This window comes from Bufo bufo, chromosome 5 (assembly GCF_905171765.1).
Source record: "Bufo bufo chromosome 5, aBufBuf1.1, whole genome shotgun sequence".
Taxonomy (NCBI): domain Eukaryota; kingdom Metazoa; phylum Chordata; class Amphibia; order Anura; family Bufonidae; genus Bufo; species Bufo bufo.
The window spans coordinates 309,463,595-310,617,027 of NC_053393.1; the positions used below are offsets into that span (position 1 = coordinate 309,463,595).

General features: G+C 44.1%; 3 protein-coding genes across 4 annotated transcripts; all 3 read left to right on the forward strand.

Moving 5' to 3' along the window:
• Nucleotides 1-76,496: 76,496 nt before the first annotated feature.
• On the forward strand, nt 76,497-585,466 carry ADAMTS16 (ADAM metallopeptidase with thrombospondin type 1 motif 16). Its single transcript, XM_040433225.1, has 23 exons — nt 76,497-76,687; nt 76,786-76,870; nt 106,848-107,164; nt 186,175-186,475; nt 267,858-268,057; nt 273,023-273,106; nt 276,197-276,356; nt 276,660-276,765; nt 277,622-277,759; nt 358,935-359,088; nt 360,558-360,653; nt 436,580-436,728; nt 444,040-444,212; nt 445,378-445,508; nt 447,301-447,424; nt 458,065-458,309; nt 484,546-484,684; nt 535,084-535,210; nt 576,759-576,960; nt 578,275-578,466; nt 581,992-582,216; nt 583,872-584,016; nt 584,726-585,466. Exons 1-23 carry the CDS (start codon nt 76,634-76,636, stop codon nt 584,839-584,841), a joined length of 3,663 nt encoding a protein of 1,220 aa, XP_040289159.1. The 5' UTR covers nt 76,497-76,633; the 3' UTR covers nt 584,842-585,466.
• A 342,407-nt stretch (nt 585,467-927,873) lies between these two features.
• Nucleotides 927,874-1,119,666, forward strand: ICE1 (interactor of little elongation complex ELL subunit 1). The gene is made up of 20 exons (XM_040434319.1): nt 927,874-927,948; nt 945,819-945,955; nt 947,514-947,572; nt 949,287-949,321; nt 955,737-955,755; nt 963,561-963,672; nt 979,784-979,860; nt 992,096-992,133; nt 1,011,635-1,011,717; nt 1,011,806-1,011,845; nt 1,011,958-1,012,020; nt 1,015,416-1,015,499; nt 1,024,775-1,025,115; nt 1,026,518-1,030,369; nt 1,036,855-1,037,023; nt 1,060,147-1,060,307; nt 1,075,906-1,076,096; nt 1,101,512-1,101,618; nt 1,113,666-1,113,764; nt 1,118,648-1,119,666. The coding sequence occupies exons 2-20, from the start codon at nt 945,869-945,871 to the stop codon at nt 1,118,833-1,118,835; spliced, it is 5,805 nt and encodes a 1,934-aa protein (XP_040290253.1). The 5' UTR covers nt 927,874-927,948; nt 945,819-945,868; the 3' UTR covers nt 1,118,836-1,119,666.
• LOC121002781 (AP-2 complex subunit sigma-like) lies at nt 957,054-962,671 on the forward strand. Of its 2 annotated transcripts, XM_040434321.1 has the most exons (3): nt 957,054-957,191; nt 957,291-957,355; nt 962,383-962,671. In XM_040434321.1, exons 1-3 carry the CDS (start codon nt 957,054-957,056, stop codon nt 962,498-962,500), a joined length of 321 nt encoding a protein of 106 aa, XP_040290255.1. In that variant the 3' UTR covers nt 962,501-962,671. The 2 variants fall into 2 exon arrangements, with proteins under 2 accessions (XP_040290255.1, XP_040290254.1); XM_040434320.1 differs by having other exon boundaries at nt 957,054-957,355.
• Nucleotides 1,119,667-1,153,433: the final 33,767 nt, after the last annotated feature.

The following is a 1,153,433-nucleotide window of genomic DNA, read 5'->3' on the forward strand; positions in this document are numbered from 1 at the left end:
GCATAGCAGTATCTAATGCCTGTATCTCACAATGACAGATGCTGCAAGGGCTGTAAAATTTATTATTTTGCCCAAAAAGGTTGTTTTTTTTTATAACAGAATATGACAGCAGTATATAACGCTTGAATTTCACACTGACAGATGCAGCAAGGGCTGTAAAATGTAGTATTTTGCTCAAAAAGGGTGCTTTTTAAAACCCAGAAAATTTTTGCTGTATTTCTAGCTCAAATTGCACACTGACTAATGCGAAGAGGCCCAGAGATGGAGGGTATTGCAAAAAATTTGTATTTTTTAAAACCCAGAAAATTATTGAAGTATTTCAAGCTTGTTTTTAACAATCACAGATGCAGCAAAGGCTGCAATATTAACTTCTTTGCCCAAAATGGGTGTTTTTTTAATAACAGAATATGACAGCAGTATATAACGCTTTAATTTCACACTGACAGATGCAGACAAGGCCGCAAATTAAGTACTTTGCCCAAAAAGGGTGTTTTTTTTTAAACAGAATATGACAGCAGTATATAACGCTTGAATTTCACACTGACAGATGTAGACAAGGCCGCAAATTAAGTACTTTGCCCAAAAAGGGTGTTTTTTTATTAACAGAATATGAGAGCAGTATATAACGCTTGAATTTCACACCAACAGATGCAAACAAGGCCGCAAATTAAGTATTTTGCCCAAAATTGGTGTTTTTGTTAATAACAGAATAGCATAGCAGTATCTAATGCCTGTATCTCACAATGACAGATGCTGCAAGGGCTGTAAAATTTATTATTTTGCCCAAAAAGGTTGTTTTTTTTTATAACAGAATATGACAGCAGTATATAACGCTTGAATTTCACACTGACAGATGCAGCAAGGGCTGTAAAATGTAGTATTTTGCTCAAAAAGGGTGCTTTTTAAAACCCAGAAAATTTTTGCTGTATTTCTAGCTCAAATTGCACACTGACTAATGCGATAGAGCCCCAGAGATGGAGGGTATTGCAAAAAATTTGTATTTTTTAAAACCCAGAAAATTATTGAAGTATTTCAAGCTTGTTTTTAACAATCACAGATGCAGCAAAGGCTGCAATATTAACTTCTTTGCCCAAAATGGGTGTTTTTTTAATAACAGACTATGACAGCAGTATATAACGCTTGAATTTCACACTGACAGATGCAGACAAGCCCGCAAATTAAGTACTTTGCCCAAAAAGGGAGTTTTTTTAATAACAGAATAGCACAGCAGTATATAAGGCTTGAATAATTTCACACTGACAGATGCAGACAAGGCCGCAAATTAAGTATTTTACCGATAATGGGTGTTTTTTTAACAACAGAATTGCACAGCAGTATCTAAAGCGTGTATCTCACAATGACAGATGCTGCAAGGGCTGTAAAATGTATTATTTTGCCCAAAAAGGGTGTTTTTTTTAATAACAGAATATGATAGCAGTATTTAACGCTTGAATTTCACACTGACAGATGCAACAAGGGCTGTAAAATGGGTGTTTTTTAAAACCCAGAAAATTATTGAAGTATTTCAAGCTTGTTTTTAACAATCACAGACGCAGCAAAGGCTGCAATATTAAGTACTTTGCCCAAAATGGGTGTTATTTTTATAACATAATATGACAGCAGTATATAACGCTTGAATTTCACACTGACAGATGCAGCAAGGGCTGTAAAATGTAGTATTTTGCCCAAAAAGGGTGCTTTTTAAAACCCAGAAAATTTTTGCTGTATTTCTAGCTTAAATTGCACACTGACTAATGCGGCAGAGGCCCAGAGATGGAGGGTATTGCAAAAAATGGGTGTTTTTTAAAACCCAGAAAATTATTGAAGTATTTCAAGCTTGTTTTTAACAATCACAGATGCAGCAAAGGCTGCAATATTAACTACTTTGCCCAAAATGGGTGTTTTTTTAATAACAGACTATGACAGCAGTATATAACGCTTGAATTTCACACTGACAGATGCAGACAAGCCCGCAAATTAAGTACTTTGCCCAAAAAGGGAGTTTTTTTATAACAGAATATGACAGCAGTATATCACGCTTGAATTTCACACTGACAGATGCAGATAAGGACGCAAATTAAGTATTTTGCCCAAAATGGGTGTTTTTTTTTATAACAGAATAGCACAGCAGTATATAACGCTTGAATTTCACACTAACAGATGCAGACAAGGCCACAAATTAAGTATTTTGCCCATAATGGGTGTTTTTTTTAATAACAGAATAGCACAGCAGTATCTAAAGCGTGTATCTCACAATGATAGATGCTGCAAGGGCTGTAAAATTTATTATTTTGCCCAAAAAGGGTGTTTTTTTTAAATAACAGAATATGATAGCAGTATTTAACGCTTGAATTTCACACTGACAGATGCAACAAGGGCTGTAAAATGGGTGTAAAATGTTTTTTTTTTTAAAACCCAGAAAATTATTGAAGTATTTCAAGCTTGTTTTTAACAATCACAGATGCAGCAAAGGCTGCAATATTAAGTACTTTGCCCAAAATGGGTGTTCTTTTAATAACAGAATATGACAGCAGTATATAAAACGCTTGAATTTCACGCTGACAGATGCAGACAAGGCCGCAAATTTAGTATTTTGCCCAAAAAGGGTGTTTTTTAAAACCCAGAAAATTATTGCTATATTTCTAGCTTAAATTGCACACTGACTAATTCTGCAAAGTCCACAGATGTAGGGTCTTGCCAACAATTGGTGATTTTTTTAAAACCCAGAATATAATTGCAGTAGTTCAAGCTTCTATTTGACAAATGCACATATGCTGTGCTGTTGCACAGAACTTGCATAAAATGGCCGCAGCCGCCGCCCACCTAGCTAACAGATACAAGTTATTTTTCTGGGTCACTGTGCTCAAGGCAGGGTAAAAGATTGTGCACTGCACCCACAAAACAAAATCTAGGTAGATCGCTGAGTTAACAAGCACTTCTGATTACAGATTCTGTCCTATTCTCTCCCTCACAGCAGCAGTATCTTATCCCTACACTAATCAGAGCAGAGTGACGTGCAGCGCTATGTGACTCAAGCTTATATAGAGGCTGGGTCACATGCTGCACTGACCAATCACAGCCATGCCATTATAGGCTTCTAAGGGCACACAAGTTAAACTCTTGTTGATTGGCTGCTCTGAAGCCTTTCAAAAAGCACCATTAACTCGCCGAACACCGAACCCGAACTTTTACTGAAATGTTCGGGTTCGGGTCCGGGATGGGTCCAAAACTCCTAAAGTTACATACGAACCTAAAGTTTAGAGTTCGGGTTCGCTCAACCCTACTCATGGGTTACCAACAACCACTCCCCAACTTTGGAAGCATGCATCACCAGACAGTTCACAGTGCATGTGCAAGGTTCCGCTAATGGAACCAAGTCACATGCTGGCAGTCAGACTATAGTTGCCACTGTGGTAAGCCACTGTTTGAGGGCATGGATGCCATCTGTCTGGCCCTGATAACACAGGTGTCAGAGTGTGTAGGCATGTCCCAGGTGTTAGCTGTCCAAGCGTGCATGTGTTCCAGGTGTGAGCCATCCAATAGTGCATGTGTCACAGGTGTAAGCTGTCCAAGAGTACATGAGTCCCATGAGTCTTCTGCCTATCACACAGGTCTGAAGTTCCATTCGGAAAAGAGGCCACTAAGTTTATTACTTTATTAAAAGCATATGTGCTGGAAGAGGGCACTTCCCCCAATCTACACCACACACAGCTTTATTAAAAGGGTTCTCTGGGGAAAAAACAAGAAAAAACTTCTAAATGCCTTTAATTTTTTATAATTGAACTGTGCTCCATGAGGTGTTCAGAGCTTGGGATATTGTTTTTTATAACCAAACCCTGCTTTACACTTCACCACAACTATATCCCTGACCTGTCTGGTGTGTTCCTTGGTTTTCATGATGCTGTTTGATCACTAATGTTCTCTAAAAACCTCTGAGGCATTCACAGAACAGCTGTACTTATACTGAGAATAAATTAAATACAGGTGGAATCTATTTACTAATTAGGTGGCTTCTGAAGGCAATTAGTCAAATTGGATTTTATTTATGGGTATTAGAGTACAGGGGGCTCCGTACAAATGCACACCACTTATTTCAGATTTGTAGTTATGAAAAATTTTGAAAACCATGTATCATTTTATTTTCACTCCACACATACTTGATACTTTGTGTTGGTCTATCATATAAATTCCAATAAATTACATTTAAGTTTGTGGGTGTAAAAATGTGGAAAAGTTCAAGGGATATAAATAATTTTTTCAAGGCACTGCTAGCTTTATTGAAGTTTGTGTATGTCTTGCGAGTATTTGCTGCGACTTAGACCCCTCGGATTATTCAAAACTGATTTACAAATGTTGTTGGATTTAAAGGAAAATGGAGGTGAAATTTCAAACTTTCACTTTTTCATTTTAATACATTTTCCTGTAATGAAGAAAGAGTTAACAGCAAAACAAGCCTCAATATTTATTACCCTAATTCTGCATTTTACAGAAACACCCGATATACACTCACCTAAAGAATTATTAGGAACACCATACTAATACGGTGTTGGACCCCCTTTTGCCTTCAGAACTGCCTTAATTCTACGTGGCATTGATTCAACAAGGTGCTGATAGCATTCTTTAGAAATGTTGGCCTATATTGATAGGATAGCATCTTGCAGTTGATGGAGATTTGAGGGATGCACATCCAGGGCACGAAGCTCCCGTTCCACCACATCCCAAAGATGCTCTAATGGGTTGAGATCTGGTGACTGTGGGGGCCATTTTAGTACAGTGAACTCATTGTCATGTTCAAGAAACCAATTTGAAATGATTCGAGCTTTGTGACATGGTGCATTATCCTGCTGGAAGTAGCCATCAGAAGATGGATACATGTTCTCATTCTGTTTACGCCAAATTCGGACTCTACCATTTGAATGTCTCAACAGAAATCGAGACTCATCAGACCAGGCAACATTTTTTCAGTCTTCAACAGTCTAATTTTGGTGAGCTTGTGCAAATTGTAGCCTCTTTTTCCTATTTGTAGTGGAGATGAGTGGTACCCGGTGGGGTCTTCTGCTGTTGTAGCCGTTCCGCCTCAAGGTTGTGCGTGTTGTGGCTTCACAAATGCTTTGCTGCATACCTCGGTTGTAACGAGTGGTTATTTCAGTCAACGTTACTCTTCTATCAGCTTGAATCAGTCGGCCCATTCTCCTCTGACCTCTAGCATCCACAAGGCATTTTTGCCCACAGGACTGCCGCATACTGGATGTTTTCCCTTTTCACACCATTCTTTGTAAACCCTAGAAATAGTTGTGCGTGAAAATACCAGTAACTGAGCAGATTGTGAAATACTCAGACCGGCCCGTCTGGCACCAACAACCATGCCACGCTCAAAATTGTTTAAATCACCTTTCTTTCCCATTCTGACATTCAGTTTGGAGTTCAGGAGATTGTCTTGACCAGGACCACACCCCTAAATGCATTGAAGCAACTGCCATATGATTGGTTGACTAGATAATTGCATTAATGAGAAATAGAACAGGTGTTCCTAATTATTCTTTAGGTAATTGTATGGTCATAAACTTTTGTATGGGCATATGGCAAGGCTCAGAAGAGAAGATGCGCCATATGGTTTTGGAAGGGCAGATTTTGCTGGAATGGTTTTTGAGAGTGATCTTGTGTTTGAAGAGACACTGAGGTACCCCTACAGTTGAAACCCCCAAAATGTAACACCATTTTGGAAACTACTGCACTCATGTAATTTTTGAGGTGTATAATAAGTATTTGGATCCCAGAGGTGTTTCATAGAATTTAGAAACACTTAGCTGTGAAAATGAAAAATTTGATGAAAAATTTGATATTTTACAAGAAAATGTTGATTTAGGGCCGTATTTTTCATTTTTACAAGGGGTACCAGGAGAAAATGGCAACTTTTCCACGGATATTTCAGGCCCCAATATGCTGTGCCTACCGTGTGCCATCTGAGACACACCATGCCCAATAAATTGTTAGGTGGTTTCTACTGCATACTGAAATACCATAAATGTGGACGTACACCACTGTTTGGGTATACTGCATTGTTCAAAAGAGAAAGACCACCTTTTGGATCTTGCTGAGCTGATTTTGATTAATTAGTTTACCATGTTGCTAATGAACAGCCGCTGAAGCACCTGTACAGCTATTTTATACATTAATTTTTCTCTTGACGGATCTGTGTGAGTACTTTTTTTGCGGGATGAGTTGTCATCATCATTGGTTCTAATTTGAGGTACATACAACTTCACTTAATTTATTTTTTGAGAAGCAGGATAAAGAAATGGCAGCAACTCTGCTATTTTTTTTTGGGGGGGGGGGGGGGTTGTCATTGCAGCGTACACTGTGTGCGGAAAAATTACATGTTATCTTTATTCTACTGGTCATTACCATTACAGAGATACCAATTTTGCACAGTTTATTTATTTTTTTAACATTTTTCCACTTTTACACAAAGCATTTTTGAAAAAATAACCATTTTCTGAAAGCCATATTGCCATATTTTTGTTATTTTTCTAGCTATGGTCTTGTGCAGGGTCTCTTTTTTTGCGTGACGAGGTGACATTTTCAGCGGTACCATTTTGGGGTACACACAACTTTTTACACTTTACAACTTACGGTAATAGTACACTTTTTGTGGGCAGGATGACAAACATTTTATGACGTTTACCTGACAGGGTAGTTCATGTGATATTTTTATAGAGCCAGTCGTTACAGACACGGCAGCACCTAATATGTCTATTTTGTTATTTTTGTTCAGTTTTAGGCTACATGCACACGACCATATGTGTCCACAAAAAACGGATGACATCCGTATGCAATCCGTTTTTTTTTTTTGTGGATACATTGTAACAATGCCTAAAACGGACAAGAATAGGACATGTTCGATTTTTTTTGCGGGGCTATGGAACGGACATACTGATGTGGACATTTTTTGCTGACCCATTGAAATTAATGGGTCCGCATCCTATCCGCAAAAAAAAACAGAACGGACACGGAAACAAACAACGTTTGTGTGCATGTAGCCTAACACAATAAAAGATTTTTTTTTTGTGTACATACAACTTTTTGATCGCTTGGTATTTACACTTTCTGTTATGCAAATTTATTTATTTTTTTAAACTTTTTTTTTTTTTTACCTTATAACACACTTTTTTCTCTCTTTTTTACTTTTTATTTTTGTCCCACTATGGGACTTCAACTTTTGGGGGTCTAATCCCCTCTACAATGCATTACAATATACACTGCTCAAAAAAATAAAGGGAACACTTAAACAACACAATGTAACTCCAAGTCCATCACACTTCTGTGAAATCAAACTGTCCACTTAGGAAGCAACACTGAGTGACAATCAATTTCACATGCTGTTGTGCAAATGGGATAGACAACAGGTGGAAATTATAGGCAATTAGCAAGACACCCCCAATAAAGGAGTGGTTCTGCAGGTGGTTACCACAGACCACTTCTCAGTTCCTATGCTTCCTGGCTGATGTTTTGGTCACTTTTGAATGCTGGCGGTGCTATTACTCTAGTGGTAGCATGAGACGGAGTCTACAACCCACACAAGTGGCTCAGGTAGTGCAGTTTAATCAGGATGGCACATCAATGCGAGCTGTGGCAAGAAGGTTTGCTGTGTCTGTCAGTTTAGTGTCCAGAGCATGGAGGCGCTACCAGGAGACAGGCCAGTACATCAGGAGACGTGGAGGAGGCCGTAGGAGGGCAACAACCCAGCAGCAGGACCGCTACCTCCGCCTTTGTGCAAGGAGGAACAGGAGGAGCACTGCCAGAGCCCTGCAAAATGACCTCCAGCAGGCCACAAATGTGCATGTGTCTGCTCAAACGGTCAGAAACAGACTCCATGAGGGTGATATGAGGGCCCGACGTCCACAGGTGGGGGTTGTGCTTACAGCCCAACACCGTGCAGGACGTTTGGCATTTGCCAGAGAACACCAAGATTGGCAAATTCGCCACTGGCGCCCTGTGCTCTTCAAAGATGAAAGCAGGTTCACACTGAGCACATGTGACAGATGTGACAGAGTCTGGAGACGCCGTGGAGAACGTTCTGCTGCCTGCAACATCCTCCAGCATGACTGGTTTGGCATTGGGTCAGTAATGGTGTAGGGTGGCATTTCTTTGGAGGGCCGCACAGCCCTCCATGTGCTCGCCAGAGGTAGCCTGACTGCCATTAGGTACCTAGATGAGATCCTCAGACCCCTTGTGAGACAATATGCTGGTGCAGTTGGCCCTGGGTTCCTCCTAATGCAAGACAATGCTAGACCTCATGTGGCTGAAGTGTGTCAGCAGTTCCTGCAAGACGAAGGCATTGATGCTATGGACTGGCCCGCCCGTTCCCCAGACCTGAATCCAATTGAGCACATCTGGGACATCATGTCTCGCTCTATCCACCAACGTCACGTTGCACCACAGACTGTCCAGGAGTTGGCAGATGCTTTAGTCCAGGTCTGGGAGGAGATCCCTCAGGAGACCGTCCGCCACCCCATCAGGAGCATGCACAGGCGTTGTAGGGAGGTCATACAGGCACGTGGAGCCCACACACACTACTGAGCCTCATTTTGACTTGTTTTAAGGACATTACATCAAGTTGGATCAGCCTGTAGTGTGTTTTTCCACTTTAATTTTGAGTGTGACTCCAAATCCAGACCTCCATGGGTTGAAAAATGTGATTTCAATTTTTTTATTTTTGGGTGATTTTGTTGTCAGCACATTCAACTATGTAAAGAACAAAGTATTTCAGAAGAATATTTAATTAATTCAGATCTAGGATGTGTTATTTTTGTGTTCCCTTTATTTTTTTGAGCAGTGTATTATGCATTGTAATCAGTAATACACTTCCGTAAGGCATTGGGCTGCCTTAGCAGTCATAAGGCCCCTTTCACCACAGTGTGGGCAGCCAATGGGGTTGGAGAGGGAGTCTTTTCTTTCTGCAAACCCTGTACATGCCATGGTCAGCGTTGACCGTGGCATTTAGGGGTTAATACGCCAGCATGTGTTTTCATGGATGCTGGATGACACAGCAGGGGCTCGACATCAGTAATAGCCAAGCCCCTGCCGCTGACTGAGCGGGCGCAATGCCTGCACCCGCCTGGTCAGAGTGCCATACATTTACAGCACTGGTCCTTAAGTCTTCTTAAGTGCTTCTTACACCTATCACCTTTTTTTCAAGGATCCTCCCTTTACAGCTTTCTTACTTTTGACTGACTTTTGACTAACTTCTTTTTGAACAATGCTTAAATTTTAAACTCTTTTCTGAATTATTTTTCATACCATACTGCAATAATCTTTTTGTTTATTGGCATAGAAAACCAACAAATACACACAGGATCAGAGAATTTGCACAAAATGCATTTATTTGCCTGAGTGCAGTGCATACAGTATATGACCACACATTACAATTGTATATAAAGGCACTGTTAGGTCAGCTGTCTATGTCCACCACAGCCATGCTCTCCCCTGCGGGCAGGATATCCCCACTACTCCCTATTCAACTGCCTGTATGCTGCAAGTCTAGATCCCTGTACAGGAATTAAAGTGAGAATACTGGGGAAGTACCAGAATAACACCCTTTGGGCTCATGCACATGACCGTATGTATATTGCAGTCCGCAAAAAATGGATCTGCCAAAAATCCGAATGACGTCTGTGTGCATTCCGTATTTTGTGGAACGGAACAGCTGGCCCCTAATAGAACATCCGTAATGCGGACAATAATAGGACATGTACTATATTTTTTGGCGGAACAGACATAAGGAAACAGGTTGCACATTGAGTAACTTTTATTTTTTTTGCGGACCAACAAAATACTTATGCAACCACATTATTTTAGTTTTTTTGGTTTTCTTCCCTCCACTTAAAAGATTTCAGTTTGTTTTTCAATTGAGTTGTACAGTTTATAGGCCACATTAAAGGTGGAAAAAGTTCTGAAATGATTTATCTTTGTCTCATTTTTACACATCACAGAAGCCTGACATTTTAACAGGGGCGTGTAGACTTTTTATATCCACTGTAGATAGTTAATACGGTTGAAAAAGATATTATTCCAAGTTCAACCAAGGTATAGGTAGGGATGTAAATTTTCATAAGCATTCATTTCATTTAGGCCTCATGCACACGACCGTTGTGTGCATCCGTGTCCGTTGTTCCGTTTTCCGTGATTTTCTGCGGACCCATTGACTTTCAATGGGTCCGTTGAAAACTCGTAAAATGCACCGTTTATCATCCGTGACCGTGATCCGTGTTTGCTGTCCGTCAAAAAAATACGACCTGTCCTATTTTTTTGACGGACAACGGTTCACGGACCCATTCAAGTCAATGGGTCTGTGAAAAAACACGGAGGCACACAAGATTGCCATCCGTGTCCGTAGGCTACTTTCGCACAGACGGATCCGCAGATCCGTCTGCATAAAAGCTTTTTCAGATCTGAGTTTTCACATCGTGAAAACTCAGATCCGACAGTATATTCTAACACAGAGGCGTTCCCATAGTGATGGGGACGCTTCAAGTTAGAATATACTAAGAACTGTGGACATAACTGCTCCCTGCTGCCTGGCAGCACCCGATCTCCTACAGGGGGCTGTGATCCACACAATTAACGGCACCTGAGGGGTTAATTGTGTGTATCATAGCCCCCTGTAAGAGATCAGGTGCTTCCAGGCAGCAGGGGCCAGACCCCCCTCCCTCCCCAGTTTTAAATTCATTGGTGGCCAGTGCGGCCCCCCTCCCTCCCTCCCCAGTATTATATTCATTGGTGGCCAGTGCGGCCCCCTCCCTTCCTCCCTCCCTCCCCAGTATTATATTCATTGGTGGCCAGTGCGGCCTCCCCTCTCCCCCCACTAATTAAAAACACCCCTTCATCATTGGTGGCAGCAGAGAGTTCCGATCGGAGTCCCAGTTTAATCGCTGGGGCTCCGATCGGTTACCATGGCAGCCAAGACGCTACCGCAGTCCTGGCTGCCATGGTTACTTAGCAATTTTAGAAGCATTATACTTACCTGCGCTGTCTGTGTCCAGCCGGGGGATCCTCCTACTGGTAAGTGAAAGGTCTGTGCGGCGCATTGCTTATAACACAGACCTAAAATTGCTAAGTAACCATGGCAGCCAGGACTGCAGTAGCGTCTTGGCTGCCATGGTAACCGATCGGAGCCCCAGCGATTAAACTTGGACTCCGATCGGAACTCTCCGCTGCCACCAATGATAGGGGGGGGGTGTTTTTAATTAGGGGGGGGAGAGAGGGGAGGCCGCATTGGCCACCAATGAATATAATACTGGGGAGGGAGGGAGGGGGGCCGCACTGGCCACCAATGAATATAATACTGGGGAGGGAGGGGGGCTGCACTGGCCACCAATGAATATAATACTGGTGAGGGAGGGAGGGGGGCCGCATTGGCCACCAATGAATATAATACTGGGGAGGGAGGGGAGCCGCACTGGCCACCAATTAATATAATACTGGGGACGGAGGGAGGGGGGCCGCACTGGCCACCAATGAATATAATACTGGGGAGGGAGGGAGGGGGGCCGCACTGGCCACCAATGAATATAATACTGGGGAGGGAGGGGGGGCCGCACTGGCCACCAATGAATTTAAAACTGGGGAGGGAGGGGGGTCTGCCCCTGCTGCCTGGCAGCACCTGATCTCTTACAGGGCGCTATGATACGCACAATTAACCCCTCAGGTGCGGCACCTAAGGGGTTAATTGTGCATATCACAGCCCCCTGTAAGAGATCGGGTGCTGCCAGGCAGCAGGGGGCAGTTATGTCCACAGTTCTTAGTATATTCTAACTTGAAGCGTCCCCATCACTATGGGAACACCTCTGTGTTAGAATATACTGTCGGATCTGAGTTTCACGATCTAACTCAAATCCAATGGTATATTCTAACATAGAGGCGTTCCCATGGTGATGGGGACACTTCAAGTTAAAATATACCATCGGATTCAAGAAAACTCTGATCCGATGGTATATTAATAAGGACTCCTGACTTCACATTGAAAGTCAATGGGGGACGGATCCATTTGCAATTGCACCATATTGTGTCAACGTCAAACGGATCCGTCCCCATTGACTTGCAATGTAAGTCAGGACGGATCCGTTTGGCTCCGCACGGCCAGGCGGACACCAAAACGACTTTTTTTTTACTTTCCTTTTCCATGTCCGTGGATCCTCCAAAAATCAAAGAAGACCCACGGAAGAAAAAACGGACACGGATCACGGAACTACGGAACCCATTTGTGCGGACCGGAAAAAAAAAACGGTCGTGTGCATGAGGCCTTACTTTTAGGCCTCCTGCACACATTGCAGAATACGTGCTGTTTTGCAGCGCAGATTCCCATGCGGAAAAACTGCAGTGTATTATAGTACCAGAAAGTGTATGATATAACATTAATCTCATGTACACGTTGCGGATTATTTCAGCACTTAAATTGACCTGCAGTGCAGTTTTCAAATTTAATAGCATGTTAATAGCATGTTAAATTCCAGTGAGTTAGAATGTACCAGATTAAGGGTGGTAGTGGCAGACCATTCTATTGCTACAAGTCCAGGAGAGTTTCTCGCCATGTAAGAATTGCTGAAATGTGAGGACAGTCTCCAGGAGTTTGACAGCACCTTGCAGAAGCCAGTGTACTTTAAAAAAAAATATTGCTAGTTATTTCCCTAGATTAGGGGCGGCCATGATGTTGCGGCCATTGTCGCTGACCACCTTAGGCCTCATGCACACAACCGTTGTGTGCATCCGTGGCCGTTGTGCCGTTTTCCGTTTTTTTTTCGCGGACCCATTGACTTTCAATGGGTCCGTGGAAAAAACGGAAAATGCACCGTTTGGCAGCCGCATCCGTGAGCCGTGTTTCCTGGCCGTGAAAAAAATATGACCTGTCCTATTTTTTTCACGGTCAACGGTTCACGGACCCATTCAAGTCAATGGGTCCGTGAAAGAACACGGATGCACACAAGATTGGCATCCGTGTCCGTGATCCGTGGCCGTAGGTTAGTTTTTATACAGACGGATCCGAAGATCCGTCTGCATAAAAGCTTTTTCAAAGCTGAGTTTTCACTTCGTGAAAACTCAGAACCGACAGTATATTCTAACACAGAAGCGTTCCCATGGTGATGGGGACGCTTCTAGTTAGAATACACTACAAACTGTGTACAAGACTGCCCCCTGCTGCCTGGCAGCACCCGATCTCTTACAGGGGGCCGTGATCAGCACAATTAACCCCTTTAGGTGCGGCACCTGAAGGGGTTAATTGTGCTGATCACGGCCCCCTGTAAGAGATCAGGGCTGCCAGGCAGCAGGGGGCAGACCCTCCCCCCCCCCTCCCCAGTTTGAATATCATTGGTGGCCAGTGCGGCCCCCCCCTCCCTCTATTGTAATAATTCGTTGGTGGCACAGTGTGCGCCCCCCATCGGCCCCCCCTCCCTCTATAGCATTAACAACATTGGTGGCCAGTGTGCGGCCTCCCATCTCTCCCCCCCCCCCCCATCATTGGTGGCAGCGGAGTTCCGATCGGAGTCCCAGTGTAATCGCTGGGGCTCCGATCGGTAACCATGGCAACCGGGACGCTACTACAGCCTGGTTGCCATGGTTACTTAGCAATAGTACAATAGTAGAAGATTCATACTTACCTGCTCCAGGCTGCTGCTGCGATGTTAGTGTCTGGCCGGGAGCTCCACCTACTGGTAAGTGACAGGTCTGTGCGGCGCATTGCTAAATGAACTGTCACTTACTAGTAGGAGGAGCTCCCGGCCGGACACGAACCTCGCAGCTCCCAGGTAAGTATGAATCTTTACTATTGTACTATTGCTAGTAACCCGCTGCCACCAATAATCGGGGGGGGGGGGGGGGAAGATGGGAGGCCGCACACTGGCCACCAATGTTGTTAATGCTATAGAGGGAGGGGGGGCCAATGGGGGGCGCACACTGTGCCACCAACGATTTATTACAATAGAGGGAGGAAGGGGGGGGGGGGCACACTGTGCCACCAACGAATTATTACAATAGAGGGAGGAGGGGGGGGGGGGCCGCACTGGCCACCAATGATATTCAAACTGGGGAGGGGGGGGGTCTGCCCCCTGCTGCCTGGCAGCCCTGATCTCTTACAGGGGGATATGATAGTACAATTAACCCCTTCAGGTGCGGCACCTAAGGGGTTAATTGTGCTGATCACGGCCCCCTGTAAGAGATCGGATGCTGCTAGGCAGCAGGGGGCAGTCATGTACACAGTTTGTAGTATATTCTAACTAGAAGCGTCCCCATCACCATGGGAACGCCTCTGTGTTAGAATATACTGTCGGAAATGAGGTTTCACGATCTCACTCATATCCAACAGTATATTCTAACATAGAGGCGTTCCCATGGTGATGGGGACGCTTCAAGTTAAAATATACCATCGGATTGGAGAAAACTCCGATCTGATGGTATAAAAGGGACTCCAGACTTTACATTGAAAGTCAATGGGGACGGATCCGTTTGAAATGGCACCATATTGTGTCAACGTCAAACGGATCCGTCCCCATTGACTTGCATTGTAATTCAGGACGGATCTGTTTGGCTCCGCACGGCCAGGCGGACACCAAAACGACTTTTTTTTCATGTCCGTGGATCCTCCAAAAATCAAGGAAGACCCACGGACGAAAAAACGGTCACGGATCACGGAAAAACGGGACCCGTTTTTGCGGACCGCAAAAAAATACGTTCGTGTGCAGGAGGCCTTAGTTGAAGTCGGCAGGGTGACTGCCTGTTGGATTTTTGCAGCTTTATGTACTTTAGCAACTACCCACCTGTGTGGCTACTCTTGCTCAAGCTGATCAGCTCCATCAACGTATGGCAACACTTGACTTGACACATCATAGGAAAGAGGGGGAGGGGGAGCGACACTGAGCCCTGCTGCTGTTGGGGAGCATATCCAGGGAGGAGGAAGTGGAAGGGGTACATAAGAGTCTGGTGTGGGAGCCAGCCTGCTGCAATCATGGGGGGGGGGTCAAAAGGACTTTGCCTTGTTGCTGGGATGCTGCCTCACCGCTGCCACAAAAAAACATTGACCCAGTGGGCCGTGAAAGACATCTACTGTCCCTGCTTGTAACAGCTGCTCTAGGTGTCCACTGTAGCATGCCCCTTGCCACACAGCAAGAATCACAAGGAGCGGCCTAGATTCTCCGCCATGTGAGAGTACTAGGCACTTCTAAATGGTATGGCAGTGACGGCACTGCCAACAACTTGGCCAGGTGGGGGTTCAGCTTGTTGCTGGTCGAGAAAAGTTTTTTCATGGCCACACATTCTGTTATGGGTGTCTCATGGTGGAGCAAAGGACAATAAGGAGAAGTAGTCTTAGCAGGAGAAGAAGAAGCTGGTGATGATAACAAGGACACTGTATTGTTAGGGAATGGGGCTGGCTGCCATAAAGAGGGCCAGGAGAAAGAGGACAGACTTGTTCTGATTGGGAGTGCTGTATTTTCCCAAAGAATCCGGCGATGCTGCCTGATGTGCTGCAATTGAGCTCTTCTACCTATGTTTGTGTTGGAATGCCCACAGCTTATTTTAATCCTGCAGATCTGGCACATGGCTGTGGTTTTGTGTGTCGGCCTTTTGGAGAAAAAATGCCATAGCGGAATTCCTTGCATAGAGGTAGCGGAAGTCAAACACGTTGTTGGTCTGGCATGTGCCCACAGTATTAGCGGCATCACCAGTTCCAGAGCTGACCACAATATAAGCACATCTGTCTGTTCTTTAGAAGGCTTTGGCCCAACATTGCCTCCACCCTATATTACCACCGTGGCCACCATCCTTCTCCTTCTCCTCTTTGTCACCCTGATCCGGCTCCCAGCTCCAGTCTCCCTCCTTGTCACTTTTATCACACTTTAATATATTATGGTGGGTGCTTTTGCCCCCATCCCTATTCCCTGCTATGTATTTGCTTCAACTGCCACTGTCGCAGCCCCCACCCCCAATATCATGGCTACGGGTGCCACTATTACCACCACAAACAAAGCTATGCATAGGTTCTACAGCCTCCTTCTGAACCTCCTCCTCAGGGCAGTCCAAACAGTAACTGCTCTCACACAAATCATTAAACAGGGAAACTCTCTCTCATAAGGCATGGTGGAGTTTAGTTTTCTTAGGAAAAAAATAAAGCATTCCACTAGAAGGGGGCAGAGATGATGCAACCAAAATGCTTTTCTGGGGATGCAAGAGGAGGAGCAGGAGGAATGCTGTGACCCCTGGCTCCAAAGCAGGGTGTTAAACTCAGAAGTCACCTCCATGTCATCCTGCTGTGACTGAGAGGAGGAGTAAGCCATCTAATCCACAATCTCATCCTCTGTCTTCTCAATGATAATGTTGCACCTTAACAAAGCCAGGGAAAACTACAGCCTACAACTACTAATTTTCGTTGGATAGCTGGTGTTTCCACTACCCACATTCTGGCTCTGGGAGGACAAGGCCTGGCTCTTAGTCTCTAGTTTTGAATCCTTCCGTATTCCTGACATTTTTTTTGCCTAATGTACACAACAAAACAAAGTATGGAACAGTTTATAAGTCTGTTTTCTGGAACTTATTAAAGACAGAGAGGCGCAATAAAATGTTCTTCACTTTCCACAAACACAGTGACACTGCTACTGCCTTTTGACTTTGAAAATAATGCAGTATCAACGCCACTAACAGATATGACCCTAATGTCTTATTTGCATTCAAATATACAGATTCAGAAAAAAGCTTTCTCTAGTGTAAAACGCAAGTTGTCAACCTACTATTTTAACCCCCCTCACACACACACACACACACACACCAACACTTGCACTGTCTGGGAGAAGCCTGACACAGACTTTGGTCTAGTATATCACATGTTTTCACTTAGAAATTTCAAATACTACCATCTATATTGAAAAACACACATTGTACACTTGTATTGCTATTTTTCGCAAAAAAAGAAAAACTGGAGCTGTCTGGAGATGCCCTGAAACATGTGTTGTACAGTTGTATTGAGCTTATTCCTCCCACACGAACACTTGAGAAAAAAAGCTGTATTTCTGTTCAAATGGGGCAAAAAATCGTTAATTTCTAACGATAATTTGTTTTCCCTTAGTCCTAACAGTGGCACAAATGGGGTATTCTGCCCCTGTGGACTGGTTAGGACAGGTGGAATTTTAATGAAACAATCAAATAAAAAATACTGGCAGGCACACGCCCTCCCTGCCCCAAATAAAGAGGGGCGTGACTCTCCACCCCATGTGTAATTACAAGTAGACAACTACAATCTCAATTAATAAATATAGGGGGGGGAAATTGTGTGCCACTGTTAGGACTAAGGGAAAACAAATTATCGTTAGAAATTAACGATTCCCTTACGTCCTAACCAGTGGCACAAATGGGGATTTAGCAAGTAGAAACCCCCATGGGAGGGTCCTCATGCCTGGCGGACGATAACACTGTCCGGCCAAATGAGGAATAACTATGTATTCTGGTATCCACTCTATAGTGTGAGATAAAAGTGGAGTGAGAACTCCAAGAAGCTGACTTACAGATCACATCCAATGGGATCGAGCTTCTCTCTGCAAAAGAAGTGGCCACTGCTCGAGTAGAGTGGGCCCTTACAAATTCAGGGGGCTCCGAGCCCTGAGACATATAAGACTCCCGAATTGCCTCTTTAATCCAACGACTGATGGAGGGCTTAGAGGCTTTCCTCCCCTTATGGGTACCGGAAAAAAGGATAAGGAGGTTTTCATCCTTCCTAAAAACCTTGGAGCGTTCCAGGTAAATCCTAAGACATCTCGCAATATCGAGGGTATGGAGCCCTCTTTCCTCAGAGGAGGCGGGTGGAGCCAAAGTTGGTAGGGAGATCACCTGATTGATGTTGTCAAAGGAAGGAACCTTTGGAATGAAGGTAGGTAGAAATTTTAGAAGTACCCGATCCTGTAGGAACTTTGTATATGGCTCAAAGGCAGAAAAAGCCTGGAGTTCCCCAACTCTTTTTGCAGAGGTAACAGCTAACAAGAAGGTGATCTTCCAGGTCAGGAACCTGAATCCCGCCTCCTCTAGGGGCTCAAAGGGGGGAGATGATAACCCCCTGAGCACGACCGACAAATCCCAGGCCGGGATAGGTCTGATTACTGTAGGCTTTAATCTTGAGGCTCCCTTCAGGAATCTCTTGATAAGGGGGTCTTGAGAAATAGCTCTGTTTAGACAAGCAGAGATAGCTGAAATCTGCACTTTAAGGGTAGCTGGTGATAGCCCCCTGTCCAGACCGTCCTGAAGAAATTGGAGGATCATCGGGATGGAAGCTTCAGCGGATCTTTGCTGATGTCTTGTACACCAGGATGAAAAGATCTTCCAGATTCTGGAGTAGGCCTTATTGGTAGCTTCTGATCTGGAGTGCTCCAGGGTTCTCAAGACAGACCCCGATAGCCCTTCTATCCCTGGAAGGGACTGATCAACCTCCAGGCCGTCAGGTTGAACATTTGAAGATTTGAGGAGACCTGGGTGCCCCCCGACACCAGTACTCTCTCTGGGGGAAGCCTCAGAAATTGACCCCGACTCATCTGTAAGAGTTGGGTAAACCAAGCTCTTTTCGGCCAGTATGGGATAATGGCGATAACTGACGCTTGGTCCTGCCTGATCTTCATCAAGACCCTTGGTATCAAGGAAATTGGAGGGAAGATGTAGGCCAGCCTGAACCTCCATGGGATTGACAGTGCATCTATTGCCACCGGGTTGTCCTCCCTGTAAAGGGAGCATTACTTCTCCACCTTGGTGTTGAACCTCGTTGCCATGAGATCGATCTCTGGCATGCCCCACCTGAGCGTTATGTCCTTGAAGACCTCTGGATGGAGTGACCATTCTCCGGTTGGAAGACCTCGGCTCAGACGATCCGCAATCACATTGTGAACTCCGCGAATGTGAACGGCTGATAAGTGGGTGAGGTTCAGTTCTGCCCAATCCAAAATCACACCTATCTCTCTCAGGAGACTTTGTGACCTCGTGCCTCCCTGCTTGTTGATATACAGTACAGCGGTCATGCTGTCTGACTGTACCTTTACTGCCTTCCCTCGAATGATGGGAGCAAAATGAAGAAGAGCTAGTCTGATTGCTCTGATCTCCAGGAGATTTGATGACAATAACCTCTCCTGAGGTGTCCAAGTTCCCTGGACTGTCTTGTCCTGAAGATGCGCACCCCAGCCTACTAGGGATGCGTCTGAAGTAAGTATGATCCAAGAGGGTTGGATCAGGGACTTGCCGTCCATGAGGTGGGACCACCACCTCAGAGAGGATCGGACTTTGTAAGGCAGGGAGAGCACGGAATTGAGTCCCACCGGACTGTGATTCCACTTGGCTAATACTTCCGACTGGAGCGGACGTAAGTGCCATAATGCCCAAGGTACCGCCTCTGCGGTTGAAGACATTAGTCCCAACATCCTCATCCACGTTCGAATTGTTACCTGTTTTGGTACAGAGAGAGAACGGGCTGTTTGTTGCACGGATTGCCTTCTTTCGGGAGTGAGATGAATTGTCATCCTGATTGAATCCACCATGAACCCCAGGAACCTTACCGAGGTGGCTGGTTGGAGTTGGGATTTGTCCCAATTGATTATCCATCCTAACTGATGTAGGAATGTAACAGCCTGTTGGATGTGTTGGGACAGGATCGCTTGGGAAGGAGCTCTGAGGAGCCAGTCGTCCAGGTATGGAACTATGCTCAGGCCCTGAAGCCTTAGAGCGGCCACCACAGAGACCACTACTTTGGTGAAAGTGTGTGGGGCTGAAGAAATCCCAAATGGGAGGGCCACAAACTGAAAATGTTTTAGGACCCCCCCGATGTTTACCGCGATCCTTAAGAATCTTCTGGACCCAGGATGGATGGGAATATGGAGATAAGCATCCTTGAGGTCTAAGGTTGCCAAGAAATCTCCCGGCATAAGAAGATTGGTCACTGACTGGATAGTTTCCATACGGAACTTCTTTTGTTTTATGAAACGGTTGAAGAACCTCAGATCTATAATCATCCTCCAACCTCCGGTATTCTTGGGTACCAGGAAAACTGGGGAGTAGATACCTGTTCCCCTCTCTTGGAGAGGAACCTCTTCTAAGGCCCCCTTCTGGAAGTATTCTAGCACGTAGGTTTCTAGAATCTTCTGTTTGTTGCTGGGAAGAAGCCTTGTCTGAACAAACTTGTCCAGAGGCAAACTGCTCAAGTCTACAAGGTAGCCATGCGAAATTACACGCAGGACCCAACTGTCCTGGATATGATCCTGCCAACAAGGTAGAAAGTGATGTAGGCGGCCGCCTACGGGAATGTGGGGAGAAGGGAGCCCGAGATCTCCAGTCAGACCGGCTAAATACCAAGAGCCTCGAGGAGGCCCGCAATCAGAGCGCCGAGGACTTCTTGGGGGGTCTAGAACCCCGAGAGGATCTTCCTCCTCTACGGGAACCCCAATTCCTCTGGGGTCTGGGTTGCGGTTCCGCTCTGGAACTATACCCCCTGCCCCGACCACGAAAGGACTGCTGGGGAAGGGACTTGCCCTTCTTGTCCGACAGCCCCTCCATTATGTGGTCAAGCTCTGCACCAAACAGTTTGCCGGGTTCATATGCCATGGCACAGAGGTTATGTTTTGAGGCCGTATCGGCCTTCCAAGGTTTCAACCACAGCGGACGCCTGCCCGCGGTTGAAAGGGCCATGGTCTTGGATGCCAACTTCAGTTGTTGTGGAGCTGCGTCACACAAGAAGTCAATGGCTAGGCTGGCCGTCTTACATGAGGCCAGAATGTCGTCCCTAGAAACCCCTTGGTCCAGGTCAGACTGGATTTGCGAAAATCTAGATCTCAGAAAATTCGCCACTTCGGACGAGGAAATTGCGACTGAGGCGGAAGCGGAGGCCGAGGAGTAAGTGCGCCTAAGGGCGCAGTCCGCCTTCCGGTCCATCGGGTCCAGCAAACTTGACCCGTCGTCTGAAGGGATCAGGGTCCTTCTGGATAACTTTGCTATGGCCATGTCCACTTTAGGGACAGACCCCCAGGACGATACCTGATCCTCTTTAACCGGGAACACCGCCTTGAACCTTTTGGTCAACACTGGACCTTTCTCTGGCTTTCTCCACTCTGTTTTCATCAGAGATAGGAGAGAATCATCCGCTTTAAAGGCCCTAGGCCCCCTAGAGGCAGAGGATGAGGCTTCCCCCGGATCAACGTCCTGGTCCCCCGACCGGACGGATTTTAGTAGTCGCTGGGCCTTCTCCAGCGGGAAAAAATATGCAAAACCATCCTCCTCATCCGAGGAGGAAGAGGCTGAACCCTCTCTCGCCTCCTGAGCCCCCGAGACCTCCATAGCACGATGGGGGGAGGAGGGACGATGACGCTTGGAGACCAGGGCACTCTTCAATTCCTGAATGGAGGCGTTGACCTGGGTCATGTTGGACTCCATGTACCCCTTCACCCAATCGACCACGTCGTGGACAGATGGCTCCAGCGGGGGGAGGGTCTTGGCCCTGCAGGATGGGCACCGGGAGAAGTCGTAAGAGTCCTCCAGGACAATCTGACAGTCATGGCACTGCAGGTGGCGCCTCTTGCCCGCGGACTTCCTGCTGGGCTCTCGCTCACCGTCACCGGTAGACGACATGGCTGAAATTTAAAAAGAGACATGAACTTAGCAAAATTCAAGAAAACAGTGCTTAATCGCAAGCTTCAGGACCTTTACCCAGAAGATCCTAGCAAGCTCTATATAAATCAGCACACAAAGAAGTTTTTCAGCACAGAGGTAACAACACTCTAGCACCAAACCACACTCAAGGTTGACAGCAAGCTGCGCTCCAGGAGACTGAACCTGGAGCTTCATCCAGTTTAAATAGGGTTGGTTGGCGCCAAAAAAAGGAAGCCCCGCCCACAAAGGGGCGGGGTAAACCTCTGAGTTTATATCTTATCTAAAAGAAAAAACTAAAAGACAAAACTATATGTTTTAGGATCCAAGAGGGACCCTGAAGCATTTGAAAGGCCCCCCACGGCCTCATAACGTAAAAAATACACCTCCGGCCGAAGCTCAATCGGCCGGAGCGAAAACCCGGAAGTGACGTCACCCGACGTCACTTCCGCCGGAAGGCGGCGCCCAGCCGAACATGCGGGACGCCGCCACCGCCGCTCCAGCACCCAGCTAACCTGGAGCTTCATCCACAGAGAAGGTAGGAGAGAATGGCTAACAATAAGGGCGGCAAAGAGCGGCATAGAACGGCATAAACCGGAGGACATCCTCCGCCGCACCGGGGGAGCGGAGCCGCTCCCAAGGGAACAAAATAAGACCCCCGAGATGAAAAAAAGGGGGGAAAAAACAAAACACTCTCTCCACCGTAGGGATGGAGGAGTGCACCACCCGTCCCGTCCTGTCCGCAGGACAGAAAAAAACACATGGGGTGGAGAGTCACGCCCCTCTTTATTTGGGGCAGGGAGGGCGTGTGCCTGCCAGTATTTTTTATTTGATTGTTTCATTAAAATTCCACCTGTCCTAACCAGTCCACAGGGGCAGAATACCCCATTTGTGCCACTGGTTAGGACGTAAGGGAAAGAAATGTTCTTGCAGGTAACAGCTGGGGGTCTGCGTCAGCTGCAGCTGTGTTATTAGGCAGTAACTGCCGCTAGAAGGCACTGCCAGGCACACCCAGCCTCAGTTCCTCACTTCTCATTTCCTGGCTGAAAGCTTTCCCTGCCTTTCCCTTTTCCCTATTCTACACAATTATTCTTCTTTCTAGCCTTTCCATTCACTGTCCCTGACACTAGAATAGAAGTTTGAATGTGACTGTACACTGTTCCTAATACCGTTTTTTGTCAGACACTGCATACACCCAATTACCCTCACAGCCCAACAGACAATGAAATTCTGCTCGTTCTACAAGGGCAGCTCCCTGCATGCTGCACTGATTCGCTCATACAGGCTGTCTGTTGGCCTGTGAGCAAATCAGGGTGAGCCTGTGCACCATTTTAATGGATTCTTCCATAGCAAACCTGAAAAGTTTCGGGTTCGTCTGAAAAGCAGGGTCATACACAGATCTCATAGGGTCCCATAGAGAAACTTTGTATAGGCTCCCATGCCCTTCCAGTTTCCTATACACATGCAACGATCACTCGCAGGTAACACAAAGTCAAATTTACTTTTATTAGGTGGGAGAAATTTTAATTAAAAAAAATTGTAATTAAAAAGTCTCCCTGCATTTCATACACTTTATTCAACTTCTATTTCAGAAAAAGTGCAACAGGTACTTCATAAATATAGCGCTCATTTTGAACACCATATTTCTCAATGTATTCAAAAATACATCTCCTGCTTACCTTTTTTTTTTGTCTGCCTGCAAACATCACTAGGGGGAGCTCAGTGCACAATAATTAATACAGTTACTATTCACTGTAAGCTAAAATAATGTCTTTGCACTGAGCTCCCCCTACATGAAAATGCAGTGCTGTTACATCGTGAAGCGAAAGAGGAAGTTCAATCTGGTCCCCCACCACTAGGCCCTATAGCAGTTGTCTGCCTCTATTGGAGTTACACCAAATTCCATTGGAGTTACACCACTACAAATATCGGCTAGTGACTGGCTCATGCAGCTTTATATATAGTTTTGATTTTAATATGGTTGGATCATTGTACAAAATGAGTACCATATTTTTCGCCCCATAAGACGCATTCCCCCCCCCCAAAAGTGGGGGGGAAATGCCCCTGCGTTTTATGTGGTGAATACTAATGAGCCGCTTCCATTATGGAAGCGCTCATTAGTACCGGAGGACCAGGAAGCAGTGAAGGCTCTGTACTCACCGCTTCCTGGTCCTCGGCTGTTGGCTGTGAAGTCTGCTCACAGCGTGAGTGTGCTCTGTGATCTCACGTTGTGCGCAGCCTTCACAGGACAGCCGGCGGCAAGATGAAGAGGATCGCACTGTGGGTAAGGAGCGGCGGTGTCCAGGAGCAGGAGAGGTAAGTGTTTTTTTATTTTGTGATCTGAGGCTGATGGGGGCAGAAATATTACTGCTGGGGGCTGATAAATAATTGGGGCTGCTTATAAATGGCTGGAGGCTGCTTATAAATGGCTGGGGGCTGATTATTCATGGATGGGGGCTGCTTATAAATGGCTGGGGGCTGATTATATATGGCTGGGGGCTGCTTATAAATGGCTGGGGGCTGATTATACATAGCTGGGGGCTGATTATAAATAGCTGGGGGCTGATATGAGGCATGGGGGTCTCATCTGAGGTCTGATTGGGGGTCTTCTTTATATTGGGCTCTGATCTGAGGTCTGATCTGTGGTCCTATTAACATTGGGGATCTGATTGGGGCTGTCAGATGAGGTCTGATTAATATTGGGGGTCTGATTGCTGATCTGATCTGAGGTCTAATGAAAAATATTTTTTTCTTATTGTTCTCCTCTAAAACCTGCCTCTTATGGGCCGGTGCGTTTTATAGGGCAAAAAATACTGTACTTTTCACCTTTTTTGTCACTCCTATTACACCATACCTCGTAGATCATCAGCTCTTGCAAGCAGGGCTCTTACTTCTCTTCTTTTAACCCTTAAAGGACCCACGCTGTACATTTACGGCGTAGATGTCCGGGACTTAAGGACCAGCACTGTACAGGTGATCGGGCGGGTGCAGGAGATGCGCCCACCAGATCCGCGGCAGGAGTCCGGCAGTCACTCATAGCTGGACCCCTGCTACATGCACCGGCATCGGTGACGGCGCATTAACCCTTGATGTGTCGCGGTCAGCGCTGCGATGTCCGTGCAAGGAGGAAGCAGCCATCAGGTTCCCGCGCTGCTGTGATGGAGACCCGATGGCAGGGAAGGCAGGCCAAGGCCTTCCTTAGGCATCGTGGCTGCCTTCCGTGACAGCCTGTGAGATCCAGCCCCCAGATTCCAAATGCAAATAGCACACTTTAAATGAACTCTGGACCTTTTATCTACTTATTGTAATTGGGATAATGAGGGAATGACACACATCTGGCCATGGAACAGCTGAGAAGCCAATTGTCTCATTACTTTTGGTCCCTTAACAAGTAGGAGGCACAAATGCAAACTGTTGTAATTCATACACCGTTCACCTGAATTGGATGTAAATATCCTCAAATTAAAGCTGACAGTCTGCAGTTAAAGCACATCTTGTTCGTTTCATTTCAAATCCATTGTGGTGGTGTATAGAGCCAAAAATGTTATAATTGTGTCGATGTCCCAATATTTATGGACCTGACTGTATTAGGTATCGCCGCATTCGTAACAACCTGCTCTATAAAAATATGACCTAACCCCTCAGATGAACACCGTACAAAAAAAAAAATAATAAAACGGTGTCAAAAAAGCCAATTTTTGTCAACTTACATCACAAAAAGTGTAATACCAAGCGATCAAAAAGTCATATGCACCCTAAAATAGTACCAATCAAACCGTCATCTCATACCGAAAAAAATGAGCCCCTACATAAGACAAGAAAAAAAAACTTCGGCTTTCAGAATGTGGAGACACTAAAAAATCATATTGTCGCGTCCATAACAACCTGCTCTATAAAAATAGCACATGATCTAACCTGTCTGATGAATGTTGTAAATAACAAAAAATGTAATAAATAAAGCTACTTTTTGTTACCTTGCCTCACAATAAGTGTAATATAGAGCAACCAAAAATCAGATGTACCCTAAAATAGCACCAACAAAACTGCCACCTTATCCCGTAGTTTACAAAATGGGGTCATTTTTTGGAGTTTCTACTCTAGGGGTACATCAGGGGGGCTTCATATGGGACATGGTGTCAAAAAAACCAGTCCAGCAAAATCTGCCTTCCAAAAACCATATGGCGTTCCTTTCCTTCTGTGCCCTGCCGTGTGCCCGTACAGCAGTTTACTACCACATATGGGGTGTTTCTGTCAACAACAGAATCAGGGCAATAAATATTGAGTTTTGTTTGGCTGTTAACCCTTGCTTTGTTAGTGGAAAAAAATGGATTAAAATGGAAAATCTGCCCAAAAAGTGAAATTCTGAAATTTCATCTCCATTTTCCATTGATTCTTGTGGAACTCCTAAAGGGTTAACAAAGTTTGTAAAATCAGTTTTGAATACTTTAAGGGGTGTAGTTTCTAAAATGGGGTCACTTTTTTGGAGTTTCTACTCTAGGGCTGCATCAGGGGGGCTTCAAATGGGACATGGTGTAAAAAAAACAGTCCAGCAAAATCTGCCTTCCAAAAACCGTATGGCATTCCTTTCCTTCTGCGTCCTGCCGTGTGACCGTAAAGCAGTTTGCGACCACTTATGGGGTGTTTCTGTCAACAACAGAATCAGGGCAATAAATATTGAGTTTTGTTTGGCTGTTAACCCTTGCTTTGTTACTGTAAAAAATGGATTAAAATGGGAAATCTGCCAAAAAAGTTAAATTCAGAAATTTCATCTCCATTTTCCATTAATTCTTATTAACACCTAGAGGGTTAACAAAGATTGTAAAATCTGTTTTGAATACCTTGAGGGGTGTAGTTTTTAAAATGGGGTCATTTTTGTCTGGTTTCTGTAAAGGGGGAATATTAATCACCAATATTTATGCAAATATCAATAATTAATATTCATAAATGGGAGGAGCCATCTATTGATGTCTCCGCCCATTTATGCCTTTATATAACAACAATACTTTCGCTATGCTTTACACTGATCGCTACACTAGCTGCATGCGCCTTACTAACTAACTATCGCCAATAACTATACGTTACACAGATAGTTACAAATATAACGGTGTTTATTAACAATACACTACGCAATACACTAACAATACAGCACTAAATATACAGAACTCAACTACACTACACGTTCCCAAATTCCACCCACAAACTAACTATACAGTTCACACATACAAGTAATATTAACAATAACCCACCCATCTGGTCCTATACTATCCCTATAGGGTACGCAAGAGGGTTAATTACACAATATTGTTTGCAGAGCAGAGGCATGCTCTACAGAGATCCAGGGGTACAGCAGGGAGCAGGGAGGAACCAGCTCCATAGGGGTATGGCAGGGGTTAACCAGAGGGGGGACAGGGTATCAGGGGTGTTAAGGGTTACCAGGGGTGATAGGGGTAACCAAGCAAGGAACCAGGGGTAATAAGTGGTGTCAGGCAAGGGACCAGGGGTACCAAGGGGTGTAATGGGGTTGCAGGCAAGGGAATGGGGTTGCAGGCAAGGGAATGGGGTTACAGGCAAGGGGCCAGGGGTAATGGGGTTGCCAGGGGTAGGATATATGATAGGTGTACAGGGATAGGGGATGTGGATCGTTGGTGGGATAGGGGAATAGGGGGCGATACTTATGGTACTGCTCGTCCTCCTAGGGTGATCCTCGCCAGCCAGGGGGCCTCCTTCTGGGGGGTGGGGGTCCGGTCCTTCTCCCGGAGCGCAGGACGCGCTCTCTTTGGGGGCCCGGTCGGCCCTTGAGCCGGAGGGGGGGGGCCGAGTTGTCCTGAGCGCCGATGCGCTCTCCAGGTGGGGGCCCCGATCCTAACTGCGGAGTGCCGGGGCCGCCGGATATTTATTCCCCGGCGGCCCGCACTCCCGCGCCACGCGCCCACTAGGGGGCGCTCGCGCGCCCCCATCATCCACGTGGGCCGGCGCAGTGATATGACGTCACTGCGCCGGCCAGCACATCGGGGACCCGCTGCAGACAGGCGGGAGAAGCCTTTGATCTCCCGCCTGCTGCACCTAGCATTCCGGACAGTGCGATAGCAATCACACTGTCGGAATGCGCATAATAGAAGGAGGAGAGGCTTCTCCCCTTCTTCTATCATGTGTAATTATCTCCAGCAGCGCTGGTGATAATTACAATAAAGGGCTCAGATTCTGTTGAATCTGAGCTCTTTGTATCCATCAGGATGACCGGACATTCTGATGCAATTAGCCAGATTGCATCGGTGCGAATGCTTGGGGCACATTCACACCGATGCACCTGGTTTCAGTTATAAGAGGGGGGGGGGGGATATACTGTATATATATACAGGGAGTGCAGAATTATTAGGCAAGTTGTATTTTTGAGGATTAATTTTATTATTGAACAACAACCATGTTCTCAATGAACCCAAAAAACTCATTAATATCAAAGCTGAATATTTTTGGAAGTAGTTTTTAGTTTGTTTTTAGTTTTAGCTATTTTAGGGGGATATCTGTGTGTGCAGGTGACTATTACTGTGCATAATTATTAGGCAACTTAACAAAAAACAAATATATACCCATTTCAATTATTTATTTTTACCAGTGAAACCAATATAACATCTCAACATTCACAAATATACATTTCTGACATTCAAAAACAAAACATAAACAAATCAGTGACCAATATAGCCACCTTTCTTTGCAAGGACACTCAAAAGCCTGCCATCCATGGATTCTGTCAGTGTTTTGATCTGTTCACCATCAACATTGCGTGCAGCAGCAACCACAGCCTCCCAGACACTGTTCAGAGAGGTGTACTGTTTTCCCTCCTTGTAAATCTCACATTTGATGATGGACCACAGGTTCTCAATGGGGTTCAGATCAGGTGAACAAGGAGGCCATGTCATTAGATTTTCTTCTTTTATACCCTTTCTTGCCAGCCACGCTGTGGAGTACTTGGACGCGTGTGATGGAGCATTGTCCTGCATGAAAATCATGTTTTTCTTGAAGGATGCAGACTTCTTCCTGTACCACTGCTTAAAGAAGGTGTCTTCGAGAAATTGGCAGTAGGACTGGGAGTTGAGCTTGACTCCATCCTCAACCCGAAAAGGCCCCACAAGCTCATCTTTGATGATACCAGCCCAAACCACTACTCCACCTCCACCTTGCTGGCGTCTGAGTCGGACTGGAGCTCTCTACCCTTTACCAATCCAGCCACGGGCCCATCCATCTGGCCCATCAAGACTCACTCTCATTTCATCAGTCCATAAAACCTTAGAAAAATCAGTCTTGAGATATTTCTTGGCCCAGTCTTGACGTTTCAGCTTGTGTGTCTTGTTCAGTGGTGGTCGTCTTTCAGCCTTTCTTACCTTGGCCATGTCTCTGAGTATTGCACACCTTGTGCTTTTGGGCACTCCAGTGATGTTGCAGCTCTGAAATATGGCCAAACTGGTGGCAAGTGGCATCTTGGCAGCTGCACGCTTGACTTTTCTCAGTTCATGGGCAGTTATTTTGCTCCTTGGTTTTTCCACACGCTTCTTGCGACCCTGTTGACTATTTTGAATGAAACGCTTGATTGTTCGATGATCACGCTTCAGAAGCTTTGCAATTTTAAGAGTGCTGCATCCCTCTGCAAGATATCTCACTATTTTTGACTTTTCTGAGCCTGTCAAGTCCTTCTTTTGACCCATTTTGCCAAAGGAAAGGAAGTTGCCTAATAATTATGCACACCTAATATAGGGTGTTGATGTCATTAGACCACACCCCTTCTCATTACAGAGATGCACATCACCTAATATGCTTAATTGGTAGTAGGCTTTCGAGCCTATACAGCTTGGAGTAAGACAACATGCTTAAAGAGGATGATGTGGTCAAAATACTCATTTGCCTAATAATTCTGCACGCGGTGTATATATATAAAATATACATGTGTATTGATGCTTGGGGCACATCCATACACATGTATACATTAATCATACATTCTAAGGGGGATTATATAAGGGGCCACATTCATATATATATATAAGGGGGCACAAGCCCCTACATTATAAGGGGGCACAAGCCCCTACATATATTAAAAGGGATCACATATATCCCACAGGGGCCTACATGAGCCCCTGTGGGCCACTAAGGGCAGATGTGCGCAGATGCTGGGAACATCCGCGCACATCCTTCTATAACGTGATTAATGCATGCATATATATCATACATGCACGCACGTGTTTGCATGCATGTACAGTGGGGGAAATAATTATTTGACCCCTCACTGATTTTGTAAGTTTGTCCAATGACAAAGAAATGAAAAGTCTCAGAACAGTATCATTTCAATGGTAGGTTTATTGTAACAGTGGCAGATAGCACATCAAAAGGAAAATCGAAAAAATAACTTTAAATAAAAGATAGCAACTGATTTGCATTTCATTGAGTGAAATAAGTATTTGAACCCCTACCAACCATTAAGAGTTCTGGCTCCCACAGAGTGGTTAGACACTTCTCAATTAGTCACCCTCATTAAGGACACCTGTCTTAACTAGTCACCTGTATAAAAGACACCTGTCCACAGAATCAATCAATCAAGCAGACTCCAAACTCTCCAACATGGGAAAGACCAAAGAGCTGTCCAAGGATGTCAGAGACAAAATTGTAGACCTGCACAAGGCTGGAATAGGCTACAAAACCATTAGCAAGAAGCTGGGAGAGAAGGTGACAACTGTTGGTGCGATTGTTCGAAAATGGAAGGAGCACAAAATGAACATCAATCGACCTCGCTCTGGGGCTCCACGCAAGATCTCACCTCGTGGGGTGTCAATGGTTCTGAGAAAGGTGAAAAAGCATCCTAGAACTACACGGGAGGAGTTAGTTAATGACCTCAAATTAGCAGGGACCACAGTCACCAAGAAAACCATTGGAAACACATTACACCGCAATGGATTAAAATCCTGCAGGGCTCGCAAGGTCCCCCTGCTCAGGAAGGCACATGTGCAGGCCCGTCTGAAGTTTGCCAATGAACACCTGAATGATTCAGAGAGTGACTGGGAGAAGGTGCTGTGGTCTGATGAGACCAAAATAGAGCTCTTTGGCATTAACTCAACTCGCTGTGTTTGGAGGAAGAAAAATGCTGCCTATGACCCCCAAAACACCGTCCCCACCGTCAAGCATGGGGGTGGAAACATTTTGCTTTGGGGGTGTTTTTCTGCTAAGGGCACAGGACAACTTATTCGCATAAACGGGAAAATGGACGGAGCCATGTATCGTGAAATCCTGAGCGACAACCTCCTTCCCTCTGCCAGGAAACTGAAAATGGGTCGTGGATGGGTGTTCTAGCACGACAATGACCCAAAACATACAGCAAAGGCAACAAAGGAGTGGCTCAAGAAGAAGCACATTAAGGTCATGGAGTGGCCTAGTCAGTCTCCGGACCTTAATCCAATCGAAAACCTATGGAGGGAGCTCAAGCTCAGAGTTGCACAGAGACAGCCTCGAAACCTTAGGGATTTAGAGATGATCTGCAAAGAGGAGTGGACCAACATTCCTCCTAAAATGTGCGCAAACTTGGTCATCAATTACAAGAAACGTTTGACCTCTGTGCTTGCAAACAAGGGTTTTTCCACCAAGTATTAAGTCTTTTTTTGTTAGAGGGTTCAAATACTTATTTCACTCAACGAAATGCAAATCAGTTGCTATCTTTTATTTAAAGTTATTTTTTCGATTTTCCTTTTGATGTGCTATCTGCCACTGTTACAATAAACCTACCATTGAAATGATACTGTTCTGAGACTTTTCATTTCTTTGTCATTGGACAAACTTACAAAATCAGTGAGGGGTCAAATAATTATTTCCCCCACTTGTATGTATATATATATGCATGCGTCTCAACCCTTCCTCAACAATCCCCCTGTTGTCGGACTATATAATACGACAATATAATGGGGGAACGGGTTGAGATATATTTGCCCCCCTTCAACCCCATCTTTGGTGGAAGTTCAGGAAGAACTGTAGTGCACACTGACCTTTAGGTACTTAGACATCCCTAATCCAGCTTCCTCCGACCTGCCCTTCACCGTAACCTACTCCTCCGTCCACAGGATACACCGTCTTCTTCTTGACATCTTTAGGATACCACACACCCACAGTCTCTCGTTTATTCTGCCGATCTTAAAGTATCTTCGCCCCCCCCCCCCCCCCAATTCTGGAGTGGGTTCACCCTTACAGTCTTTAACTGGCCTTTCTTTAACAGTCTCTTGGTGTCGGCCACCCCCACTTTGGAGTGACCACATCCCCACAGTCTCTCGGTAGTTCTGCCGATCTTCAGGTATGGCCCGCCTCCAAGGCACCTGGAGCGGGTTCACCCTCACAACCTCAGTCCCAACTTTCTTCTATTCAACGTCTGTTTCCATCTTGATGGGTGCGGTTCTCCCGTGGACAGAGTAATAGGTCTTTACAAGGCAGGTCAAACTCTTAAGCGGTGATGTCATAGTACCTAACATCTACTGCGGAGAACACCTCCGCCACACTACACCTCCAGCCCCTCCCTTAAGAACCTCACCGTTCCAGGGTTCAAGGTGGCAAATGGCAAACAAAGGATGCCTGTCCCTATCGTGACCTAACCTTATCCCCATTCACACAAAATACATGTCACATCCCTCCCAACACCACCAAAATTATTATATGTATGTGTACCCATAGAGACTCATGCAACCTGGCAAATCTCTACACCTCCAAAGACACAGGTAGGTCGCAGACCCCTGTGTCAATGGGAAACAACTATAGGATGCAAATGTGTACAGCCAAATATAGGCTGTCACACATTTGTACCTAGAGTGTCTATGGGTACACAATTGACCGACAAACAAAATCAATAAATACAATGTGCTATGGGGTTTCGGGGTAGTACAAGTTATACGTCCCGAACCCTCATAGGAAACAAAGTGTGTCCATACAATATTTGGCTACAGGAACAATGTTTGAGTTATGTCCTGAGCCTCCTCCTCCGGATAGTTCTGTAAAGTTCTGTCTGGTTCTGGTGTATTTGGTCAATAAGTCCCTTGACCCTCCGCTAAATGACGATGACCAGAACCAGAAGAAGTTTCACTGGGTGAAACAAGTGATAGTAGCTCTTCCACCCGAACGTCTCCAAGTCTTCTTCCAGAGTCTGAGATAACGCTCCCGCTGGATTGTAGCACAGTCTTCCATCTCTAGAACACCTCTAGGCAGAGGTCGTTTAGTTGCCAAAATCCAGTGGGATCCTCTGGAGCCTCACAAGAGAGTCAGGGGGAATAGCTGGCCTCTTCTGTGGCATCTCCTGAGTTTTTCTTCCGCTCCATATAAAATCACACCTATGGCAGAAGAAAATACCAGGCGCTCCCAGGGGAATTTCTCCCCTAACAGTGCAATTAAATGTGAAAATTCCCAACACCAATACCTTTGACCCATGGGTAGAGAAAGGTATTGGGCTGCCCTTTATCTCACAGGACCCCTCGTTATCCCAATACTGGTGTCTGAACACCCTCTACACATCCCTCTGCACCAACAGATAAGGATGGCCACCCTACTAGGTTAGGATAACTGGAGTTCTGTGGACAAAGCACCATCTTGTTATTGATGGCACCGCATCCCTGTCCACCCATGTGTATCCAGGCTGACTTCCCCCTGTGATCCCGTCTTGTGGGGGCCCGCAGAACCAATGGCATAGGCATGCCCTGGCTCCCCAGGACCCCACAACACAAGAACACAGTCCACACTCTGCTGCCAAACACTCTGCGTCCAATCCCCATCAGAGCTGTGCTACCTGCTCGGACTAGAATCAAGTGCGCAGCACAACATTACTGTCACTACCAGAGCTTGGAGACGTTCTCACAGCTCTGTTTCTCCACCCCTGTGATGATGTCACTACTAGAGCTTGGAGGAGTTCTCACTGCTCTGTTTCTCCGCCCCTGTGATGAGGTCTTTACTTTCTGTTTCCTTCCTCCCAGCTGTTCCTCCTGCGTTTGATTTCCCTGCCTTTAAATCACCCCTCCTCCTTTGTAGGGTGTGGATTATATTTCTCATTTGAGTTGTAGCTCTTGCTTGAGTATCTTCACTTGTAAGCTATCATTTCACTGGACCTGTGTTCTGCTGCAGCAAGTACTCCGGATATTGCCAGCTGTCTTTGGATCCGTCTTCTCTGCTGCTGCAGCTCCTTCAGCTAAGTGTGCAGACATTGTAGTGTATCTGTTTATTTTCTGACTGGATCCGAGGCGACCACGGTTCCCTCCATATACTGAGCAGGGCACCAGTGGCCGTGCCCCTTCCACTATTGTAGGGGTTACAGTGGTCATCAGTCTTAGGTACGCGGGCATGCCTCGTTCCACCATTTGGATCCGGTCACTAGCTCTATTTACTGTGTATGCTCTTGTTGCTCACATACAGCCGTGACATTATAATTAACCGAAACCGTCCTTTTTGACATGGATCCGCTTTCTGGCCTGGTTGACCGCATGCAGGGTCTTTCTTTGGAGGTAGCGGATCTCCGTCAATCTATGACTCAGCTTCAAGCATTGGGCTCTGCTCCGGCCCATGGAGTCTGTTGCGAGCCAAAGGTCTCACTTCCGGAAACGTTCTCCGGGGGCAGTGAGAATTTTGTTCGCTTCAGAGAGGCATGCAAACTCCATTTTTGCTTGTGTCCCCACTCCTCTGGTAATGAGGAGCAGAGGGTGAGGATTGTCATCTCCCTGCTCAGGGGTAATGCTCAGACTTGGGCTTTTTCGCTGCCATCAGGGGATCCCTCCCTTCGATCCGTGGAAAGATTTTTTGTGGCCCTGGGGCAGATATATGATGACCCGGATCGTGTTGCTCTGGCCGAATCTAACTTACGTTTTTTATGCCAGAACAAACTGTCTGCGGAGCTTTATTGTTCTGAATTTCGGAGATGGGCAGCTGATTCAGGTTGGAATGATGCTGCACTCCGGAGTCAGTTCTGTCATGGTCTCTCAGAGAGATTGAAAGATGCGTTTGCTTTCCATGAGAGACCAACGTCCTTAGAGTCTGCCATGTCATTGGCGGTACGCCTTGACAGGCGTCTAAGAGAAAGAAACGAGACCTCTCTGTCCAGCCATTGTCAGTCTAGGGGCAGTGGTGCGGACTCATTCAGTGTGCAGGGGCCTCATCCTGTCTCGCTCCCCTCTGAGGAGGAGCCCATGCAGCTAGGTCGACTTGCCCCTGATAAAAGAGGATTTAGTCCTCAGAGTATGGTGTGTTTTTGTTGTGGGGGCATAGGTCATTTGGCAAATGTTTGTCCGTCTAGGAGATTCTTGAACTGTACTAAGAGCGATAATAAGAGAAAAACCTCAAAAGGTAAATCATCAAACTCTGCTTCATCTGCTATTTTGGGCAAAGTTGATGTAGGAATTGATGCTTTTCCTCTGACCTGCAGTTCCCGTTTTCTCCTGTCTGCCAGGGTGGCGCTAGAGAGCAAAGTCATTTCTTGTGAGATTTTTGCCGATTTTTGTCAATCTTATTGACACTCAATTTGAAGCCATGCATGGTTTTCAGGTTTGCACATTAGAAAAGGATATACCTGTTTTTGCTATTGACTCTGCTCCACTCTCACAGAGATCTCTGAAGGGCATTGTTCACAATATCCGGTTAGCTGTAGGTGACACTCATGTGGAGGATATATCTTGTTTTGTCCTTAACGGATTGCCTTCTCCTCTAGTTTTGGGGTTACCCTGGCTCACTAGACATAACCCCACTATTGATTGGCAAGGAAGGCAAATAAATGAGTGGAGTGACTTTTGTAGAGAGAATTGTCTCACAGCGACTTTTGCAGAGGTGTCTACTAAAACTGTGCCATCATTTCTCTCTGATTTCTCGGACGTGTTTTCCGAGAGCGGTGTTCAGGAGCTACCTCCTCACCGGGAGTTTGACTGTCCCATTAACCTCATTCCCGGCGCCAAGCTGCCAAAAGCACGCCTCTACAATCTCTCACAACCGGAAAGAATCGCAATGCGAACCTATATGTCCGAGAGTCTCGATAAGGGGCATATTCGTCCCTCAAAATCACCTGTTGCCGCAGGTTTTTTTTTTGTTAAAAAAAAAGATGGCTCTCTGAGACCTTGACTAGATTTTAGGGAGCTGAACCGTATCACGATTCGCGATCCCTATCCCCTTCCTCTGATCCCGGACCTCTTCAACCAAATTGTTGGGGCCAAGGTTTTTTCCAAATTGGATTTGAGAGGCGCGTACAACCTGGTCAGGGTCAGAGAGGGGGATGAATGGAAAACGGCCTTTAATACCCCTAACGGGCATTTCGAGAATCTCGTTATGCCTTTCGGCCTGATGAATGCTCCGGCCGTCTTTCAGCATTTTGTTAACAGTATTTTCTACCATTTAATGGGGAAATTTGTATTGGTGTATCCTGATGATATTTTGATTTTTTCCCCTGATGTTCGGACCCATCAGGATCATCTTTTTCAGGTTCTGCAGATTCTGCGGGAAAATAAATTGTACGCCAAGCTGGAGAAATGTCTTTTTATGGTATCGGAGATTCAATTTCTGGGTTTTCTCCTCTCTGCTTCTGGTTTTCGCATGGATCCGGAGAAGGTCCGTGCTGTACTTGAGTGGGAGCTTCCTGAGAATCAGAAGGCATTGATGCGCTTTCTGGGTTTTGCGAACTATTACAGAAAGTTCATTTTGAATTATTCCTCTGTTGTCAAACCCCTCACTGACATGACAAAAAAGGGGGCGGATTTTTCCTCTTGGGTCGGAGGAGGCGCTTGCAGCTTTTTCTAAGATTAAAGAGAGTTTTGCGTCTGCTCCCATCTTGGTGCATCCCGATGTTTCCTTACCTTTTATTGTTGAGGTGGATGCTTCCGAGGTGGGTGTGGGTGCGGTTTTGTCCCAGGGCCCTTCTCCTGCCAAATGGCGACCCTGTGCCTTTTTCTCTAAAAAACTCTCCCCGGCAGAGAAAAACTATGATGTGGGAGATAGGGAGTTGTTGGCCATCAAGTTGGCTTTCGAGGAATGGCGCCATTGGTTGGAGGGGGCCAGGCACCCTATCACCGTTTTTACCGACCATAAGAATCTGGCATACTTGGAGTCGGCCAGGCGTATGAATCCGAGACAGGCCAGATGGTCTCTGTTCTTCTCCAGATTCAATTTTGTCGTTACATTCCGCCCTGGGATCAAAAATGTGAAGGCTGATGCTCTCTCTCGCTGTTTTCCGGGAGGAGGAAACTCTGAGGACCCGGGTCCCATTTTGGCGGAGGGGGTAGTTGTTTCTGCTCTATATTCTGATTTGGAGGCCGAGGTCCAGGCTGCCCAGACTGAGGCACCTGCCCGTTGTCCTTCTGGGAAGTTGTTTGTGCCTCCCGAGCTACGTCACAAACTCTTCAAGGAGCATCATGATACTGTTCTTGCTGGTCACCCCGGGAGTAGAGCCACTGTAGATCTCATTGCTCGGAGATTTTGGTGGCCGGCTCTTCGTAAGTCGGTGGAGGGTTTTGTGGCTGCTTGTGAGACGTGCGCTCGCGCTAAGGTCCCTCGTTCACGGCCTTCAGGTTCCCTTCTCCCGTTACCCATACCTTCCCGTCCTTGGACACACCTGTCCATGGACTTTATCACGGATCTTCCTCGTTCCTCAGGGAAGTCGGTGATCCTGGTGGTGGTGGACCGTTTTAGCAAGATGGCTCATTTCGCACCTTTCCCTGGTTTACCCAATGCTAAAACGTTGGCGCAAGCTTTTGTCGACCATATTGTTAAATTGCATGGCATTCCCTCTGATATTGTTTCCGATAGAGGCACGCAGTTTGTGTCCAGATTCTGGAAGGCTTTCTGTTCTCGCCTGGGGGTTCGGCTGTCCTTCTCTTCTGCTTTTCACCCGCAGTCGAATGGTCAGACTGAGCGCCTTAATCAGAATCTGGAGACATATTTGCGCTGTTTTGTGGCAGAGAACCAGGAGGATTGGTGTTCATTTCTCCCTCTTGCTGAGTTTGCTCTGAACAACCGTCGTCAGGAATCTTCTGATAAGTCACCATTCTTTGGTGCATATGGGTTCCATCCGCAGTTTGGGACATTCTCGGGAGGGGCTCTTTCTGGTTTACCTGAGGAGGAGAAATTTTCCTCGTCTTTGTCTACCATTTGGCAAAAGATTCAGAGTAATCTTAGAAAGATGAGTGAGAAGTATAAGCGTGTGGCTGATAAGAGACGTGTGCCTGGTCAGGACCTGAATGTGGGTGATCTGGTGTGGTTGTCTACAAGAAATATTAAACTGAAGGTTCCCTCCTGGAAATTGGGTCCCAAGTTTATTGGGCCTTATAAAATCTTGTCAGTCATCAATCCTGTTGCCTTCCGTCTTGATCTTCCACGGGTTTGGAAGATACATAATGTATTTCACAGATCTCTCTTAAAACCATATGTCCAGCCCACGGTACCCTCCTCTTTGCCTCCTCCTCCGATTTTGGTTGATGGCAATCTGGAGTTTGAGGTTTCCAGAATTGTGGACTCTCGCATTGTCCGCGGTTCTCTTCAGTACCTCGTTCATTGGAAGGGTTATGGTCCTGAGGAGAGGATGTGGGTTCCGGTGTCGGACATTAAAGCTACTCGCCTCATCAGGGCATTTCATAGGGCTCATCCTGAGAAGGTGGGTCCTGGGTGTCCGGAGTCCACCCGTAGAGGGGGGGGGGGGGTACTGTCACTACCAGAGCTTTGAGACGTTCTCACAGCTCTGTTTCTCCACCCCTGTGATGATGTCACTACTAGAGCTTGGAGGAGTTCTCACTGCTCCGTTTCTCCGCCCCTGTGATGAGGTCTTTACTTTCTGTTTCCTTCCTCCCAGCTGTTCCTCCTGCGTTTGATTTCCCTGCCTTTAAATCACCCCTCCTCCTTTGTAGGGTGTGAATTATATTTCTCATTTGAGTTGTAGCTCTTGCTTGAGTATCTTCACTTGTAAGCTATCATTTCACTGGACCTGTGTTCTGCTGCAGCAAGTACTCCGGATATTGCCAGCTGTCTTTGGATCCGTCTTCTCTGCTGCTGCAGCTCCTTCAGCTAAGTGTGCAGACATTGTAGTGTATCTGTTTATTTTCTGACTGGATCCGAGGCGACCACGGTTCCCTCCATATACTGAGCAGGGCACCAGTGGCCGTGCCCCTTCCACTATTGTAGGGGTTACAGTGGTCATCAGTCTTAGGTACGCGGGCATGCCTCGTTCCACCATTTGGATCCGGTCACTAGCTCTATTTACTGTGTATGCTCTTGTTGCTCACATACAGCCGTGACAATTACACCAATGTTGTCTGTCCGCCCGAGTCCCCAGCGCAACACAGCCCTACCGAAAACCTTGAGCACAACAGCGTTATCCGTATCGATCTGAGACCCTGGTTGCCCAGAATAATATCACATAATCCTTTGTGTGCTGCATGGAGAAGGTCCTTATGCCTTCTCCCGACCAGCAGGATTTCCCGTGTGATATTATCTGCTTGCGAACCTATACGTTCTCGATAGTAGTTTGCTCTGCATGGCCCAGGTCCATCTACACTGCAGCCGTGCTCCCTTCTCCTGAATTGTTCCATCCTCAGGGACGCACTCTTCACAACAGTTCTTTTTCCCAAAGTCAGGGAAAAATCTCTGTTAGTCTGGACCGGCTTGACCTGATGATTAGACCGGTCACAGACTACTCTCCCCCCTTGTGGCCCTGCACAGGGCAACATTTTGGGAGATTCCGACCCTGGCTTTACGGAAAAATAAAGGGCCGGCACCAACTTGGTGATAACATGTTGCATGCCAGACATTAGCTGGGACCTTACAGCAACCTCAGCCTTCAATTTGGCTACCGTCACGTCAGTAGAGGCAGTCCGCTCCTTGAAGGCCTTGACTTCAGTATAAGACTGAGTCAACTTAGCCTCAATTTCCTCCTTCTGCCTCTGCAGCTCTACTAACTGTGACTCTATCCTAGCCACCTGCGCATCTCGGTCAACAGTAGACTGCACACTCTCTGCCAGCTGTGCCTGCAATGCCGAAACCTGGTCCAAATTACTGGTACAGCACTGGCAGTGAATGGCCGGAGGAATTGTCTCCGTTGACTGAGACACCAGCGCCACTTCCTTTGGCTTACAGATGCTAGCCTCAAACGTATGAACGAGTTTGGCTAGCATCCGAAGCCGTTTGGTGGCCTTGTTCAACACCGTCCGTTTGTTAACACAAAGCTTGTCATAAGTACAAGCCTGTGCTAACAAATCGGACCACAGCATTTCTGCTGACTTGTATGTAGTGGGGAGGATGGGGTTAAATGTGCTGTGTTTAGCTAAGTGTTGGAGTGTGGGGAAGTTCATACTCACATTTTTCTGAGCCTCCATCTTCTTGTTGGTGCTGTACTTTCCCGTCCCTTGCAGCTGCTTGAAAGAAGTCCTTTTCTTCCGGATCGCTTCTTCCCGACCAGCTGGACTTTTATGTACCTCCAACGAAGATGGATCTCTTTCCGTGCCTTCTTCTCTTACCCCAGCGACGGTGACCGTGTAAAGCAAATACAAAAATATTAATACACAGATAGATTACAGATTCTCTGCAAAAGATTTTGTTTTATTTCTGGTACTCTAAGGGAAGTATCGCTTCTCCTGTACGAATTATCGGGTCCTAGACGCTCAGACACTCCGCTGACCGCGTCTCTCCTGCCCGCTAATTCACAGTACTAGCGACCCTCAGCCTTAAGACCAAAAACAAACGCAAAATCCACGCAGTGGGCCTGGCTCGCCAATGTAAAGGGGGAATATTAATCACCAATATTTATGCAAATATCAATAATTAATATTCATAAATGGGAGGAGCCATCTATTGATGTCTCCGCCCATTTATGCCTTTATATAACAACAATACTTTCGTTATGCTTTACACTGATCGCTACACTAGCTGCATGCGCCTTACTAACTAACTATCGCCAATAACTACACGTTACACAGATAGTTACAAATAAAACAGTATTTATTAACAATACACTACGCAATACACTAACAATACAGCACTAAATATACAGAACTCAACTACACTACACGTTACCAAATTCCACCCACAAACTAACTATACAGTTCACACATACAAGTAATATTAACAATAACCCACCCATCTGGTCCTATACTATCCCTATGGGGTACGCAAGAGGGTTAATTACACAATATTGTTTGCAGAGCAGAGGCATGCTCTACAGAGATCCAGGGGTACAGCAGGGAGCAGGGAGGAACCAGCTCCATAGGGGTATGGCAGGGGTTAACCAGAGGGGGGACAGGGTATCAGGGGTATTAAGGGTTACCAGGGGTGATAGGGGTAACCAAGCAAGGAACCAGGGGTAATAAGTGGTGTCAGGCAAGGGACCAGGTGTACCAAGGGGTGTAATGGGGTTGCAGGCAAGGGAATGGGGTTGCAGGCAAGGAAATGGGGTTACAGGCAAGGGGCCAGGGGTAATGGGGTTGCCAGGGGTAGGATATACAGGTATGGGAGGTGTACAGGGATAGGGGATGTGGATCGTTGGTGGGATAGGGGAATAGGGGGCGATACTTATGGTACTGCTCGTCCTCCTAGGGTGATCCTCGCCAGCCAGGGGGCCTCCTTCTGGGGGGTGGGGGTCCGGTTCTTCTCCCGGAGCGCAGGACGCGCTCTCTTTGGGGGTCCGGTCGGCCCTTGAGCCGGAGGGGGGGGACCGAGTTGTCCTGAGCGCTGATGCGCTCTCCAGGTGGGGGCCCCGATCCTAACTGCGGAGTGCCGGGGCCGCCGGGGGCCGGGGGCCAGCGCAGTGATATGACGTCACTGCGCCGGCCAGACCATCGGGGACGCGCTGCAGACAGGCGGGAGAAGCCTTTGATCTCCCGCCTGCTGCACCTAGCATTCCGGACAGTGCGATGGCAATCGCACTGTCGGAATGCGCATAATAGAAGGAGGAGAGGCTTCTCCCCTTCTTCTATCATGTGTAATTATCTCCAGCAGCGCTGGGGATAATTACAACAAAGGGCTCAGATTCTGTTGAATCTGAGCTCTTTGTATCCATCAGGATGACCAGACCCTTGTCCGGTCATTCTGATGCAATTAGCCAGATTGCATCGATGCGAATGCTTGGGGCACATTCACACCGATGCACCTGGTTTCAGTTATAGGAGGGGGGGGGATATATATATATAAAATATACATGTGTATTGATGCTTGGGGCACATCCATACACATGTATACATTAATCATACATTCTAAGGGGGATTATATAAGGGGCCACATTCATATATATAAGGGGGCACAAGCCCCTACATATATTAAAAGGGATCACATATATCCCACAGGGGCCTACATGAGCCCCTGTGGGCCACTAAGGGCAGATGTGCGCAGATGCTGGGAACATCCGCGCACATCCTCCTATAACGTGATTAATGCATGCATATATATCATACATGCACGCACGTGTTTGCATGCATGTATGTATATATATATGCATGCGTCTCAACCCTTCCTCAACACAAAGCACCAACATATTTTGCATCATTTTACAATTAGAGAGTTCATATACAGAGTCATAAGTTACATAGCAACAAACAAGTCTATGATTAACCCCTTAAGAACCCTGCCTTAAGGACCAGGCCATTTTTTGCAAATCTGACATGTCACTTTATGTGGTGATAACTTTAAAACGCTTTTACTTATCCAGGCCATTCTGACATAGTTTTCTCGTCACATATTGTACTTCATGACAGTGCTAAAATTGAGTCAAAAACATCATTTTTATTTTTTAAAAAAATACCAAATTTACCCAAAAATTAGAAAAATTTTCAAATTTCTATTTCTCTACTTTTATAATAGATAGTAATACCTCCAAAAATAGTTATTACTTTACATCCCCATTAGTCTACTTCATGTTTGGATCATTTTGTGAATGCCATTCTATTTTTTGGGGATGTTAGAAGGCTTAGAAGTTTAGAAGCAAATCTTGAAATTTAAAAAAATAAAATCCAAAACCCACTTTTTAAGGACTAGTTCAAATCTGAAGTCGCTTTGTGAGGCTCACATAAAAGAAACTGTTGAGGAAGGGTTGAGACGCATGCATAAGTGATATTGCAAAAGGCCTCGATGGGAAGGTGTGTCTTTTTGCTGATGACACAAAGATATGTAACAGGGTTGATGTTCCTGGAGGGAAACGCCAAATGGAAAAGGATTTAGGAAAACTAGAAGAATGGTCAGAACTCTGGCAACTGAAATTTAATGTGGATAAGTGCAAGATAATGCACCTGGGGCGTAAAAACCCAAGGGCAGAATATAGAATATTTGACACAGCCCTGACCTCAGTATCTGAGTATCTAATTAGGAGTAATTATTTCAGAAGACTTAAAGGTGGGAAGACAATGTAATAGGGCAGCACGAAATGCCAGCAGAATGCTTGGATGTATAGGGAGAGGTATAAGCAGTAGAAAGAGTGAAGTGCTTATGCCGCTGTACAGAACACTGGTGAGACCTCACTTGGAGTATTGTGCGCAGTACTGGAGGCCATATCTCCAGAAGGATATAGATACTCTAGAGAGAGTTCAGAGAAGAGCTACTAAACTAGTACATGGATTGCAGGATAAAACTTACCAGGAAAGGTTAAAGGACCTTAACATGTATAGCTTGGAAGAAAGAAGAGACAGAGGGGATATGATAGAAACTTTTAAATACATAAAGGGAATCAACTCGGTAAAGGAGGAGAGCATATTTAAAAGAAGAAAAACTACCACAAGAGGACACAGTTTTAAATTAGAGGGGCAAAGGTTTAAAAGTAATATAAGGAAGTATTACTTTACTGAGAGAGTAGTGGATGCATGGAATAGCCTTCCTGCAGAAGTGGTAGCTGCAAATACAGTGAAGGGGTTTAAGCGTGCATGGGATAGGCATATGGCTATCCTTCATATAAGATAGGGCCAGGGGCTATCCATAGTATTCAGATATATTGGGCAGACTAGATGGGCCAAATGGTTCTTATCTGCCGACACATTCTATGTTTCTATGTTTCTATGCAAACACGTGCGTGCATGTATGATATATATGCATGCATTAATCACGTTATAGGAGGATGTGCGCGGATGTTCCCAGCATCTGCGCACATCTGCCCTTAGTGGCCCACAGGGGCTCATGTAAGCCCCTGTGGGATATATGTGATCCCTTTTAATATATGTAGGGGCTTGTGCCCCCTTATAATGTAGGGGCTTGTGCCCCCTTATATATATGAATGTGGCCCCTTATATAATCCCCCTTAGAATGTATGATTAATGTATACATGTGTATGGATGTGCCCCAAGCATCAATACACATGTATATTTTATATATATATATCCCCCCCCCTCCTATAACTGAAACCAGGTGCATCGGTGTGAATGTGCCCCAAGCATTCGCACCGATGCAATCTGGCTAATTGCATCAGAATGACCGGACAAGGGTCTGGTCATCCTGATGGATACAAAGAGCTCAGATTCAACAGAATCTGAGCCCTTTGTTGTAATTATCCCCAGCGCTGCTGGAGATAATTACACATGATAGAAGAAGGGGAGAAGCCTCTCCTCCTTCTATTATGCGCATTCTGACAGTGCGATTGCTATCGCACTGTCCGGAATGCTAGGTGCAGCAGGCGGGAGATCAAAGGCTTCTCCCGCCTGTCTGCAGCGTGTCCCCGATGTGCTGGCCGGCCCAGTGACGTCATATCACTGCGCCGGCCCACGTGGATGATGGGGGCGTGCGCGCGCCCCCTGGTGGGCGCGTGGCGCGGGAGTGCGGGCCGCCGGGGGATAAATATCCGGCGGCCCCGGCACTCCGCAGTTAGGATTGGGGCCCCCACCTGGAGAGCGCATCGGCGCTCAGGACAACTCGGCCCCCCCTCCGGCTCAAGGACCGACCGGACCCCCAAAGAGAGCGCGTCCTGCGCTCCGGGAGAAGGACCGGACCCCCACCCCCCAGAAGGAGGCCCCCTGGCTGGCGAGGATCACCCTAGGAGGACGAGCAGTACCATAAGTATCGCCCCCTATTCCCCTATCCCACCAACGATCCATATCCCCTATCCCTGTACACCTCCCATATATCCTACCCCTGGCAACCCCATTACCCCTGGCCCCTTGCCTGTAACCCCATTCCCTTGCCTGCAACCCCATTCCCTTGCCTGCAACCCCATTACACCCCTTGGTACCCCTGGTCCCTTGCCTGACACCCCTTATTACCCCTGGTTCCTTGCTTGGTTACCCCTATCACCCCTTGTAGCCCTTAACACCCCTGATACCCTGTCCTCCCTCTGGTTAACCCCTGCCATACCCCTATGGAGCTGGTTCCTCCCTGCTCCCTGCTGTACCCCTGGATCTCTGTAGAGCATGCCTCTGCTCTGCAAACAATATTGTGTAATTAACCCTATTGCGTACCCCATAGGGATAGTATAGGACCAGATGGGTGGGTTATTGTTAATATTACTTGTATGTGTGAACTGTATAGTTAGTTTGTGGGTGGAATTTGGGAACGTGTAGTGTAGTTGAGTTCTGTATATTTAGTGCTGTATTGTTAGTGTATTGCGTAGTGTATTGTTAATAAATACCGTTATATTTGTAACTATCTGTGTAACGTGTAGTTATTGGCGATAGTTAGTTAGTAAGGCGCATGCAGCTAGTGTAGCGATCAGTGTAAAGCATAGCGAAAGTATTGTTGTTATATAAAGGCATAAATGGGCGGAGACATCAATAGATGGCTCCTCCCATTTATGAATATTAATTATTGATATTTGCATAAATATTGGTGATTAATATTCCCCCTTTACACTTTGTAAATAAAGAATATTATTATATCAGCTTTCTTTCCTATATCAGTTGAGGGTACTGAAGTGATGGAGCAGGTCTGCTCCAGAGAGAACGCATGAAATAGGGCATTCTTGGAGTGAAGAGTTAATGCAAGAGTTAATGATTTAGCTGTTCCATGTAAAATCCCCTCAAAAGATAGTGGGGCACTGCCTCTGTCTGGAGAAGAAAAAATTTAGTTCCCAGAGGCGTCAAGACTGTAAAAACTGTAAGGGTCCATTCACACGTCCGCAAAATGGGTCCGCATCCGTTCCGCAATTTTGCGGAACGGGTGCAGGCCTATTCAGTTTCAATGGGGCCGGAATGTGCTGTACACTTCTGTAACATCCTGAAGTATGTTACTAAACTTCTGTGTCACAGTCGTTACCTTTGGCTGTGACCTTCTGTCTATGCTCTCGCTGCAGCTCCGTTCCTGTGTGTCATTTGTGGTTCTTTATGGATTAACTCCCCTGTGTGCCTATTTGGAGTTAATCCTCTGTCTGCTCCATGGGTGTGGCTTCTCTGCTGCACCCATGGAACCTGTATATAAGGCTGAGGTTTCCTCAGTTCTGGGTCAGCTCTCCTGGTGTGTGTTGTCTTGTCCTGCTCCTTGTTTGTACCCTCTCTCCCATGCTGCTGACCCATGGGATCTGTGTCTGTCTGTGCTCTGTGGGTTTCCCTACTTGTTCATTCCCGTCCTCTTTGATGTCCTCTTTCCTATGTTTCTGTTATCTGTTCTGCCAGTTATGTTTGTTATGTTATATGTCTCTGTTCAGCAAGCCCTTGCTGCACCTTTCTTTGCAGCAGAGTGCAATGCGCAAGGCCATGCAGTTTACTACTGGTGGAGCAAGTCCTTCTCTGCTCATTGTCACTCCTGTTTCCTTGCTATGTACTCCTGCTTGTGTTATTAGTTGCCCTGTTTGTATTTGCCTGTCTGTTATGTATGCCTATGTGCTGTCGGTACCTTCTGGTACCTGTTGTCCATTCGTTCCTGCTGTCACTGTCTAGTTCACGCTCCAGAGTGGACCCTGGCAACTTTCTGCTGCAAAGCCTAACCCTACCATCTGGGGCCCTAGTGAATACCAGGAGTTGCTTAGTCATGCCCCTCTGGAGTATTACTAGACAGTGGCGCAGTGGGGGTTTTCTCCCACTGTGCTGACGGTACATAGAGCTTATGTTTTGTCTGTGCTGCCTTCCCTGGTTTTTGTTTGTGCAATAAACTCTTGTGTGTCTGTACCTGATTTCCGTTTGTTTATTGCTTGACGACGTGGTGGTCTCTCCTGGGACCCCCAACTCGTGACATTCTGTCTCCCCGCTGCATCATGTCAGGTGCATATGTATTGTCATCTTGTGTAATATAAAACTGCATTGTTGTATGTATTTTCAGGCCTGTTTGATATACCATGCTGTAATTTCCATGTACACCAGCAGGTGGCAGCAATATGTTCAGCAGACCATTGCCAGTTTAGTATTGCTACATTGGAATAGTTCATTCCATCCTAGCTCCCCCTCTTTGAGGAGGAGTGGAATGTTCCCACATCCTACCTCATGGGGAGGAGAGGAAGTTCTAGTTAGTGTGTACCAGCCCCCCTCTTGGGGAAGGCTGTGTTGGTAGGAGCTCCCAGTTACAGGGATCCCAACCAAGGATCCAGCCTCGGCTGAGGCCCAGGATCACTCTTTCCAGCCTGAGTCATCTACCTCAGCTGGTGACAAAGCAAGCAACACCTCCAGAACTATAGATCTCCAGGACAACATCATATCCTGCGAGCAGTCCTGTCAGTACTAATACAGAGTCCAGGAGAAGCTAAATAGCTCCTCAGCTAGTCAGGCCCAAACCAAGCAGAACTCAGACAGAGCAGAAGATAGATACCTGCCAGATTCCTAGGCATATGACATGAAGCAGAATATACAGTATATATTAATCCCTGCCACATATTGCCAATACCTGCTGGGACCCAAGACTATTGCTGTAACTCGTATGGATTCAAGTTGCCATCTCTTCAAGTTGGATTATATTTCCTGTCTGGATCTCAATCATTCCTCAATTACTCCTACTGACCACACTCAAATTTATTGCAAGTGAGCCAGGGTCCAGGAGTCCAGCCGTACCAAGGTAGGAGACACCGTTGACACTATAATACCTACTACACAGAGACATTATCCCCCTCTGGCATTCCTCACCTGGTACGTGAGTTATAACATCTTAAAGGGCCCTGCTACAGTCCCTGCGCAAGCTGCAATTGGCGTCACAAACTACTACACATATATCCTGACCCACTGCATAGCTGACCCACTGTACCAGTGTCCTGCTCGTTGCACTTCCGCATTTGCGGATCCGCACTTCTGCATCCGTGCTTCCGTCTTCGCAAAAAAATAGAACATGTCCTATTCTTGTCCGCAATTGCGGACAAGATTAGGCATTTTCTATTATAGTGCCGGCGATGTGCGGTCTGCAAATTGCGGAATGCACATTGCCAGTGTCCGTTTTTTGCGGATCCGCAATTTGCGGATCCGCAGAACTCTTACAGACGTGTGAATGGACCCTAAATCTGAGGAATAGTCTACCTCAGGACGTGGTCACAGCAGGAACAGTGGACAGTTTTAAAAAATGCTTAGATGAATTTTTAAAATTAAATAATATTTATGCTTATGGAATTGTGCAGAAATCTGAGTCTCACTGCCCTTTTCTAAAGTGGACTTATTTCTTTTTTCCACCATATTAACTATGTAACTATAATAGAGAAGGTGTTAAAATAACACAGTCAGCCAACTGCCACTGTCCTTTAGTGAAAAAGAGCAGATCCAGTGATGAACATGAACATAAATCACTTCTGAGTGCCTGCTCTCGCATAACAGTATTATACAGTGATAACACTAGCAAATGAATGTGCTGTCACTTTACTTTTTCATTAAGCCTCTTAGGACTTACATTATTAAAAGTGTTTGTGCAGCATTTCAGTGTATTGTGTGAATTAATGTTTTCATTATATGCATTGCTCAAGGTTCTCCAGCATTCTCCCTGCTATTATCCACAGACTACTCATGGGGTGTGAGCTTATATACTGTATATGATGTAAGGCATTCACTACTGAACTAGTCTCTGTCTAAATATGCCAATGACAAGTGGCAAGATGTCATATGTGTCGGCCAGTCAGTTCATTTCAGTGGGTACATGACAGTGGCTCCTAATATTAACTGTTGATTCTGCACAAAGACATTTGTTTTACAAGCAACGGGGACTGGACATGAGGCCTACCTGGATAGTGTATCATCTGGGCTGCCACAGATGGAGGGCAACGTCTCTTCTGATGTGAGTAAAACCAGTTTATATTAGTAACATCAAGAGACTGAAAATCAAGGCAGACAAAATTTATGCAAGACAATAATCCAAGCAGAAAGTCAAATGCAAGCGACATTCTTAGGCCTCTTTCACACGGGCGTGTCCGGATTAGGTCCGGATGCGTCCCGGTGCATTGCGGCAAACCCGCGAGAGTAGGTACGCAATTGCAGTCAGTTTTGACTGCGATTGCGTTCCGATGTTCAGTTTTTATCGCGCGGGTGCAATGTGTTTTGCACGCGCGTGATAAAAAACCGACTGTGGTACCCAGACCCGAACTTCTTTACAGAAGTTCAGGTTTGGGTTAGGTGTAGTGTAGATTGTATTATTTCCCCTTATAACATGGTTATAAGGGAAAATAATGGCATTCTGAATACAGAATGCATAGTACAATAGGGCTGGAGGGGTTAAAAAAATAGAAAAAATAAAATGTAACTCACCTTAATCCACTTGTTCGCGCAGCCCGCATCTCTTCTGTCTTCATCTGTGAGCAATAGGACCTTTGATGACGTCACTGCGTTCATCACATGGTCCATCACATGATCCTTCACCATGGTGATGGATCATGTGATGAGCGTAGTGACGTCATCAAAGGTCCTATTGCTCACAGATAAAGACAGAAGAGATGCCGGCTGCGCGAACAAGTGGATTAAGGTGAGTTAAATTTTATTTTTATTTTTTTTAACCCCTCCAGCACTATTGTAGTATGCATTCTGTATTCAGAATGCTATTATTTTCCCTTATAACCATGTTATAAGGGGAAATAATAATGATCGTGTCCCCATCCTGATCGTCACCTAGCAACTGTGCGTGAAAATCGCACCGCATCCGCACTTGCTTGCGGATGCTTGTGATTTTCACGCAACCCTATTCATTTCTATGGGGCCTGCGTTACGTGAAAAACGCACAAAGAGGAGCATGCTGCGATTTTAACGCAACGCACAAGTGATGCGTGAAAATCATCGCTCGTGTGCACAGCCCCATAGAAAAGAATGGGTCAGGATTCAGTGCGGGTGCAATGCGTTCAACTCACGCATCGCATCCGCGTGGAATACTCGCCCGTGGGAAAGAGGCCTTAAATAGCCAAAGAATTCAGTACTGCAAAAGTTAGTGATTGTCTAGTTGCTAAATTAAGTGTGGTCAGATAACATAGTAGGGTCAGTGAGCACAGCTAGCAGAGCAGAATATGATGTATGACATCCTGTCAGCTACGTAGAACATAGTAAGTGGAAACAGTGACTGGCTATCCCTCTTGCTTCATGCTTGCCTGTTCACTAGCATTGTTGGAGCACTTGCTATGCAACTGCCTTGCATCTTAGTCTGGGATAGGTTATTGACTAGCTTGGCCTGGTTAATTTACAGTGGAGCTGTTGATTGCTTAGCATGTCTAGGCCTTTTGATTGGTTGTTGGGGATAATATATGCTGATGTATTTGTTTCCAGTTTGAGTATCTTATTCTTGTCTGTTGTGTTGCATCAGTATATTTTGGGACCTGTGGTCCTCCATTTTTGTCAGTATTGGAATTTGTCTATTTGCTGGGGTTTTTGTGGCTTGGCTGTCTTGCTGGATTGTATTTCAGAGCAGGGTCAGCTCAGTATACATTTATTTATTTTCACTCATTACATATCCAATCTATTCCATTGCTGGACTTATATCTCCTCCATATATCTCCTCCAACCACGGCTATCATCATTCAAGTTCTGTCATCTATCAGTGAGTTCATTTCATTACACTCTTTTCTTCCAGTGTTGATACATGCTTCATATACAGTTGCAAGAAAAAGTATGTGAACCCTTTGGAATGATATGGATTTCTGCACAAATTGGTCAAAAAATGTGATCTGATCTTAATCTAAGTCACAACAATAGACAATCACAGTCTGCTTAAACTAAAACACAAATAATTAAATGTTACCATGTTTTTATTGAACACACCATGTAAACATTCACAGTGCAGGTGGAAAAAAGTATGTGAACCCCTAATGACATCTCCAAGAGCTAATTGGAGTGAGGTGTCAGCCAACTGGAGTCCAATCAATGAGATGAGATTGGAGGTGTTGGTTACAGCTGCCCTGCCCTATAAAAAACACACACCAATTCTGGGTTTGCTTTTCACAAGAAGCATTGCCTGATGTGAATGATGCCTCACACAAAAGAGCTCTCAGAAGACCTATGATTAAGAATTGTTGACTTGCATAAAGATGGAAAGGGTTATAAAAGTATCTCCAAAAGCCTTGCTGTTCATCAGTCCAAGGTAAGACAAATTGTCTATAAATGGAGACAGTTCAGCACTGCTGCTACTCTCCCTAGGAGTGGCCGTCCTGTAAAGATGACTACAAGAGCACAGCGCAGACTGCTCAATGAGGTGAAGAAGAATCCTAGAGTGTCAGCTAAAGACTTACAAAAGTCTCTGGCATATGCTAACATCACTGTTAGCGAATCTACGATACGTAAAACACTAAACAAGAATGGATTTTATGGGAGGATACCACAGAGGAAGCCACTGCTGTCTAAAGAAACCAATGCTGAACGTTTAGAGTTTGCACAAGAGCACCTGGATGTTCCACAGCAGTACTGTCAAAATATTCTGTGGACAGATGAAACCAAAGTTGAGTTGTTTGGAAGAAACACACAACACTATGTGTGGAGAAAAAGAGGCACAGCACACCAACATCAAAACCTCATCCCAACTGTGAAGTATGGTGGTGGGGGCATCATGGTTTGGGGCTGCGCCAGGGCCTGGACGGATTGCTATCATCGAAGGAAAAATTAATTCCCAAGTTTATCAAGACATTTTGCTTAAGGCCATCTGTCCACCAGCTGAAGCTTAACAGAAGATGGGTGTTGCAACAGGACAACGACCCAAAGCATAGAAGTAAATCAACAACAGAATGGCTTAAATAGAAGAAAATATGCCTTCTGGAGTGGCCCAGTCAGAGTCCTGACCTCAACCCGATGCTGTGGCATGACTTCAAGAAAGCGATTCACACCAGACATCCCAAGAATATTGCTGAACTGAAACAGTTCTGTAAAGAGGAATGGTCAAGAATTACTCCTGACCGTTGTGCACGTCTGATCTGAAACTACAGGAAACGTTTGGTTGAAGTTATTGCTGCCAAAGGAGGTTCAACCAGTTATTAAATCCAAGGGTTCACATACTTTTTCCACTTGCACTGTAAATGTTTACATGGTGTGTTCAATAAAAACATGGTAACATTTAATTCTTTGTGTGTTATTAGTTTAAGCAGACTGTGATTGTCTATTGTTGTGACTTAGATGAAGATCAGATCACATTTTATGAACAATTTGTGCAGAAATCCATATCATTCCAAAGGGTTCACAAACTTTTTCTTGCAACTGTATATTTCTTGTGATCATCCAGTTGTTGCGTTTCTGCCTTACTATTAGTCCTGGGTTGGATCTGACTACCAAAATACACTTTTAGTACTTGGGAAAGGAGACAACTGACTTTGCTACTACATTGGCCCACATTTATTGTTTTTGTTGCGCCTTACTTCTGGGGTAATTTAGCACAATTTTGCATATATAATTTTAAACATAATTATAAAGCAAGTAAGCCAAAAAGAATAATCCTCAACCACCAAGGGGGTGTGGCATAGCAGAAAAGTGGCATGATATAGTGTTAAAGGGCAATGCTTAAGATGCACCATTATGCACTCAAATTCTATTAGAAAATAAGGTAACCAGCAGATGGTATAAAGTTAAATAAAAGCATCTCTATACTGCCTGTCTAAGTCTAATTAACACTGTCTACATTTTAGAAACGATTAGTAAAATCAGTCTAAATATATTTTGTTGTGGATTACATTGGTAATGTCTGCAACCACCAATTTAGTGTCTATGAAGGTTGCAAGACTCTCCTCCAATAGTTATTGTAAAGAAAGTAAATAGATCTGACAGGCTGAATCTCTCTTAGGACCCATTCACACGACCATATTTTTCTTTCCGCATCCGTTCTCAAATTTTGCTGGTTGCATGCGAACCTATTTATTTCAATAGGGCCGCAAAAGATGTGAACAGCACACCACATGCTGTCCACATCCGCTCTTCCGTTCCACGACCCCGCAAAAAAAAAAAAAAACTCTTTGAGGGTGGGCTGCTACGGAGGTCCCTGTTGAGGGGGGGCTGCTGTGGAGATCACTATTAAATGGGCGGAGCACTGTAAGGGTCACTGTTAAGGGGTTAGGCCGCTGTGGAGGTCACTGTTAAGGGGCAGGCCACTGTGGAGGTCAGTCTTAAGGGGGAGGGCCACTCTGGAGGTCACTCTTACGGGGGTAACCCATGCGAAGCCGGGTCATTCTACTACTATTTTATACATTTATTTATATGTGTAGATTTAGAATTGTAATTTGCACTTGTAATATAAATTGCATACTTTATTGATGATTGGGTAATTGGTTGTTTTGGGACCTCCAGTATTTGAACAATGATAACATGGTGGCGGGGAGAATGCCATGGAAAGCCATGCATGGTTTTAGACATCAAGTTGCTCATTCTTAAAATCCATGAAGGTCTCAGATACTGGGCCCAACCAATTGTCACAAACTATTTTACATGTAACCTGAAACTATGTAATGCTGTTGGCTGCACAGATCACTATGATTCATATCCAGTCCACATTAGTTTAGAACTGCATATATAATTTTCCAATTGATTTGTATCAATTATCAAGCAGTTTTTAACATAAAATCTGTTTTTACATGAGCTGTCCCTGACAATGTCAGCCAATGAGATGAATGCAGATACCCCTGCACCAACAATACTGTAGATGTTGCTGAAACATTGCTTTAACATACCGTAGAGTTATATTAATTATCTGTAAGGCCTCATGCACACGACCGTTGTAGTGTTCCGTGTCCGTTGTTCCATTTTCCGTGATTTTCTGCGGACCCATTGACTTTCAATGGGTCTGTTGAAAACTCGGATAATGCACCATTTGTCATCCGTGTCCGTGATCCGTGTTTCCAGTCCGTCAAAAAAATAGGACCTGTCCTATTTTTTTCACGGACAACGGTTCGCAGACCCATTCAAGTCAATGGGTCCGTGAAAAAACACGGAGGCACACAAGATTGTCATCCGCGTCCGTTTTTTTCCTATCATTTGCAAGGCAAACTTGACTTAGATTTTTTTTTCACTTTTCATGTCTGGTGATCCTCCAAAAATCAAGGAAGACACACGGAAACAAAAACGGAAACGGATCACGGAACAACGGAACCCCGTTTTGCGCACCGCAAAAAAATACTGTCGTGTGCATGAGGCCCATAGCATACAGACATGCAGTCACAGTTTACTGTACACAGGAAATCTCTCCTCCAGACATACAGTATCTGCATTTATAGCATGGTGTGTACAGTACATGTTCACCCATTAGCATTCCTTTTGAAGAAACAAAGAAACAATCACAGTTCAATTTTTGTAATGACGACAAGTGGGAAGAAATTGCCTTATTAAAGACATGAGATGAATGTATCATTGCCTTTGTGCCAAAAAGCTGGTGTGAAAAAGTTGCTAATTTTAGTGCACACCATTTTTTTTTTGTGATTTCTATGGCACTCTCGCTACTTTTGAAAACTAGGTTGGTGTGCTTATCTAGGAGAGTAGCTCTATGCCAGTCAGCAGCGGTGGAAAAAGAACTAGAGCAACAGTAACAGCATCTGTAGAGAAGTGTTATTTTTAAAAATGTGCAAATTTATCAACAACATTAATTAACAACATGTGATGTTTGATAAATTCTGCACAAATTACAGAAATGCAGATTGAATTCAAAATTCTTCTTCTGACAAATTTTCTCCCTTTACAACTACCTATGCAGAGATTGGGAGTTATCAATCAGGACTGGTTTTGACATCTCACTGGACCGTGGAAGATGCACTTTATTTATGATGAGGCGCATGCATCCTCCAGCAGTACGTGCGCCTACAATGAGTTCTACACCACCTGGTAGCTGGTGTAGATTTCAGTCATTATTTAGGCCTCTTTCTCACGAGGGTGACGGATTAGGTCTTGATGCATCCAGGATGCGTTCAGTGAAACTCGCACCATTTTGCAAGCAAGTTCAGTCAGTTTTTGATGCGTTTTTTCACACGTGATAAAAACTAAAAGTTTACAAACAACATCTCTTAGCAACCATTAGTGAAAAACGCATTGCCTCCGCACTTGCTTGCGGATGCAATGCATTTTTTACTGAAGTCCCATTCACTTCTATGGGACCAGGGCTGCGTGAAAAACGCAGAATATAGTGTTTTTCATGCAACGCAGAACTGATGAGATGTACACAGACCCATTGAAATGAATGGGTCAGAATTCAGTTCGGGTGCTATGCGTTCCCATCACGCATCACACCTGCTTGGAAAACTTGCTTGTGTGAAAAAGGCCTTACACCAGAAAACTTTTTGCATCGGTTTTCTGGATTTTCAGGCTTGATAAATGAACCTATTCTTGTTAGGCCTCATGTACACGACAGTATTTTTTTGCGGTCCGCAAAAAGCTGTTCCGTTTGCCTTGCAAATGATAGGAAAAAAACGGACGCGTGGACGCGGATGACAATCTTGTGTGCCTCCCTGTTTTTTCACGGACCCATTGACTTGAATGGGTCCGCGAACCGTTCTCCGTGAAAAAAATAGGACAGGTCATATTTTTTTGACGGACTGGAAACACGGATCATGGATGCGGATGACAAACGGTGCATTATCCGAGTTTTCAACGGACCCATTGAAAGTCAATGGGTCCGCAGAAAATCACGGAAAACGGAACAATGGACACGGAACACAACAACGGTCGTGTGCATGAGGCCTTATGAACATGAAGAGAGGTTCTGGAATATTTACAATCGTGGCTGATACAACTGAAGTGCCCTAAGGGCTCATGCACACGGCTGTTGCCGGACCGCGGCCGTATTGAGGCCCGCATACACCTATTCACTTAAATGGGTCCGCAATCCGAGAGATGCGGTGCGGAACGGAGACACGGATGGGAAGCCCATGGAAGCATTACGGAGTGCTTCCGTGGGTCTTCTGTCCGCACCGCAAATAAGTAGTGCATGCACTACTTTTTTGCAGTGCGGATCGTCGGATATGGATCGTGGACCCCATTCAAATGAATGGGTCCACGATCCGCATGCTGCGGCCCCACGGTTGCTGCCTGTGTATTGTGGACCGCAATTTGTGGTCCGCAGCACGGGCCCGGGCCAGCACACGGTCATGTGCATGAGCCTTTACTCTGTATTTTTCACATTGCCCCATATTTACTAAATTGAGTGCACCTAGAAGTTAGCGTAAATTTCCCCCTAAAAAGTGTTTAATATGGTAATATTTGGGGAATCTAGTTTTAGAAAAAGTTTTTGCGCCTTGTCTGCAAAGGAGCGTGAATTCATGTGGATTGTGGATTCATAGGACAGCCGTGTGGTGTGTAACAATTTTGGCATAAAATTCTGTCTCAAAGTAAGGCCTCTTGCACACAAACGTTGAATGGTTCCGTGATCTGTCCGCACCGCAAAAAATAGAACAAGTTTATTTTTTGCGGTGTGGAGGCACGGATAGAAACACCACGGAAGTGAATGGGTCCACATTCGTGATGCAGAGTGCACATGGGCCGGTGCAAATGTTCGTGTGCAAGAGGCCCAAGCCAATAAATTGCTATAGAGTTAGATAAAAATGTCTGTCCCTGCACCACATTTATCATCCAGCCTGAGCCACTGTGATAAATCTGGTGCAGGTTTAGGGGTAATGGGTGGCATTTATCAAAACTGGTGTACAGGAAAACTGGCTTAGTTGCCCATAGCAACCAATCAAATTCCATCTTTCATTTTCTAAGGGAGCTCAGAAAAATGAAAGGTGGAATCTGATTGGTTTCTACAGGCAGCTAAGGCTACTTTCACATCTGCGCTTTCCCTTTGCGCTATTGAGACCATCATAGGATCTCAATAGCGGGGTAAAATGTTTCAGTTTTGTCCCCATTTATTGTCAATGGGGACAAAACTGAACTGAAGGGAATGGAGTGCACCAGAATGTGTTCTGTACTGTTTCACTGCATTCCCATGACGCACATAAAAGCGCTGGAAGCAGTGTTTCTGAGTGCGTCCTGGGATGCAGAGCAAGACGGATCCATCATGACTTACAATGTATAGTTGTGTTAAAAATAATAGCAGTCAGACATCACTAACTTGATCAATCACTGTTTTTGGTAGAAATGTTTTTTCTACATGGCAAATAATTAGCTAGCAGGTGTAGTACGGTAATAGAAATCCAACAGACACAATAGTCATGACATGCATGCTGCTGATTCTCTGTAATTCAATCACTTATTGAAAGGGGCATGTTCAAAATAATAGCAGTGTGGAGTTCAAGTAATGGAGCGAACCATATTGTAAATTCAATGTGGGGAGCCATGATGTCTTGGCACCTAACATTGAATAATTAACGGTTTAATAAATATTTATTACTTACCTGCTTAGGAATGGTTTAATCCTGAAGCTGTGGGTGCTCGTGTGGTTTTGGGAAGTTTTGATTGGAGATCTCAGTAACTGAATCTTCTTGAACCTATAAAAGAGCAGAAAATAACGGTTTCAGCGCATTCACGTAAGTATACATCAAGATACATACCTGCAGTCTTCATCGCGATGGAGGATCTTCTAAAACAACTTATCTACAAAGCGGAGAGTCAAGGAGGGGAAGCCTGGCTGAAGAAATGCTTACAAATTGCTCCGGTACAGCAAGAAGATCTTCTTACATCCATAGATCCTGTCTGCTGCGTAGGACCTGGCGCGAGCTCCGATCACATCGATTCATCTTCTGTTACTGGCGCGCGCATGCGCAGTAACACAGCGTCTTTATCTCCGGCCAGAAAACGACAGAGGAAGGACAAGAGGGCATATTCTCCTTCACAATATGCGCCTCCTCCTAGAAACAAAAAGATTCACTCCTCAGCTAACCGAGTGGGCAGAAATTTCAAACGTCGTCATCTTCAATCAACTGTCGCACAAGAGCCATCTCCTGCCACAGCTCCAACTGCCGATCTTCCTCATGCAAGATCCGTTACTGGTGAGCTAAACTCATTAAAAAATTTAAGTGACTGCAATTTGCAGGGCACTATCATTCAGGATACCAATTCATTTAGCATCGATTCTTCCCATCCGAAGATTCGTTTGTTTAATGAATTTTTATTATATTTATCTAAACAGGAAGAATCTCCTTCTAACGTCTGGTCTGATGTGATTAATGTCAGCCAAGTTAATGCAATTAATAGTGTAACTGAAGCTATTTCAAACAGTCAACCTTCATCTAATATGTGTAAAGTATCTAATATTAATACGGATGTGTCAGTTGTTCCTGAGCTCGATTTTAGTTCAGGAATAAAAGAGACATCTGTGAAGGAAGCTCTCACTTGTCAAATTTCTCCTTTAGGATTTCATTTGCCTTTAAGTTTGAAAGAAAAAATATGGAGAAAAGAATATATAGACATATTTTCTTTACTTCCTTCTTCAAACGAAAACGTAAAAAATGAATCTACAAAAGACAAAAAATCTGATTCTGATGAAAAAAGAAAAACTTATCAAAAATCTTTTTTCAACTGGCTGCAGGCATTCGGTATATACGCAGCAGTTTTAGGTGAAAAACACCCTAACTTATGTACTGGTTTATTTTACCATGTCGACTCTATTTTAGAAGCTTATAAAAATTTTGGCGGTATGGGATGGTGTATATATGACGAATCTTTTCGCCAGAAGCTTGCTGTTTATCCAAATCTTACTTGGGGCAGCAAGGACGTTGGACTTTGGTTAAACCTCATGCTTCCTAACAAGAATCATACTTTTCGTCAATCCAATTTCCATACCGTCAAAAAAGGTATTTGTTTCGCATTCAACGAATCAACATGTAAATGGCAACATAATTGCAAATACCGACATGAATGTTCTTTCTGTTCCGGTGCTCACTCAGCCACCAAATGTTTTAAGAAACAGGGAATCCATTTCCCAAATTCCAGCAAAGAACTTCAATCATTTAAGCAAGGTGACGCCTCTGAATTTATCAAGACTAATTCAGTGGCTAGGTCATTATCCAAACAAATTGATGGCTAACCTATTATCTGACAGTTTTTCAAATGGTTTTTTCATACCTGAATTTGCTGGTCCAGGTTGTATTTTAGTTGACAATGCATTATCTGTAAAACAAAATATTGATATTGGTAAAGAAAAAATTTTATCTGAAATTTCAGCAGGTAGAATAGCCGGTCCCTTTAAATTTCCACCATTTGAAAATTTCCGTATTTCTCCTTTAGCATTAGTCCCCAAAAAAGAACCAAATTCTTTTCGTCTTATTCACAACTTATCTTACCCTAAATACAGTTCTTTAAACGATGAAATTGATAAAAATAAAGCTAGCGTGAAATATTCCTCTTTTGACCATGCTTTGTCATTTTTACATAAAGCGGGCCAAAATTCTCTTCTAGCTAAAGCTGACATCAAATCAGCTTTTAGGTTATTACCCTTAAAACCCATAGGTTATAATTCACTAGGTTTTTATTTTCTTGATAGATTCTTTTATGATATGGCCCTTCCCATGGGATTCACTCTATCATGCTTTTATTTTGAGGCATTTTCTACTTTTCTGCACTGGGTTGTAGATATTCATTCAGGTAGTGGATTCATGATACACTATTTGGATGACTTTTTATTTATTGGTCGTAAAGACTCTGATGATTGTTTGAATCTTTTGAATAGATTCATTGGTATCACTAATTATTTCAACATTCCATTAGCCTTAGATAAGACTGTTTATCCAACTACAAGTCTGAAATTTCTGGGCATAATTATAAACACTGTAACTATGGAATTTAGCATACCAATGGAAAAAATTCAACAAACAACTCATCAATTAAATTGCATACACAAAAAAGAAAAAATTACGCTAAAACAACTACAGTCACTTTTGGGTTCATTAAATTTTATCTCTTGGGTGATTCCAATGGGAAGGGTCTTTTCTAAAAGACTTTATGCTGCCACTTCAGGTAAGTCCACACCAAAATCTCATATTAGGATCACAAAACAATTAAAAGACGACATTTATGTTTGGTCACAATTTTTATGTGAATTTAATGGTCATACCATTTGGCAAAAAGAGTTTGTAGGTTCTGACACTTTATCTCTATATACTGACGCATCTGGTGCTATAGGTTATGGAGCTTATTTTAACAACTGTTGGTCTGCAGAACGTTGGCCAAAAAATTGGATCATTAATTCCAAATATTCAAAAAATTTAGTTTTCCTAGAATTATTCCCTGTTTTAGTTTCTTTAACAATTTGGTCCAAGAAATTCCAGAATAAGAGAATTCTTTTAAGATCTGATAACATGGGAGTAGTTTTTTCTATAAATTGTTTATCTTCTAAATCTCCACTGGTTTCATCTCTATTACGCAAGTTAGTTTTACTATGCCTACAAATGAATATTTGGATAAAAGCTAAATTTATTCTTGGAAAAGCTAATTATCTTGCTGATTATTTGTCCCGACAGCGCTTCAAGGAGTTCTTCTCAATGGCACCTCGAGCTTCCCGAATGGGAATTCCATGTCCTACTCAGCTTTGGGAGATAACAAACGATTAATTGATGAACTAATTTCTAGTTCATTAGCCAAGAATACATGGGCAGCTTATTCTGCCGCATGGCTTGAATGGAAGTTTTTCTGTTTATCTCAAAAATTTTCCTTTTTTGAATTCAATCCTGATAATTTCATCAAATTTATTCTCAATCTTTATAAAAATGGTTTACAGGCTGATTCTATTTCTAAAAAATTGTCAGGCATTTCTTTTTTCTTCAAACTAAATGGTCACAATTCTATTTTAAATAATTTCATGATTAAACAAGTTATTAAAGGAATTAAAAGAAATTCAGTTCCCAATGAAAAAACTAGACCTTTATCTATTGAATTACTACAAAAAGTTTTATGTAAGTTAGTGTCAGTTTGTTCTTCTGAATACGAAGTCTTTTTATTTTCAGCAGCTTTTTCATTAGCTTTTTTCGCTGCGTTAAGGATAAGCGAGATTGCTGCTGACAATAAAAATTCAAATCCTCCAATTTTGCAGACAGACATAAATTTAGAAAACAATATTTTGAAACTTCTTAGTAAAAAATCCAAAACTGATCAATTTAACAAGGGAATTTGTTTAATTTTAAAAAGTTATCCTATTAATTCAATTTGTCCGGTCAAAAATATTATAAAATGGCTTCAGGTAAGAAAACCTGATTCCAATGCTTTATTTAACCACATTGATGGCTCACATTTGTCTAAATTCCAATTTAATTTTATTTTTCATAAATGTCTCAAGGATTTAGGTTACAAAAATTTTAAATTTTCTGCACACTCATTTCGAATCGGTGCAGCTACATTTGCTGATCAATTAGGTTTAGATAGCTCTATTATTAAACGTATAGGTAGATGGAGGTCCAATTGTTATAAACATTATATTCGGCCTAACCTTGTTATTTATTAATTTTAGGATCTTCGAAAGTTATATGGATTTTTGGGGACGAATTGATTCAATTGGCTGAGAGAAGATCTTCTTTTAGACTTTCTACGGTTAATTTAGGTTTCCCCAAGGACTTTTCTATAATTTGGTTTTCTTTCCCAGGCATAAAGATTTATGAGAAAATCAACATGTATTCAAAAATGTCTAAACCTGATCTAATTATTTTACACATTGGTACTTCTGATTTGGGTAAAAGTAAAACTCACTTATTAATTTATGAATTAAAAGATTTGTTAGGTAATATTAGTCAGTTACTTAATGACACTGTCATTATATTTTCGGATATCATCCCCAAGTTTTCTTGGTCCAAAAAGGAATTATCTTTTAGAAAAAGAATTAATAAAAAAATGGAGATTTATTTGAAAGAATTAGGACATAGTTCCTACAGACATGTTGAACTCGAAGGTTTTATTAGAGGAATTTACCATGATAAATATGATCAATTATCTGATATTGGATGTGATATATTTATTTCGGATTTACAGAACATGATTGATTTTGGTATTAATTAAAGGCCTGCAATGTTTATTGGGCCACTTTGTGTTTGATGTGGCGATGTGGGGGTTAAGTCACTCTTGTGAGTGGACTTTGTTGATATGGAGACTGGTTTAAATATTTATGATTATAATTGATGATTAAAAGTTTTATTATTTAACCAGTAATTATTTAATTGGTAAAGTAATAAGCATTGCGGCCTTTAAATACCCAACTATTAAATAAAGATACTTGTTTAATTCTAAATTGTGTAAGGATTACTTTATTTATTGGTTATATTAATGGGGCATATGACATCATGGAGCGAACCATATTGTAAATTCAATGTGGGGAGCCATGATGTCATGGCACCTAACATTGAATAATTAACGGTTTAATAAATATTTATTACTTACCTGCTTAGGAATAGTTTAATCCTGAAGCTGTGGGTGCTCGTGTGGTTTTGGGAAGTTTTGATTGGAGATCTCAGTAACTGAATCTTCTTGAACCTATAAAAGAGAAGAAAATAACGGTTTCAGCGCATTCGCGTAAGTATACATCAAGATCCCTCCCCCCCTTCCCATTTTTTCTGTCGCTCTGCTTATTGACGAGGGGTTAAGTCACTCTTGTGAGTGGACTTTGTTGATATGAAGACTGGTTTAAATATTTATGATTATAATTGATGATTAAAAGTTTTATTATTTAACCAGTAATTATTTAATTGGTAAAGTAATAAGCATTGCGGCCTTTAAATACCCAACTATTAAATAAAGATACTTGTTTAATTCTAAATTGTGTAAGGATTACTTTATTTATTGGTTATATTAATAGGGCATATGACATCAATAAATTGTTCAGAGCACTGATGCAATTCAGGCTATGTAAACACTCCAAGGCGAGAGCAGACAATGGGCCCCTATAGCAGGAGGGGGGAGTATCGTTATTTAAAATGTAACTTTTAATGGGGTCAAAAATATCAGATTAATAAAACTCACTACATAAATAAGACATACATACACATAGGGACCATAGGAATGGTACCCGGTTGGTAAAGACAAAATACTGTTCCGTCCAGGGAGACGTGAACAGTCTTACCAGACCCTTTGTAGGTGGTGGGAGAGGTCCTCGGATACAGGAGACAGGAGACGTGATAACCAAGCCGTTCGGGAATGGGTGCTGTAACAATGGAACCATGCAGATGGAGCACTAGGAGGATTCCTAAACAAGCCCTGCCTAAGGTGAAGGGGGCTATTATACTGCTACCTATCTACACGGAGCACTAGCCTTGAAAAAGGCGACCCCGTCCGGTAGCCTGTCCCTAAGGTGGACCTTACCCTGCAAACTACAGAATGCCAGTGGATTGTTGATAAAGGTGCTTCCAAAGGTCTCCCGACGTGGCACGTTTCTGTCCGTGACTCTTCAGGGAAAGACTGCAGGAAGACAAGTAGGTAGCGAGCCACAGGTATCTGGCCTGGGGCTCAATAGCACACTGGAGAAAAAGAGACAAGCTGGGAAGCTTGTGTGCTGCTATCCTGGTGTGGGATGCAGTATTACACTGAAGGGGTAGTCCAGTGCTGGACGGTCCGGGAGACACAATAGTCCCTGGCAAATGAAACCCTTCTGGTTGGGGGTAGCAATGCAATGAACCAGCCGCAGTGATGTACCCTAGTAATGGGTTTTAAATAATCGCGCCCCAGGTCCTTCGCCCCTCCCTCTCACTTGCGTCATCGCAGTGCCACGCCTACCTGAAGCGCCGCTCCTACCCGGTAACGTGACCCCAGCGTCAGAGAGCCTGCGCCGAGGCAACATCAACAGGGCAAGAGGCAGACGCCGTCAGTGACGTCACACGTCGGCAACATCACGTGAGATGGGCGGGAGCGCGATAGGAGATGGGCGGAATCCGGGATCATACAGCCAATGGTCAAGTGGTCTGATGATCATGTGGGACGCACAGGGTATGCGTCACCATTGATGGTAAACAAAGTAGTAAAGCCTAAAAACGGCTGATGGCATTTGGTGCAGGAGTCACAAGCAGACAGGTGATCAATGCAGGGAATTGCTGCCGGGGGGGGGGGGGGAGGGGGGAACCCCCGGCAGAGTGACATGAGATCAAAGCTTATATGTGTCCCGATTACACGGATAACCCTGCAATCGGGAACAGTTGCTGGTATTAAAGAGGCGCTCTACAGATTAGGAGCGCGCATGGAGGAGGCAGGTGCAGTCAGGTTGTGCACCTGCTTTTGCCGCCACAGGATCCCCATGCTCGTAGCGATGTAGGCCAGCATGGATCCATGTGCAGCAAGGTGTATACCAGCCTAACTATATGCGCAGAAAAGTATAAAGGCAATGTGCATGAAGGGTACGCAGGCGCAGGCTAAGGCAAAAAGGCCCTAATTGCTGATTAACGTGCATGTTGCCCTTGATGTAACATCCGGGCGACAGCGGCAACAGCATGACAGAGAGTGGAGACAGCAGCTCATGAATAGATGAACAATTATACATATATACAGAGCCATAAATCATCAATCAAATGTCAAAAAGCGGCATTGTGGCGGAAATTGCCCCCCGCTTCCCTGCCACATGATTTTTCAGAGAAAGCAGGAGTAGTTCAATCTCTCATTCATGCCCAGGGGTGCCGCTGTTTTAAGATTGAAGATCCAACGCGCCTCACGTTGGAGGAGGCTCTTATCCCAGTCCCCCCCTCTTGGAGGGGGTTTCACGAGATCGATGCCCATGAATTTCAACCGGGCTTTACCATTATGGTCGGTGTGCACATGTTTGGACACCGGGGTGTCCCTCTTGTGTGTCACGTCCCCCATGTGCTCACCGATCCTCCTCCGAAATTCCCGTATGGTCTTGCCAACGTATTCCAGCCCGCATTCACAGAGGATACGGTACACCACTCCTCTGGATTTGCAATTGATAAAATGCGGGATGGAATACGTTTTGCCAGTGACCGTACTGGTAAAAGATTTGGTAGTCAAAATGTGTTTGCAGGCAACACACCTGCCACATCTATGGCTACCTACCAAATTGCACCGCAGCCATGATGAGTTTTTGCTAACAGATGAAAAATGACTGTGTACGAGTTTGTCACGCAAATTCGCACCGCGTCTGTATGTTATCTGCGGACTATCCCCCACTATATCCAGAAGGTCGGGGTCCATTTTCAGGATCCCCCAATGACGTCGTAGGATGTCCCTGACCTGGCTTGACCCTCTGTCAAAGGTAGTGATAATGCGGGACAGTTTGGTAGTGGGCGTGTCTGGCTGTTTCTTAATCAGTAGAGAAGGTCTCTGCCGTGCAAGGGCCACCTTGTAGGCTGCTCTTAGGATGTAGTCCGGGTACCCCCTTTCTGCAAATCTGACCCTCAGGTCAGCTGCTTGTGCTACAAAGTCCTTTTTGTCCGAACAATTTCTGCGCAGGCGAAGGTACTGCCCTCTAGGTATTCCCCTCCTGAGTGGGAGAGGGTGACTGCTCTCCCATCTCAGGAGAGAGTTTGTCGCGTTGGGCTTTCTGTGAATCGAGGTGTCAACTTCGCTCCTATCATTCCTGGAGATTTTGATATCCAGAAATGGTAGGCTGGTTGGGTGGGTCTCGTATGTAAACCTCATGCCGATCTCATTCTGGTTCAAACGGGATACAAACGACTCAAATTGGGAGGGGCTCCCGTTCCAGGTGATGAAGATATCATCTATATATCGCGCCCACAGTCCAATTCTAGATACATCGTCCGGACCCCCATCCCCAAATACCAGGGTCTCCTCCCACCAGCCCAGGAATAGATTAGCATACGACGGGGCACAAGGACTCCCCATCGCGGTACCCCTGAGCTGGTGGTAGATCTTGTTGTCAAAAGTGAAGAAGTTCCTGTTCAGGGTGAACTCGAGGATCCGGACGATGAACTGGCTGTGGGCGCGATATTGGCAGCCCCTGGATTTAAGAAAAAATTCAACTGCCGCCAAACCCAGCTGGTGAGGTATGGAGGAGTATAAAGCCTCTACGTCTATGCTTGACAGTAGGCATCCGTTCTCAAGGGTAAGACCCTCCAATTGTTTGAGGAGGTCCGTAGTATCCTTGAGATGGGATGAAAGTGTGGTCACAAAAGGAGCAAGAACACGGTCAATGTAGATCCCCAGATTCTGATTGAGGTTGTTCACCCCTGATACTATCGGCCTCCCTTTCAGTGGCGAGGTCCCCTTATAGACCTTAGGGAGACAATAGAATGTGGACCTACGGGGGAAAGGAGGTAGCAGAAATGAATACTCTTCCGAAGAGATGATATTGGAACCCTTGGCCTCGTCGAGTATAAATTTGAGTTCACGCCTATAGACGTCCGTGGGGTCTCTTTCAAGGATCTCATAGGTGGCCCTATCAGAGAGAAGACGCATACACATACCCTTGTACTGCACAGAGTCCATGACCACAATGTTGCCCCCTTTATCTGCAGGTTTGATAATGATCGTGGGGTCATTGCCAAGGGATGAAATGGCAGTGGCCATGGACTCTGCGCAGTTCGAGTGATGTGAAGAGATCCGCAAATCCTCCAGGTCCTTAGTAACCATATTGAGGAAGACGTCTATACATGAAATCTCACTAGAGCTGGGTGGCATCTTGTTGCTTTTGCATTTGAGATCTGTGAACGGCCCTAGACCTGATGTTGAGTCATCCATCACGGATAGTGAATTCAATAACTGAACATCCGCCAGCATTTCTGCCGGAATCCCAAGCTCGAGATATCGACGTCTGTCAATGAACTTAAAATGCTTGTGCCACCTAAGTTTGCGGATGAATAGATTCAGGTCTTTGACGGCCATGAATCTATCAAACTTACGGGTAGGCACAAAAGAAAGCCCAAGTTCCAAGGCCCCAGTCTCGTCCTGGGAAAGAGGGCGTGAGGACAGATTGATTACCTCTGGTCCTGCGGTTGAGTTGGCATTTGAGGTGTGCGACTGCGGAGTGGGTATCCCGGAGTCTGGTTCGGTTATCCTAAAAAACGGGTGTCTCTTCCACGGTATTGACCCTTGGATCGACCCCTTCTAGATGAACCCCTATTCGGATGTTTAGTTGTTTGGGGTCCTGTTTCTCTTTCTGAGTCAGAAAGATCCGTTTCATTCTCTCTGAATTGCTTGGTCTAGTGTCCATTTTTCCGATGTTAAGAGAGGAATAAATCCGATTCTCCTTAAAATCGGAAAGGTCACGTATAAATTGACGATGCTTCCTTTCCTTGAGGTGGTACTGGTACTTCTCAAGGGTCAGTTGTAGCTGTTTTTCCCTATTTGGGAATTCGGTCTCCTGTGAGAAGGCCCGTACCACCTCAATTTGTTCAGAAAGTTTCTGGTTATGAGTAGTTAGTGTGTTCTTCTCTTCATCTACCAGTAGCCTCATCAATCTAAGGGAACTAGCGGTTGCCTCTTGTTCCCACTTTGTCATAAAGCCCGGATTACGTGACCGAGCGGATGGAAGAAGGGAGATGTGGAGACCTCGGGGGACTATACCGTTTTTTATATAGTTATCCAGACTCTGGACTTCCCACCACGACTCTGGCATATGACATCATGAGGTCATTCATTCTTTGAAAAACAGGCGGCAATTATTGCCCTTATTTAAAGAAGGAAGGCAGCAAATGTTGTACATGCTGGTTACAGTGCATTTCTCTCTGAAATTCTGAGGAAAATGGGTCGCTCCAGACATTGTTCAGAAGAACAGCGTACCTTGATTAAAAAGTTGATTGGAGAGGGGAAAACATATAAAGAAGTGCAGAAAATGATAGGCTGCTCAGCTAAAATGGTCGCAAATGCTTTAAAATAGCAACCAAAACCTGAAAGACGTGGAAGAAAGCGAAAAACTACCATTCGAATGGATAGAAGAATAGTCAAAATGGCAAGGACTCAGCCAACAATCAGCTCCAGGAAGATCAAAGAAGGTCTAAAGTTACCTGCGAGTACTGTTAGGCCCCTTTCACACGAGCGAGTTTTCCGCGCGGATGCGTTGCGGGAGGTGAACGCATTGCATCCGCACGGAATCCTGACCCATTCATTTCTATGGGGCTGTTCACATGAGCGGTGATTTTCACGCATCACTTGTGCGTTGCGTGAAAATCGCAGCATGCTCCTCTTTGTGCGTTTTTCACGTAACGCAAGCCCCATAGAAATGAATGGGGTTGCGTGAAAATCGCAAGCATCCGCAAGCAAGTGCGGATGCGGTGCGATTTTCACGCATGGTTGCTAGGAGACGATCGGGATGGAGACCCGATCATTATTATTTTCCCTTATAACATGGTTATAAGGGAAAATAATAGCATTCTGAATACAGAATGCATAGTAAAACAGCGCTGGAGGGGTTAAAAAAAAATAAAAAATCATTTAACTCACCTTAGTCCACTTTTTCGCGATGCCAGCATCTCCTTCTGTCCCCTTTACTGAATAGGACCTGTGGTGAGCATTAATTATAGGTCAAGGACCTTTGATGACGTCACTCCGGTCATCACATGGTACATCACATGATCTTTTACCATGGTGAATCACCATGGTAAAAGATCATGTGACGTACCATGTGATGACCAGAATGATGTCACCACAGGTCCTGTTGCTGCACAGAGATCAGATGAAGCCAGAAGGAGATGCCGGGCCGCGAACAAGTGGACTTAGGTGAGTTCAATTTTTTTAAAAAAATTTTTTAACCCCTCCAGCGATGTTTTACTATGCATTCTGTATTCAGAATGCTATTATTTTCCCTTATAACCATGTTATAAGGGAAAATAATACTATTTACAGAACACCGATCCCAAGCCCAAACTTCTGTGAAGAAGTTCGGGTTTGGATACCAAACATGCGCGATTTTTCTCACGCGAGTGCAAAACGCATTACAATGTTTTGCACTCGCGCGGAAAAATCGCGGGTGTTCCCGCAACGTACCCGCACATTTTCCCGCAACGCCCGTGTGAAAGAGGCCTTACAATTAGAAGACGCCTATGTGAAGCCAAGCTATCTGCAAGAAGCCCCCGCAAATTCCCATTGTTGAAAAAAAGACGTGCTGAAGAGGTTACAATTTGCCAAAGAGCACATTGACTGGCCTAAAGAGACATTTTGTGGACTGAAGAAAGTAAGATTGTTCTTTTTGGGTCTAGTAACCGGAGACAGTTTGTCAGACGACCCCCAAACACTGAATTCAAGCCACAGTACACTGTGAAGACATTGAAGTATGGTTGCGCAAGCATCATGATATGGGGATGTTTCTCATACTACGGTGTTGGGCCTATTTATCGAATACCAGGGATCATAGATCAGTTTGAATACATCAGAATACTTGAAGAGGTCATGCTGCCTTATGCTGAAGAGGAAATGCCCTTGAAATGGGTGTTCCAACAAGACAACGACCCCACACACACCAGTAAACGTGCATCATTTTGGTTCCAGACCAACAAGATTGACGTTATGGAGTGGTCAGCCCAATCCCCGGATCTTAATCCTATAGAAAACTTGTGGGGTGACATCAAAAATGCAGTTTCTGAGGCAAAACCAAGAAATAGAGAAGAACTGTGGAATGTAGTCCAATCCTCCTGGGCTGGAATACCTGTTCACAGGTGCCAGAAATTGGTTGACTCCATGCAACTCAGATGTACAGCAGTTCTCAGAAACAGTGGTTAACCACCTCCGGACCGCCTAACGCAGGATCGCGTTCCGGAGGTGGCAGCGCTGCGCAGAGTCACGCATATACGCGTCATCTCGCGAGACGCGAGATTTCGCTCAAAGCCGGCCCGCGCATGCGCATCGCGGGCCGGCAAAATTAAAAGAAGTATTTCGTCACCAGCCTGCCAGCAACGATCATTGGCTGGCAGGCTGGCGATTTTCAAAAAATTCAATCCAAAGTCATATAACAGATCATATTAGTAAATATGATCTGTTATATGGCTTGTCTGCTCCTGTGCTGGTCCTTTTCGTCGGTTGGATCCAGCACAGGAGCAGACTGAACTGTGAGTACACCAAACACTACACCTTAGCCCCAGATCACCCACCTGCACCCCAATTAACCCTTTGATCACCCCTTTGATCGCCCCTGTCAATCACTAGTGAAAGGAAAAAAAGTGATCAGTGTAAACTGTCACTTTTTTTTTTCCACTGGTATTGGCTGTTAGGTTTTAGGGATAGTTTAGGCCCCTTGGTTAGGTAGTTAGCGTCAGTTAGCGCCCACCCCACCGCACCGCAGTCACTTTTATTCGCTGTTTAGCGTATCGCTAATCAGCATTTGTACTTTTATAGTATCTGAAAGTGATCAAAACTGATCACGGTCAGATCTATAATAGTATTAGTGTCACCTTAGCTCGCCCTCCACCCAAAACGCAGTGTTTGCCCGATCAGGCCTGATCGGTCGCCCACACGTGCGTTCAACCACGCCCGCCCCATCGCAGTGACAAAAAATATATATTTTTTGATCACTGCACATTCATTTTACACGCACTGCGGCGATAAAAAAATCAGTTTTGATATTTTTTATCAACCGCAGCAGCCTCCGGTACTTCGCTAGCCTCCCCTTTGTAAGACAGGTTTGCTTTTTTTCTTGGGTAGTCTCAGGGAATACCCCTAAATTTAGTAGTCCAAAATGTCAAACGGGGTATTCTTCTGAAGAGGCCTACAGGATTCTGACCCAGTCGGATGAGGAGTGGGAACCCTCATCTGACGAATCTAGCGGGTCAGAATATGAACCTGTGGAAAGCAGTGGCTCTCTGACCCAAAGTTCGGACGAGGAGGTGGAGGTCCCTGGCAGCACCAGGCGTACCCGGCCCCATGTCGCTAGACCACAGGTTACGCAGGATCCGCTTCAAGAGCAGCAGAGTGGGGCTGTCGCTGCCGGATCACGTGGTGAGGCATACACCAGCAGCGCAGCCCTTCCTGGACCTAGTACCAGCACTGCCGTACAACCTGGTGAAGTAGCGAGCACCAGAAGGGCAGTTGAAGCTGGTACGGTGGCACGTGCAATAGTTACCCCGTCGCAGCCACCGCACAGACAGGCCCGTAGAGCCCCTAGAGTCCCTGAGGTGCTGGCAAATCCTGATTGGCAGTCACCAACTTCAGCCGCACCAGTAGTTCCCCCTTTCACCGCCCAGTCTGGAGTTCGGGTTGAGACGGCTCAAATCGGTTCGGCCCTGGGATTTTTTGAGCTGTTCTTGACTGCGGAGCTCTTGGACTTAGTCGTGGCAGAGACCAACCAGTATGCCACACAATTTATAACCGCAAACCCGGGAAGCTATTATGCCCAGCCTTTCCGGTGGAAACCAGTCCAAGTTTCCGAACTTAAAATGTTTTTGGGCCTTCTCCTCAACATGGGCCTGACAAAAAAGCATGAATTGCGGTCATATTGGTCAACGCACCCAATTCATCACATGCCCATGTTCTCTGCTGCTATGTCCAGGACACGATTTGAGACCATCCTCCGTTTTCTGCATTTTAGCGACAACACCACCTCCCGTCCCAGAAGCCACCCTGCTTTTGACCGGCTCCACAAAATTCGGCCCCTCATAGACCATTTCAACCTGAAATTTGCAGATTTGTATACCCCTGAGCAAAACATCTGCGTAGACGAGTCCCTAATACATTTTACCGGGCGCCTTGGCTTCAAACAATACATCCCAAGCAAGCGTGCCCGGTATGGGGTCAAATTGTATAAGCTCTGTGAAAGGGCCACAGGCTATACCCACAAATTTCGGATCTATGAGGGAAAAGATCAGACCCTGGAGCCGGTCGGTTGCCCTGACTACCTGGGGAGCAGTGGGAAGACAGTCTGGGACTTGGTGTCACCCTTATTCGGCAAGGGGTACCATCTTTATGTGGACAATTTCTACACAAGTGTGGCCCTCTTTAGGCATTTGTTTCTAGAACGGATTTGCGCCTGTGGCACCGCGCGAACTAGTCGCATGGGCTTCCCCCAACGGCTTGTAACCACCCGTCTTGCAAGGGGGCAGAGGGCTGCCTTGTGTAACGAAGAACTGCTCGCGGTGAAATGGAGAGACAAGCGTGACGTTTACATGCTCTCCTCCATTCACGCAGACACGACAATCCAAATTGAGCGAGCAACCCGTGTCATTGAAAAGCCCCTCTGTGTCCACGACTATAATGCGCTCATGGGAGGGGTGGACTTCAATGACCAGATGTTGTCTCCGTATTTAGTTTCCCGCAGAACCAGACGCTGGTATAAGAAGGTGTCTGTATATTTGATTCAATTGGCGCTGTACAATAGTTTTGTTCTCTACAGTAAGGCTGGGAGAACAGGATCCTTCCTCAAATTCCAGGAAGAGATCATCGAGAACCTCCTTTACCCAGGAGGTTCCGTGGCCCCATCCACCAGTGTAGTTAGCCGTCTACACGAGCGACATTTCCCCAGTGTCGTTCCTGGTACCTCAACCCAACCGTCACCCCGAAAAAGATGTTGTGTCTGTAGCAGGAGTGGAATAAGGCGTGACACCCGCTATTTCTGTCCTGACTGTGCTGACCACCCTGCCCTATGCTATGGAGAGTGTTTCCGGAAGTACCACACACAGGTACACCTAGCATAGGGATCACATCTCACCAGGACAGGCACACAGGGCTATTAGGGCCCATTCACTCACAGCTGCTGCAAACCTCTCCTTTCACCTGGGATAAAGTGCATAACGTACTTCGCCACATCTTTGGGCGATTTGCGCTTTGCACATTGTCCCATGGGGAAGTAGAGGTTTGTTCTATAAAGGTAAAAAAAACTAAACAAAAAAAAAATACCGGTAAGTAAAAAAGTTAAACGTTCAGTTAAAAAAGTTTAAAAAAAGTTTCTATGTTCTGTTCAACAGTTAATAAATTTATTGCGTTGCGGCCTGGTTTTTTCTTTTTTGTTTTGTTTTTTTTACCTTTCAGGTGGACCAACCGATTGACTAGCTGCAGCACTGATGTGCATTCGGACAGAAGCATTGCGCTGCTGTCAGATTACACGCAAGTCGGTGTATGCGGCGCTGCAAGACGAGATTTCTCCTCTGCAGTAAAAGATACGTTTGCCGAGGCATATGAGCTGAGGAGGTGGCGGTGTTCATATACTTTGGCAAACACTTTGTATATATAAAAAAAATAAATCCCGGCAATGATTTATTCATCCACATCGATTGATGTGAATGGAGAAATCTGGTTTGCCAGGGCATACGAGCTAAGTGGGTATGGATGTTGGGCGGAGCTCCTATGTCCTGGCAGACGCCTTTCCCCTCCTTTTTCTTTTTTTGGCAGAGATTTTTTCATCCACATTGATCGATGCGAATGAAGAAATCTGTGCCGTTCATTTTTTTCTTTCAGCCCAGAGGCTGAACGGAAAAAAAAAATCTCATTACCTGTATGCTCAATATAAGGAGAATAGCAGAAACTCCTAATGCTGGGCATACATGTAATGATTGCGGAGACCCTCAAATGCCAGGGCAGTACAAACACCCCACAAATAACACCATTTTGGAAAGAAGACACCCCAATGTATTCGCTGAGGGGCATATTGAGTCCATGAAAGATTGAAATTTTTGTCCCAAGTTAGCGGAAAGGGAGACTTTGTGAGAAAAAAATTTAAAAAATCAATTTCCGCTAACTTGTGCCAAAATTTTTTTTTTCTATGAACTCGCCATGCCCCTCATTGAATACCTTGGGGTGTCTTCTTTCCAAAATGGGGTCACATGTGGGGTATTTATACTGCCCTGGCATTTTAGGGGCCCCAAAGCGTGAGAAGAAGTCTGGTATCCAAATGTCTAAAAATGCCCTCCTAAAAGGAATTTGGGCCCCTTTGCCCACCTAGGCTGCAAAAAAGTGTCACACATGTGGTATCTCCGTATTCAGTAGAAGTTGGTGAATGTGTTTTGGGGTGTCATTTTACATATACCCATGCTGGGTGAGATAAATATCTTGGTCAAATGCCAACTTTGTATAAAAAAATGGGAAAAGTTGTCTTTTGCCAAGATATTTCTCTCACCCAGCATGGGTATATGTAAAATGACACCACAAAACACATTCCCCAACTTCTCCCGAGTACGGCGATACCAGATGTGTGACACTTTTTTGCAGCCTAGGTGGGCAAAGGGGCCCACATTCCAAAGAGCACCTTTCGGATTTCACAGGTCATTTACCTACTTACCACACATTAGGGCCCCTGGAAAATGCCAGGGCAGTATAACTACCCCACAAGTGACCCTATTTTGGAAAGAAGACACCCCAAGGTATTCCGTGAGGGGCATGGCGAGTTCCTAGAATTTTTTATTTTTTGTCACAAGTTAGTGGAAAATTATGATTTTTTTTTTTTTTCATACAAAGTCTCATATTCCACTAACTTGTGACAAAAAATAAAAACTTCCAAGAACTCGCCATGCCCATCAGCGAATACCTTGGGGTCTCTTCTTTCCAAAATGGGGTCACTTGTGGGGTAGTTATACTGCCCTGGCATTCTAGGGGCCCAAATATGTGGTAAGGAGTTTGAAATCAAATTCTGTAAAAAATGACGAGTGAAATCCGAAAGGTGCTCTTTGGAATATGGGCCCCTTTGCCCACCTAGGCTGCAAAAAAGTGTCACACATCTGGTATCTCCGTATTCAGTAGAAGTTGGGGAATGTGTTTTGGGGTGTCATTTTACATATACCCATGCTGGGTGAGAGAGATATCTTGGCAAAAGACAACTTTTCCCATTTTTTTATACAAAGTTGGCATTTGACCAAGATATTTATCTCACCCAGCATGGGTATATGTAAAAAGACACCCCAAAACACATTCCTCAACTTCTCCTGAATACAGAGATACCAGATGTGTGACACTTTTTTGCAGCCTAGGTGGGCAAAGGGGCCCATATTCCAAAGAGCACCTTTCGGATTTCACAGGTCATTTACCTACTTACCACACATTTGGGCCCCTAGAATGCCAGGGCAGTATAACTACCCCACAAGTGACCCCATTTTGGAAAGAAGAGACCCCAAGGTATTCGCTGATGGGCATAGTGAGTTCATAGAACTTTTTATTTTTTGTCACTAGTGGAATATGAGACTTTGTAAGAAAAAAAAAAAATCATCATTTTCCGCTAACTTGTGACAAAAAATAAAAAGTTCTATGAACTCACTATGCCCATCAGCGAATACCTTAGGGTGTGTACTTTCCGAAATGGGGTCATTTGTGGGGTGTTTGTACTGTCTGGCCATTGTAGAACCTCAGGAAACATGACAGGTGCTCAGAAAGTCAGAGCTGCTTCAAAAAGCGGAAATTCACATTTTTGTACCATAGTTTGTAAACACTATAGCGTTTACCCAAACCATTTTTTTTTTACCCAAACATTTTTTTTTTTTCAAAGACATGTAGAACAATAAATTTAGAGCAAAATTTATATATGGATGTAGTTTTTTTTGCAAAATTTTACAACTGAAAGTGAAAAATGTCATTTTTTTGCAAAAAAATCGTTAAATTTCGATTAATAACAAAAAAAGTAAAAATGTCAGCAGCAATGAAATACCACCAAATGAAAGCTCTATTAGTGAGAAGAAAAGGAGGTAAAATTCATTTGGGTGGTAAGTTGCATGACCGAGCAATAAACGGTGAAAGTAGTGTAGGTCAGAAGTGTAAAAAGTGGCCTGGTCTTTCAGGGTGTTTAAGCACTGGGGGCTGACTGAGGTGGTTAAACAACTAAATATTAGATAAGTGATTCAAAGGAAAGCAAAATCTTCAAACATTTTTCAGTTTATATAGTAAATGTTTCAGTTTGTAAAGAAGAAAAGAAACACTGCTATTTTTTTTGAACAGTCTAATATTCCCTTTTCTTTATTTTTTTTTTAGAGGAACAACACAAATTTGATATATTTTTCTTCATGTTTTGATTTGGAATAGAATGTGTAGTGTTCCCCATGCATTTCTGTGTATGGAAATAAAAGCTATTAGAAGGATTTGGAGCTTTATTCACTTTTTTAAACACACTGCTATTATTTTGAACACAACTGTAAGTCAATGGTGACGGATCCGTTTTCTTTGGCACAAAAAAATATATAAAACTGATCCGTTCCCCATTGACTTACAATGGTTTTAGAGACGGATCCGTTATGGCAATTTTAGAGAAAATACAACCGGATCCGTTCAGAATAGATGCGGACGGCTGTATTATCGTGACGGAAGCGTTTTTGCCGATCAATGACTTTACACCAGTTTTGATAAATCTCCCTCAATGTTTTGTCAGTGGAGTAGTCTTTTGCAACAAATGTATTGTTTGCTGTATATTTCTTTCGTTTTTCAGTTTGCACCATGGTTAGCAGTTCGTATTCTCTAAGGGGAAGCCAGATGTTATATGGGCATATAACTAAAAATTTTGAGCGCAATTTATTATTGTGGCTTTTTTAAAAAACTGCAAAAAAAGTCAGCAGTGTACTCCAGTCTGCTGGTGGAGAATAAACTGAGGTACTTATCAAACAGTGTGCAGCAAAGTGCATCTATTAAACCATTCATGGGTGGACTGGATATATCAGCATTACAGAATGAATGATTTCTGACCTAGTGCATAGGTCTGCGCTGGGCTGTATCCGGTGTACTGTGTGGGAATCGTCTTCTGGGCAGAGCACAAGGGGTTAACAGTGGGGTCGGCCGGGATTGGTCGGGGGGCGCTGCCTGTCTGCCGGCCACTATTAGTAAAGGAAGAGCAGGGAAACACATGGGGATCTGAGAGCGTGAGAGGCAGGAATTCCCGGGCATGCTTCATACATTGCTGGAGCCCTCACACTGTGCCAGGAATACTGCCGGCTTCTATGGCTTCTGCTATTCAACCCTACCACTGCTACCTGTAATGCATTGATAAGAAGGCTGCTCCCTGAGGAGATATGGCTAGAAGAGGTCTCCTGTGTTCTCTGCTGCTTGCACTTGCTTCATGTCAGGTCAGTCTCATGTCTAGTTCTTCTTCTTATTCTATGTTCCTTTCTAACTGAATAATGCTGTCTTGTCTTTCACATGATGCTGCTGTGAAACCTGCCAGAAAGCACCTGTACATGGAGGGGGAAGCCCTCAGCCCTTACCCCTGGCTCTGCACACTGACATACTGGCTTTTACTGAACACACTGGTGAGTATTAGTCTACTTGTCCCTTCATTTATATACTGAACACGCTGCTGAGTATTAGTCTACTTGTCCCTTCATTTATATACTGAACACGCTGGTGAGTATTAGCCTACTTGTCCCTTCATTTATATACTGAACACACTGGTGAGTATTAGCCTAGTTGTCCTTTATTTATATACTGAACACACTGCTGAGTATTAGTCTACTTGTCCCTTCATTTATATACTGAACACGCTGGTGAGTATTAGCCTTCTTGTCCCTTCATTTATATACTGAACACGCTGCTGAGTATTAGTCTACTCGTCCCTTCATTTATATACTGAACACGCTGGTGAGTATTAGCCTAGTTGTCCTTTATTTATATACTGAACACACTGCTGAGTATTAGTCTACTTGTCCCTTCATTTATATACTGAACACACTGGTGAGTATTAGTCTACTTGTCCCTTCATTTATATACTGAACACACTGGTGAGTATTAGTCTACTTGTCCCTTCATTTATATACTGAACACACTGCTGAGTATTAGTCTACTTGTCCCTTCATTTATATACTGAACACACTGTTGAGTATTAGTCTACTTGTCCCTTCATTTATATACTGAACACACTGCTGAGTATTAGTCTACTTGTCCCTTCATTTATATACTGAACACGCTGGTGACTATTAGTCTACTTGTCCCTTCATTTATATACTGAACACGCTGGTGAGTATTAGCCTACTTGTCCCTTCATTTACATACTGAACACACTGGTGAGTATTAGCCTACTTGTCCCTTCATTTATATACTGAACACACTGCTGAGTATTAGTCTACTTGTCCCTTCATTTATATACTGAACACACTGGTGAGTATTAGTCTACTTGTCCCTTCATTTATATACTGAACACACTGCTGAGTATTAGTCTACTTGTCCCTTCATTTATATACTGAACACACTGCTGAGTATTAGCCTACTTGTCCCTTCATTTATATACTGAACACACTGATGAGTATTAGCCTAGTTGTCCCTTCATTTATATACTGAACACACTGGTGAGTATTAGCCTACTTGTCCCTTCATTTATATACTGAGCACACTGGTGAGTATTAGCCTACTTGTCCCTTCATTTATATACTGAACACACTACTGAGTATTAGTCTACTTGTCCCTTCATTTATATACTGAACACACTGCTGAGTATTAGTCTACTTGTCCCTTCATTTATATACTGAACACACTGCTGAGTATTAGCCTACTTGCCCCTTCATTTATATACTTCTTCAGTACTCTCCAACATACAGTATGGAACACCTGGCTGGGAGAAGTCTCATGGAAATGCCATGGTTGACCAGGATAACCTAAAACAATTCAGATTGAGCATCTACTTGAAAACTAACAAACCAGTAGAATTGCTGTGCTGTCATTAGATTGTCCTACTGTTGACCATGTAATAGGTACTATCTATAGGAAGAAGATGCAACAAATCTTCATTTTGAAGGAATGTTAAATTCATTGCATGGATTGTCCATTGTCCATAGCAGCCGCATTGTGTGGACACTTATGTCTATGACAAGTGTTTGCTATGTGGATACATTATGCATGGGTATCAGCTGGCCATGTTGCTTAGGACAGTTGTAATTCTAACACAGTAGGTGGCCAAGATGAAAGTAAGGGAATTCTTCTGAGGAAAGTCTTAGTGCTTCTCTAAATATGACTTGCCGGTTATTTGACAATAGCCCTGCTTTTGTGAGCACTTGATTGACTCCTGACAGTAGTTGCTGTAGTAACATTCTGGGAATTCTGCCAAGGCGACATTAATTTTTTGCTTAATGATTTATCTGTCTGTCATGTGAGTGCAGTTCAGTAGATGTCACAATTTGATAGGATTTCTCACTGACAATTATTTTGAAGTCTGCAGTTCTGTCTCCAATTCTACACACTTTTGGAGGCTTATGTGCCAATCCTGCTGAATTTCAGCCTGTAAATTTCCCTGCTGGTCTGTGCACTGTATTCCTCAAAAAAGGAAACCCATAATCAACTGTCAATCTGCTGTACCTGCTGCATGAATATTGTGTGTGTCCCACAGAAGGGAATACTGTATACATTAGACAACCTTTCTGAAGTGTCTGCCAATCTATGTAGCATTAAAATATATATGTGAACTCCGAATGACTAATGGGTTTATAAAAAGAGTGTGAGAATAGGCTAAATGTACTGTATCTAGCTACCGTATGTAATTTAGTCTAAAGTACCTTGATTAGTAACACTAGAGGGCGCTCACAGAACTAGCCTGAGCAGTGATGATTTGCATTAACGTGTTTCTTTTTGCTTGCTAAGGACGAATATAGTTGTCATACGCTGGGATGAGACATCACATTCATGACCAACTTTTCTCTCAGTCATAAAGTGAATAGAAGTATTGAGGAATTGTTCATTCTTTTTAGGTCACTTTCACACAACCAGTATTTTTCAGCAGTACTTGAAAGCTAAAACCAGGAGTGGGTCCAAAACACAAGAGACTCAAATCTCTCAATTATACCTTTTCTCTGTAGGTTCTACTTCGTTTTTGATTTGTCAAAAAAAATAAATCTTCTAATCAAATCTGAACTTTTGGTGATTCACTTCAGAGGAATTGCGTAAAATAGCCCCACCAATTTACTTTTAAAATTCAGTACATTAGCAAGGGAAACTGGGTAGGGAAGATGAAGATGGAGGATCACTTGACCATGGGTGATGCCTGGCTGGCAGGCTTATTCACAATGCTTTGCAGTCAGCCTGACAAGCGGGAAGATATTGGATGGTCCATCAGTCTCTATACTAGCATGGACCAGTGCACAAAGAGCATTGACTCTAAAACATAACTTTTCATTATTCTTATTGGAAAAAGGAGTCCCCAAAAATAAAGGGAAATAATGCAAACCAACTCATTAGAATATTCCAGATATACAAAATATGAAAATATTATAAATAGCAGTTATCATGAAACACAGGGAATGCCAATAGTGTCAGGAGTTGGGGAGGGAAATCTCCCTAGGATTAAGTCTGACTATACCTCAACACAGGGAAACAGCCTGATGGTGGATGCTCCCTGCACAGGAACCTATCCCTGTGTATTCCTAGTTAACCCTAAATATTTTGATGCGTTTTCAGAAAAACCATAAATGATAGAAACAATGCAGAGAATGGTGTACTGATAAGCCCATTAAAGTCCTGGGTCCAAACAATTATGTGTCAATTACCATCAATAATCAATAACATATAATAGTCGATACAGGAGCCGATGTACATAGCATATATTCTGATCCATTAGTATTGATACTAAACCAAGGGATCAATGATAATTATAAAAAAGCTTGGTCCAAATGGACCACTCACACAACCCATTGGTGGCAGGGCATAACAGTGATGTGACCACTAGTGTTGAGCACGAATATTCGAATAGTGAATATTATTCGCAAATATTGGCACTTTGAGAATTTGTGAATATTTAGAATATAGTGATATATATTCGTATTTTCGAATATTCTAGATTTTTTTTTTTTTGATCTGAACCCATGATCCCTCCCTGCTTCTTGCTTGTGGGCCAATGAGAAGGCTGCAGTGTCTTTGTCTGAGCTTAGCAACATCCCTAGCAACCAATAGGAAAGTTGCCTACCCCTTACTATATAAGAACCTCCCCAGCAGCCATTTTCTGTAGTTTTATGGCGTTCTGAGAGAGACAGCAGTGTCATTGCTGTGCTCTGTGCTTTCCTGTGTCATTACATTAGATAGTTAGTCGGGATCGACCGATTATCGGTTTTACCGATATTATCGGCCGATATTCAGGATTTTGACAGTTATCGGTATCGGCATCTATTTTGCCGATATTCCGATAACGTATGGGGAACACAGATCGCGCTGCTCTCGGCGCTCTCCGTGTTCCCTCAGCAGCACAGGGGAGAAGGAAGCAGTGTCTCCCTCCCCCCTGTGATGCTGCTGCCGCTGCCGCCAATGAAAAGACAGATGGGAAGAGGAGGGGCTGTGGCCACTGCGCCACCAATGATGTTAACTTAATCATTCATTCAAATTGAACAGGAGGCGGGAGCTGGCTGCAGAATCACATAGCCTGCTCCCGACCTCTATGAGCGGTAGCTGCGATCCGCGGTAGTTAACCCCCTCAGGTTCGCAGCTACCGCTCATAGAGGTCGGGAGCCGGCTATGTGATTCTGCAGCCAGCTCCTGCCTCCTGTATATGAATAAATGAGAGATTTATGTTCATTGGTGGCGCAGTGCGCCCCCCCCACCCGAGCCCCCCCAGTTTTAATCATTGGTGGCAGTGGCCACAGGGTCCCCTCTCCTCTCCTCCTCTGATCGGAGCCCCAGCAGTGTTAGCCTGGGGCTCCGATCAGTTACCATGGCAGCCAGAACGCTATTGAAGCCCTGGCTGGCTGCCTGCCATGGTAAGCTCCATGCTGCTGTGTGCACAAAGCACAGAGCAGCAGGGACAGTGTGAGATCCTATTCACCCTGACAGAGATCTATCAGGGTGAATAGGACAAGGGTCCTAAGGGTCCCTAAGGGGGCTAAAAGTTAGTCAAAAAAAAAACACCAAAATATTAAGTATAAATAAAAAAGAAAGATTTACCAAAAAAAATAAAATACACATTAACAATAAAAATATTCATTTTCAGCAAATTTGTGTAGGAATTTTTTATTTTTTTTCAAAAATGAAATTTCACAGAATATCGGTATAAATTATCGGCTATCGGCCTGAAAGTTCACAAATTATCGGTATCGGCCCTAAAAAATCAATATCGATCGATCCCTAATAGTTAGTTAGTTAGCTTATATATATGCTATTACAGATAGTTAGTGGGAGATAGTCAGTGTAGGTTAGATAGTGATATAGTGTAGCTGATAGGTTCTGCTGTCCATACATACATGCTACATACATAGTGCTGTGATGTCACAACAATACATAGTGCACCAATCAGTAATATCTACTCAGGCCTGCTAAAATGTGAAGTTTCACGTATTGCGCCAAAATATGCGCATCATTAATTGGCAATTAGCGCAATCGCGAATATATTTGAGCACTCTATCTGCATATAAAGCCATATTTAATGCTCTGCCGTGCCAACCATTTTCTCCAGTCTCAAACTTCTAGCAGCTTGGAAAATGTAGCAAAAGTGACCCACACCTGTATTGTACGCGCTTTACAGGAATATTACATTGCCGATTTTCTCAATCAAGAAAATAATAGCGAATTTGCAAATATCTGATGAATATTCTACAAAATATTTGAGAAATATCGCAAATTTGAATATTTCCCCTGCCGCTGACCACTGGCTGGAAAGCATTACAAGTATGTCTTCTCTGGTTAACCAGTCATAAGGCCATTTTCCCTCAACCTTTGGTGTGAAAAAAGTGTGTCTTATACAAGAGAAAACACAGTAGCTATTTAGTAGGACAAAATAAGCAGATGCTGTAGTCAACTACTGTAAAACAGTATAACTGAATCAATAACGATGATTAATTATACATTGGATCAGGCTGTTCAGCTAAATGGACTACTTATTTCATCTGGTTTCTTCTAACAGTCATTATATACCAAAATACAAATATACAGCTTTTGAATGTTAATTATATACTGTAGACTATTTGGTACACCTTTTGTAGGTTAATACTGGACTAAACTATTCATTACATCTTTTGTATGTCAATGATGTACTAGGTTATTTATTACATTTTTATCAGGTTTCATGACCTTCAATTCCTCATCACCTCTAGATGAAGGATCCTGCATGATTACTATTTAATTAGTAACTTTTACTTCACAGGGGTTGAACTTTGTTTATCTGGTCAATGATTTAGAAGTAGCTGTGGATCTGATAATTTTGTATGGTCTATGTTAGGCCTCAGGCCTCATGCACACGACCGTTGTGTGCATCCGTGTCCGTTGTTCCGTTTTCCGTGATGAAAACTCGGAAAATGCACCGTTTATCATCCGCGTCCGTGATCCGTGTTTGCTGTCCGTCAAAAAAATATGACCTGTCCTATTTTTTTGACGGACAACCGATCGCAGACCCATTCAAGTCAATGGGTCCGTGAAAAAACACGGAGGCACACAAGATCGTGATCCGCGTCTGTGATCCGTAGGCTACTTTCGCACAGACGGATCCGCATATCCGTCTGCATAAAAGCTTTTTCAGATCTGAGATTTCACATCATGAAAACTCAGATCCGACAGTATATTCTAACACAGAGGCGTTCCCATAGTGATAGGGACGCTTCAAGTTAGTATATTCTAAGAACTGTGAACATAACTGCCCCCTGCTTCCTGGCAGCACCCGATCTCTTACAGGGGGCTGTGATCCGCACAATTAACCCCTCAGGTGCCGCACTTGAGGGGTTAATTGTGCGTATCATAGCCCCCTGTAAGAGATCAGGTGCTGCCAGGCAGCAGGGGCCAGACCCCCCTCCCTCCCCAGTTTTAAATTCATTGGTGGCCAGTGCGGCCCCCCTCCCTCCCCAGTATTATATTTATTGGTGGCCCTCTCTCCCCCCCCCCCCCCCTAATTAAAAACACCCCCCCATCATTGGTGGCAGTGGAGAGTTCCGATTGGAGTCCCAGTTTAATCGCTGGGGCTCCGATCGGTTACCATGGCAGCCAAGACGCTACTGCAGTCCTGGCTGCCATGGTTACTTAGCAATTTTAGAAGCATTATACTTACCTGCGATGTCTGTGACCGGCCGGGCGCTCCTCTTACTGGTAAGTGACAGGTCTGTGCTATAAGCAATGCGCCGCACAGTCCTTTCACTTACCAGTAGGAGGAGCGCCAGGCCGGACACAGACAGCGCAGGTAAGTATAATGCTTCTAAAATTGCTAAGTAACCATGGCAGCCAGGACTGCAGTAGCGTCTTGGCTGCCATGGTATCCGATCTGAGCCCCAGCGATTAAACTGGGACTCCGATCAGAACTCTCCGCTGCCACCAATGATGGGGGGGGGGTGTTTTTAATTAGGGGGGGGGAGAGAGGGGAGGCCGCACTGGCCACCAATGAATATAATACTGGGGAGGGAGGGAGGGGGGGCGCACTGGCCACCAATGAATATAATACTGGGGAGGTCGGGAGGGGGGCCGCACTGGCCACCAATGAATATAATACTGGGGAGGGAGGGAGGGGGGCCGCACTGGCCACCAATGAATTTAAAACTGGGGAGGGAGGGGGGTCTGGCTCCTGCTGCCTGGCAGCACCTGATCTCTTACAGGGGGCTATGATACGCACAATTAACCCCTCAGGGGGCAGCACTATCAAATCGCCACTGCTGCATGATCGAATCAGGTGCATAGCCACTGCTTCCAGCGCCTGGACATCCTTTCTCCCTGAAGAGCCAAGTTCCTACCTGGCGAAACGCGTCGGAGGATGACACTGGACATCTATAATAGGGAGGTATAAGTGTCCTGTTCTCACAACATGTACCCCCGGGGTCTATATGCAGTTCAACAGGCAGATATCACCATTCTACTAGTTAATAAGATGAGACTTCTTTCTGTAAGGGGTGCGACCCAACTATTTGTTTCATCCTTACTGATTTCCTTTTGCATGGTTTCTAAAAACAATCTGTCTTCGTGGGACATTGCTACCTGATTGTCCTCCTTAGTCCTTTGGAACACTGAGCAACCTAAGTGGTCTTCGTCACTGTCACAAGCTATGCCGTGGTCTACAGAGTCTATGAAAGAACAAGGTAGTTGAGTACTATGTGGCAGTTCCTTTATGAGGAAGTTGTTTTTACATGGATGGAAAATAGAGGGACGTCCATTATCCAATGTGCTTGTGAGCATGCTATTAATGGAGTTTGGTTTGTGTATGCTTCCTAAGCAGACATCTCCTACTATGACCCATCCTAGGTCATGCCTTTGGGCATAAGGAGCATGATGTGGGCCATTAAGCTGTTCTCTAGTTTTATGAACTTGTAAGATATCTCTCCCTAGGAGTAGGATTATCTGAGCGTTAGGATCGAGTTTTGGTAAGAGATGGGCTATACGCTGTAAATGGGGGTGATGTATGGCTACCTCTGGTGTAGGGATCTCGTGTTTATTATCAGGAATTTGGTTACATTTAGTAATAGTTGGTAAGGAAAGACACGTTTTACCATCTATGGATTCAATTAGGTAGCCACTAGATCTCCTCCCCGCTGTTTCTACAGTACCCGCACAAGTCTTTAGAGAATAAGGAGTGTTAGGTCTTTGATGTTGAAAATGTCAAAGAAAGTAGATTTGGCTAGGGACGCATTACTTTGGTCATCTAGGTAGAGTTGTTGCGATACCAAATTTTTGATTCGGTTTCGATACCATGAAAAAGTATTGCGATACTCGATACCATTCGATACCACGCGAAAAAAATAAACAAAAAAAGCCACGTGCATTCCTCATTTTTAAAAATGGCGAATCGCGCATTTTTTTTTTTTTTTTTTCTGTTCCGGCATTCACCACCTAGATTTTTTTTTTATATTTTAATAGTTTGGACTTTTCTGACGTGGCGATGTAATATGTTTATTTATATATTTTATATGTGAAATTGGGAAAAGGGGGGTGATTTATACTTCATATTTTAGTGTTTTTTTTTTTTTCACTTTTTATTTAATAACTATTTCCCCCCTTAGGGGCTAGAACCTGGGATCTTTCATCCCTTTTCCTATTCACCCTGATAGATCTCTATCAGGGTGAATAGGACTCCACACTGTCCCTGCTGCTCTGTGCTTTGTGCACACAGCATCAGGGATGTTACCATGGCAACCAGGGCTTCTGTAGCGTCCTGGCTGCCATGGTAACCGATCGGAGCCCCAGGCTTACACAGCTGGGGCTCCGATCAGAAGCTGCCACTGCACCACCAATGAGGGGGAGTGGAGAGGTCCCTGTGGCCACTGCCACCAATGATTTTAATACTGGAGGGTTGAGAGGGGCCGGCGCACTGTGCCACCAATGATTTTAATGGGATGGGGGGATTGAGGGGGGGGAGGCACACTGCCCCACCAATGATTTTACCCCTTTATACAGGAGGCGGGTACTAGCAGATCAGCGGCAGTTAACTGCCGCTGATCGCAGCTCCCTGTCAGGGGCAGGGTGCCGGCAATGCGATTCTGCTGCCGGCACCCGCCTCCTGTATGTGTTAAAGACTGACTACTGTATATGAGTCCAGACTTTCACTATTAGGCCACACAGAGCGGCGCCCAGCGATGTCTCAGCACTCACCATTTAGTCCTGGGCGCCGCTCCGTTCGCCCGCAGTGCCCCATTACTGTCTCCTCTCCTGCTCCACATGCTGCTGATTACTATCGGAGCGATGGGAGGAGACATCAGCTTCACTAGTGGGCGTTCCTTCTCCCTGGCTGTAGCGCTGTCCAATCGCAGCGCAGGGAAAAGGAACGCCCACTAGTGAAGCTGATGTCTCCTCCCATCGCTCCGATAGTAATCCTATCATTGGTGGCGCAGTGCGCCCGCCCCTCCTCCGCCCCTCTCTTCTCATTGCCGCCCCTCCTCCACCCCCTCTCTTCTCATTGCCGCCCCTCCTCCGCCCCTCTCTTCTCATTGCCGCCCCTCCTCCGCCCCTCTCTTCTCATTGGTGGCAGCGGCAGCAGCACAGGGGGAGGGAGGACAGCTTCCTTCTCCCCGTGCTGCTGAGAGAGAACATGAGCGCGCCGATAGCAGCGCGCTCATGTTCAGAGATACTAGACTGCGCAGAAGCGCAGCCCAGTATCGAAAAAACGGAAATCCCGGTATCGTATCGATACCGGGACAAAAGTATCGATTGGGTATCGAAATTTCGATACCCGCAACAACCCTACATCTAGGATAGCATAAACATTGATGGCTTTGTCTCTGCAGCCCTTTGGGTATACTTTTGTTAGGCAGATTTTTGAGCAGGACCTGCCGCTTATGAGTCCTTTACAGACTTCAGTGCATTGTGAAGTAACTGCTGGTGGGTTAGCTTCAGAGTTACTTTCCTCCCCGCCATGCTCTCTGGCACTGTTACTCTGTGATGAGGTCCATGGCAAAGGCCCAGGATGTAGGGTCGTGTTGTGATCTGAGTTGTTGCATTCTGTGCATTTTACACTAACCTGACAGTCTTTGGCAATATGTGATGTTGATGAGCAGCACTTGTAGCAAATGCGGTTCTCCTTGAGGAAGGCTTTGCGATCTCCTATGGACATTTCTCTAAAGGCTCTGCACTTCAGAAGAGGGTGTGGCTTCTTATGTAGAGGGCACTGCTTACCAGGATCTTTGACTGTTTCGTGGCTGGCGGAGCTGTAATGCCTGTAAGAATCTGCAGGTGAAATGTTAGTTTTGTGCACTGCCACTGATCCTTTGTGTGGTCTGTGGTCATAGGGAGTGGCACAAGACTGTGATAGATCAAAGCTAGGGTCATTACGAATATTGGCCTCTAGCCTTACAAAGTCAACAAACACACTGAAGGGAGGGAATGGCACATTGTGGATATGTTTGTACCTTGACCCGTGGGAGACCCATTTCTCCTGCAGGTTGTGGGGAAGCTTTAATACAATCGGTATGACACCTCTGGCAGTGTCGAGGAAAGCAAGCCCCGGTAAATCCCCTTCAGCTTTGGCAACCTGTAATTCCATCAGTAGGTCACTTAAATCCCTAAGTTTCTGGAACCCTTTGCTAGATATTTTAGGGAATTTGTCAATTCTTTTAAACAACGCATCCTCTATGACCTCTGCAGAACCATAACATTCATCAAGTCTATCCCAGATCATTTTTAGGCCAATCTCTGGGTAGTTTATATTAATATCCCTGATTCTCTTGGCATGTTCTACAGAGTCTTTTCCAAGCCGATCTACAAGGAAGTCTATCTCCTCACTGTGTGACAGACCCAAGTCTTTTGTAATGTTATAAAAGGAGGCCCGCCATGCTCTATAGTTTTCAGGGCGATCACTGAACTTCGCCAGTCCCTTTGTAACTAGCTCACGTTTAGTAAAGAACCTGGCAAAGTCTATTGTGCTCTGGTTACTACTAAGGTTGGTTGGAGGTGGAAAGTCACAGTGAGAGTGTGGTGGGCGATCATACCTGTATGGAGTCTCTGACTTAGGCCAGCCCATATCATACCGTCTTGTGGGATAAGGTGGCTCTGCAGGCTGGACTGGAAGCTGGCTTCCTCGGTGTGCAGGGAAGTTAGCTGGAGTTTTGTCACGTGGCTCTGGGCTCTCTTGTTTGTAGGACTGGGTTCCGAGCGTGACTCTTTCTTTTGGACGGTATGATTCTTCTATGGCATAGGTGACGTCTTCGGTTCCTGGGAATGGATCAGCATTGCTGTTTGGTCTAGAGTGTTGACGGACGTACTCTGAAGTGCGTTGTACAGGATCTTGCTGGCCGAGTTCTTGGCTAAGCACACTGCGGTGACTTCCGGTTTTCTTGTATTCCATTGCTTCCAAGAACTCTGCTTCAGCTATGGCGGCTGCCGTTTCTTTCTCTACGGCGAGTTTCTCTAGCTTCGCATCTAAGAGGACCTGTTGCTTTGCTTTCTCTGCCCTTTCTTCTTTCATCTTCATTTCTTTTTCAGCAAAGGCTGCTTTGACCTTCGCGGCTTCTGCTTTTGCGCGGGCAATGGCAGCCGCATTGCTAACGGAAGACTACTAAGTGGAACCATCCTTCCTTGATCTTGTCTTGTAGCTTGATACTGTGCTACGCGACATGGTGTTGGTGAAGACACTTAACTGCGTGGAGACTACTGTGTTGTGGAATGTCGGTCGCTGTACTTAGAGAGCGGTCACAGTATGCAATCAAATGTGTCTACATTGCTTGAAGCTGCTATCCCCTTGCAGCACTGGACTGTATAGAAGTCGCTGTGGTGTCCGTTTGCAGATATTGCGTGGACCGTAACAGACTTCTGTGTAGTCAGGTGCGTCTCTCTCGCTAGAAGTCGTCGTTTACTGTCCTGTTCTCACAACATGTACCCCCGGGGTCTATATGCAGTTCAACAGGCAGATATCACCATTCTACTAGTTCATAAGATGAGACTTCTTTCTGTAATCTGTGGTTTTATTAACCGGCAGTAGATAAGGTAAACTATAAGAAAATGAACATACAAGAACTGAATATACAATACAGTGTACACAAAACTTACACAAAAACATTAATCCCTTACCGACGATGCTTTAGTAAGAGACACACAATGTGTAGCTGCTCCTTCCATGAGGTGAGGAGAAAAGGAAGCAGAAGCCTGTCTCTTTCCCAGAAAGCACTGTGAGCAGGAAGTCAGGTGACCTAATGAATATGCATAACTTAACAAGGCAAAAGATGCACTTACAGATAAAGGTCACTAGATGGTGCTGAAGGCACACAAATGAACAGACTATGCAATAGTGAAGACAGCACAAAGAGCATAGGGATCTACAGTACAGGCCCGAGGTTCCTGAGCTGGGGGTCGTCCTTTTAAAGACGAGTGCCCCCGACTACAGCCATTGAGGCATTCACACTGACTAGACTAGGTCAAGTAGGGCAAGCACGTAGGGAGAGTTAGCAGCCTGAGTAGGCTCCTCCCCTTTACATTTAATACGCCCCCTACACAGGAACTCCACCAGGCCCAGTTCTATCTACTTAGACCTTATCCTCCATCCCTAAAATAGCGCAGGAGTTCCCTTTACTCCATTGTCTCATTTTATTTTAAATGATAGAAATAAAAGTTAATTCTTAACCTAAATATGAACATAGATATGTTACATATTGTAGGGGAAGAACACTAGGTAATGCATTAATTAGAGACTAAAACAGAAATACAAGAAAAAAAGACTCCTGTATTCCACTAGGTTGCTTTTACGTGCTGTGCTAATTTATTAGGCGAGTATCCAGTAAAATGAAGTTATAACTGAACATTTTCAGCCCAAAGGCCATCTTCAGAGTACTGGATGAGCCGCACCGAGGGTAGACAGCTTGGTGTAGGGCATAAGAGCCCGTAGGTCAGGTATAGCGTAAATAGGGCAACAGCCCTGTGTGCTTGAGCAAGTATAGCGCAAGTTGATATAGGGTAGCAGCCCTCTGAAGCCCAGGGTGAGGGCTGGCCCTTCCACCTGGCTTCAGAAGAAGATCGCAAAGTCTAGAGGTAGGCAGCAATGAGCACAGGTCTTTGGGAGAGGGAGCACACTGCATGCACTCCTGTCCGCAGTCATTCAGCTAGAAATGTCCGGAGACTAAGTCCAGCATTTCCATGCTGATTTATGCAGGATTTCCCCACCAAAACCTGAAATGCCTAATTGCTGATTTTCATGCATTTTTGCCACAGATCTCACCTTTCCATTGAAAAGCATCAAATCCGCTGCTAACACTGCAAACGTAATTGACATGCTGTTTATTTTTGAATCTGCGTGGCAGCTCAATTTCCACGTGTAAAATATCTGCAAAGTGTACATGAGATAATAATAATGTAATATGCTGCAGTTTTTCCGTATGGAAATCTGCACTTAAAAACCACACGTATTCCGCAACGTGTGCAGGTGGCCTAGCAGTTCCCCGTGTGACCCCAGCCACTTTTGTAGTGAGAGAGGGAGAAGATAAAGGAGAATGTTAAAGCTACGGTATGAGTCAGCAAGGTGATCAGCGTCAACCATTACAAGCCTTGCTGCAGTGGAGGGAAAATAGGGTAAAGATACCTGCACTCTTCAGGTATGATTTTTGCCAGTCATATTAGAGAAATTGTGAATTGCGGACATTGTGATAAATTGCTTTTGTTAGCTGGATATCCCAGGGATATCCCAGAGTAACCTGAGGGCCATAACTTCCATCCACTCACTTGACTCATGCTTGGTGCACTGTAAAGAGAGACTTTGGTTAAGTTTAATCTGTCTTGGTTATTGACTCTCCTAACACCACACGCTGGCTACTGCCTCACCTGAGCGCACTGCCTTGCACTCACTTGGACATTAACATCAAGGACACCTCGAGCTACCATCAGACAAGGAGTCCACAACTACAAGGAGTGGCCGGAGGGAATCCAGGGAGACCCTCCTTGACTGCACTGACCCCAGGGAGCAACAACTTGAGGTAGAGCACTACAACATCACATCAGAGCCACTACCACTCTCATTGTCTACACTGGCTCCCATAGGGACTTGCTGCACATCCAAGACGAGGCTTCAAGATCCCATTAAATTGCTTTGCCACACGTGCCACCAAAAATTTCATTTATGGCATTAGGTGCCAGTGCAGTAAATGGTATATTGGACAAACAAACAAAAAAGTCAGGACTTGACTGAATGAACATTGATAATCTATTAACCCCTTAGTTACCAGCCTGTTTTGGGTCTTGCTGACCAAGCTTTTTTCTACCTTTTTTTCATCGTCGCCTTCCAAGAGCTATTTTTTATTTTTCGATCTATATAGTGTGGTGATGTGAACTCTAAAGTGAATAATGATCCCGGAAGAGGGGGTATATCTCACGCAGGGTCCTCAACTGGGTGAGATAAGTAAAGTTCCAGAGTGGTGCTGGCTTCAGAAAGGCATAGTTGCTGGAGCTATTTTGTTTAGTATTTAAGGGCTGGATTTTAATTGGTTTGGGAGCTAGGTTGGTAGAGGGAGCTGCCAATCCACCCCTCCCATTCCAGTGCAGGTTTTAGCTAACATGAGGGATCCCCAGGTGTAATCAACTGGGATCATTACTGGGGAGTACAAGCCCATCCCAGACTGTCAGTCGGGGGCGTGGTTGCAAACAGAATCCGGGCTAGGCTGAGAAACCACGAGGCTGGGACATAGCCTAGACTGACCGTGTTACAGCCTGGGGGGCTGGTATACGCTTGGCTGAGAAAGCCGGACATGTCGCTGTGTCTGAACAGCACTCTATAGGTGGGTCAGGGATTCCACCATATGTTTAGTTAGTGCCCAGCCGGGCAGGTGTTTGTTTTGTATTATCCTTGTTTTGCTGAGGTGCCAAATAAAAGCGATGTTTGGACCTTAAACTTGGTGTCTGGCAAAGATACTTGTGTGAATGACCCCCGGAGAAGAGCTAATCCCCCACAATAACTTGTTTTTTGCAGTACAAGGTATAGTTTTAATGGCGCAATTTTGGAGTACTCATCATTTTCTGACTAACTTTTATTAACTCTTTATGGGCGAAAGATGTAGAAAAACGGCAATACTGCCACTGAGTTCTTACGTTATAAATTTTACGGCGTTCATTTTTCGGTATAAATAACAATATCTTTTATTCTCTTGGTCAGTATGATTACAGCGATACCAAATACATAGTTTTTTTTTCTGTTTTACTACTTTTTGTTTTTAAAGGAAGAAAATCTTTTTGCATTGCCGCTTCCCAAGACCCATAGCTTTTATTTTTCTTTCCATGGAGTTTCCTGGCTTGATTTTTATTTTTTTTGCAGTACGACTTGTAGTTTTCTTTGGTATCATTTTGGAGTAAATAACGCTTTTTAATTGGTTGTTATTAAAGGGAACCTGTCACCTGGAAAATACAATTTACACTAATCACAGTACCTTAAAGTATCTCTCATAGTGTGCCCAAAGATGTATTCATATCTTCTTTCTGCGTTGTGCTGTCTCATAAAATCGACTTATAATACTGTGTTTGTCACCTTTTTGAAGTCGTGCTGAAGTCACGGGGGCAGCGGCCTCCTTGACTCAACCGTCGGATAAGCCCGCCCCTATGCTGCTCCTCCGCATATTGATGGACATTTTTCCCTGTAGCCGTGACCGCGCTCTTCTCGCGCATGCGTCGTGCGTGTCCTGCCACAGCATGATCCCGGCTACGGCTCCCTCCCTCCCTGGCATCTGCATGTTCACTGCGCCTGCGCTGCAGTGCAAGCAGACGGTGATCGCGCTCACGCCACAGGGGAGAAGCGATGGGCGCGAGCGCGCTGTATAGGAACGGTGCAGGCACAGTGAACAAGAAGATGCCAGGGAGGGAGAGAGCCGTAGCTGGGATCATGCTGTGGCAGGACACGCACGACGCATGTGCGAGAAGAGCGCGGTCACGGCTACAGGGAAAAATGTCCATCAATATGCAGAGGAGCGGCATAGGGGCTGGCTTATCCGACTGTTGAGTCAAGGAGGCCGCTGCCCCCGTGACTTCAGCACGACTTCAAAAAGGTGACAAACACAGTTTTATAAGTCGATTTTATGAGACAGCACAACGCAGAAAGAAGATATGAATACATCTATGGGCACACTGTGAGAGATACTTTAAGGTACTGTGATTAGTGTAAATTGTCTTTTCCAGGTGACAGGTTCCCTTTAAGTTGTTTCTGTGGCAACTAAGTATAAATTAGCAATTCTGTCATATTTAGTTATTACATTTTTTTTTTTAACATCGTTCACTGTAGGGGATCATTTACATGATATTTATGTAGTGCGGGTCTTTACGGATGCGGCGATACGAAACATATAGGAGATTTTATATATATTTTTTTTTTCATTGAAAAGCATAATTTTTATTGATTTTTAAAATACAATGCGCTATCCCTATAGTATATTGCAATTTAATGCTTTACTTACATTGACCAGCAGGCTGTGCCAGAGATGAACAGCCTGCTGGAAAATCAGACCCTAGCCAGCCTTTACACAAATCAGCACCCCATGATTGCATTTGCGGGGTGCTGTTGGGAGAGAGAGGGAGTCTGGGGGTCCGGGCTGTTAGAGCAGGAGAGTGGCTCTCATGTGAGAGCAGAGTCCCCGCTGCACGGAGGACCCCTTAGACTGGGCATATTTTTTTACGGCGGCCCAGTCTAAGGCCACTTAGTGACCGCCATAAAAAGGTCTATGAGTGGTCACTAAGGGGTTAAAAGATACTGTGAATTGCGAGCAAAGGGTATAGAACAGAAAAAAGGTGAGAGCAAGTATAATGAGGTGATGTTATAACAGTGTTTTGATACGAAACATCAATGGAATTAATAAAAATGGGTTGTTTTGGAATATAACCTTTCCTAGATTCACAGGAATGTAATAAAAGGAAACTGTTGCAACAAGATTACTAAAATGGACACGATGATTCCAAAGAGGTTAAATGAAATGTACAACTTTAGAGTATTTTTTATTATAGTCAGTCTTTTTGATACTAGGTTTTAAATTATATGAAGTATCATTTTTTTTTTTTATTGTAATCATGGTGAATTCTCTATATAAGCAATAAGGGCTCTTTCACACTTGCGTTGTCCGGATCCGTCGTGCACTCCATTTGCCGGAGGTGCCCGCCGGATCCGTAACAACGCAAGTGAACTGAAAGCATTTGAAGACGGATCTGTCTTCAAAATGCGTTCAGTGTTACTATGGCACCCAGGACGCTATTAAAGTCCTGGTTGCCATAGTAGTAGTGGGGAGCGGGGGAGCAGTATACTTACAGTCCGTGTGGCTCCCGGGGCGCTCCAGAATGACGTCAGAGCGCCCCATGCGCATGGATGACGTGATCCATGTGACACGTCATCCATGCCCGTGGGGCGCCCTGACGTCACTCTGAAGCGCCCCGGGAGCCGCACGGACGGTAAGTATACTGCTCCCCCGCTCCCCACTACACTTTACCATGGCAACCAGGACTTTAGCGTCCTGGAAGCCATGGTAACCATTCAGAAAAAGCTAAACGCCGGATCCGGTAATGCGCCGAAACGACGTTTAGCTTAAGGCCGGATCCGGATTAATGCCTTTCAATGGGCATTAATTCCGGATCCGGCCTTGCGGCAAGTGTTCAGGATTTTTGGCCGGAGCAAAAAGCGCAGCATGCTGCAGTATTTTCTCCGGCCAAAAAACATTCCGTTCCGGAACTGAAGGCATCCTGAACGGATTTCTCTCCATTCAGAATGCATTGGGATAATCCTGATCAGGATTCTTCCGGCATAGAGCCAAGACGACGGAACTCTATGCCGGAACCCAGCAACGCAAGTGTGAAAGAGCCCTAAGTGGATGACGTAAGAATGAGTGGTGTATTTAGCAACATAGGGTTCATTTACTAATCTGAAATATGTCTAAATTAGGGTTATTTCAGGCGCAGATGGCAGCACAGTGGTTAGTTGCGCCGCCATGTGCGACTTTTCCCCACTCACGCCAGTTCTAAAATTGTGAGAGGGGAAGGGACAGGCCGACAGGCCCATCTCATTCATCATTTTCTACGCCTGTTTTAGTCGTAGGAAATAGTCTAAATTTAAGATGGCAAGGAAGCAGTCTTACATTCAGACTGGTGCTGGATGTACCGAAGTTATGGAGAGGCCATCTATGGGCATTTGTTAAGACCTTAATAAATGTGCCCCATAGTTGCTTTCCATGATTACGGATGAGTAAAGGGGCGTGACCCCCAAAAAAACATTGCGCAGGATTGGATAGGAAAAGTTTAGCATGATTATTTTGATTATAGGCATGCAAGATGTTTTTGTATTTGAAGATTGCAATAAAAAGGAAGGAAAGCACTTTACATACTGGATGGACTGTGAGTATTTATTACACACTCACAATTATATTATCCATTGCACATGTACAGTCGTGGCCAAAAGTTTTGAGAATGAAACAAATATTAGTTTTCACAAAGTTTGCTGCTAATCTGCTTTTAGATCTTTGTTTCAGTTGTTTTTGTGATGTAGTGAAATATAATTACACGCATTTCATACGTTTCAAAGGCTTTTATCGACAATTACATGACATTTATGCAAAGAGTCAGTATTTGCAGTGTTGGCCCTTCTTTTTCAGGACCTCTGCAATTCGACTGGGCATGCTCTCAATCAACTTCTGGGCCGATTCCTGACTGATAGCAACCCATTCTTTCATAATCACTTCTTGGAGTTTGTCAGAATTAGTGGGTTTTTGTTTGTCCACCCGCCTCTTGAGGATTGACCACAAGTTCTCAATGGGATTAAGATCTGGGGAGTTTCCAGGCCATGGACCCAAAATGTCAACGTTTTGTTCCCCGAGCCACTTAGTTATCACTTTTGCCTTATGGCACAGTGCTCCATCGTGCTGGAAAATGCATTGTTCTTCACCAAACTGTTGTTGGATTGTTGGAAGAAGTTGCTGTTGGAGGGTGTTTTGGTAACATTCTTTATTCATGGCTGTGTTTTTGAGCAAAATTGTGAGTGAGCCCACTCCCTTGGATGAGAAGCAACCCCACACATGAATGGTCTCAGGATGCTTTACTGTTGGCATGACACAGGACTGATGGTAGCACTCACCTTTTCTTCTCCGGACAAGCCTTTTTCCAGATGCCCCAAACAATCGGAAAGAGGCTTCATCGGAGAATATGACTTTGCCCCAGTCCTCAGCAGTCCATTCACCATACTTTCTGCAGAAGATCAATCTGTCCCTGATGTTTTTTTTGGAGAGAAGTAGCTTTTTTGCTGCCCTTCTTGACACCAGGCCATCTTCCAAAAGTCTTTGTCTCACTGTACGTGCAGATGCGCTAACACCTGCCTGCTGCCATTCCTGAGCAAGCTCTGGACTGGTGGCACTCCGATCCCGCAGCTGAATCCTCTTTATGGTTCAATTTGTGTTTATTGAAAACCATGGTGAACAAAAGATATATCAAATCACAGGTTAATAGCGTTTTCAAATACAGTATGTCATGACATGAATCTTTAAATCATCAATCTAAAGATGGACGGTGGTAAGAGGGAAACAAGACAGGAGGACAGGAAGGAGGAAAGGGAAGGGAAAGGAGACGAAGGGAGTATACTAGTAATCCTTGTAAGATTTAAAAAAAATTAAAAATAAAAATAGAGCTAATATAATACATTAAGTCAATGTACCAGACATCAACCAACCCGAAAAACCAGCCGATGCCCGGAACTGGTACCAGGCTTCCCACTGTCTAGAGTGCGCAACACCAGTGCCCTGGTCTTCAGCACCCAACTCCTCCAGTCGTGCTAGACAATCTAGAACCTTCACCCATGTAATTCTAAGGGGGCTGTCCGTTGAGCGCCATGCCCGAGGTATGATTTGGCGCATTGCTATAATAAAGAATCTAAGAATGCATTTTTTAACCAATTTGATTCTACCTGGGTAAGCTGAAAGGAGAGCTAACTGGGGGGATGGAGAGATATGGGTCCTATAGAGATGATCATGGAGTGTGAATATATCTCGCCATAGGGGAGCAACTCCTGGACACTCCCACCAAATGTGTAGCATGGTGCCTCTAGATCTCAGGCACCTCCAACATGTGTCCGGTACGGAAGAGTAAAACTGGTGGAGCTTAACCGGGGTCCTATACCATCCAGACCAGATCTTATAATTGAGTTCCTGTATCTTACAGGATATTGAGGACTTATGAGTGAATAATAGAGATCTCCTCCACTGGTCAGGCGTGAGGGAACATCCCAAATCAGTCTCCCAGGATTGTATAATTTTCTTAACCGGAGCAGGGAACTCCTCTGTGTCATCCCCGATCTCTCCCGAATTCAGTATGGCATATATGAGAGATATAGGATGCCCAGGCGCAGAGGTAGCTAGACATATTTTCTCAAATTCAGATAGGGAGGATTGGAGTTGCGGACCGAGTGCCAGAGACCTAGTGAAATTGCGTAATTGGAGGTAGTGAAACCAACGTCCGGGTGAGTCGGGAATGAGGTGCCCTAAGTCTTTGAGATCCAATAACCCCCTGGTGGAATATATGTCCTGACCCTAACCTGGGGCATGGCTTGTGACCCGAAAGATTGTAGGGCCGAGAGTGTGGATGGTAGTGATGGATGTCCAGATAGGTTTGTGAGTGGGCCAGGAATCGTGGCTAGTTGAACTTTAGAAGTGAACCCAATCCAGATATCCACTTTGGTGGATAGAAAAGGTGATAGCTTTTGGATGGACAACTGGATCAAGGTGGTTTTCGGGAACCAGAAGACGCCTGAAATTAGGCCTGGGGCCAGGGCATGTTCTAATTTGACCCATAATTTCCTTTCAAGATTGTGTGTGAGGTCAATTATGCAATTAGCGACCGCCACTCTGTGATATGATAGGAAGTTGGGTAAACCCGTGCCTCCTTGGGTCTTTGATCTAATCATTAAGTTGTAGTTTAGTCTGGCCCTGGACCTACCCCATACAAAACGAGAAGCTAGTCTCCTGAGTCGAGTGAAATAAGAAAAGGGAACACGAGATGGGATCGTCTGAAAAAGATAAAGGAGCCTGGGCAGGATGTCCATTTTTGAAGGTATTTATTCTACCAAACCAGAAGACATTTAGGTTCGACCAGGATCGAAGGTTATTTTCAATGGTATGGAGTAAGGGCAGATAGTTGAGCTTGAACAAGTGGGAAGGATCTGGTGATGTATACGTTCCCGGGTGTTTAAGTGTATTTAGTGACCATCTAAACGAGAATGACTCCTTGAGGGTGGCGACATCTCTGGGGGGGGGGGAGGGTGATATTTAGAAGCTCAGATTTTTGAACGTTAACTTTAAAATTGGATAATGATCCAAAAATCTGAAATTCCTTCAGCACCGAAGGGAGTCCGATTCTAGGCGATGTTAGGTATAACAAGAGGTCGTCGGCAAATAATGAAAGTTTGTGTTCCACATCTCCCATATGGAGACCTTTAATCGAGTCGTTGGCTCGCAAAGCGTTAGCCAGGGATTCCATAACTAATATGTAGAGGAACGGGGAGAGGGGGCACCCCTGGCGTGTTCCATTTGAGATACGGAAAGGATCTGACAGAGTACTATTGACACGTACTCGGGCAGTGGGGCTGGTGTATAATGCCATGATTCTATGTATCATTTTGGAACCCAAGCCAATATGGGTTAATAAGGTACAATTTCTGTTCAGATATTTAACCCTCTAGCGCTGCAAAATCCTGGACACAAGTGAGCAAAAAGTCCACACAATAAAATAGAAAAAATTGATTGCGCTGCAGGAGAGTATGCTAAAATAATAAAGTCAAATGTATCTTTTTCTTTCTTGTGTAAATCTTCGGTCAAATGGGGTCATCCATAAATATCAAACATAACTGTGGTGTAGAAATCTGGAAAAATAGAAACCGCACAATGGTGTAGTACTTCTAGAAAGGAGTATCACCTGGCCGCAGGTTATACTTACAAAACTCAGATGGTAATAATCGTAGAAAACCGGCTCAGCACTTTCATCCACCCAGGAGCTGCACACCTCAGATGCCGTTCAGTAAGCCGCACAAACGAACAGGATCCGAACCGCTTGTGAGAAAACTTGCACAGGCACAAGCTGGATCTCAAATCAGCAAGATGTTACCAAATTTGCACTCTTCAGGGTCTCGGAAGAAGGATATCAACCAATGGTGAAGTACGTACAGCAAGGTTGGATAAAAAGGATTTATTATACTCACAAAGACAGCAGATTTGGGAGCAATTTAAAACAAGTACAAAGTGCCCAAGGGCTCCCAAATCTGCTGTCTTTGTGAGTATAATAAATCCTTTTTATCCAACCTTGCTGTACGTACTTCACCATTGGTTGATATCCTTCTTCCGAGACCCTGAAGAGTGCAAATTTGGTAACATCTTGCTGATTTGAGATCCAGCTTGTGCCTGTGCAAGTTTTCTCACAAGCGGTTCGGATCCTGTTCGTTTGTGCGGCTTACTGAACGGCATCTGAGGTGTGCAGCTCCTGGGTGGATGAAAGTGCTGAGCCGGTTTTCTACGCTTATTACCATCTGAGTTTTGTAAGTATAACCTGCGGCCAGGTGATACTCCTTTCTAGAAGTACTACACCATTGTGCGGTTTCTATTTTTCCAGATTTCTACACCACAGTTATGTTTGATGTTTATGGATGACCCCATTTGACCGAAGATTTACACAAGAAAGAAAAAGATACATTTGACTTTATTATTTTAGCACACTCTCCTGCAGCGCAATCCATTTTTTCTATTTCAATATGGGTTAAGGTTCTCTCTAGGAAGTGCCAACTGACCCTGTCGAAGGCCTTCTCTGCATCAACCGAAAGCAAGCACAGAGGGATCTTTAGTTGCTTAGTCTTAGAGATCAGGCTTATAGATTTAATGGTGTTGTCGCGGGCCTCTCGTCCTGGGACGAATCCTACCTGCTCTCTATGAATACAGTTCGGTATGTGGGGATGCAATCTTAAAGCTAATATTTTAGCAAATATTTTTAAGTCAATATTGAGGAGGGAGATGGGTCTATAATTTGAGCAAATGGAATGATCTTTGTCCGGTTTGGGGATAACTGTGATGTGAGCCTGAAGGGATTGAGATGGAAAAAGACATGTATCAGATATTGAGTTGAATGTTTCAAGTAGTAGGGGGGTCAGGTCATCTTTAAAGTATTTGTAAAAACGTGCGGTCAGCCCATCTGGACCGGGACTCTTCCCGTTTTTGAGGTCCTTAATGACTGACAGTAGTTCTGGGGAGGAGAAGTCATCCTCCATGCCAGAAGATGCATCATCTGGGAGACTTGAGGGGCCAAATTGAGATAGGTAATTTTGTGCGTCGGGAGACGATGGTCTAGGAGAAGGTGTGTGTGTGTGGTCTAAATTATACAAGTTGGAGTAGTATGTCTGAAATTCACGCGCGATTTCAAGGGGAGCATGAATCTGACCCTTCGAACCCACATTTAACAAGGGAATATGTGTGAGCGGGGCACGCGGGTGTAATGCTTTTGCCAGCCATTTACCACACTTATCCCCAAACTCATAGTAACCGCGTTTGACTTTGTCTCTGAGGCAAAGGGATTTTTGGTCAAGTATTTTTAATATCTGTTGTCGGATGGATGAGAGTTCGGCTTTAAAGGGTTTCTGTCACCCCACAAAACTCCTTTTTTTTTTTTTTTTGGATAGTTAGATTCCTTATAGCGCGATATAGGAGAATATAATAGTCTTACTTACTTTCATGCGGCCGATTCTTTAGAAAACGAAGTTTTATAATATGCAAATCAGGGCTCTACCAGCAAGTAGGGCGTCTACTTGCTGGTAGCCGCAGCAGAAAACCGCCCCCTCGCCGTGTTAATTGACAGGACCAGCCGTGATCTCCTCCTCCGGCCGGCCCTGTCAGTATTTCAAAAATCGCGCGCCTCTGGTCATTCGGCGCAGGCGCTCTGAGATGAGGAGGCTCGTCTCCTCAGCACTCCCTCAGTGCGCCTGCGCCGATGACGTCTTCTCTTTCGGTGATGTCATCGGCGCAGGCGCACTGAGGGAGTGCTGAGGAGACGAGCCTCCTCATCTCAGAGCGCCTGCGCCGAATGACCAGAGGCGCGCGATTTTTGAAATACTGACAGGGCCGGCCGGAGGAGGAGATCACGGCTGGCCCTGTCAATCAACACGGCGAGGGGGCGGATTTCTGCTGCAGCTACCAGCAAGTAGACGCCCTACTTGCTGGTAGAGCCCTGATTTACATATTATAAAACTTCGTTTTCTAAAGAATCGGCCGCATGAAAGTAAGTAAGACTATTATATTCTCCTATATCGCGCTATAAGGAATCTAACTATCCAAAAAAAAAATATATGAGTTTTGTGGGGTGACAGAAACCCTTTAAGGGAATCTGAAGAAGAAGCTTTGTTTATGGCCTCTTTAGCATCTAGTTTCGTAAGGAGTGCAGATAGCTTGTGAGCCCTTTCTTTCTTGAGCCATGTGACAAAAAGACACCCCTGACAACACATTTAAGTGCTTCCCATTTTAAAGGCGGAGCAGTGGTGTCTGACCTATGATCAGTGATGAAGTCTGTAATGGTTTTCTTCAAATCTGCAGCACAGACTGTGTCGTTTAAGAGATTGTCATTTAATCTCCAGGTGAACGTGCGAGGGGGTGTGTGAATTGGGGATAGTAGTTCAAATACTGGTGCATGATCTGACCATATCATGGAATCGATTGAGCATCGGAGATCGAGGTCCAGGAAGCTCTGTGATACAAAGAGATGGTCCAATCGGCTGTATGTGTTATGTGCAGAGGAATGAAAGCTATAGTCTCTGACACCCGGGTTCAAGACTTTCCATAGATCGACTAGTTTGAGAGATGTAAGAGCTGCTTTGAACCTGCGCAATGAAGAAGGAGAGATCGCAGACTTACCCACAGAGGAATCCAGCTCGGGGTTCATGATCATGTTGAAGTCACCGCCTAAGATGATACGGGAACCCTCGGCGAAGCCAGCCAGTCTTCTCAGGATTTTGGTCCCAAAGGATGCCTGACCCTGGTTTGGAAAGGGCACATTTGCTACCGTAAATATGGAGTCATTAAGTGTGAGCTTAAGAAAAATATATCGACCCTTAGGATCAACGTCTGAGGCTAAGACTTTAGGTCGGAAAGCTTTGTGAAAAGCTATAGAGACTCCACCTGCTTTTTGTATCTGGGTGGGGACTGTGGAACTAAGTAGGGTAGTACCTGTTTACACAGTTTGGTATGGATGAGAGCTTAAAGTGGGTCTCCTGAATCATCGCTATCATAATTCTTTTTTTATGAAATCGGTAAAGGACTTTACTGCGTTTCTCAGGTTTGTTAAGGCCTCTAGCATTGTAAGAGCTAAACGATAACAATCCTGTCATGGTGGGTGATAGAGACGAGAGGTACAATCATATGGTTGGATTACACATAAGGGAAGAAACAGGAGGAAGAGGGGAGACAAACATACGATACAGTATGTAAATACTGAGGAGTCAGTAGACATATATTGGGAATTTAGAGATCAGCAGGAACCTAACAATCGGTTGAACGGTCACTAAGTTAGGGCTCTTTCACACTTGCGTTGTCCGGATCCGTCGAGCAATCCATTTGCCGGAGGTGCCCGCCGGATCCGTAACAACGCAAGTGAACTGAAAGCATTTGAAGACGGATCCGTCTTCAAAATGTGTTCAGTGTTACTATGGCACCCAGGACGCTATTAAAGTCCTGGCTGCCATAGTAGTAGTGGGGAGCAGGGGAGCAGTATACTTACCGTCCGTGTGGCTCCCGGGGCGCTCCAGAATGACGAGCACGTCCCGGGGCGCTCCATGCGAGCACGTCATCCATGAGCATGCGGCGCCCTGACGTCACTCTGAAGCGCCCCGGGAGCCGCACGGACGGTAAGTATACTGCTCCCCCGCTCCCCACTACACTTTACCATGGCAAACAGGACTTTAGCGTCCTGGAAGCCATGGTAACCATTCAGAAAAAGCTAAACGTCGGATCCGGTAATGCGCCGAAACGACGTTTAGCTTAAGGCCGGATCCGGATTAATGCCTTTCAATGGGCATTAATTCCGGATCCGGCCTTGCGGCAAGTGTTCAGGATTTTTGGCCGGAGCAAAAAGCGCAGCATGCTGCAGTATTTTCTCCGGCCAAAAAACGTTCCGTTCCGGAACTGAAGGCATCCTGATGCATCCTGAACGGATTTCTCTCCATTCAGAATGCATGGGGATAATCCTGATCAGGATTCTTCCGGCATAGAGCCCCGACGACAGAACTCTATGCCGGAACCCAACAACCCAAGTGTGAAAGAGCCCTAATGACTAATCGTCATATACAACACTACAAGAGGTGTTGTGGTACCTAGTAAGGGAGAGAGAAGACAAGGGCAGTGCAGCTGCCTGACTTGTCTCCGGACAAGTAGTGAGGTAGGTAAATATAACAGGTTTCAAACAGCCTATCAAGTAAAACATTAAGTAGGATAGCAACAATGAACTGGTGGGCCTATGTGGTAAGGCCATAATAAGGAAGAAAACAATGGCAACTAGAAACTGAAGCCTATCAATAGTCGGACAGTTAGTCCTCGGAAGAACGTGAGCTTCTAGAGGACATCTGGTGTTTTGGGTGCGCCTTCTGCCAGGGGTCTCTGCGCGGCGCGGGGATCATTTCCCATTGTCTGGGCCAATCAGGAAGGCTAATTAATAGGTGGCAAGTTGAAAGTGTCCAGTATCTTCTGGAGGTCTGAGATGGTTTTAAAAGAGGCAGATTTCCCATCTTTTCTGGCAAAAAGCTAAAAGGGATAACCCCAGCGGTAGACAATATCATTGTCCTTAAGGAGGAGCAGTAGTGGCTTGAGGGCTTTTCGTAGCATAAGCTTGCGCCTAGCCAGGTATGGCAAGATGAGTATACCAGGGTAATCCGGGAGACTTGGCGACAGGTTCCTCGAAGCTTTAAGAATCGCCTCTTTTTCTTTAAAGAAGTGAATCCTGCACACAATGTTGCGTGAGCGAGATGGATCCATGGATTTCGGACCCAGTATTCTGTGTATTCTGTCAATCTCAACCGGTGGATCCGATGATTTGTTAAGTAATTTGTCAAAGAAACCTTGAGCCCAAAGTTCCAGGGCATGCGGAAGAACAGATTCTGGTACCCCTCTTATGCGGAGGTTGTTCCTCCTGTGTCTGTTCTCAATATCATCAAGATGGCTCAGTATGTCTTGGATCTGCTCTGTATGATCCTGCAGGGCCTGTTGATGAGACTCAAGTGACTGGAGAGTCTGTTCTTGTATGGATTCTATTTCCTCCACTATGTGACCCACTTGCTTGAGGTCTGAATGCAAAGCAGCTATATCCTGCTTATGAGAAGCTTCCAGCTTGGAAAAGAGAGCCTTCCGCTCCTGCTTAGTAGGTAAGGCCTTGAGGTGGACCTTCCAGTCCCAATCATCTTCCAGTGAGGACGGGGTCGCCTGAATGGCTGTGTTAGCCGGGAGCCCGGAGGAGCTATACGACTGGGGTGATGAACCAGGCGTGGAGCGTCTGCTGTCCGCCATTGCAGGAGAAGAGGGAGCTGCGGAAGACGGGCTATTAACAGCCCCAGCATATGATCGAGCCCCTTATACAGCTAGCGGTGAGTGGCCGGGGTTTGGGGATGCAGCTGCGGCGATGGGTGCCGCGGTCTCCTCACCAGCAGTTGCGGCCGCCATCTTGGGAAGCGTGGATGTCTTGGCGCTTCTCACCGGCTGAGAGCTGGAGGCCAGGAAACGCTCTATGGCTTCGAAATCTCTCTCCATCGGCGCCAGAGTGGACGAGGTTCTCTTCCTCCTGTTTTTCATGAGGGTATGTAGGCTGGTTGTGTCCTGAGTCCAAAATGAAAGCCGGAGACAGTCAGGAGCTCTGAGCGCACGCTGCTCACTCGGCCATTGGCAAGCTCCGCCCCCAGCTGAATCCTCTTTAGGAGACGATCCTGGCGCTTGCTGGACTTTCTTGAACGCCCTGAAGTCTTCTTAACAAGAATTGAACATCTTTCCTTGAAGTTCTAGATGATCCTATAAATTGTTGATTGAGGTGAAATCTTAGTAGCCACAATATCCTTGCCTGTGAAGCCATTTTTATGCAACGCAATGATGGCTGCACGCGTTTCTTTGCAGGTCACCATGGTTAACAATGGAAGAACAATGATTTCAAGCATCACCCTCCTTTTAACATGTCAAGTCTGCCATTTTAACCCAATCAGCCTGACATAATGATTTCCAGCCTTGCGCTCGTCAACATTCTCACCTGAGTTAACAAGACGATTACTGAAATGATCTCAGCAGGTCCTATAATGACAGCAATGAAATACAGTGGAAAGGTTTTTTGGGATTAAGTTAATTTTCATGGCAAAGAAGGACTATGCAATTCATCTGATCACTCTTCATAACATTTTAGAGTATATGCAAATTGCTATTATAAAAACTTAAGCAGCAACTTTTCCAATTTCCAATATTTATGTAATTCTCAAAACTTTTGGCCACGACTGTACATATACTCCGGTTTCTGCTGTGGAACTCTGCAGCTCCTCGAGGGTTACCTTAGGTCTCTGTCCTGCCTCTCTGTCCTTGCCCGGTCCATGAGTTTTGGTGGCGGGCGTCTCTTGGCAGGTGAAAATTAGACTTTTGTTAAAAGGTTCAATATTCTAGACTCAAAGTGGCACACTCTAGTCAGCTAATTAATCCATACCCCCTGAGCAAAGGGTACCTCAAAATGGTGACTTTGGGGTTTCATAAGCTGTAAGCCATAATCATCCAAATTATAACAAATAAAGGCTTGAAATATCTCGCTTTGCATGTAATGAGTCTTTCACATATGTTAGTTTCACCTTTTAAGTTGCATTACTGAAATAAATGAACTTTGCACAATATTCAAATTTTTTTGAGTTTCACCTGTATATCGCAGCCCTCAATCAGTATTTTGTGGAAGAAGGTATATCACTCCCCTGAATCAGTTTTTTGGGGGGTCAACAGGTATATCACACCTGTTGCAAATAGTTGTTCCAATAGCATTTGTCACTCTGTATAGCTGTAGTATCGCAGCAGAACCGCACACAACTGCTGCACAATACAAATGCACTATAATATACTTTCTGTGTTAGAAAGTTTATTATAAGTATATCACACCCCTCAGTATATCACACCTATCGATAGCACACCTATACCAGTCCTTAAAAGGACTTTTGTGGCCCTATTAGCTAGCGTTTGGTGTCGCTAACAGCCTGTCCCTGCTCCACAAAGCAACCTCTCCTTACACTGGCACAACACAGAATGTAAAATGGCTGCCAGATCGGGTTCTGTGATAGAAGGGGGGGGGGGTGTCCATATGCTGAAACATCCTGTCCCACCTGATAAATTTGTCATGGGTCAAATTTTGGCAAAATGCAAAGAATATGGCGCCGGCGGACATCGCCATATGTTTGCATGTTCGGCGAATCGCGTACGTGCAAAGTTTGCCGCGAAACAACCGCTGGGGGGAAATGCAAGGCCATCTCTAGTTATAACACATACATACAGTCACTGGTAAGATTACCTTCACTACAGTTTACATCATGCACATTTCTAACACTTCAAAGATTAAGAATTGTGATGGGTGTGCTTCTTTAAACAAAAAATAATAAAGTTTGTACTCTGCTGCATGTGTATGAGTAGTCTACCCTTATTTATTATTAAGATGTAAAATGAAGATTATAAAAAAAAATCTTAGCGGTATTTCCTGTAGGAAGCGAGAAGAATCCCAAAGGTTTAACTATGTATCATGGAGCAATATTAAATACAAACTGTAATAACTTTGTATTACGCTAAGAAGATGGATCTGTAAAATATATATATATTTTTACCAGTCATTGGTATTAAACATAAGGCATATTTAATTATTTCATTCATATGATGTTTGAGTTGTTTCTCATGTTGGACTTCTTTTTATTCACAGACTATGGTATTGTTGAGGTCTATGAAGTGGACAAAGATGGGAATTACATCAAAAATGACATTAGCCACAGTCATAGACGCAAGAGATCAGCAAATTCCAGTCCGGTTCATCTCAAGATTCATGGATTTGGAAATGATCTACATATGAGATTAAAATATGCAAATAATTTAATAGCTCCAGGATTTACAGTTCAAACATTTAGAGATGGAAGAACCAAGTCTACAGAAGTGTATTCATCCTATGACTTCTGTTTTTATCAAGGAACACTGCTGTCCCATAAGCATTCAACTGTAGCACTTTCTACATGCAGTGGCCTGGTAAGTGAGTCATTTACTGTGAGAGAGTTTTGCTGCTCAACGTTTAATTCTACTATACTTCTTTGATCCCTAAATTGCATTTTAACAAAATGATGGGTTATGTGAGCATTAGCAGTATTGATGTACCAATTCTTATCTGGACACTTGAGTTAATAGTTGCAAGAAACTTTTACTTAACATTTTCAATGGTTTTTGTCATGTCATATCAGTATACAGCAAGTTAACAGATTCAAGTTAAAACTGCTCCATCTGTAGCTCGGTGTTTTCTTGTGGTAAGTTATTTTTCGAGGACAAAACTACTGTAAGCTACTACAGATCATATCAGGGATCACATGACTATGACTTGAGTTTTCTGAACTTGTAAACAAATGGCTACACTGTGTGGGGGACCCTCAAGCAGTGTTATTTTTCCAGTGGACCACTGAGGAATGGGTGGAAGATGGGAATAGTAGTTGTGGTTCTGAGGGTGGTAGTAGTACTAACAGATCTCCACTCTTACGCTCCCTAGGGCCGTGCAGTGACAGGAGGGGACACCTTAACCACAGGCATGCAATAAGGTTCTTGTTAAGCCCTTCTGCATTTCCCAGACTAAGGGCTGCAGAACTGGGATACGGGTGGGCAATTCATCTCAAAGTGTGGTGGGATGCTTTAGCAATATTCCCTTCCTCAGCAGCAAAGCCTTTCTCCCATAAACAAGCACCTTGCTGTCTCAGTCCACTGCATGGCCTTATAAGTTCTAGACCTTCTCAGATGTCTGGTCTCTTTATCTCATGAGTACTTTAGTTGTGTGGCTGCTTTCTGGGCAGTTGTGGGGTCAGAGATACAATTTCTCAAAACTTGGGCCTAGTTGTGCAGGAGGTTGAACAGGCACATCTTCCCTCCAGGCTACTTTAGACTAGACTCCCTCAACACTAACTATTCAAGGGCAGACCTAGTGCAGCTCCTGACAACCTAACACAATTTAGGTGCATGTACACAGCAAATCACAACATTTCATTGCACTAAATCTGGCAATGTAATCAACCCTTTGCAGTATTCCTTCTGTATTAGTGCACTTTTATTTTTGGGAATACAATATATAGATTTTTATTGCTGTAGATTTATAATAATGAAACAAACAATATTAGTTTAGACAATAGAATGGGTAATCGTATAAGTTTATAATACCAAATAAATACTTGTCAATGACATATGTACTAAAGGTATACTGATGCATACACAGCCCACTAGAGGTACATTTAATAAATACTGATTTGCCTTTGGTGCTATATGAAAAATCAATTGATTTGTGCTCCATAATCCCATAATCTAGTCTATCATTTGATCAGTGGGGGCAAAGTGATGCATGTTGCACCTATTCAGTGCAATTAGCTGTTTGTGGGCTCTCCTTGATAGTCAGATTGGTGGGGAGGGCGAAAAAATACTGATGGGAAAGCTCTAACAGCTGGTGGGGGGCCTCTGCATTTGGGTCGCTTCCCATCAGGGGTGGATTGGCCATAGCCCCTTAAGGGAAATTTCCCGATGGGCTGCTGCCCCAGGGTGCCACTGAAGTTCTCCTCTCTGCCATTGACGGCATACATAATGAGCTCATGTACCCCACCAGCGACCACCTATGTCCTCCTGAATTCAACTGCTGTGGCCCGCACCTCACCTCCTAAGCCCCTGTGGGGACTCGATTTGGTAGTTAGGACAAGCGGATGCAGTATAGAGGAAAAGAACCGTTTATAACTCAAAACTTCAGTGTTTATTCACACTTGTTGCAAGTACACAGTACGACAGTTCATTTGCAGTATTGGTGTTAGTTCACACCCAGATGGCTCAAAAAAGCAAAACAGTCACCTTTTGTCCTGGGTGTTAATCCACACCCGACCGGCATAGTTCAGAACATAGCTGTCCTCCCAGATTCAGCCTCCAGCTTGGCACAAGGCTCAGATCCCGATTGCCAGAGCTCCAATGTCAGAGAGAGATAAATCTGACACTGTTGGCTGTTTTTTATGGGCCTGACATAACCCAGCCTGGAACGTGGGGAGTAGTCACCCACCCAGCACTTTGACTACTCCCAGTAAGAGCCGTCCCAGATCAGCTATTTACAGCCATACTAAATGGCAAAGCATCAAACAGCAACTGCTGCTGACACATGAAAACTGTCTCTTACTCCACCAAGGCCAGAAACTATGGTGACGCATACCAATCATCCACGATGATTCCTTGTACCTTCTTACACCCCCTGCTCCATAGACAACTGGAGGATGAGGACAGAATATGTTAGCTATTGATGACTACCACAGAAGGCCAACTTTTGGGGCAGTATATTGTGCTATATTGTGTATATGGTGCTACACTGTTATTTGGTTCTGCTGGGATGGTATTTTGCACTATGGTGTTGTTGACCCTGCCTACTTTTGTTACCCTGCCTTCTGTTAATTTGAACCTGCCTACAAATGGGGCCACTTCTCTTTATTTATTTTTCTAGAGCCACTTTAAGCTCCCAGTCCGCCCCTGCTTCTGATCAAAAGTTCTGATAATTTTCATAGCACTTAGCTATTTAGCTAATTAGTTTTGTTGCATTATATCAGAAGTGGTCTAAATGCTAGGGCCCCCGCCATTCACTAGGATGAGGGCCCATGTCCCCCAGCATAAATGGCGGGTAGGACATGCATGTGTGCTTTAGCTTCGTTAAAGTCTATGGCGCTGCTAGAGATACTATAGCCATGTACAAATACTCAGACCTCTGCCGTGCAGACACATTTTCTATCCACAGAATAGGGGATAAGTTGCTATAGACCTTTTAAGGGTAAGCAGCTTAGCACACTCATCTAAAAAGGTCATTTTAGATGTACATAAGAAAGCAGAATTCTCTTTATGTATTTTGCATTCTACTCACCTATAATACAGTAACTCAAAGTAATCTTATAATTGAACTTTCCCAGCTGAAAACCAACAAATATGGTTAAAAAACAAACAAACACCAAAAGTAGGGATTTACTTTGAAGTGGGAACACGGGGCACATAAATACACCTAAGCACACAAAATATTTACTACCCATACGGTTTACTTAGGGCAGGGATGCCCAACCTGCTGCCCTCCAGCTGTTGCAAATCTACAACTCTCAGCATGCCTGGACAGCCTACAGCGCATAGGGCATGCTGGAAGTTGTAGTTTTGCAACAGCTGGAGGCCCGCAGGTTGAGCATTGCTGATCTAGGATATCTCTTAACACCTTAAGGACCCAGGACGAGAATGCATTGATAGTCAATGCAGTACAATACAGATGTATTGCGCTGCATTAAAACAGGGATCAGACCCTGTAATATTGAAGTCCTATTGTGGGACAAAAATACAAAATAATAAAAGTGAAAAAAAACTGTTTTTTCCAATGAAAAAAAATAAAGTTTCAATAAAAAAGCCCCTTTCCCATAAAAAGAAGCATATAAAATAGTATTTTTCAATTTTTTTTACAGACATTAGGTATCACTGCGTGCGTAACAACCTGCTCTATAAAAACATCACATTATACACCCCATCGGGTCAACACCATAAAAAAAAAGAATAAAAACTGTGTTTAAAAAAGCAATTTTTTAGCACCTTACATCACAAAAAGTATAATACCAAGTAGGGCTGCACGATATGGGAATTTTGTGCGATTGCGATTAGGGCCCTAAAAATTGCGATAACGATGTGCGATGCGATATTTTAAGGGAATTGTGCTAGAGGTCTATTTGCTTGGATTTTCCCATATGAGCCGCTGACGTGGCTGGGTATGACATAGTTATGGGGGATCTGTGGATGACGCTGTGTTGTGGGGGATCTGTGGATGACGCTGTGTTGTGGGGGATCTGTGGATGACGCTGTTATGTGGGGGATCTGTGGAGGACGCTATTATGGGGGATCTGTGGAGGACAGTGTTATGGGGGATCTGTGGAGGACACTTATGGGGACCTGTGAAGGACACTTATGGGGACCTGTGGATGGCACTGTTATGGGGTGGATCTGTGAAGGACGCTGTTATAGGGGATGTGTGCTATGACACATAGGGCCATGAGGGGGGCAGCATAAGACATATAGCATCTTATGCTGGTCCCCCTCATGGCCCTATGTGTCCTAAACTGTGCACATAACTGGCTTTGTGTTAAGTATTTTACTAGTGTGTGAAACAATCTCTCTCCTATTGATAACAGGTCCAGCCTCTGTACTCACTGTCACTATGAATGCACTGCAGTGAGCGGCAGCGAGCTGGCCGGCCGGCGCGTGACTGACGTCACTTAGTAACGCTCCTCCCACTTCAGGCTGGACCTGTTATCAATAGGAGAGAGATTGTTTCACACACTAGTAAAATACTTTACACGCAAAGCCAGTTATGTGCGCGGGGCCCCTTCATATATAATCGCGGCATTTTCGGGTTGGCCAAATCGCCATATCGCATTTGCCGATTATCGCAATTCGATTATTTTTTCGATTTATCGTGCATCCCTAATACCAAGTGATCAAAAAGTCATACGCACCCCAAAATCATACCAATCAAACCATCATCTCATCCCGCAAAAAATGAGATCCTACCTAAGACAATTGCCCAAAAAATAAAAAAAAACTATAGCTCTCAAAATATGGAGACACTAAAACCTGATTTTGTTTTTTTAAATTTTTTTTGTTTAAAAAATGCTGTTATTGTGTAAAACTTAAATGAACAAAAAAAGTTGACATATTAGGTATCGAAGCGTCCGTAACAACCAGGTCTATAAAACTACCATATGCCCTAGCCCCACAGGTGAACACCGTAAAAAAATAAAAAATTAAAACGGTGTCAAAAAAGCAATTTTTTTTGTCACCTTACATCACAAAAATTTTAATACCAAGTGGTTTAAAATTCATATGCACCCTACATGCTGTTATTGTGTAAAACTTAAATAAACAAAAAAAGTTGACATATTAGGTATCGACGCGTCTGTAACAACTGGCTCTATAAAATTACCACATGACATAACTCCACAGGTGAACACTGTAAAAAAATATAAAAATAAAAAATGGTGTCAAAAAAACAATTTTTTTTTTTGTCACCTTACATCACAAAAAATGTAATACCAAGCGGTCAAAAATTCATATGCACCCTAAAATAGTACCAATCAAACCGTCATCTCACACCAAGATAAATGAGCCCCTACATAATACAGTCGCCCCAAAAATAAGAAAAAACTATGGCTTTCAGAATATTGAGACACTAAAAAAATTTTTTATTTTTTTTTAATTGCTATTGTCGCGTTCGTAACAACCTACTCTATAGAAATACCACATGATCTAAACTATCAGATGAACATTGTAAATAACAAAAAATAAAAATGGTGCCAAAACAACTATTTTTTTGTTACCTTGCTTCACAAAAAGTGTAATATAGAGCAACCAAAAATCATATCTACCCTAAAATAGTACCAACAAAACTGCCACCTTATCCCGTAGTTTCCAAAATAGGGTCTTTTTTTGGAGTTTCTACTCTAGGGGTGCATCAGGGGTCTTCAAATGTGACATTGCAACTTAAAATTATACCAGTGAAATCTGCCTTCCAAAAACCAAATGGCATTCCTTTCTTCCTGTGCCCTGCCATGTGCCCGTACAGCAGTTTACGACCACATATGGGGTGTTTCTGTAATCTACAGAATCATGGTAATAAATATTGAGTTTTGTTTGTCTGTTAACCCTTGCTTTGTTAGTGGAAATAAATGGATTCCTTTAATTCTTGTGGAACACCTAAAGGGTTAACAACATTTTTAAAATCAGTTTTGAATACCTTGAGGGGTGTAGTCTCTAAAATGGGGCCATTTATGGGTGGTTTAGATTATGTAAGCCCCACAAAGTGACTTCAGACTTGAACTGATCCTTAAAAAGTTGGTTTTGGAAATTTTCTGAAAAATTCCAGGATTTGCTTCTAAACTTCTAAGCTTTCTGACAGGCTAAAAAAAGAAGATGTAATTTACAAAATGATCCAAACATGAAGTAGACATATGGGAAATGTAAAGTAATAACTATTTTAGGAGGAATCCCTATCTGTTTTAAAAGCAGAGAAATTGAAATTTAGAAAAAAAATTATAAATAAAAATGAAATATTTTGATTTAAATTTACCACTGTGATGAAGTACAATATGTGACGAGAAAACCATCTGAGAATGGCTTGGATAAGTAAAAGCGGTTTAAAGTTATCACCACATAAAGTGACACATGTCAGATTTGCTAAAAATGGCTTGGTCCTTAAGGTGAAAATGGTAAGGTCCTTAAGGGGTTAAAAAGAAGTGTGACACAGTTTACATAAAGGCTACAAAATGTCTTAAAGGAGTTGTCTCACTTCAGTAAATGGCATTTATAATGTAGAGAAAGTTAATAGAAGGCCCTTAAAAAAAAAAATTAATCCAGCCAGCGATTCATTTTTCCCTCACATTATACACGGCTTGTTTCCATGGTTATGACTACTCTGCAATCCAGCAGCAATGGCTGTGCTTGCACACTATAGGAAAAAATGCCAGTCTCTATGGTGGCCAGGACTATGGGAGTTTGCATAGTACAACACTTTTTTCTATAATGTGCAAGCACGGCCACCGCTTTTTGATTGCAGGGTAGTCGTAACCATGGAAACAAGCGGTGTATAATACAATGGAAAAATGTATCTAGCCAGCAAAAGAAGTAATATGGACAATAACAATACATCAGTAATTGTCTTGTATTAACTTTGTCTACATGATAAATGCCATTTGCTCAAGTGAGACAACCCCTTTAAGGCACTGCCTGATGTTCGGACAGATTATCATTAACTAGCGTTTACCAACTATCCGAAAAAACAAGTGAAACAATCGTTCGTGCAGTTATCTAAATCATCATTTGTCAGCAGCAGAGTGCTGTTTAGACTATGTTTGTATACGGGGAGGAGCATTCACATCCAATCCTCCCTCCACTCACAGGAGAGCTGCTGTCTTCTCAAACAGCTGATCGGCAGGGGTCCCTAGTGTTGCACCCCCACCAATCAGATACTGATGATCTATCCTGAGGATAGGTCATCAGTATTAAAATAAACACAAAAAAGCTGTGGGCCCAAGTTATCAAAAATATATTCACTTTATTAAATTACATCAATTAAACAATGGTGAGAAAAAAGGCAAGATAGAAGAAAGATACATAGAGAAGCAACGGGCCAAACTTCCCTGGACAAACATGTCTCTCCACAAGATTGTAATAGCAATCTCTAGATAAAAGGTAACACACTGTGCCTCACATAACAGTGGTCAGAAAAGACAAAGATTTCTGAAAAAATAATAATAATATATGAATCACCAAATCATTTCCCAAGCCACCCTAGTAAGGGAATGTAGTGTATAGTAAATACTGCAAAAAAGGAAGAGACACAGACCACTGTTAAATATGAGGCATTTATAATGTAGAGAAAGTTAATACAAGGCACTTACTAATGTACTTTTTTAATACTGCCTAGTTTGCTGGCTTGGTTCAATTTTCCATCAGATTATACGCTCTTCATTTCCATGGTTACGACCGCCCTGTAATCCAGCAGCGGTGGCTGTGCTTGCACAATATAGAAAAAAGTGGTCTCTATGGTGGTTGGGACTGCAGGAGTGCCGATAGTCCAACACATTTTTCTGTAGTGTTGTACTATGCAAACTCCTATGGTCCTGGCCACCATAGAGGCTGGCACATTTTCCTATAGTGTGCAAGCACAGCCACTGCTGCTGGATTTTAGGGTGGTCGTAACCATGGAAACAAGCCGTGTATAATGTGATGGAAAAATTAATCCACCCAGCAAAGGAAACAATATGGATAATAACAATACATTGGTAAATGGCTTGTATTAACTTTCTCTACCTGATAAATGCTACTTGCTGAAGTGAGACAAACCCTTTAACTCTAAAGAACAGGCATGGACAGGATAGGAAAATATGTAAAATATAAATTGATATTTGAGGTGTATATGGCTCTGTGATAAGGATGCGGGTAAACATCTGGATTATGGCAGCCATGAACTGCTCAGAGGGACGATTAGATGAGTAAGAGCTAATCTACTCCTTTTCTGGAAATAAAAAGGACTCCATATGTGGGGTCATGTACCATTATGCAGGGAGAGGGGAGGGTCTGTGTTTCTTTCCTCGTCTTGCAGCCTGTCAGCACATTGGCTCTCTTCTAAAATCATATGCGTACAGGACAATAGCCCTGCGGGCAGCCCGACCTGCACAACATCATTGTAATCTATGATGCTCTGCGTGCCCATGCGCACGATCAATGCCGCTCCGGGACATATGGCCCGCTCACGGACAGTATGACTCGAAGGGCATACGGTTGTGTGCAAGGGCCCTAAAAGATAGATAGATATACATAGGGGAAGAAGATGGAACAGATGTGGTAAGGTAAACGTTCTGCTCTTTATGACAAGGTAGAGCTGTTCTCTGACTGCTGCTCTGTTCCTGATGATGATAATGATGGCCATTCATTTGAATGGCTAGCATGTAATACTATGGGAAAATATTTTATTGCCGTAACACCTGATTGTCAGAGGGTAGAGAAGTTGGATCAGCTTCTTTAATAGGTCAATGCCTAATCAAGGCTGTTCATACAGTATTAGAATATATTTTATAGTCTAGCTCAGTTCAGCAACAGGCTTTGGATTGCCTGTTATAATTACAATGATGTTTCCACTAAGCTCACAGAATAAAATATGAAAAATAATTTTAACCCATAGGATACCAGCACCGTACACGTATGGCGCTGGTATCAGGGTCACAAATCCCAGCGCCCTACAGCTCCTGCGCCCACCCGATCAGCTGCATGGGTCCAGCAGCCTGGCCCCTGCTGTATTCACCAGCTTCGGTAAAAACACAGATGCCGGAGCATTAAACCTTGCACTGCCACAGTCAGCAGTATGTTTCCGGGTGCGAGGTGGCCATCGGGTCCCCGTGCTTCTGTGACAGGGACCCGATGCAGGGAAGGCAGCCCAATGCCTTCCTTAGGGATCGTGGCTGCCTTCCGTGAGAGCCTGTGAGAAACAGCCCCCTGGATCTCACAGGCAGGAAGCTGTAAGTGTATTACGGGGAGTAATACACTTACAGCCAATGCATTACAATACAGAAGTATTGTAATGCATTGTACAGGGGATCAGAATCCCCAAAAGTTGAAGTCCCAGAGTGGGACAAAAAATAAAGTAAAAAAAGAAGTTAAAAGAATAAAGTTTTATACATTTTTTATTTTTTTTTAAGTTTCAAGTAAAAAAAAAAGCATCCTTTTCCAAAAATGAAGTAAAAAGAATTGTAAAAAAATAGGGATAAGAAAAAAAAGTTTACATATTAGGTATCACCGCTTCTGTATCGAAAGGCTCTATAAAAATCACATGAGCCACCCCACAGGTGAATGACGTAAAAATAAAAATAAAAACAGTTTCAAAAAAGCCATTTTCTGGTCACCTTGCCTCACAAAAAGTGTAATGCCAAGTGATCAAAAAGTCGTATGTACCCATAATGGTACGAATCAGTCATCTCATCCCGCAAAAAATGACCCCTACCTGAGACAATCGCCAAAAAAAAATAAAAAATACGGCTCTCAGAAAATGGAAACACAAAAACAAGATTTTATTCTGTTAAAAAATTATTTCACTGTGTAAAACTTAAAATGACATATCTGGTATCGCCGCGTCCGTAACAACCTGCTCTATAAAAATATCACATTATGTGCCCCCTCAGGTGAATGCTGTAAAAAAAAACAAAAAAAAAAAACAATGCCATTTTTGTCACCTTGCCTCAGAAAAAGTTTAATAACAAGCGATCAAAAATTCTTATGTACCACAAAATTGTAACAATAAAACTGTCACCTCATCCCGCAAAAAATGAGCCCCACATAAGACAATCATTTAAAAAATAAAAACCAATGGCACACATAAACCAATCCATCAAAATCTGCGCTGCAAAAGCCATATGTCGCTCCTTTCATTCTGAGTCCTGCTATTTGCCCCCACAGCAGTTTACCACCACATGTGGGGTTTTGCCGTTTTCAGGAGAAAATGCGTAACAAATTATGGGGTGCTTTTTCTCCTGTTACCCCTTGTGAAAATTAAAAATTTGGGGCTAAAGCAACATTTTATTGGAAGAAACAAAACTTTTCATTTTTACAGCCAAGTGTTTCCAAATTCCTTAAAGTGCTTAGTGGGTTAAAGTGCTCAGTACCCCCTTAATATATTCTTTAAGGGGTGTAGTTTCCAAAATGGGGTAACATTTTGAGGGTTTCCACTGTAGTGGTATGTCAGGGTTTCTTCAAATACAAAATGGTGCCTAAAAACCATTCTAAAGAAATCTGCCTCCAAAATCTATATGGCGCTCCTTTCCTTCTGACCACTGCCATGTGCCCATAGAGCAGTTTACCCCCCACATATGGGGTATTTCTGTAAACTGCAGAATCAGAGTAAGGCTGCGTTCACACGGGCGAGATTTCCGCGCGGGTGCAATGCGGTAGGTGAACGCATTGCACCCGCACTGAATCTGGACCCATTCATTTCAATGGGGCTGTTCAGATGAGCGATGATTTTCACGCATCACTTATGCGTTGCGTGAAAATCGCAGCATGCTCTATATTCTGCGTTTTTCACGCAACGCAGGCCCCATAGAAGTGAATGGGGTTGCGTGAAAATCGCAAGCATCCGCAAGCAAGTGCGGATGCGGTGCGATTTTCACGCACGGTTGCTAGGTGACTGTCTATACACTGTATTATTTTCCCTTATAACATGGTTATAAGGGAAAATAATAGCATTCTGAATACAGAATGCTTAGTAGAAGGTCAATTGAGGGTTAAAAAATAAAAAAAATTAACTCACCTTGTCCTCTTGTTCGCGTAGTTCTCCCGGTCTTTAGTTCTTTAAAAAGATGAACTATGGGCTAAAGGACCTTTGATGACGTAAGATCACATGCTCCAATCACATGGTCCATCACCGCGGTGATGGACCATGTGATTGGAGCATGTGATCTTACGTCATCAAAGGTCCTTTAGCCCATAGTTCATCTTTTGAGAAGTAAAGAAGAGACCGGGACTTACGCGAACAAACGGAGAAGGTGAGTTCATTTTTTTTATTTTTTTTAACCCTCAACTGATCACCTACTATGCATTCTGTTTTCAGAATACTATTATTTTCCCTTATAACCATGTTATAAGGGAAAATAATAACATCTACACAACACCGAACCCAAACCTGAACTTCTGTGAAGAAGTTCGGGTCTGGGTACCACAGTCGGTTTTTTATCACGCGCGTGCAAAACACATTGCACACGCACGATAAAAACTGAACAACGGAACGCAATCGCAGTCAAAACTGACTGCAATTGCATTCCTACTCGCGCGGGTTTGCCGCAACACACCGGGACGCATCCGGAACTAATCCGGACACGCTCGTGTGAACCCAGCCTAATATATATTGAGGTTTATTTTGCTGTTAACCTATGCTGTGTTGCAAGAAAAAATTGATTAACATAAAAGAATCTACCAAAAAAGTGACATTTTGAAATTTCACCTCCATTTTCCTTTAATTCTTGTGGAACACCTCAAGGGTTAACAAAGTTTGTATAATTTGAGGGGTGTAGTTTCTAAAATGGGGTCATTTTGTAAATTTTGTTGAAAATGATAAAAATAGATTCTAAACTTCTAAGCCTTCTAACGTCCTAAAAAAATAAAATTATATTTACAAAGTGATGCCAACATAAAGCAGAAATATGGGGAATGTTGATTGATAACCATTTTATGAGGTATTACCATCTGTCTTAAAAATAGAGAAATTTAAATTTAGATTTGTGAATTTTTCTAAAATTTTTGGTAAGTTTTTTTTGGATTATTTTATAAATAAAGGTGGAATATATTGACTCAAATTTACCACTGTCATGAAGTACAATGTATCAAGAGAAAACGGTATCAGAATGGCTTGGATAAGTAAAAGTGTTCCAAAGTTATTACCACATAAAGTGACACATGTCAGACTTGCAAAAATCGGCCTGGGATTAAGGTGTAAAGTGGCCCGGTGAAAGGGTTAATTTGGTATTTGTATTGCAGGTGTTTTGCAAGTATTGTTTTTTACTACACTAATAATTCTGTAACAAGATGTTGTACAACCTAAGATAATTAGTGCTGGCAATCAGTCTTGCTCTGTTGCCATAGATTTGCTAAGTTCTGTCCATATAACATTTCTGTTCACACTGTTCAAACAGTGTCTCTAACAATTCCATTTCCATAGAAACACCACAGGGATAGACCATCCTGTGAATTTGTCAAAGGAAGTCTCTCCAATTTTACTTACTTTTTTATTTATTTTTCCAACAATGAACTAACTCAAATGTTCTGTTGCCATTCCTTAGAGATGAAGATTAATCTTGGAGGTTGCCCAATGTTTCTTTCAGAGATTATATAATGCCCTCTAATAGCTTGTGTAAATAATGCCTGTTATATGGCTTTAGTACTAGAGGTATACATCGATGAGTGGTCATTTAGTTGTATTAGATAGTAGGCTATGCTTTTATCTTGCTATAAAATTAATTTTGACAATACAAGGTTTGTTTGGGGCACATTTTGTTTACCTCTGCATCCTGTTTTACAGTGAGCCACAAGCCTATATGTTAATCGTGGTCATCTTCTATGTGCAAAACTATGTTGGGTCAGTAGTATAGTAAATTTCTTACAGAAAGAGATTGAATATAAATCTACATGATCCATTGCCTAGTACTAAATTGCACTAGAGATGGTCAAGAGGTTTCTTATTTTTTTAACCTCTCAATAAACTGGAGGAAGTATAGCCTTCTCCAAATAGAACCAACCTTTGCAGATGTTAAGACTGCAATATCTATGGTTTAAAATGTGTTCGATTAAAATTATTATATATGTGACGAATACCGCACTACACTGCCCCCTGACGTCAAATAGGTAGAGCCAGCGAGATACGGTATGGTCACTGGTTGCCAAGGTGTGACATTACGCCCTCCTGGAGGAGCGGGTAAGGTCAGTCTTGGTACAGTTTACACAGCTGCCTCCTGTCCATGCGGGCCCAGAGAGGCAGAGGGTTGGAGACACTCGCTTACAACCCTGACAAGCTGATAGAGCCTTTTCACTTCAAGTCCCTTAAGCAGAGTGTTGACCATCCTCTGAAAGGTGGCAGGGGCATTCTTCATGCCGAACGGCATCACAGTGGACTCATACAATCTGAAGGGGGTGATAAAGGCAGAGCGTTCCCGCACCTTACAGGTAGTGATGAGCGGCAGGGGCAATATTCGAATTCGCGATATTTCGCGAATATTTGGGCGAATATTCGCCATATATTCGAGAATTCGCGAATTCATGATCTCCAGGGATTATTTTCTTGATTGCGAAAATTCGCATAAAATTCGCCTAAAATATTCGCATAAAAATTCGCATGAACTGGTATTTTAAAAAAAATTGAATATTCGCGATTACTAATATATTTTGCAATATTCTAAATATTCGCGAAATTTCGAAGTGCCAATATTCGCGATTAAAATTCGCAATTCGAATATTCGTGATCAACACTACTTACAGGTCAGGGGAATCTGCCAATACCCCCGGCTCAGATCCATGATGGTCAGGTACTGGGCCCCGGCCAACTGATCGAGCAGGTCATTGATGCGTGGCATTGGGTATGCATCGGTGACCGTGACAGCGTTTAGTCCCCTGTAGTCCACACAGAACCGGGTGGTCCGGTCTTTCTTTGGGACGAGGACCACAGGCGAGGCCCAAGCGCTGTTGGATGCCTGGATGACCCCCAGCTTCAGCATCTCATCGATCTCCTGGCGCATGTGCTGCTGCACCTCCAAGGAAACCCGATGTGCTGAACGCTGGATTGGGGGGTGATTCCCGGTGTCCACGTGATGGACAGCCAACTCTGTCCTTCCGGGCTTGTTGCTGAACAATTCCCGGAAGGGGTGAAGGGGCCATGAACTGTTGGCCCACCTCCACATCCTCGATACACCCACCCTCCTTAACCTGGGCGAGCATGTCCAGGAGGGTCTCCTCCTCCCCCTCTTCTGAAAAGTTGCATACAGGGAGTGCACATGCCTCCCTCTCATGATGTGCCTTCATCATGTTCACGTGGGATGCCTTACACCTTCCCAGGGTGACCAGGTACATTATGGTGTTGAGGCGCTGGTGCACCAGCTATGGGCCCTCCCAGGCCGCCTGAAGCTTGTCCTGAGGTTCTGGCCGTACCATTGCTTCTGGTTGGCCTGGGCTCGCTCCATATTTTCGTGCACCAACTGCGACAAGGCCTGCGTCTTGTCCCAGAAGCGCATGATATACTCGACGACCGACACTCCAGTGGTGGCTACATCTGCCTTCCAGGCCTCTTTTACCAGAGCCAGGGGCCCCTGCACACGCCGCCCGTACGGGAGTTCGAAGGGGAGAACCCCGTGGAGGCCTGTGGGACCTCCCGGTAGGCAAACAGCAGATGTGGGAGGTACCGCTTCCAGTCACTCCCGTGGCATTCGACCAACATCTTAAGCATCTGCTTTAAGCACATTAAACCGTTCACACAGGCCGTTGGTCTGTGGGTGGTACGGGCTGGTCACCAGATGTTGCACCTGTGTTTGCCTACAGAGGGACTCCATCAATTGCAACATGAACTGGATCCCCCCGTCTGTGAGCATTTTCTGGGGAAAGCCCACTCTGGAGAAAATCTCCAGCAAGGCAGTGGCAACCTTGTCGGCCCGAATGGAGGACAAGGCTACCGCTTCTGGGTACCGGGTGGCATAATCTACTACCGTCAATATGAAGTGTTTCCCAGAGCTGCAGGGAATGGACAGCGGTCCAATCAGATCCACAGCCACCCTCCAGAAAGGCTCTTCGATTATGGGCAGCGTTACCAGTGGGGCTTTGGGGCGCGGCCCCACCTTCCCCACCCGCTGGCAGGTGTCACATAAATAGCAGTAGGCAGCCACATCGGCCCCCATCTTTGGCCAGTAGAAATGCTGGGCTAATCTGGCCTTTGTCTTAGTGACCCCTAGGTGTCCAGCCATCGGAATCTCATGCGCATCCTGCAACAACTCCATCCTGAACGGATAGGGTGCCACTAGCTGTCGGTCCCTAGGCCACGCCTCCGGTGAGCCCTGCTAGACTGTGACCCGGTATAGCCATCCCTGGTCCCAGACCACCCGCTCGAGGTTTGAGTCCAAGGGAGGCTGTGCCGCCTGCTCCTTGAAAGCGTCCAGGCTGGCGTCAGCCACTAACGCCGCCTGAAATCCCTGAAATCCCCAGAATAGACGAGACTGCCACGTCCTCTGTCAGGTCCTGGGCACCTGTCTCCTGGCCTCCATCTGACTTGGCAGCCACTTGGTCAGAAGGGGGAAAGCCATCAGACCCCTGAGGGGCCCCTAGGGCCCCAGCACTCCCACTCCTGGTAGTGCCTGCTTCCCCTTGGTTCCGCTGGTAGTGCCTGCTTCCCCTCGGCTTCCAACCAAGTCGCCAGTCCAGATAGACTAACCTGGCCCACTGACGTTCCAGTTGTGGAGGAACCCTGCACTGAGGCTTTACCTGGGAGCCCTACTTCTCCTGGGACAGCCCTGACCTCATTTCCATCCTCCTCCTCCGCAGCTGTCTGCCCCCTGCTTGACCACACCTGAGGACAACAGGTTCCAGCATGCTTGCTGGCCACACCCTGGGGCCTCAGCACAGCTGGCGTGAATGACCCCCTTCCCACTGAGGGTAGAGGCACATATTACATTCCCCACCCCCACATTCCCATCAACAGGCATGTTAGGTACATTATTAGTGTTAATAGGGGTTGACATGGCATCACATTCTGGGGGATTGGACCTCAGGGTGTCAGCGGCCACGTACTTAGACACAAGCCGCCCCTGGTCCGTCCCCAGCAAAACACTGGCAGGAATATTTGAGGATACCCCCAACTACCTTACTCCTCGCCCGGCGCCCCAGTCCAAATAGACCTTGGCGACGGGCAGCGTCATTTCCACTCCTCCAATCCCGGAGACAGTAAGGGATCTCCCGGGCATAAAATCATGTGGTGCCACCAGTTCATGCCGTATCAGAGTCATCTTAGCGCCGGTGTCTCTAAATCCCATGGCCACGACCGGTTGAAAATTGTCAAGGGACCTCCCACCACCCCCACCCACACACAACACAGTGGACAGTTTCCGGGTCGATCACTGGGACAGGTCCCTCGGGCGCTTGGGACACATAGCCTTAAAGTGTCCTGGCTGCCACTTATGTAAGCAAAGTCGGGGTTTCGCCTCCGACGTGGAAAGTGAAGCAAGGGGCCGATGCCCACTTGGGTCTAGGGGTCTTACCCCCTCTCCAACCGACAGGTTTCCTGGCCTCTGACGTCCTGTTGTTAGTGTACTCGTTGGCCAGGGCTGCTGTTGCAGAGGCCCCCTTTGGCTTCCGGTCACGAAGGTACTGCTAGAGGTCCTCCGGGCAATTCCACAAAAACTGCTCTGTGGCAATGAACTCCTTCAGCTACTGGATGGTGGTGAGCTCCAATCCTGCGGTCCATTGGTTTACTGCTCTCAGCAGGGCCTGCATGTGATCGGCCCAGCTCTGGGTAGGACCCCGCTGCAATCTTCTGAGCTTAACCACCTCCGGACCGCCGTACACAGCGACGCGTCCTGGAGGTGGTTGATTGATTCCGCCTGGACGCGCCGGCGCGTCCTCTCGCGAGACGCGAGATTTCCTGTGAACGCGCGCACACAGGCGCGCGCGTTCACAGGATCGGAAGGTAAGCGAGTGGATCTCCAGCCTGCCAGCGGCGATTGTTCGCTGGTAGGCTGGAGATGTGATTTTTTTAACCCCTAACAGGTATATTAGACGCTGTTTTGATAACAGCGTCTAATATACCTGCTACCTGGTCCTCTGGTGGTCCCTTTTGTTTGGATCGACCACCAGAGGACACAGATAGCTCAGCAATATGTAGCACCACACTACACTACACCCCCCCTGTCACTTATTAACCCCTTATTAGCCCCTGATCACCCCATATAGACTCCCTGATCACCCCCCTGTCATTGATTACCCCCCTGTCATTGATCACCCCCCTGTAAAGCTCCATTCAGACGTCCGCATGATTTTTACGGATCCACTGATAGATGGATCGGATCCGCAAAACGCATACGGACGTCTGAATGGAGCCTTACAGGGGCGTGATCAATGACGGTGGTGATCACCCCATATAGACTCCCTGATCACCCCCCTGTCATTGATTATCCCCCTGTCATTGATCCCCCCCCTGTAAAGCTCCATTCAGACGTCCGCATGATTTTTACGGATCCACTGATAGATGGAATGGATCCACAAAACGCATACGGACGTCTGAATGGAGCCTTACAGGGGCGTGATCAATGACTGTGGTGATCACCCCATATAGACTCCCGATCACCCCCCTGTCATTGATTACCCCCCTGTCATTGGTCACCCCCCCTATAAAGCTCCATTCAGACGTCCGCATGATTTTTACGGATCCACTGATAGATGGATCGGATCCGCAAAATGCATACGGACGTCTGAATGGAGCCTTACAGGGGCGTGATCAATGACTGGTGATCACCCCATATAGACTCCCTGATCACCCCCCTGTCATTGATTACCCCCCTGTCATTGATCACCCCCCTGTAAAGCTCCATTCAGACGTCCGCATGATTTTTACGGATCCACGGATACATGGATCGGATCCGCAAAACGCATACGGACGTCTGAATGGAGCCTTACAGGGGCGTGATCAATGAATGTGGTGATCACCCCATATAGACTCCCTGATCACCCCCCTGTCATTGATTACCCCCCTGTCATTGATCACCCCCCTGTAAAGCTCCATTCAGACGTCTGCATGATTTTTACGGATCCACTGATAGATGGATCGGACCCGCAAAACACATACAGGCGTCTGAATGGAGCCTTACAGGGGGGGTGATCACCCCATATAGACTCCCTGATCACCCCCCTGTCATTGATCACCCCCCTGTAAGGCTCCATTCAGACATTTTTTTGGCCCAAGTTAGCGGAAATTATTATTTTTTTTTTTACAAAGTCTCATATTCCACTAACTTGTGTCAAAAAATAAAATCTCACATGAACTCCCCATGCCCCTCACGGAATCCAAATGCGTAAAAATTTTTAGACATTTATATTCCAGACTTCTTCTCACGCTTTAGGGCCCCTAGAATGCCAGGGCAGTATAAATACCCCACATGTGACCCCATTTCGGAAAGAAGACACCCCAAGGTATTCCATGAGGGGCATATTGAGTCCATGAAAGATTGAAATTTTTGTCCCAAGTTAGCGGAAAGGGAGACTTTGTGAGAAAAAAATAAATAAAATCAATTTCCGCTAACTTGTGCCAAAAAAAAAAAAATTCTATGAACTCGCCATGCCCCTCATTGAATACCTTGGGGTGTCTTCTTTCCAAAATGGGGTCACATGTGGGGTATTTATACTGCCCTGGCATTCTAGGGGCCCTAAAGCGTGAGAAGAAGTCTGGGATCCAAATGTCTAAAAATGCCCTCATAAAAGGAATGTGGGCCCCTTTGCGCATCTAGGCTGCAAAAAAGTGTCACACATGTGGTATCGCCGTACTCAGTAGAAGTTGGGCAATGTGTTTTGGGGTGTCATTTTACATATACCCATGCTGGATGAGATAAATATCTTGGTCAAATGCCAACTTTGTATAAAAAATGGGAAAAGTTGTCTTTTGCCGAGATATTTCTCTCACCCAGCATGAGTATATGTAAAAAGACACCCCAAAACACATTGCCCAACTTCTCCTGAATACGGCGATACCACATGTGTGACACTTTTTTGCAGCCTAGGTGGGCAAAGGGGCCCACATTCCAAAGAGCACCTTTAGGATTTCACAGGTCATTTACCTACTTACCACACATTAGGGCCCCTGGAAAATGCCAGGGCAGTATAAATACCCCACAAGTGACCCCATTTTGGAAAGAAGACACCCCAAGGTATTCCGTGAAAGGCATGGCGAGTTCCTAGAATTTTATATTTTTTGTCACAAGTTAGCGGAAAATGATGATTTTTTTTTTTTTCCTTACAAAGTCTCATATTCCACTAACTTGTGACAAAAAATAAAAACTTCCATGAACTCACTATGCCCATCACGAAATACCTTGGGGTGTCTTCTTTCCAAAATGGGGTCACTTGTGGGGTAGTTTTACTGCCCTGGCATTCTAGGGGCCCAAATGTGTGGTAAGAAGTTTGAAATCAAAATGTGTAAAAAATGACTGGTGAAATCCGAAAGGTGCTCTTTGGAATATGGGCCCCTTTGCCCACCTAGGCTGCAAAAAAGTGTCACACATGTGGTATCTCCGTACTCAGGAGAAGTTGGGGAATGTGTTTTGGGGTGTCATTTTACATATACCCATGCTGGGTGAGAGAAATATCTTGGCAAAAGACAACTTTTCCCATTTTTTTATACAAAGTTGGCATTTGACCAGGATATTTATCTCACCCAGCATGGGTATATGTAAAATGACACCCCAAAACACATTCCCCAACTTCTCCTGAGTACGGGGATACCACATGTGTGGCACTTTTTTGCAGCCTAGGTGGGCAAAGGGGCCCACATTCCAAAGAGCACCTTTCGGATTTCACCGGTCATTTTTTACACATTTTGATTTCAAACTACTTACCACACATTTGGGCCCCTAGAATGCCAGGGCAGTATAACTACCCCACAAGTGACCACATTTTGGAAAGAAGACACCCCAAGGTATTCGCTGATGGGCATAGTGAGTTCATAGAAGTTTTTATTTTTTGTCACAAGTTAGTGGAATATGAGACTTTGTAAGAAAAAAAAATTAAAAAAATCATAATTTTCCACTAACTTGTGACAAAAAATAAAAAGTTCTATGAACTCACTATGCCCATCAGCGAATACCTTAGGGTGTCTACTTCCCGAAATGGGGTCATTTGTGGGGTGTTTGTACTGTCTGGGCATTGTAGAACCTCAGGAAACATGACAGGTGCTCAGAAAGTCAGAGCTGCTTCAAAAAGCGGAAATTCACATTTTTGTACCATAGTTTGTAAACGCTATAACTTTTTCCCAAACCATTTTTTTTTTTACCCAAACATTTTTTTTTTATCAAGGACATGTAGAACAATAAATTTAGAGCAAAATTTTACAACTGAAAGTGAAAAATGTCATTTTTTTGCAAAAAAATCGTTAAATTTCGATTAATAACAAAAAAAGGAAAAATGTCAGCAGCAATGAAATACCACCAAATGAAAGCTCTATTAGTGAGAAGAAAAGGAGGTAAAATTCATTTGGGTGGTAAGTTGCATGACCGAGCAATAAACGGTGAAAGTAGGGTAGGTCAGAAGTGTAAAAAGTGGCCTGGTCTTTAAGGGTGTTTAAGCTATAGGGGCTGAGGTGGTTAATTTGTACTGCCGGACCAGAGCCTGCTTGATGCCCTCATAGCTTAGGATTGTCTCGCTGGGCAGGTACCCTAAGATTTCAAGGGCTTCTCCCCTGAGACGTGGCGTTAGGAATCAGACCCACTGGTCCTCCGGCAGCTGGTACTGATGGCAGGCCGTCTCAAAACGCCAACAAGAAAGTGTCCAAGTCCCGATCTTTGTCCAGCTGGGAGAAGTCCCCTGCCCGTAGCTTTGGAATCCGGATCTCTGGAGACTCACATCGGGCTGAGGAGGGCTGCTGTAGTTGGAGCTGGAGCACTCGCAGCTGATGCTCACGCTCGGCCTTCTCGCTACATTTTGCCGCCTCTGCATGTTTGCGACGCTCTGCTGCTTGTTCCCAGCGTTCTGCAGCTTCTGCTTGCTCGCAACGCTCTGCAGCTGCCATGAGGATCTAGTAGGAAGCCTGGTCTCCGGCCTGGATACGGTCTGGGGCAGCCTGTAGGAGAGCAGCCGAGCCTGCCTGGCTGTGGGGATGGGCAGGTGGAGTGCGCCCCACCGCAGCCCTCACCGCCATCAACAGGCTCCTTGGGGATATTTGGCTGTGCTCCCCCTCGCATTGAATAAAGTTGCCTTCCACCTCCCTTTGGCCCCCTATCTGGACTGCGTCCTCCCCGCCACCATTCATAGTATCGGCCATCTCCTTCGCTTTGCTTCTTGTGATACTGGCCATCATTGCCATGGATGATCATTGATACAGACTGCAACTTGAGGCACACACACACACCTTATTGTATTTGCACTCAGACTGTCTAGTGTTGAGCTGATCTTAAGACTCCAGTGGCAAAAAGCTACTGCTGGTAGTCTCTAGTGTCTGGGAGTATGGGTCCCACACTCACACAAACTAGTATCTCGATCCCATTTTGCTGCCACCAATATGTGACGAATACCACACCACACGGCCCCCTAACGTCATATACATAAAGCCAGCGAGATACGGTATGGTAACTGGTTACCAAGGCGTGACATTACTCCCTCCTGGAAGAGCGGGTAAGGTCAGTCTTGGTACAGTTTACAAAGCTGCCTCCTGTCCATGTGGGCCCAGAGAGGCATAGCGTTGGAGACACTCGCTCACAACCCTGACGAGCTGAGAGCCTTTTCACTGCCTCATTGAAACAGCGCGTTCTCAGCCCGGGTATACTGCCACTAGTTTCTTGTTTGATATAAGCCCGGTCCACTAACCGGATTATATAGGGTAAGAAACCAACCCGCGGTAGCGTATAACTATGCCAAAACACGGACGTGGGGATTAGTGATCGAGATACCAGAACAGCACAAGATTAAATTATATATTTAATTGCCTTAAGGGCTCACTAGACCACAATATACACAGAAAATATATACAGTGGTCTGAGTGGTAAATACAGATGGCATGGTACAAACAGGGTTAAGCGGAACAAAAGTCAGTTTACCAGGTATGAGTCCTTTGGGTTGTGATGAGTTCTTAGCTGTGGTCAAATGGAAGGCTAGTGGTGTCAGGTGGTTGCAGGTCCCTCTAAACACATGGCACGATGTGACCTCCCTTCAGAGAAAAGACCCGCCCACTTGCTGGCACAAGCCTTTTAACCTGTAGCCGGCCCCTCCCCTCCCGGCCTCTGGGAGGGGTCCACCCCCCCCCCCCTCTTCTAGGCTGGCAGCACATGAGCCACAAAACCGATTAGGGCTCATAGCTCCAGACCAGAATGTCTCAGGGAGGTGGTTCTGGGACCAATGGATCCGCCTGGGTTTAGGCTACCAGTAGAGTCCAAGCATGGTACCATTATTTGTTTTCTATGGGGAGATATGTATGTCTCCCTTTCCTGGCATCTCACCACCAAACTATGACCACAGGCCTGTTCATTGTGGCCACAGGCACGCAAATATGCATCTTGTTTATGTCTGTGATGGACGGGCGATTCATAATTCCTTATGATTCGCCGGTTCCATGATGTCTGATAATGTTCATTGAACTGGGGAATGGCCTAGACCCCCTGCAGAGAGGTTTTTCCTGTTCCATTAGCTGGGTTCCTGACTGGCTGGAGAAATTGTAAACAACGGTGGCCTGCTAGAGGTTCTCTGCCAGTTGGCTGGGCTTTGAAGCAGGCCCCCCCCTGTGGAGTTCACTACCTCTGCTATCTGAGAGCTGATGGCTGGTGTGGGAACATGGCTGACATGAAATAATAATCCATATTCTTCACAATATTTCATCAAATTATGTAGCAATTCACTAATGTGGCCAGATGAAGATTTTTAAGACCTTTATAGGACTTTAGAATATGTTTATACAGTGAGGTAGGCAACCTAGAATGAAACTATTGGGACTTTCTGTTCCCTTGAATAAGAGAGGGTCTCCATTTTGTAACCTTACCTTGTACTAAGATGCCTCCCAGCTTCGGCATTTTACTGCCTCAGAAAACATTGACTGTTTGAATGACATGTGGAATCTGGACATTTAGGTCAGAAAGAATATGGAAACATTTTTTTTTTTTTTTTTAAGGTTTGTGGAAACCTGAGTAGTGATGGCCAGTTCGCAGTGTTCGCCGACGAACACATGCGATCTGCCATCTTTATTCCCAAGTCCCGCGATGCAGCGGCAAGTCCTTACCTGTGCCTGCGCCGCGAGCCGCTCTGAAACACATGCGGTCACCGGGAGCAGGCAGTTCCGAGAACAGCCTGATGAAGGCTGTTCTTGGAACTGCCTGCTCCCGGTGACCGCATGTGTTTCAGAGCGGCTCGCGGCGCAGGTACAGGTAAGGACTTACCTCTGCATCGCCGGACTTGGGAATAAAGATGGCAGATCGCATGTGTTCGTCGGCGAACACTGCGAACTGGTCATCACTGAACCTGAGCATTTCATCTCTATGGAAGCACCATCCGACTAATAGAAAATCCAGATTGTTAATTTTTTGGGGAGAAATAAGGATTTTTATATGGCTTTCAGATGTTGCAATTGTCTATTCTTTTTTTTCTTTTTTTATTATTATTTTTTATGGAAATTATTTTTTCATTATATACATCAGTGATCTGAATTTATAATGCTTATAGAATATACGATGTGTTTGAAAATATGGAAAGAGGGTATGCAGGTTCAAACTTAAGAATCAGTTTGGATCTCCCACAGTGGTATTCTAGGATTCACTGGGTGTAAGATTTAAAGGGGTTGACTCATGTTAAATATTCTGTGTTTTTCAAACCAGCTCCTTTATCCAAATACTTCTGAGAAAGGGGCTATACATAGTTTTAGATCAGTGGCGGTTCAACTCTCAACTCCTCCTCACCAATCAGCTGTTTGTAAAGGCAGAGAGCACGTACAGTGGATCTAAAAAGTCTACACACCCTTGTTAAAATGTCAGGTTTCTGTGCTGTAAAAAAATGACAAAGATAAATCATTTCAGAACTTTTTCCACCCTTAATGTGACCTATAAACTGTACAACTCAATTGAAAAACAAACTGAAATCTTTTAGGTGGAGGGAAGAAAAAAAAAACACTAAAATAATGTGGTTGCATAAGTGTGCTTATAACTGGGGATGTAGCTGTGTTCAGAATTAAGCAATCACATTCAAAATCATGTTAAATAGGAGTCAGCATACACCTGCCATTATTTAAAGTGCCTCTGATTAACCCAAATAAAGTTCAGCTTCTCTAGTTGATCTTTCCTGAAATTTTCTTAGGCCTCATGCACACGACCGTTGTGTGCACCCGTGGCCGTTGTGCTGTTTTCTGTTTTTTTTCGCGGACCCATTGACTTTCAATGGGTCCGTGGAAAATCGGAAAATGCACCGTTTTGCAGCCGCATCCATGATCCGTGTTTCCTGGCCGTGAAAAAAATATGACCTGTCCTATTTTTTTCACGACCAACGGTTCACGGACCCATTCAAGTCAATGGGTCTGTGAAAGAACACGGATGCACACAAGATTGGCATCCGTGTCCGTGATCCGTGGCCGTAGGTTAGTTTTTATACAGACGGATCCGAAGATCCGTCTGCATAAAAGCTTTTTCATAGCAGAACCGACAGTATATTCTAACACAGAGGCGTTCTCATGGTGATGGGGACGCTTCAGGTTAGAATATACTAACAGAACTGTGTACATGACTGCCCCCTGCTGCCTGGAAGGTGCTGCCAGGCAGCAGGGGGCAGCCCCCCCCCTGTAGTTAACACATTGGTGGCCAGTGTGGCCGCCCCCCCCCCCTAACTCCCCTGTAGTTAACTCATTGGTGGCCAGTGGGGCCGGCCCCCCCCTCCCCTGTAGTTAACTCATTGGTGGCCAGTGGGCCCCCCCCTCCCCTGTAGTTAACTCATTGGTGGCCAGTGGGCCCCCCCCTCCCCTGTAGTTAACTCATTGGTGGCCAGTGCGGCCGGCCCCCCTCCCTCCCCTGTAGTTAACTCGTTGGTGGCCAGTGGGCCCCCCCCTCCCTCCCCTGTAGTTAACTCGTTGGTGGCCAGTGGGCCTTCTCCCCTCCCTCCCCCTCCTAATTAAAATCTCCCCCCTATCATTGGTGGCAGCGGAGTGTACCGATCGGAGTCCCAGTTTAATCGCTGGGGCTCCGATCGGTAACCATGGCAACCAGGACGCTACTGCAGTCCCGGTTGCCATGGTTACTTAGCAATTTGTAGAACCATTATACTTACCTGCGAGCTGCGATGGTCTGCGTCCGGTCGGGAGCTCCTCCTACTGGTAAGTGACAGGTCCGGCCGGGAGCTCCTCCTACTGGTAAGTGACAGGTCATGTCACTTACCAGTAGGAGGAGCTCCCGGCCGGACCTGTCACTTACCAGTAGGAGGAGCTCCCGACCGGACGCAGACCATCGCAGCTCGCAGGTAAGTATAATGGTTCTACAAATTGCTAAATAACCATGGCAACCGGGACTGCAGTAGCGTCCTGGTTGCCATGGTTACCGATCGGAGCCCCAGCGATTAAACTGGGACTCCGATCGGTACACTCCGCTGCCACCAATTATAGGGGTGAGATTTTAATTAGGAGGGGGAGGGAGGGGGGGCCCACTGGCCACCAACGAGTTAACTACAGGGGAGGGAGGGGGGCCGGCCACACTGGCCACCAATGAGTTAACTACAGGGGAGGGGGGGGCCCACTGGCCACCAATGAGTTAACTACAGGGGAGGGGGGGGGGCCGGCCGCACTGGCCACCAATGAGTTAACTACAGGGGAGGGAGGGGGGGGGCCGGCTACACTGGCCACCAATGTGTTAACTACAGGGGGGGGCTGCCCCCTGCTGCCTGGCAGCACCTGCCAGGCAGCAGGGGGCAGTCATGTACACAGTTCTTTTAGTATATTCTAACCTGAAGCGTCCCCATCACCATGGGAACGCCTCTGTGTTAGAATATACTGTCGGATTTGAGTTTCACGATGTTACTCAAATCCGACTGTATATTCTAACATAGAGGCGTTCCCATGGTGATGGGGACGCTTCAAGTTAAAATATACCATCAGATTGGAGAAAACTCAGATCCGATGGTATATTAACTCCTGACTTTACATTGAAAGTCAATGGGGGACGGATCCGTTTGAAATTGCACCATATTGTGTCAACGTCAAACGCATCCGTCCCCATTGACTTGCATTGTAATTCAGGACGGATCCGTTTGGCTCCGCTCGGCCAGGCGTACACCAAAACGACTTTTTTTTCATGTCCGTGGATCCTCCAAAAATCAAGGAAGACCCACGGACGAAAAAACGGTCACGGATCACGGAAAAACGGAACCCCGTTTTGCGGACCGCAAAAAAATACGGTCGTGTGCATGAGGCCTTAGTTGCATCCCACAGCAAAAGCCATGGTCCACAGAAAGCTTCCAAAGCATCAGAGGGATCTCATTGTTAAAAGGTATCAGTCAGGAGAAGGGTACAAAAGAATTTCCAAGGCATTAGATGTACCATGGAACACAGTGAAGACAGTCATCATCGAGTGGAGAAAATTTGGCACAACAGTGACATTACCAAGAACTGGACGTCCCTCCAAAATTGATGAAAAGACGAGAAGAAAAATGGTCTGGGAGGCTACCAAGAGGCCTACAGCAACATTAAAGGAGCTGCAGCAATATCTGGCAAGTACTGGCTGTGTGGTACATGTGACAACAATCTCCCATATGCTTCATGGGCTATGGGGTAGAGTGGCAAGACGAAAGCCTTTTCTTACGAAGAAAAACATCCAAGCCAGGCTACATTTTGCAAAAACACATCTGAAGTCTCCCAAAAGCATGTGGGGAAAGGTGTTATGGTCTGAAACCAAGGTTGAACTTTTTGGCCATAATTCCAAAAGATATTTTTGGTGCAAAAACAACACTGCACATCACCAAAAGAACACCATACCCACAGTGAAGCATGATGGTGGCAGCATCATGCTTTGGGGCTGTTTTTCTTCAGCTGAATCTGGGGCCTTAGTTAATCTAGAGGGAATAATAAAAGGTTCCAAATACCAGTCAGTATTGGCACAAAACCTTCAGGCTTCTTCTAGAAAGCTAAACATGAAGAGGAACTTTATCTTTCAGCATGACAACGACCTAAAGCATACATCCAAATCAACAAATGAATGGCTTCACCAGAAGACGATTAAAGTTTTGGAATGGCCCAGCCAGAGCCCAGACCTGAATCCGATTGAAAATCTATGGGGTGATCTGAAAAGGGCTGTGCACAGGAGATGCCCTCGCAATCTGACAGATTTAGAGTGTTTTTGCAAAGAAGAGTGGGCAAATCTTGCCAAGTCAAAATGTGCCATGCTGATAGACTCATACCCAAAAAGACTGAATGCTGTAATAAAATCAAAAGGTGCTTTAACAAAGTATTAGTGCAACCATATTTTATTTTTATATTTTTTTCTTCCCTCTACCTAAAAGATTTCAGTTTGTTTTTCAATTGAGTGGTACAGTTTAGAGGTCACATTAAAAGGTGGAAGAAGTTCTGAAATTATTTATCTTTGTAATTTTTTTACAGCACAGAAACCTGACATTTTAACAGGGGTGTGTAGACTTTTTATATCCACTGTATATACACGTGTAGGCAACGCTTTAATCCTAGCGCTGATGAGCGCTGGGATTAAAGCTTCTGCTCCTGCAATCTAGCAGGAGCAGGTCAGGTCCCGGGCTTACAGACACAGTGGGGACCCTGAGGGGAAGACAGGAGCGTTTTTATTACAGCTTCTGTCTTCTCCTGTTCTGGCATTAGAGAGGTACCTGAGCGCATGGTAAAGAGAGCAGGAAGCGCATGTCCCGACGGGGGTTCTGTGGCTGTGGCAGGAGCAGAGCTGCAAAAAAAAGTCAGTGTCCTTCAGGGGTCTTTTAATGACCTCCTGGGGGAAATATTATGTGCCAAAAATTAATTTAAATATAAGTAACAAAAAATAAAAAGCTAGTTTTTTTTATTTTATTATTTTTCCATTACACCTTATCTCTGAGTAGGCTTCACTGTGGGTTTTGCGTCACAATAAGTGAAGGAAATAACTGGTGTGAACTTAGCCTAACCCGTAATTTTATTACACTCCAGAAATACATGCAGGCCCCTCTTGAACTCTTTTTATTGAATTCACTATCACCACCTTCTCAGACAGAGCGTTCCATAGTCTCACTGCTCTTACCGTAAAGATTTCTCTTCTGTGTTGATGGAGAAACCTTCTTTCATCTAGACTTAGAGGATGTCCCCTCGTCACTGTCACACCCCTGTGTAGAAATAGATGAAATAGATCATAGGGGAGATCTCTGTACTGAGCCATAAAGGGGTTGTCTCACATCAGCAAATGGCATTTATCATGTAGATAAAGTTAATACAAGGCACTTACTAATGTATTGTGATTGTCCATATTGCCTACTTTGCTGGCTTGATTTTTCTATCAAATTATCCACTGCTCGATTACAGGGCTTACAGCCACTGCAGTGCATTCTTAAGGACGAGAGGTTATAGTCACATTTTAGGCCAATTTCAGTACAGTCTCTGGACAGTGTTTATATTAAACATGACTATAACTCCCCTCATCCTTAAGAATATACCTACGTGCTGCAGTGGCCATACATGGGTGGATTTCTATGGATGAGGGGTGTTGTAGTCATATTTAATGTCCAGGTCGGCCCCTAAGCTGCCCTGCATATCCTGTCTGTCACTCAGTCAGGAACTACAGTATATGGTGGAGACAGTTCAGGAGATAGCACTGAACACGGCATTTAGGTGTGACTGGAGGGCCAGTGACATATACAGTCGTGGCCAAAAGTTTTGAGAATGACACAAATATTAGTTTTCACAAAGTTTGCTGCTAAACTGCTTTTAGATCTTTGTTTCAGTTGTTTCTGTGATGTAGTGAAATATAATTACACGCACTTCATACGTTTCAAAGGCTTTTATCGACAATTACATGACATTTATGCAAAGAGTCAGTATTTGCAGTGTTGGCCCTTCTTTTTCAGGACCTCTGCAATTCGACTGGGCATGCTCTCAATCAACTTCTGGGCCAATTCCTGACTGATAGCAACCCATTCTTTAATAATCACTTTTTGGAGTTTGTCAGAATTAGTGGGTTTTTGTTTGTCCACCCGCCTCTTGAGGTTTGACCACAAGTTCTCAATGGGATTAAGATCTGGGGAGTTTCCAGGCCATGGACCCAAAATGTCAACGTTTTTTTCCCCGAGCCACTTAGTTATCACTTTTGCCTTATGGCACGGTGCTCCATCGTGCTGGAAAATGCATTGTTCTTCACCAAACTGTTGTTTGATTGTCGGAAGAAGTTGCTGTTGGAGGGTGTTTTGGTACCATTCTTTATTCATGGCTGTGTTTTTGGGCAAAATTGTGAGTGAGCCCACTCCCTTGGATGAGAAGCAACCCCACACATGAATGGTCTCAGGATGCTTTACTGTTGGCATGACACAGGACTGATGGTAGCGCTCACCTTTTCTTCTCCAGACAAGCCTTTTTCCAGATGCCCCAAACAATCGGAAAGAGGCTTCATCTGAGAATATGACTTTGCCCCAGTCCTCAGCAGTCCATTCACCCTACTTTCTGCAGAAGATCAATCTGTCCCTGATGTTTTTTTTGGAGAGAAGTGGTTTCTTTGCTGCCCTTCTTGACACCAGGCCATCTTCCAAAAGTCTTCGCCTCACTGTGCGTACCGATGCGCTCACACCTGCCTGCTGCCATTCCTGAGCAAGCTCTGCACTGGTGGCACTCCGATCCTGCAGCTGAATCCTCTTTAGGAGACGATCCTGGCACTTGCTGGACTTTCTTGGACGCCCTGAAGCCTTCTTAACAAGTATTGAACCCTTTCCTTGAAGTTCTTGATGATCCTATAAATTGTTGATTGAGGTGCAATCTTAGTAGCCACAATATCCTTGCCTGTGAAGCCATTTTTATGCAACACAATGATGGCTGCACGCGTTTCTTTGCAGGTCACCATGGTTAACAATGGAAGAACAATGATTTCAAGCATCACCCTCCTTTTAACATGTCAAGTCTGCCATTTTAACCCAATCAGCCTGACATAATGATCTCCAGCCTTGTGCTCGTCAACATTCTCACCTGAGTTAACAAGACGATTACTGAAATGATCTCAGCAGGTCCTTTAATGACAGCAATGAAATGCAGTGGAAAGGTTTTTTTGGGATTAAGTTAATTTTCATGGCAAAGAAGGACTATGCAATTCATCTGATCACTCTTCATAACATTCTGGAGTATATGCAAATTGCTATTATAAAAACTTAAGCAGCAACTTTTCCAATATCCAATATTTATGTAATTCTCAAAACTTTTGGCCACGACTGTACATCCTCCTTTCTTGTAGCAGGGGCTCTTGTGACCGGGCAGGAGTAAGCTGATTGGTGGAAGCAGTTCCCGCCTGTGCTCACTACCAATCAGTGCAACATGTAGGGCAGCAGAGAAGGAGAGAATGGCTCTCCTCCTCCTCTGCCTTGGAGCAGACCCTGTCTACGGAGCAACAACATGCTGGCTGGAAGCATTCAGCTTCACTGAATACTTCACTGGTGCCCACCCCACACTTCTTATGCTTCAAGGTTCAGGCTCACTTAAACAATGTGTAAACCACCATGATTTTTTGCAAAATTTGCCTTATAAGATGCATTGACACTTTCCCCCCATTTTGGGGTGAAAAAGTGTCTTGTACATAAAAAAAAATACTTTATACTGTATGTCTGTTCACAGTTTTGGCAAAATGAGCAAAAGTATTAATTTCACTTTTTCCCCTCTTTACTAGCTTTCTCTCTGTGCTTGAGGAGATGGAACGTTGGGGTGGTTGAAAGGGGTTGTGTAATTTCATCAAATAGCATTTATCATGTAGAGAAAGTTAATACAAGGCACTTACTAATGTATTGTGATTGTCCATATTGCCTCCTTTGTTGGCTGGATTCATCTTTCCAAAGCATTATACACTGCTCGTTTCCACGGTTACAACTGGGCAGAAACAAAATCCCAAGGCCAGTGCTTTCCACAATATTGAAGACAAAACTGTGCAATAAGTCCAATGATGCATTTCTGGGTAACAACATTATTATTATTATTATTATAATTGATTTATTTATTTTTAAAGCACCATTTATTCCATGGCGCTGTACATATATGTATTATATATATTAAACAATAAATCAGTTTTAAATACATTAAAATGTGTAATTTTTTTTGTGCCAGCCCCGCTCTCTAGGGGAATGTTGTAATAAAATAATGTAATGTATAGTGTAAATTCATATACGTTTCAAAAAAGCTGTTTGAAAACATTTATATTGTTTTAATGTTACAGACACTAAACTAAGTGGCAGAAAAAAATAGAAATAGAAGGAAGAGGGCCAGTTGTAATGACACCAGAGACACTGTCACTCGCACTCTGATATGAACTAAGAGGCAGCTGTAGGTTAGACTACACATGTCTAGAGCCTTGGGAGCCAACAATAGAGAGGGCAGGCAAAAAGTTGATAAGTGACTGCTAGTCGTGAAATGCTCCGATGCTCCACTTAGAGAGGCTGCCTGGGTGAAGAAGGGGATATGGCCAGATTTAGCTCTGAACCCCTTTAACTTTTCAGTATTTCAAGCATTTATTTCTTTTAATGTTGATTATGGCTAGAGTTAATGAAAATCTAAAAATCTGTATCTCAGAAAAATTTTATATTGTGAAAAAGTTAATTACTGGACCCTGATTTTATAATACCTTCACTCCAGAATTTCAGCATCAAAAAGTCGCAAAAATAGGGCTTTTGCGACTTTTTGCACATGCCTGCGCAAAATGTAAGCAATTGTGCAAAATTTTGAGACTTTTTGCATTTCTACACCACTCACTCCAGTTTTGTAATGTGGGTGTGGTTAGCAATGTTAATGAGTGGCATAAAGTACTCCAATGCAGACTAACTTTAAATTTTCCCCTCATAATAAATTCCCCCCATGGTTTCTTGTTCTAATCGGCTAAGCAATACAAAACAACTGCAAAGGTTTCCTAAGCCCTTAAATGGTCCCTCAGTCTGGTTTAGCAGCCAGGAAAGGTACAGTAATTTCTAAAGAAGCTGAATTTTCACGGAGTGCTGTATCCTAGCATATTAATGGAAAGTTGAGTATAAAGAAAAAGTTTGATAGAAAAAGTAGCACAAGTAACAAGGATAATGGCAGCCTTGAAAGGATTGTCAAGAAAAGGCCATTAAAGAATTTGGGAGACTCATAAGGAGTGGACCGTGACTGGAGTCAATGCTTCAAGAGCGACTCCACACAGACGTATCCAAGACATGGGCTACATCTGTCACATTCCTTGTTGCGCAGCTGTATACCAGGAAATTTTAGAGCACTTCATGCTTCCCTCTGCTGATTAGCTTTATGGAGATGCTGATTTCATTTTCCAGCAGGAATTGGCACCTGCCTGCATTACCAAAAGTAGTAATACTTGGCTTAATAAGCATGGCATCACTGGGCTTGATGGCCATCAAGCCTGTCTGACCTAAACCCCATAAAGAATTTATGGGGTATTGACAAGAGCAGGGCCGTCTTTAATATTGACTGGACCCTCGGCAAGAATTTACTTGGGCCCCCTAGCTCCTGCCTTCCCACACCCTAGCATGCAATCACACCCTCCACCACACACAAAAAGATCCACACACCTCGTAGAGTAGTAAACTTTAATAATGATGAGTGGCCACTAGAGGTGTTCCTTGGCAGTAATGTAAATACTGCCTTTATTTTCTGAAAAGGCAGTGCCTTAATAGAGAAAAAAAAGAATCAGCACAAAAGTATCAAATAAAATGGCTGTATCATTATTCTACAAATTAAAAAAGCACAACTTCTGACACAAATATATAGTATTTTGCAGATTACTTTTTTTTTTTTTACAATGTGCAGACAGTACTGTACTACTAACCCCTCCATCCACCCCTACCTACAGGGTAATACAGCGCCACATACCTCTTACATCCAGTGACGTCTCTTTGATGTAGATGTTCTCTTTCCTCATCTTCTCCTTTCAGACCTTCAGACCAGACCACCATTTTTCAGCCATTTCTTGTCTCTGCAGTTTGACAAACAAAATCTTAGTTTACTACTTCTCCATCATGCTCCCATCTTCTGGACAAATTATCCTACCACCCCCAATACTGTGCCGCTGTGCTCCCCAATACTATACTGCAGAAACAGATAACCCCCCTGATAATAGTAGTACCATGCAGATAGGGCCCTTCAATAATTATTGGCACACAGTGCCCTAAAATAACTTCGCCCAGCAAATAGTGCCCGTGACACTAATAGTGTAAACCTAACGTCCCCCAAAAATAATTGTGGTAAGCTGATACTGTGCCAAGGTGCCCCCACAGTATTAGTGCTTCCAAAAGTCCCACCAATAGGAATAATTATCTGCTAGAGCACACATGGTATTAATAGTGCTAGTGCTCCTACAGTGCCCCCAACATGTCTCCATTGTGCCCCAAAGTAATAATGCTTCCATAGTGCCCTTACTAGTAATCATGTTCTCCATAGACTTCCAGTAGTAATAAAGCCCATCATAATGCCCCCAGTGGTAATAATTATCCTTATAATGTGCTAGTGCAAAAAATGCCCCCATAGTGCTCCTCTCCCTCCTTCTTTCTAGTGCCCCCCTTAATGTACCAGTATAAAATGCCCCATATATAGTGCCCCAGTAGATGCCCTCAGTGTCCCCCATAATTTGCAAGTATAAAATACCACTTCTTAGTGCCTCCCATAGATGAGCCCATAGTACCCACCATAATGTGCCCCAGTATAAAATCCCCCTATACAGAGCCCCCATATAAAATACCCCTTTTTTGTGGCCTCAGTAGAAGCCCCCATTGTGTTCCTCTCCCCCTTCCCCCATATAAAATACCCCTTATTTGTGGCCTCAGTAGATGCCCCCAATAATGTGCCAGTAAGAAGTGCCCCATAGATACCCCCATACGGCCACCCAATAATGTGCCAGTAAGTGCCGCCATAGATGCCCCCATAGTGCCACCCAATAATGTGCCAGTAAGAAGTGCCCCCATAGATGCCCCCATAGATGTCCCCCAATCATGTGACCGTAACAAGTGCCCCCGTAGATGCCCCCCAATTATGTGCCAGTAACAGGTGCCCCCATAGATGCCCCCCCAATTATGTGCCAGTAGTAGTACCATATAAAAAAATAAACACTTATACTTACCTCCATCAGGCTGGCAGCCATGCGATGTAGGCCTCTTCCGGCCTCTGTCCCGCGCTGTACGGCTCAGGCATCATCGCGCCTCCTGTATCTGCCTCTGATAGGAACGGGGAAGTGAGACGCCTCTCCCTCCCCTGCCCCGCCGCAGCACTCCTGAGGACGGCGATACAGATGGCTATGGAGATGAGCGCTTCCACAATGGAAGTGCTCATCTCCCTGTGCCCTGCCACCGCCCGCCACTTGTCACCACTGGCCAGCGGGGCTCAAGAGGCAGCTGCCTTAGGCCCCCAGGAAATGGGCCCAGGGCTGCCCCGCTTTAAAGACGGCCCTGGACAAGAGGAAGATGATAAACAACAGATCCAACAATGCAGACAAGCTAAAAGCCAATATCAAAGCAACCTGGACTTCCATAACACCTGGACTGTTCGCCTCCATGGCATTCCACAATGATGCTTTATTTTATGCAAAAGGACCCCCATAATCAACAGTAAAAGAAATAAACGCTCAAAATAGATCACTGTGTGTAAGGAATCTATATAATGTATGAATTTCACTTTTTAGTTTTAATGACCCTATTTTTCGCCCTATAATTGGCACCTGGGTTTTAGAGAAGGAAAATAAGATTTTTTTTTTTTTATTAGACATCAGATCAGACCCCAATGTTAATTCAAACTCCGCTTAGAGCCGCAATCAAACCCCCAATATTAATCAGACCCCCAATCAGACCTCAGCTCAGACACCCAATGTTAAGACCTCAGAGCAGACAAAAAAAAAATTCATCCTGGTATTCCTGCCCCGCCATGCTGTGACCCAACGTGACACAGCGTGAGTTCACAGAGCGTGCTGACGTCCTCACGCTGTGCGCAAGTCACAGCATGCAGAGCCCTACAAGAGAAGACCAGTGCGTATAGAACCTGCACGGAGAGCGCTGAATTCTATAACGCTCATTAGTATTCGTGTTGGAAATTCTGCCCATCAAGGTATTAAAGGGTGGAGTGAGTATTTTGATGCCACGGGTATTTTGCTTAAATGAATACACAGCAGACCGGGCAAAGTAAAAGTTGCAATTTTACCACAGATACAGCATTTCAGTGTTCAATATGTTTTGCCCAGCTGTTGCCATCTGAAACTAACACCACACTGCTAGAATTGATAGGCGGGCTCTTCTGGGTGCAGAAATGCCATAAATGTGGGTGTAGGCTGCTGTATGGGCACATAGTAGAGCTCAGGAAGGAAGGGGCGCCATTTGGCTTTTAGAGCATAGATTTTGATAGAATCGTTTTCAGGTGCTACATCACATTTCCAGAGCCCCTGAGGTATTTGCATGGTGGAAACCTCCTCCTGTGACCCCATTTTGAAAACTACACTCCACTTTCATAATAATTTAAGATTAATAATGACAAGACCAGTTGCGTACATTGAGAAGTTAGGGTTCCATAGCAAGGATCAAACCAGGCCCCATGCACAAAACAGAAGTTTGCGACTAAACCCCTTTTCAATGACCCTTGGGCCATTTTTTCCACTGCCTCATTTGCTAAAAGTGGTTTCTTTAGAGGGTAGAGTCCTGGCCAAGTTTTCATCCCCCAATAGAAGAGGAGATGATCCTAACTGGGCCCCCACTTGCCCTGGGCCCCATAGCAGTCGCATGGTCTGCTGCTATGGTAGTTACACCCCTGGACAGGACTGCCCTTTATCACCCCTTTTTATTCTCACAATGGAAGTGTTTCCAGAAATGATTAGAGACAATTCGGAAATAGAAGGTTTAAGAGGAAGAAAATAAGAACATAAGATAGTGGCATAGGCTGATGACATGTTACTAATCATATCTAACCCTTATTCTTCAATCAAAGCGGTTCTTGATACCATTAAATTATTTGCAAGTGCGGTATATTCTTTCCCATGATCATCGTTTAGAGGGCCAGCATTATTAAATTTTTCTTTTAACATTTATGCATTAAAAAAAATTGGGGATTTATTTTAATGTGGTTAGCAATTTTCTTTTCTGTGACTAAGGCCTCATGCACACAACGTTTTTTTTAAGGTCCGCGAAAACGGGGTCCGTAGGCCCGTGATCGTTTTTTCGTCCGTGGGTCTTCCTTGATTTTTGGAGGATCCACGGACATGAAAAAAAAGTCGTTTTGGTGTCCGCCTGGCCGTGCGGAGCCAAACGGATCCGTCCTGAATTACAATGCAAGTCAATGGGGACGGATCCGTTTGACGTTGACACAATATGGTGCAATTGCAAACTGATCCGTCCCCCATTGACTTTCAATGTAAAGTCAGGAGTCCCTATTATACCATCGGATCGGAGTTTTCTCCAATCCGATGGTATATTTTACCTTGAAGCGTCCCCATCACCATGGGAACGCCTCTATCTTAGAATATACCATCGGGTTTGAATTAGATCATGAAAACTCATATCCGACAGTATATTCTAACACAGAGGCGTTCCCATAGTGATGGGGACGCTTCAAGTTAGAATATACTTTGAACTGTGTACATGACTGCCCTCTGCTGCCTGGCAGCACCCGATTTCTTACAGGGGGCTATGATATGCACAATTAACCCCTCAGGTCCTGAGGGGTTAATTGTGCGTATCATAGCCCCCTGTAAGAGATCGGGTGCTGCCAGGCAGGAGGGGCACACACCCCTCTCTCCCTAGTTTTAAATTCATTGGTGGCCAGTGGCCCCCCCTCCCTCCCCTGTATTACTGTAGATTCATTGGTGGCCAGTGGGCCCCCCTCCCTCCCCTGTATTACTGTAGATTCATTGGTGGCCAGTGGGCCCCCCTCCCTCCCCTGTATTACTGTAGATTCATTGGTGGCCAGTGGGCCCCCCTTCCTCCACTGTATTACTGTAGATTCATTGGTGGCCAGTGGGCCCCCCCTCCCTCCCCTGTAGTACTGTAGATTCATTGGTGACCAGTGGGCCCCCCCTCCCTCCCCCTCCTAATTAAAATCTCCCCCCTTCCCCCATCATTGGTGGCAGCGGAGAGTTCCGATCGGAGTCCCAGTTTAATCACTGGGGCTCCGATCGGTAACCATGGCAACCAGGATGCTACTGCAGTCCTGGTTGCCATGGTTACTTAGCAATTTTTAGAAGCATTATACTTACCTACGAGCTGCGATGTCTGTGACCGGCCGGGTGCTCCTCCTACTGGTAATTGAAAGGTCTGTGCGGCGCATTGCTTATAGCACAGACCTGTCACTTACCAGTAGGAGGAGCGCCCGGCTGGACACAAACATCGCAGCCTCGCAGGTAAGTATAATGCTTCTAAAAATTGCTAAGTAACCATGGCAACCAGGACTGCAGTAGCGTCCTGGTTGCCATGGTTACCGATCAGAGCCCCAGAGATTAAACTGGGACTCCGATCGGATCTCTCCGCTGCCACCAATGATAGGGGGGGAGATTTTAATTAGGAGGGGGAGGGAGGGGGGGCCCACTGGCCACCAATGAATCTACAGTACTACAGGGGAGGGAGGGGGGGCCGCACTGGCCACCAATGAATTTTTAAAACTGGGGAGGGAGGGGGGTGTGCCCCCTCCTGCCTGGCAGCACATAATCTCTTACAGGGGGCTATGATACGCACAATTAACCCCTCCGGTTGCAGCTCCTGAGGGGTTAATTGTGCGGATCACAGCCCCCTGTAAGATATCGGGTGCTGCCAGGCAGCAGGGGGCAGTTATGTACACAGTTCTTAGTATATTCTAACTAGAAGCGTCCCCATCACTATGGGAACGCCTCTATGTTAGAATATACTGTCGGATCTGAGTTTTCACGAAAAAGCTCTGAAAAAGCTTTTATGCAGACGGATCTGTGGATCCGTCTGTGTGAAAGTAGCCTACGGCCACGGACCACGGACGCGGATGCCAATCTTGTGTGCATCCGTGTTTTTTCACAGACCCATTGACTTGAATGGGTCTGTGAACCGTTGTCCGTAAAAAAAATAGGACAGGTCATATTTTTTTGACGGACAGGAAACACGGATAACGGATGCGGCTGCAAAATGGTGCATTTTCCTATTTTTCCACGGACCCATTGAAAGTCAATAGGTCCGCGAAAAAAAGCGGAAAATGGAACAACGGCCGCGGATGCACACAACGGTCGTGTGCATGAGGCCTAAGGTAACCACTTTTTTCATTTTACATTTCCTATTGGGTTCTTTGTAAGCCTAGAATGCTTTTTCTGAACCTCAATGTTTTAAATGCTCATTGTTTTTGTCTTTATTTTGTTCATTTTTTAGTTACATGGGTATAAACTTACTACAGGAGCCTTGTAATATCTCTTTGAAAACTCCCAATTTAGCTTCAGTATGTCTATTTACTTCCCTTAGTCGATTGAATTTAGCTTTTACCCAAGTGGTCCTGGACCTGCACATCCGATATTGTATGTGGGCTGTTTGACAAGACCAGATCCAGCAAAGTTTTTCTTCTGGTCATTTCTACGACCGGCTGCGAGATGTAATTGTCATGAATTTTGGATGAAAACAAAGGGGCGCATTTATTAAGACCGGTGCTCTAGACACTGGTCTTAATAATCCCCTGTGCTGGCAGCAGATCCGCCGGAGTTATGTAGAGGCGCCGACCTCTTCATAACTTTCGCAGATTCGCCGCCGCTTCTAAATATAAGACAGCTTCCTTGCTGTCTTACATTTAGATCATTTTCTATGGCTAAACAAGGCGTAGAAAATGATGGCTTAGATTGCCCCACTCCATGGATATTAACCCATAAGTTCTTCAAACTGTCAGAGCGTTCCCCAATATTGTCAGTTAACTTCCTGACAACATCCGCTGTACATATACAGCAGATGCCACCAGGTGCCTGCTGTTTCATAAAGTAGAAACATGGCTAATGTCTACGATAAAGACGATCGCAGACATTTAACTCCTCAAATACTATTGTCAAATATGACAGACTTTTCGACACACTAATGTATAAAATCACGTTAGAGTGTGGAAAAGGCAAGTTCATGTCCCCTACAAAAAGTTAAAAATAAATAAAAAAGTTGATCCACCCCCTTTCCCCAAAATAGGCATCACTGTATTCCAAAATGCCTGTACTAATAAAATGTTTTTCCCATACAGAGAACGCCATAATGGAAAAAGAAATGGCTGATTGTCCTTTTTCATCACTTTTTTTTTTTTTTTTTTTACCAAAAGTTTTATTTCAGTATTAAAACATAGACAAACTGCACAAATGTGATATCCTTGTAATCGTACTGTCCTAGAGAATGAAGGGTACAGGTCAGTTTTACTGCATAGGGCAGGAATGCTCAACCTGCAGCCCTCCAACTGTTGCAAAACTACAACGTCCAACATGCCCTAATAGCTGTAGTCTGTGCAGGCATGCTGGGAGTTGTAGTTTTGCAACAGCTGGAGGGCTGCAGGATAGGCATTCCTGGTATAGGGAATGCCGTAAAAACAAAACACATAAAACAGGCAAAATTGTGTCCTGGTACTGAAAATATATAGACTGAAGCTATACGATGGAATATCAACTGTACACTAAGAATTCTTTGCATTGATCTCTGTTAATTGTGGTTTTTCTGAAATTCGTGTAGGCAGAACATGAATGAACAATGAGCATTTCATTCTGAAGTCTGTGTGCAGGAATCAAAACTTAATTTCATATTTTTCAGTTGCTGACCAAGGCAGTGTGCTATCTTATCAAAAATATACAAAACCTTTTTCGAGTGAACCTATCTATTACATTATAAAAAGTTTACACTATTCTACCAATAGGCTGGCAAGTAATTAATAAAAGCTTCCAAAAATATACCCAAATTACATTTTCTACAAAGGGTTTCAAATCCAACCTCAAACCACTTAAGTGGATGAACATTCTTAGTGAACATTCTGAAGATAATTATGTTATGACCTTAATAAGTGAACCGCATTATACTAGCCATATTAACTTCAAAGAGTGTCTAATGTTGTTAGCACTATTATTATTCATGTTCTGGAAAATAGTATCTTTAAAAAAGCATATTCTATTTTTAAAAGTAATTAAATTAACACAATGAACCACCAGTGTATTCACACCACTAAAAATGTTACAGCTTTGCAGTTTTACCTACACCTAAAATGTAAAAGAAGTAGGACAAACGGAAATCTGCACTCTAGTCTAAGCTCCACCCACAAAATGCCTATAGCCAGATATACATAGCCATATAATCCTCTTAAATCTTTACCATGAACATATTCACTGGCATTCATTCAGCTAAATGTCCATCCAAATGCCTTGATCAAATTTCTAATTTTTTCTCCAACTTAATAAAAAATATAAAGTATCTGAAGGGGACATCTCCTGACATGTCTGTTTAGCTACTACAATGATTGGCCATATAATAACAATTGTGGAGCCTCTATTCTGATTCTCTGGTGTGCCATTCCATTATTATTCCTGCTAGATGTTATGAATGAATTGCTAGCAGCTTAGGCTATTCTCACACTTGCGGTAGTCTTTTCCGGCAGGCTATTCCGGCAGGGGAACAGCCTGCTAGATCCGTGCTACCGCAAATCCACCGTGCCACTGGAAGTCTGGCCGCACCATGGCAAACATGCTGAGAGGTGGCAGGAATAAAACTACAGCATGCTGCGGTTTTTGTGTGGCCGCCTCTTGGCATGTTTGCCATGCTGTGGCCAGATCTCCAGCCTACCCCCATTACAGTTAACTGGGCCGGTGGCACGGTGGACTTGTAGTAGAAGAGGAAATACTAGAATGAGTGCCACTACTGCTTCAAACAGCTGATTGGGGGGGGGGCAGGAGTCAGACCCTTGCTGATCTGGTACTGATGATCTAGCTCTAGAATAGATCATCAATATTGTGGCACTGCGCAACCACTTTAAAAGCAGGGTTCGGGCACCATAAGGGTCCATTCACACGTCCGCAAAATGGGTCCGCATCTGTTCCGCAATTTTGCGGAACGGGTGCAGACCCATTCCTTTTCAATGGGGCCGGAATGTGTTGTCCACATCCGCATTTGCGGATCCGCACTTCCGCATCTGTGCTTCCGTTTCCGCAAAGAAATAGATCATGTCCTATTCTTGTCCGCAATTGCGGACAAGATTAGGCATTTTCTATTATAGTGCTGGTGATGTGCGGTCCGCAAATTGTGGAATGCACATTGCCAGTGTCCGTGTTTTGCAGATCCGCAGAACACTTACGGACGTGTGAATGGACCCTAAATGTATATTGTGGTGCAAATGCATTAATGAGGTACTGACGTCACTATTAATAATGGGTGCACACTCTGATGGCACTAATAATGGGAGAAATGCTGCATGCATTTGTAGTTATGCCAAGGCCACTCTACTGTCTCTTTGGGGTAACTCTGATGCCAGAATTTATAAAAGCAGGTCTGCACTAATGATAAAATGTTTTGTCCCTTCACTTGCTGGCCATTCCACCTTGTATGCATAAATTCTTGCAGAGGAATACAGACACATAGTGACAGGCTATGAAAGGCCCTGTTGAGTGACCAGTGAGTGTTTTGCCTAAAACAGGGGAAATCACTCATTAATTAATTCAGGCTCCAGTTACACATACATACCATATCTTATCTTATAACTGTGTGTGATAGTGTTAAGCGAGCATGCTCGGCCGAATACCAGTTCAGCTCGAGCATCGCTATGCTCGGCATATGGCGGTACTCGGCTGAGTCCCGCATGTGCTCAAGCGCAATGCTCGAGTCTCCACCCCTTCACGTATCGCGGCTGCTAAGCCAATAAACGTGCAGGTAAGTACTGCCCTCATTGTAATGCCAGAAGCTATGTTGGCTACTGGCATTACAGTGATTGGCTGGCCGGAACAAGTCCTCGGGTGCTATATAGCACCTGATGACACGTGTTCGGCTCTTTCTAAGTCAGGAAGAGCTGAGCATAGGAAGGGACAAAGAGTGTAGGGAGTGTAATTGAATTAAATTTTTCTACAAAAACGTTTCATAGACCCAAAAGTCCTTGTAAGGACTATTGTGTGTGACAGCAGCAATATATGTTTGTAGCGCAACCTGCGCTAAATTGGTCAGTGTTAGGCCTCATGCAGTATTTGCGGCTTGGATGTGGACCCATTCACTTCAATGGGGCTGCAAAAGATGCGGACAGCACACAGAGTTTCTCCGTTCCGTGGGCCGCAAAAAAAATATAACCTGTCCTATTCTTGTCCGTTTGTTTGCCAGCAGCAATATATATTTTTAGCGCATCCTGCAAAAAATACAGTGTAATAGGACGCAGACAGTTAAATTATTTGCGCCACATCTCCTGTGTAAATTGTGTGCATCCCTAAAATATCTGTGACATCCAGTGCACTTTTTCCGTAGACACTGCAAACTGTGACATTGCCTGTGGTACCTGTTCTGTATAACGTTTCCTCATCACAAATACCTTTGTAAATTTTTTTGCACATACACTTCCAAATCCTACGCTAAAGTACTTGTGACATACTTTCAAGCATACATCACATTTAAAATGAAGAAGACGAGCAGTAAGGGACAGTGAAGTGGCCGTGATGCTGATGGTGCACCAAGAGGGCGTGGCCCTGGGCGCTGAGAAATAGGGCCTGCTGCCAGAGCACAAGAAAAACAATCATCCAAGATACCTAGCTTCATGTCCCAGTTTGCAGGGCGGCGCAGGACACCACTCTTGAAGTCAGACCAATGCGACCAGGTGGTCGGTTCTATTGCAGCAGATAATGCTTCCAGTCAGTTAAGCACCACTCTGTCTTCAACCAAGTCCAGTCTCAGTAGCCATGAGTCTGGTCAACACAATCCTCACCATGATCCTCCTTCCTCCCACCATTTACAGTCTGGCCAAACAAGTGATCCCTCATTTGGATATTCCGAGGGCCTCTTTTCATCGCCATTACTTGATTTGGCCCTCTTGCCAAGCACGCTTGAAGAGGAACATGAGATCTTGTGCCCTGATTCCCAACCTCTTGAACATCCACAGTCACAATAACAGCAATTAGTGTTTAATGAGGTGGATGATGATGAGACACAGTTACCAATGAGTCGACCGCAATTACTGTCTCAAGAGGTTGATGAAGAGGATGAGACACAGTTGTCAATCACTGAGGTTGTGGTTAGGTCAACAAATCAGGAGGATGATCAGAGTGAGGAAGTGGGAGAGGAGGTGGCGGACGATGAGGTCACTGACTCAACCTGGGAAGGTGGCAAGCCGAGCGAGGACAGCAGTACAGAGTTTGAGGGATCTGCAGCACCGCATCAGGCTGGAAGAGGCAGTGGGGTGGCAAAAGGGAGAAGGCGGGTCACACCACACAGGCCCTCAACAGTTTCACGGAGCAACCCCTTGCGGAAATCTCCCTTGTCAAGGGGTAGATGTTCTGCAGAATGGTGCTTTTTTTAAGAAAGTGCGGATGACAAAAGAATAGTAGTTTGCAACCTGTGCCATATGAAAATGAGCCAGGGCGTGAACACTAGCAACCTTACCACCACGAACATGATCCACCACATGGCATCCAAGCACCATAATAAGTGGTACGAATGACTGGGTCCACAATCTGTGTCTGCGGGTCACACAACTGCCTCCTCTTTCCCTGTGTTACGTTCTGGCCAATCCCCTGTTGAAGGCGCAGGCCCGGATGCATCCCGCCCTGCACCTGGACCTTCGCAAGCACCATCAGCGAGCACATCCACTTCCATGTCCCAGCGCAGCGTACAAATGTCCTTACCCCAGGCATTTGAACGCAAGTGCAAATACCCAGCCACCCACCCACAGGCCATAGCACTAAATGCGCAAAAAAAACTTTCCAAATTACTTGCCCTGGAAATGTTGCCATTTAGGCTTGTGGACACTGGGGCCTTCTGCCGCCTGATGTCGACTGCCTTCCCTCTTTACGCAATCCCCAGCCGCCACTATTTTTCATGGTGTGCCGTGCCCATCTTACACCAACATGTGTCCCGTAACATCACACGTGCCCTGACCAATGCAGTTACTGGGAAGGTTACAAGTGCATTCGGCCAGGGACACTACATTTCCTTGACGGGACACTGGCTGAATGTTCTGGAGGCCGGGAGCGAGTCATACCTGGAGATGGCACAGGTGCTACCGACACCCTACGTCGATCAGGGTTTCCGCCAGCACCTACGTTAGTGGCTCCAACCCCCACTTCTCTTCCGCGTCCTCCTCCACTTCCACCTCCGAATTATCCGCGTGCAGCACCAGTCAGTCATCAGTTGGTAGCTGGAAGCAGTGTAGCACTGCAGCGGGTAAGCAGCAACAGGCCTAGCTGAAGCTTATATGCTTAGGGGACAAACAGCACACCGCTGCAGAGTTGTGACAGGGGATAAGAGACCAGACTGAGCTGTGGCTCTCGCCACTAAACCTAGAACCAGGCATGGTTGTGTCTGATAATGGCCGTAAACTTGGTGGTGGCTTTGGAGCTCGGCAAGCTCAGACACCTCCTGTGTCTAGCCCACATGTTCAACCTTGTGGTTCAGCGATTTCTCAAAACCTACCCCAATTTGCCTGAGCTACTGGTGAAGGTGTGCCGCATGTGTGCACATTTCCGCAAGTCACCGACAGATTCAGCAGGTCTGTCAACGCTGTAGCAGCGCTTGAAATTGACAACTCGCCAGCTGTGCAACGTGAGCACGCGCTGGAACTCCTCGTTCCACATGTTGGCCAGGCTTTGTGAGCAGCAGAGGGCAGGAGTGGAATACCAGCTGCAACATGGTCGTTGCCTTTCCAGTCAGCTTCCACTCTTCACAAGTGAGGACTGGGCATGGATGTGCAGCCAGCCAGTAGCGCAGGGGCAACACGTGAGGTCCACGGTGGACCGATGAGGGGCCAAATTATAACACACAGTTCATCAGTTTACTCACGGTTAGCAGAAAGCCTCCGGGGCTTTGAGGTGGACAGCACGAAATCCTCCGGGGCACGCTCTGTGGTAGGGAAGCATCAGCCAAGATGGTGGTTGAGGTGCCCTTGATGTTAGGGGTGCTTAGGGTGCTTGTTGCGGCTGAGTCCCTTGATGTTTTTTGTCGTGACGCCAGTACCGTTAATGGTGGTACAACCATTAGTAGTAATAATGAGGTAGACAGTGGTAAGATGCAACTCACAACTTTTACTGTTGATGACTTTGGTTGCTGCAGTACAAAAATGCAGTCTCATGATGTTACAGAGTTGATTCTGCAAATCCACTGTTTCTAGGCTTTTCTGGTTTGATTTGGAGCTGTGGGTCAGGTGTACCTTGTTCCTATTGGTGTGCTCAGTCCTATTCCTTGTCTTTTCCCTACAAGCTGAACATTTGGACAGGAAAACTAAACTTTCTCTCAGAAGTATGGTGTGGCTGCCAGAAGCTATAAATCCTCCACCATGCAAAGGTGTCTGTGGCCCTCAATAATGGCTCTTATCGCCGATGATTCCTTAGGAAGCTTGTTTCTATTCCAGAGAGGCAAACTCTCTCATACTGGTCAGGGATGCAAGTCTATAGTCCGGCCACAGAAGGAAAATGCTCTTCTGCGCCTCACATCTTAGTATCACCTCATAGCGAAGTTGGCTCCACTCACTAATCTGTGTCATGGAGTCTTCACTCTACATTCTCTCCCACTAATCTAATCTGACCTCCTCAGATCTGCTCTAATCTGAACTAAACACACTCCCCACTCTGATCTGATCTCCTCAGAGAGACCTCTAACTAGGCCTGACCTAGGTATATATAGAACCTAAGTTATATCCCCCATCTAGTGGTGGGATGTATAAATTACACCTAATCTGCCTGGTAACAGGGATTTTGCAGATACATTAATACAAAGTACCACAATACAACATAATGCAGTTTTCAAGGTAAAAAGCGCTTTTAAGCAGTGCCCACACACACGTAGTGGGATGCTGCAGATGTCTGACCTCTGTGAGGTTTTAAGAAACTTTGAGGGATCCACACAGATGGTGAGCGGAGGTAACGCTATTATCAGCGTAACCATCCTACTTCTGTATCTACTCAGATGCTTGCTGCTCACAATTAAGGACGACGCTTCCATGTGGAATAGGTGGAAATGGGCGAAGACATTACACAGGGTGATAGCCAGACCACCCTCAGTTCATCTTCTCAGCGCGAATTAGACGATGAGGAGGAGGAGGAGCAGGAGATGGTTGCCTTCGCTACAGAGGGTAGTACCCATGGAAGTTTAATTCCATCTGGGTGGGCAGAAGAGGATGAGGAGATTGAGAGTGATCCTCCTGATGACGACAGCAAAGTCTTGCCTGTTGGTACTCTGGCACACATGGCTGACTTCATGTTAGGCTGCCTTTCCCGCAACCCGCGCGTTATATGCATTTTTGACAACACGGATTACTGGTTGTTTACGCTTCTCGACCCCCGCTACATAGAGGACTTCTCATCTCTCATTCCTCTGGTAAAGAGGACGAGCAAAACAGTGCAATACCAGAAGATCCTTGTTGAAAAATTGCTCCAAAAATTTCCATCTGACAATGCTGGCGGCAGAGTACGTTGTTCCTTGGCCAACCGAGGAGGGGAGACAAGGGGAACACACAGCAGTTCCAACAGAGGCAGGGCAACACTCTCCAAAGCCTGGTACAGTTTCATGACACGCCGCCAGCACCCTCACCCTGATGCGCGGCCTAGTGTCACAAGGAGGGAAAAATTTTGGAAGATGGTGAAGGAGTACATAGCAGACCGTGTCGGCGTCCTCAATGTTCCCTCAGTGCCTTACAACTACTGGGTGTCCAAGCTGGACACGTGGCACGAACTGGCGCTCTACACCTTGGAGGTGCTGGCCTCCCCTGCCGCCAGCGTTTTGTCTGAGCGGGTATTTAGTGCTGCTGGTGGCATTATAACAGATAAGCGTATCCACCTGTCAACTGAAAATGCTGACAGGTTGACTCTTATAAAAATGAACAAGGTCTAGATTGACCATTACTTCTCGACTCCACCAGAGGAAAGCTGCTGAACTAAAGGCACTTTAAATGTGTTGTTTATAATGTACTGAATACACTGTATTCCCATGTACCCCTTCCACCACAAACAAGGGTATATGGTTGAATCTTCCTTATCACATCCTCCTCCTCCTCTTCCATCATATAAACATGCTTATTTGTCACATATAATGCCTTCGCATGTATGCCCTTCGCATATAACGTTTTACAGGGTCAGCTCACATGCAGGCCCTCGCATATAAATTTTTAGAGGGTCAGCTCACCTGTAGGCCCTCGCATATAATATTTTAGAGGGTCAGCTCACCAGCAGGCCTTCACCTACAATCTTTTACTGGGTCAGCTCACCTGCAGGCCCGCACCTCAAATCATTTACAGGGGTAGCTCACCAGCAGGCCTGCACCTCAAATCTTTTACAAGGTCAGCTCACCTGAAGGCCCTTAATGTAAATTTTTTAGAGGTTCCGCTCACCTGCAGGCCCGCACATAAATTCTTTTACAGGTTCAGCTCACCAACAGGTCCGCACCACAAATATTTTACAGGGTCAGCTCACCTGAAGGCCCTCGCATATAATGTTTTAGAGGGTCAGCTCACCTGCAGGCCCGCACTTAAAATCCTTTACAGGGTCAGCTCACCAGCAGACCCTCGCATATAATTTTTTTAGACGGTCAGCTCACCAGCAGGCCTTCACCTACAATCTTTTACTGGGTCAGCTCACCAGCAGGCCTGCACCTCAAATCATTTACAGGGTCAGCTCACCAGCAGACCCTCGCATATAATCTTACCCTGCTCCTAGTCCAGGGCCACCCTGAGGGCTAGTAGGAATTACAGGTTCCGGTGTATGAGCCCTCCCACCATCAGGGTCGGCTCATACGGCTAGGAGACAGGGTCAGAATTAGGGATGTGATAGGAGGTGACCTGCTCTCTGATTCCTGTCCTGGCCTAACAGCTATATCTCAGAGAGACATCGCACGGCTGAGGGTTTCCCCCATCCACAGTCGTGACACCCACACCTAAAATCTTTTACAGGGTCAGCTCACCTGCAGACCCACACCTAAAATCTTTTACAGGGTCAGCTCACCTTCAAGCCCTTACCTAATAGATAATTTGCGTGCATGCTGCCCTGCTTGGATGTGGTAGCCGTAGTTGTTTCTCAGGCTCCCTCTCCAGAATCGAATCATGATTTCCCCGTTACCCATGATCTACATGGTTTGGGCTGAAAATAACATTGAAAGTTGATAGGGCAGACATCCGAATGGATCGTCGCTGTCACAGGGGTGTGCGATCGTCCCCAGGTTATCTAGAGTCACCAAAGTGGCAGCAGGCCCTCGCCCATAATGTTTTAGATGGTCAGATCAGCAGGCCCTTTTTCCAAATGTTTTTGAGGGTCACCAGCAGGCCATCAATCATAATTTTTCAAGGCTGTGTATAATGCCCTCTTTTATGTGTAAAAAAAGGGTGTATTGTAGTGCCGGTTCCTTGTCATTTTTGGCAGCCCTCTCACTTAGTGCATAGGCTTTATGAGTGTAGGAGTCCCACTACATGAACAATTGTACCACAATGTGAATGAGGCCCTCCTTTATGTGATATACAGGTTGTATCGGAGTGCCTCTTCCTTGTAATTTTTGGCAGCACTTTATATACAAGTAAATATACAGGAAAGAATGTTTCCTATCAATTTTTCCTCTAAAATCTAAATTTTCTTCGGTTTTGTGCGTATTATTGTCAGTCTGTAAAAGTGGTGTACTAATCGGACAACATCGTTCCCAGCAGCGACCTGCGAGTACAAGATGCATCCAGACATTCTCCCCATGCTGTACCTGAACCATTTCCGTGGTGTTTTCATCAATTTCTGACATTTCCTATGAACCAGGCACCCTCCCCCTTCAGAGCAGGGGGTACATGGTTTAATGCTCTGGTTCTCCCATTGACTTCCATTATACTCGGGTGCTCGGTCGAGCACCCGAACAGCCCAATGTGTTCGGCCCGAGCACTACGGTGCTCGATCAACAATAGTGTGTGAGGAACCTGTAGAGCCAGATTAAAGGGAGGGCACCCGTCTCTTGCACCCCTGGGCCTACACCACTACATAGGAAGTAGGGGCCTTTACCAGATCTGCAGGTTCAGAAGGAGCATTCATTCAAACCTGCAGATCTGGATGTCACGGCAGAGCCTGAACTAAGAATCAATTACCTACCTACAGTTCACTCACTCCTAAAGCTGTACAGGGGCCCTGAGTAAAAAAAAATATAACAGCGCAGCCTCAGAAAACAGTAATTATCTCTTATATTATAGAGATATAATTACTGTGGTCAGTATGTGGCAGCATGATACAGCAATGCTGCCTCCTACTGCCACTGAAGGGTCTAAGCCTTGCAGGCTGTCCTGCTAGCAAGAAAGAAGAGATGCAAGGAACAAGGTAAGTGTGCAGCATCCCTCCAGGCCTCCCTACAAAGAAGTGGCTTCATGAGCGCCTCCTACATCTTCTCATTTGAGGAGCGATAGTGGGAGGGAGGTCCGGGTTCCCTTGTAGCTGCTGCCAGCAAGTTATGGGCGGTTTCTATGTGCACCTCTACTCCCTTCAAGAGCCTCTGACATCCACTGTCTCCCCTTTTCCCCTTTACCCTCTAACCCCCAATGGTGTCTTCCCTTTGCCTCCTCCCACCACAGTGTCACTAGCAGTCTGTGTTTCCCAATATCACTTTCTGTTCTTTCTATCCCCTCTCCCAGAGACTGGACCCTTTTTGTCCCCCTACACCTCTCAAACAGCATAATGTCTCCCCCTCACCAACACAGACCTTGACAAATAAAGTCAGCCTCCTGCACTGCCACTGTTATATGTGTTACTTTCAGTTCCCCTGCCTGTACTCGCACCATGGTGCCCTCCCACCCAACAGAATCCTGACTGGCCGCAGCATTTCCACCAGACTATGGACTGACTGTAGCAATTACACCAGAATATGGACTGACTCCAGCGTTCACACTAGACTATGGAATTACTGACTGCAGTGTTCACACTAGACTATGGACTGACTGACCACAGAGTTTACACTATACTGTGGACTGATTGCAGCATTTACACTATGTTATGAACTAATTGACCGCAGCGTGTACATTAGACTATGGACTGACTGCAGCATTTACTCTAGACTAATGGACTGACTGACCGCAGTGTTTGCACTACACTGCGGACTGACTGCAGTATTTACACTACATTATGGACTGACTGGCCACAGAATTTACACTCAACTATGGGGGACAGGCATGCAGCTCAGAGACACGCTCACTCATCCAGCTACATTAAAAATTTCAACTATAGGGGGTCCCAGAGTGATTTTTTTTGTATTAACCAGATTCCGGAACTTACAAAGCATTACAGTTTGTCTGGGTGACTTGAGGCTGCTGTAGACAATGAGTGCTTTCTTCTATAGTTAGTGAAAGTACCCCAGGGTAATGAATTAACCTGTCACAAAGTTATATCCTAGGTTGACTTATATTCACCAGTGTACACTCAACACTCATTGCAGCCCTGCAGAGGCTAGTCCACGAGATCTGCATACAAAGACGCATCTGATTGCACAGGCAGGTGATGGCTATGCTTCTATCCAGCAGGAAGGGGACCACCATGTGACCACGGCATCTGAAGGGTTCATTGTGTGTGTTTGACGTTATCGTCGATCGCATACTTTAGCCCCGGGTGCCTGCTGTTTAAAGTGTGGTGTGCCATCTTTAAAGCCCTGCCCAATGCCATACATGTATGGTGCTGGGTGGGAAGGGGTTAAATCATTGTTTGCCAGCAGCAGATTTTGCTCTATAAATGGGATCTTCTGCAAGCAAAGTTTGATTCTCTATAGAGACAAGTGATGGCAGTAGTGATTGCACCCCCCATACAGGATGATGGTTGCTGCATTTAAATGCAGTTCTCCTCTCTACTTAACAGATGAAGTGTTCATTCACGATAAATGCATGCTCAGTCTGCCCATGTGAAAGGGCATTTAGCCTTTGTCCTTCCTATTGAGTGCAGTGAAATGGGGTTCCATAGGAATGTCAATAGTACTATACTCTGTAACACACTGGTAAGTTTACAGATACAAACATAGCACAATTCATCAATATCCATATGGACCCAATAAGAGTAGTGATTCTACATAGCAATATATCAAATGGTATGTAATTCTATGCATCCATCACAGCACTATACTGTATGATAATACATTCAGAGTCAGAGCAGATAATTATGCTGGTATGTAGAATACTTTTTTGCATTGCTGCAACGTGATGCAATATACAAAATTTAGCTCCTTTGTTACACCATCATGACAGCATTCAGTTTTTTTTCTATATGACTTATTCTCAGCTTTTAGTGTATTTCATAAAATACAGCTGTTGAAGCTATTGCCCAGCTACCTGCTGAGGAATTTAACATTTCTGTTCACTTGTTGCCAAATCCATTTTAATTTGAGAGTATGGAGGCTTTAGAAGCAATTGAAGTATTTCCTGTTTTCAGTTGCTATTATAGTACTACACATCGAAATAAGTGTAATAGGGAAAATTGAACCAAACCCAAAAGTTACTTGATGTCATTATTCCAGATTGAATATATATGACATGTAGTGAATTGTCTGTTCATTATCCTCAAATAACATCTTTACGCCTACTGGATAGATGTGCAGACGTATTTGGTTAAACACCTATATTGGCGCCTAAACAGAGAGCATTTGTCTGTCTCCCACGGCTAATCAAATAACAGTGCATTTGTATTGTCTGCACATTGTAGTGTTCATATCTACAGTGAACTCTTTAATGTTTAACTGTCAGTCTGCCAAGGTGTATGCAGTACTGTATCTGTCTTGCACTTCTAAAAACTATACCATTTTAGTATCCAATTAATACATTTTATCCACATTATTTAGAAAAAATGTGAAAAAATATGCCTATTTCTGAATAATGTTTGCTACTAAAAGAGAGCTGAGGTCTCTACAGGAGGACAATAAGAAAAAAATATTTTTTATTAGACCTCAGGTAAGACCACCAATCAGACCCTCAATCAGACCTCTGCTCAGACTCCAATGTGAATGACCCCCAATCAGACCTCAGATAAGGGCCCCATGCCTCTCGTCAGCCCCCATATGCCTCTCGTCAGCCCCCATATGCCTCTCGTCAGCCCCCATATGCCTCTAGTCAGCCCCCATAAGCCTCTCATGGGTCCCCATAAGCCTCTCTTCGGCCCCCATAAGCCTCTAATATCGCCTCTCACATGGGCCGCCATAAGTCTCTCATATGGGCCCCCATAAGTCTCTCATATGGGCCCCCATAAGCCTCTCATATCGGCCCCCATTGCCTCTCATATCACCCCCCACCATGCCACAGAGCATATAAAATAAAAAATCCACTTACCTCTGCTGCTCCGGATGCCACTGCTCCTCACCTCCAGTGTAATCTTCTTTATCCTACTGCAGGCTGTGCAGCGAACCGGTGCCCTCACGCTGTGCCAAGCAGCTGAATGGCGGGGATACGGGTTCTCTGACTCCCGCCAATCTGATATTGATGTCCTATCCTGAGGATAGGCCATCAATATCTAAGTACTGGAACACCTGTTTAATTTAATCAAAATGCTTAAATGTCCCTGCGTAACCACTGTGGGGGAAATGTTGTATTGCACAGCTCCAATTGAACTGTGTAATTCAGACATTCCAAGTCCTCCAGAGCTAGGGACCCTCTTTATTATCCACTCTCTGGTATATGAATGCAACACTCACTCTACTAGGTCAAGGTTCCCTTATAAAGAATTTTAAAATGGGGTTTCTTAACAAAACAACCTCTTTACTTAACAGTATCTTTAGCCAATAACTGTGGTGAGTCTTCATAAAGGGACTGGCTGTGATGAGACAACCTCTTTAAAGGGAACCTGTCATCAACTTTTTGCTGACCTCACTGAGGGCAGCATAAATTAGTGACAGAAATGCTGATTTCAGCGGTGTGTCACACATGAGCTAAAAGTAAGTGGTTACTGAGAACCAGCATCATAATCATTGCAGACTGGGCCTGGAAAAGAGTCAGATCTACCTGAGAAGAGTCATGGTTATACATAATCTCCTGCTCTCTCACCCATCTGCTGATGATTGGCAGTTCTCTCCTAGAGAGACAGGGAGAAAACTAGGTAGAAGACTGTCAATCATCAGCAGGTGGGCAGGGAGAGCAGGAAGTCATGAATAACTCTGACTCTTCTCAGGTGGCCGTGACTCTTTTCCAGGCCCAGTCTGCAATGATTGTGATGTTGGTTCTCGGCAACCACTTACTTTTAAATGACAGAGCGCTGAAATCAACTCACCCGTCTCTACTTCATGCTGCCGTTAGTATGGGCAATTGGGCAGCATAAAGTTGATGACAGGTTCCCTTTAAATGGTACAAAAAATGCTATTGTGAATTAGAAATGTCTTGTAATTGCAATAGCTCAGTCACCAGACATAGGACATACACAAAATAGCCTTAGGTACAACATTGCTAGTCTCCAAAGTGGCACTGGAAGCAAAATGAGGACATGAATAGTTAAAGGAGTTCTTCATCTCTGGGGTAGGACAATGCTTTTTGGTAAATAAGGCAAATGCATTATTATAAAACCACATGCTTTCTCCCTTCTGTTAGCCACAGTGCCCCTGTAACATATACAGCCATACCAGTGACAGTCATTGCAAATCATTATTATATTATTGATTTATATAGCAGTTACGTATTTCATAGCATTATACAAAGATTACCACTCACACCAGTCTCTGTGCCTATTGAGAATTTTTTCATGTGTCAGTGGAATTCAAAGCACCTGAAGGAAACCCGTGAAGCAGGGGTAGAACAGTATTCTTATATATGTTACCCTTGGTCGAATTTAGACTCTGAACCCCAATGCTGGAAGTCAACAATACTATCCACTCGTATATGCAATGTGAAAGACAATGCCTGATGTTCAAATTGTATCTGGGGGCATTTTATGCTTTGCTATTACAAGGCATTTTACAAGGGGGTTATCTGAACCAGACAACTTTATCCTTCTCTTATGCAACACTTGCTATGTGCTTCAGCAGTGTCTGAGTCTGTATCTCTGCTTGTTTCTCACTCTGAAGCTCAATCACCCCCCCATACACTTCTAGGGGGGGCTTGTAATCTTATACTCTAGTGATCTGACAGTCTGTCTAGGTGTCTCAAAACAAATGAATGCTAGTTAAGCAAAGGGAGAGAAAAAGATCTAAAGAACTGAAGAACAAGGTTTTTAAAATATATATATATATATATATATTAGAAAGCTTCTTATATTTTCTTGTACTATTGATTTATATATAGTTATGTGAAAGTACATGACCAAAACAATGGATTCAAAGCTAGACTAAACTTAAAACTAAAACAGATCCCAGCCTTAGACCCCTTGCACAAGGGCGAGAATTCCGCGCGGGTGCAATGCATGAGGTGAACGCATTGCACCCGCACTGAATTTGGACCCATTCACTTCAATAGGGCTTTGCAGATGAGTGCGGATGCGGTGCGATTTTTACGCATGGTTGCTAGGAGATGATAGGGATGAGCAACCCCGGACCCCATTAAAGTCTATTCACTGCATTATCTTCCCTTATAACATTGTTATAAGGGGAAATAATAGCATTCTTAATACCGAATGCTTACTAAAATGTGCCTTGAGGGGTTAAAAAATAAATAAAATAAACTCACCTCATCCACTTGATCGCGCAGCCGGCATAGTCTTCTTTCTTCTACTTTCAGTACCTGCAAAAGGACCTTTGATGACGTAATTGCGCTGACCACATGGTGAGTGCGGTGACATCAGCGCAGGTCCTTCTGAATAGTGAGCGTGATTACGTCATCAAAGGTCCTTTTGCAGGTCCTGAAAGAAGAAGAAGAAAGAAGGCGATGCTGACTGCGCGATCAAGTGGATGAGGTGAGTTATGTTTTTATTATTTTTTTACCCTCAATTGACAATATACTTAGCATTCTTTAAAACAGAATGCTGTTATTTTCCATTGTAACCATGTTATAATGGAAAATAATAAAATCTACAGAACGCCAAACCCAAACCCGAACTTCAGTGAAAAAACTGAACATTGGAATGCAATCGCAGAAAAACTGACTGTAATTGCGTGCCTACTCGTGCGGGTTTCCCGCAATACACATGCGACACATCCGGCCCTCACCCGCGACGCCCATGTGAAGGGGGCCTTACTGTCACAAATGTGATTCATTTAAAGTCAGTCATCTAAACTGTTATTTGGTACCAGGAAACCACATTTTTCTTCCATTAACTAAGCAAATTATTCCCAAAATAGTTTAGCCTTTTAGATCTAGTTTAACATTGGAACTATGTAATTTCTTGTGTTGTGGTAAGGAACAGTTTTCTGTTATTTTATAATGAAAACTGTCATAGCATGATTAGCTTCATTTAACACTTTTGCTAAGACAGCAAAAATGCTACATCTGCCCTGGAAAGGTTTTGTCAGTCAGCCCTTTATTGATTTATCTTTTTCATAATAATTCAGTGCATCTACTGGGTTTTATTGCATGTATATTACAATAATACTTCATTTGCCACATTCATTGCATAGTAATACTTTTCATGGCATAACCTCTTTACAGTCGTGTCAAAATTGGAAAAACCCTCCTGAAAATGACACTTTTTTTTACTGTACACTATGATAGGGAAATTTATAGCATGTACATAACTCCATGATACCATTCCCCTGGAGACATGTACAGGTAAATTCGATAGATAGTGGCTCACCCCATTCAACTAATGGACCTAGGTGCTCATGTACCAGGACTGACCAACAGTCCGTTCAAAGGGTGAATTTGGATATGTGTATAATGGGACAGGCACTCTATCTGGATATGTGAATTTGGGTTGATAGAGTGCCTGTCCCATTATACACATATCAAAATGTACAGGTAAATCAGGGAGAGATAATGTAAAAAAATAATTCCCTTTCAATTCGCACAAAACGTTGTTTAACCACCTCCGGACCGCCTAACGCAGGATCGCGTTCCGGAGGTGGCAGCGCTGCGCACAGTCACGCATATACGCGTCATCTCGCGAGACGCGAGATTTCCTGTGAACGCGCGCACACAGGCGCGCGCGCTCACAGGAACGGAAGGTAAGAGAGTTGATCTCCAGCCTGCCAGCGGCGATCGTTCGCTGGCAGGCTGGAGATGTGTTTTTTTTAACCCCTAACAGGTATATTAGACGCTGTTTTGATAACAGCGTCTAATATACCTGCTACCTGGTCCTCTGGTGGTCCCCTTTGTTTGGATCGACCACCAGAGGACACAGGTAGCTCAGTAAAGTAGCACCAAGCACCACTACACTACACTACACCCCCCCCCCATCACTTATTAACCCCTTATTAGCCCCTGATCACCCCTAATCACCCCTGATCACCCCATATAGACTCCCTGATCACCCCCCTGTCATTGATTACCCCCCTGTCATTGATCAACCCCCTGTAAAGCTCCATTCAGACGTCCGCATGATTTTTACGGATCCACTGATAGATGGATCGGATCCGCAAAACGCATCCGGACGTCTGAATGAAGCCTTACAGGGGCATGATCAATGACTGTGGTGATCACCCCATATAGACTCCCTGATCACCCCCCTGTCATTGATTACCCCCCTGTCATTGATTACCCCCCTGTAAAGCTCCATTCAGATGTCCGCATGATTTTTACGGATGCACTGATACATGGATCGGATCCGCAAAACGCATCCGGTCCGGGGCATGATCAATGACTGTGGTGATCACCCCCCTGTCATTGATTACCCCCCTGTAAAGCTCCATTCAGATGTCCGCATGATTTTTACGGATGCACTGATAGATGGATCAGATCCGCAAAACGCATCCGGACGTCTGAATGAAGCCTTACAGGGGCATGATCAATGACTGTGGTGATCACCCCATATAGACTCCCTGATCACCCCCCTGTCATTGATTACCCCCCTGTCATTGATTACCCCCCTGTAAAGCTCCATTCAGATGTCCGCATGATTTTTACGGATGCACTGATAGATGGATCGGATCCGCAAAACGCATCCGGACGTCTGAATGAAGCCTTACAGGGGCATGATCAATGACTGTGGTGATCACCCCATATAGACTCCCTGATCACCCCCCTGTAAAGCTCCATTCAGATGTCCGCATGATTTTTACGGATGCACTGATACATGGATCGGATCCGCAAAACGCATCCGGTCGTCTGAATGAAGCCTTACAGGGGCATGATCAATGACTGTGGTGATCACCCCATATAGACTCCCTGATCACCCCCCTGTAAAGCTCCATTCAGATGTCCGCATGATTTTTACGGATGCACTGATAGATGGATCGGATCCGCAAAACGCATCCGGACGTCTGAATGAAGCCTTACAGGGGCATGATCAATGACTGTGGTGATCACCCCATATAGACTCCCTGATCACCCCCCTGTCATTGATCACCCCCCTGTCATTGATTACCCCCCTGTAAAGCTCCATTCAGATGTCCGCATGATTTTTACGGATGCACTGATAGATGGATCGGATCCGCAAAACGCATCCGGACGTCTGAATGAAGCCTTACACGGGCGTGATCAATGACTGTGGTTATCACCCCATATAGACTCCCTGATCACCCCCCTGTCATTGATCACCCCCCTGTCATTGATCACCCCCCTGTCATTGATCACCCCCCTGTCATTGATCACCCCCCTGTCATTTATCACCCCTCTGTAAGGCTCCATTCAGATATTTTTTTGGCCCAAGTTAGCAGAATTTTTTTTTTTTTTTCTTACAAAGTCTCATATTCCACTAACTTGTGTCAAAAAATAAAATCTCACATGAACTCACCATACCCCTCACGGAATCCAAATGCGTAAAATTTTTTAGACATTTATATTCCAGACTTCTTCTCACGCTTTAGGGCCCCTAGAATGCCAGGGCAGTATAAATACCCCACATGTGACCCCATTTCGGAAAGAAGACACCCCCAGGTATTCCGTGAGGGGCATATTGAGTCCATGAAAGATTGAAATTTTTGTCCCAAGTTAGCGGAACGGGAGACTTTGTGAGAAAAAAATTAAAAATATCAATTTCCGCTAACTTGTGGCAAAAAAAAAAAATTTCTATGAACTCGCCATGCCCCTCATTGAATACCTTGGGGTGTCTTCTTTCCAAAATGGGGTCACATGTGGGCTATTTATACTGCCCTGGCATTCTAGGGGCCCCAAAGCGTGAGAAGACGTCTGGTATCCAAATGTCTAAAAATGCCCTCCTAAAAGGAATTTGGGCACCTTTGCGCATCTAGGCTGCAAAAAAGTGTCACACATCTGGTATCGCCGTACTCAGGAGAAGTTGGGGAATGTGTTTTGGGGTGTCATTTTACATATACCCATGCTGGGTGAGAGAAATATCTTGGTCAAATGCCAACTTTGTATAAAAAAATGGGAAAAGTTGTCTTTTGCCAAGATATTTCTCTCACCCAGCATGGGTATATGTAAAATGACACCCCAAAACACATTCCCCAACTTCTCCTGAATACGGCGATACCACATGTGTGACACTTTTTTGCAGCCTAGGTGGGCAAAGGGGCCCATATTCCAAAGAGCACCTTTAGGATTTCACAGGTCATTTACCTACTTACCACACATTAGGGCCCCTGGAAAATGCCAGGGCAGTATAACTACCCCACAAGTGACCCCATTTTGGAAAGAAGACACCCCAAGGTATTCCGTGAGGGGCATGGCGAGTTCCTAGAATTTTTTATTTTTTGTCACAAGTTAGTGGAAAATGCTTATTTTTTTTTTTTTTTTTTTTTTTCATACAAAGTCTCATATTCCACTAACTTGTGACAAAAAATAAAAACTTCCATGAACTCACTTTGCCCATCAGCGAATACCTTGGGGTCTCTTCTTTCCAAAATGGGGTCACTTGTGGGGTAGTTATACTGCCCTGGCATTCTAGGGGCCCAAATGTGTGGTAAGGAGTTTGAAATCAAATTCTGTAAAAAATGACCTGTGAAATCCGAAAGGTGCTCTTTTGAATATGGGCCCCTTTGCCCACCTCGGCTGCAAAAAAGTGTCACACATCTGGTATCTCCGTAATCGGGAGAAGTTGGGGAATGTGTTTTGGGGTGTCATTTTACATATACCCATGCTGGGTGAGAGAAATATCTTGGCAAAAGACAACTTTTCCCATTTTTTTATACAAAGTTGGCATTTGACCAAGATATTTATCTCACCCAGCATGGGTATATGTAAAAAGACACCCCAAAACACATTCCTCAACTTCTCCTGAATACAGAGATACCAGATGTGTGACACTTTTTTGCAGCCTAGGTGGGCAAAGGGGCCCACATTCCAAAGAGCACCTTTCGGATTTCACAGGTCATTTACCTACTTACCACACATTTGGGCCCCTAGAATGCCAGGGCAGTATAACTACCCCACAAGTGACCCCATTTTGGAAAGAAGAGACCCCAAGGTATTCGCTGATGGGCATAGTGAGTTCATGGAAGTTTTTATTTTTTGTCACAAGTTTGTGGAATATGAGACTTTGTATGAAAAAAAAAAAAAAAAAAAAAAAATCATCATTTTCCACTAACTTGTGACAAAAAATAAAAAATTCTAGGAACTCGCCATGCCCCTCACGGAATACCTTGGGGTGTCTTCTTTCCAAAATGGGGTCACTTGTGGGGTAGTTATACTGCCCTGGTATTCTAGGGGCCCAAATGTGTGGTAAGGAGTTTGAAATCAAATTCAGGAAAAAATGAGGAGTGAAATCCGAAAGGTGCTCTTTGGAATATGGGCCCCTTTGCCCACCTAGGCTGCAAAAAAGTGTCACACATCTGGTATCCCCGTACTCAGGAGAAGTTGAGGAATGTGTTTTGGGGTGTCTTTTTACATATACCCATGCTGGGTGAGATAAATATCTTGGTCAAATGACAACTTTGTATAAAAAAATGGGAAAAGTTGTCTTTTGCCAAGATATTTCTCTCACCCAGCATGGGTATATATAAAATGACACCCCAAAACACATTCCCCACCTTCTCCTGAGTACGGAGATACCAGATGTGTGACACTTTTTTGCAGCCTAGGTGGGCAAAGGGGCCCATATTCCAAAGAGCACCTTTCGGATTTCACAGGTCATTTTTTACAGAATTTGATTTCAAACTCCTTACCACACATTTGGGCCCCTAGAATGCCAGGGCAGTATAACTACCCCACAAGTGACCCCATTTTGGAAAGAAGAGACCCCAAGGTATTCGCTGATGGGCATAGTGAGTTCATAGAAGTTTTTATTTTTTGTCACAAGTTAGTGGAATATGAGACTTTGTAAGGAAAAAAAAATCAAAAAAAAAAATCATCATTTTCCGCTAACTTGTGACAAAAAATAAAAAGTTCTATGAACTCACTATGCCCATCAGCGAATACCTTAGGGTGTGTACTTTCAGAAATTGGGTCATTTGTGGGGTGTTTGTACTGTCTGGGCATTGTAGAACCTCAGGAAACATGACAGGTGCTCAGAAAGTCAGAGCTGCTTCAAAAAGCGGAAATTCACATTTTTGTACCATAGTTTGTAAACGCTATAACTTTTACCCAAACCATTTTTTTTTTACCCAAACATTTTTTTTTTATCAAAGACATGTAGAACTATAAATTTAGAGCAAAATTTCTATATGGATGTCGTTTTTTTTTGCAAAATTTTACAACTGAAAGTGAAAAATGTCATTTTTTTGCAAAAAAATCGTTAAATTTCGATTAATAACAAAAAAAGTAAAAATGTCAGCAGCAATGAAATACCACCAAATGAAAGCTCTATTAGTGAGAAGAAAAGGAGGTAAAATTCATTTGGGTGGTAAGTTGCATGACCGAGCAATAAACGGTGAAAGTAGTGTAGGTCAGAAGTGTAAAAAGTGGCCTGGTCTTTCAGGGTGTTTAAGCACTGGGGGCTGAGGTGGTTAAATGCTGTCAGAGACCCATCTCCTTACAGATTTATAACATAGTATGGGCTCCAGCGAGGTCAACAGAGTTATCACCTAAGTCTCGTGAGACTTTGGTGAATAACTTCAGCCATTGATTTTTAAACTTTAAAACCATTTTAAAACATGGATCCAAAGTCTGCTTTGGTGCCAGCTGGTACCTCGGTACCAAAGCTGACTTTGGGTCCCTGTTTTAAAATGGATTTAAAGTTGAAAAATCAAATCCCGAAGTTATTCACCAAAGTCCCACGAGAATTCGGTGATAATCAATTCATCTCACCGAAGCCCATGCATCTAATATATAAAGCTGAGTGTATGTGTGTGTATGTCCGCTAAAGGAATCCGCACCGTCGCATTTACAATCACAAAATTTGGCACACAGGTACATAAGGTGTCTGGGAAGTTTTTAGACCAGGTCTCAGCTCTCTAGGACGTACCGTTCCTGAGATATTCCCCAAAAAATGCATTTGCCAATAGAAGCTTGGTCACATGATCCTTATCAGCCAATAGAAGCTCGCAGGTCCTCTAGCCTCCACATACACAGTTTTACTCCAGGTTTCCATAACAACCCAGCCATTTTTCTTCACTGCAGTAGGTCAGCTTTAAAGGGGCAGGGCACTGTAGATGACACTGTTAAGGGAGCGGAGTGCTGTGGAGGTTACAGTTCAGGGGCAGGTAGGATGACGGACTAAAAAACCCCTCCCAGGTCCAGCAAAGCCACGCCCTTGGCCCGATTAGACTACGCCCCTTCCCACTTCGCAGCCGACGGTAAAATCAACTTCTGTCTGCTGTGGGTGACTTTCTCCCTGCAGTTCACACTCAGAAAGCACAGTGCTGATGTCTGAGAGTGAGCTGTTAAAAAGAACATCCTATGTCCGTCTAGGCCCTGCACTGGACGGAGGACAGGGAGACTGAAAGCCAGACTATCCGGCCTAAAATCGGACCTCTGGCTGCTGCTGTGGAGGTCACAGTTAAGGGGGCGGTTCACTATGGAGGTCAGGGTTAAGGGGCAGATTGCTGTAGAGGCCACTGTTAAGGGGACAGGGTGTTGTGGAGGTCACTAATAAAGGGGTGGCCGCTGTGGAGGTCACTGTTAAGGGGGTGGGATGCTGTGAAGGTCACTGTTAAAAGGAGCGGCTGCTGTGGAGGTTACTGTTAATGGGGCAGGCACTGTGGAGGTCTCTGTTAAGGGGGCAGGGAACAATGGAGGTCACAGTTAAGGGGAAAGTCCGCTATGGAGGTCACTGTTAAGGGGGCGGGGTGTTGTGGAGGTCTCATTTTAAGGGAATGGAGCTCTGTGGAGGTCACTGTTAAGTGGGCGGGTTATTGTGGAAATCACTGTTAACGAGACTGGGTACTGTGGAGGTCACTAATAAAGGGATGGCCGCTGTGGAGGTCACTGTTAAAGGGCAGGGCGCTGTGGATGTTACCGTTAAAGGGGCAGACCGCTGTGGAGGTCACTGTTAAAGGGGCAGGGTACTGTAGATGTCACTGTTATAGTGGATACTGTTGATAATTTTTAACGACACACACAAATATTAAATGAAATAGATTAATTATACTCGTGCAAAGCCGGGTCCTTCTGCTACTGCTCTATAAAGATGAATCTCTGTACAGCATTCAAACAAAGTTTTTAGCGTATCGACTTTGGATCTTGGATACAAAGCTTGATTCGCTCAACACTATTGACAATCTAAGCATTTGAACAAGACCAAGATCACAGAGCTAAGTGAGAGTGAAGCATCCAAAGCGGAATTTGGTCCAAAGTTTAGGAAAACTTAAATTCCAAACTAATCAGAATTTCATGGTGTTACAAATCCTAAAATAGTTTTCCTAAAATAGCGGCTGCATGTGTTAGAAAGTGAAAGTAAGTGTAGAGAAGATAAGCCCGGGAGCGTGAGATCACCTATAATGCTTGCAGCCGGCCAATCCGCAGGCAGCCATCCCCCATTTGATGTCACAGCCATTTTCCTTTAAGTTGAACATAAGAGCTCATGCACTAGGGACAGTGTTGTAGTGCTGCAAACTCTTAGCAGTGAGGACAATATTGGAGAGGGAGAGTGCAGGGAGAGCATAGGAGACTGCTGAACTACAGACTCTGCTATAGTTTATTGCCATGTACATATCTGTACAGTGCACAAAGCTTCATAGCTAAACCATTTTGTTAGCTGTAGTTACTGTGCCATCAGTATTACAGGCAGGTCTAATTTATCGCCGTGTATGTAAGAGTAAAGTGCACACATATTCATAGTTAATCCGTTCTGTTAGCTGTAGTTACTGTGCGTCAGAATTACAGGTCACTGAAACATTTAGGAGATTGGCCTGGTATTTATAGCGGTTTGTGATGAAGGAGTTCGTAATGAATCAAATTTCTTGTCAGACATCGGTGAAGCTGCCGAATCGAATTTTTTCAAAACTTCACTTATTTTTACTATGAACAGCGCAATACACCACCCATTTGTGCCAGTGACGTCACCAGGCTCCCTACTAGGCGGATGTCTCCACCTAGCATACTGATGTATGGTACGTCACTGGCTCACAACAAGCAGACTTTAGAGTTTGTCAGCTCCAAGGCTGGACAGTCCCCTTTAACCACTGATACAAGATGTCGTAAATATATCTAAGGTTTTGAAATGAGACCTTACCACTAGCAGTATGTTGATATGATAGATGAGGCATGTCTTTTCAGCCTTCCACTGTTCACCTTTGGTGAGACTGCTACAATTACTACTGTTCACTGAAGTCTTTTAAGATTTAGGATTATATACTTTCCCTGTGTTCTCTAATTAAAACTAAGAAAAAATTAAACGCCAACCTTCGCACAGGTGGAATTTAATAAGAATCACTTGACTACAATTACTTTGATTCAGTCAAATTTATGATTAGAGAAGTTATGTTGTAAATAGTCTTCTAATTAACCATTCTTAAAACCTATGAACCCAATTTCTGAATTTTATGTGGACATAAAATAATGTGCTATGAGTTAAAAATGTCCTTCCCATGACACACCTAATCAGTGTTCTTCATGATTAAATATTACTTTTAAAGGAACACGTCACCACAATATATTAGTGCATTTAGGGTGCCTGTACACAATGCTGTCTCGCAACAGTAACATAATGCAGATTACTACTACACAGTTGAGTCACATTATTATGAAGCTCATGAAGGAAGTCACATGTGAGCTGGCTTGGTGGGTATATAAGGTGTGTTATAGGCTGTCTGCACACATATCCCTCTTTCCTGCCATGGGCAAAAAGGGATGATTATTGGCTTTTCGGCCAAGGGTGGCAGTATTTCTGGTGTGCAAGGGTGGACTGACATGCTACAGTGGAGCAGCTTACTGCCTGAATGGACCAGGGGGCTACCAGACATGTCTAAAACAACAGTTCAGCAAATCCTAATGTGTATGGGGCTCTGAAACAAATGGATGGTTACTGCACATCTGCTAACAAAGTTGCATTGGTAGACAAGGCTTACATTTTTATCAGAATTGGACCTCTAATAGACAGATGGTTGACTTCTCCAATGAGTCACGTTTTCTGCTTCATTCAAAGGGTGGATGTTGGCATGCCATGGTGAGAAACATCAAAGAATAAACACCCTGCAACCATTGCTGGAAGAACAGAAGCTGGTGGTGGCAGCATTAAGGTCTGGGGAATGTTTTTGTTTGGCATTCTCTGGGCCCACTCATCCATGTGGAGGGCACTTTCAACCGATTTAGATAGAAATCTATCCTTGCAGATCACGTACAACTGTGCATTCTGATTGTTTCCCCTATGGCGGATGGGATCTTTCAGCAACACCATGTGAAATATCACATAGCTAAAAATATCTAACACTGGTTTAAAGAGCATGACCAAGACTTCCTGGCCCTATAATTCCACAGACTTGACTCTAATTGAGTATCTGTTGTGTTTGCTCCATGGATCCTTCCTCATGCACCCTCCAACAGCTGTAAGATGTATTGCTGTCGGCATGGCTCCAGATACCTGTGACAACCTACTAGGACTTGAGTTACTCCCAGCCATCTAGCTGTGGTACGTGCTACAGATGGCAGTTACTTTGGGTATTAGCTGGTGGACTTGACTATGTATTGTTGTTTTTTTATATACATTTCATTTTCCTCACTGGTAGTGCTCCCTTCCCAGACACCATCCATTCATCCTTACTTCTAAATATATTTCACTTTATACATGAAAAAGGGTAACAATGTATTGAACTTTTGAATTTCAGGCTCCATATCTCACCATCCACTTCAGCTTCGAATGTGAGACTACCATCATTTCATAGACTAGGCTATCTCATACATAAATTGAACTTGCAACTATTTAGCGTATGATTAGTTATGCAGATACTTGTCATGTGACTGTATTGTTACTGTTTTGCTCCTGGTGGTGGAACAATCTTTTTCTTCTTGTATTCTACAAATTAAAACCTGTTTTCACATTCCCTAATAGCTCAGTGTGTTATTCTCAAGCGAAAGGTCACTGGTTCAAATCCAGGAGCAGCCATGAAGAAGATTTTTTAAGAAATGAGAAATAGCATCCTCCAGCTCATCTATAGTGGTATTTCAGCCAAGAAAATTGCCAAACTGCATCATGTGAGTGCTATGATAGTTGGAAGAATATGAAATGAAGTCCGTCCATCCATTGCAAAGCCAAGAGGTGCACGTTCAGGCAAAATATCAGAGTCAACAAGTCAGCTCATCACAAGGTCTATCAATTTTGGCGTGACAAACAAGGGCAGTGGAGGTGGCTCGTATGCTTCATAATAGTGAAATTACAGACTTGCATGCAAGCACCGTGCAAAGCACATTACACAAATCTGGAATGGTGGCCTTAAAAAAGGTGAAGAAACCTCAAATTCAATATTATCATAAGAAGCGTCGGCTCAAGTTTGCAAAAAAGTACAAACATTGGACAGTAGAAAATTAAAAACCCAATAGACTGGGCTCTGATGAGTGCAAATGGGTCTGGAAGAAACAAGAGAAAAGGGGGCTAACAGATCGACAAATTGATGGAACTGTCAAGTTTGGTGGAGGAAGCTTGATGATATGGGGATGTTTCACAGCCAAAGGCATTGGATACTTGACCAGGATTGATGGTGGTCTCAATGCTGGGCTATATGTGAGTATCCTACAAGATGAGTTACTTCTTACACTTGAGTACTATTTGTATGAAAAGGATGACAGTGTTCCAGCAGGACAACGACCCAAAGCATATGTTAAGATTGACAAAGAAATAGTTCAGTGACACTGAAGTAGAGGTGCTGGGTTGGCCCACGCAGTCCACAGACCTCAACCCAATCAAACACTTGTGGGTAGAGTTAAAGAAAAAGCTGTATTCTTACCCAAGTCAACTAGCATGCACCAACATTGGGAACATGTAGAAGAGACGTGGGAACAGATCTTGGTCGAGACGTGCTTGAATCTGATTGAGAGCATGCCCAGAAGGATTCAGGCAGTGTTAAAAGCCAAAGGTCGATTACAAAATACTAACAAAGTAATAAAAAATTTGAATTTTAGGAGCAAAACAGTAACAATGCAGTTACATGACAAGAATCTGCATAACTAATCATATGCTAAATAGTTGCAAGTCCAATTTATGTATGAGATAGCCAAGATAGACATAAAATGATGGTGGTCTCGCGTTCGAAGCTGTAGTGGATGGTGAGATATGGAGCCTGAAAGTCAAAAGTTCGAAACATTGTTATTCTTTTGCTCATCAGTGTATATTTTTATTATCATATGTATTTAATCATTCCAATTTTCACCACAGAAAGTAGCTTGTTGAAAATAAAAAGAACAACTGAGAAGACTGTTCTGGGAAGCTCTAGTTGAGACAATTGTCCTTGATTTTGACCATGATGCAGAAGCAACATCTTTGCTTGGCAAGGCATTCTGTAAAGAAATACAGTATTAAACTTGTTATAACATATCGCATTATACATACATTTTATACAACAAAAGTGTTTTATGTTTTAGCACCTTAGGTGATATCTGTTGCCCATGTATTACATCACTGGTCTAGGAATAATCCATATGTTGGATGAATTACCTGCATTGTCTTATTATTGGGAGTCATCTTTAGGCATTAAAGTGCACAATATACATTCTGTCCCAATGCCAGCTTTTTAAGACTTTCAAACCACAGAATATAGAAATTTACAGAATCATTCCAGCAGCTTACCTCATTGATTCACTTCTTAATAGCAACATTTTATATTTCCAAAATATGTTGGACACACCTTTTTACCACCTAGTTATACAACATGGTTATATAATAAGTATGTTGAAGAGTGTCTGTCATTTAGTCCTCTATTATAACATGTTTACAAAAGAATTTGTCTAACTGGAAAATATCTTATTTTCTGTAAAATGTTAATCAGTAATAAACTTACATGGCATGAGAATGATGAAAGTAAGTCATAACCACCACAGTACTTTTACATGTAACACTTTTTTGTAAAATACTCCCATATAACCAACAGTCCATACATAGTGATACTTTGTTCACACATTGTCATACAGTATCCACATAAAACCAAAATGGTGTCTCCACTGCCAGAGGATTCTCCCAGCTGTCACAACCATTTGTGACTTGGGGGATAGAGAAGGGGACACAATCAGTAGCTTTATTTAGTTATATAATATTTTTTATTTTATTTGTTTTGATGATTAAAGAGGATGTCCAACCAAATTTACTATTAAAAAAAAGACTCAGGGCCGTGTACAATAATAAAATAAGCTATACTTACTGATCTCCAAAGAAAAGATCAGTTCACCATTGTTGCTTCGTCCAGACAGCTAGGTGCCTGGAAAATCCGGAGCCTTGCAGATGAACACGCTATCTAAAGCAATTCAGTACTCAAGTGTTTTTGTAAAATCCACAGGCTTTATTGAAGAGATAAAATTACACCATGTAGAACAACACTGTCCTGCCTATGCGTTTAGAACCCTGTGGTTCTTAATCATGGCCCACATTAGTGATGAGCGAGCTTGGTTCGGACTACTCTGTCAAATCACGGTTTGTTCCTAACATTTATTCATCCATAGCAGTTCCGTATGAGTATAAAATGTATGGCCTTCTATGAGGCTTTGTAGATATGGCTCCCAGTAAACTGAGACTTCCTTAGTCTTGGCACATGCATTTATGTTTCAAAATCCAAATCTGAACTCAAGTTCATTAATGATTGTGGCACATTTCACGAAACCCGAGTTCGGATTTGGTAATGGCGCAGCATATGGGAGATACACACACAATTTTTAGCTGTCCCATTCCCGCCACTCTTTTATGAGTGCTTTGTTTATGTGGCTGCAGTGACAGTGATGATGCCTGTGACGTGCTGCGCAGTGCTTGCTTCATGGTTTAGGTCAAATATTCTTATGGACAGTGTTTTGTTTTTTGTTTTTCTGCCAGACATTACCGACAGCTGAAGAAAAATTTACAGACGTTTGGCTACCCTGGTTTGCAAGTGGTACAATTATTGAAATATACCACATGGCTAGTATTGCAATTAATATACAGTTGCAAGAAAAAGTATGTGAACCCTTTGGAATTATATGGATTTCTGCACAAATTGGTCATAAAATGTGATCTGATCTTCATCTAAGTCACAACAATAGACAATCACAGTCTGCTTAAACTAATAACACACAAAGAATTAAATCTTACCATGTTTTTATTGAACAAACCATGTAAATATTCACAGTGCAGGTGGAAAAAGTATGTGAACCCCTAGACTAATGACATCTCCAAGAGCTAATTGGAGTGAGGTGCCAACTGGAGTCCAATCAATGAGATGAGATTGGAGGTGTTGGTTACAGCTGCCCTGCCCTATAAAAAACACACACCAGTTCTGGGTTTGCTTTTCACAAGAAGCATTGCCTGATGTGAATGATGCCTCGCACAAAAGAGCTCTCAGAAGACCTACGATTAAGAATTGTTGACTTGCATAAAGCTGGAAAGGGTTATAAAAGAATCTCCAAAAGCCTTGCTGTTCATCAGTCCACGGTAAGATAAATTGTCTATAAATGGAGAAAGTTCAGCACTGCTGCTACTCTCCCTAGGAGTGGCCGTCCTGTAAAGATGACTGCAAGAGCACAGCGCAGACTGCTCAATGAGGTGAAGAAGAATCCTATAGTGTCAGCTAAAGACTTACAAAAGTCTCTGGCATATGCTAACATCCCTGTTAGCGAATCTACGATACGTAAAACACTAAACAAGAATGGATATTATGGGAGGATACCACAGAGGAAGCTACTGCTGTCCAAAAAAACATTGCAGCACGTTTACAGTTTGCACAAGAGCACCTGGATGTTCCACAGCAGTACTGGCAAAATATTCTGTGGACAGACAAAACCAAAGTTGAGTTTGGAAGAAACACACAACACTATGTGTGGAGAAAAGGAGGCACAGCACACCAACATCAAAACCTGTGGCTGCTTTGCTGCGTCAGGGCCTGGACAATTGCTATCATCAAAGGAAAAATGAATTCCCAAGTTTATCAAGACATTTTGCAGGAGAACTTAAGGCCATCTGTCCACCAGCGGAAGCTCAACAGAAGATGGGTGTTGCAACAGGACAACGACCCAAAGCATAGAAGTAAATCAACAACAGAATAGCTTAAACAGAAGAAAATATGCCTTCTGGAGTGGCCCAGTCAGAGTCCTGACCTCAACCCGATTGAGATGCAGTGGCATGACCTCAAGAAAGCGATTCACACCAGACATCCAAGAATATTGCTGAACTGAAACAGTTCTGTAAAGAGGAATGGTAAAGAATTACTCCTGACTGTTGTGCACGTCTGATCTGCAACTACAGGAAACGTTTGGTTGAAGTTATTGCTGCCAAAGGAGGTTCAACCAGTTATTAAATCCAAGGGTTCACATACTTTTTCCACCTGCACTGTGAATGTTTACATGGTGTGTTCAATAAAAACATAGTAACATTTAATTCTTTGTGTGTTATTAGTTTAAGCAGACTGTGATTGTCTATTGTTGTGACTTAGATGAAGATCAGATCACATTTTATGACCAATTTGTGCAGAAATCCATATAATTCCAAAGGGTTCACATACTTTTTCTTGCAACTGTAACTCCTCATTTTATTACTTTTTTATCTGTGATTGACAGCTCTCTCTGTGTACACAGTCATAGAGGGAAGGCTGTCAATGACTAATAGGACCTCCTCCTTGACTTCAAAGCCCAGAATGAGCAGAAAATTTAATGAATGAAACAAGTTTTACTCAATCTGTTACGACAAAATTACATGTCAATGCACTCAGCTTCTCCTGCTCTATAACATGCTGCCTTCACCACAGACACCATGTTCAGTCTGACAGGTTCCCTTTAAGAAATAGGTTTCAAACGTGTAGGACAGACATGCACCTTACTGATCACCGAACATTCCCTGGCTACACTGGTGACCCACTTTAGCTGGTGACTGCCTGAGATGTCCTCTCCCATTTTTCAAAAGTATTCAGAAAGTACAAACTCTTGGGGAACCAGGAAGCAGAACAGGATCAACAGTGGACGTGGAAGGGGAGTATCAATTATTTTATTATTTTACAAAATGACCTATTTAAGGTACATTCACAAGGATCTGAATGGATCTACTGCATAAATTATGTATAGGTGAAGATTTAAAGTCTTCAGCATGTCAACTTATTTTGTGTATTTTTTAGCACAGATTTTGCAATGCAAAATCACCTTTGCAATGCATAATTGGTATATAACTCAAAATTGGTATATAACTCATGCATATTTTGTTGTAGGTTAAGCCACAGATCCATGACGAAATCCACGGTGGATTTTCAATTATATTTTCAATCCCATATGGGCGAACCTTTAGGGCTGTTTCAGATGAGAGTGTCCTGTGCAGTAATCAACTCTGTGTGTGAGTGTCATTCTCCGTTATGGACACTGTACTTTTAGCAGGAGCAATAATTTAAAGTGTGATGTGTCTCTGCATAACTTGCATCGACTGCATTATACTGACCGCATTATTTCAGTATAATTCTGTAGAAGTAAGGTCATGCAGAGACACACAGCATTATAAATCAGTATAATGCCATGCGCGCCTGTGAAAACAGCAGTGTCCATAATGGAGGATCACACTAACGCACAGTGTGATTCCTGCACTGGACATGCTTGTCTAAAACAGCCCTTAAAGTCCTTGCAAGTTCAGTACAGATATTTCAGCATAGTGCAGGCAACTGGGAGTTTTACAAAAGCTAGTGAAAAGAAAAAAAGTTAAGTATTAGCCCAAAAAAAACGTTAAAGAGCTTTTTCTTTCCAAAAAGCCTTTTAAAAATTAGAGCAAAAATCTAACTACTTATATAAGCAGAATGGCACTTTTCTTTTGCACTAGATTTTATACGTGTGTCCTATTGTATTGATATGAATGTCAATAAGTGGATATTCCTTTATTAATATCTAACAATATTGCAAAAGACATTGCAAAACTGTAGTCTTTGTGTGTCAGTTGCCCATACACCATCAGTAGCTGTCCTCCGACAGCTATCTCTCACAACTCCTACATACATGTTAAGTTTGGCTGAATGTGTTTTCAGTGAGGAGAGAGGAAAAACCTTTCACATCTTTCAGGAGAACGAAATACAAATTCAGTTCAACTTATCCTTCTCTCCACGAGGGGACAGATTTGGGAGCTACAGGGGTCTTTAGTTAGAGAAGATTCAGGGGTTGGCATGGCTACTAACAATTGTGCGTTTATACTCTATATAAGCCTATATTGCAATATTGAGTTGAGATTTCCAGTAATCATATGCTAAGTACCCTATGCTTTATTTTCAAGAATTCCAGCAAAGGTTACTCCCTTGCTTTTGGCTATAATTTGTTTTGTAACTATACATATACTGAAAATTTTCTAGCTAGAATGAGGGAGTTTGGGGAGTGTTTTCTTCAACTAGAGTGTGTCTGATCATTTTATAAACTCTTAACGATAATCACACAATTTCAGATCCAGACTACCAGGTATACATGACTTCTCAGTTTTCTTGGCACCAATTAGGTTACTCTGGAATGGTTTGGTTGTGTTCTATAAAAGTGAAGTTTTCCTTTAGAATATAATCTCTTTCATTATAGGAAAACAGCATATTGGGAAGGCAATACAAAGGGTAATGTGTAAATCACAACCACATTCATTTAACGTGTAAATGTATGAATGCTTAAGGAACAATGGGGATAACACAAGTCACCTTTCTAATTAAACATTGCCTTATGCTTATGTAAACCTTTGGGATAAAGTGTTAATATGGTTTACCATACAGCAAAAAGCTCTATGTACAGTCATAGAACAATAATTGTATATTAACCATGTGGAACACCTTGACAATTCTTTAAATGGATATAAAGGAGTAGGACGGGAGTTATTCATTGAAGCAACCGTGTATTCTATGTTCTTTGTACCCACTGAAATAGTTTGTGGGTATTATTTGTGTTCCATATGGTTCAATGAAATTCAAAGCCAAAGATGACCTCTTCCACTGTACATGCAATAAAGCTTGACATGCTGACAATGACATCATAATGTACCTGCCCGGAAAGCTACATTGCCTGTATCAGCTTGCAGACAATCTTTAATTTTTTGGGAAAGCTTTACAGGTCAGAATAAGGTCAGAACAGGTTGCTTAAAGAAGTGATCCCTACTCTGACTACCCACCAACTACAGTTGTCAATATTTTTACTGAAGATCAGTCTTTTCTTGCATTCCTGACTTCCAGTGAACTTCAGTAAGATATTCTCTCCAGCTGTTTCTTTTTGGCTTCTACCATTTCCCTCCCATTCTACTTCTAGAGCAGTTACAGCGAGTACACCTTTCACATTTTGTAAATATTTTATTATATCTTTCCATTGGACAACACTGAAGATATGACACTTTGATGCAATGTAAAGTAGTCAGTGTACAGCTTGTGCAATGAGCAGGACACTGGGTCATTGGGGCTGCTATGCAGTGGGTCAATATTTAGGTGTAACTAAGTTCGTGACGCCAGTTGCAGCTTGCGCAGGTACTGTAAAAGGGCCCTTTAAGATGTTATAGCTCATGTACTAGGTTAGGAATGCCAGAGGGGGATATTGTCTCTGTATTGTGTCAATGGTGTCTCCTACCTGTAGTACGGCTGGACTCCTGTATCCTGGCTCACATGCAACAAATTTGAGTCCTGTAAATAGGAGTAATGGAGGAATGATGGAATTCCACACAGAAAAGAGGGTCCAACTTGTCTTTACTTGATGTTATAAGGCAGCTTTAGATCCATACAATATTATAGCAATAGTCTTTAGGTCCCAGCAGGTATTGGCAATATGTGGCAGGAATTATATAGATATATTCTGCATCTAGTACATACGCCTTTAAGAGTCTGGCAGGTATCTGTCTTCTGCTCTGTCTATGTTCTGCTTGGTTTGGGCCTGACTAGCTATGGAGGTACTTATCTTCTCCTTGTATTTTGGAATCTGTTACTTACAGGACTGCTCTCAGGGAATGATGGTGGCGTCCTGGAGATCTGATAGTTCTGAAGTTGGCTGCTTTCTTGGTCGACCAGCTGAGGTAAGGGACTCAGGCTGGGAGAGTTGATCTTGGGCCTCAGCAGAGGCTTGGATCCCTGGTTGGGGTCCCTGTTTCTGGGAGCTCCTATTCACACAGCCTACCCCAACAGGGGGTGGCTGGTACACTGCCTAGAACTTTCTCTCCTCCCTCTGAAGTAGGATGTGGGAACACTCCACTCCTCCTCAGATAGGGGGAAGCTAGCCTGGAATGGTCTGTTCCAGTCTAGATCTATTAACTAGCTGTGTTCTGCCTACATATTGCTGCCACCTGCTGGTGTACATGAATATTACAGCATAAATACAATGCAACAGACCTGGAAAATGCACATTATGGGAAAAATGATGCAAAATTATACTAGATGACATTATGCATATACCTAACATTATGAAGCAGGGGAACAGAAGTTTAGTGACATACTTCAGGATGTTACACTTGTATAACAGTGTAAATTTGGTGTGCCCTCAAAATACCTCAACACACAGCCATTAATGTCTAAACCGCTGGCAACAAAAGTGAGTACACCTCTAAGTGAAAATGGCCAAAATGTGCCCAATTAGGCATTTTCCCTCCCTGGTGTCATGTGATTCCTTATTGTTACAGGGTCTCAGGTGTCAATGGTGAGCAGGTATATTAAAATTGGTGTTATCATGCTCACACTCTCTCATACTGGTCACTGGAAGTTCAACATAGCACCTCATGGCAAAGAACTCTCTGAGGATCTGAAAAAAAGAATTGTTGCTCCACATAAAGACTGCCTAGGCTATAAGAAGATTGCCAATACCCTAAAACTGAGCTGCAGCATGGTGGCCAAGACCATACAGCGGTTTAACAAGACAGGTTCCACTCAGAACAGGCCTCTCCATGGTCGACCAAAGAAGTTGAGTGCACATGCTCAGTGTCATATCCAAAGGTTGTCTGTTCAAAATAGACATTTGAGTGTTGCCAGAATTGCTGCAGAGGTTAAAGGAATTAGGGGTTAGCCTGTCAGTCCTCAGACCATACACCATACACTACGTCAAATTGGTATGCATGGCTGTCGGAAGCCTCTTCTAAAGATGATGCACAAGAAAACCTGCATACAGTTTGCTGAAGACAAGCAGACTAAAGACATGGACTGCTGGAACCATGTCCTGTGGTCTGATGAGACCAAGATAAACTTATTTGGTTCAGATGGTGTCAAGCGTGTGTGGTGCCAACCAGGTGAGGAGTACAAAGACAAGTGTGTCTTGCATACAGTCAAGCATGTTGGTGAGAATGTCATGGTTTGGGTTTGCATGACTACTTCCGGCTGTGGGGAGCTACAGCTCATTGAGGGAACCATGAATACCAACATGTACTGTGACATACTGAAGCAGAGCATAATCCTCTCCCTTCGGAAACTATGCCGCCGAGCAGTATTCCAACATGATAACGACCCCAAACATACCTCCAAGACAACCACTGCTTTGCTAAAGAAACTGAGGGTAAAGGTGTTGGAGTGGCCAAGCTTGTCTCCAGACATAAACCCTATTGAGCATCTATGGGCATCCTCAAACATTGCAAGGCATCCACCAGATCCATGATGTTGCAATGGAGGAATGGAAGAGGTTTCCAGTGGCAACCTGTGAAGCTCTAGTGAACTCCATGTCAAAGAGAGTTAAGGAAGTGCTGGAAAATAATGGTGGCCATACAAAATATTGACACTTTGGACACAATTTGGCCTTTTTCAGTTAGAGGTGCACTCACCTTTGTTGCCAGCTGTTTAGACATTAATGGCTGTGTGTTGAGTTATTTTGAGGGCACACCAAGGCTATACTGCTATACAAGCTGTACACTGACTACTTTACATGTATCAAAGTGTCATATCTTCAGTGTTGCCCCATGGAAAGATAGAATAAAATATTTTAAAAAGGTGAGGGGTGTACTCACTTTTGTGAGATACTGTATGGGTACTAGACTCTGCCCCATCAGTATCACTAAACATAGGGTATTTTGGGAAGGGCAGTTTCCTTCTGACATGCCTGAGCTTTAGTACACACTTGGAGCCCCATGACCACTTAGCAGGGCTGAGGAAAAGATGGTAGACACACATGGGAAAGCATATAATAAAAAAGACTAGGTTCAGGAAACATGAGTACAGGGTCATACCATGTTTTTGACATACAATAGAGGTATATGTTTTTACCGCTTACAAAATAACGTATACTAAAACAGGATTCAACTGGATAGCTGTACATCTGAATCCTGTTGTCTTTGACTTCTACACTGCGTGCAGAATTATTAGGCAAATGAGTATTTTGACCACATCATCCTCTTTATGCATGTTGTCTTACTCCAAGCTGTATAGGCTCGAAAGCCTACTACCAATTAAGCATATTAGGTGATGTGCATCTCTGTAATGAAAAGGGGTGTGGTCTAATGACCAACACCCTATATTAGGTGTGCATAATTATTAGGCAACTTCCTTTCCTTTGGCAAAATGGGTCAAAAGAAGGACTTGACAGGCTCAGAAAAGTCAAAAATAGTGAGATATCTTGCAGAGGGATGCAGCACTCTTAAAATTGCAAAGCTTCTGAAGCGTGATCATCGAACAATCAAGCGTTTCATTCAAAATAGTCAACAGGGTCGCAAGAAGCGTGTGGAAAAACCAAGGCGCAAAATAACTGCCCATGAACTGAGAAAAGTCAAGCGTGCAGCTGCCAAGATGCCACTTGCCACCAGTTTGGCCATATTTCAGAGCTGCAACATCACTGGAGTGCCCAAAAGCACAAGGTGTGCAATACTCAGAGACATGGCCAAGGTAAGAAAGGCTGAAAGACGACCACCACTGAACAAGACACACAAGCTGAAACGTCAAGACTGGGCCAAGAAATATCTCAAGACTGATTTTTCTAAGGTTTTATGGACTGATGAAATGAGAGTGAGTCTTGATGGGCCAGATGGATGGGCCCGTGGCTGGATTGGTAAAGGGCAGAGAGCTCCAGTCCGACTCAGACGCCAGCAAGGTGGAGGTGGAGTACTGGTTTGGGCTGGTATCATCAAAGATGAGCTTGTGGGGCCTTTTTGGGTTGAGGATGGAGTCAAGCTCAACTCCCAGTCCTACTGCCAGTTTCTGGAAGACACCTTCTTCAAGCAGTGGTACAGGAAGAAGACTGCATCCTTCAAGAAAAACATGATTTTCATGCAGGACAATGCTCCATCACACGCGTCCAAGTACTCCACAGCGTGGCTGGCTAGAAAGGGTATAAAAGAAGAAAATCTAATGACATGGCCTCCTTGTTCACCTGATCTGAACCCCATTGAGAACCTGTGGTCCATCATCAAATGTGAGATTTACAAGGAGGGAAAACAGTACACCTCTCTGAACAGTGTTTGGGAGGCTGTGGTTGCTGCTGCACGCAATGTTGATGGTGAACAGATCAAAACACTGACAGAATCCATGGATGGCAGGCTTTTGAGTGTCCTTGCAAAGAAAGGTGGCTATATTGGTCACTGATTTGTTTTTGTTTTGTTTTTGAATGTCAGAAATGTATATTTGTGAATGTTGAGATGTTATATTGGTTTCACTGGTAAAAATAAATAATTGAAATGGGTATATATTTGTTTTTTGTTAAGTTGCCTAATAATTATGCACAGTAATAGTCACCTGCACACACAGATATCCCCCTAAAATAGCTAAAACTAAAAACAAACTAAAAACTACTACCAAAAATATTCAGCTTTGATATTAATGAGTTTTTTGGGTTCATTGAGAACATAGTTGTTGTTCAATAATAAAATTAATCCTCAAAAATACAACTTGCCTAATAATTCTGCACTCCCTGTATTGAAAAAAAAAAATGTAAGTCTTGAAACTGTTTTTTTGCCAGGGCAGAAAAACATAACAGCATGTAATTTTCTGTCCATTCAAAAATGATTATACTAGATTATTAGTATAGATTATACTGTTTTTGTTTTGTTTTTCTTTTACAGTAGATGTCAAAGGCAACAGGATCCAACTGTATAGGCATTCAGTTGCATCCTGTTTTAGTATGCGTTTTTCTTGCAGTAAGCAGAACAAATTCCACCTCAACTATATGCAAAAAAATATGGTGTGAATCTAGTCTAAGTATTACATTTTAAAGGTGCATTCCAGCTTGTAATGCTATCCTCCAGATGGTCAGTATTAGATCTGTGGTGGTCTCACACCCGGTACCCCCATTGATCCTCTGTTTTCTGCAGCCGCTGGCACTGGAAACAATGGACAGAGAACCAGAAGTAAAAGGCTCCATACATTGTTTGGTGGCCCTGCCAACATGCTTTCAATCAGTCTCATTAAAGTAAATATGAGCTGAGCTGTAGTACGCCGCCATGGCCACTACAAAATGGATGGAGCCTTCTGGCTTCAGCTCTGTCCACTGTTTTGTTAATTTGTTGCTGTACCAGGAACTTATGGCAGAAGTTTAAAGAAGTAGCTACTTATTGGCCATATTAGGTGTCATAGTGTTATTATTTTTTTTAACCTTGTTGTCAAGAGAGTTCACATCTCTCCACTCTCATTTTTCTTTTCCGTCAGCAACTGAGACCTTTACCCATCCTATTACGTTCATTGTGCAAAGAAATCCTTGATTGAATATACACGCCTTTCATGTAAAACGTGGTATCACAGACCCATAGACTATAAAGTGCATGAGGGATCTGTAATCACAGACAAATAGGGCATGTTTCTATGGTGACACCAAAGACCCACGGTCCATGTAAAACCACTGATGGTGTGGATACACACATTTAAAGGGGTTATCCCATGAATAATGTAAAAAATGAAAATCGGACATGATATAGTACATGACATCCTCTTTCTAACAAAGCCAGAACTAACCCTGTACCTCACATAAATCCAGAGATCTCCACATTAATTTCTCTGCTAGATTTATATCAAGCTGAAAGCTCAGGAGGGGTGTCTTTTCTGCTGCAGCTCAGGGGGGCGTGTCCATGCTCTCCCTATCACAGATCAGGATGCAGTTGAAAGATTAAACTGAGCATGTGCGGCCATCTCAGTGAGCAGGTCAAAGAAATGAGAAAAAGAAAAAACAGCAAATGGCGCTGTACATATACATTGTATTGAATAACTCAGTGGCTATACAAAAATTTGTATTACATGCAATTACAAAAGTATTCAGATACAGGAGCTGGTTTGAAAACTAGAATATTTTTCATGGGACAACCCCTTTGTGTCAATGCATGTGTAAGCTGTCCATAGAGACCATGGACAGCACATGTCCGTAATTCACTGATTACTGGCCTTACACTGTAAGATCAGAGAGCTCCAACAGGTGAAAAGTCCCATTGGCATGATTTTGGAATGTCGAACTGATGCAAGTAGAATGGGGTTTATCTGAAAAATCTAGTTATTATATGTTTTGAAATGTTCTTATTTACTTTAGTCCACATTCGCTATTTCTAAATTTTGCTCATTACTTTAAATGTTTGTGATAAATATTTTTTTTCTGTTTCTAGTCAGGTTTAATAAGGACACAAGAGGCTGATTATTTCTTGAAACCACTGCCTGGACACATTACACTCAAGCACAATTACTCCACTTCAGATGGCCACCAGCCTCATGTCCTATATAAGAGATCAACTGACAAACGAATGTACAAGGAAAATATGGTGTCTCTAGTTGAAAGACAGCAAGAGCTGGAAAATCACAATGGGATTTACCATGTCCATGCAAAAACTTCTCATCTAGATCATCAGCGTAGAGACCAGAGGCATGGAAAAAGTAACAAACAGCACTACTGTGGAAGACGCAAGAAATGTATGTAAGGACATATTTTAATATTTTAAAAATAGTAAGGGTGTATTGTGAAAAGTAAATTAACACGAGTTACTTTAGAGGGGTTGTCAAACTTTATGTCTTTATTAAATAATCCTAACCCAGCAAGACATGTTAAGGGAAGCAAACTTGTTTGTTCCCAATTGCTTCTTTTTAAATCTGTGGGTCCACCTCTAACTGTTCCTGTTTGCGAACTTCTGGTATGGACACGATCACACGCAATAACTGACTGTAGTGGTAACGTCCCCCAAGTGGCAAGTGTCCACAGTGATGTGCCACTTGGGGACATGGCTCCTGTCCATTCTGGAAGTTTACATGCGGGGACTGAAGTGCAGCAAAGAAAGTGGTGAATCCAAGGAGCTGGAACCAAGCATTGAAGACAGCAGTGAACACAAGGAATGAGAGCCAAGTGTTGCAGAGCAGGTAAGTGTACTACTCCTGACAGGTATTTTTCATACCTTGGGAGAAGGACAACCTTTTAATAGATGGGTAATGTACTCTGAATACAGTTTTAGGTTTTTTTTGTGTTATAAAGACTGTTACTTTACAATTGATGAAGGGGCCGATGAAATACACACATATTCTGAGCTAAGCCGTTTACTAGATATAAGGTGCAACAGATGGTAAATAAAACTTTTATTGCATATAAAAATATTCAACTAACTTTATTTGTTTTTTGGCTCTTGTGCACCAACATTGCAGGTTAAAAATTTATATTTTAATAGTTTAGACATTTTACGGTGCAGCAATACCAGTTTTTTATTTGTATTCTTTATTTTTATGTGTAAAATTGGGAAAGGAGGTAATTAGAATTTTTACATTTTATGGGGATTTTATATATCTAAAAATATTTTTTACTTTACATAGAATCAATGGGTGTCAGCTGTATAACACATCCTGCACCCGCAAAATATGGAGCTGGCTCAGTTCCTGAGCCCGCTTTATAACCCCTTCTGCCATTAAATGTACACTATATCGACAAAAGTATTGGAACACCCCTCTTAGAAATTGAATTCAGTTGTCTCATTACCACAGGTGTATAAAATCAAGCACCTAGCCATGTAGTCTACTCTTACAAATATTTTTGAAAGAATAGGTCGTTTTTAAGAGCTCACTGAGTTCAAGTGGGCTACTCTAATAGGATGCCACGATTGTAGCAACTCAGTTTGTGAAAATTCTTCCTTCCACCATCAATTGTAAGTGGTATTTTTTCAAAGTGAAAGCTGTTAGGAACCAGAGCAAGTTAGAGAGGGGATAGTTGCCGAGCTGCCAGTTACTGCAAAGTTCCATACTACTCTGGCATCAGCACAAAAACTGTGTGCTGGAAACTTCATGGCTGTGCAGCTGCATGCAAGCCTTATATCAGCAAGCACAATGCCAACCATCGGGTAGTGTGGTGTAAACCATGTTGCCACTGGACTCTAGAGCAGTGGAAACTTGTTCTGTGGAGGGACAAATCACGCTTCTCTATCTGGTAGTCTGATGGATAAGTCTGGATATGGTGAATGCCAAGAGAATGTTTCCTGCCTGACTGCATTGTGAAAGTCACAAAGCCATAGCAGCATTCCTAAAACTAACTATACTTGATCTATATACAAGCCAATACCTCATCTAATATGCAACCAGAGGTTCTTAGCAGATATATTTTTGATCAAAAAGTATCTGGTCCCAACCACCAACAGCAAGGTGACCTCGATACAGATGGGTACCTAACTCTAAACCTATTTCTATGCCGTTCGTGGGCATCTACTTTCAAGGAGAGCTGAACCCATACAAACACTGACTGATACCATTATTACCACTGGGGAGTAAGCAAGCAATGCGTCACTCTATGCCAGCAAACCTTCCATGAGCAGGAGGCGCTTGGTCACCTATGCACGTCACCAAATTAAAAATAAAAGTGACTGCATTGTGCAAACTGTAAAGTTTGGTGGAGGAGAGATAATGCTATGGGGTTGTTTTTTAGGATCTGGTCTATACCCCTTAGTTCCAGTAGAGGAAAACCTAATGTTTCAAGATTCCAAGACATTTTGAACAATTGTATGCTTTCAAAACAATTTGGGGAAGAACTTTTTCTGTTCCAATATGACTGTGTCCTAGGCCACAATCTGAGGTCCATAAAATGGGTTGGGTGAGTTTGGAGTGGAGGAACTTGACTGTTCCGCTCACAGCCCCGACCACAGCCCCATCAAATACATTTGGGATGAACTAGAACAAAGATTGTGAGCCAGGTGCTCTCATCCAGCAAAATTGTTTGACCTCACAAAGGGTCTTATGTATGATTGGGGAAAAAATACTACACTCTAAAAACTTATAGAAAGAGTGGAAGCTGTTTTAGCTGGAAAGCAGGACCAACTTTATATTAATCCCCATGGATTTAGAATGGGATGTCTTAAAAACTCCTATATACAGTACAGACCAAAAGTTTGGACACACCTTCTCATTCAAAGAGTTTTCTTTATTTTCATGACTATGAAGGCATCAACACTATGAATTAACACATGTGGAATTATATACATAACAAACAAGTGTGAAACAACTGAAAATATGTCATATTCTAGGTTCTTCAAAGTAGCCACCTTTTGCTTTGATTACTGCTTCGCACACTCTTGGCATTTTCTTGATGAGCTTCAAGAGGTAGTCCCCTGAAATGGTCTTCCAACAGTCCTGAAGGAGTTCCCAGAGATGCTTAGCACTTGTTGGCCCTTTTGCCTTCACTCTGCAGTCCAGCTCACCCCAAACCATCTCTATTGGGTTCAGGTCCGGTGACTGTGGAGGCCAGGTCATCTGACGCAGCACCCCATCACTCTCCTTCATGGTCAAATAGCCCTTAGTTTCAAATTTTTCCCAATTTTTTGGCTGACTGACTGACCTTAATTTCTTAAAGTAATGATGGCCACTTTTCTTTACTTAGCTGCTTTTTTCTTGCCATAATACAAATTCTAACAGTCTATTCAGTAGGACTATCAGCTGTGTATTCACCTGACTTCTCCTCAACACAACTGATGGTCCCAACCCTATTTATAAGGCATGAAATCCCACTTATTAAACCTGACAGGGCACACCTGTGAAGTGAAAACCATTTCAGGGGACTACCTCTTGAAGCTCATCAAGAGAATGCCAAGAGTGTGCAAAGCAGTAATCAAAGCAAAAGGTGGCTACTTTGAAGAACCTAGAATATGACATATTTTCAGTTGTTTCACACTTGTTTGTTATGTATATAATTCCATATGTGTTAATTCATAGTTTTGATGCCTTCAGTGTGAATCTACAATTTTCATAGTCATGAAAATAAAGAAAACTCTTTGAATGAGAAGGTGTGTCCAAACCTTTGGTCTGTACTGTATGTAATGTGTAGGTGTTCCAATACTTTGTCCATATAGTGTGTGTCAAATTTTGGTAAGGAAAATTGAATTCATGCTCTGTAGTCAAAGTTTTAAAGTAAATAAAATATAAGCATCTTTAAAGTAGAACTGCTGATGAGTCCGTTTCATTGTAAAATCTACAATATAAAAGAACATTCTGAGTATTTCTGTCATGATTACTGAAAAGTTTCAAAAAAACTGATAAAGGAATCACTAATTGCCCTTCCAGAACTAATATTAGGTTAGTCAAGAAAAATAGCTCTCCGGCACAAGTAAAGGCACCCATCCAAATTGTAAGCCAACAGCATAATGTGCCAGGTGAGCGCTAGACTCTCCCCAAACCAATGATATTGGTGGAGAGAAGAATCTGAAACTGAATATTTTCACCTAATCCTTTTGTTCTCCCTGGAGATAAACCACTGCCAGATGTGTCTGGCAGCCACTTCTCTCTCCCCATTGACACCACAAATGCTAAGCTGAATCGAACCTGTATTTATATTGAGGAGTCGGGAGGGAGTCAGGAGATAAAGCTGTTGGTTGAACAATTATTTAACCAATAGCTATTGAATGTGTATGGCCAGCTAAAGAAAACTGTCCCTTTAGTGCCTCTTTCGTGTGAGTTAATGTGCAACCCATTAAAGAGGCTTAATTGATGACACAGGATGTCAGGTAAACCAGAGACACCATCAGTAGACAACGCTGTTTTGAATTGTTTGCTCCTCATTAGTAAAGATTAGCATTCTTAAAGGAAACCTATCACCTGGATTTTGTGAATAGAGCTGCGGACATGTGCTACTAGATCCCTGCTAGCACATCCGCAATATCCAGTCTCCATAGCTCTGTGTGCTTTTTTTGTCTCAAAAAAACTATTTGATACATATGCAAATTAACCTGAGATGAGTCCTGTCCCTGAGATGAGTCCAGCATGAAGGAGCCCAGCACCGCCCTGCATCCTTCGAATCTCCTCCTTGCTCCCCGACGTCACAAAGCTAGAGCGCCGTAATCTCGTGATACACGAGCTAGCGCATGCGCAGTTCATTGCCTGAGGCTGATACCAGCACAGGAAAGGAACACTATGCTGACACTGCGCATGTGCTAAATCGCACATCGCAAGATTACGGGGCTCTAGCTTTGTGACGTCGGGAGCAAGGAGGAGATTCGGAGGATGCAGGGCAGTGCTGGGCTCCTTTACGCAGGACTCATCTCAGGTAAATTTGCATATCTATCAAATCGTTTTTTTGAGACAATGCACATGTCCGCAGCTCTATTCACAAAATCCAGGTGACAGGTTCCCTTTAAGAAAATAAGTCATATTCACCTAACTGCTCCCATTCCAATTCTTCTGCATCCCCTGCTTGTCTCTACTTCCTGGTCCCTCTTGACATACAAATTACTGCTCAGCTAATCAGTGGCTTAGGTCATTCACCACTGCAGCCAGCAATTGACAGAATTGTCACTTCCTGTGGAAGCAATGGAACAGGAGTAGTGGGGCATGGTTAAGGTTAGTATAGTTGAAGAAAAGAGTGTCTACTAGAGTAAAATCTTCAAATTTTATTCAGTATACTATTAAAAATACATCTCCATAACTATCAGGCTGTTCACGCATTTCAATCACAAAACAGACCTTATTTACAGCACAAACATTGTATATAGTGTTGAGCGAATGGAAGTATCTGAAGTGGACTTCGATCCGAATATCAGGAAAAATTTGATTCGCCGCAAAGCCAAATCTCCTCGCGATTCGTGGTAATAAATCTATTTTTCCTGAAAATAAACTCACCATCCGTTTGCACACAATTGCAGAAACTGTGCAAAAACTCGCGCGGAGTGACGTGTGCCGTGATGTCATCAGTGATGACATCACCACACCGGCCAGCGTGATCATGTCATCATGTCACCACACGAGATTTCACATGGTGTCTTCAATCAAGATGGCCTCTACAGCCTCTTTGCGATCAAATGGATAAGATATGTTTTTGTGTTTTTAAACCAGATTAGCCCCTGAAAGGCCTTAATTTTAATCTCAGATGCTGCAATCAGCGATTTAATGCTGCATCTAAAGGGTACAATGATTAGGGCCAGTGCGATTTTTAATTGTCTACTTAACCACTTCCCTACCGCCCATTGACTATAAACGTCCTGGGCGTTTGGGTTTATCTCTGGACGTTTTGAAACGTCTTTTCAGAGATTGCTAATCGTGCAGCTGCTGTGCCAGGGGCCCGCTGTCAGTGACAGGAAACCCCAGAGAGAAGGCAGGGACAGGTCCTGAGTGTCCCTGCCTTCTGGATCGCTGTATACACAGCACTGAATGAGCACTGTGTATACAGCTGAGGAAGCAATGTGCTGCTTTCTGTCCCGGCCAGGAGAGTGCAGGAGCTGGTGGATCTTTCACAGACCTCAATAAGCCCTGCACTGAGGCTGTACAGCATAGTATTATGCTGTACATCCTCTCTGGGGGGTGTATTCCTACTATGTCAGACCCAGTTACAGGAGAAATCAATAGTGAAAAAATAAAAATGTGAAGTGTTCCCCGGAGGTCTTGTATGACCTTATGGGGGACATAAAGTGTAAAATATAAAATAAAATAGTGTTTTATATAAAAAAAAAGTTATATATGTAAAATAGAAATTGTCCCCCCAATTAAGTCCCCCCAATTAAGTATAGCAAAATAATTTATAAAATAGACATATTTGGTCTTGTCGTGTCTGTAACAACTGGCTCTACAAAAATGTCACATGATCTACCCCATCAAGTAAATGGCATAAAAAAAAAAATTAAAAATCACGCCAAAACATATTTTTTTAGTCACCTCACCTCCCAAAAAACATATTATCAAACAATCAATAAGTCGTATGTACCCCAAAATGGTAGCAATAAAAATGTCACCTCATCCCGCAAAAAACAAGCCCTAACACAAGACCAGAAAAATTAAAACAATATGGCTCTAAGAAAATAGCAACACAAAAACATGATTTTTCTTTTCAAAATAATTTCTTATTTTGTAAAACATAAAAATAAAAAAAGACATATTTGGTATCTTTGTGTCTAACGATCATATAGCAAAATATTTCCAGCTCACCTGCTCCACTCCATAGGTGTGCAAGGAACCCCAGATCAGGGAAACACTTTCTTGAAAAAATAGAAAAATCCAGCACATGCACTATGGATAAAATCAAATCTCTTTCTTATGATCCTTTAAAATTCCATGAGCTGATCAGAAAGCTTTATGGTCTACGTGTTTCGCCAATCTGCCTTATTCATACTGTGTAGCCAAATTTTCTGGTTTAAAAAACCCTTAACCCACCTCAGACACTCCTCCGTTACCATGTGTCAATAATCACTAAATTGGAATCGGGGGTGTGTCTGGTGACATCATAAAATACAAAACTACTTGCAAAAACAAGCCTCTACAAAAGGAAAAATGAATCAACAATCAAATACAGTAATAGAAATGGAGGGCACTCCGTATAAGGGAACAGGAGACGGTAGTGAAGGATTAGAATTTAATTAAAAATAACACACTACACATCAAATGGTCATACATAAAAACATCATATAATATCACAATAAAATCAATTAATGAGAGCAGGGCCCTAGAAATAACCAGATGGTAATAAAAATTCAAGGGTTCATGAGGCACTCCCCGCAATGAAAATCAGTCCCAGCAGGTCTAGATAGACCTAGATAAGGCTCCAAAAGCGCATGGCTCAAACGGAGGGTATGGATATCAAACACTGTCCAATCTTCAAACCTCCACGATAGGAGGATAGACAATTGTGTCAAGTCCTGAGAGATATATCTATTCGGATGTTGTAGCGAAATAGTAGCAAAACGTCTCTTACCCTGTGCCTTCACTAGGCTTACTGCGGTGAATCAAGGAAACAGCCGATCGCAGCTCAAACGCGGCGTCCCACGTGGTATAGAGTCTGAACGTGACGTCTCACGTGACTCATCGGCTGGAGCTGTGGTAACGTAATCAGTTGAACTTGAAAACACCACCTCAATGCGAGACTGACTGTGCAGATCACCCCGACCGACGTAATTTCTTCTCGGTCACTTGTAGTACTTGGGGGAAAAGGCTCACTGTCCCAACTTTATTTCTATAATACATAGTAATACCTCCAAAAATTGTTATTCTTTCACATTCCCCATATGTCTACTTCATGTTTGGATCATTTTGTGAATGCCATTTTATTTTTTGGGAATTTTAGAAGGCTTAGAAGTTTAGAAGCAAATCTTGAAATTATTCAGAAAATTTCTAAAACCCACTTTTTCAGGACCAGTTCAGGTCTGAAGTCACTTTGTGAGGCTTACATAGTAGAAACCACCCAAAAATGACCCCATTTTACAAACTACACCCCTCAAGGTATTCAAAACTGATTTACAAACTTTGTTATCCCTTTAGGTGTTCCACAATAATTAATGGAAAATAGAGATAAAATTTAAAAATTTCACTTTTTTTGGCAGATTTTCTATTTGAATCCATTTTTTCCAGTTACAAACCAAGGGTTAACAGCCAAACAAAACTCAATATTTACAAACCAAGGGTTACAGAAACACCCCATATGTGGTTGTAAACTGCTGTATGGCCACACGGCAAGGTGCAGAAGGAAAGGAATGCCATACGGTTTTTGGAAGGCAGATTTTGCTGGACTGGTTTTTTGACACCATGTCCCATTTGAAGCCCCCCTGATGCACCCCTATAGTAGAAACTCCAAAAAAGTGACCCCATTTTGGAAACTGCGGGATAGGGTGGCAGTTTTGTTTGTACTAGTTTAGGGTACATATGATTTTTTGTTGCTCTATATTACACTTTTTGTGAGGCAAGGTAACAAGAAATAGCTGTCTTGGCACCTTTTTTATTTTTTATTTACAACATTCATCTGACAGGTTAGATCATGTCATATTTTTATAGAGCAGGTTGTCATGGAATGCGACAATACCAAATATGACAACTTTTTTTGGTAGTTTGTTTCAGTTTTACATAACAAAGCATATTTTTTTTTAAAATGATTCTTTAGTGTCTCCACATTCTGAAAGCCATAGTTTTATTTATTTTTTGGGCGACTGTCTTGTGTAGGGGCTCATTTTCTTTCAGGATGACATGATGCTTTAATTGGCACTATTTTGTGGTGCGTATGACTTTTTGATCGCTTGCTATTACACTTTTTGTGATGGAAAGTTACAAAAAATTGCTTTTTTTTTTTTTTTTTTTACAGTATTCACCTGAAGGGTTAGGTCATGTGATATTTTTATAGAGCAGGTTATTATGGACGTGGCGATACTTAATATGTCTGCTTTTTTTAATTTAAGTTTTACACAATGATTTCATTTTTGAAACAAAAAAAATCATGTTTTAGTGTCTCCATAGTCTAAGAGCCATAGTTTTTTTCAGTTTTTGGGAGATTATCTTGGGTAGGGTATGATTTTTGAGGGATGAGATGACTGTTTTTGCGGGATGAGTGGTGCAGTTAAACAGCGTTGCTAGGTGTCCTCCATCTCCTATCTTCTATATACAGAAGACGGAGGACATAGTAGTGGGCAGTCCCGAACGCTGCGTGCGCGCTCCCATCAGACCTGGATAGTGCCGATATTCGCGATAAAAAATTTGCGATAAAAATTTGCGATCAACTACTCAGGAGGAAATGGGCGTGTTTAACCCCTTAAGGACTTAGGACGTACTGGTACGGCATGTTTGCCAAGTCCTTAAGGACCCATGACGTACCGGTACGTCATGAGTTTAAAATGAGATTGCGGCGCTGCTGGGGTTAATCCGCGCAGGATGCCGGCTGAAAGCCACTTAAAGTGACACTGGTCAGATTTGCAAAAAATGGCCAAGTCCTTAAGGTGAAATAGGCTGAGTCCTTAAGGGGTTAAGTCTGGAGAAAGCCGATTGGTTGGGGTGAAGCTGCGCGTTCCCGAAATGAATTCTGGGTAGTTAGGGAGGGAGGTCTTAGCCACAGGGTAAGGGCATTGGCGGCCATCTTGAGAAGAAAGAAGTCTTGTGAGGAGCGGTTGCTATGGTGATTATGATTTATCAACACAGCAGCAACATATATGAAAATAAAATTTTGAGTGAAAATATGACAGTTATCCTTTAATGAAGACGTAGCCACAAAAATGAGAGTAAAATTTAGATGAGATGTTAAAATGGTTAAACCAATATGAGCTTCCTTGGTATCTTAGAAATAACATAAAACAAATGTATTTTTGAAGATTATAAAGAGTGCACAACTGTAGAATTAGTACACTAAGCAAAGAAAACAGAATTGGCAGATTTGTTTTCAGAAATGAAAACTGTCATCCGTTTTTGGATCATTCAGAAAGTGTACATAGCAGAGTGCTCTTTGACCTGCACTTCCAGAATAACAGGAAATAAAAAACTTTACTTAACGATATATACTTGAGATGGGAAATGGTCTGTACTGCAGGAATCTCTTACATGCTAACTAACCAGTTGCTGTTTTAACCCTGACAAGATGAATCAATTATAATCTTAAGCATATCTGAAAGTTGGATTCAGGAAAGGGTTTGTAATAAAAAAAATAAAAAAAAATTGTGAATGTATGTAAATATATATTTTCCCCCTCCCTAAGCTGTTGAACACAATAACAGCGGTAGCTAATCGTGTCAGAGACACCAACATACATAGCTATGGGTAAACATATGTTTGATGGAGTTAACGAACAGTGTGTTTAAAAACACACCACGTGGTGCTTCCAAAAATTGTCCCTTATTGGCGGCTGATTGTGTTTAAACACAGTGTTATGGGGGGAATAACCTGTGGATTGTTGAGAGACCAAGCATCCAAAAAATGTATGCCTTTATTGGGTCAGAATGCCTGCCCATACACAAGTGCTACTTGTAAAAAGAGAGTTTGTTGGGACTAAACCTCCATAAAATTATGCTTTAACGTGGCTCGTTCTGAATGAGTCTAGAATAATTTTAGGCTACTTTCACACCTGCATTCGGTGCGGATCCGTCTTGTATCTGCACAGATACAAAAAAAGTCTAAGTCAAAACGGATCCGTCCTGACTTACATTGAAAGTCAATGAGGGACGGATCCGTTTTCAATTGCACCATATTGTGTCAGTGAAAACAGATCCGTCCCCATTGACTTACATTGTAAGTCAGGACGGATCCGTTTGGCTCCGCATCATCAGGCGGACACCAAAACGCTGCAAGCAGCATTTTGGTGCCTGCCTCAAAAGCGGAACGGAGACCAAACGCAGACAAACTGATGCATTCTGAACGGATCCTTATCCATTCAGAATGCATTGGGGCTGAACAGATCCGTTTTGGGCTGCTTGTGAGAGCCCTGAAACGGATCTCACAAGCGGACCCAGAAATGAAAGTAGCCTTAATTGGGAAAAGAAGCAGCCTTAATTGGGTTTGAAAAGCGTAGGGTAAAAGAGGCACGTGGCTGGTATAGTAGTGGCAGCACAAGCAGCATAGTGTATAACATACAAGGCATTATATCAGCTGTCTATGGTTAGTAGTGGTAGTAGTAGAAGTAGTGGCAGATGCATAGCATTAATAGTGGTGGCAGTAGGGGATTAGCCATGAGGAGTAGAAGTTGTGGCGGCAACAACAGCCATATGGTACATGTTAGCAGACAGCAGTAGTAGAATGGTGGCGGCAGTGGCAAGATGGCAGCAGCAACTGTTCAGAACATGATGGTGGCAGGAAGGCAAGCAGATCAGCAACAGTGGCAAGATGGGACATTGTCAGCAAGGTCAGATCTGTCCATCGGCTCAACCAAAGAATTGTGAAAATCTTCCCGAATCCAGGCTTGGTTCATTTTGACAAAAGTAATGTTTTGGACACTGGCAAAAGACAATTTGGTCCATTTGGGTGTCGCCATGCACCCTGCAGCACTGAAAACCCCCTCCAAGATGACACTGAAGGCTGGGCAAAAAAGAAGACAGAGAGCATATTGAACCAGTTCAGGCTACTATTCTAATCTGCCTGCCCAAAAGTCCATGGGGTCAGGGAACAGGGTATGCACCAGAGGCAGAACAGAGTTAGATAGGCCTGAACCTGGGCATTGAGGCAGGAGGTCTCCACTTGCTTATTTGCGTCAGCTTGGAGCAGCATGTGAAAAAATTGCTCCATCATGTTGAAGAGACTGAACTGGCTTATACTGCTTGTGACAGCAGGAGGTGGGTTACTCTGTGGGGGAAAGAGGGGCCTCCCTATCAAACACGGTGGCGGCAGGGGTCTGCTAGCCGAAAACTGTGGCATGCTGTGTACTTCCTGGTAATATTGTAATTTGGCCTCCTATTTGGAGGGAGGAAAACATTCCCCCATTTTGTTTTGATAGAGAGGGTCGCTGTTGGCGACTGGAGGGTGTCTATGGAGGAGGAGGTGGATAAGTGTCTGTTGTGGTAACAAGGCTGTCACAATCATGGGGGGTGGGGGGGGGGGCTGGTGTGAGTCAAAAGGACCTGGCCTTGTTGCAGGGGTGCTGCCTCGCCAATGCAACAAAAAACATTGACCCAGTTGGATGTAAAAAACCTACTGTCACTACCAGCAAGAGCTGCTTCAGGTGTCCATCGCGGCGTGTACCTTGCTGAACTGTGACAATCACAAGGAGTGGCCTACATGCTCTGCCAAATGAGAGTACAAGGCAGATATGGCTTTTAAGGAGAAATAATGCCAGCAGCGTATCCTCTAGTAAGGCTGAGCGCACTCCATCAGCTGCCTAAAGGCAACAGACTCTGCAAAATGGTGCGGTACGGCATCACCAGCAGCTTGGCTAGGTGGGAATTAAGCTTTCACACCAGCGGATTACTGAGAATGTAAAGTTGCTTCCTGGCCACACATTCTGTTATCATTGACTGTAGATGCAGCAGAGAAGGAGGAGTTTGAGTGAGAAAAGCAGAAAGTGATGACGATGATGTGAAAGACCTCATAATGGCTCCCGCAAGGGAGACATAAGAAGGCGGAAACTCTTGTTGTGGTAGCTGGCAGCCATCTTTATTTGCACATAGGATGGGGTGATGCCGCTTCTGGGAATGGTAATTAAACTCATCGGATACTGCGCTCATAGCTGCTCACCGCATCTGAGTTTAATATTCAGGCCTTTCAAGAGTTTATAATAAAAAAATAATTAAATTATACTTACATTATACATTTGAGCGCAAAGAGGCCACTTCAGCCATCTTACTTGAAGATCCTGCATGAAATCTCAAGTGGTGCGTGATGACATCATCACGCTGGCTGGCATGGCGACGTCATATGTCACCACGCACAAGATTTCCGCAGCAGCATCTTTGTATGATTTTATATTTTTTTTTTTTACTGCCATTGCAGGGAAAATTTATTAGTTACCACAAAGCATGAGGAAATTCGGCTTCGCCACAAATCAAATTTTCACTGAAATTCGTAACGAAGTCCACAGATACTTTGATTCGCTCAACAAAAATCACCACCACTAACACAGCTATGCATAGGTTTGTCCTCCTAAACCACCTAATCAGGGCAGTTCAGCAAGTCGTCAACAGGAAGACTCTCTTGACTATCTTCTGTAGGGTGTGGTGAGTTTCTGTTGCCTCTGCTTAGGAAAAAAGAAGGCACCCCACTAGGAAGGGCCAGTGAAGACAGAGAGGACAGCACTGAAAGGCTTCTCTGGGGCTGCAAGGAGGAGAAACAGGAAGAATACTGTGACTCCCTGACTTTAAGGCACCGTGTCAGACTCAGAAGTCACCTCCACATCATCCTGTTGTGACTGAGAGGAAAAGAGAGACATCCAATCCACAATCTCATCCTATTTCTCCTCAATGATAATGTTGCGCTTGTATTGTTTCCAAAGCCGTGAGAACTATGGCTTTAAACAATAATGTTGTGCTGGCATTGTTTCCCAAGCCAGGGAGAACTGTGGCCTACTACTATTGACAAAGCGGCTTTTAATTAAAGCCTTTAAGATACACTCTGGTGCTCTGAATCAAAGTACCCCCAGGGGTTAATATCCACGCGTGGCTGAGAGACTAGACGCTGACACATAGATGGTCAATGCAATCTCTACTTTATTACAGAAAGTAAGCGGTATATACATCTTCAGAAAAGGGCAGTACTTTCTGAGGCCCAGGCATTATTTCATTGGCTCAAAAGGAAGAAGAGATAAGAGAAGAAGAAATAACACTCTAGCATCAGCGCACTGATTTAATTCTCTCCCTAAACCTAAACATCTGTCCCAATGCTCTGCCTCCTCTTCACCAGCTTCCACGACAAGCCATTCCTAGTGAACAGCCTCCCATGACACTGGATTTGAGCACGGGGAAGTCAGATGATCTTTCCCTAATTTGCGTTGACATCATATGGGGGAGACTGGAGGTCATCATTGCTTCTGATTTGACTGGACCGAAGTTTTCATATAATTTTTCCATATTCTTTTGAGTCATGATCAACAGTCACACAAGGGAAAACCAGTCTCAACACTTCCTTGAAAGGAATCCAATTATGCTTTTCTTTGAGCTTCACTGTGCTTGTGGTCAACAACACTCGTAATGGACCATCAAACCAGGGTTTTAGGACTTTTCTAACGTGTCTTTTACTACCACCCAATCTTCAGACACAAGTGGGTGGGTTCCTGGTACTTTATCAAAACCTGGATGTGAAGCAAAAACTCGAAAATGTACTTTAGTCAAATGCTTGTACAAAACTGATCACATAATCTGTCAGACAACCATGTTGCATCTGGAGCTGCTGTGCGAAATAAAATCCTATCCTAGGGGCTGACCCAAAAAGGACCTTATAGGGACAAAGGCCTGTCTCACGGTTAGGCGTATACCTTACTAAAAGAGGGCTAGCAGCAGGCACTCTGTTAAGGCTTTTTGAATCTTTAACTTTAGTGTCCCGTTCAGTTCCTGTTTCCTACTCTACTACTGCTTTGTGGATGGTACGAAGCATGTAAGGCCTATCCTACACCCAAAACCTTTATCATCTCCTGCATCATTTCACCTGTGAAGTGAACACCTGTGTCACTTTCAATGATCTAAGGTACCCCATACCTGCACACAACTTCAACCATAATCTTCTTTACTTCTTTGGGTACGGTTTTGGCCATCCTGAAAACAAGTCATCACATATCAATACATACTCATACATGCCCACCTTGGGTAGTTGAAGGTAGTCTGCAAACGTTGAAACAGATACAAAAAGCAAGACGTGTTTCTTGGGTACCTTAACCACCTTGCCCACATTGTTCTGGGCACAAATCCTTTATCCTTGAGTATATCTGACTGTTACAGTGCTGAACCCTGGGACGTACCATATGCTACGTACTAAATCACACATAGCAGTTTTTGTCTGGTGCATCACTCCATGGGTTGCCTGTGCCATCGTGGAGTAGAGGGACCAGGGAAGGCAAAGTTTCCCTTGGAACTGTTTTAGGCCCTTCTTATTTGTAGTCCCCCCTTTTCCATCCACCAGTCCATTTCCTCCTTCTCCATCTGGTTCTGTAAGGTCTTAAGAACTTTCGGGAGACAGGAGGCGTTATTTCAGGGACCTGAACTGTGGCCACTTAAGACAGGGGTCTGCTTAGGTAATTTGGCAGCCATTTTTGCCGCCTGATCTGCCGTGGCTTTCCCCTTTGCCTCCTCATCTGTTTACAGTGGCCTTTCGTTGCTATCATCACCCCTCATCTTAGTGACAAGAGGGCTTCCATCAGAGACCTCACTGCTTCCCCATTTTCGATGGGTTTACCTGAAGCGATGAAGGAGTCTCTGGCTTTCCATATGGGTCCATAGTCATGGGCTATCCCAAAAGCACACCTGGAATCAGTGTAAATGTTGGCTGTTTTTCCATCTGCATATCTGCAAGCCATCTTCAGAGTCTTTTAGCTCCACTTCTTGAGCAGACATGTGTGGTAGTTCACGTATAATCCCCACTGCCCAACCTGTGTAGTATCTGCCATCCTGGCCATACCTCGATCCATCCACAAAGAGCACATGATCTAGATTACCTAATGGCTGATTTACCAAATCCCACTACCTCTTGTGACATCATCTGCAAACAGTCAGGAGCCTCTTCCTTTGCATCTGAAAGAAATCTGGAAGAAAAGTTTAAAGTGCGGTGCCCTAACTCTTCCCTCCCCCCTTGATCCAGAGGCAACAGGGTGGCTGGGTCCAAAGTATTACACCTTTGGAGAGCAACATTGTCAAGCAACAAAATGGAACACTGCATTCTCAAATAACGGGCAACAAAACAATCATTTGGATTGTACGTTCATGAGGATAGATGTAATATCACCATCACGTTGTGGTTCAGAACTATCTCAGAGCTTTCATCAAGCATAGCTAGTACAACTACTACAGCTCTGATGCAGAAAGGGGCACCTCTAGCCACGGGATCAAGTCTGGCTGAATAATATGCTACGGGGCATTATTGCTGGCCATGCAGTTGGGTGAGGACAGCTGAGTCGTGGCCACTCACTTCATAACAATACAATCTAAATGTAATAATCGGATAGGACCAGTGTGGGGGAACACAAAATTGCCAGCTCTAGGCATAAAAAGCATCTACCACCTCATCTGTGAGGCAGTAGGGACTAAAGGACAAATCAATCACAGTGGAGTGAGTAGAGGTAATGGGAACCTGAGCCAACAAGGTGTGTGTATTGGGCACAATGTGGATGTTAAAAACTGTGGCTTCATTAACGGCATGTAGGTCATGTACCATCCAATGGTGAGTGGGTTTGCTTTTCTCAGCTTCTTGGAGTACTGATACAAACATGGACCAGGGAATGTTATCACTAATGGCCAACAAACAAAGTTCCTGGTCATTGAGGGCACCTGTAAGCTTCACAGTGCCGTCCTCCTGATATGAGATACTAGCATGTACTTTTGCAAGCAAATCTGCACCCAGGAGGCAACAAGGGGCGTTACCACTGACCAGCAAACGGGCAAGCACATCTTGGTTAGGGGCAAATCTAATATGGATGGTTTCTGTTGAAAGGGGAGTGTACTACTTTCCCATCCACTTCTACCCAAAGACTGGTGTCCTTGGAGAGTAAATCAGGGGAGGCCATGTTTGCTGTGCACAACTGTCTTGGCTGCTCCAGTATCAATCAAAAACGGGACTACATCTTTATCACCCAGAGTGAGGGAAATTTAAAAGTAGAGCCGATGCTGCATTTCCTGTTTCCTAATCTTGATCTAACTCCCCTCCCCTCCCTGTCTTTGTGTTCTGCTTATGACAAAAAACATGGGTGTCTGTGGGGACGGACAGTGATCCAGACATGGTCAACATAGAATACAATCCTCTCATGTGGTGTGGACGAGGAGTACCACACACAGCACAACACTCTCTCTTCTGGGATCTGGGTCCCACAGACTCTGCAGGCCCATCTCCCAGGACCATTATAGGGTGGCAGACTTACTTTTTCCTCACTACAATGAGGCGTTTGACATCGGGGCTGAAGCAATGCCAAAGGAACACTACCTATGGTTGGCACCACTGAACCACCAATGCTGCTTGATGTTACTCTGCATTTTGGCTTACAGAAGTATCCACCTTTTCTTATCGTGGAATTAATAGACTGGAAAACAGGACTTCTCATCTTCCATGGGAGTGTCTTATAACTAGGGGATGGGCACAAGGGCTGTCGTTGTCTGTAACCTTCACCCCTATCCTCCTCCCTCTGCTCTGAGTCATCTAAGTCCACACCTTTCAGTTGGACGCTGTGGTCCTCCTTTTGTCCGTCAGTAGTGTCCCAGCTGTCCATGAGAACAGAGCTCTGATGTTTAGCACAACACTTAACATGTAACACGTAACTTCAAGCATTGAAACAAACAGATCTGACAATGCAGACATGAACACACAAAGGGCCCATAAGAAACTTTTCATTGACTTCAATTTAAAAAAAAATGTACCGCTCAATCAACACTGTTGGCACCAATAAAAACCAAAAATCTTCCAAGAAAAATAAAATAAAATTTTCATTGCGCATATTATTTAAAAACAAATATCGTACTCCATACACATTCACATTTTCATGTACTCACTTTCACAAACAGCTCATAACCACGCCCTTATACATAAAATATGAATTGCATACACAGCTCTGCTAAAAACATCCATCAGTCTTCACACATATTCGCCTCAACTACAACTTAAAGCCACAACCATTCACATTCCACTGAATCATTTGTCTTCCAACCCAGCCACATAGTTTTCTTTGTTTCATCCCAAAACTTGCAGCACAGAAAAACACAGCTTTCCTGAAAACAGATAGCCACACCACACCCAGAATTGCTGATGGTCTATGTCGCTGTTGTGCTGTGTTTTCCAATGTCTTCTGGTCTTCACTCTGTGATTAATCAAATCTTAGAACAAGACAATATACATGTTACAATCATTCAGTCATTTTGTTAAACCCAAATCATCTTATATGCCAGGTGGTCTTAGTTAGTGTTGCACATATATAATAATTTTTGTTAAAAGCTGGATTCCCACATTACACTGCTTGGGAAAGAAGAAAGAAAATTATTAAACAATTCTTCGTCTTGTATAATATTATTACACATATAACATCACTTATTCTGCATGATTCCCTCCCCCCTTTTTTTCTTTGCATGCTTCTCTTATCTTAGGAATGTTTCTCTGTTAAGGCAGGGAAAGTGAATCAGCCCATCACAGGACGTTCAACCGTCTTAAATATTCCTCAAACTTTTGCAGATACTGCACCAGACAATACTGTGTTTTCTACTTCAGAGATATCTTCCTAACACCTTCGTGTTCTGTGGCTCACACTAGGTACAATACTTATCCATTAACTGACCATATTTTACTGCTCTAATCTCTAATGCTAGGGCTATGGATCTTCCCTATTTAAACACACACATATCATTAGGGTAACAAAACTTAACCAGATCATTTCTGAACATTTAACACAAGAGCCTTTCTGATTGCAGACACTGGGGCACTTTCTTTCTTGCTAGTGCCATCAATTAACATCCTGACACTGCTCTGTTTTCTCACTCATTAGAACCCCCCTCAACATCACAGGAGTTCTGATGTCCACAGTCTGTAAGCTCTAACTTCACAGATTCTTACAGATTTTCATCCCTGTTGCCAGACGGGCGACCTGCTGTCCGGGGCCACACTTTCTCTGTAACATTCTTTTTCACATTTTAACTTTCAATTCACCCTTAATATCACATCCTATAATCTCCCTCTTCCCTCGCTACTAGCTAGGGGCTGTATTTTCTCCTTCTTCATAATACTGGGACTGGCCCATTTCAACAGCAGTATTTCAGACTGACGCACACAAAAAAGAGGAGTAAAGAGGCACCTTTAACCCTTTCCTCCACAGACAAAGGATTCACCCTCCCCTCTGGTTGGCTCAAATCTGACTATCACGTCTGACTAGTCAGCTGGGACTCCCCGCACGTCTTCCCTTCTCTGGGGGTCAGACGGCTCTGCACGCATCTTCCTGGGGTCAGGTCAGGTGGAGAATATCTCCGCAGTCTTCCCCCTTGGGGGTCAGGCGGCTCCACGCGTCTTCCTGAGGTCAGGTCAGGTGGAGAATATCTCTGCAGTCTTCCCCTTTGGGGGTCAGGCGGCTCCACGCGGCTACAGCGCCCCCTTCCAAACCAGGACGTTACTGTCCCCTCCCTTTGTCTGTGGTCTTACTGTCCATGCTCAATTCACTCCTTGGACCATAATGACACACATAAACACATATACACACCAGAGTGATCTATCAATTCAGAATATGGTTCTATGGACCCCAGGCTTTGAGCATAGTAGCCGACTACTATACTTACATGGGTACCACCTCACAGCAGACTAAGCCAACATGAAGTGATGAACTAAATGGCAGAAAGGCGGGTAAGAGTTTTCTTACCGTTCTATTAAATCTGGTCATCTCCTCTCTGCCGTTCGTCAAGTCCTGGGGCCTCTTGTGTGTCGGATGTTGATGCTTCCTTCGCCTTGGGGCCCCACGTTGGGTGCCAATTGACAAAGCGGCTTTTTTAATTAAAGCCTTTAAGATACACTCTGGTGCTCCGAATCAAAGTACCCCCCAGGGGTTAATATCCACGCGTGGCTGAGAGACTAGACGCTGACACATAGATGGTCAATGAAATCTCTACTTTATTACAAAAAGTAAGCGGTATATACATCTTCAGAAAAGGGCAGTACTTTGAGGCCCAGGCATTATTTCATTGGCTCAAAAGGAAGAAGAGATAAGAGAAGAAGAGATAACACTCTAGCATCTGCGCACTGTGCACTACTTTGGAATGTGAACTAATGTAAACATCTGGTTATCGTCGCCATGTTGTAATGGCGTCTATCCTAACAATAGTACTGCACACGTCATATATGACACTTCAAAGAGGCGTTCTTCTATAGGCAGTGAGTAATATGTATGTATCATATTCATCCAGCCAAGGGATTGGATTTAGCTTCCTTTCACACTGCCCACAGCACAGTTCTCTGCCCCCCCCCCCCTTCTTCTCCTCATAGCAATGCATAGACAGAGCTCGACTAACAGCAGAAAGGGGAGTGGGGAGGCTCCTGAGATACAAACTTCTTCTTAACAACTTAAGATTAACCAGTTACAGTCCTAGAGATACAAAAAATATAGAATAAAATTCACACATCTCTAACACTATTACTACTGGATAATCCTACTTCTAGGAGAACAAGGCTTGGCCCTGGGTATTTCATTTAGAACCCTTCCATATTCCAGACATTTGGCCTAATGTACATAGTTACACAAAGTATGCAACGGTTTGAAAGTCTGCTTTCTGGAACTTAAAGAAAGAGAGGTGAAATAAAATGTCCTTCCCTTTGTACAATCATAGACACTGCTACTGACAATTTACTTTGTAATTAATGCAGTATTGGTGTCACTACCAAATTTGGGCCTAATGTCTTTTATGTGCAGATTCTAAAAAAAAGTTCTCTAGTGTAAAACACAAGGTGTCAACCTACTATGAGATTATTTTGCCCCCTTCCCACCTTCCCCACTAACACTTCAAACGTCTGGAGATGCCTTAATATTTCGGGTGTTTTCACATGCTACTCTCTGGATTATAAAAACGAAAAACACACTTAGTACACTTGTATTAGCAAAAAAGAAATCCTTCACATATCTGGAGATTCCCTGTCCCAGATTTTGGACTATTATTTTAGATGTTTTCACTGAGATTTATAATGCTACCCTCTGGATTGTAAAACATGCGTTTTACACATAATGCAATTTTCACAAAACAAATACACACTTGAACTGTCTGGAGAACCCCTGTAAAATACTTTGACCTACTATTACTGATGTTTTCATTAAAAGATTTGCTAAAATGCTAATATACTCTGTGAGTGTGTATGTATATGTGTGTGTGTGTGTGTGTGTATACACTGCGTGCAGAATTATTAGGCAAATTAGTATTTTGACCACATCATCCTCTTTATGCATGTTGTCTTACTCCAAGCTGTATAGGCTCGAAAGCCTACTACCAATTAAGCATATTAGGTGATGTGCATCTCTGTAATGAGAAGGGGTGTGGTCTTACGACATCAACACCCTATATCAGGTGTGCATAATTATTAGGCACTTTCCTTTCCTTTGGCAAAATGGGTCAAAAGAAGGACTTGACAGGCTCAGAAAAGTCAAAAATAGTGAGATATCTTGCAGAGGGATGCAGCACTCTTAAAATTGCAAAGCTTCTGAACGTGATCATCGAACAATCAAGCGTTTCATTCAAAATAGTCAACAGGGTCGCAAGAAGCGTGTGGAAAAACCAAGGCGCAAAATAACTGCCCATGAACTGAGAAAAGTCAAGCGTGCAGCTGCCAAGATGCCACTTGCCACCAGTTTGGCCATATTTCAGAGCTGCAACATCACTGGAGTGCCCAAAAGCACAAGGTGTGCAATACTCAGAGACATGGCCAAGGTAAGAAAGGCTGAAAGACGACCACCACTGAACAAGACACACAAACTGAAACGTCAAGACTGGGCCAAGAAATATCTCAAGACTGATTTTTCTAAGGTTTTATGGACTGATGAAATGAGAGTGAGTCTTGATGGGCCAGATGGATGGGCCCGTGGCTGGATTGGTAAAGGGCAGAGAGCTCCAGTCCGACTCAGACGCCAGCAAGGTGGAGGTGGAGTACTGGTTTGGGCTGGTATAATCAAAGATGAGCTTGTGGGGCCTTTTCGGGTTGAGGATGGAGTCAAGCTCAACTCCCAGTCCTACTGCCAGTTTCTGGAAGACACCTTCTTCAAGCAGTGGTACAGGAAGAAGTCTGCATCCTTCAAGAAAAACATGATTTTCATGCAGGACAATGCTCCATCACACGCGTCCAAGTACTCCACAGCGTGGCTGGCAAGAAAGGGTATAAAAGAAGAAAATCTAATGACATGGCCTCCTTGTTCACCTGATCTGAACCCCATTGAGAACCTGTGGTCCATCATCAAATGTGAGATTTACAAGGAGGGAAAACAGTACACCTCTCTGAACAGTGTCTGGGAGGCTGTGGTTGCTGCTGCACGCAATGTTGATGGTGAACAGATCAAAACACTGACAGAATCCATGGATGGCAGGCTTTTGAGTGTCCTTGCAAAGAAAGGTGGCTATATTGGTCACTGATTTGTTTTTGTTTTGTTTTTGAATGTCAGAAATGTATATTTGTGAATGTTGAGATGTTATATTGGTTTCACTGGCAAAAATAAATAATTGAAATGGGTATATATTTGTTTTTTGTTAAGTTGCCTAATAATTATGCACAGTAATAGTCACCTGCACACACAGATATCCCCCTAAAATAGCTAAAACTAAAAACAAACTAAAAACTACTTCCAAAAATATTCAGCTTTGATATTAATGAGTTTTTTGGGTTCATTGAGAACATGGTTATTGTTCAATAATAAAATTAATCCTCAAAAATACAACTTGCCTAATAATTCTGCACTCCCTGTATATATATATATATATAAAAAGCAAAAGAAGACAGCACTCCAGTTGATGATGAAAAAAAGTGGACGGTTTATTCACTCATTCAGCAACGTCTCAGCTCTCTCTATGGAGCCTTTTTCCAGCTGAGTAACATGTGCAAAATTACATATATAAATAGTGCAAGTAATTGCCAAAATACAAATTGGTACATCATATAATAAAGTGCAAATGCATACAAATTACAATCATATTACAGATATAATTAGTGTAACGTCATGATTCAGTGTAGTAACAATGTAAATAAAATCATAAAAATTCATAATGTGATGAATCTGATGTACAATCACCGAAATACCATAATTGTCAATCAAAATGTGAAAGTGGACAAGGGTGTATGACATAATATAACAATCAAAAAAGTTTAAAAACCTTTGAATGAATCACTTGCGGCTGAATAGGCATGGTGGAATCTGTTGGCGTCCGGGTTTTGACGTCCCATGTGGTCTCACCAATGTATAGGAGACGACAGGGGCATACTAACAAATAGATAACATAAGAAGAATCGCATGTTAAATATTGTCTGATCTTAACCCTGTGTCCCAAAGTAGGGTGCACAAAAGAGTCCCCCTTCAACATTAGTTTACAGTTAATGCAATTGTAACAAGGATAACATCCTTTACGTGTAGAGCCAAAATAGCTCTCACACGTCTCCCTGGTGGAACCAATATCTGATTTCACTAATTTGTCACCCAGGTTGGGGCTACGTCGGTCTCCGATGAATGGATCAGCCTCTTCTGCTATATACTGCGACGCTCGGACACTGTATAAGTGTCTGTCAAATCTACATGGGCGTTAGTATTGGCATGCGCATGCGCCCTAAAGTAAAGTTCTAAAGCGGCCATCTTAGATGTGGTTGTTATACCACACACTATCTTTGTGATTCTCGCGATAGCGGGTGAAGCGGCGCATGCGCCGTTGTCTTTTCCGGACGCCAACAGATTCCACCATGCCTATTCAGCCGCAAGTGATTCATTCAAAGGTTTTTAAACTTTTTTGATTGTTATATTATGTCATACACCCTTGTCCACTTTCACATTTTGATTGACAATTATGGTATTTCGGTGAATGTACATCAGATTCATCACATTATGAATTTTTATGATTTTATTTACATTGTTACTACATTGAATCATGACGTTACACTAATTATATCTGTAATATGATTGTAATTTGTATGCATTTGCTCTTTATTATATGATGTACCAATTTGTATTTTGGCAATTACTTGCACTATTTATATATGTAATTTTGCACATGTTACTCAGCTGAAAAAAGGCTCCATAGAGAGAGCTGAAACGTTGCTGAATGAGTGAATAAACCGTCCGCTTTTTTTCATCATCAACTGGAGTGCTGCCTTCTTTTGCTTTTTATTTAACTTGGGATCTTGGTCGCAGGTCCCCAGGAGGACTCTTTTGCACCCGTTTATTTGTGTGCTGCTTCTTTCTTTTTCGTTTGTATATATATATATATATATATATATATATAAAAAATAAAGGAAAGACTGCAGCACTTCCAATCGGTGAAAAAAAATTGAGGTCCTTTATTCACCCATAAAGGACCTCACATTTTTTTTCATCGATTGGAAGTGCTGCAGTCTTTCCTTTATTGTATTTCAAGACGGTGGGTTGCGTCTTATTGCTGGCTCTCCTTACTTTGGTCACATTTTTGTGCTGCCTTGAACTTTCTTTATATATATATATATATATATATATATATACAGTACAGACCAAAAGTTTGGACACACCTTCTCATTCAAAGAGTTTTCTTTATTTTCAGGACTATGAAGGCATCAAAACTATGAATTAACACATGTGGAATTATATACTTAACAAACAAGTGTGAAACAACTAAAAATATGTAATATTCTAAGTTCTTCAAAGTAGCCGCCTTTTGCTTTGATTACTGCTTTGCACACTCTTGGCATTCTCTTGATGAGCTTCAAGAGGTAGTCCCCTGAAATGGTTTTCACTTCACAGGTGTGCCCTGTCAGGTTTAATAAGTGGGATTTCTTGCCTTATAAATGGGGTTGGGACCATCAGTTGCGTTGAGGAGAAGTCAGGTGGATACACAGCTGATAGTCCTACTGAATAGACTGTTAAAAATTTGTATTATGGCAAGAAAAAAGCAGCTAAGTAAAGAAAAACGGGTGACCATCATTACTTTAAGAAATGAAGGTCAGTCAGTCAGCCGAAAAATTGGGAAAACTTTGAAAGTAAGGGCTATTTGACCATGAAGGAGAGTGATGGGGTGCTGCGCCAGATGACCTGGCCTCCACAGTCACCGTACCTGAACCCAATCGAGATGGTTTGGGGTGAGCTGGACCGCAGAGTGAAGGCAAAAGGGCCAACAAGTGCTAAGCATCTCTGGGAACTCCTTCAAGACTGTTGGAAGACCATTTCAGGGGACTACCTCTTAAAGCTCATCAAGAGAATGCCAAGAGTGTGCAAAGCAGTAATCAAAGCAAAAGGTGGCTACTTTGAAGAACCTAGAATATTACATATTTTCAGTTGTTTCACACTTGTTTGTTATGTATATAATTCCACATGTGTTTATTCATAGTTTTGATGCCTTCAAGTCATGAAAATAAAGAAAACTCTTTGAATGAGAAGGTGTGTCCAAACTTTTGGTCTGTACTGTATGTATATATATATATATATATATATAATTTTTTTTTTTATGTGTGTATGTATGTTCCGCGATCACTCAAAAACGCAACCATCGATTTCAACGAAACTTGGTATACACATCCCTTTCTACCTGGAAAGAAATCTTGTGGGGGTCACAGTTATCTAGGACGTACCGTTCCTGAGATATTCCCAAAAGTGACCTGCATTAGCCAATACAAGCCTGCAAGTCTTTTTCTTCATATCCCAACTGCCATAGAAGCTTGCAGGCCCTTGGTCTCCACATACACACAGTTTTACTCCAGGTTTCCATAACAACCCACCCATTTTTCTTCACTGCTGTAAGTCAGCTTTAGGATAGATCTACCCGACGACATGTGTCGCGCGACAATAAGTCGCACGAGACATGGTGCACAACTACACTGCTACATGTTTCGCGCGACATTGATGTCGCACTACAATTTGTATGATGATAGTCTATGGTGTTGCTCTGCAACATGTGACATGCTGCGACTGTGAAGCAACAGTCGCCGAAAAATCCATCTTGAATGGATTTTTTTAAACTGTCGTGTCGCAGTCGCAGTTTGTCACATGTCGCAATGTGACACCATAGCGTATCATTATTCAAATTGTTGAGACAAAATGTAGCACGACACATGTCGTCGTGTAGCCCTAGCCTTAAAGGGGCAGGGCGCTGTGAGGTCACTGTTAAAGGGGCGGGCACTGTGGAGGTCACTGTTAATGGGGCAGGGGCCACTATTAAAGGGGCAACTGCTGTGGAGGTCACTGTTAAGGCAGCAGGGTTCTGTGAGGTCACTGTTAAGGCAGCGGGGTACTGTGGAGGTCACTAATAAGGGGGCGGGCCCCTGAGGAGGTCACTGTCATGGGAGTGGGGTGCTGTGAAACTCACTGTTAAAGGGGTGGGCTGCTGTAAGGTCAAAGTTAAGGGGATGGGCTGCTGTGGAGGTCCCATTTTAGGGCTCTTTCACATGAGCGTAATGGTTTGGCTCCGGATGCGTTTAGTGAAACTTGCACCATTTTGCAAGCAGGTTCAGTCAGTTTTGTCTGCGATTGCTTTCAGTTGTTCAGTTTTTTCCACGCAATGCGTTTTGATGCGTTTTTCACTTACGTGATAAAAAACTGAAGGTTTACAAACAACATCTCTTAGCAACCATCAATGAAAAACGGATTGCATCCACACTTGCTTGCGGATGCAATGCATTTTTCACTGAAGCCACATTCACTTCTATGGGGCCAGGGCTGCGTGAAAACACAGAATATAGAACATGCTGCGTTTTTCAAGCAACGCAGAACTGATGCGTGAAAAAAAATGCTCATGTACACAGACCCATTGAAATGAATAGGTCAGGATTCAATGCGGGTGCTATGCGTTCACATCCCGCATTGCAACCACGCGGAAAACTTGCTTGTGTGAAAGGGGCCTTAAAGTGGCAGGGTGGGGGACTGTGGAGTTCACTGTTAAAGGGGCGGGCTGCTGTGGATGTCCCATTTTAAAGTGGCACTGTGGGGGGGTCAGTGTTAAGGGGTGGGGAAATGTGGAGTTCACTGTTAAAGGGGTGGGGTGCTGTAGCAGTCTCTATTATTGTGGATAACGACACACACTATCTTTTAACGACACACAAAAACATTTAATTAAATAGATGAAATATAACCGTGCAAAGCCCGGTCCTTCTGCTAGTATGTATGCATTTATATATACAAACCGGATTCCAAAAAAGTTGGGACACTAAACAAATTGTGAATAAAAACTGAATGCAATGATGTGGAGATGGCAAATGTCAATATTTTATTTGTAATAGAACGTAGATGACAGATCAAACGTTTAATCCGAGTAAATGTATCATTTTAAAGGAAAAATACGTTGATTCAAAATTTCACGGTGTCAACAAATCCCAAAAAAGTTGGGACAAGTAGCAATCTCTTATTGCTGGAAAAAGTTAATTTGAGCAAAACGAAGAGCTGGAAGACCAATTAACACTAATTAGGTCAATTGGCAACATGATTGGGTATAAAAAGAGCTTCTCAGAGTGGCAGTGTCTCTCAGAAGCCAAGATGGGTAGAGGATCACCAATTCCCACAATGTTGCGCAGAAAGATAGTGGAGCAATATCAGAAAGGTGTTACCCAGCGAAAAATTGCAAAGACTTTGCATCTATCATCATCAACTGTGCATAACATCATCCGAAGATTCAGAGAATCTGGAACAATCTCTGTGCGTAAGGGTCAAGGCCGTAAAACCATACTGGATGCCCCTGATCTCCGGGCCCTTAAACGACACTGCACCACAAACAGGAATGCTACTGTAAAGGAAATCACAGAATGGGCTCAGGAATACTTCCAGAAACCATTGTCAGTGAACACAATCCACCGTGCCATCCGCCGTTGCCAGCTGAAACTCTACAGTGCAAAGAAGAAGCCATTTCTAAGCAAGATCCACAAACTCAGGCGTTTTCACTGGTCCAGGGATCATTTAAAATGGAGTGTGGTAAAATGGAAGACTGTTCTGTGGTCAGACGAGTCACGATTCGAAGTTCTTTTTGGAAATCTGGGACGCCATGTCATCCGGACCAAAGAGGACAAGGACAACCCAAGTTGTTATCAATGCCCAGTTCAGAAGCCTGCATCTCTGATGGTATGGGGTTGCATGAGTGCGTGTGGCATGGGAAGCTTGCATGTCTGGAAAGGCACCATCAATGCAGAAAAATATATTCAGGTTCTAGAACAACATATGCTCCCATCCAGACGTCATCTCTTTCAGGGAAGACCCTGCATTTTTCAACAAGATAATGCCAGACCACATTCTGCATCAATCACAACATCATGGCTGCGTAGGAGAAGGATCCGGGTACTGAAATGGCCAGTCTGCGGTCCAGATCTTTCACCTATAGAGAACATTTGGCGCATCATAAAGAGGAAGGTGCAACAAAGAAGGCCCAAGACGATTGAACAGTTAGAGGCCTGTATTAGACAAGAATGGGAGAGCATTCCTATTTCTAAACTTGAGAAACTGGTCTCCTCGGCCCCCAGACGTCTGTTGAGTGTTGTAAGAAGAAGGGGAGATGCCACACAGTGGTGAAAATGGCCTTGTCCCAACTTTTTGGGGATTTGTTGACACCATGAAATTCTGATTCAACATATTTTTCCCTTAAAATGGTACATTTTCTCAGTTTAAACTTTTGTTCTGTGATTTATGTTCTATTCTGAATAAAATATTAGAATGTACATAGTTACACAAAGTATGCAACGGTTTGAAAGTCTGCTTTCTGGAACTTAAAGAAAGAGAGGTGAAATAAAATGTCCTTCCCTTTGTACAATCATAGACACTGCTACTGACAATTTACTTTGTAATTAATGCAGTATTGGTGTCACTACCAAATTTGGGCCTAATGTCTTTTATGTGCAGATTCTAAAAAAAAGTTCTCTAGTGTAAAACACAAGGTGTCAACCTACTATGAGATTATTTTGCCCCCTTCCCACCTTCCCCACTAACACTTCAAACGTCTGGAGATGCCTTAATATTTCGGGTGTTTTCACATGCTACTCTCTGGATTATAAAAACGAAAAACACACTTAGTACACTTGTATTAGCAAAAAAGAAATCCTTCACATATCTGGAGATTCCCTGTCCCAGATTTTGGACTATTATTTTAGATGTTTTCACTGAGATTTATAATGCTACCCTCTGGATTGTAAAACATGCGTTTTACACATAATGCAATTTTCACAAAACAAATACACACTTGAACTGTCTGGAGAACCCCTGTAAAATACTTTGACCTACTATTACTGATGTTTTCATTAAAAGATTTGCTAAAATGCTAATATACTCTGTGAGTGTGTATGTATATGTGTGTGTGTGTGTGTGTGTGTGTGTGTGTGTATACACTGCGTGCAGAATTATTAGGCAAATTAGTATTTTGACCACATCATCCTCTTTATGCATGTTGTCTTACTCCAAGCTGTATAGGCTCGAAAGCCTACTACCAATTAAGCATATTAGGTGATGTGCATCTCTGTAATGAGAAGGGGTGTGGTCTTACGACATCAACACCCTATATCAGGTGTGCATAATTATTAGGCACTTTCCTTTCCTTTGGCAAAATGGGTCAAAAGAAGGACTTGACAGGCTCAGAAAAGTCAAAAATAGTGAGATATCTTGCAGAGGGATGCAGCACTCTTAAAATTGCAAAGCTTCTGAACGTGATCATCGAACAATCAAGCGTTTCATTCAAAATAGTCAACAGGGTCGCAAGAAGCGTGTGGAAAAACCAAGGCGCAAAATAACTGCCCATGAACTGAGAAAAGTCAAGCGTGCAGCTGCCAAGATGCCACTTGCCACCAGTTTGGCCATATTTCAGAGCTGCAACATCACTGGAGTGCCCAAAAGCACAAGGTGTGCAATACTCAGAGACATGGCCAAGGTAAGAAAGGCTGAAAGACGACCACCACTGAACAAGACACACAAACTGAAACGTCAAGACTGGGCCAAGAAATATCTCAAGACTGATTTTTCTAAGGTTTTATGGACTGATGAAATGAGAGTGAGTCTTGATGGGCCAGATGGATGGGCCCGTGGCTGGATTGGTAAAGGGCAGAGAGCTCCAGTCCGACTCAGACGCCAGCAAGGTGGAGGTGGAGTACTGGTTTGGGCTGGTATCATCAAAGATGAGCTTGTGGGGCCTTTTCGGGTTGAGGATGGAGTCAAGCTCAACTCCCAGTCCTACTGCCAGTTTCTGGAAGACACCTTCTTCAAGCAGTGGTACAGGAAGAAGTCTGCATCCTTCAAGAAAAACATGATTTTCATGCAGGACAATGCTCCATCACACGCGTCCAAGTACTCCACAGCGTGGCTGGCAAGAAAGGGTATAAAAGAAGAAAATCTAATGACATGGCCTCCTTGTTCACCTGATCTGAACCCCATTGAGAACCTGTGGTCCATCATCAAATGTGAGATTTACAAGGAGGGAAAACAGTACACCTCTCTGAACAGTGTCTGGGAGGCTGTGGTTGCTGCTGCACGCAATGTTGATGGTGAACAGATCAAAACACTGACAGAATCCATGGATGGCAGGCTTTTGAGTGTCCTTGCAAAGAAAGGTGGCTATATTGGTCACTGATTTGTTTTTGTTTTGTTTTTGAATGTCAGAAATGTATATTTGTGAATGTTGAGATGTTATATTGGTTTCACTGGCAAAAATAAATAATTGAAATGGGTATATATTTGTTTTTTGTTAAGTTGCCTAATAATTATGCACAGTAATAGTCACCTGCACACACAGATATCCCCCTAAAATAGCTAAAACTAAAAACAAACTAAAAACTACTTCCAAAAATATTCAGCTTTGATATTAATGAGTTTTTTGGGTTCATTGAGAACATGGTTATTGTTCAATAATAAAATTAATCCTCAAAAATACAACTTGCCTAATAATTCTGCACTCCCTGTATATATATATATATAAAAAGCAAAAGAAGACAGCACTCCAGTTGATGATGAAAAAAAGTGGACGGTTTATTCACTCATTCAGCAACGTCTCAGCTCTCTCTATGGAGCCTTTTTCCAGCTGAGTAACGTGCAAAATTACATATATAAATAGTGCAAGTAATTGCCAAAATACAAATTGGTACATCATATAATAAAGTGCAAATGCATACAAATTACAATCATATTACAGATATAATTAGTGTAACGTCATGATTCAGTGTAGTAACAATGTAAATAAAATCATAAAAATTCATAATGTGATGAATCTGATGTACAATCACCGAAATACCATAATTGTCAATCAAAATGTGAAAGTGGACAAGGGTGTATGACATAATATAACAATCAAAAAAGTTTAAAAACCTTTGAATGAATCACTTGCGGCTGAATAGGCATGGTGGAATCTGTTGGCGTCCGGGTTTTGACGTCCCATGTGGTCTCACCAATGTATAGGAGACGACAGGGGCATACTAACAAATAGATAACATAAGAAGAATCGCATGTTAAATATTGTCTGATCTTAACCCTGTGTCCCAAAGTAGGGTGCACAAAAGAGTCCCCCTTCAACATTAGTTTACAGTTAATGCAATTGTAACAAGGATAACATCCTTTACGTGTAGAGCCAAAATAGCTCTCACACGTCTCCCTGGTGGAACCAATATCTGATTTCACTAATTTGTCACCCAGGTTGGGGCTACGTCGGTCTCCGATGAATGGATCAGCCTCTTCTGCTATATACTGCGACGCTCGGACACTGTATAAGTGTCTGTCAAATCTACATGGGCGTTAGTATTGGCATGCGCATGCGCCCTAAAGTAAAGTTCTAAAGCGGCCATCTTAGATGTGGTTGTTATACCACACACTATCTTTGTGATTCTCGCGATAGCGGGTGAAGCGGCGCATGCGCCGTTGTCTTTTCCGGACGCCAACAGATTCCACCATGCCTATTCAGCCGCAAGTGATTCATTCAAAGGTTTTTAAACTTTTTTGATTGTTATATTATGTCATACACCCTTGTCCACTTTCACATTTTGATTGACAATTATGGTATTTCGGTGAATGTACATCAGATTCATCACATTATGAATTTTTATGATTTTATTTACATTGTTACTACATTGAATCATGACGTTACACTAATTATATCTGTAATATGATTGTAATTTGTATGCATTTGCTCTTTATTACATGATGTACCAATTTGTATTTTGGCAATTACTTGCACTATTTATATATGTAATTTTGCACATGTTACTCAGCTGAAAAAAGGCTCCATAGAGAGAGCTGAAACGTTGCTGAATGAGTGAATAAACCGTCCGCTTTTTTTCATCATCAACTGGAGTGCTGCCTTCTTTTGCTTTTTATTTAACTTGGGATCTTGGTCGCAGGTCCCCAGGAGGACTCTTTTGCACCCGTTTATTTGTGTGCTGCTTCTTTCTTTTTCGTTTGTATATATATATATATATATATATATATATATATATATAAAAAATAAAGGAAAGACTGCAGCACTTCCAATCGGTGAAAAAAAATTGAGGTCCTTTATTCACCCATAAAGGACCTCACATTTTTTTTCATCGATTGGAAGTGCTGCAGTCTTTCCTTTATTGTATTTCAAGACGGTGGGTTGCGTCTTATTGCTGGCTCTCCTTACTTTGGTCACATTTTTGTGCTGCCTTGAACTTTCTTTATATATATATATATATATATATATATATATATATATATATACAGTACAGACCAAAAGTTTGGACACACCTTCTCATTCAAAGAGTTTTCTTTATTTTCAGGACTATGAAGGCATCAAAACTATGAATTAACACATGTGGAATTATATACTTAACAAACAAGTGTGAAACAACTAAAAATATGTAATATTCTAAGTTCTTCAAAGTAGCCGCCTTTTGCTTTGATTACTGCTTTGCACACTCTTGGCATTCTCTTGATGAGCTTCAAGAGGTAGTCCCCTGAAATGGTTTTCACTTCACAGGTGTGCCCTGTCAGGTTTAATAAGTGGGATTTCTTGCCTTATAAATGGGGTTGGGACCATCAGTTGCGTTGAGGAGAAGTCAGGTGGATACACAGCTGATAGTCCTACTGAATAGACTGTTAAAAATTTGTATTATGGCAAGAAAAAAGCAGCTAAGTAAAGAAAAACGGGTGACCATCATTACTTTAAGAAATGAAGGTCAGTCAGTCAGCCGAAAAATTGGGAAAACTTTGAAAGTAAGGGCTATTTGACCATGAAGGAGAGTGATGGGGTGCTGCGCCAGATGACCTGGCCTCCACAGTCACCGTACCTGAACCCAATCGAGATGGTTTGGGGTGAGCTGGACCGCAGAGTGAAGGCAAAAGGGCCAACAAGTGCTAAGCATCTCTGGGAACTCCTTCAAGACTGTTGGAAGACCATTTCAGGGGACTACCTCTTAAAGCTCATCAAGAGAATGCCAAGAGTGTGCAAAGCAGTAATCAAAGCAAAAGGTGGCTACTTTGAAGAACCTAGAATATTACATATTTTCAGTTGTTTCACACTTGTTTGTTATGTATATAATTCCACATGTGTTTATTCATAGTTTTGATGCCTTCAAGTCATGAAAATAAAGAAAACTCTTTGAATGAGAAGGTGTGTCCAAACTTTTGGTCTGTACTGTATGTATATATATATATATATATAATTTTTTTTTTTATGTGTGTATGTATGTTCCGCGATCACTCAAAAACGCAACCATCGATTTCAACGAAACTTGGTATACACATCCCTTTCTACCTGGAAAGAAATCTTGTGGGGGTCACAGTTATCTAGGACGTACCGTTCCTGAGATATTCCCAAAAGTGACCTGCATTAGCCAATACAAGCCTGCAAGTCTTTTTCTTCATATCCCAACTGCCATAGAAGCTTGCAGGCCCTTGGTCTCCACATACACACAGTTTTACTCCAGGTTTCCATAACAACCCAGCCATTTTTCTTCACTGCTGTAAGTCAGCTTTAGGATAGATCTACCCGACGACATGTGTCGCGCGACAATAAGTCGCACGAGACATGGTGCACAACTACACTGCTACATGTTTCGCGCGACATTGATGTCGCACTACAATTTGTATGATGATAGTCTATGGTGTTGCTCTGCAACATGTGACATGCTGCGACTGTGAAGCAACAGTCGCCGAAAAATCCATCTTGAATGGATTTTTTTAAACTGTCGTGTCGCAGTCGCAGTTTGTCACATGTCGCAATGTGACACCATAGCGTATCATTATTCAAATTGTTGAGACAAAATGTAGCACGACACATGTCGTCGTGTAGCCCTAGCCTTAAAGGGGCAGGGCGCTGTGAGGTCACTGTTAAAGGGGCGGGCACTGTGGAGGTCACTGTTAATGGGGCAGGGGCCACTATTAAAGGGGCAACTGCTGTGGAGGTCACTGTTAAGGCAGCAGGGTTCTGTGAGGTCACTGTTAAGGCAGCGGGGTACTGTGGAGGTCACTAATAAGGGGGCGGGCCCCTGAGGAGGTCACTGTCATGGGAGTGGGGTGCTGTGAAACTCACTGTTAAAGGGGTGGGCTGCTGTAAGGTCAAAGTTAAGGGGATGGGCTGCTGTGGAGGTCCCATTTTAGGGCTCTTTCACATGAGCGTAATGGTTTGGCTCCGGATGCGTTTAGTGAAACTTGCACCATTTTGCAAGCAGGTTCAGTCAGTTTTGTCTGCGATTGCTTTCAGTTGTTCAGTTTTTTCCACGCAATGCGTTTTGATGCGTTTTTCACTTACGTGATAAAAAACTGAAGGTTTACAAACAACATCTCTTAGCAACCATCAATGAAAAACGGATTGCATCCACACTTGCTTGCGGATGCAATGCATTTTTCACTGAAGCCACATTCACTTCTATGGGGCCAGGGCTGCGTGAAAACACAGAATATAGAACATGCTGCGTTTTTCAAGCAACGCAGAACTGATGCGTGAAAAAAAATGCTCATGTACACAGACCCATTGAAATGAATAGGTCAGGATTCAATGCGGGTGCTATGCGTTCACATCCCGCATTGCAACCACGCGGAAAACTTGCTTGTGTGAAAGGGGCCTTAAAGTGGCAGGGTGGGGGACTGTGGAGTTCACTGTTAAAGGGGCGGGCTGCTGTGGATGTCCCATTTTAAAGTGGCACTGTGGGGGGGTCAGTGTTAAGGGGTGGGGAAATGTGGAGTTCACTGTTAAAGGGGTGGGGTGCTGTAGCAGTCTCTATTATTGTGGATAGTGTTACTATCTTTTAACGACACACAAAAACATTTAATTAAATAGATGAAATATAACCGTGCAAAGCCCGGTCCTTCTGCTAGTATGTATGCATTTATATATACAAACCGGATTCCAAAAAAGTTGGGACACTAAACAAATTGTGAATAAAAACTGAATGCAATGATGTGGAGATGGCAAATGTCAATATTTTATTTGTAATAGAACGTAGATGACAGATCAAACGTTTAATCCGAGTAAATGTATCATTTTAAAGGAAAAATACGTTGATTCAAAATTTCACGGTGTCAACAAATCCCAAAAAAGTTGGGACAAATAGCAATCTCTTATTGCTGGAAAAAGTTAATTTGAGCAAAACGAAGAGCTGGAAGACCAATTAACACTAATTAGGTCAATTGGCAACATGATTGGGTATAAAAAGAGCTTCTCAGAGTGGCAGTGTCTCTCAGAAGCCAAGATGGGTAGAGGATCACCAATTCCCACAATGTTGCGCAGAAAGATAGTGGAGCAATATCAGAAAGGTGTTACCCAGCGAAAAATTGCAAAGACTTTGCATCTATCATCATCAACTGTGCATAACATCATCCGAAGATTCAGAGAATCTGGAACAATCTCTGTGCGTAAGGGTCAAGGCCGTAAAACCATACTGGATGCCCCTGATCTCCGGGCCCTTAAACGACACTGCACCACAAACAGGAATGCTACTGTAAAGGAAATCACAGAATGGGCTCAGGAATACTTCCAGAAACCATTGTCAGTGAACACAATCCACCGTGCCATCCGCCGTTGCCAGCTGAAACTCTACAGTGCAAAGAAGAAGCCATTTCTAAGCAAGATCCACAAACTCAGGCGTTTTCACTGGTCCAGGGATCATTTAAAATGGAGTGTGGTAAAATGGAAGACTGTTCTGTGGTCAGACGAGTCACGATTCGAAGTTCTTTTTGGAAATCTGGGACGCCATGTCATCCGGACCAAAGAGGACAAGGACAACCCAAGTTGTTATCAATGCCCAGTTCAGAAGCCTGCATCTCTGATGGTATGGGGTTGCATGAGTGCGTGTGGCATGGGAAGCTTGCATGTCTGGAAAGGCACCATCAATGCAGAAAAATATATTCAGGTTCTAGAACAACATATGCTCCCATCCAGACGTCATCTCTTTCAGGGAAGACCCTGCATTTTTCAACAAGATAATGCCAGACCACATTCTGCATCAATCACAACATCATGGCTGCGTAGGAGAAGGATCCGGGTACTGAAATGGCCAGTCTGCGGTCCAGATCTTTCACCTATAGAGAACATTTGGCGCATCATAAAGAGGAAGGTGCAACAAAGAAGGCCCAAGACGATTGAACAGTTAGAGGCCTGTATTAGACAAGAATGGGAGAGCATTCCTATTTCTAAACTTGAGAAACTGGTCTCCTCGGCCCCCAGACGTCTGTTGAGTGTTGTAAGAAGAAGGGGAGATGCCACACAGTGGTGAAAATGGCCTTGTCCCAACTTTTTGGGGATTTGTTGACACCATGAAATTCTGATTCAACATATTTTTCCCTTAAAATGGTACATTTTCTCAGTTTAAACTTTTGTTCTGTGATTTATGTTCTATTCTGAATAAAATATTAGAAGTTGGCACCTCCACATCATTGCATTCAGTTTTTATTCACGATTTGTATAGTGTCCCAACTTTTTTGGAATCCGGTTTGTGTATATATATATATATATATATATATATATATATATATATATATATGATAGGAATCTCTGAGTCCCACTTGGTACCCCTGGCACCAAACTTCTAGTATCGGCTTGGTTTGAGTCCCTTTCTGACGTCAGGAGAGCGCTTCACTCAGTAGGTAACAAAAGACACAACAGTGATGTACTGAATGAACACTCTGAGGTTTATTTTTAATGCACACAGGTTATATAGAGGGGGCTTTACCCTCTTTATTAGCATATCATCGTATGTTATGTATTTAACCTATCATATTAACACGTTTCATTCTACGCTCAGAGAAATAGAAACAAAAACGGAACTTCCATATTAGGAATAATGTCCGGGAGTAGTGCCAAAGAGATAAGATTCAGGGTTACAGAGAATAGAAACCTTACAGTATATTAGTTTCACAGCAATCAGAGTTAGTACCTAACATAGAAACAAAACTTCAGCAAAAAGCAGAATTCATTTTGACATAATAAAGAACATGGATTCCTTTCAAATCCCCTCTTAAGAACCTTTAGTGGATCACACTACATGGTTCTTTCCTTTCTTGTCCTTTTTCTCTCTATATGATATTAGGTAATTCTTATACCCATCTGGGCTTCGATCCTCCTGGGGTACAGTAGTCTGATATAATGACATATTAGAGAGCCCTTTTTCTAGCATTCGTCTCACACAGGGAATAACACATAATGCTACTACACCTATTACTACAATTACTATTAGTATGACAATCCCTAGTTGCATGAGACCTTGTTTCCAACTTGTGAACCATCCAAAGTATTGATCCCATGGATCATTTATACCTGAGTTCTTTTTCAGTTCTACTGACAGATCTTCAAGCTTCTTTATAGCTATTGTGACCTTACCAGTGGGGCCAGTATTATTTGGTATGTATGTGCAGCAGGAGGTTGGATCAATCAATACTCGGCACACCCCGCCCTTCTCTGCAAGAATCATATCCAACACCATTCGATTCTGGAATGTCATGATTGAGTCTGCTTGTAGTTCTTCTGCTACCCCTAGAAATGCATCTCTGGTATAGTTTACAAACCTTTGCTGATTGTAGTATATGTAATTTATCCAATCAACATTTTTATTCACAGTAATAATGGGAAATATTGATTCAAATCCGGCGGCTACTTGATCTCTAGCTTTGAACTCATCTGGGACCCCTCTTGGAACACCTATTGCACCTATTGTATATACACATGGGGGTCAAAACTTGAAAGGGGGCTGCTTCTTTTGTTTATCTTTAGCACCCCTTTGTCTATAATATCTGATTCAGTAAAAATGTGCATGTTCATTATAGCTTTGGCAAGCGCACATTCACCTTTCCAGGCACCTTCCAATCTGGATCTTATCTTTCCATCTCCACAGATCCAGTACACATCTCCTATGGAGTACACTTGGTTCTGAGTGAGGGATATATTCAGATTGCTGTATTTGTGACAATAACCTTTGGTGAAATTCTGTACATTCCTCCCATGTGTACTCCCCTTGTAACATGTGTAGTTACCTGGATATACCTGGATACCTGCCCCATGGCGAGGATTTTTTAACAAAAGAGGGTATTTTGATTTCCATTCTGTACATGCACTGTGGTTATAAGACATATTAACAAAAAGAGTCAAAAAACATTCTTCAACACTTTCTGGTAACACTAGGGGTACGGTACCTAGGTGTGGCTTGGCAGCACCGCATATGTAACAGTTACTTTTATTCACAGAGGCTGCACTATATTTCATCCACTCCAGCCACAAATTAACATCAGAAAAACCCGTCCCCATGGCCAAAGTATCCTCATATGTGGGATTAGATATGGCCCTTAGGTTTTTTAGAGAAACTATATGCGGGGCTAGTGGGTTTTTGGGGACACCTGTGATGGGTTGGTATTCCTTAGACTTATACATATCTCTAAGTTTGAACATTTGTGTTACCTGAGAAGTCTCAGCTCCCCACATTTTATGGAAGTACCATCCCAATACATAATCTCCTTCATCATATTTACCAGGGTTGTCTATTGTCAATACAATTTTCATTTCCGCTGACCTTTTTTTGCAATAATTCAATGAGGAGGTGTCCTCATAACACGTCCCTCTCTCAAGGAGTGTCATTCTAGTCAAAAGGGACTTAGAATTTTTATCCCTCCTTTTGAGGGCACTTTCTGGTTTATATCCCCATTCTGTCCCTGTATTCCATCCCACTGATCCCCAGTATCCACAACCTTTTCCCCAGTATGAGTCTGTTACACATATATAGGCCTGTCCTTCTACATAGTCGTTGGAACAATAGTTATAATATGAACATGTTTTCAATATATCACAAAGGCAAAAGGTGTAGGTAGCTACGTGAGTGTTAGATGAATTATACCAAAAGATGATGACGCCACCCTTGCTAGTTGCGGCTACTTCTCCCTTACTACTAATTGGTAAAATCAACAAGATTATTGAAGCAATCTCAGTCAGTACATTCAACCATTTCCCAGAAAGGGGTGAGGAGCTCATCATGTTGGAGGTCAGGGCTGTCTGCCCCCGTTAGTACCTCTGGGCCTTGTTGGAGGTCAGGGCTGTCTGTCCCCGTTAGTACCTCTTGTCCTTCTTCAAGGCCAAGGCTGTCTGCCTCCGTTCCTGCCTCCTCTCTTGTTCTCACAAGCTTCACTCGGGTGGCGTGGATCCAAGTTGGAGACTGTTCAGTCAGCACGGCTGTTCTGGTTACTGCGACCACGGTAGTGGGTTGGCCATATGCGAAGTCACCTTGGGATTTTCCTTTCTTCAGTGTTTTGATCACTACCTCATCCCCCACCCTGTATGGGTGGGTGGGTTCCTGTGGAAGAGAGGGAGACTTACAAGCAACTTTTTCCTCAGTTTTATTAAGAACCTGTATCAATTTGGTGACATATTCTTCCCTTATTAAATCAAGATCACCTTCCTGCACTATCATTGGGCGTCTTGCCCAGGGGGTGGGGAAAGGCCTTCCCATGAGTATCTGTAAGGATTCTCAATACTGTTATATCCTACCCCCTCTTTGCAGACTAATCCTGTCTTAGGATTTTTCTGCAATACTGGATAACACCAGTCTTGCTGTTCCTGTTCAGTGGAATATCTTTGAAGATCAGTAAGCATTTGTGACATCTCAGGGGTTGGAGGTGCCAAACATGGCATCTCCCAATGGTTACATGGACCTGTGGGGTTGCATTTGGCCACTCGTTTCGCCACCTTATCTGCCAGCGCATTGCCCTGTGAGACATGATCCTTACCATCTGCTGCCGTGAATCCTCTCCTCTGTCAAATCATACCATGGTCCCACACTACCCCATGTGCGTACCTACTATCAGTATAAATGGTGACAGATCTATCAGTATGTAGAATACATGCTCTAGTGAGTGCAATGAGCTCAGCTGCCTGCTGTGTTGAGTGTGGATGTCATTGAGTAGGCCTATAACATCATGTGTAGTGTGCAAAAATGGTGTAACGTCACATTGTGAAAGGAGTTGCCAACTCTACCATCATAGCACAGGCTGCAAGAGAACACAGACATGCCGGCATCCCTTAAACAGGGGTGGGCATTACCTTTGAGAAAGATACACAAGGACGCAACTTGCCTCCGTGTTCTTGTGTCAGTACACCCGCCATGGTTTTACAATTTTGTCGTGCAAACATGTGGAAGTTTGTAGTCAGGGAGGCCTAATCCTGGACTTGACATTAATGAACATTTCAGATAATCAAATGCATTGTACATTTCTGAAGACCATCTTATTAAATCAGGTTTGTCCTGCAGTGTTGCCTGTCTCAAGATATTATCATAGTAGGAACAGTCTGGGATCCATTGTCTGCAGTAGTTTATCATTCCAAGGAAGGATAGCATTTCCTTCTTGGAGTGCGGGGTGACCAATCCCGCTACAGACTGAACTCTCCCTGGACTGATCCTCCTTTCCCCCTTTTTCAGGACAAACCCCAAGTATTCGACTTGCTGTTTACACCATTGCATTTTCCCTAATGACACTTTGTGTCCACATTCAAACAACCATTGTAACAGTGATATACCATCCTCAATGTTGGCCTCCACTGACATACTGCACAACAGTAAATCATCCACGTATTGCAACAACACGGAACCTTGGGGGGGGTGCCATGGTTTTAACGTGGCTTGGAGGACTATGCTGTACACTACACGTGAATCAGCACATCCCTAGGGCATTTCTGCCCCAGGTCAGTTGACATCTGTCAAAGGAAAAAGCAAAAATTAGTCTGGTCTTCTTGTCAACTGGGATAGAAAAGAATGCGATTTTCAGATCTATCACACTGAACCAAATAGCGTCTGCTGGAATGGCAGATAGTAATTGAGTGATGTCAGGTACAACAGGGGCTATAGGCACAATGATGTTGTTGATGGCCCTTAAATCCTGTACAAAGCGGGCAGTACCATCTGCCTTTGTCACTGGATTCACGGGCGTGCTGTAGGGTGAAATCACCTCTTCCAGGATTCCCTTTTGTAGGAATTCTTTTATCTTTGGCCTAAGTCCATCGCTTTTCTCTTTTGGCAGTAGGTATTGTTTCTGGAACACTGAAATGACACCTGGTTTTACAGTAGCTTTGTAAGGTGTGCAATCTATGAATCCTGTGTCATATTCATTTGAAGACCATAATGCAGGGTTAATGTTGTTAAGTTCTGGGTGGTTCTGTATGTTTGCAAGAATCAGTGGCACTGGTGTAGAGACTGGAATGAGATCTGAGTGTACTCTTATGCCCTGATTTTTGGCTGACACTTGTAAGTCAAGCTTAATGAACAAATCTTTTACTTAACACACTTGAGGTTGCACTGCTATCTACCATGAATCCTACTCTCAGTCATCTAAGTCCACCCCTTTTAGTCGGACGCTGTGGTCCACCTTCTGTCCGTGAGAACAGAGCTCTGATGTGAAGCACAACACTTAACATGTAACACATAACTTCAAACATTGAAACAAACAGATCTGACAATACAGACATAAACGCACAAAAGGCCCATAAAAACTTTTCATTGACTTCAATAATAAAAAAAAATTTACAGCTTGATCAATGCTGTTGGCACCAATAAAAACCAAAAACTTCCAATAAAAATAAAATAAAATTCTCAATGCGCATATTATATGAAAACAAATATCGTACTCCATACACATTCATATACATTTCATGTACTCATCTTCACAAAACAGCTCATAACCACGCCCTTACACATAAAAACTGAATTGCACACACAGCTCTCCTAAAGCATCCATTAGGGCTCTTTCACACTTTCAACTCCACTACAACTCAGAGCCACACCCATTCACATTCCACTGAATCATTTGTCTTCCAACCTAATCACACAATTGTCTTTGTTTCATCCCAAAACTTGCAGCACAGACAAACACAGCTTTCCACACCACACCCAGAATTGCTGATGGTCTGTCGCTGTAAGACAATATACATGTTATAATCATAAAGTCATTTTGTTAAACCCAAATCATTTTATATGTCAGGTGTTCTTAGTTAATGTTGTACATATATAATAATTCTTGTTAAAAACTGGATTCTCACATTACACTGCTGGGGAAAGAAAATTATTGAACAATTTTTGTCTTTTATAATAATATTACACATATAACATCACTTACTCTGCAGGATTCCCTACTCCTTTGTATCATGTAATCCATATCCTAGGACGGGTCATGGTCAAAATGTGGCCATGCTTCTTTGTCTCCCAGACAAAGACCCTTTATCATGTCCATGTGGTACGGGCTATTATCGCCGTCCCTGGGAAAAAGGGGCTAGCAGCTTGCATGAACTCAGTCCATCCAGCTAAGTTATCCACCCATGGGTTAAATAGGAAGTAATTTGTGGGACTACACCGTGCAACATAAACTTTGCATGTTTCTCCCGTCTCAGGTTTGGGATGATTTGTTTTAGACCCTTGTGACCCCATTCCGTCTGATATTTTAATGATGCTACTTTCCTAGGACTGGCTGCACTGAAGCGTTAAGGATTCGACAAATTAATGCTGTCAACTAGGCAAAGGACTCAGGTCTGATCAGAAAATATCAGAGTGTCTCATCAAACATATAATTTGTTGCTTTGGTCTGCCGCTTGTGTTCACCTATCTGCGGGTTAATGGATTGCTCCCAGCCAGGGGTGGGGCGTATTGCAGACCTCTGCAACAGAGTAAAACAACAATGCAATGTCCTTAAAACTCTATGCAAATAGTGAACTTCAGTCCGTACACTTACCACCCGGACATCAGTATCCTTATCTCAACTCTAATAATCTTATACTTTAAAACAACGTTAAAAGAGTCAAACCAAGCTCCATCCTTGTCTCCCTGAGACAATATTATGTAGTGCGCACTATATTTTCTCTGAGTGATCCTCACGGCGGACTCCCGGAGTCCCCGGGTCACTCCCCCAGACTACCGGAGTCTGTACCCTGTATCCCTGATACAGTAATTATACTAGAAGTTGTAGGTTCTACTTACTAGATCGAGACGTGGTCCTCGGATCGGCCAGAGGACAATAACAGATGCCTTCCTTACCGAACACGAGGAAAACCTTCTCGATCCCGGACGAGCCCCCAAACTGATAGGAATCTCTGAGTCCCACTTGGTACCCCTGGCACCAAACTTCTAGTATCGGCTTGGTTTGAGTCCCTTTCTGACGTCAGGAGAGCGCTTCACTCAGTAGGTAACAAAAGACACAACAGTGATGTACTGAATGAACACTCTGAGGTTTATTTTTAATGCACACAGGTTATATAGAGGGGGCTTTACCCTCTTTATTAGCATATCATCGTATGTTATGTATTTAACCTATCATTTTAACACGTTTCATTCTACGCTCAGAGAAATAGAAACAAAAACGGAACTTCCATATTAGGAATAATGTCCGGGAGTAGTGCCAAAGAGATAAGATTCAGGGTTACAGAGAATAGAAACCTTACAGTATATTAGTTTCACAGCAATCAGAGTTAGTACCTAACATAGAAACAAAACTTCAGCAAAAAGCAGAATTCATTTTGACATAATGAAGAACATGGATTCCTTTCAATATATATTACAGACCAAAAGTTTGGACACACCTTCTCATTCAAAGAGTTTTCTTTATTTTCATGACTATGAAAATTGTAGATTCACATTGAAGGCATCAAAACTATGAATTAACACATGTGGAATTATATACATAACAAACAAGTGTGAAACAACTGAAAATATGTCATATTCTAGGTTCTTCGAAGTAGCCACCTTTTGCTTTGATTACTGCTTTGCACATTCTTGGCATTCTCATGATGAGCTTTAAGAGGTAGTCCCCTGAAATGGTTTTCACTTCACAGGTGTGCCCTGTCAGGTTTAATAAGTGGGATTTCTTGCCTTATAAATGGGGTTGGGACCATCAGTGGCGTTGAGGAGAAGTCAGGTGGATACACAGCTGATAGTCCTACTGAATAGACTGTTAGAATTTGTATTATGGCAAGAAAAAAGCAGCTAAATAAAGAAAAACGAGTGGCCATCATTACTTTAAGAAATGAAGGTCAGTCAGTCAGCCGAAAAATTGGAAAAACTTTGAAAGTAAGGGCTATTTGACCATGAAGGAGAGTGATGGGGTGCTGCGCCAGATGACCTGGCCTCCACAGTCACCGGACCTGAACCCAATAGAGATGGTTTGGGGTGAGCTGGACCGCAGAGTGAAGGCAAAAGGGCCAACAAGTGCTAAGCATCTCTGGGAACTCCTTCAAGACTGTTAGAAGACCATTTCAGAGGACTACCTCTTGAAGCTCATCAAGAGAATGCCAAGAGTGTGCAAAGCAGTAATCAAAGCAAAAGGTGGCTACTTTGAAGAACCTAGAATATGACATATTTTCAGTTGTTTCACACTTGTTTGTTATGTATATAATTCCACGTGTTAATTCATAGTTTTGATGCCTTCATAGTCATGAAAATAAAGAAAACTCTTTGAATGAGAAGGTGTGTCCAAACTTTTGGTCTGTACTGTGTATATATATATATAAAGAAAAAAATGGCAGCACCAATTCACAAAAATATACAGCGGGTGCTATGTCCAAGGGTGGCAGCGTGAGGCTCTAATTTTAATTCAGCATTACGCTTCAGCCTACTACTATAGCGTCAAGAAACCACACAGTGATCACATATATACTGGCAGCGCGCAGCCAGTCAGGCACTAGTGTGTTACTATATAGTAGCAAACAACCCTGGTCAGGTGACATCCTGACAGGTTATCTCAAATTGACATTGAAAGGCCAGCGAATGCTGGAAGTTTTAATGATCTAGTTATTTAGTTAGTTACTTAAGTATTATTAGTATTATCAATAAAAGTCTTAGCTATTGGTAGGTGCAGGGTTAATAGGTGTAATCTAGTCCTAATGGGCATTAGTAGGAATGAATTGTTGCATAACACACCTTACCCTTGCACTTAAAGGGAAAGCACAGTAATCTATGTCCAAGGGTGTAACTCCTTATCCCAGAGTAATAGTAGATAAACGGACAGCACATCCAGTAGAAAATCATGGTTTAATAGCCCATATGGGACAGTGAAGCAATGTTTCAGCTCGGACACAGAGCCTTTCTCAAGCATAAAACAGAAGTGTAATACAGAGTATAAATAGCCAAAAATGATTAAGGGGTGGAGCATACAATATACATGGTAATTACAATAAAAACACAATATCATAATACAGATCATTATAAAGTGACATGGTGATAATCACAAGAAACATAATTATATGTGGAATTAATCAAATAGTGTTCCTATATTATATAAAATCAAGAAACCCCGTAAGTGATACCAATGATCATCATCAGCTGCTGTGTATAATCATATTCAAATTAAAATATCATCAGGTGGAGTAAAGGATAGGATCAAAACATGCCCATCAGATACATCATCGGTCCACATGCAATCGATTGCCAAACTTGGCGTGTAACAACTCACCATTTCGCCAGGTTGCATCCTGATTGCATTATCTCATGCCGTAGCCGGAGTAGGCGTATCTTGAGCCTCCTCCCTTTACAGACTCAACAAGACAGTTCGCTGAATCCAACCTTCCAACGCGCATGCCCACATGGTAACATGTCAGGAAGCGCAATATTGGATATTGGCAAACTGCCCCAAGTTGTATAACTATTGTAGTTTAAGCCGGTAAGAAGCAAAATTAAGAAAGGGGAACCCCTTGTCAAAAGGGAACACCATCCCAATAGTGGGCATGCAATGAAAGCCCGACAGGCACTGCCGTGCCGATCGCGCAATTATGCACCGCCCCATACACGCCTCCCACCATAGCCAACACCAGGGTTCTCCTGACAACTACTGGGATACAGTGAGGAAATTATATCAAGGCACAACCTGGACAATGGCACAGGGAACATAAAAACAGTTTTGTATAATGATGGCATGCGATCACGATGTTATTCAGTAGGGTATGTTCGTATCTTCTCCATATTACTGAACATCATTTAACCAAGATTCTATGAGAAAGGAAAAGAAAAAAAATCTTAAGTATATTTTTATATAATCACTTATGTTCAAAAATAAATCACCACTACAGGATAAAGAACAGAACATAAAAACAGGGACATTATAAGGGAAACCAATCCTTTAAATATATAACCCCGGATTATAATAAATGATTAGACCATTTGGTCTTAAAGTATTCAATGTACAGTACAGACCAAAAGTTTGGACACACCTTCTCATTCAAAGAGTTTTCTTTATTTTCATGACTATGAAAATTGTAGATTCACACTGAAGGCATCAAAACTATGAATTAACACATGTGGAATTATATACATAACAAACAAGTGTGAAACAACTGAAAATATGTCATAGTCTATATTCTTCAAAGTAGCCACCTTTTGCTTTGATTTCTGCTTTGCACACTTTTAAAATTCTCTTAATGAGCTTCAAGAGGTAGTCCCCTGAAATGGTTTTCACTTCACAGGTGTGCCCTGTCAGGTTTAATAAGTGGGATTTCTTGCCTTATAAATGGGGTTGGGACCATCAGTTGCGTTGAGGAGAAGTCAGGTGCATACACAGCTGATAGTCCTACTGAATAGACTGTTAGAATTTGTATTATGGCAAGAAAAAAGCAGCTAAGTAAAGAAAAACGAGTGGCCATCATTACTTTAAGAAATGAAGATCAGTCAGTCAGCTGAAAAATTGGGAAAACTTTGAAAGTAAGGGCTATTTGACCATGAAGGAGAGTGATGGGGTGCTGCGCCAGATGACCTGGCCTCCACAGTCACCGGACCTGAACCCAATGGAGATGGTTTGGGGTGAGCTGGACCGCAGAGTGAAGGCAAAAGGGCCAACAAGTGCTAATCATCTCTGGGAACTCCTTCAAGACTGTTGGAAGACCATTTCAGGGGACTACCTCTTGAAGCTCATCAAGAGAATACCAAGAGTGTGCAAAGCAGTAATCAAAGCAAAAGGTGGCTACTTTGAAGAACCTAGAATATGACATATTTTCAGTTGTTTCACACTTGTTTGTTATGTATATAATTCCACATGTGTTAATTCATAGTTTTGATGCCTTCATAGTCATGAAAATAAAGAAAACTCTTTGAATGAGATGGTGTGTCCAAACTTTTGGTCTGTACTGTATGTATCCAGAAAAACTCCTTCTTCTTTAATAGCAAATTTCTGTTACCCCCTCATCTAGGTAAATGAATGTAATCAATAATCCAACATTTTAGTACTTTCTCTGGATGATTCAACTCTACAAAATGTTTGGGAACGGGCAAATCCTGACGTTTTTTCCTAATGGTAGATCGATGGTTATTAAGGCGAGTTTTCAAATCAGTTGAGGTCTCTCCCACGTACAATAATTTACAAGGGCAGCTTAAGACATAAATCACGTAATTAGAATTACATCAGTGATTGGATGTATGAAATTTCTGCCCTTGCAAATGTATCTACAATTAACACAGCTGAAAAATGGGAAACAGTCCTGACTACGCTGGGTCAAGGTGCTCTGTGACAATTTAGGACCAGGACCACTGTCAGCTCTCACTAACTGGTCACGGAAATTTCTTGATCTTCGATAAGAAAACAAATGAGGGGACCTGAATTCTGGAATTTGAGGCAGACAACCTCCCAAAATACCCCAATGTTTCTTGATGACACGTTTGAAATCACTGCTGTGTTCAGTGTATCTAGAAATGAATGGAATCCTGGTTTGAGACCCCTTAACATCCTTCCTCCTCAATGTTTCACTTCTATCAATCGCATGTACCTTATCAATTTGTGAGGACAATAGCTTGGGGGGATAACCCCTACATATAAACTTATTGACCATGATATCAAGCGTGTCATCAAATGCATCAGGGTCAGAGACAATCCATTTAGCTCTCAAAAATTGAGTGAGAGAAAGAAAGGTGTATTACGTGGATGACTACTGTCAAAATGCAAGAGGGTATTCTTGTCTGTAGGTTTAGTAAATAAAGATGTATGTAGTTGTCCATGATATTTGACAGTAGTATCGAGAAATTGGATCTCAGTGTCTGAGTGTACCAGGTTAAATTGTAACTCCTTGTTAACACTGCTCAAATAACACTAAAAATCCAACAATTCGCAGCAATGTCCAGTCCAAATGAGGAAGATGTCGTTGATGTATCTCCACCACCGCAGTATATTGCTGTGGTGGTGGGACACATAGACGACATCCTCCTCAAAACATCTCATGAATATATTAGCATAAGTGGGTTCTAAGTTCGACCCCCTAGCCACACCCCTTATTATTTGTAGAATACATCCTGGAAAAGAAAATAGTTGTGCCTCAGAATAATATTAAGAAGATCTATAATAAACTCACATGCTGATGTGGTAAGAGATGACATGTCTAGCATACGTCTGATCGACATGATACCAAGATCATGGTCGATAGAGGTATATAAAGACATCACATCAAATGATGCCAAATGTAAGGAATGAACATCCATGAGATCAATATCATCCAATTTGCCCAAAAAATCTGTAGTGTCCTGAATGTATGACTGTGCCCTAATAGAAAAATTACGCAGGATTTTATCCAAAAAAATAGACATGTTACTAAAAATAGATTCTGTACCCGACACAATAGGGCGACCTGGAGGGTCTATCAAGGACTTATGTACTTTTGGAAGTACATAAATCACAGGTGTAACCGGATGGTCCACCGTGCAAAATTCCAAAACATCCTTGTCAATGATCCCACCCATAACTGTGTCAGTTAGACACTTTTTGATCAACCTGGCAATATCAAATTTTGGATCTGCTTGCAAGGCCAGATATACATCCGTATCATCCAATTGCCGTCTAATCTCCGTAATATACTTAGAGGTATCTAGGACGACCACTGCACCCCCTTATCTGCAGGTTTCACTACAAGGCCTCCACCTCCAACCGAGTCAAATTGGGATTTTTGAATCCACTTTTATTACAAAATGTTTTATAATGCGCTAGTTCAGACCTGACCGCAGTCATGTAGGCATCAATGGCAGGTTCATTAATCACTGGGGAAAAATGGCTCTTGAGAGATAGACTGAGACTGCCCAAGGAGAGTTCACTCACTTGGGCAGTCCCAGACCGTGTCCTATTATAGAACCAAGTCTTAAGTTTAATCCTGCGAAAAAAAGCTGACAAATCAACATCCAAGTCAAACCAATGAAGTGAGGCCGAGGAACAAAATGTCAGCCTCTTGTTCAAGACACTTACTTGAGCAGAAGTAAGTATATTGGATGACAAATTGATGACAGTCATTTCCTCTTGGGCATCTGAGATTTGCTGATCTGGGCACGGGTTTTGTTGTTTCGCAGTTTTATGGGTTCTTCGATATCTGCGGCCACCGCGTCTGGTGCGGCCTCGTCTTTGCGCTGGATGTTGGCTCTGCTCCCTGTGGATCACCACACGGGACGCGGCGGTTTGTCGATTGGATCCACCTGCAGACATCGGTTTTGTGAGTAAATAACATAACCATAGATGGAATAAGTATTTGCGACTAATATAATCGGCACATAGTCCTATCTCTTGACATTGCAACTTGGTCCTTATACAGACTAATCTATATACAAAAAATTCGGATAATCTACGATTATATGTAGATGTTGGGACATTGGATTGAATATCTTGAATATAATACCACTCTTTTCATATGATTATTTATACGAAATTTTGGACTTGTGTCTATTGATGCGAAATTTATGGACATCGGATTTAAGGATAACCATTGCGTTTTATTGGAGCTCTGTGGTTTTAATAATTGTTTTTATTGTGAAGGTACTATATAGTCTGGCCAGACCTATTTATTGTGTTTATTGATTGTAGTGTCATTATATTTTTATCAATATTATTGTTATTGCTAATTTTATCAGTATTATAGCATTTTATTTAATAAAGTACCACATACTCCATATATTGCGAATGCCCAGCCCTTCTTTTGAAATATTTATACTCTGTATTACACTTATGTTTTATGCTTGAGAAAGGCTCTGTGTCCGAGCCGAAACGTTGCTTCACTGTCCCACATGGGCTATTAAACCACGATTTTCTACTGGATGTGCTGTCCGTTTTTCTAATAAATATATATATATATATATATATATATATATATATTATGTGTTTTCTTTATAGGCTCTTACATGCCGTTGGATCTCAGCAAAGCTTGGTTACATACTCTTCAATGACAAGTCTATCCATCGGGGTTATGGAAGGTTCTAATAAAGTAATATATATTTGATGCAGTGTGCATTAAGATGTACACAGTTATAGTTATATTACTGTGTGTACATTATTATGTACACACAGTAATATAACTATAACTGCTGAGGCACTGCTTCTAACTGTGCCTCTCATCCCATAACAACCAATCACAGCACAGCTATTATTTTACTAAATTGCTTCATACAATGCTGAAGACCTATGTTTACCACCCTGTGGCTCTGAAGCTGTTCAAAAATTACAACTCTCATCAAACAGAGCCACAGTTTGGTAAACACAGTTCTACAGTATTGTAAGAATTGCTGTAGCAGACCTCCCAAAAGGCCAAAGGGGGACAATAATAGCGGCACCCCCATAATATCCCCACACAGTATCTATACCCCCAATGGTGCCCCTACACAGTAATCATGCCCCTATAGTGCCCCCACACAGTATTTATGCCCCTATAGTGCCCCCAAACTAAGCTCTCCTGCTTCATAGCCCAAAAGCCATTGTGTGTCACCACATAGCACCTGAGGCTGGGAGAGCACAGGCTGGGGAACGATGAAGCATTAACTATGGCAGTCAACTGTGTCTGCATTCTCAGAATGCAGAGACAATTGAACTTGGGATATACTTAAGCCAACCCGGTTTGCAGTAGTAGCATGAAAGCTGTGCTGTGATTGGTTGCTATGGCCAACAAACAGTTTGCAGGGAGGTGAGAGGCAGACTAAAATGCAGGGGAGATGTAAGATTCAACAGACTCTATGCAAATGCATAATTCCAAAACAGGTGAGAAGATGTTTTCTCCATGAATGGGAACCTGGGGCAGTAGCAAGTTTTGCAGAGTTTGCAGGCAAAATCAAAGTGCTGGGCTAGCCATACACATTTAATTACTGTTAGGCAAACAATCAGCTCTCACCCAACTATCTCCCAGATCCCCCATACACACGGATCAGTCAAATGTCTATGTGTATTTATTGATGGGGGGAAACACTTCCAGAGATTTCTGGCGGCAGCTTATCTCTCGTGGGAACAAAAGGATCAAGTGAAAATATTCATTTTGCCCTATTCTTCTCTCACCTGAAATCATATGACGGGGGAGAGTTGGGCGTTCCCCATACACATTAAACTGGTGGCCAAACTTGCGGAGCAGCAGGTTCAGACAACAATACACATATGGGGGCCTATAAAGAAAAAAACATAATTATTATTTTTTTAATATGGTGGATGTTTCCTTTAACTCTCTAAGGCCTCTTTCACACGGGCGTCATGCTTTTTGCCCGGATAAGATGCGGGTGCATTGCGGTAAAATGTACAATTTTTCCACGCGAGTGCAAAGCATTTTAATGCGTTTTGCACCCGCGTAAAAAAAATCAGCATGTTTGGTACCCAGACCCAAACCCGGACTTAATCACTGAAGTTCAGGTTTAGGTTAGGTGTTGTGTAGATTTTATTATTTTCCCTTATAACATGGTTATAAGGGAAGATAATAGCATTCTTAATACAGAATGCAAAGTAAATTAGGGATGGAGGTGTTAAAAAAAAAAAAAGAAAAGTTAACTTACCTGCTCCATAGCTGCCGGTCTCTGTTCTATCTTCAGGACCTGGCAAAAGACCTGTGGTGACGTCACTGTGCTTATCACATGGTCCAATCACATGGTTCATCACCATGGTGAGGGACCATGTGATTGGACCATGTGATGTGACGTCACCACAGGTCCTTAGCCGGCAGCTCAACATTACAGAAGGAGACAGAGATCCGCAACTACGCGATCAAGTGGACTCAGTAAGTTAATTATTTATTTTTTTTAACCCCTCCATCACTATTTTACTTTGCATTCTGTATTCAGAATGCTATTATTTTCCATTATAACCATGTTATAAGGGAAAATAATACAGATCGGGTCCCAGCCCGATCGTCACCTAGCAACCATGCGTGAAAATTTCACTGCATCTGCACTTGCTTGCGGATGCTTGCGATTTTCACGCGGCCCCATTCACTTCTATGGGGCCTGCGTTTCATGAAAAACTCAGAATATAGAGCATGCTGCGATTTTCACACAACGCACAAGTGATGCGTGAAAATCACAGCTCATGTGCACAACCCCATAGAAATGAATGGGTCAGGATTCAGTGCGGGTGCAATGCGTTCATATCACGCATTGCACCTGCGCGGAATACTCGCCCGTGTGAAAGGGGCCTAACTGGGACAAAGACAACAATGAATATTTCTAGTAAAAAATTGTTTTCGAAAATATTTATATTGACAGATGTACGCCCAGGCAACGTCGAGTTTATACACTATACTATATAATTGACATAAAAAACTATGACGGTAGCAAGCCTTAGCTACCAGGTCATTCGGAGTGGCTGATATGCCCTGTGTGACCATCCACCCCACAGGCTGGCCCTGTTATTAGACCATATACTTGTTTCTAGTCGTTTTTATCTTGATTTTTGTATTTATTATTGGTGTGGCAGTACTAGTCAATAGAGATGTCCCGAACTATTCGCCGGCAAACATCGCTTGTTCGCGTTCGCCGTGGCGGGCGAACATATGCAATGTTCGGTCCGCCCCCTATACATCATCATTGAGCAAACTTTGACTCTGTACCTCTCAGTCAGCAGACACTTTCCAGCCAATCAGCAGCATACACTCCCTCCCAGACGCTCCCACCTCCTAGCAAAAAGCAAGGACAGCATCCATCTTGGATTCATTCGGAAGCTGCCGTCTTATTGAGAGGAGGGACAGTGCAGCTGCTGCTGATTTAATAGGAAAATCGATAGCTAGGCCAGTGTATTCAGTCTCCACTCCAGTCCTGAAAGACTCATCTGATCTGCTGTAAGGACAGCGTCCTGACAGCACCCCAAAAACCCTTTTTAGGGCTAGTACATCAGTCTGCTTTTTTTTCCCCCCTCTGTAATCTAATTGCAGTTGCCTGCCAGCGTGTGTGTCAGGCCCACAGTGTATACTGTGCCCACTTGCCCTGTGCCACCACTCATATCTGGTGTCACAGTAGCTTGCATTTAAAAAAAAAAAAAACTGTTTTGACTGTAATATAATTGCAGTTAGTTGCCTGCAAGCGTGTGTGTCAGGCCTACAGCGTGTACTGTGCCAACTACTGCCAGTGCACAGTGCCACCACTCATATCTGGTGTCACAGTAGCTTGCATGCATAGTACAACTAATCGGAAAAAAAATGACAGGCAGAGGCAGGCCACCCTGCAGGGGCCGTCGTGGTCATGGTGCTGTGACTTCCTTTGGCCCTAGAATAATGCCCAGTGTTCAGAGGCCACGTACCCTGAACTCGAAAAGTTCTGAGGACATAGTTGACTGGCTAACACAGGACACCCAATCTTCTACAGCTTCCGCTCGGAACCTTGACGCACCATCCTCCTCCAGCTCAGCTTCGGGCACCTCTCAAGTTACCACTCGCCCGCCTGCCGCCACCACCAACATTAGCACCACAGCTGCTTCACTTGATCTGTCAGAGGAGTTATTTACACATCATTTGGAAGAAATGAGTGATGCGCAACCATTATTGCCAGAGGATGTAGATAACAGGGATATGTCTCAGTCAGGCAGCATTACACACATTGCCGTACGGTGTGATGATGATGATGTTGTACCAGCTGCTGCTTCCTTTGCTGAGTTGTCAGATACAAGTGAAGCGGTTGATGATGACGATGTGTCCGTGGATGTCACGTGGGTGCCCGCTTGAAGAGAAGAAGAACAGGGGGAAAGTTCAGATGGGGAGACAGAGAGGAGGAGGAGACGAGTTGGAAGCAGGGGGAGGTCGTCGCAAGGAGCTAGTGGCACAGTCAGACAGCATGTATCGGCACCCGGGGTCAGCCAGACAGCACGCCAATCAACGCATGCTGTTGCCACTACCAGAATGCCGTCATTGCAAAGCTCAGCAGTGTGGCATTTTTTTTGTGTGTCTGCCTCTGATAACAGCAATGCCATTTGCAACCTGTGCCAAAAGAAACTGAGTCGTGGGAAGTCCAACACCCACCTAGGTACAACTGCTTTGTGAAGGCACATGATCTCAAATCACAAACACCTATGGGATCAACACATGAGTACAAGCAGCACACCAACTCAAAGCCGCCATCCTCCTCCTGGTCCAGCATCTTCAGCCACGTCAACCACTGCTGTCCTCCTTGCCCCCTCTCAACCATCCGCCACTCCGCCTCTCACCTTCAGCAGTTCCTGCTCATCTGCCCACAGTCAGGTGTCTGTCAAGTAAATGTTTGAGCGTAAGAAGCCAATGTCACAGAGTCACCCCCTTGCCCGGCGTCTGACAGCTGGCTTGTCGGAACTCTTAGCCCGCCAGCTTTTACCATACAAGCTGGTGGAGTCTGAGGCCTTCAAAAAATTTGTAGCTATTGGGACACCGCAGTGGAAGTGCCTGGCCGAAATTTATTTTCACAAAAGGCAATCCCCAAGCTGTACTCTATTGTGGAAAAGGAAGTCATGGCATGTCTGGCACACAGTGTTGGGGCAAGGGTCCATCTGACCACTGATACCTGGTCTGCAAAGCACGGTCAGGGCAGGTATATCACGTACACTGAGCATTAGGTAAACCTGCTGACGGCTGCCAAGCATGGAATGCGTGGCTCTGCAGAGGATTTGGTGACACCGCCACGACTTGTAGGCAGGCCTGCTGCCACCTCCTTTACTCCCCCTACTCCACCCTCTTCGCTAACCTCCTCGGCTGAGTCCTCTTCTGCTGCTGCGTCTTGCTCCACATCAACTGCACCCCCCCAGCTCCCCAGGGGCTAGTCCACATCCCGGATACAACAGTGTCACGCCGTCTTGGGGTTGACTTGCCTGAAAGCAGAGAGTCACACCGGACTAGCACTCCTGTCGGCCCTGAACGCACAGGTGGATCAGTGGCTGACTCCGCACCAACTGGAGATTGGCAAAGTGGTGTGTGACAACGGAAGAAATTTGTTGGCGGCATTGAATTTGGGCAAGTTGACACATGTGCCGTGCATGGCACATGTGTGTAATCTGATCGTACAACGCTTTGTGCATAAGTACCCAGGCTTACAGGACGTCCTCAAGCCGGCCAAGAAGGTGTGTGGCCATTTCAGGCGTTCCTACACAGCCATGGCGCACTTTTCAGATATTCAGCGGCGAAACAACATGCCAGTGAGGCGCTTGATTTGCGACAGCCCGACACGTTGGAATTCAACACTCCTAATGTTCGACCGCCTGCTCCAACAAGAAAAAGCCATCAACAAGTATTTGTATGACCGGGGTGCTAGGACAGACTCTGCGGAGCTGGGTATTTTTTTGCCACGTTACTGCACACTCATGCGCAATGCCTGTAGGCTCATGCGTCCTTTTGAGGAGGTGACAAACCTAGTCAGTCGCACCGAAGGCACCATCAGTGACATCATCCCATTTGTTTTCTTCCTCGAGCGTGCCCTGTGAAGAGTGCTGGATCAGGCCGTAGATGAGCGTAAAGAGGAAGAGGAAGAGTTGTGGTCACCATCACCACCAGAAACAGCCTTATCAGCATCGCTTGCTGGACCTGGGGCAACGCTGGAAGAGGAGTCTGAGAAAGAGGAATCAGAGGAGGAATGTGGCTTTGAGGAGGAGGAAGACCAACCACAGCAGGCATCCCAGGGTGCTCATTGTCACCTATCTGGTACCCGTGGTGTTGTACGTGTCTGGGGGGAAGAGCAGACCTTCAGTGAGATCAGTGAGGACGAAGAACGGGACATGAGTAGCTCGGCATCCAACCTTGTGCAAATAGGGTCTTTCATGCTGTCGTGCCTGTTGAGGGACCCTCGTATAAAAAAGCTGAAAGAGAACGACCTGTGGCCACGCTACTAGACCCCCGGTATAATCAGAAACTGCCTGAAATGTTACCGAATTACCGGAAGTCGGAAAGGATGCAGCAGTTCCAAAACAAGTTAAAAAGTATGCTTTACACAGCGTATAAGGGTGATGTCACAGCACAACGGGAATCTAACAGAGGAAGAGGTGAAAGTAATCCTCCTCCTACCACGACCACGCCGGCAAGGACGGGACACTTTACAGACGTGTTGTTGATGGAGGACATGCGGAGCTTTTTAAGTCCTACGCATCGCCACAGCCCTTCGGGGTCCACCCTCAGAGAACGACTCGACCGACAGGTAGCAGACTACCTCACCTTAACTGCAGATATCGACACTCTGAGGAGCGATGAACCCCTTGACTACTGGGTGTGCAGGCTTGACCTGTGGCCTGAGCTATCCCAATTTGCAATAGAACTTCTGGCCTGCCCCGCTTCAAGTGTCCTGTCAGAAAGGACCTTCAGTGCAGCAGGAGGTATTGTCACTGAGAAGAGAAGTCGCCTAGGTCAAAAAGTCTAGATTACCTGACCTTTATTAAGATGAATGAGGCATGGATCCCGAAGGGACTGACAGTGGGCGTTACTTTTGACTAAAAAAGGCCTGATGAGATGAGCTGCCTTGGGCTAAAAATGGTCCACACGCTGCTGTATTTTATCTCTGCATGCCGGAAGACTTGCGTGACTTCTCCGCCACCAACTAGGGTTCAAGCCGCAATGTTTCAGTGCACTTTCTGCCTGGAAAACATCAATTTTTCCGGCTGCTGCTACAGCAGCGGCTGCAACAATACCAAATTTTTCAGGCATGTGTACATGCCTAATTTTTCTGTCCTCTGGTGCTGCAATGTGGCTGCAAAAACAAAACAAAAATAAAGGCACATACATGTGTCAATTCCCCTTCGTGATCGTTACCTTGTTGTGGTGAAGGGGCTTTCGTATCACAATGAAGCGATTACCTCTATGAATGTGTTGGCAATGGCAATGTTGGCACACCCCAGATGATAAGGTCGTTGCTTCATTGTGAACAGACCAAAAGCGATCGGCTGGATAATTTTGCATAGAAAAAACATACATTTTCTTTGGGAACATCTAAGGTGATCATTAAAGCCTACTAGGCCAACAATGGGCCCACACTGCAGAATCATTGTTTTCTGGGTCACTTAACTGTCACTGAACTACCTCAGCACGACCATAGGCTTTGAAAAACCGCCATCGCCTGCAATCTGCCAAACGTGCGCACGAGCACAGTCATCACTACACCAAGATTGACGCATAGAGGAATAAAATTTATGTCATGAGTGTGTCAACTATTGACAACTCTTTGCGGTTGTCTAAACTTTATTCCATACACGTCCCCTAATAGGGGACGTAACAGGGATTAAACTGATAGGAATAGTACTACTTAACATACCACTCATATTGGGTAGCACAGTACTTTGCACGCACAGTGCCCCAAATTGGAAGTAAGAGGACCAACCAAGCATCTTTTTCCATCTCCCGGTTCCAAAAATCTATTCCATACACGTCCCCTGATAGGGGACGTAACAGGGATTAAGTAGTACTATTCCTATCAGTTTAATCCCTGTTACGTCCCCTATAAGGGGACGTGTATGGAATAGATTTTAGGAACTGGGAAATGGAAAAAGATGCTTGGTTGGCCCTCTTACTTCCAACTTGGGGCACTGCGCGTGTGCCGTGCAATTTACTGTGCTACCAGATATGAGTGGTATGTTAAGTAGTACTATTCCTATCAGTTTAACATACCACTCATATCTGGTAGCACAGTAAATTGCACGACGCATGTGCCGTGCCCCAAATTGGAAGTAAGAGGACCGACCAAACATCTTTTTCCATCTCCCGGTTCCTAAAATCTATTCTTACACCGGCCCCTGATAGGGGACGTAACAGGGATTAAACTGATAGGAATAGTACTAATTAACATACCACTCATATCGGGTAGCACAGTATTTTGCACGCGCAGTGCCCCAAATTGGAAGTAAGAGGACCGACCAAGCATCTTTTTCCATCTCCCGGTTCCTAAAATCTATTCCATACACCACACCGGCCCCTGCTAGGGGACAAAACAAAGATTAAACTGGTAAGAACAGATTTTTTTAATAAAAAAAAAGAGGACAGCCTCTGCGGAGCTGGGTATTTTTGGCCGCGTTACAACATCGACCTCATTCCATATGCGTTTTTTCTGGAGCGTGCCCTGCGAAGAGTGCTGGATCAGGCCGTAGATGAGCATGAAGAGGAAGAGTTGTGGTCTCCATCACCACCAGAAGCAGCCTTGTCGTCGTCGATTGCTGGACCTACGGCAACGCAGAGAGAGGAGTCTGAAGAAGAGGAGTCAGCGGAGGAAGGTGGCTTTGAGGAGGTGGAAGACCAACCACAGCAGGCATCCCAGGGGGCTTGTTGTCACCTTTCGGGGACCCTTGGTGTTGTACGTGGCTGGGTGGAGGAAGAGACCTTCAATGACGTCAGTGAGGACAAGGAACGGGACATGGCTAGCTTGGTATCCAACCTTGTGCAAATGGGGAGTTTGCGGTTGTGCAAATGGACTGTTTGCGGTTGTTTGCGGTGCATTAAACGGGGAGTTTGGTCTGTCACTGTGAAGCAGGCGTAACCCTTACACTACCTGATCGATACAACATCATACCTGATGTTTTAAAGCACGTTATTCCAAACAATTTAGGAATGTTAGGTGATTTATGCCCTTTATGGATTAAAACCCGACTCTGCGTCAACTACGTAATTTTCCATGGGAGTTTTGCCATGGATCCCCCTCCGGCATGCCACACTCCAGGTGTTAGTCCCCTTAAAACAACTTTTCCATCACTATTGTGGCTAGAAAGAGTCCCTGTGGGTTTTAAAATTCGCCTGCCTATTGAAGTCTATGGCGGTTCGCCCGTTCGCAAACATTTGTGGAAATTTGCGTTCGCCTTTTGCGAACGGAAAATTTTATGTTCGCGACATCTCTAATAGTCAATAAGAAAAGATTTGTTTGACTCCTTAATAATGTATAAGGAAGATGAGTGAGACTTCTTTTTTTAGAAGAAGCCATGTACGGTATAATAATAACTTCCTTAGATTGCAATGTATTGTAGTTGAGCTGAATACATCATCTATTTGAAATGTTTTCTGTGCCATTATCGAAACAGATATGTTTTTGGTTATTCCTCCAGCAAGATAAAAGTACTTGTATATGGACGTTTCAAATAATATTCTTGTAGCATTTTATTGTTGCTTGGTTAAAGCATTTTAGAAAGTGTATTTACTCCTCACAAAGTATTGTTCATGTGTTACATATACTGTAGATTATAGTGTCATGGTATCAAAGTCAGCTTTCAGACAAATTCTAAAAGGTCAGTACTGACAGAAGAAAAGATACAGATTTGTGCCTTAGGCTCCATTCACTTTACATTGATGGGGCATTGTCAGCATGTATGGTTTACTGGGGAACCATCCCAATGTTCACACTGACCATGCCCAAGGGCTTTAATGGCCAAACATATATTTTGCCAATTTGTCATGGTAATGTAGCTCCAATTATGATTAAAAGCTTAGTCAACCTTTCATACAGCTGTATACAGGAATTTATATAACATGGTATACTTTTTTTTAGTGGAAGTCAGTATGTGTAAATGAAGTTGAAGGTCAATGATGGGCAACAAAACAGGCATCCTTAGGCATCGTGGCTGCCTTCCTTGAGAGCCTGTGAAATCCAGCCCCCTGGATCTCACAGGCAGGAAGCTGTAAGTGTATTACAGTGTGTAATACACTTACAGCCAATGCATTACAATACAGAAGTATTGTGATGCATTGTAAAGGGGATCAGACCGCCAAAAGTTGAAGTCACAGAGTGGGACAAAAAATAAAGTAAAAAAATAAGTAAAAAAATAAAGTTTTAGCAAAAATTTTGTTTCAAGTAAAAAATAAATAAAAAAAAAGCATCCTTTTCCAAAAATTATGTGAAAAAATGTGCAAAAAATAGGTCTACTTTTCTATTTTTCCCTATCAGGTATCGCTGTGTCAGTATCGACGGGCTCTATAAAAATATCACATGACCTTACCGATCAGGTGAACACTGTAAAAATAAACTGCAAAAAAAAAAGATCAAAAAGGAGTATGCCCCCCAAAATAGTGCCATTCTAACTGTCACCTCATCCTGCAAAATATGAGCCCCTACCTAAGACAATCACCCAAAATTTAAAAAAAACTATGGCTCTCAGACTGTGGAGACACTAAAACATAATTTTTTTTGTTTCAAAAATGCTTTTACTGTGTTAAATAAAAAATAAATTAAAAAGTAGACATATTATCATACATAGGTATCACCGCATCCATAACAACCTGCTCTATAAAAATACCACATGACCTAACCCCTCAGGTGAACACCGCAAAAAAAAAAAGTGTCAAAAAAGCTATTTTTTGTCACTTTACATCACAAAAAGTGTAATAGCAAGCGATCAAAAAGTCATATACACCCTAAAACCCTAAAATAATACCAATCAAACCATCATCTCATACAAAAAAAAAATTAGCATAAGACAGTCGCCCAAAGAATAAATAAAATTATGGCTTTCAGAATATGGAGACACTAAAAACTAATTTATTTTTTTCAAAAATGCTTTATTATGTAAAACTGAAACAAACAACCCAAAAAAGTAGTATATTTGGTATTGTCGCATCCGTAACATCCTGCTCTATAAAAATACCACTTGATATAACCTGTCAGATGAACATTGTAAATAACAAAAAGTGTAATATAGAGCAACCAAAAATCATATGTACCCTAAAATAGTTCCAACAAAACTGCCACCTTATCCCATAGTTTCCAAAATGGGGTCTTTTTTTGGAGTTTGTACTTTAGTGGTGCATCAGGGGTCTTCAAATGGGACATGGCAACTTAAAATTATGCCAGTGAAATCTGCCCTCCAAAAACCATATGGCGTTCCTTTCCTTCTGCGCCCTGCTGTGTGCCCGTACAGCAGTTTTCGACCACATATGGGGTGTTTCTCTAAACTAAAGAATCAGGATAATAAATATTGTTTTGTTTCTGTTAACCCTTGCTTTGTTACTGGACAAAATGGATTAAAATGGAAAATCTGCCAAAAAAGTGAAATTCTGAAATTTCATCTACATTTTCCTTTAATTCTTGTGGAACACCTAAAGGGTTACCAAAGTTTGTAAAATCAGTTTTGAATACCTTGAGGGGTGTATTTTCCAAAATAGGGTCACTTTTTTGGAGTTTCTACTCTAGAGGTGCATCAGGGGGTCTTCAAATGTGACATGGCAACTTAAAATTATCCCAGTGAAATCTGCCCTCCAAAAACCATATGGCATTCCTTTCCTTCTGCGCCCTGCCATGTGCCCGTACAGCAGTTTACGACCACATATGGGGTGTTTCTGTAAACTACAGAATCAGGGCAAAAAATATTGAGTTTTGTTTGGCAGTTAACCCTTGCTTTGTTACTGGGAAAAAAATTATTAAAAATGAAAATCTGCCAAAAAAGTGAAATTCAGAAATTTCATCTACATTTTGCTTTAATTCTTATTGAACACCTAAATGGTTAACAAAGTTTGTAAAATCAGTTTTGAATACCTTGAGGGGTGTATTATCGAAAATGTGGTCATTGTTGGGTGGTTTCTGTGGCGAAACCAACCTCGCCACTGGGTGCTGGAGAAGCCTCGGTGCCAGCCTCTTGCCCCAGCATTATGGGCCCTCTCATCAGCCCATGCTAAACTTAAACCCCATGGCGATTTGACTGTGTTTGTGGCATCTGAGCGCTGTTTGGATATATTGATCGCTCAGATCCAAGCCATCTGGGGATATGTTAAATGTCTATATTTACTGTAATGGTTGGGACATTGTATATTTGAATAGTGATGTCTGTCCTATTGTCCCCACGTGTGTATTGGGGATTTCCCTTTGTCCTGAGAGATAATTGAATTACTCCTCGGTTGTCTCCAGGACAGAAGACATTGTTTAAAAACTATGTATTCTCCTGCCTGTGATAATTACATCAACCCAGTGTAAGGTAATTGTATCACAGGCAGAGGGGAGGATTTTTGTATGGGAGTGTTTAAACTGTAAATCTGTAAAGGATTGGCTGCTAGGTCATGTCCTCAGTTCCCAACCAGGTCCACGGGGGTGGTAACCTTGTTGGAAAATGTGTATAAGTCAATGCTTGTGTGTTCAATAAAGAGTTCCTGTTTTACCTTCAACATAGAGCCTCGTCTCATGTGTATGGGGATTGCTATACGCTGTATACTCCCCTGGCTATAACTCCTAGCTCTTGTAAGAGCTGTTCCTGCTCTCTGGATTTAGGAGAGGTTCACCCACTGGAGCCTGGAGCCTTGTCGTAGGTCCAGGGTGGGTAGGAGACGGTGAGACCTCAACCAAGCTTCGGCGGTTCGTGGGGTCTGCAGCTCTTACGGTGTCAAGTGGAGTGCTTGGAGTCCTCGGGAAGCACTAGGAGCATCATTCGACGGAGGTACCCGGTCGGGGTGCTAGGAGATCCGTTACATGGTTTCTATTATGTAAGCCTCACAAAGTTACTTCAGATCTGAAATGGTCCGTAAAAAGTTGGTTTTGGAAATTTTCGGAAAAATTTCAAGATTTGCTTTTAAACTTTTAAGCATTCTAATGTCCCCAAAAAATAAAATTAACCAAACATAAAGTAGACATATGGGATATGTAAAATAACTATTATATGAAGTATCACTATCTGTTTTAAAAGCAGAGAAATTGAAATTTGGAAAGTTGCAAATTTTTCCAATTTATTTTGTAAATTTGGTATTTTCTTTTAACCACCTCCGGACCGCTGTACGCAGATTCGCGTTCCGGAGGTGGCAGCCCTGCGCTCAGCGACGCATATACGCGTCATCTCGCGTGAGCCGGGATTTCCTGTGAACGCGCGCACACAGGCGCGCGCGCTCACAGGAACGGAAGGTAAGAGAGTGGATCTCCAGCCTGCCAGCGGCGATCGTTCGCTGGCAGGCTGGAGATGTGTTTTTTTTAACCCCTAACAGGTATATTAGACGCTGTTTTTTAATAACAGCGTCTAATATACCTGCTACCTGGTCCTCTGGTGGTCCACTTTGTTTGGATCGACCACCAGAGGACACAGGTAGCTCAGTAAAGTCCCACCAAGAACCACTACACTACACTACGCCCCCCCCCCGTCACTTATTAACCCCTTATTAGCCCCTGATCACCCCATATAGACTCCCTGATCACCCCCCTGTCATTGATTACACCCCTGTCATTGATCAACCCCCTGTAAAGCTCCATTCAGATGTCCGCATGATTTTTACGGATCCACTGATAGATGGATCGGATCCGCAAAACGCATACGGACGTCTGAATGAAGCCTTACAGGGGCGTGATCAATGACTGTGGTTATCACCCCATATAGACTCCCTGATCACCCCCCTGTCATTGATTACACCCCTGTCATTGATCAACCCCCTGTAAAGCTCCATTCAGATGTCCGCATGATTTTTACGGATCCACTGATAGATGGATCGGATCCGCAAAACGCATACGGACATCTGAATGAAGCCTTACAGGGGCGTGATCAATGACTGTGGTTATCACCCCATATAGACTCCCTGATCACCCCCCTGTCATTGATTACACCCCTGTCATTGATCAACCCCCTGTAAAGCTCCATTCAGATGTCCGCATGATTTTTACGGATCCACTGATAGATGGATCGGATCCGCAAAACGCATACGGACGTCTGAATAAAGCCTTACAGGGGCATGATCAATGACTGTGGTGATCACCCCATATAGACTCCCTGATCACCCCCCTGTCATTGATTACCCCCCTGTCATTGATCAACCCCCTGTAAAGCTCCATTCAGATGTCCGCATGATTTTTACGGATCCACTAATAGATGGATCGGATCCGCAAAACGCATACGGACGTCTGAATGAAGCCTTACAGGGGCGTGATCAATGACTGTGGTTATCACCCCATATAGACTCCCTGATCACCCCCCTGTCATTGATTACACCCCTGTCATTGATCAACCCCCTGTAAAGCTCCATTCAGATGTCCGCATGATTTTTACGGATCCACTGATAGATGGATCGGATCCGCAAAACGCATACGGACGTCTGAATGAAGCCTTACAGGGGCGTGATCAATGACTGTGGTTATCACCCCATATAGACTCCCTGATCACCCCCATGTCATTGATTACACCCCTGTCATTGATCAACCCCCTGTAAAGCTCCATTCAGATGTCCGCATGATATTTACGGATCCACTGATAGATGGATCTGATCCGCAAAACGCATACGGACGTCTGAATGAAGCCTTACAGGGGCGTGATCAATGACTGTGGTTATCACCCCATATAGACTCCCTGATCACCCCCCTGTCATTGATTACACCCCTGTCATTGATCGACCCCCTGTAAAGCTCCATTCAGATGTCCGCATGATTTTTACGGATCCACTTATAGATGGATCGGATCCGCAAAACGCATACGGACGTCTGAATGAAGCCTTACAGGGGTGTGATCAATGACTGTGGTTATCACCCCATATAGACTCCCTGATCAACCCCCTGTCATTGATTACACCCCTGTCATTGCTCAACCCCCTGTAAAGCTCCATTCAGATGTCCGCATGATTTTTACGGATCCACTGATAGATGGATCGGATTCGCAAAACACATACAGGCGTCTCCCTGGAGCCTTCCAGGGGGGGTGATCACCCCATATAGACTCCCTGATCACCCCCCTGTCATTGATCACCCCCCCCTGTCATTGATCACCCCCCCCTGTCATGCTGCATTCAGATGTCCGTATGATTTTTACGGATCCACGGATACATGGATCGGATCCGCAAAACACATACGGACATCTGAATGGAGCCTTACAGGGGCGTGATCAATGACTGTGGTGATCACCCCATATAGACTCTCTGATCACCCCCCTGTCATTGATCACCCCCCCTGTCATTGATCACCCCCCCTGTCATTGATCACCCTCTGTAAGGCTCCATTCAGACATTTTTTTGGCCCAAGTTAGCGGAATTATTTTTTTTTCTTACAAAGTCTCATATTCCACTAACTTGTGTCAAAAAATAAAATCTCACATGAACTCACCATACCCCTCACGGAATCCAAATGCGTAAAATTTTTTAGACATTTATATTCCAGACTTCTTCTCACGCTTTAGGGCCCCTAGAATGCCAGAGCAGTATAAATACCCCACATGTGACCCCATTTCGGAAAGAAGACACCCCCAGGTATTCCATGAGGGGCATATTGAGTCCATGAAAGATTGAAATTTTTGTCCCAAGTTAGCGGAACGGGAGACTTCGTGAGAAAAAAATAAAAAATATCAATTTCCGCTAACTTGTGCCAAAAAAAAAAATTTCTATGAACTCGCCATGCCCCTCATTGAATACCTTGGGGTGTCTTCTTTCCAAAATGGGGTCACATGTGGGGTATTTATACTGCCCTGGCATTCTAGGGGCCCCAAAGCGTGAGAAGAAGTCTGGTATCCAAATGTCTAAAAATGCCCTCCTAAAAGGAATTTGGGCCCCTTTGCGCATCTAGGCTGCAAAAAAGTGTCACACATCTGGTATCGCCGTACTCAGGAGAAGTTGGGGAATGTGTTTTGTGGTGTCATTTTACATATACCCATGCTGGGTGAGAGAAATATCTTGGTCAAATGCCAACTTTGTATGAAAAAATGGGAAAAGTTGTCTTTTGCCAAGATATTTCTCTCACCCAGCATGGGTATATGTAAAATGACACCCCAAAACACATTCCCCAACTTCTCCTGAATACGGCGATACCACATGTGTGACACTTTTTTGCAGCCTAGGTGGGCAAAGGGGCCCATATTCCAAAGAGCACCTTTAGGATTTTTACAGGTCATTTACCTACTTACCACACATTAGGGCCCCTGGAAAATGCCAGGGCAGTATAACTACCCCACAAGTGACCCCATTTTGGAAAGAAGACACCCCAAGGTATTCCGTGAGGGGCATGGCAAGTTCCTAGAATTTTTTATTTTTTGTCACAAGTTAGTGGAAAATGATTTTTTTTTTTTTTTTTTCATACAAAGTCTCATATTCCACTAACTTGTGACAAAAAATAAAAACTTCCATGAACTCACTATGCCCATCAGCGAATACCTTGGGGTCTCTTCTTTCCAAAATGGGGTCACTTGTGCGGTATTTATACTGCCCTGGCATTCTAGGGGCCCAAATGTGTGGTAAGGAGTTTGAAATCAAATTCTGTAAAAAATGACCTGTGAAATCCGAAAGGTGCTCTTTGGAATATGGGCCCCTTTGCCCACCTAGGCTGCAAAAAAGTGTCACACATCTGGTATCTCTGTATTCAGGAGAAGTTGAGGAATGTTTTTTGGGGTGTCTTTTTACATATACCCATGCTGGGTGAGATAAATATCTTGGTCAAATGCCAACTTTAATTCATTAACTTTCAAGTGACATCTGTGTCGTCACACTCTTCAATTTACCGCACATCTTTCCAGCATTCCCATTTAATATTCTCATCCTACTACTAACTGAAGAGTATGCCTGCTGTGCAGACAAGTGTACCCAATTGTGTTCTCAGTAATACCCCTAAATAATAGGGCTATGTAGAAACATAAATAGTGCTCTTCATTCAATGCCTGCTAAAATAGTGCTATAATAAAAGTTCCCCATCTAAAGTTTCCCATAGTTTATAGCTCCAGCTAGACAGAAACCCTTAAAAAATAGCACTCTACAGATAGTGCCCCTCAAATTGCCCCATAGAAAAAAACTTCAAAGTGCCCCTAAGACCACATTATACATTTCTGCAAGTATAGTGCTCCTTAAGTTTTCCATATAGCTAGCACCCACCAAAGTTAGAGTAGTGGGTTCCAGCACTCAGTGTGTTTGTGTAAAACATCCAGTTTATCACATCAGATTAAAACAGGCCACACGTTTCGGATTATTAAATTCTTTATCTTGGCAAAGTATGAAATAAGTAAAGTTGTGCCACTAGGTTGTGCCATATAACTAATACCCCGTACATAATATTATCTAACTATCAATGTTACACACTAGTGTATTGTTGGCCGAACCTGCTGTTCTTGGTGGATCTGCCTACAGTTTAATGCATATGGAGATCTTCCAGATCTCCCTCGACAGATGTTGTCAGGGGAGAGAAGGATTGGACAAAATTAATATTTTCTTCTGATCCTTTTGTATGCCTGGGAGATAAGCCATCGCCAGAAGTCTCTGGCAGTATCTTTTTCCTCTTTCTCCATTAAATACACATACATAAATACACATACATACATAACAGCTTTAAATTATTTAACTAAAATATAGTACAATAATACAAAATGTTTTATTGATGACATTAATAAAAAACATGAAAAAATTTCATCTCACCAAATTGTGGTGGTTCCGAGAGGTAATTAAATATATAGACTGTATACATAATATGGGTAAGTAGTGTGTTAAGTACGCCAATATTAAATAACACAACGCTAATGACTATAGTATACTTAGGCAGATATATTGATATAAATAATTCTCAATTGTAGTTAAAGGTACTTTCACACTTGCGGCAGGACGAATCCGACAGGCTGTTCACCATGTCGGATCCGTCCTGCGGCTATTTCGCCGTGCCGCCGGACCGCCGCTCCATCCCCATTGACTATAATGGGGACGGGGGCGGAGCTCCGGCGCAGCACGGCGGTGCACGGCGAAAGGCCGCAGGACTAAAATTACTGCATGTCAGGCTTTTTAGTCCGGCGGCTTCCGCCGTGCACCGCCGTGCTGCGCCGTGCTGCGCCGGAGCTCCGCCCCGTCCCCATTATAGTCAATGGGGACGGAGCGGCGGTCCGGCGGCACGGCGAAATAGCCGCAGGACGGATCCGACATGGTGAACAGCCTGTCGGATCCGTCCTGCCGCAAGTGTGAAAGTAGCCTTACGCCTTCCTGACGCAGCAATTTTTAGCTTTTTCATTTTTGTTTATTGCTCCCTGCCTTCCTGGAGCCATAACTTTTTTGCTCCATTTATATGGTTGCACTTTCTAATGGTACCATTTAATGTAGTGGGAAGCTGGAAAAAAAAAAAAAATGGGAAGGAATTGGCAAAAAAAGAAATTCCGCTACAGTTTTATTGGCTTTTGTTTTACTACGGCATTCACTATGTGGTAAAACTGACTGTGTTCATCATTTTCCAGGTCAGCACAATTTACAGCAATTCCATATCTGTTTAGTTTTTCTTGTGTTTTAATACTGAAAAAAAATTAAAAATTTTTTTTCTTTGCATTGCCATATTATGGTCCCCCATAACTTTTTATATAGTTATGTCTACGGAAATGTGTGAGGGCTAAAAAAAATTCGTTCGTTTTTGTTAATACCATTTTGGGGTGTGTATGACTTTTTTTATCACCTTTTATTCAGTTTTATTTGGGATGTAAACTAATGGGGAAAAAAACAAATCGACCATTTAAATTTTTTTCCATTATGCAATTCACCATCTAAGATTTTTAACATATGGCTTCTCAGATGCCGTGGTCACATTTGACCTCGGCATCTGAGATGTTAAATGTACATGATTGGCATTACTGACGCTCGCAGACATTAGCCGTGGGTGTCTGCTCGCGGACATTAGCCGTGGGTGTCTGCTGTATGAAACAGCAGGCACCTTGTAGCTATGGCGCTTGCTCCGCTCGAGTGTGGGTTACATCTTTAAAGACCTGACATTCACATATAATATGTCCCATAAAAAATAAATATCTATCGAGTTGGCAAAGTGCTTGCATCTATAACCAATAAATAAAGACACAAAAAGATGGGGGGACCCGCCAAAAAATGCAGGCAAAAAAAGTTACAAAGAATTATACATATCTTACATACAAAACACCTCGGGACAGCTGCTACCCCAACACGCGTTTTTGTGGCACCTTCTTCTGGGGGCAGCATTATCCCTAGGAGTCACTATTTTTTAAAGAGGTGGCCAATCAAGCTTTAGAACATATAACTGCACCGCTGAATGGCAAATATATTTTACTTTTGCCACTAATACACGCCACAAAAGGCTTTAGAACATATAACTGCACCGCTGAACTGCAAATATATTTTTATTTTACCACTATTACACAACAAAAAGTGCTGTAGCACTTCACCACACAACGGCTAATAAGCCCTTTTTTCCCCCACTATTACAAACCAAAAAATGCTTTAGAACATATAGCTGCACCGCACAAGGGCAAATAAGACATAAAAATATTTCCTTGTAATCAACCCTGTTATTGGTTGTAGCACCCCAATAACAAGAATGGTTTGCTGGAATTACAGAGCTGTATAATGGCAATATGGGTTCCCAGTCAGTGCAGCAAGGTGTAATAGGATTGTTCCTATTACCCAGCCTGTAAGCTCTCCTACTGAACCCTGTTCAATATAAATGCTGTGGAATGATTCCTCCCTATTCTTTCCCTACACCTTGAATAATCTTTCCGTGCACTTGTAAATCATTTTATTTAGCACAATGAAGTTTTTCCTCGCACTGTCCCTAGCCCCTGCTGACTTCTCTCCCTGCACTAAATACACTGCAAAATGGCAGAATCCAAGATAGCTGAGGCTATTTAGAGGGCTGTGACATCACAGGACTGTCTGGCTGCTGATTGGCTGCATGCATGGCATTATGGGGGATCCTGCCTTCTCGGAGTTACCAAGAAGCGTGAGGAAATTCGGATTCGGTGCGAATCGATTTTTTCCTGAAATTCGGATCGAATTCCACTTCGTCAACTTCGATTCGCTCATCTCTAGTCATTAATATCAAAGTATAGGAAAACCCCCTTGCAGTGAATCTGTCACCATCGACCTCCCTATCAAACTGTTGGCATTGACACATAGCTGTGGTTCCCCTTAATTAAAACATTGATTTTCTTTTATAATTATGTAAATAGATCGGCACTCACAGATACAAGGGTCACGCAGATTCAATAAAAAATTTAAATGTATTCACGAAAATTCCATATACATAAAACTTGCACAGTACGTATTGGCCAATATTCAATTTCTGAGATTAACTGATTCAGAAGGATCATACAAAAAAAAAAATCTAACTGGGCGGTTCTTAAAACAGCTTCTTAAATCGAATCAAAGGCTCATATACAAAAACTCTGGTTAAATCCAAACATGCACATATTGGTTATGGAACTGAAGATTCTTCAAACATTATACTAGATATGTCAGATGTTCAGGCATCACACTCCATACATCAGTGGCTATGTCTCTTTGAACGAACAAAACCAAAGCAGCTGTATTTTCAAATAGCTACACAAGTTCGTTGTAAGAGCTTGATAAAGCAAAGGTTCGGTAAGGACTTGATAAAACAGAAGTTCAGTATACACACTTATTTAAGCAGCCCTTATTAAATTTTTGTAGTTGTTTATTGATCAAAATTTGCGTGATGTATTTATGCGAACTTTCTGATCCAAAAATTCGGTATAGACACAGTGAAGCAACATTCATGAGGTACTCACGATTTTTCGGCCTTACGATTCAATTTGTATGTTCCAAGGCATCCGAATTACCACATGGTATTGGCGTGTGTTGCGCTCATTTCCCGAATATCCGGGGTATGTTATTGCGAGATTACCTCCGTGTCTCACTTCCTGGTTACTGAATATCCTTAGCGAAAGTTTACTTTACTTTTATATCAAATCAATGTTTTCAAAGATGTTCACTGCCGGCAGTATTCTTAAAGCTTTTTCTTCAGATGGCACTGGAAACCAATTCTTTAAATGAACCAAACACGTTTCGGAGTATAATTTTGGTCTTACTCCTTCCTCAGTGGTGGTGTACCTATTTGAAAATCATCTAGCTGCTTTGGTTTTGTTCGTTCAAAGAGACATACACTGATGTATGGAGTGTGATGTCTGAACATCTGACATATCTAGTATAATGCTTGAAGAATCTTCAGTTCCATAACCAATATGTGCATGTTTGGATTTAACCAGAGTTTTTGTATATGAGCCTTTGATTCGATTAAAGAAGCTGTTTTAAGAACCGCCCAGTTAGATTTTTATTTTTTTGTATAATCCTTCTGAATCAGTTAATCTCAGAAATTGAGTATTGGCCAACATGTACTGTGCAAGTTTTATGTATATGGAATTTAGTGACTACATTTGAATTGAAATTTTTTATTGAATCTGCGTGACCCTTGTATCTGTGAGTGCCGATCTATTTACAGAATTATATCTCATTTGGTAAACGGGGGCTTACATTTGATCGTGCACCTAGCCAGGATTCCCTCTATCCAGTAGAGCCACCTTTATCGATTAGTTCTATTGCTTTTCTTTTGTTGATCTGAGGCTCCGTTCCCAAGTTATAATGCTTTTACTTAATATGCAAATATGCCTTTGGAGCAATAAGGACATCGCCATTGTTCCTGTTGCACCCCAGCTACACTTATTTCTGTGGCCAGCCTCTCCCCAGCTGTTTTGCCATTTGCCTGTGTCTGGCAATCAAAGCAGCCTGGGAGAAACTGACCACAAAAATAAGTGGAGCTTGGGTGCAACAGAATCAATGATGATGCACCTATTGCTCCAAAGACCTGATTAGTATATTAACAAAACATATCTTATCAACCCGGGAACAGAGCCTAGTATCAATAAAACAAAAACAGTAATTTAATTTGGTGAATCACAGCTATGAGTCTATGCAAACAGTTTGAATAGGTCACAGATTATCCTTTAAAGGATTTATCCCATGACTAATGTAAAAAATTAAAATCAGACCTCATATAGTACATGACAACCTCTTTCTAACAAAGCTAGAACCAGCCCTGTACCTCACATGGATCCAGAGATCTCTCCCAATCATTACTTTGCTAGATTTATATCAAGCTGAAAGCTCAAGGAGAGTATCTTTTCTGCTGCAGCTAAGGGGGCGTGTCTGAGCTCTCCCTATCACAACTCCGGAGCAGTTTACGATTGAAACTGAGCATGTGCGGCCTTCTCAGTGAGCAGGTCAAAGATATAGGAAAAAAGAACAACAGGTGGCGCTATACAGATACATTTTATTGAATAGCTTACTGGCTATGCTACAAAAGTATTCAGATCCAGGTTCTGGTTTGAAAACTGTAGATTATTTTTCGTGGAACAAGCCTTTAAGAACAATTTGGCTTATTTCACATGAGCAATACGGAATGAGTTGGGTTCTGTTTAAAAAAACCTGATGGTTTTGCATGGAAGTTTAAACAGTTTTCTCTGCGACTGTGTTCAGTTTCAGTTTTTTCCGTGCGGATGCGGTCAGTTTTTCATGTGTTTTTCATGCACATGAAGAAAACTAAAGAATAACAATCAACATATCCTAGCAACCATCAGTGAAAAATGTACCGTATTGCATCACATTCTTCATGCAAACTCCAGGGCTGCATGAAAAACACACAATATAGAACATGCTGCAATTTTTCCTGAACGCAGAGATGATCAGTGATAAACAATGCCCATTTGCACATACCCAGTGAAATAAATGGGTCTGGATTCAGTCAGGATGGTTTTCGTTTCCAACATGCATCACATCCGGAAAGAGGCCTAATAGAATTGCCAGTTTGGAACTGATTGAATAATTAATTAGCAAATTTTGAGCAGCTATAGCTTACTTTCTATTGTCCATTTTAACAAAATGGCCACCACAACATAGCACGAATATTTCTGTATGTAAAAGACACACAATTACCAAAATAGTTTTTGTTATAACTAATATACAGTATATGGGAATTTTCATTGACTTACACGCGCAATGAATAATATTTAGTGTTGAGCGAACCTGAACTTTACGATTTTTGGTACCGGAAAAGTTCGGGTTCAAGTTCGGTGTTCGGGCATTTAATAAAGCTTGGTGAAAGGCTGCAGGGCACCAATCAACAAGCTTTTAAGCTGTGTGCCCTTAGAAGCCATCACAGCCATGCCTACTAATGGCATTGCTGTGATTGGCCGGTGCATCATGTGACCCAGCCTCTATATAATCTGGATCAGGTGTAGCACCACCCATCAGCTCTCAGTAGTGAAGGGACAGAAAGCAGGCAGCTGAAGTGAGGGAAAGTGTTAGTGCGATTTTTTTTGTGGGTGCAATAATCCATCTTTGCACCCCTGACACAGAAAGATAATCATAAATCTGTCTGTTAATTCTGTGGGTGACCTACAGCGATTTTCTTTTGTAGGTACAATGGAACATTGTACTTTGTACCCCTGACAAACAAATATAATAGTTAATCCGTCTGTTAGTTAGGCGCACGTCATATACCCATTTATTGCGTGAAGTACACTTGCACTGCATACGTCACAGGGAAATTGATATAGTTAATCAGTTTGTTAGTTAGGTGCTCGTCATATACCCATTTATTGCGTGAAGTACACCTGCACTGCATATGTGACCGGAAAATTTATATAGTTAATCCGTTTGTTAGTTAGGTGCACGTCATATACCCATTTATTGCGTGAAGTACACCTGCACTGCATACGTGACAGGAAAAATAATATAGTTAATCTGTCTGTTAGGCCCCTTGCAGACGAGCGTGTCCGGATAAGGTCCGGATGCGTTGCGGCAAACCCGCGCGAGTAGGTATGCAATTGCAGTCAGTTTTGACTGCGATTGCATTCCGCTGTTCAGTTTTTATTGCGCGGGTACAATGCGTTTTGCACGCGCGTGATAAAAAACTGAATTTGGTACTCAGGTTGGAGCGGTTAAAAAAAATAAAAATAAAAATTTTACTCACCGTAATCCACTTGTTCGCGCAGCCGGCATCTCTTCTGTCTTCTTCTTTAAGGAATAGGACCTTTGATGACGTCACTGCACTCATCATACGTGGTGATGGATCATGTGATGGACCATGTGATGACCGCAGTGACGTCATCAAAGGTCCTTTTCCTGTGCACAGTAAATAAGAAGACAGAAGAGAAGCCGGGCTGCGCTATCAAGTGGATTAAGGTGAGTTATATTATTATTATTTTTTTTATTAACCCCTCCAGCCCTATTGTACTATGCATTCTGTATTAAGAATGCTATTATTTTTCCTTATAACCATGTTATAAGGGAAAATAATAATCAACGGGTCCCCATCCCGATCGTCTCCTAGCAACCGTGCGTGAAAATCGCACCACATCCGCACTTTTTCACGCAGCCCCATTCAATTCTATGGGGACTGCGTTGTGTGAAAAATGCAGAATATAGAACATGCTGCAATTTTCACGCAACACAGAAGTGATGCGTGAAAATCACCGCTCATGTGCACAGCTCCATAGAAATTAATGGGTCCGGATTCAGTGCGGGTGCAATGCGTTCACCTAACGCATTGCACCCGCACGGAAAACTCGCTCATGTGAAAGGGGCCTTAGTTAGGTGCAGGTCATATACCCATTTATTGTGTGAAGTACACCTGCACTGCATACGTGACAGGGAAATTTATATAGTTAATCCGTCTCTTAGTTTGGTGCGCGTCATATACCCATTTATTGCGTAAAGTACACCTGCACTGCATACGTGACAGGGAAAATAATATAATTAATCTGTCTGTTAATTAGGTGCACTTCATATACCCATTTATTGCGTAAAGTACACCAGCACTGCATACGTCACAGGGAAATTAATATAGTTAATCAGTTTGTTAGGTGCACGTAATTTACCCATTTATTGCGTGAAGTACACCTGCACTGCATGTGTGAGCGGAAAATTCATATAGTTAATCTGTCTGTTAGTTAGGTGCAGGTCATATACCCATTTATTGCGTGAAGTAAACCTGCACTGCATACGTGACAGGGAAATTGATATAGTTAATCCATCTTTTGGTTAGGTTCACATCATATAGCCATTTATTGCGTGAAGTACACCTGCACTGCATACGTGACAGGGAAATTAATATAGTTAATCCGTCTGTTAGTTAGGTGCACGTCATATACCCATTTATTGCGTGACGTACACCTGCACTGCATACGTGACAGGGAAAATAATATAGTTAATCTGTCAGTTAGGTGCACGTCATATACCCATTTATTGCGTGAAGTACACCTGCACAGTATTCGTGACAGGGAAATTGATATAGTTAATCCGCCTCTTATTTAGGTGCATGTCATATACCCATTTATTGCGTGAACTACACCTGCACTGCATATGTTACAGGGAAATTGATATAGTTAATCCGTCTGTTAGTTAGGTGAACGTCATATAGCCATTTATTGCGTGAAGTACAACTGCACTGCATACGTGACAGGGAAATTAATATAGTTAATCCGTTTGTTAGTTAGGTGCACGTCATTTACCCATTTATTGCGTGAACTACACCTGCACTGCATACGTGACAGGGAAATTGATATAGTTAATCCGTCTGTTAGTTAGGTGCACGTCATATACCCATTTATTGCTTGAAGTACACCTTCACTGCATACGTCACAGGGAAATTGATATACTTAATCAGTTTGTTAGTTATGTGCGCGTCATATACCCATTTATTGTGTAAAGTACACCTGCACTGCATACGTGACAGGGAAATTGATATAGTTAATCCGTCTGTTAGTTAGGTGCACGTCATATACCCATTTATTGTGTAAAGTAAACCTGCACTGCATAAGTGACAGGATAATTGATATAGTTAATCCGTCTGTTAGTTAGGTGCATGTCATTTACCCATTTATTGCTTGAAGTACACCTGCACTGCATTCGTGACAGGGAAAATAATATAGGTAATTTGTCTCTTAGTTAGGTGCACGTCATATACCCATTTATTTGTGTGAAGTACACCTGCACTGCATACGTGACAGGGAAATTCATATAGCAAATCTGTCTGTTAGTTATGTGCACGTCATATACCCATTTATTGCATAAATTACACCTTCACTGCATACGTGACAGGGAAAATAATATAGTTAATCCGTCTGTTAGTTAGGTGCACGTCATATACCGATTTATTGCGTGAAGTACACCTTCACTGCATACGTGACAGTGAAATTGATCTAGTTAATCTGTCTCTTAGTTGCACGTTATATACCCATTTATTGTGTGAAGTACACATGCACTGCATATGTGACAGGGAAATTTATATAGTTAATCCGTCTTTTAGTTAGGTGCACGTCATATAGCCATTTATTGCGTGAAGTACACTTGCACTGCATACGTGACAGGGAAAATAATATAGGTAATCAGTCTCTTAGTTAGGTGCACATCATATACCCATTTATTGCATGAAGTACACCTGTGCTGCATACGTGACATTGAAAATAATATAGTTAATCTGTCTGTTAGTTAAGTGGGTGACCTTAAAGAATGTGCAGAACATCATATAAGGGACGTGGCCCTGGTCTTGGTGCTGCTGGGGTTGTTGGAGCTCCTGTTGCAGGGAGAGGACATGGTCGATCTGTGCCAGCTACACACCCAAATTAATCACCTTCCTCAGGTGTATGTAGGCGACAGAACGTTCAGCATTATTTTGTAGGTCCGAATACTGGTGTACGAATGGTGAGGCCAGAACAAGTAGAGGCGGTAGTAGATTGGGTGGCTGATAGTTCCTCCAGTTCCTTCGCATTATCTCCCATCTGGTCCTTTACTGAAAGCGCAGAATTGGCTCCTGGAGCCCATGGGCATCCGTCTTTCACCTCAACCCTTTGCAAATCAGCCAAGCAGTCTGAGCCCCAAGTCATGCAGCAGTCTCTTATGCTTTTTGATGACTCTGCTGGCAGGGTTTCCGAGGGCCGTCCACATAGCCCTGCATTAGAAGTGGAAGAGATTGAGTGTACTGATGTCCAACCACTTATGTTTCTAGGATGTGGACATGGGAGGACTGACGCAGCCCATCTCTGATGATGACGAAACACAGGTGCCAACTGCTGCGGCTTTCTGCACTGTTAAGACCGGCAAGGAGGGCAGGGGTGAAGAGTGCGTGGAAGATGATGTGGAGGATGATGAGGTCCTAAACTACACATGGAATCAAGGTCATGTGAGTGACGTGTGCAGTTGGGAGGAAGAGGTGGTTGTCAAACAGCACTAGCCGCACAGCAAAAGAGGGAGCAGTGTGCAAAATCAGAGTGGCCGTCCCCCAGCCAGTACGCCTGCTACTGCCCACCGCCCCTATGGACTGAACACAACAAAGCCAACTCCAAGGAGTTCCCTGGCGTGGCAGTTCTTCTGAGAATGTGTTGATGACAAAATATGAGTGGTTTGCACACTGTGCAATCATAGCCTGAAGCGAGACATAAATGTTCTAAACCTGAGCACCACCTGGATGACCAGGCATCTAAATGCAAAGCACGAGCTGCAGTGGAGTAAACACCTCAAAAAATGCTAAATATCTCAGGCTCCTCGTGGTCCCTCTTCAGCTGCAGTCTCGGCCCCTTCCTCCCCCTCTGGAGAAACAGTGGCACCTGTCTCACCGCAAACAGAGGATGTGGCAGCAACGCCACCACGTCCATGACCGTCACCAAGCATCTTCACAATGTCCCATGGAAGCGTTCAACTGTCCATCTCCCAAACACTGTAGAGAAAGAGGAAGTATGCTTTTTTTTAAATGCTGTCATTCCATCTGGTGGAGACAGAGACTTTTAAAAAACTTATGGCAGTGGCTGTCCCACAGAACGTGGTTCCCAGCCACTACTACTTTTCCAGGCGAGCCATCCCCGCCCTGCCCATCCAAGTGGCGGAAAAAATTAGGTGTGCACTGCGCAACGCCATCTGTGGCAAGGTCCACATAACCACCGATAGGTGGACCAGTAAGCATAGGCAGGGATGTTATATCTCCCTAACTGCACACTGGGTAAATGAAGTGGCCGCTAGGCCTGAGGCAGATAACAGTTTGGCGCATGTCCTTCTGCCACCGAGGATTTCAGGACGTTTTTCTTTGCCTCTTGTTCCCTCCTACTCCGCTTCCTCCTCTACCACCTCCTCATCTGGTCAGCTTATCAGGTTCACCACCAACTTTAGCACAGCCAGGAGGAACCGACAGTAGGCTGCTTTGAAACTCATTTGTTTGGGGGAAAAAACCCACACCGCACAGGAGCTGTGGACGGGCATGGAACAACAGACGGATTAGTGGTTGGTGCTACTGAGCCTCAAGCCTGGCCTGGTGGTGTGCGATAATGGGCGAAATCTCGTAGCAGCTCTGGGCGTAACTTCGGCCTTCCCGCTCAACGCCTCATATGTGACGTGCCCACAAGGTGGAACTCCACCTTGCACATGCTGGAGAGACTGTGCGAGCAGCAGCAGGCGATAGTGGAGTTTCAGCTGCAGCACGCACAGGTGAGTCGCTCTGTGGAACAGCAGCACTTCACCACCAATGAGTGTGCCTCCATGCAGGACGTGTGTGCCGTGTTGCGCAGTTTCTAGTACTCCAACAACATGGCCAGTGCCGATGACGCCGTCCTCAGCGTTACTATCCCACTTCTATGTCTTATTGAAAAAAACGCTTTGGGCAATGATGGAAGAGGATGTGGCACAGGAGGAAGAGGAGGAGGAAGAGGGATCATTTCCACGGTTATCAGGCCAATCATTCACAAGTCGCGTGGAGGTTGGGTTCCTGCACCAACAGAGGCCAGGTACACAATTGTCCAGCCACGGCACAGTTCTGGAGGATGATGAGGATGAGGAACCGTGTTCACAACAGGGTGGTACCCAAAGCATCACTGGAGAGTGATCGGAAGATGCGCGAATACAAGCGCATGCTGGTAGACACGCTGCTGATGGCATTCCCACCTGACACCAGGGGCTCAGTGTAAGCACAAGGCTAAGGCAGAGGAGGAGGAGGAAGAAGTCATTGACGCAGCTGGGGCACCGCCAGCACCTCAGAAGGGAGGGTTAGAATTGCCGAAATGTGGAAAAGCTCTGTCAGCACGCCACAACAACCAGCACCACCAGCTGATATGGAACGTCACAACATATAATGCAATGGCTCTCTGCAAACCAAATAAAGTACAAAAGCATATTGTAATGCTAATGCTATGCTAATAAATTAGAGATGCTTGTACAAAATTATTTGAGCACGTCTGCCGCACGTCAAGGCGATCTCTGTAAGACTGGAACCTAACACTAAGTTCTACCTGTTAAGTGCCATGACAGCGACCATGAAATTCAGGGGGTTAAAATGAACCAGGCATGGATCCCACAGGACTTGTCCGTATCTTGTGCAGAATAGACAAGTATACTGGCCTCATCCAGCCATTGTTATACTCCAGCGCACTTTTTGTTTTCTTTTTTCTTTTTCTCAATATTTTGGGGTCTTCCCAAATTTATTTAAAAAAATACAAAAATAGTGTTGGCTACCTCCTCCTCCTCTACCACCGCTTCCACCTACACCACCTCCACCACCTCTTCAACCTCCTACTCCACTTTGACCTCTGCCTCCTAGTTCAAGATCATTATTTTTTACTTTTTTTAAAATTCTATGTTATTTTTATTCATTTCCCTATCCACATTTGTTTGCAGGTCAATTGTCCTGCTTTTACCCTATTTTGCTTCCTTTGCTTTGTCAGCACGCCACAACAACCAGCACCACCAGCTGATATGGAACGTCACAACATATAATGCAACGGCTCTCTGCATACCAAATAAAGTACAAAAGCATATTGTAATGCTAATGCTATGCTAATAAATTAGAGATGCTTGGCAAATACATTTTGTACAAAATTATTTGAGCCCGTCTGCCGCACGTTAAGGAGATCTCTGTAAAATGGGAACCTAACACTAAGTTCTACCTGTTAAGTGCCATGACAGAGACCATGAAATTCGGGGGGTGTAGGTTCCACATGCATGCTGTGTCCCCTTTGGTTTTTATCATTTTTGGTGCCAAAGTGGCATCCATTGAATACAGGGGATGCAAGTACCAGCATGCATGCCGCGTCCACTACCCACTCCATACCTCTCCTGGTGTCAGGGGCTTCCAGTGAGTGGGGAAGAGCAGGCTAAGCTTTATACTCATGCTACTTAAAATCAGCCTATGAGGCAGACAGGCTGGTCAGGAGTGCATGACCGACTGGAGTCAGCCATACCTCCAGTGCTAAATACAAGGGAAACACAAAAGGGGTTGGTCAGCACATCCCAATGCGCAGGTGCACGCCGCAATGACTGAAAACACAAAACAACACAACATATAATGCAACAGCTCTCTGCAAACCAAATAAAGTACAAAAACATATTGTAATGCTAATTCTATGCTAATAAATTAGAGATTCTTGGCAAATACATTTTGTACAAAATTATTTGAGCCCGTCTGCCGCACGTCAAGGCGATCTCTGTTAGACGGGAACCTAACACTAAGTTCTACCTGTTAAGTGCCATGACAGTGACCATGAAATTCAGGGGGTGTAGGTTCCACATGCATGCTGGGTCCCCTTTGGTTTTTATAATTTTTGGTGCCAAAATGGCCTCCATTGAATACAGGGGATGCAAGCACCAACATGCATGCCGAGTCCACTACCCACTCCAGCTTATATGGAACGTGCTAGCAGGAGGCAGCATTTCAGCAACATAGTGGAACAGTACGTGTGCACATGCCTACATGTACTGACTGATGGGTCTGCCCCATTTTAACTTCTGGGTCTCCAAATTGGGCACATGAGCCTGAGCTTGCCCTTTACGCCTTGGAGGTGCTGGCCTGCCTTGCGGCCAGTGTATTGTCCGAAAGTGTGTTCAGCATGGCAGGGGGGTGATCACAGACAAGCGCAGCCAATGTGGACAAGCTCACGTTCATTAAAATGATCCCACAGGACTTGTCCGTACCTTGTGCAGAATAGACAAGTATACTGGCCGCACCCAGCCATTGTTATAATCCAGCGCACTTTCTTTTTGTTTTTTGTTTTTTATATTTCCCAATGTTTTGGGGTCTTCCCAAATTTATAAAAAGAAAATATACAAAAATAGTGTTGGCTACCTCCTCCACTGCTTCCACCTACATCGCCATCTCCACCACCTCTTTAACCTCCTACTCCACTTTGATCTCCGACTCCTAGTTCAAGATCATTATTTTTAACTTTTTTATAAAATCCTATGTTATTTTAATTCATTTCCCTATCCACATTTGTTTGCAGGTCAATTGTCCTGCTTTAACCCTATTTTGCTTCCTTTTGCAGCCCTCTAGCCTTTTCTATGACTTTTTAGAGCCATTTTAGTGCCCCAAAGTCTGGGTCCCCATTGACTTCATTGAGGTTCAGGGTCAAGTTCGGGTCCCGAACCCGAACTTTGCGGCGAAGTTCAGCGAACCCGAACTTCCAGGTGTTCGCTCAACCCTAATATCATTGATCGAAGCTACTGAATTTGTATATGGACTTGAGAGGAATCCTTGCCTAATTGAAAAATAATTAATACATGAAGCTTCTTGGTGTCACTTAACCGTAAAAGTATAACTTCCTTTTGAATTATTGTTTTTTTTTACCCAGATATGCCTAAGCCTCCAAAAGAAGACATGTACATTTTACCTGATGAATACAAATACCCAAGAAGGGTCAAACGGTCATTGATAAAGCCACAGAGGAACAAACCATTAAATGTGGAAACTCTCGTTGTCGTTGACAAGAAAATGATGCAAAATCATGGTCATGAAAACATCACCACCTACGTTTTGACAATACTCAATATGGTACGATTGCAATTCTTTCAGATGAGGCGCATTTTGTGTAAATCATTTTTACACTGTTTCCTGTTGCACAAGTTACTGTACGTGCATTAAAGTGGATCTAGTGTAAAGACCTTGCTTTGTGGACATTTGCTAATGGGCAGATTATTGCAGATCTGCAAGGGCAGGTTAAGTTTTTAGACTTTTGGGTTAATGTGTATGTTAAGCCAGACTAGCAGATCCAGGTGTGCAGTGGTGCTTTCAAGTTTTTGAACCCTTCAGAATGTTTTATATGTCGTCATACATTTGAGCTAAAACTACGTGAAATTTTAACAATTAGATAAAGACAACAAAAAAAATTAGACTTGGTCATTTAGTTATTGGGGAAAATGGTCGAATATCAAATGTCTGTAAGTGGCAAAAGTATGGTACAGTATTTGAACCTTTGCTTTCAGTATCTGGTGTGACCACCTTGTGCAGCATTAACTGCAACTTAACTTTTCCAGTAATTTTTGATTGGTCCTGCACATTGGCTTTGAGGAATTTTAGCCCATCTCTCTGTACAAAACAGCTTCAACTCTATTATGTTGGTGGGTTTCCTATGATGAACTAGTTGCCACTGACTGTAAATACCAATCGTTTGTATGAACTGAATTGGTTATTTGGCAATGCTTTTTTAATGTTAGCTAAAAAAAAGGGACATAAGGAATCTAGTGATATGTACAGTAGGTTAACAAGTAACAAGTGTAGCAAATCAGTAGTTCAAGTCTTTACTTTCTTGGTCTTATAGTTAAATATATTAGTAGCAGGAAGTGGTAGGCAATATTTGGGGATGATATATCTATATATCTAACTAAAATATTGGGTATAATTTAGACACTCTATTTTCAAAAACACATTGATCATTATTTCATCAAGTAACATTAACCCTATGCTGTTGTAAGGTTATGTGCACAAGTGACTTAAATGCTGCAGATTTGCTGTTGCAGATTTTCATGTGCACAGCATATCGATGAAATATCATCGACATGCTGTGCAAAAAATCCAGTGTAAATTGACCTGCAGTGTAAATTTAAAATCCAAAGCATGGCAACTTAGGCTGTGCATTCCCATTATGGATTTCAGCCTTTGCAACCATTTCTGTGGCATGTAATATATGCTGCGGAACTGCTATATTTTATACCTTGCAAAATATAAAATTAAATTATAAATAGCAAATGTCCCCAAGAGGTCTTTTATGACCATGAAGGACATATTATGTTACAAAACATACACAAAAATAAGTATTACATTTTGAATAAAATACAAATAAAAAAGACAACACAAACATAGCAACACAATCGCTATAGCCATCCCAGTTGCCCAATATTATACATATTATATATCAATTTGTCTAAAACATAAAAGGAAGCTCATTGTAATACTTATCGGAGTCAATATGCAAATATAAAGGTGTAGTGTCAACTTTTTGTATACACTACTGCTAATAGAACGAAAAAAAAGTTTCCATTAAAAATGTATTAGAAAACAGCCCTGTATTAGAAAACAGCCCTGTATGTCATGGAAAAAATGCTGCAAAAATAATACAAAAAAAATGAAAAAACTAGAGCCATCAAACGTGAAAGAGTGTCTGGTCATTTTAGACAGAACATTTTGACTACAGAGATAAATGAAGGATTGCCAGCAAGGTAACATGGTGGCATACTTTGGAAGGTTGAAAAAGACCTATCTATCTACTTCAACAACCTATTATCCTCTAGTGTTTATCTAGAGGATGACAAAATAACCAACATGAGGAAGAAGTCATTAAGAAAGAGTCTTAGAGGGGGAAAAAAAATCCCCCCCCTGCAAATATTGAAATGTGAAAAAATCCCTTGGATCATGCACTCATCTCCAGTAATCTGATATCCATAACTCCAGGCCCATTTTAAACCCTTTTAATGAATTGATCATAACTGCTTCCTTTCGGCAGAGATTTCCATAGTTTAACTGCTCTTACAGTAAAGAATCCTCTTTTATGTTGTTGTAGAAACCTTCTTTCCTCAAGACCAGGAAAGTTCTACCTTTTCTTGTACAGGGCTGCATTCTCACACTGAAAAATTTCATTACTCTCTGAAACAATAATGGCTTATCAAAAGTATATACCATGAATGTCTGGTAGGTGGTGGTTGCACCTCCATGACTCCCACCTATTGAGAGAAAGGGGTCATATTCTCTCCTAAAAGTGCATCTCTCCCCATTATACAGTAGCTTATGTGAGTTGCTGCAATTTAAAGAAACAGGGGGCACACCAAATAGTCCCTGGAGTGCAAAAGTGTGGTAAAAAAAAATGGTACAAGAAACCCTATCAATGCACATCCAATAATAAGTCAATGATAAAATATATAAAGTTTATTAGACACACCAACAAACACACATTTAGAATTGTATACAAAATAGACAAAGTGTCGGTATACAAAGAAATATATGTAACCGACACATACAGAGTCCACTGAGCGTCCACTAGATGGGGACATACAATGTAAACCAGCTATATATAAAATATACCTATAAACAGCATGAAGAAAATGTAGAATAAGGTAAGGCCACTAATGAGTAAAAACAGACCGAAATAAAGTAAAATATCAAAAGCCAGAACCTACATGAACAGCTGGTGCGTTGGACCTGAAAACATGAGAAACGCCCAACGCGTATCGCCGGCGCAGTCCGGCTTCCTCAAGGGTAATGAGCTACATGTTAGGGTGTCATATATATACAGATTATACAAAGCAATCAACAAAATGTAATAATGTTCACCTGTGTAGTGGGGATAGTGGGGGTAGTGCGGCAGCATGTCAAACCAAGCAGTATGCCGAGAGCCGGAAGCAGGAAGGTCACATGACCAGCAGTGGGAGACAGATGGAACGCAGGATGCACTCCACCGGCCCAATCACTGCTGTTAAATACAAGTAAATGAAATGAACAAATGAATAAATAGGTCTGGAAGGCACCCATGGTTATGAATCACGTGCATCAATTAAGAAAATAAATCTTGTGAAAGAGGACGGAAAAGCCTCTATGGTTAGCATAAACCGGATGTGCAAAAAGCACATGACCGGAAAGGAGGAGCCGCAGTGGAACGCATAATGCGCTCCACAAGCGTGAATGGAACGCATGATGCGCTCCACAAGCGGAATGGATCGCTATAGACCATTGGTGTGTCTAATAAACTTTATATATTTTATCATTGACTTATTATTGGATGTGCATTGTTAGGGTGGTTCTTATGTGAGTTGCTGCTCACTACTCCCATCAATGACAATGAAGACACACCATGGAATCTTTTTCCAGGTTAATACCTCCTTACTCCTTTCTGGAATGCCAAACAGGCATCAGACCACTATTCTAGCAACATATTTGGGTCCCAGAGATATCCTTACAGTACACCATTATTGCTCATCTGTCCTTATATCGCACTGTAGGCTGCTCTTTTCTCTGACATGAAAAATATATCCGAGCATGTCTGTAAATAGATAGTTGTGGACCAGATGGAAGGGTATTGCAAGCCACATTTTGCACCTCTGCTCTAGACACAGTGGATATAGCCTGGTCACAAAAGAAGGTATAGCACGAAGAAAATAACAAAGTTAAGGAGCCTCTGTCAGCATAGTCAACCCTATATATTGTCTGTTAGGTTTGATCATGCTGCTTAAAACATTACCTTTCTTTTGTCTGTATGTTAAACAGCTACAGAGATATGTGTTTTTATTTATATGGAAATTAGCATATTGGAGAACAAGTGGGGCTTAATCCTAGGATCACTGCTTTTGTAACACCACTGTGCTCTGCACACTCCCTCTCCCCTTGATTGACAGTGCTAGACATTAGCATGGTGAGGGCAGAGGTGTATCATAGTATGTACATATCATATACACTGCTTACTATAGTCTTACCGTTCTGAGAATAGAGGTTTTCTATGCTTACAGAGCTTATACATATTACTGGTTTATTCCCAGGCAGAATGTATGATTATAAAGACACCAGTAATATTAGCTTTCTAAACATAAAAAAACACCCTTCTCAATATGATAAGGCTGTACTCTTGAGATAAGTGGTCAGTCTTGCATGTTAGCTGTCACAGGTTCAAATCACAGGAGATATTTCTAGATTTTATTTCTTCAGTTTTTTTTTTCTCCCTCATTAACCTATAGCAAAAGGCTGTTTCCTTACAATATTGAGAATATAGGTTTTATGTACTTAGAAAGCTAATACATACTGTATTACTAGTGTCTCTATATTTATATATTATGCCTGTGAATAAATCAGTAATAGGTATTGGCTTTCTAAGCATAGAAAACCCTATTCTCAATATGGTGAGGATATAGTAAGTAGTGTATTTGATATGTACATGCTAAGACACAGCTCTATCGTCAACATGCTGATGTCTAGCCTGTCATTTAAGAGGAGTGGGTAGTTTGCAAAGCACTGGTGTGTTACAAAATTTGTGTTCCAAGGATTGAACCCTGTTCCCGCTGCTCCAACAAATTGCATATGATAAAAAAAATGCACACAATATCTTTGCAGCTGTTTAAAATACATATAAAACACATTTTTTGTTTTAATCAACATGATCAACCCTACCAGGCAGTATGCCTGGTTTAATAGGGTTCATCTTGCTGACAGACATGGTTTCTAAAATTAGAGGGACATCACTGTGAAATAAGATAAAGAAAAAGCTTATACATTTATTGTGTGTTCATAGAGACTTTATAACATACATGAGGCAAATGATTATATAAGGAATTGAGATCAAACTTTGTTTCTAGAATACTTGATATTTAAAAAATATTTTAACTTGCTGTAGCTCTGTTCCTTGTCATGGTGGGGAATATTATTTCCTGTAAAGTTGTTCAGAATCCCCCATCTCGAAAAAAAAGTTATCCTCTTTAAACGAGTTGTCTGAGATAATTGAATACAGTTTTTAATACGAAGTTCCAAATTACTTTTCAGGTGTCTGCTTTGTTCAAAGATGGAACAATAGGAAGCAACATTAATATTGTCATCGTTGGTCTTATCCTGCTGGAGGATGAACAGGTAATGTTATGAAAGAAGAGTTAGCTTGTCACATAAAAGAAGGTTTTATCATCAAGGTAGCCATGTATTCTTTACTGTAAGAGCAGTGAGTTATGTTGTGATGGCTAATTCATTGTGAAAATTCAAGAAGGTTATGGGAACTAGTTTTCTAGAGATGGGATGTTGATCCAGAGATTTATGCTAATTGTCATATCTGGAATCAGGAAGAAATGTGTCTCTTCTAATATATGAGAAAATTTGCACCTGCCTCATAGAGTTTTCTGCCTTCCCCTGGATCAACACTGTAGGATTATTGGTTGAAATTGATGAACTTGTGTCATTTTTCCAGTGTTACCAACTGTGGAATTAATCCTGTTGATCTTTCTCCTCTAAATGATGACTACACTTCCCTATTCTACTATGTGGCAGATAAAATAATGGACCTGTACAGTTGAAAATCAATATCATTCTGTGTGTTCTGTTTTGCACGGTTGTATTTCCATTTTCACCAAATGAGTATTTCTTCATGATTCATCATACCTACAGAGATCAGGAGATATGTGTAACATTTATTGTGAAGGAAACATCTGCAGCTGCTCTTAATGTTGTCACTTGCCAATTTTTGGTGTGTTGATTGCAAGAGTTCTGAACAATAGACATAGATTGTTCAGCTGTAGTGGAAACAACATAGCAGATTTCAGGCTATTTTGATGTAGCTGGATATAGTCAGTGTTTTTATTGATTAAAATGCTTCTTCTAGAGTAGTACAAATTCTAATGTTTAGTGTACTTTTATGACTTTATATGTATGGTTATTTTCATAAAATTGACACACTGAGCTGTCTATTAATGAAAAGTGCTTGGGGGTCATTGCATTGAGTGAACACCTAGAGTTTTAGGTAAAGTAGACCCATGAGAAATTTCTGTTTTTAATATTTTGTAGCTAAAATTGTTCTTAGCTTAGCAATGTCAGTCAGGTCAGACATCTTTGTTATTCTTCTTCTTTTTAATGTCTTGTTAAATATTCAGTCAGTGACAGTTCAATTATTTTCCAAGTTTTTTTTACAGCTTAGACTTTGGCCAGCTTCCAAAAAGCTAAAGAGCGTATCTTTTGATCAAACACCTGTGTTAACTTTAATTAATGCAATTTTCTCTAAAAATCACTCAGTTAAGAATGTAAGGTATGCTCATCGGGATAAAAACCCAGCCATTCATTCTCCAGCTAAATGTTCTGTCTTCCTTACAAATGATTAGACATTTGTGACATTACATTACTACTCCTCTATATTACAATTTCTTTAAAAAAAAAAATTTTTTTCAAGATGAAGACACTTGAATGGATTGTCTGCTTTAGCAATCCCTTCTTTTATAAGGGTACCCCAAAAATAAGTTGATCATAAGTTTGTCCGTGTAATGTATGAATACATTCTATCCTTCACAGAACGAGATGCTCTGTATAGACGTTGTGACAGGAGGACCCCATTTATTAACTCCCTATTCCCCCATAGGGTATTTAAAAATTGTTTTTCAAAACTGGACAACCCTTTAATAAGAGTATGTTCTGGAAACCATTTTAGTTTACAGGGGTTATCCAACACTGAACAACCCCCTTCCCCTCCACACACACACACATAATGCCTGGACCTGCGATACTGACAATACTTACCTGGTCCCCAATGCCGGTTTCCTTCCGGATTGCTCCACGACCATCTTTGCATCTCCCCCACGTGGAGATAACATCCATCAACAGGAGGGAGGGCACTTGTGCAGCCAATAGCAGGCCGCAGCCCATTTATTTGATTTTACAAATAGATAAATGGGTCACAGATTGCTATTTCTTTTTGCATTGACAATTTGTTTTGATTAATAAGGCATGATGTTCCAATTTAGTGTTTTGGCAGCAAGTTAATATAAAATTAACATAAAATGCTGTGTCAGTGCCTCACTCATGATATTAGGTTTTATGATCACTAATCATTTTATCAATAGCATTCTTATTAAATTTGTTGTCCGTTCAACACCATTTATACTGTATATACCTTTGATCTGCATACAAAGTTCAGTAACTTATACTGAGTTACAGGGTTATATCGTCCAGGGATGACTTCACAATTCTGCTGTTTTTATTTTTATTTTTACTGGAAACAGTCAACAGGTTTGTGAACAGATGAACTGTGTAGTGCAAACATGAGATTAGAATACAGTGCCCTAAATTATGAATCTTCACAGCAAGCTCGGTAGAACCATCAATCTCTGAAGCCTGTACAATTTGGAATATAGCACATGAGGATAGTTTGTAACTACAGGCTGTAACACAAGAATAGTGTGTATTTATGTATGTGTAATGTATTTGCTAAATTATTCCACTTTTATGTAAATAGTAAATAATAATGATATACATCTTAATGCTTTAATTGTACTGTTTGAGTTAGGTTAAATTGGGTTTTCCAAGATTTTAAAAAATGTTGCCTACAACAGGAGGCTGAGTAAAATTAACTTTTACTAACCTCACCGGTACTGTGCCATTCATGCATATGTGACGGCTGTGGCCACTGATTAGCTTGCAGCAGTAACATGGAAGATGAATAGATTGTGACCAATGGCAGGTAAGTTAATTTTTTATTCATTTTACACAGTCCCCTGCTCTTGGCCAAGTTTAAAATAAAATCTTGGAAACCCATTCCATTATCTGCATACTTACAGTACTCAACATCATGTAGTGTGAGAGAAGAAGCTTTAAAGGGAGTCTGTCACATAAATTTCACTAATATACAGTAACTACCAGCATTGTAAAAGCATTATAACCATATCTTTGTATGTCATCTGGGTGTTTATTCCATGTCCAGGAAAAGCACATTTATTCCTATGAAAAATGGTTCCCAAGTGCTTAGCTGGGCAGGTTTTCCTTTTCCAAGTGCCCAAACCTGCTGCCCTTCCAAGCCTGCCCAGCTGGACACTTGGGAGCATGGAATAAACACCCAGGTGACATAAAGTTATGGTTATAATGCTTTTACAACGTTTTGATGGCCATTGCAGGTAGTTATATTAGTGAAATTTACATGGTAGACTCCCTTTTAAAGGGATCTAAAGTGATTGTGTACCTCTCTTTCAGCCTGGTCTTATAATAAACCATCATGCTGACCGTACACTGAGCAGTTTCTGCCAGTGGCAGTCTGGGCTCATGGGAAAAGATGGCAGTCGGCATGATCATGCCATTCTACTTACTGGTTTGGATATCTGTTCCTGGAAGAATGAACCTTGTGACACATTAGGTAGGGTTCCACTTGCCTTTTTTTAAATCTTATTTAATAAGAGAAATTCCATTGTGCGCTTTGTATATCATGAAGTTTATATACTACTTGTATTTTACATCTAATGTATGGCTGATAGTAGTGGTAGAATGGGGAAGGGGAAGCTTGATACATGTTAGCCAGTTGAAAAGTATTGTGTTATTCTCAATAACAGAAATAAAATATTAGTCATCCAGTTATGATACCTTTTTAATGAGAATACAACTATACTGTATATACCATAGAGGGTGAAATATGAACAGTATGTCTATTCTCGTTTTACAGGGTTTGCTCCAATTAGTGGTATGTGTAGTAAATACCGTAGCTGCACTATTAATGAGGACACTGGGTTAGGACTCGCATTTACTATTGCTCATGAGTCAGGTCACAAGTAAGCTTTGTTTTCATTTTTCTTCTGCATTTCAGTCATGTATAACACTGGCATTTTATGTATTTTGTGTAGATAGATACTATTTAAATCAAAAAATGACCTATTGTTTAAATCAACTTTTTATGTCTTTTAGACATTCTAGTCCTGCAGTTATCACAATGGCCCCAAAGCCTAAAGGTCCCTTTACATGGGACGATATTACAGCAGATTGTCAGGAAGGATTTGTTCCTTCCTGATAATATGCTGATCGCTGGTGAAGGAGACTGCTGTATTTACATCTAGTAATCTCCTCTAGAGTATGGGGAGGATCCATCACTAATGCCATCACTCTTCCCCATAAGGACTCAGTGTTTGCAGGCAGGAAATTGTGTTTACTCGATCTGCTGCCAGTAAACAATCATTTTTGTGTGCGAACAAACGAGCGGATTATCCGCTGAATGAGCGTTTCACTCGTTCATCTGTTAATCGGCGGTACATTTACACTGCCTGATGACCGCTAATGAGCATTACTATGAACGCTCGTTAGCAATAATCTGTGCGATTCTCAGCCAGTGTAAAGGGCCCTTAACAATATGCCAAGACTTTCTTTTCTGTATATATTACCTCTCAGCAATTATTGGTATCATCACAAAGAGGATTACAATTACAGATAACACCTATGTATAAATGAAACATATGGATCCACCGTTCACAATATATGATGGTCACAGCTTATCAACCCCCTCCCTGTACAGTGACCTCTGTACAGGTTATATAGTGCATATCTAGAAAAAACTGATTAATAAGAAAAAAGTGTCACTATCTAGTTTTAACTGGCAATTATTTTTTTTTTTATTACTTTTTCTTTTCTTTTTAGCTTTGGAATGATCCACGATGGAGAGGGAAATATGTGTAAGAAGTCTGAAGGCAACATAATGTCACCAACACTGGCAGGAAATAATGGGGTCTTCTCTTGGTCTGCCTGCAGTCGACAGTACTTGTACAAATTTTTAAGGTATTGTACATTAAACAAAAACAATTTTTTTGCACCTCAGCAATGATGATGAGCTGATAATCTTGTAAAGAAATTCTCTGGGACTAAAACATTGATAGCATAACCTTAGCCTAGTCCATCAATGTTTCTTCAGTAAGACCCAACTCTTGGGCCTCACTGAACAAACATTGATGGACTAGACTAAGGTTATGCTATCAATGTTGAATGAATTCCTTGATTGCACAGGCACAAAACAGAACATGTGTGTGGATGTGCCTCATAGTGTAGCTCATTCACATAATGTGGCTGAGCTGTAGTAGGCACAGCCACCCAAATGAACAAGCTGCTGTGACAGTCTCGCAAATGAATAAAGTCAGTTTGTTTTTAAGGCCCTTGCATAGTAATATATTATACAGTGGTGCTTGAAAGTTTGTGAACCCTTCAGCATTTTTTATATTTTTGCATAAATTTCAGATTTTCAAGTCCTAAAGGTAGATATATATAAGTACAAACAATGGAGTTCAATGATCCAATATCGCATGTTTGTTTACCTTTGCTTTCCGTGTCTGGTTTGACCCCTTTGTGTAGCAATAACTGCAACTAAGCATTTCCAATAATTGTTGATTAGTCCTGCACATCGGCCTTGAGGAATTTTAGCCTATTCCTCCATACAAAACAGCTTCAACTCTGTTATTTTGGTGGGTTTCCTCCAATAAACTGCTCTATTCAGGTCATAAAAACAATTTAGCATTTTTCTGATGGTATTCTCATGAACATTAACTAATCTGAGAAAGGCCTTTAGTTGCTTAGAGGATACCTTTGGTTCCTTTGTGACCTCATGGACCACTACACGCCTTGCTTTTGGCATGATCTTTGTAGTTCAGCCACTCCTAGGGAGAGTAATAATAGTGTTAAATTTAGTTCATTTGTACACAATCTGTCTATGTTACGATAATGGTAAACACCGCTAAAATCCAAGGCAGGAGGATTGGTGGTTATGAAATGGTACTTTAACCTTTTACAGCCTAATGACATCAATATCTCTTCTTCTGAGGCCTTAAAGGGATTCTGTCACCAGGTTTCACCCCTGTCAGCTAAACATATGCTGATGTTCAGGGCCTCATCAGGATTCCTAATGTGGGCTTCTAAATGTGATCCGTAGCCTTATTTTGCTAAAAAAACAGGTTTTACTAACCTGTCACTCAAAGAAATAAGGTGCCCAAGGGGATGTCAAGGGATGCAAGGTGCCGGCCGCACCCACCGCCGTTCATGCCCAGCGCCGCCTTTCCAGACTTCTGCACCGCCTCCTAATCCTCTGTGCCGCCTCTCGCTTTCCCTCCCTCCCCCCTCCTCCTGCTGTAAGATATCGCTAGTGCGCACAGGGCTCTGAGAGGCTGGCGCCAGAGTGCAGGTCATACCTGGGTTGAGGGAAGTGCCGGCGCATGCGCACTTCGCTTTAAGAAGCCAAATCGAGAAGTCCGCACGGGCGCATCAGGCAGAGCCCTGTGCGCACGTGCGAGATCTTACAGCAGGAGAGGGGATGGAGGGAGAGCGAGAGGCGGCACAGAGGATTAGGAGGCGGTGCAGAAGTCTGGAAAGGCGGCCCCGGTGCACGAACGGCGGTGGGTGCGGCCGGCACCTTACATCCCTTGATATCCCCTTGGGCACCTTATTTCTTTGAGTGACAGGTTAGTAAAACCTGTTTTTTAGCTAAATAAGGCTACGGATCACATTTAGAAGCCCACATTAGGAATCCTGATGAGGCCCTGAACATCAGCATATGTTTAGCTGACAGGGGTGAAACCTGGTGACAGAATCCCTTTAAGAAATCTCCTTAGTTTGGCCATGAGACACTTCCATAAACTTATTGTAAATATCAGACTTTGATTAATCCCTGTTCTTTAAATAACACAGGTCACACCTGAGCTGAGTAATATATAGTGCTATATAAGTGCATAAAAGAAATAATAAAATAAACTGGCTAAATATTATAATTGCGTTGTGAATGCATGTTTGTTGATTCCATAACTGCATCACAACTGTGCTGTCTGGCAGCACTCTAATTCTAAAGGTTCACATACATTTGCTGCTCAGACATGTGATATTGGATCATTATACTCCATAAATAAAAGTCAATTTTTTTAAATTCATTTATTTGATTTGGTTATCTTTTATTTGAATGGGTTGTGTGAAAATCTGATGTAGCTTTGTGTCAAATTTATGCATAAAAATACATAGAAAATTCTGAAGGGTTCACAGACTTCCAAGCACCACTGTATATATTATAATTAGAGATGAGTGAAGTTTTAAAAAATTTGATCTGGTCGATTTGCTGAATTTTTCCCAAAAATTTGCTTCAATCCGAATAAATTTATCACGAAGTGTCACGTAGTTACGTTTGTTTATTTTTTATTCTTCCATATACAAACGAGTATAAAAGATATCGCTGAGGTGGACCTGTTCTCACATAGAACGCTGAAAGGCGACAGCCGTTTCGCGCTGCCGCGCTTCCTCGGGCCGCTGACCTCACAGTGCAAGTCTGTGCCTCCTTTTAGCGTCATTACTTGTGGTTGTTATAGTAACCCCTGATGCTTTTTCGTTCATTAAAAACAAGTCTACACATTGACACAATATAATAAATTTCTATTAATTTCATATAAAAACACTCAGGTCATTCCTCTCATTGAGACCAAGGGGACCCATGGCTGCCACTCGAATGATCCACCGAGCGTCCTTTTGTAATAATAAGCGGTGCCTATCACCATCCTGTGGCATGTTGCTAAGGGCTGTGGCATCGCAGGTAATGGCTATCTGCTGATTGGCTGGCTGAATGGCATTATGGGTCATATCTTTTTCCTGGGCTTCTTACTTTCACTTTGTAACATGTGTAGCTGCCATTTTAGAAAAAAAATGATTTACCACAAAGTGCGAGGAAATTTGGCTTTGTGGCAAATGGAAATTTTCCTGAAATTCGGATTGAATTCAATTCATTTCACTTTTCTTCGCTGAATGCTAATTAGAATTGAACCATAATACAATACCCATAGACTACTTTAGGGTCCTATATTCCCTTTTTTCTTATGGAATTTTTTCTTATGGAAGCACCCAGATTTTTTTTACGATTCATCAGATTCCATGTGAATCTAACACAAAAACAGAATTGAGACATGCCCCATGGGATGCCATTTTTATGAAGCTTCTCAGCTTAAGAAGCATTGCTTATAGGACCGAACTCAATGCAGCGTCCCATGACTCTTCCGCTAGCTAATAAAATATAGGCTCTGGAGAATAAATAGTATTGATTTTTATTCAATACTTATTATATCACTTCACTGTTATTTGTGCTTTGTGGGTAATGATGTCCAGGTTTTAAAACAGCATTTTTGAAATATGTTTAATCTTAAACATATCAATGATAAATATACAGTATGTTGTATTGGATAAAGATAAATGATGTGTTCTTCTACTGTTCATGCTGTTAACATTTGTTTAATTTTGTGATTTAAAATAAGAAAATCCAAGTCTTATCTGACTACATGCTGCTAGATTAGGAACTGCTTAGAGTTTGTGATACAGGCAGCGTTATGTGTTTCTTCTGCTTTTCCAAAGAAAAAGGAAAAAGTCTGGTACTGTGTAAGCCAATAGAAAACTAGTTTAGTGCTCTCATTGAGAGAAACAAGAGTATTGCACGTTTGATAACTTTTTATAGCTAACAAAAATATCAGTAATGATGTTACATGGCGAGATTTCGAGATATCACCAGTCCCTTCATCAGGCGTACTACAAGAATATATGAATATATACAGTATGTAGCCCAGGACACAATGAAGAACACATGAAAGTTCTCATATTAAAATGTAACTTCAAATCCCAAAGAGCTAGAAGAATTTGGGAATACAAAATTATAACACCGCTTGACACTTTGAATACTGGACTGAATTTGTCCCCGGGATTTATGACACACTACAAGATCTAAAGAGTCTTTTATAGACATAGTTGGGTCTCTGAGATAACATAAATTTTTTGAGACCATAAAACTTTCACACCCCTTATCTGTAAGATAATTAAGGACTCATTCTTAAGATCTTTGATATGTTGTTCTGTTATTTTTCAAATGTCCATTCATTCCCTCATGTCTCTGTTTTTATTGTATATATTACTGTTTCTTCATATATTCTTGTAGTACGCCTGATGAAGGGACTGATGATGTCTCGAAAGCTCGCTATGTAACATCATTACTTTAATTTTTTTAGCCATTAAAAGGTATCAAACCTGCAATACTCTTGTTCTCTTAATGAGAGCACTAAACTTGTGTTTTTCTACTCTTGATCCAGCTACAGTAAGCATGTTGTGCATGTAATCCGCTGTATAATGTTCCCAGGATCTTAAAACACGCAGTGCAATGACTGAAATACTTTCCTTAAGGATCCAATTGTTTTACAGAGCATATTACAAGTCTCTTTTTTATTGCCCATTTGCTCAGTGACAGGGAGGATATTGAGGCTGCTGCATTATGTTGTTAGCCACAGGAACACTATCAGTTTCGCCTTTCACAATGCTACTGATTGAAGGAAATGGCATTAAAATAGTGTAAACAGATGTTTGCCCAGTGTTCCTGGAAAATTGAGTTCCCTAGAGCAAAACAATCCAACCACCCTGCAGTTAATGTAGTTTCTGTGAACTTGACTTGATGAAGTTTTCTGCTATTGAATATAATTTCAGCTGTTTACATATGAATCCAGTAACAAAACAGCATACTAATGTACTAACAGAAGCGTGTGCACTCTTGAAGGAGAGCTGGCTGGCAGAGATACCTTATTGCTTTTATATACTTTGTCACACAAAAAAATGTTTCAAACCAACACCTGGGTTGTTATAATTTTACGTAACAAAAAATGTATTATAGCCAATAACACTATTTGTATAGCGCCACCTGATTTTTTTTCTTATTTACCTTATTTCTCCATCTACCTCAGTAACATTTCTAAGGTGCATACACATGCCCAGTAGTGATGGACGAACATCGTCCGGGACGATTCGCGAACGCAATCATGCGAATGCGATCAAATGTTCGCAAACCGCAAGTTTGCGGCGGGCCCCATTCACTTTAATGGCAAGCGAACCTGAAAAACCTTCCGGTCATATTTGCAGCCACTAAATACTTACTAGAAGTGCACAAATCGTCCGACAACATGGACAGTGACATACCAGAGGGGGATCAATGGCAAATATTCCCACAAAAAATATGTATTTTAATCAGGGGCCATTTTTATGTATCTTAAAGGGAAACTGTCATGAATGTGCCTTCCTGGAGCCTAGAATTGTTTTATTTTAGACCATGGGGGTACAGGCCCCAAACATTATGCATTCACCGGACAGAAAACATCAAGTGATTATGTGACTGGAGGTATATTAGACGTTTATTGGATATAAATTTTACTGCAGGCCAGTGGACTACAGGCTCCAAAAATTATTAATTCACCATACAGTAAAGAACAATTGATAATGTGGCTGGAGGTACGTTTGGCAGTCACCGTATAACAATTTTACTGTTGGCCAGTGAGATTACAGGCCCCAACAATTATACATTCAACGTACATATAAGATCAAGTGATTATGTAACTGGAGATATATTAGACAGTCAATAGATATCAATTTTACTGCAGGCCAGTGGACTACAGGCCCCAAAAATTATTCATTCACTGGACAGAAAACATCAAGTGATTATGTGGCTGGAGGTATATTAGACGGTCATTGGATATCAATTTTACTGCAGGCCAGTACAAATACATGTCAAATACACATGTTTAAAAGAACTAAAAATATAAATTGGATTTAAAACATGGCTAACGAAATCCCCCCCCCTTGAAAAAACCTCAAATGATAATAGTTGGAATTCGATAACACGTGGTCGTCACAAGTGTTGAATTCCTCTGTGGCCCCAAAAATTAGGCATTCACCGGACAGAAAAGGCCTTTTATTCTGCTGTATTTACATAAGACAGGGACCATTATTTGTTCTGGGTGGTGGCGGATATGTGCGGGCTGGCATGAGGAAATTCAATTAAACGTGGTTGTCACAGGTGTTGAATTCCTCCGAGATCCATACGTCATTAATTTTTTAAATGTGAGGTAGTCCACAATGTCGTGAGCTAGGCGAGTGCGCTTATTGGTCACGATCCCCCCTGCTGCACTGAACGTCCTTTCGAACAGGATACTCGATGAGGGGCAAGCCAAAAGTTCCATGGCAAATTGTGCCAGCTCTGGCCAAAGGTCAAGCCTGCACACCCAGTAGTCCAGGGGTTCCTCGCTTCTCAGAGCGTCCACATCGGCCGTTAACCCGATGTAGTCGGACACCTGTCGATCTAGGCGTTCCCTGAGGCTGGATCCAGAGGGCAGCTGTCGATGGGTTGGCTGCAAGAATGACCTCATATCGTAAGTGACCAACACATCTTAAAACCGGCCTCTTCTTGCATGCACTGTAGGATTGTTACCCGCAACTGTTTCTCTGCGGGTAGAAATTCCTCTACCAGCACCCGCAACAGCAGAATTAAGCATCTCTCGAAGCAAGGCCTGAAAATGCTGCATTCTGACAGCCCTCTGTGATGCTGGTAACATGTCCGCCATTTTGTGTTTGTACCGGGGGTCTAAGTACGTTGCCACCCAGTACTGGTCCTTGCCCTTTATGCTTTTTATAACAGGGTCCCACTTTAAACACTGGAGCATAAAGGCCCCCATTTGCACAAAATTGGAAGCGGTGGAGCAGCCTGGCTCCTGCTTATCGCCCAGGAGAATGTAGTCCTCGGTCTCCTCCCCCCCAGCCACGGACAACACCAGGGATCCCAGAAAAGTTTAAAGCCTGCTCTTCTTGCTCCTCCTTGTCCTCCTCCCCGCAGCCACCATCCTCCTCTGACTCCTCTTCAGACTCCTGCTGACTTGTCTCAGATGGAGTAGCCTCCCCGGGAATTCATTTAGCATTGCAACTTCCTCATCTTCCTGCTCCTGCTCCTCGACGGCTTGATCAATGACACGACGCAATGCACGCTCCAGAAAGAAGGTGTAAGGTACAATGTCACTGATGGCGCCCTGGCTGCGACTGACCAGTTTGGTGATCTCATCAAATGGCCTCAGAAGTCAGCATGCGTCACGCATGAGCAGGCGCGGTTTAAAAAAAACAAGCTCCCAGAACCTGTCCTGCCGCAGAGTTCGTACAGGTGGTCGTTAACGGCATGTTTCTGCTGGAGCAGCCTATCAAGCATATACAAGGTGGAGTTCCAGTGCCTCGGGCAGTCACAAATCAGACGTTTGACGGGCAGGTGGTGTCGCCGCTGAACGTCAGCAAGGCGAGCCATGGCCATGTAAGATCTTCTAAAATGGCCAGAGATTTCCCTGGCCTGCCGCAAGATGTCCTGGACCCCGGGGTATTTGGCAACGAATCGCTGCACGACTAAGTTCAGGACATGTGCCCTGTTTCAGCGCGCTCAGCAGATTTGCACCGTTGTCACACACCACTTTACCAACTGTCAAATTGAGTGGGGTTAGCCACTGATCAGCCTGTGACCACAAAGTTGAAAGGAGTGCAGGACTGGTGTGGCTCTTGGCTTCCAGGCACAACAGCCGCAGCACAGCATGGCAACGTCTCACCTGGAACGTCAAATTGGTTCTGGGGAGCTTGGCGGGTGCAGCGGAAGAAGCAGTAGCAGTGGAAAAGGAGAATTCAGCCGAGGAGGAGACAGAGGATGGAGTAGGAGGTGAAGAAGAGGCAGGCCTGCATCAATCCGTGGTGGTAACACCAAATCCACACAGGTGCCACGGGTTGCATGCTTCACAGCCATCAGAAGGTTCACCCAGTGGGCAGTAAAATTTATGTACCTTCCCTGCCCGTGTTTGCTAGACCACGTGTCCATGGTCAGATTTATCTTGGCACCAACACTGTGTGCCAGAGTTACATTAACTTGCCGCTGAACATGCCCATATAGCTCTGGTATGCCCTTCTGGGAGAAATATTTACTTTCGGGGACCTTCCATTGCGGTGTGCCAATGGCCACAAATTTTCAAAAGGCCTCTGAGTCCACCAGTTTATATGGCAGCTGGCAGTCAGCTGTTGGGCAAGAGGGTTATCCAGCGTCATCAACGTTTTACGTTCAAACATTTGGGCCACGAAAAAATGCCTTTTGTCAGATGAACGCGTAAACGACACGGTGGGAGTGTGGCTTTGTGGGTTCTGACAGTGTTGCTCCCACTGGGTTTGGTGATGGGAGGCCAGGTGCCTCCTTAAGGCAGTCGTCCCTAGGTGAGTGTTTGGCTTACTGCGACTTATTCGTTGACAGCAGATGGCAACACTATTGTCAGCAGCTGAGACGTTAAAAAAAAGCCCCCATTGCAGAGCCATGTGTCGGCATCCTGGATGGCTCGCTCCAGATACATTTGCAGTCTGCTTTTTGCCTCCTGTGCACTGCGAGTTCTGCCTGCTTCTCCTCCTTCTCCTCCCTATCTGCTGCTCCGTCTCTCCCTCTGAACTCCCCTCCTCTTCCTCTCTTGTGGGCACCCATGTGACATCCAACGACACGTCATCATCGTCACCTTCACCACCACTGACATTAGAGATCTCGGAGTAGGCAGCAACAGCGGGGACCACCCTCCTTGGGCTGATCTGGATACTGTCGTTTGCCTGCCTCTTCCATTTTCAAAATGACCCTGTGACAAAGTCCCTATAGAAGAGCAGTATTTGTGGAAGCAGATATATTGCAGGCCTCAATCAATATTTGGTGGAAGCCGGTATATCAATACCCTGTATCAGTATTTTGTGGAAACAGGTATATAGAACCCAATAATGAGTATTTGTTGGAAGCTGGTAAATCAAAACACTTAAAGGGAACCTGTCACCGGGATTTTGTGTATAGAGCTGAGGACATGGGTTGCTAGATGGCCACTAGAACATCCCCAGTACCCAGTCCCCATAGCTCTGTGTGCTTTTATTGTTTAAAAAAAACGATTTGATACATATGCAAATTAACCTGAGATGAGTTCTGTCCCTGACTCTTTTTTTTCCACAATAAAAGCACAGAGAGCTATGGGGACTGGGTATTGCGGATGTGCTACCGGCCATCTAGCAACCCATGTCCTCAGCTCTATACACAAAATCCCAGTGACAGGTTCCCTTTAATCAATATTTGGTGGAAGCCGGTATATCAACACACTGTATCAGTATTTTGTGGAAACCGGTATATAGAACCCAATAATGATTATTTTCTGGAAGCTGGTAAATCAAACCCCTTAATCGATATTTGGTGGAAGCTGGTGTATAACAGGCCTCAATCAATATTTGGTGGAAGCCGGTATATCAATATCCTGTATCAGTATTTTGTGGAAAGAGGTATATAGAACCCAATAATGAGTATTTGCTGGAAACCGGTAAATTAAACCCCTTAAAGGGAACCTGTCACCTGGAATTTGGCAATAGAGCTGAGGACATGGGCTGCTAGGACGTCCGCAATATCCAGTCCCCATAGCTCTCATGTGTTTTTATTGTGTCCAAAAAACTATTTGATAGATATGCAAATTAACCTGAGATGAGTCCAGCATGAAGGAGCCTAGCACCGCCCCGAATCCTCCGAATCTCCTCCTTGCTCCCCGACTTCACAAAGCTAGAGCGCCATAATATCGTGATGCGCGAGCTAGCGCATGCGCAGTGTCGGCATAGTGTTCCTTCCCTGTGCTGGCATCAGCCTCAGGGAACGAACTGTGCATGCGCTAGCTCACACATCGCCAGATTACGGCGCCCTAGCTTTGTGACGTCGGGGAGCAAGGAGGAGATTTGGAGGATGCGGGGTGGTGCTGGACTCATCTCAGGGACAGGACTCATCTCAGGTTAGTTTGCATATCTATTAAATCGTTTTTTGGACACAATAAAAACACAGAGAGCTATAGGGACTGGATATTGCGGACAAGCTAACGGCGATCTAGCAGCCCATATCCTCAGCTCTATTGCCAAATTCCAGGTGACAGGTTTCCATTAATCAATATTTGGTGGAAGCTGGTATATCAATACCCTATATCAGTATTTTGTGGAAACAGTTATATAGAACCCAATAATGAGTATTTGCTAGAAGCCAGCAAATCAAACCCCTTAAACGATATTTGGTGGAAGCTGGTGTACCGCAGGCCTCAATCAATATTTGGTGGAAGCCGGTATACCAATACTCTGTATCAGTATTTTGTGGAAACAGGTATATAGAACCCAATAATGAGTATTTGCTGGAAGCTGGCAAATCAAACCCCTTAATCAATATTTGGTGGAAGCTGGTGTATCGCAGGCCTCAATCTATATTTAGTGGAAGCCGGTGTATCACACCCCTCAATCAATATTTTGTGAAAGCCGGTGTATCACACCCCTCAATCAGTATTTTGTGGAGGCAGGTATATTGCACCCCTTAATCAGTTTTTTGGGGGGCAACAGGTATATCACACCAGTTGCAATTAGTTATTCGAATAGCTTTTGTCCCTCTATATATCTGCAGTATCTCAGCAGAACCGCACACAACTGCTGCACAATACAAATGCACTATAATATACTTTCCATGTTAGAAGGTATATTATAGGTATATCACACCCCTCTATCAGTTTTTTGGGGGGCAACAGGTATATCACACAATTTGCAATTACTTATTCCAATAGCGTTTGTCCCTCTATCTAGCTGCGGTATCTCAGCAGAACCGCACACAACTGCTGCACAATACAAATGCACTATAATATACACTGCCTGTCCAAAAAAAAAGTCGCCACCTGGATTTAACTAAGCAAATAGGTATGAGCCTCCTATTGGATATTTACTGCATGGGCGATTATCTTTCAGCTGGCAGCAAGTTATTTAACCCCAACTGGTGCAATGAATTGCTTCTAATTTCTTAAACAACCATGTCGAAAGACACATCTCGTGGTCGTGGAAAAGATGTAAGTCTGTTTGAGAAGGGTCAAATCATTGGCATGTATCAAGCAGAGAAAACATCTAAGGAGATTGCAGAAACTACTAAAATTGGGTTAAGAACTGTCCAGCACATTATTAAAAACTGGAAGGATAGTGGGGACCCATTGTATTCGAGAAAGAAATGTGGCGGGAAAAAAATCCTGAATGATCGTGATCGATGATCTCTTAAACGTTTGGTGAAATCAAATCGAAGAAAAACAACAGTAGAACTCAGGGCTATGTTTAATAGTGAAAATAAGAGCATTTCCACACGCACAATACGAAGGAAACTCAAGGGACTGGGACTGAACAGCTGTGTAGCCGTAAGAAAACCACTAATCTGTGAGGCAAACCAGAAAAAAAGGCTTCAATTTGCTAGGGAGCATAAAGATTGGACTCTAGAGCAATGGAAGAATGTCATGTGGTCTGATGAATTATGATTTACCCTGTTCCAGAGTGATGGGCGCATTAGGGTAAGAAGAGAGGCAGATGAAGTGATGCACCCATCATGCCTAGTGCCTACTGTACAAGCCTGTGGGGGCAGTGGTATGATCTGGGGTTGCTGCAGTTGGTCAGGTCTAGGATCAGCAACAGTATTTGCTCCAAGAATGAGGTCAGCTGACTACCTGAACATACTGAATGACCAAGTTATTCCATTAATGGATTTTTTCTTCCCTGATGGCACGGGCATATTCCAAGATGACAATGCCAGGATTGATCGGGCTCGAATTGTGAAAGAGTGGTTCAGGGACCATGAGACATCATTTTCACACATGGATTGGCCACTACAGAGTCCAGACCTTCACCCTATTGAGAATCCTTGGGATGTGCTGGAGAAGGCTTTGCGCAGCAGTCAGACTCTACCATCATCAATGCAAGATCTTGGTGAAAAATTTATGCAACACTTGAGGGAAATAAATCTTGTGACATTGCAGAAGCTTATCGAAACAATGCCACAGCGAATGCGTGCCGTAATCAAAGCTAAAGGCGGTCCAAGAAAATATTGGAGTGTGTGACCTTATTTTTTAGGTGCCAACTTTTTTTTGGGACAGGCAGTGTACTTTCTATGTTAGAAGATATATTATAGGTATATCACACCCCTCTATCAGTTTTTTTGGGGGGGCAACAGGTATATCACACCAGTTGCAATTAGTTATTCGAATAGCATTTGTCCCTCTATATAGCTGCGGTATCTCAGCAGAACCGCACACAAATGCTGCACAATACAAATGCACTATAATATACTTTCTATGTTAGAAGGTATATTATATGTATATCGCACCTGTTAATCAGTTTTTTTGTGGGCAACCGGTATATCACACCATTTGCAATTACTTTTTCCAATAGCGTTTGTCCCTCTATCTAGCTGCGGTATCTCAGCAGAACCGCACACTGCTGCACAATACAAATGCACTATAATATACACTGCCTGTCCCAAAAAAAAGTCGCCACCTGGATTTAACTAAGCAAATAGGTATGAGCCTCCTATTGGATAATTACTGCATGGGCGATTATCTTTCAGCTGGCAACAAGTTATTTAACCCCAACTGGTGCAATGAGTTGCTTCTCATTTCTTAAACAACCATGTCGAAAGACACATCTCGTGGTCATGGAAAAGATGTAAGTCTGTTTGAGAAGGGTCAAATCATTGGCATGTATCAAGCAAAGAAAACATCTAAGGAGATTGCAGAAACTACTAAAATTGGGTTAAGAACTGTCCAACGCATTATTAAAAACTGGAAGGATAGTGGGGACCCATCGTACTCGAGGAAGAAATGTGGCCATCTCTTAAACGTTTGGTGAAATAAAATCGAAGAAAAACAACAGTAGAACTCAGGGCTATGTTAAGGGTATATTATAGGTATATCACACCCCTCAATCTTTTTTTTTTTTTGGGGGGGGGGCAACATATATCACACCAGTTTCAATTAGTTAATCTAATAGCTTTTGTCCTTCTATCTAGCTGCAGTATCGCAGCAGAACCGCGCACAACTGCTGCACCATACAAATGCACTATAATATACTTTCTAAGTTAGAAAGTATATTATAAGTATATCACACCTCTCAGTCACACCTATCGATAGCACACCTATACCAGTCCTTAAAAGGACTTTTGTGGCCCTATTAGCTTGCGTTTGGTGTCCCTAACAGTCTGTCCCTGCTCCACACAGCAACCTCTCCCTACACTGGCAAAAAACAGAATGTAAAATGATCGGGTTTATTTATCGGGTAGGGTGTGTGTCCATGTGCTGAAACGTCTCAATTGGCTGTCCTGTCCCACTTGATGGATGTGTCATGGGTCAAAGTTCTTCACAATGCAAAGAATATGGAGCCGGCAAGGCCATCTCTAATGCCCAGTTTTAACTTCTATCCTTCAACTGCCAGTAGCCATATCTACAGTAAGAAGCTGTGACAATTACAATGAGAAAACTGCAGCAGAAAGAACACACCCGCTAAGCTGCAAGCTTGAAATAAATCTAGCAGAACAATTGGAGCAATAAATGGGAACAACTCAGGATTGTTGTGAAATGCAGGTCTAGTTTTGTTAGAAAGAGATTCTACTATATGATGTCTGATTTAGATTTTTACATTGATCTTGGGTTAACCCCTTTAACTAAGAACTTTTTTTCAGTGCTTGCACTTCCACACTAGCTGCAAGTTAACCTCTCCTGAAAATCCAAAATGGTTTATGTCAATACTTGAAAGCTAAAGTTTCTGGAATAATTAGTCTATTAATCTTTCATTGGGACTCCTTTTTCCCAGTGTCAGATGAATTCCAGTAAGGAAATTGTTTTATGACAGCAAGATGGCATATTAGTGCATATGGACAGGATTCTTTTAATGTAACAGAGCAAAGAGTGTCATTGAAGAATGACCCTCTCTCTGGCTGATCCAGCCTGGTCATTCATATTAATGGGCAGCATTCTTGAGAATGCATGGCCCTTGCACTTTGATTGCAGTAACTGTATTTATTTGAAGCCCAACAATCAGCTAATTGCATGGCTGATTTCTGTCTTAAAGAGGGATGTTGTGCTAGAAGTTTTCTAGGACTAAAACATTGATAGCCTATCCTTACCATAGTCCAGCAATGTTTATTAGGTGGGGTCCAACTCCGGGAACCCATGCCTATCAGTAGAATTAATTCATTCTTTGCACAGAACTATAAATGTGTGTAGCTGTGCCTGATACTGCAGCTCATTCCCATTCACTATAATGTTGCTGAGGTGTAGGATGCCCACCCATTGCTAGAATGAAAAGAGAGGAGCTCACATAGCATGCTCTCTCTTCTTGCTCAATGAGAAAACTGAGATGGGCTGAAAGACTTTCTATTGAGCCCATCTCCTACAGTAAGGAGAAAAAGAGCATGATATCCGAGTTCTTCTCTCTCCTCCTTCTAATGACTGCTACCTTCTAACTTTTGAAATGTCCAAGGATGGACATCATCAGCAAATTTCTTTTAACTAAACCACATCTCTAAATCCACCTAATGCCTATCTATACACACCCAATCCTGTCTAGCCCTTTTAGTGCCCCCACATGGTCATTATTCCCCCATAGTGGGTCTACACAGTAATTCCCATTTGTGTCCACACACCGTATTTGTGTCCCATAGTGCCCCCACACAGTAATTATGCCTCTAAAGTGCAGACACACAGTAGTTAGGCCCCCTTTTAATAATGTTGCCCCTTAGTGCCACCCTTACAGTAATGCTGCCTCCTTAGTGCCTTCCTCAGAGTAGTGCTGCCCCCTTACAGTAGTGCTACATCCTTAGTATCCCCTTTATTACTGCTGTCCCTTTACATTAGTGCTGGCCCCTTAGTGCCCCATAAAGTAGTGCTGCCTCCATACTGTTAATAATATTTTTAAAAATGAATACTCATCTAGAACCGTTCCCCCAATAAATGGAGCACATCCCACTCTCCAGCAACAGGACTGATGCAGTGACATCATTGTGCCTGCTGAGCTCCACTGACACAGCCCAGCTGGTGTGATGTGTCACCAGATCATGTCTGCTGCTGAGTGCAGGTCAGTGATTGGTGAAGCAGGGAGGAGAGAGCTCCCTTCTTCACCATTGTATTGAACTGTATCTGTGCTCTCAGGACATAGATATAGTTGAAATCGGTACATATCTCAACTGTCTCATAACCGCAGGAGAGCTGATAAAATTGGGATTGTCCTGTTGAAGCCTGCACAGTTTTCATTTGTGAGATTGGTGCGGGTCTCAGCACTTAGACCTCAACTTATCAGAATCTTTGATACAGTATGTTGCCATGGTGTATCAAAGATAGTCATTAATGTTAAAACTTTTTTAATTTCCTGATAAGACTTATACTGCATGATGGGTTTAATAATCAAAGTAACAAAGTAATCTTAAAGGGATCCTGTCTCCTCTACTATGCTACTCTCACTGAGCGTTTCTAAATGTTCATTGTGTTACATATAAATTACACTTTTAATTTCATTTGCAGACAAATTCAATAAGTATTATGCATTTTTGTACTTCTCGCCTTTTATGCAAATTAACATAAGAGTCATATCTTACTTGTCTGACCAGAGAAGAGTCATATTTTCAAGCTCTGACTCATGTCAGGTTAATTTGCATATGTATCAAATCAGTTTTTTTTTACACAATAAAAGCACACAGAGCTATGGGGACTGGGGATATTGCGGATGTGCTAGCGGCCATCTAGCAACCCATGTCCTCAGCTCTATACCCAAAATCCAGGTGACTGGTTCCCTTTAAGGGCTCATGCATGGGCCTATTCACTTGAATCCACAAGATAGGGAGTGGAAGCCCACAGAAGCACAATGGATCGCTTTTGTAGGATTTTGATCCATGCTTCCGCTCTTTAAAAAAATAGAACATTCTATTTTTTGCAGTGTGGACTGAATCTTGCGGATCACCGAGCCATTCAAGTAAATGGGTCCACATCTGCAAACGCCAGGCACACGGCTGGTGCCCGTGCATTGTGGACCACTATTTGCTGTTCACAGCATGGGCACAGGATTCACACATTTGTGTGCATGAGCCCTAAAGGTTATTGTAATACAAGTTTCCCTGGAGGGTTTCAGTTCTAGTTCAGGATATTAAAATTACCATCAATTTATCCTCTGTGGCTGTGCACACACTGTGTCATGGTAATTCTCAAGAGAAAAGAACCTCCGTTGTTTTCTATGTACTGTAAACTGATAAACAATAGGCCCCTGACACATTATATCTGCTTAAAGTTCATTCATCATTGCTTGTACAAAGCCTTGTACCTAAATTATTAATCACATTCATCCAGTATGTGTAACATTTGTATTGAATCCCCATGTTTGCTGTCCCCAGTATGCACACAATAGTCCTGACAAAACCAGCACAATTGTTCTTCCCTGTAACTATAGAGATGACAAAACATGCTTGTACAAGTTTCTTTTCGCTTTACACACAGAAAGGTTCCCAGTGAACTGACATGCATTAGAAACCTTTCAGAGCTTATATTGGTTACCCAGCTGTCCGTGCTTTTGTCACTCCCAAGCTTTCTTGGATTTCATTGCTGGACATTTTTCTATTTATTAGGAAATCCTGTACATCTGAAGGTTCAGTCACTGACAAATATATATTGAATAGACTGCCAATGGTAATAAACTGCTCATATTCTACAGTGGCTAAAATACCTATCTATTCCATATTTATCTGTCTATTCCATATTTATCTATTCAATATCTATCTATTTATCTAGAAATCTATCTAGCTATCTATCTAGCAATCTATCTGGCAATCAGCTATCTATCATTTGTTTTTATACTCAGTATATCTTACATCTGTCTGCCTATTGGCACAACAAATACATAATAAAAGTTGCTCTAGAATTGTTGTTACATGGGGAAGGCAAATAGTTACTAAAGCAAACATGTCAGAGGCAACAGATTCTCTTTAAGGCTAGTTTCACACTAGCGGCAGGGGAGTCCGACAGGCTGTTCCGACGGGTGAACAGCCTGTCGGATCTGTCCCGCCACTAGTTCACGTGTGCTCCCGGACTGCCGCTCCGTCCCCATTGACTATAATAGGGGCGGAGTTCCTATGGCAGCATGGCAGCACACGGCGAGAGGCAGCCAGACTAAAAGTACGACATGCAGTACTATTAGTCCGGCTGCCTCTCGCCGTGCGCTGCCATGCTGCCGCCGGAACTCCGCCTCCGCCCCATTATAGGCAATGGGGACGGAGCGGCAGTCTGGGGGCACACGTGAACTAGCGGCAGGACGGATCCGACAGGCTGTTCACCCGCCGGAACAGCCTGCCGGAGTTCCCTGCCGCTAATGTGAAAGTACCATAACCCCTTCAGTACCAAGCCACTTTTCACCTTAAATCCCAGGCCAATTTTTGCAAATCTGACATGCGTCACTTTATGTGGTAATAACTTTGCAAAGCTTTTCTCATGACACATTGTACTTCATGACAGTGGTAAATTTGAGTTGATATACTTCACCTTTATTTATAAAATAATCCAAAATGTACCAAAAATTTGGGAAAATTCACAATTTTCAAAATTTGAATGTTTCTACTTTTAAAACAGATAGTAATTCCTCATAAAATAGTTATCAATCAACATTCCCCATATGTCTGCTTTATGTTGGCATCATTTTGTAAATGTCATTTAATTTTTTTAGGACGTTAGAAGGCTTAGAAATTTAGAAGCCATTTTTCAAATTTTCAACAAGTGATTTTGAGAAACTACACCTCTCAAATTATTCGAAACTGATGTTACAAACTTTTTTAACCCTTGAGGTGTTCCACAAGAATTAAAGTAAAATGGAGGTGAAATTAAAAAATTTCACTTTTTTGGTAGATTTTTTGGTGAATCAATTTTTTATTGCAACACAGCAAAGGTTAACCACAAAATAAACCTCAATATATATTACTCTGATTCTGAAGTTTACAGAAATACCCCATATGTGGTGGTAAACTGCCCTATGGGCACATGGCAGTGGTCAGAAGGAAAGGAGCGCCATTTGGATTTTGGAGGCAGATTTTGCTAGAATGGTTTTTAGGCACCATTTTGTATTTGAAGAGACCCTGACGTACCCCTACAGTGGAAACCCTTTAAAAAGTGACCCCATTTTGGAAACTACGCCCCTTAAAGAATATATTAAGGGGGTACTGAGCACTTTGACCACCTAAGTGTTTTACAGAATGTGAAAACACTTGGCTGTGAAAATGAAAAGTTTCATTTCATTAAAAAAAATTTTTAGCCCCCAAATTTTTGATTTTCACAAGGGGAACAGGAGCACCCCATAATTTGTTACCCATTTTCTCCTGAATACGGCAACACCCCGTATGTGGTGGTAAACTGCTGTGGGGGCTCATGGCATGACTCAGAACGGAAGGAGCGCCATATGGCTTTTGCAGCACACATTTTGATGGATTGGTTTACGGGTGCCATTGGTTTTTATTTTTTAAGTGATTGTCTTATGTGGGGGCTCATTTTTTGATGAGGTGATGTTTCACAGCATTCACCTGAGGGAGCATATAATGTGATATTTTATAGAGCAGGTTGTTTTGGACGTGGCAATACCCAATATGTCTATCATTTTTGTTAAGTTTAACACAATGAAAGCCTTTTTGAACAGAATAAAATATTGTTTTTGTGTTGCCATTTTCTGAGAGCCATAGTTTTTTTTTTTTTTGGCCAATTGTCTTAGATAGGGTCTCATTTTTTTTCGTGATGAGATAACAGTTTGATTTGTTTTGACACCGTTTTTTTTTTTTTTACGGCGTTCACCTGACGGGGTGGATCATGTGATCTTTTTATAGAGCCGGTCGATATGGATACGGCGATACCTAATATGTCTACTTTTCTCTTGTTCCCTTGTTTTTTTAACTTGATTTTGGGAAAAGTGCAAATTTTTTTACTTAAAACTTTTACATTTTATTTTAAAACTTTATTTTTATTACTACTTTTTTTATTCAACTTTTGGGGGTCTGATCCCCTTTACAATGCATTACTTCTGTATTGTAATGCATTGGCTGTAAGTGTTTTACACATTGCAATACACTTACAGCTTCCTGCCTGGATCTCACAGGCTGACACGGATGGCAGCCATGATGTCTAAGGACCGCACCCGGCAGGATACCGCATGTACCACGATCAGCGCTGACCGCCGCAATGCAAGGGTTAATGTGCCGGCATCTGTGTTTTCACCAATGCCGGCGCATTTAGCAGGGGTCCGGCTATCAGCTGTATGGCGCTGGGATTTGTGACCCTGTTTCCAGCGCATTTACGGTGCTGGTATCCTACGGGTTAAAGGAGTTGTCTTAGTGTTCAAAACTGATGACCTATCCTCTGTATCTGATTGGTGGGGGGTTTAACTCGTGACACTCCCTCTGATCAGCTGTTTAAAGTGACATCAAGTTAATCGGTCAAGTGTCCTAGGTGCAGCTCAGTCCCAGTCAAGTGAATAGGACTGAGCTGCAATACCAAGCCCAGCACCTCCCCCACTGATCAAATGGCCTACAGGGCTATATTTTAAAGCTCTTCATATCATTGTTTAACCCCTTAGGGACCCATGACGTACCGGTACGTCATGAGTTAAAAATGAGATTGGGGCGCTGCTGGGGTTAATACGAACAGGATGCCGGCTGAAATCATTCAGCCGGCATCCTGTCACAACGCCCCCCCTGCACCCCTGAATGGTTTTATGGCGGCGGGTGGTGCAGGGGGGGTGTTGCGGGCGGTGCGGGAGGCGGGCGGTGCAGCAGGCGGGATCGCGATCCCCCGCCCGCCTCCCCTTGAATAATCGTTGGTGTACAGTGGTATACCAGAGTGTCAGCACATTGCTGACACTCTGGTATAAACAGCTGACATCTGTGATGCGATGTCAGCCGTTTAACCCTTTCCATAAAGAGGTCCGTACGGACCGCTGTATGGAAAGAGTTAACAGTAAGATGCGGCTCCCTCCCTCTCCCATCAGGGGGCTGCTGTGCCTTTGCAGCCCCCCGACAGGATGGGGTGACAGAGGGAGGGAGCCCCCGTCCTTACCCTTCCCCATCTGCGAAGTAGTGGCCACAACTGAGCAGACGGGGAAGGTTCCCATGGCAACAGGACGCCTTCTCAGTCATCCTGCTGTCTATGGTGCTGAACAGATCTGTGCTAAAGGCATAGATCTGTTCAGACAAAGTGTAAGTAAAATACAGTACAGTACAATATATATTGTACTGTACTGTATTATACAGACATCAGACCCACTGGATCTTCAAGAACCAAGTGAGTCTGGGTCGTAAAAAAAAGTAAAAATCAAAAAACACATTTATCACTGATTAAAAATGAAAAAAATAAAATTCCCTACACATGTTTGGTATCGCCGCGTCCGTAACGACCTGATCTATAAAACGGTTATGTTACTTTACCCGAACGGTGAACGCCATAAAAATAAAAAATAAAAAACTATGATGAAATTGAAATTTTGCCCACCTTACTTCCCAAAAAAGGTAATAAAAGTGATCAAAAAAGACGCATGTACAACAAAATTGTAACAATCAAACCATCATCTCATCCCGCAAAAATCATACCCTACCCAAGATAATCACCCAAAAACTGAAAAAACTATGGCTCTTAGACTATGGAAACACTAAAACATGATTTTTTTTGTTTCAAAAATGAAATCATTGTGTAAAACTTACATAAATAAAAAAAAAGTATACATATTAGGTATCTCCGCGTCCGTATCGACCGGCTCTATAAAAATATCACATGAGCTAACCCCTCAGGTGACCACCGTAAAAAAATAAAAATAAAAACGGTGTAAAAAAAGCCATTTTTTGGCATCTTATGTCACAAAAAGTGTAATAGCAAGCGATCAAAATGTCATATGCACCCCAAAATAGTGCCAATCAAACAGTCATCTCATCCTGCAAAAAATGAGACCCTACTTAAGATAATCGCCCAAAAACTGAAAAAACTATGGCTCTTAGGCTATGGATGGGCCCGACACGTATGTGCGCTAAGAGCTTCCATTATTCATGTATACTCATTTATAGTCGGTATTGTACCACTTTTATCTCGAATGACCCCCATTTCCTAGCTCTATTGTTTGTATATATAATGGTGTGCAGCCATTTTGTTTTTGTGATCTTAGGCTATGGAGACACTAAAACTTTTTTTGTTTTAAAAATGAAATCATTGTGTAAAACTTACATAAATAAAAAAAAATTGTATACATATTAGGTATCGCCGCGTCCGTGACAACCTGCTCTATAAAATTACCACATGATCTAACCTTTCAGATGAATGTTGTAAATAACAAAAAAAAAACGGTGCCAAAAAAGCTATTTCTTGTTACCTTGCCACACAAAAAGTGTAATATAGAGCAACCAAAAATCATATGTACCCTAAACTAGTACCAACAAAACTGCCACCCTATCCCGTAGTTTCTAAAATGGGGTCACTTTTTTGGAGTTTCTACTCTAGGGGTGCATCAGGGGGGCTTCAAATGGGACATGGTGTCAAAAAAATCAGTCCAGCAAAATCTGCCTTCCAAAAACCGTATGGCATTCCTTTCCTACTGCGCCCTGCCGTGTGCCCGTACAGCAGTTTACGACCACATATGGGGTGTTTCTGTAAACTACAGAATCAGGGCCATAAATAATGAGTTTTGTTTGGCTGTTAACCCTTGCTTTGTAACTGGAAAAAAAATATTAAAATGGAAAATCTGCCAAAAAAGTGAAATTTTGAAATTGTATCTCTATTTTCCATTAAATCTTGTGCAACCCCTAAAGGGTTAACAAAGTTTGTAAAATCAGTTTTAAATACCTTGAGGGGTGTAGTTTCTTAGATGGGGTCACTTTTATGGAGTTTCTACTCTAGGGGTGCATCAGGGGGGCTTCAAATGGGACATGGTGTAAATAAACCAGTCCAGCAAAATCTGCCTTCCAAAAACTAAACGGCGCACCTTTCACTCTACGCCCCGCTGTGTGGCCGTACAGTAGTTTACGGCCACATATGGGGTGTTTCTGTAAACGGTAGAGTCAGGGCAATAAAGATACAGTCTTGTTTGGCTGTTAACCCTTGCTTTCTTAGTGGAAAAAATGGGTTAAAATGGAAAATTAGGCAAAAAAATAAAATTCTCAAATTTCATCCCCATTTGCCAATAACTCTTGTGCAACACCTAAAGGGTTAACGAAGTTTGTAAAATCAGTTTTGAATACCTTGAGGGTGTAGTTTATAGAATGGGGTCATTTTTGGGTGGTTTCTATTATGTAAGCCTCGCAAAGTGACTTCAGAGCTGTAGTGGTCCCTAAAAATTGGGTTTTTGTAAATTTCTGCAAAATTTCAAGATTTGCTTCTAAACTTCTAAGCCTTGTAACATCCCCAAAAAATAAAATATCATTCCCAAAATAATTCAAACATGAAGTAGACATATGGGGAATGTAAAGTCATCACAATTTTTGGGGGTATTACTATGTACTACAGAAGTAGAGAAACTGAAACTTAGAAATTTGCTAATTTTTCCAAATTTTTGGTAAATTAGGTATTTTTTTATGCAAAAAAAATAATAATTTTGACTTCATTTTACCAGTGTCATGAAGTACAATATGTGACGAAAAAACAATCTCAGAATGGCCTGGATAAGTCAAAGCGTTTTAAAGTTATCACCACTTAAAGTGACACTGGTCAGATTTGCAAAAAATGGCCAAGTCCTTAAGGTGAAATAGGGCTGAGTCCTTAAGGGGTTAATTAAGCTATGATTAAGGATTGTCTGAAACATGTAAGCCTTTTATGCATGAGAGGATTCATTATCGTGTGAAGGGAGCTGGGATCTGTAGTACTACTTTATGGTTTGGAGTTTATGCTACTCTGGGTTTCTGGGCAATACATATATGTTGTCACGGGGTACTCTTTCTCTTTACAGAGAATGCCTAGTATTTGTATTACATGTGTTATTGTATTGTAGGCCAGCCAACGAACCTCTGGGTTTCTGGTAAAGATATTCAAATTAGCTTACCCAAGCCTTTCTGACGTCCTTTTTCTACTACGGAGACCAGTGCGCTCTCTCTGTCTCTCTGTCTTTCTCTCTCTTTGATCCTAGAGTCCTTCCAGAAACCAAAAATAAGTCCTAGGAGACCAGAAATTGTTATATATCAACTTTCAGGGCAACTGGAGAATATTTGATTCTGGCAGATTTGATTTGTACCCAAATTGAACTTTTTCAAAATTAATCGAAATCAGCTTCTCTCTAATATTGATGATTGCAGCGAAAACTTGCATAAAGCTGACCCGATTTTTGACAAAGACAGCAATGTATTTTGTGATCAGCCATCTCCACAGCTTTTGACATTGACTAAGCAGCTTGAAAAAGCTCTGACTAAAGAGCTATAAGTTTGGTGGGAATCTAAAACCTTGAAATCATATCTTGCCAAATGATTACCCATGGCCTTAGATTGAAAAAAACCTACAACCTACAAATATTCAACTGACTTTTTGGATAAGTGGAATAGTATATTATCATCAGAATGTTCCTTTAAACTCATGGGGAATTTATCGCGATGGAAATATTTAAAGTCAGTTTTGCTTGAGTCTGTGTCTACGTACTTCATGCCACATTTATCAAAAATGTTGCATGTTGCTTAATAAATTTGTCTTATTCTTAAATCTAACACTTTTGTCTAAAAAAGCTACTCCAGTTTTCCTACTCCATTCTCCTGCTTGAGTGACATTGCGACTTTTTAAAAGTCTCAGTGCAGGGGCATAGCTATAGGGGGTGCAGAGGTAGCAGTTGCTACCAGGCCCAGGAGCCTGAGGGCGCCCAAAGACCCTTGTGCCACATAAGACACTGGCATTATAGAAAGTGCATGCTGGTCAATTTACACCTCTGGCTGGAGGGAAGGGGTTAGGTCAAGAATTTGGCATGAGGGGATTCCCTTTCAATGTTTGCCTCAGGCAGCAGGAAGGATATGTGCTCCCCTACCCCTTGCCAACAAGCACTGAGGGAAGGGGGGCCTAAGCTGAACTCTTGCACCAGGGCCCATAAGCCTTTAGCTACGCCCCTGTCTCCGTGATACATTTGGAGGGAAACTTATTAACATAGCTAGTCACACCCAAATTTCAAAATTGGAGTGACTGGTGTAAAAATGCAAAACGTCCCAACATTTTTGAGCAATTTAGTCCAAAAAGTTGTAAAAGCCCTATTTTGCGTTTTTTTTATTTTTTTTTTAAGCCAGAATTCTTGAGTATGCTTTGGGTCATTGTCCTGCTGAAATAATGTCATCCTTTTCATACCCATAGTACCCAAGTGTAGAAAATAACTCATCTTGTAGGATACTCGCATATAGCTCAGCATTAAGACCACCATCTATGATTCTTGTCAAGTATCTAACGTTTTTGGCTGTGAAACAACCCCATATCATCAGGCTTTCTCCACCGAACTTCGTTCAATTTTCCAGTCTGTTAGCCACCCTTTCCCTTGTTTCTTCTAGACCATTTGCACCCATCAGAGCCCAGTCTATTGAATTTCATCTCATTGCTCCAAATCAACCGTTTCCAATCTTCTGCTGTCCACTGTTTGTACTTTTTTGCAAACTCGAGCCGACGCTTCTTATGACAATGTTTAAGTCGAGGCTTCTTCATCTTTTTTTGTGTCACCATTTGGGCCACACAGACTTGTGTAATATGCGTTGCATGGACTTTGCATGGACATCTGCGATCTCACTATTGCGATGCATACGAGCCACCTCCACTGCCGTGTTTGTCGCACTAGACCTGATAGACCTTGTGATGAGCCGACTTGTTGACTCTGATATTTTGCCTAGATGTCCACTTCTTGGTTTTGGAGTGGATAGATGGACTTTTTCATATTCTTCTAACTGTCAGGTCACTCACATGATGCAGTTTGGCAATTTTCTTGGCCGAGATATCACTATTTATGACCTGGATGTTGCTGTTTCCCTTTTCTTAGGAAATCTTCTTCATGGCTGCTCCTGGATTCGAGCCAGTGACCTTTTGATTGGGAATCAGCCTAATAACAGACTGAGCTATTAGGGCATGTGAGAACAGATTGTAATTTGTAGTATACACGAAGAAAAAAATATTTCCACCACCAAGAGCAAAACTGTAACAATTAAGTTACATGACATAGCTGTATAACTAATCATATGCTAAATAGTTGCAAGTCCAATTCATGTATGAGATAGCCAAGATGATTGTCTATAAAATTATGATAGTCTCCCATTCAAAGCTATAGTCGATGGTGAGATATGGAGCCTGAAAGTCAAAAGTTAAAAACATTGTTAACCTTTTGCTTGTCAGCGTATTTTAAACATCAACAATTTGCTAGAAACCTTATGGTTAAAGAAAAACTGTGAATCTGAAGAACATTACATTTATTTTAAGGATTCGTCTTAACAATTGAGTTCAATGACTGTTTTAGACTCTCCTAATGTAAGGTTGCTGTATCAATATGTGTTTCATATAAACAATAGTAATAATAGTTCCAGCAAAAGGGTCCTGATTAGTGTTGGTCGAGCACCAAAGTGCTCTGGTGCTCGAGTAGAACACCTCGGGATGCTCAGTTGCTCTACCGAGCACCCAAGCACAATGGAAGTCAATGGGAGAACCCGAGCATTAAACCAGGCAGCCCCTGCTCTGAAAAGGGGAGGGTGTCTGGTTCACATGAAAAGGTCAGAAATTGATGGAAACACCACTGAAATGGTTCAGGAAGAGCATGGGGAGGATGTCTGGATGCATTTTGGACTCCCAGGTCGCTGCTGGGAACGATGTTGTCTGAGTAGTACGCAACTTTTACAGACTGTCAATAATACGCACAAAACCGATTAAAATCGATTTTAGAGGAAAAATTGTTAGGAAACATTCTTTCCTGTATATTTACTTGTATATAAAGTGCAAGTGCTGCCAAAAATTACAAGGAAGAGGCACTCCGGTACAACCTGTATATCACATAAAGGAGGGCCTCATTCATATTGTGGTACAATTGTTCAGGTAGTGGGACTCCTACACTCATAAAGCCTATGCACTAATTGAAAGGGCTGCCAAAAATTACCAGGAATTGGCACCCTATTACACCCTTTATTACACATAAAGGAGGGCATCATACACACCCTTGAAAAATTATGATTGATGGCCTGCTGGTGACCCTCAAAAACTATTGGAGCAAGGGCCTGCTGATCTGACCATCTAAAATATTAGGCGCGAAGGCCTGCTGTTGAGGTGACCCTCTAAAACATTAGGGGCGAGTGCCTGCTGCTGATCTGACCTTTTAAAACATTAGGGGTGAGGGCCTGCTGCTGAGCTGACCCTCTAAAACATTAGGGGCGAGTGCCAGCTGTTGATCTGACCAGCTAAAACATTAGGGGCGAGTGCCTGCTGCTGATCTGACCTTCTAAAACATTAGGGGCGAGGGCCTGCTGGTGACCTTCTAAAACATTAAGAACAAAGGCCTGCTGGTGACCCAATAAAACATTATGGATGAGGGCCTGCTGGTGATTCTCAAAAACATTATGGGCGAGGGCCTGCTGGTGAGCCTCTAAAACATTATGGATGAGGACCTGCTGGTGACCCTCAAAAACATTATGGGTGAGGGCCTGCTGGTAACCATCTAAAACATTATGGATGAGGGCCTGCTGGTGACCCTCAAAAACATTATGGGTGAGGGCCTGCTGGTGACCATCTAAAACATTATGGGTGAGGGCCTGCTGCTGAGCTGACCCTCTAAAACATTAGGAGCGAGGGCAGCCAAATAAGCATGTTGATAGGAGGAGGAGGATGAGAAAAGGGAGATTGAACCATATACCCTTTTTAGTGGTGCAAGGGGTGCATGGGAATACAGTGTATTCAATACACCATAAAGCCACATTTAGAGTGCCTTAATGTTCAGCCACTTTCCTCTGGTGGAGTAGAGAAGTCAGGGGCAATCCAGGCCTTGTTCATTTTTATGTTTAAACGATTTTATTGAGTTTTAGAGTTTAACATAACAATAAAGCAAGTTATCCCCAGCAGGGGACTAATTTCTCATCAAAAGACATATACACATGAGCATTTTACAATTCCACCTGGTGTATATATATCTCATCAAAAGACACATACATAAGTACATTTTACAATTCCACCTGGTGTGTGTATATATATATCATCAAAAAATACATATATAAGTGCATTTTACAATTCCACCTGGTGTGTATATATCTCATCAAAAGACACATACTTAGGTGCATTTTACAATTCCACCTGGTGTGTATATATATATATATATATCATCAGAAGACACATACATAAGTGCATTTTACAATTGCACCTGGTGTATATATAGCTCATCAAAAGACAAATCACAAGGTGCAAATTAAGGAAGTAATTAAAGTAGGAGAGGAAAAAGGAGAAAGAAGAGAGAGGGGAGAGAAAAAGAGGGGAAGAGAAGGAAAAAAAAAAGAAAAAGAAAGGGAAGGGGTGACTGCCTGATGAAAGTGTTCCACTATATGCCAAAAGGAATTACTCAAGAAGAGAGCAATGTTGGAAGATCCGGGGAGGGCTGAAATTCTAACTAGCTTGACCATACGGTCATATATTTAGAACTTTGATTGTTCGCATCTGAGGAGATTTCTTCCATTCTAGCAATGTGTAGCATTTCTTGGTACCATTCCCTCATGGTAGGAACGCCAGTGTCTGGGTATTACAGATTTTGCAGCTGTGATGAAGAACCTTAATAGACTCTTTTTCTGGGATGCAATGGAGCCCGACAGGATGGAGAGGAGAGCCACTTGGGGGGAGTTATGAGCAGTCCTTTGTATGATTTTGTGGGCAACTTCAAAAACCTTGTCCCAGAATGGTTTAACCATGTCACATCCCCACCAAATATGTAACATCGTACCTATCTCTTTATTACATCTCCATCAGATCTCAGGGACTGTGGGAAATATTCTGTGTAATCTGGCTGGATACCTATACAAGCTATTGAGAGTTTATGTGAAGGCTTTTTGCTGATCAGCACTTTCTATGTCTGAACCAAGTTCCTGTTCCCACCCTGTGATGAAGCCTGGAGTATTTTTATTTGTGTCTTGCAATAAATTCTGATATAGCTGAGAGAACAAGTGGGTTGGTGGAGACGACAAAGTGAATAATTTCTCTGTTTCCGTAAGGTGCACTTCTCTCCCCTAGAGGATATGTATGACCTTAGTTGTTCGTATTCAAACCATGAGATCCGTGTGTTAGGGAATTTCACACTTATTGATGATAGAGAAGGTAATGAGCTTCCAGATAGTAGATGATGAAAGCGTGGTTCTTCCATAGCTTTCATTCCACAGAAAGAGTCTCTCCCTGTGCTAGCAGGGAACGTTGGGTTTTGAAATATTGTGGTAAGAGGGCTGAGTCATCTACTGCAAATACCTTTTAGGGTTAGAGAGTCCCATAGTTTAAGGGTTTGTCATAAAAATATATTTTTCCCATTCAGTGATGGGCGAGCTGTAGGGTCAATCCAAGGAGTGTATTTTAGAGGAAGCGAATAAAGAGTTTGTTCCAATCCTACCCATTGTTTTGTCTTTCCATGGTTTTGCCAATCAATCAGTCTTGTAAGGGAGGCTGCTGTGTGATATAATTTAAAGTCAGGAAGGCCAGCTCCTCCCTGTGATTTAAGTCTAGTTAATGTAGAGTATCCAATCCTAGGGCTAAGCTGTCCCCAGACAAATCAAGTAATTGCTGTTCTCAGTTTGCAAAAGAAGACCGAAGGTGGAGTTATTGGGATGGTTTGAAATATGTACAAGAATTTTGGTAGAATGTCCATTTTAAGAACCTTTATTCGACCGAACCATGATAAATTCTTTTTATTAAAAGTCACAAGATCTTTTGTGGTTCGTTCCAGTAAAGAAAGGTAATTTAGATTAAAAAGGTGGTCAAAATTTGTAGGAATAAGGATTCCTAGATATTTAAGTGATGATGCTTGGTGTCTAAATGGAAAAGCAGTGAGAAGTCTGGTAAATTCATCCTGGGGAATGGATATGTTTAATATTTCAGATTTTGAGTAGTTAACTTTGAAGTTGCTTAAATGACGAATCGTTCAAATTCGGATAAAACCGAAGGGAGGGATATATGGGGCTGAGTGACATACATTAGGAGATCATGTGCATATAGGGATGTTTTATAATGGGATCCTTTAAATGTGAATCCGTGTATTGATGGGTTAGCGCGGAGAGCATTGGCTAAATGTTCCATCACTAGAACGTACAGTAGCGGTGATAGCAGGCAACCTTGCCTGGTCCCGTTTCCAATAGGTATAGAAGGAGATAGAAGCCCATTCGCTCTAACCTTGGCTGTGGGGTCAGTGTAGAGAGCGTTAATTTTATGAAGGAACTTTGGTCCTAGACCAATTTGTCGTAGGGTGGAGTTCAGGAATGACCAATGAACGCGGTCAAATGCCTTCTCAACATCTACCGATAGTAAACACATGGGGGAGGTATCCGTTTTTGCTATGTTGGTGAGAATCAGGGTTTTTATTGTATTGTCACGAACTTCTCTTCCACATACAAAGCCTACCTGGTCTGTGTGAATTAGATTGGGTATTATGGGGGTTAGCCGATCTGCAAGTATCTTGGAGTAAATTTTATGTGTATGTTAATCAGAGAAATTGGCCTGTAGTTAGAAGATATGGTGATGTCTTTTCCTGGCTTGGGTAAGATGCCGATATAGGCTTCCAATGATTGGGTGGGAAACAAGGACTTCGATCCAATGCTATTAAAAACTTTGGTTATAAACTGGGGAAATGAGTTCATTGAAGTGTTTGTAGAAGGCAGTTGAAAATCCGTCAGGCCCTGGACTTTTCCCTGACAGAGAATTTTTATTGATAGTCATTACTTCCCTTTCAGAAAAGTAATCTTCTAATCCTTCTCTATCCTGTTCAGAAATGTTGGGCAGAGCTGTTTCGGTTGTGTATTTATCTATCCGTGCAGACAGAGATGAGGGTGTCATATCCGCAAATTCACCTCTAATGTTATAAAGTTGTGAGTAATAGGATCTGAACACCTCTAGGATTTCATTAGGATTATGTGTATCTCTACTATTCGATTTTTTGATATGAGAGATATAAGTTTGGGAAGTTCGAGGATGTAGATATCGAGCTAAAGGTTTACCGCACTTGTTGGAATGTTCGTATAAGAAACGTTTTCCCTGATCCTGGTACTTTTTATATTGTTGATCCATCAATGTTCTGATGGAATCTCTGACTTTCATTAATTCTACATGTGTGGTGGGTGAAAGTGAGTGTTTGTTTGTGTAAAGTTTCCAAGTTGTGTGCCTGAGTAAGAAGGTTAGTTAGTTTATGTGCCCTTTCTCTTTTCAATCTTGTGCCATGTTTTATAAAGATCCTTCTAAGGACACATTTCAACGCCTCCCATTACATGGGTAAGGGGGTGCTATCTGTGGCGTGTATTAAAAGAAAATTTTCAGTTGTTTTTTGGATATCTGCTGTGCATACGATATCCTTAAGAAGGTTGTCATTTAACCTCCAGTTCCATGGTTTGGAGAGTGTGTCAGGTAAGTTTATTTTCAAGTAGATTGGCGCATGATCTGAAAACAATATGTCTCCAATAGAGGCCTGTGGGTTCCAGGCTAAGGTGTGGTGACTAATAAGGAAAAGATCTATGCGGCTATAGGATTGGTGTGGAGTAGAAAAGAATGTGTAGTCTTTACCTTGAGGATGAAGTATCCGCCATATGTCTACTAACTGTAGGGAATGGAAGTGTGAGTGCAAGGATTTCAATTGTTGACGGGATGTTGTGCTCAAGCCAGAAGAGGAATCTGCCAACGGATCCAGAGTAAAGTTAAAATCTCCACCAATTATCACTTGTCCCTCAGCAAAGTCGGCTAGCTGTAGAAGGAAGGATCTGCAAGCAGAGATTTGTCTTTGGTTAGGTAGGTACCAATTGACTATAGTGATTAACGTTGTGTGTATCCTCATCTTAAGGAAGATGTAGCGCCCCTCTCCATTCATCCGGACATTCACCACGGACCCCTGCAGTGATTTATGTAGGCCTATCGAGACTCCTCTCGAGCAAGAGTCTGAGCTCGGGTTATGATGCCAGAGCGTGTAATACCTGTCACGTAGCGTCAGCACGTGTCCTTCCCTAAAATGAGTTTCCTGAAGTAGCAAGATAAGTACTTTTTGTTTATGCATATGGTAGAGAATTTGAGACCGTTTATTGGGCGTACTAAATCCTCGGACATATATGGAACCTATCTTTAAAGCACTCATTTCTGTTTGGTATGTGATGGGACAATGGGGATGCAAAAAAAAGGGGGGGGAATAAAGAGGGAAAAAGCAAGGAAAGAAGAAATAAAATTTCTGAAAAAAGTAAGAAGAAAGTTGAGATGGATGAAGAGAGAGAGAACTGTAGATAAGTTGCGGATTGGAAATCAGACTATAAGATTACTAATTCGAACCCGATGAATACACAAGGGGCTCAGATTGATGCAAGACAGAGAATAGTTAATGGGAGAGATAATATCTCACATCAAGGGAGATGTGAGTCCGTATGTGGAAGCGAGCTAACAACAGAGGAGCTACCTCCTCTAGACAGGGGAGATCCTACAGATTAATCTGGAAGACTATAGTGTAATACTAACATCACCATTCTGTAACTGTTAATGAGTAAAGATTTAAGGTCTATGGATTTCTTATCATGAGATCATTCTATTAGCAAGTGTATTTATTAAAGGTTAATATCATTTATAAAATCAGTTAGTGCCACGTCCCTTGCGCCTGACTATCCAATGAGCCAGCCCTAGATATGGGCAATTAGGCACTTAGTGGCCAAACGCCGAGGGAGGTCAGATGTATAACAACATTTATAAGCATCGGGTCCATAACAGGTCCCAAAATGATGTCATCTTATCGAACCATATAATAACTGTTGGATAAGCATATAGCCTATAAAAACAACAAATCAGGAACTTAACATTATAATCTTGTGGATGAAGACTATATTGGTGTTTTAGTAAAGGAGTTTTACTATACTAAACTTGCTGGACAATAAGCTGTCCCCCAAGAATTCTGTTGGGTTGTTCAGGTCACATATTGTTGTATAACCGATGTAGGGTATGGTACTGCGTCCACTGGATTACTCCAACCAGTAGCCCGCCTCCCGAATGGAAGTCAAGACCTTACAGTCGTATCCCGGTGAGAGGGGCTAGATGGCTTCAGTATCAGAAACCATGCTAAAGGAGCATCAGACAACAAATGAACATAATACACTTTGCCATACCCATGGGAGTCACCAGCCGAGCACCCCTCCTCTTACAGATGGAGCAGGTCCCGTTAAGCAAGAGAGCACACTTATTAAGGGTATTTCTTATCTAGACGTACAATAACATCAGATAGGACACAACATACTTGACTCAGATCTGTCGTCAGAACCAAACGTTGTCACGTTAAAAACAAAAGCCTATCACCCTGTGTACTGTCTTCCCCCATTTTCCACATGCAAAGCGTAATTGTGAGCAGCGAGCGTTTGAGTAGACACAGAAGCTGATAATAGCGCTATCGCCGCTCACCTTCTGTGTTGATTCCTCAAAGTTGCGTAAAAGCTCACAGAGGTCAGACATCAATGCCCATTCGTCACTTGTGAAGAGCGGAAGCTGACTGGAAAGGCGATGACCATGTTGCAGCTGGTATTCCACTACTGCCCTCTGCTGCTCACAAAGCATGGCCAGCATGTGGAACGTGGAGTTCCAGCGCGTGCTCACATCGCACAACAGTCGGTGAGCTTGCAATTGCAAGTGCTGCTGCAGCGTTGCTAGACCAGCGGAAGCTGTCGATGACTTGCGGAAATGGGCACACACGCGGCGCACCTTCACCAGTAGCTCAGGCAAATTGGGGTAGGTTTTGAAAAACCGCTGAACCACTAGGTTGAACATGTGGGCTAGACATGGTATGTGTGTGAGCTTGCCGAGCTCCAAAGCCGCCACCAAGTTACGGCCATTATCAGACACAACCATGCCTGGTTGTATGTTGAGTCTGGTCCCTTATCCCCTGTCTGCAGCGGTGTGCTGTTTATCACCTAAGCAGATCAGTTTAAGCACGGCATATTGCCGCTTCCCCACTGCAGTGCTACACTGTTTCCAGCTACTGACTGATGGCTGACTGGTGCTGCAAGATGAGAATTCAGAGGTGAAAGTGGAGGAGAAGGCGGAGGAGGAAAAGGAAGGTTGCAGCCACTAACGTAGGTGGTGGCAGAAACCCTGATGGAAGTAGGGCCCGCAATCCTTGCCGTCGGTAGCACCTGTGCCATCCCATGGTACGACTTGCTCCCGGTCTCCACAACGTTCACCCAGTGTGCCGTCAGGGAGATGTAGCGTTCCTGGCCAAAAGCACTTGTCCATGTGTTAGTCGTTAAGTGGACCTTCCCAATAACTGCGTTGGTCAGAGCACGGGTGATGTTACGGGACACATGCTGGGGTAAGGCTGGGACAGCACACCGTGAAAAATATTGGCTGCTGGGGACAGAGTAACGTGGGACGGCCACCGCCATCAGGCTGCGGAAAGCCTCAGTGTGCACAAGCCTAAATGGCAACATTTCCAGGGCCAGCAATTTGGAAAGGTGCTCATTTAGTGCTATGGCCTGTGGGTGGGTGGCTGGGTATTTGCGTTTTCGTTCAAAGACCTGGGGTATAGACATCTGTACGCTGCTCTGGGACACAGAAGTGGATGTGCTAGGTGATAGTGCTTGCGAAGGCAAATAACAATTCTTTTATCGTCCGCACTTTCCTCAAAAAAGCCCCAGACTGTGGAACATCTACCCCTTGCAGGGCCGGACTGGGGATAAAAAACAACCCTGGAAAAAGTTGCATACCAGCCCCACAGCTTTGCGTCATTATTTACTTCTTTATAAAAGGGGAAAGCATTCATTTTAAAAAATGTGTGTAAACACGAATATGAACTTTGCCCCACAATAGCTCTTTTGTAGAACCCCCATTGTTTATATTCTCACAGTAGACCAGCTTTTCCCAACCTGGATGCCTCTAGCTGTTGCAAAACTACAACTCTCAGCATGCCCAGACAGCATTTGGCTGTCAGGGCATGCTGGGAAATGTAGTTTTGCAACAGCTGGAGGCATCCTGGTAGGGAAACACTACAGTAGACCATTATCCCATCCAATTAGAACTAAGAATAATCAAAGAACTTTTTTTTTTTTAGAATCCGAATCCGAAAAGGTTCTCGAATCTTTTGAATCTCGAATCCTACGAATCCTGTACATAAAAATTGTGTGAACGGTATAAGAAACAAAGTGATCCAAACTCAATATTCTTTTAATATGAAAAAATAAAGAGTCCTTTTTTAACAAAGTATTCGGATTTGGATTCGAAAAAAAATTGGAAATACAGGGTAATATAGCGCCCCATACCTCTTACATCCAGTGACGTCTCTTTGATGTAGATGTTCTCTTTCCTCATCTTCTCCTTTCAGACCAGACCACCATTTTTCAGCCATTTTTCGTCTCTGCAGTTTGACAAACAAAATCTTAGTTTACTACTTTTCCATCATCCTCCCATCTTCTGGACAAATCAACCTACCACCCCCAATACTGTGCCGCTGTGCTCTCCAATATTATACTGCAGAAACAGATAAATCCCCTGATAATACTAGTACCACACAGAGCCCCCCATATAAAATAACCCTTCTTTGTGGCCTCAGTAGATGCCCTCATAGTGCCCCCCAATAATGTGCCAGTAAGTGTCCCCATAGATGCACCCCCATCATATGCCAGTATCAAGTGCCTCTCTCCTCCCCCCCATGTCCCAGTATCATAGTGCCATCTCGCCCCCCCCCAAAGTGCCAGTATCAAGTGCCTCTCCCCCCCATGTGCCAGTATCATAGTGCCATCTCCCCCCCAATGTGCCAATATCATAGTGCCATCTCCTTCCCAATGTGCCAGTATCATAGTGCCATCTCCCCCCCCAATGTGCCAGTATCAAGTGCCTATCTCCTTCCCACCCACACCATGTGCCAGTATCATAGTGCCACCCCCCCATGTGCCAGTATTAAGTGCCTCTCCTCCCCCCCCCCCACATGTGCCAGTATCATAGTGCCATCTCCCCCCTCCATATGTGCCTGTATCAAGTGCCTCTCTCCTCCCCCCCATGTGCCAGTATCATAGTGCCATCTCCCCCCCAATGTGCCAGTATCAAGTGCCTCTCTCCTTCCCACCCACACCCCTATGTGCCAGTATCATAGTGCCAAACGCCCCCATGTGCCAGTATCAAGTGCCTCTCTCCTCCCCCCCATGTCCCAGTATCATAGTGCCATCTCCCCCCCAATCTGCCAGTATCATAGTGCCATCTCCCCCCAATATGCCAGTATTAAGTGCCTCTTTCCTTCCCACCCCCCTTCCCCCCAAATGTGCCAGTATCGTAGTGCCATCTCCCCCCCTCCCAATGTGCCAGTATCAAGTGCCTCTCTCCTTCCCACCCACCACCCCATCTGCCAGTATCATGGTGCCATCTCCCCCCCCCAATGTGCCAGTATCAAGTGCCTCTCTCCTTCCCACCCACCCCCCCCCCCCATGTGCCAGTATCAAGTGCCTCCCGCTCCCCCCATGTGGCAGTATTAAAAAACAAAACAAAAAAAAACACTTATACTTACCTCCATGTCAGCAATGCGATACAGGTCTCTTCCGGCCTGTGTCCCGCGCTGTATGTCCATATATGGAGTCAGTGCTTGTGTATTTCAGAAAAGTTTCTGCTGGGACTCAAACCCACGACCTTCTGTATCAGAGGCAAGACACTTAACTATCCGCAGGGGCTATCCGCAGGAATATCTAAATCGAGCTTTTAAACACGCTGTTATCCAGGATCGCACTAGTTTACTTGTTCCGAAACAAAGAGACCTAGTTATAATACCATCACCCCGTATTATTTCTACCTATGACTCAGCTAACCAAGATGTCATGAGGGTGCTTAATAGATATTGGCCCATACTACGAATGGACCAGGATCTGTCTGACATTCTCACGGAGAAACCATGCGTCAGTTATAGGCAGGGAAAAAGTCTTAAGGACCGTCTTGTCCATAGCCACTATGCCCCTGTCACCAGAGAGGGCACTTGGCTGGACCGCAAGCCGATAGGCATGTTTAGATGCGGAGCATGCAAGGCATGCAAATATATATCCACCGCTAAAACAATAACATGCACAGTCACTAGACAGTCTTTTGACATTAGGGATTTCTGTAACTGTCGCAGTAAAGGGGCTATTTACATCTGTCAATGTCCTTGTCCAAAGGACTACATAGGGAAAACGATAAGAGAGCTACGTAGGAGAATATGTGAGCATGTTAACGATGTCATTAATAAAAAGGCCACACCAGTAGCTTCCCATATTAATGATGTACATGGGGGGAACCGTGTTAGAATTGGTACCACCTTCTCCCAGAGGAGGGAACTGGGACAATAAGATACTGCAAAAGGAATGTGTGTGGATCCACAGATTCAAATCCCAGGCGCCCCTGGGTATCAATGAAAGGTTGACATTTACCTGTTTCCTTTGAGCTGTGGCCGGGTTCGGGACATCCCTGTCTTTCTTTAAAAAGCCGAGCCTTTAGTGATTGTTTACGGTGTACGAAAATTAGACCACATGCGTAAAGCATGAAATATTATGTTATATGATTGTTGGACCTTGGTGACTCAATATCAAGTCACTGTCCTGAGATTGACCACGTACTGCGGTTATTTCTTCGTGAAAGTAATATGCATCAGGATTGAGTGTAACTATGCTGCAATGTTTTCTTTTATTATGGTGCACCACCTTGGCATCTATATAACCACCTATATGGTAGATTAATTATGTTACATAACTACTGTGTTGGCGTCTGTTCCATCAATAGAATTTATATATTTTTTCTATATCCTATCCCTTTATAAATCTCTTCCTGGGTATGATTTATGAGGAATTCAAATATATGCCTGTGATGGGTATGCCCTGAATCATGTGGAATGTAATAATATATATCACATGACGATATATACAGGAACCAGGAAGTGATTTAGAGATGGGAGGCCGCGACTTGGAACGCTTTTGCGCTCCAGTGACCGGAAGGACAGCGCAGCACTGAGAGTGTGAGTCTGCTGTGTCAATAACCGGAACATCCGCCCTGTGGAGCGCATATGCGTTCCATAGACCGGAAGGACAGCGCAGCATTAACTGTGCTGTCCAGCCCTGTGAATAACCTGAACATCCGCCCTGTGGAATGCATATGCGTTCCAGCAACAGGAAGTGACATTAATCAGGAAGCAATGCAGCTCTGTGAATATCCTGAACATCCGTCCTGTGGAACACATATGCGTTCCAGCAACAGGAAGTGACATTAACCAGGAAGTAATGCAGCTCTGTGACTATCCTGAACATCCGCCCTGTGGAAGGCATATGCGTTCCAGCAACAGGAAGTGACATTAACCAGGAAGTCATGCAGACTACTAATAGGGCTATAGGGCGGCAAGTGGCAGCACTTTAAATACAGCTGCAGCATCAGTAGCAAACTGCCTACCAGGGGGAACATGAACACAGGGAAGGACTCCAGCATGTAAGTTTTATACATCTTGTCACTAGGACTCCAAGGCTTTGGATTATCTAGCTCTTATTCAACATGAGCATTATTTGTGACTATGATTTCTGGATTCTAGTGTGGGTCTCACTAGGACTTCATGATAGGGGGACAACAGGAATAATCTCTTACTGGGATCTTCCCTACCATCTAAACCGTGAGTCCGCACTGATCTCTGCCCCTATATATATCTGGATGATAAACGTCAAACTGACTTGGGTATATGATTATTTTCTGCCCTATAGGATGCGGAATATACTGTCTACCTCTGAAGGAGTCCGCTGCAGGCACAATCATCAAAATGTGCACGTAACTAGCCGGATATGATGCTATCAAACATATCTACTGGCCTGATTACGTTCCCCCTCAATCAATTTATGTAGAGCGACTATCTTTTTTCATATGTGCGACCTGGCTTTATGCTGGTGTACATCGTGTAGCACTTTTCTATGTGACCTGGCTATATGCCAGTATCTATATGGCTGCATCTACTTTGTATAGGCTAATGTTATATTATACCTCCTGATGATCCCATGGCACTGTTTATGGGGGAAACGCGTCGAGGTAGTTTAGGTGTATGACTATATAGTCAACCCTGACTGATTGTATTTTTGTATATGTCTGTACCACGTTATTATTGTTTTTTCTTTTCTTTCTTTTTGCATCCAGTCGATATATATATATGTATATCCATTAGTGTTTTATATCCTCGCCTTATTTCTTGGTAAACTAGGAATATCCCTGCTGTACCCCCATAGGGACCTGTGAGGGGTAGAAGTCTGGGTATGTGGACAGGGGGCCTCCACCATTAGGAGCTCTCCCTGGGCTGAGGTTATAGGACAGGGGTAGCTATAGGGACAAATATCCCCATACCCCAGGTTACCAAGTATACTGGATGCAATTATAGGATACACCATTCTGTTTTCATATTATTTGCGTTATAACAAGTGGACCCAAGTGGGATCCTTTTTAAGGTATACCAATAAAATTATTGTTTTAGGGGTTACTCTATATGCTGGAATTGTTTACAACTATTTACCCCATTATATATCCATGTATATTGATATTGCTGGAATTTGCAAGACACTTAACCACACAGCTATAAGAGCTGCATAGCCACTGACTGAAAAAATATGAGACTGCTACTGTAGACTCGTTTATAGCTTTGATAGCTAGTGTACATCCATACACATGACAGCTGCTCCAGCACACTCAGCTCTGCTATATATCTATATGTGATAGCTGCCCCAGCACACCCATCTCTGCTACATCAATACACATGATAGCTGCCCCAGCACACCCAGCTATGCTACATCTATACACATGACAGCTGCCAAGCACACTCAGCTCTGCTATATCTATACTGCCAAACTGGTTACAAAGTGGCTTAACCCCTTCGCTACCGGCGTTGGAGCGATGTGTAAACATAGCGCCCACTCGCATGTGCATCGGGCATCATGGCCGGCAGGTCGCCAATAAGATTTGTGTAGTTGATAACCATATGCCATTTCACATAATTTACTTTTTACTTATTACTTTTATAGTGATGTTAGATATTTGAGCTCTATGATGAGCCTATCTGCTTGCTTCCCAATGGTAAGCCTTACTATAGTTTAAACTTTACCCCCCTCCCCTCTCACCTCAGATATTTACCTCGCTCATCATAGTAATAGGAAAATGCTTTCTGTCCTAAACAAGGATGCTGTATCTGACCAGTTCACTCAATTGTTATATTGTTTTGTACCTTACTTAACTTTTTTCCCTCCCCTATTTTTTCCTTCGACCCTGATATCGAAACAGAGTGTTTTCCGACTTTGCAGAGATTCTATAGCGGTTACGGGTGTTCGTTCTGGTCCTCCATGGCCTCCATAAATATCTGCTCATTTAATGTGAGAGGGTTGAATGCGCCGTCCAAAAGGAGTCAAATATGTCAGCAGTTGCACAAACAAAAGGTGAGTGTAGCATTTCTACAAGAAACCCACTTCAAGGAGGGCCACGTACTGCGTTTGAACCATCTTAGACGTAATCAATGGTTCCACAGTACGTCACCCTCAGCCGCATCTAGAGAAGTCTCAATTGCTATACATTAAAGCTTCCCATTGGAGGTGCGCTCCACCATTACAGACCCAGGGGGCAGATTCCTCTTTATTAAGGGATACTGGGAAGCCAGACGTTCACCATTGGGAACATATGCTCCAAACACCTCTCAATCTGTTTGGATATGTGACACACTTTGCTTGCTACGAGACTTTGCTGAAGGGGTTGTAATCTTAGGAGGTGATCTTAATCTCACTTTGAACCCTATTTTAGACTCCTCAACTACTGCTTCTGCTCTCTCCTGCATAGCTCTGAAAAGGGTCAAATCTGCCCTAGAGTCCTTAGCCCTAGCAGATGTATGGAGAGCTCCTCACCCCAACAGCAAAGTCTACACCTTCTACTCAGTAGACCACCAATCATACCAACGCCTTGACTACCTCTTTTTACCATATCAACTTTTGACCTCATGCACAGGGGCTAATATTGGCAATCTCCTGCTCTTGGACCACTCTCCGGTTTTTCTTGATTTTACAGCACAGCAATTCCAAAAACCTATGAGTAATTGGAGATTAAACGAGACACTTCTTGATTACCCTGTGCATACAAAAAAAATGTCAGATTTGCTTGGCAAATTTTTCAAAATCAACTCTACCCCAGATGTAGCTCCCGGCCTGATCTGGGAGGCACACAAGGCTGTAATCAGGGGACACTCACTGGGATCATATTTTAAAAAGAAAAAAGAACAACTAATAGTGGACCTATACAAACAAATTCAAACATTAGAATCAACCCATAAAAAACACCTCTCTGATGCTGTCCTTAAGCAACTGAGCCAGTTATGATCCACCCTTAAAAATATTTTAAACACACGCTCACCTAAATTATACCTCTCTGCAAGATTCAAATACTAGGCTCACGGGGATGAGGCCTCTAAATCTATGTTATCACAGATCAAAAAGAGGAAATCCAGGGCCTATTTACATGCGATTAAATCAAAATCATCCTCTCTTCTTATGACAACAGAAGAGATAGCACTCCGCTTTAGGGAATTCTACAAGAACCTTTACAATATAAGACAATCCACTCCTCAGAGCCCCAACAAAGTCTATGTGATAGACACTTGGCTATCCACTTTGAAATTGCATTCTCTTTCAGGGAAACAGGCAAAGTCCTTAACTATTCCATTCACAATTCAAGAGTTGGATTCTGTGCTCAAATCCAACCCCCTCCATAAAAGCCCATGCTGTACTACCGTACCTTTCGCTCTGCTCTACTTCCCCGATTTTTAGATCTGTGTAACAAAGTGCTGGGAGAAGAGAGCTTGCCAAACCAGATGTTGATGGCCCACATCACCATTAATCCTAAGGAAGGGAAAGATGGTACAGTTTGTGCAGACCCATTTCACTCTTAAAGACAGATTTAAAAATGTTTGCTAAAATGATAGCATTACGATTGCAACGCCTTCTTCCCCACATCATAAATAGTGAACAAGTGGGATTTGTTTCCGGGAGAGAGGGTAGAATGAATACCACGCGTTCACTGCATATTATTAACCATACCTCTCTGTTGGGCACGGACGCCGAAAAGGTGTTTGATCGCATAGACTTGGTTTTCATGCAAAGGGCCTTACATACGTAAGTTTGGAATCCCGGATCAGTTAATTTTATCTATCATAGCAGTGTATGAAAGCACCACCGCTAAAGTCATGGTAAATGGCACTTTCTCACCCCCATTTAAAATTAATAACTGAACCCGTCAGGGTTGCCCCTTGTCCTCTTTGCTATTCGTCCTGACAGTAGAATGCTTATTTCAGGCTATTAGACAAGACGAAAGAATACGGGGAGTAGACCTACAGGGAGTTCCCCATCAATTAGCTGCTTTCGCAGATGAATTGTTGGTCTTCATTACGAATCCCGAAACCGCTTTCCCAGCGATTCAAAAAATATTTGACCAATTTGGAAAAATGTCTAATTTTCTAATCAACTCAACAAAATCAAGTACTAAATGTGACACTGAGCCTCCAGAAACAAAAAAGTTTTGATCTTATTACCCCATATAAATGGACCAGAACTTCTATGAAATTCCTGGGAGTACATATCACTTCAGATTCCTCACAACTTTACAAAGCCAATTTCCAAGATTTACCACTAAATATAAAAACTCTACTGGACTCCATTCCATTTACGTCATGGTTGCTCACTGATCAAAACTATAATCCTTCCCAAAGTAATGTACTATCTACAAACCCTTCCTATCCCCCTCACAAATGCCTTTTTCAAACAACTACAATCCATCCTATCCAAATTTCTGTGGAATAAAAAGAAACCTAGACTTAAATGCTCTTACACGACTATCTTGATGAGAAAAGGTGGGCTGGGGATACCGGATTTCTATGTTTACTATAAGGCCATACAAGGTGTAAGAAGTTTGCAATGGTTACGACCACACAAAGACCGCTTAGATATTCAAGCTGAGCACACTCTTCCACAGGTTCCCCTACGGACCCTATTACTGCTGAAGGGGAAGAATATCAAGGTCGATATTCATAGCCCAATAACAAGAAACACAATTACGGTAAAGTGTGGAAGTCTGGTTTAGCTACCATTTTTCTCTTTACCCCCCTATCACCATTGATACAGGTTAGAGAGATCCTTTGGGACTCATCCACAAACTTCAGACATACCCTTACAGAACTGTCTAAAAATATTAATACCCCATTGATTGATTTGCTTGACTCTCAAGGTGGGTTAAAAAACTATTGGTATTCCCAAAATCAAATCTCCTCAATGTCCCTGTTCCACCGCTTACATATAAAACATTATATAAATACCCTTCTCCCTGTCCTCTGGAAAGACCCCACTAGCTTTGAAAAAGAGGTCCTACTAACCAGGGATCCTACAAAGAAACTTTCCAACATATATAATTGTTTGGTAACACAGACCATGCCAAAAGTTATGGAATACATCAAAACATGTGAGAGGGACTTGCATATAGAATCTGACCATAGCAACCTACAGAGATGTCTTGTTCTCACCCCCAGGATCTCAATATGTGTCCGACTGCAGGAGAACGATTACAAAGTCCTCGCATGATGGTACTATACCCCTGTACAGTTACATAAAATTTTCCCAGAGGTTAGCCAACTATGTTGGCGTTGCAAGACAGAAACGGGTTCTTTTTTGCATATTTGGTGGAAATGTAATAAAATTCTCCCTTTTTGGGCTGACGTATGCCGAACTCTTTCACGAGTTTGTGATGTCGCGATCACGCCTTCTCCTCAGTTATGCCTCCTGAACCTACTAGACCAAATTCAATGCCCAAAACACATCAAAGCTTTAATGACTTACCTTCTGGCGGCAGCCAGAATCCTTATAGCTTCCAGCTGGCGGAGAGATTTAACTCCTTTACTAGCTGATTGGGTTTCAAAATGTGATGACATATTTAGGATGGAGCAGATAGCGGGTTGGGAGACCAGGCGAACACCCGGGTTCACTAAAACGTGGAGACCATAGAGAGAGTTTCGGGGATACTGAATGATAAGTATGTTTACATTTATTGAGTCATGTACTAATGTGAAAAACAGTCACTTACTCTATTTTGTTCATTTTGGTAATGTATCAACTGAGTGCCTTAATAAAACTTGTTTAAAGTAAAAATCCCTAATAGAACAAAATCAAAAATTATAAAAACATAATTTATTGGCTCATATATGAGCATCAAAAAGATCCATATAATTAAAAAATAAATACCTAAATAACAATAAATATAAATATCATGGGTATCATTGCGACTGAAAAAGGCCCGTACTATTAAAATATTTGTAAAAATTTCCAATACGGTGAGTGGCGTAATGGAAATAAGGGTAAAAATGGGCAATTTGCAATTTTTTCATTGCTTCTTTTACCCCAAAAAAGTAATAAAATGTGATCAAAAAGTCACACACACATGCCAATATGGTATCAATAAAAACTACAGATTGTTCTGCAAAAAATGAGCTCCTAAACAGCTCAGTAGACATAAGTATAAAAAAGTTATGGGGGTCAGAATATGGTGATGTAAAAAAATTAATTTGTTATCAAAGTTTAAATACATTTTTACACTATTTAGACATAAAAAACCTACACATATGGGATATCATTGTTATCGTACTGACCCAGAGAATAAAAAGCATGGGTCAGTTTTGCCATAAACGAAATAGCGTGGGAACAAAACCTGTAAAACGGTGGAGGAATTGCATTTTTTTTTCAATTCCACCGGATTTGGATTTTTTTTTACCGCTTACCAATACATTTGATGCCATAATTAATGGTGGCATTAGAAACTACAACCTGTCCTGCAAAAAATAAGCCCTCATACAGCTATGTGACTGGAAATATAAAAAAGTTATGGCTCACGAAAAATAGGGAAGAAAAATGAAACCGCAAAAATGAAAAAACCTCCTGTATCCTAAGGGTTAAGGATAACAAAGTCAATGTTTTGGAGTGGCCATCACAAAGCCCTGATCTCAATCCTATTGAAGATTTATGGGCAAAGCTAAATAGGCAAGTGCGAGCAAGGCGACCAATAAACATGGCTCAGTTACACCAGTTTTGTCAGGAGGAATGGGCCCAAATTCCGACCAACTATAGGGATAAGCTTGTGGAAGGATATCCAAAACGTTTGACCCAAGTCATACAGTTTAAGGGCAATGGTACCAAATATTAATGAAATGTATATAAACTTTTGACTTTAAAGTAATAAAAATGCCTTAAAACATTCTCTCTCTCATTATTCTGGCATTTGGCAAATAATAATAATTGTGTCTGTAAAAAGTGTCTTTTTATATCGTGTATGTAAACTTCTGGTTTACATGTAAATTTTTGTAAATGATAGAGTATCTTTTTGTTCATAGACCTACTACTACTCTCTTAGGCTACTTTCACACTTGCGGCAGAGGATTCGGAACTGCCTGCCAGATTCGGCAGTCCGGACGCAAACGGATGCATTTGTAAGACGGATCCGGATGTGGATCCGTCTGTCAAATGCATTGCAATACCGGATCCGTCTTTCCGGTTTTCATCCGGAAAAACGGATCCGGTATTTATTTTTTCTCATCTTTAAAGGTCTGCGCGTGCGCAGATTGGGAAACCGGATCCGGTTTACCGGAACACCTAGTACCAGATCCGGCATTAATACATTTCAATGGAAATTAATGCCAGATCCGGCATTCTGGCAAGTGTTCAGGATTTTTGGCCAGAGATAAAAATGCAGCATGCTGCGGTATTTTCTCTGGCCAAAAAACGTAAGAGGGACTGAACTGATGCATCCTGATACATACTGAATGCTCTCCATTTAGAATGCATTAGGATAAAGCTGATCAGTTTTTTTCCGGTATTGAGCCCCTAGGGCGGAACTCAATACCGCAAAAGAAAAACTCTAGTGTGAACGTACCTTTAAATTTGCCATCCAGAATGCACAAGAACATCTTTTGTCTGCTATGAGGCCCATTATTGGTAGCATAGGATCGTTGCGATAACACCTTGGGTCATGGGTGGATCATTACTAGTGTTGATCGAGCACCAAAGTGCTCAGGTGTTTGGGTGCTTGGGTCAAACACCTTGGGATGCTTGGGTGCTCTACCAATGGAAGTCAATGGGAGAACCCGAACATTAAACCAGCCACCCCCTGCTCTGAAAAATGGAGGGTGTCTGGTTCATAGGAAAAGGTCAGAAATGGTCTGGATGCATCTTGGACTTCCAGGTCGCTGCTGGGAACAATGTTTTGCGAGTAGTACAGACTGACAATAATACGCGCAAAACTGAAGATAAAATCGATTTTAGAGGAAAAATTGTTAGGAAATATTCTTTCCTGTATATTTACTTGTATATAAAGTGCAAGTGCTGCCAAAAATTACAAGGACGAGGCACTCTGATGCAACCTGTATATCACATAATGGAGGGCCTCATTCACATTCTGGTACAATTGTTCAGGTAGTGGAACTCCTACACTCATAAAGCCTGTGCACTAAGGGAAAGAGCTTCCAAAAATTACAAGGAATCGGCACTCCAATACACCCTTTATTACACATAAAAGAGGGCATCATACACCCTTGAAAAATTATGATTGATGGCCTGCTGGTGACCCTCAAAAACATTAGGAGGAAGGGCCTGCTGGTGACCCTCTAAAACATTACAGGCGAGGGCCTGCTGCTGATCTGACCATCTAAAACATTAGAGGGGTACACCCTTTATTACACATAAAGGAGGGCATCATACACCCTTGAAAAATTATGATTGATGGCCTGCTGGTGACCCTCAAAAACATTAGGAGGAAGGGCCTGCTGGTGACCCTCTAAAACATTACAGGCAAGGGCCTGCTGCTGATTTGACCATCTAAAACATTAGAGGGGAGGGTCTGTTGCAGAGCTGACTCTCTAAAACATTAGGGGCGAGTGCCTGCTGTTGATCTGAGCATCGAAAACATTATGGGCGAGTGCCTTCTGCTGAGCTGACCATTGAAAATATTATGGGCGAGCGTGTGCTGCTTAGCTAACCATTGAAAGAATTATGGGCGAGGGCCTGCTGGTGAGCTGACCCTATAAAACATTATGGTTGAGGGCCTGCTGGTGAGCTGACCCTCAAAAACATTATATGTGAGGGCCTGCAGGTGAAGTGACCCTCTAAAAGATTGTAGGTGAGGGCCTGCTGGTGAGCAGACCCTCTAAAACATTACATGCGAGAACCTGCAGGTGACCTGACCCTCTAAAAGATTGTAGGCGAGGGCCTGCTGGTGAGCAGACCCTTTAAAACATTATATGCAAGGGCCTGCAGGTGAGCTGACCCTCTAAAACATTATATGCGAGGGCCTGCAGGTGAGCTGACCCTCTAAAAGATTGTAGGTGAGGGCCTGCTGGTGAGCTGACCCTCTAAAACTTTACATGTGAGGGCCTGCAGGTGAGCAGACCCTCTACAACATTAGGAGCGAGGGCAGACTAATAAGCATGTTGATATGATCGAAGAGGAGGAGGACAAGAAAAGGAAGATTGAACCATATACCCTTTTTTGTGGTGGAAGGAGTTCATGGGAATACAGTGTATTCAGTACATTTAAAAAAATACTTTTAAAGTGCCTTTATGTTCAGCTGCTTTCCTCTGGTGGAGAAAAGAAGTCAGAGGCAATTCAGGCCTTGTTCATTTTTATAAGAGTCAACCTGTCAGCATTTTCAGTTGACAGGCAGATGCGCTTATCAGTTATTATGCCCCCAGCATCACTAAATATCCGCTCTGACAAAACGCTGGTGGCAGGGCAGGCCAGCACCTCCAAAGCATAGAGCGCCAGTTCGTGCCACGTGTCCAGCTTGGACACCAAGTAGTTGTAAGGCACAGAGGGATCATTAAGGTCTGCTACGTACTTCACCATCTTCCAAAATGTTTCCCTTCTTGTGACACTAGGCCACGCATCAGGGTGAGGTGTCATCAAACTGTCCCAGGCTTTGGAGAGTGTTGCCCTGCCTCTGTTGGAACTGCTGTGTCTGTGTGTTCCCCTCGTCTCCCCTGCTCGGTTGGCCAAGGAACTACGTACTCTGCCGCCAGCGTTGTCAGCTGGAAATTTTTGGAGCAATTTTTCCACAAGGACCTTCTGGTATTGCACCATTTTGCTCCTCCTCTCCACCTCAGGAATGAGAGATGAGAAGTTCTCTTTGTAGCGGGGGTCGAGAAGGGTGAACAACCAGTAATCGGTGTTGTCCAAAATGCGCAAAACGCATGGGTCATGGGAAAAGCAGCCTAACATAAACTCAGCCATGTATGCCAGAGTACCAACAGGCAAGACTTCGCTGTCGTCATCAGGAGGATGACTTTCAAACTCCTCATCCTCTTCCTCCTCTTCTGCCCATCCACGCTGAACAGATGGAATAAAACTTCCATGGGTACTACCCTCTGTAGCGGAGGCAATCGTCTCCTGCTCCTCCTCATCATCATCCAATTTGTGCTGAGAAGATGAACTGAGGGTGGTCTGATTATCACCCTGTGTAATGTCTTCCCCCATTTCCACCTCTTCCACATGCAAAGCGTCGGCCTTAATTTCGAGCAACGAGCGTTTGAGTAGACACAGAAGTGGGATGTCGACGCGACCATCTGTGTTGATTCCTCAAAGTTTCTTAAAACCTCACAAAGGTCAGACATCCATGCCCACTCCTCGCTTATGAACATCGGAAGCTGACTGGAAAGGCAATGACCATGTTGCAGCTGGTATTCCACTACTGTCCTCTGCTGCTCACAATGCCTGGCCAACATGTGGAACGTCGAGTTCCCGCTCATGTTCACTCCGCTCAACAGTCGGTGATCTGGCAATTGTAAGCGCAGCTGTAGCTTTGACAGACCAGCGGAAGCTGTTGATGACTTGCGGAAATGGGCACACATGCGGCGCACCTTCACCAGTAGCTCAAGCAATTTGGGGAGGTTTTGAGAAACTGCTGAACCACTAAGTTGAAGATGTGGGCTAGGCATGGGATGTGTGTGAGCTTGCCGAGCTCCTAAACCACCACCAAGTTACGGCCATTATCAGACACCACCATGCCTGGTTCTAGGTTGAGTGGCGAGAGCCACAGCTCAGTCTGGTCTCTTATCCCCTGCCACAGCTCTGTGGCGGTGTGCTGTTTTGTCACCTAAACAGATCAGCTTAAGCACGGCCTGTTGACGCTTCCCCACTGCAGTGCTACACTGCTTCCAGCTACCGACTGATGGCTGACTAGTGCTGCGAGGATAATTCTGAAGTGGAAGTGGAGTAGGAGGCGGAGGAGGAGAAGTGGGGGTTGGATCCACTAACGTAGGTGGTGGTGTAAACCCTGATGGAATTAGGGCCCGCAATCCTTCGCGTCGGTAACACCTGTGCCATCCCATGGTACGACTTGCTCCCGGCCTCCACAACGTTCACCTAGTGTGCCGTCAGGGAAATGTAGCATCCCTGGCCGAAAGGACTTGTCCATGTGTCAGTGGTTAAGTGGACCTTCCTAGTAACTGCATTGGTCAGGGCACTGGTAATGTTACGGGACACATGCTGGTGTAAGGCAGGCACGGCATACCATGAAAAATAGTGGCGGCTGGGGACTGCGTAAAGAGGGATGGCCGCCGACATCAGGCTGTGGAAGGCCTCAGTGTCCACAAGCCTAAATGGCAACATTTTCAGGACCAGTAATTTGGAATGTTGCGCATTTAGAGCTATGGCCTGTGGGTGGGTGGCTGGGTATTTCCGCTTGCTTTCAAATGCCTTGGGTAAGGAGATTTGTACACTGCACTGGGACACGGAAGTGGATGTGGTCACTCATGGTGCTTGCGAAGGTCCAGGTGCAGGGCGGGAGGCATCTGAGCTTGTGCCTTCGACAGGAGATTGGCCAGCACGTAACACAGGGTAAGAGGAGGCAGTGGTGTGACCCACTGACACAGATTGTGGACCCAGGCGTTCGGCACACCTATTACGGTGCTTTGATGCCATGTGGCGGATCATTCTGGTGGTGGTGAGGTTGCTACTGTTCACGCCCCTTCTCATTTTTGTATTGCACAGGTTGCAAATTACAATTCTTTTGTTGTCCGCACTTAAAAAAGCTGCGGAACACCTACCCCTTGGCAAGGGAGATTTACGCAAGTGTGTGCTCCGGTGTATCAGTTGCTGTGTTTGGTGTGGCCCGCCTTCTCCGCTTTGCCACTTCACTGCCTCTCCCAGTCTGTTGCGGTGCTGCGGATCCCTCCCCCTCTGTACTGCTGTCCTCGCTCGGCTTGCCACCTTCCCAGGTTGGGTCAGTGACTTCATAGTCTACCACCTCCTCTTCCACTTCCTCACTCTGCTCATCCTCCTGACTTGTTGACCTAACAACAACCTCAGTTATTGACAACTGTGTCTCATCCTCATCATCAACCTCTTGAGACACTAATTGTGGTTGACTTATTGGAAACTGTGTCTCATCATCATCATCCACCTCGTGAAACACTAATTGCGGTTCCACACTGTCATCTTCTTGTGACTGTGGATGCTCAAGAGTTTGGGAATCAGGGCACATCTTGTCGAGAGGCCCAAATGAAGGAATGGCGCTGAAAAGAGCTCGGAATATCCGAGTGTAGGATCACTTGTTTGGCAAGACTCTCCATGGTGGGAGGAAGGAGGATCAGGGTGAGGATTTTGTTAACCAGACTCTTGGCTACTGAGACTGGACTTTGTGGAAGTCAGGGTGGTGCTTAACTGACTGGAAGCATTATCTGCTGCAATCCAACTGACCACTGGTCGCACTGGTCTGACTTCGAGAGCGTTGTTCAGCGCCGCCCTGCAAACTAAGACATGAAGCTAGGTATCGTGGATGATTGTTTTTTTTTTATGATCTGGCAGCAGGCACAGTTTCAACGCGCCGAGGGCCACAGCCTCTGCGTGCACTATCAGCATCATGGCCACTTCCCTGTCCCTTACTGCTAGCCTTCTTCATATTAAATGTTATATATGCTTGAAAGTATGTCACACGTACAGTACGATTTGTAAGTGTATACGCAAAAAAAAAAAATGGTATTTGGAATGTGGAAGCGTCACACAGGAGATATACCGCAGATTATGTCACTAATGTCAGCAGCGGCTAATAAAAAATTACAGGGAATGTCACAGGAACAGTACAGACCAAAAGTTTGGACACACCTTCTAATTCAAAGAGTTTTCTTTATTTTCATGACTATGAAAATTGTAGATTCACACTGAAGGCATCAAAACTATGAATTAACACATGTGGAATTATATAGATAACAAACAAGTGTGAAACAACTGAAAATATGTCATATTCTAGGTTCTTCAAAGTAGCCACCTATGCTTTGATTACTGCTTTGCACACTCTTGACATTCTCTTGATGAGCTTCAAGAGGTAGTCCCCTGAAATGGTTTTCACTTCACAGGTGTGCCCTGTCAGGTTTAATAAGTGGGATTTCTTGCCTTATAAATGGGGTTGGGACCATCAGTTGCGTTGCGGAAAAGTCAGGTGGATACACAGTTGATAGTCCTACTGAATAGACTGTTAGAATTGGTATTATGGCAAGAAAAAAACAGCTAAGTAAAGAAAAACGAGTGGCCATCATTACTTTAAGAAATGAAGGTCAGTCAGTCAGCCAAAAAATTGGGAAAACTTTGAAAGTAAGGGCTATTTGACCATGAAGGAGAGTGATGGGGTGCTGCGCCAGATGACCTGGCCTCCACAGTCACCGGACCTGAACCCAATCGAGATGGTTTGGGGTGAGCTGGACCGCAGAGTGAAGGCAAAAGGGCCAACAAGTGCTAAGCATCTCTGGGAACTCCTTCAAGACTGTTGGAAGACCATTTCAGGGGACTACCTCTTGAAGCTCATCAAGAGAATGCCAAGAGTGTGCAAAGCAGTAATCAAAGCAAAAGTTGGCTACTTTGAAGAACCTAGAATATGACATATTTTCAGTTGTTTCACACTTGTTTGTTATGTATATAATTCCACATGTGTTAATTCATAGTTTTGATGCCTTCATAGTCATGAAAATAAAGAAAACTCTTTGACTGAGAAGGTGTGTCCAAACTTTTGGTCTGTACTGTAGTTGGAATGTGGAAACGTCACACAGGAGATATACCACAGATAATGTCACTGATGTCAGCAGCGGCTAATAAAAAATTACAGGGAATGTCATAAGTATTTAGCATGTGGAAACGTTACACAGGAGAAATACTGCAGATAATTTTGCTGATGTCAGCAGCGGCTAATATAAAATTACAGGGAATGTCACATGTATTTTGGATGTGGAAACGTTACACAGGAGAAATACTGTACTGCATATAATGTCGCTGATGTCACCAGCGGCTAATAAAAAATTACAGGGCATGTCACAGGTATTTGGGATGTGGAAATGTTATACAGGATAAATACTGCAGATAATGTCGCTGATGTCACCAGCGGCTCATATAAAATTACAGGGAATGCGACAGGTATTTGGGATGTGGAAACGTCACACAGGAGATATACCACACATAATGTCAATGCTGTCACCAGTGGCTAATAAAAAGTTACAGGGAATGTCACAGGTATTTGAGATGTGGAAACGTCACACAGGAGAAATACTGCAAATAATGTCGCTTATGTCAGCAGCGGCTAACATAAAATTACAGGGAATGTCACAGGTATTTTGGATGTGGAAACGTTACACAGGAGAAATACCACAGATAATGTCGCTGATGTCACCAGCGGCTAATAAAAAATGACAGGGAATGTTACAGGTATTCTGGATGTGGAAACATTACACAGGAGATGTACCCCAGTTAATGTCACTGTCCGCAGCGGACACCATCAACGGAAAAAGTACACTGGATGTAACTGATATTTTTTGGATGTGCACACGTTACACAGGAGATGTAGCACAGCTAATGTCACTGTCTACAGCAGACACCGTCTACGGAAAAAGTACACTGGATGTCACAGATATTTTTAGGATGCGCACACGTTACACAGGAGATGTAGCGCAGATAATGTCGCTGTCTGCAGCGGCCTAACTATTACACGCTATTTAGTGCAGTATGCGCTAAAAATAGATATTGCTGCCACACACAATAGTCCTTAAAAGGACTTTTGGGTCTGTAAAGTTTTAGCAATTTAGGTTGCGCTAAAAATATATATTGCTGCTGCCACACACAATAGTCTTTAAAAGGACTTTTAGGTCTCTGACAAGTTTTTCAACTTAAAAAAATATATATATTCACTCCCTACACTATCTTTTCCTTCTTCAGCACAGCTCTCCCTGACAAACACTGAGCCAAACACGTGTCATTGGGTGCTATATACCACCAGATGACGCATTCCGGCCAGCCAATCACTGTAATGCCAGTAACCAACATGGTTACGGCATTACAGTGAAGGGCAGTACTTACCTGCACATTTATTGGCTGGTTAGCAGCCAACAAACGTGCGGGGAGGAGACTCGGCCGAATACCGCCATGTGCCGAGCATCGAGATGCTCGAGCCGAACTGGTGTTCGGCCGAGCATGCTCGATCAACACTGATCATTACTTATAACTGTTAGTAGTAAGCTTATCCTGGTTCATTAGAGAAACCATGCATGTTCTTGGGCTATTGCTGCATGGCAGTTATTCTTGGTCTACACTTGATTTAGTGGCCCTCTATTCTTCCATACTCTATGAGAGCCTTGGCTAACAATATGGGTCAATATATTACACACAGTAGGGAGCTTGTGTTTTTGTACATTGTACTTTCACACAGTTTAATTCCATTTAATAGAGAATGGTGTAACTATCAAATTCATAAATCACCTCATTTTAACATATCTGCCTGGATCCACTTGAAAAGCAGCTGTAATGTCATTGTCACTAAGCATCTCACTTCCACTTAATTTGCAGTCCACTGCCTGTTGTCAGGAAAGATCCGTCCCTAGTAACAGAGACTCAGAAGACAACTTACAGGAAATGGGGGCATGTCAGAGCTAACTGAGATCCTGAGCCTGATAAACAAACTGCTTCTGCCCAGTTTTTGAAGATTATAGGAGCATTCTGTTTAATGTGATTTTCCCCTCCTTATCTGTTCTTTGAGCTGCAGAGCTGAAAACAGACATGGTGGGATGTAAAGAAAAGGATGTCAGAGCATTACAGATATGCCTCCTACTTCTGAGTGAAATGCATCTAGCTGTGCAGCTGAAACAGGAAATAATATGGAGATAGAAGTTCAGCTGTTTACCAAATAGAGTGGGCTGCACAAGCAAGTACAGTAGTCATAATGGGAGATTTTAATTTCCCAGATATTGACTACTGTATGTCATGGCTCTGGCTCAACTGTAAAGAGGAGAAAATTCCTCAGCTGAATGCATGACCACTTTATGGGAAGAGGAGATGCTCTGTTGGATCTGCAGACAGCCTGCTCTAGAGCAAGATGAACTGAGCAGATTGATGTATAGTTTTATGGGAAAATACTCAGTATAGCCTGTATTTTATTCATTTAAATTCCTTTTTGAGAAAAAAGTAGTAGGAATAGCTCACTCTTATGTGACAGGGAACAGGTGCTGTAGTCCAAATGGCTGTATCACCCGTACAGAGAAAAATATTGGAATTACTTGTAAATTATGGACTGGCACTCTGTATGTGTGGCTTCAAATGAATACACAATAATTATGGTGATCACACTCAATTTAATAAATGAAAAACAATCTTAACACTATAAAACTATTAAAAATTTATAAAAAAAACATCAAACAAACATATGCATGCTCACACATATTAAATATTGTAGGAAAAATACGTCATAAATCATATATGCAAGTAGTTCCTAAAATAAATGAGTGTTATTTCCCAATGAGACTGAAATAAATCTTTAACAGTCCGCATAAAGTGCATTCAGCTGTAATTTGTGACTTGTGGCTTGTAGGCCAAGATGTTCTTAAAGGGGATGAAAAACAATCCTGAATACTGCTCACCAGTTACTGCTTAATTGTAGTTTGTTTGCAGGTTAAATGTCCAAACTTTTAGTTTATGTCTATGATGGAAAAACAAGTACTGGTATGTACTATAATAACCGCCTATACAGGTCTTACCTGCCTCTAGGTGGATTAGAATATTCGTGTTCCAAGATATGGCATTACATACCCGACCTAAGAGTTGCTGCTGTGTTTGTTTCTCTACGCTGTTCAGGCAGACGCCGGCATATCACGTGGTCTGTATCAGGAAACAGGTTTGTATCTCGCAGCAAAGTATGGCGGGAACTTGGTGTTGAAAATGGGATCCGAAAATTTTTCTTATTTGGAGCGCTCCAATTCTTGGTAGGATTGATTTTAATAGATCATCCGTATAAAGGCCTTTTCTTAGTCCAATGGGAGTTCTCAGCTGGCTCTTACCCCTTCCTCAGAGCAGCTGAGAACTCCCACTGGACAACCAGCTGAGAACTCCCACTGGACTAAGAAAAGGCCTTTTTACGGATGATCTATTAAAATCAATCCTACCAAGAATTGGAGCGCTCCAAATAAGAAAAATTTTCAGATCCCATTTTCAACACCAAGTTCCCGCCATACTTTGCTGCAAGATACAAACCTGTTTCCTGATACAGACCACGTGATATGCCGGCGTCTGCCTGAACAGCGTGGAGAAACAAACACAGCAGCAACTCTTAGGTCAGGTATGTAATGCCATATCTTGGAACACGAATATTCTAATCCACCTAGAGGCAGGTAAGACCTGTATAGGCGGTTATTATAGTACATACCAGTACTTGTTTTTCCATCATAGACATAAACTAAAAGTTTGGACATTTAAACCGCAAACAAACTACAATTAAGCAGTAACTGGTGAGCAGTATTCAGGATTGTTTTTCATCCCCTTTAAAAACATCTTGGCCTACAAGCCGCAAGTCACAAATTACAGCTGAATGCACTTTATGCAGACTTTTAAAGATTTATTTCAGTCTCATTGGGAAATAACCCTCATTTATTTTAGGAACTACTTGCATATATGATTTATGACGTATTTTTCCTACAATATTTAATATGTGTGAGCATGCATATGTTTGTTTGATGTTTTTATAAATTTTTAATAGTTTTATAGTGTTAAGATTGTTTTTCATTTATTAAATTGAGTGTGATCACCATAATTATTGTGTATTCATTTGAAGCCACACATACAGATTGCCAGTCCATAATTTACAAGTAATTCCAATATTTTTCTCTGTACGGGTGATACAGCCATTTGGACTACAGCACCTGTTCCCTGTCACATAAGAGTGAGCTATTCCTACTACTTTTTTCTCAAAAAGGAATTTAAATGAATGAAATACAGGCTATACTGAGTATTTTCCCATAAAACTATACATAAATCTGCTCAGTTCATCTTGCTCTAGAGCAGGCTGTCTGCAGATCCAACAGAGCATCTCCTCTTCCCATAAAGTGGTCATGCATTCAGCTGAGGAATTTTCTCCTCTTTACAGTTGAGCCAGAGCCATGACATAGTCAATATCTGGGACATTAAAATCTCCCATTATGACTACTGTACTTGCTTGTGCAGCCCACTCTATTTGGTAAACAGCTGAACTTCTATCTCCATATTATTTCCTGTTTCAGCTGCACAGCTAGATGCATTTCACTCAGAAGTAGGAGGCATATCTGTAATGCTCTGACATCCTTTTCTAAATTCCTAAATTCCTGTTTGTTCGGGGCTTAGAAGTCAAGGAGGTAGCCCAATCAGTGATTGACTATCTCTGTCTGCACAGTCATACAGGATAGCTTGTCAATCACTGATAGGACCATATCAGTGATTGACGGCTATCTTTGTATGTGCTTTCATACAGGATAAGTTGTCAATCACTGATAGGACCACCTCTTTGACTTCAAAGCCCAGAATGAACACAGATATAAATGAAAAAATTATGTTATACTGAAAACTTCCCATAAAACTGTATCTGCTCAGCTCCTCTTGCTCTTTAGCATACTGCCTTCAGCAGTCCCTGTCATATCATAATACACCGGATAAATGAGAGAGCTTTAGATCTGTCTTATACTGCTAAATGTATTCCTGTAGGTAACATGTATAAACAGCTAAAATTAAATCCTACATGGCTTACAATAAATAACAAAAGAGGACATTAAAAATACAGATCTGAGGGGTCAGTTGTAGCCTTTGAAATTTGCAAAGGGATTTAAAATTTGTAAAAAAAAGACAAAATCTGCAAAAATACAAAATGAACGACAGGTAGCTAAAGAGAGCAAAACAAACCTCAAATAAAAATCTTTAACCACTATTCTCCCTGCCTTCCCAGAGCTTTTTTTATTTTTACATTCACACGAGGGCTTGATTATTGTTGGAAAAGTTGTACTTTCTAATGACACCACTGCATGATCTATACCAGTGTATCACTGTACTGCGGCGGCAGCAGGAAGTGCACGGCGTCATAGCAACCAATGACGCCGTGCGCTCCTGCACTCAGAAGACATCCAGGCCGGTATCACACGGTCCGTGTTCCACGGACGTGTGCATGAGGCTTAATATTGCATACAATGTAGTAGGAAGCTGAAAAAAATCCAAATAGGGTGAAATTGGAAAAAAATGCAATTTCACCACAGTTTTCTAGATATTGACTCTATGGCATTGCATACAGTATGTGGTAGAACTGACCTGTGCCCTTCATTCTCTGGGTCAGTACGATTACAATGATACCACATTTATATAGTTTGTCTTGTGTTTTAATACTGCAAATAAAAATCTTTGAAAAAAATTTCTTTCAATCGCCATTTTTTTATAGTTAAGTCTATGATGCTTTGTGGAGGCTTATTTTTGCGGGATGATCTGTAGTATTTATAGATTCCACTTTGAAGCGTGTGATTTATTTATTTATTTTTTATCGCATTTTAGTAAATTATTTTGGTTAGTGACGCAATGAAAAATGCCACATCTGCCATTTTGATATTTTTTTTTTTCCATTACCCCATTTTTATATTTTAATAGTTCAGGCATTTTGGGATGCAGCAATGCCCATGATATTTGTTTTTTATTGTTTATTTTAATTCTGTGGAAAGGGGGGTGATTTTAAATTTTTATTAAAAAAAAATTATATATTTTTTAAAACTTTCTTAAACTTTTTTTTTAGTCCTTCTAAGATGCTAGAATACACGATCTTCAGATCGCTTTTAGCTTACACTGTGGTTTAATAGAACTACAATCCTAAGCTCCATTTGCTGTTATCCTATGGAGCCCGGCCACCTGCAGACTACCATAGGAACTACAGGTCTAATACAGTGGGTTTCTTCAGAGAGACCCAGTGCATCAGAGTGAAGAAATTGCTTCCCCGATCACTGCATGGAGGAGTTGTTCCTGACCGCATTTATCAAAATTTTTTCCTCATTTAGATGCCATGGTCACATTTGACCACTACATCTAAAGGGTTTAATGTCTGTAATGGTTGCTAAAGCCGGTCACAGACAATGGTCCTGGGCCTCTGCTGTTTGACACAGCAGAGATCTGGCAGCTATGGCACTCACAAGCAAATATGCCATAGCAAGATGTATATGCCTTAGCACTAATGCCTCTCTATCCGCCCCCCCATGCTGTGGTGATAGGGGGCTGATGGATGCCATGGCAACCTCAGGCCTCACAAAGGCCTCGGGGTCTGCCATGTACAAAATACCATAAGACCGCCGTGAAAAAAAACAAAAAAAAACTTTGTCAACACAGCCATATTTTGGTCACCTTGCCCTAAAAAAGTGTAATATTGATTGATCAAGAAATATTATTTACCAAAAATGGTACTAATAAACAATACACTGCAAAAATGAGCTCCTACACAAGACAATTGGTAGAAAAATAAAAAAAATATGGCTTTCAGAAAATGGAGACACAAAACATTTTTTTTGTCAAAAATGCTTTATTATGTAAGACTGAAACAAAAAATAAAAATAGACAAATTTGGTATTGTCGTGTCCATAACAACCTGCTTTTTAAAAATATCATATGATCTGTCCTGTCAGGTGAATGCCGTAAAGAACAAAAAATAAAAACTGTGCCAGCACAGCCATATTTTGGTAAACTTGCCTTGCAAGAAGTGTAATATCGAGCAAACAAAAATCATATGTGCCCTAAAATATTACCAATAAAATGGTCACCTTATCCTGTAGTTTCCAAAATGGGGACACTTTTTGGGAGTTTCTACTGTAGGGGTCTTTAAATGCGACATGGCAACTTAAAATTATCCCAGTGAAATCTGCCCTCCAAACTCCAAATGTTGCACCTTCCCATACAGCAGTTTCTTACCACATATGGGGTATTTGTGTAAACTGCAGAATCAGGGTAATAAATAAGGAGTTTTGTCTTGCTGTTAACCCTTGCTGCTTTCCATAAAAAAAGATTAAAATGGAAAATCTGCAAAAAGAAGTAAAATTTCTCCTCTATTTTCTTTTAATTAATGTGGAACACCTAAAGAGTAAACAAAGTTTGTAACATCATATTTGAAAAACTTAAGGGGTTATTTATGGGAGGTTTCTATTATGTAAGCCCCACAAATTGACTTCATAACTGAATTGGTCATTTAAAAAGCGGGTTTTGGAAATCTTCTTAACTTTTAAAAATTACAACTAAATTTGTACTCCATCTAACATTCCCCAAAAAATAAAATGGCATTCACAAAATGATGCCAACATAAAGTAGACATGTAAAGTAATAACTATTTTATGAGTTATCATTATCTGTCTTAAAAGCAGAGAAATTAGAATTTAGAAAATTGCGAATTTTTCAAAAATGTTGGTAAATTCTGGATTTTTTTTATAAATAAAGGTGAAATATATGGACTCAAATTTATCACTGTCATGAAGTACAATGTGTCACAGAAAAATAAATTCATAATGACTTAAATAAGTTAAAAACATTCCAAAATTATTACCACACAAAGCGACACATTCGATTTGCAAAAAAATGGCTTGGTTCTTACTGTGAAAACTGGCCCAGGCTAGAAGGGGGTTAAACAAAGTAAATGTTAACAAGGCTCCATGTCCAGATGGATTACACCCAACAGTTTTTAAAGAACTCCATTTAGTTATTGATGTGCCCCTGTTCATAATTTTTAGAGATTCTCTAGGGACTGGTAAAGTGCAAAATGACTGGTGCAAGGCAAATGTAGTGTCCATATTAAAAAAGGCTCTAGGTCTTTCACAGTTAATTATAGACCGGTAAGCTTAACTTCTGTAAAATGTATGAAGGACTCTTAAGGGACTATATCGGGAGTATTTGACTGCTAATAATATCATAAATGATAACCAGCATGAAGTTGTCAGACTAACCTGATTTGTTTTTAAGAGGAGGTGAGTAAGGCTGAACAGAGGGGTGGCTGTGGATGTAGTGTTCTTGGATTTTGAAAAGGCATTTAACACTGTGCCTCATAGACGTTTAATAGGTAAAATAAGGTCTATAGGCTTAGAATGTACAGTTTGTCATTGGATTAAAAACTGTCTGAAAGACCGTGTCCGGAGAGTTAGGGTCCATTCACACGTCAGTATTTTTCTTTTCCTGATTTCCATTTTTTCTGGATCAGTGTTTCCGCAAAAAACTTCCGTTTTCACCAATTGTACATCCGCATCCATTTCGTTTTTCCGGAAAAAAATGGAAGTAGGAATATACACTCACCTAAAGAATTATTAGGAACACCATACTAATATGGTGTTGGACCCCCTTTTGCCTTCAGAACTGCCTTAATTCTACGTGGCATTGATTCAACAAGGTGCTGATAGCATTTTTTAGAAATGTTGGCCCATATTGATAGGATAGCATCTTGCAGTCTATGGAGATTTGAGGGATGCACATCCAGGGCACGAAGCTCCTGTTCCACCACATCCCAAAGATGCTCTATTGGGTTAAGATCTGGTGACTGTGGTGGCCATTTTAGTACAGTGAACTCATTGTCATGTTCAAGAAATCAATTTGAAATGATTTGAGCTTTGTGACATGGTGCATTATCCTGCTGGAAGTAGCCATCAGAGGATGGATACATCTTCTCAATCTGTTTACGCCAAATTCGGACTCTACCATTTGAATGTCTCAACAGAAATCGAGACTCATCAGACCAGGCAACATTTTTCCAGTCTTCAACAGTCCAATTTTGGTGAGCTCATGCAAATTGTAGCCTCTTTTTCCTATTTGTAGTGGAGATGAGTGGTACCCGGTGGGGTCTTCTGCTGTTGTAGCCCATCCGCCTCAAGGTTGTGCGTGTTGTGGCTTCACAAATGCTTTGCTGCATACCTCGGTTGTAATGAGTGGTTATTTCAGTCAACGTTGCTCTTCTATCAGCTTGAATCAGTCGGCCCATTCTCCTCTGACCTCTAGCATCCACAAGGCATTTTTGCCCACAGGACTGCCGCATACTGGATGTTTTTCCCTTTTCACACCATTCTTTGTAAACCCTAGAAATGGTTGTGAGTAACTGAGCAGATTGTGAAATACTCAGACCAGCCCATCTGGCACCAACAACCATGCCACGCTCAAAATTGTTTAAATCACCTTTCTTTCCCATTCTGACATTCAGTTTGGAGTTCAGGAGATTGTCTTGACCAGGACCACACCCCTAAATGCATTGAAGCAACTGCCATGTGATTGGTTGACTAGATAATTGCATTAATGAGAAATAGAACAGGTGTTCCTAATAATTCTTTAGGTGAGTGTATGTTGCTAAGGTACAAAAAAAATTTTTTTCTCTATTTCCTCGAAACGGATGTGCAATTGCGGATGACATATTGATGCATTCCGCGTGTCATCCATATTTTTGTGGACCCATTGACTACAATGTGACCACGGACCACATTTTGCAGACATTAGTAGGACAAGCTCTTTTTTTGCGGATCCACATAACGTAACGGAACAACGGATGCGGACATATTTTGAGGGGCCATTGAATTAAATGGATCAGCAAATTACTAAATACTGACATGTGAATGGACCCTAAAGGTCAATGGTTCCTGTTCTCAATAGTCCTCCCCCCCCCCCCAGTTATAAGTGGTGTACCCCAAGGTCCAGTGCTGGTTCATCTATTATTTTACTTATGCAATAATGATATAGAGCTCAGCAACCTCTTCTCTGGGCCCGTGCTGCACTGTCCTGACTGCGCACAATGTCAGGACGTAGTGTGCACACCATGACCTGACGCTGCACCTAGTCAGGTCACAGTACAGCACAAGCCCAGAGAAGACTGACTGCAGGAGATATCCCCGGACCTGGAGAGCAGTGGCGGAGCAGGAGAGGTAAGTGAATGTGTCACCAAAATGTTTATCTGCCAGTTAAAATCAGATAGTAGCACATCTACTTTTTTAATATGTTTTTATTTTATGATTACAGATTTTTTTATTCTATTTCCTGAACATGATTATAGGGGCTGCCATCTTGCCTGGGCTGTTCTTAACAGCATTTAGAAAGCATTAAGAAAATTGCTTTATGGCAGCCACATGGGACATAGACGCAATAGACAGGAGGGGACCTCATTGACTTACATGGGGAGGTTTTCTGGGCATGCTCTGTGACCTGTGCAGCAGTCATTGTACAAGGAAAGAATAGATGAGATTTGACAATCACCTATTGTAAATGGTGGATCCTATCTATACACCAAGATGGTATAATTACAGGTAGGATTAGAATGACAGATAAGCAGGTAACTGCAGTAACATGATCAGTACAGACCAAGAAGTGGCGTCTATTATCAAGCTTAGTAGCCAGTGCAAAAACTGACGGATTTTTGGTTTTAGTTTAAATATGAAAAGTGACATGGAAAATTTTAAATCACATAAAAAATTATTTACTTTAAATGTTAAACATAAAAAGTGGTTTAAACAGCAGATCATTTTGTGATGACACATTCCCTTTAATTTATGAACTGGTGCACAGTAATAATGACTGATGCAAGTGCGATGTGGTATACACCTACAGTATATCTTTTAAAGTACCCCTGGGACTTTTCTGAATGTCGCATTAGATACGTGAGACTTAAAAGTGATTTAATCTGGCAACCTGGCTTTAATCCCATCCCACCTTTGAAAGTGGTGTAGTAGACTAAAAGTCTCAAAATTTGCCAAAAAGTCACATACCAGAGTTCCAATATTTCCTCTTTTGCCCACAGATGGTTAATAAGTCAATGCGCTACAGCTGACTTCTGTGCTCTTTTTATTACCTGCTGGTCACTATGTGTATGGGTAAAACTACTGGGAAGCAACAGAGCTATGGGGATCAGCAATTAAGGGGTTCTACTTCTGCTTAGAAGTGAGGTTCACCTACTGATCACAGTACAGTATGTAAGACAAATGGCTAGTGGAAGAAGAGGTGCAGAGCTAAATGCAAATTGAGGGTAGGTAAAGACACAGGTAGTTGAGTGGAGATGTCCTGAAGTTACTCTTTGACCAAAGTGATCTATCTTGTGTGTCATGTTTTTTCAAAGTCTTACTATGGGTCATACTGATACTTATGCTTCTGAATTAACTATTAAAATGCACATAAGAAAAATGCTTCAAAAATCTGGATGAAGTGGTCATGATTTTAATTTAAAGAGAAGAACATTTGCTGCATTCTAGGAATGGTTCCCAAAATCAAACTCCATGTTTATTAATAAGACCAACCCAATTTGTTGATGATTAGAAAGGAGCGAATCAGTTTGTAACAAAAAATGTATTCATAAGACGAACCTCAAGCTTTTCAGGTTAGTTTCAGATGAATCGAGCTCAGCACCATTTTACTGCACATGTCAGTGGTAAAAAACACGAGGGAGGAAGAAGGATGCTCACATGACACTAAGGGAAAGTGGAGTAGAGCACTTACCCTGATTGGCTCACAGACCGACAGACAGCCTAGATGAGCCAATCGGTGCTGCAGCATGCAGGGAGGTGTCCTTGCAGAATGAGCAGAACGTCATTCTGTGTTGGGCTGTGAATGATAGTGGTTGGGTCTATGCAGTGTCTGACAGAAAACTGCCTTGGGCACACTGTACAGTTCAGGGAAAGGCTAGAAAGAAGAAAAATTGTGTAGAATAGGGAAGGGCAGGGGAAGCTTTTAGCCAGGGAGTGAGGAGCTGAGACTGGGTGTGCCTAGGACAGGCAGTGCCTTCTAGCTTCAGTTACTGCCTTATAACACAGCTGCAGTTGCTTCACAACCTCAGAAGCAGCCGTCTACAAGAACATTTATTTTTATTGAACAGAAATACAGCTTCTTTTTTTTTTTTCAGGTATTGGTGTGGGGAATAAGCTTAATACAACTGTACAACACATGTCCAAAATCTGGGACAAAGCATCTCCAAACAGTTCAAGTTTTTTGTTTTGTTTGTTTTTTGTTTTAGTTTTTTTAGAATAGCAATACAACATGTACAATGCGTGTTTTGCAATCCAGAGGGTAGCATTTTAAATATCAGTGAAAAAAACTGAAATAGTAGTCTGGAATCTGGGAAAGGGTATCCATACAGCTCAACAGTTTTTTTATTTGTATTTTTTTATTTGCAAAAAATATCAGTTAACATGTATAGTACAAGACATGTTTTACAATCCAGAGAGTAGTATTTTAAATCTCAGTGGAAACACTGTAATTAGCAGTCTGAACTATTTTACAGGACATATCCATACATTGGAAATCATTGTCCAAAATCTGGGATAGACCATCTTTAAACAGTACAAGAGGTTTTTATAGTGTACACGTGTTTTTCAATCCAGTGGGCAGCATTTTAATACTCAGTGAAAACAGTGTAAATAGTAGTCCAAAATAGAATTTTAAAATACAGAGGGTAACATTTTGAGTGAATAGTAGGCTGAACAAAGTGTGGAATGCATGTTTTATAATACAGAGGGAAGCGTTTTAAATCTTTTAATGAAAACACTGTAAATAGTAGGCTAAAATCTGTGACAGGGCTTCTCCAGACAGTTAAATTATTATTTTTTTATTTTTTTTGGGGGGGGGGGGGGGGGGACTCGTAGTAGGTTGACAACTTGTGTTTTACTCTATAGTTAAGCTTTATTCAAAATCTACATATTTGAACTCGAAATTAGAAGGCCAAATTATGTTATTATCGGGAAACGCTGTGTATGTAGCTTCCCACATTTTTCGGGCAAGCAGAAGAATGCCACCAGCATGTCTGAAAAGGAGGCCTCACTCTGCCCCCCTCAGAATTATGCACCTCACACCACCACAAGCAGCAGAAGCCACAGCAGCCAGTTCAGTTTCCTCAACATAATGGAGCCAGTACGCTCTCTGTATTCTGTAGTGCCCAGCCTCCAGTGTCATTTTAGAGAGGGTTTTCAGCACCAAACGGACCAAGTTGTACTCTGCCAGTGTCCAAAGCATCACTTTTGTCAAAATGCACCTGTCACGGCAAGTGGGGATAAGAGGAACACAAAGAAAACAAACAACAACAGTTAAACAGACTAGGCCCCAAAGGTAGGAAGGAGGGAATGGTAACCTCCTAACAATCCTTGAGCCTCTCCCTGACTGTTGACAGTATAAGCAAGTCCTGATGGTGAACAAACTCATACACTGGAACCAAAGCCCTGCTGACACTGTAGCAAACCCTAACTTAGGGAGACGGGAATGAGACAGCCGGTACCTTGCACCATGAAGGGACCAGCGTCTCCCTGAGACCTAGCAGCAACACATGCACAAAGGACAAAACAGGAGGACTTAGCTTGAGACGAGCGGGAAGTAGAGGATCCACAAACAACCAGTATAGAACTCAAGAGGGAAAATATCAACCGCAAAGTCAGCAGTAAGAGGCGGACTTAAATAGAGCCTCTTAAATAGCTAATGAGCAGAACCTGTGGAGAGGTGGGATCCAGCCCACAACAACAAACAGAAAGGAAACATAGAAAGACCTGTCAGACTCACGTGCTGCAAGTCTATCCGATCTTCTCAGATCTCTCACAGGGCAGGCAGTGACAGTACCCCCCCTCCTATGGATGACCTCCGGGCACCCAGGACCGACCTTATCAGGGTGCGCCCGGTGAAAAGCCTTCAGAAGGCGACTAGCACTGACATCAGTCGCCGGAACCCACATTCTTTCTTCTGGCCCGTAACCCTTCCAATGTACGAGGTACTGAAGGGAACCACGAAGAATACGCGAGTTAATTATTCTGGAGATCTGAAACTCCAGATTACCATCTACAAAGACAGGAGGAGGTGGCAAGGGAGATGGTTCAGCAGGTTCCACATTGTTTTTCAACAAAGACCAGTGAAACACATTATGGATCTTCCAAGCCTGCGGAAGTTCGAGACGAAATGCAACCGGATGTCACTGCGGGGAGTGGGGAAAACCCCCCACCGTGCAAAGTCAGTGGCTGCAACGCCAGATAGCAGGGAACAGGGAGCAGGTCACCTCCTAATGTAACCCTGAATTCTCCCTAGACTCCTAGTGCATGACCCGCCTCAGAAGGTAAGGGGGCTCATGCTCACCAACCTAGGACCCTAGGTATCCCTGCTATGCCCTAGGCCTGATGACAGGGCAGAGACCACCCATTCATCCTTCACCACGGATGAATGGTGTCTCCAGAGGCCCAGTAGCTGACAGGGTGCAAGGCTATGGGAGAAACGATATGGCAGGTAAGTAACACAGCAGCATAACAAATGCTATCCACACTTACCTGCCGCAGCTGAGATGGAAGGATGGCTCCAGACTGGTAAACCCACAGTTTTGCTATTGCTTAAACCCCTCCGGGAAAGCAAGCCCCTTTTGGAGCAGGCACACCAACATATAAACCTCCAAACAAGGACCACACCAAAACAACATACACCAGGTGGGGGAGGAATAACAGAAACACACCGGAGGGCACACACAGCCAGGGCAAGGTAAACAATATAATAAATAAGGGTGACACACAGACACCACATTCAGCCAAGCTCCTACACAGACTGACAACCAACACACTATGACCTCAGGCTCCAACACACCAATATATAAGGAGGCCTGAGGTCACACCCACCACACCACTAGTAATTTACCCCTTGCCAACCAAAACAGGGAAAATACCATATAAAAGGAAAGTACACGTGCAAACAACAAACTACACGTTGCCACAAGCAACGAGTCTGCATCGCAACTGCGGCACGGTCAAACACTAAAATGACCGTGACACCGGATTAATAATGGCAGAGATCTTGTAAGGACCAATAAATATTGTGCCCAACTTCCAAGAGGGTGCCTTCAACGTAATGTTCTTAGTGGACAACCACACCAAATCACCCACACACAGGTCCAGACCAGCCATACGTTTATATCTTTCAAATTGATTTGAATCTTCCGCCAGATGAATGACAATGAGGAAGAGAATCTTTCCTCTTCAGGTATACCAGAGGACTCAGTCCCAGAAAAGGTACCAAACTGAGGGTGAAACCCATATGCACCAAAAAATGGTGACTTATGAGTGGACTCCTGGCTACGGTTATTTCAGGCAAACTCAGCCAAAGACAAAAATGAAGACCACTCTTCGTGATTCTCGGAGACAAAACACCTCAAATAAGTTTCCAGATTCTGGTTAGTGCGCTCAGTTTGTCCGTTCAACTGAGGGTGGGAAGCCAAAGAGAAGGACAACTGAACTCCCAGACGAGTACAGAATGCCCTCCAGAACCTGGAAACAAATTGTGTCCCCCTTGTCACGGAACCATGAACCAGACGTACAACAAGAGATAAGTGAAAATAGGAAGGCTTTATTGAAAATAAAGCTGTAAAGCAAAAGTCCAAACGGATGGTGAAACCGAGCAGAGTCTTTGCGAAGCCAGAGGTCAGGAACCAGAAGGGTAGTCAGACGAAGCCAGGATCAGGAACCAGCAGGGTAGTCAGACGAAGCCAGGATCAGGAACCAGCAGGGTAGTCAGACGAAGCCAGGATCAGGAACCAGCAGGGTAGTCAGACGAAGCCAGGATCAGGAACCAGAAGCAGCAGCAGTCTTAGAAGCATGTGAACACAAGAGGACCAAGCAAGGAACTGAAGCCACAGACCTCCTATATATATGAGCTAGGCATCCAGCTCCTCCCAGGGGAAGGAGGAGCCGCAGGGTGGAAGGCTACAAGAAACCCAGAAACCAAGATGGCTGCCAGCACATGTCAAACGAAGGAGAGCAGCAAGCAGGTAAGACCATGACAGTACCTCCCCCTCAAGGGTCCCTCCTCCGCGGAGCACAAAACGGTTTCTGAGGGAAGCGTGCGTGGAAGGCTCGGAGCAAGGCAGGAGCATGGACATCTGCGGAGGGAACCCAGGAACGCTCCTCTGGACCATAACCACGCCAATGGACCAAAAACTGCAACCGACCGCGGACCAGGCGTGAGTCCAGGATATTGCTCACCTCATATTCCTCACGATTGCCCACTTGGACCGGACGAGGCCGAGGAACCGAGGAAGTGAAACGATTACACACCAGTGGCTTCAACAGGGAGACATGAAACACGTTGGAGATCCGCATGCCAGGAGGAAGCGCAAGGGCATAGGCTACCGGGTTTACCCTGCGAAGCACTCGGAAGGGACCAACAAAGCGAGGCGCCAGCTTGGGAGTGGGCACTCGAAGGTTGAGGTTGCGGGTGGACAACCATACACGGTCTCCGACCTGGTAGGAAGGAGCAGGCGCTCGTCTGCGATCAGCCTGGAGTCTCTGTCGCTGCGCAGAGACCTCAAGGGACTTCTGGATCTGTACCCAAGAAGCACGTAGGACGGAAAGGTGATCCTCCACAGCCGGAATATCCTGGGGAGAGAATACCTCCGGTAACACGGCAGGTTGGAACCCATAATTGGCCATGAAGGGAGACGTCCCAGAGGAAGAGTTCACCGCCGTGTTCCTGGCAAACTCAGCCCAAGGCAGGAGGTCAACCCAATTGTCTTGGTGATCGGAGACATAGCAACGAAGGAATTGCTCCAAGGCCTGATTGGATCGTTCTGCGGCCCCATTGGACTGAGGGTGGTAGGCCGAGGAGAAGGAGAGATGAATCCCCAACTGGGAGCAAAAGGCGCGCCAGAACCTGGACACAAACTGACTCCCCCGATCCGACACAATCTCCTTAGGCAAACCGTGCAACCGGAAGACCTCCCTGGCAAAAATCGTGGCCAACTCTTGTGCAGAGGGTAACTTCTTGAGAGGAACACAGTGGCACATTTTGGAAAACCGATCCACAATCATGAGAATGACCGTATGGCCTCGGGATGCAGGGAGGTCCACAATGAAATCCATCCCCAGGTGTGACCATGGGCGCTCCCCGGTGGCTATGGGTTGCAGAAGGCCCAACGGAAGGTGCCGAGGGGACTTACTCTGGGCACAAACGGAGCATGCCGCTACATATGCGGCGATGTCGGAACATAGGGAAGGCCACCAGAACAGACGTGAAACAGCCCAGGACAGCTGATTCTTTCCAGGATGCCCCGCGGTCTTGGAGTTATGGTAGGTTCGCAACAACCGAGTGCGCAACTCCTCAGGCACAAAACATCTGCCGTTGGGTCTCACAGAGGGAGCACCAGATTGAGCCGCCAAAATCTGCTCACCCAGGGGAGAGGTCAGGCTGGTGCGAATGGCGGCCAGGATCTGATTCGGAGGTATGACCGAAGTCGGAATCGACTCCTCCCTGGACAGCTCGGAGTACTGCCGTGATAAGGCATCCGCCCTGATGTTCTTGGAACCGGGTAGGTAGGAGACCACGTAATTAAAACGTGACAAGAACAGAGCCCATCTGGCCTGACGTGGTGTCAATCTCTTGGCCTCAGAAAGGTAGGTCAGATTCTTGTGGTCCGTCAGGATGAGAACCGGAACCACCGAACCCTCGAGCAAGTGCCTCCATTCTTTAAGGGCCTGCACGATGGCCAATAACTCCCTGTCACCAATCTTATAGTTGCACTCCGCGGAAGACAGTTTCCGGGAGTAAAACCCACAGGGAAGCAGAGGACCCTCTGGTGTTCTACGCTGAGACAGAAGGGCGCCTACTCCCGTCTCAGACGCGTCCACCTCGAGGACAAAGGGCAACCCAAGGTTGGGATGCGACAGAATCGGAGCCGACACAAAGGCGGACTTTAGGGCCTCAAAAGCTCGGATGGCCTCGAGCGGCCAGACCTGGGAATTACTGCCCTTCCTGGTCAGATCCGTGAGAGGCTTGGCCAGCATGGAAAAGTCCCTGATGAACTTCCGATAATAATTGGCGAAGCCCAAAAAGCGCTGCAGGGAACGAAGACCACTGGGCTGGGGCCACTGTAAGACAGCCGAAACCTTCTCAGGATCCATGGAGAACCCCTCAGCGGAAATGATGTAACCTAAGAAGGTTACCTGGGATCGGTGAAATTCGCATTTCTCAAGCTTACCGAACAGCTTGTTCTCTCGTAACCGTTGCAACACTCGTCTGACATCCAGAATGTGGGCCTCCATGGATTCAGAATATACCAAGATGTCATCCAAATAGACTACCACACACTGCTGCAACAGGTCACGGAAAACATCGTTGATGAATTCCTGAAAGACTGCGGGCGCATTGCACAACCCAAAGGGCATAACCAAGGATTCGTAATGACCGGTCCTGGTGTTAAGCGCGGTCTTCCACTCATCGCCCGCCTTGATCCTTACCAGGTTATATGCCGCCCTCAGGTCGAGTTTGGTAAAGACCGTGGCCCCTTTAAGGCGATCGAACAGCTCGGAAATCAAGGGTATCGGGTAAGCGTTCTTGATCGTGATGCGATTGAGACCCCTGTAATCGATGCAAGGCCTCAACTCACCGCCCTTCTTTTTCACAAAGAAAAATCCAGCCCCTGCCGGGGACGAAGATTTGCGAATGTGTCCGCGTGAAAGCGCCTCCCTCACGTACTCCTCCATGGCCTCATTCTCCGCTACCGACAGTGGATAGACTTTGCCACGAGGAGGAACGGCACCAGATTGTAACTCTATGGCACAATCGTGTGGGCGGTGCGGAGGTAGGGCAACCGCGCGCACCTTATCGAATACATCCCGGTACTCCTCGTATTCAGGAGGCAACAGAGAGTCCGAGGAAGTACACAGCAACTTGACAGACCCGTGGATGCAACTAGCCCCACACTGCGGTGACCACGAGAGGATCTCGACCGATCTCCAATCGAAAGTCGGATTATGCTTCTGGAGCCAGGGGTACCCCAAGACCACCGAGTAGTGTGGAGACGAAATAACCTGGAGGCAGACCGACTCTCTGTGAACGGCACCGATGGCTATCCCCACTGGAAGGGTCTCATGAGTCACGTGTGGCGGCAGAAGGGGTCTGCCGTCTATCGCCTCAAGAGCCAGTGGGGAACCTCGAGCCTGCAGAGGAATGGAATTGGCGGCAGCGAACACACTATCAATGAACAAACCACCAGCACCAGAGTCCACCAACGCCTGGGTCGTCACCGAGCCCCCGACCCAGGAGAGGACAACAGTGATCAGTGGTTTGTCAACACGGGAAACCGGGGACGAGGAGACTCCACCCAAGATCTGCCCCCGACAGGATCTCAGGGTACGAGCGTTTCCCGGACGGTTCGGACATGCCAACCGAAAATGCCCACCGAGACCACAGTACATGCATCGGCCCTCGCGTCTCCGGAGTGCCCTCTCCCCCTCGGACAGGCGAGCAAACCCCAGCTGCATGGGTTCACCCCCAGACAAGTCATCCCCAGGAGGCGTGGGAGGAGAGGGAGGCACGGGTGGGACAGCAAACGTAGGCACCAATCTGTTAGAAGACCTCCGCAGGTTCTCCTTAAAGGAAGGTCTCTCCCTGAGTCTGGTGTCAATCAAAATCAGGAAAGAAATAAGAGACTCGAGCTCAACTGGTAGGTCCTTAGCTGCAACCTCGTCCTTCAAGGTATCCGAGAGACCATGAGAGAAAGCAGCGACCAGAGCCTCATTATTCCAGCCCACCTCTGCTGCCAGGGTACGAAACTCAATGGCGTATTCAGCTACGGATCGTGAACCCTGTCTGATGGACATAAGGAGCTTCGCAGCAGAGGCAGCACGAGCCGGCACATCGAATACCTTCCGAAGAGAAGCAACAAAACCGGAAAACTCGGCAACCACCGGATTGTTGTTCTCCCATAAAGGGCTGGCCCAGGCCAAGGCCTTGTCCGAGAGCAGCGAGATCAAGAAGCCCACCTTTGATCTCTCAGTAGGAAAGGCATGTGGCAGCAACTCGAAATAAATGCCCACCTGGTTAAGGAAACCTCGGCACTGAGTTGGCTCTCCCCCAAAGCGCTGTGGAAGAGGGGCAGAACCGGTCATACCCCGAAACACCGCAGGCGCAACAACAGGTGTCGGGGTAGACTCTGGCGCAACAACCGGAGCGGCAGTAGGAGCGAGCCCAGGAGCGACAACCGACCCATCGGCAACGGGAGCGAAATGAGCCGTGCGTTCAAGCAGGGTTTGCAACGCCACAGCGAACCGACCCAACAGGTGATCCTGCTGATCAAGTCTGGCAACCAGCGTGGGTAGCGAGGATGGCCCTGTACCGTCAGAATTCATGGCTTGGTCCTAATGTCACGGAACCATGAACCAGACGTACAACAAGAGATAAGTGAAAATAGGAAGGCTTTATTGAAAATAAAGCTGTAAAGCAAAAGTCCAAACGGATGGTGAAACCGAGCAGAGTCTTTGCGAAGCCAGAGGTCAGGAACCAGAAGGGTAGTCAGACGAAGCCAGGATCAGGAACCAGCAGGGTAGTCAGACGAAGCCAGGATCAGGAACCAGCAGGGTAGTCAGACGAAGCCAGGATCAGGAACCAGCAGGGTAGTCAGACGAAGCCAGGATCAGGAACCAGAAGCAGCAGCAGTCTTAGAAGCATGTGAACACAAGAGGACCAAGCAAGGAACTGAAGCCACAGACCTCCTATATATATGAGCTAGGCATCCAGCTCCTCCCAGGGGAAGGAGGAGCCGCAGGGTGGAAGGCTACAAGAAACCCAGAAACCAAGATGGCCGCCAGCACATGTCAAACGAAGGAGAGCAGCAAGCAGGTAAGACCATGACACCCCTATCAGACGCCACATCAGAGGGAATGCCGTGTAATTTCACAATGTTATCAATAAACACTTAAGCGAGAGTTTTGGCATTAGGCAAACCTGATAATGGTATAAAGTGTGCCATCTTACTGAAGCGGTCCACCACCACCAAAATCACCATCTTCCCAGAGGAACTAGGCAAATCAGTGATGAAGTGCATGGACAAATGTGTCCTGGGATGGGATGGACAAAGGAAGAAGAGATCCCGAAGGCCGAGTATGAGACACCTTGACACGGTCATAGGTCTCACAGGCTGCCACATAACCCTCCACACCTTACGTAAACCTGGCCACCAGAATCTCTGGGAAATAAGATCCACAGTGGATCTGCTCCCACGGTGTCCCGCAAGGACAGTATCATGATGACCTTGAACACCTTGTGCCGAAGCCCAGAAGGATCAAACAACCTCCCTGGAGGACGGGAATCAGGTGCCTCACCTTGAGCTTCCAACACCTCTGCCTCAAGTTCGAGATGAAGGGCGGAAACCACCACCCCATCAGCCAAAATTGGAGCAGGATCCTCCGAATCTCCCCCCCCCCCCAGGAAATCTACGCGACAAAGCATCCGCCTTGATGTTTTTGACCCCAGGGTGATAAGTGACCACAAAATTTAATCTGGTAAAAAACAATGACCATCTGGCCTGCCTTCGGTTCCTACCCTTCGCCGATTGCAGGTAAGCCAGATTCTTATGATCAGTAATTACCGTAATGAGAATAATCACTCCTTCTAACCAATGATGCCATTCTTCAAAGGCCAATTTAATGGGCAGCAACTCTCTATTACCAACATCATAATTTCTTTCAGCAGAAGAGTTTTTTTGAACAAAAGGCACAAGGGCGCCATTTGCCAGGAGAAGGACCCTGTGACAAAACTGCTCCGACTTCCACTTCTGAGTCTAACGTGTCAACCTACACAATGTAAGGCTGAGACACATCAGGTTGCACCAGAATGGGAGCAGAAGCGAAACATTTCTTTATTGCAGAAAAAGCATATAATGCCTCTTCAGACCAGACTGAGAAATGCAAACCTTTCTTGGTCATATAGGTCAAAGGCTTGACAACAGTAGAATAATTCAGGATACATTTTCTGTAGTAATTAGTAAACCCCAAAATCCACATCAGCGCTTTCTGATTCTCAGGTCGATTCAGTCCAATACTGCACGGACCTTTTTGGGATCCATACGAAAACCTGAGGAAGAAAGCAGGTTACCCAGGAACTGCAGCTCCTGTGCAGCAAACACACATTTTTCGAACTTAGCATATACCTTATTCTCCCGGAGGATCAGTAATACTTGTCTTAAATGATCCTGATGAGTTTCCATATCGGGCGAGTAAATTAGTATGTCATCGAGCTAAATAACAACAACAAACCTCCCCACCAAATGATGAAAAATGGCATTGATAAAGTGCTGAAAGACCGCCGGGGCATTAGTCAACCCAAAGGGCATGACCAAGTTCTTGAAGTATTAAAGGCCGTCTTCCATTCATCCCCTTTCCTGATTCTTATCAGATCATAAGTCCCTCTTAAATCCAACATGGAAAACACCTTGGCTCTGACAATCTGATCTAATAAATCCGGGATCAAGGGAAGGGGATAAGGATCACGGACAGTGATACTATTTAGCTCCCGGAAGTCTAAACACGGTCTAAGGGTCCCATCTTTTTTTTTTTAACAAAAAGGAAGCCGGCAGCCACCGGTGACTTAGATTTAGCTCTGGGAATAAGGTTGACCAGACAGTCATACTCTCGTGAGGGGCTAAGTCCTGATCTCCACCCTCAGAGAATACTTCAGAAAAATCGGAAAGAAACAGGGGTAACACCTTAGTGGATACCACAGAAAGTGACGCACCGAGACAGTTGTCTATACAGAAATCACTCCAATTAATTGATCTGTCTTGCTTGCCAATCTATGGTAGGATTATGTCTGGTCAACCATGGTAAACCTAGCACTAGAGAAGCAGGCAAACCCTTCAGTACAAAACAAGAAATGGACTCAACATGGGAATCACACAGCCTCAAATGAATATCATGCACCATATGAGTCAGACACTTTTACGAGAGAGGGGCAGAATCAATAGCAAACACAGATTTTTCCCTTGTTTAATGCGCTTGTCTAAAAACCATGACTCTGAACGAACTGATAATCCACAAGGTTAACCCCTGCCCCACTGTCAACAAATACTTCTACTTCAATATTTTCTGAGTCTAGCGCCACCATGGCAGGCAGGAGAAATCGGGTACTACCGGTAAAAAACAAAAATACCTTCTCCGACTCCCCACCCACACTGCAAAGAGTAAGAGAACTAGACCCATTAGTTACAACTCTTTTTTTTTTCTTTTTCACCTTGAGATTTAATATAAGGACATACATTAATAAAATGTCCTTCTTCACCACAGAAGAAACAAAGTCTTCTCTGAACCCTGAAGTTCCTATTACCAGGGCCTGAAGAGACCTGTCCCAATTGCATAGGCTCATCACCAGACACGGGTTTGAGTGTCTCTGTACCCCGCGGGAGGGGAACCTTGCACCTCTCTATCAGGCATCTATCAATCCATACGGCCAGGGACATAGCCGCATCATAAATAAGGCCCAGGGCTCTGAAAAATTCATCCACCGATCGGAGGGATTGGGAACCGATCTGTAGAGAAAAGGCCCAGGACTGAGCATCACCTCAGCAGAGAAATAATAATCCCCACTCTTTGATTTCTGTCCCCAGAGGAGAGCGGACGCAGTCAAAAATACAGTTTACAAGATTCTCTGAACCGAACAAAATTATCACTCCCCCCAGAAAACCTATCTGGGAGGGCGACTTTAGGTTCAAGGCTGCCCTGGTTCTGACGGAACCAGACGCCTGAAATTTCTGAAACCGCGCAACTGAATTACGGAGGTCTGCTACCTCCAAAGATAATCCCTGCATGCGATCCACCAGTGCTTTAACAGTATCCATATCTGCACAAAGCAAGGAAAATAATGACTGTAGGGGCAGTTTATAATGTCACGGCAAGTGGGGATAAGTGAAACAACAAGAAAACAAACAACAACAGGTAAACAGACTAGGCCCCAAAGCTATGGAAGAGGGAATGGTAACCTCCTAACAATCCCTGAGCCTTTCCCTGACTGCTGACAGTATGAGCAAGTCCTGATGGTGAACGAACTCAGACGCTGGAACCAAAGCCCTGCTGACACTGTAGCAAACACTAACTTAGGGAGAGGAGAATGAGACAGCTGGTACCTTCCACCGTGAAGGGACCAGCGTCTCCCTGAGACCTAGCAGCAATACATGCACAAAGGAGAAATTCAGACCTGCGGTTTGCGGCTTTTACCTGCGGGTTGCGGCGGCGATCGGCGGTGCCATCGGGTCCCCATGCAGCTGTAGGGGTGACCCAATGGCATGGAAGGCAGCGCGATGCCTAAGGAAGGCATCGCGCTGCCTTCCGGTGATGAGCCTGTGAGATCCAGCCCCCTGGATCTTACAGGCCGGAAGCTGTATGAGTAATACTCACTGTATTACTCATACAGCCAATGCATTCCAATACTGAAGTATTGGAATGCATTGTAAAGGAATTAGACCCCCAAAAGTTCAAGTCCCAAAGTGGGACAAAAAATAAAGTAAAAAAAAAAAGTTGAAAAAATAAAGTTTTCCCCCCCAAAAATTAAAAGTTTCAAGTAAAAATAAACAAAAACCTCTTTTCCCCCAATTTTATTTAATTTCACCTTACATCGCAAAAAGTACAACAGCAAGCGATCAAAACGTCATATGCACCCCAAAATAGTGCCAATCAAACCGTCATCTCATCCCGCAAAAAATTAGCCCCTACCTAAGATAATCGCCCAAAAACTGAAAAAATTATGGCTCTCAGAATATGGAGACACTAAAACATAATTTTTTTTGCTTCAAAAATTAAATTATTGTGTAAAACTTACATAAATACAAAAAAAGTATACATATTAGGTATCGCAGCATCCATAATAACTTGCTCTATAAAAATATCACATGACCTAACCCCTCAGGTGAACACCGTAAAAAAATAAAGACGGTGTAAATAAAGCAATTTTTTGTCACCTTGCATCACAAAAAGTGTAATAGCAAGCAATCAAAAAGTCACAGGCACCCCAAAATAGTGCCAATAAAACCGTCATCTCATCCCGCAAAAATCATACCATATCCAAGGTAATCGCCCAAAAACAGAAAAAATTATGGCTCTCAGACTATGGAAACACTAAAACATGATTTTTTTTGTTTCAAAAAGGAAATCATTGTGTAAAACTTACATAAATAAAAAAAAAGTATACTTATTAGGTATCGGTGCCAAAACAGCTATTTCTTGTTACCTTGCCTCACAAAAAGTGTAATATAGAGCAACCAAAAATCATATGTATCCTAAACTAGTACCAACAAAACTACCACCCTATCCCGTAGTTTCTAAAATGGGGTAACTTTTTTGGAGTTTCTACTCTAGGGGTCCATCAGGGGGGCTTCAAATGGGACATGGTGTCAAAAAACCAGTCCAGCAAAATCTGCCTTCCAAAAACCGTATGGCATTCCTTTCCTTCTGCGCCATGCCGTGTGCCCGTACAGCAGTTTACGACCACATATGGGGTGTTTTTGTAAACTACAGAATCAATGCCATAAATATTGAGTTTGGTTTGGCTGTTAACCCTTGCTTTGTTACTGGAAAAAATTGATTAAAATGGAAAATTTGCCCAAAAATTTAAATTCTGAAATTGTATCTCTATTTTCCATTAATTCTTGTGGAACACCTAAAGGGTTAACGACGTTTGTAAAATCAGTTTTGAATACCTTGAGGGGTGTAGTTTCTTAGATGGGGTCACTTTTATGGAGTTTCTACTCTAGGGGTGCTTCAAATGGGACATGGTGTCAAAAAAACCAGTCCAGCAAAAGCTGCCTTCCAAAAACCGTATGGCATTCCTTTCCTTTTGCACCCTGCCGTGTGCCAGTACAGCGGTTTACGACCAAATATGGGGTGTTTCTGTAAACTACAGAATCAGAGCCATAAATATTGAGTTTTGTTTGGCTGTTAACCCTTGCTTTGTAACTGGAAAAAAAAATATTAAAATGGAAAATCTGCCAAAAAAGTGAAATTTTGAAATTGTATTTCTATTTTCCATTAATTCTTGTGGAACACCTAAAGGGTAAACAAAGTTTGTAAAATCTGTTTTGAATACCTTGAGGGGTGTAGTTTCTAGAATAGGGTCATTTTTGGGTGGTTTCTATTATGTAAGCCTTGCAAAGTGACTTCAGACCTGAACTGGTCCCTAAAAATTGGGTTTTTGAAAATTTCTGAAAAATTTCAAGATTTGCTTCTAAACTTCCAAGCCTTGTAACAGCCCCAAAAAATAAAATATCATTCCCAAAATGATCCAAACATGATGTAGACATATGGGGAATGTAAAGTAATAACTATTTTTGGAGGTATTACTATGTATTATAGAAGAAGAGAAATTGAAACTTGGAAATTTGCAATTAAAAAAAAATAATTGGTAAATTTTGTGTTTTTTTTTATAAATAATTTTTTATTTTTTTTTACTTTATTTTACCAGTGTCATGAAGTACAATATGTGACGAAAAAACAATTTCAGAATGGCCTGGATAAGTCAAAGCGTTTTAAAGTTATCACCACTTAAAGTGACACTGGTCAGATTTGCCAAAAATGGCCTTGTCCTTAAGGTGAAATAAGGCTGTGTTGTAAAGGGGTTAAATAGCTAACGAGCAGGACCTGTGGAGAGGTGGGATCCAGCCCACAACAACAAACAGAAAGGAAACACAGAAAGACCTGTCAGATAGACTCACGTGCTGCAAGTCTATACGATCTTCTCAGATCTCTCACAGGGCAGGCAGTGACAGCACCATGCCTGAATTCCGGAGGATCTTCACACTCCTCTGGCTGAGACTGATGAATAGATCTGACCTTACTGATTGTACCCCATCATGCCACAACAGCTGTCTGCCTGCCAACATGTACCATATGGTTGCTGCTGTCACCACCATTGCAGTTGCCACTCCTCTCTGCTAATCTATTAACCCTATCTACCCCAGATTTTTTTTTTTTTTTGTGTTTTCATTTTGCGCTCCCTGCCTTCCCAGAGCCAAAACTTTTTTTTTTTTTTCTGTTCACATAGATGTATGAGGGCCTGTTTTTTGTGGGACAAGTTGTACTTTCCAACTCCACCATTTAATATTTCATATGATGTAGTGGAAAGCAGGAAAAAAATTACAAATGGAGTGGAATTGAAAAAAAAGCAATACTGCCACAGTTTTATAGTTATATATTTTTTTAAGTTCAATGTGCGATAAAGCTGACCAGTTACTTTTATTTTACGGGTCAGTACGAATCCAGCGATACTTTGTATGTATAGTTTTTTTTGAGTTATGATACTGATAACATATCTCCATACTTGTAGTTATGTGTACGGAGATATGTGAGCATTCATTTTTAACACCATGTGTGTTTCAGCCTTCAATAAGGGGCAATTTTTGGAAACTTTGTAATATGAAAAAGCATAACACATACAAAGATGTGGTGTGTTTTTAAACATTCTGGACTAGAGGGTGATCTGGTTCAGGACGAATTGATTAACCGCTTTACGTCCGCCCATAGGATATAAACGTCCTACGGGTGGACGTCTATTTCTGAAAGCACGTTTTAGAACGTCCTTTCAGAAATAGCAGCTGCACGCTAATCGTGCAGCTGCTGATCGGGTTGCCCGCTGTCAGTGACAGCAGGGCAACCCTAAGACAAGGCAGGGACAGTGCCCAGGTGTCCCTGCCTTCTAGATCGCTGCAGACACAGCGCTCACCGAGCGCTGTGTCTGCAGAGAAGGAAGCGCTGTGCGCTTCCTGTTCCGGCACGGCGGTAATGTGACCGCCGTGACCGGAGTGTGCAGGAGCTGTGTGAGGTCTCTCAGAGACCTCGATCAGCCCTGCTCTAAGGCTGTACAGCGCAGGATTGCTGCTGTACAGCCTCTCTAGGGGTGCATTTGTCCTGTAACTGGGGCTACTATGTCAGCCCCAGTTACAGGAGAAATCAACAGTGAAAAAAAAAAAAAAAAAGTGAAGCAAATGTCCCCCAGAGGTCTTGTATGACCTTATGGGGGACGAAAAGTGTAAAATAAAAAAAATAAAAGGTTGAAAAAAAGTTTCACATGTAAAAAAAAAAAAGTTAAAAATAGAAAAAATAAAAAAAAGTATACATATTAGGTATTGCCACGTCCGTAAAAACCAGCTCTATAAAAATATCACATGAGCTAACCCCTCGGGTGAACACCGTAAAAAAAAAAAAAAAAAAAAACTGTGTCAAAACAAGCAATTTTTGTCACCTTGCATCACAAAAGGTGCAACACCAAGTGATCAAAAACGCGTATGTCCCACAAAATAGTACTAATAAAACCGTCACCTCATCCCGCAAAAAATGAGCCCCTACATAAGAAAATCTCTCAAAAAATAAAAAAACTATAGCTCTTAGAACATGGAGACACTAAAACATCATTTTTTTGGTTTCAAAAATGCTATTATTGTGTTAAAGTGAAACAAATAAAAAAAAGTATACATATTAGGTATTGCCGCGTCCGTAAAAACCAGCTCTATAAAAATATCACATGACCTAACCCCTCGGGTGAACACCGTAAAAAAAATATAAAAAAAACTGTGTCAAAACAAGCAATTTTTGTCACCTTGCATCACAAAAGGTGCAACACCAAGTGATCAAAAACGCGTATGTCCCACAAAATAGTACCAATAAAACCGTCACCTCATCCCGCAAAAAATGAGCCCCTACATAAGAAAATCTCTCAAAAAATAAAAAAACTATAGCTCTCAAACATGGACACATTAAAACATAATTTTTTTGTTTCAAAAATGCTATTATTGTGTAAAACTTTAATAAATGAGAGTATACATATTAGGTATCGCCACGTCCGTAACGATCTGCTCTATAAAAATGTCACTTGACTGAACCCCTCAGGTGAACGCTGTAAAAATAAATAAATAGAAACTGTGCTAAAACAACCATTTTTTTGGTCACCTTGCCCCATAAAGTGTTATAATGAATGATCAAAAAATCATATGTACCCAAAAATAGTACTAATAAAACTGGCACCTTATCCCCTAGTTTCCAAAATGGGGTCACTTCTTGGGAGCTTCTACTGTAAGGGTGCATCAGGGGGCTTCAAATGGGACATGGCATCTAAAAACCATGTGGAGTTCCTTTTCTTCTGCGCCCTGCCGTGTGCCCATACAGCAGTTTATGACCACATGTGGGGTGTTTCTGTAAACCGCAGAATCTGAGTAATAAATATTGAGTTTTGTTTGACTGTTAACCATCGATATGTTAAAGAAAAAAATTGATTAAAATGGAAAATCTGCCAAAAAAGTGAAATTTAAAAATTTGATCTCCATTTTCCTTTAATTCTTGTGGAACGCCTAAAGGGTTAACAAAGTTTGTAAAATCGGTTTTGAATACCTTGAGGGGTGTAGTTTCTACAATGGGGTCATTTATGGGGGTATCCACTATGTAGGCCCCACAAAGTGACTTCAGACCTGAACTGGTCCTTATAAAGTGGGTTTTGGCAATTTTCTTATAAATTTGAAGAATTGCTTCTAAACTTCTAAGCCTTCTAACGTCCTAAAAAAATAAAATGACATTTCCAAAATTATGCCAACATAAAGTAGACATATGGGGAATGTTAAATAATAAATATTTTATGAGGTATCACTTTCTGTTTTAAAAGCAGAGAAATTGAAATTTAGAAAATTGCGAATTTTTCGAATTTTTGGGTAAATTTGGGATTTTTTCATAAATAAAGGTGAAATATTTTGACTCAAATTTATGATTATCATGAAGTACAATGTGTCACGAGAAAACAATCTCTGAATGACTTGGATAAATAAAGGCGTTCCAAAGTTATTACCACATAAAGTGAGATATGTCCGTTTTGCAAAATTTGGCCTGGTCAGGAAGGGGGCAAATGGCCCAGATGGCAAGTGGTTAAGGACTGAAAAATTTGAGTCACTGATTTGTCTCTACTGAAGTTATTAGTCTGAGATTCTCAGTTTTGTTTTTATGTAGTATTACACAATATATAGAAAATTAACGTGTTTTCACTAGATAAATCTATCGCAATGTTGACTGTTTTGTCTTACAGCTCTTCTCAAGCCATTTGCCTTGCTGATGTTCCTAAGCCAGGGAAGGAATATAAATATCCTGAAAAGCTTCCAGGAGAATTGTATGATGCCAACACACAGTGCAAGTGGCAGTTTGGAGAGAAGGCCAAGCTCTGTATGCTGGACTTTAAAAAGGCATGGAAATAGAATACATACATCCTTGTACATGTCCACAGTGCCACTGCCCCATTTCTGTTTGCTTCAGTTCCCCATCAGTTTGGAAGTGGATTGGTCCCATGACCGCTGTGGCCAGTTACATGTCTCAGTAGTCATATGAGCTAAAATGGCACACCACTACTAGTGATGTTCTGTTCTAGCCCCCGTGACTGTAATTATAGGACCAAGCCACTTCTGGTGTGCATTGGAAATGACTAGGAACTAAGCAGTGGCACAGGAACTATAGACAGCATTTTTGACAGTTTCCTATCATTGGGGTCGTCTGTTCCTAGGTCAGACAGCATTTATTATGTAGACGGACTGAGCTAGGGTTGGAGCTGAAGAAGGCAGTGGACCCTACAACTACACAGGATAGTTCAGAACTGATTTCATTGTAACAACACAGCATCCACAACCTCTAAAAGATAGAAGGGTTCTCCACTGATGTAGAAGAGGTTTCTTTACTGTAAAAGCTATAAGTTGTCAGTGTCAATGCATTGAAAGGGGTTAAAAAGAACTTTAGTGACTTTCTTGAGTATAACAATAATAATACAGGTCATGGGTACTAGATACTTTAGATGGGCTGTTGATCCAGAAGCTCCATATCAGATTTTTTTTTTTTCCTATGAAAGGGAAAATTGGTTTCTTCCTGATGGGTTTTTAATCTACTTCTGGATGAATACTGCAGGAGAATAGGTTGAATTGAATAGATGTATATCTTTGCAAACAAAATTACTATATCAGTATAAAAAATACATGGTAGGGTAGCCACCTGACCCTGCACTGAGAACTGTATGTGTGTACATTAGATATTTGATGATGAAAATGTGTTACAATTAAGAATACTAGGGATTTATAAAGAATGGGGAGGACAGGGGACAATTCAGTAAATGATGTTCCATCTAACAGCAGTCATGCTAAATGGGTCAGGGGTGGACTGGTGGTGCACATTCTAAAACCCACCCCGTACACTTAACTGACAAATTAATATGCTTAGGCATCTTCCATTTTTGTGCTATTGATGTCTGTTGTTCTGCTCAGCGATAGGAGCAGAACAATGAAAATAATATAATTGGCAGATTCAGCACATATCTGACTCGAACAGTGCCAAACAGATCCCACTGACTATGATGGGGTCCATTGTTTTTCTGTCCAGGAGTCCATTTTTAGTAGAGAAAAAGTCCTTAGCTGACAAAAATGATCATCAATTTGCCACGAAAATGAAGTAAATTAGGTGCCATTGTTTTGTTTTTTTTTGTTTGTTTTTGGCATTTCACAGAACAGCCATGTTGTAAACTAGAATTTATACATTAGCCCCAGCATGCTTTAAAATATATACATTTATTGCAATATTTTAAGAAAAGCACAACTTCCTGAACTGACTTGCTCCCTTTAAATATATTTATTGGTACATGGACTGTATACTTATCTCTCTCTTTTCAATATAGGATATATGTAAAGCACTTTGGTGTCACAGAATTGGAAGAAAATGTGAGACAAAATTTATGCCAGCAGCAGAAGGCACAACATGTGGGCATGATATGGTAAGGAGATTGTAGTCTTATGCAGTCTTTTAGCTGTCAGTATAAAAATGAATAACATGAGAAAGTGTTCTGTGAAACGAGTGTTGGGAAATGACTCGTTTTCTTTCACGCTTAAATACTTCATGTCTTTATTACTATATGTATATTGTGTCACTATCTGTATAATATTATACATCTCTAAAGGTTTCTTATTTGTACTGAAAATTCGGCCTCAGAAAAGGTCAAAGGGGCACTTGATGTGAGAAGAATGCTGTTCTCGGAGTCTGTAAACTTTTCTCAAATCCTCTCAATGACTTGTATCATTGATTCTTTGAGAGATGCTCTACTATCCTTACAGCAACATCTAGGTTAATTAGGTAAAAATATCTATTTGTCCAGTTGAGGTGCCTCTCTACAAGATTTCTATAACACATTCTTATAAAAATGTAATACCAGTCAGAAATCAATAAATCACCTACTCGGATATCAAATGGTACCACAGACTAGAGCTGTAGCAAGACTTTCCATCTGTAAAAATACAGTTCATTACTCTATCCTTTTATCTAAATACCCTGGCCAAGGTTAAGCACCTACTCTGACAACCAGGAGCCACAGTAGGCACACATCTGTAATTATGGCCATTCCATAGACCAAGTGGAAATAATGCACAATACCCTTATGCTAAGGTGCAAAAACAAGAATTGAGTGTTTAGGATTTCCCTGGCTTCTCATTCGCTTTTCTTTTTTCTCCATTGAAATGTGCATGATAGGCTGAACAGAGGATGCTGGACATAGCTTTATGGCCAGCTTAAGAATTTATCTCAAAATGTGTCTATAACCAACTTCTCTATTCTTCTTGTGATCTACTATTATCCGCCTCTCTCATAAATTCCCCTCGTGCATGAGGGGAACAACTCTTAACCCTTTCATGACCAAAGGTCATTAATGCCCCAGTGTCCAGGTCAAAATTTTCAAATCTGACATGCGTCACTTTATGTGGTAATACCTTCGGAATACTTTTATTTAGCCAAAAGTTTTCTCGTAACACATTGTACTTCATGACAGTCATAAATTTGAGTCAATATATTTCACCTTTATTTCTGAAAAAATCCCAAATTTACCAAAAACGTTGAAAAATTTGCAATTTTCTAAATTTCTATTTATCTGCTTCTAAAACAGATAGTGATACCTCATAAAATATTTATTACTTAACATTCCCCATATGTATACTTTATGTTGGCATCATTTTGGAAATGTCATTTTATAGTTTTAGGACGTTACAAGGCTTAGAAGTTTAGAAACAATTCTTAATATTTTTAAGAAAATTTCCAAAACCCACTTTTTAAGGACCTGTTCAGGTCTGAAGTCACTTTGTGGGGCTTACATAGTCGATACCCCCCCATAAATGACCCACCCTTTAGGTGTTCCACAAGAATTAAAGGAAAATGGAGATGAAATTTCTAAATTTCACTTTTTTGGCAGATTTTCCATTTTATTACATTTTTTTCTTTAACACATTGAGAGTTAACAGCCAAACAAAACTCAATATTTATTGCCCTGATTCTGCGGTTTACAGAAACACACCACATGTGGTCGTAAACTGATGTAAGGGCACACGGCAGGGCACAGAAGGAAAGGAACGCCATATGGTTTTTGGAAGGCAGATTTTGCTGGACTGGTTTTTAGATGCCATGTCCCATTTAAAGCCCCCCTAATGCACCCCTACAGTAGAAACTCCCAAAAAGTGACCCCATTTTGGAAACTACAGGATAAGGTGCCAGTTTTATTGGTACTATTTTGGGGTACATATGATTTTTAATTGCTCTATATAATATTTAATTGCTCATTTTTTGTGGGGCAAGGTAACAAATGGCTGTTTTGGCACCGTTTTGTTATTTTTTATATTTTACAAGATTCATCTGACAGGGTAGATCATGTGCTATTTTTATACAGCAGGTTGTTACAGATGCAGTGATATTAAATATGTCTACTTTCTTTGTTTGTTTCAGTTTTACATAATAAAGCATTTTTGAAAAAGAAATTACGTTTTTGTGTGTCCATTTTCTGAACGCCATATATTTTTTATTTTTCTGCCGATCGTCTTGTGCAGGGGCTCGTTTTTTGCAGAAAGAGTTGAGGTTTTTATTGGTACTATTTTTGGGTACATATGATTTTTTGATCATTCATTATTACACTTTATGGGGCAAGGTGACCAAAAAATTAGCTGTTTTGGAACAGTTTTTATTTATTTATTTTTACAGCGTTCATCTGAGGGGTTAGGTCATGAGACATTTTTATAGAGTAGATTGTTACGGACGTGGCAATACCTAATATGTATACTTTGTCTTATTTATTTAAGTTTTACACAATAATAGCATTTCTGAAACCCCAAAAATTATGTTTTAGTGTCTCCATAGTCTGAGAGCCATAGCTTTTTTATTTTTTGGGCGATTATCTTAAATAGGGTATCATTTTTTGCGGGATGAGGTGACGGTTTGATTGGTACTATTTTAGAGTGTATACGCCTTTTTGATCGCTTGGTGTTGCAATTTTTGTGATGTAAGGTGACAAAAATGGCATTTTTTTCACAGTTTTTATTTTTATTTTTTTATGGTGTTTATTGGACGGGGTCGATCATGTGATATATTTATAGAGACGGTCGTTACGAACGCGGTGATATCTAATATATGTGTTTTTTCTTTTTTTTTGCATTTTTTATAGGAAAAGGCTATTTTTTTTTTTTATTTACATTTTTATTTATTTATTTTTACTTTTATTATTTTCACTTTTTTTTTTTATCAAGTCCCTCTTGGATCTTGAAGATCCAATGTGGCTGATGGCTGTACTATACTTTGCAATGCTCTTGCATTGCAAAGTATAATACTACCAGATGTCCTGTAGGTGACAACACCGGACGCCTTTGCAAAGCGTCCGGTTGCCATGGCAACCATCGGGCGATGCAATCCCAGCGCAGCAGCCCCGATGGTGGAGAGAGGGAGCCCACTCCCTCTATTAACCCCATGGATGCCGCTACCGCGGCATCTTAGGGGTTACCGCAGAGTGTCAGCATAGAGCTGACACTCGCTGCTGAGGGCGGCGGCTCAGGAATGGAGCCGCTGCCATCAAACACAGCAGGGGGACCGCATCGGGGGCAGGGGGCACAAATGGGGCATGGCTGAAAACTGTGGTACGGCCAGCATGGAGGGGGCACAGATGGGGGCAGGATAAATGTATTCGGCGGAGAGGGGGCGGACCGCATCAGGGGCACGATACATGGATGGGGGGCGGGGACGAACCGCATCAGGGGCAGGCAGAGGCAGGGCTCACGGTGGTGGTGGGGGGTTGGAGGCGCACAGGAAGGGGGCACAGATCGGGGGCTTCAGGACATATTACCTCATTTCAGGCTCTGATCTGCAGAGCACAGATCAGAGCCTGAAACCGGCATTTTAGCACTGCCGCGATCCAATTGGTTAGTCTGCAGCGCTTGGATTAAAGAGCTGGCTTGATGTTTATACACGTGGTAGCTGCACGGGCATGTGCAAATATCGCGTATATAAACGGATTGCAGTCGTGAAGGGGTTAAGGTTACTTACACACTAGCATTTTTGCTAAATTCGGCAGAGCTCAGGAAAAAAGCTTTGGTTACTGATAATACAACTTTCTGCATCCGTTATAAACGGATTCGGTTGTATTATCTTTAACATGGCCAAGACGGATCCATCATGAACTCCATTGAAAGTCAATGGGGGACGGATCAGTTTTCTGTTGTGTCAGAGTTAAACAAATCCGTCCCCATTGTGGGTCATGATGGATCCGTCTTGCTCCACATCCCATGACGGAAAGAAAACCGCAGCTTGCTGTGGTTTGCTCTCCAGTATGGGAATGCAACCAAGCGGAATGGAAGGCTTTTTGGAGCATTTCGTTCTGTTCAGTTATGTTTTGTCCTCATTGACAACGAATAGGGACAGAACGGAAACGTTTTTCTTCGTTATTGAAATCCTATGACGGAACTTAATACCGGAAAATAGAAATGCTAGTGTGAAAGTAGCCTAACACTGTAGTTCTTATTTTACGTTGTTTGAAACTTAGATGGTTGCCTCGTTTAGCCTATGATGACATTGCAATCATAATAAATCCCTAGGTCAGATCCATTTAGTCATTTTATACATCCAAATTCCTTTAAATTTAACAAATGAACTATCAAAATATCTGTGATGTAGAAGTCAGTAATTTCTCTGATTTGAAAGCATACTCACATGAAATGGAAATGGTGTGCGACAGAGACTGTACCATTGCCACACAGCAAAAACCATGGCATGTAGGCACATGTGTTTTTGTTGAGTTTTATCTTAATTAATTTGTAGAGGACCCTCGACGTACATGTATGGCGCTGGTGGACGTGGCTTAAGGACCAGCGCCGTACATGTACGGCTGGCTGATTGGGCGGGTGCAGGAGCTGCGCCCGCCCGATCAGCTGGGCAACTGCTGCATACACCGGCATTGGTGAAAACACTGATGCCGGCGTATTAACCCCTTGTATTCCATGCAGAGTGTTCTCGGAAGGTACGGGTGCCCTCCGCTTCCCCATCGGGTCCCCGCTCTGCAGTGGTGGGACCCGATGGCAGAGAAGGCAGCCCGATGCTTTCCATAGGCATCAGAGCTTCCCTTCTACGGAAGCCTGTGAGATCCAGCCAATGCATTACAATACAGGTTGTATTGTAATGCATTGCAGAGGGGATCAGACCCCAGAAGTTGAAGTCCCAGAGTGGGACAATAATAAAAAGTAAAAAAAAAAAGTAAGTGTTTTTCATAATAAAAAAAATATATAGTTTCAAGTAAAAAAATTTAAAAAATTTCCCAAAATAAAACCAGACATATTCGGTATTGCCGCATCCGTAACGACCAGCTCTATAAAAATATCACATGATCCACCCCCTCACCTAAAAGCCGTAGAAAAAATAAAATAAAAACTGTGCTAAAACAATAATTTTTTTGTCACCTTACATCACAAAAAGTGCAACACCAAGCGATCAGAAAGGCATATGCCCCCCAAAATAGTACCAATCAAACCGTCACCTCATCCCGCAAAAAATGAGCCCCTGCATAAAATAATGGGGCAAAAATTTTTTAAGAATATGGCTCTCTCAGAATATGGAGACACTAAAACATGATTTTTTTTTTGTTTCAAAAATGCTTTTATTGTGTAAAACTTAAATAAATAATAAAAAATTATGCATATTAGGTATTTCCGCGCCTGTAACAAACTGCTGTATAAAAATATCACATGATCTAACACAGTCGCTCAAAAAAAAAAATAAATATGGCTTTCAGAATATGGAGACACTAAAAAATCTTATTTGGTATTTTCGCATCCGTAACAACTGGCTCTATAAAAAATAGTACATGATCTAACCTGTCAGATGAACATTGTAAAAAACAAAAAATAAAAACGGTGCCAAAACAGCTATTTTTTGTTACCTTGCCTCACAAAAAGCGTAATATAGAGCAACCAAAAATCATATGTACCCTAAAATAGTACCAACAAAACTACCACTTTATCCTATAGTTTCCAAAATGGGGTCACTTTTTTGGAGTCCCTACTCTACGGGTGCATTAAGGGGTCTTCAAATGTGACATGGCAACTTAAAATTATCCCAGTGAAATCTGCCCTCCAAAAACCACATGGCACTCCTTTCCTTCTGCACCCTGCCGTGTGCCCGTACAGCAGTTTACGATTACAAATGGGCTGTTTCTGTAAACTACAGAATCAGGGTAATAAATCCTGAGTTTTATTTGGCTGTTAACCCTTGCTTTGTTACTGGAAAAAAATGGATAAAAATGGAAAATCTGCCAAAAAAAGTGAAATTCTGAAATTTCATCTACATATTCCTTTAATTCTTGTGGTATGCAAAATAACCGGGACCCCAGTTATGGGTCTTCAACACAGTGAAAGCCAGATAACCCCCTTTAATTCTTGAGGAACACCTAAAGGGTTAACAAAGTTTGTAAAATACCTTGAGGGGTGTAGTTTCTAAAATGTTGACATTTATGGGTGGTTTCTATTATGTAAGCCCCACAAAGTGACTTCAGACCTGAACTGGTCCTTAAAAAGTGGGTTTTGGAAATGTTCTGAAAAATTTCTAAATTTGCTTCTAAACTTCTAAGCCTTCTAACGTCCCCAATAAATAAAATAGCATTCACAAAATGATCCAAACATGAAGTAGACATATGGGAAATGTAAAGTAATAACTATTATGAGGTATCACTATCTATTTTAAAAGCAGAGAAATTGAAATTTGGAAAGTTGCGAATAAATTTTTTGGGTACATTTGGGATTTAAAAAAAAAAAAAAAAAAAAATATTGACTGAAATTCACCACTATCATGAAGCACAATGTGTCACGAGTAGAGTTGAGCAAACCCGAACTGTAAAGTTCGGGTTCGTACCAAACTTTAGGGTTTTCGGCACCTGGTCCCGAACCCGAACATTTACGTAAAAGTTCGTGTTCGGTGTTAGGCGATTTTTATGGCGCTTTTTGAAAGGCTGCAAAGCAGCCAATCAACAAGCTTCATACTACTTGCCCCAAAAGGCCATCACAGCCATGCCTACTATTGGCATGGCTGTGATTGGCCAACTGCAGCATGTGACCCAGCCTCTATTTAAGCTGGAGTCACGTAGCGCCGCCCGTCACTCTGCTCGGATTAGTGTAAGGAGAGGCTGCAGCTGCTGTGAGGGAGAGATCAGGGAGAAATCTTATCAAGAACTGGTTTATGTACTCAGCGATCTACAGAAAAAATGTTTTGTGGGTGCAGTGCACAATTTTTTTAAGCCTGCCCTGAGCCAACTACTGCTGAAAACGAACTTTTTTTTCTTCAGTTAGTCAATATCAATACATGATCGGCAGCCATTTTATGCAACGATAGTGCACCAGCATAGGCTATCTGCAAGTCCAGAAATACAGCTTTGGCATACTGGGGTGAAAAAAACCCTCTAATATACTGCACATCTGGGATTAGACAAGCATAAGTGACTGTCACATTTAGGACAGAAATACAGCTTTTTGGTTAGGGTGAAAAAACCCTCTAATATACTGCACATCTGGGATTACACGTGCATAAGTGACTGTCACATTTAGGCCAGAAATACGGCTTTGGAATACTGGGGTGAAAAAATCCTCTCATATACTGCACATCTGGGATTACACGTGCATAAGTGACTATCACATTTAGGCCATAAATACGGCTTTGGCACAATGGGGTAAAATACCCTCTAATATACTGCACATCTGGGATTACACGTGCATAAGTGACTGTCACATTTAGGACAGAAATACAGCTTTTTGGTTAGGGTTAAAAAACACTCTAATATACTGCACATCTGGTATTAGACGTGCATAAGTGACTGTCACATTTAGGCCATAAATACAGCTTTTTGGTTACTGGGGTGAAAAAAGCCTCTGATATACTGCACATCTGGGATAAGACGTGCATAAGTGAGTGTCACATTTAGGCCACAAATACCGCTGTCATATAGAGTTTAAAAAAAAATATAGAGTGCAATACCCTACATCAGGGTTTATATTTGCGGTTAATTATTTTTAACATACTTAACCACTTTTTACTTTGCATTGTGAATGCTAACTATGAGGCAAACATCTAATAAGGGACACGGTCATGGTCGTGGTGGTGTTGGTGGAGCCTCTGGTGCAGGGAGAGGACGTGGCCATTCTGCCACAGCTACACGTCCTACTGAACCTACTACCTCAGGTCCCAGTAGCCGCCAGAATCTACAGCGATATTTGGTCGGGCCTTTCTAAGGATGGTAAGGCCTAAGCAAGTACAGGCGCTAGTCAATTGGGTGGCCGACAGTGGATCCAGCACTATTTTAAGTAATTTCCCTATCCACATTTGTTTACAGAACAGTTGTCATGCTCTTAAGCACATTTTTATGCCTTTTGCAGCCCTCTAGCCCTTTCCAGGACTATTTTAGAGCCATTTTAGTGCCCAAAAGTTCAGGTCCCTATTGACTTCAATGGGGTTCGGGTTCGGGGTCAAGTTCGGCCAAACCTGCCGAACTTGAACATCCAGGTGTCCGCTCAACTCTAGTCACGAGAAAAAAAAATCTCTGAATGGATTGGATCAGTAAAAGTGTTCCAAAGCTATTACCACATAAAGTGACACATGTCAAATTTCAAAAAAACGGCCTGGTCCTTAAGGTGAAAAATGTCGGGGTCCTGAAGGGGTTAAGGATGCAGTTTTAGAAACAAAATAGTTCTAGCAGTATGTTCTTAGGATTAAAAAAACTGCAGCAAGCCCTAAAAAGGGATGTGCTTCAACCACACTGTATGAATAGGACTTCACTACAGTGTAACCACATCATCACATCACCACAATGGCAAAAACAAGATTTTTGTGGACTCACCTGTAAAATCTCTTTCTCGCTGAGTTTTCATTGGGGGACACAGGAACGTGGGTATAGCTTGCTGCTGCCACTAGGAGGCGACACTAGGCTAGAACTGTTAACTCCTCCCCTGCAGGCTATACCCCCTCCAGCCAGGAGAGAACATATCAGTTTGTGCCCAAGCAGTAGGAGTAGGAGAAAGAAACAAGAAGAATAAAAATACACAACAAAAGCCAGTGGTCCGAACCAAACTGAAACCGATTGCTAAACATTAGCGTCAAAAGGAAATATCCATACTAGGTGGGTGCTGTGTCCCCCAATGAAAACTCAGTGAGAAAAAGATTTTACAGGTGAGTCCACAACAATCTAATTTTCTCGCTCGTTATCATTGGGGGACATAGGACCGTTGGATGTCCCAAAGCAGTCCACGGGGAGGGAAGAAAAAACGCTCTCATAGAAGCTCAGGACACTGCCGCCTGCAAGACCTTGCGGCCCAAGGCAGCATCCGCCGATGTGAAAGAGTGCACCTGCTAGAACTTGGTGAACGTGTGCAAGGAGGACCAAGTCACCGCCTTGCACAGTTGGGGAGCCGAAGCCCGATGACGGCGAGTCCAAGAAGCGGCAACCGCCCTGGTTGAATGAGCCGTGACGCTGAGGGGCGGAACCTTGTCCCGGGAGCGGTACGCCTCGTGATGGTAGAACGAATCCACCTAGCGATCGTCACCTTGGAGGCCACCAAGCCCTTGCGAGGGCCTTCAGGAATGACGAACAAGGCGTCCGTACGCCAGATGGAGAGCATGCTCTCGAGGATGTGATGGAGAAGGGCAGAACGAAGGGAGAACAATATCTTGGTTAAGATGATAGGCCGAGACTACCTTCGGCTGAAAAGAAGGTATCAGGCGAAGCACCGCCTTGTCTTGGTGCAGAATTAGAAAGGGCTCCTTACAAGAAAGCACTGCTAATTCCGAAACCCGCCTAATGGATGTGATAGCCACTAGGAATGTCACCTTCCAGGAGAGCAAACGGGGTGACACTGAGTGGCGAGGCTCAAAGGGAGCCGATTGTAGTGCCCCCAGTATGAGGTTTAAGTCCCAAACGGGGACATGTTGAGGATACGGGGGGACGGTGTGAGCCACCCCCTGAAGAAAGGTCTTAACCGGGCCCCACAAGGCCAAGGGGCGCTGGAAATAAAATCTACAGCGTAGAGATTGGACCTTTCAGGGAACTAAGGGCAAGACCTAAGTCCAAACCTTCTTGCAGGATAAGGAAAGAACGGTGGGCAGTGAGAACCGCATAGGGGGAAGGTTACGTTTCTTGCAAAACCGCAGGAAAGAAAGCCGGCAAAAATGAATTAAGCCCTACAGTTGGGAGCTCATCCTGGATCTCCTGATTCCCTTGCGATGCGGCCCGCCAAGTATGGGCCCCGTTAACCCCTGATTTGCTGCCCAGAAATACCGCTGCCAATGCCAGCTGGCCCAGGGAACAGTTAACCCCGTAAGTCTCCCAACTTTGCTGCCATTATTATGGGATTAGACCCTGTATGTGCCAAATTGGGAGCAGTAAGGGGGAGGGGAATACTTACCTCCTCCGGTTTACTCACCCATCTTCATCCTTTTCTCTTCACCCTCCCTAAGTGGACCCGCAGGGTCACGTCTTCCAGCAGGGTCACCACCTCAGCAGCTGGCATCGGAGTGGCAAGAGTCTGGAATGGCGGGAGGGTCTTGTATTCTGGCGGCCTTAGGTGACCCTTTGGCTGTTGGGAAGCAGGGGAGCTGGGCTGCCCTGGATCCTCCTTTTGCTTCTGTGGGGAGGTCGAGCGGTGAGAGAATCCAACACCGGCCTTGCTCCCCGGGTTAACAGAGAGGCTGGGCGACTCTGTTTCCCAAACCTAAAAGGGAAAAAGGAAAAATCAAAAATCAAACGAAGAAGCCATCCTGCTTAAGGCAGGGAGGTCTGCCTCCTACGAACACTAAGCTAAAACTGATATGCTCTCTCCTGGCTGGAGGGGGTATAGCCTGCAGGGGAGGAGTTAACAGTTCTAGCCTAGTGTCACCTCCTAGTAGCAGCAGCAAGCTATACCCACGGTCCTGTGTCCCCCAATGATAACGAGCGAGAAATGTTATGTTCATACAATATGGCCTAGTATTCTTCTAACCATCGTAGATGCCTACTAGTCTCCCTTAAGGTCTCCCTTAAATAGTTTCTTTCCACACCAAATAATTTAGCAAATCTTCCTTCGTGCTTCAACCTATCTATTCACCTATTTCCTTGGGTGTCTCACCCTTGAATCATATCCTTCTCTACTTTATGCCCTCCTTCACCTTAAAATGTGCCTAATCTTTTGAGCATTTTTATTAACCTCTTGCCGTCACACTAACGCCGATAGGCGTCAGTGCAGCGGCGCTCTTAGGTCTCATTGACGCCTATTGGCGTCATCTCGTGAGACCCGAGATTTCACGTGAACGCGCGCGCGTTCACAGCGGCGCGCTGCTCGGAAGTTATACTACAGCCTGCCAGCGCTGATCATTCGCTGGCAGGCTGTAGATGTTAAAAAAATCGCATCAGAAAGGTATATTAGATGCTGTTTTGTTAACCGCGTCTGATATACCTGCTACCTGGTCCTCTGGTGGTCCCTTTTGCTTGGATCGACCACCAGAGGACACAGGCAGCTCTGTAAGTAGCACCAAGCACTACACTACACACACACTCCCCGTCACTTATTAACCCCTTATTAACCCCTGATCACTCCATATAGACTCCCTAATCACCCCCCTGTCATTGATCACCCCCCTGTAAGGCTCCATTCAGACGTCCATATGTGTTTTGCGGATCCGCGGATCCGCAAAACACGGACACAGGCAATGTGCTTTCCGCATTTTGCGGATCCGCACATTGCCAGAACTATATAGAAAACGCCTTTCTCACACACAGTATGGGTATATGTAAAACTACACCCCAAAACACATTGCCCTACTTCTCCTGAGTACGGCGATACCACATGTGTGACACTTTTTTGCAGCCTAGGTGTGCAAAGGGGGCCAAATTCCAATGAGTACCTTTTAGGAGGGCATTTTTAGACATTTGGATTCCAGACTTCTTCTCACGCTTTAGGGCCCCTAAAATGCCAGGGCAGTATAAATACCCCACAAGTGACCCCATTTTGGAAAGAAAACACCCCAAGGTATTCCGTGAGGGGCATGGCGAGTTCATGTAAAATTTTATTTTTTGTCCCAAGTTAGTGGAATATGAGACTTTGTAATAAAAAATAAAAAATAATAATCATATCCCGCTAACTTGTGCCAAAAAAAAAAAAAACTTCTATGAACTCGCCATGCCCCTCACGGAATACCTTGGGGTGTCTTCTTTCCAAAATGGCATTTTAGGGGCCCTAAAGCGTGAGAAGTAGTTTGGAATCCAAATGCGTAAAAATGCCCTGTGAAATCCTAAAGGTACTCATTGGAATTTGGACCCCTTTGCGCAATGTCACATATGTGGTATTGCCGTACTCAGAAGAAGTAGGGCAATGTGTTTTGGGGTGTATTTTTACATATACCCATACTGTGTGTGAGAAATATCTCTGTAAATGACAACTAAAAATTTTAACATTTTAAAATGTTTTATACAAAGTTGTCAATTTACAGAGATTTTTCTCTCACCCAGCATGGGTATATGTAAAAATACACCCCAAAACACATTGCTTCTTCTGAGTACGGCGATGCCACATGTGACACTTTTTTGCAGCCTAGGTGCGTAAAGGGGCCGAAAGTCCAACGAGTACCTTTAGGCTTTACAGGGTTGCTCACAATTTAGCCCCGACCAAAATTCCAGAACAGTAAACACACCCCACAAATGACCCCATTTCGGAAAGTAGACACCCCAAGGTATTCACTGAGGGGCATAGTGAGTCCGTGGGAGATTTTAATTTTTTTTGCCAGAAGTTAGCAGAAATGGAAACTTTATTATTTTATTTTTTTCCTCCGAAAGTGTCATTTTCCGCTAACTTGTGAAAAAAAATTTAATCATACATAAACTCACCATGCCCCTCCGTGAATACTTTGTGGTGTCTTCTTTCTAAAATGGGGTCATTTGGGGGGTATTTATACTATCCTGGCATTCTAGCACCTCAAGAAACATGACAGGTGCTCAGAAAGTCAGAGCTGCTTCAAAATGCGGAAATTCACATTTTTGTACCATAGTTGTAAACGCTATAACCTTTGCTCAAACCAATAAATATACACTTATTGGATTTTTTTTTTAATCAAAGACATGTAGCACAATAAATTCTGACACAGACTTGTATAGAAATGTAATTATATTTGAACAATTTTACCAGAAAAAAAAATACACTTTTTTTGAGAAAATTGCGGCCTATTTTGATTAATATCAGAAAAACGAAAAATCTCAGCAGCAATCAAATGCCACCAAAAGAAAGCTGTATTTGTAAGAAGAAAAGGAGGTAAAATTAATTTGGGTGCCAAGTTGCATGACCGAGCAATAAACCGTTAAAGTTGTGAAGTGCCGATTTGTAAAAAAGGGCCTGGTCACTAGGGGGATATAAACCTGTGGTCCTTAAGTAGTTAAAGGGTTTTGCAGGATCCTAAAAAATTTCATTTACTTTTGTAAACCTTGTGTAGTCTCCTACAGAGCATAATAGTGTACCTCTCAAATTTTCCTGAGTCTTCACTTCAACCTTCATGCTTCTGCTGGGCTCCATTGTTTACAACAAAACTTCCGGGTTGTGGGCGTAGATGAGCTGCAGCCACAACACTTCCCATAGTGCTGTGTGCTGGAAGAAGAGCTAGAAATGTAAACGCCTACTACACCCTTCCCTGCCCAAAATCTCTGCCCACTGCACCCTCCATCATCCCCTTCCTGACTGTTCCTAATACTTCTTCTCACACATCGTCGATATAACAAGCAAGTACCCTGCTTGTAGATTAAGAGTGCTGACCAGCCCATTCCAAGATCACATGGGTCTGACATCAAGACCATTCAGGAGGAGATTCTGACAGAGGTGATCATGGGAGGCCTGGTTGTGATGGCAGAGGAATTCCAGTGTCCACAGAGAGAAATTTATACCTAAATAACCCCTTTAAATCTATTACAAATTGACCTTAATTCATTTCTGTAATGTACTTTTTTTGTAATTTTGCGATTTTAATTATCTAATAGGCATGTGAAGTACAGGCGTCAGACGTGTCACTGTGGGGCTGCAGTTTAAATCTTTAACAGCCACCAGTCATATTTTATGTTAGAAGCTGTGGCAGTTACATGGAAAGAGCTACAGCAGAAAGGACATGCCTCTGAGCTGCCAGCCCGAAATAAATCTAGCAGAACGATTGGAGCAATGAATGGGGAGATCTCTGGTTCTTTGTGAGAAACACGGTTCTAGCTTTGTTAGGCCTCTTTCACACGGGCGAGATTTCCGCGTGGGTGCAATGCGTAAGGTGAACGCATTGCACCCGCACTGAATCCGGGCCCATTCACTTCAATGGGGCTGTGCAGATGAGCGGTGATTTTCACGCATCACTTATGCGTTGCGTGAAAATCACAGCATGCTCTATATTGTGCATTTTCCACGCAACGGAGGCCCCGTAGAAGTGAATGGGGCAGCGTGAAAATCGCAAGCATCCGCAAGCAAGTGCGGATGCGGTGCGATTTTCACGCACGGTTGCTAGGAGACGATCGGGATGGAGACCCGATCATTATTATTTTCCCTTAAACCATGGTTATAAGGGAAAATAATAGAATTCTTTAATACAGAATGCATAGTACATACAGAATGCATAGGGCTGGAGGGGTTAAAATAAATAAATAATTAAACTCACCTTAATCCACTTGTTCGCGCAGCCCGGTTTCTCTTCTGTCTTCATCTTTGCTGTGCACAGGAAAAGGACCTGTGGTGATGTCACTATGCTCATCACATGGTCCGTCACATGATCCATCACCATGGTAAAAGATCATGTGATGGACCATGTGATGAGCGCAGTGACGTCATCAAAGGTCCTATTCCTCAAAGAAGAAGACAGAAGAGAAGCTGGGCTGCGCGAACAAGTGGATTAAGGTGAGTTAAATTATCTTTTATTTTTTTTAACCCCTCCAGCCCTATTGTACTATGCATTCTGTATTAAAGGGCTTCTGTCACCCCCCAAAAGTCATTTTTCATTTTTGGGCTAATTAAAATCCTTATAGTGCGATTATTCAATATATAGTGCTCTTACCTTTTTCTGTGGCTTAGTTTCTTTAAAAACCGCACTTTTATAATATGTTAATTACCTCGCTACCAGCAAGTAGGGTGGTTACTTGCTGGTAGCCGCCGCATCCTCCTTTCAAAAAAACGCCCCCTCCTCCTGTTAATTGACAGGGCCAGCAAGCACTCTCCTCCTCCGGCTGGCCCTGTCAGCATTTCAAATCCTGCACCTGCGCCTTACGTGTCTTCATTTGGCACAGGCGCTCTGAAAGAAGGACGCTCGCTTCCTCAGCACTTCCTCAGTGCGCCTGCGCCGATGATGTCACCTCTAAACCCGAAAGAGAAGACGTCATCGGCGCAGGCGCACTGAGGAAGTGCTGAGGAAGAGAGCGTCCTTCTCTCAGAGTGCCTGCGCCGAATGAAGACACGTAAGGCGCAGGCGCGGGATTTGAAATGCTGACAGGGCCAGCCGGAGGAGGAGAGCGCTCGCTGGCCCTGTCAATCAACAGGAGGAGGGGGCGTTTTTTTTAAAGGAGGATGCGGCGGCTACCAGCAAGTAACCGCCCTACTTGCTGGTAGCGAGGTAATTAACATATTATAAAAGTGCGGTTTTTAAAGAAACTAAGCCACAGAAAAAGGTAAGAGCACTATATATTGAATAATCGCACTATAAGGATTTTAATTAGCCCAAAAATGAAAAATTACTTTTGGGGGGTGACAGAAGCCCTTTAAGAATGCTATTATTTTCCCTTATGACCATGTTATAAGGGAAAATAATACAATCTACACAACACCTAACCAAAACCCGAACTTCTGTGAAGAAGTTCGGGTTTGGGTACCGAACATGGCGATTTTTCTCACGCGCATGCAAAACGCATTACAATGTTTTGCGCTGAAAAAATCGTGCATGTTCCCGCAACGCACCCGCATCTTTTTCCGCAATGCCCGTGTGAAACCAGCCTTAGAAAGAGAATGTTATGCACTATATGATGTCTGATTTTCATTTTCAGTGGGGACGGATCCGTTTTCTCTGGCACAATAGAAAACGGATCCGCCCCTATTGACTTTCAACTGATCCGTCATGGCTACAGAAGACATAATACAACCGAATCCGTTCATGACAGATGCATGCAGTTGTATTATTGTAACGGAAGCATTTTTGCAGATCCATGACGGATCCGCAAAAAACTCTAGTGTGAAAGTAGCCTTATACTTTACAATTTTACTTCTTATAGCAATCACAATTATTAATCTTCTGCTCTGACGCTACCCCCCGCTGATAGAAAGTCTACTCCGGAAGGTGCTGCAAAGATTAAAAAGCAAATTCTCCACAACCACATAACATTAGCAGATAAGTGACAGATCCCTGAAATCAGTGTGTCCCTTAGGTAGGGCTATATAAAGGAGATGGAAGCCTCCCTTTATGAAATTAAATCTATTGCCTTTATAATGTTACATGGCTATTTCCCTTACAGTTAGACAGACACTAACAACTACTAACGCTAACAATACAGTCACTTAATACGTTTATCATATGCCCGAAATAAGTATTAAAACCACTCTAGGGAAAGGCCTCCTGGGATAACTTAAGCTACAGGATAAAACAAGGACAGGAAAATGTGACTTCTTAGCAAAACAAACTATTGACCTATAATTAAATAAGATAGTTAAACCTTGGGACAAAAAAATTATTTCACATATGGTGAAATAGGGATTCAGATATGAATGCGTCACCAAAAATGTTAACTGCCAGTTAAAACCAGTTAGCAACACCCATCCTTTTTTCTAATCTGTTTTCATTTTCTGATTACAGATATATGTATTTTATTTCCTGAATGTGATTATGGGGGCTGCCATCTTGCCTGAGCTGTTCTTAACAGCATTTAGAAAGCAAGAAGATTGCTTTACAGCAGTCACATGGGCCATAGACACAATGGCCTGGAGGAGACCTCATTGATTTCTATGGGAGAGTTTTCTAGGCATGCTCTGTGACCTGTGCAGAGGTCATTGTACAAGGAAGAATAGATAGGCTTTGACAATCACCTATTACACAAATATGATATCATTACAGGCAGGATTAGAATGACAAAACTGCAGGTAAATGCAGTAACATTATCTGTACAGACCAAGGAGTGACAGCTATTCTTAAAGGGGTGGCCACCATACGCATCAAAACGCATTGCACCCGCGTGATAAAAACGGAACAACTGAACACGATCGCAGGCAAAACAGAACTTTGCCTATGAAGTCGCACATTTTTCACTGAACGCATTTGCAACGCATCCGGACCTAATCCGGACACACTCGTCTGCAAGGGGCCTTATAGAGCTGGTCGGTACGGATGCGGCGATTCCTAATAAGATCTGTATGTATATATATATATATATATATATAAATGAGTTTCTGTCTGTCTGTCTGTCTAGACATCTAGACATTCTTTATGCACGACCAAAAGACTGGACCGATCTTCACCAAATTTGGTACACAGGTACATCAGGTGTCCGTTGAAGGGTTTAGACCGGGTCTCAGTTCTCTAGGACTAACCGTTTCTGAGATATTCCCAAAAATTACCTGCATTAGCCAATAGAAGCCAGCAAGCCTTTCACTTAAATCCGATATGCCATTTACACGGTCACATGTCCCTTATTAGCCAATAGAAGCTCGCAGGTCCTACTTCAGGTTTCCATAACAACAGATCACAGGTTTTAGAAGTTCGCAGGTCCTTAAATATTCAGTCATATGACGGCACAACTACACTGCTACATGCATGGGAGGCAGGGGCGACTATTAGACGGACGGGCGCTGTGGAATTCACTGTTAAAGGGGCGGGCACTGTGGAGGTCACTGTTAAAGAGGCAGGCACTGTGGAAGTCACTGTTAAAGGGCCGGGCACTATGAAGGTCACTGTTAATGGGGTGGTCAATGTTAAAGGGGCGAGCACTGTGGAGTTCACTGTTAAAAGGGCAGGATCTGTGGAGGTCACTGTTAAAGGGGCAGGCACTGTGGAGGTCACTATTAAAGGGGCAGGCACAATTAAAGGGACGGGCAATGTGGAGGTCACTGTTAAAGGGGTGGTCACTGTTAAAGAGTCGGCATTGTGGAGGTCACTGTTAAAGGGGCAAACACTGTGGAGGTCACTATTAAAGAGGCGGGCACTGTGTAGGTCACTGTTAAAGAGACGGGCACAGTGGAGGTCATTGGTAAAGGGGCGGGTACTGTAGAGGTCACTGTTATGGGGGAAACTGTTGATATCTTTTTACAACACAAGGAAGCATAAAATAAAATAGATGAAATATACCCGTGCAAAGCCGGGTCCTTCTGCAAGTATATACATACAGTACAGACCAAAAGTTTGGACACACCTTCTCATTCAAAGAGTTTTCTTTATTTTCATGACTATGAAGGCATCAAAACTATGAATTAACACATGTGGAATTATATACATAACAAACAAGTGTGAAACAACTGAAAATATGTCATATTCTAAGTTCTTCAAAGTAGCCACCTTTTGCTTTGATTACTGCTTTGCACACTCTTGGCATTCTCTTGATGAGCTTCAAGAGGTAGTCCCCTGAAATGGTCTTCCAACAGTCTTGAAGGAGTTCCCAGAGATGCTTAGCACTTGTTGGCCTTTTTGCCTTCACTCTGCGGTCCAGCTCACCCCAAACCATCTCGATTGGGTTCAGGTCCGGTGACTGTGGAGGTCAGGTCATCTGGCGTAGCATCCCATCACTCTCCTTCATGGTCAAATAGCCCTTACTTTCAAAGTTTTCCCAATTTTTCGGCTGACTGACTGACCTTCATTTCTTAAAGTAATGATGGCCACTAGTTTTTCTTTACTTAGCTGCTTTTTTCTTGCCATAATACAAATTCTAACAGTCTATTCAGTAGGACTATCAGCTGTGTATCCACCTGTCTTCTCCTCAACGCCTCTGATGGTCCCAACCCCATTTATAAGGCAAGAAATCCCACTTATTAAACCTGACAGGGCACACCTGTGAAGTGAAAACCATTTCAGGGGACTACCTCTTGAAGCTCATCAAGAGAATGCCAAGGGTGTGCAAAGCAGTAATCAAAGCAAAAGGTGGCTATTTTGAAGAACCTAGAATATGACATATTTTCAGTTGTTTCACACTTGTTTGTTATGTATATAATTCCACATGTGTTAATTCATAGTTTTGATGCCTTCAGTGTGAATCTACAATTTTCATAGTCATGAAAATAAAGAAAACTCTTTGAATGAGAAGGTGTGTCCAAACTTTTAGTCTGTACTGTATACACTGCTCAAAAAAATAAAGGGAACACTTAAACAACACAATGTAACTCCAAGTCAATCACACTTCTGTGAAATCAAACTGTCCACTTAGGAATCAACATGGGATAGACAACAGGTGGAAATTATAGGCAATTAGCAAGACACCCCCAATAAAGTAGTGGTTCTGCAGGTGGTTACCACAGACCACTTCTCAGTTCCTATGCTTCCTGGCTGATGTTTTGGTCACTTTTGAATGCTGGTGGTGCTTTCACTCTAGTGGTAGCATGAGACGGAGTCTACAACCCACACAAGTGGCTCAGGTAGTGCAGCTTATCCAGGATGGCACATCAATGCGAGCTGTGGCAAGAAGGTTTGCTGTGTCTGTCAGCGTAGTGTCCAGAGCATGGAGGCGCTACCAGGAGACAGGCCAGTACATCAGGAGACGTGGAGGAGGCCGTAGGAGGGCAACAACCCAGCAGCAGGACCGCTACCTCCGTCTTTGTGCAAGGAGGAACAGGAGGAGCACTGCCAGAGCCTTCCTGTCTCACGATCCCTTTTCAAGCATTTTCATTGGTGGCAGTGGCTGGCCAGCTTCACAGTTGGAAGGAAGGAACGCCCTCATTCCTTCCCGCTGTATGGCCGCGCGCTGTGTGTGATATGCGTGTCGGGCGCACATGCGCTTGGCGCAGTGGCGTAACTAGAATTCTATGGGCGCCAGGGAAAACTTTGAATTTGGCTCCCCCATCCCGTGGCAATAATAACCATGAGCACCGCCGTGACCCTCATGTGGCCGACGGGGCACAGCGGTGCTCATGGTCATTATTGACAAAGTTTTGTCAGTGGCCCTCTTTCTCACTATATTTCATTTTTTGCCCCTCTCTGTATATATTTAATTTTCATTTTGCCCCTCATTATTTGCTGCCCCTGCCCTCATATCGCCGGTGTGGGCCCCCCCTTTCTAAATTCAGACATTAGTGCCGGTTATTATAACCGGCAATAAAGTCTGAATTCAGAAAGTGGGGGCCCGCGCCGGCCATATGAGGGCAGGGGCAGCAAATAATGAGGGGGCAAAATGAAAATGAAATATATAGAGGGGCAAAAAATGAAATATAGTGAGAGAGGGGCCATTGATGAAACTTTTGCAATAATAACCCGGTTATTTCAGTTTTATCAGAGGCCCCCTCTCTACCTATATTTCATTTTGCCCCCACTCTCTATATATTTTTGCCCTTCTATATATTTCATTTTCATCTTGCCCCCTCATTATTTGCTGCCCCTGCCCTGCCTTCATATGGCCGGTGCAGCCCCCCCCTTTCTGAATTCAGACATTAGTGCCACTGATCATCATCTCGCCCCCTCCCCCCCGTACTTGCTCCATACTTGTGCGCTGCGGCAGGCTTCAGTTCGGTGCACAATCCCGTGGCTCTGCCTGCTCTTAAAAAAAGCACTTGGGGGGCCGCAGGCCCTCCCCCCGCCGGCCCCTGGCCTGGCGTCTCCGCTCCTCTATATTGCCGCGGCCAAGCAAGCAATCTTCCATGGCCCGGTCCTGGGCCGCGGCCCGGCAGTTGGGAACCGCTGGTGTAAAGTACTTATATAGTGGCCAATCCCTTTAAGCTTAGTGCCCAGTGCAAAAACTGCAGGGTTTTATGGTTTTGTTTAAATATAGATATTGTCAAGGACAATTAAAAATAACATTGTGGAGGAAATAACCTCGCCACTGGGTTTTGGAGGGGCCTGTTTGCAAGCCTTTTGCCTCAGGATTATGGCCCATATACTAAAACTTTGAAGGAGAAGGCAGACTGTGGAACTACTTTGGGCAGGAAAAACATGCTTGCGGTCGGTCAAATGTGACTTCCATGGACTTTGGGAACCCCTGCTCAGATCTTGGTGATTTCTGGATATGTTGTTAGCCCAGATCAGAGCTATCCAGGGATGTATAATTTATGGGTATATGTGGGGCTTTGGAGTGTTTTCTGTGCACCACGTCACGGTGTCTCAGCACACATGGGGTCCTACCACTCAACTGCCCGTGATGTGTGAACAGGGTCTGAATCAGTGCTAGAAGCCAACTCACAGCCAGGCTCTCACATGCCTCCATAGTGGTATCACCAATGCACTGTGAGGTAGGATAAAGCTGTGAGCCGCACCCACAACAGACCATGTGACACAGAAGCTACCAGGTGCAAAAGAATGTTACCAACAAAATAAAGTGGCACATTCCATACACATAGATAAAAACTCACAGAAAAATATGGCCTAAACGGGTGAAAATGCTCCAAACCCAGACACTGTAGCGTGTCTATAACCGGGGGAGCAATTCCTCCGCATGCGGTCTGCAGACAACGGCAATCCCCAGCAAAAAATGCGTACAATGTAGGATGCCGGGTGTGGGTGCGGCTTACAGCTTTATCCTACCTCACAGTGCATTGGTGATACCACTATGGAGGCATGTGAGAGCCTGGCTGTGAGTTGGTTTCTAGCACTGATTCAGACCCTGTTCACACACCACGGACAGTTTAGTGGTAGGACCCCATGCATGCTGAGACACCGTGACGTGGTGCATGAGGGGCTCCGATATGTTCCTGACTGGAAGATATTGGCAAAGTTCTCAGCTTTTAACATCGGTCTGAGGAATTGGCTAGTATTGTCAGTTGCGTATCATTTTGGTGCATTTTTTGCAGTAATTTCAGTTCTCCAGGAACCCAAACCCCTCCTTTCTACACCAGTTCTTGAGCCACTTTTTAACCTCCCTAATCTGCCGCTGCCTTTCTTGTGTGACTCGTGGTACAGTTAGTATTTCGGAAAACACTACCTTTGAGGTCCTTGCCCTAAGCTTGTGACCTAAATCCCTAAAATAGTTTTTAAGGACACTCCACCTACCTCTAACTTTGTCATTGGTTCTGATATGGACCATGACTGCTGAATCTCCTCCAGCCCCTCCCAGTAATCTGTTAACCCGATCTCAAGCGCCAGGAAGACAACAGACTGCTCGACGATCTAGGTCTTTGTGACTTATTTGTACCCCTAATAATTGAGTCTACCACTACCAGCACATGTCTGGCCTGTCCTGCTCTCCTGTTCACCTGCTTACTGGAGCTGACATCCCCCTGACTAGCAGAGGAAGGGTCCGACTGCAGCAGTGCTCTCCCTGAACTGACATCCCCCTCATCCGCCAACCTTGCAAACTTGTGTCAGATCAGGGCTAGCCTCCCTGGCACTCTTTCCTCTACCCTGCTTTCTAAGGCCTATTGCACACGACCGTATAGCTTTTCCAGTATTTTGCGGTCCGTTTTTCACGGATCCGTTGTTCCGTTTTTTGTTTCCGTTGTGCTTCCGTTTCTGTTCCGTTTTTCCGTTCCGTTTTTCCGTATGGCATATACAGTATACAGTAATTACATAGATAAAATTGGGCTGGGCATAACATTTTCAATAGATGGTTCAGCAAAAAACGGAACGGAAACGGAAGACATACGGATGCATTTCCGTATGTGTTCCGTTTTTTTTGCGGACCCATTGACTTGAATGGAGCCACGGAACGTGATTTGCGGGCAATAATAGGACATGTTCTATGTTAGAACGGAACGGAAAAACGGAAATACGGAAACGGAATGCATACGGAGTACATTCCGTTTTTTTGCGGAACCATTGAAATGAATGGTTCCGTATACGGACCGTATACGGAACGCAAAAAACGGCCAGTAAACGGGGGAAAAAAACGGCCGTGTGCAGGGGGCCTAACTGTTATCCATCTAGCTACCTCACTTTCCTGAGCCTCCTCGCTACCACCCTCCCCCGCATCTACCCCATAGAGTGCTTGCTCAGTGAGCAGCAAATTCTTTTCCAAATTGTCAACGCTTCTCAGTGTTGAAACTCGCCCGGTTAGATACTCGATGTGCGATTCCAAACAGGCAATTTGCGCACACTTTGAACAAAGATATGCACCCTAAAAGGACTGCATACATTAGACAAGATGTGCACTGGACTGCGCTGTCAATAATGGAACATATACTAAATGGGGATAACTTTGGAACACTTTTACTTATCCAAGCCATTCTGAGATTGTTTTCTTGTGACACACTGTACTTCATGTTAGTGGTAAATTTGAGTTGATATAAACCACCTTTATTTATAAAAACATCCAAATGCCTACTGACTGTGGCATGGAAGGGGTTAAATCGCCAACATCGGTGCCATAACCGATGTCTGCTGTTACAGCAGAATGTCAGCTGTATGTTACATTTGAAACCAAACTCTGCTTTGGTTCCGAGGTACTAGTCGGAACCGAATACTAGTTCAGTTTCAAGCGACTTCGTGAATAACTAACTTCGGCTCATTGGAGCCCATACATTCTAATACTGTACGGAGAAATTTTAATTTCTCTGCTTTTAAGGCAGATAGTGATACCTCACAAAATAGTTATTACTTTACATTTCCTATATGTCTACTTTATGTTTGCATCATTTTGTAAATGTCATTTTATTTTTTTCAAAGACCTCAGAACTTCAGAAGGCTTAGAATTTTTAGAAGCAATTCTTATAATATTTAAGAAAATTTCCAAAACCCACTTTAATCCCTTAGGGACCCATGACGTACCGGTACGGCATGGATCCCGAGTCCTTAAGGACCCATGACATACCGGTACGTCATGTATAGTTCCGATCACCGCCGCCCGGCAGGCGGTGATCGGAACCTGGTGCCTGCTCAAATCATTGAGCAGGCACCTAGGCTAAATGCCCGGGGGGGTCCCGTGACCCCCCGTGTCGGCGATCGCTGTAAACCGCAGGTCTGAATTGACGGCTTTTTATTGTGCGGCGGCGGCTGGCGGTGCCATCGTGTCCCCATGGGGCTGTGGGGGGGAACCCGATGGCATGGAAGGCAGCACGATGTCTAAGGAAGGCATCGCGCTGCCTTCCGGTGAAGAGCCTGTGAGATCCAGACCCCTGGATATCACAGGCCGGAAGCTGTATGAGTAATACACACAGTATTACTCATACAGCCAATGCATTCCAATACAGAAGTATTGGAATGCATTGTAAAGGATTAGACCCCCAAAAGTTCAAGTCCCAAAGTGGGACAAAAAATAAAGCGAAAAAAAAAGTTGAAAAAATAAAGTTTTCCCCCAAAAAAATTTAAAGTTTCAAGTAAAAATAAACGTCATTTTCCCCAAATAAAGTGAAAAAAAATTGGTGAAAAATAGGAAAAAAAAAAGTATACATATTGGGTATCGCCGCGTCCGTATCGACCAGCTCTATAAACATATCACATGACCTAACCCCTCAGATGAACACCGTAAAAATAAAAATTGTGCTAAATAAAACATTTTTTGTGATTTTACATCACAAAAAGTACAACAGCAAGTGATCAAAAAGGCGTTTGCCCACCAAAATAGTACCAATCTAACCGTCACCTCAGCCCGCAAAAAATGAGCCCCTACCTGAGACAATCGCCCAAAAAAAAAAAAATATGGCTCAGAATATGGAGACACTAAAACATCATTTTTTTTGTTTGAAAAAAGCTGTTATTGTGTAAAACTTACATAAATAAAAAAAAGTATGCATATTTGGTATCGCCGCATTTGTATCGACCCGCTATATAAAAATATCACATGAACTAACCCCTCAGATGAACACCATAAAAAAAAAAAAAACGGTGCTAAATAAACCATTTTTTGGCACCTTACATCACAAAAAGTGTAATAGCAAGCGATCAAAAAGTCATATGCACCCCAAAATAGTGCCAATCAAACCGTCATCTCATCCCGCAAAAAATGAGACCCTACCTAAGATAATCACCCAAAAACTTAAAAAACTATGGCTCTTAGAATATGGAGACACTAAAACATGATCTTTTTTCCTTCAAAAAAGAAATCATTGTGTAAAACTTACATAAATAAAAAGTATACATATTAGGTATCGCCGCATCCGTGACAACCTGGTCTATAAAAATATCACATGATCTAACCTGTCAGATGAATGTTGTAAATACCAAAAAATAAAACGGTGCCAAAACAGCTATTTCTTGTTATCTTGCGTCACAAAAAGTGTAATATAGAGTAGGGATCGACCGATATTGATTTTTTACGGCCGATACCGATAATTTGTGAACTTTCAGGCCGGTAGCCGATAATTTATACCGATATTCTAGTAATTTTCATTTTTTTTTTTTTTTTAATTCCTACACAAATCTGATGAAAATTAATATGTTTATTGTTAACGTGTATTTTATTTTATTTTTTTAAATCTTTCTTTCATTTATACTTAATATTTTGGTGTTTTTTTATCCTTCTTTTTTTTTTTTTACTAACTTTTAGCCCTCTTAGGGACTAGAACCCTTGTCCTATTCACCCTGATAGATCTCTATCAGGGTGAATAGGAGCTCACACTGTCCCTGCTGCTCTGTGCTTTGTGCACACAGCAGCATGGAGCTTACCATGGAAACCAGGGCTTCAATAGCGTCCTGGCTGCCATGGTAACCAATCGCAGCCCCAGGATTACACTGCTGGGGCTCCAATCGGAGGAGCAGGGGAGAGGAGATCCTGTGGCCACTGCCACCAATGATTAATACTGGGGGGGGGGCTTGGGTGGGGGGGGCGCACTGCGCCACCAATGTTTTTAATACTGGGATTGGGGTGGGGGGCGCACTGCGCCACCAATGATTAATACTTGGGGGCTTGGGGGGGCGCACTGCGCCACCAATGATTAATACTGGGGGGCTTGGGGGGGGCACACTGCGCCACCAATGAAGAGAAATCTCTCATTAATTCATATACAGGAGGCGGGAGCTGGGTGCAGAATCACATAGCCGGCTCCCGACCTCTATGAGCGGTAGCTGCGATCCGCGGCACCCTGAGGTGTTAACTACCGCAGATCGCAGCTACTTGTCATAGAGGTCGGGAGCCGGCTATGTAATTCTGCAGCCAGCTCCCGCCTCCTGTATATAAATTAATGAGAGATTTCTCTTCATTGGTGGTGCAGCGGCCACAGCACCTCCCCTCCTCTTGTCCGTTCTCCTCTCATTGGTGGCAGCGGCATCACAGGGGGAGGGAGACACTGCTACCTTCTCCCCTGTGCTGCTGAGGGAGCACGGAGAGCGCTGACAGCAGCGCGATCTGTGTTCCCAATAAGTTATCGGAATATCGGCAAAATAGATGCCGATACCGATAACTGTCAAAATCCTGAATATCGGCCGATAATATTGGTAAAACCGATAATCGGTCGATCCCTAATATAGAGCAACCAAAAATCATATGTACCCTAAACTAGTACCAACAATACTGCCACCCTATTCCGTAGTTTCTAAAATGGGGCCACTTTTTTGGAGTTTCTACTCTAGGAGTGCATCAGGGGGGCTTCAAATGGGACATGGTGTCAAAAATACCAGTCCAGCAAAATCTGCCTTCCAAAAACCGTATGGCATTCCTTTCCTTCTGCACCCTGTCGTGTGCCCGTACAGCTGTTTACGACCACATATGGGGTGTTTCTGTAAACTACAGAATCAGGGCCATAAATATTGAGTTTTGTTTGGCTGTTAAGCCTTGCTTTGTTACTGGGAAAAATGGATTAAAATGGAAAATTTGCCCAAAAATTTAAATTCAGAAATTTAATCTCCAATTGCCAATAACTCTTGTGGAACACCTAAAGGGTTAACGATGTTTGTAAAATCTGTTTTGAATACCTTGAGGGGTGTAGTTTCTTAGATGGGGTCACTTTTATGTAGTTTCTACTCTAGGGGTGTGTAAAGGGGGAATATTACTCACTAATATTTATGTAAATATCGATAATTAATATTCATAAATGGGAGGAGCCGTCTATTAATGACTCCGCCCATTTATACCTTTATATAATAATAACAATACCTTCGCTATGCTTTACACTGATCGCTACACTAGCTGCATGCGCCTTACTAACTAACTATCGCCAATAACTACACGTTACACAGATAGTTACAAGTAACAGTATTTATTACTAACAATACACTACGCACGCAGTACACTACAATACAGCACTAAATATACAATCCTAAACTACACTACACGTTCCCAATTCCACCCATCAACTAACTATACAGTTCACACATACAAGTATATAACAATAACCCACCCATCTGGTCCTATACTATCCCTATGGGGTACGCAAGAGGGTTAATTACACAATCTTGTTTGCAGAGCAGAGGCATGCTCTACAGAGCAGGGAACCAGGGTAACCACCAGGGGTTAATCAGGGCCACCAGGGTAAATCAGGGAACAGGGCAACAAGGGGTGTACCAGGGATGTCCAGGGATTATAAGGTTGCGGGTTATATGATTACCAGGGGTGTATAATAGGGACCAGGGGTGTATATGGACAGGGTAGGGAACCAGGGGATGCAGGGGTAGGGGTATCGTTGGTGGGATAGGGGTTTGGGCTCAGGGGTGTATATCGATACTCAAGGTTTTGTTGCTCGTTCGTCCAGGGGTTAACGCCGCTCCTATCGGGGGGGGGGGGGGGGCAGATGTCCGGCAGGGTCCCTCTTCCTGAGCGCAGGATGCGCTCTCCTTCAAGGTGGGTGTAAGGGCTGCAGGGGTCGGGTCCGGTCCGGCGGAGCGCAGGATGCGCTGCCCTTTCAGGTGGGGGGGTCCCGATCCTTGAGCCGGAGGGGGAGGGGCCGCGTTGTCCTGAGCGCCGATGCGCTCTCCAGGTGGGGGCCCCGATCCTGAACACTGAGTGCAGGGGCCGCCGGGGATAAATTTATCCCCGGCGGCCCGCACTCCCGCGCCGTCCACCAGGGGGCGCGCGCACGCGCCCATCATCCACGTGGGCCGGCGCAGTGATATGACGTCACTGCGCCGGCCCGCACATCGGGGACGCGCTGCACACCAGGCGGGAGAAGCCTTTGATCTCCCGCCTGTGGCACTCTGCATTCCGGCCAGCGAGATGTTAATTTCGCTGCCGGAATGCGCATAATAGAAGGAGGGGAGGCTTCTCCCCTTCTCCTATCATGTATAATTGTCTCCAGCGGCGCTGGCGACAATTATATCAAAGGGCTCGGTCCGGTCATTCTGATGCAATTAGCCAGATTGCATCGACGTGAATGCTTGGGGGACATTCACACCGATGCATCTGGTTTAAGGTGTAGGGGGGGGGGGGAATATATATAATATACATGCGTATGGATGCTTGGGGCACATCCATACACATGTATACATTAATATTAGGGACATATCTAGAGGGGGCACATTATTATATAAGGGGGCACAAGCCCCTACATTATAAGGGGGCACAAGCCCCTACATTATAAGGGGGCACAAGCCCCTACATTATAAGGGGGCACATATTTCCCACAGGGGCCACCATGAGCCCCTGGAGATCACCATGGGCAGACGTGCGCAGATGCTGGGCACATTTGCGCACATCGTCCCATGATGCTGTGGTTAATGTATGCACATATATACCATACATGCCCGCACGTGTTTGCAGGCATGCATGGATATATATGCATACGTCTCAACCGTTCCTCAACAGGGTGCATCAGGGGGCTTCAAATGGGACATGGTGTCAAAAAAACCTGTCCAGCAAAACCTGCCTTCCAAAAACTGTATGGCATTCCTTTCCTTCTGTGCCCTGCCGTGTGCCCGTACAGCGGTTTACGACCACATATGGGGTATTTCTGTAAACTATAGATTCAGGGCCATAAATATTGACTTTGGTTTGGCTGTTAACCCTTGCTTTGTAACTGGAAAAAAAAATTGGAAAATCTGCCCAAAAATGTTAAATTTTGAAATTGTATCTCTATTTTCCATTAATTCTTGTGGAACACCTAAAGGGTTAACAAAGTTAGTGAAATCAGTTTCGAATACCTTGAGGGGTGTCGTTTATAGAATGGGGTAATTTCTGGGTGGTTTCTATTATTTAAGCCTCGCAAAGTGACTTCAAACCTGAACTGGTCCCTAAAAATTGGGTTTTTGAAAATTTCTGAAAAATTTCAAGATTTGCTTCTAAACTTCTAAGCCTTGTAACATCCCCAAAAAATAAAATATCATTACCAAAATGATCCAAACATGAAGTAGACATATGGGGAATGTAAAGTAATAACTATTTTTGGAGGTATTACTATATATTATAAAAGTAGAGAAATTGAAACTTGGAAATTTGCCATTTTGAAACAATTTTTGGTAAATTTGGTATTTTTTTATAAATAAAAATGTTTTTTTTTTTTACTTCATTTTACCAGTGTCAGGAAGTACAATATGTGACGAAAGAACAATCTCAGAATGGCCTGGATAAGTCAAAGCATTTTAAAGTTATCAGCACTTAAAGTGACACTGGTCAGATTTGCAAAAAATGGCCAAGTCCTTAAGGTGAAATAGGGCTGAGTCCTTAAGGGGTTAAGGACTAGTTCAACTATGAAGTCACTTTGTGGGGCTTACATAGTAGAAACCGCCCATAAATGACCCAATTTTAGAAACTAAACCCCTATAATTATTTGAAACTGCTTTTACAAACTTTGTTAACCCTTTAGGTATTCCACAAGAATTAAAGGAAAAGGAGAGGAAATTTCTAAATTTAACTTTTTTCGCAGATTTTCCATTTTAATACATTTTTTCCTGTAACACAGCAAGGGTTAACAGCCAAACTAAACTCAATATCTATTACCCTGACTCTGCAGTTTACAGAAACACCCGATATTTGGTCATAAACCCCTGTATTGGCGCATAGCCGGGCTCAGAAGGAAAAGAGCACCATATGGTTTTTGAAAGGCAGATTTTGCTGGACTGGATTTTAGGCACCATGTCACATTTGAAGTCCCCTGATACACCCTACAGTAGAAAATCCACAAAAATGACCCTATTTTGGAAACTGTGGGATAAGACGACAATTTTATTGGTATTTTGAGATGCATATGTTTTTTGATCGCTCAATTTTACTCTTTTTGTGAGACAAGGTAATCAAAAAATGGCTGTTCTGACTTTTTTTTTGTATTCTGATTTCACCTGACAGGTTAGATCATGTGCTATTTTTATAGAGCAGGTTGTTATGGATGTGACAATACCTAATATGTCTAATTTTTTTGTTTCACTTTACATAATAAAGCATTTTAAAAAAGAAATCATGTTTTGTTTCTCCATATTCTGAAAGATATTTACGGATGTGGCAATACCTATTATGTCTATTTTTCTTATTTTGTTTCGGTTTTACACAATAAAATCATGTTTTTGTCTAATGTAGGGGCTCGTTTTTTGCAGAATGAGGTTACGGTTTGATTGGTACTAACATATAACATATAACTTTTTTGATCACTTTTTATACCATTGTTTGGAAGTGGGGTAGGCAAATTTGCAATTCCATCATAGTTTTTTATTTTTTTTAATGGCGTTCACCGTGTTTTAAAAGTAACATGATCCTTTTATAGATCAGGTCGTTACGGACGCGTCAATACCAAACGTGTAGTGTATTTTATTTGTTTCCTTTATACCCAATTATAAATGTGCGGATATGGAAAAAAGTTTGATTATTTTTTGACACTTTTTTTTAACACTTTTTGGAACTAGACCAACTTGGTTCTTGAAGATCCAGTGGGTCTGATGCCTCTACAATACACTGCAGTACATACTGCAGTGTATTGTGACTTTACACTAAGCCTGATAGGGCTCTTGCCTCTGGCAGGAACCTGACAGGCTTACATACCATGGCATGCCTGGATGCTTGTGAAGGCATCCGGTTGTCATGGTAACCATTGGAATACTGCCACAGCAGAGCAGCAGCCCGATGGGAGAGGGAGGGACCTCCCTCCCTCTGTTATCACTTCAAACCATCGGGACGCTGTCACAGCTGCGCAGTGGGCCGATAGGGGAGGGAGCTCCCTTCCTGTTAACCCTTCCATTCAGCGATCCCTACTGACTGTGGCATGGAAGGGGTTAAATCGCCAACATTGGTGCCATCACCGATGTCTGCTGTTACAGCAGAATGTCAGCTGTATGTTACATTTGAAACCAAACTCTTATTTGGTTCCGAGGTACTAGTCGGAACCGAAGACTAGTTCAATTTCAAGTTTCAAAGCTGTTTTCCACTTTAAAACTCAACTACCGAAGTTATTTAACAAAGTCACACGCGACTTCGTGAATAACTAACTTCGGCTCATTGGAGCCCATACATTCTAATACTGTATGGAGACCAATCTCCATGCAGTATTATTCCGAAGCTCACTTCACTCAACACTAAAGGTAATGCTTTAAAAACACAAACAAACATTATTTAAAATGAGCATGTTATTAAGTTTTTTTTGTGACTATCCTATATTTTAATTTGCACACAAAACCTGTCAAAATAGAATAACATTCTATATTTGCTGTGCAAACCTGCATAATATCAATGGAGGCTTAAAGGGGCTATCCCATGATTAATGTGAAAAATTATATAGTATGTGACCATCTCTTTATAAGAATACTAGAACCAGCCCTGTACCTCTGTACCTCCAGAGATCTCCCCATTCATTGCTCTGCTAGATTTATATCAAGCTGACAGCTCAAGGGGAGTATCTTTTCTGTTGCAGCTAAGGCCTCATGCACACGACCGTTGTGTGCATCCGCGGCCGTTGTTCCGTTTTCCGTTTTTTTTCGCGGACCCATTGACTTTTAATGGGTCTGTGGAAAAATCGGAAAATGCACTGTTTGGCTTCCGCGTCCGTGATCCGTTTTTCCAGTCCGTGAAAAAAATATGACCTGTCCTATTTTTTTCACGGACAACGGTTCACGTACCCATTCAAGTCAATGGGTCCATGAAAAATCACGGATGCACACAAGATAGTCATCCGCGTCCGTGATCCGTGTCCGTGATCCGTGTCCGTTTTTCCTATCATTTTCAATGCAAACTTGACTTAGTTTTTTTTTTCACTTTTCATGTCCGTGGATCCTCCAAAAATCAAGGAAGGCCCACGGATGAAAAAACGGACACGGATCACGGAACTACGAAACCCGTTTTTGCGGACCGCAAAAAAAAATTGGCGTGTGCAGGAGGTCTAAGGCCTCCTTCACACGACAGTATTTTTTCACGGTCCGCAAAATGGGGTTCCGTTGGTCAGTGATCCGTGACCGTTTTTTCGTCCGTGGGTCTTCCTTGATTTTTGGAGGATCCACGGACATGAAAAATGAAAAAAAAATCTAAGTCAAGTTTGCCATTGAAATGATAGGAAAAAACGGACACGGATCATGGACACGGATCACGGACGCGGATGACAATCTTGTGTGCATCCGTGATTTTTCACGGACCCATTGACTTGAATGGGTCCGTGAACCGTTGACCGTGAAAATAATAGGACAGGTCATATTTTTTTCAAGGCCAGGAAACACGGATCACGGATGCGGCTGCCAAACGGTGCATTTTCCGATTTTTCCACGGACCCATTGAAAGTCGATGGGTCCGCGAAAAAAAACTGAACCACGGACGCGGATGCACACAACGGTCGTGTGCAGGAGGCCTAAGAGTGTGTGTCCATGCTCTCCCTATCGCAGCTCAGGAGACAGTTGAAGGATAAAACTAAGCATGTGCGGCCTTTTCAGTGAGACAGACAAAGAAATAGAGAAAAAAAAAACAGCAGGTGCCGCTATACAGATGCATTTTATTGAATAACTCAGTGGCTATACAAAATTTTTAATTACATGTAATTACAAAAGTATTCTGATCCAGGTGCTGGTTTGAAAACTGTGGAATATTTTTCATGGGACAACCCCTTTAAGGTTGTATTTCACTGGCCAATGGTTGACCAATTCATTGTTAATGAGCATTCGCAGGAACACTCGTTAGCAATCTGGCTATGTAATATTGACCCTCGTTCATCGGGCAATTGGAATTTTTCAGCAGGTTTAAAACTCATTTGCCAGAGGCAGATTGTGTTGTCTAAGGACTGTTGCATGCGAGCGAGTCCATTGTGGCAATCGTGCTCTGTGTGTGAGCATGATCCTCAATTCTGGTTTCATGCATTTCGGACGATGGTTACATGTGTCTCTTTTGGCAAAAACATGGATGCGTCTTCTGTTGCTACTTGCTGTGTTTGTTCCTGCTTTCAATTTAGGATTCTCCTCCCTGCACCATAGAATGTGTCTGGATTCTGGAGTATAAAGGAGCATTCAGATGCGTCGACCAGCAGCAGATTCTCGGGAAATAAGTGTTCCTTACCGATAGTCGACTGTTTGATCAGTGGAGGAAGAAGCTGCATCTACATACAGCAATCTCCTCAACAGTATGAGGACGAGGGATCACTATTGTGATCCCTCGTCCTCATAGAGCTGCATTTTTTATGGGCAACAGATGGCTGTTTAGACACGACCATCTGCTGCCCAGAAAGAATAATTTACGTGCCTGTATGAACAACAGGATCACCCAATGAATGAGTGTTTCTTGAGGTGATAGGCGCCACCTTTACTCAGGAACAAGTGTTCACACGAATGTTCATTCCCGATAAACTGTCAGAGACTCTGCATGTCTAAATCCACCTTAACATATGGTAGTGAGCTTATTTACGTCTTTCTTCCTTTGCTTTTGTTTCTCTACTCACAATACAGTAAGGAAGTGCTTGAGTCCAAATGGCTAGCCTCAGGGAGGTTTTGAAAAATAAATAGGTACCTACTGAAACAAAAATTAACCTTGAAGGGTAGACATTACAAGTCTGACCAATCACTTAGCTGTGTGTTAGAAAAGTAAATAAAGGCTGTGCTTACACAGTTCTTACAAAGAATTAAAGTGGTCCCTGAAGTATTTGTTACAGGACAACCTTTGTAACTTGAAACTATTTTATGGTGAGATCATAATTTTATGGAAAACTAGTAGCTGGTTCTGAAACCACCAAAATGTAAATAAAAATAAATAAAAATAAAGCTAAAATAAAAAAAGGCTGATAAAACTGCTATTTATAACAAGCCCTTGCATATAAAACTAAGAAAGAACTGCTGGAAGCTTGTGGAGCACTTTGGCCGTACAAAACATGTAGCACTGCACTGTACTGCATAGAAGCACTACTATATCAGCAGATGCACTCCAGAAATACTCTACCCATTAATTCACACTATTTGTCTGCACTGTGATTCACTGATTTATAGGTGTACCAATGAAATTTGCATGATTAAAGGGGTTATCCCATGACTAATGTAAAAAATGAAAATCGAACATCATATAGTACATGACAATCTCTTTCTAACAAAGCCCTGTACCTCACATGGATCCAGAGATCTCCCCATTTATTGCTTTACTAGATTTATATAAAGCTGACAGCTCAAGGGGAGTGTCTTCTCTGATGCAGCTCTCCCTATCACAGCTCAGGAGGCAGTTGAAGGATGAAACTTAGCATGTTTGGCCTTCTCAGTGAGCAGGTCAAAGAAATATGAAAAAGACAAACAGCAGGTGGCGCTATACAGATATATTTTATTGAATAACTCAGTGGCTATGCAAAATTTTTAATTACATGCAAATACAAAAGTAATGCTCGGCCGGCGGTGATCGGAACACGGTGCCTGCTGAAATCAATCAGCAGGCACCCAGGGTCAATACCTGCGGTTTGCAGCGCTTTCGGGAGGTTTCTGATCTGTGACCGCGGGGATCAGAAACTTCAAAATGCCTTTATTTTTTGTTTAACCCCCCCTGCAGCCCTCTGTGTTATGTGCCGGCGCAGTGGGGGGGTGCGGGGAGTTGCGGCAGTGCGGGTGGGAGGGCCGCGATCATCAGGGCGGTGCTGGGGGGCAGGCAGGCATGCGATCATCCGCCCGCCCCCTCTCTCAGGATGGCCGAGCGGTTTGCTGACACTCTGCTTGAAACGCCTGACATCTGTGCTGGCACAGATGTCAGGCGTTTAACCCCTTCCATGCCGTGGTCCGTAGGGACCGCTGTATGGAAGAGGTTAACAGGGAGGGAGCTCCCTCCCTCTCCCATCGGGGGCTGCTGTGCTGTGCCTCCCTCCCCATCACCCACTGCTCTGCTGTGGCAGCGAGTGATGGTTACCATGGCAACGCTGTCCATGGTGCTGATCAGAGGCTGTCCATGGTGCTGATCAATATATAGTGTGCTGTACTGTATTATACAGACATCAGACCCACTGGATCTTCAAGAACCAAGTGGGTCTGGGTTAAAAAAAAGTGAAAAAAAAGTAAAAAATAAAATAACACATTTATCACTGATTAAAAATGAAAAAAATAAAATTCCCTACACATGTTTGATATCACCGCGTCCGTAACGACCTGATCTATAAAACAGTTATGTTACTTTCCCCGCACGGTGAACGCCATAAAAAAAGAAAAAGAAAAACTATGATGAAAATGCAAATTTTGCCCACCTTCCTTCACAAAAAAGGTAATAAAAGTGATCAAAAAAGTTGTATGTACGCCAAAATAGTACCAATCAAACCGTCACCTCATCCCGCAAAAAATGAGCCCCTACATGAGACAATGGCCCAAAAACTAAAAAAACTATGGCTCTCAGACTATGGAGACACTAAACCATTTTTTTTTGTTTAAAAAATGATATTATTGTGTAAAACTTACATAAATAAAAAAGTATACATATTGGGTATCGTCGCGTCCGTAATAACTTACTCTATAAAAATATCACATGACCTAACCCCTCAGATGAATACCGTAAAAAAATAAAAATAAAAACTGTAAAAAACGCAATTTTTTGTCACCTTACATCACAAAAAGAGTAATAGCAAGTGATCAAAAAGTCATACGCACCCCAAAATAGTGCCAATCAAACCGTCATCTCATCCTGCTTACATAAATAAATGTAAACATATTAGGTATCGCCGCGTTCGTGGAAACCTGCTCTATAAAAATACCAAATGATCTAACCTGTCAGATGAATGTTGTAAATAATAACAACAAAAAAACATGCCAAAACAGCTATTTCTTGTTACTTTGCATCACAAAAAGTGTAATATAGAGCAACCAAAAATCATATGTACCCTAAACTAGTACCAACAAAACTGCCACCCAATCCTTTAGTTTCTAAAATTGGGTCTTTTTTTGGGGTTTCTACTCTAGGGGTACATCAGGGGGGCTTCAAATGGGACATGGTGTCAAAAAAACAGTCCAGCAAAATCTGCCTTTCAAAAACTGTATGGCATTCCTTTCCTTCTGCGCCCTGCCGTGTGCCCGTACAGAGGTTTATGACTACATATCAGGAGTTTCTGTAAACTACAGAATCAGAGCCATAAATATTGAGTTTTGTTTGGCTGTTAACCCTTGCTTTGTAACTGGAAAAAAATTATTAAAATGTAAAATCTGCCAAAAAAGTTAAATTTTTAAATTGTATCTCTATTTTCCATTAATTGTTGTGGAACACCTAAAGGGTTAACAAAGTTTGTAAAATCAGTTTTGAATACCTTGAGGGGTGTAGTTTCTAGAATTTATGAGAAATTTATGAGAAATTTTAAGATTTGCTTCTAAATTTCTAAGCCTTGTAACGTCCCCCAAAAATAAAATGTCATTCCCAAAATGATCCTAACATGAAGCAGACATATGGGGAATGTAAAGTAATAACTATTTTTGTAGGTATTACTATGTATTATAGAAGTAGAGAAATTGAAACTTGGAAATTTGCTAATTTTTGGCAAATTTGGTATTTTTTTATAAATAAAAATGAATTTTTTTGACTCCATTTTACCAGTGTCATGAAGTACAATATGTGACGAAAAACACAATCTCAGAATGGCCTGGATAAGTCAAAGCGTTTTTAAGGTATCACCACTTAAAGTGACACTGGTCAGATTTGCAAAAAATGGCCTGGTGGTCCTTAAGGTGAAATATGGCTGTGTCCTTAAGGAGTTAAGTACATCTTCCGTTAAACTGCATGTGCCACTAAGTAGCGCTGAGTAATGGGGGAATTAATAATACAAGGGGCCTGTAAGGGGGCATTAATCATACTGGGTGCAGTATGGTGGGCGATTTGATGTCCAGGGGTCACTATGTATATTGAGGGCACTTCAAGGGTTGTTTTTTTTTTTTAAATAAGCCAATTGAATTAATCAATTTCAGTGACCTTTTAAAAAAACAGATGCAAAATGGCCATTAAAATGGCCAGATGGCCAGAAAATGGATGCAAAAATGGTTGAAAAACTGAATGTCGTGTGAATGTAGCCTAAGGTATCAATATTCTACAAACTGAGAAAGGAATCTATATTGTAATTAGCAGTAATGATACCTGCTTTATTATAGAATTAGGCAATGCTACCTGTGCACTTTTGTATTTACTATATGTAACTAACCCTTTTGCATTGCAACTCAATCCTTGTCTGTTAATTTTAATGAAATTCCTAGTAATACCAGTTATAGCTATAGTAGGCATTTTATCATTTGTGCAGGGGCTCCTGAATAACTGTGTAAAAGACATTAACATGTACCACCATCAAGACAGTTATCTTCTGTGTTTGTGGAGATCTGATACATCCTTGGCTGATATAAAACACTATTGTTAAATATAATATTGCGGAGAGTATGATTTAGAATTGTAACAGGTTTCCTTGGTAGCATTCCCATCTTGAAATCTGCCAAAATTGAGTGCCAGACATGTCAAGAAGATGTAAATCCTTGTCAAGTATTCTTTATTTAGCAGATGGGAGAGAAGAATTGTTTTTCTTTCCCAGGGAATAGTTTCAAGACCTATGCACATCCTGTACTTTGCTGTAAAACTGTCTTATATCTTTCATAGAATCAGAGAGACATTCAGGGAAACTAATGTATATACACTACCTCTCCCAAAAAAAAGTCGCCACCAAAAAAAGCCTTTAGCTTTGATTACAGCACGCATTCGCTGTGGCATTGTTTCGATAAGCTTCTGCAATGTCACAAGATTTATTTCCATCCAGTGTTGCATAAATTTGTCACCAAGATCTTGCGTTGATGATGGTAGAGTCTGACTGCTGCGCAAAGCCTTCTCCAGCACATTCAAAAGATACTCAATGGGGTTAAGGTTTGGACACTGTGGTGGCCAATCCATATGTGAAAATAATGTCTCATGCTCCCTGAACCACTCTTTCACAATTTGAGCCCGATAAATCCTGTATTGTCATCTTGGAATATCCCCTTGCCAACAGGGAAGAAAAAATCCATTGATGGAATAACCTGGTCATTCAGTATGTTCAGGTAGTCAGCTGACCTCATTCTTGGAGCAAATACTATTGCTGAACCTAGACCTGACCAACTGCAGCAACCCCAGATCATAGCACTGCCCCCACAGGCTTGTACAGTAGGCACTAGGGATGATGGGTGCATCACTTCATCTGCCTCTCTATTTACCCTGATGCGCCCATCACTCTGGAACAGGGTAAATCTGGACTCATCAGACCACATGACCTTCTTCCATTGCTCCAGAGTCAAATCTTTATGCTCCCTAGCAAATTTAAGCCTTTTTTTTCTGGTTTGCCTCACTGCTTAGTTGTTTTCTTATGGCTACACAGCTGTTCAGTCCCAATCTCTTGAGTTCCCTTCGCATTGTGGGTGTGGAAATGCTCTTACTTTCACTATTAAACATAGCCCTGAGTTCTACTGTTGTTTTTCATCGATTTGATTTCACCAAACGTTTAATTGATCGCCGATCACGATCATTCAGGAACTTTTTCCCGCCACATTTCTTCCTCGAATACGATGGCTCCCCACTATCCTTCCAGGTTTTAATAATTCATTGGACAGTTCTTAACCCAATTTTAGTAGTTTCTGCAATCTCCTGCTTGATGCATGCCAATGATTTGAACCTTCTCAAACAGACTGAGGCTACTTTCACACCTGCGTTAGGTGCGGATCCGTCTGGTATCTGCACAGACGGATCCGCACCTATATTGCAAACAATTGTATCAGAACGGATTCATTTGCATTATGAAGAACAAAGTCTAAACGGATCCGTCCTGACTTACATTGAAATTCAATGGCGGACGGATACATTTTCAATTGCACCATATTGTGTCAGTGAAAACGGATCCGCTTCCATTGACTTACATTGTAAGTCAGGACGGATCCATTTGGCTCCGCATCGCCAGGCGGACACCAAAACGCTGCAAGCAGTATTTTGGTGTCCGCATCCAGAGCGGAATGGAGGCGGAACGGAGCCAAACTGATGCATTCTGAACGGATCCTTATCCATTCAGAATGCATTGGGGCTAAACTGATCCGTTTTGAACTGTTTGTGAGATCCCTGAAACGGATCTCACAAACGGAATTCAAAACGCCAGTGTGAAAGTAGCCTAACATGTTTTCCACGACCACGAGATGTGTCTTTCGACATGGTTGTTTAAGAAATGAGAAGCAACTCATTGCACCAGTTGGGGTTAAATCACTTATTGCCAGCTGAAAGATAATCGCCCATGCAGAAATTATCCAATAGGAGGCTCATAACTATTTGCTTAGTTAAATCCAGGTGGCGACTTTTTTGGGGGACAGGCAGTATAGTTCTCACTATGGGAGGTTTATTTTTTTTCTAGCTGCTGGTGTTTATCACTCTACTGTATCTCTGTTGGCATCCAAATGAATCCTAATACCAGCATCTTTCTGACAAAACAATATTCATATTGTCTTTTAGAGAATGTATCTAGGAAAAATAACATAAAGGAGTCAATACATAAGATTGTAGACTTTTTAAGTAAGATTCCACTTTAGAGCCTCTTTAAATATCACTTCACAAGTACAAGAGCCCTGGTAACAACTATACAATGCTGTAGGGACTGCTGCAAGTGACTGGCACATCTTTCTGAAGCACTGTGAAAGCTATGGTGTATCAATGGCAGCAGATTATAGCCTAGGTCAATATAATACAGATAGAAGACTCTGTAGCCAGTACCACCAAGTTGCATTCTTGTATCCACTACAATGGTAAAGCTAGAAGTATAGACATATGTGGAATACTATATAGTATGTACCATTACAGTACCTCTGAAGCCTTAGCCTAAGGCCTCATGCACACAACCATTTTTTTTGCGGTCTGCAAAAACGGGGTCCGTAGGTCCGTGATCCGTGTCTGTTTTTTCTTCCGTGGGTCTTCCTTGATTTTTGGAGGGTCCACGGACATGAAGGAAAAAGTCGTTTTGGTGTCCGCCTGGCCGTGCGGAGCCAAACAGATCCGTCCTGATTTACAATGCAAGTCAATAGGGACGGATCCGTTTGACGTTGACACAATATGGTGCAATTGCAAACGGATCCGTCCCCCATTGACTTTCAATGTAAAGTCAGGAGTCCCTATTATACCATCGAATTGGAGTTTTCTCCAATCCGATGGTATATTTTAACTTGAAGCGTCCCCATCACCATGGGAACGCCTCTATCTTAGAATATACCATCGGATTTGAGTTAGATCGTGAAAACTCATATCCGACAGTATTTACTAACACAGAGGCGTTCCCATAGTGATGGGGACGCTTCAAGTTAAAATATACTATGAACTGTGTACATGACTGCCCCCTGCTGCCTGGCAGCACCCCATCTCTTACAGGGGGCTGTGATCCACACAATTAACCCCTCAGGTGCTGCACCTAAGGGGTTAATTGTGCGAATCATAGCCCCCTGTAAGAGATCAGGTGCTGCCAGGCATGAGGGGGCACACCCCCCTCCCTCCCCTGTATTACATTTATTGGTGGCCAGTGCGGCCCCCCCTCCCTCCCCTGTATTACTGTACATTCATTGGTGGCCAGTGGGCCCCCTCCCTCCCTTGTATTACTGTACATTCATTGGTGGCCAGTGTGCCCCCCCTCCCTCCCTCCCCTGTATTACATTCATTGGTGGCCAGTCCGGCCCCCCTCCCTCCCCTGTATTATTGTACATTCATTGTGGCCAGTGGACCCCCCCTCCCTCCCCTGTATTACTGTACATTCATTGGTGGCCAGTGGCCCCCCCCTCCCTCCCCTGTAATACTGTACATTCATTGGTGGCCAGTGGGACCCCCTCCCTCCCTCCCCTGTATTACTGTACATTCATTGGTGGCCATAGGGCGCATTGCTTATAGCACAGACCTGTCACTTACCAGTAGGAGGAGCGCCCGGCCGGTCACAGACATCGCAGGTAAGTATAATGCTTCTAAAAATTGCTAAGTAACCATGGCAACCAGGACTGCAGTAGCGTCCTGGTTGCCGTGTTTACCGATCGGAGCCCCAGCGATTAAACTGGAACTCCGATCGGAACTCTCCGCTGCCACCAATGATAGGGGGGGGATTTTAATTAGGAGGGGGAGGGAGGGGGGCCGCACTGGCCACCAATGAATGTACAGTAATACAGGTGAGGGAGGGGGGCCGCACTGGCCACCAATGAATGTACAGTAATACAGGGGAGGGAGGGGGGCCGCACTGGCCACCAATGAATGTAATACAGGGGAGGGAGGGGGGGCACACTGGCCACCAATGAATTTAAAACTGGGGAGGGAGCGGGGTGTGCCCCCTCCTGCCTGGCAGCACCTGATCTCTTACAGGGGGCTATGATACGCACAATTAACCCCTTAGGTGCGGCACCTGAGGGGTCAATTGTGCGGATCACAGCCCCCTGTAAGAGATCGGGTGCTGCCAGGCAGCAGGGGGCAGTCATGTACACAGTTCTTAGTATATTCTAACTTGAAGCGTCCCCATCACTATGGGAACGCCTCTGTGTTAGAATATACTGTCGGATCTGAGTTTTCACAAAGTGAAAACTCAGCTCTGAAAAAGCTTTTATGCAGACGGATCTGTGATCCGTCTGTGTGAAAGTAGCCTACGGCCACGGATCACGGACGCGGATGCCAATCTTGTGTGCATCCGTGTTTTTTCACGGACCAATTGACTTGAATGGGTCCATGACCCGTTGTCCGTCAAAAAAATAGGACAGGTCATATTTTTTTGGATGGACAGGAAACACGGATCACGGTTGCGGATGAACAACGGTGCATTTTCCGAGTTTTCAACTGACCCATTGAAAGTCAATGGGTCCGCAGAAAATCACGGAAAACGGAACAACGGCCACGGATGCACACAACGGTCCTGTGCATGAGGCCTAACATTGAATATAAGGGACTATCAGGCATCACAAGACTATTATTTAATCACTGGCAGGAGATGAAAATTGTTAACATCTTGAAATGGTAATATTCTGCAGCCACAATTTATAGAGAAAAGGTAGTCATACATAAATAACTGTTTTACATTGGCCATTTATCCAGACTCCATTATAATACAAGCCAAATGTGCATGATCATGTTAATGGGGTGAGGGATACTAGACATCTCCTGTGGAAACAAATCATCTGACATGTAGAAATCCAACATGTCTGATCTTTCTTTCCCATGACATCTGCCCTTTGGGGGAGAGTGGAGAGGCCCTAATGCACATTAAATGTATCCAATTCCTTTCCCCACCAGCAAATAAGTCATATATTCCATCATTAAAGGGTTTCTACCACTTTGTTTTCACATAATTAGCTTTCAGACACTAGCGATCCGCTAGTGTCTGCTCTACCAAACAATCCTAATATAATAGCTTTTGGTGCAGCCGTTTCGCTAAAAAAAGAACTTATATTGATATGCTAATGAGCCTCTAGGTGCTATGGGGGCGTCATTAGCACCTAGAGGCTCGGTCTACCTTCACAAACTGTCGCCGCCCAGCGCATCCCTCCAGCCCGCCCATCTCCTCCGGAATGCGATCCTCCCTGTGAGCCAGCGGACGAATTCTCGCGCTGTGCGCGTCTGTATTCGGCGCATGTGCAGTGAATGTCTGACCGCTTCCCTGCTCAGACATCTCCACTGCGCCTGCGCCGATGACGTCATAGTGCTCCGAGGAACAGGCGCAGTGGAGATGTCTGTGCAGAAAGCGGTCAGACATTCACTGCGCATGCGCCGAATACAGACGCGCACGGCGCATGCGCGAGAATTCATCCGCTTGCTCACAGGGAGGATCGCATTCCGGAGGAGATGGGCGGGCTGGAGGGACGCACTGGGTGGCGGCATTTTGTGAAGGTAGACCGAGCCTCTAGGTGCTAATGACGCCCCCATAGCACCTAGAGGCTCATTAGCATATCAATATAAGTTGTTTTTTTTGCGAAACGGCTGCACCAAAAGCTATTATATTAGGATTGTTTGGTAGAGCAGACACTAGCGGATCGCTAGTGTCTGAAAGCTAATTATGTGAAAACGAAGTGGTAGAAACCCTTTAACTCATCAGTTATATCAGTCCAACAAGGTCTCATGGTGCAGAAATGAAGGCATTTTTGTAACTACGATACACCAAATTACAAATATAAATAAAAAAGAATATAAGGAGTATTTTGGACATAATAGTATATGGTGTATTCATGGATTAGGAAGCCTCTCCTTTCCTTTTTTCCTTCCCACATTAATTATCATTAACAAAAGGAAAATCCTGACGGTAATAGCTAGTGTTCAATAAAAATAGAAACACTTCATTAAAGTAAAATTAGTTGACCTTTCAAAGGTTCATCAGTCTCTGAAGCTTGCTGTTTAACCCCTTAGAAGCAGTGGTCAATGCTGACTGCCACATCTAAGGGGTTTATGGAGAGTCAATCACCCATGGTTGCTGTCATGCCTTCAGCAAGTTTATTTTTAATTTATGCATAACTTTCATACATAGTTAATATGTTTTCTGTATCATTCTCTTTTCATTGTGTAACAGCTCCATCTAGTGGCCGTTTTACATACAATTGCAGCTATTTTACACTACAAGTTTGGTCTACTTCAGCTTCCATATCTTAGTGACATCATCATCCCTGCACATAGCAGTCATTTTCTTCATTCACAGTCACCACTGCATGAGGATAGCACATGGCTTGGAAGCCTCTTGAGACATCCTCTACATCTAAGCTCACAGTAACATCGCTGGTTTGTCACATAGCCACATTACAGCCTGTTTGCATCTGTTTTCATATGCATTTTGCATATCTTTTTCCTTTCCTTTATAGCAGCTTATAGTTAGCAGCTAGGGACCATGCTTGTTATGCAGATAGGTAACATGCTCTGGTTTAGATATGCATCTGTGTTTGTATATGCATTACTATATGTCAGACCCCATTAGTAAGCGCATTGTTTTTTCTGTTCCCCAGTTTTACCACATGCACGCGTATGCTCACGCTGATTTACATCCTTGCAATAAAGATAAAGTTGGACGTTACTCCATTGTCAATTCATTGCCGGGATAAGGTTTAGCTGTCTGTCAAGCTATGTACCTTCCGACATAAAGAGGACAGAACAGTTGCTATGGCAGTCCAAGGCCTTACAAAAGCCTTCAGGTCTGCCAGCTACAGAAGCCTATCAGCTCTACCACAGCAGGGTATGATAGGTGAAGTGTCAGTGCAAAACAGTTACAATGCATCGCTACGGCATACATATTAGGACATCATCAGACATCATCCACAACTCCATCCTCCGTCAGGCAAAACTCCATCAGACCTCAGACAAAACTCCGTCCTCCCTCAGACATCAGCCAAAACTCCATCAGACATCAGCCAAAACTCCATCAGACATCAGCCAAAACTCAGTCGTCCCTCATCCAAAACTCTGTCGTCCCTCAGACATCAGCCAAAACTCCATCAGACCTCAGACATCAGCCAAAACTCCATCGTCCCTCATCCAAAACTCCGTCGTCCCTCATCTAAAACTCTGTCGTCCCTCAGCCAAAACTCCGTCGTCCCTCAGCCAAAACTCCGTCGTCCCTCAGCCAAAACTCCGTCGTCCCTCAGCCAAAACTCCATCGTCCCTCAGCCAAAACTCCGTCAGACATCAGCCAAAACTCCGTCGTCCCTCAGCCAAAACTCCATCAGACATCAGCCAAAACTCCGTCAGACATCAGCCAAAACTCTGTCGTCCCTCAGCCAAAACTCCGTCGTCCCTCAGCCAAAACTCCGTCGTCCCTCAGCCAAAACTCCGTCGTCCCTCAGCCAAAACTCCGTCGTCCCTCAGCAAAAACTCCGTCGTCCCTCAGCCAAAACTCCGTCAGACATCAGCCAAAACTCCGTCGTCCCTCAGCCAAAACTCCATCAGACATCAGCCAAAACTCCGTCAGACATCAGCCAAAACTCTGTCGTCCCTCAGCCAAAACTCTGTCGTCCCTCAGCCAAAACTCTGTCGTCCCTCAGCCAAAACTCTGTCGTCCCTCAGCCAAAACTCCGTCGTCCCTCAGCCGAAACTCCGTCAGACATCAGCCAAAACTCCGTCAGACATCAGCCAAAACTCCGTCAGACATCAGCCAAAACTCCGTCAGACATCAGCCAAAACTCCGTCAGACATCAGCCAAAACTCCGTCAGACATCAGCCAAAACTCCGTCAGACATCAGCCAAAACTCCGTCAGACATCAGCCAAAACTCCGTCAGACATCAGCCAAAACTCCGTCCTCCCTAACTCAAAATATGCCCTACTACACACACTCTTCACCTGACAGAGCTGCTAGCTGCTGGAAAGGCAAAGGACCTGTGATGATGTCATGACCATGTGACGAGTCACGTGTGTGGGAGGGGTCAGATGTGCACAGCAGCTGGTAGAGTGTACAGAACTGTAGCCATCAAATAGAGCTCTGTACTAGAGATGTGTGTGTAACCTGCATGTAGCAGTGTTGTGTATTGTGTAGCAGGGCTGTATGTGTAACCTGCATGTCGCAGAGCGGTGTACTGTGTAGCAGAGCTGTATGTGTAAACTGCATGTAGCAGAGCTGTGTACTGTGTAGCAGAGCTGTATGTGTAACCTGCATGTAGCAGTGCTGTGTACTGTGTAGCAGAGCTGTATGTGTAACTTGTATGTAGCAGAGCTGTGTACTGTGCAGCAGAGCTGTATTTGTAACCTGCATGTAGCAGAGCTGTATGTGTAACCTGCATGTAGCACAGCTGTGTACTGTGTAGCAGAGCTGTATTTGTAACCTGCATGTAGCAGAGCTGTATGTGTAACCTGCATGTAGCAGAGCTGTGTACTGTGTAGCAGAGCTGTATGTGTAACCTGCATGTAGCAGTGCTGTGTACTGTGTAGCAGAGCTGTATGTGTAACCTGCATGTAGCAGGGCTGTGTACTGTGTAGCAGAGCTGTATGTGTAACCTGCATGTAGCAGAGCTGTATGTGTAACCTGCATGTAGCAGAGCTGTATGTGTATCCTGCATGTAGCAGAGCTGTGTACTGTGTAGCAGAGCTGTATGTGTAACCTGCATGTAGCAGAGCTGTATGTGTAACCTGCATGTAGCAGTGCTGTGTACTGTGTAGCAGAGCTGTATGTGTAACCTGCATGTAGCAGAGCTGTATGTGTAACCTGCATGTAGCAGAGCTGTATGTGTATCCTGCATGTAGCAGAGCTGTGTACTGTGTAGCAGAGCTGTATGTGTAACCTGCATGTAGCAGAGCTGTATGTGTAACCTGCATGTAGCAGTGCTGTGTACTGTGTAGCAGAGCTGTATGTGTAACCTGCATGTAGCAGAGCTGTGTACTGTGTAGCAGAGCTGTATTTGTAACCTGCATGTAGCACAGCTGTGTACTGTGTAGCAGAGCTGTATTTGTAACCTGCATGTAGCAGAGCTGTATGTGTAACCTGCATGTAGCAGAGCTGTGTACTGTGTAGCAGAGCTGTATGTGTAATCTGCATGTAGCAGAGCTGTATTTGTAACCTGCATGTAGCAGAGCTGTGTACTGTGTAGCAGAGCTGTATGTGTAACCTGCATGTAGCAGAGCTGTATGTGTAACCTGCATGTAGCAGAGCTGTGTACTGTGTAGCAGAGCTGTATGTGTAACCTGCATGTAGCAGAGCTGTGTACTGTGTAGCAGAGCTGTATGTGTAACCTGCATGTAGGAGAGTTGTATGTGTAACCTGCATGTAGCAGAGCTGTGTACTGTGTAGCAGAGCTGTATGTGTAACCTGAATGTAGCAGAGCTGTGTACTGTGTAGCAGAGCTGTATGTGTAACCTGCATGTAGCAGAGCTGTGTAGTAGAGCTGTATGTGTAACCTGGATGTAGCAGTGCTGTGTACTGTGTAGCAGATCTGTATGTGTACCCTGCATGTAGCAGAGCTGTGTACTGTGTAGCAGTGCTGTATGTGTAACCTGCATGTAGCAGAGCTGTATGTGTAACCTGCATGTAGGAGAGTTGTATGTGTAACCTGCATGTAGCAGAGCTGTGTACTGTGTAGCAGAGCTGTATGTGTAACCTGCATGTAGCAGTGCTGTGTACTGTGTAGCAGATCTGTATGTGTACCCTGCATGTAGCAGAGCTGTGTACTGTGTAGCAGAGCTGTATGTGTAACCTGCATGTAGCAGAGCTGTATGTGTAACCTGCATGTAGGAGAGCTGTATGTGTAACCTGCATGTAGCAGGGCTGTGTACTGTGTAGCAGAGCTGTTTGTGTAACCTGAATGTAGCTGAGCTGTGTACTGTGTAGCAGGGCTGTATGTGTAACCTGCATGTAGCAGAGATGTGTACTGTGTAGCAGAGCTGTATGTGTAAACTGCATGTAGCAGAGCTGTATGTGTAACCTGCATGTAGCAGAGCTGTGTACTGTGTAGCAGAGCTGTATGTGTAACCTGCATGTAGCATTGCTGTTTACTGTGTAGCAGAGCTGTATGTGTAACTTGCATGTAGCAGAGCTGTGTACTGTGTAGTAGAGCTATATGTGTAACCTGCAGGTAGCAGTGCTGTGTACTGTGTAGCAGAGATGTGTACTGTGTTACAGAGATGTGTGTGTAACCTGCATGTAGCAGAGCTGTGTACTGTGTTACAGAGATGTGTGTGTAACCTGGGAACTATAAAAAAGTGTAAAAAAAATAATAATAATTAGATCACCCCCCTTTTCCCAAAATGAAAATAAAAGAACTGAAAAAATACACATCATGGGTGTCGCAATGTGTAAAATCACCCATTGTATAAAAATATATTCCCCATACGGCAAACAGCAAAACAGAAAAAAAAAAGAGTCAAAATGTCCGATTCGTCGTTTTTGGTCGCTTCATTTGCTACAATTTTTTTTTATAAAAAGTGATCAAAAAGTCTTAAACACCCCAGAATGGTATGAGTGAAAAGTTCAGATTGCCCTGCAAAAAATGAGCCCCACCCAGCTCCGTAAACATAATTACAAAAAAGTTATAGGGGTTAAAATAAAAAATAAATAAATCAGATTCTGGAAATCTCCTGTCACTCCGAGTTACTCAGAATTGGTAGCCCTAATTAATAAATACATGCAACATGAATGTATATATGCCTCTTCACACAAAACTAGATCACAAGTGTTAGGCCTCTTACACATAAACGTTGTTGGTCGATTCCGTGCATTAGGGACAGCAATTTGCAGTCCCCAATGCACGGGCAACGTGCGTGCAGCGGCTGGGACAGATCCAGACTTATTCAACTTGAATGGGTCAGTGAGCATGTTCTACTTTTTTGCTGTGCGGTGGGACGGCCAGAAACACCACGGAAGCACTCTGTAGTGCTTCTATGGGGATCCGATCCGTGTTTACGTTCTGTTCAAGTGAATGGGTCGACATCACGGATGCGGGATGCACACGGCTGGTGCCCTGTGTATTGCGGAACCACCGTATGTGGTCCACAATACAACCACAGGCACACAGCGGCCATGTGCAAGAGGCCTTACAAAGATGGGATTTATGGTGCACATCCTCTTATGCTTCCCATATTCCACAGATTTATATCACACAGCTACTTACAGTTGTGCTGATAAGTTTACATACCCTTGCAGAACTTATGATTTCTTAAAGGGGTATTCTCATCTTCACTTTTTTATACTTGCCTTTCTTGAGCGCGACGTTCACTTCCTGGATTCTTCTCCCGGCCGGGCCGTGCTTGCGCAGAAGACTGAAGATTTTCTCCCGGCCGGGGCGCTCAATGTCCTGAACGCGCACGCCGCCGCGCATGTGCCATGGTGACTTATTCCTGGCCTGTATAGTATAGAGTCGGCGTGCGCGTTCGCGGCTCTGTACTATACTGGCCAGGAAGAAGTCATCATGGCGCATGCGCGGCGGCATGCGTGTTCAGGACATTGCGCGGCCCGGCGGGATTCAACAGGAGAGGTGGCCGTAACCAGGGGAGACCAAAGACAACATCAGGTAAGAGGTGACTTATTTTCTAAAAAAGGGTGGGAATTGGGTAATAAAATGTATTTAGAAAAATGATCACTGTCAAATCATTAACAGATTTAACAGTGATCAATATGATGGGAATACCCCTTTAACCATTGTTCAGAGAATATGAATGATAACACGGACACTTGTCTCTCGCTCATGGTTAGTGGTCGGCTGAAGCCATTTATGTCAAACAACTGTGTTTACTCTTTATAAATCATAATCACAACACAAACTCCCCAAATGACCCTGATCAGAAGTTTACACACCCCAGCTCTTAATACCATGTATTGCCCCCTTTAACATCAATGACAGCTTGAAGTCTTTTGTGGTAGTTGTGGATGAGGCTCTTTATTTTCTCAGATGGTAAAACTGCCAATTCTTCCTGTTGAAAATAAAAAAGCAATTCCACCACAGTTTTACAGGATTTTTATTTACGACATTCGATGTGCGATAAAACTGACTTACTTTTATTCTACAGGTCAGATCGAATCCGGCGATACCTTATATGTATAGTTTTTCTTGCATTTTAATAGTGATAAAAAAATAAAATAAAAATCTGATTAATTTTTTTGTCGCCATATTTTGAGCCCTATAACCTTTTAGCAATTATGTGTACGGAGCTGGGTGGGGGCTCATTATTTGCGGGGCAATCTGAACTTTTCACTGATACCATTCTGAAGTGTTTAAGACTTTTTGATCACTTTTTATTTAAATTTTTGTAGCAAATGAAGCGACCAAAAACGGCGAATCGGACATTTGGACTCTTTTTTTTTCTGTTTTGCTGTTTGACGTATGGGGAATATATTTTTATACAATGGGTGTTTATACACATTGTGAAACCCATGATGTGTATTTTTTTAGTTATTTTATTTTCATTTTGGGAAAAGGGGGGTGATCTGAATTTTTATGGTTTTTTTTTACACTTTTTTATAGTTCCCAGGTTACACACACATCTCTGTAACACAGTACACAGCCCTGCTACATGCGGTTAGACACACTGCTCTATATACACAGTACACAGCTCTGCTACATGCAGGGTACACATACAGATCTGCTACACAGTACACAGCACTGCTACATGCAGGTTACACATACAGCTCTGCTACATGCAGGTTACACATACAGCTCTGCTACACAGTACACAGCTCTGCTACATGCAGGTTACACATACAGCTCTGCTACACAGTACACAGCACTGCTACATGCAGGTTATACATACAGCTCTGCTACACAGTACACAGCTCTGCTACAGCCAGGGTACACATACAGCACTGCTACATGCAGGTTATACATACAGCTCTGCTACACAGTACACAGCACTGCTACATGCAGGTTAAACATACAGCTCTGCTACATGCAGTTTACACATACAGCTCTGCTACACAGTACACAGCTCTGCTACATGCAGGTTAGACATACAGCTCTGCTATATACAGGTTACACATACAGCTCTGCTACACAGTACACAGCTCTGCTACATGCAGGTTACACATACAGCTCTGCTACATGCAGGTTACACATACAGCTCTGCTACACAGTACACAGCAATGCTACATGCAGGTTACACATACAGCACTGCTACATGCAGTTTACACATACAGCTCTTCTACACAGTACACAGCTCTGCTACATGCAGGGTACACATACAGCTCAGCTACACAGTACACAGCTCTGCTACATGCAGGTTACACATACAGCTCTGCTACACAGTACACAGCTCTGCTACATCCAGGGTACACATACAGCTCTGCTACATGCAGGTTACACATACAGCTCTGCTACACAATACACAGCACTGCTACATGCAGGTTACACATACAGCTCTGCTACACAGTACATAGCACTGCTACATGCAGGTTACACATACAGCTCTCCTACACAGTACACAACTCTGCTACATGCAGGTTACACATACAGCTCTGCTACATGCAGATTACACATACATCTCTGCTACACAGTACACAGCTCTGCTACATGCAGGTTACAAATACAGCTCTGCTACATGCAGGTTACACATACAGCTCTGCTACACAGTACACAGCACTGCTACATGCAGGTTACACATACAGATCTGCTACATGCAGGTTACACATACAGCTCTGCTACACAGTACACAGCTCTGCTACATGCAGGTTACACATACAGCTCTGCTGCATGCAGGTTACACATACAGCTCTGCTACACAGTACACAGCCCTGCTACATGCAGGTTACACATACAGCTCTGCTACACAGTACACAGCACTGCTACATGCAGGTTACACATACAGCTCTGCTACACAGTACACAGCTCTGCTACATGCAGGTTACACATACAGCTCTGCTACATGCAGGTTACAATTACAGCTCTGCTACACAGTACACAGCTGTGCTACATGCAGGTTACACATACAGCTCTGCTACATGCAGGTTACAAATACAGCTCTGCTACACAGTACACAGCTCTGCTACATGCAGGGTACACATACAGCTCTGCTACACAGTACACAGCTCTGCTACAGCCAGGGTACACATACAGCTCTGCTACATGCAGGTTACACATACAGCTCTACTACACAGTACACAGCACTGCTACATGCAAGTTAAACATACAGCTCTGCTGCATGCAGGTTACACATACAGCTATGCTACACAGTACACAGCACTGCTACATGCAGGGTACACATACAGATCTGCTACACAGTACACAGCACTGCTACTTGCAGGTTACACATACAGCTCTGCTACACAGTACACAGCACTGCTACATGCAGGTAAAACAAACAGCTCTGCTACATGCAGGTTACACATACAGCTCTGCTACACAGTACACAGCTCTGCTACATGCAGGTTACACATACAACTCTACTACATGCAGGTTACACATACAGCTCTGCTACACAGTACACAGCTCTGCTACATGCAGGGTACACATACAGATCTGCTACACAGTACACAGCACTGCTTCATGCAGGTTACACATACAGCTCTGCTACACAGTACACAGCTCTGCTACAGCCAGGGTACACATACAGCCCTGCTACATGCAGGTTACAAATACAGCTCTGCTACACAGTACACAGCTCTGCTACATGCAGGGTACACATACAGCTCTGCTACACAGTACACAGCTCTGCTACATGCAAGTTACACATACAGCTCTGCTACACAGTACACATCACTGCTACATGCAGGTTACACATACAGCTCTGCTACACAGTACACAGCTCTGCTACATGCAGGTTACACATACAGCTCTGCTACACAGTACACCGCTCTGCTACATGCAGGTTACACATACAGCCTGCTACACAATACACAACACTGCTACATGCAGGTTACACACACATCTCTAGTACAGAGCTCTATTTGATGGCTACAGTTCTGTACACTCTACCAGCTGCTGTGCACATCTGACCCCTCCCACACACGTGACTCGTCACATGGTCATGACATCATCACAGGTCCTTTGCCTTTCCAGCAGCTAGCAGCTCTGTCAGGTGAAGAGTGTGTGTAGTACGGCATATTTTGAGTTAGGGAGGACGAAGTTTTGGCTGATGTCTGACGGAGTTTTGGCTGATGTCTGACGGAGTTTTGGCTGATGTCTGACGGAGTTTTGGCTGATGTCTGACGGAGTTTTGGCTGATGTCTGACGGAGTTTTGGCTGATGTCTGACGGAGTTTCGGCTGAGGGACGACGGAGTTTTGGCTGATGTCTGACGGAGTTTTGGCTGAGGGACGACGGAGTTTTGGCTGAGGGACGACGGAGTTTTGACTGATGTCTGACGGAGTTTTGGCTGATGTCTGACGGAGTTTTGGCTGATGTCTGACGGAGTTTTGGCTGATGTCTGACGGAGTTTTTGCTGAGGGACGACGGAGTTTTGGCTGAGGGACGACGGAGTTTTGGCTGAGGGACGACGGAGTTTTGGCTGAGGGACGACGGAGTTTTGGCTGAGGGACGACGGAGTTTTGGCTGAGGGACGACTGAGTTTTGGCTGAGGGACGACGGAGTTTTCCCTGAGGGAGGACGGAGTTTTGGATGAGGGAGGACGGAGTTTTGTCTGAGGTCTGATGGAGTTTTGCCTGACGGAGGATGGAGTTGTGGATGATGTCTGATGATGTCCTAATATGTATCATCGCAATACAATAGTTTAATACTGTATTGGAACTAACATAAAAATTTGTAAAATAATAAAAGTTTCAAGTTGAAAAACGGCTTTCCCCCAAGCCACAAATTATTGGAAAAAGGAGAATACGGAGGGGTAAGAAAAGGTTTCAGTCAGTGAGTCAGGGGTGAGGAACTAAGGCTCGATGTGCCTGGCACAGGCAGTGCCTTCTAGCTGCAGTTGCTGCCTTATAATACAGATGCAGCTGCTACAGAACCTCAAAAGCAGCCACCTGCAAGAATATTTCTTTTTTTTAACTCATTTGAACAGAGACAGCAGTTTTTGTTCTACACCTGAAGTTTTTGTAAGTTTATTGGCAGCTTTTTCTAAGAAAGTATTACGCTGCAGTGCTGAATAAAAAATGTACACAAATTGCTCAGCAAGCATATCCATCCTCACTAAACACGTTGCATTGCAGCAAAAGTATGTTACGCCAATAAAGCCATCTAATGCTGCTGAGCAATTTTTTTTTCAGTGCATCATATCTGTATTGTTTTTAAACATGTTGCATTGTAGCAAAAGTAGCAATTCAAGCATACAATGTATGTTTTACAGTGCAGAGGGTACCGTTTTAAATCCTCTAGTTCTCTGATGGCTAACCTCCGGAACTCCTGCTGTGGTAAAACAACAACTCCCAAAATGCACACTTGCTTGGCTGTTCTCAAAACTCCATAGAAAATAATGGAGCATGCTGGGAGTCGTAGTTTCACAATGGCTGGAGTGCCGGGGGTTAGCCATCACTGCTTTAGTGAAAACATCTGAATTAGTAGTCCAAAATCATTGACATTGCATCTCCAGACAGTTCAAGTGTTTGTGTGGGGAGGGGGGAATAATCTCATAGGTTGACAACTTGTGTTTTACACTAGAGTGATTTTTTTTGACATTAGGCCCAAATCTGTTTGTGGCACCAATACTGCATTATCCCAAAATAAATTGTCAATAGCAGTGTGTTTGTAGAAGGGAAGGACATTTAATTGCACACCTCTCTGTCTTTATGTTTCAAAAAAAAAAAACACTTTTGGAATGTCTGGAATATGGAAGGGTTTCAAATGAAAGACCCAGGCCCAGTCCTCCAAAAGCCAGAATGTGGGTAGTAGCAGCACCAACTATTCAGCTAGAAGGTGTAGTAGTAGTAGGACATGCAGTGGCCGGGTTTGGGATGGCCCCAACGCTACGCTGGGTCCCCCGGACACTGTCAGGGATTCACCACGTGTTTCTGCTCTCCGGAAGGGATGGTAAGGCGTGGCGCACCCCAATGGGCAAGGTATTGGGCTGGCTTCTCCAGTCTCCTCTCTGGCAGAAGAAGGGTTTGATGCTGAGGAAAGGTCTGAGCTAGCTGTTGCTCTCTCTCTCTCTCTCTTCAGAAGGGTGGTACCCTGGTCCAAGACTGGTGATCCAGGGTCTGTGGCAAGGTAACCTCATCTCAGCATCTTCTTCTGGTCACTCAGTAGTCTGGCAGAGTCTCTTCTTCCAAGCTGTTCCCTAACTGAAGAACACTAGGGGTTCTGACTGCTCTCCTTATATACAGTTTTTGCTAGACTAGATCTTTCTAGTGGGAGCGGTGAAGTGGAGATACTCAGCACAAACAGATACATTGTTTCAGCTACCATCTGGTATAGACCTACATTATAGCTACAATGACACTCAATGGCAATGACACAGCAGGTTTTCCAGACAAAAACAAGTTTCCAGACATAACAACATAGCTAAAACCAGACATTTAAAAAGTCAGGCTGTCTGCTTTTAGTGGTAAACAAGTCTGGGTTTTTCCCTTCAAAACATTGTCTCCTTTAAGCCTTATGGCAGCTGTGTAAAATTACTAGCTTTTTTAATCAACCTAACAGTCTCTCAGCATTCATTAACCATTTCCACAGAGCCATGTAAATACAGTGATAATGAACAGGATATATATAACTACATATTAAAAAAATGCAGTAACATAGTAATAAACAGTAGTGATGGATCAAATGTTAGTGAATCGCGTGTTCGCGGCGGGCCCCGTTCACTTTAATGGCAGGCGAACCTGAAAAACCTTCACGTCATATTTGCAGCCACCAAATACTTACTAGAAGTGCACAAATAGTCCCATAACATGGACAGTGACATACCAGAGGGGGATTAATGGCAAAAATTCCCACAAAAAATATGTATTTTAATCAGGGGCCATTTTTATGCGTCTTAAAGGGAAACTCTCAAAATGTGCCCTGCTAGTGCCTAATTTTTTTTTATTTTAGGCTACAGGAGTACAGGCCCCAAACATTAGGCATTCACCGGATAGAAAAGAACAAGTGATTATGTGGCTGGAGATATATTAGACGGTCAGTGGATAACAATTTTACTGTAGGCCAGTGGAGTACAGACCCCAAAAATTAGGCATTCACTGGACAGAAAAGAACAAGTGATTATGTGGCTGGAGGTATATTAGATGGTCAGTGGATAACTATTTTACTGTAAGCCAGTACAGGCCCCAAAAATTAATTAGGCATTTACCTGACAGAAAAGAACAAGTTATTATGTGGCTGGAGGTACATTAGGCGGTCACTGAATAACAATTTTACTGTAGGCCAGTGGAGTACAGGCCCCACAAATTATGCATTTACTGGACAGAAAAGAGCAAGTGATTATGTGGCTGGTGGTATATTAGACGGTCAGTGGATAACTATTTTACTCTAGGCCAGTACAGGCCCCAAAAATTAGGCATTCACCTGACAGAAAAGAACAATTGATTATGTGGCTAGAGGTATATTAGACGGTCAGTGGATAGCAATTTTACTGTAGGCCAGTATAGGCCCCAAAAATTAGGCATTCACCTGACAGAAAAGAACTTGTGATTATATGGCTGGAGGTACATTAGTCAGTCTCTGAATAACAATTTTACTGTAGGCCAGTGGAGTACAGGCCCCAAAAATTAGGCATTCACCTGACAGAAAAGGCCTTTTATGCCGCTATATATACATAAGACAAGGACCATTCTTTGTTCTGGGTTGTGGCGGATATTTGTGGGCTAGCAAGGAAATTCAATTACACGTGGTCTTCACAGGTGTTGAGTTCCTCCGAGATCCATGCCTCATTCATTTTTAGAAATGTAAGGTAGTCCACACTGTCATGAGCTAGGCGAGTGCACTTATCGGTCACGATCCCCCCTGCTGCGCTGAACGTCCTTTCGGACAGGACACTCGACGAGAAGCAAGCCAAGAGTTCCATGGCAAATTTTGCCAGCTCTGGCCACAGGTCAAGCCTGCACACCCAGTAGTCCAGGGGTTCCTCGCTTCTCAGAGCGTCCACATCGGCCGTCAACCTGATGTAGTCAGACACCTGTCGGTCTAGGCATTCCGTGAGGCTGGATCTGAAGGGCGGATGTCGATGGGTTGGCTGCAAGAATGATCTCATATCCGAAGTGACCACCACATCTTCAAACCACCCTCTTCTTGCAGGCGCGGTAGGATTGGTACCCGCACCTGTTTCGCTGTGGGAGGAAATTCCTCTGCCAGCGCCCGAAACAGAAGAATGCAGCATCTCTCGCAGCAAGGCCTGGAAATAGTGCATTCTGCCAGCCTTCTTTGATGCTGGTAACATTTCCGCCATTTTGTGTTTGTACCGGGGGTCTAAGTACGTTGCCACCCAGTACTGGTCTTTGTGCTTTTTATACGGGGGTCCCTCTTCAAACACTGGAGCATGAAGGCCCCAATTTACACCAAATTGGAAGCGGTGGAGCGCCCTGGCTCCTGCTCATCGCCCAGGAGAATGTCGGCCCGTTCTCTTCCCCCCAGCCACGGACAACACCAGGGATCCATGAAAAGTTTAAAGTTCCCCTCAAAGCCTGCTCTTCTTGCTTTTTCTCCTCCTCCTCCCCCCAGCCACCATCCTCCTCTGACTCCTCTTCAGACTCCTGCTGACTTGTCTCAGATGGAGTAGCCCCCCCCCTGGGAATTCATTCAGCATTGCGACTTCCTCATCTTCCAGCTCCTGCTCCTCGATGGCTTGATCTATGACGCGAAACAATGCACGCTCCATCGCGCATGAGCAGCCACTGGTGCGGTGAAAAGAAACCAAGCTCCCCAGACCCTGTCCTGCTGCAGAGTTCGTACAGGTAATCGTTAACGGTATGTTGCTGCTGAAGGAGCCTATCAAGCATATACAAGTTAGAGTTCCAGCGCATCGGGCTGTCACAAATCAGACGTCTGACGGGCAGGAGGTGTCGCCGCTCAACATCCGCAAGGTGAACCATGGCCGTGTAAGATCTTCTAAAATGGCCAGAGATTTTCCTGGCCTGCCGGAAGACGTCCTGGACCCTGGGGTATTTGGCAATGAATCGCTGCACGACTAAGTCCGGGACATTTGCCATGCACGGCACGTGTGTCATTTTGCCCTGTTTCAGCACGCTCAGCAGATTGGCACCGTTGTCTCATACCACTTTATCAATTGTCAAATTGAGCAGGGTTAGCCACTGATCGGCCTGTAACTGCAGAGCTGAAAGCAGTGCAGGAACGGTGTCGCTCTTGGCTTCCAGGCACAACAGCCGAAGCACAGTGTGGAAACATCTCACCTGGCATGTTGAATAGGTTCTGGGAAGCTTGGGGGGTGCAGCGGAAGAGGCCGTAGCAGTGGAAAAGGAGGAGTCAGCCAAGGAGGATATGTTGGATGGAGTAGGAGGAGGAGAAGAAGAGGCAGGCCTGCATGCAATCCGTGGCGGTAACACCAAACCCACGGGTTACATGCTTGACGGCCTTCAGAAGGTTCACCGAGTGGGCAGTAAAAGTTATGTACCTTGTCTAGACCACGTGTCTGTGGTCAGATGTATCTTGGCACCGACACTGTGTGCCATATTTTTTTTTTTTTTTACTGCCATTTCATGAAAAATAGATTCCAAGAAGCGCGAGGGAATCCAGCTTTTCAGCAAATCCAATTTTTCCTGAAATTCAGATCCAAGTCAATTAATTTGGCTTTGATTCGCTCATTTCATGAAAAATAGATTCGTTACCAAGAAGCACAAGGAAATCCGGCTTTGCAGCAAATCCAATTTTTCCTGAAATTCGGATCCAAGTCAATTTATTTGGCTTTGATTCGCTCAATAGTGATCAGTTATACATTATGGTCAGTGTGTGAGGTACATGAGGTATTAGGGGCTGTAGTTGTCTTCAGTACTATATATGAGTTAGATATGAGGTACTTAGTTATAATGTGGCACTTTTGAGGTATCAGATTCAATGAGGCATGAGTCACTACTTCTGAGTAAAAAATAAATAAATGAGTAGGCGGTCACCTGAAGAGAAAAGAAAACCACCTTTTACCACTCCATTCTAGACTCAATGGAGAGCTTATCTTGAAGTTCTTCTCCATGCTGCTGGGTGTTAAAGGACCTGTGATGAGGTCATCACAGATCCTGGAAGATGTACCTTCCTAACCTCAGAACTACACCATTCTCTGTGCAGTTCCTTTACTAGATGGTGAACAACTTCTGATGATGATGATGATGATGATGATGACGATCATGAGGATGTCATCACAGGTCCTGACAGCTAAACTTGCTAACCTGGGAACTACATAATTCTCTGTGCAGTTCCTTTACTGGATGGTACAGTCCCTTTAGCTTTCTGTACTGATGGCAAGGACTCTGGACTGAAGCTGGATGGGAGCCTGTATTGAAAGTAATTATGGGGCAGAGCCTTTTCATCCACTGCACCCCCCGTGGCAACTGCGTGGTCTGGCTCCATTGGAGGTACGCCACTGGTTTCCACATCCACACTGTACTGTTGCTGCTCCCAATTAAACTGAAGAATTTTTCTAGGCTCGTTCAGAACAAATTTTTCTGCCATTGTCAATTGTGCATGCATTCTGCTCTCATTAAGGCATCATTTTTGGAGGCTTGGTCCCAACTAGCCACTCTTTCTTCTAACAAGCAGCACTTGTGCATGTTGTATATTCAGGCATTTTAGATGCTTGGTTCACCAACTATGTTTTTTATCCCATAACACTGCGTGTTTTGAAACCCCCATCTGCCCCTGGTAAGGGACAATTTTTGGAAGCTTTGGAATATGTAACGCCCCAGAGTGGCATTACCACTTCTGCACCCTGCTATTATTTCTAATTGGCTATCAAAGCATTATCTTATCTATTTTGTTCAGGTCCTATACACTGTGCATTTCTAATGTTTGCAACTGTTTATATGTAAAGTGCCTGGTTCACCAGCAGGTGGCAGTAAACATAACAGAGCTGCAGTTTGGTAGAATAGAACCTTCCATTCCATTCTAACCCCCCTCTGTGGACAGGTGGGCTAGACCCACTTCCTGCAGGAAGGGTGAGGACCAGTGAAAAATAGTCTAGCTTATCCCCTGCTAGGGTACAGGTGTGCAGGGCATGTCTCTGCTGGACGTGCCCAAGGCCGCCAGAGAACTCTAAGCTCTGTTGACCATGGAGGACAAAGTTAAAAGCCTCAGGAGCCAGGAGGAAAGTTCCCTGGCATAATCTAGACAGACTACAAAGTGAAGTGCAGCATACAGTAGAAGCAAAGTCATACAGCCAGCCTGTCAGTACAGCAGAGCCAGAGAGAAACAGAGTCGAGTTTGCCTGCCAGTTTTAATGCTAAAGCCAGCTGGAACAAAGGCAAAGCTTGAAGATTGTTTCTGATGAACGTTTATTCAAGTAAACTGCTGTTCAACTATATACAAGGTCTGGACTAAATTTTTCTTGCAAATTCCTCAATTATTCCCCCTATTTATTGCTCCGGAGCCAAAGCCTGGGGTCCAGCTGTATCCAGGTAGGAGCACCGTGACACACATAGAGAGACAATTTAGGTCGCACTATAGCACTCAGCATTCCTATACCTGGGTCGCATTACATAGAGGGCTCTAGGTGGAGGACCCGTTGCAAATATGAAAAAGCATAGCACATGTAACGGTGCGGTGTGTTTTTAAACAAGTTGGTCGTTAACACTATCAAACATACATTTATCCATAGCTGTGTATATTGGGGTCACTCTGACATAATTTGCTATTTCTGTCATTGCGTTCAAGAGCTTAGGGAGGGGGGAGAGAAAAAGCAAAAATTCAGAGACAACATCTTTTCTTTTTGATTGTTAAATCTCTTTTTATTGTAACAAAGTCATTACAGAAAGCATCCAAGTACTTTGCTCATACATCCATTACATCATTCCACATGTCAATAAACAAGTAATATTGTTATGCATGAGATTTTCTTTAACCCCTTCCCGACCTATGACCTACTAGTACGTCATGGGAACCACTGCGTTCCCGCAATTTGCCGTAATAGTACGTCGTAGTGATCGCATGGGCACCGGAGCGGTGCTAGCGCGATCACTGCAGGGGCCCGGCAGTCCCTGGTAGCCGGGCCCCTGCTGTATCCGCCGGCATCGCTGTAAAAGCCGATGCCAGCGGATTAACCCCTTTCTATGCTGCGGTCCGTGCTGACCGCGACATAGAAGAGGTTTGTGTCGGGTGAACGATCGCATCGAGTCCCCGCACTGCTATGGCCGTGCAGAGGCTGCCCAAAGCCTTGCACGGCATCGGGAATTGCCTTCTACGGTTGCCGAGGAGATACAGCCTCAGGCTGGGTCTCCTAGGCAACCTGTTAGTGTATGACTCAGATGTATTGTAATGCATTGCAGAGGGGATCAGACCCCCAAAAGTGAACATCAGAAATAAAGTAAAGAAAAAAAGTTAAAAAAAAACAAAACAAAAAAAACACCCATATTAGATATTGCCGCGTCCTAATGACCGGCTCTATAAATATATCACATGATCCACCGTGTCCGATAAACACCATAAAAAAAAAAACTATGTAAAAAAAAGCAATTTTTGTTACCTTACATCACAAAAAGTGCAACACCAAGCGATCAAAAAGGCGTATGTCCCACAAAATGGTATCAATAAAACAGTCACCTCATCCTGCAAAAAATGAGCCCTACCTAAGACAATCGCTAAAAAAAAAAAATGCTATTATTGTGCTAAAGTGAAATACATTAAAAAAATATACAAATTAGGTATCGCCACGTCTGTAACAACCAGCTCTAAAAAAATATCACATGACCCAACCGCTCAGGTAAATTTTTGTCACATTATATCACAAAAATTGCAACAGCAAGTGATCAAAAAGGCGTATGCCCCCCAAAATAGTACCACTCAGACCGTCACCTCATCCCGCTAAAAATGAGACCCTACCTAAGAGAATCGGTCAAAAAATAAAAAAGCTATGGCTCTCAGACTATGGAGACACTAAAATATGATTGTTTTGCTTCAAAACTGCTATTATTGTGCTAAAGTGAACAAAATAAAAAAAGTATACATATTAGGTATCACCACATCCATAACAACCAGCTCTATAAAAATATCACATGACCTTACCACTCAGATGAACACTGTAAAAAAAAAAAAAATGTGTAAAAAAAAATGCCATTTTTGTCACATTATATCACAAAAATTGCAACAGCAAGTGATCGAAAAGGCGTATGCCCCCCAAAATAGTACCAATAAAACTATCACTGTATCTTATGGTTTCAGTGACAGTTTGTATGAGTTTCTACTGTAGGGGGGCATCAGGGGGGCTTCAAATTGGACATGGCATCTAAAAACCAGTTCAGCTAGATTTGCCTTCCAAAAACCATATGGCGTTCCTTTCCTTCTGCGCAATTCAGTGTGCCGTACAGCAGTTTACGATCACATGTGGGGTGTTTCTGTAAACCACAGAATCAGGGTAATAAATATTGAGTTTTATTTGGCTGTTAACCCTTGCTTTGCTGCTGGAAAAAATTGATTAAAATGTAAAATCTGCCCAAAAAGTGAAATTCGGAAATTTCATCTCCATTTTCCATTAATTCTTGTGGAACGCCTAAAGGATTAACAAAGTTTGTAAAATCTGTTTTGTATACCTTGAGGGGTGTAGTTTCTAAAATGGGGTTTGTATTATGTAAGCCTCACAAAGTGACTTCAGACCTAAACTGGTCATTAAAAAGTGGGTTTTGGAAATTTGCCGAATAATTTCAAGATTTGCTTCCAAACTTCTAAGGCTACTTTCACACTAGCGTTCGGGGCTCCGCTTGTGAGTTCCGTTTGAAGGGGCTCACAAGCGGCCCCGAACGGATCCGTCCAGCCCTAATGCATTCTGAATGGATGCGGATCCGCTCAGAATGCATCAGTCTGGCTCCGTTTGTCCTCCGCTCCGCTCAGCAGGCGGACACCTGAACGCAGCTTGCAGCGTTCAGGTGTCCGCCTGGCCGTGCGGAGGCAAACGGATCCGTCCAGACTTACAATGTAAGTCAATGGGGACGGATCCGTTTGAAGTTGACACAGTATGGCTCAATTTTCAAACGGATCCGTCTCCCATTGACTTTCAATGTAAAGTCAAAACGGATCCGTTTGCATTATCATGAACAAAAAAAAATTTTTTATTTTTTTTTTGTTCATGGTAATGCAAACGGATCCGTTCTGAACGGATCTAAACGTTTTCATTATAGGTGCGGATCCGTCTGGGCACATACCAGACGGATCCGACCTAAACGCAGGTGTGAAAGTAGCCTTAGGCCTCTTTCACACTTGCGTTGTCCGGATCCGGCGTGTACTCCACTTGCCGGAATTACACGCCGGATCCGGAAAAACGCAAGTGTACTGAAAGCATTTGAAGACGGAACCGTCTTCCAAATGCGTTCAGTGTTACTATGGCACCCAGGACGCTATTAAAGTCCTGGTTGCCATAGTAGGAGCGGGGAGCGGGGGAGCGGTATACTTACAGTCCGTGCGGCTCCCGGGGCGCTCCAGAATGACGTCAGAGCGCCCCATGCGCATGGATGACGTGATCCATGTGATCACATGATCCATGCGCTTGGGGCGCCCTGACGTCACTCTGGAGCGCCCGGGGAGCCGCACGGACGGTAAGTACACTGCTCCCCCGCTCCCCACTACACTTTACCATGGCTGCCAGGACTTTAGCGTCCCGGCAGCCATGGTAACCACTCTGAAAAAGCTAAATGTCGGATGCGGCAATGCGCCGAAACGACGTTTAGCTTAAGGCCGGATCCGGATCAATGCCTTTCAATGGGCATTAATTCCGGATCCGGCCTTGCGGCAAGTGTTCCGGATTTTTGGCCGGAGCAAAAAGCGCAGCATGCTGCGGTATTTTCTCCGGCCAAAAAACGTTCCGTTCCGGAACTGAAGACATCCTGATGCATCCTGAACGGATTTCTCTCCATTCAGAATGCATTAGGATAATCCTGATCAGGATTCTTCCGGCATAGAGCCCCGACGACGGAACTCTATGCCGGAAGACAAGAACGCAAGTGTGAAAGAGCCCTAAGCCTTCTAACGTCCCCAAAAAATAAAATGTAATTTTCAAAATGATCCAAACACTAAGTAGACATATGAGGAATGTAAAGTAATTACTATTTTTGGAGGTATTACTATCTATTATAAAAGTAGAGAAATTGAAATCTGGCTAATTTTTCCAAAAATAAATTTTTTTGACTCAATTTTACCACTGTCATGAACTACAATATGTGATGAGAAAACTATCTCAGAATGGCCTGTATAAGTAAAAGCGTTTTAAAGTTATCACCACATAAAGTGACACGTCAGATTTGCAAAAAATGGCCTGGGCAGGAAGGTGAAAACAGGCCCGGAGTTGAAGGGGTTAAATAATCTATGACCAATATATTAACTTAACAAGTAACTAGTTCAGGTCCTGTAACCATTTGTCCTACCGGTACCGTGGAACAGGATACTGTACTTTACTGATGGCCCGATTCTGGGCTTAGATGCTGTGTTGACGGGGTGAGTTCCGATCGTCCTGCCACCCTGCAGCATCAATGGACAATTGTTATTAGTCTTTGTCTACAGTATCGCTGCCAAATCAGCTGGCAGCCGCGGCGTCGCGAGAACAAACGATGCTGCGCATGCGCAGAAAAGAGCCGGCATCCAGGGCATTTCCTTGCGCTCCAGACCTCGCTCCTGCCTCTGCAATGGGCGCATGCGCGGCGCTGACGTGCGAGCGCACGAATGCGCCCATTGGCCCTGTTACATCGTGGGCAGCGGAGGCGGCAGCCAGGTGATTATTTAAACATGGTGCAAACGCCAGACAGGTTGGCGTCCCATGTGCAGTTCTTTCTACATCATGTTCCTGCATGCACCATAGTCTCCTTATCTATAGAGACCGCCCCAGGAGGTGTCCACTATCTGGTTATACCCCCATTACTGGCTGACGTATCTAGTTAGGCTGGTCTTTAGGGATGAAGGGTTTATCGAGTGCCCTGTGGTGAGGCTGCTACCTATATCTAGTATTAGGGACACACGTCTTAGCCAGCAATAGGGCCTTAACAGGGACCCTGCACATATGTGCATCACTGCCTAACATTCATTAATTTTTTCAATCGTTACCTTGATTTGAAGAAACCTTAACCGAAGGCTTGACGACGGTGGTGATCGATCCGTATCCTGTTCCACGGTACCGGTAGGACAAATGGTTACTGGTGCCGCCGTGCACTATTATAGTGTATTTTTTTGTCATTTTCAATTGGGATAGACACCTGGGTTATCCCTAGGGTTCATACACCATTTCTATCCCAAGGTTTGTCTTTTGCACACTTTATTTTGGAAAATATTTTATCTGCATTATCAATAAATATTATATTTTAGATTACCCACTTTTCTGATTTATGCCTTTACTCTTGGTAATCTGGAGCGCCAACTTAACACTGTTGTGACCTCCTATATCAGTACACTTAGTTTATTTAGTTCAGGTCCTGTGTCAAATGATTAAAATGTTGCGAAGGTTTGGAAAATGCGATTTTGCGATTTTCACATTCTCAAATAGACGCTGACTAGAACTTGGTCTTGGTCCTACTCAATATTCTGTTATTAACTAGGATAGCCCATCTGGGACTCCTGCTAAATCCGTGAGTATTGTTGATACTATCCCACCATCTCTTTTTGTTGCTGAGCCAATCACCATGGTTGCCAGGTTCTAAGGTACTTGGCACTGTTACTATTTTCCCATCCCGCTAGATCCTCCATTCTGTTCACCTGCTGCATTTTCCCCACCCACATGTCAAATGTGGGAGGTGATGTCTCTCCATTTTGATGGAATGAGTAATTTTGATGCAGCAATCATATGTGTTATAAGGTCATGTTTAGATGGTCTGAAGGATTGGAGGGGTAACCACAAGAGAACTAGGTCCGGGGTTAAAGTGATGGAAGACGATCAGATATCGTTAATGGATTTTTCTATTTCCTTCCAATATTCAGTAATCAATGGGCATGTCCACCAAATATGGAGCATGGTGCCTTTCTCCTGCTTGCATCTCCAGCATTTATCATTTGGTAATAGACCAACAGAATGGAGGAAGTCAGGTGTCTTGTACCATCTAGTTATCGTTTTAAATGAATTTTCCTGGAAATGTATACATCTAGAAAATCCACAAGCATTAGACTGAATGTATTTTATCTCTTCCTCTGTGAAGTTCCTCCCCAGTTCCCTCTCCCAATGTCCCAAATAATAGGATTTGAGGTGGGACTGGCTATTCAAAAGGTTAGTATATATCAGCGAAATAGCCTTTTTTGGTGGTTCTGTGCATATGGTTAGATTTTGCAGCCATGTTGGATCAGGTAAAGGGTTTGATATCTTCCTCTTAAACCTGTCACAGGACTGTGAAAAATCCAAACTCTGAATGATAGAGGGTATTCCCAACTTTAAGATAGTGAAAATCTCATGTAATGTTAATGAAGATGAAGACTTGATGCCTTCTCCTATTCTTATATTGCCTAGTTTGTACCACCAACTCGCTACCATTGGTAATTTGATATCTAGAAAGTTGGTAATAACACTCATGGGTGCCAGTTTGGAAATTAAACCCTTGCATTGTGGTAGGAAGGGAGATTTTCGACACACCCTAACCATCCCCTTTGTCATGTCACTTATTTTATTTTGTTGTGTGGGTAACGGATTCTGCGTCCATAGCATAGTATGTAAGTTTCGTCCTATTAAGTGTCTCTCTATGTCAATATATGGAGTCATTAGATTATTATTGGCTAATAACGCCCATCTAGCCAGTTGTATGAATTTGTAGTATAGGGCAAGGTCTGGCAGCGATATCCCACCTTTGTTTCTTTTTTGAATGAGCAATGAGTGGGCTAGCCTAGGTCGCCTTGCCTTCCACAAAAATGAAATAAATAGGCTTCTCAGGTGGGTAAAATAAGTGGAGGGTATTGTGATAGGTAGTGCTTGCATTACATATAAGATTTGTGGGAGCACATAAGTGGACAGTAGATTTTTCCTCCCAAACCACGACATAAAGGGAGCTTGTATATTATTTAGGAAAGCTTTAATTTTCGATATAAGTGGAGTGTAGTTAAGCCTAAAAATATGGGTTGGATCTGCGTGTCGGGATTCAAACCCGTGACCAGCCACATCCCAGGCGGTAGCCCTGCTTACTAGGCTACCGTCCTCTCTGGACATTCCTCCCTGAAGCCTATTAGTTAACCTCAGTGTTGCCTAGCCTTGCTCATTACCCTTGATTCCCCACACCTGGTACTTCCCTATATAGTCCAGCCCCTTGCACTCCAGTTTGCTGATTATTGAGCTCCTGAGCTTGGTTAAGCTTCTCCTCATCTGTTGCTCCTGCTACTGCTGGAAGTCCACTGCTGACCAGGAATTGCTGAACTGCTACCACCGTTGCCATCCGGATTGTCTGACCACGCTTACTACCTGCCTGCGGTCCTTGCCACTGGGCTCCACTCCTACCTCCAGCCAGCGGTCCTCTGACTCAGGTGAGCCTGTAGGACTGTTACAGAATAATCAGCCACACTATGGAGTCCGCAATGGCCACTCTGCGTAAGCAGGTCTCCGAACTTCAAGAATTTGGTACTACATATCAGGAGAAATTTGCCCAGCTCCAAGGTGTAGTCCAAAGCCAGCAAAGGGAGATTATTGAACTACAGAGGCAACACCTGGACGTCCGCGGCGCGGCCGCAGACACCCGCATGCCACTCCCATCAAGATTCAGCGGCGACAGACGCCAGTATCGGGGGTTTCTAAACCAATGCCGCATCTATTTTCAGATGTACCCGGCCCCCTTCACCACCGAGAAAAAGAAGGTGCTATTCATGGTCAATCTCCTGACGGAAGAAGCATTAGCATGGGCATCACCTTACGTGGAGACTAACAGTCAGCTCCTGGACGACCTAAACAACTTCATCACCGCCATGAGCCAAGTCTTCGACGACCCCAACCGCTGTGCGACAGCTGAGGCGCGACTACATGGTCTACGGCAAGGGAGACGCTCCGTCGCCGAATACACCGCCGAGTTTCGCCGTTGGGTCACGGACACCACCTGGAACCCAGCGGCACAGAGGAGCCAATTCCGGCGAGGCCTGTCAGAATTAATAAAGGACGAACTCGCCAGAGTTGAGGCCCCGGACGATCTGGATGACTTCATTCAGTTATGCATCCGGATAGATCAAAGACTCTCCGAGAGGAAGAGAGAAAGACTCTGGTCCTCGGACCACAGACCCACTTACTCCTTCTCTTCCAACGCCCAGCGCGACCCCCAATCAGCAACTGAACCTATGCAGGTCGACGCTCTACGTAGGTCTCTATCTACAGCTGAGAAGGAGAGACGGCTGGCCGAAAACCTCTGCCTCTACTGTGGGGAGCCGGGTCATTTTGCCATCAAATGTCCTCATAAGATCCGAAAGACTATTGCCGTCACGGAACTAAAGGAGCAACCACAGACTCCAACCCCGTCAGCAGCCCCGGAAAATAACAATATGGCGGCTCATGGATCCCATTTCATCATTCCCATCCTCATCGACATTGAGGGGCGACAACTCCCCTGTTCAGCGATGTTAGACTCCGGGGCAGGAGGCAACTTCATGGACTTAACCTTCGCCCGCGAAAAGAACATTCCACTGACAATCAAGGCAGCCCCCGTTGACCTGGAAACCGTCGACGGATCCCCACTCTCCTCGGGGCCGGCCACTCACGAGACCACCGAACTACAACTCCTCATAGAACCCGATCACCGCGAAAAGATCCACTTCTCGCTGATCGCTTCCCCGAAGTTCCCGGTGATCTTGGGCATCCCTTGGTTGGCCACCCACAACCCCTCGGTAGACTGGGAAACCCGCTGCATACGATTCCCGTCCGAGTTCTGCTCGCTAAATTGCTCCCACAGACCCGTCCTTCCACCCGAAGACACCACCATCTCAAAGCTATCCGTCAAGGATCTGCTACCCCCCTCAATACAGCGAGTTCAAGGATGTCTGCGACAAGAAAAACGCAGACAAGCTGCCACCACACCGACCCTACGACTGCCCTATAGAACTGTTGCCCGGGGCCGATATACCCTTTGGCAGTATCTACTCCCTCTCAGAGCCTGAACTCAAGGCTCTGAAAGAGTACCTGGACGAGGACCTGAGGAAGGGGTTCATCCGGCCCTCCACCTCCCCCGCGGGAGCCCCCTTTTTCTTCGTAGAGAAAAAAGACTCCTCCCTGCGTCCCTGCATAGACTACAGAAAGCTTAATGACATAACCGTAAAAAACCGGTACCCGCTCCCACTGATTTCCGAACTCCTTGAGAGACTCCGGGAAGCGAAGATCTTCACCAAACTCGACCTTCGAGGGGCCTACAACCTCGTCCGAATCCGCCCTGGGGACGAATGGAAGACCGCCTTCCGGACACGTTATGGTCATTTCGAGTACCTGGTCATGCCTTTCGGACTCTGCAATGCTCCCGCCACCTTCCAGCACTTCATTAACGACGTCCTCAGGGACATGCTGGATCTGTTTGTAGTCGTTTACCTGGACGACATCTTGATCTTCTCTGAAGACCTCGAGCAGCACCGCGAACACGTCCGCAGGGTACTGCAGAGGCTCAGACAGAACTCTCTCTATATTAAGCTAGAGAAATGCGAGTTTGAGCGAACCACCACTCAGTTCCTCGGATACATCATCTCCCCAGCGGGCCTAAGTATGGACTCGGGGAAGGTCCAAGCTGTGATGAACTGGCCCGTTCCGAAAAACGAGAAGGAGATACAAAGATTCATTGGCTTCGCCAACTTCTATCGGAAGTTTATCCGGAACTTCTCCAAGGTCATAGCACCAATCACCCAACTCACCAAGAAGGCAGTCCCCTTCTCCTGGACACCCGAGGCCCAGGAGGCCTTCACCAAGTTGAAACTCCTCTTCACTTCTGCCCCAATCCTAATCCACCCGAACCCCGAGCTCCCATTTACAGTCGAAGTGGATGCATCAGACTCTGCGGTGGGGGCAGTTTTGTCACAACGGACAGGGGAGAGGATGCTATTACACCCGTGCGCATATTTCTCCCGCCAGATGTCCCCCTCCGAGAAGAACTTTGACATCGGGAACAAAGAACTACTGGCGATCAAGGATGCCTTCTCCGAGTGGAGACACCTGCTGGAGGGAGCCACCAACCCCATAATCGTACTAACTGACCACAAGAACCTCGAGTTCATCCGCAGCGCTAAGAGACTCTCAGCCAGACAGGCCAGATGGAGCCCATTCTTTTCCCGCTTCAACTATCTCATCACCTATCGCCCTGGATCAAAAAAACGGCAAGGCTGACGCCCTCTCCAGAATGTTTTCCGAGCCCTCACAGAGTAACAAGGGCCAAAATAACAGAGAAGGGTCGTAGGGGCCACCTACTCTAAAGAATTCCTGGGCACAATCAAAGAAGGATATGAAAATGACCCCTTCCTCTCCCACCCCACAGGCAATGTCAGCCTTACGTTTAAGAACAGTCATTGGTTTCATCAGGACCTACAACTATATGTACCAGAAATCGCACGGCTCGAAGTGCTCAAACTCAACCATGACTCCAAGGTGGCCGGCCATTTTGGCACAAGAAAGACCCAGGAGCTTCTCTCCCGCTCCTTCTGGTGGCCAACATACAAGGAGGACATCAAGAGGTACATCTCCTCGTGCACGGTCTGTGCCCGCAATAAGACTCCTCGTTCCTCTCCCGTGAGTCTGTTACAACCTCTCCCGATTCCTTCCCGCCCCTGGGGCTCGATCTCCATGGACTTTGTGGTAGACCTTCCTCCTTCAAAAGGGATGAACACCATCCTGGTCGTGGTCGACCGTCTCACCAAGATGGCCCATTTCATCCCCTACAAAGGCCTACCCACAGCCAAACAGACGGCCGATCTTATTCTCAGAGAGGTCTTCAGGCTGCATGGGATCCAGGACGACGTGGTCTCCGACCGAGGCGTACAATTTGCCTCAAAGTTCTGGAAGAACTTCTGCCTGGCGCTCGGGGTTAAAGTGAACCTGTCCTCTGCTTTCCACCCTCAGTCAAACGGGCAGACGGAGAGAACTAATCAGACCCTAGAGCAATACCTACGCTGTTTCAGCTCCCACCTGCAGGATGACTGGCTTGATCATCTCCCCACGGCCGAGTTCGCCTACAACAATGCTGAGCACAGCTCAACCAAGCACAGCCCCTTCTTTGCTAACACAGGCTCGCACCCGGTGTTCATTTCCCACCTACCCGTTGCCTCCACCCTCCCAGCAGTGGCCGAACGCCTAACAACCCTACAGGAGGCACAAGAGAACATTATAGACAACCTCCAGCTTGCCCAGAGGCGCTTTAAACAGGGAGCAGACAGACGTCGCAAACCCACCCCGGGCTTCCATGTGGGAGACAAGGTGTGGCTGTCCACCAGGAACCTCAGATTAAAGGTCCCCTCCAAAAAATTTGCCCAAAGATACATGGGTCCGTTCCGGATCACCGCACAAATCAACGAGGTCACGTTCCGGCTCGACCTCCCGGACTCCATTAGGGTGCACCCTGTCTTCCATTGCTCTCTCCTCAAGCCATACGTGGAAAACACCTTCACAGGCCGCCACTTTCCCCCTCCACCACCTGTGAGGGTACAGGGTGAAGAAGAATACGTGGTCGCAAAGATTCTCGACTCCAGGATCCACCGGGGAAGACTACAATACCTAATTGGGTGGGAGGGTTACCCTCCCGAGGATAACTCCTGGGAGCGAGAAGAAAATGTCCACGCCCCCAGACTGGTAAAAGAGTTCCACCAACGGCACCCTGGTAAGCCTGCCCCTGTGGTGCCCGGAGGTCACCTTGGAAGGGGGGGAGTACTGTCGGGATTCGAACTCGTGACCAGCCACATCCCAGGCGGTAGCCCTGTTTACTAGGCTACCGTCCTCTCTGGACATTCCTCCCTGAAGCCTATTAGTCTACCTTAGTCTTGCCTAGCCTTGCTCATTACCCTTGATTCCCCACACCTGGTACTTCCCTATATAGTCCAGCCCCTTGCACTCCAGTTTGCTGATTATTGAGCTCCTGAGCCTTGATCAAGCTTCTCCTCATCTGTTGCTCCTGCTACTGCTGGAAGTCCACTGCTGACCAGGAATTGCCTACCGACTACTCTTCTGCCTTATCCCTACCTACTGAACTGCTGCCACCGTTGCCATCCGGATTGTCTGACCACGCTTACTGCCGCCTGCCCTGACTCACCGCCTGCCTACCGACTACTCTTCTGCCTTATCCCTACCTACTGAACTGCTACCACCGTTGCCATCCGGATTGTCTGACCACGCTTACTACCTGCCTGCGGTCCTTGCCACTGGGCTCCACTCCTACCTCCAGCCAGCGGTCCTCTGACTCAGGTGAGCCTGTAGGACTGTTACACTGCGGGAATTTGGACACCTAGGTATTTTAGGGCTTTAGAAGGCCATTTAAAAGGTGAGGACGCTTTCGAGGTCTTGTAGGAGGTGTAAAGGTATATTGATATTCAATATTTCAGATTTGAAGAAATCTCTCTTGCATAATGTTCTAGAATCTGCATGATGACCAGGAAGGCTTCTACAGGGTTGGAAACTAATAGTAACATGCCATCTGCAAATGCCGCGGTTTTGTGTGTTTATTGTACCAAGGATATTCCCTGAATCGCATCTGATTGTCTGATTTTTAATAAGAGCATTTCCAGACATAAAATAAATAAAGTTGGAGAAAGCAGGCATCCCTGTCTTGTACCATTCTTGATGAGAAATTCTGATAGGGAACCATTTATTATAACTTGTGCTGATGGTTGTGTATATAATGAGAAAACTGCATTGATGAACTGTTGGGGGTAATTACATTTTTTCATAGTTTCAATCATAAACTACCAGCTCACTCGGTCAAACGCCTTTTCCGCGTCTGTTCCCATGAGCAGAAGAGGAGTTTTAGTCTGCTTTGCCGCATGGATTGCATGTATTATTCTCCATATATTGTATTTGCCCTCTCTGCCAGGAACAAATTCTACCTGTTCTGGGCATATTAACTTATTTAGAAGGGGGGCCATTCTTTGTGCTAGCAATTTTGACCACCATTTGAGGTCACAGTTAAGTAAAGATATGGGCCTATAACTTCTGCAATCTTCCGGATCCTTCCCTTCTTTAGGAATTATCGTGATATGAGCCCTTAGAGCTTGAGGGGGAAGTGTAGCACCTTTTAAGGAGAGCATTGCATAGTTCTAAAAAGTGTGGCAGTAGTTGTTTCCTGAATTTTTTTATAATAAATAATAGGTAGCCCGTCTGGACCTGGGCTTTTCCCTGATGGGATGGAATTAAGAACTTTTTCTATTTCAGTGATTGTAACTGGTGTTAGTAGTTGTTCTTCTTCTGATAGTGTGGGGGAATTAATGTTATGGAGAAAGGAGGAGATTACTGAAGGTGTTTGATCAATGTGATCTTGTTCACTTTGTTTTTGTGCTGGGAGGTTGTAGAGATAACATCTTTTCTGACTCCTAGGAGACCAGTGGATGTTATATACCAATTTCCAAGCAATTGGAGCCACTTCGGTTCGGGTAAAATTGATTTGGGACTGAACCAAACTTTTTAAAAATTTGGCAAACCAGAATCTCAAATACGTAGCTCAAAATAGAACCATTGATTAAGGCAAAAAAAAATAAGCCCTCACACAGCTCCGTCAAGATAAAAATAAAAATGGTATTATTCTCAGAAACTAGCTGTACTATTATCCCAGAGGCTGTTCATGGCTGTAACATGGAGCCTGTAAGCCAATCAATCAAAATCTGCACTGCAGAAGCCAAAAGGTGGTCTTTCCCTTCTGAACCCTACAGTGTACCAACAGCAGTTTACATACACATTTATGGCATTTCCATACCAAGAAAAACCCAATAAGAGGTGTGATGTGAGTCTCAGATTGTACCAACTGGGCACAACATATTGAGCACTAATGGGGTTACGTGAATCGAGCTTCGGATCATAGAGTCAAAGTCGATTCGTTAAAAACCTTTGTTTCCATACAGCATTTACAGGAAAATGTTGTCTCATCCGAAGTTGCGCAAGACTTAGATAAATGACTTCAGTATTCCTATCTGCGGATTTAAAATAGAAATCCAAAGTTGGCTTTGGTAGCTAGGTACCCACCAGTACTGAAACAGACTTAGGATTCCTATTTTAAAATGTTTTCAAATCCACAGATAGGAATACCAAAGTAATTTATCAAACTCTCGCGCAACTTCGGACAAGACAAAATTTTCCCACACAGAGCAAATACATTGTAAATGCTGTACGGAAAGGCCATTACAAACAAAGTTCTTTAACAAATTGACTTTGGATCTATGATCAGAAGCTCGATTCACTGAACCCTGGGCACTTGCCATATCTGTAAAAAAAACAAAAAAAACATCCCCTGCTCATTAAACCCTTCAGTACCAATCCATTTCTCACCTTAAGGACCAGGCCAAATTTTAGAAATCTGACATGTCACTTTATGTGGTAATAACTTTGGAACACTGTTACTTAACCAAGCCATTCTGAGATTGTTTTCTTGTGACACATTGAAGTTCATAATAGTGGTAAATATGAGTCATTATAAACCACCATTATTTATAAAAAATAAAGAAAAATCCTCAAAAATTCACAATTTTCTAAACTTTGATTTCTCTGATTTTAAGGCAGATAGTGATACCTCACAAAATAGTTATTACTTTAAATTTCTCATATGTCTACTTTACGGTGACATCATTTTGTAAATGTTTTTTTTTTTTTTTGTTTAGGACATTAGAAGGCTTAGAATTGTAGAAGCAATTCTTCAAATTTTAAAAGTCACTTTGTGGGAGTTACATAGTAGAAACCACCCATTAATGACCCCATTTTAGAAACTACACCCCTTAAGTTATTCAAAAGATTTTACAAACTTTGTTAACCCTTTATGTGTTCCACAAAAATTAAAGGACAATGGAAATGAAACTTCAAAATTTCACTTTTTTGGCAGATTTTCCATTTTAGTCAACCCCAGCAAGGGTTAACGGCCAAATAAAACTCAATATCTATTACCCTGATTCTGCAGTTTACATAAACATCCCATATGTGGTCATAAAATACTGTATGGGCACATGGCAGGACGCAGAAGGAAAGGAGCGCCAGATGGTTTTTGAAGGGCAGATTTTGCTAGACTGATTTTTAGACACCATGTCCCATTTGAAGCCCCCCTGATGCACCCTACAGTAGAAACTCCAAAAAGTGACCCCATTTTGGAAACCATAGGATACAATGACAGTCCATTTTTAGGCACATATGATTTTTGACCACTCAATATTAAGCTTTTTAGTGAGGCAATGTTTATGTTTTTTAATTTTATTTCGGTTTTGCACGATAAAAGAATGTGTTTTTCTGTCTCTATTTTCTGAAAGCTATATTTTTTTTATTTTTTAGGCGATTGTCTTATGTAGTGGCTCACTTTTTGCGGGATGCGGTGACGGTTTGATTGGTACTAATTTTGGCTACATATGACTTTTTTTATCACTTTTTATACCATTGTTTTGGAAGTGAAGTGGGCAAAATTACAATTCCATCATTGTTTTTCATTTTTTTTGTGTGTGTCGTTCACCATGCAGTAAAAGTGACATGATCCTTTTATAGATTAGGTCGTTATGGACGCGTCGATACCAAACTGTTGGGATCAGAATCTTTTGCCGGCATTAGGATCATTGACTAGCAAATTGGAGGGGTTATCTGAGATCCCTGGCTGTGTGTAACAGCAGGGATCTCAGTGCTGTCACCATCTCTGCAGACAGCTTGCTGCCATGATGAACCTGTACGTCATAGAGGCTTAAGACCATGGCTACTCCCACCAAAAATATTTTTCTTCTCTGAGAAAGGTGTATGATATAAACTGTAGTGAAGGTAATCTTCTCTCCAGTGACTGTATTTGTGAGTTATAACCTCCCTTCTATTTCTCAGCTGTGTCATGTAACCAGCACTCTGATCTCCAACTGACACAGGACAGGAAGTCAGTTACTTCTCTATTCAATCCTTTCAGACTAACATTGAGGCTCTCATAGGAAAACATAGAGAAACTGGCTTCCTGTCCACATATAAGATGCTGTGTTATATGTATTGTCAGATTGCTAGCCGTTTATGACCACATATTGGATGTTTCTGTAAACTGCAAAATTAGGGTAATCCATATTGAGCTTTGTTTTGCGGTTATCCCTTGCTATATTAAAGTAAAAGCTGGTTTAAAACAGAAATTCAGCAAAACCTCCATTTTGATTTAATTCCTGTGGAAAGAGTCAGTAATATGTGAACTCACCCTAAGGCCTCATGCACACAGTCGTTGCTTTTCCACATTTTGTGGGATGGTTCGTCCTGCCGTCTGTTAGAACTGTCTATTCTTGTCCACTAAAAGGACAAGAATAGGACATGTTCAATCTTTTTTTTGCGGGTCCGCAGAACAGACATATGGATGTGGATGGCACACGGTGTGCTGTTTCACATCTTTTGTGGCCCTATTGAAATTAATGGGTCGGCATCCGATCTGCAAAAAATGTGGATCGGATGCGGACCAAAACCATGGTCATGTGCATGAACCCTAAAATTGTGAGGAAAAAAACTTACTGTGAAGTAATAATGATGATAATATTCACAATATCTGTGTTTTGTAGTGGTGCCGAAGGGGACAGTGTGTGAAACATGGTGATGAAGGACCCAAGCCTGCAAATGGTCAATGGTCTGAGTGGTCAGGTTGGGCACCATGCTCCAGGACATGTGGTGGAGGTGTCTCATATAAAGAGCGTCAGTGTAATAACCCACGGTATTTATTACTTTTTATATTTCTTTAACAGCTCATTTTGACTTATCAATCATTAATTGTGATTTTTATAATTCCTGTTGATTAATTATGGGGCAGATTTATCACGAGGGGAATTTTTAAAGCATTTTTCGCAGGAGTCTTTGCTGCCATAATTTGTGTTAAACATATCAAATGATGTTTGATGAATTTGGTGCATCTTTAAGCCTAGCACTCCTGTCTTGAGATGTTACTCCTCTTTCCATGGACCTCTCTATGGCTTAAATCCGCTAGACAGGTTATCCATGAGTGGGTGGCGTGGTCCAATTGCAGCGGAGCGTGTCACAGCCAGGGAGAAGGTGTGTTGTTTTTTCTCACAGTCTGTGAGGTGCTCCACTGTGATTAAACCGCAGCACAGCCAGGGAGAAGGAGATGCCCAATGAGAAACCCTTGTGTCTCCTACTCCCTTGTACCGATGCTCAGTATTAACATACTGGACATGAAAACTGCAGGGGGCACAGCAGAGCAAGCGAGGAGTATTTAAAAAAAAAGACCAATGGAAGCATCAGCAGAGCATACCCCGCAAGTAAAGGTACTAAATTAAACAAAAAAAAATACATGAGAGGTCCTCTTTAAAGCAATTCTCTGGTTTGCTCCATATAGCAGTTTTCATTTCAGCCCATTCTGTCCCCTGTTTTCTGTATCACTGGATCCTGATATATATGAAAACTTGCTGCTTTCATCAGTTTTTGATGGGTTTGCTAACCAAGCCCAGCATGCTTTGGTTTGTAATGTTTTGCAGGGCTTGATCCGCTTACTGTGCTGTTCTCTCTGCAGTAGTCATGCCCCCTACAAGTCCCCTCTCCATATAAAGTAGGCAGACCAAGCAGTGAGAATCAGTATAGAGCGAAGAATGCTGGGTTTGATTAGAAAACCCAGAAGGAACCTGATGAAAACATGAAGTTTTGCATGTAAACATCTTGCCAGGATGCAGAAAAGCTGGAAAAAAGGAAAAACACGCAGTGTTTTGGGTAATCTGGGCATATTAAAAAATTTAATTATGAAGCCAGAGAACCCCTTTATTGTGCCTTTATTAAAGGGGTTGTCTCATCTTGCCATTAATAAGGAGAGATGAGACACAGTTCTGACCACCTCTAGGTGAGAAAACAGCGAAGCGTTCCAGCGCTCTGCTGTTTCAGTAGCTCTCATTGCCATGCATGAGAGCTACTGAAACAGTGTAGCACAGCAAGCTATGCTCTTCCTGAGTTAGGGCGACAGCATACGGTAGCTTGCTGTGCTACGCTGTTTCTGTAGCTCTCATGCACGGCAATGAGAACTACTGAAACAGCAGAGAACCGAAGCGCTTTGCTTTTTCCCAACCTGGAGGTAGTCGGAACTGTGTCTCATCTCGCCTTAGTAACAGTGAGATGAGACAACCCATTTAATGCTTGTATCTACTATCTCCCTAGAGGTCACAGTTAAAGGGAGTTTGTCACCTCTTTTTCACCAATATATCTAAGAGCACTGCCCCACAGAAGATTGCAGACACATTCCAGACATACCTGTGTGCACTTTGTGTCTATATTCCATGTCCAGGAAAAGCTCTTTTATTCTGCTGGAAAACAGCTCCTAAGTGCCCAGCTCTGCTGCTGCAAGTGCCCAAAGCAAACCAGGGGAGGGCTGCTTTAGCTTCTCACAGGGACGTAACTACCATAGCGACTGCTATGGGGCCCAGGGGAAGAGGGGGCCCAGTTGGGATCATCTCCTCTTCTACTGGAGGTGAAAACTTGGTCAGGACTCTACCCTCTAAAGGAACAACTTTTAGCAAATGAGGCAGTGGAAAAATGGCCCAAGGGTCACTGAAAGGGGTTTAGGCAGAAACCCTTCTGTCCTGTGTGTGGGGCCTGGTTTGATCCTTTCTATGGGGAGCTTATTTCTCTATGTACGCCACTGGCTGCTCATATCTTAGGATTGGTACCAGCTAGAAATATGAGCATAACCTTGTTTGAAAGCTGGCATTCCAACCTTTCAAACTATACCACATCATTATATCCACTATATCAGAAGATATAGCCATTAGAAATCGAGTCAGGAGTGAAATCTGTTTTACTTTCACTTTCAGCTGGGCCCTTGGGAACTGTTTTCCAGCAGAATAAAAGTGCTTTTCCTGGACATGGAATACAGATGCATAGTACACACAGGTATGCTTGGAAAGCATTGGCAATCTTCTATAGGGCAGTGTTGTTAGTTATATTGGTGAAAATGAGGTGACAGGTTATCTTTAAAGGCTATGTACACCTTTGGGGGCATCTTTTTAAAATTATTATTGCATTGTACTTATTTTGAACTAAAAATCTATTTTTTCAATTGGTCTTTATTATTAATATGGAATCCTTTGTTGTGTACATAGCTGACATGATCTACTAGCTGCCTGTAGATTTTTTGTCTTTTCTGTCATCTGAGGAGCAGAAGAACTTCATATCTGTGATCTTTGACATACTCATTAGCTCAATCCTTATCTTAATGATAAGAATGTGGCTTAAATAAGTGTTTATGACCTCTCAGTAGTTTAGAGATGAGGCACAAAGTGAAAGTAAAATTACTGGTCTGACAGTTAGAAAAACAGTTAACCCTTTGTGACCGAATGGCTCAAAATTTTTAATAAAGGCCAATTGAAAATGATTTTTAGGCAAAAATTTGTAGAATGCAATCATAAACAAAAATTGCCTCCAAAGGTGTACATAGCCATAGTTTCTATATGAGAAACTGACCCAGACATACGTTCCCTGGATGGCCACCCACATGCTTTGGACAAAGCCAGGCGACTGTTCATATATGATGAACTTGCTCAAAAGTACTAACAACTGAGAATGAAGTATTATGACTTTTTTTAAAATGGTTCTAAGATATAATATTTTGGATGATACCTGAGGAGAAGTGCCTAAAAAAATTATAGAAAATATTCCTTGTAAATGGAACAGTGGCATACCATCCATGGAGGCAGACCACACAGCTACTATGGGACCCAGGGGCACGGTGCTGAACTCTATCTAAGTGTTTTTCTCCTAGACCTTTGGGAACCACTATCATATCAAAACCCGAGCCCACCAGAGGATCCTCTGGTACTGTGGTGGACCAGTCTGACACTGACTGAAGTTGGCTAAATTGAGGAAGGTGAAAGGGGAACTCGTTAGAAATTTGGAATGTTGTGCCTTGCATTCCATATTGCCTGGAACTGATTGATGCATGCATACTGGAAAACTTGGTGGGACGGGGAAGCGGGGGGTGGCATATCAAGTTTTACTATGGAGACGTGTGAGATCTGTGTATGCCCTCATTCGTGATTATCATTTTTCTCAAACTTAGAGGGATACATTTAAAGAGGTATTTTTCAGAAGTTGAAAGATGACCTCATTTAATTAATGGAAGATGATCTCTTTTTGAATTTTTTTTTATAAATGCCTGAAAATTTGGTCTCCATGGCATGCTTATACACAACCATCCTCAAAGCTCACCCAGACAGCCCCTCTGATATGAGCATTTCATGCTCCGATCCTCTCCTTTGCGATGCGCTGAATCACACATGGCAAAGGCATTTTTCAGAGATGCGGTGATGTACCAGGCTCTCCATAGGGACTGCTAGGTGGAGGCTTCTGCCCAGCAGTGAGCCCAGTGTCATTACCTGCACTGATAGGCGGGCTTTAGCACTGCCCTAGCCTGTAAAACGGCTAGGGCAGCACTAAAGCCAACCCATCAGTGTTGAAGAAGTCACTGAATACACTGTTAGGCAGAAGCCTCCCCCAAGCCATGTGAAAATGCAAACAAAAGAAGCCCTTGCCCTGCGCGATATATCGCAGGGCAAGGGAGAGCATCGGAGCATGAAATGCTACAATGATCATGTTCGAGGGGCTGACTGGGTGAAAATGTGGGTATGTCCGGGTTCAGCTCTGAACCTGGGCAACCCCTTTAACTTCTGGCCCAGATTTTGTAATCCTAAGTAATTCTGTGTAGATCTGACAAAGATTTATCAAAATGACTCATGCTGGATGAAACATGTGGTGCAGGGATAAACACTTTCACGGTCTCTGTATCACCTATTGGTTGGCTTACTTTAAGACAGATTTTTATGCCAAAATTGTGCCAACATTTTGACACAAAATGGTGCATCCTAGGTCAGCCCCTTTCCAGCAGAACTCTGCACACTTTCCAATAAGCCCCACATCCTTGTCAAGCATGTTGGAAAAGAGTGTATAAACCTCAGATGCGACAGTTGGCCTCACTCTTTTATACAGATTTTTGCCACCAAGTAGCCATTAGAAAATCTGGGCCTTTTTTTTCAAAATTGCTTTTATATTAGTAACATAGTAAGGCCGAAAAAATACATTTGTCCATCAAGTTCGGCCTGTTATCCTGCAAGTTGATCCAGAGGAAGGCAAAAAAGCCAATTTTCCCCACTAAAGGGGGAAAAAATTCCTTCTTGACTCCAATCAGGCAATCAGAATAACTCCCTGGATCAATGACCCATCTAGTAGCTATAGCCTGTAATATTATTACACTCCAGAAATTCATCCAAGCCCCTCTTGAATTATTTTATTGTACTCACCATCACCACCTCCTCAGGCAGAGAGTTCCATAGTCTCACTGCTCTTACCGTAAAGAATCCTTTTCTATGTTTGTGTACAAACCTTCTTTCCTCCAGACGCAGAGGGTGTCCCCTTGTCACAGTCCTGGGGATAAATAGATGATGAGAGAGATCTCTGTACTGTCCTCTGATATATTTATACATAGTAATTAGATCTCCCCTCAGTCATCTTTTTTCTAAAGTGAATAACCCTAATGTTGATAATCAGGGTACTGTAGTTGCCCCAATCCAGTTATTACTTTAGATGCCCTCCTCTGAACCTTCTCCAGCTCTGCTATATCTGCCTTGTTCACAGGAGCCCAGAACTGTACACAGTACTCCATGTGTGGTCCGACTAGGGATTTGTAAAGTGGTAGGACTATGTTCTCATCACAGGCATCTATGCCCCTTTTGATGCAACCCATTATCTTATTGGCCTTGGCAGCAGCTGCCTGACACTGGTTTTTACTGCTTAGTTTGCTGTTTATTACAATTCCTAGGTCCTTTTTGTTGTCAGTGTTACTGATTGTTTTACCATTTAGTATGTACGGGTGATTTGCATTATTTCTTCCCATGTGCATAACCTTACGTTTGTCAGTGTAAAACCTCATCTGTCACTTATCTGCCCAAGCCTCTAATCTATCCAGATCCATCTGTAGCAGAATACTGTCCTCATCAGTGTTAATTACTTTACACAGTTTAGTGTCATCTGCAAAAATTAATATTTTACTATGCAAGCCTTCTACAAGATCCTTAATAAATATATTGAAGAGAATAGGGCCCAATACTGACCCCTGAGGTACTCCACTAGTGACAGTGACCCAATCTGAGAATGTACCGTTAATAACCACCCTCTGTTTTCTATCATTGAACCAGTTACTTATCCACATACAGACGTTTTCTCCCAGTCCGAGCATTCTCATTTTATATACTAACCTTTTATGCGGTACAGTGTCAAATGCTTTGGAGAAGTCCAGATATACGACATCCATTGATTCACCACTGTCAAGTCTAGAACTTACCTCCTCATAGAAACTGATTAAATTAGTTTGACATGACCGATCCCTCATGAAGCCATGCTGATATGGCGTTATTTGCTTTCATTGAGATCCTCTTAGAAAACCTTCAAACTGTTTACCCACAACAGATGTTAAACTTACCGGCCTATCATTTCCAGGGTCTGTTTTTGGACCCTTTTTGAATATTGGCACCATATTTGCTATGCGCCAATCCTGTGGAACACTCCCTGATCCTATGGAACACTCCCTGTTGTGTTTTTAAATTGGAGCAAGAAAACACTGCAGCCATTGCAGGTCTAAAATTGTGGGAGTGGCGTGAGCGGGGAAGGGGTCGGCCCGTCTCATTCACCATTTTCTATGCCTGTTTTAGGCGTCTCTACATAACTTCAGTGGATCCACCGCCAGTTTATGGTTTTATTAAGACCAGTGTCTAAAACGTCAGTCTTAATAAATGTACCCCTTTGTGTTTAGCTATGGCATTTTAAGACAACCCATAGTCGCAAAGATAAATGCCATGTGTAAAATAAGATACATAGGTCCAGGTTTGGCATGATAAATTTGGTGCATGGATAGACACTTTTATCTACCGCTAACTATTGGTTGGCTTACTTTGAGACAGAATTTTATACCATTGTGATGTAAATTTGGTGCAAAACAGTGTATCTTAGACTATAGCCTCTTTGCAGTGAAGCCCCACCTCATTACACTACTTTTTAACCCTTAGAGGACCTTGCACAACCTTGCCGTTTTTGTGTTTTCTTTTTTTTAAGTCACCCAAGATGGCTATAACTATTATTAGATTGGCCCATTGTGTTTTGTGATGACTGTACAGCCATCATAGAATACACAATTTACTATATACCAATACAGTAGTGCCACCTGCTGGCCTGTATTGGTATATACCAGTGATAGTTATTGGAGCCGGCTTGAGGCTCCGTGCTTTTAGGGACATATAACATTCCTCGATCTCAACGAGCATTCCTCGATCTCAGCGGGAGAACGCTGTTTATGGGGGCGTCCGAAGCACTCAGATGCCGTGGTCACATTTGACTTTATTGCTGATCACATACATCCGCCATTGGTCTCTGTAGTTTGAAACAACAGAAACCTGATGTCTATGGCGCCCACAGCATGCGCGAGCAGGCAAAAACTTTAAAGTGGCGATTTCCACCATATGGCAGAAGTCACCAAAGGGTTAAACAAATTTTAGGTGCAGACACATTAGTAAATCTGGCCATAATGTTTCCTTGAGATACTGTATTAAAGGGACTTCATGAGTGCATAAAAGTGAATAAAAACTTTTAAAATATATAGCCATAATGCTACGGACCCTCTGGGAGCAGAGTTCTTACCACTCAGTGACAATTTCCAACCCCCCAAATCTGGAACCTTTTTTCTCTTCTTTCTACTGTGTTCTCTGTACTTTCCTTTTTTCATTCTTACATATTGTACTTATCAATTTGTTGTTTAAATTTGCAGAGTAAGTTACTTTTTCTTTCCTACGATAAGCATCTCTGTTACTTCCTTGAGGCTTTTCGGAGATGGATATCTAAGTATCTGATAGTATTTCTGATCTATGTATCATGGTATCTGTTGCTGATTATAAAGATAAAACTTGTGTTGAAAGTAAAATACATTGCCATGTCAAATGCTCATTCCCCAACGATCAAAATATTTTTTTATTTTTCTGTGCAGACCTTTTCATGGTGGAAAGTTCTGTGAAGGTTCTTCCCGATCTTTTAAACTTTGTAACACTCAGAAGTGTCCCAAAAATAGTATTGACTACAGAGCCCAACAGTGTGCAGAGTATAACAGTAAACCTTTCAGGGGTTGGTACTACAACTGGAAGCCCTACACCCGTGTGGAAGGTATGATGCACATCAATCATTTGCTGTCCTGATTTCTGATTTTCCATTAAGTACAATTGTACAAAACTAAGATGTAATGTGACTGCAGTTTTAGAGTTTTCACACCTATTTTTAATAGTTGTGCCTGATTTTACATCCCTAAACCTTTCCATTCAAGATAAATATATGTTTCACATCTTACCATTCATAACCCAAGCTACACTTATCAGCAAAACCTTTTACATGTGATTACAGTTTTCTTAAAGACCTGGCTTTCTGACACTGTCTGTCTAATCTGTCTATTCATGTCAAAAAAGTATTGCACTCCAGAAATCATTATGCATCGCCAGAATTAGAACCATATTTTATTTTCCTCACTTACATAGAGCTGAACATGCAAACTCCATGCCTACCATAGCCATGCAATAATTATAGACGGACAACTTCCAGTAGTTGACTAGCTGCAGTGGTCCCACTGTATTTGGTACAAAGACACAGCAGCTTTTACTACATGACATATGCTGCTACTGACTCAGTATAAAGTATCCTTTATTTGCAAAGGAACATATCCTTTATTGGCAAAACAGGTTAAAGTCCAAATGCACTACAGCTTACGTATTCATTAACACGGCTGTAGCCGTTTTTGCGGTCCACAGTTACCAGCTGTATGCGCTCCACATTTTGGTGCGCGGCACATTCGGTCCGCTATAGAACTATCCTATACTTATCCGTAATACCGACAAGAATAGGACATGTTCGATTTTTTTTTTTTTTTGTGGGTGCTGTGGAATGGACATACGGATACGGGCAGCACACTGTTTACTGTCCGCATCTTTTGCTGCCCTATCGAATGAATGGGTGCGCATGCGGACTGAAAACAACAGCAGCGTGCATGAGTCAAAACCTATATTCTTTGATGTAATGACTAAAACCATCTTTAATCAAAATGCATAAGCTTAATGTAGTTGTATTCTAAACTGTTTTCCAATAAAGGATACATTTTTATGCCCAATTACCATAAGCCTTCATATTGAAACACGTAGTGTTCCCAAACTGCAATCCATGCTACAGAAAACACACATGAACTAGGAAGCTGGTGAGATGTATTTGTATAGAACGGGTTATATATAATTATATGGTATATTACTGTTGTGTTGCTATTCATATATTTTGCTTTTTATTGCAGAACAAGATTACTGTAAACTATATTGTATAGCAGAAGGATTTGATTTCTTTTTTTCCTTATCAAACAAAGTAAAAGATGGAACCCAGTGCTCTGAGCATAGTAGTAATGTCTGTATTGATGGTGTTTGTGAGGTGAGAAGGGAAAGAAAATGTACACTTACTGTCAGCGTTGATTGCTTTAGACCTGCTCCTCTCCCTATCTTGCCATCACTAACCTGAGATGTGCTGAGAAGGAAGAGTGGCGTTCTGCTGCCAGTGATCAGCACTGACAGCACATAAACTGTCTCCTGTGAAGAATGTCAAATCATTTTTGCAATATACATTTTCTAATTTTCTAAATAAAGTTAATTTATAAAGATTAATATATTTCCATAATAAAGTATATTATAAAAATATACTCACTGTTCCTGGATATTAAAAAAAATGAAATTATAGTAACACTTTAAATACGTTTAATTGCTTGACTTATACCCGAAAAGTATAATGCTGAAATAGTCTGGTGACAACATGTCCCTTTCTGTTTTCTTCCAAATATAATGTTGTCTCAGAAACACTGAGTACATTCATATCAACAACATAACTGCTAACTGTCCATAAATTCCTACACAGTCCATAATATAGTTATTATTCATTTTGGCTTTCCAAAATGTTCATAAAAATGTTGGCTGCCAGTGAATTTTGGATAAGAAAAAAAAAAGCTAACAACCGTGATCATTACAAGTATCCATGCCTTACAAATTCACAGGTATTTGCTACTATTATATCTAGTTATGATATGCAGTAGATGTGAATCTAAATCACCAAATAAACCTATAAGGTGTACATGAACATCATTACACTTGCCAGGAATCATGCGATTCCAGCTGTATAGCCTAGAGATAGTTGTTAAAATGCCAACTGGATTGCAGCACTGTTTGTTAGAAAAATCCCTCTCTGGTTCCCTTGGCAGGTACAAGTGACTTTTGCTCCTTGCCCTACTAATCACTCACGACTAGATCATTGGCCTTTATTTGTCTGTGACCTACTTCTCTCAGTACAATCTTGTGTTATTGTATGGTATCATAATATCCATCTACAACATGACTTGTATTTGATTATTATTCCCTTTCTTTCAAGAAGTTAGAGAGACTGCAGCATGGAAAGGTGGTCGACCAGAGGAGGCTACTCTCTATTCAAGAACATTGAAAATTCAGTTTCCCATGTCCCTACTTTCTTTTATTCGGATCGTATATTTTATAAATCCATAAATCTAAATTTCTAAATGAGAGCAGCTTGTGACATGCTAAACATATACACAATATACACCATTTACAACTTATACAAGAAATGTGTCCGAGTAAAGGGTCATGTGTACAGCCATATGCATGATCTGCTCATAGACTTTTATTGGGCCTTGATTATATTTCCTATTCATCTCATTCTGTACATGCAAATAACATCTCCATATAATGTACACATCAATAATAACTCAATACACAGTTTTTGAGTACTGCAGTGATTACATGCCCATCTGGACCAATTGGAAACATCTGTATCAGTGCAGCCAATCAATAATAAGGTCAAAACATAAGCTTAGCACTGAAATACAGAGCATAGCACAGCTTCTCCCAGTGAAATAAGACTGCAATAAGGGTTTCGGCGATACCATCATATGTTGGTGCATTGACCCTTTGGGGGTCCTCTAGTAGGCCTGTCCAATGCTGGTTGCTCCTGCTACAGTATATTTAATTTCAGATGTGCATCATTTGTTAATCTAAATACCATCCACTTCAATTGCACTAAGTATTGACAATCTGGCCACCACAGCTTCTCTCAGAACAATGACAAACAAATATAAATACTGCAATAATCTCTTGTCTTGAAAGGCATAGATTTGTACCAAGCAAATGTGGAGAAACAGTTTAACCTGCCTTCTCTTTGGCAGACAGTTGGCTGTGACCAGATCCTTGGATCTAATGTTATGCATGATTTATGTGGTGTATGCAAAGGAGACAACTCATCCTGCAAGATCTACAGAAGCCAATATACAAAACAGCACTACTCTAATCGTAAGCAAATTGTGCATACTTACTATGTCCTTCAGACCTTAAGTAATAAGACTATATCTAAAGAAACCTGAAAATGTAATTTGTCTTGCGTTACCTTCAGAAATGTGGGAAATAGCAAGCAGGAAAAGCATTAAGATGAGATATTTCATCTAGGATTTGAGCCAAGTGGTAATAGGAATCACAGGAGTTTCTCGTGGAGGTTAGCGGAAAGGTTTTAGAACCACATAGGAACATAAGTCTTTCATACAATTATTGGCAAAGTGAGCACTACACTTATCATCGCCTCTCCTGTAATTACATTTAGTGCAGGAGGTTAATAGTTAAAGTACTATAAGTAATTCTAACTTTTTACCAAACCAATCTCCAGTGGCTCAAACATCCATGTTTCTTTTAGATTTGTGTGACTCAGCATTTGCTTTTAGGTTGATGTTCACATAGTTTCCCTTATTGATGTTTGGTTGTGTTATAAATTGCACACTATTTGATTCTTCAGAAAGGAAAATTGTTTTAGATACTGTTGAAAAACAGGAATCTCCCTATGCGGCAACCAACCTATATTGCCCAATGCCGATTTAAAGGTATAATTCCATCAGAAAGGGGTTCTTTTTAATGCATTATTCATAGAAATACAATTTTTCATCTTAACAGCACAATGCCAATTAAAATTAAATACAAAATATTGTTCTTCTGTAGCAGTCAGCACAGAGATAAAACCTCCTGTATAAATAAATTATCCATTGCCAGTTTACTGCTCCTATGAAAGGAAGACCTGCAATCTATCATTATTAATAGTAGACACAGAATTGGGATATACGTATGGTAGCGCTCTCTTCATAGGTCTAGATAAATATGCCCACAGAGTAGCACTGTAATGTGTGTATTGAGTCACTCACCCTCTTCACTCTCTGGTCGGAGTGAATTAGTATGGCAAAATTCCTAAATTGACTTTATAAATCCAAACAAAGAGGAAAAGATTGAGGACAGGAAGTGGAATACATGGAGTGAATAAAAAAAATGATATCTTGTCTTGAGCAAATTGAAGCATCTGAAATGGAATCCAATCCGAAGATTAGGAAAAATTAGATTCACAACTTATCTGAATTTCGTGGTAACTAATCATTTTTTTTCTAAAATGGCAGCTACACGTATGGAGGGCACAGAGCTATTTAATTAAACAGTGCTCTCCTTAACCGCTTCACGTCCGCCCATAGGATATAAACGTCCTATGGGTGGACGTCTATTTCTGAACGGACGTTCCAGAACGTCCGTTCAGAAAGTGCAGCTGCACGCTAATCGTGCAGCTGCTGATCGGGTTGCCCGCTGTCAGTGACAGCAGGGCAACCCTAAGACAAGGCAGGGACAGTGCCCAGGTGTCCCTGCCTTCTAGATCGCTGCAGACACAGCGCTCACCGAGCGCTGTGTCTGCAGAGAAGGAAGCGCTGCGCGCTTCCTGTTCCGGCCCGGCGGTCATGTGACCGCCGTGACCGGAGTGTGCAGGAGCTGTGTGAGGTCTCTCAGAGACCTCGATCAGCCCTGCTCTGAGGCTGTACAGCGCAGGATTGCTGCTGTACAGCCTCTATAGGGGTGTATTTGTCCTGTAACTGGGGCTACTATGTCAGCCCCAGTTACAGGAGAAATCAACTGTGAAAAAAAAAAAGTGAAGTAAATGTCCCCCAGAGGTCTTGTATGACCTTATGGGGGACAAAAAGTGTAAAATAATAAAAATAAAAATAAAAGGTTGAAAATAAAAAAATAAAAAAAAGTTTCACATGTAAAAAAAAAAAAAAGTCCCCAAGTAAGGAATGAAAAAAAAATTAAAAATAGAAAAAATAAAAAAAGTATACATATTAGGTATTGCCGCGTCCGTAAAAACCAGCTCTATAAAAATATCACATGACCTAACCCCTCGGATGAACACCGTAAAAAAAAAAAAAAAAAAACTGTGTCAAAACAAGCAATTTTTGTCACCTTGCATCACAAAAAGTGCAACACCAAGTGATCAAAAATGCGTATGTCCCACAAAATAGTACCAATAAAACCGTCACCTCATCCCGCAAAAAATGAGCCCCTACATAAGAAAATCTCTCAAAAAATAAAAAAACTATAGCTCTTAGAACATGGAGACACTAAAACATCATTTTTTTTGGTTTCAAAAATGCTATTATTGTGTTAAAGTGAAACAAATAAAAAAAAGTATACATATTAGGTATTGCCGCGTCCGTAAAAACCAGCTCTATAAAAATATCACATGACCTAACCCCTCGGATGAACACCGTAAAAAAAAAAAAAAAAAACTGTGTCAAAACAAGCAATTTTTGTCACCTTGCATCACAAAAAGTGCAACACCAAGTGATCAAAAATGCGTATGTCCCACAAAATAGTACCAATAAAACCGTCACCTCATCCCGCAAAAAATGAGCCCCTACATAAGAAAATCTCTCAAAAAATAAAAAAACTATAGCTCTCAGAACATGGACACATTAAAACATAATTTTTTTGTTTCAAAAATGCTATTATTGTGTAAAACTTTAATAAATGAAAAAAAGTATACATATTAGGTATCGCTACGTCCGTAACGATCTGCTCTATAAAAATGTCACTTGACTGAACCCCTCAGGTGAATGCTGTAAAAATAAATAAATAGAAACTGTGCTAAAACAACCAATTTTTTGGTCACCTTGCCCCATAAAGTGTTATAATGAATGATCAAAAAAATCATATGTACCCAAAAATAGTACTAATAAAACTGGCACCTTATCCCCTAGTTTCCAAAATGGGGTCACTTCTTGGGAGTTTCTACTGTAAGGGTGCATCAGGGGGCTTCAAATGGGACATGGCATCTAAAAACCATGTGGAGTTCCTTTTCTTCTGCGCCCTACCGTGTGCCCATACAGCAGTTTATGACCACATGTGGGGTGTTTCTGTAAACAGCAGAATCTGGGTAATAAATATTGAGTTTTGTTTGGCTGTTAACCATCGATGTGTTAAAGAAAAAAATTGATTAAAATGGAAAATCTGCCAAAAAAGTGAAATTTAAAAATTTGATCTCCATTTTCCTTTAATTCTTGTGGAACGCCTAAAGGGTTAACAAAGTTTGTAAAATCGGTTTTGAATACCTTGAGGGGTGTAGTTTCTACAATGGGGTCATTTATGGGGGTATCCACTATGTAGGCCCCACAAAGTGACTTCAGACCTGAACTGGTCCTTATAAGTGGGTTTTGGCAATTTTCTTATAAATTTGAAGAATTGCTTCTAAACTTCTAAGCCTTCTAACGTCCTAAAAAAATAAAATGACATTTCCAAAATGATGCCAACATAAAGTAGACATATGGGGAATGTTAAATAATAAATATTTTATGAGGTATCACTTTCTGTTTTAAAAGCAGAGAAATTGAAATTTAGAAAATTGCAAATTTTTAAAATTTTTGGGTAAATTTTGGATTTTTTCATAAATAAAGGTGAAATATTTTGACTCAAATTTATGATTATCATGAAGTACAATGTGTCACGAGAAAACAATCTCTGAATGACTTGGATAAATAAAGGCGTTCCAAAGTTATTACCACATAAAGTGAGATATGTCAGTTTTGCAAAATTTGGACTGGTCAGGAAGGGGGCAAAGGGCCCAGATGGGAAGTGGTTAATAAATAATAAATTCTATTAGGACTTGATTCTCAAATTCTGGTGAATAAGCTGTCTAATTTTACTGTTATTGGGTTGTCCACCTTGTTTAATAGATTAGCAATTCTATTACTCCTTGATTCTCAAATTGGGGTGAATAAGCTGTTTAATTTTACTGTTATTGGGGTGTCCATGTCCACCTGCCGGTCACAGTAACTGTATCACTACCACAAAGGACTAGCTATGCATGTTGCTGCAATGCACAGTGATGTTCTCCCAGATACACTCTCCCTGCAGGTCGGGATATAGCTGATTTAACGCGCTTTGTGATGAACTAATTCAGAACAAAGCAAATTTCTTGAAAAATTCATCGAAGGGTCTGCATCAAAATTTTGAAAACTTTGCTCTGCTCTAATTATATCCCTAAAACCATCCACCCATTTCTGTAAAAAAAATTACATATAATATTCACACATAGGCTGTTAAAATGTGATAAAAATGATGGAAGTGTGTCTTCGAAAAGACAGATGTACTATTCCTTATTTGTGGTGTGACATCTTAAGGCCCCTTTCACATGAGCGAGTATTCAGCTCGGATGCAATGCATGATGTGAACGCATTGCGACCACACTAAATCCGGACCCATTCATTTCAATGGGTATGTGTACATGAACATTGTTTTTCACGCATCACTTGTGCGTGAAAATCGAAGCATGTTCTATATTCTGTGTTTTTTTTACGCAACGCTGGCCCCATAGAAGTAAATGGGGCTGCACGAAAATCGAATAGCATCCGCAAGCAAGTGCAAGTGGTTGCTAAGAGATGTTGTTTGTAAACCTTCAGTTTTTTATCACGTGCGTGAAAAATGCATCAATGCACATTTCACCCGCGTGATAATAACTGAACGCAATCGCAGGCAAAACTGAATGAACTTGCTTGCGAAATCATGCATTTTTAACTGAACGCATCCGGAATGCATCCGGACCTAATCCGTATCGCTCATCTGCAAGGGGCCTAATTGCTAAATGATAAAAAAGCACTGATGGGCAGGCTTTAGCAGGTGAACTAGATAAATGCACCTGTGATGAATACCGTTCCCCGACTGACGTCGGACGTCAAATGCGTAGAGCCAGCGAGATACGGTATAGTCACTGGTTACCAAGGGATGACGTTACGCTGTTCCTGAGGAGCAGGTAAGGTCAGATTGGTACAGTGTTCACAGACTCCTCCTGTCCACACGGGCACAGTGAGGTAACAAGCTGATGGAGCCTTTTCACTGCCCCAGTGAAACAGCGCTTCCTCTGCCCGGGAAGACTGCCACCAGTTTCTCATTTGATATATGCCTGGTCCGCTAACGGCATTATATAGGGTGAGAAACCAACCCGCAGTAGCATATAACTAGGCCGAAACACACACGTGGCGATTCGTGATCAAGAAATCTGAACAGCACAAGATTAAATGATATATTTAATTGCCTTAACCCCTTAAGGACTCAGCCCTATTTCACCTTAAGGACTTGGCCATTTTTTGCAAATCTGACCAGTGTCACTTTAAGTGCTGATAACTTTAAAACGCTTTGACTTATCCAGGCCGTTCTGAGATAGTTTTTTCGTCACATATTGTACTTCATGACACTGCTAAAATTGGGTCAAAAAAGTTAATTTTTTTACATAAAAAAATACCATATTTACCAAACATTTTGAAAAATTTGCAAATTTCAAAGTTTCAGTTTCTCTACTTCTGTAATACATAGTAATACCCACAAAAATTGTGATGACTTTACATTCCCCATATGTCTACTTCATGTTTGTAGCATTTTGGGATTGATATTTTATTTTTTGGGGATGTTACAAGGCTTAGAAGTTTAGAAGCAAATCTTGAAATTTTTCAGAAATTTACAAAAACCAAATTTTTAGGGACCACTACAGGTCTGAAGTCACTTTGCGAGGCTTACATAATAGAAACCGCCCAAAAATGACCCCATTCTATAAACTACACCCCTCAAGGTATTCAAAACTGATTTTACAAACTTCGTTAACCCTTTAGGTATTGCACAAGAGTTATTGGCAAATGGGGATGAAATTTGAGAATTTCATTTTTTTGCCTAATTTTCCATTTTAACCCATTTTTTCCACTAACAAAGCAAGGGTTAACAGCTAAACAAGACTGTATCTTTATTGCCCTGACTCTGCCGTTTACAGAAACACCTCATATGTGGCTGTAAACTACTGTACGGGCACACAGTAGGGCGTAGAGGGAAAGGTGCGCTGTATGGTTTTTGGAAGCCAGATTTTGCTGGACTGTTTTTTTGACACCATGTCCCATTTGAAGCCCCCCTGATGCACCCCTAGAGTAGAAACTCCATGAAAGTGACCCCATCTAAGAAACTACACCCCTCAAGGTATTCAAAACTGATTTTACAAACTTTGTTAACCCTTTAGGTGTTGCACAAGATTTAATGGAAAATAGAGATACAATTTCAAAATTTCACTTTTTTGGCAGATTTTCCATTTTAATCTTTTTTTTCCAGTTACAAAGCAAGGGTTAACAGCCAAACAAAACTCATTATTTATGGCCCTGATTCTGTAGTTTACAGAAACACCCCATATGTGTTCATAAACCGCTGTACGGGCACACAGCAGGGCGCAGAAGGAAAGGAATGTCATACGGTTTTTGGAAGGCAGATTTTGCTGGACTGTTTTTTTTGACACCATGTCCCATTTGAAGCCCCCCTGATGCACCCCTAGAGTAGAAACTCCATAAAAGTGACCCCATCTAAGAAACTACACTCCTCAAGGTATTCAAAACTGATTTTACAAACTTTGTTAACCCTTTAGGTGTTGCACAAGATTTAATGGAAAATAGAGATACAATTTCATAATTTCACTTTTTTGGCAGATTTTCCATTTTAATCTTTTTTTTCCAGTTACAAAGCAAGGGTTAACAGCCAAACAAAACTCATTATTTATGGCCCTGATTCTGTAGTTTACAGAAACACCCCATATGTGTTCATAAACCGCTGTACGGGCACACAGCAGGGCGCAGAAGGAAAGGAATGCCATACGGTTTTTGGAAGGCAGATTTTGCTGGACTGGTTTTTTTGACACCATGTCCCATTTGAAGCCCCCCTGATGCACCCCTAGAGTAGAAACTCCAAAAAAGTGACCCCATTTTAGAAAGTACAGAATAGGGTGGCAGCTTTGTTGGTACTAGTTTAGGGTACATATGATTTTTGGTTGCTCTATATTACACTTTTTGTGCGGCAAGGTAACAAGAAATAGCTTTTTTGGCACGTTTTTTTTTTTTGTTATTTACAACATTCATCTGACAGGTTAGATCATGTGGTAATTTTATAGAGCAGGTTGTCGCGGACGCGGCGATACCTAATATGTATACAATTTTTTTTTATTTATGTAAGTTTTATACAATAACTTCATTTTTAAAACCAAAAAAAGTTTTAGTGTCTCCATAGTCTAAGAGCCATAGTTTTTTCAGTTTTTGGGCGATTATCTTGAGTAGGGTCTCATTTTTTGCGGGATGAGATGACGGTTTGATTGGCACTATTTTGGGGTGCATATTACTTTTTGATCGCTTGCTATTACACTTTTTGTGACGTAAGATGACAAAAAATGGCTTTTTTTACACCGTTTTTATTTTTTACGGTGGTCACCTGAGGGGTTAGATCATGTGATATTTTTATAGAGCCGGTCGATACGGACGCGGCGATACCTAATATGTATACTTTATTTTTGTTTATGTAAGTTTTACACAATGATTTCATTTTTGAAACAAAAAAAATCATGTTTTAGTGTTTCTTTAGTCTGAGAGCCATAGTTTTTTCAGTTTTTGGGCGATTATCTTGGGTAGGGTATGATTTTTGCGGGATGAGATGACGGTTTGATTGGTACTATTTTGGCGTACATGTGACTTTTTTGATCACTTTTATTACCTTTTTTGGGAAGTAAGGTGGGCAAAATTTCAATTTTCTCATAGTTTTTATTTTTTTTATTTTTATGGTGTTCACCGTGCGGGGAAAGTAACATGACCGTTTTATAGATCAGGTCGTTACGGACGCGGCGATACCTTATATGTGTAGTGTTTTTTATTTTTTTTATTTTTATTCAGTGATGAATGTTTTTTTTTTATCTTAACTTTTTTCACTTTTTTTTACATTTTTTTTTTGACCCAGACCCACTTGGTTCTTGAAGATCCAGTGGGTCTGATGTCTGTATAATACAGTACAGTACAATATATATTGTACTGCACTGTATTTTACTTACACTTTGTCTGAACAGATCTATGCTTTTAGCACAGATCTGTTCAGCACCATGGACAGCAGGACGCCTGAGCAGGCGTCCTGTTGCCATGGGAACCTTCCCCGTCTGCCACAACTTCGCAGACGGGGAAGGGTAAGCACAGGGCTGAGGGGGGCTGTCGGGGGGCTCTCTCCCTCTCCATCGGGGGGCTGCAAAGGCACAGCAGCCCCCCGATGGTGAGGGAGGGAGCTCCCTGACCGATGACAGTTAACTTTTTCCATACAGCGGTCCGTACGGACCGCGGTATGGAAAGGTTAAACGGCTGACATCTGCACAATGTGCTGGCACCCTGGTATACCCACTAGAAGCCAACGATCATTCATGGGGAGGCGGGCGGGTGATCGCGATCCCGCCTGCCGCACCGCCCGCCTCCCGCAACGCCTCCACCGCATGCGACAATATTGATTTTAGGCACTCAAAAGTTTCTGATCCCCGCCGTCAGGGACCGCGGGGATCAGAAACTGCAGAAAGCGCAGCAAACCGCAGGTCTGAATTGACCTGCGGTTTGCTGCGATCGCCGACACGGGGGGGTCACATGACCCCCCGTGGCGTTGTCACAGGATGCCAGCTGAATAATTTCAGCCGAAATCCCGTTCTGATTAACCCCTGGGGCGCCGGAATACTGATTTCAATTTAGGACGTACCGGCACGCCCTGAGTCCTTAAGGACTCGGGAAATAGGGCGTACCGATACGCCCTGCGTCCTTAAGGGGTTAAGGGCTCATTAGACATAACACAATATATACAGAAAATATATACAGTAGTATGAGTGGTAAATACAGATGGTGTGGTACAACAGGGCTAAGCAGAACAAAAGTCAGTTTACCAGATGGATGAGTCCTTTGGGTGGTGATGGATAATGGGTTTCTGTAAGGCTTGGCTGTAGTCACATTAGAGGCAGTGATGTCAGCCGTTTATAGGTCCCTTCCAAACACGTATGCAGCGTGACCCCCCCCCCTTCAGAAGAAAAGACATGCCTGCTTGTGACCAAGGGCCTGTTCATCGTGGCCACAGGGACACAAATATGTATCTGGTTTATGCCTGTGATAGCCAGGCGATTCAAAATTCCTTATGAATCGCCGGCTACAATATGTTTGATAATTTGTTTGAAGTGTTGAATGGCTTAGATTCCCCGCAGATAGGTTTTTCCTGTTCCATTAGCTGGGTTCCTGGCTGGCTGTATGGAGGTGTAAGATGTAAACAAAAGTGGCCTGCTAGAAGTTCTCTGCCATTTGGCTGGGCTTTGAAGCACGGCCCCCCTGTGGAGATCACTACCTCTGCTATCTGACAGCAGATGGCTGGTGTGGGAACATGGCTGACATTAAATAATAATCCATATTCCTCACAGCACCTATACACTAGACTGCCTGTTGACAATGAGCACAGTAAGTCTATGATGCCTGATTGCCTGATTGGAGTCGGGAAGGAATTTTTTATTCCCCATAAGTGAGGAAAATTGGCTTCTACCTCACAGGTTTTTTTTGCCTTCCTCTGGATCAACTTGTAGGATGACAGGCCGAACTGGATGGACAAATGTCTTTTTTCGGCCTTATGTACTATGTTACTATGTTACTATGCTACTATGCACATTAAGTCTATGTATAACTGAACAGATTAATTATTAAGGCCTCATGTACACGACCGTTCTGCAAACCGCAGATCCGCAAAAAACGGAAGCCGCCCGTGTGCCTTCTGCAATTTGCGGAACGGGCGGCCCATTGTAGAAATGCCTATTCTTGTCCGCAAAATGGACAAGAATAGGACATGCTATATTTTTTTTGCAGGGCCACGGAACGGTACAATGGATGCGGACAGCACACGGAATGCTGTCCGCATCTTTTGCGGCCCCATTGAAGTGAAGGGGTCCGCACCTGAGCCGCAAAAAGTACGGTTCGGATGCGGACCCGAAAAACGGTTGTGCATGAGGCCTAACAGTGCAGTAGGTGAACAGGGTAAAGGTGTCTATTGAGACTAAATCTCATGCACAGTAAGTCTATATATAGATTAAGTATGAATGACGCAGCAGATGAATTAGGTAAACGTGCCTATATATTAGACCGCCTGTTGACAAGGAGTCTGATGCACAGTAAGTCTATGTAGAACAGAACAGATTAAGAATGAATGGCGCAGCAGGTGAACAAGATGCACAGGGCAACTACACTGAGCCTGAACTGTCCCTGCAGTCTTGCCATGCTCTCCCTACACTGTCTAAAAACTCTCCATATTCTGTCCCTGCACAGTCCCTATACAATAGTCTATAATTAAAAGCTTGCTAAAACACTGTCCCTAGCGCTTGTCACATCTCCTCCTATGCTCAATTCACAGTGAAATGGTGACTACCGCTCGGGATGTGGCTTTTATAGGGCTGTGACATCAAAGGGAATGGATATCTGCTGATTGGTTACCATGAAGTGCGAGGAAACTCGAATTTGTGGCGACCCCTGAAATTCGGATCGAAGTCAATTCATTTCACTTTGATTTGCTCAACACTACTAATAATGTCCACAGAACCATGCCCAAGCTGGCATATACATTTTTATATTTTTTGATTTTTTTTTTCTTTTCTTTTTATGCATTTCTAATAATCTTTATGAGATGTCAGATGTTTTAATCAACCTTTTTTCTGTGTAAACTTCATAAAATACATACGAAAACACCCCTATTTATAAACTCAATAATATTGTGTCTTTATTTTTTCATTGCAGAATACTATTCATTGGTCACTATTCCTGCTGGGGCTCGTAGCATTCGTGTTTCTGAAATGAACATTTCTACCTCTTACATCTCTGTCCGTAACACACAGAGAAAGTACTACCTCAATGGTTACTGGACCATTGACTGGCCCGGCCAGTATAAATTTGCTGGAGCAATTTTCGAATACAAAAGACCTTACAATAATCCAGAGACTCTGATTTCTTCTGGTCCAACAAATGAAACAATAGTTATAGAAGTAAGTATATTTATTATGTTCTGAAATACATTTTATGACCATACAACATTAATTTTATTGGTTTAAGTTGTTATTTATTACTTTGCTACTTTTGTGACATATTTATAAAACATTGTATAGTTTGCCTTTTATTAAGATAATATTTTTTTCATTGGGTACAACCTTAGGCCTATTGCACACGGACGTTTTTTTTTTCCCGTTTACTGGACGTTTTTTGCGTTCCGTATACGGTCCGTATACGGAACCATTCATTTCAATGGGTCCGCAAAAAAAACGGAATGTACTCCGTATGCATTCCGTTTCCGTATTTCCGTTTTTCCGTTCCGTTTTAACATAGAACATGTCCTATTATTGCCCGCAATTCACAGTCCGTGGTTCCATTCAAGTCAATGGTTCCGCAAAAAAAACAGAAAACACATACGGAAATGCATCCGTATGTCTTCCGTTTCCGTTCCGTTTTTTGCTGAACCATCTATTGAAAATGTTATGCCCAGCCCAATTTTATCTATGTACACTGCGTGCAGAATTATTAGGCAAATGAGTATTTTGACCACATCATCCTCTTTATGCATGTTGTCTTACTCCAAGCTGTATAGGCTCGAAAGCCTACTACCAATTAAGCATATTAGGTGATGTGCATCTCTGTAATGAGAAGGGGTGTGGTCTAATGACATCAACACCCTATATTAGGTGTGCATAATTATTAGGCAACTTCCTTTCCTTTGGCAAAATGGGTCAAAAGAAGGACTTGACAGGCTCAGAAAAGTCAAAAATAGTGAGATATCTTGCAGAGGGATGCAGCACTCTTAAAATTGCAAAGCTTCTGAAGCGTGATCATCGAACAATCAAGCGTTTCATTCAAAATAGTCAACAGGGTCGCAAGAAGCGTGTGGAAAAACCAAGGCGCAAAATAACTGCCCATGAACTGAGAAAAGTCAAGCGTGCAGCTGCCAAGATGCCACTTGCCACCAGTTTGGCCATATTTCAGAGCTGCAACATCACTGGAGTGCCCAAAAGCACAAGGTGTGCAATACTCAGAGACATGGCCAAGGTAAGAAAGGCTGAAAGACGACCACCACTGAACAAGACACACAAGCTGAAACGTCAAGACTGGGCCAAGAAATATCTCAAGACTGATTTTTCTAAGGTTTTATGGACTGATGAAATGAGAGTGAGTCTTGATGGGCCAGATGGATGGGCCCGTGGCTGGATTGGTAAAGGGCAGAGAGCTCCAGTCCGACTCAGACGCCAGCAAGGTGGAGGTGGAGTACTGGTTTGGGCTGGTATCATCAAAGATGAGCTTGTGGGGCCTTTTCGGGTTGAGGATGGAGTCAAGCTCAACTCCCAGTCCTACTGCCAGTTTCTGGAAGACACCTTCTTCAAGCAGTGGTACAGGAAGACGTCTGCATCTTTCAAGAAAAACATGATTTTCATGCAGGACAATGCTCCATCACACGCGTCCAAGTACTCCACAGCGTGGCTGGCAAGAAAGGGTATAAAAGAAGAAAATCTAATGACATGGCCTCCTTGTTCACCTGATCTGAACCCCATTGAGAACCTGTGGTCCATCATCAAATGTGAGATTTACAAGGAGGGAAAACAGTACACCTCTCTGAACAGTGTCTGGGAGGCTGTGGTTGCTGCTGCACGCAATGTTGATGGTGAACAGATCAAAACACTGACAGAATCCATGGATGGCAGGCTTTTGAGTGTCCTTGCAAAGAAAGGTGGCTATATTGGTCACTGATTTGTTTTTGTTTTGTTTTTGAATGTCAGAAATGTATATTTGTGAATGTTGAGATGTTATATTGGTTTCACTGGTAAAAATAAATAATTGAAATGGGTATATATTTGTTTTTTGGTAAGTTGCCTAATAATTATGCACAGTAATAGTCACCTGCACACACAGATATCCCCCTAAAATAGCTAAAACTAAAAACAAACTAAAAACTACTTCCAAAAATATTCAGCTTTGATATTAATGAGTTTTTTGGGTTCATTGAGAACATGGTTGTTGTTCAATAATAAAATTAATCCTCAAAAATACAACTTGCCTAATAATTCTGCACTCCCTGTAATTACTGTATACTGTATATGCCATACGGAAAAACGGAACAGAAACGGAAACACAACGGAAACAAAAAACGGAACAATGGATCCGTGAAAAACGGATCGCAAAACACTGAAAAAGCCATACGGTCGTGTGCAATAGGCCTTAAAGGGGGTTTTCACTGAATAATTATCTGCTTGGGGCCTGTTCCCCAAGGTCAGATTGAGAACTTGAAGTGGCCCTGAAAAAAAACTAAAATTTGTTCCAAATTGTCGAGTTTGAACTGACAGAAGGCGGGTAACACAAGTAGGCAGGGCCAACACAAACAGGCAGGACAACAGAAGTAAGTTTTTAAGGACTAGTTGCTGGAACATGTGGTATTCCTGACCCCACCTGTGTCCTTTATTGAGTCATGTTAAAAACAAGAAATACCCTTTATTGCTGACATGTTTCGGACAGTCTCCTGCCATCCTTACTCATGGCATGTGCTTTCACATTTACTAGTTATTAGTGTTGGTCGAGCACCAAAGTGCTTGGGGGCTCGAGTAGAACACCTCGGGATGCTCAGGTGCTCTACCAAACACCCGAGCACAATGGAAGTCAATAGGAGAACCCGAGCATTAAACCAGGCAGCCCCTGCTCTGAAGAGGGGAGGGTGTCTGGCTCATAGTAAAAGGTCAGAAATTGATGGAAACACCACTGAAATGGTTCGGGAACAGCATGGGGAGGATGTCTGGATGCATCTTGGAATCCCAGGTCGCTGCTGGGAACGATGTTGTCCGAGTAGTACGCCACTTTTACAGACTGACAATAATACGCAGCAAACCGAAGATAAAATCGATTTTAGAGGAAAAATTGTTAGGAATTCTTTCCTGCATATTTACTTGTATATAAAGTGCAAGTCCTGCCAAAAATTACAAGAAGGAGGCACTCCTATACAACCTGTATATCACATAAAGGAGGGCCTCATTCACATTGTGGTACAATTGTTCAGGTAGTGGACTCCTACACTCATAAAGCCTATGCACTAAGGGAAAGGGCTGCCAAAAATTACAAGGAACCAAAACTCCAATACACCCTTTATTACTCATAAAGGAGGGCATCATACACACCCTTGAAAAATTATGATTTATGGCCTGCTGGTGACCCTTTAAAACATTAGGACGAGGGCCTGCTGCTGAGCTGACCATCTAAAACATTAGGGGTGAGGGTTTGCTGCTGAGCTGACCATCTCAAACATTAGGGGTGAGGGCCTGCTGCCAAGATGACCATCTAACAAATTTTGTGGGCGAGGGCCTGCCTCTGAGCTGACCATCTAAATAATTTTGTGGGCGAGGGCCTGCTGCCGAGCTGACCATCTAAAAAAAATTGTGGGCGAGGGCCTGCTGCTGAGCTGACCATCTAAAACATTATGGGTGAGGGACTGCTGCCGAGCTGACAATCTAAAAAATTTTGTGAGCGAGGGCCTACTGCCGAGTTGACCATCTAAAAAAAATTGTTGGCGAGGGCCTGCTGCCGAGCTGACCATCTAAAATATTTTGTGGGCAAGGGCCTTCTGCCGAGCTGACCATCTTTAAAATTTTGTGGGCAAGGGCCTGCTGCCAAGCTGACCATCTAAAACTTTAGGGGTGAGGGTCTGCTGCTGATCTGACCCTCAAAAACATTATGGGTGAGGGCCTGCTGGTGACCCTCTAAAACATTATGGGTGAGGGCCCGCTGCTGAGCTGACCCTCTAAAATATTAGGAGCGAGGGAAGCTTAATAAGCATGTTGATATGATGGAGGAGGAGGAGGACAAGAAAAGGGAGAATGAACAGGCGGAAGCGCTTATCAGTTATGCCCCCAGCAGCACTAAATACATGCACTGACAAAATGCTGGCGGCGGGACAGGCCAGCACCTCCAAGGCGTAGTTCATGCCACATGTCCATGGACACCTAATAGTTGTAAGGCACACAGAGATCACTGAGACGCTGACACGGTCTGCTACGTACTCCTTCACCATCTTCCAAAATATTTCCCTCCTTGTGACACTAGGCCGCGCATCAGGGTGAGGGTGCTTGCGGAGTGTCATAAAACTGTCCCAGGCCTTGGAGAATGTTGCCCTGCATCTGTTGGAAATGCTGTGTGTTTCCCTCGTCTCCCCAACTCGGTTGGCCAAGGAACTACATACTCTGCAGCCAGCGTAGTGAGCTGGAAATTTTTGGAGCAATTTTTCCACAAGGACCTTCTGGTATTGCACCATTTTGGTCTTCCTCTCCACCACAGGAATGAGATATGAGAAGTTCTCTTTGTAGCGGGGGTCAAGAAGGGTGAACAACCAGTAATCGGTGTTGGCCAAAATACGTACTACGTGAGGGTCACGGGAAAGGCAGCCTAACATAAAGTCAGCCATGTGTGCCAGAGTCCATCAGGCAGATGACTCTCAATCTCCTCATCCTCTTCCTTCTCTTCTGCCCATCCATGCTGAACAGATGGAATAAAATTTCCATGGCTACTACCCTCTGTAGCGGAGGCAACCGTCTCCTGCTCCTCCTCATCATCCAATTCGCTCTGAGAAGACCAACTGAGGCTATCACCCTGTGTACTTTCTTCCCCCATTTCCACCTCTTCCACATGAAAAGCGTCCACCTTAATTGTGAGCAGCGAGCTTTTGAGTAGACACAGAAGTGGGATGGTTACGCTGATAATAGCATTATCAACACTCACCATCTGTGTTGATTCTTCAAAGTTGCGTAAAACCTCACAGAGGTCAGACATCAATGCCCACTTGTTGCTTGTGAATAGCGGAAGCTGACTAGAAAGTCGACGACCATATTGCAGCTAGTATTCCACTATTGCCCTCTGCTGCTCGCAAAGCCTGGCCAACATGTGGAACGTCAAGTTCCAGCACGTGCTCACGTCGCTCAAGTCGGTGAGCTAGCAATTGCAAGCTCTGCTGCAGCGTTGCCAGACCGGTGGAAGCTGTCGATGACTTGCGGAAATGGGCACACACGCGGCTCACCTTCACCAGTAGCTCAGGCAAATTGGGGTAGGTTTTGAGAAACCACTGAACCACTAGGTTGAACACGTGGGCTAGGCATGGTATGTGTGTGAGCTTGCCGAGCTCCAAAGCCGCCACTAAGTTACGGCCATTATCAGACACAACCATGCCTGCAGCAGACACAGTCTATGGAAAAAGTACATTAAATGTCACAGATATTTTTAGGCTGCGCACACGTTACACAGGAGATGTAGCGGAGATAATGTCGCTGTCACCAGTGGCAAAAAAATATTACACTGAATGTCACTGATATTTCGGATGCGCTAACTTTATACTGGAGATGTAGTGCAGGTAATGTCGCTGCCACCAGCAGCAAAAAAATTTGACTGAATGTCACTGATATTTCGGATACACAAACGTTATACAGGAGATGTAGCTCAGGTCATGTAGCAGGTCAGCGGACACCGTCTACGGAAAAAGTACACTGGATGTCACAGATATTTTTAGGCTGCGCACACGTTAGACAGGAGATGTAGCACAGATAATGTCTCTGCCTGCAGCGGCCAAATAATTGCAAGCTATTTAGCGAAGGTTGCGCTAAAAATATATATTGCTGCCACACACAACAATAGTCCTTAAAAGGACTTTTGGATCTATAACAAGTATAAAAGTTAAAATATTCCTATTTCACTCCCTACACTATCTCTCCCTTCTGCTCTCCAGCTCTCCCTGACTAAGACTGAGCCGAACACGTGTCATCGTGTGCTATATAGCACCCGATGACACGTTCCGGCCAGCCAATCTCTGCAATGCCAGTAGCCAACATGGCTACGGCATTACAGTGACTGGCAGTACTTACCTGCACGTTTATTGGCTGGGTAGCCAACAAACGTGCGGGGAGAGGACTCGAGCATCGTGCTCGAGCACACGCGGTATTCATCCGAACACCACGATGTGCCGAGCATCGCGATGCTCGAGTAAAATTTGTGTTCAGCCGAGCATGCTTGCCCAACACTACTAGTTATGCATGTAACTAACATTGTTCAATGAAACTCCCAATGGCACTGTCAGTACCAAATAAATAATAGATCTATTATTAAGCTGCCAGAAATACTGAAAATTATGCTCTTGTAAATCAAGTACGATTTCTATAATATAACATTTATGGTTATGAGATCTCAAAAACATGTGGATTTCTGCTATTTGCTCTGTGCTTTTGGAGCTTGTTAGTTTTTTTTTTTCAGCAAGGAAAATTATATTTTTGCCTTTGTACAGAATGTCCGCCAAAGTACTTAATACGGTTTAAGGCCTCTTTCACACTTGCGTTGTCCGGATCCGTCGTGTACTCCATTTGCCGGAGGTGCCTGCCGGATCCGTAACACCGCAAGTGAACTGAAAGCATTTGAAGACGGATCCGGAAATGCGTTCAGTGTTACTATGGCACCCAGGACGCTATTAAAGTCCTGGTTGCCATAGTAGTAGTGGGGAGCAGTATACTTACCGTCCGTGCGGCTCCCGGGGCGCTCCAGAATGACGTCAGAGCGCCCCATGCGCATGGATGACGTGATCCATGCGACACGTCATCCATGCGCGTGGGGCGCCCTGACGTCACTCTGAAGCGCCCCGGGAGCCGCACGGACGGTAAGTATACTGCTCCCCACTACACTTTACCATGGCAACCAGGACTTTAGCATCCTGGCAGCCATGGTAACCATTCAGAAAAAGCTAAACGTTGGATCCGGTAATGCGCCGAAACGACGTTTAGCTTAAGGCCGGATCCGGATTAATGCCTTTCAATGGGCATTAATTCCGGATCCGGCCTTGCGGCAAGTGTTCAGGATTTTTGACCGGTGCAAAAAGCGCAGCATGCTGCGGTATTTTCTCCGGCCAAAAAACGTTCCGTTCCGGAACTGAAGACATCTTGATGCATCCTGATGCATCCTGAACGGATTTCTTTCCATTCAGAATGCATGGGGATAATCCTGATCAGGATTCTTCTGGCATAGAGCCCCGACGACGGAACTCTATGCCGGAACAGAACAACGCAAGTGTGAAAGAGCCCTAAGTGATGTAAATGACCTAAACTATTAAAATTTTTGCAGTCAATTAACATTCTGGCAATGAAATTGTGTTTGGCTCGTAAAGCCAATTGTCATTCAAAACTGAAAATAATCAGAAAAAATATATTCTTTAAAAAATATAATTTTAGACATTTAGATTTTGGATATACAGGGAGTGCAGAATTATTAGGCAAGTTGTATTTTTGAGGATTAATTTTATTATTGAACAACAACCATGTTCTCAATGAACCCAAAAAACTCATTAATATCAAAGCTGAATATTTTTGGAAGTAGTTTTTAGTTTGTTTTTAGTTTTAGCTATTTTAGGGGGATATCTGTGTGTGCAGGTGACTATTACTGTGCATAATTATTAGGCAACTTAACAAAAAACAAATATATACCCATTTCAATTATTTATTTTTACCAGTGAAACCAATATAACATCTCAACATTCACAAATATATACATTTCTGACATTCAAAAACAAAACAAAAACAAATCAGTGACCAATATAGCCACCTTTCGTTGCAAGGACACTCAAAAGCCTGCCATCCATGGATTCTGTCAGTGTTTTGATCTGTTCACCATCAACATTGCGTGCAGCAGCAACCACAGCCTCCCAGACACTGTTCAGAGAGGTGTACTGTTTTCCCTCCTTGTAAATCTCACATTTGATGATGGACCACAGGTTCTCAATGGGGTTCAGATCAGGTGAACAAGGAGGCCATGTCATTAGATTTTCTTCTTTTATACCCTTTCTTGCCAGCCACGCTGTGGAGTACTTGGACGCGTGAGATGGAGCATTGTCCTGCATGAAAATCATGTTTTTCTTGAAGGATGCAGACTTCTTCCTGTACCACTGCTTGAAGAAGGTGTCTTCCAGAAACTGGCAGTAGGACTGGGAGTTGAGCTTGACTCCATCCTCAACCCGAAAAGGCCCCACAAGCTCATCTTTGATGATACCAGCCCAAACCAGTACTCCACCTCCACCTTGCTTGCGTCTGAGTCGGACTGGAGCTCTCTGCCCTTTACCAATCCAGCCACGGGCCCATCCATCTGGCCCATCAAGACTCACTCTCATTTCATCAGTCCATAAAACCTTAGAAAAATCAGTCTTGAGATATTTCTTGGCCCAGTCTTGACGTTTCAGCTTGTGTGTCTTGTTCAGTGGTGGTCGTCTTTCAGCCTTTCTTACCTTGGCCATGTCTCTGAGTATTGCACACCTTGTGCTTTTGGGCACTCCAGTGATGTTGCAGCTCTGAAATATGGCCAAACTGGTGGCAAGTGGCATCTTGGCAGCTGCACGCTTGACTTTTCTCAGTTCATGGGCAGTTATTTTGCGCCTTGGTTTTTCCACACGCTTCTTGCGACCCTGTTGACTATTTTGAATGAAACGCTTGATTGTTCGATTATCACGCTTCAGAAGCTTTGCAATTTTAAGAGTGCTGCATCCCTCTGCAAGATATCTCACTATTTTTGACTTTTCTGAGCCTGTCAAGTCCTTCTTTTGACCCATTTTGCCAAAGGAAAGGAAGTTGCCTGATAATTATGCACACCTGATATAGGGTGTTGATGTTATTAGACCACACCCCTTCTCATTACAGAGATGCACATCACCAAATATGCCTAATTGGTAGTAGGCTTTCGAGCCTATACAGCTTGGAGTAAGACAACATGCATAAAGAGGATGATGTGGTCAAAATACTCATTTGCCTAATAGTTCTGCACTCCCTGTAAGTACTCTAAATTAATAATGGCATTTAGTAACTTTTAATGGTCTGTGATAGCAATATACTGGTGCAATTGCTATGTTTAATCCCTTCCCAACCTCTGCCGTATATGTATGGCGGAAGTCGGGTCTTTAATCCCTTCAAGACCCTGCCATTTTTCACCGTCCTGACCATCGCTATTTTGGAAATATAACATGTCTCATTTTGTGTGGTAACAACTTTGTAATGCTTTTACTTAGCCAAGCAATTCTGAGATTGATTTTTGTGACACATCATACTGTACTTCATGGCAGTGGAAAATTTAAGTCGATATATTTTACTTTTATTTATTAAAACAAATCTACAGAAATACCAAATGTACAAAAAAAAATGGAAAAATGTGCAAAGTTCTAAATTTTTATTTCCCTACTTTTAAGATGGGTAGTGATACCTCATGATATAGTTATTAACATTCACCATATGTTTACTTCATGTTGGCATTATTTTGTAAATTTCTTTTTATTCTTTTAGGACGTTAGAAGGCTTAACATTTTAGAAGCATGTTTTTAAAGTTGTCAAGAAAATTTCCAAAACCGACTTTTTAAATCACCGATTCAGTTATGGAGTATTTTTTAGGGGCTTACATAATAAAGAAACACCCATAAATGACCCCATTTTAGAAACTATACCCCTCAACTCCTTAAGGACACAGCCTTATTTCACCTTAAGGACCAGGCCATTTTTTGCAAATCTGACCAATGTCACTTTAAGTGGTGATAACTTTAAAACACTTTGACTTATCCAGGCCATTCTGAGATTGTTTTTGTATCATATATTGTTCTTCATGACACTGGTAAAATAAAGTCCAAAAAAATTCATTTTCTATTTATAAAAAAATACCAAATTTGTAAAAAATGAAAAATTTCCAAGTTTCAAATTCTCTACTTCTATAATACATAGTAATACCTCCAAAAATAGTTATTACTTTACATTCCCCATATGTCTACTTCATGTTTGGATCATTTTGGGAATGATATTTAATTTTTGGGGATGTTACAAGGCTTAGAAGTTTAGAAGCAAATTTTCCATAACCCAATTTTTAGGGACCAGTTCAGGTCTGAAGTCACTTTGTGAGGCTTACATAATAGAAACCACCCAAAAATGACCACATTCTAGAAACTACACCCCTCAAGGTATTCAAAACAGATTTTACAAACTTTGTTAACGCTTTAGGTGTTCCACAAGAGTTATTGGCAAATGGAGATGAAATTTCAGAATTTAAATTTTTTGGCATGGTGGATGTTTCATTTCAGATACATTAGCAGTCTGCTTCTCCTCCTCTCTATCTGCTGCTCCGTCTCTCCCTCTAAACTCCCCTCCTCTTCCTCTCTTGTGGGCACCCACGTGACGTCCATCGACACGTCATCATCGTATTCGTCACCTTCACCACCACTGACCTTAGAGATCTCGGAGTAGGCAGCAACAGCAGGGACCACCCTCCTTGGGCTGATCTGGGTACTGTCGTCAGACTGCTGGGTGGCGACCGTTGACACCTCCTCTTCCTGATCCAATGCCAATAATGGCTGCGCATCGGTAAGCTCTTGTAATGGATGGGAAAATAATTCCTCTGACTCGAGCGGAGGGTATATGGTGGTGGTGTCTTTGGGGGTGCACACAGCAGAGAGTGAAGAGGTGCAGATAGAGAGGATGAGGAGGGTGCAGAAGCGGAAGGCTGAGTGAGCTACTCAACCAAGTCTGGTGTGCCCTTTGACATAATCACATGCACCTTCTGCAACTTTCCACTTAGGCTCCAGCCTGGTGCACCTGCCCGACCCCTACCACCCCTGCGGAATGGCCTGCCTCTTCCTCTGCCTGCCATTTTCAAAATTACCCTGTGACAAAAGTCCTTATAGAAGAGCAGTATTTGTGGAAGAAGGTCTATCACACCCCTGCCTCAATCAGTTTTTTGGGGGGCAACAGGTAAATCACACCAGTAGAAATTATTGTCTCCAATAGTGTTTGTCACTCTGTGTAGATGCAGTAACGCAGCAAAACCACAGACAAATGCTGCACTACCTAAATGCACTATATAGAAAGTATATTATTCGTGTATATAACACCCCTGCTTCAATCAGTTTTTTGGGGAGGCAATTGGTTAATTACACCAGTAGAAATTATTTCTTCAAATAGTGTTTGTCACTCTGTGTAGATGCGGTAACGCAGCAAAACTGCAGACAAATGCTGCGCTACCTAAATGCACTATATAGAAAGTATATTATTAGTATATAACACCCCTGTGTCAATCTGTTTTTTTGGGGGGCAACTGGTAAATCACACCAGTAGATTATTTATTCCAATAGCGTTTGGCACAGTGTGTGGCTGCAGTATCGCAGCAGAACCGCACACAACTGCTGCACAATACAATTGCACTATAATATACTTTCTATGTTAGAAAGTATATTCTAAGTATACTAGACATTAAGCCCGTTACAATAAGGGGCGCTAGAACAGTAGTGCTGGCACTGTGATAAAGGATCTGTGGATGGCACTGTGATGGGGGGATCTGTGGATGACACTGTTATGGGGGATCTGTGGATGACACTGTTATGGGGGATCTGTGGATGACACTGTTATGGGGGATCTGTGGATGACACTGTTATGGGGGTATCTGTAAATGGTACTGTTATGGTGGATCTGTGGATGGTACTGTTATGGGGGGATCTGTGGATGGCACTGTTATGGGGGGATCTGTGAATGACACTGTTATGGGGGGATCTGTGGATGACACTGTTATGGGGGGATCAGTGGATGGCACTGTTATGGGGGACCTTTGGATGGCACTGTTATGGGGGGACCTGTGGATGACACTGTTATGGGGCTGGTCTGTGGCTGACACTTATTGGGGTCTGTGGCTGACACTGTTATGGGGGTATATGTGGCTGACACTGTTAGGCTACTTTCACACTAGCGTTCTGGTGTCCGCTCGTGAGCTCCGTTTGAAGGGGCTCACGAGCGGCCCCGAACGCATCCGTCTGGCCCTAATGCATTCTCAGTGGAGGCGGATCCACTGAGAAGGCATCCGCCTGCCAGCGCTCAGCCTCCGCTCCGCTCAGTGAGCGGACACCTGAACGCTGCTTGCAGCGTTCGGGTGTCCGCCTGGCCGTGCGGAGGCGAGCGGATCCGTCCAGACTTATAATGGAAGTCAATGGGGACGGATCCGCTTGAAGATGACACCATATGGCTCAATCTTCAAGCGGATCCGTTCCCTATTGACTTTCAATGTAAAGTCTGAACGGATCCGCTCAGGCTACTTTCAGACTTAGAAAATTTTCTAAGTAATAATGCAGACGGATCCGTTCTGAACGGATGCAAACGTCTGCATTATCGGAGCGGATCTGTCTGATGAAACATCAGACGGATCCGCTCCGAACGCTAGTGTGAAAGTAGCCTTATGGGGGTATCTGTGGATGACACTGTTATGGGGCTGGTCTGTGGCTGACACTTATTGGGGTCTGTGGGTGACACTGTTATGGGGGTATCTGTGGATGACACATAGCATCTTATGCTATGTGTCATCCACAGATCCCCCCATAACAGTGTCGCTGTTTAGTGTGAATGTAATGGCAGCGGGACCCGGTGCAGTCACTGTATTGCACCGGCCCCGCTCAGAGTAGTAATACTTTGAATAACTGTAATAATAATAACGATCACTTCACTTCTTCACTTACTACATGGTGAGGCAGGAGGCCGGGCGGGCGGCCAGGCACTGGCAGCATAACTCACTACGTCATGCGCCTGCGCCGACTGCTTCATTCATGCAGTGGGCGGAGCAGGTGCGTCACTTAGTGAGTTACGCTACCAGTGCCTGGCCGCCCGCCAGGCCTCCTGCCTCATTATGTAGTAAGTGAGCGGGGCAGGTGCAATACAGTGACTGCCCCCCGCTGCCATTACAATAGGATGCTGCACATGTAGTGTCCGTGGAGTGTGTGCCGATGGAGCGGCGTCTGGCCGCACTGCGCGTGTGGGGAAGCGGGCGCATGCGCAGTGCGGCATAATGAGTAAGATAGCCGGCTCTAAGTGTGGACGGCTCCCCGGGATCTGTGACGGCTGCGCTGTCCCGTGTGCTCCGGGCAGAGTATAACTCTGAAAGCCGCTGTGCCCAGCTCCCGGCATCCTCCTCCCTGAGCGCTGCTGTCCCACCGCTGTGCCCCCGAGCCCGACTCTGCGACCTGGATTGGCCTGTTTGTGTGTGTCCGTCGGCTGCGCATGCACACTTCTATAATCGGCACTGCAGGCACTGTGACTGGTGGCTGATATGACTGCAGGCACTGTGACTGGTGGCTGATATGACTGCCACTGACTGGTAGTGCTGAGACCACTTGCACTGTGACTGGTGACTGATACAGCTGTCACTGACTGGTGGTGCTGAGACCACTGGCACTGTGACTGGTGGCTGATATGGCTGGCACTGACTGGTGGTGCTGAGAGCACTGGCACTGTGACTGGTGGCTGATACTGCTGGCACTGATTGCTGGCACTGACTGGTAGTGCTGAGACCACTTGCACTGTGACTGATACAGCTGTCACTGACTGGTGGTGCTGAGACCACTGGCACTGTGACTGGTGGCTGATACGGCTGGCAGTGACTAGTGGTGCTGAGAGCACTGGCACTGTGACTGGTGGCTGATACTGCTGGCACTGATTGCTGGCACTGACTGCTGGCACTGACTGGTGGTGCTGAGACTGTGGGCACTGTGACTGGTGCCTGAGATGGCTGGCAAGGACTGGTGGTGCTGAGACTGCAGCTGATGGCTGAAACAGCTGGCACTGACTGATGGCTGAGACGACTGGCAGTGCCACGTGGTGCTGAGACTGCTGTCACTGTGACTAGTGGCTGATACGGCTGGCACTGACTGGTGGTGCTGAGACCACTGGCACTGTGACTGGTGGCTGATAGAGCTGTCACTAACTGGTGGTGCTGAAACCACTATCACTGTGACTGGTGGCTAATACGCTTGGCACTGACTGGTGGTGCTGAGACTGCTGTCACTGTGACTGGTGGCTGATACAGCTGGCACTGACTGCTAGAACTGACTAGGACTGTGACTGGTGCCTGAGATGGCTGGCACGGACTGGTGGTGCTGAGACTGCAGCTGATGGCTGAAACAGCTGGCGCTGACTGGTGGCTGAGATGACTGGCAGTGCCACGTGGTGCTGAGACTGCTGGCGCGTTTTGGTGTCCGCCTGGTGGTGCGGAGCCGAACGGATCCGTACTGACTTACAATGTAAGTCAATGGGGACGGATCCGTTTACATTGACACAATATTGGTGCAATTGTAAACGGATCCGTCCCCCATTGACTTTCAATGTAAAGTCAGAGTCCCTATTTTAGGCTACTTTCACACCTGCGCTAGGTGCGGATCCGTCTGGTATCTGCTCAGACGGATCCGCACATATAAATGCAAACGATGGTATCCGTTCAGTGCGGATCCGTCTGCATAACAACTTTTTCAGATCTGAGTTTTCACTATCGTGAAAACTCAGATCCGACAGTATATTCTAACACAGAGGCGTTCCCATGGTGATGGGGACGCTTCAAGTTAGAATATACTAAGAACTGTGTACATAACTGCCCCCTGCTGCCTGGCAGCACCCGATCTCTTACAGGGGGCTGTGATCCGCACAATTAACCCCTCAGGTGCCGCATTGGTGGCCAGTGCGGCCCCCCTCCCTCCCTCCCCAGTATAAAAAGCATTGGTGGCCAGTGCAGCCCCCCCCTCCCTCCCCAGTATTAAAAGCAATATGTGGCCAGTGCGGCCTCCCCCCCTCTAATTAAAATCCCTCCCCATCATTGGTGGCCAATGCGGCCCCCCCCTCCCTCCCTTCCCAGTATCTCTTCCCCCCCCATGTCCCAGTATCATAGTGCCATCCCCCCCCCCAGAAAAAGTGCCAGTATCAAGTGCCTCCCCCCCCCCTTGTGCCAGTATCATAGTGCCAAACCCACCCATGTGCCAGTATCATAGTGCCAAACCCACCCATGTGCCAGTATCATAGTGCCAAACCCGCCCATGTGCCAGTATCAAGTGCCAACCCCCCCCCCCCACGTGCCAGTATCAAGTGCCTCTCTCCTCCCCCCATGTCCCAGTATCATAGTGCCATCTCCCCCCCCCCCAAAGTGCCAGTATCAAGTGCCTCTCTCCTTCCCCCCATGTCCCAGTATCATAGTGCCATCTCCCCCCCCAAAAGTACCAGTATCAAGTGCCTCTCTTCTCCCCCACCCATGTCCCAGTATCATAGTCCCATCTCCCCCCCTAAAAGTGCCAGTATCAAGTGCCTCTCTCCTTCCCCCCATGTGCCAGTATCATAGTGCCAACCCCCCCCCCATGTGCCAGTATCAGGTGCCAACCCCCCTCCCCCCATGTGCCAGTATCATAGTGCCAAACCCCCCCACGTGCCAGTATCAAGTGCCTCATTCCTCCCCCCATGTCCCAGTATCATAGTGCCATCTCCCCCCCCCCCAAAAGTGCCAGTATCAAGTGCCTCTCTCCTTCCCCCCATGTGCCAGTATTATAGTGCCAACCCCCCCCATGCGCCAGTATCAGGTGCCACAACCCCCCTCCCCCCATGTGCCAGTATCAAGTGCCTCCCGCTCCCCCCATGGCAGTAACAGTCGGGTATTAAAAAAAAAAAAAAAAAACACTTATACACTCCATGTCAGCGATGCGATGCAGCCTCTTCCTGTGTCCCGCCCTGTATGTCCATATATGGAGTCAGTGCTTGTGTATTCTAATTTAGCCTGTATTTCAGAAAAGTTTCTGCCGGGATTCGAACCCACGACCTTCTGTATCAGAGGCAAAGCACTTACCCACACAGCCATAAAGGCTGCATTACAACTGATTGAAAAAATATGAGACTTCTACTGTTATAGCTGGCTAAGTGTACATCTATACACATGACAGCCGCCCTAACACACCCAGCACTGCTATATCTCTATATGACAGCTGTCCCAGCACACTCAGCTCTGCTATATCTCTATATATGATAGCTGCCCCAGCACACCCAGCTCTGCTACATCTGTGTCTGGGTTTGAATCCCAGACACATCTCTCCCTCTCCTGAGGACGGCAATACAAATGACTATGCCTGGGATTCGTAAATGCCGGCCCTGCTAGTGTCATCCGGTGCGGCCCGTATCCCCCGCACCCCCCTTGCAACGCCACTGCCTGCGGCCGGCCGGGCGCTCCTCCTACTGGTAAGTGAAAGGTCTGTGCGGTGCATTGCTTATAGCACAGACCTTTCACTTACCAGTAAGAGGAGCGCCCGGCCGGCCACAGACAGCGCAGGTAAGTATAATGCTTCTAAAATTGCTAAGTAACCATGGCAGCCAGGACTGCAGTAGCGTCTTGGCTGCCATGGTAAACGATCGGACCCCCAGCGATTAAACTGGGACTCCGATCGGAACTCTCCGCTGCCACCAATGATGGGGGGGGCGCACTGGCCACCAATGAATTTAATACTGGGGAGGGAGGGGGCCGCATTGGCCACCAATGAATTTAAAACTGGGGAGGGAGGGGGATCTGCCCCCTGCTGCCTGGCAGCACCTGATCTCTTACAGGGGACTATGATACACACAATTAACCCCTCAGGTGCGGCACCTGAGGGGTTAATTGTGCGGATCACAGCCCCCTGTAAGAGATCGGGTGCTGCCAGGCAGCAAGGGGCAGTTATGTACACAGTTCTTAGTATATTCTAACTTGAAGCGTCCCCATCACCATGAATGAATATACGGTCGGATCTGAGTTTCACGATCTAACTCAAATCCGATGGTATATTCTAACATAGAGGCGTTCCCATGGTGATGGGGACGCTTCAAGTTAAAATATACCATCGGATTGGAGAAAACTCTGATCGGATGGTATATAATCGGCACACACTCACCCTGCTGTGTGTGTGGAGTGTGTGCTGATTGGTTTGTGCGCTGCCTGTGTGCTGATTGGTTTGTGCGCTGCACATGCGCACTTCACTAATCGGCACACACGCATGGACAACAGCCCTGAGCACCTACACAGGGCTTTTATTAGTATAGATTACACCCCTCAGTATGTCACACCTATCGATAGCAAACCTATACCAGTCCTTAAAAGGACTTTTGTGGCCCTATTAGCTAGCGATTTGTGTCCCTAACGGTCTGTCCCTGCTCCACACATCAACCTCTCCCTACACTGGCAAAAGACCGAATGTAAAATGTATAAGGTAGGAGTTATGTCCATGTGCTGAAACATCTCAATTGGCTGTCCTATACCACCTGATGGATGTGTCATGGTTCAGAGTTCTTCACAATGTAAAAGAATATGTCGGGCGCGAATATCGGCATATGTTCGCATGTTCGGCGAATCGCGAACGCGCAAAGTTCGCCGCAAAACGACCGCCGGGCTAACTGCAAGGCCATCTCTATATGCAAATACATAAATCACTGGAAAAGGTGAACCACCATTTTATGCAACTGGCTAATCCCTCAGGCTGATGTTAAAAACTGAGACTTTAGCCAATGTAATCCAGCCAGGAACACAACGGAGCCCTTTTGCACCACCATCAAGGTATCTCATTGTGGTATGGGTCCTACTACTAGACTACCTATGGTGTGTGAACACGGTTTGAAGGGTGCTAAGATCCAACTCACAGCCAAGCTCCCACATACCTCCATAGTGAGATCACTCATGCAGTGGGAGAAGGCTGCAAGCCCCACCTATAACAGGCCATGTGACACAGGATACCAGGGGCACTAGAATGTTACCAGCATTACGCAATGGCACATTCCATACATATAAAGAAAAATCACGAAAATAAAGTGGCCTAAATGGGAGGAAATGCTCAAATTCCCCAAACAATGTATCGTGTTTATAACCGGGGGAGCAATTCCTCCGCATGTGATCCGTTGCAAGGAGGCCAAGGAGTTTATTAGCCAGAACACAGATGTGTTCTTAGACCTCAATGGACGCACTTCCACAATTCGGCATGACATTGTCACTGAGCCTCAGGCGAAAGTCTGGTTAAAACCATACCGGGTACCTGAGGCTCGGCGACAAGCCATCTCGGAGGAAGTGCAACTAATGCTGCAACTAGACGTCATAGAGGAGTCTAAAAGTGAGTGGGCCAGCCCTATAGTATTGATACCCAAACCGGACGGAACGTTACGGTTTTGTAACGACTTTATAAAATTGAACGAGATTTCTAAGTTCGATGCATATCCCATGCCCCGAGTCGACGAGCTAATTGAAAGGTTAGGATAAGCCCGATATTTTTCAGTTTTGGACCTCACGAAAGGGTATTGGCAGGTACCCTTAACTTAGGCTACTAAAGAGAAAACTGCCTTCATCACACCGGAGGGGTTATATCAGTACAAGGTGTTACGCTTTGGTTTGCATAGCGCCCCCGCCACCTTTCAAAGGCTAATGGATATTGTACTTCATCCACATCGTCAGTATGCTTCGGCATACCTGGACGATATCGTCATCCACAGTACCAACTCGGAAAGTCACCTACCCAAAGTACAGGCTGTAGTGGACTCCCTTAGGAAGGCTGGGCTAACCGCTAACCCAAAAAAATGCATCATAGGGTTAGAGGAGACTAAGTACCTGGGGTATGTCATTGGGCGCAGAGTTATCAAACCTCAAGTGAACAAAATAGAGGCGATTTTGAATTGGCCCTGAACTGTCACCACTAAGCAAGTAAAGTCCTCCTGGGAATGGTGGGCTATTATATGGGGTTTGTTCCCCACTTTGCTACAGTGGCAGTGCCATTGACAGGGCTCTTGAAAGGACGCAGGTCGTGATGGTTTTGGTGACGCCTGACTTCAAGCGGAAATTCATAGTACAGACGGACGCCTCTGAAGTAGGACTCGGTGCTGTACTGTCTCAGGAAGTTAACGGGGAGGAGCATCCCATTGTCTTCCTAAGCCGCAAGCTTACCCCAGCCGAAACCAGGTACAGTACACTGCGTGCAGAATTATTAGGCAAATTTGTATTTTGACCACATCATCCTCTTTATGCATGTTGTCTTACTCCAAGCTGTATAGGCTCGAAAGCCTACTACCAATTAAGCATATTAGGTGATGTGCATCTCTGTAATGAGAAGGGGTGTGGTCTAATGACATCAACACCCTATATTAGGTGTGCATAATTATTAGGCAACTTCCTTTCCTTTGTCAAAATGGGTCAAAAGAAGGACTTGACAGGCTCAGAAAAGTCAAAAATAGTGAGATATCTTGCAGAGGGATGCAGCACTCTTAAAAGTGCAAAGCTTCTGAAGCGCGATCATCGAACAATCAAGCGTTTCATTCAAAATAGTCAACAGGGTCGCAAGAAGCATGTGGAAAAGCCAAGGCGCAAAATAACTGCCCATGAACTGAGAAAAGTCAAGCGTGCAGCTGCAACATCACTGGAGTGCCCAAAAGCACAAGGTGTGCAATACTCAGAGACATGGCCAAGGTAAGAAATGCTGAAAGACGACCACCACTGAACAAGACACACAAGCTGAAACGTCAAGACTGGGCCAAGAAATATCTCAAGACTGATTTTTCTAAGGTTTTATGGACTGATGAAATGAGAGTGAGTCTTGATGGGCCAGATGGATGGGCCCGTGGCTGGATTGGTAAAGGGCAGAGAGCTCCAGTTCGACTCAGACGCCAGCAAGGTGGAGGTGGAGTACTGGTTTGGGCTGGTATCATCAAAGATGAGCTTGTGGGGCCTTTTCGGGTTGAGGATGGAGTCAAGCTCAACTCCCAGTCCTACTGCCAGTTTCTGGAAGACACCTTCTTCAAGCAGTGGTACAGGAAGAAGTCTGCATCCTTCAAGAAAAACATGATTTTCATGCAGGACAATGCTCCATCACACGCGTCCAAGTACTCCACAGCGTGGCTGGCAAGAAAGGGTATAAAAGAAGAAAATCTAATGACATGGCCTCCTTGTTCACCTGATCTGAACCCCATTGAGAACCTGTGGTCCATCATCAAATGTGAGATTTACAAGGAGGGAAAACAGTACACCTCTCTGAACAGTGTCTGGGAGGCTGTGGTTGCTGCTGCACGCAATGTTGATGGTGAACAGATCAAAACACTGACAGAATCCATGGATGGCAGGCTTTTGAGTGTCCTTGCAAAGAAAGGTGGCTATATTGGTCACTGATTTGTTTTTGTTTTGTTTTTGAATGTCAGAAATGTATATTTGTGAATGTTGAGATGTTATATTGGTTTCACTGGTAAAAATAAATAATTGAAATGGGTATATATTTGTTTTTTGTTAAGTTGCCTAATAATTATGCACAGTAATAGTCACCTGCACACACAGATATCCCCCTAAAATAGCTAAAACTAAAAACAAACTAAAAACTACTTCCAAAAATATTCAGCTTTGATATTAATGAGTTTTTTGGGTTCATTGAGAACATGGTTGTTGTTCAATAATAAAATTAATCCTCAAACATACAACTTGCCTAATAATTCTGCACTCCCTGTATAGTAGAGAGAGAGTGCCTGGCTATCAAGTGGGCACTCAAGTCTCTCCGCTACTATTTGTTGGGGAGAAAGTTCCGCCTGGTGAATGACCACTCCCCTCTCAAGTGGATGAGCCAGGCCAAAGATAGAAATGCCTGAGTCACCAGGTGGTTCCTGTCCTTACAGGACTTTAAGTTCTCCGTAGAACACAGGGCAGGCCGCTTGCAGGGTAACCCCTCAGGGTTGAACAAAGGGGGAGGTATGTAAGAAGGTACAAGGAATCATCGTGGATGATAGGTACAGTAGGTGTTTGTGAGATTGTGCTTTTAACACGACAGCGTCGCGCTGATACTCGGCAACATGGTGCCGAGATCTCGCACTCACTGGAATAGTGACAGCACATCCCAGCAAGCGCGTCATAGAAGCGACGGGAGATCCGACTTGGATTCCCGCCAATTCTACACATGTGCGGCGTTTGTTATGAATCCTGAGGGGGAAGTCACCGCCGGATTTTAAATAAAAATCCGGCCTGGGTCCCCCCCTCAGGAGCATACCGGGCCCTTAGGTCTGTTATGGGTTGTAAGGAGAGCCCCCCCTACGCCGAAAAAAATGGCGTAGGGGGTCCCCCTACAATCCATACCAGACCCGTATCCAAAGCACGCTACCCGGCCAGCCAGGAAGGGAGTGGGGACGAGCGAGCGCCCCCCCCCCCCTCCTGAGCCGTACCAGGCTGCATGCCCTCAACATGGGGGGGTTGGGTGCTCTGGGGCAGGGGGCACACTGCGGCCCCCCACCTCAGAGCACCCTGTCCCCATGTGAATGAGTATGGGGTACATCGTACCCCTACCCATTCACCTGCAAGAAAAGTGGTAAAAACACAAATAAACCACACAGTGTATTAAAATATTTTATTTTTCTGCTCCGGAGGCCGCCCCCTGTCTTCTTTATTAGCTCTTTTACCAGGGGGGGCTCTTCTTCTTCCGCTATCCCGACGGGTCTTCTCCGCTATCCGGGGGGTCTTCTCAACTCTCCGGGGTTCTCCTTCTGTCTTCTCCGCTATCCGGGGGGGTCTTCTCAACTCTCCGGGGTTCTCCTTCTGTCTTCTCCGCTATCCGGGGGGGTCTTCTCAACTCTCCGGGGTTCTCCTTCTGTCTTCTCCTTCTGTCTTGTTGACTCGGCGCACCCCGGTTCTTCGTCTCGCGAGACGTCTCGCGAGACGAAGAACCGGGGTGCGCCGAGTCTCGCGAGACGAAGAACCGGGTTGCGCCGAGTCAACAAGACAGAAGGAGAAGACAGAAGGAGAACCCCGGAGAGTTGAGAAGACCCCCCCGGATAGCGGAGAAGACAGAAGGAGAACCCCGGAGAGTTGAGAAGACCCCCCGGATAGCGGAGAAGACAGAAGGAGAACCCCGGAGAGTTGAGAAGACCCCCCGGATAGCGGAGAAGACCCGTCGGGATAGCGGAAGAAGAAGAGCCCCCCCTGGTAAAAGAGCTAATAAAGAAGACAGGGGGCGGCCTCCGGAGCAGAAAAATAAAATATTTTAATACACTGTGTGGTTTATTTGTGTTTTTACCACTTTTCTTGCAGGTGAATGGGTAGGGGTACGATGTACCCCATACTCATTCACTTAGGGTGGGGGGCCGGTATCTGGGGGCCCCCTTATTAAAGGGGGCTCCCAGATTCCGATAAGCCTCCCGCCCGCATACCCCGACAACCAACGGCCAGGGTTGTCGGGAAGGGGCCCTGTCCTCATCAACATGGGGACAGGGTGCTCTGAGGTGGGGGGGCCGCAGTGCGCCCCCTGCCCCAGAGCACCCAACCCCCCCATGTTGAGGGCATGCAGCCTGGTACGGCTCAGGAGGGGGGGGGGGGGGGGGGGGCGCTCGCTCGTCCCCACTCCCTTCCTGGCTGGCCGGGTAGCGTGCTTTGGATACGGGTCTGGTATGGATTGTAGGGGGACCCCCTACGCCGTTTTTTTCGGCGTAGGGGGGGCTCTCCTTACAACCCATAACAGACCTAAGGGCCCGGTATGCTCCTGAGGGGGGGACCCAGGCCGGATTTTTATTTAAAATCCGGCGGGGACTTCCCCCTCAGGATTCATAACAAACGCCGCACACGTGTAGAATTGGCGGGAATCCAAGTCGGATCTCCCGTCGCTTCTATGACGGCTCTGTCTCCATCGCGGCAAGCCAGCTCGGCGCTGGCTCCCGCGATGGGGCTCGTAGGTGCTCAATCTCGCCGAGAAAGAGAGCGAGATTGACACAAAATCGGGTTCACCTACTGTATGTGTCACCAAGGTTCCTGGCCTCGGTGGAGTAAGAGCCAGTTTTCATGTGTCAGCAGCAGTTGCTGTGTGACACCTTGCTATCTAGTATGGCTGCAAATCGCTGATCCGGTACGGCTCTTACTGGGGGTAGTCAAAGTGCTGGGTGGGTGACTACTCCCCACGGTCCAGGCCGGGTTTTGACAGGCCTAAAAAAAAACAGCCAGCAATGTCAGAGCTGTGTGAAACTCTGCTGAGATCTGAGGCCTGTGTGTGGGCTGAAAGCTGAAGACAGTGTGTCGGGCGAGCAGGCTGCCTAAAGCCTGCAGTGGACTTTCGGAGGCTGAGCATTTAGGCGGTTGTGGATTAAACACCCCGGATCAAAGGTGAATGTTTTTCTGTATGAACTGTTTTGGTAGTGAACTAACACCAATACTGAAAATGGACTGTACAATGGCAACCATCGGCCCCCTGTCATTGCAGAGTGGGGGCCGATGGAGAGACAGAGGGTGTCCCCTCCCTCTGCAAACCCTTTAGATAATGCGTTCTGCATTGACCACAGCATATAAAGAGTTAATCCACCGGCATCAGAGCTTTTAATGATTCTGGCTGATACAGCAGGGGCCTGGCTGTCAGTAACAGCCAGGCCCCTGCACCGTTCGAGCGAGCACCACTCCTGCACCATACTATTATGGCGGAGGCCGGGAACTCGCTTCAAATTTTTATTTTAGCTTCCCACTGCATCATATGCCTTATTAAATGGTGCCATTTAAAACTTCAACTTGCCCTGCAAGAAAAACAAGCCTCATACTGATATGTCAATGATAAAATAAAAAAGTTATGGCTCCGGGAAAGCAGGAAGTAAAAAAAACAAAATGCAAAAATTGAAAATCCTAGGGTCCCCAAGGGGTTAAGGCCTAATGCTTATGTCTCTAATCTATTTCTGTTTTGCTTTGTATGGAGCCATGGTAGGACACCTGGACATTTCATGGAGACTTACTTTTGATGGCTTAAAGAGGCCCTTTCTGGTGGATTCCCTATGAATCCAGCATACAGAATGTGTCATGTCCCAATCCAATCCAACGAACAGAGCTTTTCTCGCATAGAAGCTTTGTTGTGCATGAGGACTGAAAAGAATGAATAGTGCTATTGGGATGTCACCATTACTTGAACTTGTTGTATTACAATGAGCTCTTTTATTGTAAACTCCATCACACTTACCTAGAATATTTTATTAATTTATTTTTGTTTTATTCAGATCTCTGACTGTGATCTGTGAATGACAAAGTACTACATTCTCTTCTCCCTGGTACATCCCTCTACTTAATTTTTAAGTTCTGCCAAACCTTCAACATGTTGAGATATCATTGTTAGTAACCAATTCCCAGTTATTTAACCGCTTCACGTCCGCCCATAGACTATAAACGTCCTATGGGTGGACGTCTATTTCTGACAGCACGTTTTAAAACGTCCTGTCAGAAATAGCAGCTGCACGCTAATCGTGCAGCTGCTGATCGGGTTGCCCGCTGTCAGTAAAAGCAGGGCAACCCTAAGACAAGGCAGGGACAGTTCCCAGGTGTCCCTGCCTTCACGATCGCTGCAGACACAGCGCTCACCGAGCGCTGTGTCTGCAGAGAAGGAAGCGCTGTGCGCTTCCTGTTCCGGCCCAGCGGTCATGTGACCGCCGTGACCGGAGTGTGCAGGAGCTGTGTGAGGTCTCTCAGAGACCTCGATCAGCCCTGCTGTGAGGCTGTACAGCGCAGGATTGCTGCTGTACAGCCTCTCTAGGGGTGCATTTGTCCTGTAACTGGGGCTACTATGTCAGCCCCAGTTACAGGAGAAATCAACTGTGAAAAAAAAAAGAAAAAGTGAAGCAAATGTCCCCCAGAGGTCTTGTATGACCTTATGGGGGACGAAAAGTGTAAAAAAAAATAAAAAAAAATAAAGGGTTGAAAAAATAAAATAAAATAAAGTTTCACATGTAAAAAAAAAAAAAGTTCCCAAGTTAGGAATAAAAAAAAAAAATTTAAAATAGAAAAAATAAAATAAAATAGACATATTAGGTATTGCCGCGTCCGTAAAAACCAGCTTTATAAAAATATCACATGACCTAACCCCTCGGGGGAACACCGTAAAAAAAAAAAAAAAAAAAACTGTCAAAACAAGCAATTTTTGTCACCTTGCATCACAAAAGGTGCAACACCAAGTGATCAAAAACGCGTATGTCCCACAAAATAGTACCAATAAAACCGTCCCCTCATCCCGCAAAAAATGAGCCCCTACATAAGAAAATCTCTCAAAAAATAAAAAAACTATATCTCTCAGAACATGGACACATTAAAACATAATTTTTTTGTTTCAAAAATGCTATTATTGTGTAAAACTTTAATAAATGAAAAAAAGTATACATATTAGGTATCGCCACGTCCGTAACAATCTGCTCTATAAAAATGTCACTTGACTGAACCCCTCAGGTGAACGCTGTAAAAATAAATAAATAGAAACTGTGCTAAAACAACCAATTTTTTGGTCACCTTGCCCCATAAAGTGTTATAATGAATGATCAAAAAATCATATGTACCCAAAAATAGTACTAATAAAACTGGCACCTTATCCCCTAGTTTCCAAAATGGGGTCACTTCTTGGGAGTTTCTACTGTAAGGGTGCATCAGGGGGCTTCAAATGGGACATGGCATCTAAAAACCATGTGGAGTTCCTTTTCTTCTGCGCCCTGCCGTGTGCCCATACAGCAGTTTATGACCACATGTGGGGTGTTTCTGTAAACCGCAGAATCTAGGTAATAAATATTGAGTTTTGTTTGGCTGTTAACCATCGATGTGTTAAAGAAAAAAATTGATTAAAATGGAAAATCTGCCAAAAAAGTGAAATTTAAAAATTTGATCTCCATTTTCCTTTAATTCTTGTGGAACGCCTAAAGGGTTAACAAAGTTTGTAAAATCGGTTTTGAATACCTTGAGGGGTGTAGTTTCTACAATGGGGTCATTTATGGGGGTATCCACTATGTAGGCCCCACAAAGTGACTTCAGACCTGAACTGGTCCTTATAAAGTGGGTTTTGGCAATTTTCTTATAAATTTGAAGAATTGCTTCTAAACTTCTAAGCCTTCTAACGTCCTAAAAAAATAAAGTGACATTTCCAAAATGATGCCAACATAAAGTAGACATATGGGGAATGTTAAGTAATAAATATTTTATGAGGTATCACTTTCTGTTTTAAAAGCAGAGAAATTGAAATTTAGAAAATTGCGAATTTTTCAAATTTTTGGGTAAATTTGGGATTTTTTCATAAATAAAGGTGAAATATTTTGACTCAAATTTATAACTATCATGAAGTACAATGTGTCACGAGAAAACAATCTCTGAATGACTTGGATAAATAAAGGCGTTCCAAAGTTATTACCACATAAAGTGAGATATGTCAGTTTTGCAAAATTTGGCCTGGTCAGGAAGGGGGCAAATGGCCCAGATGGGAAGTGGTTAATTAACTACATCTGGTATAGGAAATAAGATTTGGATGAGAGAAAATTTAGCTGGATGCCCTCTCTCAGCAGCTCTGGGGGGGATGTGGTGTACCCCCAATATGCACCTAGATGAACTTACAATTTTCAGATTGCATGCATAACATAAACCAATAAACTAAAATGCAGAGTCTGTTCTTTCTAGATTCTACTGCAAGGTAAAAACCCTGGAATAATGTGGGAGTTCTCAGTGCCCAAACGAGAGAATGAGAGGAGGTTGACACCAAAGCACAACTTTACATGGGCCATTATTCGCTCAGAGTGTTCAGCTTCATGTGGTGGAGGTACTGTTACACTATTTAATTTTATTTGTGTAGATATTGCTAGTTTCTAAATGTCTTGTAAACATGGCTAATTTAAGTCAGGGATTTCTATTTAAGAAATTCTACTTACATTTTTCCCTATATTTAAGTTTTAGGGCAGCAAAAGATGCGGACAGCACACCGTGTGCTGTCCGCATCCGTAAGTCCATTCAGCGGCCCCACAGAAAGATAGAACATGTTCTATTCTTGTCTGTTTTCCGGACAAGGTTAGAAAATTTCTGCAAGAGTAAAAATAAATAAATGGCGACTTGCACTCAGCCGGTATCCATGTTTTGTGTATCCACAATTTACAGACCGTGTGCATGAGCCATTAATGTAATTCTTATTTATTTATTTTTTTGCTGAAACCCATTTTGATTAAATTGTTAATACTTTTGTTAATGCAAATAATACTGATACACAGCTAAAATAATTCTGCCATATTGACTTAAAAATATTTCCATATAATTATCCAAATAACAGAAAATATTGTATTTTATGTTTGTGTTCTAATGCATTCAGTATGTATCCTTTGTGTTTCTGATTCCTTTTTAATCCATTTTGGCTGAACACCCTTCAGAAAAATAAGCCTCAAAACCTCTTTCAAACAATTCTGTATGAATGTACCTTTTAGAAGTCTTCTTTCTGTCTTGTTGTTACTATTACATCACAAGAACAGAGAAAAGACTGTGGGCCAGATTCATCATTAAACTACACCACTTTTGTGGAAAAAGTCGCCAGGGGCTGGCGTAGATCTGAGTTCACTGACTGCTGAATGCTGTGCCTAATCGTCATAAATTAGGTGCATCATCCAGCAGTGTGCCTGGTTGTCATGACCTAGCATACGCTGCTGTGTTATGATAAATGTTTCCCTTTGGTTTTTGACAGTGCCAGGAGGGCAAGATATAGGACACAATCTTGAATATCCAATATCAAATTCCTCTAACAATGAGTCTTCTATATATAGAGAGTTAAAATAAATATATATATATATATATATATATATATTAGTTGAAGGACCCGGCTTTGCACGGGTATATTTCATCTATTTCATTTAATGTTTGTGTGTGTCATTAAAAGATACAGTGGGATGCGAAAGTTTGGGCAACCTTGTTAATCGTCATGATTTTCCTGTATAAATCGTTGGTTGTTACAAAAAAAAAATGTCAGTTAAATATATCATATAGGAAACACACACAGTAATATTTGAGAAGTGAAATGAAGTTTATTGGATTTACAGAAAGTGTGCTATAATTGTTTAAGCAAAATTAGGCAGGTGCATAAATTTGGGCACCACAAAAAAGAAATGAAATCAATATTTAGTAGATCCTCCTTTTGCAGAAATTAGAGCCTCTAAACGCTTCCTGTAGGTTCCAATGAGAGTCTGGATTCTGGTTGAAGGTATTTTGGACCATTCCTCTTTACAAAACATCTTTAGTTCATTCAGGTTTGATGGCTTCCGAGCATGGACAGCTCTCTTTAAGTCACACCACAGATTTTCAATTATATTCAGGTCTGGGGACTGAGATGGCCATTCAAGAACGTTGTACTTGTTCCTCTGCATAAATGCCTTAGTCGATTTTGAGCAGTGTTTAGGGTCGTGGTCTTGTTGAAAGATCCAGCCCCGACGCAGCTTCAGCTTTGTCACTGATTCCTGGACATTGGTCTCCAGAATCTGCTGATACTGAGTGGAATCCATGCGTCCCTCAACTTTGACAAGATTCCCAGTCCCTACACTGGCCACACAGCCCCACAGCATGATGGAACTACCACCATATTTTACTGTAGGTAGCAGGTGTTTTTCTTGGAATGCTGTGTCCTTCTTCCTCCATGCATAACACCCCTTGTTATGGCCAAATAACTCAATTTTAGTTTCATCAGTCCACAGCACCTTATTCCAAAATGAAGCTGGCTTGTTCAAATGTGCTTTAGCCCACCTCAACGGCACTTTTTGTGCTGTGGGCGGAGAAAAGGCTTCCTCTGCACCACTCTTGCATACAGCATCTCCTTGTGTAAAGTGCGCCGAATGGTTGAACGATGCACAGTGACTCCATCTGCAGCAAGATGATGTTGTAGGTCTTTGGTGCTGGTCTGTGGGTTGACTCTGACTGTTCTCACCATTCGTCGCTTCTGTCTATCCGAGATTTTTCTTGGTCTGCCACTTCGAGCCTTAACTTGAACTGAGCCTGTGGTCTTCCATTTCCTCAATATGTTCCTAACTGTGGAAACAGACAGCTGAAATCTCTGAGACAGTTTTCTGTATCCTTCCCCTAAACCATGATGGTGAACAATCTTTGTCTTCAGGTCATTTGAGAGTTGTTTTGAGACCCCCATGTTGCTACTCTTCAGAGAAAATTAAAAGAGGAGGGAAACTTACAATTGACCCCCTTAAATACTCTTTCTCATAATTGGATTCACCTGTGTATGTGAGTCAGGGGTCACTGAGCTTACCAAGCCAATTTGAGTTCCAATAATTAGTTCTAAAGGTTTTGGAATCAATAAAATGACAACAGTGCCCAAATTTATGCACCTGCCTAATTTTGTTTCAACAATTATAGCACACTTTCTGTAAATCCAATAAACTTCATTTCACTTCTCAAATATCACTGTGTGTGTCTCCTATATGATATATTTAACTGACATTTTTTATCGTAACAACCAACGATTTATACAGGAAAATCATGACGATTAACAAGGTTGCCCAAACTTTCGCATCCCACTGTATCTACAGTATCCACTATAACAGTGACATCTACAGTACCCCGCCCCCTTAATGGTGACCTCCACAGCCCCCACCCCTTAACACTGACCCCCCCTCCACAGTGCCGCGTCTCCTTAAAATGGGACCTCCCCAGCAGCCCATCCCCTTAACTTTGACCTTCACAGCAGCCTGCCCCTTTAACATTGAGTTCCACAGCACCCAACCCCATTGACAGTGACCTCAACAGGGGCTCACCCCCTTAACAGTGACCTTTACAGCACCCGTCCCTTAACACTGAACAGAGGTTACAGTTCCCTTAACTGTGACCTCCACCATTCCCGGCCCCCTTAACAGAGACTGCCACAGTACCCCGCTCCCTTAACAGTGATCTCACAGTACCCCGCTGCCTTAACAGTGACCTCACAGTACCCCGCTGCACCTTTAATAGTGGCCTCCACAGTCCCCTCCTCCCTTAACAGTGACCTTTACAGCGGCCACCCCTTTATTAGTGACCTCCACAGTACCCCATCTCCTTAACAGTGATTTACACAATAACCTACCCCTTAACAGTGACCTCCACAGAGCTACGTTCCCTTAAAATGTGACCTCCTCAACACCCTGCCCCCTTAACAGTGACCTCTACAGCACCCCGCCCCTTAACACTGACCTCCTTAGCTGAGCATCCCCTTAACTGTGTCCTCCACCGTTCCCTGTCCCCCTAACAGAGACCTCCACAGCATCCTATCCCTTTAACAGTGACATCCACAGCGGCCGCCCCTTTATTAGTGACCACAGTACCCCGTCTCCTTAACAGTGATTTACACAATAACCTGCAGCACTGTGCTGTCTGAGCGTGAGCTGCAGGGAGAAAGTCACCCTCCCTCCCACCCCTGCAGCTGACAGAAGTTGATTTTTACCTTCATTTTTTCAATCCCCGTCGGCTTCGGAGTGGGAGGGGGTGTGGCCTAACCGGATCGAGTTGTAGGTTAGCGGGACTTGTTTTTTTTTTAAGTCTGTCTTCCGGAACTGTGACCGCCACAGTACTCCGCTCCCTTAAAAGTGTCATCCACAGCACCCTGACCCTTTAAAGGACATTTGTCACCAGGATAATCGCTATTGAAGTAAAGCCATAGCCTAATAGCGCTTAGAACCTTATTTCTAGACGTGCCTTTGTTTCAGCAATAGATGTTATCTGGGCTCCTTCCTGCAAGAGTGACGCCCCTCTGCACAACTTAATGGCTCATTTGCATACCAAATAAACTGGATTTTTAGAGGATAAAAAACATCTATTGCTGGAACAAAGGCAAATCTGGAAATAAGGTACTAAGTGCTATTAGGCTTTACTTCAAAAGCGATTATCCTGGTGACAGATTTCCTTTAAAGCTGACCTACAACAGTGAAGAAAAATGGCTGGGTCTTTATGGAAACCTGGTGTAAAACTGTGTATGTGGAGACTAAGGCTACTTTCACACTAGTGTTAAAGTTTCCGGTATCAAGTGTTCATCAAATTACCGCATTGAAGGATCCGGTTTTTCGGTCTGCGCATGCGCAGACCTTTAAAGATGTGAAAAAGAATAAATACCGGTTCCGTTTTTCCTGATGACACTGGAGAGACGGATCTGGTATTTCAATGCATTTGTCAGACGGCTCCGCAGCCGTATCTAGAAACAAATGATAACAGTTTGCATACGGATTTCCGAATGCGGCAGGCAGTTCCGGCAATGGAACTGCCTGCCGGATTCTTCTAACGCTAGTTTGAAAGTACCCTAAGGGCCTTCGAGTTTCTATTGGCTAATGTATTTTTTGGGAATATCTCAGGAATGGTACGTGCTAGGGAGTTGAGACCTGGTCTAAAACCTTCCCGGACACCTGATGTACCTGTATGCTAAATTTCGTGATTGTAATTGTGATGGTGCAGATTTCTTTCGCGGACATACATACAGATGGAGCAGGGTTGGCACTCCAGCTCAACTCAAATTTCTTAACTCAGAGTTATCTGGAGACAAAAGCCATTGAAAAGCAATTGAAGGTGTTTGCTTAGATTAGATAACACAAATCAGAAATCTCAGAAAACAGGAGTGTTAACTCCACTCCATCCGTACACACATACATACACTTAGCTTTATATATTAGATATATATATTATATATTATGGACTGCTTTTAAAAGCTGCATGAGGAGAGTATAAAAGGTAACCTGTCATCAATTTTATGCTGAACTCACCGAGGACAGCATAAGGTAGTGACTACGGTTGGTCTTAGGTGTTCAGGCGCCCTGTGCGAGCTAATCTTGTGGTGTCCCCCCCGAGGTTAAACTTAAACATACACAAAGAGGAAAATAATCTTTGTAACAAACAGTTTTTTTTTATTACAGATAATTTAAGGGGACTGTCTATGGGTGACACTGGGTATGATTAAGGGCCTTATAATGTGCCAGTAAAAAAGGACCCCCATAATGCCCTCCAATAATGTGCCAGTAAGTGTCCCCATAGATGCCCCCCCATCATGTGCCAGTATTAAGTGCCTCTCTCCTCCCCCCCACATGTCCCAGTATCATAGTGCCATCTCGCCCCCTCACCAATGTGCCAGTATCATAGTGCCATCTCCCCCCCCCCCCAATGTGCTAGTATCAAGTGCCTCTCTCCTTCCCACCCCCCATCTGCCAGTATCATAGTGCCAACCCCCCATGTGCCAGTATCAAGTGCCTCTCTCCCCCCCAAAAGTGCCAGTATCAAGTGCCTCTCTCCTTCCCCCCCCCCCATGTGCCAGTATTATAGTGCCATCCCCCACCCCAATGTGCCAGTATCAAGTGCCTCTCTCCTTCCCCCCCATGTGCCAGTATCATAGTGCCATCTTCCCCCCAATGTGCCATTAAGTGCCTCTCTCCTTCCCCCCCCATATGTGCCAGTATCATAGTGCCATCTCCCCCCCTCCCAATGTGCCAGTATCAAGTGCCTCTCTCCTTTCCACCCACCCCCCCATGTGCCAGTATCAAGTGCCTCTCTCCTTCCCCCCCATGTGCCAGTATAATAATGCCAAACCCCCCCCCATGTGCCAGTATCAGGTGCCAACCCCCCTCCCCCCATGTGCCAGTATCAATTGCCTCCCGCTCCCCCCATCTGCTGATGATTGGCAGTTCTCTCCTAGGGAACAAAGTAAGAAGAGCAGGAGCTTATGAATAACAGCAGGAGCTTATGAATAACTCTGACTCTTCTCAGGTAGATTTGACTCTTTTCAAGTCCTGTGCTGCAATGATTATGATGCTGGTTCTCGGCAACCACATACTCTTAGCTCATGAGTGACACGTTGCTAAAATCAGCGCATCTCCCACTACTTTTTGCTGCTCTGAGGGAGGGCAGCATAAAGTTGATAGGTTCCCTTTAACGTTCTTATCCCATGATTACTCAAAAAAATTAAATTTGTACACCATATAGTACATGACAATCCCTTTCTTACAAAGCTAGAACCAGCTGTGTACTCTAGTTGCTCTGCTAGATTTATCCAAGCTGGCAGTTCAGGTAGTGAGTGCTTTCCATTATGGTGTTTCCTTTCTTAGTGGCAGTGTATTTTCTACTCTCCTTGTAACTGTCGAAGACTCTAACAAAAGAGGGCTGGCAGCAGTTGAAGGAGAGAACTGACCCTATGTGACAACCTGAGGGAGGTTGACAGAGAGAGAAAACAAACAGCAGGTGACGCTATACAGATAGAATTTATTAAATATCTCATTGCCTATACTTATTCTTTAATTACATGAAAATACTAAATTACTCAGATCCAGGTGCTGGTTTGAAAAATGTATTGTTTTTATGGGACTGTTAGGTACGCAGGTGAATGGCAACAAACTCACTACGGCTTTACTAAAGATGATTTTGCAATATAGCAACAAGCTCCTTTACTTGTGAAACAGGTACATTTATATTCAATAGGGACTCTGTCTCTTTGAGAAACTGAATTGATAGCAGAGAGGGTGTAACTACAGTCTCTGTAGAACTGGTTTAACTTTATAAAGTCTCTAAGGGAAGGAAGAGGAGGAGCACCGCGGCAACAGGAGGGGTAATTGCCAGGGGTATTTAAACCAGACTGGGTATAGCAATAGGGTCCTTACACTATGGCTACCTCAAGCTCTATCTGCAGAGAGCAATCCCCAGAGCCTCCTGTTCAGGGACATGTAAGTAAATACCTTATCTCAGTCCCTTGTGTCTAATTTGGCAAACTATTCTAAATGATTGTTAGTCATATCTTCCTAGGGGGGAAAATAAACTACCCATAAGGTGGAACCTAAAAAGAAGCCTAAAAAATGTGCTACCTGCAACAAAAGGCTTCAGGATATATACACTAAACAGTTGTGATTGTATCAATAAAATTATTAAAGAACAGCCGTCACTATTGACGGACCTTAGGTCAATTATAAGGGAAGAAGTAAAAGCATCCGTGTCGTCCCTTATGCCCTTTCCAGTTGTCAGCAGGGCTGGCGTTGGGGGGGGGGGGGGGGGGGGAGGCAAACGGGGCAATTGCCCTGGGCCCCCTTCCAGTCAGTGGCGGATTATAATAGGTACGTTCGGGTAGGCAGCCCTGGGCCCAGCACCGTTGTCTGTGTTACAAACTCTGTAGAGACGAGATGTGGCTGAAAGAATTTGTCATGGCGGAGGGGAAGAGGAAAGAGAAAGTCTACATGACAGATGTCCCTGGATGTAAGAGGTATGTGGTGCTGTATTCTCCTCCAAGTCTTTTTTATTATAATTATACTGTATGTATTTTAAATTTGGCGACCAAATTTTTCAGTTTAGAAGTAAATTTGGGGTATTTTTTTTTTTTAGTCTGGAGATGTCATATAGCCTAGGAAGATACTGTGGCGCTCACAAAGCACCGCAGCCTCTTCATACAAAAAAAACTAAACTAAAATTGAGGGAGGGGCCCAAGTTGGGTAGACAGCCCGGGCCTATCATGCACTTAATCCACCCATGCTTCCAGTGGTCTTCCGCCAAACTTTAGAGAATACAATGTTATGGAGCTCTGGAGGCTGGACTCCGGAGCAGAGGTGAACCTGAATCAGTCTGCCCCTTCAATTAGCCGGGGTTCCTCTGATGGCAGCTGATTTACTGCCTGTGCTCCCGTCATACACTCCCCGCTCCCCCGGCACACACACATATACCTCAGCCCATTATAAGTCATGAAGAGCAGCGTCGGAACAGAGAGGGTAGGGGAGGATGTTTTAATCCATTCTGGATCCTGCCAGCTAACTCTCCCTCCAGCTCACCCAGCTATGCTGCATAAAAAGTAAGTGTATCTGTGTGTAAAGTGAATGTAATTATGTGCATATGTGAGTGTAAATTTGCAAATGTGTGTTAAGTGTATATTGTGAGTTTTTATGTAGGTATATGTGTGTAGGTGTATATATAGTAAAATGTTTGCGTATATATATATATATATATATACACACACTGTATGTATATTCTTATGTATGACTGTTTATAATGTATATGTATGAGTATATACTGTTTACTATGTTCATATGTATGCTGTGTGAGTATATATGTGTAAACAAATATACTGTATGTCTGTATGTTCATATGTATGTGTATGTATATATATATATATATATAACACACACACGGTGTATGTTCTTATATACGTTGATGTGAGTATAAATGTGCAAATATGTGTGTACATACTGTATAGATATCTAAATACTGTATATACAGTATAAATATATATATATATATTATATATTATAGAAGTAAACAATTGGCAGAAGTGCTCAGTCAAGTCTTGTCTCTCCTCACTAGCTGAAGACTCGGTAAGGCCTCATGCACATGACTGCATCTGTTTGCGGTCCACAATACACGGATCCTGACCATGAGCATGCCACCTGTTTTTTCCAGGCTAGAGAAAAGAACATGTTCTGTTTTTATGGAGGGACATGGAACAGAAGTACGGATGTGGACAGCTCATGGTGTGCTTTCTGCATTTTTCCTGCCCCATTGAAATGAATGTGTGCGCATCTGAGCCGCAAAAAAACATGGAATGCATGCAGACCATAAATACTGTCATGTGCATGAGGCCTTATAGAAAGTCTGTCATCCAGTCTTTCGTTAGTGAGGAGGCACAGTGCAAAGCTGAGTATTTCTGCCTACTTGCAGGGTCTCAATACGCCAATTCCCACTAATCAAAATTGGCAGGTCACTATGATATGTAGAAAGTGTTTTTAAAGGAGAGTTACACTTTAACCACCTCAGCCCCCAGTGCTTAAACACCCTGAAAGACCAGGCCACTTTTTACACTTCTGACCTACACTACTTTCACCGTTTATTGCTCGGTCATGCAACTTACCACCCAAATGAATTTTACCTCCTTTTCTTCTCACTAATAGAGCTTTCATTTGGTGGTATTTCATTGCTGCTGACATTTTTACTTTTTTTGTTATTAATCGAAATTTAACGATTTTTTTGCAAAAAAATGACATTTTTCACTTTCAGTTGTAAAATTTTGCAAAAAAAACGAGATCCATATAGAAATTTTGCTCTAAATTTATAGTTCTACATGTCTTTGATAAAAAAAAAATGTTTGGGTAAAAAAAAAATGGTTTGGGTAAAAGTTATAGCGTTTACAAACTATGGTACAAAAATGTGAATTTCCGCTTTTTGAAGCCGCTCTGACTTTCTGAGCACCTGTCATGTTTCCTGAGGTTCTACAATGCCCAGACAGTACAAACACCCCACAAATGACCCCATTTCTGAAAGTACACACCCTAAGGTATTCGCTGATGGGCATAGTGAGTTCATAGAACTTTTTATTTTTTGTCACAAGTTAGCGGAAAATGATGATTTTTTTTTTTTTTTTTTCTTACAAAGTCTCATATTCCACTAACTTGTGACAAAAAATAAAAAGTTCTATGAACTCACTATGCCCATCAGCGAATACCTTGGGGTCTCTTCTTTCCAAAATGGGGTCACTTGTGGGGTAGTTATACTGCCCTGGCATTCTAGGGGCCCAAATGTGTGGTAAGGAGTTTGAAATCAAATTCAGTAAAAAATGACCTGTGAAATCCGAAAGGTGCTCTTTGGAATATGGGCCCCTTTGCCCACCTAGGCTGCAAAAAAGTGTCACACATCTGGTATCTCCGTACTCAGGAGAAGGTGGGGAATGTGTTTTGGGGTGTCATTTTATATATACCCATGCTGGGTGAGAGAAATATCTTGGCAAAAGACAACTTTTCCCATTTTTTTATACAAAGTTGTCATTTGACCAAGATATTTATCTCACCCAGCATGGGTATATGTAAAAAGACACCCCAAAACACATTCCTCAACTTCTCCTGAGTACGGGGATACCAGATGTGTGACACTTTTTTGCAGCCTAGGTGGGCAAAGGGGCCATATTCCAAAGAGCACCTTTCGGATTTCACTCCTCATTTTTTCCTGAATTTGATTTCAAACTCCTTACCACACATTTGGGCCCCTAGAATACCAGGGCAGTATAACTACCCCACAAGTGACCCCATTTTGGAAAGAAGACACCCCAAGGTATTCCGTGAGGGGCATGGTGAGTTCCTAGAATTTTTTATTTTTTGTCACAAGTTAGTGGAAAATGATGATTTTTTTATTTTTTTCATACAAAGTCTCATATTCCACAAACTTGTGACAAAAAATAAAAAGTTCTATGAACTCACTATGCCCATCAGCGAATACCTTGGGGTCTCTTCTTTCCAAAATGGGGTCACTTGTGGGGTAGTTATACTGCCCTGGCATTCTAGGGGCCCAAATGTGTGGTAAGTAGGTAAATGACCTGTGAAATCCGAAAGGTGCTCTTTGGAATGTGGGCCCCTTTGCCCACCTAGGCTGCAAAAAAGTGTCACACATCTGGTATCTCCGTACTCAGGAGAAGTTGAGGAATGTGTTTTGGGGTGTCTTTTTACATATACCCATGCTGGGTGAGATAAATATCTTGGTCGAATGCCAACTTTGTATAAAAAAATGGGAAAAGTTGTCTTTTGCCAAGATATTTCTCTCACCCAGCATGGGTATATGTAAAATGACACCCCAAAACACATTCCCCAACTTCTCCCGATTACGGAGATACCAGATGTGTGACACTTTTTTGCAGCCTAGGTGGGCAAAGGGGCCCATATTCCAAAGAGCACCTTTCGGATTTTACAGGTCATTTTTTACAGAATTTGATTTCAAACTCCTTACCACACATTTGGGCCCCTAGAATGCCAGGGCAGTATAACTACCCCACAAGTGACCCCATTTTGGAAAGAAGAGACCCCAAGGTATTCGCTGATGGGCATAGTGAGTTCATGGAACTTTTTATTTTTTGTCACAAGTTAGTGGAATATGAGACTTTGTATGAAAAAAAAAAAAAAAAAAAAAATAAGCATTTTCCACTAACTTGTGACAAAAAATAAAAAATTCTAGGAACTCGCCATGCCCCTCACGAAATACCTTGGGGTGTCTTCTTTCCAAAATGGGGTCACTTGTGGGGTAGTTATACTGCCCTGGCATTTTCCAGGGGCCCTAATGTGTGGTAAGTAGGTAAATGACCTGTGAAATCCTAAAGGTGCTCTTTGGAATATGGGCCCCTTTGCCCACCTAGGCTGCAAAAAAGTGTCACACATGTGGTATCGCCGTATTCAGGAGACGTTGGGGAATGTGTTTTGGGGTGTCATTTTACATATACCCATGCTGGGTGAGAGAAATATCTTGGCAAAAGACAACTTTTCCCATTTTTTTATACAAAGTTGGCATTTGACCAAGATATTTCTCTCACCCAGCATGGGTATATGTAAAATGACACCCCAAAACACATTCCCCAACTTCTCCTGAGTACGGCGATACCAGATGTGTGACACTTTTTTGCAGCCTAGATGCGCAAAGGTGCCCAAATTCCTTTTAGGAGGGCATTTTTAGACATTTGGATACCAGACTTCTTCTCACGCTTTGGGGCCCCTAGAATGCCAGGGCAGTATAAATACCCCACATGTGACCCCATTTTGGAAAGAAGACACCCCAAGGTATTCAATGAGGGGCATGGCGAGTTCATAGAATTTTTTTTTTTTTGGCACAAGTTAGCGGAAATTGATATTTTTTATTTTTTTCTCACAAAGTCTCCCGTTCCGCTAACTTGGGACAAAAATTTCAATCTTTCATGGACTCAATATGCCCCTCACGGAATACCTGGGGGTGTCTTCTTTCCGAAATGGGGTCACATGTGGGGTATTTATACTGCCCTGGCATTCTAGGGGCCCTAAAGCGTGAGAAGAAGTCTGGAATATAAATGTCTAAAAAATTTTACGCATTTGGATTCCGTGAGGGGTATGGGGAGTTCATGTGAGATTTTATTTTTTGACACAAGTTAGTGGAATATGAGACTTTGTAAGAAAAAAAAAAAATAATTCTGATAACTTGGGCCCAAAAAATATCTGAATGGAGCCTTACAGAGGGGTGATCAATGACAGGGGGGTGATCAATGACAGGGGGGTGATCAATGACAGGGGGGGTGATCAATGACAGGGGGGTGATCAATGACAGGGGGGTGATCAGGGAGTCTATATGGGGTGATAACCACAGTCATTGATCACGCCCGTGTAAGGCTTCATTCAGACGTCCGGATGCGTTTTGCGGATCCGATCCATCTATCAGTGCATCCGTAAAAATCATGCGGACATCTGAATGGAGCTTTACAGGGGGGTAATCAATGACAGGGGGGTAATCAATGACAGGGGGGTGATCAGGGAGTCTATATGGGGTGATCACCACAGTCATTGATCATGCCCCTGTAAGGCTTCATTCAGACGTCCGGATGCGTTTTGCGGATCCGATCCATCTATCAGTGGATCCGTAAAAATCATGCGGACGTCTGAATGGAGCTTTACAGGGGGGTAATCAATGACAGGGGGGTAATCAATGACAGGGGGGTGATCAGGGAGTCTATATGGGGTGATCACCACAGTCATTGATCACGCCCCTGTAAGGCTTCATTCAGACGTCCGGATGCGTTTTGCGGATCCGATCCATCTATCAGTGGATCCGTAAAAATCATGCGGACGTCTGAATGGAGCTTTACAGGGGGTTGATCAATGACAGGGGGGTAATCAATGACAGGGGGGTGATCAGGGAGTCTATATGGGGTGATCAGGGGTGATCAGGGGCTAATAAGGGGTTAATAAGTGACGGGGGGGGGGGTGTAGTGTAGTGTAGTGGTGCTTGGTGCTACTTTACTGAGCTACCTGTGTCCTCTGGTGGTCGATCCAAACAAAGGGGACCACCAGAGGACCAGGTAGCAGGTATATTAGACGCTGTTATCAAAACAGCGTCTAATATACCTGTTAGGGGTTAAAAAAAACACATCTCCAGCCTGCCAGCGAACGATCGCCGCTGGCAGGCTGGAGATCAACTCTCTTACCTTCCGTTCCTGTGAGCGCGCGCGCCTGTGTGCGCGCGTTCACAGGAAGTCTCGCGTCTCGCGAGATGACGCGTATATGCGTGACTGTGCGCAGCGCTGCCACCTCCGGAACGCGATCCTGCGTTAGGCGGTCCGGAGGTGGTTAAAGGCTATATTTGTTTGTCTTTCCAACCTGTTTCTTGTTTTTTTCAGTTAAAAGGTTTACCTGGGAATTTGATATGGGTGGTGTATCCTCAGGATAGGTAATCAATATCAGATCAGTGGGGACCGACTCCTGACACCCCTGCTGATCAGCTGTTTGAAGAGGCCACTCCGCTCACAAGAGCTCCGTTGAGCACTGCAGTCTCTTTATAGTTTACCAAGCACAGCGCCGTACATTAGACAGCAGCGATGCTTGGTATTGCAGCTCATCTCCTTTCACTTGAATGGGACTGAACTGCAACTAGGCCATGTGACTGATATACAGTGACATCACTGGTCTCCCATCAGTTGATCGGTAGGTGTCCCGGGACAAGGACTCCAGCCGATCTGATATTGATGACCTATCCTAAAGATAATCTTATACACCTTGCTGGTACTGTATTACACTGCATTTTCTCTGCACGAGAATCTGCATGGAAAAGCCATGTGTAATCTGCAATCAGTGCAGATTACGCATGTGTGAATATGTTGTTTGTGCAATATTTCTTTCAGGGCCCCACTTAAAATTTTGGTTGTCAGTTATACCCTTAGAGCCAAAAGACCAAGAGGGGACCTAGATTCCGACTCAGAGGATATGGATTTCCGATATATTCAGTCATACGAAGGAGAGGAAGAAGGGGATGATTTCCTACCCTCCACATCCTATGACAAGCAGCGAAAATACTGCTTCTCATCAGATGATATGGACTCACTTCTCCAATAAATTCCAATCTAAAAGAGATGATTTGTCTAGCCTTTGATAAGGAGGAGAGTAAACTGTGGTAAGAAATCCCAAAAATAGATATACCAGTAGCCAGGGTTACTAGGAAGATGGCCATTCCATTTGAGGATTCCTCACAACTTAAAGAACCTATGGACCTGACGGTCTTATGAGGAAAACTTGGGAGACAGCTGCAGCTCTAGTCAATACAAATATTGCCGCTACATCGGTAGCAAGGTCTATGCTTTTATGGTTGAAAACCATTTAAAGATGGGGACTCCTAGGGAGGATATACTTGAATCCATTCCTCTTCTAAAAATGGCTACGGCATTTGTGGCGGATTCATCGGCTCAATCAGTCAGATTTGCCGCCAAAAAGGATCCCTTTCAAACACGGCAAGAAGAGCCTAAAAAGAGCCTAAAAATTGGTCGGGTGACCTAGTGTCAAAAAATAAATTTTGTGATTCCCTTTACAGGGGCTTATGTCTTTGGTATTAGATACTATCCTTGACAAAGCCTCAGACAAAAAGAAAGGCTTCACAGAAGACAGGTCCAAAAAAACAGTTTTTTTGCAGGAGATTCGAACAAGGTTAAGGTTTGCAGTAAGGGAGAAAGGCAGGGTGAGTCATTATCAGTTCCAAACCTTCTATTCGGAATATCTTCGGCCTTTCGAGTATTCACAAAATTAATAATAGAAATTGTTGCCTTTCTTAGAGGGAAACATTAGTCGATCAGACTCAGAATGTGAATTTTCACCTACAAAATTTGGGTTGGATCCTTATTGTGGGAAAATCAAATCTAACATTGAATACCAGGAAGATCTTTTTGGGAACAGTACTAGACTCCACATTGCAGAGATCCTTTTTTCCAGTAAACAGACAGGAAAACCTGATAAGAAAGACCCTGGCTTTTCAAAATAAATCCAATTGTATGATAAGAGAAGCAATGAGCATCCTGGGCTTTATGTATCATGACAGTTTCATTCGAGTTTGCTTCAAAAGATGATCCTCTCAGTTTGGGATGGAAGTGGAGACCAGGGTTTTGAGACGCGGTTTATCCTTCGTCCCTACTACCCCATTTGATTTATTCCGTTGGACCACGGATCTCCACCTGTTCGCCCGTAAGCTGAAGTGGCACAAACACTTTAGGCTTAGGGACAAAAAAGAAAGTCGGGAGTTGGGAGTGCCGGTGGAGATCCTTGGTGATGTACACCTCCTGTTTAACCTCAACAGCACGCCAGATAATCAAGATGGCAGAGGTCCCTTCACGGATCTTAAGAACAGGAGCAGTAAAATGCCACCAGTGGGAGACATCTCTTGTATCGATGTCTTCCTCAAACAGACCACTTCTGAAATTGCCAAGATAATTCCCACCTCAACTAGGCCTAATTGCAATAGGAAGGAGAGACAGGCGATAAGGGAGCTATCCGCAGATGCCAACATTATGATAAAGCCCTCCGACAAGGGGGGTAATGTGGTCATCCTGGATACCTCTGCGTATCCCGACATGTGTCTCACATTACTTGGCGATAAACAAAGCTATGAGACACTATCATCTGACCCTACACCAAGGCTCCAGCAAGAACTAATAGAGATCTTGACTAAAGCCAAGATGGATGGTCTCATTAGTAGCAACGAGCTTGAGTTGCTCCTTCCAACACATCCGGTTATGGCAACCTTCTACTGCCTACCCAAGGTCCACAAGGGCACCGTGCCCCTTAAGGGCCGGCCAATTGTGTTAGGGGTAGGCAGTCTGCCACAGAACAACGGGATATATGTGGACCGCATACTAGGCCCATTTGTACAATCTCTCCCATCCTATGTGAGAGATACGGGGGACCTTATTTCCAAATTAGAAAACATTAATCTTGAACCCAACTGGTTTCTGGCATCGATTGATGTCCAGGCCTTGTATTCCTCCATCCCCCATGATAAAGGCCTTTCAGCCACAGCATATTTTTTGAAAGCAAGAGGACTTCAGTTTGCTGCCCATAATGAACTAGTTCTTCAAATTCGGAATTTTGTTTTAACCAGCAACTGTTTCCTCTTTGACGGCCGTATATACCACCAGCTCAGGGGCACCGCGATGGGCAGTTCTTGCGCACCATCTTACGCTAATCTGCTCCTGGGCTGGTGGGAGGAGACTATGGTATTCGGCGATATACCTAATTGGTACACAGAGTACATCATCCTCTGGGCCCGCTACATAGATGACATTTTCATACTGTGGAGCGGGCCAGAGGATGAGTTCAAGAGGTTGGTGGATGAACTTAATGTCAATACCATTAATCTCAGGTTCACGTCAGTGATTGTACATAACAATTTGCCCTTCCTGGACATCTGTATCTCAAGAGACATCAAGGGGGGCCTGCAGACCACTATCTTTTGCAAGGAGACATCTACAAACTCACTCCTTTGATGGGACAGCTGTCATCCTGTCCCATTGAAGCGTGGGATTCCGGTTGGCCAATATTTGAGACTCAGGCGTAACTGCTCGGAACCACGAGAATTTAAACGACAGGCAAACAAGTTAAGACAGCGTTTTCGTGCACGAGGTTATCCGGACAATACGCTGAGAAAGGCTTATCAGAGGGCTCAACAGGAGACACGTACTACACTCTTACATCCCACGGGGGGTCCCAAAACCGAACCACAAAAGAAGTTACGCATCATCGGCACATTCGATTCGGCGGCTAGACAAATTAAGGAGATCCTAGCACGCAACTGGGATACTCTCCTGATGGATCCGGATCTGACAGATGTTGTCAGCCCTCACACATCAGTGACGTTTAGGAGAGGGACCAACCTTAGGGATCAATTTGTGCACAGCCACTACAATCCTCCCAAAAGGAGGACGTGGCTGGATAAACCGATAAACGGATGCTTTAAATGTGGCCGGTGTAGTTTTTGAAAGTATGTCACCCAAAGTAAATTGGTTGCAGTTGGCCCTACGGATCCTAGCCACCGAATACGGGATTTCATCAACTGCCGCACCGCAGGAGTGGTTTACCTCCTTACCTGCGAGTGTGGCATTAGGTACGTTGGCAAGACCCGTAGGGAGCTACGGGTGCGTATAGGCGAGAACTTGGGTGACATCCGCAATAACAGGGACACTCCGGTAGCGAGACACGTCCACTCTGCCCATGACGGGCGGTTGTCAGGTGTCACGTTTGTAGGGTTAGAAGTGATTAGGAAGCCACCACGTGGAGGGGACTGGGATAAGAGGATTCTCCAGAGGGAGTGCTGGTGGATATTCAGGTTGAAAACCACCAGCCCCCATGGATTGAATGACCAGTTACAATTTGGTTGCTTTTTGTGACCCAGTCTAGTTTCCAGCATATATTTGTCTAACCTAGCACCATCAAGGGTTAACAACTATAGCCTTATTCCGTGGCCGCCTCTGTTTTTGTCCTTGTGTTTGTCTGTGGTCTACCTGGTCTTTGGGCTCTGCTCTTGTCCCTTAGTAGCAGGGGCTCTTTGTCTTCATGACCGTACTGTCTAAATGTTAATATTCTTTAGCAGTCTAAACTATCCTAAGTTTTATATTGTCTAAACGCTTAATCATAGTCACTATACCCTGTCTGGGTCTAAGGGGGTTGCCTGCCATTGAATGCCCCTTCTGAGGTCCCATGTTGTTGATGATATTCACTATCGCCGCCAGCATCAGCGTGGGTGAAGTAGTAGGAGTCACTTGTACTTCCTCAGCGACTCCTCCCACCACCGCTACTCTCATTGTACAGCCGACGCCGCGCTCCGCCCTGGATCACATCTCCAGGCCATGACGCCCATCATGACGTCATTGAAGCCGCGCGGTAGTTGGGCTGCCCATTGGACGAGTGCGCATGCGCCGGGAAGGAGGCGGACCGCCGCGTCAGCTGACATATGTATAGTCACATGACGGCGGCCACACTCCTCACGCAGGCGCACTGCCAGCTTGCCCCGTCCATTTAAACTAATTGGCGCCCATAGCAGCGCCGACAGACGGCGATAGATAGGCGGCATGCCAAACTGTACTGCCGCTCCACATGGTAGATGCCACACGTGCTCCATGACTTAAACAGTAAGTAAACCCACTCACTATATGCCAAGCTTGTAAAGGTTGCAGTTAGGTCCGGTATCTGAACGGATTCCTTTTTGTTATTCTTTTATCTGCAGGTATCTGGGCTGATTTGGACCACACTGGTCTATCTAGGTCTGCGCAACCTTTATGGTTCCCCCCCCCCCTCTAACCGAGATAACTATCCTACCGTGTTAGGAGCGGAGATATTTTCCTCTACTTATGACCCCTGATGAGTTAGGGGGTCCCTTTTGAAGTGGAGGTACCCTTTAAAGTTTGATATATTCCAAAAACGAAACGCGTAAGGGTCAGGTTCCGGACGGGGCTACCCCTTGCGGGGAAAAGACCCCGTGTTAGGAGGTTACCTTAGGGATTCATAGGCCAAGTAGGGCATCAACAGGGACAGTTTTTCCCTGTAGCCCTTAGGCACCAAGGTACAACCGACCAGAGGACGTTTTTCAGGTACGAGAATCTCCTCCACCTCCTGTGTATTGGACTACAAGGTCCTGATATGTACCACCGGTAAGATCTACCCTTTTTTTGCCTTTTTGGCATAATTATAGGTCTATGGCACACTGGCAGACTTAATACAGTGTTTGTTTGTTGGTTAGTTCCGCTTCCCTATATTGTTTGATAGGTGACTGTCCCACATCGTTGTTTGTTTAGTTTGTCTGGTAGGGGCTTTCCTTTCTCTTTTCGGGATCTTAATTGTCCTAATAAACTCTAGGTTTTAACACGTTACTGCCCCTTATTTTTTCTTACACCCTCTCAGTTTGGGATGGAAACCATCAATCCTTGAATCAAAAGATTCTCATCAAAGACAACACTCGGGTATCTCTGAAATGGTGGAAAAATGCGGAGAATCTCTCAAAAGGGATTCCCTGCAACCTGAGTCCCTGTATCGTGGTAACGGCAGATGCCAGTCAGTAGAGATGGCCTTGCAGTCCGCTCGGCAGTCGTCTTGCGGCGAATTTTGCTCGTTCCCGATTTGCCAAACATGCGAACATATTCTTTTAAAATGAGGAAAAGATCCAGCTTCCAAAAAAGATGACGTTCTTTATTCCAATACACACAAGGACATTTAAAATCCAACATAGCAAACATAGCCTGTTTGCTATGTTGGATTTTTAATGTCCTTGTGTGTATTGGAATAAAGAACGTCATCTTTTTTTGAAGCTGGATCTTTTCCTCATTTTTCAAGTTTCCTATTTTGCGCTTTGTTTCCAGCGCAGTCCGTACCTCCACTACAAGTGATATCAGGTGAGCGCAGCCTTGGACTTTTGTTTTGTGCCATATTCTTTTGCATTGCGCCGAACTTTGACCCATGACACATCCAAACAGTTGGGACAGGACAGCCAATTAAGACGTTTCAGCACATAGACACACCCCCACCCTATAACAGAACCCGATCTGGCAGCCATTTTACATTCTGTGTTTTGCCAGTGTAGGGGGTGGTTGCTTTGTGGAGCAGGGACAGAATGTTAGGGACACCAAACGCTAGCTAATAGGGCCACAAAAGTCCTTTTATGGACTGGTATAGGTGTGCTATTGATAGGTGTGATATTCTTATAATATACTTTCTAACATAGAAAGTATATTATAGTGCATTTGTATTGTGCAGCTATTGTGTGCGGTTCTGCTGCGATACTGCATGTATTGCAACGGGTGTGATATACCTGTTGCCCCAAAAAAAAATTATTGAGGGGTGCGATATACCTGCTTCCACAAAATACTGATTGAGGGGTGTGATATACCTGCTTCCACAAAATACTGATTAAGGGGTTCTATATGCCTGCTTCCACAAAATACTGATTGAGGGGTGCGATATACCTGCTTCCACCAAATATTGATTAAGGGGTTCTATATACCTGTTTCCACAAAATACTGATTAAGAGGTTTGATATACCTGCTTCCGCAAAATACTGATTGAGGGGTGCGATATACCTGCTTCCACAAAATACTGATTAAAGGGTTTGATATACCTGCTTCCACAAAATACAGATTGAGTGGTGCGATATACCTGCTTCCACAAAATGCTAATTAAGGGGTTTGATATACATGCTTCCACAAAATACTGATTGAGGGGTGGGATATACCTACTTTTACAAAATACTGATTAACGGGTTCTACAGTATATACTTGCTTCCACAAAATACTGATTGAAGAGTGCAATATACCTGCTTACACCAAATATTGATTGAGGCCTGCGATATACCTGCTTCCACCAAATAGTGATTTGGGGGTTCTATATACCCTTTTCCCCAAAATACTAATTGAGGGGTGTGATATACCTGCTTCTACAAAATACTGATTAAGGGTACTTTCACACTTGCGGCAGAGGATTCCGGCAGGTAGTTCCGTCGCTGGAACTGCTTGACGGATCCGACAATCCGGACGCAAACTAATGGCATTTGTCAGACGGATCCGGATGCAGTTCCGTCTGACAAATGTATTGAAATACCGGATCCGTCTCTCCGGTGTCATCCGTAAAAACGGATCTGGTATTCATTTTTTGGGCATTTTTAAAGGTCTGCCCATGCGCAGACCGGAAAGCCGGATCCGTTTTGCCGAAACACTTTATGCCGAATCTTGCACTAATACACTTCGATGTAAATAAATGCCGGATCCGGCATTCTGGCAAGTGATTAGCATTTTTGGCCGGAGAGAAAACTGCTCTCCATTCAGAATGCCTTAGGATAAAACTGATCAGTTTTTTTAAAGAATTGAGCTCCAGTGATGGAACTCAATGCTGGAAAACAAAGACGCTAGTGTGAAAGTACCCTGAGGGGTTCTATATACCTGCTTCCACAAAATACTGATTCAGGGGTGTGATATAACTGCTTCTATAAAATACTGATTAAGGGGTTCTATATACCTGCTTCCACAAAATACTGATTGAGGGGTGCGATATACATGCTTCCACAAAATATTGATTGAGGCCTGCGATACACTGGCTTCCACAAAATACTGTTTGAGGGGTGCGATATACCTGCTTGTACAAAATACTGATTAAGGGGTTCTATATGCCTGCTTCCACAGAATACTGATTGAGGGGTGCAATATACCTACTTTACACTTTTCTGGGATCCCTGGTGTTGTCCGTGAATGGGGGGAGGAGACCGAGGACGACATTCTCCTGGGCGATGAGCAGGAGCTAGGGCGCTCCACCGCTTCCAATTTAGTGCAAATGGGGGCCTTCATGCTCCAGTGTTTGAAGCGGGGCCCCCATATAAAAAGCATAAAAGGCAAGGACCAGTACTGTGTGGCAACTCACTTAGACCCCCAGTACAAACACAAAATGGTAGACATGTTACCAGCATCACAGAGGGCTGTTAGAATGCAGCATTTCCATACCTTGCTGCGAGAGATGTTGCATTCTGCTGTTGCGGGTGCTGTTAGAGGAATTTCCAACCACAGCAAAACAGGTGCAGGTACCAATCCAACCGCACCTGCAAGTAGAGGGCGGTTTGAAGATGTGTTGGTCACTTTGGATATGAGATCATTCTTGCAGCCAACCCATCGACAGCCTTCCTCCAGATCCAGCCTCAGGGAACGCCTAGACCGACAGGTGTCCGACTACATCGAGCTAATGGCCTATGTGGACGCTCTTAGAAGCCAGAAACCCCTGGACTACAAGTTGTGCAGGCTTGACCTGTGGCCAGAGCTGGCACAATTTGCCATGTAACTCTTGGCTTGCCCCTCGTCGAGTGCCCTTTCCGAAAGGACGTTCACAGCAGAGGAGTCGTGACTGATAAGCGCACTCGCCTAGCTCACGACAGTGTTAACTACCTCACATTTCTAAAAATGAATGAGGCATGGATCTTTGAGGAATTCAACACCTATGACGACCACGTGTAATTGAATTTCATCATGCCAGCCCACACATATCTGCCACCACCCAGAACAAAGAATGGTCCTTGTCTTATGTATATACAGCAGCATAAAAGGCCTTTTCTGTCAGGTGAATGCCTAATGTTTGGGGCCTGTACTCAACTGGCCTGCAGTAAAATTTTTATCCACTGACCGCCTAATATACCTCCAGCCACATAATCACTTGTTCTTTTTTGTCCTGTGAATGCCTAATGTTTGAGGCCTGTACTCCACTGCTCTGCAGTAAAATTGTTATCCACTGACAGTCTAATATACTTCCAGCCACATAATCACTTATTCTTTTCTGTCTGGTGAATGCCTAATGTTTGGGGCCTGTACTCCACTGGCCTGCAGTAAAATTGTTATCCAATGACAGTCTAATATACCTCAGCAACATAATCACTTGTTCTTTTCTGTCCGGTTAATGCCTAATTTTTGGGGCCTGTAGCCACTGGCCTACAGTAAAATTGTTATCCACTGACCGCCTTATATACCTCCAGACACATAATCACTTGTTCTTTTCTGGCTGGTGAATGCCTAATGTTTGGGGCCTGTACTCCACTGGCCTGCAAAAAAATTGTTCTCCACTGACCGTCTAATATACCGCCAGCCACATAATCACTTGTTCTTTTCTGTTTGGTGAATGCCTAATGTTTGGGGCCTGTACTCAACTGGCCTGCAGTAAAATTGTTATCCACTGACCGTCTAATATACCTCCAGCCACATAATCACTTGTTCTTTTCTGTCCAATGAATGCATAATTTTTGGGGCCTATACTCCACTGGCCTACAGTAAAATTGTTCTCCACTGACCGTCTAATAAACCTCCAGCCACATAATCACTTGTTCTTTTCTGTCCAGTGAATGCCTAATGTTTGGGGCCTGTTCTCCACTGGCCTGCAGTAAAATTGTTCTCCACTGACCGTTTAATATACCTCCAGCCACATAATCACTTGTTCTTTTCTGTCCAATGAATGCATACTTTTTGGGGCCTGTACTCTACTGGCCTGCAGTAAAATTGTTATCCACTGACCGCCTAATATACCTACAGCCACATAATCACTTGTTCTTTTCTGTCCACTGAATACCTATTTTATTCAGGGCCTTTACTCCACTGGCCTGCAGTAAAATTGTTATCCACTGACCATCTAATATACCTCCAGCCACATAATCACTTGTTCTTTTCTTTCCGGTGAATGCCTAATGTTTGGGGCCTGTACTCCACTGGCGTGCAGTAAAATTGTTATACACTGACCGTCTAATATACCTCCAGCCACATAATAACTTGTTCTTGTCTGTCCAGTGAATGCCTAATGTTTGGGGCCTGTACTCCACTGGCCTGCAGTAAAAGACTTATGCAGTGACAATCTAATATACCTCCAGCCACATAATCACTTGTTGTTATCTGTCCGGTGAATACCTATGCTTTGGTGCCTGTACTCCACTGGCCTGCAGTAAGATTGTTATCCACTGACCGTCTAATATACCTCCAGCCACATAATCACTTGTTCTTTTCTGCCCAGTGAATGCATAATTTTTGGGGCCTGTACTCCACTGGCCTACAGTAAAATTGTTATCCACTGACCGCCTTATATACCTCCAGACACATAATCACTTGTTCTTTTCTGTCCGGTGAATGCCTAATGTTTGGGGCCTGTACTCCACTGGCCTGCAGTAAAATTGTTATCCACTGACCGTCTAATATACCTCCAGCCACATAATCACTTGTTCTTTTCTATCCAATGATGGCATAATTTTTGGGGCCTGTACTTCACTGGCCTGCAGTAAAATTGTTATCCACTGACCGCCTAATATACCTCCAGCCACATAATCACTTGTTCTTTTTTGTCCTGTGAATGCCTAATGTTTGAGGCCTGTACTCCACTGCTCTGCAGTAAAATTGTTATCCACTGACAGTCTAATATACTTCCAGCCACATAATCACTTATTCTTTTCTGTCTGGTGAATGCCTAATGTTTGGGGCCTGTACTCCACTGGCCTGCAGTAAAATTGTTATCCAATGACAGTCTAATATACCTCAGCAACATAATCACTTGTTCTTTTCTGTCCGGTTAATGCCTAATTTTTGGGGCCTGTAGCCACTGGCCTACAGTAAAATTGTTATCCACTGACCGCCTTATATACCTCCAGACAAATAATCACTTGTTCTTTTCTGGCTGGTGAATGCCTAATGTTTGGGGCCTGTACTCTACTGGCCTGCAAAAAAATTGTTCTCCACTGACCGTCTAATATACCGCCAGCCACATAATCACTTGTTCTTTTCTGTTTGGTGAATGCCTAATGTTTGGGGCCTGTACTCAACTGGCCTGCAGTAAAATTGTTATCCACTGACCGTCTAATATACCTCCAGCCACATAATCACTTGTTCTTTTCTGTCCAATGAATGCATAATTTTTGGGGCCTATACTCCACTGGCCTACAGTAAAATTGTTCTCCACTGACCGTCTAATAAACCTCCAGCCACATAATCACTTGTTCTTTTCTGTCCAGTGAATGCCTAATGTTTGGGGCCTGTTCTCCACTGGCCTGCAGTAAAATTGTTCTCCACTGACCGTTTAATATACCTCCAGCCACATAATCACTTGTTCTTTTCTGTCCAATGAATGCATACTTTTTGGGGCCTGTACTCTACTGGCCTGCAGTAAAATTGTTATCCACTGACCGCCTAATATACCTACAGCCACATAATCACTTGTTCTTTTCTGTCCACTGAATACCTATTTTATTCAGGGCCTTTACTCCACTGGCCTGCAGTAAAATTGTTATCCACTGACCATCTAATATACCTCCAGCCACATAATCACTTGTTCTTTTCTTTCCGGTGAATGCCTAATGTTTGGGGCCTGTACTCCACTGGCGTGCAGTAAAATTGTTATACACTGACCGTCCAATATACCTCCAGCCACATAATAACTTGTTCTTGTCTGTCCAGTGAATGCCTAATGTTTGGGGCCTGTACTCCACTGGCCTGCAGTAAAAGACTTATGCAGTGACAATCTAATATACCTCCAGCCACATAATCACTTGTTGTTATCTGTCCGGTGAATACCTATGCTTTGGTGCCTGTACTCCACTGGCCTGCAGTAAGATTGTTATCCACTGACCGTCTAATATACCTCCAGCCACATAATCACTTGTTCTTTTCTGCCCAGTGAATGCATAATTTTTGGGGCCTGTACTCCACTGGCCTACAGTAAAATTGTTATCCACTGACCGCCTTATATACCTCCAGACACATAATCACTTGTTCTTTTCTGTCCGGTGAATGCCTAATGTTTGGGGCCTGTACTCCACTGGCCTGCAGTAAAATTGTTATCCACTGACCGTCTAATATACCTCCAGCCACATAATCACTTGTTCTTTTCTATCCAATGATGGCATAATTTTTGGGGCCTGTACTTCACTGGCCTGCAGTAAAATTGTTATCCACTGACCGTCTAATATACCTCCAGCCACATTATGGCTTGTTCTTTTCTGTCCACTGAATACCTATTTTATTCGGGGCATTTACTCCACTGGCCTGCAGTAAAATTGTTATCCTCTGACCATCTAATATACCTCCAGCCACATAATCACTTGTTCTTTTCTGTCCGGTGAAAGCCTAATGTTTGGGGCCTGTACTCCACTGGCGTACAGTAAAATTGTTATCCACTGATTGTCTAATATACCTCCAGCCACATAATCACTTGTTCTTTTCTATCCAATGATGGCATAATTTTTGGGGCCTGTACTTCACTGGCCTGCAGTAAAATTGTTATCCACTGACCGTCTAATATACCTCCAGCCACATTATGGCTTGTTCTTTTCTGTCCACTGAATACCTATTTTATTCGGGGCCTTTACTCCACTGGCCTGCAGTAAAATTGTTATCCTCTGACCATCTAATATACCTCCAGCCACATAATCACTTGTTCTTTTCTGTCCGGTGAAAGCCTAATGTTTGGGGCCTGTACTCCACTGGCGTGCAGTAAAATTGTTATCCACTGACCGTCTAATATACCTTTAGCCACATAATCACTTGTTCTGTTCTGTCCACTGAATACCTATTTTATTCGGGGCCTTTACTCCACTGGCCTGCAGTAAAATTGTTATCCACTGACCATCTAATATACCTCCAGCCACATAATTACTTGTTTTTTTCTGTCCAGTGAATGCTTAATGTTTGGGGCCTGTACTCCACTGGCCTGCAGTATAATTTTTATCCACTAACCGTCTAATATACCTCCAGCCACATAATCACTTGTTCTTCTCTGCCCAGTGAATGCATAATTTTTGGGGCCTGTACTCCACTGGCCTACAGTATAATTTTTATCCACTGACCGTCTAATATACCTCCGGCAACATAATCACTTGTTCTTTTCTGTCCGGTGAATACCTAATGTTTGGGGCCTGTATTCCACTGGCCTGCAGTAAAATTGTTACCCACTGACCGTCTACTATACCTCCAGCCACATAATCACTTGTTCTTTTCTGTCCAGTGAATACCTATTTTATTCGGGGCCTTTACTCCATTGGCCTGCAGTAAAATTGTTATCTACTGACCGTCTAATATACCGCCAGCCACATAATCACTTGTTCTTTTATGTCAAGTGAATGTATAATTTTTGGGGCCTGTACTCCACTGGCCTACAGTAAAATTGTTATCCACTGACCTTCTAATATACCTTCAGCCACATAATCACTTGTTCTTTTCTGTCAGATGAATGCATAATTTTTAGCGCCTCTATTCCACTGGCCTGCAGTAAAATCGTTATCCACTGACCGTGTAATATGCCTCCGGCCACATAATCACTTGTTCTTTTCCGTAAGGTGAATGCCTACGTTTTGGGGCCCGTACTCCCGTGGCGTAAAATAACATACGCTCCAGTAGGGCACAGAGTTCCCCTTTAAGACTCATAAAAATGGCCCCTGATTAGAATTCATATTTTTAGTGTGAATTTTTGCCATATATTCCCCTCTGGTATGTCACTGTCCATGTTGTGAGACTTTTTGTGCACTTCTAATAAGTATTTGGTGGCTGCAAATACGACCTGAAGGTTTTTCAGGTTTGCCTGCCATTAAAGTGAATGGGGCCTGCCGCGAACGCGCGTTCGCGAAACGTCACGGCTGATGTTCGTCCATCGCTATTAGTCAGTAGGGATGGGGTGCCAAAATAGGAGATAATTTCTTCCAAGGACTCTGGGATCAAAAAAAAAAGGAAAACCCAATGAACTATCGGGAACTCCAAGCTGTTTGGGAAACTCTGGAACGGGGCCAAGATCTTATGTTTGGTCAGCTCATAAGGATCTTGTCAATGGTAGTGTTTCTCAAGCATCAGGGGGACAAGATACCCTCTTCTTCAGGCTCTCTCCCACCAGATTTTTTTTTGGGGCGGAAAAGAAAGTCTTATCAATGTCTGATCCTTTTAAATGGATCGCTGAAACTACCTAGACCCAAGCGAATAAACAAGTGTTGACAAGGCAGTTGACAAGGAAGTGGGATAGCCTGAAATAGACCTTTTTGCTACAAGGAAAAAAAGTTAGTTTTTTCTTCTCCCTAGACCCGACAGATCATCTGACTGTTGTAGATGCCTTATCGCAAATATGGGATATGAAGCTGGCATATGAGTTTCCTCTATTCCCTCTAATTCCAGCTATTCTCAGGAAAATCAGGATGGAGTCAACAAAAGTTATTCTATTAGCCCCATTCTGGCATGGTTTCCAGTCCTAAACTCTATGGCTTGGAGCATCCGATAACTCTCCCTCTAAGACCAGACCTGCTGTTCCAAGGACAAATCTGGAACCTGGAAATAGGCTATAGTTGACAGCGTGGATCCTGAAAGAAACTTGTTAAGATTACAAGGTTATGGGACAAAGTAATATCAACCCTACAAAAGCGCCATAAGCAGGTAACCTCGGCTATTTATAATAAGATACGGAAGAAATCTTTCTCATGGATAGAATTAAGGAATGGAAATCCACTGCTTTCGAATTTGGCGGAAATCTTTTTACAAGATGGCTTTGATAGGGGTCTTAGACCCAGCACCCTGGGGGTCCAGATAGCAGCCCTAAGTTGGTTCCTAAACTGTTCTCTGGCAGAGAATAGATGGGTAAGCAGGTTTATAAAAGCAACCACAAGGATGAGGCAAACTCTGAAATCTTAAGTCCCTACCTGGGATTTGACAACAGTTCTCAATGGTTTAATTAAAGAACCCTTTGAAACTATGCAAAATTGCTCTTTGAAACATCAATCCCTAAAAACTGTCTTTTTAGTGGCGATAACATCTGCCCGGAGGATAGGCGAGATACAAGCTTTAACCACCCAGGAACCTAACTTTAACATTTTAGATGATAGAATTATTCTAAAGCTAAATCCAACCTTCTTACCGAAAGTAGTCTCTACGTTCCATTTGAATCAAGAAATTGTATTACCTATCGTTTGTGTGGATCCAAAAAATGACACTGAAAAGTGCTTCCACATGCTAGATGTCAGACGTTCTCTTCTGAATTATTTAGAGGCAACTAGTAGGTTTAGAAAGATGCAAATCTGTTCAAACAATTCGCTGGCCGGAACAAAGGCATGAAGGCTTCCAAAACGACATTGGTCAAATGGATAAAAAGGGCAATTATGGAATCATACAAGCTGCAGGGAATAGCTTGTCCTCAAAATATTATAGCCCATTCCACCAGAGCGGTGGCGGCATCATGGGCAGAACATGCGGAAGCTTCCATCGACCAGATTTGCAAAGCAGTAACATGGTCAAATTCTCATACCTTTTTGTAAACACTATAGATTAGACACTGCAGGTAACCATGACTAGAGTTTGGGATGTCCCTCCCTAAATCTGTATACTAATCTGCTATTACTCCATGTGGTGCTGTCATGGAGGACGTCCTGGAAAGTAGGAATTAGACCTACCGGTAATTGTATATCCAGGAGTCTGATATGACAGCACCCAGATTTCCCTCCTTTATCTTTTTTTATGTTTGTTATATTGCTGTTATGTTAATTAGTTGATTTAAAAATGGTTTCAGTTATGGGCATTAGTGTTGATCGAGCATGCTCAGCCGAACACCAAATACCGCATGTGATTGAGCGCAATGCTCGAGTCTCCACCCCACACGTTTGTTGGCTGCTACGCAACCAATTAACTTGCAGGTAAGTACTGCCCTTCACTGTAATGTCTTAGCCATGTTGGTTACTGGCATTACAGTGACTGGCTGGCCGGAATGCATCATTGGGTGCTATATAGCACCCGATGACACGTGTTCGGCTCAGTGTTAGTCAGGGAGGGCTGTGTTGAGGAAGGGAAAGATAGTGTAGGGAGAGAATTATTTTTGGGGAAGTTGAAAAACTTCTCAGAGACCCAAAAGTCCTTTTAAGGACTATTGTGTGTGGCAGCAATATCTATTTTTAGTGCATCCTGCGCTAAATAGCGTGCAATAGTTAGGCCGCTGCAGACAGTGACATTATCTGCGCTACATCTCCTGTGTAACGTGTACACATTCCAAAAATATCATTCGCTATAATTTTATATTAGCCGCTGGTGACATTAGCAACATTATCTGCGGTATTTCTCCTATGTAACGTTTCCACATCCTAAATACCTGTGAGATTCCCTGTAATTTTATATTAGCCGCTACTGACACCAGCGAAATTATCTGCAGTATTTCTCCTGTATAACGTTTCCACATCCAAAATTCCTGTGACATTCCCTGTAATTTTATACTAGCCGCTGCTGACATCAGCGACATTATCTGCGGTATTTCTCCTGTGTAACGTTTCCACATCCAAAATACCTGTGACATTCCCTGTAATATTATATTAGCCGATGCTGACATCAGCGACATTGTTTGCAGTATTTCTCCTGTGTAACGTTTCCACATCCAAAATACCTGTGACATTCCCTGTAGTTTTATATTAGCTGCTGCTGACATCAGCGACATTATCTGCGGTATTTCTTCTGTGTGACGTTTCCACATCCCAAATACCTTTTTTTATTTTTTTGCGCATATACTTACAAATCCTACGCTACTGTACGTGTGACATACTTTCAAGCCTATAAAACATTTAATATGAAGAAGGCGAGCAGTAAGGGACAGGGAAGTGGCTGTGATGCTGATGGTGAACGCAGAGGCTGTGGCCCTGGGCACATTGAAATTGTGCCTGCTGCCAGAGCACAAGAAAAACAATTATCCACGATACCTAGGTTCATGTCCCAGTTTGCAGGGCGGCGCAGGACAACGCTCTTGAAGTCAGACCAGTGCGACCAGGTGGTCGGTTGGATTGCAGCAGCTAATGCTTTCAGTCGGTTAAGCACCACCCTGTCTTCCACCAAGTACAGTCTCAGTAGCCAAAAGTCTGGTCAACACAATCCTCACCCTGATCCTCCTTCCTCGCACCATGGAAAGTCTTGCCAAACAAGTGATCCCACACTCGGATATTCCGAAGAGCTCATTTCTTTATTTGGCCTATCGACAAGCCTGCTTGAAGAGGGACATGAGATCTTGTGCCCTGATTCCCAAACTCTTGAGAATTCACAGTCACAAGAAGATGATGATGGGGAACAGCAATTACTGTTTCACGAGGTGGATGATGATGATGAGACACAGTTGCCAATAAGTCAACGGCAATTAGTGTCTCAAGAGGTTGATGATGAGGATGAGACACAGTTGTCAATAACTGAGGTTGTTGTTAGGTCAACAAGTCAGGATGATGAGCAGAGTGAGGAAGTGGAAGAGGAGGTGGTGGACGATGAAGTCACTGACCTAACCTGGGAAGGTGGCAAGCCGAGCGAGGTCATCAGTACAGAGGGGGAGGGATCTGCAGCACCGCAACAGGCTGGAAGAGGCAGTGGGGTGGAAAAAGGGAGATGGCCCACAACTGTTCCCTAGAGCACCCCCTTGAGGCAATCTCACTTGCCAAGGGTTAGGTGTTACGCAGTCTGGCGCTTTTTTGAGGGAAGTGCGGACGACAAAAAAAAATTGTAATTTGCAAACTGTGCCATACAAAAATGAGCAGGGGCGTGAACACTAGCAACTTCACCACCACCAGCGTGATCCGCCACAAGGCATCAAAGCACCGTAATGGGTGGTCCGAACGCCTGGGTCCACAATCTGTGTCTGCGGATCACACCACTGCCTCCTCTTCTCCTGTGTTACATGCTGGCCAATCCCCTGTTGAAGGCGCAGGCCCGGATGCCTCCCGCCCTGCACCTGGACCTTTGCATGCACCATCAGCGACCACATCCATTTTCGTGTCCCAGCGCAGCGTACAGATTTCCTTACCCCAGGCATTTGAACACAAGCGCAAATACTTATCCACCCACCCACAGGCCAAAGCACTAAATGTGCAGCTTTCCAAATTACTGGCCCTGGAAATGTTGCCATTTAGGCTTGTGGACACTGAGGCATTCCACAGCCTGATGTCGGCGTCCGTCCCTTGTTACGCAGTCCCCAGTCGCCACTACACCAGCCCGCCTTACACCAGTATGTGTCCCGTAACGTCATTCGTGCTCTGACCAACGCAGTTACTGGGAAGGTCCACTTAACCACTGACACATGGACAAGTGCTTTCGGCCAGGGACGCTACATTTCCCTGACACACAGGGTGAACGTTGTGGAGGTCGGCAGTGATTCGTACCCTGGGATGGCACAGGTGCTACCAACGCCAAGGATTGCGGGCCCTAAGTCCATCAGGGTTTCCACCACCACCTACATTAGTGGCTCCAACCCTCACATCTCCTCCGCCTCCTTCTCCACTTCCACCTCAGAATTATTCTCTTGCAGCACCAGTCAGCCATCAGTCAGTAGCTGGAAGCAGTGTATCACTGCAGTAGGGAAGCGTCAACAGGTCGTGCTTAAGCTGATATGCTTAGGTGACAAACAGCACACCACCGCAGAGCTGTGGCAGGGGATAAGAAACCAGACTGAGCTGTGGCTCTCGCCACTCAACCTAGAACCAGGCATGGTTGTGTCTGATAATGGCCGTAACTTGGTGGCGGCTCTGGAGCTCGGGAAGCTCACACACATCCCATGCCTAGCCCACATCTTCAACTTAGTGGTTCAGCGGTTTCTCAAAACCTACCCCAATTTGCCTGAGCTACTGGTGAAAGTGGGCCGCATGTGTGGCCATTTCCGCAAGTCATCGACAGCTTCCGCCGGTCTGTCAATGCTGCAGCAGCGCTTACAATTGCCAGCTAAACGACCGTTGTGCGACGTGAGCAGGCACTGGAACTCGACGTGCCACATGTTGGCCAGGCTTTGTGAGCAGCAGAGGGCAGTAGTGGAATACAAGCTGCAACATGGTCGTCGCCTTTCCAGTCAGCTTCCGCTCTTCACAAGCGAGGAGTGGGCATGGATGTCTGACCTCTGTGAGGTTTTAATAAACTTTGAGGAATCAACACAGATGGCGAGCTGCGATAACGCTATTATCAGCGTCACCATCAAAAATACTCTGTGGACCTATATATATATAGGTTAAATTTGATTTAAATACACTGGGTGTTCCATGGCACTGGCTCCATATATGGACATAGCTATATATGGAGTCAGAGCAGGGACTCCTAAGCTGAACTAGAGTCCTGACACCCTCCCCTCTTCAGAGCAGGGGGTGCCTGGATTAATGCTCGGGTTCTCACATTGACTTCCATTGTGCTCGGGTGCTCTGTAGAGCACCCGAGCATCAGGAAATGTTCTACTCGAGCACACAAGCACTTTGGTGCTCGACCAACAGTAACGATTACATGTATATCACACAAATGAAATCATTAATGCAAGCATCCTCAAACTGCGGCCTTCCAGCTGTTGTAAAACTACAACTCCCACAATGCCCTGCTGTAAGCTGATACCTGTAGGCTGTTCGGGCATGCTGGGAGTTGTAGTTTTGCAACAGCTGGAGGGCTGCAGTTTAAAGACAAAGACCTGGCAATACCCAAAACACTGTCAAAAAATTCTGGCTGTACTTATAGGTAACACTCAATGGACAACAATTCATTCAAACCATGTGGTTATGGCATTGTAGGCAATCTTCTGAAGTTCCTTTTGTAAAATAAGACAGTTCCAATGACGCCTCTAGGTGATGATACCTTAAAGAGAGAGATATAGATGAGCACACCGCTGATATTAATGATTGATTGGGTATTGGATTGTATATTTTGTGTAAAGGTTCCACCCTCTTGTTATATATATGCGTGATTTTTTATGTAACGTGATGCTTAAAAAAGGCTTGGATATAGCCGAAATATTTCAGTTTTTGTACCTTTTGGAATGACCTAATAGACCATCACTGATGGAGATGCTGACTTAATTGAAAGTACACTTTTCGCTGGTATGGATCCATCGCCGAGACCTTCTGCTGGATTCCGGAAGTGTGTTGGTGAGGGACTTTCTGCTGTTCTTACATTGTGAATGAATGTATGGCAGAGATGAGTCCTTCATCTTTTACATTGATAAATCATGGGGAGCATTATGGAAAGTTGCATGAAGCTTTTATCAGTCCTTAGTCCATAATGGGATAATTGTTTCTTTTATGGTATGTGTGCAGTGAGCCCCTGAGAACCAGTTCAAAGAATGGGAATGGTAGTGGCCCTGATGAGGTGTTGTGTCATGGTGTACTCCTTCAGGCCATTGCTCCCTGGGGATCGGTGCAGTGGAAATGTAGTTTTAATAATCAGGCCTGAAATAAACATATAACAGTCTCTTGTAACTTGTGGTACATCCAGCAGCAATAAATGCAAAGTGCTTTTTCTGGCTGCAGTTGAGATGGTATGGTGACAGTTTGGATGGCAATAGATTAGCAAATGCAGGCACTTTGGGGTATTCATGTCCAATGTAAGATTCTTACTTGAACTTTGTCTGGCCTAGTGGTGGTTTTGGTAATAGTCCCATACCTGCAGCATTGTCTATTAAGCTTGTGTGCTTCCTCTCCCTTCTAAGACTACACAGGAACTCCCCTTTCTGACAGGAAGCAGGACCAGCCCACTGCTACCAAAAGAGGAGGACCAGGGTGGTTAGCCCAGTTCCTGAGACACCTTTGCCAACCGTACTTTCCTCTGCTGAAATGTACAGCCATAACAATAAAATATAAAATATTATAATACATGACTATATACAATTTGCAGATACCCCCAGGTCTGGGGTATTGCATCTGTAATATTGTTCCTCTGATTGCAGTTAGTGGCCTCCTGAAATGCCACCAATGGTATCATGCAATATCTTCCGGGGCTCATTGGAAGCAAGGGGTTACAGTATGTTCAGACCAGTAGCATGTCTCATGATTCAATGGAGGGAAGATGCTACACATAGCCAATAAAATAACTTTCCAACTAACAGTTCTTATCTCCTATCCATAGGATAGGAGGTAAGTGTCTGAGGGTCCCGCCACTGGGATGACGAGAATGGACGTCACAGAGTGCCCCATGAGAATGGAGTCTAGGACTCTGTTCTCTCCATTCTCGTGATCATGGAGGGTCCCAGTGATCAGACACACATTCGCTCTTGCAGATAGGAGATAAGTAGTTAGTAGAGATCGTAAAACAGATTGCTTTTTAAATGTTTTTATTTTTTGAATGTAGATCTGTTAACTGCATTTAGAAATTCGCTTTGCAGCAGCCTCGTAAACGTTAGGGCAGTAAATTGGTGATTTCATTGATGTCTGTGTTATAGTTTTTTAGACATGCTCTGTTCTGTTACCTGTGCAGAGGTTATTGTGTAATGTGGGGGTTAGATATGCTGTGACCAGTGGCGTAGGGATCGCCATAGCAACCATAGCAGTGGCTATGGTGCCCTACGCCACTGGATCGCATTCTGTTTTTTATTTTATTTTTTATTATTAACACACACAGACACTACACACAGGCAGTAGCGTAACTAGCAGGGGAAGCAGCTGCTTCGGGGCCCGGCGCCCCGGCAGCGTGTGTGACAGTTTATTTTCAAGTTAGTTAAATATCGATTCTTGTCTTAATGTTCAGGGACCCTTCACAGCAGCAGCGGCAGCGGACCAGGCCCCCTCGCTAATGTGATCTAATCTTACGGTCTCCTAAAGTCTCCTGATGTGTCTGAGATTTGAACCCACAACCTCCAATGTATCAGAGGCAAAGCATTTACCTACACAGCCATAAAGGCTGCATTACAACTGATTGAAAAAATATGAGACTTCTACTGTTATAGCTGGCTAAGTGTACATCTATACACATGACAGCTGCCCCAACACACCCAGCACTGCTATATCTCTATATGACAGCTGTCCCAGCACACTCAGCTCTGCTATATCTCTATATATGAGCAGCTGTCATGTGTATAGATGTACACTTAGCCAGCTATAACAGTAGAAGTATCATATTTCTTCAGTCAGTATCAAGGCGGCTCTTATGGTCTTGTGGTTAAGTGCTTTGCCTCTGATAAAGAAGGTCGTGGGTTCGAATCCCAGCAGAAACTTTTCTGAAATACAATCACTGACTCCATATATGGACATACAGGGTGGGACACAGGAAGAGGCTGCATCGCATCGCTGACATGGAGGTAAGTAGAAGTGTTTATAATTTTTTTTTAATACCCGACTGTTACTGCCATGGGGGGAGCGGGGGGCACTTGATACTGGCACATGGGGGGAGGGGGGTTGGCACCTGATACTGGCACCTGGGGGGGGGGGGTTGGCACCCGATACTGGCACCTGGGGGGGGTTGGCACCTGATACTGGCACATGGGGGGGTTGGCACCTGATACTGGCACCTGGGGGGGTTTGGCACCTGATACTGGCACATGGGGGGGAGGCACCTGATACTGGCACATGGGGGGGAGAGGGGTTGGCACCTGATACTGGCACCTAGGGGGGAGGGGGGGTTGGCACCTGATACTGGCACATGGGGGGGGAGAGGCACCTGATACTGGCACATGGGGGGGGAGGGAGAGAGGCACAGAGGCACTTGATACTGGCACTTTTTTGTGGGGGGGGGAGATGGCACTATGATACTGGGACATGGGGGGAGGAGAGAGGCACTTGATACTGACACCTGGGGGGGAGGGGGGTTGGCACCTGATACTGGCACATGGGGGGGGAGGCACCTGACACTGGCACCTGGGGGGGGGGAGAGAGGCACCTGATACTGGCACATGGGGGGGAGAGGGGTTGGCACCTGATACTGGCACATGGGGGGGATGGAGAGAGGCACTTGATGCTGGCACTTTTTTTGTGGGGGAGGGAGATGGCACTATGATACTGGGACATGGGGGGAGGAGAGAGGCACTTGATACTGGCATGTGGGGGGGGGGGGTTGGCACTATGATACTGGCACATGGGGGGGAGAGAGGCACTTGATACTGGAACTTTTTTGGGGGGGAGATGGCACTATGATACTGGGACATGGGGGGGAAGAGAGAGGCACTTGATACTGGCACATGGGGGGGTTTGGCACTATGATACTGGCACATGGGGGGTGGGAAGGAGAGAGGCACTTGATACTGGCAAATTGGGGGGGGAGATGGCACTATGATACTGGGACATGTGGGGGGGGGGGGAGAGAGGCACTTGATACTGGCACATGATGGGGGGGCATCTATGGGGACGCTTACTGGCACATTATTGGGGGGCATTATGGGGGACACTAGGCCGGCAGCCTATCAAAGGCCAGACACTGAGGGGCATCTACTGGGGCACTATATATGGGGCATTTTATACTGGTACATTATGGGGCGCACTAGCAGGAAGGGGGAGAGGAGCACTATGGGGGATTTTACTGGGGGCACTATATAGGGGTATTTTATACTGGGACATTATGGGGGCACTATGGGGACATTAGCTCAACTGGGGGCATTACAAAGGGGTATTTTTGCACTGTCACATTATAAGGAGAATTATTACTACTGGGGGGGCATTATAGTGGGCTTTATTACTCCCCCATGGTCTGACCCCCTAGTAGCAGCACCAGCCTCTCCCTGCTCTGCTATCCCTCTGCCCCTTCTCCAAATCCTTATTCTGAAATCTTTCTCATTAGGATAAAGCACAACATCAGCTCCGACGAGCCCCCGGCCAAGTGGTGTCCGAGATCCACAAGGGTCAAGTAACTGTAAGTTTTCATATGAAATATGTTTATGTTATACACATATAGCATCCACTGTGCCACACAATATACAGTATACTGCTACACTGTGCCAAAGGCGTGGGGTTTACACAGGAGGAGGGAGGTGCGAAGCGCGCTGGAGGGGCCCTTACAAATATTTGCTGTGGGGGCCCAGTTACTTCTAGTTACGCCCCTGGCTGTGACCATCACCTATTGTTATTGAAGGGTCCAGTGTTCTCAATACAGAGCTGTTATCTGTTAATCCTGCCTGTGATGATAATGAGATAACTGTGATCTCTAAAGAAGTATCAGGGCACTATAAGGCTCAGAGTTTAGCGTGAAAACTTCAGGAATTAAGGATATTTTACTATTTATGGTGATAAGGAAAAATAAAACAATCACCAAAAATTCTTTAAAAATATGTTTAACATAATTAGATTTAAATAATAGGTCATTTCTGAATGCACAAGAGGTCTGTCCCATTGACAGATCTTTTTCTACCAAGAATCTGTGCTTTTGCTTGCATTCTGCAGTTTGTGATGCAGAGTCAATAGTGGATCACTAAAAAGGTATAAAGAAAAGACTTCCTATAGTTTTTTAATACAATCCCAGTTTTGGCTACAAAGAAATGCAATGTGTGAACAATGTATAATGTATTTTTACTCTTTAACCACTTAAGGACCACAGGTTTATACCCCCCTAAAGACCAGGCCCTTTTTTACAAATCGGCACTCCACAACTTTAGCGGTTTATTGCTCAGTCATGCAACTTACCACCCAAATGAATTTTACCTCCTTTTCTTCTCAATAATAGAGCTTTCATTTGGTGGTATTTCATTGCTGCTGACATTTTTACTTTTTTTGTTATTAATCGAAATTTAACGTTTTTTTTGCAAAAAAATGACATTTTTCACTTTCAGTTGCAAAATTTTGCAAAAAAAACGACATCCATATATAAATTTTTCTCTAAATTTATTGTTCTACATGTCTTTGATAAAAAAAAAATGTTTGGGTAAAAAAAAAATGGTTTGGGTAAAAGTTATAGCGTTTACAAACTATGGTACAAAAATGTGAATTTCCACTTTTTGAAGCAGCTCTGACTTTCTGAGCACCTGTCATGTTTCCTGAGGTCCTACAATGGCCAGACAGTACAAACACCCCACAAATGACCCCATTTCGGAAAGTAGACACCCTAAGGTATTCGCTGATGGGCATAGTGAGTTCATAGAACTTTTTATTTTTTGTCACAAGTTAGTGGAAAATGATGATTTTTTTTTTTATTTTATTTTTTTCTTACAAAGTCTCATATTCCACTAACTTGTGACAAAAAATAAAAACTTCTATGAACTCACTATGCCCATCAGCGAATACCATGGGGTGTCTTCTTTCCAAAATGGGGTCACTTGTGGGGTAGTTATACTGCCCTGGCATTCTAGGGGCCCAAATGTGTGGTAAGTAGTTTGAAATCAAAATGTGTAAAAAATGACCGGTGAAATCCGAAAGGTGCTCTTTGGAATGTGGGCCCCTTTGCCCACCTAGGCTGCAAAAAAGTGCCACACATGTGGTATCGTCGTACTCAGGAGAAGTTGGGGAATGTGTTTTGGGGTGTCATTTTACATATACCCATGCTGGGTGAGAGAAATATCTTGGTCAAATGCCAACTTTGTATAAAAAAAATGGGAAAAGTTGTCTTTTGCCAAGATATTTCTCTCACCCAGCATGGGTATATGTAAAATGACACCCCAAAACACATTCCCTAACTTCTCCTGAGTACGGAGATACCACATGTGTGACACTTTTTTGCAGCCTAGGAGGGCAAAGGGGCCCATATTCCAAAGAGCACCTTTCGGATTTCACTGGTCATTTTTTACACATTTTGATTTCAAACTTCTTACCACACATTTGGGCCCCTAGAATGCCAGGGCAGTATAACTACCCCACAAGTGACCCCATTTTGGAAAGAAGACACCCCAGGTATTTCGTGATGGGCATAGTGAGTTCATGGAAGTTTTTATTTTTTGTCACAAGTTAGTGGAATATGAGACTTTGTAAGGGGAAAAAAATAAAATAAAAAAATCATCATTTTCCGCTAACTTGTGACAAAAAATATAAAATTCTAGGAACTCGCCATGCCCCTCACGGAATACCTTGGGGTGTCTTCTTTCCAAAATGGGGTCACTTGTGGGGTAGTTATACTGCCCTGGCATTTTCCAGGGGCCCTAATGTGTGGTAAGTAGGTAAATGACCTGTGAAATCCTAAAGGTGCTCGTTGGAATGTGGGCCCCTTTGCCCACCTAGGCTGCAAAAAGTGTCGCACGTGGTATCGCCGTATTCAGGAGAAGTTGGGCAATGTGTTTTGGGGTGTCTTTTTACATATACTCATGCTGGGTGAGAGAAATATCTCGGCAAAAGACAACTTTTCCCATTTTTTTATACAAAGTTGGCATTTGACCAAGATATTTATCTCACCCAGCATGGGTATATGTAAAATGACACCCCAAAACACATTGCCCAACTTCTCCTGAGTACGGCGATACCAGATGTGTGACACTTTTTTGCAGCCTAGATGCGCAAAGGGGCCCACAGTCCTTTTATGAGGGCATTTTTAGACATTTGGATCCCAGACTTCTTCTCACGCTTTAGGGCCCCTAAAATGCCAGGGCAGTATAAATACCCCACATGTGACCCCATTTTGGAAAGAAGACACCCCAAGGTATTCAATGAGGGGCATGGCGAGTTCATAGAATTTTTATTTTTTTTGGCACAAGTTAGCGGAAATTGATTTTATTTATTTTTTTCTCACAAAGTCTCCCTTTCCGCTAACTTGGGACAAAAATTTCAATCTTTCATGGACTCAATATGCCCCTCACGGAATACCTGGGGGTGTCTTCTTTCCGAAATGGGGTCACATGTGGGGTATTTATACTGCCCTGGCATTCTAGGGGCCCTAAAGCGTGAGAAGAAGTCTGGAATATAAATGTCTAAAAAATTTTACGCATTTGGATTCCGTGAGGGGTATGGTGAGTTCATGTGAGATTTAATTTTTTGACACAAGTTAGTGGAATATGAGACTTTGTAAGAAAAAAAAAATAATTTCCGCTAACTTGGGCCAAAAAAATGTCTGAATGGACAGAGGGGTGAAAATGTAAGGACAGGGGGGTGATCAATGACAGGGGGGTGATCAGGGAGTCTATATGGGGTGATCACCCCCCTGTCATTGATCACGCCCCTGTAAGGCTCCATTCAGACGTCCGTATGCGTTTTGCGGATCCGGTCCATCTATCAGTGGATCCGTAAAAATCATGCGGACATCTGAATGGAGCTTTACAGGGGGGTGATCAATGACAGGGGGGTAATCAATGACAGGGGGGTGATCAGGGAGTCTATATGGGGTGATCAGGGGTGATCAAGGGTGAATAAGGGGTTAATAAGTGACAGGGGGGGGTGTAGTGTAGTGGTGCTTGGTGCAACATATTACTGAGCTACCTGTGTCCTCTGGTCGATCCAAACAAAGGGGACCACCAGAGGACCAGGTAGCAGGTATATTAGACGCTGTTATCAAAACAGCGTCTAATATACCTGTTAGGGGTTAAAAAAAACACATCTCCAGCCTGCCAGCGAACGATCGCCGCTGGCAGACTGGAGATACATTCTCTTTCCTTCCGTTCCTGTGAGCGCGCGCGCCTGTGTGCGCGCGTTCACAGGAAATCTCGGCTCACGCGAGATGACGCCAATCGGCGTTAGCGTAGCCTGGGGGAGCCGCCGCGATGACGCCTTTCGGCGTTACAGTTGCGGCAAGTGGTTAATACAGCACTTAGTGGTTATGTGAAATCTGCAATACAGAGGTGTTATATAAGCAGCCTGTTCCCGCCCAAGGTAGTGGGGGGGTGCCATGTCTCCCACCCTGCTACTGTGGCTGTAGATCTGGTGGTCCAGACCTGTTGTCCCTCCTCTACTCACCTGCAGTGGGCTCAGCCAATAGAATCCAATGTCTCATATTTGGCTTCAGGCTGCACTTCTCACCCAGGCTTCCTCTGCCTCTAGGAAATGCATGCATTGCTCCTTGGCTCTTGAAGGGCCAGCATGCACACACCCTAATCCACCTCAGGGTACTTAAGGTACCTTCCCTTGGGAAAAGTTGCCTGAACAGTAGGTGTATAACATGCTAGTCCCTGCAAAGGTGTTTTGTTCCGTTTGTCTGCCATTGTACCAACCTCTGCCTAATTCCTGACATAGACCCCCCGCAACCTGACTTGTGCCTGTTTACAGTATTGGCCCTTTGCTGACTTCCTTGACCTCAAACCCATTTGATGGATTCGCACAGCCTATGCCTGATCTGTTATTTAGTACAAGTTTTGCCTGATCCCTCTGTGCTTTGAAAAGAATCACAGATCGCACATTTGATTAGACTAGTTGAGATTGTTAGTTTTTGTCGCTGTTATTTTAGTTTTTTTTTTTATTGGAGGTTGGATAGGAACTGGAGGTTTTATTTATTTTAATTTTTTTATTAACCACTTAAGGACCACAGGTTTATACCCCCCTAGTGACAAGGCCCTTTTTTACAAATCGGCACTTCACAACTTTAACGGTTTATTGCTCGTTCATGCAACTTGGCACCCAAATGAATTTTACCTCCTTTTCTTCTCACAAACACAGCTTTCTTTTGGTGGTATTTGATTGCTTCTGACATTTTTAATTTTTTTCTGATATTAATCAAAATAGAAAAAAATCCAATAAGTGTATATTTATTGGTTTGCGCAAAAGTTATAGCGTTTACAAACTATGGTACAAAAATGTGAATTTCCGCATTTTGAAGCAGCTCTGACTTTCTGAGCACCTGTCATGTTTCTTGAGGTGCTAGAATGCCAGGATAGTATAAATACCCCCCAAATGACCCCATATTAGAAAGAAGACACCCCAAAGTATTCGCGGAAGGGGCATGGTAAGTTCATGTATAATTAAAATTTTTTTTCACAAGTTAGCGGAAAATGACACTTTCTGAGGAAAAAAAATAAATAATAAAGTTTCCATTTCTGCTAACTTCTGGCAAAAATAAATAAAATCTCCCACGGACTCACTATGCCCCTCCGCGAATACTTTGGGGTGTCTACTTTCCGAAATTGGATCATTTGTGGGATGTGTTTACTGTTCTGGCATTTTGGGCGTGGCTAAATTGTGCGCAACCCTTTAAAGCCTAAAGGTACTCGTTGGACTTCCGGCCCCTTTACGCACCTAGGCTGCAAAAAAGTGTCACACATGTGGTATCGCTGTACTCATAAGAAGTAGGGCAATGTGTTTTGGGGTGTATTTTTACTAATACCCATGCTGGGTGAGAGAAATATCTCAGTAAATTTACAACTTTGTATAAATTTTTTTTAAAAATTGTCATTTATAGAGATATTTCTCACACACAGTATGGGTATATGTAAAAATACACCCCAAAACACATTGCCCTACTTCTTCTGAGTACGGCGATACCACATGTGTGATACTTTTTTGCAGCCTAGGTTCACAAAGGGGCCCAAATTCCAATGAGTACCTTTAGGATTTCACAGGGCATTTTTACGCATTTGGATTCCAAACTACTTCTCGCGCTTTAGGGCCCCTAAAATGCCAGGGCAGTATAAATACCCCTCAAGTGACCCCATTTTGGAAAGAAGACACCCCAAGGTATTCCGTGAGGGGCATGGCGAGTTCATAGAAGATTTTCTTTTTTGGCACGTTAGCGGAAATGGATTTTTTTTTGTTTTTTCTTACAAAGTCTCATATTCCACTAACTTCTGACAAAAAATAAAATTTTACATGAACTCACCATACCCCTCACGGAATACCTTGGGGTGTCTTCTTTCTAAAAATGGGGTCACTTGTGGGGTATTTATACTGCCCTGGAATTTTAGGGGCCCTAAAGTGTGAGAAGTAGTTTGGAATCCAAATGCGTAAAAATGCCCTGTGAAATCCTAAAAGTACTCATTGGAATTTGGGCCCCTTTGCGCACCTAGGCTGCAAAAAAGTGTCACACATGTGGTATGGCCGTACTCAGAAGAAGTAGGGCAATGTGTTTTGGGGTGTATTTTTACATATACCCATACTGTGTGTGAGAAATATCTCTGTAAATAACAACTTTTTCCATTTTTTTATACAAAGTTGTCAATTTACAGAGATATTTCTCTCACCCAGCATGGGTATATGTAAAAATACACCCCAAAACATATTGCCTTACTTCTCCTGAGTACGGGGATATCACATGAGTGACACTTTTTTGCAGCCAAGATGCGCAAAGGGGCCGAAAGTCCAACGAGTACCTTTTAGGAGGGCATTTTTAGGCATTTGGATTCCAGACTTCTTCTCACGCTTTAGGGCCCCTAAAATGCCAGGGCAGTGTAAATACCCCACATGTGACCCCATTTTGGAAAGAAGACACCCCAAGGTATTCCGTGAGGGGCATGGCGAGTTCATAGAAGATTAATTTTTTTGGCACAAGTTAGCGGAAATTGATTTATTTTTTTTTTTCTCACAAAGTCTCCCTTTTCGCTAACTTGTGACAAAAAGTTCAATCTTTCATGGACTCAATATGCCCCTCAGCGAATACCTTGCGGACAAGAAAAGGCATTTATATTGCCGGCGCCCGTTCCGCAAATTGCGGAAGTCAACACGGGCATCTTCCGTTTTTTGCGGACCGCAAAAAACGGCATGGTCGTGTGCATGAGGCCTTATATTGAGCATATGGGTAGTGAGATATTTTTTTTTCGTTCAGCCTCTGGGCTGAAAGAAAAAATGAACGCCACAGATTTCTTCATTCGCATCGATCAATGTGGATGAAAAAATCTCTACCAAAAAAAAGCTGTGATCGCTAATAAAAAAGCTGCGATCTGTGTTTTTGCAGTGATCAGAAAAAATATATTTCTGTCACTGCAGTGGGGCGGACTGAACGCAAGTGTGCGCACAAGATCAGGCCTGATCAGGCGAACACTGCGTTTTTTGTAGAGCCTAAGGTGACCCTAATGTACTGATATAGATCTGATTGCGATCAGTCTTGATCACTTACAGATACTATATAGTACTAGTGCTGATTAGCGACAGCGATGACGCTAATCAGCGACTAATCGGTGACTGCGGTGCGGTGGGCTGGGCGCTAACTACCTAACAAGTAGCTAAGTAACTGGCGGTGATAAGGGACCCTTAGGCCCCATTCACGCGTCCGCAATTCTGTTCCGCATTTTGCGGAACGGAATTGCGGACCCATTAATTTCTATGGGGACAGACTTTGTCCCGCTCGGATCCGGAATCGCGGATCTGCACTTCCGGGTCCGCACTTCCATCTGTGACCGGCCGGGTGCTCCTACTGGTAAGTGACAGGTCTGTGCTATAAGCAATGCGCCGCACAGACCTTTCACTTACCAGTAGGAGGAGCGCCCGGCCGGTCACAGACAGTGCAGGTAAGTATAATGCTTCTAAAATTGCTAAGTAACCATGGCAGCCAGGACTGCAGTAGCGTCCTGGTTGCCATAATTACCGATCGGAGCCCCAGCGATTAAACTGGGACTCCGATTGGAACTCTCCGCTGCCACCAATGATGGGGGTGGATTTTAATTAGGGGGGGGGAGGGTGGCCGCACTGGCCACCAATGAATGTAATACAGGGGAGGGAGGGATGGGGGCCGCACTGGCCACCAATGAATGTAATACAGGGGAGGGAGGGAGGGAGGGGGTGCTGCACTGGCCACCAATGAATGTAATACAGGGGAGGGAGAGAGGGGGGGCTGCACTGGCCACCAATGAATTTAAAACTGGGGAGGGAGGGGGGTCTGCCCCCTCCTGCCTGGCAGCACCTGATCTCTTACGGGGGGCTATGATCTGCACAATTAACCCCTCAGGTGCGGCACCTGAGGGGTTAATTGTGCAGATCACAGCCCCTGTAAGAGATCGGGTGCTGCCAGGCAGCAGGGGGCAGTTATGTCCACAGTTCTTAGTATATTCTATCTTGAAGCGTCCCCATCACTATGGGAACGCCTCTGTGTATTGTCGGATCTGAGTTTTCACGATATAACTCAAATCCGATAGTATATTCTAACATAGAGGCGTCCCCATGGTGATGGGGACGCTTCAAGTTAAAATATACCATCGGATTGGAGAAAACTCAGATCCTATGGTATAATAGGGACTCCTGACTTTACATTGAAAGTCAATGGGGGACGGATCAGTTTGCAATTGCACCATATTGTGTCAACGTCAAACGGATCCGTCCCCACTGACTTGCATTGTAAGTCATGACGGATTTGTTTGGCTCCGCACGGCCAGGCGGACACCAAAACGACTTTTTCCTTCATGTCCGTGGATCCTCCAAAAATCAAGGAAGACCCACAGAGGAAAAAACGGACACGGATCACGGAACTACGGAACCCGTTTTTGCGGACCGCAAAAACAAAACGGTCGTGTGCATGAGGCCTAAGGATGAGCAAATTGATTCATAGCAGTCCAATTTACTGAACATTACTAGGCAGAACCATGAGGGAGGAAGAAGGATGCTCACATGATCTGAGAGAAAGTGGGGGAGGAGGGCTTGTCCTGATTGACTCAGAGTCTGAAAAACAGCCTCATCAGCCAATCTGGGTAGAAGCAGGCAGGGAGATGTGTCATTCTGTGTTGAGTTGTTGATGGGAGTGGGTGAGTCTATGCAGTGTCTGAAAGAAAACAATTTTGCACAGTGTATAGAGTTACAAGCAAGCATCTATTCAGGGACAGTGTAGGAAAAGAACCCTTGCTTTAAAACCCAAATAACACAGTAGGCAGAAGTCTTATCAGCTCCAATACTGCAATATTCCCAAAGTAAATTGTCAGTAGCAGTGAGTGTGTTTGTAGAAAGGTAAAGACATTTAATTGTGCCTCTCTCTTTACATTACAGAAAACACACTTGCAATTTTGCTATAAACGTTTTATAATTTGGCGTGACCAAATCTATGACTCTTCATTAGGAAAATCATAAGTTTTGATTAGGCCTCATATCTAGAATACGTAAGAGTTCAAAAGAAAAGACCCAGACCTAATCTTCCTAAAGCCAGAATGTAGTACTAGAAGCTGCAGCCATCCAGGCAGTAGTAGTAGTGGTAGGCCACAGTACTGAAAGGCGCAACATTATTCAGGGTAAAGATTGTGGAGAAGATTGTTGACTGGATGTCTCACTCCTCCTCTTAGCCACAGCAGGATGACATGGAGATCTGACGCCATGCCTCAGAGCCAGGTATCACATAATATATTCTGCTCCACCTCCTTGCAGTCCGAGAGAAACCTTTCAGTTGCATCCTCCTGGTCTCCACTGCCCCCTCCTAGTAGGGTACCTTTTATTTTTCCTATGACAACAAAAGCCTACCACACACTCTGGCAGATAGTCAAGAGAGTCTACCTGTTGATGACTTGTGTGAGAGTGGTCAGCATTTGGACTGCCAGTGTGGCAATAAAGAATGGAGGCAATGTATGGTCTAAACCTCCAAAAGAACTGGCAGAGCAAGATCTGCTTCTGTTGTGGTCAGCTCAGAAACTGGGGATCCATCTGATACTCTGGGAGCAGTCTCAAAACATCCCAAAGTTAAGTTAAGCTCGACTGCCTCCAGCTTTGTGCGAGCAACGCCAGTATGGCTTTTTTTTTTTTTTTTACCACAAGGCCGGTACACAAACCCATAGCCATGTGCAAGATCTGTAGGATTAGGTTAGAAGGTTAGAACACAAACACATAGGCACCAGGGCTCATTTGCAGCACATGAGGTGATATCAACACATCCCTTGGGAAAATACAACTGACCAGCATTCTCAATCAGAACAAGCCTGTCCTCCTTTTCCTGCTCTTCTTTGTAGCAACCAGCCCACTTCCCCAAGCAGTACAGTGTCCTTGTCGTCATCATTATCAGCTGCTTTTTCTCCTGCTCAGACTTCTCCTCCTTGACCTCCACTCCATCATGAGACATCCATGGCAGAATATGTGGTCATGAGAAAACTATTATCGACCAGCAATTAGCTTATGTGCAAGCTGAAGTCCCACCCGGCCAAGTTTCTGACATTTTAGTCGCTGTCATACTACTTAGTTGTGGTAATTGTGGCACACTTCTGCATCTTTGCCTACATTTAATTTTTCTGGGCTCTGGCCCAGGCGGTGTGGTAGGACTAACTCTTGGCCAGGCAACCAAGAGTACCACTGCAATAAGTAGAATTTGTCTAGTCGGTCCTATATACAAAATTTAACTCTGTTCAATTAAAAATAAATAAATAAACTAGATGTTATATACCAATTTTCAGGACAATTAGAGCAACTTTGGTTCAGGTAGAATCGATTAAGGTCCGAACTGAACTTTTTGAAAAAGGCTAACCTGAAACAAAACGTCTCTCAATAGCTCAGCCGAAGCTCAGCTCTAGTCTTTTCCATAAGTAAAGCTTCCCCAGTGTACTATTTTTTATGGAGTGTTCCTTATCAACTGTTAATCACAGTTATTCAGATACTGCATTTCCACACAGTACCTATATAAATTTAGTGCAGATAATATATCAGAGACAACACCTCTTGTAAGATTTGGCAGTCCTCTGTTCTCTTACAAACACCATTTAAATGTTAATAAAACTGACAGCAAGCAGAGATCTTGAAAATGGAGAGTTAAAAACAAAGAACATTGAAAGAGGCATAAGCACCATAACGTTTTATTGAACTACAATGAGGTGGTTATTATGGGGGACTTCAACTACCCAGATATAGACTGGGAAACTGAAACTTGTATATCTCATAAGGGAAACAGGTTCGTGGCAATAACCAAAGACAATTACCTCTCCCAACTGGTTCAGGACCCGACTAGAGGGAAGGCCATACTGGACTTAGTATTAACCAATAGACCTGACAGAACAACAGACGTGCAGGTTGGGGGACACCTGGGAAATAGTGACCATAAAGTAATAACCTTCCAATTATCATTCAAAAGAGCGTTTCTACAGGGAGGAACAAAAATACCAAACTTCAAAAAAGCTAAATTTAGCCAACTAAGAGAGGCCATAGGCCAAACTAACTGGGACAAAGTCCTCACAAATACAGACACAAAATGGGATATCTTTAAAAACATCCTAAAAACTCATTGTGAGAGGTACATACCGTATGGTAATAAAAGGTTAAGGAACAAAAAGAAACCAATGTGGATAAATAGAACTGTAAAGAAAGCAATAAATGACAAAAAGAAAGCATATAAAACACTAAAACAGGAGGGTAGCACGGAAGCACTGAAAAACTATAAGGAAAAAAATAGAACATGTAAAAAACAAATAAAAGCGGCCAAACTAGAGACCGAGAGATTAATTGCCAAAGAGAGTAAAACTAACCCTAAAATGTTATTCAATTATATAAATGTTAAAAAGTATAAATCTGAAGGTGTTGGCCCTTTAAAGAGTAATGAGGGGGGAGTCGCAGAGAGCGACGAGGAGAAAGCAAAGCTGTTAAATATTTTTTTCTCCAATGTATTCACTGAGGAAAATAAATTGTCAGATGACATGCAGAATGCAAAAATAAATTCCCCATTAAAAGTGTCCTGTCTGACCCAGGAAGAAGTACATCAGCGACTTAAAAAGATTAAAATAGACAAATCGCCAGGACCGAATGACATACACCCCCGTATCCTAAAGGAATTAAGTAATGTCATAGCCAGATCCTTATTTATGATATTTGCAGACTCTATACTGACAGGGAATGTCCCACAGGATTGGCGCGTGGCATATGTGGTGCCAATATTCAAAAAGGGGCCAAAAAACAGAGCCTGGAAACTATAGGCCGGTAAGTTTAACATCTGTTGTGGGTAAACTGTTTGAAGGTTTTCTGAGAGATGCTATATTAGAGCATCTCAACGGAAATAAGCAAATAACGCCATATCAGCATGGCTTCGTGAGGGATCGGTCATGTCAGACTAATTTAATCAGTTTCTATGAGGAGGTAAGACTTGACAGCGGCGAATCAATGGATGTCGTATATCTGGACTTCTCCAAAGCATTTGACACTGTACCACATAAAAGGTTAGTATATAAAATGAGAATGCTCGGACTGGGAGAAAACATCTGTATGTGGGTAAGTAACTGGCTGAGTGATAGAAAACAGAGGGTGGTTATTAACGGTACACACTCAGATTGGGTCACTGTCTCTAGTGGAGTACCTCAGGGGTCAGTATTGGGCCCTATTCTCTTCAATATATTTATTAATGATCTTGTAGAAGGCTTGCATAGTAAAGTATCAATTTTCGCAGATGACACTAAACTGTGTAAAGTAATTTACACTGATGAGAACAGTATACTACTACAGATGGATCTGGATAGATTGGAGGCTTGGGCAGATAAGTGGCAGATGAGGTTTAACACTGATAAATGTAAAGTTATGCACATGGGAAGGAAAAATGCAAGTCACCCGTACATACTAAATGGTAAAACACTCGGTAACACTGACATGGAAAAGGATCTAGGAATTTTAATAAACAGCAAACTAAGCAGCAAAAACCAGTGTCAGGCAGCTGCTGCCAAGGCCAACAAGATAATGGGTTGCATCAGAAGGGGCATAGATTCCCGTGATATGAACATAGTCCTACTACTTTACAAATCGCTAGTCAGACCACACATGGAGTACTGTGTACAGTTCTGGGCTCCTGTAAACAAGGCAGACATAGCAGAGCTGGAGAGGGTTCAGAGGAGGGCAACTAAAGTAATAACTGGAATGGGGCAACTACAGTACCCTGAAAGATTATCAAAATTAGGGTTATTCACTTTAGAAAAAAGACGACTGAGGGGAGATCTAATTAATATGTATAAATATATCAGGGGTCAGTACAGAGATCTATCCCATCAGCTATTTATCCCCAGGACTGTGACTGTGACAAGGGGACATCCTCTGCGTCTGGAGGAAAGAAGGTTTGTACACAAACATAGAAGAGGATTCTTTACGGTAAGAGCAGTGAGACCATGGAACTCTCTGCCTGAGGAGGTGGTGATGGTGAGTACAATAAAGGAATTCAAGAGGGGCCTGGACGTATTTCTGGAGCTTAATAATATTACAGGCTATAGCTACTAGAGATGGGTCGTTGATCCAGGGAGTTATTCTGATTGCATGATTAGAGTCGGGAAGGAATTTTTTATTCCCCTAAAGTGGAGAAAATTGGCTTCTACCTCACAGGGTTTTTTGCCTTCCTCTGGATCAACTTGCAGGATAACAGGCCGAACTGGATGGACAGGTGTCTTTTTTCGGCCTTATGTACTATGTTACTATGTTACAAGTTATCTGTAATCAACTCCTTAATGTTTTCTAAAGTCAAAACAAAGCTTTCCAATTTCACGATAATATATGTATAATGGCTGAAGAATAAGTAAATGTAAGTTGCTTGTCCTGTTGCAGGTTACATGAACACCAAAGAAGCTTGCTACAAAGATATGCGGATTCAGGTCAATACTTCATTATGTAATGCAAAAAATCGACCTATCACAGGATGGGTCTCTTGCAACATACAAGCTTGTACTCCAGGGTAAGTTAGAAATCTACATATATAGTAGTATGAATGAATAAATGAACATTATATAATTGTGTGCTAAATAAATTGATCTTAACACAAATGACTGTTTTTGAGTTTTGCCTGTTGTTTCTAAAGCTCAATAGTAACCGCTGATGTCATAAAATCAAGTTTCTATGTACAGTAAAGAGAAAAAATACACCCTATTTAAATGTAATGGTTATACACACCACTACTTACTAAATCTGGCCCTTAGAATGTTTTAACCACCTCAGCTCCCCTAGCTTAAACACCCTTAATGACCAGACCACTTTTTACAATTTTGCACTACACTAATTTCATGGTTTATTGCTCGGTCATACAACTTACCACCCAAATGAATTTTGCCTCCTTTTCTTCTCACTAATAGAGCTTTCATTTGGTGGTATTTCATTGCTGCTGACATTTTAACTTTTTTTGTTATTAATCGAAATTTACCAAAATTTTTGCAAAAAAAAGACATTTTTCACTTTCAGTTGTAATTTTTTTTTAAAAACTACATTTCTATATAAATATTTCTCTAAATTTATTGTTCTACATGTCTTTGATAAAAAAAAATGTTTGGGTAAAAAAAAATGGTTTGGGTAAAAGTTATAGCATTTACAAACTATGGTACAAAAATGTGAATTTCCGCTTTTTGAAGCAGCTCTGACTTTCTGAGCACCTGTCATGTTTCCTGAGGTTCTACAATGCCCAGACAGTAGAAAACCCCCACAAATGACCCCATTTCGGAAAGTAGACACCCTAAGGTATTCGGTGATGGGCATAGTGAGTTCATAGAACTTTTTATTTTTTGTCACAAGTTAGCGGAAAATTATGATTTATTTTTAATTTTTTTTCCTTACAAAGTCTCATATTCCACTAACTTGTGACAAAAAATAAAAACTTCCATGAACTCACTATGCCCATCACGAAATACCTTGGGGTGTCTTCTTTCTAAAATGGGGTCACTTGTGAGGTAGTTATACTGCCCTGGCATTTTAGGGGCCCTAATGCGTGAGAAGTAGTTTGAAATCAAAATGTGTAAAAAATGCCCTGTGAAATCCTAAAGGTGCTCTTTGGAATGTGGGCCCCTTTGCCCACCTAGGCTGCAAAAAAGTGTCACACATGTGGTATCACCGTACTCAGGAGAAGTCGGGCAATGTGTTTTGGGGTGTCTTTTTACACATGCCCATGCTGGGTGAGATAAAAATCACACCCAGCATGGGTGTACTTTGTATAAAAAAAATGGGAAAAGTTGTCTTTTAGATATTTCTCTCACCCAGCATGGGTATATGTAAAAAGACACCCCAAAACACATTGCCCAACTTCTGCTGAGTATGGCGATACCACATGTGTGACACTTTTTTGCAGCCTAGGTGGGCAAAGGGGCCCAAATTCCTTTTAGGAGGGCATTTTTAGACATTTGGATTCCAGACTTCTTCTCACGCTTTAGGGCCCCTAAAATGCCAGGGCAGTATAAATACCCCACATGTGACCCCATTTTGGAAAGAAGACACCCCAAGGTATTCCGTGAGGGGCATGGCGAGTTCATAGAAGTTTTTTTTTTTGGCACAAGTTAGCGGGAATTTATTTATTTTTTTCTCACAAAGTCTCCCATTCCGCTAACTTGTGACAAAAAGTTCAATCTTTCATAGACTCAATATGCCCCTCAGCGAATACCTTGGGGTGTCTTCTTTCCGAAATGGGGTCACTTGTGGGGTATTTATACTGTCCTGGCATTTTAGGGGCCCTAAAGCATGAGAAGAAGTCTGGAATATAAATGTCTAAAAAATTTTACGCATTTGGATTCCGTGAGGGGTATGGTGGGTTCATGTGAGATTTTATTTTTTGTCACAAGTTAGTGGAATATGAGACTTTGTAAGAAAAAAAAAAAAAATAATAATCAATTTCCGCTAACTTGTGACAAAAAAATAAAAATCTTCTATGAACTCGCCATGCCTCTCAAAAGTGATCTTTTTATAGCGCCGCAGCGATTTTACGGTGTTTTTGCAGTGATAAGAAAAAAAAAATTCTGGCACTGCAGTGGGGCAGACTGAACGCAAGTGTGCGCACAAGATCAGTCCTGATCGGGCGAACACTGCGTTTTTTGTAGAGCCTATAGAACATGTCCTATTCTTGTCCGCAATTGCGGACAGGAAAAGGCATTTTCTATATAGTTCTGGCAATGTGCAGATCCGCAAAATGCGGAAAGCACATTGCCGGTGTCCGTGTTGTGCGGTTCCGCGGTGTCCGTGTTTTGCGGATCCGTGGATCCGCGGATCCGCAAAACACATACGGACGTCTGAATGGAGCCTTACAGGGGGGTGATCAATGACAAGGGGGTGATCAGGGAGTACCGGTCTTCAGTCGGCACAGGCGCACTGAGAGGAGAACGCTCGCTCGGCTGCTCCTTCCTCAATGCGCCTGCGCCGATGACGTCACATCTACACCCGGCGCAGGCGCACTGAGGAAGGAGCGGCCGAGCGAGCGTCCTCCTATCAGTGCGCCTGCGCCGACTGAAGACCGGTACGGCGAAAGCGAAAGATTTAAAACACAGACAGGGCCAGCCAGAGGATGAGAGCGCTCACTGGCCCTGTCAATCAACATGAGGAGGGGGCGTCATTATGAAAGGAGGCTGCGGCTGCTACCAGCAAGTAGCCGCCCTACTTGCTGGTAGAGAGGTAATTTACATTTTATAAAAGTCCGTTTTTTGAAGAAACTACTGAACGAAAATGAGTAAGAGCCCTATATATTGATAAATCGCAGCATAAGGATTTTAAGGAGCCAAAAAAAAAAAATGACTTTAGGGGGGTGACAGAAGCCCTTTAATGTGACCTTCTACAAAATTTGAATGCACATGTCCAACTGTTCAATGTTTCAGTACATTTTGCACAACTTGCTGTTGCCTAACAAGTAGCTTAACGGCAAAATTCACAACAGATGTTCAATCCATAAATCGCCAAAAAAAAATCCTGGTTTAATTAGAATTGGTATTTAAACATTACTCCTCATCATGCTGTTCACATTATAACATCATAAGACCAAGACGACAACTAGCAATTGATCAACAGTACCTCGCCATTATGATGCTTCAAGCAGGATGTTCTGAGTGTCACAAATCCCACACTAATGACCGCTTCATTGTGAACAATGCCCTGTGGAACTGGATGATGAATGCCGCACAACTCCATGCACATTTAAGGGAGGTGAGAGGCACCCAATGTCACCTAAGACCATTTGAAACCGTTTACATGAGCATGGTCTGCGTGCTAGACTACCTGCAAGGGTACCTCACCACACCACCAGGCACAGGTGTCATCGTCTTGCATGGGCCAGGGAGTATCTACGGTAGACCAGGGACCAGTGAGCCTCAGTGCTGTTCAGTGATGAAAGTCAATTCACGCTGAGCAAAAATGATGGCCACCAACGATGTTGGAGATGTCAAGGCGAGCACTATGCATCAGCCACTGTTGTCACCAGACAACACTGGTGTTAAAGTGTGGTCAGGTTTGTCTAGTCAATACAGAACTGATGCAATCTACTTGAATAATTAAGTTATTCAAGTAGTCATTAAAGAAGTTATTCAAGTAGGGTTGCCACTGTACCATTCACAAAGTGTATGGTACAGTGGCAACCCTACTTGAATAACTTCTTTAATGACTACTTGAATAACTTAATTAATCCAGTCATCGTGCTTCTGCATGAACAGCACAGGCCTAATTTCATCTTCATGGACAAGAGTGCTCCAGCTCATCAAGGTTGCATCATTAGGGAACGGCTGCTGGAGACTGGGGTACCTGAAATGGAGTGGCCTGCACTTTCTGCAGACCTGAATCCCATTTAAAACCTATGGGATCAGCTTAGCTGCCATGTAGAGGCTCATAACTCTGTACCCCAGAACCTCAATGACCCGAGGGCCGCACTTCAAGAAGAGTGGGATGCCATGCATCAGCAGACAATGGCCACTTTCAGACGAGCGAGTTGTACACTCCAAACTCGGAGCATGAGTATAAGACAGCTTCCGTCCTGAACTTCCAGCACTGCCAGGGTCGCATAGCATTATATTGATTTTATGATGCTGTGTAACCCTTACAGTTTTGGAATGTATTACATAACACTGACAGCATTATGTCAGTGTTATCCAATACATTCCAGACCTCTAAGTGTTACATAGCATCATAAATCAATATAATGCTATGCGACCCCGGCAGTGCTAGAAGTTCAGGACGGGAGCTGTCTTATACTCATGCTTCAAGTCCGGAGTGCACAACTCGCTCGTCTGAAAGCGGCCAATAAGTCGACTTGTGAACAGCATGAGACGTCGTTTTCAAACTGTAATTGATGCTCAAGGCCACATGACAAGTTATTGAGACATTAAACATTTTTGTGGCGGTATACCCACCTCTGTTGTTGGCTTTTGTTTCAATAAATTTTTGAGATGAGGAAATCACTTAATTACTTACGGTAAATGCCCTACTTTCATGATATAATATCCCTGTAGCGTGAACTTTTTACGTTTTCCATAAATTTCACCCCAAAGCCATTGATTGTCTGTGTAACTGCAGATCTGTTTCTGCATATACTTACTGGATAGCAAGTGCATTATGTGTATGAAACTGTATGCACCCTAATTAAACCAGTATTATAAGTCTATTTAGATCTGATGAGTACATGTAAATTTGTGAATTTAATTACTAACTCTTTTACATCAGCTAATTGCTAACTCTCTTACATAGGTATAGCAGTTGTGTAAATTGAAATCTGTATGTTGCTGTTTTCGTTCAAATATTATATTTCTTTTGGATAATTTAGAGAAGCTACCTTGGTTGTAGTCATAACATTGCAACAGCCATTTAATTTTCTAGTTTTCTAGATTTATGTATAGGCCTACCTATTAAAATAAGGGTCTCAGTGGAGCTCCTTTTGCTGTCAATCCTTTTTATTTACATCTATGAGCATACAAAGATAATATTTCACAAGTTGAAAAATAACACTGACATTGGGGAAAATAATCCAGAGTAATATTTTAATAAAACTGAGGAATTGTAGACAGCAGAAAGCAGCATCAGCTTTTTTTTGGAGGTGATTTGGAAATGGACATATGTTGCCACTAATCAAACATCTGCTAGTTATCTTAGTATACACTGGGCACAGTGGGGCTTTAGGAGGCTTTAGCAATGCAAAAGACATACAGTATTAATGCGAACAGTATTACACAGCATATTTTACAATGCACTTGAGACACATATAGTTGTCATTCTTAAATAAATCTAACTGATGTCATAATCCTTTGAATGCACAGCACAAATGATGTGCATAACGCCAGGCAGGATAGAAATGGATATGGTTCTGGTGACTGAATTATCCACCATCACTAGTTCTGAGGTTTTTCCCAAGTTCCTTTAATTTTGTTGTTTGAAAATATTCTTAGCTCTTACTCAGAAGAGCTTCAGCAGTAGCAGGATGAAAACGTAACATTTAAGATAATGTATCCTACAATAATTGTTATCCAACTTTCTACATATTTTCTAACTGCATTCCCAATTCTTGTTTTGTAAAGTGTTGGTATATCCAGGGGCGTAGTTAAAGGCTCATGGGCCCTGGTGCACGAATTCAGCTTGGACCCTCCTTTCCTCAGGCCAGGGAAGCACATAGCCTTCACGCTGCCTGAGGCAAAAATTGAAACGGCACCGCCCCATGCCAAATTCTTGACGTAACGCCTTCCCTCCAGAAGGAAGTGTAACTTGACCAGCATGCACTTTCTATAATACCGGGGTCACCTTATGCAACACAAGGGTCTTTGTGTCCCCTCAGTCTCGACTGCTACCTCTGCACTCCCTATAGCTACACCCCTGGGTATACCGTGGATATGACATTTGGAACTCACAACTATCCACATTAAAGGCAAGAACCTTAACCACTGGGCTATGTAGCTCAATGCTCAGGCATTTCTGAAAAACTCATAGAAGTTTCTCTTGTATAAATCAAGAGAAACTTCTTTGAGGTTGTTCAGCAATGATTTAGCATCGAGATTTATAGCCCAGTGGTTAAGGTTCTTGCCTTTAATATAAAATATTGCGAGTTCAAATCCCCACAGAAACTTTTTAAAGATAGAGGCTAAATAAAACTTAAAAACACAGGGTGTTCCCAACAGTGAAAAATTTGATTTTATTGAGAAAATATTTTAGCAAAACGTAAAGTATGATCAAATAGTACCCGTATTAACCCACACCAACCTTTTTAACTTGTGTAACCAGTATTTTTAAAATGTTTCTGTGGGGATTCGAACTCAGAACCTTCTACATTACAGGTAAAAGAAACTTAACCACCTGGCTATAGAGCTCAATGCTAAGTCATTGATGAAAAAACTCTTAGAAGTTTCTCTTGTATAATATAAGAGAAACTTCTATGAGGTTTTTGGCACAAGAGAAACTTCTATGAGGTTGCCCCCATTGTCTAAGATGGGAATGCCCCTTTAAGGTTTTTGCTGTTAATGTAGACAGTTGTGAGTTCGAATCCCCCACAGAAACATTTTAAAAATAGAGGCTAAATAAAACTTAAATACCCCCAACAGTGAAAAGTTTCATTTTATTAAGAAAAAAATGGAGCAAAATGTAAAATATGATCAAATAACACCTGTATTAACCCACACCAACATTTTTAACTCGTGTAACCAGTATATTTTGTTGGGAAAGGTGGCAACCCAAACAGCCCCCCCCCCCCCCGCTCAGGACCTCTATAGGCCCGCTCACTGCAGCAAGCTATGCTTCATCAGGACTTACTTTGTAAAAAAAAAAAATCTTTTCATCACAATATTCTGACCCTCATAACTTTTTTATAGTTATGTTCACGGAGATGTGTGGGGTCTCATTTTTTGCTGGACAATCTGTCGTTTTTGACAATACCATTTTGGGTTGTGAATGACTTGATCACTGTTTATTCAAATTTCTTGGGATAAAGTGATGAAAAAAACACGAATCGGCCTTTTTTAATTTTTTTCGTTACGACATTCACCATATAGGCTAACTTTTTAAAAATATTTTAATAGTATAGGCGTTTTCGCCTGTGGTGATGCCCATAATGCTATTTTAATTTTTTTGGCGGGGGAAAATGGGGGGAATTTTAATTTTTATGTTTTAAAAACTATATATTTTTTTTTTCACTTTTTGTTAAGTCCCCCAAGTGGGCCACAACTTACAATCATCAGATGTAAATTGCTCTATTATCTGTATAGAAATCACCATATCACAGTTCAGTGCTGCCATCTAGTGGCCTGAACTGGGATATACTAACAATGAGCCTTGAGGCCTAGTACAGGCTGTGGCTCATTTTTAGAACAGGGTGCTTTCCCCGATCTCCGCTGGGGGAAAGCGCGCCTAAAGAGGTATCCAGCGCTTCCAGTTTTTAACACTCACAGATGCCGTGAGTAAGTGGAACTCATTGCTGTGAGGGGAGGGGGCATGTGGCGTATTCTGGGGCCATGAGGGTGAAGAACTGTGTGAGGAGCTTTATGGGATGAATGTAACTGTGTTGTTAGTACATTATTACAAGATTTGGGAACCCACTTTTGATTTTGCCTAGGGCCACATTTTGTCTAAAGCCGGCCCTGGCTGCACAGCAATGGTCCCAGACATTGTGCTGTGTACAGAACCGCAGCCGAGCCCATTTACATAGGATTCTGCTGTGCAGGGAAAGACTCTGAATGGAGCCGCAGTGCGGTCATTTTGTGAGATGGGTATTTTCTTTTGGAATAGGCTCAGTCCTTTTGATCCTGTGGAAGAAAAGCGTCTGCGGGAGGAGTCTGGCAGCAGCTTCTTTCTCTCTCCCCATTAAAAGCACTTGTACACTTGGCCAAGCTGAGTATACATGTACTGTATATAGATAAGCAGGGAGGAATAGCCAGGAGTACAGACTGGCAATTCACTGTACCAGGGGACTTGCTGGTGAGGTCCAGGGCCACCTTATTCAGCACTTTCATATGACTGCAGGCAGCCACGATTCAGCCGGCAGTCTTGCATTCCAACACAGCCCTGCAGACATCTGTGCATGTGGGAAATATTGTACATAATCATTTTGCACCAAATGGCAGCAAAAAGTTGACAAAACCTCAATGTAGAATGATCCCTACAGACACAGGTATCTGCAAGAGTCTCTTGTCTGCAGTCTCAATCTTTCTGTGGCATAAGTATCTGGAAAAACATTAAATATCCACATCACATGACCATATCACAGGTATCATCCTGAAGCTACAGAAAACACTGAGGCTCTGGCCAGGAGAAGAAGAAGTGAAATATCTCTGTAAGGCCTCTTGCACACGACTGTATGGCTTTTTCCATTTTTTGTGGTCCGCAAAAAATACGGATGACGTCCGCGTGCATTCCGTTTTTTGCGGAACTAAACAGCTGGGCCCTGATAGAACACTACTATCCTTTTCCATTATGCGGACAATAATAGGACATGTTCTATCTTTGAACGGAAAAATGGAAATACGGAAATGGAAGGCATACAGAGTACCTTCCGTTGTTTTTTTGCGGATCCATTGAAATGAATGGTTCCGTGTATGGTCCATATACGGAACGTAAACGGAAAAAAAAAACATTTGTGTGCAAGAGGCCTAAGTGTGTTTGTAAGCATCTGCTGTTGTTCTGAATAAATGTATGTACTGCACAGTAAGACTTCTCTTAAAATTAAGAGATAACAGCAAAATTATCAATGCCTCTAGTTTTTCAATTTATGGGTACGTGTTTCACTAAAATGAGCAGTTTTATTCTATAAAAATGACATTTCTCCCAAATGGGGCTAAGTTGCGATACCAACCACAGAGGATAGCTGATCAGTATAAAAGTCTTGGAAAACCCTTTAACCACCTAAGTGTTCTGCCCAAGCTCAGCTAGAGCTGTGGGAAAAGAACTTAACTGTTCTGTCCAAGCTTACCTCGGTCAGAAAGTGGAGGGGGAGGGCTGCTTTAGCTGTTGATATCTTCTGAATGGTGGCAGCTTTCATACAACATCAAAATGACAGCATTAGTCCAAAAAATCGAGTTGGGAATAATCGCAGGTAAAACCTGCTTTTACTTTCACTTTCAGCTGTATTCACTGTATTCCGATTTCTAACAGTGATATCTTCCCAAGTAGTGAGCATATTGCAGTCATTCTACAGGGCACTACAGGGTTAAAAATACAATAGTGTCCCCTGAGTTGTGCGCCAACAAGATTTACTGCAGACACACATATAAAACATTTTTCAAATTTTAATGCTATTTTGAAAAATCTTGCAAATGAGACAAAACAAAAGAAACCTCTTTATCTGATAGGGAAATATTCAAATCCTTTTCCCAGGAGATCAAGTAGCATGGTTTGTTAACAGATTGGGAAGTTTCAGTTTTGGTTTGGGTAGAAGTGTGAGCGATTCGAAACTGTAAAGGCCTCTTGAAGTAGGATATTTGACTAGGTAGGCCTTGCACATTTGGTCTAAATGAGCTACAGTATATGTAAGCTATTAAGAGGTTTGTAATTGTAATAGGCAGACCATTGTGCAGGTGAAGGAAGGTCTTATATTGGTGAAGGTAATATATTTTTGTATCAAAAGGTCACCTCACAGGCCAAAGGGATCTGAGAAGTGTGCATCTAGCAGGTGAGGAATAGCACAAGCTGATGCTAAGGGAGAAGGTGTAGAAGAAAAAACAAGTTTTTTATTCACAGAGAACCCGGAGCATGGTTGCAGTGCAGTGGCGGATCCAGAGCCTGGTGTCGGGAGGGGCACTTCCCCGGGCAATAGGAGATTATGGGGCCCCTGTGTCCCCTGCCCACCCTCAAGCCACACCCACACACAGCCCGACCCATATATCGCGCCCATACCTCTTACATCCAGTGACGTCTCCTTTGATGTAGATGTTCTCTTTCTTCATCTTCTCCATTCAGACCAGACCTCCATGATGATTTCTTTCAGCCATCACTCATCTCTGCAGAGTTTGACAGACAGACATCTTAGTTTCCTACTTTTCCTCCAACCTTCTCAGCATCCCATCATGCACCCCCCAATACTGAGACGCTGTGCCCGCCAAAACTATACTGTAGAAACTGAAAAAAAAAATTAAAATACTAGTTACACACAGCGCCCCCTTCAATAATTATTGGAACACAATGCTGTAAAAAATAACTGCACCCAGCAAACAGTGCCCCTGACACTAATAGTGTAACCATAATGTCCCCCAAAAATAACTGTGCTAAGCGGATACTGTGCCAGGACACCACCACAGTAATAGTGCTCCCCAAAATCCCAACAATAGTAATAATTCTGTGCCAGAGTACACTCGGTATTAATAGTGCTCCTACAGTGCCCCCAACAGTAATTGTGTCCCGGAAGTAATAATGCTCCCATAGTCCCCCAGTTGTAATAAAGCCCCCGTATAATACGCGCCAGTGCAAAAAATGCTCCGTTGTGTGGCAGTAAAAACAAAACTCCTCTTAGTGCCCCCAGTAGAGTCAATGTCCCCAGAGTGCCCTCATGTGATCCAATGACCCATACTGTGTGCCACTACGAAAGCACTTAGTGTCCCCAGTTGAGCTAAGGTGCCCATAGTACCCCTATAATTTGTGCCAGTATAAAATACTCCTATATAGTGCCCCCAGAAGATGCCCCCATAGTGCTCCTCTCCATCCTATATAGTGCCCCCAGAAGATGCCCCCATAGTGCTCCTCCCCATCTCCATAATGCCCTTCATAATGTGGCAGTATAAAATGCCCCTATAGACTGCCCCACATAGATGCCCCCATAATGCTTCTCTCCCCCCTTCCCCATAGTGGCACCAAAATGGGTACCAGTATTAAATGCCCTTTTATAATGCCCCCATAGTGCTCTTTTTCCCCCCTTCTCCATAGTGCCCCCCATAATGTGCCAGTATATAGGGACTCCATTAGATGCCCCCCCTGGATCCGCCAATGTTGCAGCGTTTGTTGTATGAGGGTTTCCATAACCATAATGAAAAGAGAGGAGGGAAGGGGACATCCCTGTCTGCCCACTAGAGGTGGTGAAGGGATCCGAAAGGGTACTGTTTACTTTAACTTGTGCATCAAAAGCTTATTCGGCATCGGTGTTTAGTAGAGTCAGGGGAATATTTTTGGAGCAAGCTGTAAGTGGTAGCTTTCTTTCAGGGGATCATCCTCACAGATACAGCTTCAGGACACCAGGTTTAAGGTCCAAACAGTGCATTTATTGTGGCACACCAGCAAAAGCAGAACAACAAAACAATAAACACCCGTCCAGGCTCTAACTAATACATTAACGTCCCTGACTCACCTATTAGGTACAGTTCACACCCTGTGAACCGATGCGGCTTTCCCAGCCAATGTTCCACAGCCTCCTGGCTGTGCAGAGCACCTTTCACACATGGTCTCAAGTCCAATGTCTCTTGTAGGGGATTAAGGCTCAGTAGTCTGCCTGACTATGACCCTGCGACTATCTCAGGCGTCGCTGCCTCACCCAACTCCAGGCTACCACCCAGCCTCGTGGCCCCTCAGCCTTGCCCGGCTGAGACCACACTCACAGAGCCTCTCCCAGCCAATGTCCCACAGGCTCCTGGCTGTACAGAGCACAGTACACCCACTGTCTCAAGTCCAATACCTTTATGGGGGAGTGTGGCCCAGTAGTCCTCCCGACTCTGGCCATGTGACCGTCGCTCCAGCAGGCGTCGCTGGGTGCCCCAAACTTCAGGCTATCGCCTAGCCTCGTGGCCCCTCAGCCAACCTGGCTGAGACCACTCACACATAGCCTCACCAGGACTCTACTTCACAAAACACTCCCCAGACTGACATACTGGGAGGCACTTTATGCCGGCCTAATTACAGCAGGCCTCACCTGCGATCACCTCAGGTAGAAGGGAATACCTATGCCAAATGGGTGTGGATTGGCAGATCTCACTGCCAAGCCTACCCGCCAATACAATTAAAATCCAATTAATAAACAACACTGTCTCAGCAAACTATGCTTTGCTGAGACTATGGTCACTCTCTGGATTTTAGTTGTATCACCCATCTGAGGTACCTGAGTGGGACATACACGCCTTCCAGCACTGTTCACATGACCACATATCCCCCCCTCTGTTCACACCTGTGGGGGTGAATACTTGTAATACCCGGATGCTCGTGAGAGGGCATCTGCCACACACCCTTCCCTTTATTTTTCCACACACATGTCAGCAGAGCTTGGTTTATCACCAAAAGGACGTTCTGCCTAATGGACATTGTCTAAGAGACATCTAATGGCCAGACACTCTTGTTTTACTCTTCCACGAGCTACGATGATACGCTCTCATACTCTCTGATCTCGCTGTCTTAGTCTCTTTGGCTCTCGCACATGCCCAGGTCCTTTCCTGGACTGCTCCTTCTCTTCCACTAGAGCATGCTTGTCGCCGCTTGCTCCTTTAAAACTCTTCTGGCTCACTTCTTTTTTTCCAACATTTCTGCTTCTCGATTTGCTAGCTCTGGAACGACCATAAGTTCCATTTCCACGCTCTTCCTTCTCCTCAGCAGTAGTATTCTCAGGTTTGGCTGCAGTTTCAGAGATCTCTTCTTCAGTTGCTTTTTTCCACTTCGGCAGAATCTCCTTCAGCCTCTTCTTTGGGCTCTGCAGCAGCTGAGGATTTCTCCCACTCCAACACATCGGCCTTAGCTTCTTTAGCCTTTATCTCTATGGAGTCTCCATTCACTTTGTTAGCCTTCTCATCCTTCTCAGACATGGCATCATATACTGGCACTCTTTCTCACCGAGGTTGGTTGCACTGGGGACACCGGGGTCTTTAACAGACTCTTCATCTTCTGGCATTCCCTCCAGAGGGTCAACCAGAATATTGTTCCCCATTCGTGAAGGCTCTAGGAGAGCCATCTCACAGTAGTAGACAACATCTGCATCTCCTCGTATTTCTTCCCCAGCAGACCGCTGGCTTTCTGGAAGACATTGACGGCAGAGGGAATGTCTTTCATGACCAGGTCCTGGCTACTCACTACCATGAGTCTCTTGGATTCAGCATCCATATCAGCCACATTACCTGGTTCCGCAGAACCATCTTCCATCTTCTCTGCCGCGGCCGGTTCCTGGCACCACCAACTCCAGACCCATTATTAACAGGCTCTGGCTTAGACTTCTTGGCATCTTTCAGAGGACTCTCCTCTTCAGGTTTCTCATTTTACTTTGATTGAGCCAACCTGTCATCTCGAGAAGCTCTTGCCTCTAACTCTTCAAGTTTAGTCCTCATTTCCTGCACCTGCTGCTCGAGAGCACGCTTAGAATTCTCCAGCTCATAGACTTTCTTCCCAACATCATCCTTTGAGCTCATGAGATCTTCCATCTCTGCTCTGAGTTCCCTGTTCAGCCTTTCAAATTAATCTCGCTCCTCAAACGCTTCTTCGAGGGCTCTAACCAAGGAGAGAGCCTTGGTCTCCTTCTCCCGAGCATCAGTCTCCACTTGGTCAAGTTCTTCGGCATACCGGGCCGAGATGTATTTCTCTTCAGCCAGGAGCTGGTTAAACTTCTTCTGTTTCTTCTCCAACTTAGACACAATTTGTCTCTGGTGGTCCAGGTCCACCATCCGATTACGCAACTCTTGATCAAGTTGAGCAATCCTGGCTTCCAAATGTCTATTCTCCTCCAGGAGAGCAGATTTTCCTGAGATGCTGTTTGAGACCTCAACAGCCAGCTCATCTTTTTCCTGCTCCGCATGACATCTGGATCGCTCAGAAGCTGCAAGTTCCTCTTGAAGTTGGAAAATTTCCACTTCTATTTGTGACTCTAGATCCTTTAGTTCATTCATCTCTTTCTGAGTCTCCTCCTTTGACTCTTCTGGAGCTTTCTCCAGTTGCCCTGCGAGAATAGCTAGTCCCTTCTCTAGTGTATCTAGGGACTGTGCGGAACGGGCGAAAACATCTTCAAGTTTGCAGCCGTACTGACCTGCCAGGCCCAGCTGGTAGTGAGCCTCTGCCAGCAGCCGGTCATGCTCTTCTACACACTCTTTTTGGTTGGTCAGACCTGCCAGGAAGTCGTCCACTGCCTGGGTATAATTCTCATCTTCTCATCAAGTATAACTGTCTGGTCGCTACTAGCAACTACCTTAATTTAGCAAGACCTTGACATGGTAGCTTCCCTCTCTGAGTTGAGTTGCTATTGGTCACCGCACATACGTCATATATACCGCTCGGGTCATTATCAATCCTGACCTCTAGGGGCACCAATGAGCCAAACCCCACATTGGACATTTATTTATTAACCATAGAACACATTGGAGACTGCATATCCACCTCTGGTACACCCTCTGACTCTGCCATATTTTCCTGCACATTTTTCACAGCTGTGTTCTCTCCACATTTATCAAAACTTCTGCATCATTTACATTTTTACCCCCAGGTGGAGCTTCTCTCCTGACCACAACCTGCAACGGAAGAGGCATGTCATCATCACATATTTCACACGACATCACATTTTCATTATGCATTTTTACAAACTTGGCACAACCGCTTTGAACCTTATCAACACCATTGTTTTCAATGTGTTTTTCCCTTACGCTCTCATTTAAAGGGATAGGTACAGATTCTGCAGGAGTTACGTCACCTTCTGCAGTAGTGTTTCCATTTCGTCACAAGTCCCAAAACAAGGTTAGATCCTGGCCAAACATTCCCTCATGCATGAGCCCTTTTCCAACATCAAGTTCACAAGTCCCAATTCTCACTGGCGTCTCAACCCCAGTGAGAGCCTCAGAATAGACCTTGCTATCCGTATGAACATACTGCACATAGTCCCCAGCTATACAAGCAATAATAGGAACAGTCTTACCTACAGACGTCACGGGTTCGTCAGTCCCAGGCGATGAGGGAGCTCCAAGAACATCTCCCCCAAGGTCACCATCCTTCTCCTGGACACTAGGAACCTCCCGCCTTTGACTCCTGGCCATAGGACAATCAGGTGCACACTTTTTGACTTGGCGACATCTCCAGCAGCACTCTCTCTGCTGCGGGACAGCTGCACACAGTCGTGGTTGGTTGCTCTCAGCAACAGCCTTTTGGCACCTCCGCAGTTCCTCTCTAGGACTCTGTACAGACTTGCCGTAAACACTTGAACTCTTGAGAGTCGCACTGCTCTCCATCTCACTCTCTTCCCATCAGTTGGCCTTGGCAATGGCATACACCACCTTCTCTGGAACTCCAGGTACATCACTGACACCTTGGACTTTTACAAAGTGTCCCCTCAGTGTTGAAGACTTAGTCTCCAGGGCCAACTGCAGTTGCGCCCTCAAAGCTTGCCCCTCTGCATCCAACCCAGTTCCTCAGCACAGGGGTTACCGTGGGAAATGCCTTGGGTTAGGACGTCTCTTTGTCTGTTCAACCTGCCCATGAGCTTTTCCTGCTCCTGTTGCCACATCACTTGCCTTTGGCTAGCCTTCAGATTGGCCCACTTCAGCTGCTTGGTAAAATCCTCAATCCACCCCATAGCAACAGACAATCCTCTAGCAACACAACAGAAAAAAAAATTATAATTTTTTCCCACAGGTCAGTCTCTTTAACTTGGGCTTCTGGCCTTTTAAATCCCCACACAATTTTCTTTGCAACACAGAAATTTTTTTGTCCAAGATAGCACGAGCAGCACCTGTTCCACCGAACAAACAGGCTTCCAGCCCTTTAACAACAGCATAGCAGTAACAAAGCGGCATTCAGCAGCATCTTCTTTTTTTGTCCTGTCAGAAACCAGTCTTTTTAGCAACCTGCTGTTGTTGCTGCACACATCCTCCACCAATTGTAAAGGATAGCTTTCTTTCATGGGAACATCCTCACAGATACGGCTTCAGGACACCAGGTTTAAGGTCCAAACAGTGCATTTATTGTGGCACACCAGCAAAAGGAGAACAACAAAACAATAAACACTTGCCCGTCCAGGCTCTAACTAATACATTAACATCCCTGACTCAAATATTAGGTACAATTCACACCCTGTGAATCGATGCGGCTTTCCCAGATAATGTCCCACAGGCTCCTGGCTGTACAGAGCGCAGTAAGCCCACTGTCTCAAGTCCAATACCTTTATGGGGGAGTGTGGCCCAGTAGTCCTCCTGACTCTGGCCATGCGAATCGCTCCAGCAGGCGTCACTGGGTCCCCAAAACTTCAGGCTATCGCCTAGCCTCGTGGCCAATCCGGCTGAGACCACTCACACATAGCCTCACCAGAACTCTGCTTCACAAAACACTCCCCAGACTGACATACTGGGAGGCACTTTGTGCCGGCCTGATTACAGCAGGCCTCACCTGTGATCACCTCAGGTAGAAGGGAATACCCATGGCGGAAGGGTGTGGATTGGCAGATCCCACTGCCAAGCCTACCTGCCAATCCAATTAAAATCCAGCCCAGAATAAATAAACAAAACTGTCTCAGCAAACTATGCTTTGCTGAGACTACTGTCACTCTCTGGATTTTAATTGTCTCATCCATCTGAGGTACCTGAGTGGGACATGCACGCCTTCCAGCACTGTTCACATTACCACAAAGCATAATGGATTAAGTGAAGAATTCTGGTTTAATTATGTTTTCTTTCTCTATTTTTAATCCTGTTTTGTTCTGGGTTTATAATTCGGAGGAGTAGGGGTCTGCTCCGAAATGCCAATAATTTTGGCCAAAGTTTCATGTCTACATAAGTAACGATATGGGTTGAAAACTGCTGTAAAGTTCTAGGTCTTTGCCTTCCTTGGGTAGAATAGTAATGTGGGCTTCAAGGGCTTGTTTAGGGCCGAGTGATCCAGACAGCAATGCATTAAATAGGGCAAGGAGATGGGGCACAAAGGGTATGTATAATTTTTTTAAAATATACAATAGTAAAGCCATCTTCTCCAGCGATTTTTCCCATGGGGATGGTTTTCATGGAGTTAGAAATTTGTTGTGAGGAGATGGGCTTTAAGAGGTTTTGTACATCTGAGGCTGATAATTGTGGGTGAGACAAAGAAGATAAAAATTCCTTTATCACTGTAGTTCTGACACCAGTGCAAGAAGCATTATCCTTGTTTACATTGTATAGTGTTGTGTAATATTCCTTAAATGCTGTAGCAATGTGTGAAATAGGGGTGACTAATTTTTAGGCCTTGTCGAGCCTCTTTTTTTTAAAGATAGAAGTCATGAGTTTGCTTTCTTTTGTCTCGAAGTGCATAAAATTTCTACTCGCATCTCAAGTAGGCTTTAGCAGAGTTTATATTTAACAAACCTTTTAATTTGTTTCTAAGAATCATACGATCAGGTAAATCGTGAGGATTTTTTTTTAAATGTGTACCCATGGCAATTAGTTCATCCCTAATCACTGCCTTGTGCGTTTCCCAAATAGTAGGGACCAGTATATGTGGATCAGTGTTTTTTTTAAAAAAAAAAAAGTTTAAACTACGCAGGAAAGCCTCAAATCTTGAGGGATCAGCAACTAAGGTTTAATTTAGTTCCCCTGAAAATCTGTCTGGGGAAGAGAGACAATGTTAACAGTTAGTGATATAGGGGTATGATCTGAGTAACGTAATCTATCCAGTCGAGGGTTATAAAGAGGTAATCTAAAACCTGATATGTGGAGTGTACCGTGGAGTAAAAGTATAGTCTTTTACCGAGGGTTTATCTAATCTCCAGCAATTAAATGCAGATCTTCTAAAGCTTGGGTTATTTTGCAAATATCTTTAATTTATAATGCTCATTTGCACGGAGAGTCGTATTTAAGTCTCACCCAACTATTAAAATGCCCGTGGTAAATAGCTTGAGAGTTTGTAGTGTGGATGATAACTATTTAGATTGCCCTCTATTGGGGGCATAAATATTTGCTAGTGTTATGGGTGTGTCAACGATATTACCATTAATAAAAATGTACCTGCCCTTGGAGTCCATAAGAACATCCTGAAGCTTAAATGGAAGATCTCTGTGGAAAGCTATACGCCCTTTGATACTGCGGTTGCATGACAACTATGATACCAAAATGTGTTTCCTGAAACATAATAATGGAGGGGTTATCTTTGTTTAAAACAGACATGACCTGGCTTCATTTAGATGGAGAGTTGAGAACTTTTGCATTGAAAGAATAGACATTTATCCTTGAAGACGCCATCATATGGTTTTCAAGATAAAGAAAATTGAGAGTATGAGTGAAAATCTGTGATGGGAGGGTGGGACCAAAGGGATGAGGATGTTTACAAATATAGAATAAACAATCTACGAAACAAGTAAAACAAGTCAATAAAGACATAGCATAAGAGGACCATATATGTCCTCACAGTCCAGTATCCATGGTACCCTAGTGGGAAGGCATGGATCACTCTATACTGCAGTGCAGAACTAAATGCAGAAGTAGTATAATGTGGCCTGCAGTGGAAAAATATTAATAATTAACTAAGCAACAGTATAACCAATAAAGAAGAATAAGTGAAAACAAATGCAAGAGCTTCCAGGTAAATTAGGAGGCAATATTGTAATATTCTCACCAATTGTGGCTGGGTGCATGGGTTTGGAAAGGGTTACAGCCAGCTCACCTCAACGTCCTGCACAGCGGTGCATGGAGCGGACTCAAGCCAGTCCTGATTGAAGATAGAGGAAATAGAAGAAATGTTCCAGCACCACGATGGATAATGTGATAATCCCGGTCTTTATTGTCACCAAAATTCAGGTAAATACAGCAGTCAAAAAAACACTGGTGCCCACCGGTTCCAAAGATCTACGCGATCTACGCGTTTCGAACTGTCGTGTTCTTAGTCATGATCCTAAGTGTCTCCTATGTTCCCAGCTAAAATACTATCCACCTCCATCATCTCCGCCCAGTCAGGGAGGGGTATAGTGGACTAGGGCGGGTAGCAAAATCAGCCAGGTCCATATGAGACACCTGTGCAAGCCCAATCACAAGTTACATAGTTTTAATCCCCATAGTGCTGCGTGGGTGCATGGGTGTTCACTTGAGGAACTGTACAAATTGTAGCATGAGACACTCATGGCAAGTTTATTAAAAGAAGTGTTAAGTCCCCAGTGGTATGTTTCTGAGGGTGTTTCAGTGTAGCTTTCGGGGTTTTGATTTCCCAGCAATGTTCTAATCTGGTTTTGGAATAAGAGGCAGAGGATGTTTATCCCCCATAGCCATCCACAACTGTACCTCTATGGCGGCAAGCTGGAATCAGTCCCAAAGTTGTTGGAGATCTTCTGGTTGGTGTACTGTGACCTGTTTTCCATCCTTAACGATTGTCAGTCCAAAAGGAAAAAGCCAGCTGTAAGATTACTATTCCTTGTGCAAATAATCCAGGAGTGGATTTAATTTCCTGTGTTTTGCCAGGGTGGAAGCTGCTAAATCCTGGAATAGGTGAATGGTGTAGTTCTCATATTCAATAGAGCAGGGCTGGCCAACCTGAGGCTCTCCAGCTGTTGCAAAACTACAACTCCCAGCATGCCCAGACAGCCTACAGCTATCAGTCTACAGCATGGCATGGTGGGAATTGTAGTTTTACAACAGCTGGAGAGCCGCAGGTTGGCCAGCCCTGCAATAGAGGATACATCTCTGGCCTTAGATAATATCTTTGCAGTGTCCACATAACTGAGAAGGTCAAAAATGAAGTCTCATGGTGTCTCATTGTGCTGCATGGTCATACCCTAAATATGTCTGAGAAGGTTGTCTGGGATGTGGCTTTCAGCAATTCAGGTGCCACTGATTCAGCTCTGTAAGGCAGAGGTCAGGCATGGAAGATCAGACAACAGAATACACTTTTACAGAGACAAACCCAGAACAGGCAGTCATTGCGTTGGGACAGATTGCATTGGGACAGATTAGGCACACTGGCCCTTTAAGAGCAGGGATCAGTGTGACCTAAGGAATTGGGTGGGAAAAAGCCTACAGCACAGAGCAGGCCGAGCTCTGAGCGCTCCAGTGGCAGTGTCCCTCGTGGGAAGGGAGATGTCGGTGTATATGGATTGCCAACATGCCAGAGCTGGAGGAGGAGTGAGTGTTCTACCATTACATAGTGCCAAAATATAGCGCATCTACTTGCATACTACTCTTGAAATACAGTATGGCCATATATCCTAGCCTAATCACTTAAAGGGAACCTGTCACCAACTTTATGCTGACCTTACTGAGGGCAGCATAAAATAGTGACAGAAATGCTGATTTCTGCGGTGTGTCACTCATGAGCTAAAAGCAAGTGGTTACTGAGAACCAGCATCATAATCTTTGGAGCACAGGCCTTGAAAAGAGTCAGATCTACCTGAGAAGAGTCATGGTTATACATAATCTCCTGCACTCTCACCCATCTGCTGATGATTGTCAGTTCTCTCCTAGAGAGAAAAAGAGAAAACTAGGTAGAGGACTGTCAATCATCAGCACGTGGGCAGGGAGAGCAGATATTCATGAATAACCATGACTCTTCTCAGGTGGCCGTGACTCTTTTCCAGGCCCAGTTTGCAATGATTTTGATGTTGGTTCTCGGTAGAGTTGAGCGAACACCTGGATGTTCGGGTTCGAGAAGTTCGGCCGAACTTCCCGGAAATGTTCAGGTTCGGGATCCGAACCCGACCCGAACTTCGTCCCGAACCCGAACCCCATTGAAGTCAATGGGGACCCGAACTTTTCGGCACTAAAAAGGCAGTAAAACAGCCCAGGAAAGAGCTAGAGGGCTGCAAAAGGCAGCAACATGTAGGTAAATCCCCTGCAAACAAATGTGGATAGGGAAATGAATTAAAAAAATAAAAATAAAAAATTAACCAATATCAATTAGACAGAGGTCCCATAGCAGAGAATCGGGCTTCACGTCAGCAGAGAATCAGTCTCTTCATGCCATAGCAGAGAATCTGGCTTCATGTCAGCAGAGAATCAGTCTTCATGTCATAGCAGAGAATCAGGCTTCACGTCACCCACCACTGGAACAGGCCACTGTCACATATTTAGGCCCCGGCACCCAGACAGAGGAGAGAGGTCCCGTAACAGAGAATCTGGCTTCATGTCAGCACAGAATCAGTCTTCATGTCATAGCAGAGAATCAGGCTTCATGTCACCCACCACTGGAAGAGGCCACTGTCACACATTTAGGCCCAGGCACCCAGGCAGAGGAGAGAGGTCCCGTAACAGAGATTCAGGCTTCATGTCAGCAGAGAATCAGTCTTCATGTCATAGCAGAGAATCAGGCTTCACGTCACCCACCACTGGAACAGGCCACTGTCACATATTTAGGCCCAGGCACCCAGGCAGAGGAGAGAGGTCCCGTAAGTGAGATTCAGGCTTCATGTCAGCACAGAATCAGTCTTCATGTCATAGCAGAGAATCAGGCTTCACGTCACCCACCACTGGAACAGGCCACTGTCACACATTTAGGCCCCGGCACCCAGACAGAGGAGAGGTTCATTCAACTTTGGGTTGCCCCGCAATATAATGGTAAAATGAAAATAAAAATAGGATTGAATGAGGAAGTGCCCTGGAGTACAATAATATATTGTTAAGGGGAGGTAATTAATGTCTAATCTGCACAAGGGATGGACAGGTCCTGTGGGATCCATGCCTGGTTCATTTTTATGAACGTCAGCTTGTCCACATTGGCTGTAGACAGGCGGCTGCGTTTGTCTGTAATGACGCCCCCTGCCGTGCTGAATACACGTTCAGACAAAACGCTGGCCGCCGGGCAGGCCAGCAGCTCCAAGGCATAAAAGGCTAGCTCTGGCCACGTGGACAATTTGGAGACCCAGAAGTTGAATGGGGCCGAACCATCAGTCAGTACGTGGAGGGGTGTGCACAGGTACTGTTCCACCATGTTAGTGAAATATTGCCTCCTGCTAACACGTTCCGTATCAGGTGGTGGTGCAGTTAGCTGTGGCGTGGTGACAAAACTTTTCCACATCTCTGCCCTCAGAGGAGCTGGCTGTGACACAGCTGCGTTGGCGACCTCTTGCTCCTCCTCTGCGTTCGCCTTGGGCTTCCACTGGTTCCCCTGTGCATTTGGGAATGCTCTCAGTAGCGCGTCTACCAATGTGCGCTTGTACTCGCGCATCTTCCTATCACGCTCCAGTGTAGGAAGTAAGGTGGGCACATTGTCTTTGTACCGGGGATCCAGCAGGGTGGCAACCCAGTAGTCCGCACACGTTAAAATGTGGGCAACTCTGCTGTCGTTGCGCAGGCACTGCAGCATGTTGTCGCTCATGTGTGCCAGGCTGCCCAGAGATAAGGACAAGCTGTCCTCTGTGGGAGGCTTATCGTCATCGTCCTGTGTTTCCCCCCAGCCACGCACCAGTGATGGGCCCGAGCTGCTTTGGGTGACACCCCGCTGTGAACATGCTTCATCCTCATCCTCCTCCACCTCCTCCTCATCCTCGTCCTCCAGTAGTGGGCCCTGTCTGGCCACATTTGTACCTGGCCTCTGGTGTTGCAAAAAACCTCCCTCTGAGTCACTTCGAAGAGACTGGCCTGAAAGTGCTAAAAATGACCCCTCTTCCTCCTGGGCCACCTCCTCTTCCATCATCGCCCTAAGTGTTTTCTCAAGGAGACATAGAAGTGGTATTGTAACGCTGATAACGGCGTCATCGCCACTGGCCATGTTGGTGGAGTACTCGAAACAGCGCAACAGGGCACACAGGTCTCGCATGGAGGCCCAGTCATTGGTGGTGAAGTGGTGCTGTTCCGCAGTGCGACTGACCCGTGCGTGCTGCAGCTGAAACTCCACTATGGCCTGCTGCTGCTCGCACAGTCTGTCCAGCATGTGCAAGGTGGAGTTCCACCTGGTGGGCACATCGCATATGAGGCGGTGAGCGGGAAGGCCGAAGTTACGCTGTAGCGCAGACAGGCGTGCAGCAGCAGGGTGTGAGCGCCGGAAGCGCGAACAGACGGCCCGCACTTTATGCAGCAGCTCTGACATGTCGGGGTAGTTGCGAATGAACTTCTGCACCACCAAATTCAGCAAATGCGCCAGGCAAGGGATGTGCGTCAAACCGGCTAGTCCCAGAGCTGCAACGAGATTTCGCCCATTATCGCACACCACCAGGCCGGGCTTGAGGCTCACCGGCAGCAACCACTCGTCGGTCTGTTGTTCTATACCCCGCCACAACTCCTGTGCGGTGTGGGGCCTGTCCCCCAAACATATGAGTTTCAGAACGGCCTGCTGACGTTTACCCCGGGCTGTGCTGAAGTTGGTGGTGAAGGTGTGTGGCTGACTGGATGAGCAGGTGGAAGAAGAGGAGGAGGAAGCTGAGTAGGAGGAGGAGGAGACAGAAGGCAAAGAATGTTGCCCTGCGATCCTTGGCGGCGGAAGGACTTGCGCCAAACAGCTCTCCGCCTGGGGCCCAGCCGCCACTATATTTACCCAGTGTGCAGTTAGGGAGATATAGCGTCCCTGGCCATGCTTACTGGTCCACGTGTCTGTGGTTAGGTGGACCTTGCCACAGATGGCGTTGCGCAGTGCACACTTGATTTTATCGGACACTTGGTTGTGCAGGGAAGGCACGGCTCTCTTGGAGAAGTAGTGGCGGCTGGGAACAACATACTGTGGGACAGCAAGCGACATGAGCTGTTTGAAGCTGTCTGTGTCCACCAGCCTAAATGACAGCATTTCATAGGCCAGTAGTTTAGAAATGCTGGCATTCAGGGCCAGGGATCGAGGGTGGCTAGGTGGGAATTTACGCTTTCTCTCAAATGTTTGTGAGATGGAGAGCTGAACGCTGCCGTGTGACATGGTTGAGATGCTTGGTGACGCAGGTGGTGGTGTTGGTGGTACATCCCATGTTTGCTGGGCGGCAGGTGCCAACGTTCCTCCAGAGGCGGAGGAAGAGGCCAAGACGGCGGCAGCAGCAGAAGAGGCCGAGGCGGCAGCAGCAGAAGAGGTAGCAGGGGGAGCCTGAGTGACTTCTTTGTTTTTAAGGTGTTTACTCCACTGCAGTTCATGCTTTGCATGCAGGTGCCTGGTCATGCAAGTTGTGCTAAGGTTCAGAACGTTAATGCCTCGCTTCAGGCTCTGATGGCACAGCGTGCAAACCACTCGGGTCTTGTCGTCAGCACATTGTTTAAAGAAGTGCCATGCCAGGGAACTCCTTGAAGCTGCCTTTGGGGTGCTCGGTCCCAGATGGCGGCGGTCAGTAGCAGGCGGAGTCTCTTGGCGGCGGGTGTTCTGATTTTGCCCACTGCTCCCTCTTTTGCTACGCTGTTGGCTCGGTCTCACCACTGCCTCTTCCTCCGAACTGTGAAAGTCAGTGGCACGACCTTCATTCCATGTGGGGTCTAGGACCTCATCGTCCCCTGCATCGTCTTCCACCCAGTCTTGATCCCTGACCTCCTGTTCAGTCTGCACACTGCAGAAAGACGCAGCAGTTGGCACCTGTGTTTCGTCATCATCAGAGACGTGCTGAGGTTGTATTCCCATGTCCTCATCATCAGGAAACATAAGTGGTTGTGCGTTAGTGCATTCTATCTCTTCCACCCCTGGGGAAGGGCTAGGTGGATGCCCTTGGGAAACCCTGGCAGCAGAGTCTTCAAACAGCATAAGAGACTGCTGCATAACTTGAGGCTCAGACAGTTTCCCTGATATGCATGGGGGTGATGTGACAGACTGATGGGCTTGGTTTTCATGCGCAATCTGTGCGCTTTCTGCAGAAGACTGGGTGGGAGATAATGTGAACGTGCTGGATGCGCTGTCGGCCACCCAATTGACTAATGCCTGTACCTGCTCAGGCCTTACCATCCTTAGAACGGCATTGGGCCCCACCAAATATCGCTGTAAATTCTGCTGGCTACTGGGACCTGAGGTAGTTGGTTCACTAGGACGTGTGGCTGTGGCAGAACGGCCACGTCCTCTCCCAGCACCAGAGGGTCCACTAACACCACTACGACCATGTCCACGTCCGCGTCCCTTATTAGATGTTTTCCTCATTGTTCCCGTTCACCACAATTTTGAAAATGGCAAATTTGGGAATAGTTTTTCAACCCAGAACAAAAACTGTGCTTTTACGGTCACTACAAATAATTTGACCAGCTAAAATAGTACAGATTTGGTTGAATAGAAATGTGAGGCCTATTTTTTTTGCGCTGTGTGACAGATATACCTTTAATCACAGAATTAGACTTGTATCTGCACGGTAGCGTGTGTGTTAAGTTTTTCTGAATGACACTATCAGCACCTTGAATCTAAGATATCCTTTTTGGGATAGATTTAAAGTAGGCCTGATATAGCAGAAACTACTAATTTTGAGAATGGCAAATTTGGGAATAGTTTTTCAACCCAGAACAAAAACTGTGCTTTTACGGTCACTACAAATAACTTGACAAGCTAAAACAGTACTGATTTGGAGGAATATAAATGTCAGGTCTATTTTTTAGGCGCTGGGTGACAGGCTCAACTTGCCCCTGATGTAGTATATGGCCAAAAAATAACCACACTATTGATGGTTAAATGCACTTGGGTGACACAGGCTCAGCCTGCACCTGATGTAGTATATGGCCAAAAATTAACCACACTGTTGATGGTTAAATGCACTTGGGTGACACAGGCTCAGCCTGCACCTGATGTAGTATATGGCCAAAAAATAACCACACTGTTGATGGTTAAATGCACTTGGGTGACACAGGCTCAGCCTGCACCTGATGTAATATATGGCCAAAAAATAACCACACTGTTGATGGTTAAATGCACTTCGGTGACACAGGCTCAGCCTGCAGCTGATGTAGGATATAGCAAAAAATAACCACACTATTGATGGTTAAAAGCACTTGGTGGTAGCTTGTGCTGGCGCACCACAAGCCACAAAATGGCCGCCGATCACCCCAGAAAAAAGTGATATAAAAACGCTCTGGGCAGCCTAAAAAAAGTGAGCAATTCGATATTAGCACTTCAATGATCCACAGCTGGAAATTGATCACAGAATGAAGTCTTTTGGAGGAGTTAATCTGCCTAATCTCGCCCTAACGTCGCAGCAGCAACCTCTCCCTATGCTTGAATCAGCAGAGTGACGTGCAGCGCTACGTGACCCAAGCTTATATAGAGGCTGGGTCACATGCTGCACTGGCCAATCACAGCCATGCCAATAGTAGGCAAGGCTGTGATGGCCTCTTGGGGCAAGTAGTATGACGCTTGTTGATTGGCTGCTTTGCAGCCTTTTAAAAAGCGCCAAGAAAGCGCCGAACACCGAACCCGGACTTTTACGAAAATGTTCGGGTTCGCTCATCCCTAGTTCTCGGCAACGACTTACTTTTAACTTTTAAATGACATATCGCTGAAATCAACTCACCCGTCTCTACTTCATTCTGCCGTTAGTATGGACAGCATAAAGTTGACAGGTTCCCTTTAAATGCTTGCCTGTTGTTGCTCTTTCTTTGACCATTATGAGATAATTGATGAATGGTTTATGTGGCCGTGGCTTTATATATTAAAAGTCTTTAATGTCAAAAGTCTAGTGATTAAATACCTTTATGCCTGCAATGGTGTGGTATATTTATTACTAAACATAGGGGGTCATTTACTAACCAGAAATATGCCTAGGCGTATTTCTGGTGCAGATTGCAGCGCAAAGGACTCTCTGCGGCTTTTCCCCGCTCACGGCAGGTCTAAAAAATTGGGCGGGGAAGATGACGGGTTGGCAAGCCTGTCTTATTTACCATTTTCTATGCCTGATTTAGGCGTAGAAAATTGTCTAAATGTAAGACAGCTAGGAAGCAGTCTTACATTTAGAAGTGGCAGTGGATCCGCCGACGTTATGTAGAGGCCGGTGTCTCTTCATAACTCCGGCAGATCCACCGCCAGCTATAGGGGATATTAAGACCGGCGTCTAAAACGCCGGCCTAATAAATGACCCCCGTAGTGTATACCGTGTTTTTTAAAACATGCAGACTACAATAAAAAAAAAAATTTAATACTAGGCTACACTAAATGCTTCTGTGCTTCCTGCCAATGTTTGGGTATAGAACCAGCCAAGAAAGCGGGTCTTAGGGTGCATTCACACTTCCGCAAAATAGGTCTGCTTCCATTCCGCAATTTGGTGGAACAGGTGCGGAGACATTAATTTTCAATGGGGCCGGAATGTGCTGTCCACATCCGTGGATCCGCACTTCCGGATCCGCACTTTCGTTTTGCAAAAAAATAGAACATGTCGTATTCTTGTCCGCAATTGCGGACAAGAAAAGGCATTTTCTTTGAGAGTGCTGGCAATGTGCGGTCCGTAAAATTCGGAACGCACACTGGAGGTGTCCGTGTTTTGCGGATCCACAAATAACATACGGATGTGTGAATGGACCCTTACAAATACAGCATATAAAAGCCTTTCTTTATTAATTTAGGAATCATGACATAAGATAAATATAACATGTAAACTAGGAAATGCCATTTAGAGAGCTAATATCTGTTCTTTTGACATGTCTGTTTTAGTATAAAATAAATAAATCAATTTTCTATTGCGCCACTGAAAGTAAGTCACCTGATTCTCCTTTGAGGTCTTCCTCCCAGGGAAGTGCTTAGTCGGCTTCGCCACCAAAAAATGGGCCTTGTAGCAGTCCTAAGCCAGTGCTCCACATGGCACAGTCCCCAGCATCGCTATCCACCAGCCCTGTTAAACAGAGCCCTTGACTACAGGGCCAAGGCTTACCATGCTCTGAGACTGCCCCATTTGCTTCTCTGGAAGATCCTGCAGCAGCAGTTGTAGCTGTGAGAGATTTTCAGATGCTAGATTATCCTGCATCAGGAAATCTCCTCAAAGATACGTTGATTACATTAGACAGATCTATGCACGACAACCTAGCCCAGCAAATAAATCCACTGCAAGCTACCATCATGGAGCTGGAAGCCCATTTTGTCACATGTAGAGGTCAAAATTAGTGGTTTCATCTCCTCTTACAGACAGCTTATTGATACTCACAATGACCTAACTGAGGGAACAGAACTAATGAACAATAAACTTATTGATCTGAATAATGTTAAACTGCATGGTGTTCCTGATGAGGTTCAACCTCAGGATTTCCCTTCCTATCTACAAGCTATGATGAAACGTCTGCTTCCATCTGTTTCTGAACGGGACCTTTTGATTGATAGGATTCACAGAGTGGCACTTCCAAACATTTTTACCCCGACTACACTCAGGGATGTCCTGGCCTAGTTCCATTTTTCCACACCAAAGAAGCCATGCCGGCCAGTGCCAGGAAAAAAAGGCATATAAAGAGGTGTAGTTGTTTGGAGACCTATCTGCGGCCACATCTGCGGACTCACTTCAGCTCTACGTGACCATGTTATACCCTATTGTTGGGGATTCCCAACAAAGATCCTACTCCATCAAAATGGATCTCTTCACTCCATTGCCTCTCTGGAAGAAGGTGAGCATATAATCCACTCCTGGAACATCTCACTTCCTGAAATACGTCTGACTCAAGAATGGCAGGTTGTGCCTCTATGTGCAAAACTCTATGTGCCCCATGCTCGGTAGTCAGCTTTCTGTTCTGCTGATTTTGGACATCACTGTATTTCTTCTGTTTAGATGGTTATCCCTATGTCTTCTTACCACATTCATGTGATTATACATGTGTTGAGGCTATTCAGAACATGGGCTCTGATCCTGGGCTCTGCACTTTTCACATCCCTATAGTATTTTATGTCGCTACATATACAATTCTGCAGTACCCATCACATACTTTCTTACAACCATGGTCATTACATTTGCCTCCTTCAATGTAAAGGACCTTAACAAACCATATGAGCGTTCACATTTATGGAGAGAAGTTAGAAACTTGAAAACAAATCTATTAAATGGTGATGCCTGTATTGTCCGTCACCACTTTCCTCATGTGTTCCAGTCCCATTACCTTAAAAAACAAAGAAGTATTTTGCTGGGTATCAAAAACACAGTTGTCTTTACACTGATCAATATAAGTATAGACCCTAATGCCAGATTTATTATAGTAGTGGGGTCCTTTAACAATGTGGTATATACTCTTGTGGCAGTTTATGCTCCTAACAGGCGCCAACTCTCCTTTGTTAAGAAACTTTCTAAATGGGTGGCTGAGGTCAAACAGGGACATGTGCCATGGCTCTGGGATTTCAATAACAGTCGATCCCTCATTAGACACCACTTCCTCTTCTGCATCAAGACCCATACCCATGAGCGATTTATTAACATATGAAGATATGTATCATACACTGCCTATCCAAAAAAAAAGTCGCCACCCAAAAAAAAAAGGTCACACACTCTAATATTTCCGCCTTTAGCTTTGATTATAGCATGCATTCGCTGTAACATTGTTTCGATAAGCTTCTGCAATGTCACAAGATTTATTTCCATCCAGTGTTGCATTAATTTTTCTCCAAGATCTTGCATTGATGATGGTAGAGTCTGAGGACATAAAGCTAAGAGAGACAGGGAAAATAGATTCTCTGACATTATGTCCCACATTTTCTCCTTGGAGCTTCTAAATAAATGTTCTATTTCTTCATCCCACAAACCCCCAATTGAGATCTCTCTGCTTATAGCTTGAGAAATGCTTACTATGTACAGTACATATGAGAATGGACTAGAAAGGATTAGAACCCAATGTTATTCTCAGGATAACAAGGCTGGAAAGCTGCTATCTCATAGACTCAAAAGACGACTAATTAAATCCAAGATTCCATTTTTAAAAGTCCAGACTTCTCGATCTAATATATATGACCTCCTGAAAATAGCAAATGAGTTTATAGCCTTTTATTCTTCTCTTTACAACTTGGATGATCCTTCTATCCACCCTAACAAAAACACAAACAATAGTTTCGTAAGCTGTCTTCAATTGCCCACCCTTTTGGAATCTCATTTAGAATTTGCAAATAAACCTTTAACTTCATAAGAAATGTATATAGTCATTAGGTCACTTCCTTTCAATAAAGCCCCATTTCCTGATGGACACTCTAATATATACACTGCGTGCAGAATTAGTAGGCAAATGAGTATTTTGACCACATCATCCTCTTTATGCATGTTGTCTTACTCCAAGCTGTATAGGCTCGAAAGCCTACTACCAATTAAGCATATTAGGTGATGTGCATCTCTGTAATGAGAAGGGGTGTGGTCTAATGACATCAACACCCTATATTAGGTGTGCATAATTATTAGGCAACTTCCTTTCCTTTGGCAAAATGGGTCAAAAGAAGGACTTGACAGGCTCAGAAAAGTCAAAAATAGTGAGATATCTTGCAGAGGGATGCAGCACTCTTAAAATTGCAAAGCTTCTGAAGCGTGATCATCGAACAATCAAGCGTTTCATTCAAAATAGTCAACAGGGTCGCAAGAAGCGTGTGGAAAAACCAAGGCGCAAAATAACTGCCCATGAACTGAGAAAAGTCAAGCGTGCAGCTGCCAAGATGCCACTTGCCACCAGTTTGGCCATATTTCAGAGCTGCAACATCACTGGAGTGCCCAAAAGCACTAGGTGTGCAATACTCAGAGACATGGCCAAGGTAAGAAAGGCTGAAAGACGACCACCACTGAACAAGACACACAAGCTGAAACGTCAAGACTGGGCCAAGAAATATCTCAAGACTGATTTTTCTAAGGTTTTATGGACTGATGAAATGAGAGTGAGTCTTGATGGGCCAGATGGATGGGCTGGATTGGTAAAGGGCAGAGAGCTCCAGTCCGACTCAGACGCCAGCAAGGTGGAGGTGGAGTACTGGTTTGGGCTGGTATCATCAAAGATGAGCTTGTGGGGCCTTTTCGGGTTGAGGATGGAGTCAAGCTCAACTCCCAGTCCTACTGCCAGTTTCTGGAAGACACCTTCTTCAAGCAGTGGTACAGGAAGAAGTCTGCATCCTTCAAGAAAAACATGATTTTCATGCAGGACAATGCTCCATCACACGCGTCCAAGTACTCCACAGCGTGGCTGGCAAGAAAGGGTATAAAAGAAGAAAATCTAATGACATGGCCTCCTTGTTCACCTGATCTGAACCCCATTGAGAACCTGTGGTCCATCATCAAATGTGAGATTTACAAGGAGGGAAAACAGTACACCTCTCTGAACAGTGTCTGGGAGGCTGTGGTTGCTGCTGCACGCAATGTTGATGGTGAACAGATCAAAACACTGACAGAATCCATGGATGGCAGGCTTTTGAGTGTCCTTGCAAAGAAAGGTGGCTATATTGGTCACTGATTTGTTTTTGTTTTGTTTTTGAATGTCAGAAATGTATATTTGTGAATGTTGAGATGTTATATTGGTTTCACTGGTAAAAATAAATAATTGAAATGGGTATATATTTGTTTTTTGTTAAGTTGCCTAATAATTATGCACAGTAATAGTCACCTGCATATACAGATATCCCCCTAAAATAGCTAAAACTAAAAACAAACTAAAAACTACTTCCAAAAATATTCAGCTTTGATATTAATGAGTTTTTTGGGTTCATTGAGAACATGGTTGTTGTTCAATAATAAAATTAATCCTCAAAAATACAAATTGCCTAATAATTCTGCACTCCCTGTATTATAAGCAGTTTTAAGACATTCTGCAGTACGCCAGTCCTGCAGGGTGAGCTAATGTGAGGTCACGGGGGTCAGTTAACAGACCGAGGGTTGCTCTTTGTACTCACAGTTTGTAGTATACCCTGGGCAGGCGTACAGCAGTGATGGAGAGGCTGGCAAGTAGATCCTCTGGGGCACTCTCTGGATATAGGGACCAGGCCAGGTGATAGATGAGGTGCCCTGGGTGTTGAAAGTTTAGCGTGCCTGTGGCAAGATCCCTTACAGTTCATGACGCCAGTGCCGGTAACGGTTGCACACCGATTTGTTGGAGGAATAATTGAGGTACACACGTTTATGGTGAACTAGAACTCCACTTTACTGAACAGTTCAACTATATACAGGCTTCAGACAGTTCCATATTAAGTAGATTTGGTAACAGGCAGGCTTTACATTAATGGCAGGTAGAATCTTAGCAAGATTACTCAGAGGGAATCAACTTACAGATCAGGCTGTACTTTCTGCAGAATCCTGTCTGACTTTCTCCAAGGCCCGAATGCCTAATAGCTGGCTTTATCCTTGGGTAGGGAAACCTTCCTCTGGTATAAATCCTCTTACTGCACAATAAACTTCTGCCCTTCAGCTTTCTACTTAGCTGGATACAATTAGCACTGCTCTGTACTTTGCTTGATGCAGAATAACTTCAGGAGGAAACTTCTTCTCCTAGAAGCAGGTTAGGATCCTGGGCTATCTAGCTGCATGTTAGAAGCTGGACCTCAGCTCCTGCCTGGCTGAAGTGAATCTTGGCTTCTAAAACACACCCTTTCCCTGGACTGGACCTGACTATATATACTAGGGGGTTCCCTAGCTCCCTCTACAGCTTGGGAGGAGAAACTACACCCCTAACAGGCCTGGTACACAGGAAATAACATTAAAATACACATTATAATGTAATACAAAATACCATGACTATGTTCCACAGAAGGTGGAGAACAACATGACCCAATTGACCCTTGAGTAGTGCCCACCTTTACCTAGTGGGACACTACAATTCTACCCCTGCATTTGCTTACCAAATTGCAAAAAACCTATGTCCGTTGGAACTTTTCCCTAAATTTGATAAACCTTCAGCTGTAACCCCAAAATTTCAGCGCTCTCTCGCTCCTTAACACGTAAAATATATGCTAACGGAATAGCCCCCCGGTTATCATCAATCATCCCACACTTGATTTCCCCTGATTAAACAGTTTTCATAATGGGATGCCAGACTCATTAAACTCAAGAAGGATAATTAATATCTTAGACTGTATAGAGAAGAAAACTCTTTCAGCTGTGTTGGTGACTCTAGAGGCCAAGAAGATGTTCGACCGAGCAAACTGGTTATTCGCCTTCTCTTTTCATGCCCACATGGGATTTCATGGGTCGATCTCGACAGCCATAAAAGCATTATACTTTAATCCCTTCATCCGAGCATTGATAAATGGCACCCGTCTGGTTCCCTCAGCTTAACAAATAGAATGAGTCAGGGTTGCCCCCTTTTCCCCCTTATTTTTGTATTGTTCATAGAATTTATAGCACACACCACAGGGGACCATACTCGCAGAATATCACTATATGCAGATGGCATAATTTTGTTCTTAACCAAACCTGAAGAGTCCTTAACAGAAGCTATGGAGCTTATTGAATCCTTTGGTACATTCTTATTAGAAGCTAAATGAAACTAAATCCCAGATCCTACTAAACATTTCTACCTCCCTCATTGATTAAAGACCATGTTTTCCTTAGATTGGCAATCCCTCCAAATCAACTAGCTAGATATCCAACTTACTCATTCGGTATGTTCCTTGTAAAAAAACTAACCACATTCCTTTCTTAGATGGCCTAAAATTGGATTTAACCTCCATGACCCAACGTGAACTATCTTGGGTGTGTCATATTGCAGCTTTCCAAATGATTGTCCTCCCTAAACTTCTCTACTTATTTAGGATGCTTCCTATCCCTGTTCTTTGGTCGCTCTTTCTTAGCTCTTCCAAGCTACTTACCGGGTTTGTTTGGTGCAAAAGAAAACCTAGAGTAGCAAGAACATTGCTGCATAAACATAAAGCATACTGGGGTCTAAGTGACTACTACTTGGTGAATGAGATACAACAATTGAATGGTGGGATAGTAATACTACCAAACATTGGATGCATATAGACTCAATAGTATCCCCTTCTGCTACCTTCTAATCACACCTACTTACCTCTCTATTGCCAGTAGCCCCTTCATTCTCTTACTAATATCTCACCAATGCTTCATAAATTGGAAGAAATTCCATAAGCTGACACAAGTATTTTCAGTTCCCATTATTTATTTATTTAATGCACTTATATAGCGCTACTATATTCCGCACCGCAACTGTCCCCAATGGGGCTCACAATCTAAGGTTCATTGATACATCTCCTATTGAGATCTTGGGTCTCATTGTTCCTGATCTGTATTTAGGTTCCTGGAGGGTTCTGGGCCTTGTGAAGGTGTCACAGCTTATGGTGGATAAGTATCCACCTGAATTCACACATTTCAATATTTTCATAAAGCATTTGAAATCCCTAATAGGGATTTTTGCAAGAATTTAAAAATTAGACACATGCTCCAATCAGAATTGCCACTGGTAGCAGATATTAATCAAGACCTGCTAGAGAAATGGTCCATACCTTCAGCCCCAGGCTCCTCCCTTAGACCTATCTATATTATACTGGGGAACACCCAATTTCAACCTGGGAAATGGAACTTGGTCAAACCTTCTCTGTAGCTCAATGGTTGACGGGCCAAAGATTTGCAGCAAAATACTTGAGATGTACCACTCATTATAAGTCCCTGATGAAAACCACTCTATGATGTTACTACATGCCTGATAGATTGTGTTCCATGTTTCTCGGGTTTCACATCTCTGTTGGAGAAACTGTGAAAGTTAAGGCACTTTGTTTCTCATTTTTTGGTCCTGTCCCTCATTAAACTAACTGTGGCAGATAATTTTGTTGCAGATTGCTTCCATGAAAGAAATTAAGTGGTTAATTCTCCATTTTAAAGGGTTTCTGTCACCCCACAAAACTCTTTTTTTTTTTTTGGATAGTTAGATTCCTTATAGGGCGATATAGGAGAATATAATAGTCTTACTTACTTTCATGCGGCCGATTCTTTATAAAACGAAGTTTTATAATATGTAAATGAGGGCTCTACCAGCAAGTAGGGCGTCTACTTGCTGGTAGCCGCAGCAGCAATCCGCCCCCTCGCCGTGTTGATTGACAGGGCCAGCCGGGATCTCCTCCTCCGGCCGGCCCTGTCAGTAATTCAAAAATCGCGCGCCTCTGGTCATTCGGCGCAGGCGCTCTGAGATGAGGAGGCTCGTCTCCTCAGTGCGCCTGCGCCGATGACATCACCGAAAGAGAAGACGTCATCGGCGCAGGCGCACTTAGGGAGTGCTGAGGAGACGAGCCTCCTCATCTCAGAGCGCCTGCGCCGAATGACCAGAGGCGCGCGATTTTTGAAATACTGGCAGGGCCGGCCGGAGGAGGAGATCCTGGCTGGCCCTGTCAATCAACACGGCGAGGGGGCGGATTGCTGCTGCGGCTACCAGCAAGTAGACGCCCTACTTGCTGGTAGAGCCCTCATTTACATATTATAAAACTTCGTTTTATAAAGAATCGGCCGCATGAAAGTAAGTAAGACTATTATATTCTCCTATATCGCCCTATAAGGAATCTAACTATCCAAAAAAAAATATATGAGTTTTGTGGGGTGACAGAAACCCTTTAAGTCTTTATGCCTAAATGTCTGTTTGGCTAATATAATATCTTTGTTAAGCAGCATCTATTCTGTCTACTTCCTTCATATACCTTTGTATTAAGTTATATAGTGTGTGTTTTCTTTAAATCTATTTTGCAACTGCCATTTATAAAGGAACTTTGGTACTGCAAATAGGGAGCCACTCAAATATTGAGACATTATGAAGTATAGGAAAGGGACTTTTTCAGTATTTTGAATTGTGTTTATACGTAATGCCTAGATGTATTTTTCCATTATGCCATTATGCTTCTGATTGGTTGCTTCAATAAATGCTTTTAATTGGTTATATTAAAATTAGTAAGGGGGGCAAACGTACACCCACCCAGGCTAAAGTTAATAAAAGAGTTGCACAGGCTACACCTTGTACAGAATCCGTTACACAGCAACCTTGTCTGAGTCTTTGATTCTTAGGCCATTCGACTTCCCTTGGCACAGGGGAAGACCATTAACCAATTTCAATCCTGCAGACAAGTGAGGTGTAGTACCCTAGTTTTGGATTTGTCCTAAATTGCAGTGACACTTTGTAACTGATAGGCTATACCTTGGTTCGTTCCCCATTACTAGCCTTATTATATTGACAAACTGCCTCAGAATAGCAGAGTAGTAACAGCACATTTGTTTCTAGCCACTAAGCTAGCCATCACAAAAAATGGAAGAATGCTGAGATTCCACAATCTCTAGAAGAGTCAATACCACATTCACGTATGATCGAGTCTTATCTTACAGTCATAAATCCTCCAGGGGCTCCACAGGGTTGTTTGGATGTCTGGTCAAAGTCTAAATACTTTTCACCTAACATAGTAAAGTATATGCTTTGCAGATTGCTTTTTATTATTTACTGAATATGAATGTCTACATTTACATGATCTTTTGATGTGTGGTAACCTTTTCTGTTCTTATGTTTATTTTATTATTTGACTGTTTATTCCTTTATGGTAATTTTCCAGCAGGAATTTGTGTAATTGATGATTAAACGATAAAAAATGTATTTGATTTTTTTTTATAAAATTGTATTTTATTCATTTAAATCCCAGCCATGTCTGTATGCACAGTAATACAGACAAGGTTGTCAATCTTTGAGCTTGACCTCCCAATGGACTTATGAGAAAAGAGCTTGGATTTATATGAATAAAACACAAGTTATACTGATTCTTATACCACAAACCTTTATCTACCACAAATATCCATTAAATAGGTTTAGACCATGGAGCAGTTAACAAAATTTCCTAAAAATCTGTGCGTAAGTACTAGTGGTTAGCAACAAATGGTTTAATAGTATAAATCTCTGTGATTTAACACTCACTTCTTTCTTATTACAACATAAGGAAAAAATACTTTGTGGAATCACTTCACCCAAGCATGTACAAGCAGTAATTTCCAGTTTTCCTGGCCAATGTTGTGCAAAAACAGATATGTTTGATTTATAGCAGTAGTAGAAACTCTGGCAGCTGCCCCACTTGTAACTAATATACAGTACTTTGCAAACATATTATTATTCTTTTTTTTCTTTCACAGTGTTGAGACTACATAATTGCTAAAAACCTGCAGTCTCTTTTCCTTTTGTTTAGGGAGCAACAGGTGTGCAATACGTGCCGTCATCATAACTTTGATGACCTTATAGACCATAGTTAATGGAGTCACAGCCTCCATTCCCATCAACAGCAGCAACACATGAGTCATCCACACATGGAAACATAATCCCAAGTTGACAATGAAATCACTTTACCTTTAGTTGGAGGTAATAATAGCTAGGGTCTACTAGGCAACATCGGACAATAAAATGAAAACAGTAGAGGTATTATAATGTCAATACTTCATAATTTATACCCACAAAACTTGGCATCAATCTTTTCAATAGCACATCATTTCCTACAACTAGATTTTTATTAGCTCTTGATTATCTGGCATTAGTTTGTGAATCTCTCTATCAGGTTTTTATTCACTTAGGTATTGTGGCCTGCCAACTTATATAACAAGATAAATTATAATTATTGTGCCATCCACGTTTTCTTGCCGAAAGTTTATGATAAACACTTAAATGTTGTATATGTATACATATATAAATTTCTACCACGTTCCTAGTACCTAATATTGGGTTACTCCCTCTTTAAGACTGCATGAAGTCAGGATTTAGTCGGTTGTGGATGTACTGATCAGGAGTACTACCACATGTAATGCAATTTTTGTTTCATTCCTTCACCTTTGCCGTGTCTGCATATTTTATTAATGACACATGCCATCTGATCTGGCTTAACCTATTCTGCACATCACTTTTAAGTGCACCTAATCCAGTTGGTAAGATACGTGTATGTTACACATATAAGATATCTATGTGACGGACTGAACCGTCACTGGGGCTGCTGGAGAAGCCTGAGGGCCAGCCTCCTTCCTACAGACTATGGACCGAGAACTATGGAGACCCCCTAAGACCTTTTGGGGTTACAAGGAACTATGAACCCTGATTTATGTGTGTGATTTATATGCCACATATTTCCTATTGCCCATTAAAAAGGCATGGTGTGGATTCAGCATTACAAAAAGGGTTAATTCTTCACTGAGACTCCCACTGATTGTGTTAGTGATGGGATTAAAATAGCTATAAGAGCAGCCGACTACCCTATGATACACTCAGGAGATAATCCCATCACATGTGTCTCCTCGTCCCCTATTCATTCATTATGGAGGGGGTGAAGATATCTGTTTGCATGTTCATTGTTGATTGCGTTAAAGACAATGCCAGTGTGTTTGTTAATTGCGTCACAGACAATGCCATTGTGTTTGTTAAATAGGGTTAGTTTTGTGTTTGAACTGTACAGGATTGGCTGCTATGTCATGTCCTCAGTATGTCATGTGTATATAAGTCAATGCTGTGTGTTCAATAAAGAGTTCCTGTTTAACATTCAACATAGAGCCTCGTCTCATGTGTATGGGGATTGCTATACGCTGTATACTCCCCTGGCTATAACTCCTAGCTCTTGTAAGAGCTGTTCCTGCTCTCTGGATTTAGGAGAGGTTCACCCACTGGAGCCTGGAGCCTTGTCGTAGGTCCAGGGTGGGTAGGAGACGGTGAGACCTCAACCAAGCTTCGGCGGTTTGTGGGGTCTGCAGCACTTACAGTATCAAGTGGAGTGCTTGGAGTCGTCAGGAAGCACTAGGAGCATCCATCGACAGAGTTACCCGGTCGGGGTGCCAGGAGATCCGTTATATTGGTGGCAAGCAGTGGGATGGCGTCCTAGTGCGAGGAGGAGCAGCTCGGAGACACCGTTCGTGGAAAATATTGAGGGCAACGCTAGTATCCGTACAGCGCCCCTGGCTACAGCAGAATGGAAACAGCAGTGGAGTACGATGAGGGTGTTATGGATGACCGAGATACAGCCCGCAAAGGCATCTGGTACCAGGCACTGGGTATTGTGGCGTATCTGCGGGACGAGAGACTCCCCACGGAAGACCAGTAGTTGTAGACGCGAGTAGCCCTGCAGAGGCCCTTCCTGGGAGAGCAGCCCCGGGAAGAATGGGTAAAAGGAATTGGAACAACTAGCATGGCAGGAGCTGTGGCTGGAAGATGCCTACCAGGTGCTCTGGTGGTATGGGGCACAGTACCTACCCAGGACAGCTGAGCATGACAAGCCAGAGGGAGAGGAGTTTGATGGTCCTGGCTTGTTATGGGAGACTTTTTCAGAGCTGGAGTTTGGGAGCCCTACACAAGCCCGGTTCAGGGACCTCTTTGAGTGGTGGGAGAGCAGGTATGACTGGGACGACACTCGCAAGCTGGATGAAGCTGGAACAGGACTACCAGCAGCTGTTCCACTCCAGTGAGAGGGCTCAGCAAGAGAGCAGAGTGTCAGACCCAGGTCCAGAGCCCTACAGCTGGGAGGATATTGTGGAGGTTTACTGGGAAGACCCGACTGAAGTATCCCCTGCTTCAGTACCAGCTACAGAGGTAGGGGACCTCATAGACTGAACCTGGGGGGAACCCCATATGGCAGGTGGAGATGGGACTGAGATCTCTCCACCGGCCCTACAGATTCCCAACGGCAGCCGGAGTTTCAGGGAGTAGGGACAGTCGGCCCTGCTCCCCAGCGGCAGTATGTTTTGCATGGAGAGGAGAGCATCGTCTCCATTCCCCAGCGGCAGTGTACCTTGAAGGGAGAGGAGACAATCGGTCTCTTTCCCCAACCACAGGGGGACAGCACCCCTAACTCCGATGGTGCAGATGGGACCGCAGTCTCTGCACCAGGCCTATCGGGATGCTGGACGGCCGGTACGGATCCCCCACCAACCCCGCAGGAATGCCAGGAGGAGGAGGTAAACGATCCGTCCTCTCCACATCTGATCTGCAACAAGGTCCTGGGGGCAGGATACCCTGACCCCATCCCAGCGGAAGAGCTGGCATCTGGGCAGAGCGCAGTTGGCCTCTGCCCACCCCTATCCTCTTCTCCAGAGAATGACTCCCCAAAGGCTACCCCAGCGGAAGAGCTGGCATCTGGGCAGAGCGCAGTTGGCCTCTGCCCTCCCCTATCCTCTTGTCAACAGCCTGACTCCCCACTGGCTACCCCAGCGGAAGAGCTGGCGTCTGGGCAGAGCGCAGTCGGCCTCTGCCCTCCCCTATCCTCTTGTCCAGAGCCTTACTCCCCACTGGCTACCCCAGCGGAAGAGCTGGCATCTGGGCAGAGCGCAGTCGGCCTCGGCCCACCAAGTACTTACAGCTCCAAGCTAGAGAACAACAATAAAGCAAGGAGTAGCAGATGCCCACTCAACAGCTGGGGACATACAGAACAGAGCCAGGCCCCAGAGTTCAACAGGACCAGTGTTTGTTTATGGGTGGGCTACTCGACTAACTCAGGCACCGACCGACAGGAGGTCAGGTACCTGGTTAGTCTACTGTTGGGAGGGGAGAAATGTGACGGACTGAACCGTCACTGGGGCTGCTGGAGAAGCCTGAGGGCCAGCCTCCTTCCTACAGACTATGGACCGAGAACTATGGAGACCCCCTAAGACCTTTTGGGGTTACAAGGAAATATGAACCCTGATTTATGTGTGTAATTTATATGCCACATATTTCCTATTGCCCATTAAAAAGGCATGGTGTGGATTCAGCAACACAAAAAGGGTTAACTCTTCACTGAGACTCCCACTGATTGTGTTAGTGATGGGATTAAGATAGCTATATGAGCAGCCGACTCCCCTATGATACACTCAGGAGATAATCCCATCACATGTGTCTCCTCGTCCCCTATTCATTCATTATGGAGGGGGTGAAGATATCTGTTTGCATGTTCATTGTTGATTGCGTCAAAGACAATGCCAGTGTGTTTGTTAATTGCGTCACAGACAATGCCATTGTGTTTATTGAATAGGGTTAGTTTTGTGTTTAAACTGTACAGGATTGGCTGCTATGTCATGTCCTCAGTATGTCATGTGTATATAAGTCAATGCTGTGTGTTCAATAAAGAGTTCCTGTTTTACAATCAACATAGAGCCTCGTCTCATGTGTATGGGGATTGCTATATGCTGTATACTCCCTTGGCTATATCTCCTAGCTATTGTAAGAGCTGTTCCTGCTCTCTGGATTTAGGAGAGGTTCACCCACTGGAGCCTGGAGCCTTGTTGTAGGTCCAGGGTGGGTAGGAGATGGTGAGACCTCAACCAAGCTTCGGCGGTTTGTGGGGTCTGCAGCGCTTACGGTGTCAAGTGGAGTGCTTGGAGTCCTCGGGAAGCACTAGGAGCATCCATCGACTGAGTTACCCGGTCGGGGTGCCAGGAGATCCGTTACAATCTACATGTACACACATGTCCCCCTTGTGTCAAGTGACCCAATGACGTGACACATGGAGCATATGTTACCGCTGCAGTCAGTCACTGGCTGCTGTGGCCACATGATCCACTTCAACTAGGATTTTGACAAGCCGGGACTGGAACAAGGTAGCCACTGTGGGGGACTTAAAGAGCTGGAACCCAGTGGCGGGAAGCAGGTAATTATGCTTCCATCTGCAGGTCTGGCCATGTGGTGAGGTCTGGCAGAATGAAAATGAACAATCCCATTTAATGGGAACACATCAAATATACATGTGAATAGCCACTAGACACAGACAGACATGTCTGTAACCAGATAGTTGGGGGCCGCATAGAATGGTATTGAGGGCCTCATGTAGACCGCAGGCGGAGTCCCCCTGCTATAAGGATGAAAAACATTTGCCATGTTCAGACTGGCCTTGCATAAAGACTAAATAGTGTTTTTTGTTTTGTTTTTTACATGTTCCATGTTTGTTATATGTTCTTTATTTTGTTTCTTTTTATTCATTTTTTCCAGTTGGTCAGTGGGAAATTGGACAACATGCAGTCAGACATGCGGGAGTGGTGAACAGTTCCGACAAATTCACTGTAAGCAGAAGGCAAACTACAAAATGGAAATTGTGGCAAACAAACTGTGTTCCACAGCACCTCCTGCCCACCGGCAAACATGTAGCACACAGAGCTGTCCACCAGCATGGAGTATTGGACCTTGGTCAGAGGTAGTAACTTTTTTATGATCCTATTTTGTTTTGTAGCTGTCTCATTGAATGTGTTATTTTTTTTGTAATTTTAGATATGTTTATCTACACAATGAAATACCCAAGTCTTAGCCTAGTAGAAACTACAGTAAAGCCAGCACCGCATTGGCATACTATAGCTCTGTGCTGGGGCAGTATTATAAGAGACGAAGATTGGGTCCTGTGTTTTGAGATCAGAAAAGGCCTGTCCCCAGGTTTCAGTCTTGTCTTTAGCACAAAACATTCAGCCTGTGCATGGTGCTGAATCTGTTTATACTGTTTGTAGTAACAGACTACACAAAACTGAATGCACTAAAATACAGCACATACCAGTAATCTGAGTAAATCATTATCATATGGCAAATACCAAGAGATTTAAAAGAGGTCTTGTAGGACTTTGATCTTAATTGACCTATCTTTGGATTGGCCACCAATATCAGGTCTTGGAGTGTCATCTGACACCCCTACTAATCAGCTAATTTAAGGGGCCACTGTGTATTCTTTTTATTGTTTACCAGTCACAGTTCTATACATTTAGTAGTTGCTGTATAGCAGGCCTAATCACTCAAATGGGACTGAGCCTCAGAAAACTGCAGTCGCAGGAACAACTACTAAAAAGTGTATGGAGTTCTGCTTGTGCCTGGCTGTGCCACAGGCCCTTTAGCTGATCGCTGGAGGTGTTGGGAGACAGAACCCCACCAATTTTACTGGATATTGGTAAATATTGTAAAACCTCTTTAATAAAAAATGGACATGTATATAAGAAAATAACAGGATACACATTACAGGCTCACATAAGCATCACTATAGGTGGTGCAGAGGTTGCAGTCACATCCAGGCCTTTGTGCCATAAGGGGGCCATCACTCTGACAGCCACCTAAGGGGAAACTAGTATTAAACATGTCATATAATATATGGGGGCCCAGTCAAAGATTTTGATTCTGAGCCGAGAAACACGTCTGCCCACTCTACTTACAGTATGCAGTTTTATAATGTTTGTAGTTGTTATGTACATCATCTGTAAATTTTAACTCATTTATGGTTATTGACAAAAGTAACATACTACAGTTTTAACTGATTAAGTAAATGTATGTACTTATATAATTCATATTTTTTTTGGAGGCCAAATAAGGCAGGGAGGTATTGTGTTTACAGAGCAGAATAGGACCATGAAAAGTCACATAGGCTTGCTTATATTTAGCTATTTTGTCATGACTTTACCGGTCTCTCTTCTCTGTACTTGAGTATAGACTATAAATGATAAAACCGATTGATGTATAGTTATTATGTTACTAGTGCTCCCGAACCTGTGGCAAAGGCTGGAGAAAACGATCAGTGGTTTGCAAGAGTACTAACCCTTCTCTTCGAGGTCAGATTCTTCATGACTCAGCCTGCACCTCTGAGTTCAAGCCCAAAATGCAAGAGAACTGTCTTGTTAAACGCTGCAAGTCCAAGGAACTGCAATGGTTGGTGACAAACTGGACAAAGGTAAGACTGTGTTGTTAAAGGGGTTCTCCAGGAATTAAAAAAATGAAAATACTTACAGTATTTAAAATACTTTATTATTGCATAAAGAAAGCCATATTTTTAATAAAGAGTAATTAAAAAAATTATTAATGAGTATACATTAATAATTTTTTTAATTACTCTTTATTAAAAATATGGCTTTCTTTTTTCTGTACAGGGAGCTCTCTAACCTAATAAACACTAATTATAGCTCAGTTCTTATCTTACTGATAATAATATGGCTTAAATTTGTGTTTATGACCTCTTAGTAGTTTAGAGATAAGGGTTATTAGATGACCACACAAAGTCACATCAGACCTCCATATCAGACCTCAAATACGATCTTCAGATCAGACCCCATATCAGACCTCATATAAGATCTTCAGATCAGACCCCATATCAGATCCTCAGATCAGACTTCATATCACACTTCAGATCAGACCCACATAACACACCTCAGATCAGAGCTCACCAGTATTGCAATTATAAGAAGCTCTGCGTCCTATAAAGTGAAAAATACGATAATTGGTGGTGTGCACCGGCAAGGGGAGCCCTGTGGGTACCATATACAGTTGCAAGAAAAAGTATGTGAACCCTTTGGAATTATATGGATTTCTGCACAAATTGGTCATAAAATGAGATTTGATCTTCATCTAAGTCACAACAATAGACAATCACAGTCTGCTTATACTAATAACACACAAATAATTTAATGTTACTATGTTGTTTTTTTAACACACCATGTAAACATTCACAGTGCAGGTGGAAAAAGTATGTGAACCCTTGAATTTAATAACTGGTTGAACCTGCTTTGGCAGCAATAACTTCAACCAAACGTTTCCTGTAGTTGCAGATCAGACGTGCACAACGGTCTGGAGTAATTCTTGACCATTCCTCTTTACAGAACTGTTTCAGTTCAGCAATATTCTTGGGATGTCTGGTGTGAATCGCTTTCTTGAGGTCATGCCACAGCATCTCAATCGGGTTGAGGTCAGGACTTTGACTGGGCCACTCCAGAAGGCGTATTTTCTTCTGTTTAAGCCATTCTGTTGTTGATTTACTTCTATGCTTTGGGTCGTTGTCTTGTTGCAATACCCATCTTCTGTTGAGCTTCAGCTGGTGGACAGATGGCCTTAAGTTCTCCTGCAAAATGTCTTGATAAACTTGGGAATTCATTTTTCCTTCGATGATAGCAATCCGTCCAGGCCCTGACACAGCAAAGCAGCCCGAAACCCTGATGCCACCACCACCATACTTCACAGTTGGGATAAGGTTTTCATGTTGGTGTGCTGTGCCTCTTTTTCAGCACACATAGTGTTGTGTGTTTCTTCCAAACAACTCAACTTTGGTTTCATCTGTCCACAGAATATTTTGCCAGTACTGCTGTGGAACATCCAGGTGCTCTTGTGCAAACTGTAAACGTGCAGCAATGTTTTTTTTGGACAGCAGTGGCTTCCTATGTGGTATCCTCCCATGAAATACATTCTTGTTTAGTGTTTTACGTATCGTAGATTCGCTAACAGGGATGTTAGCATATGCCAGAGACTTTTGTAAGTCTTTAGCTGACACTCTAGGATTCTTCTTCACCTTATTGAGCAGTCTGCGCTGTGCTCTTGCAGTCATCTTTACAGGATGGCCACTTCTAGGGAGAGAAGCAGCAGTGCTGAACTTTCTCCATTTATAGATAATTTGTCTTACCATAGACTGATGAACAGCAAGGCTTTTGGAGATACTTTTATAACCCTTTCCAGCTTTATGCAAGTCAACAATACTTAATTGTAGGTCTTCTGAGAGCTCTTTTGTGCGAGGCATCATTCACATCAGGCAATGCTTCTTGTGAAAAGCAAACCCAGAACTGGTGTGTGTTTTTATAGGGCAGGGCAGCTGTAACCAACACCTCAAATCTCATCTTATTGCTTGGACTTCAGTTGGCTGACACCTCACTCCAATTAGCTCTTGGAGATGTCATTAGTCTAGGGGTTCACATCGTTTTTCCACCTGCACTGTGAATGTTTACATGGTGTGTTCAATAATAACATGGTAACATTTAATTCTTTGTGTGTTATTAGTTTAAGCAGACTGTGATCATCTATTGTTGTGACTTAGATGAAGATCAGATCACATTTTATGACCAATTTGTGCAGAAATCCATATTATTCCAAAGGGTTCACATACTTTTTCTTGCAACTGTATATTGTGGTTAAATATTGGATTATACCTCTAACAGTCTCCTGTGTAGTTAGTGTCTACCATAGTGCATTTGCTGCATATTTCTGGGGCACAAAATCTGCAACAAATATAATGCAATACAAGTGGGGCTTTACAAATCCCTAGAATGTTCTACTAGTTAAAATTCCAAAGCAAAATATGTAAGAATTCTCAACCATATCTGCAGATGGAATATTCTGTCAGGTGTGAACACAGTCTAAGCTCCCTAGCACACAGACTGTTGATCCTGGAGTTGTCTCTTATTGTATTGAGGGTGTCACACAGCAGGCTGCAGTTCGACTGAGAAGAACCATCTGACCAGCACCAGAGAGAAAGGCAGGAAAACACCTGAGTGTGTGTGTGATGAGGGGAAGCAGGATTGGGATGTCCCAGTGTAGAAGAGCCACTCTGGATCAAGAGAAGATCATGACTCCCATGACGTAAATTTAACTTGACACAAATTAAGTATATTTCCCCTGTCAATATTTTTAGTGATAACAATTAATTAATTATTATTGTACATTAAGTTTAAAGGGAATCGGTCATCAACTTTATGCTGCAGCAACGGCAGTATAAAGTACAGACAGGTGAGTTGATTTCAGCGTCATTTTAAAGTTAAAAGTAAGTGGTTGCCGAAAACTAACATCACAATCTTTGCATACTGGGCCTGGGAAAAAATCTAATCTACCTGAGAAGAGTCCTGGTTATTCATGACTTCCTGCTCTCCTGCCCACCTGCTGATGATTGACAGTCTTCTACCTAGTTTTCTCCCTTTCTCTCTAGAAGAGAACTGACGATGGGTGAGAGTGCAGGAGATTATGTATAACCATGACTCTTCTCAGGTAGATCTGACTCTTTTCCAGGCCTGTGCTGCAATGATTATGATGCTGGTTCTCAGCAACCACTTACTTTTAGCTCATGAGTGACACACCGCTGAAATCAGCATTTCTGTCACTATTTTATGCTGCCCTCAGTGAGATCACCATAAAGTTGATGACAGGTTCCCTTTAATGCTTGAGGAAGAAGGGCATGCCGTTTCTGCATCAACATCATACCATTTGTCAGTTAGCCTCAGAGACAGGGAGGTTAGGGACACAATCTTCATTTGTTCAGTCTGGGGGACATAATTTTCTCTCTGGCAGCTGCTTTTCAACAGCAAGTAAGGATGAGGAGACCACTGTCCTTATGCCATTTGAAGATATGTCATAAATGCTTTACAAGGGAATGTTTGTGTTTTGTACATGATTGTATTACTTAAAGATTTCAGTGAATATAACACATTATATATATTTTATTTAGTGCTCAGTTACATGTGGCATAGGCTTTCAGAAAAGAACATTACAATGTATAGAAAAGTATGTCTCAGGAAAAACTAGAGAAATATCTGCAAAAAAATGCTTACACCTGGAGAAACCAAATGTAGAGATCGAAAAAGCCTGTCAACAGCCCGAATGTCCAAGATACCCACTCCAGCCTGTGATTATTCATTCTCGAGGAGCATGGTACTCCTCTCCATGGTCTCAGGTAATATCATGTGTTGTTGTATATGTGAAGATTTTATCACAAAGCCAACTTGATAGCAATTACTTGTCCAGAACTCCAATCGAACTGAATTTAGAAAAGCGAGCATGTGCGGCCACCTCTCCATTTACAGGGACCTCAAAATGAGCCCTGTTCCCAAAATTGGACCTGCACCTATCAGACATTTATGGCTTATCCTGTGACTATGCCATACATGAACAGATAGTAATACCTTTTTAATGAAACCTACTGTAATATAGTAATTGGCACAATATACACACTAAACATAAAACATAAGGTATTAACTACATAGCTGATGCTAATCAGTGATGGCCAGTTCGCAGTGTTCGCCAGCGAACACATGCGATCTGCCATCTTAACTGACAAGTCCAGCGAGGCACAGGTAAGTCCTTACCTGTGCCTGTGCGCGAGTCGGTCTGAAATGAAATGCGGTCTCAGGGAGCAGGCAGTTCCGAGAACAGCCTCCGGGGGCCGTTCTAGGAACGGCTTGTTCCCGGAGACCGCATTTCATTTCAGACCGGCTCGCGCACAGGCACAGGTAAGGACTTACCTGTGCCTCGCTGGACTTGTCAGTTAAGATGGCAGAACGCATGTGTTCGCTGGCGAACACTGCAAACTGGCCATCTCTAATGCTAATCAGCTTAAAAAATCTGCAAAAATGGTTATCCATTGTCCAAAATTAGTGAAAATGTTGTCCAAAACTCAGTAATGATGTCTTTTTACTCTTGTAGCATAAAGTCGACTAATGGCTGGATCATATGTACAGCAAATCATAATTTGGGAATAAGCTTTCTCTGAGCTCATGATGCTTTTTTAACAGCTGTCCATCTGCTAAGTTCGGTGTTGTGTTTAATGAAAGAAATTGTTTCTATGGATATTGCCTGTAATTTTATACAGGCCATTTGTTAGGAGAGCGAGATATGAGCAGTGGTGACAAGGCTTACTTCATTTGTCATGACTGGAGCAGAACTGCTGGATAGTTTGAAATTCCACTTACAATATGTTCAGCTAGTTAGAGGTTCCAACATGTAAAGCTGGTTGATACAGTAGCACATTGGGACTCAAGAAAAATTGAGGTTCTGAATCAAATATTTGAGGTACTTTTGTTATATGGCACCAAGTCACAATGTGTTTCATTAATGCAATTTAAATGGTATCCCGGTTATAGCAAGTTATCCTCTATCCACCAGATAGAGGATAACTATTAGATTGGTGGGAGTCTGACCACTGGGTCTATGCGACTGACAAATAGCCATGAATGCTTGGAGGAGCTTGGCACATGCTTGACCAGCTGCTACATTCATTTCTGGGTCCCCCACCAAACTAACAGTTATCTCCTATTCTGTGAATAATTCCATAGCTGCTAAAAATGACTGTTATATCTTACTTATTATTTAGCCCAAGCTACAAGAGAGAAAAACTGGGTCATTATTATAACTGGTTGACATAACATAAACAGCAATTTCTTAACACTCTCATGTAATTTAAATTGCTCATAAAAGGACATCAGGCTACTATTTACCCTGCAAAATAGTTGTTATTATAATAATGGTGTAATCGCAAAACTGATGAGAATCCTAGATGACAGGCGATTCACCTCTTTCACTGGTTTGATTGAAGTATTTTATCTCTTTCAGTGCTCAGTAAGTTGTGGAGGAGGGATTCAGCAACGTACAGTCCAGTGTCTTAGTCATGGGCGTCCTTCTTACGGTTGCCTTGCCAGTCAAAAACCTACAGCATCACAGGCCTGCAACACTGAATTTTGTCCTCCTGAAAAAAAAGGTATGTGGTGTCTGTTAATCACAATACGGCTACATGCACATGGGACATAATTTGCAATGGAAAACTTCATTGCAGATTTGGCATGGAATTTTGGGATTAATTGGCAGCAAAAGCAGCATGTTTACAATTATTTTTACATTTTTTCTGGACGATGTGGATGAGATTATATTTAGGCATTTACAGTAGCAGCAAAGTGACAATGAAAAACTAGTCTTCTTCACAGTACAGTACTGCCATCCAAAACATTATTGCTGATGGAGACCAAATGTAACCCAACACATCCATCAGCAGCTTCTTGCCTCTGTGCACAGTGAGAAAAACTAGACGTATCCCTCCATCAACAGCCATGGGATGGTGCTTTACAAATGAGGACATTGGTGCTGATCTCCTAATAACAATATATTAGTGAATAACTTGTAGTTCTGTTTCCAGTACTTTTGAGAAAAGTGATAGGGCCAACACCTTTAACTGTTGGTTCGCACTGGGATGTTAGGTCCTGTTTTTATAGGATTCATGATTGATCACATTGGCTTTTGAGTGTAGGATGGGACAACACACTTAGTAGTAAAAGTGGTTATAGACCAGAAAACCCCTTTAAGAGCCCTATTCTTGCATCCACTCTGACACTTCAAATACAATGTTTGTCTATACAATAGTAAATTAAATTTGCACATATTTAAAAACTGCAAACTTTCTGCTCTATTCACAGATGTGTTCTGCAAAGATTATTATAATTGGTGTCATTTGGTACCCCAACATGGAGTATGTGGTCATAGATTCTATGGCAAGCAATGCTGCAGATCTTGCAACACATCAAAACTATAAGATTAAAAAGGCTGTAAGGAATACTGGACACAACCAAGATTTGAAGGTTATCAAGGGTGCTAACTACAAGTGCTGTCAGTATTGTGCATACATCCACAGACCTCGGAGAGAAAATGTATATTTGATGTGTTTTCTACCAATAAAGTATTGGGGTGGGTGCGAAGCAATATTTTAAGACATGCGATATTGTACAAAGGTTTCCAAGTCACTTGATTCTTAAAGAACTGCTAATTCGTACTGAACAGCACATGGGAATTTGTAATTTCAGAGACTTGCGGGAAAATAATGCAGAACAAATTTTAATTTTCTGATCTTGCTGCACTTGTCTTGAATGGAGGTTGTGGCTGAAGAGAGCAGTTTTGTTTTACTAGTCAGTGTTCCCTTCCAAGTTGTCATTACGGAGCACTTCCGACAGCTGGATTCAAGTGCTTAAAAGGGAATGTCAGCACGGCTGGTTTTATCACCTGCTGTAAAACTCAACCATATTATAAAACTGACTTCATTCAATCCACTGTAAAACTGGATATCCAGTCCTCTGGTGCTTGCATTGGTTTCTTGACTACACTGGCAATGTATTGTCCCTCATTATATTATATTATTAATGTGCTTCTTTTTCTTCATTTTCTATAATGAAAAAGTAAACTCACTTCCTTACAAATAACAATATGTAACTTGTCACTGTAAAGGTACAACATCAATTCATTATATCACGGCTTAATAATAATTATCATGATGATAATAGGCTATTTTACATTACATGTCAGAATTTATGATTAAATCAGAAAGTGCATACAGTGATGCTGAAAAAAAACTGGACAACAGTTTTGGTGCTACAGTCTTTACAAATTTTTTGTGTACTGGAGAGGATTACAACAGATTTATCATGGTTGTGAATACCTCTACAAGGGTTATATTGTGTAAAGTTTATTGCTAAATATTTATGAACTTTGAACTTGTTTTTTAATAAACTTTTTTTATGAAAAAAATATATTTTTTATTGTCGAAATTAGTTGATTATGAACTACACAAGTTGAAAAATTGCAAATGCACCTCCTGGCCAATCAGATTACTGGTGTTTTTATTTTTAGGTAATGTTCACACCAAGAGGTATACCACAATGGAAGTGAAGGTGCACTGCGCATAAGTCAGCAAACCTGTATTTCTTCATAAATTGTACAGGGAATTTTATATGTTGACTTTTATATATTAAAAAAAATAAAAAAATTATCATTGTGATTTGTGCCCCTATAGGCATGTCTAGTTTTTGCGCATATTTAATAGAACATTCATAACATTCCATTTTATATAGTGGCACAGGAAGTTTAATATCACCTCTATCAGTATATGTTGTATGCTAGAACAGGACTTCTCAAACTTTTTCTTCTGGGGTCTTATCAATCAAACCACGGTAATGCCTGGGCTTCACCACTGGTTAATAGCCTTACCAAGAGAGACGTGTAACTGTGGTCTGGTCAGCATGCTGTGGCAAATAAGTTTCACAGTGACTCCTATCATAACGTTGTCAGTTACAGTACTCCAGAGTCAAATACATTGCTATCAACAGTACACAATCAGCAAATAACAATGAACAATCATGTGATAGATCATTTCTGCTGTAATAGAAAAATCATATTAGCAGCCTATCCTGCTTTAGAGATGCTGCATCTCATTGAATATATTTTCCAGGACTTTATGGGGTAATCCCTTCCAGATCCTGCCATTTTTCACCTTCCTGACCCTGCCTCATTTTGCAAATGGGATAGGTGTCACTTTATGTGGTAACAAACTTGGAATACTTTTACTTATCCAACCAATTCTGTTTTCTCATGACATATCATACTCCACATTAGTGGTAAATTTGAGTCGATATGTTTTACCCCAAAAAGTTTTTTCTAGTGATTGTCTTATGGGTTTGTTTTTTGCGGGATAAGGTAACATTTTCATAGGTACTATTTTGGAGTATATACGACTTTTTGATCTCTTGATTTTAGTTAACCAAAACATTGCTGTTCTGTTCTGGCATAGTTTTTATTTTATTTTTTATAGCAGTCCCCTGATAGGTTAGATCATGTGATATTTTCATAGAGCAGGCCTTTACAGACATGGTGATACCCAATATGTTTATATTTTTATCTTTGTTCAGTTTTACACAATTAAAGCAATTTAGAAAATAACAACAATCATTTTTTTGTGTGTCTATTTTCTGAAATCCAATTTTTCTTTATTTTTCTGGCAATGTTCTTGTCTGAGGGCTCATTTTTTTTATAAGACGAGGTTTCATTGGTACCATTTTGCTTTCTGTGAGGTGACCAAAAATTTCTTCCCTCTGCCTGCAAAGCACACGTTGGGAGTTACTTCCCATTGCACTGTACATTTATGGCGAGGGTCGGGAAGTGGTTAAAGGGAATTACCTATTGTTTAAATCACTTTTATTGTTTAAATGTATGTAATACTGCAATTTTCACATTGGCCACTAGGTATAATTATAGGTCATGATTCCCTGTTCTATACAGGTGACTTTTCAGTAGCTAATTAACATTATCACCTCAGGCAGGATTACAATGACAAGAAACACCTTTATATAGATAACACAAGATACACCCTTCACAATAACAGATATGACAGCTTATCTCCCTCCTGACTTCTGCCGAGGTCACACCATCCCTAGAAAAATTCCCAGAGAGGGCAATAGGGTGAGCTGCTGTCCATTGTGTCTATGACCCACGTAACTGCTCTCAAAAGACAAGGAGAAGAATTTACCAATGTTTTAATGCCACAATAATGGCGTAAAAAGTAGAAAATTTATGGCGCATGCCATATGTGAACAATCATTTGCGACTTTTTATGTTTCTTGCCACTTTTTTAAGGTGACAAGAAAAGGGGATGGGGCTTAGCACGGCTTGCCAGATTTACTATAACCTACACCAGAAAGAAGAATTAAATAATGCACAGCTTAAGGCTACTTTCACACTTGCGTTCGGAGCGGATCCGTCTGGTGTCTGTACAGACGGATCCGCTCCTATAATGCAAACGCTTGCATCCGTTCAGAACGGATCCGTCTGCATAACAGTTTTTTTCAGATCTGATTTTTCACTTCGTGAAAACTCAGATCCGACAGTATATTCTAACACAGAGGCGTTCCCATGGTGATGGGGACGCTTCAAGTTAGAATATACTAAAAGAACTGTGTACATGACTGCCCCTTGCTGCCTGGCCAGACCCCCCCTCCCTCCCCTGTATTTAACTCATTGGTGGCCAGTGCGGCCCCCCCTCCCTCCCCTGTATTTAACTCATTGGTGGCCAGTGCGGCCGGCCCCCCCTCCCTCCCCTGTATTTAACTCATTGGTGGCCAGTGCGGCCGGCCCCCCCCTCCCTCCCTTGTATTTAACTCATTGGTGGCCAGTGCGGCCGGCCCTCCCTCCCTCCCCTGTATTTAACTTATTGGTGGCCAGTGCGGCCGGCCCCCCTCCCTCCCTCCCCTGTATTTAACTTATTGGTGGCCAGTGCGGCTGGCCCCCCTCCCTCCCCTTTGGTTAACTCATTTGGTGGCCAGTGCGGCCGGCCCCCCTCCCTCCCCCTCTAATTAAAATGACCGACCCCCCCATCATTGGTGGCATCGGAGAGTTCCGATCGGAGTCCCAGTTTAATCGCTGGGACTCCGATCGGTAACCATGGCAACCAGGACGCTACTGCAGTCCTGGCTGCCATGGTTACTTAGCAATTTTAGAAGCATTATACTTACCTGCGATGTCTGTGACCGGCCGGGCGCTCCTCCTACTGGTAAGTGAAAGGTCTGTGCTATAAGCAATGCGCCGCACAGACCTTTCACTTACCAGTAGGAGGAGCGCCCGGCCGGTCACAGACATCACAGGTAAGTATAATGCTTCTAAAATTGCTAAGTAACCATGGCATCCAGGACTGCAGTAGCATCCTGGTTGCCATGGTTACCGATCGGAGTCCCAGCGATTAAACTGGGACTCCGATCGGAACTCTCCGCTGCCACCAATGATGGGGGGTCGGTCATTTTAATTAGGGGGGTAGGGGGGCCGGCCGCACTGGCCACCAATGAGTTAAATACAAGGGAGGGAGGGGGGCCGGCCACACTGGCCACCAATGAGTTAAATACAAGGGAGGGAGGGGGGCCGGCCACACTGGCCTCCAATGAGTTAAATACAGGGGAGGGAGGGGGGGCCGGCCGCACTTGCCACCAATGAGTTAAATACAGGGGAGGGAGGGGGGGCCGCACTTGCCACCAATGAGTTAAATACAGGGGGGGGGTCTGCCCCCTGCTGCCTGGCAGCACCTGCCAGGCAGCAGGGGGCATTCATGTACACAGTTCTTTTAGTATATTCTAACTTGAAGCGTCCCCATCACCATGGCAACGCCTCTGTGTTAGAATATACTGTCGGATCTGCGTTTCACGATCTAACTCAAATCCGATGGTATATTCTAACATAGAGGCGTTCCCATGGTGATGGGGACGCTTCAAGTTAAAATATACCATCGGATTGGAGAAAACTCCGATCTGATGGTATATTAATAGGGACTTTACCTAGAAAGTCAATGGGGGACGGATCCGTTTGCAATTGCACCATATTGTGTCAACGTCAAACGGATCCGTCCTCATTGACTTGCATTGTAAGTCTGGACAGATCCGTTTGGCTCCGCACGGCCAGGCGGACACCAAAACGCTGCAAGCTGCGTTCGGGTGTCCGCCTGCTGAGCGGAACGGAGGCCAAACTGTGCCAAACTGATGCATTCTGAGCGGATCCGCATCCACTCAGAATGCATTGGGGCTGTACGGATCCGTTCGGGGCCGCTTGTGAGAGCCTTCAAACGGAACTTACAAGCGGAACCCCGAACGCAAGTGTGAAAGTAGCCTAATGCATAAAGAAGTATTCCCATCTGGCACATTTATGACCTATGAATAGGATATGCCATAAATGTCAGAACCAGACCCATTTCATAGATACAGCCCTAAAACTAAGCACACGGCATAAATACAACACCAGAACCAAGCTCATTACATAAATACAGCACCAGAACCGAGCTCATTACATGAATACAGCACCAGAACCAAGCTCATTACATGAATACAGCACCAGAACCAAGCTTTTTTCTGAGCTACCACCGATCATGCTGCAGACCAGGATTCAGCAACCTTCGACATGCCAGCTGCTGTGAAACTACAACTCCCAGCAAGCACACTTACTTGGCTGTTCTTGTAACTCTCATAGAAGTGAAAGAAGATTTCTAGGAGTTGTAGCTCCAGAACATTTGGAGCTTCAAAGGTTGCTGATCCCTACGGATCATATGAGTGACTACAGCAGTGATCAGACATGGTCAGAAGGTCAATGGCAGAATAAAGATTTACATTTAGTGACTTACAGGTGACATCTCCTCCAGAGTTTGTCTTTTATTTTCTTTCCATCCAGTTCAGATCACCATAGTTGGCTTCTTCAGGCCACAATTCATTTCTGTAGAACTTGCCATCAAGATGTCTTCAAATTCTCGTATTCCCAACACATTCAATGCACCCTGTGAACACAAACTCCTCTCACTGCCACACTCTGCCCTGAACATAATAGCTCTGTTCCCCCTACATATAGTCATGTCACATATTTTGCCCCCTGAACATAATACACTACACACAGGGTCCGTAATAGTAGAGTCGCTATACAGGGAGTGCAGAATTATTAGGCAAGTTGTATTTTTGAGGATTAATTTTATTATTGAACAACAACCATGTTCTCAATGAACCCAAAAAACTCATTAATATCAAAGCTGAATATTTTTGGAAGTAGTTTTTAGTTTGTTTTTAGTTTTAGCTATTTTAGGGGGATATCTGTGCGTGCAGGTGACTATTACTGTGCATAATTATTAGGCAACTTAACAAAAAACAAATATATACCCATTTCAATTATTTATTTTTACCAGTGAAACCAATATAACATCTCAACATTCACAAATATACATTTCTGACATTCAAAAACAAAACAAAAACAAATCAGTGACCAATATAGCCACCTTTCTTTGCAAGGACACTCAAAAGCCTGCCATCCATGGATTCTGTCAGTGTTTTGATCTGTTCACCATCAACATTGCGTGCAGCAGCAACCACAGCCTCCCAGACACTGTTCAGAGAGGTGTACTGTTTTCCCTCCTTGTAAATCTCACATTTGATGATGGACCACAGGTTCTCAATGGGGTTCAGATCAGGTGAACAAGGAGGCCATGTCATTAGATTTTCTTCTTTTATACCCTTTCTTGCCAGCCACGCTGTGGAGTACTTGGACGCGTGTGATGGAGCATTGTCCTGCATGAAAATCATGTTTTTCTTGAAGGATGCAGACTTCTTCCTGTACCACTGCTTGAAGAAGGTGTCTTCCAGAAACTGGCAGTAGGACTGGGAGTTGAGCTTGACTCCATCCTCAACCCGAAAAGGCCCCACAAGCTCATCTTTGATGATACCAGCCCAAACCAGTACTCCACCTCCACCTTGCTGGCGTCTGAGTCGGACTGGAGCTCTCTGCCCTTTACCAATCCAGCCACGGGCCCATCCATCTGGCCCATCAAGACTCACTCTCATTTCATCAGTCCATAAAACCTTAGAAAAATCAGTCTTGAGATATTTCTTGGCCCAGTCTTGACGTTTCAGCTTGTGTGTCTTGTTCAGTGGTGGTCGTCTTTCAGCCTTTCTTACCTTGGCCATGCCTCTGAGTATTGCACACCTTGTGCTTTTGGGCACTCCAGTGATGTTGCAGCTCTGAAATATGGCCAAACTGGTGGCAAGTGGCATCTTGGCAGCTGCACGCTTGACTTTTCTCAGTTCATGGGCAGTTATTTTGCGCCTTGGTTTTTCCACACGCTTCTTGCGACCCTGTTGACTATTTTGAATGAAACGCTTGATTGTTCGATGATCACGCTTCAGAAGCTTTGCAATTTTAAGAGTGCTGCATCCCTCTGCAAGATATCTCACTATTTTTGACTTTTCTGAGCCTGTCAAGTCCTTCTTTTGACCCATTTTGCCAAAGGAAAGGAAGTTGCCTAATAATTATGCACACCTAATATAGGGTGTTGATGTCATTAGACCACACCCCTTCTCATTACAGAGATGCACATCACCTAATATGCTTAATTGGTAGTAGGCTTTCGAGCCTATACAGCTTGGAGTAAGACAACATGCATAAAGAGGATGATGTGGTCAAAATACTCATTTGCCTAATAATTCTGCACGCAGTGTAGATAGTGCCACATGCTCTATGCTACCTTATACAGTGATACGTTCTGTACCCCCATGTTTTATGCACCCAAACTATGTCACCATACACTGTGCCCTATATATGCTACATGCCCTGTGACCCTTTATATACTGCTACATGCTCTGTGCCCCCTTATTTTGTGATACATGTTTTGTGCCATTTTATACACAGACACATGCTCCATGCCCCCTTATACAGTAATAAATGCTCTGTGCACCCACATTCTGTGCCCCTTATATAGTGCTACATGCTCTGAGCCACCTTATACACTGAAACATGTTTTGTGCCACCATACCCCCTTATATAGTAATAAATTCTCTGTGCCATCTTGTAAAGTGCTACACGCCCTGTGCCTCTTATATAGTGAGACATGATTTGGACCCCTTATATAGTGAGACATGCCCTGTGTCCCCACACTCTGGTGATACAATTAAGTGCAGGGGTGAAATGACCCGGGTACCGGGTGCCCAGAAGTGAAGGACTGTCTGGCACCCCCTTCAGAAATGAAGGGTGATGCGCCTTGTGTAGTCACACACCCCTAAGGCTGGTCCTGAGCCCAGGTGAGGCAGAGCTGAAGTCAAACAGACAAAATATATTTTTGTTTCTTTGGATTAACTTGGCTATTTCATGATACGCATGTGAAGTAGATTGTAAGCTCCTGTCACGTTCAGCTGTGCCAGACAAAACTGATGTTGAACTCCAGGATGCCATAAGAATGGATCAAGGCAATGATGTCACTCTCCCTGAATCCCGTCTTCAGAAGAAGCTCAACAACCTTTGATCTTGGTGGGGACGCATCACTGCCCCTCCACCAAAGAAGGACAACATTCTTCCTGGTGACCCCCAACCCTGGTTGTGGGTAGAGACCAAACCCAAACCTAGCTCATCCAGATTTTCTGACCCCCTCACCTCCAGTGCTTAGGACTGGTTCCTGAGACCTCCTACCCCCTGGATAACATAGCCCAGAGCTCCACCACCTCCCTGGAAAGAGGCAGGGCCATGGTTGGGAGGCTTGGAAGCTGGTTTTACTTCTCTGGGAGTTCATGAGCTCACACTGACACACTTTCACTCCACAGCTGCACCTGGGAAATGGCTTGGTGGCTTCCCTGCAGCCAAGACCAGACTGACAGGATAACGCCCTCAGGTCTAGCCCAATATGAAATCAGGTACTTAGCACAGTGATTCCACAACCATTGTGCATAACACTCCCTATTTATTGTATTACTATCCATCACATTGTGTTAGCATTCAGATGACAAAGCATTATTGCACTACATAAAACCCATCTTCCATTTTCACAGATGACCTCATAAAACATCATTATATTATGCACCTCATTTGACCTTCACATACAGTAGAAACTTGAAGCCTAATTAGACTAAATATGCAATAAAAGTGCATTCTTACACCCTGGCAATGCTGCCTCCTTTTCATCTTCCCAGGGATGATAAGAAGATGCCAAGTGTGGGCTGGTAGCATTCACATTATTAACGCGTGATTTGTTTGGAAATGTTTCAGTAAGCTTTTCATATTCTAAATAGTATTCAGAAGATAAACCTTACACAATAACATTAACAATTTCCACAGATAGTTTTTGGCATAGAAAGGAGGCTGGATCTCACAGGCTCGTCACCGGAAGGCAGCGCGATGCCTTCCTTAGGCATCGCGCTGCCTTTCATGCCATCAGGTCCCCCCTACAGCTGCATGGGGACCCGATGGCACCGCCACACGCCGCCGCAAACCGCAGGTAAAGCTGCAAACCGCAGGCCGACACAGGGGGGGACACCCCCGGCGTTGTGACAGGATGCCCGCTGAATGATTTCAGTGGACATCCTGTTCCTATTAACCCCCGCGCCGCAATTTAGTTTTAAGGTTATTACGTATCATTTTTGTTCAGTAGAATTTGATAAAAAGCGATTTTTAAAATATGCTAATTACCTTGCTACCAGCAAGTAGGGCGGCTACTTGCTGGTAGCAGCCGCATCCTCCGATCCTAATGACACCCCCTCCGCATTGTGATTGACAGGGCCAGGGAACGGAATCGTTCTCTGCTGGCCCTGCCTGTTAGCATTCAAAATCTGGTGCCTGCGCCGCGGCCGTACCTATCTTTAATCTGCGCAGGCGCACTGAGAGACGGCCACTCGCTCGGCCGCTCCATCCTCAATGCGCCTGCGCCGATGACGTCACATCTACACCCGGCGCAGGCGCATTGAGGAGCGAGCAGCCGCCTCTCAGTGCGCCTGCGCAGATTGAAGATACGTACGGCCGCAGCGCAGGCACCAGATTTTGAATGCTAGCAGGCAGGGCCAGCAGAGAACGATTCCGTTCCCTGGCCCTGTCAATCACAATGCGGAGGGGGCGTCTTTAGGATAGGAGGATGCGGCTGCTACCAGCAAGTAGCCGCCCTACTTGCTGGTAGCAAGGTAATTTGCATATTTTTTAAATCGCTTTTTATCAAATTCTACTGAACAAAAATGATTATTCAACTTATGTATGCAGAGCTCGCAGTATAGGGATTATTAGTAAACAAAAAAAAAAAACGGTTTAGTGGGCTGACAGAAGCCCTTTAGGCCTCGGGAATCATGCCGTGCCGGTACGTAATAAGTCCTTGAGGGGTTAAACAAACCGTAATTCCACCACTCAATATATATTCAAATAATCATAATTTTTATTAAACATTTCATAATTACAAAAATCTAGCTTCACATAATTAAGAGCATTTAAAATCTCATGGGCTTCAGGAGTATGGTAATATTAGTTCATCTATATAAAGTGCAAATGCGAAAATATATCCATAGGGTAGTATAAACAATGCATACATATGGTATTATTGCTGACCACAGTATATAAATATCAAGATATCAATATTGCTGCTACTAGTGTTATGCAAGAAATAATACCGCACGGTCAGAACATTATACCATGCTGTACCAAAATACAATATAAAGTTAGCATAATGCAGTGCATACTGACCCAAAAGTAAACCACACCACCGCCAGACCGTACCCCGACGCGTGTTTCGGCGTCAGCTTTTTGAAGGGGTAAAAAAAAAAAAAATATTATTATTTATTTATTATATGATTTCTTTTTTTTATTCTTTTTTTAAACTGGCAGGGGGGCATTAAACCAGCAGTTAAAACTAGATTTACTCGCATTGAAAAAGTCGCAAAACCAGCCACAGGAAGTTTGTAAAGATCCCCCTGCGTTTTTCATTTTTATTTGTTTGCTTTCTTTTTTAACAGAGGATGTTAGACGCTGGTCAATAGGATATTATAAAACACCTACAACAGTTTTTTGTAGTGGCATTTTAAGAGCGTTTTTTGCTCCCTTGGTATTTTTTTAGGAAAACAGCAACCCAAAAAGCACATGTCAAAATTTGGTGGTATTTGACTGGTTTCACACAACCTTCCCAGCACTGACAAGGTTACATAGCATAATACTGATTTATCATGCTAAGTAACCCTTAGGCCTCTTTCACACGGGCGTTGCGGGAAAATGTGCGGGTGCGTTGCGGGAACACGCACTATTTTTCCACGCTCGTGCAAAACATTGTAATGCGTTTTGCACTCGCGTGAGAAAAATCGCACATGTTTGGTACCCAAACCCGAACTTCTTCACAGAAGTTCCGGCTTGGGATCGGTGTTCTGTAGATTGTATTATTTTCCCTTATAACATGGTTATAAGGGAAAATAATAGCATTCTGAATACAGAATGCATAGTAAAATAGCGCTGGAGGGGTTAAAGAAAAAAATAATAAATTTAACTCACCTTAGTCCACTTGATCGCGCTGCCGGCATCTCCTTCTGTCTCCTTCTTTGCTGATTGTAGGAACAGGACCTGTGGTGACGTCACTTTGGTCGTCACATGGTCCATCACATGATCCATCACTATGGTAAAAGATCATGTGATGACCGGAGTGACGTCACAACAGGTCCTGTTCCTACAATCAGCAAAGAAGGAGACAGAAGGAGATGCCGGCAGCGCGATCAAGTGGACTAAGGTGAGTTAAATTTTTTATTTATTTTTTTAACCCCTCCAGCGCTATTTTACTATGCATTCTGTATTCAGAATGCTATTATTTTCCCTTATAACCATGTTATAAAGGGAAATAATAATGATCGGGTCTCCATCCCGATGGTCTCCTAGCAACCGTGCGTGAAAATCGCACCGCATCCGCACTTGCTTGCGGATGCTTGCGATTTTCACGCAACCCCATTCACTTCTATGGGGCCTGCGTTGCGTGAAAAACGCAGAATATAGAGCATGCTGCGATTTTCACGCAACGCACAAGTGATGCGTGAAAATCACTGCTCATGTGAACAGCCCCATAGAAATGAATGGGTCGCTATTCAGTGCGGGTGCAATGCGTTCAACTCACACATCGCATCCGCGCGGAATACTCGCCTGTGTGAAAGGGGCCTTACAGTTCTGGAATGTACTGTATAACACTAACCGCATGATAAATCAATTTAACCACTTCAGCCCCCCTAGATTAAACACCCTTAATGACCAGGCCACTTTTTACACTTCTGCACTACACTACTTTCACCGTTTATTGCTCGGTCATGCAACTTACCACCCAAATGAATTTTACCTCCTTTTCTTCTCACTAATAGAGCTTTCATTTGGTGGTATTTCATTGCTGCTGACATTTTTACTTTTTTTGTTATTAATCGAAATTTAACGATTTTTTTGCAAATAAATGACATTTTTCACTTTCAGTTGTAAATTTTTTAAAAAAAAACTAAATCCATATATAAATTTTTCTCTAAATTTATTGTTCTACATGTCTTTGATAAAAAGAAATGTTTGGGTAAAAAAAAAATGGTTTGGGTAAAAGTTATAGCATTTACAAACTATGGTACAAAAATGTGAATTTCTGCTTTTTGAAGCAGCTCTGACTCTCTGAGCACCTGTCATGTTTCCTGAGGTTCTACAATGGCCAGACAGTACAAACACCCCACAAATGACCCCATTTCGGAAAGTAGATACCCGAAGGTATTCGCTGATGGGCATAGTGAGTTCATAGAACTTTTTATTTTGTGTCACAAGTTAGCGGAAAATGATGATTTTTTAATTTTTTTATTTTTTCTTACAAAGTCTCATATTCCACTAACTTGTGACAAAAAATAAAAAGTTCTATGAACTCACTATGCCCATCACGAAATACCTTGGGGTGTCTTCTTTCCAAAATGGGGTCACTTGTGGGGTAGTTATACTGCCCTGGCATTTTAGGAGCCCGAATGCGTGAGAAGTAGTTTGAAATCAAAATCTGTAAAAAATGGCCGGTGAAATCCGAAAGGTGCTCTTTGGAATGTGGGCCCCTTTGCCCACCTAGGCTGCAAAAAAGTGTCACACATCTGGTATTTCCGTACTCAGGAGAAGTTGGGCAATGTGTTTTGGGGTGTCATTTTACATATACCCATGCTGGGTGAGAGAAATATCTCGGCAAAAGACAACTTTTCCCATTTTTTTTATACAAAGTTGGCATTGGACCTAGATATTTCTCTCACCCAGCATGGGTATATGTAAAATGACACCCCAAAACACATTGCCCAACTGCTCCTGAGTACGGCGATACCAGATGTGTGACACTTTTTTGCAGCCTAGGTGGGCAAAGGGGCCCACATTCCAAAGAGCACCTTTAGGATTTCACAGGTCATTTTTTACACATTTTGATTTCAAACTACTTACCACACATTAGGGCCCCTAAATTGCCAGGGCAGTATAACTACTCCACATGTGACCCCATTTTGGAAAGAAGACACCCCAAGGTATTCCGTGAGGGGCATGGCGAGTTCCTAGAATTTTTTATTTTTTGTCACAAGTTAGCGGAAAATGATGATTTATTTTTATTATTTTTTTCTTACAAAGTCTCATATTCCACTAACTTGTGACAAAAAAGAAAAACTTCCATGAACTCACTATGCCCATCACGAAATACCTTTGGGTTTCTTCTTTCCAAAATGGGGTCACTTGTGGGGTAGTTATACTGCCCTGGCATTCTAGGGGCCCTAATGTGTGGTAAGTAGTTTGAAATCAAAATGTGTAAAAAATGACCTGTGAAATCCTAAAGGTGCTCTTTGGAATGTGGGCCCCTTTGCCCACCTAGGCTGCAAAAAAGTGTCACACATCTTGTATTGCCGTACTCAGGAGAAGTTGGGCAATGTGTTTTGGGGTGTCATTTTACAAATACCCATGCTGGGTGAGAGAAATACTCGGTCCAATGCCAACTTTGTATAAAAAAATTGAAAAAGTTGTCTTTTGCCGAGATATTTATCTCACCCAGCATGGGTATATGTAAAATGACACCCCAAAACACATTGCCCAACTTCTCCTGAGTACGGCAATACCAGATGTGTGACACTTTTTTGCAGCCTAGATGGGCAAAGGGGCCCACATTCCTAAGAGCACCTTTCGGATTTCACAGGGCATTTTTTACACATTTTGATTTCAAACTACTTACCACACATTAGGGCCCTTAGAATGCCAGGGCAGTATAACTAACCCACAAGTGACCCCATTTTGGAAAGAAGACACCCCAAGGTATTTCGTGATGGGCATAGTGAGTTCATGGAAGTTTTTATTTTTTGTCACAAGTTAGTGGAATATGAGACTTTGTAAGAAAAAAAAAATCATCATTTTCTGCTAACTTGTGACAAAAAATAAAAAGTTCTAGGAACTCGCCATGCCCCTCACGGAATACCTTGGGGTGTCTTCTTTACAAAATGGGGTCACTTGTGGGGTAGTTATACTGCCCTGGCAATTTAGGGGCCCTAATGTGTGGTAAGTAGTTTGAAATTAAAATGTGTAAAAAATGCCCTGTGAAATCCTAGAGGTGCTCTTTGGAATTTGGGCCCCTTTGCCCATCTAGGCTGCAAAAAAGTGTCACACATCTGGTATTGCCGTACTCAGGAGAAGTTGGGCAATGTGTTTTGGGGTGTCATTTTACATATACCCATGCTGGGTGAGAGAAATATCTCGGCAAAAGACAACTTTTCCCATTTTTTTATACAAAGTTGGCATTTGACCGAGATATTTCTATCACCCAGCATGGGTATATGTAAAATGACACCCCAAAACACATTCCCCAACTTCTCCTGAGTACGGCGATACCAGATGTGTGACACTTTTTTGCAGCCTAGATGCGCAAAGGGGCCCAAATTCCTTTTAGGAGGGCATTTTTAGACATTTGGATCCCAGACTTCTTCTCACGCTTTAGGGCCCCTAAAATGCCAGGGCAGTATAAATACCCCACATGTGACCCCATTTTGGAAAGAAGACACCCCAAGGTATTCAATGAGGGGCATGGCGAGTTCATAGAATTTTTATTTTTTTGCCACAAGTTAGCGGAAATTGATTTTTATTTTTATTTTCTCACAAAGTCTCCCTTTCCGCTAACTTGGGACAAAAATTTCAATCTTTCATGGACTCAATATGCCCCGCAGCGAATACCTTGGGGTGTCTTCTTTCCAAAATGGTGTCATTTGTGGGGTGTTTGTACTGCCCTGGCATTTGAGGGTCTCCGCAATCATTACATGTATGGCCAGCATTAGGAGTTTCTGCTATTCTCCTTATATTGAGCATACGGGTAATGAGATTTTTTTTTTCCGTTCAGCCTCTGGGCTGAAAGAAAAAATGAATGGCACAGATTTCTTCATTCGCATCGATCAATGTGGATGAAAATATCTCTGCCAAAAAAAAAAAGGAGGGGAAAGGCGTCTGCCAGGACATAGGAGCTCCGCCCAACATCCATACCCACTTAGCTCGTATGCCCTGGCAAACCCTATTTCTCCATTCACATCAATCGATGTGGATGAATAAATCATTGCCGGGATTTTATTTATTTATTTTTATATACAAAGTGTTTGCCAAAGTATATGAACACCGCCGCCTCCTCAGCTCATATGCCTCGGCAAACGTATCTTTTACTGCAGAGGAGAAATCTCGTCTTGCAGCGCCGCATACACCGACTTTTGTGTAATTTGACAGCAGCGCAATGCTTCTGTCAGAATGCACATCAGTGCTGCAGCTAGTCGATCGGTTGGTCCACCTGGAAGGTAAAAAAAACAAAACAAAAAAGAAAAGAAAAAACCAGGCCGCAACGCAATAAATTTATTAACTTTATAATAAAATTTGAACGGAACATATAAACTTTATTTAACCACCTCAGCCCCCAGTGCTTAAACACCCTGAAAGACCAGGCCACTTTTTACACTTCTGACCTACACTACTTTCACCGTTTATTGCTCGGTCATGCAACTTACCACCCAAATGAATTTTACCTCCTTTTCTTCTCACTAATAGAGCTTTCATTTGGTGGTAATTTATTGCTGCTGACATTTTTACTTTTTTTGTTATTAATCGAAATTTAACGATTTTTTTGCAAAAAAATGACATTTTTCACTTTCAGTTGTAAAATTTTGCAAAAAAAAACGAGATCCATATATAAATTTTGCTCTAAATGTATTGTTCTACATGTCTTTGATAAAAAAAAAATGTTTGGGTAAAAAAAAAATGGTTTGGGTAAAAGTTATAGCGTTTACAAACTATGGTACAAAAATGTGAATTTCCGCTTTTTGAAGCAGCTCCGACTTTCTGAGCACCTGTCATGTTTCCTGAGGTTCTACAATGGCCAGACAGTACAAACACCCCACAAATGACCCCATTTCGGAAAGTACACACCCTAAGGTATTCGCTGATGGGCATAGTGAGTTCATATAACTTTTTATTTTTTGTCACAAGTTAGCGGAAAATGATGATTTTTTAATTTTTTTATTTTTTCTTACAAAGTCTCATATTCCACTAACTTGTGACAAAAAATAAAAAGTTCTATGAACTCACTATGCCCATCACGAAATACCTTGGGGTCTCTTCTTTCCAAAATGGGGTCACTTGTGGGGTAGTTATACTGCCCTGCATTCTAGGGGCCCAAATGTGTGGTAAGGAGTTTGAAATCAAATTCTGTAAAAAATGACCAGTGAAATCCGAAAGGTGCTCTTTGGAATATGGGCCCCTTTGCCCACCTAGGCTGCAAAAAAGTGTCACACATCTGGTATCTCTGTATTCAGGAGAAGTTGAGGAATGTGTTTTGGGGTGTCTTTTTACATATACCCATGCTGCGTGAGAGAAATATCTTGGTCAAATGCCAACTTTGTATAAAAAAATGGGAAAAGTTGTCTTTTGCCAAGATATTTCTCTCACCCAGCATGGGTATATGTAAAATGACACCCCAAAACACATTCCCCAACTTCTCCTGAGTACGGAGATACCAGATGTGTGACACTTTTTTGCAGCCTAGTTGGGCAAAGGGGCCCATATTCCAAAGAGCACCTTTCGGATTTCACTGGTCATTTTTTACAGAATTTGATTTCAAGCTCCTTACCACACATTTGGGCCCCTAGAATGCCAGGGCAGTATAACTACCCCACAAGTGACCCCATTTTAGAAAGAAGAGACCCCAAGGTATTCGCTGATGGGCATAGTGAGTTCATGGAAGTTTTTATTTTTTGTCACAAGTTAGTGGAATATAAGACTTTGTATGAAAAAAAAAAAAAAAATCATCATTTTCCACTAACTTGTGACAAAAAATAAAAAATTCTAGGAACTCGCCATGCCCCTCACGGAATACCTTGGGGTGTCTTCTTTCCAAAATGTGGTCACTTGTGGGGTAGTTATACTGCCCTGGCATTTTCCAGGGGCCCTAATGTGTGGTAAGTAGGTAAATGACCTGTGAAATCCGAAAGGTGCTCTTTGGAATATGGGCCCCTTTGTCCACCTAGGCTGCAAAAAAGTGTCACACATCTGGTATCTCCGTACTCAGGAGAAGTTGGGGAATGTGTTTTGGGGTGTCATTTTACATATACCCATGCTGGGTGAGAGAAATATCTTGGCAAAAGACAACTTTTCCCATTTTTTTATACAAAGTTGGCATTTGACCAAGATATTTATCTCACCCAGCATGGGTATATGTAAAATGACACCCCAAAACACATTCCCCATCTTCTCCTGAGTACGGCGATACCAGATGTGTGACACTTTTTTGCAGCCTAGGTGGGCAAAGGTGCCCAAATTCCTTTTAGGAGGGTATTTTTAGACATTTGGATACCAGACTTCTTCTCACGCTTTGGGGCCCCTAGAATGCCAGGGCAGTATAAATACCCCACATGTGACCCCATTTTGGAAAGAAGACACCCCAAGGTATTCAATGAGGGGCATGGCGAGTTCATAGAAATTTATTTTTTTTGGCACAAGTTAGCGGAAATTGATATTTTTTATTTTTTTCTCACAAAGTCTCCCTTTCCGCTAACTTGGGACAAAAATTTCAATCTTTCATGGACTCAATATGCCCCTCACGGAATACCTGGGGGTGTCTTCTTTCATAAATGGGGTCACATGTGGGGTATTTATACTGCCCTGGCATTCTAGGGGCCCTAAAGCGTGAGAAGAAGTCTGGAATATAAATGTCTAAAAATTTTTACGCATTTGGATTCCGTGAGGGGTATGGTGAGTTCATGTGAGATTTTATCTTTTGACACAAGTTAGTGGAATATGAGACTTTGTAAGAAAAAAAAAAAAAATTCCGCTAACTTGGGCCAAAAAAATGTCTGAATGGAGCCTTACAGAGGGTGATCAATGACAGGGGGGTGATCAATGACAGGGGTGGTGATCAATGACAGGGGGGTGATCAGAGAGTCTATATGGGGTGATCACCCCCCTGTCATTGATCACCCCCCTGTAAGGCTCCATTCAGATGTCCGTATGTGTTTTGCGGATCTGATCCATGTATCCGTGGATCCGTAAAAAACATACGGACATCTGAATGCAGCATGACAGGGGGGGGGTGATCAATGACAGGGGGGGGTGATCAATGACAGGGGGGTGATCAGGGAGTCTATATGGGGTGATCACCCCCCCCTGGAAGGCTCCAGGGAGACGCCTGTATGTGTTTTGCGGATCCGATCCATCTATCAGTGGATCCGTAAAAATCATGCGGACATCTGAATGGAGCTTTACAGGGGGTTGATCAATGACAGGGGTGTAATCAATGACAGGGGGGTGATCAGGGAGTCTATATGGGGTGATCACCACAGTCATTGATCACGCCCCTGTAAGGCTTCATTCAGACGTCCGTATGCGTTTTGCGGATCCGATCCATCTATCAGTGGATCCGTAAAAATCATGTGGACATCTGAATGGAGCTTTACAGGGGGTTGATCAATGACAGGGGTGTAATCAATGACAGGGGGGTGATCAGGGAGTCTATATGGGGTGATAACCACAGTCATTGATCACGCCCCTGTAGGGCTTCATTCAGACGTCCGTATGCGTTTTGCGGATCTGATCCATCTATCAGTGGATCCGTAAAAATCATGCGGACATCTGAATGGAGCTTTACAGGGGGTTGATCAATGACAGGGGTGTAATCAATGACAGGGGGGTGATCAGGGAGTCTATATGGGGTGATCACCACAGTCATTGATCACGCCCCTGTAAGGCTTCATTCAGACATCCGTATGCGTTTTGCGGATCCGATCCATCTATCAGTGGATCCGTAAAAATCATGCGGATATCTGAATGGAGCTTTACAGGGGGTTGATCAATGACAGGGGTGTAATCAATGACAGGGGGGTGATCAGGGAGTCTATATGGGGTGATAACCACAGTCATTGATCACGCCCCTGTAAGGCTTCATTCAGACGTCCGTATGCGTTTTGCGGATCCGATCCATCTATCAGTGGATCCGTAAAAATCATGCGGACATCTGAATGGAGCTTTACAGGGGGTTGATCAATGACAGGGGGGTAATCAATGACAGGGGGGTGATCAGGGAGTCTATATGGGGTGATCAGGGGCTAATAAGGGGTTAATAAGTGACGGGGGGGTGTAGTGTAGTGGTGCTTGGTGCTACTTTACTGAGCTACCTGTGTCCTCTGGTGGTCGATCCAAACAAAGGGGACCACCAGAGGACCAGGTAGCAGGTATATTAGACGCTGTTATCAAAACAGCGTCTAATATACCTGTTAGGGGTTAAAAAAAACACATCTCCAGCCTGCCAGCGAACGATCGCCGCTGGCAGGCTTGAGATCAACTCTCTTACCTTCCGTTCCTGTGAGCGCGCGCGCCTGTGTGCGCGCGTTCACAGGAAATCTCGCGTCTCGCGAGATGAGGCGTAGATGCGTGATTGTGCGCAGCGCTGCCACCTCCGGAACGCGATCCTGCGTTAGGCGGTCCGGAGGTGGTTAACCTTTTGAACTGAACGTTAACTTTTTTGCTTACCGGTGATTTTTATTTATTTTTTGTTTTTTTTACCTTTATAGGGCAAACCTCTCCTTCCCCATGGGACAATGTGCAAAGCGCAAAGCGCTCAAAGATGTGGTGAAGTACATTATGCACTTTATCCCAGGTGAAAGGAGAGGTTTGCAGCAGCTGTGAGTGTAAGGGCCCTAATAGCCCTGTGTGCCTGTCCTGTGAGATGCAATCCCTATGCTAATTGTACCTGTGTGTGGTACTTCCGGAAACACTCCCCTAAGCATAGGGCAGGGTGGTCAGGGCAGTCAGGACAGAAATAGCGGGTGTCACGCCTTATTCCACTCCTGCTACAGACACAACATCTTTTTTGGGGTGACGGTTGGGTTGAGGTACCAGCAACAACATTGGGGAAATGTCGCTCGTGTAAACGGCTCACTACACTGGTGGTTGGGGCCACGGAACCTCCTGGATACAGGAGGTTCTCGATGATCTCTTCCTGAAATTTGAGGAAGGATCCTGTTCTCCCAGCCTTACTGTAGAGAACAAAACTATTATATGCAGCCAATTGAATCAAATATACAGACACCTTCTTATACCAGCATCTGGTGCGTCAGGAAACTAAATAGGGAGCCAACATATGGTCATTGAAGTCCACCCCTCCCATGTGAAGGTTATAGTCGTGGACTGAGAGGGGCTTTTCAATGACACTGGTTGCCCGTTCAATTTGTATTGTCGTGTCTGCGTGAATGGAGGAGAGCATGTAAACGTCATGCTTGTCTCTCCATTTCACCGCGAGCAGTTCTTCGTTACACAAGGCAGCCCTCTCCCCCTTTGCAAGACGGGTGGTAACGAGCCGTTGGGGGAAGCCCCGGCGACTAGGTCGCGCGGTGCCACAGCAGCCAATCTGTTCTAGGAACAAATGCCTGAAGAGGGGCACACTTGTGTAAAAATTGTCCACATAAAGATGGTACCCCTTGCCAAATAAGGGTGACACCAAGTCCCAGACTGTCTTCCCACTGCTTCCCAGGTAGTCAGGGCAACCGACCGGCTCCAGGTTCTGATCTTTTCCCTCATAGATCCGAAATTTGTGGGTATAGCCTGTGGCCCTTTCACAGAGCTTATACAATTTGGGCGCGCTTGCTTGGGATGTATTGTTTGAAGCCAAGGCGCCCGGTAAAATGTATAAGGAACTCGTCTACGCAGATGTTTTGCTCAGGGGTATACAAATCTGCAAATTTGTTGTTGAAGTGGTCTATGAGGGGCCGAATTTTGTGGAGCCGGTCAAAAGCTGGGTGGCATCTGGGACGGGAGGTGGTGTTGTCGCTAAAGTGCAGGAAACGCAGGATGGTCTCAAATCGTGTCCTGGACATAGCAGCAGAGAACATGGGCATGTGATGAATTCGGTTCGTGGACCAATATGACCGCAATTCATGCTTTTTGGTTAGACCCATGTTGAGGAGAAGGCCCAGAAAAATTTTAATTTAGGAAACTTGGACTGGTTTCCACTGGAAAGGCTGGGCATAAAAGCTTCCCGGGTTGGCGGCTATGAATTGAGTGGCATACCGATTTGTTTCTGCCACGACTAAGTCCAAGAGCTCCACAGTCAAGAACAGCTCAAAAAATCCCAGTGCCGAACCGATCTGAGCTGTCTCAACCCGAACTCCAGACTGGGCGGTGAAAGGGGTGCGGCTGAAGTTGGGGACTGCCAATCAGGGTTTGCCAGCACCTCAGGGACTCTAGGGGCTTTACGGGCCTGTCTGTGCGGTGGCTGCGACGGGGTAATTATTGCACGTGCCACCGTACCAGCTTCAACTGCCCTTCTGGTGCTCGCCACTTCACCATGTTGCACGGCAGTGCTGGTACTAGGTCCAGGATGGGCTGCGCTGCTGATGTATGCCTCACCACGTAATCCGACAGCGCCAGCCCCACTCTGCTGCCCTTGAAACGGATCCTGCGCAACCTGTGGTCTAGCGACACGGGGCCGGGTACGCCTGGTGCTATCAGGGACCTCAACCTCCTTGTCCGAACTTTGGGTCAGACTGCCACTGCTTTCTACAGGTTCATATTCTGACACGCTAGATTCGTCAGATGAGGGTTCCCATTCCTCATCTGACTGGGTCAGAATCCTGTAGGCCTCTTCAGAAGAATACCCCCCTGTTTGACATTTGGACTACTAAATTTAGGGGTATTCCCTGAGACTACCCAAGAAAAAAAGCAAGCCTGTCTTACAAATGGGAGGCTAGCGAAGTACCGGAGGCCGCTGCGATTGATAAAAAATATCAAAACAGATTTTTTTATCGCCGCAGCGCTTGTAAAGTGATTGTGCAGCGATCAAAAAATATATTTTTTTTTGTCACTGCGGCGGGGCGGGCGTGGGTGAACGCACGTGTGGGTGACCGATCAGGCCTGATCGGGCACACACTGTGTTTTGGGTGGAGGGCGAATTAAGGTGACACTAATACAATTATAGATCTGACTGTGATCAGTTTTGATCACTTACAGATACTATAAAAGTACAAAAGCTGATTAGCGATACGCTAATCAGCGAATAAGTGACTGCGGTGCGGTGGGCTGGGCGCTAACTGACGCTAACTACCTAACCAAGGGACCTAAACTACCCTAAAACCTATCAGTCAATACCAGTGGGAAAAAAAGTGACAGTTTACACTGATCACTTTTTTCCCTTTCACTAGGTGATTGACAGGGGCGATCAAGGGGTGATCAAGGGGTTAATTGGGGTGATGGGGGGTGATCTGGGGGCTAAGTGTGGTGTTGGTGGGTACTCACTGTGATGTCTGCTCCTCTGCTGGAACCAACCGACCAAAAGGACCAGCAGAGGAGCAGAGAAGCCATTTAACACCTTATATTTATAAATATAAGGTGCTAGATGGCTTGTGATTCGATTTTTTAAAAATCAGCAACCTGCCAGCGATGATCATTGGCTGGCAGGTTGCTGACAAAATACTCCTTGAACTTTTGCCGGCCCGCGATGCGCATGTGCGGGCCGGCTCTGACCGAAATCTCGAGTCTCGCGAGATGACGCACGGATGCGTCCAGGAGGAATGAATCGACCGCCTCCAGGACGCATCCGTGCGTTAGGCGGTCGGGAGGTAGTTAATGCTATGCGACCCCGTCAGTGCTAGGGAAGTCAGTACGGTAGCTTCCACAGCCACATGCTGCCAGTTTAATGTGTTGAAGTCGCTTGTGTGAAACCAGTCGCCTGTGTTTCAAGCAAAAAAAAAAAAAACAGGTAACACAATTTGAAACCATCTTAAGAGTACCTGCAACCAGTGCAGATTTGCATGCAAAAAATCTGCAAGAAATCCGCACAAAAAATACACAAAAAATTCACATAAAATCAGCACTGTTTATTGTGTTTTTTGTTGCAGATTTTCTATTTATGTTCAGAAGTCTATGGGGAAAACCAGTCTACAGAAGGTGCGGAATCGTATAACCAGTTGATATACTGCATATTTAAAAAATCCAAACAACTATTCAATTTCCAAATGGAGGAAAAAAGCTAAGTGTAAAGAACATTGGTCTAATCTCATACACTTTGCTGGTATTGTATTACTCAGCGTTTTTTCAACACGAGAATCCATACGAAAAAATCTTGTGTAATCCACATACCCTAAAGCTACATTTGTCATCTTTATTACCTGCAACATTATGGGGGACATTTATCAAGACTGTTAATCCCATACGACAGTCTTGATACCCTGTGCACTTGAGTAAGATGTGACAAATTTTTTAAGAGGCAGATGTCTCTTAGGCCTCTTTCACACGGGCGTCCCGGATTTGCTTCGGATGCGTTGCGTGTGCATTGCGGGAAAACTGCGGAAAAACTGCGCGAGTATGCACACAATTGCAGTCAGTTTTGACTGCGATTGAGTTCCGATGTTCAGTTTTTTCCGCGCGAGTACAATGCGTTTTGCACGCGCGTGAGAAAAAACTGAATGTGGCACCAAGATCCGAACCCGGACTTCTTCACTGAAGTTCGAGTTTGGGTTTGGTGTTCTGTAGATTTTATTATTTTCCCTTATAACATGGTTATAAAGGAAAATAATAGCATTCTTAATACAGAATGCTTACTAAAATGTGCCTTGAGGGGTTAAAAATTAACAAAAATCGCAAAATTAACAAAAATCGCAAGCATCCGCAAGCAAGTGCGGATGCGGTGCAATTTTCACACATGGTTTCTAGGAGATGATAGGGATGAGCAACCCCATTCTAATCACTGTATTATTTTCCCTTATAACATGGTTATAAAGGAAAATAATAGCATTCTTAATACAGAATGCTTACTAAAATGTGCCTTGAGGGGTTAAAAAATAAATAACTCACCTCACCACGTGGTGAGCGTGATTACGTCATCAAAGGTCCTTTTGCAGGTCCTGAAAGAAGAAAAAAGAAGAAGATGCCGGCTGCGCGAACAAGTGGATGAGGTGAGTTAATTTATTTTTTAACCCCTCAAGGCACATTTTAGTAAGCATTCTGTATTAAGAATGCTATTATTTTCCTTTATAACCATGTTATAAGGGAAAATAATACAGTGATTAGAATGGGGTTGCTCATCCCTATCATCTCCTAGAAACCATGTGTGAAAATTGCACCGCATCCGCACTTGCTTGCGGATGCTTGCGATTTTTACGCAGACCCATTCATTTCTATGGGGCTTGTGTTGCGTGAAAAATGAAGAATATAGAACATGCTGCGATTTTCACGCAACGCACAAGTGATGCGTGAAAATCACCGCTCATCTGCACAGCCCCATTGAAGTGAATGGGTCCAGATTCAGTGCGGGTGCAATGCGTTCACTTCACACATTGCACCCACGCGGAAATCTCGCCCGTGTGAAAGGGGACTTAATTTATGTGCATCTCTGGCCCTTCATGACACTGGTATAAACTTGAACTATAAAATATGCCAGTTTCTGGCGTAAGTTATAAAAAATCTGGTGGGCCGTGATAACCCCCCCCCACCAAAGTACTTCTGACAATAATTTATGATCAACTGCTGATAGAAAACTGTTCCCTTGCTAAAAGTATATGAGTTGTACTGAGCATGTTAATTTCTTTTCAGTTTAGCACATAATCATTTGTTAAATTAATTTAATCAGTTTCTATGAGGAGGTAAGTTCTAGACATGACAGCTGCGAATCAATGGATGTCGTATATCTGGACTTCTCCAAAGCATTTGACACTGTACCACATAAAAGGTTAGTATAGAAAATGAGAATGCTTGGACTGGGGGAAAATGTCTGTATGTGGGTAAGTAACTGGCTATGTGATAGAAAACAGAGGGTGGTTATTAACGGTACACACTCAGATTGGGTCACTGTCACTAGTGGAGTACCTTAGGGGTCAGTATTGGGCCCTATTCTCTTCAATATACACTCACCTAAAGAATTATTAGGAACACCTGTTCTATTTCTCATTAATGCAATTATCTAGTCAACCAATCACATGGCAGTTGCTTCAATGAATTTAGGGGTGTGGTCCTGGTCAAGACAATCTCCTGAACTCCAAACTGAATGTCAGAATGGGAAAGAAAGGTGATTTAAGCAATTTTGAGCGTGGCATGGTTGTTGGTGCCAGACGGGCCGGTCTGAGTATTTCACAATCTGCTCAGTTACTGGGATTTTCACGCACAACCATTTCTAGGGTTTACAAAGAATGGTGTGAAAAGGGAAAAACATTCATTATGCGGCAGTCCTGTGGGCAAAAATGCCTTGTGGATGCTAGAGGTCAGAGGAGAATGGGCCGACTGATTCAAGCTGATAGAAGAGCAACGTTGACTGAAATAACCACTCGTTACAACCGAGGTATGCAGCAAAGCATTTGTGAAGCCACAACACGCACAACCTTGAGGCGGATGGGCTACAACAGCAGAAGACCCCACCGGGTATCACTCATCTCCACTACAAATAGGAAAAAGAGGCTACAATTTGCACGAGCTCACCAAAATTGGACTGTTGAAGACTGGAAAAATGTTGCCTGGTCTGATGAGTCTCGATTTCTGTTGAGACATTCAAATGGTAGAGTCCGAATTTGGCGTAAACAGAATGAGAACATGTATCCATCATGCCTTGTTACCACTGTGCAGGCTGGTGGTGGTGGTGTAATGGTGTGGGGGATGTTTTCTGGGCACACTTTAGGCCCCTTAGTGCCAATTGGGCATCGTTTAAATGCCACTGGCTACCTGAGCATTGTTTCTGACCATGTCCATCCCTTCATGACCACCATGTACCCGTCCTCTGATCTGATGGCTACTTCCAGCAGGATAATGCACCATGTCACAAAGCTCGAATCATTTCAAATTGGTTTCTTGAACATGACAATGAGTTCACTGTACTAGAATGGCCCCCACAGTCACCAGATCTCAACCCAATAGAGCATTTTTGGGATGTGGTGGAACGGGAGCTTCGTGCCCTGGATGTGCATCCCTCAAATCTCCATCAACTGCAAGATGCTATCCTATCAATATGGGCCAACATATCTAAAGAATGCTATCAGCACCTTGTTGAATCAATGCCACGTAGAATTAAGGCAGTTCTGAAGGCAAAGGTGGGTCCAACACCGTATTAGTATGGTGTTCCTAATAATTCTTTAGGTGAGTGTATTTATTAATGATCTTGTAGAAGGCTTGCACAGTAAAATATGAATTTTTGCAGATGACACTAAACTGTGTAAAGTAATTGACACGGAAGAGGACAGTATACTGCTGCAGATGGATCTGGATAGATTGGATGCTTGGGCAGATAAGTGGCAGATCAGGTTTAACACTGACAAATGTAAGGTTATGCAGATGGGAAGGAATAATGCAAGTCACCCGTACATACTAAATGGTAAAACACACTGGGTAATACTGACATGGAAAAGGACCTAGCAATTTTAGTGAACAGCAAACTAAGCTGTAAAAAACAGTGTCAGGCAGCTGATGCCAAGGCCAATAAGATAATGGGTTGCATCAAAAGGGTCATAGATGCCTGTGATGAGAACATAGTCCTACCACTTTACAAATCACTAGTGAGACCACACATGGAGAACTGTGTACAGTTCTGGACTCCTATGAACAAGGCAGACATAGCAGAGCTGGAGAGGGTTCAGAGGAGGGCAACTAAAGTAATAACTGCAATGGGGGGACTACAGTACCCTGAAAGATTATCAAAATTAGGGTTATTCACATTAGAAAAAAAAGACGACTCAGGGGAGATCTAATTACTATGTATAAATATATCAGGGGGTAGTACAGAGATCTCTCCCATCATCTATTTAGCCCCAGGACTGTGACTGTGACAAGGGGACATCCTCTTCGTCTGGAGGAAAGAAGGTTTGTACACAAACATAGAAAAGGATTCTTTACGGTAAGAGCATTGAGACTATGGAACTCTCTGCATGAGTAGGTGGTGATGGTGAGTACAAAAGTAGGTGGATGTATTTCTGGAGTGTAATATTACACGCTATAGCTACTAGAGAGGGGTCGTTGATCCAGGGAGTTATTCTGATTGCCTGATTGGAAGGAATTTTTTTCCCCTTAAGTGGGGAAAATTGGCTTCTACCTCACAGTTTTTTTTTTTTCTTCCTCTGGATCAACTTGCAGGATAACAGGCCGAACTGGATGGACAAATGTCTTTTTTCGGCCTTATATACTATGTTACTACCGTATTTTTCGCCCCATAAGACGCACTTTCCCCCCCCCCAAAAAAAATAGGGGGGGAAATGCCCCTGCGTCTTATGGGGCGAATTCTGACATTTCTACATCACAGGCTGCGATGTATGAGCGAGCGGGGAGGGACTGGGAGGAGGAGCTGTGGGCCGGCAATTGCAGCGGGGCTGGTGCAGTCACTGTACTCCGGCCCCGCCGCTCCAGTGCTGCACTATACAAATATAAAATGTCTCATTCAATTAAAAGTGATTAAACATGACCCCCCACTTTTAATATTACCGTACACCCTAACAACTTCTGTAGAATGCAGGCAGGCGGGGCGTGCGGCAGCGTAACTCCCTGATGTCACATGCCTGCACCGCCTACGTTATGAATGAAGCAGGCGGCGCAGGCACGTGACGTCAGTGAGTGACGCGCCAGCTGGCCTGCCTGCCTGCGTTGTACAGAAGCTGTTAGGGTGTACGGTAATATTAAAAGTGGGGGAACATGTTTAATCATGGGGGGGAAATCTGTGGATGACAGTTTTATGGGGGACATCTGTGGATGGCACTGTTAAGGTGTGGGGGGTCTGTGGATGGCACTGTTATGGGCTGGGGGGTCTGTGGATGGCACTGTTATGGGGTGGGGGGGTCTGTGGATGGCACATATATAACAGTGCCATCCACAGATCCCCATAACAGTGCCATCCACAGATCACCCATAACAGTGCCATCCACAGATCTCCAATAACAGTGCCATCCACAGATCCCCCATAACAGTGCTATCCACAGATCCCCCATAGCAGTGTCAGCCACAGATCACCCCCTGTAACAGTATCCTTCATAGATCCCCCCCATAACAGTGTCCATCACAGATCCCCCCATAACAATGCGTCATCCACAGATCCCCCGTAACAGTGCGTCATCCACAGATCCCCCCCATAACAGTGCGTCATCCACAAATTCCTCCATAACAGTGCGTCATCCACAGATCCCCCCATAACAGTGCGTCATCCACAGTGCTATAAGCAATGCGCCGCACAGACCTTTCACTTACCAGTAGGAGGAGCGCCCGGCCGGTCACAGACATCGCAGGTAAGTATAATGCTTCTAAAATTGCTAAGTAACCATGGCAGCCAGGACTGCATTAGCGTCTTGGCTGCCATGGTAACTGATCGGAGCCCCAGCAATTAAACTGGGACTCCGATCGGAACTCTCCGCTGCCACCAATGATGGGGGGTCGGTCATTTTAATTAGGAGGGGGAGAGGGGAGGCCGCACTGGCCACCAATGAATATAATACTGGGGAGGGAGGGGGGCCTCACTGGCCACCAATGAATATAATACTGGGGAGGGAGGGGGGCCGCACTGGCCACCAATGAATATAATACTGTGGAGGGAGGGGGGCCGCACTGGCCACCAATGAATATAATACTGGGGAGGGAGGGGTGCCACACTGGCCACCAATGAATAATACTGGGGAGGGAGGGGGGCCGCACTGGCCACCAATGAATATAATACTGGGGAGGGAGGGGGGCCGCACTAGCCACCAATGAATATAATACTGGGGAGGGAGGGGGTCCGCACTGGCCACCAATGAATTTAAAACTGGGGAGGGAGGGGGGTCTGGCCCCTGCTGCCTGGCAGCACCCGATCTCTTACAGGGGCCTATGATACGCACAATTAACCCCTCAGGTGCGGCACCTGAGGGGTTAATTGTGCGGATCACAGCCCCCTGTAAGAGATCAGGTGCTGCCAGGCAGCAGGGGGCAGTTATTACACAGTTCTCAATATATTCTAACTTGAAGCGTCCCCAATCCCCATTACTATGGGAACGCCTCTGTGTTAGAATATACTGTCGGATCTGAGTTTCACGATCTAACTCACATCTGATGGTATATTCTAACATAGAGGCGTTCCCATAGTGATGGGGACGCTTTAAGTTAAAATATACCCTCGGATTGGAGAAAACTCAGATCCGATGGTATATTAATAGGGACTCCTGACTTTACATTGAAAATCAATGGGGGACGGATCCGTTTGCAATTGCACCATATTGTGTCAACGTCAAATGGATCCGTCCCCATTGACTTGCATTGTAAGTCTGGACGGATCCGTTTGGCTCCGCACGGCCAGGCGGACACCCGAACGGAGGCCAAACGGTGCCAAACTGAGGCATTCTGAGCGGATCCACTCAGAATGCATTGGGGCTGTACGGATCTGTTTGGGGCCGCTTGTGAGAGCCTTCAAACGGAACTCACAAGCGGAACCCCGAACGCAAGTGTGAAAGTAGCCTAAAGAGAGAGAAAATGAATGGTAAGTGCTAATTGTTGTTTACTGGACCTTTATATTACATGGAAATAGTTTTCATATCTGAGGTAAAGCCATATCCCACTCCTAATGTTAAAAACTGAAACTCATATACTACAATTGAAAACAATAGAAAACAAAATGAAAAAAAAAAAACAGGGAGATTTATTAAGGCTGACATTTCATACAATTGCTAATATGCAGCTGTATATACTGTACAATTGCTGATATCATGTATCTGGAATTGCACTTAAAGGGTTTTTCCATTCTTTTTATATTGATGGCCTATCCTCAAAAAAGGCCATCGATATCTCATGGTAATGGGTCTGAAACCCTGCCAATTAGCTTATCAGGAGTAGTTCACGTCAATGGGAGGAGCAGTGCTGCATTAGGCCTCATGCACACGACCGTTCCATTTTTTGCGGTCCGAAAACCGCGGATCCGCAAAAAATGGAAGCCGCCCGTGTTGCCTTCCGCAATTTGCGGAACGGAACGGGCGCCGGCAATATAAATGCCTATTCTTGTCCACAAAGCGCGGACAAGAATAGGACATGTTATATTTTTTTTGCGGGCCCGCGGAACGGAGCCACGTATGCGGACAGCACATCTTTTGCGGCCCCATTGAAGTGAATGGGTCCACATCCAAGCAGCCAAAACGACGGCTCAGTTGCGGACCCAAACAACGGTCGTGTGCATGAGGCCTTAACCAGCTCTGTGCACTATAGCATGACTGGGTAGATCTCATGACTGATTCCAACACCGGAGCTACTTCTGAATAGCTGCTTGGTGGGGATGTGGACCCCTCTCCTGAGGATGGGACGTCAATATAAAAGGAATGGACAATAGTTGTGTTACATTTATATGCAATTGTTTCATACACATGCTGAATTGGATTTACATTACTGGGAAATCAAAAAAGAGCACCTGGAAACCCTAATGTGATTGAGCTGAGGAGTATTACAACATTGCCTACTAGATGGGAAGCTTACTGGATACTAACTTAAACTCTTGGCTTCCATATGGACTTAATTTACACTGAGATCGCATGTTGCATTATTGATCTAGTGCATTTATAGCAATATAACGTATATATCCATTTAGAATGTATAGCCATTTTTGTATCTAAACATTCACATTTTCCTTGTGCTTTTAATGGCTGTATCTGGTTATCATGGGCACACTTCGCGTTTTCCATTGTCATGTTCCTGGCCTACTTCACGCATGTGTCCGTGATAGCACAGCTTCTTAATTCATTAGCCTGTGTTATAAATGTGGCATATTCAAGGTATGAGTGAGACCGCAGGTGCGGTAGAAACGCATCAGCAATGAAGTTGTATCAGGAGTTAAAAGCTTTTTAACATGTGAACAATAAACAGTTGGAATTTATTATGCGCTGGACCAAGGTTTATTTTCCCTTTGTTTCTACACAGACAGAGAATTCCGTGCGTGTTATTAGGATTGTCTGGTGAGCTGGCTTTTCCCATACATTCATAAATAGTCTGATATGATCACAGTCCATACCTTCAGCGGTCTTCTGCATTCACTAATCCAAGAGCGTGCACTGGCTAGGGATGTAATATAGAGTACAGTGCACTTAAAGGGGTTGTGCCATAAACTACTTTTCACTCTAGGGTGTATTTTTATCAATTACGCCTTGGATATTTTTTTTTTCAATTTTAACTTATTTGGAGTTTTCTCATCTCCCATAATTAAATCCTACTTCCTGGTTTGTCATGTGTCTGCTATCCCATCATATCTTAGCGCAGAGAGACCCTAACCATGTGACACAAACCACACCCCTTGCTCTTGTCCTACATTACGAGGTTTCAATGCAGGATATAACCTACAGCAACTGAATATCAAAACAGATTTGCCACAGGGTGCAGTGGTAGGCTAATAACTTTAGAATAAAGCAGTTTTGATAAATGGTGATATTTGAGACAATACATTTTGAGCGGGATGCACGACCCCTGTAAGGCAAGAGCAGCATGCAATGTTGTTGCTGTTTTGTGTGAGATAAAGGCCAGGACTTTTGCTGACAAATGGGAGCAGACTTATCCCTCTGCAGAGAAGTGAAGGAAACTAGAAGCTGTGGAGTCCACAGAGGAGAGTGGTACATATGCCATGTCAAGCAGGCCTGGACCTGAGTCACAGAATTGGTGAAATAGAACTGACCAGTAGTCATCAGGAGGCTGATTTGGACCATGTAAAAGGTGGGCCTGTAGGACGCTGCATAAAGGGAACCTGTCACCTGGATTTTGTGCATAGAGCTGAGGACATGGGTTGCTAGATGGCCGCTAGCACATCCGCAATACCCAGTCCCCATAGCTCTGTGTGCTTTTATTGTGTTAAAAAAAACGATTTGATACATATGCAAATTAACCTGAGATGAGTCGTGTCCCTGACTCATCTCAGGGACAGGACTCATCTCAGGTTAATTTGCATATGTATCAAATCGGTTTTGGGGACGGATCCGTTTTCTATGACACAATCTGGCACAATAGAAAACGGATCCGTCCTCCATTGACTTTCACCCAGATAGCAAGTAATTGTGCTGCAATTTTGAAAATGAGTTTCTAAGCTATTGCAGACTTGCCAAGCTTCACAAGTATGTTGCAAACTTGCTGCAAGTTCTCGTAAAGTTATTATGCTCTTGCTAGAGACTTGCCAAGCAAATTTGCTGCAAGTTGAAAAAGTGTCAACTGGAACTTGTGCTGCAAGTGTTCTGCAAGTGTACAACTTGCCAGAGAATGTGTGCAGCAAGTTAACAAGACTTACAATTTAACCCTGCCACAAGTTTGTGGCAAGTTTTCCTTGCTATCTGGGCAATGGTGTTCAAGAGGGATCCGTCTTGGCTATGTTAAAGATAATACAAACGGATCCGTTTTGAACGGATGCAGACGGTTGCATTATCTGAACGGATCTGTCCATGACAGATCCGCACAAAACGCGAGTGTGAAAGTAGCCATATTAGTGAGCCCTAAAGCAATATAGTCATCTGTGTGGTCTCTGTGAGATGAACAGGGACCCAAGAAAGAAAATTATACAACTGATTAGTGCTATATTCTTTTAGTTATTCTACAAAGGCTACTTTCTGGTTACTGTTGATCAATGTGTTTAAAAGAAGATTATATGGCACTTACTAAAATAGTCTTTGTTAAAATTCTGTGCCATGTTCTATATTTTATAAGGTATGCTTCTTTGCTTGCCAAGTCTTTTGTGCTGTCCACACAGAGAACTGAACAATAAAATGGCTGCTGATGAAAGGTCATGTGACCAGACAGATAACCTCCATATAATGTGTCCTCCATTCAAATACACTGTACCTGCCATCTGGTGACCGAGTGATGTGTCTGGGACCCTCCATCAGTAGCCATCTTATGGATAGGACTTCTATGCAGACAGCACTTTTGCCTAACAAGGAAACATGGATTATGAATTATAGCCAACAGCACAGAATATCAACAAAGGTTATATTAGTGTCATATAGTCATCTTACATACACAATAGTCACAAGTTACATTACATTAACCCTTCATGTGCCTTGGTCAGCGCTGACTGCGGCACGTGCGATGTCGGGCTCAGATCGGAGCTGCCTTCGGGTCCCCGTGCTGCTTTGACGCGGACCCGATGGCATGGGAGGCAGCCCGATGCCTTCCTTAGGCATCGGGGCTGCCTTCCAGTGAAGAGCCTGTGAGATCCAGCCCCCTGGATCTCATAGGCAGGAAGCTGTATGTGTAATACACACTGTATTACACATACAGGGAGTGCAGAATTATTAGGCAAGTTGTATTTTTGAGGATTAATTTTATTATTGAACAACAACCATGTTCTCAATGAACCCAAAAAACTCATTAATATCAAAGCTGAATATTTTTGGAAGTAGTTTTTAGTTTGTTTTTAGTTTTAGCTATTTTAGGGGGATATTTGTGTATGCAGGTGACTATTACTGTGCATAATTATTAGGCATCTTAACAAAAAACAAATATATACCCATTTCAATTATTTATTTTTACCAGTGAAACCAATATAACATCTCAACATTCACAAATATACATTTCTGACATTCAGAAACAAAACAAAAACAAATCAGTGACCAATATAGCCACCTTTCTTTGCAAGGACACTCACAAGCCTGCCATCCATGGATTCTGTCAGTGTTTTGATCTGTTCACCATCAACATTGCGTGCAGCAGCAACCACAGCCTCCCAGACACTATTCAGAGAGGTGTACTGTTTTCCCTCCTTGTAAATCTCACATTTGATGATGGACCACAGGTTCTCAATGGGGTTCAGATCAGGTGAACAAGGAGGCCATGTCATTAGATTTTCTTCTTTTATACCCTTTCTTGCCAGTCACGCTGTGGAGTACTTGGACGCGTGTGATGGAGCATTGTCCTGCATGAAAATCATGTTTTTCTTGAAGGATGCAGACTTCTTCCTGTACCACTGCTTGAAGAAAGTGTCTTCCAGAAACTGGCAGTAGGACTGGGAGTTGAGCTTGACTCCATCCTCAACCCGAAAAGGCCCCACAAGCTCATCTTTGATGATACCAGCCCAAACCAGTACTCCACCTCCACCTTGCTGGCGTCTGAGTCGGACTGGAGCTCTCTGCCCTTTACCAATCCAGCCACGGGCCCATCCATCTGGCCCATCAAGACTCACTCTCATTTCATCAGTCCATAAAACCTTAGAAAAATCAGTCTTGAGATATTTCTTGGCCCAGTCTTGACGTTTCAGCTTGTGTGTCTTGTTCAGTGGTGGTCGTCTTTCAGCCTTTCTTACCTTGGCCATGTCTCTGAGTATTGCACACCTTGTGCTTTTGGGCACTTCAGTGATGTTGCAGCTCTGAAATATGGCCAAACTGGTGGCAAGTGGCATCTTGGCAGCTGCACGCTTGACTTTTCTCAGTTCATGGGCAGTTATTTTGCGCCTTGGTTTTTCCACACGCTTCTTGCGACCCTGTTGACTATTTTGAATGAAACGCTTGATTGTTCGATGATCACGCTTCAGAAGCTTTGCAATTTTAAGAGTGCTGCATCCCTCTGCAAGATATCTCACTATTTTTGACTTTTCTGAGCCTGTCAAGTCCTTCTTTTGACCCATTTTGCCAAAGGAAAGGAAGTTGCCTAATAATTATGCACACCTGATATAGGGTGTTGATGTCATTAGACCACACCCCTTCTCATTACAGAGATGCACATCACCTAATATGCTTAATTGGTAGTAGGCTTTCGAGCCTATACAGCTTGGAGTAAGACAACATGCATAAAGAGGATGATGTGGTCAAAATACTCATTTGCCTAATAATTCTGCACACAGTGTACAGCCAATGCATTCCAATACAGAAGTATTGGAATGCATTGTAAAGGGGGTCAGACCCTAAAAGTTGAAGTCTCAAAGTAGGACAAAAAATAAAGTAATTTTCCCCAAATAAAGTAAAAAAAAATTGGTCAAAAATAGGGGAAAAAAAGAAAAGTAGACATATCAACTGGCTCTATAAACATATCACATGACCTAACCCCACCAAGCGATAAAAAAGGCGTATGCCCGCCAAAATAGTACCAAACTAAACGTCACCTCATCCGGCAAAAAATGAGCCCCTACCTAAGACAATTTCCCAAAAAAAAAAAAAACTATGGCTCAGAATATGGAGACACTAAAACAATGTTTTTTTGGTTTTTAAAAATGCTGTTATTGTGTAAAACGTAAGTAAATAAAAAAAGTATACATATTAGGTATTGCTGCGTCCATAAGAACCTGCTCTATAAAAATATCACATGACCTAACCCCTCAGGTGAACACCGTAAAAAAAATTAAGTATAAACTGCAAAAAAAAAACTATTTTTGGTCACCTTACACCACAAAAAGTGTAATAGCAAGCGATCAAAAAGTCATACGCACCCCAAAATAGTGTCAATCACTTTTTTGGAGTTTCTACTCTAAGGGTGCATTAGGGGGGCTTCAAATGGGACATGGTTTCAAAAAACCAGTCCAGCAAAATCTGCCTTCCAAAAACCGTAATGCATTCCTTTCCTTTTGCGCCCTGCCGTGTGCACGTTCAGCAATATATGACCACATACTGGGTTTTTCTGTAAACTAAAGTATCAGGGCCATAAATATTGATTTTTTTGGCTGTTAACCCTTGCTTTGTAACTGGAAAAAATTTATTAAAATGGAAAATCTGCCAAAAAAGTGAAATTCCGAAATTTCATCTCTATTTTCCATTAATTCTTGTGGAACGCCTAAAGGGTTAACAAAGTTTGTAAAATCAGTTTTGTATACCTTGAGGGGTCTAGTTTCTAAAATGGGGTCACTTTTTTGGAGTTTCTACTCTAGGGGTGCATCAGGGGGGCTTGAAATGAGACATGGTGTAAAAAAAAAAACAGTCCAGCAAAATCTGCCTTCCAAAAACCGTATGGCATTCCTTTCCTTCTGCGCCCTGCCGTGTGCCCGTACAGCAGTTTACGACCACATATGGGGTGTTTCTGTAAACTACAGAATCAGAGCCATAAATATTGAGTTTTGTTTGGCTGTTAACCCTTGCTTTGTAACTGTAAAAAATGTCTTGTGGAACATCTAAAGGGTTAACAAAGTTTGTAAAATCAGTTTTTAACCCCTTAAGGACCGGGCTCATTTTCACCTTAAGGACCAGGCCATTTTTTGGAAATCTGACCATTGTCACTTTAAGTGCTAATAACTTTAAAACGCTTTGACTTATCCAGGCCGTTCTGAGATTGTTTTTTCGTCACATATTGTACTTCATGACACTGGTAAAATGAAGTAAAAATATTTTTTTTTTTTGCACAAAAAAATACCTAATTTACCAAAAATTTGGAAAAATTTGCAATTTTCAAAGTTTCAGTTTCTCTACTTCTGTAATACATAGTAATACCCCAAAAAATTGTGATGACTTTACATTCCCCATATGTCTACTTCATGCTTGAATTGTTTTGGGAATGATATTTTATTTTTTGGGGATGTTATAAGGCTTAGAAGTTTAGAAACAAATCTTGAAATTTTTCCGAAATTTACAAAAACTCAATTTTTAGGGACCAGTTCAGGTTTGAAGTCACTTTGCAAGGCTTACATAATAGAAACCACCCAAAAATGACCCCATCTAAGAAACTACACCCCTCAAGGTATTCAAAACTGATTTTGCATACATTGTTAACCCTTTAGGTGTTACACAAGAGTTATTGGCAAATGGGGAGGAAATTTGAGAATTTCATTTTTTTGTCTAATTTTTCATTTTAACCCATTTTTTCCACTAACAAAGCAAGGGTTAACAGCCAAACGAGACTGTATCTTTATTGCCCTGACTCTACCGTTTACAGAAACACCCAATATGTGGCCGTAAACTACTGTACGGCCACACAGCGGGGCGTAGAGTGAAAGGTGCGCCGTTTGGTTTTTGGAAGGCTTATTTTTATGGACTGGTTTATTTACACCATGTCCCATTTGAAGCCCCCTGATGCACCCCTAGAGTAGAAACTCCCTAAAAGTGACCCCATCTAAGAAACTACACCCCTCAAGGTATTCAAAACTGATTTTGCATACATTGTTAACCCTTTAGGTGTTGCACAAGAGTTATTGGCAAATGGGGAGGAAATTTGAGAATTTCATTTTTTTGTCTAATTTTTCATTTTAACCCATTTTTTCCACTAACAAAGCAAGGGTTAACAGCCAAACAAGACTGTATCTTTATTGCCCTGACTCTGCCGTTTACAGAAACACCCAATATGTGGCCGTAAACTACTGTACGGCCACACAGCGGGGCGTAGAGTGAAAGGTGTGCCGTTTGGTTTTTGGAAGGCTGATTTTTATGGACTGGTTTTTTTACACCATGTCCCATTTGAAGCCCCCTGATGCACCCCTAGAGTAGAAACTCCCTAAAAGTGACCCCATCTAAGAAACTACACCCCTCAAGGTATTCAAAACTGATTTTACATACGTCTTTAACCCTTTAGGTGTTGCACAAGAGTTATTGGCAAATGGAGATGAAATTTGAGAATTTCATTTTTTTGCCTAATTTTCAACTTTAACCCATTTTTTCCACTAACAAAGCAAGGGTTAACAGCCAAACAAGACTGTATCTTTATTGCCCTGACTCTGCTGTTCACAGAAACACCCCATATGTGGCCGTAAACTACTGTACGGGCACACGGCAGGGTGTAGAGTGAAAGGTGCGCCGTTTGGTTTTTGGAGGGCTAAGTTTGCTGGACTGTTTTTTTGACACCATGTCCCATTTGAAGCCCCCCTGATGCACCCCTGGAGTAGAAACTCCATAAAAGTGACCCCATCTAAGAAACTACACCCCTCAAGGTATTCAAAACTGATTTTACATACGTCTTTAACCCTTTAGGTGTTGCACAAGAGTTATTGGCAAATGGAGATGAAATTTGAGAATTTATTTTTTTTTCCTAATTTTCAATTTTAACCCATTTTTTCCACTAACAAAGCAAGGGTTAACAGCCAAACAAGACTGTATCTTTATTGCCCTGACTCTGCCGTTTACAGAAACACCCCATACGTGGCTGTAAACTGCTGTATGGTAGAATAAAACAACACCCGTCAAGGTATTCATCTAGGGGTGTAATGAGAATTTTTAGCTTTGTTATGGGTTTTATTAGAATGCCAATTGAAATGTGGAGAAACGGGAAATTAGAATTTTTACCAGCATACAGTTTCAAGGGGGTGTTTTATAAAATGATCAAAGGGGGTTTAGTTAAAAGTCAACAGAGGTGTGGTAGATTCTAAAGCAATCTTTTATGCAAAGACCTGGCTTTGAGGGGCACGTCTCACAATGATGAATTGTGTCTTTCCTGATTCCATTTCTGGAGCATACCCGACACCTTTTTTGTGGCCTTCTCCGTGTCTCTGTGGGGGGAACTACCCCAGGGAAATGCTGTCCTCGTATTATTCTGCTCTCACTTCCTGTGGCCCTGCTCCCTTCCCTTTCCTGTTCCCCAAATAAAAAGTTCTTTATTACTTTTTCTTGAAAGTGCAGGAATTTTCCTCTGTTTCCTGCACTTCTGTAAATTACAAAAGCATTATAGAGGGCAATTTGCGTCAGGTGCAATGCCAATTTTTTATACCATGCCCGAGTTTTGCGGAGGGCACTGTATGGTTGCAGTACCTGGTCTGACAGATCCACCCCTCCCATAAACTTATTATAGTCCTGGATGCACACAGGTTTGGGGACTGATTCTGTGGATCCACGTACTGGAATAGGGGTTGATCTGTCGGCATGTATGGTAGTAAGTACAAAGACGTCACGCTTGTCTTTGTACTTAACAAGCATCATGTTATCATTGCAAACTGCCCTGCTTTCCCTCACTCTTATCCTTTGATCTATAAAAATTTTTAGGCAGATGTTTTTGGTTTCGTCTGATAGTACCGCATGCAACAGTGTCTCTGGAAAACAGGCATTTCAGTAGTGGGACACTTGTGTAGAAGTTGTCAAGGTACAAGTTGTACCCTTGACCTAGCAGGGGGTGAATCAAGTCCCATACTATTTTTCCTGCTATTCCAAGGAGAGGTGGGCACTCTGGGGGTTCAATTTTTGAATCTTTTCCCTCGTAAACTCTAAATTTATGTGTATAGCCACTTTGGCTTTCACATAGTTTGTAGAGTTTGATGCCATATCTGGCCCGTTTGTTGGGCAGGTATTGGCGAAAATGCAGTCTGCCCTTGAAGTGCACAAGGGATTCATCAATGGACAGATGCTTTTGGGGGGTGTAGACTTGGGCAAACTTGACATTATAATGATCTATAATGGGCCGAATTTTGTATAAACGATCGTATCCAGGATCATTAGGGGGTGGAGAATCGGCATTATTGTTATAATGTAGAAATTTCAGGAGACTTTCGAATCGGGTCCTGGACATAATGGTGCGGTATAGTGGTGTGTGATGTAGAAGGTCATTACTCCAATATGACCGTAGTGATGGTTTTTTAATTATCCCCATATTAAGTATTAGACCCCAAAATTTTTTCATCTCCAAAGGGGTCGTGGGAGTCCACTGAAGGGGTCTTGCATAGTATGAGTTCGGGTGGGCGGCTAAAAATTGATTGGCATAAATATTAGTTTGCTCCACGATCATGTCTATCAATTCATCAGAAAAAAAAAGGTGGAAAAAATCAGCTTCCGTGAAACCTGCAGTGTTCACATGAATGCCTGTAGTGGCCGTAAAGTCCGGCAACTGAGGTACAAAGTTAGTAGCAGAAGTCCAGCTGGGGTCATTTGTAGAAGCTGATGCGCTGCTAACTCTACTGCGTCTGTGAGAGGGTTCGTCAACTGAGGAATCAGATGAAGAGCTATACACAAGAAAAGATTCTTCTTCTCCACTGTCAGCGTCAGACTCTGAGGCAAGTATTTCATAAGCCTCCTCAGCGCTGTACACCCGTTGAGACATTTTGTAAAATTTATATATATATATATATATATATATATATATATATTCAGAAAAAAATGGAAAAATAAAATTGTGGAGCTTTATATCACTGGTAGAAGATAGAGGTTCGGAGGTATGGGGGGGTTTGAAACAGAGTATTTATAATCGGGGACAAGTACGGACGTCCCCAATATTTTTTTATTATTTTTTTATTATTTTCTTTATTATTATTATTATTTTTATTTTTTTATTTTTTTTATTTCAATAAACGTCTAACTTACCCTAAAACAAGAGCTCTAACCCTAATAACTCCCTAACTAACCCTAATGATTTGCCAAAAACAGGTATGGATGACAGGGACTGGGGTGCTGATGTACTGTACTATTGGCAGACAGCACACAGGCACAGGGTCACAGGGGACTAATAAGTGGGGTGATGAAGGGCACAGGAGACAAATGAGGGGTGATGAGGATCACAGGGGACAGATGAGGGGCACTTTTGGTGTGTGTGTTTTATCACAGGTCTAACTGCACTGCCTCCAACTTCTCTGACTGAAATGACAGGATCGAAGGTGAGAGATAGCGTCCTGTACATAACTCATTGTGATTGGTCCTGACTGTGGACCAATCACAATGAATTATGTTCAGACAGCTATTTCTCTTCTCCGATCCTCTCATTTCAGCGACAGCCGGGTGCCAGAAGAGGAGGAGATGTGTGCGCGCATGCGCACACGCGTGAGATCGCTCTTTTGAACGAACGGGATCTGCGGCGGTGATCTGCGGCCGGGACCACTGCTGATCGGTCCCTGGCAGTCAAGGGGGAGATGTTTGGTCCCCGATACAGCACGGTAATATGCGCATCAGGTGCGCGATCTCGGCAGGGGAGCTTTTAAATGAACGCCGTGCATGTACGGCGTTCTGCGTTCTGGCACAGTTTTCCCCGCCGTACATGCACGGCGTTCTGCGCTAAGGGGTTAATACCTTGAGGGGTGTAGTTTGAAAATGGGGTAATTTTTGGGTGGTTTCTATTATGTAAGCCTCACAAAGTGACTTCAGACCTGAACTGGTCCTGAAAAAGTGGATTTGCTTCTAAACTTCTAAACCTTCTAACATCCCCAAAAAATAAAATGGCATTTACAAAATGATCCAAACATGAAGTAGACATATGGAGAATGTAAAGTAATAACTATTTTTTGAGGTATTACTATCTATTATAAAAGTAGAGACATTGAAATTTGAAAACTTGCTAATTTTTCCAAATTTTGGGTAAATTCGGAATGTTTTATAAATAAATAAATAAATAAAAATTTGACTCGATTTTACCATTATCCTGAAGTACAATACGTGACGAGAAAACAATCTCAGAATGGCCTGGATAAGTAAAAGCTTTGTAAAGTTATCACCACATAAAGTGACACATGTCAGATTTGCAAAAAATGGCCTGGTCCTTAAGGTGAAAAAGGGGTTAAAGGCTGACTCCAATCGCATTGCATACACCCATTGAGTAATAATCTAATAGTTAAAGGGACTGGGTTCTTTGTTTGGGGGGGGGGTCATATTTATTCCAGTGTATGTATGTATTTATATAGGGGAGTTCGTCCGGTGTCTCAATTGTGTTGCTATAGAGGTGGAGATGGCTAGACTAACAAGGGACCTAAGATGTCTTGGCAGCAAACTCTGTAGTAATCAGAAGTTATCATGGTGGTCTCTGGGCAGGATGGAGAAGAAAAGGAAAGAGAACATCTACAATCATAAACAGCACCTTTGAGTCACTAGATTTATAAAGGACTTGTCACTTCTTTTGACATTTCTGTTATAGTAAACCCTTGTATACACATATGATGACAGAATTTTCGATCCGGGTTGTTGGGGTCAGGACGTTCATCAGCTGATGTGCGGGTCTTAAAACCATCTTGGTTTTAAGACCCGCACATCAGCTGATGAACGTCCTGACCCCAACAACCCGGATCGAAAATTCTACCCTGACGAACTTCTGGCATACAGCTAATATCCTGACCTATATCACCAACTGAAGTCACGATAAATGCTATATTTGATTCACACTTCTACTATACCTGAAAAGAAAAAAAACAAGAAGATCACTGGAGAATATTTACATCGAGGGCTGTTATTTCGCCTGCACCGCTCCAACTGAACTATCATAACCAGGTACCGCCGGATCTGACATCTTGATCCACGTGGGACGCCACTGTGCTTCTAATCAGATGGCAATCGTAAGTGTGATTATTGTTTTGCCAGACAGGGGATATATATTGAAATAATCGAATGAAATAATCGAAAGAAATTTATCGAATCTTGTCCGGACACTTATTTGAATATCCGAGTAGCTATTTGACAAACAATACCTCTCGATTTTTTTCACATCTTCGATAAATTTTTTGCACATCTTCGACTATTTAATATTGAACTTCCATCGATTATTTATATACCCAGGATTTATTAATTATTCCGAGTCTTATAAAGTACCTATTGCATTTTATTGTATGCTCAGTTAGTTATTATGCTGTTTTTATTCTGAGTTTTATTCTGGATATCTTACTTCTGTTTAATTATTGTTTTACTATTGTTTTAGCAACTGATCTTCATTTAGGTGTAATAAATATCATTATCAGTACTTACTGCGTCAGTCTCTATGTGGTCCAGGTGGAGAGTGCTCAGCTTCTCTACAGAACTACAAAAATTTATGGAAGAAATAAACTCCAACTTCAAATTACTATAGAAAAAAAAATTTTTATTTGCAACACCTACCAGAAATTTGTTACTAAAAACTGTGATATTTTATATACGAGCTGCCATATCCCCAGGTGGCTCTTAAACATACTGTTAGGACAGTTTCAAAGAATTAAACGTAATTGTACCAGAGAAGATAAGTTTGAGTAAGAGGCCATAAAAATGAAAGAACAATTTTTAGATAAAAAATATCCACCGACTATGTTAGAAGCATCTTTGAATAAAGTGTGAAATATGAACAGAAGTACATTTTTCAAAAATGATAGTACAATAGCAAATATACAGAAGGAAGAGGTAATATGAATAATTTTACCATTTAACACACAATATAGAAAGATACAACACATTATGAAAAAACATTGGCACCACATCCTAAAGGATAAAGTCATAGGACCGTTAGGTCCTAATATACCCCAAATTACATTCACTAAGGCCCCTAACTTAGGTCATAAAGTAGCACCGTCCATTATGATCAAACAGAGGGATGACTACACTGTTCAGAAATTGGCAGGACTAACTGGATTATATAGATGTGGAAAGTGCAATAATTGCAAGATTACTTCATTTCCAAAAAAAACTTCAGAGATTACTTCAACTATGAATACTTACGCTCAAAATATTTAAGAGTTTTTGACATGTAACTCTACATCATCCAGTGCCCTTGTAACAAATAGTACGTAGAGAAGACCAAAAGAACCCTAAAAAAGAGAATTGCGGAACACATAACAAATATTAGGAAAGGCTTTGATAAACTCTCCTTATCAAGCCATTTTAAAGTGATCCACAATCAAGACCCTACAGGGTTGAAATTTGCAGCACTGGAAAAGGTAGAGAGACAGTGGAGAGGTGGGAACCATACTAGCAAAATGACGAGACTAGAATCAAGGAGAATCTTTGAATTTAATACATTATTACCTGCAGGCTTGAACTTGAACTATTTGGATTCCTGTAGGTTTGGGTGAGAGCCCTCTGCTGACAAATGATCGGATTATTCAGTTGGTTTACCGATCCTTCTTTAGCTGGAGGCTCCCACCCGATAGATGCGCATTTAGTTGACCGGTATACACCTGTGAAAAGGAGGAAATAACAAGTGACAAATAACAAGTGAGTCAGACAAATAAGTCCCCCAAGAGAAGTTTATAATATCCACATAAAATAAAATAAAAAACTAACAAAAAAGCAGAAGAAGCTTGAATGTATTAAATAGCCCTTATAAATTTTATTTCAGCCGCAGTTCAAACAGAGGAGTCTAAAGAGTAACCGCTAGAACACTATATATAAAATAGGAATTATATTTTTCATTAAAGATTCTTCCAGTTTGATTATATTCTATTTATTTCATGAAAAGCGAATCTACACATTTCTTAAAAGAATTTTTATGAAAAAAAAATTCGGAGAAAAAATTTTTTTTTTAATTAATTTTTTATTCAAAAACGTTTTGTCCCCTTGAAATAAGGGGTGTATAAAAGTTTGTTAGATAGGAAGGAAGTTCGATACACTAAGAAACAAACAGATAAAAGGACCCTCTTTAATATAAGCATTTAGAAGAAGAAAAAAACGCATATAAATTGCGAGAATATTATATGATGTAAATATTATATGGTGCGAATATTTAAAGGTACAGTAGTAAAATGGGTTCATTATATACTATATATAACAATTGCATGTAAACCGCATATGAATAAGATGCTGTAATGTGCAGATTAATAAACTGTCAGTTTAAGTATATCCAACCATTACAGGTTGTAAAAAATATTGATGAATTATATTGTGTTATATAGTGGAGAAGAGCAATATATACTGATTCAAACAAATATAGAAAAACTAACATAGTGAAAGAGCAATATGGAAGGTGTGATCCATTCCAATTTTTCCAATGTGCTCTCTTATGTCACTCCTAAGATATATGGACAAATGGTATATAAGGGTACGAGCAACACATAGAGATTGACCACTGAGGAAGGAGTAAGTGTAAAGCTCCGAAACGCGTATGGTTTGGAGAACCTCTATGTGCGAGTACACCCTTGTGAACTTCTAAAAATAATTTCCGATGGAGCGCTTCAGGAATTGAACAGCCAACATTTGTTATATACAAGGAGAGAGTTTGGCCGGTGTAATCAGCCAGCTATCCGATACTCACCCACTTGACACGTGGGACGCTGGTGAGACTCTTTGCACAGGACGGGAAACGGCTGGCCAGGTGACATCTTCCCAACAAACACCAGATCCCCCGAACCACACAAGTGTCTATGCAGGGGAGACGGAGGTAAAATACACAGAGTCTGTGCTTCACGTGGGACGCCACAGCCAACTGTCTTGACACTTTGCCTTTTTTTGAAGTATAGATATACAGTGGATATAAAAAGTCTACACACCCCTTTTAAAATGTCAGGTTTCTGTGATGTAAAAAAATGAGACAAAGATAAATCATTTCAGAACTTTTTCCACCTTTAATGTGACCTATAAACTGTACAACTCAATTGAAAAACAAATTGAAAGGTAGAGGGAAGAAAAAATATTAAAATAAAATAATATGGTTGCATGAGTGTGCAAACCCTTAAACTAATACTTTGTTGGAGCTTTTTGATTGATAACTATTTGGCGTACTAAAGATATATATACAGTCGTGGCCAAAAGTTTTGAGAATTAGATAAATATTGGAAATTGGAAAAGTTGCTGCTTAAGTTTTTATAATAGCAATTTGCATATACTCCAGAATGTTATGAAGAGTGATCACATGAATTGCATAGTTCTTCTTTGCCATGAAAATTAACTTAATCCCAAAAAAAAACTTTCCACTGCATTTCATTGCTGTCATTAAAGGACCTGCTGAGATCAGTTCAGTAATCGTCTTGTTAACTCAGGTGAGAATGTTGACGAGCACAAGGCTGGAGATCAGGCTGGTTGGGTTAAAATGACAGACTTGACATTCTAAAAGGAGGGTGATGCTTGAAATCATTGTTCTTCCATTGTTAACCATGGTGACCTGCAAAGAAACGCGTGCAGCCATCATTGCATTGCATAAAAATGGCTTCACAGGCAAGGATATTGTGGCTACTAAGAATTCACCTCAATCAACAATTTATAGGATCATCAAGAACTTCAAGGAAAGAGGTTCAATTCTTGTTAAGAAGGCTTCAGGGCGACCAAGAAAGTCCAGCAAGCGCCAGGATCGTCTCCTAAAGAGGATTCAGCTGCAGGATCGGAGTGCCACCAGTGCAGAGCTTGCTCAGGAATGGCAGCAGGCAGGTGTGAGCCCATCTGCACGCACAGTGAGGCGAAGACTTTTGGAAGATGGCCTGGTGTCAAGAAGGCCAGCAAAGAAGCCACTTCTCTCCAAAAAAACATCAGGGACAGATTGATCTTCTGCAGAAAGTATGGTGAATGGACTGTTGAGGACAGAGGCAAAGTCATATTCTCCGATTAAGTCTCTTTCCGATTGTTTGGGGCATCTGGAAAAAGGCTTGTCCGGAGAAGAAAAGGTGAGCGCTACCATCAATCCTGTGTCATGCCAACAGTAAAGCATCCTGAGACCATTCATGTGTGGGGTTGCTTCTCATCCAAGGGAGTGGGCTCAATTTTGCCCAAAAACACAGCCATGAATAAAGAATGGTACCAAAACACCCTCTAACAGCAACTTCTTCCAACAATCCAACAACAGTTTGGTGAAGAACAATGCATTTTCCAGCACGATGGAGCACCGTGCCATAAGGCAAAAGGGATAACTAAGTGGCTCGGGGACCAAAACGTTGACATTTTGGGTCCATGGCCTGGAAACTCCCCAGATCTTAATCCCATTGAGAACTTGTGGTCAATCTTCAAGAGGCGGGTGGACAAACAAAAACCCACTAATTCTGACAAACTCCAAGAAGTGATTATGAAATAATGGGTTGCTATCAGTCAGGAATTGGCCCAGAAGTTGATTGAGAGCATGCCCAGTCGAATTGCAGAGGTCCTGAAAAAGAAGGGCCAACACTGCAAATACTGACTCTTTGCATAAATGTCATGTAATTGTCGATAAAAGTCTTTGAAACGTATAAAGTGCGTGTAATTATATTTCACTACATCACAGAAACAACTGAAACAAAGATCTAAAAGCAGTTTAGCAGCAAACTTTGTGAAAACTAATATTTGTGTCATTCTCAAAACTTTTGGCCACGACTGTACACTATTAACTGCCTGAATAAAGTACGTTTAAAAACATTTTATTGAAAACTAAATAAAAATTGGTTCTCGACTAAATTCAAAAATCAGGCTGGTGGTGCGACTCACACCCCCACAAATATCTACTGTGAAAGATATAGGGGCTAATTGAAGCTCACACATTAAATGGGGTGGTTTTAGTCCAGGCCACTATAACTTGGTCTGTCCTAATACAATGGATAACCCCAATAAAGTATTGTAGTGAAGGTACAGCCACTAGTGATGTTATTTGAATGGACCCCCTACCCCACTGAGTCAGCGGCTCAACATAGGTATCAAATTCTACTGAACATAACAAGGTGCTCTGTATTGCTCAACACGTTTCTCTGCCACTATTGCGTGCTATTGCGCGGTATTTCCTCAGGAACAACGGCAACCTAATCATAGAGGGCACTGTTCAGATTCAACTCCATGCAGTAACATATATTTCATTAAACAAAACGCTGCACGCCTCTGATGGCGTGCGTGCAGCAAGGTAGAGCCTCCTTTGAAGCACCTTTTGATTTTATTACACCACTTAGTATTTTTGGGTATGAGTCTATCAGCATGGAACATTTTGACTTGTCAAGATTTGCCGACTCTTCTTTGCAAAAACACTCAAAATCTGTCAGATTGCAAGGGCATCTCCTGTGCACAGCCCTCTTCAGATCACTCCACAGATTTTCAATCTGATTCAGGTCTGGGCTCTGGCTGGGCCATTTTAAAAATTTAATCTTCTTCTGAAGCCATTCCTTTGTTGATTTGGATGTATAATTTGGGTCGTTGTCATGCTGAAAGATGAAGTTCCTCTTCATGTTAAGCTTTCTAGCAGAAGCCTGAAGGTTTTGTGCCAATATTGACTGGTATTTCGAACTGTTCATAATTCCCTCTAGCTTAACTAAGGCCCCAGTTCCAGCTGAAGAAAAACATCCCCAAAGCATGATGTTGCCACCAGCATGCTTCACTGTGGGTATGGTGTTCTTTTGGTGATGTGCAGTGTTGTTTTTGCGCCAAACATATCTTTTGGAATTATGGCCCAAAAAGTTCATCCTTGGTTTCATCAGACCATAACACCTTTCCCCACATGCTTTTGGGAGACTTCAGATGTGTTTTTGCAAAATGTAGCCTGGCTTGGATGTTTTTCTTTGTAAGAAAAGGCTTTCGTCTTGCCACTCTACCCCATAGCCCAGACATATGAAGAATATGGAAGATTGTTGTCACATGAACCAAACAGCCAGTACTTGCCAGATATTCCTGCAGCTCCTTTAATGTTGATGTAGGCCTCTTGGTAGCCTCCCAGACCAGTTTTCTTCTCGCCTTTTCATCAATTTTGGAGGGACGTCCAGTTCTTGGTAATGTCACTGTTGTGCCATAAGTAGTGAAGCTTCTATATTATTCGTCAAAAAGTGACAGGTACCACGCCCCTTTTCATGGTCTACCAAAACCCCTTTCGTCAACACGCCCCTTTCGTCCTCTTGACAGGTCCCCATGCCCCCACCCCTTCCCCTCCTCCCTCCCAATCGCCTCCTCCTTCCCAAATCTGAATAATGCATGCCTGGACATGTCACATTATATTATTATGCTCAGGGCAGCGGTCTCATGTATTTGATATTATTATGGTAGATGGGGCAGGGGTCTCATGTATTTGATATCATTATGGTAGATAGCGTTCTCCTCTCAGGGCAAGGGGCTCATGTATTTGATATCATTATGGTAGATTCGTGTCTGGACATGCCACAGGGGTCTCTGGGGTCAGGTGTAATCTCTAACAGACTTTTACATTCCCACACAGATAGTGTCACGGGGTTCCGAAGGTGCACTCGGTCCCCCATTGCCTGCAGAACTGTTGCTTAGCTTTTGGAATGAGGTTCTGTGTTTGACCTCATTCCCAGGGCGGCATTACTAGCTGGGTGGCTCCCTGCTCCTAGTCTGCCTTGAGCGCCGAGCTGATCACTCGGTGCTCGACTGGTTGATCTGTCGGTCATGTGACGCTGGCCACGTCACATGACCCTCACTCCCCACTATAAATACAGGCAGCCTGCTAGCTACAGGTTGCCTGTTAATTTCTAGGTTCCTGGCTATTTGTTGGACTACTGAATATTTACCTGATCCTGTTCCCTGACGATCCTCTGCCTGCTCCTCCTGTACTGCGCATACATCCTGGTATTGTGACCTCGGCTCCCACCTGACTACTCTCTTAGGACTCCTCTTGTACTTCGCTACTCTCCTGGTATTTGACCCCGGCTTCTTCTGACCATTTTTTGCTTTATCCGTTGTACTGCGTAGCTCTCTTGGTTCTGACCCGGTCCGTTCATGTTCCGTATTTTGTCTTGTCTGTCTTCCCTGCACATATCCTAAGTTAGGGACTGCCGTCCAGTTGTCCCCTGTCATCAGGACTCGTGAGGCAAGTAGGCAGGGCCAGGGGTGAGGGTGGAGCGCAGTGGTCACTACCCTTCCCCCTGTGTGTGTGTGGACGTGACCGTTACAGATTAACAGGCCCAATAACCACTGTATCATGAATCCTCTTACTACCCTGACTGACCATGTCTCTAACTTGACACAGAGGGTGCAGGAGCTAGGAGAGAAACTCCGTTCTTGTGAGTTAGGGCAAGGTTCTTCCACTCCTCTGTCCTCCAGTCCATATTTTGAACCCCAGATCAAGCTCCCAGAACCCTTTTCTGGAGACCGGAAGAGGTTTCTCTCCTTTAAGGCAAATTGCAAACTCTACTTCCGTTTGCGCCCCGTGTCCTCCGGTCCCGAGAGCCAACGCGTGGGGATTATCATTTCTCTACTACAGGGTGATCCCCAGGACTGGGCATTTTCGTTACCTCCTGGGGCCAGTTGTCTAACTTCTGTGGAGGGGTTTTTTCAGGCCCTGGGTACCCTCTATGACGAACCAGACAGGGCCCTGGTAGCCGAGACAGCTCTTAGTATTGCACCCAATTCAGACGGTGGTGTGTCCCTTCAGGATGGAATGAACCAGCCCTGAAGAGTCAGTTTAGGTCTGGTCTATCTGATAATTTAAAAGATCTATTGGTCAATTACCAAATTCCTGAGACCTTAGAGGAGATGATGACCCTAGTTGTCCGACTCGACAGACGAGTTAGAGAGAGACGACAAGAACGACAGTTCTGTTCTCAGATGGTGGTCCAGCCAGAGGCCTTTTCCAGGGACAACACTGAGGTCTCCACCGAGGAACCCATGCAGGTTGGCATGACCCGGGGTAATCTTCGTCGCAGACGCGGAGAGTGCTTCTACTGTGGAGATCCTGGCCATTAGATCAACAAGTGTCCTAAGAGGGACCTCTCTGACAAGTCTTCTAAGGCAAGACAACCTAAAGACCAGGTACACCCTGATTTTTCTAAAGGTAAGCTTTTGGTACCCATAACAATTTCTCTGGGGGTTAATAAGTGGCCGGGTAAGGCCTTTATTGACTCCGGTTCAGCGGCCAGCTTTATTGACTTTGAGTTTGCTTGTAAATTGGGTATTCCAATGTTTGCTTTACCTACACCTATCCATATCATGGCTATTGATGCTACTCCCCTGATTGGTGGTACGGTGAGGTCATGTACCTCTGAAATTTCTCTGTCCGTGGGTGTGTGCCACTCTGAGAGATGTTCTCTTCTAGTCCTGGAGAACCTACCGGTTGAGGTGGTACTAGGGTTGCCTTGGCTCCGTTTACATAACCCCACAATTGATTGGTCCAAAGGAGAGTTGGTGAAATGGGGACCTAATTGTGACTCATGCTTGTCCGTGGTCCAGGCTGGGGTTTCAGTTAGGTCTAATACATTACCCTCTGTTATTAAGGAATATTCTGATGTGTTCTCGTCCCTTACTCCAGAGGTTCTACCCCCCCATAGACCTTATGATTGCGCCATAGAGCTAATTGAGGGTGCCGAATTTCCTAAAGGTCGAATTTATAATCTTTCAGGGCCCGAACGCAAGGCTATGGAAGATTATATTAAGGAGAGCCTTGCTAAAGGGCATATTAGACCTTCAGTCTCTCCTGTGGGAGCAGGGTTTTTCTTTGTTAAAAAGAAGGATGGTGGTCTTAGGCCTTGTATTGATTACCGGAGATTAAATAAAATCACTGTCCAAAATAGATACTCTCTCCCATTGATTCCGGATTTATTTAACCAGGTTTTGGGGGCAACCTGGTTTTCCAAGATTGACCTGAAAGGGGCATACAATCTAATCCGAATCAAGGAGGGAGACGAATGGAAGACAGCGTTCAATACTCCGATAGGACACTTTGAATATCAGGTGATGCCTTTTGGACTCAGCAATGCCCCAGCTGTGTTCCAAAACTTAATGAACAATATTCTTAGGGAGTTCTTAGGTAAATTTATTATTGTCTATCTTGACGACATTTTGATATTCTCTCCTGATTTCGAATCTCATGTGTCCCATGTCAAACAAGTATTAGAGGTGTTGAGGGAGAACCAGCTATCCGCTAAGCAAGAGAAATGTGTCTTTGGTGTACAGGAGATACTGTTTCTAGGGCATGTTTTGACTCCTCACGCCTTTAAGATGGATCCTGGTAAGGTTTTAGCAATTAAGGAATGGGTAAGGCCTTCATCCTTAAAGGCTTTACAACGGTTTTTGGGTTTCGCTAATTACTACCGTAAATTTATCATTAATTTTTCTGTAATTGCTAAGCCATTGACCGACCTTACTAAGAAAGGGGTGGATTTGGAGAATTGGTCTACCAAGGCCATTTCTTCATTTAAAACATTAAAAAAAGGCATTTAGTAGCGCTCCCATTCTGATCCAGCCTGATCAGGAGAGACCTTTTATTGTGGAGGTGGATGCGTCCGAGGACGCCGCAGGAGCAGTCCTTTCACAAGGTCCTGCTAGCCTCACTAACCTGAGACCGTGTGCCTTCTTCTCTAGGAAATTCTCTACCACGGAGAGAAACTACGACATAGGGAATAGGGAGCTGTTGGCCATTAAATGGGCATTTGAGGAGTGGAGGCATTTTTTGGAGGGGGCAAGGCATCCAGTAACTGTTGTCACTGACCATAAAAACCTAATGTTTCTCGAGTCCGCTAAGAGGTTGAATCCCCGACAAGCCCGATGGGCTCTGTTTTTTACCCGTTTTGATTTCTCCATTACGTTCAGGCCGGGAAGTAAAAATGTGAAGGCAGACGCATTATCTCGGAGCTTCCATGCTTTTCAACCCACTGAGACGCCGCCTGAATCCATCCTACCAGCAAACATCTTCTTAGCGGCTCTAACCCAGGATATCTCGGCTCGCATTAAGGCTGAACAACATCTGGCACCGGCATCCACCCCAACAGATAAGTTGTTTGTTCCCGTACAATTTCGTCTCCAGCTGTTGGGTGAGTGTCACGATTCTGCCTTTTGTGGACATCCGGGTATTGAGGGCACTAAGGATCTGGTTTCTAGATCTTATTGGTGGCCCACTCTGACCAGGGATGTCAAGTCCTACGTGTCAGCCTGTGAGGTTTGTGCCAGGTCTAAGACACCTAGGACTCGCCCTGCTGGTAACCTACGACCCCTACCCATTCCCAGTAGACCCTGGTCCCATATCTCGATGGACTTTATAACTGATCTACCGCTGGCGGAGGGTAAGACTGTGGTTTGGGTAGTGGTCGATAGGTTTAGCAAGATGGTTCATTTTATTCCCCTGTCTAAACTTCCGAATGCTAAAACCCTGGCGTCTATTTTTGTGAGAGAGATTGTTCGTTTACATGGCATCCCGGAAAATATTGTTTCGGACAGGGGTGTGCAGTTTGTGTCCAAGTTCTGGAGGGCCTTCTGTCAAAGATGTAAAATTTTGTTGTCTTTTTCTTCCGCCTACCATCCTGAGAGTAATGGGCAGACTGAACGCCTTAATCAGTCTGTGGAACAATTCCTGAGGTTGTATGTTGCTGATGACCAGCAATTATGGGTCAAATTCCTTCCGTTGGCTGAATTTGCTCTGAATAACCGTGTCAATTCTTCTGCTGGGGTCTCCCCTTTCTTTTGTAACCATGGTTTTCATCCCCATTTTCATTCTGGGTCGTCCGTCTCCTCCTCTAACCCTGAAGCTGATAAACTCTCCTCTGAACTGTGCACAGTTTGGGCCTGGGTTCAATCGAACCTAGAAAAGGCTCAAAGTTCTCAAAAACTCAAGGCCGATAGGAAACGTTCAAGGGGGGTGAACTTTCAGGTTGGGGATAAAGTATGGTTGTCCTCCAAGAATCTGTCTCTCAAGGTAGCTTCTAGAAAATTTGCTCCTCGTTTTATTGGACCATATAAGATCACGGAGGTGATTAACCCGGTATCATTTAGGTTGGAGCTGCCCGAGTCATTCCACATTCATAATGTGTTCCATAAATCTCTGCTTAAAAAATATTTTGAACCGGTAGTACCATCAAAAGCCTCGCCTCCGCCGGTTCTTGTTAATGATGCTGTCGAGTATGTGGTGTCTAAAATAGTGGATGTCAGGAAGGTGCGTAATTCCTTGCAGTACCTGATTCACTGGAAGGGGTATGGACCTGAAGAGAGATCTTGGGTACCTGCCAGGGAGGTTCATGCTCCTAGACTTGTTCGTAAATTTCATTTAGAACACCCTGAAAAGCCATCGCCTGAAGTCTTGGGTCCGGTGGCCCCTCGTAAAAGGGGGGGGTACTGTCACGGTGTTCCGAAGGTGCACTCGGTCCCCCATTGCCCACAGAACTGTTGCTTAGCTTTTGGAATGAGGTTCTGTGTTTGACCTCATTCCCAGGGCGGCTTTACTAGCTGGGTGGCTCCCTGCTCCTAGTCTGCCGTGAGCGCCGAGCTGATCACTCGGTGCTCGACTGGTTGGTCTGTCGGTCATGTGACGCTGGCCACGTCACATGACCCTCACTCCCCACTATAAATACAGGCAGCCTGCTGGCTACAGGTTGCCTGTTAATTTCTAGGTTCCTGGCTATTTGTTGGACTACTGAATATTTACCTGATCCTGTTCCCTGACGATCCTCTGCCTGCTCCTCCTGTACTGCGCATACATCCTGGTATTGTGACCTCGGCTCCCACCTGACTACTCTCTTAGGACTCTTGTACTTCGCTACTCTCCTGGTATTTGACACGACTGTTCATGTCTTGTAACTGGTTATTTTGATAGATATATCTCCCACAATTCCTTTTTATAAATTGAATAAAGCTACGAGGGTACATTTCAAAAGTCGGTGATAGCCCATAAGAGTCAAAGAATATAGCGTCCTTATCATACAGTATAATTAAGACCCAGTGACTGCCCTGTTTACGGGAATCATCTGTATTCATGATGTATGCAGCAGGCCTCTGTAGCACAGGCTCGTCCGGTAGAAAGTCACACGGAAATACACCCGCGAATAGGTGGCTCATATATGGATCAGATTTAGCCAGAATCGTAAGCTGTAGATTATTCATTCCTCAAAGCTGCAAGGCTGCTTAGTTAAAAGTCACACACTATCTCCCTTCTATTATTAATTTCCACTATATTTGTACTTATAGAGTAAACTATCATATTTACTGTGTGGGTTGTTAGCACTGCAAACCGCACCTCTGCTCTAAGATTTCCAGTTTTAATGAGTGAAAAATGACCACCTGGTTCTTGATCTGGTGACAAATCAAATGCAAAAAATGTGTAGCCGTTCATAAATTCATCTCTGTCTATAGCTAATCCACTATCATTTCTCTGTTTTCCCCATATATGGAGAAGTGACGCGTACTCCCTGACCGCCGATTCCGTCTCAAAATTCGGTTGAAAGGGCCTTGCGGGTATCTGCTGGCCGTCCAGGTACAGCGATGCCTGATTCACATCATAGTGGTGGAAGCATAGCGAATTACGATTGTATGAACCGTTAAAGGCTTCATTTTCAACAAAACCTATTATTACTGTTTTAGGAAGCTGCCCCAGAAACAGATTCTCCTGATTCGTAATTCTTGTACCAGACGGTATGCTGTACACCTTGAGACAGGCTCTATCTATGGTGTATTTCGCGGTAGCTGATAGAAGGGCCTGACTGTGGCGGGGATACCTGAACTCTCTTTACATACAGAGCTGCTTGTAATATCTGTACTTTAAAATGCTCTGCATCTGCAGACATCAGGCAGAAAGCATCTTTATTTCTGGTCAGTTTAATTTTCAGATCCAATCCATTCAGTACGAGTTTTGGTTGAGTAAATATATCACCAAAAAGGGGTCCCAAAAGCTCTACAGGCCTAGACCGGGCTGTAGCCCTTAACCTTTTGTTAAACCCCAAATTGTTACCCCCAAGAGTTCTTTCATGATGATGACCAGCGGTGTCTTTATAGAACAGGCCCGCCGTAAACTGCGACGACAGCGACGAGAGGGCTGTAATTTAAAATAGTCTCTATGTACGCTCTGTAACTATACAAATTATCTGAGCGTGAAATAAGTCTGTCGCCGAGTGTCATGTCCGTCTGACAAAAAAGCGTGGCGATTGGGTAATTAATCAATCCAACACAGGCATCAGCTGGAATAGTGGTATTATCCAACTTCACAATACGACAATTGATATACAAGAGTGTGTTGTTCAGGTCGTAATAATATTCGCCACTGCCTAAAATGAAGAACTCCAACGGGGCATTGTCGGCCAAGGCAGCTATGGGTTGGACTTCTACAAAGAGCGATTTTTCAATACTCATCTGCGTCGGGGGTAAATCAAAAATATCTAGCTCCGATTTAGTACATTCCACAGACCCGTCATGTATGAAAGCCATGGTATTTCACTAAAAGATGTCGTCTCCAGATCGTCTAACAGCTTTCTGGCGTCTACGTCTTTTACGCGGTGGCGTTTTATTCTTTAGCCCAGGAGGAAACGATGAACCCGAGCGTGCTTTTCTTTTAGCTGTTTTTTTCACAACATAAACAAGGCCCGAGCCTTTCTGTTCTTTTGGGGGCTGGCTTAATTTATCCAGCACTGCAGATGATATGCTCGTGACAGCGTCTTTAGCGATATTTCTGGCCGCAGTTTTTACATGCGGTTTCACAAGCTCAATACCCCTCCTGAAAAGCGTGACTGCTCTCCTAAAAAGTCCTCTAAACAAGCCCGCAAGGCCAGCCCCGTACATGTATTCATCACCACGGAATCCCTCTAACCCGTTACCTGCCTGATTAACGTAGTACAATACACACTGGGGTCGCCGTACAGTCTCTGGGTCAGCATTTTTAGCGTGTCACCTCCTTGCATGGTCTGAAATGTAATCTCACAATGGTTTTACCGTACCTGAATTTAACAGGTCGAGACTGGTCCGTTAAAATGGCTATTGAAATTGTATCAAAATTATCATTGGATACAGGAATATAGTCGGGCCGCATATACTTTAGGGTCACAATCTCGTTTTTTCTACCTGTAATTTCAACAGTTTTTAAAAGTTGAGCGTGTGAATTTCCAACGAGCGAATGCTGAACAATGTCTGAATAAACAAATAGCGTATAAAATCCCGAGTGTATGTCGGCGAACATGCCGCTCCGCTCGATCTGATTGTTTTCGATAGAGCCTTCAACATAGCAGCGTAGTCCTAAAATAGGCCCAAGCTTTTCACCAGGCATAAAAATGTGTGTCTGTGATTCCTGTGTATAAACAGACCTTTTTATGGGATCATATCTCAATCTAAAGGGATCGCTCAAAATTTTTACGTTTTCAAGAACCTCATTAATAGCTTTTACAACATCCGCTACGGTAGAATAAAATCCAGATTTGATGCGGTATTCAGTTAAAGTTTCACCTTTTTTCCCAAAGAAGAAGATGCCTTCTTGCGATCCGACGGTATACCAGCTATACAGATACTGGATCTCGGTCATAGCGACATCATAAGGACCCGACAAATGAACGGGTTTTGCTAGTTTTGTTGTATAAACAGCTATTGAATTTTCAGGGTAAATTTTGGAAGATGCATTACAAGGCAGCGTTATATAAAAGGACCCAGATTCCATGGTTTATAGAGTAGTCAGTTGCCCTTCACCGATCCAGCTATTGAATTTTGTGGGGTAACTACGCCACTTTACAAAAAAATGAGTTTCACCCCGCATACGTCTTTTTCGCAGTATCTTTTCTATTCTGTACACACGTCCAGCAGCCGCAGGGACTTTCTGTAACTCTTCTTTGTAAAATGAGCCTTCTATTAGATCATTACCCAAATTAACGAGTTTATACATAGGTTTTTGAAATCTTGTATTAACGCCCGAGACGATGAAAATCTCCTCCGTGTAAGACTGTTCATACCCTTTAGCAAAAGTCCCTTTATACTGACTAATTCTTACATGGTCTCCAATTTTTTAAGTAGGTCTCACTGGTTTAAGACTCATGCATTTGCCATAAATGTTTCTCCATATTCTTAAAGAATTGTTTTTTGTTACGTCAACAGGTCTGCACAGGATTGTATTGTGGTATGTATGATTATAGCTGTATAAAAAATTATTTAGCTCATCTATATAGCGAAATGTATTGCATCTATTAAAAAATTTCCACATTTTTGTTTTTAACGTTCTGTTAAATCGTTCCACTAAAGCGGCTTTCACAGTGTTTGTAGTAAAGAAATGGTGGATATTGCGCTCTTTACAAAGCCTCTTCATAGCGTTGTTCATAAATTCCTGACCGCGATCCGTCTGTAGCTTTTTAGGTACACGCTGATCATTCTTGAAAATCAATTCAAAGGCTTTTGCTACAGAGGAGCCTGTCTTATCTTTCAGGGGAACACACCACGCATATTTTGATAACATATCAATCACAGTTAAAATATATTTTATGCCGTCATTTTCTTTGGCATAGCTTGACATATCACACAGGTCGCTTTGCCATTGCGCGTCGATGGTCGCCACTATGACCTTATTTCTCACAAAAAATGTTCTTACGGGTTTATGCAGCGTGTACGCGTCTTGGTCATTTAACCACGCAGCTATAGTCGCTCTCTTTATACCATGTTTTTTAACAGATCTGTATAAACCAGCAAAAGATCCGGGTGCTTTAGGATTAAAATATGCCTTTTGTAAATATTTTTCAGGCTGCGGGGTCGTCATGATTGTACCGAGTGTCATGAAGAAACCTCCTTATGCGTGTTTATTTAATCCGCGTGTGCTAAATCAGCGCGGCTATCACAGAGTATATACTAACACAACTTTATATACAGTTTTACACTATAGCGGCATAATCTATTGATAAATTAATACCATGTGTAGAGCTCTGGACGGAGGTGTGGGCGTGTATGTTTGATTACCATCACCCCTAGTGGGTGTCACCTGTTACAAGTTCTATAAGAGACGTCTCTCTCTCTCAGTCTATGATCAGCACAGCCCAGCCACCAGTAATCTGTTTCAGAAGCACAAGATACTTGTCAATTTTACACACAACCTCACAGCGGACCATCCATAAATGTAAGTAGTTTTTATCATGCATTTTTATGTATCATTATACCGCTATTGTTTTATATTTGTTTTTCAGTGTTATGTGTATACAAAAATGGTTAGCAAATTTGTAAAAGCGTATTTTAATTATCTTGTTATTTATATTTTGCAAGACGCTCTGTGTCCCAATACTATACAGTGTACATAGCGGTCTTTTTTTTTTTTTTTCGGCACTAGAAATGTATTGAAGCATAGCATTTAGCGTTGTTATTCTATATTTCGTGAGCAGCTGCGGTATTATCAAATAGCCGCGCACTTTTTCGGCACTAGAAATGTATTGAAGCATAGCATTTAGCGTTGTTATTCTATATTTAGATGTCGCAACTGAATCATTGTGGTTTTGAAGATTTGTTTCCTGGAATGACGGATTCTCAACTAGGTAAATAGAGTTTATTTACAGTTTATGCTTTTACACACACACGCCCCACACACCCACTATACACGGCTGGTAATCTGTATTCTTTTTAAGTTGAGGCTTTTGAAGTCCCCCTTGATGAAGAACAGCTAGCGACGGATCATTGCTGCGTACAGCAGGGTCAGACCAGTATCGCCAATGCTATTTTGGAACCGTTCCTCAACCGTAAGTAATTTTCATAAATATACATAAGCATCTAACAAAACACATGCAAAAATCTAACATTGTTTGCTACTTTTATACAGATGGTGATTTATCTAGCGTAGACGTGCCGGCGGTAGCGCTGAACGCCTGTTATTCTCAGGACGCACGGAAAAAGACGACAGCGGTTAACCAGGCAAAAAAAGGTACTAGCTCATATTGTAGTTTAAAATTCAAATAAAATGTGTGTGATAGTAAAATAAGTTTAATATATATATTTACACATTTCGAATTGTGTTGGCAGAGTGGAAATTTACTAAATCAAGAAAGAACAGTTTTAAAGAGAACATACACCCCAACCCAGCAGCGTACAATTGTGAAACGCCGGGACCTAGCACATCAAACCTGTCTTGTAAGTATATATAATTAACCGGTGCTATACATATAAGCTATGTAGGGGGTTCGAGACCAGCATCCACTATAGTTTTACCCATAGTTAAATTGTTATTTCCCGAGGTGTTGGCTCTACACCATGTTTCAGCGTATGTTTATAATTCATATATGATACAAAGTCTGACTCTCTCTTTTAGGTGTGATAACAGGAAAAGGTAAATCACCGCCACACCGTCACCCGTTGACACATCCATACAAGGACACGCCAATGAAAAAGAACCTCCCAGCACCGTCACCTTCTCGCCATCACAACGAATCTACACCTTTATCAAGAGTATGCGGCGCCGGCAAAAAGAACGCTACACGTACAGCTACACGTCACAAGCGACGTATTACGCTTAGTACAGTGGAGGAGCCCCTCGTTGCACAAGCATTGTTCCATGAGCAAAACACAGGTTTTAACCATACTGGGCTAGCGAGGATACCTGAAGTGGACGAAAGCATAGTCGATGGAGACAGCATTGGTAAGCAACAAGTCATAAATTCAGACTGTAATCGGGGCTGCCACAATCAACTTTTGCCAAACACTCATTCACACACAACTACACCATGTAGTGAGTGGTCACCATCTCATAGCCACGGACAGTGGCCGCGAGAGGTGCTGTACGCATTAAGCAAACTGTCTGGTGTATGTCTCTACTTAACCAATTTGCACAACCAATTGAGTTATATTGTAAATACCCACTCAGAATTAATTTTATCCAGACCAGATATGAACAAAATTAATCAAATGTCTGAGTTGAGCCAGAATATCGCTTCTCTGTTCGAGACATCTCTGAGAAGGTCTGAGAGTCCGTTCCTGAGAACCCCAGAGACGCCATTTCCATTCCAGCCTGCGCCGGCAAGACCTGGTAGTGCATTATGACTACATATGGTCGGTGGCGGTTTGAATGAAATGTCTAAACGTAAAGAGCCCCTTTTTAAAAGGCCAAAGTCTGTAAAAAGGGCTTTGAAAATGTTGTCAGTCTCTAAGAGATCTTTAGCAATCAGGAAGCGCAGAAGGGTTAACAGAGCAAAAGCGCCAGACACTGCGCAACAATCAACAACGCAACAACACGAAGGCCACTATGACAATCCCTTAGAAGGACCTAGTGGTGCTGGTTTGAATGACAGAGTACACACACACAAGGTTGGTACGCGCGGTTATGACGCTCCTCTAGAAGCCGTCGATACTGCCTCATGTTCCACACAACCCCGTACACATAGGGCGCCACCAGACAGATCTGTACACCCTGCAACAGACCCAATATTACGATTACCAGACAACGTTCTTCAGCCGGTAGATGTCCCTGTGATACTTGACCATCAGTTTCACAACGAGCGACGTCTAACAGGCTTTAACGGTGTTGAGTATATCGATCACTTAAGGTTTAAGAATTTAGATCATATACATTCGTTTGTAGGTGCTCTGGAGGCTGTGCATGCTGCCATCCAGTCTTTACTGGACAGAGTCCTCAGAGATATTAACCCTGGTGATTTTGTTGAGTTAAGACTTGAAGGTGGTCACGCCTTAGACGCCGTTTATTCTACAAAGCAGTTGAGAGAGGTCTTTAACACAGAGACATTTCTCAATGCGGTTGCGGCTGCGCTCCAGAGTAACGCTGAAATCCTTTCTTCACAACAGCTCAAACTTGTGGTTGTTGTTATTAGAAATCGACGTGGTGGGGTGAAACAGCGTTTGAAATCCATAGTATACAGTAAAATTATTCAGCAGAAAAAGCGGTGGTTGTATGACTTTAATAATACAGACTCTAATTTGTGTCTTGCGGCCAGCTTATGCGCTCTGATAGGTGATGGTGCTGATGATGACGCTAGTTTATTGACACAGGCTAGACAGATACACGCTGATTTGGGTATCCCTGATAATGAGTTGGTCAGTTTCAGCGGTATAGATGCTTTTGAGAACCACCTTGACATTGTCTTTAAGGTCTTGTACCACAGTAGTGGTGATTGGCGCTATTTTGAAACTGGGAAAAAGTCTACGGAAAAACCTGTGTATATTCTGCATCATGACGGTATCATAAATGTGAAGGGGTTTATCGGTGAGGTGTACTTCTGTGAAAAGTGTAGTTCAGTGTATCACCACAAAGACAACCATTCGTGTCAATATTTCTGTAGGGCTTGTCAAAGAGACGATTGTGTTGAGTGTGTTGACCAACAACCGCGATGTCCCACTTGTCGTACTTTTTGTTGTTCGATCGCGTGTTTAGACCGCCACAATCTTTTGGCCAGAGATACGCTTGAGTTTTGTAGGCTTAAAACGTTTTGTGATCGCTGTTGTCGTTTTGTGTACAATAGAGAGGAAGAGCACAAGTGTATTGGTTTGCGATGCAGCATTTGTGGGGGTCTCATGTATAAATTCGATGATCATATTTGCTATATGCAACCATACAAAGTAAAGAAAGAGTCGGATCTATATGTTTTCTATGACTTTGAATGCATGCAGGAGACGGGGACGCACGTGCCCAATTACATTTATGCCACGTCATTGTACGGCGCTAATTCCTGGGAGTTTGTGGGTAAAACTTGTACGCAGGAGTTTGTTAGCTTCTTTACCAGTGATAAATTTGCAGGGTACACCTTGATAGCGCATAATGCCGGCAGGTACGACGGGTACTTTATTGTTAAGAGGTTGATTAAGGAAAAGCTGCGCATAAAAATGATTACTCAAGGCGGGCGACTGTTGTGTGTGACGCTGCCTGACTTAAAATTAAGGTTCATAGATTCCCTTAACTTCCTACCAATGAGATTAAGTCGCTTTCCAGACGCGTTAGGATTCTTGGGTTCAAAGGGTCATTTTCCCCATTTCTTCAACACTGAGGAAAATCAAAACTATGTGGGACCCTTACCGTCTGTTGAGTATTACGGGGTTGAATATATGATGCCTAGTGATAAAAAGGATTTCTTGGAGTGGTATGAGACGCAGAAACGCACTACTTTTGATTTTAAGGCCGAGTTAAAATCATACTGTATGCAGGATGTCAATGTTTTGAGACAGGCATGTGAGCATTACAGAGAGCGTGTGATGGAGATGACTAGAAAAGACTACAAAATTCTGTGAACGCCAAAAGAGAGATGTTGTAACTACCCAGTGCATCGATCCTTTTCAGCTTATCATCCTGGCATCTGTATGTATGGCTATGTACAGGTTTAAGTTCCTCCCCAAAAATACCATCGCCATATTACCACCCTACGACTACCACAAAACTAAAAAGCGTTACTCATCACCGGCCATTCAGTGGCTCATGTATGTTGCACACACTGGAAACGTTGACATTCAGCATGCTTTGAGAGGAGGTGAAAAACAAGTAGGCAGATATTTTCTAGATGGGTATGCCAGCGTTAATGGGGTGCACATAGCGTATGAATTTCAGGGGTGCTTTTACCACGGATGCCCCGTCTGCTATAACAAAAATGACACCAATAGTGTTACAAACACCAGCTATGGGCAGTTGTACCACACATTCTACATTAAAAAACGTTTTCTACAGACCTGTGGCTATGTAGTACGTGTGCTGTGGGAACATGAGTGGCGTGAAATGGTAGAGAAAGATTCTAAACTTCAAGCATACCTCCTTAACATGCAGTTCCCAATACCGCTAGATCCTCGTGATGCTCTTTATGGCGGTAGGACTAGCGCCATAAAGCTCTATCACAAACAGGTTGAAGGGGAGGCAATACACTACTACGATTTCACGAGTCTGTATCCCTTTGTCAACAAAACAAAAACATATCCGGTAGGACACCCCAACATCATTTATGACAATTTTGGCTACATAAAAAATTACTTTGGCATTGCCAGGGTTACGGTTTATCCCCCAAGAGACTTGTTTTTTCCGGTCCTACCAGTGAAAATGAACAATAAATTAATGTTCCCCCTGTGCAACACATGCGCCGCAAACTCCTTGACGGGTGTTTGTACGCATAGCGATGAACAACGTTCTCTGACAGGTACATGGTGTACGATAGCGTTAGAGCTAGCTTTGGAAAAGGGATACAGGATCGCAGAGGTCTATGAGGTGTGGCATTTTCCCGACACGACGGACAAACTGTTTGCACCTTACATCGAGCTTCATCTCAGGGACAAGCAGGAGGCATCGGGCTATCCGCGCTGGTGTACAGATTCTGGTAAGCAAAAAGAATACATCGACACATTTCTTGAAAAAGAAGGTGTACAATTAGACCCTGCAAATATCGCTGTGAACCCTGCAAAAAGACAGATCTCTAAACTTTTCTTAAATTCGTTATGGGGAAAGTTTGCGCAGCGATCTAATTTACCCTGTACCAGCATCGTGAATAACCCTGATGAGCTCTTTCGCTATGTCATTCTCCCATACTACGAGGTTTCTGAGTTAAATTTTATTGATGATGAAACCGCATCGATCAATTGGAAATATGCAAAAAAACACCACACAATCAACAAAAACACAAACATTTTTATAGCATGTTTTACAACAGCCTACGCCAGACTAGAACTCTACTCCCTTCTGGACAGACTGCAGGAAAGGTGTCTTTATCACGACACGGATTCTGTCATTTTTGTTCATTGTGAAGGTGACTGGCTTCCCCCTTTAGGCGATTATTTGGGCGAGCTAACCAGCGAAATACCAGATAACACATACATCACAGAATTTGTATCTTCAGGTCCAAAATCGTACGGGTACAAACTGAATACAGGTAAGACTGTTTTAAAGGTTAAGGGGATCACACTAAACGTTGCTAATGCTAGGGATATTAATTTTGACAGCCTAAAGGATTTAGTTCTGGATTACATCCTAAACAGCGATCTTGAATGTCAGAAATTTATATCTGTGGTGCAACCAGGTTTTGTTAGAAATAAGCAGTTGTGGCAGATTGAGACAAGACCATTGCGCAAAACGCAGCGGTGTGTATACACAAAAAGGCGTCTGCAAGACGATTTTACCACGCTACCTTTCGGGTTCTAATAACGTTATGACACCGTTACACCATTCTTTTTTCAGGTGAATTAGTTGCTCTTTTTAAGAAGGTCCTGGATCCTGTTTTTGAAAGGCCGCCATCACGCGATTTTACAACGAGAGCGATCGGTTTTTAATACCATGGACACACGCCTACAACACCCTTTTTCATGCATTTTAGCAGGACCGTCCAACTCTGGAAAGAGTTATTTTGTAAGAAAACTGTTAGAAAATACTGACACGCATTTATCACACAAGCCCGATAATATTGTTTGGTTTTATGCTTGTTGGCAAAAACTTTATGACAAACTTTCTCTATGCTTTCCACACATCAGGTTTATTGAAGGCCTGCCGCATACGTTTGTAGATGATGAGTTTTTCCCGCCCGACAATAGGATTCCGCTAGTAAAAACAGCGAGCTTGAAAAGGCATTCACCAAGTACGTGCATCATAGAAATCTAAGTATATTGTATCTGGTGCAGAACATATTTTGTCAGGGTAAAAAGAGTAGAACGATAAATTTAAACACCAAGTACATGGTTCTCTTTAATAATCTGCGTGATAAATTGCAAATTCTAACATTAGCGAGACAAATGTATCCTGGGAAAACACACTTCTTCTTGGATGCTTTTGAGGACGCTACACGGGATCCTTATGGACACCTGCTAGTAGATTTAAGGGCTACTACACCAGAGCAACTTTGTTTAAGGTCGGGGTTCTTACCGCCAGCATTGCCGGCTGTGTATATCCAGAAGAGAAATAGTTTAAAAAAGTGAGATTTAGAAGGTTACGCGCATTCTAGGCCGTTTACACAGCAGTGACAAGATGTCGGAGAGATTACGCCGTAATTGGGCTCTCTTAAAAACGCTTGTAAAAGCGACACCATCTGTCAGAAAATCTATTTTGCGCCATGCGAGCGATGATTTAATAGCCGCCACAGGGGAGATCGCCTTAAACATCCTAAAAGGACGAATTCCGCTAAAGGAACGTCAGAAAAAGATACTAAAGAAGTGGCGTAAGGCTATAAGGCGGATGTGTGATAAAACAATCCCCATAATGAAAAAGAAGCGCTTAGTGAATCAGACAGGTGGTTTCATAGGACTGCTATTGGGGTTTGCAATTCTGTTAATAACGAGTTTGCTTTTTAACAAATAATGGATCATGCGGAGAAAATGTACTTGGTTCCAAAACACGAGCTCATGAGGGTGAGTCAGGTCTTTACACCGCCGACCGGTGTAAGGCAGAGCGTGATACAACGCTTGGATGATGAAATTAACGGTATTTTACACAGCTCTAGATTGCCGGATGATGTGAAAATTAAAAGATACACCGATATAATGCAAAGATACTTGGTTCTAGCCAAACAGGAGACTAAAGAACTAGCGACTTTAAACCTTGTTAACCAATCTGATCCTGATCATCAACAACTGCCAAAGACACCCGCTAATAAATACGATTCTGTCCTTGAAATTGTAACACATGTCAACCCCCGTTTTAAGAAAAATGCTGAACTTTTGTTAAGCAGAACACCAGTGTTACAACGTGGAATGATAAAGGTGAATTTATTTATAAGGGTGATGTTATTCCTGGTTCTAACATGATGGATCTTGTGCGCAATGCGACGCAAAACCACAGACTGTCAAAAAACAAAAACCAGCCAGGCTGGGTTGCATTTATGCATGCCATGGCGGCCATAAATATGCCGTCTACTGTTGTGGGTAATTCATCTACTAGAGAGATAATGGACGGTTTAAAAACGAAGTTGAATGAGTCGCCTGTAAGTGCCACACCTAATCGCACACTCCTGACCGACCCCTCCACACCTATGGGTATAAGACAGGGTAGTCTGCTACCTAAAAGAAGGACATTGCCAATGTTACAATCTTCTTGGTTAAGCTTGTGAATACGTATTATGTGTAGATATTATTAATGTAATGTATATTGTAACCCTGCTAGACGTATTTTTGTGTGAATACTGATTATGTGTAGATATTATTAATGTAATGTATATTGTAACCCAGCTAGACGTATTTGTATATGTGTTGTAACATTGCCGCTTTTTTGCAAGTTGTTTATCTGCTCAATAAAGTTTTCAAAACTTTTATTTTGTTTGTACTCAATTCGTTTACTGTCAATAAGGGGGCTCGCTGTGCGGGCCTCTAGATCTACCATAATAATATCAAATACATGAGACCCCTGCCATGAGATGGCAATATTTGTTTATCTATCAATAAAGCTGTTGAAACTATCTGTGTGGGAATGTAAAAGTCTGTTAGAGATTACACCTGACCCCAGAGACTCCTGTGGCATGTCCAGACACGAATTTACCATAATGATATCAAATACATGAGACCCCTGCCCCATCTACCATAATAATATCAAATACATGAGACCCCTGCCCTGAGCATAATAATATAATGTGACATGTCCAGGCATGCATTATTCAGATTTGGGAGGGAGGAGGGGAAGGGGTGGGGGCGTGGGGACCTGTCAAGAGGACGAAAGGGGCGTGTTGACGAAAGGGGTTTTGGTAGACAATGAAAAGGGGCGTACACTTTTTGACGAATAATATAGAAGCTTCACTACTGCCATATTTTCTCCACTTGATGATGACTTCACTGTGTTCCATGGTATATCTAATGCCTTGGAAATTCTTTTGTACCCTTCTCCTGACTGATACCTTTTAACAATGAGATCCCTCTGATGCTTTGGAAGCTCTCTGTGGACCATGGCTTTTGCTGTGGGATGCGACGAAGAAAATTTCAGGAAAGACCAACTAGAGCAGCTGAACTTTATTTGGGGTTAATCAGAGGCACTTTAAATGACGGCAGGTGTATGCTGACTCCTATTTAACATGATTTTGAATGTGATTGCTTAATTCTGAACACAGCTACATCCCCAGTTATAAGAGGGAGTGCACACTTATGCAACCACATAATTTTTTTTTTTTTGTTTTCTTCCCTCCACCTAAAAGATTTCAATTGAGTGGTACAGTTTATAGGTCACATTAAAGGTGGAAAAAGTTCTGAAATTATTTATCTTTGTCTAATTTTTTTACAGCACAGAAACCTGACATTTTAAAAGGGGTGTGTAGACTTTTTATATCCACTGTATATGGAGAAAGGAAAGTGAAATCATTGTATATAGTGATTATTGTATGAACTGTGTGGTTGTACAGCATCCACCGTCTTATGGTCCTTTGATGTTTGATTTTAGCTGACACTGGATAACACATGCCTGGCTGTACAGCTTGATTTTATTATAAAATCCTTTGCTAGCTAATATATATTGCTTATTGGAGCAAATTAGTGTTTGTTACTGTGAACCTCTTCTAAGATAATAGAACCACCAATGTAAATTAGATGCAGACTGACGCTAGTTTAATTTAAATTGCATTATTTATGAACAAAACTGAACATAATGGTTGTAAATTATATTATTTCAGTTTCTTAAAACATCAAGTTAAAGTGGCGTGTCTGTGTGAAAATCCACAAATGGAACATTTCTATGAAATAAGCTCAAATGTACAGTTTGGCAGCTTCGGGATCACTAATCTTCCTCGTACTTTAATACAAAATCTGGCCGTAGAGAGAGAGAGGTCATTGGTGGGCATGTAAAACACTGGAAAAAAAATGACAGCTGCACATGAACACATGTGTGGTAAGGAGACTATTCAACAACAGTACAATTACACTTATGGACACTACATGTCAAAAGACATTGCAATATATACTGGTAACTGTTTTCTTGGAAGAACTCAGCAACTCATAATCTTCATATAGCAACTTCCCTAATTTCTTTTTAAAGCAAAACCTTGATTATAATAGGTAATTACTTTGGATCCCAAGGGTTCATTTTAAAAGAGGAGCATAAGCATCAATAATGAGGCCATAGTTCAACACAAGGACAGAGAAACCAAGGTTTAAAAGATTTTCCTTGTGCATTATTTGCTTGATTCTAGCAAGTTCCCCAATTACAGCAGTCAGGGGTTTAAATTTATTATTGTTCATCCCCGTTTAAACATCTGCTCCATGGACAATGCTACTGAGTGTGAGTCCCATGCAATGTACACATGCCTTGAAGAGCCATTTGAGGATGTATACATTTGCACTAGCTGCAAGCATGTTGCAATTTTGGAAGCACATCTTGCAAAATGCCAAGGCATTTCAAACTTGGAGAGGCTTCGATCTCACTGTGCAAGCACTGGCTGCGGTCATTGAAATGGAGGTGGGTGGAGGAGGGCAAGAACAGGATTATGGGATCAGTAGTTGGGTTAGGCCTCTTGCACACGACCGTATGCCCTCCGAGAGAATGCCAAGAGTGTGCAAAGCAGTAATCAAAGCAAAAGGTGGCTACTTTGAAGAATCTAGAATATGACATATTTTCAGTTGTTTCACACTTGTTTGTTATGTATATAATTCCACATGTGTTAATTCATAGTTTTGATGCCTTTATAGTCATGAAAATAAAGAAAACTCTTTGAATGAGAAGGTGTGTCCAAACTTTTGGTCTGTACTGTATGTTACTATGTTATGTTGCGTTACCCCCTATATTCAATCTCTCGCCCCCGCTTATGTCACCTGCACAAAAATATATCTCTTTTGTACATTTTTTTTTTAGGATGTTGGAAAGCTTTGAATTTTATAACCATTTTTAAAATTTTTAAGACAAATTTTTAAAAATGACTTTTTTAAGGACCAATTCAGTTATGTCACTTTAAGGGGCTGACATAATAGAAACCACCCAAATGACCCCATTTTAGAAACTACATCCCTCAAATTATTCAGAGGGGGTAAAATTTAAAAATGTCATTTTCTGCCAAGATTTTCCGTTATAATTTATTTTTTCCTGCAGCACAGCAAGGGTTAACAAAAAAATAAACCTCAAAATTGATTACCCTGATTCTGCGGTTTACAGAAACACCCCTTATGTGGTCATATAGATGTGCACCTGTGACTTTGGATGTGCTAGTCTAAATTTTCTTGCAATGAAGCACAAGAGAAAACTATTTCAGAATAGCTTAGATAAGTAAAAGCAATCCAAAATGTGGACACTACTTCATGTCAAAAGACATTGCAATATACTGGTAACAAAAATATCTCTAGAATCCACCCCTTTCTCACTATGGAAACAACTTAAACTCTCATTGTTGCCCTGATCCATTCCCGCCTCAATTACTGTAACTCACTATTAATTGGCCTCCCCCTCACTAGACTTTCCCCTCTCCAACCTATCCTTAATCTATCCTACTGCAATGCCTCCACTCTGTGCCAGTCATTGCACTGGCTGCCCATACAGTATAGAATCCAATTTAAACTGCTCGTTCTTACCCACAAAGCTCTCTACAGTGCTGCACCACCCTACATCTCTTCCCTCATCTTTATCTACCACCCTACCAGTGCCCTATGCTCTGCAAACAATTTACGACTGACATCCACCATAATCCGAACCTCTTACTCCCAGCTTCAAGACTTCTCTCGAGCAGCACCTATTCTCTTGAATGCTCCTCACTCAAGAAATTAGGTTAAATCACAATATACACAGTTTTAGGCACTCCCTAAAAGCACATCTCCATATATAGCCCATTTATCATTTTCGGAACCTGATCCTCTACTAAACTCTCCAACACACTGATGCATCTAAAAGCACTACAGATATCGGCTGGTGATTGGCTCATGCAGCTTCCCTATTTTCCCAAGATTGCTGAACCATTGTACAAAATAAGCACTTTTACCTTTTGTGTCACCCCTATCTCCTAAGTTCTTGGAAGCAGGGCCCTCATTCCTCTTGTTCTAATTATTGATTTGTCTGTTGCTATGCTATTTATGACTGTTTGTACATGAACCCCTGGATTATAAAGCACTGCAAATATGTTGGCACTATATAAATAAAGATTATTATTATTATTATTATTAGGCGGACAGACAGAGTCATTGCAGAGACCATGAATGCAGAACAGTGTGTTCTCTTCCGGGTGCTCGAGTTCAGCATCATGTGGATTGGATAGACAGATTGCTGGGTGGGCATGGGGAAGACCCAGTGGTCATGGTACACATTGGTACCAATGACAAAGTCAAGGGGAGATGGAAAGTCCTTTTAGGGAACTTGGAGAGAAGCTCAAGTCCAGGTAGTGTTATTATAAATACTACTAGTGCTATGAGCATCACTAGAAAGACAGCTGGAGCTTAGAGAGTTAAATAAGTGGCTCAGAAGCTGGTGCAGGAAGGAAGCGTTTTGGTTCATGGAAAACTGGGCCTACTTCTCTGTTGGCTACAGGCTCTACAGTAGGGACAGGCTGCACCTTAATGAGGAGGTACTGCTGCTCTGGGGCAAAAATGGTTAGATGGTTGGAGGAGCTTTTAAGCTAGGATCTGGAGGAAGGAGGGTCATACTAATAAGGGGGAGACAGTGTTGATAAAGAGTGGGATATAGGAGATGACAGTGGGGATTTAAAAGAGGCTGGGGTTAGTGAGGAAAATAGGGAGGTGACTAGGAATAACTGTACACCCATGAAAAACAAAGCTGCTGGTAACATGAACCTATTACAAACCAATAATATCAACCAAGGTACCCAAACAATCACAGATACTCACTTTCTGGGAACTGAATGTAGGAAATTTAATAGCAACTTAAAATGTATGCTCACAAATGCCAGAAGTCTAGGAAGCGAAATTGGGGAGCTGGAGTTTAGAGTACTAAAGGAATACATAGATGTAGTTGGTGTGGCTGAGACATGGCTGGACTTTTCACATGACTGGGCTGTTAATATTCAGGGTTTTACACTCTTTAGGAAAGACAGGGCCAATATAAAATTCTGTGTGTGTGCCTGTATATGAAGAGTGATATGAAGGCGAGTGTGAAAAAGGCAATTGTTGGTGATGATATTGAAAACTTATGGGTGGAATTACAAAGGGAAATAAACTAAAAAAAATAATACTTCGTGTAATCTATAGACCAGTGCAAAACAGTAATAAAAGGATGCTCACCATAGTTCCTTCTCCAAATGAAATGTGCTCTCCCCACAGCTCAAAAGGTTCCTGCAACCACAGACCAATGGTCAGAAAACCAGTTTCAGAAAGCCAAATCTGGAGCCTTTATTAAAATCATACAACTTTTATTTCATCTTCTGAATAAAACTAGAGGTACAGTAGTAGTTCGCCCACATACTACATAAGTGTATACAGTGAACAAAGACTCAGCAAGAAGTCCAAGAGGTGTAGGTTATGGGTGAACTACTACTAAACTGCTAATTCAGAAAATGAAATAAAAGTTGGAGGATTTTAATAACACTCCGGATTTGTAATAGATTCTGTAATCTATAGACCCCCTGACATCATAGAGGAGATAGAATTTCATCTATATAACCAAATAGAGCAGGATGCACATGCTGGTAAAATTTTCATCAGAGACGTACTGCAGTGGTTGGGCATCAGTGCACTTAATCTCTGTCACTTCTAGGGCAGGGCTAGGTGGATGGCCCACGAAAACCCCGCCAGCAGAGTCATCAAAAAGCACAAGTGACTGCTGCATGACTTGAGGCTCAGACTGCTTGGCTGATGTTTAAGAGGTTGAGGTGGAAGACGGATGCCCGTGGGCCGCCGTTGTCAACTCTGCGCTTTCAGCAGTCCTAATTTTGAAAGAAGAAAGAAACTTGCCAAAATTAGGGTTATTCACGTTAGAAAGAAAGACGACTGAGGGAGAACAAATTACTATGTATAATATATTAGGGGTCAGTACAGAGATCTCTCCCATCATCTATTTATCCCCAGGACTGTGACTGTGACGAGGGGGACATCCTCTGCGTCTGGAGGAAAGAAGGTTTGTACACAAACATAGAAAAGGATTCTTTACGGTAAGAGCAGTGAGACTATGGAACTCTCTGCCTGAGGAGGTGGTGATGGTGAGTACAATAAAAGAGTTCAAGAGGGGCCTGGATGTATTTCTGGAGCGTAATAATATTACAGGCTATAGCTACTAGAGAGGGAGTTATCTGATTGCCTGATTGGAGCCGGGAAGGAATTTTTTATTCCCCTAAAGTGGGGAAAATTGGCTTCTACCGCACAGGTTTTTTTTTGCCTTCCTCTGGATCAACTTGCAGGATGACAGGCCAAACTGGATGTCTTTTTTCGGCCTTATGTACTATGTTACTTCTTGTTGTGTTCTGGGGGTTCTTATAGGGCACGGAAATGCATTATTTGCATACATATTTTTCCTCCAGTCCAAATTAGAAACACAGGATTTAACCCTTTCATTGCTGCCTGTAGAATGGGAGGAAAGTGTGTTTTAGCACATGAGGTTTTTAATGGCTTTTTTTTTTTTTTTTAGGAAATTTGTAATGTCACTTCCTATCTTGAAGTATTTTGTCTTGTTTTGGCAGTTTTAACTGGGGATTTCAGATATGCTGCAGAAACGCACATAAATCTGCACAGAAATGTGTGTGGAACTTATGTGTGTTCACCCGCACCCATGTGCAGGTAGCCTAAGGCCCCTTTCACAGGAGGCAAGCAAATGGATTTCTGTAAGCCCTATTCAGGTGAATGGTTCTGATTTTTAGTTGTGAAAAAGTCTCCAACAAAATCAACAGCATGTGAAGGCACCCCAAGGCCCCTTTCACACGAGCGAGTTTTCCGTACGGGTGCAATGCGTGAAGCAAACGCATAGCATCCAGACTGAATCCTGACCCATTGATTTCAATCAGTCTGGTTTTTCATAATATCAAGCAACCAAACTTGTACCCCAAAGTCATATGTACCCCAAAATAGTACCAATGAAAGCATAATCCGCAAAAAATTTGCCATCACACAAGACCATACCATGGGAACATTTTATAAAAATATGGCTCTAAAATAAATGGCAACACATAAACAATTTTTTTTCTAAAAATGCTTGTGTATAACGTAATTTTTTTTTATATATTTGGTATCACTGTGTCTGTAATGATCGGATCTATCTAAAAAAATAAGCCCAGTCAACAAAAATTAAAAAATTATCACTTTTAAAAACCATTTCAGGGGCGGAGCTTGCCAATGGCCGAGTGAGCAGTGCGCATTCAGAGCTCCTGACCATCTCCGGCAGTTTTTCAGACTACAGGTCACAAGCGACTCACCTTCCATCGTGAAGAACAGAGGGAAAAGAACCTCGTCCACACCAGCACCGGTGGACCGAAAATCAGGCGCCATGGAGCGATATCTAGCGTCCAGCTCCCAGCCGGCAAGTGGCGCCAAGACAGCCATGAGACCCAAGATGGCGGACACACCTCATGGTGAGAAAACAGCGGCGGCCGCCGCAGCAGCATCCCCTGACCCCAGCCGATCACCGCCTGGCACACCGAGCACACGGTCATATGCAGGGGCAGTTCGCAGTCCGTCCTCGGCGGCTCCTTCCTCGCCTGCCATGACAGAGAGCAGGCTCTCCTCACCCAGCTCCTCACCACAGTCCCACCGCTCACCAAGCTGCCCAGACGCTGACATGCAGGCGATACCGTCCCCACAAGAGGAGGAATGGGACTGGAAAGTCCATCTCAAAGCTCTGCCCACAAAGCATGAGCTTAATGATCTTTTTATTAAACTTGAAGCCTCACACAAGCAAGATATTGCTGGCTTACATACAGATATAAAGCAAGTAGGCCACAGAGTGGAGAATGTGGAAGCTATTCAAGAACAGACCCTCCAGACGCTGGAGTCTCACCAACAGATCCTGCAAGATCACACAGGCCAGATCCAAGACATACTAAGTCACCTTGATGACATAGAAAACAGAAATAGGAGAAATAATCTCCGCATAAGGGGAGTCCCAGAATCTGTTCTCCCCCAGGACCTGGATCACTGGGCCCAAGATCTATTTGCCAAGTTACTTAACAGAAACCCAGATGCTCTGGTCGAAATTGACAGGATTCACAGAACCCTGGGTCGGAAACTTGCAGATCCAGCTCGCACACGTGATATAGTGTGCAGAATTCATTTTTACAAAGAGAAGGAAGAGATCCTTAAAGCCTCAAGAAATATGATGCCAAGTCTTCCGATTACCCGGAGTACTCATTTTGCCAGATTTAGCAAGGCGTACACTTATGTTGAGGAAAGCTCTCAAACCTTTATTGAGCCTCCTTAAGGACAATGATATTATATACCGCTGGGGCTACCCCTTCCAGCTCTTCGCCAGAAAAGATGGGAAGTCCGCCACTTTCAAGTCCATCACTGACCTCCAGAAGATATTGGACGTTTTCAATTTACCATCTGTCAACCTTCCAGATTGGCCCAGACAAAAATAATTGGTTCCTGTGCCGCGCAGAGACCCCTGGCAGACGGCGCTCCCAAAACAGCAGAGGCCACCTAGAAGATCTCGTTCACCTAAAGACTGAACTGTCTAGTTATTGTGAGGTTCCAGCCTCTAGTTGCAATCTGTTTTTCTTTCCAAGGAAGCCGAATTACATAGGCTCTTTAGAATGCTTCTAACATAATACTAAATGTTCTCACAGTTTAATTGTGACCTGTTATACCCACTTATCTCATTGCTTACCCGGAGACAAGTCAGGCAGCCGTAGCGCCCTTGTCTTCTCTTACCCCCACTAGGTTCTACAGCACCTATTGAGTGTTGTATATGACGAATAGTCATAACTTAGTGACCGTTGAACCGATTGTTTGGTTCCTATTACCCTTCAGAACATTATTGTCGGTTCACTGAAACCTAAGCGTTTCCTAATTGTATTATCTGTTTGTCTTACGTCTTCCCCTTACTTTCCCCCTTGTGTGTAGTCTTTCCTTACATCCTGAACCCTTACTCCTTTCATTCATCATGGCGGGATTGTTATCGTTTAGCTCCTTTAATGCCAGGGGCCTCAACAAGCCTGAGAAACGCAGTCAAATTTTATACCGGTTTCATAAAAAAAGGATCATGATAGCGATGATTCAGGAGACCCATTTCAAAACCTCATCCATCCCAAATTGCAGGAACAGGTACTACCACACCTGGTTCCATAGTTCACACCCAGATAAAAAAGCAGGTGGAGTCTCCATAGCTTTCCACAAAGCCTTCCAGGCCAAGGTCTTGGCCTCTGACATTGACACTAAGGGGCGCTATATATTTCTTAAGCTTGCATTTAATGATCAAGTATTTACTGTTGCTAATTTGTACTTCCCTAATCAGGGCCAAGCCTCCTTTGGAACCAAGATGTTGAGAAGACTTGCTAGCTTCGCTGAGGGCTCACGTATTATTTTAGGAGGTGACCTCAACATGACCATGAACCCAGAGCTTGATTCTTCGGTGGGTAAGTCCACGATCTCTCCCACGTCGTTACGTAAGTTCAGAACAGCACTCACATCCCTCAGGTTGGTTGATCTTTGGAGGGTCTTGCATCCGGGTGTCAGAGATTACAGTTACTACTCTGCAGCACACAACACATACAGCAGACTAGACCATCTCTTCGTATCGCAGAGCTTCTTGGATCTTGATCCCCGATGCTCGATCGATTCTATGATATGGTCGGATCATGCGCCGGTATTTAGATTATTGTCTCCAATTCATACATCTCCTCGCTCATTTACTTGGAGATTAAACGATAATTTACTAAATGATGCGGTTTGCTCGGCAGCTATAAAAACAGCCATTGCTGATTTTGTTGCTGACCATCGATCGGATACCACTGCTTCTCCTCTAAAATGGGAAGCACTCAAATGTGTGGTAAGAGGCGTGTTTCTGTCCCATGGGTCTCGACTTAAAAGAGAAAGGACACATAAGTTAACCGCTCTTTTTAAAGAACTTGAGGCCAAAGAGTCCATTAATAAAACCTCTGCGTCAGATTCCCTTAAAGCTGAACTTTCCTCCATTAGACAACAGATATTAAAAATTCTAGACCAGAAATCTCTTTGTGTGAGAGATAAAATTAAACGAGGTTACTACGAGTTTGGGGACAAATGTGGAAAATGGCTGGCGAAAGCTTTGCATCCACGTATTCCGCTCACACATATACCCTCATTGAACATAGGCTCGAGGGGTCAGATACATGCACCGCTTGAAATTGCTAGTGAGTTCCGGTCATATTACTCAGATCTATATAATTTAGATCACACACATACATCTGACCCGAGATAGTCATCCCAAAACATACAAAATTATCTATCCCAATTTGGCCCCCTGAATATACCGAATGATGCATCTACTGGTATGGAGGAGGATTTTTCTTCATCAGAGCTCTTGCATGTCATTAAGGACCTCAAAAATGGGAAGAGTCCCGGCCCTGATGGGTTGTCTGCACGTTTCTATAAATACTTCACAGAGGATCTGGCCCCCATTCTCTTAGATGCATTTAATTCTATATCAGCCACATGCCCCTTTCCATCTCAAACCTTACAGGCCCATATTACAGTCATCCCCAAACCAGACAAGGACCATTCCCTTTGCTCCAATTATAGGCCCATTTCCCTTCTTAATATCGACCTGAAATTATTTGCTAAAATTCTAGCCTTAAGATTACATCCCCACATACCAAAATGTACCCATAGAGAACAGGTGGGATTTGTCCCAGGACGAGAGGCCCGTGACAACACCATCAAATCCATAAGTCTGATATCTAAAGCTAAACAACTAAAGATTCCCATGTGCCTTCTCTCAGTAGATGCGGAGAAGGCATTCAACAGGGTCAGTTGGCACTTCCTAGAAAGGACTCTGATTCATATTGGGATTGGTCCCAGGATGATAAATAGAATCATGGCCTTGTATTCTGGCCCTACCGCGCGGGTTCGTGTCAATGGTGTCCTGTCGGATTCCTTCCCTATCTCAAACGGAACACGGCAGGGATGTCCTCTCTCGCCGTTTCTTTATATTCTTGTTATGGAATCTCTAGCGAATGCTCTGAGAGCCAATGATGCAATTAGAGGCCTTCACATCGGCAATATAGAACATAAACTATCACTGTTTGCAGACGATCTCTTGATGTACTTAACAAACCCTAGAATCGGCCTTCCCTCAGTACTAAAGGAATTTCAGATTTTTGGGAAGTTATCCAACTTCAAGGTCAATGTCCAGAAGTCTGAACTTTTAAATATTTCTCTCCCTTCTCGAGATGTCACTGCACTCAGAGATTCATTCGCTTTTAAATGGGCCTCAAGTAAGCTTAAACACTTGGGAACTTACATCTCTTCTGACACTTCCCACCTGTTCAAACTCAACTTCCTCCCTATACTTCACACCATTGAAAATAACTTACAAGCTTGGTCAGCTTTAAATATTTCATGGTTTGGCAGAATAAACACCTTAAAAATGGACGTTCTACCCAGACTTCTTTATTTATTCCAGACAATCCCCTGTCGGATCCCGGCCTCTTACTTCATCCCACGTTTGAGGAAACTCACTTCTCGCTTTATATGGGGTAGATCCAAAGCCAGGTTGAGCTACAATCTTATGATCAAGTCCAAGGAACACGGAGGCACGGGTTTGCCTAACTTCCTATCATACTACAGAGCAGCGGTCGCCAACTGCGTGATTGACCTTACCCATAATCTTGAGGGGAAACTTTGGGTTGAATTAGAACACACTCTAGCCCCTGGTCTTATCCCAGGCGTTTTCTGGTATCCGACAAGTACACTGACCCAAATGCCTATTCAAAGGTTATCACCTTTTCTATCTTCTCTAGTACACATTTGGACCAGGTTCGCCCCTACAACTCGATTGGTTACGATCCCTGGCCCTCTCACAAACATATCTGGTCATCCGTTGATGCCAGCCGCACTGTTAGCTCTACCAGCCCTCAGCTTACATTCTGGACCCCAGATTAGAGTCAAAGATATTTACTCAGTTAGAGGGTTGAAAGATCTTACAGATCTAGGCCATATTATACCTGACTCACCAGGGCGATGGTTTCACTACCTACAATTACGCAGTTTCACTAGATCTCTGGCACCCGGTATGCAACTTCAATCCTCGGTGACTGATTTTGAGAAACTATGCCTAGCTTCCTCTGCTCCTGGGCATTCCATATCTCTTATATATGCCATTCTGAACTCGGGAGAGATCGGGGATGACACAGAAGAGTTCCCTCCCCCAACTAAGAAAATTATGCTATCATGGGAATCTGAGTTGGGATACCCTCTTACACCTGATCAATGGAAAAGATCTCTTCTTTTCACCCATAAATCTTCAATTTCCTGCAAGATTCAGGAACTTAATTATAAGATTTGGTCTAGATGGTATAGGACCCCGGTTAAACTTAACCAGTTTTATCCTTCGGTACCAGACACGTGTTGGAGGTGTTCGAAAGATAGAGGCACTATGCTACACATCTGGTGGGAGTGTACGGGAGTAGCAACACTATGGAATGACATCTTCAAGCTACACGAATATTTGTACAAAATCCATATCCCTATGTCGCCCCAGATAGCTCTCCTTTCAGTTTACCCGGGCAGAATTAAGATAGTCAAGAAGGGCATTTTTAGATTTTTTGTTATAGCAATGCGTCAAATAATTCCCAGAGCCTGGAGATCATCAGATAGTCCCCTTAGGATCACTTGGGTTAATGCTTTGGATTCTCTAGCACGTCTAGAGGAGCTGGGAGCCGAAGATCAAGGTCTTGGAGTTGCTCACTCTAAACAATGGGAGGCCTGGTACCAGTTCCGTGCATCAGCAGGTTTCTCGGGTTGGTTGTCCTCAGGATCTACCACTTAAAATATTCTGTCCAGTCTGACTGCAGACATATCTTGTATGGACTGCCAGTTCAATCTCATTCCCCCCCCCCCCCCTCCCTCCTTACCCTTCCCCCTGGATCCCTTGTCTTGTCTTCCCCTGTTCTACTTCATCCATCTAATATTGATGTTTGATAACTCTTTTTTCAATGTACTGACTTGATATGTACTATTGTAATGCCCACATAATACATATACTCAAATGTAACTAGCTCATACTGTATGTTTTCAAATGTATATGGTTTTTCAATAAAAACAAATTGAACCATAAAAACCATTTCAGCAAATTCCATGTTAGAAAATTAAATGGGGTGTTACTGTATTCAGGAGAAAATGGGCAGCAAATTGTGGGGTGATATTCACCTGTTATTCTTTGTGAAAAAGCACAATTTTTTTGTAAAAAAGAAAATGTAATTTTTCATTTTTACAGCCAAGTGTTATAAATTCTATGAAACCCCTGATGGGTTAAAGTACTCACTACACCCTTAAAAATTTCTTTGGGTGGTGTAGTTTCCAAAATGTGGTCACTTTTTGGAGGTTTTCACTATGGGGCACCACAAGGTCATTCCAACAAAATCTGCCCTGCAAAAACCATATGGCACTCATTCCCTTCTGAGCCCTGTCGTGTGCCCATACAACAGTTTATGACCACATATGGGGTGTTTCTGCAAACTGCAGAATCAGGGTAATAAATATTGAGGTTTGTTTTGTTGATAACTAGGGATCAGTGAACCCGAACTGTATAGTTCGGGTTCGTACCGAATTTTGGGGTGTCCGTGACACGGACCCGAATCCGAACATTTTCGTAAAAGTCCGGGTTCGGGTTTGGTGTTCGGCGCTTTCTTGGCGCTTTTTGAAAGGCTGCAAAGCAGCCAATCAACAAGCGTCATACTACTTTGCCCAAGAGGCCATCACAGCCATGCCTACTATTGGCATGGCTGTGATTGGCCAGTGCACCATGTGACCCAGCCTCTATTTAAGCTGGAGTCACGTAGCGCCGCACGTCACTCTGCTATGATCAGTATAGGGAGAGGTTGCAGCTGCGACGTTAGGGTGAGATTAGGCAGATTAACTCCTCCAAAAGACTTCATTCTGTGATCGATCTGCAGCTGTGGATCATTAAAGTGCTATTATTGACTTGCTCACTTTTTTAAGGCTGCCCAGAGCGTTTTTAGATCACTTTTTTTCTGGGGTGATCGGCGGCTATTTTGTGACTTGTGGTGCGCCAGCACGAGCTATCACCAAGTGTATTTAACCATCGATAGTGTGGTTATTTTGTGCTATATCCTACATCAGCTGCAGGCTGAGCCTGTGTCACCGAAGTGCATTTAACCATCAACAGTCTGGTTATTTTTTGGCCATATACTACATTAGCTGCAGGCTGAGCCTGTGTCAAAGAAGTGCATTTAACCATCAACAGTCTGGTTATTTTTTGCCGTATACTACATCTGGTGCAGGCTGAGCCTGTGTCACCCAAGTGCATTTAACCATCAACAGTGTGGTTATTTTTTGGCCATATATTATATCAGGGGCAAGTTGAGCCTGTCACCCAGCGCCTAAAATATAGACCTGACATTTCTATTCAACCAAATCTGCACAGTTTTAGCTGGTCAAGTTATTTGTAGTGACCGTAAAAGCAGACTTTTTGTTCTGGGTTGAAAAAGCATTCCCAAATTTGCCATTCTGAAAATAACTAGTTTGTGGTATTTGAGGCCTACTTGAAATCTATCCCAAAAAGAAAATCTTACATTGAAGGTATTGATAGTGTGATTCAGAAAAACCTAAGACACACGCTAGCGTGCTGATAGAAGTGTCATTCTGTGATTAAACCTATAACTGTCACACAGCGCAAAAAAAAAAACAGGTCTCACATCTCTATTCAACCAAATCTGCACAGTTTTAGCTGGTCAAGTTATTTGTAGTGACCGTAAAAGCAGACTTTTTGTTCTGGGTTGAAAAAGCATTCCCAAATTTGCCATTCTGAAAATAACTAGTTTGTGGTATTTGAGGCCTACTTGAAATCTATCCCAAAAAGAAAATCTTACATTGAAGGTATTGATAGTGTCATTCAGAAAAACCTAAGACACACGCTAGCGTGCTGATAGAAGTGTCATTCTGTGATTAAACCTATAACTGTCACACAGCGCAAAAATAAAAAACAGGTCTCACATCTCTATTCAACCAAATCTGCACAGTTTTAGCTGGTCAAGTTATTTGTAGTGACCGTAAAAGCAGACTTTTTGTTCTGGGTTGAAAAAGCATTCCCAAATTTGCCATTCTCAAAATTACTAGTTTGTGGTATTTGAGGCCTACTTGAAATCTATCCCAAAAAGAAAATCTTACATTGAAGGTATTGATAGTGTGATTCAGAAAAACCTAAGACACACGCTAGCGTGCTGATAGAAGTGTCATTCTGTGATTAAACCTATAACTGTCACACAGCGCAAAAAAAAAAAACAGGTCTCACATCTCTATTCAACCAAATCTGCACAGTTTTAGCTGGTCAAGTTATTTGTAGTGACCGCAAAAGCAGACTTTTTGTTCTGGGTTGAAAAAGCATTCCCAAATTTGCCATTCTGAAAATAACTAGTTTGTGGTATTTGAGGCCTACTTGAAATCTATCCCAAAAAGAAAATCTTACATTGAAGGTATTGATAGTGTAATTCAGAAAAACCTAAGACACACGCTAGCGTGCTGATAGAAGTGTCATTCTGTGATTAAACCTATAACTGTCACACAGCGCAAAAAAAAAACAGGTCTCACATCTCTATTCAACCAAATCTGCACAGTTTTAGCTGGTCAAGTTATTTGTAGTGACCGTAAAAGCAGACTTTTTGTTCTGGGTTGAAAAAGCATTCCCAAATTTGCCATTCTGAAAATAACTAGTTTGTGGTATTTGAGGCCTACTTGAAATCTATCCCAAAAAGAAAATCTTACATTGAAGGTATTGATAGTGTCATTCAGAAAAACCTAAGACACATGCTAGCGTGCTGATAGAAGTGTCATTCTGTGATTAAACCTATAACTGTCACACAGCGCAAAAAAAAAAACAGGTCTCACATCTCTATTCAACCAAATCTGCACAGGTTTAGCTGGTCAAGTTATTTGTAGTGACCGTAAAAGCAGACTTTTTGTTCTGGGTTGAAAAAGCATTCCCAAATTTGCCATTCTCAAAATTACTAGTTTGTGGTATTTGAGGCCTACTTGAAATCTATCCCAAAAAGAAAATCTTACATTGAAGGTATTGATAGTGTGATTCAGAAAAACCTAAGACACACGCTAGCGTGCTGATAGAAGTGTCATTCTGTGATTAAACCTATAACTGTCACACAGCGCAAAAAAAAAAACAGGTCTCACATCTCTATTCAACCAAATCTGCACAGTTTTAGCTGGTCAAGTTATTTGTAGTGACCGTAAAAGCAGACTTTTTGTTCTGGGTTGAAAAAGCATTCCCAAATTTGCCATTCTGAAAATAACTAGTTTGTGGTATTTGAGGCCTACTTGAAATCTATCCCAAAAAGAAAATCTTACATTGAAGGTATTGATAGTGTCATTCAGAAAAACCTAAGACACATGCTAGCGTGCTGATAGAAGTGTCATTCTGTGATTAAACCTATAACTGTCACACAGCGCAAAAAAAAAAAACAGGTCTCACATCTCTATTCAACCAAATCTGCACAGTTTTAGCTGGTCAAGTTATTTGTAGTGACCGTAAAAGCAGACTTTTTGTTCTGGGTTGAAAAAGCATTCCCAAATTTGCCATTCTCAAAATTACTAGTTTGTGGTATTTGAGGCCTACTTGAAATCTATCCCAAAAAGAAAATCTTACATTGAAGGTATTGATAGTGTGATTCAGAAAAACCTAAGACACACGCTAGCGTGCTGATAGAAGTGTCATTCTGTGATTAAACCTATAACTGTCACACAGCGCAAAAAAAAAAACAGGTCTCACATCTCTATTCAACCAAATCTGCACAGTTTTAGCTGGTCAAGTTATTTGTAGTGACCGTAAAAGCAGACTTTTTGTTCTGGGTTGAAAAAGCATTCCCAAATTTGCCATTCTGAAAATAACTAGTTTGTGGTATCTGAGGCCTACTTGAAATCTATCCCAAAAATAAAATCTTACATTGAAGGTATTGATAGTGTCATTCAGAAAAACCTAAGACACACGCTAGCGTGCTGATAGAAGTGTCATTCTGTGATTAAACCTATAACTGTCACACAGCGCAAAAAAAAAACAGGTCTCACATCTCTATTCAACCAAATCTGCACAGTTTTAGCTGGTCAAGTTATTTGTAGTGACCGTAAAAGCAGACTTTTTGTTCTGGGTTGAAAAAGCATTCCCAAATTTGCCATTCTGAAAATAACTAGTTTGTGGTATTTGAGGCCTACTTGAAATCTATCCCAAAAAGAAAATCTTACATTGAAGGTATTGATAGCGTCATTCAGAAAAACCTAAGACACACGCTAGCGTGCTGATAGAAGTGTCATTCTGTGATTAAACCTATAACTGTCACACAGCGCAAAAAAAAAACAGGTCTCACATCTCTATTCAACCAAATCTGCACAGTTTTAGCTGGTCAAGTTATTTTGTAGTGACCGTAAAAGCAGACTTTTTGTTCTGGGTTGAAAAAGCATTCCCAAATTTGCCATTCTCAAAATTACTAGTTTGTGGTTTTTGAGGCCTACTTGAAATCTATCCCAAAAAGAAAATCTTACATTGAAGGTATTGATAGTGTGATTCAGAAAAACCTAAGACACACGCTAGCGTGCTGATAGAAGTGTCATTCTGTGATTAAACCTATAACTGTCACACAGCGCAAAAAAAAAACAGGTCTCACATCTCTATTCAACCAAATCTGCACAGTTTTAGCTGGTCAAGTTATTTGTAGTGACCGTAAAAGCAGACTTTTTGTTCTGGGTTGAAAAAGCATTCCCAAATTTGCCATTCTGAAAATAACTAGTTTGTGGTATTTGAGGCCTACTTGAAATCTATCCCAAAAGGAAAATCTTACATTGAAGGTATTGATAGTGTCATTCAGAAAAACCTAAGACACACGCTAGCGTGCTGATAGAAGTGTCCTTCTGTGATTAAACCTATAACTGTCACACAGCGCAAAAAAAAAACAGGTCTCACATCTCTATTCAACCAAATCTGCACAGTTTTAGCTGGTCAAGTTATTTGTAGTGACCGTAAAAGCAGACATTTTGTTCTGGGTTGAAAAAGCATTCCCAAATTTGCCATTCTGAAAATAACTAGTTTGTGGTATTTGAGGCCTACTTGAAATCTATCCCAAAAAGAAAATCTTACATTGAAGGTATTGATAGTGTGATTCAGAAAAACCTAAGACACACGCTAGCGTGCTGATAGAAGAGTCATTCTGTGATTAAACCTATAACTGTCACACAGCGCAAAAAAAAAAACAGGTCTCACATCTCTATTCAACCAAATCTGCACAGTTTTAGCTGGTCAAGTTATTTGTAGTGACCGTAAAAGCAGACTTTTTGTTCTGGGTTGAAAAAGCATTCCCAATTTGCCATTCTGAAAATAACTAGTTTGTGGTATCTGAGGCCTACTTGAAATCTATCCCAAAAAGAAAATCTTACATTGAAGGTATTGATAGTGTCATTCAGAAAAACCTAAGACACACGCTAGCGTGCTGATAGAAGTGTCATTCTGTGATTAAACCTATAACTGTCACACAGCGCAAAAAAAAAAACAGGTCTCACATCTCTATTCAACCAAATCTGCACAGTTTTAGCTGGTCAAGTTATTTGTAGTGACCGTAAAAGCAGACTTTTTGTTCTGGGTTGAAAAAGCATTCCCAAATTTGCCATTCTGAAAATAACTAGTTTGTGGTATTTGAGGCCTACTTGAAATCTATCCCAAAAAGAAAATCTTACATTGAAGGTATTGATAGTGTCATTCAGAAAAACCTAAGACACACGCTAGCGTGCTGATAGAAGTGTCATTCTGTGATTAAACCTATAACTGTCACACAGCGCAAAAATAAAAAACAGGTCTCACATCTCTATTCAACCAAATCTGCACAGTTTTAGCTGGTCAAGTTATTTGTAGTGACCGTAAAAGCAGACTTTTTGTTCTGGGTTGAAAAAGCATTCCCAAATTTGCCATTCTCAAAATTACTAGTTTGTGGTATTTGAGGCCTACTTGAAATCTATCCCAAAAAGAAAATCTTACATTGAAGGTATTGATAGTGTCATTCAGAAAAACCTAAGACACACGCTAGCGTGCTGATAGAAGTGTCATTCTGTGATTAAACCTATAACTGTCACACAGCGCAAAAAAAAAACAGGTCTCACATCTCTATTCAACCAAATCTGCACAGTTTTAGCTGGTCAAGTTATTTGTAGTGACCGTAAAAGCAGACTTTTTGTTCTGGGTTGAAAAAGCATTCCCAAATTTGCCATTCTGAAAATAACTAGTTTGTGGTATTTGAGGCCTACTTGAAATCTATCCCAAAAAGAAAATCTTACATTGAAGGTATTGATAGTGTCATTCAGAAAAACCTAAGACACACGCTAGCGTGCTGATAGAAGTGTCATTCTGTGATTAAACCTATAACTGTCACACAGCGCAAAAAAAAAACAGGTCTCACATCTCTATTCAACCAAATCTGCACAGTTTTAGCTGGTCAAGTTATTGTAGTGACCGTAAAAGCAGACTTTTTGTTCTGGGTTGAAAAAGCATTCCCAAATTTGCCATTCTGAAAATAACTAGTTTGTGGTATTTGAGGCCTACTTGAAATCTATCCCAAAAGGAAAATCTTACATTGAAGGTATTGATAGTGTCATTCAGAAAAACCTAAGACACACGCTAGCGTGCTGATAGAAGTGTCATTCTGTGATTAAACCTATAACTGTCACACAGCGCAAAAAAAAAAACAGGTCTCACATCTCTATTCAACCAAATCTGCACAGTTTTAGCTGGTCAAGTTATTTGTAGTGACCGTAAAAGCAGACATTTTGTTCTGGGTTGAAAAAGCATTCCCAAATTTGCCATTCTGAAAATAACTAGTTTGTGGTATTTGAGGCCTACTTGAAATCTATCCCAAAAAGAAAATCTTACATTGAAGGTATTGATAGTGTAATTCAGAAAAACCTAAGACACACGCTAGCGTGCTGATAGAAGTGTCATTCTGTGATTAAACCTATAACTGTCACACAGCGCAAAAAAAAAACAGGTCTCACATCTCTATTCAACCAAATCTGCACAGTTTTAGCTGGTCAAGTTATTTGTAGTGACCGTAAAAGCAGACTTTTTGTTCTGGGTTGAAAAAGCATTCCCAAATTTGCCATTCTGAAAATAACTAGTTTGTGGTATTTGAGGCCTACTTGAAATCTATCCCAAAAAGAAAATCTTACATTGAAGGTATTGATAGTGTCATTCAGAAAAACCTAAGACACATGCTAGCGTGCTGATAGAAGTGTCATTCTGTGATTAAACCTATAACTGTCACACAGCGCAAAAAAAAAAACAGGTCTCACATCTCTATTCAACTAAATCTGCACAGTTTTAGCTGGTCAAGTTATTTGTAGTGACCGTAAAAGCAGACTTTTTGTTCTGGGTTGAAAAAGCATTCCCAAATTTGCCATTCTCAAAATTACTAGTTTGTGGTATTTGAGGCCTACTTGAAATCTATCCCAAAAAGAAAATCTTACATTGAAGGTATTGATAGTGTGATTCAGAAAAACCTAAGACACACGCTAGCGTGCTGATAGAAGTGTCATTCTGTGATTAAACCTATAACTGTCACACAGCGCAAAAAAAAAAACAGGTCTCACATCTCTATTCAACCAAATCTGCACAGTTTTAGCTGGTCAAGTTATTTGTAGTGACCGTAAAAGCAGACTTTTTGTTCTGGGTTGAAAAAGCATTCCCAAATTTGCCATTCTGAAAATAACTAGTTTGTGGTATTTGAGGCCTACTTGAAATCTATCCCAAAAAGAAAATCTTACATTGAAGGTATTGATAGTGTCATTCAGAAAAACCTAAGACACATGCTAGCGTGCTGATAGAAGTGTCATTCTGTGATTAAACCTATAACTGTCACACAGCGCAAAAAAAAAAACAGGTCTCACATCTCTATTCAACCAAATCTGCACAGTTTTAGCTGGTCAAGTTATTTGTAGTGACCGTAAAAGCAGACTTTTTGTTCTGGGTTGAAAAAGCATTCCCAAATTTGCCATTCTCAAAATTACTAGTTTGTGGTATTTGAGGCCTACTTGAAATCTATCCCAAAAAGAAAATCTTACATTGAAGGTATTGATAGTGTGATTCAGAAAAACCTAAGACACACGCTAGCGTGCTGATAGAAGTGTCATTCTGTGATTAAACCTATAACTGTCACACAGCGCAAAAAAAAAACAGGTCTCACATCTCTATTCAACCAAATCTGCACAGTTTTAGCTGGTCAAGTTATTTGTAGTGACCGTAAAAGCAGACTTTTTGTTCTGGGTTGAAAAAGCATTCCCAAATTTGCCATTCTGAAAATAACTAGTTTGTGGTATCTGAGGCCTACTTGAAATCTATCCCAAAAAGAAAATCTTACATTGAAGGTATTGATAGTGTCATTCAGAAAAACCTAAGACACACGCTAGCGTGCTGATAGAAGTGTCATTCTGTGATTAAACCTATAACTGTCACACAGCGCAAAAAAAAAACAGGTCTCACATCTCTATTCAACCAAATCTGCACAGTTTTAGCTGGTCAAGTTATTTGTAGTGACCGTAAAAGCAGACTTTTTGTTCTGGGTTGAAAAAGCATTCTCAAATTTGCCATTCTGAAAATAACTAGTTTGTGGTATTTGAGGCCTACTTGAAATCTATCCCAAAAAGAAAATCTTACATTGAAGGTATTGATAGCGTCATTCAGAAAAACCTAAGACACACGCTAGCGTGCTGATAGAAGTGTCATTCTGTGATTAAACCTATAACTGTCACACAGCGCAAAAAAAAAACAGGTCTCACATCTCTATTCAACCAAATCTGCACAGTTTTAGCTGGTCAAGTTATTTGTAGTGACCGTAAAAGCAGACTTTTTGTTCTGGGTTGAAAAAGCATTCCCAAATTTGCCATTCTCAAAATTACTAGTTTGTGGTATTTGAGGCCTACTTGAAATCTATCCCAAAAAGAAAATCTTACATTGAAGTATTGATAGTGTGATTCAGAAAAACCTAAGACACACGCTAGCGTGCTGATAGAAGTGTCATTCTGTGATTAAACCTATAACTGTCACACAGCGCAAAAAAAAAACAGGTCTCACATCTCTATTCAACCAAATCTGCACAGTTTTAGCTGGTCAAGTTATTTGTAGTGACCGTAAAAGCAGACTTTTTGTTCTGGGTTGAAAAAGCATTCCCAAATTTGCCATTCTGAAAATAACTAGTTTGTGGTATTTGAGGCCTACTTGAAATCTATCCCAAAAAGAAAATCTTACATTGAAGGTATTGATAGTGTGATTCAGAAAAACCTAAGACACACGCTAGCGTGCTGATAGAAGTGTCATTCTGTGATTAAACCTATAACTGTCACACAGCGCAAAAAAAAAAACAGGTCTCACATCTCTATTCAACCAAATCTGCACAGTTTTAGCTGGTCAAGTTATTTGTAGTGACCGTAAAAGCAGACTTTTTGTTCTGGGTTGAAAAAGCATTCCCAAATTTGCCATTCTGAAAATAACTAGTTTGTGGTATCTGAGGCCTACTTGAAATCTATCCCAAAAAGAAAATCTTACATTGAAGGTATTGATAGTGTCATTCAGAAAAACCTAAGACACACGCTAGCGTGCTGATAGAAGTGTCATTCTGTGATTAAACCTATAACTGTCACACAGCGCAAAAAAAAAAACAGGTCTCACATCTCTATTCAACCAAATCTGCACAGTTTTAGCTGGTCAAGTTATTTGTAGTGACCGTAAAAGCAGACTTTTTGTTCTGGGTTGAAAAAGCATTCCCAAATTTGCCATTCTGAAAATAACTAGTTTGTGGTATTTGAGGCCTACTTGAAATCTATCCCAAAAAGAAAATCTTACATTGAAGGTATTGATAGTGTCATTCAGAAAAACCTAAGACACACGCTAGCGTGCTGATAGAAGTGTCATTCTGTGATTAAACCTATAACTGTCACACAGCGCAAAAAAAAAACAGGTCTCACATCTCTATTCAACCAAATCTGCACAGTTTTAGCTGGTCAAGTTATTTGTAGTGACCGTAAAAGCAGACTTTTTGTTCTGGGTTGAAAAAGCATTCCCAAATTTGCCATTCTCAAAATTACTAGTTTGTGGTATTTGAGGCCTACTTGAAATCTATCCCAAAAAGAAAATCTTACATTGAAGGTATTGATAGTGTGATTCAGAAAAACCTAAGACACACGCTAGCGTGCTGATAGAAGTGTCATTCTGTGATTAAACCTATAACTGTCACACAGCGCAAAAAAAAAACAGGTCTCACATCTCTATTCAACCAAATCTGCACAGTTTTAGCTGGTCAAGTTATTTGTAGTGACCGTAAAAGCAGACTTTTTGTTCTGGGTTGAAAAAGCATTCCCAAATTTGCCATTCTGAAAATAACTAGTTTGTGGTATTTGAGGCCTACTTGAAATCTATCCCAAAAGGAAAATCTTACATTGAAGGTATTGATAGTGTCATTCAGAAAAACCTAAGACACACGCTAGCGTGCTGATAGAAGTGTCATTCTGTGATTAAACCTATAACTGTCACACAGCGCAAAAAAAAAAAACAGGTCTCACATCTCTATTCAACCAAATCTGCACAGTTTTAGCTGGTCAAGTTATTTGTAGTGACCGTAAAAGCAGACATTTTGTTCTGGGTTGAAAAAGCATTCCCAAATTTGCCATTCTGAAAATAACTAGTTTGTGGTATTTGAGGCCTACTTGAAATCTATCCCAAAAAGAAAATCTTACATTGAAGGTATTGATAGTGTGATTCAGAAAAACCTAAGACACACGCTAGCGTGCTGATAGAAGAGTCATTCTGTGATTAAACCTATAACTGTCACACAGCGCAAAAAAAAAAACAGGTCTCACATCTCTATTCAACCAAATCTGCACAGTTTTAGCTGGTCAAGTTATTTGTAGTGACCGTAAAAGCAGACTTTTTGTTCTGGGTTGAAAAAGCATTCCCAAATTTGCCATTCTGAAAATAACTAGTTTGTGGTATTTGAGGCCTACTTGAAATCTATCCCAAAAAGAAAATCTTACATTGAAGGTATTGATAGTGTCATTCAGAAAAACCTAAGACACACGCTAGCGTGCTGATAGAAGTGTCATTCTGTGATTAAACCTATAACTGTCACACAGCGCAAAAAAAAAACAGGTCTCACATCTCTATTCAACCAAATCTGCACAGTTTTAGCTGGTCAAGTTATTTGTAGTGACCGTAAAAGCAGACTTTTTGTTCTGGGTTGAAAAAGCATTCCCAAATTTGCCATTCTCAAAATTGTTGTGAACGGGAACAATGAGGAAAACATCTAATAAGGGACGCGGACGTGGACATGGTCGTGGTGGTGTTAGTGTACCCTCTGGTGCTGGGAGAGGACGTGGCCGTTCTGCCACAGCCACACGTCCTAGTGAACCAACTACCTCAGGTCCCAGTAGCCAGCAGAATTTACAGCGATATTTGGTGGGGCCCAATGCCGTTCTAAGGATGGTAAGGCCTGAGCAGGTGCAGGCATTAGTCAATTGGGTGGCCGACAGTGGATCCAGCACGTTCACATTATCTCCCACCCAGTCTTCTGCAGAAAGCGCACAGATGGCGCATGAAAACCAAGCCCATCGGTCTGTCACATCACCCCCATGCATATCAGGGAAACTGTCTGAGCCTCAAGTTATGCAGCAGTCTCTTATGCTGTTTGAAGACTCTGCTGCCAGGGTTTCCCAAGGGCATCCACCTAGCCCTTCCCCAGGGGTGGAAGAGATAGAATGCACTAACGCACAACCACTTATTTTTCCTGATCATGAGGACATGGGAATACCACCTCAGCACGTCTCTGATGATGACGAAACACAGGTGCCAACTGCTGCGTCTTTCTGCAGTGTGCAGACTGAACAGGAGGTCAGGGGTCAAGACTGGGTGGAAGACGATGCAGGGGACGATGAGGTCCTAGACCCCACATGGAATGAAGGTCGTGCCACTGACTTTCACAGTTCGGAGGAAGAGGCAGTGGTGAGACCGAGCCAACAGCGTAGCAAAAGAGGGAGCAGTGGGCAAAATCAGAACACCCGCCGCCAAGAGACTTCGCCTGCTACTGACCGCCGCCATCTGGGACCGAGCACCCCAAAGGCAGCTTCAAGGAGTTCCCTGGCATGGCACTTCTTCAAACAATGTGCTGACGACAAGACCCGAGTGGTTTGCACGCTGTGCCATCAGAGCCTGAAGCGAGGCATTAACGTTCTGAACCTTAGCACAACCTGCACGACCAGGCACCTGCATGCAAAGCATGAACTGCAGTGGAGTAAACACCTTAAAAACAAGGAAGTCACTCAGGCTCCCCCTGCTGCCCCTTCTGCTGCTGCCGCCTCGGCCTCTTCTGCTGCTGCCTCGGCCTCTTCTGCTGCTGCTGCCGCCGCCTCGGCCTCTTCCTCTGCCTCTGGAGGAACGTTGGCACCTGCCGCCCAGCAAACATGGGATGTACCACCAACACCACCACCTGCGTCACCAAGCATCTCAACCATGTCACACGGCAGCGTTCAGCTCTCCATCTCACAAACATTTGAGAGAAAGCGTAAATTCCCACCTAGCCACCCTCGATCCCTGGCCCTGAATGCCAGCATTTCTAAACTACTGGCCTATGAAATGCTGTCATTTAGGCTGGTGGACACACACAGCTTCAAACAGCTCATGTCACTTGCTGTCCCACAGTATGTTGTTCCCAGCCGCCACTACTTCTCCAAGAGAGCCGTGCCTTCCCTGCACAACCAAGTGTCCGATAAAATCAAGTGTGCACTGCGCAACGCCATCTGTGGCAAGGTCCACCTAACCACAGATACGTGGACCAGTAAGCACGGCCAGGGACGCTATATCTCCCTAACTGCACACTGGGTAAATGTAGTGGCGGCTGGGCCCCAGGCGGAGAGCTGTTTGGCGCACGTCCTTCCGCCGCCAAGGATCGCAGGGCAACATTCTTTGCCTCCTGTCTCCTCCTCCTCCTACTCAGCTTCCTCCTCCTCTTCTTCCACCTGCTCATCCAGTCAGCCACACACCTTCACCACCAACTTCAGCACAGCCCGGGGTAAACGTCAGCAGGCCATTCTGAAACTCATATGTTTGGGGGACAGGCCCCACACCGCACAGGAGTTGTGGCGGGGTATAGAACAACAGACCGATGAGTGGTTGCTGCCGGTGAGCCTCAAGCCCGGCCTGGTGGTGTGTGATAATGGGCGAAATCTCGTTGCAGCTCTGGGACTAGCCGGTTTGACGCACATCCCTTGCCTGGCGCATGTGCTGAATTTGGTGGTGCAGAAGTTCATTCGCAACTACCCCGACATGTCAGAGCTGCTGCATAAAGTGCGGGCCATCTGTTCGCGCTTCCGGCATTCACACCCTGCCGCTGCTCGCCTGTCTGCGCTACAGCGTAACTTCGGCCTTCCCGCTCACCGCCTCATATGCGACGTACCCACCAGGTGGAACTCCACCTTGCATATGCTGTACAGACTGTGCGAGCAGCAGCAGGCCATAGTGGAGTTTCAGCTGCAGCACGCACGGGTCAGTCGCACTGCGGATCAGACACACTTCACCACCAATGACTGGGCCTCCATGCGAGACCTGTGTGCCCTGTTGCGCTGTTTCGAGTACTCCACCAACATGGCCAGTGGCGATGACGCCGTTATCAGCGTTACAATACCACTTCTATGTCTCCTTGAGAAAACACTTAGGGCGATGATGGAAGAGGAGGTGGCCCAGGAGGAAGAGGGGTCATTTTTAGCACTTTCAGGCCAGTCTCTTCGAAGTGACTCAGAGGGAGGTTTTTTGCAACACCAGAGGCCAGGTACAAATGTGGCCAGACAGGGCCCACTACTGGAGGACGTGGAGGACGAGGATGAGGAGGAGGTGGAGGAGTATGAGTATGAAGCATGTTCACAGCGGGGTGGCACCCAAAGCAGCTCGGGCCCATCACTGGTGCGTGGCTGGGGGGAAACACAGGACGATGACGATACGCCTCCCACAGAGGACAGCTTGTCCTTACCTCTGGGCAGCCTGGCACACATGAGCGACTACATGCTGCAGTGCCTGCGCAACGACAGCAGAGTTGCCCACATTTTAACGTGTGCGGACTACTGGGTTGCCACCTTGCTGGATCCCCGGTACAAAGACAATGTGCCCACCTTACTTCCTACACTGGAGAGTGATAGGAAGATGCGCGATTACAAACGCACGTTGGTAGACGCGCTACTGAGAGCATTCCCAAATGTCACAGGGGAACAAGTGGAAGCCCAAGGCGAAGGCAGAGGAGGAGCAAGAGGTCGCCAACGCAGCTGTGTCACGGCCAGCTCCTCTGAGGGCAGGGTTAGCATGGCAGAGATGTGGAAAAGTTTTGTCACCACGCCACAGCTAAGTGCACCACCACCTGATACGGAACGTGTTAGCAGGAGGCAACATTTCACTAACATGGTGGAACAGTACCTGTGCACACCCCTCCACGTACTGACTGATGGTTCGGCCCCATTCAACTTCTGGGTCTCCAAATTGTCCACGTGGCCAGAGCTAGCCTTTTATGCCTTGGAGGTGCTGGCCTGCCTGGCGGCCAGCGTTTTGTCTGAACGTGTATTCAGCACGGCAGGGGGCGTCATTACAGACAAACGCAGCCGCCTGTCTACAGCCAATGTGGACAAGCTGACGTTCATAAAAATGAACCAGGCATGGATCCCACAGGACCTGTCCATCCCTTGTGCAGATTAGATATTAACTACCTCCCCTTAACGATATATTATTCTACTCCAGGGCACTTCCTCATTCAATACTATTTTTAATTTCATTTTACCATTATATTGCGGGGCAACCCAAAGTTGAATGAACCTCTCCTCTGTCTGGGTGCCGGGGCCTAAATGTGTGACAGTGGCCTGTTCCAGTGGTGGGTGACGTGAAGCCTGATTCTCTGCTATGACATGAAGACTTATTCTGTGCTGACATGAAGCCAGATTCTCTGTTACGCGACCTCTCTCCTCTGCCTGGGTGCCTGGGCCTAAATATGTGACAGTGGCCTGTTCCAGTGGTGGGTGACGTGAAGCCTGATTCTCTGCTATGACATGAAGACAGATTCTGTGCTGACATCAGGCCAGATTCTCTGTTACGGGACCTCTCTCCTCTGCCTGGGTGCCTGGGCCTAAATGTGTGACAGTGGCCTGTTCCAGTGGTGGGTGACGTGAAGCCTGATTCTCTGCTATGACATGAAGACAGATTCTGCGCTGACATAAGGCCAGATTCTCTGTTACGGGACCTCTCTCCTCTGCCTGGGTACCTAGGCCTAAATGTGTGACAGTGGCCTGTTCCAGTGGTGGGTGACGTGAAGCCTGATTCTCTGCTATGACATGAATACAGATTCTGCGCTGACATAAGGCCAGATTCTCTGTTACGGGACCTCTCTCCTCTGCCTGGGTGCCTGGGCCTAAATATGTGACAGTGGCCTGTTCCAGTGGTGGGTGACGTGAAGCCTGATTCTCTGCTATGACATGAATACAGATTCTGCGCTGACATAAGGCCAGATTCTCTGTTACAGGACCTCTCTCCTCTGTCTGGGTGCCGGGGCCTAAATATGTGACAGTGGCTTGTTCCAGTGGTGGGTGACGTGAAGCCTGATTCTCTGCTATGACATGAAGACAGATTCTGTGCTGACATAAGGCCAGATTCTCTGTTACGGGACCTCTCTCCTCTGCCTGGGTGCCTGGGCCTAAATGTGTGACAGTGGCCTGTTCTAGTGGTGGGTGACGTGAAGCCTGATTCTCTGCTATGACATGAAGACAGATTCTGTGTTGACATAAGGCCAGATTCTCTGTTACGGGACCTCTCTCCTCTGACTGGGTGCCTGGGCCTAAATGTGTTACAGTGGCCTGTTCCAGTGGTGGGTGACGTGAAGCCTGATTCTCTGCTATGACATGAAGACAGATTCTGTGCTGACATCAGGCCAGATTCTCTGTTACGGGACCTCTCTCCTCTGCCTGGGTGCCTGGGCCTAAATGTGTGACAGTGGCCTGTTCCAGTGGTGGGTGACGTGAAGCCTGATTCTCTGCTATGACATGAATACAGATTCTGCGCTGACATAAGGCCAGATTCTCTGTTACGGGACCTCTCTCCTCTGTCTGGGTGCCGGGGCCTAAATGTGTGACAGTGGCCTGTTCCAGTGGTGGGTGACGTGAAGCCTGATTCTCTGCTATGACATGAAGACTGATTCTGCGCTGACATAAGGCCAGATTCTCTGTTACGGGACCTCTCTCCTCTGCCTGGGCCTAAATGTGTGACAGTGGCCTGTTCCAGTGGTGGGTGACATGAAGCCTGATTCTCTGCTATGACATGAAGACAGATTCTGTGCTGACATCAAGCCAGATTCTCTGTTACGGGACCTCTCTCCTCTGACTGGGTGCCTGGGCCTAAATGTGTGAGAGTGGCCTGTTCCAGTGGTGGATGACGTGAAGCTTGATTCTCTGCTATGACATGAAGACAGATTCTGCGCTGACATAAGGCCAGATTCTCTGTTACGGGACCGCTCTCCTCTGTCTGGGTGCCGGGGCCTAAATGTGTGACAGTGGCCTGTTCCAGTGGTGGGTGACGTGAAGCCTGATTCTCTGCTATGACATGAAGACAGATTCTGTGCTGACATGAAGCCAGATTCTCTGCTATGGCATGAAGAGACTGATTCTGTGCTGACATGAAGCCAGATTCTTTGCTATGGCATGAAGAGACTGATTCTCTGCTGACGTGAAACCAGATTCTCTGCTATGGGACCTCTGTCCAATTGATATTGGGTCATTTTTTTATTTTTTATTATTCATTTCCCTATCCACATTTGTTTGCAGGGGATTTACCTACATGTTGCTGCCTTTTGCAGCCCTCTAGCTCTTTCCTGGGCTGTTTTACAGCCTTTTTAGTGCCGAAAAGTTCGGGTCCCCATTGACTTCAATGGGGTTCGGGACGAAGTTCGGATCGGGTTCGGATCCCGAACCCGAACATTTCCGGGAAGTTCGGCCGAACTTCTCGAACCCGAACATCCAGGTGTTCGCTCAACTCTATTGATAACCATTGATGAGTTACAAGAAAAGATGGATTAAAATAGAAAATCTGCAAAAAAGGTGCATTTTGCTTTAATCCCTGTGGAATACTTAGCAACATTTCTAAAATCAGTTTTGAATAGATTGTGGGGTGTAGTTTCTAAAATGTAATTTATGGGTGGTCTCTTTTATGTGAGCTACTCAAAGTGACTTCAGTACTGAACTGGTCCTTAAAAAAGTTCATTTTGGAAATGTTCTTGATAATTTAAAAAATTGCTTCTAAAACCTTCTAACGTCCTAAAAAAAAAAAATACATTACCAAAATAATGCCAACATAAAGAAGACATATGGTGAATGTTAATTAATATGCTTTTATGGGGTATCACTATCTGTCTTAAAAGCAGAGAGATTCAAATCTAGATAATAATGAAATTTTCCAAATTTTCTGTAACTTTTGGATTTTTTTTATAAAGAGAGGTACAACCTATTGACTCAAATTTGCCATTAACATGGTATGCAATGTGTCACAAGAAAACAGTCTCAGAATGGCTTGGATCTGTAAAATCATTCCAAAGTTTACCACATAAAGCGACACATGTCAGATTTGCAAAATTAGGCTTGGTCAGGAAGCAGGCAAATGGCCGGGTCTGGAAGTGGTTAATTGCGGGTTTTATTATGGTTGTAGACTTGTTTTATTTGCAAGTGTAGTCCCTGATGGTAAAGCTACATCAACAACTTAAACCAAATTTATTACAGTGGCTAAGGCTGGATGATAAATCACTTAGTGTAACTTTATACTAACTATTGATTTTCTTAGCATGCAATAAAATTTTACATCGCAATTGAGGCATAAATAGGCCGTACCTATATCCCACTACGCCACACCTCCTTGGCGAGCTAGGCTCTAAAGATGTCTCTAAAACTAGATATGTCAAATTGTACCAGATTTTGGTACAGTTTATGACAATATCTATGTGCACTCACATTAGTAAATGTGGGCCTATGTGGATAAATAAAGACAACCGCTATAATAAGCATTTTTATTTTTTCAATACATCATATTCTTTTCTTTCTCATTCAATAAGCCACATGTGTAAAATGAATAAAATAATAAAGGCACCACACCTCTAGTCATTATGATTAAGTACTTAAGACCACTTTGTTCCAGGCTAATATTTTTCAAGTATAACAGAGCCCACGTCAAATAATCCCTAGTGAACTATAAAACTATGTTCCATTAGCAATGATGTTTTCTTTGTATAAACTGTGAGAAGCTGCTAATTTCATGGGGAAATCCTGTGAAATAGAATATACACCTACGGTAAGTAAAAAAACAACAACTTGCATTACCCAGATTAGATCTGTCTGCATTACAAGAACATTTATTTGCCACACAGCCTGAATAATATGAATATGAAGAGTACAACAATGGGTTCTAATGTCCTTGATTTTTAAAAAATTTTCCATGACTGATTTAAAACCGCCATCAACCGGTCCTACACTATGAGGAAGACTGGTTGCCACCAGTCTTCCTCTGCCTAGACTTGAGTAGGTGGAGTCTCACTATACAAGCCTATGATACACCATCATGGCTGAGCAGCCTGACAGGAAAACTCACCAATTTGTAATTATATGCAAGTGCCAGAGTGTAGTGTATAGTGAGACCCTGTTCTCTTACAAACTAGGCAGCTCTGCAAGTGGTGGCAACCAGTATTGCTCACATGCTAGGACAGATTGCTGGCAACCATTTTAAATCATTCCCGAAGAAACCCTGCTTATAGTGGAGAATACAGTGCCTCACACAGGATCAGGGCCTACATGATAGCAAATTCAGTGTCTATAGGTCTGTATTCCAATCCCATGCACTTCAGTCTGTGCGCCACTGTAAAGGGTGCATGGGCAGCGAGGCCCTGAGGAGCCAGAGCAGAGGATTGGAGTGGTAGTGGCTCTGATGATGATTAGAGATGAGCGAATTTTTCAAAAATTAGATTCGGACAGTTCGCCGAATTTTTCAAAAACATTTGGTTCTATCCAAATTTATTTGCAACGAATCGTGTAAAAAAACTGCTATTTCCTGGCTGCAGAGAGATTTTATAGTGGTGTAGAACACTGTGCCTTGCAGTAACATGCATAGGGAGCCTGCTCTGGTAGAGAAATAATACTGTGAGTCCGTATGACATGCAGATAACAGGCGTCACTCTTAGAATCACTGCATACTTCACTTATTTGGGCAGTCATGGGGCAAAAACTGACCAAATAACTTAAGTATGAACTCAGTCTTACAGTTCGATGTTAGAGCCAAGAAGAAGGACACTCTTTTTACAACGTCGTCAGCTGATTCCACATAGAAGTCTACAGAACCTGTTGTATTAAATGCTTATACAAGTAGAGTGGAGAGGGTGTCAGCAGTAAGTTTGTGCTAATGTCACTGATTATTTTGCCCTTCCTCTAATCCACCAGAACAATAACCCACAAAAACGGATCCTGTCTGTTAAGCATCCGCCTTCACTCGGTCAGAATTTGGTGAGTAATCCATCAGTATTGCTAATGCCCCAAAAAAACAGGAGTGGATCCAAAACAGAGATGACACATGAATGGAATATTTGCATGTGTTCTGTGTTTTGTACCAACTCCTGCTTTTGGCTACCAAATCACAAGCCAATTCTGATGGGACCATACAGGCCTTATAGCTGCTACAGAGACAGGATCCATTGTGCGTCTCATTTTTCCTTTCTACTGACAGATCAGAAGAAGGATCAAATAAATGATGATGTCAGCCAGGCCAAAAGGCAAAATAGTGGCCCAGTCATGAATTGGGGAGGGTGGGAACAGCATGAGAAGTCCACAGAGTGGCCCTATGAAATAGTGGTGAGGTGGAAGCAGCATGAGGAGACCACAAAGTAGGACAATGACAGAGCGTGGAGGTGGCGGCAGCAGCAGCATCAGGAGGAGGCCACAGAGTGGCACAATGACAGTGTGGCGGTGGCAACAGCAGAATCTGGAGACCACAGAGTGGCAAGGTGACATAGTGTGGAGGTGACAGCAGCATCAGGAGACCACAGAGTGGCAAGGTGACATAGTGTGGAGGTGGCAGCAGCATCAGGAGACCACAAAGTGACCCGGTGACAGAGTGGGGAGGTAGGTGGCAATACGAGTACCAGCTGAAGATGGTGGATGAAAGAAGGAGCACTTGGCATCAGATGTGTGGAATCAGATGAAACATCCCAAGTCGATTCGCATAAAACTTTGTTTCAATACTGTACATAGCGAGCGCTCTTTACAGTATTAGAATGTATTGGCTCCGATGAGCCAAAGTTATTACTTCACAAAGTCTCACGAGACTTCACATAATGACTTCAGAAATTGATTTATACTGTAAAAATAAATTCCCGGACTCGGGTTCGGTTCCAAGTTTTATGCGAATCGACTTTGGATGTTCCATTTAAAGTCGATTCGCTCATCCCTAGTAACTATGGCCCCCGCCGCACTAAACACCCGCTCTGATGCCACACTACTGGCCGGGCAGGACAGCTTTTTCAGGGCAAACTCTGCAAGTTGTGGCCACAAATCCAGTTTTCCTGCCCAGTAGTCCAGCGGATCTTCAATGTGGGGTGGCAGGATACTGTCCAAGTATTCCACCACCTGCTGGTTCAGATCCTGCTCCAGGTCTAGCTGCTGCTGCTGGTGAGTAGTTTCTTCACTAAGTGGGTGAAGAAAGCTGCTCATCAGCGACTCAAGACCAAAGTTGCTGCTTATGGAGCTATGGCAGAAGAACGTGAGCGCAGAGCGCCCCCCTGGTCAGACCTGCGAGAGGATGGACGATGGCACAGATAGGCAGCGGCCAACTCACTACATAGGATGTCTCTAGTAGTTCAGTTTGTCCTCCCTCTCAGTGGGTTTTTGGACCGGTAGCGAGGGTCCAACAAGGTGGAGAACCAGAAGTCATCCCTCTGCTGAGTGGTGACAATTCGGATGTCACTATGCAAGCAAGTGAGCATGCATCGGGCCATTTGTGCAAGTGATTCAGAGGGACTCCCTGCCTCCATCTCCACTGCATATTACCATGGTGTATCTGGGTCCTCTGCCTCGTCTTCCTCATCATCCTGTAGCTCCTCTGGCTGCTCCTGCTTCTCCTCTCCTGTCACCTGTGTGTAAAAACCACCCATTTCGCTACACATTGCTTGTGCTCCAATGTCCTCCTCCAGTTTGGCCCCCACAGGGCTCATGTGGCCGTGAGATCTAGGTGCCACGTCTCCAGTCCCCTAACCAGCCAGATTTACCAGCATCTGTTCCAGGACATGAAGCTGTGGAATGAGGTTGTTCATCCCTTAGTCCTGGCGACTGACAAATAACATGGCCTCCTCAAAGGGCCAGAGCAAATGGCATGAGCTGACACTGGCTGACATCAAAGTTACACAGAGTAGTACTCTTGTCCGCTTGGATCAAGAAATTAATCATTTAGGACCTTTCTCTGTTCATACAGTCTGTCCAACATATGGAGGGTGGAATTCCAACGGGTGGAAACTTCGCATATCAGCCTATGTTGGGGGATGCCGTTCTACCGCTGCAGTTCAAGGAGGGTGTGCTTTGTGGTGTACGAGTGGCTGAAGTGCATGCAAAGTTTCCTGGCCATTTTTAGGATGTCTTACAGATGGGTGGAAGACTTCAGGAACCGCTTGGCAACCAGAGTGAACATGTGTGCCATGCAGGGTGCATGGCTCAGCCCTCCTTGATGCAGTGCGGACACCATGTTCTTCCCATTGTCGGTCACCATGGTTCCTAATTTGAGTTGTCGCGGAGAAAGTCAGGATTTGATTTCTTGATGAAGAACACGGAGCAGTTCCTCCCCTGTGTGACTCCGTTTGCCCAGGCAAACGTAGGTGCAGAACAGCATGACACCACTGTGCCATGCACATGTGGTATGCTGGAGGAGCACTGTGAATTGTCCCTGCAGTGGAGGCTGAGGACACGGTGGAGGATGAGGAGGCAGAGACGGACATTGTCGCAGAACCATAGGTGTGACAATGTGGAGGCGGAAGCGGCGTGACCTGGCCAAGTTGCTAATGTGGCTCTGCAGGAACCACATTCACCCAGTGGGTCGTAAAGGACATGTATTTTCCCTGACTGTAGTCACAGCTCCACACGTTGGCGCTGCCGTGCACTTTGGCAGACACCGACAGGCTCAAGGACTGGCCCACCTTCTGTTCTACATGTGTGTGTAGAGCTGGTACTGCCTTTTTGGCAAATAAATGACAGCTTGGGACTCTCCACCTCAGCTCGGCACAAGCCATCAGTTCTCTGAAAGGTCCAAAGTCCACCACTTGGAAAGGGAGGGACTGCAGCACCAGCAACTTGGACAGGAGAAGATTCATCTTCTGTGCCGTTGATGAGTGCACGCATACTGTTGTCTCTTGACAATCGCTTTGGTGATCGATTGCTAACGAAATGACTGACGAGGAGTAAGAGGAGGAGTAGGAGGAGGAACAGGAGCATCAAGACCAGTAGATGATAGGAAGGGCAGCTCCCTCCGATTAAGGTGGTGGAGCCTTGACTGCCTGAAACCGGGTGTGTGCCACTGGGTGATGCAGCGGTTGCTGTGGCAGGCTGGACCACCACATCAGAGCCATGGTTCTCCCAGGCCACTTTATGGTGATGCTGCATATGTTGATGCAGGGCCCTGGTGCCAACATTGCACCCTGGCCATGCTTCACCTTCTGCCCACAGATTCTACATATAGCCATGTTCATCTCCTCTGGCGGCTTAAAAAAAAACTGCCACACTGCCGAGTAGGTAATTTTACCCCCAACACTACGAACTGACTGACTGCTACCGCCGCTGCTTCTGTGAACCCGTGCACCACTACTTTCCAGGCAGGTAGGCTAGTGCGAAGCGGGTGGTCTACTCCAGGCACGTTTGATTCCCGACCTCCCACTGCTGCCACCCTGCTGACTCCCGGCCACGCTTGCGACTTGCTGGCTCTGCTTGACGGGCAAGCTGCCACCCTCTTCTCCCAATGATGATGAAGCCCCTAATTCACCCGTCTCCCAAGTGCAATCAGCTACATCATCATCATCGAGTACTGTCTGCACGTCACTGATGTCCACCTGGTCTCTGGGTCAGGAGCCTCACCGCTCGCAACACCAGTTCCTTCGCCATTCTCCTCATCACTACTTGCCCGCCTAGCGGAGGAAGCGGTGGATGTCTCCTCCACATCTTGGCTGGCCAGTAGCCGCTGACTGTTCTCTAGTAGCTCGTCCTCGCTGTATAGTGGGGCTGAGCCCACAGCATATAATACTTCTCTGGCTGAAGGAAAAGGACAGAGGCAGGTTGAGGACAGGTGAGAGCATAGGACCTGCTCCTGGGCCATGACCAACTAAGGGTTGTGTCCTACAAACCCAGCGACTCTTGGCTGGGGGTGTCTGATGTCACTTGGGACGAAGTGGATGACCGACTCAACCATTCAAGAACCGCTGGGTTGCTGGTTAATACACTACCGCTAGATGACATCGGGAACTCAGGCCTCTAGCTGTGACTCCTGCTGCCACCCCCCTTACTCTGCTGCAACCTGTGCGTGCACCAGAAACATTTAGGTCTCTGCCACTCACCTGTGCAGGGCCTGACACTTCTCTGTCTGACATACTGTTATATCAAATAAATAAATAAAAAGGAAATTAAAACACCCTAAAAAAGTCTGTATTTTTTTCGCTTCACCACACAATGTCTAATAAGCCCTTTTTTCTTTTCCACTAATACACACCAAAAAGGGCTGTAAGTTTCTCACTTTACCACACAACGGCAAATACTTTTTTTGTGCCACTAATAGATGCAAAAAAATGGCTTTCGAACATATAACTGCACTGCTGAATGGCAAATATATTTTTCTTTTGCCACCAATACACGACAAAAAGGGTTTTAGAACATATAACTGCACCGCTGAACGGCATATATATTTTTCTTTTTAACTCTTATACACGACACAAAAGGCTTTAGAATATATAACTGCACCACTGAAAGGAAAATATTTTTTTCTTTTGCACTAATACACGACAAAAAGGGCTTTAAAACATATAACTGCACCGCTGAATGGCTAATAGGCCCTTATGTTTTTTCACTTATACACGACACAAAAGGCTTTAGAATATATAACTGCACCGCTGAATGGCAAATATATTTTTATTTTGCCACTAATACACGCTAGAAAAGGCTTTAGAACATATAACTTCACCGCTGAACAGCAAATATATTTTACTTTTGCCACTAATGCGCGACAAAAAGGGCTTTAGAACATACAGTCGTGGCCAAAAGTTTTGAGAATGACACAAATATTAGTTTTCACAAAGTTTGCTGCTAAACTGCTTTTAGATCTTTGTTTCAGTTGTTTCTGTGATGTAGTGAAATATAATTACACGCACTTCATACGTTTCAAAGGCTGTTATCGACAATTACATGACATTTATGCAAAGAGTCAGTATTTGCAGTGTTGGCCCTTCTTTTTCAGGACCTCTGCAATTCGACTGGGCATGCTCTCAATCAACTTCTGGGCTATTTCCTCACTGATAACAACCCATTCTTTCATAATCACTTCTTGGAGTTTGTCAGAATTAGTGGGTTTTTGTTTGTCCACCCGCCTCTTGAGGATTGACCACAAGTTCTCAAAGGGATTAAAATCTGGGGAGTTTCCAGGCCATGGACCCAAAATGTCAACGTTTTGGTACCTGAGCCACTTAGTTATCATTTTTGCCTTATGGCACGGTGCTCCATCGTGCTGGAAAATGCACTGTTCTTCACCAAACTGTTGTTGGATTGTTGGAAGAAGTTGCTGTTGGAGGGTGTTTTGATACCATTCTTTATTCATGGCTGTGTTTTTGGGCAAAATTGTGAGTGAGCCCACTCCCTTGGATGAGAAGCAACCCCACACATGAATGGTCTCAGGATGCTTTACTGTTGTCATGACACAGGACTGATGGTAGCGCTCACCTTTTCTTCTCCGGACAAGCCTTTTTCCAGATGCCCCAAACAATCGGAAAGAGGCTTCATCAGGGAATATGACTTTGCCCCAGTCCTCAGCAGTCCATTCACCATACTTTCTGCAGAAGATCAATCTGTCCCTGATTTTTTTTTGGAGAGAAGTGGCTTCTTTGCTGGCCTTCTTGACACCAGGCCATCTTCCAAAAGTCTTCGCCTCACTGTGCGTGCAGATGCGCTCACACCTGCCTGCTGCCATTCCTGAGCAAGCTCTGCACAGCTGAATCCCACAGCTGAATCCTCTTTAGGAGACGATCCTGGCGCTTGCTGGACTTTCTTGGACGCCCTGAAGCCTTCTTAACAAGAATTGAACCTCTTTCCTTGAAGTTCTTGATGATCCTATAAATTGTTGATTGAGGTGCAATCTTAGTAGCCACAATATCCTTGCCTGTCATGCTATTTTTATGCAATGCAATGATGGCTGCACACGTTTCTTTGCAGGTCACCATGGTTAACAATCGAAGAACAATGATTTTAAGCATTACCCTCCTTTTAACATGTCAAGTCTGCCATTTTAACCCAATCAGCCTGACATAATGATCTCCAGCCTTGTGCTCGTCAACATTCTCACCTGAGTTAAAAAGACGATTACTGAAATTATCTCAGCAGGTCCTTTAATGACAGCAATGAAATGCAGTGGAAAGGTTTTTTTGGGATTAAGTTAATTTTCATGGCAAAGAAGGACTATGCAATTCATCTGATCACTCTTCATAACATTCTGGAGTATATGCAAATTGCTATTATAAAAACTTTTCCAATTTCCAATATTTATCTAATTCTCAAAACTTTTGGCCACGACTGTATAACTGCACCACTGAACGGCAAATAAAAAAAAATTGTGCCGCTAATACACGCCAAAAAGGGCTGTAATTTTCTCACTTTACCACACGACGACTAATAAGCCCTTTTTCCCACTAATACAAGCCCAAAAATCCTTTAGAACATATAACTGCACTGCACAAGGGCATATGAGACGTATAAATATTTCCTTGTAATAAACCCTGTTAATAGCTGTATCAAACAGCACTTGCACCCCAATAACAAGAACGGTTTGCTGAACTCACAGAGCTGTATAATGGCAATTTGGATCCTCAGTCAGCGCAGCAATGTGTAATTGGATTGTTCCCATTACCAAGGCTGTAACCTCCCCTACTGAACCCTGTTCTACATAAATGCTGTGGAATGATTCCTCCCTATCCTTTCCCTACACATTGAATAATCTTTCCCTGAACTTGTAAATCTTTTTTTAGCACAGTGAAGTCCTTCCTAGCACTGTCCTTAGCGCCTGCTGCCATCTCTCCCTGCACTAAGTACACTGAAAAATGGCAGAATCCAAGATGGCTGAGGCTATTTATAGGGCTGTGACATCACAGGGTTGGCTGGCTGCTGATTGGCTGCATGAATGGCATTATGGGTGATCCTGCGTTCCCAGAGTTCCTGCAGCAGCCATTTTAGGAAAAAATGCAATTCGTTACCACGAAGTGTGAGGAAGTTTGGATTCGGTGCGAATCGAATTTTTCCTGAAATACGGAGCAAATTCCACGTCGTCAACTTAAATTCGCTCATCTCTAATGATTATGTGTCACGGTATACTTCCTCAAGCTGTCTCTCTCTGAGGTTGGTGCAGTGAAGGAGGGGCACCCTATATTCCTTTGAGGCACTCCATATAGTTGTGGGCTCCCTTGAGGGGTTTGCCCTTCATGTTAAATGTCCATGTAGGCGCAAGGCAGGGCTTGAAATGCTGTAATAGCCAGCGTGTGGTGTTGGGAGAGTCAGTAACAGGCCAGATTATTCTTAACAAAAGTATCTCTTTACTGTGCACTAAATAACAGTTGTAGTACATCCAGCAGTTATCTGTACACAGTGAAAATTCCATCCGGATGTCCATGCATGAGCTAGTAGTCTACAGCAATGGCCCTCTGATTACTCTTTCTCTTGCTACAGTCTCTAGTACTGGGATCTCTGGCTATCAACTGTAATCTATCACAATGTCACAATTCGTACAGTAGTGTGTGATTCCAATAATATGACTGGCAAAATCATACCTGAAGTGTGCATATCTCCATTGCAGAAGGGTCTAAGAATGCTGTACATTAATCACCTTGCTGACTGAAATTTTATATGTATAAGGGCTCATGCACACGACCGTATACCCTCCGAGACATATGGTCAGTGAGCGAGCATACATTGTGTGCACGGGAACGCACAGCATCATAGGTTACAATATTATGAGTGTGGGACGATAGCCCTGCGCGTTGCCCGATGCGCACAGCATCATAGTAACCTATGATGCTGTGCGCTGCGCATGATGTATGCCTCTCCGGGACATATGGCCCGTTCACGGACCGTATGTCTCAGAGGGCATACGATCGTGTGCATGAGCCCTAAACCCGAGTTTATAATAAGCGATGACTTTTTTATTACACCATAAACAAATTGGTAATAAGGACCTTGAGAGTGAATGTAGTTTGTAGGTACAGTCAGGTCCATAAATATTGGGACATCGACACAATTTTAACATTTTTGGCTCCATACACCACCACAATGGATTTGAAATGAAGCGAACAAGATGTGCTTTAACTGCAGACTGTCAGCTTTAATTTAAGGGTATTTACATCCAAATCAGGTGAACGGTGTAGGAATTACAACAGTTTGCATATGTGCCTCCCACTTGTTAAGGAACCAAAAGTAATGGGACAGAATAATAATCATAAATCCAACTTTCACTTTTTAATACTTGATTGCAAATTCTTTGCAGTCAATTACAGCCTGAAGTCTGGAATGCATAGACATCACCAGATGCTGGGTTTCATCCCTGGTGATGCTCTGCCAGGCCTCCACTGCAACTGTCTTCAGTTCCTGCTTGTTCTTGGGGCATTTTCCCTTCAGTTTTGTTTTCAGCAAGTGAAATGCATGCTCAATCGGATTCAGGTCAGGTGATTGACTTGGCCATTGCATAACATTCCACTTCTTTCCCTTAAAAAACGCTTTGTTTGCTTTTGCAGTATGCTTTGGGTCATTGTCCATCTGCACTGTGAAGCGCCGTCCAATGAGTTCTGAAGCATTTGGCTGAATATGAGCAGATAATATTGCCCGAAACACTTCAGAATTCATCCTGCTGCTTTTGTCAGCAGTCACATCATCAATAAATACAAGACAACCTGTTCCATTGGCAGCCATACATGACACTACCACCACCATGCTTCACTGATGAAGTGGTATGCTTAGGATCATGAGCAGTTCCTTTCCTTCTCCATACTCTTCTCTTCCCATCACTCTGGTACAAGTTGATCTGTCCATAGAATGTTGTTTCAGAACTGTGAAGGCTTTGTTAGATGTCGTTTGGCAAACTCTAATCTGGCCTTCCTGTTTTTGAGGCTCACCAATGTTTTACATCTTGTGGTGAACCCTCTGTATTCACTCTGGTGAAGTCTTCTCTTGATTGTTGACTTTGACACACATACACCTACCTCCTGGAGAGTGTTCTTGACCTGGCCAACTGTTTTTAAGGGTGTTTTCTTCACCAGGGAATGAATTCTTCGGTCATCCACCACAGTTGTTTTCCGTGGTCTTCCAGGTCTTTTGGTGTTGCTGCGCTTACCGGTGCGTTCCTTCTTTTTAAGAATGTTCCAAACAGTTGTTTTGGCCACACCTAATGTTTTGCTATCTCTCTGATGGGTTTGTTTGTTTTTTTCAGCCTAATTATAGCTTGCTTCGCTGATAATGACAGCTCTTTGGATCTCATCTTGAGAGTTGACAGCAACAGATTCCAAATGCAAATAGCACACTTGAAATGAACTCTGGACCTTTTATCTGCTCATTGTAATTGGGAAAAATGAGGGAATAACACACACCTGGCCATGGAACAGCTGAGAAGCCAATTGTCCCATTACTTTTGGTTCCTTAACAAGTGGGAGGCACATATGCAAACTGTTGTAATTCCTACACCGTTCAACGGATTTGGATGTAAATAACCTGAAATTAAAGCTGACAGTCTGCAGTTAAAGCACATCTAGTTTGTTTCATTTGAAATGCATTGTGGTGGTGTATAGAGCCAAAAATGTTATAATTGTGTGAATGTCCCAATATTTATGGACCTGACTGTATTTTATTTTTGCTAGTGGTTCAGTAAGTCTTGTCTAGCAAACTGCAAAAAAACTTTTCTGGTAACTTCAAAAGAAATGTTAAATCCAGAAATGAATATACAATTTAGACTCAACTTCATAAAAAGTGGTTAAAAATGATGCACAAACTTCACATTTAATAATATTCAGACAACGATGCTCTCAGGCCTGATCTCATGGGAAAGAAACAAATAAGCAAATCTTTCCTTCCCAATTTCCCACTATGCGCAAATGTTTGGTTCACAGCCAGGATAATAAGTCAAAATCTTAAGAATGCTTCTGTCTCATAGAATTTGGTTTTTCATGTCTTTTGTACAAAGAACAAAATGCTTTTTTCTTACTTACATCGCTTACATCTCTTACCAAAGATGCGCATTATTGAGCCATCCTGTGTCAGTATTATTTTCTTAATTAAACATAAGCCTCATGCAGACAACTGTATCTGATTTTCAGTCCTTTAAAAAAACAGATCCTTGAAAACAGATAATTCTGTGTGTATTCTAGGGCTTTTTTCTCACTCCCATCAATAGAAATAGCTATACTCATCCTAAAAAATGGACAAGAATAGAACCTATGCTGAGATTCTAGGAATGGGAACATGTATCTGTAAAAAAAACAGATGTGAGAATAGCCCCATTGACTTGTATGGATTAGTGTGCTATGCTATCCACTGAAGAAAAATACAGCCACGTCCCCTTATTATGGGAAAATTGTGCTCTGAGCTGACCGGGTCAAGACCCAGTACAACAGAGGCAGATATGTTGTCTTATTAAAGAGTGCCAAGCAGGCCTGTTCTGCCATGAGGTAAGATGATTATCTCGCCTCATGCAGCGGGCCCCCCTGCCTCTGATGGGTGCAGCAGTTCAAGGCAGGGCATAAGAGTCTATGGCTCCCGTTTCGGTCGTTCAGCCTCAGGCCACTAAGCCGCAGTAGAACTCTGCAGGAGGTCTCGATGACATCACCATGACTTCCTGTCACGGGTCATAAGCAGTGCAAAGACTGTGGCAACTCAGGCCACAGATGAGAAGAGACCTGTTGCCTGCATCACAGACGGCGGCAGGGAGCGGGACACTGCTTAACGCAGCAGTCCCGTGCGCCATGTTCAGTGGTGATCAGCAGACGGTGCTTTCCATTCACCCGCTGCAGTCCTGGGCTCTGTCTGTTTGGGTGCTGTAGACCAATCCTAGCCCTCCTGCGCATATATAAGTGGCTCAGCCCCCTTTCTAGATGCCTCAGTGTCAAGGTCATTGTGTCCTGCTAAGGTTCCTGATTCCCACTTGTGTTCCTGACTCATCTGTATTCCTGGACTCTGCTACCTGTAAGATCCCTGCCGGTTTGCCTTGACTCTCCTGTTGCCGACCCAGATTGCCTGACCTGTATCTGTGCCGCCTGCCCTGCCTTTTTGCCTGTCTGACTACACCTCTGTCTCATCCTTCGGTACTGCACCTCTGGTACCTATCTCAGGTACCTTCTGGTCTGCCTCGTGTGCCTATCCTCCTCAAGAGGTAGCAACCTGGTGTTCCCCTCGGGAAAGTCTATCCCCTTCATCGGGTATTGTGAATATCCAGGGGTTTAGACAACACCCTTAGAGGAGGTAGGACACGTGGCACAGTGGGTTCACACCCGCTGGTTCTTGACAACATGTGAGTATTCTGTTTTAAGTGTATATATGTTGGAACTGTTGGTGGGGGTGGGGGAGAGCATTATATATACTACCAATACAGAGAAACATTATATATACTACCACTATAGAGGGGGCCATTATTTATAAATATATATATATATATATATATATATATATATATATATATACACACACTGTATTGTAAGAAATTGTTCTCTCTCAGGGGTTGGCAATGACAGACTTCTCATCAAACAGGGAGTTTTCAAGCTTAAACAGTGCTTTATTTGTCACACAGCACATCACACTTCCAGGTTTGGCATCACTTGGCACCATGAAGTCACAGCTTCACATCACAATGTGTTACATCAACACAAAACAACAAACGCTTGCCCGGCTAGGTACTCACTATACAGAGGTCTCCCCAACTCACCTCTAGATCAGTGTTCACACTGCGGTATTTGGCTTCGGTCACACAGCCTTCTAGATATGACCAATAAAACCCACCAGTCTTCCTGGTGGAAGCAGTGAAATACCTTGGGGAGATATGGTCCAGTAGTCCTCCTAACTCTGACCGTGCGACACCTCTCTTCTTCAGGCATCGCTGGGTCCCCCCAAACTCAGGCTTCCTCAGCCTTGTGGCGCCAAGCTCTCCTGGCTGGAGCAACACAGAGCCTCTGCAGGCTTCCTTCCCAAATTCCTCTCAATTCCCTCAACTCAGGCTTCCTCAGCCTTGTGGCCCCAAGCCCTCCTTGCTGGAACCACACAGGCCCTGTTCAAGTCTGTTCACTGGGGCCTAACTCCTCCTCTCACACACTGAGGATTCCTTTATCCCCAAGTGATTATCACACCTGGCCTCACCTAAGGTTTCCTGCACCATTCTAGGAGCCACATATCTTCCCTCTTCATATATGAGGCCTGTCACTGACTCAAAATATATATATATATATATATATATATATATATATATACAGTACAGACCAAAAGTTTGGACACACCTTCTCATTCAAAGAGTTTTCTTTAATTTGATGACTATGAAGGCATCAAAACTATGAATTAACACATGTGGAATTATATACATAACAAACAAGTGTGAAACAACTGAAAATATGTCATATTCTAGGTTCTTCAAAGTAGCCACCTTTTGCTTTGATTACTGCTTTGCACACTCTTGGCATTCTCTTGATGAGCTTCAAGAGGTAGTCCCCTGAAATGGTCTTCCAACAGTCTTGAAGGAGTTCCCAGAGATGCTTAGCACTTGTTGGCCCTTTTGCCTTCACTCTGCGGTCCAGCTCACCCCAAACCATCTCGATTGGGTCCAGGTCCGGTGACTATGGAGGCCAGGTCATCTGGCGCAGCACCCCATCACTCTCCTTCATGGTCAAATAGCCCTTACTTTCAAAGTTTTCCCAATTTTTCGGCTGATTGACTGACCTTCATTTCTTAAAGTAATGATGGCCACTCGTTTTTATTTACTTAGCTGCTTTTTTCTTGCCATAATACAAATTCTAACAGTCTATTCAGTAGGACTATCAGCTGTGTATCCACCTGACTTCTCCTCAACGCAACTGATGGTCCCAACCCCATTTATAAAGGCAATAAATCCCACTTATTAAACCTGACAGGGCACACCTGTGAAGTGAAAACCATTTCAGGTGACTACCTCTTAAAGCTCATCAAGAGAATGCCAAGAGTGTGCAAAGCAGTAATCAAAGCAAAAGGTGGCTACTTTGAAGAACCTAGAATATTACATATTTTCAGTTGTTTCACACTTGTTTGTTATGTATATAATTCCACATGTGTTAATTCATAGTTTTGATGCCTTCATAGTCATGAAAATAAAGAAAACTCTTTGAATGAGAAGGTGTGTCCAAACTTTTGGTCTGTACTGTATATATATATACTGTATATATACACAAGTGAAACTCGAAAAATTTGAATATCGTGCAAAATTAATTTATTTCAGTAATGCAATTTAAAAGGTGAAACTAACATATGGGATAGACTCATTACATGCAAAGTGAGATATTTCAAGCTTTTATTTGTTATAATTTGGATGATTATGGCTTACAGCTTATGAAACCCCAATGTCACAATTTTGAGGTACCCTTTGCTCAGGGGGTATGGATTAATTAGCTGACTAGAGTGTGACACTTTGAGCCAAGAATATTGAACCTTTTCATAAAATTCTAATTTTAAGCTGCATTAATGCAATTCATTTTAATTTGCATTACTGAAATAAATAGACTTGTGTACGACATTCAAATTTTTCGAGTTTATCCTGTATATACATATATATATATATACACACACAATACAGGGAGCTATTATATATATATGACTATATTGGAAAGAACCAGGGTCATTGTTTGGTACACAGGAGTATACTTATAACAAGAGACAGTTGCTGACCACCCACAGATTTTTTAGGCTAAACAGATAATTATGTCCTAAAATGCAGAAACATTGTGTTCATGTGCTTATAATAAGGCAGAACACTATATTTTGTTTCTCTATGCCTAATTCAATCTGTATACGGATAAAAAGTGTGGATAAACTGCACAACGAATTCCAGAATCTAATTGGATTAAATGACTGAGGATGAAACTAGGAGAAAGTGTTTAATGGTCCTTAAAAAATCATTTAGCCTGTGGGAAAATACACTATAATAGAACAAATCTGTCAGAGCAGCTTGTGAGCAGGGAGTGTTCTAAAAAGTGACGGGTGGCTCTACATCAAAAAAATAAATTAGACAAGAAAGATTAGGGATTACAGACGAAATCTGGTTTTATGTTATCTTTCAGAAAACATTAAGGCAGATGTTACTGCATCCTAGTTGTTTCCAAATCTAAAACTTTCCTACAGTCAACCAGTAAACCCATCCATTCTCCATAGTCTGTAAGTTAAGATAAAATACTTTTTTTTATATCTCTTTGGCTTTCTCTTGCTGTCATAGTTATCATCATTCTCTGAAATGTTGCTTATGCCTTTGCATAATTGGCAAATCATTTCTGTTCTATTTGATTAGTTGATTTCTGTTTCTTCATGAGATATTTTGCTTGGCATCTAAAGCTTTACAAGAGCATACTGCACTGAATCAATCACATTTACCGCAAGCTGATGCTATTAAATGTCAGTCCTTTTGTATATGTCCCCTTATACATTGTTTACAGTGTCCCAGAGTCCTCATATTAAGATTTGCAGGAAGCTGTTGGAAGGTAATCAATGGGTTGGATTTACTAATCCTATGTAGTAAACTCAGGCCTGATTCACACAACTGGACTCGTTACAGGAAACACAACCCATGTGTCGGCCACATCTCGAGGACAGACTGCGGCTCCCCTGACCTGATGATGTGAGTACAGTACAACAGACCCACGATCAGATAGGAGCTGACTCTATCATAAATCACTATGATGCAGTCAGTTCAGGTCAGTGGAGATTCATTCGGGCCAGGAAATGCAACCGACACATGGTGTGCTTCCCAAGCATTGTCATGTGAATTAGGTCTAAGGGCTGAATTAAACTGCCTGATGTTTTGGCAGTGCAAGCACCAATGGATGATAGCTAATACATCCATCAGTGCTTGTTTGCTCAGACCTGAATACACAGGCTGATGCAAACTAAATGTGGAGGAACGATTGCTACTGCAAGCTATGAATGCTTGTTCCCGATAATTAGCCCAAAAATCATGCAGTCTAATGGGGCCATTAGACTGACTTTCTAGACATGCACCAGATTTGCACGGGGCCTGATGCTGGATAATAAAATTGGTGCATAGCAAACACTTTTATCTAATGTTATATAGAGATGTCGCAAACATAAAATTTTCCGTTCGCGAACGGCGAACGAGAATTTCCGCCAAAATGTTCACAAACGGGCGAACCGCCATAGACTTCAATAGGCAGGTGAATTTTAAAACCGACAGGGACTCTTTCTGGCCACAATAGTGATGGAAAGGTTGTTTCAAGGGGACTAACACCTGGACTGTGGCATGCCGGAGGGGGATCCATGGCAAAACTCTCATGGAAAATTACGTAGTTGACGCACAGTAGGGTTTTAATCCATAAAGGGCATAAATCCGCTAAATTCCTAAATTGTTTGGAATAACGTGCTTTAAAACATCCAATGTGTGTATACGATCAGGTATGATGTTGTATCGATCAGGTAGTGTAAGGGTTACGCCCGCTTCCCAGTGACAGACCAAACTCCCCGTTTACCGCACCGCAAACAACCGCAAACAGTCCATTTGCACAAGGTTGGATACCAAGCTAGCCATGTCCCGTTCTTTGTCCTCACTGACGTCATTGAAGGTCTCTTCCTCCACCCAGCCACGTACAACACCAAGGGTCCCCGAAAGGTGATAACAAGCCCCCTGGGACGCCTGCTGTGGTTGGTCTTCCACCTCCTCAAAGCCACCTTCCTCCTCTGACTCCTCTTCTTCAGACTCCTCTGTCTGCATTGCCGCAGGTCCAGCAATCGACGACGACAAGGCTGCTTCTGGTGGTGATGGTGACCACAACTCTTCCTCTTCATGCTCATCTACGGCCTGATCCAGCACTCTTCGCAGGGCACGCTCCAGAAAAAACGCATATGGGATGAGGTCGATGATGTTGCCTTGGGTTTGACTGACCAGGTTTGTCACCTCCGCAAAAGGACGCATGAGCCTACAGCCATTGTGCATAAGCATTCAGTAACGCGGCCAAAGAATACCCAGCTCCGCAGAGGCTGTCCTCTTTTTTTTAAAATTAAAAAATACTGTTCTTACCAGTTTAATCTCTGTTTTGTCCCCTATCAGGGGCCGGTGTATGGAATAGATTTTAGGAACCGGGAGATAGAAAAAGATGGTTGGTCGGTCCTCTTACTTCCAATTTGGGGCACTGCGCGTGCGCCGTGCAATGTACTGTGCCACCCTATATGAGTGGTGTGTTAAGTAGTACTATTCCTATCAGTTTAATCCCTGTTACGTCCCCTATCAGGGGCCGGTGTATGGAATAGATTTTAGGAACCGGGAGATGGAAAAAGATGGTTGGTCGGTCCTCTTACTTCCAATTTGGGGCACTGTGCGTGCGCCGTGCAATGTACTGTGCCACCCTATATGAGTGGTGTGTTAAGTAGTACTATTCCTATCAGTTTAATCCCTGTTACGTCCCCTATCAGGGGCCGGTGTATGGAATAGATTTTAGGAACCAGGAGATGGAAAAAGATGGTTGGTTGGTCGGTCCTCTTACTTCCAATTTGGGGCACTGCGCATGCGCCGTGCAATGTACTGTGCCACCCTATATGAGTGGTGTGTTAAGTAGTACTATTCTTATCAGTTTAATCCCTGTTACGTCCCCTATCAGGGGACGTGTATCGAATAGATTTTAGACAACCGCAAAGAGTTGTCAATAGTTGACACACTCATGACATAAATTTTATTCCTCTATGTGTCAATCTTGGTGTAGTGATGACTGTGCTCGTGCGCACGTTTGGGAGATTGCAGGCAATGGCGGTTTATCAAAGCCTATGGTCGTGGTTGATTCTGCAATGTGGGCCCATTGTTGGCCTAGTAGGCTTTAATGATCACCTTAGATGATCACAAAGAAAATTAATGTTTTTTCTATGCAAAATTATCCAGCCGATCGCTTTTGGTCTGTTCACAATGAAGCAACGACCTTACCATCTGGGGTGTGCCAACATTGCCAACACACTCATAGAGGTGATCGCTTCATTGTGATACGCAATCCCCTTCACCACAACAAGGTAACGATCACGAAAGGGAATTGACACATGTATGTGCCTTTTTTTTTGTTTTGTTTTTGCAGCCACAGTGCAGCACCACAGGCCAAAAAAATTAGGCATGTACACATGCCTGAAAAACCAGGCATTGTTGCAGCCGCTGCTGTAGCAGCGGCTGGAAAAATCGATGTTTTCCAGGCAGAAAGTGCACTAAAACATTGCGGCTTGAACCCTAGTTGGTGGCGGAGAAGTCACGCAAGTCATCCGGCATGCAGAGATTAAATACAGCAGCTTGTGGACCATTTTTAGCCCAAGGCATCTCATCAGGCCTTTTTTAGTCAAATGCATCCCCCACTGTCAGTCCCTTCGGGATACATGCCTCATTCATCTTAATAAAAGTGAGGTAATCTAGACTTTTTTGACCTAGGCGACTTCTCTTCTCAGTGACAATACCTCCTGCTGCGCTGAAGGTCCTTTCTGACAGGACACTTGAAGCGGGGCAGGCCAGAAGTTCTATCGCAAATTGGGATAGCTCAGGCCACAGGTCAAGTCTGCACACCCAGTAGTCAAGGGGTTCATCGCTCCTCAGAGTGTCGATATCTGCAGTTAAGGCGAGGTAGTCTGCTACCTGTCGGTCAAGTTGTTCTCTGAGGGTGGACCCCGAAGGGCTGTGGCAATGCGTAGGAATTAAAAAGCTCTGCATGTCCTCCATCAACAACACGTCTGTAAAGCGTCCTGTCCTTGCCGGCGTGGTCGTGGTAGGAGGAGGATTACTTTCACCTCTTCCCCTGTTAGATTCCCTTTGTGCTGTGACATCACCCTTATACGCTGTGTAAAGCATACTTTTTAACTTGTTTTGGAACTGCTGCATCCTTTCCGACTTCCGGTAATTCGGTAACATTTCAGCCACTTTCTGCTTATACCGGGGGTCTAGTAGCGTGGCCACCCAGTACAGGTCGTTCTCCTTCAGCCTTTTTATACGAGGGTCCTTCAACTGGCATGACAGCATGAAAGACCCCATTTGCACAAGGTTGGATGCCGAGCTACTCATGTCCCGTTCCTCATCCTCACTGATTTCATTGAAGGTCTGTTCTTCCCCCCAGCCACGTACAACACCACGGGTACCAGATAGGTGACAACGAGCACCCTGGGATGCCTGCTGTGGTTGGTCTTCCTCCTCCTCAAAGCCACATTCCTCCTCTGACTCCTCTTCCTCAGACTCCTCTTCCAGCGTTGCCGCAGGTCCAGCAAGCGATGATGATAAGGCTGTTTCTGGTGGTGATGGTGACCACAACTCTTCCTCTTCATGCTCATCTACAGCCTGATCCAGCACTCTTCGCAGGGCACACTCCAGGAAGAAAACAAATGGGATGATGTCGCTGATGGTGCATTCGGTGTGACTGACTAGGTTTGTCACCTCCTCAAAAGGACGCATGAGCCTACAGGCATTGCGCATGAACGTCCAGTAACGTGGCAAAAAAATACCCAGCTCTGCAGAGGCTGTCCTAGCACCCCGGAAATACAAATACTCATTGACGGCTTTTTTTTGTTGGAGCAGGCGGTCGAACATTAGGAGTGTTGAATTCCAACGTGTCGGGCTGTCGCAAATCAAGCGCCTCACTGGCATGTTGTTTCGCCGCTGAATATCGGAAAAGTGCGCCATGGCCGTGTGGGAACGCCTGAAATGGTCACACACCTTCCTGGCCTGCTTGAGGACATCCTGTAAGCCTGGGTACTTATGCACAAAGCGTTGTACGATCAGATTCAACACATGTGCCATGCACGGCACATGTGTCAACTTGCCCAAATTCAATGCCGGCAACAAATTGCTTCCGTTGTCACACACCACTTTGTCGATCTCCAGTTGGTGCGGGGTCAGCCACTGATCCACCTGTGCGTTCAGGGCGGACAGGAGTGCTGGTCCGGTGTGACTCTCTGCTTTCAGGCAAGTCAACCCCAAGACAGCGTGACACTGTCGTATCCGGGATGTGGAATAGCCCCTGGGGACCTGGGGGGTGCAGTTGATGTGGAGCAAGACGCAGCAGCAGAAGAGGACTCAGCCGAGGAGGTTAGCGAAGAGGATGGAGTAGGAGGAGTAGAGGAGGTGGCAGCAGGCCTGCCTGCAAGTCGTGGCGGTGTCACCAACTCCTCTGCAGAGCCACACATTCCATGCTTGGCAGCCGTCAGCAGGTTTACCCAATGCGCAGTGTACGTGATATACCTACCCTGACCGTGCTTTTCAGACCAGGTATCAGTGGTCAGATGGACCCTTGCCCCAACACTGTGTGCCAGACATGCCATGACTTCCTTTTCCACAATAGAGTACAGGTTGGGGATTGCCTTTTGTGAAAAAAAATTCGGCCGGGTACCTTCCACTGCGGTGTCCCAATAGCTACAATTTTTTTGAAGGCCTCAGACTCCACCAGCTTGTATGGTAATACCTGGCGGGCTAAGAGTTCCGACAAGCCAGCTGTCAGACGCCGGGCAAGGGGGTGACTCTGTGACATTGGCTTCTTACGCTCAAACATTTCCTTGACAGACACCTGACTGTGGTCAGATGAGCAGGAACTGCTGAAGGTGAGAGGCGGAGTGGCGGGTGGTTGAGAGGGGGCAAGGAGGACAGCAGTGGTTGACGTGGCTGAAGATGCTGGACAAGGAGGAGGATGGTGGCTTTGAGTTTGTGTGCTGCTTGTACTCATCATGTGTTGATCCCATAGGCGTTTGTGATGTGAGATCATGTGCCTTTGCAAAGCAGTTGTACCTAGGTGGGTGTTGGACTTCCCACGACTCAGTTTATTTTGGCACAGGTTGCAAATGGCATCGCTGTTATCAGAGGCAGACACACAAAAAAAATGCCACACTGCTGAGCTTTGCAATGACGGCATTCTGGTGGTGGCAACAGCATGCGTTGATTGGCGTGCTGTCTGGCTGACCCCGGGTGCCGATACATGCTGTCTGACTGTGCCACTAGCTCCTTACGACGACCTCCCCCTGCTTCCAACTCATTTCCTCCTCCTCTCTGTCTCCCCATCTGAACTTTCGCCCTGTTCTTCTTCTCTTCGAGCGGGTACCCACGTGACATCCACGGACACATCGTCATCATCAAGCGCTTCACTTGTATCTGACAACTCAGCAAAGGAAGCAGCAGCAGGTACAACATCATCATCATCACACCCTACGTCCATGTGTGTAATGCTGCCTGACATATCCCTGTTATCTACATCCTCTGGCAATGATGGTTGTGCATCCCTCATTTCTTCCAACTGATGTGTAAATAACTCCTCTGACAGATCAAGTGAAGCGGCTGTGGTGCTAGTGTTGGTGATGGCGGTGGGCGGGCGAGTGGTAACTTGAGAGGTGCCCGAAGCTGAGCTGGAGGAGGATGGTGCGTCAAGGTTCCGAGCGGAAGCTATAGAAGATTGGATGTCCTGTGTTAGCCAGTCAACTATGTCCTCAGAACTTTTTGAGTTCAGGGTATGTGGCCTCTGAACACTAGGCATTATTCTAGGGCCAAAGGATATCACAGCACCACGACGGCCCCTGCGGGGTGGCCTGCCTCTGCCTGTCATTTATTTTAGTGGTACTATGCATGCAAGGTACTGTGCCACCCTATATGAGTGGTGGGCAGTGGGCACAGTACAGTCTGTGGGCCTGACACACACTGGCACGCAACTGCAATTATATTACAGAGAAAAAATGTCATTACTTTTTTATCTGCAAGGTACTGTGCCACCCGATATGAGTGGTGGGCACTGGCAGTGGGCACAGTACAGTCAGTGGGCCTGACACACACTGGCAGGCAACTGCAATTATATTACAGAGAAAAAAATTTATGACTTTTTTTATCTGCAAGGTACTGTGCCACCCGATATGAGTGGTGGGCACTGGCAGTGGGCACAGTACAGTCAGTGGGCCTGACACACACTGGCAGGCAACTGCAATTATATTACAGAGAAAAAATGGAATGACTTTTTTATCTGCAAGGTACTGTGCCACCCGATATGAGTGGTGTGCACACAGTACAGTCTGTGGGCCTGTGGCCTCTCACACACGGGCAGGCAACTGCAATATATATTATATATATATATATATATATATATATATATATATAGAGAAAAAAACAAAAAAACAGACTGATGTACCAGCCCTAAAAAGGGCTTTTTGGAGTGCTGTCAGGACACTGTCCTTACAGCAGATGAGTCTTTGAGGACTGGAGTGGACACAGAACACTGGCCTAGCTAACGCTTTCCCTATTAATTCAGCAGCACTCTCCCTGCTCTAACTAACACTGCAGCTTCAGAATGAATCTAAGATGGATGCTGTCCTTGCTTTTTGATAGGAGGTGGGAGGGTCTGGGAGGGAGGGTATGCTGATTGGCTGGAATGTGTCTGCTGACTGTGAGGTACAGGGTCAAAGTTTGCTCAATGATGATGTATAGGGGGCGGACCGAACATCGCATATGTTCGCCCGCCGTGGCGAACGCGAATAAGCGATGTTCTCCGGGAACTGTTCGCTGGTGAATAGTTCGGGACATCTCTAATGTTATGCCAACTATTGGTTGGTTTAGTATGAGACAGAATTGTGGGGCATTATTGGCACTAAGTGTTAGACCATGCCCCTTTCCAATGAAGGTGTGCCCTTTTCCAGTAAGCCACATTTCCTGGTTAGATTAGTTGCAGATAATTTCTCTAAACCTAGACATATAGAGTTCCATCACATTTTGGAGAAATTTACTGTTGAATCTAGGTGCACTCACATTAGTAAATGTGAGCCCTTGCCCCAAATACTCCGTACTACTCTGCATGTAGCCACATGGTGCCCTAATAGCAGCATATTACAGAATTATGCCACCCTAGAAGCAATGCTTCTATGAATGAATAGCTATGCAATACATCATTTGATGGATCATTCTACAATAACTTTTCTGTCAAATTCACATGATCCAATAGAAAATGGTCTTTATGACTCAGAAGCATAAGAAGGTACAAGAGAACCATGTAGGTAAGTCTATGCATATCATATTATGATTCCATTTAACTTGGACATATACAATTTACTTTTTTTCCAATGGTTTGCACATGGAGGTTGTATAAACAGTATATGGAATATTATACAGGAATTATAAAATATGCAGTAACTGATGCGTTATTCTTTTCCGGTATTGAAATCCGGTAAAGGGTCTCAATACCGGAAAAAAAAAACGCATCAGTTTTGTCCTAATGCATTCTGAATGGAAAGCAATCCGTTCAGTATGCATCAGGATGTCTTCCGTTCCGTCCCTTGTATGGTATTTGACCGAACAAAATACCACAGCATGCTGCAGTTTTTTTTCTGGCCAAAATCCCTGAACAGTACCGCACTTGCCAGATCCGGCATCAATATACATAGAGATGTATTAATGTTGGATCCGGAACCAAGTGTAAGGGAGTCTGCGGTTCTGGTTCCCTTGCGGGCAGATACGATGGAGCGTCCGCATGGGTGCCGGAGGGGAGGGCTGCGGGGATCTCAGAGGCAGACTTACCGGGCTGATGGCAATACGTCGCGGTCGGTCCTGCCTCCGGTGTCTCCTGCAAGTTCCGTTCCGGCATCCATGCTGGCGCAATTCCCTGCCCGTGCCAAGTCGGTTGGGAGTCCGTGTGCACGCCCGAGGGGTGATTCGCAAAGAAATGCACGGCAGAGTGTGCGTGCATCTTGTGTGTGTCTTCATCTAGTGAATCCCTCTGGAAACCTCGTCTCTGCTCTACAGTTGCACCGTGTGTGGCCTCGGATCGGACCTTGGATACTTCCGTCTCATCCTTAGGTACCTGGTTTCACTGACTCTTCTGTACGAACTTTAGCCTGGTCTGGCTTTTCTCTGACGTTTTCCCACAGAGGCTATTATTTGGACTACATTATTTCTGTATGATTTCTGGCTTGGACTTTACTGCTGTGTTTTCAATAAATCCACGTTTTTTAAAATCTTTGCCTGGTTGCTTGGGGTTCTGCAGCATTACATCAAGTGTTCCGGAAATTGCCGCATCGCCGGATCCGGTATTCCAGTCTGCGCGTGCGCCGGGACTTAGGAGGAGCGGGTTTTTCTTTTGATATTTGAATTTTTTTTTAATACCGGTTCTGTTATTCTGGATGATACTGGATGAGACAGATCCGGTATTTCACCGGATCCGTCCAATGGATCCTGAAAAATTTGCTTTGCGTTTGTATACAGATTGCCGGATTCGGCAGGCAGTTCAGTTGCTGGAACTGCCTGCCGGATTCTAAAAACGCTAGTGTGAAAGTACCCTTACAGATGTCTCCTATTATTACGTGTCACATATAAAGTATCCTTCAGAAACCATCTATACTAATAAAAGCCCTGTGTACGTGCTCAGGGCTGTTGTCCGTGCGTGTGTGCTGATTAGTGAAGTGCGCATGCGCGGCGCACAAACCAATCAGCACACACTCCACACACACACAGCAGGGACCGCCCAAAGCACTGCGCCGCCGGCTAATAAAAACACAGCGCATCACATGCAGCCCGGACAGCCCACAGCAGCGCGGCCGTCCAATCAAAGTCGCCGCCCGGACCGCCCACAATTGCGCCAGCCAATAAACACACCGCGCACCACACGCTGTACGGACCGCCCACAGCATGGAGCCGTCCAATCACTCCATCCCCACAACTGCGCCGCTGGCCAATAACCGCCTCTTATGGTGTGTGGTGTCAGTTGGAGCAAAGTGCATAAGAAGCAGAGTGCATAAGAAGCGCCGCCATTACAGGCACAGTGACAGAAATTGCTCTCAGATACACACTGCATCAGCCACCAGTCACAGTGCCCGCCATCTCAGCACCACCAGTCAGTGCCAGCAGTCAGTGCAAGCTGTATCAGCCACCAGTCACAGTGCCAGTGGTCTCAGCACCACCAGTCAGTGCCAGCCGTATCACCCACCAGTCACAGTGACAGAAGTCTCAGCATCAACAGTCAGTGCCAAGCGTATTAGCCACCAGTCACAGTGACAGTGGTTTCAGCACCACCAGTTAGTGCCAGCTCTATCAGCCACCAGTCACAGTGCCCGCCGTATTAGCACCACCAATCTGTGCCAGCTGTATCAGCCACCAGTCACAGTGCCAGTGGTCTCAGCACCACCAGTCAGTGCCAGCCGTATCAGCCACCAGTCACAGTGCCAGCAAGTCTCAGCACCACGTGGCACTGCCAATCGTCTGAGCTACCAGTCAGCGGCAGCTGTTTCAGCCATCAGCTGCAGTCTCAGCACCACCAGTCAGTGCCAGCAGTTCGTGCCAGCCATCTCAGGCACCAGTCACAGTGCCCACAGTCTCAGCACCACCAGTCAGTCCTAGCAGTCAGTGCCAGCTGTATCAGCCACCAGTCACAGTGCCAGTGGTCTCAGCACCACCAGTCAGTGCCAGCCGTATCAGCCACCAGTCACAGTGACAGCAGTCTCAACACCTTCAGTCAGTTCCAAGTGTATTAGCCACCAGTCACAGTGACAGTGGTCTCAGCACCACCAGTCAGTGCCAGCCGTATCAGCCACCAGTCACAGTGACAGCAGTCTCAGCACCACGTGGCACTGCCAGTCGTTTCAGCCACCAGTAAGTGCCAGCTGTTTCAGCCATCAGCTGCAGTCTCAGCAGCACCAGTCAGTGCCAGCCGTCTCAGGCACCAGTGACAGTGCCCACAGTCTCAGCACCACCAGTCAGTGCCAGCAGTCAGTGCCAGCAATCAGTGCCAGCAGTATCAGCCACCAGTCACAGTGCCAGTGCTCTCAGCACCACCAGTCAGTGCCAGCCGTATCAGCCACCAGTCACAGTGCAAGTGGTCTCAGCACTACCAGTCAGTGGCAGTCATATCAGCCACCAGTCACAGTGCCAGTGGTCTCAGCACCACCAGTCAGTGACAGCTGTATCAGTCACCAGTCACAGTGCAAGTGGTCTCAGCACTACCAGTCAGTGGCAGTCATATCAGCCACCAATCACAGTGCCAGTGACGCATATTACAGCTACATATAAGTCAGTATTACAGTAAGAGAAAATATTATAAAAGTACAAGCCTATTTTACTTGGACTTTTTCACTAACAACATGCCACCCAAAAAAAAGGACACATCAAGTAGGACAAAAGACACAGACAATGAAACCCTACATAACCAAATTCTCCTGGAGAAACAGTCAAGTCAGCAAGTAAAAATCAAAGAAAGAAAGGCTAAAAAACAAAGATAAAAACAAGCAAATAGATCAATTCAAGAAAAAGAAAATGAGTGTCACAAAAACGCTAAAAGAGAAAGATTCAGAAGAGCAAATAGATCTATAGAAGAACAGGAAAATCAGCATAAAAAACAATCTCTAAGAGAAAGACAAAGACGAGCAAATAGATCTATTGAAGAAAAGGAAAATGAGCATCAGAAAAATGTGAAAGCACACAGAGCTAGCAGAGCAACACTATGTCAGCAACAAGCAATAAAAAGAGGCAGGATAACAGATCTACAAACAGACACAACACATTTATCAACAGCCACACAGGAGAGGATAAATGATATATGAGAAAGACAAAAACGTAAGAGACATGCTGAAAGAGAAAAAGCTAAGAGAGCAAGTCTTACATCAGAAGAACGACAATTACAATGTTTGCGGCAAGCACAATTACAGAGGCTGGCCCAAAGTAAACGAGTGGAAAATAACGAATCCCAGGCAACAATAGAAAGAATGGCAATGATAAATGATATAGTTAATATTAATGAGGGTAACATTATACCCCACACATGTGGAGATTTAAATCAGATATGCAATTTTTGTCAAGCAAAACATTTTGAAGGAGAAAGAGCATCTGATCAAAAATTTACACAGTGTTGCTCAAAAGGAAAAGTAAATCTTCAACCAATTTGAACAAATCCGTTTATACAGCAGCTCATGATGGGTCAGCATCATTACAGCAAAAATTTCATGTAAAATATAAGGTCAATAAATAGTGCTCTAGCATTTGCATCTATGGGAGCTAACATTAATCCACCTTCTGGCTATGGGCCATACTGTTTTCGAATCCATGGTTCGATTTGTCACAGAGCCGGAACACTGCATCCTCAACAGGGTGAGAACAGACAGTTTGCACAATTATACATTTTAGATCCCTCTGAAGCTGCAGAACAAAGAATGCAAATTTCTGCCAAGTCAGGAATAAATACAGAGCTTATGCAAACATTAAGTACATTTATGGCACAATTCAATCCTTTTGCCGAGGCCTGCAAAATGTTGTACCAAGTTGAAAAAGGATATGAAGAGAATGCCACCAAAAATGACAATGTTATTAAGGAAGTGTCCATGACAATAGTACAAGATCGCAAAAATGACCAAAGGCGCTATAACGCACCAAAATATAATGAGGTTGCTTTTATTTTTCAAAATGATGATGGATAGCCACCACTTGAAAGAGATCTTCTTATACACTGCAAACCAAGTGAAGATTATACAAATAAAAAGAAAAACACAAAGAATTAGTGTCCTTGATCCTAATTTGGAACCCATGGTTTATCCATTGTTATTCCCCTATGGGGATCAAAGCTGGGGAATTGACATTCCATTGCAAAACAGACAACAAGCTTTATTAAATTTACCAAACCAGTCACACAATCCTAGAGTTAGAGTCACTCAAATGCAATACTACGGTTACCGTCTTTCCATTAGAGAGGATTTTAATCTCTTTTTAAATGCAGGCCGCCTTACACAGCAATATATAGTTGATGCATATGTAAAAACAGAAGCCAACAGACTCAATTATATACGTCAAAATCAGCCTAAATTGCGTGTTGAAAAATACTCTGGATTAATGGATCATTTGCTTAATGAAGCCAATGAAGCAGGCCTGAGTCCTGGAAAAATGTATATTTTGCCTTCTTCATTTGCAGGGAGCCCCAGAAACATGCAACAAAATTATCAAGATGCTATGGCAATTGTCAGAAAATATGGAAAACCAGATCTTTTTATTACAATGACATGCAATCCCAAATGGGAAGAGATTGTACATAACCTACAACATGGACAAACTGTTGATGGACAACCACATTTAGTTGCAAGAGTATTTCACCTAAAACTCAAAGCTCTAATTGATGACATCAGTAAAAAACATATTTTTGGAGTCCCAAAAGCAATGGTCTACGTGATAGAATTTCAAAAGAGAGGTTTACCACATGCTCACATATTTCTCATTCTTAAAGAAAGAACTGATAGATAAAATTGTCTCTGCTGAAATCCCTAACATAGAAATCACTCCTCGCTTACATGCAATTGTAACAAAGCATATGATCCATGGACCATGCGGAGCACTCAATACTAATTCTCCATGTATGACAAATGACAAATGCTGTAAGGATTTTCCGAAGGAATTCCAACAAAAAACTATTGCTAATAGCCATGGCTATCCAAAGTACAAGAGAAGAAATACAGGCCAAACTATAATTCTTAACAGAAAGAATATTGATAATTCTTGGGTTGTACCATATAATTCTTACTTAGCGTTGAAGTACAATTGCCATATTAATTTGGAAGTTTGTGTATCAGTGAAAAGTGTCAAATACCTTTTTAAATATGTGTACAAAGGTCATGATTGTGCAAATGTTGTCATTCAAGAAAAAGGTACTTTGAATCATGATGAAATAAACACCTTTATTAATTCTAGGTATGTCAGTGCTCCAGAAGCAGCATGGCGTTTGCATGGGTTTGAAATGCATTATCAATCCCATACCATCCATAGATTAGCAGTGCATCTGCCTGAAGAACAATCAGTTTTTTTCAACCCAAATGACATTACCACAGCGGTACAGAGAGCTTTAAACCGTGATACTCAATTGACAGCTTGGTTCAAATTGAATCAACAAAAAGAGGAAGCAAAGAATATATTATATTCGGACATTTCTTTGCATTATCTGTTTGACTCTCAAAATTGTTGTTGGAAATTGCATCAACGTGGTGCAGAAAAAATTATTCGACGAATGTATTCTGTCAACTTAATATTAGATGCAGAGCGTTACTGTCTGCGTCTACTATTGCTGTTGTGGCTGGCGCAGTATCCTTTGAAGATCTGAGGACAGTACATGGTAATGTCTATCCCACTTTCCAAGAGACTGCAAAAGCAAAAGGACTTATTAATGATGACAATGTGTGGGAGAACACTCTGGAAGATGCTGTCCATTTTACAATGCCTAAATAACTTAGGGAATTATTTGCATACAGTTGCAAGAAAATGTATGTGAACCCTTTGGAATGATATGGATTTCTGCACAAATTGGTCATAAAATGTGATCTGATCTTCATCTAAGTCACCACAATAGACAATCACAGTCTGCTTAAACTAATAACACACAAAGAATTAAATGTTACCATGTTTTTATTGAACACACCATGTAAACATTCACAGTGCAGGTGGAAAAAGTATGTGAACCCTTGGATTAATAACTGGTTGAACCTCCTTTGGCTGCAATAACTTCAACCAAACATTTCCTGTAGTTGCAGATCAGACGTGCACAACGGTCAGGGGTAATTCTTGACCATTCCTCTTTACAGAACTGTTTCAAGCAATATTCTTGGGATGTCTGGTGGGAATTGCTTTCTTGAGGTCATGCCACAGCATCTCAATCGGGTTGAGGTCAGGACTCTGACTGGGCCACTCCAGAAGGCGTATTTTCTTCTGTTTAAGCCATTCTGTTGTTGATTTACTTCTATGCTTTGGGTCGTTGTCCTGTTGCAAAACCCATCTTCTGTTGAGCTTCAGCTGATGAACAGATGGCCTTAAGTTCTCCTGCAAAATGTCTTGATAAACTTGGGAATTCATTTTTCCTTTGATGATAGTAATCCGTCCAGGCCCTGACGCAGCAAAGCAGCCCCAAACCATGATGCCCCCACCACCATACTTCACAGTTGGGATGAGGTTTTGATGTTGGTGTGCTGTGCCTCTTTTTCTCCACACAGAGTGTTGTGTGTTTCTTCCAAACAACTCAACTTTGGTTTCATCTATCCACAGAATATTTTGCCAGTACTGCTGTGGAACATCCAGGTGTTCTTGTGCAAACTGTAAACGTGCAGCAATGTTCTTTTTGGACAGCAGTGACTTCTTCTGTGGTATCCTCCCCTGAAATCCATTCTTGTTTAGTGTTTTACGTATGGTAGATTCTCTAACAGGGATGTTAGCATATGCCAGAGACTTTCGTAAGTCTTTAGCTGACACTCTAGGATTCTTCTTCACCTCATTGAGCAGTCTGCGCTGTGCTCTTGCAGTCATCTTTACAGGACGGCTACTCCTAGGGAGAGTAGCAGCAGTGCTGAACTTTCTCCATCTATAGACAATTTGTCTTACCGTGGACTGATGAGCAGCAAGGCTTTTGGAGATACTTTTATAACCCTTTCCAGCTTTATGCAAGTCAACAATTCTTAATCGTAGGTCTTCTGAGAGCTCTTTTGCGCGAGGCATCATTCACATCAGGCAATGCTTCTTGTGAAAAGCAAACCGAGAACTAGTGTGTGTTTTTTATAGGGCAGGGCAGCTGTAACCAACACCTCCAATCTCATCTCATTGATTGGACTCCAGTTAGCTGACACCTCACTCGAATTAGCTCTTGGAGATGTCATTAGTCTAGGGGTTCACATACTTTTTCCACCTGCACTGTGAATGTTTACATGGTGTGTTCAATAAAAACATGGTAACATTAAATTCTTTGTGTGTTATTAGTTCAATCACTTACCGTCAAACTAACGCCGAAAGGCGTCATTTCTGCAGCGCTCCCAGGTCACACTAACGCCGATTGGCGTCATCTCGCGTGAGCCGAGATTTCCTGTGAACGCGCGCACACAGGCGCGCGCGCTCACAGGAACGGAAGGTAAGAGAGTGGATCTCCAGCCTGCCAGCGGCGATCGTTCGCTGGCAGGCTGGAGATGTGATTTTTTTAACCCCTAACAGGTATATTAGACGCTGTTATGATAACAGCGTCTATTATACCTGCTACCTGGTCCTCTGGTGGTCCCCTTTGTTTGGATCGACCACCAGAGGACACAGGTAGCTCAGTAAAGTAGCACCAAGCACCACTACACTACACTACACTACACCCCCCCGGTCACTTATTAACCCCTTATTAGCCCCTGATCACCCCATATAGACTCCCTGATCACCCCCCTGTCATTGATTACCCCCCTGTCATTGATCACACCCCTGTAAAGCTCCATTCAGACGTCCGCATGATTTTTACGGATCCACTGATAGATGGATCGGATCCGCAAAACGCACACGGACGTCTGAATGGAGCCTTACAGGGGCGTGATCAATGACTGTGGTCACCCCCCTGTCATTGATTACCCCCCTGTCATTGATCACCCCCCTGTAAAGCTCCATTCAGACGTCCGCATGATTTTTACGGATCCACTGATAGATGGATCGGATCCGCAAAACGCATACAGGCGTCTCCCTGGAGCCTTCCAGGGGGGGTAATCGCCCCATATAGACTCCCTGATCACCCCCCTGTCATTGATCACCGCCCCTGTCATTGATCACCTCCCCTGTCATTGATCACCTCCCCTGTCAGGCTGCATTCAGATGTCCGTATGATTTTTACGGATCCACGGATACATGGATCGGATCCGCAAAACACATACGGACATCTGAATGGAGCCTTATAGGGGGGTGATCAATGACAGGGGGGTGATCACCCCATATAGACTCCCTGATCACCCCCCTGTCATTGATCACCCCCCTGTCATTGATCACCCCCCTGTCATTGATCACCCCTCTGTAAGGCTCTATTCAGACATTTTTTTGGCCCAAGTTAGCGGAAATTATTATTTTTTTCTTACAAAGTCTCATATTCCACTAACTTGTGTCAAAAAATTAAATCTCACATGAACTCACCATACCCCTCACGGAATCCAAATGCGTAAAAATTTTTAGACATTTATATTCCAGACTTCTTCTCACGCTTTAGGGCCCCTAGAATGCCAGGGCAGTATAAATACCCCACATGTGACCCCATTTCGGAAAGAAGACACCCCCAGGTATTCCGTGAGGGGCATATTGAGTTCATGAAATATTGAAATTTTTGTCCCAAGTTAGCGGAAAGGGAGACTTTGTGAGAAAAAAATAAAAAATATCAATTTCCGCTAACTTGTGCCAAAAAAAAAAAAATTCTATGAACTCGCCATGCCCCTCATTGAATACCTTGGGGTGTCTTCTTTCCAAAATGGGGTCACATGTGGGGTATTTATACTGCCCTGGCATTCTAGGGGCCCCAAAGCGTGAGAAGAAGTCTGGTATCCAAATGTCTAAAAATGCCCTCCTAAAAGGAATTTGGGCACCTTTGCGCATCTAGGCTGCAAAAAAAGTGTCACACATCTGGTATCGCCGTACTCAGGAGAAGTTGGGGAATGTGTTTTGGGGTGTCATTTTACATATACCCATGCTGGGTGAGAGAAATATCTTGGTCAAATGCCAACTTTGTATAAAAAAATGGGAAAAGTTGTCTTTTGCCAAGATATTTCTCTCACCCAGCATGGGTATATGTAAAATGACACCCCAAAACACATTTCCCAACTTCTCCTGAATACGGCGATACCACATGTGTGACACTTGTTTGCAGCCTAGGTGGGCAAAGGGGCCCATATTCCAAAGAGCACCTTTCGGATTTCACAGGTCAATTACCTACTTACCACACATTAGGGCCCCTGGAAAATGCCAGGGCAGTATAACTACCCCACAAGTGACCCCATTTTGGAAAGGAGACACCCCAAGGTATTCCATGAGGGGCATGGCGAGTTCCTAGAATTTTATATTTTTTGTCACAAGTTAGTGGAAAATGATGATTTTTTATTTTTATTTTTTCTTACAAAGTCTTATATTCCACTAACTTGTGACAAAAAATAAAAACTTCCATGAACTCACTATGCCCATCAGCGAATACCTTGGGGTGTCTTCTTTCCAAAATGGGGTCACTTGTGGGGTAGTTATACTGCCCTGGCATTCTAGGGGCACAAATGTGTGGTAAGGAGTTTGAAATCAAATTCTGTAAAAAATGACCAGTGAAATCCGAAAGGTGCTCTTTGGAATATGGGCCCCTTTGCCCACCTAGGCTGCAAAAAAGTGTCACACATCTGGTATCTCCGTATTCAGGAGAAGTTGGGGAATGTGTTTTGGGGTGTCATTTTACATATACCCATGCTGGGTGAGAGAAATATCTTGGCAAAAGACAACTTTTCCCATTTTTTTATACAAAGTTGGCATTTGACCAAGATATTTCTCTCACCCAGCATGGGTATATGTAAAATGACACCCCAAAACACATTCCCCAACTTCTCCTGAGTACGGCGATACCAGATGTGTGACACTTTTTTGCAGCCTAGGTGGGCAATATCAAATATGCGTCTCAATTCTGCTGATGCTGAAAATTTGAGATCATCTACAGTGCTCATTTGGGATGAGTGTACAATGGCCCCGTCTATTGCTCTTACAGTGATGGCAAACTGCTAAAAGAAATAATGGATAACCAGAAACCCTTTGGAGGAAAAGTTTTATTACTTGGTGGAGATTTTCGGCAAACACTTCCAGTGGTTCCTCATGGTGACTGGACAAAAATTGTTGAAGCATGTATAAAGTATAATAAACTGTGGCAAAACTTCCAAATACTTAACCTTACAAACAATATCCGTTCAGTTGATACTGAATTCAGCAATTGGTTGATCCAAGTTGGCAATGGTGATACACCACACATTGACGGTTTGCCTGAAGACATAATTGAAATCCCTTCAAAAATTTTATGTACAGGAAATATTGTCAACAACTTTTTTGGAGAAAGAATTTTAGTTGCTGATGTCTCAAAGATAACAAAAAAATGTATTCTTTGCCCAAAGAAGAGGTGCTAGGAAGGAGATACTGTGACATTCCTTAGCTCAAACTCAATTGATGACTCAACTGAGGAAGATATGCAGAACTATCCTATTGAGTTTCTTAATGAGTTAACTCCAACAGGAATGCCGAGGCATAAACTGAACCTTAAAAAGGGAGCAATAATTATGCTCCTCAGAAATATAAACACTAAAAGAGGATTGTGCAATGGAACCCGCCTCTTTGTTAAAGACTTGAAAAGAAACCTCATTATTGCTCAAGTAATAACAGGTTCAGCGGAAGGGGACATGGTCTTTATTCCACGTATTGATTTAGCTCCATCCTCTACTAATTTGCCAGTTACATTAAGAAGACGACAATTTCCAGTTGCATTAGCCTTTGCCATGACAATTAATTAAGCTCAGGGGCAAACCTTAGAAAAAGTTGGCATTTACTTGCCAGAACCAGTATTCTGCCACGGTCAGTTATATGTTGCATTATGTAGAGTTAGAACTTTTTCAGATGTGGTTGTAAAGGTTGTAGATGGTCCTGAACAAGGCAAACTGTTGCTAAATTCAGATAGAATATTTACAAGAAATGTTGTGTATAAAGAAAATTTATAGAAAAATTTCAAGAGGTTAAAAAATATCTTTTTCCTGAATATCTGATTCAGGTATTGTATATTGCAGATTGTTACAAACTATACTTATTGTATCGTGATATATTATTTTCCATTTAATTATTATTATTAATTTACTTTTGACTTCTTTCCAAAATATTTTTGACAAAAGAAAATAAAACAAGAAATACAATGTGGTTAAATTATCTTACTATTTAATATAGACTGTTTCTACTAATGTTTATACACTACTGTTCTAGCGCCCGTTATTATAATGGGCTTAATGTCTAGTTATATGTATAATTTTGTGTACAGAAATCTATTCACACATGCTTAGATGGGAAATGGCCATATTATTTCTACCATTTTCTTCATAGTAAATCCAGGCATGAGGTGTACAGTTGAGTCAGTGGTTGCTATGGTCCTTTGTTGGGCATTTTCCAATAGGGCACCCCTAGTATCTACTTTGGTTCAGATAGAAAAGATGGAATTCTGGGGGCAGAGAATGGGCAACAAGATTGGCAATACTGAAGTCAGGAAAAATGGGTCCCTGGGCAACGACCAAATTAGAAATTCCCTACCACATTTGTATATTGTTCTGAAATGTCCGCTACAAATTAATGTGCACATATATTATTGTTGGCATTAGAGATTAACAAATCGATTCTAACCCAATTGGATTTGTTACAAATTTTACAGAAATTCATCTACCAAACAAAGGTTTTGGTGATTTGTTTAGAATGAATCACAAAAAATTGCATTTTACAGTGAAAATGCAGTGATTGGTGGGGAAAACTACATGAAGGTAATTGGTGGGGAAAACTACATGAAGGATAAAGTTGGAGGATCATATGACATTGGGAGGTGGGAGAACTTGCCCTGATTGTCTCAGAGGCTGACAGGGGAGGGATTGCCCTGATTGTCCTAGAGGCTGACAGCCTGATCAGCCAATCAGGGGCAGGATTAAGGAAGGGCCTTTGTCTGAGAATGTCATAGCTTGTGTCTTGGTTGCGTCTGGCAAAAAAAACTTTTACAGACACAAGCCAGTAATCTAGCCATACTAGGGAGACTATAGGAAGATATACATGGGTTTTATCATAGAGTGTGAGGGATTGGTAAATCTGTGTTTTGAGTTGTTTCATAGTTCATACAACTTGCTGGCAAGTTCAATGCTGCAACAAACTCAGTTTTTGGACAGCCAGACAGCTTCTTTTCTTTTGTAAAACCTCGAGTTTCTACTGTTCTTAGGCTTATTGCCATCACCCTAACAGCATACACCCTGCTGCAAACGTTGGGCCCCTTTTTTTCTCAAAAATCTCAATTTGTTACTGTATTTGTAATTGGGTCTTTTTAGGGCATTAAAGTGCATCAATATACCGGGGTTGGTGAATGTGTTGTATTGTCTGAAGTTACAGCAAAAGCATTTCACTCTAAAAACTGCATTACTAAACCAGTTATTGAACATATTTTACTGCAGAAAATGCATTATTATACCCATGTTAGTGAACATGTTTTATTGCAAAAACTGCATTCTTATACCCGTTTTGGTGAACATGTTGTATAATTTCAAGATACAGTTCAGTTACAGCAAAAGCATTCTACTGCAAAAACTGCATTACTCTACTTGTGCTACTGAATGTGTTTAACTGCAAAAATACATTACTATACCAATGTTAATGAACATTTTGTATTGCTTCAAGATACCATTCAGTTACAGCTAAAGCATTTTACTTCAAAAACTGATTTACTATACATGTGTTGATGAACGTGTTGTTTTACCTCAAGATACAATTTAGTTACACCAAAAGCATTTTACTACAAAAACTGCATTACTATACCTGTGTTAGTAAACGTGTTGTATTACTTCAATATGCCATTCAGTTACAGCAAAATCGTTTTGCTGCAAAAAGTGAATTACTATACCAATGTAGTGTCCCACTAGGTAAAGGTGGGCGCTACACAAAGGTTCACATGTCTTTTACATTAATGTGATGTTTAATATGCATTTCCCTGTGTTATCTGGGTGTCAGGCCTGTTAGGGTGTAGTTTAGCCTCCTAGACGTTAGAGGGAGCTAGAGAGCCCTAAGTATATATAGGTAGGCCCAGACAGGGGAGAGTTAGTGTATGCCAGGGAACTAGAAGCGACACCTAGTTAACCTGAAGCTCCTGAGGCTAAGCTTAGCTCAGTAGAGACACCCCAGTAGTAGGAGAGCACCTCCTGTGAGCAACCTGCAGTATTCCTCACAGCAAGGACAATACCACAAGTACAGATAGATAACCTGAGGGGCAGAAGTGTTTAATATAAAGCAAGTGCCAATACTGGAGGAAGGAATTCATATACTGTACCAAGGATTTAAGCCAGCAATTAGGCATCCGGGCCTTGGGATCCAGCCAGCTATAATAGCTGAGGGGATAGAGCAGCATTGTACTGCAAAGCATTAACTGTATACCCTACAAGTATCTTGCAAGATTATACCTGCCATATTGTGAAGTAAACCTGCTGTGCATTTGTACTGTCAAGGACTGCATTATCATCTACTGCAATTACTTGTATAAAGTTGGACTGTTTCCTGAAGTAAAGCAACTGTCACGGATGGTGTACAGGGAAACAAGACAATACAATATAATCTATGAGTCACTGGATCCACAACTAAGGAACAAAAGGGAGAGCCCTGCATGAGACCTGCCACTCTCCCTGACTGCTCAGCCTATGCGAACACCCCAAAGGTGGATGGGCGCATATCCACGTACCTCGACTATCTTACAGCTGAAGACCCTACAATAGTGAGGGGACAAGACCACCGGCCCCCTACACAGACACGGAGGGAGCCAGGGTCACCTGGATCCAGCAAACAGAAAATCACAAATACATAAACAGTACTTATCTTGCAGACAACTGGGAACTAGGAAAGGCATGCACACACACTCCAGGAAGTTGTATAAGCCGCAACCTAATGCATCATGGGGAGGAACTTAAAGGGAAGCAATCAGTCCAACTGCATGACAGCTGAGATAGGCTAACGAGATGAGGAACTGAAATCAAAACAAAGAAACTCAAGGACGAGGTTCTGGACAGCTCCTGTCAGAACTTCTCAGCTGTCTGGTTGTGACAGTACCCCTCCCTCTATGAGTGGACTCCGGACACTCAGAGCCCACCTTCTCAGGATGGGACCTATGGAAAGCCCTGATGAGACGAGTGGCCTTAATGTCCGTCACTGGGACCCACATCCTCTCCTCAGAACCATAACCCTCCCAATAAACGAGGTACTGGAGGGAACCGCGGACAAGACGAGAATTCACAATCCTAGAGACCTGAAATTCAAGATTTCCATCAACCATAATCGGAGGAGGAGGCAAAGGCGAGGGTGCAATAGGTTGAACATAAGGTTTCAATAAGGACTTATGAAAAACATTATGGATCTTCCAAGTCTGAGGAAGATCAAGACGGTAGGCAACAGGATTGATGACAGACAGGATCTTGTAAGGCCCAATAAACCTAGGACCCAACTTCCAGGAGGGAACCTTCAATTTTTTATATTCTTGGTAGACAACCACACCAGATCACCAACATTCAGGTCCGGACCAGGCACACGTCTCTTATCCGCCACACGCTTATATCTCTCACTCATGCTCTTTAGATTATCCTGAATCTTTTGCCAAATAGATGACAAAGACGAGGAGAATCTGTCCTCATCAGGTAAACCAGAAGACCCCTCTCCCGAGAAAGTCCCAAACTGCGGATGAAACCCATATGCACCAAAAAATGGTGACTTATCAGAGGACTCCTGACGACGGTTATTTAAAGCAAACTCAGCAAGGGACAAAAACGAACACCAATCCTCCTGATTCTCCGCCACAAAACAGCGCAGATATGTCTCCAGATTCTGATTGACGCGCTCCGTCTGGCCATTCGACTGCGGGTGGAAAGCAGAAGAGAATGACAACCGAACCCCCAAGCGAGAACAGAAAGCCTTCCAGAATCTGGAAACAAACCGCGTGCCCCTATCAGAGACTATGTCTGAAGGGATACCATGCAATTTGACAATGTGGTCAATAAATGCCTGCGCCAGCGTCTTAGCATTGGGCAAACCAGGAAAAGGGATGAAAAGCACCATTTTGCTAAAACGGTCCACCACCACCAGAATCACAGTCTTCCCCGAGGAATGAGGCAGGTCCGTTATGAAGTCCATGGACAGATGTGTCCAAGGACGGGAAGGAATGGGTAAGGGAAGGAGAGGACCTGATGGCCGTGAATGAGGGACTTTGGCACGAGCGCAAGTCTCGCAGGCTGCCACAAAACCCTCAACCGACTTACGAAGCGCAGGCCACCAGAATCTCCGAGCGATGAGATCCAGTGTGGCTCTTGCCCCCGGGTGCCCAGCAAGGACCGTATCGTGGTGTTCCTTAAAAATCTTGTGTCTTAAAGTGAGAGGCACAAACAACCTCCCAGGAGGACAAAGATCAGGAGCCTCCGACTGGGCTGCCTGCACCTCTGCCTCCAATTCAGGAAAAAGAGCAGAGACCACCACACCTTCAGCCAAAATGGGACCCGGGTCTTCAAAATTCCCACCTCCCGGGAAAACAACGTGACAGGGCATCTGCCTTCACATTCTTAACCCCAGGGCGGAACGTGACAACAAAATTAAACCTTGAAAAGAACAAAGACCATCTGGCCTGTCTCGGGTTTAGACGCTTGGCTGACTCCAAGTAGGCCAGATTCTTATGGTCAGTAAACACGGTAATAGGGTGTCTGGCTCCCTCTAGCCAATGGCGCCATTCCTCAAAAGCTAACTTGATGGCCAACAGCTCCCTATCTCCCACATCGTAATTTCTCTCTGCGGAGGAGAGTTTCTTCGAGAAAAAGGCACACGGTCGCCATTTGGCAGGAGAGGAACCCTGAGACAAGACCGCACCCACACCCACCTCAGAAGCATCAACCTCAACTATGAAGGGTTAAGAAATATCAGGTTGTACCAGGATGGGAGCGGAAGCGAAACTCTCCTGGATATTAGAAAAGGCCTTACGCGCCTCTACCGACCAGGAAGAAAAATCTACCCCCTTTCTGGTCATATCAGTGAGTGGTTTAACAACAGAGGAATAATTCAAAATAAATTTCCTGTAATAATTGGCAAAGCCCAAAAAACGCATCAGCGCCTTCTGATTCTCAGGAAGCTCCCACTCAAGCACAGCGCGGACCTTCTCGGGGTACATGCGAAAACCAGAAGCGGAGAGAAGAAACCCCAGAAATTGAATTTCTGGAACCGCAAACACACATTTTTCCAGTTTTGCGTATAATTTATTCTCCCGCAGGATGAGCAAGACCTGACGTAAGTGTTCCTTATGAGTCTTGAAATCAGGAGAAAAAATCAAAATGTCATCCAAATACACTAATACAAATTTTCCCATTAAATGATAAAAAATGCTATTCACGAAATGCTGAAAAACGGCTGGGGCATTCATCAAACCAAAAGGCATAACCAAATTCTCAAAATGGCCCTCAGGGGTATTGAAAGCCGTCTTCCATTCGTCTCCTTCTCTGACCCTGACCAGGTTGTATGCCCCTCTTAGGTCTAATTTGGAAAAGACTTTAGCCCCAACAACCTGGTTAAACAGGTCCGGAATCAGAGGAAGCGGATAAGGGTCACGAATAGTGATACTGTTCAGCTCCCTGAAATCCAGACAAGGTCTTAAAGAACCATCTTTTTTCTTAACAAAGAAAAAACCAGCGGCAACAGGTGACTTCGAGGGTCGTATGTGTCCTTTTCTCAGACTCTCAGAGATATAAGCACGCATAGCGACCCTCTCAGGTTGGGAAAGATTGTATAAACGAGATTTAGGCAGCTTGGCGCCTGGGATGAGATTAATAGGGCAATCGTACTCCCTGTGCGGAGGCAAATCCTGAACTCCACTCTCAGAGAAGACATTCGAAAATTCAGAGAGGAAAGGTGGTACAGTCTTAGTAGAAACCTCAGAAACAGATGTCATGAGGCAATTCTCTCTGCAAAAGTCACTCCAACCATTTATTTGCCTCGCTTGCCAATCAATGGTGGGGTTATGTTTAGTGAGCCAGGGTAGCCCCAACACTAGAGGAGTAGGCAAACCGCTAAGGACAAAACATGACACATCCTCAACATGAGCATCACTCACAATTAAACGGATATTGTGAACTATGCCCTTTAATGATTTCTGAGAAAGTGGAGCGGAATCAATAGCAAAAACAGGAATATCCTTTCCCAAAGTGCATACCTGGAAACCATAAGTTATTGCAAATTGATGATCAATGAGATTGACAGCTGCTCCACTATCCACAAAAATCTCACAAAAAATGCTCTTGCTCTCTAGCGCCACCCTAGCAGGCAGGACAAAACGGGAACTACAAGAAAACGGAAAACCTTCAATTTTCGCCTCAACCCTGCCAATAGTAACAGACGGAACATTTTTAAAAGATTTTTTCCTTTTTGTTTCTTTATTACTCTCAAAAAACTGCCTGAATCTCCTAGAGGGACACACATTTGCCAAATGATTTATACCTCCACAACAAAAACAAACCCTCCCATGCGGGCTGAATCTTCTATTGTCTGAGGCAATCAACCCCAGCTGCATGGGCTCCTGCTCAGAAGGGGCTGACAGCGACTGAGACCCCTGCGCACAGAATGGGACCGCTGCACTGTCCTGGGACTGAGCATGACAGGAAGGAGAGATCTCTCCTCTCTCTCTAAGACGCCTGTCAATACGAACGGCCTGAGACATAGCAGAATCCAAGGAGGTAGGTCTCTCATGAAAGGCAAATGCATCTTTCAATCCCTCTGAAAGACCATGGCAAAATTGACTTCGGAGTGCAGCATCATTCCAACCCGTATCAGCTGCCCATCTCCGAAATTCTGAGCAGTATATCTCTGCGGATTGTTTACCCTGGCATAACAGACGTAGTCTAGACTCAGCCAGAGCAATACGATCCGGATCATCATATATCTGACCCAGGGCTAAAAAGAATTCATCCACTGAACGGAGGGGCCGTGCCCCCTCCGGCAGTGAAAAGGCCCAGGACTGAGCGTTACCCCTGAGCAGCGATATAATGATCCCCACCCTCCGTTCCTCATCCCCAGAGGAATGGGGAAGAAGGCGAAAATGGAGTTTGCAAGCCTCTCTAAAACGCACAAAATTCTCACTACCCCCGGAGAACGTATCCGGGAGCGAGATCTTAGGCTCAGAACAAACTCCATGAACGCAAGCTGAACCGGTCACTTGAAACTGAGAAAAAGTCTTACGGAGATCAGCTACCTCCAATGAAAGACCCTGGAAGCGTTCAGCCAAAAGTGAAACCGGATCCATGCTTGAGACGGTTTTGGCGGCTTATAATGTCACGGATGGTGTACAGGGAAACAAGACAATACAATATAATCTATGAGTCACTGGATCCACAACTAAGGAACAAAAGGGAGACCCCTGCATGAGACCTGCCACTCTCCCTGACTGCTCAGCCTATGCGAACACCCCAAAGTTGGATGGGCGCATATCCACGTACCTCGACTATATTACAGCTGAAGACCCTACAATAGTGAGGGGACAAGACCACCGGCCCCCTACACAGACACGGAGGGAGCCAGGGTCACCTGGATCCAGCAAACAGAAAATCACAAATACATAAACAGTACTTATCTTGCAGATGACTGGGAACTAGGAAAGGCATGCACACACACTCCAGGAAGTTGTATAAGCCGCAACCTAATGCATCATGGGGAGGAACTTAAAGGGAAGCAATCAGTCCAACTGCATGACAGCTGAGATAGGCTAACGAGATGAGGAACTGAAATCAAAACAAAGAAACTCAAGGAGGAGGTTCTGGACAGCTCCTGTCAGAACTTCTCAGCTGTCTGGTTGTGACAGCAACGTTTGGTTTACCACCTGTGTACTCCATTAATCCTCCTACAAATCGGTGTGCCACCGTTACAGGCACTGGCGTCATGATCCTTAAAGGGACCTTGCCTCAGGCACTCAAAATACCTGCAACACCGGCACCTCACACACCATCAGGTCTGGTCCCTACATCCAGAGTGTGCCCCATTTCTGAAATACAGGTTAAATTAGAATACACAAGCACTGACTCCATATATGGACATACAGGAAGAGGCTCACATGGAGGTAAGTATAAGTGTTTATTTTTTTTTAATACCCGACTGTTACTGCCATGGGGGGAGCGGGAGGCACTTGATACTGGCACATGGGGGGAGGGCGGGAGATGGCACTATGATACTGGGACATCGGGGGAAGAGAGAAGCACTTGATACTGGCACATGGGGGGGTTATGGCACTATGATACTGGCACATAGGGGGTGGGAAGGAGTGAGGCACTTGATACTGGCACATGGGGGGGAGGAGAGAGGCACTTGATTCTGGCACTTTTTTTGGGGGGGAGGAGAGAGGAATTTTGTACTGGCACTTTTGGGGGGGGAGATGGCCTGGCACTATGATACTGGCACATGGGGGGTGGAGGAGAGAGGTACTTGATACTGGCACGTGGGGGGGGGGTTGGCACTTGATACTGGCACGTGGGTGTGTTTGGCACTATGATACTGGCACATAAGGGGGAGGCACTATGATACTGGGACATGGGGGGGGGAGAAAGGCACTTGATACTGGCACTTTTTTGGGGGGGGAGATGGCACTATGATGCTGGGACATGGGGGGAAGAGATAGGCACTTGATACTGGCACATGGGGGGGTTTGGCACTATGATACTGGCACATGGGGGTGGGAAGGAGAGAGGCACTTGATACTGGCACTTTTTTGGGGGGGAGATGGCACTATGATACTGGGACATGGGGGTGGATGAGAGAGGCACTTGATACTGCCACTTTTGGGGGGGGAGATGGCATGGCACTATGATACTGGCACATGGGGGAGAGAGGCACTTGATACTGGCAGGTGGGGGGGGTTGGCACTTGATACTGGCACATGGGTGGGTTTGGCACTATGATACTGGCACATGGGGAGGGAGAGAGGCACTATGACACTGGGACATGGGGGGAAGAGAGAGGCACTTGATACTGGCACATGGGGGGTTTGGCACTATGATACTGGCACATGGGGGGTGGGAAGGAGAGAGGCACTTGATACTGGCACATTGGGGGGTAGATGGCACTATGATACTGGGACATGTGGGGGGGAGGAGAGAGGCATTTGATACTGGCACATGATGGGGGGGCATCTATGGGGACACTTACTGGCACATTATTGGGGGGCATTATGGGGGACACTGCAATGATTCGGTTTTTACTCCACCGAGGCCAGGACCTCTGGTGGCACGTATCGTCCATCCATTATCCCGGGGACTCTCCTACATATCCCTGAGGGGGTGAACACATGCACAGCAGTGTACCCGGGACAGGGCATCTGCGTTCCCCTGTAAGTGGCCGGCCCTGTGCTCAACAGTGAACTTAAAGTTCTGAAGAGACAAGAACCACCTGGTAACCCGAGCGCTCGCCTCCTTAGCCCGACTTATCCACTGGAGAGGGGAGTGGTCGGTCATCAGACGGAACCTTCTCCCTAAAAGGTAATATCTGATTCTAATAGACTCGAGTGCCCACTTTATGGCGAGGCACTCTCTCTCCACAATCCTATACCGGGTTTCTGCTGGGGTAAGCTTGCGGCTTAGAAAAACCACAGGGTGCTCTTCCCCGTTGAGCTCCTGGGAAAGCACAGCCCCTAGTCCTACTCCCGAGGCATCTGTTTGAAGTACAAACTCCTGTTTAAATTCATATAGGGCCGACTTCAAACGGGAAAACGCCTCCTCCTCCTGCTCCCCCCAGTGAACCATCACCGACTTTCTACCCTTCAAGAGTCTGGTTAACGGGGCTGCCAAGGTGGCAAAATGGGGAATGAACCTCATAATACCCAATCAGGCCCAAAAATGACCGTACTTGCTTGGACGTACGAGGCCTGGGTCAATTCCGGATTGCTTCGACTTTATTCACTTGGGGCCTAATGACTCCGCTTCCAATCACATACCCCAAATAGCGAGCTTCCTCTAGTCCCACCAAGCATTTTTTTGGGTTGGCTGTCAACTCCGCCTCTTGAGAGAATCTATCGCTGCCTGAAGTTTTGACAAATGACTCTCCCAGTCCGGGCTGAACACAACTATATCATCCAAATACGCGCCATGCAACCTAAAAGGCAACACCCGATACTGAAAAAGCCCCTCCGGGGGGACAAAGGCCGTTTTCTTCTTTGCCGCCTCTGTCAGAAGTACCTGCCAGTAGCCTTTCGTGAGATCTAGGATCGAAAAATACCTGGCTTTTCCCAGCCGCTCTATCAACTCGTCCTCCCGAGGCATGGGATAGGCGTCAAATTTTGATACCTCATTTAATTTCCTAAAATCATTACAGAACCGTAATGAACCATCCGGTTTGGGAATAAGGACAATCGGGCTAGCCCACTCACTCTTTGACTCTTCTATGACCCCTAGACGTAGCATCGATCTTACCTCCTGCGAAATGGTCTGTCGCCGAGCCTCCCGTACTCGGTAGGGTTTTAGGCAGACTTTCACCCGCGGCTCAGTGACAATGTCATGCTCGATCAAGGTGGTACGTCCAGGAAGGTCAGAGAATACGTCCCTATTCCGACTAATTCTCTCACCTCTTGTGCCTATTTGGTCGACAGTCCATCCCCTATCGTCACCCCAGCGGCAATCTCCGGAACCCCTGGTGACCCCGGGTCACTCCCTGCTGTCCAGACAGAGGGCGGGTGGTCTCCAAACAAATTCTCTCTGTCTCTCCAAGGTTTTAGTAGATTCACATTATATACCTGTTCGGGCTTCCGCTGTCCTGGCTGGTATATCCTGTAATCAACTGGGCCCACTTTCTCCTTAACTTCATAGGGTCCTTGCCACAGGGCCAAGAATTTACTCTCGACCGTGGGCACGAGTACAAGAACTCGGTCACCCGGGTGAAATGTCCTTACTCGGGCGGATCGGTTGTATACCCAACTCTGGGCCAGTTGTGCCGCTTCCATGTGCTCACGGACGATCGGCAACACGACCCCTATTCGGTCCTGCATTTTTCCTATGTGCTCTATCACACTTACAGTTCTACTAACCTATCGGTTTGGGGTTTAGACGGACGTGTGCAGGTGTTTAATATTTAATAGCTTACACAATTCCTTTGTTATTTTGGACATAAAGGGTGTCCCCTGGTCCGTCAGAATCTCCTTTGGTATCCCCACCCGGGCGAACATACTCATGAGCTCTTTAGCTATTACCTTAGCTGACGTATGGCGCAATGGTACCGCCTCTGGATACCGCGTGGCATAGTCTAACACTACTAGGATGTGTTGGTGACCTCGGGCTGATTTAATAATGGGCATAGGTACCAGTGGACTGTGATACTGAGGTTGGGGGCTAGTCACCTGACACACTGGACAGGACTGACAGAACCTCCGTACTTCCTCATATATCTCAGGCCAATAGAACCGTTGTAGAATTCGCTCCATTGCTTTCTTATCCCCCAGATGCCCTCCCAACACATGCGCATGCGCTAAATCCAAGACCATTCGCCGGTAAGGCTGGGGCACCACCAGTTGTTCCACCACCTCCTTCCTCACCTTGTCTACCCTGTATAACAGGTTCTGGTTATAGGCCAGGTGAGGAAATACGGTATCGGGCCCAGGATGCTGGGCAACGCTATTGATCACCGACACACCTTCTCTAGCCCGCAATAACGTTGAATCCTGGAGCTGTGCGGTCCCGAAGGTTTCTCAGCGTACCTCCAGATCCAGGATGGACGAACTTTCTACTGTCTCACCCGCCAATACTTCTCGAGGTAACCGGTCGGGGTTACTCTCCACCTCCCCTATGGTGACTCCTACGGCTGGGGCCCCTGCATCGGGGTCCTCGGGCTCGGGACCCAGACATTTTTCTTCCCCACAGGTAGGCAACCCGTTCTTCCACAAAGTCCAGAACAAGGGAAAGTCCCTCCCCAATATTGCGGCATAAGGGAGCCGTCTCCCCACTCCTACGACATGTGGTACCTCCTTCCCACACACCGCCAGGGTAACCTTAGTGGTGGGATACTCCCGGCGATCCCCATGTATACAGACAATGGTAAGGGTTCGCCTTTCTGGGAGGTTTTCCGTTACCAGCGACTCATGGACCAGAGTTACCAGGCTCCCAGAGTCCAGCAGGGCCTGCACGGAGTGTCCATTAACAACGACATCACACACTGGAGGGGTGTCTGCAGCCAGCAGGGGGTCAGCTATATACACCGGTTGGGCATAAAAAGAGGACCGGCGAGCGAACCCGCAGTCCATGGGTTCAGAAGCCCTAGGGCAGTTGGCTACCACATGTCCCGAGTCCTGACAATGCCAACATCTGATTCCCGCAGCCTCCCTCCTCCCCAGGGTATTCCTCCAATGGACTGGAGATCCACTACCCCCCTTATGAGGTGGGATCCCTTTTTCAGGATCCCGGGTCGGCAACAGGGGCTGACGTGACTTCGGCAATATACCTCTCCACCAGGCTAACCAGTTGTTCCAGGTTGCCTGGATCGCCTTGTCGCACCCAGCGCTGTATGGCTCTCGGGAGGGTACGCACGAACCTGTCGACCACGACCCTTTAAACCATCTGAGAAGGACTCAACATTTCAGGCTGAAGCCATTTTTTTACTAGGTGAAGTAAGTCATAGGCTTGTGACCGGGCGGGTCGGGACTCGGCAAACACCCACTGATACACCCTGTACGCTCGCACATAGGTGTTTACCCCCAACCTGGCCAACACCTCCCCTTTTAGCCTCTCATAGTCCTTGGCCTCATCGCGGCTGAGGTCAAAATAGGCCTTTTGTACGTCCCCCACCAGAAAAGGCGCCACCACCTCGGCCCACTGCTCCAATGGCAGCCTCTCTTGCTCCGCGGTTCTTTCGAACACCGTCAGGAATGCCTCTATATCATCTTCCGGACCCATTTTCCTCAGGGCGGATTGGACTTTGTCCCTGGCGGTAGACACAGTCGGGGTTGTCACAGTTGAAACTCCTTGCAGGGATGTTCGCACCGACTCTTGCATGGCTACCAGCTGCTGCATTAGGAGATTGTTCGTCTGCTGCTGTGCACACATAGCCTCCTCATGTCTTTTTTGCTGTAGCTCATTACTTTCCCTCTGAGCCTGCAAAGCCAGTTGCTGCTGTAAATTACTCTGAATCAGGTGCTTAATGGCCTCCTCCAACTTGTCAGGAACCATAAAACTTGCAGGCCTGATATATGACATGCAGTCCAACACAACTTTTGCCTCAGGCCTGCCTCACTGCAGGAATGCCCGCTCCAAGCCACCAATTGTGAGGATGTGCTTGTGGTAGGCTCGTGGTAGGCTCCCCCAACCTGCACATCTGTTGTTCTGTCAGGTCTATTGGTTAATACTAAGTCCAGTTATGGGCATCCCTCTAGTTGGGTCCTGAGCCAGTTGGGAAAGGTAATTGTCTTTGGTTATTGCCAAGAACCTGTTTCCTTTATGATATATATAAGTTTCAGTTTCCCAGTCTATATTTAGGTAGTTGAAGCCCCCCATAATAACCACCTCATTATGATTTGTCGCCTCGTCTATCTTGTTTTGTAGTAGATTTTCTGTGGACTCTGGTATATTAGGTGGTTTATAATAAACTATTAGTAATTTATTATTGTTTTTGCTTCCATGTATTTCTACCCACAGTGACTCCACGTGTTCATGTCCCTTTACTTATGTCTTCCCAGAGTGTGGGCTTTAGATAGGACTTTACATGAAGGCTGACCCATCCCCCTCTCCGTTTTTGGCGATCCTTTCTAAACAGACTGTAACTGTACATTAACTGACCAATCATAGCTATCATCCAGCCATGTCTCAGTTATTCCCACTATGTCATAGTCCTCCTCACACATCACTAATTCTAGTTCCCCAGTTTTATTAGTCAGGCTTCTGGCATTAGTATACATACATTTAAGAAGTTTATGTATATTTTTTACCCTACACTTTTCCTTCTGAGCTGTTCTAGTTCCTTCTTCAATTCCTCCCCCATTGAATACAAAATGATGATATTGAGCACTGGATGGCTCACTCCTCCGCTTAGGCTACTTTCACACTAGCGTTCGGAGCGGATCCGTCTGATGTTTCATCAGACGGATCCGCTCCGATAATGCAGACGTTTGCATCCGTTCAGAACGGATCCGTCTGCATTATTACTTAGAAAATTTTCTAAGTCTGAAAGTAGCCTGAGCGGATCCGTTCAGACTTTACATTGAAAGTCAATGGGGAACGGATCCGCTTGAAGATTGAGCCAAATAGTGTCATCTTCAAGCGGATCCGTCCCCATTGACTTACATTGTAAGTGTGGACGGATCCGCTCGCCTCCGCACGGCCAGGCGGACACCCGAACGCTGCAAGCAGCGTTCAGGTGTCCGCTCACTGAGCGGAGCGGAGGCTGAGCGCTGGCAGGCGGATGCATGCTCAGTGGATCCGCCTCCACTGAGAATGCATTTGGGCCAGACGGATGCGTTCGGGGCCACTCGTGAGCCCCTTCAAACGGAGCGCACGAGCGGACACCCGAACGCTAGTGTGAAAGTAGCCTAAGTCACAGCAATTATCGCTGTGCAGCAAGTTTCTGACCATGTCCAGGAGGCAGTCCTCTCATCTCAGCCACTGTTATATGACAAAGAAACACTTTTCGTGGTCTAGCTGTGACAGAATGGTCTGACATTGCACGGCTTGATCTGCAACTTTCAAACTTGCTCAAATTTGCTGGAATTCCACCTTGCAGATGCTAGAGCATCTGTAGAAGCAGCATAAAACAGTGAATGATTTCATCATGCACCAGACTACTTCAGCAGGGAGTGGCAGCTCATCAGAGATGCGTGTTACATACTCCCTTCAAAGAGGTTCATCGATTTGTCAATAGGAACAACTGCTGCATCAACTGCATCATCCTACTGACATTTAAATTAGAGCAGATGTACACCCTGATGCCTCAAGGGATAGCAGAAGTAGAGCAGCTTATGCATCTTGCTGGTGTCACGGCGGGCGTGCACTCAGAATAACAGAAAACCTACCAACCAGGCTCTGGGCGAGAGACAGGGGAAGGGTCACCTCCTAGCTAATCCCTGACCTCTTTCCCTTCACTGCTCAGCCCACCTGCAGACCTTTAAGGTAGGTATGAGGTGTCCCCGTGCCTGGGCTGACAAAACCCTAACTTCCCTGAGATGGTGAAGAGGGGAAATAGGAGCAGCCTGCTCGCACAGAACCTGGATGGAAAAGATGACACAAAATAACTAAACCAGAAATCACACTTATCTCTCTGAGCTGGAACAGACAGAGAACCTTCCTTCCTAGCTTCCAAGACCACAATGATTTGTATAATCCGCTCAGAGCACTGGGCTGGTGATCCCTTTAAACTAATGACCCCACCCCGTGCACCTGATGAGAAGCGGATCCAGCACGGCTCCAAAACAAACACTAAACTCGTGCTGCAGTCCTGGCCGACCTCCGCACATCGTCAGAGTGGGGCATGACAGTACCCCCCCTTCTACGGGTGACCTCCGGACACCCCGGACCAACCTTATCCGGATGGGACCTATGAAAATCCCTCACCAGTCGGCTGGCATTGACATCCACCGCCGGAACCCACATCCTCTTCTCAGGACCGTATCCCCTCCAGTGCACCAGGTACTAAAGGGAACCCCGAAGAACTCTCGAGTCGAGAATCCTGGAGATCTCAAACTCCAAGTTTCCCTCGACCAGAACAGGAGGAGGAGGCAATAGCGATGGTTCCACCGGTCTCACGTATTTTTTTAGTAAAGACCTGTGAAACACATCATGGATCCTCCAAGTCTGCGGAAGATCCAGCCGAAACGCCACAGGATTGATTACCGCAGAAATTTTATACTGATCAATAAATCTAGGACCCAGTTTCCAAGATGGCACTCTCAATTTGATATTCTTAGTGGACAACCACACCAGATCACCCACACACAGGTCCGGACCAGTCACATGTCTCCTGTCAGCCATTCGTTTATACCTCTCACCCATACTCTCCAAATTTCCTTGAATCCTCCGCCAGATGGAGTATAAGGCAGAAGAGAATCTCTCCTCCTCTGGCATCCCAGAGGAACCAGACCCAGAAAAGGTACCAAACTGAGGATGGAAACCGTATGCGCCAAAAAATGGCGACTTACCCGTGGACTCCTGCCTACGGTTATTCAATGCAAATTCTGCTAAGGACAAGAATGAGGACCAGTCCTCCTGATTCTCAGCCACAAAGCACCTCAAGTAGGTCTCCAGGTTTTGATTAGTACGCTCCGTCTGACCATTCGACTGCGGATGAAAAGCCGAAGAGAATGAAAGTTGAATGCCAAGCCGAGAGCAGAACGCCCTCCAAAACCTGGAGACAAACTGCGTCCCATGGAATACCATGCAATTTCACAATATTATCCACAAAAATCTGCGCAAGAGTCTTAACGTTAGGCAGATTCATTAGTGGTATAAAGTGAGCCATTTTACTGAAACGGTCAACTACCGCCAAAATCACTGTTCTCCGGGAGGAACTCGACAGATCCGTAATAAAGTCCATAGACAAATGCGTCCAAGGACGAGACGGAATAGACAATGGAAGAAGCGAACCAGGCGGTCGAGTATGAGCAACCTTTGACCGAGCGCAGGTTTCACAAGCTGTCACGTAATTCTCAATGCTCTTACGTAACCCTGGCCACCAGAACCTCCGGGATACTAGATCACAGGTGGACTTACCACCAGGATGTCCAGCGAGAACAGTATTGTGATGTTCCTTGAACATCTTGTATCATAGGCCCTCAGGAACAAACAACCTCCCTGGGGGACAAGAACCAGGAGCCCCCTCCTGGGCTCCCAACACCTCCATCTCCAATTCAGGGTACAGAGCAGAGACCACCACCCCATCCGCCAAAATCGGAGCAGGATCTTCTGAATCACCTCCCCCAGGAAAGCTGCGAGACAAGGCATCTGCCTTGACATTCTTGTTGACCCCTGGGCGAAAGGTAACCACAAAATTGAACCTGGTAAAAAACAGTGACCATCTGGCCTGCCTAGGGTTCAGACGCTTGGCAGATTGCAGGTAAGCCAAATTCTTATGGTCAGTATACACCGTAGCGGGGTGAGAAGCCCCCTCTAACCAGTGACGCCATTCCTCAAAGGCCAACTTGATAGCCAACAACTCTCTATCTCCAACATCATAATTCCTCTCGGCGACCGAGAGCTTCTTGGAGGAGAAGGCACACGGGACCCATTTGCCAGGAGATGAATCCTGAGACAGCACCGCCCCGACCCCCACCTCTGATGCATCGAACTCCACTACGAATGGTTGAGACACATCCGGCTGCACCAGAATGGGAGCAGACGCAAAACGCTCCTTAATAGCCGAAAAGGCCTGCAATGCCTCATCCGACCAGACAGACATCAGCGCCCTTCTTGGTCAAATCAGTAAGAGGTTTTACTATGGTAGAATAATTCGAAATAAATTTTCTATAATAATTCGTAAACCCCAAGAACCGCATCAAAGCTTTCTGATTCTCTGGTCGGTCCCACTCCAGAACCGCCTGAACCTTTTCGGGGTCCATACGAAAACTGGAATCAGAAAGCATGTATCCCAAGAACGGAAGCTCTTGCACCGCATACAAACATTTCTCTAATTTGGCATACAACTTATTCTCCCGAAGGATCGTCAAAACGTGTCTCACATGATCCTGATGGGTCTTCAAATCAGGAGAATAAATCAAAATGTCATCCAGGTAAACTACTACGAACCTCCCCACCAAGTGATGAAAAATGTCATTGACGAATCGCTGAAATACTGCTGGCGCGTTCGTCAACCCAAAAGGCATCACCAGGTCCTCAAAATGACCCTTGTGCATATTGAAGGCCGTTTTCCACTCATCCCCTTCCTTGATTCTGATCAGATTGTAGGCCCCCCTCAAATCCAACTTGGAGAACACCTTGGCTCCAACAATCTGATCAAAAAGATCAGAGATCAAAGGAAGGGGATATGGATCCCGGACTGTAATACGGTTCAATTCCCGGAAATCCAAACACGGTCTAAGTAATCTATCCTTTTTCTTTACAAAGAACAAACCTACTGCCACTGGAGACTTAGATGGTCTAATATGACCCTTTGCCAAACACTCGGCGACATACTTTCGCATGACCTCTCTTTCGGGTTGAGAGAGGTTGTAAAACCGAGACTTTGGCAACTTAGCCCCCGGAATGAGATTAACTGGACAATCATAATCTCGATGAGGGGGCAATTCCTGAGCCCCACCCTCCGAAAAGACATCCGCAAAATCCGAAAGATACTGAGGTAAAGCCGTAATGGACACACCAGAGATAGATGTGCCAAGACAATTATCCGAACAAAACTCACTCCAACCAATGATTTGTCTCGCTTGCCAGTCTATAATTGGGTTATGTCTAGTCAACCATGGCAACCCCAAAACTAAAGGAGCTGGCAAATCCTTCATGACAAAACAAGAAATAATTTCAGCATGTGAATCACCCACCCTTAACCACCTCCGGACCGCCTAACGCAGATTCGCGTTCCGGAGGTGGCAGCGCTGCGCACAGTCACGCATATACGCGTCATCTCGCGAGACGCGAGATTTCGCTCCAAGCCGGCCCGCGCATGCGCATCGCGGGCCGGCAAAAGTTAAAGAACAAGTTAGTCACCAGCCTGCCAGCAACGATCATTGGCTGGCAGGCTGGCGATTTTTAAAAAATCCAATCACAAGCCATATAACAGATCATATTAGTAAATATGATCTGTTATATGGCTTCTCTGCTCCTGTGCTGGTCCTTTTCGTCGGTTGGATCCAGCACAGGAGCAGACTGAACTGTGAGTAGCACCAACACTACACCTTAGCCCCAGATCACCCCCCTGCACCCCAATTAACCCTTTGATCACCCCTTTGATCGCCCCTGTCAATCACCAGTGAAAGGAAAAAAAGTGATCAGTGTAAACTGTCACTTTTTTTTTTTCACTAGTATTGGCTGTTAGGTTTTAGGGATAGTTTAGGCCCCTTGGTTAGGTAGTTAGCGTCAGTTAGCGCCCACCCCACCGCACCGCAGTCACTTTTATTCGCTGAATAGCGGATCGCTAATCAGCATTTGTACTTTTATAGTATCTGTAAGTGATCAAAACTGATCACGGTCAGATCTATAATAGTATTAGTGTCACTTTAGTTCGCCCTCCACCCAAAACGCAGTGTTTGCCCGATCAGGCCTGATCGGTCGCCCACACGTGCGTTCACCCACGCCCGCCCCACCGCAGTGACAAAAAATATATATTTTTTGATCACTGCACATTCATTTTACACGCACTGCGGCGATAAAAAAATCAGTTTTGATATTTTTTATCAACCGCAGCGGCCTCCGGTACTTCGCTAGCCTCCCCTTTGTAAGACAGGTTTGCTTTTTTTCTTGGGTAGTCTCAGGGAATACCCCTAAATTTAGTAGTCCAAAATGTCAAACAGGGGGTATTCTTCTGAAGAGGCCTACAGGATTCTGACCCAGTCGGATGAGGAGTGGGAACCCTCATCTGATGAATCTAGCGGGTCAGAATATGAACCTGTGGAAAGCAGTGGCTCTCTGACCCAAAGTTCGGACGAGGAGGTGGAGGTCCCTGGCAGCACCAGGCGTACCTGGCCCCATGTCGCTAGACCACAGGTTATGCAGGATCCGCTTCAAGAGCAGCAGAGTGGGGCTGTCGCTGCCGGATCACGTGGTGAGGCATACACCAGCAGCGCAGCCCTCCCTGGACCTAGTACCAGCACTGCCGTACAACATGGTGACGTGGCGAGCACCAGAAGGGCAGTTGAAGCTGGTACGGTGGCACGTGCACTAGTTACCCCGTCGCAGCCACCGCAAAGACAGGCCCGTAGAGCCCCTAGAATCCCTGAGGTGCTGGCAAACCCTGATTGGCAGTCACCAACTTCAGCCGCACCTGTAGTTCCCCCTTTCACCGCCCAGTCTGGAGTTCGGGTTGAGACGGCTCAAATCGGTTCGGCCCTGGGATTTTTTGAGCTGTTCTTGACTGCGGAGCTCTTGGACTTAGTCGTGGCAGAGACCAACCAGTATGCCACACAATTTATATCCGCCAACCCGGGAAGCTTTTATGCCCAGCCTTTCCGGTGGAAACCAGTCCAAGTTTCCGAAATTAAAATTTTTTTGGGCCTTCTCCTCAACATGGGCCTGACAAAAAAGCATGAATTGCGGTCATATTGGTCAACGCACCCGATTCATCACATGCCCATGTTCTCTGCTGCTATGTCCAGGGCACGATTTGAGGCCATCCTCCGTTTCCTGCATTTTAGCGACAACACCACCTCCCGTCCCAGAGGCCACCCAGCTTTTGACCGGCTCCACAAAATTCGGCCCCTCATAGACCATTTCAACCAGAAATTTGCAGATTTGTATACCCCCGAGCAAAACATCTACGTAGACGAGTCCCTAATACATTTTACCGGGCGCCTTGGCTTCAAACAGTACATCCCAAGCAAGCGTGCCCGGTATGGGGTCAAATTGTATAAGCTCTGTGAAAGGGCCACAGGCTATACCCACAAATTTCGTGTCTATGAGGGAAAAGATCAGACCCTGGAGCCGGTCGGTTGCCCTGACTACCTGGGGAGCAGTGGGAAGACAGTCTGGGACTTGGTGTCACCCTTATTCGGCAAGGGGTACCATCTTTATGTGGACAATTTTTACACAAGTGTGGCCCTCTTTAGGCATTTGTTTCTAGAACGGATTTGCGCCTGTGGCACCGCGCGAACTAGTCGCGTGGGCTTCCCCCAACGGCTTGTAACCACCCGTCTTGCAAGGGGGCAGAGGGCTGCCTTGTGTAACGAAGAACTGCTCGCGGTGAAATGGAGAGACAAGCGTGACGTTTACATGCTCTCCTCCATTCACGCAGACACGACAATCCAAATTGAGCGAGCAACCCGTGTCATTGAAAAGCCCCTCTGTGTCCACGACTATAATGCGCTCATGGGAGGGGTGGACTTCAATGACCAGATGTTGTCTCCGTATTTAGTTTCCCGCAGAACCAGACGCTGGTATAAGAAGGTGTCTGTATATTTAATTCAATTGGCGCTGTACAATAGTTTTGTTCTCTACAGTAAGGCTGGGAGAACACGATCTTTCCTCAAATTCCAGGAAGAGATCATCGAGAACCTCCTTTACCCAGGAGGTTCCGTGGCCCCATCCCCCAGTGTAGTTAGCCGTCTACACGAGCGACATTTCCCCAGTGTCGTTCCTGGTACCTCAACCCAACCGTCACCCCGAAAAAGATGTCGTGTCTGTAGCAGGAGTGGAATAAGGCGTGACACCCGCTATTTCTGTCCTGACTGTGCTGACCACCCTGCCCTATGCTATGGAGAGTGTTTCCGGAAGTACCACACACAGGTACACCTAGCATAGGGATTGCATCTCACAGGACAGGCACACAGGGCTATTAGGGCCCTTTTACTCTCAGCTGCTGCAAACCTCTCCTTTCACCTGGGATAAAGTGCATAACGTACTTCGCCACATCTTTGGGCGATTTGCGCTTTGCACATTGTCCCATGGGGAAGGAGAGGTTTGTTCTATAAAGGTAAAAAAAACTAAACAAAAAAAAAATTACCGGTAAGTAAAAAAGTTAAAAAAGTTTAAAAAAGTTAATATGTTCTGTTCTAAAGTTAATAAAGTTATTGCTTTGCGGCCTGGTTTTTTCTTTTTTGTTTTGTTTTTTTTACCTTCCAGGTGGACCAACCGATCGACCAGCTGCAGCACTGATGTGCATTCGGACAGAAGCATTGTGCTGCTGTCAGATTACACGCAAGTCGGTGTATGCGGCGCTGCAAGACGAGATTTCTCCTCTGCAGTAAAAGATATGTTTGCCGAGGCATATGAGCTGAGGAGGTGGCGGTGTTCATATACTTTGGCAAACACTTTGTATATATAAAAAAAAAAATCCCGGCAATGATTTATTCATCCACATCGATTGATGTGAATGGAGAAATCTGGTTTGCCAGGGCATACGAGCTGAAGTGGGTATGGATGTTGGGCGGAGCTCCTATGTCCTGGCAGACGCCTTTCCCCTCCTTTTTCTTTTTTTGGCAGAGATTTTTTCATCCACATTGATCGATGCGAATGAAGAAATCTGTGCCGTTCATTTTTTTCTTTCAGCCCAGAGGCTGAACGGAAAAAAAAAATCTCATTACCCGTATGCTCAATATAAGGAGAATAGCAGAAACTCCTAATGCTGGGCATACATGTAATGATTGCGGAGACCCTCAAATGCCAGGGCAGTACAAACACCCCACAAATAACACCATTTTGGAAAGAAGACACCCCAAGGTATTTGCTGAGGGGCATATTGAGTCCATGAAAGATTGAAATTTTTGTCCCAAGTTAGCGGAAAGGGAGACTTTGTGAGAACAAAATCCAAAAAATCAATTTCCGCTAACTTGTGCCAAAATTTTTTTTTTTCAATGAACTCGCCATGCCCCTCATTGAATACCTTGGGGTGTCTTCTTTCCAAAATGGGGTCACATGTGGGGTATTTATACTGCCCTGGCATTTTAGGGGCCCCAAAGCGTGAGAAGAAGTCTGGTATCCAAATGTCTAAAAATGCCCTCCTAAAAGGAATTTGGGCCCCTTTGCCCACCTAGGCTGCAAAAAAGTGTCACACATGTGGTATCTCCGTATTCAGCAGAAGTTGGGGAATATGTTTTGGGGTGTCATTTTACATATACCCATGCTGGGTGAGATAAATATCTTGGTCAAATGCCAACTTTGTATAAAAAAAATGGGAAAAGTTGTCTTTTGCCAAGATATTTCTCTCACCCAGCATGGGTATATGTAAAATGACACCCCAAAACACATTCCTTACCTTCTCCTGAGTACGGAGATACCAGATGTGTGACACTTTTTTGCAGCCTAGCTGGGCAAAGGGGCCCACATTCCAAAGAGCACCTTTCAGATTTCACAGGTCATTTACCTACTTACCAGACATTAGGGCCCCTGGAAAATGCCAGGGCAGTATAACTGCCCCACAAGTGACCCCATTTTGGAAAGAAGACACCCCAAGGTATTCCGTGAGGGGCATGGCAAGTTCCTAGAATTTTTTATTTTTTGTCACAAGTTAGTGGAAAATGATGATTTTTTTTTTTTTTTTTTTTTTCATACAAAGTCTCCTATTCCACTAACTTGTGACAAAAAAAAAAAAATTTCCATGAACTCACTATGCCCATCAGCGAATACCTTGGGGTCTCTTCTTTCCAAAATGGGGTCACTTGTGGGGTAGTTATACTGCCCTGGCATTCTAGGGGCCCAAATGTGTGGTAAGGAGTTTGAAATCAAATTCAGTAAAAAATGACCTGTGAAATCCAAAAGGTGCTCTTTGGAATATGGGCCCCTTTGCCCACCTAGGCTGCAAAAAAGTGTCACACATCTGGTATCTCCGTACTCAGGAGAAGGTGGGGAATGTGTTTTGGGGTGTCATTTTATATATACCCATGCTGGGTGAGAGAAATATCTTGGCAAAAGACAACTTTTCCCATTTTTTTATACAAAGTTGTCATTTGACCAAGATATTTATCTCACCCAGCATGGGTATATGTAAAAAGACACCCCAAAACACATTCCTCAACTTCTCCTGAGTACGGCAATACCACATGTGTGACACTTTTTTGCAGCCTAGGTGGGCAAAGGGGCCCATATTCCAAAGAGCACCTTTCGGATTTCACTCGTCATTTTTTACTGAATTTGATTTCAAACTCCTTACCACACATTTGGGCCCCTAGAATGCCAGGGCAGTATAACTACCCCACAAGTGACCCCATTTTGGAAAGAAGAGACCCCAAGGTATTCGCTGATGGGCATAGTGAGTTCATGGAAGTTTTTATTTTTTGTCACAAGTTAGTGGAATATGAGACTTTGTATGAAAAAAAAAAAAAAAAAAAAATCATCATTTTCCACTAACTTGTGACAAAAAATAAAAAATTCTAGGAACTCGCCATGCCCCTCACGGAATAGCTTGGGGTGTCTTCTTTCCAAAATGGGGTCACTTGTGGGGTAGTTATACTGCCCTGGCATTCTAGGGGCCCAAATGTGTGGTAAGGAGTTTGAAATCAAATTCTGTTAAAAATGACGAGTGAAATCCGAAAGGTGCTCTTTGGAATATGGGCCCCTTTGCCCACCTAGGCTGCAAAAAAGTGTCACACATCTGGTATCTCCGTACTCAGGAGAAGGTGGGGAATGTGTTTTGGGGTGTCATTTTACATATACCCATGCTGGGTGAGAGAAATATCTTGGCAAAAGACAACTTTTCCCATTTTTTTATACAAAGTTGTCATTTGACCAAGATATTTATCTCACCCAGCATGGGTATATGTAAAAAGACACCCCAAAACACATTCCTCAACTTCTCCTGAGTACGGGGATACCAGATGTGTGACACTTTTTTGCAGCCTAGGTGGGCAAAGGGGCCCATATTCCAAAGAGCACCTTTCGGATTTCACTCGTCATTTTTTACAGAATTTGATTTCAAACTCCTTACCACACATTTGGGCCCCTAGAATGCCAGGGCAGTATAACTACCCCACAAGTGACCCCATTTTGGAAAGAAGAGACCCCAAGGTATTCGCTGATGGGCATAGTGAGTTCATGGAAGTTTTTATTTTTTGTCACAAGTTAGTGGAATATGAGACTTTGTAAGAAAAAAAAAAAAAAAAAAAAATCATCATTTTCCGCTAACTTGTGACAAAAAAAAAAAAGTTCTATGAACTCACTATGCCCATCAGCGAATACCTTAGGGTGTGTACTTTCAGAAATGGGGTCATTTGTGGGGTGTTTGTACTGTCTGGGCATTGTAGAACCTCAGGAAACATGACAGGTGCTCAGAAAGTCAGAGCTGCTTCAAAAAGCGGAAATTCACATTTTTGTACCATAGTTTGTAAACGCTATAACTTTTACCCAAACCATTTTTTTTTTACCCAAACATTTTTTTTTTATCAAAGACATGTAGAACTATAAATTTAGAGCAAAATTTCTATATGGATGTCGTTTTTTTTGCAAAATTTTACAACTGAAAGTGAAAAATGTCATTTTTTTGCAAAAAAATCGTTAAATTTCGATTAATAACAAAAAAAGTAAAAATGTCAGCAGCAATGAAATACCACCAAATGAAAGCTCTATCAGTGAGAAGAAAAGGAGGTAAAATTCATTTGGGTGGTAAGTTGCATGACCGAGCAATAAATGGTGAAAGTAGTGTAGGTCAGAAGTGTAAAAAGTGGCCTGGTCTTTCAGGGTGTTTAAGCACTGGGGGCTGAGGTGGTTAAATGAATACCTTGAACAATGTGAGTAAGGCTCCGAGGGGAAGAATCAATTGCAAAAACACGAATCTCATTCTCCAAAGTGCAAGTACTTAGTCCTAGGTTTTGAAGGAAAAGAAAGTCAATTAAGTTTAACCCAGCACCACAATCAAGGAATACATCAACAAACACATTGTTTGACTCTAGCGCCACCATAGCTGGAAGGAGAAAACGGGAACTGCAGGGAGCTTGCATACCTGTCTGCTCCACCTCCCCATTCATACTACCAAGTGTGAGGGAAGTTTTTTTTTCTTTTTTCTTTTTCTCTTCCACCTGTGGCTTAACATAAGGACAAGAAAAAATAAAATGACCACTCTTTCCACAGTAGTAACATAGATTGTGCACTTTCCTAAAGTCTCTACTATCAGAATGGCAAGATATCTGACCTAACTGCATGGGTTCCTCCCCTACCCCAGAGTGATAAGTAATATCACCCTGGGCAGCAGGTGAGACAAAACCACACGCAGGAGAGATCCCCTGCACGGAGGGACCCTTACACCTCTCTCTGATACGTCTATCCAACTGTATAGCCAAAGAAATAGCATTCTCCAGAGTATCCGGGTACTCATGAAAAACCAGGGCATCTTTCAACCTTTCAGACAACCCCTGACAAAACTGACTACGTAACGCGGGGTCGTTCCACCCCGACTCAGTAGCCCATCTCCTAAACTCTATACAGTAAACCTCTGCAGTACGTTTACCCTGTAGTAAGTCACACAATATCGATTCTGCCATCGAGATCCGATCCGGATCATCGTAAATCAATCCCAGGGCTTTGAAAAATTCCTCCACCGACCGGAGGGCCAGAGAACCGGGCGGCAGAGAAAAAGCCCAGGATTGCGCGTCCCCTTTAAGCAGAGACATGATGATACCAACCCTCTGATCTTCATTACCTGACGAAAATGGACGCAGTCGAAAATACAATTTACATGACTCTTTAAAACGGAAAAAATCATCCGTACCCCCTCTAAATTTCTCGGGAAGAGCGACTTTAGGCTCCCCACCAATTTGACCTGTACCTGATGCCAGAAACCTCTGACACTGTGTGACCGAACCACGCAGATCCGCAACCTCCAGGGATAAACCCTGCATGCGGTCAACCAGTGCATCAATTGACGCCATCACAAAACCACTGAGTGATGGCAGTCACAGTATGGCGGATTATAATGTCACGGCGGGCGTGCACCCAGAATAACAGAAAACCTACCAACCAGGCTCTGGGCGAAAGACAGGGGAAGGGTCACCTCCTAGCTAATCCCTGACCTCTTTCCCTGCACTGCTCAGCCCACCTACAGACCTTTAAGGTAGGTATGAGGTGTCCCCGTGCCTGGGCTGACAAAACCCTAACTTCCCTGAGATGGTGAAGAGGGGAAATAGGAGCAGCCTGCTCGCACAGAACCTGGATGGAAAAGATGACACAAAATAACTAAACCAGAAATCACACTTATCTCTCTGAGCTGGAACAGACAGAGAACCTTCCTTCCTAGCTTCCAAGACCACAATGATTTGTATAATCCGCTCAGAGCACTGGGCTGGTGAGCCCTTTAAACTAATGATCCCACCCAGTGCACCTGATGAGAGGCGGATCCAGCACGGCTCCAAAACAAACACTAAACTCGTGCTGCAATCCTGGCCGACCTCCGCACATCGTCAGAGTGGGGCATGACAGCTGGCCACCCTGTAGCTGTTGGGGACTGACATGGACAAAGTCCAGTAGAAGAAAAAGTGGATGTTAAGGATCCACCACTGAAGGAGGAAGATGAGTCACTTGTGCAGACGGACGAGGCTACTGCTGTTAAAGATGACGACACTGGCCATGATAACCAATCATATTAGTGCAGGTTGGAGCCAGAAATAACTGGAACTAAGTCCAACACACTTCCCACACATGAACTTGTGAGAGCTAGAAGTGATCCTCATAAACTGCAGGTACTGTGTTTTCCAGACTATAAGACACGCCTTGGATTTGAGGAGGAAAATTAGAAAGAAAAAAAAATTCCCGTCAGACCTCAGAGCAAACCCCCAAATCAGATGTCAGCACAGTAGGCAGGGGAAACACACTTACACGGTGAGCCCTAACTTGCACCAAACCCGCTGTCCCTGCCTACTTGCAGAGCAAACACTAAGCCTGCAGTAAAAACTGCAGGGACCTGTTCACACAACTGTAACCCAGAACAGACACACAGAGAAAGATCATGCAGGACAAGGTCAAAGCCGAGAGGTCAATACGGAACCAAATCACAGAGCAGAGAGAGAGTTGTAGCTGGCCAGCTAAGACCTGTCCTAGGTTGCTAATATAGCTTATATTTTTTATACGACTAGACCTGCCAATAACCTTAATACAGTTCCTATGTTTGTGTGTTAAAGACAAAAGCAGAGTTTTTTTACAGTGACTTCATGTTTGGATGTCATATAACTGTTATATATTGTGTTCACAGAAGCAGAAAAGATAATATGCTTTTAAGATTCATTATATGGATGTGAGGTAAGCTCAATGACACAGCAGAAACAACAGAAAACATAGAGTTAAACTGTTGTTGTTGGGCAGGAGTCTTGACCAATCACAGCCAGTCTCACACACAGCCTGTGTGGGCAATCCCCCTAGCTGTAGCTGCTAGAATCATTACACCAGAGGAGAGAAGCTGAACAGACATTCACTCCACTAAGAGCTGTGTTTTATGGAAGCAGAGAGGCCAAAATAGCTATTTAAAACAATTATATAATGTTCCTACTGTTAATATAGTGATTAGAACTGTATACTGAACCAGTTATATGTGTGTTTAATTACAGTTCCACCAATTGCATACTACAAAGTTCACAATCCAAATTCAAATTTCATATTGCAATCCAAATTGCACATAACCATACCAGATCATACTCAACCAATCTGCAAATAGTTACTGCTAACTGCATACTGCAAATTGCGACCAAATTCAGCAAGTGAACTATTAGTTAGACCTCAGATATACCTCTCAGAGAGATCATAAAGTGCTTAAATAACTTAAAGTGAGAGTACAGATACTCAAGAGACAAATATATCCACCATTTTATGTTGAATGACAAGATTGAATAGTTGAACCACCATCTTATGCATACAGCCATTTTGTGATACTTTATTCAACACGTGTTTTGTACATGGACTATCTGCTGCGGAAGCGACAGTGTTATATGAAAAAAAGTTGAAGTTAATAAAGAAGTTATTTCAGGCATTTGGTGTGCTCTTTAACCACCTCCAGACCGCCTAACGCAGGATTGCGTTCCGGAGGTGGCAGCGCTGCGCAGAGTCACGCATATACGCGTCATCTCGCGAGACGCGAGATTTCGCTCAAAGCCGGCCCGCGCATGCGCATCGCGGGCCGGCAAAATTAAAAGAAGTATTTCGTCACCAGCCTGCCAGCAACGATCATTGGCTGGCAGGCTGGCGATTTTCAAAAAATCCAATCCAAAGTCATATAACAGATCATATTAGTAAATATGATCTGTTATATGGCTTGTCTGCACCTGTGCTGGTCCTTTTCGTCGGTTGGATCCAGCACAGGAGCAGACTGAACTGTGAGTACACCAACACTACACCTTAGCCCCAGATCACCCACCTGCACCCCAATTAACCCTTTCATCACCCCTTTGATCGCCCCTGTCAATCACTAGTGAAAGGAAAAATAGTGATCACTGTAAACTGTCACTTTTTTTTTTCCACTGGTATTGGCTGTTAGGTTTTAGGGATAGTTTAGGCCCCTTGGTTAGGTAGTTAGCGTCAGTTAGCGCCCACCCCACCGCACCGCAGTCACTTTTATTCGCTGTTTAGCGTATCGCTAATCAGCATTTGTACTTTTATAGTATCTGTAAGTGATCAAAACTGATCACGGTCAGATCTATAATAGTATTAGTGTCACCTTAGCTCGCCCTCCACCCAAAACGCAGTGTTTGCCCGATCAGGCCTGATCGGTCGCCCACACGTGCGTTCACCCACGCCCGCCCCACCGCAGTGACATAAAATATATATTTTTTGATCACTGCACATTCATTTTACACGCACTGCGGCGATAAAAAAATCAGTTTTGATATTTTTTATCAACCGCAGCGGCCTCCGGTACTTCGCTAGCCTCCCCTTTGTAAGACAGGTTTGCTTTTTTTCTTGGGTAGTCTCAGGGAATACCCCTAAATTTAGTAGTCCAAAATGTCAAACAGGGGGTATTCTTCTGAAGAGGCCTACAGGATTCTGACCCAGTCGGATGAGGAGTGGGAACCCTCATCTGACGAATCTAGCGGGTCAGAATATGAACCTGTGGAAAGCAGTGGCTCTCTGACCCAAAGTTCGGACGAGGAGGTGGAGGTCCCTGGCAGCACCAGGCGTACCCGGCCCCATGTCGCTAGACCACAGGTTACGCAGGATCCGCTTCAAGAGCAGCAGAGTGGGGCTGTCGCTGCCGGATCACGTGGTGAGGCATACACCAGCAGCGCAGCCCTTCCTGGACCTAGTACCAGCACTGCCGTACAACCTGGTGAAGTAGCGAGCACCAGAAGGGCAGTTGAAGCTGGTACGGCGGCACGTGCACTAGTTACCCCGTCGCAGCCACCGCACAGACAGGCCCGTAGAGCCCCTAGAGTCCCTGAGGTGCTGGCAAATCCTGATTGGCAGTCACCAACTTCAGCCGCACCAGTAGTTCCCCCTTTCACCGCCCAGTCTGGAGTTCGGGTTGAGACGGCTCAAATCGGTTCGGCCCTGGGATTTTTTGAGCTGTTCTTGACTGCGGAGCTCTTGGACTTAGTCGTGGCAGAGACCAACCAGTATGCCACACAATTTATAACCGCAAACCCGGGAAGCTATTATGCCCAGCCTTTCCGGTGGAAACCAGTCCAAGTTTCCGAACTTAAAATTTTTTTGGGCCTTCTACTCAACATGGGCCTGACAAAAAAGCATGAATTGCGGTCATATTGGTCAACGCACCCAATTCATCACATGCCCATGTTCTCTGCTGCTATGTCCAGGACACGATTTGAGACCATCCTCCGTTTTCTGCATTTTAGCGACAACACCACCTCCCGTCCCAGAGGCCACCCTGCTTTTGACCGGCTCCACAAAATTCGGCCCCTCATAGACCATTTCAACCTGAAATTTGCAGATTTGTATACCCCTGAGCAAAACATCTGCGTAGACGAGTCCCTAATACATTTTACCGGGCGCCTTGGCTTCAAACAATACATCCCAAGCAAGCGTGCCCGGTATGGGGTCAAATTGTATAAGCTCTGTGAAAGGGCCACAGGCTATACCCACAAATTTCGGATCTATGAGGGAAAAGATCAGACCCTGGAGCCGGTCGGTTGCCCTGACTACCTGGGGAGCAGTGGGAAGACAGTCTGGGACTTGGTGTCACCCTTATTCGGCAAGGGGTACCATCTTTATGTGGACAATTTCTACACAAGTGTGGCCCTCTTTAGGCATTTGTTTCTAGAACAGATTTGCGCCTGTGGCACCGCGCGAACTAGTCGCGTGGGCTTCCCCCAACGGCTTGTAACCACCCGTCTTGCAAGGGGGCAGAGGGCTGTTTTGTGTAACGAAGAACTGCTCGCGGTGAAATGGAGAGACAAGCGTGACGTTTACATGCTCTCCTCCATTCACGCAGACACGACAATCCAAATTGAGCGAGCAACCCGTGTCATTGAAAAGCCCCTCTGTGTCCACGACTATAATGCGCTCATGGGAGGGGTGGACTTCAATGACCAGATGTTGTCTCCGTATTTAGTTTCCCGCAGAACCAGACGCTGGTATAAGAAGGTGTCTGTATATTTGATTTAATTGGCGCTGTACAATAGTTTTGTTCTCTACAGTAAGGCTGGGAGAACAGGATCCTTCCTCAAATTCCAGGAAGAGATCATCGAGAACCTCCTTTACCCAGGAGGTTCCGTGGGCCCATCCACCAGTGTAGTTAGCCGTCTACACGAGCGACATTTCCCCAGTGTCGTTCCTGGTACCTCAACCCAACCGTCACCCCGAAAAAGATGTCGTGTCTGTAGCAGGAGTGGAATAAGGCGTGACACCCGCTATTTCTGTCCTGACTGTGCTGACCACCCTGCCCTATGCTATGGAGAGTGTTTCCGGAAGTACCACACACAGGTACACCTAGCATAGGGATCACATCTCACCAGGACAGGCACACAGGGCTATTAGGGCCCATTCACTCACAGCTGCTGCAAACCTCTCCTTTCACCTGGTATAAAGTGCATAACGTACTTCGCCACATCTTTGGGCGATTTGCGCTTTGCACATTGTCCCATGGGGAAGGAGAGGTTTGTTCTATAAAGGTAAAAAAAACTAAACAAAAAAAAAAATACTGGTAAGTAAAAAAGTTAAACGTTCAGTTAAAAAAGTTTAAAAAAAGTTTCTATGTTCTGTTCAACAGTTAATAAAGTTATTGCTTTGCGCCTGGTTTTTTCTTTTTTGTTTTGTTTTTATTACCTTTCAGGTTGACCAACCGATCGACTAGCTGCAGCACTGATGTGCATTCGGACAGAAGCATTGCGCTGCTGTCAGATTACACGCAAGTCGGTGTATGCGGCGCTGCAAGACGAGATTTCTCCTCTGCAGTAAAAGATACGTTTGCCGAGGCATATGAGCTGAGGAGGTGGCGGTGTTCATATACTTTGGCAAACACTTTGTATATATATAAAAAAAAAAATCCCGGCAATGATTTATTCATCCACATCGATTGATGTGAATGGAGAAATCTGGTTTGCCAGGGCATACGAGCTGAAGTGGGTATGGATGTTGGGCGGAGCTCCTATGTCCTGGCAGACGCCTTTCCCCTCCTTTTTCTTTTTTTGGCAGAGATTTTTTCATCCACATTGATCGATGCGAATGAAGAAATCTGTGCCGTTCATTTTTTTCTTTCAGCCCAGAGGCTGAACGGAAAAAAAAAATCTCATTACCTGTATGCTCAATATAAGGAGAATAGCAGAAACTCCTAATGCTGGGCATACATGTAATGATTGCGGAGACCCTCAAATGCCAGGGCAGTACAAACACCCCACAAATAACACCATTTTGGAAAGAAGACACCCCAAGGTATTCGCTGAGTGGCATATTGAGTCCATGAAAGATTGAAATTTTTGTCCCAAGTTAGCGGAAAGGGAGACTTTGTGAGAACAAAATCAAAAAAATCAATTTCCGCTAACTTGTGCCCAAAATTTTTTTTTTCCAAGGAACTCGCCATGCCCCTCATTGAATACCTTGGGGTGTCTTCTTTCCAAAATGGGGTCACATGTGGGGTATTTATACTGCCCTGGCATTTTAGGGGCCCCAAAGCGTGAGAAGAAGTCTGGTATCCAAATGTCTAAAAATGCCCTCCTAAAAGGAATTTGGGCCCCTTTGCCCACCTAGGCTGCAAAAAAGTGTCACACATCTGGTATCTCCGTACTCAGGAGAAGTTGAGGAATGTGTTTTGGGGTGTCTTTTTACATATACCCATGCTGGGTGAGATAAATATCTTGGTCAAATGCCAACTTTGTATAAAAAAAATGGGAAAAGTTGTCTTTTGCCAAGATATTTCTCTCACCCAGCATGGGTATATGTAAAATGACACCACAAAACACATTCCCCACCTTCTCCTGAGTACGGAGATACCAGATGTGTGACACTTTTTTGCAGCCTAGGTGGGCAAAGGGGCCCACATTCCAAAGAGCACCTTTCGGATTTCACAGGTCATTTACCTACTTACCACACATTAGGGCCCCTGGAAAATGCCAGGGCAGTATAACTACCCCACAAGTGACCCCATTTTGGAAAGAAGACACCCCAAGGTATTCCGTGAGGGGCATGGCAAGTTCCTAGAATTTTTTATTTTTTGTCACAAGTTAGTGGAAAATGATGATTTTTTTTTTTTCATACAAAGTCTCATATTCCACTAACTTGTGAAAAAAAATAAAAACTTCCATGAACTCACTATGCCCATCAGCGAATACCTTGGGGTCTCTTCTTTCCAAAATGGGGTCACTTGTGGGGTAGCATGGGTATATGTAAAAAGACACCCCAAAACACATTCCTCAACTTCTCCTGAGTACGAAGATACCAGATGTGTGACACTTTTTTGCAGCCTAGGTGGGCAAAGGGGCCGACATTCCAAAGAGCACCTTTCGGATTTCACAGGTCATTTTTTACTGAATTTGATTTCAAACTCCTTACCACACATTTGGGCCCCTAGAATGCCAGGGCAGTATAACTACCCCACAAGTGACCCCATTTTGGAAAGAAGAGACCCCAAGGTATTCGCTGATGGGCATAGTGAGTTCATGGAAGTTTTTATTTTTTGTCACAAGTTAGTGGAATATGAGACTTTGTATGGAAAAAAATAAAAAATAATCATTTTCCACTAACTTGTGACAAAAAATAAAAAATTCTAGGAACTCGCCATGCCCCTCACGGAATACCTTGGGGTGTCTTCTTTCCAAAATGGGGTCACTTGTGGGGTAGTTATACTGCCCTGGCATTCTAGGGGCCCAAATGTGTGGTAAGGAGTTTGAAATCAAATTCTGTAAAAAATGACCTGTGAAATCCGAAAGGTGCTCTTTGGAATATGGGCCCCTTTGCCCACCTAGGCTGCAAAAAAGTGTCACACATCTGGTATCTCCGTACTCAGGAGAAGGTGGGGAATGTGTTTTGGGGTGTCATTTTACATATACCCATGCTGGGTGAGAGAAATATCTTGGCAAAAGACAACTTTTCCCATTTTTTTTATACAAAGTTGGCATTTGACCAAGATATTTCTCTCACCCAGCATGGGTATATGTAAAATGACACCCCAAAACACATTCCCCACCTTCTCCTGAGTACGGAGATACCAGATGTGTGACACTTTTTTGCAGCCTAGGTGGGCAAAGGGGCCCATATTCCAAAGAGCACCTTTCGGATTTCACAGGTCATTTTTTACAGAATTTGATTTCAAACTCCTTACCACAAATTTGGGCCCCTAGAATGCCAGGGCAGTATAACTACCCCACAAGTGACCCCATTTTGGAAAGAAGAGACCCCAAGGTATTCGCTGATGGGCATAGTGAGTTCATAGAACTTTTTATTTTTTGTCACAAGTTAGTGGAATATGAGACTTTGTAAGAAAAAAAAAAAAAAAATCATCATTTTCCGCTAACTTGTGACAAAAAATAAAAAGTTCTATGAACTCACTATGCCCATCAGCGAATACCTTAGGGTGTGTACTTTCCGAAATGGGGTCATTTGTGGGGTGTTTGTACTGTCTGGGCATTGTAGAACCTCAGGAAACATGACAGGTGCTCAGAAAGTCAGAGCTGCTTCAAAAAGCGGAAATTCACATTTTTGTACCATAGTTTGTAAACGCTATAACTTTTACCCAAACCATTTTTTTTTTACCCAAACATTTTTTTTTTATCAAAGACATGTAGAACAATAAATTTAGAGCAAAATTTATATATGGATGTAGTTTTTTTTGCAAAATTTGACAACTGAAAGTGAAAAATGTCATTTTTTTGCAAAAAAATTGTTAAATTTCGATTAATAACAAAAAATGTAAAAATGTCAGCAGCAAAGAAATACCACCAAATGAAAGCTCTATTAGTGAGAAGAAAAGGAGGTAAAATTCATTTGGGTGGTAAGTTGCATGACCGAGCAATAAACGGTGAAAGTAGTGTAGGTCAGAAGTGTAAAAAGTGGCCTGGTCTTTTAGGGTGTTTAAGCACTGGGGGCTGAAGTGGTTAAATCTACTGTTTCCATAGAACGGCGCTGGAGGAATTACAGAGTAATAGACAGTCTGGTTAGACTAAAAGGCAGAGATATTAAAATTCTTCTAATGCCACAGCGCAAAAGGCACTTCATAGTGCTGTGCCTGCCACAAGAGGTCCAAGTCAAGCCAAAGTCAAATCCAATAGTAACAATCCAAATCTCAAAATAGCAACTGGAGCACAGCAAGGAAAACCTATAACTTGCAATGGTGCATTGCCAGCAGGGATTTAAATAGAGCAATGAGTCCCAGGATCTTGATAGGTCATGACTCAGCACTCTATTAGTCAGAACACAGGAAAGATCAGCTGAGCAATCAGCCCACTGCTAGTCTCCTCCAGCACACGCCCACTGTGTGGAGAAAGATCATAGCATCCAGTTGCTAATGAGACTGTCGCATCACCAGGGGGCGTGGCTTAGCAGCATGTCTCTCACAACATAGCTGCACTGAAGATCTCGAACAGGTAAGTTTGTGACACCCAGACCCCCATTCTTTATCAGACCCTCATCAGACCATCAAATTAGACCTCCATTCTTCATCAGACTTCAGATCAGACCCCCAAGCTCCCTCAGCCTCAGATCAGACCCCTCAATCTCCATCAGCCTCAGATTAGACCCCGAAGCTTTCATCAACTTCATATCAGAGCCCCCCAGCCTCCATTAGCCTCAGATGAGCCCCCCAATCAGCCTCAGATCAGACCCCCAGCTCCAATCAGCCTCAGATCAGCCCTCATCAGACCCCCCCAGATCCCATCAGAATCAGATCAGACTCCCAATCAGACCCTATGAGCCTCGGATCACACTACCCAGCCTCAGATCGCACCCCCGCTGTGTACTGTGACCTGACAGCGCACAACATCAAGTCATAGTTCACGCCTACGTGCACTACGTCCTGACGCTGTGCACGGTAAGGACACCACAGCAGGATCCAGAAGACGACCAGGGAAGGTGATTGCAGCCAAACCATACAGATGAAGATTCATCAAATATAAATACTGGATCTAATATACTGTATAACGTGGCCATGTGCTGCTCAACATTGGAACTAGGCCATCAACTGGCATTACCTGTGTGAACGTCACTCAATCAGGGCCCTGCAAGAGGAGGTACTTAAAGAACGCACTACGCTTTCTCAAACCATTTCATGTTTGATAAGCACGTGTGCAAAACATTATGGTGGGTTGGATGAAAGTGGTATAACAGGGGGTTGATGTGGGCCTCTGCAGACCTTCTTAAGGTGTATACTGTATGTCACTGTAGTAATTTGTCATTTCTTTGGGGATCAACTAGCTTGATGAACTGGCCGAATCTTCTGCTACTCCAGGCAACCAGAGTTAAATCTTTGCGTTATGTATTAAGTTTTGCTTTATCACTTTTATTTTCCAAACTGTTGTTTTGCTTTATATATATTTGTCTGTATATTTTATGTTGTATTTACTTATGATAACCACGTTTTTTTGTACGCATCGTCATTTTGATACTAAAACTTTACTTTAATAACAGCCTTCTTGTGTTCTAACAAAGCCACAACCTTAGAAGGAGCATTACCAATATTGGTGTATTGACCCTGGGAATGCTAGAGAGCATAATGAGTCCTAGGCCTCATGCACACGGACGTTTTTTTTTGCCGTCTGCAAAAACGGTTTCCGTTGTTCCGTGATCCGTGTCCGTTTTTTCATCCGTGGGTCTTCCTTGATTTTTGGAGGATCCACGGACATGAAAAGTGAAAAAAAAAACTTCAAGATTGCATTGAAAATGATAGGAAAAACGGACACAGATCACGGACACGGTTCACGGGCGCGGATGACCATCTTGTGTTCATCCGTGATTTTTCACTGACCCATTGACTTGAATGGGTCCGTGAACCGTTGTCCGTGAAAAAAATAGGACAGGTCATATTTTTTTCACGGACTGGAAAAACGGATCACGGACGTGGAAGCTAAACGGTGCATTTTCCGATTTTTCCACGGACCCATTGAAAGTCAATGGGTCCGCGAAAAAAAACGGAAAACGGAACAACGGCCGCGGATGCACATAACTGTCGTGTGCATGAGGCCTTAGAGCATGGGTGTCAAACATGCGGCCCGCAATGAATATCTTTGCGGCCCGGCAAAGATATTCATTGCTCTGGTTACGCTTCCATAGCAGGCAGAGCGGACGGCACCAGTAACGTCACTCACTGACGTCGCGCGTCTTCTCCGCCTGCTTCATTCATAAAGTGGGCGGAGCAGGCGCCAGTGAGTGACGTTACTGCTGCCGTCCGCTCTGCCTGCTTTTGAAGCTTAAGTAAGTGCTTTATTTATAAACGTGAATCCTTATCCTGTTATTGAGTTGAACTAACGCTGCCCTCTCCCATGTTCCCATGTTCCCCTGTATCCCCATAGCACTTACTTAAGCTTCAATAGCAGGCAGAGCGGACGGCAGCAGTAACGTCACTCACTGACGTCAAGCGCCTGCTCCGCCCACTTTATGAATGAAGCAGGCGGAGCAGACGCGCGACGTCAGTGAGTGACGTTACTGGTGCCGTCCGCTCTGCCTGCTATGGAAGCGTGTTCGTAAGTGCTGTGGGGATACAGGGGAACATGGGAACATGGGAGAGCGCAGCGTTAGTTCAACTTAATAACAGGATAAGGATTCACGTTTATAAATACTTCGGTGAGCAGAGGGCCGGTGTATTGGGGGACACTGTTATGAGGGGGATCTGTGGATGACATATAGCAGTGTCATCCACAGATCCCCCCATAACAGTTCCATCCACAGATCCCCCCACCTCATAACAATGCCATCCACAGATATCCCACCCCATAGCAGTACCATCCACAGATATCCCACCCCATAACAGTTCCATCCACAGATCCCCCACCTCATAACAATGCCATCCACAGATCCCCCATAACAGCACCATCCACAGATCCCCCACCCCATAACAATGCCATCCACAGATCCCCCCACCCCATAACAATGCCATCCACAGATATCCCACCCCATAGCAGTACCATCCACAGATCCCCATAACAGTGCCATCCACAGATCCCCCATAACAGTGCCATCCACAGATCCCCCATAACAGTGCCATCCACAGATCCCCATAACAGTGCCATCCACAGATCCCCCATAACAGCACCATCCACAGATCCCCCATAACAGCGCCATCCACAGATCCCCCATAACAGTGCCATCCATAGATCCCCCATAACAGTGCCATCCACAGATCCCCCATAACAGTGCCATCCACAGGTCCCCCATAACAGTGCCATCCACAGATCCCCCACATGACAGTGCGTCATCCACAGATCCCCCATAATAGTGTCATGCACAGACCACCATTAATTCAAAGCCCACCAAAAGCACAACTTTTGGTTAAAAATATTTTTTTCTTATTTTCCTCCTCAAAAACCTAGGTGCGTCTTATAGTGAAGTTTAATATTTGTATATATATATATAGGTTTCACTTGTGTTATTGGGCAACGGGATGTTGGGGGTCAGCAGTCTTGAAACAACAATGTTGTTCTATGAAAATGTACGATTTTTTTTATTTTTTTTTATGCGGCCCACATAAACTTAAATTTTGTTTTTTTGGCCCATGTTAGCCTTTGAGTTTGACATGCTTGCCTTAGAGTGTACTTTTGTGCTGTCTAATGCAAGATGTCTTATCAGCCTGATATGATGAGTGGTGGCAGCGCAAAATCGCTTACATTTGGATGACGGAGAGCTAACAGAGGAAGGCCTGGCATGACCCTGCAAGCTCTCCTCCTTAGTCGTGATCCTAACAATGCTAATGACAGCTTTCATAATGGATCAAATAGAAAAATCAAAAAATGCACTCCACTAAGGGGAGGTGCCATAGTATAAGGGTGTAAACCTAATATAGTCAATATAACTGAAACCGCGCACTCTCAAATTGATATGCAAAGGAAGGTTTAATGTAGTGCTCCTTTATACCAAAACAGGTATATATGTCAAAATTCCAAAAAAGGATTTTTTTTTTTATAAAAATCAAAAAATTAACCAAATCTCCATTTCTAATATTAGTGAAGCACTCTATATTGCGATGCCTGGGGGAGACGTTTATGTCAGCTAGACCTTTTTCAAAGCATCGCTGTAAAAAAATTAATTGTATAAAAAATATATTAGTATTAAGAATTGGTAGTAAATTATAGGTATAAATAGTAAGGAGGAAGATAAATGTAAACTAAATAAAAATAGCTATAAGTGCAGGGAAATGAGAGGAGTATACAAGTGGAGGGAAAATGATATGTGTAGTAAAAGAACTGAAATGCTTTCGCAGGGAAAAAGTGTTGTACGATAGGGAGCAGAGGTAGGAGCTATCATGAAAATAAGGGCAAGAATAGTGTTGAAGTGCCGGTTAAAATATACAGGTAGAGGAAAAGAATACAGATACAGGTGGAATACATGGAATGAGATGAGTATAAGGAGAAAGCAGTGCATATATGGTACGATGCATCAGAGCCCGAAAATGAGGCTTACTTAAATGGTAGTGGTCGGGACTGTGGAGATGGCGTCCCACATAGAGGACGCTAGACAGGGAGCAGGATAATGCTGGTGGGAGCCACAGGAAGATAAGGACACAAGAGACCGGATGTCCAGCCGATGAATGGGGGAAGCGCATGCGCAATGCATGCCGACACTAACGGTGGCCATTTTGGATTAGGGCACCTAAAGTGCGGAGGTGCTGGAAGAGGCGCAGTAGCAACTAGTGAAGGGGGTGGCCATCTTGAGAATGGGCATGTATATGGGAAATAGAAGCATTGAAGTGTAAAGAAAGAGCTAGGATAGAAAAAGAGGGAAAATAGAAAGTAGTATGTCATGTAAGTGTAGGATAAAATAGAAAAGAGAGTGAAAAAGATAATGGATACAAATAAGAAAATAAGAAAAATAAGAAAAATTAGGAAAAATCCAGAAAAATGGAGAAGAATAAGAAAAAAAAAAAAAGAAGAGAAATAAAGGGAAAAATTTATGATAAAACAAAATGGGAAAAATAATAGAAAGGGGGATACTAATAAGCTATAATATTAAGATATGGATTGAAATAAAAGGGGGTATACGAAGGGTAAAAAAACTGGGGATAGAAGAGGGCTAAGAGAGGTGGTAATGTATATATGAAATGTGTATAATATGTAGTATTGTAGCAAGTATGTGTGGCGTATACTACACGGCACACCATGCCGTGTAGTATGGAGCAATGTAGAAAAAGTATAAAGGGATAGGAAGCGTAAATGTATGTAAGAAGTGAATGATAACAGAAGAAAAGGAAGAGAAAGGGGAATGGAAGGGACCTCATACTACCTGACATATAGGGATCGAGAAAAAATTTATGATTAATCGCATCTGAAAAGAAGAAGGGATAATTAGTGTATAATTCATAAAGCAGCATAATCAATTCAGACTGTCAATACAGGATATTGTATTCTTGGTTGAGTCCACGTGGTGAAAGTGTGCCAAGCGTGTGAATCCAATAGGATTCTCGTTTTTTGAGTAATGCAATATGGTTCCCTCCTCGTCTGGGTCTTGGTACTTGCTCAATTCTTTGGTATTTAAGTTATGATACATTGTGGCCAGCCATCTTGAAATGGTCTGGTAGAGGAAGCCATGTTTTGCCGCATCTGATGGTTGATTTGTGACTCGATATCCTATCCCTTATGGCTTGAAGTGGTTTCACCGATATATAAGAGACCACAAGGGCATTTAATTAAATATACCACGAAGTTGGAGTCACATGTAAAGTAGTCCTTGATTGGATAAGCTTTACCAGTGTGTGGATGGTGGAAAATGTTGCCTTTTAATATGTTTGTGCAGCTTGCGCAATGTAAGCACGGGAATGTCCCTTGTTTCTTGGTATGAAGAAAAAGTTGTTTGGATCTTTTTGACTGGCTGCCTATGTGGCTGCCTATGTCGGCCCTAATTAAATGGTTCCGAATGTTACTAGGTCTCTTGAGGCACATAAGGGCAGGTTTCTCGAAATTTTTGACCGTAGGGTGGGCTAAATATATAGTAAGGGCCAGTGTTTGCGAACAGCTTGTTGTATTTCCGGTGCAATAGGATAGTAAGTGTGGATGAAGGCAACTCTGTTGGTGTTGTCCGTTCTCGTTCGGGTGACTAAAGAATTGAACCGTGCTTTTTCTGTGTTAAGTAATGTCTCTGGATAACCCCTGTCACTAAATTTGTGGCTCATTTGTACTATTTGTCTCTCTTTTTGTGTCGGGTCAGAGACTATACGGTGTATTCTCGTGAACTGAGAACGTGGTAAAGATTTTCCATCCACTTGTATACTCCTCTCATACCAGACATGCCTCCTGTATCCTAATCTCACTACTATCTTTGTTCTTAATGCTCTTACCTTACTGCTTATACCTCTTCTCCTGATCCACCAATACTTCATGCCCTGTGACAGTATTTCAGCCCTCTAGCTATATATTACCTTAAAGAGGACCTTTCACCAGAATAAAACATCTAAACTAACTATACAGACATGTAGAGCGGCGCCCAGGGATCCCCCTGCACTTACTGTTATACCTGGGCGCCGCTCCGTTCGCCCGGTATAGCCTCCGGTATCTTCATAGTTAGGCTCCACACAGGGGAACCTGACGGCGTCTCTTTCTCCTATGCTGTAGCGCTGGCCAATCGCAGCGCTCAGCTCATAGCCTGAGAGAACAGCATAGCGCTACAGCATAGGAGAAAGAGACGCCGGCAGGTTCCCCTGGGTGGAGCCTAACTATGAAGATACCGGAGGCTATACCGGGCAAACGGAGTGGCGCCCAGGTATAACTGTAAGTGCAGGGGGATCCCTGGGCGCCGCTCTACATGTCTGTATAGTTAGTTTAGATGTTTTATTCTGGTGAAAGGTCCTCTTTAACTTTATTGCCCATTGGACCTTATTTTGTTTCGCTGCACTTATAGGTATAAATAGTAAGGAGGAAGATAAATGTAAACTAAATAAAAAATAGCTATAATTTACTACCAATTCTTATTACTAATATATTTTTTATACAATTGAGTTTTTTACAGGGATGCTTTGAAAAGTTCTATCGGACCGAAACGTCTCCCCCAGTCATCGCAATATAGAGTGCTTCACTAATATTACAAACGTAGATTTGGTTTATTTTTTTTAATTTTTTTTTATAAAGGAGTATAAAGGAGCACTACATTAAACATTCCTTTGCATATCAATTTGAGAGTGCGTGGTTTCATTTATATTGACTATATTGGGTTTACACCCTTATACCATGGCACCTCCCCTTAGTGGAGTGCATTTTCCATTTTTCTATTTGACCCTATAATTTTTGGAAATTGCACCCTCGTCCTAATGTCTACAGGAATTTTCGCATATAGCGATGATGCGGCTGATACCATACTTTTACAGATAACAACCAACGGTGAATTTCTGCGCACGCCCACGCAGGATCTTCGAATCTAAAAAATTACTTGCACATGAATTGCATAGTGCCACATTAGCAGCATACAATAGGCTAAGCAAAATCCCAAGGGGTCTTAGATACCATTTACGTCCCACATTATTTGCGGATGATAAAGAATTTGGAGACCTAAATAAATGTTCACTGGATCTGATTCTACTAAATCTAGAATTTTTGCAGAAATCAATACCCAAAACAAAAGAAAATCTTGTGACAATTGAAACACAATTAAATGCTATTCTCAGTCCCGAAGATCTTACAGCACTTAAGACAAAGATGGACTGCACACTTACTGAGCAACGTAAGACCCTCCAGGAGAGAAAACATGTAAAATTGCAACATGACGCTGATGATTACACCACCAATAGGGTATACAGATCGCAGGACTCCCAATCCTACAACTTGGCAAGATCCTCACGGGACGAACATCACTTCAACTCCAGCAGCACCGGCAGTGACATCTCATTAAATTACAGACAACTGGTACCTTTTTTAGGTCCACGCAGAGGACAAAGAAACCGACACGGAGGTCGCAGCACAGCAGACGAGCGCATCAGGAACATTCAGACCAGATCTCAGGTAAGACACCAGATTTAGTCTTTAATATTTCGTCATGTACATTATAACAACCTGAACTGGCCATTCTATAGAAAGGCCTGTCATTTTGCCCGGTACCAGAGTTGGACTCTTTCAATCTGGAACAAGAGCTACACAGGTTTTACAGAACCTTGCAGTTAAAAACCCATTTTGGACTTCAGGAGTGTCTACCTACATGTAAGGACACAGAGAACATTACATCACCACAGTTAACTATAGACACACTAGGTTTGAGAATTTCGTCATGTACATTATAACAACCTGAACTGGCCATTCTATAGAAAGGCCTGTCATTTTGCCCGGTACCAGAGTTGGACTCTTTCAATCTGGAACAAGAGCTACACAGGTTCTACAGAACCTTGCAGTTAAAAACCCATTTTGGACTTCAGGAGTGTCTACCTACATGTAAGGACACAAAGAACATTACATCACCACAGTTAACTATAGACACACTAGGTTTGAGAATACCTAGTAAATTCAATCCACCACAGACCTATAATGGCGTTGAGACTTACATCTCACTTATTGAACGAGATATACAACAAGTCATCAAAGAATATATACACGGTGATTACTCGATTAAACAAAATCTCACCAAACAGGAGTGTGACGCCCTTAAGTCACTTAAGACTAACAAAGACATCGTAATCAAGCCAGCCAATAAAGGCAGCGTTATTGACTACTTACATTGCATTATCCCATGACCCTGCTACCAACATACGTTCCAAAATCCTACAGACTCTGGACAAACATCTAACTTTAGGTACCATTAACAAAAAAACATACGACTTCCTCAATAATTCTCATCCCATCACTCCGGTGTATATTATACCTAAAATTCACAAATCACTAGAAAAACCTCCAGGAAGACCCATAGTTGCTTCCACGGATTCCATTCTCACTCCTCTGTCTTTCTAGAAAAAATATTGACACCTCTCACCCTTAAGCACCATCTTTCATTCTTGATACAGGACATTTGTTGACCATCCCCTGTAACTTATCACAAATTCCTCCAGCTAGTTTTCTTTACAACATTTCACATTAGATGTCAACAGTCTCTATACTTCCATTAGACACTATCTAGGTATAGAAGCTACACATTAGCAGCGCTACTTTACCCCCTGACTCCATCTCCTTATGTCTTAACCTTCTATCTCTGGTACTCAGAAAAAACATTTTTTTATTTGGGGACACCTTTTACAAACAAACGTCTGGCACCGCTATGGGGTCCAACGTGGCGCCACCATACGCCAACACGTACATGGCTCAATTTGAATCAGATTTTGTCTATGAAGATGCTCTTTTCCAACAATACGCCCTTTGTTGGCATCGATATATCGATGACATTTTCTGCGTCTGAACAGGCCTTCCCAATACACTTATGCAGTGTTCATTCACACCATAAATCAAATCAGACCAGAACTTAAATTCACTTTACATTATGATTCCAACTCCGTAAGCTTCTTGGACACTCTGATCATTAAAGATGACAGAGGTCGCCTTTCCACTGATTTATATACTAAACCTACAGACAGAAATAGCCTTCTCGAATACACCAGTTGTCACCCTCTTAACACTAAGAAATCTTTACCACATTCTCAGTTCACGAGAATACACCGTATAGTCTCTGACCCGACACAAAAAGAGAGACAAATAGTACAAATGAGCCACAAATTTAGTGACAGGGTTTATCCAGAGACATTACTTAACACAGAAAAAGCACGGTTCAATTCTTCAGTCACCCGAACGAGAACGGACAACACCAACAGAGTTGCCTTCATCCACACTTACTATCCTATTGCACCGGAAATACAACAAGCTGTTCGCAAACACTGGCCCTTACTATATATTTAGCATACCCTACAGTCAAAAATTTCGAGAAACCTGCCCTTATGTGCCTCAAGAGACCTAGTAACATCCGGAACCATTTAATTAGGGCCGACATAGGCAGCCAGTCAAAAAGATCCAAACAACTTTTTCTTCATACCAAGAAACAAGGGACATTCCCGTGCTTACATTGCGCAAGCTGCACAAACATATTGAAAGGCAACATTTTCCACCATCCACACACTGGTAAAGCTTATCCAATCAAGGACTACTTTACATGTGACTCCAACTTCGTGGTATATTTAATTAAATGCCCTTGTGGTCTCTTATATATCGGTGAAACCACCCAAGCCATAAGGGATAGGATATCGAGTCACAAATCAACCATCAGATGCGGCAAAACATGGCTTCCTCTACTAGACCATTTCAAGATGGCTGGCCACAATGTATCACAACTTAAACTCCAGAGACATTACTTAACACCGAAAAAGCACGGTTCAATTCTTCAGTCACACGAACGAGAACAGACAACACCAACAGAGTTGCCTTCATCCACACTTACCATCCTATGGCACCAAAAATACAACAAGCTGTTTGCAAACACTGGCCCTTACTACATTAAGCCTACCCTACGGTCAAACATTTTGAGAAACCTGCCCTTATATGCCTCAAGAGATCTAGTAAGAGGCCGGATCCTAATAGAGACACAAGTACGTATAGTGACGTAATTGCGCCAGATCCCACGAGGATATGTGAGATCTCTATCTGACAGGGTTGCCGGGCAGCGGGGACGCATCCCTGGCTCCGATCAGAGACACAACTTTAGGTATAAGGTCGCATTAATAGAAAATGGCATTTACAGCATTAAATTCTGAAAGAAAAAAGATTACTTAAATATAGTGGCCCAAATGTAGGGGATGTCGCTGTATGATGAAGGCAAATACTTATTTAGGACACCATAAAGTATAGGGCCATTTATATGGATACACCTTAATAAAATGGGAATGGTTGATGATATTAACTTCCTGTTTGTGGCACATTAGTATAGGTGAGGGGGGAAACTTTTCAAGATGGGTGGTGACCATGGCGGCCATTTTGAAGTCGGCCATTTTGAATCCAACTTTTGTTTTTTCAATAGGAAGAGGGTCATGTGACACATCAAACTTATTGGGAATTTCACAAGAAAAACAATGGTGTGCTTGGTTTTAACGTAACTTTATTCTTTCATGAGTTATTTACAAGTTTCTCTTTGTTTACAGCCATTGACATGTCGCCGAGGTTAACACGTGAGGAGCGGATAGAAATTGTGTTGATGTCTGGTGAACGCAGTAACCGGGTCATTGCAGCAGATTTCAATGCAAGACACCCTACGAGACCACCCATCTCCCATGCTACAGTTAGCAAACTTCTTGCTAAGTTTCGTGAAACTGGTTCAGTGTTGTATTTGACAAAATGTGGACGTATGAAATCTGTCTCTAATGAAGAAACATCAGTGGCTGTCCTAGCTTCATTCAGCAAGAGCCCACAGCGTAGCACTCGCCGTATGTCACTGGAGAGTGGCTTTAGTCGACCATCCCTTCGGCGGATATTAGCTACTCACAAATGGCACCCTTACAAACTCCAGTTACTGCAGCATCTCAACGAGGATGACCCAGATCGGCGCACTGAATTTGCAGAATGGGCAAAACAAAAATTGGAACAGGACCTTCAGTTTACGCAGAAGATTTTGTTCAGTGATGAGGCAAACTTTTATGTGAATGGTGAAGTTAACAAACAAAACCACCGCTATTGGTCTGACACTAACCCACATTGGATAGATCCCTCCAAGACTGTTGGAACAAAAAAATTGATGGTATGGTGTGGTATATGGGGTACAAAGATAGTGGGGCCATTCTTTATCAATGGAAACCTCAAGGCCACTGGATATGCGAAATTGCTACATGATGATGTGTTTCCCTCTTTATGCACTGAAGCTGGCACGTTCCCTGAGTTTTTCCAGCAAGATGGTGCACCACCACATTATGGGTGTCAGGTCCGAGTATTTCTAGATGAACGGTTTCCTGGAAAGTGGATTGGTCATCGTGGGCCAGTTGAATGGCCCCCAAGGTCTCCCGATCTGACCCCCTTAGACTTTTATCTTTGGGGTCATCTGAAGGCAATTGTCTATGCTGTGAAGATACGAGATGTGCAGCACCTGAAACTACGGATACTGGAAGCCTGTGCTAAAATTTCTCCTGCGGTGTTGCTATCAGTGTGTAAAGAGTGGGAGAAGAGGGTTGCATTGACAATCCAACACAATGGGCAGCAAATTGAACACATTTTATAAGTGGTCAGAAACTTGTAAATAACTCATGAAAGAAGAAAGTTACGTTAAAACCAAGCACACCATTGTTTTTCTTGTGAAATTCCCAATAAGTTTGATGTGTCACATGACCCTCTTCCTATTGAAAAAACAAAAGTTGGATTCAAAAATGGCCGCCATGGTCACCACCCATCTTGAAAAGTTTCCCCCCTCACATATACTAATGTGCCACAAACAGGAAGTTAATATCACCAACCATTCCCATTTTATTAAGGTGTATCCATATAAATGGCCCACCCTGTATAATATGATTATTATATCAGCAATCTCTTATTAAGGTATACTGCTCCAATCCAACAAAGGGAGGAGAGCAGAAGGAGAAGAAAGAAGGGGGGCGCAAAGCAAGGGGGACAAAACATTAATAATAATATGAGCTGATATGTCAGACCGCACCAAAAATAACAAAAGTATTAGTTTAACCACCTCAGCCCCCAGTGCTTAAACACCCTGAAAGACCAGGCCACTTTTTACACTTCTGACCTACACTACTTTCACCGTTTATTGCTCGGTCATGCAACTTACCACCCAAATGAATTTTACCTCCTTTTCTTCTCACTAATAGAGCTTTCATTTGGTGGTATTTCATTGCTGCTGACATTTTTACTTTTTTTGTTATTAATCGAAATTTAACGATTTTTTTGCAAAAAAATGACATTTTTCACTTTCAGTTGTAAAATTTTGCAAAAAAAACGAGATCCATATAGAAATTTTGCTCTAAATTTATAGTTCTACATGTCTTTGATAAAAAAAAAATGTTTGGGTAAAAAAAAAATGGTTTGGGTAAAAGTTATAGCGTTTACAAACTATGGTACAAAAATGTGAATTTCCGCTTTTTGAAGCCGCTCTGACTTTCTGAGCACCTGTCATGTTTCCTGAGGTTCTACAATGCCCAGACAGTACAAACACCCCACAAATGACCCCATTTCTGAAAGTAAACACCCTAAGGTATTCGCTGATGGGCATAGTGAGTTCATAGAACTTTTTATTTTTTGTCACAAGTTAGCGGAAAATGATGATTTTTTTTTTTTATTTTTTTTTTCTTACAAAGTCTCATATTCCACTAACTTGTGACAAAAAATAAAAAGTTCTATGAACTCACTATGCCCATCAGCGAATACCTTGGGGTCTCTTCTTTCCAAAATGGGGTCACTTGTGGGGTAGTTATACTGCCCTGGCATTCTAGGGGCCCAAATGTGTGGTAAGGAGTTTGAAATCAAATTCAGTAAAAAATGACCTGTGAAATCCGAAAGGTGCTCTTTGGAATATGGGCCCCTTTGCCCACCTAGGCTGCAAAAAAGTGTCACACATCTGGTATCTCCGTACTCAGGAGAAGGTGGGGAATGTGTTTTGGGGTGTCATTTTATATATACCCATGCTGGGTGAGAGAAATATCTTGGCAAAAGACAACTTTTCCCATTTTTTTATACAAAGTTGTCATTTGACCAAGATATTTATCTCACCCAGTATGGGTATATGTAAAAAGACACCCCAAAACACATTCCTCAACTTCTCCTGAGTACGGGGATACCAGATGTGTGACGCTTTTTTGCAGCCTAGGTGGGCAAAGGGGCCCATATTCCAAAGAGCACCTTTCGGATTTCACTCCTCATTTTTTCCTGAATTTGATTTCAAACTCCTTACCACACATTTGGGCCCCTAGAATACCAGGGCAGTATAACTACCCCACAAGTGACCCCATTTTGGAAAGAAGACACCCCAAGGTATTCCGTGAGGGGCATGGCGAGTTCCTAGAATTTTTTATTTTTTGTCACAAGTTAGTGGAAAATGATGATTTTTTTTTTTTTTTTTTTTTTTCATACAAAGTCTCATATTCCACAAACTTGTGACAAAAAATAAAAACTTCCATGAACTCACTATGCCCATCAGCGAATACCTTGGGGTCTCTTCTTTCCAAAATGGGGTCACTTGTGGGGTAGTTATACTGCCCTGGCATTCTAGGGGCCCAAATGTGTGGTAAGTAGGTAAATGACCTGTGAAATCCGAAAGGTGCTCTTTGGAATGTGGGCCCCTTTGCCCCCCTAGGCTGCAAAAAAGTGTCACACATCTGGTATCTCCGTACTCAGGAGAAGTTGAGGAATGTGTTTTGGGGTGTCTTTTTACATATACCCATGCTGGGTGAGATAAATATCTTGGTCAAATGCCAACTTTGTATAAAAAAATGGGAAAAGTTGTCTTTTGCCAAGATATTTCTCTCACCCAGCATGGGTATATGTAAAATGACACCCCAAAACACATTCCCCAACTTCTCCCGATTACGGAGATACCAGATGTGTGACACTTTTTTGCAGCCTAGGTGGGCAAAGGGGCCCATATTCAAAAGAGCACCTTTCGGATTTCAAAGGTCATTTTTTACAGAATTTGATTTCAAACTCCTTACCACACATTTGGGCCCCTAGAATGCCAGGGCAGTATAACTACCCCACAAGTGACCCCATTTTGGAAAGAAGAGACCCCAAGGTATTCGCTGATGGGCATAGTGAGTTCATAGAACTTTTTATTTTTTGTCACAAGTTAGTGGAATATGAGACTTTGTATGAAAAAAAAAAAAAAAATAAGCATTTTCCACTAACTTGTGACAAAAAATAAAAAATTCTAGGAACTCGCCATGCCCCTCACGGAATACCTTGGGGTGTCTTCTTTCCAAAATGGGGTCACTTGTGGGGTAGTTATACTGCCCTGGCATTTTCCAGGGGCCCTAATGTGTGGTAAGTAGGTAAATGACCTGTGAAATCCTAAAGGTGCTCTTTGGAATATGGGCCCCTTTGCCCACCTAGGCTGCAAAAAAGTGTCACACATGTGGTATCGCCGTATTCAGGAGAAGTTGGGGAATGTGTTTTGGGGTGTCATTTTACATATACCCATGCTGGGTGAGAGAAATATCTTGGCAAAAGACAACTTTTCCCATTTTTTTATACAAAGTTGGCATTTGACCAAGATATTTCTCTCACCCAGCATGGGTATATGTAAAATGACACCCCAAAACACATTCCCCAACGTCTCCTGAATACGGAGATACCACATGTGTGACACTTTTTTGCAGCCTAGGTGGGCAAAGGTGCCCAAATTCCTTTTAGGAGGGCATTTTTAGACATTTGGATACCAGACTTCTTCTCACGCTTTGGGGCCCCTAGAATGCCAGGGCAGTATAAATACCCCACATGTGACCCCATTTTGGAAAGAAGACACCCCAAGGTATTCAATGAGGGGCATGGCGAGTTCATAGAAATTTTTTTTTTTTGGCACAAGTTAGCGGAAATTGATATTTTTTATTTTTTTCTCACAAAGTCTCCCGTTCCGCTAACTTGGGACAAAAATTTCAATCTTTCATGGACTCAATATGCCCCTCACGGAATACCTGGGGGTGTCTTCTTTCCGAAATGGGGTCACATGTGGGGTATTTATACTGCCCTGGCATTCTAGGGGCCCTAAAGCGTGAGAAGAAGTCTGGAATATAAATGTCTAAAAAATTTTACGCATTTGGATTCCGTGAGGGGTATGGTGAGTTCATGTGAGATTTTATTTTTTGACACAAGTTAGTGGAATATGAGACTTTGTAAGAAAAAAAAAAAAAAAATTCCGCTAACTTGGGCCAAAAAAATATCTGAATGGAGCCTTACAGAGGGGTGATCAATGACAGGGGGGTTGATCAATGACAGGGGGGTTGATCAATGACAGGGGGGTGATCAATGACAGGGGGGTGATCAATGACAGGGGGGTGATCAGGGAGTCTATATGGGGTGATAACCACAGTCATTGATCACGCCCGTGTAAGGCTTCATTCAGACGTCCGGATGCGTTTTGCGGATCCGATCCATCTATCAGTGCATCCGTAAAAATCATGCGGACATCTGAATGGAGCTTTACAGGGGGGTAATCAATGACAGGGGGGTAATCAATGACAGGGGGGTGATCAGGGAGTCTATATGGGGTGATCACCACAGTCATTGATCACGCCCCTGTAAGGCTTCATTCAGACGTCCGGATGCGTTTTGCGGATCCGATCCATCTATCAGTGCATCCGTAAAAATCATGCGGACGTCTGAATGGAGCTTTACAGGGGGGTAATCAATGACAGGGGGGTGATCAGGGAGTCTATATGGGGTGATCACCACAGTCATTGATCACGCCCCTGTAAGGCTTCATTCAGACGTCCGGATGCGTTTTGCGGATCCGATCCATCTATCAGTGCATCCGTAAAAATCATGCGGACGTCTGAATGGAGCTTTACAGGGGGGTAATCAATGACAGGGGGGTAATCAATGACAGGGGGGTGATCAGGGAGTCTATATGGGGTGATCACCACAGTCATTGATCATGCCCCTGTAAGGCTTCATTCAGACGTCCGGATGCGTTTTGCGGATCCGATCCATCTATCAGTGCATCCGTAAAAATCATGCGGACATCTGAATGGAGCTTTACAGGGGGGTAATCAATGACAGGGGGGTGATCACCACAGTCATTGATCATGCCCCTGTAAGGCTTCATTCAGACGACCGGATGCGTTTTGCGGATCCGATCCATGTATCAGTGCATCCGTAAAAATCATGCGGACATCTGAATGGAGCTTTACAGGGGGGTGATCAGGGAGTCTATATGGGGTGATCACCACAGTCATTGATCATGCCCCTGTAAGGCTTCATTCAGACGTCCGGATGCGTTTTGCGGATCCGATCCATCTATCAGTGGATCCGTAAAAATCATGCGGACGTCTGAATGGAGCTTTACAGGGGGGTAATCAATGACAGGGGGGTAATCAATGACAGGGGGGTGATCAGGGAGTCTATATGGGGTGATCACCACAGTCATTGATCACGCCCCTGTAAGGCTTCATTCAGACGTCCGGATGCGTTTTGCGGATCCGATCCATCTATCAGTGGATCCGTAAAAATCATGCGGACGTCTGAATGGAGCTTTACAGGGGGTTGATCAATGACAGGGGGGTAATCAATGACAGGGGGGTGATCAGGGAGTCTATATGGGGTGATCAGGGGTGATTAGGGGTGATCAGGGGCTAATAAGGGGTTAATAAGTGACGGGGGGGGGGGGTGTAGTGTAGTGTAGTGGTGCTTGGTGCTACTTTACTGAGCTACCTGTGTCCTCTGGTGGTCGATCCAAACAAAGGGGACCACCAGAGGACCAGGTAGCAGGTATATTAGACGCTGTTATAAAAACAGCGTCTAATATACCTGTTAGGGGTTAAAAAAAACACATCTCCAGCCTGCCAGCGAACGATCGCCGCTGGCAGGCTGGAGATCAACTCTCTTACCTTCCGTTCCTGTGAGCGCGCGCGCCTGTGTGCGCGCGTTCACAGGAAATCTCGCGTCTCGCGAGATGACGCGTATATGCGTGACTGTGCGCAGGGCTGCCACCTCCGGAACGCGATCCTGCGTTAGGCGGTCCGGAGGTGGTTAAACAGTTGAACCAAAATATGTATATCGATGCAAATATTGTATCTATATAAAGCAGCTAAAGTTGAGCTGCTCATTTTAGCCCGTGGGTGAGACCGTACGTAATATGAATGTCCAACGGGCTTCTCATTGTAACAAAATTCAGTCCCAATCCCCACCTCGTGTTGGGGGTCTCACATATTCCATGCCCATAACCTTGATGCACCTTGGGTCCCCCTGGTGACATTCCTGAACATGTCTGGACACAGCCGTGTCCCTATTATTTTCAATGTCACCCAGGTGTTCACTCAGACGTCTCCGCAATTCCTGTCTAGTCTTCCCGATGTATTCCTTGCCGCACTCGCAGGTAATCTTATAAACTACACCCTTGGTGCGACAGCTAATAAAGTCCTTGAATGGAAATGTGCGCTGCAAGTTGGTGCTAAAGAAGGACTTTCCGGGTTGTATGATGTTGCAGGCTACACAACCACTACACCTAAAACTGCCAATTGGTCTGTGGTCTAGCCACGTTCCTTGTTGGGGAACTGGCATGTAGTGGCTGTGTACAAGGAGATCCCTGAAACTGTTACCCTTTCTGAATGTAATCTGTGGGTACTGGTGTATGACTTCACTAATATCAGGGTCCATAAGAAGGATGGGCCAATGCTTCTCAAGGATCCCCCTTGTACGGTCTGCGGTACCATCAAAGGTGGCAATCAAACAAATTTTTCGATCCTTTACTGTTTTATTTTTAGGCACCAGAAGTTCAGTCTAAACTGTTGTAATGGCCCTACGATAGGCTCTCAGGATTTCATCAGGGTACCCTCTTTCCAGGAATCTCGCCCTGAGAATATCTGCTTGTTTCCTAAACTCTGTTGCATCCGAGCAGTTACGCCGAAATATTGGCTGCATGGAATCCCCCCTTTTTAAAGGTAACGGGTGGCTACTGCTCCAATGCAAAACAGAGTTAGTTGAAGTAGGTTTCCTAAAAATTGTAGTAGACAGTTCATCTGATCCCTTCCTCGAAATAGAAATATCCAGGAAAGGGAGGGTATCCATGCGTGAATCTAAGTCCAATGTTGTTATTGTTAAGACTATTCACAAAGTCAGAGAAAGTGGATTTCGTATCATTCCAGATTACAAAGATGTCGTCAATATACCTAGCCCACATTGATATGGGCACAGTATCTGGCAACATACTATCATCAAAGACAATAGTTGATTCCCACCAGCCCAGGAGCAAATTTGCGTAGGTTGACACACTTGAACAGCCCATCGCTGTGCCCCTGAGATGGTGGTAAATCTTGTTACAAAACAGGAAGAAATAGTGGGTAAGTATTCGAGGAGTCTTAAAATAAAATCATTATGTGCGATATATTGACGTCCCCTCATACTTAGATAATGTCTCACTGCTCTAAGTCCCACCTCATGGGGAATGGAAAAGTAGAGAGGCTCCACATCTATACTCCGTAGGATGGACTCTGTATCCGTGGTGACACCTTCAGTCTTTTAAGGAGATCCATGGTGTCCCTGATGTAAGATGGAAGGGACATTACAAACGGCAATAAAATATATTTTGTCGATATATACCCCAATGTTCTGGCTGATACTACCAATTTCAGAAACAATAGGCCTTCCTTTCAGTGGGCTAATGCCCATGTGGATCTTGGGTAGACTGTGAAAGGTCGCGACTACCGGAGATTTCGGAAATCATATTCCTCCTGAGAAATCAGTTTTTAATTCTGGTGGATGTTTTTAAGTTCAAGCAGGTATGACTCAGTCGGGTTAGACGAAAGTATCTCATAACCCTTTCTGTCTTTCAATAGCTGCTCGCACATCTTTTTATAATCGTCAGAATTCATGATTACCGTGTTGCCCCCTTTATTGGAGGGCTTCACGGTAATCAAAGGATCTTTTAGGAGAGGACAAACTAGGGTCTTCAATTCCAGGGTTAGGTTCCGGACGGGGCACTCTTGTTTTAGTGGGAGTACCGTGGTAAGGCCTTTAGGGCCAGCGTAGGACCCCCTTTAATGCATCTATAGGGAGTTTTAGTCCAGATCCCTACCCGTATGCAGCACATCACTCCAAATCATCTACGACTCGGGATATTGAGGGTCCGAGAGGTAATTGCTCTACAACAGGAACCATTTGACGGAGCGGTTGAACAAACGGTTTACCAATTTTTTGAGTGCCGCCGTGCACCCTTATCCTACCTGTTGAAGTGATATGTCTACCTTTATCATAAGCTGGTGACTTACTTTCACATAAGCTCTACATATTGCGGATTGTTATACGAGTTGTAATTTTTATCACTATTTTGAGGGGTAATTTTTTTATCTAATAGATATATTAAAAGCTAAGTTTTACCAATATTGGTGGTCCTCATAAATACATTCACCTGTAATCTAACTTTGTTAGACAGACAAAAAGATCCAAACAACTTTTTCTTCATACCAAGAAATAAGGGACATTCCCGTGCTTACATTGTGCGAGCTGCATGAACATATTGAAAGGCAACATTTTCCACCATCCACCCACAGGTAAAGCTTATCCAATCAAGGACTACTTTACATGAAACTCCAACTTCGTGGTATATTTAATTAAATGCCCTTGTGGTCTCATATATATCGGTGAAACCACTCAAGCCATAAGGGATAGGATCTCGAGTCACAAATCGACCATCAGATGCGGCAAAACATGGCTTCCTCTACCAGATCATTTCAAGACGGCTGGCCACAATGTATCACAACTTAAATACCAAATAATCGAACAAGTACAAGTACCAAGACCCAGATGAGAAGGAAACCATATTGCATTACTCAAAAAATGAGAATCCTATTGGATTCACATGCTTGCCACACTTTCACCCCATGAACTCAACCGAGAATGCAATATCCTGTATTGACAGTCTGAATTGATTATGCTGCTTTATGAATTCTTCACTAATTATCCCTTCTTTTCAGATGCGATGAATCATAAAAAAATTTCTCTATCCCTATACGTCAGGTAGTATGAGGTCCCTTCCATTCCTCTTTCTCTTCCTTTTCTTCTGTTATCATTCACTTTTTACATACATTTACACTTCCCGTCCCTTTATACTTTTTCTACATTGCTCCAAAATCCACGGCACACCTTCCCTTATACTCCACACATACTTACTACATTACTACATATCATACACATTTCATATATACATTACCACCTCTCTTAGGGCTCTTTCACACCTGCGTTATTGTCTTCCGGCATAGAGTTCCGTCGTCGGGGCTCTATGCCGGAAGAATCCTGATCAGGATTATCCTAATGCATTCTGAATGGAGAGTAATCCGTTCAGGATGCATCAGGATGTCTTCAGTTCCGGTACGGAACGTTTGTTGGCCGGAGAAAATACCGCAGCATGCTGCGCTTTTTGCTCCGGCCAAAAATCCGGAACACTTGCCGCAAGGCCGGATCCGGAATTAATGCCCATTGAAAGGCATTGATCCGGATCCGGCCTTAAGCTAAACGTCGTTTCGGCGCATTGCCGGAGCCGACATTTAGCTTTTTCAGAGTGGTTACCATGGCTGCTAAAGTCCTGACAGCCATGGTAAGTGTAGCGGGGAGCGGGGGAGCAGTGTACTTACCGTCCGTGCGGCTCCCGGGGCGCTCCAGAGTGACGTCAGGGCGCCCCAAGCGCATGGATCACGTGATCGCATGGATCACGTCATCCATGCTCATGGGGCGCTCTGACGTCATTCTGGAGCGCCCCGGGAGCCGCACGGACTGTAAGTATACCGCTCCCCCGCTCCCCGCTCCTACTATGGCAACCAGGACTTTAATAGCGTCCTGGGTGCCATAGTAACACTGAAAGCATTTGGAAGACGGTTCCGTCTTCAAATGCTTTCAGTACACTTGCGTTTTTCCGGATCCGGCAGGCACCTCCGGCAACGGAAGTGCATGCCGGATCCCAACAACGCAAGTGTGAAAGAGGCCTTAGCCCTCTTCTATCCCCTGTTTTTTACCCTTTGTATACCCCTTTTATTTCCATCCATTTATTAATATTCTAGCTTATTAGTATTCCCCCCCTTTCTATTATTCTTCCCATTTTTTTTTATTATTAATTTTTCCTTTTTTTTCTTCTTATTTATTTATTTTTCTTATTTTTTCTTATTCTTCTCCATTTTTCTTAATTTTTTCCAAATATTTCTTATTTTTCTTAATTTTTCTTTTATTATTTGTATCCATTATCTTTTTCACTTCTTTTCTATTTCATCCTACACTTACATGACATACTACTTTCTATTTTCCCTCTTTTTCTATCCTAGCTCTTTCTTTATACTTCAGTGCTTCTATTTCCCATATACATGCCCATTCTCAAGATGGCCACCCCCTTCACTAGTTGCTACTGCGCCTGCACTTCTTCCAGCCCGTCCGTGCTTTAGGTGCCCTAATCCAAAATGGCCACCGTTAGTGTCGGCATGCACTGCACATGCGCTTCCCCCATTCATCGGTCAGACATCCGGTCTCCCGCGTCCTTATCTTCCTGCGGCTCCCACCAGCATTACCCTGCCCCCTGTCTAGCGTCCTCCACGTGGGACGCCATCTCCACAGTCACGACAACTACCATTTAGGTAAGCCTCAGTTCCGAGCTCTGATGCATCGTACCATATATGCACTGCTTTCCACTTATAGTCATCTCATTCCATGTATTCTACCTATATCGGTATTCTTTTCCTCTACCTGTATATTTTAACTGGCACTTCAACACTATTCTTGCCCTTATTTTCATGCTAGCTCCTACCTCTGCTCCCACACGTTAGTGTTTTGGTCAGTGACTTCCATCAGTGATTGTGAGCCAAAACCAGGAGTTGAGCTACACAGACATAAGGTATAAGGGAAAGATCTTCACCTGTTCTATGTTTAGAGCCACACCTGGTTTTGGTTCACAAAAACTGATGGAAATCACTGACCAAAACACTGATGTGTGAGTGTGGCATAAATGAAATAGTAAGGCTACTTTCACACTAGCGTTTTTGCTGGATCTGGCAGGGTTCAGCAAAAACACTTTTGTTACTGATAATACAACCATCTGAATACGTTATGAATGGATCCGGTTGTATTATCTTTAACATAGCCAAGACGAATCCGTCATGAACTCCACTGAAAGTCAATGGGGGACGGATCCATTTTCTATTGTGTCAGATGGATCTATTCCCATTGACTTGCATTGTGGGTCATGACAGATCCGTCTTGCTCTGCATCCCATGACATAAAGAAAACCGTAGCTTGCTGTGTGTCATGAACCAGCGGGTGTGAACCCACCGTGCCATGCGTCCTACCTCCTCTAAGGGCGTTGTCTAAGTGAACCCCTCATTCTTCACAGTACCCCTGGTGGTGGGGATAGGCTTTCCCGAGAGGAACACCAGGTTGCTACCTCTTGAGGAGGATTGGCACACAAGGCAGCTGGTCCAGGCGGACCAAGAGTTACCTTAGCAAGGTACCAGAGGTACAGACATTGCCAGCAGGCTGAGTTGTAACAAGGAGCAACAGTGCAGGACCGAAGGATAAGGCAGAGGCGAAGTCAAACAACCAATAGGTCAGGGCAGGCGGCACAGGTACAGGTCAGGCAAACCGGGTCGGCAACAGGAGAGTCAAGGCAAGCAAGTAGGCATCAAACAGGTAGTGGAGTCCAGGAACAAAAGCCGATAAATCTGCAACCTTTGCAGGACACTCAGGCATCTGGGACGGGGGCTAAGCCACTTACTGTATATACATGCAGGATGGCTAGGATTGGTCAGCGAGGTCACATGATCTAACCCATAAAGCACAGGAAGTGACGCGCGCCGGCCCTTAAGGAAGTGCTGCAGGGAAGAACCAGCAAGCATTCTTTGGCCAGGGCTGAAAGGAAACAGTGGAGTGGATCCCAGAACCAACAGTACCTGCAAGGGCAGAGCCCAGGACTGCAGTGGTGAATGGGAAAGCACAGGCAGCAGATCACTGCTGAACACGGAGCCCAGGACCGCGGCGGTAAGCAGAACAGCGGCGCACAGCGGCCGCTGTTACACTGTAGTTTGCTCTCTGATATGGGAATGCAACCGAACGGAAGCCATTTTGGAGCATTTTGTTCTGTTCAGTTACATTTTGTCCCCATTAAAAATACAGTGCCTTGCAAAAGTATTCACCCCTTTTTTGTGTTTTGTTACATTACAGCCTTAAGTTCAATGTTTTGTTAATCTGAATTTTATGTGATGGATCAGAACACAATAGTTGGTGAAGTGAAATGAGAAAAATATATAAATAAAACTATTGTTTAGAAACAGAAAATAGAAAATTGGCATGTGCTTATGTATTCACCCCCTTTGTTAGGAAGCCCATAAAAAGCTCTGGTGCAACCAATTACCTTCAGAAGTCACATAATTAGTGAAATGATGTCCACCTCTGTGCAATCTAAGTGTCACATGATCTGTCATTACATATACACACCTTTATTGAAAGGCCCCAGAGGCTGCAACACCTGAGCAAGAGGCATCACTAACCAAACACTGCCATGAAGACCAAGGAATTCTCCAAACAAGTAAGGGACAATGTTGTTGAGAAGTACAAGTCAGGGTTAGGTTATAAAAAAATATCCAAATCTTTGATGATCCCCAGGAACACCATCAAATCTATCATAACCAAATGGAAAGAACATGGCACAACAGCAAACCTGCCAAGAGACGGCTGCCCACCAAAACTCACGGACCGGGCAAGGAGGGCATTAATCAGAGAGACAACACAGAGACCTAAGGTAACCCTGGAGGAGCTGCAGAGTTCCACAGCAGAGACTGGAGTATCTGTACATAGGGCGACAATAAGCCGTACGCTCCATAGAGTTGGACTTTATGGCAGAGTGGCCAGAAGAAAGCAATTACTTTTAGCTAAAAACAAAAAGGCACGTTGTGAGTTTGCGAAAAGGCATGTGGGAGACTCTCAAAATGTATGGAGGAAGGTGCTCTGGTCTGATGAGACTAAAATTTAACTTTTCGGCCATCAAAGTAAACGCTATGTCTGGCGCAAACACAACACATCACATCACCCAAAGAACACCATCCCCACAGTGAAACATGGTGGTGGCAGCATCATGCTGTGGGGATGTTTTTCAGTAGTCTGGACTGGGAAACTGGTTAGAGTTGAGGGAAAGATGGATGGTGCTAAATATAGGGATATTCTTAAAGAGGACCTTTCACTTGTAAAAACAATGTGAACTAAGTATGCTGACATATAGAGCGGCGCCCGGGGATTTCACTGCACTTACTATTATCCCCGGGCGCGGCTCCGTTCTCCCGTTATGCCCTCCGGTAGCTTTGCTCTTTAAGTTATAGTAGGTGGTGTCTTCCCTTGTCCTGTGGGCGTCTCCTTCTCCTAGGCTGCAGCGCTGGCCAATCGCAGCGCACAGCTCACAGCCTGGGAAAAAAAAACCTCCCAGGCTGTGAGCTGTGCGCTGCGATTGGCCAGCGCTGCAGCCTAGGAGAAGGAGACGCCCACAGGACAAGGGAAGACACCGCCTACTATAACTTACAGAGCAAAGGTACAGGAGGGCATAACGGGAGAACGGAGCGGCGCCCGGGGATAATAGTAAGTGCAGTGAGATCCCCGGGCGCCGCTCTATATGTCACCATACTTAGTTCACATTGTTTTTACAAGTGAAAGGTCCTCTTTAAGCAAAACCTGTACCACTCTGTGCGTGATTTGAGGCGAGGACGGAGGTTCACCTTCCAGCAGGACAATGACCCCAAACACACTGCTAAAGCAACACTTGAGTGGTTTAAGGGGAAACATGTAAATGTGTTGGAATGGCCTAGTCAAAGACAAGATCTCAGTCCAATAGAAAATCTGTGGTCAGACTTAAAGAGGAACTTTCACCGATTATTACCCTATGAACTAACTATACATACATGGAGAGCGGCACCCGGGGATCTCACTGCACTTACTATTATCCCCGGGCGCAGCTCCGTTCTCCTGCTATGTCCTCCGATATCTCCGTTCCCTAAGTTATGGTAGGCGGAGTCTGTCCTTGTTCTTCTGTAGCGCTGGCCAATCGCATTGCAGAGCTCACAGCCTCTGCAATGCGAAAAACCTCCCAGGCTGTGAGCTCTGCGCTGCAATTGGCCAGCGCTAGAGCAGAACAAGGGCAGACTCCGCCTACCATAACTTAGGGACTGGAATCTCCGCCTACTATAACTTAGTGAGCGGAGATACCGGAGGGCATAACGGGAGAACGGAGCGGCGCCCGGGGATAATAGTAAGTGCAGTGAGATCCCCGGGCGCCGCTCTACATGTCTGTATAGTTTGTTCATAGTGTAATAATCGGTGAAAGGTCCTCTTTAAAGATTGCTGTTTACAAGCGCAAATCATCCAACTTGAAGGAGCTGGAGCAGTTTTGCAAGGAAGAATGGGCAAAAATCTCAGTGGTAAGATGTGGCAAGCTCATAGAGACTTATCCAAAGCGACTTAGAGCTGTGATTGCCGCAAAAGGTGGCTCTACAAAGTAGAGACTTTAGGGGGGTGAATAGTTATGCACATTGATTTTTTCTGTTATTTTGTCCTATTTGTTGTTTGCTTTACAATAAAAAAAAAAAAAAAAAAAAAATCTTCAAAGTTGTGGGCATGTTCTGTAAATTAAATGATGCAAATCCTCAAACAATCCATGTTAATTCCAGGTTGTGAGGCACCAAAACACGAAAAAAGTCAAGGGGGTGAATACTTTTTCAAGGCACTGTAAATGGGGACAAAACGGAAGCATTTTTTCCCGGTATTGAGACCATATGACGGATCTCAATGCCGGAAAATAGAAACACTGTGTACAAACCTTCTTTCCTCCAGATGCAGAGGATGTCCCCTTGTCACAGTCACAGTCCTGGGGATAAATAGCTGATGGGAGAGATCACCCCTGATATATTTATACATAGTAATTAGATCTCCCCTCAGTCGTCTTTTTTCTAAAATGAATAACCCTAATGTTGATAATCTTTCAGGGTACTGAAGTTGCCCCATTCCAGTTATTACTTTAGTTGCCCTCCTCTGAACCCTCTCCAGCTTTGCTATGTCTGCCTTGTGCAGAGGAGCCCAGAACTGTACATAGGACTCCATGTGTGGTCTGACTAGTGATTTGTAAAGTGGTTGGACTATGTTCTCATCCCTGGCATCTATGCTACTTTTTATGCAACTCATTATATTATTGGCCTTGGCAGCAGCTGCCTGACACTGGTATTTGCAGCTTAGTTTGCTGTTCACTAAAATTCCTAAGTCCTTTTCCAGTGTTACCCAATATTTTACCATTTCGTATGTACTGGTGACATGTATTATTCCTTCCCATGTGCATAACCTTACATTTGTCAGTATTAAACCTTATCTGTCACTTCTCTGCCCAAGCCTCTAATCTATCCAGATCCATCCAGCGGCCTAGATAAAGGCTCATGGTTGCTGGTGCAATAGTTCCATTTGGGCTCCCCTTCTCCCAGTGCTTCGCGGCCAGGGGCAGGGAAGCACATAGCCTTCGTCCTGACTGAGGAAAAAATTTAAAGGGCTTCTGTCACCCCACTAAAGTCATTATTTTTTTTTGGGCTACTTAAATTCCTTATACTGCGATATATCAATATATAATGCTCTTACTGATTTTCGTTCTGTAGTTTCTTTTATAATATGTAAATTACCTCTCTACCAGCAAGTAGGGCGGCTACTTGCTGGTAGCAGCCGCATCCTCCTTTCATAATGATGCCCTCTCCTCATGTTGATTGACAGGGCCAGTGAACGCTCTCATCCTCTGACTGGCCCTGTCTGCGTTCAAAATTTTGCGCCTGCGCCGTACCGTTTTTCAGTCGGCGCAGGCGCACTGATAGGAGGACGCTCGCTCGGCCGCTCCATCCTCAATGCGCCTGCGCCGATGACGTCACATCTACACCCGGCGCAGGCGCACTGAGGAAGGAGCGGCCGAGCGAGCGTCCTCCTATCAATGCACCTGCGCCGACTGAAGACCGGTACGGCGAAGGCGCGAGATTTTGAACGCAGACAGGGCGCGAGATTTAAAACGCAGACAGGGCCAGCCAGAGGACGAGAGCGTTCACTGGCCCTGTCAATCAACATGAGGAGGGGGCGTCATTATAAAAGGAGGATGCGGCTGCTACCAGCAAGTAGCCGCCCTACTTGCTGGTAGAGAGGTAATTTACATATTATAAAAGTCTGTTTTTTGAAGAAACTACAGAAAACCAGTAAGAGCATTATATATTGATATATCGCAGTATAAGGAATTTAAGTAGCCCAAAAAAAATTATGACTTTAGTGGGGTGACAGAAGCCCTTTAAATTGCACCACCCCATGCCAAATTCTTGACGTAACCCCTTCCCTCCAGCCAGAGGTGTAACTTGACCTGTATGCACTTTTTATAATATCAGTGTCTTCTTATGCGGCACATGGGTCTTTGGGCCCCCTCAGGTTCCTGGGTCGGATAGTGACTGAAACCTCTGCACCCCCTATACCTATGCTCCTGGATCCATATGTAGCACTATACTGTCTTCTTCCATTTTAATTACTTTACAAAATTGATATTTTACTGTGCAATAGTTGGAGGAATTATTGCTATGGGCAATGACAAATGTGAAAAACCTCTAAATATACTAGGGTGGATATCACAGAAAGATGAGGTAAGGGTACTTTCACACTTGCAGCAGGACGGATCCGACAGGCTGTTCACTCTGTCGGATCCGTCCTTCCGCTATTTTGCCATGCCGCCGGACCGCCGCTCCGTCTCCATTGACTATAATGGGGACGGGGCGGAGCTCCGGCGCTGTACGACAGTTTGCGGTGAGAGGCCGCCGGACTAAAACGTCGGACATGCAGGACTTTTAGTCCGGCGGCCTTTCGCCGTGCACTGCCGTGCTGCACCGGAGCTCCGCCTACATCTCCATTATAGTCAATGGGGACGGAGCGGCGGTCTGGGGGCACGGCGAAATAGCGAAAGGACGGATCCGACAGGGTGAACAGCCTGTCAGATCCATCCTGCCGCAAGTGTGAAAGTACACTAACAAATGCATGGTCAGGCAGTGTGGGAGTCAGCAAGAGAATCATTATAAGAAGTATGAGGTACTATAGGAAATAGCGCAGACTGCTCCAAGAAGATTACAGAAGAATAGTCAAGTGAGCCACATATTAAAGGGCTGTACACATCACATCTTGAGCCTTCTGTCAGGCGGTATACAGATGTAGTAGAGTTAGCACACATGCTTTATGAGACGTGTTATCTAAACTAAATGTGTTAAAGGGTTTCTGTCATCAGAAAAATCGTTATGTAGCTGGCTGACAAAAGCGATGTGCTAATGTCAGCAGAACATAACTGAATGACTTATATCTCCCTGCCTCCATTCGCGCTAAATAATGACTTTTATAATATGCAAATGAGTCTCTAGGTGCTAGTGGGGCGTTGCTGCAGCACCTAGAGGCTCCGTCCTCTCACCGTTTGGGCCCCTTTGCCCACCTAGGCTGCAAAAAAGTGTCACACATCTGGTATCTCTGTATTCAGGAGAAGTTGAGGAATGTGTTTTGGGGTGTCATTTTACATATACCCATGCTGGGTGAGATACCAGATGTGTGACACTTTTTTGCAGCCTAGGTGGGCAAAGGGGCCCATATTCCAAAGAGCACCTTTCGGATTTCACTGGTCATTTTTTACAGAATTTGATTTCAAACTCCTTACCACACATTTGGGCCCCTAGAATGCCAGGGCAGTATAACTACCCCACAAGTGACCCCATTTTGGAAAGAAGAGACCCCAAGGTATTCGCTGATGGGCATAGTGAGTTCATGGAAGTTTTTATTTTTTGTCACAAGTTAGTGGAATATGAGACTTTGTATGAAAAAAAAAAAAATCATCATTTTCCACTAACTTGTGACAAAAAATAAAAAATTCTAGGAACTCGCCATGCCCCTCACGGAATACCTTGGGGTGTCTTCTTTCCAAAATGGGGTCACTTGTGGGGTAGTTATACTGCCCTGGCATTTTCCAGGGGCCCTAATGTGTGGTAAGTAGGTAAATGACCTGTGAAATCCTAAAGGTGCTCTTTGGAATATGGGCCCCTTTGCCCACCTAGGCTGCAAAAAAGTGTCACACATGTGGTATCGCCGTATTCAGGAGAAGTTGGGGAATGTGTTTTGGGGTGTCATTTTACATATACCCTTGCTGGGTGAGAGAAATATCTTGGCAAAAGACAACTGTTCCCATTTTTTTATACAAAGTTGGCATTTGACCAAGATATTTCTCTCACCCAGCATGGGTATATGTAAAATGACACCCCAAAACACATTCCCCAACTTCTCCTGAATACGGCGATACCAGATGTGTGACACTTTTTTGCAGCCTAGATGCGCAAAGGTGCCCAAATTCCTTTTAGGACTGCATTTTTAGACATTTGGATACCAGACTTCTTCTCACGCTTTGGGGCCCCTAGAATGCCAGGGCAGTATAAATACCCCACATGTGACCCCATTTTGGAAAGAAGACACCCCAAGGTATTCAATGAGGGGCATGGCGAGTTCATAGAAATTATTTTTTTTTGGCACAAGTTAGCGGAAATTGATATTTTTAATTTTTTTCTCACAAAGTCTCCCGTTCCGCTAACTTGGGACAAAAATTTCAATCTTTCATGGACTCAATATGCCCCTCATGGAATACCTGGGGGTGTCTTCTTTCCGAAATGGGGTCACATGTGGGGTATTTATACTGCCCTGGCATTCTAGGGGCCCTAAAGCGTGAGAAGAAGTCTGGAATATAAATGTCTAAAATATTTTACGCATTTGGATTCCGTGAGGGGTATGGTGAGTTCATGTGAGATTTTATTTTTTGACACAAGTTAGTGGAATATGAGACTTTGTAAGAAAAAAATAATAAAATTCCGCTAACTTGGGCCAAAAAAATGTCTGAATGGAGCCTTACAGAGGGTGTTCAATGACAGGGGGGTGATCAATGACAGGGGGAGTGATCAATGACAGGGGGGGTGATCAATGACAGGGGGGTGATCAGGGAGTCTATATGGGGTGATCACCACAGTCATTGATCACCCCCCCTGGAAGGCTCCAGGGAGATGCCTGTATGTGTTTTGCGGATCCGATCCATCTATCAGTGGATCCGTAAAAATCATGCGGACATCTGAATGGAGCTTTACAGGGGGTTGATCAATGACAGGGGTGTAATCAATGACAGGGGGGTGATCAGGGAGTCTATATGGGGTGATAACCACAGTCATTGATCACGCCCCTGTAAGGCTTCATTCAGACGTCCGTATGCGTTTTGCGGATCCGATCCATCTATCAGTGGATCCGTAAAAATCATGCAAACATCTGAATGGAGTTTTACAGGGGGTTGATCAATGACAGGGGTGTAATCAATGACAGGGGGGTGATCAGGGAGTCTATATGGGGTGATAACCACAGTCATTGATCACGCCCCTGTAAGGCTTCATTCAGACGTCCGTATGCGTTTTGCGGATCCGATCCATCTATCAGTGGATCCGTAAAAATCATGCAAACATCTGAATGGAGCTTTACAGGGGGTTGATCAATGACAGGGGGGTAATCAATGACAGGGGGGTGATCAGGGAGTCTATATGGGGTGATAACCACAGTCATTGATCACACCCCTGTAAGGCTTCATTCAGACGTCCGGATGCGTTTTGCGGATCCGATCCATCTATTAGTGGATCCGTAAAAATCATGCGGACATCTGAATGGAGCTTTACAGGGGGTTGATCAATGACAGGGGTGTAATCAATGACAGGGGGGTGATCAGGGAGTCTATATGGGGCGATAACAACAGTCATTGATCACGCCCCTGTAAGGCTTCATTTAGACGTCCGGATGCGTTTTGCGGATCCGATCCATCTATTAGTGGATCCGTAAAAATCATGCGGACATCTGAATGGAGCTTTACAGGGGGTTGATCAATGACAGGGGTGTAATCAATGACAGGGGGGTGATCAGGGAGTCTATATGGGGTGATAACCACCGTCATTGATCACGCCCCTGTAAGGCTTCATTCAGACGTCCGGATGCGTTTTGCGGATCCGATCCATCTATCAGTGCATCCATAAAAATCATGCAGACATCTGAATGGAGCTTTACAGGGGGGTAATCAATGACAGGGGGGTGATCAGGAAGTCTATATGGGGTGATAACCACAGTCATTGATCATGCCCCTGTAAGGCTTCATTCAGACGTCCGGATGCGTTTTGCGGATCCGATCCATCTATCAGTGGATCCGTAAAAATCATGCAAACATCTGAATGGAGCTTTACAGGGGGTTGATCAATGACAGGGGTGTAATCAATGACAGGGGGGTGATCAGGGAGTCTATATGGGGTGATAACCACAGTCATTGATCATGCCCCTGTAAGGCTTCATTCAGACGTCCGTATGCGTTTTGCGGATCCGATCCATCTATCAGTGGATCCGTAAAAATCATGCGGACGTCTGAATGGAGCTTTACAGGGGGTTGATCAATGACAGGGGTGTAATCAATGACAGGGGGGTGATCAGGGAGTCTATATGGGGTGATCAGGGGCTAATAAGGGGTTAATAAGTGACGGGGGGGGGGGTGTAGTGTAGTGGTGCTTGGTGGGACTTTACTGAGCTACCTGTGTCCTCTGGTGGTCGATCCAAACAAAGGGGACCACCAGAGGACCAGGTAGCAGGTATATTAGACGCTGTTATCAAAACAGCGTCTAATATACCTGTTAGGGGTTAAAAAAAAACACATCTCCAGTCTGCCAGCGAACGATCGCCGCTGGCAGGCTGGAGATCAACTCTCTTACCTTCCGTTCCTGTGTGCGCTGCCACCTCCGGAACGCGATCCTGCGTTAGGCGGTCCGGAGGTGGTTAAGCCAGGGATGCTCAACCTGCGGCCCTCCATCTGTTGTAAAACTACAACTCCCATCCTGCCCTTCTGTAGGCTGAAAGCTGTAGGCTGTCCGGGAATGATGGGAGTTGTAGTTTTTCAACAGCTGGAGGGCCGCAGGTTGAGCATGCCTGCTTTAAGCAAACACCTTCAATTGCTTTTCATTGGCTTTTATTTCGAAATAACACAATGAGTTAAGAAATTTGGGTTAAGAGTTTGTGTGTTAACCCTGCTACATCTGAAGGTTGAGCGGATTCCTGATGTAAGGCTGCTGTGTGTCCCATTGTAAAGGCATATAGTGAGATACATTGCACATACTGCTGCCTGTACAGACTGGTATTTTCTGTCCAGTGAGCTGCTGTCCTGAGACCTGACATCCCAGTGGGTGCTCACAGACACCTCCTGCCACTTCTCTCAAGGATATACCTCTCCTTATGCAGCCTCCAGAAAGTGAGCAGAGCATAGGAGTAACAAGGAGGCGGCAACATGAGGTAAATTCTGGATCTGAAGAGTCACTGTCCATATATGGACTGTTACATCGCTGGAACTGTCCAGATAAACCTGTGGGACATAACATTCCATATAGCTAATTACTGCTCAAGGTTCAGAATTCAGTTGTGCCTCTCAGTGAAAGGTGCACTATTGCTGGGGGAACTATTGGCTTACGAAGTAGGGGCTGTGTGCCATATATACTCTGCTACAGTAAGGCTGGGTTCACACGAGCGTGTCCGGATTAGTTCCGGATGCGTCCCGGTGTGTTGCGGCAAACCCGCGCGAGTAGGAATGCAATTGCAGTCAGTTTTGACTGCGATTGCGTTCCGTTGTTCAGTTTTTATCGTGCGTGTGCAATGTGTTTTGCACGCGCGTGATAAAAAACCGACTGTGGTACCCAGACCCGAACTTCTTCACAGAAGTTCAGGTTTGGGTTCGGTGTTGTGTAGATGTTATTATTTTCCCTTATAACATGGTTATAAGGGAAAATAATAGCATTCTGAAAACAGAATGCATAGTAGGTGATCAGTTGAGGGTTAAAAAAAATAAAAAAAATTAACTCACCTTCTCCGTTTGTTCGCGTAAGTCCCGGTCTCTTCTTTACTTCTCAAAAGATGAACTATGGGCTAAAGGACCTTTGATGACGTAAGATCACATGCTCCAATCACATGGTCCATCACCGCGGTGATGGACCATGTGATTGGAGCATGTGATCTTACGTCATCAAAGGTCCTTTAGCCCATAGTTCATCTTTTTAAAGAACTAAAGACCGGGAGAACTACGCGAACAAGAGGACAAGGTGAGTTAATTTTTTTTATTTTTTAACCCTCAATTGACCTTCTACTAAGCATTCTGTATTCAGAATGCTATTATTTTCCCTTATAACCATGTTATAAGGGAAAATAATACAGTGTATAGACAGTCACCTAGCAACCGTGCGTGAAAATCGCACCGCATCCGCACTTGCTTGCGGATGCTTGCGATTTTCACGCAACCCCATTCACTTCTATGGGGCCTGCGTTGCGTGAAAAACGCAGAATATAGAGCATGCTGCGATTTTCACGCAACGCATAAGTGATGCGTGAAAATCATCGCTCATCTGAACAGCCCCATTGAAATGAATGGGTCCAGATTCAGTGCGGGTGCAATGCGTTCACCTACCGCATTGCACCCGCGCGGAAATCTCGCCCGTGTGAACGCAGCCTAACTGGTCTTCCAGGAGCAGCCTGGGGCTGGTAATTAGACTTGGTCTTGCGGTTAGCCCGGCGGTTGTTTCGCAGCGGACTTTGCTAGTTCGCTGTTCGCCGAACATGCAAACATATGGCAATGTCCACCGGCGCCATATTCTTTTGAATTGTGGAGAACATTGACCCATGTCAAATCCATCAGGTGGGACAGGACAGTCAATTGAGACATTTCAGCACATTGACACACCCCCTACCTTATAAATAAACCCAATATGGCCGCCATTTTACAGCCTTTTGCCAGTGTAGGGAGAGGTTGCTGTGTGGAGCAGGGACATCAAACGCTAGCTAATAGGGCCACAAAAGTCCTTTTAAGGACTGGTATAGGTGTGACATACTGAGAAATGTGATATACTTATAATATACCTTCTAACATAGAAAGTATATTATAGTGCATTTCTATTGTGCAGCAGTTGTGTGCAGTTTTGCTGCGATACTGCAGCTATACAGAGGGACAAACGCTATTGGAACAACTAATTTCAACTGGTGTGATATACCAGTTGCCCCAAAAAAAATGATTGAGGCAGGGGTGTAATATACTTATAATACAATTTCTATATAGTGCATTTGTATTGTGTAGCAGTTGTGTGCGGTTCTGTTGAGATAATGTAGCTATACAGAGGGACAAACGACATTGGAACAACTAATTGTAACTGGTGTGATATAACTGTTTCCCCCAAAAAAGTCTGATTGAGGCAGGGGTGCGATATAACTAGAATATAATTTCTATATAGTGCATTTGTATTGTGCAGCATTTGTCTGCGGTTCTGCTGAGATACCGTAGCTATACAGATGGACAAACGACATTGGAACAACTTTTTGCAACTGGTGGGATAGAACAGTTGCCCCCCAAAAAATCTGATTGAGGCAGGGGTGTGATATACCTAGAATATAATTTCTATATAGTTCATTTGTATAGTGCAGCATTTGTGTGCGGTTGTGCTGAGATACCGCAGCTATACAGAGGAACAATCGCGATTGGAACAACTAATTGGAACAGGTGTGATATACCAGTTGCCTTAAAAAAAAATCTGATTGAGGCAGGGGTACGATATACCTAGAATATAATTTCCATATAGTGCATTTGTGTGCGGTTCTGCTGAGCTACCTTAGTTATACAGAGGAACAAACGCCATTGGAACAACTAATTGCAACTGGTGCAATATGCCAGTTGCCCCCCCAAAAAATCTGATTAAGGCAGCGGTGTGATATACCTATAAAATTGTTTCTATATAGTGCATTTGTATTGTGCAGCATTTGTGTGTGGTTCTGCTGAGAAACCGTAGCTATACAAAAGGACAAACGACATTGGAGCAACTAATTGAAACTGTTGTGATATACCAGTTGCCCCCAAAAAAATCTGATTGAGGCAGGGGTGTGATATGCCTAAAATATAATTTCTATATAGTGCATTTGTATAGTGCAGCATTTGTGTGCGGTTCTGCTGAGATACCGCAGCTATACAGAGGGACAATTGCCATTGAAACAACTAATTGCAACAGGTGTGATATACCAGTTGCCCCCCAAAAAATCTGATTGAGGCAGGGGTTTGATATACCTAGAATATAATTCTATATAGTGCATTTGTATTGTGCAGCATGTGTGTGCGGTTCTGCTGAGATACCGCAGCTATACAGCGGGACAAACGTCATTGGAACAACTAATTGCAACTGGTGTGAAATATCAGTTGCCCACCAAAAAATCTGATTGAGGCAGAGGTGCGATATACCAAGAATATAATTACTATGTAGTGCATTTGTATTGTGCAGCATTTGTGTGCGGTTCTGCTGAGATACCGTAGCTATACAGAGGGACAAATGATATTGGAACAACTAATTGCAACTGATGTGATAGACAAGTTGCCCCCAAAAATATCTCATTGAGGCAGGGGTGTGCTATACCTAGAATATAATTTCTATATATTTCATTTGTATTTTGCAGCATTTGTGTGCGGTTCTGATGACACACCTAGGCTATAAAAAGGGACAAACAACATTGGAACAACTAATTACAACTGGTGTCATATACCAGTTGCCCCCCAAAAAATCTGATTGAGGCAGGGGTGCGATATACCCAAGATATAATTTTTATATAGTGCATTTGTATTGTGCAGCATTTGTGTGCGGTTCTGCTAAGATACTGTAACTATACAAAGGGAAAAAACAACATTGGAACTACTAATTGAAACTGGTGTGATATACTAGTTGCCCCTCAAAAATCTGATTGAGGCAGGGGTGCGATATACCTATAATATAATTTCTATATAGTGCATTTGTAATGTGCAGCATTTGTGTGTGGTTCTGCTGAGCTACCGTAGCTATACAGAGGGTCAAACGCCATTAGAACAACTAATTGCAACTGGTGCAATATACCAGTTGCCCCCAAAAAAATCTGATTGAGGCAGGGGTGTGATATACATAGAATATAATTTCTATATAGTGCAGTTGTATAGTGCAGGATTTGTGTGCGGTTCTGCTGAGATACTGCAGCTATACAGAGGGACAAACGCCATTGGAACAACTAATTGCAACAGGTGTGATATACCAGTTGCCCCCCCAAAAAATCTGATTGAGGCAGGGGTGTGATATACCTAGAATATAATTTCTATATAGTGCATTTGTATTTTGCAGCATTTGTGTGCGGTTCTGATGACACACTAAAGCTATACAGAGGGACAAACAACATTGGAACAACTAATTGCAACTGGTGTGATATACCAATTTTCCCAAAAAAAATCTGATTGAGGCAGGGGTGCGATATACCTAGAATATAATTTCTATATAGTGCATTTGTATTGTGCAGCATTTGTGTGCGGTTCTGCTGAGATACCATAGCTATACAAAGGGACAAACGACATTGGAACTACTAATTGAAACTGGTGTGATATACTAGTTGCCCCTCAAAAATCGGATTGAGGCAGGGGTGCGATATACCTATAATAAAATTTCTATATAGTGCATTTGTATTCTGCAGCATTTGTGTGTGGTTCTGCTGAGCTACCGTAGCAGTACAGAGGTACAAACGCCATTGGAACAACTAATTGCAACTGGTGCAATATACCAGTTGCCCCCAAAAAAATCTGATTGAGGCAGGGGTGTGATATACCTAGAATATAATTTCTATATAGTGCATTTGTATTGTGAAGCATGTGTGTGCAGTTCTGCTGAGAAATCGTAGCTATACATAGAGACAAACGCCATTGGAACATCTAATTGAAACTGGTGTGATATACCAGTTGCCCCCCCAAAAAATCTTATTGAGGCAGCGGTGTGATATACCTAGAATATAATTTCTATATAGTGCATTTGTATTGTGCAGCATTTGTGTGTGGTTCTGCTGAGATACCGCAGCTATACAGACGGAAAAATGCAATTGGAACAACTAATTGCACTGGTGTAATATACCAGTTGCCCCCAATAAAACTGATTGAGGCAGGGGTGTGATATACCTATAATATACATTTTATATAGTGCATTTGTAATGTGCTGCATTTGTGTGCGGTTCTGCTGAGATACCGCAGCTATACAGAGGGACAAACACCATTGGAACAACTAATTGCAACTGGTGTGATATACCAGTTGCCCCAAAAAAAATCTGATTGAGGCAGGGGTGTGATATACCTATAATATAATTTCTATATATTGCATTTGTATTGTGCAGGATGTGTGTGCGGTTCTGCTGAGATACCTTAGCTATACAGAAAGACAAACGCCATTGGAACAACTAATTGAAATTGGTGTGATATACCAGTTGCCCCCCAAAAAATCTGATTGAGGCAGGGGTGTGATATACCTAGAATATAATTTCTATATAGTGCATTTGTATAGTGCAGCATTTGTGTGCGGTTCTGCTGAGATACCGCAGCTATACAGAGGGACAATCGCCATTGGAACAACTAATTGCAACAGGTGTGATATACCAGTTGCCTCTCAAAAACTCTGATTGAGGCAGGGGTGTGATATACCTATAATATAATATAATATAATATCTATATAGTGCATTTGTATTGTGCAGCATGTGTGTGCGGTTCTGCTGAGATACCGTAGCTATAGAGAGGGACAAACAACATTGGAACAATTAATTGCAACTGGTGTGATATACCAGTTTTCCCAAAAAAATCTGATTGAGGCAGGGGTGCGATATACCTAGAATATAATTTCTATATAGTGCATTTGTATTGTGCAGCATTTGTGTGCAGTTCTGCTGAGATACCATAGCTATACAAAGGGACAAACGACATTGGAACAACTAATTGAAAGTGGTGTGATATACCAGTTGCCCCCCAAAAAATCTGATTGAGGCAGGGGTGTGATATACCTAGAATATAATTTCTATATAGTGCATTTGTATTGTGCAGCATTTGTGTGCGGTTCTGCTGTGCTACCTTAGTTATACAGAGGAACAAACGCCATTGGAACAACTAATTGCAACTGGTGCAATATACTAGTTGCCCCCCAAAAAATCAGATTAAGGCAACGGTGCGTTATACCTAAAATATAATTTCTATATAGTGCATTTGTATTGTGCAGCATTTGTGTGCGGTTCTGCTAAGATACCGCAGCTATACAGACGGACAAATGCAATTGGAACAACTAATTGCACTGGTGTAATATACCCGTTGCCCCCAATAAAACTGATTGAGGCAGGGGTGTGATATACCTATAATATACATTTTATATAGTGCATTTGTATTGTGCAGCATTTGTGTGTGGTTCTGCTGAGCTACCTTAGTTATACAGAGGAACAAACGCTATTGGAACAACTAATTGCAACTGGTGCAATATACCAGTTGCCCCCAAAAAATCTGATTAAGGCAGCGGTGCGTTATACCTAAAATATAATTTCTATATAGTGCATTTGTATTGTGCAGCATTTGTTCGTGGTTCTGCTGAGATACCGTAGCTATACAAAGGGACAAACGACATTGGAGCAACTAATTGAAACTGGTGTGATATACCAGTTGCCCTCAAAAAAATCTGATTGAGGCAGGGGTGTGATATGCCTAGAATATAATTTCTATATAGTGCATTTGTATAGTGCAGCATTTGTGTGCGGTTCTGATGACACACCAAAGCTATACAGAGGGACAAACAACATTGGAACAACTAATTGCAATGGTGCGATATATATTTGCCCCCCAAAAAATCTGATTGAGGCAGGGGTGTGATATACCTAGAATATAATTTCGATATAGTGCATTTGTATTGTGCAGCATTTGTGTGCGGTTCTGATGACCCACCGAAGCTATACAGAGGGACAAGCAACATTGGAACAACTAATTGAAACTGGTGTGATATACCAGTTGCACTAAAAAATCTGATTGAGGCAGCGGTGTGATATACCTATAATTTACATTTTTTATAGTGCATTTGTATAGTGCAGCATTTGTGTGCGGTTCTGCTGAGATATCGCAGCTATATAGAGGGACAAATGCTATTGGAACAACTAATTGCAACTAGTGTGATATACCAGTTTCCCCCAAAAAAACTGATTGAAGCAGGGGTGTGATATACCTAGAATATAATTTTTATATAGTGCATTTGTATTGTGCAGCATTTGTGTGTGGTTTTGCTGAGATTCTGCAGCTATACTGACAGACAAACTCAATTCGAATAACTAATTGCAACTGGTGTGATATACCTGTTGTCCCAAAATAAACTGACTAAAGGGTTTGCTATACCTGCTTACAGCAAATACTCATTAAGGGGTTCTATATACCTGCTTCCACAAATACTGCTCTTCTATAGGGACTTTGTCACATGGTCAGAGGAAGAGGCAGGCCAATTTGCAGGGGTGGTAGGGGTCACCCTCCTCACTCTCTGCTGTGTTCACCCCTAAAGACACCACCACCACCATAGCTCCTCCACTCGAGTCAGAGAAATTATTTTCCCATCAATTCCCAGACCTTTCTGATGAGCAGCCATTCTTGGCATTGGATGAGGAAGAGGAGGTAGCAACGGCCGCCACCCAGCGGTCTGACGACAGTATCCATATCAGCCCAAGGAGGGTGGTCCCCGCTGTTGCTGCCTACTCGGAGATCTCTAATGTCAGTGGTGGTGAAGTTGATGATAATGACGTGTCGATGGACGTCACGTGGGTTCCCACAACAGAGGAAGAATAGGGGAGTTCAGAGGGAGAGAAGGAGCAGCAGATAGGGAGGAGAAGGAGGAGAAGCAGGAAGAACTCGCAGTGCACAGGAAGCAAAAAGCAGACTGCAAATGTATCTGGAGCGAGCCATCCACCATGCAGGGTCACATCTGGCGCTCCCAGTATGCTGGCACGTGGCTCCGCAGTGGGGGCTTTTTTAACATGTCAGCTGCTGACAATAGTGTTGCCATCTGCAGCCTGTGCTGTCCACGCATAAGTCGCGGTAAGCCCAACACTCACCTAGGGACGACCGCCTTAAGAAGGTACCTGGACTACCATAACCGCGCCCAGTGGGAGCAACACTGTAAAAAACCAACAAAGCCACACTCCCGGCACTCCACGTCCTGCCTCTTCTCCTTCTCCTCTCTTCTCCCATTTGTCCTCCACTCCACCTTCCCCCATGCCATCGTCGCATTCATCTGGCAGGCTTCTGTGGCCCAAATGCTCAAACGTAAAAAGTTGATGACGCCGGCTGACCGCAGGCTTGTCGGAACTGCTAGCCTGCCAACTACTACCATATAAAATGGTGGAATTTTAGTGGCATATAGAGTTTCAGAATACACAAACCATTAGTAAAAAACTATACCTTACACTGAGGTCAGTAACTTAACATTTTAAATTCTGCACCTTACCCTTTGATTAGCTAAGTGCCAAAGTAATTTGCAATCAGACATACTGCGGTTTTCTCTGGATGAATGATTAGCACTGAAGTGTGGAAAGGAGATTAAATTATAGTCACTATTTAAGCATTGGTGGTAATATTTGGACACTGAATTATGGTATACTTTGAGCACTAAATAGTAGTATCCTTTGGCACAGTATGGCTGTATTAATCTATATGCAGTGACCTGCTGGTTCACTGCTAAAGGGTTAATATTCAGGTTCACTACTTTGGTGGGCTGGTCCCATTTCCCCTGGGTACAGTCGAGAGTTCTAGCAAGACAAGCTATAGTGAAGAACTGTTTGGTGTGTGCTGCAGCAGTAGGCTGAAAGAGAATTCTTTGCATTGAATTTTTATAGATGGTTGAAAGCCAAAAAAGGCAGTGTTTGAACTAGACCGTAAAGGTAACACACGCTTACAGTTTTGGACTTTACTACACATAGTTATAAGGTAATTATTTGGGGTGCCCACCACACCTCTGGGATGGACTGGCAAGACTGCACCCGTGCTTGGGAACTTCAGAAATATAGAGAAAGCATTTGCACTCCTTTGGTCATTTTAGAGGATTGCATGGCATATCTAGAGAGATGCTTAGAGGGTAATATTATACTGCCTACCCCTAATACAGAGCCTTTTGGAGAACTACTGCCTTATATTTGTACTAAAACCCCTATGATCTAGTCAGTAAATAGAAAGTTTATTTATTCTAACCAAGCAGGCTTGGTCACTGACTCCACCATCTGCTGGCCCTGTCCTCCTGCCTTGCACCCTGCCAACCGTCCACCAGCAAGTGCACCCAGGGTGTGCTCTGAGGGGAACAGGAGAGCTGGGATTTACCACCGTTAGGTCTAGAACACTCATCATCTCTGCCACCACTCCCATCCTCTCCAGCTCTGCACAACCTCCTATTGTGGGCCAGCACACTGCATATACAGTACATATTCATGTCGGCCTCTGCCTTCACCGAGTTAAAGAATTAGATAGCTTAGTACAAACAAACAGGAATTTGTCACCCAGGCAGCTGACCTGAGGACGCGGTTCCAACAAAGGGGATACCTCGACCACGTCCTCAGGTCTGCATATAAGGCAGCCTTGTCTCAACAAAGACCTTCCCTTCTTACTGCTAATCAATACTGTAACCCAGATGGCAAGGTGTTACGTGTCATCACTAATTTTAACCATATTTATTTTTATTGAAAGAAAAAGCAAAGGCCATAAGCCTAGACATGACAGCAGTATGATGACAATAGATTTCAAGATGCCTATCGTACAAGCATATCATGAATAAACATTAGATATAATCACATTTGTCAATCAGAGTATAATAGCAAAAAAGGAAAAAAGAGGAGGGGTACAATCGGGAGAAGGGAGGGAGAACAGAAAATTAGGGAACTTCTGCTCTATCTATGCAAAATTCCTATATGCTTTCCACGGAGACCACATTTTTAGGAAGCGGGAGCGTGAGTTTGTTTCCCAATCAGTGGCGGATTACAATAGGGACGTTCGGGTCGGCAGCCCCAGGCCCAGCACCGCTGGGGGGCCCCAACGCTGACCCGAACGCCCACATACTGCGGCTGGGCACGGGAGCGCATAGCTCCCTATCCCCTCGCCGATCACCGCCATAGGCCTGAGGCCTATGCGGTAGTGAAATCCCGGCGCAGGCGTGCGTGATGACGTCATCGCGCGCCTGTGCCGGGACGCAGCACTGTGACGCGCCTGACTCATCCCGCCTTCCTCTGCGAGCAAGCGCCTGGCCCTGGACATAGGTGAGTATTTATCTTTTCATTTTTTGTTCATTTTATTTTTTTTTATTTTATGTGCCTACTTTTGGGGGGGGCAAATGGGGGCAGTGATGGGGCAAATTGCTGTGTGGGGGCAAATTATTATGAGAGGGACTACACTATGTGGGGGCAAATTGCTGTGTGGGGGCAAATTATTATGAGAGGGACTACACTATGTGGGGGCAAATTATTATGAGAGGGACTACACTATGTGGGGGCAAATTGCTGTGTGGGGGCAAATTATTATGAGAGGGACTACACTATGTGGGGGCAAATTGCTGTGTGGGGGCAAATTATTATGAGAGGGACTACACTATGTGGGGGCAAATTATTATGAGAGGGACTACACTATGTGGGGGCAAATTATTAAGAGAGGGACTACACTAAGTGGGGGCAAATTGCTGTGTGGGGGCAAATTATTATGAGAGGGACTACACTATGTGGGGGCAAATTGCTGTGTGGGGGCAAATTATTATGAGAGGGACTACACTATGTGGGGGCAAATTGCTGTGTGGGGGCAAATTATTATGAGAGGGACTACACTATGTGGGGGCAAATTGCTGTGCGGGGGCAAATTATTATGAGAGGGACTACACTATGTGGGGGCAAATTGCTGTGCGGGGGCAAATTATTATGAGAGGGACTACACTATGTGGGGGCAAATTGCTGTGTGGGGGCAAATTATTATGAGAGGGACTACACTATGTGGGGGCAAATTTCTATGTGGGGGCAGTGTGGGGGCAAATTATTATGAGAGGGACTACACTATGTGGGGGCAAATTGCTATGTGGGGGCAAATTATTATGAGAGGGACCCGTCTTGCAAGGGGGGAGAGGGCTGCCTTGTGTAACCAAGAACTGCTCGCGGTGAAATGGAGAGACAAGCGTGACGTTTACATGCTCTCCTCCATTCACGCAGACACGACAATACAAATTGAAAGGGCAACCCGTGTCATTGAAAAGCCCCTCTCAGTCCACGACTATAATGCGCTCATGGGAGGGGTGGACTTCAATGACCAGATGTTGGCTCCCTATTTAGTTTCCCGACGCACCAGACGCTGGTATAAGAAGGTGTCTGTATATTTTATTCAATTGGCGATGTACAATAGTTTTGTTCTCTACAGTAAGGCTGGGAGAACGGGATCCTTCCTCAAATTTCAGGAAGAGATCATCGAGAACCTCCTGTATCCAGGAGGTTCCGTGGCCCCATCCCCCAGTGTAGTTAGCCGTCTACACGAGCGACATTTTTCCCCAGTGTCGTTCCTGGTACCTCAACCCAACCGTCACCCCGAAAAAGATGTCGTGTCTGTAGCAGGAGTGGAATAAGGCGTGACACCCGCTATTTCTGTCCTGACTGCCCTGACCACCCTGCCCTATGCTTTGGAGAGTGTTTCCGGAAGTACCACACACAGGTACACTTAGCATAGGGATTGCAAACTTACAGGACAGGCACACAGGGCTATTAGGGCCCTTACACTCACAGCTACTGCAAACCTCTCCTTTCACCTGGGATAAAGTGCATAATGTACTTCGCCACATCTTTGGGCGATTTGCGCTTTGCACATTGTCCCATGGGGAAGGAGAGGTTTGTCCTATAAAGGTAAAAAAAAAAAAAAAAATCACCGGTAAGCCAAAAAGTTAACGTTCAGTTCAAAAGTTTATATGTTCTGTTCAAAAGTTATTATAAAGTTAATAAATTTATTGTGTTGCGGCCTGGTTTTTTCTTTTTTCTTTAGTTTTTTATACCTTCCAGGTGGACCAACCGATCGACTAGCTGCAGCACTGATGCGCATTCTGACAGAAGCATTGCGCTGCTGTCAGATTACACAAAAGTCAGTGTATGCGGCACTGCAAGATGAGATATCTCCTCTGCAGTAAAAGATACATTTGCCGAGGTATATGAGCTGAGGAGGCGGCGGTGTTCATATGCTTTGGCAAACACTTTGTATATAAAAAAAATAATAATTCCCGGCAATGATTTATTCATTCACATCGATTGATGTGAATGGAGAAATCTGGTTTGCCAGGGCATACGAGCTAAGTGGGTATGGATGTTGGGCGGAGCTCCTATGTCCTGGCAGACGCCTTTCCCCTCCTTTTTTTTTTCGGCAGAGATTTTTTCATCCACATTGATCGATGTGAATGAAGAAATCTGTGCCGTTCATTTTTTCTTTCAGCCCAGAGCCTGAACGGAAAAAAAAAAATCTCATTACCCGTATGCTCAATATAAGGAGAATAGCAGAAACTCCTAATGCTGGCCATACATGTAATGATTGCGGAGACCCTCAAATGCCAGGGCAGTACAAACACCCCACAAATGACCCCATTTTGGAAAGAAGACACCCCAAGGTATTCCGTGAGGGGCATATTGAGTCCATGAAAGATTGACATTTTTGTCCCAAGTTAGCGGAAAGGGAGACTTTGTGAGAAAAAAAACTAATAAAAATCAATTTCCGCTAACTTGTGGCAAAAAATAAAAATTTCTATGAACTCGTCATGCCCCTCATTGAATACCTTGGGGTGTCTTCTTTCCAAAATGGGGTCACATGTGGGGTATTTATACTGCCCTGGCATTTTAGGGGCCCTAAAGAGTGAGAAGAAGTCTGGGATCCAAATGTCTAAAAATTCCCCCCTAAAAGGAATGTGGGCCCCTTTGCGCATCTAGGCTGCAAAAAGTGTCATACATGTGGTATCGCCGTACTCAGGAGAAGTTGGGGAATGTGTTTTGGGGTGTCATTTTACATATACCCATGCTGGGTGAGAGAAATATCTCGGTCAAATGCCAACTTTGTATAAAAAAAATGGGAAAAGTTGTCTTTTGCCGAGATATTTCTCTCACCCAGCATGGGTATATGTAAAATGACACCCCAAAACACATTGCCCAACTTCTCCTGAGTACGGAGATACCACATGTGTGACACTTTTTTGCAGCCTAGGTGGGCAAAGGGGCCCACATTCCAAAGAGCACCTTTCGGATTTCACCGGCCATTTTTTACAGATTTTGATTTCAAACTACTTACCACACATTAGGGCCCCTAGAATGCCAGGGCAGTATAACTACCCCACAAGTGACCCCATTTTGGAAAGAAGACACCCCAAGGTATTCCGTGAGGGGCATGGCGAGTTCCTAGAATTTTTTATTTTTTGTCACAAGTTAGCGGAAAATTATGATTTTTTTTAATTTTATTTTTTTCTTACAAAGTCTCATATTCCACTAACTTGTGACAAAAAATAAAAACTTCCATGAACTCACTATGCCCATCAGCGAATACCTTGGGATGTCTTCTTTCCAAAATGGGGTCACTTGTGGGGTAGTTATACTGCCCTGGCATTATAGGGGCCCTAATGTGTGGTAAGTAGTTTGAAATAAAAATCTGTAAAAAATGGCCGGTGAAATCCGAAAGGTGCTCTTTGGAATGTGGGCCCCTTCGCCCACCTAGGCTGCAAAAAAGTGTCACACATGTGGTATCTCCGTACTCAGGAGAAGTTGGGCAATGTGTTTTGGGGTGTCATTTTACATATACCCATGCTGGGTGAGAGAAATATCTTGGCAAAAGACAACTTTTCCCATTTTTTTATACAAAGTTGGCATTTGACCGAGATATTTCTCTCACCCAGCATGGGTATATGTAAAATGACACCCCAAAACACATTCCCCAACTTCTCCTGAGTACGGCGATACCACATGTGTGACACTTTTTTGCAGCCTAGGTGGGCAAAGGGGCCCACATTCCAAAGAGCACCTTTCGGATTTCACCGGCCATTTTTTACAGATTTTGATTTCAAACTACTTACCACACATTAGGGCCCCTAGAATGCCAGGGCAGTATAACTACCTCACAAGTGACCCCATTTTGGAAAGAAGACACCCCAAGGTATTTCGTGATGGGCATAGTGAGTTCATAAAAGTTTTTATTTTTTGTCATAAGTTAGTGGAATATGAGACTTTGTAAGAAAAAAAAAAAAAAAAAAATCATCATGTTCCGCTAACTTGTGACAAAAAATAAAAAGTTCTATGAACTCACTATGCCCATCTGGCCATTGTAGAACCTCAGGAAACATGACAGGTGCTCAGAAAGTCAGAGCTGCTTCAAAAAGCGGAAATTCACATTTTTGTACCATAGTTTGTAAACGCTCTAACTTTTACCCAAACCATTTTTTTTTTTTACCCAAATATTTTTTTTTAATCAAAGACATGTAGAACAATAAATTTAGAGAAAAATTTATATATGGATGTCGTTTTTTTTGCAAAATTTTACAACTGAAAGTGAAAAATGTCATTTTTGGGCAAAAAAATCGTTAAATTTCGATAAATAACAAAAAAAGTAAAAATGTCAGCAGCAATGAAATACCACCAAATGAAAGCTTTATTAGTGAGAAGAAAAGGAGGTAAAATTCATTTGGGTGGTAAGTTGCATGACCGAGCAATAAACTGTGAAAGTAGTGTAGGTCAGAAGTGTAAAAAGTGGCCTGGTCATTAAGGGTGTTTAAGGTAGGGGGGCTGAAGTGGTTAATAGAGGAAACAAAGGAGTCAGAGAACTGTTTCTTAGCTATGGCCGACATCAGTCTGTTTCCTCTATCCCCATGAGCATAGGCCCTAAACCGCGAGCGCAGCACCAGCTTCGCTAAAGTGACATTTAGTAAATCTTTCAGATGTGATCTGGCTTCGGTGAGTTCTGCTAGGGTGTGAAGAGCCTGTGATTCCTTGTGAGAGGATTCAAGGTGGGCAATTTTTGTCAATAAAGCATCTAAAGCCTGAGTTTTCTGTTTTTTCACATATGCCCCTAAGGCGATAAGTTCTCCCCTTAGTACTACCTTATGAGATTCCCATAATATAGAAGGGGGGGGGGGGGAATCCTGCGTATCATTAAGCATGAAAAATTCGGAAATCGAGGCTTTGATTTTAGAAGCGTGAGTGGGATCTAATATCAAAGTGTCATTTAGACGCCATAAACGTTCCTTCCTCTGTGGGTTAGACAGAGAGAAATTGATGATAACAGGAGCATGATTGGATAGTGTGATGTTGCCTATTTGGGCCCTAGAGACATTACGTATATGCGATTCAGATAAGAACAAATAATCCAATCTGTGAAAGGAAGTTTTGGCGTGAGAATAGTATGTAAAATCTCTGCCATTGGGGTTCAAAGTGCGCCATACATCTAAGACTTTTAGTTTCCTCAGAGAAATTTTTAACCTTCTCAGGAGCTTATAGGAGACAGACGGCCTTCCTGTGGAGGTGTCAATAGCCGGATCCAGGGCAACATTAAGATCACCCCCCCAAAACCAGTAAACCTTCAGAAAATGACATCAATAAATCCAGGGTCTGAACGAGCCATGGGACTTGGCCTCTGTTAGGGGCATATAAATTGGCGAATGTCACTGGGGAATCACCTAGTACACCCTTTACAAAGATGTACCTGCCCTCTGGATCCACAGTAGTAGCGGAGTGCCTGAAGGGAAGGCTCTTGCGCACAGCCACACTAACCCCCCTGCTGGCAGAGCTATATGTACCGTGGAACCATTGGGCAAACCTCCTAGGAGGGAGGTTGGGGACTTTACCCAATTTAAAATGGGTTTCTTGCAAAAAAGCCACTGAGACTTTATCTCTCAAAAGGAGGGAGAGGGTTTCAGACCTTTTGCATGGCTCGTTCAGCCCATGTACATTTAATGAAGCAACTACAATAGATGTCATTTCAACAAATGATCACGGAATGGCCCACATATGTTATCCATGGAGACGCTTAGTAGTATACAATAGATAAGAGCGGGGGGGAAGGGGAAAAAGAGGAACAAATAAAATAAAATGAGGTAATAAACCTTTAACATAAAGAACCGATTTACAACCAGCTCAGATAGAATCAGATCTAATGTGAGGTGAGTGCTTCCAGACAAGACAGGATTGAACTGGCGAGGGGGCAAGTAAAGCACCTTATGGTCTCTAACAAAAGACCAACAAAAATACGTCCAGCACAGGTAACTAGCCGGTCTTCACCCTTCATGTGGGAGCAGGATCTGCAAACAGCAGGAGTAACGTCCCGCAAAAACAGAGGAGTGCCTCCATTCCATCATGTTATGCAAGCAAAGCAATAGGCATATAATGCTGAGCACATTTCAAAAGATGGAAAAGAAAGGAAAAAAAAAAAAACGAAAAATGAGACAAGTTCTTCCATATTGAACATCAAAACAGGAAGATGAAAGGCAGTCATCTCCAAGCCTGGAGAAAGTAGACAGCGACATCACAGGCCTACATACGTAGGTGGAGAAGATGGAGTTCAGGTGAGGGCCTTATCCATCCTACCCTTTCCCGGACGATCTGGTTTCCCGGCGGAAGACTTCTGCCAAGCAGCGACACGAGGCGGAACAGGCAAAGGGCCATCTTGGTCAGCTGGAAGCCATGAAGGAATATCAACAGGAGGGACATCCAGAGATTTCCAGACAGAAGCGAGATCCTGGGGAGAACGCACGGTAGGTAGTTTACCATTCTTTGAGACCGCCAAACCGAACGGGTACAGCCATCTGAATGGGGTCGATGTTTTCTTCAGGACATCCAGAAGGGGCCTCAATAGGCGTCGCTTGGCCAATGTAGATGGTGCAAGATCCTGGAACATTTGAATCTGGGTGTTCTCATACTCCAGGACCTCCGACTCCCGTTGCTTTTTCAGGAGGGCTGCGGTGTCGACATAACTCAGTAAGCCACAGATCACGTCCCGCGGTGGTTCTTGTGGCTTCGGTCTGGGGCGCAGTGCTCTATGTATCCGCTCAATCACGATACCAGCCGCCCTGTCTGGGCCCAGCAGCTTAGAAAATATTTCGCGCGCCACTGTCGGCAAGGTCTCGACCGCAAATGATTCCGGTAAGCCCCGTATGCGGATATTTCGCCTGCGGCTACGGTTCTCTTGGTCTTCTAGCTTTAGGAATGCTTCATTCAGCAAGGTCTTGTGTGCCGCTAGCACTTCTGAGGCTTTACCTTCATAGGTCATGATGGTTTCTTGAGCGGACTCTAGTGAGACGACTCTCTGGCCTAGATGTTTCAGGTCATCTTTTATATCTGACAAGTCCTGCTTAAGAGGCGAGAGGGCCGATTCAAGGACTCACCTGAGAGTCCGTTCTGATATTGGCGGGTCTCTGGGTCGTCTTTCTGAGACATCGGAGCCACTTCCCGCGTCAGAGTAGTCTCCTATATCGGAGTCGTGCGTGATGGACGCCGCCATGTTAGGGCCTTTCTGCGCAGCAAGTCTCGGCGTTTTGCGAAGAAACTTTTCCATCTCCGGTTGTTTGGAGTTCAGTGGGGTTGTCTCTGAGCTTCCTCTGTTCTTATCCTTGCCAGTCTTCCCCATAATAAGGCAAATTTTAGCTTAAATTAGGGCAAATGAGCCGGGAGGCTGGAGGAGCTCTAGCGTGTGCGGCCATTCAGCAGCGTGGCTAGGCTCCGCCCCCCGTCATCACTAATTTTGATAGGGGATCCAAACAGGTGAAATAAATTGTCCAACGTCATTGGGAGGTCCTGAAAATGGACCTAGATTTAGATGACGTATTGGGTGAACACCCTTAGATCACTTACAGACGGGGCCGCAATTTGCGCAATTGTGTGGCGTGTAAACATATACAGACAACCAAATCCTTCAGAAGCTCAGTTACGGGTAGACATTACTCCATCTCACAAGTCATCAACTGTAAGGCAAGGGGAGTGATTTACCGTATTCAGTGTGTTTCTGGCATAGAGTATATTGGCAAAACTATAAGTGAGTTCAGAAGGAGGGTAGGTGAACATCTGGGGGACATCTCACACAAAAGAGATACCCCAGTGGCAAAACATATACACATAGCACATAATGGCAGAACCCAACTGGTGGTTTGGGGCATTGACCTGGTCAAACCTCCATCCAGAGGAGGGGACTGGGACAGAGATCTTCTCCAGCGCGAGTCGCGCTGGATATTCTATCTAAAAACATCTGACCCTCTGGGTCTGAACGAGAGACTCGACTATGGTTGTTTTATCTAAATCTGCCAGTGCAACTCTCTCATTGGGTCACCAATGGGGGATTATAATAGTATTTGATCAGGGGTCATTACTCTAAGTCCTCTGCACCTAATTTACATGGTGCGTTATATGATTGTTCCAGATCTCTCTCCTGGGAGTCCTGTTTCTAGCGGTCCTGCAAGAAATACCATGGTAATTATGCTGCGATTGAATTCGCAGCTATACCATGAACGTGCTAGACCTATGCGCGTCCTATGTGGTTTCCTATTTACCTGTCTCTAGGCAACCATCTGCGCCGCCTCTCTGTATCTGGTGATTGGCCGCCCGTCCCACGTGATCGCGGCGCCTGTGTCTGACGTCGTGAGTGGCTCCTGCGTCTGACGTCAGACGCCGGAGCCGAAGGTGGGGGGGGGAGTCCCTCTAGGAAAGGCACGCGCAGGTACTATTTAAACTCCACAGATAAGTGTATTATCGCGGCTGGTAGATTGTCATGTTAGTTATTCCCCCAACCATAGGGGATCTGCCAAATAGAGGACTATCATATCCTCTTATACCGACCAGCATTGGAGTATCAACTCCTCTGCAGAAATGCATCCCAATACCAGGGTTGACAAATACAAGTCTTTTTACTTGAACCAGTTATTGCTGCATGATCTATACCTGTGGTCTTTTTTGTCCTTCTTTTGCACCGTCTTTTCCCCTGAAGAGTTGACATGGACAGAAACGTGCCACGTTGGGAGGTCATAAGGAATCAAAACTGGCCACATTTATTATTTTTCAGAACTAGGGATCAGGTCCTGGTTAGGGACAGGTATCCGGACGGGGTCGCCCCTATCGGGGAGGGTGCTCTGTGTAGATAGGCAGAATGAAACTAGCCCCCTTCCCCTTGTATAGGGTTATATAGGGCACAGGTCTACATCGCTTACACAGAAGCCACCCCCACTGAGTGACCTCGCATCCGGCCTACATCTGATATACTTGGACAGACCCTCCAGGAAATCTGTGTTGATCCCAGTAGCTTTCTTTGGTCTGGTAAGACTGCTCGCACCTTCATCAGGTGGAGCAGGTTTATTCACTTCTCTACCAGTACTGGGGTACCAGGATTGAACCCCTTTTGTTTGTTATGATGATGCATCTTAGTGGTGTGTTTTTAGCTGCATTTTGAATTAAAAGTTATATTTTAATGAATGATATTCCCCCCTCAGAGGGCCTCTTTTTGCTGATTGATATTGGAATATTGGAGAAGCCCACACTAATTTGGAGCTTCTATTGTACTGGCTTTATTATTCACTAGTAGGGCATCCCCCTTTCGGTTCATATGACACAGAATGTAAAATAGGTTTGAAATAATCTACCTTTGGCCACTATTATTTACTCAACAGCCATACAGCAAATCCTCCCTATGTGAAATTGTGCCAGGTCTGCATTTTTATCATTGACTACAAACATTCCAGCTCATGCATCTGGCTTATGTCATGCATTTTACATTTTTACCTGCTTTTCTTCTGGTGTAATTCTATGTTTATGCTTTGCTTTGTTTTTTAGCACATTTTATCATCATGCAGTTAATCTTGATTATGAATACATTTAGCTAAATGCATTAATTCCTACAGTGATTTATGATCAACACCAACAAAACATTTGTGATCAGTAAAAACATAAGACGTGTTTGGTGAATGTGTTGCTTAACCACTTCACATCCGGGCCATTTGCCCCCTTCCTGACCAGGCTTAATTTTGCAAATCTGACATATCTCACTTTATGTGGTAAGAACTTTGGAACACTTTTACTTATCCAAACCATTCAGAGATTGTTTTCTCGTGAATTATTGTACTTCATGACAGTCATAAATTTCAGTCTCTATATGTTACCTTTATTTATAAAAAAAATCCCAAATTTACCAAAAATTTAGAAAAATTTGCAATTTTCAATATTTCAATTTCTCTGCTTTTAAAACAGAAAGTGATACCTCAGAAAATATTTATTACTTAACATTCCCCATATGTCTACTTTATGTTGGCATCATTTTGTAAATGTCATTTTTTTTTTTTAGGACGTTAGAAGGCTTAGAATTTTAGAAGCAATTCTTAAAATGTTTAAGAAAATTGCCAAAACCCACTTTTTAAGGACCAGTTCAGGTCTGAAGTCACTTTGTGGGGGCTTACATAGTGGATACCCCCATAAATGACCCCATTGTAGAAACTACACCCCTCAAGTTACTTAAAACTGATTTTACTAACTTTGTTAACCCTTTATGCGTTCCACAAGAATTAAAGGAAAATGGAGATCAAATTTTAAAATTTAACTTTTTTGGAATATTTTCCATTTTAATCCATTTTTTCTTTAAACAAAACTCAATATTTATTACCCCGATTCTGCGGTTTATAGAAACACCCCACATGTGGCCATAAACTGCTGTATGGGCACACGGCAGGGCGCAGAAGAAAAGGAGCACCACATAGTTTTTGGAAGGCAGATTTTGCTGAACTGGTTTTTAGATGCCATGTCCCATTTGAAGCCCCCCTGATGCACCCTTAGTGTGCATTCACACGTCCGTGTGTGTTTTGCGGATCCACGGATCTGCAAAACACAGACATCGGCGATGTGCGTTCCACATTTTGCGGTCCGCACATCGCCGGCACTTAATAGAAAATGCCTTTTCTTGTCCGCAATTGCGGACAAGAATAGGACATGTTCTATATTTTTCGGGATCGGAATTGTGGCCCCGGAAGTGCGGATCTGCAATTCCGGATCCGGGCAGCACATCGTGCTGCCCCAAAGAAATTAATGGGTCCGCAATTCCGTTCGCAATTTCGTTCCGCATTTTGCGGGACGTGTGAATGGACCCTTACAGTAGAAACTCCCAAAAAGTGACCCCATTTTGGAATTAGGGGATAAGGTGCCAGTTTTATTGGTACTATTTTTGGGTACATATTATTTTTTGATCATTTATTATAACACTTGGTTGGCAAGGTGACCCAAAAATTGGTTGTTTTAGCAGTTTCCATTTATTTATTTTTACAGCGTTCACCTGAGGGGTTAGGTCATGTGACATTTTTGTAGAGCAGATCTTTACGGACGTGGCGATACCTAATATGTATACTTTTTCTTATTTATTTAAGTTTTACACAATAATAGCATTTTTGAAACAAAAAAATTATGTTTTAATGTGTTCATGTTATGAGAGCTATATATTTTTTTTTTTTTTTTATTATTTTCTTATGTAGGGGCTCATTTGTGCGGGATGAGGTGAGGGTTTTAGTGGTACCATTTTGTGGGACATACGCCTTTTTGATCACTTGGTGTTGCACTTTTTGTGATGCAAGGTGACAAAAATGGCTTTTTTTGACACATGCCTTTTTTTTTTTTTTACGGTGTCCACCCAAGGGGTTAGGTCATGTGATATTTTTATAGAGCTGGTTTTTACGGACGCGGCGATACCTAATATGTATACTTTCTTTTATTTCACTTTAACACAATAATAGCATTTTTGAAACAAAAAATAATGTTTTAATGTGTCCATGTTCTGAGAGCTATAGTTTTTTTTTATTTTTTGAGTGATTTTCTTATGTAGTGGCTCATTGTTTGCGGAATGAGGTGACGGTTTTATTGGTGCCTTTTGTGGGTCATATGCCTTTTTGATCACTTGGTGTTGCACTTTTCGTGATGTAAGGTGACAAAAAAGTTTTTTTTTGACACAGTTTTTTTTTATGGTGTTTATCTGACGACTGGGTGGATCATGTGATGTATATATAGAGCCGACCGGCAATACCAAATATGTATATATTTTTTTTATTTTTAAATTTTTTACTTTTTTTTATTCCTCAACTTGGGGAATTTTTTTTTTACATGGGAAACCATTTTTTTATTTTAGCACTTTGATATTTTTTTTGCACTTTTCGTCCCCCCATAAGGCCGTACAAGACCTCTGGGGGACATTTAACTTCACTTTTTATTACATTTTTTTCACTATTGATTTCTCCTGTAACTGGGGCTGACATAGTAGCCCCAGTTACAGGGAAAATACACCCCCCAGAGAGGCTGTACAGCGGTATACTGCACTGTACATCCTCAGTGCAGGGCTGATCGAGGTCTGTGAAAGACCCGACAGCTCCTGCACTCTCAGGCCCTGGCTCGGTGAGCGCTCTGTATACAGCGATCTAGAAAGCAAGGACCCTGGGAACTGTCCCTGCCTTCTCTAAGGCCCCTTTCACACGAGCGAGTTTTCCGCGCGGGTGCAATGCGTGACGTGAACGCATAGCAACCGCACTGAATCCTGACCCATTGATTTCAATGGGTCTGTGTACATGAGCGTTGTTTTTCACGCATCAGTTCTGCGTTGTGTGAAAATCGCAGCATGTTCTATATTCTGCGTTTTTCACGCAGCCCTGGCCCCATAGAAGTGAATGGGGCTGCGTGAAAAACGCATTGCATCCGCAAGCAAGTGCGGGTGCGATGCGTTTTTCACTGATGGTTGCTAAGGCCTCTTTCAGACGGGCGTTGCGGGAAAATGTGCGGGTGCGTTACGGGAACACCCGCGATTTTTCCGCACGAGTGCAAAACATTGTAATGCGTTTTGCACTCCCGTGATAAAAATCGCGAGCGTTTGGTACCCAAACCCGAACTTCTTCACAGAAGTTCGGGCTTGGGATCAGTGTTCTGTAGATAGTATTATTTTCCCTTATAACATGGTTATAAGGGAAAATAATATCATTCTGAATACAGAATGCATAGTAAAACATCGCTGGAGGGGTTAAAAAAATAAAATAAAATTTAACTCACCTTAGTCCACTTGTTCGCGGCCCGGCATCTCCTTCTGGCTTCATCTGATCTCTGTACAGCAACAGGACCTTTGGTGACGTCATTCCGGTCATCACATGATCCATCACCATGGTAAAAGATCATGTGACGTACCATGTGATGACCGGAGTGACGTCATCAAAGGTCCTGTAACTGTATTTAATGCTCACCACAGGTCCTATTCAACAAAGGAGACAGAAGGAGATGCCGATGTTCTACGCGATCAAGTGGACTAAGGTGAGTTAAATTTTTATTTTATTTTTTTAACCCCTCCAGCGCTATTTTACTATGCATTCTGTATTCAGAATGCTATTATTTTCCCTTATAACCATGTTATAAGGGAAAATAATAATGATCGGGTCTACATCCCGATCGTCTCCTAGCAACCGTGCGTGAAAATCGCACCGCATCCGCACTTGCTTGCGGATGCTTGCGATTTTCACGCAACCCCATTCACTTCTATGGAGCCTGCGTTGCATGAAAAACACAGAATATAGAGCATGCTGCGATTTTCACGCAACGCATAAGTGATGCGTGAAAATCACTGCTCATGTGCACAGCCCCATAGAAATAAATGGGTCGGTATTCAGTGCGGGTGCAATGCGTTCACCTCACGCATCGCATCCGCGCGGAATACTTGCCCGTGTGAAAGGGGCCTAAGAGATGTTGTTTGTAAACCTTCAGTTTATCACGCGAGTGAAAAAGGCATCAAAACGCATTGCACCCGCGCTGAAAAAACTGAACAACTGAACGCAATCGCAGACAAAACTGACTGAACTTGCTTGCAAAATAGTGCGAGTTTCACTGGACGCACCCTGAACACATCCGGACCTAATCTGTTACGCTCGTGTGAAAGGGGCCTAAGGGTTAGAGAAGCGTGCAGCTGCAATCTCTGAATGGACGTTCAGAAACGTCCATTCAGAGATATAGAACCACCACCCAGACGTTTTTAGTCAACATGCGGATGGGATGTGGTTAATCCCAAAATCACAATTATTTATTGTAGCAGAGGAAAAGTTTTGGCATCATGTGTAATTCATGTATTTTCTTCAAATGTATCCAATTAAATTATTGTATGTACCTTGACAATGTTATATAGGTAAGTAAAGAACCACAATGATGTTTTAGCACAGGGTGTGTGTGGACACTTACTGTATCTATGCTTGTGCGTGCAATTTAAAGTCTGGTACGGATATGCCCTTCTCATTTTGTAATGTTTGTATTTTGCTGAAGGATTTGTAAAGCAACAGCAGAGGTTAAATCCGGACTGCTGCTTTCTACATGATATTCCTTAAAGAGGACCTTTCATCGGTCCAAACATTGTGAACTAAGTATCATGACATATACAGCGGCGCCCAGGGATCTCACTGCACTTACTATTATACCTGGGCGCCGCTCCGTTCTCCCGTTATGTCCTCCGGTATGTTCGGGGACTTGGTTATAGTAGGCGGAGTCTGCCCTTGTTCTCCTGGGCATCTTCTTCTCCTAGGCTGTAGTGCTGGCCAATAGTAAGTGCAGTGAGATCCCTGGGCGCCGCTGTATATGTCATGATACTTAGTTCACAATGTTTGGACCGATGAAAGGTCCTCTTTAACCACTTCAACAACTGTGACGTACTGGTACATCACAGCGGTTGAGGGAATGTATGGAGCGGGCTGCTGCGGTAAGCCTGCTCCATGAGCGGAGGGTGACAGTTGTATCATACAGCAGGCATCTGGCTGCAATGAGGAGGAATGGCAATCGCGCCAAACCCAATTATTTAACCCCTCAGATGCCAGGACTAGCATCTATGCAGTTAGGTAGAGGGAAGCGGCTATTGGAACATGGGGAGGCAAAAATTAAAATGAAAAACTAAAATTGGGCCGGTACTTAAGGAGTTAACTCATTTAGGTAAATATATTACAATTGTGGATTATCAGTTTAAACATAAGAAAGATTGGCTGTGCAAAAGTAGACAACTGTTCACTTACAGGTTCAGTCCAGGCCACTCATGACATTTTTAAAGTGAATCTATATGGATCTTTCAGCTTATGAGCCTGTTCTATTCATGTAGAGATAGTGACACCCCACTACCTGCCTAATCTTGCTCTCAGTCAATGATTTCAGGAAATCAGTTTTGATTGCTGACAGCACTAGGTAGGAGAGAGCAGTACAGTTTTCATCTACAGAGCTGTATGGCTTGTTTTTTTGCAGGGAACTTTTTATTGGTAGAATTCTTCGGGTACAAACAAATCTTTGATCACTCTTTATATTGGGCATTTTGATCCCCCCCCCCCTCCCCCAATAATAGCATTGCAGATTAAATACTTATGTATTTTAACAGTCTGCACATTCTTGGATGTGGTAATACCAAGTACATTTTTGTTTATTCTAATTTGTAAAATAAAAGTACCCGACGATTTTGCCACGGGCCTGCCTCTCCCTCTAACTGCTTAGATGCTGCTAATGCTATTGAATGCAGCATCTGAGGGGTTAAATGATCGGGATCAGCATTATCACCCTTCCCACTCAACCATGGCAGATATCAGCTGTATAAGGCCTCATGCACACGACCGTTGTGTGTTTTGCGGTCCGCAAATTGCAGATTCGCAAAACACAGATGGCGTCCGTGTGCGTTCCACAATTTGTGGAATGGCACGGACAGCCAATATTATAACTGCCTATTCTTGTCCGCAAAACGGACAAGAAAACGACAGGTTATATTTTTTTTGTGGACCACGGAAAGGAGCAACGGATTCGGAAAGCACGCGTAGTGCTGTCCGCATCTTTTGCAGCCCCATTGAAGTGAATGGGTCCGCATCCAAGCCGCAAATATTGCGGCTCGGATGCGGACCCAAACAACGGTCGTGTGCATGAGGCCTAACACAGACAGCGCTTGCAGTGTATGCAGCAGACTCAGCTCCTGAGTTTGCTGCATACTTCACTGGTGCCATCATGCTGGAATTGAATAGCAAATGTCACCAAGGGTCCTTAGAGTAGTAGCCAGTCTGGTCACAGTATGTGCAACAACAATTACAAAATGTATAAGGATTTGTATTCACAATAGTACCAGCTAATCAATGTTGAAATGTGGATGCCTCTATTTTAGATCAGAGGTTGTCAAACTGCGGTATTCGTATCATCACACCACCTGAGCCGGGCTGCACACAGCTCAGGATGCAGGCCGGAAGAGGCCTGTGTCCTGCACTGCATCACTGGCAGCAGCATGGAGGTAAGCATTTATTTATTTATCATTGGCAGCATGCTGTTGGGCCACTATAAGGGGAGGGGGGAACTATGGGCACACTGGTTCTACTGGGGCACTATAAGTGGCATTTTTCTACTGGCACACATTATAAGGGGGAATTTTCCTACTGGCATACATTATAAGGGGGCATTTCTATGCTGGCACACATTATAAAGGGGCATTTGTACTACTGTAGGCATTATAAGGGGGGATTTTTCTATTGGCACACATTATAAGAGGCCATTATTGCTATTGGGGGAATAATGGTGGGCTTTATTACTACTGCAGGACCATGGGAAACATTATTACTTTTGGGGCACAATTGGGGACATTATTACTACTGGGGGCACTGTATGGGGCACTATTAACACCAAGGGCACTCTGGGGGAGAATTTTTGTTACTATTTATGGGACTTTTGGGAGCACTACTGCTGTGGGCACCCTGGCAAAGTATCAGCTTAGCACAATAATGTTTGGGAGGACACTATATTTACAGCACTATTACTTTCAGGGGCACTATTTGCAATTATTCTTTAGGGCACTATCTGTTTGGTACTAGTATTTTCAGTGAGACTATCTGTTTCTGCAGTATAGTATTGGGGAGCACAGCGGGCACAGTATTGGGGGTGTCAGGGTGGGGTGTTGAGAAGGTGGGGGGGAACCTAAGATGTTTGTGTGACAAACTCTACAGAGATGAGACATAGCTGAAAGAAGTCAAACGTCTTATTACTATGTTTTAGATCAGAGAACCGTTGACAGCGTCTTATAGTAGAGATTTTTTACAGATAAAAGCTGCCACTGTCAGTTAATATTACTGGGAAAACAGCAGTGTAAATGATCTTTTTGCAATGCAGCACAGTTTTCAGAGGTGCCGGCAGACACTAAATTTAAAGTAACACATCTTCACTTATAATATGCTGTCTCTTCAGTGCATCTAGATCATGATATTATATTTAACTTTTCCACTAGTCCAGCTGATGCTATACTAAGCTCATTCTAATTATAAATCAATTATAAGAAAACTGAAGCATGTAAAGACACTAAACTTGTCTCGACCCTTGTAATGAAAAGTACCTTCCTCTTAAAGTAGAAATGAAGCATTTAAATTAAGGATACATGGGGTGTTCAAGAAAATACTGAACTATAAGTTCTGACTCAATAACTAAACTAGACATTTAGGCAAACAGCAGTGAAAGAGGTTTCCATCTCATGTATGTGAGACTGTGCCCCAAATGATGATGGAAGCAGTATATAATTATCAATACTTGCAAAAGAAGCCATTGTAAGTGATACCATAATTAAAATATAAACACACTTAAACAAATCCTTGTTGACTATATCTGTCATATAACGTCAGACACTGATCAAATGCAAGAATTTATTTTTACAGCTGTGTTACAGACATGCTGTCTACCATGTAAACATATCTCTAGTGTTGGTAATATTCCCAGTGATAATTAGGCTGACATCAATCACCATACAAACTGAAAAGAATGGCGTGGTATTAAACAGGCAGGAAGTGCTCAAACCCACATGCAGTTGTGCATATACCGGAGAGCAAATCCTGCACTTGTGGCCCATTGCTAATTGCAATCCCCAGCAAAAATGCATACAGTGGAGGATGCCTGCAGCGGACCACAAGTACTACAATAAACATCCTAGACAAGATAGCAATTATGTGGATGTGATAACCAATATAATAATAGCAAAGACAGATGCACACTGTGGACTTACTAAACCCTCAAACTGATGTTAAAATTGAGAGATTAGCCAACATATCCTACTGTGGAGGACATGTCTGAGCCCGAGCACCACACCAAGGTTTATCAAGTAGCTCAGGTCCTAACACTGACCTACTTGAGCCTTATGGGCAATACCAGGGGCTAGTGGGTGAATTACAGGAGTGTGAGGTCCAATTCACAGACAACTCACCAGTTACTTCCAGCATGTAACCATGCTAGCAATGGGAGGAGGGACGAGTCTGCGAGTCCCACTCAAGACTGGCTGATATGGTCCAGGCCTCACAGGTGCACCTAAATGTAGCCAGTGGATGGAAAACAGGCACATTTAAATTGGAGTTTATACATCTCCAGGCATCTCTATATACAAACCGGATTCCAAAAAAGTTGGGACACTAAACAAATTGTGAATAAAAACTGAATGCAATGATGTGGAGATGGCAAATGTCAATATTTTATTTGTAATAGAACGTAGATGACAGATCAAACGTTTAATCCGAGTAAATGTATCATTTTAAAGGAAAAATACATTGATTCAAAATTTCACGATGTCAACAAATCCCCAAAAAGTTGGGACAAGTAGCAATAAGAGGCTGGAAAAAGTAACGAAGAGCTGGAAGCATAACAAAGAGCTGGAAGAACAATTAACACTAATTAGGTCAATTGGCAACATGATTGGGTATAAAAAGAGCTTCTCTCTCAGAAGCCAAGATGGGTAGAGGATCACCAATTCCCACAATGTTGCGCTGAAAGATAGTGGAGCAATATTAGAAAGGTGTTACCCAGCGAAAAATTGCAAAGACTTTGCATCTATCATCATCAACTGTGCATAACATCATCCGAAGATTCAGAGAATCTGGAACAATCTCTGTGCGTAAGGGTCAAGGCCGTAAAACCATACTGGATGCCCGTGATCTCCGGGCCCTTAAACGACACTGCACCACAAACAGGAATGCTACTGTAAAGGAAATCACAGAATGGGCTCAGGAATACTTCCAGAAACCATTGTCAGTGAACACAATCCACCGTGCCATCCGCCGTTGCCAGCTGAAACTCTACAGTGCAAAGAAGAAGACATTTCTAAGCAAGATCCACAAGCTCAGGCGTTTTCACTGGGCCAGGGATCATTTAAAATGGAGTGTGGCAAAATGGAAGACTGTTCTGTGGTCAGACGAGTCACGATTCGAAGTTCTTTTTGGAAATCTGGGTCACCATGTCATCCGGACCAAAGAGGACAAGGACAACCCAAGTTGTTATCAATGCTCAGTTCAGAAGCCTGCATCTCTGATGGTATGGGGTTGCATGAGTGCGTGTGGCATGGGCAGCTTGCATGTCTGGAAAGGCACCATAAATGCAGAAAAATATATTCAGGTTCTAGAACAACATATGCTCCCATCCAGACGTCATCTCTTTCAGGGAAGACCCTGCATTTTTCAACAAGATAATGCCAGACCACATTCTGCATCAATCACAACATCATGGCTGCGTAGGAGAAGGATCCGGGTACTGAAATGGCCAGTCTGCAGTCCAGATCTTTCACCTATAGAGAACATTTGGCGCATCATAAAGAGGAAGGTGCAACAAAGAAGGCCCAAGACGATTGAACAGTTAGAGGCCTGTTTTAGACAAGAATGGGAGAGCATTCCTATTTCTAAACTTGAGAAACTGGTCTCCTCGGTCCCCAGACGTCTGTTGAGTGTTGTAAGAAGAAGGGGAGATGCCACACAGTGGTGAAAATGGCCTTGTCCCAACTTTTTGGGGATTTGTTGACACCATGAAATTCTGATTCAACATATTTTTCCCTTAAAATGGTACATTTTCTCAGTTTAAACTTTTGTTCCGTGATTTATGTTCTATTCTGAATAAAATATTAGAAGTTGGCACCTCCACATCATTGCATTCAGTTTTTATTCACGATTTGTATAGTGTCCCAACTTTTTTGGAATCCGGTTTGTACAAACTACTTGAGAAACCTTGGCGCGGTGCTTGGGCTCAGACATGTCCTCCACAGTAGGATATGTTGAATAATCTCTAAATTTGAACATCATTTTGAGGGTTTAGTAAGACCGCAGAGTGCACCTGTCTTTGCTATTATTATATTGACATCATTCACCACCCATGAGCTAGCAGCTAAATCTATACTCTAATAAGCCTAAATACCACCATTGATGAGCAATCAGGATGCAAGCACCTCTGTAGTTCCCCATTGATGCTTTGCCTTTCACTTAACAAAGGCAAATATACATCAGCAACACTTCCTTTAACCTGTTATTGAAACAGTATTAGTTATCTAAGGACAGTGGATAATGATATGAGTTCAGTGGGTGCCCATTCGCTGAGACCCCCCCCCCACGAAATGAAGGGGCAGGTCAAGCATGCATACTGCCACTCCATTCATCTGTATGGGACGGTCAGAGATAGCCAAGTACAGCAGCAGTGTAAATGCTCGATCTGTCGTTCCAGCCGATCTAATAGTTATACCTTATCCTATGGATAGGGATTAACTTAATATATCTCTACAATATTTAATGCACCTGCTAATGCTCCTTCTATGCATTTCTCTGGTTTTCACCAGATTATCAGGGAGCTTTTTAAGTTACATGAGTTCAGATTGAATTGCGTATTGGCAATGACCATGAAGCAATATAGTGGTTTCTTGTCCAATATTACAAAAATAAAAAACCTCGGTGGGGTGGGGTGGGGGGGGGGGGATATAAGGGTAAAGAAAAATACTCTAGACTCAACCCTTTGATTTAGTCAGTGCAAAAACTGGTTGTGTCAAAGAGGTTACACCATTTCAGTGAGTTCCATTTGCACTGACCCAGTGGATCACTGTAAGGGTTAATGTAATGCTAAAGCTTCTTAACCTTATTTAAATGGTGTGATTTATTGTTGAAGAACTTACCATGTTTTCCCACCATAAGACACACCTAATTATAAGACACACCCAGAATTATACATCAGAAAATTAGAAAAAATATTCTACTTATTAACCCCAAGCTGCAAATGTACATAGCTGTACATCCAGATTGCATGTAACTTGCAGCAATAAGAGGTACAGCTATGTCCGAACTGGGGCTGTGACACTATATAAAGTGTGACAACCCCGAATCTCTGCTCTTACTGAGCAGAGACACGGGAGAAGCCAGCAAGGGACCAATCAGAGTGGTCTCAGGCACTCTGGAGATCAGAACCTGAAATCAGGCATGGTTCCTGATATCCACTGGGCCTCTGATGCCCCATGTGCCCCACGTGCCCCCTACAACTTTCTGAATTATTGTATTTGATGGCATACAGCTAACATTCTGCTGCAATGGCTGAGATCGGTGCTGGCACTAATCCAGGTAGTTTAAACACTTAGATGCCGTGGTGAATAGCCAACTGAGACATCCATGGGGTGGGGGGCTTCCTATCTGCCCCCATGGGCCGCCTCGCTATGATGGCAGTGGTCCGATGGTTGTCATGTATGTAAGCCAGACAGACCCTGCAGGGTGTCGGGCCCACCTACCAACGTAAAGTGGCTTCTGTAGATGGGTTTATAACGCTCCTAGAACTGCCTCTCCTGGGCCTAACCTAAGCCTACAATGTTCAGGGCAGTGTAGGAACCAGCTATAATTATACCCTGCTCAGAAGCCCTGGGCTTCTGTCTGCATGTTAGCTTTATTGATGTGCACCTGTGACTTTGGATGTGCTAGTCTAAATTTTCTTGCAGTGTGTTTGGAGGGTAGCTGCCTCCTTTTAGATTAAGCATTCCCCCCCCCCCCCCCCCCATCTACCCAGGGCTTCTGAGCAGCGTATAATTACCTTTTTAACCCTTTAGGGATCGGACTCATTTTCACCTTAAGGACCAGGCAACTTTTTGCAAATCTGACCAGTGTCACTTTATGTGGTGATAACTTTAAAACGCTTTGACTTATCCAGGCCATTCTGAGATTGTTTTTTCGTCACATATTGTACTTGATGGCATTTTTGGTTGCTCTATATTACACTTTTTGTGAGGCAAGGTAACAAGAAATAGCTGTTTTGGCACAGTTTTAATTTTTTTGCTATTTACAACAGTCATCTGACAGGTTAGATCATGTGGTATTTTTATAGACTAGGTTGTCACAGACGCGGCGATACCTAATATGTATACTAAGTTTTACACAATAGTATAATTTTTGAAACAAAAAATAATAATGTTTTAGTGTCTCCATATTCTGAGAGCCATAGTTTTTTCAGTTTTTGGGCGATTATCTTAGGTAGGGTCTCATTTTTTGCGGGATGAGATGACGGTTTGATTGGCACTATTTTGGGGTGCATATGACTTTTTGATCGCTTGCTATTACACTTTTTGTGATGTAAGGTGACAAAAAAATCTTTTATTTAGCACAGTTTTTATTTTTTCCAGTGTTCATTTGAGAGGTTAGGTCATGTGATATGTTTATAGAGCCAGTCTATACGGACGCGGCGATACCTAATATGTCTACTTTTTTTCCCCCCTATATTTTTACCAATTTTTTTTTAACTTTACTTGGGGAAAATAATGTTTTTGTTTATTTTTACTTGAAATTTTTTATTTTTGGGGGGTAAACTTAATCTTTTCAACTTTTTTTTTACTTTATTTTTTTGTCCCACTTTAGGACTTTAACTTTTGGGGGTCTAATCCTTTACAATACATTCCAATACTTCTGTATTGGAATGCATTGATTGAATGAGTAATACAGTGTGAATTACTCATACAGCTTCCGGCCTGTGAGATCCAGGGGGCTGTATCTCACAGGCTCCTCACAGGAAGGCAGTGCCGATGCCTCAGGAAGGCATCTCGCTGCCTTCCATGCCATCGGGTCCCCCCTACAGCCCCACGGGGACCCGATGTCACATGATCTTTTACCATGGTGATGGATCATGTGATGACCGGAGTGACGTCACCACAGGTCCTTGACCTGTAATGAATGCTCACCACAGGTCCTGTTCAGTAAAGGAGACAGAAGGAGATGCTGGGCATCGCGATCAAGTGGACTAAGGTGAGTTAAATTATTATTTTATTTATTTTTTAACCCCTCCAGCGCTATTTTACTATGCATTCTGTATTCAGAATGTTATTATTTTCCCTTATAACTATGCTATAAGGGGAAATAATACAATCTACAGAACACCTAACCCAAGCCCGAACTTCTGTGAAGAAGTTCGGGTTTGGGTACCAAACATGCGCGATTTTTCTCACGCGAGTGCAAAACGCATTACAATGTTTTGCACTCGCGCAGAAAAATCGCGGGTGTTTCCGTAACGCACCCGCACATTTTCCCGCAACGCCCGTGTGAAAGAGGCCTTAGTGTGTCATCTGCTGACTACACACACACCAGTGCTGCATACTGCCTGAAGAGATCAGAGAGTGTGAGGACTAAGAGTGTGAGAGTACAAAAACATTTTCTGATGCACTGAAAGTTCATAAGAGCACAGTGGCCCTCCATAATTCTTAAATGGAAGAAGTGCGGAACAACCAGGACTCTTCCTAGAGCTAGCCACAGCCAACAAACTAAGGGCTGTTTCACACGAGCGGATGCCGTGCGTGGCATCCGCTCCGTGAAAGAGTGCCAAGACCCGATGCAGACTGCAGAGGCACGGAGCATTAACATGACTGATAATGCTCCGTGCCTCTCTGTGATCTCTTTACTACGAAATCACAGTGACAACTCTGATTTCGTAGTAAAGAGGTCACAGAGAGGCACGGAGCATTATCAATCATGTTAATGCTCCGTGCCTCTGCAGTCTGCATCGGGTCTTGGCTGTCATTCACGGAGCGGATGTCACGCACGGCATCCACTCGTGTGAAACAGCCCTAAGTAGTCATGGGAGAAGGGCCTTGCTGAACACCAAACATCATCTGTGCAAATAGGAGAAACTTCCAGAAGGTCTACAATCACTGCAGCATTCCATCAATCTAGGCTTTGTGGCAGAGTGGCCACAAAAAAGCCTCTCCTCAGTAAAAGACACATTAAAGTTTTCAAAAAAGCACCTAAAGCTACTTTCACATATGCGTTTTTGCTTGATTCCTCATGGATCAGCAAAAACGCTTCAGTTATTGACAATACAACCAACTGCATACATTATGAACGGATCCGGTTGTATTATATTTAAAATAACAATGGCGGATTCGGCATTAAAACCATTGTAAGTCAATGGGTGCCAGATCTGTTTTCTCGGACACAATAGAAAATGGAAACCATTGACTTGACTTGCATTGTGTGTCATACCAGATCCGTTTTGCTCTGCATCCCATGCCATCCCATGCTGCTTGCAGCGGTTTTCTGTCCGGTATGGGAACGCAAACAAACGGAGCGGAATGCACTCTGGTGCATTCCGTTCCTTTCTGTTCAGTTTTTCTCCGTTTTTGTAAGTGTTTCTCTGAAGCGTTTTTCTCCGGTATTGGGATCCTCTGCCGTATGTCAATACCGAAAAATAAAAACGCAGATGTGAAAGTAAGACCATGAGAAATAAAATTGTCTGATGAAACCAAGATTGAACTTTTTGGCATCAATTTTAAACATCATGTTTGGAGAAAACCAGGCACTGCCCTATACCATCCCTACAGTGAAGCATGATGGTGGCAGCATCAAGCTGTATGGGTGCTTTTCAGAGTCAAGATCATGGAGACTGGCCACAGTTGAGGGAAAGATGAATGGAGCAAAGTATACAAATATTCTTAATGAAAATCTGATCCAGGGTGCTCTGGACCTCAGATTGGGCCACATGTTTATCTTCCAAAAAGACAATGACCCTAAGCACATAGACAAGGCAACAAAGGAGTGGCTTTGGGACAACTCTGTGAATGTTCTTGAGTGGCCCCTGACTTGAACCCAGTCAAACATCTCTGAAGAACCCTGAAAATGGCTTTCAACCAATGGTCCCCATCCAATCTTACAGAGTTTGAGAGGATCTCCAGAGTAGAATGGCAGAAAATCTCCAAATCCAGATGTGTAAACCTTGTGGCATCATACCTGGAGGCTGGAATTGCTGCCAAAGGTGCTTCAACTAAGCATGAGTAAAGTCTCAATACTTATGTCAATGTAATATTTTAGTTTTTCTTTTTTAATAAATTAGCAAAGATTTCTAACATTCTGTTTTCACTTTCTTATTATGGGATATTGAGTGCAGAATAATGAGGTAAAACATGATATTTCTTAGGCCGCAACATAACAAAATTGTGAAAAAAATTAAAAAGGTCTGAAGACTTTCTGAACTCAATGTATATGCACACATAGCTCTGCTGCATAAACTCCTGAAAAACAGTCCTACTACACAGCTATATATACAGTTAGGTCCATATATATTTGGACACTGACACAAATTGTGTTTTTTTACCTGTTTATTAAAACATATTCAAGTTATAGTTATATAATGGACATGGACATAAAGTCCAGACTTTTAGCTTTCATTTAAGGGTATCCACATTAAAATTGGATGAGGGGTTTAGGAGTTTCATCTCCTTTACATGTGGCACCCTGTTTTTAAAGGGATCAAAAGTAATTGGACAATTGACTCAAAGGCTGTTTCATGGACAGGTGTGGGCAATTCCTTCATTATTTCATTCTCAATTAATCCTTCATCTGCGAAAACAGAAAAAAAACCATCAGAGAAATTGCTACACTATTAGGAGTGGCAAAATCTACAATTTGGTACATCCTGAGGAAAAAAAAGAAAGCACTGGTGATCTCAAAAATGCAAAAAGACCTGGACGCCCACGGAAGACAACAGTGGTGTATGATCGCAGAATAATTACCATGGTTAAGAAAAAACCCTTCACAACAGCCAACCAAGTGAACAACACTTTCCAGGATATAGGCGTATCAATATCCAAATCTACTATAAAGAGAAGACTGCATGAAAGTAAATACAGAGGGTTCACTGCACAGTGCAAGTCACTCATAAGCCTCAAAAATATGAAGGCTAGATTGGACTTTGCTAAAAAAAAATCTTAAAAAACCAGCACACTTCTGGAAGAACATTCTTTGGACAGATGAAACCAAGATCAACCTCTACCAGAATAATTGAAAGAAAAAAAGTATGGCGAAGGCATGGTACAGCTCATGATCCAAAGCATACCACATCATCTATAAAACACGATGGAGGCAGTGTGATGGCTTGGGCATGCATGGCTGCTAGTGGCACTGGGTCCCTAGTGTTTATTGATGATGTGACACAGGACAGATGCAGCCGGATGAATTATGGGGTTTTCAGAGACGTACTGTGTGCTCAAATCCAGCCAAATGCAGCCAAACTGATTGGTCGGCGTTTCATAATACAGATGGACAATGACCCAAAACATAAAGCCAAAGCAACCCGGTAGTTTATTAAAGCAAAGAAGTGGAATATTCTTGAATAGCCAAGTCAGTCACCTGATCTGAACCCAATAGAGCATGCATTTCACTTGTTAAAGACTAAATTTCAGACAGAAAGGCCCACAAACAAACAGCAACTGAAAACCGCTGCAGTAAAGGTCTGGCAGAGCATAAAAAAAGAGGAGGAAACACAGCGTCTGGTGCTGTCAATGAGTTCAAGACTTCAGGCAGTCATTGCCAACAAAGGGTTTTCAACCAAGTATTAGAAATTAACATTTTATTTACAATTATTTAATTTGTCCAATTACTTTTCAGCCCCTGAAATGAAGGGATTGAGTTTAAAAAATGCTTTAGTTCCTCACATTTTTATGCAATCATTTTGTTCAACCCACTGAATTAAAGCTGAAATTCTGAACTTCAACTGCATCTGAATTGTTTTGTTCAAAATCCATTGTGGTAATGTACAGAACAAAAATTAGAAAAATGTTGTCTCTGTCCAAATATATATGGACCTAACTGTATACTCCACAATTGCAACACCAAGATGGACAAGTCGTAAGGTTATACAAGTTGAGGAAATAGCAGAGATCTGCAAATGCTCCAATCAGTGGAATGTGGGAGGGGCATAAAAGCCAGATTGAAAGCAAAGGTTTTTTAGCTACATTAAACCTCAATATTGGATCAGTCATGTGGGATGATTGTGCAATGCTTCCTGTCCATCCACATGCTAGTTATCGCCTCTTGTCGCAAACTGACATGGACAGAATCCTTGAACTGAGAGACCTTGATTTATCACTATAGCAGATCACCACATGCCTAAGCCAAGATGTCAGCACTGTTTAGTGTGGTGTATCCTGGTGGTTGGGAGAACAATGACGAACTGAAATGACAGCAAGAGGTGCACAGAGGTGAACCTCTGCACAGACTGTCTGATTAGAAGAATGGAGTGTAGTGATCTACTTTGTACTGTATGTGAAATTGAACATCACATCCCAATCCTAGGGCAGCAAACAGTGCCTACAAAAACCTTGAAGGTGTTTGCATGAAACTGGGCTACGAGCCAGATGTTCAATTGACCTCACACCACAGCTCTCAAAGTCTATCATGGCGCATAGTAAGACAATGGCAATGGAGGCTGGAATGGAGATCTATCTTCTTCAGTGATAAACCTTGGAGTAGCATAATGTATAGTAGCTGGACCCCTCTAGTCTCCATTTCAGGTACACTTACAGTTTGACGTTACATTGATTTGGTTGTGGAACCAGTGGTACAACCATTTTGTTAAAGTGTCCCAGGAGCCATTTTTCAATAGGCTGCATGTTGCTCATGCTAATGTGCGTAGCCTGCTTGGTCTACATATGCTACCATCAGTGTTCCCTTTAAGCTGCGCGGGTGCGTGGCCGCGCAACAATTATTGTGCCCCCGCTCACAAGTTTATAATGTCTGCTCAGCGCACTGCTCACTCTGGTTACTGGTATTTTTTTTTGTACCAGTGTTTTCTGGCCTTCACTATTTGGCCAGATAAGATAGTGGGCCGCCTGTTCCAGCCCCATAAATAAAGCTGTTTATTTACTTATCTTTCGGGAGTGCAGACTGAGGACCGCAGGGCAGCAGCATTATACATCAGCAGGCACGCTGAGCCAATGAAGAGCGGACTCTACACACGTGCCTGCTGAGGCTGATTGATACTGCCCAGCGCTCCGCGCTCCGAACGAAGTATGCAGACAGAGGTCCGGAAGAAAAAAACCTCTCTGCATGCTATCAGCGGTGCTCTCCCTCCTCCTTTGTGCCTCCTGACTGCTCCTCTCCTGCAACCTCCAAGTAGAAAGATAAGTGACCAATCTGTGTTTGTTATGTGTGTGTATATATATATCTGTGTCTAATAGATATATCTATGCATGCATGTGTGTTTATATGTGCCTATATATATATATATATATATATAAATATATGTGCCTATATATATATATATATATATATATATATATGCACATATATTTGTCTATATATATATATATATGTATGGTGGTGTGTGTGTATATATATATATATATATATATATATATATATATACACACACACACACGTGTGTCTATATGTATGCATGTATGTGTGTCTATATTTATCTGTGCATGCATGTGTGTGTATATGTATATATATATATATATATATATATATATGTGAGGATTCGCTCTGGTAGGCAGATTATCAGACGCAGTACAGAGGCAAAAACAAAAGTCTTTGACTTAAATAATGCAGTGTTTATTCACACATAAACGAAAATGACAGTTCATCATCTTAGTGTTTATTCACACCATGGCAAGTGCACAGAACAAAAAGCATTCACCTTGTCAGCGGTTTTGGCAGTAGCAGTCCCCAATAGGCTTTAGGGCCTGCTTCTCAGCAATGCAGCTCTCAGCCCTTTAGTTCAGCACACATCATGCAGATCTCAAACCACAGAGACTCCACAGATTCACTGTGAACTGGAGGATAAACCACACCCAGCTGAGACTGCTGGCTGGGTTTTATATCCCTAGCCAAAACACGGCCTGGAATGTGGGGAACAGCCACCCACCCTGCATTTTGGCTGCTCCCAGGAAGAGCCAGCCCGGATCGGCTTTACAGCCACACTAAATAACCAATAGTGTCAGTCAGCACTAGCTGCCGCTGACACTTAAAATTACCGTCTCTTACCTCACCGAGGCCAGGAACCTCGGTGACACATATCTTCCGTATATCCTAATATATATATATATATATATATATATATATATACACACACACACACACACGTGTGTGTCTATGTATCTATATGAATGCATGTGCATATGTGTCTATATACAGTCAGGTCCATAAATATTGGGACATCGACACAATTCTAACATTGTTGGCTCTATACACCACCACAATGGATTTGAAATTAAACAAAGATGTGCTTTAACTGCAGACTGTCAGCTTTAATTTGAGGGTATTTACATCCAAATCAGGTGAACAGTGTAGGAATTACAACAGTTTGAATATGTGCCTCCCACTTGTTATGGGACCAAAAGTAATGGGACATAATGATAATCATAAATGAAACTTTCACTTTTTAATACTTGGTTGCAAATCCTTTGCAGTCAATTACAGCCTGAAGTCTGGAACGCATAGACATCACCAGACGCTGGGTTTCATCCCTGGTGATGCTCTGCCAGGCCTCTACTGCAACTGTCTTCAGTTCCTGCTTGTTCGTGGGGAATTTTCCCTTCAGTTTTGTCTTCAGCAAGTGAAATGCATGCTCAATCGGATTCAGGTCAGATGATTGACTTGGCCATTGCATAACTTTCCACTTCTTTCCCTTAAAAAAACTCTTTGGTTGCTTTTGCAGTATGCTTTGGGTCATTGTCCATCTGCACTGTGAAGCGCCGTCCAATGAGTTCTGAAGCATTTAGCTGAATATGAGCAGATAATATTGCCCGAAACACTTCAGAATTCATCCTGCTGCTTTTGTCAGCAGTTACATCATCAATAAATACAAGAGAACCAGTTCCATTGGCAGCCATACATGCCCACACCATGACACTACCACCACCATGCTTCACTGATGAGGTGGTCTGCTTAGGATCATAAGCAGTTCCTTTCCTTCTCCATACTTTTCTCTTCCCATAACTCTGGTACAAGTTGATCTTGGTCTCATCTGTCCATAAGATGTTGTTCCAGAACTGTGAAGGCTTTTCTAGACGTCGTTTGGCAAACTCTAATCTGGCCTTTCTGTTTTTGAGGCTCACCAATGGTTTACATCTTGTGGTGAACCCTCTGTATTCACTTTGGTGAAGTCTTCTCTTGATTGTTGACTTTGACACACATACACCTACAGTTGTATCATCGTTAGCGTTCCCTGCAGACTCGCATCAGCGCGTAACGATAGCGAATTTCATTTGTGAACCCGAAGCGCTTGGTGGTGCAATTTTGCTGAGTGAACACCAGATGGCGCTTGGAACTACCCGGGACCAGCTTGGAACTACAGTACATGGGAGAGTAGGCTGTAAACTGCAGCCCCCCCCCCCCCCCCCTGTGTCACACCGGTGACAGGTTTGAGAAGATCTGAAAGATTATCTACTCCTCATTAGTGATCTGGCAGCATCTTTTGGTTTCACTTTGTCTGTGTGTTGCTTGTATGTCCACACCTCATGTTCAGGTGTGGATCATGCGACCTTTACCTTCCCCCATTTAGTTGGACTCCACCCATCACTCCTTGCTCTGGATAGCTTCATTTGGTGTTGGAAGAGCTGGAGTGTGGTTCTAGTTGAAGTCCTGATCATCCATCATCCTTAGAAGTTAAGTGTTCCGCTTGTTGTGTTTTGTATTCCTCCCCCCCTCTGCTGTTTACTAGGCCTCAGTGAGACGCTGGTTCCTTCACCAGGGAAGGAGCGGGTTGTCTCTGCCCTGTCATCAGTCTAAGGCATCTGAGGGCCACCAGGATTTTCTAGGTTCCTGTGAATGGGCATCTCTACCATCGAGAGGTTCCCATACGGATAGGAGTTAGGGCCAGGAGCAGGGTTTCATAGGTGGTGACCCTTTTGCTTCCCTAGCGGTGAGGCCTAGTGTGTTTTCCCTTCCGTCTTGTTGTCTTTTGGTGTTCTCCCCTATTACATCCGTGACACCCTGTATGTGTACAGTAAGCACCTACAGTATATCATTATCTACAGTACTTGCGGCTGCGTTAAGCCGTATGGTCTGTCGGGTAGCAGACTTCATCATCCTCCTGTTCCCTATACTCTGTAGGACTCTGTACTGTACAGTACATGTGCTGTATTTAATTAAAAAGTATGGCAATACATGAATAAAAATACAGCCATGTACAGTACAGTACAGTACATACACATGCATGAATTATCGCTGCTGCGCAGCTTACTGTAATTACCGTCTGGTCGCGTTCACCCTTATGGAAACACAGAGGTGGCGGAGATTACAGTAACCTGCATGGCATTGACAATATACGGTAATGTACAGTATACTGTCCCCTTCATCACGCACGCGGCCAAAAAGAAGAAATCGGGTGTCAGGGGAAGTTCACCATACAGCTACTGTACACTGTACAGTACAGTCCTGTACAGTAGCTCCGGCTCACGATGTTGCGCCTAGGACTAAGTTGAAATCGCAATGCGATTCATAAAACTTGAATTAATCGCATTGCGATTTCAACTTTCTCAAATCCGACAGTACATTCTAGCATGGAGCCGTTCCCATGGTGATGGGGACGCTCCATGAGCACGGAAGTCGGCAGAAGCACAAGGCAGATGACTATATTATCGTAACCCCGCACCCTCAGAAATGAGGAACTCTGCTTCAAGTACAAGTGACACTGGAGCGCAGTTCATCATTCCTGGGGGTGCAGGGTTACGGTAATGCACAGAGGAGTTACAAGTGCAAGCATAAATCATTGATAAAAAATGCACCCTATCCAGAACTACAGGTTGTCTGTTATCACTATGATGTAGTGGTCTTTTGTGGTGGAACTACAAGTGCCAGCATACATCATTAATAAAAGTGCAGCCTATCTAGAGTTACAAGTTGCAGCCAGAGACTGCTTAGTATCCAGCACGTCCATTTTTTCAGCATGCGTTATGGTTTCAGGGAATTCTGAGACTTGTGGTGTCACAACAGCTGCTCATCCACAGGTTTCAGAAGATCGACCACTGTTGCTCCCCCAGACAATATTTCTAGCACAATCTGACGTATACAAATTTTTGGTTGAAAAATTGAGTATTTATTAACCAATTTTAAATATATCTAAAAATATATATACATACACACACTCACCTAAAGAATTATTAGGAACACCATACTAATACGGTGTTGGACCCCCTTTTGCCTTCAGAACTGCCTTAATTCTACGTGGCATTGATTCAACAAGGTGCTGATAGCATTCTTTAGAAATGTTGGCCCATATTGATAGGATAGCATCTTGCAGTTGATGGAGATTTGAGGGATGCACATCCAGGGCACGAAGCTCCCGTTCCACCACATCCCAAAGATGCTCTATTGGGTTGAGATCTGGTGACTGTGGGGGCCATTTTAGTACAGTGAACTCATTGTCATGTTCAAGAAACCAATTTGAAATGATTCGAGCTTTGTGACATGGTGCATTATCCTGCTGGAAGTAGCCATCAGAGGATGGATACATGTTCTCATTCTGTTTACGCCAAATTCGGACTCTACCATTTGAATGTCTCAACAGAAATCGAGACTCATCAGACCAGGCAACATTTTTCCAGTCTTCAACAGTCCAATTTTGGTGAGCTCGTGCAAATTGTAGCCTCCTTTTCCTATTTGTAGTGAAGATGAGTGGTACCCGGTGGGGTCTTCTGCTGTTGTAGCCCATCCGCCTCAAGGTTGTGCGTGTTGTGGCTTCACAAATGCTTTGCTGCATACCTCGGTTGTAACGAGTGGTTATTTCAGTCAACGTTGCTCTTCTATCAGCTTGAATCAGTCAGCCCATTCTCCTCTGACCTCTAGCATCCACAAGGCATTTTTGCCCACAGGACTGCCGCATACTGGATGTTTTTCCCTTTTCACACCCTTCTTTGTAAACCCTAGAAATGGTTGTGGGTGAAAATTCCAGTAACTGAGCAGATTGTGAAATACTCAGACCGGCCCGTCTGGCACCAACAACCATGCCACGCTCAAAATTGCTTAAATCACCTTTCTTTCCCATTCTGACATTCAGTTTGGAGTTCAGGAGATTGTCTTGACCAGGACCACACCCCTAAATGCATTGAAGCAACTGCCATGTGATTGGTTGACTACATAATTGCATTAATGAGAAATAGAACAGGTGTTCCTAATAATTCTTTAGGCTCTCCAGCTGTTTTAAAACTACAATTCCCACCATGCCATGCTGTAGGCTGATAGTTGTAGGCTGTCTGGGCATGCTGGGAGTTGTAGTTTTGCAACAGCTGGAGAGCCGCAGGTTGACCAACCCTGGTGTGTGTGTGTGTGTGTGTGTGTGTGTGTGTGTGTGTGTATGTATGTATGTATGTATGTATGTATGTGTGTATATATATATATATATATATATATATATATATATATTGTGGGGATTCGCTCTGGTAGGCAGGTTAGCGGACGCAGTATAGAGGCAACGGACCAGGTTTTAAATCAATCTTCAGTGTTTATTCACACTCATAGCATAACACAACAGTCCCTTTTCAGGCTTGGTGCTTGTTCACACACAGAAAAAAAAATAACGTTCACCTGGTATCCTGGGTGTCAGTTAACACCCAGCCTCACAAAGTCGACTTGCAGGCTGTAAGGCGGCCTGCTCGCCTGACACACGGTCTTCAGACCTCAACGCAGAGATCTCCACAGCTCGAATGTCAGAGGGAGGTAATCCACACCACCTGACAGTGCTGACTGCTTTTAAACCTGCCAAGACCCGGCCTGGAACGTGGGGAGTAGCCACCCACACACTTGGGCTACTGTCAGTAAAAGCCGTCCCGGATCAGCTTTACAGCCATACTAAACAGCTGAAGTGTCAGACTGCAATCTGCAATACTGACACTTCAGGGGAAAAAATGGCTCTTCCCTCACTGAGGCCAGGAACCTCGGTAACACGTACCAACCATCAATAATGGCCCTTTGTTCCTTCCTACATACTTCCCCCCCCTTTGCTCATCCACTGAGGGGGTGGACACAGATTAAACAGTGTACCCGGGACAGGGCATCCGCGTTTCCTAGTAATCGGCCTGACCACCTGTGTTCCCCCGAAAACGTAAAATTTTGCAAAGACAGAAACCACCGGGTGACCCGGGAATTTCTGTTCTTGTCCTGGCTCATCCTTTTGAGAGGGGAGTGGACGGTCACCATACGGAACTTTCTCACCAACAAATAATAGCGGAGAGACTCGAGTGCCCACTTGATAGCCAGGCACTCTCTCTCCACTATACTATACCTGGTCTCGGCTGGGGTAAGCTTCTGGCTGAGGAAAACAATGGGATGCACCTCCCCATTGACTTCCTGAGACAGTACAGTACCGAGACCTACTTTGGAGGCATCAGTCTGTACTATAAACTCCCTTTTGAAGTCCATACAGGGCCAACTTCAAAGCAGAGAAAGCCTTTTCCGCCTGCTCATTCCAGTGGACCGTTACTGACTTGTGTCCCTTCAAAAGGCCTGTCAATGGTGTGGCTATTGTAGCAAAGTGGGGGAAAAACCTCATAGTATCACACCATTCCCAGGAACGACTTTACTTGCCGAGTAGTGACAGGTCGGAGCCAATTCCGAATTGCCTCAATTTTGTTCACCTGAGGTATGATAATTCTGCGCCCAATTACATACCCCAGGTACTTGGTCTCTTCTAACCCTATCGTGCGCTTTTTGGGGTTAGCGGTCAAGCCAGGGAGTCCACTACAGCCTGTACCTTAGGTAGGTGACTTTCCCAGTCGGTACTTTGGATAACGATATCGTCCAGGTACGCCGAAGCGTACCGATGATGTGGACAGAGTACAATGTCCATTAGCCTTTGAAACGTGGCAGGAGTGCCATGTAGACCAAAGGGTAATACCTTGGACTGATACAGCCCCTCTGGTGTGATGAAAGTCGTTTTCTCCTTGGCAGTCTCCGTCAAGTGTACCTTCCAGTACCCTTTGGTGAGGTCCAAAACAGAGAAATACCAGGCTTGGCCTAACTTCTCAATAAGATCATCCACTCGGGGCATAGGATATGCGTCAAACTTGGAAATCTCATTAAGTTTGAGGAAGTCGTTACAGAAACGTAACGTCCTGTCCGGCTTGGGTATTAAGACTATCAGACTGGCCCATTCACTTTTTGACTCGTTGATGACACCTAGCCGTAACATCAGCTGCACTTCTACCGAGATGGCTTGTCGCCGCGACCCAGGTACCCGATATGGTTTCAACCGGATTCTGGCCTGAGGCTTAGTGACAATGTCATGTCGGATGATAGAAGTGCGTCCAGGGAGGTCCCAAAACACATCCATGTTCCTGCTGACGAACTCCCTGGCCTCCTGAGTCGGTTTAGAGGAAAGGTTGTCAGCAATCTTTACTGTGGCAACTGCTTCCCTCGTATCAGACCGTGGGACTGGAAACTTTTACCTCAGAAAACCTGGCTGGGGGCTTATGTCTGTACTTGTCTGTATCTTTCCATGGTTTCAGCAAGTTTACATGGTACACCTGCTCCGGCTTTCTCCGCCCAGGCTGGAGTACCTTGTAGGTTACCTCCCCAACTTTTTCAAGCACTTCATAGGGACCATGCCCGATCTCCAGGGTTAAAAATCCCAACCCGAGCCTGGCGATTATAGACTCTACTCATCCACTCTTGCATTCGCGTGACATACTCAATCACACTTTTATGCGGTATGCGTTGTTGTTCCCACGCCTTTTTAGCTATGTCCAACAGACCACGCAGATGTCGGCCATACAGCAGTTCGACGGGCGAGAACCCAGTAGAGGCCTGGGGCGCCTCTCGCACTGCGAACATGAGCTAGGGCAGTAGAATATCCCAATCCCTCCCATCTTTAGACACCACCCGCTTTAACATGTTTTTCAAGGTTTGATTAAACCTCTCTACCAGGCCGTCCGTTTGCGGGTGATAGATGGACGTCCGTAACTGTTTGATCTGTAGTAGTTTACGGAGTTCGCTTTTGACATTAAAGGGGTCCCCTGGTTGGTCAGAATCTCTTAAGGTAGGCCTATTCGGGAAAACATCTCCATTAACTCTTTGGCTATGAGTTTGGCGGAGGTATGTCGCAGCGGCACCGCCTCCGGGTACCGAGTAGCATAGTCCAGGACCACCAAGATGTGTTGGTGCCCCCTAGTGGACTTCGGTACTGGGCCTATGAGATCCATAGCGATCCGCTCTAATGGAACCTCAATAAAATCGGGAGAGGGACCAAGGACTACAGAAATGTGTCTGTGGGCTGGTTATCTGGCAGGTTGGGCAAGACTTGCAATACTCTTTCACCTCTCTGAACACACTGGGCCAGTAAAACCGTTGTAGAATCCGGTCCTGCGTTTTCTGCTGGCCCAGGTGTCCCCCAAGAACATGTTGGTGGAATAACTCCAACACGAGCTTGCGATACACCTTGGGCACCACCAACTGTTCAATATGCTCACCCCATAGTTGATTTACCCAGTACAGCATCTCCTGTTGAACCACAAAATGGGGAACATAGACTTGGCCCCTGGTTGTTGCGGCTCACCCTCAACTACTACCATATTTTCCCAGGCCCAAGATAGAGTCGAGTCCTGGTGCTGTGCTGCACCAAAATTGTCTCCAGACGTTGAGGTCTGCCAACTCCGGGCCTGGTGGCAAATTCTCCAAGCCTCACACCATTACATTCAGTGGGGTTGGCTCCCCCTCTTCCACCACAGTGGCGGCCACCCCTACTGCTGGCCCTTCAGCCTCCGTTTCCCAGGGTTTCGGTTTCCCCCCTGAGCAAGGCCATTCTATTGGGGCTACTCCGGCCCCATGAGTATCAGTGACTCTCGCCTCAGGCCACAGTGACGGGAAACCGGGGAAGTCTCTCCCAATTATTAGTTCATAATGTAACTTTGTGGCGATGGCCACCTCATGAGTCCACCTGCCGGCCACTGTGGATAGAGACACCAGGGCGAGGGGATAGTCCTTTAAGTTCCATGGATGCACATGACGCCGACTTTTCAGTCAGTATACTTGGCGGGCCGCACCAGGGTAGCTCTTACCAGGGATACCAGGCTCCCTGAGTCCAGCAGCGCCACCGCCAGGGTATCTCCCACTTGCACCTGGCATAGGTGACTATTGTCTCGGGGGTACCGGTTGCACACAGCCTCCTGGCATACATTGAGGGGCGGTAGCCATAGTTAGTGTCCATCGGTTCCCCCGATGGGGACAGTTGGCCCTTATGTGACCAGGCTCTTGACACCGCCAACAGACCATCAGAGCTGGGTCTGTAGAGAGTATATCCCGAGCGGGTTTTGCTGGTACTGGCCACCTGGTCGAGGGTGGAGATTTCCAGGGTTTAACTGGCCCCCTCCCAAAAGAACCCCCTGTAGATTTTTGGTGGCCTCATAGCGCTCTACCAGGTCGACCATCTCTAGGGCATTACCAGGGGACACCTGGCCAATCCTTTGCTTGAGAGGGTACGGCAAAGCCCTCCAGAACACATCAGACAACAGACGGTCCAGCATAGCAATGGGACTCAGTACGTCAGGCTGCAGCCATTTTTGCAACCGGTGTAGCAGATTATAATACTGCGGTCTGGCGGGTCCAGTTGGGTTAAATTTCCACTAATGCACCCGCTGGGACCGGACCAATACATTCACCCCCAGTCTTGACAGAATCTCACCCTTCATGGTTGGCCTCTTGATCATCTGGTAGATCGAAAAACACCTGCTGGGGTCCAGACGCCAGGAATGGACCGACGACCTCAGCCCATTGGTCTTGGGGTAACTTCTACCTCACAATCACCTTATTGAATACCGCCAGATAGGTCTCGACATCATCCGAGGGGGTCATCTTAGGGATCGCCGGACGGACAGCTCTCTGGGCATCCTGGATGTTCTGGGACACTCCTGTCACTTGTAACGCCATCACATGCTGTAATAGCAGCTGGTTGGTTTCCTGTTGCTGCTGGTTAGGCTCCCGCTGCTGCAAGTTAGCCTCCATGAGGGCATTTACGACCACCTCCATTTTGTCAGGGGACACAGGTCGTAACCTTGCCAGCTTGATATAGGACATACACCTGTGCCCGGGAAAAAAAACTAAAACTTTTCGGCCTTTAGGCCAGCTTCATTGCGTATGCTCGCTTCAAGCAACCAAATGTGGGGATTCGCTCTGGTAGGCAGGTTAGTGGATGCAGTATAGATGCAACGGACCAGCTTTTAAAATCAATTTTCAGTGTTTATTCGCACTCATAACATAACACAACAGTCCCTTTTCAAGCTTGGTGCTTGTTCACACACAGAAAAAACTAAATAACGTTCACCTGGTATCCTGGATGTCAGTTCACACCCGGATGAATGCTCAGCCTCAGAAAGTCGACTTGCAGGCTGTAAGGCGGCCTGCTCGCCTGACACACGGTCTTCAGACCTCAACGCAGAGATCTCCACAGCTCCAATGTCAGAGGGAGGTAATCCACACCACCTGACAGTGCTGACTGCTTTTAAACCTACCAAGGCCCAGCCTGGCAATAATATGTTGGTGATCATATTTTTGTGTGTGTGTGTCACCATCACCATGCCCACAGTGTTCCTATGTCGTGACGCAGCTGCATCAGGATGTTCTGTGTGGGGGGGGAAGAAGAAAGAGGAGGCAGAGCCACCAGCATGGAGTCCCATGGGAGAGGCACAGGGAGGCACACTAAGTATGTAGGTAACACTACCACATGATTTAAACTAGTGTTATCTGTGGTTTTACATAGGACTGCAGGTAACACTACCACATTACCAGCACTAGTGTTATCTGTGGTTTTACATAGAACTGAAGGTAACACTACTACATTTTCGGTAATCAGACAGCCATCACTGTTATCTGTGCTGTTACATAGGACTGCAGGGGACAATTACTATATTATCTGTACTTACAGATTTATCACTGTGTTACCTGTGGTGTTACATAGGACTGCAAATGATATCAACAACATTATCTGTACTTGTACTGCCCCCGAACTGGCAGGACAGTCTTGGAGTTCGGTGGCTGTCCTGCCTTCCTGGGAGAGCTGTGGCATGTCTTGCTCTTACCTGTCTCAGCATTTTTAGGATGCAGAGACAGTTGAGTGTAATGGTGCTATCATGTGTGTTCTAATCACCAGGGGAACAGGACTAGTGTTATTTTTTATTTTATTGACAATTCAGGGGCCGGCACTGTGAGGGGCCACTAAAGGAGGCTTTCTACTCTAAGGGGGGATTCAGTTTTGTTGGGCCCAAAGGGGACTGGGTGGAATTGGGACCTGTATAGATAGACATTAAGCAGGGTTAGAGGCATGGCTGCTGCTGATCATGTCCTTCCTTGGGCTTTTTAACAATTGAAAGCTATGACCATCTACTACATTATTTGTAAAGTTATCACTGTGTTCTTTGTAGTGTTACATAGGACTGCAGAGAACGCTTTTATGGACTATCCACAGGTGTCCCATGGATTCAGATACCACAGGTCCCATTCTCCCATAGAAGTAAATGGAAGGAGCCACACATGTTGATCCAACTCTCCATACACTGCCATATGAGTCAGCATCTGTCACACTTTTATTGTAAATCCACAGAAACCTTAGATGAGAATTCCCCTTTAAATTATGGCCACACGGTATTGCACGGTTACCCCGTGGTTACTACATAGGAATGCACCATTAGTAAGAGATTGCCCACCTTTCACGATGTATCACCCAGCCACCTAACTGCTCCGCACAGCAACAGCAGAGGCTAAGAGGGAACACTGGCTACCATGTCCTGCAGGGTCTTCGGCTTGTCTCCCATCAAGCACATCTGGGGCACCAATAGTTGGCAAATGCAAAGGGAGCTGTCAGCAGCAGATCTTGATGATTTGCATGGATTTAGCATGGCAGAACATTCCTCAGACAACCATTATTAAACTCACTGATAACATACCAAGGCATTAAGCGCATGTATTTCTTTGTGTGGTGCTCATACTCAATACTAAATAAATCAAGATGTTTTTAATACTTTGTTTCCATTTTTTATCATTTGTATATCATTAACATGCCTATTGGTCTTGTAATTTTCATAATCCCATGACTTTTCCTTCTTGGTGTTGCAATTTCAATGTTGAAGAGTGAGTGTGTATTTGTGTGTGTGTGTATATGTATTAAGGCAGATTGCCTGGATTTGTGGGAGGGGCTGAGGTCCGCCTCCAGCCTATTTAGGGCACTCCCCTTACCTGGCTCCTACATCATTGAGGTCTGAGCTTTGGAGAGAGGAGGTCGCTTGTGGAGTGTCTGGAGAGTTGCCTGCGAGTCGCTGAATTCCTGGGAGTTTTTCGTTGCCATCGGTTCTGGATTTGGAGCATTTCGGTTCTATTTTTCCGGCTTTACTCAGGTTCACTGTGGGTCACGTTTGCCCGTTAAACTGCGAGTCATCCATACGGTACAGCCGGGGCCTCACGGTTGCCCCCTGTACCGGTTCAATTCATTTCACCAAACGCTGCACCAATGTCACTGTTTTCTCGTACAAGTCACCAGTATTTCATTTCTGTCACGCCTTGTTCAGGCACAATTTGTCTACATGGTACCATTATTCCAGTCAGCACCCCTGCGGCAAGCATGCAGTCGTTTCCTGGGCAATCCCCCATTTCTGTTCATTTCATTTCACCGAATGCTGCACTAATGTCACAGCTTTCTCGCCCAGGTCACCAGCATTTCATTTCTGTCATGTCTCGTTCATGCATAAATTTATCTACACCGTATCACCACTCCGGTCAACACCCCTGCGGCATGCAGGCAGTGGTTTCTGAGTCATCCATACGGTACAGCCGGGGCCTCACGGTTGCCCCTGTACCGGTTCATTTCATTTCATCATACGCTGCACCAATGTCACGGTTTTCTCATACAAGTCACCAGTATTCATTTCTGTCACGCCTTGTTCATGCGCAATTTGTCCACACCGGACTACCATTCCGGTCAACACCTCTGCAGCATGCGGCATGGTTTCTGGCCTAATCCCCCATTTCAGTTTCATTTCATTTCATAGACGCTGCGCTAATGTCACGGCTTTCTCACAGTCACCAGTATCTCATTTTGTCATGTCTCGTTCGGCAATCTTCCCACAGGCACAACACTGCGGTCAGCACCCCTGGGGTCCAGGCTCGTTCCCCATTTCTTTTTCAGTCCATATCACCCCACAATCATCCACATTCATGCCCCCCCCCCCCTCCTCATGTATATGTGCACGGCTGCAGGAGCACAAATGCGTATGAGTTATTTCATACGGTACAGCAGGGCCTCACGGTTGCCCCTGTACCGGTTCATCTCACTTCATCAATGCGCACCAATGTCACGGTTTTCATGCAAGTCACCAGCATTCATTTCTGTCACACCTGTTTCATGCATATTCATTCACAAACCGCACCACCATTCCGGTCAACAGCTCTGGCAGCATGCGACCAATGGTTCGTGGATTAAATCCCCCCCCCCCCTTTTTTTCCATGGTTCTTTTCACACACACTGCATCCATGTCACGGCTGCTCGCAGCAATCACCGGCAGCTCATTGCTCATGCCTATTCTGGCGTCTCCCCACAGGACCGTCACTCTGGTCAGCCCCCTGATGGTTCTAGCCCCATTCCCCATTTCTGGGTTTCACCCCTCAAACATCCAACATTCATGCCCCCTGCACCTGTCACTCCCTTCCCCTAGTCCTGTCTTACAGTCACCGAGAGGCCAACGCTCCTGCCACTACCACAAGTGGCCTCATTAACCCCTCGCGCCAAATCATAGGTAGAGCCTCTCAAGCCGCTTGGCAATTAGCAGGGCCTCATCTGTCACCATGCAGGTATAATTTTTTCGCCGTCCGGCCTAGCTAGCCAGCACGATCCTGTGTTTCCCCAAGCTAATCAACTGTTTTGTTTTACTATGTCTCTGGAAGGGAAAGAGAACTTCTCCCTACCTGGCACCCCTGCTAGATCCGTCACTGCTACCCAGGGAGACGGTCTAGCCAGTCCAGCACCCATCAGATCCTGGGCAATCCCGCGCATAACTACGGAGTCAAGGTGACGGCATGTTCCCTTCCCCGCCACGGCGAGGGAAGCAGAGCTTTTCCGGCTGCTGCGCACGCCAATCGATAACAGGGAGGCAGGGGAGGACCTAGCCAGTCCAGCACAGGGGATATACATACCATGCTGTCCTCCCTAAATGTCATCCATGTCTAAAGTCAACGCCAGGTTGGAGAGGCTGGAATCGGTCACTGCGACCCTCTCCTTGGCGGGGCCACCACCGGTAGCGTCACTGGCCGGATTGCCAGTGATCACGTCGACCGTTAGCCTGGAGGACCAAGAAGTCAGCCCGACGCACATAATACCGGAGGAGGAACCGGGGGTACCCATCGCCACCAAGAAGACAGAAGGGCCAGACACGGTCATCACCTTTCCTGGGTACCCAGTTGGATTCAGCCAGTTTGCCATCCGGGAAGATCCAGGACATTCTCGCCCACATAGGCAACTACCTTCAACTCAGCACCGGCAACCGCAAAGAACTGCAGTCCCTGCTGGGCTCCCTGATCTTTGCCATGCGCATCCACCTCAGTGTCGCTCATTTATATCACGGCTCCTGCACCTCTCCCCTTTTCCTACACGACTCGCACAGGTTGTCCCTGGATGCCCACGCTGCAGGCAGGTCTGGGCATGTGGGGGAGATTTCTGTCCACCTGGAATGGCGGGAGCTTGTTTCTCCCTCAGCCGTCGGACTCTTCCCCCTCTATCTGGTCAGATGCGGCATCTACCACAGGCTTCGCGGCCATTTTTGGGAACGATTGGCTGTGGGCAGCTGGCCTCCTGCGGTCCGGGGTTGGAAGGATTCTCCACTGCCTCAGCGCTTTTCAAGATCTACCCTATCGTGGCGGCAGCCGTAGTGTGGGGTCATTCATGGGCAACATGTCGTTCCGGTGCTATTCAGACAACCATACGACCTGCCAGTTCATCAACAGGATTGTTCCAAATCTCTCACAATCGTGAGGTTTCTGCGGAGACTTCCTTGGTTGGCCGCTTGCAATATTTTCTTCTTGCATTGTTTCTATGTCCCGGGGGTGGGCAATACGGCAGCTGACAGTCTGTCTCGCGTCAAATTTCAGGCATTTCATCAAGCTCTCCCATCAGCGTTACCCACGGCCTCCATCACTCCATCATTTCAAACAGCTCATTCTGGATTAGAAGGCATCATGCGGCATAGCCAGTCTTTGTCCCGCTTAGCACTATCAGACGATACACATAGAACATACGACAGAGCGTTCACACTATTCAACAGGTCCTGTTGGAACACAACATCACGCACCCTTTTTGTCATGACGTCTCTTCCGGGGTTGGCTTCTTTTTGCCACCTCAAACTCATGTCATACAACACCATCAAACCATATCTCACTGGCATTTCAACATCATATGCTAATCATACACCCCAATAACATCAGCTTCATGTCCTCGCACCAGATCAAATCCATACTCAGAGGTATTCAGGAAACGGAACCCGCACGTCCAGCCCAGAGGCTACCCATAATCAATCATATCTTCAAAGCATTATCCGACTTACTGGACGCCACGCCTCTGGAAACAGATACCAACTCCATCATCAATACGGCATTTACTTGACCTTCTACGGATTCCTGAGTTCCGGGAAATTCACTACAGCCTCCTCGACCCGAACCTCACCTTGTCTTCTTGTCTCCCACTTGTCAAAACACATGGTTCACTACATCCTGTCCTTACCTCACTCCAAGAATAGTCAGCACTTACCCGTCAACATTTCATATTACCCCACGCACAACAGATGGTGTCCAGTCAGGGTCCTGGATGCTCACAATCAGCGTCACAAGTTCTACCCTCTCAACCGCTACTTCAACTACATGGTTCGGTACTCACCACCACCACCTTCATGACCCATGTCGGGTCATCCCTCACACAACTAGGCCTCAACGCAGCCAACTACTCAGGGCACTCCTTTCGCATTGGAGCCACGTCCACGGCCTCCAGTGCCAACAACCTCACTCATGGCATCAGGGGATTGGGGCGCTGGGAGTCATCCGCTTACGCGCAATACATTCCCCAATCCAACACAAGAGTTTAATAGTGGCTTTCCAAAACATGTCGGGTTAAGCTATTGATACATCAATTGGCTACAATAAACTGGTTATTTCCATTTTTGCCCTCTTCTTTCTCAGGCCTACCTCATCCTCGGTTTTGGCACACCACAACCGACTACACTCATTCCCTGCTTTCCCAGGGCTCTTCACTGTACTACCGTAAGCCCCTTACACAAGTATTAAGGCAGATTGCCTGGATTTGTGGGAGGGGCTGAGGTCCGCCTCCAGCCTATTTAGGGCACTCCCCTTACCTGGCTCCTGCATCATTGAGGTCTGAGCTTTGACCCTCCCACCACTCCACTCATTTACAACTCATTTCTTCCATATCTTTTCCTTGGGTAGGCCCTCTTCTTTCTCAGGCCTACCTCATCCTCGGTTTCGGCACACCACAACCGACTACACTCATTCCCTGCTTTCCCAGGGCTCTTCACTGTACTACCGTAAGCCCCTTACACAAATATATATATATATATATATATATATATACACACACACACACACACTGTGTATATACATAAACTCCATACACATCTCTCTCACACACACCTTTAATGAAAAATCATATTTCTTTACACTTACAAACACAATATTCTTCCTTCTTGTTCTGGCTGCAGTTAAAGGGGTTGTCTCATTTCAGCAAATGGCATTGATCATGTAGATAAAGTTAATACAAGGCAGCCAATTACTAATGTATTTTCCGTTTGTATATGTATTTCGCCATAGTGATCTGCACCTGCAGCAGGTTGTGCTGACCCAACCCCTTATTTTTTTCTTACTAATGTATTGTGATTGTCCATATTGCCTCCTTTGCTAGCTTGGCTCATTTTTCCATTACATTATACACTGCTCATTTCCAGGGGTTATAGCCACTGCTGCAGCGCAGTTACAAGGTGGCTAGAACAGGAACTGATATGCATGTGTAACACCCCGGAGTGGTGTTACCTTTCCTACACCCTGCTGCAGTCTCTAATGATCTAACATTAATGCCATCTGTGTATTTATTTCCATGTCCTTTGCATTGTGCAGTGCTATGTTTGTTATGCAACTGCTATTACATGTAATATGCCTGGTTCACCAGCAGGTGGCAGTGTAAATGGCAAAGCTATACTTAGAATGGAACTCTCCATTTCATTTCCCCCCCCCCTCCCCCCTTGGTCAGAAGTGGGCCAGTCCTGCTTTCTACCAGAAGGGAGGGGCAGCAGTGCTAGATTAGTCCAATTAAAGTTCTATTCTGCACAGGAGAGGAGTAAGGTGTGGCACGCTCACAGCCTGATGTGTCTATGTCAGCCAGAGTGGCCTAAGCTCTGCTGACCATGGAAGCAGATGTCTGGAAGCCATAGGGACCAGAGGAAATTGTTCTTTGGTTGCCATAAGAGATATCAGCAAGAGGAAATTGTTCTTTGGCTGGAAGTTAAGTTATTTACTGAGTGTCAGACCGGGGATAACAGCCCAAGGCACCCCAATCCAAGGATACCAGAATCGACCTAAAGTTCAGTAATCAGACCTAAGCAGCGTTAAGTGCAGCATAGAGAAAGAAAGCAAAGTACAGTCGTGGCCAAAAGTTTTGAGAATTAGATAAATATTGGAAATTGGAAAAGTTGCTGCTAAAGTTTTTATAATAGCAATTTTCATATACTCCAGAATGTTATGAAGAGTGATCAGATGAATTGCATAGTCCTTCTTTGCCATGAAAATTAACTTAATCCCAAAAAAAACTTTCCACTGCATTTCATTGCTGTCATTAAAGGACCTGCTGAGATCATTTTAGTAATCGTCTTGTTAACTCAGGTGAGAATGTTGACGAGCACAAGGCTGGAGATTATTATGTCAGGCTGATTGGGGTAAAATGGCAGACTTGACATGTTAAAAAGGAGGGTGATGCTTGAAATCATTGTTCTTCCATTGTTAACCATGGTGACCTGCAAAGAAACGCGTGCAGCCATCATTGCATTGCATAAAAATGGCTTCACAGGCAAGGATATTGTGGCTACTAAGATTGCACCTCAATCAACAATTTATAGGATCATCAAGAACTTCAAGGAAAGAGGTTCAATTCTTATTTAGAAGGCTTCAGGGCGTCCAAGAAAGTCCAGCAAGTGCCAGGATCGTCTCCTAAAGAGGATTCAGCTGCGGGATCGGAGTGTCACCAGTGCAGAGCTTGCTCAGGAATGGCAGCAGGCAGGTGTGAGCGCATCTGCACGCACAGTGAGGCGAAGACTTTTGGAAGATGGCCTGGTGTCAAGAAGGGCAGCAAAGAAGCCACTTCTCTCCAAAAAAAACATCAGGGACAGATTGATCTTCTGCAGAAAGTATGGTGAATGGACTGCTGAGGACTGGGGCAAAGTCATATTCTCCGATGAAGCCTCTTTCCGATTGTTTGGGGCATCTGGAAAAAGGCTTGTCCGGAGAAGAAAAGGTGAGCGCTACCATCAGTCCTGTGTCATGCCAACAGTAAAGCATCCTGAGACCATTCATGTGTGGGGTTGCTTCTCATCCAAGGGAGTGGGCTCACTCACAATTTTGCCCAAAAACACAGCCATGAATAAAGAATGGTACCAAAACACCCTCCAACAGCAACTTCTTCCAACAATCCAACAACAGTTTGGTGAAGAACAATGCATTTTCCAGCACGATGGAGCACTGTGCCATAAGGCAAAAGTGATAACTAAGTGGCTCGGGGACCAAAAGGTTGACATTTTGGGTCCATGGCCTGGAAACTCCCCAGATCTTAATCCCATTGAGAACTTGTGGTCAATCCTCAAGAGGCGGGTGGACCAACAAAAACCCACTAATTCTGACAAACTCCAAGAAGTGATTATGAAAGAATGGGTTGCTATCAGTCAGGAATTGGCCCAGAAGTTGATTGAGAGCATGCCCAGTCGAATTGCAGAGGTCCTGAAAAAGAAGGGCCAACACAGCAAATACTGACTCTTTGCATAAATGTCATGTAATTGTCGATAAAAGCCTTTGAAACGTATGAAGTGCGTGTAATTATATTTCACTAAATCACAGAAACAACTGAAACAAAGATCTAAAAGCAGTTTAGCAGCAAACTTTGTGAAAACTAATATTTGTGTCATTCTCAAAACTTTTGGCCACGACTGTAATTAGGCTTGCCTGTCAGCCCAGCAGTGAAAGAAATAAAAGTAAAACTATCAAGTTTGCCTGTCAGTTTATGCCAAAGCCTGCTGGAACCAAGACATAGCCTGAAAATCGTTTGGATGAAAGTTTACCCAAGTAAAGCTGCTGTTAAACTTTATATCAAGGTCTGGACTCAAGTTATTTATTCATCATCCCTCAACTATTCCCCTTTTTAATGCTTCCGAGCCTAAGCCCGGGGTCCCGCTGTATCCAGGTAGGAGCACCGTGACACATATAGGCCGCACCACACCACTCAGCATCCAACTAAACCTGGGACACAATAGGGCCCTGGGGGAAGGCGGCATGTTGCACATGCAAGCCTATGCATGCTGCCATGGTCCCAGCCACCAGCTAAGTATGCGCTTTTTCGTATTGTATGCAAGCACGGTCACCGCTGCTGGATTGCAGGGTGGTTGCAACCCTGGAAACAAGTATAATGTAGAGTCTAGCCAGCAAAGGAGGCAGTGTGGACAATCACAATACATTAGTAAGTGCCTTGTATTAACTTTATCTACATGATAAATACCATTTGCTTAAGTGAGACAACCCCTTTAATTGGAGCTTGCATCTCCTTTCATGGCAGCTTGGGGACCTTCAGGGTGGAGAGGGATGTGTTTCTAATGTTCCTCTCCATGTTCTCTCATGTCTGGACTGATCACAACACAGATCAGTGTCAAGTAGGGAATGAGAGAAGTGTATAGATGCACACCTGTTTCGCTGACCAGGCAAAGCGCTGTATGAGCACTCTGCAAAATCATTAAGGAAGCAGTAAGGGAGGTCAGGCACTGCTGAACCACTCTGACTGCGAACTATAAGACACAGGCATTTTTTAGCAAGTTTTTTCTTGCTAAAACAGGTGTCATATGGTCCAACAACATGGTATTTCTTTATGCACCTTGTATAGCCCAAATGGTTATGTATAGGCAATAAATAGGTAACAGTTTCAGACCATTTTCCCAGGGTTATGGGCTGGTCCCACCCCATCGTTATAAAGTATCTTATCTTCAGAGCTAGAGGCAACATTTTCATGTGTGAGCTCCAGAGAAGTAGGCCTAAAGAGAAGCCTGGTTTAAGCAATTATCCTTGAGATTGAAGGCTGCCAAGAACAACTAGAGACTGAGAGAAAGAGAACAGACATTATCGGAAGGTTTAGAACAGGAATCAGCAACCTCAAGCACCCAGCTGTTCTTAAACTACAACTCCCAGATTCCTGTATTTACTTTCATGGGAGTTTACCTCAGTCTCCAAAATGGCACCGGGGTGTTTTACCATCCCTTGTCATGGCTCCCATACATCTCACCGAGCCTGCGTCACTGCGCCACTTCCCCACCTGAAAAGGTGATCATTGTGGACATGCCGCAATACGTGCTTGATAGAGATGTGAATATCATTCTGTTTCAAGGACTACATAACCAGATGATTTCTATGTAGTTGCATCAAGCTGCCTCTTCCATAATACAAGTGCCTCCCCTCCACTTTTGCTTGTTTATTCAACACTGAAGAGAGAAAGGAGGGGGAACAAAGCTGCAGAGGCCCCTCTCTTCTCCACACAGATGTGTCAAGGATGATGTATGGACTGTAGAAGAATGCTTAAGCCAGTTAGTTAGAATATATATATATATATATATATATATATATTTATATATATATATATATATATATATATAGCCAGTTCCTATAATAGCTCCTGCTTGAGGTGTCACATATGACGTATGCAGTATTGATATTAGCAAGAAGCCTTTACAATATGGCGCTGGCACACAGATGTTTACATTAGTTCACATACCAAAGTATGTAAGATAGTGAACAATGCGCAGATGCCAAGTGTTCTCTTTTCTTCTTAACTTTTTAGCTAATGAAACAATGCATGGACCTCGGTGGAGGAACGCCCTCCCTGAAGATATATAAACTGCTTAAACTTTCTGTAATTAAAAAAAGAGAGATTGTCCTTGACCCACTTGTTTCAGTGTCTGTCTCTACCATGTGTGGATATTAACCCCTCGGGGTACCTTGATTTGGAGCACCAGAGTGCATCTTAAATGCTTTAATTGAAAGCAACTTCAACAGTTGGTGCCCGAAAGTGGGGCCCAGGCAAAAAGATCATCAACAGCCGACCCTCAGGAGCCCCCAGGACCTGACGAACGGCATGAGGAGAGGACCGCGGTCTCAAAGAAAGGTAAGAAAATCAATTATCTTACCTGCCTTTCTGCTATTCAGTTTGTCACGTCATGGTGGCTTAGTCTGCTATACGGTGGAGCCCATGTGAGTATAGTAGTCAGCTGAGATGCTGAAAGCCTGGGTCCATAGAACCATAGTCTGAATTGATAGATCACTCTGGTGTGTATATGTGTTTGTGTAGATGTGATTGTCCAAGGAGTGAATTGAGCACGGACAGTAAGACCATAGACAAAGGAAGGACCAGAGGGTGTTGATGCACCAATGAAGGACCCAAATGATTCCGCCTGACCTGATCGCGAAGAGGTGCAGAGGAAGGTTCCGAGGTGCGGAGGTAAATTCCGCCTGACCTGATCAGGAAGAAGTGCGGAGGGGAGTCCTGGGCTGACTAGTCGGACGCAATAGATAGTCAGATTGGGCCAACCAGAGGGGAATTGTAACCCTTTGTAAGTAATTTGAAAGAACCAATACGTTGCCACAAATCCTTGCAGCTGCCGGTACCAAAATGCAAAGTGGGCTCAATTCACAGTATCCATATGCGTTTCTGTTGGACCACGTGATTCTCTGATATTTAGCAAAGTAACCTCATAAAAGCAGAACCTTCCAATTGTATATATACAGGCAAGACACCGGATCAGTTATATATCCTCATCCACCTCCAACATCAAAAACCGCTCCAATAGTGAAGCATTGCAGATAATAATGGCTCACACTCTGTGCTGATATACTCACAAGGGCAGGTGGAATATATGCACATCAAACAAATATACCATCTTCTATTTCTCCTGCTTTCTCTTCCCACACACTTCCTATGGAATATAAAAAAACGCTCTTATAGTGAAGAATCATCATTAGATTTAAAAAATGTATTTTATTATAATCACATGCGTAAGTAGTAAAATGTGCAAAATACAACAAATCACAGCCTAGTGCTTCTGCCTGACCAGGATTTCGCTCCAAGCTTCATCAGGGGCGTAACCATCAACACTGACATGCATCTTTAAATACCCATAAAACACCCTTCCCCTCCTCCCACTTCCTACTATGTTCGCATTAAAATCCTATAACTAAAAATTATACTAATATAAAATACAGAGTGTATTAACCCTATATTTAATCCTATTTTCTCAATAAATAAAAAAACTCTATACTCCATTGTTTTCCACTCATCTAGAAGTCCATTCATATGAAACTTTTACTACGGCACTACGTTCAGGATTGTCTATAAAAAGAATCTTCATATAAAAGAGAGGATAAAAAAATATATATATAAAAAATGATATGATCCTTCAGGCGGACATAATCGCCTCTAAGTTCTTTTATCGAGTATCTTAATTTGATTTGTGCAAGCAATGAAACAAAGGGACAATTGTCTATGCAAAAATATATATATGTCATTTATTATACACAATACAAAACAAAGAATATAAAATCAATACGATTGCAAAGACGAACAATGAAGCTGTAAAATAATACCCAAAATATGCCACACGGTGGGGCTAACACACCCCTATCTCACCAGCACAGTACAACTTAGTTACTTATCTATCACAAAACGTCAATGCTATACTTTTAACAAACAGGCCAATGATTTATATACCAGGAGAAACTTAGGATCTTCTGTTTACAAAACAGGATATAACAATAAAACACAGATCAATATAGGAAAAATAAATGTTATCCCTTGACTCTGTTTCCCTATGACCAATCAAAAATATATGATATTAATATGATAAAATGTCCAGCTCGGCAATCAGACTACGAAATATAACTTTCCAAGGTTCAGTCCTCTTTTCAAATAATGTCAGATCTTCCATTAGCAATATGCATCTTTGCTAAGAGAATAATAAGCATTATGGAGGCGCCTAACACTATATATTCCCAAAGTATGGGGACTTTTGGTTATATACTGTGGGGATCAGCTCAAACAGTGACTTCAGGTGTCATTTAAACAATAGTCTTTTATTTTGTTCAACACAGCCTTAACAAATGCTCGCTTACTTCAGCGGGTAAACAGAAAGAAACACAGTTCATATGAAATGGTATAACTCACAGTCCTCTGTAGTTCCAGAGTTCCACCACCCGCTGGAGAGGGGGAAAGAAAAGTAGGTAATGACAGGCTTATCCACAGCAACACAGCTACACACCACACAGCTTTACTCCCAGTCTGTTACACTTCCAGGCTAGAAATCACACCCCCAGCTCTCCTGGGATTCCTGGCTTAAATAGGCCAGCCAACACCTGGCCTAGATACGTGGGAGTAGTCATCCCACCCTGCTCTTTGACTACTCCAATGAAACCCGGCCCGGATCATCTGCAGCTAGCAGCTAAACTACCTCTAGCAACTGTCAGTAACCTAGGGTTACTGACAAAACATTACCGGTTCATTTCACTGAGGCCAGGCACCTCGGTGACACGTATCTATCATCTATTATGGCACCTTGTGCCTTCTCACATACCCCCCCCTCTGTCCAAAGCCGGGGGCTTGGACATCTTTAGCCCCCAGACTGTGTACCCTTGACAGGGCGTCTGCATTCCCTTGCATCTTGCCTGGCCTGTGTTCTACTGAGAAGGAGAAATCTTGAAGTGCAAGGAACCAGCGGGTAACTCGGGCATTATTCCCCCTCTTCTCTCGCATCCACCTTAGGGGAGCATGGTCTGACACTAACCTAAACCTCCTTCCTAGTAAATAGTACCTAAGGGAGTATAGTGCCCATTTTATGGCCAGACACTCCTTCTTAACGATGGCATAATTCCTTTCTGCTGGGGACAGTTTTCTACTCAGCTACATCACTGGGTGCTCTTCTCCATTCACTACCTGAGACATGACTGCACCCAGACCCACATCGGAGGCATCGGTCTGGACCACAAACTCACGGGAAAAATCCGGGGCTATCAACACTGGTTGCTTACACAGGGCCTGTTTAAGCTCTTGAAAGGCCCTTTCCGCTTCTGGGGACCACCTCACCATAGCAGACTTTGTGCCCTTTGTCAGGTCAGTCAGGGGAACCGCTATTTCTGCGAACCTCGGGACAAACCGCCTATAGAAGCCCACAATACCCAGAAATGCCTTAATCTGCTTCTTAGTTAGTGGACGGGGCCAATTCTGAATGGCTTCTACCTTGTTAAGCTGGGGTTTAATCTCCCCTCTCCCTACTACGTAGCCCAGGTATCTGGTTTCCTCCATGCCTAGGGCACATTTGGCTGGGTTTATCGTAAACCCCGCCTTCCTTAGAGCATCAAGGACGGCCTGAACTTTTCTGAGATGGCTTTCCCAATCGCGACTAAAAATGACAAATGTCATCTAAGTATGCCGCGGCATACTCCTTATGGGGCCGTAGTACTTGGTCCATAGCCCTTTGGAAGGTGGCAGGGGCCCCCTGCAAGCCAAACGGCATTCTTACATACTGAAAAGACCCTTCAGGTGTAGAGAACGCAGTCTTCTCCTTAGCCTCTTGCGACAGTGGGATCTGCCAGTATCCTTTAGTGAGATCTAAGGTGCTAATATACCTTGCAGGGCCTAGCCGTTCGACCAGCTCATCTACCCTGGGCATAGGGTAAGTATCAACTGTGGACACTTCATTAAGCTTGCGGTAGTCATTGCAGAATCTCCACTCCCCGTTTGGTTTTGGCACTAACACTATGGGGCTGGACCAGCCACTTTTAGACCTTTCACTCACCCCTAGCTCCATCATCTTCCTAACCTCTTTGGAAATCACGTCCCAGGCGGGCTTCAGGGATCCTATAGGGTTTTAAGTTCACCCTCACTTGGGGATCTGTGAGGATCTCATGTACTATCACATTTGTACGGCCAGGGGTTTCTGTGAAGAGATCTGTATTCCTCTGCAGCAGTTCCCTAAACTGTTGTTTTTGGGAGGGGGATAGGGTCTCTGAAATTTTAACAGCTTCGATGGTGGACCCCTGTTGAGCCACCAGGCAAGAAGCTTCAGGTGGGTCTCTCTCCTTCCAGAGTTTGATCAGATTGACATGGTATATCTGGTAGGGCTTTCTCTTCCCTGGCTGGTGTACCCTATAGTTGACCTCTCCCACTTTTTCCACTATCTCGTAGGGACCCTGCCATTTGGCTAGGAATTTGCTTTCGACAGTAGGGACTAACACTAACACCCGATCTCCCGGATTAAACTGTCTTAGACAAGCGGACCTATTATATACCCGGGCCTGTGCCTCCTGAGCCTGAAGCATATGTTCCTTTACAATGGGCATCACCCTCGCCATTCTCTCTTGCATCTGTGCTACATGCTCTACTACACTTTTGTAGGGAGTGGCCTCACTTTCCCACGTTTCCTTTGCCACATCCAAGAGACCTCTGGGGTGTCTGCCATATAGTAATTCAAAGGGTGAAAAACCTGTGGAGGACTGGGGCACTTCTCTAATAGAGAACAGTAGGTATGGTAACAGACAATCCCAGTCCCGCCCATCCTTCTCTACCACCTTCCTCAGCATGGCCTTTAGGGTCTTATTAAAACGCTCCACAAGGCCATCCGTCTGAGGATGGTATACGGAGGTTCGCAGCTGAGCGACTCTTAAAACTTTGCACAGTTCCCTCATCACTTTTGACATAAACGGGGTCCCCTGATCTGTAAGAATCTCTTTGGGAATACCCGTTCGGGAGAAGACCTGGAACAACTCCCGGGCAATATTTTTGGATGTGGGGTTCCGTAGGGGAACAGCTTCGGGGTACCGGGTAGCGTAATCAGCGATTACGAGGATGTACTGATGCCCCCTAGCGGACTTCACCAATGGGCCTACCAGGTCCATTGCTATCCTTTCAAAGGGGACCTCAATGATTGGTAAAGGGACGAGCGGGCTACGGAAGTGTGCTACCGGGGAAGTGACCTGACAAACTGGACACGATTGACAGAATTCCCTAATCTCTCGGTAACACCCCGGCCAATAAAATCGTTGTAGGACCCTCTCAAGTGTTTTGTCTGCACCCAGGTGACCACCTAACACATGGGAATGGGCCATGTCCATAACCATACGTCGATATGGTCCCGGGGCTAGTAGCTGCTCTATCACTTCGTCCCATATCTTGGTCACCCGGTATAATAGATCCTGATTCAGGGCAAAGTGTGGAAACCGTTGGTCGACCCGGGGCTCTTGCGGAACCCCATTAAGGACCTCCACATTCTCTAGTGCCCCTTTTAAGGTCAAATCTTGAAGTTGGGCCGTACCAAACTTTCCCCGGGATACCTCCAAGTCGGAGACATTTTCCTCTGGGGTATCCTCTTCCTCATTGTCTCCTAGCAGGACAGTCAGAGGAAACTCCTGGGTCGCTTCTGGACTCCCACCCACAGGGTTGCATGGGCCTGCAGGGTGATTCGGCATAGCAACCTTTGCCCACAGGTCCTAGAACAGGGGGCAGTCACGACCAATAATAACCTCATGCAGTAAGCATTTCACTACTCCCACATGGTGGGTCAGGGCAGCCCACCCCGTCTCCAGAGTAACCTGGGCCACCGGGTAAACTCTGGTGTCCCCATGAATACATGTGACTCACAGATTTTTTCCAGGGAGCAACACATGAGGAAGAGAGGCCGAGATCAGGGTGACCAAGCTCCCTGAGTCCAACAGTCCTGAGACCAGAGTTCCATTGACGGTTAGTGTACACATCTGGGGTCCCTCCCCCCCTGTGGGTACGACGCTGCAAGCTGGCTGTGCAAAGAGGGAACTGCGCCGGCCCGCAGAACAGTCCATGGGCTCCATGGTGAGGGGACACTGGGCTACCATGTGACCTGGGGCCCGACATCTCCAGCAGATGATTTCCCGAGAGATTCCTCTGGGTATGGGTTCGGGCATCCCCCTGGCCTTGACACGACCCTCTCGAGTAGGCTTGGCCCCTAGTCTCTGACTATCGGAGTCCTTCCGGGCCCCCCAATATGTTGATTTCAGGTTCCCTGGACCGCCCAGGGACTTCTCCATGGCATGGAATCTCTCCACTAGTCCCACCAGTTCATCTGCTGTCTGGGGGTCACCCTGTGTAACCCAGCACTGAATGGGGTGAGGAAGGGAGTGCATGTACCGGTCCATGACTAAACGCTCCACCATTTCAGCAGGGGAGCAAACCTCTGGCTGCAACCACTTTTGAACCAGATGTAGCAAGTCAAATAGCTGGGACCTCGGAGGCTTGTCCAGGCTATAGGTCCAGTACTGTACCCTTTGGGCTCGCACCGCCAAAGTAACACCCAGCCGTGCCAGGATCTTGGCTTTTAATTTGGGGTACTCTTTAGCATCCTGCAGAGCAAGATCATAATAGGCCTTTTGGGGCTCCCCAGTTAAATACGGGGCCAGGACTTCAGCCCACTGATCCGGTGGTAGCTTTTCCAGGTCAGCCACCCGCTCGAACACCGTGAGGAAAGCCTCGACGTCATCCTCTAGGGTCATCTTTTGTAAAGCTTCCCTCACAGTCCTCCTGACAAGATGCCCATCATTCAGAGTGGGAGGAGTTGAACTCTCCCGAGTGCGAACGGCGTCGGTCAGAACAGCCATCTGCTGGATGAGCAGCTTGTTGGTCTCTTGCTGGGCTTGCATGGCGTCCGTATGTGCTTTCTGTTTCTGCAAGTTTGCCTGCACAAGGTACTTAATCACTTCCTCCATGGCAGCTGGTGTGGGTTGGCTCTGTGTTGCAGCTTTGACCCAGAACATGTAATTCGACCGCGGGTTTATGCCCGCATCCGACACCGCTTGTGGGGATCAGCTCAAACAGTGACTTCAGGTGTCATTTAAACAATAGTCTTTTATTTTGTTCAACACAGCCCTAATAAATGCTCGCTTACTTCAGCGGGTAAACAGAAAGAAACACAGTTCATATGAAATGGTATAACTCAGTCCTCTGTAGTTCCAGAGTTCCACCACCCGCTGCAGAGGGGGAAAGAAAAGTAGGTAATGACAGGCTTATCCACAGTAACACAGCTACACACCACTCAGCTTTACTCCCAGTCTGTTACACTTCCAGACTAGGAATCACACCCCCAGCTCTCCTGGGATTCCTGGCTTAAATAGGCCAGCCAACACCTGGCCTGGATACGTGGAAGTAGTCATCCCACCCTGCTCTTTGACTACTCCAATGAAACCCGGCCCGGATCAGCTGCAGCTAGAAGCTAAACTACCTCTAGCAACTGTCAGTAACCTAGGGTTACTGACAAAACATTACCGGTTCATTTCACTGAGGCCAGGCACCTCGGTGACACGTATCTATCATCTATTATGGCACCTTGTGCCTTCTCACAATACCGAGAGAAATATCTTATTAATATCACAAGCAATAAGCACAGTATACGTTACCGGGTCAGAGGTAGACAGAGTTTCAGATGGGACCAGTTCTCAAGAACATTCCTAGTAGTCAAAAAAAATAATCCAAGTTTCTTTTGAAACCTATAGATAAAAAAGTAGTAGGGCACACCTGCATTCAAATACACATGGGAGATTTGTGTACAATAAGATTAATTTATTCAAACAGACATTATGTATAATAACACATAAAAACCTTATTAAATGTATATTAGCATGCTATATAAACTTAGTATACTTCTAAAATTAATAAAACCAGTGAAAATACACTCTAAAATATACACTTGTATATATAATCCTAGAGAAATGAAGTCTTCGTAAAAGTCACAGAAGGGTTAATCCTTCCTATAGCTCTGTATATCCGTAATGCAGTGTTCATGTAGCGAGTCTGATTTCCAGGTTGTTTGACGCAGTCCGTGACACTCAGAAAATTCAAAGTAAAGTTCACAGGATAGCTTCAATATATTCAGATAAGGACATATAGTCTAGTCATTCATATTCCTTTTGTTTAGGTTTATTAATGTCCCGGGTCTCACTGTCTGTATGTACACTAGTTCGGCACTAGTTTTTTACTCACGGTTTTGTAGAGATGTGCCGACTGTGTTGCAGTTGGCGTGGCGTCCCACGTGTAGTGCACTTGCAGGCAGTGGTGTAGCTTCCAGGGTAAGGGTTCAGGGATCTTCGGTCATCACTTGCAGGAATGCCGTATTGGTGATTTTGTGTGATGCAGTTCCTGCACAGGTGCTTTAATCAAGCGGCAGGTCAGTTTTCACTACGGCTGTCGATTTTTCCTGCCAAATTTTTGAGACCGATCCCTCTCCTTATAGTAAACTTGAAGCGCTTCAGTGTTCCGTTTATATGCTTAGTTCCATAGGATAATCCTTCCTCAGACGCGTTTCGGAGTTAACCAAGACTCCTTCCTCAGTGGCTATTTTTCCCATGAAACTGGTTGCCTTTTATATACAGCTATCCAGGTGTAGTTCATTTTGATTTGATTCAGCTACACTGAAATCGTGGCATGGAGTATTTTGAGCACTCAGAGTTATTGTAGCTAACCTGTTTAAATATATATGTTGGCAACATAGGTATTGAACAATGTATCAAAAATGTATAAAAATAGAGATAAATCGAATATAACCTATGCATTGTTTAAGAATATATATTGCCATATGCTGTGGATACATTCATCGTTATTGTCTATTCCTAGTTGTCCTACAAAGATCTAGACAAATTCGACTCCTTGCGGTAATATTGCGTTATTGCTGCGGTTTTTTACAATTATAATATCAGGGCAGATCATATTAGCTCCAAGACATAATTAAGATAAATATATATATATATATATATATATATATATATATATATTTGGCCTCATACGTTATCCTATTTGTTTGGTTCTATCGCCCTTATAAAGCATGAAGTCATAATGAGAGTGTATAGAAAAAGATAAATAAAAAATATCAAAATAACAATTTGCATCAACCTTATATTGTTCCTATTTAATGGATATAATTATCACTATTCTCTATCGTTAGTATCACTTTAAATTCCAAACAAATTTGATCCTTGTGATAATCTTGCGTTTTTTCTATGTGTATAGATAGCGGCGGTATCGCTGCGGTTTTTACCGATATTGCTGTTATTTATCTAATTTTGATTTATATCTTAAAAAAGACATCTGTGGCCTGTTGATACCGGCAGGCAAGATATAAATATGATAGAAAATATAGGTAAATAGTTCAAGTTTACTATAAGGAGAGGGATCGGTCTCGAAAATTTGGCAGGAAAAAAAAATCAAAAAAATCGACAGCCGTAGTGAAAACTGACCTGCCGCTTGATTAAAGCAGACTTCATTTCTCTAGGATTATATATACAAGTGTATATTTTAGAGTGTATTTTCACTGGTTTTATTAATTTTAGAAGTATACTAAGTTTATATAGCATGCTAATATACATTTAAGAAGGTTTTTATGTGTTATTATACATAATGTCTGTTTGAATAAATTAAATCTTATTGTACACAAATCTCCCATGTGTATTTGAATGCAGGTGTGCCCTACTACCTTTTTATCTATATACTACTTTTGAAGATTGGGTGTAATCTTCTTTGTAGGTGCACCCATTCCAATTTTTGTTTAAGAGGTGAGCCTTCTCTAAACGTATATTCTTTTGAAACCTTTCTTGTAGTTAGTTTCCTTTGTGACATTTTTCTTTTTGGTGAGTGAGTTTGTTTGTTTTTTAGTGAGAGTTTTTGCTGATGCTCTGCACACGAGTAATTATTCCCCACCTTATCTAAGAATCATCCCCTTGTGGATTAGGGATTTCCAATCAGGTAAGGTGGGTGTATTCGTATGCTAATAACACAATGATGTCATATTAATCCTTGACATGGTATAAAACAAATGGTAAAATAATATAATATTGTCCATCTGCCTCCAGATGGCACTGTTGTAACATCAGACTTTAGAATTTTGCTACATATTATACCTTTGACCTTTCTCAACGTATATCAAAAGACGAGGGATGCTTTTTTGACACTTTGAAGTAATCTTTCCAGACTTAGTGGAACCATTATGATTCTCCCAGACTCTTGAATTTATGGGCTTGATAAGAAATACAATGGGCCTTACACTTGCACCGTGGGTTTGTATATCTAACTGTGCAAACTATTGAGTAACGACGCCTGGAATAATATTATCTCTTCTGAGAAACTTCTATTAGTAGAAAACCTCAGTGTTTTCTATACCTTCTAAGACTATATCCATTCAGTAAGATACACACGGCATAAAGTATACCTTAATACTTGGTTATACTATACATCAGTATTGCATATTACACACAAATTATTGATATGTTCATACTAAAAAGCGAAATAAATGCACACATGAATATATATGATACTTATGAATATATGAACAGACATCACACACCAGATGTGTCCAATATATAATTTTTATCTTGTCATGGTTTAGCCATGAAACAAACATTGTTCCCTTCAGACAGAAATGTCTGGAGAAGCCAGTATACTCCCCATAGATAAACCCATATATTTTAGCAATAACTTTTAAAATACAATGTCCATCCATATTCACTATGACTCTTATATAAACTGAACTTGCCATGAACTCATCTTGGCCTCTTCAGCCACATAACAGAACTTTGGTTCAGGCTGATTTCCTCTTAAAGTCAATGAGCATTCATTTTGGCTTTAATATCATTAGATAATACTGTGTACTTATGAAAATGCACAACAGGATGCTCCACATGATTCTATTCAGCCAATCCTGCGTCCCGGAGCCAGCCTCCGATACGGACTTGCTCTGCTATGGGTATGTCATCACGGAACTTCATCTACTCTACCAGACATGGTTTTAAATTTAATTCTACATTCAAACCTCCCGGCTGGATAGTGTCCAGCTCATAAATCCATTTCACTTCCTGGCAATCAATCTTTGCTACTGCATCACCCCCCCGCCAATTACCTTTCGATAACTCAATCCCTGCAAAGGTAAGTCCTTTTAAAATGTAGCGAGACTCCATCCGTTTCAAAGCCTTTTTTAATGTTTCTTATATGGTCCTTTACTCGTGTTTTAAGCTTCCTCATTGTGCGACCTACATACTGGAGGCCACACAGGCACTCCAGCATGTAGATTACTCCCGAACTTTCGCAAGTTATTTCCCCCATTATCTTAAAGTCCTTATCTCTTTTATTTGAATGTACTGTAGAGATCTGTCTTTTATTTTTTTTCTTGCTCCTATTTTTGCAGGGAAGACGAAAGCCACACCAAACTAATTTATTCTGTCCTTTCTTTTTACCATCTGCGGGAATAGCACTATGTACTAGGCGATTGCAGAGATTGGGGGCTTTCCTAAAAATAATGTCAGGGTGGTCCGGGATTTTTTCTCCCAAAACTGGATCATTTTTAAAGGGAACCTTTCACCTTGTTTATACAAACCGGATTCCAAAAAAGTTGGGACACTAAACAAATTGTGAATAAAAACTGAATGCAATGATGTGGAGATGGAAAATGTCAATATTTTATTTGTAATAGAACGTAGATGACAGATCAAACGTTTAATCCGAGTAAATGTATCATTTTAAAAGGAAAAATACATTGATTCAAAATTTCACGGTGTCAACAAATCCCATAAAAGTTGGGACAAGTAGCAATAAGAGGCTGGAAAAAGTAAATTTGAGCATAACGAAGAGCTGGAAGACCAATTAACACTAATTAGGTCAATTGGCAACATGATTGGGTATAAAAAGAGCTTCTCAGAGTGGCAGTGTCTCTCAGAAGCCAAGATGGGTAGAGGATCACCAATTCCCACAATGTTGCGCAGAAAGATAGTGGAGCAATATCAGAAAGGTGTTACCCAGCGAAAAATTGCAAAGACTTTGCATCTATCATCATCAACTGTGCATAACATCATCCGAAGATTCAGAGAATCTGGAACAATCTCTGTGCGTAAGGGTCAAGGCCGTAAAACCATACTGGATGCCCGTGATCTCCGGGCCCTTAAACGACACTGCACCACAAACAGGAATGCTACTGTAAAGGAAATCACAGAATGGGCTCAGGAATACTTCCAGAAACCATTGTCAGTGAACACAATCCACCGTGCCATCCGCCGTTGCCAGCTGAAACTCTACAGTGCAAAGAAGAAGACATTTCTAAGCAAGATCCACAAGCTCAGGCGGTTTCACTGGGCCAGGGATCATTTAAAATGGAGTGTGGCAAAATGAAAGACTGTTCTGTGGTCAGACGAGTCACGATTCGAAGTTCTTTTTGGAAATCTGGGTCACCATGTCATCCGGACCAAAGAGGACAAGGACAACCCAAGTTGTTATCAACGCTCAGTTCAGAAGCCTGAATCTCTGATGGTATGGGGTTGCATGAGTGCGTGTGGCATGGGCAGCTTGCATGTCTGGAAAGGCACCATCAATGCAGAAAAATATATTCAGGTTCTAGAACAACATATGCTCCCATCCAGACGTCATCTCTTTCAGGGAAGACCCTGCATTTTTCAACAAGATAATGCCAGACCACATTCTGCATCAATCACAACATCATGGCTGCGTAGGAGAAGGATCCGGGTACTGAAATGGCCAGTCTGCAGTCCAGATCTTTCACCTATAGAGAACATTTGGCGCATCATAAAGAGGAAGGTGCAACAAAGAAGGCCCAAGACGATTGAACAGTTAGAGGCCTGTATTAGACAAGAATGAGAGAGCATTCCTATTTCTAAACTTGAGAAACTGGTCTCCTCGGTCCCCAGACGTCTGTTGAGTGTTGTAAGAAGAAGGGGAGATGCCACACAGTGGTAAAAATGGCCTTGTCCCAAAATTTTGGGGATTTGTTGACACCATGAAATTCTGATTCAACTTATTTTTCCCTTAAAATGGTACATTTTCTCAGTTTAAAACTTTTGTTCCGTGATTTATGTTCTATTCTGAATAAAATATTAGAAGTTGGCACCTCCACATCATTGCATTCAGTTTTTATTCACGATTTGTATAGTGTCCCAACTTTTTTGGAATCCGGTACATATAAAAGTAAAGGTACCTCCAAACTTGTCTTCGAATACTCTTTAAAGGGATGCATCCATAATTTTATCAGCACCCCCCGTTCCTAATATTTGGCCACCAGAACGCATGCCCGCCGTAATCCTCATTAGCATAATGCTTTCTATTTCATCCGAACGTCATAGCCTATTCCCCGCCCCCTATTCAGTACATCTCGTTCTTTCTTCTTAAATCTCGCGCATGCTCTCTCTTTTCTTTCCACCAATAAAATAGCTTGTTTTATGTATCCTCCCCCTCACGCCACAACGTCCTAGAAAGTTCCGAACAATCCTGTCCCCCTGCCATACTAGATCCAGCGCTAGAGTTCCTACCTCACAGGATCCACTCACTACGATTGTGCACAATTTCACAGGTATTAACTATCTATATTTAATCATGTCCCGCATATTTTCAAATTTTCTTACCTTTCCAATCCCGCAGCCTTCCGCCTGGGATATTTGTCACCCCGTCTGTAAGCCATATCGTCCGGGCAAGAGCAGGGGGCTGCCGGTGTTCAAAGTTACCTCTGCGGCTGGCCTGGAGTAGACGCGGGACAATGTTTCTTCCTCCGGTGTAACTCCTGTGGAGTACAGGCCAGAGGAGGGAGCGTGGAGCGGAGACTGGAGCCCTGTGAGCGCTGATGGCAGGACGCAAGATCAGCCTGCAGCAGGAGGCCGTAGTCTGCAGGTCATCCAGGCGAAGCAGGTGGAGCAGCACGACAGGAAGCAGCTGGCTAGGCTGGTGGAGGTTCGGCTGTGCTGCCTGGGTCCCCGCAAACGGAACTGGCATGGTTGGCTAGTATATCCTCACCCCGGAGCGGTGGGAGAGGAGCGATGAGGGGCCGCGGCCAGCCATGGAGTGAGTGCTGCACGTGTGCCCGCCGGGGATGCACCTCCGTATACTGGGCACACAATGATGAGAACCCCCCCCCTCTCCGACAGGACGAAGGTAAGCGCGGGCTGGATGTGGTGGATCATTTTGCTGCAGCTGTACTCCTGGACGCACAAGCAGTTGGATCCGTATGATATTTATTGCTCTCAAGGTGTCATGGCAATGTTCAAGGAATGCATGTCAAATGTGCTGTTCGCACTGCAGCTACGGGGGCCTATGTCAGCCCATAGAAGTCAATGGGGCCCGTGTAATAGAAGGGGTTATCCTATGAAGTCCTTATCACATGGCCACAGGACATAGCCTCTGCCAGCCCACTAAAATACACCCCCCCACCCTAGTATACTGGGCACACACTGCTGACCCCACCCTGTATACTGGGCACACACTGCTGACCCCACCCTGTATACTGGGCACACACTGCTGACCCCACCCTGTATACTGGGCATACACTGCTGACTCCCCCACCCAACCTGTATACTATGCACACACTGCAGACCTCCCCCTGTATACTGACAGTGTGCAGGGTATATACTGTACACACCGATGACTCCTTTATACGGACACCGTGCAGGGTAGGCCCCATACAGTATAAACTTTCCTTGTGGCTGGCCCCTATACGGTATAACGTCTTCTTGTGGATGCCCCACATACGGTATATAATGTCTCCTTGTGGCTGCCCCCCATACGGTATAAAATCTCCTTGTGGCTGGCCCCATATGGTATAACGTCTCCATCTGTCTGCCCCATACAGTATATAACGTCTCCTGGCTGCCCCATAGAGTATATAACGTCTCCTGGCTGCCCCATACAGTATATAACGTCTCCTGGCTGCCCCATACAGTATATGACATCTACTTACGGCTTCCCCCATACAGTATATAATGTCTCCTTGTGGCTGCCCCCTATACGGTATAACGTCTCCTTGTGGCTGGCCCCCATACGGTATAACGTCTTCTTGTGGCTGGCCCCATATGGTATAACATCTCCTTCTATCTGCCACATACAGTATATAATGTCTCCTGGCTGCCCCATACAGTATATAACATCTACTTACGGCTTCCCCCATACAGTATATGTTTCCTTGTGGTTGCCCCCCATACAGTATAACGTCTCCTTGTGGCTGCCCCCATACGGTATAACGTCTCCTTGTGGCTGGCCCCCATACGGTATAACGTCTCCTTGTGGCTGGCCCCCATACGGTATAACGTCTCCTTGTGGCTGGCCCCCATACGGTATAACGTCTCCTTGTGGCTGGCCCCATATGGTATAACGTCTCCTTCTGTCTGCCCCATACAGTATATAACGTCTCCTGGCTGCCCCATACAGTATATAATATCTCCTTGCAGCAGCCCCCATACAGTATATAATGGCTGTTTGCGGCTGGCCCCAAATGGTTTAACGGCTCCTTTTTGCTGCCCCCCATACGGTATAATGTATCTTTTTAATAAATTTTATTTAAAATGGGTATTTATCACGATAAATTTCTTAATATCGTTATTGTTTGAATATTTTTTATATAGTGCAACCATAGCCAGAGGGGGGCCCGTTCTGTCCACAGGCAGGAGGGGTGGAGATGAGCACCTCCATTGTGCAAACGCTCATCTCCATTATTCATCTTTATCGCCGTCCTAAGGACAGCGATACAGATGAATGGTGCGGAGGAGCAGGAGAGAGGCGTCTGCCTTGCCCGTTCCGCTGTTAGGCTATATACTGGCACAATATTGGGGTCACTATGGAGAAAAGGGGAAGCACTTTGGGGGCCCTATATACTGTCACAATATGGGGGGCACTATGGGGTACCAGTATTTTTTGTGTATATCGACACATGCTGCCGTGTACTGGTTCTGCATGTAGACTCTCCAAAAACAATTGTTGCACCATTAGGCTAGTTTCACACGTCAGTGAAACCTGCACGTGAGCAGTCAGGAGTTTTTCTGAACAGCAGGAGCGGACGGCATAGGTGGTCGATATGACTCCGTGCTTTCCTTTATGCCGCAGTGCTGTAAAACACTGTTCTGATCTAAACCAGTGTATTACTGTCCTCAAGCGGTGGAAGGTAGCGTACATGGTCAAAGCAACCACTGATGCTGTATGCTCCTGCAATACAGCACTAATCCTGGCCGCATTTTTACGGATAGCTCACTTCTGGCTTATCCGGAAAACCAATCATTCTTCACTCTGTCCTTTTTCATGAGACGGTGTTTTGAACGTTGTGATTGACTGACTGTATTCATTATGTATCTATTATACATATTAAAAAAATTCTATTTTGGAATATAAACGATTGACATTGCTCACATTTTAGTTTTTATTGCCTAAAGATCTAATATTTGAATTATGTTTACCAAATCATAAAATGTATATTTATTTTGAACAGCTCCTAGCGGATTACCCAATAGGTTTGGATAATTTAGAGCAATAAATGGTAAGTGTTAATAAAATAAATTTACTTTTTTTTTTTAAGAAAATATATTTATATATTTTTTATAATAAAAATTTATATATGTTAATTTAATTAATTTCATTTATTTTTAACAGCTCAACTGAGGATTAAAAAATTGGTTTGTATCATTTAGAACAAATACTGGTAAGTATTAAACAAACTAAATATTTATAAAGATATATAAAAATTATATATATATATATATATATATATATATATATATATATATATATAATTTTTTAATATTTTTTTTTCTATAGCGGATTACATTATTGGTTTGTATAAACAAGTAGGAAACAAAATTTAATATATACATTTTTTTTAAATATAAAACAAAATTTTATATAAATTAAAAGTTTTTTTATTTTAAATATAGAGATATATATATATATATATATAAATTAAAAGTTTTTTATTTTTACTTTTAACAGCTCATAGTGGACAAAGTTATTTGTTTGTATCCATTAGACAGATAACTGGTAAGTAATAAAAATTTTATTAAATATATATTTATTAAATATTTAAGTGTCATACACAATTATTTAAAGTTTCTCTATGTGTTTTGTAATAAAATTATGCACATACTTCCACTCTTGGTCATCTCGTTATTACATAAATTGAAAAAAAAAATATCATATTTTGAGCATCTTAAGTTATCAATATTAGCTAATGAAATATTAATAATCTAAATATTATAATATCTAATTTAATTTGCTTATCAAAGGCAACTTGGAATATTTATTAGTATACAATTTTATACCGAACCAATTTAATTTATAATATTGTACTATTTTATTTTTTTCAGGTTAAAAAAAAAAGCCTTTGTGTGTTATAAAAAATTGTCTAAGCAAGACAGGAAATAAAAATCAGGCTGAATCGATTCGTCTACATCCCTTCCCAGCAGATCCAAATAGAATTAAAATATGGCTATTACAAACCGGCCAAATATATGTCAACCTAGAACAAATTGTTAAAACCATTTCTGAAGATAACAAGTCTAAAAAATACAGAATGTGCTCATTACATTTCTGTGAGGAAAAACTTTGAAAAAGGACGCTATACCTACGTTATTCTCTACAGCGCAAGAAGGTGGAATTTTAATAGAAGACATGAAGAAAAAGAAGAGACAAAAAAGAAAAAGGAAAAAAATGGGACAACTTCAAATGATAAATCCAGCCCGCCAAACACAGAAGAAGTTCAGGATAGTTATATGGATAACTCGGTTGATAGAAAAGTATCTGTTTCTACTCAAACGGATTTCACCTTAGAAAACTCTGTAGTCATTACAAACCAAACTCACAACCACACTTATCATACAATTCAATTACCTGAAAGTGCTTTTCGTTCACCAACAAATAGTTACAATCTTCATTCCGGTAAGCAAATTACAAGTACACAGATACAGGCAGTTATATCCAATTTTGAATCACAAATGTTGCATAAAGAGAAGACCATGAAGATTTATTTTTTCCAGCCGAGGAGAACAATGATCCTTTGTCGCCGTTGACAAATTTGTTGGTTCCTTTAGAAGATTATTCTTTGATTTCATTGGATGAACCAACATTAGATGAAAATGATGAAGATTATCAACCTGAAGAACTAAGTTTTAACAATTCAGATTTTGACGGTTTTTCATCGATAATGAACACCAAAGAACAACCAAAAAAGCCAGTGTTAATAGAATTAACAGAAGCAGAAATTGTGCAAGAAAGGAAATTCATTGTCTATGAATCCTGCTTGGATAATCTTATCCGTAAAGATAAATGTCAGTATTCGGATTGTAATTATCTTGTAAGTTCTTTTTCAAAATCTATTGAGGGATCCTCCGTAAGGATCAAAGCTAAGTGTTACCTAGGACATACATTTACAGTCTTTGAATCGCAGCCCAGAATTTCTCGAGACAGCTCTGGCAACATAGTTAGCCTCCTCTATTTTATTCAGTGGCTTAAATTTCCAAAAAGTAAAAGAATTTCGTGAAATTTTTGGTATGGTAAGTATTTCAGAAAATCTTACTACAGATATCAATCAAAATTTCTTTTTCCAGCAATAGATCTGGCCTGGATTGAAGAATAATCACGAAACTTTGAAGAGTTAAAAAATAATCCCCTTTGCATTTCTGGAGATGGGCAATCTGACAGCCCAGGACACAACGCAAAATATTGTACCTACACTGTCATGGACAATATGACAGAAGATTATTGATTTTGAAGTTGTTCAGCGATCACAGTGTTCTTCCTCAGTAGCGATAGTGAAATATGCATTGGAAATTACCATTGAAAGATTGCTTTCAAGGGGATACAAAATTTGTATATTTGCCTCAGATAGACACGTCGGAATAAGAAAAAAAATGTGACAAGATTACTCCAATATTAATCACCAATTTGATGTCTGGCACTATGCCAAATCTCTAAGGAAAAAACTCACTGCAGCCAGCAAACAGAAGTTCTGCAAGGAAATTACACCTTGGATCGATAAGATTGTTTTACATTTCTGGTGGTCAATCCAAACTTGCGGGGACGACGTAGAAAATTTTTAAAGAAAGATGGATCTCTCTATTACACCATGTAACGGACATACATGAATGGGACAGTGATATATATAATCATTGTAGCCATGGTACATTGTCAACGGATAAAGAAGAAGAAAAAGTTCTTTGGTTAAATCCCGAACATCAACCCTTTTTAAGCATTCAAAAAATTGTAAGTAACAAAACCCTTTTGGATGATTTGAAACATCTTGTAAATAATTGTCATACTGGAAAATTAGAAAACTTTCACAGCTTGGTATTAAAATATAGGACGAAGAGGATTCACTTCATGATAGATGCGATGGAGGCAAGAACAAAGTTGGCTGCCCTCACCCACAATTATAACATAGGAAGAGAACTAGCCACCGTGAAATTTCCAGAAAGAAATACAGAACCTAAGGGCACCGTCAGAACAAAGCTATTTCCTCCAAAAACCCAAAGCAGGTGGTCGGTGAAAAATGTTTATGAAAAAAATGGATGTAAAGTATCTAGAAGACTTGACAATAAAAGTATTGAATTTAGTGAACCAGAAAATACAATCACTATGGACTTCACGAACACCTACTCTACCACCCAATATTGCAAATATGGAGTGTCCAAACAAAGATGAAATCAAAAACAAACACATTATGCGATTCAGGAATTTGTCAAGAGCAGTTGACAATTGAGTGTTTTTAGTACTAACAGAAATTTATATGCTTTTTCCGATAGTTTCATGTTCTTAGACTTAAAATTTATATTTTATTATGTTGGTGTTATATCATAAATTTGGTTGAACGTTTGTTAGATTTTAACATCTTAATGTTTTATTCCACAGAGTATACCGTATTTTTCGCCCCCCAAAAAGACGCACCGGCCCATAAGACGCACCTAGGTTTTTGGGGAGGAAAATAAGAAAAAAAATATTTTTAACCAAAAGGTGTGCTGTGTGTTTGGTGGGTTTGGAACTAATGGTGGTCTGTGGATGGCACTATTACTGGGGATCTGTGGATGACTGACACTGTTATGGGGGGATCTGTGGATGACAGACACTGTTATGGGGGGGATCTGTGGATGACGGACACTGTTATGGGGGGGATCTGTGGATGACGGACACTGTTATGGGGGGGAATCTGTGGATGACGGACACTGTTATGGGGGGGAATCTGTGGATGACGGACACTGTTATGGGGGGGATCTGTGGATGACGGACACTGTTATGGGGGGGATCTGTGGATGACGGACACTGTTATGGGGGGGATCTGTGGATGACGGACACTGTTATGGGGGGGATCTGTGGATGACGGACACTGTTACAGGGGGATCTGTGGCTGGCACTGTTACAGGGGGGGGGAGATCTGTGGCTGGCACTGTTACAGGAGGGGATCTGCAGATGGCACTGTTATGGGCTGGGGGGATCTGTGGGTGGCACTGTTATATATGTGCCATCCACAGACCCCCCAGCCCATAACAGTGCCATCCACAGACCCCCCAGCCCATAACAGTGCCATCCACAGACCCCCCCCAGCCCATAACAGTGACATCCACAGACCCCCCCAGCCCATAACTGTGCCATCCACAGATCGCCCCCGCCTCCCCCCCCCCGCTGCCGCCAGTATACAAATATAAGATATTATATTCATTTATTGGTTATTAAACATGCCCCCTCAGTCATATTACTACCTTACATCCTAATCGCTTCTGTAGAATTCAGGCAGCCCAAGCCGGGCGGCCGGCGCGTCTCTCACCGACGTCACTTGCCTGCGCCGCCGGCTTCATTCAGGCACATGACAAGAGTGCTGCCGCCCGCCTGGCCTGCCTGAATTCTACAGATGCGATTAGGATGTAAGGTAGTAATAGGACTGAGGGGACATGTTTAATAACCAATAAATGAATATGACATCTTATATTAGTATACCGGAGCGGCGGGGCGGGGCTATACTAGACTGACTGCACCGCCCCGCCGCTATTGCCAGCCCCCAGATCCTCCTCCCAGTCCCTCCCCGAGTCCCCGCTCGCTCCTACATCGCAGCTTGCGATGTAAAACGGCAAGCATTCGCCCCATAAGACGCAGGGGCATTTCTCCCCCATTTTGGGGGAAGAAAAAGTGCGTCTTATGGGGCGAAAAATACGGTAATCTTAACTTAAAAGACTGAAATAGCTCTCAATTTAGTTTCTGTATATTTCAGAGTTCAAAACATCCATGATTGTCGACTATTTTGCTTCGTTTATGAAAGGTAAGTAAAATTCATTCATAATTTGTATAATTGTTCTCAAATTAGTAACTCCTATTTCTATGTTAAATAAAGTAATTATATAACTGATTAAAATTATTAATGTAAATGAGATGTTTAATAAAATGTTTTCTTTTTTTTTTACAGATAAACTACACATCCCGGAAGATTATTTTTCAAAATATTTATTCAAATTTATTCAAGTAGAATACCTAAAATACACACAGTTAATTAACATTTATAATAAAAAAATTTAATGTTTGTGATCTGTAATGCAAGGAATTAGAAATTTATAACAAATAATTAAAGGCATTATGTCATCATATTTTAACACATAAAGTACACCATATGTACATGTATGTCCTGAAGATTAGATGCTTTAGATGCCATTATTATGTTCCATATTGGCTCTATTTATTAACAAATTTGAATTTTGTAATATGTTAATGACTCACATAACGTGCCCAAGGGGAGGGCCTTTAATACAGGGTGTATTAAAGGAACTCCCCTTTGGCACCTTATCTGATTTATTTACATATAAAAACAAAAAATGTATGAATTAATATAGCCCAAATTGGAGATAATAACGGCATCTAAAGCATATACAATAATATTATTCTGGACGGACATGTACATATGCTTTACTAGAGTGGGTAAAATCAGATAACAGAATGCCTTAATTTGGCATAGTAAGCAATGATCTATGTTCAAAATAAATGTAAAATAATTTAGCCTAAACCATATATAACTGAATAAATAAAATTTTACAAAAATTATTAAACACTTCTCAATGTACTACAATTATCAAAAAATATTACATACAAATAAAAATTAAACTAAAAAAATAAAACTTTTAACACATTCTTTGGTCTGTTAAAATGAACCTGTCATCAATTTTATGCTGCCCACACTAACGGCATAATAAAGTAGAGACAGGCGATTTGATTTCAGCGGTCTATAATTTATAAGTTAAAAGTAAGTGGTTGCCAAGAACAAACATCACGATCATTGCAGACTGGGCCTGGAAAAGAGTCCCGGCCACCTGAGAAGAGTCATGGTTATTCATGAATTCCTGCTCTCCTGCCCACCTGCTGATGACTGACAGTCTTCTACCTAGTTTTCTCCCTTTCTCTCTAGGAGAGAACTGCCAATCATCAGCAGATGGATGGGGAGAGTGTAACGGACCCAGTGGCGAGGTTGGTTTCGCCACAGAGAGCATTTGATGATTAATAACTAAAACTCTTCTCAGGTAGATTTGACTCTTTTCAAGGCCCGGGCTGTAAGGATTATGATGCTGATTGTCAACAACTTACTTTTAGTTCTTGAGTGACACACTGCTGAAATCAGCATATATGTATCTATTTTATGCTGCCCTCAGTGAGATAATCATAACATTGATGACTGGTTAGCTTAGAATAGATGGATTTCAAGAAGAATAATTATTATCATCACAGTTCAAACATTTTAAAGGGATTATGTTATCTGATTGTACCCACTGAAGTAAAGCCTTTTTTAACAACACCAAATTTGAGACCTTTTGTTAGTCATTGAACACATACATACGCTTTACTTGAATGTGTAAAATCTAATTACAGAATCCCTTTCATCTAGATTTTAAACCTAACTTAGAAAAGTGTAGGTTGATATAAATATCTAGTTCGATATTCAATAGACTGTGTAAATTATTTTCTCTTCTAGAAACAAAATTATAAGAAATGTATGTAAAATATTGTCCAATAACAGTTGTACATTAAAGACAAATGCACAATGCCGTGAGCAGTCCATGGTATCCCGGCCTGAAATCCTGCTGACAGAAGGAGCAAACGGCATCATCGGTTGCTATGACGCTGTGCGCTTCATGCCGCCGCTGGACTAAAGTAATACACTCATATGATCTATACGAGTGTATTACTGTAGTGCAGCGGCGGCATGAATTGCACAGCGTCATAGCAACCTGTGACGCCATGCGCTCCTGCTCTCAGCAGGATTTCAGGCCGGGATACCATGGGCCGCTCACGGGCGTGTTCCACGGCCGTGTGCATTCGGCCTATGAACTTGAATTAAACAATAAACAGGACTTTTCTATGTTTGCAGATTTTTCACTAAGATGTGAATTAACAAACTAATATACTCAACAATCAACATTATTCAGCCTTTACTATTGCTGGAAGAATGAACTCAACCACATAGAATAAACCAGGAAACTTGTATAACGTTAAGACTCAAAAAAAAAATCTTTTTACAATTAGCATAGGGGTGTAAAATTTTGTCATTACAATATCAATGTCAATCACCTACTCTTTAACGGATAAAGTGGCACACCTTAATGGGAACCTGTCATCAACTTTATGCTGACTTTACTTAGGCCAGTATAAAGTAGTGACAGAAATGCTGATTTCAACGGTGTGTCACACATTGGATAAAAGATAGTGGTTGCTGATAAACAGCATCATAATCATTGCAGCCCGGGCCTTGAAAATAGTCAATTCTACCTGAGAAGAGTCATGGTTATACATAATCTCCATCTCTCTCACCCATCTGCTGATGATTGACAGTTCTCTCCTAGAGATAAAAGGTGAATACTAGGAATAAATGAAAACCATGACTCTTCTCAAGTGGCCCGGACTGTTTACAATGCCTGTGCAACAATGATTGTGAAGTTACACCGCTGAAATCAACATTTCTGTAACTAATTTATACTGCCCTCAGTACGGTAATATAAACTTGATGAAAGTTTCCTTTTAAATACATTAATTCAAATTAGTTGTTGATACATTGTTCAAAGTTTCCATAATAAAGTTGTATTTATTAATATTTTTTTTGCTTAAATAAATTTGTTAACCAAATTCTACGTGTCTGTGATTATTCATTTGATAACTAATGTATCTAAAGTCGAAAAATCGTGTTTTCCATTGAAATAACAATATAATTTTACCTATTAGGCTTCTTTCACACCTGTGTTTTGGATTCCGTCATGGAGACGTACAAAAAAATGTTGTTTGAAGCGTTTAGATGTAGGTCTGACCAAAATAACCAAAACATATAATTTTTATTATTATGTAAGTAAATGGTTACGTTTCACTTTTCACTGACACAATGTGGTGCATTTGGAAACTGATCATTACACATTGACTTTCAAAGTAATTGAAAATTGACCAATGTTGAGATTGAAATTTTATTTAAAAGGTAATGCAAACAGATGCATTCTGAACGGATAAAAACTATTGCATTATAGTTGCGGATACGTCTATGTAAATAGCTGACGGATAAGCACCTAAGGCCTCTTTCACACTTGCGTTGTCCGGATCCGTTGTGCACTCCATTTGCCGGAGGTGCCCGCCGGATCCGTAACAACGCAAGTGAACTAAAAGCATTTGAAGATGGATCCGTCTTCAAAATGCGTTCAGTGTTACTATGGCACCCAGGACGCTATTAAAGTCCTGGGTGCCATAGTAGTAGTGGGGAGTGGGGGAGCAGTATACTTACCGTCCGTGCGGCTCCCGGGGCGCTCCAGAATGACGTCAGAGCGCCCCATGTGCATGGATCACATGATCCATGCGATCACGTCATCCATGCGTGTGGGGCGCCCTGACGTCATTCTGGAGCGCCCCGGGACCCGCACGGACTGTAAGTATACTGCTCCCCCGCTCCCCACTACTACTATGGCACCCAGGACTTTAATAGCGTCCTGGGTGCCATAGTAACCATTCAGAAAAAGCTAAACGTCGGATCCGGTAATGCGCAGAAACGACGTTTAGCTTAAGGCCGGATCCGGATCAATGCCTTTCAATGGGCATTAATTCCGGATCCGGCCTTGGGGCAAGTGTTCAGGATTTTTGACCGGAGCAAAAAGCGCAGCATGCTGCGGTATTTTCTCCGGCCAAAAAACGTTCCATTCCGGAACTGAAGACATCCTGAACGGATTTCTCTCCATTCAGAATGCATGGGGATAATCCTGATCAGGATTCTTCCGGCATAGAGCCCCGACAACGGAACTCTATGCCGGAAGAAAAGAACGCAAGTGTGAAAGAGCCCTTACACAGTTGTTAAAGTAGCCTTAGACATCTTGAAAGTTACTTACTTGAAAGTTAGTACTGTTTTGGATACTTTGACACTATTTGTAGGGATATCTGACAGGCTGTTGTGTGAGAAATAATAGCATATCTTTCACTAGCTTAGGCTACTTTCACACTAGCGTTCGGAGCGGATCCGTCTGATGTTTCATCAGACGGATCCGCTCCGATAATGCAGACGTTCGCATCCGTTCAGAACGGATCCGTCTGCATTAAAACTAAGAAAATTTTCTAAGTATGAAAGTAGCCTGAGCGGATCCGTTCAGACTTTACATTGTAAGTCAATGGGGAACGGATCCGCTTGAAGATTGAGCCATATGGTGTCATCTTCAAGCGGATCCGTCCCCATTGACTTACATTGTAAGTCTGGACGGATCCGCTCGCCTCCGCACGGCCAGGCGGACACCCGAACGCTGCAAGCAGCGTTCAGGTGTCCGCTCACTGAGCGGAGCGGAAACTGAGCGCTGGCAGACGGATGCATTCTCAGTGGATCCGCCTCCACTGAGAATGCATTGGGGCCAGACGGATGCGTTCGGGGCCGCTCGTGAGCCCCTTCAAACGGAGCGCACGAGCGGACACCCGAACGCTAGTGTGAAAGTAGCCTTAGCTGTAGTGCAGATGAGTTGCGTCGTTGGAAAGTAATGGGTATAGTTATATGGACAAAAAGTTGAAAGACAAAGGATAGCCAACTCACAAGAGAAAGCAGAAGGTTAAAATCAACATTTTTAAAGGTGTCGTGCATGTTCAAAGCAGTACAAACAAAGCTCCATTTTCATCCTTGCAACCCCTCTAACAAGAGCATCAAAGCAGTTTATGAACGATGCTATCCTTAGCCCTGTGCAAGATCGCGCAGTGTAAAGGCTATTTTGGCGGAAGCTTCCACACAGCAATGTGTGTAATGTGACGTCAACTACTCTAATGGTCGTTCTAATGCGCTGCCCTCGCCATTTTACTGGATAGGGCACCACTAAAGGCCATGCATCAGTGCAGTTATCAAATCCGTTGTTTCTGGCAGCTCCAGTGAGAGCACGGTACGTGAACGTAACAAAAAAAAAATTCCTTTGCCCTGCACAATGTAGCGACGTCCAAAGGAGAACCTCAGAGCATAGACTGCTCCGATACTCTTGTCACGGTGGCTGCTTGGGTGAAAATGGAGGTGGAGTGCCATATTTGGGACCACTGACTATGATATTTATTCACTATCCTGAGTATAGAGAATCAACCAATAAAGCAAATTACAGAACTTTATGCTGCCATCGAATTTTGCAACAACAAGCAAATCCAGAACCAAGAATACAAGATCATTGTTAAATAATATTTAAAATTATTCAAAGGCCATAAATTCTGCAGGAGAATCTTTAGCTGGTAAATAACCCATGTATTCATGGGATGGGTCTGGGAATGCTGCTCGAACTTGGTGTACAGCACATGACGGAATTGGACGACGATTCCCCATTCCCAGATAGCCATGTACCCATGCTGTAAAATCACGGTATGCTGTTTTTCTTAAATGCCTATACAAATAATAAAATTTAAGTTATTAAACCCAAAGATTGGTCAAGATCAAAGAAAATTTAATAAATACTATACACTACAGGACAAAGTCAACATATACATCTGTTCAGCCAACAGAACTATACCAGACAGTGCTTGTACTCTATTGGAGACCTTATTTAAAAATTATTCTGACAAGATGCACAGTGCACAATAATTTACTGTGTAGACTCTAATCTTGCTATTGTGTAATTAAGCAGTTTTCATGGGAGGAGGGTATGGAGGCAGGCAATGTACTTTAAACTCAGGCAATCCTTTTTACAACTTACTATGAAAGCGACAGGCAGGGCGGCAGCATAACCTCGCGATGCTCCATCATTCACGCTCCTCCAACTTCATTTATGAAGGCAGAGCGGGAGCATGAATGAGTGAGCATCGCGATGTTACGCTGCCACCCTGCCTGCCGCTTTCATAGTAAGTTGTACAGAGGATACAAACACTGCTTTAAGAGGATTACTGTACCATAACTTTACTTATGAAAACTGCTGTGTGCGGGGCCCGATGTATTACAGTACAGTGACTGCATCGGGCACCGCAACCAGTGTTGCCAGCCTCCATCCCCCCCTCCCATCCCACTGATACATCGCAGTGCAGCAGCAATGTATCAGCGCCATCAGAATTAGCATTAAAAGACGCACCGTCATTTTACACCCAAAAAGAATAGGTCTAATACAGGGAAATCTACAGTGCATACTACAACAATTTAACTAAAATGATTATAAAAAAATATATATATACAGTACAGACCAAAAGTTTGGACACACCTTCTCATTCAAAGAGTTTTCTTTATTTTCATGACTATGAAGGCATCAAAACTATGAATTAACACATGTGGAATTATATACATAACAAACAAGTGTGAAACAACTGAAAATATGTCATATTCTAGGTTCTTCAAAGTAGCCACCTTTTGCTTTTATAACTGCTTTGCACACTCTTGGCATTCTCTTGATGAGCTTCAAGAAGTAGTCACCTGAAATGGTCTTCCAACAGTCTTGAAGGAGTTCCCAGAGATGCTTAGCACTTGTTGGCCCTTTTGCCTTCACTCTGCGGTCCAGCTCACCCCAAACAATCTCGATTGGGTTCAGGTCCGGTGACTGTGGAGGCCAGGTCATCTGGCGCAGCACCCCATCACTCTCCTTCATGGTCATATAGCCCTTACTTTCAAAGTTTTACCAATTTTTCTGCTGACTGACTGACTTTCATTTCCTAAAGTAATGATGGCCACTCGTTTTTCTTTACTTAGCTGCTTTTTTCTTGCCATAATACAAATTCTAACAGTCTATTCAGTAGGACTATCAGCTGTGTATCCACCTGACTTCTCCTCAACGCAACTGATGGTCCCAACCCCATTTATAAGGCAAGAAATCCCACTTATTAAACCTGACAGGGCACACCTGTGAAGTGAAAACCATTTCAGGGGACTGCCTCTTGAAGCTCATCAAGAGAATGCCAAGAGTGTGCAAAGCAGTAATCAAAGCAAAAGGTGGCTTCTTTGAAGAACCTAGAATATGACATATTTTCAGTTGTTTCACACTTGTTTGTTAGGTATATAATTCCACATGTGTTAATTCATAGTTTTGATGCCTTCATAGTCATGAAAATAAAGAAAACTCTTTGAATGAGAAGGTGTGTCCAAACTTTTGGTCTGTACTGTATATTTTACCTTTATTTATGAAAAAATCCCAAATTTACCAAAATTGAAAAATTAGCAATTTTCTAAATTTCAATTTCTCTGCTTTTAAAACAAAGTGATACCTCATAAAATATGTATTACTTAACATTCCCCATTTGTCAACTTTATGTTTGCATCATTTTGTAAATGTAATTTTATTTTTTGGGGACGTTAGAAGGCTTAGAATTTTAGAAGCAATTCTAAAAAAAAAAATTTAAGAAAATTTCCAAAACCCATTTTTTAAGGACCAGTTCAGGTCTGAAGTCACTTTGTGGGGCTTACATAGTGGAAACACCCCATAAATGACCCCATTGTAGAAACTACATCCCTCAAGCTACTCAAAACTGATTTTACTAACTTTGTTAACCTTCCACAAGAATTAACACCTTAAGGACTTGGCCATTTTTTGCAAATCTGACCAGTGTCACTTTATGTGGTGATAACTTTAAAACGCTTTTACTTATCCAGGCATTCTGAAATTGTTTTTTTGTCACATATTGTACTTCATAACACTGGTAAAATGGAGTAAAAAAAAAACATTTTTATTTATAAAATACCACATTTTGGAAAAATTTGCAAATTTCCAAGTTTCAATTTCTCTACTTCTATAATACATAGTAATACCTCCAAAAATAGCTATTAGTTTACATTCCCCATATGTCTACTTCATGTTTGGATCATTTTGGGAATGCCATTTTATTTTTTGGGGACGTTAAAAGGCTTAGAAGTTTAGATGCAAATCTTGAAAATTTTTAAAAACACACTTTTTAGGGACCAGTTCAGGTCTGAAGTCACTTTGTGAGGCTTACATAATAGAAACCACCCAAAAGTGACGCCATTCTAGAAACTACACCCCTCAAGGTATTCAAAACAGATTTTACAAACATTATTAACCCTTTAGGTGTTCCCCAAGAGTTGATGGCAAATGGAAATGAAATTTCAGAATTAAATTTTTTTGCCAAATTTTCCATTTTAATCCATTTTTTCCCACTAACAAAGCAAGGGTTAACAGCCAAACAAAACTCTATATTTATTGCCCTGACTCTGCGGTTTACAGAAACACCCGATATGTGGTCGTACACCACTCTACGGCCCCACGTCAGGGCGTAGAGGGAAAGGAACGCTGTGTGGTTTTTGGAAGGCAGATTTCGCTGGAATGGTTTATTTACACCATGTCCCATTTGAAGTCCCCTGATGGACCCCTAGAGTAGAAACTCCAAAAATGTGACCCCATTTTGGAAACTACGGGATAAGGTGGCAGTTTTTTTGGTACTATTTTAGGGTACATATGATTTTTGGTTGCTCTATATTACACTTTTTGTGAGGCAAAGTAACAAAAAATAGAAATTCTGAAATTTCATCTCCATTTGCCATTGACTCTTGTGGAACACTTAAAGGGTTAACAAAGTTAACATAGCTTGAGGGGTGTAGTTTCTTAAATGGGATCACTTTTTGGAGTTTCTACTCTAGGGGTGCATCAGGGGGGCTTCAAATGGGACATGGTGTCAAAAAACAAGTCCAGCAAAAACTGCCTTCCAAAATCCATATGGCATTCCTTTCCTTCTGCGCCCTGCTGTGTGCCCGTACAGAGGTTTACGACCACATATGGGGTGTTTCTGTAAACTAAAGAATCAGGGCAATAAATATTGAATTTTGTTTGGCTGTTAACCCTTGCTTTGTTACAGGAAAAAATGGATTAAAATGGAAAATTTGCCAAAAAATACCTGTTTTGGCACAGTTTATTTTTTTATTATTTACAACGTTCATCTGACAGATTAGATCATGTACTATTTTTATAGAGCAGGTTGTTACGGATGCAGGGATACCTAATATGTAAACTTTTTTAAATTTATTTAAGTTTTACACAATAATATCATTTTTGAAACAAAGAAAATCATTTTAGTGTCTCCATAGTTTTTTTATTTTTTGGGCGATTGCCTTAGTTAGGGTCAAATTTTTTGCAGGATGAGATGACTGTTTTAATGGTATGATTTTGGGGTACATACAACTTTTTTGATCACTTTTATTACCTTTTTTTAGAAGTAAGGTGACAAAATTATGGCATTTTTTACACCATTTTTACATTGTTCATCTGAGGGGTTAGATCATGTGATATTTTTATATAACAGGTTCTTACGGACACGGCAATACCTAATATGTGTACCTTTTTTTTATTTATTAAAGTTTTACACAATAATATTTTTGAAACAAAAAAAATCATTTTAGTGTCTCCATAGTCTGAGAGCCATAGTTTTTTTTTTTTTTTGGGCCATTGTCTCATGTAGGGGCTCATTTTTTGCGGGATGAGACGACAGTTTGAATGGTACTATTTTGGCGTACATACGACTTTTATTACCTTTTTTTGGAAGTAAGGTGAGCAAAAGTTCTATTTCAGCCTAGTTTTTATTTTTTATGGCGTTCACCGTGCGGGGAATGTAACATGACCGTTTTATAGATCGGGTCGTTACGGACGCGATGATATATAACATGTGTAGGGAATTTTATTTTTAAAATCAGGGATAAATCAGGGATAAATGTGTTTTTTTTATTTTTACTTTTTATCACTTTCCTAATTATTTTTTTTACCCAGACCCACTTAGTTCTTGAAGATCCAGTGGGTCTGATGTCTGTATAATACAGTACAGTACCCTATATAGTGTACTGTATTTCACTTACACTTTGTCTGAACAGATCTCTGCCTTTAGCACAGATCTGTTCAGCACCATGGACAGCAGGATGCCTGAGAAGGCGTCCTGTTGCCATGGGAACCTTCCCCGTCTGCCACAACTGAGCAGACGGGAGGGAGGAGAGCTCCCTCCCTCTTCGCCTCTTCCATACAGCGGACCCTACGGACCACGGCATGGAAGGGGTTAAAACGGCGGACATCTGCACAGATGTCAGTCGTTTGAATTAGAGTGTCAGCAATGAGCTGACACTGATTCAACCACTCGGCCATCCTGAAAATAAACTGCCGCACGCCTCTCGCCCGCCTCCCGCAGCGCCCGCAATTCTCCCCCCCGCTGCGCCCGCAGCCACAAAAACAGAGGGCTGCAGGGGGGGGTTTAACTTTCAAAAATATGGGCACTTTGAGGTTTCTGATCCCTGCGGTCACGGACCGCAGGGATCAGAAACTTGCATAAGCGCTAAAAACCGCAGGTCTGATGATTTCAACAGGCACCCTGTTCCGATCACTGCCGGCCGTGATCAAAACTACACAGGACGTACCGGTACGTCCTGGGTCCTTAAGGACTCGGGAAACCGGGCGTACCAGTACGTCCTAAGTCCTTAAGGGGTTAAAGGAAAATGGAGATGAAATTTCAAAATTTCACTTTTTTGGCAGATTTTCTATTTTAATCCATTTTTTTTCTTTAACACATCGAGGGTTAACAGCCAAACAAAACTCAATATTTATTACCCTGATACTGCGGTTTACAGAAAAACCCCACATGTGGTCGTAAACTGATGTAAGGGCACACGGCAGGGCAAAGAAGAAAAGGAACGCCATATGGTTTTTCGAAGGCAGATTTTGCTGGCCTGGTTTTTAGATGCCATGTACTATTTTAAGCCCCCCGATGCACCCTTACAGTAGAAACTCCTAAATAGTGACCCCATTTTGGAAACTAGGGGTTAAGGTGCCAGTTTTATTGGTACTATTTTGGGGTACATATGATTTTTAATTGCTCTATATTACGTTTTTTGTGAGGCAAGGTAACCGAAAAAATGGCTGTTTTGGCACCATTTTTATTTTTTACAACATTCATCTGCATGGTAGATCATGTGCTATTTTTATAGAGCAAGTTGTTACGGACGCAATAATATCAAATATGTCTACTTACTTTGTTTCTTTCAGTTTTACATAATAAGGCTCCATTCACACATCCGGAATTCCATTCCGCATTTTGCGGAACGGAATTGCGGACCCATACATTTCTATGGGACCGCACGACGTGCGGCCCCAATCCGGAATTGCAGACCCGCACTTTCCGGGTCCGCAATTCCGATCCTGAAAAAAATAGAACATGTCCTATAGGCATATTCTCTTAGTGCCGGCAAAATGCGGAACGCAAATTGCCGCTGTCCGTGTTTTGCTGATCCATGGATCCGAAAAACACACACGGATGTGTGAATGGACCCTAAAGCATTTTTGAAAAAAAATTATGTTTGTGTCTCCATATTCTGAACGCCTAATAATATTTTTTTTATTTTTCTGCCGACAATCTTGTGCAGAGTCTCGTTTTTTGCAGGAAGAGTTGACGTTTTTATTAGTACCATTTTTGGGTACATATGATTTTTTGAACATTATTACACTTTATGGGGCAAGGTGACCAAATAATTGGTAATTTTGGCACAACTTTTATTTATTTTTACAGTGTTCACCTGAGGGGTTAAGTCATGTGATATTTTTTATAGAGCAAATCGTTACGAACATGGCAATACCTAATGTGTATACGTTTTATTTAGGGCTCTTTCACACCTGCGTTCTTGTCTTCCGGCATAGAGTTCCGTCGTCGGGGCTCTATGCCGGAAGAATCCTGATCAGGATTATCCCCATGCATTCTGAATGGAGTGAAATCCGTTCAGGATGCATCAGGATGTCTTCAGTTCCAGAACGGAACGTTTTTTGGCCGGAGAAAATACCGCAGCATGCTGCGCTTTTTGCTCCGGCCAAAAATCCGGAACACTTGCCGCAATGCCGGATCCGGAATTAATGCCCATTGAAAGGCATTGATCCGGATCCGGCCTTAAGCTAAACGTCGTTTCGGCGCATTGCCGGAGCCGACATTTAGCTTTTTCTGAATGGTTACCATGGCTGCCGGGACGCTAAAGTCCTGGCAGCCATGGTAAAGTGTAGCGGGGAGCGGGGGAGCAGCATACTTACCGTCCGTGCGGCTCCTGGGGCGCTCCAGAGTGACGTCAGGGCGCCCCAAGCGCATGGATCATGTGATCGCATTGGACACGTCATCCATGCGCATGGGGCGCTCTGACGTCACTCTGGAGCGCCCCGGGAGCCGCACGGACTGTAAGTATACTGCTCCCCCGCTCCCCGCTCCTACTATGGCAACCAGGACTTTAATAGCGTCCTGGCTGCCATAGTAACACTGAAAGCATTTTGAAGACGGTTCCGTCTTCAAATGCTTTCAGTACACTTGCGTTTTTCCGGATCCGGAGTGTAATTCCGGCAAGTGGAGTACATGCCGGACGACGCAAGTGTGAAAGAGCCCTTATTTAAGTTTTACACAATAGCATTTTTTAAACCCCAAAAAATCATGTTTTAGTGTCTCCATAGCTTTTTTATTTTTTTGACCGACTGTGTTAGGTGACGGTTTGATTGGTACTATTGGGGGGGGGGGGCATACGCCTTTTTGATCGCTTGGTTTTTGTGATGTAAGGTGACAAAAAAAAAAGGCTTTTTTAGCATTTTTTATAGATTTTATTTTTACGGTGTTCATCTGAGGGGTTAGGTCATGTGGTATTTTTATAGAGTTGGTTGTTACGGACGCGGCAATACCTAATATGTCTACTTTTTATTTATTTATTTCACTTTAGCACAATATATAGCAGTTTTGAAGCAAAAAAAAAATCATATTTTAGTGTCTCCATTTTCTGAGAGTGATAGCTTTTTTTATTTTTTGACCGATTGTCTTAGGTAGGGTCTCATTTTTTGCGGAATAAAGTGGCTGTTTGATTGGTACTATTTTGGGGGGCATACGCCTTTTTGATTGTTTGGTGTTGCAATTTTTGTGATGTAAGGTGTTTATCGGACGGGGTGGATCATGTGATATTTATAGAGCCGATCATTACAGACGTGCAATACCTAATATTTGTGGGGTTTTATTATAAAATCAGTGGAAAAGTGTTTTTTTTGTTTTTTTTTTACTTGAAACTTATTTTATTTTTATTAAACTGCTTTTTACTTTGTTATTTTTATTTATTTCTGTCTTTAACTTTTGGGGGTCTGATCCCCTCTGCAATGCATTACAATACATCTGTATTGTAATGCATTGCCTGTTTGTGTATTACACAGAGTAAGGCCTCCTGCACACAACCGTATGGCTTTTTCAGTGTAGTCCATTTTTTGCGGATCCGTTGTTCCGTTTTTTGTTTCCGTTGTGTTTTCGTTCCGTTTTTCCGTATGGACTATAGCATATAGAGTAATTACATAGAAGAAATTGGGCTGGGCATAACATTTTCAATAGATGGTTCCGCAAAAACGGAACGGATACGGAAGATGTACGGAGTACATTCCGTATGTGTTCCATTTTTTTTTTTAGCGGACCCATTGACTTGAATGGAGCCACGGAACTTGATTTGCGGGCAATAATAGGACATGTTCTATCTTTCAACGGAACAGGAAAATGGAAACACGTAAAAGGAATGCATAGAGTACACTCCTTTTTTTTGAAAATGAAGGGCTCTGTATACGGACCATATACAGACCGCAAAAAATGGCCCGTAAACAGAAAAAGATCTCCTCGGCCCCTGTAGAAGGCAGGTCCTCATGCCGTGAAAGGCATTGGGCAGCCTCTGCACAGCATCGGGCTGCCTTCTCATCCATTAGGTCCCTGCCACAGCAGCACGGAGACCCGATGGGCTCCCTAACCTGCAGCAAACCCCTTTTATGTCGTGGTCAGTGCTGACCGCGGCATAGAATGGGTTAATGCGCCGCCATCTGTGTTTTCACCGATGCCAGCGCATACAGCAGGGGTGCGGCTAACAAGAACATTCCTGCAGCTTATTGGGCGAGTGCAGCTCCTGCACCCGCCCGATCAGCGGGCCGTAATAGTACGGCGCTGGGAGGCAAGTCACATCCCGATGTGCCATACTACTACGGAGCTGGTTGGAAAGGGGATAATCAGGGCTAGCCGTAGTTTACATGGTGACCTGTGTGAAGTCTTTTTGGAGCCACCCAAAACATACACACCACCAAAACAATAATAGGGAATGAAATACACTCAATTAGTAGAATCAATTTTACAGTAAAATGTAACTTTTTATGCACAGCTAATGCTTAAAGGGGCATTCCCATCTGGGACATTTATGACCTATAAATAGTACATACCATAAATGTCTGACATGTGCAGGCAGTATCGTACGGGGGTACCTAGGGCCCACCAGTAAAATTTACTTTGGGGGTCCCACCGTACAAATACATTCAAATATTACACAGCAGCAAGATGCTACCAGATGATTGAATATGGGGGTCCCTGCAGCAACTTGGAGAAGATAGGATACTGTCTAGCTTTCCTCTATGCCTAGAAGTCATGTCAGCTACTGTATCTGACCATGTCTATAATAATAAACTGGGGAGTTTCTTTAATAATCTATCAGGTTTTTCTATGAACATAGGCTGGTTGAGGTGCTGTACATTGAATATATGTATGTAGTGCAGTAAGTCTACTGTGTTATGTGCCACTTGTGCAGGGGTGGGGGACTAGGGGCACACTGGGGGATTCACCTGTACCCCTGTGGGCCAGTCCAAGACTATGTGCAGGGCTGGGTGAAAGCTCAGTGGGAATCTCTCCTCCTATGTCAAGGAAGGGACCCCAAAGTGAATGGAAAGCAAGCCACACAGTTGCAGCCACCCTTCCATTCACAGCTATGTGACTTCTGAAAATAGTGCTGGCTCAGCTATCTTTTGAAGCTGCGCAGCAGTAAATGGAGAGGATGCAGTACATGCAAAGTTGGCTATTTAACCACCTCAGCCCCTATAGCTTAAACTCCTTTTCTTCTCACTAATAGAGCTTTCATTTGGTGGTATTTCATTGCTGCTGACATTTTAACTTTTTTTGTTATTAATCGAAATTTAACGATTTTTTTGCAAAAAAATGAAATTTTTCACTTTCAGTTGTAAAATTTTGCAAAAAAAACGACATCCATATATAAATTTTTCTCTAAATTTATTGTTCTACATGTCTTTGATTAAAAAAAAAATGTTTGGGTAAAAAAAAATGGTTTGGGTAAAAGTTATAGCGTTCACAAACTATGGTACAAAAATGTGAATTTCCGCTTTTTGAAGCAGCTCTGACTTTCTGAGCACCTGTCATGTTTCCTGAGGCTCTACAATGCCCAGACAGTACAAACACCCCACAAATGACCCCATTTCGGAAAGTAGACACCCTAAGGTATTCGCTGATGGGCATAGTGAGTTCATAGAACTTTTTATTTTTTGTCACAAGTTAGTGGAAAATGATGATTATTATTATTTTTTTCTTACAAAGTCTCATATTCCACTAACTTGTGACAAAAAATAAAAACTTCTATGAACTCACTATGCCCATCAGCGAATACCTTGGGGTGTCTTCTTTCCAAAATGGGGTCACTTGTGGGTTAGTTATACTAGGGGCCCAAATGTGTGGTAAGTAGTTTGAAATCAAAATCTGTAAAAAATGGCCGGTGAAATCCAAAAGGTGCTCTTTGGAATGTGGCCCCCTTTGCCCACCTAGGCTGCAAAAAAGTGTCACACATGTGGTATCTCCGTACTCAGGAGAAGTTGGGCAATGTGTTTTGGGGTGTCATTTTACATATACCCATGCTGGGTGAGAGAAATATCTCGGCAAAAGACAACTTTTCCCATTTTTTTATACAAAGTTGGCATTTGACCAAGATATTTCTCTCACCCAGCATGGGTATATGTAAAATGACACCCCAAAACACATTCCCCAGCTTCTCCTGAGTACGGCGATACCACATGTGTGACACTTTTTTGCAGCCTAGATGCGCAAATGTGCCCAAATTCCTTTTAGGAGGGCATTTTTAGACATTTGGATCTCAGACTTCTTCTCACGCTTTAGGGCCCCTAAAAAGCCAGGGCAGTATAAATACCCCACATGTGACCCCATTTTGGAAAGAAGACACCCCAAGGTATTCAATGAGGGGCATGGCGAGTTCATAGAAAAAAAAAATTTTTGGCACAAGTTAGCGGAAATTGATTTTTGTTGGGGTTTTTTCTCACAAAGTCTCCCTTTCCGCTAACTTGAGACAAAAATTTCAATCTTTCATGGACTCAATATGCCCCTCAGCGAATACCTTGGGGTGTCTTCTTTCCAAAATGGTGTTATTTGTGGGGTGTTTGTACTGCCCTGGCATTTGAGGGTCTCCGCAATCATTACATGTATGGCCAGCATTAGGAGTTTCTGCTATTCTCCTTATATTGAGCATACGGGTAATGAGATTTTTTTTTTCCGTTTAGCCTCTGGGCTGAAAGAAAAAAAATGAACGGCACAGATTTCTTCATTCGCATCGATTAATGTGGATGAAAAAATCTCTGCCAAAAAAAGAAAAAGGAGGGGAAAGGCATCTGCCAGGACATAGGAGCTCCGCCCAACATCCATACCCACTTAGCCCGTATGCCCTGGCAAACCAGATTTATCCATTCACATCAATCGATGTGGATGAATAAATCATTGCCGGGATTATTTTTTTTTTTATATATATATATATATACAAAGTATTTGCCAAAGCATATGAACACCGCCACCTCCTCAGCTTATATGCCTCGGCAAACGTATCTTTTACTGCAGAGGAGAAATCTCGTCTTGCAGCGCCGCATACACTGACTTGTGTGTAATCTGACAGCAGCGCAATGCTTCTGTCAGAATGCACATCAGTGCTGCAGCTGGTTCATCGGTTGGTCCACCTGGAAGGTAAAAAAAAAAAAAAAGAAAAACCAGGCCGCAACACAATAAATTTTATTAACTTTATAATAACTTTTGAACAGAACATATAAACTTTTTTTAAACTTTTTGAACTGAAGTTAACTTTTTTGCTTACTTTTTTTTTTATTTTTTACCTTTTATAGGACAAACCTCTCCTTCCCCATGGGACAATGTGCAAAGCGCAAATCGCCCAAAGATATGGTGAAGTACATTATGCACTTTATCCCAGGTGAAAGGAGAGGTTTGCAGTAGCTGTGAGTGTAAGGGCCCTAATAGCCCTGTGTGCCTGTCCTGTGAGATGCAATCCCTATGCTAAGTGTACCTGTGTGTGGTACTTCCGGAAACACTCCCCTAAGCATAGGGCAGGGTGGTCAGGACAGTCAGGACAGAAATAGCGGGTGTCACGCCTTATTCCACTCCTGCTACAGACACAACATCTTTTTCGGGGTGACGGTTGGGTTGAGGTACCAGGAACGACACTGGGGAAATGTCGCTCGTGTAGACGGCTAACTACACTGGTGGATGGGGCCACGGAACCTTCTGGATACAGGAGGTTCTCGATGATCTCTTCCTGAAATTTGAGAAAGGATCGTGTTCTCCCAGCCTTACTGTAGAGAACAAAACTATTGTACAGAGCCAATTGAATTAAATATACAGACACCTTCTTATACCAGCGTCTGGTGCGTCGGGAAACTAAATACGGAGACAACATCTGGTCATTGAAGTCCACCCCTCCCATGAGCAAATTATAGTCGTGGACACAGAGGGGCTTTTCAATGACACGGGTTGCTCGCTCAATTTGGATTGTTGTGTCTGCGTGAATGGAGGAGAGCATGTAAACGTCACGCTTGTCTCTCCATTTCACCACGAGCAGTTCTTCGTTACACAAGGCAGCCCTCTCCTTCCTTGCAAGACGGGTGGTAACGAGCTATTGGGGAAGCCCACGCGACTAGTTCGCGCGGTGCCACAGCAGCCAATCTGTTCTAGGAACAAATGCCTGAAGAGGACCACACTTGTGTATAAATTGTCCACATAAAGATGGTACCCCTTGCCAAATAAGGGTGACACCAAGTCCCAGACTGTCTTCCCACTGCTCCCCAGGTAGTCAGGGCAACCGACCGGCTCCAGGGTCTGATATTTTCCCTCATAGATCCGAAATTTGTGGGTATAGCCTGTGGCCCTTTCACAGAGCTTATACAATTTGCTTGGGATGTATTGTTTGAAGCCAAGGCGCCCGGTAAAATGTATTAGGGACTCGTCTACGCAGATGTTTTGCTCTGGGGTATACAAATCTGCAAATTTCTGGTTGAAGTGGTCTATGAGGGGCCGAATTTTGTGGAGCCAGTCAAAAGCTGGGTGGCCTCTGGGACGGGAGGTGGTGTTGTCGCTAAAATGCAGGAAACGCAGGATGGCCTCAAATCGTGCCCTGGACATAGCAGCAGAGAACATGGGCATGTGATGAATCGGGTTCGTGGACCAATATGACTGCAATTCATGCTTTTTGGTTAGACCCATGTTCAGGAGAAGGCACAGAAAAATTTTAATTTCGGAAACTTGGACTGGTTTCCACCGGAAAGGCTGGGCATAATAGCTTCCCGGGTTGGCGGATATAAATTGTGTGGCATACCGGTTTGTCTCTGCCACGACTAAGTCCAAGAGCTCCGCAGTCAAGAACAGCTCAAAAAATCCCAGGGCCGAACCGATCTGAGCCGTCTCAATCCGAACTCCAGACTGGGCGGTGAAAGGGGGAACTAATGGTGCGGCTGAAGTTGGTGACTGCCAATCAGGATTTGCCAGCACCTCAGGGACTCTACGGGCCTGTCTGTGCGGTGGCTGCGACGGGGTAACTACTGCACGTGCCACCGTACCAGCTTCAACTGCCCTTCTGGTGCTCGTCACTTCACCATGTTGTACGGCAGTGCTGGTACTAGGTCCAGGGAGGGCTGCGCTGCTGGTGTATGCCTCACCACGTGATCCGACAGCACCAGCCCCACTCTGCTGCTCTTGAAGCGGATCCTGCGCAACCTGTGGTCTAGCGACACGGGGCCGAGTACGCCTGGTGCTATCAGGGACCTCCACCTCCTCGTCTGAACTTTGGGTCAGAGTGGAACTGCTTTCTACAGGTTCATATTCTGACCCGCTAGATTCGTCAGATGAGGGTTCCCATTCCTCATCCGACTGGGTCAGAATCCTGTAGGCCTCTTCAGAAGAATACCCCCATGTTTGACATTTGGACTACTAAATTTAGGGGTATTCCCTGAGACTACCCAAGAAAAAAAGCAAGCCTGTCTTACAAAGGGGAGGCTAGTGAAGTACCGGAGGCCGCTGCGGTTGATAAATATATCAAAACGGATTTTTTTTATCGCCGCAGCGCTTGGAAAGTGATTGTGCAGTGATCAAAAAAATATATATTTTTTGTCACTGCGGTGGGGCGGGTGTGGGTGAACGCACGTGTGGGCGACCGATCAGGCCTGATCGGGCAAACACTGCGTTTTGGGTGGAGGGCGAGCTAAGGTGACACTAATACAATTATAGATCTGACTGTGATCAGTTTTGATCACTTACAGATACTATAAAAGTACAAATGCTGATTAGCGATACGCTAAACAGCGAATAAGTGACTGCGGTGCGGTGGGCTGGACGCTAAACTACCTAACCAAGGGGCCTAAACTATCCTAAAACCTAACAGTCAATACCAGTGAAAAAAAAAAAATGACAGTTTACACTGATCACTTTTTTCCTTTCACTAGGTGATTGACAGGAGCGATCAAGGGGTTAATTCGGGTGATGGGGGTGATCTGGGGCTAAGGTGTAGTGTTGGTGGGTACTCACAGTGATCTCTGCTCCTCTGCTGGAACCAACTGACGAAAATGACCAGCAGAGGAGCAGACAAGCCATTTAACACATGATATTTACTAATATGATGTGTTATCTGGCTTGTGATTCGTTTTTTTGAAAATCGCCAACCTGCCAGCCAATGATCGTGGCTGGCAGGCTGGTGACGAACTTGTCCTCTAACTTTTGCCGGCCCGCGATGCGCATGCGCGGGCCGGCTTTGAGCAAAATCTCGAGTCTCGCGAGATGACGCGTATATGCGTGACTCTGCGCAGCGCTGCCGCCTCCGGAACGCGATCCTGCTTTAGGCGGTCCGGAGGCGGTTAAAGGCTATGTACACATTTGGGGGCAATTTTTGTTTTATTATTGCATTGTACTTATTTTGAGCTAAAAATAATTTTTTCAATTGGATTTTACTAACCCCTTAAGGACTTAGGACGTACCGGTACGGCATGTTTGCTGAGTCCTTAAGGACCCATGACGTACCGGTATGTCATGAGTTTAAAATGAGATTGCGGCGCTGCTGGGGTTAATCCGCACAGGATGCCGGCTGAAATCATTCAGCCGGCATCCTGCCACAACTCCGGGGAGGGTCATATGACCCCCCCCCCCCCGTATCGGCAATCGCAGCAAACCGCAGGTCAATTCAGACCTGCGGTTTGCAGCGCTTTTGGCTGATTCTGATCCCCGCGGTCGATCAAACTTCAAAATGCTGCATATAAATTTTTTTCCACCCCCCCCCTGCACCCCTGAATGGTTTTATGGCGGCGGGTGGTGCAGGGTGGGTGTTGCGGGAGGCGGGCGGTGCCGGCAGGCGGGATCGCGATCCCCCGCCCGCCTCCCCTTGAATAATCGTTGGTGGACAGTGGTATACCAGGGTGTCAGCAGATTGCTGACACCCTGGTATAAACGGCTGACATCGGTGATGCGATGTCAGCTGTTTAAACCTTTCCATACAGCGGTCCGTACGGACCGCTGTATGGAAAAAGTTAACAGTAAGAGGGAGCTCCCTCCCTCTCCCATCGGGGGGCTGCTGTGCCTTTTCAGCCCCCCGATGGAGAGGAAGAGAGACCCCAGACAGCCCCGTCCTTACCCTTCCCCGTCTGCGAAGTTCTGACAACTACTGAGCAGACGGGGAAGGTTCCCATGGCAACAGGACGCCGTCTCAGGCATCCTGCTGTCCATGGTGCTGAACAGATCTGTGCTAAAGGCAGAGATCTGTTCAGACAAAGTGTAAGTAAAATACAGTACAGTACAATATATATTGTACTGTATTATACAGACATCAGACCCACTGGATCTTCAAGAACCAAGTGGGTCTGGGTAAAAAAAAAAAAGTGAAAAAAAAAAGTGAAAAAAAGTAAAACTCAAAAAACACATTTATCACTGATTAAAAATGAAAAAAAGAAAATTCCCTACACATGTTTGCCGCGTCCGTAACCACCTGTTCTATAAAACGGTCATGTTACTTTACCCGAACGGTGAATGCCATAAAAATAAAAAACTATGATGAAATTTAAATTTTGCCCACCTTACTTCCCAAAAAAGGTAATAAAAGTGATCAAAAAAGTCGCATGTACGCCAAAATTGTAACAATCAAACCATCATCTCATCCCGCAAAAATCATACCCTACCCAAGATAATCGCCAAAAAACTATGGCTCTCAGACTATGGAGACACTAAAACATGATTTTTTTTGTTTCAAAAATGAAATCATTGTGTAAAACTTACATAAACAAAAAGAAAAGTATACATATTAGGTATTGCCGCATCCGTATCGACCGGCTCTATAAAAATATCACATGAGTTAACCCCTCAGGTGACCACCGTAAAAAAATAGAAATAGTGTAAAAAATAAATTTTTTGTCATCTTACGTCACAAAAAGTGTAATAGCAAGCGATAAAAAAGTCATATGCACCCCAAAATAGTGCCAATAAAACAGCTATCTCATCCCGCAGAAAATGAGAACCTACTTAAGATAATCTCTCAACAACTGAAAAAACTATGGCTCTTAGGCTATGGAAACACTAAAAAACTTTTTTTGTTTTAAAAATGAAATCATTGTGTAAAACTTACATAAATAAAAAAAATTGTATACATATTAGGTATCGCCGCGTCCGTGACAACCTGCTCTATAAAATTACCACATGATCTAACCTTTCAGATGAATTTTGTAAACAAAAAAAAAAACGGTGCCAAAAAAGCTATTTCTTGTTACCTTGCCGCACAAAAAGTGTAATATAGAGCAACCAAAAATCATATGTACCCTAAACTAGTACCAACAAAACTGCCACCCTATCCCGTAGTTTCTAAAATGGGGTCACTTTTTTGGAGTTTCTACTCTAGGGGTGCATCAGGGGGGCTTCAAATGGGACATGGTGTCAAAAAAACCAGTCCAGCAAAATCTGCCTTCCAAAATCCATATGGCATTCCTTTCCTTCAGCGACCTGCCGTGTGCCCGTATAGCAGTTTATGACCACATATGGGGTGTTTCTGTAAACTACAGAATCCGGGCAATAAATATTGAGTTTTGTTTGGCCGTTAACCCTTGCTTTGTTACTTGAAAAAAATATATTAAAATGGAAAATCTGCCAAAAAAGTGAAATTTTGAAATTGTATCTCTATTTTCCATTAAATCTTGTGCAACACCTAAAGGGTTAACAAAGTTTGTAAAATCAGTTTTCAATACCTTGAGGGGTGTAGTTTCTTAGATGGGGTCACTTTCATGGAATTTCTACTCTAGGGGTGCATCAGGGGGGCTTCAAATGGGACATGGTGTAAATAAACCAGACCAGCAAAATCTGCCTTCCAAAAACCAAACTGCGCACCTTTCACTCTGCGCCCCGCTGTGTGGCCGTACAGTAGTTTACGGCCACATATGGGGTGTTTCTGTAAACGGCAGAGTCAGGGCAATAAAGATACAGTCTTGTTTGGCTGTTAACCCTTGCTTTGTTAGTGGAAAAAATGGGTTAAAATGGAAAATTAGGCAAAAAACATGAAATTCTCAAATTTCATCCCCATTTGCCAATAACTCTTGTGCAACACCTAAAGGGTTAACAAAGTTTGTAAAATCTGTTTTGAATACCTTGAGGGGTGTAGTTTATAGAATGGGGTCATTTTTGGGTGGTTTATATTATGTAAGCCTCACAAAGTGACTTCAGAGCTGTAGTGGTCCCTGAAAATTGGGTTTTTGTAAATTTCTGAAAAATTTCAAGATTTGCTTCTAAACTTCTAAGCCTTGTAACATCCCCAAAAAATAAAATATCATTCCCAAAATAATTCAAACATGAATTAGACATATTGGGAATGTAAAGTCATCACAATTTTTGGGGGTATTACTTATGTATTACAGAAGTAGAGAAACTGAAACTTTGAAATTTACAAATTTTTCCAAATTTTTGGTAAATTAGGTATTTTTTTATGCAAAAAAAATAATTTTTTTGACTTCATTTTACCAGTGTCATGAAGTACAATATGTGACGAAAAAACAATCTCAGAATGGCCTGGATAAGTCAAAGCATTTTAAAGTTATCACCACCAGCGCCTGACCTCGCTTCATGGCGGTTGCATCTGAATAGAGCTCCCGTCACCAAGCTCTCCATAAGCTGTCTACAGCACATTTTGCCCACTATGGTGAAGATTCAACCTAAAGAGTTAGCAGTGAAGATGTCCAGCGTGAGTAAAATCGCTAAACAGGTCAAATCCATGGAGAAATACCTGAATAAACCGAGACCTCGCGCAGATACAGTGCCGCGCAGGCTGGCGCGAAGCTGAGGGACGGAGGGGCCGGTAGCCTGATAGATAGCTCGGATGCAGAAGAGGATTATACTACTGCCTCTTCAGGAGCAACAGCCGATCCTCCACTGACTGCAGCTTACCTGGACTTAGCCCTGAGCAAGGCTTTGGCCCCGCTAGCTGAAGATCTTTCCCACATTAAAGCTGATATCCGCCATATTGGCGACAGGGTTGAAACCCTGGAACAGCGGTGTGAGGATCAGCAAAACTTCAATGTCGCGGTCAGACAATCACTGACCTCATGTCAAGCGGCTCTTAATGACTCCATCGCAATGATAGAGGATCAAGAGAATAGAAGCCGGAGGAAGAACTTACGGATAAGAGGCCTCCCAGAAGCTCCTGATAAGGAAAATTTATTCAGCATTATGAAGGAACTTTTCACCTTTTTGGTTGGTGCTGACCGGGCCACTTCTATAATAGTGGAGCGCGTGCATCGTTCCCTCCGACCCAAGCCTTCACCCTCGGAGAATCCGAGGGATATCATTTGTGGATTACTCAGTTATAGAGATACGGAGGCTTTACTGAAGAAAGCGCGGGATCTCCCAGATGTCTTTATTGGGAGTGCAGAAGTCCAGGTGTTTCAAGATATCTCTCCATCCACGCTACAGAAGAGAAGGGTGATGAAACCCCTTACCGTGGCACTGAGAGAAGCTGGGATTAACTACCGCTGGTTATTCCCTTTCGGTCTCCTGATCTCCGCAAGGAATAGAAGATTTACCATTCATACCCCAAGTGATCTGGAGCAAATATGGGAACCCTTGGGCCTCACCCCGATTAAGCTCCCGTCATGGCTCCCAGTCTCTATAATACCTGATTCTCCTGGTATCAAAGCTCCGTCTAGCTGGTCCACCGTCAGAAGACAAAAGTCCCTAAAACATGGCCGCTCTCTCCAGCCTGACTCCAACGATTGAGAGAGAAATGGAGTCATATTCCATTTATCTTCGCACCAGTTCCAGGAGTCTCTGTGGACTGCTCTACTTTACCTGGTTGGACTCTCATTTTCCTTCGCTTTTATGTGTTAACTACTAGTAGCCTTAGTATTTCTTACCCGCTGTATAAGTCTCTTCATAGAAGGAGGTAATTTGTGATCGTGCCCGCGTATGTTTGTTGGTTGAGTGGGCTATGATTTAGACCCGCATAGCTAGCTATCAGGTTCAGTTATGGCAGACTTATGTGGTATAAACCAAGCAGTTACTTAGCCTCCAATGTTAGTAAGAAGGTTGTTCTGTGCTTAATACCTTATTAGTGCTTTTTACATACACCATAGAGGCGCACTCCTTAAGCCTATGTGTGGAGAGTTTGGGCGGATCAGGCTTCTTTTTTCTCTTTTTTGTTTTATCTGCCCCAATTCAATCGGAGCTATATATATATACTTTTTGTTCATTTTATTGTTCATTATGTTTACTTATATGTTATCACAACTCTGGATCACTTACGGGATGAGCGTGTGGCTTTTAAGCGGACTACCTCCTGATAGATTGTTATGGCCCCGGTGAACTTAACAATAACCTCCCTCAATGTTAAGGGTTGCAACCACCCTGTTAAAAGGAGCCGTATTATGCAGTTGCTCAGGAGGGAGTCAGCAGACATCCTGCTACTGCAGGAGACCCACTTCAAGAAAGGACGCATCCCTAGCATGAATAAGTCCGGGTACTCCACTCAAGAGAGATTACGGTTTGCAATTTGTACGCGCCAAATAGTGGTACGGCTGGGTGGTTGTGCAGATTGCTCACCGTTATTTCACAGTTTTCATCAGGCCATTTACTAATAGGAGGTGATTTTAATCTCACCTTGAACCCAGTACTTGACTCCTAGACGGGGAGATAGGTGGTCCCAGCTTCACTCCTGAGGAAATTGAACAAGCAATTACTTGATATGGGTATGTGTGATGTGTGGAGGTCTTCCCATGGGGACACTAAAGATTATACTTTTTATTCAGTCCCTCACAAGTCCTACCATAGGTTGGACTATATATTTATTCCTGACAGGTCACTTGTCAATGTATGCAGGTCTGACATACTTGGGATCACGGTTTCTGATCACGCTCCTATAGTGTGTGTAGTAGCTATTCCAGAATTAGAGGGATGTGAGTGGACATGGCGGATGAATCCCACGATTTTGGAATCTGCCTCGCAGGTTACAACTCTTAGCGATAAATTGTCTGACTATTTCAGGTTTAATGACACTCCCGAGGTCTCCCCATCTTCTGTTTGGGAGGCTCATAAGTCAGTCATTCGGGGAGAAATGATTTCTCTTAGCTCACATCTTAAAAAGAAGAGACAGGAGCAAGTCACCTCACTACTTACTAAAATAGCGGAATTGGAAGCATCCCACAAAAGCTCCTTGACTCCTGACATTCTTAAAACCTTGACTGGTCTAAGGAATGAATTAAAATCTGTTCTGAATATGAAGGCAGCCCAAGCCTACCTGAGACTTAGGCACAAACAATACGCCCACGGCGATAAAGGCAATAAGCTCATGTCTATCCTAGTAAAAAAACAGATCCAACGCTCCTTTATCTGTCAAATGGTTGATGAAAGAGGCAAAAAACATGCCTCCTCCTCAGGCATAACGGGAATCTTTGCCAGATTCTACCAATCCCTCTATAACATTAGATCAGGGGAACGGGATGGGGAACCTACTCTCAGATCCCAAGCAATTAAAACCTTTCTGGATGCTCTAGAGCTGCCGGTTATTCCTGAGGAAGCCAAAACATCTCTTGTGGCCCCAATTAATTTGGAAGAAGTGAGCAAAATTTTATCTTCTGTTCCCAAAGGTAAAAGCCCAGGCCCTGACGGGTTACCTATTAATTATTATAAGAAATTCTTCCCCATTATAGGTCCCTATCTAGTTAAGTACTTTAACTCATTGCTTTCTGGTACCTTACCAGCGAAACAAAACTTAGAAGCTTTTATAGTGGTCATACTGAAACCTGATAAGAACCCCGAATCTCCAGCAAGCTATAGACCTATTTCTCTGCTGAACGCAGATTTGAAGTTATGGGCAAAGATTTTGGCTCACAGAGTGGCTCTGTTGTTGCCTGGGTTGGTGTCTCCTGAACAGAAGGGCTTTGTGGGGGGTAGAGAGTGCAGAGATAGTACATTCCGAGTCTTACAGGCAATTGATTATGCTCTGAAACATGGATCCCTTCTCGCTTTGCTCAGTACAGATGCTGAGAAAGCATTTGACAAAGTGGATTGGGGTTTTATGCAAGCTACCCTTAAAAGATTTGGCTTTCCCCAGATCTTCATCTCTGCTGTGCTCTCTCTGTACTCCTCCCCCCCATGCCAGAGTACGTGTAAATGGGTTATTATCCCCCTCATTCCCAATAACTAATGGGACTCGGCAAGGCTGCCCTCTCTCCCCCTCCCTTTTCATTCTATGCCTGGAGACACTGATCCAGGCAATACGGCAAGAGGAGGCGGTGGCGGGGCTACAAGTTGGCCCTGTGACACAAAGTGGCAGCATTTGCAGATGACATGCTCCTCCTGTTGTCTAAACCTGCTGCAGCTTTCCCTGCTTTACTTAATTTGCTGGAGACATTTGGGAACTTGTCCAGTTTTAAAATAAACCTTGCCAAATGCAACGCTCGCTCCATTAATCTCCCCCACAGTACCGTCTCAAACTTAGCCGCTAATTTCCCCTTTAGTTGGGCTCCCTCTTACATCAGTTATTTGGGAATAAAGATCACCTCTAAGCCTTCACAGCTGTACAATCTTAATTACACTCCTATCCTGACAGAGGTTAAAAAACAATTAGATGATTTGCGTATCCCCTTCATGTCCTGGCTAGGTAGGGTGCATATGATAAAGACCTATGTGCTTTCTAAAATTCTGTATACTATACAGACACTTCCAGTGTATGTCCCCGATCAATTCTTCACAGCTCTACGCAAAATTCTCTCCTCCTTTATCTGGAAACAAATTAAACCCCGAATATCCCATGATATGCTGATACGCCAGAAACATAAGGGTGGAATCGGATTGCCGGATTTTAAGTACTATTATTTATCCTCCTTCCTTCGGCTACATTCAGAAATATTAAATCCTAATAATCTCAAATTAGGCTGTCAAATTGCGAGACAAGTTCTCACCCCTACTGAAATTACTAGACTGTGGAAGGTCAAGAGAGCCACTGGTTCACCTACACAACGGCACCGCTGGGTCTTATCGAATTCCTCACCCTTCTACCAAGGTGTCCTTTCAGCTTGGCAGAAGTTGTCGTATCTTTTGGGTCTCCAGACACGCCCATCGCCTTACATGCCGATTAAACTCCTCCCTTATTACATGCTTAATGGTTACTCAGATACATATAGTATGTGGTCACGGCTAGGGAAGCACACTATTGGAGATGTACTGACAAACAACTGTGTACCACATGAAAAAGATCTTCGGGAGTCATTTAGGTTGGATAGCTGGTCCACATTACACTATATCCACTTCAGCTTTTTCTGTAGGCAATTTCTGGAAATAACCCGCACTGCATACCTACCCTCCTGGTATGATGTCCTTTTGACAACAAATTCACCAGTGAAGAAAGCTCTTTCATTAATATACAATAAAACTCTGGAGGCTAACTCAGAGTCTACTTGGAAAAGGATATGGGCGCCCCTCTTGAGGCAACGGACAGAGTGGACATTCTCCGTCATTCCCATAGCTACTCTAGGTGCGTCCGTAACTCTTATAAACTTGTAACCCATTGGTATCGAGCCCCCGCTATTTTACATAAAATGGACCCCTCCTTCTCTCCTTATTGCTGGAGATGCCACGGGGACTTAGGCACGAATTACCACGTGTGGTGGACATGCTCGGAAATTGCAGAATTTTGGGAAACGGTGTCAAAGGACATACAGTCTATCTGTTCTATAAGTACTCCTTTGACTCCCAAGATAGTCCTACTGAACCTGCAAACTAAAGATTATCCTCTTTCCAAAACTTCGCTAGTTCCCCACCTAATAGCGTCAGCTAAGATCCTTGTCCCACGACATTGGCTCTCAACAGTTCCTCCGTCTAGAGGGGAGTCGATGGATAGATATGTAGATTTGAGGAGTTATCCAGCTGGGAAACTTTCACTCATGATAAATATCTTAAACAATGGGCTCCTTGGTTTGCCTGGTGTGGCTCCCACGGGTAAGACAACTCGTTACCTCTGCTTTTTCACCTGTTCTAGTCCGTCTACTATGGTCTCCAGACTGCCCCAACTAATTGGCCCCTATATATTGTAGATTGCCCATCCCCTTTTACTGTAGTAGGGAATTTTGTTCATCTGAATTCACCATACCAGCCGCAGTGATACTGTCTTGCCCCTTATTTATGTGATCCACGACTTGTGTGTCGTTTTAGTTTATTGTTTATTGTGTGTTTATTATATTGTTTAATTGTATAACTGATAGCCTGTCCAGATGTATCAGGCATATGACGAACAGGGAAATAACACTGCTTATGAGTTACTCTATTGCTGTGTTGTATGTACACAATCTGGAATGTATACCCTGTACTAACTTGTCCTGCCTCAATAAACAAAGATTTGAAAGAAAAGAAAGTGACACTGGTCAGATTTGCAAAAAATGGCAAAGTCCTTAAGGTGAAATAGGGCTGAGTCCTTAAGGGGTTAAGGACCCTAAGATTATCCATTTTTGCATTTTTGTTTTTCACTTCCTGCCTTCCCATCGTCCTAACTTTTTTATTTTTCCATTCACATAGCCTTATGAGGGCTTTTTATTTTTTGCGGGACAAGTTGTACTTTCTAATGGCACCATTTGGCTTGGCCTAACTTCTCAATAAGCTCATCCACTCAGGGCATAGGATACGCGTCAAACTTGGACACCTCATTCAGTTTGCGGAAATCGTTACAGAACCGCAATGTCCCGTCCGGCTTGGGTATTAAGACTATCGGACTGGCCTATTCACTTTTTGACTCCTCGATGACACCTAGCTGGAGCATTAGCTGCACTTCCTCCGCGATGGCTTGTCACCGAGCCTCAGGTACCCGGTACAGTTTTAACCAGACTTTTGCCTGAGGCTCAGTGACAATGTCATGCCGGATTATGGACGTGCGTCCACGGAGGTCCGAGAACACATTCGTGTTCCGACTAATGAACTCCCTGGCTTCTTGAGCCTGTTTAGAGGAGAGTCTGTCAGCAATTTTCACTGTGGCAGCCGCTTCCCTTGCTTCAGACAGAGGGGCTGAAACCGCTTCCTCTAGGAACCCTGGTCGTGGGCTGTCTTCGGTACAAGTTTCCCTATCTTTCCATGGTTTGAGCAGATTCACATGGTACACCTGCTCTGGCTTTCACCTCCCTGGCTAGGAACTTACTGTCCACGGTCAGTACCAGAACCAACACCTGGGTTAAAGTTCCGGACCTGAGCCTGCCTATTATAGACCCTACTCTGGGCTCACTGTGCTGCCTCCATATGCTCCCTAACCAGAGGTAACACGGTTTCCATCCGTCCTTGCATCTGGTTGACGTACTCAACAACACTTTTGTGCGGTGTGGGTTGTTGTTCCCACACCTCTTTGGCGACCAGACCGCGAGGGTGTCTGCCGTATAGCAGTTCGAAGGGCGAGAACCCAGTAGAGGCCCGGGGCACTTCTCGCACTGCGAACATGAGATGGGGCAGAAGAAGGTCCCAGTCCCTCCCATCCTTAGACACCACTCTTTTTAACATATTTTTTTGTGTTTTATTAAACCTCTCTACCAGGCCTTCCCTTTGCGGATGATACACAGACGTCCATAGCTGTTTTATGTGGAGCAACTTACAGAGTTCCCACATGACCTTGGACATAAATGGGGTCCCTTGGTCAGTCAGAACCTCCTTAGGCAGACCCACTCAAGAAAACATCTCCATTAACTCCTTAGCTATGAGTTTGGCTGATGTATGACACAGTGGCACTGCTTCCGAGTGGCGTAGTCGAGGACAACTAAGATGTGTTGGTGCCCTCTAGCGGACTTCGGAACTGGGCCTATGAGATCCATAGCAATTCGCTTGAATGGAACCTCAATAATCGGGAGAGGGACCAGGGGACTACGGAAATGTGGCTGGTTATCTGGCAGGTTGGGCAAGACTTGCAATACTCTTCCACCTCTCTGAACACACTGGGCAGTAGAACCGCTTTAGAATCTGTTCCTGCATTTTCTGATGGCCCAGGTGTCCCCCAAGAACACGTTGGTACGCCAACTCCAACATGAGCTTGCGATACACCTTGGGCACCAACAACTGTTCAATATGCTCACCCCGCAGTTGATTTACCTGGTACAGCATCTCCTGTTGAACCACAAAAAGGGGGAACATAGACTCAGCCCCCGGTTGTTGCGGCTCACCCTCAACTAGTACCACATTTTAGCAGGCTCGAGATAGAGTCGGGTCCTCGTGCTCTGCTGTACCAAAGTTATCTCTGGAGACGTTGAGGTCTGCCAACTCCGGACCCGGAGGCAAGTCCTCCACATCTCCCACCATCACACTTAGTGGGGTTGTCTCCCCCCTCTTCCACCGAAGTGGTGGTCACCCCTACCGCTGGCCCTTCGGACTCAGGTTCCCAGGGTTCTGGTCTCCTTCCTGAGCCGAGCCACTCTGCTAGGGTCACATCTGTCTCCCGGGTATCGGTAACTTTCGTATCCGGCCATAGTACAGGGAAACAGGGGAAGTCTCTCCCAATTATTAGTTCATAGTGCAACTTAGTGGCGATGGCCACCTCATTAGTCCACGTGCCGGCCACCGTGAGTAGTGACACCAAGGCGGTGGGATAGTCCTTTAAGTCTCCATGGATGCACACTACGCCTACTTTTCGGCTAGTATACTCGGCGGGCCGCACCATGGCAGCTCTTACCAAGGACACCAGGCTCCCTGAGTCCAGCAGCACCACTGCCAGAGTATCTCCCACTTGTACCTGGCACAGGTGAGTATTGTCTATTGTCTCTGGGTTACAGGATGCACACAGAATCCTGGCATACATTGAGGGTCGGTAGCCAAAGTTAGTGTACATGGGTTCACCCCGATGGGGACAGTCGGCCCTTGTGTCCAGGCTCCTGACACCTCCAGCAAACCACCAGGGCTGGGTCTGCAGGGGGTACGTCCTGGGCAGGTTTGGATGGGACACGCTGCCGGGCCTGGGGTTTGACTGGCCCCCTCCCAAAAGAACCCCCCCTGCAGATTTCTGGTGGCCTCATAGCGCTCCACCAGGTCGACCATTTCTAGGGCATTACCAGGAAACACCTGGCCGATCCAGTGCTGTAGAGGGCACGGCAAAGCCCTCCAGAACACATCCGCCAACAGGCGGTTCAGCATAAAAGTGGGACTCAGTACATCAGGCTGCAGCTATTTTTGCAGCCGGTGTAGCAGATTATAATACTGGGGTCGGGCGGGTTTATCCGGGTTAAATTCCCACTAACGCACTCGCTGGGCCCGGACCAATACATTCACCCCCAGTCTTGCCAGAATCTCACCTTTTACGGTCAGGTAATCGGCCGCTTGATCAGCTGGTAGGTCGAAAAACACCTGCCGGGGTCCAGATGCCAGGAACGGAGCGACAAACTCAGCCCATTGATCTCGGGGTAACTTCTCCCGCACGGCCACCTTTTCGAACACCGCCAGATACGTCTCAACGTCGTCCCATTGAGTCATCTTAAGGATCACCACATGAACAGCTTTCCAAGCATAGTGGACGTTCTGGGATGCTCCTGCTGCTTGTAATGCCATCACATGCTGTAATAGCAGCTGGTTGGTTTCCTGCTGCTGCTTCCCGTTGCTACAAGTTAGCCTCCACGACCGCCTCCATTTTGTCAGGTTACACGGGTCGTAACCTTGCCAGCTTAATATAGGACATACACTTTATCACGACCGGCGTACCGATCACATATGTGACGCAAAGAGAGGGAAAAGGAAGGCCCTGTCCAAGGGAGAGGGAAAGATGGTGACCCCTAACTCACCTTGAGGCTGGCACCTGACTGCCCTAGACGGGTTTCTCACCCGTACGCCGATCACGTGCCTAAACCCTGGCTTTCCCTAAGATGAGCCCTACGTAGTGAATAGGGCGGTGGGAACACTAGTCCGCACTACTAAGACTAAAGGGAAACACTAGGGAGAGGACAGACAATACGGACAAAACAAATAGTCCCAGGTGGGTGACAACAAACAACAAACAGGGATCCGGAGGGTAATGCTCTGGTACGACAACCAGGGATAACAGCAACTCAGCTCCAGTGGGTCAGTATAGAAGTCCAGGTAGGAAGCTCTATATCTGGCAACCAGAGAAGTGGGAGAGGGGAATATAAGGAGGTTGGGAGTGCCAGACAAGAAACAGCTGAGGATAAGAAGCTACGGATCCCTGAGTGAGACAAAAAGGATTGCAAGGCAAACACAGAAAGCTACCATTACAGTACCCACTTTCCACGAGGGGCCTCCGGACACTCAGGACCAGGTCTCAGGATGAGAGGCATGAAAAGCCCGAACTAACCTGTCAGCGTTTACCTCTGACGCTGGAACCCACATTCTTTCTTCGGGACTATAACCCATCCAATGCACCAGATATAAGAGAGTGGCGGACCCGACGTGAATCAACAATTTTGGATATTTTAAACTCTAGATTACCATCAACAATAACAGGAGGGGGTGGCAGCGGTGACGGTTCTAGAGGTGAAACATACTTTTTGAGTAACGACTTATGGAAGACGTTATGGATTTTAAAGGTTTGAGGTAGCTCCAGGCGAAAAGCCACGGGGTTAATGATGGCTACTTTTTTGTAATAGAAGTCGGTAATAAGTGATTTGGATTAATTAATACTTAACTTTTACTTTTTAATATAAAATAAATGAGATATATCCCTCAAATAGACACAAACTAAATACACGATGCCGTTTCCAAGGCCCCACAATCAACGAAGGGGGGATACACTTAGTGAAAACGGCAGCAAATGTGTCCACACTTGATTCAAATAGTGTCGGACACGAAGGGTAACAAATGCTGATATACACTAATACCCAGTCAATTGGATAGGGCAGCAATAATTAATGCCCTCACTCCATACAAAAAATGGAGCATGCGCACCAGGCGCTTTGCGCGATGTGATGACACGGTATAGGCATGTGAGTAACTGCAGAGCGTCTAGGCGGCGCATGCGTGCAATGATTACCAGGGTCCAAGGTCCGGCTTATGTAGAGGGATGCTTATGCCTGCGCTATAGCTATGATAAAACGCTGTGCAGGCGCATCTCTCTCACTAACTATGCAGTAACCTGAGATACGCTGCTACTTAACAAGGCATGATCATTTTTTATGCTGCCAAAAAGGAAAGGGGAAAAGGATTCCATAGTGTAAACTATATAGATGTATGCGTTTTACGCCAGATGTACACTGTGGACCTAAAAAGGACATTAAACGGGCATGATGTGAATACACATTCTATCCGTATATACAGGCATATTGATGTATAGGCACCGTATAGGAGTGCATCTATGGGCAACGGGACACATGTCCAAAGGATGCACATCCAGCTAACCCCGATATGGGTATATATTAATTTGTCAATGGTATTTCTTGCAGTTTTAATATTTTAATTTCCTGACTATGGCCAAACAAAGTGGGCCAGGGCAGGTAGTGGGCACTACATAAGGTATAGTCCATTCAGCCATGTTGCAAGGCATAGAAAGGGAATATGCAGGTGGTTTATTTTATTAGGTTTTTAGGGAGCACAAAAAACTTAGACTAAAATGTTATAAGAAGCAGCCAAAGTGAAGGTGTTCATTCAGGCCTTTAGGGGACACCGTATCAAGTTGGAAAGTCCAGCGTGCTTCCCGCTGCAATAGGAGATGATCCCAATCTCCCCCACGTACCGGTGGTGGGATTTTATCAATACCTATGGCTCTGATACAATTCGAGTCTCCACCATGATTGTCATTCACGTGTCGGGCCACTGGTGTATCACGTTCATTGGTGATATCACCAAGGTGTTACTCAAGACGCCTCGCAGCTCCCTTTTAGTCTTACCGACATATTCAAGTCCACACACGCATGTGATCTTATAGATAACACCGCGTGTGCGGCAATTAATGAAATCCTTGATAAAGGATTTCTGTAGGTTTGAACTAAAAAAGGTTTTACTGCTTTGTAGAATCTTGCAGGCCACACAGCCACTACACCTGTAACAGCCATTGATCTTACGATCCAACCATGTCGCTGATTGGGTGGCCGGGGTGTAGTGGCTGTGTACCAACATATCCCTGAGGCTACTCCCTCTCCTAAAGGTAATCTGTGGGTAGCTGAAGATGGTATTATTGATTTCAGGGTCCATCATTAAGACCAGCCAATGTCTACGGAGGATGTCCCTAATCTGTCCCGACGCATTGTCAAAAGTCGCGATAAGTAGGATCTTTTTCTCCCTCTCTTCCTTTTTGACTTTAGGTACCAGGAGATCGGACCACTTTGCTGACAGTGCGGCTTGATATGCCGGTTTAAGGACCTCATTAGCATATCCCCTATCGAGAAACCGATTTTGTAGGATTTTAGCTTGGTCGACGAACTCTGACTTGCTAGAGCAGTTGCGTCTGAGGCGCAGTACAGAGTTCGTCGACGTAGGCTTCCTAAAGATCGTAGTGTTAAGTTCGTTGGAAGTGCCTCTGGAGATTTTGACGTCCAGGAATGCTAAGTTATCTCTATTGGCTTCAGATGTGAAGCGTAATCCCACTTCATTAGAATTAAGTTGAGAGACAAAATGAAGGAAAGATTCCTTCGTACCATTCCATATGACAAAGATGTCGTCTATGTACCGCGCCCACATGAGAATGGGCCCGGTACATGACAACATCGTGTCACCAAAGACCATTGTGGCCTCCCACCAGCCCAGGAGCAGGTTGGCGTAGGATGGCACACAGGAACATCCCATCGCCGTGCCCCTGAGCTGGTGGTAGATCTTGGTGTTAAAAAGGAAGAAGTTATGTGTCAAAAGGAATCTCAGTAGTTTTAACACAAATTTGTTGTGTGTCCTGTACTGGGTACCTCTAGTGTTGAGATAATATTCAACCGCCATGAAACCCGCCTCATGGGGGATAGAGGAGTACAGGGCCTCAACGTCTATGCTACCCAGGATGCTGTTGTCCTCAATCATGATATCAATCTTCCGTAGGAGGTCCATGCTATCGCAAATATAAGATGGAAGACACAAGACAAAAGGCATTAAGATACGGTCTATGTAGATGCCGGCATTCTGGCACAAGCTATTGATCCCAGAAACTATTGGGCAACCTTTTACAGGGCTAGTTCCTTTATGGATTTTTGGGAGACTGTAGAATGTCGCCATGGTTGGCTTCCGTGGGCAAAGGAATTTGAATTCTTCTTCCGAGATGATTTTTTCTCCCTTCGCCTCGATCAGAATTCCTTTTAATTCTCCCAAAAAGACCACTGTGGGATTATGTGCAAGCACAATGTAATTGTTTCTGTCATTGAGTATTTTCTGGCATATATGAACATAGTCCATAGTATTAAGGATCACAGTGTTGCCGCCCTTGTCAGAGGGTTTAAAGGTAACACTGGGATCCCTTTTCAGGGACTGTATAGCATTCCATTCCTCAGCCGAATAATTACGGCTTGGGGGAGGAAGATCGAATATTTGCAAAGTCCCTGCAAACCAGCTGCAAAAAGACGTCCAGGCATGAAACTTCAGCTGCCGGTGGCATCTTCTTGCTGCTGTTTCTCAGGGAAATGAAAGGACCCTCTCCCTGATTTTCACTCGGGATGTCGGACAGGCCATTAGAGAAGTTTCACATCCTCAAACATATCCGGGGGAATACCCAAGTCCTGACAGGATCGCTTGTCCGCATGGAGGTGGAACTTATGCCACCGCAACTTGCGGATAGAGAGATGGAGGTCCTTGACCCATCCAAAGATGTCAAAGCGATGTGTCGGACAAAGGTAAGCCCCTTACTGAGGATTGTCATTTCTGTTGTCGTGAGGGGACGATGAGATAGATTAATTACCTCTGGGCCCCCTCTCCCTGAGTATTTGATCGATTTCTCAATGGGTATGGGTTGGTCTGTTATAAAAAAATCAGACGGATGGCCTGTGGGGTAGCCTCTACCTCTGCCTCCCCGTCCCCTCCCTCTTCTCTGAGTGTTTTTATATTTGCCTCGATTCGGTCTACTGGTCTGTTCGCTATCGGTCTCTGAGGTTGACAACTCAGAGATGATGTCTTTATGAGTTGTCCTCTCAGTGAGAACACAGTATGCTTTGTTCTCTTTAAATTCCGATAAATCTCGATTAAACTGTTGGAGTTTTCTTTCGCGTAGATAGAATTGGTATTTTTCAACTGTGGTCTGAAATAACTTCTCTTTATTTGAAAAGTCCGGGTCTGAAGAGAAGGATTGTTACATCAATCTGGTTTTTCAGCTTGTCACCTAAGCTCACTAGGGAGGCTTTTTCCTCCTCCAAAAGTAGTTTCATAAATTGCAGTGAGCTAGAGGTGGCAAGCTGCTCCCACTGGAAATTAAACCCCGTACTTCTCTGTTTAGGGACCGGAACTAACGAGATCCTCAGACCACGTGGAACTATACCATGTTTTATATAGTTCTCCAAACTCTGGACTTCCCACCAACTAGAAATATGGTCCTTGTATATTTTATTCAATTCCTTGAAGGCTGTTTTAAACGAAGGAGTAAATTGTTTTTGCACATATACTTTTTCTGAAAACACCTCTTTTGCCTCGTCCAGCCAAGAGTCAGTATTGAAGCCACATGTCAGGAAACCCGCTATACCATAAATTGTTATAATGAATCAAAGAAAATTGATATTCAGGTGTAATCACTCGCATGAGTCATAGAAGTCGGTAATAAGTGATTTGTATTAATTAATTCTTAAACTTTTACTATTTAATATAAAATAAATGAGATACAGGGAGTGCAGAATTATTAGGCAAGTTGTATTTGAGGATTAATTTTATTATTGAACAACAACCATGTTCTCAATGAACCCAAAAAACTCATTAATATCAAAGCTGAATATTTTTGGAAGTAGTTTTTAGTTTGTTTTTAGTTTTAGCTATTTTAGGGGGATATCTGTGTGTGCAGGTGACTATTACTGTGCATAATTATTAGGCAACTTAACAAAAAACAAATATATACCCATTTCAATTATTTATTTTTACCAGTGAAACCAATATAGCATCTCAACATTCACAAATATACATTTCTGACATTCAAAAACAAAACAAAAACAAATCAGTGACCAATATAGCCACCTTTCTTTGCAAGGACACTCAAAAGCCTGCCATCCATGGATTCTGTCAGTGTTTTGATCTGTTCACCATCAACATTGCGTGCAGCAGCAACCACAGCCTCCCAGACACTGTTCAGAGAGGTGTACTGTTTTCCCTCCTTGTAAATCTCACATTTGATGATGGACCACAGGTTCTCAATGGGGTTCAGATCAGGTGAACAAGGAGGCCATGTCATTAGATTTTCTTCTTTTATACCCTTTCTTGCCAGCCACGCTGTGGAGTACTTGGACGCGTGTGATGGAGCATTGTCCTGCATGAAAATCATGTTTTTCTTGAAGGATGCAGACTTCTTCCTGTACCACTGCTTGAAGAAGGTGTCTTCCAGAATCTGGCAGTAGGACTGGGAGTTGAGCTTGACTCCATCCTCAACCCGAAAAGGCCCCACAAGCTTATCTTTGATGATACCAGCCCAAACCAGTACTCCACCTCCACCTTGCTGGCGTCTGAGTCAGACTGGAGCTCTCTGCCCTTTACCAATCCAGCCACGGGCCCATCAAGACTCACTCTCATTTCATCAGTCCATAAAACCTTAGAAAAATCAGTCTTGAGATATTTCTTGGCCCAGTCTTGACGTTTCAGCTTGTGTGTCTTGTTCAGTGGTGGTCGTCTTTCAGCCTTTCTTACCTTGGCCATGTCTCTGAGTATTGCACACCTTGTGCTTTTGGGCACTCCAGTGATGTTGCAGCTCTGAAATATGGCCAAACTGGTGGCAAGTGGCATCTTAGCAGCTGCACGCTTGACTTTTCTCAGTTCATGGGCAGTTATTTTGCGCCTTGGTTTTTCCACACGCTTCTTGCGACCCTGTTGACTATTTTGAATGAAACGCTTGATTGTTCGATGATCACGCTTCAGAAGCTTTGCAATTTTAAGAGTGCTGCATCCCTCTGCAAGATATCTCACTATTTTTGACTTTTCTGAGCCTGTCAAGTCCTTCTTTTGACCCATTTTGCCAAAGGAAAGGAAGTTGCCTAATAATTATGCACACCTAATATAGGGTGTTGATGTCATTAGACCACACCCCTTCTCATTACAGAGATGCACATCACCTAATATGCTTAATTGGTAGTAGGCTTTCGAGCCTATACAGCTTGGAGTAAGACAACATGCATAAAGAGGATGATGTGGTCAAAATACTCATTTGCCTAATAATTCTGCACGCAGTGTATATCCCTCAAATAGACACAAACTAAATACACGATGCCGTTTCCAAGGCCCCACAATCAACGAAGGGGGGATACACTTAGTGAAAACGGCAGCAAATGTGTCCACACTTGATTCAAATAGTGTCGGACACGAAGGGTAACAAATGCTGATATACACTAATACCCAGTCAATTGGATAGGGCGGCAATAATTAATAAATGCTGGCACCATGGGTACGTGGAATAGCTGGATACACAATACCGCTTTCCCCAAGATAAGAAAGCTGAGGGGGACACGGTAGCGGCAACAGTTGTATCCTCACTTGTGTGTCAAGTATGGGACACTATCGGTAGCAAAAACAATTGTGTACTGGTACCTAGGCCGCACAATGATTCCACATGTGGGTGAAGGAAACTAGATACAAACTACCGCTCTTCCGCTGTCCCAAATTGAAAAAGGGACCGTGAGAGAACGGCAACTGCTGTGTCCTCACTGATTCGTGGAGAGTGGGACACTATAGATGGCAACTGCAGATATGCACTAGTACCTAGACCACACAGAAACTGGGGTATCAGCAGTGATATATGTCAACACCCCAGACACTAATGGCAAACAACATATAATACAGACAAGTGTTTCACAGCATGAACAAAAATGCACTACGACACACGACTACTTTTTTGTAAGGACCAATGAACCTAGGACCCAGTTTCCAAGAGGGAACCTTTAACTTAATATTCCTAGTAGATAACCACACAGTCATTCACTCCTAGGTCTGGACCTGGCGACCGTTTCTTATCAGCCATGCATTTATATTTACCTCCCATATTTTTCAAGTTAGCTTGCACTTTCTGCCATACAGATGAAAGATGACGAAAACCATTCCTCTTCGGGAACCCCAGAAGACCCCCCCCTCTTTGAAAGTACAGAATTGGGGATGAAAACCATATGCACCAAGAAATTGTGACTTGCCAGTGGATTCCTGACGGCGATTATTTATAGCAAACTCGGCTAACGGTAAATATGACCACACCTCTTGGTTTTCAGACACAAAACACCTTAGGTATGTCTCAAGGTTTTGGTTGGTACGCTCAGTCTGAGGGTTTAGTAAGATTGCAGCGTGCACCTGTCTTTGCTATTACGCTCAGTCTGTCCATTCGACTGAGGATGGAAAGCTAAAGAAAAGGACAAAGGTACCCCCAAACGGGAACAAAAAGCTTTCCAAAACTTAGAAATAAACTGGGTTCCCCGATCCAAAACAATCGGAAGGGACCCCGTGAAGCTTCACGATTTCACTGATGAATATCTGAGCAAGAGTCTTAGCATTAGGTAGTGCGGGTAACGCAATAAAGTGTACCATTTTGCTAAACCTGTCCACTACTACCAAGATAACTGTTTTACCCGCAGACAAAGGTAAGTCAGTGATAAAATCCATTGACAGATGTGTCCATGGCCCATTGGGAATGACAAGTGGCAATAAAGACCCTGCAGGACGTGTATGAGAGACTTTAGCGCGTGCATAAGTAGAACAAGTAGACACAAAATCCATTACATCCTGACGCAACCATGGCCACCAAAAATGACGAGACAATAGCTCCAAGGTTGCTTTACTACCCGGGTGCCCAGCAAGTGCCGAATTATGATGTTCCTTTAATGATTCGAGACGCAGGTTTAACAGTACAAACAATTTCTCTGAGGGACAAGAGACCGGGGCGTCCCCCTGGGCCTCTAACACCTTCCCCTCCAGAGGAGAGTGTACAGAGACAACCACTCCTCTTTGTAGAATGGGTACCGGATCACCCACATTACCCCCTCCAGTCTAAAAAGTGACGCCATTCTTCAAACGCTAGTTTAATAGCTAATAGTTCCCTATTGCCAATATCATAGTTCTTCTCCGCTGCAGATAGTTTTTTAGAAAAGAAAGCACAAGGACGCCATTTGCCAGGAGACGGACCCTGAGACAGTACAGCCCCCACTCCCACCTCTGACGCATCTACTTCAACAATAAAAGGCTGGAAGACATCAGGTTGAATTAGTACCGGTGCCGAGGTAAACCTCTCTTTTAAAGAGGAAAATGCCATTTTGGCGGCGTCAGACCATATAGAAAAATCAGTCCACTTGCTAGTCATGTCAGTAAGGGGTTTGACAATCACAGAATAGTTTTTAATGAATTTTCTATAGAAATTTGCGAAACCCAAAAAACGTTGCAGTGCTTTAAGGTTCTCAGGAAGATCACAATCTAGAATTGCCTGGACTTTCCTAGGATCCATACGGAAACCTGAAGCAGATAATAGATATCCAAGGAACTGTATTTCCTGAACTGCGAAAACACACTTCTCAATTTTCGCATATAATTTATTCGTCCGTAGGACCTGCAGTACCTGTCTGACATGTACCTCGTGTGTCTTCAGATCAGACGAGTAAATTAAAATATCATCTAGGTATATCACCACAAACCTGACGATAAGATGACAAAAAATATCATTAATGAAATGTTTGAAGACAGCGGGAGCATTGGTCAGACCGAAAGGCATGACTAGATTTTCATAATGCCCCTCCGGGGTGTTAAAGGCTGTCTTCCACTCATCCCCTTCCTTGATACGAATCAGATTGTAGGCCCCCCTAAGATCAAGTTTGGAGAACCACCTAGCACCCGCAATCTGATTAAACAGGTCAGGAATGAGAGGAAGAGGGTATGGGTCTCGGATGGTTATCCGGTTTAGTTCGCGGAAATCTAGGCAAGGACGCAGGCCCCCATCTTTCTTTTTAACAAAGAAAAACCCTGCAGCACGGGTGACGAAGAGGGTCTGATGTGTCCCTTAGCCAAGCTCTCGGAGATATAATCTTTCATGGTTTGTCTCTCGGGACCCGAAAGATTATATAACCTGGTCTTGGGTAATTTCACACCGGGAATCAGGTTAACCGGGCAATCATAAGGACGGTGAGGTGGTAACTTCTGACACCCCTTTTCAGAGAAAACGTCCTCAAAAGTCCGAAACAAAATTAGGTAGAGTAGCTATGGAGGCGACTAAGCAATTGCTATTTAAGCAATTTTCTCTGCAATGCTCACTCCACTCCAATATCTCCCTGGCCTGCCAATCCACCACTGGATTGTGCGCTACCAACCAGGGAAGACCCAATACCACAGGAGTGGGAAGGCCCTCCAGAACATAACATGAAAGATACTCGTTATGGTGGTCCCCTACCCGAAGGTGTAAGTTATGGACAATATGAGTAAGGTTTCTCTGAGACAGAGGAGCAGAGTCGATAGCGAAAATGGGAATAGGTCTCTGTAGCGTACAGAAAGACAAACCCATAGTCTGGGAAAACTGGGCATCTATCAAATTTACGTATATAGGTGAACAGGGCACTCAAGGATAGCTGGGACCGTGTATTTTAAGCAAAGATGAGCTTTATTGATAATATAAATATATTTGATGCATAAAACAATCAAGAATGCAGTAGAATAAATAGGTTATTAACAAATAAATATAATGAATATTCGACAGAGCAAAGGCTATTATTCGATTAATCAGCAAATATTCAATAGTCCAATATTGTAAATCTTGGATCCAATGATTGTGAACATCCAAAGACTTGTTTGCAATAAGTCTATTCGTTTTTTACTTTCATATTGAGACAACAGTCATATGCTTTGCAGTTATTCAAATAGTCGCGGCGGCGTCCCGCCAAAGCGACGTGAATGGCAGCAACTCACTGCTGAAAAGCTTGCAAGCGAATTAAGTCCATTACCTTTGTATCGACCAAGTGTTCGTCCGAAATAATCACAAGAGCCTTCTAGTGTACTTACTCCCAGGATCTGCCTTTAGATATTTGTAGCAGTATTCAATCAGGAGATTAAAGCCGGCTCTCTGTTCGGTTATGGTCGATTTAATGGTAAGGTAGGTTTTTCAGTACAAAGATGGGGTGTAGCACCAGACGCGTTTCGGGGTCCAACCCCTTCCTCAGTGGTATGCTTCACCCCATCCATAACCCCTCTTTTATACTGGATGTTACTTGTTTAACTTGGTCTCAATCCAATCTTCATTTCCTGTCTGTCGGTACTCAGGTGTTCCACATTGTATCACAATCACAAAGAGAGATGTCAGATGTGGAAACTAAAAAATACTTTTGCTGACTTTTGCAATACATCATATTTCTGCAATTTCACCCAGTTATATACTTTAAATTTCTACATCCATTGATGCAAAAAACGCATCTGGACACCATGCCTTTTTACTGCGGTTTCCATGCGTTTTTCGCATTTTCACTTAAATAAAGGTACATATTGCCCATCAACAATATATATTAATTTTAAAACATTTAGAACAATATCAAATACCATTTCTGTCTGTGATACTCTGGTATTCCACATTGTATCACAATCACAAAAAGAAATGTCATATATGGAAAATAAAAAATAAAATGTCATATGTGGAACCTAAAAAATGCTTTTGCTGGCTTTTGCAATTCATCACATTTCTGCAATTTCACCCAGTTATATACTTTAAATTTCTGCATCTATTGATGCAAAAAACGCATATGGACACCATGCGTTTTTTTGTTTGTTTTTTTTTTTGTTTTTTTTTGTGCATTTTCACTTAAATAAAGGCACATATTGCCCATCCACAATATATATTAGTTTTAAAACATTAAGAACAATATCAAATACCACTAAAAGTCTCTATTACAACTTTAAAAGGGAAATATAGACAGGATTATAATCTACCAAATGACTCCTAAATAAATATGTTAAAATGCACAAATTCTATAAAACTGTCAATATAGACATAAAAGATATAAAAATGATTCATGTTAATACGAGGGATGTGTTAGGGGGGGCGCCCACGTCTAGAGGAAAAACCGACTGTAATATAAACAGTCAGTTAAACGTCGAAACGTCGGCGCCCACCAATTACTTATAAGAATCCAAAGAGTTCAAACTCTGCATTGAGTCCTCTTGGTATCAGAGTATCGAATTCAAAGATTCGCTTGGTTTCAAGTCTCGACATCCTTTCAATATGGTTGCCACCTCTCCATTCTTTCTCCACTTTATCAATGGCTAAAAACCTCAAACCTGAGGGATCCTGATTATGTGTAATTTTAAAGTGGTATGATAGCGAATGGTTCTCAAATCCCTTCCGTATATTATTTATATGCTCCGAAATACGTTTTTTTAAAGATCTTTTAGTTCTGCCTATGTATAATAATTTACACGGGCATTCCATAGCGTAAATAACATTCTCTGAATTGCACGTTAGACAATCCTTTATTAGATGACGATGATTGTTATTAATGGACACCAATTCGTTGGTTCTTTTTTGGAAAGATGTTAGTTTGCAGTTCCTACAGGTACCACACCTAAAAAAGCCCTGTAGACCTATCCAACTTGAAATGGTGGATTCCCTATTTAATTGTTTTTTCACCGTAGGGGCCACTTTTATACTTAAATTAGGTGCCTTTGTAAAGGTGATTTTTGGATTTACCGGCATTAATTCCTATAATCTTGTCCTTTTGTAACAAATGCCAATGTTTGGTCACAATTTGGTGTATTTTTTTATAATCGTCACTAAAGGGCAAGATTAAACGTAATATTTCTTGGGGAGGGTCCACAGATTGTGTCTTCTCCCCAAAAAAGGATTTCCTATCCATATTGTTAACTTGCTCCAATGCTTTATCCAAAATTCCTGTGGGGTAGTTCTTCTCCAAAAATTTATCTCTCATCTCGTCAACCTCCAACTTATATTGGGTTTCCAATGTGCAATTCCTCTTAATTCTTCGGAATTGTCCTTGTGGGATATTTGATAACCAGCTAGGCAGGTGACAACTGTTAAATAAGATGTAACTGTTTTTGGCGGTAGGTTTAATGAAAGTACTGCATACTATATCTTGATTCGCGATGCCAATATTCAAGTCCAGGTATTCTACTTTTTCCTGGCTTGTTACCCCTGTGAATTTAAGGTTTCTATCATTAGAATTAATATCTTTCAAAAATAATTGTAGACTCTCATTACCACTTTGCCAAACAAACAGGATGTCATCAATATAGCGTTGCCAGAGCACCAGGTCCGTCCCCAGCTTGGGCTGTATGATCTGCCGTTCCCACTCTGCCATAAACAAATTGGCATAGCTGGGGGCGAACCTGGTGCCCATGGCGGTCCCCTGTGTTTGTAAGTAAAAATTCCCCTCAAAATTAAAATAATTGTGATTTAAAATGAAGTCTATCCCTTCAATTATAAACTCAATTTGTTCCACTCCTAGTCTACCTTCCAATGTAAGTTGGGACCTAACAGCCTGTTTGCCCTTATCATGCTCTATTATTGTATATAGAGATTGTATATCCAAGGATCCCATAATCCAGGTGTCCTTAAATTTCAATTTCTCCACTATTTGAATAATTTGTGTGGTGTCTTTTGTATATGACTCTATTTTTTGAACCCTGGGCTGCAACATTTGATCTATATACTGAGATAAATTTGACGTAAGGGATCCTATTCCTGACACTATAGGTCGGCCTGGAGGATTTTCTTGGTCCTTGTGTACTTTTGGTACACAATAAAACATAGGTATACGCGGAGTTTTATTCAATAAAAATTTGTGTTCCTCATCTGTTAAAAGTCCTTTCTTATATCCTCTATTACAAAATGCTAAAAGTTCTAAATAAAATCGGTTAGTAGGATCACTTGGTAGTCTACAGTATGTATTTGTATCCTGTAACTGTCTGAGACATTCTGTGTTATATTTCTGAATGTCCTGGATCACAATGGATCCTCCCTTATCCGCTGGACGTATTACTATATTTCCCTCTTTCTGTAAAGTTTTTAGAGCTTTTATTTCATCATTTGTCAAATTATTCCGTCTATATTTGGTGCTATTCTTTATTTTCCGTATATCGCTTTCTACGCATTTTTTAAAACTTGCCATTTCGTGACTGATCTCGTTTCTTGGGTATTTCTTGGACCTATTTTTACAAGTTGTATGTACATATTGGTCACCATTATCGATATCTCTTGTAACTGGATTTTTAAGGAAATACTTTTTAAGGCACAAACGCCTTATAAACTTCTCCACCCCTATAAACGTATCAAATTTGTTAAGGGTGATTGTGGGGGCAAATTTCAGACCCTTATTCAATAGTTGTTTTTGAGATTCTGTGAGGGTTGTAGAGCTCAAATTAATAATAGAATCATTTTCTATTGGCTCTTGATTTATCTGCGGTGCCCCCTTTTTCTTCCTTCCTCCTCTCCGTATTTTGGTCTGTCTCCCTCGTACGATTTTATCCTTTTTGGGTAATAAGGTTGTTGATAGTGATTCTGCTGTGCAGTGTAGTGTTCCTGATGAGGGACGTGATGGCGTTGTGATTTGTCTACTTGTTGGTGATATGGTATATGAAATGTTTGAGGCCTGTTCCTCAAATTGTATTGATGGTCCCCCTGGTGATTGGTATTGTGTATTTGTGATTCTTCTTGTTGTGGTATGTGTCTTGTCCGTGTCCTGTGGTGTGGTGGGGTCCTGTCTAAAAAAACCTGCCTCTCTTCAAGTGCTTCAAACCGATTATGTGTTGGTATTGTGTATTTATTCAAATTATGTGGCCTTTCTCTACTCACCACATCCTGTGATTCCTCTAATATTGTCCCTATATTTACAGTGTCTATATTTGTGTTTTCATTAGTGATTAAATTTTGCCCATTTTTAGGTATAAAATGTAACTTTTTAATTTTCTTTTCCATTATATCTTGCTCTACTTTATCAAGATTATTACATAATTTAGATTGCCAATAATTATATTCATCATTTTTAGGCAATTTGCCCATAATTATTTTCATCTCATTAATTTTATCTGTAACATCACTCAATATTTCTTTCCTCCTTTTCATGATCAGCTCTACTAGGGAAAGGGAGTATTGGTGAAGCAATTTGTCCCATCTATCAAATTTACTCCTGCTCCACTGTCTAGGAAGAAAGAAATAGTCTCTGTCTTAACACCAAAAACAACAACCGCTGGCAACACAAATTGAGATGTTCGTATGAAGGAAACGTATACCCCCCGGATGACATCCTCCACACAGCCTGGGGTTAGTAGTTTTCCGACGGTCTTTTGTTTTTGAGTATGGAAGGACAAACATTAATGAAATGACCCCTCCCCACAGAAAAAACAAACCCCACGCCTACGGCGAGCCTCAGGAGGACGGGCCTGACGAGTAGTTCCTCCTAGCTGCATAAGCTCGTCTAGGTCCGTACAGACTAGCTGCTGCTTGGGAGGGGTTACTAATTGCTCAGGATCTTTCAATCTGTCCCTAAGACGTCTATCTATTCTGATAGAGAGGGACATAACAGCATCAAGGAAAAAGGGGGTCTCATCCTTAACCCTTTCGGATAACCCAGAGCAAAACTGACTCCTGAGAGCCAGATCGTTCCACTGGGTATCTGTAGCCCACCTACAGAACTCTGAGCAATACTCCTCTGCTGGCCGCTCTCCCTGTAGGAGTCTCCATAATTTAGACTCAGCCAGGGCGACTCGGTCAGGGTCATCATATATGAGACCCAAAGCCCCAAAAAATTCCTCCACAGACCGGAGAGCTGGAGAATCAGTGGGTAAAGAGAACGCCCAGGATTGCGGGTCCCCCTGAAGCAGGGAAATAACAATCCCCACCCGCTGTTCTTCATTACCAGAGGAGTAGGGGCGCAGCCTAAAATATAACTTACAGACCTAACGGAACGTCACAAATTTGTCCCTTCCCCCAGAAAATCTGTCAGGAAGAACAACCTTGGGTTCCGGAGCAACCTGGTTACCCATAGCAACTGCAGGACTTGCGGTCTGCTGCAATTGCTGCTGGAGGACCGACGCCTTCAATTCTGCACCTCCAAAGACAGGCCTTGAAGTTGCTTTGTCAAAGCGGCAATAGGATCCATGCTGGATTCTAAATAGGCAGAAGAGAAAAAAAATATATAAATAATTTCATTTATTTAAAAAATAAAATAAAATAAGGGCCAGATATAATATCACGACCGGCATGCCGATCACATACGTGACACAAAGGGAGGTTAAAGGAAGGCCCTGTCCAAGGGAGAGGGAAGGATGGTGACCCCTAACTCACCTTGAGGCTGGCACCTGACTGCCCTGGCGTCCCTAGACGGGTTTCTCACCCGTACGCCAATCACGTGCCTAAACCCTGGCTTTCCCTAAGATGAGCCCTACGTAATAAATAGGGCGGTGGGAACACTAGTCCACACCACTAACATTAAATGGGAAACACTAGGGAGAGGACAGACAATACTGACAAAACAAATAGTCCCAGGTGGGTGACAACAAACAACCAACAGGGATCCGGAGGGTAATGCTCTGGTACGACAACCAGGGATAACAGCAACTCAGCTCCAGTGGGTCAGTATAGAAGTCCAGGCAGGAAGCTCTATATCTGGCAACCAGAGAAGTGGGAGAGGGGAATATAAGGAGGTTGGGAGTGCCAGACAAGAAACAGCTGAGGAGAAGAAGCTACAGATCCCTGAGTGAGACAAAAAGGATTGCAAGGCAAACACAGAAAGCTACCATTAAGTAACAGCTCTATCTTTAGACAGAGCGCGCAGCCACCCGCTGCAACTTCCTGACCCTGGGTATAACGGAGTCAGACGTGGCTCTTGACACCCTCGTGACATACTTGTTCCCAGGGGAAAAAAAAACTTTTTGGCCTTCAGGCCTGCCTCACTGCGTTTGCCCGCATCCGACACCAGATGTGTTTATTCGCTCTGTTAGGCAGCTTAGCAGACGCAGTATAGAGGCAATCACAAAGTCTTTAACTTAAATAGTTCAGTGTTTATTCACACAGAAGGCACAACAAAATAACAGTTCACCGTGTTTGTGTATGTTCACACTATGGACAGTCCACAGAATACAAATGTTCACCTTGTTAGCGGTTTTTCATCAGCCATCCACAGCAGGCTTTAGGGGGCCTATTTTCCAGCAATGCATCTCTCAGCCCTTGAGCACGGCACACCTCATGCAGATCCCAAAACCACAGAGTCTCCAGAGCTTCACTGTGAAATGGAGGATAATCCACACCCAGCTGAGACTGCTGGCTGGGTTTTTATATCCCAAACCAAAACCCGGCCTGGAACATGGGGAGAAGCCACCCAACCTGCACTTTGGCTGCTCCCAGTAAGAGCCGGCCCGGATCGGCTCTACAGCCATACTAAATAAATAGTGTCAGTCAGCACTAACTGCCGCTGACACTTTAAATTACCGGCTCTTACACTGTACCACATAAAAGGTTAGTATATAAAATGAGAATGCTCGGACTGGGAGAAAACGTCTGTATGTGGGTAAGTAACTGGCTCAATGATAGAAAACAGAGGGTGGTTATTAACGGTACACACTCAGATTGGGTCACTGTCACTAGTGGGGTACCTCAGGGGTCAGTATTGGGCCCTATTCTCTTCAATATATTTATTAATGATCTTGTAGAAGGCTTGCATAGTAAAGTATCAATTTTCGCAGATGACACTAAACTGTGTAAAGTAATTAACATGGAAGAGGAGAGAATACGGCTGCAGATGGATCTGGATAGATTGGAGGCTTGGGCAGATAAGTGGCAGATGAAGTTTAACACTGACAAAAGTAAAGTTATGCACATGGGAAGGAATAATGCAAGTCACCCGTACATATTAAATGGTAAAACACTCAGTAACACTGACATGGAAAAGGATCTTGTAATTTTAATAAACAGCAAACTAAGCTGCAAAAACCAGTGTCAGGCAGCTGCTGCCAAGGCCAATAAGATAATGGGTTGCATCAGAAGGGGCATAGATGCCCACGATAACAACATAGTCCTACCACTTTACAAATCGCCAGTCAGACCACACATGGCGTACTGTGTACAGTTCTGGGCTCCTGTAAACAAGGCAGACATAGCAGAGCTGGAGAGGAGGGCAACTAAAGTAATAACTGGAATGGGTCAACTACAGTACCCTGAAAGATTATCAAAATTAGGGTTATTCACTTTAGAAAAAAGACGACTGAGGGGAGATCTAATTAATATGTATAAATATATCAGGGGTCAGTACAGAGATCTATCGCATCATCTATTTATCCCCAGGACTGTGACTGTGACGAGGGGACACTCTCTACGTCTGGAGGAAAGAAGGTTTGTAGACATAGAAAAGGATTCTTTACGGTAAGAGCAGTGAGACTATGGAACTTTCTGCCTGAGGAGGTGGTGATGGTGAGTACAATAAAATAATTCAACCATGGGTTGCTAGATCGCCGCAAGCACATCCGCAATACCCAGTCCCCATAGCTCTGTGTGCTTTTATTGTGTAAAAAAAATGATTTGATACATATGCAAATTAACCTGAGATAAGGCCTGTCCCTGACTCATCTCAGGGACAGGACTCATCTCAGGTTAATTTGCATATGCATCAAATCGGTTTTTTTACACAATAAAAGCACACAGAGCTATGGGGACTGGGTATTGCGGATCTGCTAGTGGCCATCTAGCAAACCATGTCCTCAGCTCTATACACAAAATCCTGGTGACAGGTAGAGATGTCGCGAACATAAAATTTTCCATTCGCGAACGGCGAACGCGAATTTCTGCAAATGTTCGTGAACGGGCGAACCGCCATAGACTTCAATAGGCAGGCGAATTTTAAAACCCACAGGGACTCTTTCTAGCCACAGTAGTGATGGAAAAATTGTTTCAAGGGGACTAACACCTGGACTGTGGCATGCCGGAGGGGGATCCATGGCAAAACTCCCATGGAAAATTACATAGTTGACGCAGAGTTGGATTTTAATACATAAAGGGCATAAATCACCTAACAATACAATTTTTTTTTGAACAACGTGCTTTAAAACATCCAGTGTGTGTATACGATCAGGTATGATGTTGTATCGATCAGGTAGTGTAAGGGTTACGCCCGCTTCACAGACATTGACAGACCAAACTCCCCTTTTAATGCACCGCAAACAACCGCAAACAGTCAATTTGCCCAACCGCAAACTCACCATTTGTACAAGGTTGGATACCAAGCTAGCCATGTCCCGTTGATGTCATTGAAGGTTTCTTCCTCCACCCAGCCACGTACAACACCAAGGGTCCCGGAAAGGTGAATTGAATTGATTTTTCGAACAGGGAGATGGTTAAAAAAACGCTGGCTCCCTCCCCTTTGTTTGAATCCACGGTCACTGCGTCTGTGCCGTGCAATTTACTGTCCCACCTGATATGAGTGCTATTTTCTGTAGTTCTCTCCTCTCATCAGTTTAATCCCTGTTACGTCCCCAATCTGGGGTCCATTTATTAAATTGATTTTTCGAATGGGGAGATGGTTAAAAAAACGCTGGCTCCCTCCCCTTTGCTTGAATCCACGCCACGGTCGCTGCGTCTGCGCCGTGCAATTTACTGTCCCACCAGATATGAGTGGTATTTTCTGTAGTTCTCTCTTCTCAGCAGTTTAATCCCTGTTACGTCCCCAATCTGGGGTCCATTTATTAAATTGATTTTTCGAACGGGGAGATGGTTAAAAAAAAGCTGGCTCCCTCCCCTTTGTTTGAATTTACGCCACGGTCACTGCGTTCTGCGCCGTGCAATTTACTGTCACACCCGATATGAGTGCTATTTTCTGTAGTACTATTCTCATCAATTTAATCCCTGTTACGTCCCATATCAGGGTGGGATTGCCTTTTGTGAAAAAAAATTTAGGCCGGGTACCTTCGACTGCCTTCACAGTGACAGACCAAACTCTGATACACCAAACTGAATTGATTTTAGGAACCGGGAGATGGAAAAAGCAGCTTGGTCGGTCCTTTTACTCCCAAGTTGGGGCACTGCGCGTGCACGGAGCAATGTGCTGTGACACCCTATATGAGTGGTGTCTTAGGCTACTTTCACACTAGCGTCGGGGTTCCGCTTGTGAGCTCCGTTTGAAGAGTCTCACAAGCGGCCCCGAACACATCCGTCCAGCTACCAATGCATTCTGAGTGGATGCGGATCCGCTCAGAATGCATCAGTCTGGCAGCGTTCAGCCTCCGCTCCGCTCAGCAAGCGGACACCTGAACACTGCTTGCAGCGTTCGGGTGTCCGCCTGGCTGTGCGGAGGCAAACGGATCCGTCCAGACTTACAATGTAAGTCAATGGGGACGGATACGTTTGAATTTGACACTATATGGCTCAATTTTCAAACGGATCCGTCCCCCATTGACTTTCAATGTAAAGTCTGGACGGATCCTTCTGAAGCTACTTTCACAATTTTTTTCTACAATATAATGCAGACGGATCCGTTCTGAACGGATCCCAAGTCTGCATTATATGAGCGGATCCGTCTGGGCAGACCCCAGACGGATCTGCTCTGAACGCAAGTGTGAAAGTAGCCTTAACTAGTACTATTCCTATCAGTTTAATCCCTGTTACGTCCCCTATCCGGGGACGTGTGTCGAATTGATTAACCATTGTCGAATTAACGAACCATTACGACATCCTGGAATAATTTAGTTCTGAGCTTTGTACTTGCCTTGTATTGGAATTGATGGGGATTTTTTAAATTGTCTGCATTATTTCTAATAAACTATTAAGAGACTTTATTATGATTTTTTTATTTTATGTATTAAAAACCCACCCATACAACTTAAAAAAATAAAAAAAATTTTTTTTAGTTTTTTCTATGAAACATTATGCAGCCGATCGCTTTTGGTCTGATCATAATGAAGCAACGGCCTTATCATCTGGGGTGTGGCAACATTGCCAACACACTCAGAGGTGATGATTGCTTCATTGTGATACGCAAGCCCCTTCACCACAACCAGGTAACGATCACGAAGGGGAATTGACACTTGTATGTGCTTTTTTTTTTGGTTTTGTTTTTGCAGCCACAGTGCAGCACCAGAGGCCAGAAAAATTTATGTTTTCAAGGCAGAAAGGTGACTAAAACATTGCGGCTTGAACTCTAGTTGGTGGCAGAGAATTCACGAAAGTCATCCGGTATGCAGACATTAAATACAGCAGCGTGGGGACCATTTTGAGGCCAAGGCATGTCATCAGGCCTTTTGTTAGTCAAACGTATCCCCCACTGTCAGTCCCTTCGGGATCCATGCCTCATTCATCTTAATGAAGGTGAGGTAATCCACACTTTTTTGACCGAGGCGACTTCTTTTGTCAGTGACAATGCCTCCTGCTGCACTGAAGGTCCTTTCTGACAGGACACTTGAAGCGGGGCAGGCCAGAAGTTCTATCACAAACTGGGATAGCTCAGGCCACAGGTCAAGCCTGCACACCCAGTAGTCAAGGGGTTCATCGCTCCTCAGAGTGTCGATATCTGCAGTTAAGGCGAGGTAGTCTGCTACCTGTCGGTCGAGTCGTTCTCTAAGGCTGGATCCCGAAGGGCTGTGGCGATGTGTAACGTAACGTGGCAAAAAAATTCCCAGCTCTGCAGAGGCTGTCCTAGCACCCCGGTCATACAAATACTCGTTGACAGCTTTTTCTTGTTGGAGCAGGCGGTCGAACATTAGGAGTGTTGAATTCCAACGTGTCGGGCTGTCGCAAATCAAGCGCCTCACTGGCATGTTGTTTCGGCGCTGAATGTCTGAAAAGTGTGCCATGGCCGTGTAGGAACGCCTGAAATGGCCACACACCTTCCTGGCCTGCTTGAGGACATCCTGTAAGCCTGGGTACTTAGACACAAAGCGTTGTACGATGAGATTCAACACCTGTGCCATGCACGGCACATGTGACAGTCAGCCACTGATCCACCTGTGCGTTCAGGGCGGACAGGAGTGCTGATCCGGTGTGGCTCTCTGCTTTCAGGCAAGTCAACCCCAAGACAGCGTGACACTGTCGTATCCGGGATGTGGAATAGCCCCTGGGGAGCTGAGGGGATTCAGTTGATGTGCAGCCAGACACCGCAGCAGAAGAGGACTCAGCCAAGGAGGTTATGGAAGAGGATGGAGTAGGAGGAGTAGAGGAGGTGGCAGTAGGCCTGCCTGCAAGTCGTGGCGGTGTCACCAACTCCGCTGCAGAGCCTACGCATTCCATGCTTGTCAGCAGGTTGACCCAATGCGCAGTGTAGGTGATATACCTGCCCTGACCGTGCTTTGCAGACCAGGTATCAGTGGTCAGATGGACCCTTGCCCCAACACTGTATGCCAGAGATGCCATGACTTCCTTTTCAATCACTGAGTAGAGGTTTGGGATTGCCTTTTTTGAAAAAAAAAATTAATCCGGGTACCTTCCACTGTGGTGTCCCAATAGCTACAATTTTTTTGAAGGCCTCAGACTCCACCAGCTGGTATGGTAAAAGCTGGCGGGCTAAGAGTTCCGTCAAGCCAGCTGTCAGACGCCGGGCAAGAGGGTGACTCTGTGACATTGGCTTCCTACGCTCAAACATTTCCTTTACAGACACCTGACTGTGGGAAGATGAGATGGAACTGCTAAAGGTGAGAGGCGGAGTGGCGGGTGGTTGAGAGGGGGCAAGAAGATGCTGGACCAGGACGAGGATGGTGGCTTTGAGCTTGTGTGCTGCTTCTACTCTTCATCATGTGTTGATCCCATAGGCGTTTGTGATGTGCGATCATGTGCCTTCGCAAAGCAGTTGTACCTAGGTGGGTGTTGGATTTCCCACGACTCAGTTTCTTTTGGCACAGGTTGAAAATGGCATCGCTGTTGTCAGATGCAGACACACAAAAAAAATGCCACACTGCTGAGCTTTGCAATGACGGCATTCTGGTGGTGGCAACAGCATGCGTTAATTGGAGTGCTGTCTGGCTGACCCCGGGTGCCGATACATGCTGTCTGACTGTGCCACTAGCTCCTTGCGACGACCTCCCCCTGCTTCCAACTCGTCTCCTCCTTCTCTCTGTCTCCCCTTCTGAACTTTCCCCCTCTTCTTCTTCTCTTCGAGCAGGCACCCACGTGGCATCCACGGACACATCGTCATCATCAACCACTTCACTTGTATCTGACACCTCAGTAAAGGAAGCAGCAGCGGGTACAACATCATCATCATCACACTGTACGTCCATGTGTGTAATGCTGCCTGACTGAGACATATCCCTGTTATCTCCATCCTCTGGCAATAATGATTGTGCATCACTAATTTCATCCAACTGATGTGTAAATAACTCCTCTGAGGGATCAAGTGAAGAGGCTGTGGTGGCTGTGGTGGTAGTGGGGGCGGTGGCGGCGGGCGGGAGAGTGGTAACTTGAGAGCAGGTGACCAAAGCTGAGCTGGAGGAGGATGGTGCGTCAAGGTTCTTAGCGGAAGCTTTTGAAGATTGGGTGTCCTGTGTAAGGCTCCTTTCACACTAGCGTTTGGGTGTCCGCTCGTGAGCTCCGTTTGAAGGAGCTCACGAGCGGTCCCGAACGCATCCGTCTGGCAGCAATGCATTCTCAATGGAGGCGGATCCACTGAGAATGCATCCGCCTGCCAGCGTTCAGCCTCCGCTCCGCTCAGTGAGCGGACACCTGAACGCTGCTTGCAGCGTTCGGGTGTCCGCCTGGCCGTGCGGAGGCGAGCGGATCCGTCCAGACTTACAATGTAAGTCAATGGGGACGGATCCGCTTGAAGATGACACCATATGGCTCAATCTTCAAGCGGATCCGTTCCCCATTGACTTACAATGTAAAGTCTGAACGGATCCGCTCAGACTACTTTCACACTTAGAAAATTTTCTAAGTTTTAATGCAGACGCATCCGTTCTGAACGGATGCGAACGTCTGCATTAAAGGAGCGGATCCGTCTGATGAAACATCAGACGGATCCGCTCCGAACGCTAGTGTGAAAGTAGCCTTAGCCAGTCAACTATTTTCTCTGAATTTTTTGGGTTCAGGGTACGTTGCCTCTGAACACTGGGCATTATTCCAGTGCCAGTGGAAATCACAGCACCACGAACACGACGGCCCCTGCGGCGTGGCCTGCCTCTGCCTGTCATTTTTTATTAGATAAGTGTTACTATGCGTGCAAGGTACTGTGCCACCCTATATAAGTGGTGGGCAGTGGGCACAGTACAGTCTGTGTGGGCCTGACACACACGGGCTTGCAACTGTGATTATATCACAGAAAAATATTAAATATAATTTTTTTTTATCTGCGAGGTATTTGTGAGTGAGTTACACCCTGTAACGGTATAAGTGGAGGCCTAGCCACTAGCCAGTGGCCACAATACAGTCTGTGTGGGCCTGACACACAGGGGCTTGCAAATGTGATTAGATCACAGAAAAATATTAAATAGAATTTTTTTTATCTGAAAGGTATTTGAGTGAGTTACACCCTGTAACGGTATAAGTGGAGGCCTAGATAGTGGCCACAATACAGTCTGTGTGGGCCTGACACACACGGGCTTGCAACTGGGATTATATCACAGAAAAATATTAAATATAATTTTTTTTATCTGAAAGGTATTTGAGTGAGTGACACCCTGTAACGGTATAAGTGGAGGCCTAGCCACTAGCCAGTGGCCACAATACAGTCTGTGTGGGCCTGACACACACTGGCTTGCAACTGTGATTAGATCACAGAAAAAGATTAAATTGAATTTTTTTTTATCTGCGAGGTATTTTCTGTCACACCCTGTATGAATGGTGTGCACACAGTACTGTCTGTGACTGAGCCTGCAGCCTCTCACACACGGGCAGGCAACTGCAATATATATATATATATATATATATATATAAAAAAAAAAAAGCAGACTGATGTACCAGCCCTGAAAAGGGCTTTTTGGGGTGCTGTCAGGACGTTGTCCTTACAGCAGATGAGTCTGTGGACACAGAACACTGCCCTAGCTAACGCTTTCCCTATTGAATCAGCAGCAGCACTGTCCCTCCTCTCACTGAGAATGCAGATTCCGAATGAATCTAAAATGGATGCTGTCCAGGAGGTGGGAGGGTCTGGGAGGGAGGGTCTGCTGCTGATTGGCTGGAATGTGTCTGCTGACTGTGAGGTACAGGGTCAAAGTTTACTCAATGATGATGTATAGGGGGCTGACCGAACATCGCATATGTTCGCCCGCCGCTGAGAACGCGAACAAGCTATGTTCGCCGGGAACTATTCGGGCCATCACTAGTGACAGGTTCCCTTTAACTAAGGCCCCAGTTCCAGCTGAAGAAAAACAGCCCCTTGGCATGATGCTGCCACCACCATGCTTCACTGTGGCTATGGTGTTCTTTTGGTGATGTGCAGTGTTGTTTTTGGGCCAAACATATCTTTTGGAATTATGGACAAAAAGTTCAACCTTGGCTTCATCAGACCATAACACCTTTTCCCACATGCTTTTGGGAGACTTCAGATGTGTTTTTGCAAACTGTAGCCTGGCTTGGATGTTTTTCTTCGTAAGAAAAGGCTTTCGTCTTGCCAGTCTACCCCATAGCCTAGACATATGAAGAATACGGGAGATTGTTGTCACATGTACCACACAGCCAGTACTTGCCAGATATTCCTGCAGCTCCTTTAATGTTGCTGTAGGCCTCTTGGTAGCCTCCCAGACCAGTTTTCTTCTCGTCTTTTCATCAATTTTGGAGGGACGTGCAGTTCTTGTTAATGTCACTGTTGTGCCATATTTTCTCCACTTGATGATGACTGTCTTCACTGTGTTCCATGGTATATCTAATGCCTTGGAAATTCTTTTGTATCCATCTCCTGACTGATACCTTTTAATAATGAGATCCCTCTGATGCTTTGGAAGCTCTCTGTGGACCATGGCTTTTGCTGTGGGATGTGACTAAGAAAATTTCAGGAAAGACCAACTAGAGCAGCTGAACTTTATTTGGGGTTAATCAGAGGCACTTTAAATGATGGCAGGTGTATGCTGACTCCTATTTAACATGATTTTGAATGTAATTGCTTAATTCTGAACACAGCTACATCCCCAGTTATAAGAGGGCGTGCAGACTTATGCAACCACATTATTTTAGTTTATTTTGTTTTCTTCCCTCCACCTGAAAGATTTCAGGTGGAGGTACAGTTTATAGGTCACATTACAGGTGGAAAAGGTTCTGAAATGATTTATCTTTGTCTCATTTTTTTACAGCACAGAAACCTGACATTTTAACAGGGGTGTGTAGACTTTTTATATCCACTGTATATGTCCTATAGTTCTTAATAAAAATACATTCATTCTTTCCTAATAGTTAACCCTGAAGGACATCTCGTGTTCAATCGAAAAATCCAAAATGCTTCTCATTGTAATATTGTGGAGATGTGGAGGAGGAGGCAGTGGGGGAGTCCCCAATAGGGCTCACAATCTAAGTTCCCTATCAGTATGTCTTTGGAGTACCTGGAGGAAACCAACGCAAACACGGGGAGAACATACAAACTTCATGCAGATGTTGTCCATGGTCGGATTCAAACCTAGGACCCCCACACCGCAAGGCAGGGGAAAGACAACATGGACATCTATGCATGCTACCTATCTCCTTTTCAATCAGAAGTCATACTTGCTCTCTGACTGTTACATATGGTGGTCTTTTTTCTAGAAAAGGAGTAAGCACTTGCTCATCTAATCACTCCTCTGTGCCAAATTAGGCCATGTATTGTCACCAGACGTTTACCAATATCAGGATCATGGCATAATAAATGCTCTGGGTCATGAAATGCAATGACACAATAACAGATTATTATTAGAGATGAGCGAATCGAAGTTGACAAAGTGGAATTCGATCCGAATTTCAGTAAAAATTTAATTTGCACCGAATCCAAATTTCCTCATGCTTCGTGGTAACTAATAAAGTTTTTTCCTAAAATGGCTGCTGCACGGGTTAGGACATGGAGCAAAGAACTCTGGGAACAAGAGATCACCCACAATGCGATGCATGCAGCCAATCAGCAGCCAGCCAGCCCCTGTGATGTCACAGCTCTATAAATAGCCTCAGCCATTTTGGATTTAGCCATTTTCCAGTGTACTTAGTGCAGGGAGAGACGTCAGCAGGCACTAGGGACAGTGCTAGAAAATACATCATTGTGCTGAAAACAACGATTTACAAGTTCAGGGAAAGATTAGTCCAGGTGTAGAGAAAGTGTATTGTAATGCATTGGCTTTAAGTGTATTAAACACTGTAATACACTTACAGCTTCCTGCCTATGAGATCTAGGGGGCTGGATCTCACAAGCTGTCACGGAAGGCAGCCACGATGCCTAAGGAAGGCATCGGGCTGCCTTTCCTGCTATCGGGTCCCCCGTCACAGCAGCGCGGGGACCCGATGGCAGCTCCGATCCCCGCAAGGACATCGCATGAGCCACGCAGGGGTTAATGCGCTGGCATCGGTGATTTCACCGATGACGGCGCATGCAGCAGGGGTCCGGCTATCAAGTGACTGACGGACCCCTTTTGCTGATTGGGCGGGCACAGCTTCAGCACCTGCCCGATCAGAGCGCCGTACATGTACGGCTCTGGTCCTTAAGTCACGGACATCTGCGCCGTAAATGTATGGCATACATATACAATAAATAGTGCTGATTTATGTGTTTAAGGGTCCATTCACACGTCCGTATGTGTTTTGCGGATCTGCAAATTGCGGATCCGCAAAACACGGACACCTGCAATGTGCGATCCGCAATTTGCGGATCCGCACATCACAGACACTATAATAGAAAATGCCTTTTCTGGTCCGCAATTGCGGACAAGAATAGGACATGTTCTATTTTTTCCAGGAACAAAATTGCGGATCCCGAAAAAACGGATGCGGATCCCGAAAATGCGGATCCAGGAAATGTGGATTTGCATCTGTTCCAGCCCCAATGAAAGTGAATGGGTCCGCAAATTGCGGAACGAATGCGGACCCAAATTACGGACGTGTGAATGGACCCTTATAGTGTATTTTCTGCTCAATTTGCAGATTAGTTTTTTTTTTTCTGTGTGGACTCTCGTAATACTGTACCAGCAAATTGTATGACATTAGACAAATCTCATGTACACTTTTTTTTCCATATGGAAATTGCCCTGCTGTGCAGATTTTGAAATCTGTAGCTTCTCAACTCTTTTTGCGGATTTTCAGTGCAATGGTGAGATCTCCAGAAAATCTGCACCACTAACTGCAAGTAACACATGGGGTTTTTCGCTCGGAACAGAAGATTTTCTGTTCTGAAACCCTGTTTGCAGTTAGCCTGAGTTAAAGGGAACCTGTCACCAGGATTTTGTGCATAGAGCTGGGGACATGGGCTGCTAGATGGCCGCTAGCACATCTGCAATACCCAGTCCCCACAGCTCTCTGCGCTTTTATTGCGTTAAAAAACCTTTTTGATCAATATGCAAATTACCTGATATGAGTTCTGTGTCCGGAGATGAGTCAAGCGGAAAGGAGCCCAGCACCGCCCCGCGTCCTCCGAATCTCCTCCTTGCTGGCTGACGTCACAGAGCTGGAGCGCCGAAATCTCGCGATGCTTGAGCTAGCGCATGCGCAGTGTTGGCATCATGTTCATTCCCTGTGCTGACATCAGCACAGGGAACGAACTACGCATGCGCTAGCTCGCGCATCGCGATATTTCGGCGCTCCAGCTCTGTGACGTCAGCCAGCAAGGAGGAGATTCGGAGGACGTGGGGCGGTGCTGGGCTCCTTTCCGCTTGACTCATCTCCGGACACAGAACTCATATCAGGTCATTTGCATATTGATCAAAAAGGTTTTTTAACACAATAAAAGCGCAGAGAGCTGTGGGGACTGGGTATTGCAGATATGCTAGCGGCCATCTAGCAGCCCATGTCCCCAGCTCTATGCACAAAATCCAGGTGACAGGTTCCCTTTAAGTGAGGCCTGAAGTTCTGGAGATGTTCTGCTGGGTTCTTTCATGACCTCCTGGTGAGTCATTGACCTCTTGGTGAAATTCTGGCATTCTGGACACTCCTCAGTTCATTGTCTTTCTATGTTTTCTCTATTTGTGGAAAGCGGCTCTTATTGTGGTTCCCTGGCATTCAAGAGCCTTAGCTTTGGCTCTGTAAGGGCTCATTCAGACAGTATGGTATTTGCAGCCTGCAAAAATGCAGATCCGTTTTGTGCGGTCAGTTCAGCATGTCTGCAAAAAAATGGATTACATTCTGTACTTTAGCGGACCCATAGACTTCATTGGGGCGACGGCCTGATTTTCACTGACAAGTATAGGACATGTTCTATTTGTTTTGTGGGCAGAGGAACAGAAGAAAAATGCAGACGGCACACGGAATGCTGTCGGCATCTTTTGGGGCCCCAAAGAAGTGAATGGGTCTGCATCTAATCCGCAAAATTGCAGATCAGATGTGGAAAGCAACATATGGCCGTCAGAATGAGCCCTAACCCAGATGCCTTAGTTCTGCATCTGTATTTTATTTACTTGCTGCTTTTGGAGACCTTCTAGCTCGCTTTATATTGCCTGACATGCAATTCTTCCACTAAGGGCTCTTTCACACCTGCGTTATTGTCTTCCGGCATAGAGTTCCGTCGTCGGGGCTCTATGCCGGAAGAATCCTGATCAGGATTATCCTAATGCATTCTGAATGGAGAGAAATCCGTTCAGGATGCATCAGGATGTCTTCAGTTCCGGTACGGAACGTTTGTTGGCCGGAGAAAATACCGCAGCATGCTGCGCTTTTTGCTCCGGCCAAAAATCCGGAACACTTGCCGCAAGGCCGGATCCGGAATTAATGCCCATTGGAAGGCATTGATCCGGATCCGGCCTTAAGCTAAACGTCGTTTCGGCGCATTGCCGGAGCCGACATTTAGCTTTTTCTGAATGGTTACCATGGCTGCCGGGACGCTAAAGTCCTGACAGCCATGGTAAGTGTAGCGGGGAGCGGGGGAGCAGTGTACTTACCGTCCGTGCGGCTCCCCGGGCGCTCCAGAGTGACGTCAGGGCGCCCCAAGCGCATGGATCACGTGATCGCATGGATCACGTCATCCATGCGCATGGGGCGCTCTGACGTCATTCTGGAGCGCCCGGGGAGCCGCACGGACTGTAAGTACACTGCTCCCCCGCTCCCCGCTACTACTATGGCAACCAGGACTTTAATAGCGTCCTGGGTGCCATAGTAACACTGAAAGCATTTGGAAGACGGTTCCGTCTTCAAATGCTTTCAGTACACTTGCGTTTTTCCGGATCCGGAGTGTAATTCCGGCAAGTGGAGTACACGCCGGATCCGGACAACGCAAGTGTGAAAGAGGCCTAAGCTACACCCCCTTTACATGACACAGGCCACCCCCTCCCTGACTGTGTCTTTGTATGCAGCCTCATTCGCTCATCAGTGATTGTGAGAGAAAACATGAGGTATAAGGGAGAGACCTGCACCTGTTCTGTGGTTAGAGCCGCACCTGGTTCCAGCTCACAATCGCTGATGTGAGGCGTTATGATGCAGCACACCACACAGTTAAAGGGGTTTTCTAGGCTCTTAATATGAGCGCCCTATCCTCAGGATATCCTGATAGGTCATCAATATTAAAAGCCTGGTAAACCCCTTTAAGCCTAGTTCAGCCTTTAGTGATTTCAGTCAGTGATCCTGAGGGGTCATACAAAGGACAGGAGGAAAGCCCTCCATGATACAATGTCTGTGTAAGGTCCACATTACTGTGGACTTCCATCTCAGAATGGGTCGGAGGCGTCCCCAACTCTTCCTGGGAGCCCCCTAGATTTCTGGGATAGGTCTGCAGACAAATAACAACCAATGGGGTCACTTTATTCATTTCTCGATCTGCCTCTCAGAAATGAACGCTGTGCTCTCTATGGTCGATGCTGTGAGTAGCTGAACGCTCCACCACTTGTTACTAGTTAGATTCCGACTGTAGCTGCTCCGAAAGTTCTCTGCTCTCCACAAAACGTTACGTCACCAGGTCGTATCCCGCCCCACCTCCAAAAAAGCGCGCCAAAACGAATCACGTGGGAGTGCGCAGACTTCGTCTCTGAGGCAGGGCGGGGGTGAATGACGTAGCCTTGGCCCCTCAGTCTCCGCAGCTTCTATTGGCTGCCGGACCGTGACAGGGAAGTGTTTTGTTGGAAGACTCACTACTTCCGGGACATGCCGTATCCCCCGTTCCATCGCGACTCAACATGGTTCTGTATCGGCTGAAGCGGTACAGCTGGCTGGTGAGTGCACGTGTCACTGCTTGTCCCTTGTAGACAGGCTGCGGGGCGCGTCACCGTGCGCTTCACACTGTGTTTACTGTTGTAGTAATCGCGTGTGGAATGGTCACGTGCTGTGGAGCGCAGTTACTATTGCTGGGCGTGCTAATGTCATGTGTTGTGTTCAGTGTGTGGCTCGGGCCCCTGGGAATGCAGTGGCTGATGATCCCTATATGCCAGAATTCTGCCCTGTGGACCTAGTTTTATTAACCACTTCATTACCAGATGTTATCCTGGAGCCATAACTTTATTTTATTCTTCCGTTCACATAGCCCTATGAGGGCTTGTGTTTTGCAGAACGAGTTGTACATTCTATTGGCGCCATTATGTATTTCAAGCGACGTAGTGGGAAAAATCTGAATGAAGTGGAATGGAAAAAGGGACCTACTAAAAGGAATGACAGAATGGAATGGCCATAGAGAACAATGGAAATTAAATATTTGAATTAGAGACAAAACCATTTGATATATCTAATAATTATTTAGCAGGCTTACTCTCCAAGTTCAGTGGGATTATTTAATGTTCAGATTACGTGGAATTACCACTGTTTTCTGCAGAATGATGAGGGTGAATGACACAAAGGCATGCCCATAGACTATAATGGAAAGTAAACTATGAGCTCATTTGCAGGTAAATCTGTATTATGTAGGACATTAACCTTTACCGCAAGTGTTCCCTGGGTAGAGTAGCATATTGTAAAATGAAAATTACCTTGGATTATAACCGTTTTCCATAGAATGCAAAGGTGAGTGACATAATCGAATGCCCATAGGCTATAATGGGAAGTAAAACATGACTTGGTGCCTGAACCATTCAACATATCAAATAAATCTGTAGCAGGCTTAGGCCCCTTGCAGACGAGTGTGTCCGGACATAAAAAAAATTAAAATAATCCCACCGAGTTTGGAGAGTATGTCTGCTAAATATTTATTAGATATGTCAAATGGTTTGGTCTTTAAAGGGTTTCTATCACTTGGTATGACATAATTAGCTGTCAGACACTAGCGATCTGCTAGTGTCTGCTCTGGCCAACCATCCTACTATAATCACTTGTGGGGCAGCGGTTTTGCTAAAAAACTAACTTTTATAAATATGCTAATGAGCCTCTAGGTGCTATGTGGGCGTCATTAGCACCTAGAGGCTCCGTCTACCTTCATACACAGCCGCCGCCCAGCGCGTCCCTCCAGCCCGCCCATGTCCTCCTCCGTGTGACGCTGCGGACGAGTTCTCGCGCATGCGCCGTGCGCGGCTGTATTCGGCGCATGCGCATTGAATGTCTGACCGCTCCGAGCTGAGATCTCAAATGCGCCGAATACAGCCGCGCACGGCGCATGCGCGAGAACTCGTCCGCAGCGTCACACGGAGGAGGACATGGGCGGGCTGGAGGGACGCGCTGGGCGGCGGCTGTGTATGAAGGTAGACGGAGCCTCTAGGTGCTAATGACGCCCACATAGCACCTAGAGGCTCATTAGCATATTTATAAAAGTTAGTTTTTTAGCAAAACCGCTGCCCCACAAGCGATTATAGTAGGATGGTTGGCCAGAGCAGACACTAGCAGATCGCTAGTGTCTGACAGCTAATTATGTCATACCAAGTGATAGAAACCCTTTAATTCAAATATTACCGTACATTTCCATTATTCCACTCTGGTCCATTATTCTCTATGGGCATTCCACTCTGGTCCATTATTCTCTATGGGCATTCCACTCTGGTCCATTATTCTCTATGGGCATTCCACTCTGTCATTCCTTTTAGTAGGTCCCGAAAAAGGGACAAAACACTATACTGCCAGTTTTATGGGTTTCGTTTTCACGGCGTTCCCTATGTGGTAAAACTGACCTGTACCCTTTATTCTCTGGGTCAGTATGATTACAATGATACCACATTTTTAGTTTTTCTTGTGTGTGTTTCCCCCCCCCCCCCAAAGTGCCTATGATTATTTTTATTTTGGGAAAAGCTTGTGATTTGAATTTTTATATTTTTCTATTACAGGGCTCCAGACTAAAAAAAAAATATCAAGGAGCCATTGGCTCCTAACCTGAAAATTTTATTTGCCAAATTTAAAATGCATATAATTACGGTATAATAATAAAAAAAAAAAAAAAAACGTCTTAGCTAGGGTTGTCACGATACCAAAACTTTGACTATTTCGATACCATAAAAAAGTATTGCAATACTCGATACCACGGGAAAAAAATTAACACCAAAAAAGCCGCGTGCATTCCACATTTTATGGAACGTCTGGACCATAATAGAACATTCCTAACCTAATTTCTGTCGGGACAAAGTGACTAAAAAATAACAAATTGCACTTTTTTTTTTAATAGGAGATATCTTTTAGTAGTTTGCACTTTTTCGGGCGTGGCGATTATGTAAGTTTTTATTGTTTATATATTTATGTAAAATTGGGCAAGGGGGTGATTTAAACAATATTTTTATTTTTTTTAACCTCTTTACTTTTTATTTAACTATTTCCCCCGTTAGGGGCTAGAACCTGGGATATTTCATTCCTTGTCCTATTCACCCTAATAGATCTCTATCAGGGTGAATAGGACCTCACACTGTCCCTGCTGCCCTGTGCTTTGTGCACACAGCAGCAGGGAGCTGACTATGGCAGCCAGGACTTCAAAAGCGTCCTGGCTGCCATGGTAACCGATCGGAGCCCCAGGCTTGCACTGCTGGGGCTCCGATCGGAACAGCCACTGCCACCAATGATAATAATACTGGGGGGAGGGGGGGCGCAGTGCGCCCCCAATGATTCTACTTTATAAGGCCTCATGCACACGACCGTTGTGTGCATCCGTGGCCGTTGTGCCGTTTTCCGTTTTTTTTCGCGGACCCATTGACTTTCAATGGGTCCGTGGAAAAAACGGAGAATGCACCGTTTGGCAGCCGCATCCGTGAGCCGTGTTTCCTGGCCGTGAAAAAAATATGACCTGTCCTATTTTTTTTCACGGCCAACGGTTCACGGACCCATTCAAGTCAATGGGTCCGTGAAAGAACACGGATGCACACAAGATTGGCATCCGTGTCCGTGATCCGTGGCCGTAGGTTAGTTTTTATACAGACGGATCCGAAGATCCGTCTGCATAAAAGCTTTTTCAAAGCTGAGTTTTCACTTCGTGAAAACTCAGAACCGACAGTATATTCTAACACTGAAGCGTTCCCATGGTGATGGGGACGCTTCTAGTTAGAATACACTACAAACTGTGTACAAGACTGCCCCCTGCTGCCTGGCAGCACCCGATCTCTTACAGGGGGCCGTGATCAGCACAATTAACCCCTTCAGGTGCGGCACCTGAAGGGGTTAATTGTGCTGATCACGGCCCCCTGTAAGAGATCAGGGCTGCCAGGCAGCAGGGGGCAGACCCTCCCCAGTTTGAATATCATTGGTGGCCAGTGCGGCCCCCCCCCCCTCCCTCTATTGTAATAATTCGTTGGTGGCACAGTGTGCGCCCCTCCCTCCCTCTATTGTAATAATTCGTTGGTGGCACAGTGTGCGCCCCCCATCGGCCCCCCCTCCCTCTATAGCATTAACAACATTGGTGGCCAGTGTGCGGCCTCCCATCTTCCCCCCATCATCATTGGTGGCAGCGGAGTTCCGATCGGAGTCCCAGTTTAATCGCTGGGGCTCCGATCGGTAACCATGGCAACCGGGACGCTACTACAGTCCTGGTTGCCATGGTTACTTAGCAATAGTACAATAGTAGAAGATTCATACTTACCTGCTGCTGGCTGCTGCTGCGATGTTCGTGTCCGGCCGGGAGCTCCACCTACTGGTAAGTGACAGGGTCTGTGCGGCGCATTGCTAAATGAACTGTCACTTACTAGTAGGAGGAGCTCCCGGCCGGACACGAACATCGCAGCTCCCAGCTAAGTATGAATCTTTTACTATTGTACTATTGCTAGTAACCCGCTGCCACCAATGATCGGGGGGGGGAAGCGGGGGGGGGGGGGAGATGGGAGGCCGCACACTGGCCACCAATGTTGTTAATGCTATAGAGGGAGGGGGGGCCAATGGGGGGCGCACACTGTGCCACCAACGATTTATTACAATAGAGGGAGGAAGGGGGGGGGGCACACTGTGCCACCAACGAATTATTTCAATAGAGGGAGGAAGGGAGGGGGGGGCCGCACTGGCCACCAATGATATTCAAACTGGGGAGGGGGGGGGGGGGTCTGCCCCCTGCTGCCTGGCAGCCCTGATCTCTTACAGGGGGATATGATAGTACAATTAACCCCGTCAGGTGCGGCACCTGAGGGGTTAATTGTGCTGATCACGGCCCCCTGTAAGAGATCGGATGCTGCTAGGCAGCAGGGGGCAGTCATGTACACAGTTTGTAGTATATTCTATATAGAAGCGTCCCCATCACCATGGGAACGCCTCTGTGTTAGAATATACTGTCGGAAATGAGGTTTCACGATCTAACTCATATCCGACAGTATATTCTAACATAGAGGCGTTCCCATGGTGATGGGGACGCTTCAAGTTAAAATATACCATCGGATTGGAGAAAACTGAAATCTGATGGTATAAAAGGGACTCCGGACTTTACATTGAAAGTCAATGGGGACGGATCCGTTTGAAATTGCACCATATTGTGTCAACGTCAAACGGATCCGTCCCCATTGACTTGCATTGTAATTCAGGACGGATCCGTTTGGCTCCGCACGGCCAGGCGGACACCAAAACGACTTTTTTTTCATGTCCGTGGATCCTCCAAAAATCAAGGAAGACCCACGGACGAAAAAACGGTCACGGGAAAACGGAACCCCGTTTTGCGGACCGCAAAAAAATACGGTCGTGTGCATGAGGCCTAATACTGGGGGTGGGTGTTCCTGAGGGGTTAATAGCAGCAGATCGCAGCGCGCAGTCATAGAGGCTGGGTGCCGGGTGTGGGATATGTCCGGCACCCGCAGCGCAGCCTGCGTTTGTATTAAGCATAAACTATATTCATTGGTGCTGCAGTGGCCACAGCCCCTCCCCCCTCGCTTCTAACAGCCCATTGGTGGCAGCGGTGCAGGGGGGAGGGACTGCCTCCTTCTCCCCTGTGCTGTGGAGAAGAACATGGCACGCGCTGACAGCAGCGCGTCCCATGTCAGTTCCTCGTGTGTGAGGGGCAGAGCAGCGTAGGGTCTATGCGCAAATGGCGACAAGACTACAAAGTCTTATCGCCATTTAGCAATTTTAAGTCGCATTGGCCGCCATCTGGAGCCCTGTATTATGTTTTTACTTTAACTTTTTAGCCCTTACCGCATACAATCATCAGATTACCATTTCTGTTTAGTAATTAAAGAGGACATTTCATATTATTATTATTTTATTTATTATTAAATACCTTTCTTTGCCACCCTGTGTTTTTTTTTAAATATATCGCTCATACATCCCGCTGTGCCCCCCTGTAGTTTTCCAGCTCAGTAAGCTAATACTGAGTATCGGTAGAGGGAGGAGGAGACTGCCCTTTTTCTCAATGGGCGTCTCCTTCTCCCTGGCTGTGCTGCTATCCAATCACAGAATCACAGCGGAGAGCGTCACAGCCAGGGAGAAGGTGAGCTTTTTTTTTTTTTTTTTTTTTTTTCCCCTCCTGACTGTGACGCTCTCCGCTATGATTGGATTGCGGCACAGCCAGGGAGAAGTTGGCGCCCCCTGAGAAACCCTGGCGTCTCCTCCTCCCTGTACCGATGCTCAGTATTAGAATGCTGGATGGGAAACAGCAGGAGGGCACAGTGGGACGTACACGATATATAAAAAAATATTAATTTCATTACTGAATGGAAATTTCTGTATACTGGTATACCAATACAGTTCTGCCCCCTGCAGGCTTGCATTGGAATTTACCAGTAATAGGCTGCTTGTATGGGCTTAGGAATATTACTGCGTAGGAATGCCATGCCCAATTTCAGCGAGTGAATGGTGTTCTGACCCCTGGAGCTTACGATCCCAGTTTTTATAGCCGTCAAAACCCACGGTCACGGCATCTGAGAAGTTAAATGTCTGCGATCGGCGTTAGATCCTGCGGGTGTTTTTGGTTTCAGTCAAGTTTTGAATGGAGTGTTGTCATATAGTGATAATGCTTATCACTTTTCTGTGCTATAGACCTGTGCGAGGTCGGATCTTGTCAGAAGTTGTTAGGCCACTTTCACACAAGCAGGTTTTCCGTCCAGATGCGTTGCATGTGGACTGAATCGTGGCCCAGTCATCTCACTAGGTCTGTGCACATAAGCGCGGTTTATCACCGGTCATCTCTGCAGCTCTGGCTCCATAGAAGTGAATGGGGCATCCGCATGTAATACGTTTATCAGTGATGGGAGATGTTGAATGTATGTGAAAGTGCATCAAAAACCGGTTGCATCCGACAGATGACGCTTAACAGATTTGAAGAAAACACTGAAGGAAAGCTTAGGATAAGGGCTCATTCAGACGACCGTATATTTGTGTCCACATCCTTTCCGCAATTTTGCAGAATGGATGCGGACCCATTCATTTCAATGGGGCCACAAAACACATGGACATCACACCGTGTGTTGTCCGCATCCTTACTTCTGTTCCGTGGCTCGGCAAAAAAAGATAGAGCTTGTCCACAATTGCGAACAAGAATAGGCATTATGAAATATGGACAGGGCACTCAAAGAGATCCGGGACCATGTGATTGTACAGAAGATGAATTTTTATTAGAGTATTAATAAAAAGAGATCGGCATATAATGTAATAGTCAACCCAATATATGGACACAGTAGCAGCAAAAATACCATACAATAGCAGTACTGTATTATATAGTGGGGTATAGTAATTAAATGATAGTGTAGCAGCACTCAATATTCTCAGTAATCCTGGCTCTATCTTACTAGCTGGTGTCTGGTATTTTATATGTATGTAACAGCTTTGCAATATTGATATAATAAAATGCATAAAAAATATCCAAAAATCAATCCTGTAAAGAGTTCTCTATAAAATCGATCGGTTAATTCTAGACCAGGGGTACTCAACTAGTTTTATTAAAGGTCCACATACCAGGGTCTGCAGTCAGGTGAAGGTCCGAGCTGAACGCCAACAGTAAAGATGCCATGCGATCATGTGATCCATGCACGTGGGGCGCTCTGACGTTATAGTGGAGCGCCCCGGGTAAGTCCCAGAATTAGTAATGGCCACATTAGTGCCCCAGTAAGAGTATTGCCCCCCTTCTCTGCTTTTGCAAAAAAAAAATAATAATTTGCATTCACCTGGCTGCGGTGAACATTCGCTGCTGACTGCAAGCTCAGGACCGGTGCTCTAACGTGATGACGTCTTGTAGGTCCTGTCCTGAGCTTCTAGTCAGCAGGGAGTGTTCTCCACAGCGTGAGCAAATGGAGGTGGAGGTACCGTAAGTAATATATATTTTTTTTTACTAGCACAAGTAGCGGTGGAGGTAAAGGCTGTACTAATGGGCGTTCCATGATGGAAGCGCTCATTAGTAAGGGTACTTTCTCACTTGCAGCAGGATGGATCCGACAGGCTGCTCACCACGTCAGATCCATCTTGCCACTACTTCGCCGTGCCGCTGCTCTGTGCCCATCGACTATAATGGGGACGGGGGCAGAGTTACGGCGCAGCACGGTGAGAGGCCGCCAGACTAAAAGTACTACATGTCCAACTTTTTCGTCTGGCGGCCCCCTCAATATAATAAACATTGGTGGCGCAGTGCACCCCCCCATCACAATAAACATTGGTGGCGCAGTGCGCCCCCCCTCAATATAATAAACATTGGTGGCGCAGTGCGCCCCCCCATCACCCCAGTATAATAAACATTGGTGGCGCAGTGTGCCCCCCCCATCACCCCAGTATAATAAACATTGGTAGCGCAGTGCGCCCCCCCTCAATATAATAAACATTGGTGGCGCAGTGTGCCCCCCCAATATAATAAACATTGGTAGCGCAGTGCGCCCCCCCTCAATATAATAAACATTGGTGGTGCAGTGCTCCCCCCCTCAAAATAATAAACATTGGTGGCGCAGTGCACCCCCCCATCACAATAAACATTGGTGGTGCAGTGCGCCCCCCCCTCAAAATAATAAACATTGGTGGCGCAGTGTGCCCCCCCATCACAATAAACATTGGTGGCGCAGTGCGCCCCCCCTCAAAATAATAAACATTGGTGGCGCAGTGCGCCCCCCCATCACCCCAGTATAATAAACATTGGTGGCGCAGTGCGCCCCCCCCAATATAATAAACATTGGTGGTGCAGTGTGCCCCCCAATATAATAAACATTGGTGGCGCAGTGCTCCCCCCTCAAAATAATAAACATTGGTGGCGCAGTGCGCCCCCCCATCACCCCAGTATAATAAACATTGGTGGCGCAGTGTGCCCCCAATATAATAAACATTGGTGGCGCAGTGTGCCCCCCAATATAATAAACATTGGTGGCGCAGTGTGCCCCCCAATATAATAAACATTGGTGGCGCAGTGTGCCCCCCAATATAATAAACATTGGTGGCGCAGTGCGCCCCCCCCCTCAAAATAATAAACATTGGTGGCGCAGTGCGCCCCCCCCATCACCCCAGTATAATAAACATTGGTGGCGCAGTGCGCCCCCCCCAATATAATAAACATTGGTGGTGCAGTGTGCCCCCCAATATAATAAACATTGGTGGCGCAGTGCGCCCCCCCCTCAAAATAATAAACATTGGTGGCGCAGTGCGCCCCCCCATCACCCCAGTATAATAAACATTGGTGGCGCAGTGCGCCCCCCCCAATATAATAAACATTGGTGGTGCAGTGGGCAGTGCCAATGAGGGTTAAAAAATAATTTACTCACCTCCTCCAGTTGATCGCGTAACTGCCGGTCTCCAGTTCTTACTTCTTTCTTCAGGACCTGTGGTGACGTCACTGAGCTCATCACATGATCCATCACCATGGTAATGGGCCATGTGATGAGCTCAGTAACGTCACCACAGGTCCTGAAGAAAGAAGTAAGAACTGGAGACCGGCAGTTACGCGATGAACTGGAGGAGGTGAGTTAATTTTCTTTTATTATTTTTAACCCTCATTGGCACTTCCCACTGAGCCACCAATGTTTATTATAATGGGGAAGGGGGGGGGGGGGGGGGGGGGGGGCGCACTGCGCCACCAATGTTTCTTATACTAGGGGGGGGGGGGGGGGCGCACTGTGCCACCAACGTTTCTTATACAAATACAGGAGGCGGGTGCCGGAATCAAATAGCCGGCACCCGACCTTTGTGACAGGGGGCTGCGATCAGCTACAATTAACCCCTCAGGTACCGCACCTGAAGGGTTAACTCAACTGCAGCTGATCGCAGCTCCCTGTCACAGAGGTCGGGTGTCGGCTATTTGATTCCGGCACCCGCCTCCTGTATTTGTATTACAGGTCGGTTTTCATCATTGGTGGCGCAGTGGCCACAGCCCCTCCCCTCCTCCTCCCGTCTCTTCTTATTGGTGGAGGCGGGGGCAGCAGCACAGGGGGGAGGGAGAGACTCCTCCTGCGCTGCTGAGAACTATCAGCTCCTGTGCCCGCCGCTGTATGGAGCAGAGCTGCCAGAGTGTGCAGGAGGAGGAGCGCTACATGTGGAGGAAGCCCTGTCTCACTGCGCTGTGGGACAGGTGGAAGTGCGCCGGTAAGCTCCTCCTCCTGCACGGCACAGTGTGCAGGAGAGGAGCAGCGCTCTGAAGGATGGCCGGGGTCCGGACAACTGGCGGCCGCGGTCCGTATTTGGACCGCGGTCCGCCAGTTGAGTACCCCTGTTCTAGACCATTATCGAGACCAATCTGTCCTGATTCATAGATAAAAGTTCTTATAGTAATGCGTCCACACCTGAATACAGCGGCTTCCCGCTAAAACAGGGTAGGCAGCGGCGTCCCGCTACTGGTCAACTTGCAAGTATTTGGTTACTTTTAAATCGACTTGGAACCTCTGCCAGACCTCAAGGTATATTCACTCCCTAATCGTGGTTTCGATGTTACAGCACTAGGTTTTTGGGAGACTGATGCAAATCACACTGGTGGACTTTAAAGGGTTTCTGTCACCCTGCAAAACTCATATATTTTTTTTTTGGATAGTTAGATTCCTCATAGTGCGATATAGGAGAATATAATGCTCTTACTTACTTTCATGCGGCCGATTCTTTATAAAACGAACTTTTATAATATGTAAATGAGGGCTCTACCAGCAAGTAGGGCGTCTACTTGCTGGTAGCTGCTGCAGAAATCCGCCCCCTCGCCGTGTTGATTGACAGGGCCAGCCGTGATCTCCTCCTCCGGCTGGCCCTGTCAGTAATTCAAAAATTGCGCGCCTCGCGTCATTCGGCGCAGGCGCTCTGAGATGAGGAGGCTCATATCCTCAGCACTCCCTCAGTGCGCCTGCGCCGATGACGTCTTCTCTTTTGGTGATGTCATCGGCGCAGGCGCACTGAGGGAGTGCTGAGGATACGAGACTCCTCATCTCAGAGCGCCTGCGCCGAATGACGCGAGGCGCGCGATTTTTGAATTACTGACAGGGCCAGCCGGAGGAGGAGATCACGGCTGGCCCTGTCAATCAACACGGCGAGGGGGCGGATTTCTGCAGCAGCTACCAGCAAGTAGACGCCCTACTTGCTGGTAGAGCCCTCATTTACATATTATAAAAGTTCGTTTTATAAAGAATCGGCCGCATGAAAGTAAGTAAGAGCATTATATTCTCCTATATCGCACTATGAGGAATCTAACTATCCAAAAAAAAAAAAAAAAGAGTTTTGCAGGGTGACAGAAACCCTTTAAGGCCATTGGGTAACAAAGTATCAAGCTCGAAAATCCTTCTAGTTTCGAGCCTGGACATTTTTTCGATATGGTTGCCACCCCTCCACTCTTTGTCCACTTTATCTATTGCTAAAAATTTCATTCCCAAAGGGGTCCTGGTTATGGCTCACTTTAAAATGGTGGGATAACGAATGATTATCAAACTCTTTTTTTCTTATATTATTGATATGTTCAGAAATCCGTTTTTTAAGGGATCTTTTAGTCCTTCCCACATATTGCCGTTTGCATGGGCATTCAATCACATAGATTACATTTTCAGAAATGTCAAACATTCCTTGATTATGTGGCGGTGACTGTTGGTGGTTGATACTAATTAATTTTTTTTTTTTTTAAAGGACGTTACTTTGCAATACCACAATTGCCACACCTAAAAAAAACTTGCAGGCCCATCCAACTAGAAATAGTGAGTTCCTTGTTTGGATGTTTTTTAACTGTTGTTGTTCCTACCACTTTGTCTTTTTGTAGTAAATGCCAATGCTTTGTAATAATACGACGTATTTTCCTATAGTCGTCACTGAATGGTAAAATCATTCTCAGAACTTCCTGGTTAGACTCAGGTTTCTGGGTTACCGTCTCTTCAAAGAAGGTCTTCCTATCCATATCTTTCACCTGCTGTAATGCTCTATCTAGAATCACTACCGGATAATCTTTTTCTAAGAATTTATTCTTCATTTCATCCGCTTCCTTTTCAAACTGTGTCTCTAGTGTACAGTTCCGTTTGACCCTTCAGAGTTGGCCCTGTGGGATATTTGTTGGCCAACTTGGGAGATGGCAACTGTTAAACAGAATGTAGCTATTCCTAGCTGTGGGCTTCACGAAAGTACTACACTCTAGCCTTTTGTCTTTGACACTAATATTTAAGTCCAGGTATTCTAGTTTTTCCTGACTCGTGGTTCCTGTAAATCTTAGATTTCTATCGTTAAGATTGATCTCTTCCAAAAAACCTTCCAAACTGTCTTTCCCACTCTGCCAGATAAAGAGGAGGTCGTCGATATAACGCTGCCAGAGCACCAGGTCCGCCCCCCATCCTTGGTAGGATAGTGAGCCTCTCCCACTCTGCCATAAACAAATTGGCATAGCTCGGGGCGAACCTGGTGCCCATGGCAGTCCCCTGTATCTGCAAATAAAAATCTCCCTCGAAATTAAAATAGTTATGAGTTAAAATAAAATCTATGCCTTCAATTAAAAAGTTTTTGTTCCTCATTCAACCTATTCTCCAATTGTTAATTGCGATCTTTCGGCCTCTTTCCTTTTTTCATGGTCTATTATTGTGTACAGGGACTGGATATCTAGCAGGGCTGTGGAGTCGGTAGATAAATGTTCCGACTCCGACTCCTCAGTTTTATGTACCTCCGACTCCCCGACTCCTCTGTATTAATATGCGAATGTATTTTATACATTCCTTGAGGGAAAGAAACGCAACCTACCACAGGACTACTGGCTGGGAAGCCAACAGTCTACTGTATTGCACAGTTTAAGCAAAAGACAAACACAATGAAAACAAAGGAGGATCCAGGAAGGGGCATTTATTCTAAAACATGATTTTCCTAGGAGAATCCCATAGTCATGTTTAAAGTTTAAGCGAACAATCGGAGTTTACAAGTTTTTATAGCCTTAGCTAAATGACAGCAGTTTTTCCAATGGTTTACAGCTTCAGTCTTGAACTATTGGCTATCCATTCCCTTTACTTATACAAGTGTCTCACTCTCTAGTCCTGCAAAAAACATATTTATTTAATCCCTTATCAGTGAGAGGCTAGGTTACACATGGACGCTGCGTTCCCTGTAAAAGCAGAACACAACACTATGGAAAGTATAAGTATTGCAGCTCCTAATTGTGCGTTGCGTGCCATATAGTGAAGCACATGAAAAGCATGCTTCTTCACGGTCACTTAACGTGTTCGTTTTGCGGTTACGTGAGGCACTGCATGCATTGGTCTTTATTCTTACAGTAGAGAAGTCATTAATTATAACTTTTTGTGAATTGGGACATTTAAACTTGCTTTTTTTTTATTTTTTATTCCAATCTAAATTTAGTAGGAGTCGGTGCATTGTTTGCCGACTCCGACTCCAGGTACCCAAAATTTCCCCTGACTCCGACTCCACAGCCCTGATATCTAGTGTCCCCATGTTTCTTTGAATTGCAGTTGCTCCACTGTCTGGATGATTTGAGTTGTGTCCTTGGTATATGACGGGGTTTTTTGGACCCTAGGTTGCAACAATTGGTCAATATTCTGGGACAAATTGGATGTGAGAGATCCAATCCCCGACGCAATAGGTCGACCTGGTGGATTATATTGGTCCTTGTGTATTTTTGGTACACAATAAAACATTGGTATACGTGGAGTTTTGTTGAGTAGGAATTTATACTCCTCATCATTTAAAATACCCTTCTCCTTTCCTTTCTAAAAATTCGACATAAAATGGATTAGTAGGGTCATTGGGTAATTTTCGATAGGTTCTGTTAGCTGACGTAAACATTCTGTATTGTACTTAGGTAGGTCTTGTATCACAATAGACCCACCTTTGTCAGCCAGACGGATTACTATATTCTTTTCTTTCTGCAGCTCTTTTAAGGCTTTAATTTCATTAGACAGATTATTGCGTTTATATCTGGTATTGTTTTTTACCTTTCTTATGTCATTTTCTACACTTTTTTTGAAACATGCCATCTCTTGGCTGATTTCATTTTTTGGATGTTTTCTTACATGATGTACAGTACAGACCAAAAGTTTGGACACACCTTCTCATTCAAAGAGTTTTCTTTATTTTCATGACTATGAAAATTGTAGATTCACACTGAAGGCATCAAAACTATGAATTAACACATGTGGAATTATATACATAACAAACAAGTGTGAAACAACTGAAAATATGTCATATTCTAGGTTCTTCAAAGTAGCCATCTTTTGCTTTGATTACTGCTTTGCACACTCTTGACATTCTCTTGATGAGCTTCAAGAGGTAGTCCCCTGAAATGGTCTTCCAACAGTCTTGAAGGAGTTCCCAGAGATGCTTAGCACTTGTTGGCCCTTTTGCCTTCACTCTGCGGTCCAGCTCACCCCAAACCATCTCGATTGAGTTCAGGTCCGGTGACTGTGGAGGCCAGGTCATCTGGCGCAGCACCCCATCACTCTCCTTCATGGTCAAATAGCCCTTACTTTCAAAGTTTTCCCAATTTTTCGGCTGACTGACTGACCTTCATTTCTTAAAGTAATGATGGCCACTCGTTTTTCTTTACTTAGCTGTTTTTTTCTTGCCATAATACAAATTCTAACAGTCTATTCAGTAGGACTATCAGCTGTGTATCCACCTGACTTCTCCTCAACGCCACTGATGGACCCAACCCCATTTATAAGGCAAGAAATCCCACTTATTAAACCTGACAGGGCACACCTTTGAAGTGAAAACCATTTCAGGGGACTACCTCTTGAAGCTCATCAAGAGAATGCCAAGAGTGTGCAAAGCAGTAATCAAAGCAAAAGGTGGCTACTTTGAAGAACCTAGAATATGACACATTTTCAGTTGTTTCACACTTGTTTGTTATGTATATAATTCCACACGTGTTAATTCATAGTTTTGATGCCTTCAGTGTGAATCTACAATTTTCATAGTCATGAAAATAAAGAAAACTCTTTGAATGAGAAGGTGTGTCCAAACTTTTGGTCTGTACTGTATGTGTAAACTGGTCTCCATCAACAATATCCCTCACTACCGGGTTTTTAAGAAAATTATTTTTTAAGACACAGTTGTCTTAACTAATTTTTCCACCCCTATGAAGGTGTCGAATTTGCTAAGGGCAACTGTTGGGGCAAATTTTAAGCCCTTGTTTAATAGTGGCTTTTGTTATTCTGTCAATATTTTAGAACTCAAAATAATAAGTCATTTTCTATTGGGTCTGGTATCCTCTGTACTGCGTCCTTCTTCTTCCTACCTCCTCTTCGGATTTTGGTCTGCCTTCCTCGTGGCCTCTTGTCCTTTGTGGATAATGTTGATGCTTGTGGTATTTTTATTGTGGAGTGTAATGCTCCTGTGGGGAGCGTGATATTGTTGTTGTGGTCTCTCTCTCTGGTGACGTGTAGTGTGTGTGTGGAACTTGTGTTCTGTTTCTCAAATTGTATTGGTGATCTGTCTGGTGATTGACATTGGGTGTCTGAATTTCCTCGTGTGATGATATCCGTCTCGTTCGTGTTCGGTGGAGTCCTGTCTAAAAAAACTTGTCTACTAGTGCTTCAAATCTGTTGTGAACTGGTATAGTCTATTTACTGTTATGTGTCATCTCATTAGTACCTACTGTTTTGGATTCTTCTAAGGCTACTTTCACACTAGTGTTCGGGGCTCCGCTTGTGAGTTCCGTTTGAAGGGGCTCACAAGCGGCCCCGAACGCATCCGTACTGCCCCAATGCATTCTGAGTGGATGCGGATCCGCTCAGAATGCATCAGTCTGGCAGCGTTCAGCCTCCGCTCAGCAAGCGGACACCCAAACGCTGCTTGCAGCGTTCGGGTGTCCGCCTGGCCGTGCGGAGGCAAATGGATCCGTCCAGACTTACAATGTAAGTCAATGGGGACGGATCCGTTTGAAGATGACACAATATGGCTCAATTTTCAAACAGATCCGTCCCCATTGACTTTCAATGTAAAGTCTGGACGGATCCGTCTGAACTACTTTCACACTTAGAATTTTTTCTAAACTATAATGCAGACGGATCCAAACGTCTGCATTATAGGAGAGGATCCGTCTGTGCAGACAGCAGACGGATCCTCTCTGAACGCAAGTGTGAAAGTAGCCTAAATGGACCACTGTGTTATGTGCATCTGTGTTTTTCTTTTCTGTGTTAGTGTTTTGATTGTATCCACTTCTAGGAATATAATTTTCGTTTTTTGATTTTCTTATTTATTATTTCCAGTTCTACTTTGTCTAGATTGCCAAAAGTTATATTCATAATTTTTTGGGCAATTTCCCAATGTTACTTTTCATCTCATTCATTTTATCTGTCACATCGTTCAAAATTTCCATTCTTCTTTTAATAATTAAGTCTACTAGTGAGAGGGAATGTTGTTGTAGTAATTTGTCCCATTCACCATTAAACATGGGACTATGGAGGTCCTGTGCTGGAGATTTGGTTAAGGTTAAACCTTTTGGGACCTTTCCACATTCTACATATCTACTCAGTGTCTTTAATTTCCCATCTTTGTCTTAATTGTTTCACTAGTAAACCCTCTAGATCTCTAAGGCTACTTTCACACCCCCAAAGTCAATGGGGGACAGATCCGTTTGAAAATTGAGCCATATTGTGTCAACTTCAAACGGATCCGTCCCCATTGACTTACATTGTAAGTCTGGACGGATCCGTTTGCCTCCGCACGGCCAGGCGGACACCCGAACACTGCAAGCTGCGTTCAGGGGTCCGCCTGCGGAGCGGAGGACAAACGGTGCCAAACTGATGCATTCTGAGCGGATCCGCATCCACTCAGAATGCATTAGGGCTGGACGGATCCGTTCGGGGCCGCTTGTGAGAGCCTTCAAACGGAACTCACAAGCGGAGCCCCGAACGCTAGTGTGAAAGTAGCCTAAACGTGTTCCTTATCGAGACAACATTGTCCCCATTAGCCACATTGCTGTTGAATGTAAAATTTTCAACTTTCAATCTCACTAGCTGGTGTCTGGTATTTTATATGTATGTAAGGTAGAGCCAGGATTACTGAGAATATTGAGTGCTGCTACACTATCATTTAATTACTTTACCCCACTATATAATACAGTACTGCTATTGTATGGTATTTTTGCTGCTACTAACTGTGTCCATATATTGGGTTGACTATTACATTATATGCTGATCTCCTTTTTATTAATACTCTAATAAAAATTAATTTTCTGTACAATCACATGGTCCCGGATCTCTTTGAGTGCCCTGTCCATATTTCATAAGTCTTTTTCTATATTTCGAGTGAGTGTTCTCGATTTGACAGGAGCACCTACTTTGGTGTCGCACTCGGAGGCCCGGACATCACTACTATTTAAGAATAGGCATTTATATTATAGGGCTGGCCGGTCCATTCAGCAAAATGCGGACCACGCATGGCTGGTATCCATGTTTTGCGGATCTGCACTTTGTTTTATGATGCAGTCAGTTCATATCTGATCACGGATGTACTGAAGCGCGATTTCAATAGAAGAGGTCTGCAATCAGATATGAACTGACAGTCAGTCAGTTCAGGGAGTCGCAGTCGGCCCCCGAAGATGCGGCAGACACACGGGTGTGTGCACGAGGCTTTTACTTTCGGTCCCTTGATACAGTTTCATTTATCAGAAGAAGTGAGCCCCCTACATACCGCTGAACTGCCTTCATGTCGCAGAATATTACCGTACATTTCATCCTGTGCATTCTGCTTCCTTGGGTGTACGGTACATGTCTGTCTGCATGGAACTTCTCATGGACATACAGATGTAGCATACATGTTGGGGGTTTGGCAGAAGTATTGATTTGTACTCTGGTGTTTCTTACAAGGCTGTTAATGAAGTATGTCTTGATAGATTGGCGATAGTGCTCAACCTCTAAGTAAAGATGTATTCCCGTCTCATGATGGCGTATTGCTAATATATATGCAATATTTATGATCAGTGGGTGAGCAACCTCCGGCAACTCAGCGATCCTGAGAATTCTGGTAGGTACAAGTTGTCCCCTTTCCTGTGAATAGGGGATAACTATCTCATTGGTGGGGGTCCTACTGCTGGGACCCCCACCGATGATCAGAACGAGGGCTCTTTCACACGAGCGTGTCCCTTCTACCGAACCATATTGACATAAAGCTGTCAGTATCATTCCGTTACAGAGGCACACAGTATTATCAGTCATCATAACACTGTGCCCTTCCTAAGTCCAGACCACATAAAGCCTCTCACATGGAGTGTGATTTCCACAAGGGACACGTTGGTGTACCACTGGGGACCGTGACAGATCATAAAGTCCACTCAAACCCCCACTATTAACAGTGGAGATTACTACTGGACAGTTTCCGGTTATAATTATTAGCTGTGTTTTTTCAGATCTAGTTCCTGTGTTCTCTACGGACCAGGGGTGGTCAGTGAGCCTCATCATGATGCCTGGGGAGACCCACTCAAAGACGGCTGGCATCGCTTCAGAGGCAGCAGGGTCCTGCCAGAACTGTACATCTATGCAACAGGTATCTCCTACCACTCAACATATCACTGTGTAAAACTACTATAGTGTAATACTTTCATGAACAGGGGTGTTTTGGGTGTTGGTGCCAGGAGGAAAATAATTTCATCTATCCCAATTTTTTTCTTTAAAAAAAACACGTCTTATTTATAACTGTAGTGGATTTTTGTAGATCTTCCTTAGGAAAAAAAAATGACAAACTGAAAAAGTGTTTGTGCTGTGCATAAAAACCCAAAACAAACATGTCATCTTGCGGATCCAACTCCGCTGCCTAGTCCCCTCTTGCTCTCTGCTTCCTGGTCCTTTGGGCATGTGACCACTGCAGCTAATCACTGGCTGCAGCAGGTAATTTTTTTTTAACGTCTAAGTCAAACGAGTGGCAAAGTCGTGATGTGAACTCAGCCTTAGGTTAACAGGGATGACATTTTTGCGTTCCTTGCTGTCCTCGTGTGCAGATCACTAGTAACAATGATTTAAGAGACATCGGGGGAAACTCAAATGCCAAGTACCATCTGCACAGGGAATTGATGTGACATCTAAAGGTTCTTTAGCAGCCACTCAAATGCAGATGTAGCAGGTTTTGCACTCAGGAACGATGCGCTTATTGTGACAGATATTCAGGGCTTGCTGTCAGAGAAGGATTATTTGTTCCTATTAAAGTGCAGGATCAGACTGTCAGTGTGACAGCAATGGCTCTGTGTGGAGGAGGGCACAGAGGCTATCGATAGAACAGAAATTCAGGTCACGCAACTGGGAAATAAAAAACACTAGTGTATCAAGATGGCACATTTCTGTCCGCTTCACTTTGAGTTGGGGAAAGGTGTGCTACGTTTGTCGGATTTGGTACATCTTCACCTAACATTTTGATCTAGATAAACAACTCCACTTCTCCTGCAACTCCTCCCCCCCAATCCTCAGGATAGATAATTTAGCAGGAGATTGTAGATAAGGAAGCGTTCCTTCATGGCAGTCACCTGCTTGTCTGTGAAGGAGAATGCTGTATTTACATACATTGCTCCTCCTCATACTGTGGAGATCAATCACTAATGCCATCGCTTCTCCCCCATTGTTTGTTGGCTCAGAGGCTGTTTAGACAGCACTGTCTGCTGCCGTTTTGCTCATTCATTGGGTAATCTGTGGCACTTTTACATCGGCAGATCATCGTTATTGAGCATTCCTATGAACACTTGTTAGCAGTTATCTCGCCCATTCTCGGCAGCCTGTATTCTGTTGATCAGCTCATTACCCAGTGCTGGCTATTTCCCCGCTATGGTTCTGTTCTTTGGCCCTTTGGCTGATATAGATGATTTAGTTAGTTGTGGAAATGACTGGTCTTAAATAAGAGATAACTGTTGGACAAACTCTCCGACAGCTCTCTTTCCAGATGACAGATGGGCACAGCACCTGATGGAATCCATTAACTGTAAGGGCAAACTTTGGGCTTCCATTATTGTCCATCATGTAAATGGGAAAAATAGCAGTTTCTACACTGATGTGAGCACATCATAAATCAAGCTATACGCTGTTTTATTATCATCTACTTTAACCTTTTTTAATTCCAGAGTTTGAATGAATATGTTGCGGCTCTGATTGCACTGAAGCAAAAAATAATAGATTCTGAGTAAGTACAAAACTTGCATCTTTTATTTTATAAAAATACTCCTTTTTATAAATACTTGTCTCATATCCTTCTGTCAGCAAATGAACTTAATAGAACAGATTCACTAAGACTGTCTATTTTACCCTAATCCAAGTAAGGGAAGTAGTTGGTGTAATTTACGTGCACACCTTTTAATAACTTTAGGGCCTTTTAACTTCCAGTATGGAAAAAGTGCATGTTATTGATGGCTTACACTACTTCTGAAAGGGTCACTAACTTTTCAGAGACTAAGTTTAGATCGGTGGGGATCTGAGCTCTGAGACCCCCAATAATACCTTTAATTAAAGGGCGGAGAGGAGCACGCATATTGCGTGCTCTCTTTTTTGCTGCTGAGGGCAAAATTGAGATGGACCTTCTATGGAGCCTGTCTCATGCCGCAATGAGAGATCGCGATATGCGAACGCTTCTCTCCCCTTGTTTTAGAGATCAGTGGGGGTATTGGTACTCAGACCCCCACCGATCTAAACTTTTGATATGTCTGACATAGCAACAGTTTTTTGAAAAGTTAAAGGGGACCGATCACCACTCCTGACATGCCTGCATGCATTCCCCATGTAATAACAATTCTGCATCTATTCTATGTATGTTGTGCTATTCCTTTATTATTTCTACTAGAATTTATGGTGGATAAAAATCTACAAACAGGAGTGCAGTGGCGGCCGAAGGACCAGATTACGGTGACCACCGATGCAAGGGTTGGGGTGCCCATGCCCTACAAAAACTGGTACAGGGGACATGGAATCTCCAAATGTCTTCAGCATCCTCAAACCTGAGGGAATTGACAGCTGTCTTTCGAGCCCACCTAAGTCGGAAACAAACTATCCAACACCACCATGTTAAGGTTCTTTCAGACAATGCGACGACGGTGGCATACCTGAATCATCAAGGGGGGACAAGGAGCAAGAACTTGGCGGCCATCTCAAGAATGAAATGCTAGCAGTCTGCAGTAAGGTTACAAAGGGGTGGTAACCAGTTGGGGGTGTGGTGTGTACCTGCTCAGTCTGAAAATGGCAGCACTGATTAGATAGACTGACTCTGTGCTGGTACACCCCCCCCCCCCCCCCCAAAGTGTTACCTCCCCTCTGTTCCCTTACTGCAGACTGCTAACAATTCATTCATAACTTCTATCAGAAATAATAAAGGAATGGCACAACATAGTCATAAGAATAGAGGCTCCATAATTGTTATTACATGGGGAATACACGGAGCTATTAAAACAGACATGTCAGGAGTGGTGACAGGTCCTCTTTAATGACCTTTTAAATGTGGACCATTGAAGTTATTTTAGACGAATGTACCAGTGTCTTATGGAGAGCAGTGATTTTATTTTTCTGCTGAAGACCATATTTCTTTCTGCTCACATTTGTGTCATGCTTTCACATATCACAATGAACTGTTGGATTTGTCGCATAACTGACATCAACCTGCAACAGATGGAGTCCATTAACTTCTAATGGGACCTATTGGGTTCTGCCATGGTGCCGTGTTACAGCATGAATTGCTATTTTTTCTGTAATGTCTGAATCTGCTCCATTGGGAGCCTCTGGTTCGGATGTTGACTTCTTGTACAGCAAGTGACTGGTATCTGGGAATTTCTGTCTGTGTGTAGCACTTTTCTGTCAGTGGAATGAGCTTGTTTCCCTTCACATTTAACATTTTCAATCATGTCTTCCAGCCAGCTGCTTGTGGAGTACCAGCAGAAATGTGATGATATCCTTTTAAAGTCTTTCAGTATAGAATATGTTACATGTTCTTTATGATGCAAAAGTATATTGGGTTACAACGTGTGCTTCACTGCATGGTAGTGAAATCAGGATTATTGGGAATATTATGAAAGTATGTTTGGATTTCTACTTTGGTTTGCACATAATGTAGCATTCATGATCTAAAGGGAGTGTATAACAAATGTAAAGTGGTATGGTGGCATACCAATGGCACAGTAGAATTCACATGGTAAATATTGGCATTGCACACTGGCTTAAATGGAATCTGTCACCAGTTTTATAGTGTCCTAACTAAGGGCAACATAAACTAGTAACAAGCTAGGACACGTTCTTTGGGCCTGGGCTGCACTGTGACTTTTTGTAGCAAAACTGATTGATTTTAACTATTGAATGACAGCTGCCGTCAACAAGATTGCATTCATTTGGACTACAGCAGTTAAATAGTTAAAATCAATCAGTCAAAAAGTCGCAGTGTAGCCCAGGAATTAATTGACCCAGCCATTTTGTCAAAATCTTTTGAGTCTCTGTATTCATGATCTCTTCTGGCTTTCCCTGCCTACCTGCTGCTGATTCATAAGGAAAAAACCTGTCAATCAGTAGCAGGTGGGCAAGGAAAGCCGTGAACTCATGAATATATGTGCTGGATCTGTTAGAACCTAACAGCATAAGGCCCCATTCACACGTCCGCAATTTTGTTCCGCATTTTGCAGAACGGAATTGCAGACCCATTCATTGCGGCATTCCGGGTCCGCAATTACGTTCCCGAAAAAAATAGAACATGTCCTATTTTTTGTCCGCAATTGCGGACAAGAATAGCCATATTCTATTAGTGCCGGCACTGTGCAGTCCGCAAAAATGCGGAACGCACATTGCCGCTGTCCGTGTTTTGTGGATCCACAAAACACGTTACGGATGTCTGAATGGATCCTAAAACTGGCAGATTCCCTTGAAGAGAAATCTGTCACCTGGAAATTTGCTGGTAAACCAGGCACAATGGTTTGTATGTTGAGTTCAGCTGAATGCAATGATACCTTTCACTTAGTGATCCGAAACTTTATTCTGAAGGAAAGGTACTTTTGATCCATATGCAAATGAGCAGTTAACCCCTTCAACCCCGGGCCTGTTTTCACCTTCCTGCCCAATCCATTTTTTGCAAATCTGACGTGTCCCTTTATGTGGTGATAACTTTAAAACGCTTTTACTTATCCAGGCCATTATGAGATTGTTTTCTCGTCACATATTGTACTTCATGACAGTGATAAAAATAAGTAAAAAAAAAAACTAAAACATTTTTATTCATAAAAATTTGCACATTTCAATTTCTCTACTTCTTATAATACATAGTAATACCTTCAAAAATAGTAATTACTTTACATTCCCCATATGTCTACTTCATGTTTGGATCATTTTGAAAATGACATTTTATTTTTTGGGGACGCTAGAAGGCTGGGATCAAATGGAAGCAAATCTTGAAATTTTTAGGAAAATTTCCAAAACCCACTTTTTAAGGACCAGTTCAGGTCTGAAGTCACTTTGTGAGGCTTATAGGGATGTCCCGATACCATTTTTTTAAGACTGAGTACGAGTACCGATACTTTTATTTAAGTACTCACCGATACCAATTACCGATACTAATTTTAACAATAAAATACACACACATGTATTTTCTGACCACTGACCAACCAAAAGGCCCAAAAACAGAACTATAACATTCCAAGGAGACATTATACTGTATGGGGGCCACAAAGAGACGTTATACTGTATGGGGGCAGCCACAAGGGGACGTTATACTGTATGGGGGCAGCCACAAGGAGAGGTTATACTGTATGGGGGCAGCCACAAGGAGAGGTTATACTGTATGGGGCCACCACAAGGAGACGTTATACTGTATGGGGCCAGCCACAAGGAGACGTTATACTGTATGGGGGGCAGCCACAAGGAGACGTTATACTGTATGGGGCCAGCCACAAGGAGACGTTATACTGTATGGGGGCAGCCACAAAGAGACGTTATACTGTATGGGGGCAGCCACAAGGGGACGTTATACTGTATGGGGGCAGCCACAAGGAGAGGTTATACTGTATGGGGGCAGCCACAAGGAGAGGTTATACTGTATGGGGCCACCACAAGGAGACGTTATACTGTATGGGGCCAGCCACAAGGAGACGTTATACTGTATGGGGGGCAGCCACAAGGAGACGTTATACTGTATGGGGCCAGCCACAAGGAGACGTTATACTGTATGGGGCCAGCCACAAGGAGACGTTATACTGTATGGGGCCAGCCACAAGGAGACGTTATACTGTATGGGGCCAGCCACAAGGAGACGTTATACTGTATGGGGGCAGCCACAAGGAGAGGTTATACTGTATGGGGGCAGCCACAAGGAGAGGTTATACTGTATGGGGCCACCACAAGGAGACGTTATACTGTATGGGGCCAGCCTCAAGGAGACGTTATACTGTATGGGGCCAGCCACAAGGAGACGTTATACTGTATGGGGCCAGCCACAAGGGGACGTTATACTGTATGGGGGCAGCCACAAGGAGAGGTTATACTGTATGGGGGCAGCCACAAGGAGAGGTTATACTGTATGGGGCCACCACAAGGAGACGTTATACTGTATGGGGCCAGCCACAAGGAGACGTTATACTGTATGGGGCCAGCCACAAGGAGACGTTATACTGTATGGGGCCAGCCACAAGGAGACGTTATACTGTATGGGGCCAGCCACAAGGAGACGTTATACTGTATGGGGCCAGCCACAAGGAGACGTTATACTGTATGGGGCCAGCCACAAGGAGACGTTATACTGTATGGGGCCAGCCACAAGGAGACGCTACTGCAAGGAGTCAGGACAACAATTTTTGAAGCCCCCCCTCCTCAGTATAATAGTCTTGTGGCCATCATACAGTAATGTATATTTCTTCTTGCCCTAATGCCTGCTTTTAGAGATCAATGTGCAGCTTGCAGGCAGGAAGGGAAGGACCAGGGCCATAGAGGACAGACACTATCTCCTTTAGAGGGACTCGCTCCTGGCAAACACAGCTCTGCTGCAGTGATTGCAGTGGAGCAGACTGTGATGCAGTTACAATGTATAGTTATTGCAGGGACTCAGAGAATCGTCTGAGAGTTTATTAGTTAAAAGAATCGAATGAGTCAGAGACTGTCACCGAGTCCCTGCCAGGCTTCCTGCTCTGCTACATGCACCCTGTACACACACAGCTCCACTACATGCTATGCTAATAATGCTTTCCCCCCCCCTTTCCCCCGGACGGACTTACAGGGAGCTGCAGAGCAGGAAGCCTGGCAGGGACTCGGTGACACGGTCTGTGACTCATTCCATTCTTTTAACTAATAAACTGTCAGACGATTCTCTGAGTCCCTGCACTGTGAGTCAGTGCTGGTTGCCTCTGATTGGTTGGAGGGCGGGGCGGAGCTAGCTTCCACTGTAGGCTCCTATTACACTGCCTGCTGCTGCCTCTGAAGCTGTTAGCTGTGCGAGGTGCAGGGGCAGGCCGCGGACAGACACAGAAGCGGCGCACAGGTATCGGCAGTAGTATCGGGGACATTTGCACGAGTACATGTACTCGTGCAAATGCCCGGTATCGGTCCCGATACTGGTATCGGTATCGGGACATCCCTAGAGGCTTACATAATAGAAACCACCCAAAAATTACCCCATTTTAGAAAATACACCCCTCAAGGTATACAAAACTGATTTTACAAACTTTGTTAACCCTTTAGGTGTTCAACAAGAATTGATGGAAAATGGAGATGAAATTTCAGAATTTCACTTTTTTGGCAGATTTTACATTTTATTCCATTTTTTCCAGTAGCAAAGCAAGGGTTAACAGCCAAATAAAACTCAATATTTATTACCCTGATTCTGCGGTTTACAGAAACACCCCACATGTGATTGTATACTGCTGTACGGGCACTTGGCAGAGAGCAGAAGGAAAGGAACACCATAAGATTTTTGGAAGGCAAATTTAGCTGAACTGGTTTTTAGATGCCATGTCCCATTTGAAGCCCCCTAATGCACCCCTACAGTAGAAACTCAAAAAAGTCACCACATTTTGGAAAATACGGGATAAGGTGCCAGTTTTGCTGGTACTATTTTGGGGCACATATGATTTTTTTTATTGCTCCATATTACGTTTGTGAGGCAAGGTATCAAAAAAAAATTATGTTTTGGCAACGTTTTTATTTTTCATTTTTACAGCATTTACCTGAGGGATTAGGTCATGTGACTTTTATAGAGCAGATCGTTACGCACGTGGCAATACCTAATATGTCTACTTTTTCTTATTTAAGTTTTACACAATAATAGTATTTTTGAAACCGAAATAATGATATTTTAGTGTCTGATAGTCTGAGAGCCATAGCTTGCAGTGATCGCGCGTGCACCGCTCTGGTGCCCGCGCAATCACTATGACTTACTATTACGTGAAATTGCGGGAACTCAGTGGTTCCCATGATGTAACAGTACGTCAAAGGTCGGGAAGGGGTTAAAGGGGTTTTCCGATTTTTTTTTTTTTTTTTTTTTTTTTTTTTTTTTTTTTTTTTTTTAATACTGATGACCTATCCTGATCAGTGGGAGTCCAACACCCGGGACCCCCGCCGATCAGCTGTTTTGAGAAGGCAGCGGCGCTCCTGTGAGCACTGCTGCCTTTTCGCAGCTTGTCAAGCACAGAGCTATACATTGTATAGCAGCTATGCTTGGTATTGTGTTTAGCCCCATTCAAGTGAATGAACTGCTACGAGACCAATGAACGTGTCGTAACTTGTCCTAGAAAAAGGGAGCACCCCTGCCTTCTCATAACAGCTGATTTGGCGGGGGTCCATGGTGTCAGACCCGCCCACTGATCAGATACAGATGAGCTGTCCTAAGGATAGGTCCTCATTAAAAAAAATCTTGGGAAAACCCTTTTAAGTGCATCAGGGACAGGCCCAAGCTACTCTGTGCATCCTTGCTTCTCCTACTTGACTGACAGAGCCAGGTTCCTGCATAGTCCACTTGCCTGGTCCTGTTGGTCAAGGAGGGAGAGAGCTTGACAGGAAGCAGCAGGAGCAAGGGTGCACAGAGTGGTTTAGGCCTGCCTTCTTGGGGAACTTAATTACATCTTTACACATGGATTATTAAAAGTATTCTCCAGAATAAAGTCTCAAATTTCTAAGTAAAATGTATTAATACGTTTAGGTGAGCTAGTCCTACAGGGCTTTGTGTCTGGTGTAACAGCAAACTTCCTGGTGACAGACTCCCTTTAAAGGGAACCCGTCATCAACTTTATGCTGACCTCGCTGAAGGCAGCATAAAATAGTGACAGAAATGCTGATTTCATCAATGTCACTCATGACAGTGGTTGCTGAGAACCAGCATCATAATCATTGCAGACTGGGCCTGGAAAAGAGTCAGATCTACCTGAGAAGAGTCATGGTTATACATAATCTCCTGCACTCTCACCCATCTGCTGATGATTGGCAGTTCTCTCCTAGAGAGAAAGGGAGAAAACTAGGTAGAAGACTGTCAATCATCAGCAGGTGGGCAGGGAGAGCAGGAAGTCATGAATAACTCTGACTCTTCTCAGGTGGCCGTGACTCTTTTCCAGGCCCAGTCCGCAATGAGTGTGATGTTGGTTCTCGGCAACCACTTACTTTTAACTTGTAAATGACGGACCGCTGAAATCAACTCACCCGTCTCTTCTTTATTCTGCCGTTAGTATTGGCAGCATAAGGTTGATGACAGGTTCCCTTTAAAGATAAGTCCTCATGATTTCCCCCATGTAAAAAAAAAACATTTGTTGGTTGTATAGGTACTCCAGGACTAGTTCTTGATCGGAGGCCCCACCAACCAGAACATGATCATGCTAGTGCTTCCCTAGTGGTCTACATACATGCTAGAATTAATAAGGATTGCTTATCTTACCTTTCACTTCTGTCCTGAACCCAGTACAACATACAGTTATACATTGAGCACACTACTCTTGGCTGTTTCTGTCTCCTTTGTAGAGATTGAAATGAGCTGCAGCTCAGATGCCAACCACCACTTAAATAGATGTGCGGACTCCAGCAATCAAACATTTATTAGCTGTCCTAAATTCACTGCAGTCTGCTAGAGATTAGGAACTGCACAGAGCGCGGGGCGGCAGCAGGAGCCATGCATTTCTCAAAATAGGACCTCTATAGCTCCTGAGATTAGCCACTTTAAAGGGACAATGCCTTTCAGTAAACAAGAGCCGCAGGTCCTGCTCCTGACAGTCAATTAAAAAAAAACCTGCATGTTATCAGTAGCTGGCGTTATTTTGTAGATCTAAAAACAATTTAGCAAGCCTTGTTAATTTGGAAACATGATTTTATTTTATTTTTTTGTCTTTGTATTTTCCTTAACTAGAAAATACATCTTCAATATGCTGAAAGGTAAATGACCAGTGTATTTTAAGTGCCTTATTTTATCAAGCTGTTTATTGTATTTTATAAATTACCGGGGGATTTTATCATGAGGGACTATTTGTAATCTGTTTTGCTTGAGTCTGTATTGGCATACTTTGTACCAAATCTATCAAACATCACATGTTTAAACCGAACACTTTTACATAGAAATGCTACTCCAGTTTTCCAAGTGCACCCTCCTACTGGAGTGAGATTGTGACATTTTTTTTTTTTTTTTTGCAACTTTATCAAAAAGTCGCTGTGATAAATCTGGAGTGAAGCACTAATGTACTTTCACACTCGCGTTTGGTGCGGATCCGTCATGGATCTGCACAGACTGATCCGTTCAGATAATACAAACGTCTGCATCCGTTCAGAGCGGGTCTGTTTGTATTCTCTTTAACATAGCCAAGACGGGTCCGTCTTGGACACCATTGAAAGTCAATGGAGGAAGGATCCGTTTTCTATTGTGTCATAGAAAACGGATCTGTCCCCATTGACTTGCATTGTGTGCCAGGACGGATCCGTTTGGCTCAGTTTTCGTTAGACAGCAAAACACTCCAGGCAGCGGAATGGAGACGGATCGGAGGCAAACTGAGGCATTCTGAGCGGATCCTTTTCCATTCAGAATGCATTAGGGCAAAACTGATCCGTTTTGGACCGCTTGTGAGAGCCCTGAACGGATCTCCCAAACGGAAAGCCAAATGCCAGTGTGAAAGTAGACTAACATAGCTAACCTTGCCCACTTTCCACCCACTTTTCAAATCTGGATTGAATGTTTTAATGCAATTTAGTTGCAAAATGTTTACTCAAGTAACCACAAAAATCACAAAAGCCCTTTTATGTGACTTTTTGAAGCCAGAATTGTGGAGTACAGGGAGTTATAAATTCCCACCTACGTCTTTACAGTTCTGCTTCCTAAATTTCCCCTAAAATGTATGTCAACCATTGAATCCCATATTACAGTTATAGAAAATGAACCACCTTACCAAGTTGACTTTATGAATGCATTGCATTATTCTGTTACATAGTGTGGTTGAAGGACATACATCCTATTAGTTTCTATTATAGCCCAATGCTGCATTGTAATTACACCTGCTCACCACTGCAGTTGCTGCGGCAAGTAAACAGAGCAGAGAAGGCAGCACTGGTAGGAGTGCTGCCATCTCTTCACACAGCTGATCGGCAGGGGTCCCGGGTGTCAGACCCCTGCCGATCTGAGTCTGACCTATCCTGAGGACAGGCATCAATAGTACAAGGACGACGAGGAGAAGGGAGAGGCAGACATGATCCACTTCATCCTGATCCAGAACCGCGCCGGTAACACCCGCCTGGCCAAGTGGTACATGCAGTTTGATGACCAGAAGCTTATAGAGGAGGTTCACACTGTGGTGACCGTGCGAGCCGCCAAGCACACCAACTTCGTGGAGTTCCGGAATTTTAAGATCATCTACTGCCGATACGCCGGCCTATACTTCTGCATCTGCGTGGACGTGATGGACAACAACCGGGCCTACCTGGAGGCCATCCACAACTTTGTAGAGGTCCTGAATGAATATTTCCACAATGTCTGTGAGCTGGATCTGGTCTTTAACCCCTTAAGGACACAGCCTTTTTACACCTTAGGACCAGGCCATTTTTTGAAAATCTGACCAGAGTCCCTTTAAGTGCTGATAACTTTAAAACGGTTTGACTTATCCAGGCCGTTCTGAGATTGTTTTTTCGTCACATATTGTACTTCATGACACTGGTAAAATGGAGTCAAAAAAAAAATTTTTTTGCACCAAAAAATACCTAATTTAACAAAAATTTGCAAATTTCAAAGTTTCAGTTTCTCTACTTCTGTAATACATAGTAATACCCCCAAAAATTGTGATGACTTTACATTCCCCATATGTCTACTTCATGTTTGAATTGTTTTGGGAATGATATTTTATTTTTTGGGGATGTTATAAGGCTTAGAAGTTTAGAAGCAAATCTTGAAATTTTTCCGAAATTTACAAAAACTCAATTTCTAGGGACCAGTTCAGGTCTCAAGTCCCTTTGCGAGGCTTACATTATAGAAACCACCCAAAAATGACCCCATCTAAGAAACTACACCCCTCAAGGTATTCAAAACTGATTTTGCAGACGTTGTTAACCCTTTAGGTGTTGCACAAGAGTTATTGGCAAATAGGGAGGAAATTTGAGAATTTCATTTTTTTGTCTAATTTTTCATTTTAACCCATTTTTTCCACTAACAAACCAAGGGTTAACAGCCAAACAAGACTGTATCTTTATTGCCCTGACTCTGCCATTTACAGAAACACCCAATATGTGGCCGTAAACTACTGTACGGCCACACAGCGGGGCGTAGAGTGAAAGGTGCGCCGTTTGGTTTTTGGAAGGCTGATTTTTATGGACTGGTTTATTTACACCATGTCCCATTTGAAGCCCCCTGATGCACCCCTAGAGGAGAAACTCCCTAAAAGTGACCCCATCTAAGAAACTACACCCCTCAAGGTATTCAAAACTGATTTTACATACGTCGTTAACCCTTTAGGTGTTGCACAAGAGTTATTGGCAAATGGCGATGAAATTTGAGAATTTCATTTTTTTGCCTAATTTTCCATTTTAACCCATTTTTTCCACTAACAAAGCAAGGGTTAACAGCCAAACAAGACTGTATCTTTATTGCCCTGACTCTGCTGTTTACAGAAACACCCCATATTTGGCCGTAAACTACTGTACGGGCACACAGCGGGGCGTAGAGTGAAAGGTGCGCCGTTTGGTTTTTGGAGGGCTGATTTTGCTGGACTGTTTTTTTGGCACCATGTCCCATTTGAAGCCCCCCTGATGCACCCCTAGATTATAAACTCCATAAAAGTGACCCCATCTAAGAAACTACACCCCTCAAGGTATTCAAAACTGATTTTACAAACTTTGTTAACCCTTTAGGTGTTGCACAAGATTTAATGGAAAATAGAGATACAATTTCAAAATTTCACTTTTTTGGCAGATTTTCCATTTTAATATTTTTTTTCCAGTTACAAAGCAAGGGTTAACAGCCAAACAAAACTCATTATTTATGGCCCTAATTCTGTAGTTTACAGAAACACCCCATATGTGGTCGTAAACAGCTGTACGGGCACACGGCAGGGCGCAGAAGGAAAGGAACACCATATGGTTTTTGGAAGGCATATTTTGCTGGACTGTTTTTTTTGACACCATGTCCCATTTGAAGCCCCCCTGATGCACCCCTAGAGTAGAAACTCCAAAAAAGTGACCCCATTTTAGAAACTACGGGATAGGGTGGCAGTTTTGTTGGTACTAGTTTAGGGTACATATGATTTTTGGTTGCTCTATATTACACTTTTTGTGCGGCAAGGTAACAAGAAATAGCTTTTTTGGCACCGTTTTTTTTTTTGTTATTTACAACATTCATCTGACAGGTTAGATCATGTGGTAATTTTATAGAGCAGGTTGTCACGGACGCGGAGATACCTAATATGTATACAATTTTTTTTATTTATGTAAGTTTTACACAATGATTTCATTTTTAAAACCAAAAAAATGTTTTAGTGTCTCCATAGTCTAAGAGCCATAGTTTTTTCAGTTTTTGGGCGATTATCTTAAGTAGGGTCTCATTTTTTGCGGGATGAGATGACGGTTTGATTGGCATCTATTTTGGGGTGCATATGACTTTTTGATTGCTTGCTATTACACTTTTTGTGACACAAGATGACAAAAAATTGCTTTTTTTACACCGTTTTTATTTTTATTTTTTTACGGTGGTCATCTGAGGGGTTAGATCATGTGATATTTTTATAGAGCCGGGCGATACGGACGCGGCGATACCTAATATGTATACTTTTTTTTTTATTTATGTAAGTTTTACACAATGATTTCATTTTTGAAACAAAAAAAATCATGTTTTAGTGTTTCCATAGTCTAAGAGCCATAGTTTTTTCAGTTTTTGGGCGATTATCTTGGGTAGGGTATGATTTTTGCGGGATGAGATGACGGTTTGATTGTTACAATTTTGGCGTACATGCGACTTTTTTGATCACTTTTATTACCTTTTTTGGGAAGTAAGGTGGGCAAAATTTCAATTTCATCATAGTTTTTTATTTTTTATTTTTATGGTGTTCACCGTTCGGGTAAAGTAACATGACCGTTTTATAGATCAGGTCGTTACGGACGCGGCGATACCAAACGTGTAGGGAATTTTATTTTTTTCATTTTTTATCAGTGATAAATGTGTTTTTTGATTTTTACTTTTTTTTCACTTTTATTCACTTTTTTTTGACCCAGACCCACTTGGTTCTTGAAGATCCAGTGGGTCTGATGTCTGTATAATACAGTACAGTACAATATATATTGTTCTGTACTGTATTTTACTTACACTGAACAGATCTATGCCTTTCAGCACAGATCTGTTCAGCACCATGGACAGCAGGACGCCTGAGAGGCGTCCTGTTGCCATGGGAACCTTCCCCGTCTGCTTAGTACTGCTCAGAACTTCGCAGACGGGGAAGGGTAAGGAGGGGATCTCTCGGGGGGCTCTCTGGGGGCTCTCTCCCTCCCCATCGGGGGGCTGCAAAGGCACAGCAGCCCCCCGATGGGAGAGGGAGGGAGCTCCCTGCGCTGTTAACCTTTTCCATACAGCGGTCCGTACGGACCGCTGTATGGAAAGGGTTAAACGGCTGACATCGCATCGCAGATGTCAGCCGTTTATACCAGGGTGCCAGCAATGTGCTGGCACCCTGGTATCCCCACTAGACACCAACGATTATACAAGGGGAGGCGGGCGGGGGATCGCGATCCCGCCTGCCGCACCGCCCGCCTCCCGCACCGCCCACACCGCCCGCAACCCTCCCCCTGCACCTCCCGCCACCATAAAAATCATTCGGGGGTGCAGGGGGGGGTGAATAAAACTTTTTTTTTGGCATATAAAGTTTCTGATCCCCGCGGTCAGGGACTGCGGGGACCAGAAACTTCAGAAATCGCAGCAAACCGCAGGTCTGAATTGACCTGCGGTTTGCCGCGATCGCCGACATGGGGGGGTCACGGGACCCCCCCCGCGCATTTAGCCTAGGTGCCTGCTCAATGATTTGAGCAGGCACCGGGTTCCGATCACTGCCAGCCGCACGGCAGTGATCGAAAATACACAGGGCGTACATGTACGCCCTGTGTCCTTAAGTACCAGGGCACAAGGGCGTACCTGTACGCCCTATGTCCTTAAGAGGTTAAAGGGGTATTATCAACACGCCGTTTCATACTTACCTGCTCCCGGCACGCTGTCCACTTCCTGGTTTCGGCAGGGGGCGGGCTCCATCTTGATTGAAGTCTTCTCCCGGCCGGGCCGCGCGCTGGACTGAGCACGCACACCGAGGCCGCGCATGCGACCTGGTGACTTCTTCCTGGCAATTATACTATACTGGCCAGGAAGAAATTACCATAGCGCGTGCGCTTTCGGGACTGCGCACGGCTGGCCGGGAGAAGAGAAGTCGTCGTCTGCGCAAGCGCGGCCACCGCGATTCCTGAGAAGAGCAGTGGCCGTAACCAGGGGAGACGGAAGACAGCAGTCAGGCAAGTATATATTTATTTTCTTCTAGGGCCCCTTTCACACGGGCGTTGCGGGAAAATGTGTGAGTGCGTTACGGGAACACCCACGATTTTTCCGCACGAGTGCAAAACATTGTAATGCGTTTTGCACTCGGTTGAGAAAAATCGCGCGTGTTTGGTACCCAAACCCGAACTTTTTCACAGAAGTTCGGGCTTGGGATCGGTGTTCTGTAAATAGTATTATTTTTCCTTATAACATGGTTATAAGGGAAAATAATAGCATTCTGAATACAGAATGCATAGTAAAACATCGCTGGAGGGGTTAATAAAAATATATATTTTAACTCCCCTTAGTCCACTTGTTCGCGTAGCCGGCATCTCCTTCTGGCTTCATCTGATCTCTGTGCAGCAACAGGACCTTTGGTGATGTCATTCTGGTCATCACATGATCCATCACATTGATCTTTTACCATGGTGATGGATCATGTGATGACCGGAATGACGTCACCAAAGGTCCTGTTGCTGCACAGAGATCAGATGAAGACAGAAGGAGATGCCGGCTACGCGAACAAGTGGACTAAGGTGAGTTAAAAATTATTATTTTTTTTAACCCCTCCAGCGATGTTTTACTATGCATTCTGTATTCAGAATGTTATAAGGGAAAATAATAATGATCGGGTCCCCATCCCGATTGTCTCCTAGCAACCGTGCGTGAAAATCGCACCGCATCCGCACTTGCTTGCGGATGCTTGCGATTTTCACGCAACCCCATTCACTTCTATGGAGCCTGCGTTGCGTGAAAAACACAGAATATAGAGCATGCTGCGATTTTCACGCAACGCACAAGTGATGCGTGAAAATCACCGCTTATGTGAACAGCCCCATAGAAATGAATGGGTCGGTATTCAGTGCGGGTGCAATGCGTTCACCTCCCACATCGCATCTGCGCGGAATACTCGCTCGTGTGAAAGGGGCCTAAGGGGTGGGAATGAATTAAATATATTTAGAAAAATGATCACTGTTAAATCATTAACAGATTTAACAGTGATCATTGAGATGAGAATACCCCTTTAACTTCTATAAGGTGTACACGGTTGTGGATGAAATGTTCCTGGCCGGAGAGATTCGGGAAACGAGTCAAACAAAGGTTCTGAAGCAGCTGCTGATGCTGCAGTCTCTGGAGTGACCTGTGACCCTGCTTCCGACATGTGCGTGCCCCTGGACCGCTCTTCGTGCTCCCCAGGCGCTATGTTATCCTGGCCCTCTGCCCCTCTCATCATGGACGACAGATTTTTTTATTTATTTTTGTTTTGTACATTCTAAATGTGAAAATAAATAAATGTTCCAAGTAAAAAAATAAAATAAAAAAATAGTACAAGGACGACAACCCTTTTAACTGCATTACAGGATCTGTGGCTAAGTTAGGCTACTTTCACACTAGCGTTCGGGGCTCCGCTTGTGAGCTCTGTTTGAAGGGGCTCACAAGCGGCCCCGAACGCATCCGTACTGCCCTAATGCATTCTGAGTGGATGCGGATCCGCTCAGAATGCATCAGTCTGGCAGCGTTCAGCCTCCGCTCCGCTCAGCAAGCGGACACCCGAAGTCAATGGGGACGGATCCGTTTGAAGTTGACACAATAAGGCTCAATCTTCAAACGGATCCGTCCCCCATTGACTTTCAATGTAAAGTCTGGACGGATCCGTCTGAACTACTTTCACACTTAGAATTTTTTCTAAGCTATAATGCAGACGGATCCGTTCTGAACGGATCCAAACGTCTGCATTATAGGAGCGGATCCGTCTGTGCAGACAGCAGACGGATCCTCTCTGAACGCAAGTGTGAAAGTAGCCTAAGCTGCTTGAAATCAGTCAGTCTTCTTGACAGTTTTCAATAATGAACACAATTGTAAATCTGGCTTTTTGGAAATCGTAGCTATATAGATCTGTAAAATGTTAAGTCGCCATACACCATTTTGGACTTATCAGGTGCTAATAGTTCAGATTTCAATGAATTGCAACAACTCTGCAGCAGGTAGTATGAATCCTTGAACATACACTCATTACATATATTTTAATGTTCCTCATAATTCCCCCCCCCCCCAAAAAATGTAATTTAGTACTTTCTAACATAATTTAGTTTCCTATAGCGTAACTGGTTGCGTAGCCATGGGTACAGTTATCACTTTAATTTCTATTTTCGTGTCTATTACTTTTTATTACAAATGCTTCAAATGTATAATATTTCAGGGAAAATGAAACCCTACGATGTCAACTGGAACAAATGTTGCAGAAAGTATCTCCTCAGGCACAACATGAAGAGGAGCTAGAATCTCTGAAAGCTGAACTGGAAGAGAAGACGGTAGTTATGTTTTATAATTTACTCCATTTAAAGAAAAAATATTACATTAAGATTGGAAAACTATTCTTCCTTCGCTAGTAGTAGTATTCATTACTTTTCCTGCTATAGGTAATGTAACAGTAGTAGGGGCTTGACATGTAGAGAAGATTTTGTGTGTGGTAAATGAAGTTTGTGGAGATGATTATCCTCGGTAATGTCCTGGAATTTTAACTGCTTAAAGGGGTTGTCCGGGTTCACCTCTTTAAAAGGGATGCTGCTGAATTACTGAATATAAAAAGTGACATATATGTAAACACTGAACTATTATTGGAATGTAGTAATGTATGGTAATACGATGAGGAGGAATACCTGATTGAACAGGCATGAAAGATGGTACTGACACTGTAACTTAACCTGGACCTGCTTACCCGATGGTCATATCCCTTTTCAGGGCAAGTGCACTGTATACCGCTGTGCAGGAACCTATCCCTAGAACACCCTCCAAAATACCTAACCTACTGTCCCAACACATGTCCAGGGTTGTTAATCAGATTATTCTCCGTTTGCTTTTATTTTCTGCTTGATTATTTTTAACCACTTCAGGACCCACCCATTTTTCACCTTCAGGACCCAGCCTAATTTTGCAAATCTGACATGTCACTGTATGTGGTGATGACTTTAACCCCTTAACCCCTTAAGGACACAGCCCTATTTCACCTTAAGGACCAGGCCATTTTTTGCAAATCTGACCAGTGTCACTTTAAGTGCTCATAACTTTTAAACGCTTTGACTTACCCAGGCCGTTCTGAGATTGTTTTTTCGTCACATATTGTACTTCATGTCACTGCTAAAATTGGGTCAAAAAAGTTAATTTTTTTGCATAAAAAAATACAATTTTTACCAAAAATTTTGAAAAATTAGCAAATTTCAAACTTTCAGTTTCTCTACTTCTGTAATACATAGTAATACCCCCAAAAATTGTGATGACTTTACATTCCCCATATGTCTACTTCATGTTTGTAGCATTTTGGGAATGATATTTTATTTTTTGGGGATGTTACAAGGCTTAGAAGTTTAGAAGCAAATTTTGAAATTTTCAGAAATCTTCAAAATCCCACTTTATATGGACCAGTTCAGGTTTGAAGTCACTTTGTGAGGCTTAGATAATAGAAACCTCCCAAAAATGACCCCATTCTAGAAACTACACCCCTCAAGGTATTCAAAACTGTTTTTTCAAACTTTATTAACCCTTTAGGTCTTCCACAAGAGTTAATGGCAGATGGAGAAACAATTTTGAAATTTCTTTTTTTTGGAAAATTTTCCAATATAATCAATTTTTTCCAGGAGTAAAACAAGGGTTAACTGCCAAACAACACTCAAAATTGGTTGCCCTGATTCTGTAGTTTACAAAAACACCCCATATGTGGTCGTAAACTACTGTTTGGCCGAACGGTAGCACATAGAAGGAGGGGAACACCATATGGGTTTTGGAAGGCAGATTTGGCAGGACTGGTTTTGTTTATACCATGTCCCATTTGAAGCCCCCTGTTGCACCCCTAGAATAGAAATTTCAAAAAAGTGACTCCATCTAAGAAAGTACACCCCTCAAGGTATTCAAAACTGGGTTTACAAACTTTGTTAACCCTTTAGGTGTTCCACAAGAGTTAATGGCAGATGGAGAAACAATTTTGAATTTTCTATTTTTTGGAAAATTTTCCAATATAATCAATTTTTTCCAGGAGTAAAACAAGGGTTAACTGCCAAACAACACTCAAAATGGGTTGCCCTGATTCTGTAGTTTGCAGAAACACCCCATATGTGGTCGTAAACTACTATTTGGCTAAATGGCAGGACATAGAAGAAGGGGAACGCCATATGGTTTTTGGAAGGCAGATTTTGCTGGACTGGTTTATTTACACCATGTACCCTTTCAAGCCCCCTGATGCACCCCTAGAGTAGAAACTCCATAAGTGACCCCATCTAGGAAACTATGGGATAAGGTGGTTGTTGTTTTGGGACTATTTTAGGGGTAAATTTGATTTTTGGTTGCTCTATATTACTCTTTTTGAGGCAATGTAACAAAAAAATTAAATTCGAAAATTGTTTCTACATTCGCTATTTAGTTTTGTGGAACACCTAAAGGGTTAACATAGTTTGTAAAGTAACTTTTGAATACCTTGAGGGGTGTAGTTTCTTAGATGGGGTCACTTTTTTGGAGTTTCTAGTCTAGGCTACATCAGGGGGGGCTTCTAATGGGACATGGTGTCAAAAAAAAAACTGTCCATCAAAATCTGCCTTCCAGAAACCATATGGAGTTCCCTTCGTTCTATGCCCTGCCGTGCAGCTATATAGCCATTTACGACCACATATGGGGTGTTTCTGCAAACTACAGAATCGGGGCAATAAATATTTAGTTTTGTTTGGCTGTTAACCCTTGCTTTATTACCGGCAAAATGGATTCAAATTGAAATTTTGCCCAAAAATAGGTGTTTTGGCACCGTTTTTATTTTATATTTTTAACACCGTTCATCCGAGGCGTTTGGTCAAAAGTAATTTTTATAGCGACGACTTTTACGCACGCGACGATGCCCAATATGTATGGCTCTCAGACTTTGGAGACACTAAGCAGGCATCCTAAAAACTGCGGCCCTCCAGATGTTGTAAAACTACAATTCCCACCATGCCCTGCTGATGGCTGTAGGTTGTCTGGGCATGCTGGGAGTTATAGTTTTACAACATCTGGAGGGCCGCAGTTTGAGGATGCCTGCACTAAAACTAATATTTTTTGGGGAAAGAAAAATTGTTTCTGTGTCTCAAGTCTGAGAGACCTAGTTTTTTATGTTCTCTAGTGGACTGTTGGGGATTATAAAAATTTAGTACTCCATGGAAGTGTGATACTCCCTGAAGCAATCGATAATGCAGAGGCCCGGATGATCGGGGCACGTGTCACACTGAGTGGTGGTGTCCTTCCGTATCCCCCTCTTGTGACACACTCTGCATCTTTTTTGGGTTCGTCCCTTCTTTCCAGTATGGGGGACCACACCTGGAAAGTGTTGGCCAGGGACGATCCGGGCGCCTCCAGTTCCCGAGGTACTCCGGCCTGCTCTTTCCCGGTCCGAAAAGATCAGGTCTTTGAGGACTGCCTCATAGAACTGGAGGAATGTCCCTGTGCTGCCAGCGCTTCGGGATAGTACAAAAGAGTTGTACATGGCAACCTGTACCAAGTAGACCGCAACTTTTTTGTACCATGCCCGGGTTTTGCGCATGGCATTATATGGCTTGAGGACTTGATCAGAGAGATCAACTCCTCCCATATACCGATTGTAGGCGACGATACAATCTGGCTTGAGGACCGTTGCCGCGGTACCTCGCACAGAGACTGGGGTGGTGCTGTTACCGTGGATTGTGGACAGCATAAGGACATCCCTCTTGTCCTTATACCTGACCAGCAACAGGCTTCCACTGGTAAGGGCACGGGTCTCACCCCTGGGGATGGGTACCTGGAGGGGGTGGGCAGGGAGGCCGCGTTGATTTTTCCGCACGGTCCCACAAGCGAACGTGGATCTGGCGGCAAGGGACCTGAACAAGGGAATGCTGGTATAAAAGTTGTCCACGTACAAGTGGTAACCCTTATCCAGCAGTGGGTACATAAGGTCCCACACGAGTTTCCCGGGGGAAGTGGCAGGGGGGGGTCTGGGGTCTGAAAGCTGAAACAAAAAAGTTTAGAATAAATGTGCTTTTTTTTTTTTTTCTCTAACTTTTCCCTTCTTTCCCTGCCTAACGGTGCCTCTCCCTCACTGACCCTAACCTACCTGGGTGGCGATGGGTGCAGGAGGGTGATGGATGGCGATTAGGGGGACACAGGAGCTGGTGCTGGACGATGCTGCACGGTCAGGGTGCTGGACAGGAAGAGGAGGGGAGAGAGGAGCGCAGGAAGTTTGAATCTCGCGCCTCTCTCCCCTGCACCAATCGGCACCCTGGACAGCGGCATTCAGCACCAGGGCCAGCACCGCCTCTCCAAATCCTCGGACTGCGATAGGTGGTGTATAATTACGCCACCGATCGCAGTCTTTTTCCGGTTCATCGGGTCACAGGACACCCGAATGGACCGGAAACGCAGAAAACCGCAGGTCTGAATTGACCTGCGGTTTTCTGCGATCGTCGATGCGGGGGGGTCAAATGACCCCCCCCCTGCATTGTTACAGGATGCCGGCTGAATGATTTCAGCCGGCATCCCGTTCCGATTAACCCCCGCGGCGCCGGCATCGCTATTTAAAGCCATGACGTACCGGTACGTCATGTGTCCTTAAGGGGTTAAGGACTCAGGACGTACCGGTACGCCTTAAGTTTAAATCGCGATTGCGGCGCCGCGGGGGTTAATCCGAACAGGATGCCGGCTGAAATCATTCAGCCGGCATCCTGTCACAACGCCGGGGGGGGGGGGGGGGGGGGGTTGTTATGTGACCCTCCCCGAATCAGCGATCGCGGCAAACCGCAGGTCAATTCAGACCTGCGGTTTGCAGCGCTTTCTGCAGTTTCTGATCCGCGGGGATCAGAAACTTTAAAATGCCCAAAATGTCGATTTTGCACCCCTGAGGGGGGCTCCTGTGCCTTTGCAGCTTCCAGACAGGATGGGGTCACAGAGATAGGGAGCCCCCTCCTTACCCTTCCCCGTCTGCTCAGTTGTGGCCACAACCGAGCAGACGGGGAAGGTTCCCATGGCAACAGGACGCCTTCTCAAAGTGTAAGTAAAATACAGTACAATACACTATATAGTATACTGTATTATACAGACATCAGACCCACTGGATCTTCAAGAACCAAGTGGGTCTGGGTCAAATATATATTTTTTTAAAGTGAAAAAGTAAAGATTAAAAAAAAAAAAAACACTTATCACTGAATAAAAATTTAAAAAATAAAATACACTACACATATTAGGTATCGCAGCGTCCGTAACGACCTGATCTATAAAACGGTCATGTTACTTTCCCCGCACGGTGAACGCCATAAAAAAATAAAAATAAAAACTATGAGAATTGAAATTTTGCCCACCGTACTTCCCAAAAAAGGTAATAAAAGTGATCAAAAAAGTCGCATGTACGCCCAAATAGTGCCAATCAAACAGTCATCTCATCCCGCAAAAATCATACCCTACCCAAGATAATCGCCCAAAAACTGAAAAAACTATGGCTCTTAGACTATGGAAACACTAAAACATGATTTTTTTTTTTGAAATCATTGTGTAAAACTTACATAAATAAAAAACATTAGGTATCGCCGCGTCCGTATCGACCGGCTCTATAAAAATATCACATGACCTAACCCCTCAGGTGACCACCGTAAAAAAAAAAAAAAAAAAAACTGTGTAAAAAAAGCCTTTTTTTGGGTCATCTTGCGTCACAAAAAGTGTAATAGCAAGCGATCAAAATGTCCTCTTTTAAACTCCACTCCCCCGGATCTAATTTCCTGCGGCTGAGGAAATCCGCTTGGATGTTTTGTGTCCCCTTTAAAAAAAAAAAAAAAAAACGCTCATAGGGAGATGAGATTCTCCTCTGCCCACAAGAAAATTTTGTTGGTTAAGGCTTGTAGTCGCTCGCTTTTCGTTCTTCCCTGGTGGTTTATATATGCTACAACCGTCTTGTTGTCGGATCTTATTTGTACATTGGAACATTTTAGCTTTTTACCATAAAAACCCTGGAATAACAGTCCAGACCGACTTCATTCGTCGGTACAGGAACAAGAACGTTTATCTGAACTAGCAGTTCGATTTCTTGCTCCAGACAAAGCTGAAGATGTTCCGAGCTCTGAACTGGAGTCTGAACAAATAGTGGGGGGACTTTTGACAAAGGGAATACTGTACCCTTCGTGGAGGGTATTTAATAACCAGCGGCTGCATGAGTATTTTTCCCAGCGCTCCACGAATTTCCCTGGGGTTCTGGTGTCATTTTTTGGAAGACTCCTCAGAACTGGGAGAGAACATAAAACCCTTCCCTTTCTGTTTTTCCGATCTCTAGTTTTCTGTGTTCCTTTTGTTTTGAAAACTACCCTTCTTTTTGGGACAAAAAAATTGAGTTTTCCTTTTCTTTTCTTTTCATCTTCCGGGAAGCTCTTTTTGGAATCGGAGGCTTTCTCTAGAATCTTATCTAAGTCCTGACCAAAGAGAAGATTACCATAAAACGGGAAGTTGCATAATTTTGCCTTGGAGCCTGTGTCTCCAGACCAAGCTTTTAACCAAAGTGCCCTTCTAGAGTTTTTAGCTAGGGTCGTAGCTCTTGCGGTCAGCCTAACAGAATCCGCTGTTGTGTTTGACAAAAAATCTAGAGCTTTTAATAAGATCGTTTATATCGTCGGATGAAAATAAGTAATTTTTAAAAACGTCATTAGAGTCAGAATTACCGTATTTATCGGCGTATAACACGCACTGGCGTATAACACGCACCCTTCATTTTAAGGGAAATTTCAGGAAAAAAAATTAAATTTCAAATTGTACTGCTATGGGGTGGGGGGATCTGTGGATGGAACTGTTATGGGGGGAATCTGTGGATGACACTGCTATATGTCATCCACAGATCCCCCTCATAACAGTGTCCCCCAATACACCGGGCCTCTGCTCACCGAAGTATTTATAAACGTGAATCCTTATCCTGTTTTCTCGCCCATATTCCTTGGGGGACACAGGAAACCATGGGTATAGCTCTGCTCCCTAGGAGGCGTGACACTAAGTGAAAGCTGTAAGCCCCTCCTCCATCAGCTATACCCTCAGCCTGGAGAGAGAGACTACCAGTTTTTTGCTTAGTGTCCAAGGAGGCAAGACACTCCCTGCTTATGCAGGGTTGTTTTCCTATAATTTTTTATTTTTGCGTTATTTGTTGTTTTTAATTCGGTTTTTTTCTACTTACAGGGACAACAGAGGCGCACTAGACCCCTCTGTTTTCTCCCGGGGTTGAGTCGCGCCAGTGCCGGTAATACCGCACTGCCGCCTCCCCCACAGAAGACAAGGTGGACCAGGGCAGCCTCGCTCCCCTGCGTCCCGCCAGCTCAAGGGTCGCCCGCACGCCAAGTCCCTCCCCCGGCTTCCTGCCACTGCGGTGCCAGTGGCTGAAGGGGCGACCCTGCTGGATGGATTGAGGGTGAAGACAGCGTATGGTGAGAGTGGCTGCTCCAGCCTCCCCTTCCCTCCCTCCCACCGCTGCTACATCTCTCCGTGGTGTCCATCCACCCCCCCCCCCTTCCCTCCCCTCCCCCATGGGCATATCGGGGCCGGCAACTTTACCGGCCATCATTTGGGGGGGGACTTCGTTCTGGTGTTGCAGACCCAGGACAAGCTGGTTCTTAGGGGGGTGACTACCACTTCAACGGCAGGGCAGTCAGGGGGACGGCTGTATGAGGAGTCGTCACATTCAGGCGGGGGCCGCTTACTTGGCGCGAACGGCACCTTTTCATGGCCGGCACTTCATCTACCTAGGGGGTTAAATCATTTTGCCGCGCGCGCGTGCGGCTCTGCTTCTCCTTCAGCGCGGCAAAGGGGGGGGGGCGGAGCTTTCTACATGCGCTCCGCTACTTCCTGGTTCGTCGGGCTCCCCATCTCAGGTGCTGCGTGGAGCTCTCTCTCTCTCTCTGCCGTCCGATCCTGAAGCTATTCACCTCTGTGCCTGCCGCCTCTCCTCCACAGCCTCCCTTCAGTCTGCTGCCCTTGCTGTCTGCCGCTTGCATCATCTGGGTCTGGTAGGACTGTTAACCCCATCCGTGCCACCAGTACTGTTACTTGGGTGTGATCCCCGTTTTTTCACCTGGGGTCTCCCACTTTAAGTGCAACTTTTTTTCCACCATGTCAGACCCTTCTGCAGCTGCCAAGCCTTGGTACCATGCCTGTACCGCTTGTAGGGAAGCCTTTCCCCGGGGGCAGTCTGATCCGCACTGTCCTGCATGCCGAGCTCCACCGCAGCCTCAGCCGCCCGCTGTGTCGCTCCCTGCTTCCTCTGACCCGCCTGACTGGGCTAGATCCCTGTCCCAGGCCGTGGAAAGCCTCACTCAGGTCGTGGGCCGCCTAATAGACAGGCCGCCTACCCCGCAGGACGCCACTCTTACTGTCGCGCCCTCCGGGTCCATCGCTTCTGCCGCTGCGGCGGGTTCATCCTCTCTTAGTGACCCTTCCCGAGCTAGGCACTCTCAGAAGCGTTTTAGAGTAGAGCGAGCCTCCTCCTCGGATGCCTCCCTCTCCCCGCCACGCGTGCGCACTCAGACGAGCCTCTCCTCTCCAAAGGATTCGCTCTCTGAAGGTGAATTGGCGGTTTCAGATTTGGAAATGGACTCGGCCCTGCCGTCCAAGCTAGCCTCAGCGATGAGTCAGCTCATCTCTGATATTCGTGACACCTTTAAGGTGCAAGATGACCCCCCTAGCTCTGACGCAGCTAGCGTCTCCTTTATCAGACCCAGGCAGGCCTCAAAAGTTTTTCCAATCCACTCTGATTTCTCCTCCGTGGTGTCTAAGGCTTGGGCTCGCCCGGACGCCCGTTTTGTCAACCCCAAGAAGCTGGACATTTGCTATCCTTTTCCGGCCGATGTCGTGGCCACCTGGTCGTCCCCACCCAAGGTGGACCCCCCTGTGGCCCGTTTGTCAAAGAACACGGCCATCCCTGTTCCCGACGGGTCCTCTCTTCAGTCAGCGGAGGACCGTCGCATGGAGACCCTTTCCAAGGGCATTTTTGCTGCCTCCGGTTCTGCCCTCAGACCGGTTTTTGCCTCTGCTTGGGCAGGTAAAGCAATCTCTGCTTGGGGTGCGCAGCTGGAACAGGAGTTGGACTCGGACGTCCCCATCCAGGACCTACGTTCCTTGGCCCAGCTTATTATTCGGGCCGGGAATTTTGTTTGTGAGGCCTCCCTTGATGCGGGAGCCCTTATTGCACGCTCCTCCGCCCTGGCGGTTTCCGTCAGGAGGGAGCTCTGGCTGAAGGTTTGGAAAGCGGACGCTGCCTCCAAACGTTCCTTGGCGGGGCTACCGTTTGCGGGTTCCCGCCTTTTCGGGGTCCGCCTAGACGAGCTTATTTCGGAGGCCACGGGTGGTAAAAGCACCCATCTTCCTCAACCCCAAGCCAGGGGCGCCCCCCGCGGACGCCCCGGTGCGTCTCGTTTTCGGTCCTCCCGCAGGAACTCTGGGGCTCCCCCCGCAGCTGCCGCTTCGGCCCCTCCCCAGGATAAGCGTAGGAAGCCGTTTTTTCGGGCGCAGCCCTCCTGGCGCAGGCCGCAGGCTGCCCGCACACCCGCAGCAAAGCAGTCCTCTGCCTGAAGGCGCGCCCCCACCCACCCGGGTGGGGGGCCGGCTCCTCCTTTTCAGGGACGTCTGGATGGCTCACGTCTCCGACGCCTGGGCTCTCGAAATTGTGTCCTCCGGATACAAAATCGAATTCGCGTCCTTCCCTCCAGATCGGTTCTTTCGCTCCCGCCCGCCGCGGGACCCGAAAAGCGCGGCTGCGTTCTCCGCGGCTGTTCAAGCCTTACTGGACAGAGGGGTGATTACCCCCGTTCCTCTAGAGGAAAGGTTCCAAGGGTTCTATTCGAACCTCTTTGTAGTTCCCAAGAAGGGAGGTTCGGTGTGGCCCATTTTGGACCTCAAAAAGCTCAACCGTTTTCTCCTCCTTCGACGGTTTCGGATGGAGTCCCTCCGTTCCGCGGTGGCTTCCCTGGAGCGGGGAGACTTCATGTCTTCCATCGATATACAGGATGCCTACCTCCATGTTCCGGTAGCCCGGTGTCACCATCGCTTCCTCCGATTCGCCGTGGGGGACCTCCACTTCCAATTTGTCGCCCTTCCCTTTGGGCTGGCAACAGCCCCCCGGGTGTTCACCAAGGTCCTGGCCCCGGTTTTGGCCTTACTCCGTTCCAGGGGTGTTTTTCTGCTACCGTACTTGGACGATATCCTCATCAAGGCTCCGTCCCTTTCTCAAGCGGTTGCCAGCGTGGATCTCACTCTAGAGACTCTGGCGAGGTTCGGTTGGGTCATCAACTTCCCCAAGTCCTCCCTTCCCCCCTCCAGACAACTGGTCTTCCTGGGAATGCTTTTAGACACGGGAGCGGCGGAGGTACGTCTTCCCTCGGAAAAACGATTGACCCTCCGCCGGGCGATTCGGGGTCTCCTTCTCCACCGTCGACCGTCCTTCCGCTTCTGCATGCGGGTCTTGGGGCAGATGGTTGCCTGCTTCGAGGCGATCCCATTTGCGCAGTTTCACTCCCGCCCTCTCCAACGGGCGATCCTCTCCTCCTGGGACAAATCGCCGCAGTCTCTGGATCATCCCTTCCATCTATCGCCTCCGGTGCGGTCATCTCTCCGCTGGTGGTTACAGTCCCCTCTTCTGGGCAGGTCCTTTCTGCCGCTCAACTGGTTGGTGGTTACAACCGATGCCAGTCTCTTGGGCTGGGGAGGCGTGTTTCCTCCCCGATCCGTCCAGGGCATTTGGTCTCCATCGGAGTCCAAACTCTCGATCAATGTCCTGGAGCTGAGAGCGGCCCTTCTGTCTCTGCGACACTGGACTCATCTGCTGAAGGGTCATCCAGTTCGTGTGCAATCGGACAACGCCACGGCCGTGGCATACATAAACCACCAGGGGGGCACTCGCAGCGCTGCAGCGATGCGGGAGGTCACCAGCATTCTCCGTTGGGCGGAAGCCCACGTCCCGGCTCTATCGGCAATTTTTATTCCAGGGGTGGACAATTGGGCGGCGGACTTCCTCAGTCGCACCACTGTCGACCCCGGCGAGTGGTCTCTTCACCCGGAGGTATTCGAGGCCATTTGCCTTCGTTGGGGCATGCCGGACGTGGACCTCATGGCCTCCAAGTTCAATCACAAGGTCCCCGCCTATCTGTCCAGGGCCAGGGATCCGGGAGCTTGCGGAGCCGACGCCCTCGTTCGTCCTTGGCGAGGCTTCGCGCGTCCGTACATATTCCCTCCCATCCCACTCCTGCCCAAGGTCCTTCGGAAGATCGCGGCGGAGGGCGTCTCGGTGATTCTGGTCGCTCCGGACTGGCCCCGCCGGTCTTGGTATGCCGACCTCATGCTGCTCCTGGCAGACGCGCCCTGGCCGCTGCCCGCCAGGGAAGATCTTCTCTCTCAGGGACCGATCTTCCACCCGCGTTTAAGGTCCCTACGTTTGACGGCGTGGTTGTTGAGACCACCGTCTTGACACGTAGGGGTTTTTCTGCGGACGTCGTCCGCACCATGATCCGTGCCCGCAAGCCGTCCTCTTCTAGGATCTATTATAGGACCTGGAGGACCTATTTGGGGTTCTGTGCCGATCTGGGGATTCCTCCGCTCCGCTTTTTTCTCCCCACTGTTTTGTCCTTCCTGCAGAGCGGACTCGCCCAGGGTCTGGGTCTTAGTTCTTTGAAGGGTCAGGTGTCTGCGCTGTCCATCTTGTTTCAGCGCCCACTGGCCCCCCTTGGTCCTGTCAAGACCTTCCTTCAGGGCGTGGCTCACGCGGTTCCCCCGTACCGCCCTGGGACCTGAACCTGGTTCTCTCAGCGCTCCAGGCTTCTCCTTTCGAGCCTCTGCGGACGGTTTCCTTGCGACTTTTGTCCTGCAAGGTTATTTTCCTTGTGGCCGTCACCTCTCTTCGGAGGGTGTCCGAATTGGCTGCACTCTCCTGTCTGGAACCTTTCCTAGTGTTCCACCAGGACAAGGTGGTCCTTCGTCCGGTCCCTTCCTTCCTTCCTAAGGTGGTCTCCGCCTTTCATCTGAACGAGGACATCGTTCTCCCCTCTTTGTGTCCTTCCCCTTCCCACCCCCGGGAGAGGGAGCTTCATCGCCTGGACGTTGTCAGGGCGCTCAAGGTTTACCTGAAGGTAACCAGCTCTTTCAGGCGTACTGACTCGCTCTTTGTGGTTCCGGAGGGGTCGCGCAGAGGGATGGCGGCATCCAAAGTTGCTATCGCCCGTTTTGTCAAGATGGCTGTTACTGAGGCTTATCTCGCCAAGGGCAAGGTTCCGCCCCTCGGTGTTACCGCTCACTCCACTAGAGCGGTCGGGGCTTCCTGGGCTCAGAGGAATCGGGCTTCTACGGAGCAGATTTGCAAGGCGGCCACTTGGTCCTCCTTGCACACCTTCACCAAGTTCTACAGGGTGCATACTCATGCGTCGGCTGACGCTGCTTTAGGCCGTCTGGTGTTGCAGGCGGCAGTTGATTGATGCCTCCGGTGTTGGTCTAGTTTGTTCTGGTCCCTCCCTTCTGGGACTGCTCTGGAACGTCCCATGGTTTCCTGTGTCCCCCAAGGAATATGGGCGAGAAAAGGAGACTTTTGTATTACTTACCAGTAAAGTCTCTTTCTCGCTCTTCCTTGGGGGACACAGCACCCGCCCTTCATTTGGGTTTACAGTTGTGGTTCCGGCTTGGTTGCCCCCGTTGGGGCTTGACAGTTCCTTTTTTTCCGGTTGGTGGTTATCTTTCACTACTTGGACACGCAACTGGTAGTCTCTCTCTCCAGGCTGAGGGTATAGCTGATGGAGGAGGGGCTTACAGCTTTCACTTAGTGTCACGCCTCCTAGGGAGCAGAGCTATACCCATGGTTTCCTGTGTCCCCCAAGGAAGAGCGAGAAAGAGACTTTACTGGTAAGTAATACAAAAGTCTCCTTATTAAGCTGCCCTCTCCCATTTTCCCATGTTCCCCTGTATCCCCACAGCACTTACGATTCACACGCTTCCATAGCAGGCAGAGCGGATGGCACCAGTAACGTCACTCACTGACGTCGCGCGTCTGCTCCGCCTGCTTCATTCATAAAGGGGGCGGAGCAGGCGCTCAACGTCAGTGAGTGACGTTACTGCTGCCGTCCGCTCTGCCTGCTATTGAAGCTTAAGTAAGTGCTATGGGGATACAGGGGGGACATGGGAACATGGGAGAGGGCAGCTTAATAACAGGATAAGGATTCACGTTTATAAATACTTTGGTAAGCGGCGGGGCCCGGTGTAAGAGTACAGTGACTGCACCGGGCCCCGCCCCTAGTTACGGACTCCAGCCCCTCCTCTCTCCCGGCTCATACAGCGCAGTGAATATCGGCGTATAACACGCATACATGATTTGCCCCCTATTTTCAGGGGGAAAAAGTGTGTGTTATACGCCGATAAATACGACTACTTTCATCGCTATCCGAAGAAACATCGGAAGAAGATGTAGAGGTTTTTAAGGGCGATTTTATTTATTTATTTATTTATTTATATTTTTTTTTTTCTTGCTTAATTAGACCCTGCAGTTCCTGTCTTAAAGACGGGACTTCTTCCCTGACAGCTTTATCAATGCACTTTTCACAAAGTCTTTTAGCATGATTTTCGGGGAGTTTAACAGAACATAGGCAACATCTAAGAACTTTAGATTTTTGCGCTATTTTAGGTTTAACAGAAATGTCCTTGTCACTCTTCCATACAAAAGGAAGAGATGAGAGGCTTATTAGCAGCATGTGCAAGCAGCATTCCATACTCGCAACTTTATACGATGAGCCAATAAAGAACTACTTTTTACTCCACAAGAAGCTGGATTCTCTCTTTCTATTGGATATTCTATTAGGCCCAGTTCTGGCCTTTTTTCCGTGCTTCGTGGATTAAAGTCAGAGGTGAGAGCTGCAGCCATTTCTATCATTGTTTTGATACTCACAACCTGGATGTCACTCACTGCAACTGGTTGTTCCATAGCTTCCTCCGGATCCATGTGTGTGGATGGCCGAAGCTGCAGTAATGCTTGCAACTTCTCTGGTCAGAGGGCGACATTTGTCTTGACCAGGGCGCCAGTTTTAAATCCGCATGGCCGGAAGTCTCAAGTTTTAACAAACAAAAAAACGCGGCAGGCACTCCACAGAACGGACTTACTTGCCCAAGGTAAGCACGTAGCCGGCGCAATGCACCCGCCATCATGTGCATAGCTCCCGATCTAAGCGCAGAGAACTCCTATCCTCCGCCTGGCAGGGACAGGAAAACACTGAAGATGAGTGAGGAGGGCGGGCCCTTTTAAACCTTCCTGTCCCTGCCTGGCTGGAGGAGGATAATCTCCAAGTAAGGTGCCGTCATGGAGGGGAAAATAGGAATTCAATTAAATTTTTTTAGCAGATTTTACATTTTTTTTCCATATACAAACCAAACTCAATATTTAATGCCCTGATTCTTTAGTTTACAGAAACACTCCATATGTAGTCATAAACTCATGTATGTACACACGGCAGGGCGCAGAAGGAAAGGAACGCCATATGGTTTTTGGAAGGCAGATTTCACTGGGATAATTTTAAGTTGCCATGTCACATTTGAAGACCCCCTGATGCACCCCTAGAGTAGAAACTCCAAAAAAAAAGACCCCATTTTGGAAACTGCGGGATAAGGTGGCAGTTTTGTTGGTACTGTTTTAGGCTACGTATGATTTTTTGTTGCTCTATATTACACTTTTTGTGAGGCAAAGTAACAAGAAATAGTTGTTTTGGCACGGTTTTTTATTTTTGTTATTTAGTGTTCATCTGACAGATTACATCATGTGGTATTTTTATAGAGCAGGTTGTTATACCAAAAAATTTTTATTAAATTTTTTTTTTTTTTTTTTTTAGTGTCTCCATAGTCTGAAAGCCATAGTTAATTTTTATTTTTTTGGGCAACTGTCTTATGTAGGGGCTCATTTTTTTTCGTTATAAGATGACTGTTTGATTGGTACTATTTTAGAGTGCATATGACTTTCTGATCGCTTGGCATTACACTTTTTGTGATGCAAGGTGACAAAAAATGGCTTTTGACACTTTTTTTTTTTTTTTTATAATTTATTTTATTTTTTAACGGTGTTCACCTGAGGTCGTGATATTTTTATACAGCAGGTTCTTGCAGACATGGCTATAGCTAATGTGTGTGTGTGTGTGTGTATGTGTGTGTGTGTGTGTGTGTGTGTGTGTGTGTGTGTGTATATATATATATATATATATATATATATATATTTATATTTTGGGGAAAGGATTTTATTTTCTTTAATCATTTAATATTTTTTTATTTATTTTTTTACTTTTTTATATTTGTCTCACTGTGGGACTTCACATTTTCACGGTTTGATCCCTGTTTCAATTCTGTATTGTACTGAATTGAACTGTCAGCGTCTTACACAGTAAGATGCTGACAGTTGCCTAAGAGACCTAGCCCTCAGGCGGGATTTCCTGGGCTTCCGTAGCTGGCAGGCTCCGATGCCTGTGGGGGCCGATTGAAATCAGAGGGAGCCCCCTCCTTCTGTAAACCCAGCGCGTGCCGCGGCATGTGAAAGGATTAATCCATCTGCATCACCGCATACAGTGATGCCGGCGGATGCAGCAGACACCTGGCTATCAGTAACAGCCGGGCCTGTGCTGCAGATCGGGCAGGAGCTGCACCCGCCCGATCATACATGCACGTGGGAATGCGGTAAGGCACCACATTCCCCCACGTACATGTACGTGAATGCGGGACGGGGTTAATGGTGTATTATCAGATTCTACTAGATATCTTTGTTGTTAGATCTGATATTAGATAAATAGTCACATTAGTTTATTCATTTTTTTTTTTTTTATATATATTTTTTTTCTTGCGTATGACAGATGTTACTATGAAGCATTCATTTATGTCACTAGTTGGTTCTACATTCACATGACGTATGTGTTTTGCGGTCTGGAAATTGCAGATCTGCAAAAAAACGGATCACGTTCCATATGGTATAATTATTATTTTTATTTTTTTGCCTATTGTCAGCAAAACGGACAAGAATAGGACATGTTCTATCTTTTTTGCGGGGCTACGGAACGGACATGCGGATGGGGGATAGCACACAGTGTGCTGTCCTCATTTTTTGCGGACCCATTGAAATGAATGGGTCTGCATCCTATCCGCAAAAAAATCTGAACGGAAACAAAATACGTTCTCATGAATGTAGCCTTATGGTCATTAAGACATTATGTATGTGTCTAAAGGTTGCAAATGTTTCAAAACTGTTGTCAAAGCGCTAAAAACTCTGTCAGTAAGTGATTCTCATAATGCAAGTTAATCAATTTGTCTGCTGGAAGTTTTCTAATTTGTCAGCTAAACGCATATCTTAATTAAAAGCAGAAGATCAAAGTAGGTTTTTATGATAAACTTAAAAATGTAATGTTTTCTTTGCAGTCAACTCTCAAGATCCACCAGCAAACTCAAATGGAGTACTTCAAAGTGAAGGAAGAGTGTGAAAAGAGTGTTATCGTGTACGTATTTGTCAGTGTTTGGTGTGTAGGCCAGGAAATACAGTGCTGGATACAATAATATGTTATGTACAAAATTAAATAGATTTTTCCAGATAACTGTAACCATTGGTTACACTGGTCTTAACCTGCCGGGCTGTGAAGTCAGTCAGTAGAGAAATATACCGACTCCAGCTTAAAAATATTATCTGTTATTGTGTAATCATTTCATATAAATTTGGAACTGTTTAGATTTTATGTTTTAGGTTAGTATTTTATGTTTTATCAATTGAAGACCCTCATTTATCAAAAACAATGTTGAGCAGGGGGTTCTAGTGGTGATAGACAATCGGTTCTCTGCTCTCCTGTCTCTTATACTAGGTATCTTCATGCTGCTCCTAGACCCTTAGTTACAATGCCCTAAACTGTGCTACACATGCTCAGTAGTAAAGACCTGAGGAGGAAGTTCACCAGTGGGAATGCCTGCAGTCATCTCAGAACTGCTAGACAGTACAGCAAGCGAGCATTAAAGGTGGTGTTCGGGAATAAGTAATCTTTCACAGGTGTCCGCAGCCTGCCTCTGCTATGGAAAGAATCATACTTGCCTACGCCCTGCCGCTCTAGTCCTGCATGCCGGCTCCTGTGTGTACATCTTCTGACATGGGTATGATCATCTGCTCCTCTGTAGCCAATAACTGGCTTCAGCGGTGCTGTGCCTCTTGTGCATGTGTCACCACTGAAGCTAGTCATTGACTGCAGCAGAGCAGGTGATCATGTCCATGCCAAAGAGGAAGCAAACAGCCTTGGACTTGGAAGATGGACACACGGGAGCTAGTGTGCAGGACTAGAACTGCAGATAGCAGGTATGGATCTTTCCATAGCAGAGGCAGGCTGTGGACCCTTGTGAAAAGTTATTTATTCCCTTTTTATGGCAAGCGCTGAATATAGCCGCTACGCATTTATGAATAAGAGCATGATAAAATGTGGGATTCTGAGTCAGAACTTTGTTCTACCGACACCACAGCATTGCTAACATATAAGATATAATGGTCTAAAAACATTATTGATTTAAATTATGCATTGTATCGCTATGTCTGGAAAGGTACAGGAGGGGGTGTATATGTTGCCTGGTTTGCTTAGATCGATGAGATAAAATCAGGAAATCTGGGTTGCCTCAACAAAGTTTGTTGGGGCTTGTTTGTAAATTTGGTATAAAGGACTGGATTATTTTTTTATTTTTTTTGTGTGGAATGGCAGTTTGGTAATGGACTTGCCATTCCCTTCCCACTCCAGTACACCACTTTGCCCTAGCCCAAGGTGATTCAGGAGCGCCTGCTGAGCTCATTGCTAGGGGAATAAATAGAGCTGAAAGGCTCATTCAGAGTCTGGAAGCTGCATAGCATGCTTGCTGTGATGAGCCTAATCTCCTGTTGATGCTGAAGTGCTAGGAGAGGCAGGTAAATTGTACAGATTACAAGTGTTACTGAATCTTTTCCTGCAAAACTATATATCAATCTGCTCCATTTCCATTGCGCTATAAATTAGTGCCTGCTGATTTTACTGCATTTTGTGGCGATAGGTTCTCTTTAAATGGATCCTCTCACGGCAGCATAAAGTAGTGACAGACCCACTGGAACCCGCAGTCTGTCACCTGCTAAAGTAACACCGTGATCACTTACAATTTAATGCTGGCAGAGGGCACCGGAGAAGAAGCTCACGCTGACAACAAGGGTCTAACTTGGTCATGAGTTGACTTTCTCTCCAGCTAATGATTGATAGTTGTTTTTTTTTCCCTAAAGAGAGAACTGCAAACCACCAATGGATGGTCGGGGACAAATTCAGACTCCTCTCTGGTGGTGCAAGCTTTTTCTCGTACATACCATTGGGGGACACAGACCATGGGTATAGCCTAGGTCATTATTAGGAGGAGACACTATGCAAATAGAAAAGAGAGCTCCTCCTCCCCGGGCTATACCCCCATGCTCCACCAGGTGGACCCCAGTCTTGCTTAGTGTCGGATAAGGAGGTGACATTTTCGACTCTGCTGAAAAAAATTAACGGGAGTAGAGCACGCAGGGTCGCAATTCTGCTTCCCTGGTCTCTCGGTGGAGCGAGCGCCGGGGTCGAACCGGGCTCGACCTGCAGCTCCGGCAGACTACCAGATTCGGGGTCACATTCCTGCCCTCCTCCAGATCACTGCCACTTCTTGTGCCAGCTGACTGAAGAGGTGACCTCCGCTGGTGTGGAGCTGAGGGCGAAGACTGCAGGACGCAGATAAGTACACTGTCTCCCGGTGTGACAGTTAGGGCCGCTTGGTGGGTGGTTTTTGAAGGGGGGGAAGGATCCCTGTCTGGGGCATCACTATCAGAAGTGGCAACTTCCTCGGCTCTCCCTCAGCGGTGTCTAGGGGACGGGCCCTCCTACCCTTCCGGCGGCCGCGGCTGTTATCTTTCATATTTCCCGCGCGGGTTTTGCGCCTCCTGATGCAATTTGTGGGTGGTGTCCTATTCTCCTGCTCTGCACTTCCGGCTCAGCGCTCTCCATACGCGGCTGCTCCCGGCTCCACTCTGTCGTGGTAGGATAGTTGTTGTCTTGCGTGCTGCAGCAACGGTAGGAGACCCTGACACCTTCCTTTGCAGGGATTGCCGCCATCATGCTGAAACCTGGGGCCTCCCAAAGTCGGCCCCTCAGGCCCCACTGGGGCTATGTAGGGTCTGCTGCTTGCCACAATCAGCCCGCCCTGCGGCTCCCAAGCAGTCCTCCGCCTGAAGGGGCGCCCCCACCTCTTACGGTGGGGGGCCGATTACTCTCCTTTCAACAGGTTTGGAGAGCTCACATCCAGGATGCCTGGGCCCTGGAAATTGTAACATCTGGTTACAAAATAGAATTCGCTTCCAGGCCTCCGGAGCATTTCTTCTCTTCTCGGGTTCCGGGGGATCCGGTCCGGGCCTCTGCTTTTTTGCAGGTGGTCTCTTCCCTTTTGGTCAGGGGAGTGATTGTTCCAGTCCCCTTGGAGGAGCAAGGCGCAGGTTTCTACTCCAACCTATTTGTGGTGCCAAAGAAGGAGGGATCGGTGCGTCCTGTTCTAGACCTGAAGCTGTTAAACAGGTCTTTGCGGGCCCGGAGGTTCCGGATGGAATCCCTCCGATCCGTTATTGCTTCTCCTCTTCCAGGGGAATTCCTTGCGTCGGACATACAAGACTCCTATTTGCATGTCCCTATAGCAGAATCTTACCACAGGTTTCTGCGCTTCGCTGTCGGCGGGCAGCATTACCAGTTTGTCGCCCTGCCCTTTGGGCTGGCTAAGGCCCCTCGGGTATTCACAAAGATCTTGCCGCTCCTCCGTACCAGGGGCATATCTCTGTTGCCCTACCTGGACGACATACTGATAAAGCCTTCCTCCCTTCCCCAGGCCAGGGACAGCGTCCGGATCACTGTTCAGACTCTGGAGCAGTTCGGCTGGCGGATCACTGTCCAGAAGTCATCTCTTCACCCCTCACAGAGGTTGACCTTCCTAGGGATGGTTCTGGACACCACGGCAGCTCGGATATTCCTTCCGGAATTAAAGTCCTCTCGAATTCAGGAGTCTGTATCTCTCCTACTGTGCTCCCGACGCCTCTCGATCCGGGAGTACATGAGGGTTCTGGGGCTGATGGTGGCCTCCTTCGAGGCCGTCCCCTTTGCCCAGTTTTACACTCTGCCTCTACAGCGGGCGATTCTGTTTTTTTTGGCACAGGACGTCGCGCGGTCTGGACTCTCGAGTCCGTCTGCCTCCTCGGGTTCGGGTGGAACTCCAGTGGTGGCTATCGCCCCAAAACCTTATTTCAGGGAGGTCCTTTCTTCCGATCTCCTGGACAGTCGTCACCACCGACGCCAGCCTCCTGGGTTGGGGTGGTGTTCTCCAGGCCCGGACGGTGCAGGGAGTTGGGTCGGCGGCGGAGGCACGACTTCTGATCAATGTGCTGGAGCTCAGAGAAATTTTCCTCTCCCTTTCTCATTGGACTCCTCTCCTGGCAGGTCACCCGGTAAGGGTCCAGTCAGACAATGCCACACCCGTGGCTTATGTCAACCACCAGGGTGGGACCCGCAGCCGGACGGTGATGCAGGAGGCGGAAAGGATCCTCCAGTGGGCGGAGACTCATGTTCCAGTACTGTCGGCAGTGTACATCCCAGGGGTCGACAATTGGAAGGCGGACTTTCTCAGCCACAACACGGATCCAGGAGAGTGGTCCTTAAATCCGGAAGTTTTCGAGGACATCTGTCGCCGGTGGGGCTGCCCGGACGTCGACCTGATGACGTGCAGGCTCAACAACAAGGTTCCCACGTTTCTGGCCCGTGCTCAGGACCCGGAGGCGTACAGGGTAGACACGCTGGTGTCTCCGTGGCGAGGCTTCCCCCTCCTTTATGTCTTTCTGCCTCTACTACCGAAGGTCCTTTGCAAAATCACGGAAGGGATTCCGACCATTCTCATCGCCCCCGATTGGCCTCGCCGCGCCTGGTTCTATGACGTCACTCGGATGCTGGCAGATGTTTCGTGGCCTCTTCCTCTCAGGGAGGACCTACTGTCTCATGGACTGCTCTTCCACCAGAATTTACGGTCACTTTGTTTAACGGCGTGGCTGTTGAGACCGCCATCCTGAAGAAGAGGGGCTTCTTTGACTCTGTGGTGAAGACCATGATCAAGGCCAGAAAACCAGTTTCATCCAGGATATACTATCGTACCTGGAAGGCCTTTCTTGCCTTTTGTGAGAAACTGGGCGTTTTTCCCCTTCGTTTCTCAGTTCCGGTGGTCCTCTCCTTTCTCCAGTCGGGCCTTGAGATGGGAATGTCGCTGAGCTCTCTGAAAGGCCAGGTCTCTGCTCTGGCCATTTTCTTTCAGAGGTCCCTGGCTCTGCTCGGTCCAGTGAGGATCTTCCTACAAGGGGTGGCGCATTCGGTACCTCCGTATGTTCCTCCCCTGCCCCCCTGGGACCTAAATTTGGTTATGTCTTCCCTCCAGGCGGCTCCCTTTGAGCCTCTGAGGGAGGTTTCTTTGAATCTTCTCACCTGGAAGGTGGTCTTTTTGGTTGCGATCACCTCGGTCAGGAGGGTATCGGAGCTGGCCGCGCTTTCCTCTAGGGAGCCCTTTTTGGTCTTCCACCAGGATAAGGTAGTGCTACGCCCGGTCCCTTCATTTTTGCCCAAGGTGGTCTCCCTCTTCCACCTTTTAATGAAGATATAGTCATGCCCTCTTTTTGTCCATCCCCGGCGAACCGCAAGGAGCACGCTCTCCATTCCCTGGACATTGTCCGTGCTCTGCGAGTGTACCTGTCTGTTACTGCCTCTTTCCGGCGTACGGATTCCCTTTTCGTGATTCCTGAAGGGCCTCGTAAAGGTATGGCGGCTTCCAAGGTCTCAGTAGCCCGGTGGATTTGGTCGGCTATTGCCACGGCCTATCTTGCCCGTGGCAGGGTTCCCCCAGCCGGGGTTACCGCGCACTCCACCAGGGCGGTGGGGGCCTCCTGGGCTAGGTGTAATCGCGCCTCGGCATCTCAACTTTGTTAGGCGGCCACCTGGTCCTCCTTGCATAACTTTACAAAGTTTTACCAATTGCACTCTTTGGCATCGACTGATGCTGTCCTTGGGCGCAAGGTATTGCAGGCGGTGGTTCCTGTCTGACTGCTGGGCGTTTCCCCCTGGAGGTGCTGGTTTTTCCCACCCCATGGACTGCTCTGGGAAGTCCCATGGTCTGTGTCCCCCAATGGAATGTACGAGAAAAGGAGATAATAATAATAATATTAATAATAATAATAATAATATTAATAATAATAATAATATTAATAATAATAATAATAATTATTATTAATATTAATAATTATAATTAATTAATATTATTAATAATATATATATATATATATATATATATATATATAATATATAAAATTTTTTTTTTTTTTTGTGAAACTCACCTGTAAAATCCTTCTCTCGTCGTTTCCATTGGGGGACACAGCTCCCTCCCATTCTTGCCTGTTGTAGGAAGGGTTGGTTTAGTTCTTCGGGACCTAAAGGTTGTCGGTCCGATGGCGGTATTCCTTTGTTCTGGTCTCTATTGCTTTGGTCTCCTTCTCCTACTGCTTTTGCACGCACTGGGATCCTCCCGGTGGAGCATGGGGGTATAGCCTGGGGAGGAGGAGGAGCTCTTTTTTTATTTTTTTTTATTTTTATTTTTTTATTTGACCCTAATGACGCCCCCTCCGCATTGTGATTGACAGGGCCAGGGAACGGAATCGTTCTCTGCTGGCCCTGCCTGTTAGCATTCAAAATCTGGTGCCTGCGCTGCGGCCGTACGTATCTTCAATCTGCGCAGGCGCACTGAGAGGCGGCCGCTTTCTCCTTAATGCGCCTGCGCCGGGTGTAGATGTGACGTCATCGGCGCAGGCACATTGAGGATGGAGCGGCCGAGTGAGTGGCCGTCTCTCAGTGTGCCTGCGCAGATTGAAGATAGGTACGGCCGCGACGCAGGCGCCAGATTTTGAATGCTAACAGGCAGGGCCAGCAGAGAACGATTCCGTTCCCTGGCCCTGTCAATCACAATGCGGAGGGGGCGTCATTAGGGTCGGAGGATGCGGCTGCTACCAGCAAGTAGCCGCCCTACTTGCTGGTAGCAAGGTAATTTGCATATTTTAAAAATCGCTTTTTAGCAAATTCTACTGAACAGAAATGATTATTTAACTTATGTATGCATAAATCGCAGTGTAGGGATTATTAGTAAACAAAAAAAAATAACGGTTTAGTGGGCTGACAAAAGCCCTTTAACCACCTCAGCCCCCTTAGCTTAAACACCCTTAATGACCAGGCCACTTTTTACACTTCTGACCTACACTACTTTAACCGTTTATTGCTCGGTCATGCAACTTACCACCCAAATGAATTTTACCTCCTTTTCTTCTCACTAATAGAGCTTTCATTTGGTGGTATTTATTTTTTCTTACAAAGTCTCATATTCCACTAACTTATGACAAAAAATAAAAACTTCTATGAACTCACTATGCCCATCAGCGAATACCTTGGGGTGTCTTCTTTCCAAAATGGGGTCACTTGTGGGGTAGTTATACTGCCCTGGCATTCTAGGGGCCCAAATGTGTGGTAAGTAGTTTGAAATCAAAATGTGTAAAAAATGGCCGGTGAAATCCGAAAGGTGCTCTTTGGAATGTGGGCCCCTTTGCCCACCTAGGCTGCAAAAAAGTGTCACACAGGTGGTATCTCCGTACTCAGGAGAAGTTGGGCAATGTGTTTTGGGGTGTCTTTTTACATATACTCATGCTGGGTGAGAGAAATATCTCGGCAAAAGACAACTTTTCCCATTTTTGTATACAAAGTTGGCATTTGACCAAGATATTTATCTCACCCAGCATGGGTATATGTAAAATGACACCCCAAAACACATTGCCCAACTTCTCCTGAATACGGCGATACCAGATGTGTGACACCTTTTTGCAGCCTAGATGCGCAAAGGGGCCCACATTCCTTTTGAGGGCATTTTTAGACATTTCGATCCCAGACTTCTTCTCACGCTTTAGGTCCCCTAGAATGCCAGGGCAGTATAAATACCCCACATGTGACCCCATTTTGGAAAGAAGACACCCCAAGGTATTTAATGAGGGGCATGGCGAGTTCATAGAATTTTTTATTTTTTTTTTGCACAAGTTAGCGGAAATTGATAGATTTGTTTTTTTCTCACAAAGTCTCCCTTTCCGCTAACTTGGGACAAAAATTTCAATCTTTCATGGACTCAATATGCCCCTCACGGAATACCTTGGGGTGTCTTCTTTCTGAAATGGGGTCACATGTGGGGTATTTATACTGCCCTGGCATTCTAGGAGCCCTAAAGCGTGAGAAGAAGTCTGGAATATAAATGTCTAAAAAATTTTACGCATTTGGATTCCGTGAGGGGTATGGTGAGTTCATGTGAGATTTTATTTTTTGACACAAGTTAGTGGAATGAGACTTTGTAAGAAAAAAATTTCTGAATGGAGCCTTACAGGGGGATGATCAATGACAGGGGGGTGATCAGGGAGTCTATATGGGGTGATCACCCCCCTGTAAGGCTCCATTCAGACGCCTGTATGTGTTTAGCGGATCCGATCCATGTATCAGTGGATCCGTAAAAATCATACGGACATATGAATGCAGCCTTACAGGGGGTGTGATCAATGACAGGGGGGTGATCAGGGAGTCTATATGGGGTGATCACCTCCGTCATTGATCACCCCCCTGTAAGGCTCCATTCAGACGCCTGTATGTGTTTTGCGGATCCGATCCATGTATCAGTGGATCCGTAAAAATCATACGGACGTCTGAATGGAGCCTTACAGGGGGGTGATCAGGGAGTCTATATGGGGTGATCAGGGGTTCATAAGGGGTTAATAAGTGACAGGGGGGGTGTAGTGTAGTGTAGTGGTGTTTGGTGCTACTTTACTGAGCTACCTGTGTACTCAGGTGGTCGATCCAGACAAAAGGGACCACCAGAGGACCAGGTAGCAGGTATATTAGACGCTGTTATCAAAACAGCGTCTAATATACCTGTTAGGGGTTAAAAAAATCGCATCTCCGGCCTGCCAGCGAACGATCGCCGCTGGCAGGCTGGAGATCCACTCGCTTAACTTCCGATCCTGTGAACGTGTGCGCCTGTGCGCGCGCGTTCACAGGAAATCTCGCGTCTCGCGAGATGACGCACGGATGCGTCCAGGAGGAATGAATCAACCACCTTCCGGACGCATCCGTGCGTTACATGGTCGTGAGTTGTGCAGTGCAAAGATATTGATGACCTATCCTCAGAATAGGTCATCAATATCAGATTGGTAAAGGTCCGACTCCATGCACCCCCACTGATCAGCTGTTTGAAGGGGTAGTGGCGCTTGTGTGAACGCTGCTTCCGATACTAAATTACTTGTGCAGCAACCACACAGATTACTTGCCACTACTCGTGGCATTCATTTGAATGGGACGGGCAGTTATAGTTACACTGCGCCGCCTCTACAAGCGAGAGTATGTGCAGGTAATTTTGATGTGGAAGCAGTGCTCACAGAAGTGCTGCTACCCCTTCAAATAGCCGATCTGCTGGAGTTCCAGTAGTCCGACCCCGTCAATATGCTATTAATGACCTATCTTTGCTCTGCACAAGCCCCTTTTTAACCACCTCCCGTCACACTAACGCCGAAAGGCGTCATTGCTCCGGCGCCTTTCGGCGTTAGTGTGAACGCAGGTGCGCGCGTTCACAGGATCGGAAGGTAAGCGAGTGGATCTTCAGCCTGCCAGCGGCGATCATTCGCTGGCAGGCTGTAGATGTGTTTTTTATTTTATTTATTTTTTTAACCCCCAACAGGTATATTAGACGCTGTTTTGATAACAGCGTCTAATATACCTGCTACCTGGTCCTCTGGTGATCCCTTTTGCTTGGATCAACCACCAGAGGACACAGGCAGCTCAGTAATAAGTAGCACCAAACACCACTACACTACACCCCCCCCCCCCCCCCCTCCTGTCACTTATTAACCCCTGATCACCCCATATAGACTCCCTGATCACCCCCCTGTCATTGATCACCACCTTGTAAGGCTGGCTCCATTCAGAGGTCCGTATGTGTTTTTTTGCGGATCCACGGACTTCTCCACATACGGACTTCTCCACATACGGACTTCTCCACATACGGACTTCTCCACATACGGACTTCTCCACATACGGACTTCTCCACATACGGACTTCTCCACATACGGACTTCTCCACATACGGACTTCTCCACATACGGACTTCTCCACATACGGACTTCTCCACATACGGACTTCTCCACATACGGACTTCTCCACATACGGACTTCTCCACATACGGACTTCTCCACATACGGACTTCTCCACATACGGACTTCTCCACATACGGACTTCTCCACATACGGACTTCTCCACATACGGACTTCTCCACATACGGACTTCTCCACATACGGACTTCTCCACATACGGACTTCTCCACATACGGACTTCTCCACATACGGACTTCTCCACATACGGACTTCTCCACATACGGACTTCTCCACATACGGACTTCTCCACAGTACGGCGATACCAGATGTGTGACACTTTTTTGCAGCCTAGGTGGGCATAGGGGCCCACATTCCAAAGAGCACTTTTTAGGATTTCACAGGTCATTTTTTACACATTTTGGATTTCAAACTACTTCCCGAACATTAGGGCCCCTAAATTGCCAGGGCAGTATAACTACCCCCCAAGTGACCCCATTTTGGAAAGAAGACACCCCAAGGTATTCCGTGAGGGGCATGACGAGTTCCTAGAATTTTTTTATTTTTTGTCATAAGTTAGCGGAAAATGCTGATTTTTTTTTTTTTTTTTCCTTACAAAGTCTCATATTCCACTAACTTGTGACAAAAAATAAAAACTTCCATGAACTCACTATGCCCATCACGAAATACCTTAGGGTGTCTTCTTTCCAAAATGGGGTCACTTGTTGGGTAGTTATACTGCCCTGGCAATTTAGGGGCCCAAATGTGTGGTAAGTAGTTTGAAATCAAAATCTGTAAAAAATGGCCGGTGAAATCCTAAAGGTGATCTTTGGAATGTGGGCCCCTTTGCCCACCTAGGCTGCAAAAAAGTGGCACACATCTGGTATCGCCGTACTCAGGAGAAGTTGGGCAATGTGTTTTCGGGTGTCATTTTACATATACCCATGCTGGGTGAGATAAATATCTCGGCAAAAGACAACTTTTCCCATTTTTTTTATGCAAAGTTGGCATTTGACCGAGATATTTATCTCGCCCAGCTTGGATATATGTAAAATGACACCCCAACTTCTCCTGAGTACGGCGATACCAGATGTGACACTTTTTTGCAGCCTAGGTGGGCAAAGGGGCCCACATTCCAAAGAGCACCTTTAGGATTTCACAGGTCATTTTTTTACACATTTTGATTTCAAACTACTTACCACACATTTGGGCCCCTAGAATGCCAGGGCAGTATAACTACCCCACATGTGACCCCATTTTGGAAAGAAGACACCCCAAGGTATTTCATGATGGGCATAGTGAGTTCATGGAAGTTTTTATTTTTTGTCACAAGTTAGTGGAATATGAGACTTTGTAAGGAGAAAAAATAAATGAAAAAATCATCATTTTCCGCTAACTTGTGACAAAAAATAAAAAGTTCTATGAACTCACTATGCCCATCAGCGAATACCTTAGGGTGTCTACTTTCCGAAATGGGGTTATTTGTGGGGTTTTTCTACTGTCTGGGCATTGTAGAACCTCAGGAAACATGACAGGTGCTCAGAAAGTCAGAGCTGCTTCAAAAAGCGGAAATTCACATTTTTGTACCATAGTTTGTAAACACTATAGCTTTTACCCAAACCATTTTTTTTTTTATCAAAGACATGTAGAACAATAAATTTAGAGAAAAATTTATATATGGATGTCGTTTCTTTTTTTTTAAATTTTACAACTGAAAGTGAAAAATGTCCATTTTTTTTTTTTTGCAAAAAAATAGGTAAATTTCGATTAATAACAAAAAAAGTAAAAATGTCAGCAGCAATGAAATACCACCAAATGAAAGCTCTATTAGTGAGAAGAAAAGGAGTAAAATTCATTTGGGTGGTAAGTTGCATGACCGAGTAATAAACCGCTAAAGTTGTGGAGTGCCGATTTGTAAAAAAGGGCCTGGTCACTAGGGGGGTATAAACCTGTGGTTAAACCAAGTTTTTAGCAGTGGTGTTACTTTAAGATAAATAAACCAATGATTTCTGCGTTTGTCACTACTTTATGCTGCCCTTAATGTGGACATCATAAAGGAGTTTCCTTTCAAGGGGTTGTGCTCTCCCCAGCAATGTGGTGTTCAAATTTAAAAAAAAAAATCGCACTTGCTGCTCCCTGGCTGTTCAGTGATCTTCCAGTCCCTGGCCTGTAACCAATCAAACTGGATAATATGTGCCAAGGAGGTCTTCAAGTGGCCCATGATCCAGCAGTTACGTGCCTCTTGGATACACGTCACCGCTAAGGTCAGTCACTGACTACAGTGGTGCATGTGACCTCATGAGTTTGCTGTATGGATGCAGGGATCCGTAACAGAGCAGTGGGGAGCAGGGTTTTTTTGTTTTGTTTTTTTTTATGCTAGTTACAACACACTGCTGGGGACAGTAAGAAAAAAAAACACAAAGCTGGAAAATTATTTTAAGCTCCAATTTCTTGTTCCCTTTAATTTATTAATTGAACTTTCTTTAGGAAGAAGAAATTGGAAGCAAAGTTGAAGAAAATGGAAGGTAAAGTTATATTTTGTTTACACAATAATATGGGATCTTTAAACAGCATAAAAACCATTCCAAATTCGAGAATGTATCTAGTATTTATCTGACAATCCACATACCTAAGTCACATTGAGGGCTTTTACACTACTGCTACAATCTGGCTTCTGATTTAGTTACTCCACTTAAACCGACCTAAGTACAGACTAATCTGATAACTACCCATGGTAAAAGTCATTACTCAGTACTCCTGCTCCTAGACCTGTCAACCACTCCCTCCTTTATACAAACCCTTTCACCCCTCGGGATCAGAACTTTGCACCTTATATCTCACCAGCTGAACATTCTGTGTCCGCCACATTCCACCTACTCTTCCCCACTCTTTCGGTCCATGTCTCTCAGGGCTCTCAGTGCCACCTCCTATGCTAATGACATTTACCTCTTTGACTCTTTTTTGCTATATGGAATCCCAGAGTATATTGTCCTTTTCCTCCAGCTTTCAAAACTCATCATGAAGAAAACAGATTTCATCATCTCTTCTCTCTCCTTCCCCCATGCCACTGAACTTCCCTACCAGATCTATCGGTCACTTTCCAGTCTTACAAGTCCACTGCTTCGGGATAACATTTGATTCCGTACTGTCCTTCAGACCACCACCTGCCGGTTCCAACTCTTAAAACATTTCTCGTTTCTAATACTTTTTCAAACCTGAGTCAGCTAAAATGCTATTACACACCCTCATAATCTCCCACCTAGACTACTGCAACGTCCTCCTCTGTAGTCTCCCATCTAACACTCTTGCACCACTCCAATTCCATCCTTAATTCTGCTGCCTGGTAAATCTACATCTCCCTACATATCTGGTCCACATTTACCTACTGTCAGTACCTTTTACTTGCTTCCCCATTGCCCAGCGAATACAGTTGCAAATACCAATAACATAAAAGGCCACCACAAACTCTCTCCTCCATATATCTCTGACCTAATCGTAGATATTACATTCCAACGGGTAACCTCAGATCCTCACAAGACCACCTCTGCTTCTCTTGTGTGTTTATCACACAGTCATCTACAAGATTTTTCATGTACATCACCCATACTCGGCAACTCACTACCTCAGTACATAAGGCACTCCTACATCCAGACTTTCATAGCAGCCTGAAAACTCGCCTCTTCAGGAAAGCCTACAGTATGAGCAGTTTCTAACCTCATCTACAGTCTCTACTCTTTCCCCTTTCCTTGTAGAGTGTACTTGTGGACAAGGTCCTTTATCCCCTTTTAGTCTCGGTTAGTCCATGCTTTGTGTTTTTTTTTTTTTTTTTTTGTTCTCCTTTTTATATGTACAGTGCTCTGTAATTAATGGTACTTTAAAATAAATAGTAATATTAATAACACTGGCATCACAGAGGCCAGTGATTGGTGGCAGCAGTCAGATGTATATAATTGCTCAGCACTTAAACATGTTGCACATTTTTATGACCCTTAAAGAGTAACTCGCTTAAAGGGGTTGCTTCACTTCAGGAAATGGCATTTATTATGTAGTTAAAGTTAATACAAGACACTTAGTGATGTAATTGTCCATATAGTTTTCTTTGGCTTGATTCATGTTTCCATTGCATTATACACTGCTCATATCCAGATACTACAGCCACTGCGGCAAACCAGCAGCGCTGGTCATGCTTGCACACTAAGAAAAAGCAGCAGCTCCTATCTCTGCCACCTTGTATTCTCGCTGCAGCAGTGGTCTTAACCCCTGGATATGAGCAGTGTAAAATGCAATAAAAAAAATGAATCAAGCCAGCAAAGGAGGCAATATGGACAATCACAGTACTTTAGTAAGTGACTTGTTTTAACCGTCTCTACATGATAAATGTCACTTACAGAAGTGAGACAACCCCTTGCTGCAAATGGACATAGCTGTACATCCAGATTGCATGCAACTTGCAGCAGGTACATCTAAACTCGTAACCAGGGCTGTGACACCATAAAATATCAAAGCCTTGCCGGCAATCGCTCTGAATGGTTAGTTTGCACAGACTTGGGGTACTTTCACACTTGCGCTTTTCTTTTCCGGCATAGAGTTCTATCCTTGGGGCTCTATAGCGGAAAAGAACTGATCAGTTTTATCCCCATGCATTCTGAATGGAGAGTATTCCGTTCAGTATGTCTTCAGTTCAGTCTTTTTGACTGATCAGGCAAAAGATAAAACCGCAGCATGCTACGGTTTTATCTCCGACCAAAAAAACGGAAGACTTGCCTGAATGCCAGATCCAGCATTATTTTCCATAGGAATGTATTAGTGCCGAATCCGGCATTCAAAATACCGGAATGCCGGATCTGTTTTGCCGGATGACAGGGTCCTGGTCAGTCTTACAAATGCCATCAGTTGGCATACGTTTGGCCAGATTCGGCAGGCAGTTCCCGCGACGGAACTGCTTGCCGGTTCACTCTGCCGCAAGTGTGAAAGTAGCCTAACCAATCTGAGTGCAGCAATGTGAAAATGCCAGTTTCAGGCTCTGATCTTCGCTCTGGAGATTAGAGCCCGAAATCATGCATGATGGCCATTTTGCTCCTTGCAGCCCTCCATGTGGTCCCTCCTCTGTTCTCCTTTATTTTACTCTGATGGCAGTGGCTCAGGAATGGAGCCGCCGCCATCAGCAGAGTGTTTCAACTGTAACATACAGCTGACACTCTGCTGCAATGGCTGATAGCGGTGCTTGTGTGTAACCCCTTAGATGCAGCGGTCAGTAGCCACCGACTGCATCCATGGGTTAACAAAGGGAGGGGGCTTTCTTTCTCCCCCATCGACAAGTTAGATTTAAAAAAAAAAAAAAAAGGGCTTGGTCATTAAGAAAGCTATGGGTGCCTGGCACATGCGCAGAAGCTGAAAGCGAGTCCGATGCCCATAGCTTTCTATTGGGCATGAGCCGGATCTCAGAAGGTCGGGAACCGCAGAAGCCGCCCAGCTGCCCCTTGGGCAGAAAGAAAAGCGATTTCTTCAGGTTATAAAACATGAGTTTGCAATATTCATAAGGTGGACAGGGGTTATACTTATGTTTTTAATGCACATTAGAAGACCTGTGCATTCATATATATATATATAGATAATTATGCTTATTGGGCATGTCAGTGTCCCTTTAACCACCTCAGCCCCTATAGCTTAAACACCCTTAAAGACCAGGCCACTTTTTACACTTCTGACCTACCCTACTTTCACCGTTTATTGCTCGGTCATGCAACTTACCACCCAAATGAATTTTACCTCCTTTTCTTCTCACTAATAGAGCTTTCATTTGGTGGTATTTCATTGCTGCTGGCATTTTTACTTTTTTTGTTATTAATCGAAATTTAACGATTTTTTTTGCAAAAAAATGACATTTTTCAGTTGTAAAATTTTGCAAAAAAAACGACATCCATATATAAATTTTGCTCTAAATTTATTGTTCTACATGTCTGATAAAAAAAAAATGTTTGGGTAAAAAAAAAAATGGTTTGTGTAAAAGTTATAGCGTTTTTACAAACTATGGTACAAAAATGTGAATTTCCGCTTTTTGAAGCAGCTCTGACTTTCTGAGCACCTGTCATGTTTCCTGAGGTTCTACAATGGCCAGACAGTACAAACACCCCACAAATGACCCCATTTCGGAAAGTAGACACCCTAAGGTATTCGCTGATGGGCATAGTGAGTTCATAGAACTTTTTATTTTTTGTCACAAGTTACTGGAAAATGATGATTTTTATTTTTGTTTCTTACAAAGTCTCATATTCCACTAACTTGTGACAAAAAATAAAAACTTCTATGAACTCACTATGCCCATCAGCGAATACCTTGGGGTATCTTCTTTCCAAAATGGGGTCACTTGTGGGGTAGTTATACTGGGTGAGATAAATATCTTGGTCAAATGCCAACTTTGTATAAAAAAAATGGGAAAAGTTGTCTTTTGCCAAGATATTTCTCTCACCCAGCATGGGTATATGTAAAATGACACCCCAAAACACATTCTCCAACTTCTCCTGAGTACGGAGATACCACATGTGTGACACTTTTTTGCAGCCTAGGTGGGCAAAGGGGGCCCATATTCCAAAGAGCACCTTTCGGATTTCACCGGTCATTTTTTACACATTTTGATTTCAAACTTCTTACCACACATTTGGGCCCCTAGAATGCCAGGGCAGTATAACTACCCCACAAGTGACCCCATTTTGGAAAGAAGACACCCCAAGGTATTTCGTGATGGGCATAGTGAGTTCATGGAAGTTTTTATTTTTTGTCACAAGTTAGTGGAATATGAGACTTTGTAAGGAAAAAAAAATAATAATAATAAATCATCATGTTCCGCTAACTTGTGAAAAAAAATATAAAATTCTAGGAACTCGCCATACCCCTCACGGAATACCTTGGGGTGTCTTCTTTCCAAAATGGGGTCACTTGTGGGGTAGTTATACTGCCCTGGCATTTTCCAGGGGCCCTAATGTGTGGTAAGTAGGTAAATAACCTGTGAAATCCTAAAGGTGCTCTTTGGAATGTGGGCCCCTTTGCCCACCTAGGCTGCAAAAAAGTGTCGCACATGTGGTATCGCCGTATTCAGGAGAAGTTGGGCAATGTGTTTTGGGGTGTCTTTTTACATATACCCATGCTGGGTGAGAGAAATATCTTGGCAAAAGACAACTTTTCCCATTTTTTTATGCAAAGTTGGCATTTGACCAAGATATTTATCTCACCCAGCATGGGTATATGTAAAATGACACCCCAAAACACATTGCCCAACTTCTCCTGAGTACGGCGATACCAGATGTGTGACACTTTTTTGCAGCCTAGATGCGCAAAGGGGCCCACATTCCTTTTATGAGGGCATTTTTAGACATTTGGATCCCAGACTTCTTCTCAAGCTTTAGGGCCCCTAAAATGCCAGGGCAGTATAACTACCCCACATGTGACCCCATTTTGGAAAGAAGACACCCCAAGGTATTCAATGAGGGGCATGGCGAGTTCATAGAATTTTTTTTTTTTTTGGCACAAGTTAGCGGAAATTGATTTCATTTATTTTTTTCCTCACAAAGTCTCCCTTTCCGCTAACTTGGGACAAAAATTTCAATCTTTCATGGACTCAATATGCCCCTCACGGAATACCTGGGGGTGTCTTCTTTCCGAAATGGGGTCACATGTGGGGTATTTATACTGCCCTGGCATTCTAGGGGCCCTAAAGCGTGAGAAGAAGTCTGGAATATAAATGTCTAAAATTTTTTACGCATTTGGATTCCGTGAGGGGTATGGTGAGTTCATGTGAGATTTAATTTTTTGACACAAGTTAGTGGAATATGAGACTTTGTAAGAAAAAAAATTATAATTTTCGCTAACTTGGGCCAAAAAAATGTCTGAATGGAGCCTTACAGGGGGGTGATCAATGACGGGGTGATCAGGGAGTCTATATGGGGTGATCACCCCCCCTATAAGGCTCCATTCAGATGTCCGTATGTGTTTTGCGGATCCGATCCGTGGATCCGTAAAAATCATACGGACATCTGAATGCAGCCTGACAGGGGGGTGATCAGGGAGTCTATATGGGGTGATCACCCCCCCTGGAAGGCTACAGGGAGACGCCTGTATGTGTTTTGCGGATCCAATCCATCTATCAGTGGATCCGTAAAAATCATGCGGACGTCTGAATGGAGCTTTACAGGGGGGTGATCAATGACAGGGGGGTGATCAGGGAGTCTATATGGGGTGATCACCACAGTCATTGATCACGCCCCTGTAAGGCTCCATTCAGACGTCCGTATGCGTTTTGCAGATCCGATCCATCTATCAGTGGATCCGTAAAAATCATGCGGACGTCTGAATGGAGCTTTACAGGGGGGTGATCAATGACAGGGGGGTAATCAATGACAGGGAGTCTATATGGGGTGATCACCACAGTCATTGATCACGCCCCTGTAAGGCTCCATTCAGACGTCCATATGCGTTTTGCGGATCCGATCCATCTATCAGTGGATCCGTAAAAATCATGCGGACGTCTGAATGGAGCTTTACAGGGGGGGTGATCAATGACAGGGGGGTAATCAATGACAGGGAGTCTATATGGGGTGATCACCACAGTCATTGATCACGCCCCTGTAAGGCTCCATTCAGACGTCCGTATGCGTTTTGCGGATCCGATCCATCTATCAGTGGATCCGTAAAAATCATGCGGACGTCTGAATGGAGCTTTACAGGGGGGTGATCAATGACACGGGGGTAATCAATGACAGGGGGGTGATCAGGGAGTCTATATGGGGTGATCAGGGGCTAATAAGGGGTTAATAAGTGACAGGGGGGGTTGTAGTGTAGTGGTGCTTGGTGCTACATATTGCTGAGCTATCTGTGTCCTCTGGTGGTCGATCCAAACAAAAGGGACCACCAGAGGACCAGGTAGCAGGTATATTAGACGCGGTTATCAAAATAGCGTCTAATATACCTGTTAGGGGTTAAAAATATCACATCTCCAGCCTGCCAGCGAACGGTTGCCGCTGGCAGGCTGGAGATCCACTCGCTTACCTTCCGTTCCTGTGAACGCGCGTGCCTGTGTGCGCGCGTTCACAGGAAATCTCGCGAGAGGACGCACCGGCACGTCCACCCAGAAGAGCAGGGCCGCCGCAAAGATGCAATCCTGCGTACGGCGGTCCTGAGGAGGTTAAAGTAAAAACAAAAAAAATTCAGATCACCCCCTTTTTTTTTTTTTTTTTTTTTTTTAACCTGGATAAAAACATAAATATTTATGATCAAAAAGTCATTTACACACCAAAACTGTATCAATAAAAACTAAAGACCGTCCTACAAAAAAGAGCCCCCCCACAGCTTCATAGACATGACTATAAAAAAGTTATTGCGAGAAAAATAAGTAATACACTTGTATAGATAATACAAGTGTATTACTGTACAGCAGCGGGCGCATGGCATCATAGCAACCAATGACGCTGTGCGCTCCAGCACTCAGCAGGAATCCAGGCCGGTATCTTATGGTCCTTGTTCCACGGACGTGTGCATGTGGCTTTACTGTTATCTCACATATATTCTTATTATAGCCAAATTTACCACCCTAACTCCTCCCACAGTTTCTGCACTACGTAGACAGTAATATACCGAAACGTGTGGATTGTTACCGATTGGTGTGCTATTACTTTGTGGAACGTTTCGCCGAATGGTTCACAAAATATCAGTGTTTTTGTGGCGAAATTGGTCCCTTAGAATGAATAGCAGAATGTTCAAAACTAGAGTGGGAGCTGACAAAAGCTAGAGTGGGAGCTAAAAAATCAGGACATGATTTCTAAACTGCCACCACTCCCTCATTTTCAAGCCCACCTACACAAATCTTATATCAAAACGTTCAGCTATCCCTGCTGCCACTAAAAATGTCCTGATAGTTTTCACAATAGGAGCATTTGATTGCAACTCGCGCTGCCCATTGACATTCATTGAAACTCCACTCTAGCCACCTCAAGTTTGAAGGGCAATTTCTAAACTGCGACTGTGCCTTAATTTTTAATATTTCAGAGACATACTATGCATCAAAATGTAGGTCTGGGTATTGTGATTCTCACAATCTAAAGCTCTTCGCTGTAGGATTTATAATTTTCTCGTGCATGGCATTGGGGGACACAGCACCATGGGTATATGCCCAGCTGCCACTAGGAGGCTGACAGTAGAAACAAAAAAAGGTGTTGGCTCCACCCAGATGGGCTATACCCCTCTGCCAGAGCCAAGAGAGATCAGTCTTGTTCTAGTGTCCGTAAAAGGCAGACATGACCTGCTATCTTTTTTTCCGCAGGTCATCCTGCTAATTTTTTATTTTATTGTTCAGGAGTCCTCCCTGCAGATCAACGTCTTGGGACTCAGGGCGATTTTCCTGGCGCTGTCTCACTGGACTCCCCGTCTCCCGATCCGGATCCAGACGGACAATTCCACTGCGGTGGCCTATCTGAGCCACCAAGGGGCCACCAGGAGTGTGATGGCCCTACAGGAAGCCTCCCATATTCTGCGGTGGGCGGAGAAGCACGTTCCGGTCCTCTCCGCCGTGCACATTCCAGGGGTCGACAATTTGGCGGAAGACTTTCTCAGTCGTCAGCTGGTCGACCCAGGCGAATGGTCTCTCCACCCAGAGGTGTTCCTCCAACTTTGTCACCGTTGGGGAACTTTGGACGTGGATCTCTTCGCGTCGCTCCTAAACGGCAAGCTCCCGGGCTATGTTGCGCGGTCCAGGGACCCTCAGGCTCTCGCGGTCGACGCCCTAGTTCTGCCTTGGTCTCAGTTCGACCTTCTGTATCTTTTTCCCCCCATTCCTCTCCTTCCCCGAGTGCTCAAGCATCTCAAGGCGGCCCGAGTACCTGCGATCCTGGTGGCTCCGGATTGGCCCCGCAGGGCGTGGTACGCGGATCTGGTGGTTCTGCTCGCCAACGTCCCATGGCGGCTTCCTCTGCGCCACGATCTCCTTTCCCAGGGCCCTCTGTTCCACCCAAATTTACCTCAGCTTCGTTTGACGGTGTGGTTGTTGAGACCGCGGTCCTGAAGTCCCGTGGGCTCTCTGACTCGGTCATCCGGACGATGCTTCACGCTCACAAGCCCCAGTCGGCCCGCATTTACTATCTGACCTGGAGAGCGTATTTTGCCTGGTGTGAATCTGGTCGATTTCGCCCTCTCCGTTTTTCTGTCCCTAACATTCTGGCCTTCCTTTAGGCCGGGTTTGAAAAGGGTCTTCGCCTGGCTTCTCTCAGGGGTCAGATTTCGGCCCTCTCAGTCCTTTTCCAGCGGCCTGTGGCCTCGTGGCCCCAGGTTAGAACTTTTCTCCAGGGAGTTGCTCGCCGAGCCCCTCCTTTTCGCTTCCTGGTGGAGCCGTGGGACCTGAATCTCGTTCTGGACGCCCTTCAGTCATCGCCCTTCGAGCCATTGGCGGAGATCTCTGTCTTTTGTCTCGTTAAAAGTGGCCTTCCTTGTGGCTGTCACCTCCATCCGCCGGGTTTCCGAGCTTGCGGCGCTTTCCTGCCGTTCGCCTTTCCTGGTGTACCATCAGGACAAGGTGGTCTTGCGTCCTGTTCCCTCCATTCTCCCGAAGGTGGTTTCCTCATTTCATATAAATGAGGAGATTGTCCTTCCTTCCTTCTGCCCCAATCCTTCTCACTCACAGGAGAAGTCCCTCCATTGCCTGGATGTGGTTCGGGCCCTTCGCCTGTATCTTCGCCTCACGGAACCCTTCCGTCATTCGGACTCCTCTTTGTGGTCCCGGTGGGCCCTCGTAAAGGTTTGCCTGCCTCCAAGGCCACCATTTCTCTCTGGGTTCGGTCGGCCGTCAAGGAGGCCTATGTCACGAAGGGGCGTGCTCCCCCTTCCAGGTTGACCGCACATTCGACTAGGGCGGTTGGGGCTTCTTGGGCGGTGCGTCATCAGGCTTCAGCTTCCCAGGTCTGCCGGGCCGCCACCTGGGCGTTGGTTCACACTTTTTCTAAGTTCTACCATATTCATTCCTTGGCTTCTGCTGATGCCAGTCTGGGATTTAAGGTTCTCCAAGCGGCTGTGCTTTAGATTGGTTGCATGGCGTTTTTTTTTTCTTCCCTCCCTCGGGGACTGCTTTGGGACGTCCTATGGTGCTGTCCCCCCGAATGCCATGAACGAGAAAATTGGATTTTTTGTACTTGCCGTAAAATCATTTTCTCGTAGTAGGCATTGGGGGACACAGATCCCTCCCTTCTTGAGTTTCTTCTTGTTTGCAGTTCCGGCTTTTGCCTAGTTTGGTTGTCGGGTTTCCCCCGTTGAAGACTTGTTGGCTTCTCAGTTTTTGGTTCGGTGTGGCGTTCCTACTGCTTTTGTACCGACTGATCTCTCTCGGCTCTGGCAGAGAGGTATAGCCCATCTGGGTGGAGCCAACACCTTTTTCTCGCCCAGTTTCCTTGGGGGACACAGAAGACCTTGGGTATAGCTCATCTCCATAGGAGGCGTGACACTAAGTGAAGACTGTTAAGCCCCTCCTCCACAGCTCTACCCTCAGCCTGGAGAGAGAGACTGCCAGTTTTTGCTTAGTGTCCAAGGAGGCAAGACACTCCCTGCTCTGCAGGGCTGTTTTCTCCTTGTTTGGTTTTTAATTTTAATTTTTACTTTTTTCTTTTATTTTTCTTCAGATCATCGGGACAACAAAGACACACTAGACCTCTCTGTTTCTCCCGGGGTTGAGCTGCGCCAGTGCCGGTCACCTGCACTGCTGCCTCCCCCACAGAAGGCAAGGTGGATCAGGGCAGCCCAGCTCCCCTCATCCCGCCAGCGCAAGGGTCGCCCGCACGCCAAGTCCCTCTTCCAGCGTCCTGCCACTACAGTGCCAGTAGCTGAAGGGGCGACCCTGCTGGAACGGACCGAGGGTGAAGACGGCTGTGGTAAGAGAGAGGCTTCTCCAGCCCTACGTTCCCCTCCCTGGTCTCCTGCGTGCTGGACCCCCATGCTGGTCCCTGCTGGACCTACGCTGGCCCCTGGGGTGCCGTAGGTGAACAGCCATGTTTCTGGCTCCAGGGCTGTCGCTCATATCTAGCTGTTGCCCAATAATTATATAGCCCCACGCCACCACCATACTGGTGACCGCGGGGCGACAATACACTGCCCCTCCATAGGGGATTGCACAGGGGTGAGCATGGCATTGTTGTGGAGGAATATAGGGCCAGAGACCTGCCCCTAACACAGGGGTTATGCCGACCCTCCCCCTTACCGGTCGCAGATTCAGTACAGGGGGCCCGCGCTAGCTGCCCCTGTCTCTCCTATACGGATGCCTGTCCATTAGGGCAGGGGGTGCAGTGCTGGACTTCAGGGTCTCCCTCCTTACCGGTGTGATAGGGCAAGGGCCCGCTCCAGACGCTGCCGGACGCAAGGACCTCGCGGCCTGCATGTGGAACGCGATGCTCCAACAGGCCCCAGCCGACTGCTGATGCTTCCGGTCGGCCGGGTGCCGCAAACTTTGACCCAGGCTTTGGCCTGCTCGACCGCAATCCGGTCCTCTGTCTCTGCCGGCCCGTGGGGTGGGCACCCGCGGCCGTTAGAACATGCGTCAGTCGGCTCCCTCCAGGTCCCGGCTGACCGCCGTTGCCTCCTGGCCGGCTGGGCGCCGCAAAAATCTAGGCCCCGGCTTCGTGACCTACTAGGCCGCAAAATTCCGGCCTCGGTTGGAGGGGGCGGGAACGTCTCGCGGCGCGAATTCTTTCCGCCCGGAGGTCCCCCGCCCCCCAGGGGATCGCAGTGCCACCCCCCAGGCCGGATCTTTGTTAACCTGTTGGGTACCGGCCGGCTCCCATCTAGAGGACCCCCTCTATGTTCTGGTGGGCTTCCTAATAAGCCTGTACGAGGCTGTGCCCCTGTATGGTGGCCCCTTTCTTGCCTCAAGAGTGGCTGTGTTTTTTTAAAAAAAAGGGGGCTTCCATGGCGGAGTTAATAAATAACGGAATGGCTGCGCAGGACGCTGCAGCATGATACAGTAGTGCTGGCCGCACGCTATGCTCCCCTTCTGTAGGCGGCATGTCGCGCTCCCCAGCTGCGGTGCTGGCCAGCTGCATGTCTCCTTTTTAGGCGGACCCTTGCCATCTCCCGGGATACGGCGCTGGCCAAGTGTAGGCGCCCCTCTTCCGCCCGTTCTATGGCAGGACGTCACCTCTCCAGTTATGGTGCTGGCCATGGGCATGAACCCCTTCCTAAGTGGAATTCTGCGCTCTCTGGCCGCAGGCTGGCCATGTGCATAACCCCCTTCTATAGGTGGAATACTACATTCACCGGATCGGTGCTGACCATGGCACGACCCCCCCCCCCCCTTCCTTAGGGGAACGCTGCACTCTCACTGGATTTAATGCTGGACAGGTGCATGACCCCCTTCTGGGGCGGAATAATTGCACTCTCACTGGATACAGTGCTGGCCATGTGCACGACCCCCCTCCTTAGGGGAACGCGGCACTCTCACTGGATTCCCTGCCGGCCATGTGTGTAACCCCCTTCTTAGGCGGTACGCTGCACTCACTGGGTTCGCTGTCGGCCATGTGTATGAAACCCTTCCATCAGAGGAACTCCGCACTCTCGCCAGATGCGGTGCTGGCCATGTGCACGTCCCCCTTCCATAAGCGGAACACTGCACTCTTACTGGATTCACTGCCGGCCATGTGCATGACTCCCTTTCATAAGCGGAATGCTACACTCTCATTGGTTTTGCTGCCGGCCTTGAGCATGCCTCCTTCTCTCAGGCGGCATACATACTCTCTTACTGGCTGGGGTTGTTCTCTCGCGGTAGGTTGCTGGCCACGTGCCTGACCCTCTTCCATGGTTGCGTGCTTGCACTCTCACCGGATCCGCTGCCAGCTATATGCATGGCCCCCTTCCGTGGGCGGTGTTCCGCACTCTCGCTGGATTGCTGCCGGCGTGGCCATGCCTCCTCTCCTCAGGCGACATTCATGCACTTTCACTGACTGGGTTTGTTATTGTGCCAGCACGTTGCCGGCCAGGTGCATGACCCCCATCCATGGCGGGATGCTCGCGCTCTCCTGGGATGCGATGCTGGCCATGTGCACCCCCCCCCCCCCCCCCTTCTGGGAGGATCACTGCACTTTCACCGAATACGTTGCGGGCCGTGAGCATGGCTCTAACAGGGGTGCGCTGCTTGCACTCCCTTTGGAAATGGTGCTGGCCTTGTGCATGACCACTTCTCATTCCATGGGCGGAAATTTGTACGCTCACGAGATTCACGGCTGTCCTTGTGTATGCTGTACTGGACGTTCCCCTTTCATGGGCGGAGTAGTTGCACTCTCACGAAATTCGGTGTTGGGTAGATTATTGCACAATCATTTAATGCTAGGATAATCCGGTGCATGCCCCCCTTTTCACCAGGTCCTTTTGTGCGGGCCTTTGCACTCTTGCCATCTGCAGAGTTTGCCAGGTACCTCCCCCCCCCCCCCCCCCCCCCCCCTTTTCCAGGCGGACTGCTTGCGTTCCATCGCATGCCGGTACTGGTCTTGTGCATAACTCCTTTTCAGGTTGCACTTTACACTTCCGTGGATACTGTGGGACGCTGTGGCTGTGCGCTCTGTGCGTTGTTTGGGCCGTGTATGCCTTCTCCTCCCGTGGGTGGGTTGGCCTTCTCGCTGCCTGCAGGGTTGCTAGTACGTATGCCTCCCTTCTTCCTGCGACATACTTTTTTCTCTTGGGGTGAGGTTGCTTGTCGCAAGCTTTGCACTCTTCTCTGAGGAGATCATTCTGTCCACTTATGAGCCTAAGGTGTTGTTGTCCAACACGCAACAATGAATGCTCAATGTATTCACAGCTGTATATCTTGTATATACGTAGACGAGCTCTGCTGGCTCGCTACTGCACCGAGCTGAGTGGTACCCATTCTTTGGTGTGGTCCCGTTGTGTCGGCACCCACCATGTTCGTTGGCCTTTCCACCTGGGGAGTGTTCGGGGTTCCTTGATGCGTACCCATTCGTCATCCCGTGACATTGTTTCCCCACGCAACCGGTTGGGGTCAAGAGTGTTGTCTGCAGTGCCGCTCGACTTCTACGTTGGCTCTGGCGGGACTACGGTTCCCTCGCCTACTACCATTTCCTCCTCTCGAATGCAGTGTGGTATGGGTCCTTCCTATTGGCGCCCTTTGCGCTTCAGTCTGTTGCTACCAGGTTCAGACTGCTCCTTTCGGGTAGGTCACCCAACTCTTCTTGGGTGCTTGATTATCCAGGTCCTGGGGACCTCCACTTTTGGTTTCTTCAGGGTATTCACCTGCTGCGAGGCGGTGTGCAGGTTGTCTCACAGAGTAGCGGGGATTCGGCTCTGCTTTTCCTCGCTGGCTCGGTTTTTTTGGCTTCTGCTCTGGGTTTGTCGCTCCAATGTGGCTTCTGCCCCGGCCAGGCCTCAGAGGCTGTTCCGTCATTGCCCCCCCCCCCCCCCTCTGGGGTGAGCATGGTTGTTCAATTGGATGGTTCCGGTGTTACTTGCGGTATCGTACCATCTCCCTCGTTCTCGCTGGCAGTACTAGCTGTTTGCCGGGCCTACCGCGTTTTGTCCTCCCACTGGGTGCAGATTGCCTTTCCATTCTGGGCATATGGTCCTGCTGGACTTACTTTCTCGGTAACTTGGGAGGACTACCCTTCGGTCAAGATTGTCATTGGATCTCCCACACCGGGACTGTAGAACTCCTTTCTTTGGTGGCTACATCGACTTGGACTTGGCCTGTCTTGTCTGGGCATCTGTCGGATGCTGGGCAGACCCTTCCGGTTTCTTCCGTCTGTCCTTCTGCTCCCCCACTCCGGTTGAATACGGGACTATGTTGTTCGGGGGCCGACAGGACCGCGTTTTTCCGATCCTTCGGCCGTGTTACTGGTCTGCGCCTGATCACATTGGGTTTTCTCCCGCTTGCTGGGTGATTCCTGCGAGCACGCTAGTGTTCGCTCCCGACCGTGCTTCATCCAGCTTTGGTTGTCGGACTTAGGGTTCTTACCTGGGGTTTTGTGGGAAGCGGGGCATTCCCCCACTCTGCCTTTCTCTCCCTTGGTTCTGTCTTTCTCTAGTCCGGCCTGACCCTGGGACTGGGACTCTGTTGCTTGAAGTGTCAAGTGTCTGCGCTGTCCTTCCCCTTCCTGTGTTTCCTGGCCCTCCTGGGCCTTGTCATGACCTTCTTCCACAGAGTGGCTCTTTGGTTCCTCTTTACCGTTTCCTGGTTCCGCCCTGGGAACTACATACTGAGCTCTCGGCGCTCCAATCTTTCCCTTGGAGCCGTTGCAGAAGTTCTCCCTACTCCTTCTGTCCTGTACAGTTGTGTTTCTGTTGCCATCATGTCTGACGGGTGCCTGATTGGCGGCCCTTCGTGTTCTGTGCCTTCTGTCCTTTTCCAGGACAGGGCTGTTCTCCGTCCTGTCCCTTCCTTCCTTCTGAAGGTGGTATCTGCCTTCTTATCAACGAGGCTTTCGTTCTTTTCCTCCCATCCCCGGGAACGGACGCTTTACCGTTTGGAGGTTGTTGGGCCTTGCAGTTTTTTACTTGGAGATCTCCGGCCTTCGGTCTCTTGTGTTTCCAGGAGGTCAGTGCAAAAGGTTGATGGCCTCCAGGGTGGCTTCCTTCGCTTTCTCAGAGTGTCTATTGCTGTGGTTATCGCACCAATGGCAGGGTTCTGCTTTCTGTGTCACCGTTCATTTCACCAGAGCGGTCGGTGCCTCCTGGGGCGGAGGCATTAGGTTTTGGCCATTCATTTGTGCAAGGCGGTCACTTCTTCCTTGCACACCTTACCGAGTTCTACAGGGTGCATACTCGGGCTTCGGCGTATGCTGCCTTGGGCCGCTTGGTCTGCAGGCGGTGGTTTCTTGATGCCTTCGGGTGCTTCGCCTTGGTGCTGTGGTCCCTCCCCTCTTGGACTGCTATTGAACGTCCCAAGGTCTTCTGTGTCCCCCAAGGAAACTGGGCGAGAAAACGAGATTTTTGTATAACTTACCAGTAAAATCTCTTTCTCGCTCTTTCCTTGGGGGACACAGCACCCACCCATTCTTGTTTTTTCTTTACACGGTTTCCGAGTTTGTTTTACCCGTTGGGTAGTTGGCTTGTTGGTTCCACTTTTGGACTTTGCCTTTTCTCACTATTTGGACACGCAACTGGCAGTCTCTCTCTCCAGGCTGAGGGTATAGCTGTGGAGGAGGGGCTTAACAGTCTTCACTTAGTGTCACGCCTCCTATGGAGATGAGCTATACCCAAGGTCTTCTGTGTCCCCCAAGGAAAGAGAGAGAGATTTTACTGGTAAGTTATACAAAAATCTAGTTTTTTGTTTCTAGTGGCAGCTGGGCATATACCCATGGTGCTGTGTCCCCCAATGCCTACTACGAGAAAATTATTATACGGGGAGTACAACAAAAATAAAAATTTTAAAGATGGCAACCGCCAATGAAGTAAGCGAGTTGGAGCAGTTTGTTTTTAGCCGCTCTTCTCTGTCCTTGCTGTAGAGTGAGTTGCCATAGAAACCCAGGTGTGTGAGCAGCCAACAGAGTGACAAAAGCTAGAGTGTGTGAGCTGAAAAATCAGGACCTGATTGGGCAGACTAGATGGGCCAAATGATTCTTATCTGCCGACACATTCTGTGTTTCTATGTTTAAACTGCCACCACTCCCTCATTTTCAAGCCCACCTACACAAATCGGCTGCTAATGTTTTTATAAATGTATGTTTTAATGTAACCGTGAAGCACTTTGGGCAACAACATTGCAATTAAATGTGCTATATAAATAAATAAAAGTTGACATTCATTTCTCACTCTAATAAACTTGCCATGTGCACTTTTTAAATTTGATCAATTAATTGTTTAGTGTAATGTTTACTCACTCCAAACACTCCACACAGTTACTTTGCCCACTCCATAAAGTTACTCTGCCCAGTCCAACCTTTCCACAGTTAGGCCTCTTTCACACGAGCGTCGCGTGTGAGGGCCGGACAAGATGCGGGGAAAATGCACGATTTTTCCGTGCGAGTGCAAAGCGTTTTAATGCGTTTTGCATGCACGTGAGAAAAATCGGCATGTTTGGTACCCAAACCCGGACTTCTTCACAGAAGTTTGGGTTAGGTGTTCTATAGATTTTATTATTTTCCCTTATAACATGGTTATAAGGGAAAATAATAGCATTCTTAATACAGAATGCTTAGTAAAATGTCCATTAAGGGGGTTAAAAATGATAAACAAATTTAACTCTCCCCATCCACTTGGTCGCGTAGCGGATTTCCTTTCTACTTTCTTCAGGACCTGGCTAAAGGACCTTTTGACGTCGCTGTGCTCATCACATGTTCGGTCCATCACCATGGTAATGGGCCATGTGATGAGTGCAGTGACATCATCAAAGGTCCTTCAGCCAGGTCCTGAAGAAAGTAGAAAGAGGAGATCTGCTACGTGACCAAGTGGATGCGGTAAATTAAATTTGTTTATTATTTTTAACACCTCAATGTACATTTTACTAAGCATTCTGTATTAAGAATGCTATTATTTTCCCTTCTAACCATGTTCTAAGGGAAAATAATAAAGATCGTCTCCTGGCAACCATGCGTGAAAATCGCACGACATCCGCACTTGCTTGCGGATGCTTGCAATTTTCACGCAGCCCCATACACTTCTATGGGGCCTGCGTTGCATGAAGAACGCACAATATAGAGCTTGCTGCGATTTTCAAGTGATGCGTGAAAATCACCGCTCATGTACACAGCACCATTGAAGTGAATGGGTTCGGGTTCAGTGCGGGTGCAATGCGTTCACCTCACGCATTGCACCTGTGTGGAATTCTTGCCCTTGTGAAAGGGGCATTACTCTAACCACACAACAGTTACTCAAGCCACTCTGCCCAGTTACTCCGTCCACTCCAGTTGTAGACTACTGGTGGAGGCAAGAACACTTCACACAATTTCCCCAGAAATTGTAGCTTTTCTAGTTTTATTCTTACATGGTAACATCTAATGTATAAAGCTGAGTGTGTGTATGCAGGTCTTTCTCTTCATATCCCAACTGCCACACGGTCACATGTCCTTTGTATGTGGAGACTAAAGGCCTGTGAGCTTCTATTGGCTGACAGACACGCACACAGTTTTACACCACGTTTCTCTAACAACCCAGCTATTTTTCTTGACTGCTGCAAGTCAGCTTTAAAGGAGCAGAGCGCTGTGGATGACACTGTTAAGGGAGTGGAGTGCTGTGCAGGTCACAATTCAGGGGGCATGGAAGCGTGGCAAAAAAGATGGACTTAAAAACCCTGCCCCCAGGTCCCGCTATGCCATGCCCTGATCTGCTTAGGCCACGCCCCCTCCTCCCCAGACAAGGATTGAAAAAATGAAGGTAAAAATCAACTTTGTGGTCAGCTGCAGGGGTGGGAAGCTCGCAGGCCCTTTGTCCCCACATACACATAGTTTTACACCAGGTTTCCATAACAACCGAGCCATTTTTCTTTACTGCTGTAGGTCAGCTTTAAAGGGGCAGGGAGCTATGGATGACACAGGTCACAGTTCAGGGGCTCAAAAGACTGACTGACTTAAAAACCCCGCCCCACAGGTCCTGCTAAGCCACGCCCCCACTCCGCAGCCGACGGGGATTGAAAAGATGAAGGTAGAAATCAACTTCTGTCAGCTGCAGGGGTGGGAGGGTGACTTTCTTCCTGCAGCTCACTCTCTGTGTAGAGGCCACTGTTAAGAGTACAGGGTGTTGTGGAAATCACTGTTAAGGGGGGTGGTCCGCTATGGAGGTCAATGTTAAGGGGCCAGGGTATTGTGGAGGTCACATTTTAGGGGAACAGAGCTCTGTAGAGGTCACTGGTAAGGGGGTTATTGTGGAAATCACTGTACTGTGGAGGTCACTATTATTGTGGATACTGTCTATCTTTTAACGACACACAAACATTAAATCAAATAGATGAAATATACCCGTGCAAAGCCGGGTCCTTTTGCTAATAGTTTGTAAGGCTGAAAAATACATCTGTTCAGCCTGTTATCTGGCAAGTTCATCCAGAGGAAGGAAAAATAAATAAACTGAGAGGTAGAAGCCAATTTTCCCCACTTTAAGGGAAATTCCTTCCCGACTCCAATCAGGCAATCGGATAACTCCCTGGATCAACGACCCCTCTCTAGTAGCTATAGCCTGTAATATTATTACACTACAGAAATACATCCAGGCTTCTCTTGAATTCCTTTATTGTACTCACCATCACCACCTCCTCAGACAGAGAGTTCCATAGTCTCACTGCTCTTACCATAAAGAATCCTCTTCTATGTTTGTGTACAAACCTTCTTTCCTCCAGACGTAGAGGATGTCACCTCATCACAGTCCTGGGGATAAATAGATTATATACCTCATATCAGCCCCTATATCTCTCATCAGCCCCCATGCCACAGAGCACATAAAATAACCACTTACCTCTCCTGCTCCGGATGCCGCCGCTCCTCATCTCCAGCGCTCATCCTGCTCTTCCTGCCGTCGGCTATACTGTGATCTGACACGCACATCATGAGGTTCCGGAGTGCTCACACACTGTGCACAGCCAATAGCCAAGGACCAGGAAATGGTGCGTACAGAGCCTTCACCGCTTCCCGGTCCTGTACTCATTAGTATTCACCCCATTCACACGCTAAAAATGTGGTATATAAATGTGGTATCGCCATGATCATACTGATATACAGAATGACGGTAACAAGTGAGTTTTACTGCATAGGGAAAGCTGTAAAAACAAACCCCATAAAACGGTGGTGGAATTGCAATTTTTTGGTTTTTAATTCCATTCCAGTTGGAATTGTTTTCCAGCTTCCCGCTGCATTGTATGCAGTAGTAAAAATTAAAAGGTTATGGTCCAAAACAGGTTAATTAGGGTCTCTGTTCACTAGTGGCATCCCTGTAGTTCAGACATTTGTAGAAATGTTCTCTCTATCAAACCGAGGTGATTACTGGAAGCTGAGGCATCACTTCTGAAAAAAAAAAACATGATATGGACACTAAGAGGAAATGTAAAGCATCTTTATTAATATTCTATTTTAGAGGCCGCTGCCAAACATGATGAAGATTATAAACAGCTGAAAATGGAAAAGAAAGTGATTGGAAAGGAACTAAAGAAAACACAGGTAAGTCTGTTAGCTGCCATTACCTGATTGGCATCGGTCTGCTGTATACATTACTTACTAAATGCCATTTTTAATGTTGTGTTTACAGAAAAAGCTTGATGGTGTCCAGAATAACAGGAGCAAGAAGGGTAGCGTTCCTGGCTGTTCTATTATTTTTTCTTTTTATTTTTTTATTTTTATAGTTTTCATGTTTGTTTTAGTAATCAGTTTTTGCTTATTCATGCCTTGCTTTTCTTTTAGTGGCTATGAGAAATGCACAGACTCAAGCTGCAAGAGAGGACCCTGTTGTGAAGCTTGATAGACGTACGTATGTGCTCATAAAATAAGTTAGGCTTCTGATAATTCAGCAGTTGTACAGAGCTTAAAGGGTAACTGAACTTTTTAAACTTTTAAAAAAAAAATCCCAAATGCCCAAAAAATCTTTTTTCTATTAAACTTTAGTAACGGATTTTGCCTTTTTTTTTTTAAATAAAGAATTTGGTATATTCACTATATTAGGTCATCACTGACTTCTCTGTAGTGTACAGAGTACGGATTCCTTCCATTGTAGCAACAGTGTTCTGGCAGCAGGACACAGAGGCTCCTGCCTGTGCCCGCTCTGCTGTGCGTGCTATGGAAACAGATCAGGCAATCCAGGTTCCTCATAGCTGCTTCAGAAAATTCTAAACCACCGGATGTCCAACATACACATTCCACCTTTCATTTTTAGGGACCCTTTGGAAAATTAGAGCAGTGACCTGATTTGGTTGCCATGGCTGACAACTGCATTTTTTTCCTTTTGCACCAGTTTTCATGAATCTCACTCTGTGTATCCTGAAGACACCACAAAGTTTGTGCCAGGACTTGCTTGTGATCCTCAGAGGCTGCAAAAATGTGCCTTGGACCTTGCTAAGGGTTTGGGATCCTTGTTTTTGTGATTGTTGGGTGCACCAGCAATAGGATTCCCACCAATCTAGTTGTTATCCCTTATCCTATGGATAGGGGATAACTTGATATATCCGAATGCCCTTTTAAGACTTTGTGCTCAGATGGCAGTTGTGCTGTGCTTCAATGGAGGAGGCATGATGACCTGTTTAGTCACATGCCTTTTAATCTGCAACCATGTTAATCAATGATCAATGAACTGCACAGTTCTGGGGGGAGATTAGTTTTAATGAAAGGGGTTGCCTCACTTCAGCACTACCATTTGTAGATAAAGTTAATACAAGGCAATTACTAATGTATTGTGATTGTCCATATTGTCTCCTTTGCTGGCTTGGCTCATTTTTCCATCACATTAAACACTGCTTGTTTCCAGGGGTTACACCCTGCAATCCAGCAGTGGTGGTCATGGTTGTACACTATAGGAAAAAGCCCCAGCCTCTCTGGTAGCCGGGACCATGGGAACAGATATAGTCATGCATGTGGAGTAGTTCCTGCCCTGACCACCTCATTTCTGTGCTGCAGCAATGGTTGTAACCTCTGGATACATGCCGTGTATATTGTAATGGAAAAATGAATCAAGGAAGCAATATGGACATTTGCAATACATTAGTAAGTGCCTTGTATTAACTTTGCCTACATGATAAATGCCGTTTGACGAAGTGAGGCAACCCCTTTAAGATATGGATGTACTGTAAGATTCTGTGGATTAAAACAAATAAAGTGGCCAACCCCTTTTAAGTGGTCAATGAACCTTTTACTAATGTGAGTTCACCTAGATTTTGTCTTAAATTGTGCCAAAATGGGGTGCAGTTTAGATTCAGAGAAAATACACTGCTCAAAAAAATAAAGGGAACACAAAAATAACACATCCTAGATCTGAATTAATTAAATATTCTTCAGAAATACTTTGTTCTTTACATAGTTGAATGTGCTGACAACAAAATCACGCAAAAATGGAAATCAAATTTTTCAACCCATGGAGGTCTGGATTTGGAGTCACACTCAAAATTAAAGTGGAAAAACACACTACAGGCTGATCCAACTTTGATGTAATGTCCTTAAAACAAGTCAAAATGAGGCTCAGTAGTGTGTGTGGCCTCCACGTGCCTGTATGACCTCCCTACAACTCCTGTGCATGCTCTTGATGAGGTGGCGGACGGTCTCCTGAGGGATCTCCTCCCAGACCTGGACTAAAGCATCTGCCAACTCCTGAACAGTCTGGTGCAATGTGACGTTGGTGGATAGAGCGAGACATGATGTCCCAGATGTGCTCAATTGGATTCAGGTCTGGGGAACAGGCGGGCCAGTCCATAGCATCAATGCCTTCGTCTTGCAGGAACTGCTGACACACTCCAGCCACATGAGGTCTAGCATTGTCTTGCATTAGGAGGAACCCAGGGCCAACCGCACCAGCATATGGTCTCACAAGGGGTCTGAGGATTTCATCTCGGTACCTAATGGCAGTCAGGCTACCTCTGGCGAGCACATGGAGGGCTGTGCGGCCCTCCAAAAAAATGCCACCCCACACCATTACTGACCCAATGCCAAACCGGTCATGCTGGAGGATGTTGCAGGCAGCAGAACGTTCTCCACGGCGTCTCCAGACTCTCACGTCTGTCACATGTGCTCAGTGTGAACCTGCTTTCATCTGTGAAGAGCACAGGGCGCCAGTGGCGAATTTGCCAATCTTGGTGTTCTCTGGCAAATGCCAAACGTCCTGCACGGTGTTGGGCTGTAAGCACAACCCCCATTTGTGGACGTCGGGCCCTCATATCACCCTGATGGAGTCTGTTACTGACCGTTTGAGCAGACACATGCACATTTGTGGCCTGCTGGAGGTCATTTTGCAGGGCTCTGGCAGTGCTCCTCCTGTTCCTCCTTGCACAAAGGCAGAGGTAGCGGTCCTGCTGCTGGGTTGTTGCCCTCCTACGGCCTCCTCCACGTCTCCTGATGTACTGGCCTGTCTCCTTGTAGCGCCTCCATGCTCTGAACACTACGCTGACAGACACAGCAAACCTTCTTGCCACAGCTCTCATTGATGTGCCATCCTGGATAAGCTGCACTACCTGAGCCACTTGTGTGGGTTGTAGACTCCGTCTGATGCTACCACTAGAATGAAAGCACCGCCAGCATTCAAAAGTGACCAAAACATCAGCCAGGAAGCATAGGAACTGAGAAGTGGTCTGTTGTCACCACCTTCAGAACCACTCCTTTATTGGGGGTGTCTTGCTAATTGCCTATAATTTCCACCTGTTGTCTTTCCCATTTGCACAACAGCATGTGAAATTGATTGTCACTCAGTGTTGCTTCCTAAGTGGACAGTTTGATTTCACAGAAGTGTGATTGACTTGGAGTTATATTGTGTTGTTTAAGTGTTCCCTTTATTTTTTTGAGCAGTGTATTTGCACCTAGCCCGATAAGGGATGTGGCTTTACGGAAAGGATTTTGGCCTAATATGCACCACAGTTCTGGCCTAAACTTCTGTGTCAAACTAAGGCAACCTATAGTTGTATAAAGGTAGACAATTTTCTAGCCATGCACCAAAGTTATCTCCCAGCCTGAGCTATTGTGATGAATCTGGTGCAGGTATAAACAGCCTGTCTATATTTACGCCGTCTATAGGATTACAAAATCTGCCCTATTTTGTTTTCCATATAGGGTGCACATTTAATGTCTCTCTGACAGGTGCATGTGAAGGTGAACTGTGGAATCTTATTGGTTTAACAAATGAAATACATAAAAAATGTAAAATAATTTTTGTCTTCTATTTCTAGAGAAAATCAAGTTTTTACTGGAAGAAATCTGGGGATGTATAGATTCTTCAACAGAGAATGGTCATTGTAATCTACTAATGTGTGGTAAGAATTGTGGGTATATTAGAGGAGTTTTCAGGACTCATATATTGGTGATCTTCAACCTGACACACCCACCAATCAACTGTTCCTTCAACCTCTGGCACTGGAACTAGCAATCCTAACAGAGCCAAAAGCATGACTGTTCAAAGTGTAGTGGTCTTGCCCAGTTACTGTAGCTCAGCTCCCCCTCATGTAAATCCTTCAGCTAAACTACAATTCTGTTTCTCTCTCATTTCAAAATGCTAGTTCTGGAGGCTGCTGGGAACAACTGACCGCCACAAGTCTGAATTTATATGTCTAAATAGTGTAAAAATAGATTAACCCCTTCCCGACACATGACATAATAGTGCATCATGGCGGCAGGTGACTTGCTGCTTTTTGACGTCATGGTGATCAGGTAGGCACCGGAGCAGTGTGCGCATAATTACTCCAGGGGCCCAGCAGTCCCTTATAGCTGGACCCCTGCTGTATCCGCCGGCATCTCTGTAAAAGCCAATGCCGGCGGATTAACCCCTTCTATCCCGCGTCAGTGCTGACGGCGACATAGAAAGTATTTGCGACGGGTGAGGGAGCACTGCTGAGGTGCGGACCTGATGGGTGAGAAGGCAGCCCGATGCCACCTTCTATGGGGCCGAGGAGATCCAGCCCCAGGTTGGGTCTCCTAGGAAAACTGTTAGTGTAATACAAATGTATTGTAATGCATTGCAGAGGGGATAGACCCCCCCCCCCCCCAAAGTTGAAGTCCCATAGTGGGACAAAAATAAAAAAACAAAAAACTACTTTAAGAAAAATGTTTCAAGTAAGGAAAAAGCCCCTTTCCCCTGGTTTTATACTAAAAAATAGAAAAAAAAATTATGAAACACACACATTGGGTATCGCCGCATCCGTAACGACCAGCTCTATAAATATATCGCATCATCCACCCAGTGCGATAAACACCATAAAAAAATACTGTCAAAAAACAATTTGTCACCTTACATCACAAAAAGTGCAACACCAAGCCATCAAAAAGGCGTATGCCCCCCAAAATGGTACCAATGAAAGTCGCCTCATCCTGCAAAAAACGAGCCTCTACATAAGACAATCGCCCAAAAAGTAAGAAACACATAGCTCTAAGAGTATGAAGACAGTAAAACATCATCATTTTTATTTTTTTGTTTAAAAAATGCTATTATGTAAAAATTAAAAAAATATGAAGTAGTATACATATTAGGTATTGCCATGTTCGTAACAACCCTACTCAGGTGAACGCTGTAAAAATAAAAAAATAGGTTTTGGCACAATTTTTGTCGCCTTGCCCCATAGTGTAATAATGAATGATCATAAAATCATATATACCCAAAAATGGTACCAATAAAAACGTAAACTCTTCCTGCAAAAAAGGACCCCCTGCACAAGACGATTGGCAGAAAAATATAAAAAATATGGTGTTCAGAAAATGGATACACAACCATAATAAAAATAAAAAAAAAGTTTATGTAAAACTGAAACAAAGAAAGTAGACCTATTTTATATCATCGCGTCGGTAGCAACCTGTTCTATAAAAATAGCACATGATCTATCCTGTCAGATGAACATTGTAAAAAACAAAACAAAACATGAAAACTGCCAGACAGCCATTTTTTGATTACCTTGCCTCACAAAAAAAATTGTGAATAAAAATCATATGTACCCCAAAATAGTACCGATAAGGCTACTTTCACACCTGCGTTCGGGTGTCCGCTCGTGAGCTCCGTTTGAAGGGGCTCACAAGCGGCCCCGAATGCATCTGTCCAGCCCTAATGCATTCTGAGTGGACGCGGATCCGCTCAGAATGCATCAGTCTTGCAGCGTTCGGGTGTCCGCCTGGCCGTGCGGAGGCAAGCGGATCCGTCCAGACTTACAATGTAAGTCAATGGGGACGGATCCGTTTGAAGATGACACCATATGGCTCAATCTTTGGACGGATCCGTTCAGGCTACTTTCACACTTAGAAATTTTTTTCAACTATAATGCAGACGGATCCGTTCTGAACGGATCCAAACGTCTGCATTATAGGAGCGGATCCGTCTGAGCAGACATCAGACGGACCCGCTCTGAACGGTAGTGTGAAAGTAGCCTAAAGCAGGGGCTCAATCTACTTGTCCCTCATTACAATCTACTTGTCCTGATACAAAAAATTATTTTAAATCAAAACAACATTTCAATGCACCGCCAATCTTCCTTATGCAGGGAGGTGGCTGGCTTGCTTTCCAGTCTTTGTGGTGTGAATTGACTCTAAGTTTAGTCCTCGTTCACACCAGATCATTCTGTCCAGAATGCACTACATTGCGGCCGGGTCACTATTTTGTGGGGCAGGAGGGGGCGTGACTATCCATTGAAGGGAATGGCACCGTAGCCACAGCCGCAGGCGATTGGAGGCACGGGATCGCAAGGCACAATTATGCCTGAGGTCTGGTCAAAATTCTGCTTGCAGCATTTTGTTTGGACTGGACCGCAGGCATAATGTGCCTTGCGATCCTGTGCAGCCGATCGCATTGCAGCCGTTGGGCATGGTTATGGTGGCAATCACTTCAACAGACCACTACGCCCCCTCCTGCCCCACAATATAGTTAGCCGGCCGCAATGCGGTGCAGTGCATTCTGGACCGAATCGGGCCAGAACGCACTGCCTAGTGTGAACGAGGCATTAATGTGATCACAGCAATTAGTTTAGTGCACACTCTTTCTCTTGGCACATTACTACCCGTACCTCTAGGTGGTTTAGGCAAATAAGCTGCTGATGTGTCATGGAAAGGACCCCCCTCACCTTCCCAGTTTGACAACACCTGCAGAAAGGGGGTCCTCTGAGGGATGCTGGCAGAGTTGAGAGTTCTATCAATGCCCCTGTCTCTGTAACGGCTCTGTCACTACTCCGAGCCAGAGACGTGACAGAACCTTTCATTGCTCCACCCCTCCTGCTCTGTCTGTCATTTCTTCTTCCACACGCTGTCACTACACCACGCCCCTGCCCCCTCTCTCAACGCAGCTGCGTCACTGCTCTACGCCCACTTCTCGGTCACTGCCGATCCACTGCTCCGGTAAACAAAGCCATCTCAGCCCTGCTACTTGCCCGTAGAGATGGGAAGTTCGGATCTTTTTCATGAATCTGTTCATTTGAATCAGTTCATTTAAAAGAACCGATTCATGAATCGAATCTTCGGTTCACTTGCTGAGTCTGCTGACAAGCAAGTGAACCGAAGCTCAGGTGGTGCGCAATGCGCATGCACAGTTGATCGAATCTTCGATTCTGCTCTCTGATGACTCGGGCTGACAAGCAAGTGAACCGAAGCTCAGGTGGTGCGCAATGCGCATGCACAGTTGATCGAATCTTCGATTCTGCTCTCTGATGACTCGGGCTGACAAGCAAGTGAACCGAAGCTCAGGAGCCGGATAGGTAATAAGTGTTACATCAGTGGTGACCTGGCTGACTAGAACAGGAAGAGGGAGCTGGGGGCACTGATTTGTGCATTATACTGAGTAGGGGGCCCTTCTGGAGGTGTTCTATTGTATGGAGGGCACTTAAAGGGCTTTATACTGCTGCAACCTGGTCATTAGACTCAGTGTATTGTTCTAGTGACACATGATTCTTTTAACTCAAAGAATCAAATGAGTCTTTAAGTAGGATCATTCGATTCTTAGACTCGGTGTACAACTCCCTGTAGTGTGTGTGACTCAGTGCTTGTGCCTTAGCTCTGATTGGTTGCAGGGCAGGGAGGGGAGGGGCTGGCTTCCACTCTAGGATCAGATTACACTATTCTCTGCTGCCAGTGTCTCTATTGCTATGCTATCTGACTGAGGTGTTTAAAGAGGACCTTTCACCGATTCTTACCCTATGAACTAACTATACAGATATGTAGAGCGGCGCCCAGGAATCTCCCTGCACTTACTATTATCCCCGGGCGCCGCTCCGTTCTCCTGCTATGCCCTCCGGTATCTCCGCTCACTAAGTTATAGTAGGCGGAGATACCAGTCCCTAAGTTATGGTAGGCGGAGTCTGCCCTAGCGCTGGCCAATCGCAGCGCAGAGCTCACAGCCTGGGAGGTTATTTTCTCCCAGGCTGTGAGCTCTGCAATGCGATTGGCCAGCGCTAGGGCAGACTCCGCCTACCATAACTTAGGGAACAGAGATACCGGAGGGCATAGCAGGAGAACGGAGCGGCGCCCGGGGATAATAGTAAGTGCAGTGAGATCCCCGGGCGCCGCTCTACATATCTGTATAGTTAGTTCATAGGGTAAGAATCGGTGAAAGGTCCTCTTTAAAACGGATCAGCTCAGTCAGATGAATCGACTCCTCCGGTTCAGTGAAATGAATCGATTCAAAAGAACGATTCGTTCATGAACCTGACATCACTACTTGCCCGCAGCAGGGCTAAGCTACTGAACAAACTACCTGCCCAGCGCCCGGAACTGCATGTCCTGGGTGTCGGGTGATATGATTTCCACACCCCTGCTGTTAAGGAACCATTATCACTCACTGACCAAACGTTTCAAGGTCTAGGGGAATAGAAAAGGCGGATATTCCCTCTTCATGATACAGTCCTGATCAAAAGTTTAAGACCACTTGAAAAATGGCAAAAAATCATATTTTACATTGTTGGATCTTAACCAGGTTCCAAGTAGAGTTTCAACATGCAACAAGAAGATATGAGAGTGAGACAAAACATTTTTTGAGCATTCAATTAATTGAAAATAACGATTAAGGCTTCTTTCACACTTGCGTTGGGTGCGGATCCGTCTGGTATCTGCACAGACGGATCCGCACCTATAAATGCAAACGATGGTATCCGTTCAATGCGGATCTGTCTGCATAACAGCTTTTTATCCGACAGTATATTCTAACACAGGCGTTCCCATGTTGATGGGGACGCTTCAAGTTAGAATATACTAAGAACTATGTACATAACTGCCCCCTGCTGCCTGGCAGCACCCGATCTCTTACAGGGGGCTGTGATCTGCACAATTAACCCCTCGGGTGCCGCACCTGAGAGGTTAATTGTGCGTATCATAGCCCCTGTAAGAGATCAGGTGCTGCCAGGCAGCAGGGGGCAGTTATGTACATAGTTCTTAGTAGGGGAGAGGGGAGGCCGCACTGGCCACCAATGAATTTAATACTGGGGAGGGAGGGGGGCCGCACTGGCCACCAATGAATTCAATACTGGGGAGGGAGGGGGGGGTCTGGCAGCACCTGATCTCTTACAGGGGGCTATGATACGCACATTTAACCCCTCAGGTGCGGCACCTAAGTCTGAAACAAACTATCCAGCACCACCATGTCAAGGTTCTTTCAGACAATGCGACGACCGTGGCATACCTGAATCGTCAAGGGGGGACAAGGAGCAAGAACTTGGCGGCCGTCTCAAGGATGATATTCAAGTGGGGAGAGAAGAACCGAAAGTCTATCTTGGCGGTTCATTTAAAAAGAGAAGAAAATGCCTTAGCAGATTTTCTCAGCAGACAGTCTCTCAAAGAAGGAGAATGGTCGTTGAATCAGGATATATTCTATCAAATCTCACAGAGGTGGGGGCTTCCAGTCTGGGAGCTCTTTGCGTCAAGACAAAACGGGAAAGTAAAGAATTTCTATTCCATCTGCCCCCGGGAGAATCCAGATCAGATAGATGCTCTCTTGTTACCATGGCCCAAGGGTCTCCTCTATGCATTTCCACTTTTCTCTCTAATCTCAAGGACTCTGATGAACATACGAGAAGAACAGGCACAGGTCATAATGATTGCCCCTTTTTGGCCGAGATGGTCTTGGTTCCCCCTACTTCAAAAATTCTGCCTCAAGTTCTAGACGTCCTCCATCAGGGTCTTGCCTTCATCCCAACGTGCAGCAGCTACTTTTAGCGGCTTGGAAGTTGAATGGGGCCTGGTTAAAAAAAAAAAAAAGGGTTTACTGAGGTCGTTATATCTACCCTACTGCATAGGAGAAAGCATCACGTCAAAGATCTATCTGCGAACCTGGAATGCCTTTTTGTTATTTGCAGGTGACCGTTGGGATCCTCAGAGTAGTTTGGATGTAGGCCTGATTTTTCGATTTCTTGCAGTTGGGGTTTGATAAGGGGCTTAGAACCAGTACCTTGAAGGTTCAGGTTTCAGCTCTTAGTGCCTTTCTGGATATCAAAGTGGCTGACATTCCCCTAGTTGGTAGATTCCTTAAAGGTACGAGCACGGTACATCTTTCCTTTTTTGTGAATGTCCCTCCTTGGGACCTAAACTTTGGTCCTTTCGGCTCTCGTGTCCTTACCCTTTGAGCTTCTTTCAGATTTATCCCTAAGGACGTTGACTCTAAAAACCACCTTTCTTATTGCTATAACTACGACCAGGAGGGTGGGGGAGATCCAGGCCTTCTCCTGTAAACAACCATACCTCACTGTTTTGGATGATAGGGTGATTCTTAGGCACTCCCCTGCTTTTCTGCCAAGTTTTTTCTATATTTCACTGCCAGCAGGAAATCGTGTTACCATCCCTTTGTGCTTCACCATCTTCAGATCAGGAAATGTTCCACCATTTAGACGTCAGGAGGTGTCTATCATACCTTAGGTCCACAGATTCCTTTAGGAAGTCAGACCATCTCCTTGTCCAATTTCAGGGAAAAAAACAGGGGTCTTGGATCCTCTAAAGCTTCAATTGCCTGTTGGATAAAACTAACCATCTTCCTTTGTTATAAGGAAAAGAAAGTGCCTCCCCCTGTAGGGTTGAAGACCCATTCCACAAGGGCTTTGTCCACCTCTTGGGCTGAAAGGGGGGCTGGTTTGGTGGATCAGATATGTAAGGCTGCCACATGGTCTAACCCCATGACCACCTTCAGGCATTGTAAACTTGATGTTATGTCTAACCAGGGTCTGGCGTTTGGACGAAAGGTCCTTTCAGCTCTGGTCCCTCCCTAAAAATTATTCTCTGAAAATCTCCTACCATTGTCTGTTAGGGCAGCACTCCTCCCAATATGTAATACGGGTGCCAGCGTTGACCCTTGATCCAGGGTGTACAATATTCAAAGAAAAGTCTGCAGCACTCCTTTCTAGAAAGGTGAAATTTTTTTTCTTTATTCACACATGTCACAGCAGCGACGTTTCGCTTCTCTGAACCTTTTCCAAGCCAAGTGCATAAATTTTTTTACAATCCATAGTGAATCAATCAATTAAAAAATCCTCAATTAACAATCATGATTTAATACAGAAGTGTGTGCTCAATATAAAATTCAGTGCCAATGCAACATGATTACTGTGTTCCATATAAAATTCCTTCAGTGCAAAAATAACATGATTACTATTCACATGTGTAGCATCCATCTCAGTGATAATTCATATTGAAAAGTGCCAATTTTATATTAAAAACCGCTTGGACGTTATAAATATAATAAGAGCGAGAATACATCCAGGTCATATAACCAGTATTTAATCAACTTATAAATATGGTCCCACAATCTGTACCACACAGCCCGCAGGCTTCTGCGTGCTGCTCCCTGTACAGCGCATGCGTCCGTACCTCAACTGCTTATCACTGTCTCACACTAGCCTACTTAAGGGCGGGTCTATGCAACGCAAGCCACACCGCAAGCGGATGCCAACGCACCACTCGTTACAGGGCGCGTGCGCCAACACCCCACGCACTCAGCAATACCGGTCCCCATCTTGTCTAAGGGCAAATTTATGGGCAAACTCTTATCTATAAAATAAGTGTACTTAGGTTTAGATAATATCCTAACAATCACTAGCCATAATCTGAGACAGATATTCCTGCCACTCCAGGATAACTATATATAACTATTTAACCTACGCAATTCAATCACATTAACTCTCGGGTCTATTGTACTAAACACAATCTTAAAGAGCTATAGCACATGATCATTACCTATACATATTGTCCACATTTTTTCCCCTATATAGATGGTACATACTGATTTGAACATTGAACAAACAGATAAGAATACATTGTTACATTTTTCGAGTTGCCACCCAAGAAGGATGATAATTCACTTGGCTTGAAAAAGGTTGAGAGGGGACCGAAACGTCGCTCCTGTGACGTGTGAATAAAGACACATTTTTTTCCCACCTTTCTAGAGAGGAGTGCTGCGATCACATAATTAGTGTGGTTAAAAAAAAATAATTCACAGTATATTTCTAAGATGTTCTGCGGTTATGAATTATCTTCGGTTCTCTGTTATTAACTGGAGTGTATAGGAGGAGGTGTCCTTTTATTTGGGCTTCCGCTGTTGTTTCCTGTCCCTGGGAGGCTAGATTAAGCTCTTACCAGTGCCGTTGTGGAGGCTACAGGAAATCAAATTACCGGTGAGAGTGATTGTCATCATTTTTTTATTTTTAATTATTTTTTTTATTTTTTTTGTCACTTCAACTCACCAGAACAATTTTAAAATAAGTGATCAAAAAGTCACACACTCAAAATCGTATCACTGAAAAGTACAGATCGCCCTGCAAAAAAAGCCCATACGCATAACTACAAAACCGTTATAGGGGTCAAAATATGAGAGAGAATTTTTCACAATACAAGTGTGGTATTGTTGTAATCATACTGACTTGGAGAATGAAGGTAACAGGTCAATTTTTACCTCATGTTGAACACTGTAAAAAAAAAAGAAAAAAAAAAGAAAAAACAGGCAAAATTGCATTTTTTTCCTATTCCACTCCATTTGGAATGGTTTCCTGCTTCCCACTCTATTGTATGCAACCATAAATGGTGCCATTAGAAAGTACAGCTTGTCCCGCAAAACAATAAGCCCTCATAAGGTTATGTGAACAGAAAAATAAAATAAAACTTCAACTCTGGGAAGGCAGGTAGTGAAAAAAAACTGAAAATCACCCAGTCCTCTAAGGGTTAATCAGAATAGTTTATGCTTACATGCAGGTCCCATGACTTGTGTGCCAGCACAGGGAAACTGGTGCATGCTGCACTCCGCTGATAGACAGAATTCTCCATCAGCTGCCATGTTCCCAGCACAGGCACGCAGGTCAGGGGAATAGTGTGTAAACATTAATTATTCATATTAAACTATCTGACATCAATGGTGATAGTTTAATAATGCTTATTACTAGCTGCACGTATCTGCTGTTACCAGCACATGTGTACTTAGTAATATAATCTGGCCGACCCCTTCAGCATTTGTGGAATAACCCTGTTTAAATGGTAAGTGAAACAGTATCAGAAAGTTGGGTTCACTTTTCTCTATACAATGATATGCTTTATATATAAAACTGGAACTCGCATTGAAGCAAACTTTTATTTTTCATTTTTTCCGCTGTAGACAAAAGACAAGGAAGAAACCCCAAGAATTCGAGATGCAAACTATCTCGCAGCCACAGTCTTGAAATCGGTCAAACATGTAACCCTCTTGCTGAGACAGATATAATCCAATTAAACTTGAGTACACCAGTTTTTTCACCTGACACTGAATCCGCTGTGGTGGAAGTCAATGAAGTCGATGCTTTCAGTGAGAATGTTTTGGACTCCAAAGAACTGAGTGACTGTAGCTCAGTAAATTCTGATTTTGAAAGTGATATGAATGAAATATTAGAAGTACAAGATTGGGCTAAACCTCTCCCAAAACTTTTGTCACCTATACAGTGTTCACCGTTAACCATGGAGGTAGGTTTAAAATGTATTTCTTTAAATTAAAGGGGTATTCCCATTCAGACATTGCTAAGATATTCCATTACGGTCACTGGGATTTGCTCCCATCTCCAAAACGGCCCCCCCTCCCCGAAATGAAGGAACGTGCACTGTGCAAGAGTGGCCAGCCTCCATTCACCTCTATGGGAGTTCCAAAAATAGCCATGCGTTGGCTTTTTCTTTAAGAAGAAGAAAATCCCTTTTTTGTCCCTCAGTGGGGAAATTTTGCCAACTAGTGTTGGCTCAGCCATGTCCAGCAGTCCCATAGTGATGAACGGAGAGTTGGCCGTGCAGGTTCTCCATTCACCACTATGGGACTTCGAAAAATAGCTGAGCACGTTACACATGCGTGTGCTCTCCTTCACTTTGGAAGCCCAGTTCTGGAGATAGACATTCTTTTCTTTTAAAACTGCTATAACTTTATAAAACATAATCCTAAAAACTATTCCGTATCTTCTAAATACTTATTTTTGTTGAACCCTGAATTCTGCGCTTTGTTTCTACCATAAGTCTATACAGGGCTTGGAAATTGCTTCTTAAAGGGCTTCTACCACCAGATTTGGTCCTATTTAGCTGACTGACACTAGCGATGTGCTAGTGTCAGCAGTCCATAACAGTGTTCTTACTTATCTGTCTGCTGCCGTTCACCTTAAAAACGCACTTTTATAGATATGCTAATGAGCCTCTAGGTTCTATGTGGGCGTCATTAGCACCTAGAGGGCTCCGTCCACTAACCATTTCAGCCGGCCATCGCGTCCCTTCAGCCCGCCCCACTCCTGTTGATTTGACGTGAAACTTCTCAGTATCTCGTACCAATGCCTACGCCGTGCGCTTCTGTGTTCGGCGCAGTGAGTGAATGCCGCGCTCCTGGTGCCGGCTTCCTCACTGTAACGTAGTTGGCGCAGTGAGGAAGCCGGCGCCGGGAGAATACGGGCGCGGGAATTGGTACGAGATACTGAGAAGTTCCACGTCAATCCACAGGAGTGGGGCGGGCTGGAGGGACGCGATGGCCGGCTGAAATGGTTAGTGGACGGAGCCTCTAGGTGCTAATGACGCCCACATAGCACCTAGAGGCTCATTAGCATATCTATAAAAGTACGTTTTTAAGGTGAACGGCAGCAGACAGATAAGTAAGAACACTGTTATGGACTGCTGACATTAGCACATCGCTAGTGTCAGTCAGCTAAATAGGACCAAATCTGGTGGTAGAAGCCATTTAAATGGAAATAATGAAACCGGATCACAAATGCAGTCACTGTTTATCGTGGCTTTGCATATGCATTTTGGATAAATAATACTTACTCATACCTCAAAAGTTGTGTTTTTTGTTTCTGGAGGAAAATATGCAACAAACAAATTTTTATTCTTTCCATTACAGAATTTGTTTGGGGAATTCACAGACTCAAGTGATGCTGAGTACATTGGTGAAATGTATCAGTTTAACGGTGTTTCACAACTAAAGGAAAAAAATGTACTCCGGTCTGAGAAAAACAGTGATTTGCATGAAGAAGGTGAACATATGTTGGTGGCTGCAGATAATGTTGCAGTCAAACCCACAGGGTGTCCTAGTGAGGGTCCAGACCTAACCATGGATATGGAGACAAGCATACACGACAACCTTGAGACAACTTCACACATACTGCAGGAGGCGCAGGTGGTGACTGAGGATCCCATCCATATGGAATATGAGAACAAATCTGATCAGCTTTTAAACAGCACAGCATGCTCTAAAGAAATGCCAACTGACACCTTTAAGAGTCCTGATCCAAAATTTCTAAATCCTGAATTTTCTGAAAGACCCATAGCTGAAATTAAAGATCCAAGTTTGTCTCTGGATGCAGAAAATTACATTCAAGATACAGCTTGCCACACTGAAAAAGAGAAAATGCAATTAGCAAATGTAGTTAACAATTCTACAGCTAGTAAAATGACTACTAGTTGTATTCCAACAATAAATTCAATAGAGTCAAATGACACTGTAGGTAAAATAGAGTTTGATAACCAGATGGGTAGTGATCATGAATCATTTACATTCCCTATTACCAGCAAAAGTCCCAGTTTGGAACCTCTAGTTGTTCATCACAATTTAAACCCAGATAAGGCAATGACAATTTCTGTGGATGGTCCTATAATTACTATTCAAGACTCTGATGAAAAAACTGTCTTGCATATGCAATCTGAAAATGAAAAGTCAAGCTTTTTAACGGAATTACATATCAAACAAAATGCGTCAGATAATGCAAGTTTGCCGTCTAAGGAACTGATTGAGCAAAATTGTTTTAGTACTGTAGTTGTTGATTTGTCTAAATGCAGTTTAGAGTGTGTAGACAAAACATTAGACACCATGTCTTCTTTGAATTTGATAAATCAATGCACTGAACAGACAGCACAGCATTGTATTATACCGGTAAGTGCTCAAAAGAATGACCCAAAATCTATTCTGAAGCCACTAGAACAAAGCCAACCAAGTGAGCCATTAAGGCAGATATCACCTTTACTTAGTAGCAGTAATTACCTGTCAGTTTCAGATTGTAGCGCACTTGGTGTAGATCATGAAAACACCAAGGAGAATTCAGTATATGATAAATCTGAAGACATACTCCATGAGGTAGATGCAATTACAATGGACGGAGAAGCTGTTAAGGCTGTATCTTTGAGCGAACATGATTCCACTACTGTTAACGCCATGGAGTCACTGTGTACAGTTATAGACAACAAAGAAGATGGTCTGGAAAAATATTTATCTAAAAAAGAAAAATTATTAAAGCATGAACGTAGGCAACAAAATTGCTGTGACCCTAGGATGGACAAAATCGCCAGAACATCTATAGTTCATAATGAAGATAATCCACATGAAGGGAGTTCACCAGATACTGGTGATCACTTTTCCACTGCATTAGGCTTAAATGTACCTCTGGGCTCAACAGTAGATCTGAATACTGAAACAGAGCTGCAGTCGTCAAAGGTAGACACTTGTAATGCTTATTCCCCAAAGCTGGTGATTTGTGATGATCACTTATCTCCACCTTCTACTGTACACCTGAATGACAAGTGCACTACATGTATCGATACAAGTACTGACAACTCTAGTCATGATCTGGAAAAGCCCAACCATCAAGATTCTAATAGACTTTCTGTGGTCATTTCCAGTCCTTTACATGTGGAGGTAGATTCTGAGCCCAACGCTGAAGAAAATAGAATTAAAACCCAGTGTCAAGAAGTAACTCAGAGTATTGAATCCAGCATGGACTTGAATTTAAGCATTTCCGAAAAGACTAACACAATCCTTAGTCCTCTTTTAAAGGCTGGTCTTATTCCAGCCGAATCCTCTAAAGTAGTGCCTGTTATTCCACTGCAGCACCTTCAACTATCTTCAGAATCAAATTACTCCTTTAAAAAAATAGAGAAGGATAATACTGATACATGTGATGTGTCTCTAGATAGCAGTGAAAGTGAATATGAGTTTCCAGTTCGTAAGGTGAACTTTACACGTGCAGCCTTAAACAATCCAGTTAAAAATGAATCCTTCAAAACTCCATCTGATGCAACAAAGGTTGCTGATAATACTTTAATACTATTAAATAAGACTGAACTAGAAGAGCAACCCAAACCTTCTACATTAACCCATGATGAAAGAGGACATGTTGCTACAGTAATCGAATCTTTAAATGGTAATGATTCTAAAGTGGAGAATGGTATATTGATAGAATCTGAATATTCAGTATTACCCACTGTAGATACAGAGCCAAAAAATGGTGATATTAGTGAAGGAAATGTAGTAGAATGCTCCTCAGATGAAAAATCTAAAGATATCTCTTTGCAGGAGCCAGAAAGACAGAGTGCTGTTTCTGAGCATGCTCACATTGATGATGATGCTGAAAAAAACAAGAATAATGCTGAAACCCGAGGTCAAAGAATTCTTCCTGGTAAAAATCTAATCTGGAATTTTAGTAGACTTGATGATTTTGTTGATCCCAGAGCGAGAGGTTTAACCCGAAAACAGAAGACAAATTCTGATAATGTGTTTGCTAAATTGGAAAATTCTGTCACTTTACAAAAACAGGCCCCTTCCAACAATCTCAAATCTCCTAGCTTTCAAACTGTACGAAAAGAAAATCCTCCACCTAGGCTTTCTCAAGGGGGAATAGTTTCTCTAACTGCACAAGTAGGGCAAACTGTTCTAGCAAATGCTGACACCTCCACCAGCACAGGTCATTCACCAGAAACTATAAATAAAGTAAGGTCTGAAATGGGTCCACCATTGCCTCCCCTACTTGGTCCATTGTTGTCAACTCCTCCACAAAGTGTGCGTACTTTCTCGCCCATTATGTCTTCCTCAAGTCGTTCATCATTGCCATCTCCCCTTGATGAATTAATTTCTCCTTTACCGGGGACGCCATTTCCACCATTGATGTCGCCATTTTGCGATGGACGTAAACTAAAATCTCCTGTATTTAATACTCCATCTCCTGCTGAGAAAGCAAACCGAAGAATATTGTCTTCTCCTTTGCAGTTTTGTGCTGCCACTCCAAAACATGCTGTTCCTGTTCCAGGAAGATTGCCTCTTTCTGCAAATGGAAGTTCTACATGTAATGTTCAAGAAAATTCTGTGAAAATTCTAGATACCATGTACCCAGAATTGTCTGCACGGGCCAGGACTTTGAACATATTAAAGGGTAATGTTCAGTTGAACAGGGGTATGTCTGGAGATGGCCAAAATCTGCCTGTTAGCCAGATAACTGGTTTTAAGTCAATTACATCCACCTCAACAGTATTCATAAAAACTGGGAGCATTTCAAAGACCAGCAATAAAGGGCAACCGATCACTTGTGAAACTCAACTGTCATCTGAGAGCTGCAATTCTGTAAATAAGAGAGCAATAGATACTTTCCAAATGCCTAAAAGTGCCAAAAGACTAAGGCTTGACAGTGAGCCTCCTGTTGTGGAAAGTGTGAAAGACTGTTTCAAAACACCTGCAAAGAGCCTAGATACACAGAATGTAGAGGAATCCTGTCAAAACTTTAGATACTGTGAGTCACTTCCAGATATTGTGAAAGACAGTAGTATTGATGAAGATATTATAACAAATGCTCTTAAAAAAGTAGAAGAATTGTCTTTCGACCTTTTCCCTGTAATTAAGAGCCATGTTCACGCAGGGACAATTCCCAATGTTCCAGTAATGAGAGATGAGGAGAAAGAAGTGATTTATGAATTCAGCAGCTCAAAAAAAGTAAGTCTTGCAACCGCATCAAATATATATTATTCGATTTATTTTGCTTTTTTCATAAAATTTAACATTGTTGCCATTGAAGAAAGACATTTTTCTTTTCGTTTTTTGCAAGCTTTATAGTAACTTTGTATAATGCTGTACTGCTAGTGACAGTCCAACAGTGAAGTATGACACGTTGCATTAAAGAGGACCTTTTGCCACAAAATTCTGTGCTATCTGCAGGCCTAATGGTATAGAGCAGGAGCAGCTGAGCAGATTTATACATGCTTAGTTTTCTGCTTCATAAGATGCACTTTTTTCCCCAAAAAGTGGGGGGAAGATGGCAGTGTGTCTTATAACGTGAATACTAGTGAGCTATTTCATTATGAAAGCTCTCACTAGTCTGCAGGAGGCTCGGGGACAGTGACTGTAGCGCTGCTAGCTCTTGCTGTACTCGCCGCTTCCTGGTCTTCCTCCGGATGCCATACTGCACTGTCCTGACTGCATATTGCGTCAGGACGTAGTCTGCAGACTATGACCTGATGTTGTAAGCAGTCAGGTTACAGTACAGCACAGCCTGGAGAAGACCAGGAAGCGGTGACTGGAGGAGACACCATTGGATCTGCAGAGTGGCGGCAGAGCAGGAGAGGTAAGTTAATTTAATCTCTGATGTGAATCTGATCAAGTTCTGAAATGGTGGTTGGATCTGAGGTCTGACCTGGGGGCCTAATCTGATATGGGGGTCTATAATCTGAGGCGACTTATCAAGTGAAAAATACTGTTGTTTTGTGGAATAAGATCCAGTAAGACTTCTAATTTTATATATTTAAGTCTTTTTCTCTGACTAAAGTTGTACACGAGGGAGGTGTTATCAGTGATGAATAGCATTCCCTGTCTGTGCGCATATATGTGTGTGTGTGTGTGTGTGTGTGTATGTATATATATATGTATATGTGTATATATATATATATATATATATATATATATATATATATATATATATATATAAAAAGATATGTTTCTCGTACTTTTTTCCATTGGGGGACACAGACCATGGGTATAGCTTAGAGGTATTAGTAGGAGGGACACTATGCAAATACAAAAGGGCTCCTCGGGCTATACCCCCCGACTCCACCAGGAGGAACTCAGTCTTTGCTTAGTGTCTGGTGAAGGAGGATGACATTCCTTTTTGACTACTCCTTTTTGTTATTTTTTTTCTAGATGGGGACGCAGGTCGGCATGGCGCCTTCCTGGTCCCCCATGGAGTGCCCGCCGCCCTCTATGCGACGCTGCCTGGCTGCCTCCATTATCCCCCAAGAAGGCAAGTGGATCCGGGCTCGACCTGTCAGCTCCGGCATCCCAGCAGCCCTCCTTTTGCCCTTCTCCGGCAAACCCCAAGGAACGCGCTCTACATTTCCTGGATGTCGTCCGGGCCTTGAAGGTGTATCTCACGGCTACCGCTTCCGTAAGGGTCTGGCGGCCTCCAAGGTCACTGTGGCGCGATAGATCCGCTCGGCTATTTCCGCGGCTTATCGCGCTCGTGGTAGGGTTCCCCCAGCTTGGATTACCGCTCACTCCACTAGGGCGGTGGGGGCTTCCTGGGCAAGGCGCAATCGTGCCTCTGCGTCTCAGCTGTGTAAGGCGGCCACCTGGTCGTCCTTACATACCTTTACAAAGTTTTATCAGTTGCATTCACTGGCTTCGGCTGATGCTGTCTTTGGCCACAGGGTTTTGCAGGCTGTGGTTCCTGTTTGACCGTTGGACGTTCCTCCTGGTGGTGCTGATACTTTTTCCCACCCCATGGACTGCTTTAGGACATCCAATGGTCTGTGTCCCCCAATGGAAAAAAGTATGAGAAAAGGAGATTTTTTTGTGAAACTCACCTGTAAAATCTTTTTCTCGTCTTTTCCATTGGGGGACACAGCTCCCGCCCATTCTGCCTGTTGCAGGAGGGGTTTTCAGTTCAGTTTGTTTGTGGTTGGACCTTATGGGCTTGGTCCGATGGCTTCCATTATTTTTTCTTTGCTCCTTCTCCTACTGCTTTTGCAACGCCTGAGTTCCTCCTGGTGGAGTCAGGGGGTATAGCCCGAGGAGGAGGAGCTCTTTTGTATTTGCATAGTGTCCCTCCTACTAATACCTCTAAGCTATACCCATGGTCTGTGTCCCCCAATGGAAAAGACGAGAAAGATTTTACAGGTGAGTTTCACAAAAAATCGCCTTTTTAAATTACAAGTTTTTCTGAATCTCTTCCCATCAAACTATACACTGCCTGTCCAAAAAAAAAGTTGCCACCAAAAATATTTTGTTGGACAGCCTTTAGCTTTGCTTATGGCACGCATTCGCTGTGGCATTGTTTCAATGAGTTCTGCAATGTCACAAGATTTATTTCCATCCAGTGTTGCATTAATTTTTCACCAAGATCTTGCATTGATGATGGTAGAGTCTGACTGCTGCGCAAAGCCTTCTCCAGCACATTCAAAAGATACTCAATGGGGTTAAGGTTTGGACACTGTGGTGGCCAATCCATGTGTGAAAATGATATCTCATGCTCCCTGAACCACTCTTGGAGCCCGATGAATCCTGGCATTGTCATCTTGGAATATGCCCGTGCCATCAGGGAAGAAAAAATCCATTGATGGAATAACCTGGTCATTCAGTATGTTCAGGTAGTCAGCTGACCTCGTTCTTGGAGCAAATACTGTTGCTGAATCTAGACCTGACCAACTGCAGCAACCCCAGATCATAGCACTGCCCCCACAGGCTTGTACAGTAGGCACTAGGCAAGATGGGTGCATCACTTCATCTGCCTCTCTTCTTACTCTGATTCGCCCATCACTGTGGAACAGGGTAAATCTTGACTCCTCAGACCACATGACTTTCTTCCATTGCTCCAGAGTCCAATCTTTATGCTCCCTAGTAAATTGAAGCCTTTTTTTCTGGTTTGCCTCACTGATTAGTGATACTCTTATGGCTACACTGTTCAGTCCCAATCCCTTGAGTTCCCTTCACATTGTGCGTGTGAAAATGCTCTTACTTTCACTATTCGGCCTCATGCACACGACCGTGGTGTGTTTTGCGGTCTGCAAAACACGGATGGCGTCTGTGCGCGTTCTGCAATTTGCGGAACGGCACGGACAGCCTTTAATATAAATGCTTTTTCTTGTCTGCAAAGTGCTGTCCGCATCTTTTGTGGCCCCATTGAGGTGAATGGGTCTGCATCCGAGCCGCCAAAACGGCGGCTCGGATGCGGACCAAAACAACGGCTGTGTGCATGAGGGCTTAAATGTAGCCCTGAGTTCTACTGTTTTTTTTCTTTGATTTGATTTCACCAAACGTTTAAAGGGAACCTGTCACCGCGTTTTTGGGTATAGAGCTGAGGACATGGGTTGCTAGATGGCTGCTGGCACATCTGCAATACCCAGTCCCCATAGCTCGGTGTGCTTTTATTGTGTATAAAAACCGATTTGATACATATGTAAATTAACCTGAAATGAGTCAGAGCTTGAAAATATGACTCTTCTCTGGTCACACAAGTAAGATATGACTCTTTTATGTTAATTTGCATATGTATCAAATCGTTTTTTTTTACACAATAAAAGCACACAGAGCTATGGGGACTGGGTATTGCGGATGTGCTAGCGGCCATCTAGCAACTCATGTCTTCAGCTCTATACCCAAAATTCCGGTGACCGGTTCCCTTTAAGTGATCGCTGATCATGATCATTTAGGATTTTTTTTCCTCCACATTTCTTCCTCGAATACGCTGGGTCTCCACTATCCTTCCAGTTTTTAATAATGCATTGGACAGTTCTTAACTCTGCTTGATGCATGCCAATGATTTGACCCTTCTCAAACAGACTAACATATTTTCCACGACCACGAGATGTGTCTTTCCACATGGTTGTTTAAGAAGTGAGAAGCAACTCATTGTACAAGTTGGGGTTAAATAACTTGTTGCCAGCTGAAAGATAATCGCCCATGCAGTAATTATCCAATAGGAGGCTCATAACTCTTTGCTTAGTTAAATCCCTTTGGCGACTTCTTTTTTTATTTTTTGGGAGAGGCAGTGTATATATCAAATTGTTCAGCTTCTGCTCAGACATTTCCTGTAGATGGCATTGTGTTTTATAGATAGATCCCCTTTAAGGCCTCATGCACACGACGACCATTTTTAGCACCAATGAAAGTCTATGGGGCTATTCACATGACCGTTCTTTTAACGGCCAGTGAATAGTGTCCGTCCAAAAATAGGACATGTTGCACGGTCAGACGGACCCATTGAAATCAATGGGACCGTTTTTAACGGCCGATTATCAGGGGTGCACCCGTCTAACGGCGGTTAAAAGTGGGTACACTTTACCCAGGAGGGGTAAAAAAAAAATCGCCTCATCCACTTGCTCGCGGTGCGGCAGTCTCTTCTCTTTTCATTAAGTAGGACCTGCGATATGTGTGGTGAAATAACCACGTGGGAGCGCGCAGTGACGTCATCGCGCACCTTCGGCAGGTCCCGTTCTGTGAAGAGAGAAGAGACTGCTGCAGTGTGAGAAAGTGGATAGGATGAGGTTTTTGTTTTTTTTGTAAAATCAACACAAAAAAGTGTGGTGGGGCATTATTTAAACCATTGGGGATATTATTTAAGATGGGGGCCCTACATTGGGGTCATTATTAAAGATATGGACATAAAAAAAAAATCATACACTATGGGGACATTATTTTAGCTGGGGCCTACATGGGGGTATTATTAAAGCTGGGGGCACTATAAAAAAAAAATGTACACCTTGGAAGACATCATTTTAGCTGGGGCCAAAATAGGGATCATTATTAAAGCTGGGGGCCGTAAAAAAAAAAAGTCTTACACTATGGGGGAAATTATTTTAGCTGGGGGCCTACTTGGGGGCATTATTAAAGGGAACCTGTCATCACCTTTATGCTGCCAATACTAACGGCAGAATAAAGTAGAGACGGGTGAGTTGATTTCAGCGGTCTGTCATTTATAAGTCAAAAGTAAGTGGTTGCCGAGAACCAACATCACAATCATTGCGGACTGGGCCTGGAAAAGAGTCATGGCCACCTGAGAAGAGTCCTGGTTATTCATGACTTCCTGCTCTCCCTGCCCACCTGCTGATGATTGACAGTCTTCTACCTAGTTTTCTCCCTTTCTCTCTAGGAGAGAACAGCCAATCATCAGCAGATGGGCAGGAGAGCAGGAGATTATGTATAACTCTGACTCTTCTCAGGTAGATCTGACTCTTTTCCAGGCCTGTGCTGCAATGATTATGATGCTGGTTCTCGGCAGCCACTTAATTTTAGCTCATGAGTGACAAAACACTGAAATCATTATTTCTGTCACTAATTTATGCTGCCCTTAGTGAGGCCAGCATAAAGTTGATGACAGGTTCCCTTCAAAGCTGGGGGCAGCAAAAAAATAATCCTACACTATGGGGGACATTATTTTACATGGGAGCCTACCATCCTGTGGGTGTTTTCAGAAGGGTGGGTTTAGAAATAACTGCCAATCAAGTTCATCCATTTTTCATGTCAGTTTTTAATGGACATGAGAAACGGATGCAAAATTGACATTAAAAACGAGAACACGGCCAGAAAATCCATTCACACACTGATGCAACATGGCCATGAAAAACTGACTGTGTCAGTTTTTAACGGACGTTTTTTTCACTGCATTGTGCATGTAGCCTAAATGTTTTTGTATCTTATAACAAGGTCCTTTAACAAATACATTACATTGCACCCTTCAGCTAAATGTGTGAGACGCAATTCAACAGCACCCAAATTTGCTTCAGAAGTAGCAGTTGGCTGTAACACTTCTTACGGTATTTTGTAAATTGATGCGTATATATAAACTTTGCCAGATTTACTTAAAGGAGTTGTCTGAGATCAGAAAGGGTCCATTTTTGCTACAGGAAAGTTGTACTGTTTCTGGGGATTAGAAACGTAGGTATACTTTATCGCACAGTTAATGATTTCTAGGTTTTCTAAAAGGGACACTACTGTCAAAAAGGGGTACTTCTAAACTCAATCTTTATAGAAAACTTTACATTTGTTAAATGTTTTTCGTTTTCATTTTGGACCACCTTTACAATTGAAAATTAAATTCAAATAATTGGGCTCATATTTTAATGCCAGTTTTTTTTCCTTTAAAAAAAATTGCACTGGCCTGTTATGCGACTTTTTAAATGCGGGGGGGGGGGGGGGGGGGGGGTGTGCGCCTTATTTATGACTAGTTGTGTGCCTTTTCACAAATTAAGCACATCCTCCAGCAGAGGAACATGTTAGCTTAATAGTAGATTGTAGAATTGGGATAACAGTAGGGACCGCTCAATTGTTCTAACAATGCCCATAGAAAAGTATTGCATTTAAAATTTCAAACAGAGGAGAAGTTGTGTAAGTTTAATATACTTAATTTTGAGGTAGCAGGTGTGGATTTAAAAAATATTAATATATTATGGATTTTTTTTAAACATTTAATTTTTTTTTTTCCTTTTTAGGGTTTAGCTGATCGTTTTTTACATGTTCTTTTAAAAAAAATTAATACTGGAAAGATGTCATTGGACAGTGTGTATCTTCAGGCTTTGTGCAGAGTATATGTGGGTTTGTGTCGTCAGCTTGGAGACATTGAAAGAGCAAGGATTCTTTGCTACAGTATACTTAAAGAAGGTGGGTTTTATGTTATAAACTGTAAAGCATGTGCTACTTCCTATAAATTTTTAATTTATTTATAGATTTAGGAACAGAAGTATTTGAACACCCTGCGATTTTGCAAGTTCTCCCACTTAGAAATCATGGAGGGGTCTGAAATTCACATTGTAGGTGCATTCCCACACTTTGTTTGCAGTTACAGAGGTCAAATGTTTCCTGTAGTTCTTGACCAGGTTTGCACACACTGCAACAGGGATTTTGGCTCACTCCTCCACACAGATCTCCTCTAGATCTGTCAGGTTTCGGGACTGTCGCCACACGGAGTTTTAGCTCCCTCCAAAGATTTTCTATTGGATTTAGATCTGGAGACTGGCTAGGCCTCTCCAGAACCTTGATATGCTTCTTACGGAGCCACTCCTTGGTTATCCTGTCTGTGTGCTTCGGGTCGTTGTCATGTTGGAAGACCCCAGCCATGACCCATCTTCAATGCTCTGACTTAGGAAAGGAGATTGTTGCTCAATCTCACAATAAATGGCTCCATTCATCCTCTCCTTAATAAAGTGCAGTTGTCCTGTCCCCTTCGCAGAAAAGCATGATGTTACCACCCCCATGCTTCACAGTAGGGATGGTGTTCTTGGGATGCAACACATCCTTCTTTTTCCTCCAAACATGAGTGAAGTTTAGACCAAAAAGTTCTACTTTGGTCTCATCTGATAACATGACTTTCTCCCAAGCCTCCTCTGGATCATCCAGATGGTCATTGGCAAACTTCAGACGGGCCTGGACATGTGATGACATGCGATGCATGATTTGAAACCATGACGGCGTAGTGTTCTACCGACAGTGACCTTTGAAACTGTGGTCCCAGCTCTCCATGTCATTGACCAACTCCTCCCTTGTAGTTCTGGGCTGATTCCTCCCCTTTCCTATCATCGGTGATACCTCGCGGCGACGTGAGATCTTGCATAGAGCCCCAGTCCGAGGGAGACTGACAGTCGTTTTTAGCAATTGCCCTGTAGCCCTTCCTAGCGTTGTGGAGGTCCACAATTTTGTCTCTGGTGTCTTTTGACAGCTTTGGTCTTGCCTATGGTAGTAGTTGGTGTCTGACTGACTTTGGGGTGGACAGGGGTCTTTAAAGAGTTCAGACAGGTGCTACTAAGTTAGAATAATGAGTGAAGTAGAGGTGGAGGCACAGTAACAGGTCTTTGAGAGCAAGAATTCTTGATTTTTCTCAGGTGTTGAAATACTTATGTTCAACAGTGCAAGACAAATAAATGATTTTAAAATCATATGGGAATGCACCTACAATGTGAATTTCAGACCCGTCCATGATTTTTAAGTGGGAGAACTTGCAGAATTGCAGGGTGTTCAAATACTTCTGTTCCTCACTGTATATATTTTAATCATTTTGTTCTAGTTGAATATGATGGCATATATTTTTTTTTTTTTTAATTATCTACTTTAACCTCTTCTCACATTTACATGTACAATGGGATGTGCTTTGTTGCCACATTCCCACATGCACTTAAAGGGTGGTGATTATGTGCGGCATCTGAGAAGTTAGTCACATTGACCAATCTCTTACCTGGCAGCCTCCAGGCCTGCGATCTGCAGTAGCCTATTAGTCCCAGAAGTCTTGCAGTTTATTATGAGTGTTAAAAGGAATGTGTCATCAGAAGAAAGGAAAAGAAAAAAAAAGTCACTATCTGGTTTTAACTAGCAGGAAAAAAATATATATAGGCAACACATTCAAAATAATGTAAAAGCCCCTCTCCCCCTTCAAAAATGCTTTATGTCTGAAGCAAAATGTTAAGAAAAATACACATAATTGACATCAGTAATGACCCAAACTATTATGTTTTCACATTAGTGGTTGTGCAACAATAGGGGTGATTTGTCAAAGCTCCCCACTTTCCTGGACCTGTAAAGTGAAGATTACTTACCTGCTTCTTGGCGCTGGCTCCTTGCTTCTCCTCCAGTCCTGCGATGCTCCGCTTGTCTTCCCCACTGTGTCATGTGACTGGTCACTGCCACAGCAGATGTTTGGCTGTGGCGATGTCAAACCAGATGTTTATAGTGAGAGAGGCCAGCAGAGCATCGCAGGCCTGGAGGAGGTGCAGGGGGCCAGCTCGTGGAAGCAGGCAAGTAGTCTTCCATTCACGTTTGTTCTTTCATTCATCTTGCCTCTAAAAGAAAAAGTAATAAACAATGTAAATCCAAAATGTTAGCAATAAATGTCAACTCATCCATCAAAACCAAGCCCTCACTCCAAACTAATAAAGTTTAAGGGTTTTCCAAGACTTAAATACAGATCACCTATCCTCTGGATAGGTTATCTGTATCTGATCATGAGGGATGAACAAGTCATGACTGGGCCTATGTAAAGCCGAGATGAGGCCGTAGCGCTACTGCGAGCGGAAGTCCTGGGTGTCGAACCCCCAGCAATCAAATACTGATGACCAATCCAGAGGATAGGTCATCAGTATTTAAGTCTCGGAAATCCACATATACATAAACTCCTCAACATTGAAATTGCAGGACCAAAGTTTTTTTAGCTACATGAAACCTCAAAAATCAGATTGTCATGTTGATGATCATGCAACACCTCCTGTTCGTCAACGTGCCAGATTTTGTCACTGAATCCATGAACTGAGAAACCTTGGTTTATCACTCCGACAGATTTGCTGTGTGTCTAGGTCAAGATGTCAGCACTGTTCAACGTCAACTGGAATAGTAGCGAGTCAAATGGGCAGGGAACGGTCAGACAGAAATGGTTATGTGTGCATGTATAGTGGTAGTGGCTGAGATGCGGAGATGAGAGACAGACTGAGAAGCCTGCCTCTATTTGTTAAGGTACCTTTACACGAGGTGATGGATGAATTGTTTCTTGGTGTAGTGAACGTTTCAACAATGAACCTTTTTAGACCCGCCAATTGTTTTATAGAAAATCTTAATGGGTATAGCTATGTCCTCTAGGAGGCGTTGACACTAGATAAATCTGTTAGCTCCTCCCCTGGCAGCTATACCCCCTCCAGCCTGGAGAGAGAGCTTCAGTTTTTTTTCTAGTGTCAATAGCTCCTGAAGATTTTTTATTTTAGTTTTTTATTTTCCTTCTTATCAGGTGGGAAACAGTGGTCGCCTCGCCTCCCTGTTATCCCGGGGAAGCACGCCAGCGTTAGCCCGCCACGCTGCCTCCTCCCCCACAAGAAGACAAGGTGGACCAGGGCAGCCTTGCTCCCTGCATCCCACCAGAAGAAGGGTCACCCAGGTCTGCTAAAGAGAAGACCCTCCTGCCACTCCGGTGCCAGCTGCTGAGGAGGTGACCCTGCTGGAAAAAGGTGACCTTGCGGGTCCACTTATGGAGGGTTAACAGAAGAGGATGAAGATGAGGTGAGTACACGGAACTAGGTAAGTATGAAGCCTCTTCCCCCTCCCTCCCTCTTTGGCATATCAAGAGTTAACAGGCAGGCGGCCAGGGGACTTTATTTATCTAGAAACAAGACCCCCTAAGGAGGAGGACCTCTGACATCAGAAGGGGTTAATCTGGCGGGCGCCAAGCACCACCAACGATACGCGGGTGCCGCCTCTCACTCCCCCTCTAGGCCGACAGCTATTCCGGCTGATAGGGGGTTAATGAAAACTCCTAGCGAAAAGAGAGGAGCGCAGGCGACTCCCGCTCCCCGCTATTCCCCACCATATTCCGCCCCTTTCGGGAGCGGGCACTAAGCGCGCCGCTCCGAAAGGGTTAATGCCACCACCAATGATATTTCGGATGCCTAGTGCGCCGCGGTGCATTTTTATAGCATGGGGGACTCCGGCTGCGGGCTGGCTTCCTTCTGCCCGACTCGAGCTCCAGGGGCAGTGTGTGTTTTTTCCTTCAGGGGCGGGCACCTCCGGCCGGTGGGGGAAATACGCGCTCTGCTACCGGCCTTTTTTTTTTTCCCCGGCCGTCCGGTAGTGTTTCCGGTCGGCCGTGTATGAAGCATAGACCCCGGCTCTGTGGCATACTAGGCTGCAACTTCATCGAGGAGGTTGGGGGGTGCTGCGAGCTGGCGCGAATTCTTCCCGCCTAGCTGTTCCCCTCCACCAGAAGCCAGCTGAGCACCGCCCCATGTCTTCTAGGCACTTAACCCTTCCTGGCCAGCCACTTCTTTTAGGCCGGCGCCGGGTTAGAGGCAGTACACTTGCTGATACTCAAAATTAACCCTTGATACGTTATAAAAATAAAATAAAAAACGCATTTAATACGCGCCCTGGCCCCCTCAGCACACATCATAACCGTGCGGTACCAGACTGGGCCCGTGCCCTGTCCCGGTCACAGGAGGACCTCTCATAGCCCCAATCCGCCCTACACAGTCGCTTAATTCAAAATTCTGCATGCACCTGCGCAATACAGGGAACCCTGAAGGATTCCCAATACGCCCTACACGTTCGCTTAATTGATAATTCTGCATGCACCTGCGCAATACAGTGAAGGACCCCTGAGGGATTCCCAATACGCCCTTCCCCGGAGAGGGTCAGTCCGAGGGGGAGGGGGAGGAATCGCTGATTTCAGACCCTGACGTGAATCCTAAGCAATCTCCCAAGATTACGTCCACGGTGGCCAGCAGTACTTGTCGTATGCATTGCCCCCTTCCATAGGCGGAGTAATTGCAATACAGTACTTGCCTTATACATTGTCCCCTGCCATAGGTGGACTAAGTACAATGACACTATTTTCAGTGCCGGGCGTATACATTCCCCCTCCCGTAGGTGGCGGGATGACATGATCACTGGTTACATTGTGTGCTGTATGCATTACCTCCTTACTTAGGTTCAATAATTGCACTCCCACGGGGTACAGGACTCTCCATATGCACTAGTTCTCGCTGTGGGCATTAACCCCCCTTTATAGGGGAGTATTTCCCTACCACTGGCTTCAGTACTTGCTGTATGCATTCCACCTTCCATAGGTAAGGTAATTGCACATGTTCCCGACTTTATCCCTCTCCATAGGCGGAGTGTTGCACATCACTGTGCTTCCAGCTACGTTTCCCCCTTCCACAAGTGATCCACTAGCGGGGAATACCTAAACACCTCGGGATGCTGCAATTCAACTACGCCACGGCTCTGCGTGCCTTTGCTTATTTCACAGGGGAGCGTGGCAACAGTCAGTACCCACAGGTGCCCGGTACTCTTACTCTAGTGGTATATGGGTGCCGCCAGTGGATCCAGTGGCTATGCCTTTTCTTTTGGCGCTGGTTTAGGTCATGCTTAGAACATAGTCTGTCTTCTCAGTGGGTTGCCTAGCATCACTTGTGTCCTAGAAGACAGTGTGACTCCTCTCGCCTGGCTTTCTCCTCAGGCGGAGTTTTTTTGCGCAGCCACTTAATCCTTGGCTACTTCTGTATAGTGCCGGTCTCAGATGGGGAATGAGCTTCAGTCATAGCCTATTTCTCTCCTGTCTTTTTCTTTGGCTCATGGTTCATAACCACCCCGCAAGTCTTGGTAGCTCCTATGTTACTACCTTCTCTCATCTGCTTTGCACAGAGTATTTGTTTTGTGGCACTCCGGTCCCGACTGGTGGGCTGTTGCGCCCACCACATTTCTCCTCCTCCAGGGAATCCTTCCATTGCTCCTGGGTGTGCTAATGGTATCTACACGACAGATTCCCACTTCTGTCCCGAGTAAGAGATCCGGAAGCATGCGGCGTGGACTCCCTGATGTCTCCTTGACAGGAGTTCTCCCCCCTTACGTGTTTTCCCCTTCCCCCTCCTACCCAGAGTTCTACGGAAGATCAGGATGGAGGACATTCCGACTAAATCCTATTCGATCCGGATTGGTCCCATCATGCATGGTACGCTGGCTTCGTTCTCCTTCTAGGAGACGTCCCTCGGTCACTGCCACTTAGAGATGCCCTTCTTTCGCAGGGTCCCGTCTTACATCAGCATTTAAGGTCTCTTCATTTGACGGCGTGGCCATTGAAATGCGCAGAGGGTTTTCGGCGGATGTCATCCGCACTGTGATTCAGGCCAGGAAGCCTGCTTCGTCCAGGATCTATTTCAGGACCTGGAGGTACTTCCTGGGTTCTGTAAAATCCGAAATATTCCACCACTTAGTTTTTTTTCTCTCCCCACGGTCTTGTCCTTTAATCAGGGTTGGACCTTGGTCTGGCCCTTAGTTCTTGAAGGGTCAGGTGTCGGTGCTTCTATTCTTTTCCAGCTCCCTCTGGCCCCCTTGGGGCCTGTAAGGACTTTTTTTCAGGGAGTAGCACATACGGTTCCTCTGTACTGTCCTTCTTTTTACCGCATTGGGATCTGAATTTAGTTCTCCCAGCGCTCCAGGCTTCCCCTCCCCTGGAGCCCTTGCGGGAGATTTCTCTCAGACTCCTGTCCTGGAAGGTAGTTTTTCTGGTCGCTATCAATTTTTATCAGACGAGTGTCTGAGTTGGCGGTGCTCTTGCAGAGAACCCTTCCTGGTTATTCATAGTGACAGGGTGGTTCGCCGGACTGTCCCTTCTTTCTTCCGAAGGTGGTCTCTGACTTCCAAATTAATGAGGAAATTGCCCTTACCTCACTGTGCCCATCTCCTTCACACTTTAAGGAAAAGAGGCTTAGAGATCTATTTAGCAGCCTCCGGTCCCTTCTGCCGTACGGATCCCTTTTTTGTCATTCCGGAGGGTCCTCGAAAAGCATTGGCTGCTTCCAAGGTGGCAATCGCACGCTAAAATTGGTCTACAATTGCTGAGGCAGGGTTCTGCCCTTCGGTGTCACGGCTTACTCCACCAGATGATGTGGGGTGAGCATCTTGGGCTCGGAGAAATCGCGCTTCGGCTGCACAGTTGTGTAAGGCCACATGGTCTTGCAGGCGGCAGTTTCTTAGATGCCTGCATGGACTATTGCTTCCATGGGTCTGTGGTTTTTCCCTCCCTGTGGACTGCTTTTGGATGTCCCACGGTTCCTGTGTGCCCCAATGAATATGGGCGAGAAAAGGAGATTTTTGTATAACTCACCAGTAAAACCTTTCTCGCTCTTCATTGGGGGACACAGCACCCACCCAGTATTGTTCGACCACAGTTGTGGCAGTTGCTGGTTTGAACCCCGTTGGGTCCTTGGCATGGTTGGTGTTCCATGTTTTTTTCTTTGGTTGGCTTGCTTGTCCTACTGCTTGTACACAAACTGAAGCTCTCTCTCCAGGCTGGAGGGAGTATAGCTGCCAGGGGAGGAGCTAAGAGCTTTATCTAGTGTCAATGCCTCCTAGAGGACATAGCTATACCACGGTTCCTGTGTCCCCAATGAAGAGCGAGAAAGAGATTTTACTGGTAAGTTATACAAAAATCTCATTTTCCATCGCATATTCCATTGTTTGTAAAGCAGACTGTTGTATTATGTTGTGAACAAATGAATCGGCTAATCGTTTGTGCAGTGAATGATTCCTGTTTACATGTCTGAAATAGTTAAAGGCCAAAGATGAGTTTTGTGCCCACACATTTAACCACCTCAGCCCCTATAGCTTAAACACCCTTAATGACCAGGCCACTTTTTACACTTCTGACCTACACTACTTTGACCGTTTATTGCTCGGTCATGCAACTTACCACCCAAATGAATTTTACCTCCTTTTCTTCTCACTAATAGAGCTTTCATTTGGTGGTATTTCATTGCTGCTGACATTTTTACTTTTTTTGTTATTAATCGAAATTTAACGTTTTTTTTTTTGCAAAACAATGACATTTTTCACTTTCAGTTGTAAAATTTAGCAAAAAAAACGACATCCATATATAAATTTTTCTCTAAATTTATTGTTCTACATGTCTTTGATAAAAAAAAAAAATGGTTTGGGTAAAAGTTATAGCGTTTACAAACTATGGTACAAAAATGTGAATTTCCGCTTTTTGAAGCAGCTCTGACTTTCTGAGCACCTGTCATGTTTCCTGAGGTTCTACAATGCCCAGACAGTACAAACACCCCACAAATGACCCCATTTCGGAAAGTAGACACCCTAAGGTATTCGCTGATGGGCATAGTGAGTTCATAGAACTTTTTATTTTTTGTCACAAGTTAGTGGAAAATGATGATTTTTATTTTATTTTGTTTCTTACAAAGTCTCATATTCCACTAACTTGTGACAAAAAATAAAAACTTCTATGAACTCACTATGCCCATCAGCGAATACCTTGGGGTGTCTTCTTTCCAAAATGGGGTCACTTGTGCGGTAGTTATACTGCCCTGGCATTCTAGGGGCCCAAATGTGTGGTAAGTAGTTTGAAATCAAAATGTGTAAAAAATGGCCGGTGAAATCCTAAAGGTGCTCTTTGGAATGTGGGCCCCTTTGCCCACCTAGGCTGCAAAAAAGTGCCACACATGTGGTATCGCCGTACTCAGGAGAAGTTGGGGAATGTGTTTTGGGGTGTCATTTTACATATACCCATGCTGGGTGAGAGAAATATCTTGGTCAAATGCCAACTTTGTATAAAAAAATGGGAAAAGTTGTCTTTTGCCAAGATATTTCTCTCACCCAGCATGGGTATATGTAAAATGACACCCCAAAACACATTCCCCAACTTCTCCTGAGTACGGAGATACCACATGTGTGACACTTTTTTGCAGACTAGGAGGGCAAAGGGGCCCACATTCCAAAGAGCACCTTTCGGATTTCACCGGTCATTTTTTACACATTTTGATTTCAAACTTCTTACCACACATTTGGACCCCTAGAATGCCAGGGCAGTAAAACTACCCCACAAGTGACCCCATTTTGGAAAGAAGACACCCCAAGGTATTCGCTGATGGGCATAGGGAGTTCATGGAAGTTTTTATTTTTTGTCACAAGTTAGTGGAATATGAGACTTTGTAAGAAAAAAAAAATAATAATCATCATTTTCCGCTAACTTGTGACAAAAAATAAAAAATTCTAGGAACTCGCCATGCCCCTCACGGAATACCTTGGGGTGTCTTCTTTCCAAAATGGGGTCACTTGTGGGGTAGTTATACTGCCCTGGCATTCTAGGGGCCCAAATGTGTGGTAAGAAGTTTGAAATCAAAATGTGTAAAAAATGACCGGTGAAATCCGAAAGGTGCTCTTTGGAATGTGGGCCCCTTTGCCCTCCTAGGCTGCAAAAAAATGTCACACATGTGGTATCTCCGTACTCAGGAGAAGTTGGGCAATGTGTTTTGGGGTGTCATTTTACATATACCCATGCTGGGTGAGATAAATATCTTGGTCAAATGCCAACTTTGTATAAAAAAAATGGGAAAAGTTGTCTTTTGCTAAGATATTTCTCTCACCCAGCATGGGTATATGTAAAATGACTCCCCAAAACACATTGCCCAACTTCTCCTGAGTACGGAGCTACCACATGTGACACTTTTTTGCAGCCTAGATGCGCAAAGGTGCCCAAATTCCTTTTAGGAGGGCATTTTTAGACATTTGGATCCCAGACTTCTTCTCACGCTTTAGGGCCCCTAAAAAGCCAGGGCAGTATAAATACCCCACATGTGACCCCATTTTGGAAAGAAGACACCCCAAGGTATTCAATGAGGGGCCTGGCGAGTTCATATAAATTTTTTATTTTTTTGCATAAGTTAGCGGAAATTTTTTTTTTTTTTTTCTCACAAAGTCTCACTTTCCGCTAACTTGGGACAAAAAAATTTAAATCTTTCATGGACTCAATATGCCCCTCAGCGAATACCTTGGGGTGTCTTCTTTCCAAAATGGGGTCAGTTGTGGGGTGTTTGTACTGCCCTGGCATTTGAGGGTCTCCGCAATCATTACATGTATGGCCAGCATTAGGAGTTTCTGCTATTCTCCTTATATTGAGCATACAGGTAATGAGATTTTTTTTTTTCCGTTCAGCCTCTGGGCTGAAAGAAAAAAATGAACGGCACATATTTCTTCATTCGCATCGATCAATGCGGATGAAAAAATATCTGCCAAAAAAAAGAGGGGAAAGGCGTCTGCCAGGACATAGGAGCTCCGCCCAACATCCAAACCCACTTAGCTCGTATGCCCTGGCAAACCAGATTTCTCCATTCACATCAATCGATGTGGATGAATAAATCATTGCCGGGATTTTTTATTTATTTTTTATATACAAAGTGTTTGCCAAAGCATAGGAACACCGCCACCTAACTTTTTGAACTGAACATTAACCTTTTTGCTTACTGTTTTTTTTTTTTTTTTAACCTTTATAGAACAAACCTCTCCTTCCCCATGGGTCAATGTGCAAAGCGCAAATCGCCCAAAGATGTGGCGAAGTGCGTTATGCACTTTGTCCCATGTGAAAGGAGACGTTTGCAGCAGCTGTGAGTGAATGGGCCCTAATAGCCCTGTGTGCCTGTCCTGGTGAGATGTGATCCCTATGCTAGGTGTACCTGTGTGTGATACTTCCGGAAACCCTCCCCTAAGCATAGGGCAGGGTGGTCAGGACAGTCGGGACAGAAATAGCGGGTGTCACACCTTATTCCACTCCTGCTACAGACACGACATCTTTTTCGGGGTGATGGTTGGGTTGAGGTACCGGCAACGACATTGGGGAAATGTCGCTCGTGTAGACGGCTAACTACACTGGTGGATGGGGCCACGGAACCTTCTGGATACAGGAGGTTCTCGATGATCTCTTCCTGAAATTTGAGGAAGGATCGTGTTCTCCCAGCCTTACTAGTAGAACCGAAAACAATTTCTCAAGCAATGAGAAAGTCATATGTGAGTAATAACTCAATGTAACCGAAAAACAACAAAACACATATACATGAATAATATATTTATTGAATAGTCACATAAAGGACAACAACATAGACAGTAATGAATAAAATTGATGAACAAATAGCAGTAATGTAGTGGCACTGTGGACCAGCGCCTCACTAAGGTACCAGATAGTAAGTCTATCCCCAAAGCGTACGTCACCTATTGGTCTCATTAAGCCTAATGGCAAATATCTGAGATAAATGATCTCCCATCCAGACAAAACAGTGGCGTAAGCTTATTAAATAATATAAATGTTGTCATGCTGGCCAGGTTATAAGAGTGAACGAATGCAGTGTGTGGATGAAATATTCACACCATATAGCTGAATTGCAACATGCACCCAACACCCAAATAAGCAGCCAGCATAAACAACATGCTTCCTCAAAAGGGGCGTGTCTTTTTGAGGAAGCTGTGCGAAACGCGCGTCAGGGGTGCGCTCACTCAGGTCTCCAGGTTGGTTCCCCCCACATTGTATTTTTATTTATGCATGTTGTTTATGCTGGCTGCTTATTTGGGTGTTGGGTGCATGTTGCAATTCAGCTATATGGTGTGAATATTTCATCCAGACACTGCATTCGTTCACTCTTATAACCTGGCCAGCATGACAACATTTATATTATTTAATAAGCTTACGCCACTGTTTTGTCTGGATGGGAGATCATTTATCTCAGATATTTGCCATTAGGCTTAATCAGACCGATAGGTGACGTACGCTTTGGGGATAGACTTACTATCTGGTACCTTAGTGAGGCGCTGGTCCACAGTGCCACTACATTACTGCTATTTGTTCATCATTTTCTCCCAGCCTTACTGTAGAGAACAAAACTATTATACAGAGCCAATTGAATCAAATATACATACACCTTCTTATACCAGCGTCTGGTTCTGCGGGACACTAAATACGGAGACAACATCTGGTCATTGAAGTCCACCCCTCCCATGAGTGCATTATAGTCGTGGACTGAGAGGGGCTTTTCAATGACACGGGTTGCTCGCTCAATTTGGATTGTCGTGTCTGCGTGAATGGAGGAGAGCATGTAAACGTCACGCTTGTCTCTCCATTTCACCGCGAGCAGTTCTTCGTTACACAAGGCAGCCCTCTCCCCCCTTGCAAGACGGGTGGTTACGAGCCGTTGGGGGAAGCCCCGGCGACTAGGTCGCACGGTGCCAGAGGCGCAAATCTGTTCTAGAAACAAATGCCTAAAGAGGGCCACACTTGTGTAGAAATTGTCCACATAAAGATGGTACCCCTTGCCGAATAAGGGTGACACCAAGTCCCAGACTGTCTTCCCACTGCTCCCCAGGTAGTCAGGGCAACCGACCGGCTGCAGGGTCTGATCTTTTCCCTCCATAGACACGAAATTTGTGGGTATAGCCTGTGGCCCTTTCACAGAGCTTATACAATTTGACCCCATACCGGGCACGCTTGCTTGGGATGTATTGTTTGAAGCCAAGGCGCCCGGTAAAATGTATTAGGGACTCGTCTATGCAGATGTTTTGCTCTGGGGTATACAAATCTGCAAATTTCTGGTTGAAATGGTCTATGAGGGGCCGAATTTTGTGGAGCCGGTCAAAAGCTGGGTGGCCTCTGGGACGGGAGGTGGTGTTGTCGCTAAAATGCAGGAAACGCAGGATGGTCTCAAATCGTGTCCTGGACATAGCAGCAGAGAACATGGGCATGTGATGAATTGGGTTCGTGAACCAATATGACCGCAATTCATGCTTTTTAGTTAGACCCATGTTGAGGAGAAGGCCCAGAAAAATTTTAATTTCAGAAACTTGGACTGGTTTCCACCGGAAAGGCTGGGCATAAAAGCTTCCCGGGTTGGCGGTTATAAATTGTGTGGCATACCGATTTGTTTCTGCCACAACTAAGTCTTAAGAGCTCCGCAGTCAAGAACAGCTCAAAAAATCCCAGGGCCGAACCGATCTGAGCTGTCTCAACCCGAACTCCAGAATGGGCGGTGAAAGGGGGAACTAATGGTGCGGCTGAAGTTGGTGACTGCCAATCAGGGTTTGCCAGCACCTCAGGATTCTAGGGGCTCTACGGGCCTGTCTGTGCGGTGGCTGCCACGGGGTAACTACTGCACGTGCCACCGTACCAGCTTCAACTCCCCTTCTGGTGCTCGCTACTTCACCATGTTGTACGGCAGTGCTGGTACTAGGTCCAGGAAGGGCTGCGCTGCTGGTGTATGCCTCACCACGTGATCCGACAGCGCCAGCCCCAATCTGCTGCTCTTGAAGCGGATCCTGCACAACCTGTGGTCTAGCGACACAGGGCCGGGTACGCCTGGTGCTATCAGGGACCTCAGCCTCCTCGTCCGAACTTTGGGTCAGAGAGCCACTGCTTTCCACAGGTTCATATTCTGACCCGCTAGATTCATCAGATGAGGGTTCCCACTCCTCATCCGACTGGGTCAGAATCCTGTAGGCCTCTTCAGAAGAATACCCCCTGTTTGACATTTGGGCAACTAAATTTAGGGGTATTCCCTGAGACTACCCAAGAAAAAAAGCAAGCCTGTCTTACAAATGGGAGGCTAGTGAAGTACCGGAGGCCGCTGCGGTTGATAAAAAATATCAAAAACTGATTTTTTTTTATCGCCGCAGCGCGTGTAAAGTGAATGTGCAGTGATCAAAAAAATATATATTTTTTGTCACTGCGGTGGGGCGGGTGTGGGTGAACGCACGTGTGGGCGACCGATCAGGCCTGATCGGGCAAACACTGCGTTTTGGGTGGAGGGCGAGCTAAGGTGACACTAATACTATTATAGATCTGACCGTGATCAGTTTTGATCACTTACAGATACTATAAAAGTACAAATGCTGATTAGCGATACGCTAAACAGCGAATAAGTGACTGCGGTGCGGTGGGCTGGGCGCTAACTGATCCTTAAACTACCTAACCAAGGGGCCTAAACTATCCCTAAAACCTATCAGTCAATACCAGTGGAAAAAAAAAGTGACAGTTTACACTGATCCCTTTTTTCCTTTCACTAGTGATTGACAGGGGTGATCAAAGGGTTAATTGGGGTCCTGGGGGTGATCTGGGGCTAAAGTGTACTGTTGGTGCTACTCACTGTGATCTCTGCTCCTCTGCTGGAACCAACCGACGAAAAGGACCAGCAGAGGAGCAGACAAGCCATATAACAGATCATATTTACTAATCTGATCTGTTATACGGCTTGTGATTTTGTTTTTTTGAAAATCGCCAGCCAATGATCGTTGCTGGCAGGCTGGTGACGAACTTGTCCTTTAACTTTTCGCGAGATGACGCACGGATGCGTCCAGGAGGAATGAATCAACCACCTTCCGGACGCATCCGTGCGTTAGGCGGTCCGGAGGTGGTTAAACCAATGAGAAATCTACCGGTTGTGTCTCTATGGTTCATTGATTTTACACTGCTCGATAATTGTGCAGGATAGGATGCAGAACTATAAATTTTAATGAGTCCGCAAAAAATGCGGACAGCACACCGTGTTATACTGCACTCCGGCTCTTAGTATGTCCGTTCCGTAGCCCTGAAACCAAAAAAATAGAACATGTCCCTATTCTTGTCCGTTTTAGGCATTGTTACAATGGATCCGCAAAAAAACGGATGCCATACGGAACGTCATCAGTTTCTTTTTTGTGGTTCCGCAAAACGCATACGGTCGTGTGAATGTAGCCTAAGGCTGCGTTCACACGGGCGAGATTTCCGCGCGGGTGCAATGCGGTAGGTGAACGCATTGCACCCGCACTGAATCTGGACCCATTCATTTCAATGGGGCTGTTCAGATGAGCGATGATTTTCACGCATCACTTATGCGTTGCGTGAAAATCGCAGCATGCTCTATATTCTGCGTTTTTCACGCAACGCAGGCCCCATAGAAGTGAATGGGGTTGCGTGAAAATCGCAAGCATCCTCAAGCAAGTGCGGATGCGGTGCGATTTTCACGCACGGTTGCTAGGTGACAGTCTATTCACTGTATTATTTTCCCTTATAACATGGTTATAAGGGAAAATAATAGCATTCTGAATACAGAATGCATAGTAGGTGATCAATTGAGGGTTAAAAAATAAAAAAAATTAACTCACCTTGTCCTCTTGTTCGCGTAGTTCTCCCGGTCTTTAGTTCTTTAAAAAGATGAACTATGGGCTAAAGGACCTTTGGTGACGTCAGATCACATGCTCCAATCACATGGTACATCACCGCGGTCATAAAAGCCTAAACGGGCCAACTGGGTAAAGGGGTTGGCCACTGGAAACGGTACATAAAGCCATTCACTGCTTAGACCATATTGCTGTCTACTTGTTTACTGCAACCAGCTTCTGTTATACTGCACTCCGGCTCTTAGTATGGCGGTTAATGCTGGGGCCCATGACCCATCCGTTAGTAGCCTCCATTGAGTAATCCAGGCAAAATTAATCCAGCTCTAAAGGGATTAACATTTAATTCTCCGTATTGTATCATATTAAAAACAAGCATGGTATAGAGTAACTACATTACTCAAATACACAATCTTACTCGCACCATAAATTTATTACACATGTAGCACATATTTTATAAAAGGATTGGTCAACACATCAAGTCTCAGAATACATAAATACAATCATATTATAAATAACCAAGTATCTTGTTTGGTTGCATAGAAAAATAACAACCATAAGTAAAAACATGTTTAACCCTTTCCAGGCAGCCATTTTTTTTTAACTCCCTGCCTTGGCCATATTTTGCAAATCTAACGTATCAAGTGGATTCGCTATTTTCTAAATTTGGAACAACAACCCGCAGTTGTTTCAAAGGGAACCTTTGAGGCGAGAGAGGGAACCCTGTCATTTTAGATGCGGCGGTCAGCATTTACCGTAGCTTCTAAGGGGTTATTTAACCACCTCCGGACCGCCTAACGCAGGATTGCGTTCCGGAGGTGGCAGCGCTGCGCAGAGTCACGCATATACGCGTCATCTCGCGAGACGCGAGATTTCGCTCAAAGCCGGCCCGCGCATGCGCATCGCGGGCCGGCAAAATTAAAAGAAGTATTTCGTCACCAGCCTGCCAGCAACGATCATCGGCTGGCAGGCTGGCGATTTTCAAAAAATCCAATCCAAAGTCATATAACAGATCATATTAGTAAATATGATCTGTTATATGGCTTGTCTGCTCCTGTGCTGGTCCTTTTCGTCGGTTGGATCCAGCACAGGAGCAGACTGAACTGTGAGTAGCACCAACACTACACCTTAGCCCCAGATCACCCCCCTGCACCCCAATTAACCCTTTGATCACCCCTTTGATCACCCCTTTGATCGCCCCTGTCAATCACTAGTGAAAGGAAAAAAAGTGATCAGTGTAAACTGTCACTTTTTTTTTTTCACTGGTATTGGCTGTTAGGTTTTAGGGATAGTTTAGGCCCCTTGGTTAGGTAGTTAGCGTCAGTTAGCGCCCACCCCACCGCACCGCAGTCACTTTTATTCGCTGTTTAGCGTATCTCTAATCAGCATTTGTACTTTTATAGTATCTGTAAGTGATCAAAACTGATCACGGTCAGATCTATAATAGTATTAGTGTCACTTTAGTTCGCCCTCCACCCAAAACGCAGTGTTTGCCCGATCAGGCCTGATCGGTCGCCCACACGTGCGTTCACCCACGCCCGCCCCACCGCAGTGACAAAAAATATATATTTTTTGATCACTGCACATTCATTTTACACGCACTGCGGCGATAAAAAAATCAGTTTTGATATTTTTTATCAACCGCAGCGGCCTCCGGTACTTCGCTAGCCTCCCCTTTGTAAGACAGGTTTGCTTTTTTTCTTGGGTAGTCTCAGGGAATACCCCTAAATTTAGTAGTCCAAAATGTCAAACAGGGGATATTCTTCTGAAGAGGCCTACAGGATTCTGACCCAGTCGGATGAGGAGTGGGAACCCTCATCTGACGAATCTAGCTGGTCAGAATATGAACCTGTGGAAAGCAGTGGCTCTCTGACCCAAAGTTCGGACGAGGAGGTGGAGGTCCCTGGCAGCACCAGGCGTACCCGGCCCCATGTCGCTAGACCACAGGTTACGCAGGATCCGCTTCAAGAGCAGCAGAGTGGGGCTGTCGCTGCCGGATCACGTGGTGAGGCATACACCAGCAGCGCAGCCCTTCCTGGACCTAGTACCAGCACTGCCGTACAACCTGGTGAAGTAGCGAGCACCAGAAGGGCAGTTGAAGCTGGTACGGTGGCACGTGCAATAGTTACCCCGTCGCAGCCACCGCACAGACAGGCCCGTAGAGCCCCTAGAGTCCCTGAGGTGCTGGCAAATCCTGATTGGCAGTCACCAACTTCAGCCGCACCAGTAGTTCCCCCTTTCACCGCCCAGTCTGGAGTTCGGGTTGAGACGGCTCAAATCGGTTCGGCCCTGGGATTTTTTGAGCTGTTCTTGACTGCGGAGCTCTTGGACTTAGTCGTGGCAGAGACCAACCAGTATGCCACACAATTTATAACCGCTAACCCGGGAAGCTATTATGCCCAGCCTTTCCGGTGGAAACCAGTCCAAGTTTCCGAACTTAAAATTTTTTTGGGCCTTCTCCTCAACATGGGCCTGACAAAAAAGCATGAATTGCGGTCATATTGGTCAACGCACCCAATTCATCACATGCCCATGTTCTCTGCTGCTATGTCCAGGACACGATTTGAGACCATCCTGCGTTTCCTGCATTTTAGCGACAACACCACCTCCCGTCCCAGAGGCCACCCTGCTTTTGACCGGCTCCACAAAATTCGGCCCCTCATAGACCATTTCAACCTGAAATTTGCAGATTTGTATACCCCTGAGCAAAACATCTGCGTAGACGAGTCCCTAATACATTTTACCGGGCGCCTTGGCTTCAAACAATACATCCCAAGCAAGCGTGCCCGGTATGGGGTCAAATTGTATAAGCTCTGTGAAAGGGCCACAGGCTATACCCACAAATTTCGGATCTATGAGGGAAAAGATCAGACCCTGGAGCCGGTCGGTTGCCCTGACTACCTGGGGAGCAGTGGGAAGACAGTCTGGGACTTGGTGTCACCCTTATTCGGCAAGGGGTACCATCTTTATGTGGACAATTTCTACACAAGTGTGGCCCTCTTTAGGCATTTGTTTCTAGAACGGATTTGCGCCTGTGGCACCGCGCGAACTAGTCGCGTGGGCTTCCCCCAACGGCTTGTAACCACCCGTCTTGCAAGGGGGCAGAGGGCTGCCTTGTGTAACGAAGAACTGCTCGCGGTGAAATGGAGAGACAAGCGTGACGTTTACATGCTCTCCTCCATTCACGCAGACACGACAATCCAAATTGAGCGAGCAACCCGTGTCATTGAAAAGCCCCTCTGTGTCCACGACTATAATGCGCTCATGGGAGGGGTGGACTTCAATGACCAGATGTTGTCTCCGTATTTAGTTTCCCGCAGAACCAGACGCTGGTATAAGAAGGTGTCTGTATATTTAATTCAATTGGCGCTCTACAATAGTTTTGTTCTCTACAGTAAGGCTGGGAGAACAGGATCCTTCCTCAAATTCCAGGAAGAGATCATCGAGAACCTCCTTTACCCAGGAGGTTCCGTGGCCCCATCCACCAGTGTAGTTAGCCGTCTACACGAGCGACATTTCCCCAGTGTCGTTCCTGGTACCTCAACCCAACAGTCACCCCGAAAAAGATGTCGTGTCTGTAGCAGGAGTGGAATAAGGCGTGACACCCGCTATTTCTGTCCTGACTGTGCTGACCACCCTGCCCTATGCTATGGAGAGTGTTTCCGGAAGTACCACACACAGGTACACCTAGCATAGGGATCACATCTCACCAGGACAGGCACACAGGGCTATTAGGGCCCATTCACTCACAGCTGCTGCAAACCTCTCCTTTCACCTGGGATAAAGTGCATAACGTACTTCGCCACATCTTGGGGCGATTTGCGCTTTGCACATTGTCCCATGGGGAAGGAGAGGTTTGTTCTATAAAGGTAAAAAAAACTAAACAAAAAAAAAAATACCGGTAAGTAAAAAAGTTAAACGTTCAGTTAAAAAAGTTTAAAAAAAGTTTCTATGTTCTGTTCAACAGTTAATAAAGTTATTGCTTTGCGGCCTGGTTTTTTCTTTTTTGTTTTGTTTTTTTTACCTTTCAGGTGGACCAACCGATCGACCAGCTGCAGCACTGATGTGCATTCGGACAGAAGCATTGCGCTGCTGTCAGATTACACGCAAGTCGGTGTATGCGGCGCTGCAAGACGAGATTTCTCCTCTGCAGTAAAAGATACGTTTGCCGAGGCATATGAGCTGAGGAGGTGGCGGTGTTCATATACTTTGGCAAACACTTTGTATATATAAAAAAAAAAATCCCGGCAATGATTTATTCATCCACATCGATTGATGTGAATGGAGAAATCTGGTTTGCCAGGGCATACGAGCTGAAGTGGGTATGGATGTTGGGCGGAGCTCCTATGTCCTGGCAGACGCCTTTCCCCTCCTTTTTCTTTTTTTGGCAGAGATTTTTTCATCCACATTGATCGATGCGAATGAAGAAATCTGTGCCGTTCATTTTTTTTCTTTCAGCCCAGAGGCTGAACGGAAAAAAAAAATCTCATTACCCGTATGCTCAATATAAGGAGAATAGCAGAAACTCCTAATGCTGGGCATACATGTAATGATTGCGGAGACCCTCAAATGCCAGGGCAGTACAAACACCCCACAAATAACACCATTTTGGAAAGAAGACACCCCAAGGTATTCGCTGAGGGGCTTATTGAGTCCATGAAAGATTGAAATTTTTGTCCCAAGTTAGCGGAAAGGGAGACTTTGTGAGAACAAAATCAAAAAAATCAATTTCCGCTAACTTGTGCCAAAAAATTTTTTTTTCAATGAACTCGCCATGCCCCTCATTGAATACCTTGGGGTGTCTTCTTTCCAAAATGGGGTCACATGTGGGGTATTTATACTGCCCTGGCATTTTAGGGGCCCCAAAGCGTGAGAAGAAGTCTGGTATCCAAATGTCTAAAAATGCCCTCCTAAAAGGAATTTGGGCACCTTTGCCCACCTAGGCTGCAAAAAAGTGTCTCACATGTGGTATCTCCGTATTCAGCAGAAGTTGGGGAATATGTTTTGGGGTGTCATTTTACATATACCCATGCTGGGTGAGATAAATATCTTGGTCAAATGCCAACTTAGTATAAAAAAAATGGGAAAAGTTGTCTTTTGCCAAGATATTTCTCTCACCCAGCATGGGTATATGTAAAATGACACCCCAAAACACATTCCCCACCTTCTCCTGAGTACGGAGATACCAGATGTGTGACACTTTTTTGCAGCCTAGGTGGGCAAAGGGGCCCACATTCCAAAGAGCACCTTTCGGATTTCACAGGTCATTTACCTACTTACCAGACATTAGGGCCCCTGGAAAATGCCAGGGCAGTATAACTACCCCACAAGTGACCCCATTTTGGAAAGAAGACACCCCAAGGTATTCCGTGAGGGGCATGGCGAGTTCCTCGAATTTTTTATTATTTGTCACAAGTTAGTGGAAAATGATGATTTTTTTTTTTTTTTTCATACAGAGTCTCATATTCCACTAACTTGTGACAAAAAATAAAAATTTCCATGAACTCACTATGCCCATCAGCGAATACCTTGGGGTCTCTTCTTTCCAAAATGGGGTCACTTGTGGGGTAGTTATACTGCCCTGGCATTCTAGGGGCCCCAATGTGTGGTAAGGAGTTTGAAATCAAATTCTGTAAAAAATGACCTGTGAAATCCAAAAGGTGCTCTTTGGAATATGGGCCCCTTTGCCCACCTAGGCTGCAAAAAAGTGTCACACATCTGGTATCTCCGTACTCAGGAGAAGGTGGGGAATGTGTTTTGGGGTGTCATTTTACATATACCCATGCTGGGTGAGAGAAATATCTTGGCAAAAGACAACTTTTCCAATTTTTTTATACAAAGTTGGCATTTTACCAAGATATTTCTCTCACCCAGCATGGGTATATGTAAAAAGACACCCCAAAACACATTCCTCAACTTCTCCTGAGTACGGGGATACCAGATGTGTGACACTTTTTTGCAGCCTAGGTGGGCAAAGAGGCCCACATTCCAAAGAGCACCTTTCGGATTTCACAGGTCATTTTTTACTGAATTTGATTTCAAACTCCTTACCACACATTTGGGCCCCTAGAATGCCAGGGCAGTATAACTACCCCACAAGTGACCCCATTTTGGAAAGAAGAGACCCCAAGGTATTCGCTGATGGGCATAGTGAGTTCATGGAAGTTTTTATTTTTTGTCACAAGTTAGTGGAATATGAGACTTTGTATGAAAAAAAAAAACAAAAAATCATCATTTTCCGCTAACTTGTGACAAAAAATAAAAAGTTCTATGAACTCACTATGCCCATCAGCGAATACCTTAGGGTGTGTACTTTCAGAAATGGGGTCATTTGTGGGGTGTTTGTACTGTCTGGGCATTGTAGAACCTCAGGAAACATGACAGGTGCTCAGAAAGTCAGAGCTGCTTCAAAAAGCGGAAATTCACATTTTTGTACCATAGTTTGTAAACGCTATAACTTTTACCCAAACCATTTTTTTTTTTTACCCAAACATTTTTTTTTTTATCAAAGACATGTAGAACAATAAATTTAGAGCAAAATTTATATATGGATGTAGTTTTTTTTGCAAAATTTGACAACTGAAAGTGAAAAATGTCATTTTTTTGCAAAAAAATCGTTAAATTTCGATTAATAACAAAAAAAGTAAAAATGTCAGCAGCAATGAAATACCACCAAATGAAAGCTCTATTAGTGAGAAGAAAAGGAGGTAAAATTCATTTGGGTGGTAAGTTGCATGACCGAGCAATAAATGGTGAAAGTAGTGTAGGTCAGAAGTGTAAAAAGTGGCCTGTTCTTTCAGGGTGTTTAAGCACTGGGGGCTGAAGTGGTTAATGGGCATCTGAGCTTTCATTGATACTGATGTCGACAGATACAGCATATGTTTTTCTGTGCAGCCAAACAAGTTATTTGGGTACAAGAGTTAATGTTATGCATTGAGATTTGATGAGTTAACCAATCTTTGTATAAAATCTGTGGCATATGTGTATTGAATTTTTGCCATGACAAAGATAGTGGAGGGATATGCCGTGGTTGTTTTTAATATGGTACCATGAGGAGGATAACTTTTTAATCCCTGTAGAGCTGCATGAATGTTTTGTCTGGATTGGCCTACACTACTAGAGGCTTCTGTCTTCCCCAGTAACTCCCTTTATTGGACCAGTTGGTAATTTGTATTTGCTTTCAAGCTGCATCCATTGGATGCCTCTGCAGAAGGACTGTGCATGCACTAGTCACCCTTCCACATTGTTATTTTGAGAGTCAAACGTTTATGCTATTGTTTTTAACAGGTGCATTATTTTAATTTGTAATGGTAGTTGTAATGATTGTTTAACTCCTCTCTTTCTCTCCCTCTAACTGTTGCTGTTGTAGAAGTTTCTTTCCATAAATTTATGGAAAGTTTACAGCTTTCTATAAATTATTTCAGTGTGTGAAGATAAGAAACATTGTAATATGGCTTATTGGATAAAAAGCTTCTGATCCTCGCTTGTTTTGTTAGGGTCCATTCACACGTCCGCAAAATGGGTCCGCATCCGTTCTGCAATTTTGCGGAACAGGTGCAGACCCATTCATTTTCAATGGGGCCGGAATGTGGTGTCCACATCCGCACTTGCGTTCAGCAAAAAAATAGAACATGTCCTATTCTTGTCCACAATTGCGGACAAGAAAAGGCATTTTCTATGAGAAATGCAGAACGCACATTGCCGGTGTCTGTGTTTTGCAAATCCACAATTTGCGGATCTGCAAAATGCATACAGACGTGTGAATGAACCCTAAAAGAGGTTTTCCTGGATTTTAATATTCATGACCTATCTTTAGGATTTGTCATCAATATCAGATTAGCGGGGGACCCCTGCAGATCAGCCGCTTGAAGAGAAGGCCGAGTGCTGTGCGAGCGCTGCCTTCCATTCATTGTTTACCTGCTCGCCGTCGACATCAGAGTGGTGAGCAGGTGTAATTACTAGAATCCATCCCATTCACTTCTATTGGATGACTCCTCATTCCCATACACTTGAATAGGAAGGAGTCGTCCCATAGAAGTTTATTTTAATTACACGTGCTTACCACTGTGATGTCGACGGCGAGCAGGTAAACAATGAAGGGAAGGCAGTGCTCACACTAGCACAGCCTTCTCTTCAAGCTGCTTGACCGATGGGGGTCCCTGGTGTCGGACCCCCGCCAATCTGATATTGATGACCTTCCTTGAGGATAGGTAATCAATATTAAAATCATAGAAAACCCCTTTAATTATTGGGTAGTATTTTATATTCGGAGGTATTAACAAAGTAGGTAAACCAATGTTTGTTTCATTTTATGTCTCCCTTTTGTTTAGATTTTCCAGATCCTGACAGACTGCTCCTGTTTATTGTCAGTTCATGGAACGATATACTGTCCTTGCATGGGGTGGTCAGTAAAGCAATACAGGCAGTGCTTAAAATCCTGGCAAAAGATGATGTTGGTTCTTGTCTGAGTGCTTATCTGAATTGGGAAAAGGTAAGTATGGTCTGGTTGTCCCAGAATGACAACTTTTTGTGTATCCTAGGGTGGGTGATACTGGGACCCCACCGAACATTGAGATCAGTGGTTCTCTCTCCCCTGTTTGAATGGCGTGGTGGTCAAGAATATGCCCTGATGCTCCATTAAATTATTTGGGACTGGCCAGTACAGTGCTCAGCTGTCTTCAACAGTACTATTGAATTTGAAAGGCATGGCATTGTGTTTGCTCAACTGGTGCTTCAGTCAGACAGGGGAGTACTTGTTCCCTGTTCTCCAATCTGCGAGGGATAAATTGGTTGGAATTCCATCAGACAAAGTTGCTAAGGCCCAAAACATGCAGAAAACATGACTTGAAAACTACTGTATAGCCAATAGTACATTTCTCCAATAGTACTTAAAGAGAATATTCATTGGGCCCACTTTCAAAACAATCCCTTTGTCAAACCCTTCTCTTTTTCTCAATTTATTTTGCTACTATACATCTATATAAATTAAGTAATGTTGTGTACCACAAAAACCCTAAAAATGTATGTCATCCTGCATAAAATAAGGCCTTAAAGGGGTTGTCAGATTTTGATATTGGCTTAAACTCAGGTCATCAGTATCAGATTGGTAAAAGTCCGACTTTCAGTCCTTTCTAGGCCAGTGTCACCACATAAATCAGTCACATGGCCTAGGCGCAGCTCAGCCCCAGTCAAATGAATGGTTTTCGGCTGCAATACCAAACACAGCCACTAAACAATAAGCTGCAAGCTCCTTAATGGGTTATAGGTGGGGGTAACGTAGTTTCTCGCTCGTATCATTGGGGGGACACAGGACCGTGGGTATAGCTGCTTGGTGCCACTAGGAGGCGACACTAGGCTGAAAAGTGATAACTCCTCCCCTACAGGCTACACCCCCTGCAGCCTGGAGAGAGCTTATCAGTTTTTAGCTTAGTGTCGTAGGAGGCAGAACTCCCTGCTTAGCAGGGTGGCTCTTTTGATTTTCTTGAATTTGTTATTTTTCACAGATTTCCTGGATGGGGCATAGGAACACTTGCGTCCCTGTCTCCCTGGGAGGCTGGCCGGTGTTGCTTGCTTCACCGCCCTGCCTCCCCCAAGAAGACAAAGCAGACCAGGTACAAGACTAAGGGTGAAGACCACAGATGAAGACAGGTGAGTATGACTGTACCTCCCTGTCCCCCTCTCACCATGGCCCTTTCTTATGGAGGGTGTGAGTCCTCCACCAGTCGCCGCATATCACCTCATAAATCAGGTAATGAAGGGGTTAATCCCGAACCCGACGGCTGCATTTTAGATTCTTTTTCCCCACCCCCCTCCAATCTAACATATCGGGCAGGGGACATTCAGAAACTGGCGCCGCTGCGCTCCATTCAGTGCCCCCCTTTCCTCAGACCGGTCGGCCAAGCACCGCGCCTTTTTAGGCAGGTATAATCTTGGGCGCCTGATAGTGCTGTTCGGGGTACCTCCGTTCCCCGACGGCAGGGCACAGATCCCAGTCGGCCGGGCACTACAAAATCTAGGCCCCGGCTTCATTCGGGCCTTCCGATTTTCTTCCCGGCCGCGCTGTTTTTTTCTTCTGGCCCACAGGGCGGGTTCCGCGGCCTCATTCATTGCACCGCCAGGTACCGCTGTGTTCGGCGGGCGGTGGGTCCCACGTAAAACTTTAGTTCCCGCCCCTCAGGTATGGAGGGGCGGGTCCATATTGGGGCCCGAATTTTCCCAGGTCCTGCCCTCCTCACAGACCGAGCTCTCTATGCCCAGTGCCTGTACCCAATCCCAGACAGTGGAGAATTTCTCAGTTCCCAACCCACCCTCTGGGCCGTTGATAATGCTCCAACTGTGCAAAATCCAGTGGGGTACATCTGAAGGATTCCCATTCCACCTTACGGGCAGTTTGGTTGATAATGCTCCACCTGCGTGCCAGAGCAGGTCATATTTCTTTTCTGGCTCACCTTCTCACTCCCACCCTTCCTCCCTAGGATCACGCAAACCCCCCTCCTGGAGGGGTCAGTTCTGGGGGGGGGGTTCAGTTATTCAGACTCTGACATGAATCCTTCTCAATCTTCCAAGATTACGGTACTGGTGTATACATTACCCCCTTCCTTAGGCGGTATTTGCTCTACTACTGGTTACAGTAAAAATCAATGTGTCACCCGTGGGTGGCACTGGACATAAGCGCAGGAAATACAATCTAAGCGGCTACTGATGCTAGGTGAGAGGACTGGATGGGCTGGGGACGCGACCAAAGAGGGGGGGGGGGGGGGGGGGGAGAGACAATATGCAGGCAAAGTGTAGCGTCCACCGGCTGTCTCAATAGAGCGGTATAATGTGAAACCGCTAAGGTTGGGGGCATATGAATAATACCAGTGTAATTCCTACCTGAAAAGGAGTTAGCTCTGGTGTGCGTGCTGCTTGTGGTTGAGGGAACCTTCTTTCCTATCCTGCTTCTGCGGAATATTCTTGGTAGTAGACTTCCTTCTGAGTTAGCGTGGGCTCTTCTTTCACCTTCTAGCACGAGCGCTGCCCCAGCCGGAAGCAAGCGCTCTGCGAGGTGGCTGGTTACTTCGGTTGTCCTGGAAACCGGGTTATTTATTACATCCAGTGCCCCTGTCACAAAATCTATGTTGGACGCACAAAAAGAGAATTAAAAAACAGGATCAGGGAGCATATCAACAACATTCATAAAAAAGTAGACCATCACCCCTTATCCCGCCACTATGTGGAATTCCATCAAGGGAAGTTCCTGGGATCCAAATTTGGGGGCGTAGAGAGAGTTAAACAGGAGAGCAGGGGAGGGGATTACATCAAACTCATGTCTAGAGTGGAAAGTAAATGGATCTTTAGATATAACAGTCTGGCACCACATGGGTTAAACCAGGAAATAGAACTTTTTGCTTTCCAATAAATACACACACATGAGGACGATCGGATCCATAGGGCAATTATCAATCATTATCAAAATTCATATACACATGGTGTCCTTTGGATTGCTAATGTAATAAAAGAACTATGAACTTAATCGCATCACTATAAACTAACATTGTATAGCGGTTTGGAAACCTGCACGCCTGCCCTTATGGTTGCTTGTTGACATGGTTACCATGGAAACCGAGTCAGCTATTTAACCTCCACGGACACTGACAACAAACTATCCCTGACGAAGGAGCCCGCACGGCCCCGAAACGCGTAGGAAGGTTTTTTGTCCTACGGAGGCTACAGTATTGCCGCAGGTGACGTCACCGACCCGGTTTCCAGGACAACCAAAGTAACCAGCCACCTCGCAGAGCGCTTGCTTCCGGCCGGGGCAGCGCTCGTGCTAGAAGGTGAAAGAAGAGCCCACGCTAACTCAGAAGGAAGTCTACTACCAAGAATATTCCGCAGAAGCAGGATAGGAAAGAAGGTTCCCTCAACCACAAGCAGCACGCACACCAGAGCTAACTCCTTTTCAGGTAGGAATTACACTGGTATTATTCATATGCCCCCAACCTTAGCGGTTTCACATTATACCGCTCTATTGAGACAGCCGGTGGACGCTACACTTTGCCTGCATATTGTCTCCCCCCCCCCCCCCCCCCCCCCTCTTTGGTCGCGTCCCCAGCCCATCCAGTCCTCTCACCTAGCATCAGTAGCGGCTTAGATTGTATTTCCTGCGCTTATGTCCAGTGCCACCCACGGGTGACACATTGATTTTTACTCTTACCTTACCTCAAGGAGGACAACAGCTCCTTCTCAGGACATTCTAGCTGCGGTATCATCCCATCTGGGTTGATTTTCATACATCTAAACTTAGGGAGCGCAGGGAGGTCCATTTCTCTCTTTTAATGGTTACAGTACTTACCTTTATTTCCTTCCTTTGGTGGACTGACCGCACTAGCACTGGCCTCAATGCCAGCCATAGGGGTCCCCAGCTCCGTAGGTGGCGAAATTGCAGTTCCACTGGGCACGGCACGGTACTGTCTGTATGTATTAGTCTCTTGTACAGGTAGCATTATGACATTCTCACTGCCGTTCCAGTGTTTATGTATACATTGTCTCCTTACTTGGGTGAAGTAATGGGCATTTCCCGCCGGGTACTGAACTCATTCCTGCGTTATGCGTTGCCCCCTTCGATAGGTGAGGTGCTTGCACTACCTCGGGTTACAGTACTTGCTGAATACGTTACTCCTTGTCATAGGTCGAGTGATTGCTCTGCCACTGAGTGCAGTGCTTACCGTAGTCATCTCCCCCCCCCCCCCCCCCCCTCCTCTCCATAGGTGGGGTAATTACACTTCTGTGGATTGTGTTTCTGGCTATCGTGCGACCCCCTTCCTTAACCAGAGGATCGCACTACCACTAGATGCTATTCCATCAGTCATTTGCCATCTCATGCTCCCTGTGGCATTACCCTCTACTAATGTTCCTTTACGGGGGAATCGCTAGCATTTTTTGCATGCTATAATTTAGCTTTGCCACGACACTAGATGCCTTGCTTCCTTCAAAGTGGTCCGTGTCAACAGTCGGTACCTCTTGTACCTGGTACTCTCCTTCTAGTGGCATATGGATACGGTCTCGGGATTCTATGGCTACTTCCAGATCGTATCCTTCCATTCTTCCAGCACGGGTTGGGGGCACGAAAATGTCGACCTTTATGCTCTCAGTGGGGTCTCCCAGCAACACTTGTGTCCTAGAGACCCCCATCCCCATGGGCATCCTCAGGTAAGGGTTCTACCCTACCTCTGCTTCGGCGGTTGCTCCTGTTCAGCGCCCTTTTCTTGTTACGCTGGCGGAGCATGCGGTAGCTCCTACTGCACAATGGGTGTTTGCATCACCATTACATGCTAGGGTTCCTGCTGCACAGCCTTTTCGTCAGGTGACGGATTCTTCTGACCCTGGAATCGGCGACCTCTACGGTGTGGCCTCCTCCTCTGCTGGTGTATGGCGTTAGCATTACTCTTGTGGCTTCCCTTGTATGGCCTCATAGTCCCTGCGGCACTCGTCAACCACTAGGTTGCCGTTATAAGCGGGTCTTGGATTTTTAATGGTTGATGCCGTGACACCATCGGTGCTACCTCTCTTCTGATATGGATAATGTCTACGTCACACAAAGCCAATGATGGTCATTCTTTCACTGCTCATTCCAGTGGTGGACTGAGAGTCTCCCATGTTGGCTAGAGCGTATGTCCCTCACGCCTTTTCACCGCTATTAAGGGTTTCGTCCCTGGGAGGGAACACACTTTTCCTTCCCTGTCCCTCCTCGAGCTGGATAACTGTTCGCCTTCTCCTCTGTCTGGCTGACCAGTTGCCATGGGTCGTACGACTCTGGAAGCCTGTCTCTATTTTTTCCACGCACCCAGGGTTCCTCGGGTATGGTGGAGGTGTTGGACGTCGTATTCACACTCCACCCAGCAAAAGTTTTTCTCTCCTCTTTGTGCCACTCATCCGCCTTTCCAGGCAGGGTTGACACATGGTGAATTTAGGGTCACTGACTGGGCTTCCCATCACCGATGATGCTCTCATTGGCTTTGCCTTTACCTTTCTCCGAGGTATTGGTTCTTTGGCCTCCAGTGGGACATTCCCGGCTCAGGCGTTTTTTTCTCGGTGGTTTCTCAAGCAGCTTTTCTCGCTAGAAATCTCACCACAAGCCCCTACAGCTGTAAGGACATTGGTCTACCAATATTCCGCTTCCTAGGGAGCGTTCTCTTGGCCAAAGGAGGATCCGGCGAACCTGGATTCTACTCCCACAGTTGCGGCCAGGAGCCAGCGTTTTGGTGGCGGTTTTCGGAGTTAATACGTCTTCTTGTTCGTACCTTTTTTTTTTCTTTTAGCAGGAACATAGGGCAGTGCTCTGCCCTGTATCCTCCTTCGCAGTAGGTAGTCACCCTTTCACGTCCTCACAGACATGGATTTCTCTTCTTTCTCCCTCGCATTCTACAAACCGAGCTCTCTTTCAGCCATGTGATTTGGCCTCCGAGGTTTGCTTGTCCATGACTAGCGCTTACCGCTGTAAGTGCTTTTACCAATCTTGTCCGGGAGGTCCTTGTCAAAGTTGACGGCCTCCAAGGGCTGTTTTCCAGGTTTATCCGTTTTTAACAGCTACTCGGGTGTTCCGCTCCCGGGGTAAGGCATCGCTTGCTGAGTCTTGGCTCACCCGACCAGCGGCCTGCGTTTCTCGGATTTTTCTCCGTCATGCAGCAGCTTTCCGGTTGTAGAAGGCAGAATCTTGGTCTTCCGGGCACACGTTCACCTAGTTTTACCGGGTGTCTTCCGACGGGCGGCTGCTGCTCCAGGCAGCAAGGTCTGGCAGGCGGCAGTGGGTTCTGCATCCTCGAGGTTGTTTTTTCTCCATGGGCGTGTGATTTGTTTCCCTCCCCGTGGACTGCTTTAGGACGTCCCACGGTCCTGTGTCCCCCAATTATACGAGCGAGAAAACAAGATTTTTGTGAACTCACCTGTAAAATCTTTCTCGCGTAGTTCATTGGGGGACACAGCTCCCACCCAGTGTTCTGTTTGCCGCAAGTATTGGCGGTTGGTGGACCAGTATGGTCCTCAGTTCTGGTTCAATCCGGCTGACGTTTGTCAGTTATTGGTTGTTTACTGTATGGTTTTTTTTTTTTCTCCTACTCCTATTGCTTGGGCACAAACTGATATGCTCTCTCCAGGCTGGAGGGGGTATAGCCTGCAGGGGAGGAGTTATCACTTTTCAGCCTAGTGTCGCCTCCTAGTGGCAGCAAGCATCTATACCCACGGTCCTGTGTCCCCCAATGAACTACGCGAGAAAGAGATTTTACAGGTGAGTTCACAAAAATCTCGTTTTATAATAAAGGCTGAAAAAGACATCTGTTCAGCCAGTTATCCTGCAAAGTTGATAAAAAATAAAACTGAGGTAAAAGCCAATTTTCCAAAAATACATCCAGACCCCTACAGTTGCCCATAGCAACCAGTCAGATTATTCATTTCATTTTCCAAAGGAGCTCTGAAAGGTGGAATCTCTTTGGTTGCTATGCGCAATTAAGACAGTTTTTCTTTTATACCAGTTTTGATATGCTTGAAATGCATTATGTTTGAAATGCTTGAAATAGATCACTCTGTATATAATGAATCTTATATAATAAGTTCTACTTTTTCAATTGAATTACTGAAATAAATTAACTTTTCGATGATATTCAAATTTACCAACATTCACTAGTAAATAGTTATTAGGGTCTCACCTCAGTTGTTTTTTTTTTTTTGTTTTTTTTTTTCTAAACTAAATAACCCTAATTTTAATCATCTTTCTGGGTACTGTTGTTCACCCATTCCAGTTACTACTTTGTCATCCTCTGAACCCTCTCTATCTCTGCTGTGTTCTTGTGCAACTTGTCTTGTGCATCTATGCTAGGGATGCGGATGAAACATTCGAAGTCGATTTGCATGAAACTTTTTGTTAGAATACTGTATGGAGCAAAACGAAACCAAGTTCGGTAAAAGGTTTTTAACAGTAGAAATTGATTTCTGAAGTTATTACCCAAAGTCTCACAAGACTTCGCGAAGTAATAACTTCGGTTCATCTGAGCCAATACATTCTAATACTGTACAAAGCGCTCGCTCCATACAGTCCTTTTCCATGTCAGTGTTACCCAGTGTTTTACCATTTAGTTTGTACTGGTGACTTGCATTATTCATTCCCATGTGCATAACCTTACATTTATCATTGTTACCTTATCTGCTACTTTTCTGCTCAAGCCTCCAATCTATCCAGATCCAACTGTAGCAGTATACTGTTCTCTTCTCTTTCATGTTAATTACTTTACACATTTTACAGAGCAGTCCCTCTGCAAGAACATTACTAAATATTGTCACTGGGGAGGTATGGGAGGGAACACCACACCGACAACAGGAGAGGAGGGAAAAGCTGCTAGTCCTCAATGCTAGGGAAAAGGGGAAGGGCCACCTCCTAAATAACCTTACTCCTTGCCTTGTCTCCTATCCGTATGGGCACACCCCGAAGGTAGGAATGTCCATACACCATAACCTGAGACCCTAAGGAGCCCTATAGATAAAGGCTGGGCTTGAGGCAATCCGCTCCTTCCCAGTTGAAGGAACTGACACAGGAAAGGGACAACAAGACACAAAGGAGCAAGACACTTAACTTCTAAAGAGATGGACAAGAGGACAACACACCAGCTCTTCCAAAATCCAAATGAAGCTATAAACCACATAGCCAGAAGGGTGAGGTCAGACTATATAGGGGGAGGTGTGATGACCACTAAGCTACACCTGAAACCAGGGGTGTGGTCACGAGCAATAACAACAACTGAAGCAAGTAACCAAAGAGGCTGTTAGATTCCTTCACGTGTAGCCAGTCTCTTTGATCTCCTGATATCTGTCAAAAGAGGGACCGTGACAAATATATTGAAGAGAATAGGGCCCTATACTGACTCCTGAGGTAACCCAATCTGAGTGTGTACCGCTAGTAACCACCCTTCTATCACTGAGCCAGTTACTTACCCACATACATTTTTCCCCCAGTCCAATCTTTCTCATTTTATGTACTAACCTTTTATGTGGTACAGTATCAAATTCTTTGTTAGAAGTCCAGATATACAACATCCATTGACTCACCGCGATCAAGTCTAAAACTTACCTCCTCATAGAAACTGATTAAATTATTTTGACAGTACCGATCCCTCACAAACCTGTGCCAAAATAGCGTTAAATGTTTTTCATTAAAGGGGTTCTGCAGTTTGTTTAAATTGATGATCTATCCTCTGGATAGATCAGCATCTGATCAGCGGGGGGGGGGGGGGTCCAACACCTGGGACCCCTGCCGATCAGCTGTTTGAGAAGGCAGCGGTGCTGGCAGTAGCGCCGCGGCCTTCTCACTGTTTACCGCTGGCCCAGTGACGTCACCCCTGGTATCAACTGGCCTGGGCGGGGCTAAGCTCCATTCAAGTGAACGGAGCTTAGCCACGCCCAGGCCAGTTGATACTAGTCGTGATGTCACTGGGCCAGCAGTAAACAGTGAGAGGGCTGCGGCGCTACTGCCAGCACCGCTGCCTTCTGAAACAGCTGATAAGCAGGGGTCCCGGGTGTTGGACCCCCCGCCGATCAGATGCTGATGATCTATCCAGAGGATAGCTCATCAGTTTAAACAAACTGCAGAACCCCTTTAAGATACCCAAGAATAGCATGTCTTAGAAAATGTTTAAAGTGTTTACCCATGACAGGTCTTATATTTACTGGCCTATAGCATACTACCCAACTTTTTTTCATACTGGGCCTTCGTCCAAAGCTTAATTACTGACTCCTTCACAATTGTAGCAGCTGGGGATCGGTTAGTTTAGTATAAGTTCATTTGTTTTTTACAATATGCGGGGCCCTTGAGACAATTTTTTTTTTTGTTGTGCTTCAATATCCCTTTAAATTTTATCACATGAATTATTGGATTGATATTTTAAGGTCCAAATTGTGCCAAATAATGAAGTTATGGTCTAATATATAGGTAGAAACCATACAGATAGTTTTTAGTAAGGAGCAATATAGTAACTGTATTAATGCACATTTATGCATTAATTCCCCAGGTCAAAAAAAGGGACATTTAAGGATCAAAGAGGGACTGTCCCTTCCAAAGAGGGACACTTGGGAGGCATGCTATAGTTTCTGTGCTCTGTTTTTAATTCTATTTTGGATATTGGCACCAAATTTGCTAAGAGCCAATCCTGTGGAACACTCCCTATGATTATAGAGTCCTTAAATATCAGAAATAAGGGTCTGTCTGCTGCATTACTTCTCTTAAGATGTTGCTGCGGTTCTTCCTCAGTCAGCCAGGCCATGTTTAAGGGGGAGTTTACATCTGACATCTCATTTTCCTCAGTGAAAATAGTGGAGAAAAAAAAAACATTTTAATAAATTTGCTTTCTCCTCATCATTTTCTACAACTCCTCCATCGCTTCTTAAAGGGTCAAAACTTTCACTTTAAAGTTTTTACCATTTATATAATTGAAGAAAATTTTAGGATTAGTCTTACTCTCTTTTGGCAATGAGCCTCCCTGTCTCCAACTTGGCTGCTTTTATCTGTCTTTTACATATTCTATTTTTCTCCTAGTAGTTTTTAGCACTACTTTTCTACATTCCTGTTTTAATAATTTAAATGCTTTCTTTTTGTCATTTATAGCTCCTTTTACATTTCTATTTATCTACAATGTTTTTTTTCCTGACCCTTTTATTCCCATAAGGTATGTATTTCTCACAAAGAGAGTTTAAGATGCCTTTAAAAATTCCCGTTTTGTGTCTGTATTTTTATTTTTGAGGACTTTTGTCTCAAATAGTGAGGCTGATGGAGTTTCTAAGCTGGTAAAATTTTGCTTTTCGGAAGTTCTGCATTTTTTGTGCCTCCCTGAAAAACCATTCATTTGAATGACAATTTGAAGGTCATTATTTTATGGTCACTATTTCCCAGGTATCCCCCAACCTTCACATCTGTTGTTCTGTTAGATCTATTAGTGAATACTACCTTCAGTATGGCCGGCCCTCTAGTCGGCTCCTGGACCAGGTGGGAAAGCTAGTTGTTAGTTTTTGCCAATAACCTGTTTCTTTTATGAGATCCACAGGTTTCTGTTCAGTCTATATCTGGGTAGTTGAATTCACCCATAATAAGCTTATGATTTTCTGCCTCATCCATTTCCCTTAGTATTTATTTTTTCACTTATATAGCACTGCTATATTCCTCAGCGCTTTACAGACATTATCACTCTGTCCCCCAATGGAGCTCACACTCTAAGGTCCCTATCAGTATGTCTTTGACCACCTGTCTTCCCCACACTTAAGGGGTAGACCAGTGGGTCATCAAGCCCGCTGCTAGTTCCCCCCCTCTGGAAGAAAAGGAGGAACAGTGGATCTCAAATCCTCTGTTACCCGCCAGCTAAAGTGTCACCTTGCTGCTACAAGGGGCAGCACACAGAGGAAGGTGATACTGCTTGAATCTGTGTGGGCAGAAACCGTCTACGTAAGTATTACCTACCTTTCCCTGCTGCCCAGCATCCCCACCTCCTCCCTGTAGTTGGTTCTAGGAGTTAACCCTCTTCTTGGTCTCCTTCTCCTGTGTTCTCTAAAGTGAACACAGTAAAATGTTTATTTTTTCCTCAAAACCTCGCTCGCAGGCCTCCTTGGCCGGCCGCTGATTTCTCTCACTAGGCGTCGGTACGCCTGTTCGGGGGGCAAGATCCCCCTGACACTCCTGCTCTCTCCATGCGCTGCTCTCCCAGACGGAAGTTCTTCCGGTCGGCCCGGCTCTGCAGCCTACAATGCCGCATTCTCCCAGAGTGTTTAGGGACGGGGACTGTACTCTCGCGCCCATATCTTTGGCCCACTGAACTCCGCCCCCAACCCCTTCCTTGCCTCAGTGCTTCTGTGGCTGGCGGAAAAATTATTATTACCTATCACTCTTAGGCTACTTTCACACTTGCGGCAGTGTGATCCGGCACATCCAGATCAGTCACATCCAGATCAGTCACATCCAGATCAGTCACATCCAGATCAGTCACATCCAGATCAGTCACATCCAGATCAGTCACATCCAGATCAGTCACATCCAGATCAGTCACATCCAGATCAGTCACATCCAGATCAGTCACATCCAGATCAGTCACATCCAGATCAGTCACATCCAGATCAGTCACATCCAGATCAGTCACATCCAGATCAGTCACATCCAGATCAGTCACATCCAGATCAGTCACATCCAGATCAGTCACATCCAGATCAGTCACATCCAGATCGTCTGATCCGGCAGGCAGTTCCGACGATCTGGATGTGACTGAAAGCATTTGTGAGACGCATCCGGATGCGGATCCGTCTCACAAATGCATTGCAAGAACGGATCCGTCTCTCCGCTTGTCATGCTTGTAGGACGGATCCGGATCTTGTCATGCTTGTAGGACGGATCCGGATCTTGTCATGCTTGTAGGACGGATCCGGATCTTGTCATGCTTGAAGGACGGATCCGGATCTTGTCATGCTTGAAGGACGGATCCGGATCTTGTCATGCTTGTAGGACGGATCCGGCACTAATACATTCCTATAGGGAAAAATGCCGGCATTCAGGCAAGTCTTCAGTTTTTTTCGCCGGAGATAAAATCGTAACATGCTACAGTTTTTTCTTTTTTGCCTGATCAGTCAAAATGACTGAACTGAAGACATCCAGATGCATCCTGAACGGATTACACTCCATTCAGAATGCATGGGGATATGCCTGATCGGTTCTTTTCCGGTATAGAGCCCCTGTGTAAAAGTACCCTTAAAATGAGGTTGCATGTAATTCCCACAGCTATTATTATTATCAACCCTTGAAGCTCCGCTCCTATTTTGGGCTTAGTTTCCATCGCCATATAGCAGTGTGTGACCAGCTTGTTATCTTAGTGCTTGTAGTGCCCCACGTTCAGGCTTACACTGTGTCCTCTCTACAGCTACAGCGGAGCCAGTGGCTCAATGGATAGGCGGCGTGCTTGCCCTACTGCTAGCTACTTACGACTAGGATTGTGTACATCCTGTAGCATTACTCCCTTTCATAGGCGGAGTACTTGCACTACCACGGTATAATGTACAGCCTGTAGCAAACCTTCATAGGCGGAGTACTTGCACTACCACGGTATAATGTACAGCCTGTAGCAAACCTTCATAGGCGGAGTACTTGCACTACCTCTGGATACTGTACAGCCTGTAACATTACACTCCTTCATAGTGCAAGTACTCTGCCTATCACTGGATACTGTACAGCTTGTGGTATTACCCTCCTTTCTTAGACGGAGTACTTGCAATACCACTGGATACTGTACAGTCTGTAGCATTACCCTCCTTTCTTAGGCGGAGTATTTTGAAGTACCACTGGATTGTATTCATTCTGTATCATTGCTCTTTTTTCATAGGTAGGGTATTTGCACATGGGACCTTATACATCTGGTAGCAAGGTCTCTTTCCATAGGCAGAGTATTTACTTCACCACTGGATACTGTACAGCCTGTACCATTACCCTCCTTCCTAGGTGGAGTATTGGCACTACCACTGGATTGCCCTCCTTCCATAGTGGGTGTATTTACTTTTCCACTGGGTACTGTACATTCTGTGACATTATCCTCATTCCATGAAGTAATTGTGCTACCACTGGATCCTGTACAGACTGTTACTCTCCTTCCTTAGGCGGAGTAATTGCACTTCCACCGGAGACCATATATTCTGTCGCATTACCACCTTCTGCGGGCGGAGTAATTGCGTTAATCCTGGTTATCTTCTGTCCAGTTGGATTTCCACCTTCTATAGGTGGACTAGTTGCACCACAATTGCATACTGTAGATCCTGTTGCATTACCCTTCTTCTATTGACGGAGTAGTTGCACAACCAGTATTGCCTGCACTACCAGTGGACACTGTACATCTTTCGGGTTTCCCTCTTTCTGTCAGCGGAGTAACTCCACTACCACTGGAAACTGTTTATCCTGTTACATTATCTGTCTTTCTTAGGTGGAGATGGGTACCACACCTGCATACTGTAAGATCCTGTAGCATTACACTCCTTCCATCGGCGGGGTAGTTCCACAACCAGTGTTGCTCTACCAGTGGATACTGTACATCTTGTCGGGCTCCCCTCTTTCCATAGGTGGAGTATTCCCACTACCTCTGGAATCTTCTGTCCTATCGCATTATCCCCTTGTCGCATTCCATCCCGTTCCAAGGGTGGTCTCCTTACTATACACAGACAATCGCCTTACCCCCCCATCATAGGTGGTATTTTGGCACTACCATGAGATACTGTGACTACTTTCACACTATCCTTTTCCTCAGGTAGTCATTGTATGGATTAGGGTCGGGCGCCTATATGGCAGCCTCTGTCTTTCCAGGGTGTTGACCCACGACGTGCCTCGAGTCCCCAAGCGGAGCATTTTAATTTTGTTGCTTTTCCTTGGCATACTCGGCGTCTGCACTCCTTCAGTAGGTGGAACATCGGCACGGTTTGCCAGTTTTCTTCCTTCCCCGGTGGAGTATTGCGCTACCAACCGTTCATGTTGGCTACTGCGGTTTGACCTCATTTTCAGGTGGAGTCCCCCCTCTGGAGAGGCCATGGGTGCAGGTATGGCCTCCCCCTATGAGGCAGTCTTTGCGCTGGCCAAGATTTGTCACGTCCGCAGTTCTCTGGCTTTTGGTATCCAGACATTTTTCGTTTTTCTTCTCGTGCCATGTTGTGACTGTTGATCACTCTAGGGGGGTCTTTTCCTGGGGTGCTGGTCCTTGGTTAGCACCTTCTTCTGTGCCCAGGCTATGTTTTCTCTCTCCGGTATATTCCGTAGTCGCTCCGTTTGCTCTGGCACCTGACTTGTTTTCATTCTTGTCTATCTTGTGGATATTCAGTGTGATCTCCACTTCTTCCAAAGTCTCCTAAGCCCTGGCTTATGTCCCAGGGGCTGTTCTTCTGCCCAGCCGGGACATCTAGGTATTCAGACACTCTAGATGACCTTCCTGGGAATGGTTCTTCCTGTCCTTTTTCAGGGGTCCGGGTGTGTCCTCCCCCCGCAATTCTGTGCAGGGCCTTATGACAGGCCTTGGATTCGTTCTGGTCTTGTTTCCTCCCCATGGTACTGCTGTTTAAGTTCCAATGGTCTTCTGTGTCCCCCAATGATACGAGCGAGAAAGTAGGATTTTTGTCTTGCCTGTAAAATCCTTTTCTCGCTGAGTTCATTGGGGGACAAAACTCCCACCCCGTAAGTACATTGCTGGTTTTCCCTGATTAGGTCCCTCCAGTTCTTGATTCTGCCCCATCTTCGCCTTTCTTACTACTTATTGTTTTCTGTTGGCTTCTCCTGGCTGCTCCTACTGCTTTCGTACAAACTGATTAGCTCAGTGTCTGCAGGAGGTGTATACCTGAGAAGAGGAGCTAACACTGTTTTGCTTAGTGTCGCCGCCTAGTGGTAGCAGCTATACCCATAGTCTTCTGTGTCCCCCAATGAACTCGGTGAGAAAAGGATTTTATAGGTAAGACAAAATCCTACTTTTACGATCCTTTCTGCCCAGTCATAGCTATCATTCATCCATGTCTCAGTTATTCCCACTGTCATAGTCCTCCTCAGACATTACTAACTCTAGTTCACCAATTTTATTGGTCAGGGTCCTGGTATTAGTAGACAATTTAGAGGTTTTTGATTATTTTATTTATTTTATTTTTATGCCTTTCATTATGAACTATTCTAGTTTCTCCCTCCATTCCACTTCCATTCCCTTGCCCCAGGTCATTGTCCCCTGGGTGTTAGACCCCCACCGATCTGACATTGATTACCTATCCAGCAGACATTAATATAAAAATCTCATGTGAGCACTGCTGTCTCTTTAAACAGCTGATCGGCAGGGGTGCTAGGAGTCGCACACACCAAACCCCCCCCCCCCCCCCCCCCTGCCGATCTGAGACTGATGACCTATCTTGAGGAACCCCTGTCAAACTGATATTGATCACCTATCCTGAAGTCAACTGCAATACCCCTTTAATGCATTTTCTGATGTGGTTGTCATAATATTGTTTAGTGTATGCATTGTCAGTTATAAAGTCCATAAAGGATGATGGTGAAGACTGAAATCATCTAACTTGTTTTGCAGAGTCCACCAATGAACGTAAGCGTCCTTCTGAATAGTGTCCTTATGGCAATACAGCTGTATCCAGATGTCAAATTTCATCAAAGTGAGAAGTATGGAGAGGATCTGTCTGACAATGTATGGGAATATGTGTTCGCAGTTGATCTGTTGTGCAGCCACCGGAAATGGGTTTGGACCCATGAAAACGTAATCAGGTACTACAGCTTATTCATTTTATCAAAGTAAGCCTTCTGTTGACTCAATTGCTTGTAATTTAGTGCAATCCGAAATGGTTACTTCCCAGCTTCAAAGTGTCTCCGTGTCATCAGAAGCAGTGACAGTAAAGCGATCGCAATTGTTTGGCCAGTCAGTAGCAGACTGGCCATTCACAGAGCTAAAAAGTGGATTCATCAACATCCCCGCCATTGCCTTGCTTTTCCCTCCTAGATTTCCCAGTGGTCGGCTATCACACCCTGTATATGTACCATGGCTTAACGCCATTATCTGATTAATATAGCCTGCAGACATTTCACAGCTAAAGAGGCATACTAAGGGTAAAGCACAGTTTGCACCTTCATCCTCATCCAAGTCATCTTCATCTGACTACAGCTGACTTTCATCTCAGAACCTCAGCCAGCGCTGTGTAAGGGCAATTTCAGACAGGTGTGTTGAGTGCGAAAAACGCAATCCATTTGGGAGCGTGACTTTCACTTAAAGAGGACCTTTCACTTGTAAAAACTATGTGAACTAAGTATGCTGCCATGTAGAGCGGCGCCTGTGGAATCTCACTGCACTTACTATTATCCCCGGGCGCCGCTCTGTTCTCCCGTTCTGCCCTCCGGTACCTTTGCTCCTTAAGTTATAGTAGGCGGTGTCTTCCCTTGTCCTGTGGGCGTCTCCTTCTCCTAGGCTGTAGCGCTGGCCAATCGCAGCGCACAGCTCACAGCCTGGGAGGTTTTTTCTCCCATGCTGTGAGCTGTGCTGTGGCCAGCGCTACAGCCTAGGACAGTGGTCGGCAAGCCGCGGCTCGCGAGCCACATGCGGCTCTTTACACACTTTAATGCGGCTCTTCTGCAGGGCTCCAGATGCCATTTGCGACTGGACCCGCCGCCGCAGCTCTGCTCAATACAGCGGCGGGCACAGGAGATGATCGTTCTCAGCAGCGCAGGAGGAGTCTCTCCCTCCCCCCTGTGCTGCTGCTGCCCCCGCCGCTGCCAATAAGAAGAGACAGGAGGAGGAGGGGAGGGGCTGTGGCCACTGCGCCACCAATGAAGAAAACTGACCTGAAATACAAATACAGGAGGCGGGTGCCGGAATCAAATAGCCGGCACCCGACCTCTGTGACAGGGAGCTGCGATCAGCGGCAGTTGAGTTAACCCTTCAGGTGCGGTAACTGAGGGGTTAACTGCCGCTGATCGCAGCTCCCTGTCACAGAGGTCGGGTGCCGGCTATTTGATTCCGGCACCCGCCTCCTGTATTTGTATAAGAAACGTTGGTGGCACAGTGCCCCCCCCCCCCCAGTATAATAAATGTTGGTGGCACAGTGCGCCCCCCCCCAGTATAATAAACGTTGGTGGCACAGTGCGCCCCCCCCCCCAGTATAATAAACGTTGGTGGCACAGTGCGCCCCCCCCCAGTATGATAAACGTTGGTGGCACAGTGCGCCCCCCCCCCCAGTATAATAAACGTTGGTGGCACAGTGCGCCCCCCCCCAGTATAATAAACGTTGGTGGCACAGTGCGCCCCCCCCCAGTATAATAAACGTTGGTGGCACAGTGCGCCCCCCCCCCAGTATGATAAACGTTGGTGGCACAGTGCGCCCCCCCCCCCCAGTATAATAAACGTTGGTGGCACAGTGGGAAGTGCCAATGAGGGTTAAAAATAATAAAAGAAAATTAACTCACCTCCTCCAGTTGATCAGGTAGCTGCCGGTCTCCTGTTCTTACTTCTTTCTAGTTTCTTCAGGACCTGTGGTGACGTCACTGAGCTCATCACATGGCCCATTACCATGGTGATGGATCATGTGATGAGCTCAGTGATGTCACCACAGGTCCTGCGTCCTGAAGAAACTAGAAAGAAGTAATTACAGGAGACGATCAATTGGAGGAGGTGAGTTAATTTTATTTTATTTTTTTAACCCTCATTGGCACTGCCCACTGCGCCACCAATGTTTATTATACTGAGTAGGGGGCGCACTGCGCCACCAATGTTTATTATATTGAGGGGGGGCGCACTGCGCCACCAATGTTTATTATATTGAGGGGGGGCGCACTGCGCCACCAATGTTTATTATATTGAGGGGGGGCGCACTGCGCCACCAATGTTTATTATATTGAGGGGGGGCGCACTGCGCCACCAATGTTTATTATATTGAGGGGGGGCGCACTGCGCCACCAGTGTTTATTATATTGGGGTGATGGGGGGGCGCACTGCGCCACCAATGTTTATTATATTGAGGGGGGGCGCACTGCGCCACCAATGTTTATTATATTGGGGTGATGGGGGGCGCACTGCGCCACCAATGTTTATTATATTGAGGGGGGGCGCACTGCGCCACCAATGTTTATTATATTGGGGTGATGGGGGGGCGCACTGCGCCACCAATGTTTATTATATTGACCTTCTACTATGCATTCTGTATTCAGAATGCTATTATTTTCCCTTATAACCATGTTATAAGGGAAAATAATACAGTGAATAGACTTTCATCCTAGGAACCATGCGTGAAAATCGCACTTGCTTGCGATTTTCACACAGCCCCATTAACTTCTATGGGGCCTGCGTTGCGCGAAAAACGCACAACAGAGCATGCTGCGATTTTCACGCAACGCACAAGTGATGTGTGAAAATCACCGCTCATGTGCACAGCCCCATAGAAGTGAATGGGTCCGGATTTAGTGCGGGTGCATTCCAGTATTTTGAATGCCGGATCCGGCACTAATACATTCCTATGGGGAAAAATGCCGGATCCGGCATTCAGGCAAATCTTCATTTTTTTTCGCCGGAGATAAAACCGTAGCATGCTACGGTTTTATCTTTTGCCTGATCAGTCAAAATGACTGAACTGAAGACATCCTGATGCATCCTGAACGGATTACTCTCCATTCAGAATGCATGGGGATAAAACTGATCAGTTATTTTCCGGTATAGAGCCCCTGTGACGGAACTCAGTGCCGGAAATGAAAAACGCTAATGTGAAAGTACTTTAAAATATTACGTTTAAATCCCCCCTTTCCCAATTTTACATATAAAATATATAAACAATAAATAAATAAACATATTACATAGCCTTTTTAGTCACCTTGTCACCCCAAAAAATAGCATAGGACTGTTCTATTATGGGCCGAATGTTTCATAAAATGTGAAATGCACGCAGCTTTTTTTGGTGTTTTTTTTTTTTTTGGCATGGTATTGAGTATCACAATACTTTTTTATGGTGACGAAAGCGAATCAAAATTTTGGTTTCAAAACAACCCTACGCCGATCTGGAGCACTGTTCTGTGTGCCGGGCGCCCGCTCCCCTCCCTCCTCTCGGGGGCGGCAGCCTGCGGCTGTCCTGCCTACATGTGTGCCGTGCGGCGCTCAGGCCAAAGGAGGCGTCACTGACTGTCAGTGGGGCCGCGGCGGAGGGAGGCGAGGAGGCGGAGCTGCTCTGTCTGCTATGGCCTGTAAAAGCTGCCCCTCCAGGCTGGCAGCAGAAGAACACAGTCACAGAGTAACACTGAGGCACGACTTGTTGGAACTTTGCCGACCCTGCTGGACTCTAGTCTGGACTCTGGAGAAGACCTTAAGGCAGAGCCAGCTGAGATTGGAGCCAGGACCAGACCGACCCCACTCCAGCCAGACCCCAGTGATATATCAGGTACCGACTCCAACATTGTCCCTCATCATGTCACCCCCCCGATGGTGCAGACTCCAACATTGTCCCCCATTAAGGAGCATAATGGATGGGGGCTGACGGCTGTCATGGGGGGCATGATGGCTGACATGGGGGGTAATGATGGATGGGGGCTGACATGGGCATGATGGGGTGCTGATGGCTGACATGGGCATGATAGATGGGGTGCTGACGGCTGACATGGGCATGATGGATGGGGTGCTGACATGGGGGGCTGACGGCTGACATAAGGTCATGATGGCTGACATGGGGGGCATGATGGATGGGGGCTGATGGCTGACATGGACATGATGGATGGAGTGCTGACATCAGGGGCTGATGGCTGACGGCTGACATGGGGTGCTGACGGCTGACATAGGGGCATGACGGCTGACATGGGGGGCATGATGGATGGGGGCTGACGGCTGACATGGACATGATGGATGGAGTGCTAACATGGGGGGCTGACGGCTGACATGGGGTGCTGACGGCTGACATAGGGGCATGACGGCTGACATGGGGGGCATGATGGATGGGGGCTGACAGCTGACATGGGCATGATGGATGGGGTGCTGACGGCTGACATGGGGGGCATGATGGCTGACATGGGGGGCTGATGGCTGACATGGGGGGTAATGATGGATGGGGGCTGACATGGGCATGATGGGATGCTGACGGCTGACATGGGCATGATGGATGGGGTGCTGACGGCTGACATGGGCATGATGGATGGGGTGCTGACGGCTGACATGGGCATGATGGATGGGGTGCTGACGGCTGACATGGGCATGATGGATGGGGTGCTGACATGGGGGCATGACGGCTGACATGGGGGCATGATGGATGGGGTGCTGACGGCTGACATGGGCATGATGGATGGGGTGCTGACGGCTGACATGGGCATGATGGATGGGGTGCTGACATGGGGGGCTGACGGCTGACATAGGGGCATGACGGCTGACATGGGGGCATGATGGATGGGGGCTGACGGCTGACATGGGCATGATGGATGGGGTGCTGACGGCTGATATGGGGGGCTGATCTGAGGTATGATTAACATTGGGGGTCTGACCTGAGGTATAATGGAAAATATTGTTTCTTATTATACTCCTCTAAAACCTATGTGCATCTTATAGGGCGAAAAGTACAGTCCTCAAACCAGATTGAAGCAGAGCGAAGATATCAGGACCACACAGAGGAGAAGCCAGCTGCTGCAGACAGAACCAGGACCAGGTGAGCTGCGGGCGGGGGGAGGGGGGGGGTCACCGAGATGTAGCTTCGCTTGTGTTGCCAAAAAATCCTTGCACAGGCTCTGGTCACGTCCACGTGACAGGGCCGGTGCAAAGAGTCCCACAGTACCCGACCTATGTGGATACTTGCATGCACAATATTCTCAATAAAAACTTATTGAAACTAAAAACAGTGTACCATCCTATGTATTTTCGGTTTTAAAAATGTGGCTCTCAAAATAAATTTCAATCGTGGCTTTGGCGAGATTTGGCTCAGTTGAAAAAAAAGGTTGCCCACCACTGGCCTAGGAGAAAGAGACGCCCACAGAACAAGGGAAGACCCGCCTACTAAAACTTAAGGAGCAAAGGTACCGGAGGGCAGAACGGGAGAACGGAGCGGCGCCCGGGGATAATAGTAAGTGCAGTGAGATTCCACAAGCGCCGCTCTACATGGCAGCATACTTAGTTCACATAGTTTTTACAAGTGAAAGGTCCTCTTTAAGGATGCTGGTTCTTTCACAAACCATACGGCATTATCATGATTTATAATACTGCGTGTCTCTGTCCGACCTTGTATCTACTGAATTATTTTGACCACATTATGTTGCATGTCCATAACAGGAAATCGCACTCCCACACGGAGCGCATTTTCCACACTGGAAGCGCTCATCTAAATTATAAGTGACAAAATTAGGTCTCAAATTTGCATGGTGCTGTTTCACACCTGAGCATTGTAATATTTCAGCCAATAGAATGGCACCAAACGTAGGACGTTTCTAAAACTAGGAAACAGCATAATAAGTAGAGTGCTAACTTTTCACAGTGGCACACACTTGGTGACAACATATTGGGTACTGAAATGGCATATCTGTGGAAAAGTTGCAATTTTCATTTTTCACCCTCAGATGCACATTAAATTCTGGAACACACCTGTGGGGTCAAAACAATCACTACACCCCTAGTTAACCACTTGCCGCACACGTAACACCGATAGGCGTCCGGGCGGCGGCACTCTCGGGGTTCAGCGACGCCTATTGCCGTCATCTCGAGAGACCCGAGATTTCCTGTGAACGCGTGCTCACAGGATCGCGCAGTTCACAAGTTGATCTACAGCCTGCCAGCGCTGATCATTCGCTGGCAGGCTGTAGATGTTACAAAAATCGCAACAGAAAGGTATATTAGACGCTGTTTTGTTAACGGCGTCTGATATACCTGCTACCTGGTCCTCTGGTGGTCCCTTTTGCTTGGATCGACCACCAGAGGACACAGGTAGCTCTGTAAGAAGCACCACACTACACTACACACCCCCCTTCCCCGTCACTTATTAACCCCTGATCACCCCATATAGACTCCCTGATCACCCCCGTCATTGATCACCCCCCTGTAAGGCGCCATTCAGACGTCCGTATGTGTTTTGCGGATCCGCAAAACACGGACACCGGCAATGTGCTTTCCGCATTTTGCGGATCCGCACATTGCCAGAACTATATAGAAAATGCCTTTTCTTGTCCGCAATTGCGGCGAAGAATATATGTTCTATATTTTTGCGGAACGGAAGTGCGGACCTGGAATGCAGATCCGCAATTGCGGGACAAAGTCTTTCCCCCTAGAAATAAATGGGTCCGCAATTCCGTTCCGCAAAATGCGGAACAGAATTGCGGACGTGTGAAAAGGGCCTAAGGGTCCCTTATCACCTCCAGTTAGCTACTTAGCTACGTAGTTAGCGCCCACCGCACCGCAGTCACTGATTAGCGTTATCGCTGTCGCTAATCAGCACTAGTACTATATAGTATCTGTAAGTGATCAAGATTGATCGCAATCAGATCTAGATCAGTACATTAGGGTCACCTTAGGCTCTACAAAAAACGCAGTGTTCACCCGATCAGGCCTGATCTTATGCGCACAGTTGCGTTCAGTCCGCCCCACCGCAGTGACAGAATTTATTTTTTCTGATCACTGCAAAAACACTGTAAAATCGCTGAGGCGTTATAAAGATCACTTTTGAGCTTTTTGGATCTTTATTAGCGATCGCAGCTTTACTTCGCAAGCACTCCTATGTCCTTTCCCCTTCTTTTCTTTTGCACATTTTTTGGCAGAGATTTTTTCATCCACATTGATCGATGCGAATGAAGAAATCTGTGCCGTTCATTTTTTCTTTCAGCCCAGACACTGAACGTAAAAAAAAAATCTCATTACCTGTATGCTCAATATAAGGCCTCATGCACACGACCGTGCCGTTTTTTGCCGTCCGCAAACCGCGGATCCGCAAAAAAGGGAAGGCGCCTGTGTTGCCTTCCACAATTTGCGGAACGGGTGCCAACAATATAAATGCCTTTTCTTGTCCGCAAAGCGCGGACAAGAATAGGACATGTTATATTTTTTTAGCGGGGCCGCGGAACAGAGCCACGGATGCGGACAGCCACGGATGCCGCCAAAACGGCAGCTCGGATGCGGACTCAAACAGTCGTGTGCATGAGGCCTAAGGAGAATAGCAGAAACTCCTAATGCTGGCCATACATGTAATGATTGCGGAGACCCTCAAATGCCAGGGCAGTACAAACACCCCACAAATTACCTCATTTCGGAAAGAAGACACCCCAAGGTATTCGCTGAGGGGCATATTGAGTCCATGAAAGATTGAACTTTTTGTCACAAGTTAGCGGAAAGGGAGACTTTGTGAGAACAAAATTAATAAATCAATTCTTCTATGAACTCGCCATGCCCCTCACGGAATACCTTGGGGTGTCTTCTTTCCAAAATAAGGTCACATGTGGGGTATTTATACTGCCCTGGCATTTTAGGGGCCCTAAAGCGTGAGAAGAAGTCTGGAATCCAAATGCCTAAAAATGCCCTCATAAAAGGTACTCGTTGGACTTTCGGCCCCTTTGCGCATCTTGGCTGCAAAAAAGTGTCACACGTGGTATCGCCGTACTCAGGAGAAGTCGGGCAACGTGTTTTGGGGTGTATTTTTACATATACCCATGCTGGGTGAGAGAAATATCTCTGTAAATTGACAACTTTGTATAAAAAAATTTTAAAAAGTTGTCATTTTTTTAAATTCTCGTTATTGAACACACAAAGTAAAGTATAATGACAATCATTGTATACAGTCTGACACAATGCACTTCAGCAGACTCCAATAGATGCATATATATTACATGACAATGCATAACAAACAAAACGGTAAACACCTGTGCTGTATCTACAGGTTTGCGTTTTCTTGTCCAGACAAGAGGTATTTGTATTAATGATTAAAATACTCTATAAGGCTCAATTCACACCTGAGCGTTCTGAAACGAGCGCTCTGTATGCGCGATTGTACGGGCGTTTACAAGCGCGCATACAGAGACAAGTGTGCACACAGTGTCGCGCGTTCCCGAAAGTCTATGTACGGGAACGCGCGACAAGCGCCCAAAAAAACGCTACCGAACTTGTGTGAGCGTCGGGCGTTTTACAGCGCGATCGTACGCGCTGTAAAACGCCCAGGTGAGAACCATTCCCATAGGGAAGCATTGGTTTCTCCTTGTTGAGCGTTTTACAGCGCGTAGGAACGCGCTGTAAAACGCTCAGGTGTGAATTGAGCCTAAGGCTACTTTCACACCTGCGTTCAGGTGTCCGCTCGTGAGCTCCGTTTGAAGGGGCTCACAAGCGGCCCTGAACGCAGCCGTCCGGCCCTAATGCATTCTCAGTGGAGGCGGATCCACTGAGAATGCATCCGCCTGCCAGCGTTCAGCCTCCGCTCCGCTCAGTGAGCGGACACCTGAACGCTGCTTGCAGCGTTCGAGTGTCCGCCTGGCCGTGCGGAGGCGAGCGGATCCGTCCAGACTTACAATGTAAGTCAATGGGGACGGATCCGTTTGAAGATGACACTATATGGCTCAATCTTCAAACGGATCCGCCCCCATTGACTTTCAATGTAAAGTCTGGACGGATCCGCTCAGGCTACTTTCACACTTAGAAATTTTTCTAAGTTATAATGCAGACGGATCCGTTCTGAACGGATGCAAACGTCTGCATTATAGGAGCGGATCCGTCTGATGAAACATCAGACGGACCCGCTCCGAACGCTAGTGTGAAAGTAGCCTAAGTAATTCACATCTCGTGGCCTATCTTTTTCACAGAGATCCTCTGTTTCCACCTATCTGACTGTATGACTATCAAACTTGTTCTGCTCTTAAAGCTTCGGTCAGCCTTTGGACTGAATAAGCAGTTCTGGGAGACTCACACCATGCCCCCCACACCTTTTGAAATTTGGGCGAGCAGCCTCTGTTTTTGAATACTATGTTCTCATATGGTATAACAGTGTTGACCAGTTGTTTCCATTGGGTTAAGGTAGGCGCCCTATCACCCATCCATCTAATGGCTATTGCCTTACGTGCTAAAAACAATGTTTCTCTCAAAAATATCCTAGTGTGATGAGAGTACACAGTTTCATCCAATATTACAAATAGGCAAGTCTTCGGGTGTAATGGAACTGTGTTTTCCAAGAGATCGGAGAGTAGATTTATTACCTTACCCCAAAATGTTTGTATAACTGGAAACGCCCAGACGAGATGCCAGAAGTCAGCGCCCTCTGACGTGCATCTGTGGCACTCAGAATGAGTACACCTGCCCATCCTATGTAATCTAAGCGGGGTTAGGTAGCTTTGATGTATTATGCACACTTGAATAAACTTGTTATTTATGGCTGGTGATACTAGTGTGGGGGATTCCAGCACGTCCTCCACATCTTCATTAGATAAATCAGGAATCATAGTCTTCCATTTATTTAATGCTAACATCGGGGTACCTTTCAGTTTGACATCTAAGAGGTGGGTATATAGTGCTGATATGAAGCCACGCGGTCCTTGAGAGCATATAAAACCAATCATTGGAAATGAGGACAAAAGGACTGGGATGTCCCGGTAGTGTGTCTGCAGGGCATGCCTCAATTGTAGGAACCTATAAAATGCCTGTCTCGGGAGTCCACATCTGCGACTCATGGATTCATAATCATTGAAAACATTATTACTGTATAAGTTTCCCAACGTGGTAACCCCATGTTCCTTCCAAAATGTTCCGTCCCGCAGTGCCATCAGATCGGGGAACATGGGCTTCTCCCAAATCGGGGTTTCCAATAGATCCGCCTCCAAATTATGTAGCCGCTTACAAGCTGTCCATACCTGGACTGCCACTCTATCAATTGGTAATAGCTTACGTGGGAACAGTTTCGGTTGCTCTAGAACCGGCCATAGGTTAGTGAGGCCCAAGTAATCGGCGAGTTGTTTCTCCTGTCTATAGAGAGAGCCTCCCGGATATAACCACGACTTAATATTCCTCAATTGCCGCGCTAGGTAGTATAAGTGGATGTCAGGCAAGGACATGCCCCCTTCCTTTTTAAAGCGAGTCAGGTTCACCATCGACAACTTGGGCCTATTTGCACCCCAGATAAAAGGTGAGAGCACGGAGGTAAGTTTCTGAAAAAATGCTTTTGGTACTACGTATGGAGCGTGCTGCAGGACATATAGACACTTCGGCAATATAATCAATTTTATCAGATTTATCCTTCCTGATACTGACAGAGGTAATCCCTGCCACACCCTACATTTTTCTTTACAGTATATTATGAGTGGCTGAGTATTCAGGGTATGAAAGGATGTGACATCCTTTGTTATGTATATACCTAGATATTTATAACTGCTCACAATGGGTAGCTCTTCTCGAGTAAAAGTATCTTCCATCTGATATAGCGGACACAGGGTCGATTTGGACCAATTTATCCTTAATCCGGAGAACTGACCGAATATTTCTATTATAGTAATCGCCCTAGGGAGTGTGGATTCTGTCTGTGACATGAAGAGCACCATGTCATCAGCGTATAGGCCTACCCTATCTTCTTGCTCCCCTATTTGGATTCCACGGAATTGCGAGTCCGCCCTGATTCGCATAGCCAGTGGCTCTATAGCCAAAGCGAACAGCAATGGTGACAGAGGACACCCTTGCCTAGTCCCACGTCCCAGACTGAAACTATCTGACAGCATCCCATTCACTAATATATTCGCCCTGGGATGTTTATACAGCATTTCCACCCATTGTATAAAGTTAGGGCCAAAACCAAATTTCTTAAGAACCAGAAATAGATAGGGCCATTCAACAGAGTCAAATGCCTTTGCTGTATCCAAAGACGCTAAGGCCCATTTCTCCTGCCTCTGGAGTCCTATCTGGGTCACCACTTGCACCCTCCTAATGTTGTCAGTGGTGGACCTACCTGGCAAAAATCCGGATTGATCCGGATGCACCAAAGAGCTGGCTACTTTACCAAGGCGTATGGCCAAAATCTTTTCTATGATCTTATAGACAATGTTTAATAAGGATATCGGACGATATGATCCACACTCATCCGCATCCTTGCCTGGTTTCAGAAGCACAACTATAGTCGCATCATATAATGATGGTGGGAGGCATCTATTCCTAAATGCGTCTCCATACATACGTAGCAGAAGCGGGTTGATGTGGGACGCATACTTAATATACACTTCCAGCCAACTGTGCTATGGATTCCTGCAGCTCTAAAGCAGTTATTGGGGCTTCCAGGCCCTCCGCCGCCTCCTGCGTCAAAGTAGGGAACTCCAAATCCTCAAGATATTGCATGACATCATCTATCTCAGTCTACTTTGGACTCATACAAATCCCTGTAGTACTCTTGAAATCTAGCAGCTATTGTCTCCGGATCAGACAGTATCTGTCCATCTATTGCTTTGACTCGCAGTACGGCGGGGGAGGTCTGGTTTTGTTTAACAATGTGGGCCAGAAGCTTGCTAGATTGATTGCCCAGTTCAAAATTCGTTTGTTTGGCAAAAAACATTTTCCTTTGAGCTTTTTCTTTAAGTAAGGCTAGGTATTGCCTCCCTGTTGTTAGCTAAGACTCTCTATTTACATCACTGGGATCGGTTATATATGCTGCTTCTAGCCTGGAACATTCTGTCGCTAATCCTTCCTCCTGTCTAGCCGCAGATTTTTTGATATAAGATATAGTGGATCGCAGGCAGCCTCTGAGGTATGCCTTCATAGTTTCCCACAACAATGTACTATCCGCTTCTTCTTCATGACCCTCCAGAAAAAACGCTAATTGATCGGGAATGCGATCAGATGGTCCGAACAGGGACAGCCAAAAAGGATTAATCCGTGTTGAGCGTCTGATCACACCCCCACCCAGCAGCAGCTTTAGTTGCACTGGCGCATGATCGGATATACCCCTAGACCCATATTCTATATTATATGCTAAGGAGCACATATGTGAGTTGCCCAGGGCATAATCTATTCGTGATAACGTATTGTGACTGGCTGAATGACATGAGTACTGCCTGACGTCAGGATATTTAAGGCGCCACATGTCTGACCCACCAACCTCCTCCAAAAGTGCTGCAAGGGACGTCTTATTATTAAGTCGATTATCAGCAGCCTCAGCCTGATGGTGTCTATCCAGTTCCCTGTTTAGAGTCATATTAAGATCTCCAAGACCTACTATACGAGCTGACGGATAGGAGGCTGCGAAACTCAGCCTGTTGTGGCACCTGCAAGGAGAAGGGCGGTGGGACATACATACCTAGAATAACATACAATGTACAATTAATATACGCCGCTACAAACACATCTCCCCGCTGAGTCTATCTGACACTTTTCCAGTTCCCATCTAAGGGATTTATGCACCATTAGAGACACTCCCCTGGACAGATTCGTATAGCATGAATGTTGCGCCCATTGAGCCCAGGGCTTTTGTATCCGCCTTGTATTCTCGGCTGTCAAGTGGGTTTCTTGCAGGAATAGAATGTGTGGATTGAAACTCCTGACAGCCGAGAATACCATGGTGCGTTTCCTTGCAGTTACCAATCCTCTGACATTCCAGGACATTATACGCAATTCTGACATGTTAATTTGACATTAAGGACCTCATTTACCTCATGTCCCTCCTCCAACACTACGTCATGATTGATACAGCACAGGACAAATAACAATTGAACTGTCAGGCTCTCCCTGACATGAACTGTGAGTGCTCGCATGATGTATCTGAGGACCATACACAGCACTCTCGGTACATAAAGACAAAATACCACGTTTGTTGGGTGGCACTTCAATTAAACGGGGTGTGCATATGGCAATTTACCAGTAGCACAATAGATCTTGTAACTGATATGAAGGTAGATTGCAACTAAACCAGGAACCCATTCCCTAACTTCTAACGGGGAGCCGGTGCATGTCCCGGATAACTAGGCCAGCGGGGGACTCCACACCCATCCGGATTTCTCAGCTCTCGCTTAACAACCTATATAACATGTGAAGATATAATCCTGTCCAACCCACTCTTCTCCTATCACTCTTCTTTGTCCCTATCTGACTATGAACATATATAGATATTCATATAGGAGGAGCAGTATAACAGGGACTGAGATCAACAGAGCTTCCAAAAGGCTGAGTACGTTTCTGCAGTTCAGATGAAAAATCCGGGAATATCATGATGTTACTATTCTCATATTTAAGTTCCCGCTTAGTGCGTGCCATCTGTAGCACATGATCTCTGTCCATAGAGTTCAGGAGTCTTGCAAGCAGAGGTCTCGGTGGGGTCCCCGGTGGAAGGGGTTTGGCGGGTATGCGATGTGCGCGCTCTATAATAAATGCTGCTGAGAAAGTCGCCTCTGGAAAGGAGCTGCGCAACCAAGTAGTGACGAATTTGCACAGATTATTGCCCTCTGCTTTTTCAGGCATTCCAATTATCCGCAAGTTATTGCGACGTGTGCGATTCTTGTAATTGTCACATTTTTGTTGCCAAAAGTTGACCACCTGCTCCAGCTCCTGTATTTTCGATAAGCGATCTTCCACATCAGAGATCCTGTTCTCAGTCTCTTTCACGCGATCCCGTATAGCCTGCATATCATGACTGAGTAGGCCTATGTCCACCTTCACCTCCTCCAGCTTACCCACCATTGACGTGCGGAAGGTAGCTATTCCTTGTAATAGCTGCTCAGTGACCTGCTTGAGGGACGGTTCGGCAGTTGTATGTTCCTCTCCCACATGCGCAGAATTCTCCATTGCCCCTTCTAATGATGAAGAGTGTGTGCCCGCGCCATCTTGGTCTTCCACGCGGGCAAACTCTCGTAACCGGTCTGCAGCGGACTGCGCTCTGTTCCGGGACATATTTACGTTGCGGGTCTTTCACGACCTTCTGCTCGATCTGGAGGTAATTTTTGCGGCAGATAAGTGTCAGGATAAAGTAGAAGTTAGGGATTTGGGTCTGGAGCTCCTCTACATGCGTCCGCTCATATCAGCTTCCGGCCACGCCCCCAAAAAGTTGTCATTTACAGAGATATTTCTCACACAAAGTAGGGGTATATGTAAAAATACACCCCAAAACACATTGCCCTACTTCTTCTGAGTACGGCGATACCACATGTGTGACACTTTTTTGCAGGCTAGGTGCGCAAAGGGGCCCAAATTCCAATGAGTATCTTTAGGATTTCACAGGGCATTTTTACGCATTTGGATTCCAAACTACTTCTCACGCTTTAGGGCCCCTAAAATGCCAGGGCAGTATAAATACCCCACAAGTGACCCCATTTTAGAAAAAGACACCCCAAGGTATTCAGTGAGGGGTATGGTGAGTTCATGAAAAATTTTATTTTTTGTCACAAGTTAGTGGAATATGAGACTTTGTAAGAAAAATAATAAAATCAATTTCCGCTAACTTGTGCCAAAAAAAAAGATTTTCTATGAACTCGCCATGCCCCCCACGGAATACCTTGGGGTGTCTTCTTTCCAAAATGGGGTCACTTGTGGGGTATTTATACTGCCCTGGCATTTTAGGGGCCCTAAAGCGTGAGAAGTAGTTTGGAATCCAAATGCGTAAAAATGCCCTGTGAAATCCTAAAGATACTCATTGGAATTTGGGCCCCTTTGTGCACCTAGGCTGCAAAAAAGTGTCACACATGTGGTATCGCCTTACTCTGAAGAAGTAGGGCAATGTGTTTTGGGGTGTATTTTTACATATACCCATACTGTGTGTGAGAAATATCTCTGTAAATGACAACTTTTTAAAAAAAAATTATACAAAGTTGTCAATTTACAGAGAGATTTCTCTCACCCAGCATGGGTATATGTAAAAATACACCCCAAAACACATTGCCCTACTTCTTCTGAGGACGGCGATGCCACATGTGACACTTTTTTGCAGCCTAGGTGCGTAAAGGGGCCGAAAGTCCAACGAGTACCTTTTAGGCTTTACAGGGTTGCTCACAATTTAGCCCCGCCCAAAATGCCAGAACAGTAAACACACCCCACAAATGACCCCATTTCGGAAAGTAGACACCCCAAGGTATTCACTGAGGGGCATAGGGAGTCCATGGGAGATATTATTTTTGCCAGAAGTTAGCAAAAATGGAAACTTTTTTTATTTTTTTTATTTTTTCCTCAGTGTCATTTTCCGCTAACTTGTGAGAAAAAAAAAAATCATACATAAACTCACCATGCCCCTCCGCGAATACTTTGGGGTGTCTTCTTTCTAAAATGGGGTCATTTGGGGGGTATTTATACTATCCTGGCATTCTAGCACCTCAAGAAACATGACAGGTGCTGAGAAAGTCAAAGCTGCTTCAAAATGCGAAAATTCACATTTTTGTACCATAGTTTGTAAACGCTATAACTTTTGCGCAAACCAATAAATATACACTTATTGGATTTTTTTTTATCAAAGACATGTAGCACAATAAATTCTAACACAAACTTGTATAGAAATGTAATTATATTTGAACAATTTAACCAGAGAAACTTAAAAATACACTTTTTTTTGAGAAAATTGCGGTCCATTTTGATTAATATCAGAAAAATGAAAAATCTCAGCAGCAATCAAATACCACCAAAATAAAGCTGTATTTGTGAGAAGAAAAGGAGGTAAAATTAATTTGGGTGCCAAAATGCATGACCGAGCAATAAACCGTTAAAGTTGTGAAGTGCCGATTTGTAAAAAAGGGCCTGGTCACTAGGGGGGGTATAAACCTGGGGTCCTTAAGTGGTTAAATTCCTTGATTGGTGTAGTTTCCAAAGTGGGGTCACATTTTGTGGTTTTCCAATGTACTGGTACCTTGGGATCTCTGCAAATGCAACATGGTGTCCAAAAAGCATTCTAGCAAAATCTTCCCTCCTAATGGCTCTTTCCTTCTGAGTCCTGCTGTATCCCCATACTGCAGTTTTTGACCACATTGCAAGGTATTGCTGTACTTGGGAGAAAGTTTGGGCTAAAACACAATTATTATTTTTTCTTTCCATGGTCTATTCTAAAATGTTCTATGACACACTTGTTGGCTCAAATTGCTAATTTTCACAAATTTTCAGTGAACTTGCCATTTATAAAAAAAATTTTTTATAAGTAAATGTAAAAATAAAAATTTTAATTTACTACTAAGGGTACTTTCACACTAGCGTTTTTGTTTTCCGGTATTGAGTTCTGTCACAGGAGCTCAATACCGGAAAAAAACTGATCAGTTTCATCCTAATGCATTCTGAATAGAGAGCATTCCGTTCAGTATGCATCGGGATGCATCAGTTCAGTCCCTCTTACATTTTTTTGCACGGAGAAAATACCCCAGCATGCTGCAGATTTCTCTCCGGCCAAAAATACTGATCACTTGCTGGAATGCCCAATCCGGCATTAATTTACATTGAAGTGTATTAGTGCCTGATCATAAGTGTTCTGGCAAAAATGGATCCGGCCTTCCGGTCTGCGCATGCGCAGACCTTTTAAAAAATGCTAAGAAAATTAATACCAGATCAGTTTTTCCGGATGACACCGGAAAAAAACTGATCTGGTATTTCAATGCATTTGTCAGACGGATCCGCATCCAGATCCATCTGACAAATGCTATCAGTTTGCCGGATCCGGAAGGCAGTTCGGGCAATGGAACTGCCTGCCGGAATCCTCTGCCGCAAGTGTGAAAGTACCCTAACATATAAAGTGTCAATTGCCTATGTAAAAGTGGTGTAATTGACAAGTCAGATTTCAATGATGGGGCTTGGGCATTGGGTCCATACTGGCTTCTGCTGGAAGGGGTTAAAACTAGGGCTGCAACGAGTACTCTATTAAATCGAGTAATTCGACACACAAAAATCCTCGATGCAAATTTTTTGCATCGAGGATTCGTTTGTGTCACGTGACCACGGACCAGGAGTGAAGTGCTTGCTGATACTCCCGCTCCCTGGTCTCCCGCTGGCCCGCAATGCGCTCAGAGAATGCACAATTTGCTGTCCTCTTCTCTCAGAGAATACTCCCGGAGCCCCCTCCTCCCTCATACACTGCTCTCGTTTCCTCTTGTTCTCGGTCACTTCATCACTTTCCACCGAATTAGTAACTCCACCACCTTTCTCTCCCTTTAGTTTTTCCTACATGGTTTCATTGGGATAAGTCTCTCCCCCTTCCATGCCGGTAAAGTAACCTCACGTGACTTGTACGTCATCAGTTACCACTGGAATATTAGATACTATAGTAGTGCAAGGACTGCCCATATCCAAAATGTCCGTCTTCCTTCTGAAACATCATGCCGTCCGTAGCCCTTCCCTATTGGTAGGAGAATCGTCTCATGGCTTGTATTGCGTCCTGCGCTGGCAGATCACGGTTGTCATGGCAGCGAGCACTCAGGATCATGACGGCGGCACTATAGATAGAGCAGGCTGTCGAACTTGTGTAAGTAATCCTCCTGCATGTATGGTTCTGTGCCCTGCTCCATCAAAGTGGTCGTCTGAGCCCTTCTGTGTCTTGTTACCTCCATTACACCTACTCCTTTAGTTATCACTAACATTCCTATAGAGCAGAGGCAGCAGTCTGAGTGTGGAACTACAAGTGGCAGCGTGTCCCATCTGTATTAGAACATGTCAGCTTGCTAGGAATTGCAGTACTATGCACCCCTGCAAGCTACAGATTAGCTGCCCAGCTACCTGGAATTCCTCCCTTGTGTCAAAGCTGAAGTCACTGGGGTGGGGGCGAGCTGAAGTCACTGGGGTGGCACCCGGCAGCACTTACAGAGAGCAGCGATCGTGCTGCCCCTGTCATTTAACCCTCAGGTGCCACGATCAACGCTGATCTTTGCACCTGTGAGGTGAAGGGATGCGGCTCCCTCTTCCTTCCTATCGGAGCCCCCACAGTGAAATTGCGGGGCTCCAATTGTTAGCCATGGCAGCCTGGACGCTTCTGAAGTGATCCAGGCCTGCAATTGCATTCTCTATGCTGAGCTTTGCACGAGGCACAGTTCAGAATGGAGGGAGTAAAAATCCTATTCACCCTTATACATGTCCTATTATTGTCCTCATTACGGACAAGGATAGTACTGTTCTATTAGGGGCCAGCTGTTCCGTTCCGCAAAATACGGAATGCCGGCGGATGTCATTCATATTTTTTGCGGACCGCAAAATACATACGGTCGTTTGAAAGAGGCCTTAGGGTGAATAGGAGAGGGGATCAAAAGATCCCATGTACGAGCCCCCTCGTACATAAAAAAAAAAAAGTAAAAAACATATTCTAACGTACTAAGTTTGAATAGCCCTTCTTTCCCAATTTATAGAAATACATAAACATAAAAATTAAGATATTGGGCATCAGTGTCTGAAAATTTCAGAACTATTAAAATAAAAAATTAAAAATTCCTATGCGGTGAACGCTGTAACAGAAGTTGTTTTTAAAATACACACGATTTGTCAATTTATTTTCTCGCCCATATTCCTTGGGGGACACAGGAAACCATGGGTATAGCTCTGCTCCCTAGGAGGCGTGACACTAAGTGAAAGCTGTAAGCCCCTCCTCCATCAGCTATACCCTTCAGCCTGGAGAAGAGACTGCCAGTTTTTGCTTAGTGTCCAAGGAGGCAAGACACCCCCTGCTTATGCAGGGTTGTTTTCCTATAATTTTTTATTTTTTGCGTTATTTGTTGTTTTAATTCGATTTTTTGCGCATTAGACCCCTCTGTTTCTCCCGGGGTTGAGTTGCGCCAGTGCCGGTAATTCCGCACTGCCGCCTCCCCCACAGAAGACAAGGTGGACCAGGGCAGCCTCGCTCCCCTGCGTCCCGCCAGCTCAGGGTCGCCCGCACGCCAAGTCCCTCCCCCGGCTTCCTGCCACTGCGGTGCCAGGAGCTGAAGGGGCGACCCCGCTGGATGGATTGAGGGCGAAGACAGCATATGGTGAGAGTGGCTGCTCCAGCCTCCCCTTCCTACCGCTGCTACACCCCCACCACTGCTACACCCCCCCCCCCCCCCCCCCATGGGCATATCAGGACCGTTACCGGGCATCATTTGGGGGGGACTTTGTCTTGGGCAAGTCCTTGGCACGGACGCTGCCTTCAGGGGACGGCTGCAGGCAAGGAGGCCGTCTGCCACATCCAGGCGCGGCGGGGGCCGCTTACTTGGCGCGAACGGCGCCATTTCATCTTGGCCGGCACTTCATCACCTTGGGGGTTAAAATCATTTTGCCGCACGCGCGCGGCTCAGCTTCTCCTTCAGCGCGGCAGAGGGGGGCGGAGCTTCCTACATGCGCTCCGCTACTTCCGGTTTCGTCGGGCTCCACTTCTCATAGTGCTGCGTGGAATCCTCTCTGCCGTCCGATCCTGAAGCCATTCATCTCCGTGCTGCTGCCTCTCCTCCACAGCCTCCTCAGTCTGTTCCCCTTGCTGCTGCCGCTTGCATCATCCGGGTCTGGTAGGACTGTTAACCCCCTCCGTGCCACCAGTACTGTTGCTTGGGTGTAATCCCCGTTCAGTTTTTCTCTGGGGTCTCCCACTTTAAGTGCAACATCTTTTTTCCACCATGTCAGACCCTTCTGCAGCCGCCAAGCCTTGGTACCATGCCTGTACTGCTTGTAGGGAACCCTTTCCCTGGGGGCAGTCTGATCCGCACTGTACTGCATGCCGAGCTCCACCGCAGCCTCAGTCGCCCGCTGTGTCGCTCCCTGCTTCCTCTGACCCGCCTGACTGGGCTAGATCCCTGTCCCAGGCCGTGGAAAGCCTCACTCATGTCGTGGGCCGCCTAATAGACAGGCCGCCTACCCCGCAGGACGCCACTCTTACTGTCGCGCCCTCCGGGTCCACTGCTTCTGCCGCTGCAGCGGGTTCACTCTCTCTTAGTGACCCCTCCAGAGCTAGGCACTCTCAGAAGCGTCTTAGAGTAGAGCGAGCCTCCCTCTCCCCGCCACGCGTGCGCACCCAGACGGGCCTCTCCTCTCCAAAGGATTCGCTCTCTGAAGGTGAATTGGCGGTTTCAGATTTGGAAATGGACTCAGCCCTGCCGTCCAAGCTAGCCTCAGCAATGGATCAACTCATCTCTGATATTCGTGACACCTTTAAGGTGCAAGATGACCCCCCTAGCTCTGACGCAGCTAGCGTCTCCTTTATCAGACCCAGGCAGGCCTCAAAAGTCTTTCCAATCCACTCTGATTTCTCCTCCGTGGTGTCTAAGGCTTGGGCTCGCCCGGACGCCCGTTTTGTCAACCCCAAGAAGCTGGATATTTGCTATCCTTTTCCAGCCGATGTCGTGGCCACCTGGTCCTCCCCACCCAAGGTGGACCCCCCTGTGGCCCGGCTGTCAAAGAACACGGCGATCCCTGTTCCCGACGGGTCCTCTCTTCAGTCAGCGGAGGACCGTCGCATGGAGACCCTTTCCAAGGGCATTTTTGCTGCCTCCGGTTCTGATCTCAGACCGGTTTTTGCCTCTGCTTGGGCAGGTAAAGCAATCTCTGCTTGGGGCGCGCAGCTGGAACAGGAGTTGGACTCGGACGTCCCCATCCAGGACCTACGTTCCTTGGCCCAGCTTATTATTCGGGCCGGGAATTTTGTTTGTGAGGCCTCCCTTGATGCGGGAGCCCTTATTGCACGCTCCTCCGCCCTGGCAGTTTCCGTCAGGAGGGAGCTCTGGCTGAAGGTTTGGAAAGCGGACGCTGCCTCCAAACGTTCCTTGGCGGGGCTACCGTTTGCGGGTTCCCGCCTTTTCGGGGTCCGCCTCGGAGGCCACGGGTGGTAAAAGCACCAATCTTCCTCAACCCCAAGCCAGGGGCGCCCCCACGCGGACGCCCTGGTGCGTCTCGTTTTCGGTCCTCCTGCAGGGCCTCTGGGGCTCCCCCCACAGCTGCCGCTTCGGCTCCTCCCCAGGATAAGCGTAGGAAGCCGTTTTTTCGGGCGCAGCCCTCCTGGCGCAGGCCACAGGCTGCCCGCACACCCGCAGCAAAGCAGTCCTCTGCCTGAAGGCGCGCCCCCACCCACCCGGGTGGGGGGCCGGCTCCTCCTTTTCAGGGACGTCTGGATGGCTCACGTCTCCGACGCCTGGGCTCTCGAAATTGTGTCCTCCGGATACAAAATCGAATTTGCATCCTTCCCTCCAGATCGGTTCTTTCGCTCCCGCCCGCCGCGGGACCCGAAAAGCGCGGCTGCGTTCTCCACGGCTGTTCAAGCCTTACTGGACAGGGGGGAGAGGAAAGGTTCCAAGGGTTCTACTTGAACCTCTTTGTAGTCCCCAAGAAGGGAGGTTCGGTGCGGCCCATTTTGGACCTCAAAAAGCTCGACCGTTTTCTCCTCCTTCGACGGTTTCGGATGGAGTCCCTCCGTTCCGCGGTGGCTTCCCTGGAGCAGGGAGATTTCATGTCTTCCATCGATATACAGGATGCCTACCTCCATGTTCCGGTAGCCCGGTGTCACCATCGCTTCCTCCGATTCGCCGTGGGGGACCTCCACTTCCAATTTGTCGCCCTTCCCTTTGGGCTGGCAACAGCCCCCCGGGTGTTCACCAAGGTCCTGGCCCCGGTTTTGGCCTTACTCCGTTCCAGGGGGGTTTTTCTGCTACCGTACTTGGACGATATCCTCATCAAGGCTCCGTCCCTTTCTCAAGCGGTCGCCAGCGTGGATCTCACTCTAGAGACTCTGGCGAGGTTCGGTTGGGTCATCAACTTCCCCAAGTCCTCCCTTCCCCCCTCCAGACAACTGGTCTTCCTGGGAATGCTTTTAGACACGGGAGCGGCGGAGGTACGTCTTCCCTCGGAAAAACGACTGATCCTCCGTCGGGCGGTTCGGGGTCTCCTTCTCCACCGTCGACCGTCCTTCCGCTTCTGCATGCGGGTCTTGGGGCAGATGGTTGCCTGCTTCGAGGCGATCCTATTTGCGCAGTTTCACTCCCGCCCTCTCCAACGGGCGATCCTCTCCTCCTGGGACAAATCGCCGGAGTCTCTGGATCATCCCTTCCATCTATCGCCTCCGGTGCGGTCATCTCTCCGCTGGTGGTTACAGTCCCCTCTTCTGGGCAGGTCCTTTCTGCCACTCAACTGGTTGGTGGTTACAACCGATGCCAGTCTCTTGGGCTGGGGAGGCGTGTTTCCCCCCCGATCCGTCCAGGGCATTTGGTCTCCATCGGAGTCCAAACTCTCGATCAATGTCCTGGAGCTGAGAGCGGCCCTTCTGTCTCTGCGACACTGGACTCATCTGCTGAAGGGTCATCCAGTTCGTGTGCAATCGGACAACGCCGCGGCTGTGGCGTACATAAACCACCAGGGGGGCACTCGCAGCGCTGCAGCAATGCGGGAGGTCACCAGCATTCTCCGTTGGGCGGAAGCCCACGTCCCGGCCCTATCTGCAATTTTTATTCCAGGGGTGGACAATTGGGCGGCGGACTTCCTCAGTCGCACCACCGTCGACCCCGGCGAGTGGTCTCTTCACCCGGAGGTATTCAAGGCCATTTGCCTTCGTTGGGGCATACCGGACGTGGACCTCATGGCCTCCAAATTCAATCACAAGGTCCCCGCCTATCTGTCCAGGGCCAGGGATCCGGGAGCTTGCGGAGCCGACGCCCTCGTTCTTCCTTGGCGAGGCTTCGCGCGCCCATACATATTCCCTCCCATCCCACTCCTGCCCAAGGTCCTTCGGAAGATCGCGGCGGAAGGCGTCTCGGTGATTCTGGTCGCTCCGGACTGGCCCCGCCGGTCTTGGTATGCCGACCTCATGCTGCTCCTGGCAGACGCGCCCTGGCCGCTGCCCGCCAGGGAAGATCTTCTCTCTCAGAGACCGATCTTCCACCCGCGTTTAGGGTCCCTACGTTTGACGGCGTGGTTGTTGAGACCACCGTCCTGACATCGTCCGCACCATGATCCGCGCCCGTAAGCCGTCCTCTTCTAGGATCTATTATAGGACCTGGAGGACCTTTTTGGGGTTCTGTGCCGATCTGGGGATGCCTCCGCTCCGCTTTTCTCTCCCCACCGTTTTGTCCTTCCTGCAGAGCGGACTTGCCCAAGGTCTGGGCCTTAGTTCTTTGAAGGGTCAAGTGTCTGCGCTGTCCATTTTGTTTCAGCGCCCACTGGCCCCCCTTGGTCCTGTCAAGACCTTCCTTCAGGGCGTGGCTCACGCGGTTCCCCCGTACCGCCCTCCGGTACCGCCCTGGGACCTGAACCTGGTTCTCTCAGCGCTCCAGGCTTCTCCTTTCGAGCCTCTGCGGACGGTTTCCTTGCGACTTCTGTCCTGCAAGGTTATTTTCCTTGTAGCCATCACCTCTCTTCGGAGGGTGTCCGAATTGGCTGCACTCATGTCTGGAACCTTTCCTAGTGTTCCACCAGGACAAGGTGGTTCTTCGTCCGGTCCCTTCCTTCCTTCCTAAGGTGGTCTCCGCCTTTCATCTGAACGAGGACATCGTTCTCCCCTCTTTGTGTCCTTCCCCTTCCCACCCGCGGGAGAGGAAGCTTCATCGCCTGGACGTTGTCAGGGCGCTCAAGGTTTACCTGGAGGTAACCAGCTCTTTCAGGCATACTGACTCGCTCTTTGTGGTTCCGGAGGGGTCGCGCAGAGGGATGGCGGCATCCAAAGTTGCTATCGCCCGTTTTGTCAAGATGGCTGTTACTGAGGCTTATCTCGCCAAGGGCAAGGTTCCGCCCCTTGGTGTTACCGCTCACTCCACTAGAGCGGTCGGGGCTTCCTGGGCTCAGAGGAATCGGGCTTCTACGGAGCAGATTTGCAAGGCGGCCACTTGGTCCTCCTTGCACACCTTCACCAAGTTCTACAGGGTGCATACTCATGCGTCGGCTGACGCTGCTTTAGGCCGTCTGGTGTTGCAGGCGGCAGTTGATTGATGCCTCTGGTGTTGGTCTAGTTTGTTCTGGTCCCTCCCTTCTGGGACTGCTCTGGAACGTCCCATGGTTTCCTGTGTCCCCCAAGGAATATGGGCGAGAAAAGGAGACTTTTGTATTACTTACCAGTAAAGTCTCTTTCTCGCTCTTCCTTGGGGGACACAGCACCCGCCCTTCATTTGGGTTACAGTTGTGGTTCCGGCTTGGTTGCCCCCGTTGGGGCTCGACAGTTCTTTTTCCGGTTGGTGGTTATCTTTCACTACTTGGACACGCAACTGGCAGTCTCTTCTCCAGGCTGAAGGGTATAGCTGATGGAGGAGGGGCTTACAGCTTTCACTTAGTGTCACGCCTCCTAGGGAGCAGAGCTATACCCATGGTTTCCTGTGTCCCCCAAGGAAGAGCGAGAAAGAGACTTTACTGGTAAGTAATACAAAAGTCTCCTTTTTGTCATTTTGTCCCCCCAAAAAATTGAATAACCGTGATCAAAACATTGTATATACTACAAAAATGGTATCAATAAAAACTACTGTTTGTTACGCAAAAACCAAACCCTTATACAGCTCGTAGACTGAAATATAAAAAAAGTTATCGCCATCAGAATATAGCGATGCAAAGAAAATTTAGATTTTTCTAAAGGTTATTTATTTTTTTAGTAGTAAAAAAAAAAACTGTTCAAGTTTGGTATCGCCGCATTCGTATTGAACTGCAGAACCACCTGTGTGCCAGAAACTGTATTTTCTTTTGTTTTGAGCACGTAGTTTTTACAGTTAGTGAAAATGTTGTGATTTAGCATTTTATACTAATGAGAAAATGTAGGAAACCTACTCTTATTTACAAAAAGTTTTTGGCATCAAAACACATAAGGTTGAGTTCACATCTGTGTTGACTTTTCGGTTATTTTGGTTCCTCGGGGAAAAAAAACGGATTTGTGAAATGTATTGAAAAACTAATGCAAATTGTGCTCAAAATAACCCTTTCAAACAAATGGGGGTTAATGCCTCATGTACACGACCCTATTTTCCATCCATGCCTGATTGATTGCGCATAGATGATCTGTGTGCTGTCTTCATCCGTATATATCTGCTCTGCAAGTTATAGAACATGTTATATTTGTGGACTAAAATAGCTAGTTCTCGATATAGTAGTGAGAAAAATGCACACAGAAAGATCGGTGGTGTGCAGACCACAATACTGTTGCAATCATGTGCATGAAACCTAAAACGGATCCGATTTTTCTATTGTTCCTCTGAGGGAACAGAAATATGGAAAAATCAACTCGAATGTGAACTACTGAAGATGATATTTTCTCTAGCCCTCAGCATACTTTTACAAAAAAACTCAACAATTAGAAGACTAAAATCCATATGTATACATGTTTACATTGTAATGTCTTATATCTGTACTGCTTTATTTTTTCTAGTAAAGAACTTTGGCCAATTTTGGATAAGTGGGTGAAGCGCAAAAAGGGCAACCTAACTGTTCAGTTTATCCCAGACATTATTATTTCCACCGTGCTTCGTCTTATTGGTAAGTATTAAAATAATTCACTGTCTTTCTTCTATGCTCTGGAGAAAAAAATAAAAAAAAGTCCCTTTTACACGACACAACATGCAGCGATCTCCTTCACAGTATGATAATAACTACTGCGATCCCGCATCCATATACCGGATTATTGTTTCTAGGAGGCAGATAGCTGCTTAGACAGCAGAATCCATGATTGGTGCACCTGCACGAAAGACAGGATCAACCGATGATCGGTGGCACGTTTACATGGGCAGATTGAGAACAAGCGTTCCCGATAATTTGCTCTTGTAAATCCACCTTTATTCACATGTCAGTTTTTGGTCAGTGATCTCTATCAATGATAGTCAGCCCAAACCAGGAGTTGAGGCTACACAGAAATAAGATATAATGGAACGATTTTAATAATTTGTGTGGTTTTGACCTACACCTGGTTATGGCTCTCAATCACTGATGAAAGTCACTGACCAAACAGTGACTGTGTGAATAAGGCCTTATGTTTAAGGGAGTGCTAACATTTGATGGCAGGTACGCCAACACAGACTCAAGCAGTAACAGATTTCAAATATTATCCTTGTGAGAAAATTACCCTTTTTTGTATAAACCCAAGCAAAATTATTTGACTGCATTTTAATGAAGGTAAGGAGCTGAGGAAGCAGAAAAAGGCAGTGTAGTGTGGGCTCAGTCTGTGCCTTCCTGTTCACACTGGTGGACCGAATGTGAGTGCTTTATCATGCTGAAGTGTGATTATTGGACACCATTTCAAGTGGCCGCACAATGTCGATCGGACAATGTCGCATCAGCCTATTGCATTCAGTTCTGATTACAGCTGATTACACAGGGAGATGTGCTGCCAATAATTGTACATTTCTTTGTTCTTTATCTGCTGATATACAGGCCAGTTATCTGGAATGAGTGTCCCTGTGAACTTACTCCTAGTAATTGGCCAAAAAAAAATAATCGCCAAAAATTCCTTCACTGCGGAGTACGGCACTCATTGGTTTCTTGCGAACACCCCCCAGCCCAGTACAAGTTATATCTGTGTGACAGGCATCATGCAGCAACCACTTACTACACTTACCCTTTAATGACCAACCTGTGGGCCCTAGGCCAGGGCTACAAGTGTCGCGTGACAGAGGGAACAACTACACTGCAACTTGTCACGTGACATTTATGTCTCGGGATTGTTGTGCAATATTTTTTGTAGTGATAGTAGTCACCTTGTAGCCATAGCCTTAATGACCTGACGCTTGCCTGATTTAGCGCACATGGTGATTTAATAGTTTAATAGGTGGTTTTAATAACTTTGTTGGACTACCAAAATAATTTTAAATATACTTTTATGGGATTTTTTTTTTTCTACATTTTATTTTGCGAAAACTGCAAAATATTTTGAAAAAGTCAAACTATAGCTCCTTATTCTTTAAATATGAAAACACCTAAATAAATTTATTAAAATGAGTTCCCTGTTTTGTGTAATATGTAGTGTTTCACATAAGTTTTTTAACGTTTTTTTTTTTTTTTTTTTTTGGGCATAAAGTATGTTGCCCAATTGGCCATGACAAGACCTGGGGACACTTAAGTATATATTTTTTTCCACTTAATTTATTTTTGACACTTATGGTCATTAACCACTTCACATCTGGGCCGTTTGCCCCCTTCCTGACCAGGCCTAATTTTGCAAATCTGAAATCTCACTTTATGTGGTAATAACTTTGGAACGCTTTTACTTATCCAAGTCATTCAGAGATAGTTTTCTCGTGACACATTGTACTTCATGCTAGTCATAAATTTGAGTCAATATATTTCACCTTTATTTATGAAAAAATCCCAAATTTACCCAAAAAATTAATAAATTCTCAATTTTCTAAATTTCAATTTCTCTTCTTTTAAAACAGAAAATGATACTTCATAAAATATTTATTACTGAACATTCCCCATATGTCTACTTTATGGTGGCATCATTTTGGAAATGTAATTTTATTTTTTTAGGACATTAGAAGGCTTAGAAGTTTAGAAGCAATACAATTTTTAAGAAAATTGCCCAACCCCACTTTTAAAGGACCAGTTCAGGTCTGAAGTCACTTTGTGGAGCCTACATAGTGGATAACCCCATTTTAGAAACTACACCCCTCAAGTTACTTAAAACCGATTTTGCAAACTTTGTCTACTTTTTAGGCGTTCCACAAGAATTAAAGGAAAATGGAGATCAAATTTTAAAATTTCACTTTTTTGGCAGATTTTCCATTTTAATCCAATTTTCTTTCTTTAACACATCGATGGTTAACAGCCAAACAAAACTCAATATTTATTACCCAGATTCTGCGGTTTACAGAAACACCCCACATGTGGTCATAAACTGTTGTATGGGCACACGGCAGGGTGCAGAAGAAAAGAAGAGCCACATGGTTTTTAGATGCCATGTCCCATTTGAAGCCCCCTTGACGCACCCTTACAGTAGAAACGCCCAAGAAGTGACCCCATTTTGGAAACTAGGGGACAAGGTGCCAGTTTTATCATTCATTATAACACTTTATGGGGCAAGGTGACAAAAAAATTGATTGTTTTAATTTATTTATTTTTACAGCGTTCCCCTGAGGGGTTCGGTCAAGTGACATTTTTATAGAGCAGATCGTTATGGATGTGGCGATACCTAATATGTATACTTTTTCTTATTTAAGTTTTACACAATAATAGCATTTTTTTAATAAAATATTTTTTTAATGTGTCTATGTTCTGAGAGCTATTGGTTTTTTTATTTTTTGAGAGATTTTCTTATGTATTTTTTGTGGGATGAGGTGACTGTTTTATTGGTACCATTTTGTGGGACATATACGCCTTTTTGATCACTTGGTGTTGTACTTTTTGTGATGTAAGGTGACAAAAATGGCTGTTTTTTTTAATGCTGTTTATCGGAATGGGTCGATCATGTGATATATTTATAGAGCCGGCAGTCACTGACGCGGCAATACCAAATATGTCTTATTTTATTTTTTTCTATTTTTACATTTTTTTTAATTTCTTATTTGGGTTATTTTTATTTTTTTACATGTGAGACTTAAATTTTTTTAATTTTACACTTTTCGTCCCCCATAAGGTCATACAAGACCTCTGGGGGGCATTTTTTTTTTTTTTAAATCAAGTAATTTTTATTAAAACATTTTTCCCTTTTGTATAGATAAGCATACATCAAATACACATTGATATAAACAAATGTATGCCCAACTTGGGCACAATAATACACAAAGTATAAACCCTGAAGAGTAAAACCCCCCCCCCCCCCCCCTTTAACCTGCACCCCACCACAATGTCAGCTCAGTTTTCTCCTCCACAAATACTGAGAAACGCCTACCTCTGTTTCTACCATAACCCGTTCATCCGTACCGTCCCATTATCATGTTTCACTTCATCTTATTCTAGGCATCCATCCTAATTGCAAGGATAGAAGACGTCCAGTGGGTAGTCCTGGCGTACTCAACCACGGTCCCCATATAGATTCAAACTTCTTACTCACACCTCTTTTAAAGTACACCCCCCTTAGCAAGATGAGAATACCCAAGCAAGCAAGACTATTTACCATACTAAAAGTCCAAAGAGAAAGTTACAGAGCCAGGGTAGAAATTAGAATACATGGAGAGAGACTTTAAAAATTATACGGGGGGGCAGCAGCGCGTGTTAGCTCTCGCTGTCTACAGCAAATATCCTGCTCTGTTAATGCCCGGTTTCCTTCTGGAGGGGTCTGATGGCCGGAGGAACTGCCAAGAAGAGCAAGTAGACGGCAGGTGCTGAGCGCGGTGCACAAGATGGCGCCGGCACGCTCTCCACGGTAAAGAAGCAGGGCAGAGCGGGAGGTGTGCCGAGGGCTGCAGCGAACTCCAGGGCACCACTGAAGATGCCAGAGTTGCAGGGACCCTACGTGGAAGAGGATCTGGAGGTGGAGGAGACAACCCAGACTACAGCAGGAGGAACCCATGAGGACACTATGGAGGTTGTGAGACAGCTAGGATAGTGGAGAAGAGGGCCATGTCTCCCCAGAGTGCAGAGCCGACGCTAAAAGATGTCTTCAGGGCAGTTACTCGGTGTGGTGTGACCCTGACAGCATTACAGCAGCAAATGGGGTCCCTTAGGCAAGAGTTCACCTTTATTCGCTATGATCTGCAGAAAGTTAATGGAAGAATGGTGGAGGTGGAGGGTCATGTCAGTGACGTACCCATGAACAACAGATCTCAGCATTGATAGTCAAGACCGATGATTTGGAGAACCGTCTTAGACGCAACAATGTACGTCTCCTGGGGATTCCTGAAAAAGTTGAGGAACAAGAACCTACGTCTTGCTTTGAAACATGGCTTAAAGACGTCTTTGGCACTGGGGTGCTTTCCCCATTTATTTGCGGTGGAATGGGCCAAGAGTCCCCACCAGACCTCTGCCGCCGGGTGCACACCCACAACCTGTTCTGATTAAATTATTTCACTACAGGGACAGGGATGCCATTTTGAGTGCTGCCAGAAACCACCCTGGCATCACCATCAACAGGCAAACAATTGCATTTTTTGAGGACTTATCTTCCGGAGTCCAAAAGAAGCGTAGCCAGTTCCTGAATGTCAAGCGGCGACTTCGTTCCCTGCAAGTGTCTTATTCTTTGATGTACCAGGCACGTCTGCGGGTGGCTGCACTGGGATCTGTTCATTTCTTCAATGCATCAAAAGATGCGGCCACATGGATCGACCAGCATGAACGTCGGCTGCGACAGGAGGAGAGATGATGGCCGTTCGTCTATCTCAAGTTTGTACCCTTGGTTGCTACTGAGCGACCTATTGGAAAGATATCCCTCTACTGAACTGCCCACAGAGCGCAAGTGTCCTTTTATGGCATGGGACGATCTGGCTCTGCAGAAGTAGAGAGTTTGAAACGTTACTTAGATGTCTGGTTTCATGGAGGACTTCTGGGGATCTTCTCTACCATGTCTGTATTGCTGCTCTGTATCTGTGATATCATGCCTGTCTGTTGGTATGATACCACCACTGTATCACCAGTACCTACAATGCTCCTATTATGTTATGTTATCAGCTGGGTCATGCTTCTGATGTTCAAGTATGGCTAATGTATTTAATATTTTGAGCTGGAATGTGCGTGGCATGGGTGACCTGTCAAAGCGATTTGCCGTGATGGATTATCTGCGCCCGTATTTCCCCGCTATTATACAGTCAGGTCTATAAATATTGGGACATCGACACAATTCTGACATTTTTGGCTCTATACACTTCACATGCATTTCACTTGCTGAAGACAAAACTGAAAGGAAAATGCCCCAAGAGCAAGCAGGAACTGAAGACCGTTGCAGTAGAGGCCTGGCAGAGCATCACCAGAGATGAAACCCAGCATCTGGTGAGGTCTATACATTCCAGACTTCAGGCTGTATTTGACTGCAAAGGATTTGCAACCAAGTATTAAAAAGTGAAAGTTTGATTTATGATTATTGTGTCCCATTACTTTTGGTCCCTTAACAAGTGGGAGGTACATATGCAAACTGTTGTAATTCCTACACTGTTCACCTTATTTGGATGTAAATACCCTCAAATTAAAGCTGACAGTCTGCAGTTAAAGCACACATTGTTTGTTTCATTTCAAATCCATTGTGGTGTATAGAGCCAAAAATGTTAGAATTGTGTCGATGTCCTAATATTTATGGACCTGACTGTATGTTTGCAAGAAACCCATTTTACAAAGGAGGGGCACAGGTATTCCATAGGTCATGGATGAGTCTTACATTCCACTCTGTGTTCTCTAGCTATTCCCGTGGGGTTAGCGTCCTGGTCCATAAATCAATTCCCTTCCAGGTTCAGTCATCCAGTATCGACCCTGACAGCCGCTATATCTGCATTCGCTGTACTATCTTCACGCAGGAGTACCTGCTAGTATCACTATATATACCTCCACCTTATAGCAGTGTGGCGTTGAGAGGCGCCCTGACATTTATTAATAGTAACCCTGATATACCAGTTGTTATGGTGGGAGATTTCAACAATACTATTCATCTTTACTGGGATAGATATGGGGGGGGGGGGCACAGGCGGATGCTGATGGCCCTGTATTAGCCTATGGCAAATTGTTAGAGGAGCTGGCCCTGATGGATTTGTGGCGTACCCGACATTCCATTGTGCGTCAGTCTTCTTGCTATACCAGATCGCACGAGGCCTTATCACGTATTGGTCTGGCACTAGGATCTGAGTTGGTGTGCAGACAGGTGGTGGAGGTGAAGTACTTGACTAGGGCTTTGTCTGACCTTTCCCCTTTGTTTTTACATCTGTCCGCCGCACCGTTCCCTTCTCTCAGCGGCTGTGGACGTTTAACTCTTTTAGGTACAGAAATACTTTACCGCTTTACAGGGGGTGGACGGGATGGAAATTGTGGATAGCCAGGCCATAGTGTCTGTATTTAGCTCCTTTTATGCTGATTTATATCAGTCACGTCTAGGTTGTAATAGGGAAGATATATCATAATATCTACATGGGGTATCCTTGCCTAGGCTGTCAGATTCAGATAGAGCGTACCTTGATGGTCCGTTACACGGGTACTGATGGGCTGCTGGTAGAAATTTATAAGAAGTTTGGAGATATCTTACTGCCCCAGTTGTTGAAGGTTTACCAGGAGGCCTCGGAAACGGGGAAGCTTCCGGCATCCATGCCGGAGGCTATTATAGTTGTTCTCCATAATGCTGGGGCAAGAGGCCAGCAGCCAGTCCTCTCCAAAACCCAGTGGCGAGGTTGGTTTCGCCACAACCGTCCACCTGTTTATTAAAAAAAAAAAAACACATGGGATATTCACTAGATTGTTATTAAAAAGAAATATGAAAATGTGCCATTACTTTGGTAGGGGTCTGACCTCTGGGACCTCCACTAATCCTGAGAATAAAGGGGATTGCCACCCTCTAAGCTTTCCCTTAATGACAGTGCCCCAGCCAAGCCCTGTGCGGAATTGTAGTGCAGCCTCATTCAAACATTTTGTTTTTCTTGGACAACACTAGAGCATAGAAACCTATACTTTTGCTACAGACTCTTGTAAAGGACAATTAAATTGAAAATAGAGCTTTTGTTTCCTGGACATTGTTCCATTATGTGGTCTACTGTTTTTCACAAATTTTCCAAGAACCCCATCTAGTCAAAATATGCCTTTTCATCCAACATTTACAGTCTGTGGGTTGTTTGCCTTAACTGTTGTTGGTCAGTAACACCAGGGCATTTCTTAAAGGCTGTGTATACCTTCAGGGGCAGTTTTTTTTAATGATTGCAATTTACTCTTTTGGCCTAAAAATTTTTTTTTCAATTGTACTTTATAAAAAAAATATTCAGCCGTTCTATCACAAAAAAGGGTACTTTTCTAGCTGTATGAATTCTATTTTCAATTTGTGCCGGTCATCTAATAACCCTTATCTCTAAATTACTAAAAGGTCATAAACACTTATTTAAGCCACATTCTTTTCAGTATGATATGAATTGAGTTATGAGTGTTTAGATCTGAGATACGGAGCCGTCAGGCTGATGAAAAATTGTAAAAATACACATTCTGCTACTAGAGAATCTTAATTAATCCTTCGGAGGCAATTTTTGCTTATTATTGCATTTTTAGCTAAAAATCTTATTTTCAATTGGCCAATATTTTTCTAACACTGTGAACAGTACTTTCACTTTGTGCCGGTCATCTAATAAACCTTATCTGTAAACTACTAAGATGTTACCATTATGTAAATCACATTCCTATCAGTAAGATGAGAACTGGGCTATGAGTGTTTATAATGTCAGAGCAGAGATAAGGACCGTCAGCTCCCCAAATGATTGAGAAGACAGAAAATCCACCGGCTGCTACTACAGCATCTCAGGTACTTTTAAAGACCATTTGAAAAAAATTATTTTTAGCTCAAAATAAGTACAATGCAATAATAATAATAAAAAAATGCCCTCAGAGGCTGTACAGAGAAGGGGCTCAAAATTATTTTTAAAGACTAATTGAAAAAAACTGTTAGTACAGTGCAATAACAAAAACAAGCTCCCAACGGTGTACATAGCCTTTAACCTCTTGCCTAACGCCGAAAGGCGTCATTGCGGCGGCTCTCCCAGGCTACACTAACGCCGATTGGCGTCTTCTCGCGTGAGCCGAGATTTCCTGTGAACGCGCGCACACGTTCACAGGAAAGGAAGGTAAGCGAGTGGATCTCCAGCCTGCCAGCGGCGATCGTTCGCTGGCAGGCTGGAGATGCGATTTTTTTTTCAACCCCTAACAGGTATATTAGACGCTGTTTTGATAACAGCGTCTAATATACCTACTACCTGGTCCTCTGGTGGTCTCTTTTGTTTGGATCGACCACCAGAGGACACAGGTAGCTCAGTAATATGTAGCACCACTACACTACACCCCCCCCTGTCACTTATTAACCCCTTATTCACCCCTGATCACCCCATATAGACTCCCTGATCACCCCCCTGTCATTGATCACCCCCTTGTAAGGGTCCATTCAGACGTCCGTATGATTTTTACGGATCCACTGATATATGGATCGGATCCGCAAAACACATACGGACGTCTGAATGGAGCCTTACAGGGGGGTGTTCAAAGACGGGGGTGATCACCCCATATAGACTCCCTGATCACCCCCCTGTCATTGATCACCCCCCTGTCATTGATCACCCCCTTGTAAGGTTCCATTCAGACGTCCGTATGATTTTTACGGATCCACTGATACATGGATCGGATCCGCAAAACACATACGGACGTCTGAATGGAGCCTTACAGGGGGGTGATCAATGACGGGGGGGGATCACCCCCATATAGACTCCCTGATCACCCCCCTGTCATTGATAACCCCCCTGTAAGGCTCCATTCAGACATTTTTATTGGCCCAAGTTAGCGGAAAATTTTTATTTTTTTTCTTACAAAGTCTCATATTCCACTAACTTGTGTCAAAAAATAAAATCTCACATGAACTCACCATACGGAATCCAAATGCGTAAAATTTTTTAGACATTTATATTCCAGACTTCTTCTCACGCTTTAGGGCCCCTAAAATGCCAGGGCAGTATAAATACCCCACATGTGACCCCATTTCGGAAAGAAGACAGCCCAAGGTATTCGCTGAGGGGCATATTAAGTCCATGAAAGATTGAAATTTTTGTCCCAAGTTAGCGGAAAGGGAGACTTTGTGAGAAAAAACAAAAAAAAATCTATTTCCGCTAACTTGTGGCAAAAAAAAAAAAATTTCTATGACCTCGCCATGTCCCTCATTGAATACCTTGGTGTGTCTTCTTTCCAAAATGGGGTCACATGTGGGGTATTTATACTGCCCTGGCATTTTAGGGGGCCCTAAAGCGTGAGAAGAAGTCTGGGATCCAAATGTCTAAAAATGCCCTCGTAAAAGGAATGTGGGCCCCTTTGCGCATCTAGGCTGCAAAAAAGTGTCACACATCTGGTATCGCCGTACTCAGGAGAAGTTGGGGAATGTGTTTTGGGGTGTCATTTTACATATACCCATGCTGGGTGAGAGAAATATCTCGGTCAATTGCCAACTTTGTATAAAAAAAATGGGAAAAGTTGTCGTTTGCCGAGATATTTATCTCACCCAGCATGGGTATATGTAAAATGACACCCCAAAACACATTGCCCAACTTCTCCTGAGTACGGCAATACCACATGTGTGACACTTTTTTGCAGCCTAGGTGGGCAAAGGGGCCCACATTCCAAAGAGCACCTTTCGGATTTCACCGGCCATTTTTTACAGATTTTGATTTCAAACTACTTCTCACGCATTCGGGCCCCTAAAATACCAGGGCAGTATAACTACCCCACAAGTGACCCCATTTTGGAAAGAAGACACCCCCAGGTATTTCGTGATGGGCATAGTGAGTTCATGGAAGTTTTTATTTTTTGTCACAAGTTAGTGGAATATGAGACTTTGTAAGAAAAAAAAAAAAAATCATCATGTTCCGCTAACTTGTGACAAAAAATAAAAAATTCTAGGAACTCGCCATGCCCCTCACGGAATACCTTGGGGTGTCTTCTTTCCAAAATGGCCGGTGAAATCCTAAAGGTGCTCTTTGGAATGTGGGCCCCTTTGCCCACCTAGGCTGCAAAAAAGTGTCACACGTGGTATCGCCGTACTCAGGAGAAGTTGGGGAATGTGTTTTGGGGTGTCATTTTACATATACCCATGCTGGGTGAGATAAATATCTTGGTCAAATGCCAACTTTGTATAAAAGAAAATGGGAAAAGTTGTCTTTTGCCGAGATATTTCTCTCACCCAGCATGGGTATATGTAAAAAGACACCCCAAAACACATTGCCCAACTTCTCCTGAGTACGGCGATACCAGATGTGTAACACTTTTTTGCAGCCTAGGTGGGCAAAGGGGCCCACATTCCAAAGAGCACCTTAAGGATTTCACCGGCCATTTTTTACAGATTTTGATTTCAAACTACTTACCACACATAAGGGCCCCTAGAATGCCAGGGCAGTATAACTATCCCACAAGTGACCCCATTTTGGAAAGAAGACACCCCAAGGTATTTCGTGATGGGCATAGTGAGTTCAAGGAAGTTTTTATTTTTTGTCACAAGTTAGTGGAATATGAGACTTTGTAAGGAAAAAAATAAATTTAAAAAAAATCATCATTTTCCGCTAACTTGTGACAAAAAATAAAGTTTTATGAACTCACTATGCCCATCAGCGAATACCTTAGGGTGTCTACTTTCCAAAATGGGGTCATTTGTGGGGTGTTTGTACTGTCTGGCCATTGTAGAACCTCAGGAAACATGACAGGTGCTCAGAAAGTCAGAGCTGCTTCAAAAAGCAGAAATTCACATTTTTGTACCATAGTTTGTAAACGCTATAGCTTTTACCCAAACCATTTTTTTTTTTTACCCAAACATATTTTTTTTTTATCAGACATGTAGAACAATAAATTTAGAAAAAAAATTATATATGGATGTCGTTTTTTTTGCAAAATTTTACAACTGAAAGTGAAAAATCTCATTTTTTTGCAAAAAAATCTGTAAATTTCGATTAATAACAAAAAAAGTAAAAATGTCAGCAGCAATGAAATACCACCAAATGAAAGCTCTATTAGTGAGAAGAAAAGGAGGTAAAATTAATTTGGGTGGTAAGTTGCATGACCGAGCAATAAACCGCTAAATTTGTGGAATGCCGATTTGTAAAAAAGTGCCTGGTCACTAGGGGGGAATAAACCTGTGGTCCTTAAGTGGTTAAATGGTAACTAACTTTTCACACGATTTCTAATAAATCGATAGTACAAGCGACCATAAGACACTTTATAATATATCTTATCAGAAAAAACTGTCCAGTTCTCCTGTTATCAGGTGTTGTCAGTAATTGTCATAGAGTATAGAATCCATTAATGTTTGCAATCCTTGGAAACAGTTCCCCTGCAACTATGGCCCAGATTTACTAAGGTGTCTGCGGCAAAAATATGTCTTTAAAAAAATAAAAATAAATCTAGGTTTTCTACACTTTTCTGACATGGTCAATGAGGAGGTGTGGCTTAGCAGAAAGTGGGTGGAGCCTGCAATGCATCACTTTGTGTCAAATGTTTGGAGCAATTCTGGCATAAAAAGTAAGCTAGCCAATTGTGGATATAGTCAGAGAAAAGTGGCTATCCTTGAGCCAGATTTATCATCTAGCCTGAACGTATGTGATGAATCTGATGCAGTTCTAGACAGCCTGTCTAAGCTTACACCATATATAGGATTAGTAAATGTGCGCCTATGATTCTCCTCTGCATTGGTACGGTAAATTGTTTCAATACAGTGACATTTAGTTGGTGCAGTTTAGGTCAATCCTTTTGTAATAACAGTAAAAAAATTTGGACAGATGTATTCCAGTATAGCATTGTATACCCCAGCCTTTGCACATGGCTGTGAATATTTTGCATTGAGTATCTAAAAAGCCTAAAAGAACACATTTGTGAAATGTGCTATGAACTGTTATATGTATAGAAATGTTAACTATTTATTTTTGATTTAATCATTTGTATGGGGATTCATTTTTTAGGACATCTTTGTCAGATGGGTTTGAAAGAAGGATTTATTACAGCTGTGAAGAACATTACTTCTGTTATTGTTACATTCGTCAGCCATGCAAATGAAGAAGGTAAGCTTTTCATTTACCATACACCCTTGATCATTATTTAAAGGGATTATCCAATAAATGTAACCATTTTTTTTTTTTATTGCGTATCCGAGGCCCTTCATTCCATGATGTGGGTGGGCCATCAGCTCATCCGCACCTATTTTTCCCTGGATGAATTTTCTTTAGCTCTTGTTAACCCCTTCCTGCGTTGCATAGAAAATAGTGTCTGACATAGACCCAGAGATGCATGTGGTACCCACAATTCTGTCTACATGCATTTGTAAATTTAGAAGTAGGATGAATGGAATGTGTCTGGGCTGCTTCACCTCCTTCACTATAAGATCACTTTATGCACTGCATGTTGGTCCGCCTCTGAATGCAAGAGAAGGTGAACCGGAAGGATAAACCGCAGGGAGAACTACCAGAGTGGAAAAGGTTATGTACAAAGAAATCCTATTTTATTGCATATGTATTGCAATAATACTTTATTTGAAATGACCTGTTAATTGCATAGGAATACATTTTGTGGGATAACTCCTTTAACCCCTTAGGGACCGGGCTCATTTTCACCTTAAGGACCAGGCCATTTTTTGCAAATCTGACCAGTGTCACTTTGTGGTGATAACTTTAAAACGCTTTGACTTATCCGGGCCATTCTGAGATTTTTTTTTTCGTCACATATTGTACTTCATGAAACTGGTAAAATGGTGTCCAAAATTCATTTTTATTTATTTAAAAAAAATACCAAATTTTCCAAAAATTTGGAAAAATTAGCAAATTAAGTTTCAATTTCTCTACTTCTATAATACATAGTAATACCTACAAAAATAGTTATTACTTTACATTCCCCAATTAAAAACCCACTTTTTAAGGACCAGTTCAGGTCTGAAGTCACTTTGTGAGGCTTACATAATAGAAACCACACAAAAATTATTCCATTCTAGAAACATCACCCCTCAAGGTATTTAAAACTGATTTTTACAAACTTTGTTAACCCTGGATTTTACAAACTTTGTTAATGGAAAATAGAGAGACAATTTCAAAATTTAACTTTTTGGGCAGATTTTCATTTTAGTAATTTTTTTCCAGTTACAAAGCAAGGGTTAACAGCCAAACAAAACTCAATATTTATGGCCCTAAATTCTGTAGTTTACAGAAACACCCCATATGTGGTCGTAAACTGCTGTAGGGGCACACTGCAGGGCACAGAAGGAAAGAAATGCCATATGGTTTTTGGAAGGCAGATTTTGCTGGATTGGTTTTTTGACACCATGTCCCATTTGATGCACCCCTAGAGTAGAAACTCCAAAAAAGTGACCCCATTTTAGAAACTACGGGATAGGGTGGCAGTTTTGTTGGTACTTATTTAGGGTACATATGATTTTTGGTTGCTCTATATTACATTTTTTTTTGAGGCAAGGTAGCAAGAAATAGCTGTTTTGGCACAGTTTTTATTTACAACATTCATCTGACAGGTTAGATCATGTGGTAGTTTTATAGAGCAGGTTGTCACGGACGCGGCGATACCTACTATGTATACCATTTTTTTATTTATGTGAGTTTTACACAATGATTTCATTTTTGAAACAAAAAAAAAAATCATGTTTTAGTGTTTCCATAGTTTTTTCAGTTTTTGGGCTATTATCTTGGGTAGGGTATGATTTTTGCGGGATGAGATGACTGTTTGGCACTATTTTGGGGTGCCTATGACTTTTTGATCGCTTGCCATTACACTTTTTGTGATGCAAGATGACAAAAAATTGCTTTTTTTACAGTTTTTTTTATATATATATTTTTTACTGTGTTCACCTGAGGGGTTAGGTCATGTGATATTTTTATAGAGCAGGTTATTACGGACGTGGCGATACCTAATATGTATTCTTTTTTTCAAGTTTTACACAATACCAGCTTTTTTAAAACAAAAAAAATGTTTGTCTCCATATTCTGAGCCATTTTTTTTATTTTTCTGGGCGATTGTCTTAGGTAGGGACTCATTTTTTGTGGGATGAGGCAACTTAGATCGGTACTAATTTGGTGGGCATACGCCTTTTTGATCGCTTATCGGTTTATTCAGCACAGTTTTTTTATTTTTTACGGTGTTCATCTGAGGGGTTAATTTTTTGGGGGGAAAACTTTTTTTTATACTCTCACAGGCTCTTCACCGGAAGGCAACGCTGATGCCTAAGGAAGGCATCGCGCTGCCTTCCATGCCATCGGGTCCCCATTACAGCCGCACGGGGACCCCCCTCCCCCCGCGCATTGTCCCAGGGTGCCTGCTCATGTATCCTTAAGTACCAGGACATCATGACCTACTGGTACGTCATATGTTCCCCATATTACTTTTTTTTTTTTTTTCCCAATTACTTCCTAAGTGCAAAATGATGTATTCTGGCCTGAGAGCCAAAAATTGCCATATTTTGGTTTCTCCTACTTTTTAAATGCTCATGTGGCAATATTTTGTCACAGACGTTTTTAAGCCATCCTGACCATTGGCCCCGGCAATTTCACTAACATTTACGTCTGTTTCGATGCATAAATGAAGTCTGAAACCTACTGCAGTCAGCCACTGGAGTGCACAGACTGCCGGAGCATAGGCCTAATTTAATGATGCTGCAGGTAACGATCCAAAAGAGGAGCGCAGGATACCAAAAGTGTTTCTTTATTGCACATGTAATGCATTTCAAAGACGTGCTGCCTTCTTCATCAGACAGTCAATGCACGGTAATGAGCACAATTTCTATGAATCCAAGAGACCTCTAAAACGTCCAATGATATTTTAGGCAAACATTGGCAATTGCTGTTGTGTGACCAAGTTCTGAAAGAGTTGGTACCCAATAAACCAACTATTACTTATAGGCGGAGCCAGTCTCTTAAAAATGTACTGGCCCCTAGTTTCTTGAAACCCTTTACTGTTGAACCCTGTTCAGACCAGCATGTCTCGCATTCAATTTTACCAGTAGTTTCTGTTAGACACAAAACTTGAGGAACCATACATATATTTGTTAGAGGTAACAGACGAGCTGTTTGACATAAGGAGGTTTTTAAATTCATGTCTGTCATCTCTCTCCCCTCCTGTCCCTGTAGACTACAGTATGTTGGGCAGACCATCCAGCTTGTGAAAGAGATTGAACCGACATCGGAGTAATATTTATTTCGGCAGGACTAACCATAGTGTTTCCAGAATGTCCTTAGTAAGGATTTCTCCCTACTGAGATTAATAATTCTTGAGCAGATCCCTGAGACCACTTAGGAAAAGTCAATAGGGAGGCTTATTGGACCTTCTGGCTACGTACTTTAATGCCGAGGGTCTCAAGGCTATTTAACGAGTGAGATTTAGAAATGAATGTAGTACATCACTTTTTTTTTTTTTTTTTTATACAATGTATTTATATTCAATATATTTTTCTGTGTGTATGATTATGTATAGTCTCCATCCTTTAACTGTCCCCTATTGTATATTTTATACTTAGTGATTTTACTTAAGTTTATTATCCGATCTGAGTTTTATATGTTGCTTTGGTTTATATAAATTGTGCTTCTTACTGTGCATTGATTGTGTCTGAAGAATGCAGCACACCTTTGAAACATGTTACATGTGCTCCTCAACCTGCTTCTTTGGGGCCTTTATCTACAACTTTGAGGTTCGTTTGGATTACCGATGGGAAGTGCTGCGGTTACCTTTGTTTCTTCCTCTGGAGGGCTTCATGTGTGTCTGAGTTGTGCCTGCATTTGCACAACTCTTCTGGTGAGCAACGTTACTTACCTGTTGTCCTAGGCCTCCTTTACCTGAGGTACATCACCTTGGAACGCCCTGCTTTGTGATTTTTGTCTTTCAGTAGTTTAAGATGAGACGCAGGTCTCCTCGTAAATTAGGAGTATTCTCAGGCACCTCAAAGCCTGTTGTAAAATGCTGTTTTTTGATAAATGACCCCCAATAAGTATGGGTCATTTATTTCACGTTCTATGTACAATACGTTTCAGTGTGTAATATACTTTGTGGTCTATATATTGCTAGATATGAACTCCATTCACATAACTGTCTTCTTCACAAGACAGTCTTCCGGTTCGGAGAGTTTGTAAACCCATCACCATCTTACTACTTTTCATGGGCAGACAGTAGGTTGGGACCGTAACTCTTGTTTGGTTCTGGTACATGTACTTTATTCCTTTCTTACTCCCTCTCCACCTCCCCCACATAAAATAAGTCTCTATACACTGCTGTGTTTAATCAGTGAGATGAAACAGTACCCCACACACCCAACTCCAAGCTACATGTATGTCATCTAAGCCAACCAGTACCCTGTTCTGTCCTATTGAAGGGAAAAAACCCAGAAACAGTGGTGTCTACACATGGGTTTGGTTGGTAGAAGTTAATTTGCATACCTTCTTCCATGGAGCACAGACTGTGTAAAATAAGTCCATATACACCACTTATTTTTACATGCCATGGGAAACCTAACCACTCCCCACGCCGAGCTGCCTCTAAAAGTGCTCATACACAGTCATTGGGATCAGCCAAATGGCTATTCCTTTCCTGCTCCTCCATATTTATTTGAGGTGTTGATTGTTACTTTGTAATGTCTAATTTCTCCTGTACATGTACTTTCTAATTGTAAAGTGCTTCAAAATATGTTTGTGCTATAAAAATAAAGATCACCTTAATTGGCATACAACTTTGGTTCTAAAAACAGAATGATAAATGATATTATAATCACGCTGGCATCTTGAAATGGCTGTTCAATAAAGATCATGCCCATACTTTCTGAATGCACATTCATCTGATCTTAATTTGTTGACACTTTATGAATTCTGAACTTACTTAAAGCTTTGCAAACATTGATTCATGTTCTCTATTGTTTGTATGTAAGCCTAATATGTACCAAACCTCCTATTTCATACCACAGGTGTACCGTGGGGTGTGCAGTTGGCATCGGTATATATGCTGTGTGACACTGCTCCTTGTAATCCGGCTCTTGTGCAGCAGACTCTCCAAGCATGGAAAGGGACTACAAAGAACATCATACCACCAGCTGTAATAAACTTTATGCAAGAGATTGCTTCATTGTGTGTTCAAGATAATGGGGTCATTTAAATGTCACCAAAGGGTTAAGGGGTCCTGTTGTCGAGATTCCTCAGCACTGGAGGAGAGAAGTGCCTATTTCTGTTCTGTTTCTACTTAGTTTGCACTTTGATATTTAAGGATGTAAAGCCATTTTTTTTTTTTTCACTTGTAAATGTTTGTTTGCCTGCACAGAGCTCCAGGAAGATTGTAAATGTGTAAATTATTACTGGCTTGTAAAGTTTTTGTAGGGTACATGTATGTAGCCAAAGTTGTATCTATGGAATGTTAAGATGAATGATTTATAATTATTCCCTCTCCATCTTTGAACGGCACAGTACTGAAGATGGCACTGCTCCTTTAACACCTGGAGTGCACACGCCAGCAATGTGAACCAAGTACCAGTCTGAACAGGTACTGGGTTCTTACATGTACTTGTATATTCAAACAGCTTAAACTTTGGGTTACTATTGCATTGCATTACATTATATATGCCCATTGTGAACACACAATCTTTGACAGACGTAGGTTTTGTCCTATAAGACAGCACTACCCGTTTCTGGTGTATTGAAATGTGAGCATGTGATCCCTCCATGATAATTGATGTGGTTGAACTGACAGTCTGCCATCTATTACTAGAACATGTGCACATTCTCTACTAGATGTAAGCATTCTTGTAAAAGGTCATCAGATGTGTGTGCTATTTTGCACGTTACAGTAGCATGCTCTAATTTAATAGTGTTATGCCAAGATTTAAAGGTAGCCCCTATCTACTGGATAGGCGATAAGCGTCTGGATCCTCTCCCATATAAATGGTGCAGCATGCACGCCTCCACTCCATTCATCTCTGTGGAACTGCTGGAGATGGCCGAGTGCTGGTCTGTATCTTTGGCAGTCCCATAGAGCCTGAATGGAGTGGCGGTGCACATGCCTGACTGCTGCTCCATTCAAATGGGTGAACACATGGTCCCAGTTCTTGTGATCAATGGTGGTACTAGCAGTTACTTATCCTGTGGTTAAGGGAGAAGTTTAAAGCTTGGCACAATCCCTTTAATGTATTATTATGTACCGATCAAGCACGGACAATTTAATTTTGCTGTTCCACATATTAAGCAGTCCTAATTTGAAGGCTAACATGTTGCACCTCAGTTATGAAAAAATTGACTTGTTGGTCATTGCAGCCATTAAAAGGTCAATTTTCCTTTTTTCCTATATAGATTTAAAAAATAAACTGACCTGTCAAATGGTCTTTTACTCCCATGGAGACTTATAACAGGAGGTCCATTATTTAGAATGCCTGATGCAGACAGCTGGGACTCCCAATGATAAACTGTTTGAGAAAGCCTTGGCACTTCTGTAAGCACCACAGCCTTCTCACAGCTTACCCTAGGCCAGTGCGGTCATGACCAGCGATCACGTGGTGGCCCTTTACTGGTCACAGGGGTGCTGGGGCCTTCTGAGACAGCTGATCGGCGGGGTTCGCAGATTAGGTGCTGATGACCTAATCAGAAGAGAGGTTATTGGTTACAAAGAGTCAGATTACCCCTTTAATTTTCTGCTCATGCGGCGTTATCTGTACTTTCTTCACCTCATGCTTAGGAAGCTTTTATTTATACACTTCACTTTTTTCATTCTAGAGTTGCGTAAAACTCATGAGTTCTGCATGAAATAGCAATTTACATAGTAATATCCGATATCACTTTTTAAGAGACTGCGTTGAATATGACTTCACAGAATGGCAGGGTAACCACCATGCATTGAAACAGACAGTGACACTTTATGGTATAATGTCATGCAGAGTACAGCTACATCTGTATACAGGGGTGCACTTGTCTCAGCCCACTTTTTTATTTGACATTATGGTTTAAGTGTAGAAAGGAAAATATGTTAAAAGTAATGGAGTTCTATTACACTTTAGCTGCTTTATATTGTTGCATTCTGTGAACCTCTGGCAAGAAGGGAATGCTAAGTATGACAAGTATGTTAAAACCCCATCTAGACTTTTGCAAGCATTTTTAATCCAATTCAACAATTGTTTGTGTATATAGCTCCAATTGAGATCTGAGTCTCTATAGTTGGACTGCAGGTATGCCATGTGTAGTCTGATCCATCAATCGTCCATTTATTCCTTCTGTCTGCCCCTCTTTTATAGTCTAGATAAGCAAGAAGAGATGGGAGTAACTTACAACACAGGCTTTGCTTTGTAGCCTGTAACTATGAAGACTCAGTTTTGCACATGAACTTTTATTTTTTCTGATTTGCAAAGTTGTGTTTCTATTTTAGGTGCCTTGGAACAAAATAATGGGTACAAAAGTACATATCGTTATTGTGTTTTTGTTTTTTTTAAGATGTTGAGTGGATACGCCGCTGCCGAACCAAGTAAAATTGTAGTCTTAGAACTGCTGTTGTACCCATGATACTTGTATAGAAGGGATCATAGTTTTTATTGTTCTCTATAAAGATATCCCTGGTGTGTAAGAACTTTTCTTGTTAAAAATTGATCTACTCTGCAGCCTCCAATTTGCATTAATTTTTGTAATGTCATAGGAATGATGCTGATATGAGAAAATGTTCTTTTTAGATAATCCCAGAAAGCACACGCTGAAAGAGGATGTGTAATCTCACCTGACGTGTGTTAAATACTTGCATTCCCCATGTCAACACCATTCTGGAGCACTTATTTTTATGTTGTACCATTCCTTTATTATTCCTACTAGAAGTTATAGATGAATTGGGCTACTTGTGGTAGCTTGTGGTGTTGTTTTCCAGTATTGAAATCCGGCAGAGGATCTCAATACCGAGAGAAAAATAAAAAGTTTGTTTAGTCCTCATGCATTATGAATGGAAAGAGATCTGTTCAGGATGCAGCAGGATGTCTTAAGTCAATGGTGACGGCTCAGTTTTTTTATGGAGCCTAAAAACGGATCCGTCACCCATGGACTTTGAATGTATTTAGTGACTGATCCTTTTTTTCCATTTTGATTTCACACAACTGCATCCTAACGGAACGGATGCATCCTGAAGTGCAGAATCAAAACAGATCCATTTGATTCCAGTATTGAGATCCTCTGCCGGATCTCGGTACCAGAATTAACAACGCAGTTGTGGCTGTGTCCCTGCACAGTAGGACACTGGCACAGTTATTTGATAGTAGGACACTGGCACAGTTATTTGATAGTAGGACACTGCCAACTGGTAACACCCATCTGGACCTTAATTGTAAACCGCTAGTAATCATTCATAACTTCTAGCAAGAATAATAAATAGCACAGCATAGTCATAAGAACAGAATTATTATGGAGAATGCAAGTATTTGCATTCTGGAGAGATTAGATGGTTTTGAATCTCACATTTGCAGCTAGAATTATAAACTTTTCTTTTACAACCAGGATATTCTTTGGCTTGCATTGGTTCGATGTACCATTCTGATACTGTGTTATTCTTGTACAGTTTAACATATATTCACTGAGATTGAGATTACTCTGGGAATAAATGTATTCATTTTTGTATAGGTCTATAATGTGTTTCACATTTGATGTTATTCCTGTTTAGGAATTTTAATTCCTGTACATAGACTGTATTATAAATCCATGTTTTCAACCATTTGCTTTTTTTGATTTAGTATGCATCTGAGATGCTTTATAATAAAATTTGTAATTTCAAATAAGAATTTGTATGAAAGTTATTAATAGCTAATAGTTATTAATATTTCAAACTATACAAATAATTATGGGGGAGACTTATCAAGACCACTGCTTTCTCTGAACCGCTATGTACTGCCAAAGATTTCTGTCTTTATTTGCATCAGAAAAGTTGTGGTGCCTAGTCATGTCCTGTTTTGGCAAAGTAGAAAGCACGGTGTAAAAAACAACAGTTGTGAATATTTTTTTAAAGTGGCATTTAAAAAGTCAAAAAGATGCATTTTGCGACATTTTAATGCCACTTTTCTGGCACACACTAAATGATAAATGTTTTCATCATAATGAAGTATCACTACATATAGTAAATAATACTTGCATCCTAATCTGATGCTCAAATACTTTTAGACCCCCGCTGTAATGCTAAAGTATATATTGGCTTGAGCTAATAAGAATTTTTATCGTTAATGTCATTGGGAGAGACAGCACCATGAGTGTACGCCCAGCTACCACTAGGAGGCGACACTAGATGTAAAAAAAAAGTTTGTGGAGGCTATACCCTATCCACAGACACTAGACTAATCCGTTTTAGTCTACTGTCTGTAGGAGGCAGACATGACCTGCTTTTCTCCTGCAGGTCTTGCTGCTATATATTTTCTTTTTCTTATTTTTTTTCCCCCCTTCACTTTACAGGTTTTATCCTGCAGCAGGGGGTTTTCATCATGGATGACCAATTTAGTCACCCCACCCCCTTGCGGGCGTGTGCCTCAGTCGGTCACCCAGTCCTGCATTACTGCATCTGCAGTGGAGTCACAGTAATCCCACTCGGGTGCGAGTTTACGGCAGCGGTGACCCTGTGGCGCCCAAAGTAGGGACTCCTTTCCATCCATCAGGTCCCCCTTCTGTCCCCTTCCAGTCTCTCCTTCCCTGGGTCCCCTTCCAGTCTTTCCTTCCCTGGGTCCCCTTTCCTCATTCTTGGCTATGATTGATATTATGGCGCTCTTCCCTACCCTCATGCAGAATCGGCCCCTCCTGAGAGTCCTTTGCTTCATGCCTTGCTCCATATCAGGGAGCAGAGTCCAATAGCGGCCTAGGGTCCCTCATAGGTCCCGCTCATCCCCTGCATTCTGGTTTCCTCCCAGGACAGGACTAGTGCGGAGGGAAACGCCTCACGTTCCTTCTGACTCAGAGCAGAGCATCAGGCGGCCTTCCACCATACAGAATCTCGTTCACCAGTATCTTGTTCACTGGCAGGGTTACGGTCCAGAGGAGAGAATGTGGTTTCCAGTGGCCGACGTTAATGCCAGTCGCCTTGTGAAAGCCTTTCACAGGGCTAATCCGGATAAGGTCTATCCTGGGTGTCCGGAGGTCACCCATAGAAGGGGGGGTACTGTCACACGGTACCTTCTGTGACAGAGGTTAGAAGATTGGAGAGACTGACTGCACATGAGGGTAACAGACAGTCTCTTGATTTTCAGTGTTGTGTTTTGGTAATGACCACACCTCTTGCCAGGTGCAGCCCTTGGTCATTACTGCTTTCCCTACTTAGTTTGGTCTCACACTTCATACCATGCGGTTGATATTCTCTGCTTGGATTTGGAAGAGTTGGTGTGTGAACCTTACCTGTGTTCCTACTCATCCATTTTCTATAAGATAAGTTGTACTGCTCTTTGTATTTGGTTCTTCCCCTGTTCTTGTTGTTACTAGGCCTCAGGGAGACACTGGTTCGTTCACCTGGGAAGGAACCAGTAGTCTCATTCCCTGCCACTACCTAGGGCATTTCAGGGCTCCTGGGGTCTAGGTTATTGCGTATGTATTTTCCCACCTTCAGGGTCTATACATACTGACAGTAGTCGGGGCCAGGTTAAGGGGATTCCTAGGAGGTGACCTTTTCCCTATTCCTAGCCTCGAGGCCTAGTTCTGTGTCCCACCCATCCCCTGTATTTGTGACAATCTACCTGCGACTGAAGTGAATTGTTGACTCATGCCCTCATCCCTGCCAGCATCTCCACAAGGACGTAATATACTGGAACCATAGACTTTATGGACTTATTTGCAACAACTATTGTATGAAAACTCTTGACGATAAAAGTAATCAGCAACTGATTCAGTATAGGAAATAGCCGATTGCCCTAAAAATAATTGCTACTTTATACTCAGCTTATCATACAGAATGATTGCTAGAAGCAAGTAACACCAATGTGTTTAATTATTGTTTTGGCAGAAAAGATAATACAACCTGGGTTAAAATGCATGACTAAGTGTAGAGGAGTAATGGGCAACCAACAGTCATGACATGCACGCTGCTAATTGGGTGTAATTGACTCGTTTAATGAAAGTGTGGAGTTCAAATATTGAGGTCAGTCACTCTGTTAAGAAACTGGTTTCAATTATGGCCTTTATTTAAAGGAGGGGAGCAAATGTTGTACCTGCTGGTTTTAGCCCTTGCTCAGTGAGTAAAATGGGTCGTTCCAGATATTGTACCGTAGAAGTAAGAACTTTGATCACAAAGTTGATTGGAGAGGGGAAAACATATAAAGAAGTCCAGAAAATAATTGGCTGCTCAGCTAAAATGATAGGAGTTGAGCGAATCGAAGTGACGAAGTGGAATTAGATCTGAATTTCAGGAAAATTTGCTTTGTCACAAAGTAGAATTTGTGGTAACGAATAGAGGTGAGCGAATTTCTAAAAAATTTGGTCTGTTCGCCTAATTTTCTGAAAAGATTCGATCCAAATTTATTTGTGGCAAATAGCGTTAAAAAAATGCTATTTCCTGGCTGCAAAGAGCCTGTATAGTGGTGTAGAACACTGTGCCTTGCAGTAACACACATAGGGAGTCTGCTGTGATAGTGAAACAATACTGTGAATCAGTATGACTCGCACATTACAGGCATCGCTCTTAGAATCACTGCACACTTGATTTATTTGGTCAGTTTTGGCCCCGTAACTGCCCAAATAAGTGAAGTATGAACTCAGCCTTACAGGTCGATGTTGGCGTCAAATAGAAGCACACTCCTTTTAAACCGACGTCAGCTGGTTCCACATAGATGGGGCAGACAGGCTAATCAGGAGTGCACGACTCGCTGGAGTACAAAATGCATTTGCCAAGCATCTCACTATATAAATAAGCGTAGCATTATAATATTTTTTGTGACTATGGCATTATTGTACTTTATCTGGTATTTAGGGTGCATTGTCTTTTTTTTTTTTCTCTGTTTTTAGCCATGGCAGCGTGCACCTGCGCATTGGGATGTTCTGACTAACCCCCTTTTCTTTGCCAATTTTGATGGGACCATACAGGCCTTACAGCTGCTACATCGACAGGATCCATTGTGCGTCTTATTTTTCCTTCCTTCTGACAGATCAAAAAAAGGGTCAAATAAATTATGTCAACTAGGCCAAAAAAGCAATATTGTGGCCCAGTCATGAAGTGGGGAGGGTGGGAACCGTATGAGAAGTCCCCACAGTGGCCCAGTGACCTAGTGGTGATGTGGCAGCAGCACGAGTAGACCACAGAGTGGTGAAGTGGAAGCAGCATGAGGGGACCACAGAGTGGCTCAGAGACAGTGTTGAGGTGGCAGCAGCATCAGGAGACCACAGGGCAGTAAAGTGGCAGCAGCAGCATGAGGATACCACAGTGTGGCTTAGAGACATAGTGTTGAGGTGGCAGCAGCATGAGGAGACCACAGAGTGGTGATGTGGCAGCAGCATGAGGAGCAGGGCCGTCTTTAATATTGATTGGACCCTGGGCAAGAATTAACTTGGGCCCCCTCGATCCCGCCTTCCCACACCCTAGCAATCATGCCCTCCACCACAACACACACACCTCATAGAGTAGTAAACTTTAATAATGGTGAGTGGTCACTAGAGGTGTTCCTTGGCAGTAATATAAATACTGCCTTTTTTTTTCCTTAAAAGGCAGTGTTTACATTAAAAAGCTTGCAGAGACATGCTATAGACACCAGAACTACTACATATAGGCCTTTTTCACACTTGCGTTGTCCGGATCCGTTGTGTACTCCATTTGCCGGAAGTGCCCGCCGGATCCGTAACACCGCAAGTGAACTGAAAGCATTTGAAGACGGATCTGTCTTCAAAATGCGTTCAGTGTTACTATTACACCCAGGACGCTATTAAAGTCCTGGTTGCCATAGTAGTAGTGGGGAGCGGGGGAGCAGTATACTTACCGTCCCTGCGGCTCCCGGGGCGCTCCAGAATGACGTCAGGGCGCCCCATGCGCATGGATGACGTGATCCATGCGCGTAGGGCACCCTGACGTCACTCTGAAGCGCCCCGGGAGCCGCACGGACGGTAAGTATACTGCTCCCCCGCTCCCCACTACACTTTACCATGGCAAACAGGACTTTAGTGTCCTGGCAGCCATGGTAACCATTCAGAAAAAGCTAAACGTCTGATCCGGTAATGCACCGAAACGACGTTTAGGTTAAGGCCGGAGCCGGATTAATGCCTTTCAAAGGGCATTAATTCCGGATCCGGCCTTGCGGCAAGTGTTCAGGATCTTTGACCGGAGCAAAAAGCGCAGCATGCTGCTGTATTTTCTCCGGCCAAAAAACGTTCCGATCCGGAACTGAAGACATCCTGATGCATCCTGAACGGATTTCTCTCCATTCAGAATGCATGGGGATAATCCTGATCAGGATTCTTCCGGCATAGAGCCCCGACGACGGAACTCTATGCTGGAACAGAACAACGCAAGTGTGAAAGAGCCCTTAGCTGTTGTGGTTCTAGTGACTATACAGGGAGTGCAGAATTATTAGGCAAGTTGTATTTTTGAGGATTAATTTTATTATTGAACAACAACCATGTTCTCAATGAACCCAAAAAACTCATTAATATCAAAGCTGAATATTTTTGGAAGTAGTTTTTAGTTTGTTTTTAGTTTTAGCTATTTTAGGGGGATATCTGTGTGTGCAGGTGACTATTACTGTGCATAATTATTAGGCAACTTACCAAAAAACAAATAATACCCATTTCAATTATTTATTTTTACCAGTGAAACCAATATAACATCTCAACATTCACAAATATACATTTCTGACATTCAAAAACAAAATAAAAACAAATCAGTGACCAATATAGCCACCTTTCTTTGCAAGGACACTCAAAAGCCTGCCATCCATGGATTCTGTCAGTGTTTTGATCTGTTCACCATCAACATTGCGTGCAGCAGCAACCACAGCCTCCCAGACACTGTTCAGAGAGGTGTACTGTTTTCCCTCCTTGTAAATCTCACATTTGATGATGGACCACAGGTTCTCAATGGGGTTCAGATCAGGTGAGCAAGGAGGCCATGTCATTAGATTTTCTTCTTTTATACCCTTTCTTGCCAGTCACGCTGTGGAGTACTTGGACGCGTGTGATGGAGCATTGTCCTGCATGAAAATCATGTTTTTCTTGAAGGATGCAGACTTCTTCCTGTACCACTGCTTGAAGAAGGTGTCTTCCAGAAACTGGCAGTAGGACTGGGAGTTGAGCTTGACTCCATCCTCAACCCGAAAAGGCCCCACAAGCTCATCTTTGATGATACCAGCCCAAACCAGTACTCCACCTCCACCTTGCTGGCGTCTGAGTCGGACTGGAGCTCTCTGCCCTTTACCAATCCAGCCACGGGCCCATCCATCTGGCCCATCAAGACTCACTCTCATTTCATCAGTCCATAAAACCTTAGAAAAATCAGTCTTGAGATATTTCTTGGCCCAGTCTTGACGTTTCAGCTTGTGTGTCTTGTTCAGTGGTGGTCGTCTTTCAGCCTTTCTTACCTTGGCCATGTCTCTGAGTATTGCACACCTTGTGCTTTTGGGCACTCCAGTGATGTTGCAGCTCTGAAATATGGCCAAACTGGTGGCAAGTGGCATCTTGGCAGCTGCACGCTTGACTTTTCTCAGTTCATGGGCAGTTATTTTGCGCCTTGGTTTTTCCACACGCTTCTTGCGACCCTGTTGACTATTTTGAATGAAACGCTTGATTGTTCGATGATCACTCTTCAGAAGCTTTGCAATTTTAAGAGTGCTGCATCCCTCTGCAAGATATCTCACTATTTTTGACTTTTCTGAGCCTGTCAAGTCCTTCTTTTGACCCATTTTGCCAAAGGAAAGGAAGTTGCCTAATAATTATGCACACCTGATATAGGTTGTTGATGTCATTAGACCACACCCCTTCTCATTACAGAGATGCACATCACCTAATATGCTTAATTGGTAGTAGGCTTTCGAGCCTATACAGCTTGGAGTAAGACAACATGCATAAAGAGGATGATGTGGTCAAAATACTCATTTGCCTAATAATTCTGCACTCCCTGTAGTGTCCCTTAATATAGAGGAAGAAAAAGAATCGGCACAAAAGTATCAAATAAAATGGCTGTATCATTATTCTAAAAAGTAAAAAAGCACAACTTCTGACACAAATATATAGTATTTTGCAGATTTTTATTTTTTTTTTTTTTATTTTTTTTTTTACAATGTGCAGATAGTACTGTACTACTAACCCCTCTATCCACCCCTACGTACAGGGTAATACAGCGCCACATACCTCTTATGTACATCGAGTGACGTCTCTGATGTAGATGTTCTCTTTCCTCGTCTCCTTTTAGACCTTCAGACCAGACCACCATTTTTCTGCCATTTCTCGTCTCTGCGCCCAGCAAATGGTGCCCCTGACACTAATAGTGTAAACCTAACGTCCCCCAAAAATAATTGTGGTAAGCTGATACTGTGCCAAGGTGCTTCCACAGTAATAGTGCTCCCAAAAGTCTTACCAATAGGAATAATTCTCTGCTAGAGCACACGCGGTAGTAATAGTGCTCCTACAGTGCCCCCAACATGTCCCCACTGTGCCCCAGAAGTAATAATGCTCCCATAGTGCCCATACTAGTAATTATGTTTCCCATAGACCCCCAGTAGTAATAAAGACCATCATAATGCCCCTCAGTAGTAATCATTCTCCTTATAATGTGCCAGTGCAAAAAATACCCCTTTTTAATGCCCCCAGTTGAGCTAATGTCCCCATAGTGCCCCCATAATGTGCCAGTTTAAAATACCCCTATATAATGCTTCCAGTAAATGCCCCCATAGTGCTCCTCTCCCCCATTCTTCCTAGTGCCCCTATTATGTATCAGTATAAAATGCCCCAGTAGATGCCCTCAGTGTCCCCCATAATTTGCAAGTCTAAAATACCCCTTCTTAGTGCCCCCCATAGATGAGCCCATAGTACTCTCTCCCCTTTCCCATAGTACCCACCATAATGTATCCCAGTATAAAATGCTCCTATACAGAGCCCCCCATATAAAAATTCCCCTTTGTGGCCTCAGTAGAAGCCCCCATAGTGTCCTTGTCCCCCTTCCCCCATATAAAATACCCTTTCTTTGTGGCTTCAGTAGTGCCCGCAATAATGTGTCAGTAAGAAGTGCCACAAATAATGTGCCAGTAATTGCCCCATAGATGCCCCCAATAATGTGCTAGTAAGATGTGCCCCCATAGATGCCCCCAATCATGTGCCAGTAACAAGTACCCCCATAGATCTCCCCCAATCATATGCCAGTAAAAAGTGCCCCCATACATCCCCCCCAATCATGTGCCAGTAACAAGTGCCCCCAGAGACCAGAATGGCCCCTTTTGCCCCGCGTTAAAGACGGCCCTGATGAGAAGACCACAGAGTGGCCCAGAGACATAGTGTTGAGGTGGTAGCAGCATGAGGAGACCACAGAGTGGTGAAGTGGCAGCAGCATGAGGAGACCACAGAGTGGCCCAGAGACAGTGTTGAGGTGGCAGCAGCATAAGGAGACCACAGAGTGGTAAAGTGGCAGCAGCATGAGGATACCAGAGTGGTGAAGTGGCAGCAGCATGAGGAGACCACAGTGGTGATGTGGCAGCAGCATGAGGAGACAACAGAGTGGGTACATGGGGGGCAATACCAGTACCAGCTGAAGATGGTGGCTGACAGTAGGAGCACCTGGCAGCAGGTGTGGCATCAGGCGGGTGGCAGCATCAGAATAGTAGCTGAAGCAGGTAGCCAGAAGAAACAGGTCTCTTGTCAAAGTGTTGGTGTGGCACCATGGATGATCTAGTCTGATGCATCAGGCATTGGTGTTTGAAAATCCTGGCTGATCCACGCCTGATTTATTTTCACAAAGGTCAGTTTCTCTACATTTTGGGTGGACAGGCGAGTTCTCCTTGGGGTAACTATGGCCCTCGCCGCACTGAACACCCGCTCTGATGCCACACTACTGGCCAGGCAGGAAAGCTTGTCCAGGGCAATCTCGGCCAGTTGCGGCCACAAATCGAGTTTGGTTGCCCAGTAGTTCAGGAGATCTTCGATGTGGGGTGGCAGGGTTCACTCAAAGTATGCTACAAACTGCTGGTTCAGGTTGTGCTCTATGTCTAGCTGCTGCTACTGGTGAGTAGTTTCTTCAGTAGGCGGGTGAAGAAAACTGCTCATCAGCGACTCTAGACAAGTTACTGCTGATGGAGCTGGTACTGCTCCTGCCCCTCCTCCCAGCAGCCATGGCAGTGGAACGTGAGCGCATAGGGACCTGAGTGAGGATGGGTGATGGTGCACATAGGCAGCGGCCAACTAACTACATAGGATGTCTCGATAGCAGTTTAGTTTGTTCTCCTTCTCAGCGCTTGTAAAAAAAAAAAAGGCCCCTATTTTGGACCGGTAGCGAGGGTCTAACATGGTGGAGAGCCAGTAGTCAATTCGGCTGTCACTACACAATCAAGTGAGCATGCATCAGGCCATTTGTGACTCTGAGAGACTCCCTGCCTTCATCTCCACTGCATACTGCCATGGTGTGTCTGGGTCCTCTGCCTCATCTTCCTTATCACAATGTAGCTGCTCCTGCTCCTTTTCTCCTGTCACTTGTGTAGAAAAACCACTACACATTGCTTTTGCTTGAATCTCCTCCTCCTCCTGTTCAGCCCCCACAGGGCTCATGTGGCCATTAGATGTAGTCACCACATCTCTTGTCCCCTGGCCAGCCAGAATTGGCAGCATCTGTTCATCCCGTAGTCCTGGCGACTGACAAAAAAAGTGGCCTCCTCAAAGGGCCCAAGCAAATGGCAGGTGTCGCACATGAGCTGCCACTGGCTAACATCGAAGTTACACAGGGGAATACCTCTGTCCGCCTGTATCATCAAGAAATAGTTTATGGCTTTCTCTGTTCATATAGTCGGTCCAACATATGGAGGGTGGAATTCCAACGATTGGAAACGACTCATATCAGCCTATGTTGGGGGATGCCGTTCTGCCGCTGCAGCTCAAGAAGGGTGTCCTTTGCGGTGTACGAGTGGCTGAAGTGCATGCAAAGTTTCCTGGACATTTTCAGGATGTTTTGCACATGGGCAGAAGACTTCAGTAACCGCTTTACAACCAGAATGAACAAGTGCGCCATGCAGGGCACATGGCTCAGCCCTCCTTGGCGCAGTGCCCACACCATGTTCTTACCGTTGTCGATCACTATGGTTCCGATTTGAGTTGTCAAGGAGAAAGCCAGGATTTGATTTCTTGATGAACAACGCGGATCAGTTCCTCCCCTGTGTGACTCCATTCGCCCAGGCACACTAGCTGCAGAACAGCATGACACCGCCGTGCCCTGCACATGTTGTATGCTGGTGGGGCACTGTAAATTGTCCCTGCAGTGGAGGCTGAGGACATGGTGGAGGATGAGAAGGCAGAGGCGGTCATTGTCAGAGGACAAACGACGTGAGAACGTGGAGGCGGAAGCGGCATCACCTGGCAAGTTGCTGGTGTGGCTTGGTAGGAACCACATTTACCCAGTGGGCGGTAAAGGGCATAAATTGTCCTTGACCGTAGTTATAGCTACACACGTCGGCGCTGCTGTGCATTTTGGCAGACAACAAAAGGCTCAAGGACTGCTCCACCTTCTGTTCTACATATGTGTGCAGGGCTGGTACTGCCTTTTTGGCAAAGAAATTACGGCTTCAGACTTTCCACCACGTAGAAAGGGAGGGACTGTAGCACCATCAACTTGGCCAAGAGCACGTTCAGCTTCTGCGCCATTTGATGAGTGCATGCATACTGTTGTCTCTTGGCAATCGCTTCGGTGATCGATTGCTGACGGAATGATTGACGAGAAGGAGGAGCAGGAGCATCACGACCAGCAGATAATGGGAAGCACAGACAGCTGCCTTCGGCTGAGGTGGCTGAGCCTTGACTGCATGAAATTGGGTGCGTGCCACTGGGTGATGCAGCGGTTTCTGCAGCAGGCTGGACCAACACATCGGAGCCACAGTTCTCCCAGGCCACTTTATGGTGGCGCTGCATGTGTTGACGCAGGGCCCGGGCACATTTGGCTCCCGATCTCCCACTGCTGCCACCCTGCTGACTCACAGCCATGCTGCCACCGTGCTGGTTCACGTGCAAGCTGCGGATGTGTCCTCCAGATCTTGGCTGGGCAGTAGCTGCTGACTGTCCTCTAGTAGCTCGTCCTTGCTGAAAAGTGGAGACGAGCCTACAGCATATAATACTTCTCGCGCTGAGGGAACTGAAAATAACAGAGGAAGGTTCAGGACAGGTGGGGGCACAGGGCCTGCTCCCGGGCCATGCCAACTAAAGCGTCGTGTCAGAGGAACCCACAGACTCTTGGCTGGGGGCAGGGGCGTAATTAACATAGCGGCAGACCAGGCGACTGCTACGGGGCGCAGGGCAAGAGGGGCTCCAGTCATAGTTGGGAATATCTGCTCTTCTACTGGAGGTGAAAACTTGGTCAGAACTCTACCCTCTAAAGTAACAACTTATAGCAAACAAGGCAGTGGTAAAATGGCCCAAGGGTCATTGAAAAGGGTTTAGGCAGAAACCCTTCTATCCTGTGTGGGGACCTGGTTTGAGCCTTGCTATGAGGCCCTTACTTCTCTATGTACGCCACTAGATGGGGTTGTCTGATGTCACTTGCGATGAACTCGAAGACCGAGTCAACAATTCAATCACCGCTGGGTTGCTGGTTAAGACACGACCGCTAGATGACACCAGGAGCTCAGGCCACTGCCCGTTCCCTTTGAAGCGCCTGTCACCTGTCTGTCTGATATACTGTATGATAAAAAATTTTTAATGAAATTAATACCCCCAAAAAAAGGCTGTAGTGCAATGTTACTTCACTGCTGAACGGCAATTAAGACGTTTACATATTTTTTAATTTTTTTATGATTAATAAACAACCCCCCCTTCCCCCCCAAAAAATTATAATTAAAATTCACTGCAGAACAGCAATTAAGACGTATTCTTTTTCCTATTTCTAAACCCCCAAAAAAGAAATATAACAATCACAATTCACCTCAAAACGGGTGATGGGACATACGTATATTTTCTTTTTGTACACTACGTAAATTGCTGTAGTACAATGTAACTTCACTGCTGAACGGCAATTAAGATATATAGATATAGATATATATACAGTACAGACCAAAAGTTTGGACACACCTCATTCAAAGAGTTTTCTTTTATTTTCATGGCATCAAAACTATGAATTTACACGTGGAATTATATACATAACAAACAAGTGTGAAACAACTGAAAATATGTCATATTCTAGGTTCTTCAAAGTAGCCACCTTTTGCTTTGATTACTGCTTTGCACACTCTTGGCATTCTCTTGATGAGCTTCAAGAGGTAGTCCCCTGAAATGGTCTTCCAACAGTCTTGAAGGAGTTCCCAGAGATGCTTAGCACTTGTTGGCCCTTTTGCCTTCACTCTGCGGTCCAGCTCACCCCAAACCATCTCGATTGGGTTCAGGTCTGGTGACTGTGGAGACCAGGTCATCTCGCGCAGCACCCCATCACTCTCCTTCATGGTCAAATAGCCCTTACTTTCAAAGTTTTCCCAATTTTTCGGCTGACTGACTGACCTTCATTCCTTAAAGTAATGATGGCCACTCGTTTTTCTTTACTTAGCTGCTTTTTTCTTGCCATAATACAAATTCTAACAGTCTATTCAGTAGGACTATCAGCTGTGTATCCACCTGACTTCTCCTCAACGCAACTGATGGTCCCAACCCCATTTATAAGGCAAGAAATCCCACTTATTAAACCTGACAGGGCACACCTGTGAAGTGAAAACCATTTCAGGGGACTACCTCTTGAAGCTCATCAAGAGAATGCCAAGAGTGTGCAAAGCAGTGATCAAAGCAAAAGGTGGCTACTTTGAAGAACCTAGAATATTACATATTTTCAGTTGTTTCACACTTGGTTGTTATGTATATAATTCCACATGTGTTAATTCATAGTTTTGATGCCTTCAGTGTGAATCTACAATCTACTATCATGAAAATAAAGAAAACTCTTTGAATGAAAAGGTGTGTCCAAACTTTTGGTCTGTACTGTGTATGTATATATATATTTATTTATTTATTTATTTATTTATTTATGATTAATAAACTACTCCCCCCCCCCCCCCCCCCCCCCAAATAAAAATAAAAAAATCATCACAATTCACGGCAGAATGGCAATTAAGACGCATTTTTTTTTCCTATTTCTACACCCCAAAATAAGAAATATGACAATCGTAATTCACTGCAGAACGGCTAATGCAGGCATCCTCAAACTGCGGCCCTCCAGCTGTTGTAAAACTACAACTCCCACAATGCCCTGCTGTAGGCTGATACCTGTAGGCTGTTCGGGCATGCTGGGAGTTGTAGTTTTGCAACAGCTGGAGGGCCGCAGTTTGAGGATGCCTGGGCTAATGGGACGTTCGTATCTGTTCTATTAAAACACCACGTAAATGGCTGTAGTACAATGTAACTTCACCGCTGAATGCCATTTTTTTTTCCTATTAATACTACCCCCCCCCCCCCAAAAAAAGTAAAACAATGTCAAATCAAAGCAGAACGGCTAATGGGACGTACATATATATCCTGTTAATACACCCCGTAAATGACACTAGTACAATGTAACTTCACCACTGATCAGCAATTATGACATATATTTTACCCCCTGTTTTTCTTTCTTAATAACCCCCCCAAAAAAAACTTAAAACAATGTAAAATAAGGGGGGGCCTAGGAGAAAGGAAAAACGTGGTCTTTCCAGTACCAGATAGTGTCCAGAAGTTGATACGTTCTGAGTGGGAGAAACCAGACAAAGGATCCTTTATTCCAAGGGGGATTAAAAGGCGTTAGCCGTTTAGCCCAGATGACTGCACTGACTGGGAAACCATCCCTAAAGTAGACGCACCAGTAGGTAAGGTGGCTAAACATACAGCTCTACCCTTTGAGGATTCAGCACAACTAAAAGATCCGCTAGATAGGAAAGCAGAAAGTCTTTTAAGAAAGACCTGGGAGACAACAGCGGCCCTTCTCAAACCAGGAGTAGCTTCAACTTGCGTAGCGAGAACATTAAACTTATGGCTAGAGCAACTAGAAATCCACCTAGTCAATAAAACGCCACGCGACCAGATATTGGAGAGCTTGCCCTTACTGAAGATGGCAACCTCTTTTTTTAGCAGACGTAGCAGCAGAGTCTGTCAAACTGTCCACCCGGACAGCCGTTTTATCCAACACTGCGAGACGGGCTTTATGGCTTAAAGCTTGGTCTGGAGACATTACTTCCAAAAATAAACTAATCGCGCTCCCCTTCCATGGTCAATACGTCTTTGGAGCGGACCTTGACAAAATCTTAGAGAATGCTACTAATACAAAAAGGGCATTCCCAGAAGAAAGATACAAACAAAAAAGGCAGTTTTTTCGTGACCGACACTATCAACCCGAAAATAAGAAAGATAAAGGGAAGTCCGGAAGGTGGAGCTATGCAAAGGGAGGCAGGGGAAGAAATTTCCTTTTCAACCCGAATCGAGCAGATTCCTCCTCCACCAATACCAAACAATGACTCCATACCAGTAGAGGGAAGGCTCAGCTCGTTTAAAAAATCTTGGGAGCTCATAACAAACAATTTGTGGATATTAAACATTGTAGAAGAGGGTTACAGAATAGAGCTACTCTCTCCCCCTCCACAAAAATTTGTTATTACTACCCTTCCTACATGTCAAATTGGTACCTTTAAAAAACGACATCAAAGATTTGTTAAGCTTGGCCGCAATAGAACCTGTCCCAGAAGACCAGATAGGACTAGGATTCTATTTCCGTCTCTTTATTATAAAAAAAAAAAACGAACGGGAAATCAAGAGTGATAATAAACTTAAAATACCTAAACAGATTCGTCAAGTACCAAAAATTCTAAATGGAAACTCTAAAGTCGGCAGTAAAGCTTATAAAAAAGGATGCAGTAATGGCCACAATAGACTTAAGGGATGCATATTATCATGTCCCGATACACAGGTCATTAAGAAAATTCCTGAGGTTTGCAATAGAGTTAAAGGGACACATTCAACATTTTCAATTCAAGTGTCTCCCCTTTGGGATCTCCTCAGCTCCAAGAACCTTTACAAAGGTAATGGCGGAAGCCATAGCAAGTCTAAGAGAAAAATCTATCTGCGTGATCCCTTATCTGGACGACCTGTTAGTAGTTGCAGACAACAAAGCTATTCTAGAAGTCCACCTCCGGATAGTTTTGAACCATCTCCAGGGCCTAGGTTGGATAATTAACTGGGAAACGTCAGATTTAATCCCGAACAGGCAAAAGATATTCCTAGGCATAACTCTAAATACAGTCTCCCAAAAATCCTTTCTTCCGCCTCAAAAAGTAAAGAAACTTCAAACAACGCTGAGGAACTTCAAGAAAGAAAAATTCTGTTCCATCCAACAGGCAATGAAAGTGTTGGGAAGCCTTTCCGCATGTATCCCAGCAGTGGCCTGGGCACAATTTCACCTAAAACCACTTCAAAAATTCATTTTAAGCAAGTGGAACAGATCCCAAACGACTCTAGAAAAACAAATATTTTGGATAATAAATTGGATATTTTGGGCCCAAGAACTACCCGTAGTAATTACAACGGACGCGAGCCTCCAGGGTTGGGGAGCATTAGTCCAAGGGAACTCCTACCAGGGAAAATGGCCAAATTACGTAAAACATCAATCCTCAAACTTCAGGGAACTAAGGGCAATTTGGGAGGCATTGAAACACACGAGTCTGATATCAGTAGGACGTCACGTCCTAGTGTATTCAGACAATGCAACAGAAGTGGCCTTCATCCAACACCAGGGAGGCACAAGACACCATCTACTACAGGGCCTATAAAACAAAATTTTCTCCTGGGCAGAGGAAAACATACAGTCACTATCAGCAGTCCACCTGAAAGGATCTCTAAATGTGCAGGCCGACTACCTGAGTCGCCACACGTTAGACCCGGGAGAATGGAAGTTATCCCCGGATGCTTTCCAACTAATCACAAGGAAATGGGGCAGACCGACAGTAGACCTATTTGCGTCCAGAAAAAAATCACCAGTTGAGTCAATTCTTCTCCCTCAACCCAAGGGATCATCCTCTGGCAGTGGATGCCTTCAACCAAAATTGGATGACGAATCTAGTCTACGCATTCCCTCCGTTTCCACTGATCCCCAGAGTTCTCCAGAAATTTCAGAAAGAAAGCTGTACGTTAATTCTCATAACTCCCCTTTGGCCCAAGAGGAGTTGGTTTGCGCTGTTAAAAGCCCTCAGCATAGAAGCCCCTCTCCTTCTACCTCTGAGGCCAGACCTTCTAAGTCAGGGACCTATTACTCACCCAGAGCTACGGATTTTAAAGTTATCAGCCTGGATTCTGAAGAATCCAATTTGTTGAACCTAGGATTATCCAGGTTTACTCCTAAGCAGGAAACAAAGCACGAACAATAAATATTTGAAAATATGGGGAAAATTCGCTGAATGGTCAGGAAAATCCTTTGACCGGTTCAAGGCCAATATCCCACTAATCTTGGAATTTCTTCAGGAAGGCTTAGATTTAGGACTATCCCCTAATACCCTTAGGGTACAAGTATCGGCGCTAGGAGCCATATATAACACCAGGCTCACAGAACATCCCTGGGTAACTAGATTTCTCAAGGCAGCGGATAGGATCAGACCTACGATCAAAAACATGGTAGCTCCTTGGAATCTCAATATGGTGCTGGCCGGCCTTACTTCTGGTCCATTTGAGCCTATAGACGCAATCCCCATCAAATGGCTTACCATCAAAACTATCTTCTTAGTGGCAATAACATCGGCCAGAAGAGTCTGTGAGCTGCAGGCCTTGTCCATTCAAGAACTGTTTTTCTCTGTATTCCATGACAAACTAGTACTTAAATTAGATCCTACGTTTCTCCCAAAGGTGGTCTCTACCTTCCATAGGTCACAGGACATTGTACTTCCCTCATTTTGCAACAATCCAAAAAATTAACAAAAAATCTCCTACCACACATTAGACGTTATTTGGAAGCAACCAGACAATGGAGATTAGACAAAAATCTTTTCGTCCAGTTCTCAGGTCCCAATAAGGGGAAAAAAGCAGCAAAAAGCTCCATCTCCAGATAAGATTAGCTATCTCTGAAGCATATAAAGTCAAAGGGAAAGAAGCCCCTGCTTCCCTGAAGGCACATTCCACAAGGGGCATGGCCACCTCCTGGGCGGAAAAAGCTTCAGCCTCTTTACAGCAAATTTGCAGAACAGCAACTTGGAAAAGAATTCATACCTTTACCAAGCATTACAGATTAGATATCCTTTCCAATGACGACTTAAGGTTTGGCTTTCTGCAGTTGTCCCCCCCCCTAATAATTTTCTTTGATATTTACTCAGGATATGGTGTCATGGAGACGACTGGGGAAAAGAGTATTACACTCACCGGTAATCCGGTTTCCTGGAAGTCTCCATGACACCACATACATCCCACCCTTTAGATACTTAATTCAGTGGGGGGGGGGGGGGGGGGGTTCTGTTATCCTTTCATCCCGGGCTTCTTCGTTAAAATACACTGGCGATGGAGGGAGGGGGTGGGGTTTTTAACCTCTATTTTTTTTCCTGTCCAATCAGAAGGAAGTCAATCTCAGGATATGGTGTCATGGAGACTTCCAGGAAACCGGATTACCGGTGAGTGTAATACTCTTTTCTTAGCACAATGAACTCTTTTCTAGCACTGTCCCTAGCATCTGCTGACGTCTCTGCCTGCACTAAGCACACTGGAAAATGGCAGAATCTAAAATGGCTGAGGCTATTTATAGGGCTGTGACATCACAGGGGCTGGCTGGCTGCTGATTGGCTGCATGCATGGCATTGTGGCTGATCCCTCATTCCCAGAATTCTTTGCTCCATGTCCTAACATGTGTAGCAGCCATTTTAGGAAAAAATGTGATTCGTTAACACAAAGCTTGAGGAAATTCGGATTCTGTGCGAATCAAATTTTTCCTGAAATTCGGTTGGATTTCCACTTCGTCAACTTCGATCCGCTCATCTCTAGTATTGAATCAGATTTTGTTTTCTAAAATGGCTGCTGCACATGTCAAAGATAAAGTAAGAACCCCAGGAAAGAGGGATCACCCTTAACCCCTTAGGGACCGGGCTAATTTTCACCTTAAGGACCAGGCCATTTTTTGCAAATCTGACCAGTGTCAATTTAAGTGGTGATAACTTTAAAACGCTTTGACTTATCCAGGCCATTCTGAGACAGTTTTTTCATCACATATTGTACTTCATGACACTGGTAAAATGAAGTAAAAAATAATCATTTTTATTTATAAAATAATACCAAATTTACCAAAAATTTGTAAAAAATTTAAAATTTCCAAGTTTCAATTTCTCTACTTCTATAATACATAGTAATACCTACAAAAATAGTTATTACTTTACATTCCCCATATGTCTAGTTCATGTTTGGATCATTTTGGGAATTACATTTTATTTTTTGGGAATGTTACAAGGCTTAGAAGTTTAGAAGCAAATCTTGGAATTTTTCTGAAATTTTCAAAAACCCACTTTTCAAGGACCAGTTCAGGTCTGAAGTCACTTTGTGAGGCTTACATAATGGAAACCACCTAAAAATGACCCCACTCTAGAAACTACACCCCTCAAGGTATTCAAAACTGATTTTACAAACTTTATTAACCCTTTAGGTGTTCCACAAGAATTAATGGAAATAGAGATACAATTTAAAAATTTCACTTTTTTGGCAGATTTTCCATATTAATAATTTTTTTCCAGTTACAAAGCAAGGGTTAACAGCCAAACAGAACTCAATATTTATGGCTCTGATTCTGTAGTTTACAGAAACACCCCATATGTGGTCGTAAACTGCTGTACGAGCACACAGCAGGGCTCAGAAGGAAAGGAATGCTGTATGTTTTTTGGAAGGCAGATTTTGCTGGACTGTTATATTGACACCATGTCCCATTTAAAGCCCCCCTGATGCACCCCTAGAGTAGAAACTCCAAAAAAGTGACCCCATTTTAGAAACTACGGGATAGGGTGTCAGTTTTGTTGGTACTATTTTAAGGTACATATGATTTTTGGTTGCTCTATATTACACTTTTTGTGAGGCAAGGTAACAAGAAATAGCTGTTTTGGCACCGTTTTTATTTTTTGTTATTTACAACATTCATCGGACAGGTTAGATCATGGGGTATTTTTATAGACCAGGTTGTCACGGACGCAGCGATACCTAATATGTATACTTTTTTTTATTTATGTAAGTTTTACACATTGATTTAATTTTTGAAACCCAAAAAATCATGTTTTAGTGATTCCTTAGTCTGCGAGCCATAGTTTTTTCAGTTTTTGGGCGATTATCTTGGGTAGGGTATGATTTATGAGATGACTGTTTGATTGGCACTATTTTGGGGTGCATGTGACTTTTTGATCGCTTCCTATTACACTTTTTGTGATGTAAGGTGACAAAAAATTGCTTTTTTTACACCGTTTTTATTTATATTTTTTTACGGTATTTACCTGAGGGGTTAGGTCATGTGATATTTTTATAGAGCCGGTCGATACGGACACGGCGATACCTAATATGTATACTTTTTATTTATTTATGTAAGTTTTACACAATAAGAGCTTTTTTAAAACAAAAAAAATTATGTTTTAGTGTCTCCATATTCTGAGCCATATTTTTTTTTATTTTTTGGGCGATTGTCTCAGGTAGGGGCTCATTTTGATGCGGGATAAGGTGACTGTTAGATTGGTACTATTTTGGTGGGCATATGCCTTTTTGATCGCTTGCATTTTTACTTTTTGTGATGTAAGGTGACAAAAAATTTTTTTATTTAGCATAGTTTTTATTTTTTACGGTGTTCATCTGAGGGGTTAGGTCATGTGATATGTTTATAGAGCCGGTCGATACGGACACGGCAATACCTAATATGTCTACTTCTTTTTTTCCCCCTATTCTTTACCAATTTTTTATAACTTTATTTGGGGAAAATGAAGTTTTTGTTTATTTTTACTTGAAACTTAAAATTTTGGGGCGGGAAAACTTTATTTTTTCAACTTAGTTTTACTTTATTTTTTGTCCCACTTTGGGACTTCAACTTTTGGGGGTCTAATCCTTTACAATGCATTCCAATACCATTGGCTGTATGAGTAATACATACAGGGGTCCCAGTTGCGACCGAGCCCGCAGTTGCGACTGAGCCCGGCACACCAGGGGGCCCGCCTGTGGACCCCTGGCCCTGCCCTGCCCTGAAGTAGTGCTGTAGTGCCCGCCGCCCGCCTCTTTAATATACTTACCCTCCCCGGCCAGCGCTTCACTGTCCTGAGCGCGTACAGTGCAGCACCGGCTGGGAAGACAGAGGAGCGTGACTTCTGCCGGAGGCCCGAAAAGGAAAAGTAGCCGTGGCGCAGAACAGGTAAGTATTGGGGGCCTGGGGATCACTCTGTGGGCTGACTCTGTGGGCTGCCGCCGCTGATTGATCTGAGCCGATGGGGGCTGAGTGGGGGCTGACTGGGAGACCTGGGTCTTTGGGCTGATCTGAGTTCTGATGGGAGCTGAGTGGGGGTCTGATGGTGATGGGGGTCTTTGGGCTGATCTGAGCTATGATGGGGGCTGAGTGGGGGTCTTTGGGCTGATCTGAGGTCTGATGGGGGCTTAGTGGGGGTCTGATGGTGATGGGGGTCTTTGGGCTGATCTGAAGTCTGATGGGGGCTGAGTGGGGGTCTTTGGGTTGATCTGAGGTCTGATGGGGGCTGAGTGGGGGTCTTTGGGATGATCTGAAGTCTGATGGGGGCTGAGTTGGCTGATATGAGTGGCAGGGAGACTCACTGAGGCCAGCAGCAGACATTTTAGTCAGATTACAGCCACTTTGCAGCTTTGGCTCTAATCTGACTGAAATGGCTGCTGCTGACCTCAGTCTCTCTGCCACTGCTGCTTTTAGGGTGGCCAGACGTCCGGTTTTTAGACTCATGGTCCGGCGCAAGGCCAGGACGAATGGCCAGAAATCCCCCTTTTTTGTTGTTATGGATGATGGGACGGTTGGTCCAGCTCTGGCATGGTCACTTTAAGTACCAATGGCAGGGGGCAGGGCCTGGCAGCATGTCCGGATCACACTGCGGGAACACGTGACGTCACAAAGTTATCAGCGCTGCAGGTCCGGCAGGAAGTTGGGAACAGAGGAGCGCGGGAGCCACTGCTAGACTGCCCACTTGCCCAGTAGTCTGTCACTCACCCCACCTTGCCTCGTTCTCTCTCTCTGCCAGACATTTCTGCCAGCCTGAGCCAGGCCCAGGAGCAGCACTCATTCAGCCAGCCAGAGCCCACACTGAGCCCAGCCAGCCTTCAGCATTCAGCCTTGCCAGTTGCCACTGACTTTCAGCAGGTCGATTCAGCAGCTTTCAGCCTGAGCCAGTCCAGCAGGTAATAGTTACTATCTGGCCTTGGTATGTTCTGTATATTATTATATGTGAGCTGGCCTGGTATAAGTTATACACCTTCTGGTATATTAAGATATATAACTTATACCAGCTGTACATATGCACTCACCTAAAGAATTATTAGGAACACCTGTTCTATTTCTCATTAATGCAATTATCTAGTCAACCAATCACATGGCAGTTGCTTCAATGCATTTAGGGGGGTGGTCCTGGTCAAGACAATCTCCTGAACTCCAAACTGAATGTCAGAATGGGAAAGAAAGGTGATTTAAGCAATTTTGAGCGTGGCATGGTTGTTGGTGCCAGACGGGCCGGTCTGAGTATTTCAAAATCTGCTCAGTTACTGGGATTTTCACGCACAACCAATTCTAGGGTTTACAAAGAATGGTGTGAAAAGGGAAAAACATCCAGTATGCGGCGGTCCTGTGGACAAAAATGCCTTGTGGATGCTAGAGAGACTGATTCAAGCTGATAGAAGAGCAACGTTGACTGAAATAACCGAGGTATGCAGCAAAGCATTTGTGAAGCCACAACACGCACAACCTTGAGGCGGATGGGCTACAACAGCAAAAGACCCCACCGGGTACCACTCATCTCCATTACGAATAGGAAAAAGAGGCTACAATTTGCACAAGCTCACCAAAATTGGACTGTTGAAGACTGGAAAAATGTTGCCTGGTCTGATGAGTCTCGATTTCTGTTGAGACATTCAAATGGTAGAGTCCGAATTTGGCGTAAACAGAATGAGAACATGTACCCATCCTCTGATGGCTACTTCCAGCAGGATAATGCACCATGTCACAAAGCTCGAATCATTTCAAATTGGTTTCTTGAACATGACAATGAGTTCACTGTACTAAAATGGCCCCCACAGTCACCAGATCTCAACCCAATAGAGCATCTTTGGGATGTGGGGGAACGGGAGCTTCGTGCCCTGGATGTGCATCCCTCAAATCTCCATCAACTGCAAGATCCTATCCTATCAATATGGGCCAACATTTCTTAAGAATGCTATCGGCACCTTGTTGAATCAATGCCACGTAGAATTAAGGCAGTTCTGAAGGCAAAAGGGGGTCCAACACCGTATTAGTATGGTGTTCCTAATAATTCTTTAGGTGAGTGTATATAATCATATAAGGAGATAGCAGGTTATACCAACATGCTCCATATCCCTATATACAAGAAGATGTATAACTTATACCAGCTGTACATACATAATTATTTACAGGAGATACCCAGGTTATACGTTCAGCGTGGTCCACTATATCACTATATACAAGAAAATGTTATGCCGTATATCATCCTCTTGTATATAGTGATATACAGTCATACGCGCGTGGTGACGGGGAGGGGGCCCCATGGATCAGTTTCGCACGGGCCCCCATGGATTGTGTGTACGCCACTGGCCGTGCAGCCAGCCAATCAGCAAATAGCCAGCCCCTGTGATGTCGCAGCCCTATAAAAAGTCTACTCCTGTCCAGTCCTTTCGTACATAATACCATTAATCCTTGAATCTGTTATTGGGGTGAAATTGCGGTTTGATACTACAGATTCCAGGGTGTTCATGTTCTTTCTCACATTCAATCCTGTAATCCCTAATTGTGTAATTGGGGTGAAACTGCAACCTGATTTTAGGGTGCTCACGTTTTTATATATAAGTGCATCCATTCATCCTTGATTCTGAGGTGAAAATGTTTACTTTTTTTTATACATAAGTAAATCCGTTAATCCTTAATCGTCTAATTGGGGGGAAATTGGGGTCTGATACTACAAATTTTGGGGTGTTTACCTTCTTTCATATATAAGTACATCCATTCATCCTTGTTTCGGGGGTTAATTGTGCCCCGACACTACTGCTATTTTACACTGTTATTCTTACAGTACAGTACGTCTGACAGACAGGGGCCAGGCCCTTCTAAGGAAACAGACAGTGTCCAAAATGTTTCTGGAGCTGGCAACAGTAGCAGCAGAAGAAGGGGGGGTGGCATGAGTCACAGCGACAGGCCAGAGCTGCCAGTGTCATCTAGTGGTCGTGTTTTGACCAGCAACCCAATTGTCCTTGAATGGTTGACTCAGTCTTCAACATCATCTCAAGTGACATCAGACAGCCCGAGCCAGAAGTCAGTGGGTTCCTCTGACACCACGTTTAGTTGGCATGGCCCAGGAACAAGCTCTGTGCCCCCACCTGTACTGAACCTGTCTCTTTCGTTTTCTGTTCCTTCTGCTCGGGAAGTATTGTGTGCCCTGAGCTCTGCTCCGCTTTTCAGTGAGGATGAGCTTGTTGCGGACATTCAGCATCTACTGCCCAGCCAAGATGTGGAGGACAGATTTGCTGCTTCCTCTGGTAGTAGTAATAATGCTGAGTCGCATGGGAGCAGGTGTTTCAAGTAGTTAGGCACGCGACCCTGAGACTGATGCTGGTGACATCAGTGACGTGCAGACAGCAGTGGATGTTGTAGCTGATCACACGTGGGAGCCGGGTGGAGGGGGCTTCATCATCATCATTATTATTAGGTGATAAGGGTGGCAGCATGCGCGTGAGGCAGCGGCTTAGCCAGCAGGATGGTAGTGTGGCCGAGGGTCAGCAGGGTGGCAGCAGTGTGAGGTCTGGAGCCACATGTGCCCAGGGGGACCATCTGCTACTCAGGAGCCTACCTGTCCAAAAAGGGTGGGTGCCGGTGTGGGAATTTTTTCATCAAGTCGCTGGAGGACGTCAGTGTGACCATTTGAAGAATCTGTTGGCAGAGGGTGAAGTGTGGCCAGAATGCCAAATTTGGCACCACGGCCCTGCGTCAACACATGCAGTGTCACCATAAAGTGGCCTAGGAAAACTGTGGCTCTAATGCAGTGGTAGAGCTTGGTGCAGCAACCGCTGCATCTCCCAGAGGCACGCACCCCTTCTCCAGCAGTTAAGGCTCCACCACCACAGCAGAAGGGAGCTGTGTTTCCTTCCCATCATCTACTGGTCCTGATGCTTCGGCTCCTCCTACTCCTCGACGCGCCTTTTGCCAGCAATTGATCACCAAGGCGATTGCAAAAAGTCAACAGTATGCGTGCACTCATCCAACGGCGCAGAAGCTGAACGTGCTCCTGGACAAGTTTCACAGAACTGATGGCTTGTGCCAAGCCAAGGAATAGAGTCCCAAGCCGTTCTTTAAAAAGGCTGTACCAGCCTTGCACACGTATGTTAACCAGAAGGTATGCCAGTCCTTGAGCCTGTCTGTGTCTGCAGCGCCAAAGTTCAAAGCAGCGCCAACTTGTGGAGCTGTAACTACAGTCAAGGACAATAGATGTCCTTTACGGCCCACTGGGTAACTGTGTTTTTAGCTACACGAACAACTTGGCCAGGTGACAGCACTGCCGCCTCCGCGTTCTCAAGCTGTGAGTCCTGCGCCAATGTCCTCCTCATCCTCAAACTTGTCCTCAGCCTCCACTGCAGGCACAATTTGGAGTGCTCCTCCAGCATTCCACCTATGCAGAGCACAGCGGTGTCACGCCGTTCTGCACCTGGTTTGCCTGGGCCAATGGAGTCACACCGGGGAGGAACTGCTCCGCGTCCTTTGAGGAAATTAAATCCTGGCTGTGTTCTCGCCAACTTAAAATCTGAACCATGGTCACAGACAACGGGAAAATCATTTTCCCATTGATCCATCGCCCTGCATTGCACCCATCTTAAAGAGGACCTTTCACTACTCTACAAACTAAAAACTAACTATATCAGTGGGCAGAGTGGCGCCCAGGGGTCCCCCTACACTTACTAGTATGTCTGGGCGCCGCTCCGTTCGCCCGGTATAGGCTCCGGTGTCTGCGCTCCCTCTGTTGTACTGGAGTGATTTATTGTATGAGGCGTGTCCCTTGCTGCAGCGCTGGCCAATCGCAGCGCACAGCTCATAGCCTGGCTATGAGCTGTGCGCTGCGATTGGCCAGCGCTGCAGCAAGGGACACGCCTCATACAAGAAATCACTCCAGTACAACAGAGGGAGCGCAGACACCGGAGCCTATACCGGGCGAACGGAGAGGCGCCCAGACATACTAGTAAGTGCAGGGGGACCCCTGGGCGCCGCTCTGCCCACTGATATAGTTAGTTTTTAGTTTGTAGAGTAGTGAAAGGTCCTCTTTAAGGCTACTTTCACACTACCGTTCAGAGCGGGTCCGTCTGATGTCTGCTCAGACGGATCCGCTCCTATAATGCAGACGTTTGGATCCGTTCAGAACGGATCCGTCTGCATTATAGTTTAAAAAAAATTCTAAGTGTGAAAGTAGCTTCAGACGAATCCGTTCAGACTTTACATTGAAAGTCAATGGGGGACGGATCCGTTTGAAGATTGAGCCATATTGTGTCATCTTCAAACGGATCCGTCCCCATTGACTTACATTGTAAGTCTGGACGGATCCGCTTGCCTCCGCACGGCCAGGCGGACACCAGAACGCTGCAAGCAGCGTTCAGGTGTCCGCTTGCTGAGCGGAGCGGAGGCTGAGCGCTGCCAGACTGATGCAATTCTGAGCGGATCCGCGTCCACTCAGAATGCATTAGGGCAGTACGGATGCGTTCGGGGCCGCTTGTGAGCCCCTTCAAACGGAGCTCACAAGCGGACACCCGAACGCTAGTGTGAAAGTAGCCTTAATCTGTTTGTAAAGCAGTTCCTGAAGTCTTCCACCCAACTGCAAGACATCCTGAAAATGGTCAGGAAACTGCATGCACTTCAGCCACTCTTGCACTGCAAAAAACGCCCTCCTTGAGCTGCAAAGGCAGAATAGCATTCCACAACATCGCCTAATATGCAACATTTCCACCTGTTGGAACTCCACCCTCCACATGTTGGACCAACTATATAAGCAGAAGAAGGCTGTAAATAGTGATGAACGAACATCGGCCGGGACGATTCGCGAACGCGATCAAATGTTCGCTGCCGGTCCCATTCACATTAATGGCAGGCGAAAACCTTCAGGTCATATTTGCAGCCACCAAATATTTACTAGAAGTGCACAAATAGTCCCACAACATGGACAGTGACATACTAGAGGGGCAGTGGCGTAGCTAGAAATGACTGGGCCCCACAGCATATTTTTGAATGGGGCCCCCCTCCCCCAGTAATTTTTTCGCAACCCCTTCATTTCATGCCGCCCCCATTCCTGTGGCTAGTAAAGATCACTCTCTCAGACCAGGCCCGGCAGCTGTTCCATCCGTTTTCTACACTGTCTATACTGCCACTGTATATTATTTCATTGTGTAATACTGTTGAGGGGGCCCTGACAAAATCTTTTATTCCTCCTCCTCCTGGATGGGCCACTTCGGGGTCAGGGCCCCAAAGCAGCCGCTTCCCCTATAGTTACGCCCCTGTAGAGGGGGATCAATGACAAAAATTCCCACAAAAAATATGTATTTTAATCATGGGCCGTTTTTATGCGTCTTAAAGGGAAATTCTCAAAAATGTGTCCTGCTGGAGCCTAGAAAAAATTTACGGGAGTACGGACCCTAAAAATTAGGCATTCAACTGACATAAAAGAAATTATGATTATGTGGCTCGAGGTACATTATGCGGTCACTGAATAACAATTTTACTGTAGCCCACTGGAGTACAGGCCCCAAACATTAGGCATTCACTGTACAGAAAAGAAGAAGTGATTATGTGGCTGGAGGTATATTAGACAGTCATTGGATAACAATTTTACTGCAGGCCAGTGGAGTACAGGCCCTAAACATTAGGCATTCACCGTATAGAAAATAACAAGTGATTATGTGTCTGGAGGTACATTAGGCGGTCACCGTATAACAATTTTACTGTTGGCCAGTTAGATTACAGGCCCAAAAAATTATGCATTCACCGGACAGAAAAGATCAAGTTGTTATGTGGCTGGAGGTATATTAGGCGGTCATTCGATTACAATTTTACTGCAGGCCAGTGGAGTACAGGCCCCAAACATTAGGCATTCACCGGACAGAAAAGGCCTTTTATGCCTCTGTATTTACATAAGACAGGGACCATTCTTTGTTCTGTGTTGTGGCGGATATGTGTGGGCTGGCATGAGGAAATTCAATTAAATGTGGTCGTCACAGGTGTTGAATTCCTCTGAGATCCATGCCTCATTCATTTTTAGAAATGTGAGGTAGTCCACACTGTCGTGAACTAGGCGAGTGCGCTTATCGGTCACGATCCCCCTGCTGCTCTGAACGTCCTTTCGGACAGGACACTCGACGAGGGCCAAGCCAAAAGTTCTATTGCAGTGGAAAAGGAGGAGTCAGCCGAGGAGGAGACAGAGGATGGAGTAGGAGAAGAAGAGGCAGGCCTTTATGCAATCCGTGGTGGTAACACCAAATCCACACGGGTAGCATGCTTGACAGCCGTCAGAAGGTTCACTCAGTGTGCAGTAAAAGTTATGTACCTTCCCTGCCTGTGTTTGCTAGACCATGTGTCTGTGGTTTGATGTAACTTGGCACCGACACTGTGTGCCAGAGATACATTAACTTGCTGCTGGACGTGGCCATATAGCTCTGGAGTGCCCTTCTGGGAGAAATATTTCCTTCCGGGGACCTTCCATTGCGGTGTGCTAATGGCCACATATTTTCTAAAGGCTCTGCGTCCACCAGTTTATATGGCAGTAGTTGGCGGGCTAGCAGTTCCGACAAGCCAGCGGTCAGCCTTTTGGCAAGAGGGTTATCCGGCGTCATCAACTTTTTACATTCGAACATTTGAGCCATGGAAGCCTGCCTTTTGCCAGATGAATGTGATGACGGCACGGTGTAAGGTGGAGTGGAGGACAAATGGGAGGAGAAGGAGAAGAGGCAGGACGTGGAACGCTGGGAGTGTGGCTTTGTGGGTTCTGACGTTGTTGCTCCCACTGGGCTTGGTGATGGGAGGCCAGGTGCCTTCTCAAGGCGGTCGTCCCTAAGTGAGGGTTGGGCTTACCACGACTTTTGCGTCGACAGCACAGGTTGCAGATGGCAAAACTATTGTCAGCAGGTGACACGTTAAAAAAAGCCCACACTGCGGAGCCATGTGCCGGCGTCCTGGGAGCGCCAGATGTGACTGTGCATGGTGAATGGCAAGCTCCAGATACATTTGCAGTCTTCTTTTTGCCTCCTGTGCACTGCGAGTTCTGGCTGCTTCTCCTCCTTTTACCCCCTATCTGCTGCTCTGTCTCTCCCTCTGAACTCCCCTCCTCTTGCTCTCCTGTAGGCACCCACATGACATCCATCGACATGTCATAATCGTCACCTTTACCACCACTGACATTAGAGATCTCGGAGTAGGCAGCAACAACGGTGACCTCCGTCCTTGGGTTGATCTGGGTACTGTCATCAGACCACTGGGTGGGAGCCGTTGCCACCTCCTCTTCCTGATCCGATGCTAAGAATGGCTGTGCATCGGTAAGGTCTGGGAATGGATGGGAAAATAATTTGAGTGGAGGAGCTATGGTGGTGGTGGTGTCTTTGGTGGTGCACACAGCAGAGAGTGAGGAGGGTACAGATACAAAGGAAACGGAGGGTGCAGAAGCAGAAAGCTGAGTGAGCAACTCAACCAACTCTGGTGCGTCCGTTGACGTAATCGCACGCACCTTCTCCAACTTCCCACTTAGGCTTTGGCCTTGTGCACCTGCCCAACCCCTACCACCCCTGCGGAATGACCTGCCTCTTCCTCTGCCTGTCATTTTAAAAATGACCTGTGACAAAGTCCCTATAAAAGAGCAGTATTCGTGAAATCAGGTATATTGCAGGCCTCAATCAATATTTGGTGAAAGCCGGTATATCAATCCCCTCTATCAGTATTTTGTGGAAACAGGTATATAGAACCCCTTAAAGAGGACCTTTCACTAGTTTAAAAACTAACTATATCAGTGGGCAGAGCAGCGCCCAGGGGTCCCCCTGCACTTACTAGTATGGACTCCCAGGCTATGAGCTGTGCGCTATGATTGGCCAGCGCTGCAGCAAGGGACAACCCTAATACAAAAACTCCGCCCAGTACAACAGAGGAAGCTGCAGACACCGGAGCCTATACCGGGCGAACGGAGCGGCTCCCAGACATACTAGTAAGTGCAGGGGGACCCCTGGGCGCCGCTCTGCCCACTGATATAGTTAGTTTTTAGTTTTTAAACTAGTTAAAGGTCCTCTTTAATGAATATTTGCTGGAAGCTGGTGTATTAACCCCCTTAATCAATATTTGGTGGAAGCTGGTGTATTGCAGGCCTCAATCAATATTTGGTGGAAGCCGGTATATCAATCCCCTCTATCAGTATTTTGTGGAAACAGGTATATAGAACCCCTTAATGAATATTTGCTGGAAGGTGGTAAATCAAACCCCTTAATTAATATTTGGTGGTAGCCGGTGTATCGCAGGCCTCAATCAATATTTGGTGGAAGCTGGTGTATCACACCCCTCAATCACTATTTTGTGGAAGCAGGTATATCAAACCTCTTAATCAGTATTTTGTGGAAGCAAGTATATCGCACCCCTTAATCAGTTTTTTTGGGGGCAACAGGTATATCACACCAGTTGCAATTAGTTATTCCAATAGCGTTTGTCCCTCTATCTAGCTGCGATATCTCAGCATAACCGCACACAACTGCTGCACAATACAAATGCACTATAATATACTTTCTATATTAGAATGTATATTATAGGTATATCACACCCCTCAATCATTTTTTTAGGGGGAGGGGCAACAGGTATACCACACCAGTTGCAATTAGTTATTCCAATAGCGTTTGTCCCTCTATCTACAGTAGCTGCAGTATCGCAGCAGAACCTCACACAACTGCTGCTCAATACAAATGCACTATTATAATATACTTTCTAACATAGAAAGTATATAAGTATATCACACCCCTCAGTATGTCACACCTATCGATAGCACACCTATACCAGTCCTTAAAAATAATTTTGTGGCCCTATTAGCTACCTTTTGGTGTCCCTAACAGTCTGTCCCTGCTCCACACAGCAATCTCTCCCTACACTGGCAAAAAACTGAATGTAAAATGGCTGCCAGATCGGGTTTATTTATAGGGTAGGGGGTGTGTCCATGTGCTGAAACGTTTCAATTGGCTGTCCTGTCCCACCTGGTGGATGTGTCATGGGTCAAAGTTCAGCGCTATGCAAAAAAATATGGCGCGTGCGAATATCGCCATATGTTCGCATGTAAAGCGAATCGCGAACGAGCAAAGTTCGCTGCGAAACGACCCCCGGGTGAACCACATAGCCATCTATAGCTGTAAACGATTTCTTGATGATACGTGTGAACAGAAGCACTCCCCTGTGTAACTTCAACGTTAGCCAGTGGCAGCTCATGCGTGACACCTGCCGTTTGCTCTGGCAAACTACTATCGAGACATGCTATGTAGTGAGTTGGCCACTATCTATGTGCGCCATCGCCCATCCTCACAAAGGTCTAACCGGGCGGCCCTCTGCGCTCACGCTCCACTGTCATGACTGCTGGAGGGAGGTGGGGTGGCAGGAGCAGCACTAGCTCTATCAGTAGCAAATTAAGTCTGGAGTCTCTAATGAGCACTTTTCTTTACCCGCCTACTGAAGAAACCAGCAGCAGGACATGGAGCAGAAACTGACCGTAAACACACCAGCAAGCGGGCAACATCCTGGTTCCAGACCAACAAGATTGATGTTATGAAGTTGGAAAAGTTATATTTCATTCATGTTTTCATTTGGAATTAAATGTGCAGTGGTCTGTGCCTTTGTGTATATGGACATGCATGCTATTATGAAGAATGAGCTTTTCCCCCTCCCCCACGACAGCACCATAGAGAGAGGGATCCACCCCCAGGGACAGGAAACCTACAGAAATAAAAGGGTGGAGCCTCTCTACCCATTCAGTGATTTCCAGTCCCTGGAGCGGGAGACCTACAGTTTTTTCCCTTTAGGTCTTACCGTCTGTCTTTTTTATTCCTAGGGGAACCCTAGAGGGCTGACGGTTGTTGCCGGGGTCCATCGCGCTGCTGGGCAGGCTGACAGGACCCTAGGATATGGAGGTGCTCCAGGGGCCCTCCGTACCTTGCGGCAAGCACGCGGGTTACCTCTCATGGAGAGCTCTGCCCCGGGGAAAGCGCCAACAGGAGTGGCGGTGAGGTGGTCATCCTTGAGGAAAGGCTCTGCCACACAGATTTTCAAAGGGAAGGCCGGCGCAGCGCTTCCGGACACGTGACGTAGACAGGCTCACTAATGGTAAGGGACGCGTGGGATGACGCGCTTCCGGCTAATCACATGGGCAGCGTCGGGAGGCGATGGAAAGCATG

What these genes read in the sequence shown, in the direction of transcription:
- ICE1 (XM_040434319.1), top strand. Translation starts at nt 945,869, where the DNA reads ATGATGCCTGGGGAGACCCACTCAAAGACGGCTGGCATCGCTTCAGAG. An exon ending in TTGTAATCTACTAATGTGTG is followed by an intron (nt 1,015,500 to 1,024,774) that starts GTAAGAATTGTG and finishes TTTCCGCTGTAG; the next exon opens with ACAAAAGACAAGGAAGAAAC. An exon ending in CTTATCTGAATTGGGAAAAG is followed by an intron (nt 1,060,308 to 1,075,905) that starts GTAAGTATGGTC and finishes CTTGTTTTGCAG; the next exon opens with AGTCCACCAATGAACGTAAG.
- LOC121002781 (XM_040434320.1), top strand. Translation starts at nt 957,054, where the DNA reads ATGATCCACTTCATCCTGATCCAGAACCGCGCCGGTAACACCCGCCTG. An exon ending in GTCTGTGAGCTGGATCTGGT is followed by an intron (nt 957,356 to 962,382) that starts CTTTAACCCCTT and finishes ATGAGAATACCC; the next exon opens with CTTTAACTTCTATAAGGTGT.
- ADAMTS16 (XM_040433225.1), top strand. Translation starts at nt 76,634, where the DNA reads ATGGCTAGAAGAGGTCTCCTGTGTTCTCTGCTGCTTGCACTTGCTTCA. An exon ending in GTATTGATGGTGTTTGTGAG is followed by an intron (nt 445,509 to 447,300) that starts GTGAGAAGGGAA and finishes TCTCTTTGGCAG; the next exon opens with ACAGTTGGCTGTGACCAGAT. An exon ending in AAAACAGCACTACTCTAATC is followed by an intron (nt 447,425 to 458,064) that starts GTAAGCAAATTG and finishes TTTTCATTGCAG; the next exon opens with AATACTATTCATTGGTCACT.